This window comes from Colias croceus, chromosome 10, assembly GCF_905220415.1.
Source record: "Colias croceus chromosome 10, ilColCroc2.1".
Classification (NCBI taxonomy): domain Eukaryota; kingdom Metazoa; phylum Arthropoda; class Insecta; order Lepidoptera; family Pieridae; genus Colias; species Colias croceus.
In genome coordinates, this window is record NC_059546.1 from 2,256,811 (window position 1) to 3,364,483 (window position 1,107,673).

Below are 1,107,673 nucleotides of genomic sequence, written 5' to 3' on the forward strand. Positions count from 1 at the left end.
GTAACTCTGTCTGTCTGTCTGTTACTCAATCACGCCTAAACTGCTGAACAAATTTTCATGAAATTTGGTATCGAGATGTTTTGATACCCGAGAAAGGACATGGCTACTTTTTATCCCGGGAAAATGACGCAATCCCGGAAATCCCACGGGAACGGGAACTATACGTGTTTTTCTTTGACTGCGCGGGCGAAGCCGCGGGCGGGAACCTAGTATTTTAATATTTATCTAAACAAAACTACATATTTGCAAAAGAAAATCAACAAATTCATACTGCCATTTCAGCTCAAATCTACACTACCATCAGTGGATCGAAGGTGTTGGTATATGAGGGTTACTCGTTCCGCCAGCACGGGACTGTGGGCAAGGGTCGGTTGCGATACGCCTGTTTCGCTAACCGAAGCTCGATAAAATGTCCCGCGGTGGTCCACATGACGTCTGATGGAGTGGTGTTGAAGGCCACGTCCCATAATTATCATCAACCAGCCTCATTTTGTATAACGAAAACTGGTTTATATATTAAGACGTAGCTGTGTACCTACAATGATAGCGCTGCCCGCATACCATGATTCTAAACCATAATGTCAATTTATCTTATAGTTCAGGATACATCGCCCATTTTTGCAAGTGACTACTATCAAGCTGATTTTCCGTTTGTAGCTTTATTTTGATGAGACACCGAATAATTTCGTGTACGAATATTAGGTATAGGTGTGTACCTTATACCTATCTATACATATAATAAATCTGTAGAAGGATCAATTCTGTACATTGAAAATATTGAAAAAATAAATACCAGGGGGTGTTACTGGATCGATACCAAACCCAAATATGTGATTAAAAAAATTTTTGTCTGTCTGTCTGTCTGTCTGTCTGTCTGTCTGTCTGTCTGTCTGTCTGTATGTGAAGGCATCACGTGAAAACTAGCGGTTCGATTTCGATGAAACTTGGTATAATTATACCTTATTATCCTGGGCGTAAAATAGGATACTTTTTATCCTGGAAAAATACGTAGAAAAAAATTAATCTTAATTTTTCAGTTTTATCCATAGACGTTGTTCCGTAGAACCGCGAACACACGTTGCGTATTATTATAGGCCTAACCGTATTTGGGAATTGGGTCCAATAGATATTTATAAGATGTAATTGTCAGAGGTCTCAAAATGGAGAAATAAACCATCCACGCGAAGACCGACATCCGCGCGGACGGAGTCGCGGGCGGAAGCTAGTATATAAATATAATGTGACTCCTATCAGATATCACTAAGGAATTTAGGTCACACGTGTCTTTGAAAACTATAAAGAATATTATATTTAATTATTTTAATTGTTACTGGAATATCATATTATTTCTCCTTAATTAGTAACTAGAGATAGTAATCCGACGCCTGTAATCGGATAGATATTTAGTTTAAGTACCTATTTACATTTTATTATAAAAAGGGGTAATTTCTCTAATAAAAGTCAGTGTATAACCAACCATCATTCGTTTTATTTCTCTTCACGCACACCACACATCACAAAACTCACGATTTTGGTAGCTAACAGAGATAGCAAGGATAAAATTTTTTGATTTGATGGTTCTCAAATATTTATTACGCAATTTGTAGGACAATATGTCTGTTGAATTATATAAACATTAACTAAGTGAAAACAAAAAAATCAGCTTGTTAGTAATCATTTATGATGACCTCGTTATCGATACACTTTGGAAAGGGGGACTCTTTGAACAAACCATAGATTTTGTAGGACAAATATTTTTTCGAATAATTTAGGTAATTATCTTGAGATTGAACAAAAAAAAATTCAGTTAGTAATAAATATTTGAGAACCATCAAATCAAAAATTTTTATCCTTGTTATCTCTGTTAGCTACCACAATCGAGACTTTCGTACACGAAATTATTAAGCGTCTCAACAAAATAAAGCTACAAACGGAAAATTAGCTTGATAGTAGTCACTTGCAAAAATGGGCGATGTATCCTGAACTATTAGCGTAAACAGGCGTAGAGCATTCTTTCGTTATTCTTAGTGCGTTCGAAAAGATTCTATGCACTTTTCTAATACTGAACAACACACGAAAGAATGCTCTTGCTCTAGCTGTAGCTCGATGTTCGTTTGATATAAATGCTCCGTATAACAGTATTATTTCCAATGAATCAATAAAACAACACTACAAAGGTCGTCTAGCACCATCACTTTTTCACTGAAAATAATACTGCTATAGGTAGTGTCAACATGATGAAGACTTTTGTCTTAATCTTCTTATGTATATAAAAATGAATCGCAAAATGTGTTGGTAAGCGCATAACTCGAGAACGGCAGAACCGATTTCGATAATTCTTTTTTTATTCCTTGAAGTACGAGGATGGTTCTTATGTAGAGAAAACGTAAACATGTACCACGGGCGAAGCCGGGGCGGACCGCTAGTTTGATAATAAAAAATATTATATGGCCTTTGCTCCCGTTCGTCATTAAGAAAATTATTGTATGTCTATTATAAGTAAGTAATTTAGAATGTTGTGGAAATATAGAACTAATAATCCGCTATCCGTGTTTTAATCAGTTACATTCAGTAAATATTAATTATGGCTAGTAAATTTCTAATCACCAGCAGTCACTTTAGTTGACTTTATTTTTCGGGAAGGAAATATATGATTTTATTTTCTCTGAGTCAGTGTTAGTATATTTAAACATTTCTTATATTTCAGCTCGTTTATGCACCACATTAGCGGGGAGACAGGTGTTAATCTACAAGGGTTACTCGTTCAGTAAAAACGGGCCTATAGCTGATGGTGGAAAGCGATACGCTTGCTCAAACCGCATGAGCAAACGCTGTCATGCCCACCTTCATATTAATAAAGATGGGATAATAAAAAAAGAGAAGAATGAGCATAATCATCCTCCTCCAGATTGGGTGATATCGAATAATGGACTTTATGTTATAAGGAAGAAACCGTAAGAAGTAACGTGTATGGATGGTGTAGTAGAATGAAGTGCAGTAGCACACAAACAGTATGTAGACGAAGCTGACCTTTAAGATATGTGCATCGATATAAGGTAATAATCATCAAAGGTAGCGTGAAATTATTCTATCAGTGTAATGAAATGTTGATAACTAGTAATCATAAAATAGGAGAGAACCAAGAGAGAACATTAGTAGATATTATTGACATCAGAAATCAGGGTTTCTATGGGCAAACCCATTTGAATACAACAGTTAATAGTTACCGGCAATTGCATATGTTAGAATAGTTCTATTTACATTTGGAGCAAAAACCAACAGATAACAAATATTTTATGACGTATGTTTTAAACGTCATAAAATATTTTACATCATATTAAGGGCGGCCATACACGGACTGCTTCAAGCAGTTGAGATCGACTGCTTGAAGCCGCGCTCGGGCGGAGAACTATGCTCATTCATTCACTGCCGTACACATGACTGTTCGAGCAGTCGCGAGCGCTTCGAGCCATCTACTGCATGACGAATGTGTACGCCGCTCAGCCGTGAACTGCTCAAGCAGCGGGTGTAGAACGGTCGTATAATCTGCCTTTTGAACGTCTTCAAAGATTTTTTGCCTTAAAATTAGCCATTCCCAGTTTTTTCTCCCCCAATAATTTAACTTGTTTACATAGGTACTGTTTGTATGTCCTACTGTGTTTTTGGCTATTATGTACAATTTTATAGTATAATTTAAACCTATATGTTTTGTATAGAAATGAGAAAGAATGCGTTTTTAACAAGTCTCCTTTTCTTAAAAATAGGTCAGTTAAAATTTAATTATAGTACCTCTGTCAAATCAATTATGTAAAATTGTCAAGAATACAATTATTGAATGTACTACGCGCCTTTCATTTATTAATTCCCGGTCGAAGCAAGAGAATTTTCGAAAATCTTTGAATGCAGTTCTATTTATTTTTAAAAATAAAGGAATGTTTCCTTTCAGCAAAATTTGCTATCTTCAGTATTTCTAGTACTTTCCCTCCAGGGCCCATCGAAAATTTCCACACTGTATATATCAATGGCAAAACCATAGAAATCTAAAAAACATTTAGATTTCTATGAGCAAAACAAATCTTTGTACTCTATCTCGAAAGCGCTGGCGTACAGTAAATATCAAATGGGATTATGATTTCGCCAGTTTAACTTATTGTGTAAATGAATTGTAGAGAAACAAATAATGACACGCTGTACTTTTCCTTTATTAACTAAAATATTTATTTTCAGACTGGTCATCACCAAATCGTCTAATCGCTAAACTCCTCAAAGATGAAGCGCCGATATACGTCTTGATGATATTGTCTTCGAAGATAATGGATCAGTTTTCGATAATTTTTCATCCATGGCTTTAATTTATCGTTTTTTATTTGGTTCGCCATCAGCAATCACGCACATCAATAAACCACTAACATCTTCGGCATCTATAATAAAAAGAAATACTTTGTAACTACCTTGACAATTTAATACGTATCCGATTGACGCTATTTCAACACATAACACGAAAATTGTACTATAAAATTGGCTATTATGTACAATTTTATAGTAGGTATAATTTATATGTATTTTGTATAGAAATGACAAAGAATGGGTTTAAATAAGTCGCTTTTTCATAAAAATAGGTCAGTTAAGTATCATTATAGTAGTACCTCTGTCAAATAATTTATGGGAAATTATTACGAATAAATCATTGAATGTACCTACTGCATGCCTTTCATTTAAGCATTTAGATTTAAAATCAGAATTTACAATTACTGGATTTTTATTTTTAAAATTGGATGTCTAACCAGTTGATACATATGCAGCGTCCCATAAAATTAAGAACATTATTTTTTACAATAAAATAATCTTACGGTAAGGTATACTGTAGATATACTTTCGTATAATTTTAAGTTATTGCATAGCTTCTATCGCGGGCCTTGAGCGCGGGGACCGAATCGAGAAATTCCGTAACGAAAATACCTCACGCTCCCCACTCCGATGGGTGGAGGTGTGGCTTGAAGGCATAGCATGCAATAGCTTTACCGCGGCAGTCCCCGAGTGCCACACGTCGTTTTATTTAAACTACACTGTATATAGAAGCTGTTACGTTTAAGTTTAATTTTATTAAATTCTTTCGATAAAAGTATCATTGATAAAGTAATGGACAACTAAAGTTAATTGCAAGTCGTGTTGTAGTTAATTAACAATATTTTGCAATACATAATAATCCATACTAATATTATAAATGCGTAAGTAACTCTGTCTGTCTGTCTGTTACTCAATCACGCCTTAACTACTGAACCAATTTGCATGAAATTCGGTATAGAGATATTTTGATACCCGAGAAAGGACATAGGCTACTTTTTACCCCGGGACATAGGCTAGGTTTGTTCCCGGAAATCCCACTATCCCGGAACTATGCGGGTTTTTCTTTGACTGTGCGGGCGAAGCCGAGGGCGGAAAGCTAGTAATTTAATATGTAAGTATATCAATAACAATACAGTCAAATCTTTGTATCTTATGACGTAAGCGCTGGCGTGCGGTAAATATCAAAAGGGATTATGTTTACGCCAGTTTATATTATTGTGTAAATGAATTGTAGAGCAAAGAATAAATAATGATATTGTACACGCTGTACTTTTACTTTTTTAACTAAAATATTTAATTTCAGGCTGGCCATTACCTACTCGTGCTAATATCCTCAAAGATGAAGCGTTAATACTTGATAATATTGACTGCGAAGATAATGGACCAATTTTAGATAATTTATCGTCCAGAATAAAAAGAAATGCTTCATCTATCTTTGTAACAGAACTTACTTCGTATCCGATTGACAAAAATTCAACAATTCCTGATAGTCCTACGGCTTCTCTTTCTAATGTGGAAGATTTCGCATCTCCACCTAGTACTCCGAGTTCGTCAAGTAGTATACGACGTTCAGATATTATGAAAGAAAAAAGTAGAAAAATAGAAAGGATAGGATGGAAAGATAACCAAAGAAAATATAGAGTTAATAGAGGTTTGGAGTATATTAGTAGAAAAGGAAAAGTAAATCCTAGAAAAAAATTAAAACCACCTTGTCCGCAAAGCTGCCGTCAACAATGTTATAATAAAATTTCAGAAGAGAGTCGCCAGAAAATATTTGATTTATTTTGGAGCATTGGAGATCATAGGCGTCAGTGGGAATTTATCACTAAAAATATTGAGAAAGTACCAAAAGCGCGTGTTACCTCGGAAAAATCAAAGCGTCTATATACTTTTAAATATAATCTACCGAAAATACCACCAGGTGACAATGTTAATGAAAATAAAATACCAGTTTGCAAGATAATGTTTCTGAGAACACTCTCAATAAGTTTTAATTTTGCATACACAGCTATAAGAAAGTACGATAGTAGTAATGGATTTATAGAATCTGACAAACGAGGAAAACATTTAAAGCATCCAAAAATTATTTCATCTGATACGAAGTGAAATTGACCACGTTGAAACACCTGTGGAAGCTAATTACGCGTGCAAATATTCAAGTCGTAAATTTGGATGAATCTTTAGTTTCCTAAGATGGTTAACCTGAACAAAGAATTGTTTGATCCAGTAATTTACTCTACCCAAGTGTAAGAGGTGCAATTATGATTTACTAGCTTTCCGCGCGCGGCTTCGCCTGCGTTTTCAAAGAAAAACCCGCATAATTCCCGTTCTCGTGGGATTTATGGGATAAAACTTATCCTATGTGTTAATCCAAGTTACCCTATATGTGTGATAAATTTAATTGTAATTGGTACGGTAATATTTGCGTGAAAGAGTAACAAACATACACATACATTCATTCTCACAAACTTTCGCACTTATAATATTAGTAGGATAGGATAACACCATACCTCTATACTGAGTCAACTACATATCAGAAGATCAATGCTTGATGGTTCAGCACATTTATGCATACCCAATGAACTTCAGCTTAGCTGTCGAAACATAAAGCGTAAAAATCATGATTCGATAACATCAACTTAAAAGTCGTACGAATTATTTTTGATACACTTAGATGTAAAATTCTACTACTTTCAGATGACACTATACTATATTTATAGTATTTTAGACCTTTTAAAAATCTGTTTTATAATATTCAGTTCTGTATAGATTCTGTAATATAACCTCAAGGGCTCATTTTTACCGGCATATCAAGATTTCTCGGCGTATTTGAAACTAATACGGTGTAAATAAATTAGGGAATATCAAGGGCTTTATTCGAAACTATAGTATTAAAAAAACATCAAAGACTTGAAGGGTTCTATTAAGGTAGACACAGTTCTATACTTAATAGGAGTAGCATTGTCGTGGTCAGTAATATTTAAAACGTTTGTCGTAAGTGGTCGCGACGGTAAATTGCTTCTGCGAAAGTGTAAGGCGGTATTTGTGAGCGTGGGGTGGTTCTCGTTATAGTCCTCATACCATAATTTAATTAAAAATAATGGTATTTTTTATAGAGTGTTTGTAAGAGTGTACTCTCAAGTAACTTGATGATGTAACTACTAGCAAAGGTAAGACAGGTGATTATTCTAGACTAGATTTCCACCCGCGGCTGCGCCCGCTTTGTTTAAAACCGAATACCTAAATTATATACTAAAACCTTCCGTGAACCTTCCTCTTGAATCACTCGTATCTATTAAAATTTAAAAGACATCGCATCAAAATCCGTTGCGTTTAAAGATTTAAGCATACAAAGGAACATAGAATGTGACTTTCTTTTATACTATGTAGTGATATGTAAAACCCAAAGTAACAAACTATACTTACTATTTCTCTTTGTATGCGGTCTTTCTTCTCTCAACGAAATGTGTCTCCAATTGTATTTAAAAGTTTAATTCAATGCGTACATATAGTTTGTTATATCGAACATTGTTTTATCCTGTATATGGTCCTTGTTGTCCCTTACCTGAGTCTACAATATAATGCCAATCAATTAAAAAACTACGTGTATTCATATTAAAGTCAAATTAAATATCTATGATTTTCTTTTCAAGTTTGTCACTTACCCAAGTGTACAGTAATGCCAATCAAATGAAACCTAATGCAAAATAATTATATGAAATTGATGCTAGTCATATGTTATTTCACACGTTCATTCAATATTTAAAACCAGTTTAAACGACGACCCTTTGCAATTGATTTCTTTATAAGAGAACATATTAAATGCTATTTTTGTTCTTGTTGTTATGCTAACAAAAAACGAACTTGTGGAGCCTTCATGTTTCCAAAGATAATATAATTATTAGACTGTAGCGAACACAACCACGCAGCACCGAATTACTGTATCACTGAGTATGGATATTATATCAAAAGTTAATTGAATTCCTTGCTAGAGCTAGCGCGCAAGAGCAACTTTTGTCTCCGCAACTATTTTGTCGCTCCCATCAACTCTATAGGAAGTTGCGTCGCTACGTGCGCGCACTTTCTTACTAGCCCATGGAAAAATTCCCTTGCCGGTGGAAGCTTCTTGTTCTGGTACAAAATAATTCAAAGGTCTCAAGCTTTTCTTTTAGTTGAATAATGTAAACCTCTCTTTTTTTTATAGCAACTGAAATTACATTAACGAACGGCAGAACGTTTCTCATGATTAACGGTTACACCTTCACCAAGATTATTGAGTCCAAAGTCGGTATCAGATACAAATGCACCTTGACGTCAACATGCAGGTCCTTCGCGACGATATCAAAGGAAGGGAAAATAGTCAGGCTGGTGGAGAAACACAAACATCCTGCGCCCAAATATATGAAGAATGAGAACGGACTGTACATCAAATTAAACAAAATGATGAAAAATGATGTAAAAAGTGCTTCAGGACTTACCTCCAACGGATTCTTAATAAAGTGAACCTCATAGTTGTATTGTTTAGTGACTTAATTGGAGAATAAATGCAAAATTAAGGCAGTTTGTTTGTTGTTATTGACGGTACATACGTAATTTGTAAAGGAAATTTTAAATATTTTTCGCTTTTTTAATCAAAATACGTCAATAAATATGAGTGCATGCACTTATCTTTTTTATTTATCCTGATTGCATTACGGAGTCCCAATGCTTTTTCCATGCATTCGTTTGCAAGTACATACATACATATAAGTATTAAGTATCATGAGTTTTTGTGTGGTAATAATTTTATTTATATTTTCAATACCAATAAAGAAGGGAAACAAAGCTATTTATTTATTGTGAGAGAGATTTCAGTTTATTTAAACTAATAGAATACAATTATTAACCAATTTTTACTTACGGGGTTATATCTTTGTTTACAGTTGAAGAGATCACGCTAACGAACGGAAAGAAATTTCTCATGCTCAATGGTTTTACTTTCACCAAATATGCCAGTACAAGATTAGGGGTCCGGTACATATGTACATTGACGTCGAAATGCAGATCTTGTATAGTTATAGACAATGGTACGGTAGTGAAACTTGTGGAAAAACATGAACATCCTCCACCTAAGTATATGAGAACAGCTGATGGGTTGTATGTGAAATTTTAATCAAGTAATATATGTAGGCGTCAGACTCCGAGATTGTTTTTTTTTTTCATATACATAATGGGCCCTCTACACAGTGGGCAGTGTTGGGCCAACAAATAATCGTCGATGTTAGCCGCCATTACGGCGATTGCGAATAATCTATAATGACAGCCGGTCATACACAGGCTATCGTGATTGGCACTATTCGCCCAACGCTGCCCATTGTGAAGAAAGCCCTTAATATTATAGTTAATTGTTAAGATATAGATGATTGTGTATGTTGAGTGTTATCTCTAATTGAGGGTTATTAAATATGTGTATGAATTTTGAATGTGTTTTTATTTGGATGTTTCTTAATACTTATAAACGTGTAGTGAATGTTAGAAATGTAATGTATGTTAAGATTATTAAATTCAACGTTATATGAAATGACAAGGTTTTTTCGTCTCACTATATCATGTTATTCAAGGTGCTAAAAAGTTGAATAATATAAAAAATGTTGACGGTCGCTGTAATAATAGTTAGCTAATAACTATATGAATTTAGCGCGACTTAAAATCTATTCCGCTAAGCTTATAATAACACAGCAAAGACTGCGAGTTATTGATAAATAAATCATAGAGGGTGAGAATACTGCTATAGACAGGCAAATTTCCAGGTCTTTTTGCGTTTTATGATTTATTATCACACACTGACAAAATAATTGGTTTCTTGTTTTTATAATGACTTATATCTCAACAGAATTTAAATGTTTTACGTATAATATGAAAGGATATTGCACAATTATTTTACGTTACAGTGAAAGAAATCACGGTGACAAATGGGAAAAAGTACCTCATGGTGAATGGATATACATTCACGAAACTCTACGCAGTAAAAGGAGGGACTCGGTACATTTGCACGGTAAGAAAGCGATGCAGGTCATTCCTAGTAATGTCGGACTCTCAGAAGATCTTGAAGCTCGTAGAAAAACACAATCATGTGCTTCCACATTATTATAAAACATCCGATGGGAAATATGTAAGGGTAGCGGGCGACGGCAAGTTACTCAAAGGAACTGGAAAGGGCTAGCATATTCCTCTTACTGTCGGAAATTTTAAATAGTGTATCTTGATTTAAAGCCAGTAGCACAGGTTAATTTGTTTCAAATAGTTAAAGAAATCAAAAGTTGTTTCAAATAAAATAATAAAAATTGAAGCTTATAAATACTACTAGCTTACCCCCCGGGGCTTCGCCCGCATTGTCTAAAACCGAATAAATTATATACTAAAACCTTCCTCCTGAATCACTCTATCTATTACAAAAAACCGCATCAAAATTCGTTGCGTAGTTTTAAAGATTTAAGCATTCAAAGGGACAGAGAACGCGACTTTGTTTTATACTATGTAGTGACTTTGTTACTTGACAATCTAACATGCTCAATAATCGCTACTGCATTTTTGTAATTTTTTTTTCTAATATTGTTATTTTTTTTTCTATCTATAAGTATACATACTGAGTAAATTTCGTCCTCATAACTATAAAATTAATTAATTTAAGAACGGCTTTATAATATACACACCGGCACAATTAGCGGAACAGAAAAAAGTGAGACTATGAGATGATAACGCATACATTTGACGAAAATGTAATTAGACACAAAATAACAAATTGATTAACATCTTTTAACAACGACTTTGAAAAGTGAAATGAAATGAAATGAAATGAAATAAATTTATTTGTCCATTTTATGTTTTACAATTTAACAAAAAGTCTTCGTTATTTTTTATTGAAAAATAAAGAAATTTTAAATAAGTGAAATTTTTAGATGATTATGAACCATCACAAAAAATAAAAAAAAAGTAAGCATTAAATGATTTAACAATAAAATTAAAGCGAAGTTTATAATTAGTGTTTCCCCCTCTTGCTCTGATTACGGTTTCCATTCGTCTGGGCATGCTACAGATTATTATATTAATGATTTCTTGAGGCAACCGCTCCCACTCCTCAAGTAATGCGTTTCCAAGTTCATTCAGATTGTTGGGGGGGGGGGGGGGGTGGCATTCTGGATTTAACCCTTCTTTTTAGCAAGTCCCAGACATGCTCTATCGGATTGCTCTAATTTGTAAAATATTTTAAGTGAAATAAATGATTTATTTATTTATTTATTTATTCATATTGGGGGAATTTGCTGGCCACTGCATCACCGGTATACCTGGCTCAGATATACCTGCCTACCTGTACCGATTGTGCACTATGAGCACGAGCATTATCTTGCATTATAATAAAGTCGTCACCAATAAATGGGGCAAATGGTACAACATGTTCTTCTAAAATGTCTCTGATGTATCGACCTGCTGTCATGGTCCTTCCTGTCACTATCACTAACTCCGTGCGAGCTCCCAAACATATCCCTCCCCAAACCATAATCGAGCCGCCACCATAAGCCACTGTGTGTTCAAAATTAGACTGTATGTTGCGTTCTCCTGTGCGTCTCCATATTCGCTGTCTCCCATCGATCTGTTTTAAAAGAACTCTGAACTCTTCAGTAAAGAGAACCTGCTGCCATTCGTTCAAATCCCAGACGATGTTCTCGCGCATCGGTTTCTGTTCCGCTAATTGTGCCGGTATGTGTATAATTTTTATTTGGTACTTGTTAATCTTATTTAAATAATGGGTACGTCTTAACTTTTGGTCACTTATTGTGTAACGAAATGGTTATGAATGTAACTGTATGTAGGTAACTGAATTGTTTTTATCTAAAACACTGCATTGTAAACGATAATTTTAGTTTTATGTGTGTGTTGTGTCTAAACAAAATGTGTTTTGTGTGTGTAAAGCTATAAATAAATATTGAAAAGATATTCAAAAGTACTTATTTCTTGCTCGGATAGATACAATAGTTACGTATTTGGTACAGATTTAGTTTATTAGTTAAATTGTGGAAACTTTAGTAACCGCCGTGCTTATTGTAGCTTTCATAAATCTATTATTACGCTATTAAAAATATAAAACCTTAATCAAATCATTCATCAGAATCTAACCATTATAGCCGAGTACTTAGAATGGTACATTTGGTTCGCATTCAAAAAAATAGTATAAATTGTTATTTTTGTCTTTCAGTTGAAACAATCACATTGCATAATGGCAAGAAATTCCTCATGGTAAACGGATATACATACAAAATGTATCACAATATGTTACGATGTGGGTACAGATATAGCTGCACCATCGGAACTAAATGCGGTTCGTACATAACGTTCTCGCACGATGGTAAAATGTTGAAAATGAAGGAGGACAAACATCCACCTCCCAAATATCGGAAAAATACCAAAGGTTACTATGAAAAAATTATGTGAATTAAACAATTTTATGACCCAAACTAATTAAGTTATATTTCTTAGCAAAATTGGTATTGGAATTGCTAAGATATCGGGAGGAAATATTATGTACATTCAACATTATTATGAATACTAAGTAGCTGTGGATCCTATGCATAATTTGTGGTGTTTTGTTCGATGTTAATTCGCCTTCGCGTCAGATTCTTCGTACCTTTAGTACTACTGTCTATGTGAAAGTTAGTACTTTGTATAGTCCATGTATTCTTTATACGGTTTATCCCGAAGACATCATGATTTTAGAAAGTGGGTTTCGAGACACTGCCAAATGCAGAGGAATGTGGATTCACGGTCTACACGCCACAGACATGAAAGTCAGCTGAGCACTGAAGCTGCTAATAAATCCAGACGCTAGTTCAATATGTGGTAAAGACAGTAAAGGGTAGAATGAAAAGTGTTTTAAAAATATCTATACATATAATAAATCTGTAGAAGGGTCAATTCTGTACATTGAAAATATTGATAAAATAAATAGCAGGGGGTGTTACTGGATCGATACCAAGCCCAAATATGTGATTAAAAAAATTTTTGTCTGTCTGTCTGTCTGTATGTTCAGGCATCACGTGAAAACTTACGGTTCGATTTCGATGAAACTTGGTAGGTATAATTATACCTTATTATCCTGGGCATAAAATAGGATACTTTTTATCCCGGCAAAATACGTAGAAAAAAAAATCTTAATTTTTCCGCGCGGACGGAGTCGCGGGCGGAAGCTAGTTTAGAAATAAATATTTTAATAACGCAAACGCAATGACCGACTACAGAATAGCTGCAGCGCTTGTTAACGCAACGCAAGAATCGTATGGCCAAAGTCACCACCGCGAACTTCGCGCGATAGAAACAATAGACATGGGCGAATATGTCGATCAAAACCGTTTGAAAGCACAAAGGAATATTACTTTTACCAGTATGGAGGCAACAGATGTATAGATTTTCAGATGACATTTAATGAGCTGCTCATTTCTGCCATCGGTAAACATAAAACTAGCTCGATCGTACTGCTGCGAACATATTATTTTTATTTATTTTATTTAGCATAAAAATTCGGATATCGCAGATATTAGAGTAATAGGTGTGTACTCAATTGAAGTATACAGGCATCCTGAAAGTATGAATTTTAATGAAGAGGGGGAAAACACTGTAATTCGATGCAGGATACATTCAAGACACACTACGTCAAGAACATATTATTGTTATGTAGGATATAATAGTCACGCGGTCACGGAGTACCTACTATGGTAGTTGCATACACGGACGTCGCACTTTAGGTAGCTTTTTTTACTTTTTTTTTTTTAATTCTTATACTTAGCTCCTATAAAATACAGTTTATTTTTTTATTTTCCTTAAGCTTTACGTTTTAGCTTTTTTTACGTTTAGCGTGTCTAAGTGTCTTTGTGTAAATAGAATTACTATTAATACAGATAGCAGAGTATATAGTATATTTTTAAACGATTTTCTTATTTCATTTTGCTTCTAGCTATACTATAACGATTTCAGAGTTGCTTGGTAACATTATTTTATACTTCAATGCCAATCCATTGGTACACGTTTCATTCCTGACGATTCTTGGTTTTCGGTTCATATAATTTGGTCATGTCCTTAAACAGAATATATCTAAGAGTTATGTAACTGGCTATGGCGACTACTATTTTCTATTAAATAAAGATAAAATTGTATATCATGATCTTTTACTTTAAACCTACTCGCCTGTATATAAAATTTCATACTTACATGATGGAATGAGTTTTATATGGTACTTAGATGAATTAATCATCATTTAAAGACCAGGATTAAATACAAATAATTTATCACAAAAAATATTATTTAATTCAAATATAAAATCTACATGTTGCCAAAGATAGATTTATAGAAATAATCGAAAGACCTCCACTTCTCAGTTATAACGAAACCTGAAGTCAGGGTCGCTTTATGAATATATCCAACGATGAAAAATTTATTCTAAAAAAAAATATTTGGAACAAACAATAATCAATAAATCTCTGTTTTCAGTACAAGAAATAATATTAAAATCCGGAAAGAAGTTCCTCATGTTAAATGGGTTCACGTTCGGACGGCATCGTGAGCTGAAACATGGAATTCGGTACTCATGCACACAAACCTCAATATGCAGATCTTATTTAGTACTATCTCATGATGGAAAGTTGGTGAAATCGGTGGAGAAACATGGGCATGCAAAGCCGAACTACCTTAGATCGAGTAACGGGTTTCATTATAAAGTCTAAAGGAAAACTCATCAAATAACAAACTTTAATAAGTATTACTCAATGATATTATAAGTATAAATAACAAGGTGTAAATAGGTTACCAAGACAACATTCTATCTTCAAAAACGGCACACTAACGAACATGCGATTAAACGTTAAAGTGAGATGGCAACTATCGTGAGTGATGAAGAGACAACTGAAGCACAGAATATTTAATACATAGTAGCAAACGCTACAGAACAGACACCGCCTCCCGCCAAAAGTAAACGCCTACGTCACGAGTAATACCCCGTCGGACTAGGGCCCTTCCGGCCTCCTCCACTCAAGCGACAGCCCAAGCCGAGGTACGAGACACCAGGGTGAACCTTCAGTTCACCCACGCGTCCGCGTTAAAATGTAGTAGCCCTTCTGGCTAACATTGAGAATCACCACACAAAAAAAAACGAGTAATATGGCTGGCGCTTACCGCAGGGATGATACGCAGCGGAGCGCTTAACAACATAATAAAATGTTTACAAAAGGAATTATTTATGAAATGTAATAAGTAGATGTGTGATGTGATGAATGTGTTAGTGATAGGTATCTAAACATAGTGTTGTAAACGTAGTTTGTAAATATTTACTGTACCGCGTGCAAAACTCGCGAGACTTTATTTATTTTTTATTTATTTTGAAAGTTATTAAGAAACGATTATAACATTTCATTGCCACAAATAATAAATATATAAAGTGTATTAGTTAGTTGTAAGTTTAGTTTATTTGATTTAAGATTTGAACGATTGTAAGATTATTTGCATTGTGATTTTGTGAAGCAAATGATCAAGTTTAATGTAATTTAAGTTAATAATGTTTTTGAAATACTGGAACAAAGATAATTCCATTAAATATTTTAAATTATTTTAGTCATTACATATTTAGCGTATTAAGCTCCCATTACATACGCATAGCCATGTTGAAGTTCCTACTAGATTGATAGATTGTATTGATGACTTTTGATGTCACAAACTTACTAATTTTACTTTAAATTTATATAAAAAAAATAGACTTTCGCAATAGTGTGCGCAACATTTATGATTAAAAGTGTCTTGTAGAATATTTGCGAATTTTATTCATTTTCTGTATCCCTGAGTTGCAAAGAGGCAAATTTATAGAGTAAAATCAAAAGCTTTGCATAAAGCATGTGACACAGATGTAAATGGCTTTTTCTTAGTAAAATAGTTCTTAAAATCGGTTTTGTAGATTCAGAGATTACAAAACCCTGTATGATATTAGTATAGTTATCGAACATCTAGAATTTCTTTCACGAAAAAGAGCAGCTACAAGAAGTTGGTGCTGGTCGGTCGGTCGGTGTAGAAACTCGTCGTGTGTTTGATGATTTAAATGAGCTCCTAAAACATTAGAATAATACATTTGATTGTATTGATTCAAATAAATTCCCCCATTTCAGTGAACATTATAAAAATGATCGACGGGAGATCAAGTCTCCTGTATCAAGGGTTTACCTTCTTCTTCCGCTACAAGCACTCAAAGGGCCACAGGTGGAACTGCACGAGGTTCCCCAAGTGCAAAGCACATCTGTTCACGGTAGAAGACAGGATTGTTGAAGCCAATGCTAGCATCCATAGCCATAAGGCGTGCGAATTGATTCAGTGCGCTAATGGACACTTTATGAAATTGAGAGTATCGTGAGTAGAAATAGCGAGTAGAAACACCTTTTTATGTACGAGCGGGCAACTGGTGGTTTGCGTGATGGTAAACGACTACCACTGCCCATAAACTTTTGCAGAAGTCCTCTGATACTTCAGCAACTGCGTTGCCAGCTTTTTAAAATGAAAGGATTAACTACAGGAAAATAGGAAGAGTTCGAGAAGGGTATGGAATAGGATAAATAAAATACCCACAGGTAACTATATAGGATACGAGAAACTAATAGATTTAGAGCTGTTGTAATAAGGGTGTTACAGTCGATTATGGCTAATCGCTCGCTTATATCGTATGCAAAGGATTTTTATAGAAATTTATATGAATCAATAGCCAAGATATAAGGTAAGATGGTTCACACGAAGGTGGAATATTAGAACATAATAATTGACATTTTGTTAACTTTTGAAAGTAAATACCTAACTGAACAGTAACAGTAGGCATTAAGTTTTTAGTGTGATGGCTTTCTACCAGTCTGATTGTTAAAATTTTATCAGCAAAAATATAAGGGAAAAAAAGCTTTATAAGCCGTTATATGCCATAACAAAACTGGTTATCGAAGATTTAAACTTAAATATTTTTTTTTATCAATGAAATGTTTAAGTTTAGTCTTAAAAATAAAAAATAAAAATAGAATGAAATGTATAATTTTTTGGTTATATAAAGTCTTGAATTACATGTTTGTTATATCTTTTTTATTAAATCATATTAAATGAGTTTATATTTCTTGTTTCACTAACCAAACTTCCTGACCATGGCCTTACCCTGTCTTTTTGCTCAATTATCAATTTTATCCTACCTAAAACATGATTTTTCCAGCCAAACTAATTGAACAGAAGAACGGCAAGCAATCCCTGTACTATGATGGGTATACCTTCTTCTACCGGTACAGCACGAAGCAAGGGCAGAAGTGGCTTTGTACCCATTACCCGAGATGTTCAGCATCATTGTCCGTGGATAGCAACCTCCGCATCTTAAAGAGTTGTACGGTACATGCCCATCCCAAGAAAACGTTTTTGAAGTGCCCTGATGGGAAATATGTAAAGTTCTAATGCTGTTTGATGTTCTTCTCCTGCTTTGGAGGAGGTAACGGTTTGATTAAAAAAAGCGTATGTTCCGAGCACATGTGTCAAAAGTAAAGTCATGGATTCAAAGGTACCTACGAAATTGTCGCGTTACTGCATGACGTGCGGTATTGCCAAGATGCGACCTTGAAATTTTACTCTCAACGCGCCTAAAGAAGTTTCGTTTCGTTAAGAAGACACATTTATTTGTACCCACATTAATTCAAAGCAATTTTAAATTTTATAAATTTTAATAGCTCATACATACCCAAACATACACACACGCACACGCACATTCACACACACACACACACACACACACTCACACACTCACTCACAGACATACATCTGCACACGTATTATATTTGTAAACTTTAGTTAAGGAAGAGCGGGTCCTCCTGACACAGGTTTTTGTAAACTTACTAGGTGGACACTGGACTCATCCATTTTCTGTATATGAAAACTGTGTGTATGAAAAATAAATATATTTTCATTTTCATTTTCAAAGCAATTCTATTTGTATTGTTGTATAGAGGTTCTATTGTGGATTCGTTCGATCTATCGTCATCTTTAAAAGGAAAGTATATTATTATAAGTGAATTGTACAAATAGAATTTACTTAGTTGTTAAATACTTTGGGATATTAATTAATTATAGGTATTATGTAATTATAGGTATATACGTATGTATATCTATGTGTTATTTATAGTATATTTATTAGTATTATATTATATTACATAATTATTGCGAATACTTTTTACCCACCACCTATTTCTAGTTTCTACTATGTTATCACTTCTTCAGTTGCCTGGAAGAAATCACTTATAAGTGATAAGGCCGCCATCTGTGCTGTGTCTTCTTTTAGCATAAGTTTTCTTTTTGTAATTTTTTTTGTTGGCGGTACAATAAAGTATTTAAATAAATAAATAATTAATTAGTTGGTAATTGAGTAGGTACTTTTAGAGGTTCTAAAGGACTGTGCCATATACCGTCATTCTAAAACGGTGTTTATAAATAGTTTGGTGTAAAAATAATTAAGATCTAATTTTCGGCTCTTCACTTATTCGTTATTAACACCAGGGACCGTATTTATGACCTCTTATTTCCAGACTGCTTACGCCGTAAATTGAACTGACTGGCAAATTCATATTATTAGTACAGATATGGCTTATAAGTTTATTTATTTATTTATTTATTAAGCCAAACCAACAGTAAATACATACAAATCTTGCAAGCTTAAATCTAGAAATACATAAATGTTAAGGATGTATCAACCAATTACAGGTAAGGACAAATTAATTTTTATATCTTAAACTTACTTAAATAGTACCAACTAAATCAACACAACGCTTACGTTAAATTTTGTTATGACTAACGTAATTATTTTTAAAGTAATTAACAATATTTATAGAAAAAATTGAATACGAATCAAAGTAAATATCCACCAAATTAGGCTGAGACGCGCACAAAACATTAAACTCACTGCCATATAACCATTCAATTATAATTTGCCAGTCAGTTCAATTAAGAGCGTATAAAAAAGGCCCCAGTACCTCAGAAATTTGTGGAGTCAGTCTGTAGGCATTTCTCAAAACAATATTATTTTGCCATATTATTTTTCTATTAAGTACACAATTTAAGAAACGTATTTGTCAATAAATAAATATTATAAATAATAAATAAATATTATAGGACATTATTACACAAATCGACCTAGTCCCACAGTAAGCTCAATTAAGGCTTGTGTTGTGGATACTAGGCGACGATAAATATAATATTTAATAAATACATATATAGATAATAACACCCAGACCCAAGAACAAATAATTGAGTTCATCACACAAATATTTGCCCTGACCGGGTATCGAACCCGGGACCGTCGGCTCAGTAGGCAGTTACTTTACCACTGCGCCAACCGCGTCGTCGAAACTTCAATGACATGATGATTTTTTTTATTTTAGTTACCGTTGAAGTATACAGTAAGTATACAGTAATATAGTAAGATTCTCCAGAGATTTGGAATCCCATTAAACATTTAATTAAAGTAACAATAAGTTATTGTATAAAATTGTAAATATTGAATAAAGGGCTAAACAGGAATGCTTTTCTTTGTCGTCATTGACAATATGATTTTGTTAGTTGAAAATTAGTTTTTTGATAACTACTGTACAATCCTTATTATATCTGATTATGTTCTCTGCATAACAGTTTTTTTGTATTGTATGTTTTTGAACATGAATAAATGTAGTCAATCTAGTCTCTATTGCAGCCATTTCTATTAAATAAAATTTACTAAATGCCTTACTTGCCCTAAAAGCTTTATTAGAATTACTCTCACAAAAACTATTATTCAATCTATACTAATAATAATATAAAGCTTAAGAGTTTGTTTGTTTGAACACGCTTATCTCAGGAACGACTAGTCCGATTTGAAAAATTCTTTCGGTGTTTGATAGCCCATTTATCGAAGAAGGCAGGCTATACTAACAGGAGCGGAGCAATGCGGGTGAAACCGCGGGGCACAGCTAGTTGTAATATATCAACGTATATGCAGACGTTAATTTTCTATTGTTACATTGCAGCCTCTATTGTAACTTTGTCAACGGGGAAGACCCCGCTGTACTACGACGGTCAGACTTACTTCAAGTCTTACAGTGGGAAGTTAACCGAGAGATGGCTCTGCACCCATCATCCAAAGTGCAAGGCTACCATCCGAGTTGATAAGAATCTATATGTGCTTAAAGTCACTAATAAACATCAACATCCTCCGAACAAATTAATTTTAGGCCCCGATGGTACTTATATTAAAATACGCAATTGATCTTTGTTAAGTTTTACTTTTTTGACTGAACTGTGGAATATTGTATGTAATAATGAACTTTTTTTAACCTCTACTTAATCTAATTTATTAAATTTACATAGCATTTTTTATTATGTATATTTTTTTAAATAAATTGAATTTGTAATTCAAAATTTTAGTTTTTATATTGTAAATATTGTTGATTGAAAATAAACGTCGTGATTTTTATTTATTTCTATTATTTTGCCCGTTTCTAGGATTTGTTGACTTTTGTAATGTGTCTGTAAATAACTGGTGTTGGAAAATAAAGAATATCATCGAAAATTGTTTTACTTACTCATGGGTAATACCATTGTTACTCACATTAACCACTCATCGAATCTCTTTCAATAAGAAATTGTCACATTCTAAACCTTATTCATCTACACTTACAGTCCAGTTTATAACGATGATGAATGGCAAGATAAATGCTCTTCTGGACGGCTACACGTACTACCGAAGGGCGGAAGGCAAGCACCACGAGCGGTGGTACTGCACCATGTCACCGAAATGTACAGCGTTCTTCATTGTGGATAAGAACGGCGTTCTGATTGAGAGCAAAACGGACCACAATCACCCGATTCGGCAGCTTATACAGTTGAACGACGGACGGTATACGCGAGTGTGAAGAATTTTGGTATCTAATTTATTAGAGCTAGCGCGCAAGAGCAACTTTTGTCCCCGCAACTACATATTTTGTCTCTCCCATCAACTCTATGGGCTAGTAAGAAAGTGCGCGCACGTAGCGGCAACTTCCTATAGAGTTGACGGGAGGGACAAAATAGTTGCGGAGACAAAAGTTGCTCTTGCGCGCTAGCTCTTAGTGGTCGATTTATATTATGTAAAACTACAAGCTGTGTTCCGCTTACCCGCAGTGCAATATATAGCCTATAAACTTCCTCGATAAATGGGCTATCAGCTAACACCGAAAGAATTTTTCAAATCGGACCAGTAGTTCCTGAGATTAGCGCGATAAACAAACAAACTCTTCAGCTTTATAATATTATAGGTATAGATATTAAAAGAAATAGTGTGAACACTTCATAAAACATGATGTGATTAGAAATAAATTGATCTAGCTGTTTCTTAATAAATAGTATTTTTATACGTCGGTGTTGTTGTAGGAAAACTTAATTTTAAAAATAATACTGTCCAAGGAGTAATAATATAATAATAATAATAGTTATGATAGTTAATACTAGTTACATAATAACCACTTTTGTAATGTTAAAATAACAATATTTTGTGTAAATTAGGTTAATAAAACAATATACTTAGTAAGTAACATGACATTAATTTTCTTTTCTTACACATCGCTCATTATAACCCAAATAGTAAACCTTATCATACAATTTTTCTTGTTTAATAATAATTAATGGGTCCTCTTGACAATAGGCAACGTTGGCCCATCAAATAATGCTCGATTTTGGCCGCCATTACGGCGATTATGAAAAACATTTACAATGGCGGCCGATCATCATCATCAGGACCTCTAACACTATCGCGATTGCCTCTACTCGCATAACGTTGCCCAATGTAAGAGAGTCCATTATAAACTGTTGAAATGTTCTGTGCTCATAACCAATTAATATTCACCACATATTCACATACCGAAGGTCCTGTGCCTGAAAATTGTTTTCGAGCACACGGACAAAATAATCTACAGTCATTTAATAAATAAATAAAAATAAAAATCGTTTATTTAGGAACAATACATAAATACAAAACAATTTAGACACGACGATCGCCTAAACTAGGACCTGTGCTGGAGGAAATTGATACCTTCCACTCCAGACTTAGCCAGTATTGTTATTTGTTAGATTAACTTACATACTAATAGCTTTCTGCCAGCGGCTTCGCCCGCTTTGTCTAAAACCTGATAAATTATATACTAAAACCTTCCTCTTGAATTCCTGTTAAAAAAACCGGATCAAAATCCGTTCCGTAGTTTTAATGATTTAAGCGTACAAAGGGATATAGGAACAGAGAAATAAAGTACAGAACAAGGAAGAACAAATTGAGTAATTAAAAATAAGGTTAATAATAACATTTAGGGCATGTAGTGTTTGTTTGTGTGTGTGTATGTGGGTGTATTTGTGTGTGTAAGTTCGATTGTTTGAGAGGAACTTGAATACCAACTATATTGTTATTTCTACAGGCGAAATGATCATTCGGCGTTCCGGCAAGTACCAGTTTTACTATGGCGGGTATACCTTCTTCAAACTCTACACCACCAAGAATCACATTCGATGGAGTTGCACTAACTACCCCAGATGCAAAGCTACGATACACTCGGATCTTTCTAACCTGAAGGTGTTAAAAATCATCTCGGAACATCAACACATGCCACCCAATATAGACAGAATAAGCAAAAATGGCGACGGAACGGTTTTTCAATATTGTTAAGCGGCTTCGGATTGACTTAGCATAAAATTTCGTTCTGCTGAAGGACCTTTTGAATGGAGAAATTATTTTTGGTGTAGTTGTTTTTGAGTTACAGCGTTACAAAGAAATAAGATTCAAATATTAAATAGGTTTCGATGTAATTGATATTGTTGTTAAATTGTGCTCTATTTAAAACCCAAATGATTTGATAAATGTGTAAATTACTAAATAGCAGTGATTTATCACTTTCTGATTTTATAATTGTTATCGGATCCACTTTTAGGTTCTATAAATTAAAATAAATTATGGGAATCAACCATTTGTTTTGAACTATTAATATTTATTCATAAAATTATCTTCTCTTACACCGATAAATTGAAGTCTTATAAGGAGTACATTCCAATATTCCTGGTCAAAATATTCTTCCTCTATACTTTCAAGGATAGTCAATCGACACACTAAAAATAGGGCTATGAAATTCCAGCAATGCTGATACATCTAAATTCGGGGCGAAGTCAACTCTACTTCCAAGGATATTGCTTCTACAAGCGATACGACGGCAGGAACTTCACCAAGTGGAACTGCACCATGTGGCCGAAGTGCTGCTGCTCGATCAACACTGATGCAAACTTGGTTGTGAAGAAGACGACCAAGGGACACAATCACCAGGTTAGGCAACTGCGGATGCTGCAGGATGGAAGGTATATAAAGTTGTGAGTAATGGTGATTCAGAGTTTGAAGACTTTTGTTTCAAAAAATATGTTATTCTTTTGTGAAGTTGTTCTTCTTCCGTTGTCAAGCATCAGTTAGATGTTGTAGATGAGGTATTTGTTGGTCATTGTGCTAATATGGTACATAGTGAAGTGAGAAGCTGTATAGGAAAAAATAAATTGTATAGTAGCTCTTGTGTGTTGTGAATAAAATCATTTTAAAGATTCTAAACATTAATTTAGTTTGATTTATAACCTAAAATTTCATTTAGTCAATAATTAATGCTAAACAGACACGAGCTTCTTGTTCTGCACTGTTACATATACTAAGCGACTGTTCTTCGCCAAGTTTAATTTCAATAATCTTTGATTTCAGTTCTCAGACCGTATGTGAATGGCAAGCAGATGTTCTACGAAGGTTACGTTTTCTACAAACAGTTCAGTGCTAAAACGTTCATCAGGTGGTGTTGCACCCACTACCCCTCGTGCTCTGCAGCCGTGTACACCGATAGTAAAATGGTGGTGATGAAAACTAGCCACCAACATAACCATCCGTTGCTGTTCGACTTGAACTACCAATATTTTAAGGGAAAACGACACGCGTGGAAAAATGTGATAGAACCACCATTTTAATACACCATGAGATGTATTTTTTATGATTGTTATATTCAGATGCAAATATATATGGATTTCATGATGATGATGATGATGTTATATTCAGATGCAAATATATATGGATTTATATACCACGTTCATATTGAAACGTAGAAAATAAACCGGCCAACAGCAAGACACTTGCACTGATCGCCTGAATTTATAATTTTTTTGTTGTTATATAATAATTTTGTGTATCTATTTAGATTTCACGTGTAAACAATTAATTGCTTAATATAAGGGCTATTAAGCACTGATACCAGATAAGTCAGGAAAGAGCAAAGTGATAGCAATATAGAGTAAACTACACTGAGCCTCAGGATCTCAAAAATACCTGTGATTTAATCTAGTAGGTTATTATATTTATGGAACTAGTCTAAGAAGAAGTATTAGAGTACAACATATGATATTAACCAGTTTTGAACCGTGGAGGGTAATAATGAAAAATCCATACTAATATTATAAATGCGAAAGTAACTCTGTCTGTCTGTCTGTCTGTTACTCAATCTCGCCTAAACTACTAAACCAATTTTCATGAAATTTGGTATGGAGATATTTTGATACCCAAGAAAGGACATAGGCTACTTTTTATCCCGGGAAAATGACGCAATCCCGGAAATACCACGGGAACGGAAACTATGCGGGTATTTCTTAGACTGCGCGGGCGAAGCCGCGGGCGGAAACCTAGTTTGAAATAAATGCTTTATTATAGGCGAAACGCAATCTAAAAGACCAAAAACTCGTCAAGAACGACTCGTCCAGGAGGGTCTTTGCCAACAACGACGTTATGAATTTACAAAAAGTTACCCTGAATTACTCCGGAAAGCTACCCTGAGTTACGGAAAAAACGTGCCCAGCAAACCTTTAGGTACGATTCTTTTAATTCAGATTGTCATTAAACATTTGTATGAGTAAGGATCGATTTTTCAATGCATGGATAAAACTTATTCGTCGAATAATAATAATATTTGAGTAAGGGCCGATTTTTCAATGCTTGGATAAAACTTACCTATTCGTCGAATAATGTATAAAACTACCATTTTAAAAACGTATTCTAATTGCCCGTATTTGACAGTTTACGTGACATTTTAATACTATCGTATAATACTTTATTGGACGGATAAGTTTTATCCAAGCATTGAAAAATCGGCCCTAAATTTATATATGACACATTGCAGAGAAATTTTATTTTAGTAATTTTTAATAAAAATATTAAAATCTTTAATTGATCTAGTTTTCTTTTTAAAACACATAGAAATTGTTTTTTTTCCTGGACCAAGTCTAAAAACTGCATAAAATTTCAATAAAATTCATTCTTCAACTACTCTGTTACCAGGTAAGACTGAACAATAAATGAATGAAGAGGTTTCATAAAATTTGTTACTTGTTAATTTTTCTTTTTATATCTATAGTCCTTTCCACCTAAGATGATTTCTGTGACACATCGATTTTTGACACGTGAAGAGATGTCTGTACTGAAATCATATCAATTGTTTTCGATAATCGATAATATTTTATATGGAAATGAAATCGATATGAATAATGTACCAAAATTAGTTTTTTCGGCATTTCGCCATCAATTAACTAAGGAAACTTAGCAAACAACAGCAACAAAAACTCAACAATAACAATTAGTAACAATAGCAGAATACCACGGAAAGTATCAATATAAAAATGCAACTTGTAGGTATACAAGGCTGACACACTCCTACAGACGATTGACTCGATTGACAAACGATCATAAGATGGGCGCCGATTATATGATTTTCCAACTCTATGATTTTTCAACGATCCATTTCATGTACACGAGTTGCGTAGGTATTATATTTTTGTGTTATTTTATTTTATTTTTCATTATATTAAACTAAACAATACTGTTTTTGATTTATAAGCTTAAGATGTCTCATTTTTATATTTTTGGTAATAATGCCGCCATAAAATAAAAATATTATGCACTAAAATCATTTTGGCGTTTTAAACATAAAATACGTAATTCGGAACACGATGAAGTGTCACAGGAATCATCATAGCTGAAAAGGACTATAAATTAAATATAATAAAGTGACATACGATGCAGATAAGCATAAATAACTGTAGAAAAAGGCAGTTTTTATGAACTATAATGGAGATTATCCATAAGCCAAAAACATTTTGTGGAATAGTATTTACCTACTATGCACTGTTATACATAACTAGCGGTCCGCCCCGGCTTCGCCCGTGGTACATGTTTACGTTTTCTCTACATAAGATCCATCCTCGTACTTCAAGAAATATAATAAAAAAAGAATTATCGAAATCGGTTCAGCCGTTCTCGAGTTATGCGCTTACCAACACATTTTGCGATTAATTTTTATATATAAGAAGATATGCACTATAGTTTAATATAGACAGTATAAGGAAGTGTAAAGAAGACTGAAAATTTTAATTATATTTTAATGACCCGAGAGATACAATAACTGATTTGTTTCACTTTTAGCGACTCCAATACTTTTAGTGAATGGGAAGATGTTACTTAAATACCGCGGCTACTTTTACTCTAAAGTGAACAATTCGAAATATGCATGGAGGTGCATAAATACGAAATCGTGCTATAGAACAATACTAGCTGGTGATGACCTGATTGTAGCGAGAGAGAGCAAACCGCATCAACATCCACCTGCCAAGTTTTGTGAGACTCCTACTGGTTATGTACGAGTGAGGCATAGACATTTATATTTAAAGGCAAGGGAAAATGAACTGTATCAATTGCCACGATTCTGAAATTTGTGAATATATTTTAACGTTCACACGAATGTTGTTGGAAGTTCCTTATCGCGCGTTGCGAAAGGAACGGAAACGAAAACGGAAAAAATAAAGACGAAAAGTTGTAACGACACTTTTTGCTATAATTGTAAGCCGTGCGGCGTGCACGTGTTGCTCTGTCTATCTCTCTCTAACTTAAAACTTCGTTCCATCCGGGTGTCCCTTGACACTCCCTCGAGTTTTTTTATTGTAATGTACATATTTAGTTTTGGATATAGTTTTATTGACTATATTCTTATCAGAGGAAGAATGTTGCGTTCATTTTATTACATTAATTATATTCCTGTTAATTTTGTAACCTTTTTTATTGTCATCTATTATAACTTTCGCCTTTACAATTCCGATATCGTGAAGTTTGAAGGCGCCAAAGCTTATTTCCTTCAGTACCATCTTTTGGGGTGTAGTTGTCATTATAGATAAGTGAAGCCCCGTTATCTTTAAATATTTTTTTTTATTTATTCAGTGGATTTCATTGCAACTATAAATCAGCAAAAGTTTCTGCGTTACAAGAGATACTGTTACGTCAAAGATACGTACAGCAATCGTTGGCGATGTATCAAGTCGAATTTCTGTTACATTGCGTTGCTAGTAGATGAGGAAACTTTTGAAGTTCTCACAGAGCCCGCAACGCATCACCATCCCCCTACACCCAGGATCACTACTTCTTTAAAGTGTCTTTATTCGACGTAGTATTGAATAAAGTTTCATGTTAATTTGTTCAGTTTAAAATTTTCTTTATTATTTTGCCTTTTGTTCATTGAGTTGTGTGATATTGTTATATGCTTAAATATAACTCATGTTATTTTTATTTGCAACCAATTTAATATTCTATGTACCTACACATATGAATAAATTTTAGTCTAATTTGTGTGTTTCTATATTTTAGTTTTATACCAAAGCTACTACTATTTTGAAATGTATGTTATAATTTATCTTCTCTTTTCAGTGCGATTCATTGTCACCATAAATCATCAGAAGTATTTACAATATAACGGCTATTATTACGTGAAAGACTCGAGTAGCAAGAAACGGTGGAGGTGCATAAAAACTAGCTCATGCTTCGTTTCTATTTTAGTGGACAATGAAACTTTTGAAGTACTCAAAGAACCAGCAATGCATTACCATCCGCCGAAAAACTTCGTGAGATGTATGAACGGACTTTATATGCCTTTGAAAGATTTCACTCCAAGAAAGACGATTGCACCGTAAATAAATTGAGCCGGAATTTAAATAGTAAAAGGAGTATATTCAGAGCGTACCACACAGACTAATTGAAAGGACTTGATTCCAGAATCTTCTGGTTAAACTTGAAGAACCATTAGGTGCTATCAGATAATTTCATAAATCAAAACGAAAAGATACAATTAGTTACGCGTAGAAAAATAATCATCGCTTAACTACACATCTTCCTTATATTGATAAAAAATAGGAACATTCAACGGTTGTTGAAAAAATGTCAGTAAATAATTTGTTTATGTAATAAATATTCATTCTTCTTAGTTTTTTTTTATTTAATCAGATTATATGTTATGTATACTAATTTCTCTATCACAAATTGGTTACCAAACACAAAATGTTGTCGACCACACGAGGCGATGATCAGATATTTTTTCAAGCATTCACACAAGATAAAACTAATCATAGACAGTTGATTCCAGATTCAGAATTGAAGGCGATAACGTTTATAAATGGTAGAACATATTACATGTACCGCGGCTACACTTTTAGCTTTGGGTTCAAGACCAAGACGAAAGAGCGCTGGCGGTGTACACATACCAGGGAATGTTTCCAATACATAATACTGGATAGAAATCACAGAGTGGTGAAGAGCGAAGCCGACCACCATACCCATGAACCTCCTAAACTCTATTTAATGTCTAATGGCAGATATGTGAAGATTAAATAGCTTATTATAGATTTAAATACGCTTTTGTCGGTTACATACAAAATATAGGTTAATACTTTGTATGTAACCGACTCCTTCGACCGACTGATTTTATTCAAGCTTTGTGCAATTAGCAAGGATTGGTGACAATTGAAAAATTTCATGATTTTTTATTATTTAAGCGTATTTTTTCTTATCTTTGTCCTGACAAATGTTGTTCTGCCAACGCCGCGACACGAGAATTTTATATTTTAGATTAAAAGAAAGGATTTTTGTTTATGTCTTTACTTGTACGGAATAATAAATTAATTAGTCAACTAACCTTTACGTAGAAAGGACTGCACCTTGGTGCAGGATATTCTTCTTTTCTTTCTTAGTAGCTTCATATAATTTACAGTAAATTGTTTGAAACCTTTTATTTTTGTTTGAATTATTTCATTTCCTTTTAAAATAAGAATAAATTGTTTCGGTCTCAAGATCTTTTTTTTTTATAAATACAGACCTACACCTTTTCTATATACAACATTTCATGAGCTTTTCTGAAAAATTACATATTTGCTTTCTTTATATAATTTCAATTTATAAACACTTATAATTTTCAGATGATGTAAAAATTATAACAATGGCGAACGGTAAATCGTTTTACTTATACCGCGGGTATACTTACCGTTTTGGGTTTACGTCGAAAATTGGCGAGAGATGGCGCTGCACAAACCGCTGTAAATCTTATATTCTTATTGACCAGAATAGACAAATATTAGACGCCAGAAATGAGCATACGCACCTACCGTGTAAATTACATAAATTGGCTGATGGAAAATATATTAAAGTTAAGTAAAATATAGATAAATATAGGTATAGGTTTGATTGGTTTGGTCGGTTAAACACTCAGTCACTTTTTTATTTTATCAGATTATATGTATACTAATTTCTCTATCACAAATTGGTTACTTACCACAAAATGTGGTCGATCACGAGGCGATGATCAGATATATATATATTTTTTTTATTTCAAAACTGCATTCACACAAGATATAACTAACCACAGACAGATGATTCCAGATTCAGAATTGAAGGCGATAACGTTTGTAAATGGTAGAACATATTACATGTACCGCGGCTACACTTTTAGCTTTGGGTTCAAGACCAAGACGAAAGAGCGCTGGCGGTGTACACATACCAGTGAATGTTTCCAATACATAATACTGGATAGAAACCACAGAGTGGTGAAGAGCGAAGCCGACCACCACACTCATGAACCTCCTAAACTCTATTTAATGTCTAATGGCAGATATGTGAAGATTAAATAGCTTATTATAGATTTTAGCACGCTTTAATCAGCTTCACCTGTATTTTGTATGTAACCGACTCCTTCGACCGACGGATTTCATTCAAGCTTTGTGCAATTAGCAAGGATTTGTGATAATTGAAGAATTTCATGATTTTTTTATTATTTAAGCATGTTTTTTTAACTGTTCCTTATGTCCTTACAAATGTTAAAAAAGGAAGGATGTTTTGTTTATGACTTTGCTTGTAACGAATAATAATTAGTCAACTAACTTTTACGTAGAAAAAACTGTACTTTAGTGCAGGATATTCTTCTTTTTTTTTTCGTAGCTTCATATTATAATTTACAGTAGATTATTTGAGACCTTTCATTTTTGTTTGACTTATTTCATTTCCTTTTAAAATAAAAAGAAATTGTTACGGTGACTATAAATATATTTTGTTCTCCAAACTATGAAACTATTTATGAGAAATCTCCAAAGATTAAGCGAACCATAAAATTTAATACATTCCTACACATTTCCTAGATACATCATGCAACTTTTCATGAGCTTTTCTGAAAAATTACATATTTGCTTTCTTTATATAATTTCAATTTCTAAACACTTATAATTTTCAGATGAACTAAAAACTATAACAATGGTGAACGGTAAAACGTATTACTTATACCGCGGGTATACCTACTACTTTGGGTTTACGTCGAAAATTGGCGAAAGATGGCGCTGCACAAACGGCTGTAAATCTTATATTCTTATTAACCATAATAAACAAATAGTGGACGCCAGAAATGAGCACACGCACCTACCGTGTAGATTCTATAAATCGGCTGATGGCAAATATATTAAAGTTAAGTAAAATATAGGTTTGATTGGTTTGGTCGGTAAACACTCAGAATTTAATTATTTAGACGGTCTGTTACAGTATACAGCTAATACATAGTATAAAGAGAACAAGTAAACCGTCTCCCAGCGTTTAGGTGCGCACGGTTCCTTAACTTGCGAGGCGCAGGTTGTAACATGTCACGTTGATGTTTTAAATAATAAACAAACACTGACCGCTCACAGCAATGTTGCGACCCGTACGAGAACGTTCCGTGAGAAGTAACCGAGCGGCGTTGTGTGCATGCGTCAAGCTTGCGTACGTACATGAACAGGGGGCGTGGCCGCTTGGCCACACACTTGGCTCCGCATACATACAAACGGCGCGATGTACCTTAGTTTGAAAATGGCTTTCTTGCTCTCTTTATTAGCTATCTATGCCTGTATCTTGTATGTAACCGACTCATTTAGACTCGATTTTTGACTTACTTCAAAGGGACGGACCTACAATTAACAACAATCGGTGGCAATGCAATAATTTCCTGATTTTATATTATTCAAGCGTGTTTTTTAACTGTTTCTTATATTACTAGGTGTCTTGAAAACCGTTGTTCTGCCAACGCCGCGACACTAGATTTTGATATTTTAGATTAGTAGGAAGTATGTTTTGTTTGTGTCTTTGATTGTTACGAATAATAATTAGTCTTATTAGATATTCTTCTTTTCTTTCTTCGTAGTTTCATATAATTTACAGTAAATTGTTTGAAACTTTTTTTTTGTTAGAATTACTTCATTTCCTTTTAAAATAAAAAAAGACGTGTGGCACTCGGGGAGTGCCGCGGTAAAGCTATTGCATGCTATGCCTTCAAGTCACACCTCCGCGCCCGTCGAAGTGGGGAGCGTGAGTTTTTTCGTTACGGAATTTCTGGATTTGGTCCCCGCGCTCAAGGCCCGCGATAGAAGCTATGCAATAGCTTAATAAATTGTTACGGTCACAAGATCTTTTTGAAGTGAAACTTCTTTATCGGGGTTGGAATAAATGTAGTGTAACACAATTGAGTAAAAGTATAGTTTCATAGATAACACGTTGAGAAATTCCCTGTATTGCCTATAAATATAATATATCTTTACTCAATTGCTAATTTTAATTGTAGAACCCCGTTAAGTCGAACCTCGATAAGTCAAAAACCTCCAAATCTCGAAAAAATGTTTTGTTCCCTTCCCTTCAAACACCAAAACCTCCATTACTTGAAATCACTACCTACCCTCTGTTAGTCGAAATAATCACCGAGTCCCTCCAAGCCATTTTGGTACGTAAGTACCATTACACATTATGTACATTCACTCTATGACTCGAAAAATTAAATTTGACCTCTGTATGTCAAACATAGCATCGTTTTATTTTACAACCTTTACAACTTGATCATTAGGAATTTATTATCTCTATTGTTCGAACAAAAATAAGTTACCAACTTTAAGAACTTGCTGACAATGTAAGTACACTCTTGACTATTGTTTCTTAGAAAACATTTTAGGAGTATACGATAATATGTAAATTTATGACTCACGTAAACACTTGTAATATATGTGTATGATGTAAAACCACTCGAAGCATGAGTTCCGTGAGGTGGCAGCACAGTGAAGTTGGCGGCTTACTTCATGCTTGTACCGGGTCTAGCCCGTGAAAGCTTGCCCTCGGGACAGCACTTCACATTCGAACATCGAAGAGTTCGGACCTTCCACTACTTGGAACTGTTAACCTTTTCTTTGCTAGTGTTTTATTTTTAATCTGTAATGTAATGTGTAACGTAACGGTTGTTAAAAGTGATTGTATTAAAAGTGATTGTATTGTATGGTGTTTCTTTGCTCGATTACCCAACGCAACGCCCACAGCTTGAAAATAGATTCACATTCTACATCTTTCCCCGACATAATATGTATATATTTTTTTGTAAATTGATAAATTATTTTTTTTAGATTCAACGATAGAAATATCGACAAATCCTGAGGAATCTTCAAATGCAGTTACTGTTGAAGTCGATTTCCATCATTGGCATTGTACACAACTCAGTGCATCAGTTGCTACCACAACCCATGTCTGTGTGGATGAAACTCAAGCAACGAGTGATCTTTCTTCATTCCACCCTGGTTATCCAAAAACAGCTGCAGAGCGAATGCGAGAGTATAGAGCTCGGAAAAAAAAGAATACTCTAACGGTGAATCATCAAAAACAGAAAAAATCAGCCGCAGAGCGTAACAAAGAATACAGAATCCGAAAAAAAGCGAAGATCCGTTCAGGAGGTAAGAGTTTTTCAGTTATTTACTATCAATATTATAAATAATAATTTATTTAGTAAATTAATTAATCATTTTTTTAGATTTATCGATGTAAATATCTATGAATCCTGAGAATATTCAAATGCAGCTACTTTTTAAGTTGATGTCCATCATCGTTATTGTTCACAACTCAGTGCATTAGTCGCTACCACAAGCCATGTCTGTGAGATTGAAACTCAAGCAACGAGTGATGTTTCTTCAATCCACCCTGGTTATCCAAAAACAGCTGCAGAGCGAATGCTAGAGCTTGGAAAAAAAAGGATACTCTAACGGTGAATCATCAAAAACAGAAAAGATCAGCCGCAGAGCGTGTTCAAGAGCATAGAATCCGAAAAAAAACGAAGATCTCGGAACACATTAGCCAAAATCAGAACTTGGTTGAGTCAACGTTAATTCAACGATTAGAGCATTAAACTAATTATGCACCATACACGGATTTTCATCGGCACAAACTGGCTCATGATGAATTTCAAAAGAAATTTGTTCGAAATTCATTTGGTCATATATGTCTCGCGCAGTCAAAGAAAAACCCGCATAGTTCCCGTTCCCGTGGGATTTCCGGGATTGCGTCATTTTCCCGGGATAAAAAGTAGCCAATGTCCTTTCTTGGGTATCAAAATATCTTCATACCAAATTTCATGAAAATTGGTTCAGTAGTTTAGGCGTGATTGAGTAACAGACAAACAGACAGAGTTACTTTCGCATTTATAATATTATTAAGTATATTAAGTATTAAGTATGGATGTATGATATTAAGGTTGACGAATCCTTTTTTGAAAACAATGACATTGATGCTGTCCCTCAAGATGAAATAAGTGAACATATACCAATCGAAGAAAGTTTGGTATCTCAGCAGCAAACATTGATGTGGAATGAAGAAAAATATTTAAGATTAGCCCCAGGAGAAAAAAATCTGCCACATAGTTTACTTTTTGACGAACACGCGGAGGAATTATCTTTTCCTGCAATATACTTGGGCCAATTTCGTTCGTTTCGTGACGGAGTACGAGTAACGCCGTATACAATGGCGATAATAAATAATTAATAATAATTTAATTAGTATAATTTTGTGGAATGTAAACAATATATTTCGTATTTCAGTTACCATAAGCCATTAATAACACAAATATATAATAACGACATCAATGATAGTAATAATTCTAATACAATTAATGAAATTTCATAATAATCTTAGTAGTAATAAGCTAAAATGAAATAATTGTAGTATTTTTATGCATGTATAATAAAAGCCTTTTATTAAATAGAAATAGAAATAGAAATAGAAATCGTTTTATTTGCCACCATGTAACTCTTAGTAATTAATACACAAAACAGAAAAAAAAAAGATAGTAATGGAGGCAAAAAGGACTCCCCGTCAGTAAAGCAGCAACCATTATTTAAAATGTGTTGCTGCACTGATTTTCAGAGGAGACCACGTGACTGTACAGATGCAATGATTCAGTATTAAATGATACATATAATTATGAAAGTGTGTTTATGTAGCATAGGTAAAGTAAAAATATAATGTGCACCTTAATTTTATTTTGCGAACAGTGGGAGAGTGTTAGATATTATATAAATGCACAATAAAATACCTTAAAATGATCAATGGCTCAAATATGTGGCGACGGGCCGAACTCCTATCGGTAATTGCTTCTGATGCTGGAGCAACAAAAACCTCAGACGTTTTTTAAAACATGGCACTGAAGAAAGATTTCGTAAAGGGGGAGGTAAATTATTCCAGCACTTTGAAGCAGCATAACGGAAACTACCACGAAATGACGAAGAGAAATGTTGCGATAACTTAATGCTTCCGGAATTAGCGAACCTAGTATTATAATCATTTTTGGCCCAGTCAAGTTTATGATGCAAGTACGCAGGTTTACCGTTCTTAACAACACCGAACAAAAGTACGCTAAAATGTAGTTCTCTCCTAAAAGTCATAAATAGCGAGTTGGATTTGTTAAGAAATGGAGAGATATGCGCTCTTCGAGGGATACAATAGCAAAAACGCGCACAAGCATTATGGACTCTCCTAATTACGCGTTCGGAAGACCAATAATCTTGTCCCATATAGTGCATCTGCATAATTAAATTTTGATAAGATCAAAGTTTCACAAAGCCTCACACGTAAATCTTCACTTAGAAAATCACGCACTTGATACAGAATTTTAAGCCTGTAAAAACAGTTCCTCGCTATTTCGTGAACGTGGTCCTCAAAACGCATACCATCATCCAGTATGACTCCTAAGTTACGCGTCGACACAACTCTCTCAATCGGTTCAGATTTAATGTGCAAAACTGGGTTATACGATAAAACTTTCTGGATCATCGTTTTTGTTCCTAACACCATAAATTTGGATTTCATTGGATTGAGAACTAGAGAGTTAGAGTCGGCCCAACTAGATATTCTATTTAAGTCATCGTTGATCTTTGCAATTATTAAATCAGTCTGGCTTGGATGAAATGAGATGTATAGCTGTAAGTCATCCGCGTATATATGATATTTACAGTATTTAATAGAATTAATGATATCTGCGGTGTAGAGTACAAATAAAATTGGTCCCAGAATCGATCCTTGTGGTACGCCTCTAATTATTTCAAGTGGACATGATAATTTTTTCTCACCAGAGGATGTAGTAAGCTCCACAGATTGCGATCGACTAGATAAATAACTTTTAAACCAACTTACGGTCGCGGGGCTAAAGCCATAGAAGGATAACTTGGATAAGAGCATATTTATATTAATAGTTTCAAACGCACGAGAGAAATCAAGTAAAACCAAGATTGAGCTTTGACCTCTATCCTGTTCCGATATAATGTTGTCTATAACGTCAATTAGCGCAGTGGTAGTGCTGTGTGATTTTCTAAAGCCAGATTGATATATCGGTAGAATGTCATTCAGTTCCAAATAAGATTGGATCTGCTGGCACACCACCCTTTCCAAAACTTTTGAAAGACTGGGTAAGATGCTGATTGGCCTCAAGTCTTTCACGCTTTCTGGGTTCGTTTTTTTAGGAAGTGGGCGGATTATGGCGTATTTCCAACAGTCCGGGAAAGTACAAGTCTCAATAGATTTATTAATTAAATGTGTTATTACTGGTAATGTATTACGAAGGGTGAGTTTTATCATTTTAAGTGAAATTCCGTAAAATATGTATTATTATTTATTACATAAATATACAATTATGTATATTGTATATTTATGTAATATGTTTTCTTTTTTTAAATATATTAATTATTTATGTATACCTTTTGCTTTCTCCAAACTATATAAATATAGTATGTAAATTTGGAGAATGGCGAAACTGGGCCTAACTGTTACAGAAATCATAATATATTTAAAATTCATTATGTTATTTTTAGTAATTCTTGGTAAAATATTTACTTCTGATTCTATGGGAAAACAAATCTTTGAAAAAAAAGATAATGTGTTCACTACCGGCATTGTTATTTAGATTTCTATGACTACCGGTCTTATCAAGCAGAGATTGTCAGTGTTGTCAGGAGTAAAAAAGTCGAATATATCGATTAATACGAATGAATGTCTATATTTTATTTTTAATTTTATTGAATTCAAATGCTTTATAAATCAGAAGCAAAACTTAACTTATTTTTAACACATATCTTAATTTATTTAGATCATTCTATAAAATAAAAACATGTTTTACTTAATCAATAATAATTATAACATTTTTATTTAGGTAGCTGGCCATTAATAAAATGTCAAATTATTAATCATAATTGTGTCAGTGATGAGTGATTTGTTTATGTTTGTTGTTTGACATTTGAGTGAAGTTTTAGGCCCTTCTCCCATTACGATACGCATAGGCGATTCAAGTATCCTGCAAGTCTCGGAGACTAGTCGCCGCGGAGTATCTCACATACATTTTTATGTAGGCTCGCACACTACGCTACTGGTATCCTACACGTCTGCGACTAGTATAGCACTACTCACCGTGTCGGTCGCTTTTGCATCGCGTCTCGACTCTCGCGCGTATCTCTTCGTTAGAAAGATAAAAATATCTAATCATCATGTTGTAGTTCTCGTTCAGCTACAAAAACTCTACAATTTATGTTTCTTTCAATAAATGGATGAATCCAGTACTTCTTACTCTTACGTTGGCGTCTTCTATTTCTATAAAAAAGAAAAACTGCAAGAGCTTCTTCGTCACTGGAATTGCTGATTGCTCTACATAACGACGTAACTGTTGTTGCAATAAATAAATGAATTATTATTATTATAACGTCGGTCCACAAAAACGAGGCACAATAATGATGAATTTAGTCATTTTTCAGTCGCATAATATGCGAGCATCGGGTAGCCAGCAACTATCTAAGTAGTATTCTACGTGAGTATCGTATTCTAGAAGTATCGTACCTAATGGCAGAAGGGCCTTAGTAACGTTATATTCAAAATTGATCTTAATCAATATCCCAATATCTCTGCTATCCCATAGAAAAGATCTATAATTATTATATTCATAGAGTCTGTATATTTTTATCTATTTAATCACCCATAAATCATCAGTGTAACGATCAGGCCCAGAGTCCTATGGGAGTTTGCCATTCTCCTTTACACTGTGCCTTTGACTGTCGAGGAGGGCCCACTGAAAACCGGTGCTGCGATGCCTCTGCATCACAGAATATCACCGAGTGGTTTCCTTTTTTAATGTTTGATGCTGCACAGACCCTATGTGTTTAGGTTTAATTAGTATTTAATATAATTTTCTGTTTTCTTCGCATCCAAACTTTATTGTATCTTACTATTCTCAATTTTTTTCCTGTGTGGCAAGACATTAAAATAAATGTATTTTCTTTCTTCTTTTCTTTCTTTCTTTCAAAATTTATCTAATTTAACTTTATTTGACCAATTTCTGTAAAGTTGCATATATGTAGTAAATTATTTTTTGAAAAATAAGGTCATAAAGAAGTGTCACTTCTTACGTGTGTACACTAGTACACGCACAATTTTTTTTTTTTTTTTTTATAAATACATGACTATAAATATTTGTTATCCAAACTATGAGACTATTTATGAAAAATCGCCAGAGATTAAGAGAACCATAAAATTTAATACATCCCTATACCTTTCCTAGATACATCATACAACTTTTCATGAGCTTTTCTGAAAAATTACATATTTGCTTTCTTTATATAATTGCAATATAAACACTTATAATTTTCAGATGATGTAAAAACTATAACAATGGCGAACGGTAAATCGTATTACTTATACCGCGGGTATACCTACTGTTTTGGGTTTACGTCGAAAATTGGCGAGAGATGGCGCTGCACAAACCGCTGTAAATCTTATATTCTTATTGACCAGAATAGACAAATATTAGACGCCAGAAATGAGCATACGCACCTACCGTGTAAATTACATAAATTGGCTGATGGAAAATATATTAAAGTTAAGTAAAATATTGGTAGGTGATTGGTTTGGTCGGTTAAACACTCAGAATTGAATTATTTGGACGGTCTACGGTATAAAAAGAACAAGTAGGCCATCTCCCGGCGTTTAAGAGCGCACAGTTCCTAAACTTGCGAGGCACAGGGTTGTCACATGTCACGTTGATATTTTAAATAATTGTATAAATAAACACCAACCGCTCACAGCAATGGCGCGGCCCTCACGAGAACGGTCCATGAGAAGGAACCGAGCGTCATTGTGTGCGTGCGTCAAGCTTGCGTACGCACATGAACGGGGGGCGTGGCCAAGCACCCCGCGTACATACTAACGGCGCAATGTACCTTTGTTCGAAGATTACTTGTTCTCTTTATAGTATGGCTAATGCCTATGCTATAAATATATAGGTATAATTTTCTTTTGTTGTGTTCTTTTGTAATAATTAATAATTTTTTAATTATTTTTGCTTGTGTTGAAAATGAATTTTATTTTATATTCAAGAATACCGAAATAAAATATGTTTCGAATGAAACAGACAAATGATAAAAACCTAGTGTTTGGTGAGTTTTTGTGTGTAAAATTATATTATATTTTTAATAAAACTAAGTGAAACAAGTAATCAGTGTACATATTTCTTATTTTAAGTATTCTGGAAACAACAGAAACAATATGTACTAAGACACACAATATTTCATGAAGTGTTCGCAAATTGTATGAAAATATAAAATGATTTAACTTGGTATGAAATCAAGTGAATTTATTCGCATAAAATATACAGAGGTGTTATGAGAAAATCATGATCTGCACAATTCGCCAGTCACAGCTGACATGCGATAGTCGATTCGTATTTCATGACCGCTACCTCTATATGTTTATTGGTTTAATCTTTCAAAGATACGCAATTTTGTTAACTGCTTGGTGTAAGTACCACCAATATATTTCCTTAGCAATAGCACAATGATTTTATGTGTTCCATATTCAGTGTGCCCATATTTCAGGAACGTTTCTGTGGACGAAGCGAGGTGGCAAGCATCCATTGCTGCTTCTCGCCGGCTTCACGTACAGCTATCAGAAGAAAAACGCCGATGGAAGGATATCCTGGTATTGTTCTCGACGGTTGAAAGGCTGCAGGGCGTCCGCAATAAGCTTTGGTACAAGGGTCTTTGCGTATAAACCGCATGATCACCCGCCGCCGAAGCTCCCGCACTATGTTGGAGGACAGGCGGGAGAAAATCAGTTTTATGACTTTTAAATCTCAAGATTATTGGGACAACGGTTTTATAATAGCATGGTTTAATGAATTATGTAGTTGTAGCTAAAAGAAGCTATCGAAAATGCAAAGGTGGAATGGACATGGTTACTATTGTGATTTCTACTCTCTTTTGAACTTAAAAATATTGTGATCACACACACACGGTAACAACATCTGTTGTTACTGAATTAAGGTAAAATTTAACAATTAAATGACAACTTTCTATGCAATTTTTTTCTGGTATTCTTGATTCGTATTTTCATTATACTACCTACTCAGGTAATAACGCCATGATGAATTCTACACATACCCGTGGCCCTGTCGCTGATGCGGCTTGACGGAACACAGTGGGGTTTTGGTCGGTAGGAATCCGACATAACCCACGGCCTCTTCCCCGGAGGCCGTGGGTATCCATGCAAGATTTCCCCACTAAAAAAAAAAAATAGGTAATAACGCCATACTTTTGATAAATACCGTTATCCAAAATTTCAGTGATAACCTTTATTAGTAACAAATCTAATAAATCGTAGTTAATTAGCCTTAAATTAAGCACAAATTACAATATTTATTACGACAATTTTGATTATTTTTTATATTTGCTTTTTATAATGTATCCAGGATGTGATGAAGTTTATTTTTGCCTTTTTTATTTAAATGTAAAATATAAAAAGGTATTTTATTTTATGTCTTTCATTGATTTGTCTTTACGTTGTATGTATTGTCTAATTGAAGACTTCTCCTAAAATATGTGATAACCTAAGTACGTTTTAAATGTTAGTAACCTTTTTTGATCCCATAATGCTTTTAAAATACTTTTAAAAGTGTTTTGTACGCGTACTTATTAATTAAAATAATATGTATTTAATTACATACCTACCATAATTAAATAAATTATGTAAATTATTAATAGTGTTTTTATGACTTGTATTATAAAAAATATACAAATAATATATATATCTATTATTTGTATATTTTTTATTTATTTTAAAAATCCTCGTATAAAGCCTACATTCTACAGCTTCACGTAAATCAAAATCAATAACTTATATTAGACTAGGCTTCCGCCCGTGGCTTCGCCCGTTTTGCCTGAAACCTCGAGAATAACTATCCATTCGAAAAATTTCATCGAAATCTGTTGCGTAATTTTAAAGATCATACAGACACACAGGCGGCGGAAAGCGAATCGTTTTAATAATATATAAAAAATATTTTTAATAATTTTTTATATAAAATATATTTTTAGTGATATATTAAAGGCCTATTCAACAAGAGCGGTAGCCGCTACCGCCGCCGTGGGTAGCGGTGTCCCGATGGGTACGCGATTAAATCTGTGGTGTAGTATATTATAGAGACTCTAATCGCGTACCGATCGGTAATTGTGACGGCGGTACTGGATACTGCTCTGGTTTGAATATGCCTTAACACACGAGTGTTTTCAGTTGAATTCTTGCCAACACGCAAAGGAGTGAATCCCCTGTTAATGTTCAACAAATACACCTTCATGAGAAAAAAGTGTTTGAGGAAAGGTGAAGTCCTATGGTACTGTTCCAACCGAGGGTCTGCTAAGTGCAAGGCGTTTGTTAAAAGCATGAATGAGAAATACATCTTTGGACATGTAAAGCACAATCATATGCCACCAAATTATATGAAGACGAAGGATGGTACCTGGATCAAACTATGAACTCGGACTAGAAAGTGAATGGTTTTAATGGTTCTTTATAGATTTTTTTTATTTGTTCGCAGATAGATTGTATTGAATAATTCGAATATTACGTTTTTTTAATGTAAAACCTATTTAATTACAAGGAACACTTGACTTGTTATAAAATTTATTTTGGTCATTATGATCAACTATGATTCAACGTTATTATGTTTATATCTGCCAACAGATTTTAATAAAGGATATTTCAATAATAATTTATGCATTTATAATTCTTAATATATATAAATCTTGTGTCACAATGTTTGTCCTCAATGGACTCCTAAACCACTTAAACGATTATAATAAAATTCGCACACCATGTGCAGTTCGATCCAACTTGAGAGATAGGATAGTTTAAATCTCAAATCATTTTAGAGAAAGCGAGCGTAGCCGCGGGCGGTAAGCTAGTATTATATTATTTGTAAACATATTTTTTTATTTATTTTAAAAATCCTCGTATCTCCTTTTTGTATAAAACCTCCATTCTAAAACTTCACGTAAATAAAAATCAAGAAATTATATTAGACTAAGATACCGCCCGTGGCTTCGCCCGTTTTGCCTGAAACCTCGAGAATCACTCTATCCATTCCAAAAATTCCATCGAAATCTGTTGCGTAATTTTAAAGATCATACAGACACTCAGGCGGCGGAAAGCGAATCGTTTTTATAGTATACTAGCAAACCGGGCGAACTCCATTTCGCCACCATAGACACCTTTTCTTTCCTATAAACCTCACGGAGCCCAAGACCTTTCCAACGAATGCAAAACCGTGAAAATCGGTCAGTGCGTTCTGGAGTTATAGCGTCAGGAAGGAAAACCCGACTTATTTTTATATAGTAGAAGATAGTGATATATTAAAGGCCTATTCAAACAAGAGCGGTATCCGCTACCGCCTTGGGTAGCGGTGTCCCGATGGGTACGCGATTAAATCTGTGGTGTAGTATATTATAGAGACTCTAATCGCGTACCGATCGGTAATTGTGACGGCGGTACTGGATACTGCTCTGGTTTGAATATGCCTTAACACACGAGTGTTTTCAGTTGAAATCTTGCCATCACGCAGAGGAGTGCATCCCCTGTTAATGTTCAACAAATACACCTTCACGAGAAAAAGGTGTTTGAGCAAAGGTGTGGTTGTATGGAACTGTTCCAACCGACAGACTGCCAACTGCAAGGCGTTTGTTAAAAGCATGAATGAGAAATACATCTTTGGACATGTAAAGCACAATCATATGCCACCAAATTATATGAAGACGAAGGATGGTACCTGGATCAAACTATTAACTCGGACTAGAAAGTGAATGGTTTTAATGGTTCTTTATAGATTTTTTTTTATTTGTTCTTTTTTTTAATTCGGGATTAGGCCGGCATTTGACCATCGCTTCGCCTGATGGAAAGCGATAAGCGAGGTCTAGGATTATAATTATCGGGAAACACGAACGTTTTTATTTGTTCGCAGATAGATTGTATTGAATAATTCGAAAATTACGTTTTTTTATGTTAAACCTTACGAGGAACACTTGAGTTGTTGTCAAATATATTTTGTTCATTATGATCAATTATGAATCAACGTTATTAATTTTATATCTGCCAATAAAGATATTTCAATAATAATTTATGCATTTATAATATACTAGCTATCCGCCCGTGGCTTCGCTCGCGTTTTGAAAGAAAAACCCGCATAGTTCCCGTTCCTGTGGGATTTCCGGGATGAAACCTATCCTATGTGTTAATCCAAGTTGCCCTCTTTATGTGTACTAAATTTCATTGTAATCGGTTCAGTAATATTTGCGTGAAAGAGTAACAAACACACACACACACACACACACACATCCCCACAAATTTTTGCATTTATAATAAATATTTATTTATTTATTCTTCACTGCATAAGGAAATAAAAAATGAAGACGACACAAAATAAACGATACAATCGGCATGCAGTGGGCGGCCTTATGGCTATAAGCCATTTCTTCCAGGCAACCGCCAATATTTGTAGGATTACATTAATATTTAATACGCTTGAACTGTGTGCATATAAATTGTAGGTATATTCGTTTATAAGTATTTGTTATCGATTCGATGAACTGCTACAACAGAATTATCATTGTCACAGCATTTAATTTTCAACCTTACTTGAACTGCGTCGCTTGTGTTGTTACAGTGAAATTTCTACCAACACGCAAGGGCGTAAATCCTCTGCTCATGTTCAAAAGATACACCTACAAATTGCGGTTCTCTAATTTGAAAGGAGGCGTGTTGTGGTACTGTTCCAATAGACACAGTGGGTGTAAGGCCATCGTCAACAGTGTTAATAACGTCTACACAACCGGTGAAGTTGAACACAACCACCCACCACCGATATACCACCAACTTACCAACGGAAAGTGGATCAAGATAATGCCACAGTACAGTAAATCTACCAATTTCAGCTAAGAAATCTGATCCCTATTTCTAACTCTCTGAGGATGATATTCCCGTGTACAAATTTTATTGTTTCAAAGATAGCGCTAAGAATGACTGTATTTGCATATCGTACTATGTCTTTAGTTAAGCTATTTAAAATGAAATTTTAACAATTATGAAACTTGATCTTGTTGCTGTGGATATGTATACTATCTAGTCTAATTCATGTATGATATTATATATAGAATAATTACCAAAATATTAGTGTTTTATTGAAATGGTTTGGTTCTGCGTCTATTGCTTGATATTATTTGCCATGGCAAATATTATTTACCGAGATGTATCTAATTTCCGTATTCTAATCATGTATAAAAGTATAATGTTTAATGATCCCTAGCTATTTTAAAGTGAATGTCTTTCAATCAGTTATATTAAATACAATATGGCTTGGGGAAAAATTGCCTTTGAACGTAAAGTTTGAATTTTAAGAAAATGATAATGTTTTTTTATGGACATTAATGTTAGCATACTTATTATTTTAGATCCTTTGCGCGACTTCGTATTCCAAGATGACAGCGATGAGAAAGCGTCATCTGGGAGTGAATGTGAAGACAATCTCTTTCAGGATCCCACTTATGAAACTGACACCGATGATGAAATTTATTTTATGAATCTAAAATCACTTGCAAATGAAGAGGATGGATCTCATACATTTCCTTCAATAAACACTTCAATAGAGACAAGCGATACAATAATTAAACTCTCACGTAAATCTCTTCATGGAAAGGATAATCACAAATGGTTAACCAAAAGACCACCACAAACCCAAAGAAATAGAAACAAAATTACCGCTGAACCAGCAGAAGCTTGTAAAAATGAAGTTGATCCTTTCAATTGCTTTTCATTTTTTATCACTGATAATATCGTTGAAACAATCGTAACTCACACCAATGCAGAAATAATCAAGAAGAATAAAAAATACAAAAAGGCTAATGCTACTCAAAACCTAACAGATGCTAGAGAAATTAGAGCCTTTATTGGAATTCTGACTTTATCAGCAGCAATGAAGGACAGTCATTTATCAATAAAGGAGTTATTTGACGTTTCATTTTGTGGCAATAGATACCGGAACACAATGTCTTGTTTAAGATTTGATTTCCTAAAAGGTTGCCTAAAATTTAGTGATTTTTATATGCGCAATGAACGGAAACGGACTGATGTATTTGCCCCTTTTCGAGAAATGTGGAATCTTTTCATGTCTCAATGTCGAGAGAATTATAAGCCTGGTAACTTTCTCACAATTGATGAACAGTTATTGGCATTCAGAGGAAAGTGTCCGTTCCGCGTCTATTCTCCCAAAAAACCGACTACATATGGAATTAAAATTGTAATGTTAGTAGACAGTTCTACAAAATATATGGTGGATGCAGAGCCCTATTTGGGTAAATTTAATGACACAGATGGAGCACCCCTGGGTGAATATTACGTCAAAAAGTTGACAACGTCTATCCATGGAACAAATAGGAACATTACCATGGATAAATGGTATACTACGTTACCGCTAGCTAAAACTTTGGTAGAGGAACCATATAATCTTACTTCAGTTGGGGCACTAAAAGCTAACAAACAAGAAATTCCAATAGAGTTACAAAACCATCGTGCAAGAAAAGTTGGAACTAGTATGCTTTGCTATGATAATGAAGTCACACTGCTTTCTTACAAACCAAAGTCCCACAAAGTCACATTCTTTCTATCAACCTGTGGTGGTGAAGAAGAGATCAACAAAAATTCCAAAAAGCCTACAGTTATAGAATTTTACAACCAAACCAGAGGAGCTGTAGAGAGCTTGGAGCAAATGTACTCTGCTATTTCCTGCAGTCGAAAATCTGAACAATGGCCAATAACTCTGTTTTACAGAATGCTCACAATTGCATTTGTGAATAGTTACATAATATATAAAATTAATTGTTTGGAAGCTACGAAGCATCCCTTACCAATGCGTGAATATTTAAAGAGCGTTCATTACAAGTTGGTTGAACCGCATTTGCAGAATAGATTAACGATGCCAACCCTTCAGAGTAGTCTTCGTAACTCTATCATTGAAATATTGACTGTACCGGACAGAAAAAAAATTCCTCCTTTGGAGTCACAAAGCAGAAGTGATGAAATTCCCGTTAAAAAGAGAAGGCTCTGTTCTTTATGTTCCTACAAAAAGCGAAGAATGACTAGGGTGGCATGCTGCAAGTGTAATAAGCCATTGTGTGGAGAACATAAACTTGATATTTGTCACAAATGCATGTATGGCTGAAAATATAACAATTTTACTGTGTTATATTAATTTTAATATATATATTAATTTTTGTGTTCACTTGCAATATATATGATTATTATTAATATTATGTGATTTTTTATGTAAAAAAAAAACGCTAATTGTTTATAAATCTTTTACGACATCATACAGTATCTATATATTTTCTGTTAATACATTTTCAATTGGATGCAAGACTAATTTTGAATAATTTTAATTTCAAAATTTTCATAACAAGTTTGCAAAACTTAAATGATAATTATTTTTGCCCCAATAACTTAAAACTGAACAACTTACTACAATCTAATTTTAAACGCGATCGATAGATAATTTTAAAAGATAACCTGTATGTCCTGTCTTTGAAGCGACATTTCATAAAATCTGGTATATATCTAGTATTTTTATTGATTCATATTTTAAAAAGCATGATTCCAGTAAAATTCATGCCATCGAGACAAGGGAAGCACTTAAGCCTGGTGCACAACAATTACTCCTATAAACGGCAGAGGGAAAACTGCAACGGCAAGATAGTATGGTATTGCTCTAGACGAGGTCTGGGATGCAAGGCGTATGCTCACACCTACATGGGAGAACTACTCAAGGTGACCAACCATGACCATGATCCTGCGAGTTAGCTGACCCAGGGTTCTAAAAATATCTATAGGGTGCTTGAGATGTGATCATAAATCAGATGATCCATAGATTAGATAGACTAATTTGATGTATTTATTAATGTCTTATGAGGATCGTATGGTGTTTTATTTGGGGTAAAAAAATAAAGAAATGTGACTACTGAATAAAACGCACATACATTTTAAATACGTATGATGTCATTATGTTTGAAATTGTTATTAATGTTTCCTTATATTATGTGTACATAATGTTTCATTGAAATAAATGTGTGAGTATTTATATATTAAAGAAATTTAATATACATGTATAAATAGGTTTAGTTAATTAAATGTCATACAATAAAATCGTCTAATGCTGTCTTCATTAGCACGTTTTTTATTAGTTAATTGATTAATTACATTCATTGAGTTAATACTAGTGTTACCTATATCTGTGTTCAACGTTGAGCAAAATCACATGATAGTTGTACAATATTCGTTTTTTGGTCTTGATTATAGATTTTCGGTTAGATTACCTATGTACGTAGTGTATGTAGTTAGTGATGTTATTAAAGAAAATACTAGTGAAATTTCAGAGAAATATTACATGTGTGAAGGTCCGTTATGGTTGTTATGATCAATTTATTATGTAAATAATCACATAATATAATACGCAATGGCAAATAGATAGTCAAAAATAAACAAAATAAGGTAACGGCACCAGTGGTGGACAAGCATCCAGTAATGGACAAAATAAATATAAAATTTAAATAATAAGACCAAAATAAACGTTATATAATTTGGCAATACTTAAAATATAAGTTTGCTTCATAAACTATCAAAATACGACACTTCATCTTATTCGGTCAAAATGTTTGAAGATGGCATAACTTTATGTTTAGTTGCTGCGACTCATTTCTAAGAAATCCGTTTTTACTAAGGAAATCCTTAAGGAAGTGAGGACACAATTTTGTTTATAAGAATTTTTGTATAAATCTTAGCAAAATTTTATATTACTTTTATTTATAATAGTTAAGGGTACGAAATATTACACGATTTAGTATCATGATAGGTTAAGTTGTTTAAATAAAATTCGTCAGTGTCCATAACTGGATTTAATTCTATGGATATATCCATTTATGGACAAATGTCGAAACTAAACTTTTTTTTAAGATATTAAGTCCATGCGCTTTTCTATATTGTCTTTTCTTTCTGATTAATAATATACCTATCACGACTATTTCGAACACAGGGTTCCAATATTGTACAACAATTGTCCATGACTGGATTTGCTTTGGTTCCTATAATGGACATTGATATTTTTTGTTATAATTACACTCCCCGACAAATTGGTAATGCAATCAATGCCCTTAATAGTAGGGATAAAGTAACAAAAGCCGCTGAAGGATTTGAAGTGCCAAGAATGAATTTGCACAATAAACTATCAGTTAAAAGTCCTAAGGTCTGCTCAATGGGTCCAACAACACAATATATATCTGAACATGAAGAATATATTTTAGAACAATGGGTCATTATGTGCTGTGCGACTCGTTCTTGGCTTCATTCTCTATCACTGCGTAGATAAATCGCATCCTTATGCGCATTGTAACGCATCTATCATCTCTGATGAACTGTTTGGATCGCTGTCTGCTGCTAAATTCCACCACCATACAGCACACACGCTTAAATTTAATCCACACCATCTTGACAACAGTTTAAAATAAACTTTTTGCCTCGTGCTACAATTTGGAATCCATATCGATGGATCGATCAGATGAAGGCTGCTATTGGCGGTTCACTTCACGAGTGTAGCGGAATGCCAGGAAACAGAGAGATATGGTGGAACATCGTGAAGCGGGTAACATCTACCCTTCAAACCTCATGTTGACCACCTTCGCTCTGACTAGAGTGATACGACGAAGAAGAAGAGTTCCCAAAATGGATGGATGTGTGGCAGTACTTTTTTTAGTTATATTTTTCATCCCTGACTTATTGAGAACCCATATTGTTTTTTTCTTAACGGACACAACTCAGATTAAATAACGATGCCTTTGTCCAATTTTTGCCTAGAAAATGGAAATTAAGACTGTTTAAAATATTATAAGTATGCAAAATAATTAATAAATACTATTTTTTATGAATACATCCCAGATTTATTGTATTCCAATCATCATTTGCAAGAATTTATTGATAACTATAAGTCTTCTCCAAGTGTAAATAACTGGAGAAACAACTTTAGGTACAGTCCATAATTGGGTGTTCATAACTGGATGTTGTCCAAAACTGGATGTCCATCATTAGATTTTAACTGTCCAACACTGGTGCAAAAAAGTGTTTTTTTAATTTATAAATAACTTTATTATTTATGCATTGTAATCTTTTTTCTAACAATGGTTATGTTAAACTAACATTGAACTAAAGGTATTCAAAAACAATATCCAATAAAGTTAAAAAACCTATGAGTAATTTGCAAAAAACTTGATTTTTTTCCTTAATCTGTACAAGACTGGTGCCGTTACGTTAAATTAGCAGAAAATTTGTTTTATTTTTTTTTTTCGAAGAATGCTCCATTTCCTTCAACTACAACCAAGTCAATTCAGAACCACGACAGGTATGTCTATTGTCTATTTTATATTACACAAGTAATTTCGTAAAAAATTGGATTATGTTCGGAAATTTGAAAACTTTATAGATTTTGAGGCATCTTTAAAATTTTTCCCTACTTTATTACTTTTTAAACTTCCTGTTACACACTATACGATGAAATAATTTTTGAACTTTGTGCAGTACTTCTTGTGGTTCAAACAAACTCTTCAGCTTTATATAATAAGTATAGATGATACCAATTTTCATATTTCAGCGGTCTTCATAATGGATTTTGTCGGGAAGCATCCGAGACTAATCCACAAGAATTTCTCCTACAAACGTCAACGAGTGAACAAGAATGGAGTGACTGTGTGGTATTGTTCCAAACGGAAATTTGGATGTAAGGCGTATGCTAATACCTGGGGTGAGAAGCTGCTAGCTGCGTCTCCTCATGACCATGATCCTCCAATACAATGGGATATGGATAAACTTCAGTGTAATATGCTGGAACAGGATAAGCCTGAAGATACTTTTGACTAACATAAAAGTATATAAGTCCCATGTCCCCTAGTGGGGTAAGGGGCAGATGCATGATGCATACATCTGATCGATTTTCTTTAGAAACAAGTAAGTGATCAGCTTTCTGTGTCCTGTCAAACCGAGACATTTTTTTTCTTCGTCTCCACCGGGAATCGAACCTAGGTCCCATCGATTCAACGCTCACGCGTTAACCACTTTACCAAGGAGGCGGTCATTAGGATAATAAAAAGTGGACTAATTGTTTCACCAAGCTTTATACGTCCATGATCTGCTTTTTCATTTAGACTTCTAGATACTAAAATTGTGGGGCATAATGCTATTATTAAAATATTATAATCAATTTTGTCAATAGCATTTTAAATACTACAGTTCGTAAATGTAACGCAATTAATTTGTTTATGACTAGTTTTCGTCACCTTAGGAATAATTTAGAATGTATTTTAGGAATTTTGACATCACATATATGTATATGTATATATTCACTTTAAACCGTATTTGTTTAGGTTGTTTAAATTTAAATAAATATACTTTCTTTCTAAATATGGCCAACGTTTTATTTTCATTATGCATAATATGGATGCAATATTATTGTATTTATAAATAATTGAATTACAATCTGCCTCGTTGTGTATTTGAAATTATTCTGAGACAATTTGAAAATAGAAAATTTAAAAATGACCCAAAAATGATATTTCAACATGGCGATGTCCTTACAAAAAACGAATGAATCCTGATTCTTCAGAAATTCATTCTAGTAGTCGTAGTTTTAGAATCCCAAGAAGTTAAATCATATTTCCATAGCATAATCCTCGACCTGTAATATAAACAACATTAATTTCACAGTTCGTTTCATATCACCCAGTACAAAAAGGAATCCGTTGCTGATGTATCAGAAATACACCTTCAAGAAGGCGTGGCAGACTCGGACAGGCAAAATATTATGGTACTGCTCGCGAAGGCCGTATGGCTGTAGGGCTTATGTGAATACACAAAACAACGAGATCACTCTAGGGGCAGATCATAACCATGATCCACCGCAGTATTATAGCGCTAATGGGAAGTTTTATAAAATGTAACTACTGACACAGAATATATAATAGTACTACGTACAGAAGGTTCACTCCCTAATAAAAGTTATACCGTCATACCAGCACCGTTCATACTTCGTCTGATAGAACTCTTAGTGTGATTGAGCAGTGTACATGGATAGACATTTAGATTTGTGATATTAGTAGGATCTCAAATAGATATTGGAAGTTAATAATTGATATTTAATCGGCCTGCAATCCTTTAAAAGGAGTATTTTTTCATTTATTTCAAGGCTTTAAATTGGGTTTTGTCTAATTCATTATTAATAATTAAATATAATATGTTTATTGATTCTTAGTCATTAAAATAAATGATGTAGAACCGAGTTGGAATAGAAGAATAGATTTGTTATAGCAGAAAGTTGTGGTAAAATAAACTTTATTAAAATAATAAGCATTATCATTACCTATAATAGACATTTAATAAATCATAGGATACAATAATGGTATTCCGATATTGTATCCTATGATTTATTAAATACCGATTCTAAACCGGTAACGTATTAATTAAATTAGAATTAAATATTTAATTGGTGATTTCAAACGTTCCAAAGTTACAAATATGAAGTATTTATACTTATGAATAAAACTCAAGTTGACATGATTACACATAGATTGTAATTCAGTACATTTCAAAGTTTAAAAAACAAGGTCACTAGAGGGATCAACTATAACATCGTTATGTGAAGTCACCATTGCCAGTCTTTAAAATCACATAGAAATTAACCCAAATAGTTTCTATTCCAGCTTATTTCAGAATTTCAACGAAGGGCACACGACAAATGGTAATTGGAGGCTACGCTTTCATCTGTCGTACATATTGTCTAAACTATGTGAAAAAGAACTGGAAGTGCGCTACACATGCTGATTGTACAGCTAAAGTCCACACGATAGATGACGAAATTGTCATCCTGAATAATGAGCATAATCACCCGGAGACTATTTTCAATGCACACGATTTCAATTACTAGGAATAGCTAGAATTGGTGATCTTAATATAGTATTTACACTTTATATTTCAATGGCTGACCTTTTTCTTTCTGGCTGGTGTTCCTTATAGTAGCATCATTCACGATAGTTTTGTATATATTATTGTTTCCTATATCATGCACCAACAAACGCTGACTACACAACTTCTTTTTCATTAATTAAACCGTACCGAATTCTAGACCAAATAGGTCTCGATCTAGGATCGATAAACTGGTCGAGGAAGAATTCCAACCAATACCCGCGGCCCCATCATTAAAGCGGCTCGACGGAACACAGTGGGGTTTTAGTCGGTAAGAATCCGACATAACCCACGGCTCCTTCCCCGGGAGCCATGGGTATCTTTGGAAGATTTCCCCACTTAAAAAAAACAAAAAGGATCGATAAACTGACTTGATTAACTGGTATTTTTATCTGCAGGTATAATTTCTATGTCATCCAGGGGAGGCAAAATCCTCACCCTGGGAGAGCACCGTTTTCGCTTGGATTATGTAAAGTCAGACAGGAGTTTTTGGCGCTGCAGCAAGAGACTGCAATACGGATGTAAATGTAAAATTCGTATTATCAACGGCGAGATATATCCCTCAGGAGAACACACTCACTTATAAGTAACTCCAGAGTGAAGATTTTGCGTTTAACAAATAGTGTGTGAGCAGATTTTACATTTTTTTAAGTATTTATATCATTTAGAGGATATTTTTAATAAGTTTTTTTTTAATTGGAAATAACAACAAATATGAAACAAAACAAACTTTCATATTTGTTATTAACTTGAAGAGCTCTAACACAATAAAAGGCGTATATTTTTTCGAAACTATATAATACTTATATGGATTTTTTCCTTGTATAAAAGACACGAAATTTATAATAAAAGGTCTAACTATAAACGTTGATTGTGTTTTACTCAGATTTAGATAAATTAATCATGTGCAGCTTCGAGATTATATTTTAATAACTAACTGTCCCGGCAAACGTTGTTCTGCCTTACTCTTATCAAGGGTATGAAAAATAGATGTGGCCCGATTCTCAGATCTTCATCTACCCAATAGGCACACAAAATTTCATGACAAACGGTCCAGCCGTTTCGAAGGAGTATTGTGACTAACATTGTGACGTAAGAATTTTATATGTAGACTAGCTTCCGCCCACGACTTTGTACGTGCATCCCCGTTTTTCCCCGTTCCCGTAAGAATATCGGAAAATCCTTTCTTAGGGGACGCCTACATTATGACATCTACCTGCATGCCAAATTTCAGCCCGATACGTCCATTGGTTTGGGCTGTGTGTTGATAGATCACTATATCAGTCACCTTTGAGTTTTATATATTAACATATATAGATACAAATACAGAATATTTGCAGATAGGCAAAGAAGAAAGCGTCAAAGAATGACTAGAGAGGAGGTGTTGCTAAGAAAGAAGATTGCAGAGAGAGCGAGGTACAGACGAATAAAACAAGATCCGCTGAAGTACGCACAATTGAAGATAAAGAGAAGAATTTCGTATTGGAGCAAGAAAGAACCTGGGATGCAAATTTATTATGACTAGGTGGTCTATGAAGTGAAGTAGGCTCTTATTGGGGCGTGAATAAAATCTCTATCACAAATCTTCCTACTGTTTGTAATAATTATACCTACCACTAAAAAACTGGAGTCTAACGTATTGTAAAATCTGTTGCCGCGTCTGTCTGTTTGTCTAACTCAAAAACTGCAGCGCCAATTTTAATTCTGTTTTCATCAATGGATAGGCCATGCAAAAGTAAAGTTTTTCTGGGAAGGTTTTAGTTTATAATATATTTATTATACTATTTTATCGTGTTTCGAGGTCAAAACATATCTTTTTATTGTTGATCTCCACTCTGTAGCATTACCAGTGGATATCTTATATATTATACTATCTTTTTGGGTAGGTAAGCATATATTTTTTGTTATTCCATCAATAAAGTAGCTTTTAATGCAACTCCAGATGTAAATCTATACATATAATAAATCTGTAGAAGGGTCAATTCTGTACATTGAAAATATTGAAAAAATAAATAGCAGTGGGTGTTACTGGATCGATACCAAGCCCAAATATGTGATTAAAAAAAATTTTGTCTGTCTGTCTGTCTGTCTGTATGTTCAGGCATCACGTGAAAACTATCGGTTCGATTTCGATGAAACTTGGTATAATTATATCTTATTATCCTGGGCATAAAAAAGGATACTTTTTATCCCGGAAAAATACGTAGAAAAAAAATCTTAATTTTTCTTAATTTTTCTGCTCGGACGGAGTCGCGGGCGGAAGCTAGTTGTAAATATGGGTCTTAGTTTAGGGTTTATAGTAGGTAAAATATTATAGGAACTTTTTTTTTTTTTTAATTAATTTATTGTGTCCTAATTGAGTCCGGTTGATTTGGTAAAAATTGTGGTAATTCGAAAAGCAATAATAGTTATCTTTTTACGTTTTTCGTTATTTATTTATACAGATTATTATAGTTGTTTAAGGTCTTTATACATTTCATTTATAATTCTATTAAAAGATGATATACGATTTGAATTAAATGTTGTTATTAATTAATTGTATTTGGATTTAAAATATCCGTCGCTAGTACAATTGTAGAAATAATAAACTTATTGAGTATAATTACTGTATATTGTTTTATTCAATTCAATTTTCTAAAATTCAAATTCATCGAATTCCAATAAAATAATATATTTTTATTTAACAAAACTAAAGCGCGTCACACACGGTGAAGATAGGTACTACAATATTTTATGTTAAGATCCTCTAATATAAAACGTTATAGTATCTTAAGGTATCCGGTATCAGCGTTCTGACCATCATTTTTCTTTTTGTCATTGCGTACTAAGGCCCCTGTAGAACCGCCATCCTGTTACAAATGACCCACAAAATTTCGGGTACGCAATGACAAAAAGAAAAATGATGGTCAGAACGCTGATACCGGGATACCATAAGATACTATAACGTTTTATATTAGAGGATCTTAACATAAAATATTATAGTATCTTCACCGTGTGTGACGCGCTTTATGCTTTTTTCTCTCCTCAATAAAAATAACAATTTGGTCTTCAATAAAAAATAAGGTGGCAACCTTCTTACTGAGTGTGCGGTTCTAGAGAAAAATTGAGTATACAAATATATTTCTATTAATGTTTCATTCCTCACCATGCATTAGGGCCTGAGGGATTGTTGTTTAATAATAATAATGTGTTTTTATACTTTCAATCAACAAGTTCATTGGCAATTGTCCTATTTTTGTTATTTTCAAGGAAGATACTTACTATTTTATATTTTCAGCTCGCGGAATCATCACGAACGTTATCACAACAGGAGCCAGAGAAACCATAGATAGTGGTAATACCTCTGATGATGACGTCATTGAGGTCGTAAGAGATGAAGCTCCAATAGAAATACTATCAGATGGAGAAGAAATGGAACTAGAGAATACAAGAAAGTCTTGTATTCAACAAAACTTTGAATTCACTACTCAGACTCCTGAGTCTACGTCAGAGTGTAAAACTATGAAGGATGACGAGGCAAATTTCAATTTTATTGATATTGAAAATTCTGTAAATCCAGAACATATATTCGCTCCTGTTATATCTAATACTGTATCATTGGAAAATAAGAGTGAAGTAGAAAAGGCTAAGGAAAGCGCTGCACTTAATGATACTGTAGTGAATGAAAACAATATTTCTGATAATAATGACTCTAATGAAAAAGAAAATCATAAACAAGATGAAGTGGATCCTGCTAAAGATCCTCTTGCATCAAAATCCTCGGAAGATGGAGAGGGAGATAATAAATCCTCTGAATAATGTTATTACTAAATGTATGCTTTAGTTTTAAGTGTGTTGTGAATCGTTTATTCTGTTTTTGGGTATTATTTGTACTTATACAATAAAAAATAAAAATTATTTATAACTATATTTTTTACAGTGTTTTAATTCCGAAAAATCTATAAAACAATTTTAATTGACATGTCTCGTGGTTATTTTATCAAACCTAATGTATAATTTTCCAAATAAACGTATTGACAATAATTTTCTCTCATTTGTCTCCAACCTATTTTAATTGGGGAATTTAACGTAACTCAAATACCTACAAGCTATATAATTATAGTGATACCTAATCATTACATGAAATTCTTCGTCAGAACACTTTCATAAAAATGCCTACAACATTTCCTTAAAAAGCAAATAAAACATAGCCAATAGGTAAAACAAAGTTTATTCAAACATTTGTAACACAGAGATAATATGACATTTTCTAATATTACGTTGCTATAATATTGTGGAACGATTTCTTTTACAGAATATTTTGCTTAAATTTTATGAGGAATATACAAAGTCTATAAAAGGTATTACAAAATATACTTCTAATGTAACATTTACAAGGCATTATAAGGCACTAAATTTACAAATGTCAATTTAAATTCGATCAATGTAAACATTCTCTTATTATATTCAAGTTTATTAGCTATTAAATAAAATTTTAAATCGTCATTTATGCATAAAAACATCCACTTCTATTTCCATACAAATTTACCATGATCTATATTAACAAATTCTATATTATAAGGTGACCCAACAAAGGTTGTTCTACCGAGAATACCGTATTAATTAGTAGTATAAAAAGTTTTTAACACATTCTAAAACCTACCAAATATACAAAACAATTTATAATTATCATTTGAGCGATACTATTGGTTCTTTAAAAACACTTCCCTCGCTACGCATCCAGCACATCTCTGGTGGAAAAGCACCCTAATAAATGCAATAAGTAAATGCTACGAATGGTTATGTGCTAAGTAACTTCTGACTATAACATTGTCGTATGTGGTGAGACTAGCCTTGCACCCCAGCTGTATCCGCTTGTTGCAAGTCCAACGAATTTTCTCCTTATATGCTTCGTGCTTTATGAACTTGTGTTTGCCGACGTACACGACGGGAAATCCCCGGTTCGATACGCCAAATTTCACTGAAAATGTAGGATTAAGCAGTTAAAACCAGGTAAATTTTGTTCAATGCAATGGTTTGACCTTTACATGCAGTTTTTGTCGCTCAGATAACGGATCGTATGAAACATGTGTTATTTTTCAGATAATTCTTATGTTATATTAATAAAGAATTAAAAAGATCTAGATGTTTTACTATTATCCTGTGTACCTTCTTAATACGGTGTATTTACATGAAACGAGCGAATATTCATTCTAACTCCACTATATCAAATTATTATTTTAGTGTAAACACGCGTTGAGCATTCTTTCGTTGTTCTTAGTGCGTTCTAAGATAAAAGATTCTATACAATGTTCTAATACTGAACAACACTGAATACGACTTTTCGTTTACACTCAAAGATCACGAAAGTATGCTCTAGCTGCAACTCTAGCTCTATGTTCGTTTGATGTAAATGCATCGATATACAAATTCAATATGCGGTGGTCAAATCGTACTTATATCATGTACAAAAATGATCGGGACAATAGTCCAGTAAAGTTGGCTTGGCTACCCTATTGGCTCCTTTTGGTCTACACTGTCCAAAAGCATAGCTAGATAATATTCTTACAACCCAGTGTTTGCCATCATAACACATTGCTTAAAGGGTAAATGACAAATATTTGTTGCAATGTATACGCAGAAAATATTGCTATAAGAAGCTATGCATAGTTCTAAGTGAAAGAAAATGTACCATCTACAAGTTTCAATAACAAATCTAACCTTCTTTTTTGTTTCAGTGACCATCTCCGGGGCGGATTCTTTCGCGTCGTACTGTCTGAGTAAGCAAGGGAAAATGGGCATTAATGTGGGTGGCTATAGGTTCAGATTTAATGGATGCGCGAGGAATGGTAAGATTCGATGGAGGTGCTCAAGAGGGCCGTGGTGTAAGGCAGCCCTTCACACGTATAGAGGCAGGATCGTGTATATACAGAGCATACATAACTGTGGCCCGAAACCTCCTATCAATGCTTAAGTAATTGTAATGAGATGTTTGTATATTTATTGAAAAAAAAAATTTTATTTTTTGTGTGAGAATTTTTTTATTTCGAAACAAAATGTTGTCTCTATATTTATTGAAGTTGTAACTAAAAGATAAATCTATGTCCATGTGAATTGAAAAGATATTAAAAAGCTCTTGAATTTTATTCCTAACCCCGTTTCGATTGAAAACCTAGCGTATAAAATGATATACAGTACAAATTGTCTAAAATAGACATTAAACGATTTTATTACGATATTATAAGCTGTATTATTGTAAATAGTTGCAACAGCTCAAGAGTTAGTGATTTCAACATTTGAAACAATAATAACAGGGTTGTAATATTTTTATTGTTAATTGGTACATATATCAAATATCAATGCATCAGATTGTCATGAAAAATATTTTTTTCGTATCGATGGCTGAAATTTACAAATCATTAGAATTAATGTTAAGTGATTGTACTCTGTAAATATAAATAAAGATGTACTTTGTACTGTGGTATTTTTAACAAAATATGTCGACTAATATATTTCGGATTCACTTTATATTAGCGTAGTCTACGCGATTGTTTTTACATGATTTATCCTAGGCTTATTGTTATGCTCAACTTGTAAGAAGGCAATTTCAATCCTAATATTTTGTTTAGGTCATTTTCTGGAAGTATAGATAAATGTTTTTTTTTTCCTAAATATTAAGGATTCCGCATATATTTGTTGGTAGGTATATCAATGTTTATAAAAATAGAAATGAAAATAATGGAATTCAAAACAATACATATTTTGAAGATGTTTTGCCAAAGTAAAAAATTGTGTCAAATTTCAAGTTACAGCTGATAATACTGAGTAATTTTTTCTACTTATTTTTTATGTTGGTTTATTCAGCAATGTTTTTAAGCTATTGCATAGCTTCTATCGCGGGCCTTGAGCGCAGGGACCGAATCGAGAAATTCCGTAACGAAAAACCTCACGCTCCCCACTCCGACGGGCTCCGAGGCGTGGCTTGAAGGCATACTATGCAATAGCTTTACCGCGGCAGTCCCCGAGTGCCACACGTCTTTTTTTTTATTTTTTTTTCTAATTAGATAATAAACGTTGACAATATGTTAATAATTATGATTGTTTTTGATCGTTGCTTACAGAAATTTTGGTTTATATTCATGTATTGTGTATTGAAGTTATTTTAAATTGAACAATGATATTTTGTACATTTTTGAACCTATCATATACAGGGTAAGCTTAATTAAAAATACCAATGTAAATATTAATTTTACATATAGAATTAAGCGCGTCACACACGGTGAAGATACTAGGTATAATATTTTATGTTAAGATTCTCTAATATAAAATATTACAGTATTTTGTGTCAGTGTTTCGGGTCATTTGTAACAGGATGGCGGTTCTACAGGGGTCTTAGTACGCAATGACAAAAAGAAAAATCATGGTCAGAACGCTGATACCAGTACCAGATACCTTAAGATACTGTAATATTTTTTATTAGAGAATCTTAACATAAAATATTATAGTATCTTCACCGTGTGTGACGCGCTTTAGAGTAACGTAATATTATTATAACTAATATTAAATATATATCTGTAAGAAAAAAAATGTATAACGATGGATAAGAAAGGTGATGTTTTTGTATTTATTTTATTAAATAAAAATGGTAGATATACTATTATAGTGCAATAGAAAACACACATGAGAATAGAGTAAAAAATGTAAAATAATTCATTTATTGCTTCTCCTTTATTTAATAGTCCAATGACTCCAAAATTGTGCACTTTGGTTCTTGCCAAATATTATAATAATTTGTCGTCTTTTGTTGGTCGCTACATCTTTTTTGTTAAGCTATTGCATAGCTTTTAACTCAGACTTTGAGCGCGGCGACCGAACGTAAAAATTTTGTAACGAAAAAACCTAACACCCCCCACTCCAACCGGTACAGCAATGCGATGCTATGTAATAGCTTTACCGCGGCAGTCCTCGAGTGCCACACTTATTTTTTTGTTAATACTATAGCAAACACATTATTTAAATAGTTAATTTTGTTACTAATATATGTAATAATATTATTACTAGGTTAGAATGTACAATATTTGTATAGAAAGATAGTATATCATGAATGAATATACCTCCCTACCTCTTACTATGAAGTGGTTGTGTACTGTTACCTATATGTATGGATATTGCCAAAAATACCTATTTGATGTAATTGGATGTTTTTGAATAAAACTAGTCAAAATTATTCAGTGTTTTATTTATTTCACTCTACAATAACATAAAATAATAGTTTATTAGCCAACAACAAATTTTAGAGTTTACATCTATTTGCTAATAATTAAGTAAATTTGCAGAAAATAAAATAATTTTTAATGATGTTTTAAGTAATTAATAAAAATATCAGACAGTAACTTAGGTTATATAATTAGACTATTCAGTACTGATCCTACTTTTCGTACATAACATAATTTTCCTTTACAAAGAATTGTCTCTGAATTATTAAAACATTATTGATTACAACATAGAGCCTAGTTTCAGATTCGAATGCTAAAACTGTATATAAGAAAATCGTAGAAAAGTCAAAACTGTACATTGAATATTTATTTTAAATAATAAATGGGGCGTGATCTACATTACAATAGATACATCAAAAATTCCTTCGAATCTTCGGCCGCGTAGTTTAAGAATAACCCGCATAGTTCTCGTTCCCGTGGGATTTCCGGATCCTGTGTCCTTCCCTTTCATGCTATCTCTGTACCAAATTTGAAGTAATTAAATTGAGTTTAGCCCGGACATACATACAAAGAAACAGTTAAATTCTAAAAACTGTATATTTGACTTCACCACTCATACGTCCCGACCTTAACATCACTATTGACCGTCCGGCTTCGCGCGGCTAATTTAAGAAGACTTATGGATAAGTCTTCTTTTGAGTAGTGGATCCACTACTCAAAAGAAGCTCAAAATCGATATAATTATTTTAAAAACCACTTTGTATAGAAAAAAAAAACTGTATGTATATTAGGAGCTTATTTTTACGAACATATATTTACGAACTATTTTCTAAGCATGAAGAGCTTACAAATCTGGAGTGGTCCGCACAAATGAATTTGCTGCATACGTGGCAGCGTCTTCGGCTGCTTTTATCGCGAGCTCTCCCGCAGGGAACACAGCGCCCAACAGACGAAGTGAAAGGCGCTTTTTTCTCGGACGCTGGAATCTTTTTCCTCATATTGAATAAGCCAATTCAGGATTTTGACCCCTTTTCTCGAGTGCATCTTTTTTCTACAAAATCATAGTTGATGATAGTAGAGGTCGCGCGGACTACATGTGTAGACCACTGACCGTTTTAGTTTTTTTTTTTATAAAATTCATAATTATGCCATTTTCTTTATTAATATTAAAAAACGTATCTACTATTCAAAATAAAATTATCATAATATGCACATACTTCTTTTAAGAACACAGAGATCAAAAATCAGTAACATAAATGACTAGCTTTCCACCCGCGACTTCGCTCGCGTGTTCAAAGTTGTTTCGATTCACATTTGTTTTATGACTAATTACAATTTTCCAAGCATGAAATGCACACATATCTGGAGTGATCCGGACAAATGTATTTGTTGCATCCATGGCAACGCCTTCGGGTGCTTCTATTGCGTCTTCGCCCGCACTGCACACAGCGCCCAACAGATGACGTACGAGGCGCTTCTGACGCAAATGAAGCTAACGTCTTGCTCGTCTTTTTCTTTAAGTCAATTTTGGATTTTGAGCCCTTTTCTTGAATGCATTTTTTCTCTACAAATTCACAATAAAAATGATAGATTTCAATAAAAAATCTAATTTTGAACATAACAAATACCTTTACTTTATTCAATGTAATATCAATAGATAACACAACGAATATTGTGCACTACAAACAATACAACGTATACAATGTTATACTCACGTAATACGTTTCGTGGATTATAGGTATATGTCGACAACGCGTTTTCCGTCAACTTTACCATACATTTCCTTAAACAACAACTGACCAAGGGTAGTCTGGTAGTCTGAGCTAATAAAATTGATCCTCATGCTAATTCAGGTATTTACCACTCTGGATTACATAAGTATTTATCCTCGTGTTTTCTGCAGGACAACAATATCACAAAAATCGAGTCATGATAATAGAATTTTTCATTCGCTATAATTGCTACTTAACAAAATAAATCATCAAATGGTTTACCATTTTTCATTTGGTGAAAATTACAATAAAAGAAAACAAACAAGAAAATGATAATATTTATTTATAAAATATATCTAAACCTTTAAATATAACACAAACTATGTGCGCCTTACCTGCGAATCAATACGTAACAAATTATTCTAGTTTTTTTTTTTTTTTTTTTTTTTTTTAATGCTATAGGATAGCAAACGAGCGACGCGTCGCCTGGTGTTAAGCGATACACGCCGCCCATAAGCATCCACTCCACTGGGAAGTGGATGTGTTGCTATCCTCAAAGGAATTTGGAAGGAGTTAGGTTTAAGGGGCGAGGATGGGAGGGAATGAGGATAGGGAAGGAGAGGATAGGTAGGGGACGGGAAGGGATGTGGGCCCAGCCCAGTGGGTCTAGTATCTACAATGAGCTAAAAATTAAATTATCTCTCAAGTCTTGGTTATTTTGCATATCAAAGAGTCAAAGACGCTTAAATATTAAGGCTTTACAGTTATATTATGCGAGTTTCCTTTCAAAATAGCCTATCGACAAAGCGACAATTGGAGAAAAAAAAATGGCGGATGAATACGCGGGAAATGTCATTTCGACGAAACCTTCGCGTTTCTCTATCCGCCATCTTGTTTTTTATTTTTCTTCAATTTTCACTTTATCGTATTATATTGTTAGTTGTTACATTATTGATAACAAATAAATGAAATATAATTTAAACACTGGTTTATTTTTACTAGACTTTGTTAAATGTTTAAAAGATTTTATTTATGTATTTGCACTCTGACCGTAACTTTTTTTTGGTAACATACATTTTTTTAAAATAAAATCTAGAATATAAATGCTTTATAACATATTCGTTAATTTTTACTGGGTTATGGAATATGGAAGTTTACAGGCGAAATATAGGTTTACACACTAAATATGATTCAATTTTCGTTGTGATTTTTCTATACAATACCCTATGTTAATATCACCATATTCATTTGATTAATATACATATTTAATTTATTTAAAACTCTAACAATATTATGATCAAATGAAAACGAATATATTAACTTTATGATGCTTTGACGACACACCAATACATTATGAAATCATAGGAAATTCAGAAAATACAGATGATTTTGTACAGAATATATAAAACATAATTAATTATGCTTAACATTTGGCCCCATCGCCTATTTATTATTTATTATTATTATTTAAATGGCAAAATACTTTTAAGTAGTTCTCTTTGAAAATTATGACTCTTCATTTTGTATTAATTACAATTGAATCCTAAAAACACAAGATTTAAATATCTCGATTTATTCACAAGTGAAAATAATTTTAATTCAATAAACATTTTTAAATCAAGTTTAAATGAATGACTCAAAAGATACCTTTTACTCATAAGTGTGCAATGACCTATTATATTAGTAGACGCGGCATACGCCAACATCATTGCACTAAAAAACAGCGTAATCAATACATACCTACTTACTAACGCATTATCACCAATACAGTTGTTCTCTCTTTCACTCTCACACACGAGACATAATACATGTCTCACTCATGTACTTCGTAATAACAACTGCCGATTAAAATACAAAAAGAACGTCCAGCCACGACGCTGAATGGTGCGTGACTAAGTGAAACTCGGGCACTTACCTGAGTTTTTTCTTGCCAAAATAGAGAGCGGGTAACGTATCTAGCTTTTTTATATATCATAGTAAGTGTGATTTTTTTTCAATTTTCATATCATAGCCAAACAAATTCAAAACTAAAGCATTACATTGCATAAGAACAGTTAAATTCTCATAAATAATATTAAATCTCTAAAATAAATAGTAACCCTAATTTTTCAACACGAAAGTGAAGAATGCTCTTTTACTAAAAACATAAAATCGATTTGACAAAAATTAAATAACAAGTGATAACTGCGTTAAAAACAACCGACTTCAAACTTGCACTTGCAAAATTTACAAATACCTACAGACAAAAATGCTCATAAAATAAAAACTACTGGGCCTATCCGACTAAAATTTTTATGGGACCAATTCGACACCATCCCGCATCGAACAAAAAAAGAATCACGTAAATCGGTTCAGAAACCTCGGAGTAATTGGTGTACATACATAAAAAATAAAAAAATAAAAAAAATACCGGCCGAATTGATAACCTCCTCCTTTTTTTTTGAAGTCGGTTAAAAAGCTAGTAAGTATTCCATTATCTAGCATTGGATAAAACTGGTATGTATTAAATAATATTATAAATAAAAAGGTGTAGATAGGTTACCAACAAAACATTCAATCTTCAAAAACGGCATAACTACTAAAGCACACACATTTAGACGTCAAAAAGAGATGGCATAATTCAACTATAGTGAGCGAAAGAGACAACTGAAGTAAACACTCCCGGAGTCTAAATAACCTAACACACTATTTTACGTATAATTCCTGGCAACCCATTAACTAAAATCGCACTAATCATTATTTACTTCAAATGTAGCGCTTGTTATTATCTGTGACCCCGAAACGACGTTGTGTTCGCTTTTCAAATGATCTAGTATAGTCTGTATGCTATTCTCTATGTTATCGAATTTTATAAATTCGTATTGACATATTTTACAAGAATACGTGTTGTCGCCGACGTTGAATACTTTCCAGACCCAATGGCTGCCGTCTGAAAAACAAACTGACTGTTATAATTTGTACTTTATTAGAAAAAAAATGGGTACCTATAGCAAATTCTAGAGATAGTGTGAAGAAGCGAGATGGAACGTTTGTCATGTCACACGCTGTCTGTGTTTTTTTTTTTTTGTTATATTTCACATGCATTTTAGTTAAGTATAGCCATATAAATGAAAAAAAAAGACGTGTGGCACTCGGGGACTGCCGCGGTAAAGCTATTGCATAGCATGCCTTCAAGCCACACCTCCGAGCCCGTCAAAGTGGGGAGCGTGAGGTTTTTTCGTTACGGAATTTCTCTATTCGGTCCCCGCGCTCAAGGCCCGCGATAGAAGCTATGCAATAGCTTAAAAAGTCAAAAGTTCCAGTAAAAGTCAAAAGTCAAAAGTAACTATAAAACACGATTTCAAACTAATGAAAAAAACCGAAATCTCTTAGAAATTTTTCCCTTATCAAGCAAATTATTGAGTATTTAGTTTTATAGTATTTAATTTTTTTCCAAAAACATGCGGGTTCGAGTCCCACCTAATGATCGATTTCTTTTTTCTATTCTTTAAAAATTATCAAGCCAATTATCGAAAAAACACTGAAATAGTGAAGCTACTGTCTACAACAATATAATATAGACTCACCTCCCCATTTATTATGCACAATCTTCAAGTGCCTGTTCATATTACCAGTCGCATTACCACCATGGCTGATCACTCGCTTACAAAGTTTGCATCGAGCTCTAGTTCTTGATACCAGGCTGAAGTACGACCAGACCCAACTGCGTCTGGGCTTCTTTGTTCCTATGGGTAAATAAATCGTGTTTGTAAAGTTATAGATTACTAGCAGTCCGACCCGGCTTCGCCCGTGGTACATATTTCGCAATAAAAGGTAGCTTATGTTCTTTCTGAGGGTTTAAAGATTATCTGTGCCAAATTTCATCAAAATCGGTCCAGTAGTTTATGAGTCCAGTTGTTGATGATACAATCAAACAAACAAAGTTTTCCTCTTTATAATATTAGTAGAAAAGTTATAGATAGGATATGCTCCAGAATAGAATGTCAGGTAATTGCCTAACTCGTGGAGAAGAGCCAGCTGTTGTTTGTTTGAGAGTGAAAGAACAGATTCGATAACTTTGCCGTATGTAAATACAGTATTGGTGGTGCATAACCTGAGTATACCCTTTAGTATCATTGAAAAATACTAACTGAAATATACATACAGAGATAGTCATGTCTTAATTTGATTGAGAATAAAAAGAAGATTTTTAATTATTATTTTTTTGTCCCTTTTTTGATCATGCATATACTAAACTATTGGCTAGTTTAGTAAAATTAGGAATTCAAACAAGTCCTGTACTAAGAGAGATTTGATATGTTAATCCAAAAAAAAAAAGTTTCATTGATAATCCTTGAAGCAAATTACAGACTTTATCTATAAAAAAAACTACAAAAAGCTACTCACGTGCGCTTCCCGCCACTTTTTCCACGCTTCCTTCTTTAGGAGTGTCCCATTTGATACTGACACCTATGACGTCATCATCTTGACCGCCTTTCGTAGTGATTTCTGACGCGAAAACTGCAGAATGCCGCGTTCTTATGTGTCTATTCATGTTGTTAGAATTACTGCCTTTTATTGAAAGAACTACGCTGCATAGCGAACATCTGTATATTGTTTTGGTCAATTGCTCGAAATACTTCCATACCCAACTCCGTTTTCTGCTTTGTTCTAGAAGTAATTGTTATTATATTACAGTAAAATAATAAGCTTGAAGATTATTTAAGTTTAATAACTCAGCCCCCGGAATCACAGACACAATAGAAAATCTATTGTGTCGTGGTCAGATCGGGCCGCTTGGGGCTCAATGGGTTAATATGCAAGAAATTTATGACAAAAGTATGAATTTTACAACAATGAGATAGTTCATAAATGCCATAAAAAAATGAGGAAGGATGTTATATATGATGTTAATATTAATTATTAAAATTACTATGAATATTTTATGTTTACTAAATAATCAGAAGGTATCATTTCTATAGACCTAAACTAATCTAACATGTAAGAAATTAGAAAACACACACTATTATACATACCTAAAATAGCTTTATGCTTTTCCTCCTGTTTATTGGGAAGCAATAAAAAGTCAGATTGGTCCAATTCTTCCTTCGGAGCATCCTTAAGAACTTCGGGTGTTTCGCAAATCTCCCCCAAGATGACAGAGTCATTCTTGAGATCGACATCTTTCATACTAAACTGTAGGAACTCGATTTGGTAGCCGACACCTGCATCGGAACTATCCTAGAAAATTATTTATATTTATATAACTTATATAATATGTATAACTTGGAAATACAAGATTTTAGGTCATTGTTGTTAAGAATTATTTAGGATAAATATGCAATATTCGGTTTGATTGTTTTTCTATAGGGTGGAGAAATAGCAGATCTCAATAAAAGGTAAGAAATTTTTGATATTAAATTGAAAACAAGCTCTTGTTTTTATTTTTTTATATTTTTGTTCTTGTTTTTTCTAAACTGTAACTTTTATAAGCTCCCTAACTTTGTCATGATTTACGTAATAGATTCAAAATGAAACTGAAAATATTATTTATAAAAAATATGTGTGGCACTCGAGGACTACCGCAGTATAGCATCGCATCGCTGTGCCGGTTGGAGTGGGGGGTGTTAGGTTTTATTTGTTACGGAATTTTTACATTCGTTCGTCGCGCTTAAAGCTATGCAATAGCTTAAAATATTATCTTTTTATACAAACTATGTTAAAAAAAATATTATTACATACCTTATGAAGCTCATACACTTCCTTATGACACCCCTGCAAGTGAATCACCAATTCCAGACACTTCTCCGTAACATCCACCTCCGAGTCACATATGTTACACTTGTATTTATTATCACTTAACATCATAAAGTATATCGGCACCCACTCTGGTAGCTTTTCTGTGAAAAAAATTTTTTTTAATTAAGTGGTAATATTATATGACTGCAAATAGTTATAGAAATGTATACAAACTTTTTATCCAAATATCTTACTGTTTAATTTTGATGAGATTTTTGTAGGGATAATGAAACAACTTTAGATATGTATAAACTTTTATTAGATACAAATGGACAAGAGTAAAAATGAAATACTGCATATTTGTTCACACTTTAATACTGATTTTTACAAAATATTTTGTTATTAGAGAACTAAGCAAACTAATAATATTGATTAATAATACTTTGTTTAGAATTAATATGAATATTAAAAGTACCTAATGTAAATTATTAAACCCCATCCTTGTAAAATAAGGGCAAAAATACTACAAATAATGTGTGCTACACATAGACCTATTATAATAGGCAAAAATGTTCTTATTTAATTTAAAAACTCAGCCCCCGGAATCACAGACACAATAGAAAATCTATTGTGTCTTGGCCCGATCGGGCCGCTCGGGGCTCAGTGGGTTAAATAATTTCCATAAATAAAGAACAACTCAAAAGTTATCATAATAATATTATCCCAATTATTGCAAATGCAATATCAAGCATAAATGATAAGGAAAATAACTGCTACACAATTTCCAACTTATTCTATACATTATTCTTTGTAAGTTCAAATTTTATTGCCCCAATACACTATAGATATGTTTAACCACTAGTCCGAAAACATAGGTTTCTTGTGATTATGGAAATCTCTCACAACTTCAACACCATAAGTTTGCATGTTTATCACGGAAATGCAACCAGTTTTCTGCCTATAAGAACAACACCACTGCTCAGCTCCACACTGCAGCTTACATTTAAACACATACGTGTAGCCTTGGAACATTATCTGGTGCCCTTTCTTCGTTGGAACACACTGCACCAAGTCATCACCTGAAATTTAGATAACCATGTAACATCTCTCTATATCCATTATTATCTCTTTAAAAACAACGTAGTTTATCAATACGCAGTCTGTGTGAGATGTTATGGTATAATATATATTTAAAGGAACAACAACACTTCGGGTTTATTATTAAAAATATGTTACATTTGTGTTATTTGTGAAATAAACAGAACTTTATTCACCAAACACGAAACAAAAACACGTTTGACGTCTTGACGTCAACTGTCATTATAAATTGACAACTCGGGCCACAACTCGGGCCATAATCGGATATTAAAAAATATTGAAAACAAACTAAAAAAAAATTATTTAATCAGAGTTAAATTAAAAACAATTGTTTTACTCTGATTAAATCTAACCTTATCGATGCAAAAAAGCCTGAAACCTCGATATTTTAAGTCTCTACTCTAATTTAATTGAAATTTACTATTTATTTAAAGATCAAAGAAACAATAGAAAAATATAACCTTTTGTGAAACTTTGGTATCCATTATCATATATCGTCGATATTTTAAAAGACCAGAAAAATAGGCGCGAACGGTGCGCGTAATGGAACGCATATTGAAAAGTGTTTAGACACATTCCTTTTTCAAGACATTGAGATAATATTAATATGGAGCAGACACCACAAACAAAATCTGTGCGCCAAGCGCGGCGGCGCGGGGCGCGCGAATGACGGCTAGACAGTCATAGATTATGCGATGTCACTGACTCACCGCTATAGAGGCGACACTTTGTTTCATTCTGTCTATTTTATTAGGTGCCACTCCTTACATGCACGTTGACTTGAAATTTTCTTTGTACTTACTTAATATTTATTTTAGGTATAAACTGACTTTACTACGCGGGGCTAACAATATCTGGCATATATTATAGGATGATGTAAATAGTGACGTCATATGGAATAATTTAATTTTTTTCGGGTTTTAGGTTCAGTCAGGGCTATGGGAAGTTTTATTCCTTACAAATTGAGCCTTTTTTAGAAAAAAAAGTAGCCTACCTATGTTCTTTCTCAGGGTCTTAAGATTGTCTGTGCCAAAGGAGAATGCCCATGAATGTATGGACCACAGTACAGTGTTGCGTCAATGTCAGAGTGGTTTTGGAGGGTTCTTCGATATTCAAAAGATTTTTACCAATTGATTTTTTTGTGATAAAAACAGGGGTTTTCAAGATATTGAGAAAAATGTGAAATAACCTCAAAACTTAAATAACCCCGATTTAGTTAGGTTTAAATGTGATTTAGGTAACATTTTATCGTCCGAAGGTTATTTTTCGATTAACATATTTAATCTATGCGTAGAGCTTATGCTTTCAGACTAAGTCTATCTGTTCATCGGCTAGTGTAGGTAGGCACCAGAAATCTTCCGGGACGGATTTCAAGAAAACCTAAATATATACTTAAAAAATGCCAATTGAGTTTTTATTCGGTTTACATGTTGTTGTTGTTGTTGTTGTTGTTTGAATCATTTTTTCACTGCATATTCGAAGAAAGAAACAAATAAGTAAGAAATAACTGGTTACCTACCAAGCTATGTCATAATAATATTTTTTTTTATATATATTTATATTATTTTACTTCACTATCTTTGTTAAAACAACCTACAGTGTATAAACAATACCTACCTTAAAGAGTGATTTTATGTTAATTGATTTTTTTGTAATTCAATGAAAACAATAATCGATATTAATACATTTAGCTATTTACCATAGTAAATGTAATAAGTTACCGTGGTAACCGGTAATGGACACTAAATCTATAATAACGGATTTAAACAATTACATGTCTTATTAGATTTTACAAAACATTCCCTGTTCAAAATATATTTTCCGATGTTAAGAAGGCCTCTAAATTACCGAGATTTTTTTTAATAGTATTGTTGTTTTGATGCATGAGAAAAACCAGTACCAAAAATGGGCATTCTTCTTTCATCAAAATCGGTCCAGTAGTTTATGAGCCTATTAATTACAATCAAACAAACAAACAAAGTTTCCCTCTTTATAATATTAGTGCAGATAAATAAATAATAATTCAATTATACGTTCAAGTCAGTAGCATATACAATATCAATTAAAAACTTGATTAAAATCAATTAACAAAAATAAATTGGTGATTGAGTAATTGATTTTCATATTTCATGATTTCACCTTTTTTCAATTAACAACCAGTCTATGCTTTTCTTAATATGTAAAATTATTATTTTATACTATAAAAATATACGCCAGCAAATATTACTAACAACACTTATTTCATGCCCAATGTCATATCTTAAATTTTTAATCTATGACAAAATGTCGCCCGCCAAAAATTTTGCTCTAACTAAGTTTTAAAAATTATTATCTAGTTACATACTGATGAAAAGTAATTCCTTTGCACTTTTCCGTATTCTTTGTAATATTTGTGCAATATCGTAACACACACGTAGGCATATTTGATGCGTTTCACTTTAAAACAAATAAAAAATGAGCGTGACGTTCGCGCCAATGAGCGAGCAAGCGACTGAGTGCAGTTACGCCACATGACGTATGTTGAGTGGAACATAAGTGATGTAGGCGGTATCGTCTCCATATTAATATTATCTCAATGTTTCAAGATTATTTTTTTATTAAATTTGCGCCAATTACTCTTTGTACTAAAGCCAAATTTTAAATTTAATTATTTTAAATTAGATTTTAAATGTATAAAAAATGATGTTTTTTTGTATAAAAAGCATGATGATGTGCAAGGGATAAATTCGAGTAAAATCTGTTTCCTGCTACTGGTCACTAGATGGCGGCCATTGTTGATATTAGGAGTTAAGACGGGCGGAGGCGTAAACCATGTTTTGTGATCCTTAATAATTAATAATAATTAACCAATCATAAAATTTAGCTATTTTATTATTGTTTATATCTATTTTTAATTTTTAACCAAATAATGTATTTATACGGAATAAATAGGTAGGTATGTTTCTTCTTACTAGTTGACTTTTTGATAATTTACTTACATTACCTATTTATGTATGATGAATGAATGTACAATTTAATTTGAACATTTTATATAATGAACATATTCTCAAGCAAGTTATCGTCTAGTAACTTAAATATTATTTAAATAAAATATAGTTTCAACTTTCAATCATTGGAATCTTAGTGTTATTATCAATTCTGAGTGCTTCTTACTAAGTTAATGATACGAATATCTATCGTTAAAAGAATTTGTTTCTTTATAAAATTGTTCGGATTAAAAATTGAATAGGTATTTAGGTTTATTATTCTATATTATGAATAGGTGCAGTAGGTGTAACTTTTCTTTTAATTCACATACCTATAGGTATACTAGGTACTTAACTACATATCAAATAAAAACTCTTTAAGAAAATGATATGCTAATTTTCACGATTAATTAGATAATGTTAATAAGAAGTCTATATTGAAATGGACTTTACACCATACAAACGCTTATCATTCCCTATGACGTAGGTATGTTGTAACACATGTGAGATGAGAATAATACTTCATTTTAGTTAGATACCTACGTTAGTAGTATTTACGTTACTTGAAAATTATTGTAGTGAACCATTTCGTTGTGAGTTTAGATAACGAAATACATATTTTATATGCTAATTAAATCATTAGAAGTAACTACAAAGATTCTTTCATAGGTTTGAGGTACCTAACCCGCCTTAATTCTGATTTAGTTTTTTTCATCATCAATCAAGACTTTTTAAGCAAATGGCTTTGGCCTTTGTTGCTGAGCGGTACTTAAATATTCAAAACTTGGTATGTAGAAGCTCAGTGTCAAATTTTTAATTTTAAAACGACAAGATTTTAAAATTAAAAATTTGACACTTTTAATTTTAAAACGATAAAAAAAACTAGGTTTTTTTTTTCTAAATTTAGATACGGCCAGGGTTAAAGGTCATTGTAGTAATTCGCACGAGTGTGTAATCAACAACTCTCAAGGTCGTCTGCGGCTGGCCCATTTCCACTATCGTGTGTCGAACAATAAAACTGGAGCGCTACATTTGGTAGACAATTCGGACAAACCATTGATAGAGTTACATGTAGCATCGGCGAAATTACTCACACTTATGTTTATAATAAACTTCTTTTCTTCCCCATCATGGGCATCTTATTATGTACTCCTACAGCTATTATTATAAACGCGGCAGGTGTATGGATCCTCTTTTATGCAAAAACAGCTAATCGGATGTATATGAATTTCTATATACAATGTTGTAGTCACTAATACTTAAATTGAATTTAAATTTAGGTATTTTTATTCAATGCATAATATTATTTAGGTAACATACTGTTTGTTACATACCAAATATTAATTTAGGACTGCAACTTACGTCACTAAAGTACGTTTTCACTTATCTATGAAACGGTTTAAGTTTGAACTAGTTTCGATTACGTATTTTTATCAGATAAGATTTATAATTGAAGATAAATTATTTATCAGGATTTATCTATAAGATGCTGCGCAAAATTGTCATTCTATTTTTATATGAGACAAAATTTGTTTCATTTAATGACGTGAGACTGAGGCGTCGGCATGTGCGTCGGCAAGTCTAGTCAATACAAAAATATTATTAAAAGACAAAGAGAAAGTACTTATCTGCTAGGTTTGTGAATCTTACAAATTAAAGATAAGAGATGCATGTCGATTGTTGACATGACGAAAGTATTTTAAAACTCCAAGTGCCTGTCTTTTATGCACTACCAGATTCATTGTGCAACACATAGAGTTTTAAGAATTAATCTTTTTGAAAAAATGCGTCTGTAATTTTTATTAATATAACTTACTTCATAACTCAAAAGTTTAAAAAATGGCGGTAAACGTAACGGAGATATGCACAGGTTAAGATTTATCCTAGTACAGATAACTAAAATATTGAGATGGGCCACAGATAAAAACAAGATGTAGAGTGTAGATAGATTGTAAGGAAAAAGTAAATAAGACTTACATAGACAAATCTAATATAATTGATATTGCGCACAATAAACTGACGCCAGACTTCTATAAATACCTATTCATTATAATAATACAACGGATTCACTATGACGTCGGCTTATCAGTTACTTTAAATAATTAATTAATGATAAGGTTGATTCAACTGTAGATGTACTTATCTTGATTGTACAATCAAATATTTTACAAATTAATTGTTTTTATTACAAAGACCATAGACTAAAAAAATACTGTCATCATTTTGATGATCATGCACGTATTTTAACTTTTATAAAAAAGTTTATTTATCGATTTGAAAAAAAATCTTTTTATAAGAATATATAATTTATTCTAACATTTCTTAATTTATTAGGTTTTTATCAATATTGGTTTATATTAAGTTGACATGAAAACGAATCCTACTCACCAATAGGCACATTTAATGGGAATTTTTTTCAGCATCTAGGTATTTATATGAGAGATACTTGTGACTAGATGAAAGCCTGGTTTAAAGTCTCATGGAAAATATTAAAATTCGAAGCACTATTGGGTATATTTAAACACATGTTTCAGTTAATAGAATATAATATATTTTCTGGAACTTCTATATTTTAAATCTTTGGGACGAGAATTAAGGCATTACTTACAATTATACTTGATATCAAGTCTAATGTAAGTTTACAAATTTCATTATGAATTCTTTATTTATTATATATTTATTCATATATTTTACACTCTAATATATGAGGAACTTGATATATTATATTGCTATAAGTTATTTTACAAATGCATTAATGACTTAACTTATATCCTTAAGTAATAACTTAGTTAACATTTTCAATAGGTAATTCATATTATGATAAACTGGCAGTTTCATTATTTCATGTGAGAAATATTATATAATTAAACATTTAATTTTGGTACAACAAATATAAAGTTATTTGGTTAGTATAATTTGATAACTAATTAATTAAAAATACTTAATTAGATAAATATTCAATACACTGAATACAGTCATATCTGATTTAACATTCTTATATTTTGCATCAAGGCAAGATAAAACTTTTTATGATAAAATTTAAAAACATTAAGGCATTAAGTTTCATTTTTTTTAAGCTATTGCATAGCTTCTATCGCGGGCCTTGAGCGCGGGGACCAAATCGAGAAATTCCGTAACGAAATAACCTCACGCTCCCCACTCCAACGGGTGGAGGTGTGGCTTGAAGGCATAGCATGCAATAGCTTTACCGCGGCAATCCCCGAGTGCCACACATCATTTTTTTATTATTAATATTTATACATTTATCTCACCCTGTTGCAGATTACTTTACATACATTAGTATTGAACAATTTTAATGAATACTTCATAAACAACAATACACAATGATCTAGCGTTTCCAACATGTCTAGCAGAAAACTACATGTCTAGCAAATACTTTTATATTTATAAAATCTCAATTTGAATACAACCAATATCACTTTGTCATATTAGTCTCTGTAGTAGGAAGTTTATAAGATTTACCATCTGGTGTCATCCAGCTAGTTGGAGGGTCATGGTTGTGTCTTCCGATGCATTCCGTCACTTTTCCAGAATTGTTTATTCGCAGCTTTGCAGGACAGCACCGACTGAAGAAGTACCAACAGTACCATAACTGACTTCCATACGCCTTCTTGTACATGAATCTGAATGTATGATTCTGATAAATAAACAATTTCGAGTTACCCCTTGTATTTATAAATATACCTGAAATAACAGAAACAATTATTGTAAATTCAATAGTTAATTGATACTTATTATTAAGGATTAGGAGTAAAATTAAAACGAATATGATAACTCAAATAGGTTTATTGTCTTTTTATATTATACTATATATATTATATTACACATTTTGGCTCATAATAAATTTATAACTTGGTAAATGATACAATTTAAGTATTAATTATTTCTAGTCCTAATTAAATTAATATTATTATTTATTTTTGGTATTTATTTCATAAAATACAAAATTACATGTTCTCCAAGACGTCAACAGTCACATTTTAGCTAAAATTAGCACTGTTTACATCTTTTAACTTCACAGTTCATTGTCTTGCAAAATATTAAATTATTTGTACGCAACAAACACACCATTTTTAAATTTACACTAGTATTTATACAACACATATTATAATTTAAAACAAAATAAATTATTCACAAACCGCACAAATTTAATATGAAATCAGAAATTATTAACTTCAATTGGGTAAGTAGGTACTAGGTACCTATACCTAGAGCTCTTTATCAAAGTTTGACAGTGAGTCCGCTGTCCGTTTCGATTTACGCATTGGTTTCAATCTGTCAATTCCATCCCCATAGTATAACTACACTATTTTATAATTTAAGAAAGTAAGAAGTGGTAATAATTACATAATTTTATGCAGAAGCTTTAGGCAAAACATTATTTATTGGGCACATAGCCATTAAATATTGAAATATATTTTACAAAATAGGTCACTGTCTGGTTTAGTAATATCCTAATTTGACAGTTGACGTTTATTGTGGAATTTGAAGGTGACGCGTAACGCGTTGCGTTGTATTTATATTAAACGAAGCGTAGAAATTAAAAACTTAAAATTTGTTGTGACCAGTGATTTGTGATGTTAATATGATTGTAGTGCCATGTTTTATTTTGTTAACGTGTACTCAATTATATATTTTAACAGAAATTTACTTCATGTTTCAATAAATATCAATCATTCGTGTTTGTGATAGAGTAAACATTTATTTTGGTGTAATGATATGTTTGTATTAACAACTTTACATGTGTGTCCAAAGAAATTTAATTTTATAATTACGTACCTACTATGGAAAGTCATGTTAAATTGTTTTAATTATGCTTTTTTTTACTAGTTAGCAAATGAAATAGAAAATTGGCTAATAACGTTTTATCTGCTAGTGTTACCTACACAATGTAATAAAATAATTTACCAAAAACTGTTCAATTGTGTTGATTAATAAATGTTTTAAATAATTTGTGTTTTATTGTACACCATTAATAAAATCATCAAACCCATATTGTTATTTTACATTATTAAATAGAATGTTTACACACAAAACTTCATATTTTATTATATTAATGTAATATAGACTTGTAATCTTTACATTTTGAAACTAACTATAACTACTAATTGCAGAGGCTCGCTTCATATCAACAAGAAAAGGAAGTACTCTCCTAGTTCATGAAGGATATGCATTCCGATTAAAGAACAAACTGGCATATGGAAAGAAGCAATGGTACTGCACATCGCGGACAAAAACTGGTTGTCTAGTGGATATAATATCTGTGGAAGCTCAAACCACCACACTGGTAGATAGAGTAAGAAACAAACACAATCACCCCCCACCTGGTTTCTATCGGCGAAACGATGGATCCTTTAAAGTAGTTTAATTTAACTTCTACCTCATTTTTAATCGACTGATTGTTCAATACAATGCACAATTCACCTTTACTATTTTGTAATGAAAGCAATTTTTATCATAGTGTTATAGTTAATTTACTTAATTTATCGTTTAAATGACCTTATACAGGGTCTTATAGAAAATAAGTGTAATATAAGTTAATTGTATCTATCTAGAGTGTAGGATAAAGTCTGATTTTTTGTCTGTACCTGATTAAGATGCTCAATTCATATGACTGATGTAAGACTGGGTTTTGATACTAACTACCTCTTTTTATTGTAATTAATAATTTTAGAATAATAATCATTTAAATTGAACATGTATTATAAGTTTTTAAGACTGATTACAATCTAGTTAATGATGCAGATATTTTGTACATTTGTATGGGTGTATTCTTATCTTATTAATAAAATTGTAAGTAAAATCGTGAATATAAGTGCTGTTAGCGAATATATTATCTTCTTCATCTGTGTTTAATAACTGTAACTATTTTGTTTTCATTTTTCCTAATTTCTACCTCACTATTATAATTATTTTTAATAAATATTTAAAAATTTTCATTATGCATAAATTAATTGTTTGAAGTTTAATATTATGTATGTGATGGGTACACAAATAAAATAATAATGTATCCAAAGGTTGTTTATTTATAAAAATTTCCAAACCTAATTCATGATGACGTATTTATAAAAAAAAAAATTGTATATTGTTTTGTGCTGCTTTTAGTATACATACTTTTACCTTGGACTTTTCAGTTAATGATCTGATATTAGTATGAGAAATAATTATTCGTTTTAGAGTTTAGACATTGAATGATGTACAGAAAATTGTAATCAATATCTATTAGAACTGTACAATACTGTACTGTATTAAATTGTTAATGCAGCATTCAATAAATCAGTAGTAATAAATAAATATTATCTTAATAGATTCTTCCTTACTTTAATAAAATATAACACTTAAATAGTCTAAACAAAAGAACTAAATAACACTCGAATATCAAAATTAATTTACAACAAAAATATGTGAAACATGACACATTTACAAATATATCTTGCTCTCAAACACAGGATTTACAACAGTAGTTCGTTGTTCTTTTGAACAAAGGCGAGTATCATCTGAACACAATTTAACATTTGATGGCGCATTTATACATTCGTGCGAATAACGAACCCGCATGTGTAAACAATTATTCGCCTTGCGATTCGTGTATTCGCAAATAGAGCGTTTTTCTGGCACGAAACTTTACTTAAGACGAACACGAACTTGTACCTACCTCTACTACCTACTTACCAAAGTGTGAACAGTCGTTGGCGACGACATTCGTATACGAATGTTACGTCTAGTGACAGCATTGAGTTATTATGTACTACGTACTAGAGAGGCTACTACACTATTTGTAACACGAGTTAGAGTCAATCGTCTCAAACCATTTTTTTTTTTGTTACATTGATTGGTTTTAATTGATAAGTTTTTTCATATTTTTTTAATAAGATAAACAATATTTATTTGTTACAATAATTGGTTTGAATTTATAAGTAGTAAGAGGCAGAATATCTACAAAGTGTACCTATATATGACTCACTAAGCGCCACGCACCGCTGCGCTTGTCGCACAAATTTTGTTCGTGGTGTCCTCTCTATACGTAGTAATAATATCTCAATGAGTGACAGCGAATGGCGTACACTAGTATGAAAATGCGCTATCAAAGTGTTAAAATTTGTCTATATTTAGGTAATTCAAAATCCATGGTTATGATAGCCTGTGAGGGCGACCATTTTACCGTCATCTGTCGTAAATAAATGCGCTTTGCAATTCTTAACACGGGAGCAGTACCAACGCCAGCCATTTTTCAAACGATAAGGGTATTTCGAATATGTATAATTTTTATGTATCAACAACGGTCGACCACGCCTGGACATCGTCAGAACAACCGCTGTAAAAAACATTTTAAAGAAAAGATTCAATTAGGTCGATTGAAACAATTACATAATAATACCACTCGATTAAAATCCCTATCTTTCTGGAAAAATCATAACAATGTGTACTTTTTAATCATTTATTTTTATTGTATTATATAATAAAAAATAATTTATTACATCAACTCCTTAAAATAGATTTAAATTTGAAATACACATTCACTGAGGGTAATTTAACTACAAAGCTTTTTTTTGGCTTTGAAAAGTGATCAAGCTTACAATATGGACAATTGTTATTGTTAACATTAATTGTCTTTTTTGCATACGTAAATCATATTTAGGCATATCATTAACACCTATACATTTCATCTTATACGAATAAGACTATGAGACTGCGTGAAAATTATAAAAAAAAATTGATGCACTGGGTCTCACTACATAAGTTTTGATAAAGGATAGAATCATTTTTATTTATTCACAAACCCTAGGACAGCGCAGTTGGATATCACGAAAATTACTTTTCAACAAACATCAAAATAGTTCTATAAAAGCACATATTATAATGCACAGGTACATCTTACTTTTTCATTTACTACACCTCTCTTAAATTACCTACACAAAACAAAGGTCGAAATCTGTTTAAGATATTGTGATAAATAATCTAAAACTTGCCTAGATAACCCCCCATTTCTAAAATTTCATGCTAATCTCCTAAAGACTCAAATAAGATCGGGTCCCTCAACGCATCCATAACATGATTGTGATTCAAGTAATACTTCGGAGGATCATGCTCATGTTCCTCAAACACGGAGGTTATTACGTTAGAGCTGTCCGTGAAGACCACCGCTCGGCAGTTCTTCTGTGTGGAGCAGACCCAGCGTGTCTTGTTAGCTTTATCGTACTGCCTTCGGTACGTGTAGTTGCGGAATAATAACATTTCCTTACCTTTGCGTGATGTTATTACTATAGCGGTGTCTGGAAAAAAAAAATATTTTAACCAATTTAAGACTATAAAATATAGAAACTTTAATTATTGTACAATTTAGTTTCAGTTTGGAAGGTTAAAGACAGAAAAACTCAATACTCAAAATTATTGTATGATATAAATTGGATCAAGGGATATTCTTACTGAGGTAGTAAAATAAAAGACTCAGTAATTTAATAATTTGAAAATAATTAAAACTTACCATTATCATCAGAGTCTAAGTGTGGTTCCGAAGAAGGCGACGGATCATGATTATGAGAGACAGACGTCGTAATGATCTCATTGTAATCGTTCAGAAAAACGAATCCCATGCAGTTTTTCGTAATACATTTCCAGCGAACGCCGAGCTTCGTTTTATGACCTTTGTGATATTGATAACCTCCATATTGCATAATTGTCCTTCGATTATATGACTCCAGGAATAGTATGACATCATCTCCCACTGTCATTTCTTCAGTAGTTTCATACACCACCTCTGCAGAAAAATATTAGGGTCAGATAAAAGCTAATATATATAATTTATCTAAAACTACCTTACATACTGAAAAATAAATAAAACACAAATGTAAAAATAAAATTTATTAAAAATTGTACGTGATATGCAACACACGACTTGCATTTCGACTCGAACCTTAACGTATTATTATGTCACTAATCAACTAAACTGTCCTGCCTAAAAACTTACGTACTAGAGTAAAAAAGTTACAATATTGTAAAAAAAAAATTGTGTTAAAAGAACCGCAAAATATATCGCGCTGGGCGATTGTAAAATTTAATTACATTATCCTATCATGAAACATGCGACACAGCGTGGGTTCATGGTTGTGTGTGTTCATAATGCACACAAGTTCAAATTTGTCGTTGACGTGTGCGTAGACGTCACAGTTGTTCGGACAAGGCTCGATGCAGCACCATCTAGTCGTGGCTCCGTTGACGCTTATCTCCTTTCTGAATGTATGCCCGTTGATAATAAGAAACTTGCTGCCAGTCGACATCGTGACTACGATAACTGAAAGAGGAAAGTTTATTTTTAAATTTGTTACAGCAATAATTTAATTTGATCGTAAAATTACTAGTTTTCCAGTCTTAGCAATGAGATACACAGGTATTTACAGTTTAAACTGTTTAATACTTGTTTGACAAAGGAAAATAAACACAATCGTATAGTAAATTATTTAATTTAATTTACATTTCTAGTAGGTATATATACATTTTTCATGGTACCTAAACAAATTCATTATTTTACCTAGGTACTGCATAAACATAGATTAAATAATGATGTAGAACAAGTAGTTGAACAATTGTAATTTCTCTGACATTCAATATAACCAAAGTTCATAAATTTAGGCCAGCCAATGCCCTTCCAAAGAAGCTGGATTATTCTTCAAATATCTGTTGGGTCCAGCAATATGATTATGGTCTTTAACATATAATATTAGTTGTTTATTTTTGTCAAAACGCACTTTAGCTTTGCATTTAACCGAACTCCGCTTGGAACAAGTCCAGTATCGACCATCTTTTGACACTTGGTTAAAAGTAAACCCGTCAATCATTAAAACTGGGTGTACACCGTGATACGATTTGACAAATTCATATTTAATACCTGGAAAAAACACTCCATCATTCATTCTAACATTTTAATACAAATTAGGAAAACAACATTGAAATGTAAAAGTACTGCTAACGAGTAACGACACAAATTGTCCAATTAAAATATTTATTGAGAGACGAAAAAACAAAATGTTTACAACAATGTAGCTGCAAAAATATAAGCATATTCTAAAAACGCGAATATGTAATATGATATAATCTTTTCACAACACATAGTAATTTATACAATTGTAAAGTTCATTATAATCTATAATAATTTGTAGTTACATTTTAATAACATTCGTATACAAAATGTACAATAATCATACATTAAAACAATTCTTGGTCACGACCAAGAGGATTCAGGTAAAGGCAATGACTTTCAAAGGTTATGAGATTTTCATGGTGCTGTCATAGAGTACAGTCCATCAGGAGTGATCTCATAAACCGGTCGATCATGGCAATGCTCATGGGATATACAGACGAATTCGTAATCATCATTTACATGTAAACACACTGTACATTTCCAAGGTATCCTGCCTGAGCAGTACCAGCGCTCTCCACCAGATATTGGCGACGGATTAGTAAAGGAATACCCATTTAACATCAATATACTGGCGCCGTCGGTTGCTGTCACCACTTTTACTGGAAAATTACACTTGCAACTAAGTTTTGTTATTACGCTAGCTAGACTATTTTAATTTTAACTCTCATAAAAATTATGGTACACACAGTTTACCACTAAATTATCAAATAAGTTCTTACCTTTATTAATGGTTTCCATCAGATGCAGATTCCAATAACAAAGCGATTAAAATGGAAATATTGTAAATCAGTATACTTTTTACGTTTATGTAATAAATTACATTAAACATATAAAATATGATACATAGGTGTCTAGTATTAGACTGCATTTCATCTAATCTCAGAGATTTAAAAATAAACCTCACTTCGAAGTCATTGTTTTCCTATGGGAATTGTACTTTTTATGTTATCTTCCGCGGAAAAAATATATATACTCGTTACTTTCTTGGTACTTTTAAATAGGTATACCCACTTATTTTCATTTACGTCGAATAATATTGAGTTCTTTAAATGGATACTGGTTAATTATTTGGTGTGAATGAAAATAAAAAGCATTATTAATCTTAAAAACATTATAATTCAATTATATCAATAAATGGAGGTAGAATAAGTACCTATATCTATATCTTAGACCGCATCTTAGCTTTCCATCAGGCGAGATTGTGGTCAAGCGCTTCCCTATCTAGAATAAAAAAAAATCTATGTCTTCGTTTTAATGATAAGCAGATAGTTCTATTTAAGTAAAATAATATTTATAATAATTAAGCTTATTTTCTTATGTCATTCAAGAAATTTATTTAGAAATTTATTTTCTATTGTGTCTGTTAGTCTGGGGCCTGAGTTATTAAAAGTATTCAAAAAAGTGGTCCACTGAAATCAGTATAGTTAAACCACGCACGTACCCACAAATTACCCACACAATTTATACTAAATCTACTTCTATATTGAAAAATAAACGTGTTTAGGTTTAGCATCGATATCAGGCTTCGCGTGATTATGTTTTTCTTTCGACTGGACCACATTCAGGTTAGGATCCGTGGTAAGAACTGACTTGCACCCCTCCGACTTGCTAGCTGTACACTTCCAAACCACACCCTTTTTGGACTTCGTGCATCTGCTGTATGTATGAGATTTATAAAGCAGCATATACTTTTTCTTGGAACCTTTGATAAGAACTGGTCCTGAAATATGATCAAATTAGGTGTTAACTCTCTATAATCAATTTTTTTTTATTTCGATTTTGAATTATTTTCGGATATTCCATGCCGAAAGGCTTGATCACATTCACCTATTTACTATCTATTATATACAATAAAAAATCAAACGATATTCCCATTGAATATATTGAAAGTAATTTGTACAGTACAATACAAATTTAGTTACTAACTATTAGCATTTTCGGTATAATCCTAGACTATTATTTACAAAAATCTACCACAATATGATTGAAACAGTTATTACAGAATAGGTATTTATAAATAAAGCACACAATGTAATTATTATGTATGAATTTTATTATATTTTACAATTCCAATACATCGCAACTGAAATATGACGCATATTAACTAGATGGATGATAATAACAAGAAAACAATAAATATATATACAATGTATTAAAAATCCTTCTAAAGAGAAGTTTCCTAAGTCTCCATACCACATCAAACAGCATCAAGAGATGCATCTTTATTGCAGTAGGTACTAATAAAACCTCCCTGATTGCGACATCCTACATGATGTACCTCAAGATAAAATAACGTTGCATTTGTTTTTCAGTCTGGTATCACCAGAATTGCTTGCATGTGTGTGTGTACCCACTGCTGCAATGATCCTGTTATTAAAGTCTGTGGTAACACTGGCCTTGCAAACTTGGGATATCCTTGACGAGCAGTACCATTTGATTAAATTCTCCCTTTTCGAAGCGTAACTAACATTGTAGGCGTAATCGTAGAAAATCAGTTTCGCTTTACCACGGTTTGATGTTGTTATAAAACCTGTTGATGCGTTAGATGTTAAAAATTATTTAGAAAATATGGAGATATTCTTAAAAAAAATATTATCTAAAAAAGGGATAAATACCAATAGATTTATAGACGAATAATTAGAGTGTATAAACTGGCACTGGTATAAAATATCAATAACACCTCTATTATAGCTCTTGACTCTCTCTAGGCAAATTGAAAAGCTTTCATTAGCTATTAATGCAAAGGTGCTGAGTATGAAAAAAAGTCGCACAAAATACAGAACGTGTTCCTCAAGTTTCCTAATAGCGTTTCTAAGAAATGCAGTTCAGACTTCAGAGATTATGTTTTTCTATCTTATATCCGTAAACGGGTCTTTCATCATCACATTGTACGTGCTGTTCCTGTAATTGTATTTTACTACTAGTGAGCTCTTTTAACACCGGTTCAAATCAAAATGTGCTCAATATTGTGACGGTAATACAATAAAATTTATTTCCTTCGATAATAACGGTTTTACATAATAAAAAAATGCTTAGATGTTCTTATACAATATTGTCCTTCATAACATGATAACAAAAACATAAGAATATTATGAATAATTTCAAATAATACACATAATCACATTATGCAGAGCTGTAAAATATCAATCAAATTAAGCTTCAAATAGTATCCAACTTAGACCTTTGTGTATTATATTCGAACCAATATTTTAAAAAAAATTGTGCATATACTAGTGTACACACGTAAGAAGTGAAACTTCTTTAGTACCTTATTTTTCAAAAAATAATTTACTATATATTATGCAACTTTACAGAAATACGTCGAATCACGTGTGGTAGGCCGTGGATATGAAAAAGATGGCGCGTAATGGAAAAATGTCACGCGTAACGAAAAAATGTTAGTTTTTTTTCCAAAATTTTTTTCCAACCCCGATAAAGAAGTTTCACTTCAATAATAATTTAATAGGCAACATTTGTCTTCTATGAATTGTATCTTCGTGGGGAGGTAAAGTGCCTAAAAACATCGATTAAAGTTAATTAATCGATACGGATTTGAAACATAAGTCAATCGGACTTGTAATATATTTTCTTTCGTAAATTCACGGAGCAAAATAAAACAAGTAGTTATCTATAATTAAAAAAAAAATAACTTAGCTTTAATTTATATTTTATTCACAAGTAATCATTGCATTCGATTCTAGATATCAGATTTCAATTTAAAATTTTTGGCTCCCGTATTTAAAAAGAAAAAGGTTAACCGACACATCATTGTAGCGACGTCAGTTCTTAAAATCAGAAATTGTTTAAGTATTATGTTTAGAATGGTTTGTTAGTTAGTAAAATCAAATATTAAAATTACTCGTATCGGTCATTATTATTATAATTATATGTAATTGTAATTAAAAAAGTTACACAAATGTGCACTTCTAACAAAACAAAATGACATATTATTCTATGCCGTCGTTACTAGGTTATGTTGTTGAATTTTGTTGAACTATCAAATGTTGCCTGTTAAAATGACTCTACTATAACACTATGATAGAGTATCGAAAAATTTAAAAATAATTACATAAGCTTGAAAAGACCCGTTTTACATCTTAAAATTTTACTTGACATAGATTCCATTCTTTCGCTTAAACACTGTTGGTGATTTATGCGTGTGTAATGTGTTAGTAAAAACCATTGTCCCATCAATCTTCAAAGACAACTGAGCAGGACATTTCTTAGAATTCCTAGATGTACACACCCACGATGTAGCAGTTTTGGTATCATGTTTTCTTGAGTACGTATATTTATTATGATACAATAATTTTCCTCCCCGTTTTGATTCAACGTAATGTATTTCTGAAAAACCAAACATCTTTGTATCTAAATTATATAAAAAAAAAATCTCTAACATATTTTCATATTCCTCTTGATTCCAATCTTGGTAGTCGGTTATTTATTTTCATATCACATTTCAAACTTATAGGTACATTAACATTTACGCAGATCCAGTCAATTTATGTCAGTACTAGCTACTACCTACATATCGCGAAATAATGTGATGAAGAATAATTAATTAGAGAAGACAAACATATATGATCAATGATAAATAACTTAAATATACATTTTATAAATATTAATAGACATTTATAAAAAATATATATTTTTACACGTGTGGTTTGTATTGTTGTAAAGATCGTCGTTAAACATAATAAAAACTGCAGTAACTGGGTAACATGGTAGTTATCATTTGTATTAGAACATAATATTATCACATTATTAATTAAAAATTAAGGGTGGACTGCTTCACTCTTGTAAAATATAATTAAGAGGAGGCTCCCTAACATAATTTCTGGCACTGAGAGACCGGTTAGACCGCTATGCTACGGTGCTAGACGCTAACACAGCCGTAATAAAGTCGAATATCGCATGCGCTCTTTGATCTCGTTCGAGCTCGAAACTAAATCTCGTAAGTCTCAATTCTTATTTCGTTTATAACTAAAGTAATAATCGATCTAGAGAAAACATATCTGGGGATTGGATAGTGAACTATATTTTCTCACTGTTAACATTTATTTTAGACATAAAGTCCAAGTAAATCTTTAAAAAAATGTGATAATCCTTAAAAAGGCATAATTATTGAATAAAAAAATTAATCGAGCGAAAATGTTACAATTACGTAACTGTCTTGTACATGGAAAGAAAAACACCCAATAAATCTATATATATAAAACGCAAAGGTGACTGATATAGTGATCTATCAACGAACAGCCCAAACCACTGGACGTATCGGGATGAAATTTGGCATGTAGGTAGATGTTAGGATGTAGGCATCCGCTAAGAAAGGATTTCCCGAAATTCTTGCGGGAACGGGGAAAAACGGGGATGCACGTACAAAGTCGTGGGCGGAAGCTAGTCATATACTAAAGATCCCTATTGATTGTATGTGTGACTGTTTCAGAATATTAATGTAAATTCACATAAAATTTAGGTAGCCTCCCCTTAAACTTGGATCTTAATCCAGTTTTGTCTAATTCTTTGTGCTCTGTCATTAAGTACAAGTCTGTTTATTTTCATCTTGTTTTGTTCTTACATATTCTCCTTTACTATTCAAGTAGAACAAGGGTGGTGGATGCGTATGATGCTCATTTGTTACGGTCAGTACACCACTTTTGCTCAAGGATAGTTGAGCTGGACACCTTCTAGAGCATCGGGAAGAACAACACCACGATACAGCGCGTTGGCTGACACTGTTCTTCGCAAACGAGTATTGTTGGTATATGAGAAGCGTGTTGCCTCTCCTTGACTTTATGAAATGTATATTTTCTGCAATGTCAGTCAATGGAGCAAATCAACAACCTAATCGAAGTTGGAATTACTTATAGATAAATTCAGTTCTTTAATTTTTTTTAGCACAATTTTGTATTGTATGTTCACATCACGAAGCATATTTATCGTTATTTTTATACAATTTCATCTGACAATAAAAGTAATAACTACCTCAGGAATTCAGTGGGTACCTTTCGTAAGAAACTGTAGATATGACATAAGAAAAAACATGAATAAAATTCAACCAAACCTTTATTACTATCTAATAGAAATCCGCATTATATGTCATATTAAAGATAACATGATAACATTTAGTAAATTCGTCAAAATGTATTCATAACAAATACTTTACATTAGGCAAATCAACAGGTAGATCTAAATTAGGATGATTGTGAAGCGTAAATAAATTTACCATTCGCAATTTTCCTTCAACCCATTGACCACCGAGCGGCCCAATGAGACCGCGACACAATAGAAAATCTATTGTGTCGCGGTCTCATTGGGCCGCTCGGCCCTCGGAATCACAGACACAATAGAAAATCTATTGTGTCTGTGATTCCGGGGGCTGAGGCATTAAGGACCCTGATGGTGATATTAGCTTTACAGCCTTTCTTCTGATGACTGGAGCACGTCCAATACGTTTTCTATCCCCTTTTATATCGCAATGAGTACGTATATTTTTGATAAAACAGTAAGCCAAATGAATTTTTAGACAGCTTTCTGGATGGTATTATTTGAACACCTGAAGATAAAGCTTTGAATAAACATAAATAACTTGAAGGCACTATGTCAATAAATAAATAAATAATCTTATTTAACGGTTCGAATACTACTAGTTACTAGCTAGAATGTTTAATTGTTATTCTTTAGTGAGGTTTCATTTTTATTTTGTTACGATATAGTATCTCTGTACAATGTGTTGTTATTAATGTCTTATTTATTAAAAAAAAATGAAATTATACTTTGTACAACTATGAAGCAACCTCATATAATTTCCAATAGCGAGGATTTATACAGGGTATATTCCTCGCTAAATCTGATATGTTATATATGAAAGCTGTTATTAACTAAATTATAATAATAACAATAGATTTTCTTGAGGAACAGTCAGGCATATTATATTATTAATTATTATGGTCTTACTAATAAAATGTTACCCATTCGCTATTCAATGGATTAGCTATTGCAATAACCTGTCTTGTTTTTATGATTGACGTTTCATGTGAGCAAGAGCAGGACACAGCTATGGTAAAAAAGGGTAGAAATTTATCCATCGTTTAACTTTTTATTAGTAAGGGCGTTAGTGTTTTCTTATCTCTTTGTAGGATCATCTCACTATATTCAATATAACACATGTTTTTAATAGTTGTAGTACTATAACTACTATTAACTAATATGTGCAAATTTGTATATTTAAAAAATTAAAAAACTTACTACTACTTAAAAACTAAGCTTACTAATCCATAAGCTGGGTTTGATTGCAAGACCTTTAAATAGAAAATGTTTTTACAGCTATGATAAAATTAAAAACATATTACACACTGCGCATGCATTCAATAATTTAATGTTTGATTTATGATTGTATATTTATCAATAGGCTTTTTGACAAGTAACTAAATAAACTTTGTCTGTGCCGCTATGTTCTTCTTCTTATGATACATTTTTTTTAAACCTACAATACAATCCTTGCAATACAGGCAAATGCAATATACAATTTAAGAAAGCTTACCTAATATAATTTGTGAAAAACAGCAGGTGCAACTCACCTGTAACAAAAGAAAGTAGCATGAATTAAAAGTGCAGTAATCTTGTCAAATACTGCCATGTTAGGAAAAGTACCGTTAGGCTGGTTGCAGAGCTTGACCGACCATCAGTGCGTACGTCAGTCGCGCTTGTCATATGTATGGAAATTCATAAAACCGTTCATAGCTAGACCGATCATAGTCATACACATTGTTGTTGCGTTCGTCAGGACCAACAGTACGCACTGATGGTCGGTCAAGCTCTGCAACCAGCCTTAAGGTTGTGTCTTAAGGGTACTTTTCCACTAATTATGTGCGAGAGAAATGTCTACCTGTGCTGTGGCAATGTGTTTTGCGAGGGTGTGTTGCTTAAAATCATAGAACTTATAAACATACATTTAAATATACCGTTTTGTATGCACAAAAAGTCTAACATATACATGAAAATTGTATTCAGTGCATTGCAAAAGATAAAAATAGTGACTGGCTTTAATTTTATCTAGTAACAATGATAAATAAATTGAAGAATATTTAAATTTCAGTTTATAATGACAGCTTATTTAACTTTGAACAAATTATTTGAAACCTACTTCTAGGTTATTAGTGGTTTGTGTATAGAACTATAGACCATTATTAATAAAGAGTTACAGTTCATATCAAAAAAAATTTAAACCAAAATACTAACCTATATTTGTTCATTTGCAATTCCCGCCATTTCGTGTGTAAATTCCGAACGCCGTAATTTACCACTCATCACAAATAACACGATTTTGCTTCACATACTGATTCACATTAATTTAATTATATGATATGAAACACAAATTAAAGCACATCATCACAGTTCTTGTTAAATTTTTGTATATATGTTTGGAAAATATTTGGATGGAAATCTAACAAGATATCAAATTTACGTCTGTACATAAACACAACAAGTATATAGCACCACATTTATATGATTTTTTTTTAAGTTGTATGTTTTTTTTATGAAACTAGAGCAATAATAATTATTTTTTATATAATTATTAATACACGTAAAATAAACAATAAAAATTTTGAGGTTATTTCTAGCGTCGAGAAACGTCAATGACTTAGTGTTGTAGCCTCATAAATTAGTCAAGTTCAATTATCGGTTGTTACTATATAAGCCGCCTTACAAAAATTGTATCTGAGAAATTCATTAGAGGCTCAACTGCTCCCTCTATCCTCCCTCATACATAAATAACAACGTGAAAATTAAATTAAATTGATTAAACTCCTATTTGAATTTATTTTATTCAAAATGCAAATAAATTATTACAATTATTCATTGTAATAGTAATAATAATGGGGGCGTAGGGATGTGACGACCCCATCGCCCACGGTTGAAATATCTATGGTCTACGTGACAATCACAGGTGACAATAGATATTTCACCCGTGCAGTCAGTCAACCCGCAGGACACCTTGTGGCGGGGTGTCGGGGAGTAGCGACCCCGCGGGAACCGAGTGCTCCCGGGGGAGGCCCCTGTCTTCATCTCCGGCTTGCCTTCACCGGCCGGTCGGAGTGAAGCCTGACGAGGACAGGACCCCCACCTCTGGCTTGCCTTAACCGGCCGGCCAGAGTGGAGTCGCGAGAGCTTTTAGCTCGAAGGGTGGATGCGAAGCGTAAGTGGCGAGTGGGCACGTGATGCTGGACCCTCAGGGAGCGCGTGATCGTAGTTTAAAGTCCAGGGACGCCTCTCCACCCTTAGCTGCTCACAATATGTTGCCCCCTTGTCGCACTATTGCAGCGACTTATTTCGGGGGCCCATACAGTGAGAGGGCGAGTCACCACCTGCCAACAATTTTTTGCTATATCTTAGTAGAAAGGCAGGTGCCATAGTCTTCCATAGTCCTTAATTCCGGTCCATTAACATCCCATTCCATAGCCCAGTTTATTTTGTTTCCTTATCTTGCAATAGTCCTACATCGGCCGCGGACTGCCCAGGGCTGTATCTCTATAGTGCAGTCATGGGCAGGCTGCGGCTGGTGTCCCACAACACAGTAAAGTTCTCGAAAGGGCCTCTGCGTGTTGGATCCGTGTCCCCACGTAAGCCTTCCAAAGGACCGGGTACTTTCCTTATGATGGTACCCGTGTATTATGGAACTGAGATACATAATAATGGTAATAACTAGTTTATATACTAGCAAATAAGTAGTTACTATTATTATTTGGTTAACTAGGTAACCCATAATTTCAGCCATACATACTTCAAAAATTGTTAACAGAATCGAACATAAGTGAAGAGTAGTTAGTACAACACTAGTTGTTATGGCAAGTTGTCAAATAAATTGTTTGCAAACTTTAGAAAAATGTTTTAGTTGTATTTATGGGAAAACGCGTATAATTTTAACAAAACATCAATTTTGAGTATATTCGCAATGTGCAGTTCAATTATACAAACTGATAAGACTTTTAATAAATATATTATGACAACATAACCTATATTATTATCAGACATGTAGAAAAATTTATAGGAATTCAATTAAACATTATTGTGTCTATTGTGTGTGAGTGTTAGTTTTACAGTGCAGTGTGTGTGATAATAAAATCATCAGCAAATACTATAATAAGAAATAATGGGGTAAGTGTTAGACTGTAAGAATGTCATTTGTAAACAACTGTTTTGTTAATTTCAATAAAATTCTCTTATATTTTATTAGTTGTTTCTATTTGAGTATCTTTTAAGTTTTATATATAACCTACTTCATAACATATATTTAAACTATGATTGGTAATGAGTTTCAAAATAGTTATTTCTTTACAAAACTTGTCTACATATGTCTGTTTTACATTCATGGGTTACAATGTTATTAATATAAGTGTGAAATTGCCTGAAATACTATATTCTTCTTGTTGTTGTGTTATACCTTAATTTTAAATAATCTGAAATTCTTTCTGTAAGCTGCGTTGAGTATATTTCAATATGTCTCTAATTTGGGACAGACTTAAACATTACATTTGACAAGTGATGATCATGAGTGCTATGTTATACATATCTTACGTAGGTATTCCTATTCCTAACCTTGTGTAGTACTGAGACGAAACATTGGTTTATATTATTAAAAGTTCAAATTAATTATATTGAGCAATAAGGTAATAATAATTGCCAATGAGGTTTACATGTGTGTATAAATGTATGTCAAAATGAAATTCGATATTAATAAAAGGTAAGTCACAATTTCACACTTTTAATGAAATGAAATAGTTATTAGATATTTAATAAATACTCTATTATTCGATAAAAAACATCATAATATACTTTTAAAGCTTATCAGCTGTAAAGTTTTTAAAATTTATACTACGAGTATGAATGATTAGCTGATTACTCGGCCTGGACAAATGGCAGACGTTTCTAATTTTTTCTTTTAAATTTAAAGAAATACAATCAAATTAATTTGTCAAAACTGCTTATGGTTTCGACATAAATTAATGTACTTCTCTGACATTTAGACAATGTAATGACACATGGCTACGATTACTTATTCTATATTATGTTACATAAAATTGGTTACCGTTAGTACAATTAACATCTATTCTGCTTTTGTATGTGTAAGTTGGCCTTGTAGTGTGACAATCAAAGCTTTTAGTATAATAAACCAACCACGAGCCATAAATTTACAATTTCAGAGCCCAAAATCAATAAAAATAAAATCATTTATTGAACAATTTGTGGGTTAGGTACAAACATGTAACATTTGGACCCCAAACTAGGACAGCCTGTATTTATTATAATAAATCACATCATCTGGAAATGGTTTTAAAGAGAAGGCGATGCCTTGGATGTTATGAAAAACTTCGTCATTACTTGAAAAGTCAAGAAGCTGCTGTGAAAGCTAAGCAAGTTAAAACAGAATGTAATATTTGTAGAAAAACTTATTGTTTGGCTTGTTTATTTATTATTTTGGATAATAAAATTATTGATTTATTTTAATGAAAAACACCCATAAAATGCAAGCTAAATATGAATCAATTATTTTTGAAGTGTTTGAAGTGCCTTACTACATTTTTGAACCTTTTTAAATGATCTATAAATATTTTGATCTAGCAAGTTAAAAATGTACATGTAGAATTAGCTTAATATCAATAGAGGATTAGTGCGTTCACAGTTTTTTTTGCTAAAACCAAACGTTTAACTATGTATATTTATGAGAATATATTATATCAGTATCAGGTTGCCAGTCAAAATTTGACCGCAAGCATTTTTATAGCAAAAAAACTATGAACGCACTAATCCTGAGGTGGGATTTCATATAAAAAAAGCATCATACATCAAATTGCTTATATGTTCCCACTGCTGGAACACGGACCTCCCGTAAGTGATCAGGCCATAATCCACCACGCTAGCCAAGTATCAATTCTCTTATTGTAAGCATACATAATATATCAATCAATTTCTACTGTTATTTTTGCTATTTGTTTCGAATTGCTGGCTGAAAATAAACACCTAAATTTGTTATTTCAGAGCCTAAAATCTATAAAAGACATCATCTGATAAAGTGTTCGAAGTGGCGGCGATGTGTATGGTGTTATAAGAAGCTTCGTTCTACATTGTCAAGTGCTGAAGCTGGCAATAAATGTAGGAAAGTTAAAACTGAATGCCGTGTCTGTAAAAAAAGTTATTGTTTGACTTGTTTTAATGAAAATCACCCATAATTTGCAATGAAATATTTTGGCGGGTTGAATTGCCTTAGCGGTGCATTTACATCAAACTAACGTAGAGCTAGAGTATTCTTTCGTGATCTTTTTAGTGTGAACGAAAACTCGTATTCAGTGTTGTTCAGTATTAGAACATAACATTGCATAGAATCTTCTCGAACGCCCTAAGAACAACGAAAGAAAGCCTCTTTACACTAAAAGAATTTGACATAGTGGGGTAAGAATCAGTATTCGATTGGATTTTAATGTAAATGCTCTGTTAGTAGTCTTCGATAAGAAAGTTTAGTCCTGTGTTACACGTAAAGTATTTACTTTTTTCCGTCTAGAAATACTTAGTTATGTAACGTGGTATTCGTTGAACGTGTAACTGGCGTACTAATTGATGTTAACATTTTTAATTATATTAATGGATTTCAGGATTTCTTGATTCCACAATGACGTAATTAACGTGCTTAATTTACATACTTTACGCGTAACAGGTGCCTTAATTTCTCAATCTTATTATTTATTTTTGAGACAAATTATGTACTTAACTTTCTTTATTACGATTCATAAAAACTAAATTTTTGTAAATTTTTGAAGTCAAATAAACCTTATAACAATTATTAAAAAAAATTTCGATGATTTTAGCCAACTATTAACTACATATGTGGAAAATTACTCTTCGTGGGGTATTAAAATGGAAAACTTTCATTTATTCATTGAATTTTTACGTTGGTTTTTAAATAAATAATACAATATTCTCTATTTTATATAACCTTTTTTAATTATAAAAGCAGGTATTTTTTATATTTTTTTTATTATTACTTTTGTCAGTCTGTAGTTGTGTGTGTTAAAGAAGCTTAGACAGACAGACAGACAAAAATTTGTTTAATCACATATTTGGGTTTGGTATCGATCCAGTAACACCCCCTGCTATTTTTTGTTTCAATATTTTCAATATACAGAATTGACCCTTCTACAGATTTATTATAATATGTATAGATGCTTGCGGCCAAATTTTGACTGGTAACCCAGTAGATAAATGACTTCCTAATTATAAATATACATAAAGATCCTAATTATAAATATACATAAAATTTTGGTTTTAGCAAAAAAACTATGAACGCACTAATCCTGCTTTGGGATCTCATATAAAAAAGCATAATACGTCAAATTGCTTATATGTTCCCACTGCTGGGACACGGACCTCCCGTAAGTGATCAGGCCATAATCCACCATGCTGGTCAAGTATCAATCTCTTATTGTAAGCATACATAATATATCAATCATTTTCTACTGTTATTTTTGCTATTTGTTTCGAATTGCTGGCTGAAAATAAACACCTAAATTTGTTATTTCAGCGCCTAAAATCTATAAAACACATCATCTGATAAAGTGTTCGAAGCGGCGGCGATGTGTAGAGTGTTATAAAAATCTTCGTTATACATTGTCAAGACATGAAGCTGCCAATAAATCTAGGAAAGTTCAAACTGAATGCCGTGTCTGTAAAAAAAGTTATTGTTTGACTTGTTTTAATGAAAATCACCCATAATTTGCAATGAAATATTTTGAGGGGTTTAATTGCCTTAACGGTGCATTTACATCAAACTAACGTAGAGCTAGAGTATTATTTCGTGATCTTTTTAGTGTGAACGAAAACTCGTATTCAGTGTTGTTCAGTAGTTATTAGAACATATTGCATAGAACCTTTTCGAACTTCCTAAGAACAACGAAAGAAAGCTCTACGCCTCTTTACACTAAAAGAATTTGACATAGTGGGGTTAGAATCAATATTCGATTCGATTTTGATAAAAAAGTTTAGTCCCGTGTTACACGTAAAGTATTTACTTTTTTCCGCCTAGAAATACTTATTTAACGTGGTATTCGTTGAACGTGTAACTAGTGTACTAATTGATGTTAACTTTTTTGAAGTGAAACTTCTTTATCGGGGTTGGAAAAAAATTTAGTGTAACATTTTTTCGTTACGCGTGCCTTTTTCCGATACGCGCCTTATTCTTATCCCTACCACGCGTGATTCGACGTATTTCTGTAAAGTTGCATATAGTCAATTATTTTTTGAAAAATAAGGTCATAAAGAAGTTTCACTTCTTACGTGTGTACACTAGTACACGTACACATTTTTTATTAATTAACTATATTAATGGATTTCAGGATTTCTTGATTCCACATTGACGTATTTAACGTGCTTAATTTACATACTTTACGCGTAACAGGTGCCTTTATTTCTCAATCTTATTGAGACAAATTAAGAATTTAAGTTTCTTTATATAAAAACTAAATTTGTGTAAATTTTTGAAGTGAAATAAACCTTATAACAAGTAATTATTATTAGAAATTTTCAGATGATTTTGATGAGCCAACTATAAACTAGTTATGTGGAAAATTACTCTTTTTCAGTGGAGTATTAAAATGGAAAATTTTCATTTATTCATTGAATTTTTACGTTGTCTTTTAAATAATTAATACAATATTTATATTTCTATTGTTTATAAATTTATATAAATACAATATTCTCTATTTTTCAAACCCGTTTTTACTCTATTTTTTAATATAACTTGTTTTAATAAAAAGCAGGTTTTTTTTATAAATATCTTTTTATATTTGTTTTGTCAGTAGTTGTGTGTATTCAAGAAACTTATGTATGTGTTCAAGAAGCTTAGACAGACAGACAGACAAAAATTTGTTTAATCACATATTTGGGTTTGGTATCGATCCAGTAACAGCTATTTATTTTTTTCAATATTTTCAATGTACAGAATTGAACCTTCTATAGATTTAAGTATTATATGTATTGATGCATGCGGCCAAATTTTGACTGGCAACCCAGTAGATAAATAATTTCCTTATTATAAATATACATAAAGATCCTAATTATAAATATACATAAAATTTTGGTTTTAGCAAAAAACCTATGAACGCACTAATCCTGCGGTGGGATCTCATATAAAAAACCATCATACATCAAATTGTTTATATGTTCCCACTGCTGGGACACGGACCTCCCGTAAGTGATCAGGCCATAATCCACCACGCTAGCCAAGTATCAATTCTCTTATTGTAAGCATACTATATCAATCAATTTCTATTGTTATTTTTGCTATTTGTTTCGAATTGCTGGCTGAAAATAAACACCTAAATTTGATATTTCAGAACCTAAAATCTATAAAACACATCATCTGATAAAGTGTTCGAAGCAGCGGCGATGTGTAGGGTGTTATAAAAAGCTTCGTTATACATTGTCAAGTAATGAAGCTGCCAAAAAATCTAGGAAAGTTAAAACCGAATGCCGTATCTGTAAAAAAAGTTATTGTTTGACTTGTTTTAATGACAATCACCCATAATTTTGAAATAAAATATTTTGAGGGGTTGAATTGCCTTACGGTGCATTTACATCAAACTAACGTAGAGCTAGAGCAGCCTTTCCAAGCCTTCTCCAAAGGACACCGAGCGCCACCTTAACATGATCCGCGGACCTCTAGCGTCACCTTATAATGATTCGCGGACCCCCAAAAAAGCTTATTCGCATAAGTCAATCTATATTATTTTAAAAATTGATTAATTTCTTGCAATGTTTTTGTATGAAAGAGCTTAACCACCCATCACTTGACAGATTATTCCATCTTTAAACTGAAAAATACAAAGTCCGGCCCTCAGAATAGTTTTAATCATCAGTGCGTACGTCAGTCGCGCTTGTCATATGTATGGAAATTCATAAAACCGTTTATAGCTAGACCGACCATACGCACGCGTATTGTCATGCGCATTAGTGTCATAGTCATACAATTGTTGATGCGTATCGTCAGGACCGACGGTACGCACTGACGGTCGGTCAAGCTCTGCAACCAGCCTTACGCTTTTTGTTGACTTATTATTAAAAATTTTCAGATGATTTTCATGAGCCAACTAAAAACTATGTGGAAAATTACTCTTTCTCAGTGGAGTATTAAAATGGAAATCTTTCATTTATTCATTGAATTTTTACGTTGGCTTTTAAATAAATAATACATTATTCTCTAATTTTCAAACCGTTTTTACTCTATTTTTTTAACCTTTTTAATTAAAAAAAGCAGATCTTTTTTGAATTTATATTTTTGGTTTTATGGCATTCAAATGCTTTATAAATATAAATTTATAAAGAATAGAAAAAATTCGATCACGAGGCGGGACTCGAACCCGCATCCTTTCGCGCCATTCCGGGGCGGATGCCTCACCAACTCAGCCACTCGTGACCCGCCCGAGCGATCGAATTTATTCTATTCTTTCAGTTTTATGTGTCTGAAGGGACACACCGCGCGCCATCTATTGAGTGATTAACAACCATTTCTTTTTTTATATAAATGTTACTTTTTTAAACAAATATTCGTAGCCTATAAAAAAGGTTCTATAAGTATCCAAATATGACATTTTCAGGTCGAATCGGTTTTATTCCGACGTTACGTGGCGCTTTACTGACCCTCGATAACTACACGTACTATAAGGCGCGATTCACCAAAAATGTGATACTGTGGTATTGCTCCAAGAGGAAGAGCAGGAATTGTAGAGCGCTCGTCAAGATGAGCGCCTGCCATGAAATACTTTATATACAACCGAACCATAGTCATTGTAATTAAAAAAGCTGTATTTAGTGTACAGTTTTTTAAACAATATTTTATGTACCTCTTTCATTTCTTTATAACGATTGCAAAATCCTACATGGGATATCTCCAGGACAAGGAAGTTTTACCGCCAATTTTAAAAGTGTAGCATATTTCCGAAGTGTGGCGTTGAAAATATGGTACACGTGATCGCCGTTATCGTATCGACGTTACAAGGGACTTCTTTTATTCTCATACGTATTCCTCAGCTTATTCAAAAAATTCAACTATTACAGAGTACATCTTCATAACATTATCCAACGGTTCTAAGCTCCTTCTGTACCATGGCTACTCATTTTGTGCCAACAACCGAAACAAGACAATATATTGTTGTTCCAAAAGACAGAAAGGCTGCAAGAGTAAAATACGATTGGATAAAATGGGAAATATCTTGCATGTTGAAGGCGATCATATGCACAGCCGTCCAGAATATGAATGTGCCGGAGACTACTACATACGGAAGATCAAAAGGGAATGAAATAGTAACTATTGTAATATGTTTTATACTGTGAGTTACACGTTTCCTATTGTGAGTTTTTATATGGCACGAGTGAAAAATAATAGTTAATGCAAAATGACTTGTTCGTCTAACTATGAGTATTTTTATTAAAGTACCTTGACAACGATTCTTGAAATGGGATGTATTTTCTGAAGTCATTTTTTCTTTTATGTTTTCGCCTGTGGTTTTCGCATTATATTCATTCATATTTTTTTATTTCTGTAATAGTGTTAAGGAAGAGCGGAACCTCCTGACACAAGCATTTTATTTGATTACTAGGAGTGTTCCAATCACAAATTAGTTTAAGACCTAATGTAAATGAAATAAATAAATAATTTTGATTTTATTTTTTAATTTTGAATTCAGTTTTTTCACCAAAAAATAATACGTATAGTTACTCACCTAAATAGAATTTGATAATTTAGCAAGTTTTTAAAAAATACAAACAATATGAAAATTGAGGAATATTTTTCACTTATTTCTACTTGATTCCTGTCTTTTTCTATACACCGATACATAATATAGCACTATGTTGAAACAGCACTTTAATTAGAAAATTGCCAAACTTTACGTAACAAAGAATGTTCATACCTCTGATCAATTTTAATTTTCAGTGAAATATAGAATGATACAGACGCCTCGAAACAAGTACCTTCTCATGGTAAACGGTTACACGTTTTCGCAGAACTGTAAATCGAAACATTATTACTGCTCCAAAAAGGACAGTGGATGTAAAGCTAGAGTCTACTTCGATTCAATAGGCGGGATTTCTGATAGATCTGTGTTGGAGCATGCGCACACTCCGCCAAAGTATTTCGTGACTCCTGACGGAATTTATCATAGGATTATGTAATTATTTTATTTTAGTTTTTAATAAGTAATACAGTGTGGGATCTAATGATATAGTCTTTAAATTTATATTGGTGTGCAAAATTGTGTACCCATATGTGTGTGTGATATTATTATATTTTATGACATAAAAACAAAATAACATAAACCGGCTGTGTCGGGAGTTTGAAACTGTAATTCCCATTAATAACTAACTATAATACATTCGATAGTCGATCCACAACCAAAGCTTTACTTAGCTATTTTACATGCTTTTATAAAATTAAAACTGTTTGTTGTTTGTAAATAAAGAATTACGATGATAAAAATCCATCGGTCATTTCTTCAAGCTATTCATTCAATTGCTTGAATGGCTTGAACAAGGGCTTGAACGTTCGAGAGTTGACACAGAATGCGAGAGAGCAAGTTTATACTGTGAGTTACACGTTTGATATTGTGTGTTTTTTTAGATGAGTAGAAAGTTTATAGACTAAAAAGTCTTGTTTATCTGATGGTAACTATTTTCATTAACCGACTTCAAAAAAAAGGAGGAGGTTATCAATTCGGCCGGTATATATATATATTTTTTTTATGTATGTACACCGATTACTCCGAGGTTCCTGAACCGATTTACGTGATTCTTTTTTTGTTCGATGCGGGATGGTGTCGAATTGGTCCCATAAAATTTTTATTCGGATAGGCCCAGTAGCTTTTATTTTATGAGCATTTTTGTCTGTAGGTATTTGTAAATTTTGCAAGTGCAAGTTTGAAGTCGGTTGTTTTTAACGCAGTTATCACTTGTTTTAAGCACTTCATTATGCTGTCAACGTAACAATAAAAGGTATTATTAAAAAAGTTATTTTATTTAATTATCCTGATGATCCCCTTATTTTGAGTTCCTTTTTTTTCGAATCTTCGAAAATTAATCATATATATGTAACGTACATAATATGTATACGCTTTAAAAATAGAATTTGATAGTTTAGCATGTTTTGAAATCACTTTTCTCATTGATTTTTTTTTATTTATTTCAACTGGGTGAATCTATTTTGATACTTTTTTGGGTTTTTTTCTGCATGTACTTACTACCTAGGCATATTTTTATTGATTTCACTACATATTATAAAACAAAGTCGCTTTCTCTGTCCCTATGTCCCTTTGTATGCTTAAATCTTTAAAACTACGCAACGGATTTAGATGCGGTTTTTTTAATAGATAGAGTGATTCAAGAGGAAGGTTTTAGTATATAATTTATTAGGTTTTAGACAAAGTGGGAGAAGCCGCGGGTGGTAAGCTAGTAGGTTATATATTATCATCACGCCTCGACCAACAAGAGCGGAGCCACGCTGGTGTAACCGCGAAACGAAGCTAGTTCTATATAGTTAAGTATAGAGGCGCTTTAAAATCGTCAAAATCAGAAAATAAACTCAGTTTTTCGGCGAGATTCCCCTGTGTTGCCTGCATTTAATTTAAGTTGTGTGAAATATTTTTTTTATTTCCAGGGATTGGATTCATAACTTTAAGCAACGGTTCTAGATTGCTCATGCATGATGGATACACATTCGCTGCAAACAATCATGCTAAGTATACGTATTATTGTTCCCAAAAGTTTAAAGGGTGCAAGTGTAGAATCAAAATGGACAATAGGGGTTATATAATAGCAATTAGAGATTACCATGACCATATTCGCCCCAGATACGTGCGTGTTGGATCCTTCTATCAGAAAATATAATTCAAATTGGGTACATCGGGAAAATGATATATTCCTCAGCAAAGTAACTACGTTTCAGAGATTTGTTGAATTGCTTTTTATTTTAGATTGTTTTTTCCGATACGTTGTATGGGATCGCCAATTAGTTACTAACTAGTTATTTAGTTACCAAAGTGAACGATAGCGTTATTTTTTGTTTAATAATTGACTTTGATAACTAATATGTTTTGTTAATTTTTTTAAATAATTTTATTGATTGATTGATAATTTGAAAAATAAATTTATTGTTAGTCGTTAGGTGGTAGTTCTATGTCAAGTTTTAAGTTCCTTCCGATGGACATATGATTTTTTATATTTTATCTATGGAAATTGAACTGAGTGCCAATACTCTGGTTTCATAATGATATGATTGTTTCTTAAATAAAAAAAATATATATATATGTATATGTATAAAAATGTGTCACTAACGACGAATTTCCTGAACATTGTTTGATGTGATCATTTCTTTGTAAATATATTTTACTTATAATAAAAAAGTTGTAAAATAATATTAAATATTGGTTTTAAGTGTGGTAAACTTAATTGTTATTATTAATGATTATTTTATTATTTCCCACCCGGGGCAAATATTTGTGTGATGAACATAGATGTTTGCTCTGTGTCTGGATGTTAATTATCTATATAAGTATTTATTTAAAATTATATATGTATGTTTATCAGCCATCTGGTTACCATAACACTAGCGAAAGCTTAGTATGGAATCAGCTCGTGCCGTGTGTGAAAAATGTCCTGAAATATTTATTTATTTATATATATGTATATGTTACGGCTAAAGGTAGGTGTGAACATAAACTTAAGATTAGCCGGCTAAACTTAGGTTTATTTTCGAGAAGCAGCTAAAGTTCGAAAACATGTTTGTTTGCGTCGTGATATTCCATCTTTAGCCGGTTAATGTGCACATTAACCGAAACGAAACGGCTAAAAATGTATTCGATGGGCGCGCCGGGCCGGTGGAGGGTTGAGGGGCCCGCACGCAGAAAGCTGGTGGCATAGGTTAGGTTAGGTTAGAACTCTTAAGACCCGCACGAGCTGAGCGAGCGCAGCGAGCGTGCTGCGTCAGCAGCCGGCGAAATGCCAGAAAACACTCGCCCTGTTCCTTACATGTATTATAGTAACCAAATCTACCCACCCCGACTCAGGGCAGAAAGCTGGTGGCTAGGTTAGGTTAGGTTAGAACTCTTAAGACCCGCACGAGCCGAGCGAGCGCAGCGAGCGTGCTGCGGCAGCAGCCGGCGAAGAGCCAGTTTCCTTCTACATTTTTAGCCAAGGGCCTGCGGTTACACTTAAGTTTAGCCGGCTAAAGATAGAACAAACTAACATTAACACCTCGTCGAAAATAAACCTAAGTTTAGCCGGCTAATCTTAAGTTTATGTTCTCACCTACCTTTAGCCGTAATATATATTATATATTATTTTTTTCCATTTTATTTCTGTAGTTTTCAAAATGTTGATAACTATAGATTAAGATATCATTTCACCAAAATCCTTGTGGGTATAAGGGTTTTTAGTACAATTGCATTATACTTAAACGCAAATAATTTTCTTCGATACTTTAGTTGATTTTTTACTAATTTATTCTAATTAATATTGTATAACCTTGCAGCTCCAGAGTATAAATTTATTAGGACGTCTCAAAACAGGACCCCTCTTATGATAGATGGATACACTTTTCTCAATATAAGTAGAGGTAATGGAATGAAATCATGCACATACCTTTGCACCCGAAAAGCCTCCGGTTGTAAAGCTCGCGTTCGTTTGACCGCTGATGGAAAATTGACTATTGTTGTTGCAGAACATACACACGGTCGAGCTAAATACCATGTGTCTGAAGGTGGTGTATATCACAAGCTTGCAAATTAAAAATTAAACCGTCCGATTCGCGCACCCAGGGTGCCGAACAAACACTCTCTTTAATTATGTTATTTATGTTTTTAACAATTTATCCTATATCTGTGCTATAAGACGTTGCTTTTTACCAAATTCCAAGACTGTTCACGGGTTCAGATCTTATAAGAGTTCCGTTTTTTGATTTTGAGGTTCGGAATTCTAAAAATAGGTATAACTATTGCACAGTTTTCTGCAAATACATTAATTCATCAATCGTTTAACTGTTAACTATATTTTGAGAATGAAGAACAATTTGTGTTCGTAAACTTTAAAAATAATAAAAAAAAACATCAATTTTTGTTTTATTCATCATCATTCTTCTGCTTACTTTATAATATTTCTGTTTACTATCTATTGTACTGCTAAATAGTATCGTATTGTAATTTGTAATAAAAATATTATAATAATAAAATTAATTCTACGTGATTGTTTTATTCACACAATAAATAAATACCTACCTATCTCTAAGCTGACGCATTAAGGCATATACCATACACCAATATCTCATAGGCTACCCATGATTCCTCAGTGGAATTTATCCTACACTTTATTCAACTTTCTTTTTATTCCAAAAAAATTCAAATACATATCCAAAACTTGTGAAACTTGTTCACAATTTTTGGATAGTCTTATATTTTAATTCTTGCTGTTCTTTTTATGAATATTTAAAGAATAATAATAAATGAACTTGCAGCTCCAGAGTATAAATTTATTAGGACATCTCAAAACAGGACCCCTCTTATGATAGACGGATACACTTTTCTCAAAAGAAATACTAGAAATAAAGGGATTAGATCAACCACATACCTATGCACCCGAAAAAACTCTGGTTGTAAAGCTCGCGTCCATTTGTTCGATGATGGAAAATTAACGGTTGCTATTGCAGAACATACACATGGTCGAGCTAAATACCATGTGTCTAATGATGGCGTATATCATAAGGTTGGAAATTAAAAATAAATAGCTTCTGAAATTAAATCGTTCCTCATCAAACATTTGATTGTTTTTTTTACTATATTTTGATATTAAAGAACAATGTTTGTTGGTATTCCTAAAACATAAATAAAAACATAATAAAATTTTCTTATTTTTCATCTGCTAAGTTAACAATATTTCTGTTTGGTATATATTGTACTGCTATATAGTCATTGATTTTTTGGTTGTATCGTATTGTAATTTGTAATAAAATTTTATATTTATAAATTAACATCAACATGTTTTATTTACACTTGTAAATAAATAATTATAACTTTTCTATGCTTACGCCTTAAGGTATGTATACCTAGACTCGGTCGAAAAGTTATCCTACACGTTGGTCGACACTTTTTCCTAAATTTTTCAAATATATCAAACACCATAATGATATTAAATTTTTCCCTTTAAAGGTATATTTATTACTTAAGACGAATTTAAGTATAGCCATTAAGCTGGAGTTCATATAACTTTTATTTTTACCCTAACAAAATATGCAACATCGAATATTATAAGAATTGCAAATTTAATCCCAACCACAAATTTCTTACGAATTAATGCCACGTAAAAAATGGTTTCAGGTATACAATATGAAGTAGTCCTGTCGCAAAGAGGGAAGAATTTGATCCTAGTTAACGGTTTCACTTACGCAAAAGGCAGTTTGTATAGGTGGATATGTTCTACTCATCACCCTAATTGTAAAGCGAAGATTCACCTGGATACTCAAGGGGCTATCATTAAAATATTTGATTGCCACAATCATCCGCCTAAGAAAATGTTTAGATCCATAGGGAATTATACCATTAGGACATGATTTAATCCGGTGACGCGCCAGCTCTTTTGCCCGCTAAGACATAAAAAAAATGATTCTTCACTTTTTATAAATGATCAAACAGCTGTTATTTTAGTTAATTAATTATGAATTATGATGTACACTATTCAATTGTCGATGTTTATTTTTGAATCAATTTATTTTAAGTTTTAGTTCTATTAATATTTTTTAAGTCGAAATTGATCAAATAAATGGTTAAAATTAAATACATGCTGAAGTTAATTCTTTAAAACATCTAATATTAAAAAGGAAGCAGTACTGGTAAAACAAAGACTCATTTTGTTTTATTGCGGTTAACTAGCTATGGAAATACTCTTAAAATTAAATAAATAAATAAATAAATAACTTTATTGAAATTAAAAAATAGGTACAGCTTATATATATGAGTCCATAGGCTCCTGAATTAGTAAAATACTGTGTCTCAGGAGCCAATACTGTGTCTCAGGAGCCAATTATAACAATATCTTTGTGATTCCCCTAATTAATGTATTATGTTCTTTTAGATTTCCGTTTTATAACCTTGGTTGGTGACAAAAAGCTACTCATGGTAGATGGATACACATTCTCACAAATGACCCCAAAACATTGGTACTGCTCACAAAAGTTTAAAGGCTGTAAGGCGAAAATACATTTGGGTAAAGATGAACAGACAATGCTTCTGTACGAAAATAGTCATGACCACAAGCCTCCGAAATACGTTACTTCTGGAAAATATCACATAAAGGTTTCTGGATAATTTAAATTAGTGAAAATAGTAAATTCAAGTATGTATTGGTACAGTTTGTGTATAATTAGGTGCGTTTATTGTTTAGTGAAATAAAATATATGAAACTAGGATTTTTTTTGTTTAACCAAGGAAAACACATGGAAAACACAAACACATTACCTAAATAATTTTTATCCTTATAATAAAAGTTTAAAGCATATGGAACACTTATGCTATACAAAGCCAAGTAAAATTCCGTAAAACTAATAAATATGACGTATGTACTAATAGTTTAAGAAAGAATACAAAGAACAAATTATTATAATGGGGGGGGGGGGGGGCAAGTATCTCGTCTCGCGGCGCTATTGTGCCGGCCGGAGCCTAGGGCTACTGAGTGAGGAACCTACGGACTATCCGAGCGTTGTCCAGCAGGACTGCTCGCTGTATCCCCACTGTCACTGTCAAAATTATTATTATTTTTAAAGGCATAATTACTAAATTGACTTAGAAAGACAATTTCCATGATACTTTAGCCTCAACATTTGATTCTGTATTTCGCAACACATTACAGAATACGAGTTATTTCCCTCACATCGAGGTAAGGGCCAGATGCTCGTCTACCAAGGGTTTACCTTCGCAAGGAATAGCAAATGCAAATGGTACTGCTCGAAGCGACTAGCTGGGTGTAAAGTGCGGCTTACGGTTGTGGGTGGCAAGGTTATAAAGGAAGGAGAACATGGTCATTCCCCTCCGGTTCTGTACAGGACTTCGACTGGAACGCTGCTTATATGTTGACGCAAACCAACTCGTTGTTTTAAAAACAAGATCGCTTGTATGATAAGCCGAATTATAAAGAATGTGCATCTTTTATGCCCGGTCGTACACGGTCTGCTCGAGCAGTTATTACGACTGAGCGACGTACACGGATTGCTCGAGCGGTCGGTCGTTGACTGCTCGAGCTGTCGCTACCAACCACGCAGTTGACGGCTCGAAGCCGTCGGTCTCAACTTCGTGAAACGGTCCGTGTACGGCTTATGACTGAAAAATATAGCGTTAACTAAAGGGCGGCCGTACACGGATCGCTTCAAGCAGTTGAGACCGTCCGCTACCAACCGCGGTGCGGTTTTGTGCTTTGACGCTAGATTTATTTTCATGTTTATTTCAAAATGGCGGTTTTATTTAATGGAGATTGTGTATTTGTTATTACAATAATTAAATTTACTATAATATTATGTATTACAATTTTAGAACTTGTATAAATCTAATTTAAGGTTATATCACGATTTATTTAGTCGTATTTGTGTAAGTAAATATATGACTTAAGAGATGGAATCTATTTTTTAGATCACGTTCCTGTTTCACATTATAATGAATTGCGAGCATTGTGGATAATATATGTGTACATATACAATATGTAGGTATATAACTATATTGTATTTTCAGAGTTCGAATATATACCTTCAAATCGTGGATCAGGGCAACTTCTTCTGTACAAAGGTCACACGTATGCAAATATACATAAAAATAGATGGTATTGTTCCAAAAAAAAAATCTGTAAGGCTAAAATAGTGAAGGTGGATAACTGTTTGATCCCTATTGGTGAGCATAATCACGGCCCGCCATATATAGCTAGATTGGGAAATGGCGAGATGCTAAGGGTGCGTTTCCACCAATGATGTGTGAGGACTTACAAACACATTCCTCGCTACACATCATCGCACATTATTGGTGGAAAATCATCCCTAGAGTGTTTGATAGCTGAGGTATAATATTAAAATAAAGGAATAAATGATCACATTAAGTGTTTCATTTCAATATTTTGATTTAAAAATTCAAAATACCTTCATATACCCAAGAATACCAGTTTGGTAACTAAACCCATTTAGAATATTCATCTTCGACATATGAAAAAAGAACCTCTTTCATATTATGTCGAACATGAAGACTAGCGGTGCAAGCGTAAAGAGAGGTAGTTATACTTTTTCTACAACAATAGATAACCTCTTCAATTACCTACTCAAAGTGTATAAGTAGATACCTACTCATAGTGTTTGTGTAATAAGGTAAATAAGTCTAATAATAAGAGGTGTTTACAGAAGTGGAGTTTCGTATATCCAATCGTGGTAAGCGGCAATTGCTCGTCTACAAAGGTTACACGTTTGCCTCAATGGGCAATCGAGAACGGTGGTATTGCTCGAGGAAAAATAAAGGCTGTAAAACTCGGGTTATCTTAGTTGACAATTCAGTTAAGGCTGTTGGAGTTCATAATCATACACCTCCTAAATTATTTAGAACATGGTGATGGAGGCAGGACAACTTCTTAAAAGTGTGATTTGGATTGGTAATATGTGAATTATTACTTTTGTGAGCTCTTGATTGTTCAGTAATTTATTGGATGACTAGCTGTGCCGCGCGGTTTCACCCGCGTGGCTCCGCTCCTGTTGGTCTTAGCGTGATAATATATAATTATATAGCCTACTAGCTTTCCACCCGCAGCTTCGCCCGCGCAGTCAAAGAAAAACCCGCATAGTTCCCGTTCCCGTGGGATTGCCGGGATAAAACCTATCCTATTTCCCGGGGTAAAAAGTAGCCTATGTCCTTTCTCGGGTATCAAAATATCTCTATACCAAATTTCATGCAAATTGCTTCAGTAGTTAAGGCATGATTGAGTAACAGACAGACAGACAGAGTTACTTTCGCATTTATAATATTAGTATGGATATTACTCGTGGATAATGTAGCTTACGAATAGTGAAAGAATTTTTAAAATCGGTCCAGTAGTTTATGAGCCTATTGATTACAATCAAACAAACAAACAAAGTTTTCCTCTTTATAGTTAAAAAAATATTAGTGTAGAAATGGACATTACGCAGAACAAGCATACATTTACTGGTATAGTAGATAATGAAGAAATTAGAGCTCAATCGACAGTTCAACATCATAACAGTATTATTATTCTGCTCGTCATCTATATAATATAAAAATGAATCCCAAAATGTGTTGGTAAGCGCATAACTTGAGAACGGCTGAACCGATTTCGTTAATTCTTTTTTTATTATATTCCTTGAAGTACGAGGATGGCTCTTATGTAGAGAAAACGTAAATATGTACCACGGGCGAAGCCGGGGCGGACCGCTAGTTTATAATAAGACGGATAAATAAAATCAATCCTTTCCTTAGAAAAGTTTGATTGTTTATCGTCGACGTTTAAAATATATCTTACAATCAAAACACAGGGTTATTAGTAATCCTTTATTTATGCGAAAATATTTATTTGGTATAAACTAATAGGTACTAGTTAACTAACTGTAAAATATGATGTGATTTATCGAGTGTCTATTAAAATATTGGCTTGCAATTCTGACTTTCAATATTTGAAATTAATTTGCCTTATTGTTTATGTCGATAGTATTTGGAAGATAACAAGCAAAAAAATGAATTCGAAATCATGACATGTACAAGAAACAACGAGGGCGGATAATTTATTAGACGGATACTTAATTACGTACAATTAAAATTGTTCACTAGTGTTAAGATGTGACGTGAAAAATAAAATAGGTACATTATGTTCCAGATGTAAAGTTTATTCGGAGTCGACGAGGAAACGGTCGCTTACTGCTGTATAAAGGACACACTTATGTTACAATGAGGACAAAGAACAGATGGTATTGCTCTAAGAAAGCAAAGGGGTGCAAAGCCAAGTTAACGGTTATAGGATCGTACGTGGAGCAATGTGGTACACACGATCATTCCCCACCAGTCCTGTATACGGCTTCTGACGGGACGATACATAAATGTAGATAGCAATTTCAGCTGTTCTCGTCAAAAGAAACACAATTAAGGTAATTGACTCCTGCAGGTAGGTCAGTAGCCCGTTCAATAGGTAGGTACCTACTTTTGTGATAAATATGTGTTATATTTTCTTTTATATCTGAAAGTACACCACTTTGGTTAGTGACGAATCACATTGAAAGCAGATACTTTAAAGATGTTCTATTTGTCTCAATAAACTAATTTGATAAGATTATTTAGTTTTATTCACAAAATATTCGATTAGACTGAAAAAGTGTTACTGTGATATTTCTAAGGAAAGTTTAGAAAAGGTATAGATAACTAAATAATATGTCCATATATAAGCAACAAAATCGAAATTAAAATCCACCGGAGCTATGACACCGGCACCGAAAAACTATTTTTAAGAAATTTTCCATTTCATCTTACTACATAATATGTAGTATAAGATCTCACCGCAGGATTAGCATTTTGCAGGTTTTCACTTTATACCGTCTAAACGTGGGAAATATTTGCTGGTGTATAAAGGACAGCCAGAATGAGAAGCAAAAATAGATGGTATTGTTCGAAAAAACTTACATGCAAAGCCAGAGTCATTCTAACAGGCAATGATATTTTAGATATCGGAGAACATAATCATCCTGCTCCGATTTTTGTGAAAAATACTGATGGTACTATAACAAAAAAGGATAGTATAGTAAAACGCCGACTAGTCAAACGCCAAATTACCGAATCGCCAATTATCCGAATCGGTCAGCGATTTATTTAAAAAAAATAAAACCAATAAATTTTTCTTTTGTTTTGCGGTACCTAACAAGTTCGAGTGCTGGTATATTTCAACAGTTATGACTTTTTTTGCTAATATACCTCTTTAATTGTTCTTAGTATTGTAGAACTACGTTTGTTAAACATTTAAAAAGTTTATGCTACATGTGACAGTTCGTTTTTCTTTATGTCTGATTATCTGAATTTCCGATTATTCGAATCGACCCCGGTCCCAATTGATTCGGATAATCGGCGTTCTACTATAGGTATATTGATTTGTTCTACTGTATTCTATTTGTTTTGCTGTTTTAGTGTATTTTATTATTAAGAAATAAGATAGGTTTATTAATAAATTCATTTGGTTTATACGTTATTGTGTATTTTATTACTTACTAATATATATTTTTTATAACTTACTCATATTTACCTATTACTTGTAAAATAATCATTTTTCCGAAACGTAAAAAACACCTTATAATTCTCGGTTATTCAAATATTTGGTATTTTTTGAATAAGTTCTGTTAAAAGTTGTAACCATAATACTTACTTAAGTATTATCCGAATAAATGTTTAAGGTTTGGAAGAAAATATGTGTTAAAACAGAATGTCCCATGTGCTTTGTTGTTTTTATCATTACAAATTGATACAATAAAAAATGACCAAAATGTATCTAACTAGTGTAAAATAAATTTAAATCCAAATTATCTTTGTATTTCTCTTTTTAGACCTTTGTAGAATCAATACATTGAATCGTAAGGTATTTGTTTTCAAGACCATTCACTTCATGATTTCAAAAAAGCACATTATTTGAAAAATAAATATTATTGACTAGTTGAAATAAATATTTTTGAAATTCTAGGTACGTGCTTGAATTTTAAGTGTATTTTGGAAAAGTGTCTGTGATTATATTGATGATTTATTATATATAGCGTTGATGTTTCAGAAGTAGAATACATATCTTGTAGAGGTGGAAAAGGGAATAAGCTGGTTTTCAAGGGATATACATATTTCACAATGCATGGTAGACGGAGGTGGTATTGCTCCAAAAAGGCCTCCGGTTGTAAAGCTGTTGTTCTTATGCTGGGAGACCAGATTGTAGAAATTGGTGCACACGCCCATCTGCCTCCAAAGTTATTTAGACGTCCTGATGGTACACTAAATACGGTCTAGTTTTTACGATTTTGACCAAGACTGTCATAAAAACATCCAGACATTGCAGGGCGTAAATAGCCATTAGGTTAATTATTCAATTAGATTAGTTACAAATGAAATAATTAAGCTTTAATGAAGTTTTTTTTACGAATGCTTGGGAGCCATTGTAAAAACACATTAGTTAATTTAAAAATAAAAACGACTGGCAATTGACATTGAGACTTATAATAATTTCGATATTCGTTATTGGCTTCACTTGCCTAGTCACATATTCTTGTAATACACTTGAGATTGAATTGTATGAAAAACTCGATGCTGTTGATGAAATCTCATATGGGATTAATGTTTCAGAAGTAGAATACATGTCTTGTAGAGGCGGACAAGGGAATAAGCTGGCTTACAAGGGATATACATATTTTGCAATCCACAATAGACGAAGGTGGTATTGCTCCAAAAAGTCCAAAGGCTGTAAAGCAGTTCTTGTGCTGGGAAACCAGGTTACAGAAATTGGTGCACATGACCATCTGCCTCCTCAGTTATTTAGACGTCATGATGGCTCACTATATTCGATTTAGTTTTTAGGATTTTGACCAGAACTGTCTAAGTAACGTGCAGTATTTGCAGGGAGTAAGTGGCTATAAGATTGTCTGCAACGAATAAATGAATTAACTGTTAATGGAGTTTATTTAACGAATGCTTGGAAGTCATTTCCAAATCTTTTTGTTTTATGAGGTAACGATAACATCACCTGTTTCAGACACAATTGAGTATATTCCGAGTAAACGTGGCAAGTACATTGCAGTGTTCAAAGGGTACACGTTCACATGCGCATATAGTAACAATCGATGGTATTGTTCTAAAAGATTGGATGGATGTAAGAGTAAGCTGTGGACAACACCAGAAGGGCTGGTTTCAGTTGCACAGGGGGAACATAATCATCCACCGCCAAAACTCCACCGTACTGATGATGGTAAAATTGTAAGGGTTTAGATACGATTGTTTAACTATTCGGTCTAATATTTGTAATATTGTAATTGTCTATTGAAAAAAGTGTTTTTGCACCTAATGGATTAAAAAACGCCTCACGTAATTTATGTAGATTCCAACACTTTACCTTAATTCTAATTTAAATTATAAGTACTAATTAATAACTACTTGTACCAGACAGATATTTTAAAATGATAATAAATGATTGGTAAACTGTAAAACACGTGTTTTATTTAAATACATCCCTAACAAAAATAAGTTTTTACAAACTTTAAATATGTTATTATTATCCTGTTTAACTCATGGTGTGTAAATTGTACAACGTTACAAGGTGAATTTGATGTCTTTTATAATAAATCAGTCATTTGGTGCCCCAAAGTTGTACAATAATTTACAATTCTCATGCTACCTACTTCATCTACACGTCTAGAATTTATTCCAGAGTATGATTTAAAAGCACCCAATAAAAAGTTTATTATTTTGTTAAAGGATTATCAAAAGATTTGGATTTAGTTTCAGAAGCACCTTCAGATGACGCTGATTTCCTCCGCTATTATCGACATTACAAAAAACATTATCCAGAAAAGTTTCCCACTGAGATTGAAGAATCGGAATCATTCGATCCCGTTGGACGTGTCAGTGATTTATTAAATTTTCTTGTCCCTAAGAAGCAATAGGTATCGTTATATTTTGATTCCTTAAGATATTATCATTTCCAGTGTATTTATTTGGCTTTGGCAAATGATTTTATTGTACAGATACAAGTACTATTGTTATAACAATGCCCTTTCATTTTCTAATAAATAAGTATACATATTTAACATACTGGTTTTAAATAAATGTAATGATGATTGTTCAAAAATAATTGTGTTATTTCTTTTGCTTCTCGGCCTTTTGGCTACGATCAACGATGTTACAGATGAACCTATTCTAATTTTGGCTATTAAGCTATTGCATAGCTTCTATCGCGGGCCTTGAGCGCGGGGATCCAATCCAGAAATTGCGTAACGAAAAACCTCACGCTCCCCACTCCGACAGGCACGAAGGTGTGGCTTGAAGGAATGCTATGCAATGCTTTACCGCGGCAGTCCCCGAGTGCCACACGTCTTTTCGTTATTATTGTTTATACCAATGTAAAAATAACCCTTATCGTTTTCAGACCTAGAATATATCTCAAGTAGAGGTAGAACGGGTAACATACTATTTTTCAAGGGGCATACCTATTTTAGAAAAGTAAAGAATAATAATGGAAGGTGGTATTGTTCGAAGAAGGTGGCCAGTGGCTGCAAAGCAATTGTTTTAATGATGAAAAATGAAGCAAGAGGAATGGGCTTTCATAATCATGAACCTCCGAAAGTTATAAGGCGGAAGGATGGAAGTTTGTGCAAACTTTAATTGGATTTTAAGATCATAATTGTCGATATTTTATTATGTTCTGAAATGTTTTACAGTACGTTATAACTGATATCTCGACTTCGTCTTAAATCGTTTTGAAATGTTTGATTCCTGATAAGAGAATTCAAAATAATCTCAAGTATAGAACAGTTTTTTATAAATAAGATTTTTTCATACATTAATAAATAAGATTCTAAGAAGTACATTGTGGTTTTATTATACAATCGAAATTACGACATGAAAGAAATTAAATAGTGCTTGTTTGGTTCAATATTTCCTCACTATAAAATTTCTAAAAACAATGTTATTTTAGCAGTAGGTACCTCTCACAAGATGATACAGAGACCATTTTACGATATTTAAAATTTATACAATTTATTGTGCGTTTTCATTTTACTCTATTATTAAAGTATTCGGTTCTATTACACAAGGTTTTTTTAGTTCGAAATTAATAAACAATCTAATTTTCAAAGCCTTTTTAACCAGGTTATGAAGAAATACAGCTTACTAGTGGTGCCAGACTCATAAAGTATCAAGATTATTTGTTCTCATTCAATGGATCGAAAAACCAGAATGTTTTATATTTGTACTGTTCCAAGAAGAAGACGATAAAATGTCAAGCGCGAATAAGGTTAGATAAGGAAGGATATATTTTATCCGCTATCCCTGTCCATTCTCATGCGCCACCTATGTTAAGGAAATTGAACAATGGAATGTACGTTAAAATAGATTAAAACTGCACGATCTTACCTTTTCTGTAAGCTGTTGAGATTATCTAAAGAAAGAAATTACAAACACAGAAAAAGAAGTCGGTTAAAAATGCTTCTTTTCTGGGCTTTAATATTATAAAAATATTTGGTATGTTGTTATTCTAGTATTGTATAGTACTAAATTATACAGAGCAATATGTAATATTATGTATATTACAGATCAGTATTAAAAACGAAATTTACTTCGATGTGCTAATTTTTCATTATTCAAACCCATTAACCGATTTCGACTAGTACATTGTTCTATTTAGCAACACACAAATTAATTTTAAGAAAAGTTGATTAATTCAGTAAATATTTTCAATAGATTTACAGTACGAGACAATAAGATTTTTACATGGCAAGACTCTGGTCAAGTATCAAGACTACACATTCTCCTTTTATGGACCGAAAGATAGGAGATTGTATCTATCTTGTTCCAAGAAGCAGAGCAATCATTGCCAAGCACGACTTAAACTTAATAAAGCTGGAGATATAATAGCTGCTAATGTGGACCACAATCATGAACCGCCAGTATTGAAAAGACTACAGGACGGGAGATATTATAAAGTAAATTAGAATAATGTGGAAGATCTTCGGCTCGAAAAAATTATAAAAATAATAATAGCTGTTCAGTAGTTTGAGCGTGAAGAAGAGACAGATTTAGTTTAGCATAAATTAAAATATTACTTAGGATTTAGTACTTCACACAATATCTCTTCTTTTGGCGATTAAAATTTTATAAGTCGTGTCGTCCACATTCATAAGATGCTCGCATTCGTTCGTAAAACCGCTGCGAAATGGATGTAGAAGCTACTGCCAAAATCTCTGTTACTATGGGTGATATATAAATTTAATATTATATGAGTTGTTATATGGTTTATACTATATTAGGTACGGGCCGCGAATGTGGATGTGTAAGCGTGCACGCCGCGTGAAGAAGGTGTGACTCCTTTGTCGTGGGTCACAATACCGACACTAATCGGGGGACAGGCGCGAATGCACTGGATCAACACGTAAACACTCCACATTCACGTTCACGCCTGTTCACGGAGCTTCACGGCTTGAGTCACCATAAAAACTTTGTTGAGATTTTAGATTTCGTCAATTGAAATATATATATATAGATATCTCCACGGGCACTATGTTGATCAAACGTGCCATATAGTTAGTAATTATTTGATCCGTTTTCACTTGTTGATCCGGTTGGTATTTGTGGATCCATTGCCACACCACCGTCCGTATGTGGATCCGAACGGAGCCACAAGTGTCACCATCAGTAATAATAATAATTACGTGCTTTTTATACAAATCCACCTTTTTTGCGTTTTAGCTCTTGTTGATCCGATTCAAATGAGCCAATCAGAGCCCACCGAGCTCAGCCATTGGTCGCTTGCGGCCTTAGCCATTTGAAGGTTTAAAGACATTAATTCCCGTTTTAGAAACGTATGTTGCCGTTCGCCTTCCATAATTTGTTCGGATCTTCGGGAGGGCAAGATAGATAGCTCGTCTATAAGGATAGTGGCGATTTGATGTTGAGATTATAATATTTGTATTTATGTTTTTATGTAGCGCTTTGCGGATGAACATACACGTATTATAAAAGTATAATTGTTTTAAATTCATTATTTTAGTGTCGTCGTAGATTTTATTTGTAGAAGTTAAAAAAGGATAGTTAAAGATAGTTTTAATGATTTTATTTTGTAAAATTTGGAGTGGCGCTAATTTATTTTTGTAAGCACTCCCCGATACTTCTATTAAATACATTAGGTTACTAACGTGTTTTAGATGGTGTGGCGTAATTTATGAGGAATGCAAGAAGTAATATTATGCAGAGATCTAGGAATTGCTGATAATTTATTTTTTAGGTGGTCGATGTGATAATTCCATTTCAGAGAGCTGTCGTTTCGCAAACCTAGGCATTTCTCGTGGGTTTTATGTTCTAATACAACACCGTTAATTTTAAGTGGAGCGTGTGGTGGAATAATTTTGTTATGAGCTTTGAATTTAGATATATTTATTTTTAGTAGATTGAATTTATTTATTTAATTATTATATTTAATATTTGTGCTTGCGCTATCATGTCATGTATAGAGGGACCAAAATAAAACAGACAGGTGTCATCCGCATAAAGTGTTAGGTGACCATTTAGCTTTAAATCTTGGAAATTATTAATATAAATTAAAAAAAGCAATGGGCCTAGAATCGAACCTTGTGGTATGCCACATGTATTTGGTAAGGGAATGCTATCATGGTTATCTATTTTAACTATTCGTGATCGATTTTTTAAATATGATTTCAGCATATCTAGTGCTTTACCATTAATGTTAATGGATGCTAATTTCTTTATTAAAAGTTCGTGAGAAACGGTATCAAAGGGCTTTTGTAGGTCAATAAACACTCCCAAAACTATATTGTTTGCGTCAATGTTCTGTTTTATTTTAGTTAGGTCCATAGTCGCTGACAGAGTGTTACTTTTTGGCTTAAAGGTACAAGTCCGAGACGGGCCGCAGACCGCAAACTGCAACCGCAAACTGCAAGTGACAGCACTTGTTTCTATGAACATCTATGAAATTGATTCCAAGCGCGGCAACACTGCTGCCTGCAGACGCAACGCGCAGCGTGCAGCCGCGGCGGGCAGCGACCGCAGACTGCAGTATGCAAATGCCACCTGCGCGGAAGTGACAAACTATCTTTGTCTTTTTTGTTTATATCATTTAGACACGGTTCTGTGCATTGTGCAGCCACGGCATGCAGCCGCAGTTGGAATAGCGACCGTAGGCAGCATTGCGGTAACCGCAGCCGGTAGCCACAGTGTCGCCTGCGGTTGCAGTCTGCGGCCCGTCTCGGACTTGTACCTTAAATCCATATTGACGCACTGAAATAAAATTAAATGAGTCTAAATATTTTTCTAATCTCGTGTGTAAAATCTTCTCCAATATTTTTGACAATACTGGCAAAACCGAAATTGGCCTATAGTTACCAGGTTCAAATTTTGAGCCACTCTTATAGATAGGAGTTACCTTCGCTATTTTTAACGAGTCCGGAAAACGTCTTTGACTTATGGCTTGGTTAAAACAGTCGCTTAATATGTATGATTTAATTTTTAACCGACTTCAAAAAAAAGGAGGTTATCAATTCGGCCGGTATGTTTTTTTTTTATGTATGTACACCGATTGCTCCGAGGTTTCTGAACCGATTTACGTGATTCATTTTTGTTCGATGCGGGATAGTGTCGAATTGGTCCCATAAAAATTTTATTCGGATAGGCCCAGTAGTTTTTATTTTATGGGCATTTTTGTCTGTATTTGTAAATGTTGCAAGTGCAAGTTTGAAGTCGGTTGTTTTTAACGCAGTTATCTACTTGTTCTTTGATGCATTTAATTGTTTTTGTAGTAATCCAGAATAAGACCTGTACTACAGTTTGAATTAAGGTTATTTATAATTGTATATTTTTTTACTGGCTTCGGTATGTCTGAACTTATTAGTGAAGTAATTTTTTAAAATTTCGTAGTTGTCTTTAGATTTCCTCTCCTTTGAGTTATAAGATGTCGATTCTGGGAAACCAGTAAAAATTACATTTTTTTCGCGGCTCTTTCTGTCCCGTAGTTCCTTGATTAAGTTTTAAATTATATGAAGTTTATTATGATTAAAGATTTAATTCCAGTGATTTTATTTTACTCTCACCCTAGTTTATCTGGGATTATAATTGAGAAATAGTACTCTTCAATATGTTTTGTTCAGTAAGTATCATACATGCTGATGACTTAATTTCATTGATTTGATTCGTATTTTGGCGAATTAAATTCAAAGATTGTTCGTTGGACGATTTAATTTCGGTAATTTGTGTTTTTACCTCAGAAATGTTTTCATGAATTTTGTTTACTATTTTGTTCATTTGAGCATACATATTTTTCAAGTAATGTACTAATACGGCTCAACTCCGACCGAATATCCTTCATATCATCACTAAATCTGCAATCTTGTTCTAGCGGTTGTTTCCGTTTTCTGTAAGTAATTTGAGTATCAGTTGGCGTAGAACTCGTAGAAAACGAACTTAGCTTCGATAGATACGGATGCGATCCACCGGTAGTACCCACTGCACCACTGCTGGTTAAACGTGTTGGCGATCTGCGTACTCTCATACTTACTCCGCAATGGATAATTTGTGCAGGAATATGAGTCGTCATTTGTTTGACCTAAATCTAACATTTTAATTATTTTATCAGATTGATATCAGAATCAGGGCAAAGGCGAACGCTACACGTCAATAAATATTATGATAATTATCTTGATATTTACTGATGATTCAAGAGGTAGGTTGTTATTTGTAGGATGCATACTACTTGAGAATTATCACCGTTACTGTATGACGAAAGGTTCGTCCAAATATCTATCTTTTTAGGATTCCGTATTTTTAGTTTCACAACGTTTTCTATAAGTTTCAATTGAATTACGGTCGACTTCTTCAACTTCCATAAAACTCAGGAGATTTTTGCTAGCCCTAATTTCATATCTCCATGTCAATGTCATGCAAGTGCATATAAATGGAACAGATCAACATACGACTTATGATTTGGTATATAAAACAGAGTCAAGAAGTGTTTGAGCATTTCAAAATTTGAACCGTTACGGAGTCAAGTTCGTCTAGTCTAGGCGGATTTAGCAATGTATGGAACATTATACCTAACTATAATATGTTTGTGTACGGAGCCAACAAATACTGTAGTGTTTACGAAAAATTAATCTACGTTACTTAATATACAGTTTCGTTATGTCGGATCAAATAAAGCTGTAATTTTGATAATATAAATGGATCTGATCAACATACGACTTTGGATTTGGTATATAAAACGGAGCCAACAAGTGTTTATGGGTTTCTGAATTTCGGCCGTTACGGAGTCGATTCAGTTCAAGATCTTAGCAATAAAAATGTTGAGTATATCAATTTCTCCATGAATACGTTTGGCAACATCGCCCAAAAATTTGCGCCGTTGTCACTCCGGGCAAGATCTATGCAACCGGAGTCGAGTAATATGGGGGAAAAGGTGGAGTCAGGAATGCACGGCAGTCGGGCTGGATCAACTTAGTGCCCAAGTTGGTATTTATATATATATATATATATATATATATATATATTTTTTTTTTTTTGACGTGACAACGTCTTATAATTCGACAGAGCCGCCTGCACGCACGAAAAAACATGACTCATGCGGCGTTACCTCGCTCTGAGGCGTTCCATTGAAGTGCGAGCGAGAGCGCGGAACGAACGACAAAAAAGCACAATCGGACGTTGTCACGTTCAACTATCGTCAGTAAACCGAATTTACAGAAAACCAATTTTTTTTTGGTTTCAAATTTCGATAGACGAAATTGGTTGTAATTAAAGAAATAGAAAATCTTGGTCTTGACATAATAGGCGAACAAAATGCTTTCGTTGTTAAATTATTGTTAACTTACTATATTGAGTTACTATTCCAAGCTTGTGTCTAGTATTAAGTCTATAATTATTTTTTATTTGATTTTATAAACATAAGCAAAGATTCTGTGTGCCTGGAAATGTTTTGTTTTATTTAAATCCCTTCTACGATTATCAACTTCATCACTACCTACATAATCTAAAATAATCATAAAATTTATGAATAAGTAATTCTAAATTATTCTCACCAGCTTATTTTTAGCAATTTTCCAGTATAAGATGATAACCTACTTAGATTGCACGACTGTGTGAATGAAATAAAATATACTAATTTAAATATTTTCAGCAGCATTCGAGTATGAAATGGTAACCTTCTTAGATGGGACGACTCTCATCAAGTATTAAGATTACACATTCTCATTTACTGGACCGAGAGATTGCCACGGGAATAGATTATACCTGAAATGTTCCAAGTCTAAGAGAAATTGTAAAGCACGACTTAAATTAAATAAGGCAGGAGAAATAGTAGCGGCTAAGGTTGACCACAATCATCCTCCACCATTATTAAAGAAATTATCCAACGGGACATATTTAAAATGTCTTAGTTAAGATTGTGGCTCAGTTGAAAAAAGTTGCATATATTATGTCAAATTTATTTAAATGGCCGAGTGAAGTCATCAAGAAGTTCCCAAAATCAAAAGAAAGCATGAATATAGATACAAATCTAGAAATAGAGAAATTAGTAATGAACTTGTAAATAATTGTTTTTTTTTAAATCCCTTCCACTTATCTCAAGTTGTATACTACTAATCTACTAATATACTAGCTGACCTGACAGATGTTGTGCTGTCTTCGGGCGAACTGTCAAACGCGTAAAGTTTAAGTAGCCATAAGTGTTCTATTTTATTTATTAACATCCTTTAATAATAACTATTTACTTTAAATATTTTCAGCTACTACTGACTACCAGTTTGAGAGGATAACCTTCATAGATGGAAGGACTCTCGTCAAGTATCAAGATTATACGTTCTCATATTGTGGACCGAAAGACAGCAAAGGGAATAGAGTATATCTTTCATGTTCCAAGAGAAACAGTCATTGTAGAGCGCGATTCAAGCTTAATACATCAGGAAAAATAGTAATGGCTAAAAATGAACACAATCATGTTCCGCCGTTACTAAAAAAATTGTCAAATGGGAAATACGTTAAAATTTAATCGTCGTTTGTGACAGATTTTGGTTTAGTATTATATCGTTTAATTAAGTTTGGTTTAGTATTATATCGTTTAATTAAGTTTGGTTTAGTATTATATCGTTTAATTAAGTTTGGTTTAGTATTACATCGTTTAATTAAGTTCGGTTTAGTATTATATCGTTTAATTAAGTTTGGTTTAGTATTATATCGTTTAATTAAGTTCGGTTTAGTATTATATCGTTAAAATAAAGAAGTTTGATAAAAAATGCATGTTACGTCATAATTTAAGTGAATGATAATGTGAAGTAATGAAAGAAATATGAAGTAAAATTAAATGTTTAAGTATATTAAAAGAGTTAACTATTATTCATACAACTCACACCTACGTTCCCATATTTATGGAATAAATATATGTGGGGATGGTGTAAATAAAAAGCCAAAATCGCCCAATCGATTTATTTCCCAGACACCGGTTACATATCAAAAATACATTTCAACAATCCTCCATTACAATTACATCGTACCAAAAAAACACACCGTCAAGTCATAGCCAACATAGATCGTTCTACAGTCTACAGATAACATATCCACAGATTAAATAATAGAAAAGCACAGACTAAAAATAAAAGTGGTTATGAAATACAATCTTAATTATTTATCCTATTCCCACACGGTCATCCTGCAGAATCATCTGTCCCAGATGAGTCAACAGTCGTAGATGATCAATATGGTAAGTAGACAATGGTAAATCACCTTTATCTATTACATGTAGAAATCCTTCCTTCTTTCCTCTTTTATTTGAATTAAGTATACATTCCACGCAATTATCAATGTTTGTTTTAATCTTTTCCTTTAAATTCTCTATATAATAATTTCTATTTATTAATTCCTCAGTTTTAACACAACCAAAATGTCCGTTTTCATGATGTTTTCTTATAATTTCATTTTGCATTTTCTTAGGTACAACCATTAATTTATTTCCATCCTTAATCTTCCATAACATTCCATTCTTCTTTTTTGCAAGCACAATTGGACTAGCATAATCAGACTTACTTGTTTTTATTATTCCTTCATCAAGCCATTCTTTAATCTGTTTGTCAACAATGTTAAGCTCCAAAGGTGACAATCGTCGTGGATTCTGATAAACTGGTACATCATCGGTTAATAATATTTTAAGTTTTACATTTGATTCTTTAGTACATCTTTTGGGGTTATATTCTTTTATAATATTCTGTATTTTATTCTTATATTCTTTGTTTTCAATATTTGTGATATCTTCATTTTCATTCTCTAGCATTTAAGGTGTAATATTCTTGTTGCAGTGATAGTTCCAGATTTAAAATTGATTTCTACTTCTTTCAGTACAGGATTTCCTAATATAATGTTGACAGGGATAGCGCCATCATCAACAACATAAAATAAAGTTTCAAAATAACAATCATCAATTTCAATTTTTGCTGTGAAAGATCCTTTTGTATAAATTTCCTTTTCAGCTATTCCAGTTAAAGTTTCTGTGGTTCCTGAACTATAAGATAACAAATTTTCACCTTGAATCTTCCTAAAATAAGACATAATTATTAAATTAGCATCGCTTCCGGTATCAATCAGGGCTTCTACATCAATATTGTTTATTTTCAGCTTCTTAAAAGGTCTCACATCAATATTATTTTTAGTTGACATAATTTCCAAACTCTTCTTAATACTTTTAGAACATTCAGTTGATTTATGGCCAAACAAGTTGCATTTAAAACATTTAATGCCTTTAGTACAATTAGGCGACTCATGATCTAAATCTCCACAATTGAAACATCACTTTACTCGTAGTGTTTTTTGAATTTTCATGCCAATGGACTTTGATACTGAATTACTTTGAATCTTATTAGGTGAATATGATTTTTTCTTAATTTCTGAATAAATGTCTAATTTCTTTCTGAATTCTTTAATGTTACAAGCGCCATATAAAATATTTTTGTTGGACTCACTGTCTTTAATACCGTCGATGACATATTCCATCAGGGCTTCATCTTCAACATTCCCAAGTACTGCAAGTTCCTTCATATGTAAAAAATATTGCTGATGAGTCTCATTCAGCTTCATCCGGCGTGTTGAAAGTCTCTTGTGAACAGTTGCACTGTTCAACTTTTTACCAAATTCCTCACGGAGCTCAGACTTAAGTGTATCCCACGTGGTGGTCCCACTTAGTGAACGTAAAAATAGCTTGGCGGTTCCCGCGAGAAGCCGCTTCGAAAATATGAGTTTTTCTATTTCGCCCCATTGCATTAAAGAGGAAATATCTTCAAAATCTTTTACGAATGATTCGATGCCATAGGCATCATCACCCGAAAATGGCGTCATTGATTTCTCTAAGTCATTGAAAGAAATACGCGGCGAAGGTTCACCACAATCATCATCATCTTTTACTCGTTTCGGCGGCATGTTGAATAATGTAAGTAATAAGTTTTATAGTCTTCAAGTCGTATAGTCTTCAAATCTTATGCCCGTTTTCACCAACAACCCGTAAAATTTAAGTGTCACCTAAGTCACTTTAGGGGATACCTAACGTAAAATTTGCTTTCACCGACGGATAAGTGTCACTTATATCGTTAGGTAGCCCTTAAAATTTAGGGGGTGAATATTCGATCCCCTAACGTTTAAGTGACAGATATTTATCCTATTTAACGTATTAAAAATGGATAGCGACGACGATACAAATATTTAGAAGCAATTGAAGTTATAGAATTATAAAATAACCGAGTTTTGGCGAATTTACTGCGAAAGATCAAAAGGATTAAAAAAATATGATGACAGATAAATTTTGTACACGTTTTCTCTTTTCTGCCATTATTCTTTATACCTAATATAATTACAAACACCAAAGAAAAATAACACGAATCAAACAATGAATGCAACCGGCAACAAAATCAAAAAACCTAAATAATTTCAAGAAGCAACTTGAGTCACGCGATGACATTGTCATTTGTCATTAAAAATGTCACTGTGAAGTTTGATTTTAGACAAAATATAAAAAGTTGTATTTTTTTATGGTTTTATATATTTTTAAGGTAACAAACTCAATATTTACACATAAACTAAGTAAAATCAAGTGATTTTTCAACTAAAAATCAATAGAATCCTATAGTCGATACACTTTTCGACTAACATTGCGTAGCATCCCCACACTAAACGTCACTTAACTAGGGTTCTCTTATTTAGGTGACCCTTAGGATGGTGAAACAGAATTTAGGTTAGGTAGTGATTTGAAGGGTCCCTTAAAATAAGGAACCCTTACTTAGGAGACTGTTTAGGGGTTACTGGTGAAATCGGGCATTAGTCTTCTTAATTCATAATTCGTAGGTAGTCTTAATCTGGTTTAATCACCAGCATCGTAGTCTTCGTATGTTTTTTCTTTATTCCACCATCCCGTATCCCGGACGAGCCCCCAAATTATGTGGGGATGGTGTAAATAAAAAGCCAAAATCGCCCAATCGATTTATTTCCCAGACACCGGTTACATATCAAAAATACATTTCAACAATCCTCCATTACAATTACATCGTACCAAAAAAACACACCGTCAAGTCATAGCCAACATAGATCGTTCTACAGTCTACAGATAACATATCCACAGATTAAATAATAGAAAAGCACAGACTAAAAATAAAAGTAGTTATGAAATACAATCTTAATTATTTATCCTATTCCCACATATAGTTGAATTTGAATATTTCAGCTTCGCAGTATGAGACGCCAACCTTAATAGGCGCGGTCCTAGCCTGACATTTTATGGGGGTCCCGCGGCTGGAAATGTAGCAACCCTCCCCCCCAATCATACTCGTCAAAAATCGTATTCAGTACAAGTTATAATACATACATATTTTATTTTATTGTCTATTGAAATAAGTTGTAATTAACGAAATAGAAAATCTTGGTCTTGACATAAGTGGCGAAAAAAATGCTTTTGTTGTTAAATTATTGTTAACTTACTAGGGTATATTAAGTTACTATTCCAAGCTTATGTCTAGTATTAAGTCTATAATTATTAATTATTTTTTATTTGATTTTATAAACATAAGTAAGATTATGTGTGCCTGGAAATTTTTGGTTTTATTTAAATCCCTTCCACGATTATCAAGTTGATCATTACATACCTGATCTTAAGAAAATGTATGAATAAGTAATTCTAAATTATTCTCACCACTTATTTTTAGCAATTTTCCAGTAAAAGATGATAAACTACTTAGATTGCACGACTGTCTGAATTAAATAAAATATACTAATTTAAATATTTTCATGCAGCATGCGAGTATGAAATGATAACCTTCTTAGATGGGAAGACTCTCATCAAGTATCAAGATTATATATTCTCATTTACTGGACCGAGAGATTGCCACGGGAATAGAATATACCTACAATGTTCCAAGTCTAAGAGAAATTGTAAAGCACGACTGAAATTAAATAAGGCAGGAGAAATAGTAGCGGCTAAGGTTGAACACAATCATCCTCCACCATTACTAAAGATATTATCCAACGGGACATATATAAAATGTCTTTAATTAAGATTGTGGCTCAGTTGAAAAAAGTTGCATATATTATGTCAAATTTATTTAAATGGCCGAGTGAAGTCATCAAGAAGTTCCCAAAATCAAAAGAAAGCATGAATATAGATACAAATCTAGAAATAGAGAAATTAGTAATGAACTTGTAAATATATTTTTTTTCAATCCCTTCCACTTATCTCAAGTTGTATATACTACTAATATACTAGCTGACCCATTGGTTGTGTACTACTAATATACTAGCTGACCTGACAGATGTTGTGCTGTCTTCGGGCGAACTGTCAAACGCGTAAAGTTTAAGTATCCGTTAAGTGTTCTATTTTATTTCTTAACATCCTTTAATAATATTTACTTTAAATATTTTCAGCTACTACTGACTACCAGTTTGAGAGGATAACCTTCGTAGATGGAAGGACTCTCGTCAAGTATCAAGATTATACGTTCTCATATTGCGGACCGAAAGACAGCAAAGGGAATAGAGTATATCTTTCATGTTCCAAGAGAAACAGTCATTGTAGAGCGCGACTCAAGCTTAATACATCAGGAAAAATAGTAATGGCCAAAAATGAACACAATCATGTTCCGCCATTACTAAAAAAATTGTCAAATGGGAAATACGTACGTTAAAATTTAATCGTCGTTTGTGACAGATTTTGGTTTAGTATTATATCGTTTAATTAAGTTTGATTTAGTATTATATCGTTTAATTAAGTTTTGTTTAGTATTATATCGTTTAATTAAGTTCGGTTTAGTATTATATCGTTAAAATAAAGATTTGATAAAAAAATGCATATTATGTCATAATCTAAGTGAATGATAATGTGAAGTAATTAAATAAATATGAAGTAAAATAAAATGTTTAAGTACATTAAAAGAGTTATTATTCATACAACTCACACCTACGTACCTATATATTTTATGAAATGAATATAGTTGAATTTGAATATTTCAGCTTCGCAGTATGAGACGCTAACCTTAATTAATGGGAAGACTCTCATCAAGTATCAAGATTACATATTCTCATTTAATGGACGGAGAGATTGCCACGGGAATAGATTATACCTACAATGTTCCAAGGCTATGAGAAATTGTAAAGCACGACTGAAATTAAATACGGCAGGAGAAATAGTAGCGGCTAAGGTTGAACACAATCATGTTCCGCCATTATTAAAAAAATTGTCAAATGGGAAATACGTTAAAATTTAATCGTCGTTTGTGTCAGATTTTGGTTTAGTATTATATCGTTTAATTAAGTTTAATTAAGTTTGGTTTAGTATCGTTAAAATAAAGAAGTTTGATAAAAAATGCATGTTACGACATAATTAAAGTGAATGATAATGTGAAGTAATGAAAGAAATATGAAGTAAAATTAAATGTTAAAGTACATTAAAAGAGTTATTATTCACTAGCTTACCGCCCACAGCTTCGCCCGCTTCGTCTCAAACCTAATAAATTATACACTAAAACCCAACTATTAAATAACTCTATCTATTAAAAGAAACCGCATCAAAATCCGTTGCGTAGTTTAAAAGATTTAAGCATACATAGGGACAGAGAAAGCGACTTTGTTTTACACTATGTAGTGATACAACTCACACCTACATACCCATATTTATGAAATAAATTTATATTTGAATTTGAATATTTCAGCTTCGCAGTATGAGACGCTAACCTTACTGTGTGGAAAGACTCTCATCAGGTATCAAGATTATACATTCTCATTTACTGGACCGACAGATCACCTTGGGAATAAATATTATTTGTATTGTTCCAAGAGGTCGTGGGTTCGATTCCCACCCGGGGCAAATATTTGTGTGATGAACAAAGATGTTTGCTCCGTGTCTGGGTGTTAATTATCTATATAAGTATTTTTTTAAAATTATATATGTATATTTATCGACCATCTGGTTTCCATAACACAAGCGAAAAGCTTAGTATGTGATCAGATCGTGCCGTGTGTGAAAATTGTCCCGAAATATTTATTTATTTATTTAAGTATAAGAGGAATTGTAAAGCACGACTGAAATTAAACAAGGAAGGAGAAATAGTAGTGGCTTATGTTGAACACAATCATGTTCCACCAGTTCTAACGAAATTATCGGACGGCAGATATCATAAAGCAAGGTAGACTTTAGTGTAAAATTTTGGCATATCTCTTTAAATATTTAATAAAAATAATAAATAATAAAATTATATTTATTTGTCAAAATAATGTTTTAAAAAAATATATTATATTCTCTAAAGTTGTTATACCTATTCAATATATTTTTGAAGTAAAACTTCTTTAGGCACGTTTAGAGTAAAATTTCAAGGTCGCGTCATGGCAATACCATCTCTTCATGGAGTAAAGCGAAGATTTTGCTTTTTTTTAATCTTGCCAAAGAAGTTTCACTTCTGACATGTGTGCTCGGCACAAATGCTCTTTTTTATTTCAAACCCGTCCACCATTATAAAGTTAAATCGACAATGCCTAGAAAATGTCCAGATTAAGTTAACCCATAAAAACAATACTGTGTAGTACTTATTGTAAACCCTTAAACACGTAAACACTAAACACCCCACGGTGTTTAGTGTTTAGGTACCACAAGGGACTTATATTGGACTATTTAGATAAAATGATAGATTATTAATAAAATGATGTAGTAGTAATACAATGTAATAATATAATTAACTTTAGGGTATGGCGGGGTTAACTGTGTATCTTACATCGAAATTATATCCATGTGAATGAAATAAAATAATCTAATAGGTACAATATTTTCAGCAGCATGCGAGTATGAAACGATAACCTTCATAGATGGGAAGACTCTCATCAAGTATCAAGATTACACTTTCTCATTTACTGGACCAAAACGCAGCCACGGGAAAAAATTATATCTACGATGTTCCAAGCATCAGAGCACTGATTGTAAAGCAAGTTTAAAGTTAAACACATCAGGAGAAATATTATGGGCTAAAGTTGAACACAATCATGTTCGGCCATTACTAACAAAAATATCGGACGGGAGATACGTTTATATTCGTAATTAAAGTAGTCGTTAGTGCCAGATTTAGGTTTAGTATTATATTATCGTTTAGGAATTTTTATAAAAAAAGGAATTTTATGTCAAAATTTGAATGAATGATAATGTGGAGGAATAACATTAATAGTAAGTATAATTAAATGTAAAAGTAGGTAAATAAAATCCGGCCAAGTGCGAGTCGGACTCACGCACCAAAAAAACCGATTTTTTATTGTGTGGTCACTTTGAAACTTATCATCATGATCGAATGATAATGTGAAGGAAGAACAGTTCATAAATATAATGATATGGCGGGGTATAACGCATTTCATTAAAGAAACGAATCTTAAATGGCGGCGCTTATCATTCCCTCTCGCACACGGCCGTACGGCATGCAAAAAAAATAGGGAAAAGTAAAATAACTAAAATGTATTTGATTTTCCCTATAATTATTTTTATCATAAATTAACAATGACAATTATGTATTTATTTATTTATTGATTCCATTACAAGTAATTGACAGGTTTACAATTTGCGATAAGAAATAATGTTTTATTGGAATTTGACATAATATGTTCTTTGGGAAAAGTTGTTCAGTTTAATGGGCTCATTACGAGTATTATGGAGATTTTAATTTGGAATACACAAACACCACAAAAAAAGTTTGTGAACAAACAAATTGAAATAATTAATAAAATAATTATCCATTTACGTTATTTTTATTTTCTTTTTTGCTGACCCTACCATATGTCAGTCTCAGCTTTGGCCGCCATTCAAGATTCGTTTCTTGAATGAAACGCGTTATAAATATTATATAAAATATTTTCAGCAACATACGAGTATGAAACGATAACCTTCGTAGATGGGAAGACTCTCGTCAAGTATCAAGATTACACGTTCTCGTTTACTGGACCGAGATACAGAAGTGGGAATAAATTATATCTACGATGTTCCAAGCATAGGAGCAATTGTAAAGTCCGACTAAAGCTGAATACATCAGGAGCATTAACAAAACTGGCTAATGTTGAACACAATCATGATCCGCCATTATTAAGGAAATTATCGGACGGGAGATATTTTAAAATTCAGTAGTCGTTAGTGTCACGTTTTGGTTTATATCGTTTGCACTAAAGAAGTTTAATAAAAAAATGTAAATTTGATTCAATGATAATGTGAACGAACAGAAATAGGAAGTATACTTAACTAAATGTTAAAATAATTTAAAAGAATTATTATTCATACCACCCATACCTATATTTAGTCACGGTGGGTTATTGTGAACAGGGTAATTGTAAACAACTAACAAGATTATTTTTCTATAATCGGTCCGATTAATTTCCAAACGTGGGAAAAACCAATATCGGATCTATAATATGAAATTTTTTCCTTGTTTACAATTACCCACATTGGCCCTACCCATATTCATAAAATAAAATAGTTGAATTTGAATATTTACAGCAGCTTCCCAATATGAGACGCTAACCTTAATGAGTGGAAAGACTCTTATCAAGTATCAAGATTACACATTCTCATATAATGGACCGAGAGACAGTCACGGAAATAGATTATATTTGTATTGTTCTAAGTATAAGAGCAAGTGTAAAGCACGACTGAAATTAAACAAGGCAGGAGAAATAATAATGGCTAATGTTGAACACAATCATGTTCCGCCATTACTAAAGAAATTGTCGAACGGGAGATATCTTAAAGTGATGTAGTGTTAAGTGTAAAATTTTGTCACCGTATGTCTTTTTAAATAGGGAATTTTATGAATAAAAACTTGCGTATGTCAAATTTATTTTAATACTGCAGTGAAATCCTCATGTTGTTCCCAAAATTCATTGGGAGCTCGAATACCGCCACAGTATTACAATATTATTGTTATACTTTGCTACCGTAGCCAGGAATAGGGCTGCCGGATACTAGGGGCCTGGTTTGTCCTGAATAAGTAATTCCAATTAATTGTTATAGTAGCTGACTTAACAGATGTTTTCCTGTCTTCGTGTGAACTGTTAAAAAATAATGATTGGATTTTTATTGAAATTCTCTACTACTACGCTACACTTAGCAGTAACTATTAATGTAAGTAATTAATTTAATATGGATATTTTTGGACTATTTAGATAAAATAATAAATTTTTATAGTAAAAAAATGATACATGAATTATCGGGTAGGATATGACTGGGTTAACTGTCTAACATCAAAATTGTACCGATATGAATAAAATAAAATATTATTTTTTGAATATTTTCAGCAGCATGCCAGTATGACACAATAACCTTGATAGATGGGACGACGCTCATCAAGTATCAAGATTACACATTCTCATTTACTGGACCGAGAGACAACCACGGGAATAAGTTTTATCTTGCTTGCTCAAAGTATAGAAGCAATTGTAAAGCACGACTAAAATTAAATAAGGCGAAAAAAATAGTAGCGGGTACTGTTGTACACAATCATGTTCCACCATTACTAAAGCAATTATCGAACGGGAGATATATTAAAATTAAATAGTATTTTAAGATCCAACGGAAGTTAAAACATCGATACGAATTCAGTACTCGTACGTTTAGTAAGGCTCCTAAAATGAAACACAAATATAACTGAAGGTGTTGTCGGTATGTCAAGGATTTTTTTATTTCAATCCCTTCCATCAATATCGAGTTAAATATAAATTATATCTATAATTAATAATTATATAAATAATCTTTTCTATGTATTGGATATTGTTATTTTAAAATATTAAAATATATTTTCCGCAGACTACGAGTATGAGACGATAACTTTCATAGATGGAAGGACTCTCGTCAAGTATCAAGATTATACGTTCTCGTTTTGTGGACCGAGAGACGGCCAAGGGAATAGATTATATCTCTCTTGTTCTAAGAAACAGAGCATTGATTGTAAAGCTCGGCTGAGACTTAATAAAGCTGGGGATATAGTAATGGCTAATGCTGAACACAATCATGTACCACCAATATTAAAAAAATTATCTAACGGAAGATATATTAGAATGAATCTTTAGTAGTTTGCGACTTATCTATCAATAGTTTTCAAAGAATTGGTTGCAACTTTTACTTATATTATATGTATTACTAGATTTCCGCCCGCGGCTTCGCCCGCTTTTTCAAAGGAAAACCCACATAATTCCCGTTACCGGGGATTTCCGGGATAAAACCTATCCTGTGTGTTAATCTAAGTAACCCTCTATATGTGTGCTGAATTTCATTGTAATCGGTTCAGTAGAATTTGCGTGAAAGAGTAAGAAACACACACATCCTCACAAACTTTCGCATTTATAATATTAGTAGGATTTATGTAAATATTTGAAATTTTAATGTGTCAATATATCTGTTTCTTTCGTTCTCTTAATGGTGTGAATTCGTCTTTAGTTGTGTAAGACAATGATTGGTATTAAAATATGTGAAAGAAGAAGATGTAGTTATTTATTATGATACTGTTGTATTCGGGTATGTTAGTAACTTAGTATATATAATAAAACACTAGTATCAGTAAATAGACACACAACTCTGAGGCTCGTCCTCACTGCCCAAGCGGTATTGTCGAATGTCTCACGCCTCCGTACCGAGTTGCCCACTATATTTATTAAGAGAATATAATACCATATTTAATATAACTGTCTATATGCTACAGATATAAAATTATATTGTTGAGGTCTAAAATGTGATCGCGTTAGCAATTCATCAGTTATAAAATGCTACTTATCAGTTATAAAATAAAATAAAAAAATATCATAAATTTTTTTATTCAATTTACCATTCTTATAACCGGAGTATGTATTAATATTAGTACCTAGATAATATTCATAAGTACCAACTATAAAAACAATATTTATTTACAGGTTTGAAATATGTAAAAATAACTCGTGTAGATTCTATAGAGGCAATATCACCTTTGCGGAGCTCTATAGGTGGAGTAAGTTCTTCGTCTGATTCCGATACCAGTCTTGTGCCGTCCACGGGGCGAAAGAAACGCAAGCATTGTAGGAAATCATTGTCGGACGTAAAAAGAAAACGATTAACTAACTTAGGTAAAAAATATATAACCAGGAGGGGTAAAGTTATAAACGAAAAGGTCATGGGAGAGCCTTGTAAATGTCGATACAACTGTGTTGATAAAATTACTCATGAACAAAGAATGGATTGCTTTAAAAGATTTTGGAGTCTGGGCAGCAAGGAGAAACAGTGGGCGTATGTGATTACATTTACTCGTAAGATAAAGAAACGTCGATGCAATAGTGAGAATCAACCAAATTTTCGGAAATTTACCTACAAGTACAATTTACCCATACCGTATACGTCAGACGCCTCTGTAAATAACACAGTTGCTGTGTGCAAAGTTATGTTTTTAAATACTCTGGCTATCAGTGAAAGGATTGTTAAGACAGCCTTCCAAAAATTCGATGGTGTTTCTGATGTAATCGATAAAAGAGGCAGACATAATAACCACAAGATTGTAATTGACAAAGAAATGGAACGTAGTGTTTGTGATCATGTAAATACATTTTTACCAGTCGAGTCCGATTCCGGCAGAGAGGGATCGAATAAGATATATTTAGACGGAAATTTAAGTATAAGGCGTATGTTCTCTTTATACAATGAATGGTTTGACGCAACAAAATATTTAAAAGTGGCTTTTACAGAGCGCCAATATAGGGATATTGTTAACAAAAACTTCAATATAGGGTTTCATACCTCCAAAAAAGATGCGTGTAACACCTGACACATTTACCAAAATAAAAATAGATTAATATACATATTGAGATTATAATATTATTAAGTAGGACTAAGTAAATTGTAAATCATTATAAAGTGGCTGTATATTATTATTGTAATTTGTTTTAACAGAACGATGATATCGCAAAGCGATACTACCTTTTAAATAAAAATAAATACAATTTATCTATTTTCATATATTATATAAGTTACCTTTAAGGTTTTATATTTTAAAAAAAGGTCTCTATAATAAGTACCTACTTAAAATCAAAATAAAATGTGAAAAATTCAATTCAAATCACCATTCATAAAACCGGAGTGTTAGTATTCGTAGATAAGAATCATTAATACCTACTGTATAAACTATATTTGCAGGTATGGAATATGAAAAAATAACTCTTGTAGATGGCAAGACACTTATAAAGTATCAAGACTATATATTCACATTTAGTGGAGCAAGAGATAAGAAGGGGAGAAGGCTGTATCTCTATTGTCCCAAGAAATCGAGTATCAACTGTAGGGCTCGTTTGAAATTGAACAGGAAAGACGAAATTGTTCTAGCCGATAACGAGCATAACCATCCACCGTATATATTACAGAAAGTGCGAGGTGGGAGGTATGTTCGTCTGTCAATGTCTAATAAATGAAACGCTTGATTGACAGACAAGAACTAAACTTTATTTTAAAAAACGAACATACCTAAGCCATAGAACATAACTTATACTAGTTCGTAATGAGTGATATTGTCGCTACCAAATCGACATAAAATAACTCAATGTGAAAAAATGTGTGTCAGAAGTGAAACTTCTTTAGCTAGATTCAAAGATACCAAAATAGTTGCCTTTCTCTATGACGTGACGGTATTAATATGACGCAACATAGAAATTTTACTCTCAACGCGCCTAAAAAAGTTTCGCTTCAAAAAAGGTGTCCATGGTTCAAGTATACTTTAATACAAGTATGTGTGAATAAAAAACTGTTTACTACAAAACAATTATATGTGAAAAAAAAATGTAGTTTACCTTGGATAGAGTGAGGGTATTTTATAAAATTATAAGTAACTAGCAGTGTCCCGCGGTTTCACCCGCATTGCTGAGCTCCTGTTGGTCTTAGGGTGATTATACATATATATATAACTTTTCTCGATAAATGGGCTAACACCGATAGAATTTTTCAAATCGGACCAGTAGTTCCTGAGATTAGCGCGTTCAAACAAACTTCAGCTTTATTAGTATAGATGTACGCGTGAAGAAAAGAGGAGTTTAGCTCTAGTTTGAATTTTCTTTTTAATAAAGCTTATTTTTCAAACTTGATAGATTTAATTCCATAGCCTTTATGCTGTATTACATATTTGTTAAAATGATCTTCATTTTGACATTTTGTTACAGTTCCCTACAAAATTCTGCCAATAGATCCGAAGCGGTCTATTGTTGTGTTAGATAATTATTCCTTTGCGTACACTGGTGTGGGGAAGCGATACCTGAAATGTTCTACAAAGATGAGAACAGGGTGCCAAGCTCGCTTCAGTCTTAACAAGGACGGTAGTGTAAACTTAGTGGAAAAGACACACAATCATCCACCAAGACAGTACTATAAGGGGACTGATGGTTTTTATCATGTTATTTAGTATAAAGTTTCCTGAGAAATTATTGAAAAAAAATCGATCACGAGGTGGGATTCGGTTTTTTTTCTATTAGGTACTTTAAATTATCTGTAAATAACCTTTAATCCAACATTAGACATGCTATAATAATAACTTCTCGTCTGTGGAGCAACCACAGATAATATAGTCTTTCTTACCTCTAGTTTTTTTTCCTAACATAATTTAATTTTAGCATATATGTATTGTCAAATTTTGTTATGTAGTTTTCGTGAAGAAACTGCTTTCAATATTTAATTGTGATATTCATTAAAAAAATATATATAATGTTACAGATAAAGTTATGTACGCCGTTATTGTCATACATCTTAGATACTATGTTCAATGATTATTCTTGTAATGTTTCGTATTATGTATGATGTGGTGTTACTCAAATAAATAAATAAAAATAAATGCAACCCACAGCGCAACATTTCCCGGCAGAGTACCCACCTTTTAGAGCGTCTGGCGGAAAAAGAGCACAGCCTCTGCGTCGACGCTGCGGTGTTTGTAAAAAACGCACATCAAATTACTGTGAAGGATGCAACGTGGCCTTATGCCTATACACGTGCTTTAAGCAACATCACATTTAACTTTTTTTCACAGTATACAGAAACACACTACTCACACACGCACACACACACAAACGCACGCACGCACGCACGTAAGCATGCACGACGCACGCACGCACGCACGCACGCACGCACGCACGCACACACACACACAAGCATTCAACGCCCTCGTATGCGGAGTTATCATCCTAAGTTGACTTATATCTATTTGACGAAAACATCAATACTTTGAGATTTTGCGGAACGCTAATTGTAAGTAATTCTATAATATAATTATGGGGATCAAATACTGGAAGGGGTGGAGGAAGATAATAAATAAGCTCATATGTGTACTTGTTCCCTAAATTTCTCGGTATAAAAGTCTTATCCATATTAACCTTACCAAAATGGACAGTTTTTTCGCCTAAAAGTACTGTTTTTTTTACTTGTATTTCACATTTTTTGTTTGGCATGTACTTTTGCTTTGCTCGCTAATTTTATTCGAAATACAATGTAGTAAATGAATTGTTAATTCAATTCAAACAGTCTTTCCAATGTCGTCATTTCAACGTTCATTTGAAGTCCTATTTTGTATGTATACATATATATAATAAATCTGTAGAAGGGTCAATTCTGTACATTGAAAATATTGAAAAAATAAATACCAGGGGGTGTTACTGGATCGATACCAAACCCAAATATGTGATTAAAAAAATTTTTGTCTGTCTGTCTGTCTGTCTGTCTGTATGTGAAGGCATCACGTGAAAACTAGCGGTTCGATTTCGATGAAACTTGGTATAATTATACCTTATATATTGATGGCTTGGTATAATGATACTTTTTATCCTGGAAAAATACGTAGAAAAAAATTAATCTTAATTTTTCAGTTTTATCCATAGACGTTGTTCCGTAGAACCGCGAACACACGTTGCGTATTATTATAGGCCTAACCGTATTTGGGAATTGGGTCCAATATATATTTATAAGATGTTATTGTCAGAGGTCTCAAAATTGAGAAATAAACCATCCACGCGAAGACCGACATCCGCGCGGACGGAGTCGCGGGCGGAAGCTAGTGAGAAATAAATTCTTTGAACAACACATCTATACATATAATAAATCTGTAGAAGGGTCAATTCTGTACATTGAAAATATTGAAAAAATAAATACCAGGGGGTGTTACTGGATCGATACCAAACCCAAATATGTGATTAAAAAAATTTTTGTCTGTCTGTCTGTCTGTCTGTCTGTATGTTCAGGCATCACGTGAAAACTAACGGTTCGATTTCGATGAAACTTGGTATAATTATACCTTATTATCCTGGGCATAAAATAGGATACTTTTTATCCCGAAAAAAAACGTAGAAAAAAAATAAATCGTAATTTTTCTTAATTTTTCCGCGCGGACGGAGTCGCGGGCGGAAGCTAGTAGCTCATAAAATAAGAACTATTTGATTGAACAATGCCACGCTTTATGGTATTTATCTATATATATAAAACTCAAAGGTGACTGATATAGTGATCTATCAACGCACAGCCCAAACCACTGGACGTATCGGGCTGAAATTTGGCATGCAGGTAGATGTTAGGACGTAGGCATCCGCTAAGAAAGGATTTCCCGAAATTCTTGTGGGAACGGGGAAAAAGAGGGATGCACGTACAAAGTCGTGGGCGGAAGCTAGTAAAATATAATCTTAAGTTTTTGAATATTAAACATTCCAGACACTTGAGCTTTGTATCACGTAAAATAAACCATGGTACATGAGCCCAACTTTGGTCAAGAAGTCAAGTGACTTTTTTTTCTAAAAACTTTTGAACATGTTTTGTAGAAAAAATATGTACGCATGGTGTATGAGATTTTTAGCTATATTATTATGAATAGATGTAAGGTTTCTTAATTAAACAAAATTTGGTTTGAAAAATGTTTCTTTTTTTTATAATAATCAAAATTAGTTTACAGATAATAGTACTACATTTTTGACTATCAACTAAAGCTTATTTTTCTAGCTCACTTCATATGATATGATGAATACTATATAGTCGGAAATTTAATGAGGTTTCATTATTTCTAAAGTTTTCTAGTACATTTCATAAAAAAAAATAGAGAAATCGCGATTAAAAAGCACAAGTGTACTTCATCGGGATCTGTCTATGGATTAACCACAGTGTGGTCCCACAGATGCGTCTATTCCACGATGGCCGCGCTCCACAGACGCGGGATTAAAGGAATTAATAAAAATAATTATCTTTGATTCGAGCAATATCTCAAAAAACAACATAAGACATGAAGAAGTAGTGAAGTCATCGTAATGTTTTTTTCTATTTTCACACGGTCCTATTCTCTATGTATCTAGTTGAAAACAATTTACGAGGGCATCTTACATATGGCTAAATTAGGTTCATATATTGGTTTGATACCATGACACTTATAATAATTATTTTTCAGTACCATTCCGTTTTATAAATACGAGTCGTGGTGGCGTGATCATGGAGATCGACGGATATACATTTTCGAAAAACAACAGATCCAACACCCTTTGGTACTGCTCTAGGAAAATGTCAAAAGGCTGCTTTGCCAAAGTGATGACTAATCAAAAAAGAACCGCTATAGCGTATTATCTGTCAGAGCATAATCATCCTCGCAAAACTTTGCACTAATTAATTGTGACCTAAGAAATGTTATTGCCAAAAATATATTATACCTATATATTTGTATAGAATAAAGATCATATTTCTTAAGTATTATTATATCTAGATTGATTATATTTAATTATTCTTTAAACTTACTTTAGACTTTTTTTCACAAACCTACTATGTACGAAATTGAAAAGTCATTTGAGCTCTCTGAAATCAAAAGCTGAATTCAGACGTGCTTTCCTCTACACAATGTAATAATTATGGTTAACGGTTTTTTTTCAGGATTGACATTAACTTATGTCAAGTCGGTCAACAACGCAGTATTGGCGCTTTGTGAAGGGTATTCATTCACAAGAAGTAACAAAAACTCCTATAACTGGTTGTGTTCGAAACGAACGGTCCTAAATTGCAAAGCCAAGATCAAAATCAAGAATGACGTCATCACAGAACACTTGCTGGAACATAACCATCCACCACCAAAATACATGATAACGAAGAGGGGTGTCTATTTAAAATTGGATTAAAGTTAGTTTTGGCTCGTAGCTCGTATTTTTTTTTACTTAATTTTAGTAGTTAAGCTGTATTATATTTTAAGTACCAACCTATTAATAATTTATAAATTAAATTTATGTAAATCATACTTGTTAGTTTGTTCAATAAAACGCACGTTTTAAACAGTTATCTAAGACTGTATTTTACAATTACCTTGCAGCTGACGGACTAATCCGGCAACTAGCTAATTCTGTCCAGTACTGCACTAGTATAGTTATTGAACATCCACCTCCTAAATACATGATTACGAAGAACGGTGCTTATTTAAAATTGTGGTAAAGTTGGTTGTGGCTTATGGCTGGTTGCAGAGCTTGACCGACCGTCAGTGCGTACCGTCGGTCCTGACGATACGCATCAACAATTGTATGACTATGACACTAATGCGCATGACAATACGCGTGCGTATGGTCGGTCTAGCTATGAACGGTTTTATGAATTTCCATACATATGACAAGCGCGACCGACGTACGCACTGACGGTCGGTCAAGCTCTGCAAACAGCCTAAAAGCTCGTATCTAATATATAATTTAAATATATTTTTTTAATGTAATGATGCTAATTAATTAGTTAATTTATTAAGTTTTAATATAATCACACTTGAAAGAAAATTTTACAATAAAATGCATGTTACAAACTTCTTCTTTGTTTATGGCCCCATCCAATAAAGGGACTTCGCCAATGTCCAGAGTCAGGATAATGTTATAAACATTACCATCTAGGGAAACGCGTACCATCTTAGATCTCAGCTTAACATCAGGCGAGATTGTGGTCAAGCGCTTCCCTATCGACAATAAAAAAAATGTGTGCGTTTACTAGTGTACACACGTAAGAAGTAAAACTTCTTTATGAACTTATTTTTCAAAAAATAATTTACTATATGCAACTTTACAGAAATACGTCGAATCACGCGTAGTAGGCATAAGAAAAAGATGGCGCGTGACGGAAAAATGGCACGCGTAACGAAAAAATGTTACACTAAATTTTTTTCCAACCCCGATAAAGAAGTTTCACTTCAAAAATGTCTATAATCTTTTCTTTAACAACTTGCATGTGTTCCGAATATATTGGATCTATAATTAAAATTAAAATTGTATGTTCAAAACCTACAATTTTACATGTAATCTCGACAGGATTGTTATTTAAGCAAGCTTCAGTATTTTTAATGGTTTCTGAAGAGACGAGTTTTAATTAAGCTAATGTCGACTATTTATATCGGTGTACCTATTTCATAAGACAGCTCATAATTACAATAATTACATGAGAGTTTAATAAACATCTAGTCCCCATTTTACTAACCAGGTCAATGTTTTCAGGGTTGCCATTTCAATATATAAATGTGAAAAATAGGAAGACGCCAGTGTTGCTTCTTCTCAAATACACGTTCAGCCAAACCACCACTGATACTAGATACTGGAATTGCTCTAAAAAGTCATCTAGGAAGTGTAAGGCTAAGTTACGTTTTGATGCCTGCGGGAATTTGGTGTTTTCTTTTCTAAAACATAACCATGCCCCACCACGATTCTATAGAGATACAACTGGTCATCATATCAAGCTTGAGGATTAGTCACTTCTTCTCAAAGAAAATTAATACCTAGTCTTACTATAAAAAAGATATATAAATCTTGATGTTTATTAAAATGTCTTGGTAGCAACGGCTGTCTTGTATGTATAATAAAAAAGGTTGCTGTGGCATCCCGTTTTACAATGTTCTAGAGGTTAGACACAATAGTTTTGTAAATAGTTTCAATGTAATAATTAAAACCTTATACATGTGTTGAATAATGTGTGTGCATGTGTGTAATTATGTGTTTAGTGAGACCGTTTCTAGCTACTATATAGGTACTACAATCAGTCTACTTCTAATTACTACATGAAGATAAACATATTCTGTGTAATAAGTTTTCAGGATAAGAAGACCAACACGATTCAAATCTAGTTTTAAAAACGCTTTTTATATTGTTTGTATCATAGCAAAAGAATAAGAATGCTTACCTTTGGAGAGTGTACGCTAGCCAATTTATTTTAAAAAGTCGGATTTAATAATTTTTCGTTCTGAAACTGAAATTATTATCTAGATTTTTTCTGAATGATTCTACATGGCATAATGTAATTAATAGTTTTTTATTAGTGAGATATTTTCAAATTTAATTTTTTAATTTTTATCTCTTTCAAGCTACACTGAGAAGTCAGATAATATTTTTTCTAATAGATATTTTTAGCATCTAATGTGAATTATATTTTACGAATATCATGACGTGAATTACTATTTTAACAAAACATTGGTATGTCATCAATTTTAATATTACCTATCTTAATATAAGTACGTATTTTAAAAGAATGTGGTAAATGTTACATAAATATTTCATAAAGTCATGACGAACATACATCACCTTCGTAGTTATTAGAGCTAGCGCGCAAGAGCAACTTTTGTCTCCGCAACTATTTTGTCTCTCCCATCAACTCTATGGGCTAGTACTATTGGTAAACCTTTATTATAAACCTAGATAAAGCCAAATGTATGTAAAACGTGCAACATAAATACAATTGTAACTGTGTAAAACATATGGTTTTTCAAATAAATATATTTTTCATTTTCATTTCATTTTTTCATAGTAAGAAAGTGCGAGCACGTAGCGACGCAACTTCCTATAGAGTTGATGGGAGAGACAAAATAGTTGCAAAGACAAAAGTTACTCTTGCGCGCTAGCTCTTAGATTTCATTTTAAGATTCAAACGATTATTTGATAAGTGATCATTAGGAGGTAATAAAATTTTAAAATTTTACGTATTGTTTGTTTTACTTACCTTTTTTAATTGAATTAAAAAGCTGTAATACCTATTTCCATATTTCCTTCATTACTGAATGTAGATCTAAATTTTAATTCTTATGTCATTATGGAATCGGAAAATGGTAAAAAGAAAAATGTAAAAATATATATAACTACTACAGGGCAAGAGGTGTTTTACCAATTTTTCGTTTCGGGTTCAGTTATTATAGTCGAGCCAATTTAATAGGCAACATTTGACGTCTATCAATTTTATCTTCGAAGAGAGGTAACCTGCTTAAAAACATCGATTAAAGTGTATTAATCGATACGGATTTGAAACATTTGTCAATCGAATTTATTAATTTATGATGATTTTTATTCACAAGTAATCAATGCATTCGATTCTAGATGTCAGATTTCGATTTTTAGAGTAACGTCTCTAGTATTTAAAAAGAAAAAAGGTTTATTGACACAAAATTGTAGCGACGTCAGTTCTTCAATTCAGAAATTGTTTATTATGTTTAGGATGGTTTATCAGTAAAATGAAATCTTAAAATTACTTGTATCGTTCATTATTTTTATAAATATGTAATCGTAATTGAAAAAAGTTAAGCAAATGTGCAGTTCTAACAAAACGAAATATCATGTTATTCTATGTCGTCGTTACTAGGTTACGTTGTTGAATTTTGTTGAACTGTCAAATGTTGCCTATTAAAATGGCTCTACTATAGCATTAATATTTTTGTGAATAATTATTAATTACTGATACTTTTTAGGTTTTTATTAAAATAGATGTTTCTTTATGTATTGTATGATGATGATGAGAATGTATAATGACGATATTTTTGTAAAAAATATTTTATTTACTTAAAGTGTGTGAAAATTTAACAGTTTGTGTGATAATGGATAATCACCGTCACTCGGGTTTCAGGGCTTAAATATGAATATATTCAAATTGAAAATGGGAAGAGGCCGATGTTGCTAATTAATAACCATACGTTTAGTCAAACAACCAACGATAGGAGGTACTGGAACTGCGCCAAAAAGGCGTCCTTGAGGTGTGAAGCGAGACTGCGCTTTGATAGCCAGGGACATTTGGTTTTTTACTCCTTAAATCATAACCATGAGCCTGTGCGATACTTCAAGAAAGCCAATGGGCGATATGTTAAAATATCATAATGTTATGTACTTTTTGTGTACAGAAACTTGTGAAACTGACATTTTTAACATTTGTAAGATTTTATGATTATTGTATAGTATAATTTTCTTCCTTTTAATACATCATATTTATATGTAATTATTAACATATGTGTGTATTTCAATAATAGAGTAGATAGTATATAAAAAAATAAAAATCGTAAATAAAAAATGGTGTTATAACATTAATAATTATAATGAATTAATTTAAATTTTCTGTATAATTAAATTGATCACTTTCCAAGCTCTCCCACTATTCTGACAAAATAATATACAGAAATACGAATGCAGTTTAATAAAAATTATGTACACATATGTCAGGTACATTTAATTCGGTATATTTTCAGGCCTTCGCTTCGAGTACATAACTACGTTTCGTGGTAGCCGCCTAGTGAAGGTACAAGGGTATACCTTCTCGAAAAACGACCATGGTTACTACTGGCGATGTTCTAGAAAGGCCCACTCGTGTAAGGCGAAAATTAGGATCAAGGATGACGTCATCACTGACGTCAATTTACAACATAATCATGCTCCACCCACACCTGAGAGCATTAAGTGGAATACCTTTCAAACGGGCTATAACTGCATTTAGTTATTTTGTAGACGTTTGATGAAAACGGAAGAATTTTTTAATATTTTGACGAAAATGGTAAATTGAAATGTGTTGAAGGTGTGGGTAAAATAGTAAATCAAGTTCTGATCTCATTGTTAAATTGAGGTATTTAAAAATAAACGTTAGATGTATTTTGTTATGGATAAAAAACAGTAAATACGGTATATTCATAAGTTTCGATAGTGCGATTTAGAAATTTCGAAAAAAGTATTAGTCATTGTGATTATTATTATGTATAAGTTATTTTAATGAATTAAATTTATAATAGCGCCTTATTTATGAATTCGTATATATTTTTTGATAACAATGAATTGAGTAATATGTATCTATGGAAATACGCGTGCGTATCGTATCTAGCTATGAACGGTTTTATGAATTTCCATACATATGACAAGCGCGACTGACGTACGCACTGATGGTCAGTCAAGCTCTGCAACCGGCCTTATACAATATACATTCATGCTTACATTCATGTATGTTATAATATTTATTTTTGTAGTAATTTAATGTTTTTGTCTTTCTACAAATATATATAGAGGTACATATATATTTGAGTAACCTGTGCGATGTTTAAAAGTATCTAGTAAAACAGTAGGTATATTTAAATAAAGATCATAAATAAAGAGGCTTCTATTTATGGCCTTTCCAGGATTAAGTAGTTTTATTACAAAAATTGCATTGTTCTTCCTCTAAACTTTTATATCACTACATAGTATAAAACAAAGTCGCTTTCTCTGTCCCTATGTCCCTTTGTATGCTTAAATCTTTAAAACAACGCAACGGATTTTGATGCGGTTTTTGTTAATAGATAGAGTGATTCAAGAGGAAGGTAGTATATAATTTATTAGGTTTTAGACAAAGCGGGCGAAGCCGCGGGCGGTAAGCTAGTTGCTTTATAAATTAATTTCTTAGTAGATATTGATTGCATCTGTTATTATATCATTTTTTTTTTGTAAAATATTTAAAAACACATGATGCTACTGCTTATAGGTACAAAATCTATATATTATATATACTGGCAATATAATATGTATTCTTAAAGAATCGTTCGGTATAGATCAATTATATTTATAAGGATCTAGCTTCTGAAAGATTTAAGCATACAAAGGGACATAGGGACAGAGAAAGTGTCTTTTTTATACTATGTAGTGATGTACCTATGTCATCTTATGCGAATTTAAATAAATATATAGCAAAGTGCATAAGTATCAGGAAAGTAATTTTAAATATTTCCTTGTAGATACCAAATTTGAATATATTAAAGTAAGTCCAAAGACTACTCTCGTTTTGTTCAACGGATACACCTTCTCGAAGGTCAGTGACTCCTTCACGTGGAAATGCTCAAAGAGCCCCAAGTGTAAAGCCAGGATACGAATCAAGGATGGAGTGTTGACCACAAGACCAGAATGTGATGAGCATCCCCATGAACGCCCTAGGTTAATCAAAACTAAGTCTGGCATATATGCAAGAATATATATGTAACTAGCAGTCCGCCCCGGCTTCGCCCGTGGTATATATTTACGTTTTCTCTACATAAGAATTATCCTCGTACTTCAAGGAATATAATAAAAGAAGAATTAACGAAATCGGTTCAGCCGTTCTCAAGTTATGCGCTTACCAACACATTTTGGGATTCATTTTTACACGCTTTATATTAGCTTCACCTGTATGTTTGTATGTTTGTAACCGACTTCTTTGGGCGCGATTTTGACCCACTTTAAACGGCCAGATTTCGTTCAAACTTTGTAGATTTATTGAGGACCGATGACAATACACTAATTTGATAAAATTTTCTATTTTTTAGTTCGGTTTTCTATAAAAAGCGTGTTTTTTAGTTTTTTTTAACTATTATTATTATATTATAGATTATTAAAACTTGAAGAAGATTTTTTTAATTTTTATTCTAGATGTTACTCGCAAGATTCTGCTTTCGGTGCATTTAGATCAAACGAATATAGAGCTAGGGCAAGATCATTCTTTCGTGATCTTTTAGTGTAAACAAACACTCGTATTCAGTGTTGTTCAGTATTAGAACATTGCATAGAATCTTTTCGAACGCAGAACAAGGAAGGAATGCTCTACGCTTGTTTATACTATTCGATCGTTTGATGTAAATGCACCGCTTTACTAAGTAAATATAGTTAAGTTAATATAAGTAATTTCTATTGTCAAATCTTTATGGAATCGATATTTTGATATCTCTATTTTATACGATTAGTTAATTAATAAAAATGAAATACACTCACTAACCTCGTTCCACTTGTTTTTTTTGACGTGACAACGTCTTATAATTAGATAAAGCCGGCTTCACGCACGAAAAAACATAACTCATGCGGCGTTACCTCGCTCTGACTCATCTGAGGCGTTCCATGTAAGGCTTGAAGTGCAAGCGAGAGCGCGGAACGAGCGACAAAGAAGCACAATCGGACGTTGTCACGTTCAACTATCGTCAGTAAACCGACCTTACAGACAACCAATTTTTATTATTATTTAATGCTACAATTTGATACTTCAAGTAATTAAACTTGCAATATTTTGAATTAACATGATTTTAATAGTTATACTACTTATATTGTTTGGTAAAACCCTTGTCATTTACACATTAAAATATCAAATACCTTTCCCATTAATATAATTGAGATTTGTTTGTAGATTTGAAAATTGAATACATACAAACAAACAAAAATAATCGTCTGATCATATTCGGGGGATACACGTTTTATAAGGTAGCGGGGTCCTACTTCTGGAGGTGTTCCAAGTTTCCGAAATGTAGAGCAAGGTTACGGATCAAGGATGACAAAATTACCAAGATGGTAGATGTCGATCACGACCACGTGCCACCGCAATACGTTAGGACACAACATGGATTCTATATCAAACTTGCCTCATAGACTGGCATATCTCCCCGCAGTGGAAATAAAGTAGGAGCAGGATACTGGAGACAGAGGCCAAGGCTCACTGAACGCCGCACAGACTGTCGGTGACAAGTCAGCGCTTTTCAGTTCAGCGTTATTCTAAAGGCTTCATTCTAGAGGCTGATTTCAGTGTCACGCTGATCGCTCGCTGACCGTCGGTGTTGGCAGTCGAAACGCATGAACCTCTATGAAGCACACGCGCATCGTGCGAATGCTTATGGACAGCTCACGCTACATAGAGGTTCATACATTTCGGTTGTCTGTACCGATATGGTACCGACGGTCAGCATATGCGTGCATGCATTTCACTTATGTATTAAAGCATTAATTGCTATTAAAAATTTAAACCTACGATCAATGTAGATATTAATATATTTCGTTTTATTATTTTGTAAATATTATATGTAATAAAGGACACTTTATTTCAATATTTGAATACAATAACAGCTCTTTTTAAACCTGAAGCTGCTAATTATTTCTGGTATTTATTCTAGTCAGTACCTAGTTGGTATAATTTATTTTAAGTTTATCGAACCCTATGAATTAATCTATCTAATCTGATTTTGAAGCCATATTAACTTTTACTAAACTATTTAGTAGATAGACCCAGAGTCAGAACTGCTCCAAGGACTCGAAGGCATATGGATCGAGAGACAGCATATAGGGCTATACAAATGATACAAGATGGCCGTTCTCAGCGTGTTGTGGCTTCCCTATTGGGTTATTCACGAAGAGCGCTTCTGGATGCTTTGAACAGATACCAAGTCGATTTTTCTAGAAGGTGGGGTTACGATAGACGTCGAGACTATACCCCACCAAGAGAGCGGTTCGACATGTATTATACCAATACAGTGTGGAGGTCGTATTATTATTAAGACTGACTATGCCAAAGTATTTGTGAATTTCAATTTAATTTAATGTGATATTCATTTAAATTTATTTATTTTACTTTAAGTGACTACTATTTATGTTTTAGTCAAATTATAATTATATTTTTTTATTGTTAGAAAATGTACTTACCTATTTTGCTGTGATATATTTTGTATTCATTTTGTTGGAGTTGTTTTTGACTGATTTTGATATATTTTAAAATTTAATGTTAAATTTTAATTTAATTTAGCTTCGCTCGCGTGGTCAAAGAATATAATAATGATTTTCATGTCGTATTTTTAATATAGCGCCTGTATGGCGCAACTATTTAAAAACATTTTTGCAATTATAATATTGTTAGCAAGTAATTATTAATATCATTAGTCCATAAGAAAGTTCCAGTTGGATTTATTTCTATTTGTGTATAGTTATTACCGTGATTAAGAAAAAAAAATGTAGGTAGTAATTATTTTTGTCGTTCACATGCAGTAACTTGTAAGTCAATCAAAATTCGGCTCATCTACATAAGTTATTTTCATGTCTCTACTCATGTAATGATGTTTTGTAGTTTGTGATAAATAAATAAGTAATACGTTCGATGGTGCATTTGCACAATCAAGCGAATAGCGAAGTGAATAAAGTAACGTCATGGAGTAAGGTGATGATTTCAGTATCTTTGAATCTTGCAAAAGAAGTTTCACTTCTGACACATGTGCTCAGCTCATACGCTCTTTTTTTGCACTTCAAAGAGAAGACGAATGTTTCGTCGAATATATCGTCGAGCCACGAGGCGAATAGCGAACGCGAATGTGTACACCATTTAAGGACTTGAGAGACGAGCACGTCGTGATCTCATTGTAAGAATTAAATGTTTATGGTACATATTATTATCATAGTAATTGTATTATCTCTCTAGTGTTAGTAACCCATAAGTTAGATTTACATACTAAGCTAGGGCCTAGGACCGTAATTTTCTTCCATATTAAAAAAAAAGTTGTCAAATGTACCTACACCAATATTTTTCAACCGACTTCAAAAGTTTCTCAAAGTTCTCAATTTGATTCTATGGTTGAAGATTTTAATTTTTTTTTCTAAACTCTTGCCTGACATGTCGCCTCTTTTAAATTTAGTTAAGTTCTGACATTTATTTTTTTGTTCAAAAATATCTAATACAACACTATGTTTTGTAGTTTCTTATTTCATATCTGATTCAATATCATTTTTAAAATTGTATTTCCTATATACATATATGTATGTATACTTTGTCTCAATCGTTTCGTTATTATAAGTAATGGCTGTAAGGAATTTATGTGAATCAAAAAATAAAAATGTATGTACTTTCATGTATTTTTTAATGATATAAAAAGATCTGTTGATTGAATTATAAGGATGTTTTCTGAAAAAAATTTTTATTGAATTAAAAAAAATCGTACTACTAATAGGTATGTACATAGACTATATAACTCGAATCTCTTTGCAGTTGATTTCAAGTACATCATCAGCCACGACAACAAACGCCTAGTACTGATAAATAATTATACGTTTTCAAAGTATGCAGGTTCAATATGGTATTGTTCAAAATATAAAAGAGGACAGTGTCCAGCCAAAGTGAAAATTGCAGATAACTTTATTGTGCAATATCATGCTCTACACAACCACGAACCACCTTTTATAAGAAAAATGTCAGATGGACGGTATTATAAACTGTAATTAACGAAAACTTACTAAAAAAAATTGGTTGTCTTTAAAGTCGGTTTACTGCCGATAGTTGAACGTGACAACGTCCGATTGTGCTACTTTGTCGCTCGTTCCGCGCTCTCGCTCGCACTTCAAGCCTTACATGGAACGCCTCAGATGAGTCAGAGCGAAGTAACGCCGCATGAGTCATGTTTTTTCGTGCGTGCAGCCGGCTTTATCGAATTATAAGACGTTGTCACGTCAAAAGATAGAGGAATATTGAAAAGTAAAAAGGTGTAGATAGGTTATTAGCGCACTTGGAGTAACACGTTGCAATATGGTTAATTAGCCACCATTTACTTCAGTTGTCTCTTTGTCGCTCACGATAGTGTAATCATGCCATCTCACTTTTACGTATGTGTGTATGTGCATTAGTGTGCCATTTTGGAAGATCTCTTATTGAAGTTATACTTCTTTTGGCGCGATGGAGAAAAATGATGAGAGTGAATTTTTACGATGCGCGCGCACACACCTAAATTTAACAGCATGAAGTTAGTTCTAGGTGGTATGTAACTATGTTCAAGTTGTATATTCTAGTATTTTTTTTCCATACGCCAAAGAAGTATAACTTCTAACGCGTGTAAGTATTAAGTACACACAGTCTTTTTTTGTGTTGATAACCATTCTTCATTTTTTTACGTATAGTCATAATTGTAAATGTTTAACCAAGAATATGAGTTGACTAAATAATTGAATAAATTACTCTGAACAGAAAATTAACTTGTATTCAATATTTAAATCTTATATCTGCGAGAATAAAGTTATATTATATTGTACAAATCTGGACATTTTCTATTGGCCCTGGAGGGAAATTACCTAAAATACTCATACTGCAATAAGACATACAATTTTAATTAAAAACAACCGATATCGTTGGTAAATTTATGTATATGCTGCCAGCTTTGATAATTTAGATTTTGAAAAAAATTCCAATATTAGTCCAATATATAATTTCTAACAAGAAATGAATATCTTTATCATCCAAGATTCCTTACAAGAATATCTAGAACCTTGGTGAGAAAAATTAATTAATTAAAAAAAATCGAGATCACATGTTTTTTATTTTTTATTAAACATCCTAAATTGAGCTATAATTATTATATTTTATTTATTATATCTCCATTTACAATATCACAACATTCTCAAGCTCCAAAGATTTTTAAAATATTTGTACTTACCTACAATACAAAATATCTCTAGACTTTGTTGGTGTGTGTATTATATTATATCAATATAAAAATTCTTACTACCATCTACTTGTACATAGACTATATCCTGAATCTCTTTGCAGTTGATTTCACCTATATCGTCAACAAAAACGACACACGCCTAGTACTGATAAATAATTATACGTTTTCGAAGTATACAGGTTCAATATGGTATTGTTCAAAATATAAAAGAGGACGGTGTCCAGCCAAATTGAAAATTAAAGATAACGTTATTGTGCAATATCATGCTGTACATAACCACGAACCATCTTTTATAAGAAAAAGTAGTGAAAAGCTTACTAAAAAGGATAGATAGATATTGAACAGTAAAAAGGTGTAGATAGGTAATTAGCGCTCCAGAAGTGGCACGTCAAAAATGTGGCTAACTAGCCACCGCTTTAGTTGTCCCTTTTTCGTTCACCGTATTTGAACCATGCTATCTCACTTTCACATCTAATCGTGTGTGCGCGAGTGTGCCGTTTTTGAAAATCTCATTTTGTGTTGGTAACCTATCTTCATGGTTTTACTTATAGTAGGTAATTATAGATGTGTAATCAAGAATATCCGTTGACTAAATTATTGAATAAATTACTCTGAACAGAAAATTAACTTGTATTTATTATTTAAATCTTATATCTGCGAGAATAAAGTTATTATATTATACAAATCTGAAAATATTCTGGTGGGAAATTACCTTAAACACTCATACTGCAAAAAGATATTTATTTTCCTTATCATCCAAGATTCCACCTTCACCTTGGTGAAGAAAAATTTACATTCTTGATGAAAATAAAAAAAAATGTGTTTTTTTATTTTTTATTGAAGATTTTAAATTGAGCTATTCTTCCATTTACAAAATCACAAAATTATCCAAGAATTTTAGATATTTGTACCTACAATACAAAATATCTCTAGACATGTGCCTAGACTTTGTTGGTGACGTGTGTATTATATTATCAGCCGTACAAATAAACGAGTTATAACATTTTATGAAAAGAATAAATTATGAATAAGGAAAAATCATACAAATAAACACGTAATAAATTAAACCTAGTATAACTTCGAAATAAGTATTCATACTACATGCTATTTCGACGTTATTCCGGCTACCACCCTAGTATAAGTTTGACATAACCGAGTAAAACCTATCTTTTGGTACATTGTGCTGTGTTTTACAAGTTATAGAAGCAATTTTCAATCTAAATTTGAGATAATAGTAATGAGAGTAATACGAGAAGTAGAAAAATTTGATCAAATTAATAATTTTATTAAGTATTGAAATGGAAAATTTTGTATGAAATGTCAAAATATACGAAATTATGAAAAACCCTTTTATATTTATAATGATTTATTTATTTACGGAATGCGCCAAATCATACATACATAAAACTTATTTCTAAACTTATCACAATAATATAAACTTTCGTTGAAAATATAAATCTTCTAAGCCTGGAGTTGTATGTTTTGTAATATATATTGTGTAATTCTCTATCTCAAGGTGGGTTTATGTTCTATTATCCAGATATTGGATAGCGTTCTCTTTCATTTGCGTGCATTTAATGATATATTTAAATTATTTACAATAAATATTTAAAAAAAAAAAATATTTAAGAAAAATATTTAAGAAAAATTTATTATTATTATGTCTCTCTCCATAATACACGGGTATCGCCGTAAAGATGATACCCGGTCCTTTGGAAGGCTTACGTGGGGACCAAGGTCCAACACGCAGAGGCCCTTTAGAGAATTTAATGTGTTGTGGGACACCAGCCGCAGCCTGCCCATGGCTGCACTATAGAGATACAGCCCTGGGCAGTCCGCGGCCAATGTAGGACTATTGCAGAAAAATGGAAATGAATAAAACTGGGTTATGGAAGGGGGTGTTAGATGGACTGGTATATTGGGTCTATGGGGGCTATGGACGTCTGCCTTTTCAATATTAAAAATTGAAAATTATGGCAGACGGTGACTCGCCAGTTCGGTCGATGGGCTCCCAAAAAGGTTACCGATAATGGCAACAAGGGGGCAACATCAGCTGAACGGCTGGGGGTGTAGAGAGGTGCGGCACCGGTTTCACCATCGCGAGCCCGCGGGCCCGGAGCGGGTTTCCCCGCTATTACGCCATTAGACACTTCCACCCCCGAGCATATAGCTCTAGCGGCTCTACTCTGGACGGCCAACAAAGGCAAGCCAGAGGTGGGGGATCCTGAACCTCGTCATTGTTCACTCCGAACTGCCACCGGGACAGCCCAGAGGTGAGGACAGGGACCTCCCCCGGGAGCGCTCGGTTCCCGCGGGGTCGCTACTCCCCAACACCTCGCCACAAGGTGCCCTGCGGGGTGACTGACTGCACGGTTGGGATATCTATTGTAGATATGCCAACCGGGGGCGATGGGGTCGTCACATCCCTACGCCTTTATTATTATTATTATTAAAAAATAAATAGACAGAACATCGTATGATGAAACTTCACAACAAATTCGACGAAGTCAAACGAGCGTCAAAATGACAGCACCAAAACTTATCCGTAGACAATTTCAATGTTTTTCATAATTTTGTGAATGAATTGCTACGTTGCCGCTTCGTGCCTATTGCATAGCGTGAGCATAGTTACATCGACGTTATTCCAAATTTATTTGTAAGAAATTATGACATCCTTATTCTTTATTTATTCTAATCATCTATTCAAACCTTATACATATATTAAAATTATTACTACCACCTACTTGTACATAGACTAATTCCTGAATCTCTTTGCAGTTGATTTCGCCTATATCGTCAACATAGCCAAACAACGCCTAGTACTGATAAATAATTATACGTTTTCGAAGGCTAAAGGTTCAGTATGGTATTGTTCAAAATATAAAAGAGGACAGTGTCCAGCCAAAGTGAAAATTGAAGATGACTTCATTGTGCAATATCCTGCTCCACATAACCACGAACCACCTATAATGAGACAAATGTCAGATGGACGGTATTATAAGTGTTAATTGTCAAAATCTTACTAAAAAGGATAGATAGAAATTGAAAATTAAAACGGCGAAGATAGGTTATTAGCAGACTAAGCAGTAAAATTCTAATATATCATTAGTAGTATTGTGTTTTTTAAGCTTTTGCATAGCTTCTATCGCGGGCCTTGAGCGCGGGGACCGAATCGAGAAATTCCGTAACGAAAAAACCTCACGCTCCCCACTCCGACGGGCGGAGGTGTGGCTTGAAGGCATGCTATGCAATAGCTTTACTGCGGCAGTCCCCGAGTGCCACACGTCTTTTTTTATTAAAGATCTTAAATTGAGCTAAGTATTCTTCCATTTACAATATCACAAAATTATCCAAGAATTTTAGATATTTGTACCTATAATACAAAATACCTCTAGACGTGTGCCTAGACTTTGTTGATGACGTGTGTATTATATCAATTTAAAATTATTACTACCATCTACTTGTAATAGACTAATTTCTGAATCTCTTTACAGCTGTTGATTTCGCCTATATCCTCACCAAAGCCAACAAACGCCTAGTACTGATAAATAATTATACGTTTTCGAAGGCTAAAGGTTCAGTATGGTATTGTTCAAAATATAAAAGAGGACAGTGTCCAGCCAAAGTGAAAATTGAAGATGACTTCATTGTGCAACATCATGCTCCACATAACCACGAACCACCTATAATGAGACAAATGTCAGATGGACGGTATTATAAGTGTAATTGTCAAAATCTTACTAAAAAGGATAGATAGATATTGAAAATTAAAACGGCGAAGATAGGTTATTAGCAGACTAAGAAGTAATATTCTAATACTAAATTTCCGCCCGCGGCTTCGCCCGCGTTTGCAAAGGAAAACCCGCATAGTTCCCGTTCCCGTGGGATTTCCGGGATAAAAACTATCCTATGTGTTAATCCAAGTTACCCTCTATATGTGTGCTAAATTTGATTGTAATCGGTTCAGTAGTTTTTACGTGAAAGAGTAACAAACATCCATACATCCATACAAACTTTCGCCTTTATAATATACTAGACTAGACTAGACTAGATTTCCGCCCGCGGCTTCGCCCGCGTTTGCAAAGGAAAACCCGCACAGTTCCCGTTCCCGTGGGATTTCCGGGATAAAAACTATCCTATGTGTTAATCCAAGTTACCCTCTATATGTGTGCTAAAGTAATCGGTTCAGTAGTTTTTACGTGAAAGAGTAACAAACATCCATACATCCTTACAAACTTTCGCCTTTATAATATATATTAGATTAGATTCTAATATATTATCCTTAGTAGTATCGTGTTTTTTTAATTTTTTTTTTATGTTCTTGATTAATGTTAATGAATAAAATATTGTATACTAGAGGTCGCCCCGGCTTCGCCCGTGGTACATATTTCGCAATAAAAGGTAGCCTATGTCATTTCTCGGGTATCAAAATATCTCCATACCAAATTTCATGCAAATTGGTTCAGTAGTTTAGGCGTGATTGAGTAACAGACAGACAGACAGACAGAGTTACTTTCGCATTTATAATATTAGTATATTGTATATAATGAAAAATAATTCATAATTAAGTATAGGTATTGACTAGAATAAAATTTATGTATTGTTACTAACATAGGTATAAGAATATTGTTACTGTGGACCAATGATGTTACAATAAATAAATGCATTATTAGTTATTATTATTATTAGCACTCCTGGAGTAGCATGTCGGCATATTATGGCTAATTAGCCACCATTTACTTCAGTTATTTATCGCTAACGATAGTGGAATCATGCCATCTCACTTTGAATCGTGTGTGCGCTAGTGTGTCGTTTTCTCTATCAAATTATGTTCGTAACCTATCTTAACTTTTTTACTTAAATTGCCTTATAGTTCTGTAGATGTGTAATCAAGAATATCCGTTGACTAAATAATTGAATAAATTAATCTGAACAGAAAACTTGTATTCATTATTTAAATCCTAAATCTGCGAGAATAAAGTTATAAAATAAGAGAAAGTGCCTAAAATACTGGAGATAGCAAAATTTGCTAAAGGAAACTATTCTTTATTTTTTAAATAATCTATACATATAATAAATCTGTAGAAGGGTCAATTCTGTACATTGAAAATATTGAAAAAATAAATAGCAGGGGGTGTTCCTGGATCGATACCAAACCCAAATATTTGATTAAAAAATTTTTTGTCTGTCTGTCTGTCTGTCCGTCTGTCTGTCTGTCTGTCTGTCTGTATGTGAAGGCATCACGTGAAAACTAACGGTTAGATTTCGATGAAACTTGGTATAATTATACCTTATTATCCTGGGCATAAAATAGGATACTTTTTATCCCGGAAAAATACTTAGAAAAAAAATTAATCTTAATTTTTCCGCGCGGACGGAGTCGCGGGCGGAAGCTAGTTATTAATAAATTTAAAGTATTTATTCATCCGTTTTTATAGATAAAATGAGAAAACATTAATTTGGGCCGGATTACATGGTAATTATATTTTTTAGATTTCAACTACGTACTTATCCCTTCCAAAAGGAGCAAGAAAAATATACTCGTGTTTCGAGGATATACTTTCTCTCAAAACCGTTCCTCAGGAAATTGGTACTGTTCAAAACAGCACATGGGATGTAGGGCAAAGATTCATCTGGATTCTCGTGGTAGGGGCGTACGATACAATGTGGACCACATCCATGATCCACCTCTCGCCGATAGTGGCGATTATTGTAGTGTCTAATTTGTAAAAACTTGGTACCTATACTGTAAACTTTATTTAAAGGTGAAGATATTGAGATCAGAAAAATTAAAAATAATAGGAGATGTATAAACTGTTTTGTCTAAGCACGTTTAAGTAACTAGTTCTACTGGTAACATCTCCTTATCTCTACCCTACTAAATATTTTAAACAACAAAGATACATTACCTTATTAATTCTTGTTCGTTTATTAGAATAATGTTTAATAGTGAACAAATCACGAATAAGTTACATTTAATTATTAATCCAAATCATTGCAATTACAATAAAATAGATTCATAATATTATGTAAAATTGTAAACTATATAGATAGGCGTAGTTGAAACATAATATTATTATAATATTCTGAACATAATTATGTCAGTGTGTGTATCCGTTTTTTTGACAGATATGTCACAATCAGTTTTCATGTCCATGTGACAGGCGACAGTTCACATTTGACAGTCGATATTGAGGTTATGTAAATAAAACAACAAACAATAATCGTGATTAAAATTTGTATTCTGCATGTAAAATTTAACAGTTATTTATTATATATAGTGTTAAAATAATATTAATATTTTTTGTGCTTTACATGTAATCTCAAAGAGTCGAGAAACCTGTGTAATATTCATAGTGGTGATATGTAGTGTTCTTGGTGTTATTTCAATCTAATTCGAAATATGATTGTGGAATTTTAAAGTCTTATTCACTAAGATCATAGTAGTGCGATATAAATGTGAGTTTTAGGTAAAACTGGTAGTTTTACTAAGGTAAGTGTCAAGAATTTATTAAGAATCAACTTTAAATATAAAAATACTAGAATACTGTACTACATTGAATGTTATAGATTTAAACAATTCTTGAGAGAATTGAGAAAAAATTATAGTCATTGAATATAAGTTATGTTATTTATGTCTATTCTAGCTCAAATTATATCTATGAAATGTTTTAAGATATATCTTTATCTGTTATTTTCTTAGTGTTTTAATATAGTTATTATATTATAAAAAAAAGGTTTGTGATATTAGGAAGAGAAAATGGGAGAATCCCTGAGAGGTTGTGGTATAAAGAAAAATAATGTATTTAAATAACAACATTTAGAAAAAAAAATTGTATATTGAAATTAAAATTTGTGATAAAGTTATATTGTTTCTTAACAATAAATCTTATAAAATATTGGTATTAAAGCATTGGTGGATCAATACAGAATCAATTAAAATCTATAGTTTTTACTCTTGAAATTACACATGGTAAATAAAGTTATAATATAAACATTAATATGTAGTGTAGTATCTTTGAAAGTATTGTATGATCTATTATTGAAATTTTGAAGTGATAACGTCTTTAAAATCGTTTTAGTCGGGTGACATGTTCAGAAACTTGTGTCACACCAAAACCTCACGAGCCTGATCACAGGTATAACGAGAGAGAGACGGACCGATCTCCCGTCTCATCTCGAGCGCTGCCACTGCATTATGTTATCATGTAAACATCTCGATCGTAAACCTACTTTACAAACAACCAATTTTTTTTAATATCAGTTAGCTGCCAGAATTATATAAATGAAATTTATAATGTAACTACTGACCCGGCAAACATTGTACTGCCTTACTCATACTGATCCAATATGTTTTCAAAATTTCACCATAATGGGGAATATTCATGTTTTTCTTTTTTGTCTTAAATTAATAGTTTACTATTTTATAACGTAGAAAAAAATATTAATGGGCTTCAAAATACTCTAGATATTTTTAAAAATGAAATTTAAATCTTTAAAAAAATGTAAGCAGTTCAAACGCCGCCATTGTGCGCGCGCTTTGCGTGACGTCACATGACACGTCCAGTGGGTGTTTACCTTGTGTTTACTATGGAGTATGGAGTGATGATTCATACAATGTCGTGTCAAATGACGTCACATTTCGTTCGACCAGTGGTGGCGCGTTCTGGCAGTTTGAATTTCGCGCACTTATTTTGCACTTTTTGAATATTATTTTAAGGGTTTAAATAAAAAGTAAATAAAAAAAAAATCCTTTTCATTATAATATTACGATAATAACTAATAAGTATTCGAGTAAAAATATTTTAGGCCATTTAAAATTTTATGCATATTCCCTATTGGTCAAGCCGTTTTACAGAAGTTTAGAATTTGTTATGTTACAGAAAATAATGTGAAATTTTTTTTTCTGTAGTACTTAAGTACTTCAAATGTTATAAATTATATCACATTTAAATAAATAAATGCATGTTGTATTGTGTGTAACTAGAAAAGTAAAAAATTGTAATTGGAAAGGGTAATATGAATTACAGGTGTTATATTATTGTATACAAATTTATTGAAAAAACTATTGTAACTAGTTATTTACTCTTTTATGGTAATAATAAGTATATTTGATTCTTAATTATTATAAATGTTAATCTAGTGCGTAGTCGCCTTGAATGAGTTGGAAGAAAAATGTATTTTTTAAATTATTAACATGTTTCTCTCTGTAGTTGTTATAATTTTAATATATTTATTTTCTCTTTGTAGAGACTAATACAAACTTGTATCATGTTTACAAATCTATAATTATTTTAAGACTAAATTAAAATTGTCATATTAATTTATTAATTCCTGATCATAATTCTTATATGGTCTTATTTCTATTTTTTTATCCAGTGTTATATTAATCTTTGTATGTCTGAATATGTATAATCAAATCTTAATCTGAATTTTCATTGGAAAATTGCAAGTAGGTATTTGACTGTTATGTTTTTTTCTAATACCTTCATAAGAAATCTTATTTTTAATTTAAATGAATTAGATCTCTGTATGAAAATTGATCTCATTCCGAATTTTTATTTGTAATTAAAATATGTTATTGTTTAATTTATATTTTTTGGTTTTTATGGCATTCAAATGCTTAATAATGCTAAATGCTTAATTTCTATTCTTTATAAATTTATATGTTATTGTTTATTATACTCACATGAATATAAGATATTAAAAATTGATGTTCTGGAATAAAAAGTTTTTTTATTTATAAAAGGAATATCTTTTCATCATTCATCATCTTTTCATCAGTTTATTATGATGATAAACTAATTATTTAATAAACTCCTAACATTTTAATGTTAATCACAATAACATGCATATCAGATTTATAAAAATATTGTTTTTTGCAGAGCAAAAATATTTACAATTCACGAAAAATTATGTGACTGCAATGAAGAAAGAATTTCACGAGAAATTAGATAAATTGATGAGTCGAAAGAACAATAGTGTTTACTTCATGAACGAAAGCCGGTATCAAGAATTTATTAGAGAACTGACGGAAGTTAAGAAAAAGCAAAACAAAAACTACGGGGATTACAAATTCCTAGCGAATTACGATATTTTGAATATGAACGGGATAAAAAGGCTCATACAGCCGAAAGGAGAAACAGATAGTATAAAATTTTATGTTAATACAAAAGAACTGTTTGGAGTTTTACATACAATGCATTTAATATATGACCATGCGGACAGAGATGTTATGGAAACGAAAATTAAGACCAAATACTGTAATGTATCTAAGGAAGTTATAAGATTATATTTGCTGTGCTGTAAACGATGCAATGGAAAATGAAATTATTCGTTAAATTATGATAGTAGTATGTATATATAATATATATTTCATTGTCAATGGGGTGTAAATTAGTTTTATTTGATATATTATTTATTCATTGCTTCTTTTTGAGATGAGGTTGTGTGAAAGATATCGCTTAGATATAAGAATTGCCTGTTTGTAATATTAGTATATGTATATTTTCTATATAGATCATCAGTGTAAATCGTTTTAGTCACAATACATATACCTAGTAGGTCGCTTGTCGGCGGCAGAGGAAACAAAATACGAACATCGAACAGTAAGGCAAGTATGCCTTTTCGGTAAAATAATTACCTACGCACACAATGGTGCAAGCAATAAATTGTTAATCGTTGTACATTTTTTCATTTAATTTAACTGTATTTTCTTTAATGTAGGTAGTTCAAACAAGCTGTAGATAGTTTAAATGAAATATAAATATGTGTATTTAAAGAAAAATAAAAAAATAAAATATAGTTGTAGTTTTATTAATAAATCGTTTTTATGTTTGTTTATCAGGTATGTAATACCAAAAATATTTAAACTCAAACATTTATTTCTTCAATAAACTTCTTCTAGAAGCACTTTTTAAAAGGTCATAACATATTTTTACGATTTACCACAGTTAAAGTTAATTTAACTCGTAGAGTGGGAAAACAGAGCCTGAAGCGATTGTGCTGATCGGCTCTTTCGTGCAGAAGACTTATCTTGTATTTGGTTTAGATGAAAGAGTTTAATGCGGAGCTTCTTAGACCTTGTACCGCACTGAATAAACATAATTTTCATTCAGTGTTGAACGAGTTTGAAAACGCTTTGTAACTATACGACAAACGAAATGCACGGGGCCTCTCTTACCACTTTGCACGGTACACTGCACGCGTGCATGTGACGAGGTAATAAGAACAGTCTTATTAATGGCAACGTCGACATATTCGGCTACAGAGCCGAATATGTCGACGTTGCCAAATTGGGTAGCAGTAATTTATTTATTTTTCAGACGAGTGACTGAGTTTCAATCGCTTCAATTTTATTATAGTTCCTAATACTTACATATTATATACTTTATTATGGAGATGGTAGAGTTCATATAAGCTATAACGTAAAGTTTTGTTTAATATAACTAACCGAATTCTTTTTGCAGTTTCTTACGTAAAGGAGGAAAGACGACTATTAGCTTTATTTGAAGAAACTTTGACCAGTGATAATGAACTGACTTCTGATGAGGAACAATTTGATCATATTTCACAGAGAAGTCAAGACACAAGTGATACGGAACAAGAATGGAGTGATAGTGAGGAGCAAGCTTTGTCAATGAATAACCTACACGTTTATATCGGAAGAGATAAAACGACTAAATGGTCTTCAAAACCACCTCAGCCTAACGATAAACCAAAGACAGAAAATGCTATACAAAATGTCGGTGTACAGTTCTTAGCTCGAAGTGCGAACACAGAAATAGAGTGTTGGAGACATTTTATAACTGATGGTATGTTAGAACATATAGTCTGCCACACGAACGCTAAGATTAAACAAAAAATATTAGCCAATTGCAAGCAAACGCGTGAAAATACAACGAAAGAAAAAGAAACTACAAAAGACGAACTGTTGGCGTTTCTGGGCTTGTTGTATTTAGCAGGTCTAAACAATTCTAAGCGACAAGATTTGCACGACTTCTGGCGTACTGATGGTACTGGTGTCGAGGTTTTTAGAAGTACAATGTCTATGCAACGCTTCTATTTTTTGCATAGTTGTTTGCGTTTCGGAGATTCATCACCTGAAAAAGGTAAGAAAATAGATAATCTTACTCCTATAAGATGTATTTTTGAAGAATTCGTTTCAAATTGTATAAATAATTATTCTCCGAGTGAATACCTCACTATCGGTGAGAAGTTAGTTCCGTTCCGCGGTAAGTGCCTGTTTCGGCAATTTATACCAACTAATCAAGGTAATTATGGCATAAAAATGTATGCTATGGTTGATACAAAAAAATTGTATACCTATAACCTTGAAATATATTCTAGCAATAAATCTGATAAACTACAGAGTGATGAAGGTTTTGATGTTGTGGATAGATTAGTGCGACCGGTTTCCCAAAGTAATAGACACATTACAATTGCCAATCGGTTTACGAGCATTCCTCTAGTGAAGCATCTACAAGAAAATCATAATCTTAAATCGACTGGTGCCTTACGTAAAAGCCAAAAAGAAATCCCAAAAAGCTTTTTAAAGACGCGAGGAAAGGAAGTACACGGTGCCCAGTTTGGGTTCCATAAAGATCTCACCCTTGTGTCCTACAAACCTGAGAAATCTAAAGTGGTTGTGATACTATCTTCCCGAAATAACGATCAAACCACTCGACCTACTAATAAACAGAAACCAGAAATAATTGCGTTCTATGATTCTACAAAATCTAGCGTCAATGTCGTAAATGAACTCTGTACTAAATATGATGTGTCACGAAGTTGTAAACACTGGCCCCTATCTGTGTTTTATGCAGTCATGAATATAGCTGCGCTAAACAGTATGATTGTATATCGTGAAAACACCAGTTCAAAAACAAGTCCGCGTGATTATATAAGAAAACTCGGTCTCACAATGCTAACTGGTTATCTTCAATCGAGGAAGAATGCTGGAAACATACCCAGGGAAATACGTCAAAAGATCCACGAGCATATTGGGGAGACCATGAGTTACCCTCCTCCGAAAAAAACGGGTAAAATAGTGAGATGCAAAGCCTGTCCTACATCTAAAGACAAGAAAACAAGGTATTATTGTCTCAAATGTAATAAACCCATTTGTTTACAACATGTTTACCCGGTATGCCAAAGTTGTTTGTCTTTTGATAGTGATTAATAAAATGCTATATAGTTTTAACTTTGTTTTTGTTATAGCCGAGTAGAATAATTTTTTTGCACTATAACCTACAGGTACCTACTTACCTTCATTTGTGATCATTAAATTTTATAGTTTAAGCAGCTTAATTTTATCTTCCAACAATGATGCTTTATAGTCATTTTCCCATTATTTAACAGAGGAGTGTAGTTAATGTTACCAATTAACCTTTACAAGCAAAATGAACCCAATAGCTTTGAGGACACGACACTTGTTATCGTTTGTAACATTTCACAATTGCGTCGAAAGCTTACAACCAATTTCAGTTTTTTTTTCAATTTTTTTCATTACAGTTAAGTTCATGTGCTCTCGGGACGGCGAAAGCCTCATGAAACTTGGCGACTTCACGTTCACACGGTTATGGCGGACCGGGACCAAGTGGTGTTGGTCGTGCTATACGCACAACGATCATGGCTGTGAGGCCACGGCATACACGGAGCGAAATCGACTGGTGTTCGCGAGGAACCATCATAATCATCCGCCAACTGAGTTTTTTGTATGACAATGTATTTGTTAGGTAGGTAGTCTTTATGTGGGCTACGCATATACCTGCAGCAGTTGCAATATTTGAATTGCACCATTGGCTCCATAATTGTGATGTGTACCTATAGGCAAGCATGGGCAATTTAGAGAACAGCTGAAGACCGACCGCCGAGCAACCGAGATTGTCCCTGCGGCAGGTGTGTGAGTAGCCCGCTTTACTCTTTGAGCACAATATTTGTAATGGATTTTTCGTGTTTTGATAGTTTTGTATATATAAATAAGATTTTATATTGCCTGTGCTGTGATTTAAATTATAATATTAAGAGCAGGATTATTAAGTAGCATATTTTTTTTCGGTTTTCACCAATCTGTTGTCTTCTGTATTTTTATAACTTTTTCTTCACATACCGTAATTGAATTTATATTTTTTTTCTACGGTTATGTTACGGTTTTAAACACTATCCAACTATCTTCTTTTTATTTTAAGTAGTTTAAAGACATAATAATATGTATACTGACATACAACATTACGTGCCCTTACGCACTAGCGGTTAACCGCGGGGGCGGCTAACCGCGCGGTTAGCCGCTTTCCCATTTTAATATGCAACCGCTTATATGATTAGTGCGTACAATCATATGCGGTTGCATATTAAAATGGGAAAGCGGCTAACCGCGCGGTTAGCCGCCCCCGCGGTTAACCGCTAGTGCGTAACGGCCCTAAGAATAGCTGCATTTAAACAATGGGAATGAAACTCGCACGTTAATCTTTCTGTTCTTTCTATTGATTTTTCGAATTGGAATATAATTGAAATAGACATTTAAACAAGTTGGTAAAGACAATATTATTTCTTAATTTTTTCTACTTGCTATAAATACCTAACTATATCCTCACAATGCATTTTATTAACTTTACGAAACATTCCTCTTTTTAAAGAATTTATTATACATAAAACTATATTAAGTGTAAGTTTTAGTAAATCAAATAACGAGGTGATTTGAATGTGATATAAAACGATTTTGATCTCTTATATTTAACTTGCCGCGATATATTTTACGATAAATATTAAAGTAAGTACAAAATATAGTGACGTATAATCTCAGTATTAAAGTGCTCTCTATGTATTATTATTATGTATACAAATTAAATATAATGAATATATTAATGTCTATCATTTTAATTACTCTGTGGACTTGAATGGTGTTTAAATTGTTTGCCTTATAAAGGTATACAATCAGTTTAAAACAGTTACTTATAGCTCTCAAAATTAAACATTAGCGACGAATTTTCTATTATAATACCTTGAAGACTTCAAGGCCTTATGACAAAAAACATTACATATTTAGAGGAATGACGAAACGGTGATATTATTCGATACAGTTATTCATAAATTAAAATGATATAATATTTAAGGACTAAGAGGTACCTAATAATATTTTGTACAGTACAAAGTTTATGAAGGTATTAAATTTTATTAAACCATTCATTACGAGTTTTACTACAGTACTCTCAAGTTTAATACCTCTAATACAATTATAAGTTTACTAGCCTACCGTCCGCGGCTTCGCTCGCTTTGTCTAAAACCTATTAAATTATATACTTAAACCTTCCTCTTGAATCACTCTATCTATTAAAAAAAACCGCATCAAAATCCGTTGCGTAGTTTTAAAGATTTAAGCATACAAAGGGACAAAGGGACAGAGAAAGCGACTTTGTTTTATACTATGTAGTGATTCTAATTGTTTATGAACAAACTAAATTGTACATTACATTACAGAAACAGCATATTTCACAAAATCTCAAAAGGGGAAGCCCCTGCTCCTATACAGGAACTACTCGTATTACAAACAGACGGAATGCAAGATGTTCGTCCGTTGGGTTTGTTCCACGCACCTGCATAAAGGCTGTAGAGCTATTGTTAAAACAAGCGGGCCAAAGATAGTCCACGTTGGAGGCTATCATAACCACGAGTTTGCTAATTTACTTCGAAATAGACGGAGTCATTGTTTTGGCGGGTTTCTGTACTAAATCTTAATTAAAAAAATGAGCGTGTGTGCCGAGCACACGTGTCAGAAGTGAAACGTCTTTGGCAAGATTTAAAGATACCTACCCAAATTGTCGCCTAAAGGTTCGAGCACATTATGTCGGGCCGCAGCGCGTCGGGGCGCAGCGCAAAAGTCCACCCAAATCGCTTCTATACAATTTGTATTTGCTATGGCACACTATGCCGGGGGGTAGCGGGTCGCATTCTTGCGCGGCGGATTTCCGTCAGTGCGATGCGGCCCGCCCCGCCCCGCTGCGCCCCGTCAACAGTGTGCTATAGCAAGCGGATTGGTGTGCACGCGCGCACGTGTTCATTTCACGATATTTGCATTTTTTATTATTTTCGTGATACTTTGGTGTTCACAAAAATGAATGAAGAACTTTTGATTAATTTAGTTCAAGGATACAAAGAACTTTATGATTTGCAAGATCCTCATTACGATGATCAACAAAGAAGAGACAATATTTGGAAGGAAATAGGGGATATAATGAAAGAATCTGGTAAGTAAACACTGTCATGTATTTATTTCTTAATATGTAATTACCACCATAACGCACTTGTATTATGATGTACTATAATCACTTTTTTTAGAAACTTACGTAGTATTTATTCCAAGTTATATGATAAACAACGAGTTAATGAATTACCTTAAAATAATAAACCCTTCATATGCGAGTCGGACTCGCACTTGGCCGGTTTTTTTATAAGTAAGCGGGCAGTATCACTTAAATCACCTTAGTGTCAAGATATTAGTTTCTTCGCATACCTCTTCTAATAACCTTTGTCTGCCACTCAACGGTACCAGTTTGAGATACGAAATATCTTTTAAATTGATCACGGACACACATTGCGTCAAGTGCTGCATGGCTTCCAATATATGGCAAATCTGTGATAGCTTCTGTTACCACGTTTCTCTGAGCTTCCTCTTCAGACCAGTAGCACATGTCGTTTCGCAGTAAATTGTGTAAACAACAAGTAGCTAATATAATAACATTAACATGTTTCGGTAATAACGAAAAACGTCTTTCGTATACTCTAAACTTTTTCACTAATAGACCAAAAGCATTTTCGCTCACACGCCTAGCTCTACTCAGCCTATAATTAAAAGCTTTCTTGTCTTCGTCATTTGTCAACTGATTTCCTGGATATGGTCTCATCAAATGTCTGGTTAATGGAAAAGCTTCGTCTCCAACTATGACATGTGGTAACTGTATGTCTGTACCCGGTATTAAACGATCAGCAGGCAAATTTAACTGTCCATCAATTAAAGCTTTGCCAAAATTAGAGTTATTGAGTATTTGGCTATCAGAATTTTTACCCAATGCACCAACTTCAATGACTGTAAAACGGTAGTCCGCATCGACTAAGGCTAATAAAACTATAGTAAACGTTTTTTTGTAAGAAAAATAAAGGGAACCGCTATTCGGTGGTGCTTCTATAATAACATGCTTTCCATCCAGTGCCCCAATGCAATTTGGAAAGTTCCATTGCCTTCTAAAACGCTGTTCTTTGCGTTTCCAGTCTGCTTCTGTCGGTACGGGCATTACATTAGGTGACAGCTTCTTAAATATGGCTGTACATGCCTCGTAAATAATTTGTCTAATTGTTGATTCACCAAGTCGAAAAGTAGTGGCTAATGACTTCATTGAATTTCCTGTTGACAAATATCTGAAACAAAAAAAGCTATTTAGTTCAAACATCATACATCTATTGGCCGATCCTTAAGTAGCCTACTCACGATTCAATTTCAGTAACAATCTGCTGACACAATCTGCAGTGAGCTGACAGATTGTGTCGTGAATAGTATAGTTGAGGGCACGTTGGGGGCGTAACCCAACATGTTGTGTATTGGATCGGCGCGGAAGCAACCCGACAAATTGTCTCAGCAGATTGTGTGCGTGTTGAAACGTGAGTATTGTGATTGCTCCAATCTCGGCTCAATCGCGCTGCGCAGTAATCGCAAAATGGCGGTTTTGAAATAAACGCGGGAAAGACATTTTTACATATTTGAGGAAGATGTTTATATTTTATAGCCGTTTATACTTTATAGCCCTTGAAATCTATCAATAAAATTGGAAAAAATACAAGCTTTACAAAGATAATTATCTTATATTTCATAAATTAGTATATCCATTAATAATGCGTATTATTGCGTTGAGGTTTAGCATCAGGCCAGGCATCAACGTGACGTGCACACGTTGTGGCAAGCAATCGCGGAATGAAATTGTATCAGCAGATTGAGGGTTGGATGAATCGTGAGTAGAGAACGCTCAATCGCGACTTCAACAAATTGTGTCAGCAGATTGTGGGTTGTGTTGAACCGTGAGTAGGGCCTTTTACGTTTATACAAGTCAATAAGGTTATGTTTAATGGTGTCCTTTAATGGCATGATTATTCTAACTTTACTAATACCTATTTTTTTTCTTCCACAGCTACAGCTTGCAGAGAAAGATGGAGACGTGTAAGAGACAATTACAGACGCGCTAAAAAATTAAGGAAAACAAAAAGTGGACAAGCTGCTACAAATATGAAGAAACCAAAATATGAAGATTTATTGTCATTCCTTATCCCCTATATTAGCAACGAGGATGAAACTTTTTCAAATTTTCCACTGAATAATGTTTCGCAAGACTCAAGTAATGAGGATAATAGTCTTTTAGATGATAATCATAGCCGTGATAGCCCCGGTTCAAGTGCTGGTACTTCTCAAAGCACTATAAGAAATCGTCCTGGTTCTTCAGAAGACATTTCACCTCGTCCTTATAAAAGAAATTCTAAAAGTTTAGATACTCCACCACAGCTTTCACCAACACACTCGTTATTGCAAGAGTATTTAGAAAAAAAATACAGGGCCCAGAAAAATGAATCTCACAAAATAGTTGACTTTTTCAAGAACTTGGGAGAAACTGTTTCAAATTTTCCGGAAGATGTACAAATTCGTGTGAAACGTGAAGTTTTTAAAATAGTTACCGATGCAGAGGAATTGGTTTTCAGGGACAAATCTAAACCACAATATGTATTAAAATTATCTCAAGAAAGCGCGTCGCCCATAATCGGTGTTTTAAATGATTTAGATGCGCAACCTCCAAACCAAATTATAACACCAACTTCAACAAATGTGAATACAAATAATAATAACACACAGGAAGAAATTGGTCTTGATCTTGATGATAACGCATTAAATGTTTTTTTCCATTAAATCCATTTCATGTACACGAATTGCGTAGGTATTATATTTTTGTGTTATTTTATTTTATTTTTCATTATATTAAACTAAACAATACTGTTTTTGATTTATAAGCTTAAGATGTTTCATTTTTATATTTTTGGTAATAATGTTTGATAGGTAATAATAATGGTAAGATTTTTGTTCTGTGATTTTGTGATCATAATATAATATTGAAATTATTTATTTCGTTGTTTTTTTTTTAATGAAAATATAAATATTAAAAAGACAAATACACACTACCCTAACGTACGATCTCACTAACAATTATTTAAGATACAATTTACACAGCATTAACTCGTTTACGCACTGCCAACCCCATTAGGGATAAAGGCGTAATTACATATAAGTATTTGTGTAAATGGGAGGTTATAAGGATTATTAAAAATCACTAGGTATGCGCTTTAGTGAAACTTACCTTAAACACACCGCAAGCCGCTCTTCTGGTCCGATAGGCTCACGAAAAGTTGTAGTTTTTTTATGCAGATCCTCCTTTATTATGTCAAGGATTTGAAAATATCGATCAGAGGTCATCCGAAAATATCCCCAAAACTTGGCTTCATCTGCTAAAAGATCGGGGAAAAGATGATGGTATTCGCCGAATATCTTTCTCTTAGAACAAATGGGATGTATCCATATTTTACGTTTTTTCTTTTGATGAACTTCTTGTCTATGCCGTTCTTCTTCTTCTAAGAGCAGGCAAAAAAACGAAAGTTCTTCGTCAGAGCTATCCATAACGTACAGTTGCACGCAAATTCCGGCAGTATACTGTACTAAAAATCCGTCAATGAGCTGCGACCCGGCCCGTCAATGATGTGCCAAGTACGCATTTTGCGCTGCGATGCGCCCCGTCCCGCGTCGCTGCGGCCCGACATAATGTGCTCGAACCTTTACGTGACGTGACGGTATTGCCATGACCTTGAAATTTTATTCTCAACGCGCCTAAAGAAGTTTCACTTCAACAATAATAATATCTAGTCGATTCGAATAAAAAGTACCTAGATGAAAGTGATTCTTTTTCTAATAAGTATTAACTCGATTGTTTAAGTTTTGTTAACCTTTTAATAAGTTTATATGTTACGTTTCTGATTAGCATTTAAATGTTATTTTTAATATTATTTAACATTTTTAAGTGTATAGCTTGGTCTTTGGCTGTAAATAAATACAGTTCAACTATCTAAAGTAGAATATTTTACTCATACCTACTGGTTTATAAAAGTCTAAATATACAGGGTGTCTCACTATCGGTATACTAAGCACGAAGTGACTTGTAGTTTTGCACAAAAATTCTTCTCCAGCTTTGCGCAGTCGGCATAGGTATACCGCTTCACTAATGTGAACATTTTGTCTATGAAAAACAATAGCTCACGTGCAAAGTTGGGCGGGTTGCTTGTTATGGGTGTACATAGAGTTTTAAGAATTCATTTATTTCATAAAAAATCCGTCTGGAATTTTATAAGTATTTTTTACGTACTCAGCGTATGCAAAACTATAACCTCCTTTGAACTTAGTAAGTATACCAACAGTGGGACACTCTGTAACAACTTTAATTTAAAGGAATTATATTCTACCAATAATATTAATACTTCACAAAAATAAATTGCATCATTTGTTAATTTTAACTATTCTAAGTAAAAATATAGCTATAAGTAGGTATGTAAGTAAAATTTAATCCACCAATTTGTACCTTACAGTGACCTACACGATATCTAAAAATAAAAGGACCATGATGATAGTAGATGGGTATAAATTCTCGCTACACTACGTGAGAAATGACAGGGAAAGGTGGCAGTGCAGTCGGCGAAGCTATTTCGGCTGTAAAGCAGTCATACACACACATTCCGGGATACCGTTTTATAGAAATATATGTCATAATCATAACCCATGATAGAACAATAATTTGTTTGATGATAGTTTGGTAAGGTCTGTGTATTTGGTACTACCACGAATAGGTACGGTATTTTTCGATGTATTCAATGCACTGGGTGTAAAAGGAATGCTGTTGACGTTATAAATGTATGTCGGTTTTCTAAAGGATAAGAAAATTGATGTGGAATTTAGATCATCGAGATTATGTTCACTTTACCGTTATTCCACATCAAGTATTATAGTTGTGCGCGATATAATGACATTCAAGAATGTCTTGTTTGTAAATTATGAGGGGGGGGGGGGGGTTTGTAAGTGGTACAGTTCCATTACCTAAAACTTAATGGCGATTCGGAAGTTAGGTGCCTTAACGTCCCGCTAATACCTACAAATGTTTTCTGCGCATCGGATCGTACGATGTTCCGAGCCGCCATCAAGTTTGAATCGTACTGTAACAGTGGAAGTAAATATTTCAGTAAACAGAATTTAAATCTTCATATATTTATTATACCTACATAGTTATTACCCTTATAGTTAGTACCCTTATAGTTAGTACCCTTATTCGATATTCATTTAGTTTAAACATAATCTTGTTTAATTCGTTGATCTGTTGTTCTCAGTATTTTTCAGTAGTTACCTATTATATAAGCCTTAAAGATCATTTTATAAATAATTTATTAATTATATTAATACAAAATTGAATATAATATTCAGTTGAGTTTGTGTTAAATAGTGTTGGTTATAATATCGAGCACAGATCAGCAGGAGTTTTAAAATAATATTTTGAGAAATAATAAATTATGAATCTTTGTAAATATGACTTTGTTTGTATAAAGAGTAATGTATATATATAGGTATACGGTTTTATGTGTATATTGTGATATTTAAATAAATTAAAGATGAACAACTAATATTATACTTTTTGTAAATATTTTAAATTAATAAATTTTAAACTGAACACTGCCTAAATCATTTATCTCTATATTATATTTCATAGACATATAAATTTATAAAGAATAGAAAAAAAAAATTCATAGACATGTTTAAAAATCAGTTTTTTTTTTTATAAAAGTTTAATAATTTTGTTTTTTTAGGAGTGTTGCCACAATACAGCTGGTCTCGACAAGGGAACGCAATTATTATGCTAGGCGAGCACAGATTCAAAAAGCGGTCGAAACATACTAACCAAAAACAAGAAATACATTGGGTCTGTAATAAATGCGATAAGGGTTGTAAAGCAAAGCTGACGACGATAAACGACGCTATAATAAAGATATATAACGTTCATAAACATGACGGTTCGAGAAAGTTCAAGTGATGCTTATTTTTTGTATGCAATTAGGTATACGCTTTATTAGCTAGTACTTAAAGTTCATAATGAAGTGATGATTTCAACAGACGAACGGCAAGTTGTGAACGGCAGAGGCCGTTCGTCTGTTAAAACGCTTATAAAAACTTTAAATGACAATACTTCATGATTTGCTAATAAAATATTTTAATAACTGACAATAATTATTGTTATTACCCTCAATTTTTAAAAAGTTGTGAAGCTGTTGAGATATCCTAATAATTGTATTGTACCTAATATGTGTAAAATGCTCGAATTTTTGTATTATAAATAAATAATGTAATTAATAAATTCCAAAGAATTGCAAAAAGACATACGAATGTATCTAAAATATATAAGTACTATGTATTTATTTCTTATCTGTCATGGTATTAAGCACATAGTATGTCCTGGCTTTTAAATACCATGTCTTCGAGTGATACTTAATGATAATATGATAAATAATATACACAAAAATCAATGTTCTTGAACTGTTTTTAAGCTTGTAAATATAGTTTTGACGAAGAAAATATATTTTAAAAAATTTTTTGGTATCAAGCGCCTAATGCGGGTAGTATATAATGTACAGTAAGTAGGTAGATGTTTTGAATGATACCTACAGGAAAATCTGAGACTCAACATTAAATATTAAAGACAGTTTGTATTATAATATTATTTGTATGTTATGGACTCGTTTGTAAAATGATTCTCAAACTTGTATATTTTCATCGTTGTCGTATCCCCTTTTCCTTTCTTTTGATGAAAAACTTATGTTTTGTTAAACTTACGGTTTGGTTTTTTTAACGAAATAAATATTTTATAAAGAGCGTGTGTTCCGAGCAAACGTGTCAGAACTGAAACTTCTTAGGCAAGATTCAAATATACAGTAAAGTAGCTGACACCTTGAAATTTTACTCTCAACGCGCCTAAAGAAGTTTCATTTCTAAAAGCTATGTGTAGTTGACCATCTAACGGCTCTACCTATATTCTTTGAACGTATCGCTGTGAATGTGAAGCATACATTTGGTAAATCTGCTTTGTAATTAAAAAAAGACGAGTGGCACTCGGGGATTGCCGCGGTAAAGCTATTGCATAGCATGCCTTCAAGCCACACCTCCGAGCCTGTCGGAGTGGGGAGCGTGAGGTTTTTTTCGTTACGGAATTTCTCGATTCGGTTCCCGCGCTCAAGGCCCGCGATAGAAGCTATGCAATAGCTTAAAAATAAATCGTTAACCGTATATGTATAGGTACCTATGTATCATCGCGATACGAGCAGGAAACTTTAAAAGTATAAGTAGATATTTCAATTGTTTTGGGTTAATTTGTTTAAAAGCGTTTAAGCAAAGTTTGTAATTATTTATGTGCAGTGTTTTATATATGTATTATATACTTGCTTTCCACCCGCAGCTTCGCCCGTGCAGTCCAAGAAAAACCCGCATAGTTTCCGTTCCCGTGGGATTTCTGGGATAAAACCTATCCTATTTCCCGCTGTAAAAAGTAGCCTATGTCCTTTCTCGGGTATCAAAATATCTCTATACCAAATTTTATGCAAATTGGTTCTGTAAATAAGGCGTGATTGAGTAACAGACAGACAGACAGAGTTACTTTCGCATTTATAATATTAGTATGGATTAGTATGGATTCTAATTTCTAAATGTGCAATTTATATATCGGCTGATTATAATATACTCGTGATACATACCTAATTAAAAATTTAAGTGCCTTCATGTAATTTGAAATAGTGAAAAAGTCCGATTCAAAGAAAATCTATTACATTATGAAGATTTTTGTTTTGGTAGATTTTTATTGTGTTCTAAAATTTACAAGCTATTCTTGGATTCTAATAGTTATCCAAGTTATAATTTAATATTTGTTTTTTTTTTGTGTAAGTAATATTCTTTTAAGTAATTTAAACTATGAAAAAACATGTTTACGTCTATAATAATTAATTATTTTACTTTAAGTTATCAATTGTACATTTTGTCGTTATATTATTTAGTTTTATCTGTATCGTGTTTTTAATTACATTATTTCTAAACAATTTGATATATATGTAAAGTAATTTATGTTTTATTATAGGTAAATATTGTTAAATAATTTTTATTATAATCTTTCGATTCTCTTTTAGCAGTAGGTTACCATTAAACATTCCAAATAAAACCCTTTTTATGTTTAATTAAATTAATTGTCTTTTAGATTGATGACCTATTTTAAATTAAGGCCTATTCAGATAAGAGCGGTATCCGGTACCGCCGTGGGTAGCGGTATCCCGATTGCACGCGATTATATCTCTTACGTAGTATATTTTATAGACTATTCGCGTAACGGCTACCCACGGCGATATCGGATACCGCTCTAAACTGAATAGGCCATTATGTACATTCTAATTATTTTCAGTTGTACCCAAATAACGTAATATAAACTTAAATTGTTGTTATACTTATAGAAATGGATTGTTAAAACGCTTAGTTGTTTGAAATTAGCATAAGCGTCGATATTGACATAAAAATTTGTATTTTTTGTAAAGATGGAAATAAAAAATATTTTCGTTAATTGATTTTTTTTTATTGGTAAGCGAAGCGCTTGACCATAATCTCGCCTGATGCTAAGCTGAGATGTGGTCTAAGATGGAACGCGCTTCCCTAGAAGGTACCTGTTCACTCTACGCTTGAAGACCCCCATATTGTACTCGTCTGAGAACACAGACTCAGGAAGCATGTTCCAGTCCCTCGCGGTTCGGATAAAGAATGTAATTGAGAATTTTTCTTTTGAATAAGTTTCCACTGAGATGCTTGATTGGTGTAGTTTCTTGCCTATAAAGTATACAGCTGTATTCTGCCAAGCTATGGAAAATTCTTTGAAGCTAAAAAGTAAATAGTAAAAGGCAGTACCTTAAATGTCTTAAAATCAAATTTTTCACAAAAGCAGATACTTTGTTCTCTTCAATCGTCTATGTTCATCTACCTACATAGTCTTTTTGTATTTGACTTTTGATATCGACAATTATTATTAAGCTTTTAGAAATTGATCTTGAACATGTACTGTACCATTCGTAAGAATATAGAAAAAAAAATAGACAAACTGCTAAGATAATAGCATGCCGGTTGGCTTTGACTGGCTGGTTGGCTTAGTTTTGTAGTGAACCTGCCTTCCAAGCCAGAGGTCGTGGGTTCGATTCCCACCCAGGGCAAATATTTGTGTGATTACCGAAGATTTTTGCTTTGTCTGGGTGCTAATTATCTATAAGAGTATTTATTTGAAAATTATATATGTATGTTTGTCAGCCATCTGGTTTCCAATACACAAGCGAAAGCATAGTATGGGATCAGATCGTGCCGTGTGTATTAAAAAATATAGGCATTCAGTACATCAGTAAGTATTCAACTTTTATATGAAATAAAAACTTCTTTCTCTATTTACAGACTCACCATTATTCGTTCAGAACTCCAGGGGATCTATAAGCATGCATTTCAAGGGCTATAAATACTCCCTACAAGCGACGAATGGCGTCAAACGTAGGTGGCGCTGCACTAAGTGCAGTTACCGACACTGTAAGGCCGTAGTCATCACTGCTGATAACCTGGTCTTTTTGGAGAAAAATGAACACAACCATGAACCTGAATTTGGGTTTTGAGTATAGAATTTATTAGTTTATAATAATTAAAACGGTATTACACCAATTACATTATTTGCGTGGAAAGAAATAAGCCGGTAAGTAAATTTTATAGGTAGCGTTTGAAAGTCTGGGTAGAAACTAGGAAGTAAAGGTAAGAATTCATTATTAGTTTAATACTATTACTACTTAATTTGTATAATAATTACTGAGAGAATTTTAATAAATATGAATTCTAAATTTTATAGTAAGTTAGTACTTATAGTTCATAATGATGTGATTTCAACTTATCAAAACTTTAAATGGCAATACTTAATAATGTGCAGTAGGTTACCATTAAACATTCCAAATAAAACCTTTGTTATGATTCATTAATTTTCTTTTAGATATTATGATTAGTACCTATCTTAAATTAAGGCCTATCCAGATAAGAGCGGTATCCAGTACCGCCGTGGGTAGCGGTATCCCGATTGCACGCGATTATAACTCTTACGTAGTATATTATAGAGACTATTCGCGTAACGGCTACCCACGGCGATATCGGATACCGCTCTTAACTGAATAGGCCATTATGTAAATTCTTTGATGAATGATTTTCAGTTGTACCCAAATAACGTAATATAAACTTAAATTGTTGTTATATACAATATAGTAATAGATTGTTAAAACGCATAGTTGTTTGAAATTAGCATAAACATCGATATTGACATAAAAATTAGTATTTTTTGTAAAGATGGAAATAAAAAATATTTTCTGTTATTGAGTTTTTTTATATAAGAATAAGTTTCCTCTGAGATGCTTTATTGGTGTAGTTTCTTGCCTATAAAGTGTACAGCTGTATTCTGCCAAGCTATAGAAAATTATTTGAAGCTAAAAAGTAAATAGTAAAAGGCAGTACCTAAATGTCTTAAAATCTAATTCTTCATAAAAACAGATAAGTTGTTCTCTTCAATCGTCTATGTTCATCTACCTACATAGTCCTTTTGTATTTGACTTTTGATATCGACAATTATTAAGCTTTTAGAAATTGATATTGAACATGTACTGTACCATTCGTAAGAACGTTAGAAAATGGACCTGCTAAAGAAAATAGACTAACTGCTAAGATAATAGCATGCCGGTGGGCTTTGACTGGCCGGTTGGCTTAGTTGGTAGTGACCCTGCCTTCCAAGTCAGAGGTCGAGGGTTCGATTCCCACCCAGGGCAAATATTTGTATGATTACCGTAGATGTTTGCTGTGTCTGGGTGCTAATTATCTCTTAGAGTATTTATTTGAAAATTATATATGTATGTTTGTGAGCCATCTGGTTTCCATACACAAGCGAAAGCATAGTATGGGATCAGATCGTGCCGTGTGTGAAAAAAATGTAGGCATTCAGTACATCAGTAAGTATTCAACTTTTATATGAAATAAAAACTTCTTTCTCTATTTACAGACTCACCATTATTTGTTCAGAACGCTAGGGGGTATATAAGCATGCATTTCAAGGGCTATAAATACTTCGAACAATCAACGATGGGCGTCAAACGTAGGTGGCGCTGCACTAAGTGCAGTTACCGGCGCTGTAAGGCCGTAGTCATCACTGCTGACAACTTGGTCATTTCGGAGAAAAATGAACACAACCATGAACCTGATTTTGAATGACGTGTTCCCAATATTTGTATTTCATCGAAGTATAGAATTTATTTATTTATAATAATTAAAACGGTATTACACCAATTACATTAATTGCGTATAAAGAAATAAAACGGTAAGTAAATTTTATAGGTAGCGTTTGAAAGTATGGGTAGAAAGTAAAGGTAAGAATGCATTATTAGTTTAATACTATTATTTCTTAATTGTATAATTACCGAGAGAATTTAAATAAATATGAATGCTAAATTTTATAGTAGTACTTAAAGATCATAATGATGTGATTTCAACTTATAAAAACTTTAAATGACAATACTTAATAATGTGCAGTAGGTTACCATTAAACATTCCAAATAAAACTATTGTTATGTTTCATTAAATTAATTTTCTTTTAGATATGATTAGTACCTACCTATCTTAAATTAAGGCCTATTCAGATAAGAGCGGTATCCGGTACCGCCGTGGGTAGCGGTATCCCGATTGCACGCGATTATATCTCTTACGTAGTATATTATAGAGACTATTCGCGTAACGGCTACCCACGGCGATATCGGATACCGCTCTAAACTGAATAGGCCATTATGTAAATTCTAATGATTTTCAGTTTTACCCAAATAACGTTATATAAACTTAAATTGTTAAAACGCTTAGTTGTTTGAAATTGGCATAAGCGTCGATATTGACATAAAAAATAGTATTTTTTGTAAAGATGGAAATAAAAAATATTTTCTGTAACTGAGTTTTTTATATTAGAATAAGTTTCCACTGAGATGATAGTTTGGTGTAGTTTCTTGCCTATAAAGTATACAGCTGTATTCTGCCAAGCTATGGAAAATTCTTTGAAGCTAAAAAGTAAATAGTAAAAGGCAGTACCTAAATGTCTTAAAATCAAATTTTTCATAAAAACAGATACGTTCTCTTCAATCGTCTATGTTCATCTACCTACATATTCTATTTGTATTTGACTTTTGATATCGACAATTATTAAGCTTTTAGAAATTGATCTTGAACATGTACTGTACCATTCCTATGAACGTTAGAAAATGGACCTGCTAAAGAAAATAGACTAACTGCTAAGATAATAGCATGCCGGTTGGCTTTGACTGGCCGGTTGGCTTAGTTGGTAGTGACCCTGCCTTCTAAGCCAATGGTCGTGGGTTTGATTCCCACCCAGGGCAAATATTTGTGTGATTACCGTAGATGTTTGCTGTGTCTAATTATCTATAAGAGTATTTATTTGAAAATTATATATGTATGTTTGTCAGCAATCTGGTTTCCATAACACAAGCGAAAGATTAGTATGGGATCAGATCGTGCCGTGTGTGAAAAAAAATGTAGACATTCAGTACTTCAGTGAGTATTCAACTATTATATGAAACTAGCTGTTCCCCGCGATTTCACCCGCATTGCTCCGCTCCAGTTGGTCTTAGCGTGATGATACATAACCTATAACCTTCCTTGATAAATGGGCTATCTAACACCGACAGAATTTTTCAAATCGGACCAGTAGTTTCTGAGATTAGCGCGTTCAAACAAACATACAAACAAACAAACTCTTCAGCTTTATAATATTGTATAAATATAATATAATATACTATAGATAAAAACTTCGTTCTCCATTTACAGGCTCACCATTTTTCGTTAAGAATGCCAGGGGGTATATGATCATGCATTTCAAGGGTCATAAATACTCCCTACATACGACGAAAGGTGCCAAACGTAGGTGGCGCTGCACTAAGTGTAGTTACTGGCGCTGTAAGGCCATAGTCATCACTACTGATAACTTGATCACTTCGGAGAAAAATGAACACAACCATGAACCTGATTTTAAATGATGTGTTCCCAATATTTGTATTTCATCGAAGTATAGAATTTATTTATTTATAACTAGCTTTCCAACCGCAGCTTCGCCCGCGCAGTCAAAGAAAAAACCCGCATAGTTCCCGTTCTCGAGGGATTTCCGGAAAATTTTCCTATTTCCCGGGGTAAAAAGTAGCCTATGTCCTTTCTCGGGTATCAAAATATCTCTATACCAAATTTCATGCAAATTGGTTCAGTAGTTAAGGCGTGATTGAGTAACAGACAGACAGAGTTACTTTCGCATTTATAATATTAGTATGGATAATTAAAATGGTATTACACCAATTACATTATTTGCGTAGAAAGAAATAAGACTAAGTAAATTTAATAGATAGCGTTTTGAAAGTATGGGTAGGAAGTAAAGGTTCTTACTTTTATTATTAGTTTAATATTATTATTACTTCATTGTATAATTTCCGAGAGAATTTTAATAAATATTAATTCTAAACTTTATGTGTCTTTCATTTTAATCCTGTAAAAATGATTTTATAGTATAATTATGATCTATGATAAAAAAATTAAAATTGAAACAAAAGTTAATTTCTTTACAGATCTATATTAATAGAAATTATCTATAAGTATAGGACTTAAGCTATCACAATGTTTTAAATAGTGAACATTAAAAATATCTATTATATAAAAATAAGTCGGGTTTTCCTTCCTGACGCTTTAGCTCCAGAACGCACAAACCGATTTCTACGGTTTTGCATTCGTTGGAAAAGTCTCGGGCTCCGTGAGGTTTATAGCAAAGAAAAGGTATCTCTGGTGGCGAAACGGAGCTCGCCCGGTTTGCTAATATTTTATAGATATTGGAACATAAAATATTAAACTATAATTTTTGTTGGGGTTAGTATAACAAGAAATAATGTTAATGCAAATTAATTACCAATATTTTTAACGACTGTAGCTAGTTACTATAAAATTGATACTCGTTCTAAAGGTGCATTTACACATTCGTGCGAATAGCGAGGCGAATTATAGACACACATGTAAATAGTTCACTAACTTTTCACTTTGAGATTCACGTACATATTTGTTTTAAAAGAGTATTTCGTACTGAGAATCAAAGGGACACGCGAATGTATGAACGCGACAAAACTCGTATACGAATGTATCGTCGAGGACGAGGCGAATGGCGAACACGAATGTTTAAATGCACCATAAAATAGTTACAAGCTATTAGGTACACATAATAGGCATTACACAGAATTTAACTTGGAAAGAATACATTATTGAAGCCTCTAAGAGCGGCCGTACACGGGCGGCTCGAGTAGTTAACGGCTGAGCGACGTACACGGACTGCTCGAGCGGTTGATCGTTGACTGCTCGAGCTGTCGCTACAAAGCGCGCAGCTGACGGCTTGAAGCGGTCTCAACTGCTTGAAGCGGTCCGTGTACGGCCGCCCTTACTGTAACGTTACATTTTGTTACATTGGCGCCCACTTTAACAAAACTACCGAATTGTAGAAATACTTAAGCACTGTGAATTAGGATCTATTAATATTATACTTATTAGCACTAACGTAGCTCTTCTGATTGCTTGGCGGGTGTGTGTGTTTGCCGGTCACAAGCATGATGGAGTCTTTCATGGTGATGACTGCGGCGTTGCACCCACACCATTGGTGGGTTGAACATCGCCATCTGCACTTCGCTGATGAACGGTTGCCGTAGTATGTGTAGTTGTTCAGGAGGATCAGCAATCGTCCCTTCTTGGACATTACGTATTGAGCTAAAATGTGAATGTTTACGTTAAGTATGTCCATTTTCTGAGGTTTGAGAGAGAATATATTATGGTTTTAAATCTTATCAAACTATTTCAGGTTAAAAATAAAACTAAAAGGTGATAGTCGTTACTTTTTTATTAGTTTCTTTCGTACAACTTAGTCCAACAAAAAATATGAATGATAATATTTTGCAATCCAATAAAAAAGCATAAGTGTATAGAAAAAGTGGTCATTGAGCAGTTGCTCAATGACCATTTTTTCTAGTCATTGAGCAGTTGCTCAATGACCATTTTTTCTATTCAGGCATTTGACCCAGGGCCCACACAAACACATGGGTAGGTATTAAAAATTAATGGTTATGAACGATCGCCTTATAGTTAAGGATATGATCGTCAGTAGTGTACAGAGCGGAATAGATATATTATGTTGTATTTGATTTTACGCGAGTATTTAGAAATTAAAGGTTTTAACGTTTTAATATTCAGAAATTGAAAAGAACAATTTTATAGTCACATGTATAACTAACTATTCAAACAAAACATTTTAATTGGGAGCATCTTTTTTACCATATTATGTCTAGCACGGGAAAGTGACGTCATTTGTGTCGGTTTGGTTTTCATTTGCCTGCCTCGTGATCATGGATCGCTTTTGTTTTTATAATGACATCTTTGTACGTAATTATAGAAGCTGTACAGCCTTTGTGCGATTGGGTCGCGCAGACCCACCGCTTTCTCAAGGGATCCTTTGGATTTTTCCCTTTTTTAAAATAATATCTGAAATTGTTGTAGAGAAGCAGAGGATTCCCATTTCTTGATGTAACAAACATTGCTCTCTCTGGAAATGAACATATCGAACGATTTTATTGGAGGTTTTTTTTTTATTTCCTTTCTCTATTTTATTTAAATTGATTCGGAACTTCAAAATATGTTCGCACAGTACTAGAATAATTAAACAACCGGTAAAAAACAATTTAATAATATGTAAACAAATAAAAACCCAAAAGAAAATATTAATTATTTTATTTTTATTTTTTATATAATATATAAAAGTAGGTTTAAAGTAACACTGGACAATCAATGGTCGTTGTTTGACCACGGAATATAAATTTGGGCATTAAAATTAATGGTTATGAACGACCTCTTTATAGTTAAGGACATCGTCAGTAGTGTACAGAGCGGCTTTACACCTCAGGTGTCGCTTCCTGCAATACCACCTGGTCTTAACAGTACCATCACTGTGTTTCTTGGTGAAGTGTACTGTGTACACGTGCCCATTGTAAAAAAGGATTCTTCTACCGTTCTCGCGAGTCAAGAATGTTACTGGAATAGATATATTATGTTGTATTTGATTTTACGCGAGTATTTAGAAATTAAAGGTTTTAACGTTTTAATATTCAGAAATTGAAAAGAACAATTATAGTCTCATTTATAATTATTCAAACAAAACATTTTAATTGGGAGCATCTTTTTACCATATTATGACTAGCACGAGAAAGTGACGTCATTTGTGACGGTTTGGTTTTCATTTGTCTGCCACGTGATCATGGATCGTTTTTGTTTTTATAATGACATCATCGTACGTAATTATAGCAGCTTTACAGCCTCTGTACGATTGGGTCGCGCAGACCCACCGCTTTCTCATGGGATCCTTTGTTTTACTTGCTTTTTTAAAATAATATCTGAAACCATTGTAAAGAAGCAGTGGATTCCCATATCTTGATGTAACAAACATTGCTGTCTCTGGAAAAGAACATATTGAATGATTTTATTGGGAATTTTTTTTATTACCATTCTGTATTTTTTTAAATTGATTCGGAATTTCACACAGTACAAGAATAATTAAACATTCGGTAAAAGGACAATTTAGTAATATACAAACAAATAAAAAATCAAAAGAAAATATTAAATATTTATTAGCGCAACCTTACAAATAAATTATAATTAAATGACCCTATTTATGAATGATACAAAATATAATAAAAGCTTAAATAATAGTACTTTATTCGACGTGTAGGCGGTGTCCTAAAATAGATACATCATACAGTACATTCTGTTAAACACATTCACGTACCAACCTTAATGGCGGCTCTACATTAGCACACCCCGGACACTCCATACAAAATTATCGTTTTGACAGTCACACTTTAGAGACTGCAAATGTGTGTGTTAACGCTATATGGTTGGCACATTTGTGACTAGCGTAAAAAAAATCGCGTTTTATGCGCTGATGAAAAACGCGAATACCGTGCTCCTTAAACAGCACAATATCTAACCATTTTCTACGAAAAACGATAATCACAAATCCAAAATAATAAAATTACTTTAAGTCAATTTGATTAATGTTGTCAATCTTCGTTGCGTATCGTCCTTGCAGACAAATACGGACCATTTTCAGGCTGATCATGCGGGGTGAAGTAATTGTTTAATTTTGGCGGGAGGTGGAGAGTGTCCGTTCTGTAGCGATTAGCTACTATTATGTATTCTGTGACATTAGTGCCGTGAAGCTTGGCGAACGTGAATGTTTACCTACGCGTTGTTCACGCGCGTTCGTAGTACGATAAAATTAAGCCAAAAATTGACCATTAATGCAATAATTCGTGTAGTTTTGACAGTTATTCCTTGACATGTCTAGATGATCATATCGAAGGTCAAGGGTGGGTGAGCTGACGGTGTAGAAAGGGGGTCAAAGGACAGTTTTGATCACGGTGAATTTCTTTATTATCTATACATATTCCTAGTAAAAACGTAACAAGTCAAAACTATACACTGAACATATTAAAAAAAAATACTTGGGGTGATCTACAATCCAGTCTGTACGTAGGTCCCGGCTAAATTAAAAAAAGCACTGCATGAAATTATTTCTTTTGCATGAACAGGTTGGGTCAACATAGCTATATCATCACGCTACGACCAATAGGAACGGAGCGGGTAAAACCTAGTACACATTAAGATTCGTATGGGGTTCATAGACAGGGTCATGGTTATGGGAGCCTCTAACTTTGTACAATTCGTCGTCAAGGGTGTGAAGCAGGGCTCTACAGCCGCGCGCGTTGTGTGTAGAACAGTGCCAGCATCTCTTATCCACGCCACCCACCATGATCTGCCGCTTTGTGGAGTACTTGTAGCCGTTTAGCAGGATGAGCCGGTTGCCACGTCGCGATTCTATGAACTGCAGCAATGGGGCGAAACGTCGTGCTGAAAACCGAATTCATTTATTTACTTGTATACTATATTAGCAAATAGAGGCAAAATAATAGCAATTTCAGCTGTTCTCTAAATTGCCCCTGCAAGCCTTTACACATCACAATTAATTGCCCCTGCAGCAGGTAGGTGAGTAGGTAGCCGGTTTTAATTTGCAGAGCGCTGATTTGTGCCAGCAAATAATTTGCATTAAAATTTGTTGACAGATTACAATCTTGCGAGTTAGATTATAATCTAAGGGTGCTTTTCCACCAGAGATCTGTAAGGGAAATGTGTCTTTATTTCTTCCTGCATGTTATTGTGATTACCTGAAAAAGAAAAACAATTTTACCTTTTCATATATTTGACTTTAAATATATATATCTAAATATAAAATAGTGCCATTACTTTTTTTCATCAATTTAAATCGATTCGGGAAGAAATTATTCGTTATTATATATTAAATTCGTTGTCTATGAATACAAGTAAAATAAGTTTGTTTCCAATTAAAAAAAAAACAATTTATTTACAATTTTAAAAATAAACTCTTATAAAATATTAATGGAGTAATAACACTTAACTTATTTACCTATTGTTACCAGTAAATACATTTAAATTTGTATCTAATTAGTGGTACCTAGATCTAATATGTACAAGAAAAGATCTGTATACAAGAAAATTATTTAAGTAATTCACACTAAAAGAGAAAACTCTAAACATAACAAATTTGTTTCACATGTGATTATTTCACCAAATTTCTTAAAATAACTCACAATATTTATTTATATAAGTATAGTTGATATTGTTTCTTTTAACCACTCCTATTCATAAACAATTTTGTTCACATGTGATACATTATTCCATTAATTTTCTTAAAAAAAACACATAGTTTTCTTGTTGATTTGATTTGTTCCATTCCTTATCATGCGTAGTCTTATCATCACTTGTAGAAAGTTCAAATTCTTTGCAACATATTATCCTTATTATATTCCCTCGTACTAGGATGAAAATGTTTGTCTTTCACTTTAACGATATCATTGCCAATACTATAGATGACAGCTGTACACCACCGTTTGGTACAACACCACCTGACCTTACCACCATTGTCCCCACGTTTATAGAACTTCTGACCACGGTAGAGGACTTGCTGCTTCCCCTTGGCGCCTATTTGGAACTCCGCTGCAAGGATATTGTATATTAGCTTGTGTTTTTGTTAGAGTGGCCGTACACGGGCAGCTCGAGCAGTTAACGGCTGAGCGACGTAATGGGACGGCTCGAGCGGTCGGCGTCAACTGCTCGAGTGGTCGGTTGTTGGCTGTTCCAGCCGTCGCTACCAACCGCTCGAGACGTTGATTTTTCTGACTAGTCGAGTCATTGATTTTCACGGGGGAGATAGCCGTCGACGACTCTGCACGAGCATCTGCTCGGCACGAGCTGTCGGTGTATGCCTCACCACCGCTCGCGAGCCGTCAACGGCACGGTGGAATTTCGTCATGCAGTTGACGGCTTGAAGCGGTCGCGACTGCTCGAGCAGTCTGTGTACGGCGATGAATGAAAGTCTGTAGTTCACCGCGCGGTCGCGGCTTCAAGCCGTCGGTCTCAACTGCTTGATGTGGTCCGTGACGGCCGCCCTTAAACTCTCAGTTGTTTTATGAAAATGGAAATATTAATCGGTATGAAGAGATCTAACAAATGTGGATGAATTATCTCATTAGACTCAAGCAATTTACAAAACTTATACAGGGTTACTTGTAAAACACCAGCAACCTCGCAGGACAAGATGGCTAACATCATAAGTAACAACATTTGTTCTACGACTTTTGATAATTTTATTTTCATACAAAAATAAATATTCATTTAATTTTCCGCTTGAATATTATAAACTCTACGCGCATCCCAAAAATAACGTAAACAAGAAGCGAACGAGAGGGGGAAGGGGGCGTCACGTCGTCATTTTGATAATGAATAGAACATAGACTTACAATTAATGTTAGGAGAGTACCTCTACAATAAAAGCTCAAAAAATCATTTAAAAATAATTTATTGCGTTATGCCAATAGTCGTAGAACAAATGTTGTTACTTATGATGTTAGCTATCTTGTTCTGCGAGGTTGCTGGTGTTTTACAAGTAACCCTGTAGAATTTGTCTAAGACCTTATTTAAGTGAAGGCCGTACATTTCACCATGATTTGACTGTACATTAATAAGCTTTTATTAAGGACATTTATGAAACAACAATATTTTAGGTCAATAAAAAACTCAGTATATTTAGCAATACTTACACCCATTTTATTTCACAAACAGTTATTTGATCTGACTCCATACATTAAGCATACATATATGTAGCAATACACACATATATATATACATATATTCACAACCCCTTTATTGGTTTATTCAAAAGCACAAAGAAGATTTTTTTTCTAACCCTATATCCTATCCTAATACGAGACGACCAATAAATAAAATCTTACGGTCAATTGATATAACCACTCATACTAAGACATACACACACACACATACGCGCGTATACACACACACTCTCAATACTCAAAATGGCAGGTTAAGTTAAAAATATTTTTTATGTAACACGATGAAAGAGAAGAGGTTCAATTCAGCATATGTAATTTTTTTTTGAAACAAATAACGAAAATTTTTATTTTTCTTATTTTTAATTTACTTTATCTTAAACACGATGAATTTATTTCAATTACCCGTGACATGATTTAGTTCCTAGAACTAAATTCTAGTCAGAATTAAAGTTTAATATACACGCCATCCCTAATATAATATGTCGGGGGTTGGTGGTTATGCTCCAAGAAGGTTTTCGTAAATTTCCTCCCATCGACGCTGATCATGAAACGAGCCCTACAATTCCATCCCTTAGTGCAACTCCAGACCTGGTTCTTGGGAGTGATCCTGTGACAGTAGAACGTATATCCGTTGATGATAGCCAGCTCTTTGCCGTCCATCTTCTTAACAAATTGCAGGTTCACTGCAGGCGAAATACGACTTTAGTGCCGAAATTCATTCATTATTGATAGTTTTAATATTAACCTTGGTAATAGCCAAAATCCTAAGTAAGTGTACATGTCATAGTTATCAAATAGTGATTATAGGTATCTTTATAATCAACACATGTCGAAGAAATACTACCTTAATGAAAATGGTTGTCTACAAGCTAATGAGTAAAAAGACAGTGCCCGTTACCTGTTTTGAATTAAAAAGCTGTTAACCTCGTTAGGTAAATATCTTTTAAAAGGTTTTCCGTTATATTTAAAGGTGAGGAAAATAGGAAAAATAAAATTATCTGCAGAGAAAAATATACAGTAGGTATGTTTAATATAAAAAAACCATGTTATCTTAGTTTTGAATGAAAAAAAAAAGATTATACCTACCTACGTAAAACTTTTATTTATTAAACTTACAGTCATTTTTCGTAATTCAATTTTATTTATTTTCAGTTGAATGTGTATATTAAATTGACATTGATTTAATTTAAAGTAAAAGTAAAAACAATCAGAAACCGTATATAATTTTTACAACATTATATATCTAATTTATTTACAATATAAGTTAATTAAGTAATTTATTGCAATAACAATTTAATAACGCATTGTCTAATACAAAAACAGGGGATTAGTCCCCATGATATTCAAAGTGTCAATCTCAGGATTAAATAATGGAAAATCATTATAGCCCTAAGAAATAAATAGGAAAACTTGAGACTTTTCAAGGGACACCCGGATAGAAAGAAGTTCTATGAGAGAGAGAGACAAGCAGAGAAACACGCGCACGTTGCACGGCTTACAACTATAGTGTAATGTCGTTACAATTTTTGGTTTTAATTCCGTCTAGCCCCCTTTCGCAACGCACGATAAGGAACTTCGTTCCAATTAGTCTATTAATTTACATACGTACAAAAATGCCTTGGTTGATAGCGTATTTGGGCGCCACGTGTATATGGTAGAAGTTAGGTCGTAATATGACATGATCGTAAGTGTATGTGAACCGAGCCTTACATTTAGGCCCATATGTACACCTCCATATAGTTCTAAGGTCACTTTCAGCTGCTGCATAGAAGGTAAACCCGTCGACTATAGCCACTTGTTTCCCGTTATTTTTTTGAAAGAAGAGCACTGAAAATTAGTGAAACTTTAGCTATATGTCATTTTAAGTATATTTGGGTATCAACAAAGTTGAAAATATTTACTCCCAGGCGCTCAATGGATATTTAATTAAATGGAATATTTACTTTTGGTATATTGTTATCTCTTGGTGGAATTTTTTAAATTTTGGATTTTTTGAATAAAATAAAACTTCAACATTTTCCACACATAGTCTTAATGTTACCTCCGTGACAGTGCTATTTTTTTTTAGAAATCTACAAAACAGAACTCATAGCAACTGCGGTCGTACGGTATGAGTTTTACATCGCGCTATAAGAATAAATACAAGATTATTTTCGATTCCGACATTTATTGTAATTGTAAGTTATAGGTATCATAATTACTTTAGAACCTAAAATTATATTATTTGTAACTTGTAGTCAGTACAGGGAATGGGATCGTGACATTGTGAATAGTGATAATATATTTCCAAATTTAAGGTTTTGTAAGGAAAGGGTTAAAGAAAAGATTGCACATGAAAAGATGAAAATAAATTTTGAATTCATATAACAACGTAACTAAACAAACAACTTAAAATACCTTAAGACAATCAGTTTAACCTTTATTACCTTTAGTAACATAAAAATGTGTCAACTAGTCTTATTTTTCAGAAAATTGAACAGAATAAAAAATAATTAATCATGATTGTGTTCATCCAAAAACCCTACTATTCTATTTCCGATTGTAATGACAAACGCACGGCAGCCATTTCGTTTGACACACCGCCATCTTGTTTTTAAGTTTCTTTCGTACTGTCTCGTAAATATATGATTGCCGTATCGTACTCGAAACCCCCGTTTTGTTGTTTTGAAGATACCATCTGTAAATTATTAATAAAATATCTATAATATATTAATAAAATAAAAGTTAAAAAAATATCTGTGTTTCATATCTCAAATCTGTAACCATTGAATAGTTTTGAGAAGATTTTGTATATAGATTACCTATTGATTTATCTTAGAAGTAAGTACCTAGATAAGGTAACTTTTTGTTCAATATAGTACGTATATAAATCTTAACAACTGCATCTATTTGATCTATTTCAGTACGAAGTTCTAGGACCGGACGGCTTAAAACTCATTCGGTATCTAATGTACATATAAGTTCGTCTAAGTAGGTATCTTATACTATAGAATTTATACATAATAACATTCTTATTATTTATGTTTTTTCACCGTTCAAAACTTTAAACTTTCCCTGTACAAATATATCAAAACCAAAATCAGCTATCGGATCAGCTGTTCTCTAGGTATATTTTTATTTTATTACTCTTTAATATAGATAAGATATAGTGAGACAAACGTACAGATTTTTATATAACTATAGACATTAAGAAACAACTCCATATTTATTTTTTAGTAATAAAAAAATACATTTAAAATAAATTGATAGATATAATTTGCGACAATTTTCATAAAATGCACATGCGCACAGGGTTATCTAAATAAATAATTGAGTGTTATTAGTTATATTAATATATTCATTTAAAACAATTGAAAATGATTATGTTCATTGTTTCTCTTGATCACTGCATTAAGGACTGTGAAGAATGTCGCTGAGCATCCCGTACCGCGTTTGGAACAGCGCCATCCATGGAATTCCGAAAAACAATGTCTCGCGGCCGTTTTTTGCCATTATTTCCACTGCAAACAAATATTTTAAACTTTTCCTATGTAGGTATGCCAAATACGCTTGTATGTTCTTATAGCTTGATATTAGCTTTTAGGAATAAAGACAAGGTGTGTGGATATCAATGATTTATTTAAAACTTATGATTAAAATTTTATATTTACATAAAACAAAAATAAGTCTCCTAATAAAATTGTGTTTTGGTGTGTAACATTTTCAATAATAGGTGTTATAATTATTTTTAAATGCCTAGAAAGTTGCATAATTAACGAAAAAAAAAACACAGATACCTATAAAATTTGCCACAAAGTTATCTATTAAAGTAATATATAGGTGACCAAAAAGGGAATTAAAGGCTAGGTTATTTCAAATGAATACCTATAAAAGTTTTTACAGGTGTGTAGGTACATTTCTTTAGTTTTCAAATAAAAATTAATGTTTAAACTTAAATCAATTGGCGTGCACACGGTTTCAATATTTCCATATTTTATTAGCGAAACAAAAAGCGACACTCACAAGTCAAAATAATTTTATAAAACTACTTGGAATATATTTTTTAAAATTTTTAACTAACAGATAAGCAGAAGATATACTTAGGTACCTACAAAAGTTATTCAAATCGCTATTATTATTTCTAATTATGACTACAATTTTAAATAACATTCCTATGGAAAGATCCATTGTGATGCGCATTCAACTTCACTTCGAAATTAAAAAAAAATAGATGGGTTATGGTAAAAATGTGACATACGTATGACAATAGCCGGGATTGCAAAAGCAATTGCAGCAATTGCTGCGCGAAGCAGTTCGGTCAGCGCGGACCTGGCTCGGCTGAGAACAACGCGTGAGCCGCCATTTTGCTCACCCGAGGTCCATACTGACCGAAGTACTTCGCGCGGAAAATGCTTCGTGAGGCTGCTCGCTCTGTATCGTATAGGAGGTATCAACGTTGACAAGAGAGAATTTTAGTATAGTTGGTTCTTTGATATGCTGTTCCTCTTGCTATTTCGGTTATAGTCCGGCCTGTCTGTCTGGCCGCAGTGGTTGCGTTTATTTGTGCGCATCTTAAGTATCTGCACAGGAAAATATCCTTAATTTAAAGTCATTTTTTAACGCGTAATTTTTAATCTTTTGCCTTTAGATAGATCCATCAGACATACATTTTTTATTGCAAGACGTTTTTTTCGTTGTTAAATAGGTGCCAGACGCAATTTTTATTTCAAAATAATTAAAATATCATCGAAATAAGTGAAATTCCGTCAACATGGAATATAAAACGTCTTTTTTTAAAACGTTGGTAGCTCCCGTACTTTACTGCTTATTTTATTTGACAACGCGAGCGATATAAATTTATAAATTTAAATTTATAGAGAATATAAAAAATTCGATCACGAGGCGGGACTAAAACCCGCATCCTTTCACGCCAATCCGGGGCGGATGCCTGACCAACTCGGCCACCCGTGACCCGCCAGAGAATTTATTCTATTCTTTCAGTTTTATGTGACTAAGGGATATACCGCGCGCCATCTATTGAGATGATTAGCAACCATCTCAACCAATACGAAACACTTTTCAGTGAATACAATATCGTAACGATGGAACACTTTTTTTAACGCGAGTGATATTCTAGTAGTGATTATGTAATGCTCCCATCTTAACTATCTTTTTGTCGATCGTGATCAGCGACGCATTGCATCCTCTTATACGTCCCTTACAGCGCCATCTGCTTCTGTCATTATTGGAATAGTGCAATGAATAGCAATTCCCTCCAAAAAGTAATACCTGACGGCCGTTCTTCTTCAATATTTCCACTGAAAAAGAATATTTTTATCAATATAGCATTACATAATATATAGAGAGACATAGCTAAAGACTGACGTGCAGAAATAATTGTTTTATTAAAAACGAATCATTATTATTCAATTTATTGACCTTTGTTTTAAAAGTACATTTAAAATATGTGACTAGTGAAGTTTCACCATATACTTAAATTCACGAAAACATGGAATAAAATTATTATTTGTTCCATGTTTACGTTTTTACCTTTCATTAGATATTAACTTTTTTTCTTCATTCAGTAAAATTAATGGGATAAAACGTTGGTATGGGAATAAGGCCATTCGAAAATGAAACAAAAAGCATGTCTCAAAAACTTGTATTATAAACAATTCAGATGTTTTATTTATCATTCACAATATTATAAAAAATACTTAAAAACAAAACTTGAAGAAAATAATGCAAGATTAGGCTAAGTATGTGGAACCATGTCACTTTACATTTATTAAAAATTATAAAACGTTTAAGTGCAGTTTACATATGCGTGTTCGTTATTCGCTTCGCTTACCGCGTCGCATTACGCACGAATGTGTAAACGCACCATTACAATGTTGACGAGGTTGTCACATGGTTTCTCTTTTTTTCAGTCAGTGATTGTGTATTCCTCTCACTTTAAGTATCATTTCGTTGCTCGTAATGAGTGACGCGTTACAGCCCTTCATACGTTGCCTGCAGCGCCATCTTTGCTTTTCACCGTATGTGTAATGTAAGCCAAAGCGATTATTTTGATATTGCAACTCTAGATGACCCTTATCCGATTCTAATATGAAACAATCTGAAAAATATAACGTTATTTTGTTAGTTTAGTACTTTTTAAAGAAAATCATGTTAATTAAATCACTTATAGCTAAAGAAATACAATAATAGCATAACAATGAGTTTTAAACAAATATAGGAAAGGTAAGGTTAAAAAATTTACTAGGACAAAAAGAAATATTTATTAAGGAATTATAATATTATTAAAAAGATATGTAATCACACGAATATCAATTTTAATTCTATAAAAAATAGCGTTCTTAAAGTTAAAAAATCTGCCAGAACTAATTCTAAAATAACAAATATCCATCAAGTATTCTTCTTTGAATTCTAAAGCTTATACAATTACAAGTTACAACCTAACAAATTTTTCAATACAATTCCTTGAAAATGTGTTTTTAAGCAAATTTTTATATTAAATGCTAAAAATTTAGAAAGCTATCTGTAACCTACCTTATAAACAAGTTCAAACTTAAAGTTCTATAATATATTTGTACTCGTTCATTAAATACATTAAACATTAATGATATTAAAAATACCAATAGGGTTATACGTAAAACATTAAATTAAATTTAATACACTTAATCAAAATGTTACTTTACCATTATTGCCTATTTCAACTTGTGGTTCAACCACAAATATCTTAGGTAAATAGAATCTAAATTAATATTAATTTTTTATCAACGTTTTCCGTCCATTTTTGAAAATCTTTATACCCAAGTGTTCATTTTTCTTTGTACGAAACATTTGCAACATAAATAAAACATTCAGAATTGAATTTTGGAAGTAAAATTTCACATCTTTTGTTACATAAAATGGATCGAAGTTACTACAATAACTGGCTTGTTTCTATGAGAGTGAGAGAGACAGACAGAGAAACACGCGCACGCCTCACGGCTTACAACTATACAACTATAGCAAAAGGTGTCGTTATAATTTTGGGCCTTGGTTCCGTCTAGCCCCCTTTCGCAACGCGATACGGAACTTCGTTCTAATATTTGTTAAATTATATTTCTGCCTGATGGTTATGCTCATTCCCCAGTGAAGTTATGGAGTTATCCAGAGTCACAATAAAGGATCTACAGCCACTCTCCCACTGGGTACAGACCCATTTCTCTTCATCTTCAGAACTGTCGCAAAGTCTGTACTTATACCCTTCGTAGCGGATCATCTTTTCCATGGGATTTATGATTATCAGTTTTTCTATAAAAAAATATATTAATGTTCAATAATGGTTTATGGTAATTTATATTTTATTTTTAAAGTAAAGGAAATTACAATGAAAGTCTGACGAGTAACTTTTACCACGGTTGTGACAAAGAAATTTTAATTTATTGAAGTGTAATCGTAAATCGGAATGGATTTGAAATATGATTAATATAAAAAAAAAAACAAGTCATATGAACGTGAATAGGTCAAATAATGCAAATAAAAATAATGAACATTTTATTGGGTATGAAATGAAATTAAATAAATTGATTTTTACAATTCATATACGACAATACGTGACAAGACAATACGTATAGAATGAGAAAATATACTTTAAACAAAAATTCAAAGGACTTCAAAGTCATCAAATATTAAAAATACGAATACTTCCCACGACCTATCTACAAGAGCCACGCCTTCTTTTACGAGTATACTCCTTAGTTTATAATATTCTGTAATTCTAAAGCGCGTCACACACGGTGAAGATACTATAATATTTTATGTTAAGAGGGGTTAGGCGGTCAGCGAAAATTCAGCTATTCGGGCCTGAGGTAAGCGGTGAGGGGGTCCGCGTTTAGTATGGAATCAACGTGCTCCAAACTAAAAATCGTAAGCGCCATTCACATTTTTATCAAAAAGTGAATGAAAATATTTAGTATTTTCTAAATCTAAAACAGTCACGAAATCGACAAGGTAAATACCTATGTATTTGTGATTTTATACGAATTATTATCGTAAAATACGGTTGTAATGAGCATTTATATGATATTTTAGAGGTAACTTCAGGATTTTTTTTATCGAGCAAAATGTTTCCAATCGTGTTTTGGAAACAGTCATCCCATCACACATATGTAATACATATTAGAAATTCCAGTGCGAAAAAACTTCAATATTTTCAATTATAGCTCATAGAAAACAGTCCATTTTGCCGTGTTCACCTACTAAGGCCCCTTAAGATTCTCTAATATAAAACGTTATAGTATCTTAAGATATCCGGTATCAGCGTTCTGACCATCATTTTTCTTTTTGTCATTGCGTACTAAGACCCCTGTAGAACCGCCATCCTGTTACAAATGACCCACAAAATGTCGGGTCATTTGTAACAGGATGGCGGTTGCGGTGCAACACAGCCTTAAGGGTGCTTTTCCATCAGAGATGTGCGAAGATGCGTTGTATTTGTAAATAACCAATAGTATCGCTTCCACCAGAGCTGTGCTGGTGCATGCGAGGTAAAGTGGAAACGCAGCCTAATGATTTCCTCGCACATTTCTGGTGGAAACGCAGCCTAATGATTATGTGCCGTCTGTAAAACGATATCGCCGTAGTAGGTCATAACTTTGCCCAGACATTTGTCGTTTTTCTTCACACAAATCCATCGCTTCCGAGGACCGCTCTCAAAATATAAATTGTGTCTGTATTTGCCTATTATAAGCACAGGGTTCCCGCGTATTGATGTGGAATAGGTAATTTCTGAAATCAGACACGATTAAATTTTAAACTTGCATTTCTGGTAAATGAAGAATTCGTTTATAACTTTTAATAGATGGATCGTTCGATCAATCGTTTTGGAAACTATTCTTTTTTTTGGGTTACATAGCATGTAACTCAAAAATAGCAGCCATCGGGTTGAATCTGCTCCTTAATTGAATGACTAGCGCGTTCATGAACGTAGAGTGAACAGGTACCTTCTAGGGAAGCGCGTTTCATCTTAGACCACATCTCAGCTAAACATCAGGCGAGATTGTGGTCAAGCGCTTCCCTATTCCCAATAAAAAAAAATGACGACATTTAATTGAATGACTAAAGAACAACTCGTCAAGTTGTTGAATGTATCATTAAACATCATTACCGAACGTCATTTAGCGTAGTTGTTGGTTTGGATAAGGGGATGGGTTAGGTATTGTATGTGTTTTTTTTAATACATAGAAATAGAAATTAAGTGGTACACAATTATTTCGATAGGCTATTCGATAGGACAGAAAAGAAGTGCTTTTAATCACGGACCCAACGTCCTGGTATGTTTTGAAACAACATGCTTTCAACATACTTTTTATTTATGGAAACAGCAGTAAATATGGCTATTTTTCATTATATATAAGGAATGAAGCGGTTGACTAGATAATATCTTCGCATATATCCATTTAAACAAGATAGGTTAAAACTTAAATCTAAAACTTAATCGTAATAAACTAACACACTATCTATCACGAACATATACACACTATCTATAACGCACAACATGGAATATATCTTTATTACTTTAAACTGTAGTACCTAATTAAAGTTTGCAATATAATTAAAAGATTTTTAAATGACTAGAGTTTGATTTCAATACAACTGTGCAAGTCTGGTGAACAATGTCTTGAAGAAGTATTAATTCTTATGTTGGAAAGGGATGGCGCTAGGCGACCTGTACCTCTGTCATTTTTCCACACTCAAATGAATACTGCTTTAAGACATCATGGTGATGAAAATTTTGTGGTCGTCGTCGTTGATAGGGTGACCGAATCCTTAGCGAAACGTCATACGCTTATGTCAATTAGTATCGATAGCGGATTGTATTCCTTAGCTTTTTGCCATTTGTCTCTGCCCTCAGGTCGGTTATATGATTCAGTGATTGTGTTCACCAATTCTACAGAATAGACTTTTGCCTTTCGTCTTTACTTTCATTTTACACTGTGTCGTGTATCTTCCCGCACAGTTCCATCTTACTATGGGTCCATTAAGTTCTTTTACTTTGTTAAACCGATATCCATCTACAATAAGAATAGGTTTCTTTCTTTGTGACATCTCAAAAAATAAACCTGTAACGAAATTATTTATATTTATACCTTCTGATCTTGGTTTTTTAATGGTTATAATATATCAGGGAAAGGTTAAAATTATGTAATTTTAAACTAAATTTTTTTCGATTCATATTTTTATTTATCAAGGCGGGTCTACGCTACGAACCGAACACAAGCGAAGCATAAGCGGAACCGTTCTCGGCTTCGTCGTGTAAGTTGTCTCGGCTTGTAAGTTGGTCCACACTAGACGAATTGTGTTCGGCTCGTGCTCCGCTCGTGCTCGGCTCTCCAAGCGTAGACGCAGCTTCATGCTAAGAATTTTGGTTTCTAACTACTAAATTTTATTTATTTTAACACACTGTTACATATACAGGATCACATCCATGACTTATGTACATACAATAGAGCCTTCGCATTTCATATTATATCTATACATTCCTACAGATTTATTGTTTTTTGTTAATTTAACATTGTACAGAATACAGCCGGTAACACATTCACTTAGGGCTGATTTTTCAATCCTTGGTTAAAACTTATACGTTGAATAACGCATTAAACTATCATTTCAAAAATATATTCTAATTATTCTTGCATTTGAAAGTTTACAGGTGACATTTTAATATTATCATCTAACGGCCTTACTAATAAAAAGTTAAACAATGGATTTTCTACCATTTTATACAATAGCTGTGTCCTGCTCTTGTCACATGAAACGTCAATCATAAAAACAAGACAGGTTATTGCAATGTCTAATCCATTGCATAGCGAATGGGTAACATTTTATTAGTAAGGCCGTAATACTTTAATGGACGGATAAATTTTAACCAAGGATTGAAAAATCAGCCCTTAATAATTAAATACATGTTATTAATTCAATTATTGTATTCACTAATTTTAATCACTAGATCTTCATCTTATTTTATTCTTTCTTCAGACAATCCCATTTAATTACAGGCCGTTTAGCATCTTTAGCTTTAAACCTATGCCCCTCCACAATTAAAATAGGTTTTCCTCTTTGTGACGTTGTACACATAACGAATTCTGTAACTAAATAATTATTTTATGAATATCTAAGTTTAGTGTTAAATTTAAGAGGGAAAAGAAGTTAAAAAAAGGGCTTAATTTTAAAACTTAAATATAATAAATATATTGTAGTATACGTACGAAAGGGTATATCGGCAACGGCAACAGAACCAGATATTGAAGAAGGAAATTGTTTCGTTTAAGAGCTAGCGCGCAAGAGCAACTTTTGTCTCCACAACTATTTTGTCTCTCCCATCAACTCTATGGGCTAGTAAGAAAATGCGCGCACGTAGAGACGCAACTTCCTATAGAGTTGATGGTCTCTTGCGCGCTAGGTCTTAGCTTTGCATGATAACCGTTTCCACCCGCGGCTTCGTTCACTTTGCTTAAAATCTTATAAATTATAAACTAAAGCCTTCCGTATCACTCTATACATGTATTTAAAAAAATCGCATGAACATCTGTTGCGTAGATTTAAGCATACATGGGAACGGACAGACAGCGACAACAGCTTTTTATAATAATATGTAGTTTTATAAGGATCATAAATTATGTTTATTGATTATTATTAATATGATGGAAGAATAAATTAAATAATGAAGAAGTTTCGAAACTGCAGAGATTTATTTTTATTTGATCACATTGTTATTTATGTAATAGAAACTGGGAACACATACAAACAAATTATGCAACACATCTTGTTTTAGAATTTACTCATAAATAATATGACACACTCTTACACTCAAGCTTAAAAGAGGAGAAAAAAAGAAAAAGTAAAAGATACACTTATACAACCACAAGCAAATATTATAAGTAGAAAGGTGTCGATAGGCTAAAACGGCATCTTGAAATGTGGCTAATTGGCCAGCATTGACTTTAGTTATCTCTTCGTTCACAATAGTTGAATCATGCCATCTTACTTTGAGTTAGTGTGCAGTATTTGAAGACAGAATATTTTGTTGGTAACTACTTTTTACAATAAAATACTTTTTACTTATTTCATTGACTGTTAAATTCCGTGATTGTGCTTACCCATAACTAAGATTATTCTGTGGTTATGCGTTTTCAATTTCATCTTGCAGTGTGTTGTATGTGTCTTCGTACAATACCATGGTACTATGGGACCTTTACCATCTTTGCCTTTGTAAAACGCATGCCCACCTACAATTAAAATAGGTTTTCCTCTTTGTGACGTTGTATAAGCGAGATCTGTAACGATATTAAATAATATGGTATTAATTCTTTATGATGGCATTGTTGTTAGATATTTGTATAGAAAGGGAGAGAAAAATAATAGAATACAAAATTATTTTTATTCATTTCTATATTTTCTAGATTGCACATATTATATAACTTTAATAGATTCATTTATTAGGTATTTTTTAATATACTTTGTAATGTTGAAACAATAATATTAAATTAAAAAAGTTATACAGTGTCCCACTGTTGGTATACTAAGCTCAAAGGAGCTGCAACCCGCCCAACTTTGTTAACAGCACGTGACCTATCGTTTAAGATTATGTTTTCATAGACAAATTGCGAAGCGGTATTTGCCGGCTGCGCGAAGCTAGAGGAGAAAACATGGATTTTCAGGGAAAACGTAGCAAAAATTTTTGAAGTGAAAACTTCTTTAGCGGCGTTGGGTATAAAATCTTAAACTCGCGTCAGGACACGTGGCCTGATCGAATAAGCGTAAGACGGATGTTTTTTTTTTTAGCCCTTATATTCCATGCGTAAGACGGATACCATTCCAAAATATCAACATGCTGAACGTTAATAATCAAGTTTTCACTTCTGCCAGCACTCCCGGAGTGCAACCCGTCTTTTTTTATGTAATTTTGTTGTTTAAGTATTTTTTACGTGATCAGTGTATGCAAAACTACAAGTCCCTTCGCGCTTAGTATCTATACCAATAGTGGGACACCCTGTATAGGTATATTAAGGTCGCCTAAAAATGTCCGACCGGCGCGCGGCGCTGTATAAAACACAGCAATGTTTTAAGTCTATTATCTATTAGAGAACTCTGCCTAATATGCTTGCTAACCGAGTTTAGCTACGGACACTTTTTGCCCGTTAGACTAGTTTATTAGGTACATACATTGTACATTGTATTTTTTTTTAATATAATATTTTTACGTATGTTACTACTTACTTATACAATGTAATACTAAGTGTAAATTAAATGTAAGGTAAGTAATTCAAGAAAAGTTTACGCACATTATTTAAGAATAACTCATATTGTATACCTAAATGTTAAACTAAAATGGAAAAAAACTCGGTTTTTCATTCAGTGATTATGTTCATGAATTGCCATCACATTTTTTTCGTTTTTCGTAATCAATATCATTTTACATTGAAATATATGTTTTTTCATACAAAACCAGGTAATAACGGGTCCTTCATTACCTTTAACTTTGTAAAATCTATAACCATTAACTATTAAAATAGATTTTCCTGCTTTCGTCGTTTTAAAAAATAGATCTGTAATGAAATAAATTATATTATTAGCTTATGATTCTTTTTTTTTGTTCCTTAGGTTATATTAAAAACGCTTTATTATATTATTCTTAGTTATGTTTATTAATGTGTCTAACAATTATTACTTACCTTCATACCATTGAGGTATTATTACTAGGTACGTATAGAGAGGACACCACGAACAAAATCTGTGCGCCAAGCGCGGCCGGCGGCGTGAGTCAGTGAGTGAGTCATACACTCTGTAGATATTCTGCCTCTTATTACTTATAATTTAAAACCAAAAACCAATCAATACAACAAATAAATATTGTTTATCTTATAAAAAAAATATGAATAAACTTATCAATTAAAACCAATCAATGTAAGGTTTGAGACGATTGACTCTAACTGGTGTTACAAATAGTCTAGTAGCGATGTCCTCTCTAGTACGTAGTACATAGTAACTCAATGTTTCGTACATCTAATATCTTATTAAATAGGCATATTATCATGACTTTCTTATGCATGTAAAAAAGTAGACGATAGCCAATTTAACACTTTTTAAGCTAAATTTTCATATGTACCTAAGGATTTTATATGATTTTAACTGACTGATACGCTAATCAGAACACATCCACAAGTTATGGAACCAGCTATAAACTATATTATTGTGAAACCGCTGCATACAAGGTAGTCGGGAAAATCGACATCACACACCACACCACACAAGTACTGACTGGTCACGGTGGATTCACCTTCTACTTGAACAGATTCAAGCTGAAGGAGGATCCGTCGTGTCTATGTCAGCCTGGAGTTGAGGAGACGGTTCCTCACCTGTTACTCGAGTGCCCAATTTTTGCAAGCAATAGATATGCTGTTGAGCAAAAATTGGGAATGGCGATGACGGGTGAGAATCTACCTTCCGCCCTGGGCGGGGGATAAGTGTAGGGATGCGTTCCTACAATATTGTAGACATATTGTAGTCGTAGTCAACAAAAGAAATAGTGTGTGATATTAGTTTTAGCTCTTTTACTGTGATATAGGATTAAGTTGAGTGTTTTTGTGCCGTCTTTTATTGAATTGGTTATAATAATTTTGATTTAAATTTTATAGTATTTTTAAGCAATTATTTAGTCATTTTATTGTAATTTATACCAGTATTTTTTTATTTTATTTTGTATTTTACCAGTATTTTATATTGTATTTTAAAATTATTTGTGCAAAAAAATAAATAAAAATAAAAACAAAAAATGTCTCTGGACTATAATCCAGAGGTGGCGCGAACACCCTGTGATGACGGGTGCCTTATTAAAAAAAAAAAATGTGAAACCAGTAACGAAGAAAAGCTTTTTATTTCTGAAGCGGTGATTACATTATAATTTGCTTACATCTACCGTGTTTGCTTAAACTGCAACTACTTAAAAAAAATACAAACCAAATAAAGAAATTAAAACAAATTAGACGACTATTGTAAAAATCAGTAAATCAATGATAGGTATGAACTAACAATACACAGACAAATTTTGTGACAAACAATAATCTTAATGGTTATGTTCATTCTTAACGACGAGGATTTCATTCGCTATTGTGATAACAGTGACTTTGCATCCATGTCGCTTTTTCACACACGTCCACCGAGTTCGCATGCCCCTTTTATCTGCGCAGTTGAATCTGTACTTACCCATTATCATTACGCCGTTCCCACTTTGCGTTTTTTCGAATACCAGCTCTGGAAACAACACGTGTTTAGGTGGTAAATGTTAAAATAATTATGTAATGACGATTCGAAAGTGCTACTAAATAGTAGTCTAATTGAATAAATGAATGTTTGAGTTTGAGTTTGAGTTTGAACATCTCACAATAAAGCATGATTTACGCTATACCACGCCGGGGACGGGCCGTGTGGGACATACACATCTTATATTTTATTTAATAATAGCATTGTATAAACAACATGGTTCCATAAAAAAGTAAAAACAAAAAACAAATTAGGTGACAATTACGAGCCTTAAAGAATATAAAAAGAACAGGACCTTAATGCGCACCTTGAGGAACACCCGATATAATACTATGGGACGAAGCATAAAATAGCAAAACGAGAAAGAAGAAAGAAACGAGAAGCATTAACGAGAACAAAAAATAGACGTACTCTTTGATACAAATTTATTCCACTTCAAGAACAATGATAAGAGTGCATATTTACATAATTTTTGGAACAAGATAATATGATGTGAGACTCTATCAAAAGCTTCCCTTAAGGCAGCGCAAATAGTTTGTTCATTCGATTTGTAATGTAATAAAATAAAATAATTTTAATGATTATGTTCATTCTTAACGAGGACGACTTCATTCGCTATTGTGATAATAGTGACTTTGCATCCATGTCGCTTTTTCACACACATCCAACGAGATTGGATACCATTATTATCCACGCAGTTTAATCTGTACTTGCCAATTATCATTACACCGTTGCCACTTTGCGTTTTATCAAATATCAGCTCTGAAAACAACATGACGTGAAAAAACAATCTTGCAGTAAAGCGTGATTTACGATATACCGTGCCGGAGACGGGCCGTTGTACATAGGTACACATCTAATATTTTATTTAATGATAGTATTTAATAATAGCATTTATAATACATGGTTTCATACAAAAATTAAAATAAAATTAGGTGACAATTTCGAGGCTTAAAGAACAGGACCTAAATGCGAACCTTGAGGAACACCCGATATAATATTATGGGACGAAGCATAAAAGACATTAACGAGATGATTAGATTTAGGTTTAAAGACTTTATTACTCATAAGAACAGTTTGTTCACTTAAAATGAGTTACATGCTATCTTAAATTAAATTAACTTATTTCTCTAGTTTTAGTTAATATCATGTAATATTTATACAAAATAAGCATAAATTCTACTGTACTATTCTAAATTACAGTAAATGTGATTTTTAAGTAATTTTTTAAATACATTTAGACTTTCACAATTTTTTAACTTGTTTGGCAATTTATTAAACATTTGTGCTCCTTCAAAGAGTATGGTTTTTTCCCGTAGTTAGTTCGAGTCGAGGCGTCTTTCCAAACTATACAAGGCCAGCACGCAACGGTGTGAAACTAATCACGTATAGTTTGGAAATAACTTTTTTACAAAGTTCTTCCAATCTATACAACAGCAGTACGCAAATACTCGCTGCATATTTACATAATTTTGGAGCAAGATAATGAGAGCAAAATAGTGAGATTCTATTCAAAGCTTTAAAGACAGCGCAAATAGTTTCAACTTGTTTATTCGACTTGTTATGTTATAAATAATAATTTTAATGGTTGTGTTCATTCCTAGTGAGGACGATTTCATTCGAAATTGTGATAATAGTGACTTTGCAGCCAAAAGGTTTCTTCACACACGTCCACCGAGATCGGATGCCATTACTATCCACGCGGTTGAATCTGTATTCGCCTATTATCATCACGCTATTGCCACGTTGCGTTTTTTTGAATATCAGCTCTGAAAACATCCTTAGTGTTGCATTAACATAGTCCATAATTGATATGTCCTTATATTTTAACTGACAAAGCTGAACGGAACTTATCTAGAAGTCGTGATAGTGGCTCTATGTATAATCACTAATATGATATGATTAGCAGTTGCTTTTTATGTATTGGTTATTACAGGTATAGGAACATTTTATTATCACTTCTTAAACATTGATTCTTTATAACAGTTATGGCAAACAACCAGTTATCTTTTTTTACCATTTTTATAAGAATATTTGGACTCATTGACTAACTTTAGTGAACACTTGTATGTTTTACAAAATATATTAACATAACCTATTTTTAAGCAACAAAATTATTCAAATTAAAAGCAGAAATGAAAAATCAATTTTTATTTTATTCTATCCGCCATTGAAAATAAATAGTAATTAAATTTACTCATGCACAAAGTTGGTATCAAATAAAAACAAATATATATTATTACACATTTTATTAATAATTTATCATTTCAAATGCTACGAGGAAGATATTTACATAATTCAACGTCAGATTTTTGTGAGACATACTATTAAATATCTATTATCTATACATGATTCTTTACATACTTACCTTATCAATATTCGTATTCTCAGAGGTTATATTAATATCAGGCCCGTCTTTACAACGGGGCGCTATGGGCATAGAATATATACTCTAATGCATATTTGGGCAAGACTCCAAGGCAACGATCATAGGGCCCCCCTAAAGCTAAACTATAGCCAGTATTTACCAACGAAACTCTTTTCGGGTACGCTAGCAGTTCTATTAAACATTATGTATATTCAATTTAAATGCAATGTATGTCATGCTTCGTATAGAAATAGAAGGAAAACTAAATTAATTACAAATAATTGGGAGGTTTTTTCAACAATTTTTAATACTTTGAATTCAATGTAATATATAGATAGTTAATTGTATATTTATAAATCTTTGTAATAATGTAATAGATTCATTTAGTCTGTAAACAATTTATCTCTCTTCTGTAAAACAAACGCCATAGTAAGGCTCTATATTATATTCTTAATTATGTTTAAATTGAAATTTTCAATGTATAGAGAATCGCATATAAAAGTCGATCTTATAAATTAAGTGAAAACAAAAAGGTTGTATAATCGCATATATCCTTAATCGTTGCTTTATATGTTGGTTATAATAATTATTATAACAGGTGCAGGAAGATATTTGTCACTACTTAAACATAAATTCTATTGGCCAGGCCAACTAGAGGCCCGTCTACTCTGTGTCCAGGGCCCCCAGCAGGGTGAATACCGCCCTGGTGATTATGATTATTATTCAATGAAATTATTTCATTTTCATACGTGTGCAAGTTCGCTTTACATCCTTGCTTGAACTGTCGACAGTACCATCTGGATTTCAAGCCGTAACTTCTGTGTTTGTAGAAGGTAAACCCGTTCATGTATAATATCTTTGCGCCTCTTTCTGATTGCATGTACCGCGGCCCTGGATGTAATTTGTTTGTTAATTAAGTTTCTAATTGGTATAGTTACATACATTTTTAAATAAAAAGTTGATTTTTATAATATTATAATTTTATACAATTTGTTATTACATATTTTATAAAGATGGAAAAGATTACATAAATTTACATCCTCAGGAACTTACTTTAGGTATTTATTTCCTAATTAAACATAAAAATACGTTTGCTCTAGTATCATGTAATAATGATTAATATGTTATGTGATTAAATAATTTGACTTCCCAATATTAGGTACTATTAATAATTATTAGTCAATAATTTTGTCTGATCAATACATACGTGAACAACAGGGACAGCATGAGATTGAAACTTATCTAATTTTAAATGTTGATAAATATAAATGTCAATAGCGTTTCTAAAGTTCCATTTATTTAATTTTATTTCGCAAGCAAATTTAAAGATTTTTAGATGTTTCTTGTTTCTCTCAATTTACTCTCTTTTTGTTGTCAGTATTTTGAAAATTCTTGTTTTGATAATGACATATCCCGTTTTTTCCTGCATTGACATGCAGCGCCATTTCTTATCACTTAACATTTTCGTTTTTTTTTTAATTGAAACATAAATTAATTAAAAAAAAATTTTTATTTATTTAAAAAATTTTACTCTCAACATGTCGCATTATGGATATACCGTCACATCATGGGGTAAAGCGACGATTTTGTATCTTTGAATCTTGCCAAAGAAGTTTCACTTCTGACACGTGTGTTCGGCACAGTCGCTCTTTTTTCTTTTGATCGTTACGTTTTCTCATATTTAATTGGTAGGGGGCCTATCTAATTGAACCGCTTTTTAATCTGCCATGGCTTTGCCTCGATTTTGTTGTATTATTTCCTCTCTCGTTGGTTTTCTGTTTTGCTTTGGGAGATCGATGTCTGAAATTATCCATATGTCATATCAATATGTCCATAAGTAGCCAAATATATGTATGTAAAATATACAACAGAGATTTGGTGGTAATAGTGTGTCATAAATATAATGTTAAGATAAGAGGTGTAATATTAAATTTACATTTATAATTATACAGGAAAAGGTTCAATATCAATTAATAAGAAAAATCCACTGAATTAAAAAAACAAAACCGTCACTTACCTATAAACTCAGTATCTCCTAAATACTTGAGAGGATCTGAAACAAAAAACAATAATTGCAGGTACCAATTTTAAAATCTTCATAAAACTATAGTGCCATTACCAAGTGAAAAGTAAAATAAACTGATTATATTTAAATTTTCGGGTAACTAAATAAAACAAATCTATTGAAAACGCCCTTCATATAATATTACATGGTAATTTCCTCGGTGAATTCTAAAGCCCACGTATTTTATTTATTTATTTATTAGACCCACATTACAGTCAGTTACAAATACAAGATAGATCTTACACTAAGTTACACCAATTCATGCCATTCATTTTAAAGAAGAGCCAGTAAATTTCGGACCAAATACCATAATCTTAAAATTAACCTTAATCTAAAAATTCTTGATTTGACTTAAATAAGAAATAAGTTAAACTGAATTAATTAATTAAAATGTTAATTGTAATGTAATTAATAAAAAATTACAATTGTAATTATTTTACAAAATTTCTAAAACATCAAACAATTTATGTTTCTTCCGTTTTACACATTAATTTATACATTTTCGGAACGTAATTCTTAGGGAAATGTGTATGTTGGCCAGACATGGCCATGACTTGGTCGTTTACAGTGACGACGGAAGCGTTGCAGCCACGCCATTGGTGCGTGGAACAGCGCCATCTTGTTTTTCCCACCCGCTTTATTCCGTAGTACGTGTAGTCACAGAGCTTTAGCAGACGCGTACCGGTCCTCGATCTTACGAATTGTACTGAAAGTAAACTTGAAATTAGATATGGTTCTTATTCTGCGTAAGTAAATAGTAATCTTTGGTAATTATTGTAAATGTAGACTGTCTGTCTGTTACCCTTTTTGACCAGAATGGTTGAAATATGTTTATATTTTGAAACAGTGATAACGACTGCAAGAATAAATAACGAAAATAATAAATAAAAAGGATAAATAAACGAGTAAATAACAACAAAAATGTTTTTTTTTAATCTCACTATTCACAGGTAATTACGCATATTATTTACGCATAAATTTTAAAGTATCTAGGTATTATAACGCATTAGAAAGTAGGACAGTATAAGATGCAAAAAATTCTATAAATATGAAGTATTACAAGTACATACATACCTATCACGTTATATTTTAAGGTAAAAATACAGTTGTGTAAACTACATACGATAATAATATACTTTTAGTATATCAAAAGAAATACATTTTTTTTTACACACAACAGCAAATTTAAAAAAAATTGAATTCTCACTTCATTGAACACAAACATTAATATACTCAGTAATGAACTTATCTTGTTTTTCTGAATAATTATAAGGATTTATAAAATAAATTACATCATGAGTTTGGTAGACGGAGTGGAGTTGGACGAAAAAACAATGCTTATCCAGGATATTATATTAGTAAGGCCATTTGTCATTTCTCCCGGTAGTTGTATCGCTAGACGGCGTTGTTGTATACGCAACATAACCCAACGAAATCGAGATGGTAATAGCTGGGTCCACACCGGACGATCCACCGCGATCCAATCGCGCGCGGCAGGCGCGCGATCCAAAGATGCGGGCGGTGTGGTCGTGCCGCGCGCGATCCATGCACGCGTTTTGCCGCGCGCGATCCCTACCTCGTGCGATCCGTCAGCGGGCGGTTTTTGTACCCGCTTCAAAGGTGCCTCAGTTGCGTGATGCGCGTGGTGTGGACGGTTGTGTTTTGGTTCGCGCGATCCACCTCACCTCAGAAAGTCATGGATATCTCGGAAAGTCGCCGTCTGATACCGTTGTACAAAAAATTTCCATGTTTATGGGATCCCAAGGATTCGAATTACACAAATAGAGGTGTCAGGGATGATGCATGGCGTCATATTTCTTGCGAAATGGGGAAGTCGGTCGAAAATCCGAAGAAAATATAATTTGTATCATTCTTTCTTAGCTTGTTATCCAATAATGAACACAATATCTCAAATTGATTAGCATTCATTCTTGCAAAATTGTGTTCCACTTCATCTGAAACTAACTCTGTGTACAGCTGAGTCCCAGATTCCAATCGATTTTTGTAAAGTTGTTTCACCCGAATCCGTCGATTTCTTTTTTTTGATTTTTTTCGCAAACATTTCAGTATAATAAAAGTTACTGCTGCAACGGCAAGACGCCGCCGTTGTACGTGTGACTCCATATCGTACAAGAGTTAGACTGGCTGAATCACGGATCGCCTTAGGATCACTTGGAGCGCATATTTTGGATCGCAAGTTTTTAAAGTGGATCGGCCTAACATGATCCACGATCCATGCTCCGCGATCCTGGATCGCGGATCGCGGGATCACTGGATCGTCCGGTGTGGACCCAGCTATATATCCATACTAATATTATAAATGCGAAAGTAACTCTGTCTGTCTGTCTTTTTCTCAATCACGCCTAAACTACTGAACCGATTTGCATGAAATTTGGTATGGAGATATTTTGATACCCGAGAAAGGACATAGGCTACCTTTTATTGCGAAATATGTACCACGGGTGAAGCCGGGGCGGACCACTAGTTTATTATATAATTATAAACCCAACCGAAACTATACTATTATACTCCAAGTCAGGGGTTCCCAATCTTTTTCAGCTCGCGGTACAGTTTCATGTTAAAGTTTTTTGTCACGGCGCCCTACCCACCCAACCTAGCTATTAGAAAAGAAAACAGGCGATATAGGTACATACAATACAAGAATAGAAAATTAGGTTTGGCAGAGAAGAACAAAAATTGAAAATATTAACTCAATTTCTTTATTGTAAACGAATTTTAAATCTTGTATATCATTTTATGACGCTATGATATAGGGCGCCGCGGTGCACAGTTTGGGAACCCCTGCTCTAAGAAGTAAAGAACCAAGGCAGTGTATCAGTATAAGGGATCATTTTATCGAACTTCGGCGGGTGATTATGATTCTCGTTCCTCTCTACAATCGTTCCCTCTGTAATCAGTAGCACTCCAGGGCATCTATTCACCTGATGGGTGGAACAGACCCAGCGATTCCTCTTTCTGAACTCTGATGCACTCTTTAGGGAGTACGTATAACCGTTGAGTCTGAGGAGGGCCTTCCCTCTCTGCGACTTGACGAATTCCACTGTAAAAATCGTATATCTAAGAATCTACATATTATGAAGACTAAAACATTAAATGTTGTGGAATTAAAAATGATTAAAAGGTTTTTTTAACAATAATTTCATTTTAATAACCATTGAGATACCTATTAATTTTAGAAAGTTAAACCTATTTTAAATTCATATTTTCTAATTAAAACAAATGTATTACAATTATATAAATTATATAAATACTAAAATAAGTTAAAGCTTAACTAGCAGTGATAAATAATTAAATATTTAATAGCCGGGGCAAATATTTGTGTGTTGAATAAAGATGTTTGCTCTGTCTCTGGGTGTTAATTATCTATATAAGTATTTATTTAAAATTATATATGTATGTTTATCAGCCATCTGGTTTCCATAACACAAGCGAAAGCGTGTGAAAATTGTCCCGAAATATTTATTTATTTATTATTTATGTAACTAATATTTGGAATTACTTTTAATTGTAGATAATTATTTACGAAACGTGCATATAATGAGACATTCGTAAGAGTCGAAGTGGACGCTATTTTATTGTAGTATGTGTTTATGTTAATCCATTTGATCATAAATGTGGTTTTTTTCTGTATTTTATAGTTGTCTGGAAGTAAGCGCCTTCAAGCATATGCTGGAAGAGAAATGATATAATTCGAACAGATTTTAATCGGCTCGATTCCAATGGCCGAATGCAGTTTTTTTTATCTAATGGAATGTTTATTTTGAGTAGGATTTTTATCTACGGTAAAAAAGTACTTCCTCTCCAGGCAAATATTTGTGTGATCAATGTGTTTGATCTGTGTCTGGGTGTTAATTATCTATGTAAGTATTTATTTAAAACTAGCTTCCGCCCGCGACTCCGTCCGCGCGGATGTCGGTCTTCGCGTGGATGGTTTATTTCTCCATTTTGAGTAACTCTGACAATGACATCTTATAAATATCTATTGGACCCAAATACGGCTAGGCCTACAATAATACGCAACGTGTGTTCGCGGTTCTACAGAACAACGTCTATGGATAAAACTGAAAAATTAAGATTAATTTTTTTCTACGTATTTTTCCAGGATAAAAAGTATCCTATTTTACGCCCAGGATAAGAAGGTATCATTATACCAAGTTTCATCGAAATCGAACCGTTAGTTTTCACGTGATGCCTTCACATACAGACAGACAGACAAAAATTTTTTTAATCACATATTTGGGTTTGGTATCGATCCAGTAACACCCCCTGCTATTTATTTTTTCAATATTTTCAATGTACAGAATTGACCCTTCTACAGATTTATTATAATATGTATATATCGCACGCTGAGAATGAAAGTGACCTAAAACGAAATTCTTGTTTTTTGGGAATCATCAAAAAAGTGTTCGTAATTTACAGAACTATTTACAAATCATGTCATAATTTGTTCGCATGCAAAGTTATATAGGATATTAAAGTCTGATATCATTTTAGAGGATATTGTCCAAACATACAACCCATAAAAAATAAATAAAATTAAATTAAAATATTTTTTATCTTTTTTTAAAAATTACCATTAGATATTGCGTCACTTTAGTACTGAAAACTTGTAAATCGTCTTTGACTAGTTTGGGAATGAGTCACTTTAGTATTTTTTTACTATGCATGCATTTGGACGTAACCTGAATTATGTCAACTTAGTATTAAAATATTAATGAGAAGTAGTCTAATGAAACCAAATGTTAACTAAGAAATTATAATATTTATTGTTTGTTTCAAGACTTATTTTTACTATTTACTTAATACGTATGGGGCAAAAAACTCTAATATTGGTATTATTAGTTTAGTTTTTTTTTGTTTTTTTGTTTAATTTAATTGAAGTACTAAGTCAAATTCTTCTAACAGCTGCGAGTGAAGATCTAGGTAATGAGATACGTTGCAGCAACAAGTGGTTTTACGACGAATGCCAAAAGGTTACTAACGAAAAGAATGAAGCATACCTATCGTTACAGTAGACCTACACTTGCAGACGAGAGAGAGCATAAAGCGCGACGAAGGAAAAAAAAATAACTACATAAGAGAGAGAAGAAGAAATGTTTTGATGTCAACCAGCTTGAAGAGATTGCAAAAAGTTACTCAAGGAAGGACTCGAGAAACTTAGCTCTATCCAAACTAATAGAGGTAGGAAAGATTTCAAACCTAGAACCTCAGCTTGTAAAAGTAAAGATGGCGAGCTACCTCCATACAAAATTATACTAACATCCCAGATATCTCTCTGCCTACAAATAGACCAAGTTAAATTGGCCATTAGGAAACTCAAAAATCATAAGCCACCAGGAACTGATAACATCTCTGTGGAATTGCTAAAATATGCTGAAACTTGCTTTAAGGAGAAATTTTACGAGCTGATAGTCCAGGTGTGGAAGTCTGAAACGACGCCCTGTTAAGTTATGGGTTTTAATGATAACAACGATTATTTAGCACAATTTTCTTTATTCTTTCTAAAAGGACATTGCTTTACACATTGCATAGGTACAAGAACCACAGACTAAGTACAGGGTTGCCACAGTGACATAAGAAAAATTAAAGTTAAATTTTTCTAATATAATCTAATACGCCCGATGAGAGGAACACCGCTGTAATATACAGCGGCGTGTACTGCACAAGAAAGGTGAAATATTTGATTGCAGAATTATCACGGTTTATCTCTTTTAAACACGGCATATAAAATCTTCGCTTATGTCCTTTTCAATAGAATATCTCCATACACAGAAGACAAACTAGGCGACTACCAGTGCGCTTGGGGCCCTAACCGGTCGACTACTGATCAGATTTTCGCCTTGCGACAGATTCTTGAAAAAAACACTTGTGTTCAATGTCATATTATTTTCGTGGATTTCAAGGCTGCATACAACAATGTTCACCGAAATTTCCTGTACCAAGCGTTGACTGAGATCGGCATTCCACCACAATTGGTGTTACTTACAGCAATGATGTTAAAAAAAATAACAAAGCGTCGTTCGGATCCATTCAGTATCTTGGAACCTTTTAGGGCAATGGAAGGCCTTAGGCAGGGTGATGCGCTCTCCAGCCTTCTGATTAACATAGCCTTAGAAAAATGCATCCGAGATTCCAGAAATTGAGACATCGGGCACTATTTTTCGAATAGATACAAATACTGGGATACGCGGATGACATAGACCTGGATCGCGAGGACGCTACCAGCAGTGATCCTCTACTGCTGTTAACGCATATCTTGCTATAGAACGAACTGCCCAAAAGCCCGGTCTACAAGTCAACACTGCCAAAACAGAATACCTGAAAGCTACTTACGAAACTTGGAGGATATTGTCATCGGCGACAAGGCATTCGAGGCTGTACGTGACTTTGTGTACCTGGCATAATTAATAACAAACCAGAACGAAATATCTGCAGAAATATGTAAACGAATTATGGCTGCTTCGGCCTTCTAAGATATTTTCGTTCGAAACTGCTATCCCGAAACATAAAGGTACTGCTATAAAAGACCCTACTAAGAACATACGGGTCCGAAAGTTGGGTCCTGAGCAAAAAATGAGGATTGCCTGCTGGTGTTCGAGCGAAAAATCCTTAGACGGATTTTCGGTGCTGTGCTGGAAAATAGACATTGGAGAACGCGGTATAACCATGAGCTTTATGAAATGTACGAGGAGCCGAATGTCATAAAGACCATAAAACTAAGCCGTTTACGCTGGGCCGGACACGAGGCACGTATGGACGACAACAAGGCACCTCTGCGTCTTCTCTATGGAAAACCAGATGGGCCGAAACTCCGATGGTTGGATGGGATCGAACGATTGGTGTGAAAAGCTGGAGAACTCAGACAAAGGACCGAGAGATCTGGAAGAAAATACTGGACCAGGCCAAGGCCCACTAGCAGCTGTAGAGCCTCAGATGATGATGATCACTCAGCGAGGAATCTCTTGTATTTCATGATAACTTTTTGGGTATGAATTTTGCGTTTTCTTTTTCATTTTCTTGAACCATTTGTAATATAAAATCATCTTTAATCTCTTCATATAATGACCTAAACATAAATATTTAAACAAATTATTATTGAAACAACGACATAAACTTTAATACGCCATAAAATTAACTTATCAAAATATTATTAAAACGGCCTAATTATACATAATACACTTACACAAAGAAAGCATTTAATAAAGTACAGGCATAACGTGAAATATGTCGTTACCTTTAGAATAGTTGATAATACAAAAATGACATAATATGATTTAAGTCACAATTCAAAAACTGCATTTTAGTAAGAAGGTGACCTAATACGAAAAACGGTCTTTTTAAGATTAGAACATTGACAAAATATTTACTTACCTTTCGGTAAAAAAACGCCGCAATCAGGATTGAATCACTTTAAAACTAAGAAATGTAATCACTGTGCCGACATAATACTAAAACGGTCACTATTTTAGCGGAGGGACGTATAAAATACGCAAATTATAAAGAGACGCAACATACGTGTTTTTCTCTTTCTAGGTGACATAGGATAGTTTTTGATTTATTAAATGATAGAATACCTTATTTTGAGTCATTTTATGAGTATAACTCATTTTTGCAAAATTTTGAATTAGGTCACTTTCGTTCTCAGCGTGCGATATGTATATTTATTATATATATATGTATGTATGTTTATCAGCCATCTGGTTTCCATAACACAAGCGAAAAGCTTAGTGGGATAAGATCGTGCCGTGTGCGAAATTGTCCTTAAATATTTATTTATTTATAGCTTGTTACCTTTTGCCCAGGTTGCCTGGAAGAGATCACGTCTGAGTGATAGGGCCGCCTAATAAACTATACTGTATTTTTTTGTTTTGTATAAATTTAAAAATTAAAAATCTACATTAGCAATAAGTTTCCCATGTATAGTTTTATTAAAGAGTAATAAATAATAAATAATATAAATAAAATACTATTAGGTCGGGTTGAACCGTGGGTTGAACGGGCCGTGGTTGTGTTCATTGTGCATAGCGACCACTTCGTTTTCCACGGTATACAATGCTGCTTTACAATACTTGTTGCCTGTACAACACCACCTTTCTTTCCCTGCAGCGCCAGCCTTGGAACGCATGTAGAATGTGTAGTCGCCGATTTTTATGTTGACCTTACCGCGTCGTGACATTATCATTACCGCTGTAAGTAATACTTCTTGTATACACATATATATTTGATTTTTTTTGTATTGTTTTTACATTTTATAGGCAAATAAATAAATATTTGTTTTTAAGATAGGTCAAAAATAAACAAATTGCCCAAAAATCGTTTTATAAATTATATTAGAGGTAACATGATTATAACATTAAAAATTATTTCATTAGGAAATGCCAATATTATTCATAGGCATTATAAAATAAATACACTAATTATTAATTATGTAAAATGTGATTAATTCACACTAATTAAAAGAAACGACCTTAGCAATTGCACTGTTCCTTGTGAAAAGAATATATACTGATACTAGCGGTCCGCCCCGGCTTCGCCCGTGGTACATATTCACGTTTTCTCTACATAAGAACCATCCTCGTACTTCAAGGAATATAATAAAAAAAGAATTATCGAAATCGGTTCAGCCGTTCTCGAGTTATGGAATTACAACGAAAAGTGGCATTGATTTTTATATATTAGATTATAAACAATGTTATTTTTTTTATTTACAGTAACAATTTACATTTCGTATATATACATATTCGAATTTTTTTATTAACTTCTCAATTTTATTAAGCAAATAGAGTGCATAGGCCACGAAGAATAGGTCTATATCAACATAACAAGTCGATTTATTTAAATACTAATTACAAATGTTTGGTATGTATTAACTTAATTTAAAAGGGCTCTTCAAATTAGAGCGGTATCTGCTACCGCGTTGGGTAGCGGTATCCCGATGTGTATGCGAGTAATAACTCAGGCCCCGAAACCACAGACACAATAGAAAATCTATTGCGTCTTGGACCGATCGGGTCGCTTGGGGCTCAATGGGTTAAATCTCTTACCTAGTACATTATAGAGACTGTAATCGCGTACCGGTATACTGATACCTCCGGCTGTAGCAGATACCGCTCTGTTTTGAATAGGCCTTAACAGTAAGCTCAAAGATCTTATAAACAGACAGAGGCGAAAAACTACTTTGTTTCCTATGTACTATTCCTACGATGTTACGATTCTAGCCATGGTTATGTTCCCCCTTGATGTTCTCTATATCGTAGTTAAACATTTTGATCCTGACTTTACATCCCAGTTTCTTACGCTTCGAACAATACCAGATACTTTTGCCAAAATCATTGCAATAACTCCTCGAAAATGTATTTTTACCAATTCGTATAGCGCAGCCTTTTCCACCGCGCAACACGAACTTGAAACCTGAAAATAATAAAAATGAAATTAACAATGTAAAGAAAGAGCGTGTGTGCCGAGCACACGTGTCAGAAGTGAAATTTCCTTGGCAAGATTTACAAATACTTAAATCATTAGCCAAGGGCAAAAAAATGATTTAAGTATTGACCTTGAAATTTATTTCTCTTTATGAAAATTGACCTTGAAATTGTATGCTCAATGCGCCTTAACCCATTGAGCCCCAAGCGACCCGATCGGTCCCAGACACAATAGATTTTCTATTGTGTCTGTGGTTCCGGGGCCAGAGTTATTAAGAAATTTCACTTCAAAATAAATTAAAGAAATAAGATAAGTGCTGAAATCTTACTATAAACAAAATAAATTAAAATGAAATTGTTTATTTCTTTTAAAAATGTTTTCATTTTGGTTTGGAGGTAAGTCCCTGTGACTGTAGTAACAATTTTGGTTTAATTAAATTCTCTTTATAATAAATTATTTCTTTATCGACAGTTTTAAAACATTATTAAGTAAACTTATATCTATTTATATCTATGATATATAAAAAGATTTATATACATTATTTATTTTTGACTAGATCACGAATGTTATAGGTATCTTAATATATTTTTTCTGTTTGAGCAAAACAAAAACATTCATCTCGCAGATATCAAACTTTCAAATTAGAACTTATATGTACTACAATGTTTTTGAAATTATAAATTTTTCCTTATAATATTATGTAACCTATCTAGTATTTACACCTTTTTAGGTAGAGGTTACCAAGACAACTTACGATCTTCAAAAACGGCACACGTTAGATTCAACTATCGTGATCGAAAAAGAGACAACTGCATGGTTAATCAGTCACATTTTAAGTCAATATTGGAGCACTACTAACGTATCTACCTACACCTTATTACTTACTAGCTTTCCGCCTGCGGCCTCGCCCGCATAGTTCCCGTTCCCGTGGGATTTCCGGGATAAAACCTAGCCTATGTTGCTCAGTGAAGATGCAGCTTTCTAATAGTGAAAGAATTGTTGAAATCGGTCCAGTGGTTTATGCGTGAAAACCATACAAACATAATTACAAACCTTTCCTCTTTATAATATTAGTATAGATAAAAAATGCCAGTCATATTCATATCTATTCTCTGGTAAACATATTTTGGATTTCTAGGTATGCTATGTTGGAGCAGAACAGATTCTGTGATGGTTTTGAGCTATTGCATAGCTCTTATCTCAGACTTTGAGCGCGGCGATCGAATGTAAAAATTCCGTAACGAAAAAACCTAACACCCCGCACTCCAACTTGCACAGCGATGCGATGCTATGCAATAGCTTTACCGCGGCTTATTTTACATATCCATACTAATATTATAAATGCGAAAGTAGCTCTGTCTGTCTGTCTTTTACTCAATCACGCCTCAACTACTGAACCAATTTGCATGAAATTTGGTATAGAGATATTTTGATAAAGGACATAGGATAGGTTTTATCCCGGAAATCCCACGATAACGGGAACTATGCGGGTTTTTCTTCGAGTGCGCGGGCGATGCTGCAGGCGGAAAGCTAGTACACATATACATTTACAATATACATCAGTTCTTGTACTAATGTGTATGTTGACCCGTAATATCCAATATGACTGAATTCATCATTCTAACCCTCACTTTACATTTGAGTCGTGTTCTTTTTGAGCAGTACCAAATGCTTGTGCCTGTCGCGTTCGCGTAATTTGACGAATACGTGTTGGAACCAATCTTTAGGACATAACTTCTTGATCCACGAGGAACGAACTCATATCCTGGAAATAAGTCTAAGTCTAAGAAATAGTGTTTTAATATGAACGAGATATGATATACAAATATGATAATATACAATTGCATATTTTGTAATTAAATTGTAATACTGACATAATTAAAAAGAGAGATTATGAAGTTTCTTGCCGATTCTTCTCCATAGATAGACTACTGCTTTCCGAATCGGTGGTAAATGTTAAAAATATGAAAAAATATGTGCTTCTCGAAGAAGTCTAATTGAATAAATAAATGTTTGAGTTTTGAGTTTGAATATTGGTTACACGTTTGTCCGGGTTGATAATAAAAATTAAACCTAGTATATGAACGTATAAAATCTTTCCTGTTTATAATGTAAATTCGGATTACAAGAAGTCGCTTTTCTGTATCTTTATCATAAAAAAATTATGTGCTCAAGCGAAAGATATTCGAGACTAAGAATAGTTTAGCATTTTTCTTAAAAGTAGGAGTCATACAAAAATAGGTGTATGAGACTGTACTTTATTTTAATAACTATTATGTTGAATAAGAATATAATGTTCATTATGAAAACGTTATACAGACATCATGGCTTATTGTTATAACTACATTTACACCAAAACATACATATTATCATGTTATTGTAAAAGAGAACGTTACACAAACAGTACTAATAGCTTTTTTTTTTTTTTAAGAGGCACCCGTCATCACAGGGTGTTCGCGCCACCTCTGGATTATAGTCCAGAGACTTTTCTTGCTTTTTTTTTTCAATTTTTAGAAATATTAACATACTGGTTACTTACATAATATAAATATAAATAAGGTACAATTAAAATTATAACAGCTTAAATTAAATTACAATATAAAATAAAGACAAAATTATTAAGTAAAAATTCAATAAAAACACGGCACAAAAACACTCAACTTAATCCTATATAACAGTTAAACTAATATCATACACTACTTATTTCTTTGGTTAACTACGACTACAATATGCTTACAATATTGTAAGAACGCATCCCTACACTTGTCCCCCAGGACTTATAGCTTATTACATCAAGATCAGTTTCAAAAAAAGTTTAGAAAACTACATCTATAGTGTATATAACAGTTAAAAGTGAAAACTACATCAAAATCATTTGATTTAAAAATAGATATTGGCTCATGACTAGAAGATTATCACCTAATTCTTTTTAAAAATCTTAAACAGTACTCCGTTCTTGACGTGGAATTTTGGAGGATCGTGATTATGTTTCAGGAAAGCCCGGGAGATGATGACTTGGTCTTTGCTGAGCGAGAACCGAGCGCCGCAGCTCCAGCCATATGTGCAACTCCAGTGATCTACCTTCGCCAGTTTTCGATGACAGAAGAACGTATAATCGTTAACTATTGCTATTTGATTCCCTGATACCTTGCGTACGAATTCCACTGAAACAGTTTTAGTATGATGAGTTCAGTTTGGAATATCGACGTATAGGCTTAGTCTACGTTTACTGTTAGGCTACTTAGGTATATGTCTAGTCTTAATACTAAGTAATATTTCTTCGTATACACTACGTCTTATTAATGTATGCGTATGATGTACTGCAGTTCTTTATCATGTGCGTCATTCAGAACTACAATTAACGTTTGAACAGCTGTTCAGTACCTTAATTGTGAGTTCAAATACTTCGTGGACCGAAGGAAGTTCTAATCCATACTAATATTATAAATGCGAAAGTAACTCTGTCTGTCTGTCTGTTACTCAATCACGCCTTAACTACTGAACCAATTTGCATGAAATTTGGTATAGAGATATTTTGATACCCGAGAAAGGACATAGGCTACTTTTTACCCCGGGACATAGGATAGGTTTTATCCTGGAAATCCCCCGGGAAAGGGAACTATGCGGGTTTTTCTTTGACTGCGCGGGTTAAGCCGCGGGTGGAAAGCTAGTGATAAATAAAACACATAATTGAGAGAAATAAAATAAATTTATTACCGATACGCATTATACTATAAGCTAAGAAAAATAAAAATAACTAAAATTACATAATTAAAACGAATAGTTAATTAGAAATATGTAATCTTTTTACTATTTTGTCACCTTTGCTAAAATAAACTGCAATTGTGACATAGCATAAAGATGTTCAAGATCTCAACCGGGATGAGACTAGCTGCTGCCCGGTTTCGCCCGGGTTGTCACGGTGTTATAAATATTGTCAAAAAACTTATTTTCTCGTCATAATATTAGAACATGAGTATTGATACTAGCAATTAAACACGTATAACTATAGATTGATCTTCATCTCTACTGTCGTGAGTAAACATAATATAAAATCGTCCCTAGTCTGTAATACAGCATGAAATGCGTTTCGTGGTGTCATGCATGAATGACATGCAAATTTTCTGCCGGCAGCTGATCGATACTACTTTTAAGCTATTGCATAGCTTCTATCGCGGGCCTTGAACGCGGGGACCGAATCGAGATATTCCGTAAGGAAAAAACCTCACGCTCCCCACTCAGACCTGCGGAGGTGTGGCTTGAAGGCATAGCATGCGATAGCTTTACCGCGGCAGTCCCCGAGTGCCACACGTCGTTTTTTTATTATTTTCTATCCTGCAAGGTAGACGAACATGCAGCATGATCGTTTAGATCGTTTGCTGTGATGCAAACGCTTAGTGTGTCATTACACTATCAGGCTGGACGCGAACTGTATAAAAATGCATGGATTGACAACCATGCAGCATAACAATTCACGCACGCATGCTATGTTAATAGTCTAGGGACTACTTAAGGCACGCATTTACAGTTTATAAAAAAATCCACCCTTAATAATGTACCGCGATGACTCATGGTTATGCTCCAACTTGGCGTTGTGTATCTTATTATCCTTATTCACATAAAATCGTGCCCGACATGACTTCCAACCTTTTGAGCAGACCCAAAGATCTCTGGCACCAAAAGTTTGCTGGACGGAGTACGTGTATTATTTAGGACTGCTTACTTCTTTCCTGTGCGTCGCTTGAAGTATAACACTGAAAGGAAATAAATGATTATAATATTTCATGTAAATTTTGCTTGAGTTTAGGTACCGGTAGCGTAGTGTGCGAGCCTACATACAAATGTATGTGAGATATTCCGCGGCGACTAGTCTTCGAGACTTGCAGGATACTTGAATCGCCTGTGCGTATCGTAATGGGAGAATGGCCTAATACAGCATGACATGCATTTCGTGGATGCATGCATGCATGCTCTATGCGGGCAGCTGCCGGCAGAGAGTTTGCATGTCATAATAATAAAAAGTAGTATCGATCAGCTGATCGATACGATACATTATGATATAAAAATAAGGTAGTAAAATAATACATAATAGGATAAAAAATCAAGAGGTTTGTTAAAAACATAGTTTAACTTTTTTTGATGTGTCATATTGTTTGGAACAAATAAGAAAAGGTTTTTTATTTAAATCTATTTATTTTAAAATAAGTAAATAGTAAAAATCTTATCGACATGGACACACTCGAGGCGCATCCTTAACAATTTACTAACGACCACGAGCAGCGGCCGTACTACACGATCGAACGTATTTTTGTTAGCTTTAGTATGTTCATTATACACTGCGGTATTCGAACTCCACGTTTGATTAGAGTCACGTACAGAAGAAGCATTGTAAACTATTTACATAAATTATTGTAACCGTCGTTCTGTCACATAATATAAAAGATCAGAAACCACGAAATCACTCTACATAATATTGTTTTTAAAATTTAAGTAAGAAAATCGTATAATTTTCAGTACTTACCGATGGTATGTGATTCCATTTGACAAGTTGCTGGTTTCACTTCGGTTTTTACAAACTTAAACGGAACAACACGGCATTGTCAAATAATATGGTATGAAGCATGGTATGAAGCAATATAATAAAGACCCATCTTTTCTTAGTTATGTTAGAAATTACTCAAAAACTTTTAAAATTGTTTGTTTTACTGCGAAGCGATTGTATATCAGAGATAAAATACGCGAATCGGATAATAAAGTTAAAACAGTTTGGTCTATTATTAATGGTGAAATGGGTAAAAGCAAATTAAGTAATACTATAAAACTTGTAAATAATGACAGGGTTATTGACAAAAGTGCTGATGTTGCGCTTGCTTTTGAAGAATTCTTCAGTAGTGTCCCTGTTACTATTACTAATAGTTTAAATTCGTCTCCAGCACTTGCAGAAACCTTTTTGAGGGACCATGTTGCGGGGTGCAGTACATTATTTGAATTACGACACGTAACTGCTAGTGATATTGTTACTGCCTTTAAGACGCTTAATCTAAAAAATACTTGTGATCTTTGGGGAATGTCCGTAAATTTAGTTAATAATATCATAGAAAATATTGCGAAAAATTTAGCTTTTATATTTAATAAGTGTTGTGACTATGGTACATTTCCTAATTTACTAAAGCTTAGTAAAGTTATACCTCTATTTAAGAAGGGCGATCAAGAAGACTGTAACAATTATAGACCTATCTCTATTTTACCAACATTAAGTAAGGTATTCGAGAAGTTAATATTAAACCAACTGAGTAGTCATTTTGCATCTAATGATTTACTGCACACCAAACAGTTTGGTTTCACAAAGGGGCGCTCAACCACAGATGCTGGGGTTGCACTTCTAACACATATATATAAAGCATGGGAAAACTAAAAAAATGCTCTGGGGATATTTTGTGACCTCTCCAAGGCATTTGACTGCGTTGAACATTGTACTTTGTTACGTAAACTTAATCACTATGGAATTAAAGGAAAAGCACAGAACCTCATAGCGTCATACCTGCATGATAGGATACAGACTGTAGTTGTTAATGGAGATCGTTCTAGCGGTGCGTCAATTAACATTGGTGTTCCACAGGGGTCAATTTTAGGTCCCTTCTTGTTCTTGGTATATATCAATGATCTTCCCTATTATTTGCAGGATAGGTGTGAAATAGTTCTGTTTGCAGATGATACCTCATTAATTTTTAATGTGGATAGGCATGACCCAAATGTTGACGAAGTGAACAGTGCTCTTTTACACATATCTGAATGGTTTAATGCCAATAATTTATTATTAACTGCCAAAAAAACCACTTGTGTTGAATTTTTACTTCCTAACGTAAAAAAGTTGAACAGAGATATTACCTTGAACGGGGAGGTATTGCATCCTACTGAGTCTACTGTATTTCTAGGGTTAACATTGGACGAGAAACTACAGTGGGGAGCCCATGTCAACACCGCTGCAGGTAAGCTCAGTTCAGCTGCATATGCAGTCCGAAAAATAAGGCAACTCACCGATGAAGATACGGCTAGACTGGTTTATTTCAGCTACTTTCATAGCATTATGTCCTATGGAATTCTACTGTGGGGCAGGGCTGCAGATATAGAAACTATATTTATCTTACAGAAAAGAGCCATTCGCTCTATATATAATTTACGTGCTCGGGATTCACTAAGAGATCATTTTAAGAATACTGGTATCCTTACTGTACCATCACAGTATATATTTAATAATATTTTGCATGTACACAAAAGCTCCGACTTACACACAAGAGTAGGAGATAGACACGATTATGGCACAAGGAACAGGAATAGAATTGAAATGCCATTTTTCCGATTAGCTAAAGTTAAAAATTCATTTATGGGTCAAGGTATACGCTTTTACAATAGAATTCCTCACAATATTAAAGAGTTTAGTAGTTCTAAATTTAAAACTTATATAAAAAATGTATTAGTTCAGAGAGCGTACTACAATATTCAGGAATATATGGACGATAAAAACCCATGGAGGGTTGTCGCGTAAAAACCACAAGACAGTTCATTGGCATATTATGTAGTTAGATATAAGTTTCATATATTGTAATATTTACATGATTTTAAAAGAGCAACTATGGATTTTCTTGCCGATTCTTCTCCATAGATCACTGCTTTCCGAATCGGTGGTAAATGTTAAAATAATTATGTAATGACGATTCGAAAGTGCTACTAAATAGTAGTCTAATTGAATAAATGAATGTTTGAGTTTGAGTTTGAGTTTGAATACCCGGCCGACGGTCGAACGTCAACTGAATGCAACAAAGAGTACTGATGAGCATGTGTTCTTTTTTTGGGCATATTGCTGCGACACCGGCCCCGCCCCCTAACCATATTATCTCCCTTTTGTTTCTGTGATCTGTGGTTATAACGCTATCAGGCTGGACGCGAACTGTATAAAAATGCATGGTTTGTCACCCATGCAGCATGACAATTCACGCACGCATGCTATTTTAATAGTCCAGTGACTACTTAACGCGCTACTACTCACACATTTACAGTTTATAAAAACATCCACCCTTAATAATGTACCGCGATGACTCATGGTTATGCTCCAACTTGGCGTTGTGTATCTGATTATCCTTATCCACATAAAATCGTGCGCGACATGAATTCCAACCTTTTGAGCAGACCCAAAGATCTCTGGCACCAAAAGTTCGCTGGAAGGAGAACGTGTAGTTATTTAGGACTGCTAACTTCTTTCCTGTGCGTCGCTTGAAGTATACCACTGAAAGGAAATATATTTTACTACATGTAACATTTGGTTGATTTTTGTGCTCAGCTCATTAGCAGTTTTGGTTAAAAATAAATTGATTAAAATCAAATCTATACAATTATACATATAATAAATCTGTAGAAGGGTCAATTCTGTACATTGAAAATATGGAAAAAATAAATAGTAGGGGGTGTTACTGGATCGATACCAAACCCAAATATGTGATTAAAAAATTTTTTCAAACTCAAACTCAAACTCAAACTCATTTATTTGGCACCACATTATACAAAAATAAGTCTGTCTGTCTTTATGTGAAGCTGAAGACATCACGTGAAAACTAACGGTTCGATTTCGATGAAACTTGGTATGATTTTAATACCTTATTATCCTGGGCGTAAAATAAGATACTTTTTATCCTGGAAAAATACGTAAAAAAAAGATAATCTTAATTTTTTAGTTTTATTAATAGACGTTGTTCTCTACAACCGCGAAGACACGTTGCGCATTATTATAGGCCTAGCCGTATTTAGGTCCAATAGATATTTATAAGATGTATTGTCAGAGTAACTCAAAATAGAGAAATAAACCATCCACGTGAAGACCGACATCCGCGCGGACAGAGTCGCGGGCGGAAGCTAGTTAACAATAAATATTTCAGGACACGACGAATGTCATGCAATCCTGGGCCCTCTTTAAATTCAATATAATTGTGTATGGAATATTGAATTTCAAGTAAGTGCCAATAACAAAATACCCAATCAATGTACGGGCATCCGCCCGCTTAGGAGGCAGTAAATACCAAAGCAAATATGCTTGCAGTAAGGGAGGAAAAAATAATACACTACGTAATAGATCATTTTTAATAGTTATTTATATTTTATTTAGTTTTAATTTTAATTAACTAATTCATTGTTAACAAATAATTTCTTAAACTACCAAATTAAATATTAACATTGGATACGTACTTAATAATAAATAAAACATTGTAATTTGTACAAAAGAGATTCCGTACAATTGTACCGTTCACAAAACAGATTGGAATCTTCAAGATAATATTCGCAATGGCTTCAGTGTAATTTAGCAGAAAATAAGAATTTAACATTATCCAAAAACCATTGGAAATGCTCATAGAGTCCAGAGCACTAGGCAGTATTACCTTACAACCTATTATAGAATTCCTTGAGGTTTTCATTAGTCACATTCCTTTCAAGTCTTTCCCTCTAAAGTAGACTACATCACAACCCTAGTATTTCCCTGCATCTATCTATTTTATCTATTATAATAACAACAATACTAGCTGACACGACACACGCCCTATCTCCCCCAACATTCAAACGCGTGAAGTTAATGGGCCCTCTTCACAATGGGCAGCATTGGGCGAGTAGAGGCAATCACGATAGTGTAGAGCGCCTAAATGTCTATGGTCGGCCGTTGTAGGTTGTTAGGTTGTTCAATGTTCATAATCGCCGTAATGGCGGCCAACATCGACAATCGTTTGTTGAGCCGATGCCCATTGCGAAAACAGCCGTTAAATGTTCTCATTTTTTAAATGTAGCAAGTTCCTTAAGTTTTGTTCAAAAAATTCTTTTCTTGAAAATAACAAAGGCAACAAAAATAAAGAATTATCGATATCGGTGACTGGGAAACGGGTATAAATTTTTAAGTACAGACTAGCTGTGCCTCGCGGTTTTACCCGCAGTGATCCACCCTGTTGGTATTAGCATGATAATATATAGCTTATAGCCTTTCTCGATAAATGGGCTATGTAACACCGAAATAATTTTTCAAATCGGACCAGTACTTCCTGAGATTAACGCGTTCAAACAAATAAATTTTTCAGCTTTATAATATTTTAAGTAATACGTATAAGTATAGATTTTATTCTTCACAATGATGATTATGATCTTGGAGGACCTTCACCACCACCCGGGACACCGTCCAAAGCCTTGCTTTACAGCCACTATTCCTCTTTACGCATCTCCAGATCTCCTTAAAATTCAATATTGTCTCTCTGTTAAAACGATATCCATTTAAGATTAGTACTGGATTACCGGCTTTCGTCATAGTGTATGCCACTGCAAACATTTATTCATTTTTAATATGGACATGATATATTTTATGGTACAAATGTACAAAAACATAAGTTTTAGGTTCCATGCTTCGTTATCAAGAAATGCATATATTTCATATTTATTTTCTTTATATTAAAAATCGTATAATATTATGTGTTTAATATAATATTATCACCATTTAAGCCCGTAAAGAAATGTAGTAGAAGAACTTCTCTGTTATTAAATCTTGTATTACGGTGCATTTACATTTTACATCAAACGAGCAAATGCTCATTCTAACCCCACTATGTCAAATCAAGTCAAGTCTTTTAATGTAAACAAGCATTCTATGCAATGTTCTAATTCTGGACAACACTCAATACGAGTATTCGTTTACACTACTATGAAAGGAAATATATTTTAAAAATTTTGCTTGAGTTTTGTGCTCAGCTAATGAGTTTGTTAAAAGTAAAATAATTGTTAATGAACTGAACAATTTTTTTTCAAGACACGGCGAACGTCATGCAATCCTGGGTCCTCTTTAAATTCAAAATAATTCCGGGCTCGCGTGTATGGAATTATATTGAGTTTAAAGCCAATGCCACAAAACTATAAATTTTCATTATGTAGGGGTCGCCAAGAAAGCAGTTACTACTAATACAAATATGCTTGCAGTAAGGGAGGAAAAAATAATACACTACCCACGTAATAAATCATTTTTAATAGTTATTTTTTTAGTTTTAATTTTAATTTATTTATTGTTAACAAATAATCCCTTAAACTACAAAGCAAATAAAATAATAACATTGGATAAGTACTTAATAATAAATAAAACATTGTAACTTGTACAAAAGAGATTCCATGCAATTGTACCGTTCACAAAACAGATTGGAATCTTCAAGATAATATTCGCAATGGCTTCAGTGTAATTTAGCAGAAAATAAGAATTTAACATTATCCAAAAACCAATTAAAATTCCCATAGAGTTTCCCATTACTAGGCACTACTTTACAACCTATTATAGAATTCCTTGCGGTTTTCATTAGTTCTAATAAACATATCTCTCAAGCCATTGCCTCTAAAGTAGCATCACAAGCCCAGTATTTCCCTGCATCTATCTATTTTATCTATACTAATATTATAAAGCTGAAGAGTTTGTTTGTTTGAACGCGCTAATCTCGGGAACTACACCTCCACCCTGTTGGTATTAGCGTGATGATAGCCTTTCTCGATAAATGTGTTATGTAACACCGAAAGAATTTTTCAAATCGGACCAGTAGTTCCTGAGATTAGCGCGTTCAAACAAATCAATTCTTCAGCTTTATAATATTTTAAGTAATACGTATAAGTATAGATTTTATTCTTCACAATGATGGTTATGATCTTGGATGACCTTCACCACCACCCGGGACACCGTCCAAAGCCTTGCTTTACAGCCACTATTCCTCTTTACGCATCTCCAGATCTCCTTAAAATTCAATACTGTACCTCTGTTAAAACGGTATCCATTTAAGATCAGTACTGGATTACCGGCTTTCGTCATAGTGTATGCCACTGCAAACATTTATTCATTTTTAATATGGACATGATATATTTGATGGTACAAATGTACAAAAACATAAGTTTTAGGTTCGATGCTTCGTTATCAAGAAATGCAGGTTATATTTCATATTTATTTTCTTTATATTAAAAATCGTTTAATATTATGTGTTTAATATAATATTATCACCATTGAAGCCCGTAAAGAAATGTAGTAGAAAAACTTCTCTGTTATTCAATCTTATATTACGGTGCATTTACATTTTACATCAAACGAGCAAATGCTCATTCTAACCCCAGTATGTCAAATCAAGTCAAGTCTTTTAATGTAAACAAGCATTCTATGCAATGTTCTAATTCTGAACAACACTCAATACGAGTATTCGTTTACATTAATAGGTCACGAAAGAATGCTCCAGCTCTATGTTCGTTTGATGTAAATGCACCGATATATGAACACATAATGAAAATAAATTAATACCTACTAGCATAACAAGTGGAATTAATATACGTCTTATATCATTCAAATCCTATATAATTGAAGAATATAATACATCAATCATTCGAAGCCGCGTCTTTTTGCCAAACCGGAGCAACGCCTACCCTCTCGGCTAACAGTTATTTTCGTGACTTTTATTCTTTGAACAATCTCAAAAAGTATTTATTATATTTACAATTATTATCAGTGTGTGTGATCCAATTTAGTTTTCACGATCTTATCATCAAAGGTGGTGATGCTGGCCTTGCAAGTGTTCTTTCGGCAGCAGTTCCAGGTGACCTTTGGCCCACGGCATCCCATCTTCATATTGTACCTATATTTGCCCATTATTAGTACAGGATTTCCAAACCGAGATACTGTGATCGTAGGCTCTGAAACATATTTGATTTTTTTTTGTAATTTCCTCATCTGCAAATGAAGCGAGGAATGTCGAAAAACAGTTTTTTTTTTTGGGATAATAAATAAACAAAATTTAAGGTACTTGTACCTTAAATTTTGATTTATCCTGATAAATCTTGTTAAAAAAATAAAATATTCAAATTTGAAAAATAAATGTACAAAGCTGAAGAATAAATAAAAAACCGTTTTTTGAAGAGAATTATACCATTCTAATTAATTTATTAAAGAACTAAAGAATTTATTAATACTTATGATAGCTAAATTATAATAAAAAATCTTAAATAGTAAATTACTTGCCATTCTTCTTGTTTACGCAATTATGTTTTAAATAGCGATATTATAGCAAAAACAAAAATAAGAGAATCCCTTGAATAAAAGAAGTCCTTGTCCTTCGTCAACTTCAATCAATTTTTATGGTAAGGTGTTAAAAATCTTTAAAATTTTCTATTGTGTCTGTGATTCCGGGGGCTGAGTTATTAAACAATAAGTTTTAAAGTAAAGAAATCACGTATTATAATAAATTATTTTTAAAACTTAATGAGTATGGTTGCAATTATTCCTAACTATAATATTATTGATAGTCACAATGTTCGCCCTGCACGTATTTTTCCGGCTGCACGTCCATAAAACTTTTGCCCCTCGACTCGAGTTGTTCTTGTTGAACCTGTAGTTGCCTATTTCTAACACAGGCTGACCAAACCGGGATGTTGTGAACCTGGGAACTGAAATTTACATATTTTACTGACCTTTTACTATGGTAAAAATATTGCACATCTGTAGAATAAGAGTACATGTAAATTATTTGCTAAGGGACATAGGCCAACGATGAAATAAATAACTTTATTTTGTCATTACATATAATTTATATCACATGTATATTTCTTCTTTATTTACCTTTACACTCAGTCATTTAATCATGATTTTATAATTATAGTAACTTATAATACATAATTATATAATAATATACTTAATTTAAATATACTTAATTCAATAAAAAAAAATGAACCACCTGTGCGTCTTTTCTATGTATTTGTTTCTTTTTGTTTTTGCAAAAATTACGTTTGAATCGACAAGCAATGACTGAAATCCAATTATTATTGTATTTATTTGTTTAATATGATTGACGATTACACTATTTCCATTCACAAGCACAAGCAAGAATATATATCTAAGTTTAGAAATTAAAGATTTTATCGGATTTTATAAGAGACTCCCCGTGACCACGCTCGCTACAAAGTGTGCGAAACGTCGGGATAAATGATAATAATAGTAATCAATAAATCGCGTTTAAAATCCGTTAAATCTTTAATTTCTAAATGTATAATACTCGCGTAAAATCAAACAATCAAACACAAGAAAATACTATTAATATTACATAAATGTAAAATTTTTTAACCTTCCAGCCCACATTAAAACAGTATTATTGCCGATGTAGGAAAATGACAGCACAATATAGAGCGTATAGCGCCATCACTTTCCCACTCTAGAAATAATACTGCTATAGGACATCATGGTAACCCCCTCAGGTATAAAAAAGTATAGGTATGTCGACTCCGGCTGGATTTTAGGATTGTGTGGGCTGGTTATATTCTCTACATTGGACAACTTGGGTAACTTGGAGCATCAAAAGACAAACGGTTTTTAACACTGACAATAATTTAAATCACAAATTAACTCTTGCATCTAAACTCAAACTAATATAGTGACTGATATAGACTCGAACAGACACGTCCGCTCGGCACGAGTTCCAATACTTGAATGCCCGTCCGCTACCACGGCCATGTCCAAGTGCACTTTGTGAGTTATGCGCTTGCGTTCGGTGATATCAGGGAGGATCTCTGACAGGTATTAATGTATATGTGGATTCCCTTGTATCACCACCGCATCTTCAACTGTAACTACGAAAGCTCTGCAGCCTTTGGACCAGCTAGTGCAGACCCATCTCTTCTTATAGTCAGTGCTTTCGGATTTTCGATAGCTGTAGTTATAGCCTTTGTATTGGACCATGCTGTTGCCATTGCGCGATTTGGTGAACTTGAGATTACCTACAACATGTGAAAATCACTATAATATAATATTACATTAACGCTTTTTTACAGACATTTTTTTAAACAAGACAGGCATTTGTCTTCGACCTAGTAGTAAGTATACAACTTCGTTCCAATTACATCTTGTTGTTAAGATATATTAAAACAATTTTGTTACCAAAAAAGTCGAAGGTTCAATTTGGATGGCAGAATAGGTATTTAGGATTAGGAGGTCAGGATAAAAAAAAATGTGTGCGTGTACTAGTGTACACACGAAGTGAAACTTCTTTATGACCTTATTTTTCAAAAAATAATTTACTATATGCAACTTTATAGAAATACGTCGAATCACGCGTGGTAGGGATAAGAAAAAGATGGTACGTAACGGAAAAATGTCACGCGTAACGAAAAAATGTTACACTAAATTTTTTTCCAACCCCGATAAACACTATTTCCATTCACAAGCCATTATTAATATCTTTATAGGTAAGTACTTATAAAGTTATAACAATAAAACTAAAATTAATATAGTTTACAGTTTTATTTTTATTTTCTTTATTTAAGGATCACAAAAGGTCTTTACATGTGTACTTAGGCTAAATACAGTTTTTTTTATATATAAGTTGGCGTATGCACAACCGGTTATATGTGACCACAGCTTTCAACTTACTACACACACTTACTTACAGTTTTAGGAAAAATATGATAAAATCTATACCTACTCTAGTCGTACGTGCATAATGTTAGATAAAATCAGTCCTCGTGATATTAATACTTTCTATAAATAAGCTTGAACATTACGTGAAAACAAATCTAAAATGAACATTCAATACACAACTAGTTTCTTGTCGCTTCCTTTCTTTATAAACTGCTTTCCACAGGTGGATATTGAAAAAATTACGTTGTGTCGATTCAAAAGTGCTTTTAGAGGAAAAACAATTGAATATATATCTAAGTTTAGAAATTAAAGATTTTATCGGATTTTATAAGAGACTCCCCGTGACCACGCTCGCTACAAAGTGTGCGAAACGTCGGGATAAATGATAATAATAGTAATCAATAAATCGCGTTTAAAATCCGTTAAATCTTTAATTTCTAAATGTATAATACTCGCGTAAAATCAAACAATCAAACACAAGAAAATACTATTAATATTACATAAATGTAAAATTTTTTAACCTTCCAGCCCACATTAAAACAGTATTATTGCCGATGTAGGAAAATGACAGCACAATATAGAGCGTATAGCGCCATCACTTTCCCACTCTAGAAATAATACTGCTATAGGACATCATGGTAACCCCCTCAGGTATAAAAAAGTATAGGTATGTCGACTCCGGCTGGATTTTAGGATTGTGTGGGCTGGTTATATTCTCTACATTGGACAACTTGGGTAACTTGGAGCATCAAAAGACAAACGGTTTTTAACACTGACAATAATTTAAATCACAAATTAACTCTTGAATCTAAACTCAAACTAATATAGTGACTGATATAGACTCGAACAGACACGTCCGCTCGGCACGAGTTCCAATACTTGAATGCCCGTCCGCTACCACGGCCATGTCCAAGTGCACTTTGTGAGTTATGCGCTTGCGTTCGGTGATATCAGGGAGGATCTCCGACAGGTATTAATGTATATGTGGATTCCCTTGTATCACCACCGCATCTTCAACTGTAACTACGAAAGCTCTGCAGCCTTTGGACCAGCTAGTGCAGACCCATCTCTTCTTATAGTCAGTGCTTTCGGATTTTCGATAGCTGTAGTTATAGCCTTTGTATTGGACCATGCTGTTGCCATTGCGCGATTTGGTGAACTTGAGATTACCTACAACATGTGAAAATCACTATAATATAATATTACATTAACGCTTTTTTACAGACATTTTTTTAAACAAGACAGGCATTTGTCTTCGACCTAGTAGTAAGTATACAACTTCGTTCCAATTACATCTTGTTGTTAAGATATATTAAAACAATTTTGTTACCAAAAAAGTCGAAGGTTCAATTTGGATGGCAGAATAGGTATTTAGGATTAGGAGGTCAGGATAAAAAAAAAATGTGTGCGTGTACTAGTGTACACACGAAGTGAAACTTCTTTATGACCTTATTTTTCAAAAAATAATTTACTATATGCAACTTTATACGTCGAATCACGCGTGGTAGGGATAAGAAAAAGATGGTACGTAACGGAAAAATGTCACGCGTAACGAAAAAATGTTACACTAAATTTTTTTCCAACCCCGATAAAGAAGTTTCACTTCATTTACGAATACCGGATAATTACATAAACATTTTGCTTGGGTTATTTGCCTTGTTTTGTTATTCCTAGTTTCAATTTAAATATATAACTAGTTTTATGTTTAATCAGGTAATAGTGAATGAATCAAGTAGAAAATACATGCCTAAATTAGCGTAGAGATAAATTTTCAAAGTCAAAGTGCTACGGTAGATATATAACGTGTGACTGCGGTTTTCCAAACATGAAAATTTATCTCTACATAGTGGGATATTGCATACTTCAGAATAGTATTGTATGACATTATTGTCAATTTACAACGAAAGCATCTTTTTAGAGTCTACTGTGTCCACATACTTGCAACTACATTAGCAACTTTGTTCAGTTCAGCATTCTGAAAATCTTGTTTTATACTTTTTCAGCGCCGTTTTTTGTCGTAGTTGGGTTATAGTTTTTTACTTTTTATTATATATAACATAGAATCCCAGGTGCAATGTCACATGAGAGAGAAAAAACAGGCTGTGAATATTAATAATTATTTTATCCTTATGTTTCTTAATATCAATAAAAACATCAAATAATGTTTTATTTTTCAACAAATTTTTCCAACATTTCAACATCCACAAATTGCATAAATTCCTCATGTTTAAGTGCTAGCGCTCAAGAGCAACTTTTGTCTCCGCAACTATTTTGTCTCTCCCATCAACACTATAGGAAATTGCGTCGCTACGTGCACGTACTTTCTTACTAGCCCATAGAGCTCTTGCGCGCTAGCTCTTATAGTGCATACAAATTTAAAAATCATTTTCAGGGTGATTAATGATTATGGTTATTATTAATTTTTATAATTTGCGAATCCAGCGTCGTAACCTTGGCCTTGCATCCCAGAGTGTCCCTTACACAGACCCATCTAGTCGAGGGGCCATATTTGTTCTGACGCCACAATTTTCTAAATCTATAGTTGTCTAAAACTATGACAGGTCCCCCTCTCTTGGATGTGGTCAATTTAAAATCTGTAATAATCATTGTTAATTAATGAATGTTCAAGTTACATATAAATTGGACATGCCTACAAACAAAACACAGTGACATGGATGACATGGACAACACACACATTGTTATTGTCGATTAAGGGCCGATTTTTCAATCCTTGGTTAAAATTTATCCGTCCAATAAAGTATTACACGAACATTTTAAAATGTCACCTGTAAACTATCAAATACAGGTAATTAGAATACATTTTTGAAAATATGGTAGTTTAATACGTTATTCGATGAATAAGTTTTGACCAAGGATTGAAAAATCAGCCCTTAGTATTCAAAAATAATAAAAATACCAATATCTTTTATATTTCTTTAATAAATTCCATAACTGATCATTAACAAATAATACGTAGCTATAGAACAATAAACTTAAATGAAAAGAGAACAAGTCTAGAGTTTCTAATGTTAATGTTAGAGGACACGATTGTTAACTATTAAATATAATGCCGATAGATATAATTAATAAGGCAATAATGCCTTGACAAGGCGTCGCTCAGTTTGAGTTACGTTGCTGTGAATGTATGAGCTTAATGGGCCCTCTTCACAACGGACAGCGTTAGGCGAGTAGAGGCAATCACGATAGTGTAGAGGGCCTAAATGTCAATGATCATCCGTCATTGTATATAATATTAATTACCGACGTAATGGCGGCAAACATCGACCATCATATTTTGTTGGGCCAACGCTGCCCATTATGAAGAGGGCCCATAACGTACAAAATGTACATCACACTGACATTAAAATTCGTTGCAAATATACTGCAACATAGCCGGTTTCAAAATCTATTAGCGCTTATATGAGCTACAGGGTCGTGGAAGCCCCACACTCGTACTATGGCGTTGTCCATAGTGTGCAGAGAGGCTCTGCAGCCAGCTTTGGCCTTCACGCAGACCCATCTCGACCTGTTGCCATTTTTGGTGACCCTGTTGAAGCGGTATTGTCCAATCATGATCACCTGGTTGCCCCTTTGTGACTGCGCGAAGACAGGGCTCAAATCTGCAAATGAAATTCGGTTAGTAACTTTGATAATTTCATGTTTGAATAGTACCTATTGCTTTGAAATAAAATGTTGAGTATGAAGTATACCAATGGAGCTTTTACTTCGTGATTTCAAGTGAAATGTTTGTATTTTATTTATTTACAAATATTTCGTGACTTCAGTTTTTAACAATATTTTTGATCATTTAAAATTGTGCTTCACATAATAATGCTACAAGAAGTTAGTTATCAGAATGGTTTACGCCTTGAGACATTTTTTGTCTTTGTCATTTGGATGGGATTACGTGACAGAGGGAGAGAGAGAGAGCGTTTTATTAAATTGTCTCCGTCAAATCTCACTGGAGGATCGGAGGAATACATAAAAATCATTTTGTTGTGATATGTTAATTTATTTCATAAAATTCATTTCTTCATTCATTCATTAACTACAAAATTGCAAAAATATATTTACAATAAAAAAAAAATGATGAATAAGCAACATTACAATTATTTATTCAAATTCAGTGAATAAGAAGCATATTTCATTCATCAACGCAACGCCACCAAATAATCATAATATATATCATAATAACTTCACTACCTACATAGTATAAAACTAAGTCGCTGTCTCTGTCCCTATGTCCCTTTATATGCTTAAATCTTTAAAATTACGCAACGGATTTTGATGCGGTTTTTTTTAATAAATAGAGTGATTTAAGAGGAAGGTTTTAGTATATAATTTATTAGGTTTTAGACAAAGCGGGCGAAGCCGCGGGCGGTAAGCTTGTAGTACTTACATAAAAGAGATTTTTTTATACATTTTTCTTTTGTCTGCTTTTTGTCCAATACGCCAAAAACGTTAAACAGATTACAGTAGTTTCTTATATTATGTTACCTTCAGAGGTATGTTTGCTTCCCTTTACCACAGAATACTTAATAGTAGTTACCGCTACCCTTTACCCTATTTTAAGTAACTATATATTATCATGTGCTAATAGCATTATTAATTTAGTGAAAGTCAAAACTGTGCATTGAATATTTAAAAAAAAAATACTTGGGGCGTGATCTACAATAGATATTAGTTATCCCGATTCGGTAGTCTGTTTTTCTGTATGTATGTCCAGGCTAAACTCAAAAAGTACGGCATGGACTTACTTCAAAGGAGAATGGCGGAACTGGGCCTAACTGTTACAGAAATCATAATATATTTAAAATTCATTATGTTAGTTTTAATAATTTTTTGTAAAATATTGAATTATGATTCTATGGGAAAACAAATCTTGGAAAAAAAAGATAATTCGTTCACTACCGGTCTTATCAAGCAGAGATGTCAGTGTTGTCAGGAGTAAAATAGGCAAATATATAGATTAATACGAAATAATGTTAATGTATCATTTTTATTTTTATTGAATTCAAATGCTATAAAAAATCAGAAGCAAAACTTAACTTTTTTTTAACACATATCTTAATTTATTTAGGTCATTCTATAAAATAAAAACATATTTTACCTAATCAATAATAATTATTATAACATTTTTATTTAGGTAGCTGGCCACTAATAAATGTCAAATTATTAATCATAATTATTGTGTCAGTGATGAGTGATTTGTTATGTTTGTTGTTTTACTTCTGAGTGAAGTTTTAGTAACGTTAGTGCTGATTTACACAGGGTCAGTAACTGACTACAAATTCGAGGCAAATCAGTGCTGACCCGAAAAAAAACCCTGTGTAAACATATTTGAAGTCAGTACAGAGGCTTGAAGTCTATGTAAACAGTTAAAGTCAGTTGCGGCGCCGAATTTCTGCGCCGCGGCCCGCGACTGACTTGTCTACTGACCCTGTGTAAATCAGCACTTATATTCAAAATATTTTTACTCTAAAGATAATATTATTTGAATTGATTAGTCTTATTATACAAGCGAATCCTGATTCATCCATTTATAAAGATAATATAAGAAATGTACATTCCTAATGATTGTTGATGTTTTCGTAAGTTAAAATGTGTATTGAATAATATGTGTTGGATCCAATATTTCTATTACATGACTGTTGTTCTGTTACACTATTATTAGCTAGACAATGTAGATAAAAAATAAACTTACCTGGACCTAGAAAAAGGCAATGCTATTCATTTAAATCAAGCAAACTAACTTTTATTTTTGTAACTTTACACCCCAATATCTCTGCTATCCCATAGAACAGATCTATAATTATTACATTCATAGAATCTGTATATTTTTATCTATTTAACCCCCCATCATCAGTGTAACGATTAGGCCCAGAGTCCTATGGGAGTTTGCCATTCTCCTTTGGTACAGAGATAGCTTGACACCTGAGGAAGGACATTGGATAGGTTATATCCCGGAAATCCCACGGGAACGGGAATTACGCTATTTTACTATCGCGGGCGAAGCCGCTGGCGGGAAGCTAGGAGTATATACAAGGAATATAGGAGTGACAATTTAAGGGTTAAAATCACAAAGTCTTTAATTCCTAAATAATACTCAAAATTCTTAATGTGGCCTGCAAGTCCTGTGACAATGATCGAATTTCTCATACAACAAACAATCGTCTAAAGTAACAGCCATCGCTTTACACTTTTGCGAGTTATGCCTTGAACATCTCCATGTACTTTTTGTTCCGCTGTTTGTATCAATTTGTTTTTTCAATATGAACTTAAAGCCTTTATGAATAAGGTTCATTCGGCCTTTGTTGTTGTGTATAATTGTAGTACCTGTAAAAATAATATATTTTTTTTAATTAACCCTAGAAAGATAATCATATTGAGTAGTACGGGAAAGATAGTCATGCGTCAAATTTACGCATGTTTTTTAGTTAGCTCTAAGTCGAGGTATATTATTTTTTTTTCTATAAATATTAAGTTATTATATATTTACAGTTATTTTAGAATAATTAATACTACAAATAATTTATTTATAATTATTTTTATACATATAAAAAAACGAAAACATTCAACGTCTGCTTTAAATCTACAATTCTTGTAACACGTATTTTTTTTAATAAAAATTTATTTTTTACCACAATTATCAGACTTTTTTATATTTTATGTATATGGTGCACATATAGTTATATTAAAAATTAGTGAGAAACCACTTTAGCACGTATCAACATATGCTCACCACATACAACAATGTTCCTTTTTTTGCAGGACGTATTTGCCTTTCGTCATATTTCAGAAGGACAAAAAGTATAGTAAATATGTTTTTTTACTGAAGGCCTCCTCAGTACTTTCTTACGACGCGGACGTACCAGATATGTACTATATTTGGCAACAAATTGGAGATATTATCACGCAAATATCTTCTCAAAGCTGGTTGTTCTAAACGCCCACGCATAAACAAAGAAGACAGTTCCATGCTTCTATATTTCATGTTTTTTTTGACTCAGATGTTTTTGTGCTTTATTGTTAACATTGTGGCCATAAATTTAATATGCAATATGCAGGCAATTTTAATGCTTCCATAAAATAAAGCCATTGGCCATCTCATTATCTTCCTACTATAGGACATCAGGGAACGCATTCGGTCTAATGCATCTACTCCGCCATTTGCTTGAATGTAATATATCATCTTTGCTTTGTACTTCATCGGGAAAAGCTTCTTCTGTGTCATTTTGCTCGTCGTCTTTATTTTCGTGGTCCTCCTACTTCACTATCGGTATCTTCACAGGGACCTTCTTCGCTTTGCATAATAGCGGCCAGTATACAATATTCTTCCAATTTTCTATGCTCAATTGTTTTCTATATTTATTATATTATGTATAAAAATATTTTTTTAACATAAGTCACAATATACAGTAATAATAAGCTAAAAAATATTCAAACTAGCATAGAAGTCAAAATCTTAAAAGTCACGGTAAAGATAATCATGCGTAATTTTGACTCACGTAGTCTATGATATATAAAAGAGCTAGATACGTTACCCGCTCTCTATTTTGGCAAGAAAAAACTCAGGTAAGTGCCCGAGTTTCACTTAGTCACGCACCATTCAGCGTCGTGGCTGGACGTTCTTTTTGTATTTTAATCGGCAGTTGTTATTACGAAGTACATGAGTGAGACATGTATTATGTCTCACTCATGTACATATATAGTATAGTTATATTTCAAAATCGGTTACATTAACTTTATTGACACTTATACCATAGGGTAGCTCTCAGTGATTTATGAAATGTCCTAAACGCACAGTTATGGATTCGCGAATTTTAAAAAGATACAACTATATTTCGAAAACGCAGGAGTCAATTTGACGCAGACTATCTTTCTAGGGTTAAAGTAAGCAATAGCAAATTTGTAGGTGATAAAGCAAAAATATAAATATATTCACAGGGTTTTCCAGTACAGGTGGTGCGGTAATATCCCGCCATTATATTACATTAGATTAACTTAGATATTGATATACGAATAAATTAAGAGCATTCATATAATATTTGATAGAAATAAATAGAACAATTATTATAAGTTGAAACAATAGTTTTAATTAACTACAAAATTGCAAAAATATATTTACAATTGTAAAAAAAATGATGAATAAGAAGCATAATCCATTCTTCAACGCAACGCCACCAAATAATCATATCTACAACTTAGTACATAAAAGAGATTTTTTTATACATTTTTCTTTTGTCTGCTTTTTGTCCAATACGTTATACGACAAAAACGTTAAACAGATTATAGTAATTTCTTATATATGTTACCTTCATAATATATGTTTTCTTCCCTTTACCAGAGAATACTTAATAGTAGGTAACGCTACCTTTACCCTATTTTAAGTAACTACATATTATCATGTGCGAATAGCATTATTAATTTAGTGAATGTTAAAAAAAATACTTGGGGTGTGATCTATAATAGATACCGATAGTTATTACGATTTGGTAGTCGGTAGTCTGTTTTTCTGTATGAATGTCCAGGCTAAAATCAAAAAGTACCGCATGGACTTACTTCAAATTTGGTACAAAGATAGCTTGACACCTGAGGAAGGACATTGGATAGGTTATATCCCGGAAATCCCACGGGAACGGGAATTACGCTATTTTTCTATAGCGGGCGAAGCCACTGGCGGGAAGCTAGGAGTAAAAGTAAAGTAAAGTAAAAAAAATATTTATTCAAAAATCAAGCATACAATCTCGTTGAACTTATGACAATAAGGGAGTATATACAAGGAATATAGGAGTGACAATTTAAGGGTTAAAATCACAAAGTCTTTAATTCCTAAATAATACTCAAAATAAATTTCTTAATGTGACCTGCGAGTCCTGTGACAATGATCGAATTTCTCATACAACAAACAATCGTCTAAAGTAACAGCCATCGCTTTACACTTTTGCGAGTTATGCCTTGAACATCTCCATGTACTTTTTGTTCCGCTGTTTGTATCAAATTGATTTCTCAATATGAACTTAAAGCCTTTATGAATAAGGTTCATTCGGCCTTTGTTGTTGTGTATAATAATTGTAGTACCTGTAAAAATAATATATTTTTTTTAATTAAAGTAAGCAATAGCAAATTTGTAGGTGATAACGCAAAAATATAAATATATTCACAGGGTTTTCCAGTACAGGTGGTGCGGTAATATCCCGCCATTATATTACATTAGATTAACTTAGATATTGGTATACGAATAAATTAAGAGCATTCATATAATATTTGATAGAAATAAATAGAACAATTATAAGTTGAAACAATAGTTTTAATTAACTACAAAATTGCAAAAATATATTTACAATTGTAAAAAAAATGATAAATAAGAAACAACATAACAAACATTATAATCATTTGTTCCAATTTAGTGAATAAGAAGCATAATCCATTCATCAACGCAACGCCACCAAATAATCATATCTACAACTTAGTACATAAAAGAGATTTTTTTATACATTTTTCTTTTGTCTGCTTTTTGTCCAATACGACAAAAACGTTAAACAGATTATAGTAATTTCTTATATATGTTACCTTCATAATATAATATGTTTGCTTCCCTTTACCACAGAAAACTTAATAGTAGGTAACGCTACCTTTACCCTATTTTAAGTAACTACATATTATCATGTGCGAATAGCATTATTAATTTAATGAATGTTAAAAAAAATACTTGGGGTGTGATCTATAATAGATACCGATAGTTATTACGATTTGGTAGTCGGTAGTCTGTTTTTCTGTATGTATGTCCAGGCTAAAATCAAAAAGTACCGCATGGATTTACTTCAAATTTGGTACAAAGATAGCTTGACACCTGAGGAAGGACATTGGATAGGTTATATCCCGGAAATCCCACGGGAACGGGAATTACGCTATTTTTCTATAGCGGGCGAAGCCGCTGGCGGGAAGCTAGGAGTAAAAGTAAAGTAAAGTAAAAAAAATATTTATTCAAAAATCAAGCATACAATCTCGTTGAACTTATGACAATAAGGGAGTATATACAAGGAATATAGGAGTGACAATTTAAGGGTTAAAATCACAAAGTCTTTAATTCCTAAATAATACTCAAAATAAATTTCTTAATGTGACCTGCGAGTCCTGTGACAATGATCGAATTTCTCATACAACAAACAATCGTCTAAAGTAACAGCCATCGCTTTACACTTTTGCGAGCTATGCCTTGAACATCTCCATGTACTTTTTGTTCCGCTGTTTGTATCAAATTGATTTCTCAATATGAACTTAAAGCCTTTATGAATAAGGTTCATTCGGCCTTTGTTGTTGTTTATAATTGTAGTACCTGTAAAAATAATATATTTTTTTTAAATTAAAGTAAGCAATAGCAAATTTGTAGGTGATAACGCAAAAATATAAATATATTCACAGGGTTTTCCAGTACAGATGGTGCGGTAATATCCCGCCATTATATTACATTAGATTAACTTAGATATTGATATACGAATAAATTAAGAACATTCATATAGTATGTGATAGAAATAAATATAACAATTATAAGTTGAAACAATAGTTTTAATTAACTACAAAATTGCAAAAATATATTTACAATTGTAAAAAAATGATGAATAAGAAACAACATAACAAACATTATAATCATTTATTCCCATTTAGTGACTAAGAAGCATAATCCATTCATCAACGCAACGCCACCAAATAATCATATCTACAACTTAGTACTTAAAAGAGATTTTTTTATACATTTTTCTTTTGTCTGCTTTTTGTCCAATACGACAAAAACGTTAAACAGATTATAGTAATTTCTTATATATGTTACCTTCATAATATAATATGTTTGCTTCCCTTTACCACAGAAAACTTAATAGTAGGTAACGCTACCTTTACCATATTTTAAGTAACTACATATTATCATGTGCGAATAGCATTATAAAAATACTAGGGGTGTGATCTATAATAGATACCGATAGTTATTACGACTTGGTAGTCGGTAGTCTGTTTTTCTGTATGTATGTCCAGGCTAAAATCAAAAAGTACCGCATGGACTTACTTCAAATTTGGTACAAAGATAGCTTGACACCTGAGGAAGGACATTGGATAGGTTATATCCCGGAAATCCCACGGGAACGGGAATTACGCTATTTTTCTATAGCGGGCGAAGCCGCTGGCGGGAAGCTAGGAGTAAAAGTAAAGTAAAGTAAAAAAAATATTTATTCAAAAATCAAGCATACAGTCTCGTTGAACTTATGACAATAAGGGAGTATATACAAGGAATATAGGAGTGACAATTTAAGGGTTAAAATCACAAAGTCTTTAATTCCTAAATAATACTCAAAATAAATTTCTTAATGTGACCTGCAAGTCCTGTGACAATGATCGAATTTCTCATACAACAAACAATCGTCTAAAGTAACAGCCATCGCTTTACACTTTTGCGAGTTATGCCTTGAACATCTCCATGTACTTTTTGTTCCGCTGTTTGTATCAATTTGTTTTTTCAATATGAACTTAAAGCCTTTATGAATAAGGTTCATTCGGCCTTTGTTGTTGTGTATAATTGTAGTACCTGTAAAAATAATATTTTTGAAGTGAAACTTCTTTATCGGGGTTAGATAAAAATTTAGTGTAACGTTTTTGCGTTACGCGCCATCTTTTTTTTTATTTTACAACCTTTACGACTTGATCATTAGGAATTTATTACTTCTATTGTTCGAACAAAAATAAGTTACCGACTTTAAGAACGTGCCGACAATGTTATTAACTTATTACACTATTGTTTCTTAGAAAACATTTTAGGAGTATGCGATCATAAATCTATGACTCACGTAAACACGTGTTTGCTTGATTGGTGTCAGGTGTTCAAAATCCTACATAAGTTGAAAACTCTATAACTCGAATTTTTTAGCGTCTCCCTTGGTTCGACTTATAGAGGTTCTACTGTATACGTATCTATATGTATCTATCTGTATATATATATAAAACTCAAAGGAGACTGATATAGTGATCTATCAACGCACAGCCCAAAACACTGGACGTATCGGGCTGAAATTTGGCATGCAGGTAGATGTCATAACGTAGGCGGGGCGCCTACGTTATGACATCTATACTCTGTCCACTATAAGAATTGCTTTTTGACAGCTCGACGGTTTATAGCTTTAGTGATGTTCAAAAGATTCTCGATTGTGATATCATTCCGATTATGAATTTTTAACATAATCATTAATCGAATAAATAAATTAAATTAATTAAATTATTACGTAAATGTAATAATAAGTACATATTATAAAGATACATTTTATGTTGCATTTTTGTTTTGTTTATATGTTATTTTATATATTATCATTTATTAATATAAATACATATATTTTAATTGCTAAAATCTCCAAACGGTTTGACATTATATTACCTATATGTATACTGGTAACATCAACCGACCATCCACCGGCCACAATTTTGACGTCATCCGTCACTCGCAGCAAAACGCCCGTGCCAGTCACACGCATTTATGTTCGCTGAGTGTTCTCTCGCATTTGTTAGTCGCCTTGAGTTGAGTAGTTTTATTCCTCGGTGCATCTTTTGTGAGTGTTTAGATCCATTGATCTTGAAAATGCCGAAAGGACAAGTTTTGAAAGGACAATCCAGACAGTTAGTGCTAAAACTTTGTGATTTCTTTGAGAAAGAAAATCAAAATGGCGGTCCTCTCATACCTTTCTCGCAAGTGCGAAACCGTGTTTCGGTTGCATTGGGTATCAGTCTACCAACTGTGACTAAAATTACGAATGATGCCTACGGTAGGAGCGGCTTGGAAAGAAACAAACCTTCTACACCAAAAAGAAAGCGTCGGCCTCGTAAGGTGACAGGTGTTGATGATTTTGACGCTGATGCCATTCGTCGTCATGTATATGACTACTATTTAAAAAAAGAAATTCCAACTTTAAGAAAACTTATTGTTTCCTTGCAAAGAAGTGGTTTATTTCATGGTCAAAAATCTTCATTGGCCAAAGTTTTAAAAACAATTGGCTTTTCATTTAAAAAATCTGATAAAAGAAAAGTGTTAATGGAACGAACTGATGTTGCTTTGTCACGATGTGACTTTTTAAGAAAGGCAAAAAGAATACAAGATTGGACAAATATTGTTTTTACAGATGAAACATGGCTCAACGCTAACCACACAATATCCCGTTCCTGGACTGACGGTACTGCTGCATCAACCTCCGCAGTACCAATGGGAAAAGGTGAACGCCTCATCATATGTCACGCTGGTACGGCAAAAGGTTTTGTACGAAATGCACTGCTGGCATTCAAATCTAAGAAATCAGGCGATTACCACGAAGAAATGAATGCAGAGGTCTATGAAGAGTGGTTCAAAAACATGCTCCTATCATTGGAAGAACCATCTACAATTTTAATTGATAACGCACCTTACCACTCTCGCCAAATTGATAAAATGCCAACACAAGCTAATAAAAAACATGAAATTATTAATTGGCTTCGCGATAATGGAGAAAATGTGGACGATTCTATGTTAAAAATAGAATTATTACAAATATTAAAAACAAAAAAAAAACCTAAACGCTATGTAATAGATGAAATGGCAGCAGAATATGGCCATATCGTCCTTAGAATTCCTCCTTATCACTGCCAATACAACGCTATAGAGCTCATCTGGGCTCAAGTAAAAGGGCATGCTGCGAGAAGCAATACGAGCCCGCCATTCACAGCGAATAAAATGTTGGCATTACTAAAAGACGCTTGCACCCACGTGACGGCCGAGAACTGGGCAAGAGTGGTGGAGAGAACTAAACGTATCATATTATCTGATTGGGACCGTGATATTGCATTCGACAATATATGCACACAAGACCTTATCCTACATATTACTGAAGACTCCTCATCGGACGAATCCAGTGAAGATTGTAATTCTGACGACTTAGGCTAATAAAATAGATTAAACTACTCTCGTTGTTTTATTTGTTTTTCAAACTAAAAAAAAAGTAAAACTTTATATTATATTAATATTTTATTTGGTTTCTATCTTACAATTTGGTTGTTTTTATGTTTAAATAACATTAACTTAGTAGAAGAATTTTTTATCGGATATATTCACATTTCGATTATTTATAATCTGTGGCACAATAATATTGAATCGTTCTGTGAAGCACATCTCTAAGTGGGCGGTACCTGTCCATAAAGAACAGTATTTTATTGTATGACATTTTTACATAATAAATACAAAATTTCATAGTTGTGAGCTGTCAAAAAGCAAATAATATAATGGACAGAGTATACCTGCTTTTTTTTGTTATAATTTGTTAGAATTCTTCCGCGACAGGATATTAAGTACCTAAGTGTATTACATATATACATATATTTATAAATTCTGGAATGGGGGTCAAGTACTGGGCGACGAAGGGGACGACCTCCCTTAAGATGAACAGACGGTCTTGTCCGAGTGGCAGGGAGCCGCTGTATACAGGCCGCTGGTGACAGGTAGGAATTTCTTGAGGGAGGCCTTTGTCCAGCACTGGACGTCCCACTGAACGACGATATGTATAAATAAAAATATTGAGGTATTATAGCAGTAACGACAGACACGATAATGTTTAAAAAAAAACACAAATCTTTGTATAAATTGAACATTTTTATTCTCATTCGAGACAATTATGGAATATTGCAGAGATGAATATCAATATATTAACTTATTCGAGTTATCTACACTTTTTATGTTGACTGTACAAATCAATCATTAATTATAATTATAAATTAAAGAAAAATCACCTATGCTTAAAAATTATAACACTGATATAAAAAATTGAATATTAATATTTGTACGCGTTATTAGGAACGATCGACAACTACACGTCAGGTCTGAACCAACACCATAGTAATATACCGACGTGAAAATTTGTATCCGATTACCATGCGAAGCTGTGGGCTAAAGCTAGTCATTAATATTTACAACACTATGACATGACGTCTTTCCACAGATTCCAGGCGTCACTATATGGTAGATGTGCCATCTGCGACTAAGCGGTTCGACTCCAGACTATTCCTTATCCTAACACTTAGGGACTGGAACATGCTTCCTGAGTCTGTGTTCCCCGACGAGTATATGGGGTCTTCAAGAGTAGAGTAAGCGGATACCAACTTAGATCACATCTTTTCTCTTAATATCAGGCGAGATCGTGGCCAAGCGCTTCCCTAATGACAATAGAGCGTGTGCCGAGCATACGGGTCAGGAGTAAAACTTCTTTGGCAAGAATCAAAGATACCAAAAACATCGCCTTACTCCATTGTCATGACCTTGAAATTTTACTCTCAACGCGCCTAAAGAAGTTTCACTAAAGTCAAATCATCAGCAGTTGGCTCATGATTGTGATGGCTGTTACATTTGACGATCTCATCACCATACGTGTAGACATTGGCTCTGCACCCCTTACGTGTTTGTTTGCAGAACCATCTGCTCTTCAGTCCACTTGAGCGTTGTTTATAGAACTCAAAGCCATACATGGATAATACCCTGGCTCCGCGAGATGACGTTTTGAACACCGGCCCTGCAGAGAATGGAATGTATCACTACATAGTATAAAAAGTGTATGTCATGTGTATGCTGAGATAGGTCTTTAAAAACGGATTTTACCTTTTTAGAGGGATTTTCGAAGAAGGTATGTATTTTTTTTTTACATTTTAGAAAAAGGGGATGCAGCCGCGTAAGTTTTTATTTAATTAACATAAGTTACGTATTGGAATTTTTCTAGCATTTTGTTTTTATATTTGTTATTCATAGGTAAATAAAAAACATAAAAACTTATTTTATTTACAAAATAATATTATATTCAAATAATCAGCATTTTAACATCTTTCCTCAAATAATAAAAAAAAATAGATTTAACATACTTTCTCATCAATAACAATAATTAAGTAAAATAAAACTTATTTTTCGCAACAAGAACTGCAAATTAACTGCATGTGTTTCTGACACATGGGTATATTGCAAAAACTGCAGTATCTCACAGTTTTAACATCTTTCGATCGTGGACAAACTTTACACCGTTGTTTTTTTGGTGAAATTCCAATTCTTGATCCAATACTCAACATCCTCTTGAGTTTAAGTAAACTTTGTTTTGAACATTTTTTTCCCAGGTGACCTTGAATCATATCTACAAGAACATGCATATTTTTTTTCAATATTAAAAACATAAATAATTTTAATGGAATTTAAAATATTTGAGTATTTTCGATGTAGGATTGAAATATTCCAACTTCTGAGACAAGCGCTTAATAAAAACATTAGTTTATGTTAAGAAGACATTAATTAAAAATAACTTAAGAGAATTACACATAAAAATAGAGTTATATACTAAATTTTAAGTTTAATGACACAATTGATACAACACAATTCCTTGTTGTAGAAAGTTTTATTAAAAAATAAAAAAAATATATTTAAAATCTTTTACAAATCAAAAACATGTATATTAAGAAGAGGCTTATTTAAAAGAAAGACAGTTATGGGCCTACCTACCAAAGTAAATACCTACATGTCAAATAAACTTAACTGATAATGAATACATTGAGAGGAGGCTCCCTAAATTGTATGTGAACTTGCATTAATATTCTGAAACAGTTACACATACAATCAAAATGGAACTTTAGTATATGATTTATTGGGTCTTTTTCTTTCCATGTATGTCTTATACACAGTTACGTAATTGTAACATTTTCATTCGATTCATTTTTTATTCGAAAATTATGCCTTTTTTTAAGGATTATTACATTTATTTTAAGATTTACTTGGACTTTATGTCTAAAATAAATATTAACAGTAAGAAAATATAGTTTAATATTCAATACCAAGATATTTTTTCACTAGATCAATTACGAGATTTAGTTTCGAGCTCCAACGCGATCAAAGAGCGCACGCGTTATTCAACTTATTACGTCTTCGTTAGCGTCTAGCACCCCAGCGCGCGGTCTAACCGGTCTCTCAGTGTGAGAAATTATTTTAGAGTGCCTGGTCTTAAGTAAAAAAATAAAAACGTAACGAGCAATAGACAGCTCAGACTAAGCTAACAAAAATAATAAAAATATGGTTTAAAAATACTACAAATATATATATAACAAATACTATTTTTTTTATATTTACAAATATATAAAATCTATCCGTTTAAAGTGATAAATACTGGTAAAAACAATGAAAGCGTGTTAAAAATAGAAAAATCAATATCAGAAAACATGGGGTGCATGACAATGTATATCGTTCGATTTTATTATTACATCTTCCATAGTGTATAGAGTGGCCTTGCATTTCTTATTATGATGGTTAGCGCAACGCCAGCGTATTCTTTGGTCCATGTTCTGTCTGTGCACACAGTATCTATAGCCAGATAAAACCAATATGCGAGTTCCTTTAGACGTCGTTATGAAAAAGGGTTGAGCTGAAATTATAGGATAGGTCAGGGCTTCCCAAACTGTGCGTCGCGACGCCCTGGGGCGTCGCGACATTGTCCCGGGGGCGTCGCATGTCCATATTTCCCCGATAATCTGGAGCAATATGACTGGGTCAGAAATTCTTTTCAGTCGCCACCACCATCAACACTTTCAACTGAAGAAGAAGAACAATTAATAGAAAATTCCTGTGATTCCAGCCTAAAAATTCAACATAACAAGGGCAAACTGTTTGAATTTTTGACCTCTGTTTCTCACGAATATCGTGCCATCGGGACTGCTGCATTAAAGGTTTTGAAATGAAATGAAATGAAATGAAAATACGTTATGAAATGAAAATACGTTTATTATGGATACATACCAAAAATACAAAAAAAGAAACAAGAAACTTAAATCTAACTTAAATATAATGTATTCCACAATAGGCCTGCCACTCAGTGCAATACACTGATTTTCAGTGGTTGCCTTAGGATGCCTTGCTGACAGTGGATGTATTATTGCTCAAACTGCAGTGAAAAGTTATTAAAAATATATATATATATCCCACCAAAAACATTTTCATGTAAAATGTTGCCAAGACGAGCCCATATGACTCGCACTGTCAAAAAGTTATCAGATCTCATGTAGAGCCAAGCTTCTAACACTACATGCCCTAACTCTACAAGGCCTAACTTCACAAACTCTACACCTTAGTCAAAATATGTGGCTTGGCCATTTCGCTACATTCTTACATCGGCGTAAGGTGAAAAATTAATTCACTGTTCATTACTTTTGTGTTATACAATAGTTCTTGTAGTAACGAACGGCCAAGCCACATATTTTGACTAAGGTGTAGAGTTTGTGAAGTTAGGCCTTGTAGAGTTAGGGCATGTAGTGTTAGAAGCTTGGCTCTACATGAGATCTGATAACTTTTTGACAGTGCGAGTCATATGGGCTCGTCTTGGCAACATTTTACATGAAAATGTTTTTGGTGGGATTTCATTTATTTTTGTAAGTTGTTTGCAACAAAATTTTTTTCTTCTTTTTTTGCGGTGTATTTCTTGCACATCAGAGACGACTTTTTTTATAGCCCACTCTCTTGTCAAGGACAATTTTTTTATTTATTTTTAGCTACTGTGTGGACGTAAGAGGCAGGAGACGTTCGCAACACTTCTATTCATTCATATTTATATGATCTGATCTGTAGTATATGTCTCAATATATGTCGATTAAATTTTTATTTTTTTTTTAACAAGGAGTACCTATACATATATATCTAGGGGAACCAAGTTTTAGATTATTAGATTAGACCTCTAGCGTCATCAAAATTTAATTTAAAATTACAGATCTCATACAAACTCCCATCCCCTAGTTTAAGGAGTTGGGGGATGAAAGTTACAAGTTTTATAATTTTTTTGTTGTTTGTGTGCTAATACTAGCTTACATACAAAATTTCAGCTTTCTAGGACATTAGGAAATACCTTAAGAATTTTGATGATCATCAGTGAGTCAGTGACGAAATTAGCGTTTTTTAGATATAAATAAAATCTGAAGTATTAAAGCTAATGTAATTAAAACTTAATATGTTCAATTAGTCCGCTATTGACAATATATCCCGAAATTTTTGTTGATCTAGCATAATCCACACCCAAGTTATGAGGGTTCAAAAAAACGTCGAAGCGCTTCGAGAAAAGGTAAGTAGTGCCCATGCGCTTCACTTTCGCTTGGCTCGTCTTGGCGGGGGCACTACCGTGCCCCCAGATATTTAATTAAATATTGTAATAAATACTTGATTATAATTATACTTACTTAGTGAATAGATAATATTACACATTGACTTAAAGTAGCAGAGAGGTTATTGGATAAATACTTAAATAATCTATAAACAAATAAGAACAATATTGGGGATGCAATATTTTATAAAAAAATAAATAAAAATAAATTTAAAAAAAATATATATAAATAAACAAACAATTAAATAAATATTTATATAAATATTGGGGATGCTAATTTTTTCTTGTTAACGTTTTTGTAAATCGAGAAGATATGACTTTAACTTTTTTTTGAAAGACGATAAGCTTTGTTGTGAACGAATAGGCGGCGGTAGGTCGTTCCAACATTTTGATGCTCGATACCTAAAACACCCCCTAAATGTAGATGTTCTATGCAGGGGAATTTCCAACAAAGAATTTGCGTGTCTAGTCTCGTAGGTTGTATTATTATCCGCCAACCATTTCAATTTATTGTACAAATATACAGGTACTCTATATTTTAATAAATTAAAGAGAAGCGTAGCCAGGTGTAAGTGGGTACGATATTCCATTTTAAGTGAGTTGTGTTTGATCAAGTACGGTGTAACATGATCACGATAGGGAATATTGTAGCAATAGCGGGCACACGCATTTTGCACCCGTTGCACTATTTTTTTCGTTGATTCAAGCAACCTAGGCCCTACAACCACATCCGCGTAATTAAATTTCGACAAGATAAGCGACTCACAAAGCAATTTCCTGACATTTACACTCAAGGACTGTCTAATCCGGTAAAGCAGTTTCAGTCGGTAAAAACAGTTTTTTGAAATATTTAAAATGTGCTTGTGAAATCGCAAGCCTTCATCAAACACTACACCAAGATTACGCGCTTCAGTCACTCTTTCTATTGGTTCTCCGTTTAGAAATATGGTAGGTTGATGAGCCAATATTGAATTGATTTGATGAGTTGTGCCTATGATCATATATTTGGTTTTGCTACCATTACCATTTGCGACTTCGTACTTGTGCGAAACAGGCTTTACTGCAGTTGCAGTAATAAAAAACAAGTACAGGTCAAAAATAGACGTAGAAAAGGAAATGAGAGTGGCAATTTCCAAGCTGAAGCCCCGAATTCAGATGCTATGCTCAGAAAAGCAAGTACATCCTTCACATTAGCCAGCTTTGCTGGCTTAAATATATCTTTTTATTTTTATGCTTATGTTTTGATTTCGTTCTTATTTTCTAATAAAAATTATAAATGTCCAAATAAGTAGTGTTTTTCTGATAACCTGAGGTTGGTACTAAAATTGCTAAGTATTTTTGGGAGCTGGGTTGAGGGGCGTCGTAGAAAAATGGTAAAATCCCAAGGGCGTCACAGTACAAATAAGTTTGGGAAGCCCTGGGATAGGTTATATTCCACGATAGGTAATAGGGCGTAGATGCGTTATACCTACGCGCTTACGAAGTGGCACCATAAATTCGGGTCAAATGACCCAACTTGGATATGTATGTCTTGGTATGTCTCTTTTTTTTCGTATAGAAACTAGCGTGCTGTCACTTTCTCGGCTTTCAAATGCTATAAACGTTTGACATTGGTGCAGCAGTGCTGTATAGGGTGCTGTCTGTAGCTGAACTTTACTAATGTTCGTCGGATTTAAAGACCTTTTCCGCATTTTGCCTTGGAGATAATAAATATAACTGGATTTTTAAGATGATTGCATATCTGAGAACTGCCAATATTGAGTTACTATATACGGACATGATGTTAGTCTTGGAATTTGTTAAAAAAAAACAAAGCAAAGTGTGAGGTTTTAACAACCCGATATACAAACTGTTAATAATATCGATACGTTACTAGTGTTGTCAAATAAAACGTCGATATTAAAATTAAAATTAATATTTATGTATCAAAGTTTTAATGCACAATGAGCCTCAAAAAAACAACCGCTACAGAATGTTTTCATACACTGGGGACAATAGGTCATTACTTTTTTTACCTTTCTGGCAGCTTCTCTGCAGTTCAATTTTAGTCGTAGCTTTTTATAACAGCCAATGCAATTTCTTCTCTTATTAGCTTTTTCGATGCAATGGTAATTTGTTTCTTTAATTTCGTCATCCGTATTTACGTACGCGTAGCGTGGAGTACCTATTAGAAATTGTAAGAGGATTTATAAATTTCTGTTTAAAACGTTCTATAAGATTAAGTTTAGTCATTTTTGTTTCAGTCTTCATATAACATATTAACGTCATTAATCACAAGGCAACACTAAGAGAATGACATGCAATTTAAGTGCGGCTATCGGGTCATCGAGTATCGGGTCTTTAACACCTGATACGTTTTTATTATCTCTATGGCTACTATTTGACGACAGAAATACGGTGAATATATTTTTCTCTTTCCTACTAGCGAAATTTATATGTTTATGAAATCCATCCCTCAAGACAGCAACAGATTCATGCGTTCGCAATATTTTAAGCCCGATACCGCACTGAACGAACTCAAACAGAGGATTGATTATATTATATGACTAGCTTCCGCCCGCGACTCCATCCGCGTGGAAAAATTAAGATTTTTTGTTCTACGTATTTTTCCGGGATAAAAAGTTTTTATGCCCAGGATAATAAGGTATAATTATACCAAGTCTCATCGAAATCAAACCGTTAGTTTGGGTTTTATATTTGGGTTTGGTATCGACCTAGTAACACCCCCTGAAATTTATTTTTTCAATATTTTCAATGTACAGAATTGACCCTTCACAGATTTATTATATGTATAGATTAACTTATATTATATTAATTTATAACACACTCAAAGTGAACAACTGTTCGAATTTGTTTATAAGACGTATGATTTAAAATAGAAACATCATCTATCAACATCATTCTATCATATAGAGACGAGAATAATATTTCTAACAGGGTGGCAAGAAAACACACTATGAATTCAACTAATTTAATCACATATGGAACCTCTTTATACGTTCTGTGTATGTAACCATTCGCCATTCCTGTAAATAACATTGGGTGCGTGACAATGCTCTGTATTAGATTTAACAACGATATCGTCAATTGTGTGTACTGCAGCTTTGCACTTCTTCTTATGATGAGTTGCGCACTGCCAACGTCTGCGCAGGCCTCTCCGTTTGTGTATACAGAACTTATATCCTCCTACGACTAGCAGACGAACTCCTTTGGCAGATGTTATGTATGTACATTCTACAACATTTAAAAGTATTAGTAAGGAAATACAGCAGTGAATATTATGTTTAATATATTAGAATTATAATGTAATAAAAACATGCAATTTATGAATCCTGTAAAAACTTGCAGTCTTTATCCAGTATACTGTTCAACGGGTAGGTTTTTGAGCATCAAGCATAGATAGCGAACGAAAATTAAGATTTAGAAGAAAAGTTTTTGTAAATAACTTAACTCCCAATAAAAAACGATATACATTACTTTGTTTAATATATTTTAAATACAATTTATAAGAACAATTATTTATGTATACAATGATCTTAGAATAGAATGATTGTGATCTTCCGGACTTAGCATACGCGATATATCTCACGCAAGGGACACAAAATGTTGCCGATTCGATATTGCAAGGCACTGCACCCTCCGGAGAACTCCATTATATAACAGTTTTCACACTTTCACAACTTTTATTCCAAATCACAGTGTTTTTGAAAATAACTATCAGAGAATTATGTCATCACTTCCCGTTCCCTCCAATGTCACTCTAATGTCAATAACCTAATGCCATCCTTCAAATTGCCAATATGGCGGCCCCGTCAGTTGCTTTCGTTCATAAATGGATATATTGATTCATCGGTTTTTTTTTCGATCTTAATTAATTGTAATTTTTAAATTTCGAGAATGAGCTATTTATGTTAATTAAAAAAAATTGTTTTCGCGAACAATATACACAGTATATACCTATGTCAACTTTCATAACATGCGCGCCATGTATTGAAATACATGATCTTTAGGCAAAATGGATGTTGCAAAATGTGCCAAAAACCGGTTTAGTTCATTCAATTCTTTACACTTACGACATAGGATTGCCACAGACAAAATAAATTTAATCAATTTATTTCTAACAACCAAAAATTCATAAGTTGACTGGTATAAATTTTCCTTCACATATCTAATATTTTTTTAGGTTATGGGAATTAAAACAAAAATGTTATTTTTTTCGCACTCAGTAAAAACAAAAAGTTTCGCTTCTGGCACGTGTGCTCAGCATGCTCTATTTTATATCTTTTGTCGCAGACATTTCTGTAGCGAGTGGTCGCCATCGGCTACACATGTGCATCAATTTCAGTGTATTCTAGTGATTGTGTTTTACTGTTCTCAAATCGAATGGTACATCGTTGATGGTGTAGAGATACGCCTTGCAGCCCGAGTGTCGTTTCCTACAAAACCACCTGGTTTTAACGCAGTCGTCACCCATCTTCTTCACCCAGTGTACTGTGAATCCATCACTACCCAACAGGAGCAATTTACTACCGTTCTCTTTGACTATAAGTTTCATTTCTAAAAGGCAATATGCTTAGTATTAGATAATTCCACTTGTTTTTAAGGTGTTTTGATACTAAACAATAATTAACACAAATCAAGTTAGGAGCATTATTGATGAAAAATATTTTTTTTACGTTATCATTTTTTGTACAATAAAAAATTATTTAGAAGGTTATAGATATTTTGGTAAAATGAAATCTTAAATAATTCAACCTTGTGAATTTTTTAAGAATATAAAAAAATCGATCACAAGGCGGGATTCGAACCGGCGCGCGTCTTTCGCCGTACCGTGGCAACGCCTAGCCTCTTGGATACCCGTAATCCCATCCCAGCAATCGATTTTCTTCTAATCTTTTGATTTTATGCGTCTAAGGGACACTACACGCCATCTATTGAGATTAGAGATATTTATAACTATATTTTGTATACAAAACGTTAAAGTTATTTTTTCATATTTTCACCTGCATATATCTATTGCATGCGAATTTTTAAGTACATACTACAAATATCTCAATATATTATGGACGGACGAATGACCTCTATAACAAAGGTTTAACCTGGCATAATAGGGGTTCATTATTTAAACTTATGAGGTAAAAAAATGAATATACCTACAAATTTTATCTGAGATTTGTTGAGCCAAATTAACTTTATTTTATTTTATTAATATAATAAAACATATAAAAATGTTTGTCATATTTTTCATCCCATGTGAAACCACTGCCCATCTATATTTACCATAGTAGGTGGGTGTGTGTGCTTGTTGTTTAATTTAACGATGACGTCCTCAACTGTGTAAATTACCGCATTGCACTTCTTGTGATGGTGCGAGGAACACTGCCAGCGAGTCTTTATGTTTGTTCGCCTGTGGATGTTGAACTTGTAGCCTTCCAGCACCAGCAGTCTACCACCGTGACTTGATTGTATGAATGTGGCCCCTGGAAATATAGCCGTGTGAAAATATATATATAATTATATGCCAAATGTTAAATCTCAAATGTCAACATTTGTGTCTGACTATAGGTCAGTTTCTACTGCCTGCAGTCCACGGAAAATTGTTTGAGATATTAATAAGACCAAAGATTACGTGGAATATTAAACAATTGATATCACCCCCCCCCAAAACTCGAATTTGCGACCCTCTTGACTGATTTGGTAGACTCATATATCCTTCTTGATACTGATATAAGTAAAGCGGTCGTTAAAGTGGATCAAAATGCCCTTATTTACAATCTTTCTTCCTTTGGTATAACGGTTAACTTGCTGAAATGGTAAACCTCGTGTATATACGGTCGGAGTTCAAAGGTAGTTATTGATCGATACTCGTATCAACCTCTTCCAAACCTACCAGGTGTGCCCCAGGGATCAGTCTTGAGACCAATTCTGTTTAATATACAGTTTTTATTGTATCACTATTAAGAACATAGTGAACACAAGTGATAACTGCGTTAAAAACAACCGACTTCAAACTTACACTTGCAACATTTACAAATACAGACAAAAATGCTCATAAAATAAAAACTACTGGGCCTATCCGAATAAAATTTTTATTGGACCAATTCGACACCATCCCGCATCGAAAAAAAAAGAATCACGTAAATCGGTTCAGAAACCTCGGAGTAATCGGTGTACATACATAAAAAAACCTCCTCCTTTTTTTGAAGTTGGTTAAAAAACAGACACAGATCATCATTTATGTGTCTGTTTTGAAAGTTGTCCTAAATAAATAAAAAATTGGTTGCCTGTAAAGTCGGTATACGGGCGAAAGTTTTACGTGACAACGACTTTTTATGTCTGTCTCTCTCGCTCTTAGGCGGGCTAACCATGCCCGCGTGCCTCTTTCGGTGACTCATCGTAACGTTACTGAGCGTTACACTTTTTCATAAGTGACTCCCAGCCGCGACCTAATTTAAGACGTTGTCACGTCAAAAAATAACGTTGTCTATACTAATTATATATAGGGAAGTTGTTAACTCTACATGCCACGTTAGCAGTTAACTGTGAGAATACCGTCTTATATGTATATATTTTATTTTATTATTATCACGGTTCAACCCGAGTGGAGCCGGGACGAGCTGATAAAGTAATATAATTTAGAACAGTATATAAGAAGATTCTAGGTTGATTATTGAGTGATATACTCTGACTGAATGATCTTTGACCGTTATATTTTCGTTATAACCAATAGTTTTCTCTATTTGTGTCATATTGGTATAAGTCAGAATAATAACAAATACAAAACTTAATATGAAATAAATATTATAATATATATATGAACTAGGACTTCAGCTTCAGGCAAGTTATAAAAAATACAATTAATTTGGCAGTATATTTAATCATTAAATCAGCGAAAAAACAAAGGAAACTATGATTTGTTGAAATGTGCGCCACGGCAAATTTTTCTCGATCCGTTTTGAATTTTTATGTATGTTCATATTTTTATCACATTTTTAACCACTGCCCATCTACATACATCACATTCGGTGGGTGTGTGTGCGTGTTGTTACATTTAACGATGACGTCATCAACTGTGTATATTGTCGCTGTGCACCGCTTCCGATGGTGCGTAGCACACTGCCAGCGAGTCTTCATGTTTGATCGCCTGTGGACGGAGAACTTGAAGCCTTCCAACACCAGCAGTCTACCACCGTAAATTGATTGTATGAAAGTGGCCACTGGAAATAATAGTAGTGTTACAATTTACAACAATAATATGTCAAATGCAGATGTTGATCTTTGACTGACTATCCTACAGTTCGTAGTTAGTTAGTTGTTTTAGTTTACTACGGTCAGTTTCTACTGCCTGTCCACGGCAAATTGTTTGAGATATTAACACGTTCCCAGCGGCACAGATATATCTGTACTTGCCATTACTGCGTTACGGGTCGTTTTAAACCTTGTCCTATACCAGAGATTGTGGCGGCACGAGGTTAAACCTCACCGCCCCTAGAGACCAAAATCCTTTTTTTGGCGCCAAATAAGACAAAGTCTACGGCTTTTTTATTAACTTTTTTTTATTAACAACTAGCGGTCCGCCCCGGCTTCGCCCGTGGTACATATTCACGTTTTCTATACATAAGAACCATCCTCGTACTTCAAGGAATATAATAAAAAAAATTAAAGAAATCGGTTCAGCTGTTCTAAAGTTATGCGCTTACCAACACATTTTGGGATTCATTTTTATATTAACAATGAGTTCATTAACCTCAATCTACCGCCGCCCGTGGTTAGATTAGTTAGTTTAGATTCTATGGGTAAAATAAAATGTGGGGTCTGATGTACCCCATACCGCACTGAACAATAGCAGTTTTTCATATAATTTAGGGATGGGAAAAGAAATATCGATTTTATTTAATTGTATTAATTTATTAAACTTATGGATGTTTTTCATTAAAACAGGCCAAACAATAATATTTTTTGCAACTAGTGCATTCTGTGACAATTTTCTTTACTTTTTTGTCGGTCTCACGACTTGTTAAGAAGGTGCGGAGTTTTTTGTAACATCCTACACATCTCCTCTTCTTTGATCCCTTTTCGAGATGATGTGCCTTGTTTGTAGTGGGTTCTGAAAAGTAAGATCGAGCTGAGTAAATTAGGGTAAGAGTTAGATAGACTCGGGTAAAGTAGGTTAGAGTAGAGAAGAGTTGTGTTAAGTTGGTTAGTGTCGGGAAGAGTGGGGTTGAATACGGTCAATTTCTACTGCCTGTCCACGGCAAATTGTTTGAGATACATATTAATAAGACCAAAAAAATTATGGCACATTAAAACAGTTAATATCACTTCAACAGTTTGGTTTCCAAAAAGCTCAATCCACAATAAAAAATATTTACTAATAGAAAGCCACGTTAGCTACTAGTATGCTAGTAGTGTAAGAAATTACTAGGTTGGTTATTGATTCACTGGGTAACTTTAGATCGTGATTTTTTCTTTCGATATAGTAGTTTACTATTTTTGTCATGTTAGTATTTTTCAGAATAATTATCATAGAAAGCTAAATATGAAAATAAATATATATTAACTAGGAATTCAGTTTCAGGAATACAATAAAAAAATCTTTTCATTTGGCTATATATTTTATCATTAGACGGCCGTCATAAAACGAAATCAATGAATATACAAAGGAAAGTGTTATTGGTGGTCTGCCAGCCACGCGGACATGCGCATCGCGACAAAATTTTCTTGACCCGTTTTGATGCTTTATGTATGTCATATTTTTCATCAAATGTTTAACCACTGCCCATCTACATACATCATAGTCTGGGAGTGTGTGTGCGTGTTGTTACATTTAACGATGACGTCATCAATTGTGTGAATTACAGCATTGCACCGCTTAAGATGGTGCGTGGAACATTTCCAGAGAGTCTTCATGTTTAATCGCCTATGGAAGGAGAACTTGAAGCCTTGCAACACCAGCAGTCTACCACCGTAAATTGATTGTATGAATGTGGCCCCTGGGAATAATAGTAGTGTTACAATGTACAACAATAATATATATGTCAAATGCCAACATCTGTGTCTGACTATAGGCCAGTTTTTAAACTGTCTGTCTACCGCAAATTGTTTGAGATATTAATAAGACCAAAGATTACGTGGCACATTAAACAATTGATATCTCCCCAACAGTTTTACACAAAGCTCGATACATGACAACGAATATTACACTAATATAATATATACTGATAAAAGTAAAGCGTTTGATACCGTGAATCACAATGTCTATATTTACAAACTTCCTTCCTTTGGTATAAAGGTAACTTACAGTTAAACTTGCTGATATCCTGGTATCTAAATAGTTGGTGTTCGTTTGGCCTGGTATCTAAAGGTTAATTGGTGGACACACATCGTTACCTTTTTCAAACCTATTAGACCCCAGGGATCAGTAGTTTACTATGTGTCATATTAGTATTGGTCAAAATAATTATAATAGAAAGCTAAATGTGAAAATAAATCTATTATATTCACTAGGAATTCAGCTTGAGGAATACAATAAAAAAATGTGTGCGTGTACTAGTGTACACACGTAAGAAGTGAAACTTCTTTATGACCTTATTTTTCAAAAAATAATTTGATGTACTAAATGCAACTTTACAGAAATACGTCGAATCACGCGTGGTAGAGATAAGAAAAAGATGGCGCGTAACAGAAAAATGTCACGCGTAGCGAAAAAATGTTACACTAAATTATTTTTCCAACCCCGATAAAGAAGTTTCACTTCAAAAATCATTTCATATGGCTATATATTTTATCATTAGACCGCCGGCCGTAAAAAAACCATTTTTGAATATGAAATTGATCCTATAAGTATGTCATATTTTTCATCATATGTTAAACCACTGCCCGTCTATATACGTCACAGTCTGTGGGTGTGTGTGCGTGTTGTTACATTTAACGATGACGTCATCAATTGTGTGAATTACAGCATTGCACCGCTTGTGATGGTGCGTAGAACACCGCCAGCGAGTCTTCATTTTTGATCGCCTGTGGACGGAGAACTTAAAGCCTTCCAACACCAGCAGTCTACTACCGTAAGTTGATTGTATGAATTTGGCCTCTGGAAATAATATTAGTGTTACAAACTTTCTTCTTTTATATATATACTAGCTTACCACCCGCGGCTTCGCCCGCTTTGTCTAAAACCTAATAAATTATATACTAAAACCTTCCTCTTGAATCACTCTATCTATTAAAAAAAACTGTACATACCTACAGTTTATAATATTTTGTGAGGTCTAAAAACTAGCCTCATCAAATTATGGGGGTTAAATAGGTCATTAGTTTGCTTTGTGAAAATAATTATATTATTCAAATTAAAAAAGTTATATTTTGGAATAAACATTGTTCTCTAAGGGAAAATAAAACAATTGAGTTTTCAGTCAACCTAAGAACTTAATACATCTTTGTAAATAAATTACTGGACTGTCTGCAGAACTTGGCACACATTTAGATCTCATTTCTTTTTTTGGCAAATTAAGTCAACGATTGAACTCGGCTCCAAATTTTACATTTATGTTTTTGGTGGGATATCATTACTTTTTGTACACAGAATTACTCTGCAAATTTGATTTACTTTATGAATATAATACTTTTTATATATACGATTTTTTTATTTTTTCTTGCGGTTTCTCTGTATGGTTTGTTTAGTATTATTTTCTATATTTTCTTGTATGTTATGAATGTCAGCGCACATTGCCCCGTCATTATCTGCAATTTTTTAAACTCGTTTTCTGTTTAAAAGATTACATGATTTTCTAAACATCCAGCGTGAATTTGTACACACACTATTACCAAGATGCAAAGATCGTTGTAGAAGAATCGTCGCCTTACTCCATGACGTTACGGTATTGCCATGACGCGATCTTGGAATTTTACTCTAAACGCGCCTAAAGATGTTTCACATATTAATATTACGCAAATTAAATCATTTCGACCTTCGACGAAGCCTTCTTCCATTACACTGAAATTAAAACTAAACTAAACACTCATAAATAAAGAATAAATAAATGTGAACATGTAAAATCTGTATGAGCAATATTTTTATTACAATTTTCTTTTATTTTACGTTTAATAACAGTTTTGAATAAAGAAATCATGCAATAGAAGTAATCCGTCCTAGCGATACTAGCGCGAGTGAGTGTGATGTCAGAGGCGCATCGAATCTACAGATGTTTCGTGCTAAAATAAGTAAACTTCAATAATCTATATATCTCAGTCATTTATTGATGGATTTCAAAATTTTTTTCGGCCACTGATTCGTTTTGATCTATTTTTTAAGACTAGTAAGGTGAACATAATATTTTCTATTTTTATAAACTTTTCCATTTTTCCATACAAACAAAATTAATGTCATTGAAAAAAAAATACAGATAAATTCAGTATTTTCTAATTTTTCCCTTTGTACACTCACTATTAACTAGTTGATTACAAAATTTGAACTTTCTAGGTCATCTGGAAGTGGGTTAGGTTTTGTATATATCTATAAGTCAGTCAGTCTTAAAAATTGCGATTTTTGGATATTAATATCTACGTGTCTAGATATAAATTAAAGGCAAAGGCATTTTGAAATTACATATTATAATATTATTTATATTATATTATTTATCCCGAAGTTTCATGACTTTTTTGCATGAGAGTCCTAGTGATTGTGGTGTACAGCGGTTATCAAATTGTATGCTTCATCATTGATGGTGTAAAGATACGCCTTGCAGCCCCAGTGTCGTCTTCTACAGAACCACCTGGTCCTTATAACGTCCGGACTGATCTCCTTCACCCAGTTTACAGTGAACCCATGACCGCCTAACATGAGCACTTTACGGCCGTTATTTTTTGTTATAATTTTTATTTCTGAAACGCGATATAATTAAGTTAGTTGGTAGAAGATACAACTTATAGTTTATATTAGGGATGTAACGATACCGATACCGATACCGATATCTCGGCCGATGTAATCGGTAATCCGATATAACGGTATCGCCGATAATAAAACAACCGATACCGATATCAAACAATTCAAAAAACCGCGCACAATGAACGATGCGGGAAATAAATGGTTTTGTTGTTTTTTGATTTGGCATTTTTATTTAAAAGAATACGATTAACAGTTGAGTCTCTGTTAAATGTTGGTAACTTTTTATGAATAATTCACTATTTATTTTTCTACCAAGCCATCGATATCGGTATCGGTATCGGTATCGCCGATATATTACTACAAATATCGGTATCGGTATCGTATCGGCAAAATCATGTATCGTTACATCCCTAGTTTATATCAATTATAGCATGCTACTAAGTGCGGTATTAATTTAACTATTTACAAATCTTGTTTAACCTCAAAAAGACACAAATTTCTCTTCAATCCTTCTTTTATTATCGTCAAATTGATTTCACATACCTTTTCAACCGTATCAACGAAAAGGTTACCTATTTTAATGATTATGCTGTACAGTGCTAAAATCCCAAATCTCATCATTTATTGTATTCAAATACGCCTTGCAGCCATTGTATCGTTTTCTACAGAACCATCGAGTTTTTACCACCCCATTTTGGAGATCTGACATACGATGGACTGTGAAAGCTTCACCGTTGATCATCAGCAGCCTACGGCCATTTTCCTTCGTTATGTATAGACAGCCTAAAAAGAATTATGTGTAATTTAGGCTTAAAATGTAACATAGAATAGATAGGTTAGGTATCTATAAATAATATATACCTATATATATAATAAAGATAAAGACTAACTTTAATTAAGATGTTACATTGATAAGTCTTTAAATAGAGATGAACCAAACAAAAGAAAAAATCTAATTATTTCATTAAATCAGTGTCTGAATATAACTATGTTAAGATTTTTAATAACTATAATCTCGTTATTATTATTATTAATAAAACATTTAACATTAAAAATAAAAGAGACTGAGAATTAGAAAAAGGTAATTATTATTATAAAATAATCATTTGAACATTTATTCATTAACAACTCGATCGTGGTTATGTTTCCCCTTAATACTATATATGACATTATCGAAGGTGTGCAATATCGCTCGGCACCCCCTCGCATGGCGAGTGGAACAGTACCAACTCTTTCGTTCAGTATCACCTATCTTAATTGTCCTCTTTACTGAGTATTTATATCCATTGAGCAGCATTAGGACGTTACCTCTTTTGGATTTCATGAATTTTGGTTGTGCTGAAAAATTTGATAAAAATACATAATAAATAATAATAAAAGACTTTATTTATTTCTTTACTTATATCTAACTAGCGGTTCGTCCCGTCTTCGCCCGTGGTACATATTTCGCAATAAAAAGTAGCATAATGTTCTTTCTCAGGGTATTAAGATTGTCTGTGCGTCTGGAAAGCGTAACAGACAGACAGACAGAGTTACTTCCGCATTTATAATAATAAGTAGGGATTACCTACATAATTTATTTTTGTTAGTATGGTTAGTATTTACATTATTCTTATGTCTATTACAATTCTATTTTTAAATATTAAATGAAGTGTTAGTGAATTTAAACAGTATACAATTAAATATATTAAGGACCGCTTTTTGCGGTAAAAGCCTCCTTCAATAATCCGATAAACATATATAAGTAATAATTATAAATTGGCATGGATAATATTTTAAATAATTATGGAACGAAGTTGCGAAACGTTTTTGCTATACTTAGGTTCTATTTTAAAAGGATAAAATCCATTAAATTATTATGATAGAAATAAATATCTATCAAATAAATAATAAACTTTAGTGTTACAATGTTAAAATTTATTCAAAACATATTTTGAAAGACATACCAAAAAAATATAACATAAAAAATACAACAAAATGTGCTAAATATTTATTTTTAAGCTATTGCATAGCTTCTATCGCGGGCATTGAGCGCGGGGACCGAATCGAGAAATTCCGTAACGAAAAACCTCACGCTCTCCACTCCGACGGGCTTGGAGGCGTGGCTTGAAGGCATGCTATGCAATAGCTTTACCGCGGCGGTCCCCGAGTGCCACACGTCAAAGTACGTACAAAGGTATAGATACTAACTCAAAACTTAATTAACTACATAATATAACCTATGAAAGACAATTGAAATTACCCCTGAAACCTTTTTATACACTAAAACATATGCTTCAGAAAACTTATTTTATTTGAAAATTTAAAGACAGTAAAATAACATTATATTATCTTTTAACAATAATTGGACCATATTTTTTAAAACAATAATAAAATATCATAAAAGTGATACTTAAATAAAAACAGGTTAAATGAGACTAGAGTTCCCAAAAATTTTATGATCAATAGTTTTAATAATATTCAGACACAATTTTATACTTTTATTAGCTATACCCCGCGGTTTTACCTGCAGTGCTCCGCTCCTGTAGATCTTAGCGTAATGATATACAGCCTTCCTCGATAAATGGGCTATCTAGCACCGAAAAATTTTGTCATATCGGACCAGTACTTTCGGAAATTAGCGCGTTCAAACAAACAGACTCTTCAGCTTTATAATATAAGTATAGATTTTCCCCGGAATATAGATATAGTATTTTTAGTAATTTCGTATTTTTAGAGAACTCTAGTCTTATAGACCTTCATAAACGAAACTTATCCTTCACGTATTTTTGTATTTTTGGGAACTCTAGTCTCATTTAACGTGTTATGGAGAAAGGATGAGTTTTACTCAAGTGCTTACACTTATCAGAAACTACTCTTAATATTTTTAGTTTACATAATAAAAAAATAGATTATAATTTTTGGATAGGTACCTAAGTATATAAAGTAACTTAAAAAAAAATTAATAAGAGAAAATTAAGACATCATATTTTAGTGGGTAATCGATAAATGATTATTATATAAATGAATTAAACGACAATGGCTGAACGTCTATTGAAACTTGAAAGTAAAAAGACATTCAAAATTTATTTATTTACCTCGTAAGGCATAGTGTAAAAAATGTCCTCATACAAGTACATATTCGTTTTAGTGGGTCCAGCCCAGAACAACAACCGTAAAAAAATATATGATAGACTTAGTTACTGACTTTGACATAGTTTTTTACTATAACCAACATTTTTATGTGTTCAAAACTTCATATTTTTCTCGTGTGATCACATTTGGTTGCACTCACAATATATGGATTTTATTATCTGGGATAACATAATCACATTGGGCCATAATTAAGATGTTTAGGTTCATTTTATAAAAAAAACTGTGTTATAAAATAGTTTAATTTCTCACTGTCAACATAATTATGGCACTTTTTCACCAGAAAAAAATTAGTAATAAGAAACATAAAAGTTATTTGAAATGTTTACATCTTGTATTTACTTATAAAAATATGTTGGAATCATTTTAATAGCTGATATATGTGAACTTAAACATACATTATATATTTTAATTTTAAACATCAACAAAAACCTTAAATCAAGTCTTCTCTAACATAAAAACGAAACTCAAATTGTTTCAAAGTTGTAGGAATCTATAATTTCTTGCAAAGTTTAATATTCATGGAAAATCATATAGCAGTTCCTGTCTTTTGTTAAACATAAGCTGATGTTGCATGTGCTACATTGAGTACGACTCTTATTATAATGGCAATGTCGGCATCTCGACTGAGATTCAACAAAGACAGGCATATGCTTTGCTTCAGCAGTTCGACGCCTTTTGGGTGGGAGCTGGGTAGGTTTGCCTCTTTTACGTTTACCACTCGATTCTGCAATAATTTAATATTATTATGTAATATAGATCCATTGTGACCACATGATACCAAATAAAAAGAAATGCAATTAGCAGCTGAGTGATAACCCAATGTCACCATCTGATCACACTTAAATATTCTCAAGTATTTACCTATGTCAAAGTAGTCTTATTAGCAAAATATAACTAGATTACAAAAATACATCATTTTATTTATCAAAATTATTAGTACTTTGTATGGTTTCGTGCAAGCGATCAAAGTAATAAATAAGGATTAAACTTACTCAATCTGTAACGACTCGCCATCTTGACCACTTCATGACTAATATTTATGTAGTTAGTAATTAGCGTTTGAAACGACCTGTCAAAATCAGTGTCCTTGCGAACGCCAATGACGTTCAAGCAAAAAATTCGGGTGGCAGACGCGGTTTTGCAATTTCGTGCGGGAAATTAAAATATGTCAGGTGTTCATTAGGTGAGGTCACTGGGCGGGAAGTAAAGATACGTAATTAAACGGTTGGGCTGGAAAGGGAATACTGATAATGTCATCATATGAGGTCACTAGGCCTTACGAGGTTATTACACTTTATTTTAATACAATAACTAAATAATAAGAAACCATAAAAATAAAATATGGTACATCACTTGCTGACGTCATGATTGTGACAGTCATTGATGGCTACAACAACACCCCTAGAGGTATACACAGCTGCTTTACAGTATTTGTTGGTGGTGCAGCTCCATCGAGCCTTCCCTTCTATCTTCTGAGGTCGCTTGTAATATGTGCAGTTGCCGATTTTCAAGTTTGTCTTGCCCCTTTTCGATCTAACTTCCTCAACCGAAAAATATATTTGATCTGAAATAGATTTTTCACATTAGTCAGGATTTTTGAGTTTGAATATAACAAGGCACATAGCAGTAGCACAATATACAGATACAACCAGTAGGGAAACTTCATACAAAACATTCGAAATGGCTCACGTACACAAGCAAGCGTGTTTACGAGAATCGTAAGGGTATTATGACAATTGTCAGATATAAGAATACCTATTGACACGCTTGCTTGTATGCGTGAGCCATTTCGAACGTGTTGTATGAAGTTTCCCTACTGGTTATATCTGTATATTGTGCACATCCAGTAAGTCAGACCCAGTTAGAAGTAAGATAGATTACTTTTACAAAAAAAATAATTTTCTTTAATTTTATTGACTTTAAATAATTAATTTAATATGTGATTTTTTTTTTACTGTCTCTATAAACTTTATTTTATTTGTTAAAAACGACATTGGAATGTATTGAAAATATAATAAGCCTCATAATGAACTCTCTCATTATTCACACATACATAGTTACGCACATACAAACACACACACACACACACACACACACACACACACACACACCCTACCTACACTACGTCTTTAAAATACATTTTTTTTCTTTAATCTTTAATTCTATAAAATACTAACTAGTCAAATAATTATTTTGATTGTATTAATTGTTTTAATTGTATTAATTATTTTAATTGTCTTAATTATTCTATTTGCTAAATATTATGGAACTAAATTGTTTTAAATATTATTATAATTTATTATTATTTTTTCATCTGTCAACATTAAGTAAAAATTTTCTTTTGTAACTAATTAATATTGAACTATTCTGATGTAATGTATCGGGAAGGCACAGACTCCTGAAACACAGCGAAAGCTATATTGGGAGTCTGGGGTCTATATTCTGATGTAAGGAAGCTTGTTCAATAAATGATTTTTATTTTTATTTTTATTTTTATTTTAGTTATACTGACAGTAATCACTTGCTTCGTTAACTTTACCAATAAAAAAAAAAAAACTTTAGCATACTACTTTCTGTTGACAAACTTTCATATTATCAACATACTTATAAAAACCTTGACATTACTTTTAATACAAACAATTTAATGTTCCCCTCGAATTCCACTTGTAAAAAAATATTACATTTATTAATATCGCAATACTTATCTAAAACCAACACACTAAACTATAGTTAAAAGAAAACCCACATGATCTAACAAAGTCTTTATTAAACATGATAGTGGGCATCTTTAACCCGTATAATCATACCATTGAAGGTATATAAGAACGCCCGGCACATCCTATAGCTATGGGTAGAACAGACCCATCTAGTTTTGTTTTTGTAAACACTGTGGACGCAAAAGGTGTACCCCTTGTAACATAGGAGGGGCTTCCCTCGACGCGACGTGATGTAACGAGCTGAAAATGATATACAGTTAACGAAAATTCATAGTAAAAAAAAAACAAATAAATCATATTATTACAATTATATCTCTTTCTTCATAACGAAAGAAGGTTATGATATCGTTATGAATAAAGAATTATCTCTATTTACTACAATTTATATCATAATTTACGATAAAATTAAAAAAAAAGAATTAATACTTTAAAAGTAGAATTTGTAACAAAATGTTGTTAAATAGGTACAATTGCTTTAAAATTTTTGATTAAGTTTGTAAAGGTTCAATTCGATTTAGATTACAGGAAATAATTATAATTATATTAATGAATGAGTCCTATTACAATTTCAATGTATTTGATAGGATATAGGAACCAATACAATAAAAAACGTTATTTAATTTAATCGTGTATTTTTAAAACATCTATTTTTTATTGTAATAATAATTGTTGACAACAATGACAGGCAAGAAAAATACGACACAATTTTGTTCTATTAAGCATCACATTTTAATATTGAACTATTATTCTCTAAACACTTAAGACTAATGAGGGTTCAGAGGTGGGAGAAAATAAATATTAATTTCTCTACAGAATAATATGTACATAATATATCACTACAAGCTGCTTTACAGTATTTGTTGATCGATTGAAAGATCCAAAAAAAATCATCCAGTTACTTTTCCACAGATAGGTTAACAAAAAGGCGACAAAAATTTGAAAAAGAAAGAGTGTGCCGAGCATACGTGTCAGAAGTTAAACTTCTTTCGTAAAATTTAAAGATACAAAAATCGCCTTACTCCATAACGTGACGTTATTGACATGAGGCGACCTTGAAATTTAACTCTCAACGCGCTAAAAGAAGCTTCACTTCAAAAATCTCCATACTTCATAATATTACCTTCATATCTTTAAGTCAAAAGTCTATAGATAGGAGTTTGAGACCAGCCGAGCGTGCAGAAAATACATTAATTTTACAAATTTATCTGCGCATGTTGATGCTCACCACTGTTCACAACCATGAAGGCAAACATAGTAAGAAAACCGACATGTCGAAGAATCAAAAGTTTGACGACATGTGTCATCCGTCAACCCGCACTTGGTCAGCGTGGTGGATTATGGCCTGTACCCTCATAGGAGGCCCGTGTCCCAGTAGTGGGAACATAATAGGCTGATGAAGGTATTTTTTATTTATATATTTACAATACTGTATTGTACTGAACATTGTAGGAAATCTAGTAGGTACAATCGGGTTGCTTGGAAGAAATTGCTTGAATCAATAAAGCCGCCCTTTGCATCAAATGTCCTGTCTGTGTGTGTGTGAAATTTGTATTTATATTTTGTATGCAACAAAGATTATAAATAAATAAATAAATATAAATACAATTTAATAAGGTACAAAAATTTTGCACAATAAGCTGCCTTATTGCTACACAGCAATCTCTGCCAGGCAACCTGGTAGGAAAGGAAATAAATAAAAGAAAGAATTTAAATAAATACTACATAAACTACATATACTGTACATAGATACTACATCCATACTAATATTATAAATGCGAAAGTAACTCTGTCTGTCTGTTACTCAATCACGCCTTATCTACTGAACCAATTTGCATGAAATTTGGTATAGAGATATTTTGACACCCGAAAAAGGATATAGGATAGGTTTTATCCCGAAAATCCCTCGGGAATTATGCGGGTTTTACTTTAACTGCGCGGGCGATGCCGCGGGTTGAAAGCTAGTACAAATATACTTGTACAATACCATAGAATGGTATGTGTGCGTTCTACTCGTGTGTGTGTGTACCACTGATATCCATGATGTGTGTGTGCACCATTCTGACTCTCACTTTACAGGCCCTGCGTTTCCTTTTAGAACAATACCAGATACTTATTCCTGTTGAAGATGAATTATAGTTGGTCGAGAATGTATGACGGCCAATTCGTAAGATGTAACTTCTTTCACCTCGCGGAATCAGCTCATAATCTGGATAAAATTAAGATGACGTTTTTAAATAGAAAGAGGAATAATTTTATTAATTAAATATTTCTATGAACAATATGAACTAAAAAATTAAATAGGTAGCAGTAAACTTGAAATTACGGAGGTAAGCGTAATCTTTAAAATTAGTTATAATTTATTGAATGTTATACCCAATAATAATATAATTTTATGATATAGGTATTAAAAATTTAGTTGGAATGATAAAAAATTCCATTTAAAAATATCTATTTATTAATAAATGTCATTTTGTACACAATGTTGGCATTTTTCTTTTTACTATTGAAGTTATACTTCTTTTGGCGCGATGGAGAAAAATGATGAGAGTGAATTTTTACGATGCGCGCGCACACCGACACCTAAATTTAACAGCATGAAGTTGGTGGTATGAAAATTGATAACTAAGTTCAAGTTGTATACTCTAATATTGATTTTCATACGCCAAAGAAGTATAACTTCTAATGCGTGTACATAAATACACACACTCTTTTTTTTAATACTGTTCCTTTTTATTTCACATGCAGAATTTCGTATAGATTGGCGCTGTTGATCTTATACACTCTAGGCGGTGCGTGGTTGTGCTGGCCGGCGGTTGCTATGACAACGTTATCATTGTCGCTGATAAGGGTTGCCTGGCAACGAGCGTGGTACTGAGAGCAGTACCAACTAAAGCAGTTGTTGTGTGTTCTTCGTACTCGATTGTATGTGAAGTTTTTGTAGAAGAAGTGACGGCTTCTTGATGTTTTTATTATTTCACCTGAAATAAATTCCTTTTATTAACTAACTAGTTTCATTTTTATGTGATTAAATTTTTTTCTAATTCATATATTTTTTGTGTGTACGATGAAATTTTTAATACACTTTTACATTATATGCTTATTAATATATATATTTATTTTATTATTTATTGCACACACAAAAGAAATAGAGACACATAAAGTACAGATAAGAGGAAAATAATGTGTACAAACGGTGGCCTTATCGCTAGGTAGCGATCTTTTCCAGGCCACCGTATGTAATATGTAAGGAGAGACGTTAAAAGGAGGTGGGTGAGTAAAAAATGAGGCGTTAGGGAGAAAGAAAGAATAATTATAAATATGCAATGTATGTAATATATATCACATACAACAAATATATAGTAGAAGTATATAACCAGAGAAAATATAATTATAAATATTTAATAAATATTGTAACATATAGAGCAAATAATATATAGTAGTAAGTATATAACAAAGAATATAGTGCTCTTTACTGAAAAAAGTAAATAATTTAATTCATTTGAAATAATTAAGTGAGCTATAATTTATAAGTATTAATTTATCAATGCATAAAAACAATATCTGAATGAATACGAATAAAACAGTGCTTTTAAAATAAATATTTAATATACTTTCATAAAAAATAACTCTTAGTCACGACATAACTTGAATCAAATATTTTATAAATCCTTAAATCTATAAAAATATTTACCAACTATTATTATTGTTTAGTCTATTTTATTAAGGTTTAATTAATATGCAAGAAAACAAGTTCATTAAAATGGATATTTAAAACAAATTTTCACACAAAAAAGTTTTTATAATAGCACAACAAAGGCAGCAAATCTCTGTGCTACGTGGGGACTACGCAAGTGCTACGGATCTGCTACGAGCCCTATGTTCGTAGCAAATCCGACAGTTAAGAAAAACATTTCTTATGGCTGCTATGCTACAGTCCTGACAGGTCCACCTGTACTAGGTATACCCGCGCAGGTAGACCGGAACATGTGTGGGAATGGACCTGTGCAGTTTTTTTGCCTACCTATGATTGGTTTACTTGCGCAGGTCACGGTAAGCTAGATGTACGGTAGCCCGTAGCGTATACGGCTGATATTATATAATATTATGTATATGAGTTGATTCTAATATTTCAAATTTCTAATAGTAAATTATAGCAAATCAATTTTAGGTTAAAATCAAGAAGAATACAATTCATCGCAATACTAAAATTGTATGGCAACATTATTGATATGAACCAATTGGTACATAATAACATTCGCAGATATGCTTCGATCACATGATTCCTTACATTTAAAAACAGTATTTTTTTATCCTACAATGTCATTGCTTTCAAGTGTTTTATTTGTAAAACCCGTCATGTTTTTTTTATTTAAAATTTATTTGTACGACGTCTCTTATTTAATTTTAATTTATAAGAATATTATATTTAATCATATGTAACAAGATTTCTCTCTTTTTTTGTGATTATTAATAAGCTTACTATTAACAAACATTTTAACTTGGAATGTTAACTTATTTTAATAAACTATATAAAAATATAATACTTTATCGATGTGGTCTTTAATATTGTGCATTGTTATATCCAACGTTTAAAGTCATTATATTACTATTTTGACTTCGACTTATTAACAGCTTTTTATAACACGTGTATTAAAGAAGGCTTATCAATATAAAATACAATTTTATCTCACTAAAAATACCAACATGAAAGATTTTAAAAATAAGAGCAAATTTTCCAAAATATACATACAAATACTAGCTTACCGCCCGCGGCTTCGCCCGCTTTCTCTAAAACGATTTGAGATTTAAACTATCCTATCTCTCAAGTTGGATCGAACTGCACATGGTGTGCGAATTTTATTACAATCGGTTAAGTCGTTTAGGAGTCCATTGAGGACAAACATTGTGACACGAGATTAATATATATTAAGATACATACATAACGGTGCATTTAGATCAAACGAACGTAGAGCTAGAGCTAGAGCAAAAGCATTCTTTCGTGATCTTTCAGCGTAAACTCGTATTCAGTGTTGTTTAATATTAAAGAACAACGAAATAATACTCTATGCCTGTTTACAAGAATTTGTAGTGGGATTCGAATTAGCATTCGCTTGTTTGATGTAAATGCAACGTTATAGGAAAATTTAAGTAAGACAATAAAAAATAACCCTATTTTGTCGTGACATCGTCATTTCTCATGACACATCTTTTAAACTTCTTTAACACCCTGAATATGGTTAAGTCATAGAAAACTGAAACACACACTGTTCAAAAGTACCTATGTATAAAGATTTGATACTGGCAAAACTAGATAATTTTTCTTAGGCCGGTTGCAGAGCTTCACCGACCATCAGTGCGTACGTCAGTCGCGCTTGTCATATGTATGGAAATTCATAAAACCGTTCATAGCTAGACCGACCATACGCACGCGTATTTCCATACATATGACAAGCGCGACTGACGCAGTTGTTGTGTGACGGTCGGTGAAGCTCTGTAACCGGCCTTATTGCCAATATGCGTCAAACAGATCCTATTACTAAATAGAGTAGTATGTATTAATGATTTTAGTCTAATGCACGTCTCTATCATATACTTTTGAGAAATACGATGTAAAAAATACAATAATTACAAAGAAAATAGTCTTTTTAATACTATGTAATATACTGTGTAAGAAATAAGTATTCTTCCTATTGTATCTTTAAAAAATCTAAGTATGTTGATAATATAGAGATCTCGTGCAAAAAATGAGTTACAATAATAGTGAATGATTAAAAATATTACACAAACTTAATATCTAACTTTATCTTGTGTATTAAACAAACATACTAATAAACTAAAATTCAGAACTCCATTCATATTCAAAAGCAGGCGTTCGTCGTGGGAAAGTAAAGTTTTTTCACACGGAACAACAAAATCAATTTAATATGATATAAAATTAGTATAAATAGCTTATGAAGAATTATTCAAGGCACAAAGCGAGTAGCCCCGTCAAGCAAATGATGCGCAAAGCAGCTCCGTCTATGTGGACATTCCTTGGCGGAAAATGTAAAGGCCTATTCAAACTAGAGCGGTATTCGCTACCGCTGTGGGTACCGCTCTAGTTTGAACAGGCCTCAACTGACGTATATGCTGTGATTTAAAAAATGGCGGCTGGCGGCGGCCGATTAAAATAACGGCTCACGCGTTGTCATAAGCCACAGACCGAACTGCTTCGCGCAGCGATTGCTTCGGGAGATTGCTTGCTGTGTGGACCCCACTAGATAATATTATAGTCAAATGTGCACGTTAATCGTGAGAATGAAACCCTGTAGTAGACATGACAATTCCGTCTATAGTAACAGCAGATGCTTTGCACTTTAGCTTGTGTTTTTTAGCACATGTCCATCTTATACGGTTGCCCGTGAGAGACCGGGAGTGCCGGCAGAACTTGTGTCCCCCTATGTATATATTGGTCGCGTCTCCCCAGCAGCGGCCGCGGAATAGCGTGCGGAGTAAACCTGAAATATATACTAGTTTAGTATTGTTATGTATAGACATTGATAGTGATTAAAATATACAGGAAATAAGGCATATAAACTTTACTTTAGACTTAAACTAGTAACTTAAGTACCTAGTATATAAAGTGCATGCTTATAATTTGTGCATTTTTTGATATATTACAATTCCACTTAAAACTAAAGACGAAAAGTATTAAAACAGAATACAGTCTGTCAATTTCACAGATCTTATAATTTATAAGAATCTAGAATACAGACAAATAAAATACATAACATTTTCCATTATTTATTTCTCATAATAATCTCCTATTTAACATGATTGTTAAATTATTCAGGTACACAGATTCTTGCATTTGTAAAATTATTAAAACACATTAACGAAGATAAATTCATAATTTATTTATGTCTATTAAATACCTCTTTACCTAGATTTATCCTACCTACTTTATGTATAAGAAATATGCAATCACACAACAATTGGATATCTTAATATAATAATTTTAAAACAGACTTATAACAATAGTAACAGATAAATGTAAGCACAACAAAATAATTATGTGTGTTTGATAAATTAATAAGTAACATAATACAATATTCTCAGATTTTACCTAATAAATAACAAATATAAATATTTACATTTTGTATTAAGATATGGATCTGTCAATGTTTTATATTCGAGTCATAGAACATCTTCAACATATAACAAGGACTAGCTTCATTCAACTTTACTATATTCACAGTGGATACATCCGTTCTCTATGTATGTGTGTATAAAGTTAACTATTCTTAAAAAAAAACTACCCAATAAGTACCTTATACCAGGAAAAATAAACCCTATGAAATTACAACTTAAAAATTAATCACATTTACAAAAAAATCTCTATCACCTACGTCACAAAAATGGCGATCGATCTAACTTGGCGATCGATACAAACATACTTTTACTCCATATTATTATATTATAAAATCAAGTCTTCCGCGTCTATCTGCCTGTACGCATAAACTCAAATAACTTCTGCACCGATTATCATTCTATTTCCACCTATGGATAGGAATTTTTGAAGTAACTAAAACTTCTTTAGGCGCGTTGAGGTTATAATTTCAAGTTCGCAGCATGTCAATACCGTCATTTCATGGAGTAAGGCGACGATCTTGGTATCTTTGTATCTTGCCAAAGAAGTTTTCTGACACGTGTTGAAATCTTCCTAATAATGGTTATGTTCTTGGCGAGCCTTCAATATTATACTATTCATAGTGGTGACGAAGGCAGTACATCCTCTCTTCTTTCTCACACATCGCCATCTCACTCTTACCCCTTCGTTCTGATGTACTGAGAACCTGTGACCTCCCATGAGCAGAGAACGTCTACCCGATGACGTCATCTCGAAATATACTGGAAGCAAATTGATTATTGAACATGTGTGAACACTTATATTTAAATGGGTAAATAAGATAATTTGGGAATTTTTTAGCATCATCATCATCATCATCAGCCCATATACGTTCCCACTGCTGGGACACGGGCCTCCTATGAGGGTACAGGCCATAATCCACCGCGCTGGCCAAGTGCGTGTTGGCGGATGACACATGTCGTCGAACTTTTTAATTCTTCGACATGTCGGTTTCCTCACGATGTTTTCCTTCACCGTTCGAGCAGTGGTGATGTTACAACATGCGCAGATAAATTGAAAAATCAATTTAATTCCTGCGCGCTCGCCTGGTCTCGAACCCCGGACTTATCGATTCGAAGTCCGAGGTCTCACCACTGAGCCACCACTGCTATATTTTTTAGCAATTACGATAAAATTAAAAATATAAAAGCATTGACTATTATGGTATTTGAGTATGAGAAATATCTATTTCTATTGGTCTCTTGTATAAATTTTACCTTTTTTTTCATAGAGCAAAAGCAATTTCATAATTATATAATATTCATTGTTATTCGGGGAAAAAATACTTTTTATTAAAGTTAATTAAGTTTATTACAAAAATCACATTCAGTTTTCATTAAACTTCAACTAAGTAGAATCGACATTATAATCAGTAACATTACAATTAACATTTACTCCTAAACTAGCTCTTTCCCGTGGTTTCGATTGCGTAGTGAATAAAAATTCCTAAGGCAATAATATATGATTCACCGTGGTAACAAATTTCGTATATAACTTTCTAAATTCTTGTCTCCTAAATATCCAGACATAAATAATATAATAATAGCATTAAATAAATCGCCATAATTGCCCCGTTGCGACGTAAAACAAACAAACGTTCGCATTAACAATATTTTATATTAGTAGGACTACCACAACACGAAGAAAGCCATTCAAAATCATGCATTTTAACACTTTAAGAATAACAAAACAACTTAACTGTCCAATGAGTCACATATGACTCGTGGTGAACTTTTGGAATAAGTTCGTGAGTCATAGGTGACTTATTTTTTCAAGCATCTTTGGGGTATATTTTTTTATGAACGTGGAGTGATATACTTAATATAATTACGTGAACGTGTGGCGAAGAACCTAACCTTCAAGAAATTTTAATAAATTTTCCCAAAAGTTTTATACATTATCTGTGGTCGGTTTGTTCATATTTGTTAATATATATAAATAAAACAAAAATTACAGTGAAAAGACAAACGTTTTATTATGAAAAGTATGTTTGTACCTAAGTATTATTAGGAGAACCAATCAACACATGTTTTTCGTTGTAGCAATCCAAACAAAATGCTTTTCTACATGCTTTGCACTCTGTGTGCACTTGTTTAGCTTTTCGAGCCAACTGCCCTTGAATTTTTAATTTTTCATAGCAACCGGTACATCTCTTTCGAACTAACTTATTGTTTGTAATATTACGCGGAATTTCTTGAAGACTATGGCGAGAAGATGAACTAGAAACTGAAGATCTGGGATTCAGAGAAAGCGAAAGTCTTTGAGGCACGTTACTTTCTGTAGTTCTCGCTGCTGGCTCTAGAAAATGTCGAACTAAATGTTCTTGTACTTGCAAAACAGTTTAGGACATTCTGATGCCAAATCATTGTAAATGTACCGCGGCATATAGACCGATCTGATAACTAGATAAGACATTTTTATGAAATGTAATTTAAACAATTATGCATAAGGTCGCTTGCCTATCAAAAAGTGTTCATGGCATAGTTGTTACATTGATAAAAATACGTCTCATCTAGTTCGGTGAAGGTCCCCCCTTGGTCTCGTCTTCTTAATGGTAGAACAAGCAAAGAGACAGATGAGTCACCTGATGTTAATTGATCATCATCACTCATTACATAAAGACTAACACTGGAAAAGTTACAGGTGCTTTGTCGACCATAAAAAATCTTCAAATTTATTGACTGAGCTGCTGGCTTGGTTGGTAGTGACCCTGCTTTCCAAGTCGGAGGTCGTGAGTTCGATTCCCACCCAGGGCAAAAATTTGTTTGATGAACATAGATGTTTGCTTTGTGTCTGGGTGTTAATTATCTATATAAGTATTTATTTAAAATTATACATGTTTATCAGACATCCATAACACAAGCGAAAGCTTAGTATGGGATCAGATCGTGCTGTGTATGAAAGATGTCATGAAATATTTATTTATTATTTAATGATTGTGCCCCGAAAGTGTCATAATACGACCATCTATGACCATTATCCTGGCTCTGCAGCCGCTTGCCTTATTGTCCTTATTGCAAACCCATCGCGTCACAGGCCCATTGCTTTGTACTTGTCGAAATCTGTAGTTCCCAATCTGTAGGACTGTCCTCCCTTTACGAGACACCGTGAATATGGCTTCTGAAACAATATTCAAGTTTAAACAAAATATTCTTAGCATTTTCTTGTGTTTGTTTATCCCGAAGTTCCGTATACTTTTTGTTAAATTATAAACTTTAACAAAAAGTATGCGAAACTTCGTGATATTAATATACCTAAGTAATAAATCGCGTTTAATATCTTTTAGTGTCAAAATATTATTTTAGATATCAAATAAAAATACAATAATGTAAACATTTTCAAACTATCATTTTATCAATTCATGTCCTAAACAGGATCATATTTATTAACCATTTACCAATTTGTTAAACAAAGCAATTTATATGTGAATACCAAAATTAGTAAAAATTTTAAAATGTCACAGAAAAAAATGGGTTCGTAATATTTCATTATCGAAATACATCTTAGTACTACCAGTAGTTAGTTATATGTATAAGCGGTTACTTGAATTTAATAATTACAAGAAGCATCTTTCCATTGTGGCTAATGGCTATGCTGACCTAAACCCATTTCACATCTACATTCCTTACAAGTCATCTTAATATAATTTCTCGAAACATATTAATAAAAAGCGCTCAAATTTTGTACCATTATATTCCCGTTTATTAGGAACTTCAACACACAATTCCACATGCAAAAATATTTCATTATCATTAATTAGAAATTCATCGTTCATTCTACAATAATTAATGATTATGTTCATAAACGAAAGATACTAATACATTATCCATAGTAATGATACGGGCCTTACAGCCCTTCGCAACTCTGTTGCACATCCAGCGCCCTTTAGGGCCCTTACTGCCAGACCACTTGTTGTACCTGTACTTGCCCATTTGTATAGCCGGCTTACCCATCCTGGATGTTGTGAATATAGGTTCGTCTGAAAAGAGATTTATTTTTATTCCACCCACTTCACTTCTACATTTAGGTACTAGCTATCTTCAAATATATTTTTTCCGAATACATTAATAAAACGCGCTCAAATTTTTTACCAATTAGGATTCACGCTAACTGGGAGTGTCATGTGTTTTCCACACCGCAATACCAAAATACCTTATGGAATAAGGCGATGATTTTAGTTTCTTTGAATCTTGCCAAAGAAGTTTCACTTCTGATATGTGTGCTCGGCACACACTCTTTTTTATTTATTTATAATTAAATAATCTTAAATAAATAAATAATCTGTACCACTTTTAATAATCAATTTTGTTTTATATCGGTCGGGCCCAACGAACGGCTAGTACATAAATAAAAAGCCCTTACATATTTAGACAGCATCTATTAAAAACTTCAACACAGTTAATTCTACAATAATTAATCATTAATGATTATATTCATTAACGAAAGATACTAATTCATTATCCATAGTAATGATAAGGGCCTTACAGCCGTTCGCAATTCTGGTGCATACCCAGCGCCCTTTAGGGCCCTTACTGCCAGACCACTTGTTGTACCTGTACGCGCCCATTTGTATAGCCGGCTTACCGTGCCTGGATGTTGTGAATATAGGTGCGTCTGAAAAAGAGAGATTTTTTTTTTATTCCACCCACTTCTACATTTAAATATTAGCTTTTCTTAAATTTAATTTTTCCAAAATCATTAATAAAACGTGTTCAAATTTTTTACCAATTAGGATCACCATCCCATCATTCATTTTTTATTTATTTAAACTTAAATAACTTATTTAAAGCCGATTATGATTGTATTGTGCGGGAATTGGAGAATATTGATTGGTGCTCCAAATTCGCTAAATTCGTTGATATTAATGATAAGTTAGGGGCATTTTACGACATTATGCGAAGTGTAATTGATAACCATGTGCCTAAGAGTAAAATGAAGAAAAGTAAATACCCTCCCTGGTTTACGTCCGCCCTAATTCACGTTATCAAAGATAAGGAAAAAATGAGACTCAAGTATAAGAAATATAAAAATCCCCGCGATTTGTTAGAATTTAGTATATTACGTGAACGTTCCCATAAATTAATTGCACAGTGTCATCAAAATTATAAGTTAAAGATCGAAGATGCAATCTCGAAGGATAGTAAAGCTTTCTGGAAGTTTATAAATAGTAAACGGAACAATCCGACATCTTCCATACCTTCTGTTGTGTGCCTAAATGACAAAATCGCGACTAACGGCCCTGATATAGCTAATCTTTTTGCATTGCATTTTTCTTCTATATATTCTGAACCCTTATCAAATATTTGTGTTCAGAATAGAGAAGCCGCTTGGGATTCTTGTGCAAAGGTTATTGTATCAAAAAAAGAGGTTCTTCTCAAGTTGAAACAACTTGATATAAATAAGGGTGCTGGTCCAGATCAAATTCCTCCTGTATTTCTTAAACGCGCCGCTGTCGCAATTGCCTCCCCTCTCGCTATAATTATTAATGAGTCACTTAAACAAGGTATATTTCCTGAATATTGGAAAACCTCTATAATTGTGCCCGTACACAAGAAAGGCGACCTAGGTGCAGTCAGTAATTACAGGCCTATAACTATCTTATCTTCTTTATCAAAGGTGTTTGAATCGTTGATTTGTCCAGTTTTGACTCGATATTTAGATAAATTTATAACTCCACATCAACATGGCTTTAGGAAGGGTCACTCAGTGCAAACTAACCTTGTTAAGTTTTTGTCTGACCTGACGCATGTGATGAAAATCGGTAACCAAATGGACGTAGTCTACACAGACTTCAGTAGCGCATTTGACAAGGTGGATCATCTGACTTTAATCACAAAATTAAAAAACTATGGTATATCGGGTCCTATTTTACAATGGATTGCATCTTACTTGTATAAAAAGAATCAAGAAGTTGTTGTAAAAGGTTTCAGATCTAAAGTGTTTACTGCTACATCTGGTGTTCCCCAGGGATCTCATCTGGGTCCACTTCTGTTCGTTGCTTACATCAATGACATCTGTGACTCTATCAAACACTGCAGTTATGCACTTTTCGCTGATGACCTTAAAATTTACAAAACTGTAAACAGCTTGGCGGATGTAGCTGCTATCCAGAATGATTTAGACAATATAGCTCAGTGGTGTAAAAATAATAATATGATAATTAACTCTAATAAGTGTTCATTCATTCGATTTACAAGGAAAAAAGTACCATTTAATTCGACTTACAGTATCGACAATGTTCCTCTCCTTCACCAGCATGAAATTGTCGGCCTGGGTGTAACTTTGGATAGTAAACTCAAACTTACATCTCATCTTGATATAATAATTAAGAAAGCTGCAAGGATGACTGGGTTTATTAAAAGAAATGCTACATCCTTTAAAGCATCAACAAAAATTGCCTTATATAATGCACTCGTACGGAGTCACCTCGAGTTCGCATGTGTTGTGTGGAATCCCCATCACGCCGTGCACTCGCAGTGCATAGAATCCATACAGCGATCGTTCACTAGGCATTTGGCTTTTACCTCCCCAGGTATCTCACATCGTTGTCCGTATGCTGAGCGCTTACATTACTTCAGAATGATGACGTTAAGAGATCGCCGTAAATTACACGACTTGGTATTTCTTTTTAACTGTGTAAACGGTTTAACTACCTGTGAGGTAATTGTTTCTGGTATCACTTTTCGAATCCCGTCTAATTTACCCAGAAAACCGATTAGTAATCTCTTTGATCTACCAGTGAGCCGAACTAATTTAGTACGTCAAGCACCATTGCCTCGAATGTGTGCAGCATATAACCAATTTGTCACTTCTATACCGGACCTTGATATATTCTTTGGATCTCTTGCACAATACAAACATAAAATTATTAATTGCTTGATTAATAATAATTTGTAAAACGATTAATAATAATTTTATAAATACTTAATTATAGATAACACTAATAAAAAATAAAATATTTATATTGTAATGTAATTAATTATCTGTTATGTTCATAAATAATTCTATTTAATTTCGGGAACTATTGTAAATGCTGTGTACACCTTTTATTGATAAGTACATAATATTAATTAATTAATAATGTTAATTATATCAATGTCAAATGTATTTATTGTTGGTGTGCCTAATTAAAATAAATAAATAAATAAATCATTTTAAATGAATAAATAATCTATACCACTTTAAATAATCAATTTTATTTTATCCCGGTGGGGCGGAGTCGCGACGAGCGGATAGTAAATACATAAATAAAAAGCTCTTAAAGTCAAACATATTATTAAGCATCATATCTATTAAAAAAATGGGCACAGTTAATTCTACAGTCATTAATGATGGTGTACATTAACGAAAGATATTAATTTATTATCCATAGTAATTATATGAGCCTTACAGCCCATGGCAACTTTGGTGCACACCCAGCGTCCTTTAGGGCCCTTACTTCCAGACTTCTTGTTGAACCTGTACTCGCCCATTTGTATAGCCGGCTTACCGCGCCTGGATGTTGTGAATATAGGTTTGTCTGAAAAGAGAGATTTCTTTTTATTCCACCCACTTCTTCATTTAGATATTACCTTTCCTCAAATTTAATTTTTCCGAATACATTAATAAAACGTGTTCAAATTTTTTACCAATAAGGATTCATGCCATCATTCTTTTTTTATTTGTTTAAATGTAATCTTAAATAAATAAAAAAAGACGTGTGGCACTCGGGGACTGCCGCGGTAAAGCTATTGCATGCCATGCCTTCAAGCCACACCTCCGTGCCCGTCGGAGTGGGAAGCGTGAGGTTTTTTCGTTAAGTAATTTCTAGATTCGGTCCCCGCGCTCAAGGCCCGCGATAGAAGCTATACAATAGCTTAATAATCTATACCACTTTTAATAATCAATTTTTTTATTAAGGGCGGGCGGAGTCGCGACGAGAGGCTAATATGTATAAATAAAAAGCTCTTAAAGTCAAACATATTATAAAGCATCATATCTATTAAAAGATGGACACAGTTAATTCTACAGTCATTTTCAAACTATCATTTTATCAATTCATGTCCTAAAAAGGATCATGTTTATTAACCATTTACCAATTTTTTAAACAAAGGACTGAAATAAAACATTGGAAATCAATTTATATGTGAATACCAAAATTAGTAAAAATTTTAAAATAAATAATGTCCAAGAAAAAAATGGGTTCATAATATTTCATTATCGAAATACATCTTAGTACTACCAGTAGGACTACATTACCAGTTCATAAAAATATTCATTCTTATATAATAATATGATAAGCGGTTACTTGAATTTAATAATTACAAGAAGCATCTTTCCATTGTGGCTAATGGCTATGCTGACCTAAACCCATTTCACATCTACATTCCTTACAAGTCATCTTAATATAATTTCTCGAAACATATTAATAAAAAGCGCTCAAATTTTGTACCATTATATTCCCGTTTATTAGGAACTTCAACACACAATTCCACATGCAAAAATATTTCATTATCATTAATAAGAAATTCATCGTTCATTCTACAATAATTAATGATTATGTTCATAAACGAAAGATACTAATTCATTATCCATAGTAATGATACGGGCCTTACAGCCCTTCGCAACTCTGTTGCACATCCAGCGCCCCTTACTGCCAGACCACTTGTTGTACCTGTACTTGCCCATTTGTATAGCCGGCTTACCCATCCTGGATGTTGTGAATATAGGTTCGTCTGAAAAGAGATTTATTTTTATTCCACCCACTTCACTTCTACATTTAGGTACTAGCTATCTTCAAATATATTTTTTCCGAATACATTAATAAAACGCGCTCAAATTTTTTACCCATTAGGATTCACGCTAACTGGGAGTGTCATGTGTTTTCCACACCGCAATACCAAAATACCTTATGGAATAAGGCGATGATTTTAGTTTCTTTGAATCTTGCCAAAGAAGTTTCACTTCTGACATGTGTGCTCGGCACACACTCTTTTTTATTTATTTAGAATTAAATAATCTTAAATAAATAAATAATCTGTACGACTTTTAATAATCAATTTTGTTTTATATCGGTCGGGCCCAACGAGCGGCTAGTACATAAATAAAAAGCCCTAACATATTTAGGCAGCATCTATTAAAAACTTCAACACAGTTAATTCTACAATAATTGAGTCGATACATATCAAACTCCGGTAAGTCCATTCTAACAGAAAATGTGGGAATCGAGGTATTTTTAATAACTTAAAAAAACAATATGTTTGGACCTTTATAATTTATGACGGATATAATATAATACATTAGAATTATTTTTACGAAGAAAAAGAAATGTATTACTTGATGATTATACCACAAAATTAGATTTAAATCTGGACATACAGGCGTTTGATATGTACCAGCTTAAACTTACCGGGTTTTGAAAAACATCATCTTGGACTTACAGGAATTTGAAAAATTTCTAATGGACTTACAGGGATTTGATAGAACTCAGTTTTGGGACGTACTGAGGTGGTGGAATTGGGTAGATAGTTTGTCGCGTTGTAAGTATTGGACATTAAAATAAAATATGTAAATTAAAAGATACAAATTATTATTATTATTAACCTTCATCATCCCACTGCTGGGCAAAGTGAGGGGTCAATAAATCAAAACGGTTGAAAAAATCTCAGTTCGGACCTGGGCTTCATGGCTGGGAATAACTACTGTGCGTGTGCTGTGCGTCTAGTTTCATTTATCTTTTAGCTGTTTTCTGAGCCTTGTCTGTTTTAGCTTTTGGTATTGTTTTTTTCCTTGCTTTGTCTAGAACCACCACCTCTATAGTAAAACTGTTTTCTTCCATCATTTATCAATTAAAACAATTTATAAGCATTGGTCACACGTGTTAGCTTCAACAAAATTGAGAGAAATGGCAGCCATTTTAGTGCCATACTGCGCTGTGATTGGTCGAAATGGACTTACCTAAGTTTGATAAACCACTGTCGACGGACATACCGGAGTTTGAAAAAAAAAACATTTACTTTAAACCTTACTTTAATAGAGATACGATTGACTTACCTAACTTTGAAAAGTACAGACTGGTTTAGTTTTACATTTCAAAATTGGCGCCATTGTTATCTCAATTTTGGCGGGGAGTGGACTTACCGGAGTTTGATATGTATCGACTCAATTAATCATTAATGATTATGTTCATTAACGAAAGATACTAATTCATTATCCATAGTAATGATAAGGGACTTACAGCCGTTCGCAATTCTGGTGCATACCCAGCGCCCTTTAGGGCCCTTACTGCCAGACCACTTGTTGTACCTGTACGCGCCCATTTGTATAGCCTGGATGTTGTGAATATAGGTGCGTCTGAAAAAGAGAGATTTCTTTTTATTCCACCCACTTCTACATTTAAATATTAGCTTTTCTTAAATTTAATTTTTCCGAAATCATTAATAAAACGTGTTCAAATTTTTTACCAATTAGGATCACCATCCCATCATTCATTTTTTATTTATTTAAACTTAAATCATTTTAAATGAATAAATAATCCACTTTAAATAATCAATTTTATTTTATCCCGGTGGGGCGGAGTCGCGGCGAGCGGATAGTAAATACATAAGTAAAAAGCTCTTAAAGTCAAACATATTATTAAGCATCATATCTATTAAACAAATGGGCACAGTTAATTCTACAGTCATTAATGATGGTGTACATTAACGAAAGATATTAATTTATTATCCATAGTAATTATATGAGCCTTACAGCCCATGGCAACTTTGGTGCACACCCAGCGTCCTTTAGGGCCCTTACTTCCAGACTTCTTGTTGAACCTGTACTCGCCCATTTGTATAGCCGGCTTACCGCGCCTGGATGTTGTGAATATAGGTGCGTCTAAAAAGAGAGATTTCTTTTTATTCCACCCACTTCTTCATTTAGATATTACCTTTCCTCAAATTTAATTTTTCCGAATACATTAATAAAACGTGTTCAAATTTTTTACCAATAAGGATTCATGCCATCATTCTTTTTTTATTTGTTTAAATGTAATCTTAAATAAATAAAAAAAGACGTGTGGCACTCGGGGACTGCCGCGGTAAAGCTATTGCATGCCATGCCTTCAAGCCACACCTCCGTGCCCGTCGGAGTGGAGAGCGTGAGGTTTTTTCATTAAGTAATTTCTAGATTCGGTCCCCGCGCTCAAGGCCCGCGATAGAAGGTATACAATAGCTTAATAATCTATACCACTTTTAATAATCAATTTTTTTATTAAGGGCGGGCGGAGTCGCGACGAGAGGCTAATATGTATAAATAAAAAGCTCTTAAAGTCAAACATATTATAAAGCATCATATCTATTAAAAGATGGACACAGTTAATTCTACAGTCATTTTCAAACTATCATTTTATCAATTCATGTCCTAAAAAGGATCATGTTTATTAACCATTTACCAATTTGTTAAACAAAGGACTGAAATAAAACATTGGAAATCAATTTATATGTGAATACCAAAATTAGTAAAAATTTTAAAATAAATAATGTCCAAGAAAAAAATGGGTTCATAATATTTCATTATCGAAATACATCTTAGTACTACCAGTAGGACTACATTACCAGTTCATAAAAATATTCATTCTTATATAATAATATCCCACCAAAAACATTTTCATGTAAAATGTTGCCAAGACGAGCCGATATGACTCGCACTGTCAAAAAGTTATCAGATCTCATGTAGAGCCAAGCTTCTAACACTACACGCCCTAACTCTACAAGGCCTAACTTCACAAACTCTACACCTTAGTCAAAATATGTGGCTTGGCCATTTCGCTACATTCACATCGGCGTAAGGTGATAAATTAATTCACTGTTCATTACTTTTGTGTTATACAATAGTTCTTGTAGTAACGAACGGCCAAGCCTCATATTTTGGCTAAGGTGTAGAGTTTGTGAAGTTAGGCCTTGTAGAGTTAGGGCGTGTAGTGTTAGAAGCTTGGCTCTACATGAGATCTGATAACTTTTTGACAGTGCGAGTCATATCGGCTCGTCTTGGCAACATTTTACATGAAAATGTTTTTGGTGGGATTTCATTTCTTTTTGTAAGTTGTTTGTAACAAAATTTTATATATCGATTAATTTTTTTTTTTTAACAAGGAGTTATATATCTAACCAAGTTTTAGATTATTAGATTAGACCTTTAGTGTCATCAAAATTTAATTTAAAATTACAGGTCTCATACAAACTCCCATCCCCTAGTTTAAGGGGTTGGGGGATGAAAGTTACAAATTTTATAATTTTTTTGTTGTTTGTGTGCTAATACTAGCTTACATACAAAATTTCAGCTTTCTAGGACATTAGGAAATACCTTAACAATTTTGATGATCATCAGTGAGTCAGTGACGAAATTAGCGTTTTTTAGATATAAATAAAATCTGAAGTATAAAAGCTAATGTAATTAAAACTTAATATTTTCAATAAGTCCGCTATTGGCAATATATCCCGAAAATTTTGTTGATCTAGCATAATCCAAACCCAAGTTATGAGGGTTCAAAAAAACGTCGAAGCGCTTCGAGAAAAGGTAGGTAGTGCCCGTGCGCTTCGCTTGTTCGCTTGGCTCGTCTTGGCGGGGGCACTACCGTGCCCCCAGATGATAAGCGGTTACTTGAATTTAATAATTACAAGAAGCATCTTTCCATTGTGGCTAATGGCTATGCTGACCTAAATCCATTTCACATCTACATTCATTACAAGTCATCTTAATATAATTTCTCGAAACATATTAATAAAAAGCGCTCAAATTTTGTACCATTATATTCCCGTTTATTAGGAACTTCAACACACAATTCCACATGCAAAAATATTTCATTATCATTAATTAGTAATTCATCGTTCATTCTACAATAATTAGTGATTATGTTCATAAACGAAAGATACTAATTCATTATCCATAGTAATGATACGGGCCTTACAGCCCTTCGCAACTCTGGTGCACATCCAGCGCCCTTTAGGGCCCTTACTGCCAGACCACTTGTTGTACCTGTACTTGCCCATTTGTATAGCCGGCTTACCCATCCTGGATGTTGTGAATATAGGTTCGTCTGAAAAGAGATTTATTTTTATTCCACCCACTTCACTTCTACATTTAGGTACTAGCTATCTTCAAATATATTTTTTCCGAATACATTAATAAAACGCGCTCAAATTTTTTACCAATTAGGATTCACGCTAACTGGGAGTGTTATGTGTTTTCCACATCGCAATACCGAAATACCTTATGGAATAAGGCGATGATTTTAGTTTCTTTGAATCTTGCCAAAGAAGTTTCACTTCTGACATGTGTGCTCGGCACACACTCTTTTTTATTTATTTAAAAGTAAATAATCTTAAATAAATAAATAATCTGTACCACTTTTAATAATCAATTTTGTTTTATCCCGGTCGGGCCCAACGAGCGGCTAGTACATAAATAAAAAGCCCTTACATATTTAGGCAGCGTCTATTTAAAACTTCAACACAGTTAATTCTACATTAATTAATGATTATGTTCATTAACGAAAGATACTAATTCATTATCCATAGTAATGATAAGGGCCTTACAGCCGTTCGCAATTCTGGTGCATACCCAGCGCCCTTTAGGGCCCTTACTGCCAGACCACTTGTTGTACCTGTACGCGCCCATTTGTATAGCCGGCTTACCGTGCCTGGATGTTGTGAATATAGGTGCGTCTGAAAAAGAGAGATTTCTTTTTATTCCACCTACTTCTACATTCAAATATTAGCTTTTCTTAAATTTAATTTTTCCAAAATCATTAATAAAACGTGTTCAAATTTTTTACCAATTAGCATCACCATCCCATCATTCATTTTTTATTTATTTAAACTTAAATCATTTTAAATGAATAAATAATCCACTTTAAATAATCAATTTTATTTTATCCCGGTGGGGCGGAGTCGCGGCGAGCGGATAGTAAATACATAAATAAAAAGCTCTTAAAGTCAAACATATTATTAAGCATCATATCTATTAAAAAAATGGGCACAGTTAATTCTACAGTCATTAATGATGGTGTACATTAACGAAAGATATTAATTTATTATTCATAGTAATTATATGAGCCTTACAGCCCATGGCAACTTTGGTGCACACCCAGCGTCCTTTAGGGCCCTTACTTCCAGACTTCTTGTTGAACCTGTACTCGCCCATTTGTATAGCCGGCTTACCAAACTTGGATGTTGTAAATGTAAATTCTGAAAAGAGATTTAGTCGGTAATATTCATATAAGGTACTAGCTGCCACACACATAATAATTATTAAGCCTCTGTTAATGTGTAAAGAATGAAGAAAATATGAATACGGAGTGGACTGGAATAAGAAAAGTGGTATCACCCACAGAGGCCTCGATCATCGTAGAAAAAATATAGCTCATAATATGACTCGCTGATGTTCCTTCAACCTTACAACATGACTTTCGAAAGTGAAAATATCTCAATATAAATAGGAATTTATTATAGGAATAAGTCCAATGAAGAATACATATCGTTTCATCCTTTTTTAATAATCATTTGTGGCCTAGTCCTAGACTTAGGAGAGAACAGAAGAGCAATCAGCGAAACTCAAGTAAAAAAGTATTTATTAATGATTATGTTCCATATTTACAAAAATGATTTCATCATTATGCGTTTTTAGTTTTGCTCTACATCTTATATAGTCGTTAATACAATTCCATCGAATGACCACTCCATCTTTTGAAGCATGGCTTGCTCTTTTGAACCTGTATTTTCCTATTTGTATAATAGGTTTTCCTCGTTGAGATCTAGTGAAGACTGGTACTAAAAATAAAATAATAAAATCGTAGTTACATCAAAAATAAAAAATCCAAACAAAAGGGAAGTGACAAAAAAATGGAAAGCCATATATTGGAAATCTTCTCTAATATGGTTTTTTAGAAGGTAAAGCCAGATAAACCAATTATGGTATTTATTTATTTTTCAATATAAAAATTTTAATCCCTAATTACAATATTTGGTATGTTTGTTGTATATCATTATTTATTACACATAGGTAGGTATATGTCGTATTTTAGTAATACGACTACTGTATCGATAAATAAGGAAACTCAATAATTATACTTGTACCTGATGCAGTGAGCATCAAGTAAAAAAAAATATTCATTAATGATTATGTTCCATATTTGCAAAAATGATTTCATCATTAAGCGTTTTTAGTTTGGCTCTACATCGTGAAGAGTCGTTAATACAATTCCATCGAATGATCACTCCATCTTTTGGAGCATAGCTGGTTCTTTTGAACCTGTATTTACCTATTTGTATGATAGGTTTTCCTCGTTGAGATGTAGTGAAGACTGGTACTAAAAAAATCATAGTTACATCAAAAATAAAAAAGCCAAACGAAAGGGAAGTGACAAAAAAGGGAAAACCATAGATTGGAAATCTTCTCTAATATAGTTTTTTAGAAGGCACAGCCAGCTGAACCAATTATAATACAGATTTTTATTTACTGTATAATAAGGTACGGCAATAATAAGGTAAGTTAGGTATTATAAATTTATAAAGAATAGAAAAAAATGAATGAAATTAATAGAAAAGAATGAATGCCATAAAAACCAAAAAAATATAAATTCAAGGTAAGTAATTTTTATTTTTCAATATAAAAATTTTAATCCCTAATTACAATATTTGGTATGTTTGTTGTATATCATTATTTATTACACATAGGTAGGTATATGTCGTATTTTAGTAATACGACTACTGTATCGATAAATAAGGAAACTCAATAATTATACTTGTACCTGATGCAGTGAGCAACCACCATAATTACTATTAAGCCTCTATAAATGTGTATAAAATAAAGAAAATATGAGAACGGGATGGACTGGAATAAGGAAAATGATACCACCCACAGAGGCCTCGATCATCGAAAGAAATATAGCTCATATGACTGATGTTCCTTCAACCTTACAACATGACTTTCAAAGGTGATAATATCTCAATATAAATAGGAATAAGTCCAATGAAAAATATTTTTAATCCTTTATATAATAATCATTTGTGTCCTAGTTCTAGATTTATATGAGAACAGAATAGTAATCAGAGAAACTCACGTAAAAAAAAATATTCATTAATGATTATGTTCCATATTTACAAAAATGATTTCATCATTAAGCGTTTTTAGTTTGGCTCTACATCGTGAAGAGTCGTTAATACAATTCCATCGAATGATCACTCCATCTTTTGGAGCATAGCTGGTTCTTTTGAACCTGTATTTACCTATTTGTATGATAGGTTTTCCTCGTTGAGATGTAGTGAAGACTGGTACTAAAAAAATCATAGTTACATCAAAAATAAAAAAGCCAAACGAAAGGGAAGTGACAAAAAAGGGAAAACCATAGATTGGAAATCTTCTCTAATATAGTTTTTTAGAAGGCACAGCCAGCTGAACCAATTATAATACAGATTTTTATTTACTGTATAATAAGGTACGGCAATAATAAGGTAAGTTAGGTATTATAAATTTATAAAGAATAGAAAAAAATGAATGAAATTAATAGAAAAGAATGAATGCCATAAAAACCAAAAAAATATAAATTCAAGGTAAGTAATTTTTATTTTTCAATATAAAAATTTTAATCCCTAATTACAATATTTGGTAGTTATGTTTGTTGTATATCATTATTTATTACACATAGGTAGGTATATGTCGTATTTTAGTAATACGACTACTGTATCGATAAATAAGGAAACTCAATAATTATACTTGTACCTGATGCAGTGAGCAACCACCATAATTACTATTAAGCCTCTGTAAATGTGTATAAATAAAGAAAATATGAGAACGGGATGGACTGGAATAAGGAAAATGATACCACCCACAGAGGCCTCGATCATCGAAAGAAATATAGCTCATATGACTGATGTTCCTTCAACCTTACAACATGACTTTCAAAGGTGATAATATCTCAATATAAATAGGAATAAGTCCAATGAAAAATATTTTTAATCCTTTATTTAATAATCATTTGTGTCCTAGTTCTAGATTTATATGAGAACAGAATAGTAATCAGAGAAACTCAAGTAAAAAAAATATTCATTAATGATTGTGTTCCATATTTGCAAAAATGTTTTCACCATTATGCGTTTTTAGTCTGGCTCTACATCGTATAGAGTCGTTAATACAACTCCATGGAATGACCACTCCATCTTTTGAAGCACGGCTTGCTCTTTTGAACCTGTACTTTCCTATTTGTATGATAGGTTTTCCTCGTTGAGATGTAGTGAAGACTGGTACTAAAAATAAAAAAAAGAATCATAGTTTCATCAAAAATAAAAAAGCCAAACGAAAGGGAAGTAACAAAAACGGGAAAGCCATAGATTGGAAATCTTCTCTAATATAGTTTTTTAAAAGACACAGCCAGCTAAACCAATTATAATACAGTTTTTTTTTATTCACTGTGTAATAAGGTACGGTAATAATGAGGTAAGGTAGGTATTTTTTATTTTTCAATATAAAAATTTTAATCCCTAATTATAATATTTGGTATGTTTGTTGTATATCATTATTTATTACACATAGGTAAGTATATGTCGTATTTTAGTAATACGACTACTGTATCGATTAATAAGGAAACTCAATAATTATACTTGTACCTGATGCAGTAAGCAACCACCATAATAACTATTAAGCCTCTGTTAATGTGTAAAAAATAAATAAAATATGAATACGGGATGGACTGGAATAAGGAAAATGATACCACCCACAGAGGCCTCGATCATCGTAAGAAATGACTGATGTTCCTTCAACCTTACACATGACTTTCGAAGGTGAAAATATCTCAATATAAATAGCAATATATTATAGGAATAAGTCCAATGAAAAATACTTATCTTTTCATCCTTTTTTAATAATCATTTATGTCCTAGTCCTAAATTTATAAGAGAACAGAATAGTAATCAGAGAAACTCACGTAAAAAAAAAATATTCATTAATGATTATGTTCCTTATTTGCAAAAATGATTTCACCATTATGCGTTTTTAGTCTGGCTCTACATCGTGAAGAGTCGTTAATACAACTCCATGGAATGACCACTCCATCTTTTGTAGCATGGCATGCTCTTTTGAATCTGTATTTTCCTATTTGTATGATAGGCTTTCCTCGTTTAGATGTAGTGAAGACTGGTACTAAAAATAAAATCACAGTAATATGAAAAATAAAGTCACAGGAAGGGGAATGTTATAGATTGGAAATCTTCTATTTATTACATAATATGTTTTTATCCAAGTCACAGCCGTGGCAGTAAAACCTAAATATTAAAGTAAAGTTTTTAAGTTATTGCATAGCTTCTATCGCGGGCCTTGAGTGCGGGGACCGAATCGAGAAATTCCGTAAAAACCTCACGCTCCCCACTCCGACGGGCGGAGGTGTGGCTTGAAGGCATAGCATGCAATAGCTTTACCGCGGCAGTCCCCGAGTGCCACACGTCGTTTTTTTTTTACTTTAATATATAATATGGTGTACTTAGTTAGATAATAAAAAGGTACATTCGTATTTTTATTTTTCAATGGAGAATGGCGAACTCCCATAGGACTTTGGGCCTGATCGTTACACTGATGATTTATGTGGGGTTAAATAGATAAAAATATACAGATTCTATAAATATAACAATTAAAGTTCTGTTCTATGGGATAGCAGAGATATTGAGCATGTAACGTCACTAAAATTGAGGTTAGGTTTGCTCGAGTTCAATGAATAGCTTTGTTTCTTTCTAAGTAAAGGTAAGTTTATATCCTATAATATATATTATTTAGATAAAGAGTGTAACAGAAGAACAGTTAGGTAATAGAGATATTGGATCGAACTTTAATTCTTTTAGAGTACCTACCAAAACATCGTAGGTACTTATATATAAAATAAAACACGTTTTTTCATAAATCGTTTATTCATCATTATCATCATAAACAATTAACACATCATCCAGAAACTGTGCTGGCGGCATTAAATCTGGTTGATACCTTGCCCAGCTAAGGTACCATATTATGGACATAACGTGACAGCAGCAACCTACAGTTCTTCTTCCTACTAAACAATTACAATAATAGACTGTTATTGCTTCCCTTCCCATGAGAGCACTGTCGACTAAAATATAAGTAAAATAAGTTTTACTACTTCTATGCCTGGATTGAATGCGACCTCTTAAAAGCGATGTAGTACTTGATGTCGACAGTGCTCTCTGTATGTCGCTGTCTGATTCACGGCACACTTCTATAACATATTTGCCATCGTTTCTTATGTGCTCACCATAATAGGACCTTGCTTGCTTAATTTGATATGAACCTAAGGAAACCAACTGCATTGTCATCTTCATGATTTTCAATCCTCAAAGAATCATTTGCAAGTTTCCAGCATGCATCAAATAATATGTGATCAGAGTGAGTGATCTACAAATAAAGAATTAATATTACAATTGGACAAAAGAAAGTGAATATATATAAATCTCGTGTCACAATGTTTGTCCTCAATGGACTCCTAAACCACTTAACCGATTATAATAAAATTCGCACAACTTGTGGAGTTCAATCCAACTTGAGAGATAGGATAGTTTAAACATGTAGGTACCACGGGCGAAGCCGGGGTGAACCGCTAGTATATATATAAAACAATGTGTGTTTACATTTTTGTTTAATTTCAATAGCTAGTACTAAATACTTTAGATAATACTAATCCACTAACCGTTAGAGGAGCAGCCCACCCTTGTATAATTGATATTATTGCGTTATCTTGTAACAAATGCATACGTATAGCATTGTTACGATTAGCATTAATACCACAGTTGATGCAGTTCATATTTGTAAATGAAAAATCGGATGCAAAGTCGGTGTCCATGTAGGGTAGCAGTAGTGAGTCGTAAAGGCAGGTAATCAAAGTCCGGTGTGCAAGCGTTGGTTGGTAGTAATAACAGAGATCGTCAGTGTCCGTAATACGTAGCGAAAGTCGATAAAGATGAAGAAAATAAGTTAACCACAAGCACAAAGTCGAATGTAACGTAACGAAAAACCTCAATCAAATGTCAAAAGTCAAACGACAAACATGACATTGTAATTAAAATTGAAGCGGCCAGCTACATTTCAGAAATATTCTTACAAAGTGCGGCCGCCATGAGTAAAAATGTATAGAATTACGGATTACCTAAATAAATAGCGTGCTAAAAAGTTAAAAATAAAATATGTAACGCAGTCAACTTATATTTCTGATTCATAAAGCATTTGAGTTTTGTATAAAACTAAAAATGAAAATAAATATTCATTCGTTTTAATCGATATATCGACTATTTTACTCCTGACAGCACTGACAATCTCTGCTTGATAAGACCGGTAGTCATAGAAATCTAAATAACAATGCCGTTAGTGAACATATTATCTTTTTTTTCAAACATTTGTTTTCCCATAGAATCAGAAGTCAATATTTTACCAAGAATTATTAAAAATAACATAATGAATTTTAAATTTATTATCATTTCTGTAAGGCCTTATTTATGTTAGGCCCAGTTTCGCCATTCTCCTTTAATCCCTAATTACATTTGGTATGTTTGTTGTATATTATTACACATAGCTAGGTACGTGTCGTATTACTAATACCGTATTGATAAATCAGAAAACTCAATAATTATACTTTGTACCTGATGGTTCGCAAAGAGCTGCCAAATTAAACTCAACAATTACAAAAAACTCATCAAAAATAAAAAAAAGGTCAAACGAAAATGAACTTTGTATACAACATGTAAACAATTATAACAATATTTAATACCGTTCGTACATATCCATCAAATATCCTTCATCCCGCATAGCATAATTATTATCTTGCAATATTATATTACTCGGATTAGACCCATGCGATGCCAAAAAATTGGCATGCGACGTCAATGCGTTGAGATTATGGCCATGCGACGTTGTACTAGGATTAGAGCCATGCGTAGCTTGGCTATGAGTCATATTTTGCGTGTGATTATGCCCGTTTAATACTTTTATTATAACGTCGTCCTCCATAACCACAGTGGCTCTGCAACCGAACTTTACTCGGAAGCAAACCCATCTTATTTTGGATCCTTTACTGGAACTATGTTGAGTGAATTTGAAACCGTTAAAATATAACGCCGGTCGCCCCTTCGCGGTCTCTCCAAAATATACTGTTAGATAATAAGATCATATGAGACACATAAACAATATTAAATAAATATTTTATAGTCCAGAATTAGTTAAATAGTCTGAGAATAATGAATTATTATGGGTAATCCATGTGACTAAATAGTAATAATATACAAAAACTAACATCCTGGAAATAGTCCATTTATTTACAACAATTCACATAAATTTATGTTCATTCACAATTTACTTACATAACTTACAATTATTTTAAATATGTTACAATTGAAATTCGTACATCGAGAGACATAATATTTATAGTAAAAGACATAAACAACTCTGTTATTTATGACAATAGAAATAAATACGAGACAATGATATTATAAGTAAAAAGGAGGAGATAGAATACCAACACAGCATTCGATCTTCAAACACAGCACACAAATTCAAACACGATTAGGTCGGTTGCAGAGCTTGACTGACCATCAGTGCGTACGTCAGTCGCGCTTGTCATATGTATGGAAATTCATAAAACCGTTCATAGCTTCGACGACATAGGTGCTTAGTATAGTTCGACGACATGTGTCATCCGCCAACACGCACTTGGCCAGCGTGGTGGAATATGGCCTGTACCCTCATAGGAGGCCCGTGTCCCAGCAGTGGGAACGTATAATATGGGCTGATGATGATGTTCATAGCTAGACCGACCATACGCACGCGTATTGTCATACGGTGTCATATTATTGTTCAGTCATACACATTGTTGATGCGTATCGTCAGGGCCGATGGTACGCACTGACGGTCGGTGAAGCTCTGCAACCGGCCTAAGACACAAGTAAGACGGCATGATTCAACTATCGTGAGGGAGAAAGAGACAACTGTCAATTCCTAAGTTGCCACATTTCAACGTATCGCTCCCGGAGCGTATTTAGCCTATGTACCTTTTTACTTATAGTATCATTGGAACAATCAACATGTCAATAATATTGAATTATTCGTGACAATGAAAATTGTATCGTTTCAACACTTGGTCGCCTTGCGTGACAACGCGGGCTCGGCATCCATTGTTCTTCTTGGTACAAATCCACGATTTTGTTTGGTTGTCCAACCGTTCATTGTACAAGCCGTACCGTTGTTTGCCGATACAGAGAATTCTTCTGCCATTCCTGGAGGGCTCGAAGTAAACCTCTGAAATTATACTGAATTGGTTACCCGTTAAATGTTTATGAGACTGGTAAAATTTCGTGTATCGGCTTAATAATAAATGATTGAACAAGTTTTTTTATCGATATCTGGGTAGAGTAGTAGGTATATTTAGAACAAAAGTATGCATTATAATTACCTAAATCATTATTGCAAGTAGACTGTGTGAAACTTTAACTTTTACGATAGTAAAACTTTTTGGAACATTAAGTTGCAGAAACTTATGGTTCTAAGACTACCTACCCAATTTCAGAATCAATCCAGTTTCTTTATCAATAAATAACAACAAAGATATGAACAAATCATGGTTTAATCGCACATTTAGTTTATTATTTATATAACATTTTTTGCACGCAAAAGTCGTCCTTCTGTTAAATAGAAACAAAAAGCTATATAAAACCCTTTATTTAATTTTATAAAACTTAAGAAATTCACAACGAATACTTATAAAATAATTTATGAAAATGTTAACATATAAATGAAAAACTAATTAGTAATATTAGTTTAAGAGCACGATTCAGTGGATTACTTTTCTAGCTTACTGGCCCATAAAATAGTAATGAAATTATGTCAAAGTCAACATTATGTTAACCGTCGGTAAGTTAGTATACCTATCTATAAAATAGTAACGTATATATACAATTATACAATATTTTGCATTAATACCTATTATTTATTTGTCATATAAAATGTAACAATAATATCTTTAAATTACTTCAATATGCAAGAAGTTAATAAATTTTCCATAATACATAAATGACCTAGGAATACTTAAGCTTTGGTTTCCTAGGAAAGCGGTGTCGTCATATAGCGGCCGCAATAAGACGGCCATCTTTACGGTGACATTTGGAAAGCTCCACGGCCATTTTAACACACCGTCAGTCATAGGTACTAATTATAAACTTTTTCTAAATTGTTTATGCTTACTAACCTGTTTTATTTCATATTTCTCCAATTTCACGCAACCAATTCTGTTTCAGTTGACTTTTTCTATAATCTTTACTTTTTATATTATATATTGCTTCGTGATTACGTACGAAATCTATTAAAATTTCGTCGTCCTCGCTGCTCCAAGAGTAAAAAAACACAAAAACACAAATACGTATTATAAATAGCTTCACCGCTATCAATGAAACGTTCACCAAACCATCTGACACCGACAAGACGGCTGTCATGCAAATGGCGGCACCCAAGAAGCTTATATCTAATACACTGGAGATTGCACTATGAACGTTGATTTGTCACGGGAAGGTATGACCTTGAATGACGCCTGTATGTTTTTTTGTCCCTTTCACACCTAACTTGGCAAGTTGGTGTGAAAGGGATGAAGGAAGATACAGGCGTCATTCAAGGTCATATTTTCTTGTGACAGGTTAGTGTTCATACTGAGGTCTCTAGTGTATTAGATATAAGCTTCTTGGCGGCACCGCTTTTTGACGTTACGCTGTCAGTTACCGCTCTCTAGGTAACCGCGCCATATTTGTACATAGACAACGTTCTAGTGACGTCACTCACTGCTGTATTACGGCCGCTATATTATGACGGCACCGCTTTCCTAGGAAACCAAAGCATTATAACATCTAATATTTGTGCAGGTTTTTAATATTTTAACAATAGTGAAAATTTATAGAATTATTGTTTTCTTTTCTTTCTAAATATTGTTATATTACGTGACATATTAAAAAGGTGTTATACAGTGTACACTTGCTTATTAGCTTTAGTAAATACTAATATATATTTTAGTTAATAATTAATGTATGAAACGAGCACAATTTAATAACACGATAATATTACACTATTATAACAATACATTAATAAGTAAAATATGCCTTATTGCTTTTATGGAGGATGTTTTGCAGAACACGTCTTACAATTATTTACCTTAAACCTTTTTGGATTAAGTATAATATTTATTGTCAATAAATTTATTCTACGAAAAAGTAACAAAAACGAATGGACGCTAATACGAACTTATAACAACATCATTGCAACCATAACCATAAAATATTTAAAACCCGGTCACAGCGAAACCGACCTTAACTAAATCAGCACGTCGTTCAAACTGATCCTTATTGCACTGTTATAAGACTTAACATCGATTAGCACTCATATGGGCGATAGGGTTGTGGGTGCCACACACCCTGATGATCGCGTTTTCGACAGTATGTAGGGACGCTCTACACCCAGCCTTGGCCTTCACGCAGACCCATCTGGACTTCGTACCGTGTTTCGTCACTCGGTTAAACCGGTATTTACCGATCATTATAACCTTGTTCCCTCTTTGCGATTGCGCGAACACCGGTTTTAGATCTGGAAAGAAAGTTCGGTTTTAATTCCGTTTTGAAGGATGTGATTTTTATAAAATTGTAGAGTTACTATTTAGTATTTACCTATTTACAATTTTTTTTACATTGTGTGTTTCATTTCATATATAAGTAAGAATATATAAATGTTAAAGCAATATTTTCAGTGCACTAAAACAACATATTTGTTGAAAATTTAAAGATTCAGTAATTATAATAAAACCTAATCCACAAAAAAATTCGTATAAAAAAACCTATGTACGATGAATTGATAGAAAATTTATGTAATTAAACAAATCTTTTAATAATTAAAATGTCAAACAAAACATAAATATAATACCGATGAATACAAAAACTTAAAGAGTCAACTTTATTTTTAACATACCGGTCCGCTCTACAGATATATTTATACATACAACAAGCGAGACGAGCATATTATTTATTTTTTAATTACCTACTTATTTAATTAAGTCGTCAAAGAATAATTTAACTAACAATCATAAAGAGAGTTAATGATACAAAATAATAACATATATTACATACAACTGTATCGGAAATGACAAACATATATCTTGCAATTGGTGACATTAATGATGAAAAATACCCCTTATGACTTGGACCATATCACACAAAAGACCCAATATCACTTTTATTATAACTGCTTGAAGGTTTAGATTCCAACACCATACACCAAATCAACTAGAACATCCTCCCCATACATGTTCTCCTGGTACTTTATTTCATTTTCCTCACATGTTCCCCTGGTTTTGCAAACATTGTCGACACATTAGTAGCGATTAGTAGCGTGATTATGAGTGTTCTTCACCGATACAATGTCACTACCGAATGTTAAGACTCGGTAATTACACCTCCACTTGTTGCACTTCCATGATACTTTGTCACCGTTCACGTAGTTCCTGTGGAATCTGAAGCCCTGGTAGTAGAACACCGTTTCGCCATTTTCCCCTGGTCCGAAGTAAAAATCTGTGAAAAAGATCAGTACGAGTACAATAATTTTCAAAATAGATACTACTACTTCTAAACTATTTAAAAAAATCGATAAAATATATTTAGATCTAGATAAACCGAATAAATTAATATTTTAATTATCTGTTTAACAGGTAAGCATACTGTCTTTTATATGTACACCTGTGTAAAAGTTATTTATTTAAAAAAATGTGTGCGTGTACTAGTGTACACACGTAAGAAGTGAAACTTCTTTATTTTTCAAAAAATAATTTATTTTATGCAACTTTACAGAAATACGTCGAATCACGCGTGGTAGGGATAAGAAAAAGATGGCGCTTAACGGAAAAATGTCGCGCGTAACGAAAAAATGTTACACTAAATTTTTTTCCAACCCCGATATAGAAGTTTCACTTCAATTAATTGTTTATTCTTTTTTATGGACAAATAAAAACAATATACGATAAGAAGGTATTTTTAATTCTGCGTTTTCTACCTAAAATATATAACAATTTAACATTTTCCTGATATCCACAAGCTCGCCAATAACACCGTGATATATACCTTATTTATTAAGGGCTGATTTTTCAATCCTTGGTTAAACTGATCCGTCCAATAAAGTATTAAACAATAATATACAGATGTCACCTAAAAACTGTCAAAAAGTGGGCAAGTAACACATTTTTGGTGGTTTAATACGATATTCGATGAATAAGTTTTAACTAAGGATTGAAAAATCGGCCCTTAATAGTATATTTATTTATTTACGTCATCGTAATAACAAAATAGTAGAAAATCTACCAAACTACAAAATGCTTGATCAAAAACTTAATTACGTATCAACAATAAATTACAAGTATTATTTTATAAACAATAGATAGAAACAAATGCTTATGGACACTTTAAATCCATTTTGTTTTATCATCGCAAAATAAATTATTATTAACCTAATTTCGTAAATTAAAAATAATACAAATTTAAACAAAAGTAAGAAGAAGAATTATTTTAGCTTTAAAGTCGAAATTCCTGTAGCTGTGTATACCTCATTCCTATATAGTTTCATGTATTACTTGAGGTCGTTATATAAATTCAATATTTAGTAGTTAATGTAAAATAAATTTAATGATCAATAATATCATTAAGATCCGACATAAAAAAAAACTGACAAATTCGCTACGGTAACAACACTATTTTTGTTACGCATTGACCAATTAGTATAAAAAAAATACATATTTTAGGACAAAAGTATAAAAAAGAGGGGTGTGTATCTAGCACACGTATCAGAAGCGAAACTTCTTTGGCAAGATTCAAAGATACCAAAATCATCGCTTTACTCCATGACGTGACGATATTGCCATGACCTTGAAATTTTACTCTCAACGCGTCTAAAGAAGTTTTACTTGAAAACATATTTTAAAACTAAAGCAATACTATATGGCATAATATCACGGAATGTGCACAACCTTTCATACAATGTACCTTTCCCAGTCAAATTAAACATTTGAAATAACGATAATTCCGATAGAGCCAAATTTTGGATGGGAACTCAGTTTTTTTAGATTTTTCTCGAATTTTCTGGATTTTTCTCGAAATTTTTTAAAAAGGACGTCAAACTAGAGAGTTCTAGATCTTATAAATCTCTACATAAATCACATCCCATGATTTCTTTACCAAAAATTATCATTCCTGAGATATTACGATTTAAAGAGACACATTATTCTTCACCTACCTTAATTAGGCTCTATCATAATTATGTCGAGCCAATTTAATAGGCAACATTTGACGTCTATCAATTTTATCTTCGAAGAGAGGTAACCTGCTTAAAAACATCGATTAAAGTGTATTAATCGATACGGATTTGAAACATTTGTCAATCGAATTTATTAATTTATGATGATTTTTATTCACAAGTAATCAATGCATTCGATTCTAGATGTCAGATTTCGATTTTTAGAGTAACGTCTCTAGTATTTAAAAAGAAAAAAGGTTTATTGACACAAAATTGTAGCGACGTCAGTTCTTCAATTCAGAAATTGTTTATTATTTTTAGGATGGTTTATCAGTAAAATGAAATCTTAAATAACTTCTATCGGTCATTATTATTATAAATATGTAATCGTAATTGAAAAAAGTTAAGCAAATGTGCAGTTCTAACAAAACGAAATATCATGTTATTCTATGTCGTCGTTACTAGGTTACGTTGTTGAATTTTGTTGAACTGTCAAATGTTGCCTATTAAAATGGCTCTACTATACTTATCCACTATTTTTAGGCCGGTTGCAGGGCTTCACCGACCATCAGCGCTTGTCATATGTATGGAAATTCGCGTGCGTATGGTCGGCCTAGCTATGAACGGTTTTATGAATTTCCATATATATGACAAGCGCGACTGACGTACGCACTGATGGTCGGTGAAGCTCTGCAACCGGCCTTATGTCTAATTTCACCGGATTACGGGTCGTGGTTATGTGTACTCTTGACCGAAACAATTTCATCACCGTACGTCATGAGAACCGCTCTGCACCCTTTCCTTTGCTTCAAGCATCTCCACCGTCCCTTCAAGCCGGTCGATGTGTGTAGACTGTATACGTAACTGTCGAGTTCTATGTGTTGTGTGGTACCTTTTGTCCTTATGTACACTACTCCTATTAAAGAGGTTAAAATTTATTATTGACCTTTGAAGGTTATATTTTTTTAATTCGTATTCAAAATTTATACCTTAGTGTAGAATGTTTTTTGAAGAAAAAGTAATGTGATGATATAATTAACTGATTTGAAAACGACTTCAATGGTTTCGTATAGATTATTTTCTGTATAATCGAAATTCCGTATGTTTAACTAAATTCATGTTCGAACACAATATTCGTGTAACAATATATTATATACTATAAACAATACCTTAGTTTATGTGTTTACTTACCTCGACAATTATTAAGATTCTTATTATTAAAATACTTATGTCTTTATGAATGTTAAAGAAAAAAAAACTGTATTATCTCAAATAAATATATTTACAATTTTGTGAATGCTCTTCAACCGACTTCAAAATAGGATGACTTTCTCAATTCGACTGGGTGATTTTGATGATTCTTGTATTATTTTAAAAATATACATTTAAATTTGGTCTTTATCTGACAATTTGAAAGCTTTTCGTTTTTTGAAAGAAAGAACTTAAGTACAATAAAATTTAAAACACAAAAGTTAAAAATAAACTAAAGTATAAAAAAGAAAAGTTTTATTATATGTATATCAGTTTATTTGGACAAAAAGAACAAGATACTTAGTGTGTATGTGTTTTCTTCACAAACACCTCATCACCCACAGTGAGAGCGAACACATTACACTTTCTAGAGGTGTGCTTTGTACATCTCCACGTTATTTTGTTTCCCATCTCTCTTATTTTAAAATATTTATACCCATTGTGGATTAAATTCCCTCTACGAGTCCTTACAGTTTCAGAATAATATATCGATGGTAATCCTGAAAAATATGTAACTATGTCTAAATGTTTTGGTTTAAAAATAATGTATTAAGTTACATAAAATTAAATTATTGATTACTATGGTAAGATAACATTTTATTAATTACATTCATACAACTATATAATAATTAATAATATGTTAGACTAGCTGCGCTCCGCGGTTTCACCCGCGTGGCTCCGCTCCTGTTGGTCTAAGCGTGTTGATATATAGCCTAACTTTAGCATTCCTCGATAAATGGGCTACCTAACACCGAAATAATATTTAAGGCTATATATCATCACGCTACCACCAACAGGAGTGAAGCCACGGGGGTGAAACCGCGCGGAGCAGCTAGCAATATTATAAAGCTGAAGAGTTTGTTTGTTTGAACGCGCTTATCTCGGGAACTACTGGTCCGATTTGAAAAATTCTTTCGGTGTTAGATAGTCCATTTATCGAGGTAGGATATAGGCTATATATCATCTCACAAAGACGAACAGAAGCGGAGAAATGCGAGTGAAACCGCGGAGCACAGCTAGTAGTTATAAAAACGTCGACTCTTTTCATTTGCTATTTTTAATGTCAACAAATTATTTCTGTTGTTATTGCTTTTCTCGCATTTCGCAGATGATTGGTGATTTTTTTATAATGATTAAGAAAACATTAGATGCTTACAGTTTATCGGTTGTTATCGCTTACTTGGACATGAACTGTATTTATAAGAAAACTAGCGGTCCGCCGCGGCTTCGCCCGTGGTACATATTTACGATTTCTCTACATAAGAACCATCCTCGTACCTACTTCAAGGAATATAATAAAAAAAAGAATTATCGAAATCGGTTCAGCCGTTCTCGAGTTATGCGCTTACCAACACATTTTGCGATTCATTTTTATATATATAAGAAGAAGATGAAACTCGAATTACCCAAGATTTGAGACGTTGAGAGAAGAAGAGACGTTGCGTCTCTCTGTATACTGTACAGAATCTACTATGGGGAGTGCTCTGAGGAATTATTCCACCTTTTACCAGCCGCACAGTTCCACCACCGGACCACACGCCGTAAAAACCAGTTCCATCCTCACCATCTGCATGGTTGGCGCTCCACCACTGTCCGCTTCACCCGCAACTTCCTTCCGCGTACGGTGAAACTGTGGAACGATCTGCCACCTGCGGTGTTCCCGAACAACAACGACATTGGGGCCTTCAAGAAAAGAGCTTATTTGTCCATAAAAGGCCGGCAAAGCACCTGTAACACTCCTTGTGTTACAAGTGTTTATGGGCGGTGGTGACCACTTAACATCAGGTGGCCCACCTGCTCCTTTGCTTGCTCTGACATAAAAAAAAAATATATATTTATAAATGAAAGTTTATTAGTGCCTAGAATTGATCCGAACTATAAATTAAGAGCCTTCCCATCCCTTTGATAAAACTTCTATTAGCCTTTTCGTCGTGACTTTTACAAATTAAGCTCATTAAAGCGAGCGCCAAAGTTGCTGGCTTGTTTCGTTCTACTAATCACTATTATTTTTCATATAAATACCGGGAAAGTTGCACTAGCAGTTGTGACGTCATTAATCATATAAAATAATTAGATTAAAGAAAGAATTAAAATTATAAACCCACAATCCTTCTGACAGGTGTGATTGGCACACACGGTCCTTTTTGTATGGACACTGGGCAATCCCTGTATTGATTTTTTCCCCGCTTACGGGTGGGAGTGTTCATTGGCTTCTAGCGCAATCTCGTTGCCCATAGTGATGACCCTCGCCTTGCAGTTCCTGGACCGCTGTTTGGAGCATCTCCACGTCCGCTTTTCATTCAGCCTATTACTCAGCGTAAACTTCTGTCCTCTGTGTATCAGTGCTAGATGCCCTTTAGCATTGTACTGGAATATCGGCGCGTCTGGAAAAAAAGTATGATCAGTAGTCTTACAAATGTTGTATCTTAGAATACTTTGGTCGTAGAAAGCCTATTGAAAATTATTTCAATTCAATCGTCTTCAAAAAACGGAGGTATGGATAATGGAGCATGGTATTAAGGTAAGGTTTTGTGTTACACTGTTTTTTACATATTTCTTATTTAAAGTATATCCATTAAGTAAGATATTATACTGTTCGACCAATCACAGAAGAGCTCTTAATTTTACGCTTCTTTAAAATATGACAAATGCTCTCTCATTTTACGCGGGAATGAGTTATGATATTCGGTATGTTTATCAATTTCCGAAAATATGGGAGTAAAATAATACTGTTCATTTGTCTTTCATTTAGTATCTTACGAACGAAAAAACTTGCGAATCTTGAATGAATCTTGAATTACTAAAGGAAACGATTAACGATTTCTTAAAAAAAAATATTTTTTTATGTTCAAATATCTGAACTTTCATTGTTAAAAAAACTTACTCAAACTAATTGTATACTTATTTATTTTATCACAAGTACACATATCTTATTTTGTTTAAAAATATTTATTATCTTAGTTTTATTCTTTATTTCTAGTAAAGCTAATTCGAATGTAAACAGTACTCCAAAATTAATAATGCGCATGCAGATCTTCGCTAATTATCGTATTTCCAGAAATACCCGAATCACCCCGAATCATCGAAGCGTAAGTGCCCTAAACAATGCACTTGCATCTTGCACCTTGTTCGAAAGAAATAGGAGTCAATTCAGAGTCATACACAATAGAAAAGAATTCGGGCGGTAGGTGACGGTAGCCTGTCAGTCAAAAAATTCAAAAATCCGTCAGTCGTCTATATATATTGGTGGTGACCGCACGTATAATCTCTGTATGGAATTATATAGAGCTGCTGTTACATACCCTTCTTAGTTTTGTTTCAAAGTAGAATTTTCCGATAAAATGATTATTTGCACAGGTAGCAGATAGCAATGGGGAAAGTGAAAATTAATAAGAGCATATAGAAAGTTCTGATCATTCTACGATATCAGAAATAGAGATAATCCCTGATTCTGTAAATCCTTTGGACTGAGATTTTAATGAGTAGATTTCTACAATTTAAATGTAAACCAGTGTTTAAAAATATTTTTTTTTAATATAAATTTTGTCTTATTTTAACCTTCCATACATCCATCATTACGCCAGCTTCAGTAAGACACTTTAATAGTTCTAAGTATAGAATTTTCAGAGTAAATCAATACAACAAATATATCGCAATCGTGTGGCTTATCCTCGCTATTAATCCTCGTATTAGCTTATATTGAATTTTCGAAACAAATTTCGTTACTTATCTCTTTTACCATAAAATCACAATAAAATTCATAATTGTAATAAACTATGCATGGAGAAAATACATTTAACCACTCTATATACATATCGTCTTCGGAGGCTCGGGGAATATGACAGTTGCCGAACAGTGACGAATTTTTCTATGCGCATTATCAGTTTGGGAGTACTGTACTTACATACCTACTTTATAAATCACAATCATGGAATAATACAAAATTAAATTATTGCGAACAATCCAAATAAAAATTACATTATGTACATATCGAATATTACCCCTTATTGTGAAATTATTAAAATATGAAAATACAACGCATAATACAATTGAACATTAAAAAAGGAAATGTACTATATAAACTATTAACATGAACAACAAAAGAAGTCCAAAAAAAGTCCAATACAATTTTTTTTGTTGCCTGACACTTCTGTTACAGTCACACGTAGGTATGTACATTGTACAATTGTACAGTTCGATTCAAACTTAATGGCGGTTCGCAAGTTAGGTGCAGGTGCGAGTGCAGGTGCGCACTGGTCCTTAACGTCCCGTTAATACCTAAAATTGTGTTCAGCGCATCGGATCGTACGATGTTCCGAGCCATAATTAGGTTTTTTAAAGTCAATCGACATAGTTCTTGGGATAACGTCTCTTATCTTTAGGGTGACAATGTTCATTTCTCTCTAACATAATATTATCACCGAATGTCATTACTGTTGCTTTGCATCCACGGTAACTATGTTTGGTGCAGCGCCAGTGTCTCTTGTTACCACTTTGAGTATTTAGTGAGAACTTGTGGCCTCTCACCATCAGTATTAAATGACCTCTTGGTGTTTGTATGAAATTTGCAGCTAAAAGCAAAAATATAAATAATTAGTTCACAATTAATTATTGGTACTGCAAAAAACATAATCTCATATTATTATGATTAGGTACTCGTCAATTGAATAAGGAATATACAAAATTATTACCATTAAGAAGCTAAGGGTTTTTTATCACAAAGTTATTGTTATCTACCTGTAGTAAGAAATCACGTTATCAGTTATCACTAAGGAATAAATTTTGACATCTACCTCATAGTTACCTTCAGTTCAAAATACATGGAAATAGTCAAATACATTAAATAAAACACATAATTATTTTTTAAATTTTTTTTAATCTTATGAGTAAGAGAAACCAAAAAAATGTAATAGGCAAGGAATCCTTTCAACCACTTGCCTCATCCATTTAAAATTATACCTAATCATTTATTTATTACATAAAATAAAAGAAAGAATATAAGATATAAACCTATCTCTATCATCATCGTGCAATATCATCATTTTATGTATGTCACATCATTTTTAATTTCATAAAAATTAGTTCACTTAAAAACGGCGCGTGCCGCGTTCCTACGTGTGCAACTCATAGCATAGCAATATTTCATAGCATAGCAATATTACAGCATATTATTTTGTCTTCGCATTTTAGTTTTATTATATCAGCACCATCCCCAGGTGTACGAACCGTACATCTTTCAACCCAAAAAAATTTCCGTAAAAAGAGACATTTAAAAGTTAATTATGTACGCACTATTATTTTAGTTTACACTTAAATTATTATTAAATCGCTGTAATTTCATAAAAATACGCTATCTTCACATCTATATTTTAAAAAAGATATATATCATATTTCAAAGATGATATACAAGGTGTCCCCCCTTCGGTATTCTAAGCTCAATGTTACAGTTTTGCATACGCTGAGAACGTAAGAAATACTTATAAAATTCCAGATGCATTTTTTTTTTCTATTACATGAATTCTTAAAACTCTTTGTGTACACCGCTAACAAGCAACCCGCCCAACTTTGCCACCCGCACGTGAGCTATCATTTAAGATTATGATTTCATGGACAAAACGCTCACATTATCGAAGCGTTATATGCCGGCTGCGCGAAGCTAGAGAAGAAAACATGAATTTTAGGGAAAAATTTAGCAAACAATTTTTGGCGTAATTTTGTTGTTTAGGTATTTTTTATGTGATCAGTGTATGCAAAACTAGAAGTTCCTTCGCGCTTAATATACCGATAGTGGGACACCCTGTATATCATATTTTAAAGATTATATATATACATATTATATCACATTTCAATCATGATTATGTTTATTTTTCTCTAAAACAATTTTATCATCAACAGTCAATGCAGTAGCTTTACATCCACGATAGCTTCGCTTCGTGCACTGCCAGGACCTTCTTGCGCCATTTCCTGATTTCTGCGTGTACTTATGACCCTTCGCCAATAACATTGTGTGACCTCTTGCCGTCTTTATAAAGAAACATTCATCTAGAAGGGAAACATTGGAAATTAATAAAATATCTGTATTGTATCATGTATGTATCTGTACCTTGGTATATTTTACTTAAAAAAATTTACAAATTAGAGAGACCCACGCTCCTAAGATAGTACTGCTTTTCAGGAGCCTGTGTCTTCCGTTTACAGTTACACGACACGAAAAGAATCAGAGACAATTTAAATAAAAAGAAAGATAAATTAATAATATATGTTTATCATAAAACACATATGTTAGTCTTTTTTGCATATCTTTTTGACGTTAGAGACGAAAAATAAATAGATAAAAGGGAAAATATACTTTCATTATTTAAATCATTACATTCATTTATTTATAATATCTAATTATTTATTTATTACACAGAACAGAACACACAGCAATAACATACGTCATTTTATTTTATTTGTATCACATGCTATTACAGGTATTTTCCCAATATGACAGTGATTTATAAACTAACAATTATTAAAACCAAAACTAATAATTATATTATAACACTATGAGTAACATGTAATATACAGGGTATCCCACTAACGGTATACTAAGCGCGAAGGGACTTGTAGTTTGCATACACTGATCCCTTAAAAAATACTTAAACAACAAAATTATGTCAAAACTTTTTTGCAAAATTTTTCCTTAAAATCCATGTTTTCTTCTCTAACTTTGCGCAGCCGCGATATACCGCTTCGTTAATGTGAGCATTTTATCAATGAAAACAATCTTAATAGATAGCTCACGTGCTGGTGGCAAAGTTGGGCGGGATGCTTGTTAGGGGTTGCTTGATAGAGTTTTAAGAATTCATCTATTTGAAAAAAATGCGTCTGGAATTTTATAAGTATTTTTTACGTACTCAGCGTATGCAAAACTATAACCTCAATTGAGCTTAGCACACCAACGGTGGGACACCCTGTATAGCAGAAACCTTGCAACATGATAAAAATATGTACAAATGGCGGCCTTATCACTATGTAGCGTTTTCATCCAGGCAAAGTTGCGTAAAAAAGAAATGTTACAGAAAATGATGCGTAAAAAGGGACATTTAAAAAGTTACAATATCTAATGTATCTACGAACGTAATACTTGTACACTTTCGCTATGATTTATTACATTAGATATGATTACACAAAAATACACTAAAAATTCAACACCGTCTTCACTGTTATTTTAAAGATGATTATGTTCATTTTTCTCCAAAACAAGTTCATCATCAACAGTCAATACAGTAGCTTTGCATCCATGATAGCTTCGCTTCGTACAATGCCAAGCCCTTCTCGGGCCTTTTCCTGAAATTTGTGTATATTTGTGACCCTTCACAAATAATATTGTGTAACCTTTTGCTGTCTTTATAAAGGAACATTTATCTAGAAGAGAAACATTGGAAATTTATAAAACATCAGTAACTTGGCATACAAATATCTATATATATAAAACTCAAAGGTGACTGATATAGTGATCTATCAACGCACAGCCCAAACCACTGGACGGATCGGGCTGAAATTTGGCATGCATGTAGATGTCATAACGTAGGCGTCCCCTAAGAAAGGATTTTAGAAAATTCATCCCCTAAAGGGGTAAAATAGGGGATGAATACTTATACCATGAAAATTTATCTTTTCCACGCAAGTGAAGCTGCGGGCAACAGCTAGTTTATGATAAAACACATGCGGATATATTTCAACATGGGCCTGTAGTCTAGAAAAGAAAAATACAAAAAGGAATATATACTTTAATAAATCATATCTTTCATTTATTATTATATATAATTATTACTATTTATTATATACAATAGAACATAAAGCAAGAACACAAAAAAAATATTGAAATGGCGGACTTACAACTAGGTAGCAATCTCTTCCGGACACAGTTGCGCAAAAGCGAAACGGTACAGAAAATGTTGCGTAAAAAAGGTCATTAAAAAAAGGTGTCTTCGAATGTAATGTTCGAATTTCTATAAAACGAGGGAATAACCGGCTAAGTCTATGGACTTAGACGAACGTAATACTTGTACACTTTCGCTATGATTTATTACATTAGATATGATTACACAAAAATACACTACAAATTCAACACCGTCTTTACTGTTATTTTAAAGATGATTATGTTCATTTTTCTCCAAAATAATTTCATCTTCAACAGTCAATACAGTAGCTTTACATCCACGATAGCTTCGCTTCGTGCACTCCCAAGACCTTCTCGGGCCATTTCCTGAATTTTGCGTATATTTGTGACCCTTCACCAATAATATTGTGTGGCCTCTTGCTGTCTTTATAAAGGAACATTTATCTAGAATAGAAACATTGGAAATTTATAATACATCAGTAACTAGGCATACAAATATTTATGATAAAACACATGCGGGTATTTTTTAACATGGGCCTGTAGTCTAGAAAAGAAAAATACAAAAAGGAATATATACTTTAATAACTCATATCTTTCATTTATTATTATATCTAAATATTTCTATTTATTATATATACAATAGAACACAAAGTATAATAACACATCTCTTTTATTTATCTAAGTTACGTTAAAATAGAACAACTTTTGTATCATACAATAGTTTTTCTATTTTAAAGATGATTGTGTTCATTTTTCTTAAAAACTATTTCATCACCAACAGTCCTTATGGAAACTTTGCATCCACGATAACTTTGCTTTGTACAACTCCAAGTCCTTCTCGTGCCGTTTTGTGTTTTCAATGAGAACTTGTGACCCCTGACCATTAATAAAGTGTGACCTTTTGCCGTCTTTATAAAGGAACATTTATCTAGAAGATAATTATTAGAATTTATTAAAGATTACCTTATTAAAATATATGCTTATGATAAAACACGTATGTTAGTTTTCTTGCATACCCTTTAGAGATTAGAGACGAAAAAGAAAACGATAAAAGGGAAAATATACTTTCATTGTTTAACTCGTTACATTCATTTATTTATTTTATCTTATTATTTATTTATTACAAAGAACAGAACACACAGCAATAACATACAACATTTTTTTTTAATTTGTATCACATGCTATTACAGGTATTTGCCCAATGCGACAGTTTTTTTTTTATAGTGACTTATAAACTAACAATTAAAACCAAAACTAGGTGAAATATTTATATAACACTATGAGTAACATGTAATATATAGCAGAAACCTTGCAACATGACAAAAATATGTACAAATGGCGGCCTTATCACTCAGTAGCTATCTCTTCCAAGCAAATTAAAACAGAAACGTTACAGAAAATTTGGGTAAAAAGGGGACATTTAAAAAGTTATAATATCTAATGTATCTACAAACGTAATACTTGTACACTTTCGCTATGATTTATTACATTACATAATATGACGGAAGAAGGGTATCCCCCAAGAATATTTTTAAAAAGATTGACGTCAGCAATGCTGATGTCACCAGCATCAGGGCAGGCGCTCATACTCGAAGTAAAGGGCCTGTAGGTATTTTACTGCCCTTTTATTCCACATCGTAACTATAGAGAGAGCTCCGAACGCTCCGACGGCCGGCACGTGAATCCATTGTGTGACGACTGGATCTTCACACACGCGGCCTCCGTTAGGAGGCTGCCTGGGGAATGTTGTTCAGGACGATTCGTCCTTTTCAACAGGTGTATAGCGCCGCCCGTGAATACGGGCGGAATCCATTGTGTGCCGTGGGGCGCTCGTATTTATAGCGAACCATGACTCACAAGAATTAATTTAATTATTTCATTACATTAATCAACCACTTATTTAAACAGATCAAAGTAAACTTTAGCTAGTTATAATTATTTAGTAGTTTGACTGTAGCCGTATGACGTCGTTGCGTCGACAGATATGATTACACAAAAATACACCACAAATTCACTACCGTCTTCCCAGTTATTTTAAAGATGATTATGTTCATTTTTCTCCAAAACAATTTCATCATCAACAGTCAATACATTTTGCATCCACGATAGCTTCGCTTCGTACAATGCCAGGTCCTTCTCGGGCCTTTTCCTGAAGTTTGTGTATATCTGTGACCCTTCACAATTAATACTGTGTGACCTTTTAGGGTCTTTATAAAGGAATATTTATCTAGAAGAGAAACATTGTAAATTTATAAAACATCAGTAACTTATGACATCTCCAAGGCTTTCGACAAATTCTTATGGAAAATTCTTATGGAATTCCAAATGACCTGTGCGTCTGGATAGCTGATTTCCTGAGTGAACGTACGATTCGTGCCATTATTGACGGTTATTCGTCAGATGAAATGACCATTAATGCCGGTGTTCCTCAGGGATCTGTTCTCTCAGCGACTTTATTCCTTCTGCACATAAACGACCTCCTCAAACCTAACATGTTCGGTTATGCAGATGATACTACTGTCGTTGAGAGGTACCTGTCCAGCGCTCAAGCATCTCAGGTCAGTATCAGATTTGAACGGGAGGCCATGATTTCGCGTATCAACTCAGCCTTGCTGGACGTCACGAATTGGGCCAATGATAATCTGGTTGAATTTAACGCTACCAAAACACAGGCGTGTCTTTTTACTGTGAAGCGGAATCCACTTCACCTATCTCCTTCTTTTCATGATGTACCGATAGCATTAACCCCCAACCTCGAATTACTGGGTATGTCGATTTCTGCAAATCTAAACTTTCGTCAATTCATTGAAGCCAAAGCCCAAGTAGCTGCCAAAAAGCTTGGCATATTAGCAAAAGTGAGACATTTCTTCACACCGGCACAGCTCCTTCAACTCTACCAAGCTCAAATTCGGTCGTGTGTGGAGTATTGCAGTCATCTTTGGGCGGGTTCCGCCAAAACTCACCTTGGTGCTTTGGAATCAATGGAGAGACGTGCTTGTAGAATCATTGGCGATCCCTCATTAATTCGTCGTGGCCTTCAAAGTCTTGACCATCGCCGGCAAGTAGCATGCCTATCGGTTTTCTACAGAATTCATTTTGGTGAATGTGCGAATGAACTCCACCACCTGGTTCCATCTTCCCCATTTCTTCACCGCACATCTAGACGGGGAATGGGATTCCATCCCTTCACAGTCGACATTCCTCATGTACGTACGCAGCGTTATGCAAATTCTTTTTTCATCCGAACTGCGAAGGAATGGAATTCTCTTCCATTGTCGGTGTTCCCCGTGGACTACAATATCCAGCTCTTCAAGTCCAGAGTGAATAGGCTTCTTCTGGGTAGACGTGCTCCTAAATAGATCGCATCACTGCTTTACATTAGGTAGGATAGCGGTCAAACGTCTACCTATTTATAATAATAAAAAAAAAAAACTTGGCATACAAATATTTATGATAAAACACATGCGGGTATTTTTCAACATGGGCCTGTAGTCTAGAAAAGAAAAAATACAAAAAGGAATATATACTTTAATAACTCATATCTTTCATTTATTATTATATCTAAATATTTCTATTTATTATATACAATAGAACACAAAGCAGTAGCGATCTCTTCCAGACGTCAAATGTTACAGAAAATGTTGCGTAAAAAAGGGTCATTAAAAAAGGTGTCTTCGAATGTAAAATGTACTTGTATACCTTCGATACGATTGCACAAAAATACACCACAAATTCAATAAGGTATTGACAGTTATTCTATTCAAAGATGATTTTGTTCATTTTTCTCCAAAATAATTTCATCACCAACAGTCCATACAGTAGCTTTACATCCACGATAGCTTCGCTTCGTGCACTCCCAAGACCTTCTCGAGCCACTAACTGAATATAGCGTATATTTGTGACCCTTCACCAATAATATTGTGTGACCTCTTCCCGTCTTCATAAAATAACACTCATCTTGAAGAGAAACATTGGAAATTTATAAAACATAAGTAACTTGGCATACAAATATCTATATAATTATGTATAATATGTTACCGGAAATGTATGAAATCAAGAAATTGTATACAATTCCTAGGAAATGTGTAAAATTCCGATACCATTTAGGAAATGTATAAAATATTGTTTAAAAAACTATTTAATGCATGCATATCCTAGGAAATGTATAATCTTCCTAGGAATTGTATACAATTCCAATATCGTATTAGGAAATGTGTAAAGTAAATTGATAATATTATGTTCATATTATTATCTTACTAATTAACATTTTAAAAATCAACTATCTAACTTTTAACGTATATATCACAAAATCAACTTATATTTATTCTTATAAAATCAAATTTTCATTTGGCAAGTAATCAGTCCCCTCGTCCCGCTGTCCTCACGTATATTTGGCGCAGTCAGATTGTATAATCCGCCGTATTACATTACGGCTAGCTGTTTTAATATGCCGAAAATTCGTCTTTTTAGCCGACGGTGTAGTTTTAAAAAACACGAACCTAACCTAACCCACCCCCTTATCCAAACCAAAAATTTCTGATTACGAATTATCGGCATAGTTACTACAAAATGCCGACCGTTTGCAAACGGCCAGATTATATACAATTTGCCTGCGACATATAAATATCTTAAGTGTTTTACATTTCCGATAGCTATTTGGGAAATGTATAGATTTCCTAGGAAATGTGTATAAAATAATTTATTTCACACATTTCCGTGCAATTTTAGGAATTATATACAATTCCTAGGAATTGTATACAATGACGGATTACATACATTTCCGGTAACATAATATATAAAAATGAAACCCGTTTCGCGTTGTCACGGCATCACGTGTGAACGGGTGGACCGATTTTAATAATTATTTTTTTTATTATACTCCTTGATGTACGAGGATGATGATGATTCTTATGTAGAGAAAACGTAAATATGTACCACGGGGGAAGCTGGGGCGGACCGCTAGTTTATGATAAAACACGTGCTGGTAATTTTAAGAGTAGGTATGAGCAAAAAAAAAAAGACAAAAAGAAAATACACTTTAAGAACACATCTCTTTCATTTATTACTATATCTAAGTTACGTTACGTTAAAATAGTAATACTTTTGTATCATACAATAGTTTTTCTATTTTAAAGATGATTATGTTCATTTTTCTCAAAAACTATTTCATCACCAATAGTCATTATGAAAACTTTGCATCCACGATAACTTTGCTTTGTACAACTCCAAGTCCTTTTCGTGCCTTTTTGTGTTTTTAATGAGAACTTCTGACCCTTGGCCATTAACATTGTATGTCCTCTTGCCGTCTTTATAAAGGAACATTTATCTAGAAGAGAAACATTGGAAATTTATAAAATATCTGTATTTTGGCATAAATGTATGCGTATGATAAGATGCATGTTAGTATTTATAGAGTGTTCTGCATCAATAATGTGCGAAGATGTGTAGCGAGGAATGTGTTTGTAAGAGCCAACCATATCGCTTCATTTACTTTGAAGTTTAGAGCGTTTAGCGTTTGAAGCGATACTATTGGTTATTTACAAACACATTCCTCGCTGCACATTATTGAAAGAAAGAAAGAAAGAAAGAAATAATTTCTTTACCAAAGGCCAACAACAGATATAATAAAAGAAAAGAAATACAAAAACAGAGAAAGAGACAAAAGTGTGGCAGACCTTTAGCAAAAAGGGACCAACTAAGTATTTAGCTGTGCCATCAACGGCACAGCACTGATTTTCAGTGGCCCCCTTGTTTGAAGAACAAGCTATAGACCGAAACAGAAGAGTGGAAATAATATTCATAAAATAAACACATAATAAATATCATACATATAAGTAAAAGAAAATTGTATAGTAACGAATATAATAAAAATTAATAAACATACATATAAATGAATACACACAAAAGAGAGATGCTACGTTTTACGGTAGGTTACGGTAGGATTTAAAAATAAAATCAGCAACTTTAATTTTGAAGTTATTAATGCAACGAAGGTTACGTAAGGGTGGAGGCAAGTTATTCCAACACTTCGTAGCATTATAACTGAAAATATTGGTGGAAAAGCATCCTTAGGAGTAAAACACAAAAAGGAAAATATATGTACTTTAATAACTCATCTCTTTTATTTATTCTTATATCTAAGTGTATATTGTGTCTATAATGCAACCAAAATCTATATACTAACATAAGAAAAATATTATATATACGTAATTGCCTTCTTAATCCTAGGTAGCGATCGCTTCCGTGTAAAGTCGCATAAAACAGAAACGTTACAGAAAAAGTTGGGTAAAAAAATGTCTTGTCATGTTAGCAATTTCTGTAAGTACAAAGAATGATTCTGTTTCAATAATATTATTTATTGAAACAGAATCATTCTTTGTACTTACAGTAATAATACCAAAGTGTACATAGAATTTAGTAACAATATGTTATCAAAAATACCAACAAGACGGAGATACATACTATGTGCGGCTATATGCATCCAAGTACCTGATACAGTATCTAGTCTAGTCTAGTCTATGTACCTACGAACGTAAAGGCCTATTCAGATTAGAGCGGTATCCGCTTCGGACTCCGCGCACCTTTCCGAGTATAGCTATCGGTACGCGATTATAGAGACTCTATAATATACTGCGTAAGAGCGTAATCGCGTGCCAACGGAATACCGCTACCCACGCAGTAGCGGATACCGCTCTAATCTAAATAGGCCTTTTTCTTTAACTATAAAGTTTTAAATATACACATATCATTTTTATAAAATTTAAAAGTAAATACTAAATCTCATTGTTAAAGCTTTAATATTATGTGTAACGGGGCGGCCTTATTACTTCAGAGTGATCTCTACCAGACGACCTCTTAGGCAAAGGACAAGTGTTTGCTGTATAAAGGGAGACATTAAAATCTTATTTGAATTATACAATAAAATAAAATAAATAAAAACTAAACAATATTTTATAAACATACTTAATAATTAATATGTTACCTTAATTAGACCTTAATATTTTACAATAGTTATTTCATTTTAAAGATGATTGTGTTCATTTTTCTCTAATATTATTTCATCACCAACGGTTGTTATGGTAACTCTGCATCTACGGTAACTTTGCTTTGTACAATACCAAGTTCTTCTTTCGCCATTTTTGTTCTTAATGAGAACCTGTGACCCCTAACCAATAATACTGTATGACCTTTTCCCGTCTTTATAAAACAACATTCATCTAAAAAAGAAATATTAGAAATGTTGACATGATTTTTTTTGTGTGTGCGAAAGTTAATCATGCGTTAAATTGACGCACACTTTTTTATGGTGGATGAAGGTTGGAAAATATTTATTAATTGAACAAAATATCCGTTATTATATTGGAATAGCACAAACCCCGAAACACAATCTCATCGCAGAAGGACTAGTTTGTCTTAGGTTTGGCAAAAACCATCAGGCAATCGTCGAAATACATTTGAATTTTACCCTTTAACTTAAGTCAGCAGCAGTCTCGGGCGTAGGTGAACGCAGCATAGGCATCACACGCGCACAGTTAGACAATGACTGACGAAAATTGTTTAGTAAAATGCCGAAATATTTAATTTATTTGGGCTTTGACCAAGTCATTATGCCAGACCTGAGGTTTGACCAGTACAACCTAGGAGTGCCCCAGCTTTGGAGTTTGACTATAACATATCTCACTCTCACCTGATGGAAAGCTAAGATGTGGCTTAAGACGGTACGCGCTTCCTATTTCTAGTAGGTACCCGTTCACTCTACAATTCAAGGATGATTGTGTTTATCTTTCACATGAAAAATTTCATCATCATGAGTCCATATGTTCATTTTGCATCCACGATAGCTCCGCTTTGTACACTCCCAACACCTCCTCGCACCATTTTGTGTTTTTAATGAGAACTTGTGGCCCCTGACCAATAAAATTGTATGACCTTTTGCCGTCTTTATAAAGCAACAATCATCTAGAAGAGAAATATTAGCATTGTTAAAATATCTATTAATAATATAACGTGACATAATATCTCTTATCCAAAGAGAACGTACGGCAGAGTGACCAAATATAGAAAGGTGCCAAAAAAACATTATAACAGAGTTAAAATATTTTATTAACCTTGCTGACTATATTAAAAATAAAACAGCAAACCCATTAACGATTATATTTGTGACTATACTTGAAAAAGGTGCTAATCAAAAAGATCCCAATATTAAAGCTATCAGTGATAAAAGATCAATAGAATTTGCCATTGCTTTGGTTATAAATGCCCCTGTAATAGTACAAGTGGTTGTGCTCTTTGACGCTTATGATTCTGTCTTCGATGGTGACGGCTGTGCCTCGACAACCGCTGCTATGCTTCACGCATCTCCAGTATGCCTTTAAACCGTTAAGCTTGCGCAGACCGTACCTGTAGTCGTTGAAAACTAACATCTGTGTGCCACGTTCTGTGTTTATTATTATCGGCCCTTTATCTGTAAGGGAAAGGGTGTGTTGCAATTATTGTCAATAATTCGTCCATGAGAAAATGTTTTGGTGTTTATATTCAAAGAAAAAGTTGGCATACAAGCGAAAGGATGAACATTGCGAATTAGAGTGATATTTTTCATTTCTCTGTTACTGTGTATGTGGCCTTCTGTGCACAGCCAAACCAAGATCTCTGTAAATGTCAGGACATCCTCGTTTGTACATGATCAAATGTTTAAAAAACGTCTATACAGGTAATAATATAGAAATTGGAACACATTTAATAAATCTCTATCATAAAACTATTCATGTTAACTATTGACTTGAGACTACGATCAACTCCCATTGAAATTAAAACGCAAAAAAACATATTTCGAGAAGAAAAGATCAATCGAAGGACTTCAAATATTTATTTAATACTAGGAATATCACCGTAACAATCACAATTTAGGAACGAATATCGACCAACTGCAGTTCGGAGTGGGGGTTCGTATCTGGAGGGTGTGTGTGTTTATTATGTTTGCCAACTGTCATGCAGCCGATGGTCACCACGATGGCGTGGCACTGGCGATGGCGGCTCTCAGCGCAGAGCCACTTAACCCTGGAGGAACAGACGGAGTGACGAGTGTACCAGTAGCCGCGGAGTCGCATGATTCTAGCCCCGATTTTTGACGTGAAGAAGGTGGGGCGCTCTGAAAAGAGATCTGCTTTAGTAGTGTCCAATGATGGGTACATAATAGCTTAATAATAAGCTTATTTATTAGGCTTATAGTGTGAGTGACAATTATTTAATGGTACCTAGTGGTAAGGGAAACAGTTAAGCTTATTGTGTTATGGCAAACTAAGCTTCAAGAAATAAAACTTAAAATTCACATTCGTGATTGGAAATAATATGGGAGTCGCAATAAAACTACACTATTCGTTATAATTTATGATTTTAGTTTCTTTTTTGTAATGGGAACAAGTAAAATTAGAAATTTCAGCGTGCTTTAATTATTTTTTATTCCTTAAAAACACAACACATTACAGAAATTGTAAAAAAAATTAAATGAATGTTCCAGACCTGCTGTGGAATACTACATGCAAAAACTATGACAAATACGTAGCAATTTTTTCATCCGTGATTATGATTCTCATTAATTCTTATAATTTCATTATCACAAGTATAGAAAAACGCCTTGCAGCCGGTACGTACAAATTGGCACCACCATCTCGTTTTCAATCCAATTGACCTTTGTTTGAAAAACGAAAAACCATTCAAAATTATTATTTTCGACCCACGCTTGGACACTGAAAACACGGCTCCTGTACAAAAACAACAATAATGAAACGAAAGTATAAAATTTAAACATTTTTTTTTTAATCTGGTGATTGGATTGTTTTTTTTTTTGGTATTGCATTTGGGATTTTTTTAAGGAAATAAAACGTTCGATCACGAGGCGGGATTCGAACCCGTTCATGACGTGACGATAAAATGCGATTCTTGTAGCATTTGATATTCAGTATTATACAACCATTCAAAAGCTTTTTTAAAAGATAATTTACATTTTTTTTAAAACAATACGTCCTATTGTACATCTGCATTTTCTACACAGGAATTTAGAATGACATGGCAAGTTGTTAAAATAACTTTGTATCCAATAGCAATATACAATTGAGACACAAACTTTATTGATAATTATATTTATTTATATATACGTAAAGCTTCAATTATAGAGATATAAAGCCACAGTCAAACCACCTTACATAGAAAAGTTTAATTTCTTCTCAAGCGTCTTAAATATATCTATATTAAAGCACATAAATGACAAAAAAATCACATTAAAAACAATATAATAGAAAACTTTCCAAATTTATACCATTATAAATACCATCTATTTTTTTTTCAAAATAAAGAAGAAAGCTGCTTAAACCACGTGAGTAGATAAATAGTACAGAGGCAAAGCTTCCTACAACCGCGCGAATAGTAGGATTACAACAGGTAAGTAAATAAATTTTATTATAGTTCAATTTTATCCTTGTTATCTCTGTTAGCTACCACAATCGAGAGTTTCGTACACGAAATTATTCGGTGTCTCATCAAAATAAAGCTACAAACGGAAAATCAGCTTGATAGTAGTCACTTGCAAAACTGGGCGATGTATCCTGAACTATTAAGTTTGTAACAAGTTGATCTTATACGTCCTTAAGAAGCTTTGTACCATGTATAGTTTATCTACTCATGTGTTAGAAATTACTCATCTAATCTCACTGTATAATACTAGAATTAAACTAAATGATATATGTATCTACTCACATTTCATAATATCATTGCTATACTCATAAGGCCATAATATGTTAACATATACCTATAATATGTTACTATTTACGAATAGGTTCTACTTTAGTGAATTTTTCTTACAATATATTAATATTTATCAGGCCAATGTTAATAACTGCCAATATTACTTATAATACATAATATTTCAAAATAGCTACATTAGTTGCATGTTTATTTAAGGTACCAATACAATTACCTTATAATATTTCAATCATCCCGCATAATGAAAATGCACACTGAGGCTATTTAATTGTCTAATGACTAACACAAAGAATACTTTAAATGTTTGCAAGAAAATTATAAAAAAATTCTTACAATATATTCAGTTTTAGGACTTTATTTATATGATTTAAAAAACGTCCTTAAATTAAAAAAAAAAACGTTGTGTGGTTTTATGAAACCACGGTAAAAGTGAAACTTTTTTTCACAAACACATTTAACTAAAAATGAAAAAATTATCGTATTTGTACGATATTTATCGTACGTATCGTGAGTCACGCGACATGCGCTACACAGACCAAAAAGTTTGAGACGATGTAATAAAAGTTTCACTTTAATAAACAAAGAGGTGATACTTCTGTATATTAAATAATGGTTTCTATAGAATATATTTTGTGCGTAAATAATAAGGAACTTTAGTTAGTTGGATTAATAACTAAACTATACAAACTATTCTCTACATCATACTATCTCACAATTAAAGTATTAAATATGCTTTGAGGTGTTCTTAAGAAAATTATTTTGTCTCAATCTATTCGAATTTTCAAATAGACTGCAACTCGATTGCATATACACAAACATTAATTTTAAAATGCAAACACAAATAAAAAAAATCCAAACTCTTCTTACATTCCAAACATAACAAATAACGAAAAGAAATTGATTTGCAATCGAGCCCAAAAAAGAGTTCGATTCCAACACATGACACATTATAAGTACACATCAAAACGCATGTCTGCCATACGTCGGCGGATGGTTGTGTACATTCTTCAGGCGTATAATAGACGAGCCAATAGTATGTATGACCGCTCTACACCCCCTGTTGTTATGTGTACCACACCACCACCTCGTCTTCTGCCCCGACTCGCACTGTCTCAGGAACTTGTAACCTTGGTATGAGATCATGCGAGCACCACGCTCGGATGTCGTGAATATTGGTCCTGAAATAAGGAACGTATGTAAAATCGGTGGTTAGGAATAGAGTTGCACCATGCTTTGTTTTATATTTATCATTTACTCTTATGTTATGTGACAAGGTCAACAATGATCAGCAGCAGCCCATATACGTTCCCATTGCTGGGACACGGGCCTCCTATGAGGGTACAGGCCATAATCCACCACGCTGGCCAAGTGCGAGTTGGCGGATGACACATGTCGTCGAACCATTTAATTCTTCGACATGTCGGTTTCCTCACGATGTTTTCACCGTTCGACCAGTGATGTTACAACATGCGCAGATAAATTGAAAAATCAATTTATTTCCGGCGCGCTCGCCTGGTCTCAAACCCCGGACTTATCGATTCGAAGTCCGAGGTCTCACCAATGAGCCACCACTGCTCGACCAACAATGATCATAATTATTTAATTTATTTATTCAAGCTACTTGAGTCTTTCATAAAAGTTTCGAAGATACAGAATATTTTTTGATTTTTCCATAGACCTTAAAATAAATTCAAATAAAGGTAATCGATTCGGAACTACAATACTGTTTCAAAAATAATTGGATTATTGTTACTAACAAAATAAATCTAGGTTATTAACTACTTATACAAAAAAAAACCAATATTATTATAACTTAAACAACACAGTCAAGATACTAAAGTAAAAGAAACTAAATTATTTCTATGCCTTTCTCGGAATAATCGTATCTAGAATAATACCCAAAAATATTTAACATTTTCAATTTATTGAAACACCTACACCACACTTGTACTTAAAAGAATAATGTTTCTTAATAAAGTAATAAAAACACTAACTCTTTACTTTATAGTAATTACCACTGGATGTAATTATATATTGTGGAGGCGGGTGAAAATGACGGAAATCAGAGTGATCATTTGAAATCCTCTGGTCCGCTGTAAGTTTAACCCTCGCTTTACATCCCGCGTCCTTCTTCGAACAGTAGAAGTTCTTTGAGTTTTTACATTGTGAAAACGTGTACCCATTGACCATCAAAAGGTGCTTCCCTGACCGTGTTGGTATCATTTTATATTCCGTGGAGATCCCTGAAAACAATACAGTAGGTAGATATTAACAGTATTTCTGGAGTATAGGAAATGATAATTTTTCTAAAAAAAAATAGATAATAAACAACAGCGATTTAGATGTAATAAAATAACAAAACAAATAATTAGGTATAACTCATTGATTATAATTATAAAATATTTTACTTAACTTATTAGGAAATATGTACATAACATTTACAATATAATACACTAATAAATCGGTGAATGTGTATGCTCATGTGTAGCGCGTAAAATCTGATCGCACACCGTGATAAGTGCCGCGTGACAGCCCTGACTGTTGTGTATTGAGCAGAGCCATCTTGTGCGGACAGCGATGACAGCGGGTTCTTGTAGCGGATCAAGGGCTGCCCCCGCTTCGATATTATGTACTCCACCCGAAAGTAGTTTAGTAGTTAGTCGGCGGATGAGTATGCTCGTGTGTAGCGCGTATAATCTGATCGCACACCGTAGTAAGTGCCGCGCGACAGCCCTGACTGTTGTGGGTTGAGCAGCGCCATCTTGTGCGCACAGCGCTGCGAGCGGACACGTGGTACGTGTAATTCTTGTAGCGGATCAAGGGCTGCCCCCGCTTCGATCTTATGTACTCCACTGGAAAGCAGTAAGAAGGTTTAGATACATAAGTCATGTTGTATGTTGGTAATATGTAACGTTTGGTAACTGTGTACAAGGTAGAAATTTGATGGTTTATAAATTTCTCAAATGTAATGCAATTATAAATGATTTAGATATTAACAAAACTTCATTACAATGATAACTTATTCTGTGCTGAAAATTGGCTTTCTATTTAGGGCTGATTTTTCAATCCTTGGTTGAAACTTATTCGTTGAATAACGTATTAAACTACCATTTCAAAAATGTATTCTAATTACTTGCATTTGACAGTTTATAGGTGACATTTTAATATTATCGTGTAATACTTTATTGGACGGATAAGTTTTAACCAAGGATTGAAAAATCAGCCCTTAATAAATGAAATACCCACGAGAGAGCGGAATAAAAAACAAATATGTAACTCATTATTTATTAGAACGATTCATTTGTTTTTAGAAAATATTTCTCTTCATAAATAGGTACACAGTTTGAGCTAATTCTTAGCTAAATCTTAACTATCGGTAACGTAATATCAATATATTCGAGAAATGGAATGCATTAAAAACAAGTAATTTATTTATACAAAGTCATGGCAAGACAACAAAATACCTATAAAGAGAGAGCTTATCGTGACTAAAATAAAATGAATTTTTACTTCACATAAAAAAAATACAAAACTTACCCATTTTAAAACTTTGTATGGTAACTAAATGAGATTAAAGCAACCTAATGACTAATTTAATCAAGAAAAACACATTTGCCTTGTAATTAGCTGAAATTCAAAGACTAGAAAAAAAAACAAACAAAACTGGCCACCTTTACCTATTACTAGTTGATTCTTATCACTAACATTCTTAAGCTGGCTCCTCACGTACTTACCGTAGGGGCAATATTGGAACAATTTCGGTTGGTCAGTGGGCGGAGCAATTTCAACAGTAGGTTACTCTAAATTGCCCCTACATATAAAATTAAAAAGTTAATAAAATAAAATAATATTTATTAGCAAATTTTACACATTCGGTTCACAATTTTGCTCTGCCTTCTGAACTAGGTTATTACATGTGTCTCAGAAAACAAACAAAATATAACAATTAAGGAGCCAATTAATTATGGGTCCAATTACAATATTGCCCCTGCTACAGAAACGTGACTAGCCCGTCTTAAATGAATCACATAGACTTAATATTGCCGATGTCAAAAATATCACGACACAAGTTTCCCATCATGTGTATGGGACCCACGGATGGACACAATAACATCATTAACAGTGATTATATTCGCTGAACAGCCTCTTGAGTGATGGCTGGAACAGTACCACTTCTTGTGGCTTGTCTTCTTTTTCTTTATTTGATTCTTTCGTATAGAGTACTTGTAGCCTTTGTACTGTATTTGAGTACCACCTCGCCGCGATACGACAAACAGCGCTGATGCTGAAATTATTATATTAATAATAGGAAATCGGAAATAATAATAAAAAGTATGAATTGAATTACTGTAATTATACATAAAAATATGTATAAGTCCCAAATGTGAATTGTGGTAGGTAAGAAAACAATAAATTAAAGTTCTTTTCAAATAACTTTTAATACAATTATAAACATAATTCATTAGTTACATATAATATGTTCTATGAACTGAAATTAAACTAAAATGCAGGACTCCATTTTTCCAAATTATAATGTTTGGCATTAAGCATTACAAAATTAAGTGAATTTCCAACGACACACAAATGTAAAATTTACGAATTATTCTAACTATCAACATTGAAAATATTATAAAACAGAACAACATAATTCTGTAATTATAATTGTCAATAAGAACGCTCTACATTTTATATAAATATCTAATTAAATTTATTATCTACTACATATTTTTTATATTTGGGTTGCTGTGGGAAAATGTCAAATCACGAATCGTAGCTACCGCCTACACGTAGCTCAACAGTCGTAGCGCGATCTACGACTCGTAGTAAGCGTAGCCGATTAGATACAATCTAACTAATGGGTGCACAATTTGCAGCGTTGGTCCAACAAATGATGGTCGATGTTTGCCGCCATTACGCTATATGAAAAAAAATCTTAAATGACGGCCGATCATTGACATTAAGGCCCTTTACACTATCGTGATTGCCTCTACTCGCCCAACGCTGCCCACTGTGTAGAGGACCCATAAAATAAGTATTTTATATTTTATTTCTAATATATTACTGAATCACTTAATCATGATCATGACTGAATTTATGATTTACAATTATTTCCCCTTCAATAGTATACAGATACGCTTTGCAACCCTTCCTGGCATTCTTACACGCCCAACGGATCTTCTCAATACCGCCGACGATCACAGTTCTATGAATATGAAAAGCATGGTTCCCAAGTTCAAGAAGTTGTTTCCCATTTTTTTTCATTACTATTCTTGCTGAAACAAAAATTCAATATTGAGTATATCATGCACTAAAATTACTTCATTACTAATATTTCTCATTTAAATAAAAGACGTAAATGATTTCTTAGTAAATTTAATTAAAGATATATTTAAATAAGTTTATTAGGGCTTATATTAGCTTAAAAATTACCTAATTATACACAACACGACATAGACGCTACGTAATAAAATTCTACACACAAAGAGTAAATTATTTTAGATCTTGATTTTTCACAATACATGTCATAATACAAACACATAGTTGTACAAAATGTATTCAATTAAAATAATGCTATTTTACACATCTTTTAACTTGTGCGAGCGGGATAGCTTAATATGAACAAATGACAATACAATTTAGTATTTTATTTATAATCGCTCATATTTTGGCGCGGGTTATACCAACTTTCCGCACTGAGATTATGATCTCATACTCTCCTTATACCGAAGTGTTTTTAAAAAAAATTTCAATGCGTTCTTCTAATTTTACATTAGTTTGTAACAAATTGTTATATCTTTCTTCATAGATGGCTAATCGTATTGTTAACAAGGGAATTTATTTTAAAGTAAATGAATTCATGATTTAATATCTAGATATTATGACAGAGGGAGAGAAGAGGAATTCATGTAATGTAACAAAACAAAATAAAAGGAACTTTTCTACACTCTACTAATATTATTAACAACTGCCTCTTAAATAAAGAATATATTTGAAACTAATTAAAATACAATTTGTAATCATTTGTAGATCACAAGAAATTACTTTTAATATCTCATCCCGTCTCGCTTACTCTAATAAGATCTACATCATTCTATCTCTGTTACACACTCCTAGACATTATTTTTCTCCTCAGATCATATGCTCTATCATCTATTATTATGAGTATTTATAACGAAAGACGTACACAATCATTATTATTAGCATTATTTTATTGAGGGGATTAAAATAAATAAATGATCAAAATAAGCACCTATCCCTGTCCTAAACTTGTATTTGTAGATATGCACTATAATAATAATATGTAATTTCTAATATCTCATACATTTTAAATTGTTACTTTAGCAGCACATGTAAACATCAGAAACTATAGAATAAAATAATAATAGTTTAAAAAAACTAAAAAACACGCTTTTTATAGAAAACCGAACTAAAAAATAGAAAATTTTATCAAATTAGTGTATTGTCATCGGTCCTCAATAAATCTACAAAGTTTGAACGAAATCTGGCCTTTTAAAGTGGGTCAAAATCGAGCCCAAAGAAGTCGGTTACAAACATACAAACATACAGGTGAAGCTAATATAAAGCGTGTAATAAAATAATAAATATTAGCTCGCATGTCACACATATACAGTATAAGAAAATAATACCTACAAATAACTATTTACAATATTGGAACTCAAACCCACTAATAAAAAAAAATCACCAAATTACCGCTACTATGCTATTATCTGTCATGTAAATGTTTCATAAGGTCACTGATAATAATTCCATACAAAGTTAGATTCACATCACAAAAGGTAATGAAAATTGGAAGAAAAATTTGGCTTAATGTCCTCAAACGCGAAATACTGGCTATACATCACAAAAAAGCGATTAGTGTTTATAATTATTATAAACACTAATCGCTTTTTTTAAATATAGAAAGTTTAGATCAGAGGCAAGATTTATAAAAATCTGTTGGGCCACACTTGTAAATGTAATCGAAAAGATTGTAATTTAAAATAATAAAAAAAATGTGTGCGCACACATTTTTTTTACACACGTGTAGTACACACGTAAGAACTGAAACTTCTTTACAGAACTTTACAGAAATACGTCGGAATCACGCGTGGTAAGGGATAAGGAAAAGATGGCGCGTAACAGAAAAATGTCTCGCGTAACGAAAAAATGTTACACTAATTTTTTTTTCTTATCCCGATAAATAAGTATTACTTCAAAAAACTTACAAAATCGTAAGTTAGGTACTGTGCCGTCTCTTGAAATATATTATACAACAACCAATAAAAAAAAATCAAGTAAAAATTGTGCAACTTTGTTAAAAACATAATCTTTCATCTATCTCACAAGTCACAACACTATCAAAATCAATTCAACGCATCCATAAAAACGGGGAGACTGCTACTCATTCTCTTACTATTGCTTCTCTCGTGATTATGTGCATTCTTCATCTTAACTATATTCTGATCGTGTGTTATGATCGTTGCTAGGCAACCGCGGTTGGTGTGCGTAGAGCATTGCCACCTGCGCATGACTGTACTGCTAGAATGCTTCGTGACTTTTAGGGAGTATCTATAACCCATGAGAACTAGTAGGGGGTTCCCACGTTTCGAGTACACCATGAACGGGATTTCTGCAAGAAAATACGGTTTTTAGTACTTATCTTATGGAAGTTAGGTATGCATAATATAATTTATGAAGCTATTTTTTTATTACCTACATATTTAATCAGACATTAATGATAGGGCAATTGTTATAATTTTATCATATACACCTACTTTTAGTAGATAAAAAACCAAACCATTTTATCAGTTTGAATTTATTTATTCAAATATAAAATCAATTATAAATTGATAGATCGTTATTATTAGGTATATTATCACATCATTTGCTCAAATATATTAAATACGAAAGGTGATTTATGCTCAGTGTTGACATAATATTAAAAGATAGATCTCACAAAAATTGTATAATATACCTATTTATAAGATTAAAAAAATCACAAACGTGTGTCAGAGTTTAAACTCCCAACTCAACATCAACCACCTATCCTACCTATAAAAAACAATCTCGAAAATTCCATTTCAACTCGAAACTTCCATCTTCATCTCGAAAAATCTACAACCTCCTGTACTATAAATCTACGCATTCCAAGTGGGTTTATGGTTATGCACATTGTTGGTATTTAAAATTTCTCCGTCCAGGGTGTTTACAGTGGCAGAGCAACTCTTGCTCCTGATGCAGCGCCACCGCTTCTTCGTCAACTCTCCTATAGTAGAGGATCTTGCGAGATAATACGTGTAACCACATATCATTAGGAGATTATTGCCACGACGAGATTTTACGTACTTCACTTTGTAATCTGTAAATGTGAAAAGGCAAGTAAATGGATTATAAAAATAGTGATGGAGAAAATTGCAGTTGCAGTACTAAGTAGTATAATAGTTGCAGTGTATTTTTTTATATTTTTTATTCATTTTTTTACTCTTCAATTTCATTTGACTTTTATAAGTTACTGTGACATTTTGTAAAAAGGAAAAACAAATATCTCATCGAAGTATAAGTAGCATTTTGTTTTAATTCCTCATCCATACTTAATATTATAGATGCGAAAGTAACTCTGTCTGTTGCTCAATAACGCCTTAACTACTGAACCAATTTGCATGAAATTTGGTATAGAGATATTTTGATACCCGAGAAAGGACATAGGATAGGTTTTATCCCGGAAATTCCACGGGAACGGGAATTAAGCGGGTTTTTCTTTAACTGCGCGGACGATGCCGCGGGTGGAAAACTAGTACACTATAAATTATTTTATATACACGTGTAGGTAAGTAAAAATACCTTAATATACTTTACCTGATCCTATTTAACACATTGAAAAAAAAAAGTATATTATACCTACTTATCAAGTGTTTTCATCATCAGCCCATATACGTTCCCACTGCTGGGACACGGGCCTCCTATGAGGGTACAGGCCTCCGCTAGGAGTAATAGTGTTCTGTGGTACAGGCCATAATCCACCGCGCTGGCCAAGTGCGTGTTGGCGGATGACACATGTCGTCGAACTTTTTAATTCTTCGACATGTCGGTTTCCTCACGATGTTTTCCTTCACCGTTCGAGCAGTGGTGATGTTACAACATGCGCAGATAAATTGAAAAATCAATTTAATTCCTGCGCGCTCGCCTGGTCTCGAACCCCAGACTTATCGATTCGAAGTCCGAGGTCTCACCACTGAGCCACCACTGCTCTATCAAGTGTTTTATTGCAGACAATTGAAAACAGTGCGTTGCTTATTGCCAAAGAATATTTCAATCATTTATTTGTCATAAACTTTTTACAGAATTAATATTTTCACTAATCACTACCACTTATGTCATTTGACATTTGAAGCGGCATACCACTGTTTTGAAATTTTTTTATTGAAATTTATTGAAATTATTATAACAAATTATTACAATAACTTAAGTCTAAGTCCCACAAAACTGCACATGCAGTTTGTCTGTGGCACTAAGTTAAATTAGCATCACTTTATTTACAAAACCCTCCTCTACAAAATGTCCTGAAGGCGAATACATTTGAATTATCCTAAGGTACAACCCAATTAAAGGCCTATTCAAACCATAGCTGTCCCATAATCGTGTAACGATCGGCTTTTCGCTACCGTACTTAGATCGGTACGCGATTAGAGTCTCTATAATATACTACGTAGGAAATTTAGTCACGTGCCATCGGGATACCGCTACCCACGGCGGTAGCAGATACAGCTGTAGCTTGAATAGGCCTATAATAGCTATCAATATTTATATTTGACTTGTCCTATGGTACATTCCTAATTGGCCGTATAATAGTTATTTATTTGACCGGGTCCATGGTTATGATTACGGTTTACTTTAACGATTTTTTCGTCGTATGTTAGCAGGGATCCGCGACAGCCTCTCGACGCGTGTGTGGAACACCGCCATCTCTTCTTTATGACTTTCCCATCGTTATATTTCTTAAAATGCAGCGAGTATTTATATCCCGATAGTAATATTAGTTCGTTGCCACGTTGTGATGTGATGAATTGCGCGGAATCATCTGTAAAGATTGAATATATTTAATTATCAATCATACAGTAGATAAACTTTTAACTTACGTATTCACTTGACATAATTTAAAAAGAGCAACTAGACAGTTTTTTTCTTGATCTCCGATTACAATCATATAATAATAATTTTGCATTAGATTATTATACAAGTATAAGGTAAACTAATACGGAGGTATTTCACAACATTTGAAAGTAAGTAACAAAAATAAGCATTTGTAAGTCTTTCTAAAGGTGCCAAATCACTTTATCGTTGAAAGTGAAACTTAAATTTTGTATTGCTCTTGAGTCTATGTTTATTTTCATGATATTTCTTATTTAAAAAAAAATATTTAAATAGTCAGGTCGATTTTCCCTAATACGGAGGTATGATTTTGATCAGAGGCTATTACTGCGGTAGACGGTTCCTAATACGGAGGGTCAGAAACTATATTCATTGAAGTTCCGTACAAATAATATTTATTAAATAATATAAATGTGTTAGTAAAGTAAATTGTAAGTTTTTCATTCATTGACCATTGGTTTGATTACGTTGTTTCACTTTTAATGAAATTACACAATATATAATTATATTACAAATATAGCATAACCGTGCATTCATACACACGTTTTAAAAAGAGTTTTGGGTTATTAAAATAAGGTTGATTTTTCTTTTTACGTTCAGTATGTATAATGAAACAAATGAGCGAAGCGTATAGAAAATTCTTTCCGTACAGACCGACTTCGCTTCGTTCATTTTTTTACTATTGTAGTTTTTAGTATTGAGAGAATCCTAGGGGATCCTCATGTTAAAAAACAATACTTTTTATTCCTGAATTCTAACGGATTCCGAAGGAATTTAAGAATAAATAAGTAGTACTTAGTGTATGACTACACGCGTGTGTATAAATAATGTGAATACTGTATAGTATAGCATTCACTGATTTAATAGAATTAAAAATACAAGTTTATTTATGAATCAAGTTATATTATTTAAAAGTAGTTACGTTATTTAAAAAATAATGAAAAACAAAAACAATCATTTAAAATAATTACTTAAAAAAAAGTTAACTTAAGGTAAATGAAGTTTTACGCCGCATTCGCGTGCGGCAGCGAATCTCTGCGAAACTACTGCGTAGCGAAATATCTGCGGAACGTTAGTAAACGGCAATGTTTTCGCAATTTGAGCAGTTGACGCCGACCGCTCGAGCCGTCCGTGTACGGCGCTCAGCCGTTAACTGCTCGAGCGGTCCGTGTACGGCCGCCCTAACGGCTATTTCACAGTTCCTTGCGAAACAATACTGACAAGGACGCAACTATTTCATCTATCTACGTGCTAGAGTGAGACATATCATATGCGAAAACCTGCCATTCTACTGACAGATTTTTCGTTGTTTCGCTGCCGCTTGCGAATGCGTCGGTGTACTAACGGCGTTAGGCTCAATTCAGGCAGCGGTGGCGACGGCCGGCAGCAGCTCGAAGAGCACTTTCAGCTTTGGAAGAATTTTAAATGTTATTAGTATCGCTGATACTGATCAAAACTGCCAGCTGTCGTCTGTGACCACCGCATCGGTCACTGACAGTTTTATCTTTTCAAGCGATACTGGCCTATAAAATAATAAAGTTAAAAACTCTTTCAAAGCTGAAAGTGTTTCACGCCGCTGCTGGCCGCTGCCACCGCTGCCTGAATTGTATACATGATATTTAAGATAAACTTAAAATATAAATAAATAATAAATAAAAAACACTTTATTGTACAATGCACAGATATAAAAATACAACAATATACAAAATGAATCTTCACCGTACAAATTGGCGGCCTTATCGCTTTAAAGCGATTTCTTCCAGGCAACCTTGGGATATAGGAAAATGAAAAGATTGAAAAAGGTAGATAGTGCATATACAAGGAGTGAATACAAATAAATATAATAGATATAAGTAAGGTATAAAATTACATATAACATAAGAAAGAAAGAAAACGTGCAGAAGAGGATATAAAAAATTTCAAGTAGAGAAATAGGTAAAACAGAACAGATACAGAATGACTATGAGGACAAATAATATTTTTTAATTGCAGCTTTAAAATTATTCAAAGTTTGCGCTTGCTTTATTGCGGTTGGTAGGGAGTTCCACAATCTTATATAATTATTAACTGAGCTCTTTGTAAATAAATATTTAATAGACTCATCGGAATTATCAATTCAACAACAAAAAGCATTTTCTTCTGTCAATAATCGCATTTTCTGTGGTGGGGTAACTTCTGATACTAACCTCGGATCAATAATCTCTATCATTACAGGTGAATCAACCAATGGTGTTGGTAGAAGATAATTTGTTTTAAATGTGTTTTCTTCGATAATTAATGACAGTGACACTTGCGTTGACTTACTTGACTTATTGTCCTATAAGGGGACCTATGTGGGGCAGAGGGCGTCCACAGTGCGCCGCCATCGCGTTCTATCTTGGGCTACGCTCTACACCTCCGGCCACGTCAACCCAATCGCCTTAGCTTCCGCCGCCACCGAACGTCGCCAGGATTGCCTAGGACGGCCACGCTTCCTTTTCCCTTGGGGAGTCCACTCCAGGGCTTGCCTGGGTATATGCGATGTGTTTCTTCTGAGAGTGTGGCCGATCCAATTCCATTTGCGGCGTGAAATTTGGCGCAAAATCAGCGTCTCGTGGCAGCGTTCCAGCTGTTGTTCGTTGGATATTTTCTCGGGCCAGTAAATTCTCAATATTTGGCGGATTCTGTGCGTGATAGCTTTAGTAACTCTCCACGTTTCGCTACCATATAATAGGATACTTTTTACGTTGGAGCGAAATATTTTAAATTTCACTCCACGTGTTAGCTTCTTCGACTGCCATATGGATCGTAGCTGCGCGAAGGTTGCCCTTGCTTTGGCGATTCGTGAAGCGATGTCCTTTTCGGTTCCTCCTGTATTGGACACCACACTGCCTAAATAAGTAAATTACTGGACACGCTTTATCTGCTGGGATCCTAGAGTAAGCGCTTGTGGATTTCTTCCTTCGGTTCAAACACGCCGACATGCAATCCAAACTCGACGACCTTCAACGCGAGGCTGCATTATGTGGACACTTGTGTTGACTCTACTATATTATTTCCTATATTGTTAGCTTCCTTATCATTAAGTGGGGTTAGAATACCATCCGATCTAATATCAAAGTTTAAAACGGAATCATAAACATTTTCTACGTCGACATTATTGGGAAAAGTTGTCCTATCTCTAAAGCAGAATCTGCTTGATCTTCAAATATGCTTTCCGATGATGTAAGATTTTTCCAGAATAAAAATAGTTTTTCATAAGTTTTCACTTTTCCACTGGTTGCCTGCCCCTTTAAAGGATTTTTATGTATCCTGTGATAATCGGCTTTCAAATTGTTTCTTGAACTGCTCATTGCTATCTATATTGCTCATTTGTTGAGTATCTAATAGGATATTTTGATTGGCTTCAGATAGCTTGTCTTGGTGTTTCTTCACTTTTGACAAAAGTTTATCATAATCAATATTTTGTTCATCAAGAGGGTAAAGACCGCAGCATTTGAAACCGCTAATTATTGTTTCAGGCTTGAGGCTTCTTTCAAAACATTTTTGCACTTCTCTAGAAAAGTCTGTGTGCTTAAGCTTCGCATTATTATGTTTAACCCTGAATTCCCTCACAATATCCCTCCAAGTCCCCTTAACGGGCCTGAAAACGGCGACATCTAGAGGCTGCAAGACGTGCGTTGAATTTGGGAGCAAAGCAACTAGCACGATCCCTTTTTCCTTGCAAAAAGTTGTTAAAGGCAAAGATATATGTGAACTATGGCCATCTAAAAATAAAACAACGGGCAGTGTTATTTCTTGTTGTTGAAGCCATGGATAAAACACATTTGCAACATATTCGTAGAATGACTCCATATTCATCCAGCCCGATTCTGTGTTACCAAGTCCCCACCACGAAGGAACCGTTGACTTGATATTGTTAGGTAACCTCTTGTAAGGGAATAGTACCATTGGCGGAGCTACATTACCATCTGCTGATACATTGACTAATACGGTCAAGCATTCTTTTTCGTCATTTGAAACGCGATTATATGCTCGTTTACTACCCTTTTTTACCAAAACTTGCTTGTCTTTTGGACAAAGAAAAAACCCAGTTTCATCACAGTTGAATATACGTTTTGGGTCTTGAAAAACTCGTAGCAAATCGTTTTCTTTAAAATAAGATCCTACTCGATCAAACCACGCTCGCAATGCAACTTCCGTGACTTGGTTTCTACTAGTTGGAAGATTTTGTGACACACGTTTTGCCACTGCTGGATGTCGTTGCATAAAACCTGAAAACCATTTTTTTCCTGGAACTCCATCTTTAAACGGATTAGGGCGCTGCAGGTTTTCAACTAACTTAGAGACAGTGTGTAATAATTGATCTTTTGTCACTGGAAAGCCACATTTATCAAGGTAATGGATCCAATCAACGATTTGTCTCTCTTCGTTTAGGTTAAGTACTGGTTGCTTACCACAATGTTCATTCTCGTAAAGCTCATCTCGTTTATTCCGTAACGTAGTCTCTGGTACATTATATTGTCTCGAGGCTTTGTAAATACTCATACCTTGTCGAATTGATGAAAGTGCTTCAGCCACTTGCGCATTAGTATAACACTTGCGTTTCTTTCTGTCCATATTGTCTATAAAAACAAAATAAAAATTACGTTGATTGCATAAATTTAAATAAAAATATTTACATAAATTTAAAAGTTTTTATCGCCTTTGGTTTTATCAAAAAAAAGCACGCATATCAAATAAGAATCCACAAAAAAAGACACAAAACTTCTTACTCATTTACGCAACCCTAAATCTGGTAATTTTATGTTCTATGCATAGGGCCGTAATAGGAGATCATATAAAAATAAATAAATAATTCCTTTATTTAACAATACAGGACTATTACAATATGGTGTATTTCACAATATTAATTAATTTAATAATTTGATATTAATATAATTATGAGATTCATTGGTTCCCGCACTAGGCGAAGCCTGTCCTGCGAGACCAAAAAACGATTAACAATATAAGATCAGCATAGATTAAGTGGTTAATATTTGAATTCGTATTCAAGTATTACATAAAAATATTATTTTAATTCATTAAATTGATTTAAATTAAATTGTCAGTGTTAGATTCCGTTTATGTCTTTTGATGCTCGAAGTTATCCAAGATGCCCAATATAGAGGATATAACCAGCCCACATAGTTTTAAAATCCAGCCGCCGCCGACATCAGAAAGGAAGGAATAGATAAAGTAAACTACAGAACTAGATTAATACAATTTAATACAAGGTGAGCTACACAAAACATCATGCAAGTACATCTTGTGCTTTCAATTTTGTACATCAATAACTACAAATAGCTCACATGTAATAAAAATCTAGCAAACTGCAGATTAAAAATTGTTTAATTCACATTGACCCTTTCAAATTTGGATTAATCTTTTTTTTTCTAGAGATTATCCTACAACTTAAATAACTAGGTTCATTCAATATACATTTAATACACTCCAAAAACCATCTGCACAAAGTGTATTCTATGTATTTTTACATGGAAAATAAAAATAACATTCGACAAAAGTGGGTCGAAAGCGAGTCGGTTATACATACAAACATAAAGGTGAAGCTAAAGACGAAGCTATTGAGTCCTCTTCACAATGAGCAGCGTTAGGCGAGTATTTCAAAAGTAAAAATTTTCTTATTTCAAAAGTAGAAAGCTATAGCAACCAAAATCAGCCAATCAATAAACAGTATCATGATTATGAGTAGAGTTGACTTTGATGATCGAATCGTCCAACGTCCACAGGCTACCGTGACAGCCTCTAGCACAATGAGTTGAACACTGCCACCGTTTCTTTATCATTCCACTCATGAGCATCTTCCTTTGCAACGAGTAGGTGTATCCAGAGAGTTTGATCATAACGTTACCACGTCTTGACTTCATAAATACTGGTTTTGTACCTGAAAATGTGTTTTTGTCGTTAAGTAAAAAAAAATATGACTTGGATTTTGGTAATTAAAGACTTTTTAACGGATTTTAAACGCGATTTATTCATTATAGTATTTTCCTGACGTTTCGAACACTTTACGGCGAGCGTGGTCACGGGGAGATTGGATTTTGGTGCTGAATTTGATAAAAACTGAGTATCGATGTCTGTTAAGATCAAGCCGATCAGTGCCTGCCTTGTGCTTGCACGATACATCGTCAAAAACATCCACACAAGGAAGGTAGGAAAAGTAATTTGCCCCTGCTTTAGTTCTAATTTCTTTTTCGACCGTAATAAAAAATATAACATCCTTTAAAGGAAATTTTATTTATTTTCCTAGGAGTAAAAACTATAAGCAACCAATATCAACCAATCAATAAACAGTGCCATGATTATGAATAGAGTTGACTTTGATGATCGAATCGTCCAACGTCCACAGGCTACCGTGGCAGCCTTTAGCACAATGTGTCGAACACTGCCAACGTTTCTTTACCATTCCACCCACTTTCGTCTTCATTTGCAACGAGTAGGTGTATCCAGAGAGCTTGATCATCACATTACCACGTCTTGACTTCATAAATATTGGTTTTGCACCTGAAAATGTGTTTTTGTCGTTAAGTACAAAAAATATTACTTGGATTTTGGTAATTCACTCATCTATCCACTCTCCGTCACTGCTGTCAACTGTTAATTTTAATGTTTCATTTCGCTTCCGGACTAACAAAACTTTATCTTTACCTTTAACCAGGAATAATACCTCTTTTTATAACCCTATATCTCGTTTCTGCTGTTTGTACAATGATTTATCCACAAGATTCCCCGATTTTGATATATTTGATCATCGAATAAACATATTCAAAGAACATGTCTGTCGAATCTTGAAATGATGTCCTAGTTTTGTTGTTAATGTATTGTGTAATGTAACCATTATTTTTATTGTCTTTCTTTTATATGTAATATTGAATTATCGAATTTTTAAATATGAATTTATTGTAATACGCTTTAGATAACTTTAAGCTGTATCCCATTGTAGTATTGTAATTGTACACATTTTGTTGGGTTGCGATCTGCTCGTAAAATTAATGTGGCGCCTATGGACCCGGCAAGATCGTGGCCTGTTGTGTGTATTTAATTTGAATAAATAAATAAAAACTTGGATTTTGGTAATTAAAGACTTTTTAACGGATTTTAAACGCGATTTATTCTTTATAGTATTTTCCTGACGTTTCGAACACTTTACGGCGAGCGTGGTCACGGGGAGATTGGATTTTGGTGCTGAATTTGATAAAAACTGAGTATCGATGTCTGTTAAGATCAAGCCGATCAGTGCCTGCCTTGTGCTTGCACGATACATCGTCAAAAACATCCACACAAGGAAGGGAGGAAAAGTAATTTGCCCCTGCTTTAGTTCTTACTTCTTTTTCGACCGTAATAAAAAATATAACATCATTTAAAGGAAATTTTATTTATTTTCCTAGGAGTAAAAGCTATAAGTAACCAAAATCAGCCAATCAATAAACAGTGGCATGATTATGGTTAGAGTTGACTTTGAAGATCGAATCATCCAACGTAGACACGCTCGACCGGCAGCCTTTAGTGCAATGTGTTGAACACTGCCACCGTTTTTTCACCATTCCACTCACGCGTATCTGCCTTTGCAACGAGTAGGTGTATCCAGAGAGCTTGATCATAACGTTACCACGTCTTGACTTCATAAATATTGGTTTTGCACCTGAAAATTTGTTTTTGTCATTATGTAAATGAGATACGGCTTAGATTTGGTGCTGAATTTGATAAAAACTAAGTGTCGATGTCTGTTAAGATAAAGTTGATCATTGCCTGCACAAAAAAATATGACATAATTTACAGGAAATTTTATTTATTTTCCTAGAAGTAAAAACTATAAGCAACCAATATCAACCAATCAATAAACAGTGGCATGATTATGAATAGAGTTGACTTTGAAAATCGAATCGTCCAACGTCCAAAGGCTACCGTGACAGCCTTTAGAATAGAATAGAATAGAATAGAAAGAATTTATTTACCAAAGGCCAACAACAGATATATTAAAAGAAAAGAAATACAAAAATAGAGAAAGAGACAAAAGTGTGGCAGACCTTTAGCAAAAAGGGACCAACTCAGTATTTAGCTGTGCCATCAACGGCACAGCACTGATTTTCAGTGGCCCCCTTGTTTGAAGAACAGCTTTAGCACAATGTGTCGAACACTGCCACCGTTTCTTCACCATTCTACTCACGAGTATCTTCCTTTGCAACGAGTAGGTGTATCCAGAGAGCATGATCATCACTTTACCACGTCTTGACTTCTTAAATATTGGTTTTTCACCTGAAAAAGTGTTTTTGTTCAAAGGTGTACATTGGTTATCAACACAACATTGAATCAAAATTGGCACAGTAACGCACACACGTTTAGACGTCAGAGTGAGAGGCATTGAATTATCGTGAGCGAAAAAAAGACAATTGAAGTATTTGAACTGTTACAATCCGCTATTGTTGGACGTTGATTGACGCTTGCTAAAAGAACGGCCAAGTCATTCAATTGAATGTTGTCATCCAATGAACGCGCTAATCATTCAACCAAATAGCAAATTCAACCAGATGACTGCGACATATCCATTAAATACTTTGGTTTTTTGAGCTGGCGTAAACTTTAATGCTTTATCTTAAAAAAATCAGATACAAATGAATTTTGAAAAAATAATTGTTATTTGGGAATCGGTCAAGTACTATAAAGAAAGTGAATTACATTCCCCAATGTAGTGATATGTACTAAAATAAAACAATAATTAGTGACATCAAACATTTAATTAATAATTATATCATTAATACAATGAATCTCGATGTGCAATTATAATGATAAACTATTTTAATATTTATGGCCTATTCAGATTAGAGCGGTATCCGCTACCGCCCTGGGTAGCGATATACTCCGATAATTATGCGATTAGAGTCTCTATATTATACTACGTTAGAGACGTTACTAACTACTACTACTACGTTACTAATCGCGTGCCATCGGGATACCGCTACACACGGTGGTAGTAGATACTAATCTAATCTGAATAGGCCTTTATGTTGAAATTATTGACTAGTTCACAACACCAATTTAACATTAGTACATCAAAATTTATTAAAATTTGAAATACAACTCCACACCTTTCCTTAACCAAAAATAAACATTCTGTTCTATCTAAAAACTGATTTTCTACGTAAATAAAAAAAATAATCATAATTCCAACAAAATATACAAAAGCTTTGGTATACCAAATAAATAAAATATTAAAATAAATTCTTAAAACTTTAAATCTTTAGATGATATAGTCAAATTATTATATCTACGTATACATAGTCCAAGAGATGACTATCAAATACAGAGGTACTAAAATACAGATTCTTTTTTCTTATCGATATGTAAACCCTTTGAAAACATGTTCCACGTTAGACTTTTCTATACCTGGCGAAAGCTTCATAATTCGTCCCAATCAAATACTTCCGAAACATATGTTGAATATAATGTAGTATAAGAAATAGACATTTATTTGAAAGAGCCTACAACTATTAAACATTTAAATGTTAATTTTAATCATTTTTTTTATTTTTTTTTTTTTTGCTTACGTAAAAATACTAAAGCGCCTTAACAAGAATTTCTCAAACCGATTGTTGTTATTGTAACATCAGGAAACATCCTTTTGATGATTACTTTTCTACGCAAAAACATTTACTTAGTATTAAAATTTAAAACATTGAAGGAAATAAAAAAAAGAAAAAATCTTTGATTATAATATTTTGAAACATTTTAATTATAGTACTGTCTTTGCCTACTCTTTCACTACATTTTAGGAACTACATAAGCGCAACTACTCTTAAAGTTATTTGACATTAAAGTGAATATACTCGTAATTGTACACGTAAATTGTACTAATTTGCGTGTATTATAATTAAGACTGATTATATTCCTAACGATTTTTTTTTAATATTTTTGTTTTTTATTATTTATTTTTTTTGGTTTTTATTAATTTTGTGTTGATAGACAACATATACCTACATTATTTGAGTTTCTAAATACTAAAACTACTGTAATATTTGTAATGTTTTGGTGGGATACAGCTTATGTCGAGCTGATAAGAGAGATCTATAATAATAATCTATGTATGAATTAAATTTCTAGTTTTCTGCACATTTAATCCCCAAAATTACGTATATTCTTCCCTATTTATCTAAAACACTTATAACATTCAATAAAATATGGATGAAAATTCTTAATTCCTTATACGATGTGCAAAACTTTTGTTATAGTCTACATCTATAATAATAATGGTAATCGAGAGAGCAATATAGGTAATAGAATTATCAAGCAAGAAAATACTACCTTAAATACTATACTACCTACTCTTGCATGATAACATTAGATTTGCGTTTTTCCGCAAGGATTACATGTATAACTCAAATATATACAGAATGAAATTCAAAATGGCGTCGCTCAGTTGTCAAACTGTCATTGAACTTGCGTGTGAGTAGGACGCATACATTGAGTGAGCGAGAGAGAAACACTTCATACACCATTTTAGAAACCTTCTGAATTTATCCGGGTTATACACGTATAATATAGAATGCCTTTTTATCTGGCCGGGTTATATAGTGTTTTAAGCGGTAGATGCGTCAGAACCGTCACACAGGGTGTTCACAGCGGGCTTGTGATTGTGCATGTCCTTCAGGCGGTCAATGATATCCTTGTACGTGGATATAGAAGCCCTGCATCCCTTCCGTCCATGGGTGGAACACACCCAGCGCTTGCGCTGCGGGTCCTTAGTACCCGTACCTTTCTTCATGTAGTATTTATATCCATTGTGGAATAGCAGTGGTTTGCCTTTGATCGATGTTATGAAAACCGCTTTTTCGCCTAAAATATTTTATTGATGTTAGTAAAGCTTCATGCAATGTAGTATTACTACTATCGTTAACGTTAGTCTAGTTTTAATTAATTAATCTTAATCTGCTCCTAATAATATAATTAATTTTAATTAAAGTAAAATGTGCAATAAAACGACATTCAAAATTTATATTTTAATAGATCATCAAATAAAATGAAAAACGATCTGTATAAAAAATTTATTTAATTCACATTGATACATAAAGCTATTATCTACTGATATCTCTTCTTCATAGTTTTCTCAAAATAGTCCATTTTAATATCGCTGAACCAAGTAAATATGTTTTTTTACATCGAAACTGTTAAGCAGAGAGTCCATCCGATATTTGCATCTATAAAACACCAACAAATATATTTATTTAATCGAGCTTAAACTTAAATGCCAATAAGAAATAGATCACAAAACAAAAATCTTTTCATACAATAATCGCAGGGACTTACCGCATACACGAGCTATACCTGAAACAAAACAAACATTACCTCAAAATTACAACATAATTATTAAAAAAATAATTAATTTACACAAAAAAACAACCACAGTGCCATTACTTCATATAACTGTAAAATTATTCCTTTATTTTTCGTTTGAATAAAATAAGAAGTACAAATACTTAAGAATTTTTAATAAAAACACCGATTGTAATATTAACAATTAATTTAACATATTACATTTATATTACATCCATAGTATATTCATAGCAAAACAATAAAAAATTAACCGAAGTTAAATGCTCACATATCGCTTGTCGTTTTCATATTTTTGATTCAATGTAAAGAGTCTCGTACAATAATTTAAAAAACACACTTAAAATAAAACAGAAGAAATACAACCAACAATTCAAAAGAAAAATATCTTATTTTCATAATTTTTTTTAAACGAAACGTCACTGTCTCGGAGGACCAAAAAGTATACCATTACTATTATTAAATGATCTCTTCAACAATTGTTCTAAAGTATATATTATGTCAAATAATTCATTAAAAAATCAATTATAACCCAAACGTAAAAAAATAAAATGTGTGTGTGTATTAGAGTACACACGTAAGAAGTGAAACTTAGGGATAAGAAAAAGTTGGCGCGTAACGCAAAAATGTCACGCCTACGGCGTAACGCAAAAATGTCACGCCTACGGCGTAACGCAAAAATGTCACGCATACGGCGTGACGCAAAAATGTCACGCCTACAGCGTAACGCAAAAATGTAACACTAAATTTTTGTCCAACCCCGATACAGAAGTTTCACTTCAATAAATTCAATAGAAGTTTTAATGATTATATACCCTCGACTGTTTAAAATAATAAAATTACAGACATCCTGTCTCACGTTGGAAGGTGAGAGGAAGATCTTTTCTCATGATAAAAAAATGGGCACTTAAACATTATTAAACGTTTTACATATCCAACCGAAACAGAAATTCAAACGCTTAAGTGTATGAGCATGCATTATCAAAATATGTATTCTCGTAAAATTAATAATTTCAACAAGCATTCTCTTGCTATACACCTAATAATTCAAATTTTTCCTTGATGGAAAGACATACTTACAAAACGTGCTTAAAATGTTAAGAAGATTACGAACTACAATAAGGCATAGACGTGAATTTATAAAGTATGTTAAATGAACTCTCGTTTACTTGGAACATGGTTATGCTCATATCTGACGCTCACAATTTTCTGCTCTTCCATGTAAATAACTGCTCGGCATCCTCTCGTGAAGTGTGTGGAACAAACCCATCGTTCTTTGCCTCGCATGTGTGTATATTTCTTCTTTCTGAAAGTGTATCCCCCGAGGTGCAACAGCTTGCTTCCATATCGGGATATCACGAAGTGCGCTGAAAATGGGAACGACTTTAGTTTAAATAATTCGATAAATAGGTATTCGTCAAAGCTCTATATGTATTCTATTATATTTCTAACAAATTATTGTAATGTGCCTTTAATGAATATATATTTTTCGCTTATATTTATGGGTACCTAGTAAAATACTAAGCTAATAATATTATATACAGGAAAATCGGGGTATGTTATAACATTTTGGGATCAAAACAAAACATAGAGTCGTTTGAATAATACTTTAATTCTTATCAACACATTGAAGGTCTATTTCCCACGACTATAAGAGTAATTGAAATTTTTTATTGATTTATATTGATTAAATTTAACAAAATTCATATTCGGAACTAGAAAGCATACCAAGTATATTTTATACATAGTATATATTAGTCAAATCTCACGTATTCTTACAAGATAATTACTGCCTTAGACTAGATATCATTATCATTAGCAAAAACTTAATAAAAAAATCTCAATTCACATAGAAAGGAACGAAATATCACGTAGACTGTTCATATTGTATTACATCCTACCTATTACATTAGTGTATGTGATTATTATCATTTATTATTCACAAAATAGTATCACGACTGCTTATTGGCTAAACTTTACATTAGTGTGTGTGGTTGTTATTCAGTTTAACAATAACATTTTCGTATGTGTGCACAACAGCGCGGCAGTTCCTATGGTTGTGTGTAGAACATATCCACCTGGTTTTGTCTGACGTCACTTTTTGGGCGCAAAACGTGAACCCGCCCACACAGAGCAATGGCTTACCACGCCGAGATTTTACGAATGTCACTGAAACATATCGACATTTAGAAAACAGATCTTATTAGCTAATGAATAAGGTTTAATTTTGTTCTTCGCTCTCTGCTTCGTATGTGCTTAAATAAGCACTACAAAAGCTTCTCATGAAAAAAATTAATAAGATTAACAGCTTAATTTAAATAAAAATAACTCAATTCGAAAATCTAACTACAAATTACTATTACTAGCTCAAGAATTCTAGAAACTTCGACCCCAACATTCTTAAATACATAGGTATTTTATTTCAATTGCCGCTTTATTACTCGAAACTATGAAAAACATACATACATACATACGTTTCAAAGCTTTAAGGTTCAATCAAATCGGAGATTTATCCGCTACCGCTGTGGGTAGAGGAATTCCGGAGAATTATCCCGATGGATACGCGTAGTTATATTACTCAGAGACTCTTATCGCGTACTCGCCAGGTTTTTTCTACCCACGAGGTAGCGGATAACTCTCCGGTTTGAATAGGCCGTTATTAAGAAAACACTCCAAATCCAATTCAATGGTTATGTTCTTTTCTGACGGAGACTATTTCTTCACCAAAGCTCTTAACCGTCGCACGGCAGCCTTTACAACAATGCGTGGAACAGCGCCACCAAACTACATCGCCGTTTACACGTCTCGCTACGAATGTACGACCCTTGTAAACCAGCATCGGCTTGCCTCGGCGGGATTTCGTGAAATAAACTGAAAGTTTCATTTACCTTTGAATTAAGAAAAAACCACAAGACAGGACAAGACAAGACAGGAAAAACAAGACAGGAAAAACAAAAAATAAAAATTCAATTAAAACGAAATACAATTAAAACAAAATAAAAGCTGAAGCTATTTTTGAAATAACCATTACTTTGAGCAGATTGTCACACTTGGTAAATCTGGAAACAGTTTTCTAGGCTATTAACATTATGAGTACTAAAAATGAGATTCACTTTAATCCATTGCTTCAATCCTGTAATGTCATAGTCGTTTAAAATACAGGGTTACTTGTAAAACACCAGCAACCTCGCAGGACAAGATAGCTAACATCATAAGTAACAACATTTGTTCTACGACTTTTGGCATAACGCAATAAATTATTTTTAAATGATTTTTTAAACTTTTATTGTACTCTCCTAACATTTGTAAGTCTATGTTCTATTCATTATCGGATGGACGACGCGACACCCCCTTCCCCCTCTCGTTCGCTTCATGTTTACGTAGTTTTTGGGAGGCGTAGAGTTTATAATATTCAAACTTTATTAACATGCTTACAATTCACAATTGATAGCATCTTTTAAATATCATTTTCGAGTGGAAAATTCCACACCTATACTGAAACTTTTAAGTTTTGGAAATTTAAATCTAACAATAAATTAGATTATAGCAAGAAATTTCATAAATGATTATTTTGGTTCAAAAAAAGTATGTTCGTTGGCCAAATATACAATGTTATGATCTATAGTATGCACTAGTGCTTTGCACCGGAACCGCTCGTGAGATGCACACCGCCATCTTATTTTGTTCACAGACTGATCTTCTCTGTTCACTCTGAACCAGAAACCATTGTAAAACATCTTCTTTTTACCAGATGTGTTAACATAAAACTGCGGCAACTCACCGTCATCACCTAAAAACAACCCTCTATTACACGAACAAGTTAAAGTAATTTAAGGTAATATTAAATTGGCTGGTCGGTTGGCTTGATTGGTAGTGAACCTGCCTTCCAAGCCATTGGTCGTGGGTTTGATTTCCCACTCGGGGCAAATATTTGTGTGATGAACATAGATGTTTGCACTGTGTCTGGGTGTTAATTATCTATATAAGTATTTATTTAAAATTATATATATGTATGTTTATCAGCCATCCGGTTTCCATAACACAAGCGAAAGCTTAGTATGGGATCAGATCGTGCCGTGTGTGAAAATTATCCTGAAATATTTTATTGAATTAAATTTAATTTAAATCAGTCCACAAACATTTATTAAATTTAATCATTTATTTACAAATTTAATTATATAATATTGAACATATGACTAGAAAAACCCTTAGAAATTTTGCATCAACATTGCAAGTGCGTATGTGCCTTAATACACCAAAAATTACAACTATTCATTATATATTATAATTCTCACAACATATTGGCCTAAACTAAATAATTGTGCTATATAAAAACATCACTATAATTGGACTAGAACAAATAGGTATATTACCGAGGATTATATTTATTTTATTAGTGACTAATTTATTCACATCTCTATTCAAGTGGAGATCGTGTGCCGTCAAGAGAGAGAGACATATTGCCGTGTATTCCTTCACAATGGGCAGTGTTGGGCGAGTAGAGGCAATCGCGATAGTGTAGAGGGCCTATGTCTTTGATCGCCGGCGGCAAACATCGACCATCATAATATTTTGTTGGACCAACGCTTTTGATTGTTGTTTAAAAACAGTTGATCTCCAGAATAACTGCAGCGCAATTTGGACTCTATTGTAATGACAATAAAGTATATTTTCAATGATTATGCGATTCTTGCGTGCTAACGACGACACCTTCCACTGTGTAGAAGAAAGCCTTACACATGCGCTTCGTGCACCTCCATCGAATTTTATTCTTACCCTCAACTTGCTGATAAAACTTCTGTTTTTGATATATCATATGAATTCTTCCGCTCTTTGTTTTCACAAACTTTGCTGAAAGTTAAATAAGTTATTGAAACGAAAACAGGATTATTGATAGTTAGGTAATTTTCCGATGTTTGCTCAAGGTTCATTAAATGACAAAATACATTTGAAATAAAATTTCTTTCGTTTATTTGTTTCTCAGTCAAAAATAGAAAATATAAGCTTATAAGCTATAATCAAACAGTCGAAATCAGTTTTCTGGATCGTATAACCCTCATAAGATAATAAAAGTCAGGATTAATTTTTAATACAAACAACTTAGTGAAAATCAAAAAAAATAAAAGTATTCCAAAAAGTAATGAAACGTAGGTACATAAACAATATACGAGTCTCGATTTAAATGGTCCTTTATAGTTCCATACTTATCTAAAAAAATAAAAAAATTAATGTCGTTTTATAGCGAATAAAACTAAATATGTAGTTACATTAATTGGTCCCCAAATATTTTGGAAAAGTCTTATAAGAGTCTTCTCATTTACTTCTTATTATCTATTTATCTTTCTAGCATCACAAAATCAATACAGATAATTTGTACTTAAGGGGAGGCTCCCTAAATTTTATGTGAATTTGCATTAATATTCTGAAACAGTCACACATACAATCAAAATGGAACTTTAATATATGATTTATTGGGTATTCTTTCCATGTACAAGACAGTTACGTAATTGTAACATTTTCACTCGATTCATTTTTTATTCAAAAATTATGCCTTTTTTAAGGTTTATTACATTTTTTTCAAGATTTACATGGACTTTATGTCTAAAATAAATGTTTACAGTAAGAAAATATAGTTTACTATCCAATCCCAGAATATTTTTTCTCTAGATCAATTATTACTTTAGTTATAAACGAAATAAGAATTGAGACTTACGAGATTTAGTTTCGAGCTCGAACGCGATCAAAGAGCGCACGCGATATTTAACTTTATTACGGCTGTGTTAGCGTCTAGCACCGTAGCGGTCTCACCGGTCTCTCAGTGCCAGAAATTATGTTAGGGTGCCTCCTCTTAAGTATACATTCAATAAATAACTATTTACTTTTAGGTTTAACGTAGCTCATAAAGTATTTATTATTCACTAGGAGATCAATATAAAAACTTAAACAACTTCAAACGATATTTCCAACGATGACCTTAACCTTCTTCTTTTGTGTCTTAGTCATATAAACGCTTTACTCTGTAAAGAAGAAACATAAAATATTAGTCTGCTTCTCCTAGATTAAAAAATAATAATGTTTTAAAATACAGTACTCCCAAACTAATAATGCGCATAGAAAAATTCGTCACTGTTCGGCAACTGTCATATTCCGCGAGCCTCCGAAGATGATAATGTATACAGGGTGTAATCGTTAAGTGTGCACAAGCGATTATACCGTAACTATTGCAGATACCAAAAAACTTTAAACTGATATCGAAAGTACTTAACCTAATGAGTAAAATGGCCATAATAAATTTTTAAAAATAAAACATTATTAAATTTGGAGTACTGTAGTCATTTGTATATTCTCCTGTACTGGCACTTAAAGACAGCAGACAATTTTACATTCATTAATTAGCAGTTTAAGCAAGTAAAATAAATATGTTGAAGAATTGCTATCAATATTATCTGGCAACTTTCCGTGTTTAGTTTTAATAATCTAGCTTATTATGTTGAAATGTTCTCAACCATGGAACATCACCAAAAAAGTTTGCAGCAACATTGATCAACTGTTGCGCAACAAATATTTATCACTAGCTGTTGCCCACAGCTTCGCTTTAGGATATTTTATCCCCTTGGAGGTAGAATTGATCAAAATCCTTTCTTAGCGGAAGCCTAGGTCTAGGTACATGACTATATCAATCAGTCAGTCCTTTGGATTTTATATATTTAAATGAAGACTGTACGTACCTTGTTTTATATACCATCACCTTGTTTTATATATTTAGACTGTATGTTATACATTACCTGTCATGTGTGTGTTCACCGTTCGCCGCCACAATAAAAGAGTCAATGGTATACAGGGTGGCGCGACACCACTTCTTGGTACAACACCACCGGGTCCTACCACCGCTGTCACCGCGCTTGTAGAATTTGTAACCACCGACCCGTAATTGTTCATGACCTTTCACACTAATTAGATGTTCCACTGGAAATAAAGAAACATCCTGTACTCATTTATATTCTTATACTATACAGCTGTAGAGTTTAATCGACTATTTTCCAAAATATTTTTTCTACGAAGCTGTTGTTAAAAAGGATCTGTGACGTAGATGCGTGTCAGGACAAATAATTCATGTCTAAATAAAAAAAAAATGATAATTGGTAAAGGTAAATTTTCATTGTGAGACTTGCTACAAGAGGCAAAAAGCAATGCACATTTTGTCAACGATCAAAACAAGGCGAGTATAAGCATCAAGTATATACAGTATATTATATATAAATACAGTATCAATAGTAAAAAAAAAGCAACTATAGAAAGAAGTTATTTATTATTTGGATTCCGTAACAAAGCTGTTAAATACTGATAAAAAAACCAGTTTCATGAAATCGATTAATAATGAGACATCGAATTCCATTACTTATTCCTTTTTTAATTCTATTTTTGTATTCAGAAGAATGATTCCGCCTACATTGCCCTACATACTATAATACAATGGCACAAGATAAAGATCATAATATTTATGTAGTAAGTGAATACAAAGCATTAAGCAATCACATTCTCAAAAAAAACCCGTCACGTATAAAAAAATTAGGCGGTGGATGATCGTGCGACAGATCAGCTCTTACAATCTTCGAGGTTCCGTTTATCAGTGTGAACCTGGCCTTACAAAATCCTCCCTTAGTACATCGCCACGCACTAGTAGTCTTCGATCTCACACCACAGTAAAACGTAAACTGATTTATTATAGCTAGAGGCTTGCCACACGTCTTCTTGACCCATTGCACTGAAATAAAAGGTTGTCTTTAATTTTAATCACGATCGCATAATCGAGAGATAATAATTTATAAACGATATGTGATAAAAACACAACTGATTTAAAAACGTATTTATTTCTTATTATATTATCTATTATTATAAATTCTGAAAAAGGTTTTTATTTAATTATAATTATATCTAAAATATAAATTCTAACAAACTTTAAACAGCCATGGTTTTGATGTTTGAATCGAATATCTGTAATAAGTAAATCCACACGGAACGAGCAACTTCGCGCAACAATTACTTCGAGAAGCTCGCTCTGTGTGAACCTGCCTAGCGATAAAACGTATCCGTCCAAACTTAATCATTACATAATCCTACTACAATCATTAATCATAAGCAGTGGCGGCTCAATGGTGAAACCAATAATTGAAATCGATAAATAGATTTATTTTTCAATTTATCTGCGCATATTGTTTACATCAACACTGCACGACCGGTGAAGGAAAACATCGTGAGGAAAACGAATGTCGAAGAATCAAAAGTTCGATGACATGTGACAATTGCCAACCTGCCCTTTGCCAGCGTGGTGGATGATGGCCTTTACCCCCATAGGAGCCCCGTGTTCCAGCAGTGGTTACGTATATGGGCTGATGATGATGACAAATCATTAATCACCTACCCTTAATCAAAAGACCGTCACGTATAACATACTTAATCCTAGGATGTGTGTGTTTCACCGTGAACAGTTCGATTTCATTATATTCGTTGGTTATCAATCTCCCCTTACAGTAGCCGCTGGTCGAACATCGCCACTTGTGTAGATGCGGCTTTACTCTATAGTACGAGTACCCGTCGTAGATTGCTACTGTATGCCCTTGCGTGTTATGGACTATCATGACTGGAAACAAATATTTTATGAAATTTTGTATTATAAAAAGTAATGCACACATAGAAATATATTGCAGTGTCAATCTATACTAATATTATAAAGATGTAGAGTTTGTTTGTTCGAACGTGCTAATTTCAGGAACTTCTGGTCCGAAATTCTTTCGGCGTTAGATAGCCCATTTATCGAGGAAGGCTATATACCATCAAGCTAGGACCAACAGGAACGGAGCAATGCGGGTAAAACCGCCGGGCACAGCACAGCAGTATAATATGAAAATTGTATTCTTAAATCTTGAAAAAAAAAATTAAATAATGTTGTGGAAATGATGAACTTTTAAAGAAAACTACCAAAGAATACATGATGATTTTCCCTAGTTTTTCTGAATCATACATAGATTTATGTATAATGAAAATGAGTTAATATTAATACAGCATGAAAAAAATATTTCAAGATCAATATTATTTAATAAAAAGAAAAAGTACATGTGTGTCGACAAATTAAATGCATAAAAATCTTTTGGTTCTTCAATATAATTACTTAGACGATTTCCAGATTAATATCAGGAGACAGGATTGTTGTTTGAAGAACATAGGCATAAACGCTACATATTTGCCTGTTTTATCAGGATGGTTCTTATGTAGAGAAAACGTAAATATGTACCACTGGCGAAGCCGGGGCGGACCGCTAGTAGTTTATAATTGCTTAATGGATTGTAACATAAAGCTTAACACACTATCAATTTACTTAAAACTAATGGAAATAATTATTTATATTAAGCGCGAGCAAAAAAACTATAGACATGTATTCGTATCACCATTAAAAATTAGTTCCTATTACGCACGGTAGGGGCACTTTTCAAATTCCCATACAAATGCTCGCACTTCTAGATCCTCTACAGTCTAAACTTTATAACTTCAAAAACACTCCATTCCGTATAATATACGTAGGGCGCCTGTGCATATGATCCAAATTACACTTGCCAATATACTGCCCCTTGTTAATTAATATGAACCGGGCCTTACAATAACCGGTATTCGTACATCGCCAGAAGGTTCCAGCAACACTCTTCCCGTCTTGGTAGAATGTGTACCCGTCGAGTACAGCCAGCTGCTTCCCGTTGCTCTTCCTCACGAACTCCACTGAAAGCAATTAAAAGTAAAAAAATGGTTGTCTGTAAAGTCGGTTTACTGACGATAATTGAACGTGACAACGTCCGATTGTGCTTCTTTGTCGCTCGTTCCGCGCTCTCGCTCGCACTTCAAGCCTTACATGGAATGCCTCAGATGAGTCAGAGCGAGGTAACGCCGCATGAGTCATGTTTTTTCGTGCGTGCAGCCGGCTTTATCGAATTATAAGACGTTGTCACGTCAAAAAAATGGTTGTCTGTAAAGTCGGTTTACTGACGATAGTTGAACGTGACAACGTCTTAAGGCCGATCGTGCTTCTTTGTCGCTCGTTCCGCGCTCTCGCTTTAACATCAAGCCTCACATGGAACGCCTCAGAGCGAGGTAACGCCACATGAGTCATGTTTTTTCGTGCGTGCAGCCGGCTCTATCGAATTATAAGACGTTGTCACGTCAAAAAAAAGTTTTTTTTTTTTTTTCAAGAAATAGGTACAGCATTATGTTCAGACCCTGACCTTCGAACTAGTGGTAAACTTTGTTTCGAAAGGCCAGTTTCTTCCTAGTCTAATTGAAGAACATTCATTTTAATTTACGTGCATCACACATCAACTATAGCTTGAACGCAACCGCTGTACCGCGCCTTAGGTGTGTGCGCGGCGAGGCAGGGGAGAGCACCGACCGTTCCGTTTCTTTCTAACTTCCAAGTCGTGCTCTTTCTTATCCGGTGCCTGCCTCACCGCAATTACCTAGAGCGCGGTACAGCGGTTGCATGTACTTAATAAAACATCGAACCTATAATTTACATGCTGCTCTCAAATTTAATCCAAGAACTATTAGGGAACGGAATTTAAAAAAAAAAACACATTTTTTTACTAATAATGTAAGTAGTGCAATAAAATTAATTCAATCATTTCAATGATACATTTTGAATAGAAAATTTATGATAATCATTAGCAGATTACATTCAATACAACACACAAACCCAGCTTCAATCTTACCAAAATCATTTAAACAACATCTTACAAATAAATAATACCACTTTGCAACACATATTTAGGTGGGGGGTGTTCATGTGATCCCGTGACCCCCACCACTCCCCCCTTCTGAGTACTAAACAGTACTTGACAAGAGGGATTTAGGATGCACCTCCACTGTTGTACGAATTGGTCAGACCCATCAAAGCTATAGGTAGATATATCCTTTGTAAATGCTCATTGTCTTTCCCCTGTGATTACGGACCCAGGTGACTGAAATGTAAATAACTGTTTTGAAATCTGAATAAACTATCTATATAAATTTTAGACAAGTGTTATAATATGAAACCTATATCCTATCACATGATCGAAATGTATGTGTCTACAAACTATACCTACAGTTAGAATTCTTACGCCTACGTCTTTATTAAGTGAAAAAGTATCCAAGAAACATTGTACTTGTGTTAAGTTTGCATTAGTATTTTCATATTTCATTTTATGTAATAAAATGATTTGTGAGGTTGTCATCTTCAAATATATTATATACTTATACATGTGTAATTGTATAAAGCTATTTTAAGCTAAGCTGTTGTGCTAGTCTTTAGATTATCCTTCACCTTTCCTCTAATTTAAATTATTTCCGTACGTACGGTTGTCTGGAAGAAATCGCTGCATAGCGATAAGACCGCCAATTGTTTTAATGTATTCTTAGATTAAGTATTATTGTAATAATTCTAAGAGCAATAAAGTATTAATAAATAAATAAATAAATTATTCAAACATGAAATAAATATGTACATGTATTATAAATCTTCTTTATTTATATATTAACTTAATCGAATGAAACTAACAAATCTAAACAACTTCGCATTACAAAAAAAAAAGTTCCTTATGAATAATTTGTTTCATATAATATTTTTATGTCCACAAAAATTTAAATAATAGAAACATTATTTGAATACAGTATAGTTTTAATTTGTACAATTTGTAAAATTCTTCTTTGTTATCTTTGAATATCAATAAAACTAACTTTCTTCACAACAGTTAGGCATAACTAGAGTATAATCTATAAAATATAAATCTGCTCAATATACATAGGTTTATATTTTTTCCTACGAACATAACTTTCACAATAATTATTGTGAAATTAAATAAACAATCCATACTAATATTATAAATGCGAAAGTAACTCTGTCTGTCTGTTACTCAATCACGCCTAAACTGCTGAACCAATTTTCATGAAATTTGGTATGGAGATATTTTGATATCCGAGAAAGGACATAGGCTACTTTTTATCCCGGGAAAATGACGCAATCCCGGAAATCCCAAGGGAACGGGAACTATGCGGGTTTTTCTTTAACTGAGCAGGCGAAACCGCGGGCGGAAACCTAGATGTTTTATAATGATTTCACATAAAATAATACCATTTAGTTGAAAATAAATAGGTACAAAATTACAAGCGCTAATATATTCAAGAATGATATGTCTACTATATAAAAATAAAGAGAATTACTACTAAGAGTAAATAAAAACGTGATTTGCTACTAGCATTTAATTACGACACGTATCTATTTACTAACAACAAAACCATTCTAAAAATTGTCGAGTCGTTTACATGGATATTCAAAACATTTTCAGTATCATAACAGAATAAAAAACTATCTAGTAGGTTTCGAGTGGCATATATAAAACATCAAACTTGTAATGTGTATTACTTCTGGTCTAAGATCCGAACAGAAGGCGAAATTCAACGGCGTGATAATAGAATGAGACCAATTTTATAATTAATTTAGTCTATTAAAAAATGTATTAAAAATGGGTTGACTGGGAAAATCCTGGACAGGACATTTTTAATGAATTAAAAAAAAAATTATTTTAAGTTTTTATTAATTGCAGTTTCGAGATAATAAAACAATTTTGTAATAAAACAGTGCTGACATAATTTTTTTTTTCATCATCCTATCAAGTGAAAATAACTGGTACCGACATACCTGTTTATATCTGGCAACCCAGCCGTTTGTCCCGGTAAATATTAGAAAACGACTATGACTGCACATTCTGTAGGTTTCATACTTTAAGACTATTATATATATTTTTTTTATTATCTTGATACTGCAATTAATTAAAAAAAATGTTTTTTTTTTAATTCATTAAAAATGTCCTGTCCAGGATTTTCCCAGTCAACCCATTTTTAATACATTTTTTAATAGACTAAATCTATACATATAATAAATCTGTAGAAGGGTCAATTCTGTACATTGAAAATATTGAAAAAATAAATACCAGGGGGTGTTACTGGATCGATACCAAACCCAAATATGTGATTAAAAAAATTTTTGTCTGTCTGTCTGTCTGTCTGTCTGTCTGTCTGTCTGTCTGTCTGTATGTGAAGGCATCACGTGAAAACTAACGGTTCGATTTCGATGAAACTTGGTATAATTATACCTTATTATCCTGGGCGTAAAATAGGATACTTTTTATCCTGGAAAAATACGGAGAAAAAAATTAATCTTAATTTTTCAGTTTTATCATAGACGTTGTTCTGTAGAACCGCGAACACACGTTGCGTATTATTATAGGCCTAGCCTTGGCCTAGCCGTATTTGGGTCCAATAGATATTTATAAGATGTCATTGTCAGAGTTACTCAAAATGGAGAAATAAACCATCCACGCGAAGACCGACATCCGCGCGGACGGAGTCGCGGGCGGAAGCTAGTTTATTATAAAATTGGTCTCATTCTATTATCACGCCGTTGAATTTCGCCTTATGTTCGGATCTTAGACCATTCAGTAGAATATTTTTCATATACAATATGGCAACTTGAAAGACGCACAACATTACCTACTACGAAATTTCTCTTTGTCTTTGTCAGTTCTAATTTGTAGAGTATAGACTATTAACAGCTATTATAGAAGACTACTATTGAAAATTAAAAGCCTTATTAACCGCTATTTTACCTCAATCAAATCTTATGGCACACTCCCTCATGAATGATGAAGTTAGGCGGTATATGTTCGTGCACGAATTTCGACCGTATAACTTGCAAGGTTTTCGTAGTCAACAGTCGAGCTTTACATAGCTTTCCTCTTGTGCACCTCCAGGCTATGGTGGACGCACCATCCGATGAACAATAATAAGTAAACCCTTCGTGCAACGCTAGTCTTTTACCAGCTTTATTCAACACGAGACGAACTGAAATTTTAAGTGCTTGTTAGTAACAGTAACGAAGAGTATAATTCCAAGGTTGCGTCATGGCAATACCCTCACATGAAGGAGTAAGGGGACGAAGGAGTAGGTAAGGAGTTTAAAGCTATTGCATAGCTTCTATCGCGGGCCTTGAGCGCGGGGACCGAATCGAGAAATTCCGTAACGAAAACACGCACCCCACTCCGACGGGGGAGATGTGGCTTGAAGGCACAGCATGCAATAGCTTTACCGCGGCAGCCCCCGAGTGCCACACGTCGTTTTTTTTTTAAATTTAGTTTTTGTCAAAAAGAACGCGCCTAGGTAACAAAAGGAACTGGGAAGAGTGAGGAAGAGAACAGCTTTATTTTTTCATTTCAACAAACGGTTGGTTTAAATCAAACAACAAACTGATTCTGAATAAGTTTTATTTCGCGTATAGCTAATACTGCTCGTCTATAATATGAGATCTTTCATCTTAATCCCATACTTTTGTGCACAGATCCTATATTTACAGAAACTTTTTATACATCAAGTTCTAAATACATCGTATGGATACATACACGATAGATACACGATACATGTAAATAAATCTTATCTCAAATACTACTTAACATTTTATTATTCTGGATCTAATAAGGATTGTGCTACATTTCAACATGGGTGCCTCTCGATTTAAGTAGTCACAGGAAATTACTCTTAGTAAAAAAAATAGAAAATACGATTAAATTAGTCTGTAAATGAAGCCATGACTATAACTAATCTAAGACTAATCTTGACTACAACCGATTTAACTATCCTCAATGGGCATTTATTAATTCTTAATACATATAGGATTAAAACAGAAACACCAATAGCAAGTAGAGGTTTACAAACATATAATATACCTCTAATATACTGGAATATCCTCCAATTGATAAAAAGTTTTCAAGTACATCTTATGCTACTATAAAAATTCGAAGAATCTAGAATTATTGAATACGTCAAATTTTTGATCATCATCAGATCTTTAAAATGATATGAGTAGTAAGTATCTAAATCATTTTTTCTTACAAACATTTTCTTTACAAAACTGAAAATATTTGTTCATACCTGGCGGGTTAAAATGAGTCTTAAAACAATATTAATTCCAGTGTGCAAAATGGCAGACCGCGGTCGTTTAGCCCCATAATAATTTTCCTAGACGGGAATTTATACTGACTTAAGACATCACGATAGAATATTCTTATTGTATTTCGGCCTTACTAATAAAAAGTTATACAATGGATAAATTTCTATCATTTTCTACCATAGCTGTGTCCTGCTCTTGCTCACATGAATCGTCAATCATAAAAACATGACAAGTTATTGTTGACTAATTCATTGCATAGCGAATGACTATGTAATTCATTGCATAGCGAATGGGTAACATTTTATTAGTAAGGCCGTTAATGTTTATTTTATTTATTCATTGTACCACTTTTACTATACCTTAAAGCACATTCCGTTCTTAATAACCATTCTTGGTGGATAATGGTCATGTACATAGCAGGAACTTTTAACCTTTAGTTCGTAATCCGTCGTAAACCGAGCCCTGCACGGTATCCCCCGGGTGCACCTCCATTGTATGGACACGTTCCTTTTCGTCGGATAATACGTATACCCGTCTATTATCGCCATATCTTTCCCGAACTTATTCTTCACTAATATCACTGAAAATTATCGGTTTTATGAATTTCATTAGTCACCAAAATAAATAAATAAAAAAACTGGAGCGATGTCAAGGGACATCCGGATGGAACGAAGTGTTAAGTTAGAGAGGGACAGACAGAGAACCACGCGCCGCGTGCCGTAAGCCGTGCGGCGTGCACGGCTTACAACTCTAGCAAAAAGTGTCGTGACAACTTTTCGTAAGAATTTTTTCCGTCTAGCCCCCTTTCACAACGCGCGATAAGGAACTTCGTACCAAAAATAAAAAAAATTATGTTACAGTTGTAAATCATAGTAATTGAAAATCAGATACAACAATTAATGCTTGTTTATTAAACAAAATCAATTACAGTATGAATAGATTAAATGCTTCACAGTTAATTTTACACTTTTGTGTTACTTCTAACGAAAAACTCGTTACACAAGAACAAATTCATTTAATTGGTATGACCAATTCCCATTATCTTAAACAGATCTGTCACATCATTTCAAAGAATACCAAATTAATAGTCAACTTAGCATTCACAAAAAAAAAACTTGAGAGGTGTCAAGAGACACTCGGATGGAACGAAGTTATTAAAATAATTGGCTTGCTTCATATGAAAGAGATTTTTTTTTTAATAAGAAGTTAGTCTTATATTTTTCGGTGGTACAGAAGAAAAATAAATATAAAGACAAGTACGTACGTACCTTGCATGCCAATACGGTATGCAAGTTTTATTTAAATTTTTACATATTATTATATTGAAATTACGAATTAATTATCCGTAATTCATACTCTCTCACTTAACAAATCAATAAGATCACGTAACATAAAAAGAAGCGGAAAAACAATGATGATTACCTACGCAGAAAAAAATACACCGTAAATAAATATAAATCTCCGTACAAAAATAATCCCAAATAATGACACACACACAGAAGTCAAAATAAATCATAAGTAAATTAAAGCCTCCATCACCCCATGAAATTCAATATTTAGTTGATACCATTCAAATATTTTATTATAAAAGATAAACTTGAATTTGTAAAATTCGAATTTTTCGAATCACGAGGCGAGATTCGAATTCGTTTTGCCATAAATACCGCGGCAACACCTAGCCAATCGCCTCGAATTTCTTCGACAGTTGATTGTATTTGCACAAAGTCCCACGCCATCTATTGAGAAAATTTCTCATCGCTTCTTCATTCTTATAAATACTCCATTCTTTATCACATACAAGGGCGGCTTGTGTGTATGTTCTACAATACAATTAAATATATCTCCTTCTTTGTTTGTCGTGAACTTTGCTTTGCACACCCTTGATTTAGAGCAGTTCCAGTACGTTCTCGTCTTCCTTCTACTATCACCATAGAAAGGGTAACCGTTCACTAATGCAATTATCTTGCCAGTGTCAGTGGGCATATATGTTACTGGAACAAAGGGGTTTAATAAGTTTTTACCATCTTTTTAAACTATAAATTCTCAGGTACGTGTATGTATTACTGACTACTACTATGTATATTGACAACAATATATTTATTTCTATATTTACTGTTATTTATATAAATTGTATTATAGTATCTGTATACATTAAAAAAATTAAATAAAACACTATTTAACTCAAATATTTTAATGGTTTCATTGTCATACGTATACAGTTACATTATTTCGTCATGTGTTGATGTTAATGTAGAAAGCATTAACTATCTATATTTTTAACAATGTCTAGAAGTTAAAGAATTGACAAATTCATATACCTTAGTAGGTATATAGAACTTTTACAATAATCAGGTACATCTTTCTAACGTTTTATAGGTAGATGATTACTAATTCTTAATATAAACAAGATCAAATTTAAAACAAGTACTTCTTTCAGTGTAACACATGTATGAGTATAGTCACACATAAGCAAAATTACTCAATTTAACGTCTAAAGTCTACACCAACAGCAACCACACATACACATAAACATATATTTCTTTTTATCAGCACAGGATGAATCAATACAGGATGAATCAATATAATCTGCACAGGATGAATCAATACAGGATGTTTTTACTACTGCAACAAAACTTTATTCCGCATTATTCAATAGTCAAAAACGCAACATATATTTGCAACATTTACCTATTACTTACAAAAACATTACCAATAATTATTTCATAGGTATTCATTGGATGACCCATTCTACACCTTAATGAATACACCATTTCTAATGACGTATACTGGCGGCGGGTGGGTGTGCACTATCTCCGGTAGATAGTATAGCATCCTGGACTTCGAGGTTGTGAACCGGGCCTTACAATGTTTCGAGTTAGTGCAGAGCCAGTAAGTTTTATGCTTCCCTCTCTCGTCTGCATAGAAGCTGTATCCGTTTAAGAGTGCGCGCACTTTGCCTTCAATGTTCGGGAAATATTCCACTGAAATTTTTTAATTTATGTTATATATTTTTAATGCACACCTTTTTTTTAAAACTGCAGGACATAAGAAGTATTGTTTTATGGTTGAATATTTTAGTATCATTATGAGACTTATGATTGCTTTAGGAACGTAATATAAAGATAAATGACTGATATAATAAATTAGTTTTGTAACCAAAAAGAAAAACGCCAATGCTTCTTAAATGTATTTGTAAATCATTAAAATAAAATTAACATATTTTATATACATTTACTCTCTTATACATAAATAGACATCACATGTACAGGTGTTCCATTGTAATACAATTAACATATTTTGTACATTTACACTATTTAGACATAACACCATGTATACTATATTCACCCATACATATCACATACTAGCCGTGCCCTGCGGTTTTACCCGCATTTCTCCGCTCCTTCCTCGATAAATGGGCTATCTAAAACCGAAAGAATTTTTCAAATCGGACCAGTAGTTCCTGAGATTAGCGCGTTCAAACAAACAAACTCTTCAGCTTTATAGCATTAGTATAGATTAATATTCACTCATCCAACATCTACAGGGTGCTCCATTTCACACCTTATAATACATTCCATTTTGAATGAAATACGAAGGGGGGTTGTGTGTGTGATTGAACTGTCCTGTCACCAGATCACCATATGAACTCAGTATGAACCTGGCCTTACACTGGCCCCATCTGGTGCATCTCCAGATAGAAGTTTTGGTGCCTTGGAAACCGCAGTAGTAAGTGTGCCCTTTGCAAATAGCCAATCTTTTACCTTGTCGGTTGTATACGTAGGAGACTGAAAATAATGTTTTTTTTTTTATTATTGCTGTTGATGGATTTAATATAGTCTGCACTGATCTATTTACCTGTGAGACTTTTGCGTTAAGCAACTGCGGCATGAGATACAGAGTGTTTGCATTTCATTTCATGCAGGAAGTCAATTAAAAAGTTTTTGCCATATTGTAATTCGTAGATAAGTATTATATTTATAAAGGGATTTGGGTAAAGTTGGCGTCATGATGAACTTTCGCGGCCAGGAGATGAAACTTGGATATTTTCTAAGGATTTTTTCACAAAAAATCAGGCAAAATTATGAAGAAGGGATTGTAGAGATAAAAAACATGTGTTTAACAATTTATTTTTAATTAATTTCTTAAAAACGTATCGAATTATGTACCCATCTGTATCTTACACCCTACGGCTTAAAACATAAGACTACCGAATAGAACCAACACTCTACTTATAGAAGATATATCTTCCGTCATTCGACTTGTGAATATTTGGCGGTGGGTGTGAATGGGAACCAATATCCATAGATACGTAGTTCTCCACCGTGGTGATGAGGGTTGCCCGGCAACCGTTGTGGTACTGGGAGCAGTACCATCGCCACATTTTGTTCTTGGCCACTTGCTTTCGGTTGTACGTGTACAAGTTGTATAGGAAATGTACCCCTCTACTCGTGTGGATTATTTCTCCTGAAAGAATATATCAGTTATTGAAACATGTTTTTTTTTTGTAGATAGGGAAGCGCTAGACCACAATCTCGCTTGATGGAAAGCTAAGATATGGTCTAATGTCGCCGCCACAGTATGCTCCTCGTGCTGCTCATCGCTCTGCTCATCGCGCTGCCGTTATTTGCCGCGACATTGCCCTCTGGCCACATACTGCTCTACTCGCGCGATTTATCGCGACGCTCCTCATTTCGCACTCGTATTGCCGGTCCTTTGACTCGCGCGCAAAAGCCGACAAAATAGGGAGCAGTGAGCAGGACGATGAGCACGACGAGTGGCATGACGAGTAACGTGTCCACACTATGTCTCTTTCCTCGTTACTTCCCATACCACTCGTCGAGTGTGTAGACGCGCAGTAAGATGGTACGCGCTTCTCTAGTAGGTACCGGTTCACCCTTCGCTTGATATACGTGTATATGATATACGCCTGTAGTTTTGTATGTTTTTATTGGAAAATACGATGAAATAGTTAGCCACCTTGATGAAGTGTTTTAGTCATTAATAAAATAATAAGTAGTTGTGAATTTACATCATATCGTAGTATACATACTTTAAACAGAGATTACAATATTTGAAATGATTATTATCAATAATATTTTTTCTATATAAATATAGGCTGTAGTAGACATATTCATCATCATCAGCCCATATACGTTCAGGACACGGGCCTCCTATGAGGGTACAGGCCATAATCCACCACGCTGGCCAAGTGCGGGTTGGCGGATGACACATGTCGTCAAACTTTTTTTTTTTAATTCTTCGACATGTCGGTTTCCTCACGATGTTTTCCTTCACCGTTCGAGCAGTGGTGATGTTACAACATGCGCAGATAAATTGAAAAATCAATTTATTTCCTGCGCGCTCGCCTGGTCTCGAACCACGGACTTATCGATTCGAAGTCCGAGGTCTCACCACTGAGCCACCACTGCTCGTAGACATATTAGAAAACATATTTTCTATTCAAGGCGAATTGTATCACCATTAAAATTCTGATTTTATTAATTTATTTGTTTAATAAAATATATTTATTGAATAAAAAACAAATACGTTGAATGTGTTTATTAAAACAATTTGATTTACAACAAGCCCTGTGTATATACAGAAGTTAAACAATAAATAAACATATTAACGCTAAATGAAACACGTTCATTTTATGTAAAATTTATACAAATATAAAAAATTTAATCTTGAGATTATTTTATATTATTTTTTTAATAGGTACTGATGAGATGTTCTCTTCACTACATAAATCCAACGATTGATAAATTAATCGGAAACATTTTAAATGCCAATCAATATCATATTGTACAATACTCCCAAGAATATTCAACAAAGTTAATTTTAATGAATCCAAAAGGTGCAACTTCAAATCGCTACAATACAACATAGAGTATAAACAATAAACATCGTCGATTTTATAATTTTTAGAAACCTTAATAAAAATTTTGCGACAATTTTCAAACTTTAATATTCGATAAAAGGCTCCTTTGGTAACATTATTAGAGCTAGCGCGCAAGAGCAACTTTTGTCTCCGCAACTATTTTGTCTCTCCCATCAACTCTATGGGCTAGTAAGAAAGTGCGCGCACGTAGCGACGCAACTCCCCATAGAGTTGATGGGAGAGACAAAATAGTTGCGGAGACAAAAGTTGCTCTTGCGCGCTAGCTCTTAGAATACGACAATATTACAACCAATATCATCTAAAAATACGAACAACTCTCAAAAACGTGGAATGTTTCACACTACTAATCTAGATATAAAAATATGTATTCTTCATAGTAAAACGTTTTACTAAACCTTGTTCTTAAAAGCACTATAAGGCAGTAAAATTTCGCAATCACTTATAATAATTTTGGACACTATTTCTATAAGATCAAACTACATTTTAAAGAATATTTAATTTATGTGTAGAAGTAATTATTGAAAAAAAAACTATACAACGAAACAATTTTTGCTCCTGACATTTCCAGTAATCAGTAAATTTTAGATCTTTTTAAATATACCTCATGGTCCTCATCTAAAGAATACTGTACATAAAAATACCCATCCTTTCCACTACAGAATCATAATTTAAGAAAACACTTATAAATAACATTAACTTATCAACAAAAATAAGCTTTGCGTCTCCGTTTTCACGAACTACCCTGATGTGAATGAAATGTTTGTTTAACATTAGCAGTTGAGTAAAATAAAAAAGGGGGGTCAGTGATCATGTAATTAAAATCTACGTTTCTTCTTAGAGTTAAGCTCAATTATAAACCAAACTAAATCCATATAAAATATGCATGAAAAAAACACGCCTTTTTGGTTGCCTATTTTTTCTGGATATCTATTCGTAGTCATGTGTTTCCTAACACATTATAATTAAACAATCAATGAAAGCACATTAAATTCGATCAAGCTCACGGTAGTCAAAGTTTTAAGTTGCGCACGAGAGAGAAAGAGATAGTTGCATACATTATTCCATGTGAAAGAGCAAGACGCAGCATAGCAGCAGCTGCTGAGAATGCGCGTGCGCTTTCCCCATGTAATAGATAAAGACAGACAACCCTACGCGCTGTATCAAGATTCATTTGGAGTAGAATTTTTGTTTATTAAAAACAACAAAAAATGTATAAAACAAAACTTACTTACTTCAAGGTTTTGAGATATTCTTCAGTGCATTTCTTATCTAGCACAATCACTTTCTAGTAGCACTAATTGAGATAATTTTATTAACTCAGTAGAATTAAAAAAAAACCTGAAAACACTTTTTGAATTGTACTTTTAATATAATTATTAACAAAATCTAACATCTTTCTACATCTACATTACAACTAATAACATCTTTCTTATGAGATTAATAATTATTTCTACTCCAAACTTATTCTCGCACCGAATGAATTTCTAAAACATGTAAATTTCGCATGTGCGATCGCTTTCATTCATGCTTACCCCACAGCAGCTGTTATGCTCCGTCCTTCTCTTTCACACGCAACAATAAATACGTTTCTTTCTAACACATAACTTAAAAAAGTCAATATTAACAAACAACCACATTACTTTTCCAAAAAATTTTGTTTAATCCGCACCTCATTCAAACACCAAACAGTACAACTACAAACAAAATATAACTACAGGGTGTTCACAAAACGGGCACAATCCAGTCAGTTATGCGAATGCAGTCCAGTAGTGGACACGACAACGCCGTCTATCGTTACAGCTGATGCCTTACACTTCAGCTTGTGTTTCTTGGAGCAGGTCCAGCGGATCCTATTGCCCATGAGCGAGCGTGAGTGCCTGAAGAACTTGTGTCCGCCTATGTAGATGTTGGTCGACTCGCGGCAGAAGCGCGCGCGTAGTATCGCGTGCATTAGCTCTGAAATGACAATTTTGTTGAGCGTTGTTGTTTATTGTTATACAGGGTGTGCGAAAAAATTTGTAAGTATATAATGAAGTCAGGTATTTTATGCGAAACAGACCTTTGAATTATGTACATATTTGAGACACACAAATTAAAATAAGGAAATCTTTGAAAAATTAATATTAAAACTCAACAATAGTGTAACAGCATGTTTATTGGTAAATAAAGAGATGGTTAAAAAAAATAACTGTTTATGGTAACTATTTTATTAATGACAATTCCCAAATAATAATTTACACAAGCCAAATTATAATAATTTATATAATTATAATTGATATATTTATAAGATGTCATTGTCAGAGTTACTCAAAATTAACCATCCACGCGAAGACCGACATCCGCGCGGACGGAGTCGCGGGCGGAAGCTAGTTCTGAATAAGAGAAGAAAAGTAATACTTTGATACTGTATTATAAGGAAAACTTACTGATCAACATCTGATTAAAAAATTATTAATCACAGAGTAAACATATTTAGGCACACTACAGTTGACTCATAATGAAATAATAATAAAAAGTTAATAATTTCCTTACCAAATAATTCCCTCACTTGTCTAAATTATAATTTTTATAATATTAGGGTTAATAAATTTTACTTAAAGATAGCAAGCACATAACAAAAAACTAATAAATAAATATAAAATATCTTTAGGTACATAGAGCGTAAATTCACAAGTTTCGTGCACAATAATTTATAATTTTAATAAATAATATATTCTCATAAACTTTATTTACACATCGAGATCATAATAAATAGGATATTTTCAAGTACTTTACCAGGTATAGAGTAGATTTATAAAATACTGTTATATTTTTAGCTTAACTTAAAATTATTACAAAAACCAATTACTTATTTGAAATGATAATTATACAAAATCGATTATTCTTTTATTCGATTAATTTTTTTGGAATACTTTAAGAGTTATCATTCTATTTTTTTTTAATTTCTTTTAAAGTTAGTATCTCATAGCAGTGTCCACATAAAGCACTCGTAAATCGTAAAAAAACATTACGAATTAAAACTGAATTCGAGACTATAAAACATCACAGCGTCTATACTGCTCAGTTATACTTGATAAGCCTTATATTTGTTGTCTAAATTTATATACGTATATAACTTAAATATCTATTTATTGCTTTTAAAAGAACGATTCACAAGCTATTGTGTTACAGAGAAACGAATTTATCACCACATAGTATACAACAAAGTCGCTTTCTCTGTCCCTGTGTATGTTTAAATCTTTAAAACTACGCAACGGATTTTGATGCGGTTTTTTTAATAGATAGAGTGATTCAAGAGGAAGGTTTTAGTATATAATTTATTAGGTTTTAGACAAAGCGGGCGAAGCCGCGGGCGGTAAGCTAGTTGTAAATAATTTGTTAATTGTGAATAAATTCTAAGAACCACTTAGAAATTCATCAGTAGTATCAAGCTTTACCTAGCCGACATTCATATGTATAAATAGTTAAGCGGGCTACTCATTAACCTGCCGCGGGGACAATCTCGCTTGGTCGGCGGTCGGAACAATTTCAGCTCTTCTCTAAATTGTCCATGCTTGCCTATACACATCACAATTTAGGAGCCAATTAAGGGTGCAATTCCAATATTGCCCCTGCTGCAGGTAGCCAGCATTGTCTAGTATTTTTAGAAAACAAAGTCCTTTGCCGCGTCTGTCTGTTCGCAACAAATTCACAAAAACCAATTTTCACCAATGGTTAGCGTATCTACTCCTCAAGGATAGTTTTAATACCTTCATTAAGTTTCAAACAACGCGGGCGGAAATCTACCAATTCAACTAGTGTGTATGTACAGTCCGGGTCCGTATGATGATATTATCTATAGTTAGTACAAAAGCAGTACATCCAATGTTCTTCTTCACACACCTCCACCGCACTTTGGCACCTTCGTTCTGATGGACTGTGAACCGGTTGCCGTTCATGTCGAGACACCGCTTACCAGACGCCGTGTAGCCGAAGTAGGCTATAATAATAATACTCTTATTAGTATAGTTTTTATTTAAAATTACTGTTTGTGTGCAAAAATTTATTCTCTAAATTCTAAAACATCAAGTTCAGAATTTATTTTTTGTAACAAAAGGTCATTTCATATTTTTATGAGAAAAATTATGGTGAAATGAATGGAATTCATGTACTGTAAATTTTGAATCTAAAAGTATTTATTTTTAACTTATTTGTGTTTGAAATCTAAGTTAACTTCTTTTATTTTGCGTTAATAATTAAAATAAAAAACAACGTTAAAAAACGTAACGTTTTATTTTAACCCTTTACAAATTTTAAAATATTTCAATTATATTGGTTTAAAGATTATCTATTGTTTAAAATTCATTTCTTTAATTAGATTATTAAAACCCAATTCGAATTAAATTTCCTAATGATAAAAGTAAAACAAATGCAATACTTACATTAAAACTTATTATTTAATAATTAAACTAAACTTAAATAAACCCGTTATTTAAACTGAGGTTAAACCTACGTTATATTTGTGTTTATATCTCATACAAATAACAATTGAAGAAAAAAATCCCATTTATGACTAATCCAAATTGACATTTCAATTAATAAACCTTATTACTTACCAAAAAACTTTCATTATAAAAATATACTAAGTATATTATTCGACAAAATATTCGAAGTCAACATAAATTATGCACTAGATAACTTTAACTTAGGTATAATTTTAACAGTTAAGTATAACTATTTTTTTTTATCGTTAAAGCGGGCAAACGAGCAGGCGGGTCACCTGATGGAAAGTGATGCCCGCCGCCCATAAGCATTCGCGATGTTAGGGTCACCGCGAATGTGTTGCCTACCTTTGAGATATAAATATAATATTTGTTTTAAATTTAAATCTACAATATACGAAGGCCGCTTTGGTATAATTGAACAAAACATTTACGTTACTAAAACCGTATTTATTTCTCTTATAACATTACTTATTACTTATCATTACATTAATGTTTTGGATGATTTTCAATAGAATTTTACTAACGCTAATTGTATAATAGGAAACAAAATACATAAAACATAAAATGAACCATCGCGCCGTCTTAACTAAATCCGTTAACAGATCAATGGTCATGTTGGTCTTAAAATGGTCATGTTGGTCTTACAATGGTCATGTTGGTCTACCAATGGTCATGTTGGTTTACCGATGGTCATGCTGGTCTAACAATGGTCATGGTCATCTCTATATTCGATAACCTCGTGCCCCACAGTACAGGCAGTGGCCTTACACCCCCTGGACTTCTTGACGCAGACCCATCGACCTAGAGGCCCTTTCCTATCCGTCCTGTAGTTGAAGCGATGTCCAGCATACAACATTATCGGGTTACCACGATTTGAACGTAAAAACTGAGCTCGATTTGTATCTGCAAAATAAAACAATAGGTAAACTTAGTTGTAGTCTAAGAAAAATATAAAAAGGTACAGTAGAAAGGTAGAGAAGAATATAAAAAGGTATATTGCTCAAAACAAATAAGTATTAAAATATTTTATTTCATATTAAGGTAAATCCGTATACATAGACAACACAATCATTCATTAATTAAATCACAGAAAATCACTCATACATAATACCTAATTATAATACTATGTAGATTGTAGGTGTCGGTGCGGTATAAGCGGCGTGCGTACCGCGAATAAAATAACGAAGCGGGTAGTTCAAAAATGTTTTCTTAAAATTTGTGCTTTACTTCTTCTTCTTTTGTTCAAATGGCAACTCCCAATCCTAAATTTGTGCTTTATAATTTGTGTGTGCACGCACTAGACAGTACTTTTAGGGCCGATTTTTCAATCCTTGGTTAAAATTTATCCGTCGAATAAAGTATTACGCGAACATTTTAAAATGTCACCTGTAAACTGTCAAATACGGACAATTAGAAAACATTTTTGAAATGGTAGTTTAGTATGTTATTCGATGAATAAGTTTTAACCAACGATTGAAAAATCAGCCCTTAGTAAGGTAATTTACGGGGATAACAAAATAAAACAAGAATATACACATAGTATACACAATACACATAGTAGTTTTAATTTATTTATGCCTGTCATCAAAACATTTCATACACAGCGTTTGATTACATTTCCTACAAAATTTCTTTATTTTTTTAACTCGTTTTTTCACTTCACTACTAGTGAAGGTCCTCCGCAGCTTCTCATAGCAACCCACACAATTCCTTCGCTTAGTGCTAATCTCAAGGACGTGATCACTTTTCTTTGGTTTCACTTCATTTCCTGAAATGGAATTTTTCTTAATTCCGTGTGATTCATTTACCAATCACACAAACAATACTTATTATACAGAACTATACTTAATATTATTAACTTATAACTGAGAACAAAAAAATAGGTTTTCAAATAATAATAAAAAGTTATTATAGAATCCGATAGAACTAAGACAGATATAGGTTAATCAGAACAAAAATAAGAAATGGCTGTAACACCGTAATAAAGTTTTTCAATAGTTAATAAATTTATTTATAACACAATCTTTATGAGTATTATGTTCGAAAACAGACCATTAAAAATTCCTAAATAATATATTTTAATTAAATTGTTAAACAAGTATAATATCTAGAAAGGCACTTATTAAAGGCCCATTCAGATTAGAGCGGTATCCGATACCGCCGTGGGTAGCGGTATCCCGATGGCACGCGATTAAATCTCTTACATAGTATATTATAGGGACTCTAATCGCGTACCTATCGCTCTGAAAGGTTACGCGGAACGCAGAACGCTCTCTGTCTGCGCGTAGCCATAGAGCCTCTATAACATACTAGGCAAGAGATTTTCGCGCGCCATCGGGTTAATCTGAACAGATCTTAAAGAAAACATAACATACAAAAATTAAGAAAAGATTAATACGTATTTGGAAAACATTTCCAAACTTACAATCGATTTATCAAACATATAAAGTTTATAATAAAATTCATTAATTTATAACCAAACCTTACATAATATAGATACATCTTGCACCATATTTTATTTCATACATTTTAAACATTTAGTAAATGTTTATAGATATATAACCATCATAAACATAACACTTCAAACAGTATCATAACATCAGTGTAATTATCAAATTTAACTGGTTTCTAAACTTTAAAGATTAATATTTTTCTATCATTTATTTTTGCAGTTCGACTTATTTGTTTCTATTGTTAACCTACAATCAGGCAAGGTAGGGGCTAGGGCACTAATATATCGTACAATGTATCATATAAAGCAAAGCAAAAGTAGTAAATAAAATATAATTCTAGAAGACCAATAGAATTATTTCTGTTAAAACATTGCAATTGAACTCTATCTTACAATATTTGACAATGCAATGCTATTCCAATTCCAACTTCATTTAGGGCCGATTTTTCAATCCTTAGTTAAAACTTATTCATCGAATATCTTATTAAACAACCACTTTAAAAATGTGCTACTTGTCCACTTTTTGATAGGTTTTATGTGGCATCTGTATATTATTGTGTAATACTTTATTGGACGGATAAGATTTAACCAAGGATTGAAAAATCAGCCCTTAAGTAAAAAAAATTGGTTGTCTGTAAAGTCGGTTTACTGACGATAGTTGAACGTGACAACGGCCGATTGTGCTTCTTTGTCGTTCGTTCCGCGCTCTCGCTCGCACTTCAAGCCTTACATGGAACGCCTCAGAGCGAGGTAACGCGCATGAGTCATGTTTTTTCGTGTGTGCAGGCGGCTTTATCGAATTATAAGACGTTGTCACGTCAAAAAATTGAACAAAACAGCAATGAATATATATGTACACAACACATTCCTCCAATGAACAACACGAACTCAACATTATTAAGTAAATAATTGACCATTTGAATACCTATTATACAGGTGTAATCGTTAAGTGTGCACAGGCGATTATTCCATAACTATTGCAGATATCAAATAACATTAAAATGATATCGAAAGCCCTTCACCTAATGAGTAAAATGACAATAATAACATTTTAAAAATAAATCGGGATATATGAAAAAAAAAATTTACATAAAACACTCCCATAGAAGTAAAGGGTACTCATTAGGTAAAGGGCTTGCGATATCAGTGTTTGATATCTGCAATAGTTACGGAATAATCACCTGTGCACACTTAATGATTACACCTTGTATATAAGTATGTATGTAACCTGATAAGCATCTTCAGAACTATTTAAACGCATTAATGATTATGATTAAAATTAACTTTAACAATAACATTCCCGTAAAGACTCATACTGGCTGAACAGCTGGTCGTTGAGCGCTTGATGCAGTGCCACCAGCTCTTCAGACCATACCCTGACGTCTTCTTAAACCGTTGGTTACCAACCATCACTATGGGATTCCCTCTTTGTGATAGACCGAATTTTACTGAAAAAAAAGAATGATAATACTTATATAATCTATATAACATTGAAGATACGTGAAGCAATATATAAATAGAAAACATTTTTTTTAATAATTTTCCGTATTTATATTTATAGTTGTATATCAACGAAAAAAAGATTTTGTCCATCGCATCTGCCTTATCAACTAATATACTAGGCAATAAATATTTATTTGTATAATTTATCTATCATAACTGTTTTATAAGGCTTCATGAATACAATTAATTAATAATTGACATATCTAAACAAGATGAGTAAAGTAATCGATCGAACCAAAACATAAACATTTATTCAAATCCAATGCTTCGAAAATGCTATAGAAAAGCTTGTACTGTAGAAAATTGATAAACACATTTAAACTATGCCTTTGTAAAAACATATACCATACATAAACATTCGTCATCAAGGATCACATTGATAAACACATAACAATTTCATATGTAGACCATAGACAGACTGACGATTCGGGTCAATATTCTAGCCACTCATGCCAATTACCACACAAATACAAAAACTAATGGTTATGAACATTCTGATGTTTGACGATCACATCCTCAACAGTAGTGACGGTAGCTCTGCAGCCCATGCTGGTCCGGCAGCACGTCCACAGTCCACGGAGACCGTGACTCCTGTTGTTCCTGTTAAATCTGTAATAGCCTATTTGTATTACTGGCTTCCCGTACCGAGAGGTCGTGAAACGAGGAACTGAAAAATAAAAAACAAGATATTGTGGACCTTCCGTAGTTTTGGAACCAGATTATAATGAAAGATGAACAAGGCACAGATATAGAATAGTATGCCTACATAAATCTATATAAGGAAACAGAAAACATACAAACTTCAATGAGCTGAATAATAAACAGATAGATCACTTACTCTTTTAATATAATTTTAATACGGTACTTCTAAAAACATTAGGACTGGAATTTTAGGTAATACAATATTATTACTGAATGTTGAATTATTACTGAAATTAAAAGCATTCAACGTACGAGCAGTAATAGGAAAGGAAAAATGTAATATGTAAGAGTATTTTTGCAAAATTCTATTATCTTACAAAACTCATTTACTCTATATATATATATCACACAAATTAAAACAGATACAAAAAAACATCCAGACATTTTCTATTATCAATTTAATTCTTGTTCTTTATAAAAAAACAACAGCTTGCCGAATTTGATAGACATATTATGTTTTCATTATACACTAGCGGTCCGCCCCGGCTTCGACCGTGGTACATATTTACGTTTTCTCTACATAAGAACCATCCTCGTACTTCAAGGAATATAATAAAAAAGAATTATGGATATCGGTCCACCCGTTCACGCGTGATGCCGTGACAACGCGAAACGGGTTTCATTTTTATATGTATATATAGATGAGCTTACTATTTGTTCTGAAAAAATCCCAAGAAATGTCGTTGTATAACTTAATGGTTATGAACTAAATTCTTTTTTATAATAATATCTTCTAAAGTTGATATTGATGCACGACATCCATTCGCCACCCGAGTACACCTCCAAAGAACTCTACGACCTAGACTTTTAGAATATTTGTTAAACCTATAGTTTCCCATCATCATTACGGGATTTCCAAATCGTGATATTGTGTAATAGGGCACTGAAATCAACATTAATATCTATAAATTATTCACGAAGTAACAATGATTCCTTTTAATAAATTAATACCGGCCGAATTGAGAAATTTCTCCTTTTTTGAAGTCAGTTAAAGAAGTACTTAGGTTTAAAAAATAAAAATAAGTTTATTATAAAGATGCAATTAACTGAAACGCAGGGATATTTCACTTTGCACAGTGTAATAAGTTCACATTTTGTACACTTAATGAAACACGTCCTAAAAATAGCTCACAGTGGCAATTATTTTAAGAACAATTATTCAAATGTATTTATTTAAAGGTACGTCTTTAATTTCGGAACATGTATTCTGGCACAATAAAAAATAATTTTCACTATTTGATTTGGTGAAAATTATGATCATTATATTTGTTCATCAACAAAACAAATCAATTTATTTAAGTAGGTAATTTTAAAATAATATATGGTCTTACTACAAAATAATTTAAACACAGTCTAACTTGAAACCAGGGATCTGTCACTTTAATAGTTCTCTATGTGAAATACGACAAAACCAGATTGAAGAGAACCCGCGCTTAAAGTTAAACCCTGTCTAAAGTTTTTTTGGTAGGACAGTTAAGTTTCAAAATACACATCAATGGTTATGAATAATATTTTCTTTGACAATAACATCTTCAATGGTGGTTACGGTTGCGCGACATCCTGCGCTGATCCGGCTGCACTTCCACAAAACTCGTACACCCTGACTTCTGATGTGTTTATTGTACCTATACTTGCCTATCAACATCACCGGCTTCCCGAATCGAGAGGTTGTGAAGAAAACTTTGTCTGCAAACCAAATAATGATTGTTCATAATAGGTTGCATATTAATTATGCTTAATTCGAATAAATCAAAGGAACTGGACTGATAAATAAAAGGATAAAAGTTGAATTAAAATATCGTGTTCTTATTTAATTTATATGGCAATATCTGAATTAACAAAGCAGTAATATTTCACTTTTAACTTAAACATAAATCTAACTATTAAAAGCATTATAACTGACAAAAAAAGAGAAATAAAAAAGGGATTTTGTAATATAACTAAGTTACATTTTATAATATAAAGCTAAATACAAAAAAAACAAATTTCTAACTAATAATAATCAATGTTATAACCTAATAGTTATGACCCATCTTCTAGTTATGTCATAACCTAATGATTATGATCGAGCTTCAGCTTAACAATGGTGTCTTCTATAGTGGTTATGTTCGCTTTGCAGCCGGTACCAATGCGGCTGCAAGTCCATAGCGCACGAAGTCCGTGGCTCCTGTTGTTCCTGTTGAACCTGTACATCCCAATCTGAATCACAGGTTTGCCGAAGCGCGACTTTGTGAAACGGGGTACTGTAACAAAGTTTATGAATAGTTATGAGAACTGAACTTGAAGAAGTTTACAAAAAGTCGTCAATAATTGACTTTAATCTCTTAAAACTCTTCTTGTATTCTAAATAAACTTGTACGAGTAATTTTTCAACTTAAAAGTAAATAAAACACATGACATAGGATATGATCAGGATAAAAATTGAAATTATATAATTCAACAAATAAAATCGATATTGTGAAAAAGTTCAATTTAATTTTCTGATATCCACAAATTAATTCTTAAAAATACCCTGAAAACTACTCGTACTAGATAAAACTTAAAAATAATCAATTCTTATTAAAACAAAATCTCATTATTAACATAAATATCACTACCATTATTATTATTATTACTCTATTAAGTATGGCTTTGCATAGAAAATATCGTGAGTTTAACGAAATATAGATTTTCACAGAAAATAATCCTAAAAGTGAGAACGGGACCATTTTTTGATACTCAACTATACTCAACATATTAAACAAAAAAGCAATATCCACCTCTACGATATTAACTTGTCAAACTGTTTTGAATTTTTCAGTATCGAGATCATCTGATCCTCTAAATTTGAGGGCCCCGGGGCACAGCCTGCCGAGGCCCCTGATCACAGCCATCATCCAACTAATTAACATTACATATAAATATGTCTCGTTTGAAGCTTTTTTTCAATTATGAGCATGTGTATTCCGTTCATATACTATAGTGTTAGCGGACACTACTAGTGACGCCCGGCAGCCGTGCTTGCGTTTACTGCAGAACCACGTGGCCTTAACACCTGTACTTCGATTGTTCTTATAGAATTTGTGACCTCCAACCATTATAGCTTCGCCGCCGTAACGCGTTTTAATGAACATTGCATCTGAAAATCAATTGCTTTAAATAAATATTTTTATTTTTACACTTTTGTGTTATTGTTTCTACTTCCTAGATATCTTGGTTAAGACTTAAAGGTCTCTAAGTTTGGCTAGAAATATTTGCCAGTTTTATCCTTAGTAGCATGAATTAAAAAGCATTCAATGTATATGTTTTATAGTTAAATATGTTTATTTTCCATAAAAAATAAAAAAAAAAATTGGTTGTCTGTAAAGTCGGTTTACTGGCGATAGTTGAACGTGACAACGTCCGATTGTGCTTCTTTGTCGCTCGTTCCACGCTCTCGCTCGCACTTCAAGCCTTACATGGAATGCCTCAGATGAGTCAGAGCGAGGTAACGCCGCATGAGTCATGTTTTTTTCGTGCGTGCAGCCGGCTTTATCGAATTATAAGACGTTGTCACGTCAAAAAAATATTTAACACGTTAGCTCCGGCAGTGATTTTTCACACCCGATGCTGAAACTTTCATTGTGACGGTACAGGGTTTATTAGACCCAGTAAGAATAGAAAAAATTAAATCAGTTTTTTGGCTTCATGCCAAAATATATAGGTTTTTTTTTGCCATGAATACTAGTTATGAAGAATTGATCAACGTAAATCTGAAAACGTAGGTGATCAGCTTGTCTATAGCCATTTTAAAATATAAGGTCGAATGCACCCGGTGCCCCACTGAATTTCAGTAATTTTGTGCTTATTTTAGGGGTGGGAAATAAAAATATCGATTGTTTTGAAAGTGATTTATTTATTGATAGTAAAAAGAAACATGATTAAAGAGAAACTAATGCTTTTCGTTAAAGCATTCCAAACAGATACTTTTTTTGCACTCTGTGCATTCAGTGACTACTTTTTTAACTTTGTTAGAGGCATCGCGGCTTGATAGCGTCTTTCGGAGTTTTACATAACATCCAGTACAATTTCTCTTCTTTAACCCCTTAACCAGTTGATGTTTATTTGGTTTTAATACAAGTCCTGAAAAGACAAATTTATTATCTTTTATTTTCTTCGATCTTTCCGCTTCCACTTTTTGCCGCGTTCGATCGTTCGATACGTGCGATACGCTCGTATGCGATCCCAACACTGGCTGCTAAAAGCAAACACGGCACTTAACGTGTTAAAGAAACAAAAATGTAAATCATAAATATTAACTCGAATTTGATTTAAAATTAAAAAAAAAAAACAATTTAATGCTGATATCTACTAAAGTTTAACGTTACTTAAATAATAATAGACAAGTACATACTTGAAACTTTATATATTCCATCAATGAGGTAAGGAAAAAATATATACAAAGAACGCTCGTAATATTAATTTTCGCACAATTAAGATAAAAAACAAACATTAATATTTAAAATTCCATATATTTAATATGATAATATTGAATTATAACTAGAATATAATAAATACTTAAACAACTGAAATATAATATTATGTACCATGTGCTCTTCTACCTAGTGTGGAAAACTATAAAGAACTTCTACTCATGATATATTCTGCCTTAATTATTCGCGATACAGTATCCTTTTGCGAACGTCTCGCCAAAGTCACTTCACATTATTTCAGAATACATAACCCAGACCCCAACTTTAATATTACGTTCACTTTGTCACACATCTCATCAAGCAAAAGGGTCATGCGTGTGCAGGTTCTTAAAGAACTCAACCTGGTCTCCAACCATACATACAGACGCCTTGCACGCCGCGTGTTTTCCCTTAGTACAGTACCACATGGAACGGGTACCTTTACTTCTATTGTTCTTCTTGTACCTATATCCACCGATGGACACTATCGGCTTGCCACAGAGTGAATATGTGAATACTATACCTAAAATATAAAGGAGCATGATTATTTCAATGTTTGAATCTCGATCTACGCCTTGGGATGCCAAAAATGACCATATTTTTTGGCATGTAGAAAAGACGCCAATTCGGAAAGCATAGAAAATAATGCGAACACCATATTATTCACACCGAAAAATTTTTTCAAATCGGACCAGTAGTTCCCGAGATTAGCGCGTTCAAAAAAACAAACAAACTCTTCAGCTTTATATTAGTATAGATAGATAAATGACGTTCATTGATTTGGCAATAAAAATCTTGCTGGTGATTTGTTTATAAAAGCATTTAAAAATATGAGTTGATTGTTCCTTTTGAAACCTAAACCCTAATATGCCTAATTTTTTTGCCTTGAATACTATTTATGAAGAATTTATCAACGTAAATCTGAAAACGTAGGTGAACAGCTCGTCTATAGCTATTTTAAAATATAGGGTCGAATGTATCCGGTGCCGCACTGAATTTCAGAAATTTTGTGCTTATTATAGGGGTGGGAAATAAAAATATCGATTGTTTTGAAAGTGATTTATTTATTGATAGTAAAAAGAAACATGATTAAAGAGAAACTAATGCTTTTCGTGAAAGCATTCCAAACAGAAAGTTTTTTTGCACTCTGTGCATTCAGTGACCACTTTTTTAATTTTGTTAGAGGCATCGCGACTTGATAGCGTCTTTCGGAGTTTTAAAAAACATGCAGTACAATTTCTCTTCTTTACACCCATAACCAGTTGATGTTTATTTGGTTTTAATACAAGTCCTGAAAAGACAAATTTATTATACATATTTTCTTTTCTTCGATCTCTCCGCCTCCACTTTTTGCCGCGTTCGATCGTTCGATACGTGCGATACGCTCGTATGCGATCGCAACACTGGCTGCTAAAAGCAACACAGCACTTAACGTGTTAAAGAAACAAAAATGTAAATCATAAATAATAACTCGAATTTGATTTAAAAAATTTAAAACAAAACCCAATTAAATGCTGATATCTACTAAAGTTTAACGTTACTTAAATAATAATAGATAAGTACATACTTGAAACTTTATATTCCATCAATGAGGTAAGGAAAAAATATATACAAAGAACGCTCGTAATATTAATTTTCGCACAATTAAGATAAAAAACAAACATTAATATTTAAAATTCCATATAATATGATAATATTGAATTATCACTAGAATAGAATAAATACTTAAACAACTGAAATATATGTACCATGTGCTCTTCTATCTAGTGTGGAAAACTATAAAGAACTTCTACTCATGATATATTCTGCCTTAATAATTTGCGATACAGTATTCTTTTGCGAACGTCTCGCCAAAGTCACTTCACAATATTTCAGAATACATAACGCAGACCCCAACTTTAAATATTACGTTCACTTTGTCACACATCTCATCAATCAAAAGGGTGATGCGTGTGCAGGTTCTTAAAGAACTCAACCTGATTTCCAACCATACATACAGACGCTTTGCACGCCGCGTGTTTTCCCTTAGTACAGTACCACATGGAGCGGGTACCTTTACTTCTATTGTTCTTCTTGTACCTATATCCACCGATGGACACTATCGGCTTGCCACAGCGTGAATTTATGAATACTATACCTAAAATATAAAGGAGCATGATTATATCAATGTTTGAATCTCGATCTACACCTTGGGATGCCAAAAATATGCTCTGACATGTAGAAAACACGCCACTTCGGAAAGCATAGGAAATAATGTGACGACCATATTAGGATTTAGGTTTCAAAAGGAACAAGCTACACATATTTTTAAATGCTTATAGAACATGGTATGCGTATAAAATTCTCAAACAATCATCACCAGCAAGATTTTTATTGCCAAATCAATGAACGTTATAAGAGAAAAAATCACGAAGTACATCTCTATAAATGGTGTAAGAAAGAAAACACAGTTATTAGCACTATATTCACATTTTAATAACATTACATTTAACAACATCTTATCTTTTATCGATCCAAACAATTCCATCCTGTTTCGGCCCTGTCTACTGCAGACGCTTTGTGTGTCTTCAGAAACTGAAAAAAGCCGCTGTGATAATGATCACTGGCCAGCCATGCTGCGATGACGTCATGTACGACATAATTCAATGATTATGGCTGTTCTTCATGCTTAGGAATTCGTCATTCAAAGTGAAGACGGATGCTCGGCAGCCGTAAGAAGAGGACCACTTGCAGCAGATCCATTGTACCCTGGGGCCGGTCTGATTGAGCCGCTTGTTGTATCTGTACCCATTTAGCATTATCACTGGCTTGCCGCGCCTAGAGGATGTTATGTATATCCTGGAACAGTCTGGAAACAATTTGAAATTACAAATCGAATTGTTACATGCCAAAATGACACGCAGTATGAGGTCGAGTTAGAGTATATATCCTATGGTATGAGATTGTTTACACAAAAGACTTGACAATGCTTAATCGTGTATTTATTTTAAATCTTAATCTATTGCAATTAAATAAATATGTTTGCATAAGTTCAAGAAATATCAATTTGTAGGGAATGTGAATGATAAGGGTTCTATATTCTTAAAATTTTGCAAAGAAAAATATGCAAAATACTCCCAACAATAAAATACTATCTTCCTTATTTCTTCACAAATTTAATTTAACACCATCAAAATTTAATATGTCATATAATTCACTATTTAGGTATAATCATCATTTAGGTATCAAAGTTATTTTATTTTTCTACTGACATCGAGTGGATTTAACATTAGTATTTTTACAATAACTTAGCATTAGTGCATGTTCATGAGGACAAAAAATATATATAAAAAAACAAAAAAATGATCGAACTTAACTTTTTAACATTTTGTCAAGATAGTTTTATTTCAGTCCATAATATTGCCATTTAATATCTTTACAATATGGAAGACTTATTTAGGACTTAAATATTCCATAACAAAACCAACACAGAGCTTAGTAGGTACTTGACAAATGGCACTACGACTTAGTGCTGATTTTCAATCCTTGGTTAAAACTTTCGAATATCGTAATACAACAACCACTCCAAGATATATAGGTACTAGTCGTAATTGCCCGACTTTTGACATTCACAGTGACCAGTTATTGGATCGATAAGTTTCAACCAAGGATTAAAAAATCGTCCATAAACAAAGTCTACGAAATCCATTCCCATTTAACTTGTATCCCAGTTACTTTTCAACCTTAACCACCGTCAATGATTATGTTGATGATTAGCTATCACAATAACATTATTGACGGTAATAACAGACGCTTTGCAGCCGGTCGACCGTCGCTTGTTACAGAGCCAATGCGCGCGGTCTCCCTTCGTCTGATTATTTAGGTTGTACCGTATCGCGCCGATCTGAATAACTGGTCTGCCATACCGGGAGACCGTGTAGACCGCTTCTGAACATAAACGAAAACATTAATGTAATAATCTTCTTTATATATAAAATGTACGTGTCACTGTTTGTCCGCAATGGCCTACAAAACTATTGTAGCGATTGTAAATTTTATTTACACCCCGTGTGCAGTTTGATCTAACTTGAAAGATAGGATAGGTTACACCTCAGTTTATAGTCGTTAATTTATTTTATTGCAAATTATTATTTGATAGTCACAATAATTATCTGTTACCTCTAAAGCATTCTTACACCTGTTCACTGAATTAGAGTAGAAACTATTTAACATTTTATCAACATAGTTTTATTTCAGTCCATAATATTGCCATTTAATATCTTTACAATATGGAAGAGTTATTTAGGACAAAAGTGTCTTAAATATACCATAACAAAACCAACACAGAGCTTAGTAGGTACTTGACAAATGGCACTACGAATTAGTGCTGATTTTCAATGCTTGGTTAAAACTTTCGAATATCGTAATACAACAACCACTCCAAAATATATAGGTACTAGTCGTAATTGCCCGACTTTGACATTCACAGTGACCAGTTATTGGATGGATAAGTTTCAACCAAGGATTAAAAAATCGTCCATAAACAAAGTCTACGAAATCCATTCCCATTTAACTTGTATCCCAGATACTTCTTAACCTAAACCACCGTCAATGATTATGTTGATTATTAGCTATCACAATAACATTATTGACTGTAATAACAGACGCTTTGCAGCCGGTCGACCGTCGCTTGTTACAGAGCCAATGCGCGCGGTCTCCCTTCGATTGATTATGTAGGTTGTACCGTATCCCACCGATCTGAATAACTGGTCTGCCATACCGGGAGACCGTGTAGACCGCTTCTGAACATAAACGAAAACATTAATGTTATTATCTTCTATATCTTAAAAGTCACTTTGTTTGTTCGCGATGGCGCGATGTCCTCAAAAACTACTGAACCGATTTTAAATTTTATTTACAACCCGTGTGATCTTTGATATAACTTGAATGATAGGATAGGTTACGTCGTAAATTTATTTTATTGCAAATTATTATTGCCAGTCACAATAATTATCTATTAGCTCTAAACCATTCTTACATACGGCGACATCTATTGACGGGATTGAGTAAATCTTATATATAGAAATGAATCGCAAAATGTGTTGGTAAGCGCATAACTCGAGAACGGCTGAACCGATTTCGATAATTCTTTTTTTATTATATTCCTTGAAGTACGAGGATGGATCTTATGTAGAGAAAACGTAAACATGTACCACGGGCGGGCATGTAATTTAACTAAAAATTATCGTATTTGTACGATAATTATCGTACGTATCGTGCGTGACGCGACATGCGCTACACAGACCAAAAAGTTTGAGACGATGTAATAAAAGTTTCACTTTAATAAACACCGATGCGACAGTAATAAATAAATAAGTTTCTATTACTTGCTATGGCTGTGAAATGTACTAAGTTCAGCACATGTCTAATTACGGTGGTTGTTGAGTTCTGATCTCCGTGAAAGATCTAACGAACTGTCGTATGACAAATAGTGACGTAGGTATGTCACATACCGTCCAATAGGACGTCGCGGGCGCTTTATAGCGCGCGGTGGAAATGGTAAGGAAATAAGCTAAAATAAATAATCAATTATTTTTAGCTTAATTTACTATTTTAAATATATTGTCGTTACCACTCTTAAAGCTCGATTTAATCGCAAAACTTCTTTAATCGTGAAAGAAGTACTAGTTTTGCATTTACCAAGTAACTTAATTACTAAAAAATAATTAAAACACTTAAAGGCTTTTAAGGCTTTAAAATTTATTATAAAAAAATAAAAGAAAAAGATGATGAATACACACATTTATAATACTAATAATACTTACATTTAAATATGATGGGACATTTCACTTCTTAAAATAGTTATTATCTATACAGTAATATCAATTATAAAAAATTGTTCTAAACATTACATTACCACCTCACAGGTAAAAAACAGCGGCAATGTAAAAAATAGTAGTCAAATCAATATTCAAGATAATTCACAAGTCACATACTTTTTACATTTAATAGTCTAAGATCCGGATTAAAATTTATCTTCACCCATCTGATAACCAGATGAGACTTATTTTTTATCAAATCAAATATAATTTATGAACAAATATGCATATACTACTTGCCTATCAATCAGTGCTTATATTTCATAACTAGCTTCCGCCCACGACTTTGTACGTGCATCCCCGTTTTTCCCCGTTCCCGCAAGAATTTCGGGAAATCCTTTCTTAGCGGATGCCTACGTCCTAACATCTACCTACATGCCAAATTTCAGCCCGATACGTCCAGTGGTTTGGGCTGTGCGTTGATAGATCACTATATCAGTCACCTTTGAGTTTTATATATATAGAAATATACGACCTTAAATCGGATCTCGTACTATAACTAATTTTAAAAAAGAGCGTGTGTGTAGAGCACACATGTAAGAAGTGAAACTTCTTTGGCAAGATTCAAAGATACCAAATCGTCGCCTTACTGCATGGCGTGACGGTACTGCCATTATGCGACCTTGAAATTTTAACGCGCCTAAAAAAGTTTCTAATGTGTATGCTCTTTACCCTTATCAATTATTTCATTATCTACAGTATACAGCGAGGCTCTACACCCGGAAGTCCATTTGGAACAGACCCACTGCACTTTCGGTTCCTTTGAACGACAGTACCGGTTGTATCGGTATTTACCGAGTAATATTACCGGTTTTCCAAATCTCGATTCCGTGAAAATAGGAACTGAAAAAAATACAAACAGATTAGATAAACGAATAATATGTGTATTTCCCTCTATAAGTGTGTATTTCGGCTATACGATTCCCAAACTCATCATAAATAATCTTTCGATAAAATTATTGTTGTTCTTTGTTTCAATCATTTTTCATTATGATCAAGAAAATAAATAAATAAATAAATAAATATATAAGAAAATAAGTTTTTCGTAATGGATCGATGAATAAAACAAAAGGAAATACATATATTTAATTTAATATATTATAATTAATTTATACGTATATCAATTTTATTTTTGTACTGATTTTACAATTTAACCCATTGACCACCGAGCGAGCCAATGAGACCGCGACACAATAGATTTTCTATTGTGTCTGTGATTCCGCTGAGGGATTAATATAGACACACAAAACATTAAGACATACACATTACACACATCAATATCAATGAAAATAATAAAACATCATTCCAATATGAGCGAAAAAAAATTGAATCATAGTTTTTCCTTGCTTTATTTTACCAGTTTTAACCGCTACAACATAAAATTAAAATAACACATAAAAGTACTAATGAATATGTTCATTTTTCTTTACAATAATTTCATCATCTAACGTTATAAGGGACGCCCTACACCCCTTCGTCCATTGGGAGCAGACCCACTGAGCCTTGCCATGTCCCGCATTGGAACGCCGATTATACCGGTATTTACCGATCATTATTACCGGTTTACCGAATCTCGATGACGTGAAAATCGGATCTGAAATGTAAAATATGCATAATATTCGAGACTTTTGATGCAAAAATTTCATAATTTGATGTCAAACAATGATTGTAAAGAAATTAGGTATATTTTATTACATTTTAGGGTATTTTTTCATTTATGAAAAAAAAAGAAACGGAAATTACCCAAACCTGGCTGTAAGTGTTCTAAAAAATAAAAAATCTTATTTATTAAACTATTTATTATTTAATTCGTTTAATCTATGAAAAACGCTTATTATAAAAAAAAATTCAACGTTCACTTAGATATGTCGCCGTGATCTGGTTGAATCAGCTATTTGATTGAATGCCTAGCGCGTTCATCGAATGAATCCAGATGTCTGCGACAGGTATATTCCTTAAATACATATCAATTCCGAAACGACTGGCAAATATCCAAATGCTGTCTATCAACCATCTTGACGACGTCCCCCTCGATGGTCGTCAAGAAGACCCTACAGCCCTTACTCCACTTATAGCAGAACCAGTGTTTGGTCACTCCGTAGGATCGAGAGGATATGTTGTATCTATAGTTACGGTACAGTAACACCGGCTTGCCCCGCTTCGACTTCGTGATCACCAATCCTGCAATATAGAATAAAAAAAAATAAAAAATTCATTTATTTGCCTTCACAACAGCTTAAAATATTACAAAGGAACTAATATGTAAACGTATAGCATTTTCGTTGTGAAGGACTAGTGTCTGAAATAGGTCTGTGAAGACCTGTAGTACAGATCACTAGCCCCCCTCGCGGATAGCACTACTAAAGATACATATAAAGTTTCAATAATCAAACGACAATAAGAAGAGAAAAACAAGATAAATAGAATGAACTTAAATCTAATTCTACTTAAAAAGTAACTTAAAATAGAATAAATATTATTTCCATATTTACGTTCCTTCAATAAAAACAAACAAAGATTTTCATATTGAAATACTTTGTCGCTATATTTTGTTTACTTAAGAGCTACTATTTATAAAACTACAAGATTAATAGCGTTGCCACGGTTATATTTCGGTAGCAGTCACTACAATGATCAGGAATCCAATAAAATAACGGTATTACAAGCCTATCTATTTAATACTGAATATTATTAGATTTAGGCATGTAGTGTGTAACATTAAGGTGCGTTTCCACCGTATATGCGAGGATGCGTAGCGAGGGATGTGTTTGTATACAACCAATCATATCGCTTCATTTAGTTTCAAGTTTGAAGCGTTTAGCGTTAGCGATACTATTGGTTATTTACAAACACATTCCTCGCTTCAAATCCTCGCATATTATTGGTGGAAAAGCACCTTAAAGCGTCTCTCATTGCTATATTATTATCCTACTTCTCTCACTCTTATTATTGCTTGCATACTTTATTGCTTATCTTCTGAGCTATATTGACTTATTCATCATTAATTTTCTTCTTCTATATTCTCTCGCCTTCGCTCGTTTTACTTCTCTCTGTTCTGGGGTCATTTTGGCCAAGTATCTCCTGTTCCGAGCATTGGCCTTCTCTCTACGTAGCAAATATGCCAATGTATTCTTATATGGATCTATTTCTATCGTCCAATCTTCTTCTGAAAAGCAGTAAAAATTATTTGAATTGCACTTTTTTGGCAGAAGGTACTTAGGCAGATAAACGCAAATTCTTTTTTTTTTTTCTTTTTTTCTCAAGGGACTTTATCGCTTAGCGACCACGTCGTCCCGTAAATACGAAAAAACAATTAATCATCATTTAAATATAAATACAAATATCAGTAAACAATACAATCATTTTTGTAATCCAACATCGGTAAGTCTGACCAGCACCCGCACCTCTGCCGACGAGGGACAAGTGAGAATGCTGTTCACACAACCGACATTGTTAATACAGCGGAAGATATCATTTTGTTGTCTAAATTGCGCATTCCGAACGCATTCCATGAGAATATGCTGCAAATTGTTTGGTCGATCAAATTGATACTTATGTAATATTATAGGAGTCACCTCTACAATAACATCTCTTACTTAGAAAACTGTAATATAAAATAATAAATACTTTTAAATATTCTTGATTAAGTTTCGCTGTTTATCTTACTTTATTTTCCTTTAATGAGATTGGAACTATTGAATTATAACTATACTGTATGTACATATTAATATTATACATCGAAGTCAGTCAGTCTCAGTATTTTCTAACGTGCTCTTTTTAAACAGCTTAAATACTTATATCACATGTATTTTTTTGACTAAGAAATAACACAATTATAGATATGTCAATAAGTACAATTACTATATTTGGTTATGGATCTTTTAAAATATTTAGATATTATGTTTCTTTCTATAATAATATTCTCTAGCTTTAGCTCGTTTGATGTCTCTTTGTTCAGGAGTCATCTTGTCTAAAAATTTCCTGTTTCTAGCATTTGCTTTTTCCCTAAAACGTCTGTAAGCCAAACTATGTTTTCTTAATTGATTTTTTGTTTTCTTATTTAAAACTTTTCTTTCTGCAAAATATTCAATTTATTAGTAAGTATAAAAACAATCCTATTTTATATTAGTTTTATTATCACAGCAGACAGATTTCAGGGTCAGGTTTCAGATTTCGGTTATATTTTAGTATGTTACACCTGAATTTATATTTTTTGGTTTTTATGGCATTCAAATGCTTTATAAATATAAATTTATAAAGAATAGAAAAAATTCGCCTCGTGATCGAATTTTTTCTATTCTTTATAAATTTATATGTTACACCTGTATATATCCTCGGTATATATACGAAATATTTTTTTATTTAGAAGCTTAGTTTTCAAAATACAGGGGGAAATCTTGCATAGATACCCACGGCCCCCGGGGAAGGTCTTTTGCTAGGGTTACTATAAAAAAAACGTTTATTCAATTGTTTATTTATTTACCATTTCGTCATTAATGACAAGTATGTACATGACTCATTTTGACCAATTTATTATAGACTGTTGTAAGCGTCGCCCGACAGCCCAATCTAGGTTGTTTTGTACATACCCATAAACATTTAACAGAATTTTCAGTATACCGACTATGTCGATGATATCTATATTTTCCGAGTAAAATTAATGTTTTTCCTCTGAGTGACGTGATAAAAGTTATACCTGAAAAAATGACATTTATTTTACAATGAGTAAAGTTAATAAATAATTTGTTGCAAGAATTTACACCCACGTGATCTATTATACATAAAAGGTATGTGGAAGGAAAAAAATAAAAACTAAGCCTGATAGTTAATACTGGCAGAGAATTGAAATAAGAAACATCTAGAACTAGATAGAAAATTGTGAGATACATTTAATATCTTGCATACAACTAAACATAACTTTAAAACCAGTTAAATACTTGGGAATAAATAAATAAATGAAACACATTTAAAAACAAACAATTTTATTCTAACGCGTATTCCACGATAAAAAAGTGTGATTTCCCGTTTTTCAAGTTACCCTTAAGGGCTCTTAGTGGTGAAAACGGCAAAATGGACTGTTTTCTATGAGCTATAATTGAAAATATTGAAGTGTATTTATAGAATATTTCGCACTCAAATTTCTAATATGTATTACAGAACGTATGTCTGATGGGATGACTTTTTTTATAATAATGACTCTTTCCAAAACACGACTGGAAAAATATAGTTCGTTAAAAAAAATCCTGAAGTTACTTTTAAAATATCATATCAATGCTCATTACAACCGTATTTTACGATAATAATTCGTATAAAATCACAAATACTGATTCACAAATCAATTTCGTGACTGTTTTAGATTTAGAAAATACTAAATATTTTCATTCACTCTTTGATATGTGAATGGCGCTTACCATTTTTCGCTTACGATTTTTCGCGCTTTAGTTTCGAGGCAGGCACGAATAGCTGAATTTTCGCTGACCGCCTAACACCCCTTAATCATGCGTATGATTATTATTTATTGAAACTATTATTTTATCAACCGTGGTGATGGACGCGCGGCAGCACGACGCATGCTTCGTGCACACCCATACGCTTTTCACTGAATTATCGTTGTATCTACTGAGCCGACTGAATCTATACTTTCCCATTTGTATTTGAGTCTTTCCACGCTGCGACTTTGTAAATATAAATTCTGAAACAAGTGATAACTGCGTTAAAAACAAGCGACTTCAAACTTGCACTTGCAACATTTACACATACAGACAAAAATGCTCATAAAATAAAAACTACTAGGCCTATCCTAGTAGAATAAAATTTTTATGGGAGCAATTCGACACCATCCCGCATCGAACAAAAAAATAATCACGTAAATCGGTTCAGAAACCTTGGAGTAATCGGTACACATACATAAAAAAAAAAACATACCGGCCGAATTGATAACCTCCTCCTTTTTTTGAAGTCGGTTAATGATAGGTTGACTTGTGTACAACTGACAAGTCCATGCATTTATTTATTTGGCTATGAAATTCCAGACTATAAATTGGAATGATGATAAAATAAAATTTAAAATAATTAATTAAATATTGTTATTTTGATCATACTAACTTTAATGTTAGATAACTTTTGGGTAATGTTATCCTGCAAAAACAATAAAATAAAAACACCTGTGTTTTTTTAAATATTTCGCTATTATTTACAAAATAAATTTATTCAGAAAAGAGTGAAAAAATATCAAAGATGATATTGTTCGAAGCATGGTCTTTTAACACACAACGTTTTGACACACTTTTTACATTGAAAGAATCCTCTTGCACGGCAGATAACACATCGTGAGCGTTTTTCCATTTTCTTAGGAAAATGTCCTATACTATTTTCTGAAAAACCTGAAACCAAGGAACACTTAGGTTGGGTCTAATATATACAATTGAAGACTTTACCTGTGAATTTTTTAAGAACATTTCTTATCTAACTGGCCCTGTTCACAATGGGCAGTATTGGCCCAGCAAAATGATCGTCGATCTGTGCTGCCATTACGGCGATTATGAACTGCGGCCGATCATAGACATAGGTCCTCTACATTATCGTGATTGCCTCTACTCGACCAATGCTGTCCATTGTGGAGAGGGCCCATATATTTTAGCTAGTGCAATATATCTACAACAATACTATGATGAGGAAATTATTGATTTTATATTTTTATGTGTTTATTACAAGTGAATAGGCTCCAAAACTACGGACTGATTCGAAAAATTCTACCATCAGTACAAAGATTTATTTTGAGTGACAAACGCTATCTTTTACTCTTTATCCCTGTTAAACTCGGGAGTACCCGGGACAAGCGGTTAGTATTACATAAACCACCCCCTAATATCGCAAAAATAAAAACACATACGATATTTTTAAAAATATTTATTTCACGTGTACAAACTAAATCTACATAAAAAAGTAAAAAAAAAAAACTGAAAAAAAAACCTCGATAAAAAAGGAAAAAAAACTGAAAAAATCAACCTCTCTTCTATTTCTCTCTTATCTAAGTACAGCAGTTACTGGTGAAATATTTCAAAGCACTGTCTGTTAATACATAATGTTTTTTCACACTTTTTACATTGCCAGCGGACTCTTGCGTGACATAAAATGCAGCGTAGAGTTTTTGTAAGTTTTTTCGGAACATGTCCTGTACTATTTTGTGGAGTACCTGAAACTATAGAAATTTTAGTTCGAGTTAATATATAAGAACATCTTTAATTTTTAAATGTAAGACGTTTTCAGAATCCGTAGAATGGAATTCTATGGTGAAATTGTTATAGTGCTACAGTATAAAATAGTAGTATATATATAGTGCTATAGTATAGTAGTGCTTTTGTAAAATATTAAAAAAAAACCTCTACTGCACTGAAAGCAGATATTTCTCCAGGAAATAAGAAAAGTAATATATGCTTAACTGCACAAGCAGCTTAAAGGTTACTTTAAACTCTGAGAAGACTTTAAAGTTGCAAACTTAAAAAAATATAGTAAGTCAGTGAGTAGTGACTTAGTATAGTTTTAAGTGTACTTAAAAACAGGAATAAACGCAATATAATTGAAACAAAAATAAACAAAATATAATAACATATATTACATTAATAAATCAAATATCTTTGGCGTCAACTATTTATTTATTATATAGATTATACATTGTTACCCGTAATTAATATTATAGATTAGGTACCAATACTTTAGAGTTGATTGAATAAGATACTATATGGCACTAGTACTAACAATGATTTAAATATGTGACCAGAAAATTTTCGGATTAAGATACAATATCTAGAATCTATTAATTAAATGAGATTTAAAGATTTTTATAATAATTGTTTTAATGGTAAAATACAATATAAGACTAGATTGACTAGATTTGCTTGACTAATACAATATCTATACTTAATATTATGAAGCTGATGGGCTATCTAACACCGAAAGAATTTTTCAAATCGGACCAGTAGTTCCCGAGATTAGCGCGTTCAAACACACAAACTCTTCAGCTTTATAATATTAGTAAAGGTATATTTACGATTATTTTTAATCTTAAAATCTTAATCATGATTATGTTTATTAGAAACTTTGATCACTTGATTATCCACCGTTATGACAGTCACACGACACCCTTTGCTGTGCCTCACGCACCTCCAAGAATGCTTCACTGAACGATCGTAAAACTTGTATGTACGATGTTTTGTATACCGCCTGTCGCCTATTAGTAATAGACGATATCCCCTTTTCGATTTTATGTATTTTATACCTGAAAAATTAAACCCTTGTTGATGCGTTCTATATTGGTACAAAATTAACATAGCTATATGAATATTTAAAAAATAAATTGGGAACATTAGTTTCATTTTGAGGCGAAAGACGCGACTATCGCATCGTGATCGAAATTCTTCTTTTCTTAAGAAAACACTCATGATTTTGAGAGATAAGGTTTATAACTCTAAACTTTTAAAATAACTGTTATAGTAACTAAGGTAGGTATAAATAAAAAATACGAAAACTCATTACTCAACGTATGAATATTTATCTTTCTTAATATATATAAATCTACTGTCACAATGTTTGTCCTCAATGGACTCCTAAACCACTTAACCGATTATAATAAAATTCGCACACCATGTGCAGTTCGATTCAACTTGAGAGATAGGATAGTTTTTATGAAAAAAAACGTAAACATGTAGGTACCACGAGCGAAGCCGGGGCAAACCGCTAGTTTGCTTATAAATACTACAATCGAAAACATAAACTGTTTGAATCGAGAGAATAAGAGCTTTATCACATTCAAAGACCAGCGTTACAATAAGAACGTAATATTTCAAACATATTATATATTATATTTTATTCAAACAGGAATATTATAAGAACTTGTTGTTAATGAAATAGTTGAAAGTGCAGCTGTATTAAAATATAATTTTGTTTATTAATATTATGCAATTTGTATTCATACGCAATGATCTTTTATCAATATTGAAACTTTTCAGCGAGCTTAATCCCTAGTAATAAATCTTAATAAATTAATTAATTTATTTAAAGTACCGACCCCTCAATCCTTGCGAAAGTATTTTTGTTTTGTCTTCTTTTTTTGGTCACAAAGGAATGTTTTTTAAAATGTTTTTAAGCTATTGCATAGCTTCTATCACGGGACTTGAGCGCGGAGACCGAATCGAGAAATTCCGTAACGAAAAACCTCACGCTCCCCAAGGCTTACTATGCAATAGCTTTACCGCGGCAGTCCCCGAGAGCCAAACGTCTATTTTTTAAGCTATTGCATAGCTTCTATCGCGGGCCTTGAGCGCGGGGACCGAATCCAGAAATTGCGTAACGAAAAACCTCACGCTCCCCACTCCGACGGGCACGAAGGTGTGGCTTGAAGCATGCTATGCAATAGCTTTAGCGCGGCAGTCCCCGAGTGCCACACGTCTTTTTTTTTTAATTACTTTTACATCGGTGATACATATTATGGCGCGAACTTTGACTATGCGGAGCCGGCAACTGGCAAGCCAACCTTAAGAATGACGCTAACAAGAATGGTTGTGATCATGTGTAACACTAACAAGAAAATTGTTCAAGGTCTTCAGACTGCTCCTACAGCCATCGTTCCGCTTCACGCAGCGCCAGTACATTGCCCCGTCCACTCCGGAGTGGGATAGATTGTATCTTTGTTGTTGGTACACAACCACCGGCTTCCCTCGGCGGGAAACCGTAATCATCACCTCTGTGGATCAAGAAACGCCTTTGAAATGAAATTAAATTAAAATTTGTTTGTCAGAATTGTGGTAACAAAGTTTTTATAAAAATGTTTTTTTAATATAATATTAGCACAAATTCATATAGTATGACGAATTCAATAAATATGCAATAAACGGGTCTTTCGAATATAAATAAAAATAATCTTTCGTGGCTTTTTAAAACGTTAAAAATGTAATACAAAGGAAAATAATAGCGTCCCGGTAATCCACACACAAAATAATATAAAATTATCAAAAACATTACATACGGTTACGTAACACAAGTACATTTATATACACACACACATCTATCAAAATATATTTAGACCATTAAATTCTTATAGGCGCTTTTCACAATGGCCAGCTTTGGGCGACTAGAGGCAATCCCGATGTAGAGCGCCTAAATGTCAAACTCAAAACTCAAACTCAAACATTTATTTATTCAATTAGACTTCTTCGAGAAGCACTTTTGAAACGTCAATACATATTTTTATCATTTACCACCGATTCGGAAAGCAGTATCTATGGAGAAGAATCGGCAAGAAACTCCATAGTTGCTCTTTTAAATCATTTCAGTATTACAATTTAATTTTACAAAATATGTAAGTAACCGTACGTATATATTATCATAATATGCCAAAGAACTGTCTATGTGTTGTTTATTCATAATCGCTGTTATTGCGGCAAAATTCGACGTTCATTATATAAACAGGCGCCTAAAGGTGGTTTTCCACCACAGATGTGCGAGCATGCGTAGCGAGGGATGTGTTTGTAAAGTACCAATCATATCGCCTCATAGCGTTCGTAGCATATTGGTTATTTACAAACACATACCCCGCGACACATCCTCGCACATCTCTGTAGAAAAACACTCTTACATCGAAATTAATGATTATGCTCTCTCTTCTGCTTTACAATCATGTCGTCATATATAGTGACAGACGCTCGGCACCCCAGACCCCACTTCGCGCAAACAAACAGACTACGCGGGTGTCCCTCTCTATAACTACTGTGTCTATGGAAGCGATAAGGGCCAAGGATCAGTACGGGCCTTCCATTACGGGTTTGGATGTAGTGCGGTTCTGTAATAAAGAATAAAGAATATCTTTCACATATCTTAAAATAAAGTTCGATGGTTTTTTTTTTTAATATGAATCACTACATAGTATAAAACAAGCTCTCTGTGTCCCTATGTCCCTTTGTATGCATCTTTCAAATTACGCAAGGGATTTTGATGAGGTTTTTTATATAGATAGAGTAATTCAAGAGGAAGGTATTAGTATATAATTTATTAGGTTTTAGACAAAGCGGGCGAAGCCGCGGGCGGTAAGCTGGTATTTAAATAAGATAGTCAACAATTATTTCTTTCACTTACGTTTTAATTGCAAAAGCACCAGTTTCTCATTATAGTTTTAAAACCAAATTATACACAAACATATAGTGAAATAAAACATATTAATTATGTCAATCAATTACAACAATTTTATTGTATCCCCTGTTTCATATATTAAATTTTAAATTAAAAGTAACATTACTGTAAATAAATCAATCAATGGAATTTAAAAATGTCTCATTAAAAACATTTGAACATACCTATATTAGATTTGTTAACCGACTTCAAAAAAAAGGAGGAGGTTATCAATTCGGCCGGTATATTTTTTTTTTTTTTTATGTATGTACACCGATTACTCCCAGGTTTCTGAACCGATTTACGTGATTCTTTTTTTGTTCGATGCGGGATGGTGTCGAATTGGTCCCATAAAAATTTTATTCGGATAGGCCCAGTAGTTTTTATTTTATGAGCATTTTTGTCTGTAGGTATTTGTAAATTTTGCAAGTGCAAGTTTGAAGTCGGTTGTTTTTAACGCAGTTATCACTTGTTACACTAAGCAGACTTTTAAATTAAAGGAGGTACTGTTGAATATAACCTCCAACATTAAAAAGACCTTAGGGGTTAGACAAGTGGCTTTCTATTAGCGTAAAGTTTGATAGAATAGATTATGAATGTATGAGATTGACATAAGTTGTAGATAAACGTATCTCCAGCTTACGTCAATCTCATACATTCATAGTCTATTCTATCAAACTTTACGCTAATAGAAAGCCACTTGTCTAGGGAGGCAGGTGTTGAATTCAAATACGTTATTAATTATTTTAAATGTGCTATTTATTAAATAGGTTTAAAGTCGGTGCCAAGCACTAAGCACTTAGTATTAAGCCCGTGCATCGACATCAAGCCTTTTTAACGAGGTTTCTGTACGTAAATCGGTACACAACTGGAGTAATCGGTGTACACTGTACAATTGTACATATATATAAAAAAAACATACCGGCCGAATTGATAACCCTTTTTTTTTGAAGTCGGTTAAAAATCGCATCATTAAACACGAATACAATGTAAACTAATCCTTATCCTTAGAGTGATTGTGTTTTTCATTAGCACGGATTACAACCTGCTTGTACGTGTGAACGGTACTAGGACAGCCTTTGCTTTTCTTGACGCACCGCCAGTATTCTCCATTAGCACTGCTGCGAGCCAAATTGTATTTTACTTGTTTATACATAAGGGCTGGTCTCCCTTGTTTCGACGTGATAAACTTTATATCTGGTAACAATAAACGTGATCAGCATTATAATTCATATTTAGATGTAATAAGGTTTAAAATTCCATGATTTGGAAAATGAGATACAATTTCGCTTTCGTTCGTAGCAACGTTTCGTAGCGTTGTGTAGCAGTCGTAGCATATTAAGCAATTTGTTATTTTCGAAGTAATTTTCGTGTTAGAAGACATGCACACTTGTGCTAAATAAGTGTACAATAAACAAAACTGCATATAATATGATGTAAGTAACTGAAATTTGATTCGCTGAAAACGATGTATTTAAAATATTATTGGTATGACTTAGTAAACAATTCCTATCCTTACTAAATATTTATATATTTTTTCAGATAAATTGTAAGTTTTCTATAATTTCTCGTTTTAAAATAATAATTATAAATAATAATACGATTTATTTTTCTTAACTTCGATGTCTACAGTCCAACTATCTATATGAGTTGTATTTCTTTTCTGGCTCAAAAAGTGTTTTTTTATTTAAGCGTAATGTATAGGAAAATTTTATACAATATGTAAGTATAATTAAATCAACAAACTTCATGATAAAAATTGAATTTTATTTATTAACAAACAAATATAAATACAAACTTACAAAAAAAATATTTTGTCACTCATTAATAGAGTTTAATATTAAACTTAACTTTTTGAGTTTAACTTTCACATTCCTAAGAAATAAATTAAAATATTCATTGAGAAGAAAGTTTCAATACCATTAAAAGTAGCTGCTAATAATTTAATGAGCCCGTTGTGCGTTTCTTTTCCAAAGATCGAAAACCTGATTTTTTTTACAAACATCAAATCGAAAATTCGAGATCAATTCTACATTCGACAATGCACTTTAATACAAAACGACATATGTATCACTTTCACATACAAACATTGTACTCTATCACCTAACTAGTACGGTTCAGAATTGCCTGCACATGCGGCTTGATGCAGGGCAGGTGACTGCATATATGACTCTTCACGGCTTTTATAACCACATTTTGCATAACTAACACCGTTGCCCGGCAACCGTAGTTCTTCTTGACGCAGATCCACGTGGTCCTCAAGTTATCTTTCGATGTATAGTGCTTGTTATAGCGATAGCCTTGGTAATATAGTACTCGATGACCTTGGTTGGACACTTGGAATTCTACCACTGTAAAATAAAGTAGATTTTGGAACCATTTAGTATGTTCTACTTGTTTATATGTACATATTTATAGGAAGGTAGTTAGGAATTCTGCTTCTTACCGTCAGGTAATTATGATAGATTTAGTAGGTTTTTCTTGAGAAGCTACAACGTTAATACTGTATTAGTATTTTTTTTTAAGTGAAACTTCTTTATCGGGGTTGGAAAAAAAATTTAGTGTAACATTTTTCCGTTACGCGCCATCTTTTTCGTATCCCTATCACGCGTGATTCGACGTATTTCTGTAAAGTTGCATATAGTAAATTATTTTTTGAAAAATAAGGTCATAAAGAAGTTTCACTTCTTACGTGTGTACACTAGTACACGCACACATCTTTTTTTTAAGTTTTTTTTACCAAAAAAAATTTACTCTGTATAGCAATAAGTAGATGTTTATTATACACTCTTTCAACAAACGAACTCGAACAATATAATTTTATATGATTGTTACTATAATTCTGGCAATTTACTACTATTGGAACTAAATTACACAAATACTTATTCATATAAAACATCTTCATAATAAACTAAATAAATTATAAAGAGGCTGATTTAAAAACTACACTCATATGCACGAAAATTTACTGAATAATTTCATCTATCCTAAATGATAATAAATCCATTCTTTTCACGAAAAACTTTGGAAATTTACAAAAACACAACCAGAAATTTTTCACCAGACTATCAAAAATATATGCGACGATTTCATAATCTAAATCTATATTGTATTTTCTTGTGTTTGATTTTACGCGAGTATTATACATTTAGAAATTAGAGACTTACGGATTTTAAACGGGGTCTGTAATTTATAAGAGCAGGCGCAGATATGGCGAAGCGCAGCGCGGCGCATTTTTCACTGTCAAACTATTATCGACATTGTCTTCATTGAAATAATATTCAAAAATGCGCAGCGCGCTAATTTTAAATTGTTGATGTTTGATTTTGAATTTTATTTTAATGAGATCAATGTCGATAATAATTTAACAATGGGAAATGCGCTTCGCTGCGCCTCGCTATATCTGCGCCGGCCCTAGGAAGCTATAAACAAAACACCACATCAATGATTATGATTTTCCCGTATTCTGATGACCTGGTCTTCAAACGTGGTAAAATACGCTCGGCATTTAGCGGTCCTCCATTTGTCACATCTCCACGTCATCTTGTAGCCGTTACTGCTGACATTATGTAATAGATACCTATACCCGTTATAGATTTTAGCCAGATTCCCGCGCGCCGTCTTTTCGAGGGTAGATCCTGTAAACAATGTAAAGATAACAATTCTAGAACAATCCAGTTAATCTTATGAGCTACTGGTTGGTGTAAAACTGTTAATTAACAATAAAAACTTTTCTTAAGCACCAAAATAATCATCATCATCAACAAATTATCAACAATCTTGTAATAATTTGTTGATGATGATGACAAATGATGATGACAAATCAACGACAAACGTCCAGAATAAAAAGGTGTTTTACACATTTAAAATGTGTCATTAAAGTGAAACTTTTATTACATCGTCTCAAACTTTTTGGTCCGTGTAGCGCATGTCGCGTGACGCACGATACGTACGATAATTATCGTACAAATACGATAATTTTTAGTTAAATGTCTATAGTGTGAAAAAAAGTTTCACTTTTACCGTGGTTTCATAAAACCACACAACATTTTTTTTCTCTACTAACTCAATTGGTATTACCCAATGACCATACATTCATACAATTTTAGGAAGGATAGACTTATATCAACATGAAATAAGATATCAGTAAGATTATATAGACCGAAAGAGTGAAAATAAAGCTAGGAAGTTCCCACGTCGACAGATTTAAAAGAAGTAGCATTTCTATTAATAAGTCTTCATACTCGCAAATTGATTCCACCAAATAAGTGTAACCTCAAGGCCATAACAAAAATATCCTTTATTACATAACAATATTTCATCACCAATAAATTAATAACTGGTGATTAAACGAACTTACCTGTAAGTGAAGTTCAATCGAATTTATACTTGGCTTTGTCCGAGAGATAAGCAAATAATGGCGATCGCTGCGCGTTCCTACAAGTACTATAGCATTTGCTAATCTCGAAGGACGAAGCCAGGTATAATAAATATTCAATGTATGTGTTTCCCGCCAGAATTGACAACATAGTTCTCCGAGGTGACGATAAAAGCCCTACAGCGTCGTCCATCTTTGGAGCTGGTACATGCCCAGCGAATTTTGATATCGGTCTCGTCTCTTCGAGTGTGTATACCATATCTGTAGCCTCTGAAGACCAGCACGGGTTTACCTCTACATGATAACGTGAATATTGGTGCTGAAAGGAAATATGAATTAATATCACTTACTACTAAACAAAAAAAATTGCGCACAATTGAGCCCATGCGTACACAAACGTATTCGTTTTGTTTTTCGTTTGTGTGTTATTATTTACCTCTAAATTGACTGATTAACAAATTGTCATACATGCGGCGCCCAAACGGCTGAAGATAGGGATTCATTTTTGGAGGTGTTTCGTGGTGAGAAGGTGTTTTGGATAATTCGAATTACACATGAAAAAAGAAAATATCTGAGGCCTATCTTACATGATAAACTTTGGTGACAGAAAAATGAGTGAAGTTCTGTTACCCCACAAAATGAAAATGAAAATTACATATTATTTTTTATCGTTGCCCCACCCTGAGCCCATGGCTAGCTACGCCCATGTTAGTAATGGTATCAACGAAAAACGATCAAAAGAATATTTGTTTATGACTTTTCCTATATTATCTTCCCGTTACTCTAAACTTCATAGGGATTTGTGAAGATGCTGTAGGGTTCTACCAAATTGAATAAGAACAAAATGAAATTGTAAAAGACATTTATGACAAACCCAATTTAAATAAAAAAAAGAGGAATGTTAAAAAATTTTAAACTGCAGAATATACAAGACAAGTTTGACTTACAATAAAATTATATAAATAATACTTAACTCAATGACTAGATATTCACATAAATTCGACCTAAAACCTAAACATTTAACTTATATTTACAGTAGTGACAATAATTTTATAAATAAGAACATTGATGCTAGAATTTCTAATTCACATTGGGACTAGTAATATTCTGAACTTCTTAATATTTCTGAATATTCTTAATATTTGAGATCATCTCTTGTTTTGTTAGTTTCAAATATCAATTCAAAATAATTTAATTCAGTGAATACTGACAATAAACAAAATATATCGAGTCTCTGGAATGGCTTCATTGATTTTTTTAACTAATACAGCTATATTCACTTTACTATCATATTATCAACTCAGGATACGATGACGACTTTCTAACTTTAAGAGATCCATAGATAAAAAATAGCACTCTAAATCTGAGAACGATTCAAACTATGTATAGAGAATCATTTGTTTATCAAACATTTAAGACTCGACCATTCTTAAACAATTATTTACCTTACTTAATCAATTCTTTGGTGTATCAATGACTACATATCAATATATACATATAATATGTTGAATGTCTAAAAATAATTCTTTTAAACATTTATTTTAAATAAGAGGGAATAAAAGGTGGGTATGCGGTGTATACACAGAGCGAGAAGCCGCCGCGCGAAGCAATACGGATTTTACTACCCGATACGATTAGATCTATTCACTTTTATTCGAAAGAAAGCATTTGCGCATTCTTGCTCGCTCTGTGTGGCCTTCTAACTAGATCAAAATCGAGACAAAAAGCGACAATTTCAGTGTGTCATAACATAAGAATACAATCTATCTACCAATTTCTCGTAACATCAATGCGAATGTTGGTTATTTAGGCTTAGTATGATATTGTTGACAGTATGTATGGTTGCCCTGCACGATTTGCTCCTCGCTTTCACACACCGCCATAGAAGTCGCATCCCTCGACTGCCGGAGTTTTTGTAATACCTGTGTCCTTGGTACTCGATGACAGGCTTGCCGAACCGTGATAGGGTGTAAGCGGCAACTGAAATTTATATTTAAATAAGTTAATTAATACTTAATCTTTTAACACTTTTGTGTAGTTTATTATTATACAAGTACTGCATTCGCAATTATATTCTGCTATTACCATATTCAAGTCGGACAAGCAATCAGTCAGTTTGACCATATACAAGAAGATACATTATTATACTATACAATTGTTTTAAGAAGACAGGATAGTGTAGGGGTAAGTAACATACAGGGAACTTGCCATGAAATTGTATTATTTTTCCCTCAATAATAATAAGACTAAAACTAAATAAATAAAAAAAAAGAAAAATCAGAGGGAAACACGTGATTAATTTAATTTTGATAGTCGCTATAAATACGTATATATATCTAGAATTTAATATTATTCCATTTTTGCGAGTATTTAAACAAGGATTTATTAATTAGATAACACATATTACAAAAGCATCACAACAATTGACACGTATTACATATCACTGTTCCAATAAATCTTAAATATTATATTCCTAACATTCACATTTATCACTAAATTTGCATTCTATAGAAGGTGACCAGAATATCATCTCGTAGATCCTCTCAACCCATAGACTCCTTCGGCTTTATTTCATTAGAAATATATCTAAGTATTTTTTTTTTTTTTCAAATTTTAACGGATCTATTAAAAGATGAAAGTAATTATATCAGTATAATATTACGTTATCACATCTTATTGTCCCAAAGAAAAAGTTTTGTACTGCTTGAACTATAATTGCTTATAATCTATAATATAAAAATGAATCGCAAAATGTGTTGGTAAGCGCATAACTCGAGAACAACTGAACCGATTTCGTTAATTCTTTTTTTTATTACATTTCTTGAAGTACGAGGATGGTTCTTATGGAGAGAAAACGTAATGTACCACGGGCGAAGCCGGGGCGGACCGCTAGTATATATTTAAAATTTTAAAAGCACAATATAAGCTGAACATAACATATCCAGTGAAATCGGCAAATCTTCAATGATTATGGGGTGTTTGTTTAATGATCTCATTTTCGAATGTAACGATGGTTGCCGGGCAACCAGAGTGCACTTTCACGCAGATCCAGCGGACGCGGGGCTTCCCCCGACTCAAGCTCCACATGTTGAAACGGTAGGGACCTACCCTGATCACTGGTCTACCTTTCCTTGAAGAGTCGAATATTGGCTCTGAAACATCGACGCAGGTTTATCGGCAGAGATCAAAATATTAATTTTGTACTAGTATAATTTTATTATTTTGCATTATGGACCTACTTTAATATATCTACTTTGGTATTGATTGATTAAAATTTGAAGGATATCGTCTTCTCAGGTCATCTTAACCAACACGTGTAAAAATATACCCCTTAAACTACGATGCTTTATGCTCGATGAGTATTACTTTCATATATTCTTAGAATTTTGTTATTTTTGTTTTGAGTTCCGCAAATACAGTATCTTCTTAAGATGTTATTTCTACTATTGTTGTACTGGAATTAAGCCGATATGCTTCATACAATAAAATAGGGTTTCCCCGAAACGAAAGCATAAATAAAGATCCTGGAACATTAAGGCTGGTTGCAGAGCTTGACCGACCATCAGTGCGTACGTCAGTCGCGCTTGTCATATGTATGGAAATTCATAAAACCGTTCATAGCTAGACCGACCATACACGCATGTCATGCGCATTAGTGTCATAGTCATACACATTGTTGATGCGTATCGTCAGGACCGACGGTACGCACTGATGGTCGGTCAAGCTCTGCAACCAGCCTAAGGTGACTAAGTACGTAGAACAAATTAGATGTAGGTATTTGGTTTAATTAAAGAGATTATTACCCTAAAAGCAGTTCCATCACACACACATCATAGTTGTTTCAAACAGTTAAATAAAACATTCATATTTACAAAATAATTTTAATTGAAAACATGCCTGTATTTACATGCAACAGAACATAGTCAATGATTATGTACATTATACACATGAACGATTTCTTCGCCAATAGTCGAAAGTTTTGCTCGACATCCAAAATCTTCCTTATTACAAACCCACCTAGCTGGGGTATGATTATTCTTTCTTCTAAATTTATAAACTCCTATTTGTATCATTGGATTACCCTTTCTAGAGCTTATATATACAGCACCTGAAATCAATTCCATATACTTAGAAAATACACACAAAAATTGTATTGCAGTTCATTTTTATAAGCTTTTTTCAACTAAATATTATCTATTTGTTTGTTTCTTGTCAGAAAATGTTCGTTTACATTCCTATAATTTACGTTTATCTTAAAATCTACAACTCATAAAAGTGCAAACTATTTCATGAAATACGGGGTCATTAAAACACTATGTATATAAAAATGGGATTAGAAAGAACGAAAGAAAAGTTTATTTATTACGAAAACATCAGACTACCTCCTCGTGTCAATTTATTTGTGTACACTAATTACAAAAGCATTATCATAATTTTTTTTTATGAGAGTAGGCAAACGAGCATGTGGATCGCCTGATGGTAAGCAGTTCCACAGCCCATAGGCATCTACAGACATGTCCGAAGATGTGTGGCGACTAAATCATCAATGATTGTGTTCAGCTATACTCTTGACTATTTCATCTCCAGAGGTCGTCATCCTCGCTCGGCATCCTTGATAGTCCTTCTCACAAATCCACCTGGTGAGAGCACCCTTGCTGCTACCCCATCTATTGAACCTATACCTCCCTACCTTCATCACGGGACGACCTCGACTGGACAACGCGAATACGCACTCTGAAATTGTTTATTGAAGTCACGAAATTAGTTCTTATAATAAAGGACTCAACTACACAGTCATATCAGGGGGCTTTCACTCCGAAGTTTAGGTATGTTTCGCGCCGTTGCGCTGCTGAGTTGGCAGTCGGGCTCGGGTAGCCTGCAACTCACCGCCCGCACGCTCACTACGTTGGTCGCGTGACGTGTGTTCCTGTACTTATGATAAATCAGCGGCGAGTACTAACACTGGGCTATTATAGCTACACAGCTATAGCTATCATTTATACCCAAAGTTGACTTTTGTTTGGGAGTGAACCTTCTGTACGTAGTACTATTACATATTCTGTGGTTATATTGTTACTTTGGCTGAAGTAACAGTATATACCACTCAATATACTTAATTTTTAAGCAATAAAAACTAAATCTTACAATCAACGAAAAAAAGGTTTTTAGCACTGTTACTAATTGGATACTGTTTATTATGAATAACAACTTATTTAACAAATATTATAAAAAGACAAATTGTACAAAAACATTTAATGATTATGATCATAATTGTATTTAGCAATCTCATTTGCGATTGTAAACATTTTGGCTCGGCAGCCTGAATTCTCCTTGATACAGACCCATCTTAGTTTATCTCCAATACTGCCGGTCGCTTTTCTAAACCTGTATGTCCCTACTTGGATAACTGGGTTGCCCCTTTTAGATGTAGCGAAGATCGCACCTAAAACAACGTTGTTATATTAAATACTCCGTAGAATCCTTGGCGTTTTTAATAAAAGAGAAGAACATATTTTTATATAACATTTTTATAGATAACTATGAAAAGACAAATCTTTAACACGGACAGTGTTAAAGCTATTGTTATTTTTATAATAGAACAGTTACAAACTCAGAAAAGGTTGAAGACGACAAGAGAAAGAAAAATAAGACTTATTACAATAATGCACCTCTGTATTTCATGTCATTGTAACAATCTTTTACACCGATCAAGAATTAAAAATCCATAGTCCATACAAATGTTAACATTTTACTCGCATCCAGAAATAAACAGAAAACAAGCACAAAAAATTAAAAATAATTAATGGTTATGAGTACTGTTACATTTAGTTACATCACCATTGAATGTAAAAACTTTTGCCCTGCAACCGACTCCATTCTTAATGCATAGCCATCTTACTCTAGGTTCTTTGCATCCACTAGCCTTTCTAAATCTATAATCGCCTATTTGTATAATTGGGTTACCCCTTTGGGATGTCGTGAATATCACTAAAACAATTGGTTCATTATAGGTTATAAGGTAAAATACATAGGCACGAAAACTAACGTCTAAGTAAGTATTGACATAATTTATTTTCTAGTAGTTTATGTTTTGGATACAGAATATGTGGATAGCTCCATAATTATCAAAGTTAGTTCACAAATAGCATTCTTCATTAAAAGTGAAGTCCCATGTCCCCTAGTGGGATGAGGGGCAGATGCATTATACATCTGTTTCATCCGTCACTGATCGATTTTCTTTAGAGACAAGTAGTAGATCAGCCTTCTGTGTCCTACTAGACCCAGACATTTTTTTTCTGCGGCTCCGCCGGGAATCGAACCCAGGACCCTTGGATGCTACGCTCACGCGTCAACCACTGTACCAAGGAGGCGGTCAAGCAATTAAAATCATTTACAACGTCTATAATCGTAAATTACTCAACACCGATACAAGAAATAAAAATCCATCAATATAAATATTGAGATCATGTTTACTTGTTTCCAAAAGCATAAATAGAAATATTTAACACAAAAAAATACTTACATCCTATTTACTTGTTTCCGAAAGTACCTAATAGACAGAAAAAAACAAGCATCGATACAAAAACTTTCAATGGTTATGAATACTGTTATATTTAGCTATTTCACCATCTACTGTTAGTATTTTTGCTCTGCAACCGAAATTCTCCTTAATACACACCCATCTTATTTTAGGTGGTCTAGACCCAGTTGCCCGTTTAAATCTATGATTACCTATTTGTAAAAGTGGGTTACCACGCCGAGATGTAGTGACTGTCACTAAAACAAACGGTTATATTATAGCTTATAAGGTAAAAACCATAGACACGAAAACTAACGTCTAAGTCAGTATCGAAATAATTATTTATCTTGTAGTTTATCTTTTTGATAAGGAATATGTACAGTACAGCTAATAATAATCAAAATAAGTTCACAAATAGCATTATTCATGAATTTGACATTTTTGGTTTTACGGTATTAAAATGCTTTATAAATATTAATTTATAAAGAATAGAAAAAATATGATCACTAGGCGGGACTCGAACCCGCATCCTTTCGCGCCAAACCGGGGCAGATGCCTAACTAACTCAGCCACTCGTGACCCGCCAGAGCGATCGAATTTATTCTATTCTTTCAGTTTTATGTGTCTAAGGGACACACCGCGCGTCATCTATTGAATCCCGCCTCGTGATCAAATTTTTTCTATTCTTTATAAATTTATAGCATTATTCATTACAACGTCTTAAATTAAAAAAAAATAGTTAACTATCATAGAGATAATATGTACTACGTACGTAGTACATATTATCTCTATGTTAACTATTAAAATTATTTACATCGCCTATAATGATGGAATACTCGGCACCGATACAAGAAATATAAACTTCATCAATAGAAATATTGAGATAATATTTATTTGTTTCCAAAAGTATAAATAGGAATAACACAAAAAAATACTTACATCCTATTTACTTGTTTCACAAAGTACCTAATAGATAGAAAAAAAACAATCATCGATACAAAAAATCTTTAATGGTTATGAATACTGTTATATTTAGCTATTTTACCATCTACTGTTAGTATTTTTGCTCTGCAACCGAAATTCTCCTTAATACACACCCATCTTATTTTGGGTTCTCTAGATGAAGTTTTCCGTTTAAATCTATAAACACCTATTTGTATAAGTGGGTTACCTCGCAGAGATGTAGTGAATATCAGTAAAACAAACGGTTATATTATAAAAGGTAATAGATTTGAAATCAATTCTCAAATTAATTCTCAAAAAAATAGTATAATAAGTATTAAATCATTTTGTAGTTTTTTATTCTTGTTTACTATTCCAATTTGTAGATACACACTAAATAACGATCAAAAATTCATTACCAGAAAGTAACAACTTAAAAAATTGTACAAATAATGCAGATAATTATATAATATGTATATACAATTAGAATTGTTTTATAGCCGCATAAGGCGCATGTCTATCGTTTCTTTAAAATATATAAAAATACGTGTGGCACTCGAGGACTACCGCGGTAAAGCTATTGCATAGCATCGCATTGCTGTACCGCGGGTTGGAAAATTCCGTAACGAAAAACCTAACACTACCCGTGTTAGGTTTTTTCGTTACGGAATTTTTACATTCGGTCGCCGCGCTCAAAGTCTGAGATAAAAGCTATGCAATAGCTTAATATCAGTGTTATTAAGACTTGTTTTTAATTAAATAGAAAATAGTATCGTTCAATATTAATGGTTATGATTACTGTTATATTTAGCGATCAGATTTTCTATAGTATAAACTTTGGCTCGGCAACCTGACTTTTCTTTAATGCAGACCCATCTTGTTTTTGGTCCGAGACAACCCGTTGCTTTACTGAACCTGTATTCGCCTATTTGTATGACTGGGTTGCCTCTCCGAGAGGTACTGAAAATTGCACCTAAAACGACAATTTCGTTAATTAAAATCTTTGTAAATAATGAAGCAAATAAAATAATAATAAATATTTCAGGACAAATTTCACACACGGCACGATCTGATCCCATACTAAGCTTTCGCTTGTGTTATGGAAACCAGATGGCTGATAAACATACATATATAATTTTAAATAAATACATATATATAGATAATTAACACCCAAATACAGAGCAAACATCTATGTTCATCACACAAATATTTGCCCAGGGTGGGAATCGAACCCACGACCTCTGGCTTGGAAGGCAGGGCCACTACCAACCAAGCCAACCGGTCAGTAATAAATCTTTAAATTATAGTTTTGTTTCCTAATTCTTAGGAATTCATTACCTAATTCTTACATAGTATACCTAAAACAAAGTCCCTTTGTATGCTTAAATCTTTAAAACTACGCAACGGATTTTGATGCGGTTTTTTTAAGAGATAGAGTGATTCAAGAGGAAGGTTTTAGTATATAATTTATTAGGTTTTAGACAAAGCGGGCGAAGCCTTTATATAGGATCTTTTAATTTGAATACCTAGATAAAATTAAAATCAAATCGAATATTCAAATGTTTATTTCACTTTTTCGTTACTAATTTACTATATTTAGTAAAAGCATAACCACATTACCGTGCATGAAACATCATTTTCCTGCAATGCCAAATTCTAAGAAAATAATTCACAAATTTCGAGCTACCAGTATAGTTGTCCCTTTCTTTTGTTCCGAATACCATGAGATAGAGCTACACTGCTACATTCTATTATTGCTGCTTTACGAAAATGACTGAGAAGCAGACCTTTATGGCTGGAGTCACAACTTCTAGATATGTTATATTTAGCTTGTAAATATGTATATAAATAATAGTGTTATGATATTATATACGTCAAAAAGTGTCGAATAGACTATCAGCAAGTGTGAAACCGGCCTAGTCTCACATAAAAATATACATATTAATAGTGTACACATAAATCATTTTAGATATCAGTCCTTAAAACCCACCATTCGATTTTCTTCTTATTAAATTGCACGTTACTTATTCAATCAAATTATCTAGTGAGTCAGTTTATCCGCATCTTTGAGACCAGGGTTTCGATTTATACAACAATTTAATAAAATAATACTTTACTCTGAATAAGACTAAAAACATTGACTTACTTCGTACTTATTGGAAGCATTTAATTTACACAACGCTTACATGCTGCAAATATTTATATTTGCAGCATGTAAGCGTATATATGACTGTATAAATGTAAAGCCGGTTGCAGAGCTTCACCGACCGTCAGTGCGTACGTCAGTCGCGCTTGTCATATGTATGGAAATTCATAAAACCGTTCATAGCTAGACCGACCATACGCACGCGTATTTCCATACATATGACAAGCGCGACTGACGTACGCACATACATATGACAAGCGCGACTGACGTACGCACTGATGGTCGGTGAAGCTCTACAACCGGCCTTAACAATACAAAATGAGACAGTTGTTGCAAATTACACACGATTAGGCAAGGAAGGAGGATTTCACTCCATCACTATTATTAGATATTATATTTATCCATTACTATTCTATATTCATTCTTATATGATTATAATACTGTTTCAAATATCAAAGTTTATTTCTTATTTAATATAAGCTTAACTATACAATTAAAATTACTAATAAATGCAATTAACGCTAAGAGCATCAAAAACTATGAGAAAGTGACTATATTACTCATAGAAAATTTTACAAAATTAATATTTTGAACTTTAAATATGTCTTATAATATATTTACGGTTTTCCTAAATCTACTAATATCACAAATACAATATACAGTAAAATTCTTGATAATAATGTGGCTGTTTAGAATGACATATATTATAATTAAAATTATATTGTGTATAAGCATTTTGAGTATTACTAGTATTACGTAATACTACATTCAGAATATATTATATACCTTGCATTTATTTAAAGCAATTTATATACACACACTTTGCTCTTATTTCAAAATTTCTCAGAACCAATATTCATGATTATTTGAAAGACGATTTATTGCTTACAACCCGGAAAATATAAAATTATAATATTAAATTAGTTATAATATATGTATAATATAGGAAAAAAGACAACCATATCGCTAATAGCGACTTAAATCGACAACCTGCGATTAAAATAAAATACTATAAAATAATACTTTGAATAATAGTTACCATTTATAAATATTACTTTGTAGATAAACCACATAATCCGTTATCATAATAAAAAATATCTTAAAGATAGTTGTGACTGCACACATACACACACAAACATACTTGACCAATGGAAGAGCAGCATTTATCAAAATACTACGATATAATAAATTTGCGAAACGCCATTGGTCAGCGCCACCTCATCTCCAAAAACAAAACATTCACCACACATTCGAATTCTACAATTGAAAAGCAATAAATAACTAGACTCACAATCAAGCTCAAAAATTTCCAAAGCAAAACTATGCCTACTTTCTATTAGGCAGAGTTTTCTAATAAGCATAATATACTGTTAGACGTAACTTTTGATTTAATATTTTTGTGGATGAATAGTTGTCAATGTAGTTGTCAATATATTTTCAAGTCTTAGCATGCTTAGCTGTCGAATACTATAAAAAGACGCTTTCCTTTGTCTCATGGCGCATCCGTACGAATCGTGCCTAGGGGTGGGACGTTGTTTAATAAACAACGAATGTTTATACGACGTTCGACCCAACTACCCACACTTTACTAATAGTCGTAGACTTGCTGCGATTTGTTATCAACTACCTACATCAATTGGGTAGCTATGTAGAATCGCAGTACATTCTTATTACATACAAACTAATATTTAACCCGGCCGGTGTTATTTCTTATAATACAATAAATAGACTTAAAACATTACCACAACGAAATAAGGTGCTAATTTGCATGAAACGGTATAAGATGTTTAGTGTCATCTACACAGCGCTCGAACATTTTTGATCGTTTAATAGATGCGTCTAACTGTTCATCGAAAATATACAGCAGTCGCTGCTACATCCCAGATCACATGTGTGTGTGGAAGTTCTTCAGCTTGACTATGACGTTGTCCACGGTGGTGACGGTTGCCCGGCAACCGGCCTGGTTCTTCACACAGGTCCACCGCACGTGGCTGCCTCTGCTGTAGCTCCATCTATTGTAGCGGTATTTGCCGACCACCATAACTGGGTTGCCGAAACGGGTTGTTTCGAATCTCACTGTAAAGTCATGTTCTGTTAGTAAAGTTAAATAATTTTACAAAATTATTAAAAAAAAATGCTGTGTGGTTTTATCAAACCACGGTAAAAATGAAACTTTTTTTCACACTATAGACATTTAACTAAAAATTATCGTATTTGTACGATAATTATCGTACGTATCGTGCGTCACGCGACATGCGCTACACAGACCAAAAAGTTTGAGACGATGTAATAAAAGTTTCACTTTAATAATAAGTAGAAAAGGAATTGATTCATATGGTATATTCATTCGACATAATGTATGATGGGGTCGATTTAAAGAATATACAAAATTCGCAATAATAGGCATATAATTACAATATAATTATGGTCCATGTCAATTAAACATAGGTACTAATAAATGTTAATTGATAAGTTGATACAATTTTGTAAGAAAAAGAATCTATTTTCATATGTTCAATCAATAGCTCCGAAACTCTATTATTGCATGCATTAAATTTCAAAGAACATTATTTTTTTTATTACATTTAATTGTACTACTTACATCAAAAGGTCTTATGGCAAATGCAGAAATGTCCAAGAACATTCAAATTTTTAAATCTACACTAAGTAATACTGACTACATTTCATATTTTCACGAACACACTTTCAGACCAGCCAACCCTATTAATTTGTCACTTTTGTATTCAATCTTACCTTACATTTATTTAAAAACCCAAGCTCAAGTTAATGCTTATTTAAATTGTTACATTACTTCGTATATAACGCTAGAGCCTTCGCCACCAAAATTTGGAATAAAATTTGATAAAAATTTAATATAATTTTTGAATAAAACCTAAAAAATCGTTTTATTTTAACAAACAGCAGAACTTTATTTTCAGGTTAACTATAACTTGTATGAAACTAAAATTGGATAATGAGTAAATTCAATGCATGTGGCGAATGAAGCGACTGCAGCGCTTCGTCTTTCTGACTTCAGCGGCGTGGACTCTTCATATAAAAAGTACCAAGAACGTTAGTGATAAGAATAAATCTCTTTGGAAGAGTACGCTGACTCCTGACATACAGATTTTTACCTAGTTTGGGAGTCAGACTTAAATATTTCAAGATTGAGAGAAAAAGAATTTTAATTATCCATACTAATATTATAAATGCGAAAGTAACTCTGTCTGTCTGTCTGTTACTCAATCACGCCTTAACTACTGAACCAATTTGCATGAAATTTGCTATAGTGATATTTTGACACCCGAGAAAGGACATAGGCTACTTTTTACCCCGGGACATAGGATAGGTTTTATCCTGGAAATCCCACGGGAACGGATACTATGCGGGTTTTTCTTTGACTGCGCGGGCGAAACCGCGGGTGGAAAGCTAGTTTATTATAAATTATAATATGTACGTGACAGCACACTAAAGCGATTGCAACTCCTCGTCTATCGTACTCCAATGGTGAACTCAAACTACGTACGCACCAAGGACGCTCAATGATTATGATCATTCAAGACCTTTATAACCACATCATCTATCATCAGAACAGTGGCTTTGCATCCAAACTTCGCTCTAACACAGTTCCAACGGGACTTTGGCATCTTGCTCGAACTGTGTTTATTGTATCTATATTGGCCCATACAAAGCGCTTGACTGCCTCTATTTGTAGAATCGAAATATACTGAAAATTATGCAAGAAGAACACATTTATAATTTCAAACATAATTAATAGAAGAACGCAAAAAGCAGTACCTTTTATATCTCCGTTACTCTTATTTAATAGGAAAATTAATGTCAATACACAAATGTCAAAATATATATATTTATTATTTATTACAAGCATTTTTGCTGTTGTTGTATGCAACAAAAGTAATGAAATTAAACCGTTTCCCTTACAATAAATTCGTTATATTTACATAAGAAATTATGAACATTTATTATTTTCTAAATAAAATGCTACACTAAATAAAACAGACATAATTTAACATTACAAATAAACAACATTAATTAACAAATTAAACAACATGAGAACACACAACAATCTATTTTTAATCAAAACCTCGAAAATTGATTCCAAATCTAATTCGTAACAACACAAAACCTTAAAGGAATCATATAGGGTAAAAGTAATGACCGCTATGTATTAAATATAGATCTGTCTTTTTTCCATCGTGGAAGTAATCAGTAGTAGTCTTATAGCAGTAGTTTGTTAACTGGACTTAAGAATGTTTAAAGCGTAGAAAATTTTCGATTACAAGGCGGGAATCGAACCCACATCTTTAGCCGAACCGTGACAAAGCCTCTTGGCCGTGAGCAACCGAATATCTTTTAGTCTTTCGGGTTTATGTGCCTAAAACACCCCACGTCATTTATAATTGATTTAATATGAAGCATTTGAATGCAGTAAAACTAAAATTTTATGGGTGCTTTTCCACCAATAATTTACGAGGATGTGTAGCGAGGAATGTGTTCAAACTAAATGAGGCGATGTGATTGCTTCTTTACAGACACATCCCACGCTACCCCGTAGTCCTAATCGTGCGTATGAGTCATGGTCCTAGAGATGACCTCATCATCAAAGGTGACGACCTTCGCCCGACAGCCCCTCGACTTCTTGGTGCACAGCCAGGTTATCTTGTGGTCCCTTGCGCGGGTCCCGTGCACACCGTATCGGAATTTACCGATGCATAATATGCTCTTACCGTTTCTCGAGGGTACGAACGTTATTTCTGAAAATATAAATCTTTAAATTCCAATTTGGTTTAGAGTACATGAAAATTTTCACTCATAAATATAAATAAACAATAGATATTGAAATTTGGTAGTTATAGATACACCAGTTGCTAATAAGCAAAGCAGTAAGTAATGTAGGTACATAATATTTTTTATTTTCACGTCGCTATTACATCAACTACATTCAATGTGAAAATAGTTATCAAGTAACTATTCCAATTAATAACATTTTCAGTCCTTGACACCGATGGGTTGATGATATGAAGAAAATTAAAATCAAACAACTAAATATTTGAACAATCAATATATTTAACATTTAGTATAAAACATTTTATTTTTAAGTTATGGATAACGTCTTTCGAAGATAACAAAACGCATTTATTCATTAATTTTAATAAGTTACAATTTGCCTTTTTTATTTTAACTAAAAAACCGGACGGTGATAATAATACTCTACCTAATACAAAAACTTATAAGTTTAACAAAACATCATTCATATTCCTTCACTCTAATTACAATTAGTAACAGATCTAAATAAATTGTAAGCACCCTTGCAAATCTGAGGTAACACACGTAAAAATATCTCACCTTCAATGATTATGATTCCTATCAGCTCTTATGATCCTATTATTAAACGTATAAGCTAGTGCCCTACACCCTTTAGGGTTCTTTGTACACCTCCATCTAAACTGTGGCCCTGCGCTGCGAACTTTATTAAACCTGTATGGGCCCATAATGATGACTTGTGTCCCGTTTTTGGATGTTGAAAACTTTGCTGGTACATCTGAAATAAATTCTATAAATATTCGTCAATAAGAAATATTACCAGGGGCCTTAGACAAACGTACGTAACGCCATGGAATAGAAACTGCTAACGCTAATTATTGACATAAGCTCATGACATTTTGGTAATGGTTCGATCACACTACCAACGACGCAGACGACCACGACCAAAGTTCCAATCTTGCCGAAATTTGTTCAAAATCAATATTAAAATCTCCCGTCATTCTGGTACTCAGGAATAAAAAAATTCGAGGTCAATCAATAAAAAGAAATAGGGTTTTTTGCGATTTTCGCCGAGACGGTAAGTTTATCATACAATCACCTGAACCAAAATTGTATATAATCTAATTATCTATAAAAAAGGTTAAATACATTTTTTTCTAGGAGCCACCGTTTCTATGAAAAACCTCTTTGTTTATCCATTGATCTCAAAATTTTTTTTTCCAAACACCAATACGACAGGAAATTCTTAAATTTCATTTTTAATTGTGTTTTGCACAATTTTATTTAATTGCGACTGGATGAAAATTTTGTTCGGGGTCGTCGTTGTCGTTGGTAGGGTGACCGAATCCTTATGCAAAACATCATACGCTTATGTCAATTTCTATCGATAGCGTATTCTATTCCTTGGCGTTTTGCCGTTTGGCTAAGGCCCCAGGGGCCTTAGACAAACGTACGTAACGCCATGGAATAGAAACTGGTAACGCTAATTATTGACATAAGCTCATGACATTTTGGTAATGGTTCGATCACACTACCAACGACGCAGACGACTACGACCAAAGTTCCAATCTTGCCGAAATTTGTTCAAAATCAATATTAAAATCTCCCGTCATTCTGGTACTCAGGAATAAAAAAATTCGAGGTCAATTAATAAAAAGAAATAGGGTTTTTTGCGATTTTCGCCGAGACGGTAAGTTTATCATACAATCACCTGAACCAAAATTGTATATAATCTAATTATCTATAAAAAAGGTTAAATACATTTTTTTCTAGGAGCCACCGTTTCTATGAAAAACCTGTTTGTTTATCCATTGATCTCAAAATTTTTTTTTCCAAACACCAATACCACAGGAAATTCTTAAATTTCATTTTTAATTGTGTTTTGCACAATTTTATTTAATTGCGACTGGATGAAAATTTTGTACGTGGTCGTCGTTGTCGTTGGTAGGGTGACCGAATCCTTATGCAAAACATCATACGCTTATGTCAATTTATATCGATAGCGTATTCTATTCCTTGGCGCTTTGACGTTTGGCTAAGGCCCCAGGGGCCTTAGACAAACGTACGTAACGCCATGGAATAGAAACTGCTAACGCTTCTTCTTCTTCTTCTCTTAATTAATGGCTCCACCCAATAGAAAGGGACTTCGCCAATGTCCAGTATATATGGGAGAGACAGGATTCAAATTTCAGCCAGTTAGACTTGTTCGGTTGTGACATTTAACATTTGGAACTGAGTGGGAAAATGCAGAAATTTTGATCAACTTGGAGCGGCTAGAACAAACACATAAGACAATACAGGTTATATATATTACAGACTACAGGATACACTAATATAGTTTATAAATATAATAAGGGGTTAATACTTTAGTTTGTTAAAGGAAATAAATTTAGATAAAATTTCAACAAATTTGGAAGGCACTAATGTCAACAAACATTTAAAATTTGTGGGACGAGGGATTTCAGGAGGGAGGACGTCCAGTAATGAAGAACGAAGCTTGGTACATTCAAAGAATAGGTGGTCAGTAGTACCTTCATCCAATCCACACTCACAAATAGAGTGATCACGTACTCTAATTTTCGCCAGGTGGACAGGAGTACAAGCATGGCCGAAGCGGAGTCGACAGATAGTGGATGTTACTAGTTTGTCAAATTTGCGAAAACGGAAAAACCACGGTTTGTGTGGAATAGTAGGCTGAATATCCCAATAGAATTTACCTTTTGTGCGGCTGGACTCTTGCCAAAGATTCAACCACTTCCCATCCAAGCGCAATTTTGATAGTGGAACAAGGTCTTGACTATAATTACTGAAGTGAGTATTGCAACCCACTTGCGTAGCAGACTTAGCCAAAGAGTCAGCCATCTCATTACCCCCTATACCAGTATGACCTGGTATGTAAGTGATTTGAATGTGGAGACCCTTGTTGAGGCAATTTAGGAGAACCACACGTATTCTTAAAATCAAGGGGTGACAGGATTTAGATCGAAAAGGATTAGATAGAAGGGCTTGGAGGCAGCTTAATGAGTCGGAAAATATAACCGCTTTATCAAGGTTGTGAGAGTTAATGAAATTGAGGGCTTCGAGAATGCCTGTAGCTTCACCAGTGTAGACAGTAGATAAAGGGGGGCACTTAAACTGAAGAATAATGCTGGATTGAGGGTACCAAACAGCGACTCCCACACATGACATATCGGACATTTTTGAGGCATCGGTAAAAAAGAGGTGCCAATTGGGCCATTTATTGGATACAATTTCATTAAATGTAGCATTTGCATTAATTGTATCTTTAGTTATGCCACAATTTAAAAGGATGGGTGGATTGTACGTAAGGGACTGGAAGTTAACGGAGAAGAGAGGATAAAGTTCAAACTGAACAGTAGGATCAGGCAGACGGGTTAATCTTATAAAGCTTTTTAGTAAACAAGAAAAATTAGCAGAGGGTCGGAGATTTTGACTAGTGGAGATTTGAAGGAGATTATGGAGTTTGGGCCAAAGGATATGGGAAGAGTTATAGATGGATTTAAAAAAATATTTATCACACAGATACTGTCTGCGAAGAGCTAGGGGAGGGTCAACACACTCAACCTGCAGGGCGTTAACCGGGGTAGATTTCATTGCTCCGGTAATCAAGCGTAGACAACGAGATTGCACTTTGTCTAGTTTATTCAGTGCCGTCTTATTGCATGGATCGAGTATGAAAGAAGCATAGTCTAAGTGACTACGCACCACAGCATTATAAATAAGTTTCTGACAGTATGGGTGGGCCCCCCACCATACTCCTGCCAGGGATCGTAATATATTAATCCCCTTTTCGCATTTTTGACTGATGTAGTTAACATGAGGGGAACCAGATAACCTTGAATCCAATATAACGCCTAGATACTTAACTTTATTAGTGACTGGAATTGGTTCATCGTCCAGTAATAAGGTTGGTGCGGGGATGTGGCGCTTTTTAGTGAAAACTACAACACAGCATTTTGGTACAGATACAGTCATACCATGATCCGACAGCCAATCACGCAGATACGACAAAGCTGAATTAAGGCGCGAGGTGATTTCATCCATGTCATGGGACTGAGCAAATAAGGTTATGTCGTCTGCATATTGAAGTATGTCACAGAATGATGTGACCGTCGTGTCCAAGTTGAAAGTGTAGATAGCATATAGAAGAGGACTTAATACCGATCCTTGAGGGAGCCCCTTCCAGGTAAGCCTAGTGGAAGAAATATGAGAGTTATGACGCACTTGAATGGATCTTGACATTAAAAGATTGCAGATAAATCGTATCATCCTCACTGGGATACTCAGCTGTAACAATTTGCTTCTGAGTACCGGAAGAAGTACACTGTCGTAGGCTGACGCTATATCTAAAAAAACGCCTACCAAATACTGCTTTCTTTCAAAGGCTGATCGAATGTCAGTGGATAAAATGCCTAAACAATCCAGTACACTCATACCCTTTCTAAATCCAAATTGAGACCTGGATAACAGTCCCCTATTTTCTACAAGCCACTCAAGTCTATTTTTAACCATGTGTTCAGCTATCTTAGACAGACACGAAGAAAGAGCGATTGGTCGATAGGAGTCGGCACAAGAGGCTTGTTTGCCTGGTTTTAGTAAAGGAATTATGAGATGTGATTTCCAAGAATCAGGGATGTGACCGAATTCATAAAATAAATTTACTAAATTTAAAAAGTACTGTTTGGCTATGGGACCGGATTGGCGTATGAAAGAATAAGGAATGCCATCTAATCCGGGAGAAGAGTCTGAGAGGCCACTGAGGGCTACATTTAGCTCTTCCAGGGAGAATATGGCTTCCATATTGTTATCATGAGACGAGACGAGCGGACCAGTGGCCATAGGGAAAGAATCTAACGAAGGAACAAAGGGAGGGGAGAACTTATCAGCAAATTCTTCAAGCCACCCTGAGGAGTTATTGGAATCTATGTCGTTATAAGAAAGAGAGCCACGAAATTTGCGTATGTTCTTCCAAATAACTGTTGCAGGTGTTCTAGGTGACAGACTCTCACAAAATGTTTGCCAGCCTGCTTTCTTTTTATTTTTAAGAAAAAGCTTGGTACGCGCTGCTATTCTTTTATAGTATATAAAATTTTCAACGGACATGGAAGCATTATACTGAATTTCGGCCTCTCTCCTTGAGTTGACAGAAGTTGAGCATTCATCGTCCCACCATGGCGGAGAGACTTTGCGAGAACCAGAGTTAGAAACGGACTTAAGGGGGATGTTATTCGCTGCTGCGTTTTTAATACAATCCACAAAGTCCGAATAAGTACATAGATTATTATCAAGAGAAACGGAAGGAAGGGACTCAACCAAATTGTCAAGACCAGTAGCATAATCCTGCCAGTTTGCTTTACAAAGTCTGTACATGAGTAAGGGTGGAAAAGGGGAAGTCAATGGGATAACAGACTGGGAAAGAGAAGAAAGAAGAGGAAAATGGTCGCTACCGTGAGTACTAGAAAGGGTTAAATTAGTAAGGGACGGAGCCAAGGAGGAAGAACAAATACATAGATCAACTACAGAGGAGAGACTCTGATTAGGAAGGACTCTCCTAGTGGGAGAACCATCGTTAATTACACAAAGGTCAAGGTCATCAAGCAGATCCATTAACAGGTGCCCAAATGTATTGCAGACAGAAGATCCCCAAGAAGTATGCTGAGCATTAAAATCACCCAATACTAAAAGAGGAGACGGTACGGAGGAAAAAATAAGTGAAAGATCAGGTATAATAGAAGGATGAGGATGAGAAATGTAGACAGAAATAATAGAGACATTATTGCATCTTGCAGCCACAGCGTTAATACACTGATCATGCAAAGGTAATGGAATTCGAGAGAAATTTAAACAATGTTTAAGTAAAAGTGCTGTCCCTGCATATCCATCGGCTCTGTCATCTCGCAGACAGAAAAAGCCAGGAATCCGAAAATGACTTCCGGGAACTAGCCATGTCTCCGAGATGGCAAAAGCTATAGGGTTGTGGGTTGAAATAAGGTCAAGTACTTCATGACATTTCGGACGAATGCTTTGAGCATTCCACTGGAGGATTGTGAGGGCCATTACTGTTAAATAGAGATATGAGATTTATTAGTCTATGGGCAACGTTGGTCGGTATTGAATTTGTTTTTTTAAGAAAAGTTTCTAATGCTGAAACATAAAGCTCAACATTAGAGTTGAGTACAACCGGGGGGTCAGGGTTTTGGGATAAGGCACAACCATTCGGTTGAGCAGAAGGTAATTCCTGAGTTATTTGGCGGTGTGCAGCTACATCATATGTTTTACCTAGTGGTGCATGAGTGCGAGGGGGTATAGAATAGGTCTTTTTGTATGAAGTTTTATTAAGAGGATGAGTTTGACGAACACTATTGGATTGTTTCATAGAAGGGATGGGAAAAACAGGTGATTGTTGTGATCTGGGCGCAAAAACGAAACTGGCTGTTTCCGAAAAGGGTCTGTACACTGTAGGGGTAAGCTTAGAGGCTTCCTCGAATGAGATACCTTCTGTGGCCATCAAAAGTTTAATTGACTTTTGCCGGCTGTGTTCCGGGCAATTTTTGTCAATGGCGAAGTGAGTGCCATTGCAGTGGACACATAGTGCTTGAGATTCTTGAATGGGACAGGAGTCACCCGAGTGGTTTTGTGTACATTTGTAGCACCTCTCTTTTGAGCGGCACTGGTCGCGGATGTGCCCAAAGCGACAGCACTTGTGGCACTGGATGGTTGGGTAATGATAAATTTCTACGGGGAGAGAAGTGTACCTACAGTAGATTTTTGATGGCATTACTTGGCCCAAGAAAGTTAGTACCACTGTTTGGGACGGGACCCAAGTTGTAATCCCATCAAGGCTAGATTTTTTGTTAAGTCTACGTGCTTTAAGTATGCGTCCGTGCCTGTTAGGGAATTCTGCACACTCCACCAAATCATCCATGGTCCATTCTACAGGTATTCCTTTCACAATACCCATGCGGGTGATGTGATAGGTAGGAATGAATGCCTTAAATTTAGCTTCGGCCAAAGCAGGTAAAGATAAAAAATTATTAGCATCCTCAGCCGATGCAAACTCAACCGATATTCTATTGCGGCCAACAGATTTTACTCCGTCTCTTAAAATATTAGGTACTTTTTGACTGTACAAGAAAGATCCAAATTTGATAGGACGGATGGACAGGCCAGCAGAAGGATCGTTTTCTACGCGAGATACGTGGACAATGTATGGTCCAACTTCATCACCACTATATCTTATAGGATTATTTAAAATAGGATCAACAAATAAAGACGGATTAACAGAAGGTAAAATGGGATCTGATGGAACAAAGCGTTTAATTGGGGATTCATCTGTAGACTCAGGTGACGGACACCTTTGCCTCTTATTCTGAGAGATGTCCAATTCCATGCTTCTTTCCTGGACGTCCGGGGGCTTAGGAGGATCGGGTGGGTCAGGGCCCATATTAGTTGATTGTTAGTACACTTACCACTATAACCACAAACTAAACACTTAAATACGAACACAATACAGCTCAAAGTGAATAAATTATTGTTAAAATAGCCAAAACACTAATTTAAAAACCCAAACACGTGTGACAGAAATCACGCCAAATGTCAAAGTCCAACTGCTAACGCTAATTATTGACATAAGCTCATGACATTTTGGTAATGGTTCGATCACACTACCAACGACGCAGACGACCACGACCAAAGTTACAATCTTGCCGAAATTTGTTCAAAATCAATATTAAAATCTCCCGTCATTCTGGTACTCAGGAATAAAAAAATTCGAGGTCAATTAATAAAAAGAAATAGAGTTTTTTGCGATTTTCGCCGAGACGGTAAGTTTATCATACAATCACCTGAACCAAAATTGTATATAATCTAATTATCTATAAAAAAGGTTAAATACATTTTTTTCTAGGAGCCACCGTTTCTATGAAAAACCTGTTTGTTTATCCATTGATCTCAAATTTTTTTTTTCCAAACACCAATACGACAGGAAATTCTTAAATTTCATTTTTAATTGTGTTTTGCACAATTTTATTTAATTGCGACTGGATGAAAATCTTGTTCGTGGTCGTCGTTGTCGTTGGTAGGGTGACCGAATCCTTATGCAAAACATCATACGCTTATGTCAATTTCTATCGATAGCGTATTCTATTCCTTGGCGTTTTGCCGTTTGGCTAAGGCCCAAGTACAGAAAAAAGTGTAGTACAAGTATTTATTTGTTTATTTATTTACACTTGTTTCAGTCGGGTATACTTATACCGTAAGTATCAATTGAAATCAGCTATCAACCGACGTTCCTTACCTACAAGCTAAATTTGATGATTGCATTTATTTTAAACACTCTAGTCTTTATTTATTGTATTCATTCTTACCATATTTTGATCATTTTGATTTAAAATAATAATGTATCTATATCTACTAGATTTCTACAGGCTATAAACAAAAAATGTGTGAACATATAAAATATATTTAACTCAGCAGTCAGAATAAGTTTTTATTCAAAAATAAGGAATTTTCCTCGCATGAATCTAACTGAATTATTTTATCTGGTAGTTGGTACTAAAATATTTATATTTTTAGTTTAATGCCGTGGGAACCACTATCGTTAACTATATTTATAACAACTCACCCCTATTATTAAAAACATCTTTCTAAACTTTCAAATCTATTCAGTATTGCATTGAAAAATCCATTATAATTTTATTATTTAATCCAAGACAGCAAAACTTACAAACCATTAAGCACGTTTCTTCAAAAAAAATACATTCTAAATAATCGAAACCACATCAATTTAAAAAAAAAATATATAGTCACGTCCATATTTAACGAAAGTGAATTTAAACACTTACAAATTAATAAGATATCCATTTATCAAATATCTATTGGCCTTGCTTCTTAACATTTATTGAAGGCACTAAAGTATTAAAAAAATAATACTAAGTAAATATGTACAAACATTAAGGCCTATTCAAACTACTCCAATCGCGTATTGGCTGTTCGCGTACTCGGATCAGTACGCGACAATAGTCTCTATAATATACTACGTAAGAGATTTAATCGCGTGCCCATCGAGATACCGCTGCCCACGGCGGTAGCGGATACCGCTCCAACCTGAATAGGCCATAATAATTTTTAATAGTTTTTAATACTTAAAATAAATTAAACATGGAATGGAATTGGTCTTTAAAGTTTACAACTTAAATTTATCTATTCACTTGACACTGGTAACTGATGGTATTTTTGAAAGTCGTGGACTCTTAAACTACACTTTTCTTTTATACAATAGTCATAAGATTTTTAGATAGTCCAAACATAATATCATAAGCTACTAGTCTAAAAACTTTTCGATAGACTAAATTAAAACTAAAAAAAAATCTTTTCGTCTAATAAAAACTTAGCCGTGTTGAAATTACCCTCAAAAATTATAATATAGATTGTCATATATGTATGTACATTGAAAAGAAAACTCTTATTTATACATTATGATATTTGTTTTGGTAAGTTATAATACCTATGCATATTTGATATTTCCTCCCCTGTATTAATTGACGACGCGGTTGGCGCAGTGGTAAAGTAACTGCCTACTGAGCCGACGGTCCCGGGTTCGATCCCCGGTCAGGGCAAATATTTGTGTGATGAACTCAATTATTTGTTCTTGGGTCTGGGTGTTATTATCTATAATATATATGTATGTATTTATTAAATATTATATTTATCGTCGCCTAGTACCCACAACACAAGCCTTAATTGAGCTTACTGTGGGACTAGGTCGATTTGTATAATAATGTCCTATAATTTATTTATTAATATTATTTATGTAAAGATCTTTATTGTAAAATATATTTATTCCATAATACATTTTCTGTCTATAGCATAGCCTTGTGGTATAATTTGTACATTTATATATAATTAAACTTATATTTCCTCCACAGCTTAGAGCTAGCGCGCAAAAGCATGGGAGAGACAAAATAGTTGCGGAGACAAGAGTTGCTCTCGCGCGCTAGCTCTTTATCTCAAATGCAACGATATCATCATTCATAATTTAACATCTATTCTTTTATTCAATTAATATTAAAATTAATTAAATAAAATTAATTAAAATTAATATTAAATTCCGCTTGCGCATTGGTATGTTCGACACTAATTTAATTCTTATAAAATATGAGTGACAAATCAACACAAAATGCAAAAAAATAATAATATGGAATGTATATTCGACGGTAGATAATAATCATCATTTGATATGAAAACTATATTCTTTAACGATTTAACTTAGGCTACTTAAGTTTTCTTTAGTATATCTATTCCAATGTATTTTAAGGCCTTAGTATAGTAATACCAACATAGTTTCGTTAATACATTCATAAAAAATAAATTTTATAATTGACGAACAAAAAAATACCCTAACATCAAAATCTAACCTAATTTGCCGCACAATATTTGCGTTGTCTATTCTTATTTTATCTGTGGTCACTTGTCAATGGTTATGGTCGTGTTTAGTCTGTACGATGACGTCATTGTCCGTTGTTATTTGCGCCCTGCAGCCCTTGCCAACCCGACTGCACTGCCACCGCATCCTCTTCGCGTCACTCTTACACTTATATGTCAAATTAAATCTATACTGCCCAATGATTATCACGTTATTGCCCCAACGAGTTTTCCCGAACACCGGCACTGAAAAATAATATTAGTTATTTCTATTCGTAAAAATTAATAAATATATAGCATGTGGATAATAAACAGTACATAATAGGTAAAGAATAAATACAATAACACAGTTTTGTATTATGTATTTGCATATATTATTAATATTTATTACGTACATTAAATAAAACAAATTAATTAATAAATTTTATTCAATTTATTAATACATAATAAGTAATAAAAAACTGGCTTGAAACCGGGAACCTACCTACCCTATTTATTAGTCTTTATATTAAGACTTACCTAGTCAAAACATCAATCATGCCAAGCCTTTAGAAATTGCTCAATTATTACTTTACGTATTTATTACATACTTAGATCATTAAGTAATGGATTACACTCACAGGCGCTTCCCCTTTTGCCGAGGTATAAGATTATTCGAATCGAAAAATCTTATGCTTTCATAAAATCTACTTGCGTAATCTATTACAAACACTCTGCTTATTCGTAAAACATCGAAAGGACGTCTGCGAGTGCTCCGCTTACTTAATGATCTAAGATTACATACAATAAAAAAAAACTTACTAATTTCTGTGTTTACCCAAGATGTGAAAAGCATATTATTCTAAATGGAAACCAAAACAATTTAAACTCTAAGCACGTTTGAGTACAATACTTCATAAAACGACAAACATAAAGCCATGGAAAGCTGGGCGTCACAATCTTAAAACAGTATTAATTCCACTGTGGAAAAATGATAGATCTAACATTGCTTAAGGCAGGCTACTCACGTTGTCGGCGGTCGGAGCAATTTCAGTTCTCTAAATTGCCCCTGCTTGCCTATACACATCACAATTACGGAGCCAGTTAAGGGTCCATTTTCTAAATTGTCCCTGCTGCAGGTACATGAGTAGCCGGTTTAAATATTGCATAATCACTACATAGTATAAAACAAAGTCGCTTTCCCTGTCCCTATGTCCCTATGTATGCTAAAATCTTTAAAACTACGCAACTGATTTTGATGCGGTTTTTTTTCATAGATAGAGTGATTCAAGAGGAAGGTTTTAGTATATAATTTATTATGTTTTAGACAAAGCGGGCAAAGCCGCGGGCGGAAAGCTAGTAGTCAAATAAAAGAAAGTAAAGGTTCCCCTGGTGTCAAAATATCATCTCAAAACGCCTAGCAATCCTCCTAGTGCGCGGCATGGGTGTGCTTCAGCGCGTACTTTATGATCTCGTCGTCGATCATCAGCAGGTGCGCCTTGCATCTGCGGTGAGTACGAGAGGCACAGCTCCACCGCTTTTTCCTCGCATACTCGTGGGATAGAAAATACCGGAACCCATTGAATTCCAACATCTTTTTCCCTCTCTTCGACGTTATACTTTTCACTGGAATTTTGTGAAATTTTATTATCTTATACCAGAGCAATCATAACATCAAAATAGAAAGATATGCAACAGCAATTGAAAGAAAGAAAGAAAAAAATATTATAATTTTTCCTTGACACTTCATGTAGGCTTTACCAAATAGCTAAACTACATGAAATAGTGTCAGGGGCTTACTTTCTACAAGAAAAGTTAATAGTACAGCTAAGAAACTTCCGAACTTCTTCACTATAATAAAAATTTAAAGGTCCCAATGAAGTGGGATCTAGTAGCCAGTTATCGAAAGACCCTCATAGATAAATTATGAAGTATGGGACATTTTAATTTCTTTAATAATCTGGAGAAAATACGCAAAAGTAGAACATAGAAATAACTAAGTACTTGGTGTAGGGGAAGAATGAAACAAATATTAGAAAAACGTAAAGTTTATATTTTAACCATCGGTTAATAAAACGTGAGACGTGTTAAACATTACTCACGATAAATACTGAATAAAGGCTTTTTCTATCAACTATGTATCCATCACCAAAATCTAAGTAACATAAACTATATAATAAACAACTGATATCTTAGGACGAATATAAAAAATCTATAAACCTATAAAATAACTCTTAAGAGTATTTTCTCTGATAAAATAAATAAAGTAATAAAAATAAATTCACTTTTTCATGTAAGAGTTCTAACAGACCAACGGCAAGTTGCGACATTTGGCGACGGCTGAAGTAGCCTATCTGCCGTGTGTTAGTACTCTAAGGGAAATTTTGCTTACACTACCTTCTTTAAACCTATCGTAATTGCTTGGAGTATTTCAAATTGTTTTTAAATCTAATTGCTGATAAAGCTTAAGAACTTTAATTACTCAATAGTCAATTTATTCGAGCCTCTCACTGATTTCTATATGTAATTAATTGGATATACAAAGCACCATTTTATTTATTTATTGCATAGTTCTTGTTCCTCATTGAAAAACAAATTTTGTTTGAAGTTATCTCATATCTCATAAATACTAATTATGGCTCTCAAGTTTGTTTTTAATAATTAAACCTAATATTAAATTGACATAATATCTTCTATTTTATTTTATTTTATTTTTATTTTTACATATTTTTTCTATTCCATTTTCCAAAACAAAAAGTTTACACACCTACTAAAAATATGTTACAACAAAACAGGTATGTACCAAATATCACTTGCACATAATTTTAAACCCTTCAAAACATTTTACAACATCCAAATATATTTCTAGTTAATACTATAAATCCCAGCTTTGCTTTGATACTAATTATTGTTACGTTTCCTTATTAACTAATTAAGAAGTGTTCATATGACTAAATAACTATATCGGCTATAAACAATATGGAGTAATAACATATCATCGAGCCCCCTTTCAAATTGTCCTCATTATCGAATCAGTTCAGAATTCAGAATTAATTCCGAGTAACTGCTCTATTTACAGTATACCTACAGTAAGTATGTATGCTTTCGATTCTGCAAACTTCGATCATCAGGTAAGATCAAGAATCAAATTATTTTACATAATTAGGTTGTTATCAGTCTAATAGCAAAAAAAAATACCATTTTCATGTACTAAAGCTACGAACAACGAGGTGCATGGTATCGCAAATTGTTCTTGAATATTTGAGAATCACGTTTCTAACATTGAATAATCTTGCCCCAATATCGAATTCATATTCAAGTAGAAGACGAACATTTAGTAAGGTGTACTTTTCTAGAACATTCAGATGCGCCTCCAAGCTTCCACATTGTTAAATCTTGTCCCTACCATTCAATCATGAAAATATGGTACTTCAGTCCTCGTATTCAGAATCTATTCGCACTAATATGCGCGACAGGATCATGGAAGCCCCACACTCGTACTATAGCGTTGTCCTTAGTGTGCAGGGACGCTCTACACCCAGCCTTGGCCTTCACACAGACCCATCTCGTTCTACTCCCGTATTTGTTCACTCTGTTGAACCGAAACTGTCCAATCATGATAACTGGGTTCCCTCTTTGCGATTGTGCGAACACTGGATTCAAATCTGCAAGGAAGATCCATGTTAAAACTTGCTCTAATAATATTGAATTAAAGTTGGTGATAGCATGAATTGCTGTTTATTATTTCTACGTTTATAATTTATTTAATCTAGGGTGTTTTATAAATCTTAAAAATTATTTTTGAACGATACGGTCTCTACATAGTGAATGGTTTGGGTTTATGTCGTAGTATTAATTTATGTGATTTAACTTACTTATAGATAGATATAAAATATAGATTTCTAGCAGTAATAGTAGATATAAATATATCTGAAAAATTACAATATTATTTATTTAAATGAAGTATTTATCTAGTGTAGAGCAGAAATTCAGATATGATTTTAAAAAACTCTGGGTCAAATCTAAAGCTCTCTCTTATCATAATTTATTTTTAATAAACAATCATGCATATCAACCAACATAACATTGCAATTTGCAACTAAACCGTTTAAAACTTCACTACATAGTATAAAACACAGTCGCTTTATCTGTCCCTATGTCCCTACACCCTATGTGCCTTTGTAAGCTTAAATCTTTAAAACTACGCAAGGGATTTTGATGCAGTTTTTTGTAATAGATAGAGTGATTCAAGAGGAAGATTTTAGTATATAGTTTATTCGGTTACAAAGCGGGCGAAGCCGCGGGCGGTAAGCTAATACTATATAAGTGAAACAATAATATTCAAGTAAATTTTTATTGCTGATCAATGATTATATTTCAACATATACGACAGGATTATATCATCTTAATTACATTTAAAACAAATCTAATCAAGGACAACAATCTCACAAATATATCGACAGCATATTGCCGATTGCCATAATCAAGAAGCTTATATCTAATACACTGGAGATTGCACTATGAACGTTGACTTGTCACGGGAAGGTATGACCTTGAATGACGCCTGGTTGTTTTTTGTCCCTTTCACACCTAACTTGGCAAGTTAAGTGGCAAAAAAACAACCAGGCGTCATTCAAGGTCATACCTTCCCGTGACAAGTCAACGTTCATAGTGCAATCTCCAGTGTATTAGATATAAGCTTCTTGGCCATAATGAAATAAATGACATAACATTACAAATAAAAAACTAAATATACCTACCACTTAAACGTTACGCTAATCTTAAAAAAAAAAAAATTGTCGTGTGCAAAAAAGAATCAAGTATAGTAAAATGTGGCTGATTAGCCACATTACCTATCTACACCTTTTTAATTACAATATCATCGTATTTAACGCACAAATTTTTTACGAACCCTTTTTGGAATATTTCGAAGTTAATATGAAGTGTAAATGGTGCTGTCTAGTTATAATAATACTTATTATTAGTATCTATACGAAAAAACGTGCAAATATGTGTACCTGAATATACTGTTATAATTATAAACTAACCATAAACATTAAGCAGAATATATTTTAACTTTTCTTCTCTATCAACCTACAAATGTCTAATCACTGAAATTATTTTTTTGTCTTTGACAAAAATTTAACTTCACAAAATTCAATTATTTTTTTAACAACATTTTCAACGATTAATTTCGAAATTAATATATAATTATGTTATTAAAATGTATTTATCGTTAATTTTGATACCGAAATGATTTTTAATATAATCCAGTAGGTACTTAATTTACCAATTTCAATTAGAACTAAGGCAAAACTATAAAAATAGCTAAGATATTTGCCAAGGATATTGTAGATCATTTTAGACTCTCAATATTGTTTTACTTTTGACTAATTACTAGAATCGGTGTATTATTTGCATTCCTCGATTAATTTCGTTTGAGTAAAAGAGTATCTTATAAGTTATAATGTCAAATTATACTACGTAGGTACCTAGTTTTTATTCTTAACATAGAACGAATAACGAGATATAGACAATTATTTAACGGTGAAAGTGCGTATCCTAAAAATCCACTACCTACCACACAAAACACTGTAGTCTACTATAGACGTATCTATTTCTAAATCATAAACCATTGCTGGTTCTATGGCATACAGTCATAGTATAAAGAGAGGAGTAGGCCGACTCGCGGCGTTTAGGAACGCAGGGTGACTAAACTCGCGAGGCGCAGGGTTGTCACTTGTCATATTGATATTTTAAATAATTGTATAAACAAACACCGACCACTGACAGAAATGGTACGACCCTCACGAGACCGGTCCATGAGTAGGAAACGAGCAGCGTTGTGTGCGTGCGTCAAGCTTGTGTACGTATCTCTTTATACTATGTTACAGTTCTTCAAAGCGAGTAAAATAAGCAGTAATGTAAGCCTAATGATTGTGAGCGCCAAGAGTCTTCACAATAACGTTGTCCACTGTAGTTAGAGCCGCGGTACAACCGGATTTCTTCTTGATACAAGTCCAACGGACTTTGGACCCCCAGCAGGCGTGTTTGTTGAAGCGCCATTCACCGATTTGTACTACGAGATTACCACGTTGAGATAGCCCGAATATTGGTTCTGAAAACGACGAGAAATTTGTAATATTTGTTCATGTTATACAATAATTTATTACACTAGATTATTTAAATAATGTTTAGGATTAACTTATTAAAATAAGGGGTATAACTTTTATTATTTTTACCTCTTTTATTTTATATGATATTTTACATAGCAATATGTAACACAATATTGTTATCGTAAAATATTATATTATATGTACAAGTGTACTCATAATTTAAAAGGGTCCTATAAATCTATTAAAACTAACACTATTAAACTAACACGAACTAAAAAATAACACTGCATTTAATTGGAATGTCAATTTATTTATTTATAATAAATGTAAAAAATTTGTACATATTAATTATTAAATAAGTAGGTACAGAGTTCGTGAGGACAGAATCGTAAATATTATTAAACGTGTTTCCTAAAGACAGGGTCATGATAATTTGATATTTTTCTAAAAACTACTGTCATATAGGAATAAGATCAATTATTCTAATTCAATCTAATAAAACAACTCAAAAGTTGTATAATGGGTGTAGGTACTATGACATAAAATCTATTTTTTTTTTAATATTTATGCATATGGCATTAACTTTGTCGTGTCATGGCTTGGCTTTCTACCATGAAACTTTTTATAGATAAGTTAATTTCGTCTTAGAAATTAACATACATCTAGCGCGCAAGGGCAACTTTTGTGTCCGCAACTATTTTGTCTCTCCCATCAATTCTATAGGTATAGGAAGTTGCGTCGCTACTCTATGTGCTAGTAAAAAAGTGCGCGCACGTAGCGACGCAACTTCCTATAGAATTGATGGGAGAGACAAAATAGTTGCGGAAACAAGTTGCTCTTGCGCGCTAGCTCTTACTTTATTAAAGAGAGCTATATTTTTTCATTTTGATTTTGATTTTGTACAACATAAATGATTTTTATTCACATCCCTTCTTAATACTTATATCTAACTTTGTTCATATAAACGCACATTTAATCATAAGTATTAAATAAGATTACACCCAAATCACAAACAAAATCTCTTTCTGAATGTTTATTACAATATCTTTTCCGCAGTTTCTTGCCTTCTCTGTAGAAACTGCTTTCCGAGCCGGTGGTAAATTATATTCTGTGTTTGAAGATTTAAAAGATCTTCTAAACAAAATATTTCATACGTATTTGACGATTCGAAACCTCTTCTAAAGGAAGTCTTATTAAACCGACTACTCACCTAGCTGCTCCAGGGGCAATATTGGTATTTTAATTGGCTCCTTAATTGTGATGTGTAAATAGGGGCAACTTAGAGAAGAAAAAAATTGCTCTGACCGCCGTCCAACCGAGATTGTTCCAATATTGCCCCTGCAGCAGGTACATGAGTAGCCGGCTTTAATTAAATAAAAATATAAATTTCAAGTTTCTTCTTTTTGTCTATCCCTTAATGATTATGCCATCCGCTTAATTTCATGAGCCTATTATCAACAGTCACTGCAACACACTTGCATCCAGAGCTCTTTCTAGCTGTACACTCCCACCAGGTCTTCATGGCACGTGATAGCTTCTTTATAAACCTGTAGTTACCCCAACTTATAGTGGGATTACCGTATTTCGTTTTTTCGAATTTGATCGCGTTTGCCGCCTCGAACGCTGAAATTAATTTGTATTGTAAAATGCTTGTCTAAACATACTATGTCTAAATTATATGGCATTAAATATGTTATCATGGGGTAAAAGTTACATTAGTGAAAGTAATTTGTAGTTAGTGAAAATTACACAATTTTTTAATGAAAAACTTTACTGGATTTCGTTATAAAAACTTTATGAGCCAATATAACCATGAAATTTCTTATACGTAAGTAATTAGTATTACAAAGATGCACAAATTAGTTTAACAATTTTGTATGCTATTTAGTTCAATATTTCAATATAAATTGGTAACTTCAGAAGATTATTATGATAAAATATTTAGGGATGATTCGGTTGGACCGTTTTAATATTTACAAACTTTAACACTTATAAAATCATAACATAAATCTTTTTCACATCAGCAACAAATAAGATACATTTTAGGACAGTCAGATTTGAATACTGACGTGTCTACAAAACTACAAATATATTATAACAAAATTATTCCTTAAAATACACATAATTAATAAACAAAAACAAATATATTTTTTTATATTTAATAACAAATATCGAAAGGCATAAATGCCATTACATCAAATAGTATTTAGAAAAAAAGACATACTGACTGCAAATAAATAGATGGAGGTAGTTGAAAAATTTTGTTACTACCGTCAAGACGTCTAACATCTTATCTCTCATGTCACGCTTATGTCGAGTTTAGAACCACCGAACAAGTAACGAATAAATCGCGTTTAAAATCCGTCAAGTCTTTAATTTCTACTAATACCTGCGTAAAATCAAACCCAAATTACAATCAATGAGTATGTGCATTTACCATCTTTACAAGCTGCATATCGTGAGTAACAGCAAATGCATTGCATCTATAATTTGTTCTGATACACAACCAGCGGTCACGAAGTCCATCTTTCTTTGTCAACTTGTATCTATATTTGCCTATAACTAGCACAGGATTGCCCCGCTTGCTTTCACTGTAAAAATACTCAACAGAGTCCAAATCTGAAAGATGAAATACGATTGAGGCGAATATTAGAAAATAGTGAAACTAGAGCATAATAAAATTAAAATAAACTCAAAATTTTGTATTATCTACTTTTTGTAATACTTACATAAAATATGTTTAAGATTTCTATTATTTTCTGCGAATGTCACTTGAAAAGTCACTTATTTCAATCGTCTATGGATTCACAATCATTATTTATTAATCAACTTGGCAGTCAAAATATAATACTGTATGTCTTATATTTATTTATTTATTTCTGATTCCTTACAGCTATTCTTACAATAATTTCATAATAATTGAACAATACGCCAATGAAAAGGAAATATATATTATGTTTTGTTATTATTATAAATTATATTATGTTTTTAAACATATAATCACTACATAGTATAAAACAAAGTCGCTTTCTCTGTCCCTATATCCCTATGACCCTTTATAAGCTTAAATCTTTAAAACTACGCAACGGATTTTGATGCGGGTTTTTTTTAATAGATAGGGTATTTTTTATATTCAAGAGGTAGGTTTTAGTATTAATTTATAAGGTTTTAGACAAAGCGAGCGAAGCCGCGGGCGGTAAGCTAGTTACCTATATACAAAAACAATTTAAACGAAGGTAGATTGCACAACGATCTTAACTCGGCTATTACGAATAAGTAACAATTGTAGCCGTTTTAAAACGGTCTTTCAGAAAATCCAAAAGAACCTATCAAAAACACACATTACAAATTTAGTACCCAGTCACACCCACTATACAAAATACCCGAAAAATTCAGTGATTAACACTTTTCAAATGGAGTACATTATATAAAAAAGCCAATAATTATGATTAACTGCAGTATAACAGCTGACAGTGTTTACGATTAACACTTTTCAAATAGAGTACATAGTCGTAATGTATAAGAAAGTCAGTGATTATGATTAACTTCATAGGTGACCAGTTGATCGCCCACAGTCAAGGCCTTCGCCTTACACCCCTTGGACTGCTGGTTGCATCGCCACGTCCATTTTCCAGCTAGCTGATGGTGCACGCAGAACCTGTACAACCCAATGCACAGCAGGGGTTTGCCGTAGCGGGTTTTCGAGAACCGTACCGTTTCTGAAAACACAGGGTAGATAAAACGCATCTTGTTAAACTTATTTAAAAAAATCATAAGTAGTGAATAGTTAAGAAATGGAGTCGTTAGAGTAGAGCGACATTAAATTCAAAATAGCACACAAAAGTCAATACCTAACGAAAATAATAAAAAATCAAGGAAATAATAAAAATTTATATTTAAAAAAATACTTTCATGAAAAATAATTCATACAACGTATAAAACAGTGAAACAGAAACTGTAATCAACTAACTAAACTGTAACTGTATCTTATGGATTAATAAAGCTTAATTTATTATTTATTATTATTATTTATTTATATAAAACAGTGAATGGAATAAAAACGAAATGGTCAGGATTTTTGATAATAAAAGGGAAGATTATTATATGGACGCGACTGAAATATCGGGAAACATTGTGATAAAATACACTTATATCCGGGCATTTATTCACAGCATATTAATTAGCCTGGTTGCAGAGCTTGACCGACCATCAGTGCGTACGTCAGTCGCGCTTGTCATATGTATTGAAATTCATAAAACCGTTCATAGCTAGACCGACCATACGCACGCGTATTGTCATGCGCATTAGTGTCATAGTCATACAATTGTTGATGCGTACCGTCAGGACCGACGATACGCACTGACGGTCGGTCAAGCTCTGCAATCAGCCTTAATCTCGAAAACTTTTTTATTGATGTAAACTTTTACATGTCATGTAGGTACGTACATTTATGGATGGATTTGATATTTATGGTCTCACCACAAAACAATTTAAACACAGTCTAACCTTAACCAGGGATCTGTCACTTTAATAGTTGCCTATGTGAAATATGACAAAACCAAATTAAAGAGAATCCGCGCTTAATGTTAAACCCTGTCAAGTTTTTTGTGTTAAGACAGTTAGTGTTTTATGGCATTCAAATCTATACTAATATTATAAAGCTGAAGAGTTTGTGTTTGTTTGAACGCGCTTATCCCAGGAACTACTGGTCCGATTTCAAAAATCCTTTCGGCGTTAGATAGTCCATTTATCGAGAAAGACTACAGGTTAAATCGCGGAGCACAACTAGTGCTTTATAAATATAAAACACAAGCTGTGCCCCGCGGTTTCACCCGCATTGCTCCGTTTATGTTGGTCTTAGTGTGATGAATAGCCAATAACCTCCCTCGACAAATTCCTTCGTCTATCTAACACCGAAAGAATTTTTCAAATCGGACCAGTAGTTCCGGAGATTAGTGCGTTCAAACAAACAAACAAACCCTTCAGCTTTATAATTTTAATATAGATATGGTCTAAGCATGACAATGTTCATTCTTAACACAAACGATCGCATTCCCATATGTCTTGATTCGCGCGATACACCGTGGTTTGCCGCACTTCCAAGAGATTCTGTGGCCGTTTTCATAATTCTTGAAGAACTTTTCACCGTTGTACATGAGGACGATGTTGCCGCTTCTGCCGTTCGGTTGGAAGTAGCCGAGTCCTTGAAACAATCGACAGTTATAATGTAATAAAATTGAAACATGAAAATACAGACAGTTTTCCTACGCTTATATGTTAGTTATCTTTTCCTATCTGAAGAAGTTCAGATGAATACACGGAATACAATAAAAATGCAAATACTTGATATTTTGGTAATTCAATAAATTTAATATATTTATGAAATAAAATTATTTTTACACTAAGTCATAAGTCCAATAAACTGCGGTTATTTTACTCAAAAAGATATCCATTATTCAAAACATACTGCAAAATAATATCTACAGTTTTAAATAAAAAAAAATATAGGTCACATACCGGGAAAAATAAAAACACGCAAAATTTTGATTCAAGCAAATTTAATAAGAAGCAGTCTATAATAAAACAATACAATAAATATATACAGACTATAATAAAAATAACACGCCTACCTATAAAAATTCTATAGAAGGAATAAGGCTCATATATAATAATTCTTTAAAAATATCACGAAATTACGTATCGTTGAGATATCACTAAAAGCTAAGCTTATTATTATTACAGCGTAGCTTTCAAAGGATAAAATTTAGAGATCATCAAATAAGTTAACTTCAACTCGATGTCATCCTAACGAACAACAATCTAACATCACATCACAAGTCTTCGGATCATAACATACTCTGAGGATGACCATTTCATGGTGAACCGAATTACAAAACTTAATATAAAACTATAAAAACATTAATCTATAGTTGTGATAGCACCGTTACTCTTTCTTCTCTTCGGAGGCGCTCCGATGCCAGAGATCAGTTTTGGGGGCGATTCGAGGGAAGTTGAGGGCGTGGAGCGCCAGGGAGGCGGCCCTCGGGGAAGTGAGGGGAGATGGGAGGATGGCTGCTGCTATCGAAGGAACTGTGAGAGCTTGTGAGCGCGGTCGAAGCTGGACGAAGGCTCCATTGCCGCAGCGGGCGTGTGACGGGGGCGCGTGGTTGTGCGCGTCGGAGGAGGCCACCAACCGCCCCGATATTAACCTCACTCGAGCTCTGCAGCCCATATGCTTCGAAGAGCAGTAGAAGAACCGCCCGCCGACTTGCGAGTACGTAAAACCCTTTAGCACCAGAATATACTTCCCCTTTTCTGTCGGGATGAATTGCACATCTGTAACGTGAACAAATTTTAGCAACGCATTCCGCGCATATTCATAGGTATTTATAGATGAATTGGAAATAAAATAACTTCAATGCGTATTGACTTTTTATTTATGTGTGAGGAATTATTTGAGGCTAATATAAAATCATACACTCACTAGCTACACTACACTATTTAGGAAATACTTTTACTTAATTACGATTGTAACTAAATTGCATATGAAACCAATATTCATGCTAAATGATTCTACATTAATCACGTAAGATATCCTTAATTTTTTTAAATTATAGCTTAATATACATCCCGTTCCTTATAATATATTTTGGCGGTGCATGTGTATGCTCTAAATGCTTTCGAAATATTTGCCCATCTGGCGCGACTTGGATTCTCGCCTTACAGCCCATCACTTTTGAGGAACAGTACCAATGCATAGTGTCGTTAATTTGCGAGAATGTATACTTCTTGTACATTATAATGTTTTTACCTCTACGTGTCGGTATCATCACTATGTCTTCTGTAATAAGTGTACTGTTATATTATATGCTCGACGAAATAATGAACAGCGGGGCTAAAATGGTCACTTTCGGTGAATATGATCATATTATGAATCTGATTCACAATGATCACTTAAAAATAATTCATAATTTGAATCTATTTGTAAATTTTGCTTTAAATCTTTTAAATACATATATATATAATATTTAATATTAATTATTATTAAGGCAGATTTAGCAGTAATAACGCACATTTATAAAATAAGAAACTTTAATCGAGTGTTTTAAAATATGAAATTAATTATTCTAAACTATATTAATTATAACCATTAATGTGACGTATAAAGTCAAAAGATTTTTAACATTTCATGATTTCATCATAAAGGGCCAATTTATCACAACGAAATTATAACTATATGAACTAATATCTTATGCCTAACATAAACTTATGCATATTAATATAAAAAAGTATTAAATATATCTTTTATACATATTTGGATTAATTAATAACTCATGATTCAACCATTTTAATTGTTCATAATTTCAAAAAGTACCACCAATTTTTATAATAGTATTTTATTCATTATAATATTGTAAATAAAGTATTTATAAATCGAGACTCTAGATTGTTATAGGTATAAAAACATCCATTAGTTATGTAAAAACTTAATCTTATGTTCGAATCTTTAACATTCGAATTCGATAAAAAATCTATTATAATAATTAGTAGTACTGCTAGACAGTTAAATCTTGATACAAATAACTTAAAAAATTACTTGTCGTATAAAAATACTAAACTTAATAAATCAATAATTATAACGGATATGTTTTTAATGATTAAACTCGTTATAAGTTGTATTATGTCTTAAACCGACTACTCACCTACCTGCAGCAGGGGCAATATTGAAATTGCCTTAATTGGCTCCTTAATTGTGATGTGTGCAAGCAGGGGCAATTTAGAGAACATCTGAAATTGCTCCGATCGCCGTGCAACCGAGATTGTTCCAATATTGCCCCTGCGGCTGGTACGTGAGTCGCCGGCTTTATGGAAACCAAGTACTTCTTGCCAGACGATATTTTCACTTTGGCTTTCTAACATTCCTAGTGAAAACTTAGTAAGTACGCGTCTAATAAATTCCTGCCTTTCCTATTCAAAAAATGAACATTTAGTTATAGGGCAGTTTTTTAAATCTTCCACCAAAAAATAAAATAAAAACAAATACATGTATAACATATAAACTGATGATAGAATCATCTTCAGATCTCTAAAAGAATATCTTAAAAACCGGTATATACATCTCCCAAAATTGGCTGGATTCAATTGGCCTATGCCACCTAATATTATCATTAAAACAACGAGACTCAAAACTAACGAACAACTAGTACCATATACCGATTAAAATTAACACTTTAAAGCATACCGATTGCCCGTATTCATGGTAAACATTTGTTTAACAACAAAGTTGAAAAACATGTTGTTAAACTTGTTGTTAAATTGTGTTGCAGAGTTGACAACGTATCTTGAACAAAGCTTCCAGAAACATTTTTGATCAACTGTCATCAAATGTTTATCTTGAATACGGGGCACTTCTATTGCATATTTAGGGCCGATTTTTCAAGGCTTGGATAAAACTTATCCGTCCAATAAAGTATTACACGATAATATTAAAATGTCACGTAAACTGTCAAATACGGGAAAATAGAATACGTTTTTAAAATGGTAGTTTTATACATTATTCGAGGAATAAGTTTTATCCAAGCATTGAAAAATCTGCCCTTAAAGACGCAGGCAGTGACGTCAGAATATATCAACAGGGTGAAAAGTAAAAATCACGTGCACGTGTGTATAAAAACGTCCTTGAGTAACCTTGAGTCACTGTCGACTATGCAGTAGGCGTTGCACACTCCTCTATGGATGCATCTCCAGGTGACGTACCCATACTTGTTCCTCCTCTTCAGGTGGTATCTGTAGCCGTCTCTGATGAGCTGTCTTCCCCCTCGCTTGCTCATCACATAGGCGACTTTCGGCCGAGTCATATAATATGCTGATAGTTGAGGCTCACATGTTAAGGTTTCGTACTCTGAAAAATTTGGAGTTATTAATTGATTGCTCATAGTGGAATTGTATGTATTTTTTACAATGTTAGATTGATTGTTTAACAATAATGCAAGAGAGTCCTTATTACCGAATAATCAGTAGACATTTATTTCGTCTTCTTTTAATTTTGGGAGGATATCAACAAAAGTGAACTAATTAATATCACAATATCTATAAAATTACTAGTGGTTCGCCCCGGCTTCGCCCGTGGTACCTACATGTTTAAACTATCCTATCTCTCAAGTTGGATCGAACTGCACATGGTGTGCGAATTTTATTATAATCGGTTAAGTGGTTTAGGAGTCCATTGAGGACAAACATTGTGACACGAGATTTATATATATTAAAGATTTTGTCAGAACAGGAGAAACTTTACTTTGTGTTAGTTGCTCTACTGTTATAGGTATTATTATTAATTTAAAATGTGTTTTGTATCTTAAACAACTTGTGGACTTTAAGAATTATTAATAACTAGCTTACCGCCTGCGGCTTCGCCCGCTTTGTCTAAAACCTAATAAATCATATACTAAAACCTTCCTCTTGAATTACTCTATCTATTAAAAAAAGCCGTATCAAAATCCGTTGCGTAGTTTGAAAGCTTTAAGCATAGAAAGGGACATCAGGTCAAAAAAAGCGACTTTGTTTTATACTATGTAGTGAAGTATTTGTTGTAAATGTAAGTCACATTTAATATTTTGATTAGTTTGGGAAGAAATAGGATAAATAAAAACAATTCATATGTCTTTCACTTTTATTTTTATTCTACAAATAAAAAACAACACATATGAAACAATATAAAAATAGGTATATCTTGTACATTAAAATAGTTGTTTAATGGCAAAATTTGTTACTGTGGCATAAAATAATATTTTACATGGCGTTACATAAGTTTAGGAACTTCTTAAAATAATAAATTGCGAGGACTAGATATATAATCTTCGGTGTTTTACTAAATCAATTATAAACGTAATATGACTACATAATATATATCCCACTAGCTACTCCGCGCGGTTTCACCCCCGCGGCTCCACTCCTGTTGCCCGTAGCGTGATGAAATATAGCCTATAACCTTCCTCGATAAATGGGCTATCTAACACCGAAAGAATTTTTCAAATCGGACCAGTAGTTCCCGAGATTAGTGCGTTCAAACAAACAAACAAAGAAACTCTTCGGCTTTATAATATTAGTATAGATGACTATATCATAAATTAATTAGTTGTGCACTATGATTGAGGCTTGGACCTAACCAAAGGTTATTTAAAAAAATACGCACAACCCTTTAATTAATTTCATTGAACATTTCATCCAAATCAGTCCTGTAGTTTATTAATTAGCGTATCAGACAGACAAACACGAATTTATAATATTACTATGGATTATAATTTATAATTTAGGGCATATACTACTCATAATAAGTAATTTAGTTCTTTTCACGAAATAAATGCCTCTAATGTTATTTTGCCTTTTTTCAAATCCTACATTTCATACATATCATAAAAAATCTTATTGCATGCAATGTACTTTAAAATGCCTATCAGTTACAACTTATGTATTAAGTCCCTAATACGCTTAAATCTAAAATAAGACCATATTATAATTTGTAGTAAAAACTCTAGGAAAAACACGAATTTCTGGCAAGTACAATACTGTGTTCGGAATATAGGATATTTGTGGCATTATAAGCATAATACTGAATGTAAGAACAAAGTTTATCTTGTACTAGCTGTGCTCTGCGGTCTCACCCGCATTGCTCCGCTCCTGTTGGTGATGATAGCCTATAGCCTTCCTCTATAAATGGTCTATCTAACACCGAAAAAATTTTTCAAATCGGACCAGTAGTTCCTGAGATTAGTGCGTTCAAACAAACTAACTCTTCAGCTTCATAATATTAGTATAGATTTATACGATTAATCTATAAAAATAATATATCAAATCTTATTATGAACTAGAAGTCTAGATGGCATTATTTCGAAAATTATATACATATGTAGGTACCTTTATGAAACCCGTAAATTTCATAAAAATACTATTCATTTTGTACACCTACCTAAGCTTATGCTAAGTAAAATTGCTTCAAAAATCACAATTCAAAATTGCATTATTGTCAAGCATTAACGATTATCACAGAAGCGGTTATTAATACAAAAATACTACAACATTGTTGTTCAAGTTCAATTAACATGGTTGTTCAAGTTTTAACAGGATATTCGACCAATAAGCTTTCTCAATCAAGGATTGAAAAGTCGATGCAAATAGATCAGTATTATCTAAGTTATTTATTAAATAAATGGTTCTTTAATCATTTGAACAATGATGAAGTGCCATTTCTAAATCATAAAAACAAAATTTACGCGTCACTCCTCGAACAAAATCGTCCAAGTCTGAAAAAAATAATCTAAAATTAACCCTGAAGAAATAATTACTATACCTATATTTAAATTTAAAGACCTATTCAAACTAGATAGATACTACCGGCGTGGGTATCCCGATGGTATGTGATTAAATCTCTAATGTAGTATAATATAGAGACTCTAATCGCGTACTGATCGGTATACGGCTACCCAGGGTGGTAGCGAATACCGCTCTAGTTTGAATAGGCCTTATAAATTTATATCTTATTGGTAGTCGTCGTCGTTGATCTATTTAATCTGTTGTAGATTATATGCAGTTAAATTTTTATTTTAAATAAAATTTATTTTAAAGTGGTAAGTAGTAAGTAGGTACATATAAATCTTGTTAGTCACCTTCTTACCACACTATGTCAAATTCTTTTAGTGTAAACAGGCGTAGAGCATACTTTCGTTGTTCTTAGAGCGTTCGAAAAGATTCTATGCAATGTTCTAATCTATACATATAATAAATCTGTAGAAGGGTCAATTCTGTACATTGAAAATATTGAAAAAATAAATAGCAGGGGGTGTTACTGGATCGATACCAAACCCAAATATGTGATTAAAAAAATTTTTGTCTGTCTGTCTGTCTGTCTGTCTGTCTGTCTGTATGTGAAGGCATCACGTGAAAACTAATGGTTCGATTTCGATGAAACTTTGTATAATTATACCTTATTATCCTGGGCGTAAAATAGGATACTTTTTATCCTGGAAAAATACGTAGAAAAAAAATTAAATTAATTTTTCAGTTTTATCCATAGACGTTGTTCTGTAGAACCGCGAACACACGTTGCGTATTATTATAGTCCTAGCCGTATTTGGGTCCAATAGATATTTATAAGATGTCATTGTGAGTTACTCAAAATGGAGAAATAAACCATCCACGTGAAGACCGACATCCGCGCGGACGGAGTCGCGGGCGGAAGCTAGTACTGAATAACACTGAATATGAGTTTTCGTTTACACTAAAATATCACAAAAGAATGCTCTTGCTCTTGCTCTATCAATGTTCATTTGATGTAATCCAGCTTTCTAATAGGGAAATTATTTTTGAAATCGGTCCAGCGGTTTTTTATGGATATAATAAATGTTTACTCTACGTTTGTAACTATCTAAAATGGATAAAAGAAATAAAACTCTGTGTTTTTAGTATTATTTTATTAAAAAATATAATTTATATGTAGTACAATTCTCATATTAGTATAATAATATAACAAGCATTTCAAACATTTTATATTGAAATATACAACAATATTACATACACTTTTCTACCTAGTTATAATTTAAAACTAAACCAAATGAAATCAAATTAAAATATTTATTTATTAACTTGTATATGTTACAGTCAAAACCCTGAACCAGTCAATATCCATATTGACGGTTATTAAGGTTATAGACTGATTTTATCTGACAAAATTAGTTAATAAGGTTATTGACCGACACCCTTAGTCAATAACCTTATTGACTGATTTAAGGAGCAGACATTCAGTCAATATAGGTTTTAACACGTTCCTATCATTTTCATAGAACTTTCAGGTGGTGCTTTGGAGACCTAAAAGATCTCAAAACTTACCCACCGTTTGGTGCGTTTGAGACCTAATCAGTCTCCTAAAGATACAGTTTTGAAAATAATTTATATCTTCCAAAAAACAATGACATATGCTTTGAAGTTTTTGTGGATGAAAGTTAGTTTATATTTTGCTAGGTTCGCACGCAGTTATGACATTTGAATAAACTACAAATACCAAAAAAATTTTTGATATCGATTGTATCTCGTACCGCAACCGAAGATAGTTCAATATATTATGTATGTAGTAAGTAGTGATGGGAATAAAATAATATCTCAGTTGTCGAATGAAATAGTTTTATTAATTATGCAAAGTGTTTCTCATTAAAACATGATAAGCACATTGATTGCTTGCATTGCACGCATATGGTAACAATTCGTTTAGTTTTTTTAGAAGCGTCAGAGCTATTTAATGTTCGTCGTAATTTTTCGTAACAACCCACACAACCTGCCACACTCAGAAAGATTGATTAAATTAGTCCTAATGAGTAATTAACTAATTATCATTAAATCTGCTAAGTAACGCTACATCCCAGAGACAAAATTTAAGGGTTCATTATTTAATGACAACTTTAAGTATCCATAGGGCGGAGTAACGTCAAATCATTCTATCGAATGCTTATCGATAAACGGTGAGTGTAGCCACACTTGAAAAACTGTTATTAGTAAATAGCAAAAAACTTTATTTAAACACATTGAAAGCATCTATATAAATGACATAAATTAAAATAAGTTCTTTTACCGGTCGTTTTTAGTGAAAGACAAAGCAAAACATCTGTTTCATAAAAATAATTTAAAGCAACCAGACCCTTTTTTTTCCTGGTATCACTTATTGCTAACTGTCAATGTTTTCAAGTTTATTTAAAAACTTTGCTTGCCGCTTGGATTGTGTTGTTGTGTTTCACCCGACAAGAAGTTTTTCGCGCTATTAAGTTTAATTCGGTCGGGTGCCAGCAAAGGCAATATAACATTTTTTACAGAATCTGGTGTGAATCTATATCGGGTCAGGGTGTACCCTTGGGGGCGCTATGTAAAAGTTAAATAATATACTCATTTACAATGGGATCTGGACTTAGACGAAATTTTGAAATGTTTTTTTAGTCTATATAATACCTATTTTTTATGGTTTTATTGGCAAGAATAGCCTCAAATAAACCCTTTTTATTCTTTGTGTTTTTTCTCTAAGGTTGATAATTTTCGAAATAATCAAGCGAGTGTTTTCTGGCACTCGATTATCTCGAAAACTATCAACCTTAGAGAAAAAATTCAAAGAATAAAAAGGGTTTATTTTAGGCTATTCTTGTCGATAAAACCATAAAAAATAGATGTTATACTGACTAAAAAAAAATTTCAAAATTTCGTCTGTCTTTTTTCCATAGCGCCCCCAAGGCTACACTCCAACCCTATATCGTGCATGGAATTCCTGAACAGAGTATTTTGTGAAGAGATCAGAATTATCTCGTAAATACCGCCTCGGCCCGACTTCTCTATACCTTCTGGCATAGTCCACAAAGTCAATAAAGTCTATGAGATCAGACATCTTTATCAATCTTTAATATTGAAAAAACTTTTAATTAATTCTAAATGTGATTTTTGTACCTATTAAAAATAAAAATATAACCTCAAGTCCGCAAACGCAAATGTCAAAATCAACCATTAAAAAGTTAAGTAAAGGTTTTGCTGTACTTAACTTTAATTGTCATTAAGGGACGGTAATGAACCGTTAACTGTCTCTGAGAGCGAACTTTTTTAAATCTGTACTAAGGAACGACTTATGTAAACATTAAACGTCTCTGAGTGTGGCAGAACGTCTTTTTTTGTCGCCACGTTGGAAAATATGATCAGTACATCTTCCTTTGGGGAATTCTGTAATAACATGCATTATATATAAATAAACAGTATGCAACTATGTCAGTGAAATAAATGCGACGGAATCTAATTTTATTAGTTTTTTCTAATAGCGAAAAGTTTTTCGAGCGTCTTATGTATATTTTTGTTCTTAGCCTGTTGTTGCTTTAAAAAATATATGGCGGTATTAAATTAAAGCTGGATTTCACAGGTCTCTTGTAAGTTTATTATAGCAACGTTTTTGTTATATAATAACCGAAAATTAGGCTACCAGAAACTTACCAGAGAGATGTGAATTCCTCCCCTGTGTAGTACAATGCTAACATAATTATAATACTAGCAAGTATAAGTAGCAAAGCCCACCAGAAATGCTACTAAGCTAAGACAATCTCAAAAAAACAACCAAAAGATGTTCAGGCAATCCACAGAAGAAGTACATTAACGCGTTTCAAACAAAAAAAAAACACGTAAAGTCGAAAAAAAGGCATGCAGATGTTAGTTGGAAATAAAGCCTCTTTAAATTATGTTTTTATTTATGACATAATATGTTATTTGAATTGTATCCAAGAAAATTTTCGTAGAGTAAATTCGAATGATTAAAGTGCATATGCTCAGTTTCATGCAAAACGTGCTGCAGTTAGTTGACGATGCTAAGCATACGCGTTGTCTGGAACAATTACCTAAGTTTCTGGAGAGATTTTAGCTACCTGTATGAGTAAGAACAGTTTGTTTTCGAAGAACTGTTTGGTATGTTGACCACAGTAATCTTCTGACACCATCACGTTCGCCATCGGATTTATCCACATTCCCTTGAACCTAAACGGTCATGTTTAGAAAAAATTAAGATGTATTTCCTCTAAAAAATGGCGGACTACAACATGATAATCTGCAAAAAGGGTGAGAAAAACGCAGTAGGTACATAAGTATGTGTCTGTATAGATCTCGTAATGCAGCGAACTTGTTAACCAACGTACTGAATAGATTTTTGATTAGCTCATTAAATCAAGCAATAAGGTAATTGACCTTATTAAGGGTGTCGGTCAATAACCTTATTAACTGATTTTGTCAGATAAAATCAGTCAATAGGGACGCCCTTAGTCAACAAATAACCTTAATAACCGTCAATAAGGATATTGACTGGTTCAGGGTTTTGACTGTAGCATATACAAAGATTATTATAGATACATACATAAATATATTTTGATCTGACATCTCATGACTAAACAATTGACTTACAAATTGCTCTACTCATATTAAACCCTGCATTATATTACGCTTTATATTCTAGGTTCATACATTATCTCGTTATTATATAAAATTTAATATAAACAACTGTATAATATTAAATGGAATGTTAAAAAATATTCATAATTTAGTCTACAATAGGTATGGATATTAAATATATTGTCAATAGCATCTTAGAAAACAACTAATAACAAACAATTTACAATAATATTATTTGACGGTAATCTTTTATTATCATAAAAAACGCAATAAGACGACAAGTGGACATTATGATGATATAAAATATAAATGTATAAATAATAAATATACTTTACAATTCCCAAAACTATTGATTCATCTGTTATCTATAAAATAATGACAACAAAATATGATTTATTAAAAAAATAGCACAATTTTATAAAATCTAGAATTCTCTCGTTATTTCTGTTTTTTTTTTATCCAAATTTTGTGGATTACAATAAAGTTATCTACATTATTAGAAGCTCGTCAACATTACAGTACAATAGTGATTAACTGGAACTAGTGTGATCTATATAGTTACAAAAATATCATCTATAAAGGCACTGCATGACTATCATCTAAGTTCTAAAACACCACAAATCCGTTCCTTTTCACGCAGAAACATTCTAAATAAAACTTTTAAACACAATCCTGAACAGACTAATAATTACAATCTTCCATATATCATGAAACTATTGTATTGTCTCTCCTTAAGTATACAAAGATTTAACTCTCCGTGTCAAAACAATTAAAATGGACCCTCTTCACCATGGACAGCGTTGGGCGAAAATACACGATAGTGTAATGTAAATGTCTATGATCGACCGTCATTGTAGATGTTCATTTATAATCGTCAAACGGCGGTAAACTTCGACGATCATTTGTTGGGCAAACGCTGCTGCCCATTGTGAAGAGGCCCATAAGAGAGTGATTACAAGCACATTAACATTGCACGTGTAGTGGCTAATAAATGCGTGTTGAATAGGGCCCAATGCTAGCTATGGTTGTGCATCCCATACGCCCTGACGATGATCCCATCGACCGTGGTGAGGGTCGCCACGCAGGAGTGCCTCCGTTTCTTACCGCACACCCACCTCACGCGGACGCCGGACGCCCTCTCGCGGATAAAGTTGAATCCTTCGTGGATTATCATGGGATTGCCGCGGCGGGATATGACGATCTGGAAATCTAAAAGTACTTGGCTTATTACTGATCTTGAAGTGAAATTATAGACTATACAGTAATAACTCAGGCCCCGGAACCACAGACTCAATAGAAAATCTATTGTGTCGTGAACCGATCGGGCCGCTTGGGGCGGGGTTAAATGTCCTTATTTAATTGGCATTTAGAGTACTTATCCACAGAAAAACAATTTGTGTAATAATGTTTGTTTCGCTATAAGCTAGTCCTGTATTTCTGTTTCTTATGATAAGATGATAAGTAATTATAATTTTCCAATATTTTTATATTTTTCACATTACCTCCTGGACCTTTCAAGTTTTGTATTTTAAATAAATTTATTCATAACTTTTAAAACAGTTATTTTAACATTGAAATATTTTTAGAGTAATAAATGGCTAATTTCACGACTTATACTGTATAAATAACACACTAATTCATACAAGTCCTTCGAGCTAGAAACCAAACTAAAATCAAAACCACGTTCTTAAAATACACGTGCCGCCATCTATCTAAATTCTGAAGCGTTTTTTCGTCGCCGATACAGTTTCAACATCTTACAGCTATGGTTCGCCGACCGTCGCTCGAGGGCGCTGTTTTACATTTCCACCAAAACCTATAAAAGTTCATCTCAAATCTCTATACTAAATACTATATCTTAGTTACAATTGCTTCATATAGAACGTAGTTTTAACAATTCATAATGTATTATAACAATCTGTAGATTGTTAGAGGGGTACAAAGATACTCATATCAACGTAAATCGACTTAATTATTCATGGTGTTTGTAGGTCGATTTTCCACGTCATCTTAATGAAACAAGTGAGTATGTGGAACAAGAAGTAACGGATCTCTTGATGTGAATGCCTCGGTACTAATAACTCGCCGGCGTTCTCATGGAACGATACACACGGTTTTGCTATTTGAATAATTTCTGTCAAACGAACATCACTACATAGCATAAAACAAAGTCGCTTTCTCTGTCCCTATGTATGCTTAAATCTTTTAAACTACGCAACGGATTTTGATGCGGTTTTTTAATAGATAAAGTGATTCAAGAGGAATGGTTGTAGTATATAATTTATTAGGTTTTAGACAAAGCAGGCGAAACCGAAGGCGGAAAGCTATATAATACTCTTGAGTCTTGCTATTGATTCCATATTAAATAAATCTCTTAAACCATATTTATTTATTCATCAACCTGTACAGAAGCGTCAGTTAGAATTTAACCTTTGTTACATAATGAATGAACCTTTCAAAACCCTTACAGAAAAGCTTAATTTCAAAACCTTTATCGTTTTAAATGAAATTCAAATTATGTCAATATAATTGTCCATGCTGAAACCTCAAAACAAAGTGAGAAGTAGAATATTTTCTGCGTCCTACACGTTTTGTAGACAAAGAAACATTTTAATTTGCAACATTTTTCGAATAAACTCAGTTATATTGTTTACGATTATGAGACTATTAAGTTGTTATTGTTGATGTTTAGCATAGCTCCAGGGTCTACTTATATAAAAATAATCATGGAAATATTGTGATGCTATTAAAAATGTTATATTTGATTTCTAAATGAGACGCAAAAAAATTATCATAACAATCGTTTGAAGAGAATAATAATATCTGTAAACGAATAAGTCTACTTAGTATTTACTATTTACCTAAAGCAGTCATTAGGTACGCCACAGTTACCTAAAATGTACCTACTATTTAGAATTTACAAAATGTAGTTACGTCTATAACCATACAATATAAACCGGGCTAGTCAAATATAATTTTCTAAAGAACTCCAAAGAATGACTTACTAGGAATTCACATTATCATCAACCTTAAATCTGCAAAATTAAAATACCCCATATAGCTAGAATTCAACTTACAAAAATAATGAATAGCCCAATTGTAACCATGTTTCGGATGCAGTATTTAAATTTCAATAGCATAATACACCTAAGGCTTCGTAGGTAAAAACTAAAAGTCCCCTCAATGTGATCCCAACGAAGGCTTTAGGTCCAGTGAATAAAGTACTATTTTAGGGACGCAAGGGATTCCCTACCTGCATCTGACCCTAGAAGCAATCACAGTATTCGTCAAAAAAACTTTAAATAGAAACACATCAAAAGCCAGGATGTCTAGACATCTTTTTTTATACACAGAATACGCAGGTAAAATTCTTCAATAGGGCATTTGGTGAGGGTTAGAAATAAAAATATTCATACATAAAAACATTTAATTACAATCGAATGTAAGAAGTTTTTGGCATACAATTTGGCACATAATATGTAACCATTTATTAGGTCTATTAACAAATTAAACTACAATATATCACATGCATCTGCAATACAATAAAGTAGGTATAATGTTTGGGCAATAACCCTTTTTACTAAACGGTAAATAATATAAATATGGTAAACAATGAGAATGTAGGTATATATTAAGAATGATTTATTCACGATTAACATCGTATTCAAAATAAATAATATATTACAATTTATAATAACTCCTTTTATTTCTTCCGTCACGATACATTAGAAGATTATTTTATGTTTAGTGTTTGAGTAACTTTGGCACGTTTACGCCGTTAGTACACCCACGCATTCGCGTGCGGTAGCGAATCTCTGCGAAACTACTGCGTAGCGAAATATCTGCGGAACGTTAGTAAACAGCAATGTTTTCGCAATTTTTTCGCAATGCGTCTGTGTAATGGCCATTTCGCAGTTCCTTGCGAAACAATACTGACAAGGACGCAACTATTTCATCTATCTATTGGGCTAGAGCGAGATATATCATATGCGAAAACCTGCCATACTACTGACAGATTTTTCGTTGTTTCGCTGCCGCACGCGAATGCGTCGGTGTACTAACAGCGTTATACAGTAAATAATAGTAAACTCAGATAAAAGGTTCCACTTATGACAATAAGCAGAAATCTTGAAAAAATACTGACTTACATTATTTACTTATTAAACTATCTGAAATAAACAACATCTTCCTTAAACCTAATTATACCGACATGTTAACCATGAAAACATTTGACTAGCTTAAATATTTGGAATTAAAATGGATACTACTTAAATTAACCTCAATGCAACAACATCGTATCTACATAACATAGGTATTTGGCGGCGTTAAAATTCGAAGAAAATGTGACTAGATCTGGGGCCTTAGACAAAGTCACAATTAAAAAACGATAACGAAGTTAGAAAAGAAAAAATGTATGGGATTGACATAAGATAGACCACGTGATCTAACGCGGCGTATGTCAATCCCATACATTTTTGCCTTTTCTAACTTCGTTATCGTTTTTTAATTGTTACTTTGTCTACGGCGCCAGGTGTGAACAATGAATTACATTATCTAATAGAAACCCACTTCCCAACTAACTACCCGTACAAAAACATAGCTATTTAACATAATTTACTTTGGCACATATAAAAATTAATTACATTAAAATATTACTCTTCCATAAAATAAACGATTCCAGTAGATGGCACAACACTCAAGTTCCTCAAAAATGGCATTCGTTATAAACGAAATCAAAACAGAGACTACTTCTAGCCGACTAACATTAATGGCACGCCTAGTCAATTAGCAAATTGATCACATTTATAAAAAGCTAATTCCTTGTTTGTTACGATAGTGAATTACAATCTTTCATTTCGCTTACATACATGCTTGACATCTTCGGTGGATGTGTGTGCATGGGTGGTTGGCCCAACACCCTATCATGTAAGGTTAATATGGACGCTGGACAGCTGCGGGATTTCCTCGACGAGCAGTACCACAGAACTCTTGCCTTCTCTTGTTTTTTTCTAGAGTTAACGAAGTAGGTATTACCTTTGTAGAACAATAGCTTGCCCCCTCGCGGCGTGTATAGGTAGCGAGCACCACCTTGTAAATAATTGAATGTTATAGTTCATTTTGAAGGGAGTTTGTTGAAACAGTATACCTACCTACCTTATAAAATAAGTTACTGATATTATATTGTATTGGATCTATTTATTGAAATAACTTCTTCGGTCAATATGCAGGAGACTATAGTCAGTTATATTGTAACGGAATAGATTAAATATCTTAGCATTCAAATTCACATAGATACTTTTACAACAGAGATATAATATTGTATAGACGAAAATGAATAACACGGATACTTTAAAAAAAATATTTTATTATGCAGGTACTTTATGTGTATTCATTAAATGATATACTCGTACTCTAACATCACATTGATAAAACTTCTTTCATACATAGCTAAATGATATTTTTATTTATTATTTTTAATAATACTGCTACATAACTGTAAGTATGGGTAAAATATAATAGGATAATTATATAAAATATAACAATATTTGAACATAATATGGCAAACGCTTTAAGCAAATTAATCTCTTATATATTTATAGCTAATGAACGTATTATATTGATTAATAGAAAACTCTTGTGTTCACAAAAATAAAACACGAAATAAGGAATTATTACTAATTAATTAAGACAAAAATGCCAGACAATATAAAGGATTTCTGAATTGTCTAACTGTCCACAAACCACATAACATACCAACCTAATTGATATTTTCAAACAAAAAAACATAATTTTCTTATAAAGCTGAAGAGTTTGTTTGTTTGTTTGAACGCGCTAATCTCGGGAACTACTGGTCTGATTTGAAAAATTCTTTCAGTGTTAGATAGCTCATTTATCGAGGAAGCCTATAGGGTTTATATCATCACGCTACGACCAACAGGAGTGGAGCCACAGGGGTGAAACCGCGCGGAGCAGCTAGTATGTTAATTAATGTACCATTTTACATATATATTTGTATGTTTTATATTCGACTCGTCTCATATTGTTAAGTTTATACAAGCGAAAGAAATGAAATTGTTATTAAAATGAGTATTTATTGAGTTTAGTTTGCAAACAATCCCGAGACCGTTTATTTGTATAGGACCAAAAGAGAAAATAGGAAGTACAAATTTTCAATTGGCGGAATTGATTCTCTCCATATTATATTCATCGGAAATACACAATCTTGTATTGTATTATAATTTATTATTCATTCAATAATGTTAGATACAGATCCTAAGAAAAATTTCACTCTACATTAAGATAATAGGTATAGATTGAAGATTACCGCATTTGTATTTCATTTTATTTATTTGTGTACTTAAAACTCAGAACAATTTAGGATTTTACTATAGGGTTTAAGGGCTGAGAAGGTTTTAGTATTACATTATAAGTAGCAGTAATTGTAGAAAGGACACTAAGGTTTTTTTGTTTTTTTTTTTGAAGTGAAAACTTCTTAAGCAGCGTTGGGTATAAAATCTTAAACTCGCGTCAGGACACGTGGCCTGATCGAAAAAGCGTAAGACGGACTTTTTTTTAGCTCTTATATTCCATGCGTAAGACGGATACCATTCCAAAATATCAAACATGCTGAACGTTAATAATCAAGTTTTCACTTCTGCCGGCACTCCCGGAGTGCAACCCGTCTTTTTTTTTAATTTTACGAGTCAATGTAACGTGACTTTATTTTAAATATTTATTTTATTTTATTAGATACCTATAAAACATAAACCAGAAAATTTTCCTACTGCTTTTAAGGCTTCTCTACTTCTACTTCACAATTTTTGACGATTGCAACTAAATTCAGTCCAATTGAATGTGAGAACATTCTCTATTTCTAATGCTTGTGTCCGGAATATGAAGTCATTTTATCTTTTACTAGCTGCTCCGCGCGGTTTCACCCCCGTGGCTCCACTCCTGTTGGTCTTAGCGTGATGATATATAGCCTAGTATAACCTTCCTCGATAAATGGGCTATCTAACACTGAAAGAATTTTTCAAATCGGACCAGTAGCTCCCGAGATTAGCGCGTTCAAAAAAACAAATAAAGAAACAAACAAACAAACAAACTCTTCAGCTTTATAATATTAGTATAGATAATCCATACTAATATTATAAATGCGAAAGTAACTCTGTCTGTCTGTCTGTCTGTTACTCAATCACGCCTAAACTATTGAACCAATTTGCATGAAATTTGGTATGGAGATATTTTGATACCCGAGAAAGGACATAGGCTACCTTTTATTGCGAAATATGTACCACGGGCGAAGCCGGGGCGGACCACTAGTATTAACTATACGTAAAGTTAGTTTTTTAAAGAAGGCTTTACAAAGGATTAACGATACAATAGCATTGTAGAAATAATTATTAATTATCTAAAAATAATTTCAATAATCGCTTGTAAATTAATCAGTGGGAAAATATATTTTTGTAATAATATTAGTATGTTAAATTATGACCTACGTCAATTCTATGTTAACTAAATATTTAAAATGGTGGACTTACTTATGTGTATGTATCTAGGGCAATGCCCTTTAAAACGATTCCTCAAAGTATGTGATAATATTTAATGAACAGTAAATTAGTCTTTCAGTTATAATAATATAGGTGAAATAATTTAGGAAGTTGCGTCGCTAAGTGCGCGCACTTTCTTACTAGCCCATAGAGTTGATGGGAGAGACAAAATAGTTGCGGAGACAAAAGTTACTCTTGCGCGCTAGCTCTAAATAATGTAGAGAGTAAAGACCTCTATAGGTCTTAGATAGACACATAGACACTCAAGATAGAGTGGGAAATCCTTAATACATAACCATGATATAAGACTTTATTAAATTATCTGTTAATTAAACATTTTAATATAATGAAGCTAATGTATTTTCTGACTAGAAGTACTAAAAAAACGACAGAAAAAATTATCATAGGCATATCATCATTTAAATCTCACATGGTTCGAGATTGCTCCAAATGATACGAAAAAAATGTATAATATGATAATTTTATTATGAATTATCATTTTTAATGTTAAAATAAATTTATGTATGACTATTTCGTATGAATGTAGGTACCTATAATCAGTGTTATGTGGTTTATAGTTGCATTACTTAATAAACAGTATTTTAAAAAAATGTCATGTGAAACTTGAACAAAATATTTAAAACTCATTTCTCAACTTTGCAAGCCTAGCTAATTTATTCGAAAATCGATTTGATAATATAATATAAACTATTGTATCATAGTTAAGTAACTGGTAAAGTTATTTTTAGCCTTATAAAATTAGATTTCGCTAAAAATATAACGAGGGCAGATACTGTTTATTTCAGTATAGCTGTAAAAACAAAAATAAGGACGGAATATTCCCTTATCCTCAGAAGCGAAACGTGATTAGCAGGAACTACAACAACTTCGCTATCTAAACTTTGTGTTTACTAACAAATCTTTCATAATTCAACCCTAAAATGTTCCTACATCTATTTTTTTATATCCTTTCTATCAATATAACAGGTGAAAAGTAATGTCTTCTTGTTCTAGGAACAGGCGAAAGGTTATTTTTATAGACCTTCTTCTTGTTTTAGGCATTACAATTGGCTGGTTAGCGAGCAGTCACAGGCTCTCACCAACACCACGCCAATACTACAGCTCGGAGAATGGACCTTCACCCCTGACCAATGCCGCCACTCCAACCATCGAGATCGAAGCCGCCATTCACAAACAATCGCTACAATAACACATAACCAGTTACTTTTTTTTAACAGTTATGAAATTTAAAAATAAAAGCGTTCAAAAATCGAACATATCGTTTTTTTTTTTTTTTTTCACACCGCTACAACGAAAACAGATATCAACCAGTTATTTTTTAATAACAGTTATGATCGAAATTTAAAAATAAATGCGTTCTAAAATCGAACATTTTGTTTTTTAAACTGGCTAATAATCCGTTTAATGGAAAGTAAAGATTAATAAGTGATCCGGTTCTAGATTCGACTGGAATCTTGGGCCAGAAACATGACGCAATTTTTTTTTTATGATACTTAACTAAGATCTGTGCGTCAGTTGGAGGCACTAATAATTTTCCTGTATTAAGTACAAAATAAGAGTGTGTAATTTATTTCATAGTTCCAATATTACAAGGAAAAATATGAATGTGTAAAACGTGTATAGGTACTATAAATCTATAGTTAGTTTTTAGTTTATTTTACATAGTACTCCAAATACAATGTATTATTAAATTTAAATGTCATTACAAATGCTCTATTCTCAAACCGCTTCATCGCCAACTAAAATAAAAACCAAATAAAATGCACAGATAGGCATCGCGAAAAAGTTATTTTTATAGCGTCCATTAAAGACGCGGAAACGTTATTGTATATTCGGGGTGGTGGCGCGGTGGGATGCTGGTTATCGATTCACCATCACTGCGCGTCGCGCATGCCTCGCGTGCCCGTGAGCTCGTGCTACCAATAGGGCTGCCTCTTGCGAGATTTAATAAATATATTATATGTATTTTTATTGCTTTGTGAGATACATTGATTACGGTGTTGTTTACTGTGTGAATGGTAGATGTTTACTGTATGAATGCTTTTAAAATAAGGAGTGTTTTAAAATAGGAAAATATAAAAAAAAATGTTTTACGAACTTAAATTTCATCGTTAGGAAATGTTTTGATAAAAATAAATTATTTTCATAAAATATTAATATTCATAATTTTGAAATTAATATTTTGGCAGCCCTATCCACCGCCCACCCGGCTCCCTACGGCCTACGCAGCGACCTAGGCCATCGCTACTGACAACCCCCTAATTCATACACATCTACAAATAACTACGGTTTGATTTATGTAATGCGCCATTTCAGAGAAAATCTTTAGTTTACGGCTGCAGGAACGCTCAAGATTAATGTTTCATGTTTTGATCAATATTTTGATATAATATTCGAGGTCTGCTTTTTCATTTCAAATTTTATAGAGCAATTGTAAAAGTTTGTATGAAAATAAAAAATCTAGTTCAGCTATCTTTAATTTTTTCTTGTTAAGTTTAAGAAGCTAATTTCAAATAGGTAAACAATTTTACAGCATTTCATAAATTCATTCATCTTCAATTTTTTTTTGCCACAACATATAAAGCATCATTCTAACCCGACCACCTACACAGTACAGTTAACAACAACGCATACACCGCTATCGTATAATAATATCATTGAATAATATCAGCGATCAAAAAGCGTAACACTTTGTTATTATTATTCATTTCATAAACATTCAAGCCGACCCACATTTCGTACTCAATGTATGACGCAACTAAAGTTCGTAGGAATCGTCGAAAATACGGAAGTAGCGTGTAAAGGAACGTTTTCCTCTCGGCCTACGCACACAAGCGTCCCAAGAAAGGGCCGTACGTCAAAATTAGGGCATACAGGGCGTAACTAGGCTGTATCGCGGGAGACAGCAGGCTACGCCCATGCGATCCCCATGCCCTGCCGAACTTTCTTCTTTCATAACTTTGTAGCTCGTATTGATCCATCACAACTGCGCAATTCATATCCCCTCGTATATAAATGATATTGCAACCGTATCGGCAAAACTACTTCAATTTTAATGGGCCCTTACGACCATTACACTGTGTTTTTGAGACGACGAACGGTGAATTACTTCTACTGCGTTTCGTGATTCGATTGCGTTAAATGTTGACCTATTTATATTACGTTAAGAATTTAATTATAATAGTTTACGTTTAAGCTGAAACGTAAACATGAGTATGCGGTATTCATAAATCCAAATTAAAAAGGTTATAATAAAGCTCGTGGAAGAGAAAATGTATTCATTAATACGAATAAAAATGTTATTCAAGTTTGTATGTTTATTTTAATTGAACTTTTGTGTATTACAATGCTTATTCAAAGTAACTCTAGGTATTATGCGATGAAATACATCGTAAGTCATAAGGTTCAAAACAATAACAATATTTCTTCTATTTACAGCCGCACATTTGTCTCCAACTTGTACTTTAATTAATTACAGATAGCACAAGATACAAAGCATTAAAAAATACATTATAATAAATAAAAAAAAATATCGAAACAAAAATAAATAATAGACAAAAAAAGTTATCACAAAAAAAAATAAAAAATAATTGTCATGATATTAAGATTCCAAACAAAAAACACAAAAGTGCGCTACCTATACCTGTGATAGATATCTTTACGCCTAACGTACTTGCCATCGGGTGTGAAATAGTAACTAGGGGGGGCGTGTATATGTCGTCCTCTGACAAGGAAGAGGATATCCCCCTCGCCGCTCCTGGCTGGAGCCGTGATGACGTCAGCGCGGCACCCGGCCATGTCCCTGGAGGAGCAGTACCACTGCTTCCTGCCGTACGACTGCAGGTTCTTCAGGTAGAACGTGTAACCCTCGTGCAGCAGCAGCGACTTGCCGGTCCGCGACGGCACGTACACCGCCGGCGCCTCCTCTGAACCCATTCGACATAATCAACATGCAGAAATGAACTTTGTATAGACTACGATACGGTTTATATTCAAACACTGGACTCGATTAAATTGTTTAATTCGAATTTACATATGTACAACAAAATTTATATTACGTTACGAATTTCATGATTGAAATAGGAATAAATTTCTTGATATAAATCAAATACAAGACGTATAAAAAAGTATAAAAGAAAATTTCATATCGAAACTTAAATTAAAGGTCCATGGTTATGTTTGACTTTTGTAACCCTGCATTAATTTATAACAAGGTATTCGGTCCGACAGGATGTTTAAAAATACTTTATGAATTAAATTCTTACTTCTGATAATTTTCATCGCAAAAACTTGCATGATACCAACCAATAATAAAAGTTTTCGAATTTTATGTTACAACGATGACTTGTAAATTAATCGCTCCTTTTCCTTGTACGTTATATTGATCACAAATTGAACAAATACTTTTGTTACCGTTTGAGCGTTACATACACCTTATAAAGAGACGGAATCAATGTTACTTTTATCAACTTTCGAATCTTTTAATTTAACTAATTTAGGCACGTTGAGAGTAAAATTTCAAGGTCGTACCATGGCAATACTGTCACCTCATGGAGTAGGACGACGATTTTGGTTTCCTTGAATCTTGCCAAAGTTTCACTTCTGACACGTTTGCTCGGCACAAACGCTCTTTTTTCTATCATTATAGTAATTTCAACGACTTTAGCTGTGACCATTGCTTCTACAGTCAGGGAATAGGCCTGAAAAGGTCAGAAACCTACAATCTGTCCTTCATAGGCTTTATCCTATCAACAGGAGTGGTTGTGCACACCGTTGCAGCTTATCAGCTCCCTTTTGAACGTCCTCACTGTCGCTGAACATTGGTACTTTCTCCTCCCGGAACAATACCACAAAACCTTCGGCTGGTTTCGGTACACATTGTGCGCTCTGAAAGTATACCCATCCCAGACCAACTTCGGGTAGCCTCTTGTGTTGTAAATAATTTGAACTGTAACACACAACTGTATTAGTTTTGTTGAATTTTATTGAAATCTACAAAGTATTTAAAAATATTATGTACCTATTCAATTAAATAGACACTGTTACCAGCTAGAAATGCAAGTGAATGTGAAACAAATAATATTTAAATTGGATTTTTTTTTATTTCTTTATAATATACACAATATACATGCAATAAAGACCTTTTAAAAATAAAGAAAAGTATTTAGATGAAAAATGTCCGGTTTGCTCGTTAAAATAAGTAGAGAATGTAGAATACTGCAAAAAATACTCAAACACCGATACGAGCAGAACGAAACGAAACATACATAAATTGTACTAAACAACAGAAACATATCTACGGTTAAATATACTATATAAACTTTACCTATTTAATTATAAAAAGGCACTTTCATAAAATGAGGTACAGGAATCAATCCCTAACATTGTAATTCGTAGAACATTTGTAAACAAAGATTCATGAAAAACATGCAATTTAATGCTAACATCAAATAATGTGGAGTATTACAGAACTTAAATTACGTAACAACCGCAATTATACATTAACTCATAGTCCACTAAAGCTTACCCCAACCCAGAGCTGCGGAAACGAACAATCACTAGCATTCCACTCGGATTCGCTTCCGCAACCCTGCGCCAAGAAAATTGCTGCACTTACAAAGTAACATATAAGATCATAATATATCAAATAGCATTCACAGAGTACCATATAAGCTTCATGTATCATATACTATTGTGTAAAACGTTCCTACAACGGTGTCGCCGATCAGAGAACACCACACGTTTGCCACATGTATGAATTCTAGCTGCACAGCCTCGTGCGCACGTCCATCTCCTCTTAGTCCTATAGCAATTATCCAATTTGTACCAGAAGCCTCCCATCTTCAACAACGAATCTCCCTCTTGCAGTGACGCGCCCGGAAACAAAACTGCATCAAACATTTGCCAACATAACTAAAGGTAACAAACTATAGAAAAATACTAGGATAAATGAAACAAATTTTTCGAGTATTCATTTCATTTATAAATTCAAAATAATATTCGTAGACTAGCAATACATTATATCAAAAGTAACAGTTTTATAATAAAGGAAGGTAGATAGTTTAATTACTAAATACCGGTGGTACGTAGAGCAAACGAGAATATGCATCTAATACATGTTGTTACTAATTATCGCCTTAATATTATCAATTAGGAAATCGGTGGAAGATCATACAAATACAATATATAACTATATAATATGAGAGTAACAGGAAGCTACTCCATCTAACATCTACACTATGACAAGTATATATACTCGTATAAGACTCTAATATAAAAACTATCGCTCGTATATTCTTCGTAAGCCAGTATACATTACATCTACATAGTGTCGTCAACGGCTAAATACAGTTAATAAATAATGCAGTATTTCATAACATCGTCAGTCTTGCCGCACCCTACACCGCGGTCAATAAATAGAATTTTATAAAAAAGCTTTAACAAGACGGCTACGCTAACATTAAAGCTATAGTTTGTATACATAATCTAAAATTTTTGGTAAGAGAATATTGCACACCCACGATAGATATCGATTACATAATTTACATAACACCCTAATATATCAGCCCTAAGGCATCGGTACAAGGCAATCGAGAGGAATCTTAGGACGCCTCGGACTTAAAGCTTAGTAGATAAAATAAATAGTGTAAATAAACAATCAGAGGCATACCAGACCTCGAGAAAAAATATAGAGAGTACAGTATGAGGAACGATAACTATGCGAAACGCGCCTTTCTAGATTAAATCAAGACGGCGACGCTCCTAGGACGCAATCAGTGTCTACCATCGAGAAGACCGCGAACTAGGAGGTCGCGCCAGGCCTATAGGAACAGGGCGGCGTGCGGCACGCTAGGAATCTGTATAGTCGGGGCCGCGAACCTGGGGGCGCAGCTATCAACTATCTTATACTTGCCCATCGGGTCCACTTCGAACCTTCTGGACTCGTGTTTCACTGGGTTGTACGTAGCCGGGTGGTTGTGGGAGCCCCGAAAGTATACAAGCCTACCGTCTCTTAAACATAACGCTACTTGGCACCTCTCAGCCTTTTGATAAGAACGGGCACATCGCCAGGTGACGCGCCTCGGGTGGGAACCACCGTCTTCGTAGAATATGTGGCCGTCGGCGACTAAATGTAGCCCGCCTCGAGCAGAGCGGATGTAAAACCACCCTGGAACAATCACCATTATGACTATATGAACGTAAACGTGAAATACGCTAAAACAAAAGCCCAATATATATGGCAGAGACAGAATGTATTTACCTGGTAATAAGTTTGCTAATTAAACATTTTAAAATTACCGAGACACAATTTCTAGCACGAACTTTATTCTACTAAATATAACATCTAGATGGCCTCGCTCTTAATTTTTTTGATTTATTCTAGGTGGTCGTAATAGTGATCGAAAAAAAGTTTGTATTATTCTATCTTATATTTTGCGAGAAGCAAAGATAAAATAGAATCAAGTCAGAAGATCGTAGATATCAAATGAAAAACCGTCTTACATCAGCACAATATAATCATTTCTTTGTACCTATACAGTGAAGTAATTCACTTACATACTTACTACATAGCGTATACATTCTCTTCGGGCGACATTCGCCTGCACTACCTTTATCCGTTATCTTATACATTCCAACTAAATATAAAACATCTTATCACAATACATAAAATAATACTTCAAAAATAATACTTCACAGTAGTCGTATACATTTGTTAACTGGTACATAATAGAAAATGGTAAACACAAATCTGGTAAACACGTCCATATAAATCTTTGTGTAAGAACAGCCGTTCGTTAAACTTTATTCATAATAAAACGAGGCATTAAGTACCATAACTGTTTAAATACTTGGGGTAAAAATAATATAATTAAAAATATAAAAAATCTCACTACAACAAAAACTTAAATCTACAACGTATACATTGAGTATTATGATTAATTAAATAGATCAATAAATGCAATCTACAATAACAAATAGTGACAGAAAATCCTAACATCGTACACATGACATGACTCGATTCAACTTCTTCGCGAACAAACAATTACCGACCTCGTATAACCGCAACCGAAACCAACCGTCCGGAGTTCAAAGACTCAACAATCATATATATATATATATACAAATCACGAAAAATTGTAAAAAATATGTAAAAGTAATGTATAAAAATACTTAGGATATCATAAGAAACTATCACTTTGTACATCGAACTACACCTAGGACCGCTGCGGGAAGATCTTCACTGAGATAGGCAAGACTCTTAAAAATACATCTATGTAAATTTTTCTTTGAATAAAATATAATTTTTATTTTACAATATAATGAATACAGCTGCCTCTTAAATTCTCCTAGAAAAATACGGTCACAATGCAAGGTTTTGTAATATGCGTAAATAAAATATGAGGTAAATCTTGCCCGAGATCAGTCAATTCACAAACGGTCATATCCTATCATCTAATATATTCGTATACTTCATTTTGACCGTGTTAACAAGCTACATACTCGTATTAACGTAATTTAATCTCTTTGGAGAGCGTATAGTAAAGAGACGGTAAAGAGCGAAGAACGATCTTTACATCCTTTAAATCGTATACCTAAAGCGTAGAGCGACCGCCGGTTAGAAAGGCACAAAAGCAATATTTAACATTCCGCTAAAAATAACTTCATCAATTTTAATTCTAGCTGCCTTTCTTAAACCAACTCTAACATCGAGATCTAGACAAAGAGAATACATTCCGTGCCAACACCGTAATGTACCGGCGGTCGATGGATAAATTGACTCGTTTAGTCTTAAAATATAGAGAGCTATTAATACTTAAAACATGGGTCTCAAGGGAGTGGCTCGTACGCCGCACGTGTGAGCGCTGTTCATCTGAACGACTCGCAGGCCGAACGTATGGACGGCCGCACGGCAGCGCGGGTTCCGCGAGCACCTCCACCACACCTTGCCGCTGGCGGCTCGACCGTTGAAACAGAATCTGTGGGCGCCGACCTCTATAGCTGGCTTCCCACGTTTGCTGAGACAGTAGCGAAACTGCCCGGGGAAGCATGGGAACGGAAACGGTAGACCCAAAGTTGGAGTTGTCTCTGCCGGAGTTACAGTGCCTGCAACTAAGAATCCTTATGTAACAGCTATATGGTTAAAAATAAAAATTACTATCTACTCTCTATATAATTAATAGGATTACTCGGGTCTGATTAAGTAAAAATTTGCGTTTTTATACATAAGTTGTATTTGATTAAAACATGTAAGTAGACTAGTTTGACTTCTCTTGCCTTCCAATATTATATCTATAAAATACAAAAATAAATAAAACGTTCTTATTCCGATATATACCAAGAAAAATGTTCAATGCGTAGACGCAGTTCCGCAAGTATGGTCGCTATTGACTTGCACTAATTCTGTGCCGAATGTATGAACAGCTGCGCGACACCGAGCGTTTCGGGAGCACCGAAGGCTTCGGGAGCACCTCCACCGCATTTTGCCAGTCCCGGCTTGACCGCTGAAGCTGAACCTGTGAGCACCCACTTGGACACCTTGATTCCCTTTTCTCGTGCGATAGTATCGAAACTTCTCTGGTAAGCACGGAAATAAACCGATAAATATACAAACATAATTGCGTAGTGTCCTTCAAGATTCAATTACTTTTATAAAAATAATCACAGTATAATAAAATTGAGAGTTCAATGCGAATTGTTACACAACTCAGTTAAAAAACAATATTACAATAGTGTCCCAAACATGACTAAAACTTAATTCTAAAAAATCACAGACCAATAATATCAGAAACATCGATTGCAAAATGCTGTTTTCGCTTCATGTTCTTTTTGCCCAGCTTTCGCTTCGTTTTCCGGGGTTTCTTTCTATATTTATAACCGATGATGTCGTGGTTCACGTGCGAATGGCGGAAGGAAAGTATGTGGTTGAGATACGTAGTGACATTGGCCTTGCACCCTTTATCTGACTTGATGCAGAGCCAGTTTCCTCTACCCTCTACGATAGGACCCCGTCGCCTGAACCTCTCTCCATTGAACACCAGCAACGGATTGCCGAGTTTTGACGTCGTCCAGTACACTGTAACCACACTCTTCGACTTTTTATCTAGGAAAGTCTGAGTATATTTTCGAAAAGTTGAATAGTTCTAAATCTCAGTGAAAATGCAGTCGCAGCGGTCTTTATAAAATTAAGGAAATTATATATTAACAAGATAACAACACTCTAATGGTTTTTAAAAATCATTGGTTTCCTTATTATAAGATTGAGTAGTCAATGTTAGTAAGTACATAATGAAATAAGTAACAAAATTAAAAATGACCTCAGTTATGATGATATATTATTTTAGCACATCCATAAATATTAACACGATACAAATAATATTTATCGTATAATTTCATGAGTTCTATCAGTTTCCACATACCATATGTATAATTACGTGAACAACAACTATGTATGTACATACATTCGACTCATGCGCAGGCGGCTCTTCACAATGTTCCTTTATACCAATGCTTCGGCGCTTTGGCTTTTAACGTCGCCTTCTCTCGTATCTCCTCGAGACCCAATTCTTTCACTTGTAATATTTTTCTGGTATTTTTCTTTGTAACTACTAAAACTTTTCAATTTCTATGTTCTGTGATCGAATTGTTTGGCGTAATAAATCAGATAAAATAGAAATATTCAACAATTGTATGAATCAATTTTAACATGATTCAATAAAAAAGCGTGGTCAATAAAATAATTTCAAAAAGTTCATTATTTTATATTATACCAATAAAAAATATAATTTATGAGATCTGATTTAATAGAAATATGATCACATAAATATTTTAAAAACGAAATAGGTAAATTCTATCAAGATTGTTTCTAGTATAATTTGTTCTAAGTAGAGTCAAATTAAATTTCGTAAAATTTAAAAGATTCTTAAAGCAAACAAAAACAACATTATTTCAATATTTTATTTTCAGACAAAAAGTCCGTTCACCTGGTATAAAAATCTCGTTGATCGAATCAATGCTAACAGTGGGTAAAGTCGCGTATTTTATTGAGGAAGCTATACAATTAATTATTATCAGTACCTACGTTGTTTGTTATGGAATATTATTCTTTATTTCCTTTGAATTTAGCGAACACTAAATTGACATTGATAAAAATGTTTGTTTATATAAAAAACTACACAAATTCATATTTCGTAATATACTCTTATCTATGAGATTCCACATAACTAATTGACCCTGGTTGCTTTTGACGCATTAATTATTTTTACGATTATTATAAATTGTATTTATTGTTACATAGAATATCTATTATAACATTACAACATTATTATTTTAAAACACACAATACAAAATGTCTAATAATATAATATTATAATTTAAAAATGATTTGCACATTTTGTCTGATTTCACATAAATTTTCACTTTTATAGATTCGCAAGATTCCAAGTAAATAAATAATAAACTTTTAATTGGCCGTGTTCTACATAACACGCATATTAATGAAGCTATATACTAAAGATCCACAATAGAAAAATTATTTTGCTAACAAGGGCTTTAAATATATTGAACATATTATTATTCCGAAAAACTTAACTCATAAATCTCATTTCATTTGATCTCCAAATATAAAGTGAATATATATTACATTATTTTATCGTACATTAAAAAAAATTAAAAAAATCATGGACCGATCGTCTAAAATTTTAAGAGCGAATTAATATATGGAACCAATCATTTAATAATACGGAACTCCTTAAAATAATTTAATACTAAACACAAGATCTTAAAACTACAAATGGAATGCGTCATCTTCGGAAATTTTGATCATGGATCTGTGTCACAGCCTTCGAAGCCACTGTAGTATCAAAAAATAACTCTCCCTAATACCTACGAGTTACGACACTTATACTATCTTATCTGTAGTACTTATTTTTGGTAAATAACTTAGAGACTATTGCTGCATGAGGATTTAATGCAAGCTGATTCTACTCTCGAGAAATGTTTATCAGCTGGGGTATGAGCGTCGAAGTTTTGGAGGGTAAAGTTTGGTTCGTGGTTGTGGCCACCTTTGATGCGTATGAATCTCCCGTTCAACGTGGTTTGGACTCTGCAGAGACATCCTTTAGCGTCCTTGTCGCGACACGCCCAGTTCAATTTATCCCTGTACTGGTTGTTCACCCAAAATTTATTGGAGCGAAATATCAGCACGGACTTGCCAGCTCTAGACGGTAAAAAGAACGCCTCTGAAATAGAATAACATTTGTTACAATAGGCACAGAAATAAACACATAGAAGGGCGAGAAAGTAAATTAAGTGCTAAAGTCTGAACCATAATATTTTATTTCCTTTTCATAGTTTGAACATACTCTTCTGTCGTAAGGGTCTATGTCGTAACTTTTTCCTTTCAATGGATATTATCCCGAGAGAATAGATCTTCTAAGTGTAATTTTGAACAGAAAATATAAATCAAATCAGTTATTTATTTTCATGAGAAAATTTATTTGATTTTTGTTATTTAGAAAATGTATGAAGAATAATAAATGTACCTAATAGAAGTCCAAAAGTAGAAATGAATTTAAGTTATTACTGAAAATAATACCAAGTAGGAAAAAAACATTAATATCGTGCTACTATTTTTAAAGCAAACAAATGTTTAACGTGATTTCCGCCCTCGGGATGTAACAAGAATCAAGCCATTGATTACAGGAAACTACGATATTATTTTTCCTTATATAAACATGATGTTAATGGGTACTTATAATTAGATACAAAAATTGAGATATAATAAATTCAACCATAGAGTTATTCCAAAAATAATTTCTACTCTTTTGAGCATGTTCCTAAGTATGGTACGGGAGCTAGCAACGTTTTAAAAAACGTCATTTTAGTATAGTTGGGTTTTTGATATACTGTTTCTCTTGCTATTTCGGTTAGAATCCGGGCTGTCTGGCTGGCAGTTGTGTTTGCGTTGACGAAATAGGAAGAGAAACAGTATATCAAAGAACCAAGTATTCTAAAATTCTCTCTTGTCAACGTTGCTACCTCCTATACGACTAAACCCCTGTGCATACAACTTTAACGTTCCCAACACCAGACCAACATATCACAAATGAGTATTTCTCATTAAGCCAATTGCCAAATCATAGATACGTACATTAACAAAACATTATTTTACATTATATGCGTCATTTCTATAATCACACTATCAGTCGCTAATTAAAATTAATGACGTATTATAACAATAAAACAACAATCATTCTTTCTGATACAATTTTCCTCATATTCATACTCATATAGTGCTATTTTACCGAAAACACAAAAACAGTTATGTACTAAATCGAATTACAATATTAAAATAAAAAAGTATAAAATAATAAGTGTAATAATTTACGAAGGAATGTTATAATAAAATATAACATTCCTTCTACATAATATAGGTGATCGCAATCGAAACTACAAAAAATATTCATAAAATTATCATGATAAGTTTACTTTTTATTGTCATTTTTAAACACCCTTTAATCAATATGTAGATAGGTTGGGTTTTACATGGGTGACATTTATACCATCACAAACGATTTTTATAGCCAGTCAACATCCAGCCGATAAATCTTGAAAATCCTTAAAATTCTTAACAATTTAAATTTTCTTTATATGTAATTCTATATAAAAAATACACGTGCAGTCTGTATGAACATTGTGTATATAAAAAAAAATATAATTCAATTAAACTGAACTTAACCGTGACACACATGGTTTAATTGTTGCACTTATAACATTCGAAAGATGCATATGATCTACATTTTATCTAACGGTGCTTTTGCATCAAACGAGCTAATGCTCATTCTAACCGTACTATTTCAAATTATTTAAGTGTAAACAGGCGTAGAGCATTCCTTCGTTGTTCTTAGGGCACTCAGAAAGATACAATGTTCTAATACTGAACACTGAATACGAGTTTTCGTTTACCTACATAAAAGATCACGAAAGAATGCTCCAGGGGCCTTAGACAAACGTACATAACGCCATGGAATAGAAACTGCTAACGCTAATTATTGACATAAGTTCATGACATTTTGGTAATGGTTCGGTCACACTACCAACGACGAAGACGACCACGACCAAAATTCCAATCTTGCCGAAATTTGTTCAAAATCAATATTTAAATCTCTCATCATTCTAGTACTCGGAAATAAAAAATTTCGAGGTCAATTAATAAAAAAATAGGGTTTTTTGCGATTTTCGCTGAGACGATAAGTTTATCATACAATCACCTGAACCAAAATTGTAGATCATCTAATTATCTATAAAAAATGTTAAATACATTTTTTTCCAGGAGCCTCCGTTTCTATGAAAAACCTGTTTGTTTATTCATTGATCTCAAAAAAAATGTGTCCAAACACCAATACGACAGGAAATTCTTAAATGTCATTTTAATTATGTTTTGCACAATTTTATTTAATTGCGACTGGTTGAAAATTTTGTTCGTGGTCGTCATTGTCGCTGGTAGGGTGACCGAATCCTTAGGCAAAACATCGTACGCTTATGTCAATTTCTATCGATAGCGTATTCTATTCCTTGGCGTTTTGACATTTGTCTCGGCCTGCTGCTCTAGCACTAGCTCTATCGTCGTTTGATGTAAATGCACCGTTACACAAATCCAACTTTTTATTTAATTTCTATGAACCGAGGCTGGCTGCTAAATCTGTATAGGATCCCCCGTACTCTTCCTAAAGAACTTCGGTTTTGGATGAGTGTGTGTGTTTTTGAAGTCAATCACTTCTCCTTTATTATTAGTTTTTGCTTTAGCTGAACACTTACGTTGTTTCCTTTGGGAACAACTCCAGTTATTCTTGGACGACGTTCGGTTGAATGTGTAACCCTGAAGAACTAGTATCTTCCCTCCTTTTCCAGATGAAAAGTAGGCGGCTGTTATATTTTCTAAAAAGAACACATTTCAAATAAAAAGAAACTGATTATTAGAAAAATAGAGCAATTTTTGTGAAGAATGAAATTTTATGTTTTTTTTTTATATTTTCACATTTTTTGTAATAATTGAAAACAGGACAAACCAAGACAGACATAAATAATCAAATGCAGCATTTAACGTCTTCTATTAATGCAGTTTTTAAATAGATGAATGGAATATAAAAAACATACACAAAAAAATAAAAAAGACGACTAAGTATGTATAAACATTATATTTAATATTAAATCCTTAATGAGTAATACTCTTATTAAAATCAACGAAGTCTATTCTATATTAAAATATTTAAACTTAAATCGTAGGATAATGCATATTATAAAGCCGAAGTTAAACTTGTAAGGAATGTATCGTGTACACAACTCCAATTTGTGTTGATATATGGTCCCTATGTGGGACTTACGTAAACACTACATTAACATAATTTTTAAACCGACATTAATATCATAAGTACATTAGAAGTAATATCATATATACCAATTTATAATTTTAAATTTAATACCTCGTACGATATAAACATCATATTTTGACCATCAATATTGATTACTGCCATTTATTATTATCAAAAATAAATATCATGAACTTCAATATCTGATGCACGCACTTAGTACGTCATCCATAGAGTCCTATCAATCACCAGCACCCAAATATTATCTTCGAAATGGAATGAAATAATCCAATGCCTAAAATTAACTAAACATTTAGAGGTGGATGTCTTTTCAGCTAAATCACATTCTTAATATATTCATTCATTATTGCCTTATCTTAAACATTTATAATATTGTAAATATAGATAAAAAATGATTACTAATTTTATGTAAAACACTAACAATAACAAGTAATATCCGCCTCGTATATACGACGATGTAAAACCTCGGAAAATCTTGTAACAATATATGAGCAATTTGTATAAGATATGCAACAATCAATTTACCAATAACGTTTACAAAAATATATATAGTTTACTGCTTTTACAGTGAATTATTACAACATGAATATCAAAACTGACCGCTAAAACCGATATTTTTATAAAGTTTATACGCTGCAGAAATAGTTCTTCTTGGTCTGACAACAGTTTTCATGAACAGGTTATAAATAGTTTTAATAATCCATCAAGATGTGGAGGCTCTCGGCGGATGGTTGTGCAGGCCCTTGACTGCCACCACGTTAGCACCGAGCATGTGAATACGCGCCTTGCAGTTCGTCTTCTTCGATGTACACCTCCATATCACCTTATCCCGCAGTTTCGACTCCTCGCAGAACGGAAACGTATTTACCATCATTATTATCTTGCCTCGCCGCGATTTCAAGTATTTAATCCCTGCTACATACAACATAGTTAGAATTTAACCAGCAAACCACCTCATTTAGATTACCACCACCACGAGGAAAATAATAAAACACTCGATTGTTTAATGTAAATAAAACTCGCGGTTATTTATAAGTACGATTTAATATTTCACAAAACATACCCCATACATAAACCCAAAAAATCTTAATATTATAATGGTAAATACAAAAATTACACTATAAGACTCGAAGGTACAAAGAGTAACGATTCAAATGAGGTAGATAAAGTAGACGCGATAAATTACATTAACTGGGCCCTAAGTAGGAGACTGTGGCGAAAGTGAGTAAGTACATTCTATGAGATTCTGTATATTATATACATTCAACGTGAAATACATAATTAAGGTATGCGAGTCGTAACACTTCGTAACTAGAAACTAGGTCCAACATTTTGGAACATTTCACCATACGGCACGTCACACGTACTTTTTAATTGACAAATAACGTATTTTTAAGTAACCCACCATAATAAATACACAAACATGATTTTATCGATATATTTTATAAGCAAAGGGTTCTGATTTGTATATTATTTACTGCCAGGAACTGCAAACATGATTTAATTAACTATTAATTTGCATGAACGCAAAAATATTACATTTTTGCTACCCGTAATAACTTTCGCCACAGCCTAAGTCGTTGTTTGGCATTCATATGTAGGTCAGGTACGATAGGACGTGTCAAACGGTCATTAATTATTTATTATTAATTAACAGTATACTATGTGAAGTGCAGGAGTATTTATTCTAATTAACTCTATGTTTTTTGGTCTCAGTCTCAAATTATTATTACACCAGCCGCTGAAACGAGTCTACTGTTAGGTCTATATTTAAATCTAATATCTAATCATACAATAATTGCATTTCTCACCATTTGACACGAACTACAACTACATAAGTCTAGATAAAACATTTTGGAGGCTGTATCGTCCACAATGGGCAAAGACCCTGTAAAACCTAAAGTATTTAAATAACAATAAAAAAAAATAGTAAAATTTGTACTTAAATCAGAGTCTTAGGAATACGTATGACAATTATATTATTGAAAAATTATTTCGATAAGTAACAAATTATCATTCGAAAACAATCAATAAAATATATTAGACAACAGTCTCGAGAGCCTATTCACATTTAAGACATCAACAGCAAACATTCCAGTACGAGTTAAAACTATTCAAAGAGGTAGATGAGTTCCAATAATATAAGGTAATAATAATAATTAGCAGCGCGCCGGACCCTGCGCAGCGAACCGCCCCGACGCGCCCTTTTACCCTAAACCTAGCCTAACTTACCTAAACACCTTACTCGAGTAAAGCTTCTGAGTATTTATTCATGTATATAAAATTGTATAATTAAACTAATCTGTAAAACCCGTATAAAAAGTGAAGAGGTAGATGAGTGACCTTAAGTACTTAAATCCATCCTAAGGAGTACAACATCGGTCGACGTCTGCGCTCAGCGAGTGTCGTGCAAGTGTCACCACTCGAAGGTAGGTTTGGAACATTCAACATTTACAATAACTAATGCATTTCTTATAGATAAAGAGGCGGACGTCTAATGTCTAAGTAGCAATATTTGAAACGTGTAAAGTTATAAACTCTCAAAATAAATAAAATATTTCTAAGTACAGTCGAGGGATCCTTATCGCTTTATCTGAACCGAGTTCGCGTAATCAGTCGCCTTCACGTCTCTGACGGCACCGCGGCCGCCAGACTTTGCCTACGCACCCGTTCCGATCGCAAATTGTCTACGGTCCTTCTCGAGAAACTACCTACCTCACGTTGTCCAACTTGCCTTACCGTCCTACGTCCAAAAGCGCCATCTCATATGATGTTGCCCAGGTGGATTGAGCCAAATTTCTAAATCAAACGCTAAAATGAGCCATTTCCGGATATTAACCATCTACCTAAACTTGACACCAATACGAACATTTTGAATGTGGAATATCCTAAGCGAATTTCGATCACCAGATTGCTGTTCACCCGTATTGCAAATTGAATCGCACATATCTATTTTGTTTATCACTTCAATAATCCTGCGCAAGTCCACGTCATTCAAACAAACCCAGCTCTTACCAAACCATGGAACTTGCACTGAGACTATTTAATGATTAACTCCATCGGGAAATGCCATGCTGAGATATCCACATTCAAATCTTTTTTACACATACGCTTTCGATTTCCTATCCATTTCATAAATAACCCACACCTATACGGATAACATTAGACCTCGAAAAGACCGCCTAACCTAGAATACGTTATGACATTAACCACTTACAAGTTGTTCACCAAGTCGCAACATTCAAAACCACAACATCTAAATCCGACATGAAAGATTCCACTTACAGTCACGTTACCGATATCAACTATCCAACGAAGCCATCTCTCTATATTAACTCCTTCCTATCCCCATATAACCTAAGAAATAATAAAATTACTCTATCATTAATTATACACTAAATTTCGTTAGAAAACCGTTTCTAAAATATCCGTTGTTCGAATTTTATAAATAGCAAATAGCAATAATGTATTGTGATCTAGAGCCATTAAAGTGACGAAATCGAAGAGAGCTAAAAATCATCGAGTCATCGCCTTTCGTATCGAATTGATTAATTTTCCTCCTTGATGGGAGTATCCACGAGCAGCGGTTTAGCCGTCGCCGCGTGTTGGGTGGACGCCGGGAGCGAGTTGGGGGAGGGCTGTTGGCCGTTGCCCCCGGTGGCCGCGTTGACGGCCGCCGTCGCCGTGGCCGTCGCCGTGGCGTGAGCGGCGTACAGAGCCAGAGCGTGCTGCAGTTGCAGGAGCTGGTTGTGGGGGTCGTAGGGGGCCGGGGCGCGGTGGCCGCTCTGGTGCGGCGTGCGGACGACATAGCGGCCGTCGGCGAAGCGGCGCACGTTGGGCGGCGCGTGGTTGTGCGAGTAGCGGGAGCGCACTATGCGCTCGAACCCTTCCGGTCCCTCGGTGTTCACGTCCGCCAGACATCGCGACGTGAGCCTCGACGAGCAGTACCACTGCTTGCGTCCGTGCGCTAGATTGTTTTTCAGTCGAAATGTATAGCCTCGGTGGAGGAGCAGCCTGCCTTTTCCGGCACGTATGAAACGAGCTGAAAAATACAATCATTTTAATTTGTGCCCTTAAAAAGTTGAAAAGCTATTACAAAAATGCTTTTAAAATATATCATCGCAATAAATAAAGGCATTTTCATAATAATACCTAACGTTTTACTTATTACTACTTAAATATGGATAATATATTATACTGGATGATAAGATTTAAATACACAATACACATTTATTTATGAGGAATAACAGGGAAAATCAAAACAAAACACGAAATTTTATATTTAAGCTGGATAATGTACAATAAAACAATCATTTAGTTAAATTTATTTATTAAGCTTTTAATAACTCAATGAAATTGCTCTACTAGCCTACTAATTACAAGACAAGACAAAAAAAGTTCGTAACAATAATTAAAAAATAATTTATTAAATTTATATTCATGGTATCGAAAACTTTTGGCACTACCTACATCTGAAAAGAATCATTTGGCATCATAATTTGTAAACCTTATATATAAATGGCACACCTACGAGACAATAATCTTACTCGATAATTTAACAATAAAATAGTTACAAGTGGGAAGGAAGCACGACAATACCTTCGGATACATCGTCTAATCTGTGCATCTTATTTTGTTTCATGGCAATATTCCTCTTCCCTCTGAGTTGATAAAACTTGAGTTTTAAAGGATAAATCGATATCAAACTTATAGATTTTCTAACTAGAAAGTAATTCATTCGAAATTATTATCACATTTCCACACAAATATGGCAGCAAACTAATCAACAAAAATTTAATATTTGGCACTATGGCTATCTGTTCAATAACATGAGATCATTTTTACTGAGCTTCAATATCACATTTCGGAAATATACCACTATGACTAAAATAATACTTGAGCCGAATACTTTACTTACGACGTACGACTTTCACCACGCATTTCATAGAGCAGGTACTATTGAAAATCGATCTATTTATAAAATATTTAAAAAACGTCTACACTCTAAATAGATTGCACGTCCATTCGTCAACGAATTCCCTTAACCTATGACTAGTCTATAAAAATATCGTAAATAATTTCGAGACGATGAGTTCTACTATTATCAAAAATGGTCACAATTGATGCTAATATGGCGTCACCCAGGCGTTGGGGTCGAAGTTGTCGAAGTCTAGCTGCGGTACGTGAGGGAGTGAGTACGAATTAGCCACGTATCCCGTGCCAGAGTACGGGCCGGCCGTTTTGTTTATGGGCTTCCGTTTCCATCGGTTGGCGTGGTTGTGTTCGCCGACTAGCTTATGCAGTTTCCCCTTTTGTGTGTAAGCTTTGCACGCGCACCCGCCCATGGTACACCGCCAGCGGACGATCCCCGACCGCATGGTATGGGCGGCGTAAAAACTCTTGCCTTTGACCCACAACCGCGGCCGACCACCCGGCCCCACACATAAACGCACGTAACTCTCTGAAAATCCAATATATATTAGACATATATACAAAACGTTTACAGATTTTCGTAGCAAAATCTGATATGATATGTCGTGTATGAAAGTAAATATAAAAGTAAAACAACGCAACATTGTTTATTTGAGTGAGAATGCTTTAACTACAATTATTACTATGTTAGTTTACAACTATGAATTTCTGTCTACAACCATTAAGCGAATATCACCAAATAATAAGTGGTGATATAACTAATTATTTATTTCAATATTTACAATTATTTTCTAAATAGATACTAATTACATTATTTACGTATCTACTGATTATTTTTATTGTAATACAAATGCAGTTTTTTTATTATTATTATCGTGAGTAACTCGATCAAATTCGTTCGTTATTGCTACGAAATGTTAACATATTGTTATTACAATACAACCTATACCACTTAAACTAGATTTAGATACCTTTTAGTACGATGTTAGTCGATTACAATAAATAATTTAAATATATCTACTAAACTACAGCGTGTTTGACTAGATTTGACTAGAGTATTCAAAAAGAGCATTTTGTGCATGTTATATTTTCCTGCAATTATTAAATGTCAAAATAAATCATTAAATCGTCAAAAAGAAACCTAAAAAGGGATTTCTTGCCGTCTTTAAAAACTACTAGACCATCAGATTTATATCAACGGTAAATATACACGATTCCATAGCAACACACATCACACCACCGCCTGACATACATAAGTCGATTGTGATCATGGAAATTGGAATGTCTTAGTCATTGAGGATAGCCTTGGCCTGCGTGGCGAGAGCGGCATGCGTGAACGAGCGGTGAGGGTTAGTGGGAAAGGTCTGCGGGAGCTGCGCCGGAGGCTCGTGAGAGTGCACATTGCTCAGAGCGAAGATGCGATCGTGCAGCGTGTGCGCGTAGGCGCGACACGTGCGCCGCGTGCACCGCCATCGCACCTTGTTCTTCTCCGGAAAAACTTTCTCCGCGTAAAACGAAAACCCACCGAGACGCATATGCCGCCGGCCGCGGTTCGATATGACGAATTCAACTGCAAAACACAACCCGGTCACTTTCCATATACCCATGCGACGTGTTAATATGTTAATCACAGCATGCAATAAGCTACGATAGTTCGTGAATGCATTGACAATTCTCACGATAGGGGAAATGTTTGCTAAATAAAAAACTAATTGCAAAAGTATCCTCTTTATTGACAACTCAAAAGTTTCAATCGAGAGCCCGCGTGTTACTTGTTGACTTGGACGATTTCAATGAGGCTTTCGATGCGGGTGGTTTCGGCGACGGGTTGGCGTGGGTGGTTGTGCAGCGTGAAGCGGCCGGCGAGGTGGCCGGCGGCGGTGAGGGCGCGCGCCGGGCAGCCGTACTGGCGGCGGCCACGGCACGTCCAATAGACGCGCGGGCCGCGCCGCTTGCGGGCCACGTAGCCGAACCCGTCGATCACCAGGCACGGCGCCCCGCGCTGCGTCACCGTGTACCGCACGTCGCCTGCCTCGCTCCCTGCGCTCCCTGTTGTGTTACCGTAATGACACACGCGATACGCCCGATCAAAATAAATAACAAATTTACCTTAAACTACATTTATTATGCTAATCGATCACATTCATAAAATTTATGGTAATTCATAACTGTATTGCTTTAATTAACGTGAACTCGTCAAAATTACACAGTTCTCGATTTAAATGCTTAAAGCTACGATCTGACTATTTTCATGTTCGAGTTCCGTTTATTCACTCGAAAGAAATAATATTGCAGAGAAAGAAAACATTATTTTTACAGCATCAAAATATTTACATGCTTATGTCGTTTTGCTTAAATACACACAAATTATTATTCATACAAAAAAGAAGAAAGAAATGCTGCTATGTAAATAAGAGAATCATCACACGGAAGGGCAAGTGACAACTTCACCGAGATCATATTTTCGGGCGATTTTCCGCATGTGATTGTCAGAATGATTGTGAACCGGATTTGTAACTTTAAGGATATTGTTTTTAGAGGTTATTCTCGCTCGGCATCTCTTCCCGTACTCCATGCACCGCCAGAAGGTCCGTCCGCTCCGCACGCTGTCCGTCACAAATATGTATGGCTCGTAGATCAATTGAAGGTGTCCACTTTTCGTTTGAATGAAATGCAGATCGCCCTTGTTATTGCTATTTACCGTACCTAAAACTGAATAATTTTCACGTTAGCGTTTATTGCTGAAAATATAACAAAAGTTTTTGAGGGGATTTTTTTTTTGTAAATGTAATAAAACTCTCCATAATATCATAAAATATTCTATTTTAAAAATCGTTGATTGATATTGTGGCACAAATTGTATTGTACTTGTATATATATATTATATATAAATAAATATTAAACAATTCACATAATTAATCAAACGACAGGTGTATGAATGAATCATCCGATATATTACCTTTTAAAGTATTTCAAGACAATGGAAGAAAATGGTAAAAGGGAGTTTAATTTTAAATATTTATATGAACTTCTATGTACAAGAACGTCTTCAACAAAGCTCGTAGTTTTTAACAAATATTTACTATCACAATTAAAGTAATGAGACTAGTAACTATTGAAGGAAACTGCATCGAAATCCGTTGCTTAGTTTTAAAGATTTAAGCATACAGAGAAAGTGACTTATACTATGTAATATGTATGTATTTAAAGCGGATTGTATATTGGATATTAGTAGTAGGAGCGCATCGCCAACAAACTGCTCTAAAGTTTGGCGAAAATTTGTTAAAATAAAGATTTAAATATCAATTAAAAAAAAACGTTTTTTTACAAATAAAGTAGTAGTAAAAATATAATTATAAGAAAAAATATTTTTTTTATTTAATATTGACATCTAAATCTAATCTATTAACTAAGGTCTATGGTAAAAAATATTAATACAACATAATTTTACAATATAACAACGTATACCTTTAAGAGTACTTTAACACAACTAACGTCTTCAATATAGCGACACAAAAATAGGCATAAAGTATCACAGTAATCGATAAATCTGGTACACAAACAATAACAATATACAAACATTATTTGGCAGCAAAAGGCGTCTATTTTTCAATCCAATGCCACTGTTCATATTAGGTCTGTTAGCAATGGGTATTACCTATTCTATTCTATACTATCTAAAGGTGTTTGTCATGTAGTTGAAACTACAAAATAAATTTACACAATAAACAATTTATCATTATATTTGGATCAATCAATTTTTAAAGGTCCCGAGCATAATTTTCTCCTATTTTTTTTTTTACTTCATTTAGATGAGGATTCTTCGTAGATTAAGATTATATAAGCAGCAGTAATATGTGGATTTAACTTCACGAACCGCTCTTTTCACGGGAAATAATGTCCTTTGGACAACTTACACAGTAGTACTACGAATTCTTCTAATAATAAATAATAAATAAAATTGAAACGAATGATGTATTTAACAAAAAACTATTAAGGCGAGGTTGTTACGTATTGTATTATTGATTTTACTTAATTAAAATGAACTAATTCTCGATAAAACTGAATGAATGAAGTATTATGTGATTTACATATGGCGAGATTTTAGTTGTACAGGAGACATATTTGGTTGTCTATGGGACATTATTTGTTTGTTCAAACGATAATGACCACCATCTAAACATGAAATATTATATTATTAAAAGGTAATTATTGTGTTGTATGAAAAACAATATAAAGATACCTAATTTACTTACATTTGATATGGTTTTCAGGGTTCACATTTAGAATTCAAAATAAAACAGCTTTTACTAATGAGTCAAATAGTTTACTCTCATAACTTATGTATTATATTGCAGTCTTAAATTCGCTTCCCTTCTTTCAATTATATTTCCTATTCTCGCACCCATTCCAACCATTGCATTAGTCCTTTAACATTTCCGCTATTAATTTTTATTTCTTAATCGTGACACTGAATCACACTGGACACTGGATCAGTGCGCCAGTATCTATTGCATTAATGACTCCTTTTGGTCTTAAAGCCTTGAATTTATGTTCGGCATTTGTGTGTGTTTTACAAAGACACAATATGTCTAGGGCATGCACCCGGGTTTACCCGGTTTCGAAAAACCCGGGTAAACCCGTGTTTTTTGATGATCTTGAGAACCGGGTCTGAATAATATGAATCCCGGTTCTCCCGGTTCCGACAAAAATATTAAAATATAAAGTATAATTTATATTTTGCTGCATTATTTTAACAAATTTATTCTATCTGGCAACGTCAGACTCACGTGCATCGCGAATTTTCGTGCCACGCTTCAAGCGTGGCTTTGATTGGTTGTCTAACCTTAGATGCTATAGGTTTCCTAGTTAGTTGTATTACCAAAAAAATATTTGGCTTCGAAAATGACAAAAATTAGGCTACAGAAATATTTTTATTAGATTTGTCGTTAATTTGAAAAGCTGTTGATTTTACTGTTTCACATAATTATCCAGTCATGTTTTTGTTTTTGTTATCAAGCTGAAATATATATCGAATACTCAAGTCTACGGTCCCTTGATGCTGTGAAAAAGTCAAACTCACAAGCCAACGCATCAAAAGATACAGCCGTAAATGCTGAAAATTTTCGCAAATTTCGACATTTACATGGAACTCAAAACCTACAGGGTACTTCTCATGAACACAGAGCCTTGAAATTTTGTAAAAGTAACGTCTTATAACACAGATAAAGGAAAAATTTCTAGAAAAAAAAATTTATAAGCATACATTATGTTTATTCGGAGCCCTCGGATCGCGAGTCCGACTCGCACTTGGCCGGTTTTTTGCTTTAGGGCGTGTTAAAGTTAATGTCAAAATTATTTCCATTTAGTGCCGAAGAAAGTGCCGGGATTTATAGTGACGCGAGTTAAAGTTACGGGAGGTAAAGTGACAGGAGGTAAAGTGACGGGAGGTAAAGTGACGCAAGTTAAAGTGATGTGAGTTAAAGTTACGCAAGTTAAAGTGACGGTAGGTAAAGTGACGGGAGGTAAAGTGACGCTAGTTAAAGTGGCGGGAGGTAAAGTGACGGAAGCTAAAGTGACGTGAGGTAAAGAGACGCAAGTTAAATTGACGGGAGGTAAAGAGGCGGAAGTTAAAGTGACGGGAGGTAAAGTAACGGGAGCTAAAGTGACGGGAGTTAAAGTGACGCGAGTGAAAGTGGCGGGAGTTAAAGTGACGCAAGTTTAAGTAACGGGAGGTAAAGTGACGTTATATGTCTCTTCCATTTATTGTCGGTCTAAGTATGTAGAAGGGCCGGTGTTTTATAAAATTGAAATATGAACATTTGAGGCCCGGATTCTCAGCCTTAAAAGCCTTGAATAAATTTTTTAACGAATCCAAAAGGTAACCTTTTGGTACTTTCTCTTTGCCCCTAGTTACGGTTTATTTTTTTCCAGTGGTATTCCTCGATACATCATCCCTCAAAAAGAAACATTGAATTTTTTTATAAATTCTGAATCTTCTCTGCGTCCTGTTATCTTTGGCTTGAAATTTCCTTTTGCGAACCCCAAACCGTCCTTTATAATTGTTGTCTTTAGCTGTGCATAGGTAATGTTGTCAAATATATTCTTCACCGTATTTTTTTCCTTTCTATTCTTTATATTTTTGTATCTTTCTTTTAAAGCGTTTGTTAGGGTCCTGTATTTAATTTTTTCACTGGCTTGTTTTTCTTTTGCTTCAAGTGCTTCTTTAGCCTTACGATGAGCTCTTTTCTTATGTTTTTCATATTTTACCTTCCTCTTATTTGCTACATTTTATAGTTTCAAGTTTTCTTTTAAATATAACTTGGTTCTATCTCGTCGATTTGTTTTTCTTCTTCTCTTTTTAATTCTGGAGTTCAAAGACGCAGCAGGGGAATAGCGAGGTGGAGTGGATTTATGTTGTTCTTAAGGTAAATTGATTTCCTGCAAAATGGATGGAAAACTGGGAGGTGTATTGTTATAATGATATTGCGAACAGCTTTTGTTCATCGTCTTTGTTGTCGTTTGCGCAATTTCCAAATTATTCTGCATTTTCTTTTTTCCTCTAGCTCCATATCCGCAACCAACTTTTTATTTCTATGATAACTTTCCCGTTTTTGTCTTCTCCGTTCAGCCAATTTATCTGGGTCTGCTTTAAGACTTTCTCTATAGCGTCTTGATTTTTTTATCTCTAACAATCCCATTGTCATATCTAAAAAATGTAAAAATTACAATTAAACTAGACATACAATCGCGTAATTAAAATGTTTTCCCGAAACAGCAGAGTAATAAACAAAACATGAACTATTTAACTGTTAAAGTAAGTTTTAAATTGTCCATGGGACAACTACTTTGGTTGTGCAAGTGAATGGTTGTCCGCAGTACATTTTTAAAATTTTGAGCCGCCAAGCAAATACTATTGTTATTTAATATATAAATCTCAGCTCACACTAAAATATAGACAAAAGCGCATCTCGTGTAGTATAATTTATAACAACGCATCAAGTACTTTCGTTTTAATCACAGTTGTCTGACGGACTTACAAAAAAACCGAGCCAACCCACACTCACCAACGTCGCACGGACGACTGTTGCCGTGATTTTATACAAATCAAAACGGCGTTTGAGCCCGACAGTTAATTTTTGTGTTTGACTTGTTCTTTAACGTTATGTTTTGGTTCCATAACTAAATTTCGGTTGTCCGTGAGACCTGTGCCATGTAGATGATTTTTTATTACTCTTTAATAAAACTATGTACACCAAACATGGGAAACTTATTACTAATTTATACAAAACAAAGAACAGTACAGTTTATTAGGCGGCCTTATCACTTAGAAGTGATCTCTTCCAGGCAACCTGGGCAAAAGGTAACAAGCTACTGAAATTTCGATGGTAGGAAGAAGAAAAAAGTCAAGGAACAAAAAGAACAAGATAAATAAATAAATAATAATAATTAAAATAGATATACAGGTAGATATTATATAATTCTTGATACATATAAATAAATATACTACACTCGAATATACACAATTATATTTTTAATAATAATATATACAATTTACGCATATATACATAAATAACTATAATTTATATACATGATACATATAATTAAATACATACATACTACATAAAACAAGTATAAAATACTATAAATACATACATATACATATCTGTGTATAGATAATAATATGAAAATACATAGTTAATGTGCCGAGTTGAAAGCAGAGGTGAGAAAATGTCGTCGCAAAAGGTTTTTAAATGAAGATATATTTTTAGCTTGTCTAATAGGCAGTGGTAAAGAATTCCAAAGATTGACAGCAGTGGCAACAAACGATGATTTATGGAGACAAAAGTAAAATGGCTGAAAATCGTATTTTATTTTTGTCAATAATTATGAACTGAAACAAGAAGTGTATTTGATATTTATGGTCGTGATAGTATGTGTTCGTTATGCGAAGTTAGTTAATGCATTGTGGATTGGGGACAAATGTGATAGTAATGGAAAATTGCATTTAGTCTCTTGGACAACCATGAAACTACGCACAAATTAATAAAACAAGTTTAATATGGTATTAAAACGAATATAATTAAAACCAATTTAACTCTTTATTATATCATATTTATTAATAAATTATCGTTTAGGGATATGATGCGTGTACCGTCGGACCAATAAAAGTTGATCGACTCATTTACATTCCTTGAGAAAGGTATATTTTTTACCTTCCTTACCTATCTTTTATCTATCTATGAATAAATACAATAAAGTTATAATTTAGGTCTTGAATTTTTCTGAGGGTACACATCTGCTCGATCTTAGTAATAAGGATACTTTAATACACGACACGTGCAATTCTACAATCCCTCTAATTTAAGCGTACAATCTAGTGCTATTTCTACTTCTTTACGCCTTTCATTTATTAAAAACAATCCAATCCACTTCGTCGTTACCTAAATTAATAAAACGACGAAAAAAAATCGACTACATATTTATTGCTATTGCCAATAACTCACTTACAGGAATCGAAAATTTCCTACAACATCCATGGAGCTAACTATTAACTATTACTACGTACAACTTCTTACATTTTCCCATTCATGTTGGTCATTATAAGCTTAAAGTAAACTTCACCTTTAACTATAGAAGGTTCAAAGGAATATTTTTTGGAATTAAGAGCTAGCGCGCAATAGGAACTTTAGTCTCCGCTACTATTTTGTCTCTCCCATCAACTCTATGGGCTAGTAAGAAAGTGCGCGCACGTGGCGACGCAACTCCCCATAGAGTTGATGGGAGAGACTAAATAGTTGCGGAGACAAAAGTTGCTCTTGCGCGCTAGCTCTAAATATCAACCTTATAATTAACTAGCTGTGCCCTGCGGTTTTACTCGCAGTGCTCCACTCCTGTTGGTCTTAGCGTGATAATATATTATAGCCTATGGCTCTCCTCAATAAATGGGCTATTTAACACCGAAATAATTTTTCAAATCGGAACAGTAGTACCTGAGATTGGCGCGTTCAAACAAACAAACTCTTCAGCTTTATAATATTAGTATAGATTAATTAACATTGAAAAAAATATTCGTGTTTCAATCTGGATCGTAATTCTCTTCTTCTCTGAAATAAGAAAGGCACAAAACACACATAGTTAGTCTAACATCATTAATTAATACATAAGTTAATATTTAATAAAAAGACCATTTACTTCTTTTCAACCCATTGAGCCCCGAGCGGCCCGATCGGACCACGACGCAATAGATTTTCTATTGTGTCTGTGATTCCGGGGGCTGAGTTATTAAGATTTCGATCAATAAGTACTACGAATGTAGGAAATAATATAAACATAATTACACGTAACGGTATAACTAATACTGTGTTCGCCGGACACCGCTCTTCTCTACCTTTAAGCTTAGTAACTACATATATAAAACTGTTCATTTAACTTTGGCTTTTACAGACTTGTTTAATAATAACTAACTGTTATTTGTGCCTACCTTTTATTTTATTTTTTTATCTGATCATTGAAAATGATAGGCGAAAACTAAAACCTATAATATTCTCTTAGAATTGGCATACAAATGTTAATTTCCTATAGTACCCGGTAAATCGTGATGTTTAGTTGAAAATATCAATAAATTTCAAACGATAACTATCTGATCAGAATTTGATAGGTTCATGGTAATATTACCTGATTGTACGCAAATAACTAATTATAGATAGAGAAATTTACGTAAGCAAACACGTTTTTTTGTAGAGTTCAATAAAATAATGAATAGATCGAATTTGAAATCCTTTGTAATTGTCTTTATAATTGTGGATAAATCAATCAGCAATACTAAGAACTAGCTGCTCCGCGCGGTTTCACCCCCGTGGCTCCACTCCTATTGGTCGTAGCGTGGTTATATATATACCCTATAGCCTTCCTTGATAAATGAACTATCTAACACCGAAATAATTTTTTAAATCGGACCAGTAGGTCCCGAGATTAGCGCGTTCAAACAAACAAACTCTTCAGCTTTATAACATTATTAGAGACTAGCTTACGCCACAATACTGACAATGACGCAACTATTTCATCTATCTATGTGCTAGAGTGAGACATATCATATGCGAAAACCTGCCATACTATTGACTGATTTTTCGTTGTTTCGCTGCCGCACGCGAATGCGTCGGTGTACTAAGGGCGTACACAGACGCATTGCGAAAAAGTTGCGAAAACATTGCTGTTTACCGCAGATATTTCGCTACGCAGTAGTTTCGCAGAGATTCGCTGTCGCACGCGAATGCGTCGGTGTACTAACGGCGTAAATATCTAATTATAACGCCGTTAGTACACCGATACCGATATATTTTACGCCCAGGATAATAAGGTATAATTATACCAAGTTTCATCGAAATCGAACTGTTAGTTTTCACGAGTTGTCTTCACATACAGACAGACAAAAATTTATTTAATCACATATTTGGGTTTGGTATCGATCCAGCTATTTATTCCCCCTGCCATTTATTTTTTCAATATTTTCAATGTACAGAATTGACCCTTCTACAGATTTATTATATGTATAGATATGGGCAACAAACATTTATGCATAGTTAACTAACAAATTGAAAATATCTGTGTGTAAATATCCTCGCTAAGTTTTGATAAAGAGTTTTACTCAATTACAACAGGGATTACCCATTAAATAATTAATTCAACGGCATTAGATAAAAGTAATTCAGGAACTAGTGTTCACAGTTGGCAGGATGATAAGAATGCAATTAAAATAATCAAAACTATAGAGTGATAAAAACAATGGAATATAATAACACCATTGCATCACCTGCTAGCACACATAGCTAGTAAGGGGGCGTCCATAAATTACGTGACATGTTTTAGGGGGGGAGGAAGTCCAGTCAAATCTCATCTAAGCTTACAGAAAATTTAAAAGAGATTTTTTAAATAAACCTAGCTATAAAATATATACATTAAGATTATTTCTAGTGTAGTGAACACTGGTATAAATATTAAATTTATATTTGTGCGATTTTAACTTATGACTGATCATGTTTATGACCATAATTCATAATTTTAAAATAATATTTGAGAGAAGTTTATACAGTGCAGTACATACTGTATGGTACAAATTAAAAAACTTTCTGCTCTTTAGTCAAGTTTATGGAGAAGAGTTAGAAGAATTACAAGAATCAATACAAAGCAGTACATCTGATCTCTTATCGCCAAGCATGGAGGAGACTAGTAAGCTGTCACAATCATCAGCAGGTACAAAGCAAAAGAGGTAGTCAAATAATTTAATTGGTATACCTTTTCCAAAATTTTTGGAATACATGTTTTTCCATGACCACCATGGTTAGCCTTATGTTTACTCACATTATCTATATTTACTTACGTTTTTGTTGGTGCGCAATAAAGTATTTTTGTTCGTTTGTTTGTCTTTTTTTTTTCAATCATATACTTTACAAGTGATATTCTTATATCTTAAATAAATAAATCTTGGCCTAACTATTATTCTTATCAATATAAGTTTTGTCTCTGATTATTGGTCGTTTTCAAAAAGGATAACAAGCTGTAAGGAATAAATATAGGATTTTGAGGATGGGTAGATGTTCAATTTGTTCACATACTTTAAATATAAAACCAGATTGAAATTTTGTTACAGATATAGATTACAGTTTGGAATGGCCCATAAACTTCATCTATAAGGTATCAATTAAGTGTATCTGCAAGGTTCACATTGTCTCCACTAGTATTAAAAAGATATTCATTATAAATTAGCTCAAATCTACTTGATCGATTTTAAACTTTTATCCCATTGGACAGCTTAGATATCTTTAATAAGTAACATCTATCCCCACTAATATTATAAATACAAAAGTTAGTGGGGATGGATGGATGGATGTTTATTGCTCTTACACGCACTCTAGTAGTATTTACTGAACCGATTACAATAAAATTTGGTATGTAGGTAGCTGAAGACCCAGAATATTTATATTATAATATTATATATTTATAAAAATTCTGGGTGAACCCATGACAAATGTCTACATTCATATATATATAAATGTACAATATTTATATTACGATTTATCAACTTTACAATAAACTTTGATTAAGTTCTTTAAATAAAGATTTAAACTTAACAATGTATTATTTAACCATTTATTGTACCACACCATTTAATATTACAATGTACAGTATTATATATATTTGTATGCGAGGTAAAGTACAAAAGGTGACCTTATCACTTAAAACCGGTAGAATATTAGTATATTAGATCAAAACATAAATTGAAAGAGTGCTCTTATCTTCAAAAAAACTAACTGTAATCCCATGATTACTGGCATCTTCTAAGTATTATAAATACAAATAAAGTTCAAATATTAATAGTCATGACGGCTTGAATAGGTTTCTAGGTGTTTTTTATACTTATCAGTTACAATCTGAATGCAATAATTAAAATTCTACTAATATTATAAATGCGAACGTTTCTGAGTATGCATGTATGGTAGTTTGTTACTCTTTCACGTAAATATAATGAAATTTAGCACATAGAAAGTAACTTGGATTATAGGATGAGTTTTATCCAGAAAATCCCAAAAGAAGTATGCGGGTTTTGCCAATAGTTTGTATAGAATAAGAGATAAAGTTAAGCATAATACTTATAAGGAAATCACTTCAAATTAATATAACAATACTAGCTTCTCGTCCCAGCAACGCCCGGATTGAACCAGGATAAAAGCACAATAAAAACTACATCACTTGGAAATAATGTATAATTTGGCTGATGAAAGAATATTTTAAATTGGTTCAACAATTTTCACTTGAATTGTACACTATCAAATTTTGAACTTCATGTATAACATAAATGGACAAATATATTTATTTCATTTAATTTCATGATATTAGCTAGAACCATTAGCGTAATTTACATGGTACCTGTGCAAAAAGTAGCCTATTTACCTATCCAGACTATTATTCTATCCCTAAATCAGATTTCATACTAATCAAAACAGTTCTTCTTTTTTAAAACGTGACCAACGTCCAAAAATATTGTAGCCTCCCAAGCTGTTATGCAACAGCAGCTTAACCCATTGAGCCCTAAGCGGCCCGATCGGTCCCAGACACAATAGATTTTCTATTGTGTCTGTGGTTCCGGGGCCTGAGTTACTACATAAATATAAGAATTAATTATTAATTTACTTAACCTGTGTAGGTATTCAGGGTAGTTATTAGATATTTATTTTCTTATTTATTTATAAACATCAAAATATAATACAGTATTAACATAAATAAAAAAATATATTTAGTATGGCTTTTAAAATGCATGTCATGAATGTTATTGAACTCTAGAAAATAAACAGTTAAGTAATTAGTATGGGAAGATCTTAATTTCATATAAATAATTATCTAAACATAGATTTTATTGATATTATCAGCTGAGATTTCAAGGATTACGTATGGTTTAATAACAATTTAATTAAAACATTGCATTTATTTCTGTATGAAGAATCTTATTTAAGCTATGAATCTATACTAATATTTTAAAGCTGAAGAGTTTGTTTGTTTGTTTGAACGCACTAATCTCGGGAACTACTGGTCCGATTTGAAAATTTCTTTCGGTGTTAGATAGCCCATTTATCGAGGAAGGTTATAGTTAGGCTATATTTCATAACGCTACGGGCAACAGGAGTGGAGCCACGGGGGTGAAACCGCGCGGATAACATAATCATTGAATAAACTTTAATATTAAAAAATGATTTCATAAAAGAATAAGGAAACAAATTCCGTATTTTACGCATGCAACCTACTGTTTTGAATTCATGTTTTATGACGCTTGTCATACAAATACAGTAAAAGCTATAGAGAGGGAAGACGCAAACTTAGGTGTTAATATATTGGGTGTTTTGTTTTATTTGCCTTTTTTAAATAAAATATAGTGTCACTGTGCTTTTTTATCACTTAAGTGTAATAATAAGACTACAGATCTTTCCTCCTAAATCATGAGTACTTCTATTTAATTGAGCCAATATTATGTTTTTTGTTAAAATATTACCAAATAAAGAGTTATTTATTAAAAACAAGAATTCATACAAATTCAAATGATAATGGTCATTTGTAGGTTATGTTTACAAGCTGACAAGTATTTAGATAAAATATTAGAGTTTGATTTAATACGTGTAGCTATCGTAAAAGAAATTTAATAGGAACACGAAAGAGAAGCCATTCGACAACAAAAACAACTTCTAGAATAAAATAAGAATGAAAATAATACTCAGATTGACAACATGTATCTTTGCATGTCTTCAACTTGCTCGTCAACTTTCCCCATTAATGTAGGTCTATAAATAAATAAATTTCTACATACCCAAAGGGTATCCATAATAACACATTCACTATTTCACCCATTCACTGATAAACACTTCAATTATTTGCAAAACAACACCAAACTTTGAGACGTAAACACGTTCACACGTATAACTCACTCATATGCAAAATTCAAGAGATTTTCAATAAAAACGATAAATATGCTGCATTTATTTATTGTTCTTTTTGTATTTAGAGAAGATACACTCAAAAGAAATAGTTACACTAGAAATAATACTCAAAATAGTAAACAATCTGAAGTGACACAAATACTACCATAGATTCACGGCGTTTAGACGACTAGGTACCACAAATAACGGAATTGAGTTCCATTACGCGCATGATACATTGTTACGCATCATATTATAATAATTTTATAATATTCTCTAAAATCTAAATTAGACGAATTCGATGTGAAATGGATACAGTGATCTGTGAACATTTCTATGTGAATTATTTAGGTAGTTTGTTATCGATTTCAAAAGGTTCAAAATTTCAAAATCAAATGCAACCAATGTGAAATTAATCACGTTCTAAGCTTCCTTAATTTATAATATTAAAAATAAGTTGATAATAAATATTACATCCAATGAAGTAACAAAAACAACTTTGACAAAGTATATTTAAAGGTATCAAACCCGGCAAAATCCCGGTATCAAATTAAACAAAAGAAATATATTTATATTTCTTTTGTATTTTTTTTTTTCAAAATTAGCGATAGGCAGTGGATACACATAATATGTCAGATTCTTGTGAATAAAAAATATAAAATATGGCAATGATTTTTAAACACATTTAAAAGTAACGCAGTTATTTCTAACTTAAGCGCCATCTACTGTTATCTACTGAATTTGATTAAATTAAAAATTCGTCGGCTGTTATGCACGTAGTGCCATCTAGCGATGAATAGATTACCTGTTTAATATTCAATTTCATAATATATATTATGTAGTGTTACGCATTTACTCTCTATATTTTATTAATATTTATTGTTATATGCACTTATTAGGCAATTTCTCCTTTTAATATGTTTAAATAAGCAAGAAATAAAAAAGTCAATAATAAATAATGAGTCGTTTAAGAAAATTTCTACTTAAGTATAAAGCATTCGTTTTCTATAAAGCATTCCTTATTTAAATTATGTATTTATAATCTTTATTAGAATTTTATTTTCTATGGACAATGTATATTCTATGGCCAACCCCAAGCCAACCCATATTCGGTTAGTAGGTACCTAATAAAATTGATTCAAATTTGATTGCATGTATAGATAATAATTCGCAGAATTTTAATTTTAAGTTTGATGATAGATATTTAAAAAATTTTGAATCTGTTTCATAGTTAATAATAATCTATCACCACATCTATCACTATTATAATGTTTTTCACCTACCCTAACCACAAACTTTTGTATAAAATATTAAATCCTACGATGTTTCGGAACCGGTTCTAATATCGAGTAAAAATGTTAGTGAAGTTGATGGAACCTATACTGTGTTTGTAAAATAAAACTTGTATTTTTTCTTAAATTTCAATTTCCATTCAGGAAGGTCTTAATTTTATTGGTGATTTCAGTTCAGTTGTAGTTAATACCTATAACATAGATTTCATCAAACAACACATTTGATCGCCGTTTCTAATAGAGATAGGTACACAATAAAAATGTACCTTTATCACCATTTCAGAAGTTTTCGAATATTACGAGGTAAGTAAGCTAATCTTTATTTTAACTAAGTATTATAGCTATAAACTAGCTGTGCCCCGCGGTTTTACCAGCATTACTCCTCTCTTGTTGGTCTTAGCGTTATGATATTATTTAGCCTACCTATAGCCTTCCTCGATAAATCGGCTATCTAACACCGAAAGAATTTTTCAAATCGGACCGAAGTAGTTCCCGAAATTAGCGCGTTCAAACAAACAAACAATTAAACAAAATATTATTAGCTTACCGCCTGCAGCTTCGCCCGCTTTGTCTAAAATCACATAAATTATATACTAAAACCTTCCTCTTGAATCACTATCTATTTAAAAAATCGCATCAAAATCCGTTGCGTAGTTTTAAAGATTTAAGCATACAAAGGGGCATAGGTACAGAGAAAGCGACTTTGTTTTATATACTAACTACTAGCTTTCCACCCGCGGCATCGCCCGCGCAGTCAAAGAAAAACCCGCATAGTTCCCGTTCCCGTGGGATTTCCGGGATAAAATCTATCCTGTGTCCTTTCTCGGGTATCAGAATATCTCTATACCAAATTTCATGCAAATTGGTTCAGTAGGTAGTTAAGGTGTGATTGAGTAACAGACAGACAGAGTTACTATCGCATTTATAATACATATTAATATAGTATTGATGGAGTAAGGATACGTACATACAGATCTGTTTTATTTTAACCAATATGGCTAAGGCGAGCAGTCTGTTGCAACGGTCTTTATCAGTTTCAAAATAAAACAATTTTTACTGTTTAAATTTTTATTTAAAAAGTAGCATTCACCATTTTAACACTCCCCTGTATATTTGTGTCTAATGGACTCCCTTAGAATATGACCCACTTTTAACGGACCGATTTAATTCAAACATTATAAACTTATCATGGTCTGGTAAAACATCACAATAACTTCATGGAAAGATCACTTTCTCGATCATAAAATCAATCGGCAACATTCTAATGGAGACATAGGTACATAATGCCGGTTGCAGACCGAAAACTAAGCTATTCCAAGGCTAAGCTAGGGAAGCTAGGCTAAGCCAAACTAAGCTAAGATAGAAATAAATGGCGTGCACACAAAGAGCTAAGCCAAAGCTCAGTTAGTGTTGCGGAGTTCAATTAGACGGACGACGAAGGGCGTGGTTCGCGTAGCTGCGCATCGGCATTCGGCATACACAACTAACATAGCTTCGCATATTTTAGTTAGCTCACATAGCTTAGTTCACATAGTTTGCGGTATGGTATGAAAACACAAGTATGGAAAACTGCGTCAGCTATGCGAGCTAAGCTAAACTAACTTAGCTTAGCTCTTGGTCTGCAACCCGCATAATGCTCCGCTTCCATAAGCATTTCCATACATCTTTGGTGGAAACGCAACCTCATAGCTGCACATCTTACTCGCACCGATAAATAGCTTACTATCTGTGGAAACGGTCTACATACCTATCAGCTAATTATTGTAATAGCTGTCGATAAGGGTGCTTTTCCACCAATAATAGTAACGCTGGTTCAGCTTTAGATAGGTAGTCCATTGAAAAGTTACATTTGGGGTTGCGTTTTTTAGAGGTCGCAATTTCATTTTTTTGATGTGTAGGGGGGAGGGGGTCAGTGTGAAGCTATCAAGCTACCAAGTTTGTGGGGTCACCACCCTTGTCCCGCGGCCGCACTGTGTTTCATTAGATCAAAAAAAAATCCCTGTGCTGTTTATTGTATTTATCGATCAAGGGATGTATTTAAAATGTAAGAGTAGAACACCCACGTGTCAATTTCTTATACTTTTTTTTTAAATGGCAAACTTTAGGTGAATTTTTCATGAAAAATATTGAAATGTATTCTTAAATCGTAACTGTCAGATATTTATTTTAAATAAATATAGACAAATAAAGCATCATTGGGCACATATTATCCAGTTTTTATTTTTGGAAAACTACCTACCTCCGAATACCGAGAAATATATTTTTTTCAGATTTTCTTTTTTATTTTTTTTCTCCCTAAAAACGCAAAAGTGCGGCTTGTCACTAGCATAGAATTATTGCTCGTAATAAGGCCTATCACTCATAAAAAAACCACGCACCACATCTATATATATAAAAATCAATGCCACTTTTCGTTGTAATTCCATAACTCAAGAACGGGCTCACCTATCCAAACCAAATGCTTAGGATTTGGTCGGCATATTTAGTAGATGGTTTATGTGAAGTTTGCACAAAATCGGTCCAGCGGTTCCTCATTTGTCACATTTTTTGTAATAAATGAATTCAATAGAAACTTTTTTCACAGAAACTTTTTTGAAGTTTTGTTGACAGGAGTGATTCAAGAGGAAAGTTTTAGTATATAATTTATTATATTTTTGACAAAGCGGGCGAAGCCGCGGGCGGAAAGCTAGTATAGCTATACAACTCGTGACAGCATGCATCTATAGCTTACATTTAATAAACGTTATCTGAATCGGTTTCCACTAGTGCTAAGTGCCCTTACGCACTAGCGGTTAACCGCGGGGGCGGCTAACCGCGCGGTTAGCCGCTTTCCCATTTTAATATGCAACCGCTTATGATTGTACGCACTAATCAAGCGGTTATATATTAAAATGGGAAAGCGGCTAACCGCGCGGTTAGCCGCCCCCGCGGTTAACCGCTAGTGCGTAAGGGCACTTAGCTAAGTGCATCAAAGAATATGATTCATGGATTTGAAGTCTACTTCAGATGTAAAACAATACCTACGTGTGGTAAAAATTTGCTCATAAAAAAGCAATTTTCGATTGAAAATAATTGACCGGAAGGAAGTTAGCGCGGAAAGTTTATATTTTTAATTATTAATATCTCAAAAAATTGCTCCTTAAATGCTCCATCAGAATCTGTAATTGCTCCACTTCTATAATTATTAGTTTATTTATAATTAATTTAAAAAAAAATCCAAATACTGAAAACTTGATTTCCACATAGAATGAAAAATATTCACTTTTCATAAAAAATTTTTTTGCAAAAAAATTGCTCCCGATTTGCTCTATCAATTAAAAAAATATATATTTAATTTTGATAATTTTTACAATAATTAACTGAAAAAATATGTTTGCATAGTAAACTACTGCGCTGTGACGTCATCAATTATTGTCGTTGCGACGCATATGGGCCATATTTACATGTATCAGCACTGCAGCGATATCTGTAGACCTTAATGTTTATGTTTTCTTATTTATATTATTTACTAGATTTCCGCCCGCGGCTTCGCCCGCGTTTTCAAAGGAAAACCCGCATAGTTCCCGCAAACGATAGCAACTTGACATCGAAAGTTGAAACAAGCGACTGAAACACAAATTAATTAAAAATTACTTGAAGTTTTAATAATACGAATAAACGTAATATGCGAGTTTAGGGATGGGTAGGGAAATGTTTATAAACATACCTATAATAAGAATGATTTTAAATACATAATAATATCTGTTTCTTTCAACTTTTGCTAGATGAAACTCAATAATTAATTTATGTAATAAGTAAAATTTTTATGTAAAACCTATTGTCAAAAATAATTCTTTATACAGGGTGTCCCAGAAGTCGACGTCAAGCCGAAATTTTCTGACAGGCTACACCACACTAGTTATCAGAAAGATAAAAATAAAAATTTCGGCTTGACGTCGACTTCTGAACAGCCCGTATAATTATAAAGAATCATTTATACTCTAGTGAAAAATTTTCAGGTGATTATATAAAAGTAGGGCTCAATTTTTTTCGCGAACCCTACTTCTAAATAATTACCACTCTTCAATAATATAAAACTCCTTGACTGAATCCCTTCACACCCTGAAATAAAAAGTGCATATTAATTTTTCTTATAGTAAACAGAAATTCAAATTCAATTATTAATACCAATTTAATACTTTGATGATGATTGACAGTAGAAATATTTATTAATTGTTCATTATAATTGAATAAAATAGTACTTAGTGCCCTAAGGGTTCATACGCACTATGCGGGTAGCCGCGTTGCGGGTAGCCGTCCGGCTGACCGCAAGCACAATAGGCATGACGAAAGATTTTGAAATCCTCTTCCATAATGTGTGTATACGTTTACTATAGAAGAAAAACCCTATATTTCGGTAATATACTTAAATTTAACGAAGATAAAAGCCATTTTTCAAAAAATATTTATTAACTGTGCCAAAACAGCTCGCAGGTGTCATGGCGTAGGCGTGACGTCACTCTTTAGTAAATACGTAATTATTTGTACGCATTGCGAAGAAAATTAAAGAAATATTTATTTAATATGTGTTATAGAAACGAATTTCAAAGTTTATAAGTAGTGTGCAGTATTGCAGTGTGAATCCTCAATCCACATAAAAATAATGCTCAAAAATGTGTTAGTAATTATTTCAAGCGAGAAAATAATAAGAAATGATTGTATAAAGTTGGCGCGGAGAACCCCGAAACCACGTATTCGTGAATTCGCAATTATATTTCTGTTCTGAGTCGATAAAGCATACGTGAAACAATAGAAAATAAATAAAAATGCGTATTCTCAACATATTCATAACAACAAAATACATCTGACGTGAGTTGTTTACTTAATCGTGACGTCACGCGTGTTTTCGTCAAAATGGCGAACTGCAGAATTTCAATGTTTTATTTTATTGATAATCTCATTAATCTTAATGTTTTTAAGATTTTTAAGTCACTATATTTAATTTATTTATTATACATTTTCCCTTAAAAATACTAATACGATCATTTATGGATACTGTCGTCATGCCTATTATGTACGTAATATTCATTTCTATGCGCACTGCGATGCGGCTACCCGCAGACCGCTCCGGTTGCTCGGAGAGCTGCGGCCCGAGTGACGGCCAGCCGGACGGTTGCTATACGCACTGTGCGGTTAAGTCTGCGGCTGCCCGCCACACGCCCGCCATTGAGTGAGTGTGTGCACGTGGTTGCAAAATGCTTGCTCTCATCTCGTGTTTGCAAATAAGGATGCACCCAGTACTTCTTTCTTTGCTTTTCTTCTATACGTAACGTGTGTAAATGTAGTAAATAGCTGCAACTTCTTCCATTTCCATCTTTGAAATGGATCGACATGACCGCAAATCGCAACGGTTCTTCAACCGCACTATGCGGGTAGCCGCATTGCGGGTAGCCGTCTGGCTGGCCGCATTCGCAACCGCATCCTGCGGTCAGCCGGACGGCTACCCGCAATGCGGCTACCCGCATAGTGCGTATGAACCCTAACGCACTAGCGGTTAACCGCAGGGGCGGCTAACCGCGCGGTTAGCCGCCCCCGCGGTTAACCGCTAGTGCGTAAGGGCACTTAGGGTCCGTTCACACAGACCGGCTCTGAGAGGAGAGCAGATTCTTATCACGATGAAAACAGAGTTTTTAGTACTTGTAACTTAAGGTTTATTTTTGCGTGTGCACTGCTTTTGACATTAAGAATGCTTGAACGCGCTTGGTGTGAAATAATAAGAGGAGCTGACCGGCTCCGATCGCGTACTTTTTCTCGTTCGCGCAGCCGTTCAGCTCCGATTACATTCGCATCCGCTTTCAGATAGCTTCCAGCTGGTCTATGTGAAATAGTTGACGGCTCCGCTCCGACCAACTCCAAGCGTATACGATCCGGTCTGTGTGAAAAGAAAAATGCGCGCCGATGCTCTCCGAGCCTGTCTGTGTGAACGGACCCTTACACTTATTATTCTATTGTTGAGTCAATCACTATCCATACTAATATTATAAATGCGAAAGTAACTCTGTCTGTCTGTCTGTTACTCAATCACGCCTAAACTACTGAACCAATTTTCATGAAATTAACTAGGTATGGAGATATTTTGATACCCGAGAAAGGACATAGGCTATCTCGAGAAAATGACGCAATCCCGGAAATCCCACGGGAACGGGAACTATGCGGGTTTTCATTTGAAAACGCGGGCGAAGCCGCGGGCGGAAATCTAGTAAATAATATAAATAAAAAAAACATTAACATTAAGGTCTACAGATATCGCTGCAGTGCTGAATGCTGATACATGTAAATATGGCCCTTATGCGTCGCAACGACAATAATTGATGACGTCACAGCGCAGTAGTTTACTATGCAAACATATTTTTTCAGTTATTGCAAAAATTATCAAAATTAAATATTTTTTTTGTAATTGATAGAGCAAATCGGGAGCATTGGAATCAAGAATCAACAATCATTCTATATGGAAATCAAGTTTTCAGTATTTGGATTTTTTTTTAAATTAATTATAAATAAACTAATAATTATAGAAGTGGAGCAATTACAGATTCTGATGGAGCATTTAAGGAGCAATTTTTTGAGATATTAATAATTAAATAAATAAACTTTCCGCGCTAACTTCCTTCCGGTAAATAATTGGGCAAATTATTTACGTTTTTTTTTAGCACGAAAATCTTCAAGCAATAAAAAACGGGTGCAAATAGGCGTATGGTTGAAAATTATCCGAATGTGGCAGTCATTTGGTTGAATGTTGTTTGATTGAATCATGAATGACTGGCGCGTTCATTGGATGGCGACATTTAATTGAATGACATAGTCATGTAGTTGAATCTGATATTATGTTCAATGTCTCGACTGAACGTTTGGCATAGTGGTTAGTTTGGATAATGGCGCATCCACGTGACAAAAATAACAGCCGGTAGGTAATTCTGCCGGCATAGTGAGAACCCAGCCATACTTCACAGAAATAAGATCCCCGAAGCGGGACTCCAGCGTGGGCTCGCAATAGACTTCTTGTGGACGTTTGTAAAACGCAAATTTTGTCATTGTACTAAATGCAACAATATTACTAGCGTTATGTCGTCATTCATTGAACGCGCTAGTCATGCAACAATATTACCTACTAGCGTTTTCCGCACTGGGGCCTTAGACAAACGTACGTAACGCCATGGAATAGAAACTGCAGCTAACGCTAATTATTGACATAAGCTCATGACATTTTGGTAATGGTTCGATCACACTACCAACGACGCAGACGACCACGACCAAAGTTCCAATCTTGCCGAAATTTGTTCAAAATCAATATTAAAATCTCCCGTCATTCTGGTACTCAGGAATAAAAAAATTCGAGGTCAATTAATAAAAAGAAATAGGGTTTTTTGCGATTTTCGCCGAGACGGTAAGTTTATCATACAATCACCTGAACCAAAATTGTATATATAATCTAATTATCTATAAAAAAGGTTAAATACATTTTTTTCTAGGAGCCACCGTTTCTATGAAAAACCTGTTTGTTTATCCATTGATCTCAAATTTTTTTTTTCCAAACACCAATACGACAGGAAATTCTTAAATTTCATTTTTAATTGTGTTTTGCACAATTTTATTTAATTGCGACTGGATGAAAATTTTGTTCGTGGTCGTCGTTGTCGTTGGTAGGGTGACCGAATCCTTATGCAAAACATCATACGCTTATGTCAATTTCTATCGATAGCGTATTCTATTCCTTGGCGTTTTGCCGTTTGGCTAAGGCCCCTGGTCAAAGGGCTACCTATGTAACAATCCGCTAAGTTGGATGTTCGGCCTAGGTAGGTAGGTACTCATTTCGAGCAAGTAATTGTCAAGTATCGATTCAGATGACGGCTACAAATTTCTTAGTCATCAATTAGTTTCTGCCCACAGCAAACACGAAATTTTGTGTCCCTTCGTCCAGCATACTCACCATGGAATCCTGATATTTCATAAATGTCAAAAAACTGTTCTGAAATAGTGCTAAATAGTGCCCAAAGGAAAAAAATAGTGCTCTTGTACTTGCGAAGTTATAGCCATAGTTCGATGAGTATGCTGGACGAAGGTTTCGCCCAGCATACTCACCTCCGTCCGGAGAATCTGTATAATCTTCAAACATAATTCATACTTCAAAAAATAGTTCCCAAATAGTGCCAAACGGTGCCCAAAAAGAAAAAACAGTGCTCGAATAACTTCGGAGTTACAGGCTTCGTTCAGTGAGTATGCTGGGCGTAGGTTCTACGCCCAGCATACTCACCTCAGTGCGCGAATATCGAACGAGCTATAGGTACAATTTACGTCTCAAAAAATTGTGCTTGAAATAGTGCCCAATATCAGTCCAATTTTTGCTTGACTTTTGACCTAGAAAACCATTAAATTTGATTGTAAACTTCTACATACATTACATTGAGTACAGTCGAATACAATATTATTAACTTTCTTTCTAACAATTTTTGTCTTGTGTAAATTATTAATTGTCTATGTAAGGGAGTATTTACTTTAGAATCGCAATATTATTAATATATAGGGTATTTAATATTAATAAAAAAAAACGTGATTATAAACTGTGATTGCTCAATTTATACTTATTTGTAAGATAATTTTATTGTGATTAAAACGTTGTAGCAGTAAAACAAAGTACAAGTACCTACGTGTTATATTTTAGAAAGTTTTACCAATATTTGGCTAAACATTTTTTTATATGTATATTATATACAATATTAAAACTACAATTTTTTCTATTTACATTGATTATATTATGAATGTTAACAAAAGCTGTGAACTAGTTAACTAGAATTCTGATTACTTTGGCCCTTTAAATAGTAATAAATAACGTAAGTAATTAAAAATGTTTTTTATTGCTAAACCTTTCATTGATGAAACTATTGGAAAGAGTTTTAAAAATTTGTATAACTATGTCACAGTACTAGTTTTGACTGGTTATAAGTTTTGCCTGCAACATATATACAAAAAGAAACTGTATAATTTCCTTTTTACAATTTTTCAAGATATTAATTTTATTGGCTGCAAATGACTGTTTTTATTCAGACAAACACACAATGCAATGAAGTAATAGACTTCATTTACGCTTAAAGTTTCATTCATTTAATGTTCATTTATTATTATTTATAAAATATATAATAATGCATTTAATCGAAAGTTTTTGACATGTGAGAAAATACCATAATTATTTCCAATAACATGAAGTCTACAATTAGAAAGTTTAATATTTTTGTCCAATAACATGTGTCGACGACTGTACCCCATTTTACGTTAGTATGTAGAAGTTTACAATCAAATTTAATGGTTTTCTAGGTCAAAAGTCAAGCAAAAATTGGACTGATATTGGGCACTATTTCAAGCACAATTTTTTGAGACGTAAATTGTACCTATAGCTCGTTCGATATTCGCGCACTGAGGTGAGTATGCTGGGCGTAGAACCTACGCCCAGCATACTCACTGAACGAAGCCTGTAACTCCGAAGTTATTCGAGCACTGTTTTTTCTTTTTGGGCACCGTTTGGCACTATTTGGGAACTATTTTTTGAAGTATGAATTATGTTTGAAGCGTATACAGATTCTCCGGACGGAGGTGAGTATGCTGGGCGAAACCTTCGTCCAGCATACTCATCGAACTATGGCTATAACTTCGCAAGTACAAGAGCACTATTTTTTTCCTTTGGGCACTATTTAGCACTATTTCAGAACAGTTTTTTGACATTCATGAAATATCAGGATTCCATGGTGAGTATGCTGGACGAAGGGACACGAAATTTTTAGAAAAAACGATCTAGCGGACCAAATGGCGAAGCACGGTAGGTACCTACCTAGACCACTTACGTAGGTAGGTACCTATTATCAGATTTGTCTAGCTTGTTCCCGCTAGTTATAACTAGTCATACCCCACCTGCTTTCACATAAGTAGGTACCTACCAGATCTACAATAATGCGCAAACCTACACATACCATAGTAGGATGCACTAATTTTGTAGGTTCATCCTAGGTGATACTTCACTAGATACCATCCATAAACAATAAGTAGGTACCAACAGAAATAGAACCTAGGCAACAGAAATAATGCGCTATTGCTACTGCTATAGCATACCAACTGGGGCAGTTTGTAATATGTACCTAGGTACGAAAACGCAAATGCTGTACGCGACTAAGCATTTCCGTTATTCGTGTGCATAGATGATAGAACACTTACCAGTTACCTAACTAGAGATAAATTTGCTGTACTCCATCGAACAAATTTTACTCTACTTTTACCAGATTGATACCATTTCTTTCACTTAAATACCTTTACCGATTTCCAAAAATTCTGAAGTAGGTAGGTACCATTTTACCTTGTACCGTAAGTACCTTTTTACCTGTAGATATCCGTAACTGGGCTACCTTTTACAGTTACCGTTACCAAAGTACCATAACAATAAAGACCACGCTTTTGTAAAGCGTGACCTTTATACAGAACAGAATACCTGTAACACAAATATACTGTTTATATAAAGGTGCGTCTAAACGGGCAACATTTTTCTGCAATTTGTAGCTGCACTATTGGCAACTTATTGCCCGGCCATCACAAAAAAATTTTTATTGCCACGATGGCCGAGCAATCTATGGCCGAGCCATGTGTTGCAATATGTCTGCAATAGTATGGCGCATGATGCCTCCTAAATGAGACTCCTAAACGGGCCACACAAACCGACAACAATGGCTGACGAAATCACACTCGTCGCAGCAGCCTATATTGTTTTACGAGAAAAATCAAAAAGGAAAAAGCAGAGAATGTGGATTCGACCTTACTTCAATAGGCGTGATTTTTTTTTGACGATTTTTTTGTGACGATTTTTTTTTAAGTCAAGCCGATGTATCGAAATATCGATATTTTTTTCGAATTTTATATCGAACTCCGATATTGATATATTTTAAAATATCGATATATCGAAAATCCGATAATTTAAAAAATATCAACAGTCCAAAAAACGAGATGACTGCACAGAATATAGCAATTAGTCACGGCACGGCACAGCCGCACTCGCAGATAACTTCACGTCGTATAGAAAAGGATGCACTATATCATAACAATAGAGAGCGACTGAAACAACAATAAAACTGGCTGGGCAACATTGCAGTTAAATCGACAGCTCAGCGATCGTCCAGCAACCTATCAAAACAATATCGGCCATTCGCTGCAATGCCTGCAATATCAAACATGTGTCCGGGACATTGCTGCAATATTGCGTAGTGTGTCTGGAATTGCTCGCAATGTTTCCGGCCACTGTGTTGCAGCCACATATTGCAGGAAAATATAGCCCGTTTAGAAGCACCATGAACTAAACTAGCTTATATCTAACTTACAAATTTCACACTATTCTAAGGGGCGAATGAATCTGGTTAAAATTTAAGTTAAAAAAAATAAAAAACTACCAAGATCCATTCGCTAAAATTTAAGATAATTTTTTAGAAGCCAAAGTCAAATAAAAAATGACTGTAGCTTCTATTTATTGAAGGGCTGAAAACCTACCTTGTGCATCGCCTACGGCACCACCCTCCCCACCCCCAGCTATGGTACCATCTCCTGTCGCCGAGCCATCAAATCCTGCAAATAATAATGTTTGTTAGAAATATGTAAAGCTCATGCAATTGATTGACTATTCTCATCTGATGTGAAAACTTACCAGACATTTCCATATTCGAATCATCTTCGCCGAAATTCGTTTCGTCATTATTAGCGCCATCTTCGTCCTCATCCCACATACTTTCGTTAACAAATTCAGGTTCCATTTTCGGTGCCACAGCGTTATTTTCATCTTCGTCCGGTATCGTTACAAATTCCTCTTTCGCTGAACCCGAAGGTCCTGCTTCCAAGGGATCGACACATTTCCGTTTCGCTGGTCCACTTTGAGATGATGAAGAGTTATTTGACGCTATTGATGGCCTATTTGTTCTCTTAATTGCTACTGGAGTTGAGGAGGGCTTAGAATCTAATTCAGTCTCTATCTTAGTCATAACAGATTGCCTTTGTTGTGACGACCTCGGGCCTGGCCTCGACGTCGGCTTTGGTTTGGATGGCGTGGAACTTTCTTCATTTTGATTACCGGTTAAACCTTTAACTTGAAGTTGTTCCGCGGTACTAATAAACGTAGCTAATTCTTCTTGCTTAACATTAACTTCACCTTGATACATAAACTGTAATAAGTCTCTTAGAGCCGAATGACTAACGTCTTTTAAAAATACTGAAAACAAAGAAAAGCACAATTAGTTTACTGTATTAACTAATATCATGGAAAAAAACACTTCACTTGCCAGATTAAAATCCTTACCTATGGGATGTTGAGTAGGATTCATTTTGAACATTTCTTGAAAATATGGAGAACATACTGATAAAACTAATTTGTGTGCTTGTAATAATCTGCCCTCGGCAGCTAATGTTACATCTACTAAATCTCCTCTTGACAGCAGGCCATGAAAGCCTGCTGACATATTCGCATGGAAATTGTTCCAACATAGCGAAAATTGTTCGTCCGACGCCATGTTGGCGGCGTGCGCTTGAAGGCCCTGCAACAAAGCACGATATCATAAATAATCACATCACAAATTCACATACCTGCTAATTAACAAAATTAACACAATGCTACGTACCTATCCTAATATTTGTACTTTTTATATATTTGATATTAGAAACATTTGAAAAAAAAAATATACAGTTTCTAATACGAATATTTCATCCCACGACCACCCGGTTTGACTGCGGTTTGCTGTATGATGACGCAAAACGACGTTCTGTGTGTCGTCACAGGGTGGTAATACGCGTTAAAATGTGCACGAAATTTAGAAATATTTTAAAAAATCTTAGATAATATAAAATATTATAATAAAAATAGATTTACGTTTAGTTTTGCAATGCACATCGTTTGACGCAATATAAAATATTTATTTTATTGATTAAAAGTATTTTAATTTTAGCAGCTGTCACTTTGACATTAGGTGATGTAGCATGCTTTTGAAAAAGCATTAATTTCTGAAAGTTTTCGAACATGGTTTTCGAAAGTGTTTTGGAAGTAGCTATACTATCCGGAAGAACTCGAAAAAAAAATGTGGAATATTATATATTTTTTTAAAGCGATCCCAATTACAAACAAATTAAATCATTTTTATATATGTACCTACTTAATTGTGTATATTATGTAGTGCGTTGACAATTAAAAATCTAAATATAGGAAATACCGTAACAGTTACGAATATGCAAAAAATTAAAAATATACTTTGTCTAAATAAGAAAAAATTAAATCATTTATTTTCAAATTAAACTTATGTCTGTTGATGAATGAAAATTATTGGTTATTATTGAGTAGTGAAGGCTCAGTGTCAAGAACATCGTTTATTTCAATTTTTCTGCTCATAACAGTGATGACGAGAATAATTATTATTGTAATTCTCGTCATCACTGTTTAAAACGATGAACTAATGAATATATACAGGGTGACCCAGAAGTCGACGTCAAGCCGAAATTTTCTGACAGGTAATGCCACACAAGATCAGAAAAATTGAATAAAAAAAAATAAGTCATGTATTTTTGAAGTTGTGGAATTTTTTTTATTTCCAAAATGTAAAAATGTTATGTGAAAATGTACACCATGTGACAGTTTTTTCATTCCTGTTGTTACAAATATTTACTTTTTGCCAATTTTTTTTCTCTTACGTCATCCCGAATAGTGCTTTATGTAACCTGTGAACCTACACCTTATTCCGATCACTCCAAATTGTAGGAAAATGTCATTTTATACTGTACCAAGTTTTCAAAATTAGTTTTTCGCACTACTTCAAGTGATCGTCCTGAAAAAAAATGTACTACTCCAGTTTGGCAAGTAGCTTTAAAAGTTAGCGCATTTAATAAGGATTCTATTGTGGTATAACACTTACTCCATTATGTCTTAAATCGGCCATAAATTTTTTTTTGTTAAACAAAGTTGTTTTTAAAAATTTCTTTGAAATTACAAAAAACGATTCTAGTGTACCTAAAGCGTTCCTAATGACCACAGCGTGGTTTAAATAAGATGGAGAGAGACATTCCATAAAGTGTGAGCGAGACAGATAGTGACGCTTATATGACATACGGACTCAAATAAGTAAATCTTTACTCTTGAATTCAGCTAACTATTCGTAAACCCACATTTCAATGCGGGTTTGTCTAATTTCAGCTTCAGCTGAACGAAGTTTTAATGATCTAAGCATACACAATGATGTATAGCGGAAAGTGTCTTTATCTTATCTTAATCATAATACATATATATAAATCTTGTGTCACAATGTTTGTCCTCAATGGACTCCTAAACCACTTAACCGATTATAATAAAATTCGCACACCATGTGCAATTCAATCCAACTTGAGAGATAGGATAGTTTAAACATGTAGGTACCACGGGCGAAGCCGGGGCGGACCGCTAGTTGATTATAAATAACAACTGTTATGTGTAGAACGTAGAACTGTATTGTTGACTAGTTCTACCCTCAAGTGTATTTTATTGGTGGTGGATTATCAAATGAGTATCTGAGGTTAACGGGCTGCGCAGGCAAGACTGAGCATGTAGCCGGGCCATTAAGTCTGAAACTCTTTGTCCGTCTGTCTAAATATTTTCATGTATGTGACATACGCTTTCCAAACATGAATTAAATAATTTAAAAAATGGCTTTTAAAACGATATGTTGGGACTTCAAGAGCTGGTGAACCTGCAGGGAATACATTGTTTTTATGGAATTATTTGATTGCCAGTTCAATTTAGGCCTTTGTTACAGCATCATAGCTCGACCGACTTTAATTGAAGCTAGAAAATTAATTAAATTTGCATCCTTAAGGTCAAGTAGACGGTATATAACTATGGTTTACAGTAATTAGAGTAGTCTGTTTTGTTTTGTATTGATATATTTTTGAGAGTGACATGATCAACTATGAAATTCAAACTCTCGTGTAAACAAGGATTAAAAAAGCTTATCTGTGCATTTCGACGTGCACATGTGACATCTGCCGCACTTGGCCAGCGTGTTGAATTATGGCCTGAACTCTACATGGACCGATGATGATAATGATGATGATGGCTACCCTTAAAAAATCAAATTCGTTTTTATTAAGATAAAAAAGATCAATTACTGCCTTAAAAATGTTTTTCCTTTATAATCCTGTACGATCCTCATTCATTAGTATTCGATTTTGTCTTAAATCTTAATCACAGAACATAATTATATACTCTCTTAATCTATGATATCAATGATATGCTGATAATACTGGTCATACATAATATATTAACGTTGGACACGAGATTTGTAACAGCCTTGAATATTTTTATTTATATCAAATTTCTATTTTAGAGTTCATGTACTGATAATTATGAAAGTCATAATGCATCAGTACATGAACAACCACAGAATGTCTTTATTTATTTCACGTCACAATGGAATTTTTTTATTATTTTTGTGGCTGCAGGTAGTCTGGTAAGCTAAAGAGTGGTATGTATTTTTTTAACTTGTGTTTAGAGCCAAAATTGTGATTTACATACTTTGGTCGATAGTAAAAATGTACATTAAGCGTTACAATAAAAATGTGATTGAGTTTAACAAGGTCTTTTATTCTTTTAGATAGTTTGCTTACATTGATAACAATGGTTTTTAATTTAATAATAATTAAGTATAAGAATTTAAGAATATACATATTTTAAACTTTTATTGATTTGACACAATCAAAGGCATTAATTAAACTAATTCGTTTACATATTCCAATAATTGAATTATTTGATAACTTCTTATACCAAACCTATTATTACATACGCAGCTGAGTAGGGTAAAGTTGATAACACCTATTTAAAATTATAAATCCACAAATATTTAAGTTTTAACGATTTTTTTACCAAACTAAATAAATCTAAATAAATAAATACAAATTAAAATAACTCATGAAATATAAATCCCTCGCATCGCGAACGAGATGGAAAATATTGTGCAAATGTAATTGGAATGTATGTGAATTTCGACTTTATTTCGAACCAATAAGGTTTAATATTACATAAAATATTTTTGCACACAAGTGTTGTCAGTTCCCTCGCTTTGTCACGAAATCGTGCAAATTTTAACCTACGGTTTTTGTGCTAGTTATTTTTATAAGAACCTAAGATAAGGTCCTAATGGGACCTAAATAAGAAAAACGAAGTCGGTTGTTTTTAACGCAGTTATTTTTATTCTTATTTAATATTTTTAGTGTATTTTTCAACACGAATCAAACGAGCCTAAACTCGATAAAGTTGAGTCACTATTACTGAGAACCTAATTCCTATGGCCACCTTCCGATTCCATCATCAAATCAGCTCTATGTCATGATAATGTTTCATCACTATCCAATTTACATACGTACATACAAAATTTCAGCTCAATCGCATACCGGGAAGTGAATCAAAGTTACTTGCTACATTCCAATTAAGTCATCGAGTAGGTACAAACAAAAATGCTCATTAAATTAAAAACTACTGGGCCTATCCGAATAAAATTTTTGGGACCAATTCGACACCATCCCGCAAAAAAAGAATCACGTACATAAATCGGTTCAGAAACCTCGGAGTAATCGGTGTACACTGTACATACCTACATAAAAAAAAATACCGGCCGAATTGATAACCTCCTCCTTTTTTTTTTGAAGTCGGTTAAAAAAATATACCCTAATGCAACGATCGCGATATAAAGGCCCCAGTACACAATGGCCCATGCTGATCCATTGCAGGCAATGCACAACTGGAGGCCACGATCAATTGCTGTTCACACAATGGCCCATGTCTCATTGCTGCCTGGCAAGCCACTTGCGATGGACGTACAGGTCTCAGATTGATATAAATCAATAAACCTGAAAGTTTCTTCATTGCTCCACGATACTGACATTTTAGGCGATCAAATACTATATTTTAATATAAAAATAAAATTCTAGTTTCTCTAATCCGGTCAGCGGTAGGTTACGAACTAAACAATGGCCCATTGTGTGAACACCACAGGCCACGCTACGCCACGATTCCTTTGAAGTGTGCCCAAAAAACCGACAACTCCCCGATTGCGCGCCACGACAGACCATTGCCCGCCATCATATACCATTGCCCCGTGTACACAATGGCAATGGCCTGCAATGGATCAGCATGGGCCATTGTGTACTAGGGGCTTAATGGGTAAAAGGGACAATATAATACGCGCCCACGAAGTGGCACCACAAGGCCCCAGTACACAATGGCCCATGCTGATCCATTGCAGGCAATGCACAACTGGAGGCCACGATCAATTGCTGTTCACACAATGGCCCATGTCTCATTGCTGCCTGGCAAGCCACTTGCGATGGACGTACAGGTCTCAGATTGATATAAATCAATAAACCTGAAAGTTTCTTCATTGCTCCACGATACTGACATTTTAGGCGATCAAATACTATATTTTAATATAAAAATAAAATTCTAGTTTCTCTAATCCGGTCAGCGGTAGGTTACGAACTAAACAATGGCCCATTGTGTGAACACCACAGGCCACGCTACGCCACGATTCCTTTGAAGTGTGCCCAAAAAACCGACAACTCCCCGATTGCGCGCCACGACAGACCATTGCCCGCCATCATATACCATTGCCCCGTGTACACAATGGCAATGGCCTGCAATGGATCAGCATGGGCCATTGTGTACTAGGGGCTTTAAATTGGGGCTAATTGGCCCGATTTCAGTCATAGCTCCGGAAGCGTCGTAGTAGGTACTCGGTTGCGTCTTGTCAACTCTCGTCTCGTGTGCGCAATCAAAAACAATCGAAAAATGCCTACTTGTGTGATGAGATTCTGCACAAACTATTCAACAAAGATTTCTAAAAGTCAAGGGATCACATATCACCAAGATAGTTTATTAAATCTGTATTATAGGGTGCAATTTTATTAGGGGTTAAGCTGTATATACTTAAAACACACCCTTGACGTGAGTTATGTCGGAATCGCTGGATCTCATAAGGGGTCCCTAGACGATCAAAATTGCTTGACAAGCATTTACGTGCTTGACAAGCATGCTTGACGAGGTCACGACATCAAAAAACATTCTTGTCAAGCATTCGCATCATTTTTTCGGATAGAGTGACCCAGTGTTGAACTTGCGCTTATTATTATTTATTAATTATTTTCTTTAATTCCTCAATGCTAAAATTATCTTTTTAAAATATCCACCATATTCATGAGAGCCATATTCTTTTTATTTTTGTCTTTATAGTCCCGAGCCTTAATGTCCCACAATATCGTCGCATCTTTGTATAATGATATCAACAACAAAGTAAAATCACGACCACTAATTGCGCCGCTGACGCCATTATCACCGCTGGCGCCGGCGCTGTTCGTGTCGCGTGGTCTCTCCATAACGTCCCGTAGTACACTGAATGTGTTGCTTGACAAGCATGTTCTAAGCGATCAAGCCGGCTTGACAAGCATTGCAAAAATATAATTTTTCAGGGGTCCCTAGACGATCAAAATTGCTTGACAAGCACGTTAAATTAACGTGCTTGTCAAGCAATCGAACGAACGAAGCTTGATGTGCTTGACAAGCAAACTCGATGCTTGATAAAGCTTGATGAAAAATTATATTTTTGCAACGTATGGTGGATATTTGAAAAAGATAATTTCAGCATTGAGGAATTAAAGAAAAGAATTAATAATTAAAAAAAAAAAAAGTTTGGAAAATCCAAAAGTGCACGCCTCATAATCTCATCCTTTACAATAAAATTGATTATTTATAAAGGTGTATATAATATAAGTATGTAGATACACTTGTTCTCATGTGCCAATGCTCTTGTACTGTCTCAAAACAGTTGGAAAAGTAAAGAAAGCGGTACCGTAATAATTGAGCTATTTTTCTTGTGGCCCCACCTAGATGTGAAACTGCGCAGGTTTAAGGGACTGAATACCAACTTATTTTTTTAAACCTTGGCTTATAGTATAAAGAATCGAGTTTATAACGGTGAATTTTGAGTACACTATAAATATAAAAAAAAAGTAAAGATATTTTTTTTGTTTATTTAATAACAATTAAACCACATCGAATCAGACACTGAAAAATGAAAGGGTTCTATTCCTGAGCATACTCAAGCGTAAGAGAAAAAAAAAAAGACTCGATTAGTAAAGTATTTCGGTCGCTATCGTGTTAACAAGAAAATCCTCCGCACATACAGACACACGGACGTCCAAGACAGAACTTTTTTAAACTGTTTTTTAACTAGTTTAAATAACAAAAATGACATCAAAAATATCATGAGTGTTAAAAATAGTGTTTTTTCTTAATATGTGTGTGTATGTATTATCTTACAAGTGCAATGTATGATACATAAAGACATTTTAAGTTTGAAAAATCAGATGTTTTGCGCGAAGTGACAATAGTACCCACCTCAACGCTTCGCTTATAAGGCGTGCAATAAGCGCAAGTTCAACACTGGGTCACTCTAATACTCTATCCGACAAAATGATGCGAATGCTTGACAAGAATGTTTTGATGTCGTGACCTCGTCAAGCATGCTTGTCAAGCACGTAAATGCTTGTCAAGCAATTTTGATCGTCTTGAGTTGAGTTGCGATTTTTTGCAAAAATCCGAGTTAAATAAAATAATATCAACATGAAGTTTCTGAGAAACACGTGGAAAAACATTTAAATACACATTTAAAACTAATCAAAATTGCTTGACAAGCACGTTAATTTAACGTGCTTGTCAAGCAATTTTGATCGTCTAGGGACCCCTATAGGATATTCTAGCTTCTGTACAAATATTTCATATAATTATTTAGTTTTAAATGTGTATTTAAATGTTTTTCCACGTGTTTCTCAGAAACTTCATGTTGATATTATTTTATTTAACTCGGATTTTTGCAAAAAATCGCAACTACAAATTTTGTTGGACTTCGAATGGTAGGATCTTCCTCAGAAAGACCGATGGCGCTCAACACATTCTTATCAAGGATGAAGCCCAGCTACGAGGGATGAACGCCCCCCCCCCCCCCCATGACTAGCAAATCTCATAAATTTTGTTTCTGATTTGTACTATATTAGAATTTTAACTGTATATACTTTTAACCATGTCTTTAAATGTAATGGTCTAAGTGTAATGGTAACAATATATTATTATATTCAACTCTATTATTATTGTTACTATCCACTCTAATACACATACATGCTACAAAATCAAATAAATTTAAGCACATTAATCACTCATTTACCCTTCATACATATCCGTTCAGAGAAGAGGGCCAACTGTTCCAATATGTGAACATTATGTTTTTCCATTCCATCATAGTTCATTGGCCAAGTTTGTTGTGTGGTACCTTTACAAATGAATATGCAGGTCTTTTAAAATTTGACAACCTACTACTTATCAGTTTTTCAAATTCGACTCTAAATAATAATATAATTTTATCTGAATTGGAAGAAATTGTGAAATAGAATCCCACCAAAAACATTTTCATGTAAAATGTTGCCAAGACGAGCCCATATGACTCGCACTGTGAAAAAGTTATCAGATCTCATGTAGAGCCAAGCTTCTAACACTACACGCCCTAACTCTACAAGGCCTAACTTCACAAACTCTACACCTTAGTCAAAATATGTTTGTATAAATATAGTTTTAGATTATTAGATTAGACCTCTAGCGTCATCAAAATTTAATTTAAAATTACAGGTCTCATACAAACTCCCATCCCCTAGTTTAAGGGGTTGGGGGATGAAAGTTACAAATTTTATAATTTTTGTTGTTGTTAGTGTGCTAATACTAGCTTACATAAAAAATTTCAGCTTTCTAGGACATTAGGAAATACCTTAAGAATTTTGATGATCATCAGTGAGTCAGTGACGAAATTAGCGTTTTTTAGATATAAATAAAATCTGAAGTATAAAAGCTAATGTAATTAAAACTTAATATTTTCAATAAGTCTGCTATTGGCAATATATCCCGAAAATTTAGTTGATCTAGCATGATCCAAACCCAAGTTATGAGGGTTCAAAAAAACGTCGAAGCGCTTCGAGAAAAGGTTTGTAGTGCCCGTGCGCTTCTCTTGTTCGCTTGGCTCGTCTTGGCGGGGCCGGGGGCACTACCGTGCCCCCAGATGTCATCACCTATCCAGCACAGTTGACAGATATATACTACGTACATACAGTCCATCTGGACTACAGGACAGATCCCCTAGCTCAAATCCAGCTAAATATATTGAAGACCTACTAAATCAAATATTAGGCACTACGGGAACTAATAATATTATTTTGACTGGAGATATCAATCTTGACATATTGCCTGGTAGTATCACCGGTTATACATGTGATTATCTGAACTTGATGCATTACTATGGATTAAGGCAAGGTATTAACAGGCCTACACGAGTGAACTCCTGTATTGACCATTTCATGGTTCGCAGCAAAAATGAATGTAAAACAGTTGTATTTGATACTCTTACTGACCACGCCCGGGCTATACTCTTGTTAATGAATATGAATAAAATTACAAAAAATAATGTACCTCGTTACACCACGGTTTATAATAATGATCTCCTTTTAGAACGCTTCAAATATATAAACTGGTCTGAGATATACATAATTGAAGACCCAAACCAGATATTAGAATTCATCTTAAATAAGATACGGGAGGTGCTTGACAGTTGTAAAGTCCTGAAGAAAATTCCCAATCGAAAGAAACCTATTAAGCCGTGGATAACCCAAGGTTTGATAAGATGCATTAGAAAAAGAGATAAATTACACAAAAAACTAAAAATATCCATGAATAGCGACTCCCTTAACGAATACAAAAAATATAGGAATGTATGTAACAAAATAATAAAAAATGTTAAAATAGCGTATTATAAATCTGAGTTGGAGAAAAACAATGGTAACGCAAAGAAAGTCTGGAACATATTCAAAGAGTCTTGTAACATAAAGCCTTGTAAAGTACCCAATGCTGACCTCTTAAATATTAAACCCAATAAGCATGATGCCTTGGCTGAAATAAACAATTACTTTGTATCTGTAGGAGGTGAACTTGCAAAGACTACCCTAGCTTCCGTTAATGAAACAGAAGAGAAATTGGCTTCTAAATCTAAAAATAAGGAGCCACCTCTTGACTCCTTCGTGCTTACTCCAACTAATCACCTCGAAATACAAACCATCCTTGCAAATATAAATATAACGAGTGCTTCCGGTCATGACTTAATACCAACATTTATTTTCAAGAATTTCAGAAATTATTTATCCGCGCCAATATCTCACCTATGCAATAAAAGCTTTTCAACTGGAATCTTTCCGCATATCTTTAAAAAGGTGATAGTCACTCCAATTTATAAATCAGGTAATAAACTCTCACCGACAAATTATAGGCCAATTTCCTTATTATATACCCTTTCTAAGGTGTTAACAGGAGACTTATGAGCTTTTTGGAAAAGAAAAATCTACTGCATAACCATCAATTTGGCTTTAGGTGTGGAAAATCCACTGAAGATGCCACTCTGAGACTCACTACTTTAATTTCTTCATATCTAGATGATGGCTATAAGTGCTTGGGTGTCTTCCTAGACCTAAAGAAGGCGTTTGACACCGTCTCAATTCCGATACTCTTGGCCAGGTTGGAAAATTCGGGAGTAAGAGGTGTTCCTCTTGACTGGTTCCGAGACTATCTATCTAATAGATCTCAAGCTGTTCGTTTGGAAGGCTATTTAAGTACGGAAGAACATTGCTTGTATGGAGTCCCCCAGGGAAGTACATTAGGACCTACGCTTTTTCTTATCTATGTAAACGAATTATGTAAGCTCAAACTAAACGGCGGTGAAATCACAATGTTTGCCGATGACACAGTCATAATATTTAAGGCCAATACGTGGAAACAACTATTTGAAGTGTACGATTAAGACATCGTACAGACAATATACATGTTCCTGGAATGCAATGCGTCGATGTTGCATATTTTATTATAATGTATTAATTATTTTACCACACAATAAGTCAGTTCGCATTCGGATCCGCACCGGGCGGAGCTCCATCCTATATCATCTCATCTCATCCCATTAAAGTGAATTAATAATAAATATCTCTTTATCTCAATCTCATATCTTATAAATTTAACCCCAACCCCCACCAACATTGGTCCTTCGAGCAAACGGTGAATTGCGGGACCGGGACGCGTTCAGGAAGTGTGCTGTGTTTGTGTGCGTGGTTCTGGTTTCCGTGATTACGCGACCTCGGTGCTTTAGGAAGGCACCACATATATCTTCACATCTCTACCCTGGTGTCTTGGGGGGACACTGCATCTCAACATCTCAACCTCGGTGCTTTAAGAAGGCACCATACATCTACATATCTCAACCCTGGTGCCCTGGAAAGGCATCACATCTCTACACATCGACGGAATAATTTACATCTCGGCGCGGCGTAAGCGTAACTTGAAGCTAACCAAGTAAGGTTTCTTATATTTTATCTCTTATTTTCAAACATGTCGATGGAGGATATTTTAGCTACCCAAGAGCAATTAATAGATGCATTGGATAAGCTACATATAAACTTTAAAAAAGATGGAGCGGAGCGAAAGACTCCCGATTATATACGACGACGATTAGAAACGTTAGAACAATATTTTGTAGACTTCCACAACAACCATATGATACTTCTATCTTTCAACGATCACTCTCATGAGTATTTTGCATTCAATAGATATGATCAAATTAAGAAAAAATACAATAATATAAAGACAGCCTTACAGAATTATAAATCTTTAGAAAACCCTGAATTACAACCTCCAACCTTTCAAACCCCGTCAATCTCTAATGAATATCAAGAAAAACCTCCTAACAATATCTCCAATATAAACATTGAGATAATATTAATATGGAGACGATACCGCCTACATCACTTATGTTCCACTCAACATACGTCATGTGGCGTAACTGCACTCAGTCGCTTGCTCGCTCATTGGCGCGAACGTCACGCTCATTTTTTATTTGTTTTAAAGTGAAACGCATCAAATATGCCTACGTGTGTGTTACGATATTGCACAAATAATACAAAGAATACGGAAAAGTGCAAAGGAATAACTTTTCATCAGTAAGAAACTAGATAATAATTTTTAAAACTTAGTTAGAGCAAAATTTTTGGCGGGCGACATTTTGTCATAGATTAAAAATTTAAGATATGACATTGGGCATGAAATAAGTGTTGTTAGTAATATTTGCTGGCGTATATTTTTATAGTATAAAATAATAATTTTACATAATATTTAGAAAAGCATACTGGTTGTTAATTGAAAAAAGGTGAAATCATGAAATATGAAAATCAATTACTCAATCACCAATTTTTTTTTTGTTAATTGATTTTAATCAAGTTTTTAATTGATATTGTATAAGCTACTGACTTGAACGTATAATTGAATTATTATTTAATTATCTGCACTAATATTATAAAGAGGAAAACTTTGTTTGTTTGTTTGATTGTAATTAATAGGCTCATAAACTACTGGACCGATTTTGATGAAAGGAGAATGCCCATTTTTGGTACTGGTTTTTCTCATGCATCAAGACAACAATACTATTAAAAAAAATCTCGGCAATTTAGAGGCCTTCTTACCATCGGAAAATATATTTTGAACAGGGAATGTTTTGTAAAATCTAATAAGACATGTAATTGTTTAGATACGTTATTATAGATTTAGTGTCCATTACCGGTTACCACGGTAACCAAGCGGTAACTTATTACATTTACTATGGTAAATAGCTAAATGTATTAATATCGATTATTGTTTTCATTGAATTACAAAAAAAATCAACATAAAATCAATCTTTAAGGTATTGTTTATACACTGTAGGTTGTTTTAACAAAGATAGTGAAGTAAAATAATATAAATATGTATATATAAAAAAAATATTATTATGACATAGCTGGTAGGTAACCAGTTATTTCTTATTTGTTTCTTTCTTCGAATATGTAGTGAAAAAATGATTCAAACAACAACAACAACTACAACATGTAAACCGAATAAAAACTCAATTGGCATTTTTTAAGTATATATTTAGGTTTTCTTGAAATCCGTCCCGGAAGATTTCTGGTGCCTACCTACACTAGCCGATGAACAGATAGACTTTGTCTGAAAGCATAAGCTCTACCGCATAGATTAAATATGTTAATCGAAAAATAACCTTTGGAGGATAAAATGTTACCTAAATCACACATAAACCTAACTAAATCGGGGTTATTTAAGTTTTGAGGTTATTTCACATTTTTCTCAATATCTTGAAAACCCCTGTTTTTATCACAAAAAATCAATTGGTAAAAATCTTTTGAATATCGAAGAACCCTCCAGAACCACTCTGGCATTGACGCAACACTGTACTGTGGTCCATACTTTCATGGGCATTCTCCTTTGGTACAGACAATCTTAAGACCCTGAGAAAGAACATAGGCTACTTTTTTATTGCGAAATATGTGCCACGGGCGAAGCCGGCGCGGACAGCTAGTTTAGAGATAAGTAATTAATATTTTTTCTATTCAAGGTTTTCATGTCTGGGCCGTGAAAAAAGGGAAAAATTATTTTTTTTCTAAAAAAGGCTCAATTTGTAAGGAATAAAACTTCCCATAGCCCTGACTGAACCTAAAACACGAAAAAAATTAAATTATTCCATATGACGTCACTATTTACATCATCCTATATTATATGCCAGATATTGTTAGCCCCGCGTAGTAAAGTCAGTTTATACCTAAAATAAATATTAAGTAAGTACAAAGAAAATTTCAAGTCAACGTGCACGGTGCATGTAAGGAGTGGCACCCAATAAAATAGACAGAATGAAACAAAGTGTCGCCTCTATAGCGGTGAGTCAGTGACATCGCATAATCTATGACTGTCTAGCCGTCATTCGCGCGCCCCGCGCCGCCGCGCTTGGCGCACAGATTTTGTTCGTGGTGTCTGCTCCATATTAATATTATCTCAATGAATATAAATAAAACGGAAGAGCTTATGAAAAAACAAACAACTAATTTTAAGGCTTTTCTGCGAACTGTTTCAAACATAAATCTTGATCTTATATCGGAAAAGTGGGAATTTGAGGATATCCTAAAGTCCTTGCAAATCCGCTGGTCGGTAATTGATACCTTGCATTGGGAATTAGAAAATGAATTGAGCGGAACGAACGCTGAATATGAAGAACAATTTACTAATTATGAAAAACATTACTATAAGTTAAAAACAGATATCAATAAAAAGATGTATTCTCTATCTCATATAGAAAAATCAACCCCAAAAGTAGAGCTGCCTACATTCGAAGGAAATTACATGCAATGGGTTTCGTTTAAAGATCTATTTACAGAAACTATCCACAATAATCCGTCACTGTCGAATGCACAAAAGTTACAGTTTCTCAAGAGTAAAGTTAAGGGCGAGCCTGAAAAAATGATTCAACATCTCCAAATTAGCTCCGACAATTATCTCATATCTTGGAATATTCTCAGTCATCGTTATGATAATAAACGATTAATCTTTACATCTCATCTTAATAACCTCTTAAATATCCCTAATCTTCAATATCAGTCGTATCAACATATTAAACAGATTCATGATATTACATATGAGAGCATTAATGCAATTGAAAACCTTGGAATTAACGTGTCATCTTGGGACCCTTTTCTTGTTTGTATATTATCTCAAAAGTTAGACACAGAAACATACAATGATTATATGCAATCTTTAAAGTCGCCCAGAGAAATACCTGTATTGAAAGACTTTTTACAGTATTTAGAAACCAAGTTTATGACGCTAGAGACCTCACGAAAAAAGCATGAAAGCTACACAAAAAGGGCATTTCATCAACCATCCAATCAGCATAAACATTTAAGAAACTATAATAATCAATCATCCTTTTCTAAAAATTATAATAATAAATTTAAACAAAGTTACAATAATCCAAATTCTACAAATCAAGCTATTTCGCAACGAATGTATTCCAGTAATATAACAAATGAAAAACGCAAGCAGTGTCCATTGTGCAATTCCAGCGAACATCGCCTTTATTCATGTCCGACGTTGTTACAAATGCATCCTTATGAGCGAAGAAAAACGGTTGAAAATATGAAACTTTGCCTCAACTGCCTACATTCACACGAAGGAATGAAATGCTTTTCACGGATATTGTGTAAGCAATGTAATAAACATCATAATACCCTTTTACATGAATGTTTCACGTCACAAAATATGACACCGGAAGCGTCACGTTCGAGGTTCCACGTGCCTCGTTCGAAACCTTTACGCCCACAACAAGAAAATATGAACACATTAGTATCCACTCCAGGTGACCCCAGGGAAATACCTATTACTAGCTACTGCAATTATCAAGGTTCAAGCAGCAGATGGATCTCACCTTAACACGAGAGCGCTTCTAGATCAGGGCTCACAAATCTCAACTTTAAAAAATACCCCGTAAAAATGAATATATCAATGTAATCTTAATTTAAATAGCAATATCCAGTAGTTATGGGAAATGACCTTACTCTAAATCTTACTTTAAATCTATCTCAGGAAGACCTTTAAAGAAAATTTCGAAGAAAAATTAGGTGCGTCAAAATCTTAAATGTATCGCCTAATTTATGCAATTAGAAAACAAATTAATAAAACAACATCATTTGGCACGCGAGTATAAGCTATTCATATCGAAATACAAAGAACTCAGACACATGATACCCTGTGTGTCGGACGCCGACTTAAGGCCCAGTGGCCACCTACCGCGCACCTTACGCGCAGAGTCATCAACTACAGCCTTGCGAGTTGTGTTCAACGCTTCCTCGAAAACTTTAAATGGATTATGTATAGAGCGCCGAATCTGCAACATGACCTTCAAATCCTAATTTTTAGATGGCGCCAATTTAAGTGCGGGTTCACGGCGGAATTGATCTCAAATCCTACAAAGCGACAATTTTTGTCCGAAATATCGAAAATCTTTGATCCCTTTACAAGAGATTACATAATAAAATAATGTGATGATTATGATTATCTTACTATGAAGCGATCTATTGTTAAGCTATCACTGTTACCTACAAATATAAATACTATTAATGAATCTACAATAAGGAAGAAATTAAAACATCGAAAACAAAGAATTCATATCTCAAAACAATAATTATATCCCATGATAAGAGAACAACTAACACAATGCGACGCTATAATATTACAACTTGAGCACGAGTTCGGCGAATTTGAATTTTATAATAACATTTAATTTATGAGTGATTCATTTGATATGTGGTTTAATCGACAGAGTAGACTACGTTGCTAATAGTTTATTTGGACCAGAGGTTTGATGAAAAGAAATATGTATGAAATATTTAATCTCATTTCTATCCCACGTATATCAAACGGCAGCATGGTGAACGTGATACCAACCTCTAATTTAGCTGCTATCAACATACAAAAGGACTCTTGTATAACGATCTCGGAAAGCGATTTTAAATCATGTTTGAGCCAGAATCCTACTACGATGTTTTGTCTCATCAGAAATCCTATTCGACATTTAATAGACGATCATGATTTTATGTAAGAGAATTCCTAATACGAGAATTTGTCAAACAACATTATTACCTTGTACGAATCGTTGGAATTATCGACCTCTAATGTATATTATTATTTTTGTTGTAATGAATGCAGCATTAAATTTATCTGTACTGATAAAATAACCTCAACAAAGGTAACAAAAGTGGGTTTGTTAAGCGTTATGGAGGGTTGTATTATTAAAACTAAAGATTTTCAAGTATTTTCTCATAAAAAGCTGTCGAGCAACATAAATACCACTTCCGAGTTTAGGCAATAGAAATTGCTCCAATAAATCATCTTATAAATATATCGATCTCCTAATTAACAGATCAGGATCTCAATACAAACAGTTCGGAAGACATTAAGCAATTTGAAGAAATAAAAAGAAAAATTGACCTCCTAAAACTGAGCGAACCATTGGGCACGAAGTTGTCGTATCACGACATTCATCATTACTTCATAATATATGTGTTAATTGGAATTCTGGTTGTTGTGGCAAAAATAACGTATTGGAGACAGCTGCGTCGTCGACGAACTTCAGCAGAGCCGGCGGGGGAGGCTGCGACCAGCGTCGCGGTCCCCGCCCGGCCACATCCAACCCCGGTGACAAGTGATTGTGTGATAAGTGTTAGTGAAATAGTGAGTGTGATGTGCGCGTAAATAAACAAGATCTTTCGAGTGTTTTCAAACTTAAGTGAATCTCTGTAACGCTATTTATATAAAACAAATGTAACTTAATCTTGTAACCCTATTGTAAAGAACAAATCATATACTTATTGTATCTTCATCTTTTACTCGTAGCTAACACAATCATTTAGTAAATAGACTATAAATTGTTTTATCACCTTGTTAGTTTTAAGTTCATCTTTCATCAAGTTACTAACCCTCATCTTTTCCTCCCCCGGGAACATGTACGATTAAGACATCGTACAGACAATATACATGTTCCTGGAATGCAATGCGTCGATGTTGCATATTTTATTATAATGTATTAATTATTTTACCACACAATAAGTCAGTTCGCATTCGGATCCGCACCGGGCGGAGCTCCATCCTATATCATCTCATCTCATCCCATTAAAGTGAATTAATAATAAATATCTCTTTATCTCAATCTCATATCTTATAAATTTAACCCCAACCCCCACCAACAGAAGATACAGAATGTGGTCTCGGTGAAGTAACGGCATGGCTTGAAGATAGCCTCTTAAGTCTTAACTGCGCTAAAACTAATTACCTCTGCTTCAGCAAAACTTCCGCTTTAGAACCAGTAAATAAGTCGCTTAAATTAAATGTGTTTCCCTGCAATCGTAGTTCTCATAGTTTCCAATCGCAATGCATGTGTCCATCCATAAGCAGAGCTACGCAGATTAAGTACCTAGGAATAATTCTCGATGACAAGCTTAATTGGAAGTTCCAAATAGCGCACGTGTCAATGAGAATCCGGCGGTTGCTGTTTGTTTTTAAGACATTGAGGACTTTTGCTAACTTTAACCTAATTTTGCAGATTTATAAGGCCTTAGGTGAATCTCTACTATTCTATTGTTTAACTGCTTGGGGTGGAGCTGCAAAAAGCCATTTCATAGAAATTGAACGAGCTCAGAGGGCTTTGCTGAAAGTAGCCATCAAAGAATCGTTTCGCTACCCAACCGCCCTCTTGTATGAGAGGACTATGGTTCTTCTTAGTGCTAGGAAATTGTTTATTGCACGCCTCATAAGCGAAGCGTTGAGGTGGGTACTACTGTCACTTCGCGCAAAACATCTGATTTTTCAATCTTAAAATGTCTTTATGTATCATACATTGCACTTGTAAGATAATACATACACACACATATTAAGAAAAAACACTATTTTTAACATTCATGATATTTTTGATGTCATTTTTGTTATTTAAACTAGTTAAAAAACAGTTTAAAAAAGTTCTGTCTTGGACGTCCGTGTGTCTGTATGTGCGGAGGACAATGTATATGAGTGCAAATGAGTGCAATGTATGATACATATAAATGCATTTTAAGTTTGAAAAATCAGATGTTTTGCGCGAAGTGACAGTAGTACCCACATCAACGCTTCGCTTATGAGGCGTGCAACAGTTTAAAAAAGTTCTGTCTTGGACGTCCGTGTGTCTGTAATCTGTATGTGCGGAGGATTTTCTTGTTAACACGATAGCGACCGAAATACTTTACTAATCGAGTCTTTTTTTTCTCTTACGCTTGAGTATGCTCAGGAATAGAACCCTTTCATTTTTCAGGGTCTGATTCGATGTGGTTTAATTGTTATTAAATAAACAAAAATAATAATTAATAAATAATTATTAAAAAAAATATTTTATAAAATTTAACATGTAGAAAATAAAAAAACTTTCATGTGCAATTTTGAAAAAAAAAATTTTTTTTAGTGATTTTTTGTTTTAAAAAAAAAATTCAAAAATTATTAGATGTTGGCTAACTTTAGAATCATATAATTAGGATATATTTATTAATCCTTCATGTTTGTTTACATATGTCTTGCAGTATTCACGGGTATATTCATTTCACCTCAACCGTATATTCAAACCCCTCCCTATTTCCAGTTCTGCCAACAGATATGTTTCCCCTTAATTATGAATTTCCCCTTAACTATGACAATACCGACAACATACATACCGACACAGATCTATGAAAAAGGACACTGGGGGAGCTGGCATGCAAAGGTGGATATATTTACTATTCAGATCCTATAGTTTATGTAAATGAAAGACACCGCACTCTCGTGTGTAAAAGCGGAAGCCGCGTCGTAAATTTTTTTAAACTGTCTACTTCTGAGATAACTATATGTGATCATATTTTTTTTTTATAGTCTGTGCCCGTCCGCTTTTTACATGAAAAAAAGCCAAGATCTAAAAATCGGGGGTACTATTGTTTGAGCTAATAAATAATATTAATTAAAAATAGAGTTTATTATAAAAATATTATAAAAATTTGTCAGTAACGATGGATATACTTTATTTAAGTGTATATTTTGACATAAATTGATATTTGAGTGAAAAAAATTTTTTGGGAAAAAAAAAAATTTTACAACCTCAAAATACCGTTCTGATTACGATATATAGAGACTCGAAGAGCTGGCGCAAACGTGCTACGCACATGTGTTGAACGGTACTTGGCGCCAGGCTCTATCGAGCCTGTTAATTTTCAATTTAAATTACCATCTAATTTAACAGTAGTGACACCTTGAAAGATCTTGAGACAGTACAAGAGCATTGGCACATGAGCAGAGGCGGCTCGCCCTAATGGCTGGTTCACACTTTGATTAGTGTGAGTGCAGGTGATTAGTGCGAGTGCAGGTGTGTAATGCGAGTAGTGTCCAATTCAACTGCGAGTGCAGGTGATTAGTGGGAGTGCAGGTCAATGGTGCAATTCGCGACGCTACACACTACGCTAAACACTAAACACTAAACACTCGTGTCCAGACGTGTTTAGGCAGGCACACTGCGAGTGAGGGGGAAGGGAGGGCGCGCGGGACGTGGCTACTCGCAGTCCACTCGCAAAAAAATAGAACACGCTTCTATTCACTTTACTACACAGCCTACTAAACACTTGCACTAAACAGTCGCTGTCCACACGTAGTTACTAAACACCTGCACTAATCACCTGCACTCGCACTAATCAAAGTGTGAACCAGCCATTACGGAGCGCTGGTGCAGTGAACTCCCATAAATAATTATAATAAAATCATACTCCTTAATTTCATTATTAATATTAATTATTACTATTTAAAATCAATCGTAATCGTAAAAAACTACTGACAATACCAATGAATATATCCATCATTCCATCATTCCATACACCTGTAGGTATAATACTGTATTATAAAACGCGCGTAGCGGAGCGCTCACGATTGCGCTCCAATGAAAAAATATTCAGTACATTTTCTAATACGAAATCCAATAGGAGTGAAAGAGATAGTTTTGTCAGAGTCCTGCGCGTGAAACAGAAGATTTTCTATGAAAAAATAGCAAAATTCGGAGCGCCGCTCCCGCAAACGTTGCCGGTTCGTTTTTACCGCGCGCCCGTACACAAGACAGCGATTGCGCGACGTTGCCACCATTGGCGTAGCTAGGGGGACAAGGGCCCTGGTGCATAGGGACAGAATCGGGCCCACCTCCTCCCTTCTTTCCGCGTAGTTTGAACTTATATTTGCCTTCAAAATTATTGATAAGAATAAGAATAGAAAACAGTAAGTGAAATTATCTCTAGTAGGCTAAATCCATACGTCGTCTCTATTAGACTCTCCATGTGTTTAATAGAAGAAAAAGGGAAATAAATAAACAACGACGCACATGACAATATAGAATATTTATTATACAGATGAGATTAATTAATGGAAAAAACGATTTTTAACAGAATTCCCCGCCCAATTCACAATCTCTTGCGCGCTTTAATTTTTGCGAATTCGTCTATAATTTCACTCAAATCCAAGTTTGATGCCGCCTCATTTTCTATTGCAATTAACGATAAATGTCGGAGGCGATCTTGTCGAATGCTGTTTCTTAAATAATTTTTTATAATCATCAGTTTACTGAAAGATCTTTCTGCTGCCGCGGAAGTAACAGGAATTGTATGAAACAGTAGCAATTAGCATCGCTGTATACACTTCCGTAAGGTCACATTCGAGCACGCCAAATTTTGTTATAATTTCTTTGCAAAGCTGGCGAATAGACCACGTCTCTATCAATTGAGGGAGAATCAGATGACAAGAAATTAGAGCGAGAAATTGGGTCCAATTATATCGCAATATTTCTTCTGAAACTGATAACAGGCCGTTCGGTGTTTGAGAGGGTAGTCAATACTGTAACACTGTAACCGTTGCTGCTGCGAACAGTATGAAAATCGGTGATGTCATCTAATTTTGACAGGTGAACACTATTTTACTGGAAACATTGATGAATTTAGTGTATCGAACTGTAAACAATCCAGTGTAACTTTTAAAATCTCAGTTTGGACAGGAAAATTCTCTGTTCCACTGTAAAATGAAGTGGGTACCCCGTTGTTTAAGCAGTTTACACTGCGATATTTACTGTTTCTTTTTTTCCGTGAAGTAGCTCATTAACCGACTTCAAAAAAAAGGAGGAGGTTATCAATTCGGCCGGTATATTTTTTTTTTTTTTTTTTTTTATGTATGTACACCGATTACTCCGAGGTTTCTGAACCGATTTACGTGATTCTTTTTTTGTTCGATGCGGGATGGTGTCGAATTGGTCCCATAAAAATTTTATTCGGCTAGGCCCAGTAGTTTTTATTTTATGAGCATTTTTGTCTGTACTCGATGACTTAATTGGAATGTAGCAAGTAACTTTGATTCACTTCCCGGTAACCGATTGAGCTGAAATTTTGTATACGTATGTAAATTGGATAGCGATGAAACATTATCATGACATAGAGCTGATTTGATGATGGAATCGGAAGGTGGCCATAGGAACTCAGTAATATATTGACTCAACTTTATCGAGTTTGGGCTCGTTTGATTCGTGTTGAAAATTACACTAAAAAGTATTAAATAAAATTAACTGCGTTAAAAACAACCGACTTCAAAAACGGAAAAGTAAAAAATAAAAAAGATTTGATATTATTAATTACTACATATTATTTAGATGTGCTATTTATTAAATAGGTTTGAAGTCGGTGCCAAACACTAAGCACTTAGTATTAAGCCCGTGCACCGACATCAAACCTATTTAATAAATAGCACATCTAAATAATATGTAGTAATTTATAATATCAAATCTTTTTTATTTTTTACTTTTCCGTTTTTGAAGTCGGTTGTTTTTAACGCAGTTAATTTTATTTGTTAATTTGAATTTGAGTTTAGAATAACGTTGTTTATTTTTTGTTGTCGATCATGTTGAGAGCTATCATAGATTATACAGTTACCGTTGTGCTGCAACCGGTATCGAATACATATTTTGTCATCGGAATTTTTTTTAGCGAAAATGAGTTCTAGCAGAATTTGGTGCCAGATGGATGGATGTGCGGAATAGAAATCATAGCATTAGTGGTGATACTTGATGAAATAAGGCTGGTAGTAGGGAATTACGACTTACAACAGTCAGCGACACACCTAGCGTCAACTATTTTAGTACGTCCCAGACCCCAGAAAGTTGAAAACATCGCCACAAATATCATAAATGAGAACTCATGCAAGGCAAGAATGAAAGTTTCATTAAAAAGTTAATGGGTGGAATTGGCGAATTGGTCTCACTACCGTCAAGCACGTGAGCTTATCGCTGATCCAATGTACTACTGGCGTACTCATCAAAACTACCAAATAACCGAACTAACGATAACAAACAGCACATGCCTATCGTGGACGCTTGGCGCATGTGTTGGAAACAAGGTTGGAAATGTTGAATAAGGAGTTCTATAATTGTTGATTTGAAAAAAAAAAATAAAAAAATGGCTCGAGCCTGCTCACAAGATTTCTTTTTATTTAAAAAAATATATTTAAATTTTTTTTTTAAAGCTGAGGTTTGAGGGCCCCCTGAGCTCCGGGGCCCTGGTGCACTGCACCACCTGGCCATATGATAGCTACGCCACTGGTTGCCACTCAAATATAAACAAACACTAGTCAACTTGCACGCGCGCGAATGTACCTATAGTCCTATAATCGGGAATTTTCGAATTAAAATCATAAGATACGTGTTGACTGTTGAAATAGCCTGTAGTTATCAGTATTACTTGTGAGTGTTAAAATGGACAATTATAATGTGGCGTTCATTAAAAAGTGTGTTAAAACGTTACAAATTCGGCTTGAATTGAAAGCTAAGGGACCGCCACGAAAACATATACGCGTGTGTTTAAATCCGAACAATAGGTATGTGAAAACACCGTGGTTGTGTGGTTGTGATGAACATGAAAGCAACAAAATATTTTGTTTTCCGTGTCTTTTATTTGAAGCGGGCGCGGCCGACGGAGGTGAGAGTGCTTGGACTGAAACGGGCGTTGACGACTTAGCTCATCTTTCAATCAAGATGAAAAAACATTTATGTTCTTACTGTTCTGTGATGTTCTTACTGTTCTGTGACATTCACAATCTCGGTAGGTACCATTCGTTGAATGAACTGCAATTGGCGTCTATCGAACGACAAGACATTCGTAAAGCATTAGATTCCGCGTACCGAAAGTCAATACGCGAGTTCAATGACCGTGTCGATAAAAACAGACATATTTTACGAAGGTTAATAGATTGTGTCAAGTAATAGATATTTTTGCACACCAAAAAGAAAGACGTATGCATTTCCTTTATAAGTAATTTTTTAATTAAATTGTACTGCTTTACATCATGTATTTTCAGTGTTTTATTTCAAGTGAACACCCATAAAATTTTGTCACGAGCCGCCTCTGCACATGAGAACAAGTGTATCTACATACTTATATTATATACACCTTTATAAATAATCAATTTTATTGTAAAGGATGAGATTATGAGGCGTGCACTTTTGGATTTTCCAAACTTTTTATAAATGTATTAGAACTTCTCTCGTTCTTCATTCCCGCCACTACTTAAACCTGATGGATCTCTTGCTCACAGTGCAAAAGACAAAGCTAATGTATTCGCGTTGCTTTTTGCCAGCAACTCGCGTCTTGATCCCACTAATGCAATACCACCTAGCTTAACCCATTGTGGCTCTATAATGCCTCAAATTGCTATTAAGCAAAAAGATGTCTTAAAAATATTGCGGAATTTGGACATAACCAAAGCAAGTGGGCCGGACGGTATACCAGCCATCGTCTTGAAGACCTGCGCACCAGAGTTATCGCCCATTCTTACTCGGCTGTTTCGCCTGTCTCTCAAACTGGGAGTAGTTCCAAAAGCTTAGAAGCTCGCAAACGTCCAACCTGTGCCTAAAAAAGGAACTCGTGCAGACCCCACGAATTACAGGCCAATCTCAATAACCTCCATACTTTCCAAAATTATGGAGCGAATATTGAATAATAGGCTCCTCGCGTATCTAGAGGCGAACGACCTTCTGAGTGATCGCCAATATGGTTTCCGTAAGAAGAGATCAACTGGCGATCTCTTAGTTCACGCCTCTCACCTGTGGGGTGAAGCCTTAGAGAATCATGGGGAAGCACTAGCTGTCTTCCTTGATATCTCTAAGGCTTTCGACAAAGTCTGGCACGAAAGTTTACTAAACAAGCTACCATCTTACGGTTTACCCCCTGTCCTCATCATCTGGTTAGCTGATTTTCTCAGGGAACGATCAATACGTGTTGTCGTTGATGGCTGCGTATCGGATCAATTGGATATAAATGCCGGAGTTCCCCAAGGATCTGTCCTATCCGCAACGCTGTTTCTGCTGCACATAAATGATATGCTTAAGCTTAACATTTTTGGGTATGCAGAATGCAGATGACAGTACTGTAGTGGAGAGGTACTTACCTGATGCTTATGCCACCAAGGACCAAATCAGAGTAGAAAGAGAGGCTATGGTTGAGCGCATGAATAAGACACTCAGGGACGTCTCCGATTGGGGAGATGCCAATCTTGTCAAATTCAACGCCACCAAAACACAGGCTTGCCTATTTACTGCGAAAAAGACCAACTTCGAATTAACTCCTACATTTCAGAATGTACAGATTAAAGTAGCTGACCATATCGACCTGTTAGGTGTAACTCTGTCATCGAATCTTAACTTCGGTACTTTCATCGAATCCAAAGCTAGATTGGCCGCAAAAAAGCTCGGCATTTTATCTAAGGTCAGGCAGTATTTCACACCGGAACAGCTTCTTAGACTATACCAAGCACAAGTTCGATCGTGTGTGGAGTACTGTAGCCATTTATGGGCTGGATCTGCGAAGACGCATCTGGGAGCATTGGATTCGATGGAAAGACGAGCTGTTAGGCTGATAGCGGACGCAAATTTGACCAAGAGTAAACTTCTTAGTCTTGATCACAGACGTAAGATTGCGTGTCTTTCAGTTTTCTACCGCTTACACTTTGGTGAATGTTCAGCTGAACTGCACGCTCTCATTCCATCTTCACCGTTTCACCATCGAACATCTAGACGTGCCGCTGGCTTCCACCCCTTTGTAGTTGACTTACCATTTATGCGCACAAAACGTTTTCAGAAATCGTTCATCAACTTAACTGCAAGGGATTGGAAGTTGGAACGCCCTACCCGCTTCCGTCTTCCCAGATAAATACAACCTAAACACATTCAAGGCAAGAGTGAATAGGCTCTATCTAGGCAGGCATGCCATTCCATAGACTGCACCACTACTTACCATCAGGTAATGGTGCAGTCAAATGCCTGGCTATTCCTGATAAAAAAAAATAAAAAAAAATTAGACGTTTCCATCGACAATGCTCATTTAACAGCATCAATAAATTCAACAGGAGAATAGTCGTCCCTGTACCGATGGCTAAGAGTAAATTTGGTAACAGACAGTATAAACATTTGGCTCCTAAAATTTACAATGCCCTTAATAATTACCAGAATGTATTGTAACTAGGTGTACAAATTACCAAATAAAATCGAAAATTAAAAACTGGCTCTCAACTTTTGATTATGTAAATACTGAACGTTTACTCTCTTAACTAGGACTTAGCTACTATTATGTACCTATTCTGTGACACTAGGGTTAACCGAGTGGATTATTAACTATTTTTATGTTTTACTTTTATTTTTTATTTTTATTTTAATGCATGCATAATTATTAAATAGGTAATACAATAATCAATAATAATGTATAATTTGAAATGTAACAAATAATATTATAATAAATTACATATGTATGTCTAATAAGCTGAATAAATTCGTGTATACGCCATTGTAACGGTGATATTAAATTAGTGTGAACACAGGCTCCTGAAAAACAGTTTACAACTATATCAGGAGCCTGGGTCGTTAAATTTTTGTAACTTAAAATGGTGCAAATAAATGATTTATTTATTTATTTATTTATATAAAGTAAGCCAATTAAAAATAATTATCACAATCTGTCTCCCGTCCACGTCCCCCTGCACCGTCCGGTTCCCTTGCCCAATTCCCCGTCTGGTCTCCGTCCCCCGTCTTATTTTTTATTTTTACTTATTTAAGAAATAGTCAGAAAGTACGGTGTCTCATCTAATCAATTAATCTTTGCCCTCAGAAGGTAGGCTCCTTTCAAAAAAAGCGCTGTTAAGTACATTGCTGCTTTTTTTCGGGGGCTAGTGATGTAATTGTTCACAACTCATCAATGTACAACTGAGTTGCGGAGCCTACATTGAATTAAACCCTCGATTGAAGGATGGTACAGTGCTGGATATGTATGTCTCTTTTTTCATATAGAAATTAGCGTGCTGTCTCACTCTCGGCCTTCAATAGGGAAGGCTTTTTTTTACAAAATTTGGTATAATTATATTAGGGTCTTAAGTTTATTTTTTTCCATTTCGGATTCTTCTGAATAAACCTTCGGGATGAGTGTGTCAAATGAAACTATAAAAGAGAAATCCCTATGTTATTAATATTATAAATGCGAAAGTAAACTCTATCTGTCTGTTACACTTTCCCGCATATATCTCTCAACCGATTTTGATGAAATTTGGCACAGACAATCTTTAGACCCTGAGAAAGAATAGCCTACCTTTTATTACGAAATATGTACCACGTGCGAAGCCGGGGCGGACCGCTAGTAAACAATAAAATAAGTAATTTAATTACCACACACAAAAAACGTAGGTAGGTAAATCATAATGGTTGTAGAGCCTTCAAGATAATCATGGTTGCGACTTGTGAAAAAAGAAGGTCACCTGGGAGGATAAACATTTTAGTGGTAATACCAAGAAAAGCAGTTTACATAATACAGAGCCATGAGTAATGAGAGAGCAATGACTTAAATAACACAGAGTAAGTATTAATTTGTGCACATTTCACATCATTTTTATCCGACTACTCAAAAAGGAGTTACGCTCTGCAGCTTGATGCGTGATGTAAGGGTTAAGAGGTTCTTTGGATTCGTCCGAGGATTTTAGTCCGATAAAATTTTTCCTAATTCTTTAAAACGTAACATATATTATTATTAGTCTGTGGTAACATTATGGTAGTTACTGATATTGTAAATTGAAATATAAATAGAAAGATATTGATCTAAATTATTCAGGGAACTCAGCGCGTGAATCAAATAGACATATCCTGTTTCATTGCACTATCCATAGTTTAATAAGTATAACTATCCATAGTTAACTCTGTCTGTCTGTCTGTTACTCAATCACGCCCAAACTACTGAACCAATTTGCATGAAATTTGGTATGGAAATATATAAATTCGCTTTCAAATTTCCGATATGTAAACGCAAATGATAAGCTCAGATTTGGGGATGTAATTGAGCTGCGTGGGCCGTGGGCGAGTTCCGCAAGCGAAGGATAAAGCTGTAGTGATGGCTTGGCTTCTGTGCGTGCTGGTGTGTGCGTTGTCTGCGCCTGCGCAGGCGGTGGTCGGCGGCAACCCAGCTGCACCGCCCGAGCCTGATGCTGCAGTGGTGTTCACACAGCGCCATGGCTTCAGCGCAAGGATCGAGGGGAATAAGGACGATCGACTCGGTTATTACACGTTTAGTGGTATCAGGTATTTTTAATCATTAACTAATTTAACCATCATTGATAATTAGTTCTAAATTCAATTGAAAGTAAATCTTAAAAGAGGCTAGAGGTTCTTTAGTACTGGAAAGTCCAATAGGTTCTTATGATATGGTAAAAAATATATTTAACGGAATTGGGTATCAGTAATGCTATCCTTACCAATACTTACTAACGCTTCTTCTTCGTGCCTTACTTATTTTGTACCAAATCTTTCTCTCTCATCGTTTGTAATAGTTAAAGGGTAGAGACGAATGTAGGCTAGCGCGATGAAATATCTCATCTCTATGGGAACTTCCTCCGTTCACGAAGCCACCTTCAGCTACTTTTCCAATAATGTTAAAGATAAGTAAATAAGCACCTCACTCAAAATCAAAATTATAATAGTAGGTAGTAGTATAGTATTGACAGGCTGCAGGCATTAGTATTTAATTATACTTAGGTACTATTATAATTTGCAGCACTTAGCTTCTTCGTGAGGTTCCACCGAACATGAGTGATAACCACAGTGATAACAGTTTGATTGCACGCGGAAAAGACAAGATTTACTAAGTCCTATGTTATAATAGTTAGGTGTATTATGTAGAAAATAGTTGTGTATGATAGATTTTTTATGAATAGTTTATAGAGCAGGCTCCAAGGAGATGTTCGTTTGCAAAAACAGCGAACCTAAATCTGACTTCTGATATAATTATATTGTATAGATCCCAGACATCCTATAGACAGATGTTGCCAACCAGTTTTGTGGTCCCCCTCCCTCACCCCGGTAATTAAATATTATGGCATACAAAGAAAAAAATAAAAATTTCCAAAACATGTCGTGTGTGGTATCAAATGAAAGAAATTATTGAGTAGATCACGAATATATAGCATACTATAACATTTCTTACACTTTCTCTAAGATTTTTTAGAAAATTTACGAAAATGCTCCATTTTTGAGTTAACTTTAAACCACTATAGATTGAAAACTCATGAATATATTTTTTAAATTCTTATTTTAAATAATTAACAATAGTCCATTGTTTACGATTCAATAGTTCGTATATAATATTTATATGTATGTGGTGGATTTGATGACCCCACAAAATGTTTTAAATTGCAAGGCGCAACTTTCATCACACAGAGGCTGATTCAAGAATGTTCTGCCATATGTTTCATTCTGTCAAACACAACGACAGTGCAGAGATAATTATTCTAAGCCCTGACACCGATATTTTTGTATTAGGCCTTTATTTCTGGCATAAACTTGAAAATATACTCGCCATCTTTGAATTCTCCCCCCACTCCCCCATGCAACTATTTCACTGTAGGAACTATTGAATCGTAAACAATGGACTATTGTTAATTATTTAAAATAATAATTTAAAAAATATATTCATGAGTTTTCAATCTAAGTGGTTTAAAGTTAACTCAAAAATGGAGCATTTTCGTAAATTTTCTAAAAAATCTTAGAGAAAGTGTAAGAAATGTTATAGTATGCTATATATTCGTGATCTACTCGATAAGCTCTTTCATTTGATACCACACACGACATGTTTTGGAAATTTTTATTTTTTTCTTTGTATGCCATATTTAATTACCGGGGTGGGGGGAGGGGGACCACAAAACTGGTTGGCAACATCTGTCTATAGGATGTCTGAGATCTATACAATATATATATCAGAAGTCAGATTTAGGTCCGCTATTTTTGCAAACGAAACTCCACTGAGAGTCCGGTCTATTAGATAACTTTTGTCTTTTAATTCTAGATTTTATTAAATTGAAACGGTTAAAGCGGTGGAGTTTCAATGAAGATTGGTTTTTCTAGTTTCCGTTTGTAGTCATACTTTTTCATTAGGAGAGTGAGTAGCTCGTGTCTTTAAAATGAAGACATTGAATTATAATGTATTTGTCGTGGTCATATCGTAGATTTGATCATTTCATGATATGAGTGGCCATTTCACGAAATGGTCGCATATCGTGAAATGGCCAATTTAGTTTGGCCACATCATGATGTGGTTTGGGCAGATCAATGATAAGAAATCGTTTCACGATATGGCCAATTAACGCACGGTTTTTTCATGAAATGACCAAAATTATTTGATCATATCGTAAAATAGTTACATTAATCGTTGGTAGAGGCGCTGCAAGCTCTGTGTTTATGTGATAAGATGGCGGCCGCTGGCGAAAATTAAATTATTCGCAGTTAAAAACTTCATAATTCGTTTAATAACAATATTATGAAGAAAGTCATAGCAAAGAATTTACGACGAAGAGGTACGAGTACTATGGAAAATGTGGATATCTTATATGTATTTAAGAAAAAATGCGACTTAAATAAAATAATTTAAGAAACTACTACTATATTATTATAATTGTTTGTTTTTTAAAAAGCGATCCGCTTCTGGCACTCGCCGGCCGCTGCCGCGGCACGCTCGCTTTGCTCGCTCGGCTCGTGCGTTGTTTATCAAAGTGTAACCTAACCTAACTTAATTGTTTTCTATTGCAAAAACGGTTCGCTTCTGGCATTCGCCGGCCGCTGCCGCGGCACTAACTTAAATGACATTAAACAAGTTTTTAGAATATAGTTATTCTGAAATTTTTTAATATTTTATGGACTCTTTATATTTTATACGATCTGGCCAAATGTGGATGACCAAATCGTGAAACGTTGACGATTTAACGATCTGATCAAACTATGTTGGCCATTTCACGATATGCGACCATTTCGTGAAATGGCCACTCATATCATGAAATGATCAAATCTACGATATGACCACGACATATTGATATTGAAGATACAATAATCTAAAACATTATAAAATAACGATTAAAATAATCTAATTCTGTTCCTACTTAAAAACAATGTGAATAGGGAATAAAAATAACTAAACAGTTATTACGCTGGTTTTAAATTAAACAATCTGTTTAAATATACAAACAGTTATGATATTTTTTCACAAATTATTAGATTTAAACGGAAGCACTGATAGTTAATCATTTCCGCTGCTCGGAGTTTGTTCGCATATCTAAAACCTTTTACTATATTTGGACCTACTATAGATATGCGATTTTTTATTTAGAATTTATATTATCACTTTGAACTAAAAAATTTTAACTTCTGTCACCATCGTCATATATTAAACAGCATGTGTCCAGAATTTTTTGTGGAAGTTAATGCCTTTGAAACATCTAAACCTTCACTAGGTCATTTATATGCTTATTAATGCACTGTATCGGGAAAGCACAGGCTCCAGAAAAATGAAACTCAGCGAAATCTTTATTAGGTGTCTGGGCTCCATATTTTGTGTAGTGCCTCGTTCAATGAATGATGAGCCACGCGGGTGAAACCGCGCGGCACAGCTAGTAAGTAATAAAACAGCTATAACTTTTTTTAGATATGCAGAACCTCCCGTTGGCCCTAGGCGGTTCCAACGACCGGTTAGAAGGTATCTTGCTGGTGAGATCAATGCTACAAGCAATTGTCCGCCGTGTCCTCAGATGGACCCAAGGGGCTCTGGAAGGATCATTGGGAATGAAGACTGTTTGTGCCTTAACGTTTTTGCGCCGAAAATGCCTGGAGAGGAACAAGGTAAGGTTCATGATTAAATTATTTTTTACAGATCATTATAGCACCTAGAATCCACGCTCCAATCCCTGTATTATTAATCCATTATGTAGCTAATAATTTCTTTTAAGAAGGACAATGAAATATTTTATCAATTTGAATATAAATGGTTTGGTCTGTTGCAGGTTGTCCGGTGATATTTTTTGTCCATGGCGGAAACTATAAAACAGGATCTATTTCGCCTTATGGGGTAAGATTTCTTTATTTTAATTATTTGTTTATATAGGTTGATTAGAATTGCTTTCAAGCCAAAGGCAATACTATAGAATAAAACTAAAAAATGTGTATGCTAAGTAATCATTTCAATTTCTGTGACTTCGTTTCTTTCTTTGACAGAACGATTTGTTTGGTTTTCAGGGTCAACACTTTGTTCAACAAGACACAATTCTAGTCACAGCTCAATATCGCTTAGGGTCCCTAGGGTTCCTAAGTACTGGACAAAGAGATGCATCTGGTAATACTGGTATTTTCGACCTTCGCGCTGCTATGACGTGGGTAAGGAATAATTATTAAGTACTTGAATTTTCTTATTTTTTTCAACATAAAACATATTTATTGGTATAAAAATAGTTGTTAGGGTTGTAAAAGTTAAAACTTCGGTCAATAACGACAGTTCAAATTTACAATTGCAGATAAATGATTACATAGAATTCTTTGGTGGTGATCGCTCCCGAATGGTAGTTATGGGGCAAGGCACTGGTGGTAGGGCTGCATCACTCCTGGGCTTATCATCAGAGACTCCAAGGGAGGGTCGAGCAGCTACAGGCGTAGCTGCTTTGTCTGGAGCTCCTCTTTCACCAGGTAATGTACCAGGAATGTAGGTTTATACTGCAGTTTCTTCTGTACTTCTGTAATTTTATAAATGGTAGCTAACTTAGATTATAAAGCGATATTGTGCTCAAAAAAATTGCGTATATAATGGTTGGTATTAAGCTTGAATAGGATTAAAAAAGATTGACGTCTTCCAAATAAAATAATATTTATATTCTGCGTGTTTCTGCCATTCCAGCATTTATTTATTTTTTGATCACTACTTTACTTATTTCACTGTTTTTATTTAATTATAAGATCGTAAAAATCCAGTGTATATTTACACTAGGCACTACTACTATCTAGTATCTATTTAAAAAAATACCATTAGATTCAGCAGAAACAATAATCAACGCTTTTATTAACAGGCGCCATTAAATCTGACCCCAAGAAGCACGCGGAGGAGCTAGCGAAACGTACTGGTTGTCCACCAGAGCCCGCTGAAAGACTCGTCATGTGTCTCAGGAAGTTACCGTATGAGAAGATTATTCAGGTAAGTGGAAATAACAATGCTATTGATGTTTAATGATAATAATTCACCGCTTTAAGAAGGTACGATTACCTTATTTTCTCTAAGATATTTATGTTTATGGCTAATACAGGGAAGGATAGCACCTAGTTAGTAGGAGCGATAAATACGAGTAAATATCCTTTTAATAGAAAAACCTTAAAAATGATTATAATTATAGCGCTAAGACATTAATTTGTTGCAGGCTGACCAAGAAATTACTATGAGTTTGCCCGATACACAAGCATTCTTGGACGAAATATCTGGAAGGTCAGGTAAGAATAAGTAAAGACTTGTGGAATGTGGAATACACATAACTAAGCACACACCATTCTAATCCAAATTAAAAATCTAAAGTATGTATTCACAAAATACCCAATTAACTGGCTTACCTATTCATTAATTTATCGATACAATTGTATAGGTTCGGGTGTTCGTGTAGAAGGCAAAGAGGACTATCGTGGTCTCCCAACCTTTGTGCAAGAGTACCCAGGTGCAGCTCTAAAGAATAAGCACCAAGTTGGTCCCATGCTGACTGGTGTCACGTCAGCTGAAACATCGAGAGCTGTTTTTGGTAATTATACTTGGTCCTTCAAAAAAATTTTACAAAAATTGCAAGATTTTTTCCTTCAATTTGCCTTATTTTTCTTTAAAAATAAAAATTCCTCATTTAATAAATGTTTTTTATATATTTAAAAACAAAGGCTCACCGTCTAGATAAATGCATATAATTGTTTTAAGCAATTTAAATTAAAATGAATAATTAGTAGGTACAATTACGTATCTGGAAGCTAAGGAGCACCGCACCGCTTTTACCTTCTAAAATTAACAATTGAAAACACTTACAGGAAAATACGGGAAGTTCCTCACTGACCAACTATCATCTGTCCAAGACTTTATAAAGAAGGATATTATAGGAGGTCTCAAGAACACACTGCAAGAGGTACAAGCGCTGAACCCTCTCAAATTGGCTGGAGTGCAAAGTGTACTTCCATTGCCTGATTATTATCAAGTTTTGTTTGATAAGTCACTGGACACTATTGACGGGTTAACTGAGATTGCTGAAGCTACAGGTCAGTTAAAAAATATTAAGAACTAGCTGTGCCCGCGACTTCGTCCGCGTGGAATAGTGACTGCATAGTAGTTACTAATTAACTTAATTATTGAGTAAACACGTACTACCATAAATAATTAAAAGAACTGATAGTAAAATTTATTAACGAACTGAGCTTAAAAATAAAAAAAAAATGCCTAATTAATTTTCTATGTATTTCTTTTAAATTATGTCATATTATTTTTAAGCACCAGGGGGGAGGCGAGCAAATTTCTTCCTTCCTTGTATGGATGTTATTAACAATGTATCGTGCAGCAACTGATCAGCTTAATCGATACTCAGTTTTTATCAAATCCAGCACCAAATCCAAATCAGATCTTTCCTGTCTCACGCCTGTAGTAACTAAACCGTTTAGACCGTGCAATAAAAGTTAAATAAAAAAAAACCCAACGCAACGAAGAAAAGTGCATAGAAAAAGGAATAAATAATTTCACAAACTTCCCGACGATCTTTAAAAATAAATACCATTTTAAATATTTATAAAAAAAAAACAAAGTCGTCGGGGCTGCCATGCCAACATTATCATAATATAGATAATATCATATATACCTCTATAAATATTTTTTTTTATAATGGAACTTAATTTTTAAGATCGTCGGGAAGTTTGAAAAATGATTTATTCCTTTATCTTTGTTGCTTTGGGATTTTTTTTTAATTTTTAAATTTTTAAACTTCGGTTTCTTATTTTCATGTAATATTTTCAAGTGAGCGAGACCGACCTATCAAATGTACCTCCATATTACATTCCTACATCATATTGATTTGGGCCGTAACCGTGCCCAAATTGTAATGGACCACAGTGGCAAAAGAAGTGGTATATTTAGGAAAAAAAAATTCCAAATTCCAATTCCAAAAAAAAGGGCTAGGCCTATGTGGCTTTGAGTAGAGTTCAAAATTTCCAGGGTGTGGCTATCCTCTCGCTCCCATATCTCCTCTTCTTTCACAGACTTTCAACCCTTTCCTTTCCACCCCTAGTAAATAGCAGAACCGATTTTGATGTAAACCATATCTAATTGTACCTATATGTACATTGTACACGTCATATCCTGTCGTTTGATGCTCCATTTGGTTTATTTATACCCACTGTCGCCCCTAAAGTGCCCTAAATGTAATAAACGGATGAACCGACTTCGATAAAATATGACTAATTGTAATTCACACTTTGCCCTTTCATATGCCCCGCTTGAGTATATTATTTGACCACATTCGATTATTGTTCATTTCCACTTTTACCGCTGTAATCTATTAAATGGATTAACCGAATTGGATAAAAATATAACTAACTGTACTTCACCCGTTATGCACTTTCATTTGATATATTTGACAATATTCGTTTTTTTCATTCCCACTTTTACCCATATATAGGTATAATAAATGGATGAACCGATTTTGATTAAATATGTCTAATTATACTTTACACGTCATGCCCTTTCATTTGATATGTCACTTGAGTATATTTGACAAAATTCATTTTTTTATTACCACTTTTATACCTATATCAAATAAATGGATGAACCGATTTTGATAGAATTTCACTTATTGTTACTTTCATTTGGTCGTTCACTTTCATTTCACTTTGACCCCTATATACCTAGATATAATAAATGGATGAACCTATTTTGATACACTTTATCTAAGAACCAGCACCAGCGTCTGAAAATATTCTGCCTAACAAAAAAAACCGCATCAAATTCGGATTACCTGTTAGCGAGCTACGGTAGCACAAACATATATTATACACATATAGTTGTCAAACACTCATCACCCATCTTTTTGCGTCGGGAGTTAAAAATATAATAGGACATAATTTAAAGGACATTTTATGTATAAAATTTACCTAGAAAAAAACATAATTCTAATTTGACCCCTTCCCCCCTACTACTTCAGCTTACCCCACTCCCCTTGGGGACTTTCGATATGATCACCTGGACATTTATAGGAATAACTGTAAGAGATAACTTATATCGTACACTGTACAGTCTACAATAAATAGAATGCCTTAGCAAATGTTCGCCGTGAATACTTAAATGTTCATAACTTTTTTGTTTACGAACCGATTGACATGAAATAAACACTAAATGTTAAATGAAGATTACTCCAATATATTAGTGAAAACCGCATCTAAATCGGATAAGCCGTTTCTGAGATTAGCGTGCACGAACATACAGACAAACAGACAAACAGACAAACAGACAAAAAATTTTTTAACTACAGTTTTGGGTTTGGGATCGATTTAGTAATAATACCTGCTAATTTTTTTTTCCATATTTTCATTGTACAGACACCGCTTTTCTAGAATTTTATTATATGTATTGATAATTTAAGTGGTGTGTGAAATAACGTATGTTAAAAAACGGGAGATTTAGACGAAAACTGTATCGGAGACGGTCGTTACCGTTAGTAACACTTAGTAAGGACATCTAACGACTATAATATATTCCACAACATACTCCGACCTTGTGTATTCATTCATCCTACAATAACAATACAATAGGTACGTTTTCAGTTTATTGACGAGAATGGACAAAATTTTAAAAATTAATACTTAGGTAGGACATACCTACCAAATTTTTTAAACTTAAAAAAATAAAAGCAAATGAGCATAAATAATTATTATTTTTACCAAAATGCAACTTCTTAAGTAAAAAATTATAAAATTTAGTAATGTATTTATGCAGACAATTTCTAATAATAACGGACAGCTATATTGTTACGTTACGCGCGATTGTTATTCTGACAGGTTATTCTATATTCAATTGGGAAGGGTCCCAAATAGGGGTCGGAAAGGGGCTCGAATTGGGGTACGGACCCTTTTACGACCCATTGTTATTTAAATATTTCTCGAGTAGGTACCTCGACTTAAAATATTTGTAAAAGCACGTTTAGAATTTTTATCATGCTTATATTAAGTTTTTGATATTCAAAATATACTGATAGTAGATTTTTTTGAATACCTATTCAATTCGTATTTCGCACACAATTTTTGAAAAATATCCTTCCTATCCTACTAATATTATAAATGCGAAAGTTTGTGAGGATGTGTGTGTGTTTGTTACTCTTTCACGCAAATGCTACTGAACCGGTTACAATGAAATTTAGCACACATATAGAAGGTAACCTGGATTAACACATAGGATAAGTTTTATCCCGGAAATCCCACGGGAACATGAACTATGCGGGTTTTTCTTTGAAAACGCGGGCGAAGCCGCGGGCGGAAGTGCTATAAAGATGGAAGTTTTTTATTTTGTTTGTTACGATTCAACTCATAAGCTACTTGTTCGACCTTAAAAATTATTTTATTATTAAAAACTTTAACAGGTAACATAAGGTTTAATGCCGGTTTAAACCACAGCAAAGCCTGGGCGAAGTGGCTGGCAAAAAAAAACTGACAAAAATATTAAATATTAATCTATTCTCGAAGGTTGTTTTTCTGAAAAAATAATAAGTTTTAAGGTATAATTTATCAACAGGTGACGCTCTTTTCAACTTCCCTGCATACCAAAGTGTCAAGGAATGGAAGGCTGGTGCACCGGCACTCATGTACAGCTTCGAGCATGTCGGCAATTTGAGCAAGGGATCGCATTTTGTACCTGGCATCGCTCTAACTCGTAAGTTTTAGCTACCTGAGGCTTTTTTATATTTATCACCGCTTCCCCATGAAAGTATTCTGGTGTAAATTTTAGCGAGTACCTAGCCAAAAGGGACTACCTATTTAAAAAAAATCTCTTATTCAATTGTTTTCCTGAGTTAAATTTGGATATATATTATCAATATTTTCTGCTAGCAGCTACACCTAGAGTCTACGGCAACAGGTTACAAATGATCTATAAGTATTTTCTGTGATAAATTACTTTTTAGAGGTTTAAATGGATACGAACGTGTACAGTTAATAGAATTATTTATTAAAAGATCCATTTTAAAAGCTTATCTGACATATGTTTCATCCACTTTTGGTCGAATTCTTATTTATATGTAAAATTTTTACCTTGCAGAGGATGGAGATGAGCCTGTAACTAACAAGCCACAAAAAGCCAAAGGCCCAGCCCACGGCGATGAATTAGCCTATCTGTTTGAGCCTCTAGATGAAAATGGCAGGTCCTTAGGACAAAAGGTTTCACAAACGGATGCTGAAGTGCGAAAATGCTTCGTGGGACTGTTTGCACAATTCGCAAGAAACTTGAAAGCAAATGACACAAAGGACAACAAGATTTTTGATTTCCTTCCATTTTCAATGGCGCCTGAAGGAGAACAGTACTTGAAGATCGGGGAAACAATGTCACTGGATAAAAACTTTAGGTAAAAATATTTCTTAAATATCGTGGTTTCGCTGAAATAATCATTGAATGAACTTAGAATCCAAATAATTTAGCTTATCAATATAGCATTTACATTTCTCAGTGATTTTAACATAATTTAACCATTTAAATATTTTCAGGTTTTGCCAAATAGGTCTATGGGGAAATATAGCTGATAGGCTATCTGACGCACTTTGTAAGAATTTCTTCGGTGATATCCTGAAGTTGCCTACGTTACTCCAACCCATTGCGATGCAAGTAGACCAGACTGGAAACATTCCACTCGTCAATCAGGGCTTGGGCATTCTAAATCAGAAACCAAAGACCAAAAAACCTCAAAGCTCTCCATTTGGATTAGGAAATATCAATCCATTTGGAATGTAAATTTAAAACTTAAAAATTTCGATGATAAAATATTTTTTTATGCAAACCTTTTTTTTTTATTTAAATCCTTTTACTGCTGTGCTAGATTCATTTTATAGTGAAGTAGTCATATTATATATATATGTGAAAAAAGCATACAAATTTGCAAAAATTTTACGTCTACAGTTAATAAATTTCTTCATTAATTAAATATTGTTATACGAAGCTGTACAGATATATGGATAACATAACATATTAAGAATTTTGATCTATAAAGGTTGGCAAAGCACCTGAAAATGATAAATAAAACACCACTATAGAGACTAGTCTTACTTACTATTGTTTATGGGCGGTGGTGACCACACATCAGGTGGCCCATTTACTTGCTCTCTGACTTAAAAAATACATTAAAACTTTTAAAAATTTAGTAATATGTACATATTAACTTCGCAAAATACTGAAAAGGCTTCAATTTGTTGACCGAGATAATATTATAATGTGTTATGATGATAATTGATATGGTTAAGTAAGTAAGTACGTTTGCACATTTTGATTACTAAGCGTAAGCAAATAATATGTTAGTCATCGAAATAGAAATCAGTAAGTAGTTACTTATTTGTTATTATGTTGGAAACAAAAGTATTGCAAAACGAAATGAGGTTAATTGATAGAAAGAAATTATCTATTACAAGTTCAGATACAGCATGTTCAATATTAATATAATTTTTTCGCTTTCTTTTTTATTCTTGTAGTGAAACTTCTTTAACGGCGCGGGGTTGGAAAAAAATTTAGTGTAACATTTTTTCGCGGGCGTCGCCCGCGCAGTCAAAGAAAAACCCGCATAGTTCCCGTTCCCGTGGGATTGCCGGGATAAAACCTATCCTATTTCCCTGGGTAAAAAGTAGCCTATGTCCTTTCTCGGGTATCAAAATATCTCTATACCAAATTTCATGCAAATAGCTTCAGTAGTTAAGGCGTGATTGAGTAACAGACGGACAGACAGAGTTACTTTCGCATTTATAATATGGATTTCGTTTTTATAAAGCAGTTTATAGTAGATGCTGTGTTAGTTAACCTAACATGATTTGGTCTGTTTAGATTAAATGTACGGTATTTTAAATAAATTCAAATAATTTCCATAACTACACGTTTAGTTTATTCCATACATTTTACTACAAAAATCTGAATACCTTTGTTCAGTTATTTTGAAAATGCCTCAACATAAAATCCACAATTTGACTACGATGTTAGTTATAAAATTCTTATGTTAGCATTTATTGCATGAGGAAAGTCAATTTGTTATTGTTTAGTACAGCCTGTGGTTAGTCTTTGTGTAATCTTATCAATTATTCTAGGCATATGCGGGTATGTGAGGTATGCTCATCGTAAACAAACCATTTACTATAAATCAGATTTTTTTTTTATATTGCCTATTACTTACTAGTCTCAGTCACAACCATAGTCACAACGATGTCTCGTGTAGTATTTTTGTGTGTTCTTATTATTGCGTGCGTGAGTGGACGCCTTATAAAGGGTCCAAACAATGATCAAGGTTTTAAAACAAAGGATTTGTCAGACATTGGAATCGAGAGCAATGAAGTAAAAGTTCCGCCAGTATTTGCTGGTGCCGAAGCAAAATGTGCCCAAATTGGTGAATTTGTAAGTAGCTTTTTTTACCCATTAGGAATTATTAAGCATTGTAGTTAACGTTTCACAATAATGGCGTCGGTTGAGTCAAGAAAGCCAAAAGCGGTATTCCACAGATTAATAATTAAAAACAAAGATATTGAAGCGTCTTCCACAGAGTATATATTGCCATTAGGTTTTGCACACACAATCAAATTGAAATGAATTATTATTTTTACATAGTATAAAATAAATGTTTTAATTTCACGATTTTTTTACAAATTTTAATTAAATCATCTGTTTCTGTTTTGAATTTTTAGTAAATTTAATATTTAGAAGTTTCGATAAGATGATAATTATTATGTTGCTGTATACTTACCTATTGTGGTTTAATTTCGATATAATATACATATTATAATACTTTTATACAGTGTAGTGAGTTAAATTGATAATTTTATGTCTATTTGTATTTTCCAGTGCACCTATCATTCGGACTGTTGCACTTACTCATGCTTAGGGTATATGAAGAGATGTGTCTCCGGATCTGGCTAAATTTGGACAAAAAACTCTTGAAGATTGAACTGTTTTTATATTTTATTGTGATATATTAAGTCTTATGTACGTAGGCTTTTCAATTAATACTAAACTTGGTTTCTACTTATTTATTTTCCTTATTGGATGGATAGGATGGTTAAGGTGGGATAGATCTGGTGGGTTTGCCGCGAAATGTTGTATTTCCTTCATGGCATCTTCCGAGATTTTCCACAATGCTGGATACTCTTGTTTAAAAGTATTATACCATTTATGAATCTGTAAAAATGTTAATAATAAATGATCCAAATATTATATTCAGTAAAATGCTTTTGTTTTATTTATTCTTATAGTTACCTAGTTAGTTATGTACTTGTTCATAAGTTTTCAATAGCTTTGAAAATATTGAAAAATTTTAGATGATATTTTTGGGACCTAACAAATATATTTTATTTTATTTCTAATCGGTGAAAAATCGTTATGACGGTATCAACTACAGTGTAACACATACCTTTTGATACTTGGAGAAATCGAAATCAATAGCTTCCAAAGTCATAGTGGAATTAATTAGTTGAAAATCAGCAATGGTGAGCTGATTTGCTGCAGCATATTTGGTTCCCAATCGCTGTAAATATGTTTCGAAAACATCAAGAGCGATATGAACCTTCTTCAGGCCCAAATCTGTTCGCTGGTAGTCAAAAAATATTGGCGCCATCTGAAAATAAATTACTCTATGCAGTTCTAGTCCTTGCACTATTCTATGCATGAAATAGGAGATATGAGGGGATGACATTTTTTCATTATATATTTCATAGGTAACTACGTAGGTACTTCAAAATTAATTGCATTCGACATTATAATTAAAAAAATATGATAAACTCACTGTATATGCCGATATGTTTGCGTAGTACGTTGATAAGTTGAAACATAACCGATGATTTACGATCGCCCTGTTGAAAATGAAAATGTAAAATATTTAAAAAAAACTAATAGGCTAATAATTGTTATAATAATTATTATTTTCGCAATCGCAAATAAACGATTGTCTGATAATTACGCTTGAGATTATCTCTTTATTCCTGCAGTCTTTATTACTTCCATAGGTACACAGAAAAAGATAATATTTTGTTAAAAATTAACGCTTTGTACTTGGCAATCATTACTTTGGTGTTTCTTTGTTATTATCCATAACTTCATGTGTATTCAGACCTTGACTTTGAAAATAATATGTAGGTAATATTCAAATATTATGTACCTTGCTTTCGGGTCTTTTGGATACAATTCAGATTGAGGTTGATATTTATCACACAGGTATTGTAAAATTGCGTTACTTTCACTCAAGTAGAAGCCGTCGTCGTCCAGAACAGGAATTTCTTTCTGTGGATTCATCTGAAACACGTTTTATGGGTTCCTTACTTGATCCAGAAGCACAAAATTATCTGAAGTAGTTAACTATACTAATACATATTATAAAGCTGAAGAGTTTGTTTGTTTGAACGCAGTAATAATCAATATAATCTCAGGAACTACTGGTCCGATTAGAAAAATTCTTTCAGTGTTACTTCTCACTTATCGAGAAAGGCTATAGGCTATATATCATCACGCTAAGACCAACAGCTAGTATTAAATATTTGTGAGTGGTTCAAATACTCGTATTATAAAGATTTAACAAAAAATAAATTAGATCTAACAGTTTGTTAGGAGTTAGCATCTCCTCCCTCTAGTTAGATACATTTTATGGCGAAGTTACATTTCTATCAATTTCAATTTCACCATTAATTGTTCTAAATTCTAATAAATAAGCTTATAGCAGCTCTTCTAAATCTACTCCTAATAATAAGACTTCTAGAAGCACTTTTTGAAGCCATAACATAGTTTTACCAATTACCACGTAAGCAGTTTCTACGGAGAAGAATCGGCAATTATAAAGATACCTTCGCATATTCCTCTGCCATATGTTCGCCAGCTCCAAAATTTGTGTCTTTCAGTTCAAATGGTATGTCCAGTGCAGCTAGTGCCTGCCGCACTGACAGCGATGGTGGACCATCAGACACAGCATATAGTTTCAACACCATATTGATTCAATGCCTGGAATGGTCACAGTTTTGTTATCATGTTAGCAAACGAGACAGAAATAAACCCGGCGTTCAGTGTACTGATAAAGCTGATAAAAAAACACATACATAATTAAAATTAAATGTTAGGAAATTTGGTTTGTGCTTTATTTAGGTACACAGCGATAGTAAAATATTAACATTTTAGGTTTTACTTGAAAATGTAATTAACATTTTAGGTTTTACTTGAAAATGTAATTAACATTTTAGGTTTTACTTGAAAGAGTAAAACAATGTATAAGTAGGTAATTATTGATAATGCTATTTAAATACCTACCTACTCTATACTCATAGGTAGTAGGTTGTCACAAAATTACGACACAAGATATTTTACCTCCTACCTACACTAAAATATAAAATGTTCTTCCATAAGGATATTAGAATAATGACAAAATTGATTATAATATACTTATTACTTGCCTTAAAACAATCCTTTTAAATGAACAATAGATATGTGCGGTTATCTGCAGACCTTCCAACTCACTACATCTAATGCCTTTCACTTGCTTCGTGTGCTCAATCGTGTGAATCTCCAAGTAACGCGATGTTAATTAATTATTATTGCAAATAAACTCTTGTTTCTCTTATTTCAGTGTCATATAAATAAAATTGAAGGAACTTTGGTTTCGAATAAAACTTGAAGAAATATCCGTTGTACTCAATCTAAGCTGTTTAAATTTAAGCATTTGCTACAGTCTATAAATATTTTCCTTCATAATAAAATTGATACAATTAGATCATATTATGTCTTCAAGTAATAGTCGGATATCTACGATCTTATATTATATCCTCATACCTAGTTGCATCTACTATTGCAGGTACATGCTCTTTTGTATTTGTGTAGGAATTATATTGTCCGTCTGCTTGCATTCGATATGTAAGGAAAATAGTTGTATTGTTCTTCTATCCTGTGGTTTACCTACTTAAAATTAGATATATAATATATTGAACTCGATAGCTTACGTCATCATATAATTATTATATTAATTAGGGTCCTACGTCTATTTTAATAACAAAAATCTAATGATTAGTGACGCCTACGTTAAAATTAACTTCATTATGATGATAATAATTAATTGTGAATCAACATTTTATGTACATTCGTAGGCACTTGAATTTTTCCTTATCCTCCAATTTGCTACAACATAATATTATCTCAAATTAAACGTATTTCCCTACAGTACGGAACCTTCGGAGCACCAAGCGATAACACACTTTACTAGCCACTTTTATAATATGAATCATGGAGTTTGCAATATTATTTTACCTACCTAACTACTTATTTAGTATCTCCAGTAAAGCTTCAGTATTGCTCACAATGACACCACGTGCTATTTGTTTGTTGTTTATTTGCATTTTTGCCATTGGATGCGTAAATGGAAGACTCTTAAATGACCCATATGATGATGGTTTAGAGACGAATGAATTAGAAGTCAGTAATAAAAACGAAAATAGGGTGATGAGATATCCTGAAATATTTGTTTTCAATATATTCCCAAGTTTCAGATGTGCCCAAGTTGGAGAATTTGTAAGTGTTTAACTATTTTCTTATTCTGCCTTATAACTATAAAATAACTATTTCATGCTAAAGATCTTGATCAGATTTTTAATTACTTAACTAGTTAAGTACTTATAACTTTATAAGTTGAACTTCGCTTAAGATTTCTATTGAATAAAATCCCTAAAGGTGTTTTAAAGATGTGTCACGTAATTTAATAAAATTGCTCAAGGAAAAACTGGTTTTCAAAATTTAAACAATTTGTTCGTAGGTTTTGTTATTTGTATAATACCTACAGCGTCAGCGACAGGTGCAAATTTTCACTAGTAATTCTTTAATAAAAATACAACAAATAAATAGAAATAAATAAATAAGTTTTTCTTTTTATATGGATATAGCTGGATACAACATTTTACATTTTTGTTTTCAGTGCAATAATAATGAGGACTGTTGCAGTAATCTCTGCTTAGGCTTCATGAAGAGATGCGTGTCTGGATATGAATAAAATTAAAAATAATAAGAATGTTATAGTAATAAGATCAATTAATCTAATTCAGGAAGTTCGTAAGTGGAACATTAATATCTTGTAGTTGGCGATCACCACCGCCCATGTATTGCAAAATGCAAAATAATGTATGGCCTGCCAAGTGCCACTTAGCTATAGGAAAGGTTTGGCAATTGGCGATGATAATTATTAAGGAATGGTTACTGAATACTGATGTGTACCGGTTAACCGCTTTGCAAGGATACCTATGATGAAAAAATTGCCGTAGGTACCTACGCTGCGCTACATTGAAGGGCTGAAGAAGACAAAAGAAATTACCTAGAACTTGTTCCAAACTAATTTTGTAAAAATGCTTAAATAATTACTAGATAACTATTATCCATAAGATTATAAAAACATTTATGTTTAAATTTAGTAGATAATCTATATTATGAATTTATGACAAAGTTTATACCTAGTTACTTAATCATTATTGTACAGCTTAGATCATTAAATGATCTAAATTGTACAGTGATCTCCTTTAGATCACAAAGTTTCCACGTACAAAATGTGTGAATTTTTGAACTGAAACTTCTTTAGGCGCGTTGTGAGTAAAATGTCAAGGTCATAGCAATACCGTCACGTCATGGATCTAGGCGACGATTTTGGTATATTTGAATATGCCAAAGAAGTTTCACTTCTGACACGTGTGCTCGGCACACGCGCTCTTTTTTATATCAAAAGCTAAATAAAGGTACAAAAATAATATCTTGTTTTACTTAATTTTATCAGAACTTTGAATAAATATAACTACTTATAGGTAAGCATATTGCACGCCTCTTATGGCTGGTTCACACTTTGATTAGTGCGAGTGCAGGTGATGAGTAGTACTACGTGTGGACAGCGACTGTTTAGTGCGAGTGTTTAGTAGGCTGTGTAGTAAAGTGAATAGAAGCGTGTTCTATTTTTTTGCGAGTGGACTGCGAGTAGCCACGTCCCGCGCGCCCTCCCTTCCCCCTCACTCGCAGTGTGCCTGCCTAAACACGTCTGGACACGAGTGTTTAGTGTTTAGTGTTTAGCGTAGTGTGTAGCGTCGCGAATTGCACCATTGACCTGCACTCCCACTAATCACCTGCACTCGCAGTTGAATTGGACACTACTCGCACTACACACCTGCACTCGCACTAATCACCTGCACTCACACTAATCAAAGTGTGAACCAGCCATTATGCGAAGCGTTGAGGTGGGTACTACTGTCACTTCGCGCAAAACATCTGATTTTTCAAACTTAAAATGTCTTTATGTATCATACATTGCACTTGTAAGGAAAGAACCCTTTCATTTTTCAGGGTCTGATTCGGTGTGGTTTAATTGTTATTAAATAAACAAAAAAAAATATCGACTGTTCTCCATAATTTTAGTATATCTATATATATATTCTTTATTTTATTTTTTATTTTTTTATATTTATAGTGTACTCAAAATTCACCATTATTAACTCGATTCTTTATACTATAAGCCAAGGTTTAAAAAAATAAGTTGGTAGTAAGTCCCTTAAACCTGCGCAGTTTCACATCTAGGTGGGGCCACAAGAAAAATAGCTCAATTATTACGGTACCGCTTTCTTTACTTTTCCAACTGTTTTATTTTATTTCTTTTTTATATTTATAGTGTACTCTTTATAAATAATCAATTTTATTGTAAAGGATGAGTTTATGAGGCGTGCACTTTTGGATTTTCCCACAGGATTTTCCAAACTATTTAATTCTATCTGAGAGTCAATCTTTCATAATAATTAATAAATAATAACAAAATTAGATTGATAACTACGTAGTAGATATATATTATATACAAAATTAGCAACAAAATCATCTTCACAAAATTTCATCATTTTAAATGTGGAGCAGTATGGTAAATGGGCAATTTCGCGAAAATATGTCCCGGTTACAAAATGGATTCAAATAAAAAAATTGTTTTAAAAAAATATTAAAAATATGCAGATTGATTCCTAAAACATTATAATGTGTTATATTAACAACAATAGTTGCAACCATTTACTAATTCCAGAGAAAATGAGATCTATTTGGTGCAAGGCAGGGATTTCGGGATCCATTTTGTAACTTTTTTGAAACTAAGTTTCAAAATAATGCATAATCCTTGTTTACTAATTTTTATTTATTATGAAAGTAACAACATTAAATTTCCCACAACCATTTTTTTTTTCAGTAAACACATTATTATTTATACTTTTAAGCTTGAAATATATCCACTTTGTAACTTTTAGGTACATCAGCCTTTTTCTTTTTCGCTTATATTGGTAATAAACATTTTTTTAAGATTAAAATAATAATGAAGTAGATATTTATATATTTATTGTACTTAAACTGCAAAAATCAAGGCTAGTACCTCGTAAAATAAATAAATTATTTATTATTATTCATAACTTAAACATGAGACAGTTACAAAATAGAAATAATTAGTTACAAAATGGAAGTTATAAAGCTTAGTTCACAAGTAACAATCTAACAATCAAGTTTCTACAAGAATTGTTCGATCATATCAGTGGCGCAGCGGTTAACAGCAGCTCTGCCCTGAAAACGGAAGGTCGTGGGTTTGGTTCCCGCCAGGATCAAATAAGAAAAATATTATTTTTCCTAAATTGGCCTCGGTCTAGAAAGTGGTGGTAGGCTCTGTAAGGGGCCTCAACTACCCCTGTAATAACAGCTAGATTAATGCCAAGGGTGAGCTCGTAATACGTAAGTAAAAATAAAACTAATTTATTTAGTATTGTATATTTCAAAAGTAAAATTATTAAACTGACATGCTCTATTCAAAACATATAACACAAATATGATTTTGCTTTTGTTTTCGCCACTGCTTCCTTTTTTCTGCAGCCTTTTCTTCTTCTGTAAAATTTGAATCTTTTTTGTCTTCCGTTTGATTCTCTCTAGATTTTTTTTCTTATTTCTTCTTTTTTTTCAGGGTTGTCTTTTAATCTTTCCCTATAGCGTCGTTGCTTCTCAGCATTGGTCAGAGGCATTTTCCCCTAAAAAATAATATGAATACAATAATCTTTTCAAATAATGCAAAATCATTTTTTTTATAATTTCGCCATCCCCATACAAAATAAAATGGTGATTTGAGAAATTTGTATGGGGATGACAAAATATTTTTTTTTTATTTATTTGTTTTTTTATAAAAATTTCAAGCAGTCAAAAATCGATGTAGTGATTTTGAATATTAAAAGATATCTTCAATGCTATTTTTCAGCCATTAGTGAGTGTTAAAATATAATTTTTAATTTAAGTCATATTTACGAGCAATACTACGTATGAGACCATTGAGAACTCGTCCTTATATTTCCACTTTGTAACTGCGACGTTCCACATATACGTAACCAAACAAAATGGAAGTAACGGTTTAAAGATTTCGTAGATACAATTGTTTGTTTTTCACACAATTCCCATCAATCACAAAAATATATGCTCTTAATTCAATTTATAAGGATATAAGTAACGAAAATTGTAACTTTTAGGAATAAAAACACATACTTACCACGAAAAATCCCAGTTACAAGTCGGAGCGAAATTTTTGCACGGTAACGCTTTAGAAGTTTCGACACGACTGACGGTTCGAGTTTTCTATGACAACCTCTTCAAAATGGTGGATTCAATAGAAATGTTGCCATTTATGTGAAAAAAATACATATTTAGTAGTTTTTATCTTTATTTTAGAGTATATTACGGTTACAAAACGGAATTCCGCACATGGTCGAAATCGTAGGACACGATTTAATTGATAAAAATACTAATAATTACTATAAAAGGACGTAAATTTAACGTTTTATTATCATAGCTCTCACCCTTTGTGATTTATTTATACCTTTACTTGAATAATACTGCTTCACATTGGTAAATAAAATGAACATTTAAACAGACTGGTTGCTGTGGGACACGTCAAAATTGGGTGCCTCAAAATTAAATTTTCTTCATATCTTTAATAATAAATGGATTGGCAAGCTGTTTGTTTGTGTCTTATAAAGAAATTATAATAGCAATGTAATAAAATCCACTTCCTGATATAAAATGTTGTTAGTTTTGATGAAATATAAATGACAACCCATAGGACACTCGAAAATCAGTGTGGACATATTTTAACGAAATTGCCCAAATAACTATAAGGCATTGATATATTATAGGTACTGATTTATCAACAAAATTGATAAAGCTGAAAACTTTTCAGGCATGTAAATGTATTCAGAACTATTATTATATTATTCAAATATTTTTTTATTATATTACAATAAGATTAATTTTTATTTGCAATTAACCACTTTTCAAATCGAATATGAATGTAGTGAAACAGAGTGAAACTAAATATATATTATGTTAGGTTTATGGTTTATTCACTTTATTATAAATATTATTGATAATAATTTATAACAGATAAAATATATAAATTAAGGTAAACATCTGTTTGTGAAGACGACCCTTTACCGATGCGTTCGAAATGTCAATACCTACCTACTAAATAATCTGACATCTGTCAACGTCAATATGCGTAAACGTCTAACCAAAATAGCATCAAATGATCAAAGTCAACGATGAAAGTTATTTTTAATATTCCATAGAAAAGTTCTTCCTAATGTGTCGTTTTGTTGCTAAAAATGAAGCATTTTTTTACAAATACCAGTAAATTAACCATGTGAAATGGACATACATAGTTGAACAGTCAAAATCAGTTGGTAAAATTATGATTTTACTCAGGCAAAAACTAATATTTTCTCGAATAGGAAGCAAGGTAATCCCAAGGTATGCGTCTTGTTATTTGTATTTTCTATTCTTCTATTCCACATGTACAATCAATAAGTGGCATTTAACATTGGCATTTAACGTTAGTTTAAAAACTCTGTTTTTTTTTAATTGTTTATGTTGTTCTCGCTTTCAGGACTACCGAGGTGGGAACTGAAATAATAAAGGATGGTGCACCTTGAAATGACTGATATACAGTCATATCATCACACCCTCACTATAAATGATCTGCCTAATGAGTTACTCATCTATATATTTTCTATGATCGATTTTGAATCACTGCTAGCTGTATCAAAAGTTTGTGTGAGGTGGCAGCAACTCTGTCTCACGCCATGCATCTGGGATAACACTAGACTTATAGTATGTATGAAGAACTATGTTAGAATTAGTGACAACATTGTACCTTTTGTAGCTAAATACTTGAAAAATGTAAAACTACAGTATTTTAAATTGTATTCCCAAGTTAGAGCTTCCCTGATCAGTTACTGCCCTAACTTAACTCATTTAGAAATAAGCATATCTCAGGTTGATAGTTGTATATTTGATGATCTTGGCTATTGGCCTCATTTGAAATTCTTGAGTTTCCGAAACTCTCTAATAGTACAAAATCCAGAAAATGCTAACGGTAATTTTGTATATCATTTACCATTTGAGAAACTGAAGTATTTAGAAACATTAATTTTATCAAACTTTGCATTGACTCATAGCAGTCTGTATAGTATGCTATTGTGTGTGAATTTAGTAAGTATTAATATGGAAAAAATGAAAAATATACCAGCAGACTTTTTAGAATCGTTGTTGAGAACCAAGCAGTCCACTTTGAGAGCTTTACACATATATGGAGATACATTAAATGATGACATTGTGTGTTCAATATCAAACTGCAAGGTTCTACAGGTCCTTCATATAATGACATGTAAAACTCTGTTCGACTCAAGTTTACATCATTTGTACAGATTAAAGAACTTGCATTCTTTGAAATTGCGTCACGGATATTTTTCGACAAATGCCTTGTTAGCATACTTCTCGAATAATAAATTTCAGTATTTGACATATTTAAGTTTGTCCCGATGTTTGCATGTGACAATGCAAGTTGCGAAAGCCATAAAAACTAGTGCACCTAATTTAAAAGAGTTATCGTTTTATCTCTGTCCATTTATAATTGCTCCAGATTTTAAAAGGAGCGAGCTACAAAAGATGTTTAACATTGAGTTGTTGCTAGATTAAATTCATTAATCTGACCTCATTATAAATAGGTTGTCAATAAAACAAAGCAACTTAGATCCGTCCACCTCATTAGATACAATGTTGTATTGATTGTATTTAAAATACCGATTTTAAAGTATGTTAATTATTGAATATTTGACATGACATGGATATGAATTTAGGTTAATATAACTATAACGCAATGAATGAAAAGTTTGATGCATGAAAATACTAACACTTGATGTTTCAATGTTATATTTATTTCAGTATTTAAAAAGTATTAACATGGAGACTTGCTTCATTTGTATATCTCAGAAAACCTCAAAAGTATGTTATGTCAATAAAAAGTGCCTTAATAAGGAAACAATAAAATTGATTATGAATTTCAATTGAAAATGTTTAGATTTAATAAAGAGAGATCAAAAATTAAATTATTTATTCAACAATTTCGAATTAACATGTAGTGCCTACTTATACATAATTTGATTTTATAGATATTATGTTTGTGTTGTTTATTATATCTACAATAAATATTTTAAGATACAGTGTGTTTTGATGTCACCCCTCGTATGTGTTTGTACTTTGTAGTGCACTTAGATAAAACCTGCATTACTTTAATACTTAAGATACTAAAAAGTAGAAAATAGAAAAAAAGAGTGTGTGTACTTATGTACATGCGTTAGAAGTTATACTTCTTTGGCGTATGGAAAAAATACTAGAATGTACAACTTGAACATAGTTATCAATTTTCATACCACTTAAAAGTAACTTCATGCTGTTAAATTTAGGTGTCGGTGTGCGCGCGCATCGTAAAAATTCACTCTCATCATTTTTCTCCATCGCGCCAAAAGAAGTATAACTACAAAAGTTATATTTCAATAATGAATCAATATTGACTTGCCAAAGTGAAGCAAGATGAAAAGAAGGTTACAAGTGTTAAGGTTAGTTTTATATAGCTTTTGTCACTAACTAATGAAGTATCTTTCTTCTGGTGAAAGGATTTTCAATTTTGTAGAGATTATTATGTTGAAACTTACTCTGCAATATTTAACATAATATGGATTGAAATAATTTTAATATTTTTTTAAGTTTACAGTTATCTATTAATGCAAAGATTTAATTTTTAATTTATGTGTGTAGATTACAAAACTACTTAACGGATAGATTAAATATATTTTGAGAGAATTAATAGACAAAATTATGTAGTTATCCCATATATTACATAAATAAATCATTTATAAACTTAAACAAATGGTTCGATATTAATTTCAACGGCAGAGCATGGGTTAGTAAGTTCGAATGCCGCTAAGACATTTGGGTGTATGACTCCGATTTTCCCTATCACATCACCATGGAGCAAAACCTCCGCGCATCTTCCTGGAAAGTATGCTGGATCTGCAATAATAAATATTTATTATAGTGATTTTCCTTTAAATTTGTCATAGTAATTCTTAAGTTATAGGAAAAGTATCAAATTCGAAATTTTATACAATACCTAGGAAATGTATGTAATTCCTAAATCGATCGGAAATGTGTGAAATAAATTATATTAGGAACATTTTCTACCAAATCTATATTTATACATTTCCTATATAACAAACGCAAATGCGTCTTCGCCCGCGTTTTCAAAGGAAAACCCATATAGTTCCCGTTTACGTGGGATTTCCAGGATAAAACCTATCCTATGTGTTAATCCAAGTTACCCTTTACATGTGTGATAAATTTCATAATAATCGGTTCAGTAGTTTATGCGTGAAAACCATAGATACATACATACAAACCTTTCCTCTTTATAATATTAATATTTATATATTATCTACAGTCTACACTAATATTATAAAGAGGAAAACTTTGTTTGTTTGTTTGATTGTAATGAATAGGCTCATAAACTACTGGACCGATTTTAAAAATTCTTTCACCATTCGAAAGCTACATTATCCACGAGTAACATAGGCTAGGTTTTATCCCTGAAATCCCACGGGAACGGGAACTATGCGGGTTTTTCTTTGAAAACGCGGGCGAAGCCGCAGGCGGAAAGCTAGTAAATTATAATAGTATAGAAGTATACATTTACGGCCTTACTAATAAAAAGTTAAACAATGGATAAATTTCTACCATTTTATACAATAGCTGTGTCCTGCTCTTGCTCACATGAAACGTCAATCATAAAAACAAGACAGGTTATTGCAATGACTAATCCATTGCATAGCGAATGGATAACATTTTATTAGTAAGACCGTAAGTGTACTCACCTTGGGCGGGCCGTAACGAGTAAGCAGTGCGCCAGGGCACGCTGAGCAGCGCCAGCAGGCGGTCGAGCAGCCCGTGCACGAACTGGAAGCCGCCCGCACGCCCGCTGTACACCGCGCATACACGCCGCTCGTTGCGGGCACCCGTCTCTGTGTCATATTACCGTATTGAGTGATAAATCCATACTAATATAAATACGAAAGTAACTCTGTCTGTCTGTCTGTTACTCAATCACGCCTTAACTACTGAACCAATTTGCATGAAATTTGGTACGAAGATATTTTGATACCCGAGAAAGGACATAGGATAGGTTATATCCCGGAAATCCCACGGGAACGGGAACTATGCGGGTTTTTCTTTGACTGCGCGGGCGATGCCGCGGGTAGGCATTGGCTTTATAGTTATAAATACAGCCTTATGATGGTAAAAAGTAAAAACCGATAGAAGAGCAAATAACGAGATTTTAAACAGTCGAAAAATATGTAACCGTAGCATTTGCTTACAATTTAACGCTAAATCTTCGTTAGATTATAATTTATCGAAGTGAAACTATTTTGCATCCAAAACCGTCCGTCAAATTGTTTGAAGGTAGTTTGCGAGTCGACTATTTCTGTGTAGGTAGTTTATAAACCAAACCTACCCTCAACATATTTTTTTAAAGTTTTAGAGCGCGTACTCTGCGACAAAAACAAGTTTATGTAACTATAAGTAGCAACTATTTAGTGATCTGTGGAAATGTCGTGTTTTAACACTACTCAAAAATTATAACAGTTAAGTTAATATCCCCCATACCACACCTTTTTGTGAAGTCGGTTAATAAAACTAAGCTGGATATAAATCATAAATCAAAAGGAAATAAAGAGGCGAGGCGAGGGTAGAAAAATATTAAGAGAAAAATCTTTTACTCGGATAATAATGATTATACAACATACCAGCTTTATCATCTTTCACAACAACATCACTGATCTCGAATATCTTCATAGGCAGGGGCATTTTCTTATTAGCGGCTAATGTTTTCAATAGTCCTGGTAAAAGTAATGTCCTGACCACTTGGAATTCCAAAGTTTTTGGGTTTGAAATGTGCACTGCGGGTACTTCCTCTATGCTTGTACCAAGTTTGCTTGCTACATCTTCTCGTGAACACTGGAGGAAAACATATTATTGATGAAATAAAAAAACATTAATAAATAAATGCAACACATTATTTTAATCTAATTATATTCTATTATTCAATATTAATGAAAATAATAAGCATATTTCGATAATAGCAACATAGAAATATCATAGATTATTTGGAGAAATCTGGTAATTTGAATGAAATGTTGAATTCATATACATAATATAATTATATACATAACATAATTCATATACAGGTAACACGATATTCGTTGACTGTATCAGTACGAACTACGAAGTTCGCCGGGCCATCTAGTTATTTTTATTTGCCTAAAATAAGGAGTACCTAAATAAGTGTTGCTTGTTATGTATAAAAATAATAATTGCATCAATTTTTTTGGATAGTCCAAGTCCCTTTTTTGGACATTATTCTATAATATAAAAATGAATCCCAAAATGTGTTGGTAAGCGCATAACTTTAGAACAGCTGAACCGATTTCTTTAATTCTTTTTTTATTATATTCCTTGTAGTACGAGGATGGTTCTTATGTAGAGAAAACGTGAATATGTACCACGGGCGACGCCGGGGCGGACCGCCAGTTTTCTATACAATTATATAAACTTACAAGAGTAAAAGTAAGTGCTTCCGTATACCCCGCATTAGCGCACTCAGCACGCAGTTGTTCCGTCAGTTTGTTCACCGGCTGCTGACCGCCCGCGCACACTACGTGCGACGGTCTACGGGGTATGTTGTTATACCTATAAGAAAGAAAATAATGAAATAGTATGTTATACTACAAAATAAAAAAGAGCGTGTGTGCCGAGCACACGTATCAGAAGTGAAACTTCTTTGGCAAGATACAAAGATCCCAAAATCATCGCCTTACTCCATGACGTGACGTTATTTCTATGACGCGAACTCGAAATTTTACTCTAAACACAACGTTTCACTTCAAAAAATCATCAAAATGGTGTTCATGTAATTTTCAAGGTGAAAATGTTAAACAAAAAAACGACGCGACGTGTGGCACTCGGGGACTGCCGCGGTAAAGCTATTGCATGCTATGCCTTCAAGCCACACCTCCGCCCGTCGGAGTGGGGAGCGTGAGGTTTTTTCGTTACGGAATTTCTCGATTCGGTCCCCGCGCTCAAGTCCCGCGATAGAAGCTATGCAATTGCTTAAAAAAACATGCTTAAATTGATAAAATTATTCTATTGCCACCGATCCTAGATATAAAGTATTTATGCTTACATAAAATTATTTAATTATTCATTATTAAATCTGTCTGTTTTAACGTGGGTCATATCGAGTCTAAAGTACTATAAACTAAAGTAACATACAAACAAACAGGTGAAGCTAATAAAAGCGTGTTAAAAAGAGTTGTTCAAGTAATTAACATTCAGAAACCTTGAAAACGTAAAATAAACGAGGCATATACTGAAAACCGTTAATTCGCATTGTGAATAAATTAAGTGGGGTGCTAATTTTATACAAAATTTTGTATAAAATTAGCACCCCACTGAATTCAAAATACAAGCAATGATTAAAATTATTTGACTTTGATATTTTAATCTTATGGCATTCAAATGCTTTATAGGCGGGATTCGAACCTGCGACTTTCGCCTGTTTCAATTTATTCAATTTGTATAGATAAACGAAATTGAAATGACACAATTCACTTATTAACTATATCATAAGATATCAAAGAATACGAAATTGTACTTGTTGTACATTAAAACGAATATAAAATACTGGACAAAAATAAGTCCATTATCATCCCATAATACATACAAGTAACAAATTAAACACCCTGTATAACTCTAGACAAATATAACTCCATAATTTACATACAAAAAAAAACTACAAATAAAAAATCTCACCCATAAGCAATAGCGATATCCTCATACAGATCGCACGCGTGAATGACGTCATGCCTGGTGGGGGGCACGCGGACTGTTAGTAACGAGTCTTCATGCTTCGCTGTTAAGCACATACGAGATAGTAGAGCGGCTATTTTGTCACCGTCTTCTCTGAAATGAATTAAAATAAATGATATCAATTATTAAGGTATTTGTTAAGTTCAGTTCTCGTGTGAATAAAAACAATATCTTGAAAACAATTTGTACGACAATTTTTTCTCTTTTGTTGACGTATGATATTTCTTAGGTTTCCTATACTTGGTTGCGGAAGAATTCTAACAAATACCCGCGGCCCCCTCATTAAAGCGGCTCGACGGAACACAGTGGGGTTTTAGTCGGTAAGAATCCGACATAACCCACGGCTCCTTCCCCGGGGGCCGTGGGTATCTTTGGAAGATTTCCCCACTATAAAAAAAAAAAAAAGGTTTCCTATACTTAATTCAGGTCATTGAAGTACAATAAACGACCAGACTAACAAACTCGCTTAAAAATTGTCCAAAGCGAAACTCTGCCTATACGCGTATTAGGCAGAGTTTTCTAATGAGCGATACAACAGACTTTAAAATTCAACAAATAGAAGTTTATTTTAATATTAACTTAGTTTTTCCAACTAATTAGTCAGAAAATTGTCTTGCAATGAATATAATTTATATATGTACTAGCTATCCGCCCGCGGCTTCGCCCGCGTTTTCAAAGAAAAACCCGCATAGTTCCCGTTCCCGTGGGATTTCAGGGATAAAACCTAGCCTATGTTACTCGTGGATAATGTAGCTTTCGAATGGTGAAAGAATTTTTCAAATCTGCCAAGTAGTTTCGGAGCCTATTCAATTCATACAAACAAACAAACAAACAAAAAATCAAACCTTTCCTCTTTATAATATTTGTATAGATATACAGTTTCATACATATTTAAACAAATGATAAAATAACTATTTTAAAAGCAAACTTACTCAATGCCAATATAATTATTAGCCTTATCCACATTGATTATCTCATCTCTATACTCCAGTTTGGGATACAGGTCATATGTGCCATCAGGAGCGAATACCTTACATTGCTGCACTTCATATTTATTGGTGCAGTATTCGGAGAACATACACACAATTGTATCTAGTACTACTATCGCCTGAAAGTTTAAACATAGATTAATGTCTTGATAGTGTGATAGATGATGGGATTTGAGAAACTGTTGTGTTGTTGAATTTCTTCTTCTAACAGTATATGCACAATATGGAACCACTGGACTATGCTTATATGTATAAATCATGAAAATTTATGTGCCCAATGTAATTGTAAAAAAGTTACATTTAATTAATGAATGTAATTTAATCAAATATTACTTTATATTTTGCAAAATTGTGTGTTTTAAATTTTGTGCATTAAACAAAAACTGAAAAAACCTTTAGACACCACAATTTTTTTCTTATAGTGATTGAATCCAACTCTATAAGTTCCCACCACGAAAAACCACAATAGGGTATTAACAAAAACTGGTGAATATCATTATTTTTTATCAACTTTCACCTATAATAATTGATTAGATTATTATTATCTTATATATAAAAATGAATCGCAAAATGTGTTGGTAAGCGCATAACTCGAGAACGGCTGAACCGATTTCGAAAATTCTTTTTTTCTTATATTCCTTGAAGTACGAGGATGGTTCTTATGTAGAGAAAACGTAAATATGTACCACGGGCGAAGACGGGGCGGACCGCTAGTTTATCAAAAAAATACCTTAGTGAGATCTGTAGCAGTACATTCAATGAACACATTTTTAGTGTTTAATGTTATTTTCGAGTGATCTCCATTGATTATAGGAGGCATAGAGAGGACAACACCATTCTTGTCTTTAATTACAGGATATACAGGGCTGTCTCTGATGATACCTAAGTATTGTTTTAGCTGAGCGTGACACTGAAATTAAGAAATATGAGTTTTTTTAATTGTTTCAATATCAGAAATCACAGATATATATCAGAAGCAGAGGCGGCTCGTGACAAAATTTTATGGGTGTTCACTTGAAATAAAACACTGAAAATACATGGTGTAAATCAGTAGGAATTTAATTAAAAAATTACTTATAAAGGAAATGCATACGTCTTTCTTTTTGGTGTGCAATAATATCTATAACTTGACACAATCTATTAACCTTCGTAAAATATGTCTGTTTTCATCGACACGGTCATTGAACTCGCGTATTGACTTTCGGTAGGTACGCGGAATCTAATGCTTTACGAATGTCTTGTCGTTCGATAGACGCCAATTGCAGTTCATTCAACAAATGGTACCTACCGAGATTGTGAATGTTTTTTCATCTTGATTGAAAGATGAGCTAAGTCGTCAACGCCCGTTTCAGTCCAAGCACTCTCACCTCCGCCGGCCGCGCCCGCTTCAAATAAAAGACACGGAAAACAAAATATTTTGTTGCTTTCATGTTCATCACAACCACACAACCACGGTGTTTTCACATATTGTTCGGATTTAAGCACACGCGTATATGTTTTCGTTTTTGTCGTACATTTTTGCGTAAGGTCAAGTTCAAGCCGTGGCGGTCCCTTAGCTTTCAATTCAAGCCGAATTTGTAACGTTTTAACACACTTTTTAATGACCGCCACATTATAATTGTCCATTTTAACACTCACAAGTAATACTGATAACTACAGGCTATTTCAACAGTCAACACGTATCTTATGATTTTAATTAGAAAATTCCCGAATATACATTCGCGCGCGTGCAGTCAAGTTGACTAGAGTGTTTGTTTATATAGGCAACGTCGCGCGAAATCGCTGTCTTGTGTAAGGGCGCGCGGTAAAAACGAACCGGCAACGTTTGCGGGAGCGGCGCTCCGAATTTTGCTATTTTTTCATAGTAAATCTTCTGTTTCACGCGCAGGACTCTGACAAAACTATCTCTTTCACTCCTATTGGATTTCGTATTAGAAAATGTACTAAATATTTTTTCATTGGAGCGCAATCGTGAGCGCTCCGCTACGCGCGTTTGCCGTTTTATAATACAGTATTATACCTACAGGTGTATGGAATGATGGAATGATGGATATATTCATTGGTATTGCCAGTAGTTTTTTACGATTACGATTGATTTTAAATAGTAATAATTAATATTAATAATGAAATTAAGGAGTATGATATTTATTATAATTATTTATGGGAGTTCACTGCACCAGCGCTCCTTAGGGCGAACCGCCTCTGATCAGAAGTCTTTTTATGACCAGCATAAATTTAGTTAGTACATATAAGAAAATCATTTGTATTAAAATATACTTTAAATTTTCTATAAAGGATCCTTAATGTTAAAATAATGTTAATAGAAGTGCAATTTCTTCAAACATAAATTTATTTTTTTAATAGTTTCAAAAGCAAAATTGTTATACTGGAAGCATGACCTTTTATTAAGACAACTTACAGTTACAAAACTGTTCAACTTTTTTATGAGAAATACAGCACTAACACACTACACCAAACTTAATAAAGTTTATCAAATGAAAACTATACTTACAGAATACAATTCCATCAACTCATTAGCTGTCATTTCCTTCTGCTGGTTGAGTGCTTTGAATTTAATTTCATTTGGAGGCAGTGCATCATACACAAATGGGCCTTTTATTGTATCTAAGTCATGGGTTCCGATTGCCACTAAAGTTCTCTTTCTACAAATGTTTTGATGTAATTTATCCTGGAATGTGGTAAGAAGTAAGTATGAATGTTATCAGTTAAAGTATTTTGATGAAATAAAATTTACTATAGATGTTAAATGTTTATTATTGAAGAGAGAGACTTGCCATCACTACATAGTATAAAACTGTCCCTATGTCCCTTAGTATGCTTAAATCTTTTAAACTACGAAATGGATTTTAAAGTGGGTTTTTTAATAGATAGAGTGATTCAAGAGGAAGGTTTTAGTCACAGAACTATATCGAGATAGAAGGAAATAGTTCGTCGATTTATATGAGAACCGACCGTGTAACATTTTGCGTAGGTATTTTGACGTCACGCGAGTCTTTTAGTGATGTTCACAACGTCAAAATAATTAAATAGAAACTAAGTAGGCAGTTAAAACATTTTATAGAATCGAATTGGGAATCGATTTTGACCTTGACAGAATAATGAGAATAAAAATGTATGTTAATTTTTACAAGCTTTTTATTAACTTAAACTTCATTAGTATGCATGTGTATATGAATGTATGTACGAGGGCGATTCAATAAATACTTAGCCTAGAAAAAGTATACGAAAATTTTGGAAAAGTAGCAATTTATTTTTCAACATAGTCTCCTTTTAGTTCAATATACTTAGTCCAGCGATGCTCCAACTTTTTTAACCCGTCCGAAAAATATGTTTTCTCAAACTCTGTAAAATAGGCCTCCGTGGCAGCTATAACCTCCTCATTTGATCCATATCTATTCCCGACGAGGGATTTTTTCAGATTAGGAAACAGAAAGAAGTCACCAGGGGCTAAATCTGGAGAATACGGTGGATAAAGCAGTAATTCGTAGCATAATTCGACCAATTTGGCCATGGCAACGGCAGACGTGTAAACCAGTGCGTTGTCGTGGTGTAACAGCACCTTTTTCTTAGCCAGTTGGGGTCGTTTTTTCTTTAATTCGGCGTCGAATCGGTCCAATAAATTGGCATAGTAAAGCCCTGTAATTGGTTTACCCTTCTCGAGGTAATCGATGTAGACAACTCCTTGTGAATCCCAGAAAATGGTGGCCATAACTTTTGTGGCCGATTTTACAGTTTTCGCCTTCTTTGGAGTACGTTCCCCGGTCTGGATCCATTGTTTTGATTGCTTCTTGGTCTCTGGTGTGTACCAGTGAATCCAGGTTTCATCGACTGTCACAAAACGACGCAAAAACTCCCCTGGATTCCGCTTAAACAACGCCAAACACGTCTCCGACGTGGGCTCACTGTTGCGCTTGTTTTCCGGTGTGAGTAAATGCGGCACCCATCGCGCCGACAGCTTTCTCATGCCGAGTTCCTCGTGAAGATTATGATTGACTGTTCCTTCTGAAATGCCTACAGTCTCAGCTAGCTCCCGAACCTTCAATCGGCGATTTGTCAATACGAGATCATGGATTTTTTTAATGTTTTCCTCCGTAGCAGCTGTTTTTGGTGCACCTGGACGTGGTTCATCAAAAACCGACGTACGGCCACGTGAAACTCGTTGAACCAATTCTTGAGGGTGGCTATCGATGGAGAAGAGTCACCGTACACAGCATCCAAGCGGCCTTTGATTTCGATACGCTCTTTCCCGTCCAAAAATAGGAATCAAATCACCGAACGATATTGCTCTTTTTCCATTTTTGTAAAACCGATCGATACGTTCGCTTCCATAGGTTGTCAAATTAAAACAAATGAAGGGATTGGGATGAAAATTAAAAAAAATACTTAAAAAAGAATGAGCTACATTGTGGTAAACCTATTTTGAAACAATAGCGCCCCCTGGTGATGAGGCTAGGTACTTATTGAATGCACCAGGTATGTATCAAATCTTGTAATTGAATATTAAAGTAGTTTTAATCAACTTATTGAGCTGAAAGTTTGCATACATGTGCAAGTCAGGTGACAATATAAAATTCTAGTATCATGGTGCTGAGCTAATGATGGAGACGGAAGGAACTCCTCAACCACTTAACATTATTCGCCGAAACTTGAAAATGTATGGAACAAATCAGCCTGTGTTTCGTAGGAAACCAGTTTTTACGACCCGTTGCTTCAATCCATTTATTTTTTCACAAGAGAATATTTCGGAAAACTGAAACAAATTTGCACTAAGTATAATATAGTAAATATATTTTAAACCATCGATATACCTAACAATAATATTATAGGATTAAAAAATAATTATCATTTTTCTGTTTTCAATAGGTATCGATTTGAATCGACTAAGAAATCGGCATTGAAAATCGTGGAGTACAACTCTATAAGCTTATTTTTGACAGAAAAATGAGAAATCAACCTTTACCGCGTTTCGACAGTTTGGAATGTTTTATTTTCATTGCTGGTTTTCAATGCATGTCCAGTCTGGCATGTAAAATTAAAACCGTAATGGAAAAGTTGCATCATTCCGTAACCATTTACATTAAATTAATACGGAGCACAAAAATAAATTGTTTTATAAGTAATAACAGATATTTTAGGGCAAAAAGTACTTACAGGTGAAAGGAAATATTTTTATTGACACCTTTAACTTTTTTGGTGGTGTTTGCACAGTTAATTATCGAGCATGGGGTCATTTTCTGTTTGCATTAGTACGTCACACACTGAGAGCGGTCGAGAGCGGACTGAGCATCGTGGCGAGCAAAGACGATGATTAATCGTCTTTTCGCCACGCGAGGTACATACACTTTTTCCTTCTATCTCGATATAGTTCTGTGGTTTTAGTATATAATTTATTAGGTTTTAGACAAAGGGGGCGACGCCGCGGACGGTAAGCTAGTTGATAATTAGCACAGACAGCAATTAGCAACGAGTATACACAACCTCACTTTCTTAAATCAATGAATTAAGTACAGCCACTTTTCATCAAAAATTATAATGGAATGAATGTTCTACTATGATCAATGATTAATTAATGTATATCAAACACAATTTGTGTACAATGTTATTGCATAATTACATTTTATACAAATCATTGATGAAATGCATTCCGAAATTTTATAACTTTTTTAAAAGATCAATTTTTGTTACATACCTGTAACTCAATGAAACTATCATAACTTTCTTTATTGAAGGTGACTCCTTTAAGCACAGCGGCAACAGCATATGGCCTTATCTGTGCAGTGGCGGGTGTGAGGTGTAGCGAGTAACAATCTTCATATTTCTTAATTTGATATTGTGGTGGTGCCTTTCTAGAACATTTAAAATATTTTATTAAGCTATTGCATAGCTTCTATCGCGGGCCTTGAGCGTGGGGACTGAATCCAGAAATTCCGTAACAAAAAAACCTCACGCTCCCCACTCCGACGGGCACGGAGGTGTGGCTTGAAGACATGCTATGCAATAGTTTTACCCCGGCAGTCCCCGAGTGCCACACAACTTTTTTCTATAAGTATCTATGCCTTGTGATTTTACCTGCATTGATTTTCGATTGCTTTAAGTTTGACAATATATATGCTATAGCTTACTGATTACTCGACAAACTGTCTGTCTAACACTGAAGGGATTTTTCACATCAGACCTGTAGATCCTAAGATTAGTGCATTCAACCAAACAAACACGCGCTTCAGCCATTTTTGGTATAAATATAAATTAGGGTATCAAATCAAGGTATTAAAAATAGGGATTTTAATAATATTAAGTATAGCTTACTTTCCCTGGAACACAAGTAGTCCGTTAACTAAACCTTCCAGACACAATAAATCATATCTATTTGCTGGAATGTCTATCCGATACAAAACATCTTCCGATACTCCAGCCCCAGCCTGGTCTCCTTGCTCTTTCATCAACATTTGTTTTTCTGTGGTCTGAAAATTTAGTATAAAAAATTGTGTTCAAATAAGTATGTGAAGATGCTGATGATCAAGATTATGTGAAAATAAATGTAACGTTGTGCATTATATTCTGATGAAAGTATAGTACCTATAATAAGAATAACTTAGAAGTAATAAATTGTAACCACTTACCACTTCATCAAGTTCCAAACCGAATTCAAAACATAATTCTTGAAATTCGTCATCCGCTGAAAAACGATTCGATTATTTTTATATTTAAGTGGTTATTGACTTTAACAAGTTATTCACATTAAATTAACTAAACTTACTGTATGATCTACCGAGTGCAGCAAATAAAGAATCTCGTTTAACGGATATAGTGGGCATATCGGAATCTTATGTTCTAACTGAGAGTAATAAAAATATTTTCACATACAATTCAATTTATGAATGTTTAATTCGTGTTAAAAGCAAAAATACTGAGTACTTTTCTAGGTTACTTCCAACTATTTTTGAATTTGACGTTTGACATTACTGCATCTTGCAACATCACAACAGTCATCTTACGTATGTCATATTTGACACTATTTTCAAGAGATGTACGAAATAAAATCCGATATATTTTTTTTGAAGTGAAACTTGTTTATCGGGGTGGGAAAAATTTTTGTTTTTTCGTTACGCGTGACATTTTTCCGTTACGCGCCATCTTTTTCTTATCCCTAGCACGCGTGATTGGACGTACCTATTTCTGTAAAGTTGCATATACATAGTAAAAATAAGGTCATAAAGAAGTTTCACTTCTTACGTGTGTACAATAGTACACGCACACATTTTTTAATCTCTAAATAAATAATAAATTTTGAATTCAAAGGCTTAGATAATATTTGACAGTAATTATAGCTCCCTGTAACGCCATAATTTTGATTTGAGCATTGGGTTATCATAATAACATCAATAACTTTTGATCGACCGAATGAAAACGTACGATAATTAATTTCTATAGCTTGAATGTATATAATAATTAATATGTAGTAGGCAAGGTAGGTAAAACTGAGGGAAGTCCCGCACGGGACACGATTCACTCGCGCCGGTTGTGTCAGCTATGTGTTCATATTGGTGCAAATAGTCACATGAGAATTAACATCCAAATATACATGGTAACGTAAATTTTTTAAATTTCAAGGTCACGTAAAGGCAATACCGCACGTCATACCATTAGGCGACGATTTTGGTATCTTTGAATATTGCCAAATGAGTCACTTCTGGCACTTGTGCTAGGCACACACGCTCTTTTTTAATAATATACCATTAAACCTTGAATATTATCTTTACTTGCTGAGCCCTAAGGCTGAGCCACGCGGTTACACGTCTTGGGAGTAATGCGTGCAAAATGTAGGTATGTAGACAAAAAGTATTTCTATAGCTCATGACGTGTTATTCTATTGTATATAAGATAAATTATATTTCTGTAAAGTTACAAGCAAATTTGACCAATATTTATTAAATAATGAGAGAGTTAATGCTAAGACCACTTCATTAACAATACCTCAGTTCCGATATCAGAAGAAATGTTTTCCTATGGAGAGACAAAATGCATAGGTATAATAGGCATGACGAAAGATTTTGAAATCCTCTTCCATAATGTGTGTATAGTGTTTACGTTTACTATACAAGAAAAACCCTATATTTCCGTAATATACTTAAATTTAACGAAGATATAAGCCATTTTTAAAAAATATTTATTAACTGTGCCAAAACAGCTCGCAGGTGTCATGGCGTAGGCGTGACGTCACTGTTTAGTAAATACGTAATTATTTGTACGCATTGCGAAGAAAATTAAAGAAATTTTTATTTAATATGTGTTATAGAAACGAATTTCAAAGTTTATAAGTGGTGTGCAGTATTGCAGTGTGAATCCACATAAAAATAATGCTCAAAAATGTGTTAGTAATTATTTCAAGCGAGAAAATAATAAGAAATGATTGTATAAAGTTGGCGAGGAGAACCCCGAAACCACGTATTCGTGAATTCGCAATTATATTTCTGTTCTGAGTCGATAAAACATACGTGAAACAATAGAAAATAAATAAAAATGCATATTCTCAACATATTCATAACAACAAAATACATCTGACGTGAGTTGTTTACGTCACGCGTGTTTTAGTCAAAATGGCCAACTGCAGAATTTCAATGTTTTATTTTATTGATAATCTCATTAATCTTAATGTTTTTAAGATTTTTATGTCACTATATTTATTTTATTTATTATACATTTTCACTTAAAAACACTAATACGATCATTTATGGATACTGTAGTCATGCCCATTCATTCGCCTCAGTTTTATTGGGTTTCACTTCAAAAAAATGCGTGCGTGTACTAGTGTACACACGTAAGAAGTGAAACTCTTTTATGACCTTATTTTTCAAAAAATAATTTACTATATGCAATTTTACAGAAATACGTCGTATCACGCGTGGTGGGGATAAGAAAAAGATGGCGCGTAACGGAAAAATGTCACGCGTAACGAAAAAATGTTACACTAAAGTTTTTTCCAACCCCGATATAGAAGTTTCACTTCAATAATTATAAAAAATAGTTATTTATCGTTAATATTTATCGATTACCGATTTGTATGGACTACACTAGATAACAGCTGGCAATACTAATAGTCTTGGTCACGTGATTTGTAGTCTGGGTTTTGCAAACGGTGAGTGGAGTGCCTTGTCATCAGTCTTAAAAGTTTTTGGATGATTTTCTTTGGAATTCATATTCAAAGTGAGTAATTTATCAAGAAAATTGACTAACCTCGCATGATACTTTTTTATGTGGTGTTTTGCTGTGATTGTGACATGTGTTTCTATATGACGAAATTGTACCTTGTTCCGTGACTTGTGTGATGTGACGCCATTTTCTTCGTGAATGCCAATTAACGATATTCTTCAATATTTTTGATATCCTAACTAACGCAGCTTCTGGGGAATAAATAAACATTGCAATAGTTGGCATGCACCTTATACTTGTGGTAACTGGAATTTTGAAGCTAATTTTCAGTTAGGACAGTGCTTTTATGTTGATTGGTAGATTTGCACGCATTATGATCATGACACCACCTTCTGAGGAGCATTCATGCTTAGTATATTATTGCATGGATATATGGTACTTTGGTGCATGCTATCGTAGAAATCTTGCTCGTTGAATAGTGCACTTGATAGTGGGTAATTGATGAATTGAGTGAACCAATTATGAATTCTTCCAAGAATTTAATCTTTATCGTTCTAGACTTCCTCATTAATGCAATATCATACTAAAAGTTAATAACTTGTATGTTTAAAACCAACAAAGTTTATTTGGACTTATTTACAGTTTCAGGCTGACTCATGTGTACTCATTACATAAAGCCTTTGTTTTAAATGTTAATTTAAATTAGAAGTCATCATTTGAGTAGGTGAATATAATGGAGAAATTTCTTTCTTTTTGACTAATTGGACAATCAAAAATATTAAGGCTAGGCTTTGCCTTAAATTCTATTATAATCTGTGTATTCTGTTATATTATTTGTATAAGAATGTTATTGAAATCTAACGTAACAACTACCCATTATTCCCAGTGACTCATGTTGCTTGTTATATTTTATTGATTTTGTTTTAATTGTGTTGTATTTTGATTCTCACTTATAATAGTTGTAAAAACTAGTCCTATTTGACAGGAAACAAATAATTATAGCTCAATAGCTGCAAATAGTTTTTCCTTGTTTAATATATTTTATTATTTGATTGGAATATTGTCTTTTTAATGAAAAATTTAAACATTTATCATTTTTTTATGTTTCTTTTCTACTTTAAATACCTATGCAGCATTTAAATATTATTTCTCAGTAATAGCACATTGCTCAATCATATCACAAAACTTTTGTTAGATTAACTTAATTATTTCATTGCATCATTAATTGCATTTATAGGAAAAGCGTATTGTAGATGTTCTAATGTACTAGCATTGTTATAAATATGTCAATAATAATTCATCTTTGTCGTGCTTATTTTGCATTGAAGGAAATGACGAGTCATTATTCATGAGACTTGTGTCTATGTGTAGTGCTCATTCCTTTTAAACTATTGACAAATATAGCATGCTTGTTTTCCTATCCAATTGTTTTGTTAACTCTTCTTTATTAGCTGATATATTGTGATTATTGATTTAAAAAAATCTTTTTATTTTAACAAATGAGGATTTGAGCGATATCTAATTTTATTTTTGAACAACTAGCCATATTTTAATTTTTTATGATCCTATTTTTATGTTTATATAAATTTTGTCTCTAATATTAAAGGCATGTACTGTTTACTTCAAGGAAGTTTTAAATTTCAATACATGTTTTACAATTATAAAGATTTCATTAAATATTATTTTAAGAAAGGTCAGAGATCATGATTTTTCATACATATTTTTGCATTTTTCATGCATTTTTTTTTTGTATTTGAATACAATCAAACATTGTATCAAGTAATTGTAAATCTAAAGATACGGGTGATATGTATCTTTTAAAAATTTGGAACAGCCTTTTGATTTCTCCCTTTTAAATTGTTTCCAGAGTACCTTGGTACAAAAATATCATAAATTTTAATAAGTAATAACATGTATTTTTTGTCCTCATGAAGGTGGTTGTTTTAGGTGGTGTAACTATTCATTGTGATGCCGTTGGATGCTGACTTTAACTGCACAGTCGAGGTGACGCCTAGTTGTGAGCTGAAGGGTCTTCGCACTTGGAAAGACATTTGTCTAGTACGGAATTCACTTTTCCAACATCAGGTATGTAATATTGTGTAATATCCAAGTTTTATTATTAACTTTACATTATAATCAATTTCTTCACAAATTTAATATCTTCTTTCAAAACTGATTTTATAATGGTGATATAGATTTATAATAACTTAATCTAACAAAAATTCATTTCTATTTATTTATTAATACCATCATGTAAAGACTCAAAAATAGAAATAAGATACTGTGTACTAAAAGGTTATATTTAAATTTGGATCAACTTGCAGACAGAGGGTTATATTGTCATTTCAATTTATCTCTTTGTCCTTTTGTTCCACCCGGTCTCATACTATATATATATACTCATACTGCATGGATGACATGTAAATAAAATATGTACAAAGAAATTAACTCATCTTGCAGTTTAAATATACTAACCCAACAATAAAGATTTCAAGTTCAACCTATATCAAAGAGCTCTTGGCCAGGCTTTTGTGTGTCAGATATATCGGCAGCTTGTCAGTGCCAAATATTTTGGCAGACATGCTTGCAACACGCAATACACATGTTCCCTTATAACAACGTCGTCCGTAGTATATTAAAATTAAAATTTCACGTGCTCCCATTTCATTGACCTTGTTGATTGTCGTGTCGTTGTTCCGCGCGGATTTTACGGGCCCTAATTGCAATTGTTTACATAGAATTGAATCAATCAAGGGATGGTGCCAGGTGGGTACTTGGGGTGGCTGTCGCAAAGATTTATTCACATCAGAATCGGTGGCGGGCGCGTGGCGGCCGACAAAGGTCAGCGCCCTAGCCCAGGACTAATTTGGGGGAGATCGACGACTCGCAACGTCGCGGCTTTGTCTGCGTTCGTCGCACCCATACCAATATCTTGGCTTTATGCCTATGTTTATAAGAGCTATCTTCCTTTATCACTTTGTTTTGTTTTCTCAAAACAATAATGAACTTTGTCTTTGCATTTATAATATTTTATTCTAATTCAATAACATATAATAAGAGCCTTACGATATTATACCCGATTTATAGCATCACATTTGAAATGTCCTAATTTGTTGGAAAATCACGTTTGTTTATGTGTGAGATAATATACATAATTATTGAAGTTCTATTTTTCATTTTTGGTTAAAAAAATGTTATTTAACACGAGAGTGTGTGTCATTAAATTATTGGCATTCATATCTGCGCAACACATAACTGAGGTTGGTGTGGTTTCTATGTGCGTCGTTGTGAGGATTGTTGAGTGCCGAGAATCGAGATATGTGAACGAGCGTAGCATGTGTTTATCAGCTTTGTAATATTGGTTGGGTTTGTTTGTATCGATGAGTGCGTGCGCGTGTGAATAGTGACGCGAATATGGCGGCACGTCGGGTGCGGGTGAGCAAACTGTTTCACTGATCACTCAGTTCATGCCTGCACGCCGTGCGCGTAGGAGCTCGCCTTTGCGAGGCCGATACCAGTATATCAGGAGCAACTAAAGCAATCTTATCGCCAGATAATAGTGCCAATTAGTACGCCATTGTTTTACACCTAAATGCGTCAGTGATATGTGATTCGTGTTTGTGAAGTGCTTTCGAATGTGATTACATGACCATGGGCTCACTTTTTTGTTCGAAGGTAATGCTGGTTTGTGGTTGAGTGTGTGATACCTATGCGTTTGCGTCGTGAGGAGGCACCGAAGGCAGGCTGTGTGCTAGCTTAGACGAGGTTGTTTGAAGGCCGCCGCCATGACCTTGGTGTATGAGGGTCACTGCCCTTCTTGCTTTGAACTTTCATGCAGTTTTCCCCGTAGATTTATATTTCAATATGTACTGCTAAATGCCATGAAAATCGATTCCTCATTTTATACGGTCGACTTACATTTTCAATTCAAATGTTTTTATGCGTAGTTCATAATTATAATATGCAGATTAAATACAATATAATATAATCACATGTGTATAATGTACACGCTAAAAACTCGGCAGCGCGAGCGTAGGTACTTACTGAAATATTATATACCTACGCAGCTCATTTATATTGACCTTTTTTAATGTGTGTTGTGAATTGTTTTCTAAATAGATCTCTATTTAACCCACACACGCAAATAAGTTGATCAATGTCAATGTATTTGATTGTTTGCGACGCAGTAACCAATGAAAATAGAGGCGCCCATTATGAAGATATTATCTTAATGATTTTGTGGTACTGGTATTATCAAAAGTTTGATAATGTTATCTTGACACATTTTGTACCACCACATTATCAGTCCACGACAAAATTGTTGTAAATTGGTATGATAATTAATTAATAAGTTGCTATTTAGTATTTTTTTATTTTAACGAAATAGCAACAGAGTCCATTTTTATTGTTATTTAGGTATGAATGAAAAATCTAGAAAAAATGTATGATACGGCGTAATTGTATGAAATAAAGGATGTTTTTTTAATTGCAGTCAGCTCTATATTGGAATTAAATAGGACGCAGAAAATGTACGTATCAACATTTTTAGCCCGATAGATGTAGAGTAGATTCAGTTCAGCTTTATAGTGACTACGGAAGCTAGTGCAAAGAAGTATTTTAATTTTAAATGTACATAGAATTATAAACAATAATTTTGTAAAAGTGCATAATCACATCACTGAAAGAGAGAGCGATGTATTGAGCAGTTCGCAGCTCTGCTACGGCTACCGCTGCGTGTGCGCACAATCAGCTGACAGATCGGCGGCCATCTTGCCGTGCGCGATCCATTGTCTGTGAAGCGTCATTGTGCACATTTGTTAGTTGTGACGCATTCTCTAAACGATAATGCCATTGTCCTTCCTGTTCTGGTTTTGCACTTTGTTTGTAAATCCGTGCAGTCAGCTCTGACCTTATTTTCCCATCTTTACTTCCATGTTGCTACTACGCGGAAGGGATTAAACGTGAGACCCTGACGTGTTTATTTTTAGTATGCGACGATTGCTTAGAGAAACACGTACGATTATTTCGAAATGACAGGATCGATGAATGTTTATTTTTTATTTGAATGTGCAAAGACTGTCGAGAAACGTTTCCTCGAGTGTGTGACGTCACCCATCCAAACAGGTTCCGCGTATTTCTGATTCTGCGTTTCTGTTTAATAACAAATTGATGTTGTTTTCCCCTTACTTCGAGTTCTGGGTTTTTGGTTTTGAAATTGAAGGCATCAGTGGAATTTGCTTCGTTTCTGATTAATTTTGAATGATTTTTACTTTAGATTTTATCAAGTTAAATGTATTATGGATGTGGATTCCAAGCTCTCCCGTTAATTTTTCTTAGGATTCTCTTTGCTCTGCACGATTTTTTGCCGTAACCGTTATGAATACCGTTGTGCGAGTGGTCAGACCTGTATTTTGTTTCGACCGCTTTAAATTTGATCAATTGAGCCAATGATAACGTTCACGAGTGCTCCAGTTATGGCGTGACCTATATTTGGTCAGTTATCATTTAACGATTCCTGCCTTCGTTTATTTCGAGTTTAACCATTTTTTTCTTACCTGTTTGATTACTTTGTTTTTGGAGTTATTACAGTACATAATTAATAATAATTATCAAAAAGATCTAGTTCTAAACAGGCTAAACATGAGCTTGCAATAGATTTTTAAAATAGTAATGAATTTACGCTGAAACTCGGTATCTTAATGAAAAGGAACAAGTTTTCTTCATGCTAGATTTTCACGCTTTATTTATAGTTTATATTACATTGCATTCGAAAGTAGTTTTACTACTCACTGGTGGAATAAGTATGTTTAGGTAATGAAGTCTTTTATTCGTGCAACGATGTTGTTTCTAATTAAGTCTGTAGATTTTTTTTTTGATAGAGATGGTTTCGGTCTTTTTTCTTCGTTATTAACAATAATATTAAACTATTCATTCATCATTCATCTTCTTTTTTTTACACAATTACTCAAATTGCACACACATGTGAAATAAGCAAACTGTAATTGTGTCGTGCTCGTCTTGCGGAACGATAGCCTTGAGCTTCCTAGTTGATAGAAAGAGTGAACAATCAATGTCCAGAAGCAACAATGTGATCCATATAAAGAATTTAATTTGCCGGAATTGCAGTCGCATCGCATCTATTACTCAATAGACGTAGGACGTAAATAGACTGTTGGCACATTTATAGTACTGAGGTCTTACACGTGTAACAATTACAAGAATAAGTTTCGAAAGTTTTAAACAAAGTTCGTGGGGGGTATCGCCTGTTATGCGATATCTGAGGATGCACACACACACGTTCAAACATTTAGCACACGTGTGAGTCGGTTGGGATAGCTTGGGACATGTGTTTGGCGTTAGTTATGCGATGCCAGTGCAATGGTAGCGAGTCGTGCTCGAATTGCGTAGCAGCACTTTGCAACTGGGTCAGCGGGCCACTGCGCACACATCGCCGACGTTCACGATACAGCTCGCACACATGCACACCTTTTAAGTTATAGATAGCATTCATCGTCTAGGGAACTGTTCTTTGCGTCCTGTTGCTATCGATGTATTTATTTTTTAAGTTAGAATATTATAACGATTGATATGTGCTTCCAAAATGCACCTTAAGGTGCTTTTAGATACGTTTCTTGATCAAACAAGTGTTTGAGTTACTCTTGAATAAATACACGTTTAAACAGGCAACAGTTCAGTTTACAGTATCTAGTTCTCTTAATGCGTCATTTCTATTCGTATTTACAGTTATGTCTGTGTGAACTGTCCTAACAGCTTGTGCTATTATAATAAATCCAAGTGACAGAAACTTTAAAACTTTATACACAAAGGATTTTTGTTTAAGAGTAAGTGCTGATTTACACAGGGTCAGCATAGACTTCAAGCCTACTACTACTGACTTCAAATCTGTTTACACAGGGTTTTTTTTCGGGTCAGCACTGATTTGCCTCGAATTTGTAGTCAGTTACTGACCCTGTGTAAATCAGCACTTAAGGTCTATCCGAACAACGTATCTGATTATAATTCGGTTAAGAGTTAAGACGCTTTGCAGACGACAGTTTTTTACTGACCTACATTCATCGCAGCTTGGAACATCTGCAGAGTTTTTATCCGTCATCTGAAGATCCTCACACTTTTTCTGGATCAAAATACAATATGAATTTCATCTCGCAACTATTTTTCGCTTATCAGTTATCACTAGCGCTTTTTGATAATATTTCCAAAAAAAACGAAACGAGAGCTTCTGGCTCCCGTTTTGTTATGGGTATAAATGTAAATTGTAAACACATGCCAGTCATAATGAAAGAGGGTAGAATTTAAAAGAAAGTTTTCTCATCAGATGACATTTCATAAAGTATTTTTTTAGTGTGTTTTTTTAATCCAATTTCATTCTTAAATCTTTAAAACATCGTAATTTCTCATATTTATATTTGCGTATTTACTTGAAGCGACTACGCATTTTCTTTATATGACTTGCACGTAAGTAACCTTCTATTGTAACAAAGGAATATTTATAATTAAAGTTATTCAACAGGTATACGAGGCAATTATCCTTACGAAAACTATTGAAAAATCGTGGCGTGTAATAGTAAAAAATAACAATTTAACTAATACGTTAGTATCGTAATGCTAGTTCACAAATTATCGAAGATCACGTTTTCAACTAATCGCGTTGGTTACCTTGGCACAGTTAATTCGGAACAATATTAACTACTTTAAAATTTGGTATCTGCAATATTAATTTTTTTTAAAAGAAATCGGTAGGTATCTTTGGTTGTGGTGTGACTACGTTGTTTTAGTGCGGTCGTGACATACATAAATTGAGATTGTTTTAAGTTTTAACGATTCGTAGGTAGAAAATGTGGTTTTGCTCATAAAAAAGACGTAGGTTGCGTTTTTTTGACTGTATGTATTTAGTTTCAAGTTTTCAAACACTTTCGACACCAGTATGAATATTCTACTATGTTGATTTTTCTAACTTGAAAAGACAACAGGAAAATCTTTATAAATCGAAGGAAAATGAGCTAATATTATTGCAAGTTCTTTTTCATAGACGCGGCGGATGTTTCTTTATTTGCTGCGCGTAAATAAACACGCGATCCAGCGGGAGGAGGGGTCGGTGATAACGCATCTATGTGTATTGTCGCCTCTACACATAGGCCAGCGCATTCGCCAGCGCGCTGGCGGTGCGCTTGCAAACGCGCTTGTGAGTAATCCACACATTGGAAGGTCGTTCAGTATGGTTTGGTTCGAGCCAATGTGCGGACGTATTCAAAATGGATGTAACAAACAAAGAAATAAACACACTTTCACATTTATAATATTAAAGTAGGATGCTCTTTGTGAAGTAAAACATTGTGAGAAAAACGGCATGTCCAAGAACCTTATTTATTTTGCACTTTTAATACATACAACATTTTTATTTTTATGGTACTTATTTTTTGGGTTCTACAGGCAGTTTTCACTCTGATAGAGCTCAATAAATTTAAATGTTTCCTCGTTACTCATATTGTTCGCCATTTTGTCAAGTTAGGTGTTAATTCACCGCAAGAAAAAAACGTGCACTCTTGATCGCTGCTCCGGTCAAACTGATCGCGCGGCCTATGTGTGGATGGTGCGCCAAGCTTGCGACAAGTGTCCTTTGATGTTTCCGACACCGCGCGGCAAGCTCGCAAGCGCGCTGGCCAACGTTCAAATACCTACCACGAGCGCGCGAACGCCCGTTCTACACATTGGACAAGTGCATGTGCCAACGCGCTTGCGAACGCGTTGGCCTATGTGAAGTGCCGGCATAAGGCGTCACCTAACGGACTTTGTCCAGTCCAGAGCTATCTTGCTCGTATTCTTATAGAATTCCTTTAAAATTAGCTAAATAAATGAGCAATTATATGGTTTTCAACATTTCATTTTATGCACCACATCGTTCTAAAAATTTTTCGTCGGTATCGTTTTTAGTTTATTATTATTTATTACTAGTGGTCCGCCCCGGCTTCGCCCGTGGTACCTACATGTTTAAACTATCCTATCTCTCAAGTTGGATCGAACTCCACATGGTGTGCGAATTTTATTATAATCTGTTTAGTGGTTTAGGAGTCCATTGAGGACAAACATTGTGACACGAGATTTATATAGATTATACTTTGTTCAATATGTTAATAAGGTAATTACTAATTAGTTTGGAAGGGTTTTAGTATTCGGTACGAAAATCTACAAGATACCAGTTTTATGACCATTATTTATTATTACGTTCCCGGAGTAGGTGTGATACGGTGTTTTTAAAAACAACTTGTTTTTATTTCCCTATTTTATTATTGGTACACGAACACGTATGAAGATACATTATTGCATTGTTTGTCTAGCATCACTGATCATGTTTATCGAAGTCCCGCTATGTTTACGTGTAGAGTAGATGTTCCTCGTATGCCATAAACTCAAACTCAATATGTACATTAGCGTCAGATTTGTTTTTTTTTTCAACCAGCATTAAAATTGTTGTGAATTTGAGATGTAACTTTGTAAGATTTGTTTGTTGTTTACGTTTTTTTGCCACATTAGTGCCTATAACGTGTAGACTTGTGCCCGCCGCGTGCGCACACCCCCGTGCGGCCGGTCGATGACTCCAGCTGCGGCCAGTGTAACGACCTCGTCTGCTGCACTCTCCACTTCACTTATTATTGTGGCGATAATTGGTGCACTTCATAGCTCACCGCTTTTAACATTCCACACTTTTTAAATCTCTCTCGTTTGATTCTTCCCGATTTAAGTTCAGAAACTTGGTTCGATTGTATGGGTGATGTTTATTGTGAACACTTATGCACGAAACGACTGTCGTCTGTAGTTATCAGACAGATCACTATTTAGAAACCACACAGCCTATCATTTATTATGTTGTAAGCGGTACAGCAGTTTGCACAAACAATTTTTGCTTTATCATAGGCATTGATCGAAACTATCAAACTTCGACACTAACCAGTATGGTTAACCGCAATCAATTAACAGCTATCTACATGTAGCATACAAGCCGCAACGTATCGGCTAAAAGCAAATGACGTAACAACTATCAACTCGTTTCGTGGAAAGGTTTTGAGTGTAAGTTACAACTAGACAGACGGTATCGTCACCGAGTGTCGCCGATGGGACCTTGTACGTAGGCCTAGTGCTCCGTTTCATGTTCCACTTTTGGCCATAGCTCTCTCTTGTTATGTAAACCTGTCGTTATGCATATTATGTTTTGCCTCGAAATCGTGTTCAGCCGTCAGCGCCTAGGTACCACTTTCTATTGGAATAATCGGTTGCATTCTACACGCTTCTTATAATACAATCAATTTTATAGCCCGATGGTAAGAGTCTTCGAGTGTCGGATGCTACATGCAATGTATATTATTGTACTCATAAATACCCGCATATCCTATATTATTAGTTATTACCCTCATGGGAGGGTCACTGCTTTGAAATTATTAATAGGCATAATGACAGTCTGTAGGTAATATAAAATTGACATCGGAACATCGTTCCAATCTGTTATAATCGCTTGGCCTATAACGCACGGTAATTAGATAATAATGATTTCATTTACGTCGGAGATGCTAATTTGTTGTTTTCGTTTGTCGCAGGGCCCAATACGATCCTGACACAGAAAGTAGTCGCAGCTCATCGGCTGAGGCAGCCGCTAACCGTGAAGACAGCAAGAGAGTTATCATCGAGTTTCAATTGTAACATTTAGTGCATCGAACATTGTGATTGTGAGACTTTGTGTTACGAACAAGTGCAATATACTGATAGTGCAATCGTACTCTCGACGAGGACACGTTTTGTTTATTGTTTTATATTAAAAGTGAAATTAATTGTGCAACCATGGAGCGAGAATCGAATCCAATGGAGGCGTTGTGCCGCTCAGGTTGCGGTTTCTACGGAAACCCGTCCACTGACGGGCTCTGCTCAGTTTGCTTTAAGGTAAGATTACTTATATTGATCTCGTTTAGACATAACATATGGCTATGGCTTCATGTGACAGGGTAGATTATAATTCAACTAACCTCATGATGTGTTGCGTTAAGGACACGTAGCTTAGTTTAATACATAAACAAGCACTCTTTTTAAAATCTGGAAATGACACAGCGTTTAACGCCAGTAAATTTGCGTACTTTTCATATAAACAAGTATAAGTTATAGGCTTGGAGGAAAATAATTAATATAAATTTATTTATGTTATTCCAAGCAAATATCGACTATTAATAAGGGTCATAGACCATAGTTATTATAGTTCGAACGTAGACAAAGCGTTGGTACTCAACTAGCTCAAATCCATACTAATATTATAAATGCGAAAGTAACTCTGTCTGTCTGTCTGTCTGTTACTCAATCACGCCTAAACTGCTGAACCAATTTGCATGAAATTTGGTATGGAGATATTTTGATACCCGAGAAAGGACATAGGCTACCTTTTATTGCGAAATATGTTCCACGGGCGAAGCGGGGCGGACATCTAGTATACGATAAACAATAGATAACTACATTTTACTACTATAGCAGTAAGTTGACCACTGTGATGTCGCTAGATGACGTCATACTAAGTTATTACATACAAGAATATGAACACATCGTCACTATGATGAAAAATATTAGTCATGGTATGACGTATAAGCTACCAAGCAGCGATAAGTGCCTACTTCCTACGAAAATACTTTTATAAACACGATCAAACTGCTTTCTCGAGAATTTTTAACATTTAATCGAGTGATTAACGTTTTAAGTATGTCCCCGATATATTTCTAGATGTTTCTGTGAGCGTGTGTTGTTTTTTGAGGCCAGTAGCTTTATTTACGCACAATTCACTTGGCACTGAACGCAAAACAAACAAGGCGGCTGCGCTACCAAATAGATGACTTTTCGCCTTATACGATCAGGAAGGTGTTCACGAACCACAATCTTTGTAATTGCGACAGCTGATGCGTAGTAGATTCAATGCTAACGTTTTTTTGCCGTTTCGAAAATGTATTCTTACTTCCCAACGGTAAAAAAAATATAGTCGTGCGGAACTAGCATCAGTATAAAATTAAATGCGTAATTAAAAGTTGATGCTGTTGCCTTATTTTACTGTTTAATATGTTAATATTGAATGGTATTGTTGAAGTCATTGTTATTTTCCTTTGTTTCTCTAGAATATGTGGTAATGCAAAAATTCCCATGGCCAACTTGAATGATTTCAATACATATTACTTTGTGTTCGTACGATAGTATCTTGTATTGTAATTTGTAGGCATCGGTACACAACACACTTAAAATTCATATAATATGTACTAGGTACACAAAAAGGACAACTAATGATAAATCAGTTAACAGATAACACCATAAGCATGATGGTTTCAATGAAGTTTCATTTCCTGTGTAGGTAGTTGTCTCTAATGTAGGAAGTAAGTGAAGGAGAATATAATTTATTAAATGATCATATTGTCACGCTAATGTACACACACAAAATGATTATCTTTTTATTTGGTAGCTCTTGTGTAAATGATATATTAAATTAAGCTATGGCGACAGATATTTTGAGTGCGTCCGTCTAGTTACTCTTTGGAATTTGGCTGTAGTTAAAATTTATAAATGCCTCACTGGTCAATCGGCCACAAACAAGATTGCGTTGCGGTCACAGGCTAGTCAGTCGGGTATAGTTGGCGTTTTTATACATTATTATAATTCCTCGGTATTTGCCGTGATTTTTTTAATGGCAATACTCGACTACTAACCGAGAGCTTGCTACCTTTAATTAATGTGGTTGTAATAAATTATAAAATATAAACATGCACATGTTTGCCATCCTAGGGAAATGTTCTATGCTATGTACTCAAAAAACGGAACACCGTTAGCGTTAGTTTATTTTTTTAGAGGTAGGGTAGTTCCATAACCTTCAGGCATTGATATTGAGCACGAAGTTACATCTAAGTAAGCGCGTGGAATTCCAGGAGGCGTTGAAAAAGAAGCAGCAGCCGCCGGCGACGACGCCGTCGCCCGTCGCCTCCACGTTTGTGCCCGCGCCCGCGCCGGCCACGCCGCTCGCCGCCGCCGCGCCCACCGTGCCGACGCTGCCCGCGCAGACGCAGACGCTGACTGATGTGAGGCAGCTTTTGTTTATATTTGCTTACACACACACACATATGTCATACGAGCACTCAGCACACACCTCAACACGAACACACATGTACAAATAAACACGCGTAAACACGCAGATATGAGACACACGAACTCACAAGAATACACTCATACGCATACACAGGCAAGACGCTCACACACACATGAGCTCGTACACATTGGAGTAGACATGGTTATATACAAAAAACAAGGATACACTGTAGACCCACACATGCAAACAGTGATTTATTCACATTGGTATATGCTGAGGTCGAGATTAAAACTTGCGTCGAGAATTTAAAAATATGTCCTAATCCGGCATAGAATTTCGTCGCTCTATTTTACGTTTTACTCTTTTGAATCAAGAAAGAAGAGGTAACTACTTATGATTTGTAAAGTTACCTACAGTTAAAAACACTGCTAAGCCAAGTAGTTGGTAATCGTTCTCGACGACAGAGACAGACCGCAGAATTGCGAACGCCTCGCGTATACAATACACATTAGAAAGGCGTGTTCGCTTTGGCAACATTTGTTGATGAAAAGTAAAATTCTTTGCAAAACTTTTACCTATCTCGCCGCCTGCCATTGCAAATTAATGACCCGCTATGTGTGTATCACGCTACATACTATATCACACGTATCGAACATGCGAATGGCTCGTTTATATTGCATTTGAAATTTTAACTTATGTAGTTACAACTTTATATGAAACAAATATCACGTCATAATATTCTATGTGGCGATTTACTGATAAGAATGCCAGTTATATCTGGTTAACAATCAGTCGTGTAGTCAGTTAAATAAATCTTCCCTTTTATCATTGTATTCTTCTTAGTAACTAGCTCAGTATGCGTTCACGTGATAAATTATTAGATTCCAGGCTTCATTTACCTGTACCTATACACAATTTGCATGTGCATTTTCGCGTGATGCATGTACATACAAGAACACAAGAGTCTATGTTATTATAGAAATGATATTTACTAAAAGCCCTGTGTAATGTTCCTCTGAGGTTTCTGTTTAGTAAAGCTCTTACGTCACACCATGACACCATTCCAATGTGGATTCAATTTCACGCCGTCGATATTACACCGCGTCACTCGTTAACTGTAAAATTGTACGAAATTAGCCTCTAGCTGTTGCTTAGTAACGAGATTAGTGTTAAGAAAATATATTATGTTAATTGGTTTACGAGCTAAGACGTTCATTATAATAATATGATAAAATCCCTAATCGCCACGAACGAACCTTTGATTGACTACATGTCTATTTAGAGGGCAGAATTTCACAACATTGCGTCATGAATTATTTTTAATAGAGGTAGAGGAACAATACTCCGAATCAATTAGGAACGGGCAGAATATACGGCAGATAGTTTTGCATTTTCGTGCTGTCAAAATATTTTCTAGTAAAATAAATGTATTATTTTTCTTTATATTATATGTATAACTCTTAATAAATCACACTGAGGACTCTCAAAATAATTTATATGAAAACAAATAGCACAATAAACTATACTTAGAGTTTATTGCGTAACCATTTTCATTGCTGTGGCTTTTCTCATACAAGCGGGGTAAAATGTAATATATGTACATATAACAATAATAAATATAACATTAATTTGTAGTTAGACATTATACAACGAATTGATTTTTATCTAAAGGTGCACCTGATTGCCAAGAATGTAACATTAATTTGTTTTTTATCAATCCATTGAAATAAGATAAAGCGCCTGTATATTGTACATAATGGTGCCGAATGAGCTTAAAAATACATCTAGAAAGTTATAAAACAGGAATCGTTGTATATTAGAACCTCCTATATCTTTTACTAGAAAAACAATGACATTTTATAATCTACTAGCTGTGCTCCGCAGTTTCACCCGCATTGCTTCACTCCTGTTGGTCTTAGCGTGATGTGCATCCTCGATAGATGGGCTGTCTAACACCGAAATATTTTTCAAATCGGACCAGTAGTTTTTGAGATTTGCGCGTTCAAACAAACAAACACTTCAGCTTTATAATATTAGTATAGTTATCAATAGACATAGATTATTAAATGTCATTAGCGAATTTCTAGTTGAGAAAAGTAAATTAATTTTAGAGCAGTACGTTACAAGGACGTTGACATTGAAATGTGTTGGCGTAGATAACTGAGCTGCACCTACGCTCATTTTTAAGTATTGGACTCTTCAGACAGGGCTGTTAAAAACAGTTTTATATTGTGCTTACAATGCGATCCATTGAGTTCAGTGAAATCTATAATATAAAAATGAATCCCAAAATGTGTTGGTAAGCGCATAACTTGAGAACGGCTTAACCGATTTCGTTAATTCTTTTTTTATAATATTCCTTGAAGTTCGAGGATGGTTCTTATGTAGAGAAAACGTGAATATGTACCACGGGCGAAGCCGGGGCGCACCGCTAGTATATTTTATCTTTAAACTTTATTTGAAGAACGTTACAAGTAGGTACCAATTTACTGTTTAATTATGGATTTTATCGAGTCTTTCATAGTTTTATGTAATAGTTTGTATTAGTATATATAAGTTAGTAAGAAAATAATAATCGTTATGCTTTGTTCATAATGGTGGTGTACCCTATAAAGTCTGAGGATCAGGTAAGATATAGCATATACAATATACATACATAATATGTATTATTACATATAAGTTGCTACACTCACACTGTGTTATTCTTCAGTATTATTGTCTAGCATTTTTTTTTCGATAATAATCGATGGTGGAAGGATGATATTTTAAAATTGTTAATTCCTAAAGAATAGGCAATTAAAAAAATACCGATAAGTATCTAGAATATTATTAAAGTAATCGCCAATTTAGCAATAAGAGATTAGATAAGAGATTAGGTGTTATGTATCTATCTGATATCAAGTTAGATCAAGTGTTATTTGTTATAATAATAATATTTGTATGTACAGATTATCAATTGAACTGGCCTTTTTAAAATTGTCTAATAAGCTGTTTATTGTAAATAAGTATGTCATTACAAACATAGCCTTATTAAAATACACGTGTAGGTAAATAAGATTATGATAAACCTTAATAAACATTTGAATGGTACACGCAGATATGATCTGGATTACGCTAGATGACAAAGAGACCATATATGATTTACAATTGGGTTGTTATAACCTTGGAAGAAGAAAAAACAGAAATGCTTTTAAAATCCAGATTTCATTAAATATTTATTTTCAATATTTCGGGACTATTTTCACACACGGCGCGATCCGATCCCATACTAAGCTTTCGCTTGTGTCATGGAAACCAGATGGCTGATAAACATACATATATTATAATTTTAAATAAATACTTATATAGATAATTAACACCCAGACACAGAGCAAACATCTATGTTCATCACACAAATATTTGCCCCGGGTGGGAATCGAAACCACGACCAGTGACTTGGCAGGGCCACTACCAACCAAGCCAACCGGCCAGTCAAGTCATTGTTCGGAAACAGTTTACATAATGATTAGATTTCGTGTTTTTTATAGGGTCATGAATGTCTAAATTTTGGATCAAAGACTAGATATTTTGCCAAAAAATAAACATGCAAAATGTGCAAGGTTGCAACCTCGAGCGCCATCTCGCTAAATATTCATTACCAGTCAGTCATTTCGTAATATGTAATACATGTAGATGTTAATCATTTCTCGTTATACTTGAGATTCTATCTTATATTTCCGCCATTTTGCGTATATAAATTATATATAATATGCAGATGAATTCATTTTATGCTACATTGTAAAAAAAAGTTCATAAAATAATTTCGACGCTTAGGAATGGCTGAATACATGAATATGGCTGGTCGCAAAGATTTAGAAAATAGAAATGCCAACATGACGTCTTGATTTACATCACAAAATTAAAAAATATTTTATACACGTCTATATTTTTCAGAATTTCTAACTTGAAATATTTTAAAATGAAGCCAATTCAGTTTTTTGAAACGTTTATTTTACAATAGTGAGCAATAATGCCGCTTTTGTAATACATACATACCTGGTAAACCACGTTCTATTATCAAATATTTACGTAAACATGTAACCTAGACTGGTGTATTGAATATTTTTTCAGTCACAATGTCAAATATGAAAAGCATTTAAATACCAATAATGGAAAATGACCCCAATAAAAAAGAGTCGAAGGGAAAGAGAATATTGAAGAAAGCGTTGCGAAGGAGCAGCAAATCTAGCAATAACAGCCAAAGCTCTGCCACTGACAGCGTCGCCGTGTCACGTTCCAAGAGTTTCGAGAATAAACGATTGTCCATCGAAATAAACGAAAGCACGCCACTGCCGACGCCCGACGGCACCAAAGAAACGGCGGAATCGAATAGCGCCAATACGAAAACAAAAACTGAAAATAAAACAAGGCCACCGACCAAGCTGTCTGTGAACCGCAATGGGCCATCCCGCGAGAGTAGACTAGAGAAAGTTGTCGAGATACAGGAGGATCGCAATCTTGTGTATCCGCCGCCGGAGAACACGAGCACTTCGAAAGATATTAAATTGAGAACTTCGCCGCGACCAGTTAAAGACGAACCCAATACAGATATAGATGGTGACAAAAAGAGCCTGAAACGGGTTTGACAATCACTCTTATCTCTTCAAAGTCGAAATATTCACAACTAAACAGTTTACATTGTTGTATCTTGAACTTTCTGCGGCAATCTTATCGATCCAGTCTATAAATAGATTAATTAAAATAATAAGAGGCTTACAATGATGCAATTATTACACGGTTTATAACATAACCTCAACAAAAGAGCTTAGTAACTCTCGGATATTATTTTACAACAATGTGTACAAACAAATAGTTACGACCCAGCCTTGTACTGCCGGTTCTTTCTAGATACTATTTCTAGAGAATATTCTGATAGTTTAGAAAATAATGCAGGATAACGTATACTCATGATAAATTAAAATTATTTGCAGAAATTAGAAGAGGACAGTGCGGCTGGCACGAGCGGCGCGAGCACGGGCGCATCAGACACTGACGCGGACGACAAGGATCCTAGCAAGGACAAGAAGAAAAAGAACAGGTGCGCCGTGTGCCGCAAGAAGGTTGGACTTACAGGTAAATTATATTTTTTTGTAATCTTCATATGTATGTTTTTATGTAACCGACTCCTTTACTCTCGATTTTGAGTTTAAACGGAAAGATTTGATTAAAACTTTGTACATTCATCAAGAATCGGTGATAAAACAAAATTTGTTTGTATTTGAGCTTAAGCGTGATTTTTAGTTTTTAAATTTTATTCAATATTATAACGCATTTCACACGGTTTGCCCTTTTGTTTGGCGCTATTGGTTGTAGCGGTCGTAAAAGTTGTTGTGTGGTGCGTTGATCGTCCTGGGTTGGGTCTACGAATCGGGTGTTTTTCTTTGCGAAAATCGCACTGTCTCTTTTCGTTATTTTTTTTTTCGAGCCCAGTTAATCCTTTTTACGGGATAGATTGTATCTCAATTCTGGTTTTACATACATACATCTTATTGATTACTAGCTTCCGCCCGCGACTCCGTCCGTGCGGATGTCGGTCTTCGCGTGGATGGTTTATATTTTCTCCATTTTGAGTAATTCTGAAAATGATATCTTATAAATATCTATTGGGCCCAAATACGGCTAGGCCTATAATAATACGCAAGTCGCAACGTGTGTTCGCGGTTCTACGGAACAACGTCTATGGAAAAAACTGAAAAATTAAGATTATTTTTTTTTCTACGTATTTTTCCAGGATAAAAAGTATCCTATTTTACGCCCAGGATAATAAGGTATAATTATACCAAGTTTCATCGAAATCGAACCGGTAGTTTTCACGTGATGTCTTCACATACAGACAGACAGACAGACAGACAGACAAAAATTTTTTTAATCACATATTTGGGTTTGGTATCGATCCAGTAACACCCCCTGCTATTTATTTTTTTAATATTTTCAATGTACAGAATTGACCCTTCTACAGATTTATTATATTATGTATAGATTCAATCAATGTTTAGGTAATTTTAACAAACGTTTATTAAACTATAAAAAGTACGAATTCCTAATTAATTTGTATGAATTTATATTTGTGTATGTAGGAATAGTCGTATTATTAAATATAACTACATACATATATAAGTTATTATAAACTTGAAAAACTTGCAATAGATTTAGATTTAGGTTAAACTCATAATTCGCAAAATATAATCGAAAAGTTATTTTTTGCGTTTACGTAACATAGTCATGCAATGTTAAAGTAATCGTGTTATGTGTGTATATTATGTTATGTGTATATAGTAAATATTCATTTGGTTTTATGTTTTAAAACTTAACTTACGCGTTCCACGGAATTATAACTTTAGTTCAGAGTTAGTGTTAATAAAAAAAAAACAATATATCTCTAATCATATTTAAGGTCTACAAGATGGAAACTTTAAATAGTTTTTGATTTCTTTATAAATTGTGAGCATTTTATTTGCATATAACTAACATCACCAGTTCGGGCAAGGAATATAAAAATACTATTGATTTTACTTGCAAACCTATATCTAGTATTTCATGCTACCCATTATTACTTTAACACGCCGCGTTTTGTATTCGGTACGCATCGATTACCAACGATATTTAATTTGATCGTTTCCTATCGAACAGTTAAAGTGTTTAAGAGGCGCATCAGAGCGTGCGAAATTACAAGAAATTGCAATGATTCATATCGACGTACGATGCACTGTATCCCTTTATTTTTTGTTGACGTTACCTTAACTAATAGGAAAGTTTTATTCGTTACTAGCTGCTTCGCGCGGTTTCACCCCCGTGTCTCCACTCCTGTTGGCCGTAGCGTGATGATATATAGCCTACAACCTTCCTCGATACATGGGCTATCCAACACCGAAAGAATTTTTCAAATCGGACCAGTAGTTCCCGAGATTAGCGCGTTCAAACAAACAAACAAACAAACTCTTCAGCTTTATAATATTAGTATAGATTGATGTTAAAAACAAACAAGTAATGTGCGTTTATGCAGCTGCAACGGTATACGATCATTAAATGCTTCGCATGATTACAGGAAGATGTTGTACTTAGTACTTTCTAGACTATATAAATCGTATCAGTGTTGGCGCCGTGAAACTTGTTTTTTTTATTATTTTTAATATTTTCCTTTTACTATCTCGATGCTCAGATTTAAAAAAAAACGTGTCATGTTATTCACACTATTTCACGTTCACTGTGCATCTAAAATGAGAGAGATTGCTCCATAAGTGTAAACGAAAATTGTTGTCTTGAAAAATGTCCTCCGGTTATTGTGAAGTATTCTCGTTCACACTTGTAAATGAGAAAAGTAGCTAAACATGCACGTGTTTGAGGTTATAAAACCTATAAGTGTTCGTATAACGTATGACCCACCCGTGGGTCATACACGTGCAAACTTTTACCCGGATTGACCAACCGATGGGTCATGCACAGTGAACGTGTTTATTTTAAATGTACTTAAATCAGCATTGCCAAATGAAGCAAATTTAAGCATACTCGTAATCTCGACAATTAGCAAAGAAGTTCTGTATTGTTTGTTAGTAACAGAGACGACATTAAACTCACCTGCATGGTACAGTCAAGTCGTGATATTAAACCTTCCAGTGTATCTTATTATAATATATATTTTATGACTCACGTGGCAGTCGTATTATGTTATCGTCATAACGCTTTCATCCAATAGTCCTTATCAATTCACGACTATGCTCTGTTTACTCTACATTGATAATGCTCACTTGGCCAATTGAATCGGCTTTGCGTTATTTTTATTAAATTGGTCGTATCGAAACGTGATTTTGTTTTTTGCAATATGTGTATATTTTATTTTGGTGGCACACATAATGCCTTACAATGGAAACTTTGGGACGTAGATTACGAATAGAAGGCGCATTAATATCGAAAACCAGCTAACTCATATTAAAAGTCATAAAAATGTTACAATTTAAGGTCCTTTATTTTTATTTATACATATACATGCGACTAATTATTTATGGTTCGTTTCTGCAAATGAATAGAATATAATCATGTAGGATGATTCTAGTTAATGATCTCGGGACTCCAGGCACTTGTATCTTTGCGACCGCTACATCAACTAAGCAGTTAGTTACCTCAATAGATTTTGACCAATGACGCATGTAAAAATAAAATGTTTTAATAATTTTCTAAATATTTATGTCTAGATAGATTCCGAAGTCGCAAAAAATGTGACCATGCTAAGTGGATGACAATTCCACACTACACTTCACACTCGGTTTTGATGTGAACATGATGCATATGTAAGCAAACACCGCCGTGCAAAGTTGGAGATACCTCCAACCAGTCTGTACGCTATATTGAAATGTGTCTATTAAAATTTGCAGGGTTCGAGTGCCGCTGCGGCGGGCTGTTCTGCGCCGTGCACCGGTACAGCGACAAGCACGACTGCTCGTTCGACTACCGGGAGCTCGGCGCGCAGGAGATCCGCCGCAACAACCCCGTGGTGGTCTCGCAGAAGATACACAAGATATGAGCCCCCCCGCCCCGCTCTGCTAACGGATCGAGCCTCTGTCTCGCCTCTGACACGGGCCGGCACACGCTTGACCCAGCGGACCCCGTACTCGTGCCGGCCGAGACCCTGTACACTAGAGACGCAGACTCGATCCCATTATTGTTAGATTAATTTGTCGCGAGTTTTGCTTTGGAGATTGGGCAATCGTCCGCCATAAGTGAACCACGGGTTCTGAAGCACAAATGTTTAATATTGTTTTCCTATGACGTTGTCTTGACGCTTGATATTTCAAATGGTCTATTCATGATAATAATTTTATTAATGCAATCTTTCGAGCGTTTAAATTTTTCAACTCGACTACCCTTTGACTCGCCTTCACTGATTTGCTTTATATGAACGAACTTAAAGATTTCTAAAATTCTAGATGTAGACACGCATTTGAAATATTTCTATATTATAATATTATATTCAACGAGTAACTCTTCCATACGACACCTTAGTTATAAGTTGTTTAATGTTTCACATCGTAGTATAGACTTCATTTATGGCCCGATTGTCTCCACACGACTTGCTCAATCTCGTCACTATAAAAAGTTGTAGATAATGTTCATTTCGGGTAGGAATTTCATGTTAATTTTTCGAGATAATAAGTAGAGTTCGATGAATATGTCCATTCACCTCCATTGTAAATATTAGATGTAATTAATTATAGATACAAATAAATACTATATATTATTGTAAAAAAGTAAAACTCCAAAAAAAGCTGCATTGTTCCGGCTCCGAGAGTGCTCGTTGCGCGAACGGGCCGACGGTGCCAGCTAGCGCGGGAGTCGCCCGCTTGTAAATTGTACAGAAGTGACGCGCTCACTGACTCGTGTTCCGCGGAACACTCGGCACGTGCGACTCGGGGATTTGATGACGTTGCAAATTGTTAGTACTTTACTTTCGGTTCGGGAAGCGCTCGCCCACTTCTCAGTGTGCGTGAGGCGTAGAGTTAGCGCGTTGTGTGTTGCGCGCGGAGCCCGCACGCTCGGGGCCGCGCTTCGTGTGTGAAAATTTTAAAGTAAGCGTATCGATAGATTATACATTTATAAGTAGCGGACACTTTATATTATTACACATTATATAAGTAGGAAAGAATTATTTAGCTTTTTTTCATTTTAATCACAATATTATTCAAAATTGTAAGTTGTATTATGTAACTCGTTCATTTTAGTGGTGAAGTTAATACGATAATAGATATGTACCGCTTCGATCGCTGTCCACGTTTACTAACACGATCGGTTGGACTTAATTATTTGATGACTTTTGTTGTATATTTTGTTAGGTCATTGATTAATTTTGGTCTTTTTGCTTGATAAATAATCAGATAAAGATGTTAGTTTAGTAATGAATGATTTTTCTTCTATCTTGCTGTTTTAATTTAGTTATTCTTCTATTAAAGTCATTAAATTTCCAAGAACATACCTTGTTTTATTGCGTGAAACCTTTCATCCTCATCAAGAAAAAGACAAGAACTCGATATAATGGACCTTATCGCTTGCGCTAAAGTATCTGCACTTTGGGGCGTAGCGGCGACTCTTCATAGCACATTAACTACACATAGCTTAGCATCCGTGGAAATAACTACATTGTTTAACTGCTTGGCTGTTGCATATTATAAATGCAATATGAGTTTAATTTTGTATGTTTTGATATCTGATAAACAGGATTTGCTGCCTTTGTGTTTGCCATTGAGCGATCCGCTCGGGGCTCAATGGGTTAAGTAGCCTTTTCGTTAAGCTAATATTATGTATTCTGTGGTAAGGAAAAGGGATGTTTCTTTAGGGCGTATTCAGAAAGAAAGCTTGAAACTTATAAGCGCTTATCGGCGCTTGTCAGCGCTGGTAACCCGCGCAGGAAAATATATGAACATGTGCCGATAAGCGCTGATCGGCGCAGACAAGTTCCGACAAGCTTCAACAAGCGCTGGTCGGCGCTGAGCGCTGCCATATAAAATTTGTTTTGGTCTGCTTCAACCTGCTTCCTTTGTGTAGAACGAACCAGTATTGACAAGCGCCGATAAGTGCTTATAAGTTTCAAGCTTTCTTTCTGAATACGCCCTTACTTATGTTATACAAGAGTATCTAAAAGATAAAGAATAACACTTATAAATTAAACAATGATAACATTTAGGTTTTATATCAGTTATTTACCATCCACAGGTAACATCCATAGTCCAGTTTGAGTTGTATACACAACTATTATGTCTATGCCAGCTCATATTCCGTGTTTTCCAATTACAGACCATAATAGAGCATAGACTCAGTGGCGCACAATGCCGAATTTATAGGAGAAAAATTAAAATTCTGTCACTGAGTTGGCATCGATTGCACGCATCACGCGCATTACTTTTAAGAGTGCTCGATTGTGCGAAGCGTTGCTGTCGTTAAGCGTTGCTGTTGCACATTCAACGTTAAGCATTATGCCGCATAATGCGCTCTAGTGCTGTAATTGGAAAACCTCCATTAATTTTTGTATCGAGCTCAAGTCACGGTTGTAGAGGGGCAACTCCTGTCCATAAAGAATATGGTTGACCTGTCAAATTTAGTTCCTATCTTAACCGTGACACTTCTTTGGCGGCAGCTTCATAACAACGTGATAACAACACAACGCAAGGGGAAGCCGCGGGTAATATTATGTTACCGTGTATATGCACAGATATATAAACATTATGTCTGTGCGTGTATGTTACATAGTTAGTGGAAGTAATATGTTGCAGTAAAATGAGAATATCAGAGATTTCACGAAATTATTCATCTTATTATTGGCACCTAAATTACACAGGTGTGAGGTGACCCTGTGGGTGACCCTTATTTTTGAGTACTGTTAGGATACTCGTAAACATGCTTGCTTGTGTGCGTGAGCCATTTCGGACGTTTTGTATGAAGTTTCCTTACTGTATGTTTATTGTGGCCAAAGTAATTGAATAAATAATTGAATAAAGCATGGGAAAATTCAAAGAATGCTTTGGGGATATTCTGCGACCTTTCTAAGGCTTTCGACTGTGTAGAACATTCCACTCTATTACGGAAACTAAATTTTTATGGTATCAAAGGTTTAGCTCAGGATCTTATAGCTTCATATCTTCAGAACAGGGTACAAACCGTTGTCGTTAATGGAGAGAAATCTTGCGGTGCGCCGATTAACATAGGTGTTCCGCAGGGATCTATCTTAGGACCGTTTTTGTTCTTAGTGTATATTAATGACCTACCTTATTATTTGCAGGATATGTGTGAAATAGTACTGTTTGCAGATGACACCTCATTAATATTTAATGTGGATAGACATGACACAAATGTTGACGAAGTAAACTCTGCTCTTTCACGCATATCCGATTGGTTTAATGCTAATAATTTACTACTAAATGCAAAAAAAACAAATTGTGTAGAATTTATCCTCCCAAATGTAAAAAAGGTGAAAAGGAATATTATTTTAAACGGGGAGGTATTATACCCTGTGGAATCTACTGTTTTTCTTGGTTTGACACTAGATGAGAAGCTACAATGGGGGGCCCATATTACCACCACCGCTGCTAAGCTCAGCTCAGCTGCATATGCAGTGAGAAGAATAAGGCATCTCACCGATGAAGAGACGGCTAGATTGGTTTACTTTAGCTACTTTCATAGCATTATGTCCTATGGAATTCTACTATGGGGCAGGGGTGCAGATATAGAAAATATATTTATACTACAGAAAAGAGCCATGCGCTCTATATATAATTTGCGTGCTCGAGACTCACTAAGAGATCTCTTTAAGAATACTGGTATCCTTACTGTACCGTCGCAGTATATATTTAATAATATTTTATATGTACACAATAACGCTTATTTACACACAAAAGTAGGAGATAGACATTGTTATGACACAAGAAACAGAAATAAAATTGAAATTCCATTTTTCCGGCTAGCTAAAGTTAAAAATTCATTTATGGGTCAAGGTATACGCTTTTACAACAGAATTCCTCATAATATTAAAGAGTTCAGTAGTTCTAAATTTAAAACTTATATAAAAAATGTACTAATTCAGAGAGCCTATTACAGTATTAAGGAATATATGGACGATAAAAACCCATGGAGGGTTGTCGCGTAAAAACCACAGGACAGTTCTTTGGCATATTATGATTATAATGTACATATAACACATATAATGTATTTTGTAAAATTAAATTGTAAAACTGACATGATTAAAAAGAGCAACTATGGAGTTTCTTGCCGATTCTTCTCCGTAGATACTGCTTTCCGAATCGGTGGTAAATGTTAAAATATGTAATGACGTTTCAAAAGTGCTTCTAAAAGAAGTCTAATTGAATAAATAAATGTTTGAGTTGAGTTTGAGTTAAGTTAATGTCGATTTATCAAAGTTCTGTTCATCCGTCTTCAGCGAAGAAAAAAAGATGGGTATTGGATGGAAAAAGGAAAGGAAAAGCATAAGACAGATATATGTTATATGAACTCTTATTAAATTAATATTCCATTCAAAATATGATGATATGATTAAGATTATGTTCAGTTTATACCATAAACATGCAAAGGTCTCAAATAAAATAGTCAAATAAATACGTATGTTTTATTTTAACATAAATCATTAGTAACTAATTTGTACAAATCTATTTATTATACGTAATAAGATTTTTTTGTATCTGTTTCTTTTATAACATTTATATGTTTTAAGTAAGTAGTAAATTTTGAAATATTTATCGTAATAATTATAACATAGAACAGAACATATTGGTACCTACATAGTAAACATATCTACATATTTCAGTGTATCAGAGAATCTCCTTCATTTGTACTTATATTTGCGTCAGATAGTTTCAGGTGCATTAGGGTAATTCCAGATGACGGGGTAAATGCAATAATGTAAAATTATACGTATTAAAGTGATTAATTAAACAAATATAGATAGATGTTTGTTTCCGTGCGATACCTTTACTATATTCACTAGGTAAGTATATGTACCTATAAATTTAAAGAATGTAATGACGATTCAAAAGTGCTTCTGGAAGAAGTCTAATTGAATAAATAAATGTTTGAGTTTGAGTTTATACACAATAAAACGATGAAACTAACATGGTATGGTATTCAGAATTTTACAAATTACCCGACATCCGGAATTCCCCGAATGCACTAGGTATATTGTATAAAAATGGAATTTCAACCAACTTCTATATAAAAAATGGTTTCGCAATTGGCATATTATTTAATTGCCACGAAAATGTCAGTAATAAGCTTTATTTGTATAAACAGCCTTGTAAAGTTTGGTTTACGTGTTTATAGATTTATTATACCTAAATAGAAACGACTGTTTCTAGTGGATTCGAATATAATTAAGTGAAATTTAAATGACTAGCTAGTTCCAACTTCTACGCAAGATAAACAACAAATGTGTACTTCGACATGTTTTACAATTAATACATTGTTAGAGCTCAACTTTTAAAATTTTAAACTTTTGATTCCTAATGTCATGAGTTCTGCTTAGTTTCTTACAATACAAATCAATAGCGAACCAATACTATTTGTTCGCATTCTTGTTGTAGTACCTAAATTTTAACAGAAAAAATGGCTGTACGTCTATTTATGGTCACTTATAATTAAAATAACAATTATTTTAAGTTATCCTAATATGGAATGTCATATGACTGCAAATTGCAGTTAAGACGTAGAAAATTTTTTGCCTTCATTGGCTATCACCAATCTACAAAAATATTTAAATTAAGTACTATAATATATCTTTGGTTTAGACGCGGCTTAAATGCCAGCTATTTCTTTAATCCAGGGTCTGGCAGCAGATACCCTGGAGAAGTAGATTTTGGCCTTTGGTCTACATTCACGCGCGTCGTCTTCAACCCATGAAGCTACACCAATAAGCTTCTCTGATTCGTCGATTAGACCACTACCACTGTCGCCCTAGAATAGAAAATGAAACATTAATTAATATAATATACCTAGTTATATACATAATACAAAAGCACATCTATATATACATAAGTAGTACCTATGAAGTTATTGAAATAAAAGAGAAAAATAATAAAAAGGTTTGCAACTGCTTCACTAACGGATTTAAAAATTTTATAATGTAATATTACTATTTATCAGCCCCGATTGTGTCAGTTTGAACTGCTTGGTCGCAATTCCTGCGCTAAATTTTCATGGAATACTAGCGGTCCGCCCCGGCTTCGCCCGTGGTACATATTAACGTTTTCTCTACATAAGAACCATCCTCGTACTTCAAGGAATATAATAAAAAAAGAATTATCGAAATCGGTTCAGCCGTTCTCGAGTTATGGAATTACAACGAAAAGTGGCATTGATTTTTATATATTAGATTTAGGGACTGGTGTTGTTTGTTTGTTAAACTTCAAGTAAAAAATTAATATCAGACTAGGCCAATATCAATACCAATCTGAATCGAAGTTTAAATTAATTTTGCATACATTATTCACATCACAACTTCACCAATGAAGGTCATCGCGATGTAACCGGCATTTTGAGAACCAGTCTTGACAACGCATATACCAAACAACACTTCACCAGTAGGTACGGTTATTAACCTTCAAAGGAGGCCAGTGTATGTTTGGAGAACATAAGAATTCTTATTAGCTGTACCTGCGGCTTTTTTTACCTGTATTGCTTCGTCCTGTTGTCCTGATCTTTTCATGATGATATATAGTGCTATAGGCTATAGAGCCTCGACCTATAAATGGGTTATCTAAAACTGCAAAAATTTTTCAAATCGGACCTGCAAATTTTTGCAGAAACTAGGTTAGTTTCTGAGATTATAGCGCTTTCAAGCAAACAAACGCTTCAGCTTATTTGAGTATAGATTATTCATAAGACCTTTTTGAAGTGAAACTTCTTTAGGCGTGTGTGTGGAAAGTAAAATTTAAGGGGCACGTCATGGAGTAAGGCGACAATTTTGGTGTCTTTGAATCTTGGAAAGGAAATATGTATTACTTTTTTATATAGTTATAGACTATAGAGTATAGATGTTATACTTACATTACAAGCAGTATCATAACGAGGCGGTCTTCCCGTGGCACAGAGCATGTCCTGTGAATCGTACTCCACCAGTTCTCCGCAGTCCGAGTCAGAAAGCACCTCTAAATCCATCGCGTGCATGTCTGGCCGCATTACGTCCTGAAATTATATATTAATTATAAAGATTATCTCATTTACTAGTGTTTGAAAATCGATGTACTAAATTGAATATCTTTTACAAACGGACGATTTAATTCGAAACTAAGTCTGGCACAATATTTTAAAAATTTTAATACTAAGCCTTAAAGCCAAATGCTTACAACAATGTGAATTAATAAAGATATAGATTGTATACGTAGTATATTATTATTAGTCTGTGATATGAGGGGTACAGAATCAAAGGCAGCTATATCCACCTAGGCATTTTTTTCATAAAGCAGAAAAAACGTCTTATTTTATTTTTACTGTAGAAATACGTGTAAAAAAAGCCTTAAAAAAAGTATTAGGAATGTTGGTACCACTGAACAACACACACCCATAAACCAATCCAAATTAAAACTTTTACGCGATAATTTTAAAATCACTTAGCTGCATTTGATACCAACAAAAGGATTTAGCTGTCTTTGAATCTGATTGTAATGGATATAGCTGTTTTTGATACCAATTCTTTGGTGATGACGTCACAGGAATAGTGATGTGCAGTTAAACTTTATCTAAGGATTTTCTATCCAAAATGAAATGAAAATATGCATTCGTTATTATCACGTCGATTGCTTAAAAATTGATACCGAATTATAATCCTACTAATATTATAAAGGCAAAAGTTTGTGGATGGATGGATGTTTGTTACTCTTTCACGCGAAAACTACTGAACAGATTACGATGAAATTTGGTATGTAGGTAGCTGAAGACCCAGAATAATACATAGGGGGTAAGGTAGGTGTAGGGCAGGTATAGGGCAGGTATAGGGTAGGTGTAGCGTAGGTGTTGGATTGATTACTGGACAAGACGACGTCTGCCGGGTCAGCTAGTTGAGTAAATAAAAGAACATTTTTATAAAATCATTTTTATTATGAATTAAATTTTATATACTTAAATTCTCTCCTTCTTCTTGAACTTCACATAGATCTTCTACAGTATCGTTCTCTTCAACTCCCCTTTCTTCTAATAGCCGCAGCTCATCTTCGTCTAAATGATTCAATACGGCGTGAAAATATCTTAATGTGCCAGGTTTTTCCAAGAGTCACCGTAGTGTTTTTGAAGCAAGTTTCTGACATCTCGCAACTTTAATGGATTCACTTGTATGCCGCTAGGAATTATTGTTGGTCGTATATCCTCAGCTTTTTTGCCTGGTTTACACAAACTTTTGGGGTTTCCCGTGTCAGAATTGTAATATAATTCACCACGTACCAACACACTTCCTTGTTTTTTGGATCTTCGAAGAATAAATCTTTTGCACTGAGAAATCTTGAAGTGAATTTGAGCCGGTGTTTTAACAATACTATTTATTGAACTTTTCCAGTCAAGCACGGGTATATCACGTAGTTGCGTGACTGTAGAGTGTTCACTGATTACAGCGATGTACTCTTCTGGCGATGTGATTACCTCAAGTTTTCGGATTTGTTTTTCAATATTCCCGAAAACTCTATCAGGAGGCATGAAAGAATGGCCTGTGATGGGAAACACTAGTTCCATTTTTTTTACATGACGGTTTTCTAAAAGCCATCGCATGCACATGGAAATCATTATATAATTTTTATTTTGGCCAGCACATCCATCTGCCACTAAACGGACGTGGGTTACATCAGTTAGGTCAGTTTTGTTGAGCCTATCATATACAGCAGAAGCAATTTGGTTTGAACCTTTAGCATATTCATTTTCTGTCCAGATGTATGCATATGTAGTGTTTTTATTTAAAGGATCTTTCGATGATCCTTGGACTATTGTAAAATTATACAAATACAGCTGCCTGCTGTAATAACAGCTCTGGTCGGGCACTTTCGGAAGTACTAAATTCTTTTGGCAATCGAATGAGAATGTAATCATTTGCCCTTCTTTTTCCCTTAGTAGTTTAAAAAATGCTTGTGCTCTTAATTTGTGTATCCTTTTCTCTATCATCAGTAGGTTTTTCTTTGATGTATCATTTTCGTTTTTCAATTTTTCTTGAAGTTCAAGGCATTTCGAGCACACATCCGTCCTTGGACTCCCAAAACCAAGATTAAAATCCTGATTAAAGATAGATCTAAAGTAAGATGATTTGACTGGGCTGTTTGGATGTGCTTGTTTAAAAAGTTTATATATTTTTTTAATATTGAGCTCACTAGGTAGGTATTTACGTTGCTGCGATGATCCTCTGCAATAATGTGCTTCAACGCAATTCAAAGACTTTAAAAAACTATGAACTGATTGTCTTTGTGCTGCAAACTTTTGTGTCTTACGGTCACCGCCTCTTTTCTCTGTAGGAACCCGACCAGATTCAAAGAAGTTTTGCATGACGAACTGAACACGATACTTCGTTATCCCAAGTGTATTTAGAAATACTTTCTGGCAAACTGGAATGGCTTTCTTAAGTGATTTTGCGTAAATTGCATATTTTATCGAAAAAGCTCTGCTTTTTCTTACGTTTTTTACAGGCCGTTTTCTGGCTGTTTTTTTTACCGAACAGCACTTCAATATTAACGCATCTTGATGTTGTTTGTTGGGTTTTGAGTAAAACGATCTGTGAAAATGCACTAGATCTAGTATTTTCAATTGTTTACACGCAAATGATTTTGTGTTATGATTGCAGGTTATGTTTTCAGGCAAAGATGGCGACGAGTACCTGTGAAACAAAACAAACGTAACCATTACTGTTTTAGCCTATTCAATTTTCATTAAGATGAAATACTTGCAAAACAAATAGCGACGCCTATATCTCTTACGGTGTGGGCAGAGCGTCACCGATCTCATAGATAGTTTATACGACGTCTGACAAAGTTTTGAAGGTAGGAAGGTGGAAGTTTATTGCTTAAAGTATATTCGTTCAGAACGTGTCGCGGCGACGGCTTCCTTTGACAAGCGCCGGCACGCGCCTAGGCAGCAGGTACAAAGAGCGATCGCTTCAGGCTGAACGTACTTTAATTATAGGTTGTCAGCTTATCGCCTAAATTCCAATACACTATAATCCCCGGGACCCTTAATGGAATGGACCCATCTATTGATAGAAATCGAACTGAACAACATTAAACTTATAGGTAATGTTAAACATAGAATATATACCTCTTCCATCTATTCTTTAAAAAATTGTATCTTTTGTTAAAAATTCTATCGAACTCCATCGGATTAAGTACATCACTAGACTAGGCTTACCTGTCAATTTTCGCTTTGTTCGCCTTCCATTTCTCCGGCTGTTTTTTGCGCTTTCTTCCTTTCCCTGGCAATGCTTCTATTACAGGCACTTCCATTACACGTTTAACTAGTCGTATAACACGTTTTTAGTAAGAAAACTATGCAAAATCCTATTTAATTTCGATAAAAATCACACCCACGCAAACACGGTTCAGTATGAAATCCGCCATCTTGTCATTACGAAAATGGATGCCTGTGATTGGCCGAGCTCAATTCTAGCTGTGTTCGTTTCCAAACCCTGTGGATTTAGCTGACTTTGATTCTAAACCGATTCTTTAAACGGGAATTTGGCTGGGATTTAGCTGTTTTAGGTACCAAACAATTTTGTGAACTTATGTGGAATAGTATGAAGAATAAGATGGCATTCACAGTTTAAAAAATGACTTGTTGTGGATATAGCTGCCTTTGATTCTATACCCCTCATATATAGTTTTTTTTTAGATAAATAATTATGTAACTATGTGAATTAATTTAAGTTTGATTTTTATAAATTTCCAACATAATGTGGTAAAATAAGGAAAATTTGTTGAAATGTTGTTCCATTTACTTTTTCCTTTCAGTTAATATTATGCAAACATATTGTGTTTATCTAATTAAAAATTATCATTATTTTATCACATTGTTAATAATAAACCTGAATACATTAATAAAAATGTTGTGTGGTTTTATGAAACCACGGTAAAAGTGAAACTTTTTTCACACTAAGTATAGACATTTAACTAAAAATTATCGTATTTGTACGATAATTATCGTACGTATCGTGCGTCACGCGACATGCGCTACACAGACCAAAAAGTTTCACTTTAACACCAATAACTTTGCGACTTAAAATACCGCAAGCTTAAAGCGTATTTTATTTTTAGAATGATGTGACCTTGTCTCAGGGTTTAAGAATATTTGAATCTCCATCACTCACCCCATGTGTAGCAGTGCCGTATCCAGCGAAGCCGACGGTTTCCCCAGGATGGTGGTACGTAGCGTCATCTAGACGTGATGCTGCAAAGATCTTGCCATCAAGGGTCAGGGGCTCTTCTAACTCGACCAGCAGGAAGTCCCATCGCGCAGCTACCTAAAAGATTATGAAAATATAAATTTCGTACAATATAATATTGGATATCTGTTTGATTCTGAGTTTTATAATTATTTTCTATATTACTAACTTAAAAAGAATATTAGGAAGTATCAAGTATGGTAAGTTCTGTCGAATGGTGAAAGGCCAATTTTTTTTTAACCGTCTTCAAAAAAAAGGAGGAGGTTATCAATTCGGCCGGTATATTTTTTTTTTCATGTATGTACACCGATTACTCCGAGGTTTCTGAACCGATTTACGTGATTCTTTTTTTGTTCGATGCGGGATGGTGTCGAATTGGTCCCATAAAAATTTTATTCGGATAGGCCCAGTAGTTTTTATTTTATGAGCATTTTTGTCTGTAGGTATTTGTAAATTTTGCAAGTGCAAGTTTGAAGTCGGTTGTTTTTAACGCAGTTATCACTTGTGTCCTACTTAAATGGCATATTCATAAGGTATTGTGTATTAAAAAACTTATTGCAACATTAAACTCGAAATGAGTAATTAAAAAAAAAATCGAGCAAAATGAGAACCAAAATAAAAAATAACTTATCCGGGAAGGTCATAACCGTAAAAAATAAAATTATAAAATACCTGTTTGATGTTGTAGCTATCTGTATTCAGCCAGTAGGGGCCAACAGAGAATCGCGGATGAATGTGCAGTTTCTTTACGCGGGCTTTGATTCCGCTGCCATCTTCAGTGTTGTTTGTTCCCGCCAATATTTCGCGCCCTCTTGTGAAGAGAGTACTGTAACCAATGGAATTAAGAATCTATGTCCGAGCCTCTAGAAATGTAAAAAATGTATTTTATAGCATTCTAACTGATGGCGGGATTCGAACCCGCGTATTTTTGCCATACTGGGGCAACGCATAGCCTGTCATGTCAGACTTTTTCAGATTGCAGTATAAATATTGTTTTATTTGTAGATATAAAGACCTTTAGTCAATATGAAAATGAGGGAAACCTATTTAACATAGCAATCAGCTTTACCTCAACGCTCGATTAAACCGCTTTTCATTGCCAAATTTATTAGGACCATCATGTCTGTGTGTATTGTGATTTTTTAAATTGTTGGGAGATAATACATATAGACTTATAGATTGTATAGAAAATAAAACTGGCATGTTCAGTTAACCTAGAAAAAAATACGTTACATAACTCTATTCCTATGTGGAAAACAATAAATACTACAGCTTTTACAAGGACCCAAATTGTACATTTATTTTAAATCATTGGGGGGGGGGATACATACAACGCAACGTCTGAATAGCCAATAGGTATAAATTATAATATCTTGTAAATTAATTAATTATTATTTATTGCCGGTATATTTATGAACGATAGGAATGTTAATTATACAGTTATTGTTTTCCTTGTTCTATCGTTTATGTATATTTTTTTTAAAACTATCCTGTTCAAGATAAACTAACATAATATTTTATGTATCCAAGAAAAAGCTATCGTAAGGTCATTTCTTATCAAAAAGTCCGGCGATGCTCTCCGTCACATAGAGATGTTCACTAACTAAAGAGTTTTATAATATGTAGGTAAGTAATTAAGTATACTGTATACAAGTTACAACAAGGTTGATATTGACTGATTACTACTAACCCTAATCTTTCAATGCAATAAGTCCCCAACATTTATATCTTTAGGTGTAAACGACAAACAGGAATAAATATTATTTTAGAATAAACTTAAGTAACTAGATATACAGTATAAATATTTTTTTTAATAATATTTGTCCTTATTTTAAGGATAATTTCAAAAATAGGTACATAAATAAATTGTCCTCAACGTAAACATAAATATAATTGACCACATAAATTAATTAAATTATAACTATTCCATTCTCGTGGGATCAATAAATTGTGGTAAACATGGAAAAACCACTGACGTAGTCAATAATGTGTTAATATGTATTGATATTTAATATACCTACATTCAAGATAAACGTATCTTTTGTATGGTATATACTTTATATATTATAATATTATGAACCTACAAGTATTCATTTTGATATACATAAAATCTTGCTACATATTATGACATTCAATTATTTGCGTACTGTGATGCCTTGAAATTGTAAAATACCAAACAACTACATGTCTGGTCATTTTTTTGTCATCGGTCATTGTTTGTTACGATTTAATTCAAAAACTATTCGGACAATTTTCTTTTCCTTAAAGACTATATTGGTACCGAGCTAAGGTACCGAGTAACATAAGCAATTTTGTTATCCAGTCACGACACGGGCAAATCCGGGGCTAGCAGCTAGTTTATCAAATGAAACTTACCAGTGAGCAGCTGATAAGATCCATTTATCACCAATGATGGTTCCCCCACACGTCTTTCCAAAGAGCACAGCTGAGGGATATCTCTCGTTCACAGGCTTGCTTAGATCGTCCCGCGGGAGGACGGGATGCGGGACTTTGTCCGGATTGCATTTATTTACGTGTAAACCTGAAATATTAAACTAGTTTTATAATACATTTATAAATCAAATCATCCCTTATCAGATTATTCAAACAATAAAAATGATGAGTTATTTGTTAGCGATGGGTGCAACTTGCAAGGTTCTTATTTTGTTATAAACGGTTTGTACAAGGATGATGAAAATCTAAATGATTGAGAGATGATGTTTCAAAAATACGCTTTGAAATAATAATTTAACTTCCCATATATAAACATAATGGTGTAATTTAACAACATTTCGAGATACTAGTGCGATAGGCGAGTTATTATCGATTATGATTAATTGATATCGTGTTTATTTTGGATTTTCTCTTTGATAATTCATAAAATACTGTCTAATGTTATTGTGGAGACGTTTATGCTCAACGATTTACTTGTGATTGCGAGTAGCTAAGCTAAACTGCAGGTGTTTGTCGAGTCTAATTACTGCTGTGTAAGAATAAATTTCTTAGAATACAATCTAAGAGCAGGCATCAACTACATATTAGTCTCTTAATATCTACTATGGAAAAAATATATTTAAAAGTTTAGAAAATAATAACAACGCTTGTAATTGTCGAGACTTGTCGATTATCTTGAGATATTTTCGCAATTTTTCGAGAAAAGCAAAGGGAAACAAGAATTAACTTCAATGTCGTGATCAGTATCTCTCATGTTTCTTGCTAATCGCATTGTTCACAAAAACCGGTATGTGAAACCGTTTTGGCTTTAGTTTAAAATAAATTTAAAATATAGATTTTCATCCAATTATTTACGCTCATATCATTTTCAAGACTTTCAAAATATTATAGGAAATGAAAAGCACATAGTTAGAGCCCTAGGTAAACAATACAACTAGATTGAAATAAGAATTTCCTCAAAATTTTTCGTCTAATGAACCGTTAATATGCATAGAGATAATTATGCAAATGAAATTAGTCATGAAGTTCAGTTTCAGGAACGTTTCGCTTTATACATAAAAAATAAAATTATCGTTTATAAGTACACATTTTAGATTTTAATAAATATTTTTTAACCATTATCATATTGTTAAATTAGTGAACAATGGGAAGTCAAATAATGCAGTATGATTGATGGATGAATTAAAACAAGGTTCACATGCATGTGCTATAATTAGTACATTAAAAAGCTTGCGAAGGTAAGGTATCTAGTAAGTATCTAGTAAATAAACTGAACAATTTAATTGACTTACTAATTATTTAAATTAATAAGAGCTCATAGATGACATCTAAATGTACAAATAATAATTGTAAAACAACCACAATATTCATTGGTTTGACTTGTTTTATTTTATAAAATACAGGTTTTTCAAGTATTTCAAGAAGTTATGCTAAGGGTCGGGAGGGAGGTCGGGTTACAAGCAAAAGAAAGTAGATATATAGTAATTAGTATTATTAGTATAGAACCAAAGAACACAGAAAGCAACTTACGATTCTGAATAATGTAAACCCCCACCACTAAAAATAAAAGAAAATATACATTTTATATTGAAATTCTGAACATAAAAAAGAAAAATATTTTATAAGATGCTAAGAAAAAGAAAGAACCTAAAGCATAGCAGACAAGTTGAAGATTTATTTTTAAAAGAAAGTTATTCCTCGGAATACACAGTTTACAGAAAATATTTAGATTGCACAGACTGTAAAAAGTCTATCTTACTTTATTTCATTGAAAAAAACATTAATTTAGTATTTTATACTTATGTGTTGTGTTGTTTATCTTTAATGATAAAATAATATTCTTGTTTTTAAATTTCCCATAAAAAATGTACTCGTATCTTTTAAATGAAGACTAAATACGTTAGTAATTAGTAGAAGATTAAGAAGTTTTTTCCTTTTACAAGAAAAACTGATCGAATGTGCATACGTTGATAGCATTATAATTGATCTGTAACGACAGCATAATTATTATTGTCACAGATTACATAAGTAGCAAGTTGGTGGTTATTTTTAATCGTCGTAGCGTGTTTTCTATAGGATATTTTCTGTTTTATTTATAATTGTCAGAAAAAAATTATATTTTGATTTAAGGCGACTACACCACCGAAACTAGCGCCCCCCCAACATTTTATTTTTTTACTCCTAAACCAGATCAAATTTAAAAAATCTAGCTCGGTACTTTGCTAGTATATTACTTGTAGTATTTTTGGTATTACTTTTCATTATTTTGCATTCGGTAAATTAGGAGAACTTTTGATTACCGCCAAAAGTGGCCACTTTTGGCGGTAATCAAAAGTTCTCTGGAATAATGAACAGTTAGAATAGTGAAAAGTAATACCAAAAATACTACAAGTAATATACTAGCAAAGTACCGAGCTAGATTTTTTAAATTTGATCTGGTTAAGGAGTAAAAAAATAAAATGTTCGGTGGCGCTAGTTTCGGTGGTGTAGGCCTCTTAAAATGAACATATTACCACTGATAATAACTATACTACCTATCATCATAATATTATATAAAAAATGTTATAAATACTTACGCAAGACTGACTGATTCTCTGTCATTTCTCTGTATACTATTTTTTTTTACGAATGTCTACCTTCTAGTATATCTATACAATTATCTAAATACCTACTATGAATTATCAGATACACTTGTATGAATATCTATGAGAGAGAGGTAATTTATAAATTATGGATTTTCCAATTATATTCAATTTGTAAATACAGCAGTTATTTTTTATAACTAATGGCTAGATAGCTTATGAAAAAGACAAAATAGGCACACATAATAACAACCTCATCGAGGTTGATCATTAATTAATTAAATTATCTGTTAATTAAAAATATAGACTGACTTTTTGAATAATTTCTTAATAATAATAACTATCTTTATATTCTATTACTTTTAAACGTATACTTAAGTAACTGTTATTATTTATATAATTTGATGTTGCTATTATATAAATTATAAGATTACTCATAGTACGTATGTCTGTCTGGTATATATAGTCAGTTGAATAGTGTCAAATTTTAACCGCTAAGTTGTACTACGTTCGCGTTGCAGGAAAAATTTCAGTAGCGTATTATGTTTATTAGCAAGACCACAGTATTACAATAGGAAATCATATTGTAATACTGTGGCAAGAGAATGTCCTAACGGATTCATAATAAATCACTAAACAACAAAGAAGTTAGTATTCAAACAGTGGAGTCATCGATGCCCTTAAATAGTCACTCATGTAGGTATTATAAATATAGTGTTCTGTAACACGAGTGGGTTTGTTTATTATTTACCTATTCATATTTACTGATGTGTACCGATTCGTCACATTTTATTATAAGCATCCGTTAAATTTAGAACAAATGATACAGTTTCTTATTTTATTTATTGTGTATTAGCAAATAAACATGTCGAGTAAATAATATCAACAAGAAATCAATTTTGCCAAACCGTTCCTTTAAATTGACAAATCGAACATAGATAATTTAGAGAGGGTATTTAAATATTATTGAAAAAGACAAAGGCGTTAAGTATCTATTTTATATGTGTTTGTTACTTCACTATAATACCTATAATCTAAACGAAAAATAAAAACAAAATATTTGTTTGGCATTCAGCCTTCACGTTATTCGGGTTAAATGCACATAATTGCGTTAACATCGGATATCGTGTGCAAAGCTTTGACACCCTCGTTACCGTTGATAAGTACCACTACACATTCACTATCACTGAAGACACAAGTACTCACAAGGCTTGTCCAAAGGAAGGACTCGGTTGATTCGCGCGCCGCAAGACACGTAAGACGCCAGCGCAATAAACACGACCACTGCTGTCCGATACATTTTTACTTGTTGTTCAACACAGACTGGTTCACCGTATGTTATACCAAGCTATTTATTATATACGTTCGATGTCGTGAATATACGATAACACTAATGAGCATTTCGGTTAATTAGGACGTATTGATTGTTAATGTTTATCAATAAATTGTACCGTCATTATTTTGAAAAAATTGTGTCGTTTTTTGTGTATCGCGTTTTGACAATGAGGGATAGATTAAAAATATTGTGTGAAATGCAATTATGATTTGTTATTTTTATTTATTTTTTGATAATTAATGAATATGTAGAGCGAAATTAATTATAAACTGTAAATTATATTATAGCTTAAAATTATTATATTTACCTACAGATAAAAAAAATATTTATCACTTCTCCGTTAAAAAAATATTGACTGAATGAAACTGTTTTTCGGATTAAAAATTGATTAAAATGATAATTTCTTAAATTAAATGTTCACTAATTTTACAACAACTTCATATTATTATAATTTTGTAAAATAAATAAATTATAACTAAATTAGCCAATGGAATTTGCGTTATATCTTTGAAAAATTACGTAGATTTCTTATTGTTTTTATTAAGCTCATCTAACTCTGCTAATTTACTTAATTATATTTTATTAAATTCATTTATGTGAATTGTTGTAACATGCAAATTTATATAGCAAGCCAGTATGTTCTAAATTTCCCTTGCAACATCTGCACAATTTTTTTAATTATAAGTAGCAAAACAATGTGCAATTAGCTTTCAGCTTTCTGTAAGCTTTTGAAGTGTCAAAGATTATGACAATTTAATTATTGGATCTTTACTACTCCTAAAGGAAAATTTAATCTTATATATAAAAATGAATCGCAAAATGTGTTGGTAAGCGCATAACTTGAGAACGGCTGAACCGATTTCGTTAATACTTTTTTTATTATATTCCTTGAAGTACGAGGACGGTTCTAATGTAGAGAAAACGTGAATATGTACCACGGGCGAAGCCGGTGCGGACCGCTAGTGTTATATAAAAATAATAGTTGTCTATAAATTATACTTTCAAGTTTTTTTTTATATTTCCTTGACACATCTTAAACTTACGTTAAGGATAAGGAAGGAAAAGATTTGGTGAAAGAACTGCTAGAAAAAGTTTTAAATAATTTTCAGAAATGTGTGCTTTCACTTCCTGCGCTTCGTTAATAGTTTTTATATTAGTGTAGTTCTTATATTAGTGATTTTTGACGTGACAATTCGATAAAGCCGGCTGCACGCACGAAAAAACATGACTCATGCGGCGTTACCTCGCTCTGACTCATCTGAGGCGTTCCATGTAGGCTTGAAGTGCGAGCGAGAGCGCGGAACGAGCGACAAAGAAGCACAATCGTTCAACTACCTATCGTCAGTAAACTTGCAGTAAACCGACTTTACAGACAACCAATTTTTTTTGCTTATATTTAATTGAAATATGTGTCAATTGAAATTGACTTTGCTATTAATTTTCTTATTCATTAGGACATATTTCAGTGCTCTGCCAGAGTTAAAGTTTTAATTGCCTTCGGGTCTACATTCATGCGTAACCACTATCAACGAAGGCCCACCAGCGTTTTACTTGATATAAAAAGAGTTATTATCAGCGTGATACATTGAAAACGTATAAAACTGAATTTTCTTTCAATATACTTCTGGTTATTGAAACAATTTATATCCTCGTCTCAATTGTCGATGGTCCATTAAACCATAACGTGAAAACCTAATTCACATTTGAATGTTTTTTCCCAATGTATAATGTTATTCTTATCATGTAAAGTTTCCCGCTTTCTGCAAATTACGGTAATTACGCACTTTACGTACTTATCAATGTTTATGTTTATCAGTAATTGTAGTTAAGACTTTATAGTTGGGAAGTGAATACTATTGATAGTCATGTTACGATTACAATGTATAGTAACAGACCAAAACTAATTGGTATTAAAATTGCTTCTTGTTTTATTCATTCTTTTTGATATTGTGATTAGGTACATACTTACCTGTATTTCTGCACAAATTGTATCTATTTTTCTGGATATTGAAAAATATAGTAATTTCAGTTGATTACGGTTTTTCCCTTAAATGTACTATGTTAAAAATGTCATATTCATATTATGTACTTCTTCAACTTATAGATAAGTAACTAGCGAACCCGGCGAACTCCGTTTCGCCACCTTTTGTTTAAATACCAAACGAAATGTTACATAAGGCGCTGTATGTGAAAAATGATTTTCCCGGTTTACCCGCTTTTCTTTTGAAATGTTTCCTGAATTTTCTTTGCTACAAACCTCACGGAGCCAGAGAACTTTCCAACGAATGCAAATCCGTGGGAATCGGTTCGTGCGTTCTGGAGTTATAGCGTCAGGAAGGAAAACCCGACTTACTTTTATATAGTAGATATATCTATACATCTATACATATAATAAATCTGTAGAAGGGTCAATTCTGTACATTGAAAATATTGAAAAAATAAATAGCAGGGGGTGTTACTGGATCGATACCAAACCCAAATATGTGATTAAAAAAATTTTTGTCTGTCTGTCTGTCTGTCTGTCTGTATGTTCAGGCATCACGTGAAAACTAACGGTTCGATTTCGATGAAACTTGGTATAATTATACCTTATTATCCTGGGCATAAAATAGGATACTTTTTATCCCGGAAAAATACGTAGAAAAAAAATAAATCGCAATTTTTATTAATTTTTCCGCGCGGACGGAGTCGCGGGCGGAAGCTAGTAGGAAATGATACAGAGAGTAAATAAAACAAAATATAAATTCAAATAAACTTTAATACCCTTTTTAACGCCTACGATGAGAGAATCGATTACAGATTAAAGACTAGTATTTGAATGATTTGCTGTAACGATATATAAATGTATATAGTAATAGTAATACTGTATATATTGCTCTTAGATATCACTATGTAACAAATTATATATAATTTACTGCAATGAATAAGAAATTAATATAATAGTGGTTATCGACTGCAGAACGAGTTTGTCTTGAATTGTGTTACAATTACATTGAAAAACGTCAACAAAGATAATTATATTGGAATGTTAGAAGGAATGTATTGTAATTAAATTCACTCAATAACAATAATTAATTATTATAGGTGAAGACAAGGCAAGAGTATCATAAAACTGACGACACAGATAGTCGCTTTGATTTGACATTACATTTTGTTATCTAATATACGTCTGTTACGGATCAAGTAATAATAGAGGCATTTTAAATAATTCCATGTATTGCAAGTTTTATTGTAGGAGCTCCGGAAGAGGGCATTGTGACATTGGATACTATGAAAATTACCCCGTTTTTTACTTGTTCCATAACATAATACAGCATTTAATTCTATTAACTTAACAGTTAACAGTATGTAATACAAACATTGTTGAAAAATATAAAGTTCAAGGCGTAAATTTGCTAAAATGTTTGATTTTACTATACATATTCATTTTGGTGGTTTTTTCAGTTTTAATATAGAGTTTTATTGCGAACATAACTAGTAAATTTTCATATTACAATAAGTCATTAATCATCATAAGTACACATCATTATCGCCCATGCTCATTAAAATAAATTGACATTGATTTATTTTAGATATTTATATTCTACATAGTTATTCCAAATTACTTTACAAAAAATTTCTGGGAAGATTTATGAACATCACAATATGGGGCACATCTAACGTAGTTCTAAAATAAAAAATAAAAAATAAGTAAAAATGTTTGCCTTTGTATAAGCTTCATACTGTCTAATCATAAGTGTTACAAAGATATGGTTTTTCAATAATGACATGACTACACAATACACAAGCTCTATGACTAGTTAAAGAGTATTCATCGTGTTTTACAAATTATATTTATATTTTTTAAAGTGAAACTTTTATTACATCGTCTCAAACTTTTTGGTCTGTGTAGCGCATGTCGTGTGACGCACGATACGTACGATAATTATCGTACAAATGCGATTATTTTTAGTTAAATGTCTATAGTGTGAAAAAAAGTTTCACTTTTACCGTGGTTTCATAAAACCACACAACATATTTTTTTAGAATAAGGGTGCTTTTCCACCAATAATGTGCGAGGATGTGGTAGTGAGGAATGTGTTTGTAAATAACCAATAGTATCGCTTCAAACGCTAAACGCTTCAAACTTCGAACTAAATGAAGCTATATGATTGTTTCTAAAAACACATTCCTCGCTATATATCCTCGCAAATTATTGGTGGAAAAGCACCTCAATGTCTTGATTAATTTGTGAGTCACTTTACGATAAAGATAAGTCGTTCTTTGTTCTATAAGTGACTAAAGTGACTAAACGTGTGATTAGGTACTATAAAACTGTAAAGGAATTACAATGTGTTTGAACAACTACATAATCAACATTTCCACCGAATTCATGTTTCATTAAACACTTAATTTCATTATTATATTAATGCTGTAATTAATAATTATAAGTGTAATTGGGATCATTACCTCAGTACGTACTTGATTCGTGGATTTAATGCACATAAATATAATTCAACTACTATGATCAGAACTGCATGTTATTCTGTTAAATGCATCAGTATATTTTCATTAGATAATCATTATAAATTATAGTCGTAAGTTTTCACAACACATAGTCAAAGATATTACTTTTTGTCAATCTTCTTCTTCTTCTTCTCTTTAATGGCTCCAGCCTTTTTGTCAATCAAGTTTTTATATTTATGAAGTGTCATTCGACATTAATTAATATTGATAGTAAAGTTTTCAAGAGTTGATTTTTAACAATATTTTTTTCTTAATAATATTTTAATTAATACATTATAATTTATAACACGCCTTTGTTGTTATTCGGGTTTTTAGTTTATTCGGGCGCAATCAAGTGCAGTTTTTTTAAATAATGATCTAGAGTCCATACCATTAGATTCCTATTTAATATCTTTTTAATCCTTATTGTAATCTCATCAATATTGATGAAAATTTTGTAAAGTTGTTATTGTGAACCTCAGGGGCGAACAACCTTTAGCTTTTATTTCCGTTATTAATAAGTAAGTCTCACTCTTTTTTAAAACATAAGATTAGGAAATAAATAAGTTCATTAATAATTGACCTATTTTAAGGAATGCAATTATAATTTCAGTTAAATTAGATAGGTATTCTTATGAATAATCGACTAGATCTGTGAATAATCGGGCAAAGTGTAGATAAAAAAAGCCATTATATATATAAAACTTTATTCTATTTCAAATTTTCATTCTACTATCTTTCTTTAAAGATAGCTACCACCATTAAATCGAAAATAAAAAGCAAAAAGTCTACCAATCTTTTAATTGTAATTTGAAAATTCATTTATGCATCCTTTTATTTATTTAATTATTTGTTTTACAGGAAAATTTCGCAGCATATCATAAAGTAGACTTAGTTTTTATTAGTCATATTTACCTTTATTAACTATGTTTGTCGCGTGGCTGTTTGTCAGTCCGTATATTGTGGTTGCATTGAGTCAGTGTCAGTCTAGACTCAGGTTAGCTGTAGTCTGTTGACATTTGTTAGTCATTGATTGTCAAGGTCGGGACTACTCCTTCTGAATAATATCTACTGTGATATCTACCGTGTGACTACCATAAACATCCACCGAAATGAAGGAAAAAAGAAGAAAAAAACGTTTTTAAGACATGCCATGCATATAGGATATACTTTATAGATATAAATATTGGGCTTATACGTTCTCTATTTTTTAATATCTTTTTAAACAATTGGTTGAGCTGACATGTATTAATTGCAAAACTAGTCCACAGTCCACATAGGCTATATATTACAATATAATATTTCGTTCTCCATTCATAACAATGTTTAGTAAAAAAGGATATTTTATTTTATTTTAACACAAAGGTTAAGTTCTTAAAGCGTATTCATTCAACGATAAAATTAATTATTAAAAACTAGCATCTACTAGGTAGGTACTTCAATTTTGGGTAAGAGGAAACCACAATATTTATTATTTATTTCCTACGTAGGTAACTAAAGTGGCACACGTATAGACCGTAGGTTTCTGTTGCGTGGTTTCGGAATTAAAAAAAAAAATCGCCATGTCACGTTTAAGAATTTCCCGACTGTCAAATTTCGAGGATATATTAGACACATTTGCCCGTATTATTCGCCAATTATTTCTCCGAAAGTACATTTTGACTAATAGCCGGAACCAACACAATGTTCTGTTCTTGAATATAAATTCAAGGATTTTTATTGTTGTTATTATATTTGTCAACGTGTCATGTGGTATATGATTCAAACGATGCGTGAATGGAAATATCAATACAGTAAAAGAGATTTTTCACTTATATAAATACATTTAAAATTGTTGATTAGAAATTTTTTTCTATCGCAATTTGTAATATTCATTATGATAATTATAATATGAAAAAAAAAATGCATGAGCAAATTAAAAAAATAGCACGAGAAAAGTATATAAGAGATTCTAAGGACTAATTTTAAACGTCATTGTTCTTGCATTTGTTTTCTGTTTTGGTTTATTAAATAAGAAACTTGATACAAGTTTTGAGTGCCAAAATCAGTATTTATTCCAACACGAAACTTCAAGGTCAATGATATTGTGTGGAACCTGATTTCTGTCACGAACAACCTGTTAATTGTCAGAAAAAGGAAACAAATAGGTATGATGCAAGGTATGATGATATTATATACGATGGTATACGGTATAGGTACGTCACTATAACTCGAAAGACGTCATGGACGTTCCCGATGATAAGTTACAGGTAAGCGTTAGGGACGTGACTTGATGTTTTTTAATTCCATATTATTAGAACTCCTTGAATAGGTAATGTGAATCAGATCGTATGATAATGAGTTATGACTGGGTTTCATTACATAAAATTAGATTAACAATTAATTTTATGTAAAAGCTGCACATCATTTTTTTTATAAGAACAGACAAAATATGACATAAGAGACTTTATAAAATAAGTAGGTGGTAATAAATAAAACCTCTTAAACCGTCAGTTTTATGAAAGTATTTCAAATGTCTTTTTTCGCTTGGATTTTCAATACTTTTTAACGAATTTTAGTCTAATAATACCTACCCATATATTGAAACTTTAGTGTGGGTATTTTGTGATATTACTTTAGTTTGTCGTTGCTTCTGTTTTTATATAATAAAATTTAACATACATTTAACCTAAATAGTTTTAATAATTTACTACAATTACTTGTCACAATATAATGTAAAGTAGGTATTTTGTCTAATAAATAATTTAATAAGAAATAATAACCTACAATTTGTAAATTACTTTGAAATGTTTGAGTTCTATTTTACATAAAATGTCCACTTTAAAAAGACAATAAGTAGTTTTGATTAATGAACGTTATAAATAAATATTTAATTGAAATATGATCGAAAAATACAAGTTTTAGTTCAATAGTAGTGCACAAAGTAATAGTATAGTGATTGCGTAAACTGGACATGGAGTAACGGCTAAATTCATAGAATAACGCCATTTTTTTCATATACCTATGTATAATAATTTATTTATATTAAAATGTAAAACAACCGAATTTTGACAAAAGTATTGTATTATTAATAAACCTTTTAAGATCCAACTAAGTGTGGCTACAACAATAGTGCCCCAAAAAGCGCGAAATGTAGTTCTTAGTCCTTTATTTTGATTTATATTGACATGTAGGTGTAGGTTTTATAGATATAATATAAGGTGTTATATATCTTAATAAATATTTATTAACCGCACCTCATTTCAGGACACTTGAATGTTATAGGTATAATGAAATCTAATGGGTATTGGGTGTGCTATTTCTACTTTTGTCAAACTTCTTAACAATAAAATCTATTTATTGCTTTTGCTACCTAACTACTTAGGGCTACACTAATATAGCTATAAAAAAATTATGGCCAAAAATGTTTTCAAGATTGTCAAGCGATTAATTTTCTACGTTACAAAACACACCAATTGGTCGTTTATAAAATTGATACCTAGTTAAGAGAACGAGACTAATATTAAGAAGACAATTTTAAATTTCACTAAAATTGTATAACTATTTTAAACGTGTTATTTTGCATGTTTTTATGACTCTAATCACTAAAGCGGTTTTCCTTATTGTTGTTATTTCATACTTAATTTCGATATCTTATATTTACGAGGAAGTTTAATTTTATTGATAAGCCAATTTAATATATTGCAATTTTGAGCACGCGTTATTATTATTCTTTATGTAATTTGTTCACGCATTTTTGGACGAATTTACACATGTAGGTAAGTTAAGTTTGTCTCTGGGAGGTGTTTTACAATTTAATGTTATACCTTACGTGTAATCTTATCAATACACTATAACTATTACGCCGCGACTTTGAACTATATATTTATTGTGGCTTCCATAATTACTTAAAACATTAGAAAGAATTTAAAAACAACGAGGCTATTCCTAGGCCATTATATTGTCATCTAAAACTTATCATTATTAAAAAATATTGTAAACTAATTGCACAATATCAATTTTAAATCCTTTCTAAATGTTAAACAATATTGCTTTATTTCCTTATTCTATTATTAAAAGCGTAAATGAGTCTACAAGTTTCCTTTTTGAACTACATTATTTGTTTGGAGGTAAAATGAAGTGAGAAAGATATGTTGTTCATAACTTTCGGCACCTTTCGGTTGATGTTTGTCAAAATCGATAGGTAATGTTTGTGGCTTTGATGCGTTTTTGTAATATTTATTGTTTAATCTTAGCAATAATATTTCTTGTAATTATCACTTAAATTAACGTATCTTAGATACTGGGACAGCCAACATTTCCAACAAACTGTCTATTCTATGGCGTAATAATAGTTTTTTCCATTTTTGACGTTTATTTTTCGCTGTAAAAATGACAAACCTATACCGACAAGTATAACTTTATCATCTTTACTCATTATTGTTTAATTCTTAGTTATTTTGGTGAATCGTGCTTGGATGAGTCGATTTGGTGAGGGAGGGAAGTCAGGCGAGCACCAACTACCGTCAGAGTTGGCGTAAGGGACTGCGGCAGTCCACACGCGACATCCACGCAAGGTCTCGTGTTGTCACCTGAAAGAAACAATACTATTTCAGCAAAAATCTTCCAATAACAGCTCTGCTGCATATAAAATTAATACTGAAGAAAATTGCATTCATTATTTTTAACAATGTTTAAATACCAATGCGAGCGAAGCCGTGGGCTGGGAAGGCTATTACCGAACAACGATGTCCCTTAATTTTTGTATTCACTTATTTTAGTTTGCTGACAAATTCATTCATTCATTCTTTCATTCAACTTGTGGATCAGGAGCTCAGTAGAGTTAGATAAATTATTATTTTTTATATCTAATTTATAATAAACATAAGAATATCATAAATTTTGTTCGTTTTGTTGACCGTATGCAATACAATTCCTATAATATCACAGAAAATATAAACAAAGAGAAATAAAAACTTTTTGGTTTTGTTTCTTCTTTACCTGGTGCATGGAGTACACAGCGAGCACAACCAGAACATGCATAATGTTATGAGAGTTCAAGCAGCGGTCCACTGAGCCGGGGAACCACTTCTCCGGGATGTGGAGGGCTCCGATCACTCCGCCTCCGAGGGACACTGCGTCCTGGAAACAAATTGTTCATATAAAGAGATTTTGTCTCTCTATCTCTTTAGATGGTTGAGTAAGTATCCGTTTCTATTGGTAACCCTATACATATTTCTTGATGGTAACAAAAACTGTGAGGAGAAGCCCTGCTTTCTTGTCCTTTTTTCTCATTCAGTCTAATGCTTACTATTATGTGGTGCATTGGACGACTGGATAAGTATTCAGATAAATTAGGATCCGCTTTTAGGTTCAATTTCTAAAATATTACGTGTAAATAAAGATTCCCCTAGAAATATTATATACTTAGTATTTTAATGAGTTTATCTAAGTTTGCTCTTGAAGCACTTTTTACGCTCCCAGAGAAACCATATTGTTTGTCATTTTTATGAAAAGGTGAATAGATATCCATTAATATCCCAAATATTTCCTGCCTTTATAGGAATTGCTGAAACTAGGTATTTGACGTTAGCAAAATAGTTATAATGTATGCTGATGTCGTCATCTGAATTCCTTTGCCTTCCTGTGACCCAAAACGCGATTTAATTACGCGAATTATGTCCATTTACCTACGGTGCACAATTAGTTTCCCTAAGGGATTTGGTGGGATTTTGTGTAGGTATACATTTTGTTGTTCAAATAGTTTTTATATGCTTCCTCAAACAATTTAAGGAGAAGTTAAATTATAAAGTAAAAACCAGAGTCATTTTAAACAAGGCAAAACAAAAAGTAAATAACGATTTTTAATCAATAAAAGTATACTAGTTTCTATTTTTATATTCTACCTTACAGAAATTCTGCAAAAGTTTTAAAAATCATCAGGGTATGTGTATCTAACATCTAGGTAAAATGGAAACTGCGACGACTTCCAATATGGAAAAATTTAGAACAGCATTAAACCGTGGCAATTACAGCAAATGCACACAATAAATAAAATTGATTCCAGTACATTAATTACCTCTGGTGCAAGTTCCTATAATGCACGATACACCTGACATATGCGGATATGACGTCATTGTATTTTCCCTTTGTGGTTTATATAGCACGATCTATAGATTGCAGAGAACGTGATGGCATCTTCGTACACAAGAAGTTTTTGTTCGAAACCCTAATTCATTGAAATAATAATTACCTTCCTTACAACTAAATCTACCTTTCCCAGTAATCTAGAAAAAATAATTTTTATATCACTGGGTGTCTTCCTTATATTATATCAGAGTCAATATCGGAGAAAAACATCTATACATATAATAAATCTGTAGAAGGGTCAATTCTGTACATTGAAAATATTGAAAAAATAAATACCAGGGGGTGTTACTGGATCGATACCAAACCCAAATATGTGATTAAAAAAATTTTTGTCTGTCTGTCTGTCTGTCTGTCTGTCTGTCTGTCTGTCTGTCTGTATGTGAAGGCATCACGTGAAAACTAGCGGTTCGATTTCGATGAAACTTGGTATAATTATACCTTATTATCCTGGGCGTAAAATAGGATACTTTTTATCCTGGAAAAATACGTAGAAAAAAATTAATCTTAATTTTTCAGTTTTATCCATAGACGTTGTTCCGTAGAACCGCGAACACACGTTGCGTATTATTATAGGCCTAGCCGTATTTGGGAATTGGGTCCAATAGATATTTATAAGTTGTTATTGTCAGAGGTAGGTACCTACTCTAAATGGAGAAATAAACCATCCACGCGAAGACCGACATCCGCGCGGACGGAGTCGCGGGCGGAAGCTAGTATCTAATAATATAATTTTTAACATTGGTTTAAAATAATCAAATAAAGAAAACATAAAATAAAATAATGGAGCCAGTTACTGGCTGTTAAATTTACGCATATGTATGCGTTTATTTTCATAAGTGGTTTTGGTATGCCTAATACTGCCAAACATGAAGTTGACAAGGGTCCCGTATTCCTTACTCAGCGGGGCATTAAATTTGATCAGTGAATACTAAACATTAGCCGAGTTGAGTCCCACCTGTTTCATTTTATGACGTCTCCTTAATATTTCATGACTTGCTTAATAATGGATGCTTCCCGCTACAGTGTTCGGGGATATTTTGGATTTTTAAAGGTCAAAAGATCGCTTGGGTGACTTTCCTTTGTAGTATTATATGGATTTACTTCAACTCATATTGTGAATTCTGATTCATGAATATTTGCTTCAAATTTATAAAATTTTCCTTTTGCCAGAGGACTGATGTAAGAATTTTTTATTCAATAGGCAATATAAAGATTCTCTAGTTAATAAAACGTTTATCAAGTATACTTTTCTGTTATTAATTGAATCAACAAATATCTTTCAATCCTAACATATAACTAAACATAAAATAGTTCGTATTCAGAGAACGGAACGATTTTAACAACACTTAAGAGTTGGTGTATCGAGGAGAGCAGCAACTTCACTCCAATTAAAACTGTTACGTAAAGTTCTGGTTAGAACTTTGTATTCATAATGTATGATGCAGAGGATCTTTTCATTTTATCTTACTATAATATATAAAGTTAATATAAAGCCAAAATTAATTGTAAGTTAAGTTAATAGTATAAAGGCATTGATTTAATCTTATGATCTTATATGTCTTCATAAGTCTAATCTTTTATTTGTAAAATTAATTATTAATTAAAAATAATAGATATGAAGATTTATAATATTTACTAGCATAGGTAAGTAATTTCTAGAAGGTTTGTGTATGTGTTAAGTGTATGTTCAACTATTAACAAAATAAATTGTAACAGTATCGTCACGTAGATATCTTTGCTAACTATATTTTATTATTATTAAACATACATACATACAATAATTACAATTACAATTTATTACAATAGGTATACAATTAATATTCATATAAAAGTATATAAATAAAAAGGCTACCAAAACAATTATTTATATCATCAACCAAATTTCGTTTCGCTCAATTGTATAATCTTAAATAATTCGGATAATAAACTATACAGAGTTGTTAATTCGATTCAACGGTTTTATATAATATCAGTTTAATTAAGATATTAGTTATTTTATTGCCGTTTCAGACTGAACTGTAAACTTTTTCAATTTATTTTCCGTTCGTCGATTTCAATGAATTTAAAAGTACATTCAATTTCCAATTTTACTTTAAAAATTTAGTTCGTGACCTACTTCATTAAATCGACATCAATTAGGTTAAAATTTTGCATATAAAAGAAGAATAATAGTTATTAAAAAATGAGTTTATAATTTTTCATCCGAAAGAAGAAAATTCAGGTCTTTTTTAACTTTTATACCTTAATAATAATTTGAGTTCGAACTTGTAAGAGGAAAGTATTAATTACCTATATTTCAATTAAGAGCAGTTTGGTTCAGTAAGTATGTGCAAGTTGGATATTTTTGGTGTATTTTAAATTATGTCTGAAGAATATTTTACTATATGACCTTTTTGTTAAGATACCAACTCTGAAATATTAAATATAATAAGTCAAAAAGACGTGTGGCACACGGGAACTGTCGCGGTAAAGCTATTACAGCATGCCTGCAAGCCACACCTCCGAGCCCGTCGGAGTGGGGAGCGTGAGGTTTTTTCGTTACGGAATTTCTCGATTCGGTCCCCGCGCTCAAGGCCCGCGATAGAAGCTATGCAATAGCTTAAAAACCTTTTCGTAGTGACTCTAGTTCTGGGAAGTACATTTGGGCGGTTGCTTCGTTTTTATATTTTACAAGGTGACTGAGCTCTTTCGTTTGTGTTAATATGAATTTTCGGTAATAATGTCAGGTAATATAATAGACACCACATGCCATAATTCATTTTAAACAAACAGTAGTTAGCACACCTCGTTACCGCACCTTCATTGGGGATATTAAAGTGAACTATATTTACAGTACTATGACGTTCCACATTTACGTCATCAGGGGTTATACCCACAGAACAGTAAGAACAAAAGTTATACCATATCAACAAAGAGATGATCTTCTTTATCCTTTTCCCTATTCTATTTATATGTATGCTAAGACCCGATTTTCCGAAGTTGTTGAAGTGTGTGAATTAGTCAGATCCGAGATTCTAAATAGACATGTTCTCTTGTACCTATTTGCTAGAACGCGTCATAGTCTATTCATTTTTAAGTACCAAAACGCAAATTTACCGATTTAGCGATAGTTTATTTGTCTCAATGATGATATCGGGGTTTTGACTATGAGTAACACACATTCAATCGTTTAGATGAGTAAAAGCTAATTTATAACAGTGACAAACAATTCTCTACATCAGTAAGAACTGTAACAACACACTAAACATTCTCATGAATCTAGTTTTCAATCAATACCTACACAAAAAAGACGACATGTAGTGTTTAGATCATTACCAAATATGAAGTGCATGGTGAACTCGGGTTATGTAAGGGTCTTCAAAGGGTAAGGTCGAAATGGTTTGGCTCTCCGCCAGCCGGGGGTCCCGTGACTGTTCCTCCTTATTGGTTCACTGAACTACACTACGTAACTGTTGACCTCATTCTGTCCACACATCAATACTTATGTAACAATGCGGTTTACAGCCTTTGTAATGAGTAAAAATATATTGAAGTGAAACTTTTTTATCGGGGTTGGAAAAAAATTTAGTGTAACATTTTTCCGTTACGCGCCATCTTTTTCTTATCCCTACCACGCGTGATTGTATTTCTGTAAAGTTGCATATAGTAAATTATTTTATGAAAAATAAGGTCATAAAGAAGTTTCACTTCATACGTGTGTACACTAGTACACGCACACATTTTTTTTTACTTTTGTTACAAGTCAGTTCCCTGTGCATTTTTCTTATGTATTTACTAACACAAAACGTATGATTTTTAAATATATAAGAAATAAAGAAATACGTGGGCCACACTGAAAGTTTTGCGTAACTAATAAACAAAACAATTTATTTGTCCAATATTATATTTACTACTTTTTAAAGTATTCTCCGTTACATTTAAAACACTTTTTCATCCGTTCAAAACATTTCTGGAAACATGAGGACCATTGGTCTGAGGGTATGTTTTCTGCGTGCTGTTTGAAAGCAACCACGGCCTCTTCTGGCCTCGTAAATGTCGAACCACTCATTGAATCATAGATTTTTGGGAAAAGGAAGAAATCGCAAGGTTCTAGGTTAGGACTGCGTGCGGCATGAGTCATGTGCTCTATGTTTTCAGTAGCCAAAAATGACTTTGTTTTGTTCGCGGTGTGCGCCGAAGCACTGTCATGGTGCAACAAGATGCGACTTCTAGGTCGCTTTTCTCTTATTTTTTCTAAGACATTGGGCAAAAAATAGTGGTGTACCACTCGGCATTAACAGTCTTTTGTTACTCAAGTGGGATAGTGCAGACAGGATTCGTCTAAGAGAAAAATAATGCAATCATTTGTTTGCCAACCCTTCTCGCCTGCCTCAATTTGGTTGGTTTGCTGTCACTTTCAAACACCCACAAAGAATATTGGTGTTTTCTTTCTGGAATATAACCATATATACATATTTCATGTCCTGTCACGATATTATACACGGCATTAGAATGTCCGTAATTGTACTTTAATTGCATTTCTTAACACCAATCTACTCGATGTCGTTTTTGTTCTGGAGTGAGTTTGGGAGCAATTCACCGGCAACCAAGCTTCCTAACTTTGAAATGTTCATGTAAAATTTTCTGAATTTGTCTCATACCAATCCCCAGATGTCCTCGAATCTCCTAATAAGTGATATGGCAATTTTCTTAAATTAGTCGTCTGATGGTAGCCATATTTTCCTCCGTGATCGCAGTTGAGGGTCGACCTTCACGACTTTCATCATGAAGAGAAACACGGCCGCGATGAAATTCAGCATATCAATGCCTTACAGTGCTCAAATAAGGTGCTTCCCTCCCAAAAGTATTTTGAAGGCGTGCAGTGCAAGCTTTCGGAGAAAACGAACTTTTAAAATCATCAAAAATCATCGCCCTAAAATTGTTTCGTGTTAGTTCCGTTTTTGCTACGGACAACGGACTTCAACTTGAGATAAAAAAAAATTGACACGAGCTTCCAGCCAAATTTTTTTTTCCTCAACTTATGAGACTTCATAGGTTAAAAAAATATAACATTCAAAATTCAAACATTTATGGGTGGCTAGAAACGCAAAACTTTTAGTGTGCACTAGGTATCTCATTGATAATGAACAGTCAATTAAATTTACAATAACTTTTTCGTTGAAATTTTAAGTTAAACTGAATGAAAGCTTAACCTTAAATTACTTTTGGATATTGAAAGCGTGGGTAGAGCTATTAGCATTTAATTTTATCAAAAAGAAATAAAACTCGAAAGTTGAATTGAACGAGAAAGTCTTTATCAATACAATATAGTACTAATTACTTTTCTTAAAATTATAGGGGAGCAATGATTCATCTAAAGTAGGTAAATTAGGACAATTTATTTTATATAGTCTAGTACTAGTCTATTTATTTTATATATTTACTCTTGTATTTTTTTTATTTATTGGTGCACAATACAGTATTTTTGTTTGTTTGTTGTTGTAGGACGTTTTTGTTGCTACTGTTTCCAAAATTATTAACTTACCTACCTGAATTATATAGGATATTTAACTTACTTTAGAAATATGAAATAAACATTACATTCTACAAACTATAACTCTTTATCCTTTTAATCTTAATGGAATTTAAATTCATAATATGTCCTAAAGCGAATTTTATGAAGACGAATGCTTCATAAAACTTGCATGAGATAAATCGCGCATCTTTATAGTTCAACTAGATTGATGATTTTCAGCATTTGATTTTTAATGTTTTTTGTAAATCATTGGTAAAATGTTGTTTATGATTTTCAAACTGTACTCGTTTTGTTTTTTCTTTTCCAAGAGAAAGGCCAAGGAACATTCTACTAGTGACTTCTTAGCGTAATAGCGTTCATTTTCTTATGCATTTTTTGGAATGTCCTACATTATTATATAGTATATCCATTTATTTACCTGTAAGAAGACATGCAGGATAGCATGTGGGTCGCCGCCCCCGACCCGGGCCGCTCTTGCGCCGGCCAGCAGTAACCGCATGCAAAACGGGGCGGCGAAGCATAGTCGCCGCTCCCATGGTGACCATGCTCGCATTGCCTGCAAGAAGCAACATTATAGAACCTGTTTTCATAATTCGTGTTATAGTTTTTGGTCTAGAGACGTGTGAATGTGTGTTTTGAGCACTTTCAAACATTCTTTGTACCTACATACATATTTGTTCATATTAAGCGGTGGTATAAATATTTAAATTATTTAATAATACGATAAATTATGAAGAAAATGAGCCCACATTACAGATTCTGTTTTTTTTGCAAGTAGGTAATAAGTCTTCTGTATTTTACCAGACAGGGTATTTTTATTTATTAGTCTTCGGGTATGGAAATGCAGTTCTCATCTTAAACAGTTGACAAACTTTGCATCATTAATGCTTTTGACATTATACTATTGACATCCTTTAATTTTATTAAAAAAAAAAAGATTTAAATCAATTTGCTTGTTGTGATTGTTTCAAATTAATCCTGAATTTGTTGATTTGTCTAATGCTACAAAGAAATTAGGAGGAAAACAGGATACAGTTTCTTTAGATTTCCTTATAACAATTATACAATAGTTAATGCCCTTTATTACCGTAAATACATGGTAAATACCAGTAAATACCCAATGATTACTTTCTATATACGTTGCAGATGTCAGCTTGCATTCACTTATGACGCAAGTTAGTTCCAACTTGTTTTAATATAATTATTACTGTTTATTTTTACTTTCCCAAGTGCAATGAAGAGTTAAACTCAATTATCTTGAACTCTGGGCCATTTAGCAGTTTTCCTTTGATAAAGTATCTTCAAAGGCTAGGAAGTAATCAACTTATCAGCTGAGCTTAATCGAATCTTTGTTGGTATTTACCTATTGCTGTTTAATGTCAGGTTTTCATTTTACAAGGAAGAAAGGTTAAAGGTCATTACGATATTTAATTTACAAAAAATCTGCTGGTTTCCAAATCTGGATGTTCTTGATATTTTTTTAGTAGGTAATAAGTAGGTAGGTACATAAAGGACATGTTTTATTTTAATCAATCTCTATGAATAGTTACATGTAACTAAATTATTTTATATTTAAGGAAAAATATTGAGATAGGCAAAAACATCTGATATGATAAGATTTGATTGATAAAAATACATGTTTTTTGAACAATAAACATAAATAATGTTATCCTAATACGAGGTGCTTTTAAAAATTAAAATGCCAGAATGAACGTCATTGTTTGATACATACGTGATACGTCATAATATTTTGTCGATACAGATTTTTTGTTATTGTGAATCTTTGTGAATATGAATATTTTCAAATGGTAATTGTTTAATTGCTACATCCGGAATGATTTTTTCCAGATTATAATTACATAATAGTTCATCAGTTAAGAGGATTTAAAAAAAGAGCGTGAGCGAACACACATGTCAGAAGTGAAACTTCTTTGGCAAGATTCAAAGATAGATAGAAATCGTCGCCTTACTGCTTGACGTGACGGTATTGCCATGACGCGACCTTGAAATTTTACTCTCAACGCGCCTAAAGAAGTTTCACTTCGATAAACTTCGGCACATTGGTATTTGGTATATATAATGTAGGACCAATACAACCGAAAGGAACTGGGTTTGATTACCACTGGAAAAAAGCTATAGGTAGAAGATCAAGAAAATTGACCGGTGTAACAGATACCTATCATATTATGCATTTGGCCGTAATCCCAAAAAGGGACACGGGGCTTAACCATATTTCAGTATGTCGGTTTGTCCAAATACCCCGTTAAATTGAAAACAATATTAATATTAATCTCAAAAGTTCTTTTTTTATTCCGTCTACGTCAGAACCGTGACGAAAAGTGGACATGACGATTGCGATCGAAGAAACCCGTTCCAATTTATTTTCAGATATACTTTGTATGACGTCATTTCGTGCTAAAATTTTCGGTAATTTTGGTCTAAGGAATTCCTTCTTCCTTCTTTACTTCCTTCCTGTTTAATAAGATTGTATGAAAGTTTAATTATACCTTTCCCTTTAAAATACTCGACTCATAATTATTATGAGTTAAACATTCAAAAGTTTCAAAATTTCTCATTACGGAAGTTTTGATATATCCGATAACTTTTGTAAGCATACAGGAATAATAATGTATCATATTTTCTATTATAATTCCACATCGATTAAGTATATCAGTAGGATATTAAGAAAAATAAATACCTTGTACAATCCTAGAAGGCTTCCAAGGCTATACACAGCGAGAGCGGCGTATCGTAACGGTGCCGGGGCGCAGTATACCGTCGCTGTTACCATAGGAATCGCTCCTGTTAACAAAACATAACATTATTTTTAAGAAAAATACGTATCAGTTAAATCTAAATTATCTATATACTAGTATTATAAAGCTGAAGAGTTTGTTTGATTGTTTGTTTGAAGGCGCTAATCTCGTGAACTACTGGTCCGATTTGAAAAATTATTTCGGTGTTAGATAGCCCATTTATCGAGGAAGGCTATATGCTATATTTCATCACGCTAAGACCAACAGGAGCGTAGCAATGCGGGTGAAACCGCGGGGAACAGCTAGTACGGTACAATGCATGTTACCCAAAAACGCATGTTGATTTGTTTGGAAAACGTATATTAAAAAAAATTACCTATATGTAAAATAAAAGTGACCTATAATTCCACAGATCTTCGATGATGGTAAAGATAGAATTAACTAAGTTTACTTACATTATATAATTAATGAAGTTTAAAGTTTACTAAAATAATAATATGTAAACAGTTAATCTAACTTCTTTAATCATAATATTATAAAGCTGAAGAGTTTGTTTGTTTGAACGCGCTAATTACGGGAATACTGATCTGATTTGAAAATTTTTTTGCTTGTTAAATAGCCCATTTATTGAGAAAGCGGAGCAATGCGGGTAAAACCGCGGGTCAAAGCTAGTGTTTTACATGCTCTGTTATTAACGATAAAATTTATTTATAGACGATTATAACTCACTACGATATCGGAGACCCCCTTATGAGATTAAAAAATATTATACTGTGTATTCGCAGAATTTTATGAAATCAATAGATGTACCTACTTTGCGTATTATCAGTAACTGGGATTTTCATAAAATAATAATTACAAATACAGAAATTAAATTGTTGAGGATAATCTATACTAATATTATAAAGCTGAAGAGTTCGTTTGTTTGCTTGTTTGTTTGAACGCGCTAATCTCGGGAACTACTGCGGTCCGATTTGAAAAATTATTTCGGTGTTTGATAGCCCTTTTATCGAGAAAGAAAACTATATAACATCACGCTACGGTCAATAGGAGTGGAGCTAGGGTGGTGAAACCGCGCGAAGCAGCTAGTTTTGCCGATTTGAGAACCTCCTCCTTATTTGGAAATCGGCTGGTATATTATTATAATTAAAATTTAATTTAAGCTCATATAATAATAGCGGTTTCAGATAAAGGATATGATAAATTAGACTCGAAATTCCTCTAAATCATTTTCAGCTTTCATAAGCTCCCAATAAGCGATGAACATCAATCATGATACGAAATTCATTTTTATAATTCATCTTCAAGCCATTTAAATGGTTCAGTCTGATGTAAGTAATCTTTTTATTTTTTTCATGCTTGATTTGAAGCGCAAATTGGTATATTTTTCAATTTATATAATGCTTGTTCTTACTTTATTTATTTGTAATTTTATATTAGGTACATGTCTTTTTAAATTTATATACATGTTTTTATAAATTAATAGTATAAAAACATAGTAATACTTATCGTAAAAATAAAACGAACGCTTTTGTTCGATTTGTCATTTTATATTGGGTACATGTTAAATGTTTTTATAATTTAATAGTATCAAAAACATAATACTTACCTAAACTAATATTATAAAGCGTTGAAGAGTTTGTTTGTTTGTTTGTTTGAACGCGCTAATCTCGGGAACTACTGGTCCGATTTGAAATATTCTTTCGGTGTTAGATAGCTCATTTATCGAGGAAGGTTATAGGCTATATATCTTTACGCTACGACCAACAGGAGTGGAGCCACGGGGTGAAACCGCGCGGAGCAGCAGGTCGTAAAATAAAACGAAAGCTCTTATTTTTTTATAGTTATTAATATTGAAGAGTTCCATTTTCCAATTGGCTATGAAATAAAATTGAATAAATCGCATGGAGAATTGTTAAATGTTAATACATATATCTGGAAATGAAATTAATAAATTGTATAAAAGTACTGATACGCTTTTCCGATCCCTCGCACGACGTTCAAAAGAGCTAAGATGGGCTTTGGAGAGGGTTGAGGGATTAAGCCTTTGGACCGGTGCCACTTACAGAGGATTATAACTTTTATAAATCTTCTTTTAATAATAAGCTCTAATGAAGAGACATAAATTTTAAATTTGTTTGTTCCTAAAAATAACTTGATCGAGTTTGTTTTTTATAATTTAGTTTTAGTTATCTTGGCGTTGGATTTGGATATTTAAACTCTAAAACTTATAAAGGGAAAGTGTCTAAAGTGTTGATGAAAGGCCGGGCTGCTGGTAATATAGCTGCTATCATTAGTACATAATTTATACTGTAGGGTACTTTCCCGGGAACAGTTTTTACTTTTTACACGCTTGACTTGTCACCTCTGAAAGTATGAAACTGAACTAATTTCTCATAAAATAAATAGAGAATTCCTGTTCAACAACGTTCTATTGGGAATTCTATCTGGGAATCACGTGAAAATACGTATCAGATTTGAATGAAATTCGGTGCAATAACTGGCCTTGATTTAAATAATATGATTGCTTTGAATCCCAAAGGTTGTTTAGCAATACTACATTTTCGCATACATAAAAACAGAACTACATATATAAAAATAAATGTATAAAAACATAATATTAAACTCAAACTCAAACATTCATTTATTCAATTAGACTACTATTTATAATAGTAGCACTTTCGAATCGGCAGTGATCTATGGAGAAGAATCGGCAAGAAACTCCATAGTTGCTCTTTTAAAATCATGTCGATATTACATAATATGTAACTTATATCTAAATACATAATATATCATAATATACAAAGAACTGTCATTCTTTCTTTGAATATCTTTGAACTGTCATAATTAGTCTTTGAACTGTAGTAGTTAGAACTTAGTAGGTAAGATTTAATATTCTGTATTATAATAGTAACATCTAAGTAATAAACTAGCGTCTTTGTAGACATTTTCTAGAACAACTCCATTTGTTTTCTGATGTAATTCTCAATTTACCATGAAACCACTTGTCATGCTGAATGACTTTGTTCTAAACTAATATTCTCATTTATCCTTCCTTTGATTGTACAATGTGTATGTTGAAATTTTAACATAAATTACGTTTGATTTTTACTCATACGCATTTTAGGTTTTAGAATAAGGCTTGTTCCATACAATTAAATTGTCATACGAAAATATGTATCTTCTTGTCTACATAATATACATCTCTATCTATATTTAAAAATGGATCCCTATTTTCCTTGATCACGGCATCACGCGTGAACGGCTGGACCGATTTAGATAATTCTTATATTGATGTGTTCATTATTGTCAGGAGAAGGATCTTAAGAAAGAAAACCTTAAGAATCTTCAGCCAAAAATTAAGAAAATGCGAAAACATAACAGCAAAGTAAACTATACGGGTTTCAAAATTTGCGCGAAGACGTCTGTCGGTTCAGCTAGTTCTTTATAAATTTTATATTCAGACTTGCATTACATACATAATATTATATACTTACCTGCACATGCTGCATATATTATCCCTCTTACATTTTCTACACCACCGAAAATTCCATAAGCCATAAGTCATAACAATAAATATAAACTATTCCTGAACCTTTGTCCATTACCATTGACAGTCAAGAGTAGTTTTAGATTGATTTTCGATTGCAAGTGATTGCTCACATCGCATCAATCAGGGTAGCTTCCTGGTTGTGACGGGGAAACAAATATGTCCATTTGAACCTTATATTGCTGGACCTTTTCTGGTATTAAATATAGGTGAAATATGATTTTATAGAAGCATAGGTTTCGAAAGGATGTGTGTGAAGATTGTAGTATTTCCTAGTGTTTGTTTTTACGCGAGTATTATACATTTAGAAATTAAAGATTTTTAACCGATTTTAAACGCGATTTATTCATTATATTATAAACGTTTCGCACACTTTGCAGCGAGCATGGTCACGGGGAGACGCGGTGTCTAAAAATTGTTAAAAATCTTTAATTTCTAATTAAAATTGTATGCAAACAATGCCTAAATGAAATCGTCGAATGCATTTTATATAATTCACTATACGTATTCTGTACTAGCTGTTCCCCGCGGTTTCACCCGCATTGCCCCGCTCCTGTTGGTCTTAGCGTGATGATATATAGCCTAAAGCATTCCTCGATACATGGGCTATCTAACACCGAAATAATTTTTTAAATCGGACCAGTAGTTCCCGAGATTAGCGCGTTCAAACAAACAATCAAACAAACAAACAAACTCTTCAGCTTTATAATATTAGTATAGATTTCACGTACATACAAGCATAAGTATTACGTTTAGATATAAATCCAAACGCTCTCTACTTGAAATAAACTTTCGCATACGTAGAAGTGTTGTTCAGAAGTTGTGTCAATAAATAAATTGTTACGGAACCTCTTATCGGGTCGTTTCATTCGGATTTTCTACAACACAAAAACTCTTGGGAATGTAGGACAGTTATACGTTAGAAGTGCACTCCATTTCACTGTAGCTGAGCTTATAAACTCGTTGGAATCAATATTATGTGCATTTTTACAAGTTCATTTTATTGCCTCGTAAATTTAGCAAAGTCTGGAAGACTAAAATTTAAGTTAAGCGTGGTATTTAGTGCTCTTACTAAATACCACGCTTATACGGTAGCATGGTTCTCACGCTAGCATGGTTCTCACGGGAGAAAAATAAGAATATATAATTCGTATATAGGTAAAACACACAAAGGATTTTAACTCTCTTTACTTCCTTTTTAAACCAAAGTGACCAAATAAAAGGATTATTAACATCTGAGGTTAAGTTATATCTGTAGAAAAGCATAGCTCTGATTATGCAAATCAAATACAACAACCATCCTCGCACATTTTAGCGCAGCATGAAAAAGTTGTGAGTTACATCTTGATTTCTTGGTCCATTGCCACAGATTATTAAGGCGCACTGCGCTTTACGCTTGTTTGAGCGTGGGCGGATAGTACAAAATATGGGTACGAAATAGAACTACGAAGGAAGCAAGTGAAGCGAAACAAGACATTTACATAGTGTACAGAGCTAACATTGTGATTCAGGTGTTTGTTTGTCGAAACCACTGTTGGATCCGATAAATTAACAGCTCAGAATTGCGACGGAGACGTAATCTAGTTACAGTTCTGAATATCTGATATTCTCCTGTAATACTTGCATATCTCTTTGGAACTGTATGATTTGGCATAAAGGATCAGAATTTGTTACAAAATTCAAATTGACCTTTATGCAATGGTGTTTAAAGTATAATTTTAAAGCAAGCGATAGTTATACTTATAATAAGGAAAAAATGCGCTCTACACTCATGTACAATAACAAAAAATAATTGACATGCATATGACGGTGCACTTACATTAAACGAACATAGAGCTAGAGCAAGAGTATTCTTTCGTGATCTTTTTGTGTAAACGAAAACTCGTATTCAGTGTTGTTTAGTATAATAAAATCTTTTCGAACGCACTACGAACAACGAAAGACTGCTCTACGCGGTTACACTAAAGGAATTTGACATAGGCGGTTAGAATGAGCATTCGCTCGTTTGATGTAAACGCACCGTTATACATAAGGTTTCGAAAAAATAAATAAGTTGTCATAAAATATTCATCATTGTACTTCAGATATTTGTTGCTAAAATAACATTGTATAATACATAAAGTCGTTAACTATGTCATTGTAACTCTTCTACATACTGGGCATTCAGTATAATTTGTTATGAATGTAAATTAGCCCATAAATCGCAAACATACGGAAGCTTAGCATTGTTTGCTCAACTGGGTAATCGCCATTATTTAGCTACGTGTTTATTGTCACTTCACACCAAAATGGCCGTAATTTCCAACAATGGAAGTCCATTCAGTTGGGAATTGAGAATTAAAATTTAACGTTCATAAAATTTTTTTAAAAACCAATGACTAACTATTTGTCTGTCTTAAATATCCTTTCAATGTCCTTCAATAATAATTATTCATCTTTAAAAGAACATGGAAACAATAAGGTATTATACTAACTAGAATACGACCGAGCAGTAAATATAGTTAGGTACATGGAAAATTTTCAGTTTTAACTTATTTTAAAATATACGAGAAGATATTACTTATATCTTTTACCTAAAATAAATAGCTAAAGAAATAGACAGATTATTATCTGCATAAAGCACTTGAAGATTAACTATATCAAACACAACATTAAGCATTTGAAATGAAGCAAGAGAAACCTTAAGTGTATTTGAGGTTGTCAGTTGTTAAACAAGCCATTCATTTAGCCCCTTAAGCTCAGATACCTTGAAACAATGCAACGAGAAATAATTGTTATTCTCCAGCCACCAGTGTCGAAGTTACGGGAAATTGCTATGCAATTCAGAAACTTTCTCGTGAAAAAAGTATTACGAAATGACATTAGGGAGTTGCATTATAAAGTACACACCGTGTCAGGAATTTTAATGAATATATTAATAAACCTTTATAAACTAATACCATGATGTCTTAAATTTTAAAGAAATATTATCTCCAGTTGCAATGTGCGAAAGTGAAAGACGACTTTATTTGTCACTGTCATTTTTTCCATATGTATTTTATGTCGCCGCCACACTATGCTCCTCGTGCTGCTCCTCGCTCTGCTCATCGCGCTGCCGTTATTCGACGCGACATTGCCCTCTGGCGACACACTGGCACTGCGACGACGACGACGAGTTGCATGACGAGTAACGTGTCCACACTATGTCTCTGCCTACTTTCCTCGTTACTTCCCTTACCACTCGTCTAGTGTGTGGACGCGCAGTTAAATTATTGTATCAACATTTTACCGAGCTAAAGCATACTGAAGATTTATTATTTATTATTATCACACTGTTATCAATACTGATTTTAGACATCATGGTTACCCCCAGGTTTTGTATGTACAGGCGCGGATTAGTAGAGTACAAGGGGTATTCGTTAAAGAACACTCGCTGTTCATACATGATACAATATTCAGCGCGACTGAAACAACGGGACAATGCTTGTTACTCGTTTGCTTTTGTTCGTTTCCACTACCTGACTAAATACACAAACAGCCTCTATTTATATTCACAACAAAACAAGCGGTGAACATTTTAAAGGCCATTTTCACAACGTGATAAAGTGTTGTATATTTCCGTAAATTATTCGTCATTTTAACTGACAGATAAGCTACACACATAAGAAAAATTATTACTATCACTAAAACGAAGTCGCTTCCCGTTGTCTGTCTGTCTGGCTCTATGTATGCTTAGATCTTTAAAAGCAAGATACAGGAACTAAGAACAATAATTATTATCTAACAAACCAAAAATCATTTAAATATTTTAAAACGTTCTAGTTATCAGAGACGTAGCTAACATGACGTAGACTTTATATAAATAGAATATACAATATTATGTATAACTCATAATATGATAAAATTTCATACGTTGAAATTATAACAAGGCGAGTTCAATTTGGCTTGCACGTGCTATGAATTCTGAAATTTATCTCGCTAGCTTTTATGCTTATTTTTTATAAATAACATTCTATTCCTTATTTTGAGTAAGAGTATTTTTCTTGGTGTATTTTCTTTCTAATTTTCTTTTCTGAAGGATCTTTTTATATAGTACCTAATTTTTAATATTTTTGTTTTCTCTTTGATCTTATTGGGCTCTTATTACTAAAATGTTTCCACTATATTGTCTAATTGTATTACAAAATCTTTTGATTATTGTATAGTGGAGACGTAGGTACACCAAAACAACACAAGTTATTGTTTTATTGTTCAAGAACATTCTACTGGGATTAGAACCCGGAAGGATAAATATAATTGATTGTTAAGTTTATTACGACGTGTTTATAGTTTTATTTTATGATAAAGTAGGTATTATAAATGTATAAAAATATGTATAGGTAATTGAATTCATAAAATATGTAGGAGTTATAATAAAAAAATGTATATTTGAAATAACTAGATTTCCAAGGCTAGAAAACCTTCCTGGAACCACTCTATATACTCATAACAATCCATGGCATAGTTTTAAAGATCTAAGCATTCATAGACAGGACAATTGGAAATTTTTAGTTATTAGGAAATTGGTGTGAGTTTTTCTGCTTGTATGGTTGTTTTGTTAACTTAAATTAGTTATAATATATTTATAAGTACACAATCTTTAGCAAACCATAGTTCTCAATTGTAATATGTGCTCATAATATACTCGGTAAAGGATTTACCTACGTGCTGTATTGAATGTAAATTGAAAAACTTTATACATATAAAGTAGTAAAATTTTATGCTCTTTTGTATACGGAATGAATATTAAGTTGAAACTCAATAGAAAAATCTCAGACATGAGAAGACATAATATTTATTAGGTATAAGGAAACGGCACGTGTAAAATGACACAAGATAAAATAACTTTCAGAAAGAAACCATAGTATGTGAATAAATAATGTTATTTCATAAGGAATAAAATTAATCTAATTACTTATTATTAGTTGGTAGTAAAAGTTCCATCTGGGCTCTACTATTTATCCTAGCTTGACTATACTACTATATGATCTCATAGCAGAAACTCGAAACCTGTAAAATCCTTTATGTTTCATTGCAATTTAATGCCCTTATCACGATTTTTCACGAGAATAGTCCGCTTAGTCACTCGCAAATGTCGCAAAAGCGATTTCGATCGCTTCTGACCATTAACTTTCCGCAGAACACATTAACCACCTGAGCCAAGCCGCACAAAGCTCAATCTTTATCCCCTGGTCGCTAAATCCAAACAGTCTGTATTTACTCTGCCCATAGACGTAGTAACTACTAGCTGTGCCCCGCGGTTTTACCCGCGTTGCTCCGCTCCTCTCCCGTCTTAGCGTCATGATATAATTATAGCCTTCCAGCTTCCTCGATAAATGGGCAATCTAACACCGAAATAATTTTTTAAATCAGACCATTAGTTCCTGAGATTAGGAGATTTCAATCATTTGTTCAAAGTGAAAACAATACAGATTTTATCCATATTAAATTGATAAGGAAAAAATATTGGTTTTAATTAAGAATTACTTACCTGTATCTAGTTTCTATTAATAGATATAGTTATACAACGTATACGTACATACTTATAAAAAAAATTATTAGACGTAGAGTAAGATGAATTAAGAATCAGATATTATACCTCATCCTTCTTTTACTTTGTATCCTACAAACTCACTCACATTATAAAAATAGAATTCAATTTGTGTAGATGCAAATGGAGAAAACTAACATAACTAATAACTACCTATACCATAACTGAACCATATTTTCGTGAATTGAATTAGATTTATTTACATCATGAAATAATTTTATAAATGCCAAAGATCAAGGTTTAAAATGAAACATTTCATAATGCCCACAGCCCACGCATTATTAATTGATAAGCTGCTTAGGAGGAGATTAATTATTTGCTAGGGAGGTTGGTTTGGGTACCTAATGTTCGGGCATTTCAACTTAAAATCTATATAAGTAGGTTACTTACATATACATTAACTTGTATGCCCTTTGTAAGCTCGGGAATTAAGAAAACCCATATTTATTACTTGGTTTGCAAAATACTTATACAATGTGTAAGTAGTCTCGATATAAATGAACACATTCCGTAAAACTACGCTGGGATTTCGACACACTTTTCCCTATAATTTCCTTAAGAAATATAACACATTCACAGAGAGGTTCATTTCTTCCCGCACAAGTTTTGGCACGGCGCCATCCATTCTCCTAATGATGCGAACTTAATTATCTTGATTCTTAAGATAGTGTTTTGGTATTGTTCGCTGTGAATATACTATCTATACATATAATAAATCTGTAGAAGGGTCAATTCTGTACATTGAAAATATTGAAAAAATAAATAGCAGGGGGTGTTACTGGATCGATACCAAGCCCAAATATGTGATTAAAAAAATTTTTGTCTGTCTGTCTGTATGTTCATCACGTGAAAACTAACGGTTCGATTTCGATGAAGCTTGGTATAATTATACCTTATTATCCTGGGCATAAAATAGGATACTTTTTATCCCGGATAAATACGTAGAAAAAAATAAATCGAAATTTTTCTTAATTTTTCCGCGCGGACGGAGTCGCGGGCGGAAGCTAGTTTTAAATAAAGTTATAATGTAAAACATAGCTCCATATTTTAGGTATGAATGCTTAACAAACAATGTAAAATTATCCCGGAAAAGCTAGGCTGAATGAAAATGAATAATTAATAAATAACCTGGTAAAAATATTGGCAACAAATTCCATTTGTAGAATTAACCACTAAAGTCCAAATAAAATATATTTTAGTATATCATAATATTATTTATAAGAGCGTCTACATAGTTCTAATCGAGAATGAGTCAGTATGTACATAGGTAAATAGAATCCGACTAATTACTTAAACCCGAATTATGAAGTTTTTGTTGTATCATGATGAACAATTTAAAAGAAGTAAGATTTCAGAAGCTCTATTTAGATTTCATTAGGAACTCTACATTATTTTTTATTTATTTATATAAGTAACAACAACATGGATGTAAATTTAAAAATATATAATAGTAAAAAATAACTGCATGGATGCGAACTATTTTATTAAGGGCCGATTTTTCAATGCTTGGATAAAACTTATCCTTCCAATAAAGTATTACACGATAATTAAAATGTCACGTAAACTGTCAAATACGGGCAATTATAGTACGTTTTTTAAATGGTAGTTTTATACATTATTCGACGAATAAGTTTTATCCAAGCATTGAAAAATCAGCCCTAAGATTAGAACAAGAGTAGATTTAGAACTTCATTCATAGCCCTTCTAATTTCCGAAGTCTGTAAATTACTATTATACAAATAAATCCTATTATACAAATAAATGTTTTATTTCCAATTATATACTCAGTTTATTTACTAAAATTATTATCAGATGGGTAAACTATAATATTATTAAAATTATAAGAGGAACAAAAGCTTTTGTCCAATTTTATTACCTGAGTAACTATCGCATGCCGTTGTGTTGAAAATCTATTGAATTCAAATAATAGATCTATTTTGACCCAACCCTGCTCGAAATGCCAAAGCCGCAGACGATGACGTCATAAGCCTCCAAATGCTTAGCTTGCAACTTTTCTAATAATAATTTTCACTTCGATACTGCTATTTTTGTTTTCTATTTCTAAATAGCCGATATTTCTAATCTGAGACGAAGTCATTTGTTTTTATCATTCCCGTGTCTTTTCTCTGATATAGGGCATGGTGGTTATCTATACTAATATTATAAAGAGGAAAGGTTTGTATGTATGTATACGTATGGTTTTCACGCATAAACTACTGAACAGATTACAATAAAATTTAGCACACATATAGAGGGTTACTTGGATTAACACATAGGGTAGGTTTTATCCCGGAAATCCCACGGAAACGGAAACTATACGAGTTTCCTTTAAAACGCGGGTGAAGCCACGGGCGGAAAGCTAGTTAACAATAAAGACCTGCCCTACTTAGAATGTTACAGTAAAATATATATGAAGTATGTATACAAATATAGCCCATGATGCAAATAATTGCAAAAATAATACCTTTAGTAAAATGAGGTGGATATTAAATATATTTTATCTCCTAAAATACTTTAATTACAAAATAGGGATTGGGAAATTCTTTTTGGAAAATAATCTTTATTTTTACTTTATGCTTATTAAAAAAATAATCATTATTTAAATTTCAAAATAAAAATAACTGAATCCAATATCTCAATTCCATCGTGCCGTTGACGGCTCGCGAGCGGTCGTGAGGCATACACTGACTGCTCGAGCCGTTGACTGCGCTAGAGCCGTCGACGGCTTCCTCTCGCCCTGAAAATCAATGACGCGACTAGTCAAAAAATCAACGGCTCGAGCGGTTGGTAGCGACGGCTCGAGCAGTCAAGAACCGACGGCTCGAGCCGTCAACGACCGACCGCTCGAGCCGTCCGTGTACGTCGCTCAGCCGTTAACTGCTCGAGCGGTCCGTGTACGGCCGCCCTAACTCTCCGCTTTACGCGACGCTCATGCGTGTCACAACTTCCAAACATAGAGTAATTAAATACAGATACAATCAAAGCAACATGTGTTCAATCAAGATAATAATTATCGTCTAATTATAATTAACGGAGTCGACACGTGTTACTTCATTTTCGTAGCATTTAGACTTCATTTAAAATAATGTTAATTGCTTGTGCCTTTTTCTATATACACAGGTACATGTTCAAAAAGAGCCCAGAAACATATTTACCAACATATCGCGATTTAAACGACCCTAACCCTTATCATCCTTCATCCTGTACCCAGATTTCAAAGCTAAAAGTAATTGTGGATTTTAGCTCCTTTTGTCGTAATTATTTTAAATAACAAAATAGATAGAGCCTACATGAACCTACATGAACCGGAAATAAACACTAAAAAAATATAATAACATTTTTACTTTAGGATTTCAAAATCAGCTAAGTAAGTAAAGTTTTGGACTTTTTCCATGACAAATACTTATTAACATTTTCTTACATTAATCATAGGTACGTAAAAATAAACAGTTATTAATTATAGGTACAACAAATTCGCTCGCAACCCAATCTCTTAATAAATTTATAAAGTTTACAATATTATGTTATGAGATCGCGTTATATGTATAACAGTTTCCAAGCTTATGAAAGTTATTACATATTTTGTAGTGAAGATATATTGCTCGTGGGAGATAACTGTAAATGTTTAATATCGGTCTCCCGCTGAATGTTTGCTTAACAGTTTTAATGAAAATAGTTTTTCAGTAACAAAGCTTTGGATTTAAATTTATATTTTTACTAGCTTACCGCCCGCGGTTTCACCCGCTTTGTCTTAAACCTAATAAATTATATACAGTTAAAACGTTTCTCTTGAATCACTCCATCTATTAAAAAACCGCATCAAAATCCGTTGCGTAGTTTTAAAGATTTAAGCATACAAAGGGACATAGGGACAGAGAAAGCGACTTTGTTTTATACTATATAGTGATAAGGTAAGCTTTTCATGAGCAGAAGGATAGATTGATCTTTGAACATAATATGTACCTATATGTCGTGGTCATATCGTAGATTTGATCATTTCATGATATGAGTGGCCATTTCACGAAATGGTCGCATATCGTGAAATGGCCAACATAGTTTGATCAGATCGTTAAATCGTCAACGTTTCACGATTTAGTCATCCACATTTGGCCAGATCGTATAAAATATAAAGAGTCCATAAAATATTAAAAAATTTCAGAATAACTACATATATTCTAAAAACTTGTTTAATGTCATTTAAGTTAGTGCCGCGGCAGCAGCCGGCGAATGCCAGAAGCGAATCGTTTTTGCAATAGAAAACAGTTAGATTAGGTTAGGTTAGACTTTGATAAACAACGCACGAGCCGAGCGAGCAAAGCGAGCGTGCCGCTGCAGCGGCCGGCGAGTGCCAGAAGCGGATCGCTTTTTAAAAAACAAACAATTATAATAATATAGTAGTAGTTTCTTAAATTATTTTATTTAAGTCGCATTTTTTCTTAAATAGATATAAGATATCCACATTTTCCATAGTACTCGTACCTCTTCGTCGTAAATTCTTTGCTATGACTTTCTTCATAATATTGTTATTAAACGAATTGTGAAGTTTTTAACTGCGAATAATTTAATTTTCGCCAGCGGCCGCCATCTTATCACATAAACACAGAGCTTGCAGCGCCTCTACCAACGATTAATGTAACTATTTTACGATATGATCAAATAATTTTGATCATTTCATGAAAAAACCGTGCGTTAATTGGCCATATCGTGAAACGATTTCTTATCATTGATCTGCCCAAACCACATAATGATGTGGCCAAACTAAATTGGCCATTTCACGATATGCGACCATTTCGTGAAATGGCCACTCATATCACGAAATGATCAAATCTACGATATGACCACGACATATACAACTAATTTCATTTACTTTAAATTAAACTGAACCTAGTTAAACAAGATTACAATAAGTGGTATATGATTCTTTAGTTTTGTACTGCATATAATAACATAGTGACTTTCAAGTTATGCACGTATATTTAAATTAGAAGATAAATATCTGGCTCGTGTATCTACCTATTATATGGCACGTGGGTTAAATGTATAATAATAAAAAGTACTCACGCACTAAGATAGAGTACAATATTGTTATTAATAACAAATAACACATGATAAAATATTTATATAAGACAAATATTATTTCTTTCTTAGAATAACTTTTCCTCAAAATGTACAATGTTCTTCCCCGAGGTGCGGTTATAATTTAGGAAAGTACATTCGTTATGTCCTTACCTAATATTGCTATGTTAATATGTATTAAACATATTAAAAGAAAATTGTGTAACATATTATCCTGTAGTTATTATATACGCAATCTATAGGCTAGTCAAAATATTGAGATTAGGTTCTATTGGAATGCAACAATTTTATAACAGAAAAAGTTTATAATATGTATTTGATAGATGTTTATCGTAACCGTAAGTAATAATAGAAAAAGGTATCGAAGCAGAAAGCTCGGTACGTGACAGTCGATTTATATACTCCATTGTGCTTAGGTCGTCTAGGAGATGCCTGAACCTTGGCGACGTTGATTTATAGTTTGTGCTTTATTTTGACAACCTAAATGTTATGTTGGTAATATGGGGTATGTTGATATATCTGTATATGACAAATGTGATTTTATTTATTACTAGTTGTGCCCTGCGGTTTTAACCGCAGTGCTCCACTCTTGTTGGTCTTAGCGTGATGATATATAGCATATAGCCTTCCACGATAAATGGACACCGAAAAAATTTTTCTAATCGGACCAGTAGTTCCTGAGATTAGCGCGTTCAAACAAACAAACAAACATATTCTTCAGCTTTATAATATTAGTATAGATACGAACGAACATTCGCGTTGTAAAACGTTATAACGACAAGGATTATTTTTGCGTCAAAATATATTCAGATAATATTCATTATGAAATACATATTCGTGTAATGTACCTATCTAAACGCGCCATTATTTTAATGTGTGTTCTCTATTGCCAAAAAAAGCATGTTCATCCTATCAAAATAATAGTCGCCATAGTTGGTAATCTACATGATAACAATTTAAATTATGTATCTACACAGGGAAACCTATTATAAGGATCCTCAACCTTTTGGGAATGAAACTTCAAACTGATGAAATATTTCACTGTTCAGTAATAATGTCGAGTGCGTAATAGGTCTAGGTGTAATTTAAAATTAATCTTTTAGTGAAAATAAATCAAATCAAAGTGAACTTTTAGAATCTCTTTTGAATTATCGTTTTTTCGAGTACTTAGATATTGTCTTCAAGTACCTTCAGATTACAAATATTACCCTTTATTTAACAAAAAGAAATTATTTTCAATTGATTCATGGCAGAAATGGTAATAAAGTACAAATGTAATACATATTTGGAAGATTTATTGCGTTTACAGCTTCTGGATATGTTCTGTTTGGCTTATCTGTCAGTTAAAATGATAGATAGTGTATGAAACTATACGACAGGGATATCAAATATATCTAGGTGCTATATTATGCAAATAGCCAAACCGGCCGTAATTGTCTGTAGTAAATTATGATACCTAATACAGGAGAATTAAAAAGTTATATAATTCATTCTTAATTAAAATGTAGGCGCGGTCGTTTCGTTAGTAAAGTGGGCTCTCCAATCGGATTTAGTCACTTAGTTACTAAGTAGTCAAATGGGAACACAAGGGAACTGATCCATTCTAAAGGACGAATCAAATTTACATATATTAAAGCTTGTAAAGGCCTAACAAGTATAACTGAGTAATATGCATAAAAGTTATAAAATTAGAAGATCTAAAAAATGTATCTGATGTGGATTTTGAAAAAAAACAAAAAAGCGTAGCGACTGACTAAGTTCTTATACCTAAAAATATTTATAATTGCGTTGAAAAAAATAAGTAGCTCTACAGATCAATTTCAAGCGATTAACTGCATACATTATTTACGGCCTTTATTTAAGCCCTCATGTTTTATAACAGCAACAACGGACATTAGTGGTCGCAATAAATTTGAATTTCGAATAAATCGTTTTATATTTTGTCTATACGGAATACAGATAATATAATATCATGCCAGGTTAGGAACAATGAAAAATATGCGATGTAACAGATAACAAATGATATAATTACGTAATTAATAACTGAAGACAGTTTGATGTTTCTTTTATTTTAAAAATGCTAGTTGTCGTAAAACATTTCGCTCTCTGATTCTTTGTGTAGAAGCGAGAACTGCGAATGAAGCGACTTTTTTCATTCCTCACTATAATGACTGAATGTGAAGCTTTTTGTGTAGTTTATAGAGTTGTGTATTTTCCTACAAATGGTAAGTTTAATTAGGTAACTGTGTATGAAAATAAATCAATGCCTTTTCACATAGCTAGATTATAAAAAATTATAAAATACAAATTACAGCGATTACATAAACAACCTCTTATATAATATACCTAGTTATTTTATATAATCATAAATCATAATCATTCTTCGACGACGATTTCTTGTCTCATACTTCCAAAGGTACCTACGAGATATAAGTACTTATACAGATTTTGTATATAACTCGTACCTATTAAAACTACATATATATTATATTTTCCGTCTAGGTATAAACTATTAAATTTTTAAACGTAGTTGTAACTATAAAAAAAGTATATTTATTAAAATTAAGTAACATACAATAAAAACAACGCTCTTAGGACTATATTAAAAACTTTTTAGGATTAATGTAAAGTTTAATGCAGGTTTTAAAGTTTTCTCCACCTAGAATATAATGTCAACACTAAGTAAACTCAAACAATGGCAATAAAACGAAACATAAAAGTTACGAGCCACGAGTTTATAAGTGCCTCGTTATATAGACTTAGTTGGGTGACCACTGATGGTTATGTTTAACCGACTTTAAAAAGGGGTAATTTAAGTGTACCTATGCCATATAATAGCATAGGTATACATTTAAATATTTATTATTTATATTATGTAGATTTCCGCTCGCGGCTTCGCCCGCATTTTCAAGGAAAAACCAGAATAGTTCCCGTTCATGTGGGATGTCCGGGATAAAAAGTAGCCAATGTCTTATTCTGGGTCTTCAGCGCTGATCTTCAGCTACCTAATTTCAGCATATTAAGTAGGTTTAACGTGAAAGAATAAGAGACATCCATCCATCCGTCCTCAAAAACTTCCGCGTTTATAATATAAGTAGGAATTTTAATATTAATAAATCTGTGACAATCTTCAAAATATAAACTACCACTACATTACCATTCTACACAACCTTGTCCTATGTATAAATTTCTATTTCATGCTACATTCATGTACCTATACACAGGTAGTTCTATACTGATATGATTATAATGTACATATTATGTATTTTGTAAAATTAAATTGTAAAACTGACATGATTAAAAAGAGCAACTATGGAGTTTCTTGCTGGTTCTTCTCCGTAGATACTGCTTTCCGAATCGGTGGTAAATGTTAAAATATGTAATGACGTTCCAAAAGTGCTTCTAAAAGAAGTCTAATTGAATAAATAAATGTTTGAGTTTGAGTTTAATCTTTACCATTTCTATGCCTTTGTCGAGTTTATGTCTGAAATAGTTAAAAACATCCATAAATTCATAAATTTTTGCGTAAACAATACATGTAGAAAGTAACGAAACATCGATGGTTGTTTATTATTCACCATAGAATATAATATTATGACAATAGTTTTATTGTTTTACTATATTTGCTTGGGCATCGTAGATATTTGTTTACTTAATAACCTACTTAAAATGATGTAATGTATTTATGATTGAACGTTATATATTCACGTAATTTCCAAGCTAATAAATTCCTGCTTATCTTTTCCCTAAGTCATGTTGTTTTACTCTATAATTGGTATTTATGACATATACTTTGGTGTTGTCAGCTCATTAATTTGATGTTTGAGTTTTTAGTGAAAAAGGGATGATCCTTATTTTTGATCTAATTATGTACCTTTGAGGAAAAATCTTTTGCATAGGTAATATTTATAATTATTAGACATCGGATTATATGCACTAACAAAATGCCAAAATATGCATGCAAATATGCACTAAAAAAGGCCGAAATATGCACTAAAAACGACTGATATGCCTAAAATATGCACATATAAATCAAAAAAACCTTTATTATTTTTATATATTTAAATCAAAGATTGTACAAAAACATTGAAATTTTCTTGAAATTGAGTATAGTTTTTGTGCCAATATACAATTAAGCATTTTTACCAAATTTTCGAGCGCAAATTTGTGACGTTTGTCACCCGCGAGCCCAGTGTTGCCACCTTAGACCTTTCCGGGCTAAATCTAGCCCTCTTTTGTAATTCAACCCGTGTTTTACGTTTTTAGCCCCAAAAGGGTAATCTAGCCCTATTTTGAATGGCTCAAAATTTACTTAAAATGGAGCCCATTTTGTAATTTTTTGCCATTTTACCATGCCAAAATAGGGTTTGTTTACTCGCTGAGCGTTCTGATTGGCTAATAAAGGTTAGTCGACCAATCAAAACTCCCGCTACTTAACGATTTATGCACGAAATATGCACGATTGGGGAAAAAGGCTAAAATATGCACTAACGCCGTAATTAGAGAGTTTTATGCATTTGCATATGCAAATATGCAAATGCATATAATCCGATGTCTAATAATTATTGTTTTGGGGAATTTCATTATTGAAATAGCAGGACTAAGCACACAAAAGATAAAAATTAAAATTCTATGGAATCTTATGCTCAAGACTCAAGTGTTTTTATTAAATAAAGTTATGATATTGATTAAATCCGTAAATTGTTAAAGCTCTGCCACTATTTTTAAACTATTAAAAGGGTGAAAAGAATTCTTAAGAATTGTAACCATATTGTAACTTACTTTTTTCAGCAGCATGCATCACTTGTCAAGGACAGACGTGTAATATTAAATCTTTGTTAAAAGAGAAAGAAAAAAAGAGAACAAAATCAATACAAGTTAAGATTCTATAGAGGAAACTAATATATTTAAAATATTTTATTGTATCTGACACAAGATTTTTCAAACCACAATCAAATCAATTCTCAATTCAGAAACCGGCCGATAATATACTTTAAATATCAAATATTTAATTCCTTTTAATAATTTCAAATAAACAGTCCCAAAAACTAATTATAAAGAGTGACACAAACATGCTTAATGGAGATAAATTCCTTTACTTAATACATATCAATCATGAAGGGATACGAAAATTCACATTTATTTTCTGAAACAATTTATTCAGGACTCTACAGCCACTCCCACACTCACAAAAAAACATTATATTATACGTTATTTACACAAATCTTAATGTTACTTAAGATAATATTTTCTTGGCATTTCGAGATCTCGTAGATTCAACATCATGTTTGTACAATCTTTAATTAGAAGTTAGGGTAGCATCACTAATGTAAGTGATGCGCTAAGCTGACCTACTTTCAGTCATTCCCCTGCTTCGTGGCTCTTTTATTTTGGAACGAAACTCGGGAACGTCTGCGACAATACAACGGCTCGTTGGGGTCAGCGAGCTTATTTATTTTAAGATTTTTCAACACAATGTTATTTTTAAGACATCAACGGATAAACGTTGTTTAGTTATATTAAAATGTTGGTAATTTTTGAGATAAATACCTGAAAAAATTAAACTTGACGTGTGTAATGTAGATAACAAAAACAGCAGATAGAAAAAAATATTAAAATCCACATTGAAAATGTCTTTTTTAATGCTCACACGAAAAACTTCTGAAATTTCCAGACGATCTTTTAATACTTTATATTGCAAAATTATAAACTTATTATTATCATACTGCTATATAAAGGAAACAATGAAGATAATTTTAAAGCTTTCCGTAGCAGGCAGGATAATTTTCTGCCATATAAAATTTCTGTATAGCGAACTCTATTAATATTAAATTACGTAGTTAACGACTTTCCTTTGTAAATATAATTTATAATAGACACCTCACTAATGGTTTTTATTGTTCTTAGAAAGTAGTTCCTTTGTTTCAGGTTTATTGTATTTATACGCGTTTTATAACTTTATTTTTAAAGCTTTTTCTTAAAGGCTAAGGATTTTGAGCAATGTTTTGTCAAGTCATATAAAAAATAGTTGTCACACTTTGCAATAAAACTTTAATCTTTGTTAATATAACAATCTAATAAATAATAGAGTATATAAAGTATGCAGTTACGTATAAATTGTGAAAAGTATTTTTAAATGTAAAATGACGATAAAGGTAATGAATAAGTTTAAATATTCTTAACGGATTACGTGAAGCCCGATCATTGGTACGACTTCACAAATTGATTTTCCTTTTATCCTATTATAGATAATTATTCATTAACCATCTATGAGAAAAAAAAGAGAAGTGACATAACTTCTGTGAAATGGTAAACTATGATTTTTATTAGTAAGCTTCCATCGGGAATCGAACATAGATCCTAATTACACTTAGAAAGACATGTTATTAAAACACGAACAAAACAGTGATGTGGTTTTTATTCATAATTAATAATTATTATTTAAATATGATAAGATTCTTACTGAAATGTAATCTTACCTAGTCTAAAATATAACCTAACTAAAATAGTATCCGTGTTTGAAAACAAAACAGAATTTTTAAATTTTAATTTATTACAGAATTTGTAAGTTCATAAAATACTCTTAAATACTACCAAGTTGGTAGATTTATCATGTACATTTCACATATTGAAAAAGATAATGTCCACTTTCATTATTATTTTCTCTACACTAATCTCCATCACCAATTTCATTACCTTCTAGTTTCATTTTGCGACAAAAACCTTTTTCCCGTCTCACGCTATATCCATCCAATCAGTGATTCGTTCGTAATCGTAACAGACATAAATACTGTTTGATATAAACCTTGTTTATAGATTTACTAGCTGTGCCGCGCAGACGAAACCATGTGCAAAATGAAGTATTTCTATATTCATGTGTTATTCTGATGATCTTCATTACATTCAGTAAAATAAATAATTTAACGGATTTTAAACGCGATTTAATTGCGTTATACTCTATAATTTATAAATGTGTTATACTCTCGTAAATTGAAACGTATGAAAACACAACCTTTATTACTGTAAAGTTTAATCCAAATCCGTCCAATAGTTTATTCGTGAAAGAGTTACAAACATCCATACTCATAAACTTTCGTTTATAATATTAGTACCTAGGATTTGAAGAAATTGTTAGTCTGTAAGTAAGCCAATTGGTTTCTTTGGGCGGTTAGCACGTGCCGTAAATGTCAGGTCAAGAGCGTTCCGTGCTACAGTTCGTATTCATTATGTAAAGCGGTAAATAAGCAAAATGTCAAGTCTTTGTGCGCTCACAGAAATAGTTGAGAGCTCGCTTATGAAATTAAAAGTGAAATAGTGAAATTGCCTTCTAGTGTAGTGAAAACTTTTATATTAAAAGTAACGTTTCTTACAAAATTTTTAATTTTTTTGCTTGTTTTATCTTCTTTCAAGTCAAAAGAGCCTGGAACTGAAAATTTCAGTCAAAAAGCTCGGTTTATATTGATTTAAGGAATCACTGACACCGCCATAGATAGCTGGTCTATAGAAGCTGTCTTTTTTCTTCTTTTTATTTTATGAGTATATGCAAGTGCTTTGTTTATCGAAAATCTGCGCTTTTTAGAAAGCTTTTTATTTTTTGTTAACTACTGAATAAACATTACTGTTTCTAAACTAAAACAAATCAAATTTCCATTAAGCGAATAGCCTTGGCCCTGCAAAAAATATATGCCATAATCAACGCAAACAATCATTCGTTTATTCAGAAAAAAATATAGTTATAGGGTAAACGCAGCTATCAACGACCCATCGAAAATCTGAAGGTATTACCGACCTATAAAAGTAATTCGAAATTTAAACGTTTCCAGAACTATTCTAGCTATAGGTAGGCAAAGTTATACACGAATGTATTAATTGAGCATCGTATACTTTAACGTTAGAGTGAGTAACTGAGCAAAAAAGAGTTAAAATGCGTAAGTTACTGCGGGGTAGCGTGGAAGCAGGACGTGTCGTACTGTTCCGTTGTTCCTTCGGGTAAGTACTGTGAGTATCTTTTTAAGACATTTACAAACAAATGACATCTATACTTTAATTTATATTACTAAATGTCAATGCATTTAAGTGTCAACTTTTCATTTCTTACAACATTTTATTAATAAAAAGTAATTTGAAACGATAAAACTTAAAATTAAAATGGGACGGTGTTAGCTTCACCAGTTTAAGTCGTGGCAGGTATCAACGACCCGTAAGTCGGCAATGGCAGCAACGTAACTTTTTGTTTTATTTTCTTTTATGTTGTTATATCACACTAACACAAGTGGTTTTATGGACCAGTTTAAATCTAAGCTATGAGTCTTCATAAAAATCTATTAGCGACCTAAACTTTTTTGTCTAGTGTTGTGTCTTTTAGCGTTGTCAATTTATACAAAGTTATGATATTTTCGAGGATCCCTATCGAATAGTTACAGTAGTAAATCATTGTTTTTTTTTGTTTAAACAATATGCATTTGTTCATATTTTGTATGATATTAATCAATTATAATCTATTTTATAGTCTGATGGTCAAATGAATTAAAATAACCATTTTTTTATGGGTCGGTAATACAATTTAGGTTTATACTTACATACTTTAATACCGACCCATGTGGGTCGGCAATAGCAACTATAGGAAGCTATTACCGATCGAATATAGATTGTTTAGTTTCTCATCTACAAATTCAAATTCAAATTGCTTTATTTTCAGAATGTAGAATAAAGATGTTTGTATATACAGATAATATTGATCCTCAAACATTCCGCTCGTAATTGAGCGTGCAAATATATTTTTATTACTTTTATGACATAATAGGTGCCTATTAAAAATTATATTTTTTTTAGGTTAAATTAACATAAAACATATAATTAGGTATATTTTTTTCCAGAAATATGGAGCCACGAAAGCGGCGAAAAGTATTCAGTAAAACACAACTCGCCGAAGCAATCAATCAAATAGCATAACGAAATATCCTAGAGTTTGAAATCCTTAATTTAATATATGTACATATATTAATAGTATGTATTATGTTGATTAATTTAAAAGTTTATAATTATTTAGTTCATTACTAAAAAGTACTCATTTGTTTTATTAAAAATAACTACAATAAAAAAATACGAATATATTTGCATTTTTATTTCATTTTATTAAGATCGGTAATCATCATCATCACTAGCTTCTATACATTCCATTGCTGGAAAAAGGCTTCCTCTCACATACGATCGGGAATAGCTGCATAAAAATCGTTAATAGCTTCACAGCCGTTTTTATGGGTCGGTAATAGCAACAATCGACTAAGTCACATTGTAAATTATTTTTTACAAGATAATCCTTTATTAGAATGTATTTGCTTCAATAAAAACATTTTTTATACATAACACTAGCACATAAAATGAAATTATAAATCTTTAGAAGAACCAGTATACTTAAAAAATATGGTTGATTTTGAAATTGCCTTAGAGGGGTCGTTAATACCTGCGTTTACCTTAAAGAAAATGTTATGTTAGAAATGAGCTAACTTCCACGACCGCAGCGCAAATGCGATGAGCCCTTCTAGTTTAATATTAAGCACTCATTTTACGGCTACCCACATTATATCCTCTGGGAAGGGTATTCTGAGCCGGTACTACCACAGATACTATATACCTATATAGTATCTAACTGAGATAATATTATTTTTACACGGAGAGCTTTGATACTTGAGCTAATGTTAGCTTCTAAATGGTAAATCGAATCTAACTTGAATTACGTTGGAATCCATTTTGACTGACATTTATTGGGAACTAGCTTTCCGCCCGCGGCTTCGCCCGCGTTTTCAAAGCAAACCCGTTCCCGTAGGATTTCCGGGATAAAACCTATCCTATGTCCTTTCTCGGGTATCAAAATATCTCTATACCAAATTTCATGCAAATTGGTTCAGTAGTTTAGGCGTGATTGAGTAACAGACAGACAGACAGACAGAGTTACTTTCGCATTTATAATATTAGTATGGATTTGAAAGCTGTGACGTTGGAGATACTACGTATAATATAAAAGAGGCTTAGTATAGTATAGTAGCTTAGGTCATAATATTAGTATCAAAACTAATAGTACTTTACACTGTATAGTATAATCGTTACCTTGAATGTTATTCTGTTTAGTCATTGATTAAAAAAAATATGCTAATATGAACTTTAAAATACTTTTATAATACAAACAGAACTATAAGTTTCTACATTAATATATCCAATGAAGTATCCTTTGAAAACGAATATAAATCACTTGAAATTCAGTTATCCATTTACAAGTACATTTGCTCAGCGTGTTCTCTGAGTCGTTACATTTCAAACGGTTTCCATGATTTAACTACGAATTAGATATTAGAATGACGATAGGAATGTATAATATAACTAGAATGTTGCTGTTATTTACATAATCCTAAACATGTTATTAATATGGAATTTCGGTTTAGATCTGAAAACAAACAAAATAAATAACACATTAATTCAATAGATATTATTTTCCATCATCTATTCATAATTAGTTCATGACAGAAAATAAATAGAATATGTTTACCGCCCGCGGCTTCACCTGCTGTGTCTAAAACCTAATAAATTATATACTTAAATCACTCTATTTATTTTAAAAAACGCATCAAAATCCATTGCGTAGTTTTAAAGATTTAATCATATCCAGGGATGTAGGGCAGAGAAAACGAATTTGTTTTATACATACTATGTTGTAGTGATAAGGATATACCGATTTCTACTACAGCCCGAAGAAATAAAGTACCTTTTATTAATAGAATAACAAATGTGGGACTCTGTAAGTATGCAAAACCTGGAAAAATATTCCTTCAACTCGTAAGTTCTAGAAAAAGATTTATAGTCACTCATACCCTTCTCATACTCTTATGATTTCATTTCGTAAAATAATAATTGTGTTTTTCCTTACCTAGCTCTACATAAATAAAGTTAATGTTAATTTAAATTTGCAACTTTTCTATTGCTCAATTTCATTTCTGTTTTTCTCAGCTTTAATGTTATATTGTTGATATTGCTTGTTCACGAGAAGTCACATTTAATTCATTTATGTTTTGTGTTTCATCAAGAATGTTTTGTTAAAGTTAAGTTAAGTTTGTTAAAGTAAAAGAAAACAATTATTGTACCTTTGTAATTTGCCGTTTTTTGTCACACAATTTTACTATTATCGGTGTGCCTTGTAATTGACGTTTTTATATGTAATTAGTATAATTTATCTTATCAACAGCTGTAAGGTACCTTTTATGAATAAAATAAAATAAAAAATAAAAATTGCGTATTTAAATACTTCCAGCTTCATAACAAATTAAACAATTTTAATTAAATGAACTGTCACGGAGAAGGTAATTAATTAGACCTCTGTTCAAATGAAACTGCAGCATCTTGCAAGGAAAATATGTTTATTTTAGTATCGAGTTAATTGAACGAACATAATGTAATATTTTCATTAGTTACTTTATTAATTAATATTTTTGCACACAGAAAACAAACTGAAACGGTCGATATTTTTGCTTGGTAAGTAATTTTGTGGAAAATAGAGATCTTTTTATCATTTTCTACATTCTATGAAATATATGTTCGCTAAAAACACTGCAAGACAATCATTTTTTTTATAATTATAATGATTTATAGATCCGATTTACAGGGAAAGTTTTTATGTAGCATTTAGTAGCATTTAGTTGATTTTTTTTGATAATTTTCAAAATGATATTTACTATTATTTCCGAAAGATTACAACCCATTTTGTACTACAACAATAAACCACAAATTCAGTACCACTTACCTATGCTCTGACTGACCCATATCCCCAGCATATCCAGCTGCAGTAGTCTATGGTACAAGCTGGCGCCTCTCGTGTGGTTCATGAACAGGTGGTACAGGAAGGAGCCGCACCAGGGCGCCAGGGCTCCAAGGAGATGGCAGAGTGAGAGGAACCACGCCCAGCCGCCGCCGCCGCCCCACGGGAGCAGGCCTGGCAGCACCGCCACTATGAACACTAGCGATACACCTGGAAAAGATGTTCAATTAGAATTTTCTTCATTAAATGCGACAAAATTTTGGGATCAAATAGTTAAGTATTGTCAGGAGTCAGGGTGCTCTCGTTTTTTTGTTTTGAAATTACATATTTATATATAAAATATAGCACTAGGTTTCCGCCCGCGGCTTCGCCCGCGCAGTCAAAGAAAAACCCGCATAGTTCCCGTTCCGGGATTGCGTCATTTTCCCGGGATAAAAAGTAGCCTATGATCCTTTCTCGGGTATCAAAATATCTCCATACCTTTATGAAAATTGGTTCAACAGTAGGCGTGATTGAGTAACAGACAGACAGACAGAGTTACTTTCACATTTATAATATTAATATTATAGTATTATAGTATGGATGTAATATCATAACGTGATATTATTAGTAAAGAGTTTTGTTATCATTACGTAATGTATTATGCTTTTAAAAGAATTTCTATTAGAAAAGTACGAATAAACATAACTTACAAAAGGGTTTAGCAATCTACGCAGAGCTTTTCGTGTCTAATGGGAAAATCCACTTTCCATTGCCTAGTTTCGTTGCTTACATTGTTAGCATTTTAATGGCTCTATATAACAACAGCAAGTGAAAAAGGGGTGACAAGTGACAGGAGGGTTGCGAATTGCCAAACGAGTCACGCGACGCCCTCACGCGAATGATCTTTGACGTTTTTTAGGGCTCCGTACCGAAAAAGTAAAACGGGATCTGTTTCCAGGCTGTATCTAGATACCGTGATAGCTAGAAAGCTGAAATTTTCACAATTAATGTATTTCCGTTGCCGCTATAACAATAAATACTAAAAATTAAATAAAAAAAATAGGAGTAAAATAAGTCCCATAGTTGATATTACGGAACTCTTCGTGCGCGAGTCCGACTCGCACTTGGCCGTTTTTTTCCCTTTTATTGTAAAGTTCAAAGTCAAAGCTAATAGGGTTTGATACGGATAACGGTCTAGCCTAAGTGTGTACCAAGGTTTGTGGCATTGGATGGTATTTGGATGCTATCGAGTTTATTGCCGTTCCCTTATACAACTTTTCAAACCAATCTATTCATTCGATTAATCACCTAAATAGTAAATACATGTTTTTTTTTAGAAGTTGTCTTCATTGTCAGAAGGAGTCGTCATTATTTCTAAATTATTTTTTTGCTATTGCATAGCTTCTATCGCGGGCCTTGAGCGCGGGGACCGAATCGAGAAATTCCGTAACGAAACAACCTCACGCTCCCCACTCCGACGGGCGGAGGTGTGGCTTGAAGGCATAGCATGCAATAGCTTAACCGCGGCAGACCCCGAGTGCCACACGTCGTTTTTTTATTTCTAATGCAGGTGAACCTGGTAGGAGCCGGGGCAAGCAGCTAGTATGCTTTTAGAAAAGAATAAGATGCTTTCTCGTCAATAGTGTTTAAGAATATAAAGCGTGCATGTGCTCTCGTTGTTCAAGGTTTTGAAGAATAGCGCTATTGTTATTTTGCCTTATAATATTTTTAGTGAAGATTTATAGTGATGAATATAATTTTTTTATGTATGGTTATTCATTTATATGTCAATAAAGCGCACGAAATACCTTACTGTACTAGAGAGATATATCAATTTGATGAAATAATAAATAACCATTTAGTTAGTGAGTGTAAAATAATTATTTAAATATAGATACAAAACGACACTAGAATGTTAGACTAGCGGATAATTCAGTTTAGTACGGAGTGCGAACTGTTGTCTGGCTGCTTTTAATTAAATTGGGTTAGTCATTATATACGGATGAACGGGAATTCGCTGTATAAGTATTTAGTTTATATTCAAATGGTATAATGATATTTGTAACTCTTTAAAGTACTCTGAATTTGGGATATAGTTAGTTTTTACTAGCAGACTATAAGATTACTAATTTACTAGCTTTTCGCCCGCGTTTTCAAAGGAAAACCCGCATAGTTCCCGTTCCCGTAGGATTTCCGGGATAAAACCTATCCTATGTGTTAATCCAAGTTACCCTCTATATGTGTGCTAAATTTCATTATAATCGGTTCAGTAGTTTATGCGTGAAAATCATACATACAAACCTTTCCTCTTTATAATATTATTAGTATACCTAGATTATATTTATTATTTTATCATTATCCATTTAACTGTTTTTGTATGAAAGAGTGACAAGCATTCTTACACTTCTAACTTCTTAGCTTTTAACTTCACTTCTTAGCATAGAAAGGCGAGCTTTTTTTGATCCAGTAATTCAAATCAATTAGTGGAAATAAATAACTACAATTAAAATATTTCTTTAGTAGGTATTTATAAGATCAGTACTGAATTAATTTTCCACTTAACAGAAAATCAAATCATTAAAATTCAATACGTTTTCATTATAAGGAAAGATTTTTGTCAAAGCACCGTTTCACCAATTTAAATCTGAAAGGAATAATAATTACATATTAAAATTCTAAGAGAACAGAATATTTTTTTTAATATATCGTATCTACGTAATTTTCTATTAAACTTAAGGAACCTAATCGATAACTTATTATAAGCGATATGTGTTTGTCCTCCTTAATACATCCATTTCTATACAATTTTTCAGATCCTCTTTTAAAAATTATAAACTCATTAGTGCGTCATCGCAATTTATTACATTGTACAGTAATGTTTATATCTTTTTCCTTACACCAAAAGTACATCAGGACGCTTTTTACAGTTACCTTTTTGTTAATACTAAATAAAATAATCACGACTTGAAATTAATCGTGACTTGCAACATTGAATCAGGAAAACCGCAAGCAATCATATAAATAACTATAATGGGCATGATATCTCAAAGAGGCAGATATTACTTTGAGCAAAAATGCCATAAAATCTATTTATTTTTTATTGATGAGAATGAATATTTTTTACTCAATGACGTCAAAGCACTTGACTGAATTTTGGCTTATAATTCTATTGCAAGTCTATCTATTGAGATAATTTTGAAATCGGTCTGGCAGTTCCTGAGATAAGCGCGTTCAAACAAACAAACTCTTCAGCTTTATATTTTTATAGACTACAGATACCTATATCTATCGATTATTAGTATGTACAATATATAATACACATGTTCGAACGAAGAATCGATTAGTGAAACAAATGTGAAATGCATCTAGTCCATACTCCACAATGGTGTCGCTTCAGTTCAGAGGATTGATTACGAAACGAATACGAAAAAGTTTTAAGCTTCTACAAAATTCTCGAATTTTAGTATCCACTAGAAATACGAGAGCCAAATTTTTACTATTACAATAAAAAATATGCTTGTATAGATCATCATATTTATTATCTTACTAGCGGTCCGCCCCGGCTTCGCCCGTGGTTCATGTTTACGTTTTCTCTACATAAGAACCATCTTCGTACTTCAAGGAATATAATAAAAAAAGAATTATCGAAATCGGTTCAGCCGTTCTCGAGTTATGCGCTTACCAACACATTTTGCGATTCATTTTTATATATAAGAAGATAAGTTATATCCAAAAGTTGTATGATAGAGATTGCATAACCGACAAGACATATATTTAGTGATGTTAGTCTAGTACAATTTTGTATTTAAACAAATAATAATTACACCATTTAACGCCGAATATGCTAACGATTATACAACATGGGCGTGTTACATGTAAACTGTGTAGTAACTATTAAATATTCAACAGGCGTGGTCTTCAAGACCACAAATTGGATGTCAATTAAAAATTAACTCGACTCTTCGACTTTAGGGTATATATATCATTTTAATAACTTAATACTGTTTTGTTCGGCGCGTTAATGTCTCTATACGAATATTAAATTTTATTTCATTGTGTGTGCAATTTCCGACAAATCTTTTATGTAAATCTTAATTATAAATTGAGAATTGGGAAAAAGATATATTTTTATACAATATGTTTTATTAATCTAGTCATATACGTCAAAAAATTCTATAGGTACCTACTAGACTACTCTCGAAAAGAGAAGTATTACTTCCAAGAGAGAGAAGAGACAGACAATTACTAATTTAAACTGCTATCAATGCAAACGAATATCCATACTAATATTATAAATGCGAAAGTAACTCTGTCTGTCTGTTTGTTACTCAATCACGCCTTAACTACTGAACCAATTTTCATGAAATTTGGTATGGAGATATTTTGATACCCGAGAAAGGATATAGGCTACTTTTTATCCCAGTCCATACTAATATTATAAATGCGAAAGTAACTCTGTCTGTCTGTCTGTTACTCAATCACGCCTAAACTACTGAACCAATTTTTATGAAATTTGATATGGAGATATTTTGATACCCGAGAAAGGATATAGGCTACTTTTTATCCCAGAAAAATGACGCAATCCCGGAAATCCCACGGGAATGGGAACTATGCGGGTTTTTCTTTGACGCGCGGCGCGGGCGGAAACCTAGTGTTCAATATTTAGTAAGTTACCAAATGCTTCAATAGAAAAAATTCGATCGAAAGAAAACGCGGGTTTGAATCCCGCCTCGCGATCGAATTTTTTCTATTACTTATAAATTTCTAACACATAAAAGTTTTTATGAGTTAGAATAATGGCAATTTGCATATGTTATCGATTGCAATTAGGAATATAGGTTGTATTCAGTTGTGCGATAATTACAAGGTTCATAGTGTAGTATTTGATTACGTAATGTCACTTTATAGTTGTCTATACAGAAGATAAGCTTCTAATACTTATTTTCAATACATTAGCATTAGCTGAAGACAGATCTTTAGCAAAAAGCGTAGGATCTGTTTTATTTAATTGTTTTATTTCGATAACAAAAAAAAACATAGCAAATATCGCGGCCTTATGAATATGCAGTGATCTCTAAAAGGTGACCACAGTTTACTATCACTTCTAACTTCTTTATATAGAAAGAACAAATTAGAAAAAAAAGGTTGTACGCACATGGGTTTTCCCAATTTTGTACGATAAGCCGAGGATTTATCGTCAGACATTGAATGTTTTTAGAAGATTTATCCTGTTATGTATTCACATGAATGCACATATGAGTGGTTCGTTTAAATCCGCAAGCGAACAAAGAGATTCCAAATAGGTAAAGATATAGTAATAAGGGTTTAACAATGGATTTAGAATGTGATTTAAGCTGCCGCAGCCGTTTCGGTCTTTCGCCAACGCGATGGTTTAATTTTTTTTTAATAACAAAGTAGGTGTAATATATGTGTAATATATGTGTATATTAGAATTAAGTATAAAACAAAAATTTTTCTGTGAAATAAATTAAATTAACAACACTATGTAGGTACGAATTTTGTAAAATGCAATAAAAGCTTTGGTAAAAGCTCGTTTTTTCATTATACTTATTTATTACCTACCTTTCATTGAAACCATTATAATAAAAGTACGCTTTATTCGGTATATACCAATGTAAAAGCAAAATTATGTTGAGCGTTAATGTGGAATTGAAAAACTTTCATTAAATTTTTTTCAAAGCTTAGTATTTAAAACTTGTTAAGAACATTTTAACTGAACTCCACGACCTATATTCCGATGCATGTGCATGTTGCTTTAGCATATTATTACTTTCGCCTATGAACTGCTTTTTTAAATAGTTTGTTTCGTTAATTAGAGAAATAACGAGGAAGTGTATTTCTTTGGATGCATATGAAACTTGGAATATTATCGGAAATTTACGTATCCTACTAATATTATAAATGCGAAAGTTTGTGAGGATGTGTGTGTGTTTGTTACTCTTTCACGCAAATACTACTGAATTGATTACAATGAAATTTAGCACACATATAGTGTAACTTGGGTCTTGGATTAACACATAGGATAGGTTTTATCCCGGAAATCCCACGGGAACGAGAACTATGCGGGTTTTTCTTTGAAAACGCGGGCGAAGCCGCGGGCGTAAAGCTAGTATTTAGATATAGCTTTGGATACAAAAGAAGTGTTTAACTAAGCATAATTTTGAAAATTATTTTTGAAGAAAGTCTAGAATATTTAAACTTTATGGATCACTTTTAATGCACATGTGAATAAATCTTACTATTTTTTACTCCTTGTTTTGACAACACATCAAATCGTGCCCATGCGTACGTGACCCAAATCCTACAACATTCACTATTGAAACATAAATTTCAAAACAATATTGAACAGAATCAGAAGCCATGTTGCAGAATAGCAACCGCACAGATTTTAGCATTACTTTGTTAGCTCGTTATTTGCAAGTGAGAGCCCAATTCCTAAACTGATATTCAGTAGAAACGTAGAATTTGATTAACCAAGTTTCTGAACGGATTTTCATTCTGTCGCGAATTTGCATGTGAAATTTATACTGTTACGACTGTTCTTTCGATTTTTACTTGTTCCAATTAATGTTTCAAGTTTTTTTGAGTTTTAATGTAGAGTTTTATGAAGATAAGGAGAACAGAAAATATGAACCAAAGACACGATAGAACTATTTCTATATAAGTAAATTAAATATGCTATTTGTACTATTGTATTAATCGATAGCTTACAATGATTGATATTAGGTAGTTCAGTTATTACATTAAAAACCCATCCGTTTCTAATCATCGTATCGATTTGAAACATTGTTGGCACGTAAAAATGGAGGACAATAATTTGATAATATCAAGCGTATCACAAATTACAGAGTAAGGAAGGACAGAGCTACTCTTTAGTTATTAGTTAAAAGGAAATGTATCGAATTTAACCCCTTTTCAATTATTTTATAGAAATTAAGAAGATAATCATCACTACATAGTTTAAAACAAAGTCGCTTTCTCCCTGTGTATGCTTATATTTTGAAACTACGCAACGGATTTTGATACGTTTTTTTAAGAGATAGAGTGATACAAGGGGAAGGTATAATTTATTATATTTTAGACAAAACGGACAAAGGCGCGGGCGGAAATCTAGTTCATAATATAACAGAGTTAGTTTTCAAACCTTTATAAATGAATATGGTGGTGGAACTAAGCATTTTCGTTTCATATTCACATTTTTGGTTATAATTAAATAAACGTGAATGAATAACAATAAAATGATGATAGAATATTCTATTCGAGGTCCTGAGGCCTACAGAATTGAGGGATTGCGTGTTGGCGTGTTTGCCTCTCATTAAATATACATTTAAATCCGTGACGTTATTAGAAATATCCAAACAACTATTTGACCAGGTATGCAGTCTTTAATATAATTATAGTTTTGACCGAATTTCCGTGAAATAGGCGAATCTCAGAGCATGATTTCACTAATCCTTAATATCCTTAATGCACGAGTCCGCGATAGAGATAATTTGAGACCCGAGAAAGGACATAGGCTACTTTTTACCCCGGGACATAGGATAGGTTTTATCCCGGAAATCCCACGGGAACGGGAACTATGCGGGTTTTTCTTTGACTGCGCGGGCGAAGGTAGTATCTTATAAATAATCAATTTTTGTAATACAGAATACTTGTGCATTTATAGAATATTATAAGCGATCCTACAAACATAATCATATCATGAAACATATCATGAAACCAATGTTTAGTTTTGATTAGATGAGCATAGAAGATGCAAATAGAAATAAGCCTTTAGTGTTTGTATAACTTATACATATATAGGGTAACGTAATTTGTATTTGAAATTGAAAAATATGTTTGCTTCAGGTATCCAGGCTTTTGGATAATAGCATGATAAAATGTATTAAATTTTTCACATTACATTTTCTTGAGATAGATTTTTCGTGAGCTCTTGACAATCACTTCCGTTAACAAATCTCATTTATGAAATGAGGCAGAAATGTTACACATATTTCACTGTTCAGTTTTCTATCAAATAGGAAATCAGCCCCTTTTACTATAAACTATTTAGCCCAGGGCAACTGCGCTCCTGCTCAGGCTATAACCATTTTACAAGAGACCGTCAAGTAATAAATATTTACGACAGTATATACGATAATACGACGCTATCTTTGTAATGCACTAGTAACACTCCGTGTTTTCCAATTACAGCACTAGAGCGCATTATGCGGCATAATGCTTAGCGTTGAATGTTCCAATTGCAGCAATGCTTCGCACAATTGAGCACTCTTAAAAGTAATGCGCGTGAATTGATGCGTGCAATCGATTTATCGTAAGTAATTATTAATTGTTGGAAAATATTTAAAGCTTTCGTTTCTTTCGAAATAATCAAAGTTAATTCAAATTGTGTTAAAAAAATCAATATAAGTATGGATGAAGGTAAATCCAAATTACTTAAAATAACCGTAAATAGTTTTCAACCAATTATTATGTATACCACTTTATTTACACATTAATGAGGTTATTGCTAACTCTATGAATATTTTTTTTTTTTCAACACTGAACTTAGCGCAACCTGCTGGTGCGTTTCACGTTCCAATTAAGCATCAGCATAATTCGGCATTGTGCGCCACTGAGTCGCATTATGCTCTGTAATTGGAAAACAGCCACTTATTCGAGTTGCTCAGTGAGAAGTAAAACCCAGTAGAACATTGTGTAGAGCGACGCTCAGTGCTCACAATAAAAGCGAAATATTGCAATTCCAGCGAACTTGTAGAGGCTATTATGCCATTCTGAAGTCCGTAAAAACTTTCAACTCTCCTCCTGCATATAAGTTGGATGATAATAGGTCTTAGAACGTGTGCTTGTTAAGGGAGAGGTTTTTGAATACTTTAAGTATAAAGGACATTTTTAAATTATGCAATACATAATTTACTAGCTAGGAATTAATAGACCTTGACGAAGACCTTATCAAATGCTCGTCTTAAATGTATTGGATAGAATACAGTAGTTTAGAAATATATTTCAACCCAAACAAGAAGACGTGTTATATGTAACAATGACAAGCAAATACAGAGGTAATATTCTTTCACAGTCATATAACTTCTCCACGCATTATTTAGGGACCAAAATAGCGCTACTCTAAAACATTTATCATCAAAAAATCACCATATCATAGCGAACTTGTCAATGTGAATGTATATCCAAAAATATCCCTATCTGCGCGCACCAAATGTGTCGCTTTGATTGAAATTCTACAGAATTCTGTTACATGTTATGAAATTCGTAGAAGTTTAGATCGATATCGGTACATCTCTAGGCGAGCGTGACTAAACTTGTAATGCACTGGCTATTCATGTGTATTTTATATTATAACATCGACTATCCCGCTCGATATGAGCAGTGTAAGTGCATTCTATCAATATTGAATCTTAATGAATTACTGTTTATCTGGACACAGGAGTTACACACTGATTATTATTTCTCTAAATAGCCAGCCTCTTTTCCAAGGTACATATACAAAACACATATAACACAATGAAGAAACAAGATTTAGAATTGCATATCGCATTATAAAATATCGGCTCAAATTTAATGCACTTAATTTTAGTGAAGCAAAAGATGAATTAAAATATTATCAAAGAAAAGAGCAATTGAAAGCTCCTCAAAAATTAAATCGGAACGCTAAAGCAAAATCCCAAAACGCTAAAAATATATTATTATAAGCTAGTATGAAGATAGAGCAATTCCATAAATTGTTTCCAAAAGTTATCAAACTGATTAGTCCACAGAACTTTTGTATGTTAAACCGTCACTTTGAAAATGTCGTTGAATGTGATGGTTACATACATAACTTTAAACACAGCAGTGTCGCGTTAATAGACGTACTAATTACAGCTATTATTCGCTGTTTAGAACAATGACAACGATTTGTTAATCGAACAGTATAACAACGTAAGTATTAATTAAGAAATTAACTCTTAAATAGATTATATTTAAAGTTAAATAATGAAGGTATGTCGGTTCCCGCTTTGCTTTTGACAGTTGGCGATCATCCATAATAATTTTCAGAAGTTTCCATTACGTAACTTTAAAAACAGCTAAGTCATGTTATTTTGGAACATTGTAATTTTCAAGGAGCCCATATCCCCAACTCGCTAGTTTGTGGGTGTTCAGAGACGGCTCTGATCACTTGCCATTAGACGACTTCGCATTTGCCTCCTCTTCTAATAAAAATAAGCTTTTCGGATTTACACCCTCATTTCTAAAATACCATCGTAGGTAACAATAACAATTTATACTTTAAACGTCACATAATTTACGAGCCTAATTGGCTGTTGTACCTACTGAATATTTGCTATAATTTAATTGTGACAAATATTCAGAAGGAATTATCGAACCCAATTAACGCTCGTAAATTATACGTCCCGTACTACTTACGTCGTCCAAATACGACCGAAGTATTCGAATGTACTTACTTCGTACAAAATACATCGGAATTATTGAAATGTTTAAATAAAATTCGTCACAATCAGATGGAATAATTGTTGGATGTATCCCATTTTCGCTGATATGTATCGTTGGGCCGCAAATAATGAGTCCAGCCTTCACCTAAAACCTTGCTTACATAATGTTTGGCGCGGCGCCAACTTTGCACTGCTCTTGTTGGGAAAATTGCTAGTCACCTGTTGTTACTTAAAATTACTAGAATAAATGTTGACGGTGACACCTTTTAATAGCAGTACTTTGTTACCGTATAGTTACATTTTATAGGACACACGGGAATACGTTGATTGTCTCTATGATGTTGAAAGAAAACATTAACAAACTTATAATTGTGTTACTTGACAAAATTTTGTTTTCCTAAGTAAGTAGGTAACTTTATTCATTCCACTCATGGATTATAATTAGAAACCTCACAATTCTAGACATAGACTAGGATATTTTTTGAGTCAATTGTAGTCATCCCTTCCCAATCCCTTTATGGTCATAATTTTTTTTTCTTTTGCTGACTTTAAAGAACAGATAATCATAATATTTTGAAAAAAAATATTATTTAAATTATGTGAAACGCTTCATCTAATCGATTAGCCGTAATCCAAAAACACGCAATCTGAAACTGTGTTTCATTATAACGAAATAGTAAAGTACGGAAATAAAAGAACATTAAATACTAAAGTAGAATGGACAATTAGCTAGTGTGCGCCAGGAGATAAAGTTAAATCTAGCACATATTTCACTGGGATGCTTTGGAATTTATTTCATCTAGTACGATTTCAAAGGCGAGAATACCAGAATTTTCCGCAACCATTTGAAAACTTAAATGGGTTATTTATTTTTTGTATCTATTTAGGTACCTACCTCTTACGTGGCATGTAACTGTTAGATTTAAAGACTTTCATCTCCCCGTTTTAACTATTTTTGACCACCTTTGTCTTGTCTATACATATAATAAAATCGTAGGAAAGTCAAAACTGTACATTGAATATTTTTTTAAAAGAATACATAATCCATGATCTATAATCGATATAGAAGCCAAAAACATAGTTTTTAGAATTTTTGTCTGTTTGTCTGTTTGTCGGTTTGTCTGTTTGTCTGTTTGTCTGTATGTTTGTCCGAGCTAATCTCGAAAAGTACCGCATAGATTGACTTCAAATTTTGCATGAATATTACTAACAGGTCGGGTGAGGCTTTTATATACACATTATCATGCTATCACCTCCGGGGGAGGAGCTGTGAACCTTTATTTTTCTAACGTATTCCGTGTATTACACAGCGTACAATCTAAAGACTCATGTTTAAATGTTGTTTTTGGGTAAGCCACGCTATTATCTAGCTTTACACTATAAAAACTACGTCATTTACGTAATTTTGGCAGAGAAACAGTTTAATGAATCTTAGTAGTATAAAGACAAATTTGAAACAGCGCCATCTATGAGACTTCATTAAAATCAAATCAATTTACATATTTAACGCTTCTTGCAAATTTATAATTAAGAATTAAATAATATGATGTTGGTGGGGTTTTTAATTGTACTTATTTATTTAACTTTTTAACCCATGTCTTCCCAGAGTCCACTTCAGGTGCTTATATTTTATGTGAATATAATAATAATATAATAATATAAGCTTTTATTTCCTTACTTTTACAAAAATTTTACACTTTATCTTAATACTAAATACTTTATATAATAAAAAAAAAAAAAAAAAAAAAAAAAAAAAAAAAAAATCTTAAAAGTAATATAATTATGTTTATTGTTAGTAACGTTTTAGCTATTCTATGTTAGTAATTATCTTATTCTTCTATATTGTAAGGACCGCTTTGTGCGGTGAAAGCCTCCTCCAAAATTTTCCATTTCTGTCTATCATTAGCCAGTTTTATCCATTGATTCCCCGCTACATCAACAATGTCATCTTGCCACCTTTTATAGGGTCTGCCTCTTTTTCGGCTCCTGTCCGCTAAAAACCAGTTTGTAATGATCGTTGACCATCTTTCATCCTTTTGCCTTTGGTTGTGACCTGCCCATCTCCATTTTAATCGAAGAACATGATTACCGACGTCATTCGCTTTTGTTATGTGAATATACTAAATAAAATTTTACAAGTGAGGGTAGATGTTTATTATTTGATGTCAAACAAGACACCATTAACAGTTAATTGTGACATTTTAAAAAATCCTTCTTGCGTTCCCACAAAAGGTAAAATGTGGCTTTTATATTTATTCTTTATACATAATTAATTATATAGTTAGACTCATGTTTTTAATTAGAATTGAAGTTACGACAAAATAAGAAAATGATGAAATTTTATTTTTATGTATAACTTTTACAAGACTATATTATACGCCCAAAGAAGGTCACTTAAGTTCTTGATAGAATTTTATTTGTTAGTAGCTTTTTAATAAAATAAGGTAAAGTAATCTTTTCATTTTTTTTATTTACAGATTCAATGTTCATAAAAAATTAACGATTTGCATGAGGATGTAGTAGAAATAAGTATCCTGGCGCGTGGTCAATTGTTGACTAAAGTTAATTTCCAACGTATGGTACAATCATTGGAAGAATCTTGGGTAATTTTAGAGGATATTTTTCGGGAATGAGAAAAGGGGCAGCCAACCACGTATCAGCGTGCGTACGTGAGAATCTACGTTTTAGTACCAAAAAAAATGTTATTTTGAAACGTAAATATTGCACTCACAACTACTGTACAAGTATGATTTTTATTCGTGCTTTACTGTTGTTTTATTATCGTTATGGCTTTCGCGGTACAGATAGTACTGGGATCAGAGTACATATTATTTATCAATTTAATATACGTACCACACCAAGTAAAATATTTACAATCATACCAAATGGATTAACACGGTATGTACATAAGGCGGTCTTATCGCTTACTAGCGATCTCTTCCAGACTGCCCAAGGTAAGAGATAAAGAATTATACTCATGATCCAGCAATTTTCAACCGAAAAAGAAGTTTTTCTGTAATTGGTAGTTGTTTCATTTATTTATTTTAAAAACCTAATTTTACTTTTACATTTGCCCATTTGCATTACATTCAGCTTCCATAAAACTTATAAAAATTTTATGTTTATTTCTGTCTAATATAACTACTCTTTTTTAGATATAAATAACAAAAACAACTTTTTTATTAAAATTTAGTACCTTGGGAAGATATTATCTATGTGTTAATAGAACAATACATAAAGGAAGTTATGTTACGATTTTATACAATGAAAATATGTAAAAAAATATTAGCAGGTGTAATTATTAAATTGATCCTGAACCCAAAACTGTAGTTAATTTTTTTGTCATTTAGTGTTTAATTCATGTCAATTGGTTCATTAATAAAAAAAATTATGATCATTTAAATAATCACGGCGAACATTTGCTAAGGCATTCATGTACAAGGTGTAATCGTTCAGTGTGCACAGGCGATTTTTATATGGCGATAACAATAAACTTTAAACTGATATCGAAAGTACTTAACCTAATAATGGCCGTAATCATTTTTTTTAAATAAATCGAGAAATATCAAAAAAAAATATCTTTAAACCCTTACATTAAGTATATATGAAATATGAATATCCCATATACATTTAATATGAAAGATTTTAGCTTTCTTTTTCTTTTTTTGGTTGTCTGCTTTAATTACTTCGCAAATTTGAAGTGGCATTTTCCACGCTTTTCCCGGACATTTTCACGCATTTTCCGGATATTTTCCGGGCATTTTCCGGGCAATTCCTCACGCATTTTCCGGGGATTTTCCAGGCATTTTCCATGCCTTTTCCGGACCATTTCACGCATTTTCCGGATATTTTCACGCATTTTCCGGGGGTTTTCCAGGCATTTTCCACGCTTTTCCCGGATATTTTCCAGACATTTTCCGGAGATTTTCCAGGCACTTTCCACGCTTTTCCCAGACATTTTTACGCATTTTCCGGATATTTTCCGGACATTTTCATGCATTTTCCGGATATTTTCCATATATTTCTCAGGCATTTCCCAGTCATTTTCCAGACATTTCCCTGACATTTCCCGGGAATTTTCCAGGCATTTTCCACGCCTTTTCCGGACATTTTCACGCATTTTTTGAATATTTTCCGGGCATTTTCTGGGCATCTCTCAGGCATTTTCCGGGGATTTTCCAGGCATTTTCCACGCTTTTTCCGGATATTTTCCAGACATTTCCCTGGCATTTTCCGGAGATTTTTCAGGCATTTTCCACGCTTTTTCCAAACATTTTCACGCATTTTCCGGATATTTTCCGCATATTTTCCGGGTATTTCCCGGTCATTTTCACACATTTTCCGGGGGATTTCCCAGATATTTTACAGGCATTTTCCGGATATCCCCGGAAAATGCCCCAGATTTCCGGAAAGTACGTAAGTTTTTTAGCTTAGATTAGTAATAAATTCTATTAACAATTCTATGAATTGTTTATGGTAGTACGTGTTTACTAAATAATTGTATGTAAAGTAGTAACTACTATGCAGTCGCTATTCCACGCGGACGAAGTCGCGGGCACAGCTAGTTTAATATAAGACCATAAGTGACTTTCCCCTGCAGCACGATAATCGTTAAATGCTATCGGGAGCGTTGTGCGAATACAGCGATATTTTCCGAACGCTTTTGGTCAATTTTACCGTAGGCCATTTGTATAAGAATGTAAGAGCATTGAGAAAAACAATAGTTATTGTTTTCTCGGCCCTTATTCCGGTCTTATGAATACAAAATAATATTGTGAATTGCTGGCGGCTCGTTGAGAATAAATTTTATTCATAGTGCAATACGAAACACATTTTCTTGAACGTATTTTGTTAGATTCAAACAATTTCAACGCAAATATTGAAAAATAAAAAAAAAAAATAAAATAAATAAATAAATAAATAAATATTTTTCTTATTTTGTAAATATTGTGATACGAGCTCATATGAAGATATTTGTTATTTACGCAAATATTATAACGTGCTTTCAAATGCTAACAGTTCTCGCAATTGAAGATTATTACGATTCTAAGTAAATTATTCTAATAACATCATGCTCGAGGTGCCTTCACTTAGCCTCATAAATAGTTTAATGGAAAGGTTAACGGAAGCTATTTCAGGGAAATATCGCGAGAAAAATCTTGCATAGCTAGAAATAAATTGGTGTTCAATGTTATTATAGGATTAAAAGGATTACGAAGAATAACTTTGCTTTTCTCAATCGCGTTTTACTTTACCGAATCGGAAATAAGTAGGTACAGTGAAGTGAAAACAAATCCTGAAGATGAAAAACCATATTTCATCGATAACAGGTCTCTCGGATAAAAGAGCTCTTTGATTATATATAAATTTCCGCCCAAACTGAGCATCAGATTTACATTTCAGCCCCTTGTATACGCTTTCTTTGCGAAGATAATTTATCACTGCATATGAAAGCCTACATAAAAATGGCGTATTATTTTATTTTGATCAAGAATTTCGATTATATAAATTGGAAATGTTGTTTATTGGATCACTGTGTGTAAGTAATATGATTGTTGTAATAGCTATTTGTTTTATATTGTAATTTCTTCAACGTTTTCCAGAGAAAAGTAATATTTATTTAAAACGCTCTATCTACATCATTTATACATGTGTACATAAGTAGATATAGAGCCACATTATTAGTATTTTCTCTTTGATTTTGTAAAAGCAATCAAAACCGTACATATAAGTAAGTAGATAGTATTTGGTACCAATCTACTCACGATTTCACGAACCTTGTGTTGTAACAATCTGATCAAATTTGTTCTAGCATGTACTTACCACCGCCTCCTTGGTACAGTGGTTGACGCGTGAACGTAGAACCGAGGGGTCCTGGGTTCGATTCCCGGTGGAGACGAAGAAGAAAAAAAATGTCTCGGTCTGGTAGGACACAGAAGGTTGATCACCTACTTGTCCCATAAGAAAAATCGATCAGTGAAACAAATGTATATGCATAATGCATCTGCCCCTTACCCCACTGTGGACACGGAACTTCACTTTTATGTACTTAAACTGAATCATGTGTTAGGTACGACTCTACGCCATAAATCAAGAGTTCCTTAAATACAATGACTATGATAAATTGTACCCAAATGTACAATACATGTATCGATAAAATTCGACCTTAGTTTCTTGTTCATTAGTTCGTAAATTAATCATCCTTTATCCATTAAACACACGAACATCAAATAGACCTTTCTTTGAAATCAGCTACATAAAACATAGTAATAAAAAGTATTGTAAGGCAATGTAAGGCATCAATCAATTTTTCACGCGTCACTAAAGTAATCGACCAAGGCATGAAAGGTTACACTGGTCACCTAGTTTATTACTAAGAATATAAATTGGATCGGTAGTGTGACTGCTGTTTGTTCATCGAACAGCACTGCATAATTGAGTTGATGTTAGGTAGTTAATAGCACACAAGGTAAGGGTATGACTATGGGGCCCTAGGAATTATACGTTATTAGTCATCCGTAGTGTTGATATAAGGTGGTACTAGAAAGTTTTATATTATTGAATCATTATTATATGTATATTATCTATGTTACTTTTGCTGAGTTTGGTTCGTTGGCGGTTTTTTAATACAATGTATAGCAAAAAATGTACTGTTTAAATAGTCGATATTATTTATTACGTAGATTTAATACAAAGAAATAGCTATGCCAATAACTACTTAATCTTTGCTATGTCTTAATATTATTTAATGTAGTAATATTAGTAAATGTAGCTTTATATACTTATTTTATAAAGTTGAATCTTACTCTAGCAATTATAGTAACTAGGTATATTATTTTTAACACCTATAAATACAAATATATATGCTGAAACTCAACAATTCAATTTAAGGGAGCACAGGATGTTGATCCTGGATCCACGTGGGACATAATTTATATTTATGAAGTGTTATTGTTACACGAAGAAGTGAAAATAGTCCTCTGCAATCGCATATTATTTTTATTAGCAGCTTTATTTCAATGGTTATAAAGATCATATTTGTTTTTCACACTTCCATTCCTTTAATAGCTATGAAGCTTTGCAAGCGAAAATAGGCCCCCAATTCCCAAAGCGCAGGGTCAATATTTGTGACGTAGGTACCTACTTCTACATTTGGGGGAAGAAACACTACGAAGGCTTTATTCAAGTATATACTATATATAGATAAAAAGATGCAGTTTCTATGCAGCTGCACGAATCGAATATTATAATCGTGTCCTTGATGAATTTGGTAGAACCTTAAGCTTGCTTATACAGACCTTCGTGCAACGCTGTGTAAACCTAAGCACATAGGCCAGAAGGCTAATGAAGGTATGAAATAAATTCCCTTATGTCCTATAAAACAGAACTGCTCTTCCAAATAAACATGTAAGATCAACGAATTTTAGTAATATTTGAATATTCCAATATAATTGAGCAATAAACCCAAGCCAGTATATCTTGTACATTTGTAAATAAGTGTGCTTAAGCTTTCCATTACTCTCGGAGCGACAGAAAGGTCCAACATTGAGGTAATCTAAGGACAACAGAATTGTCCAATATTTTTGCGCCGCGGTAACCTGACAGCGGTGCTTTATATTAGGTACGTGACATTGCTTTAGGAGATAAGGGTGACCTACTTTTAGTTTCTTTTGATTTTACAATTATATGTTTACGTAAAAAATTAATGTAATTTAATATTACATTAATTTTTTACGATTTTAGCTTTGTTTGATTTACTTATGACTTTGTTAATATCATAGAGCTTTTATTATTATGAACATTAATAATTTTTATTTCTTTAAAATAATACAGGAGAATACTAACCTATTAACATTAATCATTTATGAGATTTGTTAATAAAATACATAATATATGAAAAACTACGGTTTTCAGACTCCGGTCCAGTGTTTGTAGTCTTTGTTGTAGTACCAAGTCGTAAATTCCCTCTGATCAAGGAAACTTATTTATGTTTTCTTTATTTATTATTGGTTTTATTAAGTTAAAAAAAGTTTATTTAACACCGTGTAGCCATGGTTATTTCAAATTAAAAATCCATCTAGTAAATAAATAGAAATTACAAAATCGATTAAATAATTATCGTTGCTGATCGTTGTTTTTGATAAACTGTCATGTTGCGGCATTGAGCCACTGAGCGTGTTAATCAATTTTAAATCTTATTTATATAGAAATAATAGTATTTATTTACTACATTTTGTTCATCGTTTTAAATTTATTTTTTATCGGATTTATAATTTTTATAATTTGATGCCATGGAATACAATAGAATATAAGTAGATAACTAGAGATTATTGTTCATGGTTGTAAGTTTCCGTAAAATGATAAAAGTCATAGGTATTGTATATAGGTATGTAATAATCGTTCCATTTCTACGTCTAGGCAACTAGTTATTATTCTGAGGTCTAGGTAAGGTTATCTTACTTTTGTTATTTTGTCTATACTTACAATATTAATCTATTCTAGGTACTCTAATATAATAAAGAAAAAATCGACATCAGCCAACTCAGCTTAGAATACTTTTTAAATACTTCTTATTTTAAAATGCAGTCACTTTAGTATTTTTTGGTTTAAGTGAGACATCATTAATTTAGATTGAAATACAAATGGCATAATTTGTATTTCTACATCAAAGACAATTGTACAGCTGACCATTTGCATTAAAACGAGCATTTTGTACGAAATAATAGCTTTGAACTCGATTATTGTGAACCATAACTCAATTTGAGTCGGTGTTGCTGTTGTTAAATCATTTAAATAATGGCTATTCTGTCACAAATATTTAAGGCTAGCTGAATTTGTCGTATTACCATAATAGTAAGCTTTCATTTCAAATATCAAAATAGCTATTTTACTTTTCATATTTCCTTTATTCAAGTTATCTAAGTAGCGAACTGCAGAATAAACTTAATCTTCCATGCAATTAGAATCTTTCTAGCATTTCTACTTTTTATTTAATTGCATAGAACAATACAAAACTTAAACAGACCACAGCTATTGTCTGTTAATAGCACTGAATTTCAGTTGAATAATAAAAGACAATTTTGTTTAAATTCCCATAGAGCCATTTTCCAGGAAGTGCAAAATATTTTCTATCCCTAAGCGGCTGCTCAATACATTCATCGAACATCTTTTGATAATTTTATCAATAGCAAATCATGCAAAACCATGCAACATTTCTTTGAAAGAAATAGGGTCCATAAAGACGATTCTCAATGTGCTCGTAACTCGTAGCTCGACATGCATTAAACGTAGCGTGCCCTCCCGTAGCACTGCTACGAATGCTACCAATTTATTGCCCGTAAATACGCGTAGCCGTATTTTACCTCTAAATAGCAATAAATTCGTCTATAACCTTTCATGTGACTTATAGTTTTATGTATTTATGTTTTTCGGGTTTAATACTAATCTTTCAAAAATATGTAATTGAATAAAGTAGAAACTAACATGAAAATACATTGTTCAGTCCATTTATTTTAACAGATAGGTATGTAATTCTAAAAATATACTATCACGACATTTGTTCGCACTAAATTCCGAAAAATCTTGAAGCGATTTTTTGAAGTAGGTAGTATATTTTTATTGATTGCACTAGGTTAAACTTGTTCTAATTAAACAGATTTATTATGATTTTTGAAAAACAAATAGAAGAAAACAAGAAAAAGAATAGTCATAAAGCGGGGCCGCGGCGCGCGGTGCGAAGTTCACTGGGTCATTTAATTCAGATATCAATTGACCTGTTTATTTTAGCAATAGAGGAAGGCAGAGAAACCTCTGATAAAACTAAAGGTTTATTTATTCTAAACATTAAAATAGGCAGTTTATTTAGCCCTTCAATATTATCATTTATCAACCCTCCCTAATTCACCCTCATTTACTCACCCTTTCGATCTTGAGTCATAATGTTGTATTAAGGAAGTAGGTAGGTACTATTCGCAATTTAGTACTTGTAGTCAAATTCCTAGATTTGTATTACTTTATTGCATTTAAAAAGAAATTGATTTTCAATATATTTGGTCAATATAATAAATTAAATAAGTTAGAAATAAGAGCAAAAACTTCTAGTTTTTTATTGAAACTTGAAATACGTGAAACATATTTTTCTACAAAAATAATTGCTTGATAAAAAAATTTATATTTAAATATTTGAGGTCTTCAGTCTTGGTCATTCAGAAAAAATGAGGTTTTTTGAATGACCAAGACTGAATACGTAACTATTTAAGTAAACATCTATAACAATACATTGAAAAATAACATGTTTATACATTACCATGAGTCAGAATGTTGATTGTTTCATTGTGGAAGTAAAATAGACTTCTAATGCAGCCGCCCCAGTCCTGGAGGGGTCGGTAGCCCGTGAGGACGTACGGGTTGAACTGCAAGTGCTGCGGCATGTCGCGCCAATGCAGCAGCTCTACACCCTCCGTGCCCACAGCCTTCTGCTCACAGCCATCTCTCTTCCCTTCCACCTTCTCCTCGCCATTCAACTCCACTCCCTTCCCGTCATTATCACAGATATTCTCCAGCGACTTTTTCCTCTTCTTCGGCCCATTCCCGTTTAACTCTTGAATTGACATTTCAAACATCTTCGCTTAAATATATAAATATCTCATAACATCACAGGGAGACCGCCAAGAGAAGCGGGAGAATTTTGTGGCGCTATCTGCATGTTCCGGTGTGTGAGAGTAGCATATCACAGTTTGGGGGTGAGACGGGTTCTCTTTGGGGCTTCGCAGGGATTATGTAGAGGGTGTTCTGTGACCGCGGTAGCGTTCGCGTGACATGTGCCCGCGCGAGGCTCGGAGCACGCGTGGCGAGGGTGCGAGCGGCGCGACGGTAAGCCGGGCGGAAGGCGCGCACCACGTAGCGCCGCCGCACTGAGCCCACCCCGTACACCCTCCCCCGCAGATTTGCGCACTGCGCAAACCCTATCAGCTGATTCCCGCCAGGAACCATCTGCAATTCCTAAAATCGCTCCACTATTAATAGCCATCAATTTAAAAGGTTTGGAAACACGTGGTCGTGTGTATTTAATATTTATATTGATTTCATTATTGATTGATAGGGTTATGACAGAGATTTATTTCTCATATTCAATAAAAGTTTACAATGTAGCATTTTTACAGAAATTTAATTTAACATGCAACGAGCAAGAATTTAGTGGAATAGGTACATACCGTAGAGTAATCACGTCCCGTTCTGATGGTTATTTATGAGATATAAGTTAATCAAAAATTTTCGTCAAAATTAGACTGTATATTTAACCGTCTTATCAAAAGGCAAAGAGATACAAATGTTTTATCTTTTGCACAGTATATTTTGTGTTATCACAGCGCACTCGTTCTAGTTATTTAAATTATCCTAATTTTTAAATTATACCACATATTTCGTGTACTAATAATTTAACAATGATGGCATTTGTTTAGATAAAAATTACCTAGTTAAGTATACATTCGATATATAGCTTTTACTTTGAATAGATTGAACCATTAATTGTCAATGTTTGTTTGAATCTGTGTTATCTTATGGGATTATCAAACAACTTCTTGTAAGTATTTTTAATATTTTTTTAATTATCCTGGTTTCTACTACTTTTAACATTTCTCAAGTCTAAGAATATAAATACTTAGGTACGAAGAAGCTAGCTCAAGGTTATTAGCATTTTAGTTAGAAGGTAGATATCCTACCTACCAACCAAATACTAATATTATAAATATGCGGGAAAATATGTGAGGATGGATGGGTGTTTATTATTATTTCATGTAAAAACTACTAAATCGATTACAATAAAATTTGCTGGTAGGTATAATGAGGTAGCTGAAGATCCAAAATAAGACATAGGCTACTTTTTATCCCGGAATTCCCACAATTTGAAAACGCGGGCAATGTCGCGGGCGGAAATCTAGTTGATTAGTTGTGTTGTATTCGCGAGCGATTACTAGGAATTTTTGTAAAAATTTCGAGTTTTAAACACAGACAATAAATTCACGGAAATTAGCACAATGAAAATATTGCTATAATAACGTAGTAGGTACAAACATGCAAACATACCGAATATTTTATTTTTTAACGAGCATCCATCTTCTTATTATTAATTAGTAGTTTTAATACAATTAGAATAATTAATAGGCTCTTTGAGGCAAGTCTAATATCGTATGAAACATTGAAGTAGGTAAACCGTTATATTACCTATTTATTATATGTATAGATAATAAAAATTATTATTATTAAAAGGAAACTAACCGATTAGTTTCCTTTTACTAATAAAAGGATTAGTTAGTTTTTTTCTCCAAATTGTAAAAAAACGAAATAGAGCCACATAGGCGACAACTTTCAAATAAAAAAAGAATTATCATAATCGGTTGACTCATGCAAAAGTCCTGAGGTAACAAATACAAAAAATACAGTCGAATTGAATGATTCGAATTGTCGAATCTCTTCCTTTTTCTGAAGTCGGTTGAAATACGACCATAATAATAGGTACTAGCTTCCGCCCACGACTTTGTACGTGCATCCCCGTTTTTCCCCGTTCCCGCAAGAATTTCGGGAAGTCCTTTCTTAGGGAACGCCTACATTATAACATCTACCTGTATGCCAAATTTCAGCCCGATACGTCCAGTGGTTTGGGCTGTGCGTTGATAGATCCACATTTTACTGTTCTGTGGATAGATCACTATATCAGTCACCTTTGAGTTTTATATAATAATATGTATATAAATTATGTAGAAAGGGGCTTAGAAGAGCTAAACGAGGCAAAACTCGAGTTTTATAATGCTTTAAAGTATATGATTAACTGTAGTAAAAAATCTCAGACAAATATATGATATTCTTCAGGATATATACTAGCTAGATATCGAGCTGAAAACACAATACAACTTACTTTACTCGATAGAAAAAAATCACAAAGATACCTCTAAAAGAATCTTTTGATGCTTAAAAACCATACTTAACTACATGCAATCATTCTGTTTTTACGGCAAATAATTCTACAAGCAACATACTAAAATAATGTCGATTTATTTTTTTAGTCCAATCAATAGATTTCGAGTAAATCGAAAATTCTTATTCTCAAACCAAAAACGTACGCATGTGTGCGTGAACGCCTGTGTACCGACACTACCGGCCGAGGCCTGTTACTAGACGGACGTGTCGCTTGTTTCCCTGAATTTTTCCCGCCAGAATTGTTTGTTTTTGTTGTTAAATTATTTTTAGAATCCATGTTCCTTACTATAAAACAGACTACTGATAAATTATTTGTAATTTTGTAATCTTTTGTTAATATTAAGTATGGGAAATAAAACAAAACCCGTCAAGAGCAATGACCTAGCTTTTTTATATAATATCATAGGTCAAGAGGACTAAAAACGTTCTTATAAATCAAACGTAAATCTGAACGATATGGTAGTAAAAGGTAAGAGCATTTTAGTGATATTATGTTTAGTGATATTTAGTATATATTTCAGAGGCGGCTCGTGACAAAATTGTATGGGTGTTCACTTGAAATAAAACAACGAAAATACAATAGCGTTAGCAGGATAATTTTATTACAAAAAAAATGAGCACCACATTATAATTAATGTCTATTTAAATTAAACACTAAAAATTAAAAAGTATTATAAAACTAATTCATTGTGTGTATATTACTCAGATCTTAGAGCGCGTTTCCACTATATCGTTCGGCCTATACAAAAATGTTTCGATATCCTAACATTACTATTTAATTTTATACTTATTCCTAGCAACACTCTGATTGTTGTTTTCAATAAAAACAAGTTTTTATTTGAAAGAAAATGGTTTTGACTTAATAAAAAAAAAATATATCATTCAATTTCACGTCCTTGAGCAAACGACAAGGCGACTACCGTGAAACAATAAAATATCGTGTACATAATAATTTATTTTGTTATTAATATTTGACCATAATAATTACGAAACAAAATAAATAAATAAATCGTCACTTGATAGTGGAAAGTGGAAACACGCACAAAACCAAAATAAACCAGTTAGCAGTCTTTCGTCAGTCGCTTGGTAGTTTGGTACCGTTAGAACATAAAGCACACATTTTATTCAAAAGTTATAATTATTACGTAGTTTAATTGTTAAATTTTGTATTTGTTGATTGTTGTTATTATTTGTTATTATTGTTATAATATTTGTTGAAGTTTTTAATTTGTGTGTAAGTAAGTGTTGTAACTTTATATTGTTAATTGTTAATGTAAAAGTTATACGTATGTTAAATGTGCAAATATTAAAATAAAGTCTCATCTTTTTCAGAGGAGAAACACATATAGTTTAATTTAAAATCCCATATTTATATATATAACTAGATTTCCGCCCGCGGCTTCGCCCGCGTTTGCAAAGGAAAACCCGCATAGTTCCCGTTCCCGTGGGATTTCCGGGATAAAAATCCTATGTGTTAATCCAAGTAACCCTCTATATGTGTGCTAAATTTCATTGTAATCGGTTCAGTAGTTTTTACGTGAAAGAGTAACAAACATCCATACATCCATACAAAGTTTCGCATTTATAATATTAGTAGGATAAAAACTAAAAATAAAATGTTGTTTTTTTATTTGCTGACCATACACTACTACAAACGCAAAAATTTCTCCAAACTAATTTACTTGTACCATACCATATAAACTAATTTAACTGATCATGAATGTGAAGTTATTGATTCAAGTCCAAATTCATCTAAGCAAGTACTAGAAGAAGCATAATATAATAGTACACAGGTAATTTTCAAAGTATATAATACGATTAAAATATGTTTTTTTTTCGACCGCATATTTCAAATAATAAAAAAAATATAAGTATCATTGATTTAGTTTTACTTAATCACCCATATCCTTATATTATCCAAGTAATACAACAAATCAAAAATAAACAAATTGTCTCCTCTAGTTGTTTCTTAGTCACGTCAGTTTTTCACGTCGCTGTGGCGCCATCTAGTACAATACTCCGGCGTGATCTCCATCAGCCGTCGTAGATTGTGTTAATGTGTGCGCGAGTCACTCAATTTCAGCTAGCTCTTGTAATCCTCTTAACTTACGAGTTACGAGTACATGATACGCACTGTGTATTGTTAGCACTGAGTAAAATAATTATTAGTATTTTCAAAATGCTTTCAGGTAAACAATTCAATCACTCCACATTTATTTGAAAACTAGCTTCCGCCCGCGACTCCGTCCGCGCGGAAAAATTAAGAAAAATTAAGATTTATTTTTGTTCTACGTATTTTTCCGGGATAAAAAGTATCCTATTTTATGCCCAGGATAATAAGGTATAATGATACCAAGTTTCATCGAAATCGAACCGTTAGTTTTCACGTGATGCCTGAACATACAGACAGACAGACAGACAAAATTTTTTTTAATCACATATTTGGGCTTGGTATCGATCCAGTAACACCCTCTGCTATTTATTTTTTCAATATTTTCAATGTACAGAATTGACCCTTCTACAGATTTATTATATGTATAGAATAGATAATTATAAAATTTGTCTGTTCATTTGTACCAAATTTGTTCGTAAAACCTTTGTAAAATTACAAATTCTTAGTAGGCAGTACTACGTAATTACTACATCTAATGTTAAAATAAAATAAAAAATATTATGTTTGTAAATATTGCGCTACTTTTTTGTGTAATATCAACAAATGGGGCGCCTGATGGTAATGGCTACCACTACCACTGCTCATGAACATTTTCATAGGCGTAAGATTACTAGTAGGGGCCTTACGCCTCTGCAAATGGATTACTTAATTATAACTAGTCGTTTAATAGTTATTCATTAATGAAAAAGGAAGGTTAATGATTAATAAAAACATTTTATCCTTAGTTTATAATGGCAGCATGACGCATGGCAGCCCTACAAACAAATGAAATTGAAACTAAATATTTAAAATGCTGAAATCTTATTCATATTATAATAAAAACGTTTTTATTATATAATATATTTTATAAGTATACAATATTTATATGCTTTTTTATTCTGAACGCATCTTTTCTTTTTCGAAAGTTGTTAGAGTGAACGCATCAAACATGGCGGTGAGTGTCAAGTTTGCTTCCGGTTAAAAGTATTCATTTATTTTTTAATCAGAATTAAACTGATTTATGCAATATTTATAGAAGTTTATTTCTTTTTTGTTTATTTTAATATTAAAATAATTTTATTTCTTGTTCATTTACGCTTATAATCACAGTTATAATAAATTTAATTTGACAGGAAGGAGTATTGATTCTTTTGACGTCACGACACGGCTACCAACCTTCAAAATACTGGGCCGTCTTCGTTTGGATCGATGTTCGGGCCTTTATTGCGAAGAAGCATTCTTCAGGGTTCTGCATCGCGAACTTGGAATTGCCTTGCTAATTTTACGCAATTGCTTTGGTGTAAATTGAAATATTTACGTGAATTGAGGGTAAGTTATTTATTTATTTGATTTCTCTTATCACTAGCGTACGTAGGGCTCCATTGATCTGTAAAACGAACATGGCGTCAGCATGTAAATAACTTAGTGACATCTAGTTTAGTTATTGTAGTAAATCGGACAACTGTATTGAATGAATTCTGGAAATACTTTCTACAATAATTTACATTTAATATTGGTGCTATATTTGGTAGGAATGTTTATAGTTTTATTACTTTCGTTACTGCTTCTATAATTTACAGCTGTCGAGGTACAAAATAAAGTAAGCACAATATTGTGCGTACAAGTTTAATTATATATTAAATTACAATATACATTATTACACACATGACTATTGAAGTTAACATTTTAAGGACACCAAATGACACCTATTTTTCGAAGAGTTTTATTTTTATTCTTCCGCCTCGTAAAATCCGCGTCCATTTATTTTGAAGCATTGATATAACATGTATAATGATGAACAGTTTGTGCATGTGGTTTATAAATATGCTATGCAGGTTACCGTGACCAAACACTGGTCTAAACAATTTCATGTTTTTCAGCTTAAACTGCTTCGAACGAGTTTTGGTACATTTTAATGGTAAGTGAAAGTACGTGTAGTACTTTCCTATTTGATAATAATCTCATGCTGAGAATTGACAAATGCATTGATGGTGTAATTACAAGCATAAGCATTGCATGACCGGAGAACATATTGCTTGGAGTCTCCACTAATCTCAATGTCAGCCTGTGCAACTCAAATAATTATGCACATAGGTCATTACTATATGCCTTACTTCCTACTGTTCATTTCACGGTTGAGAAACACAATTTAAACACAATTCATTTTGCAGATGTAAAACTTTATTTAATAATTGGATAAACAAAAAGACTAATTTCTTAGTTTGCATGTTAGTGATTCATTATAAATACTCACATAATCTACTTGAAGAAAATACATTTTGCTTATTTTTTTTAATAATCACTACTCGCAATGTGTTAAAGATTGTCATGATTTTCTTGTTTGTGTGTTTTAATAGCTATTAACAAAGTGACATATTATTTCATTCCATTTTTACTACATTATAATATACATTTATAAAATTAATACATTATTTTTATAACATACAATCACAATTTCTGTTTTGCACACAATCTTACATCTGCGAAGCTTTGCTTAAAGTGCCCTGAATATGAAAATGTAAATTTGCTTAAAAGCTATATTTTTTTAAAGAAAAATTATTGAGGTTCACTTGCAAAATTCAGGTTTAGGGTTTCAATACATGACATGCAGACTTGTAATGTTTTTATTTGTCCAAAAAACCTCAAAATTATAGTTTCTTACTTGCGCATATGAAACAGAATTTTAAGAAAACTATAAATACATAATACAGAAAGATGGAAACATAATATGCTTATCTAATATTAATTTTTTATAGACAATAGCAAGTCTGGTTCAACATGAAGGCCATTTGATTTTGTGTTTGTGTCTCTTGTATAGGAATAATTTAGATAACTTTGTTTTTTGTTTGTTTATTCAATAATATGCTTGCACTGTATATATTTGTATTTGATTCCTGAGCCTGGTGTTATCTAAAATGTTGTTAAACTTATTCTTAAAATAATGTCATTAATTAATTTTAAACAAAATTGGTTATTCTTGAATTAATGAGATTGTATTTTGTTAAATCTTTATAATAAGTCTTGAGATATTATAAATAGTAATGCTTTTTCATCAATAAAATGAAATGAAAATATGAATATTATTGTGGCTCTACTTAGGCGGATACAAATCAGTTATTTTAATTCTGAACTCAGTTACCAGGAATCAAGTGATATTATGAAATTAAAAGCCAAACATTGACTGCTTTCATTCCATAGTGTCAGCGGTTCTGTTTTTATTGGCATTTTGGAAGAAAAACATTCCTTTATTGGCATAACACTTGCAAATCTATCTGTAAACATTGTGTATGATCTTTTCCATATAACTGCAACTCAAATACATATTGGCTGTATTGAGTTACTAGCTGTAACATTTGTTGGCTTAAGCATAATATAGTAATCTAGTACCAGCAATATACTGGAAATTGTAAATCGCTTACTTAGAATAGATTGCAATCGAATCTTGCAAAATGCTAATACTCTATGGCTAACAATATCAAATACATTTTCACGGTACTCTGGGGTTTTAGTAGATTATGATACATGTATAGTTATTGTGTTGCAAACTTTTGCAGATGCCGCGCACACGAAGGAAGCACTACGCCTCGCATTCGCGGTCGAGATCCCGGTCGCGCGAGGTGAAGCGGCGCCGTCTGGACGACGAGCCGCGCGAGGAATCGTACAGGAAGCGCAGCAGAAGTCGCGAACGTGATAGGTGAGTTATCGGTGTTGTGGTGTAGCATTTGCTGTGATAGTGAAACCTCAAGGTCGGTTTGGTTATGCGCCACTGATGTGAGCGCCATCTGTTGGGTGACGCAATGTACTATAATATGTTCGTTGTTTGTTGTGGTTGTCGAGCTTCGCTCATAATGCGATAGGTGGCGCTATCATTAATTTTAACTATTGAGAAGTTTAAGATGAAAAGTGCTAATTAGTAATAATGATCATGTATGTTCTAGCATATATTAAAGTAAAAGGAGATTTTTAAATTCAACCTTTTATATTTTTTTACAATTTATTATTGTGATATACATAAATGAAAGTACTTAGGAGAAAATAATAAAATTTTAGATTTCTTGACATCATTAGCAATTTTTTAATTTAATTTTTAAACAATTATATGGATAGTAATAAGTAAAAGTAAAAGAGCGTTTTGAAAATAAATAGGAGTAGATTATATGAAAATGTATTTATAAACAAGCTTGCCCATATACGGTAAATCCATATTTACACTACGGTATCGGGAATTGCACTGCAATTGTAGGAGACTGGAGAACTAGGGGCAGGAGTCAGGCTAGGGCTACGTGCCGGGGGAACCGGTCGGCCTTAACGCCGGTCAATGACGCGCTAATACTATTCAATATTCTAGAATATTCTATGTAACTATAGAAATAACTATTTCGCACATTTGTGTTCTATTCCCGCGGTTAAGTTTGCGTTTTTGTTTGTCTTAAGCTTTATAATGAACACAGCAATAAGTTTTGGTATGTTTACATGTAGGATTCTATATTATAGGAATAATTTATTGTTTAATATTTGATATAATTTTCCTCGTAATCCAAGGCCTGCGCCATCGAACACAATACTTCCGATGTTAATATTTCTCAGAAACGTCTGGTTTAGTTGTATTTTTTATTTTTAACCGAAATTCACAATAACAAGGAACGTTCATAAGATTTTTTTTATAATACTAGTTCCCACGGGTTTAGATGTTTACTATAGTAAATCCTAAATAGTAGCCTTTATCCCTGTCAAGGCCTCCTGATTATCCGAAACACAAAAATTATTCCTTCATATCAATCCGTTCCAACGTGAACGAAAGACACACAAACAACTTTCGTCTTTCGCACCTATAATATTAGAAAGGTTGTAATGTAAAGGTATAATATTATATTGTTCAATAATTTGAAGTAAGACGCGAATGCGTTTTTTTTTTGTCACAATTCATCCAATTTACATTCTGCTTGTCTCTGAGATATTATTGCGAAAGTTACGTAAAAATTATTCCTACAAGAAACACGTTTCTGAAAATTGGCAGTTTATATAAGGAAAAATAAATGAGTGTAAACAAAGTACTGATTGCCATACAAATTTAGTGTCGCGATGTAATCACTTCGACATGCGCTTAATATATGTAGATTGTTTATATTCACCGTTAAGATTCGATCTCACGCCCTCTTTATCGAAAAAGGGTAAAATGAGTTAAAAATTACGTACTTTGCAATCGATGGCCGATGATTTATTCGCACAAGAATCAGGCCACGACACACTGCCAAAGGATAAAGTCATTTATTGTGATATAAAAACAGTGCGAATACGAAATTTCAAGTTGGGCTTGTTTTTGTGATCCTGTCGAAGGTGTCAATCAGTTATGATTAAGGTAGGACGGCTACAAATTGTATGTCTAATAGTTTGTGTATTTTTGTTGGATCGCATTCCGTGGGAATGTAATTTTTATCGACGTGCAAATATTTGTAAAATAGATGAATCATAAGATTAGGTTTCATTGATGTTAGTATAGTAATATTTACTTAGTCACATTATTAGGTTACAGTGTTGTTTGTCTCACTACGCCAGTTTTAAGACAAGGTTCTTAATAGATTTCCGGTTCTGTTGAAACTGGCACGGTAATTTAATAACTTGCACGTAAAAGTTGCAAGTTTCTAAATATCGCATCATAAAAATTAAACGTTTCCTTAAGTCACTCCTTTTTCGGAAAAATTACTATAGCGCCATACGTGATACTGCGTAAATCCAATTAACACAGCCATTTTATACCCGAATTGCTTTTTAACTACGACCCGAAATTAAACCTCCCTCAAAATTACCTTAAATGTAAAATTTATTACTCGCACTCAATCAGTTAAACAAGCAAAGCGAGTTATGTACGAGTTTTTATGTGTTTTTAAATAATTTTAAATAAAACTTAATTAATAACAAATGATAAATGTCAGGCGTGTGAGAAGTAAAAAATGTACAAAATGGCTTCATTGGGCTTGTTGTTTGTTGCGAGGGCAGGTTATCCTAACCGCTCGCAAGCCTTGCATTCGTGCCTATAAAACTCGTTTTGAAGTCCCTGGCGAAGTTTTAACAACGGGCACGTTGTATTTCGCAATACGCAATTGCATTTAAACAAGGCTGAGTTAATTTACCAAGCATAACATAAATAAGCTATCAGTTTGTACGTTCACAGTTAACATTCTTTAAAATTGTTGGAAGTTTTTGCTAAAAACGCATAAAGTTAAAAACGAGGCGCCTCTCGCGATTCGTATTTGGTAATCCAATAAATTGTATCCGTCGACTAATTCAATATGGTAAATGTATTGTATTATTTCGTGTTGTCGATCTGTCAATATGATATGTTGATGTGTAATCTACTCCAAATAAAACACGGAACAAATTTCGAGTTGACCCTACATGGTAGTGCCTTTTTTGTTGGATTATAAATTGGTCTATTTAATAAAGCAAATAATCATATGAGGAAACATTAGGCATACGTAACCTGTAATATAATACGAATTCCACAATAGGTTTGGTAAAGTTAATTAGTGTTCATCACAGGCATAAAATCCCTGATGGATTTTATATTAAAGTTCATTTATTATTCGCCAGACAAAGGTCCGACAGCTATAATTGAGACTTAGCCGTAATTTGCGTGCATGTGTGTTGCGAAAATGATTCTTTAATCGCCAGCTGGAGTGCAAATCAAGGATATTGAGCCTAACTGTAAATTACAAGAATTGTCGATAGCGACTGAACGCTATAATTTATTGCACGGAGTCACGTTCCGATTTGGAATAAACCACGAATAGGTATTCCAATATTTGCATTGTGCATTAGACATGTTTTGGTTTGTCATTTCTTTCGCAATCAGTGTATGTCAAGGACCCGGAGAAGGTCGCCCGCCGAAAAGGCAATCTTTATGTTATCTTTGGGTTTGCTGTTTTATTTTGGCGTTTGTTAACTGTAATCACGTCATCGCTCACGATACGTTTGAAAGTCGGATGGGTACAAACATACTTGTTTAATGAAAGCAATATTACTGACCGCTGAAGGGCGACGTTCCTTGAGTTTACAGCGCGATGTACCGTTGTATTTACGGTACTTTATAAGCTTAATGCACTTGTGTCGGAAAACGTTTAAAATTGTCATAGAAAGGTCTCATGTATTACAAGTTTATAGGTAAAATACATTTGCAGTGCGCACTGAGTATTGATCTGCTTTCTCGTCTCTAATTCTCTTCATTGCTGTCTTTTTATCTATCACATATCAGGCGTGGGTAGATATTAAATTGAGGTTAACATAGTGAAATAAATAAAAGCTTTGCGAATTAAGCTTTTACCGAAGTTTTTACAAGCAGGTGACAAAATAGTTGTGTGGCATGTACGCGTGGTGGGGACAAGAGGTGTTGTTCTTGACACAGTAAAACTAGAAGTGCAGTAGGTGCAGTGGCGACCCACGCTGAGCTTTTTGCAACGAGACTAGTGTAGCTCCCGCATCTGTAAGCTTTTGCTCCACCATTTGTACGAGCTTGAAACTTTACTGTTTGTGGCATTACATATTTTTCGATGACTTCTTATTAAACTTGGAAAATTTAAAATCGTTTTTGGTCTCAAATTTCAACCCGTTTCTAACAAATGACTAACTGCTATTGAACTAGTTGAAAGTCCTTCACAGTCAGCTTTTTATGGAATTGGAAACCGAACGTGACATAACCTTGGGGTATAAAATTAGTTATAATTTATTTTTAACGAAACAATGTAAACGGTGATACGATACTAAGGAACTTACCTTTTATTGTTAACCTTGTCTCGTACACCATCGATAAATTGGATAGGTCGGTTATTTGTGAAATAGATAAAAGTATTCATTTTCACACGAAACTAGATTGTCACAAGACTCGTTATCCAAGAAACGCTTTCGATGTTGCGAGGCAGTTCGCCGCAAGTCCGATCTATGTGCAGTATCAGTTTGGGAACGATACGAATGGATTTATTGTGTTCCAACACTTGGAAATTCCCAAACTCGCCGATTTGTTATTTATGCTTAATTTATGTGTATCTTTTTTAGTCTTAGTATTATAATGCTTGGTGTTTCACGTTTTCATGATGAACGATTAGTCACGCGTAGATAATTATCATTAACCTTCCCTAATTGCTCTGAGCTTACTTCGTGCCCTTATGCTCGACGCGCCTTTGTCTAAACACCACGGATCGCAAGGTAATGATCATTACGAGAATCGTTTCCTACTCCCGTACGAACGCATCGGATTACTGACGCGAGGTCGTCTCTCATATCCTGTTAAATTAACAAAGGCCTATTCAAAATCGCTAAATTCACTCTGAGGGTATATCATGGTCTCGAACGACACGCATATAATATCGCATTATCTCGATGATATCGTGACTGCACTATATTTTTTATCGCACACCACTTTTTTAATTGTGCTAAGATCGAGTTGAACACTTTTAGATATAAAATAAGAGCTTTATAAGTGTTCCGTCGCGGCGGCTGGCCGTCTGGTTCCGTGGATATAAATTTCATTGTAAATTTCGCTTGCCCAAATGTTTTTGTCCTTATTTATGTTTATTAATAAAATATGTTTGGACGTAAAAGTTGTGTACTGTAAGTAAAACCAATACCACAGTTGTATGTCTATTCATTCTTTGAGCCCTATTTTTTTTTTTTTTTTTTTTTAATTAAATAAGGTTGCTAATTAAAATAGCACCTTATACAAATTACAATCTAGCCTACAAGACTAATAAGTAATTTTATGTTAACCTAAATTTCTAAATAACTTATTCTAAGAGAGTGTCCATTGTCACTTGCTTAGTGTCTGTTAAGGGGAAGTAAGTCACTTTGCTCGTGTGCTTTGGTATACAGATAATTGTCACTGTTCACTTTTTACTTATCACTACACTAACTCAAAAGGTTTAGTCTTTTTTAGTCTTCGCACTAGGTCCGTGGTGTCAAGGAGCTGGATAGCCTCAACATTCACGTGATGATGAAGTCGATGTTGATGAGCTTCTGCATGTTTTTGAACAATTTTGTCCACGGTGTCCACTTTTAGGTCACGGTGGAGGTCACCATTACGGATGTACCATGGAGCTTTTACAATGTCTCTCAGTACTTTATTTTGGAAACGTTGTATAATGTCAATGTTGCTTTTTTTGGTACAGCCCCACAGCTGAATACCATACGTCCATACTGGCATTAGGACTTGTTTGTATATGAGTAGCTTATTATGTATCGACAACTGGGAGTATCTTCCAAGAAGCCAATACAATTTCTTATAGCGCAAGCCTAATTCTTCTCGCTTCTTCTTGACGTGAGCCTTCCAGCGTAGCTTAGCGTCAAGCGTCATACCGAGGTATTTCGCCGTGTTAGCATAAGGTATTTGTTGGCCATTAAGGAGTATCGGGACAATCGGGACAATTAAATCCTATTTTGTAGGAGTAATTATATCTGTTATAAACTCGTACATAGATAGATGGTGATGCAATTTGCAAAGTTTTGAACGCAAACAATTAACAAAATCTATTGTTTGATCAATACAAAACAATATCGCTAATAGTATACTTGGATTAATTATAAATGTTTTCAAAATATTCCACCGTATGTACGCAATTAATAAATAAGTCTATTACCGACTTCACTGTACTAAACTTAGACGATAGCTGTTGCCAAATTATAGGTCGATTGGTGTTTCAATCTTCATCTAAAACGTTCAGAGTTTAGACGTAAAAATCATTCTATTAATAGAGCTATTTGTGAATCTTACAGTTGTGAGCGTTGAACCGATGATTGCTTTATTATTGAGATGGAGAAAGATAGCCGAAGTTTTGTGTTGTCGATTTCTGTACATCACTTGTACACACTGTACAAACAAGGGACTAATGAATTCAGTCTGATATCGGGCGTATTTTTCTTTCACATAAAGAACGATTTATAATATGTGACTCGTTGACATCAATTTCCGCGAGTTTCTTATCACCAGCGAGCGTGTGATTCAGACAATAAAGTATTGTCACGTTCTGCAAAACGACGTCGCCGTCGAACGCCTAATTCGCTCGTTTTAGTGAAACTCGGAACAATTGGTCCGACTTTCAGTGCATTGACATAATGATATAGTGGACAGTTGTCACCGTCAATCTCCGTCACCGCAGAGCTTGCACAATGGACCACGGTAAATCCATACGCGGTATTGTCCGCCGCTTTTTGTTGCGTACTCCAAATTATGCAACTATGAAAAGTATCGATATCGATCTCTTGTTACTGTATTTTTAATGTTTGCACATAAAATACAGTTCAGTATATTTTCATAACCACGTTTCGTTATCACTTTATTATCGGTATTTGACAATCGTTTAAGGTATCAGTTAAATTTTATTGATATATTTTTTGAAAAAAGATTATAAGTAAAGGTAGGTATATATTTTTTTCATGCATAATCCAACGCTTGCATTGTCTGCTGTTGGAATTGTTGCAATTCTAGTGGCCGGTTACTAGGGAGCCGTTATAGCGGAGTTTAGGTGCAGACAGGAGTGCGGTGTAGGAGCGATTAGTGAACCGGTCCCAGTACGTTGACTCCCGGCCCGCCTGCGCCTACGATCGCGAATTGTGCCTCTCGCTATTGCGCCCGCCCCGCACCCCCCGGCTTACCCCGCGCCTGGTGGACACGATCGCCTTGTATCCAAACCAGTGCCCTTGTTGAACTTATGCCTATACAATGTCGCAATAAAATCTTCGTTCCTATAACGCACTGCACTCATAATGAGCTGGAGTTATCTCTTCACACTTTCGTAAACAAAAGTCACGTTTGCTGTCGCAGTTTCTTGGATGATGTTTACAAAAACAGCAAGACGTTTAAGTTTCACTTGGCGGATGACAGGTTGTGCCGGTGTCTCGTTATTTTAAATGCACATGTCCGTTTGTGTGTAATTGGTCACAGGTGCGGCAGCGCTACCTGCAAGTAAATGCATGCCTAGGAAACATCTCGGTGGAGTTCCGCAGTGGTACTTTTTATCTGGAACACAACAATAACAACCAATTTAGCAAATAATTTATATATGCAATGAAACATAACTAGCAGTAAGCATAATTAAAAACGGCTCATAAGTCATAATATTATTTTGATCTTTATATTTTCCTCAAAAATGATATAAAAATGTTGTTGAGTTTTACGACAACAACAAAGTTTTATTAATAAACTTTAAACAAATAAATGTTGTTTCTGAACGAGGTTAACTGTTAGTTGTTCTGTCTGTGAGATATTAACTACGGAACCATAAACAAGATTAGATGCTCAACTTTTTTCCGGACGCTTTCGTACCAGTTCAATTTCCAGTTAAGTCTACGGACTGCCGTATTATGTACGGGGAAAACTTTCCAACATGGAACAACACCTTAACGATAATATGGTACACATAACTAGCTTATTATAGTAAAACGGCGGCCGTAAGATTTATATTATTTTCCGCGTCGTTGTCAAACCGCTTCCGCTTCAATTATTTTTGTACGAAACCTTTCCTTTTTTTCCCCGGTGATAAACTTGGTGAAAATTAAAAATAACCATCAAAAGGGTCATACCTATTTTGAGACTATAATGTACAAAATGCGGAGTCGCCATGCACACGATAGGGAGGTGAGGTAGCTAAATGGCGTAATTCAACGGCGTCGTCGAGACTTATCAAAATCGAAAGAGAAAATAATTTCGAAAAGAAAAGCTTCTATGGTAAAAACCATTTTAGCGGTGGGTTTGGCGTGTACGGATTTTCAAAAATGTAAAAAAAAAACAGTTACTTGGGCATTCTCGAGCGCGTCAGATATTCATACTACGTATGCCCCAAGTGCCTCTGATAACAACGGTATACTAATCTGCCGGTTTGCGTGGTGGGGCTGGGCATATAAATTCGTCAAAAATGCACAAAAAAAAAATTTACTCGAGCGCGTCAGATTTTCGGATGGGGTGTTAATTAGGCACCAAGAAAGCTCCCCTTAAAAAAACTGACGATTACGGCATGACGATAAGTTACGATGAATTTTTGAAAATGCAGAAAAAAAAAGTCCTTTTGAAATACTCGAGCGCGTCAGATTTTCATAGGGGAGGTTTATCTAGGTATCCTGAAAGCATATTTTCTTAATCTGATAAAAATGTTGGTGGGTTCTCTTAATCTGACCGAAAAAGGTTTGTGGGTTTCTTTTTTTTAATCATCGTTATTTCATATCAATTTTTCTTACCACCCTCAGTTTTCGAGATATACTCAAAAAACCGGGAGTTTGAGTTTTTATGATGCTTCAAGTAAAAAAAAATTAAACTTTGGACAAAAATGAAAAGAGACCTTTTTTTGTAAAATAAAATTACCTTTTTTGCTTATTTAAACTTTTTTTTTTTGAAAAAGTAAAGTTCGCGACTTATATACTGCAACGCGTTTTTCGGAAGATGAAATGGCTCCTCCAGACTTCCGGTCATGCGGAAACCGGCAGATTTTGTGTTTTTGGTAAGTTTTAGATTATATTCTTCAAAATTAAAATAAAAAAAATCGCGCTCGAGAATGCCGGGTTAACGTTTTTTTTTTACAAGTTTGCGACCCTATAACTCGGCGGCGTCAAGGACTTATGGTCAGATTAATTAAATTTAGTCTTAAAACACTAAAATCAACCCCCAATATCTTAATCTGACGCGCTCGAGTATTTCAGACTATCGATTTTTTTTTACTAATCTGATCGTCTATCCTAGGCGCGCGTCACTACATATAGAGCTAAATAGTGAAAAAGTTTGTTCTATTAGGTCTAAGGTATCTCTCATATCTTAAACTGCCACGCTCGAGTATTGCAGAAAATTCCCCTCTTCGCCTCCCTATCTACAATAAAGTTTTGCTTTAGAATTTTGATGAAAATTACATTCATTGAGGTTTATCATAAGTACCTATCCTAGAACCTTTAAAAAAATGCTATAGAAATCAGCAATAGAATATCAAGAATATAGAGAATTAAAAAAAAAAAAAACGCTTCAAGAAGTCGTGTTCTAGGCAACCTGCGCAAAAGTTCCAAGATTTCAAAGTCGATACAAGAACTGGAATCCTATACGCAACAAGAAAGGGAGAAATGTCTCGTTTAGATATGATAAAGCTGTCTCACATTGTCCTGGTGCACACTGCATAGTGCATGCTGAGGGCTCGCAGGGGGAGGGGGTCGTTGAACCGGGCGTGGGTCGGGGGTCAGCGGCGAGACATGCGTTCATTAGCGCATGCACTCGTGCGCGTGCGTCGATCACTTACTTCTATATCTCTGCTAGTTCATATTTAGACCAATGTAATGATTAGCTAGTTACTACAAATATTTAAAATTTAAATTACACGCATTTTGTTCAAAATAATTAATTAGTAAAAAATACTTGTGGTCGGCCATTGCCTTTCGATATTCACGTAAATGAAGGTTGGCTATTAGAAAATGCAATTTAAGGTCATTTGTTTTTCAACTATAATATTGTGTGATGCAATAAGGTGTTTTTAACTAATCAAGTATTCCGTCTAATCACGTAATTAGCTTAACAATTTTGTCTGATATAAAGCAAAATTTTGCACGGTAATTTATGAGTTAATGATGGTAAAAATTTGGTAAAAATTTTAGAAGAAATATAAATACTAGCCCGCATGTTTCAATAATTTGGAGTGGTTCAAATATGTACGCATTATGATGTATGGGTGCATCTCCTCATTCAGACACAATGATCTTAGCATAATAAAGACAAACACACGCATTCATAATTATTGTACTCAGGAAATTAAATGATCGAAAGAAGGTGATCGATGAGTCGTTTGGACATTTTTATTATTTGTGAAAGATAGTGAACCGATCTCACAAAACCTGTATCCAAACTTATGTAAAACTTAAAAAGCTATACGATCGTTTTATGCAAACATTAAGCATTTATTTACGTTTCACTTTTAATCACGTATAAAGAAAACTCGTTAGTTAGATAACAGTTCGATATTCACAAGTGAAGGCCAACCGATCGGTGGGCGAAGGTCTCATCGCGGAAGCTGTAAATCTTTGTGTTCCGCACCGGCCACTTTTCGTGTTCGTGTTATTGTACGCGTTGTGTCCTCGCGGATGTTTGTTTTCTTATTTTTACTCGCTATCCCGAACGATCGATAAATAATACTCATTTCTCACCTGACTTTTTTTTTTTTTTTTTTTTTTTTTTGTATGGTGTTTCTCAATGTTAGCCAGAAGGGCTTTTACATTTTAACGCGGACGCGGGGGTGAACTGAAGGTTCACCCTGGTAGCGACATGCACAAGGGCGTCCCCCCTTGACGGGGACCACGAACCTCGGCTTGAGCTGTCGCTTGAGTGGAGGAGGCCAGAAGGGCCCTAATCGGACGGGCGCTCACCCGGGTGGGCGCGGGAACGCGGAACAAGGGACCTCGTCTTCGCCGGCGAAGACGGTGTACGCTTTCTGCTGTGGTGTGTGCGGTGTCGCGGTTTGTTCGACGTTGGGCTTCAATCGCCGAGTCTAGCCGTGCGTTAGCTTTGGTAATATCATCGTCGGAGTCGTCCAAGACATGTCTCGGCCGCCTACGACGATGAGTGGGATCGGGTTTCGCGACGTATGCGATGGCCTTTGTCACCAATGGGTTAGGGTGGTTTTTAGCCTTGTCGAAGTAGCGCTTAGACGCTTGCTTCATCCATTGGGCTATGGTGGGGAGTTCTAAGTCCCTATGTAGGTCCACGTTACGCACGAACCAGGGCGCTCCAGTCGCTGTTCTCATGAACCGCGACTGAATCGTCTGGAGCTTGTGTATGGAGCTGGGAGCGCAATGCGCGAAAACTACACTACTATAAGTGAGGATTGGACGGACCACCGTTTTGTAAAGTGTCACCTTATTTCTAAGGGACATTTTACTGCGTCTGTTAATAAGGTAATAGAGCCGGCTAAGGACATAGCTGGCTTTCTTACGGACTGCCTTAATGTGGGCTTTAAATGACATGTGTGCGTCTAGAGTGACGCCTAGGAATTTAGTGTGCTTTTGCCATGGAATGGCTTGGCCATAGAGTTTGACACTATCTATGGCCTCGGGGCCGCCGCGCCTGAAGAGCACGGCGGCGCTCTTGTCGGGGTTCACAGTGATACCCCATTTGCGAAACCATTTGCCTAATGCATCGGTCGCGGATTGTAGGAGTGGAGCTATTCTTTTGCGGTATGGACTCGACACGTAGAGTGCCGTGTCGTCCGCGAAGAGGGATAATTGCACTTTATCGTGCTTTGGGATGTCGCTAGTGTATAGCGCGAATAGGAGGGGCGACAAGACGGAGCCCTGAGGGACTCCGGCCTGGATGGGGCGTGAAGACGAGAGCGTGCCGTCTAATCTGTAGCGAAAGGACCGGTTAGACAAGAAGTCTCGTATGATGAACACGAGACTGTCTGGCACGCCGAGAGTGTACAGTTTGTAAATCAAACCGTTGTGCCAGACCTTGTCGAACGCCTTCGCTACGTCAAAGAAGACCGCTCCCGTTCTGTGGGGTCTGAGGCGGGTGAGGCCCGCGAGAATGTACTCCGTGATGCGGTGTACTTGGTGAGGACACGAGTGAGCTCGTCTAAAGCCGAACTGTTCGTCTGGGAGCAGTTTTTTGGCAATGACTGCGTCCCAGAGGCGTTTGGAGATGATTCTCTCATAGATTTTCCCCAGAGAGCTGAGGAGACTAATGGGACGGTAGCTAGATGCCACGTTCCGGGGTTTGCCCGGTTTGTGGATCCCGATCACAATTGCTTCCTTCCACTTAGCGGGGAAGGTACAATTGGCCAGGAGACAATTAAAAGTAGCTACTAGGAGAGCGATAAGGGCGGGCGGCAGGCTTTTCAGAGCTCTATTGGGAATAGAGTCTCCGCCTGGGGACTTTCTACTAGCGAGTGATTTGATTAACGATTTTACTTCGGTGGCCGTCGTTGGTGACAAAGGCTCGGCATCGGTACGAGGGCTTGCGGTTAAGCGTGCGATCTCTTGATTAACTACGTTAATGTGAGTCGAGTCGGTCAAGTCGAGACTGGGGGAACATTGTTCCTCTAAACTTCTCACCTGACGCGGTGCCTATTGTTGATGAACAGATTTCACAGGGCGTCGTACTTGCCACGGTCACTGCGAAGGTTTATCGGTAGCAATATTTATAAACGTATCAATAAATTACTCTTTCATATTATAATGTATCGCCTTTTAAATCTACAAACAAACAAAAATGTTTAACTTTACATAATATTTAAATATTCGACGGCATCAAAACACCTACCCGTGTTTATTTATGCACCTTATTACAAATACAGAACTACACTCACACACGACGCAATCCAATGATCTACGGGCAGGTAATTTATTCGTTTACCATTCGCTATGCTTGAATAGTTGACATGACATGCGTAAAGCTCGTTCGATTGTTGTTCTATAAAGCGATACAGGAAAGCGGTTGACCTATGGTTTGAACTTTACCGTAATTAGGAGCATTAATCTAATTCGAATATCGAGACATGTACAATGTATCAGTATGAGTCAATCGAGAAAGTAAACCAGTAAGCATTGTTCCGAGTGGATGCACGGCGTACGGCTATGAGCGTGGGCGCAGGCAGCGGCGCGAATTAAAGCAGCTCTCTATTCATTACTCATCGTTATTGCTATCGCCATTTTGGGACACGAAAGCTAGTGTAGGCTTAAATAATCTCAGTTTTTTGCGAGGTTAATTATTTGTTTTGGAGATAACGCGGAGAAAGGATTCGACGGCAAAAAACAGCTCGGAACCTTGCCGCATACACCGCGCTCCTTTCACTGGAGAGTTAAACGAACCGTGATTTAAAAATTATTGTACGTTATCGTACTGACATTTGGCTTAGGATAGTAGAAATATTGACAGCGTTAAGTATGGCTATAATTAAAAAGTTGTGCTTTTTTTTCTTGGACACTTTACACACATGAATAACCTTTGTCTCCGCGAATCGTTTCACGCTCACTGAGTGCTCATTAAAGCGGATTGGACCCGACGCAGATGTGTATATATTTAAAATATCAATACTTGTTTATAAAATACACTTTAAGAAAACCTTGTCGCATAAAAACGATCATCAAATAAGTACAAATTTAGTGTTCGACGAATTCGTGCTTTTGTGTATTTTACTTAATTGCCGTTTGTATAAAGGATTTGTGGAACGTAAACAAAAAAGCGATGTATGTCATGGCAGAAATGTTGAATAGTGGTTATTCCACAGATTGAAGAAACAGATCTTCAAAGCGATGTCCATTTCTAAGAATTAATCTTATGATAAAGCTATTAAAATCTTACATTTCTGATTTGCAAAATAATTTATAGAAACGCTGCAAGCTAAATTGCATTATTAATAGGTGTTTCAAGACGCTCTCTAAAAACTAACGAATGTTTACTTTTACTTAATATAAGGAAAAAGTATAATAATGTGATTGTTCATTGTTGAACGGGCGGGGCTTGTAGAAAGTACCGGCTGCAAGAACTGGTAAAATACAAGCGTATTGTTCTAGGTGTTTGTTGCTTATTGGATACTAACCGCTTCTTGTTATTGCTGCGTTTGCACACCTCGATACATGATCTGTTTGTGGAACTTTGTTACGTACTGGAAAATAAATTGGCTTAAAATGTATGTATAGGTGGTTGAATAAAGAATATTGGCAACCATAAAAAGTGAGCTTTAATACAACTAGCTTTGTAGTTAAAATTTTGTTTGTCTCAGCTCTTAGGCAGGTTTTCTGCTATCTAGAAATTGTGCATAGAATATAAATAACGTAAAGTCAATATTTTCTTTAATGCTTTCAAAGTCAAATTTGAAATGACCCATGCAAACTTTTACAAAACGAGCGAAGCAATAATAATTAAACTGCATGCTTATACAAGTTTGATCCTCAATTAAATTTCAAGCTCCAAAACTAACTCTGATAAAATGGCAAATTAAGCAACGATGCAATTTGCCAAAATATGTAAAAAGACGCGAAACAACCTTTCTCCGTCTTTGAATTATAAACCGTATCATAATTTTTACTTTCGCTATTACTATGTCAATCAAATTTGGAAAAGAAATTTTTAATTAAAATACTAATTAATTAATTTCATATGAAACTTGCAACATGCTCATACTTTTCTTCTTTATTATGTAATACTTTCAGAAATGACTACAGTTAATTTTTGAATACGCTATTCAACGTGTATTTTAATATAACATGTTATTAAAATGAAAAGCGCATTAAGTTGATCTCTTTTTAAATCGTAAAAGCAAAGAAATGAAACCGACCGAAAATAAATTCAAAGAATCCAAATAGTGTTATCGTTGTATATTTATTTTGAAGGTAAATTAATACGTGTAATACAATCGTTCCTGCGGCAGGAGGTGGGCGTTAGTGAAAGCTACCAGAGGCTGGCAATCGCATCGCATAAATTTATAATTAATAGCATTTTGTTGATTACTCTTCATTTCGTAGAATTATAAAATAATGTGTGTCGATATTTTCTCATCGGGTAATTTCTAAGCTTAGAGAAAATTTTACCGAAGCTGTAGGGGAACTATGGCGTTTGAGGCTTAATTTATATTGAAACACAATGACGATGCAATCACTTTTATTCACAGCAACAAACTGACACACGATCGGTGACATCATTTGTGTCTACCCTCACTTATAAACTACAATATCATAAAGTATAACAAAGAAAAAAAAACATTTCCACTGTTATTATTCCACTCAATTAATCACATAAAAAGCTTGTAACGTAAACTTGTATGTACGTGGGCACAATATAACGGTTGAACTAAAACTTGTAAAATAATATCGAAAAAGTCATCAGGCGTTTTGTCATTGTATTCATATGAGAGCTAAACCAATGTGCCAAATGAGTATGCGCATAAGTTAATGGTCCAACCGATCGTTCATTGTTAAAAGAAATGTTCCTATGATTTGGTATTATTATTTTTTCAATAATTATCTAGTAGCTTCGCGCGGTTTCACCCCCGTGGCTCCACTCCTGTTGGTGGTAGCAGGATGATATATAGCCTATAGCTTTCCTCGATAAATGAGCTATCTCAAACCTGAAAGAATTTTCCAAATCGGACCGGTAGTTCCCGAGATTAGCGCGTTCAAACAAACAAACAAACTCTTCAGCTTTATAATATTAGTACAGATTCTAGTTAATCAGACAAGCTACATGGTTACGTGGACATCTCGTTACTATGTTCGTGACAAATGTTTATAAATAAGTATCGTAGAAATAGTTTTCTTTACGGTACGTTGTTAACGAAAAGATGATATATTTTTAAAAGTCTTGCGTTCGAATGTAAATTAATTCAAGAATTTCTCGAATTGGCTTTATTGCCAATTTAGAAATAACTTGTTAATGTAATATATTGGTTGAGTTCAGTACGTGAATGCCTACCGCCTAGTGCATTACACTAAGTTACGTAATGCTTGTTGCCAAGTTGGTATATCCACATAATATGCTAAGGAGGCGTTTTCGAAGGCTAGCCGTCTAGTCGCTTCAGACATGTAGGCTCCTAATTGTTAATTATTATGTACTAAAACGAAGTGTTCAGGTTGACTTTTTATATTTATTCCACATTGAACTATCTATAAGTATAAAAAATGTATAAATACAAAATCAACAAATAGTCATATTGATGAAATTTTAAAACAAGTTCCATTTAGATAGGATGAGTAACTGATGAGTAACTCAATGATTTCTGATATACATATTTTGAAGAGATCCACCTTAACTAGTCGTTATGAACCGCCAAGTTAATGCGAAGCAACATCATGTTCAGCTAGCCATTTATTAACATTAACCCACAGTCGGTATTACTTTTGTTTATAATACTCCAGTCAAGCGAGCACTTTCGCATTCGTAACCATTGAGCCAGATCAGATATTGCCATTTACAATCCTTGCGAAAAGTAATAATGGATATTATGGTGAGATAATAAGCTCGAAAGATCGGAGCCGAAGTTAAAGGGTGGGTTTGTAATGTTTATGTATTAGGTTTCGCAGAACCGACGCGCTCACAATATAGCATTGTCTTGCGGCGAGGATACGTGGGCGCTCATGTCTGTACTCTGTGCCTCACACAAGTGGGTCACACGGACACAAATGTGATAATTAATATCTGCTTTTATTTCTGCTCAACTCAAAATGTACAAAGCCGCCATTGTTGTCGTATATTATGAGCCGTGAAAGTGTTTTCAATAGCACATAGGCTTTTTTGCTATGACACATGAATGGAAGTTTTACTTTTTATTCAATAAGGTTTTTAAATTGTTGATTGAAACTACAAATAATAATATAAAGTGAAAAAACTAAAACCCAACTACGACAATAACCGGCGCTGAAAAAGTATAAAACAAGATTTCAGAATACTGAACTGAACAAAGTTGCTAATGTAGTTGCAAGTAAATGGACACAGTAGACTCTACCAAGATGCCTTCGTTGTAAATTGACAATAATGTCATACAATACTATTCTGAAGTATGCAATATTCCACTATGTAAAGATAAATTTTCATGTTTGGAAAGGCGTACTAGTCACACGTTGTTGAAGTGCTACGGCAGATAGGTATATTATGTAACGTGTGACTACGCCTTTCCAAACATGAAAATTTATCTTTACATAGTGGAATATTGCATACTTCAGAATAGTATTGTATGACATTATTGTCAATTTACAACGAAGGCATCTTGGTAGAGTCTACTGTGTCCATTTACTTGCAACTACATTAGCAACTTTGTTCAGTTCAGTATTCTGAAATCTTGTTTTATACTTTTTCAGCGCCGGTTATTGTCGTAGTTGGGTTTTAGTTTTTTCACTTTATATTATTTGTACTATTTTGGTGTTAAAGTGTATTTGGGGGCATAATATTAACAAAAGTTAAACTGATGAACTAATATAGAAGCTATGGACGAAAAGATGTGAATTATATGCAATCAGCCCATGAATGCAGGTAAAGTCACGAGCAAATGTTAGTAATATATATATATTCAAAATGTACAAGGAAAGCGCTTTCAAATGATACCAAACACGGGATATTTACCTTAACTTTATTTTTTTACTTTGTATGTTTTGTCCGATAGAGGACGCCACATTAGATTTTGTGAAACCCCATATAGCCTATAACCAGCGGACAATTAAGACGCTTCTAATGATATGTCATTTGTCAAATTCTGATTAGTAGTTTAGACGTTACGAGGGAACAGATGAACATACATACATACATAGCCTGTCAAAATCATAACCCTCCTTTTGCTTTGCCGTAGTCGGGTAAAAAATAAATCGTGGCTCTATCAAAGACCTGAGACCTGAATGATGTCGTCAGTAACGTCGATACTAAATAAATACCTATCGTTGAAGTAGTACAAATTCATAAAATTTATACTTAATTATATGTGGGCAATTAAAAGAAAAAGTTGTATTTAATATGTAATTAGACGTGTAGGTGCTGCTATAAAATAATAAAAATAGTCCAATGGAGAACAGCATTAAAACATTTATTTATTATCAAATAATGCGAAATCGGCTATTCGGTTCTGAGTTATTTCGAATTTGAACTAAATGCGATTTGGTAAGGTATTCTTTACAGTTCATAATTTATAGTTTGTATTCCGAATTCATTCAAAGGCGTGCCGTCCTCTACAATTATTCTGCCATCAAAACACATGTGTGCGACGGTGACCTGCATTTAACTATAATCACAGTCGTCTTTGTATAAAAGATGAACTAGTGCGACATTGAGTTATATAGAGGTTTTGAATGTAGGTAATTTGAACTCGAAAAGTAGGTAATTAGAACAAACTCGGTACCTAGACTGATACAGTTAGTCTCGGCTGAGTCAGGGCCAAATGATTGGTGCTAACCCAAAATTCTAAATTATCAAAAACACTTGCGCGCTATTGTAATATAATAAAAATAAAGATTTAATAACACTAGTATAATAAAATACTTTCACCAATAAAAATGTCTCTTACGGCCAAGAATTGCAATTATACGTTGAATGTATAATTGGCTGCAGATATCATTATTTTTAATGTATCTTTTATTCCATAAAATGAGAATTAGTTTAATAAAAATTTATGATAATGAGCAATATGTCTTCGATTTGCAATCATTCATTTTTTATCGGCAAGGCGCACGTGCGCATGAGCTTCCATCGGTCAGGAAGTAGCGTGGAAGTACTTTAGCTGACTCATAGATAATTCTTTGTGTTAGTTATGCAGATGACCATACGATGTGTTAGCAATGACTTTGACCCTCTCCTTCTATCACATTAGCATCAAATAAAACTGTGAAATATATGCGTCTCTGTACTAGCTCGATTAGCACGCAAGGATATGACATTTTATTGATAATATATGCAAAACTAGTAGGTAACTACTAGCTTATACTAATGCATGTAAATGTATAAGCTAGCAAATCTCACTCGTTTAATCCGCTAAATAAAGGCACACTGCGGCGGGTTTCTGTCGGTTATGCTAATCGATCTATTTGTTTCCTTTTCGGACGAATATAATAGGCTCCAATTTACGTCGTTGTTTCTATATGCAACGCTAACAAATACAATAACGTAATAAGCCCGCATCACTCGAATGCACATTTACTGTGAGATTTTACATCCGAGGACGATCTGTATCTATGCGTATGCGGATATTAAGACAATATATATAGGATTCCAAATATTTCACGCACAGGTATTTAATGAGGAGCCTCGCCGATCATCGATATCAGTTATCCTAAAGGGAAGACAAGTAGGTAAACAAGATTTCCGTTTATGGATCGGCAATGCATCGACCGCCCACGTATTGTACTGAAATCGATGGAGGCGTCGCACTAAAACACTGCAAACGATCTTTCGATAATTTGTCCGAACGCGGAAGCATTTATCCGCTTCTGGTTTACTTTATGTTGACCGCTTGTTAATCATAACTTAAGCAGAATGTAATTGTTATGAATTGTTCACCTTTCGTCGGTAAGTGGTTGAGCTTGCTTTATGACCGCGCGCTAATTGTAGCACAGTTTTCTTTATGTTATGACACGCGGAATGAAGTGGTTAATTCACCCGCATAGTAATAAGCATATTTATTATTTCAAGACCTTTAAGTACATGCGTTTCCAAGGTATGGATTCATAAATCCAATATACACTTATTGTTGGAGGTGGAACGTCGAAACGCGTAGGTTTTCAATGTTCTATTACCCTCGAAACTGGAGGCTTTCTGTTTGCGTAATCGCAATAAATCCACGGTGCGTAAAGCGTGTTCACTTTTGTTTTCAAACGTCTTTGGAAGCGGTGTCGGCCCGTGACCTTGATTATAATCCACCTCCGTGTGGCTGCACATTGTCTGCAGTCGTTTGTCATCGGACGTGACATGATTTCCCTTTTTATCAGAGATATATATTAATAAGCGAAAGTTACCTTTGCACCTGGACGTGATTATGGCCTCTAGTGTTAATCTTTATTAATTACAATATGACGTAAAAGGAAATATATTATAATCTATCGTTATTGAACAAAAACCTTCTTCCGTTTATCGGTAAATGAGTGTGTCTTACTCATCCAGTAGTTGTTTTTTTATCAGAAACCATTAACGAGCTTGTGTGTTTGAATCTAAATTTCAAAATGAGGTTAGGTGGTCTGTAGTTTTTGTATGAAAATAAACGATTGGTTTTTGAAAATTTATATACATAGCACTTGATATTATAGGTTAAAACGATTTTAGTCAAACAATGGTCTTCGTAAAATATTCATAACATTTCTTTAACTAACCCATACCATTACAATTCTTCTATTCTAATTGAAATTATTATAAGTAAAAGATTTCTGAGTCACCTGCCCACGCAGGTGCTAATTACTGATAGGGCAATGACCATAAACATAGGTAAAATATTCATCACCAATTACGTAGTATAACATGTACCTTTTATGACCCTATTCATTAATGCGTGTTAGTTTTTTCTGCTTTCGGTGCTCATTAACGTTAACATCATCGCTTTAGATAATCATCACAAAATTGTGAATGTGTAGAATGAAATCATTACTTAGTAAATAACAAGTATTTAGTACAGTAGTTTTTTTGCTATTAAATGATGATTCGGAATTTTGTACACCGCCCACGTGTGCATCAATTTGTAACGCATTCTAATCGATATGATCAAGTGTTCCGAAAACCCGGAATGTAAATTACATATAGGATCAAGTGATTTTGAGTCTGTAATGTGGCCCGCAAACACCTACACGCCGCTTCGTCGAACCAACTGTAAGCCCGAAGCTGACAGCCTTCTGCCCTAATTGATGGAATGCCTCCATTAGATTCGCAAATTTAATTGTCATAAAAAGTAGTTCTCGTTTAGCCGAAACGATTTACGAATTGAGAAATTACTGTTCCTAATTGCTATTGCTTTTTTAGATGACGTTATCCTTAGACCATTAGTTAAGTAATTCGTTAATTCACTGAAATAATTATTGATGGTAAAAAATATATCTATTTAAATTTAAAAAGTATACAATAGAAAAAACTACTTTGTATGTAAGTATGTATTTTTTTAAGGAAATCATCCGCATGTAATGTTTAATTTCTATGTAGGTCTGTGTCCTACCTCGTATAGGGTTGACTGAATGCAGTAGAAGATTCATTTAACTTACTTTACACACTTTGTGCAATTAGTATTAAAGTAGTTTCGGTGTTTTGTCTGACCCAAACGATGTTCAGAAGAAAATAATAGAAGCTGTTTAGCTTCAGTATAGATTAGAATTATTATAGTGTCAACGTTTTTTAAACAACTTCCCTCGCGAGAAAATTTTCCGCTGCAATTTTATTTTAAAATGAGTATACCTACCTACTTAAAGATTCATAAATCTAAGTTTCTTTAAGGCTTAACAGACTGATATAAATTACATATCAAGAATAGCTTTATTAACATTAAAGTATGATACTGCATTCTTTATAAATATTCCATTAATTTAATGTTTCTCACAATCTATAGAGTGCGCAAACACTCGTAATCCGATACTTTATTATGCCATATTATTGGACACAAGTGGAGCTTTTTGTATTATTTTGCTCTGGACACCAGACTGAAGCGTGAATCACAAACGAGTACAGGATCTTTGTTGTTCTTCTCAGAAGCACAACGGGTATGTCTTTGTGGGAAAGGTATTTTAATGCAGGTCGGTGGACTGTTTTCTCCTGTCCCGCTTTACGATTAAACGTTTTAACTTATAATATTATTTCTAAGTCACAATGTGGCCCGTGTTACTGTCGCTGTCGTTTCGATAAAGCCTTATGAGTGACAAATATACGTTTATGAATGTAAACGTTATATTCCGGTACCAGTTTTAAATGAAAGAACATTTAAACGGGTATGACACTAAACAATAAGTTGTGCAATAGTTCCGTATCGTGTCAAAAAACTCAAAGGTGATTGACATAGGACCTTAACTGCGTGGAAACTAGTGCGTACAATGACTATCGGTCCCCGTAATGATGATGAATCAATATCGAAGTAATAAAGTATGTATGTGTTATATGTGTTCGGTGTATGACCAATTTTGACCTCGATGATTAATGTGGACCGTTACTCTTAACTCGGTTATTATTGTGTTAACTTTTGAAATACATGAGCATCTCCGTATGCTAATGTAGCCTAATTACCGCGGAACGTGACTGTTTAAATATGATTTTTGTTAGTTTATAATTTGTAAGCTCGAAGGATCAACATTCGGGAAGTCCATTTAAAGGTACCATGAAGAATGGTTCGGTTCATTATCAGTTCGTGTTTGCCGGATCAGGTTTAGGTACCATTTACGGATTGGAACTAATTCTATGCGTTCGTAGATATCATGACGCGGATATGGTTTAATATGTTTCGGATAATATAGAGCTATGTTGTTCAGTTTTTTACTCCATTAATCGGGTGGTCTCACCTTATATGGACGACGATTTGCGTCTGTATTACTAAATATATATTTGAAGAACACTATTTTAAAACTTCACTACTGAAGCATTAGTATATGATGTAGATTTAAGAGTACAATACTTCAATAAAAAGAAGTAATATTCTGAGGTCTAAAGGCTCGAATGATTTGCCCTAACAAAGAATGCAAAAAACGGAGCCAAGCAACGCTGCCGTGGTGACCGATTTTTCTTTCGTTAGTCTTAGCGCCCCAGTAATGAACCATTTGGGTCATTGGACCTCGCCGTTTGTCGGCTGCTCGCCTCCGGTGTCTTTGTTTTTTTGCCGGCAAATGATGTGACTGACGCAGTCGTCTACATTCACTTTTGTACTTATGTTTATAAAACAAACCTCCTGTCTATTGTACTCCATAGGTACACACTTTTTTGAAAATTACGGTTCACCTGCATAGAAACAAAAAAAATTAAAACACTGAATTTTGATTTCCTTATCTTTTCTGTATTTGCTTAATTTCACTGAATTATAATTATTGTGTTTTATCAATAAAAACGTGCGATAAATTAAAAATCATAAACTAAGTTGAACACTCTTTCCACGTAGAGCAGGTACGAATCCAAAAGATAACGGTTGTTTCGGATGTTGATTCATAAAATTTACTCATGTACTAATTGATTGAATATATATTTGCAAGTTGCGCAATTTTGTCCAAAAAATCTAGAAACTGGTTCCGAAAATTTCCCAGTGTAAAAGTAACGCGTGAGAAATTTCGAGATCAAGTAACCTAGAATATCTTATAATGTTTTGCAAATGTCAGTGCAAAATTCTTTTAGTTAATCTATTTATGGTCAAACCATATAGGTCACAAGTGTTGCACTTAAAGCCCCAAGGGGAATAAAATCATAAGAGCATAATGTAATCGTTGGCAGTGACACACTTCACCAATGAATTAGCAATAATGCTCTGGCCTAGGCAGTGTTTATATTTCTCACAGCAAATAGAGACATTTACGGCGAATACGTTTTTAAAGAACTTTTAAGTTAAATAAATAAAGTATATCAACAGGCCGCTAGTTAGTATGCTTCATTACTATATGAAATAAGAAAGTATGTATTGACCCTGATACTGTTTAATTCGTCAGATGTACACGTAGGCTGTAACGATTTATGTTTATTTCGAAGTGTAATCAATTGCCTAAAGGATTGTTTCGCAAGTTCCACTTTCACCGTGCAAAACATTAAAAATATGTATCTAATTGGGTCGGAATTAAGTTGTCCTTAAACATGATTTGTTATCAAGGTATTATAACCGCAGGCGCTGAATGTCCCGGTTTGAGAAAATACAATAAATTAATTATTTCGAATAGACTTACATTGTAACAATCTTCCAGACCGTACATAGATTTACAGCTATTTATTTACTATAGAATAATAATTAGGTCTCTGTTTATTTTTGACACACTATTAAATTTTTCTAATGCCCCAGATGCATAATATTTCAATATTAATATGGAGTAATTTCGAAATTCAATTGACCTTCTGTACACTAATTCTTATCATGCCTTCGTGTTTTTATATTAATGATACATTGTATTTGTTTCAGGTAATAAACTTGATTTAATATCTTCGTATAATGTACGAGGTAAGGTTTTGATGTTAAAAAACAAGAAATAAAATAATGACTTCAGATATTCTCAACAAAATAACTTGATTTAGGTCATTATCGAGTGTATAAGACTTCTTCCGGTATAGGTACTAACACGAAAAGTAGTTTTCATTTGACGGTAAACGATCAAGATAATTGTTGAGATTGGCAAGGAATCCGTTCCTGTCCTTGACGATCCTGTTAGCGATATCGTCTGTGGGGGAGTTTACTTGGAAATGTGAGTAGAGCATGGGTTGCACTCGAAACTGGCTTAGAAGTTGGCACGGTAGCGAAGGTCAGTGCTCCTGCGATTCGGGCCGTAGTGCTCCGCGATAGAGTCACTTGTGGCGGACCGGCTAGACCGCTCGAGAGAGGCGGTGGCGGTGGGGTCCTCGGCGGCCGCGGAGCCGCGAGCGTGCGTTGCCTCCCTTCAGTCAGTTCAGTCAGAGCGGTGCACGCACACCGCACGCAGTTCTCGCGCGCGCAACGAGAAGGTATGCACGTCGCGACCGCAATACTCTTGTGGCCGACGCTCTTGCACTCGCTTCCGGTGCCTGCTCGAGCTCTCCTTCGATACCGACGCAATTATCGCGTTTCATTTATGTGAAACTTCTTCACGATACGAAATATGTACAGCCGCCGAGTCGCGGCCGCGGCAGATGTTTGTGTTTATCGGTGTTTACGTCCGTGTGATTAAGTTACATATGTGTCGAACGAGATTCAGCGGAATCTTCACTTAGTGGAAACGTGTTGGACTAATTAATTTAAATGTTTACCGTTTCACTGATAGTCTCATAACAATAGCTGATGCATTTACAAACAGGGGATTGTGTTATCTTAATTAAATATAACTTGTATTCATTATGCAAGTGCCTACATAAGTAATTAGTCCGTGTGTTATTGATTTATGAAAAGTATTTGTTTCTATTCTTATGATTATTTTATGTCTTAAAAATATTAAATTCTATTTAACAAATATGTATTTCATGTTGAATACATTTTACAACTTGCATTTTATCTTTAAAAGTTAAACTGCAGAAAATTTAATGTCAAGGTGCATTACATATCTGACGAGGTTAATCGCTGGATTACATAAAAAGTAATGACCCCCTATGCAGCAGTGGAAACTGGCGAGGATGTATCGGCTGCGGGCCATATGGCAGCTCCGCGACTAGCCATATTAGGGACAACATCAAGGCGACACTTGTTGCACTTATACGGCATTACTGCTCCACATATTTAACCAGCGTTTATGTGCCGTTTTATCAATATTTACAACTGAATACTTACATCTTTTATTCGGCCGTTATCGTAATAAATATCGGGCTATTGAATCATGTTCGGGTTGAAAACAATAAATTATGTACGCAATGTAAACGTGACCAGTAACATTACTGCATAAGAGATGTGGAAGGCGAGCCGTTTGCGTTGCATTATGCAAGCTGCGAGCAGGACGGGGCGGTTCGTTGACCAGTGCGTTGTCCCGCCACGCCACCGCCCACCTCGAAGGTCGCGGCCCATCACTGACACAATCCCATGTTTGTATCACATGGAAAATAAACATTTCTGCTATCGCGTCACGCTCCCTTAAACTTAACTGTTTATGTTATTTCCACGTCGTTCAACACGTTTCCACTGTTCTCATATCGTTTCAGGTAGAGTCGACATGTGTTTAGTGAGCTCGTTTATACAAAAGGACTTTTTGTGAGCATTAAACATTGATTAGTTCATAGTTTTACCGATAGTGAAAATTTTGATCTCAACATGGTGACTTCGAGAATACCAGCCTATTCTCTCAATTCGGAGTTCAACAGGGAGTTCAGAAGTTTTCGAATAACGCGAGCGACACCGCGTTCGACTCTTTACGCTCCAGCTATTGTTCCCATACACGAGTACCCGAGGGTGAGCGTGCACGAACGAAGAGAGGCGCTTAAAGCCGCGCTGGCCAAAGCGTGGTCGTCGAAAAGTAGTGATAAAAAGAAACATGACACCTGGACCGTTCCATCTGAACACAGTAGGGCTGGCATCGCTTCTGCCGAATTTATCACAAAATCTCCCTTTAAAAACGGAGTGAGCAGTGAAGAAGTTTCGCGTGTTGCACTCGTCAAACATGAATTTGAAAGCAAAGAAGCAGAACGGACGGATAAATTGAACAGGATAGATAACGGCCAGCCAGCCAGCTTTACTTATGGAAGATACAACGGAAACGGTGTAGATATTCAGGAAACGTTAAAGAATAACTGTGATAAAGGATTACACAATAAGGATTTAAGTTTTAGCGACTATCTTAACAATGTTCCTAAATGTAAAACTAGTTTCGAAAGTAGTTTTATAAAACATATCAATGAAGATCGTTACACCAAACGAAATGGGTATGACGTTACTTCGAAGCGATTAGACGAAGACATCAATCTGAACGTCGAATATTCATCAAGTCTGAACGGCGAAACATATGATTCTACGAAATATTCGCGAGTCGCGAATGGAACAGAATCAGTGCAATATAAAAGTTACGGTAAAGTGGACACCGTTAAGAGCAAATTGCTCAGCACAGATGGTCCAAAAAGCGTGACGTCTTGCAACGGCGAGAAACTAAACGGTTACAGTGGTGCGGAACGGCGAAGCGGCAAGGAACAGCCGAGACCGCTCACGAGCGGGCCCAAGTCCCTCGTCGACCAGCGCCTCGCCGAGCGCCTGGAGGTGAAGGTTGCCGAGCTGCCGGCGCTCTACCTCGGCGTGGACTCGTGGACGCCCAAGTCCGCCGCTTTCCAGAAGAGTATGCGCGAGCACGAGTGGAGCGTATCGTATGTACAATACCGGAGATAGCATCACCGATTCCTTTACTAACCTTGCCAATCCCTCACGTCAGCTTAAAACTACTTTTCGTCGATCCGATCCAGGAGTATAAATTCAGTTAAGTAACCCGGTAACATAAACGTAGTTGTATAATTACTATAATAAAATAAAACACGCCAGACCACGTTTCGAGTGCATCACCGTAACTACTGGTTTAGAGAGAAAACTACTTTAGAACTTTTACTTTTCGTTTATGAACATTTCGGTAAAAGCTAATAATAATAATAGCATTAGTCGAACAGAAATGTTGTATATTTTGCGTTTTAGTCGCAAAGTCGTTTAAAGCTTCCTAATGCGATCGTGATGTTTCAAAAATAATAATTGGACGGTATCCATTAATATCTATTTCGCAAAATACATAATTGAAATATCGTTTAAAAACTAATTACAATGGACGTTTTGCCAATAAACATTTAATTCGCTTTACAACAAAGCTACATAGAATCTTATCTATCAATAACATTATGCACTTTGACAGTAGCAAGCTTAGGGTCTGCGGACCGGTTGTGCAAAAGCGTTGCACAAGCGGCACTGAGTCACCACGCCGGAGCTTTATTCCATCCCGCTAACTATTGCTACATTATTGTAGTCATTATCGCTTATAGTTGAATATCGAAATTTATCAGGATTACAATCGACAAGCGTGTCATTGTAACGAATGTCCCAAAGATCTAGGACACGTTACCTAAGAGAAAATCATAAATTAATATTGCAAATAGTTATATATTCAACTGTTTAAAAACAAAAGAGCTAATAGAGGCATAAAGACTTTAACATAATAAGCAAAGTATTCGCAACCCGTGGGCGCTCGCAGCTATAATATAAAAGATTCGTCTCGATAGCATTTTAGTGAATGTTTCAAGGTCCCGTCCTGGTTTAAACACTCGCTAAGGATTTGTCAACCTGGTTGGCATGACGTAATTCATACTTATTGTCTTTTATGTCTTTCTCTAGACAAAGTTCCTGTTGCTAAGCGACTTCTCGACTATTTTCGACTTGTTGCAATACCCTACATAAATTACGAAAGAGATCCACTCTGTAGATAAATTGTAATTGTAACATAATATTATGTTACTAACTTACTATTTATGACACCTTTTTTGTGCTCAATGTAATAATGAAATAAATTTTTCTTACATAAACACATTGTATTGCGTGATTACTAATAGGTATATCACTTACATCATATGATTTTATAATTTATTATTTCGAGCTACGTCCCGATCGTAATCTGCATTTAAATTACTTTTTATTATCCATTATAACTTTCTTCAAACATGACGAGAGTGTTAAGTCGGTACGATTTACATAGTGTCACAATTTGCGTAAATAAATTGGTAAAGATGGAAATGCAAAGTGTTTTTAACGAACCGACATTAGCGGTCAATTCACGTACATCTGACAAAATGTAAAAACTCGTAGTTACGCAGGCTAATCAACTTTCTCCGTAGTAGTATCGTGCCGCGAGTCTCGATAATTCTTAAAATTCGCTTACTGTTAGCCATCTTTCTTAGACAATACAAAATTGTCTCAAATACCCCTATTAGGCATTACGATACTAAGTTATAGATTAATAATTTAAATATTTAATCTCGACTGTTTACAAGCGGCTATAAACGGAGTCGATTAAAATTCGATTTGGCTCTTTTTAATCATTTAGAAGGCAGTTAGTGTTGTCATTGACCCGAGTGCGGCGCGGGCGTGCTATTAGTTTCGGCTGCAGTGTTGACATGGTTCACAGTAATCGCTCATCCGGTGTAGCCTTGCCAGTCATACAGTCGACGGCCGACGCAGACCCGTTAATTATTCGGTGCTCTCACACCATAACATTTATTTATTTCATTACTTAACAACATGTATATATTTACTGTGCGTATATTTACCTATAGCCGGAATAGCATAAAATATGAACATGAACCAAATAACTAAAAAATTTAGAAGTGATTATTTATAACAAAAAAAAAATATATACGATAGAGTCTCGGACACCAAAGTCCTTGACCAGATATGGCTCGTGTCACTCCAAAGAGCTTGCCTCTCGATTTCGTAACCGTGCCCGCACTGCACCGGTCGTCCGATCGATTTTGGCCATTGTGCTGCAGCCGTTTCACTCTCGTAGTTAGCGTAGAGAATAGAGATTGCGTACCGCGGGGCCTCGACAACCTTAGAGTGCCTTCTTATTAGCTCGAGACACCTCAACCGTCAGTGTCACCGCGCGCTAAATTTTCCACTTTATGTCAAAAATATTGACTGCAATCGCGAAATGTTCTCCGTTACCGAAACGCTTCAGAAAGTAAGAAATCAGTTATGGCATTAGGAAACTCCAATATTGGATTGTAAACAGAACACGAGATGATTCAATGCGGTACCACGTGTATTCGTTGTTTCTAAATATAAAGAACCGTTGTGGGATACCGTAATACATATCGGTTGAGCGTTGACCGCATTGAAAATTAACGTTTCCTCAGTAATGCTTTCAGTTTAGCATTTGCTCAATTTACTTAATGGCAGCTCGCGTAACGATTGCACATTTTAGTAGTACATAAATAGATCTCGCTTTAAAATTAAACTCAGTGGATTAATTGAAAAGCTACCGTTTATACGCCGCGTATTTCATTCACAGTCGCGTGTGGATTTAGTAATGTTACAGTGGTAGTATTGTTGACAAATCGTAAAGCAGCTTTCAAGCCATCGTCGCGGAGACGAACAGAAAGTGGCCGTCGCGACAACATAAACACGATTCGCGGATTACACCTGAAATCGATTTCACCTTTCATTATTATTTCGTAAGCGCCACTTAACGACACAGGATAGTATTCATTTTGTAATTTTTAGTGCCGCATTCATTAAAAAACACATACATAATTTCACTTCGCTTTTAAAGCAAATAAAAAAAAACACAAAAAAACGTTAATGCTAAAATAGTCCTGTTATACTAGAAAAAGTAATTAAGAATTCCGTTATTCCTTAGTATTGCATGAAAGAAAACAAAACAATTACTCATTGAGAAGCGTTACAGTCCGTAGAAATTGTGCAAAAAGTTTGACTTTGTTTCGCATTCGGCCATTGTTTCGTTAGTTTTAGCGTAATTTCAGTCCAGTTATGCATACATTTATTATAATTATGTCAAATCTCCGTTTTTCCTAGACACCTACTAACACAGAAGTCTAGATCTGACAATTCAGGGTTAAGTAAAATTTATATATTTTCTCATTATTATTATGTTCATTAGTCAGATAATTAAGTGAGATGGTTATGTGATTACCTATTTAGTCATAAAAATTAAGTATTCAGTAAAAGGTAGGAAACAAAGAAATAATATTTGTTCGGGGCGTTGTTATGTTGTTTACGCATTCACAACCAAAAAAATCAGCATTTCAATTGAGTGGGTTTTATACCTACTTGCATAATTTGGTATGACGTATTAAATATTTCAAATTTACTATCAACTGATGATGAATCGTGTTGAAAATTCCTCGGACTCGTTTAGTGAAAACTCCTAGCCGGTTTTCGAAGAAACCATACGTAAGACAGTGTTCGCATTATAATACTAATGTGTTTGGTCGTCGAAAGTGAATGTTCCGCTGCTTGTTATTCGCGATGGATCGTGTGACGTGCGTAGCCTGTTTAGACATTGACACCGTCATCGCTCACTATGATATTATTCTAATGAGGAGACCCTCTGCTTATTTATTACATAGATTACTTAAATGAGTCGGCTAACTTCCTGACCCAATTGCCGGAAAACATTAACGACATTTTAAGACTAGTTACGTTTTCTTGTTGTAGTTAGTGTAGCTCTCACGTTGTTTTCAACCAGATAATATGAGATTATAAAAGATTTACCAAAAAGCCCGTGTTTTTGTTTCGGACTTAAATTTATTTAATAGCAAAACATTAAATGACATTCCTCAGTCAAAACAAATGCTGGAATTTCCTGTGTTCCATATTTGCTGGTTAGTTATCACAGTTAGTATTAACCGGAATATGTATTTTCCTGTTTAGAGCTTATGGACAATATTATTCGATTTCAATTAAGAACTGTATTTCTCAAGGAGAATATAGAAGGATATATTCTAAAAGATCAATGTATTGAATTTAACATGTCTCATTATCCATATATCACATGTTACCTACAAGGTCCGTTGGAAGCTTTCAAGTTCAACGTGTCCACGGTTGGCGCTAACGGCTAAACAATGTGACACTACATCTCGCAAATGGCATACACCCACTCGTGTAGACATTATTTATGTATGTATGTTGGACCTATTTACCAGCCGTACTGTTAACACTTGTCCCGCTTTAATTTTTTTTTATAATCTATTGAAACGAGTAATTTATGATCCGTTATAACATTTTAATTTGTAGCTTCATTTCCTTATCATTGATTTCTATCAAACCCCAACTCTCATTCTTACACCTTGTTTTTATAATTTAAATTACATCACTCATGTTGTGAATTCTTTATTATATAATTATTATTCGTTTATTTTATAAATAGCAGCTATAATATTTTAAAGTATTCTTGCACCACATAAACCAATTATGCGGAACATAATACCATTAGCTTTGATACTGTGATAGGCTTGTCGCAGTTCGTCATTGATCTTGGGTAAAGACACAAACACTCGCGTATAGAAATTCGGTATAATCCTCTAGATTAAATTAACAAAATTAATTCCGATCAATATATTATGTTATATCCCGCTAGGAAAGGAAAAAGTGCAAGTTTTATTAGAATTGTTGAAGTGGCTAAACCATTTGCCTCTCGTATTTGTCGGTGAGTTGTAAAAAATACGATTTAAGGCATATCATTTTTTTTTGTAGCAAATAAATGACAAATGATAAATCATCATAAGAATGAATGACGTAGAGTGATTGTTCTGGTGCTATGTTGTGAAAAAATATAATTCATAGCCTTTTAACTTGTAACTAGTGCGCGAGCGACACGGGTTTTTAACTCTTGGCAGTCAGTTCGCGATCGTGGTCCACGGCGGTTCGTCCCTGACGGTGACATTGCAAACATCGTCGCTCAGCTGCTTTGCTAAGCGTTTATCTTATCGTTATTTACCTTTGAGAATAGTGCTATCCACGACCTGCTTATTAAAGGCGACCTCGCAATTGTACACGACTATTTTGCAATTTTAATTTTCGCTTTTGATTAAAGAAGTTGATCAGACTTTTAAATATATTATTAAATTAACAAATGACGTTTAATTTAAGATTATGTGATGTAAACATAAACGAAAAGCTGTCATAAGTAGAATTAAAACTGCCTATAATAAAGATCATAGGGACGGCGCGCAGATGTTGGCCTGCCCTTAGGGCTCTACTGCTAGCATGTTGCATGCCGCCGCCCGACAACTTGAACAACCAAATAGATCCACATTGTACATATGAAGAACGGTCGCTAACGTTAGTAAAATAACTGAATTTTACTCCTAGATTAGATTCAAGACCTTGCCTCGTATTTTATAAGTACGCTTAATTATTGTGTCCCCTTACCACTAACCCTATAGCCTACCGATCGCTGATTTCACAGCTCGGAGCACTCCTGGAGGCGGCGAAATGAGCGATCCAAGCGATCACATCACCGGCGATCACCAACTTCGCACCGGCGTAGAAGACATCATCGCGACGAGTCTTCTCCCCGGTCACCCCCTGAACAGGTGAGTCTCACCGTTTCCGTTCACTTTATTTATGTGGATGTATGAAAGCACGAATGTATGTTTTTTTTAAACCTATCGCTCGCTATCACTTACCTACCATGTGTCCACCCGAGAACCTGTCTGTCTGACTGTAATAAACTTATGTACATATATAAATAATGTCACAAGCAAAGTCCGGAACCAGAATAATGCGTAAACGTCAGTGCCTGTTTGGACGATAATACGGGACTGGTTTGGCATCAGAGTGCGCGTGCGCATGCGCCTTCGTCCATGAAGACGTGCGCGAGAGACGGCGACCTCCTCACGCTTGCGCCTGTTCTATTTGCGTTCGCCTTCGTCACTCTGTTCGCCTTCAGTCAGTCGCAAAGTTGAATCGGCCGCCCAGCGCGTTTTGCTACCGGTGTGAAAAGTTTATTCGCTGAACACGGCCGCGGGCGGCCAGCGCGAGCCATGGCTGCCCAGCCGTCGCGTAAACCTCCAAACAATGTGCTTTTTTGTGGCCCTCCGCCTTCACTTCCACCCATAGTTCTTATACCCAATGATTTATCATGTGACAGTGTGGCAAAAAATGCAGCACCAAATGCTGCTCTTGAATCAATTAAGTATCCGCATGGTTTGCAAGAAATAAATAACGTTGGAGTGCCGATTTCGGATAGTCAATGCAACGAAAGTGATAATCAAAACATGCCAAAAGATGAAATTGATGAGCAATTTACATATCGCAATATCTTTCGCCGTGCCAGAAGTTTTGACATATCAGACCTTACTATTGCTAATTATGAAAACAACAACGTATTCCGCTATAGGCGATCGGAACCAGATTTATCTAAATATGAGCTTTATCTTGAAACTGATGTTTTGGTACAAAATTCTTCACTAGAATGTCCACCTTCGCTCGTACTAAACAATCCCTTTTATGACGGCTCTTACGCCTACGATCCTTCTCAAATTAACCAAAATATGGTAATGATGCCTGAAAACTACCTGGCGTTCGAAGATTCATTCGTACCATCTTGGGATTATAAGCCAGAGCTATTAGTGGATAAAGATATGAATACCGGTATATATTATGATGGGCTACCGTTAATTCCTTCTAATGACCCTTGGACACTTTATGGCAACAACAATAATACACTAGAATATTACTCACCCCAATTTGATATACCCCTGGAAGAAGGTGTGGAATATATGAGATTAAATGATTTGGATTGTGCTTTGCCTCAATATATGAATTTGCCGATAGTAGATTCAGGAAAAGTTCAAGAATTACCTAGTGATAATGCAACTCATAACACAACAGGAAGTGCGGAGACAATGACCGATAATTATGAAGATGCTCAAACGCCAAATTTTTCAGATGCATTACCAGCTTCGCCTTTGCACTTAAACGAAGACAGTAAACAAAGTAATGTAGAAACTCTAACTAACAGAGAATCATCAACTAGAAGTGAAGAAGAATCGTTAAATGGTGATATATCTATTGATGTAACTAGTAGTTTAGCATTTGTTCCTAGTAGTAAAAGTTCGCCTAGACGCACACGTGGTACCGATGATACTAGCGAGGATACATCAACATGTTCTACGGATTATCATGAGGCGTCCGCGCTCGATTTAGCTCAAAGCTTAGAAGAATTATCTTGTGATAGTGCTGAATTGTCCCAAAGCAGAGATGAACCTTCCCCTGTGTGCATAGACGATAATAAGTCTGTGAAAAGTGAAGTCAAACTGGAATGCAATGGACCATTACTCCCTTGTAACGAAGGGCATAATAAACAAGCCACCGTTCCGACAAAGAACGAACCACCTAAACATCTTCCACCACCACCACCACCACCACCATCTAAACACCAAGAGATACCGGCTGTGAATGAAAATGTAGTAGTTAGTAAAGTAGTGCAAAATAATAAAAATGAAGTGTCGAATTTAAGTGAACTGAGCAAAACGAGTAATCAAATTTGTCACAGCAATCGCGCTTCATTCCCAATATCGTCCAAGGAGGTACCTAATTCGAAACCATTTAAACCAGCTGTGCAACGCCCGCAGCCGCCGGCCGTGCCTCCCGCTTGGTTGACTAAAACATCAACATCTAACATTACCTACCAAAATGTACCACAAATATGTGTACAAAATTCTGAAGGACAAGCGAGTTACGTCGGACAAGGACCTAAGACACCCCAGCAAAGCAAAATCCAACAAAAACCAGAAGCACAGCCATCTTGTTCATTCGTTGAAGCACAGCAGCCCTCTCAACTGAAACCAGAGAAACAACCGAAAGAAGTCGAGGTCAGCTATTTGCTCTTTTTACAAAATAAACAAACAAGTATGCGTGCGACCTAGTGTTTTGATAGTGATGTTCATTTAAGGCTTCTCTATGATAACCAATCTGTATCTAAGAAAATTTTCATTTTAAATGCCGCGTTTCTCTTGTTAAAGCGTAACACTTTAATCTTTATTTTCTAAAATATCTATGTGCTTCATCTTCTATAATAAACACACTGTCCTGTCGAGATGATAATCTAGAAACTTAAAAAGGAAAAAATGAGTTGAGATTGCGTCGATTAATGAAATTAATCTTGCACGGTGCGCTCGATTGTTGATGTGAAATTATATAAAACGCAATTTTGTATTGTATGAATACCACGCTAATAAAAGTGTGTATAAAGACAGAAATAGTATCAGCAGCTGGCACATCTATTCCATACCAATGGCGATCACTAGATGGCGCCACGCATTAGTTGTACGACCGTTAAACGAATAACTTTGCATGCGCACAGAAATAGCAACGATCACCTTCACCTAGCCGATACTTCTTCTTGTTCACTGTTATGATTTTTCAAATGCTTTAATTCAAACTCGCCAAATATTTTATTGTACACCTCAAATCGATTCTTCACTAATTTGCTGTTCTTTCATCTTTACATCCAATCGCGCCCATACTTTATAACAGCTGTTCTGATAATCTGAAATTGTTTCCATATAAATCATATTTATTATACTCTTAAGAAGACAAAGACTTATACGTCGGCGTCTATTAAAATATTGGTTTAAAAACCTGAAAAGATAACGATGCAAATAAATCAGTCAATCGTAAATAATAAAACTATATATGGTTGTATTCTATAAAAACAAAAGAGATAATAACACCATAAATTATTATTAAAGTCGCGAAAACATTTTCCTAATCTACTCTCATTAATGTGTTGGTAGTCTTCAATTGTTCTGAATTGTGAAACAAAATCATTAGATTGAAACTTGTTAGAGCCAGTTCAGTTCACATTGGACTCACAAATGATTCAGTTTCTTGATTCCGAACTGCGGCCTTAAAGGAATGTCGATTTTAAAAAGCATTCCATTAATATGACTAATCTCTCGTAATATCCAATATCCATAGATCAATAAAATATTTATATCCTTAATTTAATTTATTATGTGAGTCGCGATTAATAAAAAAACCTTATTTGTGATCGTTGAGCATTTAGAAAGTTAAGGTAATTCTAAAGTTATAATGACAAAACAACCGAATAGCAATTTATTAATCATATCGCAAATAGTGTAAAACTTTTGAAAGATTAAGTTTCGAGTGGAGGTCAAGTTTGCGACAGGGGGTTTATCGAAAGTCGTTAGCGAGGCGAAGGCGGGCGATGTGCCGATAGCGAGAGATAAATGTGCTGCGCCCGACCGAACACACCTATCTGGAAACGATTGCTTCCGCCCGACCTTGCTGTACCCTAAACTGTTGGCATCGCCACCACAGCTTTCCCATAAATTATCGCAATACATTTCGGACTTCATCATTTATACGATGACAGATGGATTTGCTTGCAAAATGACTGTAGTTACCACTTATAAACAATAACAATAAAGTTTCTATAGGCATAGCCGCATAACAATACATCGAACTATCACATAATTTCCTAAGTTCATTATAACGCAAAGATATTTGAGCTCGTGCAAATTGCAATTTATAGTTAGATAATATAGTGTTATACACTATAATAGTGTTTGGGCATGCATCTGTAAACCCACATCAAGTGCGCTTGAATGACTCTGATCACGTATAGTTGTCTTGTTAGCAGCGATAATGAAGCACCAGTTATGTGGGGACCTCCGCACGGGTCATACACTACAACTATTACAACATAACGTTTATCGGAATTCGGTTTATAAATATTATTTTTATCTTAGGAAAGACGATAAAAGTTAATTTAGACGAGAATGTTATCAAATAAAAATTAAGAAAATCAACAACAAAGTTTAATGAACTTATTGTTAAATCATTTTAGTTCACCGAAATAATTACTCATCATCTTGGATGCGTTATGGGAAATAGTTGTTAATTAACGAGTATTTACTGTTCAACAATACGCGGATAAAACCTGTTACAACCGAAAGCTTGCATTACAGATTGTCCTCGTCTTTTAATTGGTCTGTTCAAGTGTCGTTCGGTTTAGTTTACATTTAGACTTCGACCAACGCGAAGTGTCACACGCAAACGTTTGATAATACTGAAGCTTTCTGAAATGAAATGTTTTTATTCCGATAAAGTAAATATTTCTCCATGACATACCTAATCGTATTCCAGTCATACGGTTGAACCGTGGAGCGCACGTTACTAGCGTACGGTTTCATAATACAGTTGTGAATCAACCGGCATTCTACCCGCTCGCCCCCTGTGCGCCGATTTAGTTTGTGCAGTGTAGTGCAGTGATAAGTGCAAGGGTAATGGCCGAATTGGTTGTGAAACATGATCGCATGCGGATGCCCCTCCGGCTCGCGTCCTTTTATGAACTGTATAAAAGGTTCCTGAAGGAGCACGGCTGCAAGTGGCACGATGTAGCCAAACTCCTCAACATGGTCGCGGAGATTTTCTTCGATGTAGACGGTGCGTGTTGTAAAATTGCGGGCAAGGTCAGTTTCATCATTGAATATTTTCTGATAAAAAATACGTCTAAGAGTACCCGCTCGTAACATTGACAAATTAATTTCATAGTCACCAGATAACAAAAAATATATTTAATTAAGCATCAATACCCGTATATCGAATAAATAATAACGTAATAAAAATAATTCTTTCGAATACTTTATTGAGAATCTTAATAACGTCACGCTTTGATGGTCCATTGATGATGAGAAAGTTTAGTTATTATTTGCGAGAAAAGGAATCGGCATACCAGTTTTGCGTCCCTTTTTACCTGCACTACTCGGCCATTGTTAATCCCTGTCTCGTACAGCTGGCTCAAAAATTTGTACCCGTTGAGTTAGTACGTTGACGGAGTTCAAGACGGAATGAAAGTTTTATATAAAGTTTCTTCTTTTATGAATAATAGTGATACACATAAGAAATCTGTGATATTGATGTTTTTAAACCTATATATGATTGTAAATAATATGAAATTACGCGTTTCGAAAATCTTCCAAGGTTTAGTGGATCTATTTTACACGTGCGTTTCTATTGTTATTTACGAGGATGAAGACAACTATATATCAGAGGTATGATTACTCGCCAGAATAACACTACAATACAATATACCTATTTGCAAATTACGTGAATTCTATTTCAGTTCAAGAATAATTCATCAAGTGTTCGCTTAAGTATTGTCTTGATATTGATCAGCAATTACTTCGAGGCCGTTATGGGACGGTATTTACAGAAAATGTTACATGTAGCTGAAAAATGTTTGCTTTAGAAGTGAAAGTTTCTGCATGCAACTTTGTTACGTGAAGAATGTGATATTTCAGTTCCTCCGGCGGTGGCCGAACGATTTTACCGAGATCTCAAGCGTATAAATTAATAATATAAGCTGTATGAATTATCTTTGTATAAATTAATGCACAACATTCCACTTTTAAACGTGAAAACATGTATCTATAATGAAGAATTAAAATAAAATAAACACGGTGAGCATTTAAAACATGTATTGACATTAGATTTTATATTAGTAATTCCGTAAATATTAATATTATATTGTTAGTAAGTTTAAAATAAATAATTGCATAAATTTGTTTATAATACGATAAGCGTGAGATGGCACGCAGAGTATTCGTGTTACGTATCATCAGACACGCATCGCATCGCATGATGCTTTTTTATACCCGCATCCGTTCCTCATTGTTTCTGTTTGTCCGATCTATTATAACGATAAGCGAGACGCTACTATCAATAGGTTTCACTCAATCGCTTAACCTATAACGTCGGTTCGGGGATGCAATGTTATGTCTTGGAAAAGATGCCGCTTGCGCATACGAAGCATATCGGTATTGTTCATTGCTCACACGCGCTCCACTAACCCAATTAGCGGTCGCTCATTGGCAAAACAGACTTGGCTCACGGACCCACCATGCGGAGAAATGCCCGTCACATTCGTGTCAACAAGGGTCAAACTGTCCCATATTGTCTATGCAAAAAAAAATCTAGTTATATATCGCTAATAAATTGTAATTTTTTAAACGAAACGTACTTTTTAAAATTTTTATTTGCGACTAAATGCTTTAAACGTTAAAGATTAAAATAACAAAGTTGATGAATTGAAATAACTAGGTACAAGTATAATTGACGGTTTGGCTAGCGACTTTCTAATTAAAAAAGAATTGTTTTATCAAACATTATTAATATGTTTATAACGGGCGTAATGCGACGAAAATGCGCGTGCCGCGGCACCTCGGAGTGCGCAGGAGGGCGCTCCCACGGGTTACCGATATTTTTAGTTCGCAACCATTACTTGGCACCGACGGCCGTACTCAGCTGCGCTAGTGATCTTTCTCAAAACCTACCGCGCTTTAGGCCCACTCCCGGTCCACAGTGAGGCTAGGTGCTATGTCCCATTTTGATTCTGTCTTATAAAATCTGTGATACATCACGCTCAGTGACATTTTATAGAATATGTTTATCATGTAACAATGATTGGAAATAATTCAGTGTTTATTCCTGTGTGAATGGTGTTTCATTACAATTGAAGATTTATTACTAAATTACAATGGCCGGCATAAGTACGAGCGGAAGTGGAGCGACGAGTCCACGCCGGCAGCGATACACCCGGGCTTCTACCACCAGTGTGACTCAATTGCTCTCCGACGGATATTCGAGTATTATGAATCGGCTCACACGGCGTGGACCTTCCGAAAAGAACGACCCGATTATTGATTCCAAGCTTACAAGTTCTGCACGCACTCGATATGATGACAATTTGCTTACAAACAAAAACCCCGCGTTGACAAATGTAAGACGCTACGAAAACAATAGACACATTTCTCCGTATAAATCCTACTCATCTGGTTTGTCATCGACCACAAAGAAATTGAGTGACGATCGCACATTTAACTACCTAGGTTCGACCAAAACTCATGTCAAAACATCTCCCATTCACAGTGCGTCTGGTTTTAGTGCTCTGGGCCGAAGTGACTCATTTCGTAGAGCTCATATTAAAGACAAGTCATCGCCACTTGTCAAACGATATCCGTTGAAAGAAACAAACAATAATATAGTGAGTACAATTATGTTGGGGAGTACTAGAAGTCGTTTAGAGGATAAATACTCATCTGTCTTGGACAAAATTGCAGTAATGAAAAAAGAGAAAGCGCGTAAGGAAATGGAAGACCGAGAAAAAACATTAGAACCTGAGCCAACCTTTTCTAGTAGGGGATTAATGAGGAGTTTGACAACTGCTGTTTTTGGTGAAAATTCATTTAAAAGAAACATGTATTCCCGCGAAAAGACTAGGGACAAAACGCCGTTCAGAAACACGACTGATCGACGTTTATCTTCTCATAAACAGAATGAGAAAACTGAAATAAAAAATGGCTTTGACTTGAGTAATAAAGATCGTACCAATTTTGGCAAAGATAGGAATAGCGTGTACAGGAAACATCAAAGAAGATCTCTACGCGCTGAAAAAAGTGAAACGGAACGGAAAACTAATAAACTTTCCTTAAGGCCTGTGGATATTAGTTTGCAAAGTGGCGCTAGGGATTTGGTTTCACCACCTCAACAAATGAATGTAGATTCGAAAACAAATGTTACAAAAACCCCTGCATCTTCGCCCAGTAAAGAAATAGGAAGGCAAAAGCAAATATATTTCCCATCGAGCGATGAAGACGACGACGATGACGACAAAACGCCTGTCGGTGATCAGATACTGAACGACCGCGAAACACGCCGTAAAGAGATACAGAGCCTCATAATGAAATACGCTCACTTAGATGAAGTTTACGGTCGGATCACCGAAAAAGAACCCAACGGAATATCAAAAGCGCCGACGGTGATAAAGAAAACCGAACCAATAAGCGTAGGCGATGTTGTCGCACTACCGCCGGAGTTGAGAAGCCGTCAGAGGCCGCAGCGACCCCGCCACCTGACGAGGCACGCGGCGACGCCGCCTGTAAGCACAAGCTAATCGCCTTCGCATATGTGTGCTGCTAACATTTATACCTGGTCCGTGTTTTTTTAATACTGGACTTTTGTCAAGCCTAAATTTTTTATTGCATAAATAATTTAAAAAGTTTATTACATCACATATTACATACCTATTCGTAATAAGTTAAATTGAAAATGTTAAAATATTTTTTTCTAAACTTGAATTATTATACTTTAATTGAAATCAAACTACTACTCATCCAATTTGAATGGTTCGCTTTAAATGCATGCAATTCAAGTTAAAAACTGTCAATATTTGAGGTGTACAAAAAATAAATCGCGAGAGGGTACTCTGTAACGTACATGTCAGTTTGCAATTACTCAGTGACGACTTACGAGTGAATTAATAATGCAATGATAGTGCATGCTTTTAACTTTTTCGTGCATTTTATTCAGTCTAACATGTTTTTATTCTGTATGAAAGTGTTTTCACACTCGAAACGTAAAATGAGTCCAGTCGAAGCATCGAATGACAAAGTTAGTAAAGTGATTTTAGTGATGATTAAATTATAACGTAATCTATAATAGTTAACGATCGGGTGGACACTGGTATTCCATGATGTGTGACGATGTCGTGTGATGGATGGATGTGTGAGTGAAGTGCGGCACCGTCCCGTCCCATCCCTCCCGTCCCGATCCTCGCGAGCAGCGCAGCTGGGGGACGCCCGAGCGGTGCGCTCGGCTCGGGCGTCCGCTAAGCGCGTGACCGCATCAGCGCCCACCCGTCCGCCCTCTAACAGCATGTACGACACTCAATACCAAATGTCGCTTGTCTGACGGGCAACCGTTCCATTGTCTGATTGTTGGGTACAACACTACTCGGGTCGTGGCGAACGCGTGGCGCTTCATCGTGGCATGTGGCTGGGGCGTGGCGTGGCGCGGCGTGCGGCTCGCTCGCGGTGCGGCGGCGGCGGCGGCGCCTGCAGAGCTCCCGGGCACGCTCCTCCGTCAAGGACGACAAGGATGGACACCTCGTCTACTGGCCCGGCTATGTCATGGGAGCGAGATGTTCGTGTCCACAGCATAACTATAACCGGCTATATGTATTGTAACATTACACACACACGCACATACACACAAACAAACACACACCATACACATATAACAGAACCATTTGATATTTCCTTTACACTTTTTACGATTAGAACAACTATCCATTTATACATAACAGAAAGTGTCACATTTGTAAAACATCAAATCATTGAAATATTTTTATATATCCCACAGTTAAACTCCCATAGATCAGATATTCGTGTCTGAAGATTTTAAAAATACATTTTCACGCTTTATTTCTTATATTTTTATTTCAAAGTTTTTCAAGAATCAAAGTAATTTTTATTTTTAAAGTCATGTTGGAGCTGGAAGCATTGGTTTTGTATGATTTTTATTTATGAATTTGAAATGTTATTATGATAATTATTCTATTTGTATTTTTCTATTATATTTATTGTCTATTTTTTGTGTTAAACTTTTTGGTAAACCAATGACAAATCTCTATCATGACTTTGTTTGAAAAACAATGTAGTAATCGTTACGATGATTAATTTCAGACAAAATCATCGACACACTTGGCGAGGGCACGTTCGGCAAGGTGGTTGAGGTGAAAGACTTGGAAATGTAAGTTATTTTGCTTATTACATTCCTTTCTAATTATAAATATTATACATATACTAAACTTCCATTTATTAAAAGGTGTAAAATAATTTGTGTGATGAAATGAAAGGAAAGACTTAAAATATAAAATATCTTAAATTTTGCAGTTATGCTACTCTATTTAAATTGTATTTGTGATTATCTACTTGTTTACACAATACATCTAACAGTGCACTTAACTGGCAATAATGTAACCAGTTGCTTTGTTATATATTCAACATCAGAGCAAAACAACAGCACATTGTAGCCACGTATCTTCATTATGTAAAGGAAAGGGACTGAACTCTTTCGTCAGCTTTGCAATTGATTTAGACTGATCCCTACATTTGGCAGCATAGCAAATTTATTTATACCGCATTCAGTTTGTTTTGCAAACTCGATATAGAATGGATTTAATTTTATCGACCCTTGCCCCAGCAACTTGATTGTCTTCACTTTGATATTCAGTTTTGTTTATATTTATAATAATTCAAATTAATAGTCATTACAATACTAGAGTATTTATTATTTGTCGTAACTGACTTGTATTAAATGAATGCAATCCTGCTCAAAATAACGCTATGGAATTATACAAATCATCAAAAACTGGCCAATCATTTTCTTGCAAAATTTATTTACAGTTTTTAGATATTATGTCGTAACGCTCCGGTGCAAGTATATTTTTGGACTATGTGAATGTAGACGCACAGGTGTGTTTTAGCATTACAATTGTATTTATGTAAAATGTATAAACGATGTTAAAAACGATACGTTTTTCTTTTTCAGGGAGCACAGAATGGCTCTGAAGATAATAAAGAATGTTGAGAAGTACAGAGAGGCTGCAAAACTAGAGATTAATGTATTAGAAAAGTTAGCTGATATAGACCCAGATTGTAAGAAGTGAGTACGCTTTCAATACTTAAAACTTATACAATACTCGTGCAGGCGGGCTTCGGTATTGCGTGTATTGAAAAAAAATATATATTTATTTATAAACCAAATGTTTTTACACAGATACACTTAGTTTGACGTTGCTCGCTTTACACATATTGGCTTAATCTATGTTTATTAAAAAGGATTCCCTATAGTACCCACACTAGGCAAGCCTGTATCGTGGGCACTGAGACGATTTTACCAAAAAAAAACAAAATTAGATGTCCTCGGTATGATCAACGCTTATAATAATACGTACAAAAGCATTTTATCACTTATAAGCTAGGTACATTGTACCCGATGTGTTGTTAATCCGCTGACATTACAGTATATCGCGCGCGAATGTAGCAATATTTGACCTTGCACGTTTATATGCGACGTTATGGCCCGCGCTGGCGGCCGGCCAACGAAGAAGTCGATGTCAACGAAAACACAAAAATACCGTCTGCCGCTCGCCATTATGCTCTAAGAATTTCGTATAAATCTCTATAATAGCCTCGATTCCGTGTTTATGGACGCGCCGTGATTGATTGATTGTATTTTATCTGTTGCAGTTTGTGCGTGAAAATGTTGGACTGGTTCGAGTACCACGGGCACATGTGCATCGCGTTCGAGATGCTCGGCCAGAGTGTGTTCGACTTCCTGGTGAGTCGGTTCGACGATCATTCATTTGCGTCAATGCTTTGCGTCGGTTCGTTTGATATTTTTCGCTCGTGTTTAGTCTAGAATGTTGACGAACGAATCGCACAAAAAGCGGACGCGTATGTGTATCGCTCGCTAGGTGTACGATGTATAAATAGACAGAATGCTATATTTGTTTACGAAATGGGACGGAAATAACAGTGTATATTAATTTTAAACTTTCAATTTGGGACATGGTTTTTTTCTGCAAACCAAACTTCACAAAAGAATCTATTCGACTTCCGTATTCTTCAAAATATGAGTAATTTTATGTATAATCACATATTTCTATTTCTTAATTAACAATTGAAGTTAAATTTCTCCAAACACTATTTAAAAGGCAATAAATAAAATGTTACTTATTTTTAAAACTAGTTAATTAACATCATAGACATTTGTCCCTGTACTTGGCATTAACCTTATAATAGGCTTAATGTCATGTCCCTATAGGCCACAAACAAGCTGTTAGAATGATTCAGCGCTATATCGGGTTGAATACACACGAGTACTAATTACAATAATTAACGATTTGGATGAAAAATTGGGACAAAGATAGTTTGACACTCGAGAAAGGACTTATGATAGTTGTTTTCCCACATTTTTCCTTAAATACGCGGCCGAAGCCGCGGGCGGAAAGCTAGTATATAATATTATAAGACTTATTTGACTAAAGTTTATCTAAGGCACTTTTCACAATGGGCACCGTTGGGCTAGTAAAGGCAATCACGATAGTGTAGACTGTAGAAGAACTAAATGTCTGTGATAGTTGTAGATGTTTATTCAAAATCGCCGTAATTGCGCCAATTATCCACGATCATTTGTTGGGCCATCGCTGCCTGCTTTAATTTATTTATAGTATGTAATATATAATGTGTATGGCATAACGTGCCTATTACGTGTTGAACAGGTATATCAATTTGGGATGTAGTCAATAAAATAACGTATTGTTAGAAGTAACTTTTGATTTAATATTTTTGTGGATGAATAGTTGTCATTGTAGTTGTCACTGTTACCTGTTAGAACATGCTTAGCTGTCGAATACTATAATTGCTGCTTCCCTTTGGCTCGTGGCGCATTCGTACGAATCGTGCTCAGTGCTACATACATCAATTAGGTAGCTGTGTAGAATCTCAGTACATTCTTATTACATTCAAAGTAATATTTAACCCGGCCTCTCTATTATTTCTTATAGTATTATATTCGTTTGGTACAGAAAGACAACAACTACCAGCCGTACCCGCTGGAGCAGGTGCGGCACATCGCCTACCAGCTGATATACAGCGTGCTGTTTCTGCACGACAACAAGCTCACGCACACAGACCTCAAGCCGGAGAACATACTGTTTGTCGACAGTGATTATGAGCTCGTCTCTGTATATAGTAGTTCTAAGAAGGTACGTACAGAATATTATTAACTTATTAGGGCGTTGCTAGTACACCTACGCATTCGTATGCGGCAGCGAATCTCTGCGAAACTACTGCTTAGTATAGAAATATCTGCGGAAAGTACACAGCAATGTTTTCGCAACTTTTTCGCAATGCGTCTGTAATGGCCATTTCGCAGTTCCTTGCGAAACAATACTGACAAGGACGCAACTATTTCATCTATCTATGTGCTAGAGTGAGACATATCATATTATGCGAAAACCTGCCATACTATTGACTGATTTTTCGTTGTTTCGCTGCCGCACGCGAATGCGTGGTTGTACTAAGGGCGTTATATGTATAACACATATTTTAAACGGTTCAAATTAAAATTATAGAACATACAATATCCCTGCTTAGAACAGTATTTTACTAAAATATTGTACATTTTAGAAAAATCTAGTTCCGCGAAAGATAATTACTTTATCGAAAATTTTACACAAAAGTAAAAAAGAGCGTTTGTGCCGGGTACACGAGTCAGAAGTGAAACTTCTTTGGCAAGATTCAAAGATACCAAAATCAACGCCTCACTTAATGACATGACGGTATTACCATGAAATTTTATTCTCAACGGGCCTAAAGAAGTTTCACTTAAAAAAAATCACTAATATTGTTATTTTTTATATATTTAAATATGATTAATGTCCCTATTTCCAGAAGCACGACTTGCGGCGCGTGAAGCGCAGCGACGTGCGGCTCATAGACTTCGGCAGCGCGACGTTCGACCACGAACACCACAGCACTATAGTATCCACAAGACATTATAGGGCGCCTGAAGTTATATTAGGTGAGCTTTTCCTTTGCTTTTTTTTCTATAGAGAGTATATAGTCATTATTGGTATTGATTTTGATTGTTAAATTTTTAGTAAGGATAGTCGATGGTGTTGTTTAAAGTTACACAAATAATTGTAATATGTGTTAAACACTATTTTTATTAAGCTATTGCATAGCTTCTATCGCCTTGAGCGCGGGGACCGAATCGAGAAATTCCGTAACGAAAAAACCTCACGCTCCCCACACCGACGGGCGGAGGTATGGCTTGAAGGCATAGGCATAATAGCTTTACCGCGGCAGTCCCCGAGTGACACACGTCTTTTTTTACTATAACTCAATTGCATGTCTGTGCTTCTAAATATATTATAATGTAGCGAGAAGCATATTTTTTATGCTCATGCACTTAGAATAAATGAATCTAACCATATCAACTAAATTTCGAAAATATTAAAGATGTAACTAATATTGGTTGATTGCATCCATGATGTAAAACACACAATTAAACAATAATATTTGTGCATTGCAGAACTGGGCTGGTCGCAGCCGTGCGACGTGTGGTCGATCGGCTGCATAATGTTCGAGCTGCACCTCGGCATCACGCTGTTCCAGACGCACGACAACCGGGAACACCTCGCCATGATGGAGAGGATCCTCGGACCCATACCCTACAGGTGTGTATTATTCGTTTTATAAATAACTAGCTTTCCGCCCGCGGCTTTGTCTGAAACTAATAAATTATATACTTCTAGCTGTGCCGCGCGGTTTCCCCCGCGTGGCTCCGTTCCTGTTGGTCTTAGCGTGATAATATATAGCCTATATTACTCGTGGATAATGTAGCTTTCGAATGGTGAAAGAATTTTTAAAAACGGTCCAGTAGTTTATGAGCCTATTCATTACTATCAAACAAACAAAGTTTTCCTCTTAATAATATTAGTGTAGAAAACCTTTCTCTTGAATCACTTTACCTATTAAAAAACCGAATGCAAAATCGGCTAAGCAATTTTTGAGGTGGATAAAACCATCAATATCATCAAAATAATTCCTATTTCAAATATTGCATATATTTATTTTAATAAGTCTTATTGAAATTAAATTTTAATTATGTGGCGTTGTTTACAGAATGGCGAGGAAAACAAGAACAAAATATTTCTACCACGGCAAGTTAGATTGGGACGAAAAATCGTCGGCGGGCAGATATGTTAGAGATAATTGTAAACCACTTTTGGTAAGTGATATTTTTATCATGATTTTTTTTGTACATGAAAAATTTAAGATATAAAGTTAATATGTATGTATTCAGATTCTTATATCCGTAATACTTATGTTAAACTTGTTTATTTTTTATACATATTTATTCACAAATACAAGTTTGACTTGAATACTTTTTACCCGCGTTGTCGTCACTTGCTGGTATAAGTAGGCTTTTTGCTTATCTGGATTAAAATTTACTTTGCATGTGCAAAAATTTTGCTTTTAAAAGAGTAATGCTTTTGGATGAGCAAAAGCTTATGGGTTATAAACTTCGACTTGCTATTTCACTTGTTTCATTTAATTTAGTATAAATTTTACAATATTTTCTGTTCCGTTTCCGCAGAGGTACCTGCAGAGCAACAGCGAGGAGCACCGGCAGCTGTTCGACCTGATCGCGCGCATGCTGGACTACGAGCCCGCACAGCGCATCACGCTACGGGACGCGCTCAAACACCCCTTCTTCGCCAAGCTGCCCGCGCACCAGCGGCTAGGTAACACCACTCAATATATAATTGTACTACGTACAGAAGGTTCACTCCCTAACAAAAGTCAACTTTAGGCATAAATGTATAGCTATAATAGCTCAGGGTTGGTGCTCGCCGCCGATTTATCAAAGTACGCGAACACACGTCACGCGACCAACGCAGTGAGCGCGCGGGCGGCGAGTGGCAGACAAACCCAACTCAGTCGGCAACAGCGCGAAACATACCTAAACTTCGGGAGAAACTTCCCTGGTAACACGACGTAAACACGGTAATAACATAGTAGAGAAAGAAGTAAGCCAACTCCCTGCATACGCATACGCAAGCGGTCAGATATCACGCCGCGCCGTAGACGCGATGATAACATAGTAAAAAGATAAGTAGGCCAACTCCCGGCGTTTAGGAGCGCAATGTACCTAAACTCGCGAGGCGCAAGGTTGTCACTTATCACATTGATATTTTAAATATTTGTAAAACAAACTCCGACGACTCAGAGCAATGGCGCAACCCGCACGAGACTGCTACTAGATTGGCACCCGAGCGGCGTGGTGTGCGTGCATGAACGGGGAGCGTGGCCAAGCGCTCTGCGTACGAACAAACGGCGAGATATACCTTTGTTCAAAGTTGACATACTCTCTTTTTACTATGGTAATAATATCTATAGTAGTCCGTCTTCATACAAACAAAGCTTCTACTTCATACAAAAGCCCAGTTATACCTAGCGCCTGAGTACCCAACAGCCGCGCGAATGTGCCACAGCGACGAGCGGACAGTGATAGGGATCGCAAACTCGGCTTGGGCTGTCGAAAGAAAGAAAAGACATTTAATTCGCTTGGTTGGTCGATCTGATTGCGCGTTATATACTTATTTCATCGACGTTTTTTGCCGACATTATACGACGATAATATACATTCCAATACATTCTTTATGTACTTTTTAATATGAAATATGTATACATATTCTATTTTGTTATTATCAGCCAACTTTGTACAGTAATTCTATTGTCTTTAGTAAGATCATAATTGATCTATAAATGTGTGTCTGTCTAGCGTCTTAATAAATTAAACATGGCGATTAACATGCTTTTGCATGGTACTAGAGCTAAGTTATCAAAAGAAAAAGCTTGTGATAAAATATTTGAAATTTTAAACAGCGATTAGCGAATTCCCGTTCGCAGTTTTGATACTAAATTCTTTGTTATAGGACACCCGTTTACAAGGGCATCGTATCTTAGGTCAGGACTCATTATCATTGTTAGACGCTTATTAAGTTTCGTTTTTCATACTGAAAGCATAGTATGACATGAAACTGTATCTTGTGTTGTCAGTGTGTTTATAATTTGGGCTTTATTATTATTACTTTCTGTTGAATAACATTTTTATTTCTCTTATAATGTGAGCTTGAGTCTTAGATTTTGTTTTGGTTATATGTATAATATTTTTTTGACTATTTCTTTTCGCATGTACCTCGTCGTAACCATGTTCAGTATTTGTTAAGATTTGTCCTTATGCATTTATTTGTTAAATGTAGGTTCAATGTTACGCAAAGTTAGAATCTTAATTCAAGTTTGTTTTAATGTTACTTGCAAAACAAATTCTAGCTTTGTCATTTTTTTAACATTTGTATGTTGTAATAAACAATAATGCAAAACTAATTTTGAAATAAGTAATGGCAAAATCTACAGAACATTATTTTGTCACGTTTACAAACATATCAAAAACTTATCGAATCGACTTCGTATTATTTCTTTGAGTTCTTAGAGCTAGCGCGCAGAGCAACTTGCCTCTGCAACTATTTTGTCTCTCCCATCAACTCTTTGGGGAGTTGCGTCGCTACGTGCGCGCACTTTCACTAGCCCATAGAGTTGATGCGAGAGACAAAATAGTTGCGGAGACAAAAGTTGCTCTTGCGTGCTAGCTCTTAATGTGTGCTTTGCGAGAAACTTTATTATTATAGATGTGAAACTAATAAGTTATGTTATATACAGGCAATGACCGCGGGCGCTGCAACGGCGAGAGCTCCGGTTCGCGCGAGCGCTCGCACTCGCTGAGCAGGTGAGGCGCGGACCGGCAACGTCGCTCCCGCTCCCCGGCGCCCGCCACGTGACGCCGCACGTGACATGACGTCACGTGACGCCGCACGTGACATGACGTCACGTGACGCCGCACGTGACATGACGTCACGTGACGCGCCGCCTCGCGCCCTGACATGACGTGACGTGACGCGACGTGACGGGCCGCCCTCGACGCCGCGCCAAGCGCTGTCGATGTATCATAAACTTGTACATTAATGAAGTGATAAGTGATATATTTTGTCGAACGTTAATTTTAGGTAATATTTTGTTGTGAATCGGTACTTCTCAATTTGTATTTATAAATAAATATTCGAAATAAAGACTGTTGGTCTGAGTTAAACTGTCGTTTGATTTTCTACCCTACATAATATAATATAAACATACTCAACCTTCACACTCAGTAATACATAGAAAACATGCATTTTACATCTGCACAAATTAATTATATGGATATCGTGGCCTTATCGTAGATTAGCTCACTTCACGAAGTGGTCGCAATTTCATGATGTGGGCAAAAATGGTTTAACCAGATCATTAAATCGTCAGTGTAACATCTATTTTTAGAAAATATTATTAGAAATGGGCCGAACATGGGTTTCACCAAATAGGTACAAACATTCGGCAGAATATTCGGTACAGCTAGATGCCTATATTATTTTCTTGAGTTATTGTCTTTTTACCAACCTATTATAATTGAAAATAAAGCTTCAGTGACGACAAAATCAGAAAGCTACACGCTTAAATACTTAGGTACCTCATTACACTACACTCAAATCATGATAATACACGGGTCTTAACATTAAAAACTTTGAGCACTTTGCCGAACATTAGGTGATTCAGCCGAATATGAATATTCGGTAGAGCTGCCGAATGTGCCGAATACCGAATATAAAACGAATATTCGGCCCATCTCTAGAAATTATTTCTTTGGTAGAAAGTTACAAAAAGTAATATAAAAAAAAACCATACAATGCACAATAGGCACCCTACATTTCTCCTCACACATTTAAAACGGTTATTAATGTAACTACTTTACGATATCATCAAATAATCTTGGCCAATTCATGAAGCGGCGCGTTTAGTTGCCCATATCGAGAAACAATTTCTTATCATTGATCTGCTCAATCCACGTCATGATGTGGCCAATAGACATTTAAAACCACAGTTTAAAACATTTCATGAAATGCAACCACTATGAAATTATCGAATATTTCATCAAGTGAGCAAATCTACGATACGGCCACGACATGGACAAGAATAGTTTGCTTAATTAGGTAGATGACAAACTTCAAGGCGAGCAAAAACGTTCGTATCAATTTGAGTTTTGCACACCTCATTAAACAGGGTTTATGAAAATTAGCACATCACTTTTTACAGGCACTCTCTTGCCCTTGTAGAACAAAATAATTTTGTTGGAATTGATGTAATGAAGCTGCCTGCAAAAGATGATACGCTAATTTTCAATGACTATATAGGTTTCAATTATATTTTTTGTGACGGCGATTAGCCATAGTCGTCTTGTTACTTTAACATGTTTTGTTTGCTAATAACAATGGTGCAACCCGGACAGGAGTTTCATTATTTCCTGTCGCAAATTAGGCGTTTGTTCCGATAGAATATTGGACATCCGTATGTACATTATTTTGAGGGAAATAGGTGTCTTATAGGTATAAATTAGTATAACGCTTTAGCCGGTATTCTTTTAAGCGCTCAAAAATCGTATCTGTATGTGGTTTTGTTTCTCTATGTTAGAAATACTTTGCATGTATAAATCTTTAGAAATAAATTCAAATAATGATGAAAAGCGCGTTGAAGAAAAGAATCATACTGACAACTGAGGCCGGTGTTAAGACTTTTTATATTGTGTAGGGAATGGTTAAAAAAAGGAATAAATTTAGGAAATAAAAAAGATTGATTTCATAGACAATAAATTTTATTTATTATAAATTTACAAATACATTGCAGTCATTCATAAAATTAAAATATATTTCTAACATTATGTAATAAATAGTAAACAATATTATTAGGTTCCCAGTAACAAAGATTGTTTATAATACAAATGGTAAATGATATTCGGAAAAGCTATAATGAAACAAGGAAACATCAAGAATTGAACATATTAACACAAGAAAAGACTGTTTTAGTGGTAACTTATTTGGAATGTATGTTATCATTATGAAAGATCTTAATTTCCAAAGAAAATGAAATAATTAGCCCCCTCTATCTTTCCCATTATCACAGTACATACATCAATTTTTTTATTAATTTACATCCTTTCGTACATCATATTTTAAGTACCGCTACTGAAGCGCAAAACAATGCAATAAATAGATTTCGCAACACAATATAAAGTAACAATTTGTGAAAATAACTAACACGTGTATTTGTTTACAAAAAATCATCTGTTATTCGAGTGACTGACACCTATCTAACCTCAATCATGACAACATTGGAATAAAATCAAGGAATAAAATTGTTAAATATTATTTTTAATTGATTACAATATTTTGATTGGTAACTTTAGTGTCATAGAGTATAGAGCACAGAGTCTACATCTGATGCACTACGGGCCCGTCGCCCGGCCAGCTGTAGACGGGCGGAATGGCGGGAGAATATCGCACGTCGTACATTTGCGCGCGAATGAACGCCTCCGTGTCTATGGGCTGCGGCAGGACTGAAGCCTTGCCTGTTAAAAAAATAAAAAATTAAATCCGATGTCGAAATTAATATTGTACTAATTTATAAATTTATTGTAATGTGGTTTTGCTAAAGTATAGGATATAATCTATACTAATATTATAAAGCTGAAGAGTTTGTTTGTTTGTTTGAACGCTTTAATCTCAGGAACTACTGGTCCGATTTAAAAAATTCATTCGCTGTTAGATAACCCTTTCGTCGGGGAAGGCTATAGGAAAAAAAACCATGCGGGTGAAACCGCGGAGCGCAGCTAGTAAATAATAAACAGTACACAAGTTTTAAATAAATTTTAATGCTGAAATTGTTTTTTACCTGTCTTGTAAGCGTGATCAACAATCTTCTTGGCGATCTTGACAGAGCAGTTTTGGATATCTTCTAGCGGTGGGTACAGACTGCCGTGGCTCAGATCGTCATCAGATACAATTTCAGCGAGAGCCTAGTATCGAAAATCAAACATTATTTACTTTTAATAAGTATGATGCTAATCAAGATTAATATATCTGAATACCTACTATTTTACTTACGGTCTTACTAATAAAATGTTACTCATTCGCTATGCAATAAGATTAGTTATTGCAATAACCTGTCTTGTTTTTATGATTGACGTTTCATGTGAGCAAGAGCAGGACACAGCTATTGTATAAAATGGTAGAAATTTATCCATTGTTTAACTTTTTATTAGTAAGGCCGTTAATTTGGAAATGTGTTTGAGTAATTCTATTTTAATCAGCAAAATTAAATAATGGGTAGTGGTGGAGCAGAATTTCATACATTTTTAAATTAAACTATTCCTCTTCAAAAACAAATTTTTCAACTATTTCACAATCTAGACAATAATGTATACAAACCTCAGCAGCTAACAACATAAAGTCGTCCGTAATGTCCACGATACCGGCGCACAGTATGCCCAGGGCCAGCCCGGGGAAGATGTACGAGTTGTTCCCTTGCCCGGGCCGCAGCTCGCGTCCGTCCTTAGTGCGGTACGCGGGGAACGGGGAACCCGACGCGAAGATTGCACGGTCCTGTCATAGATAATGCAGATTGTCGATTAGTTATACCTATGATATATGTATAAGAAAGACTAGTGGTCCGCCCCGGCTTCGCCCGTGGTACATGTTTACGTTTTCTCTCTATAAGAATCATCCTCGTACTTCAAGGAATATTATAAAAAAAGAATTAACGAAATCGGTTCAGCCGTTCTCGAGATCATTTTGCGATTCATTTTTATAGTATAGATAAGATATATAGATTGCATAGATACTGTATATTTGTTGAGTTGACTATGTGTAAATATTAATGTATAGATATCATTTTAAAAGTTTATTGAAAACTATAATATAATGATTGGTATACATAAATATTTTATCTTATTTTTGTTTCCTTTTTCATTATATGAGTGTATATGCGTGCTTACGAGTATGTACGAACGTATGTGATCACGTGTATACGGACGGCTACCATGTGTGAGTACACTTATTCATACACAATATGTGTTTGCTTCAGCGTGTATATGTGTATGTATAACTCACATCAGTATTAGAATTACGTGTTTATGTATAATTCACATCAGTATTACATTAACGTGTATACCACAGTGTAAACTCACATCAGTATTACATTAACGTGTATACCACAGTGTAACTCACATCAGTATTACATTAACGTGTATACCACAGTGTAACTCACATCAGTATTACATTAACGTGTATACCACAGTGTAAACTCACATCAGTATTACATTAACGTGTATACCACAGTGTAAACTCACATCAGTATTACATTAACGTGTATACCACAGTGTAAACTCACATCAGTATTACATTAACGTGTATACCACAGTGTAACTCACATCAGTATTACATTAACGTGTATACCACAGTGTAAACTCACATCAGTATTACATTAACGTGTATACCACAGTGTAAACTCACATCAGTATTACATTAACGTGTATACCACAGTGTAAACTCACATCAGTATTACATTAACGTGTATACCACAGTGTAAACTCACATCAGTATTACATTAACGTGTATACCACAGTGTAACTCACATCAGTAATACATTAACGTGTATACCACAGTGTAACTCACATCAGTATTACATTAACGTGTATACCACAGTGTAACTCACATCAGTATTACATTAACGTGTATACCACAGTGTAAACTCACATCAGTATTACATTAACGTGTATACCACAGTGTAAACTCACATCAGTATTACATTAACGTGTATACCACAGTGTAAACTCACATCAGTATTACATTAACGTGTATACCACAGTGTAAACTCACATCAGTATTACATTAACGTGTATACCACAGTGTAAACTCACATCAGTATTACATTAACGTGTATACCACAGTGTAAACTCACATCAGTATTACATTAACGTGTATACCACAGTGTAAACTCACATCAGTATTACATTAACGTGTATACCACAGTGTAAACTCACATCAGTATTACATTAACGTGTATACCACAGTGTAAACTCACATCAGTATTACATTAACGTGTATACCACAGTGTAACTCACATCAGTATTACATTAACGTGTATAACACAGTGTAAACTCACATCAGTATTACATTAACGTGTATACCACAGTGTAACTCACATCAGTATTACATTAACGTGTATACCACAGTGTAACTCACATCAGTATTACATTAACGTGTATACCACAGTGTAACTCACATCAGTATTACATTAACGTGTATACCACAGTGTAACTCACATCAGTATTACATTAACGTGTATACCACAGTGTAACTCACATCAGTATTACATTAACGTGTATACCACAGTGTAAACTCACATCAGTATTACATTAACGTGTATACCACAGTGTAAACTCACATCAGTATTACATTAACGTGTATACCACAGTGTAAACTCACATCAGTATTACATTAACGTGTATACCACAGTGTAAACTCACATCAGTATTACATTAACGTGTATACCACAGTGTAAACTCACATCAGTATTACATTAACGTGTATACCACAGTGTAAACTCACATCAGTATTACATTAACGTGTATACCACAGTGTAAACTCACATCAGTATTACATTAACGTGTATACCACAGTGTAAACTCACATCAGTATTACATTAACGTGTATACCACAGTGTAAACTCACATCAGTATTACATTAACGTGTATACCACAGTGTAACTCACATCAGTAATACATTAACGTGTATACCACAGTGTAACTCACATCAGTATTACATTAACGTGTATACCACAGTGTAACTCACATCAGTATTACATTAACGTGTATACCACAGTGTAAACTCACATCAGTATTACATTAACGTGTATACCACAGTGTAAACTCACATCAGTATTACATTAACGTGTATACCACAGTGTAAACTCACATCAGTATTACATTAACGTGTATACCACAGTGTAAACTCACATCAGTATTACATTAACGTGTATACCACAGTGTAAACTCACATCAGTATTACATTAACGTGTATACCACAGTGTAAACTCACATCAGTATTACATTAACGTGTATACCACAGTGTAAACTCACATCAGTATTACATTAACGTGTATACCACAGTGTAAACTCACATCAGTATTACATTAACGTGTATACCACAGTGTAAACTCACATCAGTATTACATTAACGTGTATACCACAGTGTAACTCACATCAGTATTACATTAACGTGTATAACACAGTGTAAACTCACATCAGTATTACATTAACGTGTATACCACAGTGTAACTCACATCAGTATTACATTAACGTGTATACCACAGTGTAACTCACATCAGTATTACATTCACGTGTATACCACAGTGTAAACTCACATCAGTATTACATTAACGTGTATACCACAGTGTAACTCACATCAGTATTACATTAACGTGTATACCACAGTGTAACTCACATCAGTATTACATTAACGTGTATACCACAGTGTAACTCACATCAGTATTACATTAACGTGTATACCACAGTGTAACTCACATCAGTATTATATTAACGTGTATACCACAGTGTAACTCACATCAGTATTAGAATACGCGGCCTCAGCAGTGCACTCGGCCTTGCTGGTGGGGTTGGAGAGCGCGAACACGACGGGCCGCGCGTTGTTGGCGCCCATCGCGCGCAAGATGGCGGGTGTGAACGCGCCGCCCACTGCTGCGGCACCTGGGGATACACAATAAATAAAAAAATGTGTGCGTGTACGTGTACACGCGTAAGAAGTGAAACTTCTTGATGACCTTATTTTCCAAAAAATAATTTACTATATGCAATTTTACAGAAATACGTAGATACGTAACGGAATAATGTTACACTAAATTTTTTTCCAACCCCGATAAAGAAGTTTCACTTCAATAATCCTTTATTTTCCACCATTATTTGCTACATACCTATATTATAATAATCCATACTTCACTAAAACTACATAGTATAAAACAAAGTCGCTTTCTCTGTCCCTTTGTATGCTTAAATCTTTAAAACTACGCAACGAACTTTGATGCGGTTTTTTTTATTAGATAGTGTTTTATTTTTTAATTTATTCGGCTTCGCCCGCGCAGTTAAAGAAAAAACCCGCATAGTTCCCGTTCCCGTGGGATTTCCAGGATTGCGTTATTTTCCCGGAATAAAAAGTAGTCTAAATATAAATATAATAAAAAGTTCCTTTCTCGAGTATCAAAATATCCCCATACCAAATTTCATGAAAATTGGTACAGTAGTTTAGGCGTGATTGAGTAACAGACAGACAGACAGAGTTACTTTCGCATTTATAATATTAGTATGGATATCTTCTTTTGTATGAAAATACAATTTTAAATTTTAACGTTTTACACTGTTCAAGTTTCTCTTACCAATAAGCACAGACGGCTTAGCCACATCCACGACCTCAGCCAACGTGCGCACAGGGGGGTGGTCCTTCGCGAACTTGGCCTTGTGTTCGTTGACCCCACCCTCGGGTCTGTCCTTCACAATGAGCCCCTTGGAGTCCACCAGCCACACGCGGTCTCGGGCTGCGGCCTCTGGAGTGCCCTCGGCCTTCATCGCCATTACGCACAGTTCCGCTATGCCCAGGGATGCCTGGAGGAATATCACTACATAGTATAAAACAAAGTCGCTTTCTCTGTCCCTATGTCCCTTTGTATCTTTAAAACTACGCAACGGATTTTGATGCGGTTTTTTTTTAATAAATAGAGGAAGGTTTTAGTATATAATTTTTTAGGTTTTAGACAAAGCGGGCGAAGCCGCGGGCGGTAAGCTAGTTTATTAATATTAATATACACTATATCCGTAAATAAAACACTATAATTGTTGCTACACTGTGCTGATAAACATTTTAAATATGAATATGTAGTTCCAATTTAGCTTATTAAAAATTAATGTAGTTATATTTTTCATCACAATCCAATTAAAAACTAAAAAAAAAAACTTTAAAAAAATCCCACTCCAAGGAGAGGTTTTAATTTCATTTTATTGTCCGAAAACATTTACAAAAATAATTATTAACTTAGAAGGGGTAATTTGTAACCAACAATTTTCTACTACTCTACAATCTTCTTCACACATTTTTAAATTCAACCACCAATCGAAAAAAATTACATAATGTACCCAAAACGCCAAAAGTACCCACCTCTCCAGCTCCTTGGAACACGATGACGTTATCAGACAGTTTCTTTTGCGTGAGACGCAGACTCGCCAGCAGCCCAGCCACAGCAACCGCAGCTGTGCCCTGGATGTCGTCGTTGAACGTGCAGTACCTGGGGTACATTATGTTATAGGGTACAGTGGGTACAATAGGGTACATTGGGTGTAATAGTGTACAATGAGTACAATAGGGGACGTGTGCAATGAAAGGGCAAATACAATGTACAAATACATCATAAGATATTAATAACGCAAGACAAATCTAAAGACATTCAAATGCTTTATAAATATAAATTTATAAAGAATAGAAAAAATTCGATCACGAGGCGGGACTTGAACCCGCATCCTTCGCGCCATTCCGGGGCGGATGCCTAACCAACTCAGCCACTCGTGACCCGCCTGAGCAATCGAATTTATTCTATCCTTTCAGTTTTATGTGTCTTAAGAGACACACCGCGGGCCATCTATTGAGATGATTTAACAACCATCTCAACCAATATGAAGCACTTTTCAGTGAATACAATATTGTAACGATGGAACACGACCTTTTCTTGAATTTATATTTTTTGGTTTTTATGGCATTCAAATGCTTTATAAATATAAATTTATAAAGAATAGAAAAAATTCGATCACGAGATGGTTGTTAAATCATCTCAATAGATGGCCCGCGGTGTGTCTCTTAAGACACATAAAACTGAAAGGATAGAATAAATTCGATTGCTCAGGCGGGTCACGAGTGGCTGAGTTGGTTAGGCATCCGCCCCGGAATGGCGCGAAGGATGCGGGTTCAAGTCCCGCCTCGTGATCGAATTTTTTCTATTCTTTATAAATTTATAAATCTAAAGACATTATATGCAAAGACAGAATCGTTAACGCTTACAAAAAAAATTATTTAAGACTACAAAAAATATTTGTGATAATCAAAGCTAATTCCTCATAGCCTATTCCTCAAAGCTAAACTTATAAAAGATTAACAGTTTCAAAATCAACATACTATATTGCACCCGAAAAAAATTGTACACTACTCATGAACGCAATAAAATCATCAATACAAACTATACTCACTTCCCGCGGTACTTCTCCAAGAGCCTAAACGCGTTAGCGTTCCCAAAGTCCTCGAACTGTATGAGGCAGTTCTGCCCGAACCGACGCACGACTGCACACATGAACTCGTCGATAAACTCGTCGTACGCGGGCCCACGGACACGTCGCTGTTTCAGACCGATGTATAAAGGGTCCTCGAGGAACGCTTCGTTGTTTGTGCCCACGTCTGGAATTGAGTTGGAGATTTAAGTGTGAGGAAAGATTACTGTTTGTACCCTATGTTTGGGTGTCAAGTTTGAAATTACCGCATAGAAAGGTAATAAAATAAATCACTGCCATTATAGGGGTAAGTAGACTAATAGCAAGGCTTATAAATGGTAAGTTAACATGGTTTTCAACCTGTGTTGTAAATAAAAAAATCTCTTTCCAAAAATGCCAAGTACCAGTAGCTATTGACTCTAGTAGCCAGTAAAAAACATTATCTAAACCCTTGACTAACCGACCAGGCTTCCCTACCCAGTCCAAACCTTTCTAACTCAGTCTGCCCCGACCTTGTCTCACACAAAAATCGCCCAAAACTCACCGAGCGTGATGGGCAAGCACTGGTGCGGCTTGATGCCCGCCAGCGCGGTGTACAGCGCCAGCTTGCCCACGGGGATGCCCATGCCGCACGCGCCCAAGTCTCCGAGACCGAGGATGCGCTCCCCGTCTGTCACTACGATCGCGCGCACGTCTGTTTCTGGCCTGGATTAGAGAAACGATATTATAAAAAAATATTTTTTTTTTTATGGGAGAAGATGGTAACTTATTCATATGAGGGTTCGCTTAAAAAGATAATATGGTAAGAGCAAACACTGTCCATAAACAATTGTCTTGTGATTTTGGCTTTTGCAATGGATTGCAGACTTTATAAGATACCGAGAAAGAAAGAATATGTAATATGAAGGATACGAAATTGATACAATAAAAATAATTCCACTGTTTGTGTTTTTTTCACGTTTTTTACACAAGTAAGTTTTTTTACTGAGTTGAAACCTAATAAAACAATTCGTAAAACAGTATATGTAATAATGTAGGTATATGCAATTATAGTTTTGTTTACGTTCTGATAATATATTATTTTTATCTAAAGTATGTTGATGATATCTATTCATAGATATGCAAATAGAAAATATTCTTCATAACAATTGAATATCGATTACAATACTATTATACATTAGTAACATAATAGAGTCATAAGATTGATTTTCTACCTATTTCCTAGTTTACATTGTTTCAGTAGGTATAGGTCTTAAAGTACTATCGTATCAATAAGTTCTTTCATATATTTTTTTCTTTTTATTTAAATATTGATTAACACATATGATGTTGTCATTTTAAGTATATATCCCGTAACTAGTTGAAGTATATAATATTAGCAACTTAATCCATTCGATTACTCAGGCGGGTCACGAGTGGCTGAGTTGGTTAGGCATCCGCCCCGGAATGGCGCGAAGGATGCGGGTTCAAGTCCCGCCTCGTGATCGAATTTTTTCTATTCTTTATAAATTTATATTTATAAAGCATTTGAATGCCATAAAAACCAAAAAATATAAAAAAAAATATAAACTTAATCCAGCTAAATCTTCAAATTACCTAGTTTCTCAAGAATCATGTAATATTACTAATGAAACGTTACCGGTAGTTAGTTACTATAATTGTAACAAAACAATTAAAAACATTGTTACTATACCATAACGACTATTTTACACATAACCTTCAAGTTTATTGTTTACCTTAATTACCTCTTACAATATATAATTTAAATATATTTTTCATTTACAATAAGATTTAAAAAAGGAGGATACAATCATGTTACGCTTATTTGCAGTCCGTTCTTAAAATAAGTAATCACGATCACAAATATTACATAATAATGATACCTTACAACTTCCAATGTGCGTAAAATTTTTAGACATGCTGACATCATGGTACCTTGCACGAAAGCCGTAAGGCGATGACGAATACGGAAAATAATTTGGAAACCCCGAATAAAAATCGATGTGATCACTATTATTATATAATCCTTATTGACGAATTCTAGCACATAGCGTTAAAATGTGTATTTTACGTAAAATACGCTTAAACTGATCGTCAATAGTTCTGACTCATAAACAAATATACCGAGCTTAAAAAAAATACTCATAAAGACTGATGATTGGATTCAAAAATTTCTTCCTTGATGAAATATAAATCAGTGATATCAATCACACATCCTCCTACAAACAATGTACCAAATTATTTTCTAAGAAATCCTTTGAAGATATTTTTTAATGTGATCAGGAAATATTGCAAGTAATGCTGACGATAGAGAACGATTATAGTTTATTTATCACTTGTTAGATGATTATCCAAAAATAGCATAGAATATAATAAATAGTCTAGACGCAACGTTTTATCTGTAGATTTATTTTGATAATGACGACCTTGATACCTAAGTATTGTAATTTGTAACTAAGTCCCAATTTACGCCACTGCTTATCACTATTACGGTACACTTATTATGTAAATTTATCAAACATGACAATAAATATTCCCCATAACTGATCCGCCGTCAATCTTGATCCCCCATAGCTGAACAAAACTGACACGAGGAAAGACAACATAACTAAGAATTCATACGTACATTATTCAATAAGATTTACCCGGATCACCAGGTCTCCCTCAGAATCAAAAAACCTAACCAAAACAACCACATTTTCAAATTTTCTCCACTCACCAGTTAGACAGCATCTCGTACACGTGTCCCTTATCATTGATGGTGATGAACAGTCCCCTGGGCCGGCGGTACACGAGCCCGTACTTCTGGCAGGCGAGCCCTACGGTCGGCGTGTACACGATAGGCATCATGTCCGCTACGTTCTCGCCGACGAAGCGGTAGAATAGGTGCTCGTTGCGGTCCTAGATGTTAAGTAAATATATAAAGATTGTTGGTATTCTAGGGAATCCTACAAAGCATAATATATATAGATCATATGTAACATGCACACCCTTACATAGGTAGCATATAATATATAAGTGTAGATACTAGATCTTATAGAACTAAGAGAGTACGATTAGTTCGATTAGGGCCAATATTTTGATATTAATAAGTCTATGTTAACACTCTTTGACGTAAGTATGTATATTCTGATACATTATTAATAGGTACATGTAAATTACTGATACTCAAAACATATTCAGAAGTTGTAAAATCGGCCATTAGCCATACCAGGGAAAGCCCCAAGGCGTTTTACAAATAGCAATCGTGTGCAATCAGGAAAAATGTGATATTTCTCAATCAGCCATTCTTTGTGTTATTCTTGTAAATTGCAAGATGAATGATTCAAGCATAGAGATAGAAGCACGTTTACAAAGTTTTTAACTAACTATGCAATTTGAAGCCAACCGTCTGTATAAAATGTTCCTCTTCATCCAATCAAGTGACCTAGTTCCAGGCATAATGCATCCCACATTGACTTCGGTTAATGCAATTCCTATACTCTCATTTTGAAGTCGAATCGATCTTTCAATTAATTCATATATTTGGCTCGTAAAAGAGGAATTTATAACAAAATTAATTTGTAATATAACCTTTCCATTTAATGAGGTATAAAAACTCAAATTACTCATTAAGCAAAAACGAGATTGAGCAAAACTTAATGCCGTGGAAATTGCCATTCGTTAAAAGTAACTTCCTACTATTTTAAATGGAAAACGAAATTAAATACGTAGTTACATTATTAATTAGGCTATAGACTGATAGTTCGATATATAAAATGTAATTTATGGACCTAAATAAGAATGAAAGAACAATTTATTTCGCCAGAAGACACATAGGTACTTATATTATAATGTATGTCTGGTACTTACAAGAAAAATAACAGGACGTTACCATGACGTCGTATAGCAGTATTATTTCCAGAGTGGCAAGGCGATGGCGCTAGACGTCCATTGTTCTGTCATTTTTCCACCTTGGAAATAATACTGATATAAGCTACCATGGTACGAAGGGAGGGAATGTTATCAATCCCACTTACCAGTAATCCCATAAGATAGATGTACTTGTTGAGCGGGTCTTCATACCGCTCGATGGACAGCTTGCACAGCTGCACCTGCTCCTCCTGGCTCTTGACCCTGGGCGGCAGCAGACCGTGGATGCCCATCACTTGACGCTCCTCTATTGTGAACGCCATACCCTATGAACAGTTTCTTTATTTATTTATTCATACTTTGTTGCTCTGTCATAACTTAACTAGGAACTTAATCTATAATTATAAATTAAAACAAATGGCGGTCTTATCGCAAAATAGCGATTTCTTCCAGACAGTTTACCAATTGGTAATGATTAGTAGTGATGTAATCACGTTGAAACTTTATTCAATTTATTTTTTCAATCATCAAAATCGGTTCATTAAAAAAAAATTGAAAATTTATTTAAGAAACCTTATCCTTTCTTGAAATCGGTTAAAGATTTAAATGATTATACGTAGTCAATACTGTCCATTGAATTTCCATTTCAATAACAATACAATATTCGTTAGTAACGCTACGTAGAATTTGAATTTTGAGCGCAATTAAGTACAATTGTGTTCTTATCATTTCAGTTTAAATTAAAATAAACGTGAATGCATATACTACATATAAAACATTCATATAAAATATTATGCTAGGTAATAGGTTTGGGACTTAAAGAATAAAAATTCAGGTAGAGCATACTCATGGGCGTAGCTAGCCATGGGTTCAGGGTGGGGCAACAATAAAAAATAATATGTAACTGGCAACTATACACGTGGTCTTATCCCGGTTAATTTTTCGGGCTTCGGACCTCAAAAGAAAAAAAACGAAATCCTTATAAAATCACTTCGTTGTCCGTCTCTTGGTCTCTCTGTCTAAAAAGACCTTTTTTCTCAGGAACGCGGGGCAGTATCAAGCTGAAATTAATATTCAATACCGTCTCTTTATTCTACCGTCTCTTGAAGCTGTGAAAAAAATACAAACTTATAAACCAACACACTCAAAAGATATAGCCGTTTGTGTTGCAAATTTTCACACATTTCGACATTTACAAAGGAATCAAAGAAACCTTGAAATTTTGTAATAAGACTACTTCATACAAAATTTCATTCATTCTGGGTTCACCGGAAGTACTTTGTAGGTTTGATTTCTTTTATATTACGAGGGAAGCTCCACCTGGATCTTTCAGCATTTTTTTATGGTCATCATCCAAAAATGTGTCCCTTACTTCAGCCGTTTGAGCGCTGGGCGTATACCAATTTGTTAATCAGTCAATTTATAGGTAAATAATTGCACATACCTAGGTACATATTTGACTCACACACACAAACGAGAAACAAAAGGATTACGTTTGGTCAATCGTGCGCAAGCTTTTTGTTTAGATCGACTTTCGAGTGTGAATTTTCTTACGGATATTAAGTTTATTAGTCGGTACCTAGATAATTTATTTTTTAGATTTGGTTAGATAGGTACTTACCTTCCAGGTCAGAGCCAGGGTGGGGCAAGCGCCCCACCCTGCCCCACCGTGGCTACGCCCATGAGCATACTCTATAAAATTCTAGTTCTGTATCACGTTTCAGTAAAAATCTCTGGTAATGTAATAATTGAAACGGCTATTCAGTTTTCCCGTTCACATTTTGTTTAAATATTGGAACAAAATATTTTTTTTAACACAGGAAAACACGTTAGATACTGTGTAAATTTCCAATTCATTAAGAAGTGGAAATTCACACTACGTGTGTTCACGTCGACGTGTTTTTTAGGCAAAATATAAATAACATTTTATGCCGACCCTGTTTTTCATAGCTGTATTGGTTTTTCATTACTCAATAAAACGAAGATTGCTGGAAAAACAACTCCTATAGGATCTCATTTGAAAGAATCGCTTCCAATATTGTTTAAGTATTGGAATTTGGAATGTATACCTAATATGTGTGTATTTTACGTGTATTATACGTGTATTTTGGAATGAATGAATCACACATTCAATGTGATCACAAGTGAGCCTATTTCTAGTTATCCCCAATCAGGTAGACATCTAAACATAATATCACAAGACTGGAATTAAATTTTAAAAAAATTCAAGAAGACCACACGAGATTATCATAATATAACCTTTGCTCTCTTAACATTGTTATGACTCGACACAGTAAGCGAATTTCGATTTCATCCGTCCAATCACGCGTGTCATTGACGTGGATCGAGCCTTCCGGAAGCAGAGTCAGCTGTGACTCATGACGTCAGCAAGGTGACCGATCGCGAACTTTGATACCTACTAGTGTAAACTGTTGAAAATGCGTTGAAAACCTAAACAATATATCGTCTCTTTACCATAGTGTCGAACGGTGCTATCAATATTCATGAGGTTTTAATGCAAAGTAAAATTATTTTATAGTATGTATTTTAATTTTATGCTTGTGATAGTATAGAAATAACGTGCTAATATAATATAGGTAGTAGGTAACTGTCGACAATGGAAAAGTTCAAAAAAATTAACAGATCGACTAACTCTACCATGATAATTTCATGGTAGAGTTTTGATGAGAGACTAAAAGTAAAACCTAACCGAAAACACAAAATACATTAAAGTATCCACCTTTTCATTCTAAAAGCCTGACAAATATGCCAGTTTATTAGACGTCAATCATTATACAAATTAAAATGAAAGGCTGACTGCTGAATACAGAGAGTCGACTCGATCGATTTGACCTAAATTGAAGGCAGCTCTGCGGGCCAAAGCCAGGAAGTATAAAGTAGCTACATCTCGCTTCGAGCTAGGATACCTAGCTGACATTGAAGATACATAATCAATGTTTATTTAAACACAATATCTAAGGTCATGTATGACACGCATGCTACTCTCTAATGGTCCGAGTCACCTTGCCTGAGGGCGATATGGACCTACATTGATTGAAACTTAGTTCCAATAATCCACATCAGTTTAAATAACACATGTGGTATTAATTTGTAATGGTACCAGTCTTATGGCTTAGATACGTTTAATCAATTTAAATATTTATCTATTAATCTCTATCTACTTACGATGTTTAACTGACAACTTACTTGTTACAGGGCATTACCTGCAATTTGCATATAAATCAATTCATGTACTTGTTATATCGACAACTTAATTATAAAAAGAAATAGAATAGATACACATTCTCTGCTCTGTTACATGTGTCTACGGATCCCTAAACAAAAATAACACACAGTTTTTATTAAGAGAATGGTATAAAATCACCATTTGAATTAATTTGTCATTTCGTATTTAAAAATGAATACAAAACTGCTTGTAATTTTGATATGAATGTCTACTGAAGAATTAATTTAACCCTTTCATTGTCGCCTTTGTAAAGAACATACAAAGTAAATTCATAACAGCATTCTGCATTATTAAAAAGGATTAACGCAGCCTCTCTGAGATATACTTAAATTCAAGAAGGATTTGTACAAAGCATATTGTCTCAAGATGGGTTTACGTTGAGAGCAGGGTGATATTCCATTATTTACGTAGCCGTTTGAGGTTCCCAAATAAATTTATCGAACAAACGTTGAGTAATGTTCCTTTAAATATTTGCGAAATGAAAGCTGTTAAGATCTTCGTAAAACAAACATTGTGGCTTCCCGTTAAATTCGTTTGGGTAAAATTTTAAAATAATTTTTCTTTATCAACAGCCTAAATTTATTAATATCATATCATATCATTTAAATATTAAATATCATAACAAAAAAAGTTAGAAATATATATTCAAATTCTAAACATCATATTTTTAGGCGTTAAATCATAAGACACAATTAAAATTATTAACAAACAGACAAGAAAAAAGAATACAGAATTACGAAGATAATTCTGTTCGAGCTTGAGACCTGTCTAGGGATGCTGATAAGATCGAGATTAATCAAGATTACGCTCCAGATAAATCAAGTATCGACGAACAGCTGTTGTAATACGTCATTCAATTACCTACTCTGTTATACTTGTATCTTGTTATAATACGATAAACGAATAATCTAAGAATAGTATTGACTATTGTACATACTTGCATTATCTACAAAATAAATCGTACCTATAAAACCGCGCATAAAATTAAAACCGCGAAACTAAACCGGACATTTTGTGTGGAACGATCTCTATATTTAGTAAGAACTGGGTTAAGCTAACCTCGGTGTACCTACCACACCCCCTACAGAGGGTCGACATCAGAATACATTTACAATCTTATTCTGATTTATATCATGATTTATGAAGCGACCCGTGTCTTGAGACATTCTTTCATTCAACATTCTTTCATGCCCTGGCCTTGTTTTACACATACGATACGAGCAAATTAATACCCAATTTTTACTATGGAATATATCTGAAAATATTATAAAAGCAATAAACGATATAAATATCACGGATAAAGTTATCATTTTCAACATAACAATGAAATGTAAAAATTTCCGTCTGGTCGCAAAAGTTATCAACTTTGTATTGATAAATTCTAATTATCAACACAAAGTAAACAGAATACTCAACTAATACGATATTTTTATACGTACAATATATTATCAAGAACTTCAATACTAAGTAGGTATAGTTCAGGATACATCGCCCATTTTTGCAAGTGACTACTATCAGGCTGATTTTCCGTTTGTAGCTTTATTGTGATGAGACACCGAATAATTTCGTGTACGAAACTCTCGATTGTGGTAGCTAACAGAGATAACAAGGATAAAATTTTTCGATTTGATGGTTCTCAAATATTTATTACTTACGCAATTTGTAGGACAATATGTCTGTTGAATTATATAAACATTAACTAAGTGAAAACAAAAAAATCAGCTTGTTAGTAATCATTTATGATGACCTCGTTATCGATACACTTTGGAAAGGGGGACTCTTTGAACAAACCATAGATTTTGTAGGACAAATATTTTTTCGAATAATTTAGGTAATTATCTTGAGATTGAACAAAAAAAAAATTCAGTTAGTAATAAATATTTGAGAACCATCAAATCAAAAATTTTTATCCTTGTTATCTCTGTTAGCTACCACAATCGAGACTTTCGTACACGAAATTATTGGGCATCTCATCAAAATGAAGCTACAAACGGAAAATTAGCTTGATAGTAGTCACTTGCAAAAATGGGCGATGTATCCTGAACTAGTATCTAGGTACCTACCTACCATACCTAATACCTACAAATTAAGTCATAATTAAGAGGAAGTGAATTATGTGAAGTGTTTCACATAATTTTTCCCGGATTTATAGAATTCTCGGAAAAATTGAGAAACAAACCTAATTAATATCGTGTCAAATAGATAGCTTATTCCGCTTTAATTTATGTCTCGTCACGTATTCAAATAATGTATATTATGCATTAGTTGGAGGCACGGTTGATATGACGCAATGGTAGGTATGTTTCATGATGAATTCCAATGCATAAATCATATTATGATTAGATTCCAATTTTAGTTTGGCAGTGGCACATAAAAGAAAAATAAATCTGCATGATTTGACTAATTGAAAATTCTAAATAACAACAAACAAAACATTCAAATCATAGCTTACATCACCAACATGCTTATATAACTGTATTGACAGACTATTTTTAGAAGAATAATTTTAGCACATTATGCCAAACAAAAATTACCCGTGAGTCATGGGCCGCTAAGCAATCAGGCACGGAGAACACATCTCTCCTAGGTGTTAGTTGCCACCAGTCATGTACCATTTTGAATTCTGCACTTCACTATACCACACTACACAATTTCCCAAGACACCACTATATTATATTTTCCACTTGACATTACTTACACAAGAGAAGCGAAATCTAATTTTGTATTTCACAATTTTCCTTGCATTTACGTGAGTGAATTACTTTTAAATTTATACTTTACTGGGGAAAATATGCTTTCTATTGTCTGAACTTCTAGACTCTAGAGTATCGGAAAACTACTTGAAGAAATGTAAATATAACTGCAAAATTTATAGGTCAAGTCGATTGATTCTGATGCACTTTAAAGCAATAATTGAAGAAGTAATGAAAAAAAAGTAAAATTATCCAGAGCCATTTGTTATAAATCACTGATTAAAAATTAGTACCTATTGATCGCTAGAAAAAAAATAGAAACTGTTATGTTTATACGTTTATTTTCTTACAGCGGTAAGGAAATACGTCCTAATTCGAACCCGAATTTCCCTTTCAAATTTTCGTAAAATGAATGCGGGATAAGACCGCCATTTATCATCTAATTTTTCCTTCAAACAAAATAATTTATATTTTATTTTTCTTGAACATTTTATACTCTAGCTATAATATTATATTTCTTTCTCTTTAATTATTTCCCTGTATAATCAAATTATCTATTTCAATATGATTTTCTTATAATAATTTTAATGAATAGTTTATTATACGTGATCATAAAAGTTTCAATAAGGAAGTTAGAACAAACACCAAGCGAACCTTGAGTAGAAAATGAATAGTGATATTAATTTCCGTTATTTAAATAAGAACACATTAGAAAATTATCTAAACCAACTCAGCTTAGTCACAATAAACTGCATCATCACTACATACCTTATTATTAGTATAAAACAAAGTCGCTTTCTCTGTCCCTATGTCCCTTTATATGCTTAAATCTTTAAAACTACGCAACGGATTTTGATGCGGTTTTTTTAATAGATAGAGTGATTCAAGAGGAAGGTTTTAGTATTTAATTTATTAGGTTTTAGACAAAGCGGGCGAAGCCGCGGGCGGTAAGCTAGTTAACCTATAAAAAGAAAGATATCATAATAAAAATAGCACTGATTAGATTATGCCCGGAGGCCGGATTTTTAGTTTATTTAACACCCTAACTCTTTTATTATCGTTTTATTTCAGTAAGATCATAGTTATAAATTTCACCAATAATTTTCCAATCAGCAAAGGACCACGTAAAGAATTATCACAAAAATAATTTAATCCCTAGACCCGTCGAGCCACAAACAAAGGCTACACATAACACACACTAATATTACGTTAACACTTAATATATAACACGTATATGGTAACCATGGTAACCGAAATCAGCTATAATTCGCACATACTGAACACACGAAGGCTATGTGGCTTAATCAACCGATATCGTATGCGATAAGCCAATACAATTTATCTGTTCTATTACCGTAAACAACATTATCCGCCGAGGCTTTAATATTACAGCCAATTTATGATCCTAATATGTTATTAATAATTATAATCCCGCTTATCTCTAGCGGAGCTTACAGGCTGATGATTTATTAATTACAGGAATAGATAACTAAATTAGTTGTCAAAATTAGAAAACAAACGTTGGGTATATACTAAGTTACGCTTAAATAAGTTAGTATCTAACCTGTTTAATATAATGTTTTGGTAAACATCTATATGTATAAAACTCAAAGGTGACTGATATAGTGATCTATCAACGCACAGCCCAAACCACTGGACGTATCGGGCTGAAATTTGGCATGCAGGTAGATGTTAGGACGTAGGCATCCGCTAAGAAAGGATTACCCGAAATTATTGCGGGAACGGGGAAAAACGGGGATGCACGTACAAAGTCGTGGGCGGAAGCTAGTTAACAATATAACTTACATGCTACAGAACTTTGGATGCTCGTTTAGGATATTAATAAAGACTTTTCCTTAAATACCTGTAATTTAAAAACGAACCCCAATTTCTATGTTTTACCTCGCTAAAAATGGCTGTTAAATTTTGTTACATTATGTTACATTCTTTGAATAGAGTAACGAGTAAGATTTAGGCATTTCCCTTTGTGTGAACAGAGCAAGTTTGTCACAAAAGAAACTATTTCTTTTTTATTCGAGTTTTCCCTTCACAGTGGCTATTACTGGAATAACATTCCGATGTTTCCTTCGAATTTATCAATCAGATTGTATCCGTTCTATTGTCTTTGTTCTATATACAACAAAGGAATGGTGAAATTTTATTGGCATTGGCATGACTCTATCCAAAACAGTGTTTTATTATTTTCTTTCTGACTGAAAACCAAGATAAAATACTTAAGTTTGAAGTATCAAATTTTGTTATAACTTATGTTTTTATACTATTTTTTCAAACAACATTCTGCTTGTAGATAGGTATATATTTTTTGTTTTTTGTAATACTAGTCTATAATTGAATATCTGAAGCCTATAGCAAATATTTTTGCACAGATAATATTATCACGAGTTATGTGCTAATTGAGTACCTACCTACACCTACACATGAACAACACCTACACATGAACAACACCTACAATCTACATGTTACGAAATCTAAATGGTATATTCCTTTATCATCATGGTTTTAAATAGAAACCAAAAGTATGAAACAATCTTATTGATAAGTTGATAACGTTCCCGATCTAGATTTGATATTGTACAATAAGATTTCAGTATATTTCTGATTCAGAGATTAAAAACCGATACGTCATTTAGCCCGAGCCCGATTTATTGATACGAAATGATGCGGAAAATCCAAAAAATGTAACGTAATATTAATCAACCAAATCTAATGCTGGCAATATCATAAAGACAATGAGTTTCTGTTTGTTTGTAATATCAGGAACTTTCTTTGTGTGTACTAAAGCAATACATATTTGTTTATTAAATTCTTGTTCATAAATTAAATACGATTCTTACAACTTCTAATAAGTGAAGCATAAAATCATATGTCTCTTGTGTATATCCTCATACAAATACCTAATAAATAAACCCAAAACAACACACGTAGACTGTAGAGGAAGGAAAATATTCTTATTAGTTTAGACTAGAATTTTCATAGGACTAAACGATGATTCATTATCGTAATATGAAAATGTTACTATAAAAATATATATCACGTAATACGAATATTGATATATTTATACTGCAAAAAGATAAACACTACACCAGTATTATAAATCTATATCTATATATTATATAAAACTCAAAGGTGACTGATATAGTGATCTATCAACGCACAGCCCAAACCACTGCACGTATCGGGCTGAAATTTGCCATGCAGGTAGATGTTAGAACGTAGGCATCCGCTAAGAAAGGATTTCCCGAAATTCTTGCGGGAACGGGGATGCACGTACAAAGTCGTGGGCGGAAGCTAGTTATCTATATTTTTTAAGAAAATGCGTGTCAGCCTTTTTAAAAGAAATTGTATTTTCCCGCTCCGTTCGGTTCGACCTTTCAGTAAAAAGATGGGGCCTATGTTATGGGGCCTATGCTATTAGCTTAATGTGTGCCAATTTTCATTCAATTTGGTTAATTCTATATATTTACGCGTAAAGAAGGTCAGAAAAACAAATTTTCACAATTTTTAATGTAAGTCTATACTTATTTAGTCTTTACTAGAGACTTCTCATCTTCTTCTTCTTTACTTACTTTGACTTCTTACTTACTTAGTCTATACTAGAGAGGTATACCTACTGATCGATACTAATTGACCATAACAAAAATAAATAGCTATTAAATATGTAGAACAAATCAATTTGTAACAAATAATAATTGTAATACCTAGATATTGTTACAAATCATGTAAGTTACGTCACACTGAACAACACATGATGTTTCACTCTGTAAAGCAAATAATCTATACTAATATTATAAATGCGAAAGTAACTCTGTCTGTCTGTCTGTTACTCAATCACGCCTAAACTACTGAACCAATTTGCATGGAATTTGGTATGGAGATATTTTGATACTCGAGAAAGGACATAGGCTACTTTTTATTGCAAAATATGTACCACGGACGAAGCCGGGGCGGACCGCTAGTATCCTATAAATTTATAAAGAATAGAAAAAAATTCGAATTTTTTCTATTCTTTATAAATTTATATTTATAAAGCATTTGAATGCCATAAAACCAAAAAATATAAATTCAAATAATATCCTCTTCAGTCAATAATAATTAATAAACAATATTTGTTTTCCTATTATGTATTAACATACGATTTAGACACATCTTTGCTAGTATATAAAACTAGAAATTAACTAAGGATATGTACTTCATAAAACCTCATATTCTTTATTACGAGATAAACCCGGTACTAAGTTAAGGAAGACTACATTTTCGTTAGAATATTATTTGCTTGGAAAAAGCTATGTGAAAATATCATTTTGAATTTGTATCCTGTAATAAATAAAATTTGATATAATTTTCTCTATACTATTTAAAACTTTGCTAATTAAGTAATTAGTTACCAACAAGGAAACCACGTATTTCAGGTTATAAGTACGTAATATGCGGCAAAGCTATAAAACATCATACAATATACCTAGTTTCCTGCGAAATTCGAATTATAATCTTAAGATTCCCTTGCTCTTGCTTTTGTTTAAAATAAAGGGGTCTGGATGACTTTCCCTTGAAATTTCAATCCAGCTGGTACATGCATTTATTGACAAAGGGTGCGTAAGGTATAGTCGACTAGACTTATCGATTATATAGAGAACTGGTGTTACCGTGGGGAAGTCATGTCAGTTCGTATCAAGTTCGTATACATATAAGGTTATGTTTAACATGATTTAGCAAAACAACAATAATTATAAATGGTAAAACGTCAGCATATTAGTTTTAACGTCCGCATTTCATGTCTATTTATAGGATATTTGAAGTTATATTTAGCGTCTCTACATTCAAGTAATTAATGTTTACATAATATTTCATCATTTATAAATGACAGAGAAATAATTTATTACACTTTTTAATAATATTATGGAAACCTTAAATATATTACAGTAACTATAATTACAGTAACTTCGTTAACTAAGTCAACCACGTGAACTTTGACATCGCGAGTTCAAACTTCAGAAAAGGCAAACATTTGCATGAATAGTAAGCGCGGAAAGCGTGGAAATCTATTGCTATAGTACTACGCCAATTAGTTATTACAATAATGTACCATAGTTACATATAACATAAGTCATCATAATATGTAACACTTCCCTATTGTATCGTAAAATGCAACCATGACCTAGTCGTATTATTTTCGCGTATACATTCACCGACTGTCACCGACGTACCTTGTTGAGTCCAGGGTGCTTCAGGCGGTCGAGGCCCGACAGGCGGCTGTTGGACTGCGAGTCCCCGCATCCCCACACTCCAAGACGATCGCGATCCATTTCGTACGTATTCTTCCCACCACTAACAGCGAGCGACTGCTTGCTAGCTATGAATGGTGCGACGGTTTTGTCGCGCTGCGCGGGGGGCGCTGGACTCATCGTGGTTTCACTCCTGGGAAATTAGGAAAATTTTTCAGCGCGAGCGTATAGATATGAACCGCGATGCGGTTTCTGCCGATTGATAATAGATGGCGCACGGTCATTCAACTCGCTATCTATTTGCATATCGTTTCGTGGTTCGTTTTTTTTTGTTTCTAGTGCATTGACCCAATTGATAAATAAATAATAATTAAATGACTATTTCTATTTTTTAATATATTTAATGCGAATCTACTGTATAAAGGATTTATAACGCTAACCTAATTGCAAATTATATTTACCAGCAATTATAAATCTATATTTCTGTCTAAAATAAAAATAAAAACAATAGTATATAATTACAAAGATGTAATATGTATATATGTAAATAAGTACCCACGTATTTCGAAAAAGTCTACTATAATAATATGATTAACGTATCGAATAAATTCCTACCTATTTGCAAATATCGAGAACACACACTCTCCCTCTTGTTTGCAAGGGCACTTCATTTAAAAACTGGAAAAAGAACGCAATTCAAGTTTCCAAGAAAAATATATTATCACAAGAAGAATACTGTAAAATATGGCTAATGATAACTCTATTTTTGACAATAATCTATAAATTTAGATAGCTAATCATATAAATTTAAAATACAATATTATGATAACTTGAGGACTGCATAATTTTTTAAATTCAAAAATTTGTAATTTAAAAAAATATCTTGCAAAGTCATAATTTTGTTTGTAGAGTTTCGTTAATCCCTACTAATAATATTATAAATGCGAAAGTAACTCTGCAGTCTGTCTGTTATACGCTTTCCCGCTTAAACCTCTCAACCGATTTTGATGAAATTTGGCACAGACAATCTTTACCTTTTATTGCGAAATATGTACCACGGGCGAAGCCGGGGTTGACCGCTAGTCAATAATAATTACATAATTAGTTATCAATTCGCGAATATATCTGTTTAAAGTTTATATAATGAGTATATAACTTGTGAAGTCCCATGCAAAATGATAACTAAGATGACCTTTACACGCTACACGCCACATACACAATGATAGGAAGAAAACCATCTCAACCTCACATAACTACGACCCTGACGATAATATATTTATTTATTTAAAACATACAAGACATACGCAATCTAAAAAAATACATACCTATCCATACAAAAAGTAATAACAACGTAGTTAAGTAAGCACTACTCGTATTGTAATAAAATGATTACACATAAAATTACCAAATAGTTCCGTTCTTGAATGAAACTCCGTTTAATAATCGCGTTAAACCTTTAAAAAAAACTTTATTATCAATACTATTATTGGATTGGATATCTTTTTTTTTATCTCAACTAGCTTTTTTTTATTTTTATGGAGTCAATCTTTGCTTAGACATTTTCCCTTTAGCCTTGGAGTTGATTGAAAATTAACGCGATGTAAAAAATTACCACATAGGTATTATAGGTAAGTGCTGTTGGAATATTCCTTCCTTCCGTCTCCGATTATTTTGAGCGGAAAACGATAATTTTTCGTTTAACACAATTTTGATTTCTAGATATTTTATTCTCAACAAAATAAATTGCATTATTGATGTATTCTCATACATATTTTTAAAAAACGTGTTTATGTTTTCGTAACTTTGAAACTTACTTTGAAATAACACAAGCAACCTTGACAATAATCGTTTACTGTACGACTGAAAATGCTCAATTTGTAGATTACATTGAGAGCCACAAAGGAACTCTTATTAAAGATATTAAGGGAATAAAGGCTAAATAATAAACATTGCTCACCGCTTCTTCCCAAAAACCCCAGGCGCGCCATTCAATTGATTTGTGTCAAATTGTCCGTTTGACTTCACTTTGCGCGATAGGAATTCCATTTTATCAAGGAGATCTTATATCACAGGGTGATTTATTAGATTGAACTTTAAAAAAGTTTATACAAAAAATATATTAAATTATAAATATAAATAGCGCAGCGCCATGTAGAGCGGTCCGCTCTCTTAGTGACGACTGGAAAAGTTTCCGGGGATAATCTCGTTAAATACCTCCTCTCTCTTATCAGCGGCTCGGACCACAACAAACTATCGACATTTACCATCATAACCTCTACCCCTAGCCTGTGCGACGCTGTGTTCGATACGTGTTATGTAAATATGTATGTATCTAAATACAAGTAATGTATGGATTTTATAAATATTTTATTAAGATATTTATCTCTTGTTCCTACATACATTATATGTTTAGTGTGTAAGCAAAGTCTGTCTATATCAGGACTTTGAAACCTAGCTATCCAAGTCCTAACTGAGATCTATAATAACGTCACTATATATATATATACAGTTTAAAAATCATTTACAATAAACATAAGTACTCATATAATGTATATCTATCAGTAATTCCACTCCAACCATGAGATAGGCAAACTCTGTATAATCGCAATCTCAAGAATGATAGAGTCAATAAAAAATATTCGCATATTGAAAACAAATTGTGGCTATTATTAAACTTTTTTCGTTTATCAAATGGGATGATACGACAAGGGTAATAAAACGCCATTTAACATGATAATGAAGTCCCATCATACCAACGTAAGTAATTAATATCTATCTACTAAAAATAATATTTAAAAAGATTTTTTTGCTGTTTGCATGGAAATAATTGATTAACTGAAAATATTCGTTTTATAGACCATATAGAAATCTACATCTTTACCGAGTAGGCAACTTATTAAGTTATTAGGCTTTTTTTATACCGGCTTAAATTTAACATGAAAGACCGGGCAGGATATATACTATACCTACAGTCTAAATAAATATACACCTACTAAAACTAAGCAACCCTTAGGAAATGTTATTTACGAATATTATAATGGTTTTTTTTTTTTTGTAAGGTGTTTCTCAATGTTAGCCAGAAGGGCTTCTACATTTTAACGCGGACGCGGGGGTGAACTGAAGGTTCACCCTGGTAGCGACATGCACAAGGGCGTCCCCCCTTGACGGGGACCACGAACCTCGGCTTGAGCTGTCGCTTGAGTGGAGGAGGCCAGAAGGGCCCTAATCGGACGGGCTTATAATGGTGTACTACCAGTTTACCTACCATTCCGTAAATTTGAATATGAATGGAGATAACCTTCGATTTTATTTATTAGCCCTAAAAGTTCTAACACATAGCTTTGTATGTAAACACATAATAAGTATGCTATCATTAGGCGTATCAGTCGAAATGTTTATTATGTTATAATGTTTTAAAAACATAAAAGGTCAGCGATAAGTGCTCCCCATAGAATGTTAGCTTACATAACCGATAGCGTTAATGCAAAAACGTTGTGACCGTCATGTACACTGAAATACGCAAAAAAAACTGTTTGTATAACATTCTTAATTCACAAATAATACTAATCTAATCTGGGAATACATGTGATAAGTAATTAAGGTTGTTTTTTAAGTTTTCTATCATTAATGATAGTCGAATAATATAATTTATCTTTTTTTTTCAGAATCGAAATTAGGCGTGATATTGTTGAGTATTTTTTCTTGCCTATATTATCAGCCTCAATAAACAAACAATTCACAAAATAATAATAAAAATTTATCATGTGGACATTTTCTTGCTAGAAAATCCAGTATTAAAAACCAAATAGGTGCGTACCTTATTTACACAGAAACTGTCCTACTGGAAAGACAAAAGGTCACTCGCTACAGACAAACGATGAAACATTTTTAAAAATTGCAATTACTCTTAACGAAGAAAATAAATAAAATATGCTAATTTTAACGCGGTATCACTAGAATCATTTATTTATTTATTTATTCTCCATTGTATATAGTTAGGAAATACAAGAATGAAAAATTAAAGAAAAGATATACAATGGGCGGCCTTATTGCTATAGAACAATCATTTTTTACTATTGGACGTTAAATCGGAAGTATATAATACAAAATTGTTACGTTATCATGATAATATTGTAATTACAAACGTGCATGGCTATCTCGTGCCATATATACGATTAAGGGCATGCATATATTGTACTATGTAGGTAATATAAACATAGTAGTAATATCAATCATGACATGTTAACTGATCTGTTAATGATAAATCATACTGCACGTGAGTGTTCAATTTTTCACTGATTTGATTTAAAATTTACAAAAGTTTGCACTAAGAATATTCCAGCATACGTAATTACGTAGTATTATCTCTTTAATGCTAACCTTATTCACTATGCCTAAATTGACCTGAATCTATGCTGATATTATAAAGCTGAAGAGTTTGTTTGTTTGAACGCGCTAATCTCGGGAACTACTGGTCCAATTTGAAAAAAATATTTCGGTGTTAGATAGCCCATATATCGATGAAGGCTATAGGCTATAGTCATATCATCACGCTCAGACTAACAGGAGCGGAGCCACGCGGGTGAAACCGCGCGGCACAGCTAGTAATAAATATAGGTAGGTACATAAATATTAATCAAACTGCAGCTGGAGCCCGGAACTCAAACAATAGGTTATAATATTATATCCGCTCTTTTTAATTGCAATTTGTAGCGCCTAACTAACCTTTAAGACTTTATATAGCCTTAACAGTGTCCTCAATCAACCAATGTAGAATGTTACCATTAAATAAATAAAAATTGACGCACATACTTCCGATATGAACACTGATCAGGTGTCAGGAAATAGTATTGCATTCCATCTAAAGAACTTGTTTTATTTAGCTCTACATTTATCTTCAGGCACTAAATACTAGGTTAGATTAAAATTAAATGAAATCAAAGTTTAAAAAAAAGTATTGCTTAAACTGCAAATGCTTATAAAGCAGTATTATTTATTGATTAAAAAAAATAACGATGCAAATAAAAATCATCCGTAATAAGTATTGATGGAAAAAATCTTAAAATAAAAAATAAAGTTACCTTCGATATATTAAATTTTTTACAGATATTTTAACACAACATAATAAATTGAAAAGCACTATTACACACAATCCCACTCCTGCATTCGGTACTTCGTATTAAACCACTATCAGTACATTAGTGTAATAAAATTTGTAATAAAAACTTAGTTGTAAAAAATATATATATATGGCTCCAATCACTAACTCCTTATTTTTTTTATGTTGTACGTCATAAATACAAATTAATCTATAAGTGATTATACAAAGTAATCTACACTAAAAGTTTGAGTGCTGGTAATAAAAAAATTCACTTCAAAAAAGTATTCAAGAGTGACATAGAATGATTTTTTAGACCTTAAAGAAGTCAGAGCGAGCGTAGAGCCTTTCGGTTACTCGCATATTTATCGTGTTGTCTGAATGCGATCAATTATTGATCATGCACGTAATGAATTATCAAATAACGATACTTCGTTATTCAAGAGAGAGAGAGAGGTGAAATGATATAAAAAAATAATCATTTTGCTAATACTCTTTAGTTCTATTTTACAATAAATATCGAGCTAGATCAAGCATGGGGAAAGTTTATAATATGGGGAATTTTATATTGGTAAACATTGAGTTACTATGTACTTTGGTAAATAATAATCTCATAAGAGTCCCGCAGAGAGTAATGGCTATACTTAGCTGGATTAAGGGACTCTTATGAGTATAAGAAAATTAACAATCGTGAGTTAAATCCAGTTAAATTTATTTATTTATTTATTATACTTTATTGCATTGAAAATACATAAATACATATAACAAAGACAAGACTACAGAAACAGCAAAGGGCGGCCTTATCGCTAGGTAGCGATCTCTACCAGGCAACCCAACAATCAGAGGAAATATAACAATATGTTGTGGGTGAGCAAAAATAAGGCAATACTAACACATTTATGTAAGTAGATTATCATTTGTAGGTACTAGGTAGTAGGTACACATTTTATCCTGTAAAGTGTTTACGAAATTTATGATCAGGTATAACCATAGATAATACAATACTACCTATGTCCTATACGTATAGCTAAGCAATTATATTTAAATGATAGACACCCGATACGCCTATGGACGCCTTTAACAACTGAGGTTTTCCTTTACACCACAACTCCGTCAAAATGATGTAAATCGACAATTTTGCAAGTCACTGTGCACTATAATCATTTTGATGTGGCGTCACAGCTAAATTATCGTGTTGCGAAATTCATACTGCATGCTTCTGCAATTGTGAGCAAGATAGAGAAATAACGCGTGAAATTATTACTTATACTACTATAAAATTACCAAAATGTTAACATAACAATCTTATAGATTGATATATGTCACGATAATTTCACTATAAAGCGGAAAAGAAAATCCAGATTCAATATTCATTTAAAACACATTTTTTTTAATGTTCACTCAAATACTTTATTTAGATATCTATTATAGAACAGATATATCCCAATGCCTTCAAACTTTAAATCGCAACTCGCAAAAAAAAATCTAGTAGCAAATAAAAACATCATTAAAGTTGTACATAACTAAATGCTTTTAATAAATTCAATTTTTTCATAAGAACGTGAAACAATATGAATTTATTTAAAGCATTTTCATTTAATTATTGTCTTGGCATTAAAATTTCACTCATATAAAAAAAAGACATTATAAAGATGAATAACAAGTATTTTAATTTATTTGCTGACAAATGGGATGTCGGATTAAATTCATACTGAAACATTTACTGACAATCTATCACGGCTAAGTCAGGGTCGTCACGCCTAACTACGGCCGTGTTCTTATTTAACTGGTGCACAATTTGTTAGTCAACTTATTTAATAACAGGTGATTTTTTATGAAGACTAATTGACTTCTTGCTAGATTTTTTTAGACTGTGGATTTGAGTACCAATTTTGAATTTGACGATAACACTGAGGAAAATCATGTAGTTACCTACATCATAACGTAATTTGGCTTAACTTAATAAGCCTTTTCAGCAGTTGGTTTAAAATAAAAAGCTTCAACATCAATTTTCTTTTTTGTTTTTTTTTTTTATTCCGAAAAAATCCATCATTTTTTTGGTCTTTGCTATTCATATCCAAATCTATCAACATAATATTGAAAATTTGGAACAAGGTACGTATAACTATAACTAGCAACTTCAGTAGGTTATTCCGATGCATTTTGATTGAGCGATTTCATTCAAATTATTGTCATTTATTTTAAATTATTTTGGCGGTATGTAACAATCGGAATTAATTACATAATGATCTTACTTTCGCTCAACATGATTGTTTAATGACTGTATCCCAGTTGTTTCTCGTTATCTACGATTTCACGGTAGAAACATTACATCATCATTAATTATTCACGTATCATTTAATGACGCTTGCTTACCAAATGGTGTTCTGTCAAGTCCATTGATTGTCTGTTGGCTTGAATTTCGATATTTGAGGAAGTTGTGTTGCTTTGTTTTAATAACATTACAGGTTTAGTACCTGCAAGTTTTTTTTTTACAAAGTACCTAAGGTTGAAAAAACGTTGTTGTGGAACTACCTAATAGAATTCTAATTTTTTATGTCGAGGGCAACAGTTTTAGGGAATTAAGTAGGTATATTTATAACCTCCTCAGGCCCAAGACCTAAATAGCAATATTTGGTTTCCTCCCAGTGTCAAGCAAAAAGGACAACATATTTTTAAGGCTTGCCGCCCACGACTTTCGTGTGGCGTTATTCATTAAAAAGGAAAACTAGAATTTTTATATTATTTCTTTGGATACAATGGCATGATACTTAGTCGATCGGTACGCTTGTTTGTTACAATTTGTGGTATCCATTTTAAAGGACATTGGGCTGATACTTTAAAATCAGCTGATTTGTGTTTGGGTTTTATGAAGGACATTGGGCTCATAACGAAAAATCTACCACTGGGTACTTGGGATAAATAAAACCATTGAATATGGAAAAATAACAATATATTTAAAGTTGTTTCAAAAATATCTAGGCAGGGGCATAAGAAATATCAAAAAAAAAATATCTAGCAGTAAACAAAAACAATACTTCTTCATATTCAAATTAAAATCAACTAAAAACAAAAACCTTCGTATCAAAAATAAAAAGTAAACTTCTCTTTTATGCCCTGCAATGCTAAATCTAATAAATAAAAACTAGTTATAAGTAAGTAATACTGATGAAACAGGTAACAAATAAAAATCAAGTACAATCAAAAAAACCCTTCAGCAATTGCTGATGAAACTCTAAATAACAAGTTTTGTTTTTAGTAAGGCACAAATATATTATTTGGCACGAAGTGCACTTGAATTAAGTTTTATTAAAATGACATAGTCTGCATCGGTTTATTATATTATATTTTATTTATATATATTGTCTTCTTTTACTAGAACATGGGAACTTCCTCTACCCGTTTCTTTGAGTACGTAGTCTTGTTTAATGGGACAATCGCGAGGGATTCGATCTTTCTTCAGCGTGCTGGTGCATCCAATACCTCTGTTATAAAGCTCATATGCTAATCTTTGGGACGTAATAAATTGGTCAAAGTAGAGAACATGGCCTGGGACCAGATTATCCAGCTTTTTCGGCCAGGCCAAATTCAGTTCCTGCGTAATCCGGATATGTAGTTTCGCCTTGATAAATATGTAAATCGCATACTAGTCCATTGGGATTGGCAAATACAAAGGCTTTTAGTCCTGTGGGATGGGGTTTGCCCGGACATAATTGCTTCATTGGAAAAATCCCTGTAATTAATATTTATGACATAGTAAAGGTTCATCCCAATGTCCATTATAATGGACAACTAACTTTGACTGTTATTAAATCTTTGCTTTTAATAAGGACGCCTAAAATAATGTCATTAAATAAACGAATATACGAATCATAAAAAATATAAACAAGGTTTATGTTTAAAAACACAAAGATTATTCATTAAAAAACGGATTAATACTCACCATTCCTTCGGCGGGCGCTCATGATGACACTTGGCGGAGATTTGATGTGACACAATTGGTTAGATTGGCAATATGGCTTCTGTTTCCTATTCGAATATAACTGACCAATAGAAAAAAAAGCAAAGACAAAAAGAAATGTCGCGAATTTTTGAATTTAAGCGCAAAATTCAAAAGTGTCCCTTATGATTGACACTGGGTGGAAAATTATGTTTCCTTATTAAAAAGTTTGGGCCGCAAGGCTTTCTGTGAATTGTCCTTTATAGATGACAATGGATCAGAGGAGGATATGAATAAAATATCGATAGAATTGATACCTATTAAATCGTCATAGTAAAATAGATCATAGGTATGTATAGTTACGTTAAGTTTGGTATTATGTACTTTTTAGAAATAAAAATAATACCTACAAAAAAAACGCGAAATTGTGGTGGGTTTGTGCTTTTCTTACTCTGCCTCACGTTAAGGATGCCTAAAAAGTACCTACCTACCTACCGTAAAATGGTATTGGATGCTTCTTTTTATTCGATTATAAAACAAGCGAAGCCATGTTCTACAACAATATTTTTATAGACAACAAATTATTATTTTCAGTATCGAATGTCAAGACCATCAAAATATCTATAGCGATGAGGGTAGTTGTTACTTATTATTGATTTATATCGCCGACCTTGTTCTAATTATTTTTTTTTAACATGGTTTATTATTGTAGATTCGATAAACAATTATTGAAAGAAAGTGTTTTGATACATTAGTTTATTTTGTAGATATGTTTAGAACATCTACCAGAAGGGTCTCATCAATTCATTTGCTATACGGATGGATGTGCCATATCAAGTGCATCAGATATTAAATAATTTTATATTATTTATGACAGACGAACGATCAACATCGATCGTCAACGTAATAAAGATATTTCCTAGGTTTATTGTTATAATAAAATATGTATGTGGGTACGTAATATAAGGTAAGTACATATCATCAATCATTATACCTATGCAGTATGCAGTTATCACTAAAAAATCATAATAATTCTCGTGCAAAACCATCCATTGCCTCATTGTATTAAAACATAGACTTGCGTCTTGCAATATCGCATTGTATTATAATTTAATGTTTATTTTTTGTAAGTAGGTAACTAACTACTAATAATAATAAAAAACTTACTGCCATTTTCTCTTATCGTTCAGTTTGAGAGACGCTGAATTTCCCATTATTAATATTTCCTTATTAGTCTACACTTATTATGAAAAATCACGCTTACAAAACTATAAAGGTACGATGGATACGTCTAAGCCATTCAAACACCGTTGTTACTGTAATCGTAGTACACCGGCGGTAAATCTACATTCGTTGGCCATGACTTTCCCTGTTTCAGTAATAATTAAGATTGTTTTTTTCTTGTTTTTTTATACATAATATTATTATTGTTTTATTAACAAGAATCACATAAGAATTTATAAATATTCACTTTTAGTTCTTTTTTTAAATGTCCCTCTCAAACTGTTGTTAATATACAAACTGGCCCGAAGATAAAAAATAATAATATGGATGAAGCACGGATATTAAAGCTATTAATTTTGAACTATATAAATGAATTAAAGACTAATGATTTGGAATACAATAACACAACTTACATGCACATGATAATAATCGGAGATTTTGAAACCATAATCCAAATATGTTTTTAATTTGGGTATAATAATGATAATAAAATATATTTTAAAAAAATAATCATTTTTAGTATATTTTAGTAAACAGTTTATATTTATTACACTCTCTAATATTTGCTGTATTTAATAAAATAAGAGTATCTATAGTTACATTTTAGTATTTTTGCGTAATACAGAATGGAATAATTTTAAAATGTCAGATTGACATTTGACATTTTAAGCAAATTTATGATTTAAATTTTATTGACGTGTGTTCATTTTGTACAGTAAACATATAGGTTAATAGTTTTATTGCAATTTAAAGACTTTATTTATACTTTGTATAAATTAAAAATATGCTCGGATTATAAGTTATTCAAAAATCATACTAAGAACGCGGCTTCTGTAAGAAGCAATCAAGTCAATATGAGGAAAGAAGGTATGCTGCAAGCTTTTTATTACTATGACTAGATTCATTCATATTCAGACTTATTGCACTTTTTTCTGGTTTCAGAGGTACAAGATATCTTTCTGAAAATTCTGAGAGAAGAAGAGGATGTATCCGTTGGAGTTGCGGCTATTAAAACCTTATTAACAGTCATTGAAAATTATAAAGGTTTGTTTTACTATTAACAATGAAATAATCTATAATTAAAGATATTTTCGTCATTATACATTTAATTCATGAATTGTATCATAAAGTTAAGTCAATATTTTATTGTTATAAGCATGCTTTTAGTCACAATAATATGTTTGAACATATAAAATAAAGTTATTATGCAATAATGGTTATAATAGAGTAATCCAGGTTTTCCCACACACATATATACACTCACACTTCAAGTGACTTGATGACTGAAATTCCCTGAACCTTATCTGCAAAACTGTTAACTGCAATTAAAATGGATTGAGAAAGGGTAAAGTGAGGGTAGAAAGGGTAAAGGAACAAAATAACTTAAATTTCCTCAGTTTTTATCCTCAAGCACTAATTATAACTTTTCCAGTGGCCACAGTGAGAGAGTTGGACTTGAATCTCCAATTAGCGGTGGACGCAATGCGACACTGTGATCAGCCAGTGGCTGCTATTTCTTCTGGTTGTGAACTCTTCATGAGGTTTATTACGTTTGCCAAGTTAGATGTTAAGGTTCGTAATGCTGATACTATGTTATGTATGAACTCAAAAGACATTCAGTTTCTCTCTTACAAGTTTTAAACCTTTGTTGATATTTATTTAATATATTTTAAGTATTAAAATGATTATACGTAAATTGATTATCTTTATGATTTAATTTTTCAACTCATCTTCTCAACATCTAAATAAAAAGATGTAGAAGAAGCCTTTCAATTACGTAGTGGGTAGTTCTGTGGGGTAGACTGCTAAAAAATACACACAAGACTAGGGTTATAATTCACTAGCTGCACTCCACGGTTTCGCCCGCGTGGCTCCGCTCCTTTTGGTCTTAGCATGATGTTATATAGCCTATAAGCTATTAGCCTTCCTCGATAAATAGGCTATCCATCACCGAAAGAATTTTTCAAATCGGACCAATCGTTCTTGAGATTAGTGCATTCAAACAAACAAACTCTTCAGCTTTATAACATTAGCATAGATTTGATTTAAAAGTTAGTTGATTGCATGCTAAAAATGTGAAGTTCCCTATACAACATTCTTTTTTTTTGTATACAAAATCAAATAAATAATTATTTTATTTCAGTCATTTGAAGAATGTGAACAGATAATGTTGCAGCGAGGGAGAGTGTTCCTGGACACACTGTTACAAGCCAGAGGGAAGGTGGCCAAACAGGCATTGCCATTTATTAGTGATGGATGTGTAAGTTGTAGAAATAGTTAATACTAACATAATTACAAACAGATTTATTCAACTAAACTTCTTGTAGAAACATTTTTGAAATGTTCAAATATGTACATAATATACCTAATATTTACCATTAGATAAATCAAATTCAAGTGTTGATGATTGGAAAATAAATTCTCAAGTACTTATTGTTAATTTCATGTTGTCAATAAAAAATATAACCATTTTTAAAGTGTTTTCTATTAGTAATTAGTGGATAATATGAAACAGGATAAAAAAAATTAATGAAAATCACTTGTTGACAGAGCAACATACAGATAGCCGATAGGTTACATTTTAGGACAGGTATATTCACAGGTATATCTTGCTTATTCTGAAGTATTTTTGGGGTGCTAGTTTACAAATAAAATATGTCAATGTTTGTTATTTTAAAAAATTTGTATACTCAATTTTTATTACAGAAAATTTTAACACATTCAAGATCTAGGGTGGTACTAGCTGCAATGCTCGAAGCAGTGAAAGCAAATAAAAGATTTCAAGTGTTTGTAACATCTTCTTGTCCTGATAACAGTGGGTAGGTACAATCTTATTCTCTGCTTGTTTCACAAATCGTAATATCATAATTATTTTCTTAGCTTTACTGTGATAATTAAAATTAAACATGCAACCAATTTATTCTTCTAAATAGAGCCATACTGAATATTCAATTAGGTATTATATTTTGACATACCTTTAAAACTAAGAATGTTGGATTATAATATATTATTTATAGATATGTACTGATACCACAAATTTTATAAAATACCATTTATTATTTAGGGAAAGAATGCATAAAGAACTGGTAGCGGCGGGTATAGAAGCAACTCTTATCTTGGACTCTGCTGTTGGTTATATTATGGAACAAATTGACATTGTCATGATCGGTGCAGAGGGAGTAACCGAGAGTGGCGGCATTATTAATAAGGTATTATAATCTCTTGTATTTCTTTACGATTTTGCATGCATTCTAATGTTCAAGGATTTTTGCAAAACAATTTTTTAATCATGAAGACAATATGTCAAAGAAAAAAGATATTCGTTCTTTGCTCTTCTGTTTTACTGACGCGAAAAATACTCGTCAGATTTAACCTTCAGTTATGAAAGTCATTTGAGATCTCTCAAGAACAAGTTGTATTTTTATTTATGTTTGTCAGTGTGACTTCCGCTGCATCTTTTTTTAGACCACAGATTGGCTAATAAATAATTATGCCTATTCTAATATGCATATTGAAAAACTGTTCAAAACTGATAAGATTTTTTTCGTCTAATGCCTGGCAAAACATTTTCAAACAGAAATACAACTACGAAATATTTGAGAAATTCTAAATAAACAGTAAAATAAATTCCTTTCAGATCGGCACATACTGCTTGGCGATGTCAGCGCTAGAACTAAAGAAACCAGTATACGTACTTACAGAAAGTTTCAAATTCTCTAGAATATATCCGCTCAACCAGCAAGACCTGCCCAATGAATTCAAATATCTCTCAAGTGTGATAAAATCTGGAAATCTATCAAAACAACATCCTTTAGTAGATTATACTCCTCCTGCATATATAACATTACTGTTCACGGATCTGGGAATCCTTACGCCATCAGCAGTTAGTGACGAACTTATTAAACTGTATTTGTAAATAATAAAATAATTGTATATTATTTCTGGTCTTTTATTTAATGAGAGCATCGCCGCATAGCTATGAATTAATATAATGCTTCCTGTGTTAGATTCTTATAAGAATTTAATAATATTAAAGCCGCAGTTCAGGTATGTTTCACTTGTCAATTATATTAGAAGGTATATGTTAATTAGTTCTGAAAGAGCTGATTAAGAAAGACCTCAGGTGAAAAGAATCAAAATGAACTATAGATATAGGAACAAAAATAAAACTCGATAATTCCAAATTTATCTGGCACTTTATTCGAAAATAATATCGTAAAATAAACCTTATATTTACAAATATAATACTTATTACACGTTTAATGTCACATATTTTCGATACTTAACGTTATCTCACTTCAAGCTATTACTTGCAGTTCATTTTTACACGTGGCAAGGGAATAACGTGACGATTTCTATTCAAAATAACAAGCACAAAATATATCACAAAAATTTTGAAATTAAAGAACACATTTGCAATAATAACGAATATTGATTTATATAAAAAAATAATTATTAAGGCTGATAAGCTAAAAATAATTGTCAATGTCTAAAATTAAAATAAATTGTACTTAAATTAATTATCATACATATTTCAATTTTGTCGCCAAAAACCAAATTCAAGAGATCATCACATCCTTACTGAATTCATAACAATTTCTAATAAAATTTCATTTTCATTCATTCGCACCTTGACTTATAAAAGAACATTAAAAATCTATGATAAAAATACAACACAATACAATTAATAATCTTAATCCATTTAATAAAATAAAAAAATACTGATTAACATTAAATTGTTTGGGTTTATAATACCAAGTAAATACGCTGCTAGCATACGAAATTAATTATGAGCCTACTTTAACAATTACCTACCTTTAAACATAGTAAAACAATATTATGCAGTACATCTGTAATGTTTCAAAAATTACTCTGACCCTCTTTTTCTCAACGGGAAAAGGAAGAAAAGGGAAATTGGACCGTGTTATACATTGAGGTGTTATTACTACGTATAGAGAGGACACCACGAACAAAATTTGTGCGCGGCGCGCGGCGGCGCGGGGCGGCTTGTGAGTCATTCACTTTGTATATATTCTGCCTCTTATTACTTACAAATTCAAACCAATCAATGTAACAAATAAATATTGTTTATCTTATTAAAAAAAATATGAAAAAACTTATCAATTAAAACCAATCAATGTAACAAAAAAAATTGGTTTCAGACGATTGACTCGTGTTACAAATAGTGTAGTAGCGATGTCCTCTCTAGCACGTAGTACATAGTAAATCAATGATGTTATACTAGATTATTTTACCATGCATCGGATCATTAATCAAATTTACATTATCTACTTGATCTATTGTAAATGTTGTCAATGACGTTGACATTTGACAGCTGATCACTAAACAAATTTATATTATCTGTTATAAATGTTGTCAATGATTGTGTATATCTGGTTGAAGTGAGGCCGCTTGTCGGGCTCGTACTCCCAGCAGCGCAGCATGAGCGCATACACTTCTTCGGGACACCCTTCTGGCGCTGGCATGCGGTAACCTGATAGTAAAAAGATAGTTAAATGTTAATAATATTTTTGAAGTCCACTTCTTTAGGCGCGTTGAGAGTAAAGTTTCAAGGTCGCGTCGTTACAATACCGTCACGTCATGGTGTAAGGCAACAATTTTGGTATCTTTGAATCTTGCCAAAGAAATTTCACTTCTGACACGTGTGCTAGGCACACAAGCTCTTTTTTTGCGTACATTAAAAAACAATTGCTAAGGTTTTATCTATGAAGTCTATTATGTATAACAATTAAAAATAGTACCCTAAAAATTGGAAAATATTTATGTATGTATGATATATAAAAATAGCATACCTTGATCAATTTTCTCCCTAGCCCTGGAGTTGCTCATGCCCGCGTACGGAGTGTCGCCCTTCGAGAATATCTCCCACACCAGCACGCCGTAGCTCCACACGTCACACAGCGATGTGTATTTACCTGTTATATGGTTATATTTATTATAGTCGGATTTTTATACGACTAGAATAGGCATATTAAATTAAGAATTTTATAATTGAACATTCGATTTCCACTAATACTAAAAAAGTCCAATTTTAATGTCTATAACTATATAGATTTTAAACCTAGGGAACTTCTACATGCTACCAGTATTTATTTGTCTCGTGGTGAATGAAGCTCTCAGACTCGAGGTAGGTTACGTCAAGTTCTTTGCCCTTATAATTATTATATGGGTACTTACCAAAATTGAGAGCTTCTGGCGCAGTCCACTTAATAGGTATCTGCTTCATGCCTCCCGACACGATATACTCCTCCTCTTCCCTTGACATGCCGAAGTCAGAAATCTTCACAATATTATCATCTCCAACTAAACAGTTCCTAGCAGCCAGATCTCGATGTATGCAGCTCTTGGACTCAAGGTATCGCATACCGGCTGCAGCATCACGACACATGCATAGTAGGGAGCGGCTGCTGAGCGACTGGGCTCGGGTTCGTAGGAACGTGAGCAGAGAACCACCTGAGGGTAGTTAAAAGTTTTATGTATGTGTGGAAAGGTACTGAAAGTGGAGGATTGCGAGCAGAAACTGCTTATGGGAAGTAATATTTTGTAGGAATGTTGAATTGTTTCAAACTTTATACCATAAAAGTGGATAGTTTTTGATCCTGCTAGTAAATAACAGAAACAAAACATCAAATAGGTGCACACAATTTAAAAAATTTAATATTTTAGTATTTCTTCTTCAAGTGACACCTGATGATGATTTATAGCGATCGACCTACTAAGAAGGGTTAAGTATATCAATTTAATCACCAACAATATTACTAAATCATAATTCCTTATTTACACAAACAAAACCTTACCTGACACAAGTTCCATAACGATCATAATTGGCTGTTTCTGCACCGCTATCCCAATAAGCCGCACAATGTTCGGATGTTGGTACTGCTTGAGAATACGACCTTCTTGCAAGAAGGTGCGTTTCTGTTCCTCTGGTAGAGCCACTCGGCAGGTCTTCACCGCCACCTCCTGGCCCGTGGTGATGAGACGGGCTTTGTACACGTCGCCGAAGTTACCCTGGATGGACATATTGAATACTTCTCTCTTTACAAAGTAAAGATATCTCTAAGACAAAGGATATACAGGATGGCCCAAACCTTGACGACAATATTTTTTTTAGATTCCTCACTTCGTGAATCAGAATATACCCCATTTATGTCAGCCGATTTTTCCTAGTTTTAGAATTATGTAAGTTTTCTTGACTGAGAAATTCTGAAGTGAAGCATTTTACTTATTTAAAAAAACTGTTGACTTTTTTAACATTTCGGTTTGTAATATAATCCTTGCCACCAGCTCAGAAGTGCTAGTGGCCTTTGTTCCATATTCCTATCACACCCATAACTCACCCGGCCAATCTTATCCAACAGCTGCACGTGGTCATTATTCAGTTCCCAGGTCTCCCGCGGCACTGCCCGCCGCAGTAGGGCTCCGGAGCGTGCGGTCACGGGCACCCCACTGGCCCTCTGCCACGCCACCAGCTCAGCGACTGAGGGAAACGCAGCACCCTCGAAGCGGTAGTGGCCCTGGTGTATAGTGTTAGTCAGTACTTGTACAGTCCCCGGTACGCAACGTTTCGTACGCACAAATAGCTTTTCCCGCATTCCTCGCTTTTCTCTTATTTGTTTCTAAACAGATATGATTCATAATAAGTGATGAAAAGAGATACATTGTATAGACCTGCAAAATATGTGGTCGAGGGCAGGCTGTGCAGTGATTAGATTACTAAAGCTTATTAGATATAAGCAAAATTGTTTTTAATAAAACAATCCTTTTATACCATAAAAATACTAAATAGGTCAACTTCCGCTTGCCTCACAAATTTTAAACGTGATTTTATTCTTGTTTTAATAGTTATTCTTCTAATCAAGAGAGACAAATCCATCAATCACAGATCGTTAAATTGTCGAGAAAGCCTTGACTTACAAATGTTGTAGTTAACCTGAATTTGTATACTCTAACATTTCACATAACGCCATCTTTTGTTCAAAATAGCAAAACATTAAAATATAACAGTACTGAAGATGCTTTAACATTTTATCTGTATCCTAAAACCATATTATATAATTTTAAAACAATTTTATAAGTCAAAATTAAAAAAAAATTCTCACCTCTGGCGTAGTCTGCACAATGAAATGCTTATGTTGTCCCCAACAAACAGACAGCACCAGTTGTCTCGCGTGATTCCTCGTGGTCTCCCGCACTAGATAGTCTCCATCGCTCCTGAGCAGCCGCACCACCTCCTCCCGCGGCAGCACCCCGTGGAACCACTCCTGGTCCACCAGCGAGCGCTCCGTCTCGCTTGCACTCACCTACGAACACGGGCAAGAGCGAGATAAGCATATTTATTGATGAGGACCAGCGCGTGGGTGAAAGGTGAATTTATAAATGCAATATAAAATTGCTTGCTTGTTTCGGTTATTTTAAGCAATAGTTCAGTCATTTCTTGCTTGTGACCGTCGTCATTATTTGTGATAAATAAAGACACAATTTTTTATTAGCGTCATCGATAGACGTGATCATTCCATAAAACGATATCAGCTGTTATGAGCGACACGTGGCAGCACGATTATAAGTTCGTTTGAAATTTTAATGCCTTCCTATTTACGGAAAATTTAAATGGCTGTTTTGAATGTTTCATAAAATACACCTATAAAAACATTATATGTATAAAAGGCAGCAATACCTTTACATTAAAATTTAAAATGAATACAGAAAACACACAAAAAAATACATTTTTATTGATCACACATCAAAACAACGTCTCATTAGTCATGCACAAATCACACGTTAGACGGTAATCAATACCACAGAAGCTGCAAAACAAACGTCACAACATACAAGTTCCCTTTCCAGTTCCTTCTCCAGCTCCAGCTGTAATTGCTTCAAGCGTTTCTTCCTGCGCGGTATCACCACCGGCGGCAAGTCACCGTTAGTTATGTACATCGCGAACGGATCCATATTAATATTAACGGCCTCATAAACGCTCCAATTTTATTATCACTTCACAGGAATTATTACGAGCTCGACGCAAAACTCCGAAACGTCGCGTAAACAGATCATTTCTGGAACGACTCGAGCATCACCTTGATTTTGAAATTGTGTTGTGAACGAACCGGTGCTATTTTAATTTTATATGTAAAGCGTATTCCGGTGCGAAGTTCGCGCGTGCCAGGATGCGCGGCGGCTAAATATACCGCGATCTTTCGCAACCTCAACGTGATTAAACTTTTTTAGCATGCGTGTCATGCCATGCGTCTGTTACGCCGGTAGTGACGCTGTTTGTGGGCCGCGAAACTTGGAGATACTAGTACAAGATAATAGGATACTACGATCAGATTTTAATTTTATATTCTAACTATTCAAAATTAATGAGAAATTTTTAACCGATACTATCAGAAATTCAATTGATATAATAAAACCTGTGTAATTTAAGAAATTTTAATTAACTGAAATAAATTTTTACAAGAGTATTATTTATAGTAAACATTGAAACTTCAATTTAACCGAGACATCCACCAAGCAGCTAAAAATCCATAAGAAATATCCAAAAAGCCCACAAACGCGTCACCCCGCAGCACTCACCAAGCGACATCTACACACACGTCTAACGTCACACCGCACGCATCTCTTCCGGACGGCTTTGAGCACGATCCGTTTGCTCCGGACGGCTCTGAGCACGATCCGTTTATTCCGGAGCGTGCGCACAAGCTTTACCGGGTCGGGGCCTTCGCTACTGCTCCTGTACGTTTTGGGCGGTAGGGCTGGACTAGCTGGAGCAGACTTGCGACGAAAGGGCCGTGTGAAGAGCCGAAGGAACGGCTTCGGGGGGACTATGGAGTGGAGGTGCAGCCGCAGCGCGTCTAGGGACGCTTTGGACGCGATGGACGAACGGTCCTGATGGTTTGGTTACACCTAGTTATACTAGCATATATGCTGACGTAATTAAATGTATATTTTCAATATAACTTTCAAGCTACATTAAATTCTGTAATCACAGAATTTATAAATTTGATTCTGAGTATAGGACCCAATACCACAGCCAGTGAAGCGAATCATTTATGTTATCTAGATATCAAAGTTATTTAAAAAGAATATATGAATCAACATAAACAGGCAATTTTCAAATTGAACTATCATTTTCGAACATGTGACTTTTTTGGCAAACAATTTTTCTCCATTACTCTATTATATTTTTAAGAATTTTAACAATGAATTAAATAGGTAAAATCTTGGTAAAATATTAATTGTTAATTTGTTACATATTGTTACTTACGTTCTTCTTACGATAAATGCGTTGAAATGACGTACAGGAGAACTTGTGAAATATTAAATATCCTCGCGAAAATTAAATAATGTGATAAATGCAGACGAAAAACCAAACCCAAAGCAATTAATCTTGATACCATAACAATCCTAGTTGCCACTATGCAATTTCTAGAAACCTTTAGAAACCTGTAGAGCTGTCTGCATTTAAATAAAAATCACAGTTTCAAAACTCTTGATAATATTATAACTCACTCTCTGTGCTCGTACTATAAACAACTGGACACATTCACACTCAAAAAATTATATTACTTTAATGAGTGTATACTCATTAAATGTATTCAACTGACTTTGAACATTATTATCACGTAATAAGATCACAATTTAAATGGATGTTTTATACCACCGGACACTTTTTGACGTCCTTTTAATATGCGATTGTGAGAATAATTAACAAATAATATTTTTACTATCACCAAATAGTTATCAGGTTACCTGATGGTCCACAGTGGATCCATCCAGACTGTCAACTCCTACAGTCTCAGCGGAGAGATCTGGACAGCCGCTGGGAGCCTCTTCGCAGCCGAGTTCAGCAAGTGCTGACCGGATCATCTCAGCCTGTTTGGCGCATTTCCTCTCAGCTATCCGTAGCTCTAGTAGCTTGATTGGTTCTGATGTTGTTACTGGTATGGGCGGTGGGGAATGCCTGGGGAAAATAATAAAATTTTGAATTACACCATACAAGATTTCAACTTCAATAAGTACTGGATAAGAAAAATAAGAGTAAACTGATTGATACCTAATGCTTTTATAAGCTTATGCAGCAATACATCACAGAATTGCAGAAAACAGACAAATAAATTATAGAATTAACATATCCTACGAACATTAGTCTAATTTGGAAACAGTTGTAAATAAAATATCAAAATATATATTTAGTGAACATAAAAAATTACATAAAAAATTTCGACAGTATTTCACATTACATAAAAAATTTCGACAGTATTTCACACAAATCAATATTTGAAGCACTAGAAAGTCAAAAAATACATTCGACATATATTAATCTACTTAAAAATGTTTATAACAAAAGTACAGCGTCAATAAAATTACAGAAAACTGGTCCAAAATTTCAAATCAAACAGGGAGTTAAACAGGGTGACCCATTATCTCCTAAATTATTCAATAGCACTCTGGAACATATATTTAGGAAACTTACGACTGGTTGGGTTGAACGGGGCATTGTTATCGGTGGAGCAAAATTAACAAACTTGCGTTTTGCTGATGACGTCGTCCTATTCGCTTCTTCGGCCCGCGAACTACAAGAAATGCTACAAGAACTAAGCAATGCTAGCCTTGAGGTTGGACTTAAAATGAATATGACCAAGACAAAAATTATGACCAATTCTACCAACATCAAAATGACAGTCGATAGCGAAGATATTCAATATGTCAAAGAATACATTTATCTCGGACAAGTAATCTCCTTCCAGGCAAGACAAGATCGCGAAATTTCAAGGCGAACAGAAAATGCTTGGAGAAGTTTTTGGTCCATGAAAGACTTCTTCAAAGGTAATCTCCCTTTAAACATCAAAAGGAAGCTTATGGACATGTGTATTCTTCCAATTTTAACTTATGGTGCACAAACTTGGTCCTTGACAAATGAACAAAAGTACAAACTGAAGGTCTGTCAAAGGGCAATGGAGCGAAGCATACTAGGTGTTAAATTAACAGATCGTGTTCGAAACACCGAGCTACGCTCCAAAACTAAAATTGCCGATGTAGCGCAAAAAGCTGCTTCGCTTAAATGGAGCTGGGCAGGGCATATTAGTCGCATGCCGGACGAACTGTGGGCCAAGATAACGACTTTGTGGAGACCAAACACAGCTAGAAGGCGTCGCGGCAGGCCGAAGAAAAGATGGCGGGATGAACTGGACCAATTTAATAAAGACTGGTCTACAATAGCACAAGATCGTGATTCATGGAAGCGCTTTGGGGAGGCCTTTGCTCAGCATTGGGACACAACAGGCTAATACAATACAATACAATACAAAAAATTTCTCTAAACTATAAAATCCTATGATTTATTTTTGATATATTTTCATACTTTTTTCCAAACCATGATTTATTTCTATATTTCACCATGGAAATATAACTAATAAAACGTAAAATACATAAACAATTACCTATCAATCCCATTAACTCCATTAGTCATGCTATTATTGTTCTTACAAACGCCGTTCCCAATGATCTCCGGACCCTGTAGAGCTGTCTGCTTCTCCCTATTGTCTTGCAAGACTGACTCCAATTCCGTGAGCTTTTCCTTCAGCCATTCTACTGTTAAGTTGTCAACTGTTAACTGGTTTGGTTGGAGCTTCCCGCTTGTATCTTCTACTAGACTCTCGTCAAATGCAAATATCACTGGAGTGGAGGGGGGTGATCTGAAAGAGAATCATAGTTGAAAAAGTTTTTTTTGTGGTGATACTTCTTTAGGCGCGTTGAGAGTAAAATTTCATGGCAATACCATCACGTCATGGAGAAAGGCGACGAATTTGGTATCTTTGAATGCCAAAGAGGTTTCACTTCTGACACGTATGCTCGGCACACACGCTCTCTTTTTTTTTTTAAATCACTATAAATTTTGATAATTTTGAATTAACATAATATAAAGTATTGACTTTATATTGGGTACAATATTGTACACAAATACATATTATATTTGATCGACAAATGAGGGTCTTATGTAAATGAGTTTGAATGAGGTAATTACTAAAACCAGAAAGCAAAACAACAGATATGATGTGTTTTTTTAAATTCAAAAACACTTATTTACATTATACCAAATATCTTCAATTATATTTTAATAGACTGTACATAAATAATGTGTTCCTTACTTATATTTTTCCATAAACTCTTTGTATTCTTCTTGTGGCCTAAGATTTTGAACTGTAGTCTCAGTTTTGCTTTGAATCTCCTTAAATTTGTCTGTGCTGAAGTCCGATCTCTGAACAACCTCCAAAAGGACCCCTTTCCTATAAAACAGAGTAATATTTAAATCATGATAAAAAATACGAAAATACGTTAATATTTTTTTTTTGCATTTTTCTTGGTCAAATCTTATACAATAAATCAAAATACATATTACGAGTTAAAATTATTTTCATATTCCATCAATTATTTTACGGGTCATAACGTTCCTCCGTACTTTCAGTTACAATTCCTTCCACCTATTATCACCATAATTCATAAATACTAATAGAAACATAATAGTGCCGCCGTCCACAGCGCACGCTCGCAGTCCGTCGCTCAGCCAATAGCAGCACGTGTGTTAGGGCCGGCGCCGATATGGAGAAGCGCAGTGCAGCGCGCTTTTCATTGTCAAACTATTATCGACATTATCCTAATTAAAATAACGCTCAAAAAAGCGCAGCGCACTACCTTTTAGCGTTTGACGCTTCGATAAATTAGTTTTAAATAAAATAAATTGTTGTTATTTGATTTTGAATTTTATTTTGATGAAAACAATGTCGAAAATAGATTGTCAATTAAAAATGCGCTGCGCTGCGCTTCGCCGTATCTGCGCCGGGCACAATGTGCACAGAACCCACCACGAGGTGGCCGTGGCCTCGCCTTGCCGCCGCTGCTGGTCCAGCAACGCGGGCAGTGCCGCCGTCCGCAACGCGCGCTCGCACTCGGTCGCCTCGGCCAACAGCAGCACGTATTCATTGTGCGCTCGGTGCAAGCGGCGACACGCTTTGCCGTACTTGTCACGGGTTTCGTCTAGTTTGCGGCCTCCTCTACTCGTGGGACCTGGAAAATAGAAAAATTATATTGATGAAAAATATATCCAATAAATTTTAATGATGTTTAATTTCCAAAAATAGTTTGTTCAGAGATTTGCCAAAATAATTTAAAATGAGGCATCACATGAAAAAATATAACCATTTTTTATAGCCTACTTTGGAGTTATTCGTTGGTTATTCTCTCATAGAGTTAATACTCAAAATCATAGGAAAACTAGAGTTTGATCTGCGACTAAAACATACGAATCAAAAGAAACATTTACGCACAACCTATCATTTCCGAATGCATTTATCCTCATGGGTAGTCGTGATAGAAAGCGGTTACCGCTCATGCAACGTTTAAATCAATATTCTATAATTTCGATGGAACAAATAACAGTCTATATTTACGCAAATGCACCGTACTCGACAAACAAGTGAGCTGATAAGTAGGTATGTCTGTTTGTGCAATTGTGCCTGGCGCCAGAGGTGGCTGTTATCACGAGCTAATGTAATGAGCGGCTTGCTAAATCTTACTAAGCAATGAGGGGAGTTTGGTAATTTAATTGTATAATAATTAAAATATCTCTTGTATCTTGTATCGTGTGAATTTTCTAGAATTTAAAAGTAAAAACGGTAGACATTTGAGGAACGGTACAAACTTAATTTGCAATAGGTGTACTTTCTTTAATTTATACGACCTAAATTAATACTAGATACCAATACAAAATACCAATTAATTTCTCCTTCGCAAGCTCAACTAAGCTTCATGGCATAAAATCGATTATTCATTTGTTTACATAGACGCAAATATTTAGTTAGAAATGGGTAGTTCAATAGGTAGAGTAATTCTGGCGTGGGTTAGCTGTATGTTTATAATAAAACCTGCGTGGTGGAAATTACTAACGAAAGTTCAATGGAAGGAATCGCAATGGAATATGTTATCTTTTTTTTTTTTTTTTATTGACGATAGGGAAGAGCTTGACCACAATCTCGCCTGATGTTAAGCTGAGATGTGGTCTAAGATGGTACGCGCTTCCCTAGAAGGTACCTGTTCACTCTACGCTTGAAGACCCCCATATTGTACTCGTCGGGGAACACATGATCTTATGAGTTTATCATAAATATGGTGTTTCGTTATTATATTTATTGTCAGTTTAACATGCAGTACCTAGAACATAAAAGGAGGTCTAGGACTGGATATTAGGTAGTAGTTTTAGGTATTACAGAAGAAATTATAGGAATTTTAAGTAAAGTATATATGAGAAATAGTGTTAATTTATACTGAGACCAAATTGATACTCACATTTAAGATAATTTTCTTCAAACTTGGCTCTCATCTGCTTGTAAGACTCGAGACACTTTTGGTATTCACTTTGTTTTCTCTGCACTTCTTCACTCAACTGTGAACAAAAAAAGAAATTGTTATATATTCCTGTATCATAGATAAAGCTTTGTCAAAAATTAGACTTTATTTCTTAAATAAAAATATTTAAATTTTAATGCACAAATGGTAACAAATGTCCTTCAGTGTGAACTATGCAACTTTTTACATCAAACCAATAAAATTACATAACTTGCAACTGTACAAATGTCGAAATGTTTATCATAATTCAATAAAAATTGAAATCCAATATTGGCAAAATGATGCAATATTGTAGAACTATAAATCAAATCGTCGAATTTGAGTAAAGCATTTCACATAAACCATTTCCGAGGCAAATGTTTACATTTCGAGGCTTGTTTCACAAACTAGACAACATTTACATCCGTTGCTGCGGTTCGTGGAATGTCTGCCTATCATATCCTAAGGTCTACAAACAATTTGTATACAATACCTCTGTTTATATTATATGTAATTTATATATACAAGCAGGGTCGAAATTGTAAGCGTGAAACCAATAGAACGTTATTTTTAACCGACTTCAAAAAAAAAGGAAGAGGTTATCAATTACGTGATTATTTTTTTGTTCGATGCGGGATGGTGTCGAATTGGTCCCGTAAAAATTTTATTCAGATAGGCCCAGTAGTTTTTATTTTATGAGCATTTTTGTCTGTAGGTATTTGTAAATTTTGCAAGTGCAAGTTTGAAGTCTGTTGTTTTTAACGCAGTTATCACTTGTGATTAAATACATTTGATATAATTATAGGCAAATAAGATTAGAGGTCTCAAGAGAAATTCAGTTTCTGCCGCCTTTTAGAGATTATATAATAAAAGTACAAAAATAATCAATTAGCCTATTTTTATGATATAGATGAAATATGTGAATAACAGAGGTAAGTATGTAGGTAATTATAAAATAATCGCAGTTTCAATTATATGTATAATAATCTTTTAATAATGATGCTCTTTATATATAGGTATCTACTTTACAGTTTACTTCAAGTGCTGCGTTATAAAAACAATGATTGCTCCCGGACAACAAAGTTGAAAACTTGATTCTGATGTGACAGTAATTTACTCGCAAAGTACGTGTCCAAATTCAATTATCTCTGTCACTTTAATGCTCGTACAAAAACATTTTAAACAGCTTGTTTGTTGAGTCAGTGATTCATAATCTATAAAAGGCTATTAGGTTCATGTTTTTACTGAATTGAAAGCCCACCTGTCGTAATCATGTTATTATTGAAACGCATAAAACTATAATGAAGCATATAAGCGCAAACGTATATTTTAAGATTTAACGGGCTAGCAATAAGGTCAGTGGAAAAAAAATTACCACTACAAGTGGAAAATGAAATAATTATTGAGTTTCATTAAGTTTAAACAAATATATTGTATTTCTATCTCAAGTAAAACTTGCAAGTGCCTAGGGCTGCATTTTTACTGTATGACAATATATCACGTCGAATTTTGTGATACAAATTAGCAGTAAGGGTATCATCCAACTGCAACGTGAGCAACTCAGTAGCTACATTGAAATATGAATTTAATATATCAAAAATATTACTAGGTACTCATAGAGCTTTAGATCAAACATACCTACTATTATTTATTATATCATATAATTGTGAGCATAGTAACAAGTAACAACCTTCGTCGTAGTGAACGGAAACGGTTGGAATACATTCACGAGCAGCTAACCGCATCAATATTCATTTGTATTTATTCATTCAATAGCTTTTAACAAATCACTTAATGAATTTATTATAAAGTACTCATTCGCCATTCATTTAATTCACCCAGGAAATATATAAGTATCTCTTTTGATAAAGTAATTTAAAAATAATGATAATACATCAAAATGTTTAGTTTTTCCATGAGTTATCATAATAATTATTAATCTAATTAATTCATAAATGCAGATTAAAAATCCATAAAATATACATTACGAAATAAATAAAGAAATGACCAGTATACCTACTAACTACTACCTACTGAATATAGAATATATATAATATGTAATTAAACATTTTGTATACGTATTAAGGAAATTAAAGTTACATTAATAAATTAACTGTTGTTTTTTTATTGCTATGTACATTGTACATATTTAACATTTTAAGTAATATTAAAATTGAACATAATGTAATGCATAATGATATGAACAAGTTAAGCCTACGTATCGCATATTTTACAGTCAATTCTACAGGTACTAGATCTACATCTTCAAAGCTTTTGATTTGATAATAATTTTAAATATCAATAAAATCGGACTAGATACGTGTATAGATTTTACTATAGATATAGATTTACCATTGTCAATTACAATGCTCGACACGCGTGTCATGCGTACGCGACTGTCATGTCAATATTAACCGTTTAATGATTACATTGACACCGCTGAAGAAAGTGGTAGAAAATATCACGTCAATGGGTGATTAGCATTTAATCACGTATGAGTCGGCAATATTTATATTTCACATTCGAAATTATAATATCTACTTCTAACATGTGAGAATTGAGTGAAATACTTACTCATAAATCTCAAAAGCTCATTTTGATTTTTATGCACTATCACGTCTTATACTTATTTCTTTCATCTTTTATCAATATAATAAAGTAATATGAAGTCTTATAAAGTAAAATATAGATAAATATTGATTTTTGCGTTATTCGCATTATCACGAATTTTGTCAACGGAACTTTCTCCGTTTATTTCTTGTAATATTACTATTTTAATTCTAACAAATGCATCGATATGAATTATAAATAGTTTTATTATAAAATTGATTTATGTATTAAGAGAAAGACTCAGAAATAAAAGATTATAGATTTATGTTAATCTTAAATCAATACCTATTATATTTCGAAACTTACATTTACGGCGAACTCAATAAAAAGAAGGTGTAAAAGTAAATTTTTCACGGAATTCAATTGAACGAGCCGCCGGGGGGTTATAAAATTTTATAGGTATGTAAAGAACAAAGTGTATAAACGTAAAGTCTCATATTTTCGTCTCCCAGACCTGTGGTTGACCGCTAACGATCCGTTCTTGGGCGACGAAATGCTTCGCTCCTTGATTCTAATTGGCTTTTTGGCGTTGGCAGAACGTGGGAACGCTTTGCTAGGGTTTTTCTTATTCACTTGCCGGAGTATGGAGACTGGAGAGAGATTTCTTCCTACTATATTATATTGATTGTAAATATACGTAGGTTTGAATGGTTTGACTTGCAGATGTAAAAGATAATTTGCAGAAATGATGGTTAATTTAAATTCAGTGGCATAAAACCACTGTCCACTTGTAGGACTGTTTCTAACCTTTTTTTTATTAGAAACAAGAACCGACTGCCTACTCTCGTCTCTCAAGTGCAGCATTCTTTGCGATAAGGTGAGTCAGGGTAAGACGCCGGACGGATTTTAGACGTATTGAAATAATCTAGCAAAAGCCCGATTTTCTCAGCACTAGTTCAAGATTTACTACTTAAAACTTATGTAAATGACAATTCATTTAGCATCGCTTTGCTCTACAATAAGTTTATTCTTATAAACTCAACAGTTTCTGATTTTAAGGCGTTTAAAAACAACACTTATTTTTTTTATGACTATGGTAAAAAAGTACTCTTCGGGGTAAGTTCGGACATGCTTTTAAATGCACTTCTATTGAATATAGCATAAGGTCGATAAAAAAAATATATCCGATCTTTTACGCTCTAAAATGATTTTATGACGATTTTTTTTGAAATTCACTTTACAGGCGCGCGGCTCGTCGGAGCGACGCCCAGAACCTGAAGGTCGATGCAAAACAAAATGAAGTCGTACCGAATTTTGCCCCCGTAAATAAATATGCTCATATTCGCCGAATTTTTGATGTTTACGTTCTTACCCCATGTCCGGACTTACCCGTACTCACTATACTAAGAATTTTTCTCGGCAAATCTAAATTTATTAAACCTTTTTTTTTCAAGAAGTGAGTGTATTTCTAAGCTCTCTTGCTGTAGGTAATTACGACATATCGTAAAGCTAAATACCTAAATTAAAATGTATGCAAACTATTACGTTTCTAGAGAAAGTAGAATACGACCAATTCTCAAAGATATTGCGTCATATTTGGTCTAGATTTCGCTAGTCCATAGCGACTGTTGTCGATAGAAAATCAATTTAAGCTTAGGTGTTATATTTCACTAATATCTATTTTTTACGTAACACTTTGTATAGAAATAGAAAACATATTCAAATGAACGAATCCTGAATCATTTCTGGTGCTCCAAATAGCGATTTTGGTCATGAGGGATGAATATGCCCTTAAAAATGAGTCCACATTTATACTTACTACAAATTCATGTTAAGTGCATAAAGCGATAAAGGAAAGCAGTTGACTCAGCTTGTACAATAGTTCGAATACCACTTACAGAGAGGTCTAGTCTCTTGAGTGAAAGTAGACATATTGTCTGTCAACGTTTACAGGTGTCTCCGTAGCAAATGAAGCAACAAATTGCAATTTTTTGGAACATTTAACGGCCATTATTTGACCTGCTTTCTTGTCACTTTTAGCTATCTATTGTGTAGTGTAAAACTCTATTAATACCGAAGATGAGTTGGAAGAAATGTATGCAATATTAATTTTCTCGTGCATTGTTGAAGTAATGACTTGGTGACTTTTATCTACGTGTTCTATTTGAAATTTTAATAGTAGAAGCGAAAGCTTTTTTAATAAAGCTTTGTGAACATATTCCCTTTTTTTGTTCATTAATTTAAAGAAAGTATTGATAATCAGGATTCTGACGGCAACAGAAGTCTGAATTTTATGCTTATATAGTTACCACGGTCCTAAATCCTAATTATTTCCTCGCTGAAGTTTTAACTTATATCTAATTTAAACATGAAAATGTAAATGTAATGTTTTAATTACTAAAAACGTTTAACTGTAACTACAACGTTTTTAAGTGTTCATATCACGTTCGAATCGTAAATCATCACTGCACGACAAACAATTACGTATTCCTTCATAAATATCAATTATTTAAAAACAAATACGTACAAAGCGTACAAAATGAATTCGACTCTGTCATATAATATTTGGCGGCATGATGTCACTGAACATTATCGATGACGCGTCCAACGATCATGCAATCAAAAATATCGGCATGCGACTATGTGGGTCAGTGTTGACAGAACGAGGCTGTACCTTTGAGAAGTGGGTGAGAATTCTTTGTTTATAGATTCACTGAGATAGCACACGGCATTGTTAATTATAGATACATTTACCTTCACTCGATAGACGCTTGTTGTCGCATTCTGCAACGTTTGATCGTGTACTTTAAACTTTAAAGTTCAATTGCTATATTATATTCGAATACCTACTAATTCGGTACTTGGAAAAACATTGTTGAATTAAATTCATACAAGTTTCATTGTTAAACCTATGCGTAGAGCTTTTCCTGAAAATGCTATCCCCTCATTTTCTAATAAGAGACTATATTTAGTCTGAATATCAGACGTCAAAACAACAATACGAAGTATGAGCGAGATCTAAAAATAACTATTATGTATTGATAGATAAGGTTAATGTATTTATAGAAGCACAATGTTATTGTGATTAATTATTGTTTTATACAATAACACGCGTAGTTATCATTATCTCAAATCGTAAATACACTACCTGATGTGAAATTTTAAGTAATATTAAAAGAACAGATTTCATTCCTGTATGTTTGTATATTTCTAAAAACGACTGAAACGATAATAACACTCATCACAATAACAAAAACATCGATTGGGAAATGACTATTCAATAACATATCGATTGCCTTTATGACTGTACCAATGACTACTAAAAGCTCACCATTGTCTATCAGCTAACTGCGGTTAATATTCAACAGTTTCCTCTAATTCAAATGCTTTTATATAAATGTATAGAGCGTTACATCCGTAGGGGAAACATTATGGGAAGCTTTCTAATACTGAATGTTAAGGATGATTATAATGAAACAGTTACGATATCAATTCTTTAAATGTTTAGTTTTAAATTGTTCTGATTTCGATTATGTCCGCACATGATAATAAAACAAAACGAAATGAATCAAGAAACCAGTCTTGAATTTATATGTTTACTTTAGTTGAAGCAAAAATTAATTAAAATCATAATTGCACTACCGCAAACCTTGAGAAATAAACAAGAAAATCTTCATCATAATATAACAAAAAGAACTTAATTGTAACTACATATAATATGTACGTAATAAAACTGGTATTTCTCTACATAAGTATTATCCTGTTAATTTATTAAAAACTAGCTTCCGCCCGCGACTCCGTCCGCGCGGATGTCGGTCTTCGCGTGGATGGTTTATTTCTCCATTTTGAGTAACTCTGACAATGACGTCTTATAAATATCTATTGTACCCAAATACGGCTATAATAATGGCCTATAATAATACGCAACGTGTGTTCGCGGTTCTACAGAACAACGTGTATGGATAAAACTGAAAAATTAAGATTTTTTTTTTCTACGGATTTTTCCAGGATAAAAAGTATCCTATTTTACGCCCAGGATAATAAGGTATAATTATACCAAGTTTCATCGAAATCGAACCGTTAGTTTTCACGTGATGCCTTCACATACAGACAGACAGACAGACAAAAATTTTTTTAATCACATATTTGGGTTTGGTATCGATCCAGTATTCCCCCCTGGTATTTATTTTTTCAACATTTTCAGTGTACAGAATTGACCCTTCTACAGATTTATTATATGTATAGATGCGAGAGATACAAACTAGGAACAAGGAAGCCCCGCTTACGCAATACAGGTAAGGCCTGTTACATGAAAACAATTTCTACCAACAATAATTACGTACATTCATTTGCATCAAAATTCATGTGACGTTCATAAGTGTACAAGGAAAATATGGAGAGTGCGTCATAAAGAATGCCGATAATAAGGTACAGAACATGTCCCACTAGTAACATTTTAATTGAACTGCGCATGAGTCACCAGGGGAGGTAATTTGGTATTGAACTTGCATGGTCCAGGGATATGCGGGTGACGTAACCCATCAAACATTCTGGACTCGATTATGCATCGAAATGTAATAAGAAATTCCAAAATATAAAAAAACAGGAATTTCGTTGTAATCACATTGTAAAATGATCATAATGATTCTGAAATTTAATAAACATGTGAGAGATCGGATAGCGCATTCAATATTAAGAAACCAAAGGAGTAAATAACAACGTGGACTAACAGGCAAATAATTCGAACATGATAAAATCCTAAACATGAAAAAATAAAAGAGCACAAAGAAATAAACATCAGAATATTCACGTACTCAATCTGTAAATAGCTCAAACCCTACATACTACAGCTACAGATACTATGGTACCTAAAGCCGCAAGCTTGAATGAACAAGAAAGCAGAGGTGTGGCCGACCACCTTGCTTTCACCACACGCGCCGCAACGTTGACAACTGTATAATTTACTGTTAAAAGATTAACTTAACGAGATAAAGATTATGTAGTTGCATGTAACGACGCTTCAAATGTAGCTCACATGTTTTATGACGTTGAATGAACTCATTTAAAATGAAACTGATTTCGAGAAATCACACTAAAATTGTACGTCGACCTTGATCAAAATCTGAGTCTATACAATCTTAACCTCTTCTTTTCATCATTTTAATCATCTCACAGTGAAGAAGAAAAAAAATATGAATCAAGGGTGACTTAACCAGCCAATCCAAGAAGAATGCAAAATCAAATAGGTTTCCCTGTTAATTGGCCTCATAATAGTCATATTACGCACCTAATTATTCTTATCTCTTAAACCAAAACATCATTATTACCCAATTGAACACTTTAACGAGATATTTGAAAATATAGAGCAAAGGATTAAGGATATTTGATAATAAGCCGACTTATAATCTACTGTAAGTGTATCAACATAATAAATGGTTACTTTTAATTGAAAGGCACTATGTACAAGGACCGGTTCTTGCCTAACTGTTTCATATGTCCCTTCTATTTTGATGGATGTGAACTAGAACAGATTTTATCTCGACTATTACATATTATGTACTTCGATATGCTTTGAACATATTCAATAATTTATAATCCTTAGATTCTTACAATGATACCTCTTCAGGTATATATAACTACTAGCTTTCCGCCCGCGGCTTCGCCCGCTTTCTCTAAAACAATTTGAGATTTAAACTATCCTATCTCTCAAGTTGGATGGAATTGCACATGGTGTGCGAATTTTATTATAATCGGTTAAGTGGTTTAAGAGTCCATTGAGGACAAACATTGTGACACGAGATTTATATATATTAAGATAAATATATGCCCGAAAGCTAAAATCGTCCAAAGTGTAGACCACTATTACTTTAATTAAAAAAAAATCAAACATTTCAAACAATATTAAAACACCTTTAAATTTAAAAACATAAAAAGCAAAACTGTGTATAGACGCGCCCAACTTTCCGAGAAAAACAACTACAAGTCACTGATTTACCGCTTTGACAGTATTTCATTGAACTGCACCTTACCAACAGCAATTAAGTCTAAAACGTCCAAGGCGATATATTGTTTTACGTCGATTCCACGAATGTTGGTCAATAAACATAAAAAATAAGTTATCTCTAAACGCCGGGCGACAAAGACCGCCAGCGGCGATCCCACGGCTCCAAGGTGTACCAATTACAAGCACCACGCCTACAGGAATTATATAACTTAATATAGTACTGAGGTAAAATTGTTTAAATAATTCCTGGCCAGGGCAGAACAAAAATAAAACAGATAAATCAATAGTCATGACTGTTATTTGAGAGCGGAGGAAAGCAGCTAAAAGAGCAATAACTCTTTAAATGGCTTTATTGTTTCGTCAGAATTCAGTTATTTGCTGCATTTTATGAACTGTAACAGTATTTCATAAAAAATATTTATTTTTATTTTGTAGACTGATTTCACTTTAAATTTTATCTTCTTTTTCATACCGATTTTTATGTTTAACACCTTCAAAAACTTAAATATGTTTTCTCTATATTTTAGCAACACCTAGCATAATAATTCATGCATTTTTCATATTTAATTAATATTAATATTATTTTTATATGTTTAGTCTACACTTTTTAACGATGATATGGACTTTAGTCAAGTCATTGCCAAACAAGTCAACATGTCAACTTTCAAGCGTGACTCAACACAGTTTTAAAGCATAGATAGGTAGGCTTAAAGTGATCAATCGTATATCTACATATACAGCATATTAAAAGCTGAAACAGCTTCTTTTATACTGATTGACATGGAACGCAACACAAAACAGAAGTAATGCATTTAATTTTGTTTAAAACGAATAAATAAATGCGTAGGTGTAATTTAATGTGTAGCTCTTAGGCTATAAACATAACAAAGTTATTGTGAACTTTTGTGGAAAGGAAAAACCCAAAAACATATCTTGGTTTTAATATGTCAAAAACAATAATCTAGTGGACTTACTTTAGGTCCATGATCAATATGTCGCCAACTAAACTAACAGCATCTAACGGTTAAGCATTAATCTATGAATTAGTACCTAACTCATTTAAATATTATTTATAAAAAGCTGTAAAACTTCCTAAGTTTTATGAACACCAATAAAAGTTCGAAGAATGCATGCAGGCATGATTGCGGTCGCGAATAACCAACGAATAACTGTTTAGTATGTATGGCGCAGGACGAAACTGATTTTACATTACATTGTCTCTCTTAGATAGGGAGGCGAAGAGGGGAATTTTCTGCAATACTCGAGCGTGGCAGTTTAAGATATGAGAGATACCTTAGACCTAATAGAACAACCTTGTTAACTATTTAGCTCTTTAAGTAGTGACGCGCGCCCAGGATAGACGATCAGATTAGTAAAAAAAAATCGATAGTCTGAAATACTCGAGCGCGTCAGATTAAGATATTGGGGGTTGATTTTAGTGTTTTAAGACTAAATTTAACTAATCTGACGATAAGTCCTGGACGCCGCCAAGTTATAGGGTCGCGAACTTGTAAAAAAAAAACGTTAATCCGGCATTCTCGAGCGCGATTGTTTTTATTTTTATTTTGAAGAATATAATCTAAAACTTACTAAAAATATAAAAGCTGCCGGTTTCCGCGTGACCGGAAGCCTGGAGGAGCCATTTCGTCTTCCGAAAAACGCGTTGCAGTATATAAGTCGCGAACGATACATTTTACAAAAAAAAAGTTTGAATAAACAAAAAAGGTAATTTTATTTTACACAAAAAAGGTCTCTTTACATTTTTGTCCAAAGTTAAAACTTTTTGACTTGAAGCATCATAAAAACTCAAACTCCCGGTTTTTTGAGTATATCTCGAAAACTGAGGGTGTTAAGAAAAATTGATATGAAATAACGATGATTAAAAAAAAGAAACTCTCAAACCTTTTTCGGTCAGATTAAGAGAACCCACCAACATTTTTGTCAGATTAAGAAAATATGCTTTCAGGAGACCGAGATAAACCTCCCCTATGAAAATCTGACGCGCTCGAGTATTTCAAAAGGACTTTTTTTTTCTGCATTTTCAAAAATTCATCGTAACTTATCGTCACGCCGAAATCGTCAGTTTTTTTAAGGGGAGCTTCCTTGGGGCCTACTTAACACCCCTTCCGAAAATCTGACGCGCTCGAGTAAAATTTTTTTTTGTGCATTTTTGACGAATTAATATGCCTAGCCCCACCACGCAAACCGGCAGATTAGTATACCGTTGTTATCAGAGGCACTTGGGGCATACGTAGTATGAATATCTGACGCGCTCGAGAATGCCCAAGTAACTATTTTTTTTTACATTTTTGAAAATCCGTACACGCCAAACCCACCGCTAAAATGGTTTTTACCATAGAAGCTTTTCTTTTCGAAATTATTTTATCTATCGATTTTGATAAGTCTCGACGGCGCCGTTTAATTACGCCATTTAGCTACCTCGCCTCCCTATCTATCTGCAGGTAAGATAACATAGCTAGGACGTTGACACAGAGTGGCGACATCGACACGTTTTGTAAACAGCGATTTTACTTTTAACGTCACTCGACAGTGGGTACTGGGTACACAAGGGGCTTTGAATGGCATTTCTTTGGAAAGCATTTTATGTGTTGTCAAAATTGTAACTAACCAAGAAGCTTACAACTAATACACTAACAGTTAATTGATGCATGATTCATAATTTTTACTAGCATTTAATAAGAAGCATTAACCAAATGATGCATTGTATATTTTTTCACAAATTATTAGAAAAAAATATTATGAAGTAAAAGCTAGTAAGAAAGGGGAGGAGTGAGAGCATTTCGATTCGATTTCGATTTCTGACAAAGGATTATTGTTGTACGCCATATTTTAATTAAGCCATCGTTACTAAAGGTCTTTTAAAAGAGTAATAATATTCCTTTCTCATAGCCTAGTCGGGTACTATATTTTATGTTATATGCATCGTAAATCGTAGCGTTTATGAGCAAACCAGTTTAACACTTGTAAGTTCTATAAAAATATGTACATCTGTATTTTTAACGATGAAATTAACCAACATCGTTATAGTCTACTTACTTCTTTACCCGGCTCTACCTGGGTTAGTTTACCTATACACTAAGATAACTCGAAAACAATAAACTTCTCCCTTTTTATTGATCTAAACCATATCTTAGTACATGATTACTGTTAAACATCCGCTCCGAGATAAGTAATAGACCAAATAAAGTTTAATTTATTTATGCACTGTGTAGTCTGTGTAGTAAACGATAATTTCTCGGTAGAGTCGCGTGGTGCTACCAAACTATTTGAACAGCTAAACAAACTTACACTTATCTATAACCGCAGTCTATAACCGATTTAAAAGCCTCTACCTGATACCTTATCACGTGTATGTGTATGCTTTGTGCTCATATATTGTGTAAATTGCACCACAAGAAAACTAAAATAATAGCGTCTCTGTTTGCGTAGTTTAAAACTAGGTCAGGTTACTTACCTTTGCGCTGTATTGCAAAATTAATTTTACAATAAACCGTACTTTTTGCGATTTGTTATTTCTGCTCCAATTCTATGTTGCATTTGTAAATGATATTATAGATTCCAGTTTGTTTGAACACCTAATTACACTTTGTTTAACTACAACTCCGTGACGTTTGTTAGCTTTTGTACGAAAATATACACGTTATTGTGACGTACCGTAAATTGTTTGCGTAGCGTAAAAATGATAATTTATAAAATGGACTCAATTATGCAAGAATTATATAATGTATTTAAAATACGAACCACATAGAAGTTACTTTTACTTTTAACCGATCAGTATTCAGAAAGTTTTAACTTTCCCTTACGACTCGAAACCTGCCCATCGGGTCATCCACAACTCTATCATAGTACTTGAAAGGAAATTACTAGAAAATAGTCAGCATTAACGTACTAAATATCTTAATTATTTATTATTTGTAATTTTCAATAGAAGATAATATAATACCGTGGCAAATGGCAATACATAACATCTTCATAACTCCTAGTTTTTCCCAGCTAAAACAACCTGTTAATATCCCCAACATAATTCAATACCTCAATATGAAACTGATCTCGCTCCCTGATCGATTGTGAGAAAAAATCAACAGCCCCAATAAATATACAATAACAACTGTTAAAAGTACAGAAACGCGTCAGAGAGCGGCGCCCGCGAGCTTCTAAACTTACAACAAACAAAGGATCAACACACAGACGCACACATTGGCAGGGCGGTCGGGTGCTGCGCCCGCGCCGATACTACAGGTTTACTCAATGAACTGTAGTCAGGGCTGGGCTTATTGCCTCGGGATTTATCGCGGCTTAAACACAGTCATTGGTAACCAGTATCATATTCTAGACGGTTAATGTTTCAAATAACCTGTAATATTGCTCCTACTATAAATTACACTTTTTACACGTGGATAAATAAGGTAAATTCAGTTCTAAACCAATTTCAAAACTGTATTACCAATTTATTTAATTTTTCGGTTATTCGACATGCTTCGAGCGGACGTTATTCTTTATAATCATTGCCAATATATTTTAGTAGATGCGTCATCTTTGCAAATGTGGCAGCAACAAGGCGATACCAATCTAGTTCCCTAGTTCAATTTAAAGACGCGCACTAATTTATCGGTACATTGCGTCACGTGCAAATGTGTTAAAAATTTATTAATCTGCTAGTGCTAGCTGTGAAATATATCTGGAGCTTGATTTAAGAAATGTTATTGCCAACTCTTTGATTGATGGGCTTAGCGCTATGTATAATATTTTCTCTGATACCGAAAACTATCATCTCTATAATACAAAAGGTGTTTTTGAATAAATAAAAAACAAATCCCATAGAATTATTTGAATATGGACTGGAAGTACATCCGATCAGTACACCGACCACTACAATATAAATGATTGCACTCACAAAGATTTAATTCTCAATACCAAATACCTACGTTAAGAAACGGCGCGAAGTTCAATATAAATTATTGTGCAGACAACATCAATGCAACGGGTGGTCTGGTTGCGATTCTATAGCATTTCTAGTTTCTACTAATAAAATATATAGGCGTTAAGTGTAGATGGAAGGCGATGGGTGGTCGACGCGAAATTCGGCGGACGCTGCCCTCGGGAGTGAGACCGGTTCTGAGAAGGTTCGTCGGCAACTATTGTGTCGGTCTACCGGTTACCTACGTTACTGATCGTCTGTTATCTGTTACATGAACATGAATAAGTAGATCATACGATTAAATGCCGCTTTTGACCTTAACGACAATGATAAATTACTTTAAGGCTATGGATTTCCATTACTTATGAAGTTATTAATTTTGGTTTGTAATTTTTTATTCATCGAAATATTAGAAGGAGCTTAAACGGCTTTTTATGTGTTATCTTATATTCCAGGTCGATACCTAAGAAAACATTGGACCTTCGTCACGGCTAACATGTGATTAAAAAACTTATGAAGCGTTCAAAACGACAAACTTTGCCGCTTCGCCGATGATCCACACAATGCATGAAGAATATCGCCCCAATCTCATTTTCGTTAGAGGCGAGCCATATTTCATTCTGGCAGCCATTGTCAATAGCAACTGAGGTCAGAGGCAAATAGAAGAAAGAGCGTCGCTTTTTTCAACAAACACAACCAGACAGTTGTTTGAACGCACCGCCTTTTTAAAATTCAAATCCAAATATCTTTTTCAACCCATCTTTTCATTAATTTATTATATTGAATCTGGCTGTCAACTTATATTTTATCTCGCGGTACGGATACCTGAACCCTCTTTTATAAATTCAGGTTATTTGTTATGAAATATTTAACAAATTCAACGCTATTGTAAAAAATGTTTCTTTCATTTCGCTTGTAATAATTAATATGAAATTATTTAGCAACTGAGTCGTATTTAACGTGTTGTCAGGATATTCGCAAGGTTAGCATTTGCGATACGGAACAATAGAAGACCTTCACCTTTCATATTGCTCTTTGCATTGCTTACAAAATTGACAATTCTTAGAGATTTAGCAATTTGAGCAATTAATGCTAATAATTAAATTTCATATTTTCCTACTTTATTTAAAAATTGTTCCACTAATGACTAAGAAATTATTCATCATATTTACTGGAATTAAAACCACAAATATACATAATACGAGAGTTGTCATGATACCATAAATAATTAATACTGTTTTCCTCCTTAATATATTGAGATCAATACTGCAGGTGTACACAAGTACGTATTATCAAAACTTTTAATACAGGGCAAATAATAATAATATAACACTGACGATAATAAACTCTAAATTACGTCTTTAATATCTTAAGAACGTAAAATATGTTTTATGCAGAATAGTCTTACTGTTTCAAATGTAGGTACTTATGTTCATCATGACTATGAAAAAAAAACGTATGCATAGCTGCAAAGACTTGTAAGACATCTTGTTTAAAATCTCCTTTTGCTTCTAGTTGCATAACTACACATTAACCTCCTTAAATTATGTGAGTACCCATATCGACGTCTCTGTAAGCAATTAGACACCAAGAATCAGAAGGGAAATTGACAATTGACCTCAGAGTTGACACTTCAATTGAGGAGCTGAGTTCCACTCGGGTGCTACGTGCTAGATCTTTAATAGAATGCGTCTGGATCCGAAGTTGAAAATAACATAATATATCTACGGGAACCTACGTATCTACCTATGACACTCATGTTGGAGTCTCGGCATCCAGGATTAGGCAACTTGCGGGAGCAAATAAGTATAAAGAGTATTGTAAAAGCCTTTAGACTTTTATTGATTACAGAAACTGTGCAAAACAGTACAGATGTGTGCAAATTTTATTCATATGAAAAAATTTAGGAAACTACTACAAAAGACATGACCATATCAAAAAAAATTCAAATGCGGAATTAAAGTATGTATTACATATTTGATTATCAAACTACAATAACATTTTAAAATTATGATGGGAATAAAAAGAAAAGCAATCTAATCTAACACAGCCATTACAATTGCCAGTCATAAAAAGTCATAACCTACATTAATTTTATTTCTCACGTTCTTGCGCTATCTGAGTAATTCGCTTTTAAAATATCATGCTAACGTAATTAAAATGCCTATTTTTGTTTACATAATGTAGGTAACAAAAAACCACTGCATTGTTTATATAAATTGCATAAAAAAGCGATATCAGAATGTTTGTTACATTAATTTGTGTAGACCAAATACAGAAATTATTTGCATTATTAATAGCAGCTCACAACGGCAAGATGCAGTCGCAGAAATAAAACACAATTCACACAATCGATATCTATAGTCTATACAAAACATTTACAATTGAGTACAAGGTAATTCTGCATCAATACAACTCAGAGGTATTTTGACGTGAGCTTTTGTTCAATATGCAAACCTCTGGTCGCAGGACTCATCCGGAGTCCTTACGTGAAGCAAATATCAAGTAGCTTTACACATACTACATTATATTTTATACATGATAGATGTCCCAACACCAGACTGCTAGAAAACCTCAAACTAAACTAGTTATAGCTTGCATATTTTTTACAGGAAGGCAAACGAGCAAACGCGTTAACTGATAATAAGCGGCATATAGTCAAGGGCAGAATAAGATGAGGATTCGATGCTAACCACTAATTTTAATAGCCATTTAAAATAATACGTTAGGAAAAGGTTGTAGCTAAGAATAGCTACCCAATGCTTAGCTTGTTGTTATGGTCTTTGCTCAGATAACATCAAGATGAACTCAATAGATCTATCTCTTGAGTTCAGAGGATAACTTAGTTGGGTCGAGGTTGAGTCCGGGGTTCGAGACCAGGCGAGCGCGCAGGAAATAAATTGATTTTTCAATTTATCTGCGCATGTTGTAACATCACCACTGCTCGAACGGTGAAGGAAAACATCGTGAGGAAACCGACATGTCGAAGAATTAAAAAGTTCGACGACATGTGTCATCCGCCAACACGCACTTGGCCAGCGTGGTGGATTATGACCTGTACCCTCATAGGAGGCTCGTGTCCCAGCAGTGGGAACGTATATGGGCTGATGATGATGATGATGATGAAACAAAGTAACGTTTCTAACGACGCACAAATAAAAACGAGATCACAAACAAAGACTTAAAATAGGTCACTATTGAAATCGCAACATCTAAAGAAAATTTTCTATAATACGATGACATAAATTAACGACGGGACAGTGCAACCTACTATTTAGAGCAATGCGACATCATTCCAAGAAACTCGGCTGAAAGCCAAACTCTGGTTCGAACATGAAAAGTTAATTAGGAGCATTAGGCATGCCCTAGATGGGAAAGCTGCATGTCATGCATTAGATGAAATAATACGTCAAGCACGTACAAGTTGCAATTCGCTTAGCACTGCTGGACAAAATAATTTTGTAGGAAACAGCGTAAATATCTTCATGCGGCATGACCGCTTAGTATTTGCGTTATAAATCGTAGAAGAGCATAAAACTGTGTGAAATTAAACTATTCCTGTCATCGTTAACTGACTGTGCAACCACTTTGATTTGGTGCCAAACGAATACTTTGAACTTGAGGCGACACCAGTTTAATAACATTTTTATTTATTAATTGTTAGTTTAAACTAATTTTAAAAATATAAACAAATCTACATCTATAGGTACCTCTATTTATTTTTTGATAAAACATTAAGTGTTATACGCATTTTATTTTGCAATTAAAATGTTTCTAATCTTTGATGAGAAAGAGAATAGTCAATCAGATAAAAAATGTTATGTTTATCCAAAACAAAGAAACATGTAATATGTATTATATCAACAAGTGAATGGCCCACTGATGACATTCAATTTGGCACAAAGCCTCAGATCCTCTGCTACATTGCTATCGAAATTAAACCGACATTCTATGCCTTGCAACCACGCCAAATTACGCATTTTGAAGGTTAATTATTTGCGATTGTTCAAATTTGATCGATGTTTTATGTTCAACGACGTTCAACTCTAGTATGGACTATTTATGGCCACAGTTCTAGAGGAACTTACAGAACCCAAATTATTTTAATTTGGGCAAGGTAAAGTGAAAAATACTTATTACAGAAGGTATCTATTCATATATCTAATCCGCATGTCGTATAAAACGAGGTAGACTATCGATTTTTCATTACACGCAATCAGGTCAGCGTTTCGTAACTTGACAAAAGAAACAAATATGCCAGCGTTAAATATCAAACAGTTGTAAAGTAATTAAGGTAATTACAGTAGAACACATCTGATAATAACTCAGCCTCTGATCCAGACAGAAAAAGATAAAACGACAAGCACGGTAAAGCAAAGGGTAATTTCACGCAAGATGAAAGAGGCGTCTTAAGTTACCAATATGTCGGAACGGACGTCGGTTGGATGCAAATAACAGGTCCGACGATCGCCTAACGAGCGCTGCAAAACTATGAACAAACCTGAAGTTTGACGACCGACGGAGTCAGTAGTGACTATCTTATAATTCAAAAGCCTTTTCAGGATATAATTAAGTGCGTCCAAGGTTCACACAAGAAAATCATTGAATAATTAGTAGTCTCCAAAGTATTAATTAAGCTTATCAGTTCTTAGTATAAGCTCTTATTTATAAAAACCAGTGTGACGTGTCTAGATTTTTTTGTTCCTCAGTGTTTGTTAATTTTTAAACAACTATCAGTATTCTACTGGTTATAGTTATAACATACCAAGGATACAAGACAAATGTTAATTTTAATTAAATTATTTAATTACATAAACATGATACAAGATATTTAAATAAAACCCATATTAGTATAGATAAACATAAACTAATGAAGACATCGATTATGCTTCATGAAACGGTAAGGCCAACCAGTATTATAATCAAATGGTATCTACAAATGACTACAAAAACTGAATAAAAATTGCACAGAACTGTCAAAGCTTATATTGAGCTATAAATAGAACTTGCACGTAAATGACCTATTGTGAAACGTGAACTATAGGGACAATGAAACCGTAACAATGGCATCGTGGGAACCACGTTACAAATTGGCAGGGGTCAAGTGTCTGCACTGCGCGGTGCACTCAATTATCAATACAGTTATACATAACATCATTAAAAATGCAATGCTTTACATAATAATTACTAAACTAAACTATTTATCTCGATATGGAATGGCTTATGCCATTTGTTTTACTGCTACTTTACTTGAATAGCGAAAATGTACTTCGCAACAACGTATAACCAAATTATAACTAACATCACATAAATTCTTAAAGATAATGTTAAATATACTTTAACCCATTGAGCCTCGAGCGGCCCGATCTGACCACGACACAATGGATTTTCTATTGTGTCTGTGATTCCGGGGGCTGAGTTATTAAAAATAAATTCAAAAATGTGTATGCCTAAATCTTAATAGTCTTCGTATAAACAAAAGGAAGAATTCGGAATGTCTGTGAGCTGTAGGTACGTTCAATTCAGTTTACCTGCTCAGGTTGAGTCAGTTATTTTAAAACAAAACAGAAGTAGATTAACCGTTGACCTTGGCCAGTGTGCAACAGATAATATTATCGGTAAAAGGAAATTCTTAAGATAAGGAACACACACCGTGAATAAACAAAGAGACAGACCAAGAATTTACCTATGATAATCACCCTTTATGTCATGAGTATTCGCCTTATAAATGAAGCTTTAGACGAGGATGTTAATAAGCCTCTGGTATGCGATGAACAAGGTTACGTTAGAGATAATGATGTTTAGAATTGTAAAGCTCACACACATAGTAATTAATGACCAAGATATTTCTATTAAGGGAACAGTGTTTGTAATGACGTATTAGAAAAATATTATTAAAACATAACTCACATATTTTACCCACAATAGAAGGGAGAAGTCGTATGTGAGAAGATGTACAGGCGATAAATCAATTCAACAACGGATAAGATTATTTACAAAATGTTTCAGTCACAACAATGCTTCTACAAATAATATTTGTCGACGTGCTCAGGAATACTTAACATTCCAAAAGTTAATTTTTTCAATTCTGTCTGAATGGGTATTGGATAATATTTTTGTTTGGCTTTTGTTCAAATATTTACTATTATATTCGTATGATGATACGGTGCGCAGTCTATAAACGACAATGACAAAACTGCGTCTGCTAGATTTATGCCATGCCCTCATAGCATGGAGCTGTATGTAATATACAGTCATCTAAAGAGCCGCATGCTTGTATCAGCTGCTAATTTGATGTTAATAAAATTATAATGAGATTGATACTCTTAATAAATTATATTGTATGTTAAAAGAGGAAGTAAGTGATGTAAATTGAAAATTAAATGAAGATTAAGAACAGGTTACATTTTTTTTTAATCTGTAAGGGGCAATGTAATGATTCAGAAGGCAAAGTTATCAAAACAAAGATAAAATATAAATTACCTAAATGTAAACACTCTCTTTAACACACAATTCACGAGTTTATAGATAAAACTACAAGATAACAAATGTCACATCGACATTATAAATTTGTTTAAATTTTAAGTCTACGAAAAATATTTTTACCGCGGTCGCCGGTACTAAGAGCTTTAAAAATGTATATTTCATCTCGATTCCCATAGCATTTAGACACGCTATCAAGTTTATTGCAATCGCTAATTGCTTGGTGTTATATTTTCGATACGCCGGTATAAACAATACACATACCAAGCTAACACCCATTATAGTTAAAAAATAATGAAGTTATTTATATTTTGGCACTCAAGAGTCAAGATATTATGTATCCCGATCTTTTATTGCATTAAAGCTTAGTATTGAAGTATACCAGTATTCTGTCGAGGTAGGCAAAGAAAACAAAAATATTGAAAACAAAATTATTTGTGTAACTTCACCATTCCAACTAGGTCGTTATTTTTACCAGCTGCAAAGCAAGTGGACAACGCGTTGTTCGCGACTGTTTTGGCCCAGTTCCTGCTTTTTATACGCTTAGTAACTGAGTTGAGACACGAGTGGGTTTCTTGATTTTCATTCGACAAGTTAACCGTAACTAGAACGCATCCGGCCCAATCAGAGCGCACCGACGAACCCACAATCGATTGACATTGCAACCGGATTCTGTTTGCTTGAATATCGAAAAATCTTCAAGGGTCAAAATCAATTTACTTCAATATTTTATTAAAAGCTTTCAAATTTAAATTGGACAGTAAATGAATGCTATCGTAATTTTGGCAAATACCTTAGGTCTTAGACCACAGTAAACAAAAATGCTATTGGGATTTGGGATGACGCATTTTATATTACATTGCCCTGTGCCCACCATCTTTTAACTTGCACGTATTCAAATAATTATTAATGGTAATTCAATTTTTTTGAAAACCTTTGTAAAAGTAAAGTAAAAGCAAGTTTTTGCATTTATTACAAGATGTAATTTGCGACACGCATAATGTGCATGTCCTTTTTCTGATTCATGACTAGACGTCAGTTACTACCTTGAAAATTACTTTCTAAAGCCTTTGACAATAATGTTCAGTTACTGATATTTTAAGCGATTCTTTGTTAAGAACCATATTATAAAATAAATTACTTAATGTAAGGCTTGTTTTTAAAATACAACACAATCTTTATTCCCTTTAGCCTACTTAGGATTTCATCGTTTAAATTTTAAGCTGTTTTTAAAAAAGTTTCGCTATTATCCTAGTTAAACGTTCCAGTTATACAATTACATATCGCTAACAGATGGTTGAAATCTCAGTTATACCAATATCATGCGGGCGAAGCTATGTTTTATTTACATCGAAAGAAAAATTGGCGCAACTCCAAACCGTTCCAACGAACGGATTCACCGAGCCCGCCTATATCTCTGTATTTTGTAATAATATTATAGCATTAAGAAAACGAGCCTCTTTGACGTCGGGTCTATTTAAATAACTGCATATAATTGGTAAGATAATATCAACTCGCAATCATGAAGCAGTCGATGTTATTCATCAACTGACCGTAGTACCGCAAGTAATTTACTGTAACCGATAGAATTGGCCGACATACACTCAGATTGGAAATGTTAACAGTTGGTCAACCGGATTGACACACTTCTTTCTTACGCGACTCTTTAGATCTAATTTACGTAAAGCGCTTCAAATACGCGATCAGTAAACGGAGGAAACGGATGGACAGACATGGAAACTAGTTAAGATGCCATTAACGGATCGCCAGCATTTAATCAAATACTGGTTATTGATGGCTCGATATTTTTTTTGTGCTTAATGACAAAGTCAAGGATGTTGAGTGGTTTTGTGAGATCGAACAACTTTTTTTCCGTTGTGAACCGTTTCAAAACATTATTTAGTTGTATGCTGTGCATTTGCGAAACTCAGGAATAAGAAAAGGCAAATATGTGTACGTAAATTATGTAAATCAAATATAAACACTGTATTACGTGACATTGGCTATAATATCGTCGATATAAACGACATGCACAAATAGAAATGACTCAGTTTAGTTATCGAAAACGGAACGTGATCGGATACGGTGATATGAAAATCTAGTAAAATTTGCACTAGCGTAGTTAAAACTGCAATAAAAGTGCCTATAAAGTTCAACCGAGTTGTGGAACTGGATTTTTAAATTCAGCAGAACCACCTACCTACACTATAAGAAACGCGAGTTCACTGACTCATAAAAACTTATCTGTTTTGTCAAAAAAGTGGTAGTCTCTTTTAATAGAACTCGAGGACAATATGAACAATTTTATTCATGTTTTGTAATGAAACAGTTCTGTAATAATAATAAAGTTATCCATAAACCTGATCTTTACAAACAACCCTTCTATTTTTTAATTTTGCAACGACTCTGTAAAACATATACATCAGTTTGATTTATTCTTTGTTTGGATGTCTTACCTGAGTGAACTGTGAAGATATTTTTGTGTGGTCTTCTTGGTAGGCCTTCCGGGCTTTCCTCCGTTCCGTCATCAGAGTGTTAAGGCGGTCGAGGGCACGGGACTCCAATGCTTCGGCGTTGGTTTTTATTAACCGGCTCGTGTTTTCCCATTCTTCTGTCATGGTTCGCCATGCTGATGCGATCAAGGAACCTTTGAGAGGATATTAAAATTAAAAATCTTGTATAAGCGTACATATTTATGATGATCAGGATAATGATTTACGCATATCGTGGGCTTAATATATTATCTTATAAAATAAATAAATTAGCTTAAGTTATTTAAATTAATGACCCATTTACTTGAATAAAGCGACAGCCTAAGTAAGTATGTGCCTAGTGCTTTAATTAATCCTATTTAACATAGGTAATAGAATTAAGAGTGGCCTAGAATGCACGATTACAGCGAATAATTAATTTACGTAAAATTAGGCAGTCTCTAGAATACCTTTTAAGTTTTAATTGAATAAGAATAGGTGCGGAAAATTATACCTATGTTTTACTCAGTGCAAAGGGAGGGTGCTCGACACATTTGTATGGATGTTCACAATGTGATTATGACGACGCACTGTGTTTCATTACATCAAAAAAATTTCCCTGTGCTGTTTATTGTATTTATCGATCAAGGGATGTATTTAAAATGTAAGAGTAGAACACCCACGTGTTAATTTCTTATACTTTTTTTTTTAAAAAATGGCAAACTTTAGGTGAATTTTTCATGAAAAATATTGAAATGTATTCTGAAATCGTAACGGTCTTCGATATTTATTTTAAATAAATATAGACTTATAAAGCATCTTTGGGCGCATATAATCCAGTTTTTATTTTTGGAAAACTACCTCCGAATACCGAGAAATATATTTTTTTCAGATTTTCGTTTTTATTTTTTTTCTCCCTAAAAACGCAAAAGTGCGACTTGTCACTAGCATAGAATTATTGCTCGTAATAAGGCCTATCACTCATAAAAAAACCACGCCGCACTATTGCGGTTTTTTGGAATAATACGCAATTTTCAAAAAGGTCAAAAAAGGCCTTATTACGAGCAATAATTCTGTGCTAGTGACAAGCCGCACTTTTGCGTTTTTAGGGAGAAAAAAAATAAAAACGAAAATCTGAAAAGAATATATTTCTCGGTATTCGGAGGTGGTTTTCCAAAAATAAAAACTGGATAATATAAGCCCAAAGATGCTTTATAAGTCTATATTTATTTAAAATAAATATCTAAGACCGTTACGATTTCAGAATACATTTCAATATTTTTCATGAAAAGTTCACCTAAAGTTTGCCATTTTTTCAAAAAAAAAGTATAAGAAATTGACACGTGGGTGTTCTACTCTTACATTTTAAATACATCCCTTGATCGATAAATACAATAAACAGCACAGGGAAATTTTTTTGATCTAATGAAACACAGTGCGACGGGTCTAATTGGGAATTTGCAGGGTAGGTAGGTTTATCATTCGGAACAATTTCAAGCAAAATTAAGGGCATTTATGAAACGGATGATTAAACTTCTTGGCTGCGACTTTTACACACTGATATACAAATATATACCTAGCACAGAGTATACCTATTATATTTACATAACTATTTCAAAAGGTACAAACTCAGCATATAGAAACAACTGCACAAGCTTATTTGCATTTTGGTCAACATTCATGAGAATGACGTAAGAACTTTCTTACTTTCATGTTTGTGTGACAAAACGATTGCAACGCGTTTCTCCTAATTAGGAGGGACCCACTTAAGGTCATTACTCATTAAATACAGTTATTTGTCATCATATTATACCTACATCGCATCGCCGAAAAAAAATTCAGTAAAAATTTCCATATTAAACTTATTTGAATGTAGACAATCACTAAAATTTGAATTTATTTGACGTCTATATTCTATATATTTATTTGATATCTAAGTATATACCCTGCAAAATTAAATTATAAAATTATTTATTTACTTGATCATTTTTTATATCAAATTACCTACCTAACTATTATTATTAATTTGTTTGTGGTATAAATGTTGGTTTTTAAGTCTCCCATCAATTTTAAACCATATTTCGTGTAAACTATGAATTTCAATACAACCTGCTTTGTAATAATAATATGCTGTTTAGTAACATTTCACTCATTCAAAGTTGATCTTTGGTATTTACCGTTCAGTTCCTCGCATTTATCCATCTTTTGTCCTTGTGCAGCAGCGGCGGAGAGCGCAAGAGCATACTCCCTATCGCTCTTCATCTTTGCTTGCAAGCTACGCTTCATTGTCTCCATGAGACGCAGCTCAGCGTCCTGACGAGCCAGCAGCGCCTCGTGGGCCGCCCTACCTGCACCACTCGACGTGTAACCCATTGTAAACAAACTTTACACTAGTGCACTCACTTTACAATTTACATCGCAACGTAAACATAACACAATTCACATCACTATTACCGTTATCACTGCATCATGTTTGATATCAATGAGGAAAAATGTAAATGTTGAATCTATTTTTATAGAGTGACAATATTTAATTTTGAGTTTATGCACGACCGTTGCGTTAAGAAAAATGAATTAAAAAGTAATAAACGAATGTATGACTCGCGAGGCGGGCGACACGACGTCCGTTCCGCGTAGGCGCGCGACGAGAATGCCATCTATTGCGATATCGGTTTGCGCCTTGAAAATTGAGATTCGAGTTGTTATTAGGTACGTAGTGGTTATAATATCCTCTTTTTTGACATGGCTGGTCTGCCTGCTGCCAACCGCCACTGATAGCTACATGGTAGCTAAAGCTACAGGCTGCACAAGTGATAACTGCGTTAAAATAAAAACAACCGACTTCAAACTTGCACTTGCAAAATTTACAAATACCTACAGACAAAAATGCTCATAAAATAAAAACTACTGGGCCTATCCGAATAAAATTTTTATGGGACCAATTCGACACCATCCCGCATCGAACAAAAAAAGAATCACGTAAATCGGTTCAGAAACCTTGGAGTAATCGGTGTACATACATAAAAAAAAAATATACCGGCCGAATTGATAACCTCCTCCTTTTTTTTGAAGTCGGTTAAATAGTACAATCAACTCGGGGATGGGATCATGTGATCATGTTTGACCTCTAATAAAAACAAATACAAAAGAATCTCATCAAAATACAGGTAAAATGTAGGTAGATCTAATATGGATCCGTTTTTTTTTTTTTTTTTGTAAGGTGTTTCTCAATGTTAGCCAGAAGGGCTACTACATTTTAACGCGGACGCGGGGGTGAACTGAAGGTTCACCCTGGTAGCGACATGCACAAGGGCGTCCCCCCTTGACGGGGACCACGAACCTCGGCTTGAGCTGTCGCTTGAGTGGAGAAGGCCAGAAGGGCCCTAATCGGACGGGATATGGATTGAGGTTCATCCGATTCTTGAAATCAGTCATACATTAGATAAGCGCGTTCAAATAAACAACAATTTTTTTTGTGCAAAAGATAAAATTTTTAAAAAGCTTTTGTGCTACAAATACATTATGTATATGTATGTATATACTTTGTATGTATTATACATATATAACTAGCTTTCCGCCCGCGGCTTCGCCCGCGTTTTGAAAGAAAAACCCGCATAGTTCCCGTTCCCGTGGGATTTCCGGGATGAAACCTATCCTATGTGGTAATCCAAGTTACCCTCTATATGAGTGCCTAAATTTCATTGTAATCGGTTCAGTAGTATTTGTGTAGAAGAGTAACAAACAGACACACACACATCCTCACTAACTTTCGCATTTATAATATTAGTAGGAGTAGGATATATTTGTTGCACAATAGTTAGTTATTGAATATATAAAATACCTAAAATAATCCTCGACTTCTTTTATTTTTTACTAGGCACACAAAGTCGTTATTACTTATTGCTTCAAAACAGACGGAATTTCATAGGTAGTAAGTTACCCTACATAATATCTTATGCGACGAATTATCAAAAAACCTTATTGCTCACTCTTTGTTGCAGTCAAGTTGCAGTACCTAGGTATGTACCTACCTTTATTTGGGACTAGCGGTCCGCCCCGGCTTCGTCCGTGGTACATTTTTACGTTTTCTCTCCATAAGAACCATCCTCGTACTTCAAGAAATGTAATAAAAAAAAGAATTATTAACGAAATCGGTTCAGTTGTTCTCGAGTTATGCGCTTACCAACACATTTCGCGATTCATTTTTATATTATAGATATGCGTCGATAGGAAGATTTAAGATTTTTTTCTTTCATGGAGATTAAAAAAAAATGGCGCCAACTTTTAAGTGGCAAACCAAGAAGTGGCAAACTTAAAAATATGCCGCCATTATTATTATTATTTTTTTATGTCAGCCTACCGGCTACCAGGAAGCGGTTGTCCTTGTTAGATTATCTTAATTAAATATATTGAGACAAAAATAATATAATATAATATTTACATATAAAAATTCAATTGATTTTCATTTATTGGCATGATTTTAGAAATAAAAATATTGCCAGGCCGCGGACGGGCGTCGGGCCCACCGCCCAGTGACCACCTCAATAAAAACATGTAAGCGAGCTCTCTGACATGATAAGTACTGTATATTGATTATTTACCTATAATAATAATATTTTTAAAAGAAATTTTATATCTATTATAGGATATCGGTACCCGTAATACAGATAATCTATAAAATAAGAACACATCAAAATAAGAATTATCGGAATCAGAACAGCCGTTCACCGTTCACGCGTGATACCATGGCGTCAGGCGGTCACGGGCCATACCGTGGTCTGTGACCAAGGATAATAGGGTTAATTTTTATATAGAAGATTGTGAAAGTTATTTTTATTTTATTATCATTAAAAAATTATTCATTATTTATATTTAATTATTGAGTCAATGATAACATCTTTGTAAACAAGATTTCCTCGCGTAGCTACGTAATATGTATATAGCTTCGTTTCATTGGAAATAGTCACATAGATTCACAGCTTATCATCTATTAAATCCTCACAGTATTGCGCTGCATGGCATAATTCGGATGGAAAAGAAGCCTAAACGGCCACGGTCGTTACCGTTTTAATATACCACAGAATAAGGGTGCTTTTCCACCAATAACGTGCGAGGATATTTATCGAGGTATGAGTTTGTAAATAACCAATAGTATCGCTTCAAACTCAACTAAATGAAGCGATTTAGCAATACGCATGGAAGTCAAAAAGAGGTAAGAACTGATTTCAACTTGCAATAGGTACCTATCTAAAGACTGAATGGCATGGGCGTAGCTAGCCATGGGCTCAAGGTGGGGCAACAATAAAAAAATAATATGTTACTAGCAACTGTATGTACCCAAAGTCATATCCAGGTCTTCGAACCTCATTCAACGTCATTTCAAAAGTCATTTCAACGCGCCTGCGAACGCGCCTGCGAACGCGCCTGCGAACGCGCCTGCGAACGCGCCTGCGAACGCGCCTGCGAACGCGCCTGCGAACGCGCCTGCGAACGCGCCTGAGAACGCGCCTGCGAACGCGCCTGCGAACGCGCCTGCGAACGCGCCTGCGAACGCGCCTGCGAACGCGCCTGCGAACGCGCCTGCGAACGCGCCTGCGAACGCGCCTGCGAACGCGCCTGCGAACGCGCCTGCGAACGCGCCTGCGAACGCGCCTGCGAACGCGCCTGCGAACGCGCCTGCGAACGCGCCTGCGAACGCGCCTGCGAACGCGCCTGCGAACGCGCCTGCGAACGCGCCTGCGAACGCGCCTGCGAACGCGCCTGCGAACGCGCCTGCGAACGCGCCTGCGAACGCGCCTGCGAACGCGCCTGCGAACGCGCCTGCGAACGCGCCTGCGAACGCGCCTGCGAACGCGCCTACGAACGCGCCTGCGAACGCGCCTGCGAACGCGCCTGCGAACGCGCCTGCGAACGCGCCTGCGAACGCGCCTGCGAACGCGCCTGCGAACGCGCCTGCGAACGCGCCTGCGAACGCGCCTGCGAACGCGCCTGCGAACGCGCCTGCGAACGCGCCTGCGAACGCGCCTGCGAACGCGCCTGCGAACGCGCCTGCGAACGCGCCTGCGAACGCGCCTGCGAACGCGCCTGCGAACGCGCCTGCGAACGCGCCTGCGAACGCGCCTGCGAACGCGCCTGCGAACGCGCCTGCGAACGCGCCTGCGAACGCGCCTGCGAACGCGCCTACGAACGCGCCTGCGAACGCGCCTGCGAACGCGCCTGCGAACGCGCCTGAGAACGCGCCTGCGAACGCGCCTGCGAACGCGCCTGCGAACGCGCCTGCGAACGCGCCTGCGAACGCGCCTGCGAACGCGCCTGCGAACGCGCCTGCGAACGCGCCTGCGAACGCGCCTGCGAACGCGCCTGCGAACGCGCCTGCGAACGCGCCTGCGAACGCGCCTGCGAACGCGCCTGCGAACGCGCCTGCGAACGCGCCTGCGAACGCGCCTGCGAACGCGCCTGCGAACGCGCCTGCGAACGCGCCTGCGAACGCGCCTGCGAACGCGCCTGCTAACGCGCCTGCGAACGCGCCTGCGAACGCGCCTGCGAACGCGCCTTGCGAACGCGCCTGCTAACGCGCCTGCGAACGCGCCTGCTAACGCGCCTTGCGAACGCGCCTGCGAACGCGCCTGCGAACGCGCCTGCTAACGCGCCTGCGAACGCGCTTGCGAACGCGCTTGCGAACTTTCGTGTGTAATTCGTTATTCGAATTATTCTTATTCAAAACACCTTATTGTTCACCTACCACATCACGAAATAGATCCAAAATGTGTCCCTATCTTCAGCCGTTTGGTCGCTGACTAATGTTTTGGTCTCATTTTCTGTGTCGACTGTCGACTTTCGAGAATCGAGTGTGAATTTTCTTACGGATATTAAGCTTAGTAGTTAGTACCTGGATAATTCAATTTTTAGATTTGGTTAGGTACCTTCCAGGTCAAAGCCTGGATGGGGCAAGCGCCCCACCCTGCCCCACCGTGGCTACGCCCATGCTGAATGGTATTATATCAAACAAAATCGAATATATGGACATTTTTCATTTTTTTTAATTGTTTATTCAAAACCGAGTTGAGTGCTGTCCAAAGAACATACTCCTCAGGTGCTGTCTGTTTTGCCTTATTTCTACCCGGAATATTTGGCGAATGGTGAAATTCGGAAAAGCGTTTGATAATACTGCTGATGACAGATCGTTTAAAATTATTGTTTGGTGTGGTTGGGTGTGGTGGTGTGGTTAACGGTCGGCAAACCATCTGACAGTGTCATCCAACGCCCAAAAAGCCCGTATCTCAGTACTGTAAAGGCCGCTGCATACGTGACGGGATTTTACCCGGACGGGACGTGACGGGAAGTTTTGGAAACATCGTTGCATACAAAATGTATCCAAATACGCATATGTCACGGGAACATCGACGGGACGGGAACGTGGACGGGAAAAATATCGTCGCCGACGATGTTTAGCACGTCCCGTCCCGCACGTGCCCCGTCCCGTCCGTGATTTCGCTACGTATGCACAGTCGCTCCGTTCGTGCCGGAGAGATTAATAGTGACGCCTTCCAAGTATCGAAAATGGACGACGAAAAACTGATCGAATGTGTTCGCTCATATCCAGCGTTGTATAGTATAGCGAACCCACAATATTTAGACACAAAGTATAAAAATTATTTATGGCGTAAAATTGCTGTGAAATTGTCATACAGTGAAAACGGTTAGTGTTATTTAATGAATATATGAAATGAAATGAATGAAAATGAAATGAAAATACGTTTATTATGGATACATACCAAAAATACAAAAAAAGAAACAAGAAACTTAAATCTAACTTAAATATAATGTATTCCACAATAGGCCTGCCACTCAGTGCAATACACTGATTATATTGTGGTATTCCTAACTATACTTAGTCCTTTTCACCTATGATGATTCCTGTGACACTTCATCGTGTTCTGAATTACGTATTTTATGTTTAAAATGCCAAAATAATTTTAGTGCATAATATTTTTGTTTTATGGCGGCATTATTACCAAAAATATAAAAATGAAACATCTTAAGCTTATAAATCAAAAACAGTATTGTTTAGTTTAAATTAATAAATAAATAATTAATAAAAAAATAAATAATAATTAAAGCCAATTCTTGAATTGAAAAATCCATCTTTCGTTGTTCACAACACTAGCACGTTAGATCCGAATCAATGCCACGGTACGTATGCGTTAGCACCACGTTCCCGTTTTGAACGTGGCAATCACGTGCCCGTCCCGCTCACGTCCCGTCCGAGGTATTTTCCCGTCACGTATGCAGCGGCCTTAAGTTACTTTACTCAAGATAAAAATAAAAAAGCAGAAAGATTAGCTTCAGCAACGATTTGCTTTTTCTATATTTTAAACTACATTGTAAGTTATATAATCAATAAATAGGTGGTTTGCGTGGTGGTTTGAAATAATTATTAATTACCACAGTTAATTATATACATTATTACTAATGGTAGCACTGGTTACAATATTTTATAAAACTGGCAATAGAAGTTTGACTGCAGACAGATAATTAATCAATGGCAACACTGGCCCCAGCCTTGTAATATGGCCGCTACAGGTTAGTACTATTAATTTTGTCACATGAAAAACCTTGGTTTTTTAGAGAATTTTAAGAGTTTTTTACGCTTTTAATGCATGATTTTTGTTGCCAAATATTTAGTTAATGTAAATAAACAAATTTCATAGGTAAGAAAAATAGATTACATTGCTAACGTGTCATCTATTCACCTCTGCAGACGTTTGGATTTACCGCGTGGCCACATTTTTAACTTTTCGTTCTAAGTTCCTTTTATTAATTTATACAAACCTCTATATTTAACTCATATTTTGCTATGAAACATTATAAAGACTGAAAATGCTATAATCCTGGTGTCCTTACCTTACCATTAAAACCGCTTCTAAAATCGGAGTAGGTCGTTCACTTACAATGCGTCATCATTTCATGCACTCTGGTTACAGTTTCGAGTAGCATTTGTACTGTATATAACCAAAACAAATTGCTTAACACATATTTGTTGCAGGCAAGAAGACCAAAAAGCCAAAATGGGTCAAAGCCAACATCACAGACATTATTGCCGAGCCCACTACAATTGCCACAGCAAACAGCTGGGCCGATCCAGAAAATGAAGAACGTAAGTGCCAAGTTTGTCAGTCAACTGTAATTTTCCTCTTACTTGTAAACCCTATGATGATACAGGGGTAAAGGCAAGCCAATGTTAATCTCGTACTTGGGGTGCACATTCAGAGTGTTAGGCTGGTTGCAGAGCTTGACCGACCGTCAGTGCGTACGTCAGTCGCGCTTGTCATATGTATGGAAATTCATAAAACCTTTCATAGCTAGACCGACCATACGCACGCGTATTGTCATGCGCATTAGTGTCATAGTCATACAATTGTTGATGCGTATCGTCAGGACCGACGGTACGCACTGACGGTCGGTCAAGCTCTGCAACCAGCCTTAGTCACTCTCCTCACCCCGGGAAGGTCTGAGCAAAGGTCAATTGTGTTTCCTTTACTTTCTAGCCGGATGCTTCCATAATATGGAAGGTGGGGAGACCAGAAATCACAGTATAATGTCAAGCTTATGATGCTCAGCAAGTTCGCTGTAGTGGAGGTGTTGGCATTATTATTGTTGGAATTTCCCACGACTTGCACTTTTAGCATAATCTACGAGATGACTACACGGTCATAACTCAATTCAGACTAGTCTTTCATTGGCTTGCTCCCCAATATACTGAGGGTTTTATAATAATCAAGCATAAATTCTCTATATTTCAGATATTGTTTGATAATATAATTTTAATTGTGTCAATAATTATTTTTAATGATTACCATTTTTACTGATTTATCACAATACAAAATTGCAGGAGCATTAAATGATAAACTGATATCAATCATCTTCATAATAATATTTATATCTTATGAAGAAATTGTCCATTACCTTTCACCATGAGTTATGTCATGATCATTAGAATTTTCTTTTAATTTAAGAATGTCATTATTAAATTAAAGCCATCTAATGCATATAGAATCAAGCTGCTGCATTGGCTTTTTTATTGGCCACAAAATATTATTTTTAATGCAATTAAAAAAAACTGCTGATGTATACAGTTTAATAATTAGAATTAGTGGAAAAACTTAATAATTTTTGAAAATTAACTTACTCCCTTCAATACTGATCCATATATTTCAGATATTAGTTAAAACAACAAACATTGTTATTTGTTTTAGATATTTATAAAAAGGGTTATACTATTTTGTTTGTAACACTAAAACAATTCAGCACAATTTCATTTGACGGTAAAATAATATTGCCAACAATACAATATTTTCAAACATACATACATAGTCTACAAATGCTATTCCGAATACCAAACACAGTCTATTAACACCTATAATCTATACAGCAAGCTATGGCCACTCGGGGTCCCGTGCGCGCACACAGGTGGTGCTCCCGTCCGCGTCTCGCGCAGCCCGCGGCGGGCTCGCGGTCGACGACGAGAGCATCCCACAGCGGCCCCCGTACATCGCTCATATATCTAACTTGCCATATGATGTTGATGATAGCGCCATTTCTGACCTGTTTGAAGGACTTAAGGTAAGTTTGGTAGTCAAATATAATATTTGCTTATTACTTTTTTTAATTTAAAACATAAACATTCTTTATTTTAAACAATGGTAATTGAATATCAAATTTCTTTACATACATAGCCTCGGTCCTACTTAAACAACCAGTGGTTCATTTTCTAGAAGAAAAATGAAAATAGGTTTTGGCGGGACATTAATACAATTTTAATCCCAGGAACTACCGTTCCGATTAGAAAAATTCTTACAGTGTTAGATAGCCTATTTGTTGAGGAAGTCTATAGGCTATACTCCTAAGACCAACAGGAGCGGAGCCACTGGGGTGAAATCGTGAAGCGCAGCTAGTTTGAAATAAAATTTGGAATAATTGCAATAAAAAAGTTATTGGTTATGTGATATACTATTAATAATCATGTGTTTAAGTGGTTATATTCTTACAATTACTCACATTAAAACATACCCTTGTCTACATCTCTAGAAGAACAGGTTTCACCTTAAATTATGAAGACTTATAGTAGAAGGAAGACTTTAATCTTATACATTTTATATTTTATCTTCTGACTTGATTGTTATAAATAATTTTATAGTTTTTTCTTTACAAAATAATATGATTCAAAGTAAGTTATTTTATAATTTTAGGAAATCATTATAGCAACTAAAAACAATAATATTATGTCCTTACCAAATTTTAGCAACTGTAAACTGTGTACAACAATTTTCAATATTTTTCAGTTTTGTTTGATGAAATGTTTTATGATATCTTTGTTGTTACAGATATCCAACCTGAGACTGCCAAGAGAGGGGGACCGATTAAAAGGTTATGGTTACATAGATTTTGAAGACAGGGAGAGCCTTGTCAATGCCATGAACATATCTGATCTTGTAAGTTAAATTCTTTGTTCAATACAGACATTTATTTATTAATTTGAATTATGGAATTTTTTACCCTATTTTTTTCGTTTTGTTTGAACTTTCACTTTCTTGTGTGTATATAAATGCAAGGTATGAAATAAATTCCTGTAATATGTAATACATTTATCTGTTTAGCAATCCTTAATCTGCTATTATCTTTGTTGTAATTTTTTCTTTTTATGTTTCTTATTTTTAATACTTCAAACAAGTTATATAAGCTATATAGAATCATTCAAATCGAAACTTTAAAAGTACACAATTTCCTTGAAAACAAACAATAAGGTTTCTTGAACACAATAAGTTCTCAGCGAGCGTTGACAAAGAGAGTTGCAAATAAATATTGTTTGCTCAACAGACAATAGGAGGCAGAAGGATAAGAATAGAAGTTTACACAAAGGAGAATGATCGCCGCGGCATGGGCAGGAGCGGCCGCTCCGATCGCGACAGGTAAAATTTACGATTTTTTTAGGTATAAGTACTGTTGTGTACTGTATGTATTTACTTCAAATAATTATTGTTACTAAAAATATGTGACATGGAAGACTGAGAAGCTTTAAGACTTCATAGAAAATGTGGGATATAAAGGAAATTATGTTTATGCAAAAAAAAAAATTATGTAATAACAAGTTAGGTATAAAATAATAATAAATAATAAAGCCCTTTATTCTGAAATCAGTAAACAATTCAACATAATCTAACACTATACATAAATAAATTTTAGTTTATTTTACAATATGTCTCTAATTTCAGTGTGCCTGTTGGCATAGGCCTCCTCCAAAAACTTCCACTGGTTTCTGTCATTTGCCACCCTTCTCCACTTTGCACCTGCCGTCAGTTTCAGATCGTCTTCCCATTTTACTTTTTGCCTTCCTCTATTTCGTTTTCCATCTCTTGGGTACCACTCTGTTGTAGCCTTGCTCCATTTCTCATTTTTGTCACGCATCATGTGCCCTGCCCATCGCCATTTTTGTTTGTCTATTCTTTTGAGTAGGTATATCTGTCAATTTCGTTTTCGATCTTAGGGTGGTGTTTCTAATCCGATCCTGTCTTCGTGCGCCTGTCATACTTCGCTCCATTGCCCTTTGACATATTGCTAGTTTTTCCCTGAGCGATTTGGTCAATGACCAGGTCTCGCAGCCATAAGTTAAGTATAGGAAAGTAAAATCTAAACCAATGTATTTCTTGGCATGTTTTGACAGTGACTTTGTTGCATAAATTCGATATTTTTTTGTAGTTACCTATAATTTCCCACATTCAGAACAAGTATTGAAATTATTTTTGCAAACTGGAAATCTGACAAAATGCAGGAATATTTCACCATAAATTGCTATGTAAAATACAAGCAACCTTCCTCAAGTACTTGAAACTTTATTCTCTATACTATTATACGTTATTTTTATCTCCATTGTTACAGAGAATACGATCCAGAGCGCACGATGGGCGACTGGCGTTCAGGTCCCCGCGCGGTGCCGGAGCCGTCACGGGCGCGACCAGCTGACCGTGACAACCGCGACATGGGCCGCGACCGTGACATGGGTCGCGACCGCGATATGGGCCGCGACCGTGACCGTGAGCGGGACTGTGAGTACTCTCTTTATACAAGACTTGTCCCAGCTCCGTCTTAGCTGTGCTACAGCCTTACTTTCTATTAGTGAGACAATCTCTAAAATTGGTCCAAGTAATTGGACCATTTTCAATAGAAACAAAAATCTTCAAAAAAGATAATGATATCTAAGTTAACATTTTTAGGACAAAATATGTAAATTCTTTACAATTACCACATGTCATGGTATATTGTAGAATTAAATAACATAACATGAAGAACCTTGGATAATTACTTGAAAATATTGCTAGTTGTTTTATTTTTAATTGGATTTCATGCATTAAGATTTAAGATGTGAAGGAATGTTGGCAATTATGTTATCATGCACTTTCTTCAGCATAAAAATGTGTAAATGGCTATTTCTTAAATAAACTGAAACTGAAAATTACTATGTAGTGTAAGTAGGTAGATTAGATAGCTAGATTTTTATACCTAAAGAATCACATAGTGTCACGATGATGTAAATAGTGAGTGTGGTTTTGGGTGAGCTGTAATGTCACACTTGGGACACACATACAGAGTACAATTATCAACAACAATTATTTTTGTATAGAAAAAAATCGTGCTCATTGCATTTTTTGTTGATAATTCATAGTTACTCGCTATGTCTCGGGAAGGTCTGAGTAAAGGTCGTAGGTGCGTTGTGGTCACCATTGGAACTCTCTAGAAGGGAGCGGTGTTCACAACACTGACAGGGAGACCAGAAAAACCAATCGTATGGCTAGTCGAGGTTAGATGTGGCTGTACTGATTGTTGAAAATTCCTGTGACCAGCATTTTTAGTTCAATCTGTGACGCGGGTCACCCGTAACTCGATTCAGACTAGTCTACAGCTCACTCGATCCATATTCACTCTGAGTGACCTATTACTATAAACAAGTTGTGGAACATGGAAAATTTATGGCTTATTAGCATAATATGTTGAATGTCATGTGATGAATAAATACATATTATATGTAAGGAGTTTGAATATTTTAGATTTTTGGTAACAATAATAGCTGATACTGATGATCTTTTAAGATACTTATGTTAACTCGCAGATAGATAATAGTGGCATTATCACTGCATTTCTTGCTCAATAGCTTTTAAATAATTATGTTTTACTATATTTTTTGTCTCGATGAATAATCAATAGCTTTAAAATTAATGACAAAAAAAACAACTTTACAATTTTGTATTTTCTCATTGACATAAACATAACAATAGAACATTTTACAATTTTCGATGTTCCATTACTACTGTATTTCCTCAACAATAAAGCCTCAACCCTTTAACATAACCTTAAAAAGTCCAAATACATAAAAACCCACGTGTTATTTGCACAATGTCAGCGAGCGCGGACAACAAGCCGGGCGCGTGGCGTGACGCCGAGCGGCCCGCTGAGCCACCGCGCACGCCGTACGGAGGACGGGACTCGTACGGCAGAGATCGGTATGCGGATAGGTAATATCCTAATATACACATACAAACATGCTTAAACAATATAAATAAAAATAAAAAAATTTCGGGACAATTTTCACACACGGCACGATCTGATCTCATACTAAACTTTCGCTTGTGTTATGGAAACCAGATGGCTGATAAACATACATATATAATATACATTCATACATTTTACATTCATAAACTACATGAAACTACTTTTATATACTACATGAAGGTAGATATGGCCAGGGATAATATTAATTTTGTTATTCATGAAAACACTTAAGTTATAAAACTTTGTTCCACTCGATTTGACATGGTATAACTAAAAATTCAAGTTTCCCAATGGATTAAATAATTGTCGAGTTTATTCATTTACTTTTAACTTGTAAATGGTAAAATCTATATAACATTATTGTAGGTAAACTCAATATGATTTAAATATATTAAATTAATATACATACACTCAATTTTTACTATATCACAATAGATATTTTATCACGTCGTATATCTTTCATAATCACAATCATTTTTTCCATTGGTACATAAAACAAAACAACTTTACACTTTGTTGCTACTAATGTTGCTTTTACGATTATTACCTTGTTTTATATTAAAACAATTTTAGATAAATAACTATACAATTTGCACAATAAACTACAATTAAGATCATACTGATTTTATTTGTAGATAGATTATATCTATTTGTGCTAGATTAAAGAGGTTAACAAGACACCGTGTTACATTATTTATATGTTATTCGGTCGCTATATACCAACATTATTTTATTGCAATCATAAACTATTGTCTCTACCATAAAGTATAGTAATTTATATTTTATGGTAGCGTACTTGTCTTAATAGGCATGACGACAGTATCCATAAATGATCGTATTAGTGATTTTAAGGGAAAATGTATAATAAATAAATTCAATATAGTGACTTAAAAATCTCAAAAACACTAAGATTAATGAGATAATCAATAAAATAAAACATTGAAATTCAGCAGTTCGCCATTTTGACGTCACGCTTAAGTAAACAACTCACGTCAGATGTATTTTGTTGTTATGAATATGTTATGAATACGCATTTTTATTTATTTTCTATTGTTTCACGTATGCTTTATCGACTCAGAACAGAAATATAATTGCGAATTCACGAATACGTGGTTTCGGGGTTCTCCGCGCCAACTTTATACAATCATTTCTTATTATTTTCTCGTATACTAACACATTTTTGAGTATAATTTTAATGTGGATTCACACTGCAATACTGCACACCACTTATAAACTTTGAAATTTGTTTCTATAACACGTCATATTAAATAAATATTTCTTTAATTTTCTTCGCAATGCATACAAATAATTACGTATTTACTAAAGAGTGACGTCACGCTTACGCCATGACACCTCCGAGCTGTTTTGGAACAGTTGATAAATATTTTTTGAAAAATGGCTTTTATCTTCGTTAAATTTAAGTATATTACTGAAATATAGGGTTTTTCTTGTATAGTAAACGTATACACACATTATGGAAGAGGATTTCAAAATCTTTCGTCATGCCTATTAGAACCAATATATATTTAGAGCATTAAAAATTAAAGGCTAAAGTAGTAATATTGATTGTTCAGAGAGCAGCGAGGTTACGGTCGCGACGGTGAAAGGAGCGGGTACGGCGGCCGAGACGGGTTCCGGACCGCTGACAGAGAGGGCGGCGGCTTTAGGTAAATACCTTCTTATTCAGCTGTGTTTTCGTAAGCTAAGTGTAATTTGTGGTATTAAATTTGATGATATAGATTTTTAAATGTATATGAGGACTAATATAATTTCTTTTTTAACAAAATATAATAGCTTCGTTCAAATTGTCAGAAATAAACTAAATTTAAATGAGACCACATGACAGACAGCAGCATTTCAAATAACAAAGGAATTTGTAAAATCAGTTCACCCAGTCAAAAATTCTGACGTAACACATCCATAAATAAAATACAGTTGAGAGAACCCTGTCCTTCTTTTTAAAAGTCGGTTAAAAATAGAGATTATATGTTATTTTATTTGTTACAGCCGTGACAGCAGAGGGTTCGGCAGTAGAGGATTTGGAGATCGGGATCGAGAGAGGGATCCGCCTAGAGAAGGTAATTCATAATGTTTGACGCCGTATTACGATATTTGTGTATATGTATTCGTATTTTTTTTAAATTTATTCGTATCCGTTTACCTATGTTAAAGTTAGTTTGTATAAAATAGAAAAAGCTTCTATACACTTGTAGTGCTTAATTTAGCTAATTTTATCCATTGCATAAATAATATACACCTGATCTCCATTACGCCTGACCTCTCGGCCACTCGTAATCCCACTTCAGAAACCGTATTTATTTATTTATTTAGAACACTTCATTGTACAAAACAGTAAAGGAAATGTGGTACAAATTAATGAAGTACAAAAATTTTGCACAATAGGCGGCCTTATTGCTACACAGCAATCTCTGCCAGGCAACCTGGTAGGAAAGGAAATGTGAGAAGAATAAGGATAGCGTATTTCTTCTATTTGTTCGCTTTACGTGCCAAAGAGATGACTTTTATGCCCGGTTCCTATATTCAACGGATCGTCATAGTATCAAAGCTACTATCCGTTTTTCTAGAACTAACTACGAGTCGTTATTACCGTTCCACAATTTTATTTCTTGACGTGCTATCGACGGACATCCGTTGGTCATAAAAATACCGAGCCCTCTTCACTCACAGATGTGCGTTTCGTTATAAGCCAAATTGAAATTAAAATAACACAAAATTCAGGACAAAATAAGTTAAATATACAGCCGAATTATAAACTTTAAGAATAAAGTTTCTTATTAATAAAGAACTAATACTAAAGAACTATATATTTGTAGACATCTGCGTGATAATTTTCCTTCTAAACAACCTAATGCGTTACACAGAAAGCAAAAACGGAACGTTTATCTCGCGCACGCGTGCATTGCTTGTCAGTTGTCAAATTATTGTCATTCATTGTTGATTGATGATTCATTGTCAAGTTTTATAATTAAAGAATAACAATACAACGACCACTGTTTATATATTTATTAAAAATGGATATTACGCCGGTAAGTACGCCTTTATATTTCTTCTTTAAAATCGTCTGCCGCTTACTTTTTGCTTCGGACACTTTTAAAGTCAAACATATTTCTGTTACAGAAATCGAAGAAGGCTATGAGTAAAGACGAGATTGCTCAATTATTATAACCAGTAAGGAGACTAATGCTTCTACGAATAAATTAAAGGATGAATGTTGGACTTCGTTGACCAACACATTTAATGCAAAAATTGGTCAAATACCTACCAGGAAAACTTTTTATTTTCAGCCAAAAAATTCAAACATAATAAGGATGATGGACAAATATTATGAAGAAATAATTGAAATACTGAACACACAATAATTGAAATACTGAACACACAATAACTAATTAATTTTTGTATATTATTAAGCAATATATCTAGACATACGGTAGAAAAAGAATTTGTTAGGTAGTGCTAAATGTAAATCTTATGTAAAAAATGTATTTAGTTCAGAGAGCCTATTACAGCGTTAAGGAATATAATATAGAAGATGATAATCGATGGAGGGTTGTCGTGTAAGAATCACAGGACAGTTCTTTGGCATATATTATGTAGTTACATATTACTATGTAAAATTAAACATAGTTATAAAGAAATAAAACTTTTATTCCATTTTATTATGTACTTTTATTTATTTTTTATTATTTACAATACAATGTTTAAAAAATTGATTTCTACATTGCAAACATAGACACATATATATACTAGTGGTCCGCCCCGGCTTCGCCCTTGGTACATGTTTATGTTTTCTTTCCATAATAACCATCCTCGTACTTCAAGGAACATTATAAAAAAAATAATTATCGAAATCGGTCCACCCGTTCACGCGTGATGCCGTGACCAAGGGAAATAGGTCTGCCACTGATATCGATATTGTGCCTAAAGCATAGAACCTCAGCGTCAACAGTAATTGATGTTATGGAGATACCCCATGATTCCTGAAATGACAACATAAATTAGGTATGTAATAAGGTTAGACGTGTTTGGTATAATATTAATGCCTCCATTAAACTAACCTGGCTCCTTTTATTCGTACGTCTGGATAAATTTCAAGAAGTAATTGTTCAACAGATTCTTTATCAAGTCGAAATCTCAATTGAAATTCGTGAGAATCCAGGGTCGCAAAAAAATCCACTCTTTCTCTATAATATATACTCTTTCACGCCCACTATCTTCTTCCGAAATTCGATATAATATTAAACACTTCTCTATCACTATCTGAACTCCACATTTCGATATTGAAGCGGAAACAATGAAATAGTAAGAATTTAGAGCCAGCGCGCACGAGCAACTTTGTCTCCGCAACTATTTTGTCTCTCCCATCAATTTGTATGGGGAGTTGCGTCGCTACGTGCGCGCACTTTCATACTAGCCCATGGGAGGGAGAGACAAAATAGTTGCGGAGACAAAATAGTTGCGGAGACAAAGTTGCTCGTGCGCGCTAGCTCTTAGAGCCAGCGCGCACGAGCAACTTTGTCTCCGCAACTATTTTGTCTCTCCCATCAATTGTATGGGGAGTTGCGTCGCTACGTGCGCGCACTTTCATACTAGCCCATGGGTGGAGAGACAAAATAGTTGCGGAGACAAAATAGTTGCGGAGACAAAGTTGCTCGTGCGCGCTGGCTCTTAACCGCCCGAAATCGACGGGTAAACAAAATGCTATACGAATAGTAACTTTGACAGCATAATGACATTAAAAATATTTATAGGAACGCGATAAACTGTCTTCTCCATACAATATGCTTACCGTTCGTTAATAGTAACCCTCCCATCCGTCAGTAGGAAGCCGTCGGTAAGTTGCTTGACGAGACGTTTTTTATAGGAACGATTTTCGCTTACGCTTGGTTAATTATACTACTATTCGTAACTAAAACGGATCGTTTTTCAAATATAGGAACCGGGCATTACTCAATAAATTTAATATTTTTGATATTTTGTTGCAGCGGAGAAGCCCCGCGAGCGGCCGAAGCTGAACCTGCTGCCTCGCACGGTGCCGCGCGAGGCCGAGCCGGCGGCCGACGAGCGCGCGCCCAAAGCGGCGCCCGCGGTCTTCGGCGGCGCCAAGCCCGTCGACACCGCTGCCAAGTGAGTGCACTGTAGTTTTTATATTATAACTAGCTGCTCCGCGCGGTTTCACCCCCGTGGCTCCACCCCTGTTGGTCGTAGCGTGATGATATATTATAGCCGATAAATGGGCTATCTAACATCGAAAGAATTTTTCAAATCGGACCAGTAGTTCCCGAGATTAGCGCGTTCAAACAAACTCTTCAGCTTTATAATAGTAGTATAGATTTTTTACTAGCGGTCCGCCCCGGCTTCGTCCGTGGTACATATTTTGCAATAAAAAATAGCCTATGTTCTTTCTCAGGGTCTAAAGATTGTCTGTGACAAATTTCATCAAAATCGGCCCAGTAGTTTATGAGCCTATTCATCACAATCAAACAAACAAACAAAGTTTTCCTCTTTATAATATTAGTGTAGATTTCATAATAACAAATGATACATGCTTTACATTAAGTGATAAGTGATAGTTATAGACTGATAGTAATAGGTGTATTAAGAACACTATTTCTATTGTCATATGTGTTGTAATTAGCCAATACAAGCTTCGGTCACAAAATATGTGCTATGCTAACTGCTATCACAGTATGGATACTGCCAGCTTCTTGTTGATAGCATACTATACTTGTTACATGTTACTGTGTACATAAATGTTTTTTGAAATTCTTCATATGTATGATATTATAAAATTATGTTCCTTTACTTAAATGAATTGATAATATACGCCATAATGTTTTTGCACAATAACCAATAATTGCGGTTACTTTAATAATTGCGATCGTTGTTTTATACAATTGTGCTAGAACAAAAGTGGGTCTATTAGACACCGTGTTGAGTTCGTACGCAATTCGGTCGCAATACACCAACATTATAAGATTTGACGTCATAAGCGTGGCATCACTTTAATTAAACACGTGTTTTGACAAAATAAGTTGTTTAAACTGAATACTTAAATTGATTACTAATTTATTTTAATGTTTGTCTAGGGAGCGTGAGATAGAAGAACGCCTAAGGAAACAGGAAGAAGAATCACGTCGGGCCGCTGACGAAAAGTCGCGCTGGGGACGAAAGGTAAAAGAATAATGCATAGATATTATTGCATTTTTTATACGCAAGCATAAATAATAAAATGTTCAATAATGATGAAAATATTATGCGGTGAAGTTATTTATTTTATTAAATAAACAATTATCTTTCACAGAATGATCACTCTGGAGACCGTCGCGCTGCACCTAGACGTGGTAAGTAAAAAATAAAATTTTGTTTTATGAATTCATTTTCTTTATGTAGTCATAAAATGCAAGATAAACAGAACTCAACAGATTAGCGTATCTAATTTATTATCTAACTTCACACCAATGTACTAAATGCAACACAATATGACGAATAATTCTATATCATGACTGTTTAACAGACGAGCGTCCGCGCGACACGCGCAGCTACAACCGCGAGCGCCGCGACTACTCGAAGGACGACAAGGACGCGCCGCGCGACTACTCGCGCGAGTCTCGCGACAACAGGCGCGACTACTCGCGTGACGCGGAGCACAGAGACGGGCGCGCGCACAGCGGCGAGCGCGCGCCCAGCCGCGACCGCACGCCCGAGCGGCCGCCGCGCGACTGCGAGCGCCGCGACAGCGGGCCCGAGAGCGGTGGAGAAGGGGAGCGGGGGGAGGGGGGCGAGCGCAACGGCCGCCCGTCCCGCTCGCGCGACCGCCGCGACAGCCTGGAGGACAAGCCGCTGCCCAAGCTGAAGGAGCAGGAGAAACCGGTATGTTGCACACATAGTGCGTGCACATGATTCAAACTTTGTGCATGGAAACAAACTGAAGCGATTTGCCAAGTTACATTGTTGTGATCAACAGTCGGAAAGTATGTTTAGAGAAACATCTATTTTGTGTTTCCACACTTGTTTCTTACTTTTAAAATATGTTATATATGCATCAGACATTTTGCACATTAACCAATAATTGCAGTTTAATTGTGATAATTGTTTTATATTATAAATTGTGCTATATCAAAAGTGGGTCTATTAGACACCGTGCTGCGTTTGTACGCAATTCGGTCGCAATACACCGACATTTTTATAATAATAAATTATAAAATATTAATAGAATGAACCGCTTTTCTTGAGAAAATTAAAAATTTTAAGATTTTATGTTTTGGTCTGATTTTACATATTACAAGTACATAACTTGTTTCAATTAATTGAAGTTCATTTACTTTTTAATCTTTAGAAAACAATTTTGAAATTCAATTAACTTGCAGTGGATAATATCTATTTTCGTTTGTTACAGAACTTCATAGCATCAAACAAATTTAGCTTCTTAGAAGACGCGGACGACGGCGGCTCAGATTAAGTTCGTCTGTCTGTGTGTCTCATGTGACTCAGTGCTCAGTGTAAATTCACGAGTGACACCGGCTGCGGCGCTATACAAGTGCTAGCGGCCGGTTTACGTGTATATTAGGGTTTGCTACATGCACATTATGCCTCGAGGTCAGCCCCAGCCTTCATTGTATGCGCAAACTGTGTTTATATCCCCCAAAATCATTGGGACGCTCAATCTATGGAATTTTTGTCATTAATTTACATAGAAATTCATATTGTCTTTATTATGTGTTGTACAAATTGTATAACAGCAAGCAATCAGCCATGAAATATGTGAAGACAGTTTGTGGAGGGGTACAGTGGAGGCTGGGGCGATGACCGCGAAATTATTGATGTAAATTTTCTATGGGTTTGTTACATTTATAATGCGGTGTAAACAGTTACCTAGTTTAACTGTGTGGAGCGAAAATGCTGATTCCTAAATGATGAACTGATTGTCTTCACGGGTGCTCCCTCTCCTCTGTGTATAATGTAAACTGATATTATCCAAGAACATTGTTCAAGTGTTACTCCTTTGTCATTTTGCTGCAATGTTGCAACGCTACCAATAGGGAATCTTATTTTTTCTTTATTTTAGATTTGTCTATACTATATTTAGTCGATTTAGATTATTATTAGAATGTTAATTGTATTATTTATCTTTACATTCGAAATTTGTTGAAATCAAATGCTGTTTTGGCTCAATATCGGTTGCCATACTGACGGACGCCCTCTGCGCGCATTCGCTTTCATCAACAAATCGAACCACCATATTATTATGTTAAGGCTGGTCACAAGAATTTTCGTATTGATCCTATGATGGTGTCCGAAGAAATGTTATTATTTGTAATATTAACAGAATTTGGTACATAATGTCTATTTGTGAATTATAAATAAATTACTCTTTTTACAGCATTTTTTGTTTTATTTTTACCAAAAATGGATTTTTGTAATTTTTAAAAGGTCACATTGACAGGATAAATTTACATGTACCCACAAGTCCTTACAAATGAAAATATTAGTGGAGCTAATTTGGTCAGGCAAATGTCAAAACACCAATTTATTAAATTGAGGATTGACCATTCAAACTTGAATTAGGTATAAAATGTCTTATTTCCGTATATCCTAGGGCCACCAGACCTGACGACGGAAGAAATGTGGACGATTGGATAGTGGCGAAACCGGAGTGGACCACTAGAGAAATACACAATACGAACTTTGTGCATAACAGAAAAAAAAGCAAATTATCCACTTTTTATTATGTGCACATAGCAACTTTGGCAACAAAAATTGCGAATTCCTTTGACTATGCGATACGATTTTGCCAGCGGTTTTTCCTGTTTTTCTAGATCTCCCCGCCACTTCAACGTAGAAATTTTATAAAGTTGTCCTAAGTGACTTAATACATCAGCAATAATATTCTAACAGAGAAAATTCCCATCAAAACCGGTCCAGTCGTTCCACAGATTAGCTAGAATAAACAGTTAAAAATTGTAAAATTTATGTTATTTGTGTAACTATATGCATATGGATGCATTAAATAAAAAGTAGTTATTTTATTATATCAAACAATAATGGTGTAGATTAATTGATTAGCTTCATAATTATTGTTTCATTATTTGATATTTTGTTATGTTTACAAATAAAATTCAACATGAAACTAGCTGTGGTACCCCGCTTCGCTCAGGATGTTGATATGAGATAATACTTTTTTATACATAGTTAAACCATATTTTTTATTTTGTCATGAGGGGTATTATACAGGGTGTCCCACTGTTGGTATACTAAGCTCAAAGGAGGTTATAGTTTTGCATACGCTGAGTAACGTAAAAAATACTTAAAATTCCAGACGCATTTTTTTTCAAATAGATGAATTCTTATAACTCTTTGTGTATATACCCATAACAATCAACCCGCCCAACTTTGCCACCAGCACGTGAGCTATCGTTTAACATTATGTTTTCATAGACCAAATGCTCACATTAGAGAAGCGGTCATGAAGATGCTTTTTGTTCTGTCCTATAGTAGGTAGGTGTACGTTAATTATGGTTTTTAACCGACTTCAAAAAAAAGGAGGTTATCAATTCGGCCGGTATGTTTTTTTTTTTTTTTTAATGTATGTACACCGATTACTCCGAGGTTTCTGAACCGATTTGCGTGATTCTTTTTTTGTTCGATGCGGGATGGTGTCGAATTGGTCCCATAAAAATTTTATTCGAATAGGCCCAGTAGTTTTTATTTTATGAGCATTTTTGTCTGTATTTGTAAATGTTGTAAGTGCAAGTTTGAAGTCGGTTGTTTTTATTTTTTAACGCAGTTATCACTTGTGTTAACAGTAATTATTAAGTCAAAATATAATATGATTAAAAAACCTTGCAATCGATTCTATTACTGATTCTGAACAAAAATTTCATTTCATGTCAGGTTTCGTATGTAGGACTAAAATGAAGAATTTTCTATGGAGGCTGGCTTACCTTCTTATCCCGTCATTTTGACTCTTTTCCAAATCAGAGTTCCCTTGAAATTCTAGGTAAAAAATGGACACTCAGTATCAATACAAACTTAATGTTGTTCATGGTTGTTCAGCAGCATATTATGCAGTTCGAAAAATAAGGCATCGATCATGATATTATAGATATGCTAGTTAGTTACATAATATTATTATACATAATATTATTATGTAACTAGCTTACCGCCCGAGGCTTCCCCCGCTTTGTCTAAAACCTAATAAATTATATACTAAAACCTTCCTCTTGAATCACTCTATCTATTAAAAAAAAACAGCATCAAATACCGTTGCGTAGTTATAAAGATTTAAGCATACAAAGGGACAGAGAAAGCGACTTTGTGTTATACTATGAAGTGACAACCACAGTGACAACAAGAGGTAGATTCGCCCTATATGTACCTAATATCATTGTTCGCCAGTCGCCACCAACGCACCAAAACGCATAGATACCTACCGTGAATTGGTCCTTTGTGTCCAGTGCAATCAGTCAGATTGTGTCCTCCCTAGAGCACCCTAGAGTATATATTTTGTTCTGTGATTGTGTCCGTCACAGCGAGCGCACGTGCCGTTTTATACGTTAAAGTTATTAATAATGCCTTCTTGTGTGTTCAGAAAGTGCACAAATTACGATAAAAAAATAAAGAAAGATAAAGGAATATCATATCACAGGTAAATGTGTTAAAATATTACAATTTAAGAGCAAAAATAACAATTTGCAATTATTAATTAATGACATGTGTATTGGAATTATGAACGGGATAAAACATTGCTTCAATCACTAGTGTGACAAAGCTAGCGTACCTACACTGTGTTCAAAGATTATGTTGATGTAGATACATTTTTTAGTATGTTTGTATATCAGGCTGTTTGGACACACATGACATAAATACAGATTTTGATAAATTAACACAAATCCATTTACATAAATACAGAATAACATCATCATAATCATACTTTAATCATAGTCTCGTCCACTGTTAAACATAAGCCTTGAGACAAGTATACATATACCTACATAGGTATTATGAATTACAAGCATTTTCTGAATGTAACTTCAACAAGTATTTCTTATATTACCTAATCGTTTTTTGAACAATTTCCTGTATAAAAACGTTGAAGGATTATTGAAAAGGTAACTACATAGCTATTTCATTTTTCCATAGATTTCCTTCCGACGAGGAGTATCTACAATTTTGGATCTCAGTTGTTCGTCAACAAAGATGCGAACATAACTGGATGCCTTCAAGTAGTAGTAGGATATGTAGTAACCATTTTAAAAATGAGGATAAATATACATCAAAGAAAGGATTAACGCTACTGATGAAAAATTCTGTTCCCATTTTAGAGGTAATAATTTCTACGAGTAGGTACCTACCTTTACTGTATGTGATTTTGTTTGACATGTTTTAATTGATTACTTTTTACGAGCCTTCATGCTGAAATGGCTGGAGGAATATAGATGAAACTTTGAATGAAGATAGATTTAAGCCTAGATAATAGGCATGACGAAAGATTTTGAAATCCTCTTCCATAATGTGTGTATACGTTTACTATACAAGAAAAACACTATATTTCGGTAATATACTTAAATTTAACGAAGATAAAAGCCATTTTTCAAAAAATATTTATTAACTGTGCCAAAACAGCTCGCAGGTGTCATGGCGTAGGCATGACGTCACTCTTTAGTAAATACGTAATTATTTGTACGCATTGCGAAGAAAATTATAAAAATATTTATTTAATATGTGTTATAGAAACGAATTTCAAAGTTTATAAGTGGTGTGCAGTATTGCAGTGTGAATCCACATAAAAATAATGCTCAAAAATGTGTTAGTAATTATTTCAAGCGAGAAAATAATAAGAAATGATTGTATAATGGTGCTTCTAAACGGGCTATATTTTCCTGCAATATGTGGCTGCAACACAGTGGCCGGAAACATTGCGAGCAATTCCAGACACACCACTACGCAATATTGCAGCAATGTCCCGGACACATGTTTGATATTGCAGGCATTGCAGCGAATGGCCGATATTGTTTTGATAGGTTGCTGGACGATCGCTGAGCTGTCGATTTAACTGCAATGTTGCCCAGCCAGTTTTATTGTTGTTTCAGTCGCTCTCTATTGTTATGATATAGTGCATCCTTTTCTACACGACGTGAAGTTATCTGTGAGTGCGGCTGTGCCGTGCCGTGACTAATTGCTATATTCTGTGCAGTCATCTCGTTTTTTGGACTGTTGATATTTTTTAAATTATCGGATTTTCGATATATCGATATTTTAAAATATATCAATATCGGAGTTCGATATAAAATTCGAAAAAAATATCGATATTTCGATACATCGGCTTGACTTAAAAAAAATCATCACAAAAAAATCGTCAAAAACAAATCACGCCTATTGAAGTAAGGTCGAATCCACATTCTCTGCTTTTTCCTTTTTGATTTTTCTCGAAAAACAATATAGGCTGCTGCGACGAGTGTGATTTCGTCAGCCATTGTTGTCGGTTTGTGTGGCCCGTTTAGGAGTCTGCAATATTGCAACACATGGCTCGGCCATAGATTGCTCGGCCATCGTGGCAATAAAATTTTTTTTGTGATGGCCGGGCAATAAGTTGCCAATAGTGCAGCTACAAATTGCAGAAAAATGTTGCCCGTTTAGACGCACCTTAAAGTAGGCGCGGAGAACCCCGAAACCACTTATTCGTGAATTCGCAATTAAGTATATTTCTGTTCTGAGTCGATAAAGCATACGTGAAACAATAGAAAATAAAAAAAAAATGCGTATTCTCAACATATTCATAACAACAAAATACATCTGACGTGAGTTGTTTACTTAAGCGTGACATCACGCGTGTTTTAGTCAAAATGGCCAACTGCAGAATTTCAATGTTTTATTTTATCGATAATCTCATTAATCTTAATGTTTTAAGATTTTTAAGTCACTATATTTAAATTATTTATTATACATTTTCCCTTAAAAACACTAATACGATCATTTATGGATACTGTCGTCATGCCTATTACATCTAGACACGCGGCAGCGTGACATGCCGAGTTTATATCATACATCTTATCCTATGATTTATAAAAAAGCAGATACGTTACCCGCTCTCTATTTTGGCAAGAAAAAACTCCGCTAAGTGCCCGAGTTTCACTTAGTCACGCACCATTCAGCGTCGTGGCTGGACGTTCTTTTAATTAACGCGTATTGTAGTAAAAGTGTCCAACAAAATGCCTTCGTGTGTTTTTAGACGTTGCAGGAATTATACTGTAACTGTTAGGGAAAATAAAAAAGTTTCATTTCATACGTAAGTACTGTGAATTGATTTATTCTAACCGAAAAATGTTACTTTTTATATTTTAATCGGCAGTTGTTATTACGAAGTACATGAGTGAGACATGTATTATGTCTCGTGCGTGAGAGTGAAAGAGAGAACAACTGTATTGGTGATAATGACGATGGCGGCGAACTGCTACTCGGAATTGCCACTGCTAGGGGAAGTTGGGGAAAATGGAACTAGTCTTTATTCACCCTCACAAAATTATATAAAACCTGAAATTGTTTTTAAATCATGTTACTAAATATTGATAGATTCGATCGACAACTCAAAAGTACTTGTAACAGTTTATTTTAATAAAAAAACATTTTTTAATTTGAATTACTTATCATTTAAAATGTGTATGACTATGAATATTAAAACACTTTTCAATTTAGATTTCCTAAAGATAGCTGTATGAAGGAAAAGTGGATAAAGATAATCAGGACTCAAAGGCGGGAGATTGATTGGATGCCAGCAAAAAATTCAACAATCTGCTCGGAACATTTCAACGAAGGAGATATATATGAGACGAAAAAGAAATTACGTAGATTAAAAAAAACAGCAGTTCCTATAATTGAGGTAGGTAAAATAAAATGACTGAAAATATTTTTATTTGTTTTGATATTTTTATTTATTTAGCGATGTTTGTCGAATAATTTATATGAGTGAAATAGAAGTTCTGTATCTGAATTCCGTTAGCGTCCCGTTAGGTTATTTTCAATAATGTGAAATTGCTACAGACCCCAATTTTGTTTTCAAAAAGAACAATTTTAGGAATTAATATTATGGTGTAGTCTATAAAGCATATTTATTTAGGTATTTGTGTTTTATTATTGTTAATTTCGAATTAATATAATAAATTTGAAAAAGAAAAAGATATTTTTTTTTTACCTAATCGAATCTAAAGATTGGTCATTTATTAGTCTAATCTGAATTAAAATCGAGTGTACAACTGTCGCCCAACCTCCTCTCGTAGCTACCTCGTACGCGCTCGCGGCTCGACCCATCGACGAAAATTAACAACGGTGTAACTCAGATTCTATATTCATCTCTTTCTAATAACAGATAAGGCGTATCTTGACATCCATGTTGTTTCCCTTTCTCGGAGCGATCGGACGGAGTATAGGGCCATATAGTGCGTTAGTAAGTAGGCAGCTAAGGTAGGCAGTATTACGTGGTATTACCATATTTCCTAATAATATTGTAATACTGTGAAGTAGGTATGTATTAATTACGCTGTTTTTTAGTGCAATGATGTTGGCGTATGCCGCGTCTACTATAGTCCTTTCCACCTAAGATGATTTCTGTGACACATCGGTTTTTGACACGTGTAGAGATGTCTGTACTGAAATCATATCAATTGTTTCCGATAATCGATAATATTTTATATGGAAATGAAATCGATTTGAATAATGTACCATTATTAGTTTTTTCGGCATTTCGCCATCAATTAACTAAGGAAACTTAGCAAACAACAGCAACAAAAAGTCAACAATAACAATTAGTAACAATAGCAGAATACCACGTAAAGTATCAATATAAAAGTTTTTGATTTATAAGCTTAAGATGTTTCATTTTTATATTTTTGGTAATAATGCCGCCATAAAATAAAAATATTATGCACTAAAATTATTTTGGCGTTTTAAACATAAAATATGTAATTCGGAACACGATGAAGTGTCACAGGAATCATCATAGCTGAAAAGGACTATAGTATAATAGAGTCATTGTTTTCAACTAGTGAAACAAGAAATAAAGATTTTAGGTATTTTTAATATACAGTATTTCAAATATATTAGACTTATTAATAGCTGTTAGGTTACCGGAACGCCTAATAATTAAGCTAATAATATGTATGTAATTCATTATTTTACTTAAATTAATTCTTTCCCTTGTTCCCATAGAATCATGAGAATTTAACCCCCGATTGTAGGTAACTGTAGTCCCCAGTTGTCTCGAAAATGTAGACATATCGGATATGACCTCTATTTTCGATAGTCCAAGAAAGTTTGCTCTGAATAAGCGAATTCGTCGGCTCATTGTAGAAAAGAAAAAGATACAAAAAAAGAACAAAATTCTTAATCAACAAAATAAAAGGTTAAAATTTTTTATCAGAACGACAATATATGGAACTGAACGAATAGTCTGAGTGATAAGTTGAAAATGGCGTAAAATAGAGATAAGTCTCTTAAAAATACGTGCTCATTTGATTCGGAATGACGTCTAGAAAAATGTATCGGAAATGTGTGCGGAAATTAGCACACAAAAAATTGCAAAAGTTATAAACAAATTAAGTTGCAAAAAAAAAGGTATTTCGTTTATTGTTAATAACTCCGAAATTATTAACATTTCAGAAATTTTGAATACACCATAATTTTTTTAAATTTTTAAATTAATATTTACATAATACTACCTTAAAAAAAAAATTGGTGTGACGTGCTCGGTTTTGAAGCTGCGCGCGCTAACTAAAAATGCCGCGCGGAGGCCTATTTTCAGCGTTAAATTAAAATTATAAATAATGGAGATAGAATTCCGGGAGTCGGGAGATTTCGTTGGAAATTTCCTCCTCTTTAAGAATCTTTTTTCAAAATTTCTGAAATGTTAATAATTTCGGAGTTATTATTAATAAACGAAATACCTTTTTTTTGCAACTTAATTTGTTTATAACTTTTGCAATTTTTTGTGTGCTAATACACATTTCCGATACATTTTTCTAGACGTCATTCCGAATCAAATGAGCTATCGCACGTATTTTTAAGATACTTAAGTATCTCTATTTTACGCCAATAGCATCTGTTGAATTCTTAGAGCATGGTTTAATGCTCTAAGATTGAATTTTAATATCTACACATCTTAATATATATAAATCTCGTGTCACAATGTTTGTCCTCAATGGACTCCTAAACCACTTAACCGATTATAATAAAATTCGCATACCATGTGCAGTTTGATCCAACTTGAGAGATAGGATAGGTTTTATCCCGGAAATCCCACGGGAAAGGGAACTATGCGGGGTTTTCTCTGAAAACGCGGGCGAAGCCGCGGGCGGAAAGCTAGTAATATTATAAATAATATTGTAATACTGTGATATTATGTTGTAACTTAAGTAATTAATTGATAAGATATCTACTTATTTTGAACATGAATTATTTATATTTTTGTTTTGTTTATAGGAAATAAAATATGAAGAAGATGAGTCTTCTGATGTCATAGAACAAAATGAACAATGTAGCTTGCAAGTAAGTAGTTTAGTACCTATCTACTATAAATGTTCACATTATACCTATCTATTCGTAATAGAATAATCCGTAATTTTATGATAGTTACCTACTTTTGAATTTATGATATACATATTAACTAAGTACAATATGATAATTAAGTAGTTAGTTACTAATATTTTATTTTTCGTTTTTCGAGCAGCTATAATATAAAATTATTTTATTGTAGTTATGTTATTCCTAATTTTATGATCGATTCAATTTCTTTTCAGAAAAAAAACGAACAAGAAGTTGCAATGAATGGAGAACATTTTGTTTGTAAAAGACTTATAAAACTTAAAAATAGCAAAATATGTAAGTTACAAAAAGAAAATAGTAGACTAAAGAAAAAATGTAGTGACTTGAAGAGTATCGTGAATATATTTTGGCGGCTTCATGCGTTTGCCAATGTTTCCACTAGCCACAAACTACAAATGCTGAGACGAATTAGGTAATCCAAACAGCGATATCACGCTTGCTTGAGTTATTAAAAGAGAAGCAAGCTCTTGACAACGTAGTTTAACTTATTTTTTGAAAAAAACAAGCAAAATTATAGGAGTGTAATTATAAGTAAACGTAATATTATGTAAGGAAAACGTGGATAAGTGGATTACCTATAGCGCAAGCGATAGCCCACTTTTATCGCACAAACGTAGGTGGATCCCAAGCAAACTTATTTGATTTGTGTGTAACACCGAGCGGATGTATAAATTTAAGCCCTGGATATACAGAAGAAGTGATAACAGACTGAAAGAAAAATTGATAAACGATGCGAGTTACCAAAGGAGAAATTTGAAAAGAGCACCTTAAAGATAACGTCATCCATTTTCAAAACTTTCTAGGCAAAAACTACCAGTTGATTGAACTAGCTAAGCTCTACATAATAGGAAAGAAGACTGTTAATGTACCTACTAACTTTTAATACATATATTATAATAAACACTTTGTTGTACTTACCTACTTTTTTTACTTACCGCCCGCGGCTTCGCCCGCTTTGTATACCTACCCAATCTAATCCATACTAATATTATAAATGCGAAAGTAACTCTGTCTGTCTGTCTGTCTGTTACTCAATCACGCCTTAACTACTGAACCAATTTGCATTAAATTTGGTATAGAGATATTTTGATACCCGAGAAAGGACATAGGCTACTTTTTACCCCAGGACATAGGATAGGTTTTATTCCGGAAATCCCACGGGAACGGGAAATATGCGGGCGGGGACTATGCTTTCTTTGACTGCGCGGGCGATGCCGCGGGTGGAAAGCTTGCATCTAATAAGGGGTTAGGCGGTCAGCGAAAATTCAGCTATTTGGGCCTGAGGTGAGGGAGGAGGTGAGGGGGTCCGCGTTTAGTATGGAATCAACGTGTTCGAAACTAAAAATCGTAAGCGCCATTCATATTTTTATCAAAAAGTGAATGAAAATATTTAGTACTAGCTTACCGCCCGCGGCTTCGCACGCGCAGTCAAAGAAAAACCGGCATAGTTCCCGTTCCCGTGGGTTTTCCGGGATTGCGTCATTTTCCCGGGATAAAAAGTAGCCTATGTCCTTTCTCGGGTATCAAAATATATCCATACCAAATTTCATGAAAATTGGTTCAGTAGTTTAGGCGTGATTGAGTAACAGACAGACAGACAGACAGAGTTACTTTCGCATTTATTTAATATTGGTATGGATTTTCTAAATCTAAAACAGTCACGAAATCGAGAAGGTAAATACCTATGTATTTATTTATTTTTATTTAAAATCTTTATTGCATACACAAACATAAATACAAATTTCACACACGCAGACAGGACATTTTATGCAAAGGGCGGCTTTATTGCTTCAAGCAATTTCTTCCAAGCAACCCGAGCAACCAGTGTAAGTATTGAAAAAAGAAAAAGAAAATTAAGGTAGATTATGACTCAGGGTTGCAAAAAAACAGAGAATTATGAGAAAAAACATGTTTTTTTTGTTTTTTTGGTTTTGTTCAATGTTTTATGTTTAATTCAATGTTTTTTTCTTTGTACTTTTACTGTGTTTTATTCATGTTTAAAACATTGATTAATATGTTTTAATCACCCATAGGCATGTTTACGGACGCGATTACAGTCAGCGATGACCGCGATTGCAAACACTCATACCCGTCCGTAGGAACGCACCCAATATTATCGCGCGCGTGATATTATCAAATACAGAGCATATTCTTTCCCGTTTAATGAGTATCTTTTTACGATGTTGCATTGGAAGTGCACCCACTAACATGGTGGCAATCACTTAAGGGGAAATTAAGCTCGGACATGAATTGAATTATCTAGCATGCCAACTGCATGCTGCAGTTGCTTCCTCTGCAGGAGTAGAAAGACTTTTTTCTACATTTGGGTTGGTACAATCCAGATTAAGATATCGTTTACCAAATGAAAAAACCGCGAAACTTGTTTCAGTTTTTAAAAATATGAATAAAAAAAAATACAATCTCCCAGAGTGGCCAAAATTAAGAGCATTTGGAGGAATCCTTATTAGTGGACTAAGTAAATAAAATAAATAAAATAAAAAACACTTTATTGTACAATGCACATATATAAAAATACAACAATAAACAAAATGAATCTTCACCGTACAAATTGGCGGCCTTATCGCTTTAAAGCGATTTCTTAAGTATTAAGTTAAATAATTATAATAATGTTAAAATTAAAGTTTCTTTATTTGAAATGTTTTATTTAACTTATTAGCTGACTGACTAGTCCTAGTGTTAAATAATAATATAATTAAGTTAATTAAATTAACTAATAAAATGTCGCAATAATAGTAATTTCCCATTTGAAATTGTTTTATTTATCTATCCCACTTGTAAGTTTAAAACCTGTTTAAAACAATGTATAAAACATTGATTTAAAACAGGTGGAAAAAAACATGTTTTTTTTGCAATTTGTTTTAAACTTGTTTTAAACATGGTGTTTTAAACAACGATGTTTTTTTGTAACAACCCTGGATTATGTACACAATAGAAATAAAGAAGGACATCACATAATAAAATAAAAGACAACAACAAAATTATGACTAAAAAATTCTAAAAAAACAAAAGAAATAAACCAAAAGGGAAAAAAGCAAATGACAATTATAATTAATAATAAAAATAATTAACAGGTTTGCAAATATATGTATTTGTGATTTTATACGAATTATTATCGTAAAATACGGTTGTAATGAGCATTTATATGATACTAGGTTTCAAATATCTCCATACCAAATTTCATGAAAATTGGTTTAGTAGTTTAGGCGTGATTGAGTAACAGACAGACAGACAGAGTTACTTTCGCATCTATACATATAATAAATCTGTAGAAGGGTCAATTCTGTACATTGAAAATATTGAAAAAATAAATAGCACTGTGTTACTGGATCGATACCAAACCCAAATATGTGATTAAAAAAATTTTTGTCTGTCTGTCTGTCTGTCTGTCTGTCTGTCTGTCTGTCTGTATGTGAAGACATCACGTGAAAACTAGCGGTTCGATTTCGATGAAACTTGGTATAATTATACCTTATTATCCTGGGCGTAAAATAGGATACTTTTTATCCTGGAAAAATACGTAGAAAAAAAAATAAACTAAAATTTTCAGTTTTATCCATAGACGTTGTTCTATACCGCAGTGGATTCAGCGCCGTAACATGTAGCTCCGAAAGTCGGATTTGGCTTGAACCGTTTGCGTCACACGAGAGCCGCACGATGCCACGCCTGCCACGACTCCTATATAAGGACTGCGATCCGCGCCGCGCGACGCCCCGTCCGATTAGGGCCCTTCTGGCCTCCTCCACTCAAGCGACAGCTCAAGCCGAGGTTCGTGGTCCCCGTCAAGGGGGGACGCCCTTGTGCATGTCGCTACCAGGGTGAACCTTCAGTTCACCCCCGCGTCCGCGTTAAAATGTAGAAGCCCTTCTGGCTAACATTGAGAAACACCACACAAAAAAAAAAAAAAAAAAAAGCCGCGCGACGCATAAAATTTATGAATTTTGATGCGAGCGGACGTGTCCAGTGTGGCGAGCGGTCGTTCTTATTGGAATAAAATATATTGTATGCATAATAATAATAATTAACATATTAATATTGTTTTCACCGTAAATTGGTTTATTCATTAAACTCATAATTCTCTCTGTCATCTCATTTCATTGTATTTGTAACTATACATATTATAATAAATCTGTAGAAGGGTCAATTCTGTACATTGAAAATAAGTTGAAAATATTGAAAAAATAAATACCAGGGGGTGTTACTGGATCGATACCAAACCCAAATATGTGTTTAAAAAATTTTTTGTCTGTCTGTCTGTCTGTCTGTCTGCATCACGTGAAAACTAACGGTTCGATTTCGATGAAACTTGGTATAATTATACCTTATTATCCTGGGCGTATAATAGGATACTTTTTAAATAAAATACGTAGAAAAAAATTAATCTTTTCAGTTTTATCCATAGACGTTGTTCTGTAGAACCGCGAACACACGTTGCGTATTATTATAGGCCTAGCCGTATTTGGGTCCAATATATATTTATAAGATATCATTGTCAGAGTTACTCAAAATGAAGAAATAAACCATCCACGCGAAGACCGACATCCGCGCGGACGGAGTCGCGGGCGGAAGCTAGTTTATAATATTAGTATGGATTTTAGAGGTAACTTCAGAATTTTTTTTATCGATTTTTATAAATTTTTCCAATCGTGTTTTGGAAACAGTCATCCCATCATACGTTCTGTTATATATATTACAGATGCGATGCAGATACTTACAATTTCAGTGCGAAAAAACTTCAATGTACTTAGCTCATAGAAAAGAGGCCATTTTGCCTTTTTCACCTACTAAGAGCCCGTAAACATCCGCATCAAAATCCGTTGCGTATTTTTAAAGATTTTAGATTAGATGCATAGAAAGGGACACAGGGACAGAGAAAGCGACTTTGTTTAAACTATCTAGTGATTTTATTACATTTTAAGGGTTTGTAACTAATTACTCTCTTTTTTATTTTATTTTGATAAAAATTTATAAAGTTGTGTGTAAATAATTATTATTTATTTATATCTCGCCAATTTTTCGCAAGAAAAATAAATTATTACGACTGCAAGTCTGCAACATATTATTATTATGTTCACTAATCAATTAATCATAGGTAAGTACCTATAAAAATATGCACATAAATACATTGTACAGTTCGATTTCATTGATTCTATGTGCCAGTTGTACCTCTATAGAAAACAATGTAAAGAAAGATAGGTATTTATTAAAAAAGAAAAAAGTACCGAAAAAAATAATTAAATGTTCATTTTATTATGTTCTTTTTGGAAACATTGTAGACAGTACGGTTTGGTACAAATTATACATATTTGTGAAACTCTTTTGGCTTTATTAGTGGCAGCTGCTGATGTCTCCCCTTTTTGGCGAAATTCATTATAACATCCGGCACACCTACGCCTAGTAATTTTGCCATCTTTTCTATCCAGCTGTTTGAGAAAATGCTGTGCTTGTGAAGTAGATGGCGCCGCGGCGCGGCGCTGGTATGGCCGGATTCTGGACAATGTTCATACCCAAAGGATTTTTTATAATACACATTTGGCCCTGTAATATCGTACTTTTAAATGCTGGTTCAAAGTATTGAACAAACTGAATTCATGACACCTACTCCAAGATTTGTTCTAGAAAGTCCACAGACCACATGTGGTATGCTTTAAAAATAGGTACTAACACGGAAAGAAGGAAATTTTTTTATCAGTATGCATATTTAATTTTCCATTAAATATGCATACTGATCAAAAATTTTCCTCAAACAATGAAAACCTAACTAAAGTTCTGTTTATTACGTTAAACAGGAGGCTTTGTACGCCTCTTTACTTGTCCAATAAGTAAATATTTTTAGTCCATGTCTGAAAATTTACCTTAATTTTGGAAAATATTTTAGTTTTATATCTTCGAGGAATTTAATTAAAACAAACAATTCAACAAGTTGAAATCTTTTATTGCAATTATTACAACATAAAAACATTAAAGTCTACCGCGATCAATTACCATGCATTATTTCAAAAACCTAACCAATTGTTGATTAATTAATATTAATTGTATTTTAAACTTTTAAGATTAACGACGAGCTCTGTTAAGCTTCGAAGAATAAAGACTAACAATCGTAAAATCAAATTTTTAACACTTTTCGATAAAAATATAACAAAGTGTTAAATTATTTTAGACTTAACACTTTGACAGCGGATCACGTCCGACGTTCGTGGCGCTTATTTTATGCTAATTAGCCGCATACATAATGAGCGTACCATTCTGGGCGCGCCGGCACTTTTTGACCATTTTGTTAGTTTCATAGAAAAAAAACTATAATAGTTGCGGCCATGATTTTTTTTTCATTGTATTGAAGATATTTTATATTATTATATAAAATAATAAAAACATGTGTAATTGTATTTTTTTTATTATAAAATCAACTTAGAATGAGGCACGTTTTCAAAAAAAAAAAAAACTCTAACATCAACATTTTTCAATTTTATGACGTGTAGTCTTTCCTGGTGTGGTATTTTTGAAGCACGGGTCATAACACAAGGGCACGTTGCAATCTGGGCAGTAAAAAATTGTTTCACTTGTCACACGTCTCGATTGCTTAGCTACACTGGGCAACTGGCGCGCGAGAGTCGAGTGTCGACCCGGCTCGGGCGATCCTTTGTTTCCCGCACCCCACACACCGCAAGTATTTGAAGTGCGTTTGTGTGTGTAGCCAAAACATTCATCTAAGCTTTGACATGACGCGGATCACGCTTACAGGCCGTTGTTTTAAAGTAAACAGTACTGAAATTCACACACGTACGCAGTACGTGATCAGCGTCTCTAACAAAAAAACTGTCACGGACAGGGGACGTGATCGGCTGTCAGAGATTGGAAATAGATAAAATACTTAGCTGTCAAAGTGTTAATAATTAATTCTTAATTCTATAGTCAAATCCTGTATTAAAACGTCACGTCCGGCTTTTAAGTGAAGCAAAATAAATAATTACATGGTAGCTACGATCGGAACGATACATCCATGGCGAGCGTTTAAAACTAATATCTAATGCTCACATTAAAGCTATAAACACAATTTCAGTTCGCAAGCGCAAGTTCCATGGGTATAGATGACATTCGTATCAATTTGAAACCGAGAAATTTTCTTCAAGGTGTTAACCGACTTTGTGTTGTGCAACGGCAGCCATGAAAGCTTCCCGCAGCTGCTTCGTTCTCTCTTCGAGCAGATCGGCTTGCACCCTCAATTTCTTATTTCGCTCTTCCAATTCCTCGGCCAACTGTTCCATCTGTAGCTCCTTGAGCTTCCTGTTCATGCGGGATCTCTTGGAAGCCTCGTTGTTCTTGTCCCTGAGCTCCCGGTACTTGGTCTCGTGCGTGGACACGGACGAGGAGTTCTCGCTGACGTTGGAGACGGTGCTGTCGCGGCGCTTGGGCGGGCGGCCGCGGCGCGCCTTCGTCAGCTGCTGCGAGCCCTCCAGCGCGCGGATCATATCCTTGATAGGTATGCTGGGCTTTCTCCTCTTGTACTTGCGCGGCGCCTGCTCCGCGTACGGCGAGTACGTCTCGTCCGACTCCTCGCTGTCGCGGCGCCGCCGCTTGCTCGCGTTCGACTTGTTGTCCTCCTCCGAGTCCGGCTGAGGCTCGCTCTTAGGTGTTATGGGTTCATATTCCACTACTGGCGAATTGTCGACTATCGAACAGCTGGGTGACGCGTCGTGCTCCGGTGGTGAAATTGGCGTCTGTGAAGGAACGACGGTGCAACGAACTTTAATAAAGTATAAAAATTAACAATAATTCAAGTTTTCAGAAAAGATCAACTAAGGTATATCTTTTGATAGTTATTGTTTCCATTAGCTTTGTTACAATGGTCAAATTTAAATGAACACGCTTATGTTTATTTTTAACTCCTTGCTTATGTTTTTGTGTACTGTTAATGTAATCATCCTAACGCAAAAGGTGTTATTGAAATAATTCATGTCGTTGCATCGAAACACGTGACCGACGTATCACGTGTGTGTGAATAGACGGGACTCACCGAGGCCATGAGCGGACACTTCTCCTTCTCCAGCTGCTCGACGAAGGTGAGCACCTCGGGGGTGCTAATGACGTCAGCGGGCCAGGGCTGGCGCGCCACGTCCACCGCCAGCGGCGCGGCGCGGCGCCCCGCCCCCCGCCCGCCCGCCATCTCCTGCACGTCGTTGATTACGTACTCCGATATCACTACGTCGTTCCTCTCTACCTCCCTCGGTATGACGGACATGAATTTCATGTCCAGAGAGTCCTCTTGATCGATGAAGGGCATTGTGTTGTGTATGTTTGTATGCGGTTTCGTGTAACTCGTGTCGTGTGTCGTGTGCCAGACGGTCTCCGAGGTAGTTTGCCAGGGATTCGCGTCGGCCACGGTCTCTGACGCTAATTCGCCTATTACCACGGGCAATTTATCTATATCTAAAAATTGTTCTTGGAACGGGACGACCTTGTCCTCGCCCACGAAACCGACGGGACCGAAGAGGTCCGTGTTGAAGGCCGCCAACCCGTCCGCATTCGGCGACACGGGGTAGCTGGGTGGCGTTGGGTTATATAAGCCCGCTTGTGTTATTGGAGAGTTAGCGTCGAATACATCCCAACCTTGCGGTGAGAATTGTGTGTGCAGTGTGTCAGTGTTGTGTGCCCTTGTTTGTGTTGTTTTTGCTGGATCTGAGGAAGAAGAGACGTTGCGTTAATGTGTATAATAATATGATAATTTATGATCGAATCCAAATTTTCGATTCAATTCTACGATACGTACCAATGGACTGTACTACTACTTGTTCGGTAGGTGCGTCGCACCACTGAATCAGATCTTGGAAGAATTCTGCGTCCGAATCGTGAAACATTGTACTCTGGAATACGGGCTCCGGTTTCAGAAATTCCTGAAAAATCAATTATCATGTAAGTTAATGACTTTGCTTTCAGTGCAAAATCTTTATTGTTGGTAGAGCAATGCTGTACCCAGAATCTGGATACAGCATTCTGGGATTCGTCCGATAGACTACCCAGGTGCTCATGGTAGACGGTCACTTAACTCTTATCAGGTGAACGTTTTGTTCGTGTTGCTCTACCACAAGAAAGATTTTTAGCCTATGAAACTTCACAAACAAATAAGTTCAGTACTCACGTGCTGCCGACCGCTCCTTACCTCTGAATAGCTGCTTGTCGTTGGCACTGGCGATGATGATGCTGATTCCGTTCTTAGGTCGGTCACAACTCCGTAAGGACCGTTCACCTGTTGGTTCTTTTCGGACTTTAAACGATCTATTTCTACCACTTTCAAATGACTGCGAGTCTTGTGACTCGTTTGGGAAAAAACCATGTCTTTCGATGTTTGGATCGTATTGATTTCCGATATCGTCTCCTCGACGCGGACAGACGTTGATCTTTTGAGCAACCATTTTGAATAGAACTACAAACAAAAATGATACGACGTAACATAATGTGCATATATTTATGAAGCAAGGAGAATGATGTTTTATGATTGGGGGAGGAGGCATGCAACAAAGTAATATGAGTGACATGAATAGCTTTATATAAAGGTTCTTCATTTTATAATATAAGCGTTGTGATAAAGTGATGGAATACAGAAGAGAGAAGACATTCAAAGAATAGTTGAATTTTTAAATACAAATATTGATAATCATACAATATACAATTTATAGAAAAAGAAAAAAAAACATTGAGTTAAATGAATGCATAAATAATTAAGTTTCGAAAAGTTATAATGTTAAAGCTTGCATATGAAGAGATTGTCTGAACTATATTGAGAATATTATGATAACAATGCATGTAGGTACATGGTACATGACAATGATATGTGGTTGCTACTCATGATCTCTAATAGATTTCCCGCATAACAATCCACTTTTCCTATAGGTATATTCGAAAGAAACATTTGCCTAGGTTAATAACTTTTCTTAGATTTGAACTTGTTCAAACATGCATTAATTTGATTTGAACAGAATATTCTAGTAAGAGACTTTAAGGTTACATCGTTATCTACATAAAAGATTTGACGCAAGATTCAAGTTAATGAATTACAATATAATCTCTTCATGAATGTACTATGGAATCAATTTAAAACTTCTTTTTAAGTATCTATTAGATACATTATTGATAACTATTTAGTGAAGCATGATGTTGATTTTTAAAGGGACTTTGGAAAATTTATTATTGTTTATTAATTTTTTGACATAGGGATCTATTTGAGAGTTTCATTAAGCTGATCCGATGCTTTCTCTCTCGAGTTTGCTGGTTTGCCCTTGAGTCTTGTAAGTACCTGTAACAGAAACGTGGTTGGGGGAATTGGTGCCGCCGCAGCGGTGATCGGTACTTACTTTGTTGAACTCGTCACGAGCTCCTATTGAAATCTTAAACCTTTAAGCTCCCGTCCAAGACAGTTTCCCAGTGGTAGTCCTGTAACAATAGAGAAATCTGTTAGAACCCCATTTTACTACTAGAAAGAAATAACCTATTACTTTAAATACGCTATTATTCATTAATTAATGTTTTGACTATTTTAAGGTCATAGGTACTTAATTAGATAATGTGTGTAAATCAACAGTGAGATAAGAGACGTATCAAAGATATTAGGTCGTTTAACTAAATGCGTTTTTTATTGTGTAATATAATAGTGTGCCTAGGTTCTTCAATCTAATTTATGCCAACTATGTACCTTCGAATTGAAATTTCAGAATATGTACACGATAAAAATGTAATTTATGTAATTAATAATAGTGAAGGTATGTATACGTGACCTTTCATAGTATAGGTGAACCTACAGTGAAGAGGATCCGACGATCCGAAAATAAAAATGAATGCGAATACCTATAAAAACAAGTCTGAAGACATCATATTCTACTGATACTTGTTGACGGAACTTCGAGAATAATATGGAATGCCGCTTCATTTATAAACAGCTAACCTATATAGAGCATTAATAGTGTTAGAGGCTAGAGCCACACGTGGATCGGAAACGTGTTATCGCCATGAATTGTTCATAGTTATCTCGGAGACAAAATGGAAGTCAGTATCGGTGTTATCGACATAGTGTTATCGAGTAAAAGATAGAAGTCCACTCAGCTTTAATTGCTATATAAACTTGAAGGATATCGCCACCCACATCATCTATCAGACCTACCTACTTTTATCTTTTTTTTCATATGCCAAAAATAACTCAATGTAAATTGAACGTGATTTTGTTTTTTCAAAAAACATAAACAAGTTCGAATGTTTCCTCCTGAAACAACTTTCACAAACATGTTGACACCTGCTTCCGAACAAAAATCTACCTTCACCACGCCGTAGATACAAGGCCATTACTGACGTACAGGTTTTTTTTATTATTAATTAACATTAATTTTATACGATCTTACGACACACTTATCAAATAAAAACAGATATAAGTATCCAACGTTGTAAAACTGAATTTAAAATAGCTATTTAATAATCCATTAGAAACGACCTCGACCATGCCAACTAAAGGTTGATATAATGGATTTGAAATTTTATAGAAACTACAACGCAATAAAACTAATTAGTTTGGTATATTCATAAGTATATTAAAAAATGTCTATTTGAGTGCCACCGTGTTCTAGAAATAACTTGCTCATATACAATCGTCTTTCTACACGCGGTTACCAGATTAAACCGAGAGGTTCATGAGAATACAAAAAATTAATTATGTAGAGCAAATTAATATGATTTTATAATAAGAGATGTTTGTTTTAAATGATTACAATCGTTTCAATAATAATAATAACAACTTATAATTACAACTTACCTCGAAAACGAGTTGTTTTGAAGGCACTCTTATAATTAAGATGAAAGTCACTCTTTAAAAGATATGAAAAAGAAGTAACTTTGGGCTTGTAAAGATTAAGTTAATTAATAATAATATAATTATTCAAGGTCAAAACAAGTTTTCGCTTATTATAAACGAAATAACAACATACGCGCGCCCAGAGCGAGCTCTAAAAACGTTGTGCAACATTCGCGCACAATGCGGTTCACAATTTTCCTCGACTCCCCACCGCTCTCTACAAGTTCTAAAAATAACTTGCCAGCGTCGTCATTGGTCGATAAGACTGACGTCAACTTTTTGAGCCAATAACGGACTGGCGATTGTGACAGTCACGAGACCGTCGCGTTTTCGCTGTTCTATAGATTCATTTATGTACATGTATTTCTCGCAAATACGAAGTGGGAGCGTGGGCAGACGCGCAGGGGGGGTACTTCAGTGGGGATTCACGCCGCACAAATCTACGAAATAACAACAATGCGGGCTACTGTTTTTCTTTATGACTCATTGAAAACATGTACCAACATAATTTCAATATTTGCTGACCTGAAAATCTATGAAAATTTTGGACCCTACTCCCTATTTATTTTTAACCTCAATTAAGAGTCTGGTATGTGACAAATATTAAAGGTTGATAAAAAAGGCGCCTGATTCAAGTATTCATTAAATACCTATTGATTTAAACATTTTAGAATAGCTTTTGAAATATGTACTAACTGCTAACGTAGTTTTAACGACATAGGTATACGTATATTAAAATCTTCAGTATAAGTACGTAATGATTATTACTATTGGTCAGCTATATCATTATTTTATGTTATCGTTGTCTTAATTGATAGTTTGTATTTCTTGGAAGATATATTAATAATGATATTTACATATTACAACAGCAAACGGAATGAATTAAAATCGTAAATTCCACCAGTATTTTTCTTATAATAACAAATGATTGGACGTAATTTGAGGCAAAATAGATGGAACCTGTATAACTTAGCTTTATACCTTTTGTTTTGCTAGAAAAGGCTGAAAAGCTCATACTTGCACATCTCACTCAAAAAATAGAGTTAAGTATACGAAATCATTTATCATATCGCAATCTTGTTCTTATGCGATATTTAGGTATTCATTTAGCTGTGGTGTGGAAAGACCCAGGTTCGGGTATTATTATTATCACACGATTTTGCTATACATTATCTACATGTGCCGCTTTACAATTCATGTAAGTACGTGATCAAAGGCCCATCAGATAGCAAATTAAGTGCTCACTTCGAATAAGCACTCGAAAAAAAAACAATTTCACAATTACAAAAATGTAAAATAAAAATATTACATTTTTTTGATGTTACTGTTGGTCTGCCCTAATTTTGAAAGACTTTGAAGACAAGTGATTCTAACTCGACCATCTTCAAGCATATCATCTAAGTTTCTCGTGATACCTATAAGTTGTGTTTAAAATTCACAAAGACATCTTCAGAACATCATTTCATAGGTACAAATCTCATTAGAGACAGGTCTCATAAACGGCCTACGGGTCACAAATCACAATATACCACACTGGCGATGGATTCAGAGCAAGTTGACAAATGTACCTACAAACTTTTATTCTGGTAAAATAAATTTGTTTTTCTGGAAGATAATTTTACAGAAGCAGATTGGAAATAACAAGAATTGAACAGAGAAGTACTATACTTTGACAATCTAAATTTCAACGTATTTAAGTAAGATCCCAGAGCGATAAGACATAACTTATTTTCTAAAAGATGTAACTTTAAGTTCTCAGTAGTGTCTCATGTACTTTGTATACCTGCGTGTTTGTGAAGTTTGCCCAGTGACACCTGGGCAGGTACCAGGTGAGAAAGGTGACTAAAAATAAGAGTTACTTTACTTAAATTTAGATGGCTGATTTTTAGATATATTTTATAGAATATCATTCTCAAATGGTATCGCAAGTATCAGACACTTTTCATGGACCAAAACTTTTGTCAGACGCTTTAAGAGGGCTTATTCAATTTAACGCAAGTCAAAATCTCCGCGATCTATTACGATAGATCGCGGCTTGCGCTATCCTTTTACTATGAACAGCATAGGTCCACAGGAGAGCGCCGAGCAACATGTCCTCTGGGAAGGCTCGCTGCCGACTGATTTTAATCGACGAGTGGGTCTTCACACACGCGGCCTCCGTTAGGAGGCTGCGTGGGGAATGCTGATCGGGGCGGGAAGCCCCCTGCAGCAGGTATATAGCGCCGCCCGCTAATACGGGCGGGTTACTGTGGGGGCGAACCGCCCTGTTTAGATATTTGGGGCACAGTATAGGAGACTGTGCCCGACTCGGAAGCTTTAAACCTTTTCGCATTTTGCGAAGACTCGACCGACCTGTGTTTGGTTTTACGAGCCCGGCCAGAACTTTTTAGGCCGGGGACGGACAAGGAACCCGGGAGCGACACAAAACCGATTGGTGAGGTAGGAAGCGCCAATTGCGCGTGGGGATAGGCGTGGGAGTGGCTGGGTACGTTGTGTACCGATTGTGTAGGAGTTATGCAGGGTGAGGCGACAGACGGCGCGGTAGGGTGCGCCGTCGCAGGCGGGGCTTGCGTGGGTGGGGGTATTATAAGGGATTGCGCTATTTGCGCATGGGAGTGGATTTGGTAGGAGGGAATAGTAAGGGGCGCACAGAGTGCGTGGGCGGCAGGTGGCGCTGGAAGCGCTAGATTGGATACCGACGCTGTTTCCAACGTCGGCTGGTGGGAGGGCGCTGTGGACGCCTTAGGAGAGGGGGGTGGTAGTAGGTCGCGCGGATTTGGACGACGCGACCCGGGAATGGCGCGGTGCGGAGCAATCTCTCGGAGATGGTGATGAGAGGAAGCGTCCGCCCGCGAGAACATATTTTGGGAGAGACGAAGGATAAACTCATCCAGCGTTTCTACACCGAGATCGCTACGTATTAGCTCGTTTCTCACATACCTCGGCGCGCCGGCGATAGCGCGTAATGCGAGTGACTGCCGCGCGCGCATTCTGCGGCGCAGGCTTTCACACACATACACATACCAGGCGGGCGCAGCGTACGTGAGGAGCGGCCGTAGGTAGGTTTTATAAACGCTTACCTTTATACGCAGCGGGAGTTCAGCGTATAACACCGGACGAAGTATGGCGTGGGCGGCTTTGCACTTGTTGATTACCTGCTTCACGTGGCTGTTAAAGCGAAGCCTGCAATCAATAGTTACACCTAGGTAAAGGACGGTATCGGACCATGGGATCTGCTCACCAGCCAAAGTGAGTTGGTGGGAGGGGGTCAAACCACCGAACCGAATCACCTGTGTCTTTCGCGCGTTGACAGATATCCGCCAACGCTCGAAATACGCAGGCAACTCATCGAGCCAGCGTTGCGCCTTAACCATCGCATGCGTTGTATTCAACGATGCGGCGATCAAAGCTACATCGTCGGCATAGAGTGCGAGGATTTGATTAGAATTTAGCGCGGGGGAAGGGAAGTCATCTGTGTAGGCGGAGTAAAGCGCGGGCGATAAACAGCTGCCCTGCGGGACACCCGCCTGCACAGAGTGGTTTCGGGAAATGGCGGGGGACACGGAAACGTGAAAGGAGCGGTCCGTGAGGAAGGAGTGCAATATCCTCACAAGCCGCGCGGGACACTGGGTAGTGGTAAGGATCTTATATATAAGACCCTCGTGCCAGACGCGGTCGAAAGCCTTTTCGATATCTAGAAATATTGCGACCGCTCTCTCATTCCTGTTCAAGGCGGAGCTAACATGGTGCAATACTCTAGATATCTGAAGGGTGGTACTATGTGCCGAGCGAAAGCCGAATTGCTCAGCGCGCGGCGACACGTACGGACGCAGCATAGGCAGCAGTAGTGACTCGAACACCTTGGAGACTGTGCTCAACAAGGTGATGGGTCGATAACTGCCCGCTAAGGAGGCATTCTTGCCGGGTTTCGGGATCATTATTACGCGACCGGTTTTCCACACTGAAGGGAAATGGCCGGTGCGTAATATACCGTTAAACAGCCGCGACAAAGCCGCGACTGTTTTACGGGGGAGGTGGCGGAGGGATTCGTTCGTCACGCCGTCCTCACCGGGCGCTTTGCGCAACTTTGTACGCGAAATCGCACGGCGGACGGCGGACGGGGAGGTGAAGAATACTTCCTCAGCGGGCGGTATCGGTGATGCTAGAAAACCTGACAGGTGTTCGTTCACCACTGCTGCGTGGGCGGCGCTCGACGGCGTCAGGGGGTTCGGCTGAAAAACTTGTGCCAGATGTTCGGCGAACAAGTCAGCGCGACCCTGAGGGGCGTATATATAATTACCCGCGGAATCGGTGAGTGGGCGCGCGGGGGCAGTTGAAGATTTAAGCCTGCGACAGAGGTTGTGGAGCGAGGGCCAGTCCTCGGCGGCCGAGTCGATCGCACGGTGCCAGCCCTCGATCCTGTTCGCCTCAAGCGCATCGCTAACTTGCTCTCGCAAGCGAGCAAGTTGCCGCTTGAGGGTGGGACAGCGCGAATGCTGCCACTGCCGTCGCAGAGCTCGCTTCTTCTGGATGAGGGCTTTGATGTGAGCGGGAATGGGGGGGAGTATGGAAGTGGACGGTTTAAGTGTCGTGGCTTGGGAAAGAGCGGACTTGAGTGCTTCATGCAAGCCATTCGCGAATATCTCCACGTCCTCGGCGCTTGAAACCGCGCGTGAGGGCGTAGAGCGCTCAAGCGTATTCGCAAATAACTCCCAATTAACACAACGGCGGGAGTAGGATGGGGCAAGCGCGGAACTGTTTGCAGTGATCTCGACCAATACCGGCAGGTGGTCTGAGCCGAGATCGTCCACAATAACAGTTTGCGACATCGACTGGCGGATCACATTGTGAATCGTAAAGTCGATGACGTCCGCTTGGTGGGAGTCTGTACGAGGATAGTGAGTGGGTTCGGAAGGGCCCTCTATAACAATGTCGTTATAATCGATAATGTTATAAAGGGCTTTGCCGTTGCAACAATCGAGGCGGGATAACCAGTGCGAATGCTTACTGTTCCAGTCGCCCGCGGCGATCGTCGGCACGCTCGAGGCGAAAAGTCGTTTCACCTCGTTCGTGTCAACTCTCCCCCCGGGCGGCCTGTATACAGCATACATACGCAGCCTGCCCACCGGAAACTCCGCCTCGATGCCGAGCGCGGAAAAGGATTGGGATGTGAAAGCGGGGAGTGGGGTGTGAGGGATGGACTTGCGGATAAGGATCGCAAGTCCGCGGTACTTACGCCCATGCGGGGAGCATTCGTCCTGTCTGTACGAGACGTAGCCAGACGCGCTGAGTTTGTCAGCCGCGCCCAAGTGCGTCTCGTTTAGGAGGACGACGTCTACTCGTTGTTCACGCATGAGGTGGCGCAGTAATGTCGCTCTCTCCTTGCTGAGCCCGCTCGCGTTCCAGTAAATGAAGCGGCTACTCACTGTTGAGCGAGAGTCAGCAGGCCCTGCATGATGATGGGGATCGGGTCGGCGCCTTCCTCCAGCGCGGCCAGCATGCTCTGGAGCACCTGGCACGCCACTCGCATCGCAGTCCGCTTGGCTGGGTCGAGCTGTGCCGATGCTGGGCCGAGCTGTGTCGAGGTTTGTACTCGGGCGGGTTCGGGTAAGTTCGGCTGCGATCGTTGCGCCGAAGTTACCCGAGCGGAGGTCGGCGGCTGCGCTCGTGTGCGCTCGGGCTGGCGCTGCTGCGCATGCGCCGGCGCCTGCGGAATGTGCGCGGGCGGGCCGGCAGGGAGCACGGAGGCGGTAGCGGTCCGAGGGGGCTGCGTGCGGGAACGTTTCTTACCGCTGCGCCCCCTTCGGTTTCTTCTTGCGGATGTGGTTGCGGGGGCGTTGTTCGCCGCCGCCATAAGACCGGTGGAGGGGGCCTCTCCACGAGGCACCGGCTCTACGGGCGCGGGTGGCGCCGCCGGCGCGCTAGGCCGCACATTCGGTGCGGCGCGCGGCTGCTGCGGCTGCTGCTGTGTGGTCGTGGTGCGCGCTATCGGGCCCGCCTTTTTATTGCGGGCCTCGCGCCGCAGCACCGGGCAAGAGGAGTGGTTGGCGGGGTGTGGTCCCGCGCAATTTGCGCAGATGGCGGGGGCGTCTCTTGGCCGCGGGCAGTCCGCGGTCGCGTGGCTCTCGCCGCAACGCACACAGGCAAGCGGCCTGTGGCAATTGTGCGACGAGTGTCGGAAGCCCTGGCACCTGTGGCATTGCGCGGGGCCCCGCTTGGAGCGCCACGCCTCTATGGTGACGCCGGGCATGTACAGCAGCTCTTTGACTGCATATATGCCCGGCGTGAGGTTCTCGGTCTTTCTTAGTATGACCAAGAATATGCATCCGGGGCGCCCTTTCCGGGCGCGGATGGGCCGCGCGAACTCGGGGTCATATCCCCGGTCGCGCAGCGCGGTCATGAGCTCCTCGGGCGTGGTGTTGACGGGAAGGCCACGGACGGCGACCTTCACACTGCGCTCCGATTCAGGGGAGTAGGAGAACCAGGATATCTCAACTCCCTCCTCCTGAATGCGGCGCAGGTACCTGTCCACCGCCCGGTATTCCACCTCGTCCTGAGGCGAGAAGCGCACGCCGGTCCCGTAGGCGCGCGCGCTTACCTGTCGCCCCAGCGAGGCGGTGATGTTACGTAGGTGAGTCGCCCAATTTGGGAGCGACTCAACCACGATAGGCGGGTAGCGGGGTGTTTTCGGCGCGCCGCTAGGTGGCGCCGTTGTAGCAGCGGTGGATGCGGGGGCGGCAGCGCTAGGTGGCGCTGCTGTCGCCCTCGGTGTGGGGGCGGTCGGCTGCGCAGGCGCACTGGCGCGCTGCATGCCGGACGGGCCCGGTTGCGGCTCCTCGGCGGCCTCCACGTTGATACGGCGGGGGCGGCGTGGATCGCGTGGGTGGAGTGGTGGCACGACGGCGCCTGCACTTACCGCCGCATAGGTGGGCGGAGCGGGTGTGGCTGCGGTCGTGTCCATGCTCTCGAAGTCCGTGGTGGTGGTGGTGGTGGTAGCGGGAAGGAGGGCGGGAGTCTGGCAAGGCCGCTTGGCCTGTGCCGCCTCGACCTGCTCCTCCTCCTCGTCGCTGCTGAGGAGGCGACGGCGCCTCGCCCGTGGCTTGCCCGGAGGGATCGGGAGGGTGGCAAGTTTTGCCAACAAAACCTGTTCATCCTCCGGCGATGGCTCCTCCAAGCAGCCCAGCGGTATGCGCGCCAGGTCGCCTCGTCTCATTTCGATGTAAGAGGCCAACCAGCCGCGCAGCTTGCGCGACAGGAGGCCCGACGACACGAACCGGTCGATCAGCACGGCATCCGACAGAAATGCGGTGCGTGGTGATACTTCCTGGTCCGGGTCAGGAACGTCCTCTGCGGCGGCGGCCTCAGGTAATCCCCATTGACGGGGTTGCGTCCAGAAGGGGCGGGAGGGGCGCCCGGGAGCCGAGCTCGACCGGGCTACTCCATCGCGGCCAGTGCGCGTGACTATGCGCGGGCGCGAACTGCGCGCGGGAGTCACATTTGTGATTTTAATCGGGTCGCGCGCAGTGTTTTATAGTACTTTAAAAAAAATTGTAGAAAAATAATAGAGGTACCTTAGTTGATTTTTTAAATTTAATCTTATAAGTAAGACGTTCTTTTATTGCAATATGTATAAATTATATTCAACTAAGTCAAATATCTTGGTGAAAATAATCATTTTGTCGACTATAATTTCTAAAAAAATTCACATTGTTCGGATTTTAATTTCGTAAGTTAGGAGTCCAAAATAAAAAAATCTTTTAACTAACTATTTTAATAAGGATTTTTGCAGTTAGTTAAAAAAAAATGTGTGTTAGATCTGTCAGCAATTTCAGATATTTTTAGCTTCGAAATTGACACTAAAAGTGAAATCAAGTAATCATCGGCTCAGTTATCTTGATGGTATTCACAAATACTGTATTAATTGAAAAAAACTCTTAACTAACTATATAGACAATAAAATTTCCTAAAATTATTAGTAATTCATATGTTTGTAAGATAAGTGGTTGATGGACAATCTGGTTTGAAAAATCACATATTTGAGCCAAACAGCGCACGGACCGCGTACACGGCCTTAAAGCTCCACCAAAAATAAATTAACTTTACTTATTTTTTAATGTCTGATTTTTTAATATGTTATCAATATAACTATTACAAAATTATATTTAATCAGTCAGACAAATTGGAATGACCAAAAATCCACTAAACACAAAAATTATTCGGCCGTGAGTACAAACGCGAGAGCATTATGCATGCGTTTCAGAGCGAGTGAGACGTCCACAGTAACCTGGTTCTCCTTTTTTAACTCACATTCTGTTTCAACTTTCAGTCTACTGTGTATGTGCGCCATCCTGTTACAAATGACCCGAAATTTTGTGGGTCATTTGTAACAGGATGACGGTTCTACAGGGAAAAATGATGGTCAGAACGCTGATACCGGATACCTTAAGATACTATAACGTTTTATATTAGAGAATCTTAACATAAAATATTATAGTATCTTTACCGTTGTGACGCGCTTTAGATTACAAAATAAAATACAGATGGAGCGTTGCCGAACTAAACCGAATAATTTATCGTCATTTCCATAAAGCTGTGTGCTGTCATTTCGCCGCTGCACTGTACGTACACGGTGCTTCTGTGTGCGTGTTATGTTACCAGATATTGAAAAAATTCCCAAATTTTTCCCCGACTACGGAAAAAAGAGAGTTATGTTTTTCGAGTTTATATATGTATGTATAATATTTCTTTGACACGCCCTGCAGTATAAACCGTCGGACCAATTTTGAGTTGTGAGGTTTCATTGCAATCATCTGAATTATTATGTTAGTGGCGGTAGTGACGTAGGCTATATACATAAATTAGAAGTCAAGTTTTAATTTTTATTTTAATATAATTTCGGGTTTATGATATTTTTTTTTATAATACTGTAAAAATTCTTTTATTACATAAAGTACCTGCCTACTAAAGTTATAAATGGACAAAATAATTGTATTCAATTTTTAATTAAATAATTTACATAAAAAAAGTTTCTATATATTAACTATAAAAATTAAATTATTTTTTATTTTTCAAAATATATGAAATTATATCCATCATGGAGTTCACATAAATTAAATCGCTAGCGAAAACGACTATGACGTTTTTAAGCTTTATAAAAGTAACAAAATAATGTAATTTGCTAAAATAATCTAATAATGATCATGAACCTTTAGTGCACTATACAAATTATCACCTTCACGATCGAAAAATCCAACAGCATTACCCTGAAGATATTTTAACCATTTTACCGTTTTACCAATAAAAATGGCAAATTCATTTTCAAAATACTGGCAACATACTTCTTTTTTACTACAATTTTTTTTTGACAAATGTAAAAACTGTTATCTTTGGTAAAAAAATTAAAAATATTTTTTTATAAAATACAATTACTCCGAAAAAAAATTAATTTACCGAATATATGCAATACATTATTTTAAGGGCCGATTTTTCAATGCCCAGATAAAGAGCTAGATAGACTTTATTCTTCAGTTAACAAAATATTCAATTTTTCAATAGACGAATAGGACTTATCTATCGAATAACTACGTTATTTGACGAATAAATCTATTTGCCGCTCCAACGGCCAGATAGCGCGCTATTCGACGAATAGGCGTTTGATTTGACAACTGACGCGTCAAATTTGGGATATTTTCGTATGTAATAACATAGAGCATAGAATGATTAACAATTAAGCCTCTTTCTATATAATTATTATATCAATTAAAATCATATTGAAATTGATGTTTTTGGTAGTATTGATGACCATGCCATTGAAAATTTGCCGAACGCTGCCTTTATGTCGTTTCCATCGTAAAATATATAAATTTAAACACAAATTTAATCAAAACTCTTTACTCGAATCAAAACAATAATCAACAATCATAGAACACAAGATAAACTTAAAATGCACTCCTGACGTGAGTCATAATGACGGTTGTTGACAAATTGTAAGAGTTGACTCTATCCCGCTCTAACCTGACTAATTTAATATGTTTGTTTCGCCACTCCGAGAGCAGAGCTGCCAATATGGAAATATTTGGTCAGATAGTTATTCATCAAATAAATCACGATTGAAAAATAGGCGAGCCGTTATGAGTTAGATAAACAATTGAATAAATCTATTCGAGGTGTGGTTATCAGACTGTTTATCTCGGGATTGAAAAATCGGCCCTAATTTTAATAATTATTAATTATTAGTTATTACCTTAATGTTGAAATTCATTTTATTTGAAAAGAGATGCAGAAATATTTCATCGAAAGCAGTAAGTACTTTTTGGAATATTTACATTCTTCGCTCTGACACGCATGCGCATAGTGCTCTCGCGTTCGTACTCACAGCCGAATAATTTTGTGTTTAGTGGATTTTTGGTCATTCCAATTTGTCTGACTGATTAAATATAATTTTGTAATAGTTATGTTGATAACATATTAAAAAATCAGACATTAAAAAATAAGTAAAGTTCATTTATTTTTGGTGGAGCTTTAAAGCGTCTGACAAAAGTTTTGGTCCATGAAAAGTGTCTGATACTTGCGATACCATTTGAGAATGATATTCTATAAAATATATCTAAAAATCAGCCATCTAAATTTAAGTAAAGTAACTCTTATTTTTAGTCACCTTTCTCACCTGGGCAGGTACCCAGGTGTCACTGGGCAAACTTCACAAACACGCAGGTATACAAAGTACATGAGACACTACTGAGAACTTAAAGTTTCATCTTTTAGAAAATAAGTTATGTCTTATCGCTCTGGGATCTTGGACTATAACAAAAGATGATTTTAACCGTTTCCTATGTAAATTATATAAGTACCTAACTATTGCAGCTAAAACCAATTTGAGCTGGATCCTATATACAACTAATATATTAGCTAATTGTGCATTATACATAATATTCAGTATTTCAGATCCATTTATTCCTTAAATTTAATAAAAACTTATGATTCATGCTTTTTTTTATCTTTATTTAACGAGCTTAATCACAATATGAATATGTCGCTCAGATACACACATACTTATAACTATTTTACACGCTAATACATAAATTCAGTAATTTAATAATATTATATCTAGCTACAAATTTAAGGAGACTGATCCGAGGCGAACCTTATTTTATATAATTTGATGATAAGTTTTATTTCTTTCGCATGGGGGTTAGATAAAATAATGTTAATGTCAGCAAACGTTTTTAATATGTTGCTAGTTACACTCGGATAATCGGTAGGCTGAATTACGGGAACATTCCATCAATACATGCGTTAGGTCCTCTTGAACACCGCATTGCTCACAATTCGGTGACAAGACCTTCTTCATCAGAAACGCAAACTTATTTGATGGGACATGCCCGGTACGCAGGCCGCAGCCTCATAATCACAACTATGTCTTTTCTACAAAACCTGTGATGATCAAACCATGGAATCCTCAGCGGCTGTGGCTGGACGGTTTTATACCATATGCCTTTTTCTTTTGAACGCACATCAAAATATTATTTCCATAGATTATGATTCATGCTTACAGTGTCCATATAACTTGAACATGTTTATAATGACGTTAAAAAATATATACCTAATAAGTTAAACCAAATTTCAGGATTTCCTTTAGACATGTTATGCTTTGATATTGATGCTACGATAGTTACTAACATTAAAATATTGACAGGTTCGTTTAGAAATCAAAGAGAAATCAATAATGATGTTGCGTATGCTACAAATTAGGTTAGGTTAAGGTTAGGAGTGGAACATCCGTACGCAACTTCAAACTAGATACGTTCATGCGTATCAAACACTTGCTAAAATGACTCATTCATTGGCTTCGAAGGTTTAATAACCTCCATTATATCATACATGCTTGTTTTGGAAATCTCGTCACGATGACTATTATTATCCAACTTTTTATAGGTTATCTAAAACCAAGACGCTGACACTGCTTGACAAAATTGCAATTAGGTACTCGAAGGCATACTCAAGGCTGTATGCGGATACATCCAAAAGTTCCAAGGCAATAGTCATTATATTAATAAAATGAGAGCAGGATATTAAATGCTAAACGAAAGGAAAGGTTTTGAATATTATGTTATTACTTAAACAATTTTCATAACCCCTTGATAATTAAATAGAAGTAAAAAAAATAAAAAAATGATAATAGTTAATGCAAACTTGCAACAAAGCCTGTAATCGGAATATCCAATGTATTCTGATTGAATATACCGATTGTTAATTATTGTCATCATGGATACGATGCAATTAATCATATGTGTGTACTGTAGTCTGTAGATAAATATCTCGCATGGGTAATTAATAATTATTGCTTAATAACACAAGGATGATATCGTCCTTCACCTTAGCACGATGGTGAACATGCAAACGTAATTATAATAAAGATACATCGAGTACCTAGTGGATGTTGCTTAGTTTGTTCCCACCCATCTTGGCCTCTGACGTGGGACTATCTAGTGTAGCTTCTTTTTGCTGCGTCACGGTGATAAGAAAATTTGCAAACATTAACCATCTAAATGTATTTAGATGAATTCTACACCCGAGGGCATTTAGCTTATAACCGGTAAATAGTTATTCTATATTTCGTGACAAAAACGTTGTCATTAACATTCTTTTAGGTCATTACATTGACGAAATATTCAGTGTCGACGTTTCGATATAATAAATGGGCGTAGCATTGAATGAAACATAAAATATACCTCACGTAGTTAATTAAAAATGATAGAAAGATATAATAAATGTAATGTCTATGTTGACTTATAATTTAAAATATAGATAAATGAAAATATTATAATTATTGATAAATAGGTATTTTTTATAGCATGGATAAATAATTAAAATGCATATTTTGTGATAAATGCGAAGGAGTTGCGTTAGGTCAGGTTAATGAATGGAAAAAAACATGAGACAATTATTGTAGAGTAGATAATAATATTATGTAACAACATAGAGATGAAAAACAAGAAACTATTTTCCTTATTTGGATTAGACTTTATTATCTGATGGATATAGAAGTAAGCCATAATAGATGAAATATGTTTTCCTATTGATTTTTTTCCGATAAATTTTTGCTGGACATAATAATGAATAATGTATTCACGTGCACAAGATTCGTGGACGATTTATAATGGTAGGTACATAAATTTAAATATCCACTTATTTTATATAGGTACCTAGTGTTAAAATTTCAGTCAAATGTTATGGAATCAAACAATATAATTATTAAAAACTAGCAAACCGGGCGAACTCCGTTTCGTCACCAGAGACACCTTTTCTTTGCTATAAAGTATAAACCTCACGAAGCCTTTCCAACCTTTGCAACGAATGCAAAACCGTGGAAATCTTCAGTCAGGAAGGAAGACCCGACTTATTTTTATATAGTATAGATTGGTATACGACATACGTGTGGCTACACATCAATAATAAGATTAGGAAACGATAATATACCTACAGATAAAATCCAATAATTTACTAAGGTACGGTACGACACAATGAATGACACAAATAGAATGACGCATTTTCGAGTTTGTGATAGGTACGGTACCTAAGTAGGTATACCTATCTACGATGCACAAAATTGAAAAATTTGTCTATCATTCTAAATGTAATACAACGTACAAGGCGAGATATATATTTAATATCTAAGTAATATGTAAGTAATAAATTGTCACAAACATCGAACTATTCCAGGAAATCCCACGCTACAATAACCGCTTTCGGAAATAACAATAGTGGCGGTAATTAATTCCTACACATATTACAAAATTGTTCTAAATATATCCTCATCCGACGTAGGTAATTGAAATAAATGTAAAAAATTAATTCATTTGGGGTCATAGGTACCATCAGAAAGAGTAGCAAAAGCTGTATTAGTAATATTTTTTTGAAAATGTCGAATATTTCGAAAACAGAGGGACTTTTAACATAAGACAAAATGCTTTTTCTGAACCGCACTTCATCTGCTAGCTATCTTCAGTTCCTACCAGGTTATATCCATTAATAACGCCACACCTTGTATGTATACTAAAAACTTTTTCTTGAACCACTAGAAGTGTAAAACATCTCAGCATACATATTATGAACAGACAGCGGAAGACTACTTTGTTTTAAACAAGTGATAACTGCGTTAAAAACAACTGACTTCAAACTTGCACTTGCAACATTTACAAATACAGACAAAAATGTTCATAAAATAAAAACTACCTAGTCTATCCGAATAAAATTTTTATGGGACCAATTCGACACCATCCCGCATCGAACAAAAAAAGAATCACGTAAATCGGTTCAGAAACATCGGAGTAATCGGTGTACATACATTAAAAAAAAAAACATACCGGCCGAATTGATAGGTAACCTCCTCCTTTTTTTGAAATCGGTTAATAAAATAAGAAGTGCATACGTATGTAAACAAACTCTGTTTTATAAAAAGTGGTTTAAAAATTTAACCTATTCAGTAGGTAGTAGGTACATATAATATAAATGGATTTCCAACAGTTTGTAATAATAAATTAGTAAAATGTTTCAATTTTTATCAATTCTTACGCCTTTTTAAAATGACGGGCAAAATATCGATAACAAGCATGCCAACAGCAGATTGGTTACAATCTGTACATGTTAATGTATCGATTGTAGGTACTAGGTATCTGAAACATAAACATTACCCAAAAACGGGGTAGGTGATCATGGATCGGGAGGTGTCATTGAAGCAGAAGAAGAAAAAGATACACAAAGTTGTTTTGAAAACAACCGATAGCTCACACTAAAAACCCAAAAGACTACATTATACAGACGAGTTTATAAATAACTGTAGACTTTGGCGGATATATAACTGGTTAGTTGTTACATTGTTTTTGTAGAAGTAGATGTTTTGGACTTGAACAACCTTGCTATTATCAGTATAGCGAATTGATTAAGTATAATTTTCTATGCAATGAAAGACTTAATTTCAAAAAAAGACTTTTTTATCAGTTAGATCCACATAGGTATTTATTTACGAAATTTCAAATTATTATTAATCATAACTATTAGAGAATTAAGTCGACACTCTATTAGGAACTCTCCTGAATAGTAAGGTACGACTAATAACTCCTGGCACTTACTGACGAAGGACATTGTACTGAAAATTGACAATACCTTCATGACTGTAACCTAGAAAAACACGTGCGACCTTTTCATGTCAGAATCACATTTTCAAGTTCGGAATGTAGGTATTTTAAAAAGGGGTTTACTGTTAGTCGGTTTGATGGTTAGGTAATAAATGAGTCATAGGTTCTGGCGCCAGCTAGCCGCATATTACTTACTTTCACTGAAATGAAGGTTATCGCGTATGTTACATTTATTTGTCATTAAAGTATCGATTATTATTACGATAATAAGCAAATGATTCGACTGCTATGCACCAATGGCATATTTGTAAAATACATACACCAATTTCAGACCAGAGACTTCATAATAAATACTGCTTCAAAACAGAAGCTCTAAAATGGCAAATATCGCCGACTCGTGCTCAGTTACGAAAGCAAAACCAGTTCTAGTTGAGGATAACGATGCAGAGAAAGTAAACCATCAGTTTAGATACGCCGGTGGGTATTTCCACGAAATTTCACTTCACAGTTCACACTGCAGCTATGTCGATTGGCATGTAACAGTATTATTATGTACTAGCTTCCGCCCGCGACTCCGTCCGCGCGGATGTCGGTCTTCGCGTGGATGGTTTATTTCTTCATTTTGAGTAACTCTGACAATGATATCTTATAAATATATATTGGACCCAAATACGGCTAGGCCTATAATAATACGCAACGTGTGTTCGCAGTTCTACAGAACAACGTCTATATGGATAAAACTGAAATGATTAATTTTTTTCTACGTGTTTTTCCAGGATAAAAAGTATCCTATTTTACGCCCAGGATAATAAGGTATAATTATAACAAGTTTCATCGAAATCGAACCGCTAGTTTTCACGTGATGCCTTCACATACAGACAGACAGACAGACAGACAAAAATTTTTTTAATCACATATTCGGGTTTGGTATCGATCTAGTAACACCCCCTGGTATTTATTTTTTCAATATTTTCAATGTACAGAATTGACCCTTCTACAGATTTATTATATACCTACTTATGTATAGATAAAGCGTTCATATCGAAACCTTTACCGTACTTAGTACCTAATGTAAAATTAAGAATTTTGGGAAGGGATTACTTTTAATTGTAATCAAAATATCTATATATATAATACGTATATAAAAAAAATGAAACGCGTCTTCCTTGGTCACGGCATCACGCGTGAACTGTTGGACCGATTTCGATAATTCTATTTTTTATAATATTCCTTGATGTACGAATCCTTGTATGTTTTCTTTCCATAAGTACCTGGGCACAACAAAACAGGGCGGACCGCTTGTGATCAATAATATACCTAACATGAATCAATAAACATGTAATAAACGATAATTCACACAATGAAGCGAACTAATGTCATTTAGAGGTTAATAAAAATACAGAAAGCAGTATACGGATATCAATTTGCAAAATAGGTACCTATCATTGCCACCATTGATTCGCCTGTCTGATAGCATTCATAGAATTAAATGCGCGATAATTTGTAGACTTTGCTTGAGATATTTTGATGGATTACAAAGATACCACATATTGCACAACACTTATTTGTCTCCTCTCATGGTACTTTATAGCACATAGAATAAGGTTCAAATTTCTATAAAATTATTATTAAATTATAGACTAACTACTATATTTCAGGAAGTAAGAAATCATGTGATTGCTGTTGGTCACATGTCATGGTGAGAGCCATTAGGAGCACAAATAGGCAAATGCAGCAAACTGTGACAACAGTAATTAAATATTAAAATAAAGTCACATGCAGTGCTGAGCGCATGTCTGACTAAAATATATTTAAATTCGTAAGTATTATTTATTATTATTAGGTAAACTGCATTACAATTAATAAAGAATCCGGGATTTGATGCATGAAAGTGTTTGCCATAATCTATGATTCTATGAAGGAGAAAAAATGCTGCATATTTATTATTTTATAACTAGCTGACCCTATGGAAGTTTTCCTATCCCGCGAACTATCAAACGCGAGAAGTCTGAAAAGCCGTTCACTTTTTTAATTTCGATTTCTTTTCTTGGCGTAAATAAAGGGTTTTCTTTCTTACATTGAAATCGGTCTAGCTGTTCACGCGTGATGCCGTGACCCATGCAAGAAGCATGCAGCATTTTCATCTACACTAATATACATAACTATAAGATTTTTTTTTTGTACCGGATAGGCTCCAAAAGTACCGGATCGACTTTAATGATTTTCCATTAGTTATTAGAAAGCTACTTATTATATTATTAAATAACTTAAACTATAACATTTTAATTCGTTTTTATCTTGGATTAGACCGGGCGAAGCCGGGACGACAGGCTAGTGCCTAGTATATGTATGTATAGGTTTGATATGTATTTACGGCTACCGAATAAGAAGAGATAAAATTAAAAGCACATAGAAACATTTTAAATTATCAACTATATCTATGTTTTAAATTATCTTATGAACTTTGTATGCCTTTTAAAAAATATTATATAAGTAATCCAATTTGATTATGGTTTTCCAGGGATTATGGTTTGATCGTATCAAGTATTTGAGTTAACTTTTATCATTATTGCATCACCTTTTACACCCATTGGTACATACATGAACTGTGAACTAAACAAACATGTAAATGTGACTCACTGTACAGTTTGCTTGACAAAGTTGTTGCTATTATGTATACCTACTATGGGTCAATAAAGAATATGTAAAATAATGTTTAAGGAAAAAAATTATGGATATGGGAAAATTAGTTCCTCATTTGGTGCTATTTAATACAATAATAATAAGCTGGTTCAATAGCTCTCTTTATTTGCAGAGTTAAGAGAGTTAAGAGAAGTTCACACAATTTTATTTATCTGTATATTTTCCATGCCGTCAATGTTCTAATCGGTGAATAAACACATAGTCCAAGATAAACACTTCACATCACCAAAATTGTCAATGCCATAATATATCTGCTAACTCATAGTTTGTCCAGTTGATTATTACCTATTACGAGATAGGTGTTCCTGCAATATGATCCCAGAAATAGAACTGATGGTCATATATCCATACTAATATTAGTTATAAATGCGAAAGTAACTCTGTCTGTCTGTCTTACTTAATCACGCCTAAACTACTGAACCAATTTGCATGAGGTATGGAGATATTTTGATACTCGAGAAAGGACATAGGCTACCTTTTATTGCGAAATATGTACCACGGGCGAAGCCGGGGCGGACCACTAGTTTAGTATATTTCATTTGCATAGTCCTACGTTTTACTTTGGAGCATTATTTTACAACACATTGTCATTATTACCTATCACTACATTGTATAGAGAAGTCCCGTGTCCCCTAGTCGGGTAAGGGGCAGGTGCATTACTCACACATCTGTTTCACTGATTGATTTTCTTTTAGGGACAAGTAGGTGATCAGCCTTCAGTGTCCTGCCAGACCGAGACATTTTTTTTCCTTGTTCTACGCTCAACCACTGTACCAAGGAGGTGGTCTACTACATAGTATACCATAATATAAAACAAATTTGCTTTCCACTGTCTGTCTTTCTATGCCTTAGTACCGACTTTTTCGTTTTTTTATGTTATGTACTAAACTCTGTGTACCATGAAGAATATAATGGCTTTGCAGCTTAGATATTTCAAACTATGCAACCAATCGTCATTTGTTTTTTGAATAAATACAAGTGATTTGTAAATAAAATGCAATTGCAACCATGCGATGCTGGGATGGATAGTGATCCATCCCAGCTTCTAATAATGACTAATAATGCCTAGTGAGTCATAGAACCAATTTCTTTTCTAAAATTCCTTTAAGTATGAGGATGGTTTTATGGAGTGAAAGCGCAAACATGTACCATGGGTGAAACCGGGGCAGACCATTAGTATTTTTATAAATACCAATTTATAATCTAATCTGCTATATAAGAATCTGTTGAATAATACAGATGAGCAATTTTGTGGATATATTTAATTATCATACAATTGTTTCTTGTCGCTCATGTGCGTATTGTCCTAAGACAGACCAGTTTGACGGTATATGTATTTTTTTGCCAGGAAAAGGCTAGTATGGTAGAAAAAAATAAATATTAGAAATTTTCAAATTTAATTTGATTATTTTAACGGTTTTAATGAAGACAGTACAGGATGTCTAACTGTCTAGTCAGTCCATCGGTCACATCTTTTTACTTAAATTAAAAATATATAACAAACAAAAATTATACTATTTTATTTGAGACATATCTGTAGGATATACCCACAGAGTAATAAATTACAAAATGAATAATTAAAATATATTTAAAATAGAAAAGTACTACTTACATTTTATAGTGTCTTGTGAATAAAACTCTCTTAAACTTCTCTATATTTTCTTTTCTCATACAATAACACATACAGTAATACTGTGTTCGGCGTAGAATGTCTTGAACAGTATTATGTACTCCGTAGATATATTGCAACAATAAATTATTGATTTCTACGGAATGCGCGTTGACCATGTTAAATCCCAACAGGCTTCTCTATACGATATTTAAATCAGTTCCTTTTTTATTCACAAACAATCAGCTGCGGCGGTCTTAGTTTCAAGTAAGACCCAAGTAACAATAGGTTTTGGGAAAATTCAACGAGAAATTCAATAAGTAGGTTTGTTTTTCCAATTATTGGAAAAATCAATGGGCTTCAAAATCAAATTTCACAAACCGCGATCAACGTTCACTGTAATCTGCCATTTATTTAATAAAATAAAGAAATGGTACACGTATTGTTGAAAGAAGTTGTTCTCAAATAAATGGCTTTCAGGTTCAAGATGAGTTCGTTCACCGTATGATGAAACTCACGAAAAGAATTAGGAAAGAAGTCGAAGATGAAACGCTACTCTTTGATGAAACAAGGATGAAACGTATAATTCGCGAAAAGTCACAAAATTGACTTACAAATATTGCGACTTGAGATAGCGCTATGTTAATTTGTGCAGGTATGACAGAGACAAATTATACTTTCGTTATGTCAAGATCATAATAATAAGACATGTAAAATTAAACGACAGTTGAAATCACGTCAACACTGCTTCGTTTCACGTTTAAAGTTATAACAATTCTTATTAGCTTAGTGATTCAAAAACAAATAATTTAAATAATCGAAGAAGTAAGGTTCATAGTTTTTAAATTTGTAAGCGTCATGCAAAATAAAATAATACATACTATTATAAGTACAGGCGGATTAAGAAAAGCTGGCATCTTCACAGTACATACACTGCAATTTTACTATACAGCATGTTCAAAAATAAATGCGACTCTAGTTTAATTGTAGACTTGAATTGTAAAATGGGTGCGTTTTGGATAAACATAATTATGAAAGCTCTCATAATTTATATGTAAAATAAAAATTTAAAAGTAACTCAATCTATGAACTTAATTATTTATTCTCATAAATAATCAATAATTGTACTATAGTATTGAAAATCTTTTCTTTTTTATCAAATAATAAATAAAATTAATGTAATTTTCAAAATAACGATAAAAACAATACAAATAACACTTACTCTCACTCCCAAGAAACAATACAAGCTAGCACGTAAGAAATAAGGCTATGTTAAAATAAAAGCTGTTTTATTCAGCTATATATAAAAATTTTAACTTAGGTACGCTGTTTACATTACCGTTTACAGTTTACAAAACAAAACTTATTAAAATGATTACATAATTTAACCTAGATAAAGTAAAAAAATATTCTAATCAGACTTTTCATGATGCGTATGTAGTATGACGTCACGCCACGCACATCTTCACAGATACTACACATTTGCAATGTGTAAATGAGTTGACGTTCCAGCTCTTCTTAATCGGCCTGTACTAACAAGCTCCAGGCTCCTTGCCTTGACTTTCCCATACTTAGTTGAATCACGCAGAGCGCACTATATTTTAATGCATTTGAATTAAGTACATATTTGTAGTACTAGTACTAGGATGAATTAAGAATGGGACTTGAACTAGATTAAAATTGTAGAAAGAAATTGTAATTTAATGAAAACATTAAAAAAATAAACCCTATAAAAGCAAAAGCACATCTACAATATAGTTCTATGTTCATTAAAAATACAATCAAAATAATAAAAAGTGCTATACCTTTTGCTTAATTGAATAAAGTATATTGTTTGCCATCCCAAGAGTCTGTTGTGTATTTAAATTTATAATATCAAATTAGACTGGGATAAGCGATATGATTATAATAATAATATGCGATATATATGCGCTAAGGATATGTGATACCGTCTTGAGTCCCAACAACAATAGTATAGAGCGAGTGTATTGCACAAATTGCATAGTGCGCATCGTAGGCAGATGAGCTATAGATACTATATAGATGTGTGTGTGACAAATAGGGATGGGTAGATATCAATTGCGTGTTGAACTATCGATAAGTTATGTAAATAAATATGTATCATAAGTAAATTTTATGTTCAATAAGTTATTAAAGGTAAAATATATGAATAAAGTATAAATATGTAATTTTAAATTTCTTAACCAACTGAATAAAGTTTGTTTATTCCATTTGAATATTAAATATTATATAAGAAATTTTCTTGTATTAATTATAAGAACTTTAAAAAAATATGTTTGATTTGAATATCAGAAAAACGTGAGTACTTTATAAATAATAAAGTTAATAAAATAAAAGATCGGGTTTAGTGCTATTTATTTAATAATAAATCAAACAATAATAATAATGTTTTAAAAATGGTAAAAAATATTAAGGAATAATTAATAATTTAAAATGATAATATAATAAATAATATTAATAATTTTTTTATTTAATTTTATCCATTCTACTATCAAAATCTTCAAAATCAATTTAGCGGTTCAGAAAATATATCATAACATTACATACTTTACATTTACACTATAATACATTCGCATTCATAATTTAGAAAGTGTATCATACAAAACACACCACAAATTTATTTATAATACATTTTTAAAAGAGTTTTAATTTTAAAGTTAAATAAATAATTTGTTAAAATATAGTTCTTCTAGTAAACTTTATATCGAGTACAGCGTTGGTCAGGTTACATCACTACGATCACGTGGCGGCAGTGAGGCGCGCGAGCGAGCCTGCGCGTGTCCGCCTCCCACCTACTCTTCACCCCCGCGATGCTAGATTTATTTTCATCAAATTATGTATAACAATCGACTTACTGATGAAATGTGATAGTGGATTTCAATTTTGTGTATTTTCTAGTATCGTTTTTGCAAGATAGAACTGCACATTTCACCACGTTTATTCGTAAATATGAAAAAAATCCAGAGCAACGCACTTCGTGAGCACTCAACCACGACTGCGAGCGCTCGCGGCGGGAGTGTCGTGTTGTTCCCACCTGTGCCTACTGTTCCCACTTGGTTGTTCGCACTCTATTTATAGTATAAATACTCTAATGCCTCCTCCACACTACTCGCGAAGTTCCTCGGCGAAGTACTCGGCCGAAGTTGACTGAAGTCCGCGGTGCTACACTACACACTCGTTCAACTTCGCGAGGAGCCCATACGTTCATATTCAGAACGAACTTCAGGTTACTTCGTGCCCTTTGACTCGGGCGCAAAACCGACAACAAACGGAAGTCGGCCGTGGCGAGGTAAAGTTGGACGAAGTAAGCCGAAGTGCCTCTCTACATTATTCTATTCGTCTAACCTCGTTCAACTTCGCGAGTAATGTGGAGGAGGCATAAGAGTCCCAACTTTACGTATTTTTTTTTTTGAAATGAAACTTCTGTCGCGTCATAGCAACACCGTCACGTCATTGAGTAAGGCGACGATTTTGGTTTCTATGAATCTTGCCAAAGAAGTTTCGCTTCTGACACGTGTGCTCGGCACCATTCTGCACACACGCCCTTTTTTTTGATAAGGCATTAGGCAAAGGTTTTTTTCTAGCCATACGTAGCAATGCTTCAAAATTTCAAAATGTTCAATTTTTTTTCCGTTATGGCAAGAAGATATAACTATTGTCAAGGTTCATAATGACCTCAGTCAGACGTTGACATCATTTGACATTTGATGGATGGTATTTGACATTTTATCTGAATACCTACCTACCTACTCAATACTAGTTTTCTGATTTCTCTGCGAATTATAGTTGAATAGAGAGAAATTTCACTACACTAATATCATAGGATTTTACATTATATTGGATGTGATATCATCATACATACTTATTAAAAACCATCTTTAAAACGGCATTGGAAGTGATACAGAAATAAAGCTTTGAGTTTTGACGTACCTAGTTGTGTAAAGTATAAACACTAGGGTATTTATTTTGAAGTTTGAAATCAACATATTTCGTATTTTCTGCTGGCATCATAATGTTTATCTACTTTATCTGGCATCTCATTTGATTTTGTTATTATTGAACAGTATCAGAGACTGTAAAAGTGAGGTAAGAAATATCCATTTGATTGTCGCCTTGTACATGACCTTGACTCATGTTAATATACAAAAATTACAAAAAAATATATGATGGAATCTTACATTTTTGATTTTTGTAAGAAGCATTTATTTTGGGCTCAATATTTTATGGACCTAGTATATAACATAACAATGATAAATTCATCATTACTATTGGGTGTTTTTCCATTAATCTTTCTAATTTATGCTTCTCCATGCAAGAAATGCATTCCATTGTGACCTTCTTTGACTAGTTATAACAATAATTGTATTTCCCAAATTTGTTTTTGTATGTTTAAACAACATTTGCTAAATAATATGAGAAACAATTTCTTAATTTTAGATCACAATGACTTTGATAGAGGGTGTTGGTGATGAAGTTATACAGTTTATGATAACTGTGTTAGTGATAGTCGTTGCGTCATTAGCCTGGTGGTCGACAAATTCTAGACCAGACAGATATAGAACAGTTTTGCTTATGAGATCTCGTCCCACCCATCCGGTTACAGTCAGTATAAGAACAAGTAAGTTCTTTATAAACTTCCGCTGACTGCTTTTTAACTGATATTGCTTGTTATTCTAATCAACCTTTATCATTAGTATCATAAATATCTACTTAGAGTGTCAAAATAATATTTTTCATTTCAGGATCAATTATGCCAAGTCCTAGTCCACCAGTTAATAACACTCCGCCAGCACCTGCTCCCGAACCAATAGGTAAAAGATTATTAAAAAAATATAGTTTCTTTTTATGATTAATTTTTAAAAATCAGTGGATTTGTTAATAGCCATAACTAAAACTGGGATTTCAAATTTAATTTCATTAATTTGACCAAGTTTCCTGTATTTTTAGCAAGCAGTTCAACATCAAATAACAGTAGTGGGAATAGAGTGATTCCTATACAAGAGATGGATAGCATTGTGGACGCAGACATGGCCATGTTGGACAATAATCGCCTTCATTTCTATAGACTGATAGATGGTATGACTTGATTGTAAAAAATGTATATGTGTCTTTAGGCTGGTTGCAGAGCTTGACCGACCGTCAGTGCGTACCGTCGGTCCTGACGATACGCATCAACTATTGTATGACTATGACACTAATGCGCATGACAATACACGTGCGTATGGTCGGTCTAGCTATGAAAGGTTTTATGAATTTCCATACATATGACAAGCGCGACTGACGTACGCACTGACGGTCGGTCAAGCTCTGCAACCAACCTTAAGCTAAATTTAAGCTTTGAATTAGGTTTGGTGGAATATTTATAAAGTGTTGAAGTGAAGTAAATAAAAATAGCTACAATATAATTATAAATTATGGCAAAAGTGACTTAAGCGATAAAAAATTTGTTTTTATTACCTATTCATTATAAAAGTACTTATTCTGTAAAGTAACACATAAATATTTTTTTTTTTAATTTATTTAAAAAAAACTTCATTTTAGCGCCAACTACCTCACAGACGTCAACAGAAACCTCGTCAGTAGAGACGGAGAGCCAAGAGGAGATGGAGCCGGCCAGTGAGGCTCAAATCAGAGAAATGGACAGCATTGTTAGTGCTATGGAAGCTGATATGACCGTTCACAATGGTAATATTGTCAGTCAATAATTTTCTTTTTAATTGCGTTTTTTTTTGCATTATTATCAATTACGTTGGAGTTATGAGAAAATTATATACATTTATGAATTTTTACTTATTATTGGTGTACATAATACACTCACCGGCACGGAATCTTGGCCACTTCAAATTTCTGCGAAAAATTACACTATTTCTTTTCCACTACAAAATCAATAAAAATTTAATCAACACTAGTTAATGTAATATGTTTACAAACTTTTAGTAATAATTGGAAGTTTATAAGAAGTTCTACAGCGTAGATATGAATTAAACAAGAATTTACGCTTTTCCTGCGAATTTTAAATGATTTCTTTAAAAAAATCACAAAAATTAGAAAAAAGCGTTTCCATAAAAAAAATTCAATCTTTTATTACTGGGTGTTTCCTTCTCTTGCCTGAAACACTGCTTACATCCTTTCTGGCATACTCTAGAATACATTTTTGATGTCCACTTGAGCTATAGTGTACCAAACGGCCCTAGCTGTATTTCTAAGCTCATCTTACATTGGTGGTGGGTTGAAATCGAACTTTATGTTTCTTTTAAGCATGTTCCAGATGTGTTCTATTGGATTAAGATCCGAGCTACGAGCTGGCCACTCCAATTTTTCAATAATAACCTCTTGAAGGTACTCTTATACGCTTCGTACGACATGCGGACGTGCGTTAAAGTGTATTAGTAGCAATCTTTCTTCACTGATAAACCTGTTATAGGGCTGAACATGTTTTTGGAGAATTTCCTCGACGTACCTGATCAAATTTAAGTCATTACTTACGATAAATAACACCACACGAGCATCCAAACTTATACCTCCCTATACCATTATTGACCCTCCATGGAAAATCGCCGTTTGAGTTGTGGTGATGGATGAAAACCTCTCTTATCGTCTCCGCTATACTGACTCTTGGCTATCAGAAGCTCGTAAAGTGCCTCGTCACTCATCTGTGAACACCACACGAGCGCACTGGCTGTGGGTCCAGTTTTCATGTTCTCGCGCAAAACGAAGACGTGCTTCTCTGTGATGTCTGAGGAGTTCTGTACGGCGTGCTGGTCTGCAAAAATTCAAATTAACTTCCTTCATTAGTCTCCTCACTGATTGCTCACCCAAATTTATTGTCCTGGTGTTTTGGAGCCGGTGGCGTATCTCAAAAACTTTCAGAAAGCCATTTCTGAGTATCTCTTGACCAATAAACCGGTCTTCTCGAGCTGATGTGCACCTCACGCTTCCACTTCCTGGTCTGCACGTGTAGCTGCCAGTCTCCTGCTATCTTTTTCATGCATAGTGCATAGCTGAACGTCGTACTTACTGTACATTAGGTACTTTATGTTGTGGCAGTCTTTGGTCTAATATTGTGATGGCCTGTGCAGGCTGTTGAGATGTTAACGGCATATTCTATTGTTTGTTATGATCATTGACTACAGCACAACAATAACAATATCTTAAAACGGCATAACCGATATCGAAAAAAGTTTAAAACGAACAATTCGTAACTTCGGCTTAACCGCACAAATCACAAATTTCGACTAACTCTTAAAAAGTGGTAAAAGATTATTCTCAAACTTAATGATTTCTTGACATAAAATTAAAGAAATAATATGTTAACATATCTGTATACAAAAAAATCGTGAAAAGCACTTCAAACATTTTTTATCGGCAAATTTGTAAGTGGCCAAGATTCCGTGCCGGTGAGTGTATTATATGATTAAACATAAGATGCTTACAGCATTGATATGTAACAAGATTTGTAGTTTATTAGAATACTAGATTTCCGCCTGCGGCTTTCCCTGCGTTTTCAAATAAAAACCGCATAGTTCCCATTCTCGTGGGATTTCCGGGATAAAACCTATCCTATGTGTTAATCCAAGTTATCTTCTATATGTGTGCTTAATTTCATTGTAATCGGTTCTGCGGTATTTCCGTGAAAGAGTAAAAAACCCACACACACACATCCTCACAAACTTTCGCATTTATAATAATAAGTAGGATAGGATTGTTTACTTTAATAAAATTCCAAAGAAGTTTTGCTGATGACTGTACAATAATATATTTGTATCTATTTTTAATTAAGGTCATGTTGATATTGACTTTTATCTATGTAAGAACTTGCATTCCGTAAAGTTATTATTTTATTAGAACATTCAGAGCGAGTGCTGAATAAACAATATTCTATTTTTTTGATACATTGAAAGTGAGCACTATATTTTGATACAGTATTCAATATTAGTTAACAATAAGTTATATCATCTAGAGAGAAATACAACGGAAACTTCCACAAGTAGTATGAAGAAAGAGGAAAGTTCACAAAACACAGCCGAAGTTACTACAAATGAAGGCCCAAGTAGTTCTACTAGTGAAGCAGCGGAAACAAAACATTCAAATAAGATTTTGATCAAGTTAAAATACCTGAACGACACTTTGAAAGAAGTGGAAGGGAGTCTTGATGAGCTATTGAAGGATTTTAAATGGTAAGTTGTTAATTCCTTTTTATTTTCTCTTCAGAACAACAAGACCAACTGTATTAATTTTAATATATCCAATGCACTGTAGAATTTTATGGGTGAATTAAGTAATTTCTAATCCTGTACATGTTCCAGGATCCATCTTTGCCAAAAGAATCATTTGCCTATCCTCGCGTGCAGTAGTTTTTCATGGTCGAGCTTTTCTAGGCACTTGATAGGAAGTACCATGCTCTTTTAAATAAACTATAGCATTGAATATCTTTTTATCGAACACTCTAAATGATTTGCAATTTTCCTGTAACTCCAGTTTTTGTCAAAATGTAAACTTAAAATTATTTTTCTTGTTGATGGGTCACAAATCTTACTTTTACCCATTTATACTGCAAAGCAAATTAATTTTCAGAAACTTTTAGATGGAATGTTTAAAAACCGTGCAAATATTTGTAGAAGAAAAAAATATTGGCGGCATTTCAACAGGTTTTGACTTTGGAACACTCGAACCATGCTGTTTCTAATTTGTTGTCCAGACTGAAAATACTCGGAAATCAGACTTCACTTAAAGTTGTTTAATTTTATTAATTTAAGCTAACGTTTGATTAAAATTAAGCAATTTCTTATAAAACTAGATAAACGGGTGTTCTATTACATATGAAATAATACTTATTAATCTCTAATACGTTAATACATAAATGTTAAATGAATTTGATGACTACTTCATCGTGTTACGAGTTTCTAATTAAACGTCCACCACTGTATATACGTATTTCTAAATGCCCAATAAAGAAAAAAAATAGCTCCAATGTAAAATAGCTCAGTCAGCTTTCGTAAAACAAACTGGACTTGTACAAGTTGTAATTGCCATCAATGAATCTAAAGTCGATTTGACGTAATGGCATATTTTTTTATTATTTTATTGACTTAGATAAAAAAAAATTCAGCACATTCAAATGAAGTTTCTAAGGATTGTGAGTGTCTATGTGTCTGTGCGCAGGCGCCACTTCGCGGCCGAGCTGTCCTCCGAGAGCCGCGTGCGTCTGATCTTCAACGGGCGCGTGCTCGTGGACGAGGCGGCGACGCTGCGCGCGTGCGGGCTGCACCACCGCGCCGTCGTGCACTGCCTCGTGCACCCCAAGCGCGCGCAGGTGAGCGCACACACTACACTGCTCTACCTTTTTATTTATTGTAGATAGGGATGCGCTTGACCACAATCTCTAGGTACAGCTTATATATGAATCCATAGGCTCCTGAATTAGTTAAATACTGTGTCTCAGGAGCCAGTGGCTTCTCCCATTAATTTCGAAACAGTATACCTACGTTATACAAAAGAAAATTTAAAAAATAACAAATAAAGGTAAGTGGCAAGCACTTTAATGTTTGTGTGTGTATATGTGTGAGCGTGTGTGGGAGTGTGTGTGTGTGTTATGGAAAGCTAAGATGTGGTCTAAGATGGTACGCGCTTCCACCGCTTCCTTCCGCTTGAAGACCCCCAAATTGTACTTTAGCAAAGGTTTAATGTATTTATTTCTATAAATACATATAACATTTTTTAACAGCAACAACGGCAAGCGGAACCAGCTGCGGCGACCCACGAGCTGATAACCGAAGCCCCAGCCGCAGAACGGACATGGGACTTGGAGAATATACTGATGACGCTCGTTAGTGTTGCCCTCACCGTTGTGTGGTTCTTCAGGTATTGGACTTTTAGAAATACAAATTCGAATTGTATTGATACATGAATATGTTAATGCTTCATTGTTAATATTATGTTATTCAATTCAAATTTATCGAACGATGGCAAAAAATATTATGTGTTTGCAATATATATTATATATTGATTGAGTGGGTAAAGTGAGGGTTGCCAGTGAAAAAAAATATTAAATGTATTGAATTTTTTTTCTTTTAAATATTTCGTCTTTTAAATAAAAAAAGTGACATTTAAATAATTGCAATTGCAAGAATTCATGTGTTCACTAGTTTCTTGTTTTTACAGATGTGAATATTCAAACATGTTTACCGCAAGCGCGAGCGTAGCTCTGTTCGGGCTGACAGTCTTCTATAGTGTTGCCATCTTCGGCCTCTACTTGTCCGATACATTCCACTTCGACCGACGACCGCCACAACAAATACCCAACAACTGATTCACCGAAATCATCCAATATTCAACCATAGTGTCAATGAATTAGCGGAATAGAAAGTTTTGAGTGACAGTCGTTTTCATAGAAAATCCAAATTTATGAAAATACAGTGATATTAAATTGTACCTTCGAAACAGTGTTGCTATTCTAGAGAGAGATTTGAAATATGCATATAAAGTGTTTTTCATTTTAATACCATGTTTGAAAATTTTGTAATAAGCATTCATTTACGGTTTCTTGCACACGGCTTATAATTTTACATTAATTAATTAATTAAATTTTTGAGTATATTATATTGTAATTGTAACTGCACTCTGCAGTGTTAACGGTAGATTTGAAATTGTGATTTTTTGTTTAATACTTTCGTAAAAACCTATATTACACGTTAATTATATTGTAGTTAAGTTTTTGCGCTAAATTCACCGAATAAGAATTTTCTTTAATTTTTCATCCTCTTTACATAAGTTTATGCGCGCAATTTAGTATATTTTTATTATAAAAGGGTTAATGCACTACAATGTCTATATAGTCTTTATAATAATTCACATACACACTAAATTATTTTTCGCGCAGAGTATCATTATTAGTTTATATTTTAGTGGCGTGGTGTTTATTTCTCTTTTTGTTTAATTCACTTATGTAAATATTATTTTGTACATAATATTATAACGTAGCTTAAGTTTTTGGCGCTGTGGAATCTGGAGCAATAAACATTGAACATGTATTTTTTATAACATAATTATTCTGGCATATTATGTGTTACCATGTTTTACCGTCCAAAAATTCTTTTGTTGAAGCACCCTCAGAATTGGTCTCAATAATTATGTAAATGTTTCGTATTTTTTTTTTTTTAACAATTTAAAATATTATTAAATGGTAATTTTTTATCACCATTCGAATAAGTTTTTCAGATTATTGTTATTTAATTATAAGATCATAAAGGAATCTAAGAACACAAACCCCTTTTTTATTTACCACTTTTTGCGATCAATTTTAAACTGATTGAGCTTGCAGGATTAATGTTGGAACAAGTTGAATAGAAATTGAAACGTATTTTTTTATTTATTTGCAATGAAGGCATATTTATTTACCCCAGTTTCATAAAAAATAAAATAATGCAAAATAAATGATATGCAATTAAAGGGTGCTTACATTTTTATTTATAATTATTATTCTATATCCGACTTCAAAAAAAGGAGGAGGTTGAAGGTTCTCAATTCGACCGTATATATAATTTTTATTTTTTTACGAAACATCCTACACGGAAACCGAGCTTTATAGGACAAGAAGCAAGCACTCCATCGTGTATTTGCTATATTTTCACGACAAACATACGCATTTTAACAGCACTACCATGAATTTTACCACAATAAGGGTGCTTTTCCATTAATAATGTGCGAGGAATATGTTTGTAAATAACCAATATAGAATATAATGTATAGTAAATAACAGACTATAATAGAAATATCTAGGTAGGTATCGCTTCAAAATAAATGAAGCGATATGATTGATGGCCATGATTGTAACTACATTTTAATCTTGATTTGATTTTCTTTAATATTTTTTTATATAATAACTAGCTTACCGCCCGTGGCTCCATAAGTGGTGAAACTAGGGCATTGGGAATAAAACAATACAGGTAATTAAAAATTTATCATTTATTAGACTTCAACACACGAATTTCTAATAGACAGTAAGCTTGTAGCGGTATAAGTTTTCTTCATTTATACCTGTAAAAATAAATATAATATATCAGTATGTGCAACACAAACTTCTTAAATACTAATTGAATACTTGAGATGAAATGTTTTTCGCCGGATTGAGGATATTGAAAATTAAAGTAACAATAGCCTCACCTAGACGAAATTTGCTATTTCCAAATTCACTCATTACATTAACTAGATATTAATGAAAAACATATGTGAATTTGGATTATTCTAAGTGCTAATAAAAATAATATAGTCACTTCCATTTAGGTCAACAAATTATTATCAAGTTACAATAATTATAAAGAGAGAAGAAATCATTCTTACCTTATATTTTCTTGTTCAAATTTCAGTAGATCCCATTGCCGGTTGCTGCCATATTCATCTGGAATAAAAAACTTACATTTAAAAAAGATCCCATGCAGTGTTCAAGATAGAATTTTAATAAATATGGTCAGCCATCCAAGGAAGAAAAATGCGTGGTAATCATGGTTTGCGCATTCATAAAGCATTGTATCATCATTAAACAATAAATCAAGTTGTTCAACTGACAATTCAGTCAACATAAAATGCAAGTAAATTGTTTTTTTTTTTACGTTTTGCTAGAATATCTGATTTTCATTAATATAATTTAATGTTATTATGATAATGGAAACAAACCTTAAAATGTGATTCACAGATGTATCCATGAAATAATTGATCAGCTCACTTTTAACCTGCAATTAAAGGTACATTAGTTTTTCTATAGAAATAACACAAATTGTTTATAGAATTACCAAGTATAATCAGATAACAAACTAGGTGAGTATTCAGCAAAACCTTTCAGATTGGTGCATGACATAAACTTCATCATTTTAGCATCTTACAAATATGTTCAAACAATAAGACATAATAATAGCTCACCTTTATGAAAGTTGGCTCCAACAGTCCTACCTGCAAAAATAAACTTTTTGTAATTGTCATCATTTCAAATACAAGAAATCATTTCAATAAATTTTACTTACTTTTTACTTTCAGCAAACTATAGCTATATTAAATTTCATAAAAGAAAAACCAAATGTGGAATTAAAGTATTTATTGGCCACTGACCACCTATCTGGGTTGCAAAATACCAATACAAAATCGTATAATGCTTCGCAAACCAAATAACCAGTCAGTGAAAAGTAGAAATTTATCGCTTGCGACGGAGTTGAAGAGTGTTGCGTCTGATCCAGGCCGCCCGTCTGGAGCCACCCTTGGTCTGTGAGAAGCGATGGCCCTTGCCGAGCCCACGGGAGCTGCGGCCTGCTGATGTAAGACCGCGCATCTCGCGGTGCTTGTGAACAGCGTTTACGATCCAGTTGATCTTAGGATCGCGGCGGATAGCCTGTTCATGAAAAAATACATATGTTAATCTCTTATAGCAAATAAATTCATTAACAAAGTTAAGTTTACTGTCAAATACATTAATGCTTTGAAACTATAAATGTAAAAACGATTTATTGCAATAATCTTACCTTGTGTGAAGGATCAATCAAGATGACTTCAAAGTATTTGTATGAAGAGTCTTGAGCAACCCAGTATGAGTTCAGGACACGGAGACCACCACAACGGCGGCCGACACGCTCCTCAGCAATGGATTGCAGGTTGCGTGTAGGCTTGAGTTGGTTGACTCCATGACTCTTGGGTTTGCCGTATGTGGCACCCTTGGGCACTGGGCGCTTGCGGCCACCGCGGCGCACGCGGATTCTGAAGATAACATAACCTGCAAAACAACGTTAGTGGTACAATAATTGATGATGACCTATGACGCTAACCAAACTTCAACACGTGTTATTATTTTGGGTATGGCGGTAAACTTTCATATTTCAAGTGAATTCACAGTAGCTCAATTTAAACGAACGCTGGACGTGAACGACACGAACTACTATAGTTACTGAATGAACTTCCCAAGTCGAAGTAGATGTAAGAAATGATACTAACCTTGCTTGGCACGGTATCCTAGCCTCCTGGCTTTGTCAGGTCGTGTAGGCCTGGGGGCGCGGTGCATACGAGTCAACTGACGATACTGCCATACTCTTACACGCAACAAAAAACGCATAACATCGCTCAGCTTTTTGCGATACAACTCTTGGATATATCTGTACGCACCCATCTTGGGAGCCTGTGGCAGACCTAGCAACAAAATCAATAAAAAATTGATCAGAAGTCACATCATCGGTCTGGCCACAAATAGAGCGATTTGAGACACATCCCGAATAACATGCCGGAGTAAAAATCTGCAAATTTAGTAAACTATGAACGTTACGGGTAAAATAATTATTCACTGCTTTGAAAATGCCTTTGAACATTAATTAAAGAGGACAATACAATAAATTTGAAAAGGGATTCTTAAGAATATTTACGATTAATATTAACACGTACGTCTCAATCACACCACAGTTCAATCGGAAAAGATTGAAGTTTGTGCAGTTGTCAAATCTTTTGTTGACCATTTGTCTATTTCGGTATTGCCAGTAGAATTGAAATATTTATTTCAAAATCATAATTTAATATTTATTTGAAATATATTCTTATTAAATATAATAATTAACTCAGCTACGTAAATAATGCTATAAGTAACGATGACTTTTTTATTTGATTATTAAACGACGATTTATTTCTTTAAAATATTTTTAGTTTTTAGTACTTACAGTATCTATGATATAACTCCCTTATCTCCAGAAATTTTAAGTAATCTAAATAACAACTTATGTAATCTAAAACAACCGCAGCTTCGCCCGCGCAGTCAAATAAAAATCCGCATAGTACCCGTTCCCGTGCGATTTCCGGGATAAAACCTATCCTTTTTCCCGGGGTAAAAAGTAGCCTATGTCCATTCTCGGGTATCAAAATATCTCTATACCTACCAAATTTCATGCAAATTGGTTCAGTAGTTAAGGCGTGATTGAGTAACAGACAGACTTACTTTCGCATTTATAATATTAAATAAGGATTGATAACTACCCAACTACCCTCCAACTACCATTCAGTTATCTTACAATAAATTGACTGTACACATAATATGCTATTGTATTATTATTAATTTACAAAAAAATTAAACTTTATGAATGGAGTTGTGTAATGTGTATATTTCTCTTATTTATTAAAACTGTGATTAAAACCAAAATGATTAAAACTATTTTATAGGCCGATTAAGAAGAGCTGGAACGTCATAACACATTGCACATATTGTGTAGTGTCTGTGAAGACGCGCGCGGCGTGACGTCATACTGCATACGCATCATGAAAAGTCTGCCCGTCTCTCTCGCGCGCATACGTAATATAATAAGCATAAAAAGGGGGAAGAGGACAATTATTGTTTTTTTTTTATAAATACAGCGTGATGTTTTAATCAAAGACGTTAGGTATACTCTTGGGTATACTACTAACTATATTCGACGAGATACTTTGCAGCACGCGGATTCGGGATTAGAATATTTTTTTACTTTACCTAGGTTAAATTATGTAATAATTTTAATAAGTTTTGTAAACAAAATGTAAACGCCATAAGGTTAAATTTTCATACATAGCTGAACAATACAACTTTTATTGTACCTAATGTAGACCTTACGTGCTAGACCTTCGCTTTTCTTGTTTCTTGGGAGTGAGCGCACGTATTATTTGTATTGTTTTTATAATAATTTTATTAATTAATATGACATGAAATTCTATTATTATTTATTATACATTGATAATTGAATGATAATTAATAATTTTATTATTTTACAATTGAGTATGAGAATAAATAATTAAGTTACTTTTAAATTATAATTTTACATATAAATTATGAGTGCTTTCACAATTATATTTGTACATAATATATATTTATCTACAAAGCACCCATTTTACAATTCAAGTCTACATTTAAACTAGAGTCGCATTTATTTTTGAACATACTGTATAGTAAAATTGCTGACGTGTGAGTACTGTGATCATGCCACGAACATGCCAGCTTTCCTTAATCGGCCTGTATTCTAACCTAGCTGTTCCCCGCGGTTGCACCCGCATTGCTCCGCTCCTATTGGTCTTAGCGTGATGATACATAGCCTATAACTTAGATCATTAAGTAATGGATAACACTCACAGGCGCTTCCCCTTTCGCCGAGGTATAAGACTATTCGAATCGAAAAATCTTATGCTTTCATAAAAACTACTTGCGTAATCGATTACAAACACTCTGCGTATTCGTAAAACATCGAAAGGACGCCTGCGAGTGCTCCGCTAAAAATTCCGTTTTGTGCAGTCAAGTCTTGCAGAAACAAGTCAAACACATCAAATATTTAAAAAGATGAAATAATTTTTCATTTGTAAGTATTTTTTTATTTTTTTTACGTAAATATCTATTTAAATGCAATTTCTAATAATCGTCGATGTATCGTTTAGCGATATGAACAAGACGAATAATCGAGTCATGTTTACTCGATCATTGATGCGGCCCCACGAGACTGTCATGGAAAGAAAATACACAAATTTAATATTTATGAACTAAGAGATAAAGTTGAATTTAAAACGCGATAATGAACCGCATTGTTGTGTATGTCGGGTTGTATAATAGAAAGCAATTAATCTCAATGTATATTTTATTTCATGTAACAATTGTAAATAGTAATTAACAGAAAAGGATTGTATAGAATGCCGTGTATAAGACCAATGTAAAATCAAAGATGTCTTCCCGAAATATAGTGTTGCCAGATGACGCTGTGTGTACCACAGATTATCAATATCCAATTTATGGTGCCAACACTCTCCCTCGTTATAAATTCAAAGGTTCAATCTGTTTGGAGGTCTTCTCATCCTAGTACTACGACGGATTTCAATTCTGGACGGTGTAGGTTCATGTGTATCTGGAATTGTTTCTGGTACAAGGTTTTCTGGTTGGTAATTTCCTGGACTTTCTACTGGCTGTGTAGATGATCTTCTTCGAGTAGGACTTGTATGTAATATTACTGTAGGGCTAGGTTGTATGCATTCTTTTTCAGGTGAAGCTGGTGTAGGTGAATTCTCTTGCAGGTACATTGGTCGGTAAGTATCTGGTGTATTAAAGTTCTCACTCAAACAAGATGTCTTTATTATCTGATCAATATGTCTGTGATGTATCTTTCCATCTACTTCCACCTCGTAATGTAATTTTCCTTTCCTCTCTAATATTCTTCCAAATTTCCATTTGTTACTATCATACATCCTTATTTGTACTCTATCCCCTGGTTTAAACTCTTTGTTTACCTTTAATTCTTCATTGTTGCAATCTCTAACTTCTTGTTTTCTTTTCACTAAATCTATTCTTGTTCTATATATTCTTTTAAACATCATTTCTCCTGGACTCTGCCCTGTAGAGCTATTAGGTGTTTTTCTATACATCATTAAAAATCTTTGTAACTTATCTTGTACAGATCCTTCTTCGTTCATCATTGCTTTAAGTTTATTTTTAACCGTTTGTACATATCTTTCTGCTTGACCATTTGTAGATGGGTGAAATGGTGCTGTAAACTTTGCTTGAATTCCATTTTCCTTTAAAAATCTTAACATTTCCTCTGATCTAAATTGTCTTCCATTATCAGATACTTGGGTAACTGGTAAGCCAAACGTAGTATAGATTTTCTTTAAAATATTAATAGTAGCTGTAGCTGTGATAGAAGTAGTAGGTATTACCTCTAACCATTTTGTGTAGGCATCTACCACAATAAGAAAATATTGATTCATGAATGGTCCTGCGTAATCAATATGAATTCTACTCCATGGTTCTTTCGGATATTCCCAGATGTGTATAGGTACTTTAGTAGGGTTGTTCTTCATTAAACAGCATGTTTTACATTGCTTTACCATGTTCTCTATATCCATGTCTATATTCTTCCACCAGACGTAGCTTCTGGCTAACGCCTTCATCTTCACAATACCGGTGTGAGCTGTATGTAGTTCTTTTAATATTTGAGGTTGTAATTTTTTAGGTATTACAATTCTTATGCCATAAAATATGCAATTGTTTTGTAACGAATATTCGTATAGTCTTCCTGTATCTTCTCTTCCTGACTGTATCTCTATGTATAATTTTTGTAACTCAGGGTCAGTGGCTGTAGCTTCTCTTATTTCCTTTAATGAAACTGGCATTTCTGCAATTTGATTTAGGTAAAACGCTTCATCGTCTGTCATTGTCTCATTCCTATCAGTTGTATCTGTATATTGTATTCTTGAAAAATAGTCGGCATTCGCATGTTCTGTAGTCTTCCTTACTCGTATCTCATAGTCAAATCCTGCTAAAAAGTTTGCATAGTGTACTAGTCGTATGGCTGTTGTAGCTGGTGTAACTTTCTCTGGGTGTAAAATTCTAGCTAATGGTTGATTATCTACAATGAGTAATATCTTCCTGCCGTAACAATATTGAAAAAATTTCTTTAATCCCCATACTAGAGCTGCTGCTTCTTTATCCAACTGACTGTAACCTTTTTCTGCTTTAGTTAAAGATCTTGATGCAAATGCTATAGGTCGTTCAGTTTTATCCGGCATAATGTGTGATAAAACAGCTCCATATCCTGTAGGAGATGCGTCTGTAGCTAATGTGACAGGTAAGTTCTCATGGAATGGTATAAGTACTCTTTCTCCACATAGTTCATTTTTCAACTCTTGAAATGCTTGTTCACATTCTTTATTCCATATAAATTTTGTATCTTTCTGTAATAGCTTGTATAAAGGATTTAGTTTAGATGCCAAATTAGATATAAATTGTTGATAATAATTTATCATTCCTAAGAAAGTACGTAGAGATGTAACATCTGTGGGACGTGGGCTATTCTTTATATCATTTATCTTTTCTTCTGTAGGGTGTAATCCTTTTTCATTTATTTTATGTCCCAAATATGTAACTGATTTTTGAAAAAATTGACACTTCTTCCTGTTTAGATGTAATCCACATTCTTTAAGTTTATTAAATACCTTTCGGATTCTTTGTAGTAATTGTATGTATGAATGTCCTTGTAAAGCGATATCATCGAAAAAACAAGCTGTACCGTCTAATCCTTGTAGTGTCTGATCCATGTATCTTTGCCAAACATTTGGTGCTATTTTCACACCGAACATCAGTCTTCTTACTTTGTATGTGCCCTTACATGTACTTATGGCTTGCATCTCTGCTGTATCATCACTTGTCTTCATATGTAAATACGCTTGGTTAATGTCCAATGTACAAAAATATTTACCACCGCTGAGCTTTGAAAATATCTCTTCAACTCGGGGAATTGGATAATTGTCATTCTCTAGGTTTTTATTTAATGTAGCTCTGTAGTCGGCACATAGTCGTACCTTTCCATTATGTTTCAACACGGGGACAATTGGTGTACCCCACTGTGAGTATGTAACCTTTTCTAATATGCCTTCTTTTTCTAATCTGTCAATTTCTGCCTCTACTTGATTTTTCAATGCAAATGGTACTGGGCGTGGCTTTAAGTAAACTGGAACTGAACCTTCTTTCAATTTAAATGCTGCTTGATAATCTTTAATTTCACCTATTTCTTCTGTAAATAACTCTTTATATTCTTCTAATAATGTTTGTAATTTATATTTGAATTCTTTCTCTGTTATGTCTTGTTCTTCTTTGTATATTGTATTTAATTCAAAATTTAAGTTCAATTTTCTAAGCCATTCTCTTCCAACTACGGTGTCTACTTCGCGGTCAATTACAAAGATTCTTCCTTCAATAACTGTGTTCTTATACTGAATATTTAAATTACAAGTTCCTAATGGGTGTATTATTTCTCCTGTGTATGTTCTTAACTTTACTGATGTATTTTTAAGTTTCAGATTACTAAAATATTTCTCATAAAAATTTGTTGAGCATGTAGTAACTGCAGCGCCTGTATCCAGTTCCAAAGTATGTATTTTTCCATTTAATAATAAGGTTATGTTAAATTTATCACTGTGTATGTTATTGTTAAATATCTTATGTATTTCATATATTTCATCTTCCTCGTTGAATTGATCCTGTACTAAGTCAAGTTGTTTTTGATCTTTGAAACATACCGATTGTATATGTCCCTTTATCTTACATTTCTTGCAAAATAGTTTATCTTTCAAACGGCATTGTCTTGCTGTATGGTTTTCTTTGCCACAGCGAAAACATTTTATTTCTCTCTTCTTCTTGTGATATGAATTGTATGATTTATTTATATTTTTTCTTTTGTATGTATTTATTTTTGTAGGTTGCTGTATGTTTGTTTTAATTTTGAAATGATTTGATTTTGTTGAAATTTTGTTAATGTTTACTTGGCCAGAACACATTTCTTTTGTTTCAGCTTTTGATGTCTCAATCGCCATTGCAATCTTAATTAAATCATCAACCTTTGTAGATGAGCTTTCTTGTAGTAATCTTTCTTTTATTTCTGTACTCCGGAGACCTCGTATGAATTGTACTCGCAGATGAGTTTCAAATGTGCTGTGTTGACAGCTCGCACATTTAAAGTTACATTTTCCCCCTAGTTCTTTTAAACCAGCAACATAATTCGAAATACTTTCACATTCGTATTGTTGTCTTAAACAAAATTTGTGCTGTTGGGCTACTTCACCGGGTTCAGGTGCGATATGGTTTTTCAATAATTGTATCAGGTCATAATATGATTTAGTTTTCGGAGAATCAGGTGCTGTAATATTTTGTAAAACTTGGTAGTATTTAGGACCAATGCAGTTCAGAAAAATCTGTGATTTTGTTTTATCATTTGTGACTCCTTTTAAATTAATGTAATTTTCTAACCTTTGTAAATACGATGCGAAACTTTCATTGTTTTCGTCGTATGGTTGTAATGTAATTCCACTCACCGATTTATCCGTATTTTGTAATTGTTGTTGTAATTGCGCTTGTTGTACTTGAATTCCTCGAATAGTTTCTAACATTTGAGATAATACTTGCCCCAATTGCTGTTCCATTTTGCGTACTTGTAATGTATTGTATATTATTGTAAAGGAAAAAGGAGGTTGTGAAGCGGGTTATCATCACGGGATGTGGAACCCTTGGAACAAAGGAAAAGGTGTTAGGAGCACATGGGTCGACGTACCTACGCACGATGTTCTTCACTTGAATATTAGTATTGAATTTCCACTTCCTCCGTCCTCGTCGCCAATCTGTTATGTATGTCGGGTTGTATAATAGAAAGCAATTAATCTCAATGTATATTTTATTTCATGTAACAATTGTAAATAGTAATTAACAGAAAAGGATTGTATAGAATGCCGTGTATAAGACCAATGTAAAATCAAAGATGTCTTCCCGAAATATAGTGTTGCCAGATGACGCTGTGTGTACCACAGATTATCAATATCCAATTTATGGTGCCAACAATTTACGAGACTATCTTGTAAAGAAATACAAATTTAATCTTTATGTTCTAAGAGATAAAGTTTAATTTAGAACGCGATATTGAACCGCACTCTCACGAGACTATCTTGGAATGAAATACAAATTTAATCTTTATGAACTTAGTGATAGAGTTGAATTTAAAAACTCGTCGCTGAAAAGGTCGTAAATTTTTACGACTTATTTTTGTGAATGTGTGATTGTGTTTCAATAGTGTGAGTTACCCTCCCCGCACCAAAATCAGCAGAAAGTTTAGTTAGAACATTTGCCAGCGTACTCCATCCATTACTTAATAGGCTATCTAACACCGAAATAATTTTTCAAAGCGGACCAGTAGTTTTTGAGATTAGCGCGTTCAAACAAACAAACAAACTCTTCAGCTTTATAATATTAGTATAGAGTATAGATTTTCTACTTGTATATTTTCATATATTTTGATGATTTAATAAAAATTAAATATTGTACAAAACTATAGTTTATTTCAGAACGAAAGAAACGGTTCTGAGTTCTCCCTTGTCTTGTCTATAATTTCATCCGCCATCTTGAAAGCGTAATTGTTGTCATGTTTACGTTGTGTGGACGGTGAAATTCGTGGTTTTTATGATTTTAAATTAGGTATTTATTACAAAACTTGATTATAATTATGTATATAGTGTAATTAAACCTAGATGTTTGCGATTAGTGCAAAAACGGCTAATTTTGAGTGTTTATGACCCTCGAAAAAGTTGCCCAAAGAATGGGCGCCAAACTGGATCACCGTTGTTGAAATACAGTGATTTACATTTATAGCAGAAAGCTTATACAACTTTTATATGGTTTATATTTAGTGCAGTGCAGTTATACGTTTGTTGGTTTCAGAACAATTTTGATGTAATTGGCCAGTTATAAAATACAAACAAAATGTTTTATGCACATTTTGTGCTGGCCAAGAAGGGCCCGTTGGCCAAAATTTGGTTGGCGGCCCACTGGGACAAAAAGCTTACCAAGGCTCATGTATTCGAAACGAATATTGAAAAGTCTGTCGATGGAATTTTGAAGCCTAAAGTGAAGATGGCCCTCCGTACATCTGGCCATCTGTTGCTTGGTGTTGTAAGGATATATTCAAGGAAAGCAAAGTATTTGCTACAGGATTGTAATGAAGCTTTTGTTAAAATCAAGGTGAGGAAATATATATGTTTCATGTACTTTGTATTGTATATCCTATTGTATTTATTATTCTTCATCAGTTCACATACATTGTAAATGTTATCACTAGTTTATAATATTATGTGATAGTGTCCGCTAAATATGAAACGAGACTTTTGTTTATGGCTATGGCTTTTTAATTCCAATCAGATCAAAATAGTACTTCTGTTTTACAAACTACTATTCTTTCTCGATCATACTAGTTCAAAAGTATTTCAGTGATTGCTTATTTATAAAAGCTAGGAGATACATTATAAGAATTTATTATTTAAGACTTCATTGCTGGTAATGAACCATCTTATTCAATAAAATAAAAAAAATTGAAATATGGAACTGGTTTACGATTTTTTAATTGTTAATTCTCATTTTATTATTGTTTGCCTTGGCGTCATATAAGATAGAGAGACCTTGTTCTTTGCCTGCTCCCTAACCTTTGTATCATGTGTTCAATACAAAGATGCAAAATCTTCATAAAGTTATTCTTTGCAGATGGCCTTTAGGCCAGGTATGGTGGATTTGCCTGAAGAACATAGGGAAGCAGCAATGAATGCCATCACTTTGCCCGAAGTATTTCATGATTTTGATACTGCCATGCCTGAATTAAAGTGAGTACAATAGTTTTCAGGGATTTGAAAGTTTATTTGTTACACAAGTGGACATGTAAAAGCTATCAATAGGAGATATTTCATAGTTTTTGGAAGAAAAAAGCTATTCACATTCGTAAGGAATATTAGATACCATAAAATATCATGCATTGAGATGCATAACATTATTTTCAAATGGATAGATATGGGATAATACTATAAATATGAAATATGTTATGCCATTTTTAAATTATGCATTAGCGTAAATATCTATGTATCATTTATTTTTAACATTATCATATTATAATAGTGTTTAATATACTTTTATTGTGTTACTATAAAGTCATTACAGAATTATTAAACAGCCTGCTTTCTGAAATATTTCAGTGAAGTGGATATTGAAGCGCAATTCTCTCTAAATCAATCAAGAGCCGAGGAAATTACAATGAGAGAGGACTATGGGTCTCTCAATTTGGTCACTCATGATGATGGTTTTGGAGACATGGGTTTTGATACCGAAAACCCTGATATAATGAGAGATGCCATTGGCAACGAGGGTGGTTTGGAACAAGTAAATTTTTTTTGTTTTTGTTTTATTTTCGGTACTGTATGTATGTAAACATAATTCTTGATTGTATTCTTACTTTGTACTACTTGTTCACATATTTTTAACTAATTTGATGATGAAAATTGAGAACCAATAATTAATTTGTATCAGTTCATAGATTTGCATACAGAAACAATTTAGCTCTTACCTATTTTTGAGTCAACTTTATATTTTTTTTTCATAAATTAATCATTTTCATTACCATTAAAATAACCATGCCTCAATCTAACGTCCATATAATGATTTTCAGAGTAACCTATTATTCGCGGAAGGATCATCGCTAGAGCTGACCAAGGATGGTCCAACCACCAGTGCAGGAGTGGGTGCAGCTCCCGCACTTGCCGAGGCTCATGCTCCTCAAATGGAAGCGGCTCCTAATGCACACATGGATGATGGCTTTGGTGGATCTATACCGGATGTAGGCGATTTTGGACGTAAGAATAACTTGAAGAAAAAATCAATTGAAAGATTGTCATTCGTATTTCTTTTGTGTCATAGCAATGTTTAGACTTGTAAATTTGATTACATACAGTGGTGGTCACATAATTAAAGACACTAAGAGCATTTTATACTACCCAAGACATTTCTCTCAACATTTTTTTTTACACTATCATTGGAACTTGTTAAATAATTTTAAAATATTCAGGTATGTGTTGTTTAATGCTAAACTAAATTTTATCTACAAAACTTGTCGGTTTGTTAAATTTTAATCGGTTCATCCTTACTACTAGCAGTTTTAACCTAGCAAAGGTCTGGCCATATAATTAAAGACATAAGACTCGCTTATAAGAAATATAAAAAATTATTGTTTTAATGAGATTATTTTTCCAACACAAAATGTCTGACGTATTTACAAAACATTTTTACACTTTTCAATATTTGGTTGCATGTCCCTTGGTAGTAATGACGGTTTACATCTCTTGGGCATAGAAGCAACTAATTTTGTACAAGTTGCGTCACTAATTTGATTCCATTCTTCAAAAATGCTTTGCAAAGTTAGTCGACGTTTGTTGACCGCTTTGCCACGACTTCTTTCTTTCTTGATTCCATAAGTTTTCGATCGGATTTAAATCCGGACTGTGAGGGGGCCAATCCAAAACAGTTACAGATTGGTTCCTTAACAAGCATTTCACTACTTTTGATGTGTGCTTAGGATCATTATCGTGTTGAAAAGTCCCAACAAAAGGTAAATTTTCCTCCGCGTAGGGCAGCATAGATTGCTCTAAAATATACTTGTACTGGAATTTATCCATGTTGCCTTCTGTCTTTTTGACAGATCCAACGCCAAGTCCAGAAAAATAGCTCCACACATTGATATTTCCACCCCGATGTATGACTACTTATTAGTGTATCTTGGATCCATTTCCTTATTGATATGGCGTCTTACATATTGTTTTCTGACAGAATTAATCATATTAATCTTAGTTTCATGCAAAAACAGCACATGTTTCCATTCTCGTTCAGTCCTAAGTTCGTATTTTGTAGCAAAGTCAAATCTTGCCTTCACATTTTGTTTTTTCAAAAGTGGTACTTTCCGAAATACTCTTCAGTGCAAGTATTCCCCACACAGTCTCCGTCTAATTGCCCTTGCAGACCCCCCTTCAAGCCTGCTGCACCATACAACTCTGAACTGTATCAGTTCCGACCCTTGAAATGGATCTTTTTTAGCCAACGACACCATTTTTGAATCTTTCGGCCGAGTAGTTTCACTTAGTTTTGCTTTTCTGAGTACGTTTTTGGTCGTGTGGAACATCTTGACATGTTTTATAGCATTCATAACCATATCCTTGGAACATTTTAATTATCATGGAAGTTAAAAATAATTTTTCTTGTGGACGAGTTGCAACTCTTGTTTTTAACCATAATAATTGATATTAAAACAATTTAACGTATGAATTTTAATTTTAAAAGTTAAAAATAGCCAAAAAAATTATGGAGTGTCAACGATTTATTAAATTACGCGGCAAAATGATAAACGCACAATGTTGTTTCTTTTTATTTATAAAAAATTATAACTCATTTCTTGTTGTCTTTAATTAAGTGGCCAGCTACACGTACGTAAACAAAGTTTGTGTTACATTCCCACAGAGAGCAAGTGTCGAAACTAACAAGGAATATACCTATTTTTTGTCCCTCATTTTAAAGAACATATTGTCTTGTATGGTTTAATAAAAATAATACTAGATTAAATACCTTTTTCAGATAATTGTACTTCCTAATGTAAATCTTTTATGGTCAATTAGGAGGTGTCTTTAATTATGTGACCACCACTGTACATGTTACACTCAATACAGAAAACAATTAATGATTTAAAAATATGTACATTTACACAGTGTGGTCACATTCAAATAGCCACATTGTGATATTTGTACAATAGCAAAAGAGACAAAATTCACTTTTAATAAAGACTTAAAAACAAATATAAGAAAATTCTTCACATTTTAGTTATTTGATGAATTAATTTTCCAAGATTCTGTTGATGTATAATTGTACCGGAAGGAAGTTAGCGCGGAAAGTTTTTTTTTTATTATTATTAATATCTCAAAAAATTGCTCCTTAAATGCTCCATCAGAATCTGTAATTGCTCCACTTCTATAATTATTAGTTTATTTATAATTAATTTTTAAAAAAATCCAAATACTGAAAACTTGATTTCCCTATAGAATGAAAAATATTCACTTTTCATAAAAAAAATTTTTCCAAAAAAATTGCTCCCGATTTGCTCTATCAATTACAAAAAAAATTATTTAATTTAGATAATTTTTACAATAATTAACTGAAAAACTATGTTTGCATAGTAAACTACTGCGCTGTGACGTCATCAATTATTGTCGTTGCGACGCATAAGGGCCATATTTACATGTATCAGCACTGCAGCGATATGTATAGACCTTAATGTTTATGTTTTCTTATTTATATTATTCACTATATTTCCGCCCGCGGCTTCGCCCGCGTTTTCATAGGAAAACCCGCATAGTTCCCGTTCCCGTGGGATTACCGGGATAAAACCTATCCTATGTGTTAATCCAAGTTACGGTCTATATGTGTGCTAAATTTCATTGTAATCGGTTCAGTAGTATTTGCGTGAATGAGTAACAAACACACACACATCCTCACAAACTTTCGCATTTATTATATTACTAGCGGTCCGCCCCGGCTTCGCCCGTGGTACATATTTCGCAATAAAAGGTAGCCTATGTTCTTTCTCAGGGTCTAAAGATTGTCTGTGCCAAATTTCATCAAAATCGGTATAGTAGTTTATGCGTGAAAACCATACATACATACATACAAACCTTTCCTCTTTATAATATTAGTATAGAAGTATAGATTAGTAGGATGGTATTACTTAAAAGGTTATTAATTATTATCATGTAATTATTTGGTTCTGATCACAGATCACAGAAACTAAAGGGTTCTGATGATAAGAATAATAATAAATAATTATAATTTTTGTTTTATTGAGTCTTCAAGTTAGGATTGCAGGTTCGAATGATAATAATTTTTGTATACCATCGTATATATTACATATAACATAATATGGAGACATTTCATCATGTCCACAACAATATCAAGGTTAGTAATAAATATTTCTACTATCAATTATCATCAAAGTATTAAATCGGTAATAAGTATTTTTATAATTGAATTTGAATTTCTGTTTACTATAAGAAAAATTAATAGGCACTTTTTATTTTAGGGTGTGAAGGGATAAGGAGTTTTAAATTATTGAAGAGTGGTAATTATTTAGAAGTAGGGTTCGCGAAAAAATTGAGCCCTACTTTTATAGTATACCTGAAAATTTTTCACTAGAGTCTAAATAATAAAATATGTGCTAATTATAAAGAATTTTATTTTTGACAAAAGGTTTTACATACAAGACATAACTGCGTTAAAAACAACCGACTTCAAACTTGCACTTGCAACATTTACAAATACAGACAAAAATGCTCATAAAATAAAATACTGGGCCTATCCTAATAAAATTTTTATGGGACCAATTCGACACCATCCCGCATCGAACAAAAAAAGAATCACGTAAATGATTTATTAAATAATTCACAAAACACGAAGATTGAATTTGATATTTTTGGTTTTATGACATTCAAATGCTTTATAAATATAAATTTATAAATATAAAGAATATAAACATTCGATCACGAAATTATGCGGGTTCGAGTCCCGCCTCGTGATCGAATTTTTTCTATTCTTTATAAATTTATAAAACACGAAGATTTTAAAAATGTAACCAATGGACACAATCAATATTAGATTAATTGTAATGGTGTATAAAAAGTATTATGTCCTGTGGAATTCTACTATGGGGCAGGGCAGCAGATATAGAAACTATATTTATCTTACAGAAAAGAGCCATTCGCTCTATATATAATTTACGTGCTCCGGACTCGCTAAGAGATCTCTTTAAGAATACTGGTATCCTTACTGTACCATCACAGTATATATTTAATAATATTTTGCATGTACACAAAAACACCGACTTACACACAAGAGTAGGAGATAAACACTGTTATGGCACAAGGAACAGAAATAAAATTGAAATGCCATTTTACCGGTTAGCCAAAGTTAAAAATTCATTTATGGGTCTAGGTATACGCTTTTACAACAGAATTCCACATTGTATTAAAGAGTTTGGTAGTGCTAAATTCAGGTAAAACTCATGTAAAAAATATATTAGTTCAGAGAGCCTATTATAGCATTAAGGAATATATGGAAGATGAAAATGATATATTATGAAGTTAGATATAAGTTACAGATTATGTAATATTGACATGATGTTAAAAGAGCAACTATTTAGTATGATTAATTACCTTAAAATGACATTAATAAGTTTTATGCTGGGAATAATAATATTATTATTTAATACTTACTACTTACCATAAGTTGCTATTAATTATACTCTAAGAATATCTAGGCGCCATATTTTAATTATTGAGTTTTCATCTAGCAAAATTTCAAGGAACAGATATTATTATGTACCTATTTAAATCATTCATAATATAGGTATTTTTATAAACATTTCCCTACCCATCCCTAAACTCGTACGTTTATTCGTATTATTAAAACTTCAAGTAATTATCAATTAATTTGTGTTTCAGTCGTTTGTTTCATCTTTCGGTGTCAAGTTGCTATCGTTTGCGTTAGCGGGAACTACCTATGCGGGTTTTCCTTTGAAAACGCGGGCGAAGCCGCGGGCGGAAATCTAGTGAATAATATAAATAAGAAAACATAAACATTAAGGTCTATACATATCGCTGCAGTGCTGATACATGTAAATATGGCCCTTATGCGTCGCAACGACAATAATTGATGACGTCACAGCGCAGTAGTTTACTATGCAAACATAGTTTTTCAGTTAATTATTGTAAAAATTATCAAAATTAAATAATTTTTTTTGTAATTGATAGAGCAAATCGGGAGCAATTTTTTTGGAAAAAATTTTTTATGAAAAGTGAATATTTTTCATTCTATAGGGAAATCAAGTTTTCAGTATTTGGATTTTTTTAAAAATTAATTATAAATAAACTAATAATTATAGAAGTGGAGCAATTACTGATTCTGATGGAGCATTTAAGGAGCAATTTTTTTGCAAAAAAATTTTTTATGAAAAGTGAATATTTTTCATTCTATAGGGAAATCAAGTTTTCAGTATTTGGATTTTTTTTTAAATTAATTATAAATAAACTAATAATTATAGAAGTGGAGCAATTACTGATTCTGATGGAGCATTTAAGGAGCAATTTTTTTGGAAAAATTTTTTTTATGAAAAGTGAATATTTTTCATTCTATAGGGAAATCAAGTTTTCAGTATTTGGATTTTTTTAAAAATTAATTATAAATAAACTAATAATTATAGAAGTGGAGCAATTACTGATTCTGATGGAGCTAAATGCTCCATCAAAGTGAATATTTTTCATTCTATAGGGAAATCAAGTTTTCAGTATTTGGATTTTTTTTAAAATTAATTATAAATAAACTAATAATTATAGAAGTGGAGCAATTACTGATTCTGATGGAGCATTTAAGGAGCAATTTTTTTGAAAAAAAATTTTTTATGAAAAGTGTATATTTTTCATTCTATAGGGAAATCAAGTTTTCAGTATTTGGATTTTTTTTAAAATTAATTATAAATAAACTAATAATTATAGAAGTGGAGCAATTACTGATTCTGATGGAGCATTTAAGGAGCAATTTTTTGAGATATTAATAATTAAAAAAAAAAAACTTTCCGCGCTAACTTCCTTCCGGTTATAATTGTGTATGTATTTTTGGTTATTGAGAGTAACATATTAGAAAAAAAATATTATCTGTAGATGCTGGAGGATTATTCGAAGGCGATCTCTTTGGAGATGTGACTGCTAGTAGTTCAGGCGCGGGCGCAACTCCGGGAATGGCTGGGACATCTGCACAGCCACAGTCGTTACAAGTCAGTTTCTTTTTATTTTTGAGTTTTTATTTTGAAAGGCTTATTTTGCCTGATCTTTACATCAAATTTAAACACTAAAGTTATCTTACTATCACAGTAAAAAAAAGTCATACCAATACTAAAAATATCTGATAGTCAATTTTGTATAACTCACAATAACTGCTTTACATCGGTAAATTAAATAATAATAAATAAATGACTTACCCAGGCCGAAATAGACGCAGCAGGCGTAGCCGGAGCGGAGGGGGGTGAGGCAGCCGCAGATGCACCAGACTCTGATGATGATATGGGAGACCACTATGATGCTGGAAACTCGCCGCAACACAGGTTTGTATTGGTTTATAATTACACAATACACAAGAAAATTAAATATTGTTATTTTATTTAATAATAAATGTTTGTATTAATTTTAAATTTAAATTGACAGTTTACTCTGTATTAGATTTTTTGTCCTAATATTGGTCAAAGGTTTTTTAAAGAGTTGTCCATTAATTGCGATCCCGAAATTTGAATTAAAAGTAGCAATAATATACAGTCCTACTACCTTCATGTTCTTTCTTGTTAATTTTTTTATGTAATAACTCAGGCCCCGGAACCACAGACACAATAGAAATTATTGTGTCTGGGACCGATCTGACCGCTTGGGGCTCAATGGGTTAATTGAGAAAAAATGTTCAGTAATTCTTAAAATTTACGCGTAAGTTTTAAAATTGTTAAGTACAATTTTAAAACTTATGCTAATACGCGAAAATATAAACTTTTATACTATTATGCAGCTGGGCGGGTTCCCCCGCGCCGGAGAGTGTCGCGCCGCAGGAGGACGCGATGCCGCCGCCGCCCGCACCCGCACCCCACACTCCCATGGTACGTTATGTTATTGTAAACTAGGTGCCATTTACCAAATTATTCTGACTCAAATATCTGCGTATAGTCAATTACTGATCGCAGATGATAATAGAACAAAAATATGGCATTTACAAGTTTATTTGCATCATGTTTTAATGATATAACTCCCATATAATATGTGTTTTCATATGAGTAAATTCTGTGGTGTACATTTTTACTATTTATTAGATGGGTAAAATTTGTCAGTATACACTTGAGTGGTTGAACGAATTTGAATGACTTGTTTCTTCAACTTATATTAGGATAACAACCGTACATTTTTTTAAAAACTAACAAAAATAAATTTCATCAACATTCCATAAACGATCAAATTACATATAACTAAAATATAATTACTTTTTACTAGGAGGTAGATGAGCCCCCGCAAGAAGAACCTCGACCTGAAGCTCCAGCAACGCCGGCGCCTGCGTTGGACTCCACTACCTTGTTACAGAACGATGAGGAGTCCTTTGCTTTGGCACCTGTGGACGCTACTGTACTTAAAGGTAGGATATTCATAAATTACTAGCTCCCCAACAGACTTAATTTGTAATCCCTTTTTCGTCTTTTTTCGCCATATTCATATGGAGTGAGCATTCAAAAAACGATAAAAAAATTCGCCGAATTTGTCAACCCATTCTCGAGTTTTACTTATAGTGTTTTGTTATTATAACATAAAAATGAATAGTAAATAACTTCATAGTCTGTAAAAAAAGGCAGCTTATTTACTATATTGTATATAATAAATAAAAACAGCAAATCTAAAATCGAAAAAAAAAACCTAATAATATTTACAAGAATTCACATAAAATAATCTAATACCTTTTGCAGGTATAACAAAGACGAAACGCAAGCGTAAACTCATAGTAGACGAGGTGAAGAACTTATCTGGTGAAGAGATGAAGAACCAGCTGAGCAATACATCGGATATTGTGATCACGCTCGACCTGGCTCCACCGACCAGACGCTTGATGCACTGGAAGGAGTCGGGGGGTGTGGAAAAACTGTTCACCCTGTCTGCCAGGCCGATACCCTCGAGGGTGCTGTTTAAGGTAATGTTTTAATCATTTTGTATGAGATTTTGTTAGGTGTGTATGCTATGATCATTTTAAAATTAGATAAACAATCATCGACATAATTTCTGGTTCGAATATGTGTTTGTTATTAAATATACTTTAATTACGTTGTAATTGTGGTGTATTGAAGATTGATTTGAATATTTATTTATTTATTCTCTTTATTGTGCTGCCAAAATACATAAAATACAAACAAAACTTATTCTAAAAGAAAAACAGCACAGAAGGCGGCCTTATCACTTAAGAGTGATCTCTTCCAGGCAACCAACTAATAGAAGGATAAATATTAGACAATAAGAAGGATAAATAGAATATCTATAAATTCGACTGGACTTATTTCTAAAACTTGAAACTATAGTCGAGCCAATTTAATAGGCAACATTTGACGTCTATCAATTTTATCTTCGAAGAGAGGTAACCTGCTTAAAAACATCGATTAAAGTGAATTAATCGATACGGATTTGAAACATTTGTCAATCGAATTTATTAATTTATGATGATTTTTATTCACAAGTAATCAATGCATTCGATTCTAGATGTCAGATTTCGATTTTTAGAGTAACGTCACACCCCGGACACTCCATACAAAATTATAGTTTTGACAGTCACACTGTAGAGACTGCAAATGTGTGTGTAAACTCTTTATGGTTGGCACATTTGTGACTAGCGTAAAAAAAAATTCGCGTTTTTCTGATGAAATACATCCGTAAACAGCACAATATCTAACCATTTTCTACGAAAAACGATAATCACAAATCCAAAATAATAAAATTGCTTTAAGTCAATTTGATTAATGTTGTCAATCTTCGTTGCGTTTCGTCTAAAGACGTCGTTGGTATCGTCCTTGCGGGGAAATGGGTACCATAACATGTCTGATCGTGCGGGGTGAGGTAAGTGTTTAATTTTGGCGGGAGGCGGAGAGTGTCCGTTCTGTAGCGTTTAGCTACTATTATGTATTCTGTGGTAACGTCTCTGGTATTTAAAAAGAAAAAAGGTTTATTGACACAAAATTGTAGCAACGTCAGTTCTTCAATTCAGAAATTATTTATTATGTTTAGTATGGTTTATCAGTAAAATGAAATCTTAAAATTACTTGTTTCGGTCATTATTATTATAAATATGTAATCATAATTGAAAAAAGTTAAGCAAATGTGCAGTTCTAACAAAACGAAATATCATGTTATTCTATGTCGTCGTTACTAGGTTACGTTGTTGAATTTTGTTGAACTGTCAAATTTTGCCTATTAAAATGGCTCTACTATAGTACTAGAAATATTAATGGCAATTCATCAGTGGTAATTTTGACGTTTTGTCAAGAATATTAACTGAATATAATAAATTTACAGAAATACCAGCGCAACATGACGCTCCGCACTGAGACTGAAGAAGAGGCGAAGTCTCCGGAGCCCGAGCAGGCCGTCAGCAAACCGAGGGGCAGGAAACGGCGTCATGAGGAGGTTAGTCAATAATATTTAATAATAAATTGTTTAAAGATGAGATTTTGGTGAAGAAGATGTTTCGAGTACTTTTTTGCAGACAGTACAGTTGAAAATTGCAGTTCTCTCGAGTACTTTTTTGCAATTATTATTAGTGCATTTGAATGTTCATTAAATTACAGAATATATCGAAAAACTTCTTAAATAATAAGCAATTAAACATACAACAACATTTTTTTTTGTGTTGTATTGGCTTTTTTAAAGGTGCTATCTTAATCATGTAAGATTAAATAATTAATTTATAAACAAAATTTTAGCAGCCAATCCAAGCGCCAGAAACCCCGGCGCCAACACTGCCAGCGCCTGACATTCAACCGCCCACACCTGTGCCGCAAGAATATGAACCGTCTGTCGGTGAGTCACTATTCGTTGCACATATTGATGCTAAATTTTTAGGAATTTATTCTTTGGGAGGGTAGATTCAAATGTAGGTTTTTTAGACCACTATAAGTTAAGTTATATTTACACAATGTCTGTCAAACGTGTTTTTCTGGTTAATACTTTTTCCGTTATTGGTATACCTACGTAAAAGCTATTTCATTATGTAAACTTTCTAAAAATAAATGCAAAATTAGATTAACATAAATAATGATAATGACTACATCTGAATCTACCTACAACTAAAACTAAAAAAGCCTTTATCACTAAAAATTAATTCTCCTTTCATATTGCATATATTAACTGATCATTTCATTACTAATTTCACTTACTGTTTTTGTAAATAATAATAATATTAAGACCACTGTTTCAATATCACTTCATATAATACATAATTAACTTTCATGCTTTTGTTAATATTCTGTGTGTGAAAAACTTTATCGTTCTATATTTAAGAGGATAAATACTGACTGAACTAGATACTAGGTTCCTATTAATTATCATTTTTAATTCAATATTTTTTGAATTGTCTTTTCTTTTATAATGAATGTAAAATTTTAAAATATAACACTAGAAGAAACACCTAGTTTGTCCCCAATAATAAAAAAGCTAATTTAGTTACGAACAACTGTTACCTGTGTTGTGCACGTGTGCAAACATTCGCAACAATCAATGCGCTCAATGCGGAGGAAGTATAGCATTTGCAAATTTCGTCCACATACACACAAAAGTGTTTGAGTATTTGTGTGAATATGACTTATGAGTGACTGGCATACAAACACGAATGTAACTTGCTAAAGATGTCGTTAAAAATATTATATAAATTTTGCATTTGTCTTGATCATATTGGTTTCATTACAACACAATGTAAAAAATATGATGTCGTATACTCAGTCAATTCCATTCAAAGAAATTAGTATCTAAATCTGTTCAGACATAATTTATCAAAATAAATCTTAAACCGGTAAACACAAAACGATAAAGTTTCCACACTATCACACTAACGCATTAACCCGGGTGGGCAGACGCGGAGGCGGCCAGCTCGCCCGCGTACCGCTCGCCGCGCGCCGACGACGAGCCGCCCAGCACGCCAGGTAAACACACCACACGACTGCCTTGTATGGGAAAGTGGTTCTGTAGGTGTACATACATACACTACACAATTCGGTAAATCTTCCCACACACAGTTCCCACACTAACTCATTAATATCGGAGCGACCAGATGCGCGACGTGCCGCCAAGCACGCCAGGTAAACGCACACCACACGACTGTCTTATATGGGAAAGTGGTTCTGTAGGTGTACATACATACACTACACAATTCGGTAAATCTTCCCACACACAGTTCCCACACTAACTCATTAATATCGGAGCGACCAGATGCGCGACGAGCCGCCAAGCACGCCAGGTAAACGCACACAACACGTATGTCTTGTATGGGGGAGCTATGGGAAAGTGCTTCTACACATACACTGTACACAGCAGTGTAGTTTCCCACACAAACGTATTAACATTAGTGCGTCCAGCCGCCGAGCCAGATAATCACGCACCACACACACATACACTACGCAAAAGTCGAAACAGTAATGTGTCACACACGACTCCCACACTAACATTGGTTCTTCAGACGCGTGTCCAGCCGCAGGACCAAGTAAACGCTCGCCACACTTCTGTCTCGTGTTCATAAATACACTACTGACTACACAAAAAATAAAGTTGCCTACACTAAGACATTAACATTGGTGCGGCAGACGCACGGCCACTCGCCCAGCACGCCGGGTAAACGCACACTACCACTAGTCACTACTGTCTTGAATGTGAGGTGTAATAGGTGTAACAATATTGATCACATACAATAAACAACTCGACTCATAATCGAGTTCAAACATTGTCCGATACAAAACTCTGCCTACGCGTGAATTAGGCAGAGTTTATTATAAGTGCTGCAAGTTACAGTAGTTATAGACTTTGAATATTACTGCCATCTATTAAGATGTTGAAATGAAGGGTTAATGTTATCGGTATATCCCCTGCACATTATTTGATGACATTTTATGAGCCTAGTTGTTTTTAGTACTTACATAATATTTAATTTACGGCGCCTGCATACAAGACTATTGGAACCACTTGGAACCACTTTACCTATGCATTATTAATAAATCATGGATGACGCTTATTAACAAATACTTCTGCTGTCATAATATTACGAAATCATTTGGTATATAAAAAGCCAGTTTTCTTTGTCATATACCTAATTTGTTTGGTTGGGGCGTGTAGTTTGTGATATTTATGAATAGTTTCAAATTTTTATTTGCATTATTATAAAAATTTGTCCATGTTCAATTACAATTTAAAGACTATGTATGAGTACTTTTCATGTTTTTTTTTAAATACTTTTTAATTTGACAAATATAATGTGTATTTTATAATTTTTTTGCAATTTTTTTTGCATTTTCAAATTATTATTATTTTTGATAAACAGACGACTAATTATATCCATGTATACAGGTATGTTGAGCAGTCTAGGAGCTCCACTAACGCCCGGTGTGCTCGGGCCCTTAACACCTGGCACGCTACTGCAGGGCGGCATCACACCGGGCGGTTTGGCGCATGGAGCTTTGACGCCAGGTCAGTATGAAATAAGAATTATGATATAATTTGATATGACTATAATAGATGCATCTCTCTTTTATCTTTAAATTTATAAATAAACCTCAGATTTTTTATAATGTAAAGTCACGGCACAGAATACATAATAGTAGCTAAACGCTACAGAACGGGCACTCTCCGCCTCCCGCCAAAATTAAACACTTACCTCACCCCGCACGATCAGACATGTTATGGTACCCATTTCCCCGCAAGGACGATACCAACGACGTCTTTAGACGAAACGCAACGAAGATTGACAACATTAATCAAATTGACTTAAAGCAATTTTATTATTTTGGATTTGTGATTATCGTTTTTCGTAGAAAATGGTTAGATATTGTGCTGTTTACGGATGTATTTCATCAGAAAAACGCGAATTTTTTTTTACGCTAGTCACAAATGTGCCAACCATAAAGAGTTTACACACACATTTGCAGTCTCTACAGTGTGACTGTCAAAACTATAATTTTGTATGGAGTGTCCGGGGTGTGGTCACGGCATAACAATTGTTTTAATCATTGATTGTTGTTTTTTATGTATCGTTTTTGTGATATAAAACACCATAGATTTAATTTTCTGTTCCAAAAATGAGATTTTTGTTAGATACACTAGAGTTTGAAGTTTGATACAACATAGATGCTTTATTTCCGGACTTTTTCGTTCCGAGTGCAATTATTTTTAACTTTAACGTAATTTTTACGTATTTCCCAGGTGGTCTGACGCACGGAGGCATGACACCAGCAGGCTTGCAGCACGGCGACGGTCAAGATCTTGGGCTGCCGGGCAGTATGACACCCGCTGGCTTACACCATGGTGGTCAGTTATTATTTATTAGTTATTATATTTAATTATTTATCATGAATAGTGTTTATAAAATTTTCAAATGTTCAAAAAAATTTATTTTACATTGAATTATTATAATGAAAATTGTAAAACAAACAGCAGCATCATAATATGCCTGCAGTTCTTAATTGCAAACATCTTTATCATAAGTATTATTTGAATTCTAGTACACAAATAATGTATCTATTTATAATCGACTTCTAAATGAAAAATTTCATAAAAAAAATATAATGGTTGTTAACCAGGAATGACGCCAGGCGGTATGACCCCCGGCCTCGGTCTGGACAGCGGCATGACGCCGGCGGGCTTGGTGCACGGCGGGCTCACGCCAGCAGGATTACATCATGGTGGAATGACGCCAGGTAAATATGCTTGTAACATGTTTATTCGTTCCTTCCATAACTTCCGAATATTAGCATAATATTAGCTTATGATAAACAATTTATGAAAATAGTCATGGTCAAAATGCGCTTAATATAGTATCAGTGATTTTATTAGCAAGCTGTGTAACTGGTTCTAAAAGTTATAGTACTCTTCTGCCTTACTCTGATTAGAGAGATACTATTGATATTAATAAAAATGGATTTGTCAATGTGTAATGTGATGTAAAGCATACCAATAGGCTAAAAAAGGTCTCCAATAGTTAAGTGTTAAAAATTTAGATTGTTATGTCAATACATAAATACATATTTTATAATTTACAGGTGGCCTCGACCACGGAGGCATGACACCAGCGGGTCTGCAGCACGGCGGCATGACGCCAGCCGGCTTGACGCACGGCGGTATGACCCCTGGCGGTCTGGGACACGGTGGAATGACACCCGCGGGGCTTGGACATGGAGGAATGACACCTGCTGGGTTGGGGCATGGGGGAATGACGCCCGCGGGACTGGGGCATGGAGGCATGACGCCAGCGGGCCTGCAGCACGGAGGCATGACGCCGGCTGGCTTGCGGCACGGTGGAATGACTCCTTCAGGTAACTTTTTGTCTTTATAGTACATGTCACGTAATCTGTACGCAAGTTAAATTGGTAGGTCGAGTCGCATTGGTTTCATTTATCACTCAGTTAAAATATAACAATATTTATTGAAATTAATTATACAATTTTTAAATTTTGCTTATTTGTTTTGCAAATTGAACGATCCTCTTTGAGAGTTGCAACATTCCAATGGATTATATTTTTATAAGTTACAAAACTAAATTTTTCGTTCGTAAAGCACTCCCTAATGTTTCGCATTATGAGTCTTGTAAATAAAAATATAGAAATACCACTCATTATAGCAAACTTTAAATGATGACAATTTATAAATAATCCTGTATTATTGCTTTCCTATAATTCTAAATCACCTTATTTTCTAGGTGTCCAACACAGTGGGCTCTTACACCACAATGTAGAACTACCGATGATGCCTCAAGGCGGATCTGACAACCCATTATTATCTCACACCGGCATGGACCACATGCACTCGCCGTTACATCGCTCGGATTACCAGGTAATTTATATTTTTATTGGTACTAAAATATAGTACCTTCACTTACTAAGTTTATCCAATATTTTTGCTTGTTAAGGTATCAATTTCATTATTATCTCGTATTTTTTTTAAAGCTGCAGCTGTAAAATATATGTAGCTATCTCTTCTTGGTTTTAATTAAGGTACAAGTCCGAGATGGGCCGTAGACCGCAAACTGCAAGCGACACCACTTGTTTATATGAACATCTATGAAATTGATTCTAAGCGCGGCGACATTGCTGCCTGCAGCGATTTATAGATGTTCATAGAAACAAGTGTTGTCGCTTGCAGTTTGCTGTTGCAGTTTGCGGTCTGCGGCCCGTTTCGGAATTGTACTTTAAATTCGTTGTTTGTTAAAATATATACATTTATTATATATTAGTAATAGTATTTATAAATTGTGGTAATTTATTCACAGAGCGGCTTGCCCATGACCAACTTAGGGTATGACGACCAACAGGGACACCAGAGTCCGCAGCACGACTATGACTTACCTTTGAGTGTGGAGAATGTGAGTAATATTCAAAATTTGTATGTTGATGAAGTTTGTTATTCAAGAAGTTTTCTATTTTTAATTCGTTTATATTAGTTACACCTGTATATTTGTTTATAAGTAACATGTAATCAACTCCTTTTGACTCTAATTTGACCCACTTTTAACAGACAGATTTAATTCAAACTTTGTACACTTAGAAATAATACAATAATTTAATGACTTTGAATTAAACGGATGAAACTTTTTCGTTAAAAAGTTCAAAAAAATTTCATACAATACGATGCACACTTATGTTACACCACTACTGTAAATGTATCGAGTGTGGCATGTAATTATAAAGCTCATTTATACTCATATTATAAAGCTGAAGAGTTTGTTTGTTTGAACGCGCTAATCTCAGGAACTACTGGTCCGATTTGAAAATTTTTTCGAGCCTATTTATCGAGGAAGGCTATATATCATCACGCTAAGACCAACAGGAGCGGAGCAATGGAGGTGAAACCGCGGACTACAGCTAGTCTGCAAAACCATACAACTATTAGGCCGGTTGCAGAGCTTGATCGACCATCAGTGCGTACGTCAGTCGCGTTTGTCATATGTATGGAAATTCATAAAACCGTTTGGTTAGGGAGCCAGGTGCAAATTTGGTTAATTATTTCCTCTCAAGAGATAATTCGTCAGACGCATCAGAGTATAGTATTATAAAGCCTCGTGAACGTCAGCTGGCGCTCGGTTGGGGGGATGAGCGGTTGTAGCCTCCCACGCACGTAGGAAAAAAAAATACATTCATTAATTTCCTCTCAGCTAAAAATTTGTCAAATTGTAGCTAACCCAATATCTCAACGAAAAAAAATAATCAGCTGGTTACAACATGGTGTATTATACGTCAGCTGGTGTCTCGAACATGAAAAAAATAAAATTATTTTCAGTGATTTCCTCTCAAACAAAAATTTACCTGATGATAGCTTATATGTAACTGTGGATATATATATATAGGTCAGCTGGCTGTATCTTGGTGGAAAAACCGTCAGCTGATACTTTGAAAGTTATTACATAGGAGTTAGACAGAAGCATCTATTGCCAATTTATATGCATCAACTGACTAGGTTTTCCTCGAATTATTGCTAGCTGATTTTTTTTATTTATCGCATCAGTATATTAATAATCAGCTCACAAATTTTCATCTGAGATGAAATGACGTATCTTTAATTATTATCGTTATTTTTAAAAATTCAAGCAACACACGCTAGCATAATATAGACAGTAATAAGGTACGCTTGGAGGTGGTTAGTTGTGCGCATGATCGGGGTACTACGTACATTCAGCCACATCGGTAAACATGTTTTTACAAATATTATAAACTGCATTTAAAAATAACTATCATATCATCAAATTCACATAATTACCTAAAAGTGTAACAAATATGAAATAACCCACTAAAAACATTAGTTAACTATAATTATTAAAAAAATAATAGTTAATATATAATTAATAAAGTTATTACTTATCTTTTACGGGGACTTATGTTGATGGAATTCCACGTACCTCGATGATTTTGTTAATGTCTCATTATATTCGAGACACCAGCTGACGTATAATACACCATGCTGTAACCAGCTGATTATTATTTTTCGTTGAGATATTGGGTTAGCTACAATTTGACAAATTTTTAGCTGAGAGGAAATGAATGAATATACTTTTTTTTCTTACGTGCGTGGGAGGCTACAACCGCTCACCCCCCCAACCGAGCTCCAGCTGACGTTCACGAGGCTTCATAATACTATACTTTGATGCATTTTACTAATTACCGCTTGAGAGGAACTTGGTCATAAAATCTGCTTCTGGCTCCCGGACCAGTTCATAGCTAGACCGACCATACGCACGCGTATTGTCATACGTATTCGTGTCATAGTCATACACATTGTTGATGCGTATCGTCAGGACCGACGGTACGCACTGACGGTCGGTGAAGCTCTGCAACCGGCCTTATAACTCGCATCGTCTCGAGCGCGTCGTGTAACTGTGTGTGGCGGCAGGGGGAGGAGGGGCGCGGCGGCGAGTGGCGCGAGGCGGGCGAGACGGAGGAGCAGTTCGAGGAGCGCGTGCTGAACCGGCGCGCGGCGCAGCTGTTCGCGCTCATGCGGCCGCGCCTGCACGCGCACGACGCGCTCTCCTTCGCCGACCTGGCGCCGCCGCACAACAACCGCAAGCAGGTACGTGCTTTTTTTATTTTTATTTTTTTTATAGTAACCCTAGCAATAGCCCAGGCGACTCACTTGGTGGTAGGTGATAGACGCCGCCAATGACGATCACGGCATTAGGAACACTGCGATCGTATTGACGTCTACGTGTACGTGTGCACCGTGAAACGTGTTCCGCTCATGCTGGAGGGTAGAAAGAAAAAGCTCAGCCTGATGACCGGCTGCCGGCCCCATCACTCAAACAGCTCGACGGAACACAGTGGGGGATTTTAGTTGGTAAGAATCCGACATAACCCACGGCTGCTTCCCCAGGGGCAGGTGGGTCTATGCAAGATTTCCCCACTATTAAAAAAAGGTACGTGCCGCACCCTAGCGACTTCTATTGCAAAAAACAGTAAGTAATTTTTTTGGTTGGAGATTCAGTTACTACTAATATTCATCATCACCAGCTAATATTTTAGTCCCATTGTAGAAACAGACTACACAACTTATCAAGTTGAGATACAGTTTTAAAGTAGATAAGGATAGTTTGCTATTTATTTAACTATGCTTGCACATTTACACACACATTACAAACACACATGCTACACTAAAATTATGTCAATGTTGTGGAATGTTAATATTTTGTTCTTTTCCAGGTTGCACAAAAATTCTACAGTTTACTTGTACTGAAAAAACATCAAGTATTAAAACTGGAACAAAGCGAAACTTACGGAGCAATAACCATCACGAAGGGCGCCCAGTTCGAAACGGAGGCGATTTAAGATTAGGTCTAATTTTAATTAAAGATGTTAAGTATATAAAAGAGGGTAAATTTATAGTACGAGAGTTATGTGTGAGGATAGCGTGGGAGCCAAAAATATACTCGAATTCATGGAAACTTCAAATTGGACCAAATTATATTATTCTGAATTGTTGATCTCAAGATTGCAACAAAAAAGTGAAGTCTACTTAACCTAAATGTTTGTTGGATGTTTATTATTTATTCGAGAGGAGTTTCGTCATATTACATATCGTCAATTCGAAATAAGGGACTATATTTTAATATATGAAAGTATTTAAGTGTGGTAAATAAAAAGTAAATTGTAGTTGAATGATTAAGTGGACTTTTCTTTGGATAATTGGTTTCTGTGAGCTCGAATTTGATAAAAGCATGGTCTGAATTGTAATTTGTCGGTTAGACATGTAGTGAATTGCCTTAATTTGTTTTGCTGTAGGTTAAGTGAGAATTATTGTAAAGATGTTTACATTGTTTTATAGCTTCAATAGTGACAATAGTTTAATATTCCTTCTTACTCATATTTAAGATTTATAGGACAAAATTATGTTTTCAAATTGCAGGTTCCGTACAATATTCTGTTCAAAAACAACATTTATTATTGAGAATTCTAGATTATAGTATTATTACATATTTTTTTATAGATATAAAGAAAAAAGAATATTTAACTTCTAAGTTTCACCCCTCTCAATATTTTACGGAATCTGCGAGATAGAGACAATTTGCAGTTGACGTTTTATTGTTGTTAGAATTATGTTATGTTAGAACAGTTTGTGCTTTTCAAATCATGAGTGTAAAGTGGGACAACTATTGAGAGCAGGGGCATGTGTAATTTTTTGTATCTCCATTACATATCTTCAATTTCTCATAAAACGTCGCTTTCATGCTGTGCATGAGAATTGTTTGGAATGTTATTGAATCTTAAAGTATACTAGAATATTCTTTTTATAGGTCACGCAATATATAATAACATATCTGTACTAAGAAAATAAGTATTCTTTAGCCTAATGCTCGCTAGCCTTAAATTTTTGTAAAATCTTATAAGGTAAATTAATGTGACCCTGTTCTTAAGAAACTCCAATAGTTGTTCCCATATAATTTAATGGTATATTTTTAAATAGTTGAAACATGAAAAATTATGTACAAGTGTATGTTAAGTGATACCTAATTAACTAAACACCAAATAAATGAAATGGACATTGTCTATATAAAAGAAATACAATATATTTACATGTTTATACAAGTTAGTTGAATGTGTGGCGTGTGAATGGGTTTTTCAACGTTTCGGTATTAAATTTGTTGAATAACGCCAAATTGAATAAATAACATTCGGAAGTAATATTTTGTTTCTGTTCATTTTGATCAAAGCGGCGACCAGACATCGTGTATAAATTCTAATTTGGTGCATTCAGAATGCCTGAACCTATTTTAGTATTAAGAACCCTGTAGTTATAAAACCCAAGTGCGTATTTCCTTGCTATGTACCTAAGAACTGATTGTCTTACTTGTGCCTCCTTGTGTTGTTTTATTCGTTCGAGAATATGGAGGTACGCACTTGGGTACTTATCGGTAAACTTATTTGCAATAAAAACTTGTTGATTAAAATATTTTTTTTTTTATTATCCACCAATATTTTTTACAGATTGTGATGTAACATGACAATGTTCTAGAATAACCATGCATCATGCTATAAAATTAAATACCGAATTACTATAACTTTTGCTTGGTGAAAGCTAATCAACTCGGGTTGAACGGCTAGTATAATGTATCCCTATAAATTCCTGCAGGGTTCATCTTTTTAACCAGAAGAATCCAATAACAAATCGAAGCAGTAATTTTTTTGTGAAAATATTACAAACATACAAAAGTATCTAGCATAGAGATCTAGAGAGATGCCAATCGCTTGCGCTGAGTACGAAACCTGGTGTCTCATAAAAATTTACTACACGATCGAACGTTTTTGTTAGCTTTAGCACAGTGCTTTAGTATGTTCATTATACATTGCGGTATTCGAACTCCGCGTTTGAATAGAGTCACGTACAATACCCGGCCGACGGTCGAACGTCAACTGAATGCAACAAACAGCATGTGTTCTCTTTTTGGGCATATTGCTGCGACACCGGCCCCGCCCCCTAACCATATCTCCTTTTAGTTTCTGTGATATCTAGTTACAAAAGTTTCCTCTTTATATAATACTAGCGGTCCGCCCCGGCTTCGCCCGTGGTACATATTCACGTTTTCTCTACATAAGAACCATCCTCGTACCTACTTCAAGGAATATAATAAAAAAAGAATTAAAGAAATCGGTTCAGCTGTTCTAAAGTTATGCGCTTACCAACACATTTTGGGATTCATTTTTATATTATAGAAGATTACAATAATTAGTGTACAGTGCGACATAAAAGAGATGAAATTAATTAATTTGGAACTAATTTTTTTTTCATTATCTGGCAACCCTGAATTATCAATGCAGCTGTCAAGTTGAATAAAAATTTGTTGTTTATTTGGTGAAGTTGAGATAAAATTGTTAAACAAGAAATTTACTCAAAAAAGGAGAAATCATGAAAAAGGTTAAACGTAGCGGTGTCCGTGATGCCATATATAAAGTTTTCATTCGGTGTTTCTCATAATTTCAAGCTGAAAAACGAGAAAAATATTTGGAAAACGTTTACAGACGTACAGCAGATTATACCGGTGAGATTCCATTTATTTTTGCTCAGTACTACGTAAAATAGTATATTCCATTAGTGACGAGTGTTTAATGTACGTATCTATGGCGATTATAACGTTTTTGAAATTTAATTTGAGGTTATTTGTATGTAAACAAAAACTAGTTTTTATAGTGCGACCAGCACAATTTGAGTCAAGAAGTTATATCCAATCCAACCAGCCTTAAATAGTATAGTGATAACTATTTTCATACCTATGAATCCTTACTTATATCCTTATTACTTATATCCTTATTACTTATATCCTTAGCTATCTATGAATCCTTACTTGCTACTTACTAGAGTGGACGCAGGGATCCAAAGTGAGTCTTGGCCTCCGACATAAAAAAAAATAGTTTTAAGCTACTAAATAAATATGTTAAATGTACTATTTGATTTTATTCATCTTAATTCGTTTGTTATAGGGGTTTCTGAAAGCACAGTACGCAGGATAGTGGAGCAAGGGAGTAAAAATGAAGGAGAATATCTACTAAAAATAAATAAAAATATGTAGTTTTCAAATCACCTTGTTTTTTTTACTTGACGGACCCAGAAGGAGCGTAATGTGTTTGAGCCTTAGGTTTGAGCTGTATGTATGTATGTTTGTTTGTTCGTATGTTTGATTCTATGTGCGCCTCTGCAGTCTAAATGGCTTGATCGATTTCTATAAACTAATTCCAAATACATTTAAGTAAAATTTGACCTAGGTAGGGCATTTAAAATACTAATGTATTTTTGTCTTAAATTTACACGATGATGAATGAAACAACTTCGAACAAATCGCGGTATTTATTACTTTTTATTTTTTTGATTTTTATTCTATAGTATCAAGATTGCTTGCGTCGCAGTATCAGTGTTGCTATATGAGCGACGGTGGCGCCCTCATTTTTTGTCATCTCTTTTGTGTCGCACTGTAGGTAGTGTTTCTATTGAAGTCGTTGTTGGTCGGTTGACTAGCAAAGCCGTGAAAGCGTAACAAACTTTCCCATGGTAGGTACTTATAACAATTACCGTTGCATATACTAGCTGTGATGTGGGTGGTGTTGAGTGGATTCAATGTACCGGTACAAAAGTACCTAGGTTATTCTACACAAGCTACATCATTGCGAAGTATCATTAAAATCCGTTCAGTAATATTCGTGTAAAAGAGCAAAAAATGTCAATTCTTAAAAACTTCGGCGATTCTATAGTTATATTCGAAGTTGTGATGTCGTTTATTTCTAGTGTAGACATTATATTTGTACGAGACTATAGTTTCAGAATGGACTATACCTTCAGCTCAAATAGAAAAACAGCATAGCAATACACCCATTCAGGATTCCTCAACTAAATTGGGATAACGTTGGTTGACACTTGACAGCCAAATCACATGCGCTCATCACGAGATCCCGTGGAGCCGATATGTATGATGTAACACCTTCATTCATAGGATAGTTTTGTTGGTATAGGTTGTCATTTCATTAATTTTATCATGTATCCAAGCAGCAACATCCAAGTGAAGCGCCGGATTTTCTTACAATATGATTCAGACGCTTTTATCTAAAGATTTTCATAGGTAGATAGTTCCTATCTTCTTTAGTCTATCTACTTATAACTTTTAACAAAGTACCAGGAATCGAACCCAGATACTCGTGAAGGTAATGCATCACTTCCAAAGAGGTCAAATACCTAGTTATAAGTTAGGTATTTATTGTAGTGTTCTATTAAGTAGAAAGATCTTTTTTATAAATATGTTTAATAATTAATATGTGATATTCAATAATATACCTTTGAGAATCTCATTTGTTTGGTAGTTCGTTTTATTTAAAACTGATAAGTGTGGCTTAATTCCATTTGTTATTAAATGTCGTCTTTTGTTAAGCCTACTAGAAATATTTTTTTTTTTAGATTTTGATAACTTTTCGAATTTATAAATTCAATAAATCAATCCTAATTTTGTGTAGGTCAATTCTGTCAATTTAAAAAGTTAGAGCAATCTAAATTAGTTAAGAAAATATTAAATAAATTATATGAAGGTGAGATTGGTAAAAAATGTTCAATAGATATTGGTTTGTATCATTTAATCGCCCTAAAAATGTACAATACAGATGCTGACATTCTCGAACAGCATAACAACACAAGACAATGACAACACGCAAAGTGTAACTGGCTTCAAAAAGTCACCATCTTTACATCATTATACTGGGAGATTTCCATAACATGATTATAATAATTAACAGTCTACATATAAACCAGGAATAGGAATAACTGAATGTTTACGTACAACGTTTTATTTGCAGATTTTTATACTACATAATTAAATAAATTGCATTCCTGATGACACACTGGTGTGTAACACATTTACACATAATAATGTCCTTACACCACTATGAGGGTGAGGTTTCACACATTCTATTCCTTGGCCGTGCACTCCAGATTTTATACACTGAAACCTCTTTAGGATGGCAGTAGTAGTGTTCTTAAAAGTAATTGGTTTAGAAAGCGAAGAGCAGCAAGAAGGCCATCATAAGACAGAAGAGACCCATAGCCTCAGACAGGGCGAAACCCAAGATGGCGTATGAGAACAGCTGCTGCTTCAGGGATGGGTTCCTGGCATAACCGATGATGAGGGAACCGAACACTGTTCCAATACCAGCACCTGAAACACCATGTCATGTTATCATTTTGCTGGTTGTTTATCTCATAAACTGTTCTGGGAATATTTATGTTTTTAAATAGATTTAAAGTTTGAAAAGCTTATCATTCAAATATTTATAACAATGAGTGATTTTGAAATACTACAGCACATTGTGCAAGTTATTTTTGTTGGGTGTTAAGATAAATTTTGTAACAATATAAGTTTATAGTTTGTAGAGTTGATTATCTACCAAATTAATATTATTAAAAAGGGACAACACAAATTATAAAATAAAGAATAATATTAGTAAATTGTGCTCACCTGAATGGTTAGTATTAAAGACATGCACCAAATAAAGCTTCCACCAGACATAATCACAAAATATATACACTGTACATAAAAATACTTAAAAAAAATTAACACAACATCTTCTAAAAAGCGAATAGCATCAAAAATGCAATCATTAAACAGAAAAGTCCCATGGCTTCAGACAGTGCAAACCCTAGAATCGCATATGAGAATATTTGTTGCTTGAGCGATGGGTTTCTAGCATAGCCAATGATTAAGCACCCAAACACCACACCAATACCAATACCTGGAGGGAGCGATAAATCATGCTGTTAATGAGTTAATATGCTTCTATATGATTTAAAACAAACTACTCAATTGATGGAAAGGAACAAGTTAGTTAGAGTTTATTCAGATGAATTGTTAGTAAAAATGTTAAGAATTATTTCATTTAAAATAAGTATTTCTTTAATATTTTTTGAATTAACTTCTACATGACATGTGGAGTGCAAACTGCTTCCTCATTATGCAACCAATTGTTACATAAAAATTCCCATAATTATAGTTTTCAAGTAATCAAATGTTTGATTAAGCACTTCTTTCATAGATAAGATAAATGCAGGTAAAAATAAGCTAGCAAGTGGTTAAAATATGACATTCATGCAAACAGTGAACATGCAGATACTTTTAATAAATTATTGATTGATCTTTCTTCCAGTTTCACATGCAAAGTCCCACCCATGTTATATAACACCAAAATTGCTCTAATGATGTTAGTTCTACCTCAGAACGTTAAGTTGGCATGATAAAGAGAATTCATTCATATTTAGTAAAAAAATGATAAAGCAAGCACACAAAACCCTAATTGTTATAATATCTTACCAGAGCCAGCTACTCCTACTGTCGCCGCACCAGCACCGATGAATTTCGCAGCAGAGTCAATGTCTTTTGTGACGGATGTGGTTTGGAAAGAGCGCACAGCTGACAGCTGAGCTGGGGCAGCGGGCACAAGCTGTGCATGTGTGGGGACTGCTGCGAGTGGCCTCACAAGAGCTGTGTTGCTGAAGATCTGGAATTATATAGACAATTAATAAATAGAGATATCTAAAGACACTGCAGAAGATCAGTAGTAAAAACATGTCAATGATGATAGTTCAGATCATTGATGTTTCACTTTATGGATTAAAAATGTTAATTGGAATTATTTAATTCATATTCATTAATCAATTAATATAGTAGTTTTAGTTAAGTATGCATTTATTGATTGTTAAGAACTTCATCAGAAGAGAATCAATGAAAATTGAATTATGTTGTTATATAACAGCTGTGTTACCAACTGATGGGTTAAGTGCAAAGGTTTTGGGCGATATTTGAACAGTAATATTTGTTAAAAAGCGATACAGAAGTCTTCTTAGATGCATTAAAATGTTATAGAAGGAAAAACTTGGAACTGAATAAACATGAACTTAAAATTTGCCAATCGATAAAATTTTGGAAAAGTAACAATCTATGAAAACCGGCTTTAAATTTTAATAAATTTTAGGAATTTTAACTGTATACTTACAGCAGACCTGGCTGCAGGGGCGATCAATCTAGCAGCAGACAGCATTTTTGTGTTTAGTTTGGGTGCGGCGATCGATAACTGAAAGAATAATATTTCCCGTAAATGCTAAGCCTATTTGGTGACTGGACGAGATCGAGTTGATAAATGATTAAGTTTGAGGTTCTTGTCAGTTTGACCGCAGAGCGTTACGTAATTTACGACACTACGTAACAGAGACCCGATCTAACTTTTATGTATCAGATTTTACTTGTACCGACGATATTACCTCAAATCATAAAGCAAAATTAGCTTTGGAGGCGTATTTTACTGTAAACGTCAATATATTACGAATAGCGGAAAATGGCCGATACGGCGAATGATTACCGATGGATGAATTGTCTTCCCCAGGGGCAACTTACAAAATCACTAGCAAATATTAACACCAACACGCACTACGCGCCTATATTCGTTGAATATATCACTTTTTATTCAATAATGGTTTGCGATTTCAGCACTTTTTCACGATTACTGCAGTCACAATTCTCTACGAAACTTACCAAAGAACACCGAGAAGGAGGAGACCGGCCTTTGGAATGTTCAATTTCTCAGTGGTGAAGTAAAACAGATTATAAAATCTATGTTGTCATTGGTTGACTTGCGCAGACTGCGAAATTTCCGCCCGGAACAGCCAACACTTTATTGATCTGCGCGTATGACATCTAGGTTGACTACTTTTTCTTAATATTTTTGTATGAAGTAACCTGATTTTACTTTTTATGTTTCTAAAAATAATTATAGAATTATTTAGGTGATTACCATAACAGTTTATTTCTGTTTAATTTAAATCAATTATGATATTTTTATGAAAATTTTAATGAATACTGTTCCGTATTTGACTAGTGCACTATAGTCAATTCGACATGGCCGTCTTCATGATTAACATCTGTAAATTCAATGGCTGTGGCATAACTTTTCCTCGTCTGGCGGACCTAATCGAGCACATCGAAGATGTCCACATCGGTAAATATTAAATTTAAATCATATTCTTTCCTTTTAAATGATATTTCTATAATGTGATGTAAATGATGACCCCTCCCTTGATACGTCTTATCAATACGTCAAAAGTACCAACATAAGAATACTTTTTTTGTATGATTCTAAAATGCGGGAATTTCAGTGTTATTGAATTTATTTTAAACAGTTTATTTTTGTTTAATTGTTTTTATAGTCAACACTCTGAAAAGAATTCGTAACTTCGGCTAATAGCACTAGTGTGTTATTTATTTGAATCTCTATGTTGTAAACATTGAACAGCTGATGAATCAGTGTTTATAAAGTAATATTATTTCATGTAATATAATTAACTAAATCTTAAAATAAAATTAAAATTTACAGATTACGATCCCGCGGTCGTCGAGCAAAAAGAGGCTTCGCAGCCAGCATGCATTCCACTTAGTTATGTTTTAAAATTTTTCACGGAAGCGTCCAGGCGGGAGATTCAAATGCCCCCGGCGGGCGAGGTCCGCAAGCGCCTGCTGTCTGCGCCGAAAACCCCATCAGTGCGCAGCAGTACACCAACAGGTTATTGCACTTAGATCGTTAATACAGATGTACGTTGTTTTATTTTACTTTAACGTTTTTTTGTGGTTGTATGCATCATAGGAGACAGTCATGATTTTTTTAGATAGCTTCGAATCAAATGATGCTCCAAACATCAAATATCCGTGACGAATGATGAACTAAATACAGTCCAATATTATCTAAGATTACCTATCTGCGAAAAAAATCATACATCTAATTTTAGTACAGTAGATATAGAGTACATAAAACAACACTTAATTTTTTGTACGGCTTATAGTAAATGGACACAAAAAAAGAATGGTTATATGTTACACATATTAATAAATAATAATCACATATTTATGTAAGATGTACTTTATTAAATATACCTATTTATGTATTGAAGGTAGCTCTGGTATTTACGAGTTTGTTGTACAGACTGTACTTAGTCACTATTATTATATTATAGCACGCGATGCACTGTCGCTTACCTAGATTTTTCAATTACGGACTTGTATAATTTTGATTTGTGGATGCACGCATATCAACAGTATCTTATTTATTTATACGTTTTTGATGAAATCATATGAATGCAAGTTATTAAAATTATGAACATAGGCACGTAATAAATAAGGTTAAAAGACGAATGATTTTTACCTGATTGATATCGAATACCTATATCTTAAGTCTTCGCCATAACACTTAACAAATAATATAGAAAAGGGCGAATAAATAAATAATATAGAATAATCGAGAACTACGGTATCTATTGCTGAAAAAACTGAAAATCGTTGTAGGTATGTAGTAGTTTTTCAGTTTCGCGAATAGACAGACAGATATTGTGTCGAAGAGCTTTTATTTTCTAATGCAATGAGCCAAATTTTTAACATGTTTTTTTTTAATACTCACTAAGAGTGGTCTGGTGTAATTTTTATCTAAAGCAATTAATTTACGTACAATATAAACAAAAATAAATTAGAGAATACTGAATAACTATTTAGATAGAGATGCTTCAAGAAGCAATCTACAGATTTTCTTTAATGACTATACCAATTAGTTACAACCCTAAAACTTTATTATTTCATAATTTATTCTGATTGTTAGCGTTAGTATAATAAAAATGACACGTTTTTCTAGTTATCTTACTCATTATATTAGTTACTTAAATTTCAATGTTATTTTAGCTAATAGTAAGAACGGCCGTGGATCCCACTTCCTTATGTGTACGTTAGAACTTAAGTATAATTAATTGAAATTTCTCTCCTTCTTTAATATAAGTCTACAAATAAACCCGTACTTCGTACATATTCTCTATCTATCATAATAATATAGAATATTAATAATAATCGATTCTATGCGACCTCGACTTGTGTTTTCTCAACGTTATCAATATTTTTTGAACTCTTATATAACTGGCGTGTCTGATCTAAACCCGGCTTCGTCTAAATAAATGAGTCAAATAGGCATAAAATTATGCCTATTTGACTCAGGAATATATAAATACTTATAGCTATCTTGGTGAAAAAACGTTTGAAATCGGTCCTTTATTTTATGAGTTAATTCGTTACAAACATACTTTAATAAAAATTTAAGAATCGTCCCTTCCCTATAGATATTTTAAATTATTTCAAAAATAGACTATCTTTCGTATAAATTATTTCAAAAATCTTTCCGCCCGCGGCTTTGCCCGAGTTTTCAAAATAAAACCCGCATAGTTCCCGTTCCCGTGAGATTTCCGGGAAAAATGACCTATCCTATATATTAATCCAAGTTACCTTCTATATGTGTGCTGAATTTCGTTGTAATCGATTCAGTAGGTAGTATTTGCGTGAAAGATTAACAAACATACATACACATACATCCATCCTCACAAACTTTCGCATTTATAATATTAGTAGGATTATAGACTAAGTTCGCTGTTTATTTTTTTTTGTGAATGCTCAGTTGCTTAAAAGGCAGTTACTGAGAAAATGTTTGGTATTTGGTTATTCAGGCAGCGAAATGGACGACGAGGAAGTGATGAGCCCGTCTGAAGACAGCAACGATTCGTGGACGAACGTTGAGGAATACAGCTCTGAATTCATTTTACAGTATGGTGTCAAGTGAGTATTTTAAAACTATTTAATTTTTAAACGTAATTAAAGTGTCTTAAATAAAATAATCGAAGGAATTGGGATGGAATAGAGGGCGGGCATTTCTTTTTTTAAGGCTATACGCCAGTTCCCGACCTAGAAAGTTTTTTTTATATCGATGACAAGCGAATTTGTCTTTTCTGAATATGAGTTTTCAGGTGCTCATATTTTCCTGCTTTAAAAACGGATTTCCTGCGTTCTGCTTTCCTGCGTTCAAAATACCTCATTGGCACATACACATTTTACCTACAATTTAATGCAGAAAACACAATAAAAAAAGACGTGTGGCACTCGGGGACTACCGTGGTTAAACTATTGCATGCTATGCCTTCAAGCCACACCTCCGCCCGTCGGAGTGGGGAGCGTGAGGCTTTTTCGTTACGGAATTTCTCGATTCGGTCCCCGCGCTCAAGGCCCGCGATAGAAGCTATGCAATAATTTATCATATATAAAAAATCGTTATTATTTCAGAATGAACGCCAGTGCCACCTCCGGTGCTTTAGGGCCGGCCGCACAAGAGAAGCCCTTTGCTTGCCCCGTGCCTGGATGCAAGAAACGTTATAAGAATGTCAACGGTATCAAATATCACTCCAAAAATGGCCATAAGAAGGATGGGAAGTGAGTAGAACTAATATATTTTTTTTTTTAAGCGCGAATTTTTAATATTGTTATCTATGACAAATGAAAAAAATACTTAAAATACTTTTAAGTTACCACAACCATAATCCTCAGTATTTTTACCCTCTATATTGCAACAACTTTGTTAATTAAATTTATTTTAAAAGATATCCAGTGCTGTCAGCCCAAGAACCTTATAAACATAAGGCTCCATCCGGGAATAAAAAGCGTTTGACTGCCCAAGAATATTTTTGGAAGAAATGGGTACTATTGCGAATGTTGATGTTGTGTATTTTGTTGATTATGTTGTTCTTACAAAGAAAGTGTAGTATCAAGTTATAAGAGGAAATAATCATTCATAAATCTACTACATAGTTATAGCCACAGCAAATTAGATTCAGAATCGTCGATCAGATCGAATAATTCGTGTAGTTTTGAAAGTTACTACAGTTATTCCTAAAGGTGTCCCGATGAATATACTAAAAGCCCTCGAGGGAGGGACACAAGCCTGCGGTGGGGGAGGGGGGGAAAGGTCTCTTTTTCAAGGTTTTGACTTGTAACTCGAAAATTATTCATAATATCTGTTTAGTGACTTCTACATTAATTATTAACATAAAATTGCCTATAAATTACGTCTAAACATTTTTACCGTACGATCAATACTTTAGGAGATACATAGTACTTAAGGTGATAAAAATAAGAAACAACATCGTTATAGGTACTTGACTTGACTAAGATGATAGATAAGTCGCGCTACAAAGATCCTCGCTGTTTGCCTCTGATGTTGATCTTGTAGTCCTTCTAATGGCTCTTACTCCTCCAGAAAAAGAAATATTTTTTGTCAAACCAGGAAGAGGAAAAGTGGAAACCAAAATATTTTCCTCCCAAGAACTTCAAAAACATTCATTTTGTGATTCTATTCTCTTTCTGCATAGTTTCAGTGGGTGTGATACAACCTCAGCTATTTACAGGAAGGGAAAAACATCAATTATCAAGATTTTTGATCAAAAGCCGTCACTAAAGGAAACAGCAACTGTATTTTATGACCCAACGTCAACTCAGGAGGTTATAGCAGAAGCCGGAGAAAAAATGTTTCTTGCAGTATACCTAGCGCCCTGTACTCAGTCTGAGATCAACAGACATCGATTCACAGTTTTTCTGAAATCTTGTACCAAGCCCAAACCGGATCTTTCTTCCCTCCCCCCTACCAAAGGGTCAGCAAAATATCACGCCTACAGAGTATTCCATCAAGTACAGGAGTGGCTTGGGAACCAACTGCCTCCTGAAATATGGGGTTGGAAGCGAAGAGTCGATGGATACTTAGAACCAATCACGACCTTGGATCCTCCTGCTCCAGAAGCGTTGTTAAATTCAATTTTTTGCCGATGTAAAAGTGGATGTTCCGGAAAATGCAGTTGCCGAAAAGCGGGCATTATGTGTAGTCTTATCTGTAACGGCTGCCTAGGAGCTTGTACTAATGGACCCCCTATCGATTTTAGTGATAAAGATGACGAAGATGAAACACAATTTGACTAATAAGTCGGCATACTCGTGCAAAAAAAGATGTTATTTCTTTTTATAATTAAAATTTGTAAAACTATGTTGTTTCTTATTTTTCTTACCTTTAATACTCTGTATCTCCTAAAGTATTGATCGTACAGTAAAAATGTTGAGACGTAATTTATAGGAAATTTAATGTAGATAATTAATGTAGAAGTCACTAAAGAGATATTATGAAAAAAATTTCGAGTTACAAGCAAAAACCTTGAAAAAGAGACCTTTCCCCCCCTCCCCCGCCGCCGGCTTGTGTCCCTCCCTCGGGGGCTTTTAGTATATTCATCTGGACATCTTTAGGAATAACTGTAGCAACTTTCAAAACTACACGAATTATTCGATCTGAATAAATTAATTTTCCCATACTATTAGTCCTGTCGTAATTTGAGATATATCTCTCAAGTAAATAAGTACTATGGTATTGAGTAGCTACAGTAATATCTTAAGTAATAACCATTATTTAATTATTCATTAATTGGCAGTTTGTAAATAGTACAGCGATGTATAAAAAATCAGTCGAATTTTTATCTCAAATCTCTGTTTTCAACTAAATGTGGGTACTTTTGAAAATTTCAGGGTAAGAAAGGCCTACAAATGCCACTGCGGCAAAAGCTACAAAACGGCCCAAGGGCTTAAGAGCCACTCGCTCACGCAGCACGTCAGCCAGCCCTCGACCTCCGCGGTGACCACCAGCGAGCGAGTCCACGTGAAAATGCCAGGCTTAGTCGTAACCGCCTCCCCAGCCCAACGACAACTCAACATCATAGACAGCATCGACACAAACAAATTAGTCAGAATCTACGACAGCATCAAAACAAAAGATCTCCCTTCCTTCACTATCCCGAAACACAATCTCACAAACTTGAACATAATCAGTGCTAATCAGAACCAACTGCGGCACTCAGTCCTCCTCACCCCGAACTCGACGCCCGGCTCGAGCCCGATGGACAAAATGAAGTTTGACAGATCGCCCAAAGTGACAGTGACGTCACAAGACTCCGCTTACGTCACCGACATGTCGAACGTCACCAACGAACGCAGGGGTTGAACGATTCCGCAACGTCGTTAACGCGCAGTTCCTAATTCCTATACAAAAAGGTTATTTACGGCCACATATAATTTATTGTGATTATTATTTATAGATCTTTTCGAATGCGAGAGCTATAGTATGTGAATGTTGGCAGCGCTGGCTCGAACGAATGTTGCCAGCGCTGGCTCGAAAGAATGTTGCCAGATGCGAATCGTATGTTAAAATTATTTATTTATATTTAGTTTAAATAAGTGTAAACGCACGCAGCTTTGCACGCCTAGTTTCGTTGCACTTTAAACTTGTTGTTTGTTTTTGTTCGAGAAGTATTTTTCGTTGATTAGTTTATTCTGTTTGCTGTGATTATATTATTTGGTATTTTATTTATTTTTGTTACCAAAGCGTTATGAATATTAGACAAATTTAGACCTCATGTAGTTTGTAATTAAGAACGATGTGTTTGGTGTGGCTTCACTATTTTAAACTAACGAAAAAAAAAATTCAATCCATTACGACAGGCTACCTCTTTCGTGGTTGGTCCTTGCATTTTATAAAAACGAAACACATCTTCGAACACTTCAAGAATAAATAGTTTTATATTCGAAAGGAAGCTTATGCTATTTACAATAATTTATTTACTATTCAAATATAATACTCGTTTGTTTTGTTTACATTTTTTCATTAAATATAATGCAAAGGCTAACCGAGTACACGAAATGTCATCACAAAAATATCCTTGTGCCATTTACGCCATTGTGTACTTATTATATTAAATGCTTTAATTCACATAAGTTAGTGTTGTAAACATACATTGCATGTTTGTAAAACGAAAAAATCAATAAAAATGGCATTTGATCTTAAGTATCATCTAGGATTATAGATATACTCTTAAATGTGATAATAATTATAGAAAAAAAAAAACAAAAAAAAGCTTGTAAGCGTATACCTAATACCTATATAGTGTAAAATAGGAAATAAGGCTGATTTATGTGAACTTTTAAAATAAGTCTGTTCTTAGTTTTTATAATATAAAGTATGTAACTATAAAGTAGTGATTAGGCTAGTTCGAAATCTCAATAAGTATTGATTTTCATGAGTGTATTGTCGTGTGTAGTAAACATCTATTTCGGTAATATTTTCTTTTTGAATTTTAATATTTAAGTCTAAATATTGGATATTTTTTCAAATTATTTTTAATATTTTGATCGCCACTCGAACAATAGCGAAAATTAGTTGTGGGCAACTTTAAAAACCTCAAAGAAGTAAAATATGGCTTTTATGTATACCTTGCCTTCCAAAAATTATATATATTTTCATCTGAATATTTTCACTATGACGTAACAACTTGTAGAAACCTAAGATCAGACTTTGGATCATTAACCTAGCTATAATGTCGATATAGGTGTGACTGTGCCTTTTTATTTTGACTGCTATTTATAATCTGTCTGTACCACCAAAAAATACATTATTTTCACACTTTTGTAATCTCCGTATCAGAGTTGAAATTTTGTATCACCTACATAAAGTTTCGGAAAAAGATTTAAGGTGCTATATCAAAAACGTAGTTCTGAAAGTAGGTAGAATGTTATCTACATTATAGTTAGGGCAAAAAATAAGAGCTTAGGTACAGGCTAGAAACATAGTTTCTGAATGTCTGCGTTTGTTTCAATTAAAAGTAATTAATTTATCATCACCAAAGAATATGGTATCTCATAGCCACTGGTTTTGTTAGATTACTGTTCTGGAACGTAGTATTATATATTTTTCAAGTCCAAACAATCATTTTATCGCTTAATGCCTTTTGTGCTATTCGCTATTCACACTGGAACTATTAAATACTTCGTCAAATTTATTAGATTTTCTTCGGTACAGAACACTTTCTGAAATGCTGCTTAATTTTTATGTTGCCTCTTTAATTTCCAATTGAAGTGACACTTAAAATTAAGTACCCTTTAAAAGTCCAGAGATGTTTATATTGTTTTATAAATATATCTATTTATTTTGTTACGATTAGTCATTACCTTTATCATTAAGACTGATTGTTATTCGCTCCTAGGAACGTAAACCACGAACATAACATTGCTTTTTCATAATAATAATTGTATTATGGTGTACATGTTTCGTGGTTTAATATTGTTTGATTAAATTATTATTAGTTTTAGGACAAGAAAGACATTAATGAGCTCATTTTTAACAATTATTTATTTACTAATAAACGCGATTATTTTATAAAAAAATGTTAAGTTCGCGAAATTGATGGGTGGGTGCTGGTGAGACCTTATTATGGGGACATAGTCCATGCATGTTAGTCTCTTGCTAGTTATTGCAAATTTTGTGCCACTTTGAATGATATGTCGAAAATAAAGATTTAGCTTGAAAAGCAATCGAATTGTAATTGTGTGATCTTGAATAGAGCGTGCTATGAGTATGGCGTCACAACTCACAAACTTCGGTTTGGGTTTGGGTTGGAAGGGTTGCCACCTATAAAAATGTCGAAATAAAATCGGAATAAAGCCGAAAAGCAAAAATCATTTTTAATGTACGTATTCACCATATGGGTTATTAGCATCATTTCCTTTATTAAATAAATATTTTATTCTAAATATGCTTTGAAATTATTGTTCCCGTTCAATATTGATTTGCCAATACTTAAAAACGGTTGTGAAAAAGTGTTACCTAAAATGAAAATATACGTTGAAAAATTATCACTGAAATTGTTTCTTCATGCTGTATCCTATAAGACTGTCCCTGCTTATGTATGTAGATGTATAATGTATGTTTAATGTATATGTACTAGTTCAATAACATTTCGATGTACGATTTGATTATAAACTCTATTTCTTAGCAATAGGATTTATAATCGTGCAACATTGTAAATTGTAGCTAGACGTAGCTTCTACAGAGATGTAATTGCTATTATCATATGGTGTTGTTGAAATAATTTTTGTACCGATTTTATATGTATGTCCAAGACATAGCTCAAGATCTATGGGGATTCATGCCGCAGAGTAAAAGGTTCTTAATAATAATATATTCTAACTTTTGTATTTCATTACAATTATTCCAAATGATATGTCAGCCATCTTTATTGATATGTGTATGATAAAGATAAATCATTAAAATCCACATTGTAATAAAATAATATAGAATATTCTCACTCGTACTTAAGAACCTACTGTCATCTCCACAGATAATAAAATTTTAAATTATTTATTACGATTGATGTTAACATCCATGTTGTATCTACATGTTTTTGATCAATAAAGTCATACCGCAATCGCGTGATTTTTCGTTTTATTTATTAATTGCACCCTTAGATAATAGATTAATTATTTGAGTGATTACCAGTGAACATAGATTTAAATATGATTCAATATCTAATAAGCATCACGAAAATTATTTTGCTTATTACTTTTGCCTTAAAATGGCAACTTTTCTTGTGAATATTCGATTTCCAGAACACTTGAATTCATCAAAAAAAAAAAAAAAAAACAGTGAGGTAAAATAAAATGCATTCATGGATATAATTATTATTTAATTTCAATGAAATAATATTACTAGAATGCATTTCGGCGATTGTTGCCGTATAATAAACTTAATAGTATCACAATACATTATCAAACTTATAGTTATATAATTACAATGTTTAAGCCTATTTGTGGGATATTTTGACATGAATAACGCATATTAAATAATAATAAATTTAATACATGCATATCAAGTAATAACATTATTTCTTGCACATTTTAGCTATAGTTTCCTATGAAAAACAAGATTATTCTACTGTGTTTCATTTAATGGTGTTACTACCTACGTATTTTTAAATGAGGTAAATAAATAATGATATTTTTTTATAGTATTTACATAATCAGTCCATTATATACTTATACATAATTTATATATTAGTTATTTCCTAGTTGAAAGTTGTTCTAATAACGCAGAGATTCTAGCGTGTTTCGTGGATTCTCGAATTGGGCATTTATTCTGTACGAAGAAAAGTGCACTTTCGTCCTTTTGTTCAAAAGCGACTTGCGCTGCTTCTTCGTAAAACCTGTAAAGTGGAAATATATAGTACTGTATAGTGTTTGATATAAAAATAACTACCTATTTGCATTTAATGAACATGAAAAACCAACTTAAAATTATCAAAACTAAACTAAAAGGGGACCATATAACAGACTCTTTCAAATAAATAAAAGATTAAAATCGGTTCACCCAGTCAAAAGTTCAGAGTTGGTTCAGAGGTAACAAATAAAGAAAAAAACTGTCGAATTGTGAACCTCCTTTTTGAAGTTGGTTAAAAGCAAAAGTACACAAATACACGAGTAGATAGCAAAGCTGTTTTTTGATATATAAATTACTAGCTTACCACCCGCGGCTTCGCCCGCTTTGTCTAAAACCTAATAAATTATATACTAAAACCTTCCTCTTGAATCACTCTCTATTAAAAAAAAAATGTTGTGTAGTTTTATGAAACCACGGTAAAAGTGAAACTTTTTTTCACACTATAGACATTTAACTAAAAATTATCGTATTTGTACGATAATTATCGTACGTATCGTGCGTCTCGCGACATGCGCTACACAGACCAAAAAGTTTGAGACGATAATTTGAGTAATAAAAGTTTCACTTTAAAAACCGCATCAAAATCAGTTACGTAGTTTTAAAGAATTAAGCATACAAAGGGACATAGGGACAGAGAAAGCGACTTTGTTTTATACTATGTAGTGATACAGAATGTCAATTTAATATTATACTTACTCAGCTTTTACGTAGTATTTGACTTTAATATCGTCCCTACACTTCGGAAGGTATTTGAGGGCTTCATCATTTTTCCTGTGCATGAGACACGCGTCCACAAATGGCTCGTAGCCGATTGGAGACTTTTTCGATTTAGAGAATCTCTCTAGTTCTGTCCAATCATCTTTTTCAGCCAGAGTTAAGATTCTGAGCCACCAATATCTAAAGGTTTATGGTAAAAATTAAATGTCATGTTTTCTGTGATTAGCGGATACAAGACGTGTTGTTAAATCAATAATTACTGGGAAATTTATTGGTAACTTAAAAGGGAATTAATGAAGGACAAAGAGAATTTTATCCAGAAAATGGCCAGGTAAACAGAAAACAGCAGAAACTACGAGTAATTAAGGTTCAAATTGCTTATGAAAAAAGTTATAGAAATTGTATATCTTCAACAATATAGATGACTAAAATTTCGCTCATTTTTATGTAACATTTTATTGTACAAAATTAAATAAGTTACTAAGAAAAAAATGTTGCTTAATTATTTATTTTTATTATTTTATTTATCAAGTACGAAAGTTGTAAACAAAATCTTTCCTCTGTATTTATTAATAGTTATTAGTGGAGAAATATGTTACTAACCTCCTATCCGGCATTCTATATTCAGAGCGCAATTTATCAGCCAGCTTAATTTCTCCCTGGTTCAACAGTTTCTTCACCGTGTCATGTAAGGACAAACCAACAAAACTTTCCCCATACGTTTCTTGTAAACTAGATTGTTGCTTGCAAAGTTTACGTGCGTCCTCGCAGATTGATGCACCTTAAATAGATATAAGAAATGCGATTCTGGTCCTTAATAGCTTGGAAATAGGGATGAAGTTAGCTTGCTCATAAAATTTGGATAACTATACACTATCTTTTATTTTTGTTAAAATGTTTACACAACATTTCTGAGCTGAAGCAATCAGTGAAAATTTCTTCATATAATAGGCATGACGACAGTATCCATAAATGATCGTATTAGTGTTTTTAAGGGAAAATGTATAATAAATAAATTCAATATAGTGACTTAAAAATCTTAAAAACACTAAGATTAATGAGATTATCAATAAAATAAAACATTGAAATTCTGCAGTTGGCCATTTTGACTAAAACACGCGTGAAGTCACGCTTAAGTAAACAACTCACGTCAGATGTATTTTGTTGTTATGAATATGTTGAGAATACGCATTTTTATTTATTTTCTATTGTTTCACGTATGCTTTATCGACTCAGAACAGAAATATAATTGCGAATTCACGAATACGTGGTTTCGGGGTTCTCCGCGCCAACTTTATACAATCATTTCTTATTATTTTCTCGCTTAAAATAATTACTAACACATTTTTGAGCATTATTTTAATGTGGATTCACACTGCAATACTGTACACCATTTATAAACTTTGAAATTCGTTTCTATAACACATATTAAATAAATATTTCTTTAAATTTCTTCGCAATGCATACAAATAATTACGTATTTACTAAAGAGTGACGTCACGCTTACGCCATGACACCTCCGAGCTGTTTTGGCACAGTTGATAAATATTTTTTGAAAAATGGCTTTTATCTTCGTTAAATTTAAGTATATTACCGAAATATAGGGTTTTTCTTGTATAGTAAACGTATACACACATTATGGAAGAGGATTTCAAAATCTTTCGTCATGCCTATTGTATGTGTTATTGAGTATTGCCAAATGCATTAAACAATTTTATAATTCTTATCATATACAACACTAGCTTACTGCCCGCGGCTTCGCCCGCTTTGTCTAAAACCTAATAAATTAAGCATAGAAAGGGACATAGGGAAATAGGGACAGAAAAAGTGATGTTGTTTTATACTATGTAGTGATATACCAATCATAAATTCTAGAAAATAAAATACGAGTGTTGGTCATTATAAGATATCGTAAACTTAGCATATTTGGTTGAATTTATCGTTGCGTATATGCGTGGGCGCTTACCCCGGAAAGTCGTCCTCTAGTGCATAGTCATTTGCAACGCTTCACAATTCCTTTAATATCACTTTTACTTACCCAAATCGTTTTTCCCCTTCTTATAGCACTCCCTAGCCGAAATAAGCGAAGCCTCGATACTTCCCGGGTTGGTTTGTTCTATAGCGTCCCGGATATGCGTGTGCGCTTGTCCCGGGAAATCGTCCTCTTGTACGTACACTTGTCGCAATGCTTCGCGGTTGTGACTCGCGCAGTATTTTATGTATAGCGCATGCGCGAGTGGTAGACTTCGGATTGTTAGCTGAAATAAAGAGGGTATTTCTGAAATTTTATTACATTTATTTATTTATTTATGTAAGGTACCTTACAGCTAGTGATACAATTTTTGAGATGAACAAGTCTATATGTATAACTGCGTTTGCGTTTGCACTTGCAACATTTACAAATACAGACAAAAATGCTCATAAAATAAAAACTACTGGGCCTATCCGAATAAAATTTTTATGGGACCAATTCGACACCATCCCGCATCGAACAAAAAAAGAATCACGTAAATCGGTTCAGAAACCTCGGAGTAATCGGTGTACATAAATAAAAAAACATACCGGCCGAATTGATAACCTCCTCCTTTTTTTGAAGTCGGTTAATAAATACAAAGCTACGCCAATTAAAAGGTACACCAATAGGTAGTGAAATAATATACGTATGTGAACAAAGACTAGTATAAGAATTTTACATGGAATAAAACTGTTAACATACAAATTATCTTAATATATATAAATCTCGTGTCACAATGTTTGTCCTCAATGGAATCCTAAAACACTTAACCGATTATAATAAAATTCGCATACCATGTGCAGTTCGATCCTACTTGAGCAGATAGTATAGTTTATAATTTATATCTCAAATCGTTTTAGAGAAAGCGGGCGAAGCCGCGGGCGGTGTGCTAGTTGTACATTAAAATATTACAATATGAAAATTGATAGATGACAATAATGATGATTTGATAAGACTAATAAATGATTGGCCATGGCAGTACAATAAAGTTGCAGGGGCAAAGTACTAAATCAAGTTTTAAAACTCATTGACATTCTTTCTTTAACTACTAAGTTGATAAAAATGTAAAAAGAAGTGTAAGAATAGACTAAACGCAATGGAAATAATTTTAGACTATAATTAATAAAAAAAAACCTTTATAACGAAATCTATTGTCGAGCCAATTTTATAGGCAACATTTGACGTCTATCAATTTTATCTTCGAAAAGAGGTAACCTGTAAGGTAACCTGCTTAAAAACATCGATTAAAGTGAATTTTATTAATCGATACGGATTTGAAACAATTTGTCAATCGAATTTATTAATTTATGAAGATTTTTATTCACAAGTTATCAATGCATTCGATTCTAGATGTCAGATTTCGATTTTTAGAGTAACGTCTCTGACCTCTGGTATTTAAAAAGAAAAAAGGTTTATTGACACAAAATTGTAGTGACGTCAGTTCTTCAATTCAGAAATTGTTTATTATGTTCAGAATGGTTTATCAGTAAAATGAATTCTTAAAATTACTTGTATCGGTCATTATTATTATAAATATGTAGTCGTAATTGAATAAAGTTAAGCAAATGTGCAGTTCTAACAAAACGAATTATCATGTTATTCTGAGTCGTCGTTACTAGGTTACGTTGTTGAATTTTGTGGAACTGTCAAATGTTGCCTATTAAATTGACTCTACTATAATAATTTATACATAAAATCTAACATCAAATCTAAATTACCTCAAATTCATGTTTTCCCATCTTCTCCTTGAGATGTAGTAGGACAATATACACAAGATCTGTGTCCCCGCTTGCTGTAGCTTTTAACAGGGCTATGACTCCTTCTTCCAATGATAGGAGTAGAGGCACTTGCAATTTGCTATGCGTTTCATATTCCAATATCTGAAATAAGTACAAGACGTGATAACTGCGTTAAAAACAACCGACTTCAAACTTGCACTTGCAACATTTACAAATACAGACAAAAATGCTCATAAAATAAAAACTCCTATCCGAATAAAATTTTTATGGGAACAATTCGACACCATTCCGCATCGAACACAAAAAGAATCACGTAAATCGGTTCAGAAACCTCGGAGTAATCGGCGTACATACATAAAAAAAAACATACCGGCCGAATTGATAACCTCCTCCTTTTTTTGAAGTCGGTTAAAAATTAGGTGAATATGGAATTAATTGAAGAATTGGGTTCGTTATTGTGTAAAAACGTAAAATAAACTTTTTAGTCCAAAATTGATACTTAATTTTCAGAGCACACCGGTCAAGAGCACGAACACTCACTTGTGTTTTCGTATAAAGTAGATTGAAGAAGACATAATTTTTAATGTTTGATTTTTATACTGTATCGAAAAATAAAAAATATATTTTTACCTTGATAGCAAGCGCTTTCCTGCCTTTTTCTGCAGCTTTCATAGCAATAGTGGAATATGATATACCAGGAATGTTTCGAAGCTTCTCACCTATTTCCCGCGCCGCACTTTCATTGTCCAGGTGAGGTTGTGTTACCTGATAAATTATTTATTATCTTTATTTCGATCAAGTTATTATGTCTATAAAAACCATACAAGGTAACACTTTTTCGTGCTCGTACGTCGATAGATTTTACGAAAGAATGTGAGAATATAATTTTTTGGAAAATTTACTTTTCAATTTTTTCTGAAAACAGATATCGTCAAAAAAATGCTTGTAGGCGCCATTTTAACAATATGGCGTCATAAATTTGAAAAGAATACCTAAAAATACCAGGTAAATTTTCCAGATGACTGGAATGTTTGTAAAAATAAATAAACCTTTGTTGAATTTATATTTTTTGGTTTTATGGCATTCAAATTTATAAATTTATATAAATATACCTTGTAACAGGCCCAATGAGAGAGCACTCTCGTTTGTCCGTCTTTCAATTGTAAATAAGAGGCGATGTGTCCCGCGAGGCAATGCAGTCTGCGCCAAATCAGTCTGTCTAGAAGGATTCTTTCACCTAAGTTTTGAACTCTGGGATTTGAGTTAAGTTTAATTTAATTTTTAAAATTAAAGGAATGAATTTAATTTTATTTTAAAGCAACCGTAAGGACATGAAATTATTCCCCAGTTGTTTGAGCTAACGCATTAAATAGTGTTTTTTTTGAATGATGCATTTTTGAAGAACATTAAAAAAATCTATTTACAAATAGTATAAATTGGAAACTAAGGAAAATCGCCATTTCTTCATGTGAAATTGAATTATTAACAACTCGTTTGTTTTAGATGTACGAAAACTCGTAATAATCCTGGTAATATAAACAGGAACTCAATACAGACAATAAATATAACAAGAATATTTAGATACCATTATCATAAGAAGACCTACTAACTCCACATTAAAATACATAATAGTTTTAAGCTATTGCATAGCTTCTATCGCGGGCCTTGAGCGCGGGGATCGAATCGAGAAATTCCGTAACGAAAAAACCTCACGCTCCCCACTCCGACGGGCGGAGGTGTGGCTTGAAGGCATAGCATGCAATAGCTTTACCGCGGCAGTCCCCGAGTGACACACGTCGTTTTTTTTTTTCAAAAAAGGATACTGCAAGAACGTCAAAGGTATCGCCACTCTCACATCCCGCACCGCATTGAGCACCCTCAGCCATCTACACGTGGTCACATAATGTTCCATCAACGCTGGCTCCAATAGGAACCCTTTACCGAACTGAGCAGCTCGGATCAACATCTTCTGAACATCAGTGTTGAATTCAAAAGCCGCTGCATCTATACAGTCTTGTACTGCGGTGGACAGATCTGGTTTTACTAGGCGGATGTACTCGTCCGCTCGGTGGCTGCGTTTCTGGATAATATTATATTAAGAAGTCAGTTTTATGTCTTCACAATATATAAGTACTTAAAAATACAGATAATACGGTACAGGATATATATTGTTTATTATATTATAGATAAAATTAAGGAAATAACTAAAACAGAGCGTGTGTGCCGAGTACACGTGTCAGAAGTGAAACTAAACGTCAACGTGGCAAGAGTAAAAAATACTAGAATTGTCGCCTTACTCCCTGACGCGACCTTGAAATTTTACTCTCAACACGATTAAAGAAGTTTCACTAATAATAAACGCCACTGAGATCTTTAAAAACTGGTTATCAATTGAATAGAATAGAAATTTGAACACCTAAACTGCTAAAATTATTGGAACAAGCAACTCTGTATTTTGAAACGAAACATGTTACTATGAATTTGATTGAAATTGAATTTACCTGAAACTGCTTAGAAGCCTCCACCAAATAAGACCCAGGGGCAGTACTATTTATCCTGAATATCTTCTCAACCACAACAGGCACTTTCTGTATCAACTCATGCGTCAATTCAGAGATCACTCTAACACAGTCCATTTCTGGTATGATGTGGAACGGCCCATCGTAAGGGTAGGTTATGGATTGACCATTAAACCCATAGATACACATCATGTCATCCCAATGACCGATTATAGCTTGGGAACCACACCTAAAAATTTGTATAGTATGAAGTGGCGTTTTATTATGCTGAGGCATATTTTAAAATGATTACATTTTTTGACGTAGAAAAACAGAAGTATAAGTAGAAATGGTCAATGGTAGCATAAAAAAAAACTATAATCCACACTAATATTATAAAGAGGAAGACTTTGTTTGTTTGATTGTAATGAATAGGCTCATAAACTACTGGACCGATTTAAAAAAAAAATTCTTTCACCATTCGAAAGCTACATTATCCACGAGTAATATAGGATAGGTTTTATTCCGGAAATCCCACGGGAACTATGCGAGTTTTTCTTTGGAACCGCGGGCGGAGCCGCCGGCGGAAAGCTAGTCTATTATAGTTTCTTTTTTCTAAAAAAGTGCATGCTTAAAGCTGATGTTGTGTAGTGGAGTTAAGTTAAAATAATCAAAAATACAAATTTAATATTGTATTCTTTTCTATACAAGTACAATTTCAATTTTCAAGCAACTATCTCTCCTAGTTTTTACTCACCACACAAGTTCCTTTGGTTGTTTTATGTATCCTGTATCAATTTCACAGTATTTGTTCTTAAAATCAGAAGAACCTATCCACAGGAAACCGGAATCCGTGAACAGAGCGACATGGCGGCCATTTTGTGATGGCACTATTGATAGTACTTGAGTGTATGCATTTTTAAATTCTGGACGCTGAAAAAAATGAATGTTATATTTTATGAACTTAAAGCCAAATAAAAACCTGAACTATCATGAAGTTTGTTTGTTATAAGTCAAGTTTCCTATACTTACTTTTAGTAGGATTTCCATTTTTTTTTCAAATAGAAAATATTTACTTTTTAATTTGCTTAAAAATAAATATAGCTTATTTTAAATTCAAAAGCTTACCATAGGTATAGGTCTAGTTTCCCCAAGCTGACATTTAAACACTTCTTTATCTCGGCACACAAGGAAACTTATCTGTGTTGAAGACCGTTGGCCAGTACTCAGCACGCACCATGAACTTATTGGCAAGTTTGCTCCTGAAAATGTTCATATGTATTTGGTAAAATGTGATATGATATGCTTATAAATTAATTGTTTAGACTGTATGAAATTGTTGTAAGAGTATTCATTCATTCATTCATATATCTATATCTATACATATAATAAATCTGTAAAAGGGTCAATTCTGTACATTGAAAATATTGAAAAAATAAATAGCAGGGGAAATAGTATGTTACTTGGATCGATACCAAACCCAAATAATATGTGATTAAAAAATTTTTTGTCTGTCTTTCTGTCTGTATGTGAAGGCATCACGTGAAAACTAACCGTTCGATTTCGATGAAACTTGGTATAATTATACCTTATTATCCTGGGCGTAAAATAGGATACTTTTTATTCTGGAAAAATACGTAGAAAAAAAATAATCTTAATTTTTCAGTTTTATCCATAGAAGTTGTTCTGTAGAAACGCGAACACACGTTGCGTATTATTATAGGCCTAGCCGTATTTGGGTCCAATAGATATTTATAAGATGTCATTGTCAGAGTTACTCAAAATGGAGAAATAAACCATCCACGCGAAGACCGACATCCGCGCGGACGCAGTCGCGGGCGGAAGCTAGTATATAATAAATCTGTAGAAGGGTCAATTCTGTACATTGAAAATATTGAAAAAATAAATAGCAGGGGATGTTACTGGATCGATACCAAACCCAAATAATATGTGATTAAAAAAAATTTTGTCTGTCTTTCTGTCTGTATGTGAAGGCATCACGTGAAAACGAACCGTTTGATTTCGATGAAACTTGGTATAATTATACCTTATTATCCTGGGCATAAAATAGGATACTTTTTATCCCGGAAAAATACGTAGAAAAAAAAAATCTTAATTTTTCCGCGCGGACGGAGTCGCGGGCGGAAGCTAGTTGTAAATAAATTGAAAAGATTTTGATTAATCTCTTGTAAAATCCTTGCCTTTTGTTGCAACTTGCAGTTCAAACAATGAACAATTGATTACACTTAAATTGTAATAAACAGAGAAAAAGAACCCCTAATTAGATAGAGAATTAAACTATATCGTGAAATTTTGAAAATGAAATTTTACATTGTAATAACTCAGCCCCCGGAATCACAGACACAATAGAAAATCTATTGTGTCGTGGACCAATCGGGCCGCTCGAGGCTCAATGGGTTAATATGAAAATTCATACTTACTTGGTAGATCAGGCAATGATCTTAGTTTAGGATCAGAAACATTGCTGACTAAGTACATTCGGTTGGTTGTGGTAATTACGGCTAAGCCAATGCCGTGAGGGTTTGAGAATAATTGTGCTTTACACACCTGCAAGTAAAAGAAACAAGTTTTAAATCACTGTAGAAACTACTAGTAAAATGCACCATCTACTATCCACATAATAAATTTATAACTCTTTCACATGTAAACCACTGAATGTATTGTCCACATTTACACTAATATTATAAAGAGGAAAACTTTGTTTGTTTATTTGATTGTAATGAGCTCATAAACTACTGGACCGATTTTAAAAATTCTTTCACCATTCGAAAGCTACATTATCCACGAGTAATATAGTTTATATATTATCACGCTAAGACCAACAGGAGCGGAGCCACGCGGGTGAAACCGCGCGGCACAGCTAGTATATGATAATGATGTAGCCTATATATCAGGATATCATATTATAAGCTATCTGCTATAGGAATAGTTTTGCTGGCTTTTACCCATGAATTCTTTCAGGGTTGTAACCGCATGGCAAGTTTATCATATACATTTTATAATTGACAACACAGTAATCCAAACCACACACCTTAAGCCTTGTTTCCACTTGAGCATGCTCAGGCGAATGAGCGGCTCATTTGGCCGAGCTGCCCAAGTGGAGACGCCTGAGCATGCTCGGGCCGTGCGTGCTCAGACGTCTCCACTTGAGCGGCTCGGCCAAATGAGCCGCTCATTCGCCTGAGCATGCTCAAGTGGAAACAAGGCTTTATATGGGCAAACATACTATCATGCAATATAGCAACTATATTTGGACACACTATTATTGTAGAGATAAGTGCTTAAGCTTGTATACAAAATAATCATACCTTTGTATCTCTCACTTCTTGTCCCATGCTAAACGTCTTCTGGTAAGCTCCAAACATGTCATACACAAGTACATCACCACTCTCCTGTATACACAGTAGCTGTTCCCCATCAGACCAACCCATGTGAACTAGCACACCACTGTTCCACTGTCAAAAGTTGTCATTTAAGAAAATTAATTGTTTTGTGTGTGTGTGTGTATCTCTTTCAAGTTAAAAACAAATTATATTTTTATAATAATATAAGAAGCGAGGTGTCTTGGATAATAGTGCTGGATGACCAAAATATTCGTTTTTTCTTGTAATAAACAATTTCTTAGAGTTAAGAAACATAACAATCCATGTGTGATGTGAGATATGGCTTGTGAATAAATAAATAAATATCTTTATTTGCTCAAATATGTTTTTTTCTGTCAATGATCAATTCATAAAACGAGTCAATTGTCTTTCTCATGAAACTACATTAACTTCATAGCTTAATGTAAAAATATAATAAAAAATACATACCAATATTTTTGATATAATATTGCCAACACCATTGTAAATTGTTATAACTGGTTTGGATGTGGTCATTATTCGGACAAATTGTTTCTTATCTCTAACAACAGCTATCGGACCACCATAAGCTGCACCACAGACGATCATATTACCTAAACCTTCATCCATGGTCCATATCATATTGTACAGGTCAAATTTCCTGAAATTTTTTAAGTTAAAAATGTAGGTAAGTTATAAATTTAATTTATTTTGCATTGCGTTATTTGTTTTATGCTATTACCTGTAGTAAGAATCCAACTGGAACCAGTCCGCTGTTAATAAAGCTGACATTTTTCCTAATTAATTTGATAAATTGGGAGAAATCCTGATAGAATAAAACTAGTAAACTAATGGATTATTGAAAAATAGAGATTGTGTTTGTTGTACTATGAAAAAAATATTAATTATAATAGTTAGGTACAAAAAGTACAACAACAAACCACAAATGAAAACTTTGCGTCAAATTACAAATGTCATGATAAGAAACTGTCAAATGTCATCATGACATCGTCAAAGAAGAATCTGATTGAAGCGCGATACAGCCAAAACAATTCTCAATAATAATAATTATTTGTGTTTCATGCATAATTTTAAAATTTATTCAAAAGCAGAAAAAACACAAATATCTGAACTACACAACAGCTGAAATGAATAATGAATATACTTTATTATTTAAATTATTTTTCGTGTAATATATTAAACGAAAACGATTATTGGTAGATACCTTGGTAGATACTCGTATATTAGGTACTTAATTTTTGTTATGGTTCAACAAATTTATAAGCCTATTTCATTGATCCACCTTTCAGATTAAAGTTACGATTACGATGGATTACGACAATTTTTTTCATTTTATTCAGAAAATCTAGAAAAAAATAAAATTTAAAAAAAGAACTGCATTTCTTTTTAATTAAATTCCTCAAAAAAATTAAAACAATTTTCAGTTTAGGACTTAGGTACCTATATTCATATTTCCATTTTTAACGATTTTCACTTTCTAGAAAAACTAAACCGTAGGAAATCGGACCTAGTACCGCTTTCCAACCAAACACGTACCTTCAATTTGCTTAACGATTTCTTTTAAAGAAGTACACATAAAGCCAGTTTTTAAAACGAGAATTCACTTATAGTTTCTATGCGATTAAAATACTTTAGCATTTTAATTACATGGAAATCAATATTTACGGTGCGCACGTCGCTGTTTTATTACACATTGAAAGGTAACCGATCACTTTTTACATTTATCATTATTTAAAGCGTAATAGTTTTCTAAGCATTACCTATTTTATTTTTATTTTATTTATTGACACAGAATCATTCTTTGTACTTACAGTAATAATACCAAAGCATGTACATAGAATTTAGTAACAATATGTTAACAAAAATACAAAAAAAATGGAGTTACATTCAATGTGCATCCAAGTACCTGATACAGAGGTCTAGGACAGTATTTATACTACTAGCAAAAATGTCAATTGTGGCATCGGAGGCCAGCACACGATTTAACAGATGTATGTAAGTATTAAATAGACATGCAAATATCACATGTGCAACATTAAAATTATAATATGTACAATTACCTACGCATTTAGTTATTACTCGTAAAATAATACATAGATATATGTTAAAGTACCTGCTCTCAGAATTCAGAACTGTCTTCAAACTTCGACTATTATAAATACATTATATTGTGTCCCGAACATACCCCCGACTGCAATATTAATTGTTAGATACGTTTATTATTTACAAATAAGTTCAATGTAAGACATCATTATTCTTGTGTTGCGGTCGGGTTCAATGAAAAAAATAAAAAAATGTGTGCTTGTAGCTACTAGTGTACAGTGTACACACGTAAGAAATGAAACTTCTTTATGACCTTATTTTTCAAAAAATAAATTATGCATACTTTACAGAAATACGTCGAATTACACGTGGAAGAAGAAAAAGATGGCGCGTAACGGAAAAATGTCACGCGTAACGAAAAAATGTTACACTAATTTTTTTTCCAACCCCGATAAGGAAGTTTCACTTCAATACGTACGTACCTGCTACCTACCTATGAAATTTGTTTTATATTCGATCCAATTATAGTGTTACAAATTGATTATAGATTCGTTTGGACGTTTGATTTTGGTAATTGTATTCCAGGAAACAATAAAATTGTTATTGTTGTACCTAATAAATAAATAGTTTATAATAGTCCCGTTCCTTGGGCAAGCAGTTATGATCCCCGTACGCAGTTTATCAAGGAGGTGGTCTGATGTTATTTGGTTTTAAACATTTTGTGTGATTAATGCTATTTGTATTTGGACGTAGTCTTTTGAGTAGAGTACATTCGTAGCAAAATGTAGTAGAGTAACACAAAGAGAGGCCATCGGTACGAGTTTTAGCTTTTACGGGAGAGCTTTATTGTTGTTGGAAGTTCATTCCATACTTTCAATACTTCAGCAGAAAGTATTCTTTATGTACCTTTGAAGGAATTTCGAGCAACGGCGAATATATGCGATTCTGAGAAATTGCAAAGTAAATATTTTGGAGCAGTTACGATTTCTGAACTTTAACTTTAACTATAAGTTAAATATTTGATATTTTTAAAGTACACGAAGCGAAATCGAACCAATTTTAAATACAACATTGCAAGTATTAAATATTTAGCTAGTACAAGATTTTCTTATTTTTTACTCTATCTTCGCTTCGATATACGAATCCACTTATATAGTTCTGTGTACGAATCGGCAAGAAACTCAGTAGTTAGGTTAGGTAAGGCTCTTTTTTAAGACTATAAGAGGTAAATAAAACAGAATTTAATTTCATTTGCTTTAAACAACAACCTTGTTGTGGATTTGGTTAATAATTTTATCTTTACCACTAGTTTTGTAATCACGTGTTTTATTGTTGAGTTTCAATGGTAGTTAGCTCTCTGTAGGTATAAAAATAGAACATTACCAAAAAATATCGTTAGACGACGACTCTCCACTGATTTTCTGGGACATAAAGCTTTTATTACGAGTCATGACCTATCGAATATCAATAATTTATAAATTGCCGGGCAAATAGCGTTTTCATTCAGATAAAAAGAGTCATTAACGCGGTAATTAAATGATGTTCGCATGGACGGTCACGGGCCATTTTCTCACGAGTCGACTCGTCCATGGACTATTAAGTACTTGATGGAATTCATGTTTGTAATGAGTTTTGTTGTTTCTTTTATACGACAAAATTCTTTCCGCTATATGAATTAATGCTGTGTTTTCTTTCATCGCGCTGGAAATTATTCTTCCTCGATATAATCGTTACGGAAATAAGCATACTTGGCATATTTGCTTTTTTCCGATGGCGTGGGTAGCCAAAATCCTAGCATAAACCTAGATACATATTTTATTAGGTACTTAAACCTAAACATAGAGCCATAGAAAAAACGCAAAATAATTATTTTTAATTAAATTTATAATGTAGTAACCTTTACATTCAATTACATAATTTCTCACATTGTTTTATAGATCGTAAATCTGATTTTCAACACGCCAAGTAATAACTTCTAGGTCGTGGGATCGGAAAGAAGCGCAGCAGAATCGTTTTCAAAATATGGCTAATCCAATGAAGCTGATAAAACGGAAATTTATAAGTAAGTACCTACCTATATTTATATTGTATAATAGTATTGGTTCGCTATTGTACTCGTGTTTTAACTACAAAAAGGATTGATTCTAGAAAAGAATAGTCTCTGGTTGACCCTTTTTCTACAATTTTATTTTTTTATATTCAACGTTTTTTAAATATTAGTTTAGGCATAAATACCTAGTCAGACTTTCGCGTTTATAATAAAATAGCTGGTATTTCGATGACAAATTATACACAATACGTTTTATAGCTATTAGAGCTGAAAATAATGAGTTTGGTACCGGTACAGAAGTAAATTTATTGCTCATTGAAATTAATTACTTATTTAATATTAACGACCTATCATTATACTACTATTAATAGATAATAAAACCAAACTGAGATGTCAGCAATATGTAGCCACGCAGCCAGATACAAGCCATAGTAGCGGCATTGATTTATTTACAAGAAATAGTGAGTAATCAATCTGATTTTGGTAGACTTGTGGAAGGTACCTATTAAACTATATAGCATGTAATAGTTTGCTATATTATTCCGAAATAAAAGATGCGTTTTAGGTTTTCTTGTTAGATGTATATAGGATACTTTTATGCTTTTTCGAGATTATGCTATTAAAATTTGAGGGTTGTAGGTATATTAATAGAGAAGCATTTTTCTTCGAAACCCGCATGTACCTGTAGAACATTCCAGTATGTTCGTGAGAGTAAGATGCGAATCTCGAAAGTGCACTGTTTGTCTATTAGATATCATGTAAGCCATTGTGATGAAGAGATAGAAGCAGGTAAAACTGCGATTAGAATCTTTTTTGCTTGATGATCACGTAATAAAACCTTTAATTTTAATGTAATAACTAAGTTTATTTTTATGACACAATAACTTGAATGTTGAGATATACTCTTTTGTAGAAAAATATTTATTTTGATCAGCACTATACACTATACAGTAATTGTTTGTAACAAGCAAACATGTACAACAGAGCATATTCACACTCATAAATTGAAATATCTTTGTTATAAGTAGTAGTCATCAACATTTTAAAAGTACAATATGTATAATGTATATTTATGAAAATTCGATTTGGAAATATATAAAATCATACAAAATGTTTCATTGAATATTTCAAAATAAGATTTTATGTATTTGCGAGTATAAATCCAATTTTGTTGAAAAGAAGATGACAGTATAAAGTAGATTTAAAACGATATTAGGGAGTGGATTGAAGTCGATCGAAGCCAGCGATGTGTGAGTATTGCGTATCTTATTGCAGTATACCCTCTTTGACATTGGTATAGACTATATCTATACTAATATTATAAAGCTGAAGAGTTAGTTTGTTTGTTTGAACGCACTAATCTCGGCAACTACTGGTCCGATTTGAAAAATTCTTTCGGTGTTAGATAGCCCATATATATATATAGATAGCCCACGCGGAAGGCTATAGGCTATATATCATCACGCTAAGACCAACAGGAGCGGAGCAATGCGGGAGCACCGCAGGGAACAGCTAGTTATTATATAAAATCTTATATAATAACTAGCATAATCATATAACTAATATATAATCATATAACTAATATAATCATATATCAAAGAATTATTTAATCTATATTGTTATAATTATATAAATCCAGAAGTACCTACTATTCATGTTTAAGAATAAGAAACACGCGGTTTCTGATTAATAAAGATACTGATTTGTTGTTATATAGATAATAGACGTTTGTAATATGTATATAAAATTTGTTTATAATTACTCTAGTATAATAGGTCATTGTAATTACTGCAAAACTTAATGGTTAGGAATTTTTTAGAATTTATAAAATGTAAACGAGCAAAATTAATTTCACGTTATGACAATGTTACGAATAGTTAATTTATTTCAATATTTTCTAATATTTAAGAGGAGTTATCAATGTAGAGCATTATACCCTTAGAAGAGGCGCGCCGCGCGAGTATCCGACGTTCGTTAATACGTCGGTACCACACTAGTGGTCTTTTGTATTGTTTTATTTGGTGTACAATAAAGAGTTTATTATTATTATTATTAGTGGTAATTGGTAATTAAACTTTGTATGAAGCGTGTTCGGGGAAACCACTCTGAAAGTGAACTTGCTTGATACGTGGTTAATATGAATTAATATTCTCCTTTGTCAATTTTTGGCGAGCATGAAGGATCAAGTGGAATATAAATAATTTATGAGATTTTTCCATCTGCAGGGAAGAAGAAGAGTACTTAGTGGAAGGCGTTGTAAGAAAATACCGTTATAAGTAGTAAAAAACGTCTCTATAACATTACTCTGGTTTGATAACTTCTGTTTTACGATCCGCATTTCATATCTCCAATTATCAGGTGAGTGTTATTATGTTCTTATTGTTACTACGTGCTAAAAAATTCAACCTTCGGCTTAAGATTTTTATAACCAACATTCTTGTTGTATTTGTCTTCTAGAGAACGCGCAGGAATAACTCTTTAATTGACTCTGTAATTTAATTTTAAATAGGTAGATGTAAAAAAGTGAAGTGATCGAGGCTGGCAAAAGCCCTGTTAAGTTTGCACCAATTCATAAATTATTAGTTCTTAATATCTTAACATCAATCTTCATATAATTTATTTGTATTTTTTCACGTATTTTTTATACTCAGATATTACTGAATGCAATTTATCCATCTCTCAAGACATTTAATCCCTCTCGTTGGTAATAGTTTCACTGTAGACGCGTTGATGTCTTTTGTCAGCACTCGGGTTGCGTACGCGCAGTCACGATTTACTCTGCAATGGTTTAAATAGATTGTGTAGTATTTTATCGGCGGATAGATCTATCATTTTAATGTTTGGTATGATGTGTAACTGCATAGTTAATGTCTCATAAAACATTATGTCTAAATTGTTACTGCGAGTTCCAAATAAATTAATAAAGTCACTGGGAATGTTAAGTAAAGTTATCTCAATTATTATTATTATATGATTGATAATTTAATATAGATCTACGTAACATGGAAAACAATTATATATATAACGATTGTTAAATATGAAACATAATTTATATAGTTATACACTTCATCTGACGCACATGTAAATAATGCATGAAATGATCGTAACCTGACCGATGCGAGTAAACACGCAGCGTACCTTCACCCACACAGTCAAGGTAGAGCAGAAGCGTGATAAAAAATCACGACAAAGTAAAGAAATGAAATGTCAGAGCCGCTCCGACCCTCCGGCGCTCGACGGACCAACGGTACTCGATCCGCGGCAACCGGCGACTGCGCAGGTCCATGCCCTCTCCGCACAAACTAGTGATAAACCTAGTGCAGTGAAACCAAATCGATCTGTGAAATGTTCTGTGTGTGATACTGTGTGCTTATAGTGTCTCGTCTAGGATCCTCCAGAACTCTCGACGCTTCAAAGGCAAGTTTCAGATAAACACTTTGCATTTTAAACGACCACTTATCAATATGAATAAACTTCAAAGTTTAGTTCGGAACTGGGTACGTTCCCGTGGAATATATTTGTTTTATAACTCGCGGCAACGGCAGCCATTTGAATGAATAAATATTTAGTTATGTGAAAAATCCATACGTTGCTAGAGACGACCGCGGAGTAATTCCTGAATGTTGGCATTTTATCATTGCCGCTACCGTACACTGGATTGTGCATTTTGTTATGAATTTTATATTCATAGATACATATTTAATTCTTGAAATAAATCTATAAATTTCTCTACAGTTAATAAGTGTTGTAGCTATAATAGGCCACGATAAATAAAACTAGGCAATGAAGGTCAACGTCATTATCAATTTCCACTCATGAGCTTAAAGCTCTTTCGTGAAACAATTTGAAAGTACGCATACCAATCATTACGTGTTTGCTTTTATGCGGTCAGTGGTTATTATTTATGATGAAGTTTTTATATTATGTTGTAGTGAAATTATCATTGTACATTAATGCATTCTTAAGGTGGATCTTGAAAACATAATATATTCCGTGGTGTACGTGTCACGTACATTCAACACTTGATAGGCAAGATAAAAACCAGTTTACAATTCAAAGATTGAAATGAATTAAGATACTATATATCTTCTATACATATATAATAAATCTGTAGAAGGGTCAATTCTGTACATTGAAAATATTAAAAAAATAAATAGCAGGGGGTGTTACTGGATCGATACCAAACCCAAATATGTGATTAAAAAAAATTTTGTGTGTCTGTCTGTCTGTCTGTATGTTCAGGCATCACGTGAAAACTAACGGTCCGATTTCGATGAAACTTGGTATAATTATACTTTATTATCCTGGGCATACAATAGGATACTTTTTATCCCGGAAAAATACGTAGAAAAAAAAAATCTTAACTTTTCTTAAATTTTCCGCGCGGACGGAGTCGCGGGCGGAAGCTAGTTATATAAATATTTTCGTTTGTTTATATAATTTTCAGAAATGTGTATTCTTTGTTTAATTAAAATTTACATATGTTAATAGAAACGTTAATCAAACTATCATTTACATGGTAACAACACAAGTTCTGCAAGCTGTATAACAAGCACTGTACCAACATAATAATGCTAATTTCGGTCCATTGTCGAATAAACTGGAATGAGAATGATCACAAATTGCATCAGATGTTGAACGTGACCCACTGAGCCGAAAGGAAAACAATACCAAGTCATATTTGCAGTAGGGGTAGTCTGTACACATTAGTCGGTAATTACCGATAACTAATTTATAGACCCGTCTTCAGCAATGAAAGTGATGTAGCTTAATACCTCTCCCCAATTTGATGGAAGCATACAATGGATACATATTTGTTTATAATTTTTATTCTTCACAAAACTTTCCGTTATGCGTCAAAATATTTATATAATAATAGCCTTGTAGAAATGCATTTTTATCTAAATTAATAACATCATTTTTTCAATTCCGTAGATATATGAAAAATAAATAAAATATAGATTTCATGGATTTGGAAAATCATTTCTTTGCAACACATTCGAATATTGTCAAAACAAATTATTCTTTGACATTGTCAATCGTTATGATACCGACGTTTGATCTCGACAAGATCTCGAAGGCCCTTCTCCCATTACGCTACCGGTATCCTACACGTCCGCGACTAGTATACGTGGTCGGTTTTGCGTCGCGTTTCGCGCTTATCTATTCGGAAGAAAGATAAAAAATAATTCTTATCATCATGTTGTAGTTCTCGTGCGGCTATAAAAACTCTACAATTTACTTATGTTTCTTTCAATATATGGATGAATCCAGTACTTCCTACTTTTACATCGTCACTGGAATCGCTCGACATAGCGTCCGTCTACAAAAACGAGGCACAATAATGATGAATTTAGTCATTTTTCAGTCGCTTAATATGCGAGCATCGGGCAGCGAGCAAATATCTAACTAGTATTCTACTCGAGTATCGTATTCTAGAAGTATCGAAATGGGAGAAGGGCCTTACGGTTTGTGTGGGTTTGTAGATACGGTTGATAATATCGGAAACATTATAGATTATTATAAAGATATTTCACACTTCCGATGCTACATGATTTAATGCAATATTTTTTTCTCTTATTTAATGTTATTGCAATTAAAATAAAATAAACAAATAATGTTCAAAATTTTATTGAAAATGTTAAGAAGCCTCTTATATTAAATTAAATAAATATTAAAATAGTGTACTGCTGTCTGCATTTATTCAGCCTAAATTATTGCATTCATATTCGATTAATTTCTTTTTGAACTTCTAGAATAATAAAATTATACAGATGAATACAAATAAAATAAAACGATCCAATTACGAAAAAAATTTATTAGAAAAATTTAATTTAACAGTTTATAATAGCGTAGTTGAACTTGAAAATTTGGCTCAAAACCATCATCTCTCACCAACATAATTCTAGTAACTTGTTCATCTGTAAAATATAAAATTTATGGGTAAATATTTATATTTATCGCCTAAATAATATTACCCGTGAACCGCTAAATCAATTGCATATATTCATCCTTTGCTTATTAACTATAATAAAATATAAAATTATGCACATAATATAATATAATAATACAAGCTAAAAATACAAGTGATACAAATTATCCGTTCCGTCCTTAGTTTTAGTTCCGTCCGTTTCTATGATGTCTTAAAGATTTCTCAAAAGGCTTCGAATTGAGCAGAATTATCTTGTAGAGCTTTTGGAGTCTTTTGATTAGAATTTTAATGCACTTCACAAATAACGAAATATTACTAAACTAAAACTAATAGCTTTAACTATATAAAAACATAACGCAGATTGATATTTTCTTAGGATATTTGTTATCCAATAGATTTATAGGACTTTTAAGAACATAATTAAAAATTATCCTCTTGAAAACACACAATTATAGGTATATTTATTTTGATAGAAATATTATTTTCATGATTGATGATTGATGTCAAATGTCAAAAAAGTAAATAAAGAGATTGCCATACATGGAATTTTGGATTCCATGAATATGTAATTAATAGAACATTAATTAAACGATTGATATAAAAAAATATCGAATTTGATTAAAATTAAATTAACTGCCATGTTTTTTTGTGCATAAAATTTGCTTTTTTTATATGCAATTGCAATTGTAATAATGCGAAAATTAATATAACTAATTTTAATTTACTATCTATTCCCTAAAACTAAGCTAAATTTCTTGGAAAAAGAACACTAAATTTTTTAGGTCTATACTATAGTTACTGATTGGTTACTGATAATCGTTAGTTACCGACCGATTTCGGTCGATATCGATGTCGATTAGTGTCGAGACTACACCTACAGGAGGTATTTTGGTTTACCGTTCACCGCTCGTGTTAGTAAACGACCAATCAAGATTGTATGACTCAATATGGTAAAATTCTGTGGGTTTTGAACTAGTCTATTCTATTATGGAATTGAAAGTTCTTTAGAGTAGGAATCTGGCTCGCAAACACATGTTTATGATAGGAACAATATTTTATATAGAAGCAATGTTGTATGGTTTATTTATTATACGATATCAGGCTTAAAATTTCATATGGCTCTGAACCTTTTTATGGTTAAGAAGATAACACGAAACTCTAATTAGTTTTGCGATGAAGTTTTAGAAAGCATGTACACCAAATTAGCTGTTAATTGTATAAGAATCCAAAATGGAATTATTATCATTTCAAATCTTATTTAAAATATTTTAAAATTAAATTTTTAGTTACTTCAATATTCGTTAACTTAACGTATTACATAAATGGATTTTCGCGATTCCGATGACCTTTTTAATACATATTTTATTACCCCAGAGAGCTTTATCCAAAACTTGTAATGAACATATTTTATTTAACGTTCAAATACTTTGGTCCAACTCGTCAAATGAGAAATCATATTTGCTATTACAAAAATAATTTAGTGTTTGTACTTTTACTATTAAACATATTCAGAATAAAAATAAAAATATTTTTTTCTGAATGTGAAATAAATTCTAATTCTGTAGTCTGTAGATATGTATTTTTTTTATTAAAGTTTTGCATCAGTAAATGTTGATAAATGAATGTATTTTAAATGACAAAATAAATTATAACAATGTAGAAAACCCAAGAGGATTAAATTGGAAACACTAAGTATCAAAAAATATACGTTTTCATTTATTTCATACTTTCCAACAAATTACATGAAAATTATAAACATTTCGAACTCTTGCAAATTGAATCAACAATTTGTTATAGTTTTCAAACCAAATAAGAACGTTAAGATAAATTGAAAGGTGGATTTAGTAAAAACTCAATTGTGAGTGATTTTAACGCTACTGATGTAAGAGTCTGTGCATTGTATAACTGTTTTCTTATTGCTTTGTAGTTTTACATCATTTGTCACTATTTGAAAGCGTCTGGTACCTACTCTATTTTCATTTTACAATAATTAACTTTAACCTTACAAACCAAACTCTGCATATCTATGCATAGGTACGTAACTACGTATCTATCGTTCTTATTGCATGTGCAATAAGAAAATTTACATGGATTATTTATTCGTTCTTATTGCATGTGCAATAAGAAAATTTACGTCGATAATTTTCTCTAAAATTTCTCTAAAAGCTCAGTATCACAAAATATTTTAATAGATACTACAATACATTCGTAGACGGAGTTATGTTCTGCGTAGGTAGGCGTTTTAGTGTCTTAGACGTGATATATTACCTAGGTCTGAAGTAATGTTAAACTTTAGAGAAATGGCTAATCTTTAATACTCCCAGTGAGAATGTTTCAGTAACTCTGACTTATAGAACTAGAGAACAAAATATGCAATTAACTGGGGGACAGTATACGACGTTATTTAAGTTGACATCCAGTAAAAGTAATGTGATAAGTTTACTTGGCTGAGTTTGAAATATGAGTCGTATAGAGAAGAAAGTATCATCCGTAATAAAATATACGCACTTTCTTTGCGTTGTTTGCACGACCTGTGTAAGTGAATTGTGTGCTTAAGATTTATGTTTTGTTTTACGTCATTTGAAGCCGCTTTGCTGTTCGTATTTTTTTTCAATCATAGAATGCAAATAAAGTGTCTTATGTGAAATTATATTATGTACTTTCATTTGGCTTAAAAGTTTAGAATACGTGCATATATTATGAGTCAATGAGTGTCTTGTAAAAAGCTTGGAAAAAAAGCTTAGAGACAATATCTTATCAAGAAGGGAAGTGGTGTTCCATTTAGTAAATACAGGTATACGTAATGATAAGAAATTCTTTTTGTTAGCAAATTATTTATGAGCTGTTTCTCTGAATATTTTGATGACGGATTGCGATAATATTTGTAAAAGCTGTTTTTCACTTTGTTCTCGTTATTCTGTCGTTTTTTTTCCTGTTAGTTAATAACATTTTGCGATAATGGTAGTCTCGTGAATCAGTTAAATAGAAATTTTAAGAAAAAAGATTACAGATAAACAACATATCTGTCAGTCTTCATAAGCTAAATTATATTTTTTCTAGAAATTCCGATCAAACCATAAATTAACATAGGTATGTATCGGGAAAGTTTGTAGCAACATATAATTGCATCGGAGCCATCCAAAATTAATTAGCCAGAGAGGAATTTATAAAACATGAAAATCAATTTATCCGTGTAATTAATAATATCGTGGCAATCGGATTTTCCAGTTTATGAGAGCATGACTGGTCCGCCTCAGTTTCTTATATTGTATAACTGATTTCTACAAGATGGACTAGGAAGGTATTTGTTTTCGTTCCGGGCATGTATGGAGTAACTGTGCCATTTCAAACCGTATACAATTGTTATATCAATAGTTGGTATAGGTATATATATGTAGATATATGTGATTCAAAGCGTTTCTAAGAGGTTTTTTGAATAGATAAATATTAAGTTGGACATATTTTAAATGACAAGCATTCTTAAGAGATTTTGTATGACGATAGGTCTTGTTAAGGTGATATGATTAATACTGAACATTATAAATGTATAAACAACAATATTGGCAGTCAATTCAAAATGTCAAAGGTACCTATAACACGTGGGGATTACGCGCTTATGGTGTTAATGGATTATTGTTAGTTCATTAGTCTTGTTTGGTATAATTGGATTTGGATCTTAGCTGAAATATTAACGAGTTCATCCGGTTAAAATGTAAACTTTAAATTAGGGTAATCTTGCATATGAAATTCCTTCCTAGTTTACAAATTTCCAACAATATGTCGATACGAGATCATTATAAAGTTTTAGTTTCATACTAACTTTTAAAGGATGCGATGCACACGGTAATTTGCCGAGCATAAGTGGAAAGGTTCAACTTTAATATTTCTACGTTCCCCGATGTACGGAAGTTTCAGCTAGATGCCTTCAATCCCTCAACGTCAGCTTTATTCGGCAGTTACAAAGAACGTAAGACGTTTTATAAATCGACGTTTCTGCACGCTCTACATCATGCTATCGATCTTCTCTAAAAATGTCAAGGATTTTAAAATCTTATCATATTTGGACAGGGGATGTATCTGAGTTATGCAAGTATGGAGTTATATCGATTGCTATAGCGTCGAATTATAAAGACGTTGCTCTTTTGTGATATAGTAGTAGATAAATTATTAAGTCTGCGGAAATATAATAATCAACAACTAGAAGAATAAAAATAACGTGAATGTAGTTTGTGCTCAATACACTAGTTGAGATAACAGCATCTATTGTAATTCTTATTGCCTTCGGTATTTGGCTATGTGCTTCGCCTTGAGCCTTAACCTGATCGCCTTCACTTCAATCGTCACGAAGTGTCACCAAAATAGCCAACGGTTATCACTTTCTATTTCTTCATGGCAAATTATTTCCCCAATCTATATATAAAAATGAAACCTCTTTCGCGTTGTCACGGCATCACGTGTGAACGGCTAAAACGATTTCAATAATTCTTTTTTTATTATATTCCTTGAAGTACGAGGATGGTTCTTATGTAGAGAAAACGTAAATATGTACTACGGGCGAAATCGGGGCGGACCGCTAGTTTCAAATAAAAATATCTCCAATTGTAATTAAGGAAGAGCGGTAATCATTCTACATTGTAAAGGTACCATCATGTACTTGTCTAGAATACTTAAAGGGTCGGTAATTCAGAAATATTGTGGTTTACTCTGAACAAGCTTTAAAGTAAATTTCCAAATTTACTTTAACTATAGCGTAAATTGAATAACTAAGGGTAAACGTTCTAGGATGTTTGTTAATATTTTAGTTGTAGAGAGTCTAGACGGCCACTAGTGGCTGTTAAGTAAATAAATGGAGTAATCTACAATCTAGAGGTAATTTAAGAAATCTATTTTCTACCTTAAGTGATTATTTTGCTTTTTTCTGTAATACAATGGTTTTTTCAGTAATACGATGATAGGGGCGATCTCTTTCTAGTACCTATGAGATGAATTACTCTCAAAAATATGAAATAATTTGTATGCAAATAATATTTTTCATTCTATTGGCTTATCATCTTAATCTGTTTACAAAATATCTTCAATTTGTTTATAAATTAATTTTTAAAATTTAGTGTTCTAAGTTTAAATCTTTAGATTATCAACCATTTGATAAGTACGTTCTCAAAACTCTAAAAGAAACACATCAGACATGAGCATTTACGAGTTATACAATACCATACATAGCTTCCCCGACCTGGGTACATAATACTGAGCACACGCTGATATAATATGACAGGAAATTAAGTTACCCCCACTGTAGGTACACTGCTTTATGGAAACAGTTCAATAGCAAGCATCTGCATCAACAAGATAGGTTGCAGTGTTGTGTTACGGACGCCTACGGAATAATATGGATTTCATCTTTAAGGCTCGACTACCACCTTTAGAAATCTAATATCGGTTTACGCATAAATGGGTCGCATTGCAACGAGAATCTGGTTCAAGGAAATTGGAGTCATGCAGTATGTGGAGGAGCAGATTGTGTCTAGATTCAAAAAGTTGTGATTGTATAATAATATTATGTTTATTTTTGGAAGCTTCTAAGTTCCTCAGGATAATGGCTCAAACATTAACAGTCTTTAACCGTATTTAAATTATAAATAAGTGCATGTTGGATCATTTTATTTCTAATCATTTAATGTCTCGCATACATTCCACTAATACGTATGATGAAATTAATCATCAAATGTAAATATGCTTCGCAAATGTTATATTTACCTATTTATAATACATGCTAATAGATGCTAATTATGTCATTGCTATTTAATTTGTAAAAATCCTTCACAAAGGTAGGTAATGTTATTATAACTTTAAGTAATGTCATAACGGTAACAAAATATTTATCAATAATATTAACGAGAGCAATATAACAATATTACTGTACCCACAATAAAATATTTCGGTTATTCTATAGTCTATACCTTCGAAATACTCGCTCGGAAATGTAATAGTAGGTCACCAGTTCATGCATTTTGTTACGCATGATCTAGTGTACAAAAGTATTAACTATTTTTAGGTTTAATAAAAAAACAATATTTAAACGGATTATAGATTACATATTCAATAGAGCATAATATTTTAGTTATTTGAATAAATAATAAAGGTGCTGTTAAATATAAATATGAATTCATTGAGTGTCAGAAAAAGGAAATTATTCTCATTGTTTCATTTTATGTCCCAATTTGTAAGATAAAAATAAATTTAAAATTTGATAAAAAGCCTTGCTACGTGCCCCGATTTTTACAAAAGCTTTAATTGTGAATTGTGTTTTTTATACCTATAGTAAATTGATTTTTATTTTATTATTAACTTTAAATATATGATATTATTGTTTATTAGAATATAATTTAAATATTTCTTCATTGAACATAATATCGTAATTCTCACATGAGCCACACCTTTAGTTTTAATAATTTATTAATAAAGAAAAAACTGCTTCAGAATAAACTAGTTTCTACACAATTATTGCCTACCGTTACGGTTCGGCCATTGACCTTTTGTTCTAGAATAGAAGTAATTCTACAACCCGTATTATTATAAAACCAATTCATGAAGATATTGTAAATAACCAAATTGTAAATAACCATTGAATGATTTTAGAAGAGCGATATTACTTCTGATACTTACATACTATTTATTTTATCAATTAATTATATCGAATCTAATAAAAAAATATTCTAGAATCACACGTCAATATCAATATTTTAAAATTTCTAAAACATGAATGGAAGGCTTTTTTCTTTGCAAAACTTACGAAAACATTATTTTGTTACCCAATGTTTCTATTTGGTTCTATTCACGGCGAGCTTGGATGGATAGTTAAGATAATGTAGTTAATATGAGCAATTTATACAGTTACGTAGGTACAGTTATTTAAAAACGAAAAAGTAGCAGTACATAATACTACGCATTACGAACGCAGTTACCTATGTACTTTGCGTGTAGACTGTTTAGATTTTTAACTGACGTTCCCAAAACGACGTAAGGTTCTCAATTCACAGTGTGGATATTATTGATGATTGTGGAGAGAATGAATATAAGGAATATAAATTATAGCTCTACTAGCGTTAGCTACTGTTAAGTATTGTGGCTCAACATTCTTTCTTATTAAATAAATAGGTACACTCCTTTGTATAATATTAATAAGTTATCAAATTGCATAACATTTTATCGTCAGATTTATCAATTTCATTAAAAATTTTTATATAAATAAAGCCGTTACGACGAAATATTCAGTTAGAAAAACGCTACAGCTAAACGTATAACTGTCGTTACAATGAAATGTGTTTGCGCTCTGTTTCTTCACTCCCTAATGTAGGCTCTTCATTAACTTAAGAAGGTGTAAGTACACTTAATCTTGTAAAGTATCCCGTTTTTTACGCGTTCTTGAGCGTGAAATGTTATATTATTTTCTAGGAATCGTTCCCCTCGTACAAAAGCGGCTGAACAATAAGTTCAAATCGTCTTTGTGATGAGACAATGGAATAAAAACGTGGCTTCAAAGAATGTAGTTTCATTCGGCGAAAGTCAATTAATATTAAAATTTCGCGGAGAGACAATTATGAAATTTTTAATGTTTGCTCTTAAAATTATGCAATTGTAACGGGCTTATGTAAAATCTGAGATAGTAACAATACGAGGATAAAAACTTTGTATTGTTAGCTTAGTTTTGGTGTTCTCTCTGTTAACATTAGATTAGAGTTGGTGGGTACTTTTTAAATATTACTCCATAGTTAATAACTAATTAAAAAATTATTTTTGTGCTTGCATAAATTTGAATTTCAATAACTTATTATAAAGCATTAATTATTTTTACATGGCAGGTATATCAAAGATTTCTAATTGTCAATGCGGTACTTATAGAAAAAAATGTATTCTACGAAGTAATGAATTAATAAAGTACTAGGTATTGAAAGACATTGTACGTTAGAGTAGTTTTTTTGTGTGTCCAGTGAAAGTGAACATATTACTTTCTTTAAAGTGAAGATTGCAAATAATATTTTTATTCGTTTGTATTATTCGGGCTACTTAAATTTGGAGTTGAATTAAAAATTTCTGATTGTGTTTTTTAAAAAAAACTTGAGGCTAGGCTCAAGGCATCTATCACGCAGGCAAAATTTTATCTTTAGTATTTGTGTACATTATACTGTTCTAACCATATTATTAATACCAAAGATGTCTACAAAAAGGTGTTTTTTGCACGTAAAAGTACTGAGCATATACTTCTATTTGATTCCTTTAAATTATTAAATAGTTTATTTCTTCAAGATATAGCAGGATAGAGTCAAATGGCTCTTATTGCCGGAGGCCAGGACTTTCTTTGGGTTATTCAGCCAGTTAGTAAGTAAGTTTATAACTTCTAAACCCTCTTGACATTTTGAAACTATCAATAACTTTATTGAGTTAGAAGTAACATAATACTACCCTTACTATTTAATAAATGGTTTTAGGTAGGTTTAACTTATAATGTACTTGTACTCGAAGGTACTTGGAAAGACGAATTTTTACGATTTTACTACCTACTTATTGATTATTTAAAAATGGTAATGAGTGACCTAAAGTACCTATAATAAAATCAAAGCTACATTGTGCCGGATTCAGATCCGTTCATCAGTTATGGCGTTACTGAAACGAAAAACCATCCAAACAAACTTTCTCATTTAGAACATCATGCTACATATTTTATTATACAGTAAGAATACCTCAAATTTCATATTTCAAATTAACTTAATTAATTGCAATTATAAATTATTAAGAATGAAAAAAATCATGAACAGTATGCATTTAAAAACACTTCTTTATACACACAACAAAAGTAAAAGTGTACCTATTTCTTTGACAGTTCATTAGATTTAAATTAAAAATTCAATAGATAGTTTAAAAGTCGTATCTAAAGCTTTATCTGTCACTTATCTGAGACAGTCACAGTTAGGAATTGGGATTGCTAATTAGGTAGTATAATGTACCTACTGATTATTTTGTTTATTATAATGCTCTTTCTACGCAAGAATGTGAAAGATTAACGGTATATGCGGACATGCGTGTAATTATATTTTATCGCGGATTAATAGATAGTTAATGTGAAAGTGTTTCATACAATTTTACATTGTTTTAACTTCTCACGATTGAAAATACATTAATGGTAAAGCGAGCTGAATGTGATTTTTAATTTAATACTCCATTCATTTGTTGAATAAATGACATTAATTTGCGATAGTGAAAAGTAAAATATAATAAAGCGTTATACTTGTTGTTAAGGAAAAAATACGAAAACGCCTGGAACAATTCGACAAATAGAAATATTTATAAATGTACGTAAGTGTTTCTTATTAAATCGAAAATTGGAAAATCGGCTTTCATGAGAAGCCGAGTCAACTAGTTTTTCATAAATATAACGAAAATTTTCTTCATTAGATGCCTCAAAATTACTTCCCATGTTTGTGCTTAAAATTGATTGAATAAAATAGCTATGTATAAACAGATATATAAATATAAAATTGAATATTCAGAGTTCTCTGTTATTTAATACTAGCTTTCGCCCGCGACTCCGTCCGCGCGGAAAAATTAATATTTATTTTTTTCTACGTATTTTTCCGGGACAAAAAGTATCCTATTTTATGCCCAGGATAATAAGGTATAATTATACCAAGTTTCATCGAAATCGAACCGTTAGTTTTCACGTGATGCCTGAACATACAGACAGACAGACAGATAGACCGACAGACAAAATTTTTTTAATCACATATTTGGGTTTGGTATCGATCCAGTAACACCCCTTGCTATTTATTTTTTCAATATTTTCAATGTACAGAATTGACCCTTCTACAGATTTATTATATACGTATAGATAATAGATATCGTTAAATGCTTCCGTACTGTGCTAGAAAAATGCAAGACAAAATATTTGCGTGCGTTGTCTTAACGGTTTCATGACTTTGTTTGAAATGCTGGTTAGTAACCGTTTGTACGGTAAACCCAGTTATAATACATACGTAATTTTAACAACATAAGTAGGCCTTATTAATTTAGTGCTCTTTGAAGCTACAAGTATAAATAAACAAAAGTTTGATCGTTGTATTATCTGTTCAGGAAACCGTCAGAGTATAAAAAGTTTGAATGTTAATGTAGATATTACATAATGGTTTACATTATGTGATTTTCTACTTGGTTATACTGTAAAACATCAAGGACTTAAGGGAATAAATTGCTCTGAACATTTTGACTTTATTTAGAAATTGCCGTATAATTCATACCTATCCTTATCATTGTAAATTAACATTTAAGGTAATAAATAGAGTCATCAAAGCCAAGTTCCACGAAATGTTAGCAGCAATTGCAAATAGGATCTCTCGGTTCAGAATTATGCCATTTATCTGCGGACTATTTCGAACTTCCATTCGATTATTTTTGTCAGAGCGTCGTAAAAGGAAAATTATTCACGAAGTTTCTTAGATTCGGCGGTACTCTGCTTTTCTTTATGAATTAGTAGTAGATGTAATATTGAGATTATGTTAAATTCCTAAGAGACATTTTATCCGATGATTATAAATCGCTTATGAAAGTATTTCGCGAGTTTGTGTAGCGATATTGGAAAAGTTAGGCGCTGCTATCTCGCAATGTCGGTGTATCAGTCATGATTTGAGTTCGCGGCTGTTATTGGAGAGGATCGTATAGGGACGTTTAAAGTGAAAATTTCGAGCTGAATAAACTTTTATTTCGTTTTATGCGTTAAATTTTCGTATTCGGTTCAGCGCTTTAAAGTATTTCAATAATATGTTTGAGATTTTATTCGATTTGACTTATATTTGAATTGAGGTTTTATTTGATATGAGATATTTATTGCAGAAGATTTGGTGTAGTTAAACATATAACGTAATAGTTCATTGTAGTTTATGAATGCAAAGAAAAATTATAGACCAGAAAATGGCCAATATATATTCAAATAAGTTATATCATGAATACCAATTACATTCCAATGTATTCTAAAATAAACTGTGAGGCAAGGAAGGCGATTATGCGCAACGATGTCGGCTATTCAAACAGGCTGAGAGGCGCGGCCCTCGATCTCTACTTTGTCTTTACATTCGTAACTTGGGCAATTTTGCCATTTGTATTAACGGTACTTAGTGACCTCAGCTCGTACGACATAGTTAGCGATGTGGTGAGAACTATGCTTTATGCGAATCATTTGAGATAAAAAAATGGTGGATTTTTTTGTATTTTATTATTACTATCGCAATAATAATTTATTAATATTATTATAGTGGAAGATATAGGAAACTGAGAAGGTAATTAGAGTATTTCTTTTATATTTGAAATTATTTAGGGAAATATTGTCTCATTAAGATTTGTGTGATTTAAACTCTTTCGAAAGAGATAGAGACAGCGACAGACAATACTTGAAATGGAAATGGCTTAAGGCAATATAAATTTGACGAAAGTGATTTCAACCTGTACAATATTACGAAAGACTGAAATATTTGTGATGTTCAAGGTTATTGAAATGGTGTTATATAAATAGTAACAGTTATTTTCTTCAATATATTACGTTACTTAAAAGTCACCGACGCGACGCCATTACTCAGCATCATATTTTTTATTTATTCATATTTTTATCTCCTCATTTCATTTTTTATATCAGTCATAGTATTACTAAAATTCATTAATTTATTGGTCATTACGGCTCTCAGTTATATAAAGACATTATCTTATATGATATAAATAATAAATATGTTAATAGTAACTGTTCATCAAAAAATACCTGTAATACGTATCCTTAAAAACTTGATTGTACCGTTGTTTAAGAACGAATGCGGCCTGATTTTTATATGTTAAAAGTTTGATAAGTTTATCGATGAAATATATAATATCATTCATATTGTAAAGTTCGCATACGTGAGTATTCTATCTCGAAATGCATTGGATATATTTTTCTTGCTGCAAACGGTATTATTTATCAATGCGGATGTCTCATGGCATTCGATATTCTTTACATATATCGCTTTATTTCATGTAACAAATTTCAACTGAAACATTCCATATTTCCGCAGGGGTTTTATACAGTCCATTTTACAATTAAACATTGTTCACAGTGATGTCAAGTTTCAGAGATTATTGTTGATGTAAAAGCAAATTGTTTTGTTAAACTCGTTACGATTCAACATTTGTGACGTCCAAATTGAAAATGAATATTTAATTCATGTTTTATTTCATAAATATATTATTATTAATTTCGGTAGATTTTGTAATAAAAGAACAGTTACATGTTTATGAGACTAAGTTGTTATCTTTCGTGTATAATATTGACTGAAACAGGATTTGAAGTCTATTATAGGATGATTAAGCCGTAATTCAGCAGAAGATTATTTAGAATAACAAATTGAGATCTCTAAATTTTTATATTAGGCAAAATAAATAAATACCACTGAAAACTGACGTTAACTAGAGTTCAAACTTATATGAACATTAAAGTGCCGAAGTGTGGGCTAGTCCTTATGAATTTTAAAAAGGTTGACACTTCAAACACTAAACTATAAGGTCAGTGACAGGGCCGTCGTCCTTCTATAAATAGAAATCTCCTTATATGCGAGTCACACGTGCACGTAATCCGTTCACAGAACTTATACGAATACTTCAATAGTTATGTAATGTTATGTCACATGCTTTTCTTTGGGGAACAATTAGTTCCCACTTATTACTATTAGTACTTGTTTATCCGCCATTGTATTAAAACTCTGTAAGATTTCAGAGAAAGATACTATGTATGAAACTGCTACTGAACTTTTTCATGTTTGCAAGGATTTTTAGAATAATTTCATGACAAATTAAAAGGATAAAAGCTTAGTGTACGAGAACTAATAATGTTTATTCAGTAAATTGAAACGCATGCAAGAACAACTATTTTCTCGGTCAAGTCGCTCTCGCCGACGTTACTTCCAAATATAGGAAAGTATTCCAATATCCTTGCAATCCTGTCCTGTCCACTTTTGAACGCATGGATATTCAATTGTTAAAACGGTATACATTTTTTTAAGTATAATATAGGAATATATTAAGAAAAGGGGAACGGTGTGGTAGATATGTAAGGACAGAACAAGTCTAGAATATGATAATATAATTTATTTTGTTTGAGATGATGCAAGTATTTCACATTTAACATTATAATAGAAATTTCTTTTTAATGAATTTATAAAAACGACGTTTTCACATTATTCCCTTTTCCGTAAAAAGATACGATAAGAGGAAAATATATGCATATGGTGGTTTATGGACTGCACTTTGGCTGTGTCATATATTCATAGAACTGGCTCCTATTTCATCTTCTAGCTCTTAGTATAAAGTTTATATCCATTAATACACACTGAGGTCTATGTAGGTAATTACTAGTGGTTGCGAGTATATGCAGAAAAAGGAATAAGTAAAAGCCATACTTGTATAAGCTAAGCATAATACTATTATGAATAATCATGTAGATTTTTTTATAATTACATACAAATATAAATATAATTCTACACCTAAGTAAAACAATAAAACCTTTGTATATATTTTCTAGTAACTTTGTAGTTCTGAAATGTAGTGTATGTATTCGGAGCTTTTAGGCAGAACTTTTTATAGAATAACATAAATGTTCCATTTATGAGACAAACTCAGATACATAGAGTTTTCTATCAGTAATAATCTTGCTCTTTCTATCAGTAATACATCAACATTATACACAGAAAAAAACGTAACGAACACATTTAATGAAGAAAGTGAAGTTCAATTTGGTCCTAAATAACCGTCCGGTAGATACAAGAGGTAACAAATTGCCAATAAAAAGTTAACAAAATGCTATGGGTGAACGTTTCGGTCAAAGTTGTAAATCCGCTGGCTGGAGCAGTAAATCCCGGGAAATATCGAAAGCAATGTAATACAGTTAGATTTCGATTGTGATTCGGGATCAGCGTATTGGGAGCTTTATTTTGAATATTAAAATGAGTGACGATTGCCTTCTGATGTGATCCGATGGGCGGATTATGGAAATACTCGATTGGCTGACTTCTGATTTATGTTTCGGAATTTCGATCGCTTCGAGAAGTAGCTGTATTGTTTTCTTTGTGCAAAGGAAATGTTTTTTCTTGGAAAATCCTGAACTAAGCCAATGAAGTAATGTATAAAGGCAATTTGTAATTCTTACACATTTGTTACGGTTTGTTTCATCTCCAGGTGCTCTTTAGGGATGAGGGCAATAAAACTATTTCTTGGCTACGCACTTTTTTCAATATTGGTACAGAACAGAATTTTGTACTTTTTGTGAATTTATAATATCTAAGCAAATCGTACGCAATGGCAGAGATGTTTGCGTATAAATTAATTGTAAGTTAAGTTTATAGCGTTTGGCCTATACACCATTGTAGCTTGTCTCGAGATTATATTATGGGAACAATGGGCTTCCATTCATTAGTACACTGTAGAAACTACTCGAAATACACCTATTCAATCCTAATAGTGATCAATAATTGAATGTAACATGATGTTTACAGAGTAACGTTTGACATTTAGCAAACATTCAATTTCCATTAATTGTTAAATATCGAAAACGGTTTTGACTTTTATATTTCGTTCAACAAATATACATTTTCAACTGAGTGAAAAATACAATCCATTTGTATTTAGTTGAACGTTTTAGCAAACAGAATTCAAGTGAAATCGGATTATTGCAGTCGCTGGCTGGATTAAACCTTTATATTTATTTCTAAAAATTGTATACATGTACCTATGAGGGGCAGGTGAATAACGTGAACTGTAAATACATATTTTTTAAGGCAGAGCTACACTGTAAAGTAATTGGATAGATTAATAGAATGAGATTTACTTAGAATTAAGTTTTATATTAAAACTTTGTTAAATTTATGATATATTTAAACAATTCAGTTTCTGTACATTCGGGAGGAATGCGAAGAAATAGGCATATTGTGCACAAGTTTAGCTCTGAAGGCTACAGTCAAATATACTTATTACTGTTATAATTATTTAATTTAACAAATTAAAGTACCTATAGCATTAAGGTAGATAAGACAAACAACATTTCATTTTGAACAAAACAAAATAAAGCCCTGTCCTAAAATATGCCGCCATAAATCGACACTGACAAAGCAATGGAACAACCTGCTTGGACAGCCTTCATACAAAATGAGGTACGTGCTAATCTCACTCGTAGATACCACAAGTATTGTATTATGATGACATTTGTTGTTGACAATGTAAGATATTAGTAGTAAGACTAAATGTAAATTTATGTTGTGTACATTGCCATACCTACCTGGTTTAACACAGGAACAAAATAGATTAATTCATAATATGAATTTAAAATTGTATAACCTAACAAATCATCATTGTGATGCATTTATTTACTTTGACATTAACTTATGTATTAAATCTTTTACTCTGACAAGGAATACAGTGTATCTGCCATCTAGATATAAGCGTGAACGGTGAACTTGCTATGTTAATAGCATATAATATTAACCAGTCTGGTACATGTTCGGTATCAGACCATCAATCTACTATAATTTTATGTAGTAGTAATTATATTATACATCAACCTAGGTTAAGTGTTGACAGACAATCTAGCCCTAAGCTAGATTTAAACTAGTATATAAGACAACAGCTAAGCAGTCTTTTTCCATTGTGCATCAAAATATTCAAGGCTTGGCTAGCAAATTGTTAGAAATAGAATTGTTTCTGAATGATAACAATATTAAAATATTTTGTGTAACAGAACATTGGCTTAAACAATGTCAGTCGTTAGTAAATATTGAAAATTACAAATTAAAAAGTATATACTTTAGGACGCAGGCTATTCACGGAGGTTCTGTTATTTTTGTACATGATAGTGTAAAATGTAAAGAACGAACTGACATTGTTGGTCTTTCTGTAGAACGGACCATTGAACTGTCCTGTGTGGAGCTGGAGCGATATATTATTGTTTGCGTTTATAGACCCCCTTCCAGTGACTATAATATGTTTGAGAAAGTCATGGAAGAAATATTAAAGCGTCTAAGCAGGAGTAAAAAAAAGTTATAGTATGTGGTGATTTTAATATTGATTTACTTTTACAAACACAAACGGCTACACGAATTGTTAATTTATTTCAGTCATTTAATCTATATAAACTTTTTAACGAACCCACACGAATTACACCTACTTCTGCAACCTGTATTGATAATATATACTGTGACTGCATCTGTTTAGAGAAAAATATTCTCAATACATTGACTTCGGATCACTGTGGCCAGAAAGTAGTTTTTGAATGGGATTGCATACCTACATTTAAAAGGATTAATGTTAGGCCTATAAGTAAAAAAAGGCATTAATAAATTTAGAGATAATATTAATAAAAACCTGCCCGTACTGAATGATCAATCCTGTAATAATAATCCTTGTGAAATGTTTAAAAATCTTTTCAATTTAGTTCATAATGAATTTGAAAAAATATTTAAAGTTAAATCTTTAAATATTACCAAGGATTTACCATTTAGTAAATGGGCGACATCTAGCATACATAGGTGTAGGATCGTTCTTTATGAGTTATATAGTATGAAGCAATATAATAAAGACCCATCTTTTCTTAGTTATGTTAGAAATTACTCAAAAATTTTTAAAAAAGTTTGTTTTACTGCAAAGCGTTTGTATATCAAAGAAAAAATACGCGACTCTGATAATAAAGTTAAAACAGTCTGGTCTATTATTAATGGTGAAATGGGTAAAAGCAAATCAAGTAATACCATAAAACTTGTATATAATGACAGGGTTATTGACAAAAGTGCTGATGTTGCGCTTGCTTTTGAAGAATTCTTCAGTAGTGTCCCTGCTACTATTACTAATAGTTTAAATTCGTCTTCAGCACTTGCAGAAACCTTTTTGAGGGACCATGTTGCGGGGTGCAGTACATTATTTGAATTACGACACGTAACTGCTAGTGATATTGTTACTGCCTTTAAGACGCTTAATCTAAAAAATACTTGTGATCTTTGGGGAATGTCCGTAAATTTAGTTAATAATATAATAGAAAATATTGCGAAAAATTTAGCTTTCATATTTAATAAGTGTTGTGACTATGGTACATTTCCTAATTTACTAAAGCTTAGTAAAGTTATACCTCTATTTAAGAAGGGCGATCAAGAAGACTGTAACAATTATAGACCTATCTCTATTTTACCAACATTAAGTAAGGTATTCGAGAGGTTGATATTAAACCAATTGAGTAGTCATTTTGCATCTAATAATTTACTGCACACCAAACAGTTTGGTTTCACAAAGGGGCGCTCAACCACAGATGCTGGAGTTGCACTTCTAACACATATTTATAAAGCATGGGAAAACTCAAAAAATGCTCTGGGGATATTTTGTGACCTCTCCAAGGCATTTGACTGCGTTGAACATTGTACTTTGTTACGTAAACTTAATCACTATGGAATTACAGGAAAAGCCCAGAACCTCATAGCGTCATACCTGCATAATAGGATACAGACTGTAGTTGTTAATGGAGAACGTTCTAGCGGTGCGTCAATTAACATTGGTGTTCCACAGGGGTCCATTTTAGGTCCCTTCTTGTTCTTGGTATATATCAATGATCTTCCCTATTATTTGCAGGATAGGTGTGAAATAGTTCTGTTTGCAGATGATACCTCATTAATTTTTAATGTGGATAGGCATGACCCAAATGTTGACGAAGTGAACAGTGCTCTTTTACACATATCTGAATGGTTTACTGCCAATAATTTATTATTAAATGCCAAAAAAACCACTTGTGTTTAATTTTTACTTCCTAATGTAAAAAAGTTGAACAGAGATATTACCTTGAACGGGGAGGTATTGCATCCTACTGAGTCTACTGTATTTCTAGGGTTAACATTGGATGAGAAACTACAGTGGGGAGCCCATGTCAACACCGCTGCAGGTAAGCTCAGTTCAGCTGCATATGCAGTCCTAAGAATAAGGCATCTCACCGATGAAGATACGGCTAGATTGGTTTATTTCAGCTACTTTCATAGCATTATGTCCTATGGAATTCTACTGTGGGGCAAGGCTGCAGATATAGAAACTATATTTATCTTACAGAAAAGAGCCATTCGCTCTATATATAATTTACGTGCTCGGGACTCACTAAGAGATCATTTTAAGAATACTGGTATCCTTACTGTACCATCACAGTATATATTTAATAATATTTTGCATGTTCACAAAAACGCCGACTTACACACAAGAGTAGGAGATAGACACGATTATGGCACAAGGAACAGGAATAGAATTGAAATGCCATTTTTCCGATTAGCTAAAGTTAAAAATTCATTTATGGGTCAAGGTATACGCTTATACAATAGAATTCCTCTCAATATTAAAGAGTTTAGTAATTCTAAATTTAAAACTTATATAAAAAATGTACTAGTTCAGAGAGCGTACTACAGTATTCAGGAATATATGGACGATAAAGACCCATGGAGGGTTGTCGCGTAAAAACCACAGGACAGTTCTTTGGCATATTATGATATATTATGTATAAGTTAGATATAAGTTACATATTATGTAATATTGACATGATTTTAAAAGAGCAACTATGGAGTTTCTTGCCGATTCTTCTCCATAGATACTGCTTTCCGAATCGGTGGTAAATGTTAAAAATACTTATGTAATGACGATTCGAAAGTGCTACTAAATAGTAGTCTAATTGAATAAATAAATGTTTGAGTTTGAGTTTGAGTTTGAGAATTTCTTCCAAGACAAACCAAAGGCGACCAAGGCAACATTCCAGGGTCTTAACTGGTTTTACGTTGTTACAAGCATTAATTTTTTATTGCATTATACTTGAATTACAATGAAATACATGTGGGAGCGTAATTATTTATATTATGTATTATGACACCGGTTCAGACGTTATTATAAAGGGCGGTAATTACAAAAAAGATAAATAGCTTTTTCATGTTTATGGAGATACAACGTGTATTCTTATTCATGTCATTCAACGGAAAGAGTTTTTAAAAATAACTTTTTAAAGCAACTTCCAAAAATACATTAGTTTCTATCATTTTTTCCCAGAAAATGAAATTAGTCTGTAAAATTCACGAGGATCGTATGAATACCTAATTGCTATCATATTTTTAATTAATTAATATTATACATAGCCAATACTCTTTGAATAAAATATCACAAATAAATGCTTGTTAATTAAATTTGGAGAAAATAGACACCTACCAATTAACAAACAAACATCAATTACCAAAAAATAAATAAACCTCATTTTATTGAAACCTCAAAAATCTTTTGTGTTTTAAAACTATTAATTTAAATGCGATTGGTCCATATTTTAATGAAAAAGTATATGTATCTTCAATTTATAGCATAACAGTAGCATTTGTAATTGTAACTACGAAATGAAAATACACTGTGTGAAAAATACAGTAGAAAAAAATTATAAGCAATAACAATAAAGTAAAGCTTTTATCGAAATTAAAAACTTGAGAAGTTCGAGTGGTTTGGATCGGATATTTTTTATTTCACCTCGAGCAAGCTGCGAACGCCTCGCAATTTGCAGCGGCGGACTGAAATGTACAAAGCCGTCGCTATTTTAAATCAAATAAAGCTGTAGTCGGAAAACTCGAATTTAATTCTTTAATCTGTGGAAGGGCTTTATTATTTTATAGGAGAAACGAAGAATAGATAGTGAGCATCAAATGGCGTCACTGAACAAAAGCGCTGTCTGAAATTTACGGGTAGAAACATTGATTTCTTCTCAATTTACAAATCATTAAATATTAGAATCATTATTACTGTTTGTAATGAAACATGAACTTTTCCTTGTATCTTGAAAAGAAAATATTCCTTTTCAAAAAGTAATCAAGAAAGCGATGAAATATTTGACTTCATGTATCAAACAGAGATAACGTATATAACAAAGATTGAGTAAGCAAGTATATATACGGTACTAAAGTTGTGTATTAAACATATGCTTATCCAAATTTATTAAGGCAAAATGGGATTTAGGTATATTAATTCTGTGATCGTTTATCAATATTTCTGATCGATTAATTTATTTGAAGACTTCTAACGACCTTTGTTCGACTGGCCGGTTGGCTTGGTTGATAGTGACCCTGCCTTCCAAGCCACTAGTTGTGGGTTCGATTCTCATCCGGGGCAAATATTTGTGTAATAAACATTGCTCTGTGTCTGGGTGTTTATTATCTATATAAGTATTTATTTAAATTATATATGTATGTTTATCAGTCATCTGTTTTCCTGACTTTTCCATACCACAAGCGAAAGCTTAGTATGGGATCAGATCGTGCCGTGTGTGAAAATTGTCCCGAAATATTTATTTATTTGTAGTTGATAATCTTAGACGGAATATTGTCAGTCACAATCATTATTATTTAAAACCGTAGAATTAAGACTGGATTGTATTATCTAATCCTGTGATCTAATCTAATATATATTATAAAGGCGAAAGTTTGTATCGATGTATGGATGTATGGATGTTTGTTACTCTTTCACGTAAAAACTACTGAACCGATTACAATGAAATTTAGCACACATATAGAGGGTAACTTGGATTAACACATAGGATAGTTTTTATCCCGGAAATCCCAAAGGAACGGGATCTATGCGGGTTTTCCTTTGCAAACGCGGGCGAAGCCGCGGGCGGAAATCTAGATTACTATAATAACCTAATCAGTATAACATAGATTTTCAAATCTGATTAGTTGAACCAAAGTTGAGAAATTTTTTTACTTTAATATCATTCAGGATTGTGAATCTCATAAAAATTCCCCGCGACTCATTAGCCCGAGAGCAGGTGGCGAATTGATAACAGTACTGAAGGTTGTAACGGTCCGTTGATGGGTTTTTAGAATCGAGCAAGGAGCTTGGTTTCTTGGAAACTGCAACGGTGTACTTTTTTAAACACATCGCGCAACTTAACAGGATGTTAGAGTAACTGTTTACATATTTTGTTATTTTTTTTTATGGAAAATTTGGCTTTGCTTGGATGCTGGATTTAAAAATAAAATATTCTAGCATCTTATAAAGGTCATTATAATATTATAAATTATTATACGTTTAATAAATAAATACAAAACCAGGAAAAGCACATCGGGTCCATAAAACATTGCTTATTTGCATATGAATCAAGTAATTACGCTCATATTTTATTCGCATCCACTATTTAGGTCCTACTTGTATTTGTTGTTGATATTATTATCATATCTAATATTATAAGGAATAGTATTATTAAGAATAAATAATTATTACTCTTGAAGTGAGAACATAATTCCAGTTTTTCTAGATAATTGATATAAAAATATGTATGTAAAAGTATTTCAGCGTTAAATGCATATAAAATCAAACTGAAAATAGTGTCTTATTTGAAAATTGGCCCGCCAATTTATTTTCAGGCCAAAATAAAGACGATATATTATTTAAGAGGCGGAGTTCGGGGTCGTTTAAAGGCTTCGTTAAATTGCAAACTATTTAGTTTGAAATTTCTGAATTGTTCAAAGAATTACAGGGATTTTCGGGACTGAATTAATATAATTATTTTAATTAAACGATACAGTGAAGTCTTATGAAATTCAAACTCTACGTTAGTGCCTACATGATTATATTTTACGCAAGAAAACTGTTTATATTAAATGAAAAATGTTTAGAATTACATAGCAATCTAAGGTTACCAGTAATTATAATGAATATGTAAAGGCTTAGAAATAAGGCTAGACTTATTCACACATTCATTCACGTCATTATGAGATTTATGCGTCTTTGGATTCACGCTTCAACGCCTAAATCCAAATGAGAGTTCAGATCAGTATTCCGTATAATCCACGCTAAAGGCTGCGGCCAGAGTGGTCGTAATCGGACGACTGGTTGATCCGCTAACGGGGTCGTGTAAACCCTACGAATATTGTAATTGTGTGCAATTTTATGATTATGTGACCTTTGTTTGGGTTTGGAATTAGGGCTGTCACTGCATCGTTTTGATAAAGGATGTGTTATAAACATTAGAGCTATTTGCGGAGCGGTGATAATTTTTGTTATAATATCTAAGTATATACATATTACACGCGCACACATACATGCAGACAAACACTCACTACACATACACTGGTCAGTTAGTCACACACTGGTCACGGTATAGGTCTATATTATTTTAAGTAGAAGTAGATATTAAGTTCAGTCTATTGTTTTTTGTTTTTTCACTTCTTGCCGTTTTGTTATTTAGTTATAAATGTATTCTAGTAGTGTTATCCGCGAGGGGGGCTAGTGATCTGTACTACAGGTCTTTCACAGACCTATTTCAGACACTAGTCCTTCACAACAAAAATGCTACACGTTTACATAATATTTTGTTTCATTGTAATAGTTTAAGTTGTGAAGGCAAATAAATTAACTTTTATTTTTATTATTAACTTTTTATATAATAGTAAGAAGTTTTGTTAATAGGCTAGTAGGTAGACTTCAGCTATGTTTACAAAGAAATAGACTAGTGCGCAATATAGTATTGATCTTTAACATATCGTTGCTATTGTATTGAATTGTTTGGATCCACATTTGTTCGCGGAATAAGGAAAGCGTAGATCCATCAATATAACCTAGGCGTTACTATCCCGGCGTACAGCTCTCGTATCTCATTAGTATTGAATACGAATAGTGAGGTATCGACTCATGCCTTATTTATGCCTTCATTGTCGTTACTCACAAGTCACGGGGTTAACCTCATTGCATGGAGACGGGTATCGTTCATGCTTGAATAAATCACATGGCAAGGACTTCTGTAATTAAACAGTCTTATGTTAATTGAGGTGTTTTAATGTGTACTTTGTTTTGTGTCAATAAAAAACAATAAATACATAGAGCGATCTTTCGTAGCGATCGTAGCATATATTCTGTAACGTGTGTTTGTGTTCCCAATATAATCAAACAGAACGTATTCCAGTTATTATAAAATTTAATGTTCTTTTAAAATAAAAATACAATATACATTCTGTAATTATAACTACAAAATTCATTATATTCTACACTGGTTTCATTAATATTAATATCAATTTGCAAGTAATTAATCGGCTCCCAAACGTATTACTGGGAAGTAATTATAGACAATTTGGCTTCGGTAACCTGCTCTAAGTAACATGAATCACAGTTAACAATTAAGTTGTTAAGACGTTTAGTATTGGAACTAACTCATAGAACTGGGGTTACGTTATAAAGTAATTCCAACAACTATGCAAAACTACATTATTTCCCGCTAACTCTCAGAGAAGTGTCTAACTTCACCATGATTGAGTCGACTTGCTTCTTCGATACAAAGTATGTGTTTTAATTTTGTTGGAACGAACATTTTGAATACGATCGAACTCAAACTCAAACTCTTTAAAACAAATTGTGTATTATATGGAAATTGAAATTCGATATTAAAATCATTGAAATAAATACGCATAACAAGGTAAAACGTTGTAGAACTGCTAGAATTCTAGGAATCAACATGAAAAATTACCAATATCATTTTGATTTTTCTCGGAGGTAAATGCGATTCTAAAAGATTGATCTTTTAAGTTGGAAAAACAGTGTGAAATTACTACCAATCTTTGCTATTAGGCATGATAATACGATTGTATCATAGAAAAATATGTAATTATTATTTTTTTCTTTTTCAGATATACTTCCACATCGGGTATGCAAGTTAATAAACTTTTATTTTTAAGTAATGAAACAAAATTATTTATTATTTATTATAAATATAGTTTCATAAACGATACATCTATAACTATAGTGAACATTACAAGTTGTAATTTATTAAGAGAAATAACACAGTTCAGCTTACATTTAAGTTACACCTTCAAATCTGTAAGTAGCTTATAATTACAGTCTAAATACCTTATCATTTGACACCCATAACATAATATAGAGTTTCCATCACAAGCAATCCCGCAATATTCAGTTCAGGTTAACATTGCCTAGATACCTTTGTTGAGACCTTCATAACAAAGATGTTGTGGTGTATTGATTCTCATTCACCTCTACATAGTAATTTGGTCCCTCAAGCGTAGGCGTAACATGACCTGTAGGTAGTTTCCTAGTATTAGTCTATTAGAAATATGTAATATAACGTTAGGATTATAGAGATATTGCTTCTACGTACATTTCTGTACAACAAGCTGAAGCATTAATTAGTTTGAATGTAGTAATGTAGCTTACTTGCGTTTAAATAAATATGGAATTATTTTCAATAGATTTACGTGACCACTCTGGGAGCGCAAAACGTGTTCTTTTTTCGACTTGACTATCGTTTAAAACTGGCTAACCTATTTACACATAATATATCAAAGAAGTTACCTTTCAAATATTGAAAGTAGTGATGCCGGATACATATTAGCATTTCTAAAATTATATTTATAAAAAACTGCTTTGAAGGGTTACGATTGGATGCGCTACGATGCAATGCAATTATGAATACAATGTCTGTCAGTCACACGCTCAGGATTTCCAATGAAGGGTGACTAATAAATGTAATTGAAACGTGATGATTAACAATCAGAATTCCTTAAACCTAATATCGAAGTATATTCAGAAAGCTTATACTATAATAACCAATATTGAGGTTAAAATTTTTAGGTTGGAAAAGTAATATAACCCGAATTAACGTTTTTGTACGCGGCGTTGAAAGAAAATGTGAAAATGCGATCGTGATCAAATTCCACTATATTCTTATAAGCGTGTAAGTCATGATTTATTATTAAGATAGAAGATCTCGCCGCATGACGAGGCTGTTGCTTATGTACAATGTATAAACACATTTTCTTTTTAGAATTTCTATTGTGTTACAAGTTTGAATGGATGATGGAAGTTGAAGGCATTGTGAACGCAATCAAGTTGATATTATACTGAGCAACAAACGCGTTGCATTAATAATAATCTACCAAATGTAAAAATTAGGTAAAAAAATGATTGAAACTGGCTTGATTCATTTTATTTGTAGTTGTTTTTTTTTCACTATCTATTTATTATTCATGGATTTTCAAGTAAATCAAATTCTAGAACATTAGTAACAAAGAGTAAAAGAAGGTTGATGAAGTTATTACTGAGAATAAATATATAATTCATCCAGCCAAGTAAAATTTACACAAAACAAAAATAAATACACACTGTAATAAATAAAATGGCAAAGGATGTACACTTGTCAAAGTAAATAATGTAGATTTATTCACATATATTCTGCTTTAAGCGGAGAAGGCAGGAAATTAGGTTCTTCCTGTACCAACTCCATGCTTAATCGGAAATCGATATTGTAGCACGGTCTGACTTGGGTACTGAATACAAATCTATCTTATGTTGATACTATATAAACACATGATATATAAAAGAAAGTCGTGTTTGTTACTATACCTAACTCAGGAACGGTTGAACTGATTTGGTAGTTTAGAACCAGGAGAATGCTGTAGGATAATCAAAGCTTTGAAATTTTTTGAAAAAAGATTACACACGAGGCGGATCCGTGGCGAACAGTTAGTAATATGCAAATTAAACAAAATATACTTTCATCAGATATATTAAATACTCAATCACCTAGATTTTGCGAACGTAATATTGCAGAATGTATAATGAATTATTTCATAGAAATGATAACTATGTAATATGAAAATATCATGCTATATGAGTTACCCTTTTGGCGATGGAAAGCTCTTAATTAATATCCTCATACCAGTCTTTATACTGCCGTCCAGTTACTACGAATATATTAATATTATAGGTTTCATTATAAACTATACGAATATCAAATGCTTTATAGGAGAAGTAGAAATAGAGTTGGTTCATATAATTCATTGGAGATAATGATAATTAAAATGTAGTTAATAATGCTAATAATAGATAACAATAGCAAGTTGTGTAACTTCATATAGATAGCGCATTTGGTTGTTGTGCGCATTGATAACATCAATTAAGTTAAGTTTCTGTTAACATTTCAGTAATTTAATTTGAGTAAGTAAAGAAGGTGGAGCTCAGACCTTTATTATGATATCTCTTTATCTTTCTATATAAGTACCTAAAATTAATTTACCACAATCGTTCCTTATACATGTTGCATTTTGGGAAACACATATTCCTGAAATTTCAAACTTGCTACCTACAAAGATAAAATACCTACTATCATCAGTTCAGTGATAACATTTGGATTATAATATTTTAAAGGAGTGAGTATGTTGTTTTCTTTTCTGGATTGAAGTTAAATAAAGGACTATTATCTATGTTTCTAACCCACAAACGTAATAACATAAAAAATGTTATGTCAAATAAAATTGGAATAACTATGAATAAAGAGATTTCATTGCTTTCGGCGCTGAATAAATACGACGAAAAGAATGGATACCGATTTACAAAGATCTAAACTTTCGTATCGTAATGTTAACATGGCCTATGGTCTGTCGTCCTAAAATAATAGGGACTTGAACAAATATTACGTTGGTAATGGAAACTTCTTTCAGGACTGGTTAATATATGTTTTGATTAAATTTAAATAGTCTTTAGTGCTTTTGTATGACTCGTAGAGTAGGACATTTGCGACAAATGTATTGCTGTTATACCTGGTATAATTATAAGTACCAGTATAAGTATTATACTATTAGTACCCTAGTAAACTTTACTATGTTTAAATATCTTTTGAAGAGATTGACGGTATTTTACTCTCCAATAAAATATGGACCTACCAAAAATATACTTATAATAAGTAGGTACGCATAACAAAGCTTATCGGGTACAAATCTATGTATACAGTACAATAGATTGGAACAAGCCTTTCATGCTACGAGCTAATGAACCGATGAAACATCTTTTGTACATCAGCGAATATTTTGTTCTTGATCTTTGTGTGTCCTTAGATGAAAGCAAAATGTCTTAAAAATCACCCCAAAATATTCTTTTGTTGAAAATCAGATCATAAAATATCAAAAACTAAAAAGCTTTTAAGTAATATTTATCTAGATTCATAACAGCGCTGACAGCGTTCAATAAAAATGTTCACTGAAAAAACACGTCCAGTTGTGAAACGAATCGGTTCACATAAAGCACACAGAGTTGCAGTTTGGAGGGAATAAACTATACGTCAATATTGTGCAGTTTCGATGTCAGCATGAATATTTGCTATGGGCTTTCTTGTTCTCGACATCGCGATACGCCCTGTGGGAGACAACACTGCAAATTGAAAACTGAACGAGTGTATGGGAAAATTGCTGTGTAAGGTGAAAGGTACACAATGTTGAGACAAGATTGATGCCAGAGTAAAAAGACGGTGTTTACAATGAAGAATTGTATGCTATTGCAGTTCATAGTAATCGAAACTCGAGTAGGTAATTAATTCTCGAATTTCTAAGTATTTTTACGGAATACTTAGAAGGAATAAAATATAAAAAGTTAAGATATCGATGAAATGATAACGTTTATTGTGTCGTGGATGAGTATGTCTCAAATAAACGATAATAAGGTCAAAGGTTCTGAGGCAGAGTTAATTAATAAGTTAACCTTTTGATTATTTCTGTAATATAATCATTTATTTAAAAGATTACTCCTTCGTATAAGTAAGAGAAATGTATATAATATGTATATTTACACTTATATTAGGTAATATTTACGAATAAGATATTACTAAGAATTTAGTGCCTTTAAGATTGCAACTTAGATATTTTAACGAACAGTTTATGTCGTGATATGTTTTAGCCATAATAATTGAATATAAAAAATAGCCCTCATAGTTCATAATTCATACTATGTAGGTCATCACAAAATAGGTGACCGATTTTTTGTGCGAATATAACTATCGGTAGGACATGTTCATATCAAGCAGCAGTTTATAAACTCATATGCACTTGTAAAAGTTCACATGAATAAAAAAGTGTGAGTAAAGTTTGACGGCGCTGGCTGCTTATTTTTATTGTCCTCGTAAACCGCGAGCGTGTCATTTTACTATGTAAATTAAAAGGTGGTTTTGAGGTTACATTTATTTGGGTATGCAGTATGCCACAATTCATACAGAAGTTTAGTTTAAGACCATATTAGGATATAAATAACATAAACTTATCAATGTGAATATTTTATGTACGAATACAGTTAATTGCATAAATGTAGATGCTATTTATTATAATAATTGCTCTCATGAGTAAGTTTAGTAATACGAGATAAGCTTAATATTAAATGAGGTCAAATGATACACATTTCCATGTTAAATTAATGTGAAATATTTAGATTAATGTAATCAATTTTATAGATTTGGTATTTGAATATTTATTATTTTGCATTAGTCTAATGATTGCTTCTATAAATAGTTTGATTATGTAATTAGCTTTGAAGCCAAAAAAGATTGTATTTCGGGCTCTTTATTAATATTATGCGTATAGTTTTTAACCCCTTAAATTTACTACCTTTTAAATTAAACATACTTATACATAAAGATTGATAAATAATGCTCAATATGTATTGAATGTAGAAACATATAAATTTAATACAGGTGCCCAAAGTAGCACTTCTTGGTAACTTCATAATATATATTAGTTTCCTTTTATATTATTTTTCCTTCTAAGAAAAGTCAATTTTTGTATTCAATACACGATGTTAGAAAGCGATACGCGGAAAATGCTGAAATCAGTATCTTTACTGATTGGCTTGGGATGAATTATCTTTTCCGCTCAATTAGGATTCATAAATATTATATGGCTTTCTTTAGATAATCAATTTAAACGTAGAATTTACATATTTATCTATATAATAAAAATGAATCATTAAATGTGTTGTTAAGTGTAAAGATCGAGAACGGCTCTATAAATTCGGCAATTTTTTTTTAACATGTTTGTTAAGACACAAACAAGCAAGGTCACGAAAAAGGGGCAATGGAATATCGTCTGCTGGGGCAGCTAGTCAATATAAAATGTATGATATTAAGATTTCACAAGTCAATTGATTGAAGGTTATCAAGTCACGCCTTCATATTTGCAAGAGTGCGTCATGAATATGTTGTCAACCATAATAATATTATAACGAGTTTAAACTACTTACATTCATTTTTGGCAATTTGTTAATAAGCATACGCAGTATTATTTACCGGTATTAAATTTTTAAAGCACAAAAAATAGAAAATACATATTTTACCAATTGTATTTCTTAAATATTTCAATACTTTTACTCGTTATAATTCATTGGGAGAGATAAAAGTTTAAGGCACATAATACAGGGTGTCTCAAAAGAAAGTTTATATTTTGTGGATGAATAAAAAAAAAAGTAAGCGGTGTATTGAAAAAATGTTTATTAATTATTAAAGTGCATAATATGGGAATTTATTTCTTAAAAATAATATCGTCCAAATGCAGTGAGTGCCATGAACGCAATGGACTGCATTTGGACGATATTATTTTTAAGAAATAAATTCCCATATTATGCACTTTAATAATTAATAAACATTTTTTCAATACACCGCTTACTTTTTTTTTTATTCATCCACAAAATATAAACTTTCTTTTGAGACACCCTGTACAATTCGTTGTAGGAAAAATTAGTACTGCTCAGCCCTGTTATTAAAATCTAACAATGCTAAAAGGTTAAAAAGGCAATCTTAAATATAGTTTACCAGACAACCCTGCCAGTAATTTGTAAACAAGCTAGCAGTTTTAATACTTCCCCTGTCGATAGTCCAAGGGAGGTATTGAGGTCGTTTAGGGCTCGTTTAATCGAATCAAGTGCTGACGTAGCACTTTCGTCCCGATTGACGTAACGTGGGTCAGTAATAGATGTGTGGTCTATAATGTATGGCTTTAGTTTGCTAACTGTTTATGTTTTGTTTCTGTAAGGGTAGGGATTCTGTGAGAATTAGGTGATGGGCTTCTGTGTATAAATATTTAATGTTTTATTTATGGTTCATTGAATTCTATGTGCTGCTGCTGTAGTTCTCCTGATAATGCATTAAATGCGATTCTTGTAATGTCTGTTGAGGTCGTTTGTTAACCAATCACACTGGAACGACTGAACGAATTTTGCAACCGTAGATACCTAGTACCTACGGAAAAAGCAGATACGCTCCTGCATGCAGGCGAGCGTAGCTGTGAACTGAAACTTGTAAAGAATATTTTCGAATTCCGGGCAAAAACTCTTTCATTATTTTTCCGTTGCATTCCAGAACGTTCGAATCTTTTTTAAATATTTTCGCTTTATTTTCAAATCTCTCGACGTATCCCTCTCGAGTCTTAACTGACGGTGTTTGTTAAAGCCTTACTTGCGAGGATCACACTCATTGGCAGTTCGATCCAAGAGCTTTTCTGGCTGCACGCCAGCGTTCATCAAATGCCTTTTGTTTTTACAATGTCTTTAATTTAATGAAAATATCTTAAAGCATTGTATTTTATAAGATGAGTTTCTAATTTGACGACGCGGTTGGCGCAGTGGTAAAGTAACTGCCTACTGAGCCGACGGTCCCGGGTTCGATCCCCGGTCAGGGCAAATATTTGTGTGATGAACTCAATTATTTGTTCTTGGGTCTGGGTGATATTATCTATATATGTATTTATTAAATATTATATTTATCGTCGCCTAGTACCCACAACACAAGCCTTAATTGAGCTTACTGTGGGACTAGGTCGATTTGTGTAATAATGTCCTATAATATTTATTTATTTAATATTTATTTATTTTATTTATTTATTTAATTAAATTATACTTAAAATGAGTAGCAGTTTGAGAAAGAATCAAGAATTAAGAGAAAACTTTTACGACTAAAGGAGTAAACACATTCCAATTATCACCACACTTACCACATACAGTTAATATCACAAAATATACCATTGAAATTAGAATTTCCGTCATTAATTAATTTATAATATTCATATCAGACTTTCGTTACTCCTATGTAATTTCATCATAATTAGACTAAATCTTCAATTATTTTTTTAATAGCGTAGGGTTTCTGTGTCAATCTATATTCAATATGCATGCATCATTAAACTCAATGATATTGCTCTACAGTTGACAAGTTCTTATGCTTTATCACCCACAATAAAAGTCAAACAACCAACAAGCTTAGTATACAAGAACCAACAGCAATTTTATTATATCGCGAGCGGGATCGAATGCATCAAATAAAAATAAGCAGTGCAGTATATTGAATTCTTATCGACACTCGCATCATTACATGTGAGGCGGAGTCGATGTCGGTTCTGTTCCGGATATTGCACTGCATATGCCAACGATTGCTATCTCGAACGCGTACCTATGTTGTTATGTGCTCCTGGTACTTTATACTTGGTTGACAATGTTTTTGAAGATAAAGAAAGAAGTTGCTTATGGGAAAATGCGGAATTTACTAGGTCACCTTTGTTATTGTTAGTTGGTTTTCTTACGTAGCGGATAATGTGAATAAACCATCTGTTTTTAAAATTATATTCATTAGTAGTCTTATACTTCTTAGTTAAGAAAGCAGAAACGTAACTATGAAATATGAATACCAGTTATCTTGGTACTATGTTAATTTTCTACACTAAATCAGATTACAAATATTAAAAACTAAATTAAAAGAAGAGTCAATGAATGTCATTAATTTTCATGGAAATATATTCACCGAAGCTCATATTCCATAGCCATTACTGGGATAGTTTACAAAGTTGGAGATAAAAGGTCATTCGCAAATCCGCACTCCCAGCCACAATCAATCGAGGTCGTTGGAATTGAAAGGAGGAGAAATAGTCAGATATCGCGGGAGATATCGCAAACCCTTGGGACAAATAGAGGTATAAATCTCGGTTAAACAAAGATAACTAATACACGTATTTCTGAGAGGAATTGGATATTTGAATTTAATTAATTTCGGATGTTCGAGTCGCGTGCTGCGGCTGATAAAATTGCTTGATTGGAATTTGATAAAGGTCTTTTTGAAAAGAGAAATAAAAAGAAACAGATGCGTATTGTATTCTACATAAGTAAATTATTCTTTGGTGAAATTTATAAGATACCGAAATAGAGTTTGAAATATTCCGATTAATTTATTAGGATTGTGTATCATGGTTGCTCTATAAAATTTTTAATGTATTAAGTCCATTTGTTAAATAGTAAGTCATTTTACATGCATAATTTATAAATTCATAGAAAAGTGAACGGCATAAATTATTTCAATAAAAGCAATTATTGGTTAAAAACTGCAAAATGCATAAAATATTCGGATGCAAGGAAGTACCTAACTTTCCTTTGAGTTTCAATTAAGCAATTTATTTGAAGTTTGGAATAATAAGATAACGGCTATGTGAAAAAACTGTTCAAAGAACAATACATAAATCGTGCTATAGCCTATTAAAAAGCTATAAAAACAAGTGATAACTGCGTTAAAAACAACCGACTTCAAACTTGCACTTGTAAAATTTACAAATACCTACAAACAAAAATGCTCATAAAAAAAATACTAGGCCTATCCGAATAAAATTTTTATGGGACCAATTCGACACCATCCAGCATTGAACAAAAAAGAATCACGTAAATCGGTTCAGAAACCTCGGAGTAATCGATGTACATACATAAAAAAAAAACATACCGGCCGAATTGATAACCTCCTCCTTTTTTTGAAGTCGGTTAAAAAAACTTAAGTATAGAGAATGAATGTTTCCGTGAAGAATTCAAAGATTTATTTAAAGTTTATTCATGCTATCGCAGAGTTCCTGACTTTAATAGTTGTAATAAGGCACTGCCGCTTATAACAGTCTAAGCTAGACTTTTAATTAACATCATTATTTTAGCGTAAGAGAATGTTTGAATTATTTATTCGAAGATAACCGGGTAGTTACGAAATTATACTAGTAGTCTCAAAGTAGTCTAGTTATTAAGTTACAGAAAGAACTTTCTTATAATATTATTTATTATTTATTAAATACATTCATAAAAATTCTTTTGTGCTATTTGTAATTATTGTTATCATATAAATCAAATACATATTTAGCGTTCAGTCAATGTTAGTGGAGTGATGTTTTGTTTTGTTTTATTTATTTTAGTTGTGTACCAGAACTTATTTCTCTTCTTCACAAGAAATTATATATTAGTTTTTATTCCAGACTGCGTTTTCTATATATTTGTAGGTACCATTAATCAATTGTGTGAAGGATATCTGTACAAAAAGACAAAGAAACTACAGTTCTCATAGTCCTCACACTAAAGCACGAAAACATGTCTATATTAAAACACTAAAATTACAAATAGAAATACCAATTACAAAACTTTTAATAGTTTTATAACTTGCAAATTTCGTTCGTCAGTGAACTCGTCCTTTACTGGCTCATCCCATTAGTCGATCGTCGGCTTTAAAACATTCATAATAAACTAAATTATGATTAGTTTTTGAGTCTCATTAAAGTTTTTCCTTCAAAGTAAGTCCTTTTGAATTATATGTTATATAAGTTATAATATGGTTTCCAATTTTTAAATATAATTTAGCAGTACCTAAGAATAAACAAGGCATCAGCTATTTCACCTACAATAATTACCATTATTTCACAAAAAATAAATTGGTTGTCTTATTCAAATAATAAATCCTAACTAAAGCTTGTTTATACAAACATTTTAAATAAATTAACACTGTTTAATTAAAATGTGTCAAATCACGTAGCGGTTAATGAAAAGAATATAATGGAACACCTTTTAGAAGAAGTTAAAAATTGGCCGTGCTTCAAAAGTTCGGGGCGAATAAACATTGCCTAAATAAACAAGGCTGGCATTCCCTTGGAACTTTTTAGGGATTCCGTAAAAATATACTTAATTGGAGTTTAGTATAGTTTGTCGCAGCGTCCGCAGTATGAAAATGAGTTTGAAAACGCCTACAGAGCATCGCCAACAAACTTTGATGAGGCCGTATTCTACTTGATTTACATTCATGGCTTTTTCTCTCGTCTAGATTTGTAGCTGTTGGGATTTCATTCATATATTCGTATCGCAATGTTTGTTTGGAAATATTTAAGCTTCAGCTCGTATTTTGGTTTACAGGCCTCCAATCAAATTAAGTAAAATCTGAGGTGGATTGCTTTTTAGATATTCGTGTAGACTGTAGGCGTTCGCGTAGGTGGCGGGTTTATTTTTAATCTAAAAAGTTTAGCAGTTTGTTAGAACATTAAACAGCAACATGGCTTATTATTATTTATTTTTATATCGTGTTTGCTGTTGTTAACATTGAGTTTTTTGAGGATTTGCCTTGGTGGATATTAAGTTCCCATGCAGTAAGACAATAGGTAAGTAAAACTGATTTTTAAACAGATAAATATTGGTGATAAGGCTGAGTTATTAAATATTTACTCTTTGTTTTTATCTTTTATAGAGGCTTTATTCAGATAAATTCAACTCAATATGCATATATCGTTCTACTATGAGATTTTTTCTATCCTCAATATATTGTGTTCTTATTGAATTTATCGACTGCGAATAGACATTCGACATCAAGACTCCAATTTAATAAAATAATATTTTTACAAAAGAGTTTCGAGCATTGTGCTAGAAAGGAGAATCTCATTACGTAGTAAAACAACGGCGAAGTAATAAATAAGAAATAATTTTCTTTGTGCATTTTCATAGCTCGAGGTGGGAAGCCATTTAATTTTTTTATCCAGTTATTCTTTATGTTATACAGTAAAGAGGTTCTGAACGAGGTTATAAAGTACACTACGTGTTTAATGTTTATGAGATTTAAATTAGAATTTGTGTTGTTTTTTTTTTGTTTTAACTTAGCTATGGATAGTGATATCAAAGAGTTATATTTTTTGTTGATTTTGTTAGCTTTAGACCTATAAAAAATTTTAATACTCTAATTACGACAATTTAATAACGCTTTAAACTACTTGAATACATTATCGTTTTATTTGATGATGATTTTCTTGTGTACATTAAGCTTCAATGTCTGTGATACAACAAAATATACTTAGTTTTATATTATCTTCTATTTACGTTTTTCGAAGTGACACGTGCTTAAGGATATTGCTTTAAAAGACTCAAGATTTGTTGTGCATTATTTGAACGACTGAGCAAATAAGACGTGGGAATTTCATACATATTCACAAAGTTTCGAGTGTTCATAAATAAACATAATTGATATACCTCAGTTCAAACTATGTATTTAATCTAAAATAAACAAAACTATACTTATGGAAATAAAACACGTGGATAAAACATATTTTTATACAGCATATAATTGTTGTCTATGCTAGAATTATTTCTCTTAGAATATTTTTTCTAGATGACTGAATCTACGATCTCTATCTAGTAAGTACTACTGCTCTACTGGTCAGTATAGTAGATAGTAGTCGAATGTGACGTCATGAGTCTTTGCTTAAAAGAAGTTATCATGAATTAAAAAAAAATGCGCCAGAATTCAGTCTAATGCCATAATATCTTACAGAACATAGCTGATATTACATTTTACGGCTATGTTTTATTAATGAAGGCAAATAAAATCAAAGTCTGATCAGATAGTTCAGAAGTTAATTTTAAAGTTGTTTGCGTGGTTTGTTTTACGTTTGCTCAGATGTTAAAGTTTGATTTCCATTTCTGGATACCTGATACTTAGCCCGGATTAACAAACCTTTCAAGCAATGTTTGTAAAGATGACGACGATGATCTTGTGGGCAGAAAGCTCCAGAGCCTCGGTCACCGCCGCAGAGTGGCTAGCCTATCGGTCTTCTATCGGATACACTTTGGTAAGTGCGCTGCGGAACTGCACGAGCTTGTTCCGCCATCCCCGTTCTCTGAATCTGAATCTGTGTTCCCCGACGAGTACAAAATAGGGGTCTTCAAGCGCAGAGTGAAAAGGTACCTTCTAGGGAAGCGCGTTCCATCTTAGACCACATCTCAGCTTAACATCAGACGAGATTGTGGTCAAGCGCTTCCCTATCGACAATAAAAAAAGATAGAATTGTGATTTACGTCATATTCTATAATTGTATGAGGAGTAAAGTAATAAATCTTATAGTTACTTAACAAAGCGTCACTAGGTTAGAAGAATCGCAAAGTCTGAAGAATGCAATGAATTCGGCCGTTGAATTACGGTGGAGTATGTCAGAGAGGTTATATAGCGCCCTATGGGATGGGCTGTATGTCTCCATAAAAGCTTTATGTCCCGTGAAGTGACCGACATTCCGACAGCCCGTCTGTGTGAATGTTGGCTGGTTCGAATTAGAGGTCTTTGAATTTTCGACTCTGTTATTCGTCCGTGCGTGGTTGTACGTTAATGTTTTGTGGGAAAAAAGATGAATTTTTGGGTGATAAATGACAAATTTGTTTGAATAGATGGAGTTTTCAAATGTTTTGTTGCATGAAAAATTTAATTATTTAATTCAATCATCCTTCCTTCCTATATGATGTTGTTAACAGTTTTTTCCTAGTCATTTTATTTATGTGACTTGGTCGCCATGTAGTTGAGTCTCATCGAAAATTATTATCATATTATTATAATTACATATCTCTCCCTATCGAACATATGAACCACAAACGTGACAAATAAGGAAAAAAGTAACGTAAAAATTTTCCCTTTTTCTATTTATACTTATATGCTATTTTATTAGAACATTTTATTTTATTTTTTATCTTATTTATCCTTCCACTTCTTAATACCGTTGAAATAACACCAGTTTTGTATCTTATTTTATGGATTCCACAGAACTAGTGAAATACCTTTGTCTGTAACGGCCTCAAAGTCAATACAATCGTGGACAGAGCAATTTGCAGGAAGTGGATGTGTTACTATATTCAATTGGATACTCGTCATATTTGGATTTTACTTTACTGTTTGTAGGTTTAAGATTTTAAGGGAATTCCGTTTGATTGTTGTTGTATGTGCTTCAGTATTTCAAAGAGAACATTCGGTCTCTCTTTGTTAGTGATCTGTGGAGTTTGTTGGTTTTTATTTCATAATAGAACGTTTGGTACTATTAAAGTCTATGTAAATGATAATTATCTGATCATTACTGTGCATAGTGAGTCCTATGAATACTGAGTTTATGTGATGTTCTTTATGCCTTTGTTTGTTGTTGTGTGTAAATAATATGGTAAAATAAAAAACAGAATGATAATGGATACCGATTAATTGATGGGAATAGCCGTACTGTTTATTTCAATAAACTTGAAAAGTCAAAGAGAATCTTATTACTTCAGCAACTGTTGATTAATTAAGAGCAAGAAAAATAACAGAAGCCATAAATAAGGAAATGGAAGAAAACAGAACATGGAAATTAGTATTCATTTAGTGAGTATTTTTATTAGAATAGGTAACGTTAATTTCGCTCATCTAAATTTTTATTATACTTTGGATTGAGAGAAGAAATATCTATCTCCCGTACTTAAAAATCGGAAATCTATAATACAATTCGAAATGTCTTTGATATCTGGTAGCTACCATGGCTTAAACGCAGTACAGGACTACTGTATGTTAGGTGTAATAAAATAATCTTACTTATTTCAAATAACATAATGTGAATTTTAACAAATCACCAGATTAACACAAGTTTTTATTAGACCAAACATTCGTATTCATTAATTTTGCACTTCTAATCTAGACTGAGAACGAATGTGCTGCAATTACTTCGTACAAGGAAGGCGACGGCTGAATTATTAGGTACATATAACTTTCAATAAACGGAGGGTAATCAGTTAAACTACAATGATATATTCTATTGACTGAAGCCGTTAATAATGCTGTCAGCTGACAATGAGTGTCGGCACTAAATCTGCATGCACATCAAAGATATGCTGATGCTGAATCTATAAATTTGCAGTATACTAACGATGATCCCTGATTTCAAGTTTAGTTAGGAATTGAGTTTAAAATGTAGATTTCTAATATTGAGATATACTTGTAGGCCAACAGTCATAACATGTATTGAAAAGGTCGTTCTAGTTTTTATCTGAGCACGCACAAACATTTTCACAAACATTCATAAGTAAATAATGGAATAGGTAAGTACATTCAAAAGTGAAATGATAAAAAATATTTAAAGGAAGAAGAAGAAAACTGTAGGTTTGCAGACCTGTTTAACGACTCTAGATTGGAAAGTCAGTGAAATGGCATTAAGGTTACTCGATGTTAGTAAAGAATTACTCGATGATTAACTATCTACTAATGCAAAATTTTGTTTCGTTGTACGGATATGTCGGGGATTCGAGACCCCTTGTCTGCGTGCAGGAAATAAAATATGATTTTTCAAATATTTATCAACGTACCTATGTTTATAACATCATCACTGCTCGGTTAAATCAAGAGTTTCGATTGTGGTTTCGATGACATGTGACATCCGCCAACGTTTATACATAGTATACATATAATAAATCTATGTATACATACGTTTCTGTAACTAACAGTAACAATTGCAAACTAAATCAACGTAATCTATATTCTCGTGCGTATAATAGAGCATAATATATTGAGATTTCAATCCAGCAGTATGAACCAATCAGAGTGCAGGCATCAATCACACATGGTGGCGATCCATTATAATACATGGGGTGGTACATGCGAAATTGATTGCCAACCGGTGTTATTATAAATTCTATTTAAAGGAAAGGTCCTGAATAATAAGTGATACATCAATTTATTACCTCGCCTTTTAGTTTAACTGACAGGTGATTTAAACACAGAAAAAGAATATCCGATAACTTATTTTGATAGTCACTGTATTAAAAGTAAGCGGTAACAAATGTTTTAACTGATAAAAAAGATGTTATTGATGTATTCTATCATCATAATCTAAGATGTTCCATATAGCTTAGAAAAGAGATTATTACAGTGTTAAACGAAATTACACTTCTATATTATGTAGGACTAGCTTCCGCCCGCGACTCCGTCCGCGCGGATGTCGGTCTTTGCGTGGATGGTTTATTTCTCCATTTTGAGTAACTCGGACAATGACATCTTATAAATATCTATTGGACCCAAATACGGCTAGATCTATAATAATACGCAACGTGTGTTCGCGGTACCTACTACAGAACAACGTCTATGGATAACTGAAAAATTGAGATTAATTTTTTTTCTACGTATTTTTCCAGGATAAAAAGTATCCTATTTTACGCCCAGGATAATAAGGTATAATTATACCAAGTTTCATCGAAATCGAACCGGTAGACAGACAGACAGACAGACAGACAGACAAAAATTTTTTTAATCACATATTTGGGTTTGATATCGATCCAGTAACACCCCCTGCTAGTTATTTTTTCAATATTTTCAATGTACAGAATTGACCCTTCTACAGATTTATTATATGTATAGATTATCATCTCTACATATTTTCTTTATTGAGCATCAAGGCATAAGTTAGTCAATATGTTATATTCTATACTTGTGTATTGCAAATGCAATATCATGTTATTGCTAATTGCAGCAAAGCGTCTAATATATTATAGCTATCTGAATTATCAATACTTGTCGTCAGTGATGTATAGAGGATGATAAGAAATCTGATCGATTGATGGTAAAACCAGTAATAAAACTTTGTTATATAATAATACTTTTTTATTTATATAATCTGTACCGTTCCAAATACTTTTTTTGATTATATCCAGATTAATAACTAGAGAATCCGGGAATTATTCCTTAAAACGTTGAAGACTTTAAATCTAGGTATCTACATTTTACCTTAAAAAATTCAAAGATAAAAGAAACATTAAATTTTCCTTCTATCCTTAGTGTATCGTATTGGGACGACATCCTAGAGTCTGCATATGCATTATGTACCATAGCTTCAAATTCATATTAATACATAAAATATATAGTGTGAATTTAATATTGAATCCAGCAGATACAATATTCGGCTGACAGAAATATTGAAACGATTCCATGCACTTCCGCATACATTCATAAACTCATTATTTGAGATTGGTTATATTGATAGCGTGGTACAATACCTGCGTTTCGGATTTGGACAGTATCTATGTGATAGAGTGCTGAAATATATAATAGGAATATATAGAAGTCGATATGAAATCAATCAAACATGCTTGTTATTTTATTTTGAACGCATTACAGTATGGTTATCCAATATTAATTTTAAGGAATTCTTCATCAAACATAGTTAAATATGGGGGTCTTCAAGCGTAGAGTGAACAGGTACCTTCTAGGGAAGAGCGTACCATCTTAGACCACATCTCAGCTAACATCAGGCGAGATTGTGGTCAAGCGCTTCCCTATCGACAATAAAAAAAAGATAGAATTGTGATTTACGTCATATTCTATAATTGTATGAGGAGTAAAGTAATAAATCTTATAGTTAAAATAAAAAAACCATGGACACAAATCGAAATTTAATAATTATTGTTAGACTGGAGCGCTATCAGTTATTCATTCGGAATTGCCTGTGGGAATTGCATTAATTAACAGATTGGAATGAATACTAAATCAATATTGTTATTGGCTGCACTTCATTTTGATTCTTTGACATTTTGATTTAATTTATAAGCTATAGATACATTGTATGTGACGATAGCCAATTTAAAAAATCAGCGACTTTCTAGAATATTCATTGGAAATAACTTTTTTCTTTTGTCTTTGATTTTTGGTTTGATTGGGCGCACATTCTTTTATCTTTATAAAATGAACAGAAACATGTTCTGTTAAAATGCCTTTTTTGGTGTGAAGGGTGCACTGAATTTTTTATAGAAAAATATTTCTTTATGTTAAAAAATACGTTTTAAAATCACTGATGAAAACAATGAGAGTGTTTTTGAACTCCATAAACATTAAGTATAGACGCGAATTCCAATTGTAAACTGCAATTTTGCTAAAATAAACGAAACTTGATCGTATCGATTGATTCATTCAAACTCAAGATTAACATAACATCTTTTAGAGCTTAAAGCAAGTTTTCCACAAACCACAAGCATTACACACACAGTATAGTGTAGTTTAATGAAAGTTTTCATATCAACAAGGCGATATTATACAAGGCTGGGCAGTTAGCGTCTTTAACACACATAGTTGGATAAATTGTTTTAATGTACGGTCAGAGTTGAGACAAGTTGTAACTACATTGTCCTTAGTAGACGGTACAAGTGTGGAACTTTGTAAAGTAGCTTCGTGAGGTTGAGCTTGCTCATATAATTATCTTTGGTTCTAAGAATTGTATCTGAAGTATAAGCAGGAACAATGCTAAATTTTTAGAATATCGTAATCTATTTGGAAACGTGCAATGTCTTTAATTGAAAATTTTCAGTTTTTTCGTATGCTTTAAAATTTAAATAAAAATATATTAATATGTGCGCTGTGCGTGTCTTTTAATGAACCTATTTAGCAGATATATAGAGGGATATTACTCTTATTGCCTATACTATTTTTATATATATTTTTCCCATTAGATTAGCATTAAAACCTATAGGTAATTAATAATTACAGAATACTACTTAATTAAGTATAATTTATCAATTAATCAATTAATTTCAATTTAAATGCCATTAATTAATTATTACTTGTCATAATGATTTCCTATATACAAATTTAATTTATTCGACCTTTATAATGGTGAATTACTACACATACAATATACATACATATAATTATATGTTCTTGAGAAAATATCACGATGCATACGAATGCATATAATTTTGCCATCAACTACAACCTTATATAATACTAACGGTCCGTCCCGGCTTCGCCCGTGGTACATATTTCACAATAAAAAGTAGCCTATGTCCTTTCTCGGGTATCAAAATATCTCTATACCAAATTTCATGCAAATTGGTTCAGTGGTTAAGGCGTGATTGAGTAACAGACAGGGAGACAGAGTTACTTTCGCATTTGCATGGACGCGCAGTATGGATGTAAAGACACCTTAACATCACTTTTACTTTTCACAATTGAATATTTTTATAGCTTTACTGTCAATTTAACGATCTATTGTTGACTAATAATTTGATATTTACATAATTAATGGCTTCCTTCCTTCTTCCGCGTGTAATAAAAATGTATAGAGACTGTCTTTATGGATGCGTGCTCACTCAATATTTAGCACATGTTAAAATTATGTAACACGGTAATAACAGTAAGCAAGTTAGAAAAGGTATGTAAAAACGATTAAGGGGCTATAAAAGAAATTAAAGTATGTATGAGAAACAATTAATTAAGGGGCTATAAACTTATATCTATGACTCAATAGTTGCATCAAGATTTTAAAAGTTCTGCTTTTAAAAGTTCGTGCTGTGTTCTTGTAACAAGTTCGTGCTGTGTTCTTGTAATAAAATTGCGCATATTTATCCTTGGGAATGGCTTGGCCTATTTATTTTTTTTGTGTTATTTTGACAATTTTTTTACTTGTTAGTGATAAGAGTATTTTGCCAGATCTATATTTGCTGAGTCAATTAGTTTAACTTTAATTTGAATAACATCTATCTATTTATAACGACATGCGAGGTTCAAAGCCATATGACTTCTTCTTCTACTTCTTCTATTCCATTCAACTTAACAAGGCATTCAAAAGTAAAGCATTTGTGATAATACTAAGCTGCTTGTATTTTTTACAATTAAAATATTTCTTAAATAGGTATGTATCTAAATTAGATTTCTATATTTACAAACATACACTGTGACAGTTCATTGACTTCATTGCATATTGCTGTAACTCGTCTATTGAGAATTGCACATTCCGAATGGTTTTCTTTGTATAATTTTTACATTGCAGTCTGTCTCATTACCATAATGATGACTATTAACTATAAACGATCTCAGCGGAATTCACATTAACATTTTAGACGTATTTTACATAATTCACAATCTAGATCATGCATAATCTTAGCAATCTTAAAAAATACCCATTTTTTAAGGTCATAAGCGTCCAAAAATTTCGTAATACAGAGAATAAACGTATTTTTGTTGATAGCATTGAATAATCAGCTCAATAGAGCTTCCTTTAATAAACAGATGATGAAATATGTTTTTCAAATATACATACATTTATGAGGGTATGTTTTCTAAGAAAAGATTAAAAAACTGCCAACTTTTGGTCTTTGGGACCCGACCAGTTTGTTTTATCATAGTTTTAATTTTATTAAGTTGGACTACACAAGCATAAAACAATCTTTTAGACATGCAATTTGTTTATGATCATTGATAATTACTCATCATTAAAAAATTACATGATTTTAATTCATATTTCTCACGTATTAACGATTTTCATAATCTAATCACTCAAAGTAATTATAAACTTGAGGCAACACAAACATTTCGCTTGAATGATAGTTGTCACCGAATTAGAGGCTTGGTCAATGCAATCACGAACTAATTACGATGTTGTTGACTTAATATAACAGTTATTGTAATCAAACAAGTCAATTGTGTATTTGCGAATGCGTAGAGCGGTGATTGTTATTGTAACAGTTATATTTGAATGTGTAATACAGTGCAAACAGTGTATGTGCTTGTAGGTAAACATTTTTGTGAACGTGTATATTAAGTGTAAATAAAGTGTGGTGTATTCCTGTTGTTGTGTAGAACTATGTAGGTAGTTAAAAATAGTTTGGAAAATCCAAAAGTGCACGCCTCATAATCTCATCCTTTACAATAAAATTGATTATTTATAAAGAGTACACTATAAATATAAAAAAGAAATAAAATAAAACAGTTGGAAAAGTAAAGAAAGCGGTACCGTAATAATTGAGCTATTTTTCTTGTGGCCCCACCTAGATGTGAAACTGCGCAGGTTTAAGGGACTGACTACCAACTTATTTTTTTAAACCTTGGCTTATAGTATAAAGAATCGAGTTTATAATGGTGAATTTTGAGTATACTATAAATATAAAAAAAAATAAAAAAATAAAATAAAGAATATATATAGATATACTAAAATTGTGGAGAACAGTCGATATTTTTTTTTGTTTATTTAATAACAATTAAACCACATCGAATCAGACCCTGAAAAATGAAAGGGTTCTATTCCTGAGCATACTCAAGCGTAAGAGAAAAAAAAAAGACTCGATTAGTAAAGTATTTCGGTCGCTATCGTGTTAACAAGAAAATCCTCCGCACATACAGACACACGGACGTCCAAGACAGAACTTTTTTAAACTGTTTTTTAACTAGTTTAAATAACAAAAATGACATCAAAAATATCATGAATGTTAAAAATAGTGTTTTTTCTTAATATGTGTGTGTATGTATTATCTTACAAGTGCAATGTATGATACATAAAGACATTTTAAGTTTGAAAAGTCTGATGTTTTGCGCGAAGTGACAGTAGTACCCACCTCAACGCTTCGCTTATGAGGCGTGCAATACATGAGTATACATTTTAGAGCAATTTATGCACGGAAGAATTAGTGTGCTTTCCACAAGGATTTTTGTTTAGGTACGTAGATATTTTGTGCTTAAAATATACAGTTAACTTATGATTAATAGATCTGATATAAATTATAATAAATCTCAACGAAAAAAATCTTGAATACAGTTAATATGGATATTTTAGATATATGAATCAGTTAAAATGTTTACGTGTAATGTTGTCAAAGATGAAAATTGAACAGCCATTTTAAAGGAAAACTAGGATTTTGACAAGACAGGAAATCCGACTTGTAAGAAGACTCGATGAATGCAGTTCAAAATAAATTTTAGATAGTTTGAAATTCACAAAGTTTACACATAAATCGTATCGAGAGCGATAGTTTGCCAATACATATATTTTCAAATGACAGGTCAAAGAAATATTTAAAATGCTAAAACTTGCAATAACCATTAGCAATGGTGATAAAAAGCTTGCATCAATATGATGCGTAAGTCATTAATATGCTTTTATATTGCCTACTTGCTATATTGATACTTATATAATCTCTATATTTTATACTTTGTTTTTAACCGACTTCAAAAAAAAAGGAGGAGGTTATCAATTCGGCCGGTATATTTTTTTTTTTTATGTATGTACACCGATTACTCCGAGGTTTCTGAACCGATTTAGGTACGTGATTCTTTTTTTGTTCGATGCGGGATGGTGTCGAATTGGTCCCATAAAAATTTTATTCGGATAGGCCCAGTAGTTTTTATTTTATGAGCATTTTTGTCTGTAGGTATTTGTAAATTTTGCAAGTGCAAGTTTGAAGTCGGTTGTTTTAAATAACGTAGTTATCACTTGTGTTAACTTCTTTTTTATATAGCTGAAGTTGATGTATCGAAAGTTGTAGTTTTAGTGGTTAAAAAGAAAATTACCTAGAGCTCCTGAAGTATAAATGTACAAAATAATATAAAAGTAGTACAGGTCTATCAAATACACGTATAATTTCTATCATCAATATTTTGTAAATATTATAATAATCGGTCAAGCCGTTTCCGAGCACTTAGGGTTAAAAATATGCACAAATACGAGTATTTCATACAGATGTAACAAATGAGTTTTTTATGGTTTCTATAAAGGTTTGCGGTTGATAGCACATAATGACATGTAATTCAGCAATAGGCTCTCATATCTTTTTTCTAGTCTGGAGTAATCTCATTTTCTGCTGGAGTTTTAATCTATTCATGGGTGAAGAATTTCTATACAGGCCTATACGATTTGTATATTTATTTATTTATAAAAAAAATTTGCATAAAAATTTAATATTGTATGCATTATTCTAGTAATTTTTTAAACAATATTGCAGAAGACGTAGCTGGTAAGGTATTTAAAGGTATTGTGAGGGCCGATCTTTTGGGAATTTTTATACTCATAGAGGATGTGGTATTCAGAGACAAACTCAAAACTAGAGATTTAATAAAAATTTGCTTTTAAAAATAGAACTACTGAATCGTGAAATTGTGGGACGAATACTTACGATTTAAATTTAATAAATAATACTTGGATGCATGTAGCCGCACATAGTATACGTATCTCCGTTTTGTTTGTATTTTTATTAATGTATTGTTACTAAATTCTATGTACGCTCTGGTATTATTACTGTAAGTACAAAGAATAATTCTGTTTCAATAAATAAATAAATAAACTTACTCTAGTAAAATGTTTTTTCAAATAAATTTTTTCTTGTGTTTAAACGAAAAAGATCGTATTTACTGAACAACTGGTATTATAGAAGCAATATACGGTTTATCACAATTATTCATCATTGTGTATTTTTCATTTTCATCGAAATGCAAAACCTATCAAAGCAAAATATTTTCAACGACGTAGCTTCGAATATTTCAATTGCTTTGTTAGCAAATTAAACAAAAACTTTGTTTTTAATATTGTACAATAAAAATTAATTTATATACGATGTATGAATTTTAACATATATATAAAAATTGGAAAAGTTAAGAGTAGTAGGTACCTAGTTGCTATTTGGTATTTAGTAATCTGTGCTAGTAGAGATACCTTAGAGAAAGTATGGAGACCTCTATTAAGCTCTATCAAGCATTATTTCTAAGTTAAACTTTTTCCAGATACATAATATAAGAAGACCAATTCGGATGTTCCATAATTTATCGAAAACACCTTTTTTATACAATAATCTAAAAACATTAATAAATAATGTGCATATTTGTTCTGAGTTCATTCAATCCAGTCTATTTCAACAGGGCGAGATAATTTTTCAAATGCCTGAGACATTTATTTGGTTTGTTTTTCATAATCCAGTTAATCAAACTTCCAGCCAACAAATTATTATATACTACTACTATATCTCATTTTCGTTTACATATAGAGTGTAATGTTTGTTTAATCTGGAACGACCTAGAGTCTATGAAACTTTGGTAATTATTCCAAGTATTAATGATGAGTCATTAGTTAATTTAATCATACAAATGGGTGTAATGATTAATGTTGGATAATTCGTTAATTATTCCAAAACTTGTAGGGCCGTATTTCAGCTCTGCGAATAGATGTTACATGTCTTGTGAGGTACTTACCCGTGTTTTAGTTGAAATTAAATGTAAAAAAGGAAATATTAATCTCTATTTTGCTTATTAAAAACAAGAAAAAATTATTTTGAAATGTATCTACCTAATTATTTGATTTTTTTGCTGTTTGTTTTTATATAAATAAAAAACTTGTGATGGGGAAAACAATTGAATATTTGAATTGTATTTACGTGAATGAACATGTTATCACGAGGAAAATTGTATTTAATATTTGCACATATTTTTCTAATCGTGTTGATATTTCATGTTGATTGTATCGTTATAACAATTTTATTGAACATCCATTTCTTTCCAGGTCACAATGTGGATACTCCTCCTCCTTTTCATGCCGGTGGTGTGGAGCCAGCAGCCCTGGGTGCCGTGTTCAGAGCTCAACGACGACCTGCGCTACCCCTGCCGGTGTAAGGTCCAGGTGGACAGAGCACTTCAACTGAGGATATTAATGAACTGCGACCATGTGGTCTTTTCTGGAGACTTTCCTCCGTTGCCGTATGGCGCGCCTATAGTGGCGTTCAGTCAGCGGTGGGCTGGACAGCAGTCCTTGCCAACGCAGGTATTTACTATTTATATAAGTAAAAAGAAGTATTTTTATACTGGGTATACTATATTAATATTATAAAACTAAAGAGTTTGTTTGTTTATTTGTTTGAACGCGCTAATCTCGGGAACTACTGGTCCGATTTTAAAAATTATATCGGTGTTAGATAGCCCATTCATCGAGGCTATAGGCTATACATCATATCGGAGCACAGCTAAAATATACAAGGCAGTAGACGTGCTTATTAATTGGTATCAAAACTAAGACACAAATTTCGGTCCACTTATATTAAATTTTCATTCAATTAGCACCCATTCGGAATACTCCTTACTGAAAGATCATCAAGAAAATTCATTGAAAAAAAAAAACTCTCTCACATTATTGTTTTAGTAAGTAATTGTAAGATAATAATAATCCTTAATACCTAACCTTATCTCATTATAGGTAAGCCTTGTGCGCAGTTAGGCTTAGTCCGGGATAAACATTGATTAAGGCGTTTAGAAGGTTCACAAGGTTAAATAAATAATGGAGGACTAATATATGTATTCTTACTAGATGTTTTTTCGTATAATTATTGTAATCATATTAAACTATCTAATTGTTATTTTTGATATAGAAAAGTTTGTGTTTTTAACGTTATAATCACAGCATTTTGCTGAATATAGCTTGGCTTATATCGCTACGGTGCATGCTACTAGAAAACAGTACCTATACATATATTCCATACATATATTCCATAGCAATAAATACTCTAAAATAAACGAAGTATTTATTATAATACTTAGTATTGTTTATTATCTATATATAAAAAAATTAAACGGGTGGACCGATTTCGATAATTATTATTTTTTATATTGCTTGAAGTACGAGGACGGTTCTTATATTGTAGAGAAAATGTAAATTTATACCACGGGTGAAGCCGGGGCGAACCGCTAGTACTAAATATATAATCCGCAAATGCCGCAGCCTTGGTACAATTTACAAGTGAACGGTAGAGTGCGTGAGAAAGGATAGAATGATAGTCATTTCCGCATTACAGTCTTGTGGTATTTGCATAGATAGCTCACAATGCCGAATAAAATAAATCCCTTGTAATGTGCCTTGGAATGGCTTATATTTTATATGCAAAAGTAAATACAGCCAAGCGTGTTATGTGGTGATTGGCGGGTTCCGTACACGGAATTTTTAATGCTTAAATCGTTATATTATATTTTTTGGAACTGTAAAATTGAACACATTTCGCTATTTGGTATGCAGATAATAATATATGGACTGGAATAATATATGGACTATTTTTATACGGATACACGGTTTTATATGAATTTAAATTTTTAAGTTAAAAATTAAAATGCTATAAACTTTTATAAATGAAACGTTTGTGTTAAATTTACTTTTAAAAAAGGTTTTTAACTATTTTGATTAAATTTTAAATTTCTCAAGACCACTTGCCATTTTGTTTTCATTATAAATTTACTATACATGTATAATTAATTCTACATTAACATCTTTTGAATCTCAACTGTCTTTAGAAAGTAAAAATGAAATACTAATTTTTGTACTAAACTACGGAACCTTAAAAATAATATGGAATATATAATATAATATATAATATGGAAACAAGGAAAGATGGAAAAATAATCTGATTTACCACCACACATTACAATAGGAATGTATTTTTATAATACGTGATTTTTCCAATATTTTCGTAAATCTTACCTACTTCCATTTTGTGAAGAGAAGCAAGCATAATATTATTATTGAAGTGAAACTTCTTTATCGGGGTTGGACAAAAATTTGTGTAACATTTTTGCGTTACGCTGTAGGCGTGACATTTTTGCGTTACGCCGTAGGCGTGACATTTTTGCGTTACGCGCCAACTTTTTCTTATCCCTAAATTTCACTTCTTACGTGTGTACTCTAGTACACGCACACATTTTTTTTTGTTGTAAGAAACATGTTTCTAGGGTACTTGTATATAATTAGTTCCAGACTAACAGTCTTCCCAAAATCTTAATTTTCATTACCTATTTAATTAACTAGGACTCTTCTTAGAAGGTACTTATTAATAATTAATAAACCAAAAATTACTGAACTTGTACTGTGTTGTGAAATTCGACATATGATGTGTTTATAAAGAGTTAGGTACATATATACCTAGAACATTATGTAGGCGAGAGAAATTGTAATCCAAACGAAATGTAAGAATTGCCACTTCTTTTATAGTTTAGTCTAGCTTTTCGCCCGCGGCTTCGCCCGCTTTTTAAAGAAAAACCCGCACAGTTCCCGTTCCCGTGTTTCCGGGAACCTATCCTATGTGTTAATCCAAATTACCTTATATATGTGTGCTAAATTTCATGCAGTAACAAACATGCATAGACATACACATACATACATCATCACAAACTTTCGCATTTATAATATTAGTAGGAAGTCCCCAATAGAAGTTAAGACGAAGTAAATATTATTTTTAGTGTAATGAATGCCCTAGAACCTATTAGAGCATATCGCCGTTGTTTAAACTTATTATTAATTAAAAATATCAGAGCAGATGAAAATCTTATTTCGACCTTCCTTTAACTGCAAAGGTCTTTTAATAACCAGCTGTGCCCCTCGGTTTTACCCGCATTGCTTTGCTCCTATTGGTATTAGCGTGATAATATACAGCCTATAATATATAGTCTTCCTCAATAAATGGGCTATCTAACACTGAAAGAATATTTCAAATCGGACCAGTAGTTCAAGCAAACAAATAAACTCTTCAACTTAAAATGTTAGTATAGATTATTATCAGTGATAAGCGTAATTGCTCAATAAATTTGTATCATTTAGCAATCTCGCAGGAAATATTAGTGCTAATTGAGTTACTGAGAGTAATAATATTCAGATTTCTATGATAGCACGCGATCATTCATGATCTGATAAACGCGGGAAACGCATCCGCCTTTAAACTGAGATTACACTTTGTATAAATATTTAGAACGAACTACAATAAGATTAACGGGAGATAAATTAGATGGAGATAACAATCAAACGGTTTTAGGATGTTTTACTATAAACATAGTGAAGATACACTCGAGAAATCTGCTGATTTCTAGGTAGTAGTAAGAATGTTTTCCGTGGTAAATCATTTTCTTAGTTTCATTACACATGTCCTATGAATATTTAGTTTATTATATTTTATATACGTTTAAAAAAAATATGTTTATGGTGTTGTATTATTTTGGTAGATGGTTTACAATTTTAAAAATATGTAATTCTTTACAAATGAAACGTAAATAAATCAAGTGAGAATAAGAGGAAAAATTTAATGAATGATAATGCGATTAGGTATTCACTTATGATGTAATTTTAAATTATAATTATATTAAGGTTTTAGTAGGTAATAAAAATTATGTTCAATTAATTTGACTTTGGCACGTGTATTACGGTTTATTTCAGTTACACTTATGTTATTGTTTTTTTTGATAAAAACAACAATTAATAAAATTAATTACTTCGCTTAGAATTTGTGTTGTTAAATATATGCCAAAAGATTGTAGCGAGTTTGTAAAAAAGGCATATTTTTAATCAGAAAGAGCTTGTTTGAAATCTAGATGCTTTTATAAAAATTAAAGTTTGTGAGGATGGATGGATGGTTTAATTACTCTTTGAATTAAGAAAAAGTGAGCAAAACCTATTTGATAAGATGCGAATGAAGCAGAGGGATTTAGTAAGATATGCATAATCGAAAACATTTACATATATTCGTTTTGCACAATTAGGACACCTACATTTAGGGCATTAACATCCCATAATTATATACTTAGTTTAATTCAAAATATGTGCACTTTGCTTTAGTTCCGTAATATCCATCCGATCAACACCATTAAAGCTATAACACGCAGATTACCCTGAAACCAACGTGTATTGTGGACAAGCCTTTACAGTTATTGTTCAGTAATTAATAGACAAATAGTACAAATGAGCGCAACTTATCTGCACGAAATTAGCTTAATCGTATAATTTGAAGCGTATCCATCGCTTTCCGTGTCCATTTAGCATATAGAAACGTTCATTATTGTTCGACAATGACTGACAATTAAATGGGAAATGCGTTTTAATTGCTTTTTGTATCGTTTCGATAATGTGGTTCAATTAAAGCTTGGATTCGTTGTGTTTTACGATTCGACACGAGGACGCTTCAGCTCATTTGCCCGGTTCAACGTTAAACGTGCGTGTTGCTGAATTTTAAAACCGTATTTATAAATATATGATTTACATTTATATGGTTTTTATGAAACTGTTGTATTCAGTGGAATTCTAGACAATTTGTTTATATGCATGGAATCGTATGTTATTTATGAAAATATATCTAATAATAATTAGGTACCTTCGTAAGAAAATTGGTTTTACTTTAGTAAAACAATCATAAAAAAACTTGAAAGTAGATTTCGAGGCAGGTTGGAACCCACATTTTTTTCTTTACAGTTACGATGTTTCCAATGACTAGATTAGGTACTCACCCGCATCATCGATATAATGCTCTACATATTAGGTACTTATTCACTACAAATACATTTATAATCAACATAAACAATTATAAAATACTAGCGGTCCGCCCCGGCTTTGCCCGTGGTACCTACATATTTACGTTGTTTTCCATAAGAACCATCCTCGTACTTCAAGGAATAGATTCCGAAGCGCACGCGATGACAGAATTTTTATTAAGGAATTTTATACACCTTGGGTTAATTATTGCATTTTTGGTGAGGATCTCAAATTTTTTTGAAAATGCAATATCGCCTATGTCGCTCAGTGAAGATGCAGCTTTCTAATGGTGAAAGAATTTTTGAAATCGGTCGAGTAGTTTATGCGTGAAAGCCATACATACATACATACAAACCTTTCCTCTTTATAATATTAGTATAGTATAGATTAGTAAAGATTATATTTTAATTTATTTAAAACATAACATACAAATACGTAGTATTGCTTAGTAATTTTCCCGTTTCGCTATTACCGAATGTAAGCAAGCGTGGCTAAGTCGCCTCTAAAATATTCCATATTTGCCAGTCTATATTGGTTTGTGTTAAAATGAACATTTATTAAGCCAGAACAAATAATTCGCAGTAACATATTATTGTTTTGCCGAACACGTTGATATGTTTGGTTAGCTCAAACATATTCCATTCATATATCGAATATTTAATATAAATTGCTTTCAATTTCTCACATTTGGCTACAAATTGCGTTTATTCATATGGAACAGTGGTCGAAGCTTTGTATTTAATCTAATGTAATTTTAATGCTGGCAAATACTTGACCAGGGTTACCAGAGTTGGTGGTTTTGAAATCAATCAATTCATTAGCAAATGGTTTAAAACTTGCGTGTTACATTAATTTTGTTGGTTTCCAATAAAATTGGAATATTTATTCATGCTTGAAATTTTAACTTATTGTATATTTGTGTTTCAATCTTTTGATTTTCAAAATAGTTCAAGTATGTAAAAATAATTCATCTTTTAGTCACAACACAGTGTACAAGTATTGAAGTTTTATCGTAACGATAGCATAACTAAGTCGAAGTGAACACTAAAATTGACTAAAATATAATCCATGTCCCTGAAATTTTTAAATTTGTTTATTTTAAGAAGTTAATTATTTTAATTGCTGGGATTATTATAAGTTGTTCCTAATTACCTACCATTAAAATTTTATACCAGCTTGAAGTTTCAATATTAATTAAACACTATCTTTCCCATTCCAGATATTTTCCTCCTACGGATTGCCGATGAAAGAGCTAGACTTCTCTCACAACAGTCTCCGTAGACTACCAGACCGGCTGGTATCTGGCATCAAGGGTAATCTAACCAAGTTGGTGCTCGCCGACAACCTCCTGGGAGATAACCTCAACCCAATATTTTCCACCGCGGAACTACATAATTTGCCAGCTTTGGAAGAACTCGATTTGAGCGGGAATAATATAAGAGGCTTGGAAGAAGGCTTGCTAATTGGATGCAATGTGATGAAGGTAAGCTGCTGATAGTTTGATAAATGTAGAAGCTTGTAAAATGTTGAAGTAAATTTTGTTGCATGTTACTACGTGTTTATTATATTTTGTTTGACTTACTTGTAAATCAAATGCTTAAATTTGTTTTAATTCGATTGAATTACATCTTTTAAAGAAACAATATGGTACTGAATCGACACTATTCATAAATGGATCACACAGTACACAAATTTGAGTACAAATGTTAAAATAAGATACACTTGAATATATTTGTGCAAATCTTGTATCGTACAAGTGAATATCGTAAAAATATGGTAAACTTTTGCAGATATTACGCCTCGACCGTAACAATATGATCTCCGTTCCATCTTCCTCTCTCAACGGGCCGCTTTCATTAAAACTTCTTTCGCTCAGGGAAAATAGAATAGGTAAGTTGAAAAAATTTTGTTCCCCTTCAAATGTACGAAAGACACTTTACGGCTTTTGGTAAGTCTGTAAAAGTACTCCAAACTTTCGGCGTCCATTTGGAAAATCCTAAAGTTTTGCGCCTAAAATAATATTTAGTAGGCATAATGAAGTCTTTATTTTAGTGAATATTGCCGTGAAATTTTTGAGGAAACCCTCTGTGTAATGTTTATTTGAGTTTAATGGAGAGTAACTCTTAATTGATTTGCTATTTGTGTAGAATATAATGGAATATTGTGTATTTCTGTTTTTGATCAAACGTTGTTCTTAACAGTTCAATGATGTTGCATGATTTGTGTGATTTTCAATTATTTCCTTGTGCTATAAAAATGTTCCTTCTTTTAGATTTCAAATTTTAATTAACTTATATTTAAATTTGAGTTCTGATATTTAATCTACACGAAAAACGTAGGAGGAGCTTTCAAATTATAGGTACTCGATATTCCCCGCTAATACATCATTAACAAATTCAAGTCTCTAGCAATTTTATTTCATAACCTGAACATAACACGTGCCAAAATTCTTCGCACGATAAATCCCCAAAATATAAAGCATTATCCGTTCATTCCAGCTCTGATCCGCCAAGCATCGTTCGTTTCACAGAAGACACTCGAAGAAATAGATTTACACGGGAATATGATTTCGAGCATCGAAGGCGGCGCCTTTATTAGTTTAAACGACCTTCAAACTTTAGATTTAGGCCGTAACAAGCTCTCCAAGTTCAATAGCGACGTGTTTCAGGGCATACAAAACTTGGAGAAGTTGGACCTTTCTGAGAACTTTATAACTGACTTCCCAACTGTCGCCCTCAAATCCTTTACGGCTCTCAAACACTTAAACCTGTCTAGTAATATGATCACGGTGAGTCTTGAGATTTGAACATGTGTGATAAGAAATGTTTTAAACAACTTCGTGATGGGAATGGAAACACGTTGTGTTTTATTTATTTGATGAAATAGTTTTGTATTAATATAAAGTGTTATACTATTAAAATAAAAGTAACACTAACATAATTAATTTTTAGATGCGTTTGATAACTTCCATTTATATAATTTTAATTTATATGTATTCTTTAAAACGATGATATTACATCAAGTTGATTTTTTTATAAGGAAAATGTTACAATATTCCTCCAAGAAATGACTAAAATATCAAACGAATTCAAATACTTTTACAAACATCGCGTATGCTTACAGAATTTGGACAGCAGTCACTTAAACTCACTTTCATCGCTGCAAGTGCTTGACTTGAGCCGGAACAATCTCGTGAAGCTGTCTCCGGGTACTTTCGTCGGTTTAAGCGATCTGCGCTATTTGGATATCGGAGTTAACTCGCTGAGAACCGTAAGTTTTTATTTAGTGCCCTCAAAGTTTAATTGGACTGGGAGGGATGTTGAGAATGGTAATACTTGCAAATGTGCTAAAGTAACGTTAAGGCAGAACAAGCTATTTAAACTTTTAATATTACGGTCAATATTTGATACCTCTTACACGAAATGCAAAAGCTCGTACAATATTTAAAAGTTTTATAAATTATTTCAGGTGGAGGACGACGCTTTCGACGGATTAGTTAATCTGCAAACTTTGTTGTTGAGAGATAACAATATCCTACTCATCCCGGCCACGGCTTTGTCTCGGTTGCCAAGTCTTACGTCAGTTCATCTCGGCTTCAACAGGGTCACTGCGCTATCGAGCGATATTCTTCGAGCCGTCTCAGATAGAATCAATTCATTAGTCCTATCTAGAAACGTTATTCGCGAACTACCCCCCGCAGCGTTCGATCACTTCAAAAACCTTCAGCACTTAGACCTCTCCGGAAATCTCCTGAACTCAATATCGGCAGATGTGTTCAGCGGATTGGAAGTAACGCTCGAATTTTTGTCACTAAGCCAGAATAGGATTTTAGGCTTCACGGGACAACAGCTGAAGTTCGTTAGCTTGTGGTACCTGGATATATCCGGAAATCAGATCTCCGAAGTGCCGGTGAATGCATTCGAGTCGATCCCGAGTTTGTCGCACTTAAACATGAGCCATAATTTACACATGAGTGTGCTCCCGCAAAACGTTTTCAACCGCAACGATGCTTTATTGGTAGTTGATATAAGTAATGTTGGATTAAAAGCACTGCCAGTAAATTTGTTCTCGAAAAACCAAAACTTGGAAAGAATTTATCTCTCAAATAATAATTTACAAGAAATATCTGAAGGGACGTTTAAAAACTTAAAAAATCTCACTCATTTAGATTTGTCTTATAACAATATTGTTACGATCAGAACTCCCGCTTTTGTTAATGTAATGTCTATACAATTTTTATCTTTAAAGGGCAATCAATTAAATGCATTCAAGGGTGAATTTTTCAACACGGGCACAAGCTTGGAAGTCATAGATATATCGGATAATCAATTAAGTTATTTATTCCCATCTTCGTTCAAAATACACCCACGCTTGCGAGAAATTATATTGACAAATAATAAATTTAATTTCTTCCCTTCGGAACTTATAAGTACTCTGCAATATTTAGAATTAGTCGATTTATCGGGAAACGCTTTGAAAAATGTTGATGAGTTAGACTTCGCCCGACTTCCGAAGTTAAGAACTATTTTATTAGCGCGTAACGAACTCGAGACTGTGAGTGAAATGGCTTTCCATAATTCAAGCCAAATACAGACTCTAGATCTATCTTATAATAAGATAGATCGATTGGGCGATAGACTTTTTGAAGGATTGATTAGGCTGGAAACATTAAACTTGGCCGGTAATCTTTTATACGAACTGCCAGACAATATTTTTGATAGATCGAGACTCCATATGTTAGAGTGTATTGTCCTCAGTCATAACTTGTTTGAACAAGCTCCTTTGAAGGCATTACAGAAACAATACTTTTTTGTTTCTTCTGTGGACTTGTCGTATAATAATATTGTTGATATACCAGCTGAAGATAGTGTTATGGTAAATATAAAGAAGTTGGATTTATCATTCAACCCCTTGTCAGAAAAATCTGTTATGAGTGTTTTGACCGAACCAAAGACGGTAAGAGACCTTAATTTAGCAGGAACCGGTATGCAGACCGTAGGTCAGCTTGAGACACCATTTTTGTATAGACTCAACTTGTCCTACAATAATATTACAAAATTATCTGAGAAAACATTCACACGAACTACACTATTAGAATCGCTAGATATTTCCCACAATCAAATTGTAGATGTATCGAATTCTCTAGCGATTTCTTGGCCAAAACTTAAGAATCTACAACTGCTCAATATTTCAGATAATCCTATTGTAATGATACTTGAAGGAAATTTCGAAGGCTTATCTTCTCTACGCGTATTAGATGTAAGGCGTTTAGAAAAGTGTACTAAAATTGAAAAGAATGCTTTTAGAACTTTATCGAATTTAGTTGAACTTCGAGCTTACGATTATCCTAGATTAGGGTACTTTGATGTTCCAGGCGCATTACAATTTTTCGAAGCACTAGAAAAGTTAGATGTTGAATTTAAAGATACAAATATTGGACCTGATCAACTTCATTCTACTCTACACCCACGTTTAGAAGAACTTGGCATTAGAGGATCCCGTCTTAAAACAGTATCATCTGGAGTGTTAGCTGGTTTGAAAGCTCCTGCAATTACAGTTAGGTTCCGGAATACTTCAATGACAAATCTGCCTCCAGCGCTGCTGTTTCCATTGCCAAGATCATCACAAATTACCATCGATATAGGCGGTAGCCAGTTATCAACAATACAACCCCAGTTGTTAGTTGCACTTGATGATAGACGAGCTGATTTATCTATGTTTGGTTTAGACACAAATCCCATTCGCTGCGATTGTAACGCGAGAGCACTTCGTAGATGGTTACCAACTGTTGGGATTGAAGATGTGCGTTGTGATTCACCCGAGCACTTATCCGGATTCCTTCTTATAGAAATAGGAGACGATGAACTATCATGTGACACTCGAAAGCGAACCACTGCAACTTCATCTAGCACTAGCTTATCTACAACATTTCCCCCGCGTCTAGTTCATCGAACTTCGGCGGAACCAGATATTATTTGGTCAGTTGCTCCATCGCACGAACGATCTAAAAATGCAGGAGAGCCGAAAGGAGCACCTGTTCTTGGCGTGGCGACATCAAACAATGATGATAATTTGATTATTGGTATCGTTGGGGGAGTTGTTGCATTTATTGCTATTTTGATAGTAGCAATATGTATAGTTCGCTTACGTATGTCAAGTACATCATACAGAGGTGGTCCATTAGCTAACAGTCCGGGTGCTGGCGCTGCCCCGTTATGGGGAGCTGCTTGGCCCGGTTATGCCGGTACTTTGCCTCCTCCCTCGTTATCAACAGCTACGTTGCCTCATAAAATGCAGTCAGGTCCTGGATCAGTTCGGTATCTAGCGCCACCACCACCAGCGCCTTACTTTATAAGCATGCCACCACATGAAGATAAGATCTATCGGTAGAATTTAATATGTTTAAGTGTGAAAATGAGAGACTTTATAGACGTAACATGTAAATATAGAAGGTCATAATAACATAAACGAATACCTGTATTTGTGCTTATATTCTAATGCTTATTTGTTTGCCTCTTTTGTGTTAAGATTGTTTAAATGAACATTTGAATACTAAGGCTAGGTTGAATTTATCTAGTCAACAATGACAGGTATTCAAGGTATCACAGGTGCGTTCATGTAATTTATTGTTACAATGAGGGATTCATACTCGAGTCGTCCTTTGTATAAATGGATGACGCGTGGCACAATTGTTGTATAATATATTTATTTAATTTAAGTTTAGGTCATGTACTTAAGTAAGATAGTGTCTTAGATTAATTATGGAACAATAAACTAATTTCTAAGTATTAATGTGTTTTTTTTTACCTTTCGTTGGCTATTTTATTTATTAAGAATAAGATTTTAATTACATATTAAAAATAACAAAATACATTTTTTAACATAGCACGTTATAAAAATATAAAGAAAAATCCATAATAGATACACAGATTTCCGCTTTGCATTTTAAATTGTGCATTAGTAATTCACTGAACTAGCACAACACAGGATTAGACTAAAAATTTCACTGTAATCAACTAGTATCACATAAAACAATCCAGGCACATGTTCAGTTTTGCAAAGGTAAATGAAAATTCGCATGACAAACAATGTAGAGAAAATGCTTTTGTTCACGTTTTCAGAATTGAATTCCATGAAACGTTCATCACAATAGTGACCGTTTATGTAACTGTGTTTACATTGCAACATGCACTTTTTAGATTTCATCTTGATTTTATCAAATACCATTGTTTGTGTTTACTTTATTTGTCATAGCGAAATTTTGTGATAAATTAAAAAGGTAATAAATAAATAAAAATTAAAGGTAGGTTTTAGTGAGAGGAAGTGGTAATATGAGTAAGAAAGTAGTGCAGATAAATGTAACTTTCATTATTTTTATTAATACTATTAAAGACATTTGATGGCCTAAACTATTTGAACAACAAATATTTCTGTTTATCCTGTACTAACAACAGAACATGGACATTTTAGTGGATTCCTAAAGCATGGAGGCGTTTAGTTGAAATGCCACTTAGCGGTCACTAGTCGACTAAATGTGTTTACATTTAGGCCGAAGGTAGTTAAATGTTCCGTAAAACTAGCAATGGGGTTCTTGTTCCTCTAAATGCCTGAGGAATACAAATAGCATTACTTGGGTAAAATATTAAAAGAACTTACAAAAGTTATTTTTCCATATGCGATAAAAACGGAATGTAAAAACGGTATGCATTGGGTTTAAAAAAGATTTTTGCTGGCTTATTTTAAGTCCGTCTGATATAATTGTTTCCCGAAACCCTCTGGAATTATAGATACAATGTTTGCTTTCCATTTATGAGTATTAGCGTGCATGCATGTAGAAATCCTTATTTGAAATCTAAATGCAGGATTCGTAGCGGATTGTAGCTTCCCGACATAGAATTTCAATTTAACATCACCTGCAGGATTAGGGATTATCTATATACACATTAAACGCACCTGCTGTCGATAAAATCATGCTGTACCATTTTATACAGGACAATATTAAAGTAATAATGCTGGCCCTGGTCGACGAGTTTAAAATTATAAATTTTAAAAAGTACTTGGCTGCTCTCCTTTTGCGCTTATCAAAGTTAAAGTGTTTTTATGGTTTTTATTTAGTTTTTTATTCGAGTTAAATTATGCTCTATCACTTTGCTCAAAATAAAGAAGAAACATTGTATTCATATTTGTATGTTAAACCAGAAAGGATTGAACATGGTAAACTTTAACAATGTTTTGGCAAAGGCTTCATTTTTACTGTCACCGTGAAAAGGTTGCACAGATTTTGTTTTAAGGTACCAATTCAAAGAGTTTTAAACGATTAATATTCGTGGAAATTTTTTAGAAAATTTGTCCATAAAATTTGATGGTATATGTTCATCTGCTTTTATTTCCTTACCAAAATATTCTAGACTGTTCGTTACGGAAGCTTATGTACTTTGTGTTTCAGCAAGTTACGTGCTCTCTAAATTTCTCATATAAAAAACAAGCATGTACGATTCAAAGCAGGCTTATAATAACCTTTTTGCTTTGAGACTCGTACGGCGTTGTCGTTAATTTAACGACGCGACGACGTGCACATAAAAACAAATTTTATGTGACAATTTTTTACTAATCCCACGCGCGACTGAATTTTGTGAGCTTCTCAGACACAAATTTCTGTTTGTTGTAAGATTCTAAATATTATTTTAACGAAATGAGGTCTTTGTGTCAAAGTAGTGTATTTTCTTGGTAGTGACATTACAGTAGAATATTATAGAGACATGTAAGTTCTGGCGGGAAAAATATTTTCGTTATAAAAATCAGTGATAATATTTTATAATATATCTGCCTCATGGCTCACTGGCGGAGACAAGACTTCGTTTACATTTTACCAAAGACTGTTTTTATTCAATTATCTCAAAGACTGTTTTTATTTTATTTATCTATACATACTACCTACTCAAGCTTTACACAATTTTTTTTAACTTTTTTTTTTAACTTTACACAATTTAAAAAATTTAAAATATGTACCTACAACCTACCTACTCAATACAACGCATTTCCTTTGACGTAATTTTTGTAGATTCCAATAAAATAAGAAAAATCAAATCTCTTGAAAAAGCATTGTAATCTATATTATAATATATAAAAGAAAGTCGTGTTAGTTACTCCACTTATAACTCAAGAACGGCTGAACCGATCTAGCTGAAAATTGGCAGGGAGGTAGTTTAGAGCCAGGAGAAGGACATAGGATACTAAATATGTACCACGGGCGAAGCCGGGTCGGACCACTAGTATTCAATAAATAAAATTGAAATCTGAAAAACAGAAATGTTTTTTTAAAATAACATAAGTCATCTTGAAGAGAAGAGAACTTAATTGATATTGCTATCTAGGAATGGGTGAAAAAGTTCGTATTTTACAATTGAAATCTGTTTAGAACTAACCCCCCTTTGTATATAGAGGATGTTTGTAATGTCCGTGAATGTCCCTGTTTCTGAGAGTCATTGTGAAGGGCTTGAAGGGATCCTTGTTTTGCGAACTCTTGTATAAATTGTTGAATGAAAACAAAGTTCTCGTTATCTCTTTGTATCGCTTTGGCATTATTCTGGTATTGTGTAATTATGCTGAAATATTCTCTTTAGCGTCTTTATTTATGCGGTCAAAAAGAACGTTTCGTTTTCGATAAAATATTATGTAACAGAGCGAGATAAATTTTCCTTCTCAGAACTTTTATTGTTAAAATTAGCGTTCCGCCCCGGCTTTGCCCGTGGTACATATTTCGCAATAAATGGTAGCCTATATTCTTTCTCAGGATCTAGATTGTCTGTGCCAAATTTCATCAAAATCGGTTGAGAAGTTTCAGCGGGAAAGCGTCAGACAGACAGACAGAGTTACTTTCACATTTATAATATTAGTAGGGATTACAAATATAATTTTACTCTCTCTACGATTGAAATTCTATTGAAGCTCTCTGTGCGAACCTTTACGGTATTCACACACTAAATCTATACATATAATAAATCTGTAGAAGGGTCAATTCTGTACATTGAAAATATTGAAAAAATAAATAGCAGGGGGTGTTACTGGATCGATACAAAGCCCAAATATGTGATTAAAAAAATTTTTGTCTGTCTGTCTGTCTGTCTGTATGTTCAGGCATCACGTGAAAACTAACGGTTCGATTTCGATGAAACTTGGATAATTATACCTTATTATCCTGGGCATAAAATAGGATACTTTTTATCCCGGAAAAATACGTAGAAAAAAAATCTTAATTTTTCTTAATTTTTCCTCGCGGACGGAGTCGCGGGCGGAAGCTAGTATGTAATATATATTTAAAAGCATAATTTATGAAATCCATATAATTCATACGTGTATTTAGTTACGAATAATAGATTTTACCAAATATTAAGCATTGAATATTCTCGAATCGCGTCCAGTAATTTCAGCGGTAGACCGTAAAATCGCTATGTAGACAGCTTGTACTACATGATAATTTAACTATTCAGTACCCTAGATATTCGGGACATTTCTATTAGGATTCAATATTAGTATATAAATATAAATGAGAATGTTGTTATTATTTCTATGAATATAGGATTCAGACGGAATTTGTTACATTTTCCATTCAGGGCAAAATTAATAAATATCTGTAGATTTCATTTTCATTAAATGTAATAATGTCTTGTTTTGGGAAACTACAAGAGACAAAGGCTTTTATTAAATACCATGCTTTACTAACAATCCGTCTACAAAAACCAATCTTTGAAATTATGCTTATTAACATCGTGGTATCATTGTTTATCTAAGGAACAATATGTGCATTATGTCACTTCCAACAACAAATACCTACACACCCTGTAATCCCTCCAAAACGATTCGAAACGTTGAAATTTAATCAGCGTCCCGACAAACAATATAAAAGATAAACTCATATAACCGCAGGGGCTCATTGGTCGCCGGATGCGCCTTATGGCCCGCAACAAAACCGCCGCCCGAAACGACCGCTTAGAGCGCACACACACTGTGCGATGCGATGTCGGAAATAACTTCTAATTTTACTTGCATAATGTGACATGTGTCAAATGTACAAGCTCCTTCATATTATGCTAGGTCTAGTGTCTCTACTGTCGCTCTACTGTCTTTTTGAAGGAATTGAGCGAGAGCTTATGTGACATTGTTCTTATGCGAATATTCTGTCATTTTTGTATACCGATGCTTTAATAATTAAAGCATTATTTTATATGCTTTAATTATATAAAATTATTGATAATTATTATCGCAGGAGTAATTTCTAAATAACCTCTGAAGTAGGTATTTAAAATATGTATTGCCAAGCCCAGTCACAATGTAGATAATATATAATACCTAAATAAATTATAGGATTTCTAAAAAATCGTATACTGATGTCCAATGTCGTATGTTAAAATAAGGTTAAAATATAGAAATAATCCTATAAGAATGTAAATAAATTCCTCACAATTTAAAACGCATGTTTCTGTGAATGTAAGTCTTTCTTTTGTATTATTTAAGTCAAAATCTTTGCACTTTTGAATTTATAATTTGAAAAACATATAATCTAATTTAGTTAAAGATCAGTTTTTCAGTGAATTAAAGTCTTACCATTTACATAGCCATTCTTTTAAATTAAACAAGTTTCCATTGGCAAAAATAAGGCAAAGTTGGCAACTAGAAGCGAACAATGGTATCTTGCTTAACAAGTCTTAAAGGAAAATCGGCGAAAAGTTTAAAATTGAAACTCGTTGAGCTAATAAGAGCGTTCTCGATACAAGTGGATGAGCGCAATTTGTCCGCAAATGTTGCTTTATTTGCTCTGCGATTTCGATTTTTTCGTCTTACATTCAGATTGAGAGATGCGGAGCGCTTTTTAAGAAACCTTGGAGTACATTTTCTTTTTTATACGTATTACATACGGTCTTTGTTTGTTCTGTTCCTGAATATATCTCATTTATTAGGTTTTAACGTAAATCCTTTGGAAAATTTTAATTCTTCTTGAATTTTATGATATGATCAGCGAGAGCTTTTTAAATGTTTCTCACTACATAGTATAAAACAAAGGATAGGGTCCAGAGGAAGGTTTAAGTATCTATTAGGTTTTAGACAAAACCTGGCGAAGCCGCGGGCAGAAAGCTAGTTAATAATAACCGCAAATTATATTATATTGTTTTACCAAGAAAACTGAAATGTTTTCTGAACCATTCATCATATCATAGCTAAAATATGAAAGTCGATTTGCAGTAAACGTTTAAGAATACCTGCTCTCTGCGATACTCGATGAAATATATGAGGGAGAAATATTGATGACTCCTCAATCCGGAGTTTTAAGACACTTCACCTTGATTTCGTTCGTCGTTCGAGTGAATTTTATGAGTAAGACGTAAAAATTGACAGGTGAACGGTGTAAGATGTAGGATTTTATAAATTTTCTTATTAGTGATCTGTTTTGTATGTTTTTGTTGAGGTTTGGAAAGCTTATTTGGCGTAAAAGTCTATACTTGTAAAGTCGAATAGCTGTTATGTAAGGAAATAAATAATTTTCATTAAAAGAAAAAATACGACTAAACTACACTTTATTCACATGTGTAAATTTTTTAGTAAACAGAAAATTTTGTAAATCTTTCAAAAAGAGAGCATTGTAAACAAAATATTCAATCTGGTCCATCCATCTAAGATATTATAAGCATGAATACAAATTGTGAGTTGCAAAGACCCCTTGAAAATGACTCGGGAGTTTGTTTAAAAGTTCAGCACAGATGCGTTGGCACGAGTACAAAATGTCCAGTGATATAACTCGAGTGATTTATGCGAAAACTTTATCATACTTATTAGATACAAATTCGGTCGTGTACTAGCTAAGGAATGAGTGATGAATATACATAGGATATAGAGTAATCATGACGTCGTTGGAGTAATCTATGAGTGACCGTGCGCAATAAATTAACTTTGCTCCAAATTGTATAAAATTGAGTTTGTAAGTTACTAATATTTTAAATGCGATAGGTCGTCCGTCGTCATTATTGTTGTTTGTTCTTTACGAAAAACCTACTGGACCAATTTGAATGAAACTTTACAGTAATAGATTTTTACGTCAGAATAACACATAAAGTTTAGAATACAAGAATTTACCCCCGGTTTCGTCTGCGGGTGAAACCTCGTGATATACCACGAGAATGAAGCAATGGTAATTAAGTAAAAAGCAAGGTTGTGTATAAAAAATACCTAAAACAGAAAGAGAACCAGATTTTAGATAAAATTGAACGGACATTATTGAAATAAAACAACCTGGATGAAGCCTGGTACATAAAATCACGATAAAATATGAAACTGCTGAGTTTTACTGTCACTAAAAATTGTGCATTGATGTCAATACGGGCAGGTTTGAATTTACTGGGGCATCAATATGCAGGCTATTGCTTTTTATTTAAAATGGCGTTTTTTTCTAGAACACTTCATAACTGACGTCCAAATTTAAAAAGGGTAATGAAATATTGGAAGTGACAGAATGGAAGCAAAAGCTAAAATAATTGTTTAATTTGCATCCAAAAATAAATCAATCAAGAAAAAGTATGATAGGAGATAGGACATAAATACGTTATTATTGAGGTTATTATCACAGAACAGTAAGAACTATTATGCACAGATAAAACAAATAAAATAATGAAAATAATGTCCTAAATTCATAGGAATTAATTATTGTATTAGTCCTACTAGGCATTTCACTTATATACAATAAAAATTGATTTTATAATTATGTTTAATAAATAATTGACGCGATTCAAGTTTTGAGTGACAGTTTCGAAATAACAGTTAATTTTGATTGATTTTAAAATTACTCTGTGTGTAATATCGTTAGTGCCATGTGTAACTTTCTTCTTACAAGTTTAATGAATATTAATGCGACAAGGTATCTCGCTAACAGCTTGATTCATTTACACTTGGTTTTTGACGTCACACTTGGTTTTGTTACATGTAATCTTTCAGAGAGCTTCCAATTTTATTGTAGTGGTATTATACTGATAAGATTACATTGTTAATTATTATATTTCATTGTTATTTATGTATTAAATTTAATAATAAAAAGGGAAAAGTGCAATACTTTCTATCAGTTATAAAAATTGAGAGAGAATTTTTATTCTCTTTAACTTGAAGTCACAATTAGAATGTATACCTACAGAAAATTATAACGAATTAAACTTCATAAAAGAAACAATAGATTCATTTATTACATCCTATAAATATATTGCAAATTACACAGCTGCGTTTCTCTCGTTAAAACTTTTATGACCGTTACAAAACCAATCAATCTTCAACACGATACATGGTTTACGCGGCAAATGCAATGGAGTACTGCAACCGCAATTACAGTGAAGTAAATATGTTTTTTTTACTGAAATAATGCAGTATTTATATCTAATTCTGCAAAGATGTTAATTGAAAAAAACAGCCAATTATGCAGCAGGATTAAATAAGTAGCGTGTGAAATATTATCCTACTAATATTATAAATGCGAAAGTTTGTATGGATGTATGGATGTTTGTTACTCTTTCACGTAAAAACTACTGAACCGATTACAATGAAATTTAGCACACATATAGAGGGTAACTTGGATTAACACATAGGATAGTTTTTATCCCGGAAATCCCACGGGAACGGGAACTATGCGGGTTTTCCTTTGCAAACGCGGGAGAAGCCGCGGGCGGAAATCTAGTAAATTTATATAACACAAAATTTTAGAAACTGCAATTTGTCGTACTGTAATTGAGCAAAACTGGATTCTGGAACAATAAAAGTTTGTATTGGCAGCGATATAATCACGTACTCTCTGTACAAATACAGCAACAATTGCCAAAAGCCAATTTCGCCGCGATTTTGTAATGATAGATCCTAATGCGATATTTCGCTGATTCCCAAATATGTAATATGTTAGAATGGCGTGGCTGAGTACATTCAGGGCGTCCTTAAAGTGGAATGTAATAACAGAGATAGCGACGTTTTCGCGACGTAATGCCTACAATTTGAAATCGCGAAATGCCTCCGCAGGCAATTCGAGAGATATTCTTTACTGCTGTGCAAAATAACGGATTTTTATTATCTGGGTGTCTCACGTAATGGTTGTGGAAAGACATTCGATGTACGTTCCTTGAATTCTACTTAATCTCTTACATTTGATTTGTAATGCGGACGCTTTAATGTTCTTATGGATACGTTGACGTCTAGAATCCATACTATAATATTATAAATGCGAAAGTAACTCTGTCTGTCTGTCTGTTACTCAATCATGCCTAAACTACTGAACCAATTTTCATGAAATTTGTTATGGAGATATTTTGATATCCGAGAAAGGACTACTAAAAGGCTACTTTTTATCCCGGGAAAATGACGCAATCCCGGAAATCCCACGGGAACGGGAACTATGCGGTTTTTCTATGACTGCGCAGGCGAAGCCGCGGGCGAAAACCTAGTGTTCTATAAAGTACATACATAATCCTACTATCCTACTAATATTATAATTATAATGCGAATGCTTGTGAGGATGTGTATGTGTGTGTTTGTTACTCTTTCACGCAAATAATACTGAACCGATTAAAATGAAATTTAGCACACATATAGAGTGTAACTTGGATTAACACATAGGATAGGTTTTATCTCTGAAATTCCACGGGAACGGGAACTATGCGGGTTTTTCTTTGAAAATGCGGGCGGAGCCGCGGGCGGAAACCTAGTGTTCTATAAAGTACATACATTATCCTACTATCCTACTAATATTATAATTAATGCGAATGCTTGTGAGGATGTGTATGTGTGTGTTTGTTACTCTTTCACGCAAATAATACTGAACCGATTAAAATGAAATTTAGCACACATATAGAGGGTAACTTGGATTAACACATAGGATAGGTTTTATCTCTGAAATTCCACGGGAACGGGAACTATGCGGGTTTTTCTTTGAAAACCCGGGCAGAAAGCTAGTCTATTATATGTGTAGTATCTGATAGGATTCTTTGTAAAGTCCTATTTGTAAGTCACTCAACTTCGAGTTTATTTTGTAAGGGAAGTTTAGAATAGCTCATTAAAAGTTTATCTTTGAAAGTTAAGCTGCTGTATCTGTATGCATCGACTATAGATGGTAATTCTCGTGACACAGAGTTTGTAACAAGTTCCTCCAAAACTAGTATGTATATTATCATCAATAGATCTAAGTATTCTTTCAAATATTTATTCAATGAGACTTCTTCTAGAAGTTTTACCAATTTTCCTTCAGTTAGGTACCAGTTACTCTTAGGCCGCAAACTATTTTACTCCTAACCTCTCACTTTCCTCGAAGAACAACGTTGCCCATAGCTATGCCCATATATTTATTTCCATTATCCCATATATTTATTCATATATTTTCCAATGTTTTTAAAGCCTTGTATTCCGCTTTGTATCTTTTAAATTAAAAATTCCTCGTTATTATTCTTATATTTTTAATTTGTCTTTAATATTTCTTGTTCATTATCAAGAATTCTTACGCTTTTAATTATATTGTAGTACTCTTAAAAATACATTTGTAAGAAATTTCTTTTTAGGTCAGATTTTCAGCGGAGATTGAAAGTTGCAGTTTAGTTTTTATGGGCAAGGCCAAGCACTGATTTTTTACGGTGAAACGCTCTTTGTAATTAATCGTTTTAGAAATTTGTTAAAACTTTGTATTTTTGTTTATTTCAGGAGTTAGGAAACAAATGCGATGTATGTAATGTGCTATTATTGAAAACTGAGACAATATTTTTAAAATTGTAATACTAAATCTATATTTCTATACTAATATTATTATAAAGCTGAAGAGTTTGTTTGTTTGTTTGAACGCGCTAATATCAGGAACTACTGTTCCCATTTGAAAAATTATTTCAGTGTTAGATAGCCGATTTATCGAGGAAGGTAATAAGCTATATATCATCACCCTAAGACGAACAGGAGCGGATAAATGCGAGTGAAACCGCGGGGCACAGCTAGTCATTCATATAATTTAACATTCTGAATAATAAATATAATTATAAGCCCGCGCCACGCCTCTGTAAATAGCACAAAACGTACGATAAATTTATTACAATTTACAAAAAAACAATCACTCATACTACTATCTACTACTATCACTACATAGTATAAAATAAGTCACTTTCTCTGTCCCTATGTCCCTTTGTATGCTTAAATCTTTAAAACTACGCAATGGATTTTTTGTTTTTTTAATCGATAGAGTGATTCAAGAGGAAGGTTTTAGTATATTATATAATTTATTAGGTTTTAGTCAAAGCGGGCGAAGCCGCGGGCGGTAAGCTAGTATCTTATACATTACTAAATGTTGGTTAGTAACACTATTCTATTCCAAATTTTAGGCAATTAAAATGATCTCCAACGATCCAATTAATGAGACTCATGAACCCTAAATAAATCTTCTAAGAAAATTATTATGAGTCAGTATTATGATTTTCACTGGCTAAGTGAAAGAGAATATAGCGCTCGTTAGAGTAATTCGGCTTTAAATTATGGGGGATTTAATGAAACGTCCTTTTATTACATTTTAACCGCTGTTAGCTCTGACTGCCATTAATTTTGCAGTAAATCCAAATTGAAATTATTTTATTTTTTAAATTCTTTCTCTTCTTGGTTTCCTTTTTTAAGTGATGGAATAGACTTAGTTTTCAAATGGTACGACTTAATTTTGTCGTTACGTTGGTGTAACAAACTTTATAAATGGTAGGTAGGTATACAAATTATAGAAAAGGTAAGTAGGTACTTACCGCTGCTGCAACTGAAACTTAGATAGACATTACATATTTAAAAAATTCACGATATTTAAATGAGAAATATAGGTATTAGGTACGTGTATTGAACGGTTTGTTAAATAATTTATATTAGGTCTACTGAATGTTCTAACAGTAAAAGAATGTCCTGCACCCTTTTCTCTAAATGTTTTAAGACCTAAACTCAAAAAAAAGTCTAATATTTAATAATTCAACAAGACTAGATAACTTTAAGCAGACATTTTGAGTTATTATTCTGCACTTGTAGTTAGAAATTGTGGAACTGGCATGAGTCTCTACACTCTTGTTTAGTAAATAATTGTTTTTTTAATACAATAATTATAAACAAACTGATTATTATTATCAAATACATCATTGGTCAGAATCAAGTAACATGACACGACCCTTAAAGAAAAGATATACCCTAATAGAAAATAAAATGGCTTGTGTTTACAAAGAAGATGAATTGATAAAATATAAGTTATTGTAATATTTTAGCGTTCTAGTCCACATTCTTCAATGCTGCGATGATCAAAATATTTATTTAAACGACAAAGTAAACCCGTTCTTTGAAATTAAAGATCTTGCATGTGTTTTTCTAGTGCTCAAAGATCAGATGTTTACAGTGCACGCGTGGAGTATTTAGTCAACAAGTTTCTTGAATATATTTGTTGTTTTTATTATTAAGAAAGCGAATATTAATTTTAATTACGTGATACGTGATTTTGAATACGTTATTTTGTTTTGCTAGAATCTGGATTAATTTAACTATAAGTAGATACAGTAGAAACAAGAATTTACAACAAAAATTGAAATAATTTTACGAATAATTATGTCAGAAGAGATTATGTAAAGGGATCGATGATTAACATAATATGTCTCTTTCATCTGGATCACAAAATAAACAAAAAAAGTTATTTATTCGCTTCTATAATTCCTGAAAGCTACATCCAAACGCTTTTCCAGACTTTCTTTACAATCCCTTAAACAAAGACTTGAAAAGCGACAGAACATTTTATGTAGTAATTAAATGTTTGCAGGTTTAAAAACTTCGGTCATTAGGCGACAAGTTGAATAAGTCATTCATAGTGTAATAAAGTCTTCATCCATTTTCATAAAGTTTTCTCAGTATTAAAGTGTTATTCGGTCTGACTTGTAATTTGGCTTGTTGCCAGGTGTCATATAGAGTACTAGAAACCTTATTGCTATACAATAAGGGTTATTCTTCGGTCACGTGAGTTATTGAACCTGCTGGTTCGTACAAATAGAGATTCGTTCCAATTTGGTATTAGCACGATATTTGTATTTTATCTTATGTTTGTATTTATTGGTGGAGGAACAAATATTGGACTACATCCTTTTTCCCGGTTTTATTTATAACAGGGTTTCTGTGGGTATTGGGTAATATTGTAGTAAGTAGCAACCCAAAGCTATACCAGCGTGCTTGACGTACGATATCTGTGGCGGGAAATTAATGCCCATAAAATATATTATGATATAATAATATATCTATACATATCATATAATATCACATATCATATATATCTATCTATCTATCTATCTATCTATCTATTTATATCTAAACTGTATGCATTAAAGTCTATTTCTAATTTTATTACCTACTAATATTCTAGAGTATTTTTTGTGAAATATGTAGTTCGCTGACCATGCCATGTTAAAGACATAACAACATAGAATTTAACATTTTAATGTAATCATTATTTTTATTAGCTCAAAACCGAAATAAGAAATAAAATCTTAATCAATATTAATTTAATTATATAATCCAAATTAATTGAAACTCGGTTCAAGATCAAACAATACTTAAAGTTGAATCGAATTCCAGTAACATTACGAGCTACAATACATTTCTAAAGTAATCAGTGGAGGGTTTAAATAATTTGAACGGATAATAGCAGGTACAAGCCATCAGCCTCGTTAATTATTTATTTATCTTTGGTTAAACGATTGGTAACAAAATCCGGCTCGTTGCGAGCTTTAATTATCCTGAAACTGAAGACTTTAATTTAAATTTCCGCGAGCATTTGGTTATTTTATTGCAATTAATCTTTCCCATTTGAAGCTGGTTTCATTTTAAACTTTGTGGTATCATTTAATGAAATGTATTGTTCTGAATATATTCGATAATCATGGATAGGATTTTTCAATACCTATGTATTTGCTTTCATAAATTTTGTGTTGTACCTGGGAATAAAAAAAAATATATAAAAAATATAAAACATTTCTTCGAAATTGTCCAATTATAGTGCATTTACTCAGAGTATTGGTACCTATTGATTGTTAAAGAATATGTTAATTACTCCATGTTGTATATTCGATAACGATTCACGTATTGTAAAGATAGAACGTAACCATTATATTTTATACAGATATACTTTTGCAGACAAATCTTGAAATCTATCAGACCAAACGAGAAATCGATACAGAACTTCGATAGATAATATAATCACAGCCGTCTCTAGAAAATAGTTTAAAATGAAATCAAAATACAAGCAAGGCAATGCCGCGGGCGGCATTCAATAAAATACCTCAAACCCGTCGAATTACGTTATAACATCGTTTTATCCCAGATAAAAATGTTCAATACATAATATTATCGGTTCGGGCACAATTATATTGATGTACAGAATAAGCAAATGGATTTTATTAGCATGCAAATTTGCTCATCAATTAAGGCTTTGTAGCCATCGTGTTTCATGTGCATTTGCATAATGAAATTGGCCGCATACGAGTATGCAGTGTCCCTCTGAATGTATGTCGGCAGTCGGTTTATCATTCGGCGAGGCTGTCACCTTTTTTTTTTTTTTTTTTTTTTTTTTTTTTTTTTTTTTTTTTTTTAAGTGGGGAAATCTTGCATAGATACCCACGGCGTCCGGGGAAAGGGCCGCGGGTTATGTCGGATTCCTACCGACCAAAACCCCACTGTGTTCCGTCAAGCCACATAAACGACGGGGCCACGGGTATAGGTAGAATTCTTCCGTGACCCCATCAGCAGCTGCCCGTCTCCAGGCCGACACAAACTATGAGCCCGCCAGCTCTTACCTCATAGGGCGGCGTGAACGGAGCACGTCTCACGCCGCCTCATCTCACCGGACGATGGACTAAATCCCCGCTCCATCGCCCGGCGCCCCTCGTTAGGGAGGCTGGTTGCGGCCGCGTAAATCAGCCGCAGCGCGACGACGACGCCCAATAGGACGTCGGCGCCGGATCGGGTCTGCGTGAGGATCCCTCTCGCGAACCCGCTCCGCCTCCTCTTTCCGCGAGATCACGTCCTCGGAGAACGTGATCACCGCGCGCCAGGATCTGTCGCTACCCACCATTGCGCGAACAATGGAGGGCAGAGAGAGATCCGACCCGACGACCGCGACCAAGCGAGCTCGAGGCTCGACCCACGCGGGGCACACGGCAAGAGTATGATCTGCCGTGTCCTCCGGGCAGGCTGTCACCTGATAGAGAGAGATGTTATCCTTGCGATTGTTTGCTTTTTGGTATGAATAAAAGCTCGTCTATCGTCGTTAACTGGAAAATGATAAACAACTTCAATCACTATATGGTTTTGTGTAGAACAGTGTTGAAGAGTAATTTAAACTTGTTTAATGTTAAAATTGTTACATGTGCAGTTCCAATGTTTCCATTAAATATATTTTATTTTATCATTTTTTATAGGTGCACCTGCAACGCTCTTCCTTTAGAGTGTAAGTAATTATTATTGTTAAGGCCGGTTGCAGAGCTTCAGCGACCAGTGCGTACGTCAGTCGCGCTTGTCATATGTATGGAAATTCATAAAACCGTTCATAGCTAGACCGAACATACGCACGCGTATTGTCATACGTATTAGTTAGTCATATTATTGTTAGTCATACACATTGATGATGTCACAGATCACAGAAACTAAAGGTTGATGCGTATCGTCAGGACCGATGGTACGCACTGACGGTCGGTGATGGTCGGTGAAGCTCTGCAACCGGCCTTAATATTATTGTTGAAACGCTAAGTTATAATATAAATGGATCGCATCTGAATTTGTCATACTATTAGAAAGAGGCTTTGTTCCGTTCGATTTTGCCGGTTCATCATTTTACACAAACGAACATTGTTGTCACGCTTCTGTGAAGATCTTTCTTTATAAACGTGTAATTTATTTAAAATTGTAATTAAATTGTATTGCATACTAATCATTTTCAAGAACGTTGACACCAGTTTGTAATGGTATTTATTTAAAAGCAATGTCAATAAATTTAATTAGAAATACAAACAAGCATTCTAGACAAAACAAACAGAAATCTAATAAAGGATGCAATGTCGTCGCAACAGATAATCGAAATTTCTAAACAATCCTTGAACAGATTGTCAACAAAACATTTAAATAAATGCAAGGGAAAGAATTAGTATTTTATGACGTCATAAAACATAAAATAGGTGTTAGCATGCGAGCATAAAGCGGTGTGTTTTCAATCTTTGGACGATTTACGATCCATAAAATTGAGATCACATCTGACGTCTACGAAGCGGTGATGCTTCCATTTTTATTCTTCGAAATGTTATAAAGTATCAAATCAATGCATTTGATTTGAGGTTTCTTAATCTTTTTATATATATTTGTTTTATTGAATTTTTTTTTATATTATCCAAAAGAGTACCTTTTTTGTCAATGCGTGGAAAGTAAATTCACGGAAGTTTGTTTTCGTGAAAATAATTCTGTGCCTCCAGTGAATAAGGGAATAACTCAAAAACAGCACTTTTCAGGAGAGACAAAAAACTATATATCAACACTAAATCTTTATAACTTCAAATTTTTAAGCTTGTATGGGTAAGATATGATGTTAGACTTTAGTTTTACATATGAACAGATATTGTAACAACCCCATAAATATACTTTTTTCGTGTTTTTTTGTAGTTGTGGCCTTATGAACGAGTACTCCATGGAATAACTCAATGTATTCACATAATTTTTTTTTTGCTCTTTGCAATATAACGACTTATTCCCTAATGCACTATGTTCATAGTCGCATAACACGACTTATATTATTGCCAGTTTTGGTTTTATAGAAATGATGCGACTTATTATGCTTGAAATTTGTGTACTTTATGACTCAATTGAGGCCTTTTAGTGGAACAACCATGCATGTAGTTTGAAAAACGAATAAAATCAACGGATTTTTTATCGTTACTAGATATAATAAAATCAAAACAACATGTAGGTGTTTATGCATTTAACCCTAGAAGTCCAATCTATGTAAATTTAATGTACACCGCGGCGAAATAACTTTGTCTTTTCTATATTTACCATCGAATCGCTTCAAAATCCAGAAACAACTCATTAGCCGTCGAGACCTAGCAGTACATAGTTGGCTCATCCCGGTAAATTCCGCCATTTTATAGTAAAGAGGATGTTGTACGTCATTTTGACGTATAATTGGGCTTTTCGTAACTTTTACGATTGTTTAAAAAAAATATCTTGTGATTTATTTGAATATTTTTTTTTCCGAGTCACGTTTTACATATTATATACTATATATTGAGTATAAAATAGGATCCAGAAAACTTTAACACTAGGACGAAAAACCTTCAATTTTAGTAAATGACGATTATTGTCCTCCGCTGGATTTGGTCTCCAAGCAAGAGGATTGGGTGGCTGAAGATGTTGTCTGGAGAAAAACCGAATATGTCATGGTGGTTATACATTGAGGATACAAGCACTATAAAGAGATAAGAGAAGCTCGAAAACCATATTCCTGTATGTTCAGTTATCTTACAGGGAAAGTTATAGGTGGTCAGTGGCGATATTTTACGGCATGATATGGAATTTTAACAATTTCTATATCTTATAATATCAAAATAATATAGATAAATAAAGAAAAAAACAATGAGCCGCAAAGATTTTATGAAAAAATTAAGCACATATTTGAAGGTGCCTTGGATGCAATTAACAGATTTGAAGGTGCCTTGGATGCAAATACCTACGACTTGAAGAGACTACGTGACAATATCCCAATTTTTTCAAAATATATGGTACCAGAGTATCCATAATATGTTTACGATAATGCAGGACCAAAATAGTATCGATATTGCGGATTTTTTTCCTATAAAAAAGGCAAATTACAGTGGCTAAAACGCGATATGAGAGAGAACACAATATTCATAATTGTCAAGACTGGTTATAATTTTTTTTTCTATGCGTCTATAATTATAGTATTATTGGTTAGATTAAATTAAAAAAAAGATTAAAAACTACTTAGTTATTTTTTTTTTTATAAAACTTACCCAATTATAAGAAGAAAATATAACATTTTTGTTGGCTTTAGATGATTCAATTATTGTTCTGTATTTATATAAACAAAGAGTATAATATCATATGCACTTATTGTGTTAATTAAAACTGTATTTTTATCTATTGCAAAAAATAGTTAATTTCCATAGAAAGTAGTATTTATCCCAAGTTAACTGATAAATACCTTTTTTTTAAATATAAAGATTTATTGTTGCAGATTTATTGAAAAAACGATTGAAAAATATTATTATGCAAAAAGGAATACTGTCCGTTGTTTCCGTGCAGTATTCAAATAGACCAATAGCAACACGGCATTAATGCGAAACTGTCTCATGTCGTCACTTAAACCAATGACACTAAGAGTTGTTCCTTTATGCTCATGTTAGAAAAATGACACAAATGCGATTATACTAAAATAATGTTAGCACGGATGGAACAAAATGAATTAAGTCTTTATTCAAAAAGTTTATCTACACATACGTCCTTGTGTTCGTGGGTTATTTTGACTCGAGACGAATAGTTCCTTTGCGATTGCCTAAAATGATGGATAAGGTAACTTATACCGTTAATCACACCCTACTTATACCGTTTGGGTCATTCGAAAAAATGGGTTAGGATGCAGCTAGAGATATGACCTTTTGATATGTTGTGTATTTTGACGAGCTGAATCCAATGGTGCAATAAAAACCAAAGGGAATAACTCGTCTTACTCCCTTATTCACTGGAGGCACAGAATTGATATGCAACTTTACTCTTATTTTGTAATGTTAATTCAATATATTTTAACCCAATGTATACGCCTTTATTCTAAAGATATAATATAATCTAATCTAAGATTCCTGGAATAAAATGTAGGCAAATGTAAGCATGTGATTAATTAAATTTTTTATAGCATTATTTATGCATATTAATTCATCACGTGGTGTTGATTAGCTTAACTTCATACCTTCTCATAATTTATTACAACAGACGATCATATTATTATTATACAAAACTAGTACTGATTAATAGAAAGAAAAAACCTAAATGATTATTTTTACATGATTAGTATTATGTCTAATGTTAAATCAATGTAAAATAGTTAGTGATACTTGAGACCGTTAATGTCTGTAATACATAAATTTTATGAACCATATATTATTTTAATAACATGAACTTTAAAATTTACTGTCACGTACACGTACAAAGGCGAAGCAATAGGAAAAATCTTGAAGAATCCTATACAAAAGTTTTAAAAGTAATTAGAATAATTATTAAAGACATAAAATTTTCCGGAGTAGAAATATATTTAAGGGTTTCGAATGTAATTAAAAGATAATGCTGGAATGGCGGAACATTACAGAGAAAGCCTTTTGTTATTGATCTGATGGTCTTGTTAGAAATAGTTATGCATTGTTAGTAAATTAATTTATAATGTTAAAATAATTTTATAGGCAATGAATACGTAATTTTAGTATTTTTATTATTGTCTATTCAATGTCCTATCTCATTCTTTTCTTATTTTAAAACGTGCCACGTTTCTTCAACTTACATTGAAAAATCTGCTCTCATTTAATGTTAAATTACTAAATTTAGAGAACCCATTATGGTCAGTTTATCTGTTATCGCAAAAAGGATCAATACATAAACCTCCGTCAGTTAACTTCCACGTGAGAAAATCTAGGAAGTCCTCTTACGATAAACATTATCATAAAAAGTAACATTAGAGGTTAAAAATGCATGAAATTACCTACTTAAAGCACTTGGCTAAATAGGTTACAGGCTTCTTTGGAAACTTTCCTTGACATATAAAGTTTGCAAACGGTATCTCTTTTTCAGCACCATACAATTTAAATATTCGGATGATAAGAAAAGTTATTCCAAGATGAGCTTTGCAGCAAAAAGGACACATGTTTCTTATCCATACTTACTATATAAATGCGAAAGGTATCTCTGTCTGTCTGTCTGTTACTCAACTACTGAACCAATTTGCATGAAATTTGTTATAGAGATATTTTGATACCCGAGAAAGGACATAGGATAGGTTTTATCCCGGAAATCCCACGGGAACGGGAACTATGCGGGTTTTTCTTTGGCTGCGCGGGCGATACCGCGCGTGAAAAGCTAGTATCCTATATTTATTTTAAATTGTAAAGTTAATACTTAAGATTTATTTTTAACCGTCTTAATATTTCAATCAATAGTACCTATTTTATATTTCAATGAACTTAATTAATAAAAGTTCTTTGTATGTCATTTAAAAAAAAAGAAACAAATTTCCGTAACTGTTTGATGCCACAAAACAAAATGACTAGGAAATAATAAATATGTTATAGTCTATTTAAATATTGAATGAAATCAAACAATGTGAGTTATTAAATGCAGTGTGCATTTGAAGTGTTGAATGTGTGATTAATAATGATGAATTCACGCAATTTAAATGAAATTACGTGAGTTTGGTTCCCATAACTAAATTGTATTTCATTAACTATCGTTTCGTATTTGTATCTAGATATTTTTTATTCTTTAAATCTCAAATTGTTAATGTTTAAACATTAACACAACTCAGTTTTATAATTTTCCTAAACTACTAATGAACAAAAACGTTAAAATACGGGTGTCATGATATGTATAATAATTAATTATATACGTATACGCTTGAATAGAATATTGGTCGGTAATTTTGTTTGAAAAGTAGAGACCTAAATCAAACACAACTATATTTGTAGTCTTTACTGTATGGTAAAGATAACGTATCTACATCAAACGGACATAGAGCTTTTTATTTCTTATTTCTTTATTTTTTTTATTATTTCGTGATCTTTTAGTGTAATCGAAAACTCGTATTCAGTATTATTCAGTACTAGCTTTCCGCCGGCGGCTCCGCCCGCGGTTTCAAAGAAAAACTCGCATAGTTCCCGTTCCCGTGGAATTTCCGGGATAAAACCTATCCTATATTACTCGTGGATAATATTAAAGATTTCGAATGGTGAAAGAATTTTTAAAATCGGTCCTGTAGTTTATGAGCCTATTCATTACAAACAAACAAACAAAGTTTTCTTCTTTATAATATTAGTGTAGATTACAACATTGTATAGAATCTTTGCGAACGCACTAAGAACAACGAAAGAATGCTTTACGCCTGTTTACACTAAAAATAGTTTGACACAGTGGGGTTAGAATGAGCATTCGCCTAAGATATTATACGTATATATATACAGAATATCAATATTTTGCTACGAATACCAATCATAATTTGTTTTAAACTACTCAAGGTATGCAGGAGTTAATATCCAATATTTAATATTCAAGTCGTAAAACTTCGACGCTCACTATCAAAACTGAAATCAGGTGATTAAAAATTGCAATTAAGTCTGAAAGTGGAGTGATTAAATGTTGTTCGAGCAACACTTTACGGAACTCGTTAAAAGATTACGGCGGGCTTAGAGGAAATTATCACTTGGGGAACTATCTTATGTGAGTGTTTTGGTATGAAAACGGAAAGTTTGTGTGTTGATGATTTCGTAAATCATAATATTGTGTAATTTTTTTTGTATGAAATAAAATGGAACATTTTGTAATAATAAAATTAACTGCGTTAAAAACAACCGACTTCAAAAACGGAAAAGTAAAAAATAAAAAAGATTTGATATTATTAATTGCTACATATTATTTAGATGTGCTATTTATTAAATAGGTTTGATGTCGGTGCACGGGCTTAATACTACGTGCTTAGTGTTTGGCACCGACTTCAAACCTATTTAATAAATAGCACATCTAAATAATATGTAGCAATTAATAATATCAAATCTTTTTTATTTTTTACTTTTCCGTTTTTGAAGTCGGTTGTTTTTAACGCAGTTAATTTTATTTAATACTTTTTAGTGTAATTTTCAACACGAATCAAACGAGCCCAAACTCGATAAAGTTGAGTCAATATATTACTGAGTTCCTATGGCCACCTTCCGATTCCATCATCAAATCAGCTCTATGTCATGATAATGTTTCATCGCTATCCAATTTACACACTTATACAAAATTTCAGCTCAATCGGTTACCGGGAAGTAAATCAAAGTTACTTGCTACATTCCAATTAAGTCATCGAGTACAGACAAAAATGCTCATAAAATAAAAACTACTGGGCCTAGCCGAATAAAATTTTTATGGGACCAATTCGACACCATCCTGCATCGAACAAAAAAAGAATCACGTAAATCGGTTCAGAAACCTCGGAGTAATCGGTGTACATACATAAAAAAAAAAAAAAAAAAAATATACCGGCCGAATTGATAACCTCCTCCTTTTTTTTGAAGTCGGTTAAAAAATTCAATGCACAAATGAAATGTTTATAAGTACGTTTGCAGTAATTTCGTTCAAAATACTGAAATACCACCCGCGGCTTCGCCCGCTTTGTCTAAAACCTAAAAAATTATATACCAAAACATTCCTCTTGAATCACTTTATCTAATAAAAAAACCGCATCAAAATCCGTTGCGTAGTTTTAAGCATACAAAGAGACACAGGGACAGAGAAAGCGACTTTTCTTTTATACTAGTATAGTGATGTAATTAATTGTACCTATATTTATAACTTTGCAATACGTTTTTAATTCAATTTCTGTTCCATCGAATTAATTTCGAAAAAAAATATTACTTTATTCGTACAGAGCGATTTTTTCTTCAATTGTAATAGCATTTACAGCTCACTTTAAAACTAGTGGAAGTTAAACATGCTTCAGCTCGAATTGAACCACTTTTGCCAAGAGTTTGCAAAAAACGTAGAAAATTTTATTCCGATTTGTACCTACGTTGATTGAAGAAAATGCGTATATTCTTGCCATTTTATTAATATTAATGTTTTATACATATATGCATTTATTGTACATTTGTATCTCGTACAGTTTATTTCATATATCTTATCTAATATTTAAAGCTGTATGTATGAGGAATGTGGTGAATTTTGACCTGTTACCCCATAGGAGGCCCGTGTAACAGCAGTGGGATGATGATGATGATGCTGATGTATAAGGATCTATCTTTTTCCACACTAGAACATTAGACAAGTTAAGACTGAAGACGAAACATACGATAATTTTATCTCCTTATTTTAGGTTACCTTTAAATTACAAAACCATGCTCTATAATACACCCTAAACCAACATTTTGCAAGCACATTACATTACTTTATTCATTGAAATCACAGTACAACCAGTCGCCAATACAACATATAAAATGTAACAATTTAGCTAAATAACTTTGTCAAACCGCTGTGAAACACATTGTACCAAATATAACTGTTGCGGTTACCGTTGAGTAGTGACTAGACTAAACCGATGCTGGCTCAGTGATTGAGTTGGAACCACAGGCAATTTTAGTGTGATAGCTGTGTGGTGTTATACCATTATCTGGCGATAGATAACGAGGGAATATGTAGTATATACGTACGACTTAGCGGGAAGGAATCGATAATCGACGCTCGATTCTATCCATATAACAAATAATACCTATACTGAACTAGCTGCTTAAGTAGATGTCGTTCTGTTCTTTTGCCCCTTTTTCGTATTTTTTCCATAAGAACTTTTATTGTGCTTAAAATTGGTCCAGTCGCTTTGGAGTTACGCTTTCGCTTAGCAACACATTTTGGGGATTCATTTTCATTAAACCTATATTATTGTGTTTATTTACTTCATAAAAATATATGTGTAATTATGCTGATAACGATATAATAAAAGTGATATAAATTTTATTAACACGACATTTAAAATGAAATGAAATAAATTTATTTGTCCATTTTATGTTTTACAATTATTAATGTACGATCTTTAACAACCAAGAATAATTTTCGTTCTAGTTTAAGACTGAAATATAGTTAGGATTTAATTGATTTGTCGAATTTTTATTGAACTATTATAACTAAAATATTTTACGATGTTATTTCAAATACAATATATTGAATATGGAACTTTGTATAGGCTATTGATCATTTCATATAGAGACGTATCGAGTTGAATTGAAATCGTTGGAGTGTTATCTTTTCATTACTTCTTGTCCTAAGTAAATGTTCCCTTCGAAGTTAACTATTCGAGATCTCATATACCTAGACAAGTTAATAGAATAATTATACTCGTAGGTTTTGATAGGACCCAGTATATTGGACATTTCGTTTATAATTAATAATGTAAGTCATAGTGGTGTATTTTTTGTTCTTTTAGCAGTAGCTCAACTAACGCTTGTCGAATATCGTTTCAAAAATATTTTTGAAGTGATATTGTAAGTGAAACTTCTTTAGGCGCGTTGAGAGTAAAATTCCAGGGTCGCGTCATGGCAATATGGACACGTTATAGAGTAATGCGACGATTTTGGTATCTTTGGATATTGCCCAAGAAGTTTCACTTCTGAAACACACGCTTTTTTTTTTAAAGAAACGAAACAGTTTTAATTACATAAAATATCGTCTCTATCCTCGATTGAATGAATATTCTCAATAATATTAATTTTGATAAAATAATAAATAATGTTGCTATTAGCAACACTAAACTTTTCAAAACGCGACAATACTGAAAAATGAAAGCAGTATGGTAATTTCTATGAAATCGCATCAATCGTTAGCAAAAATTTGGGAGACTCGATGCCATTTGTAAAGAGTGATTGATGAAGATGAAAAGAAATTTTAAACTGGATGTAAAAACGGATTGAATTGATGAATTGTTAGATTTTTTCTTATTTTATCAATCAATTAAATGGAATTAAAGAAGACTAAACTTTTGTATACTAGGTAATTGATATTGAAACCAATTTAACGATAGACTTTATCTATTTATTATTAGCTTACCTTTAGTTGGGAAGCTCCATGAATGCTACATAATCTGGATTTTACGACCAAATATATAATTATTAATTTATTGTGTAACCATCATCTATAATTTAGTCATTTAGCCCTGTATTAAATTAAGGAGAAATCGATTTATTTTCGAAGAATGTATAGATCGTGGAGTAGCCATTGCATAAGTGGATTCAAACTCGTAAAGTATGACTGATAAAAATATTATCTTTGTAAGATGGACTTTTTTCATTCTGTCTAATTGTAGAGTAGGAATTAACATTTATTTGACTTTCTGATAATTTCCTTTTAGCAGGTTAACTGAGAACCGAACTTACTTATCCAAAAATATATTTTTTTTACATGTCATTGGATACTCTTTACCTGATTCATAATTTCATAATTAACAAAATGTAATTAAGTAAAATTTTAATAAGTACTAATACGAAATAAATTATATTTTTATTAATAGCAGTCTGACTTTATGAGCAAAGTTAACACGTCTTACGGGAATTTCATTAAATTTCCTTATACGCTAAGCTTTATAAAACTTTCGCAGTGTATGATATTCGTACTTCAAACTTCGGCTTGTAATAGATATTGCTTTTATAATACGTAGAAATTAATCTTGCATAATCTTTATTTATCTTGTATGTACTTATGGTATGTATATCTTTTGGTTATATACCACAAGTATTCGCCTCTATTTGAACAGATTTAACACACACAGACGCACACACACAAATCTACATCCAGACACAGAGTGAGATCATAGACGTATGAAGACGCTGTAAGCTTTTACACAAAATATATATGTATTATTCAATCGATATGTTATCTATGGAGGTCTATATGTATTGGTAAACCGTATTACCTCTCATCCCATCTTGCCCCATTACACTCACATGAGTTCCTCTATGGGTCGAATTCCGTAAGGAATTCTGTGATAAATTCTTAGTCTCCATTCTGTGTTATGGTGTGAATCTTTGGTTTCTGTTCATTGTTTATTAACTAATTTTTAATGCTTTTCAATTTGTAAGAAGGGTTTTAGGGACCATTTATTTGTTGATATGCAGATTTACAACACATGTAATATATACTAAACACTAAAAAGCACATAAGCACTAAGAAAATTTATTAAGTATTCATAATTTAAGCGACTAATTTCATAAAGCGGCTCGCTTTGCAGGTATGCTCCTAACAACTTGATCGTGATGCGTGATTCGTGATGAGATAAACGGATTAAACCTGCGACGTCTGTACCATGAACTTTGTAATTACTCTCTACCACAGATAATATAATACTATCTGAAAGCTGAAAGCTGGAAACATAATATAAGCGCTTACCGGCCACGGCGCTTGACAGCGCTGGTTCGATCTACACAAAGGAAGCAGGTTGAAGCAGATCAAGACAAATTTTATATGTCAGCGCCCAGCACTGACCAGCGCGTGTTGAAGCTTATCGGCACCGTTCAGCGCTTATCGGCGCTTTTTCATTTATTTTCCTGCGCGGGTTACCAGCGCTGACAAGCGTCGGTAAGCGCTTATAAGTTTCCAGCTTTCTTTCCGCATACGCCCTTACTCTGTACCACAGATAATACAATATAGTAGTACTCTGTACTAATGAATTGATATTTGCTTGCTATACGTAATTTATGTCAAGCTTAGCGTCTCATGTATCACAGAAACTTGCAATCTCTGGATGGTTCTTAGATGTAGATTGTAGAAATTATTTATTAAAATTCTCAGTTTTATATTTTTGTTTTGAAAACGATGGTATTGCAATATTATAATGATATGTAATTTTTGAAGAGAAACTTCTTTATCGGGGTTGGAAAAAAATTTAGTGTAACATTTTTTCGTTACGCGTGACATTTTTCCGTTACGCGCCATCTTTTTCTTATAACTAACACGCGTGATTCGACGTTTTTCTGTAAAGTTGCATATAGTAAATTATTTTTTGGAAAATAAAGTCATAAAGAAGTTTCACTTCACGCACACATTTTTTTTTATTTACAGAATCCCGTTTTGTTATTCTCTGTTCACTAAATGTTACTTTTTCATATGTAAAACCAAATTCAAACAAACATTAATAAGAATACAATGTAAAACACCAATGTTATATTTTCAATACACGTTATATTTGACGACGAAATACGACTAACGAAAAAAGTGACTCTATTTTACAAGAAACTCCTTCAATTGTTTTGTTCTATGAATGTAATAAAAGGCGATAGTGATAGAATATAAAAAACAGTGAAATTTGGTAATATTTTTCATATATAATGTTTCATATTGGAAATCAAATGAAACCTACACTATATCTTATATATATATAAAATTCTCGTGTCACAATGTTAGTCTGCATACTCCTCCGAAACGGCTTGACCGATTCTCATGAAATTTTCTGTGCATATCGGGTAAGTCTGAGAATCGGCCAACATCTATTTTTCATATGTACCACGGGCAAAGCCGGGGCGGACCGCTAGTATTTATATAATATTTTATACTAGTTTTGCCCGCGACTTCACCCGAATTGTTCCGCTCTTATTGGCCTTAGCGTGGCTTTCCTCTACAATGTTTTTTTTTTCAAATCGGACCCGTTGCTCTTGAGTTCAATAAATAAAAAAAAAAGTTTAAAAAATAGTTGCACGTTCAAGCAAACAAGCTATCTAGCTTAACATTAGTATAGACATTTGCGCGTTTAAACAATCAAACGCACTTCTTGACTTAGTTGATTAGAAAGGGGGTGATAACGTGTGGTGATAACAGATTCAATTTTGTAGTCAAGTAGCTAATCACGATATGTTTGAACTAAATTACGGCTCATCACAATGTGACGTTTAGTTAACGGGATTACCGTTAAATTGATAAGTTAATTTATACGAGGTAGAGAGGTACATTGTATTTGAATTTAACACGGGGAAGGTTTAAGATTTAATTTCTTACATTATTTTTTTTCCATAGATACTCATCAAAAATACTGTAACCAAAGCTGTAACTGAGAAAAAAGCTTTCAATTGTTTTGGTTAACATTTTCAAGTGTATTCTAAACTTTTCAAGTTTATTTTGGTAGGTGCCGTAGTTTAACAATCAGCGTAGCTGGATTTCCAGTTGACAAAAGTAATAATCCTTGTTTTTTTCTGGACAAAAAACTTACCGACTACCGATTATTCCATGAAAAATGAACTATGTAAAATTATAATATTGTCCCTACAACATGGTCCTCTATTTCAATGTCTCGGCTTTATTATAAAACTCATTAAAAGCTCTCCGTTTGAAATAGTTAGAAACGTCCATCATATTAAGCCAGGCTGTTCCTAATAACGGTCACAATTTTACGTTCGTACTGTTTTAACAGACTGCAGATGTCGGTTCTCGTCACGATCGGACTATATGTCTGGTAACAGTTGGTACAGACTCATAGTACATAAATTGGGTAGATTCAGACGTAATCATTAAAGTGATTTTATGTCGTTGTTAGAACTTTAAAGTCTGGATAGAGAATGTATATAATTTTATAAATAAAAGAGCCTAATGACTTGTATTTTAGGTGGTTTTTACATCTATACTGATATTATGTATAAAGCTGAAGAGTTTGTTTGTTTGAACGCGCTAATCTCAGGAACTACTGGTCCGATTTGAAAGAATTATCGGTGCTAGATAGTTCATTTATCGAGGAAGGCTATAAAATATCATTACGCTAAGACCAACAGGAGCGGAGTCACGCGGGTGAAACGGCGCAGCTAGTTTAAAATACTTAAATTTTATATTTTAGTGTGAAAACCATTTATAAAGCTTTTAGTTGTATGCATGATATGAATTTTTCAAAACACATATCTATTCTAACAAGTAACAGTTCTCGCTCATAAAACCATTCCACACCGTTGATGACTTGATGACAGTCTTTGAGTCATTTGTATCACAGATAAACAAAAGGATGTAACTATCTTCAAAAGGTAATAAACATTTTTTTTCACGATAGCTAAATAAAGAAAAAGAGTTTTATGATTACAGCCCACAGCTCTTTGAAGAAAAGTAGTGTTGGAATTTAAGCTCGGAATATTGTTACAAAAAACGTAAATTATTCGTTAAAAAGTATAACATTTGTCGTATTGAATTAAAATCGTACACTCGTATATTATTGCTAGAAAGTAATTAAGATATGAGGTTCATAAAAAGTTATATTGCGGTTTTGCATGCGATGCGCCATTAGGGTTTACGTAATTTGTCAGACCACTGATTGTACTTAGGGTTACACAATGTTCAATTCCGAAATCTTAGTAAATATAAGTAGTAGGTTTTTAAATAGGAAATAATAAAAATAAATACGTTAAAAACAACCGACTTCAAAGTTCAAAAACGGAAAAGCAAAAAATCAAAAATATTTTCATATTATTAATTACTACATAATAATTTAGATGTGCTATTTACTAAAAAGGGTTGATGTCGGTACTTGGTACTTTGTTATATTTATCGGAATTGTAATTTTGTTCAAATAACATAGTCTTTACCAATCCACTATAAGTTCAAAAAATTCTTGATTTTATTATACCTACCTAATTGAAATAGAAAAAAAATTATAGTATATCGGTAATGTTTTTTTTTTGAAAGTATACTATTTATGTACCTACACTTTGTCTTTTCTTCACTTTAATTATTGTTTGTATACAAGTCAGAAATAACAAAGTTTACTGTTATAAGTAATCTAAAGTAATTTCTGGTAACCCTGATTCCATAACTACACTAATATTTTATTATACATCTAAAGTAACACATTGAAGTACTTTCCGCGTCATTCGTTTATTTCATTAGCATTTATTAATGCGATTGTGCCAAAAGCGGCAACTATTAGTTAAAAGCTTTTAATTATTTATGTAATAATATTTATTTATGTAATGGTTTTCGGTATAAGTTGTTAAACATGCAAAAATGATTACTTATAATATGATTTAATTAAAGTTATCGATAATAATGAGGTTATAATCGACACAAAAAAAGGCTTAAAATAATACGCGTTTATTATCAAAAGTTTTTCTAATTACTAATTTAAAAAATACTGTAACATTTCTTATACTTTGAATTTATGATCACGATTTCCTCTCTTCAATATGCTCACCATCACACAACGAAGCGGCAATATGAAAGAATAAATTGCTCAGTAATGCACAACAAAATATGTAGCAAAATAAAAAGTGTAGCATCCACAAATGTGTCTCATATTACATTACCGTCTCACAATAGAGTATTCCAGCTCATAAAACAGGAATATTAAAAAGACTCGAATAAATATGAAGCAGGGCCACCTGAAAAATTGCGCCATAAAAAGGCAATCCCGAAACGCGTGAACGATGAAATGCGAGCTATTTTCAATTACCTCCCTCGATGTATTGTTAAGTCATCATCTTGTTTATACACGATTATGTGCTGCGTGTTTCTTGTATTTCTAAATGCTGATTTGTGTTTATTTTGAACCGTTTTTGCTGATAGCTGTGTGTCTCACTATTTGTTTTAGTTGAACGCTCCATTAGAAACTACAGTTGTGTTTTATGTTGCTATTTGCTGGATGTATTTTTGTAAGTAACAAGGTGATATACGCGGTTTTATTTGTAATGAACGGTATTTTTTTTATTTTAAAATATTCAATACATGTTTTGTAATAATTGGTGTGTAATTTTAATTTTATTTTCAGCGGCTACAAAGATTGTTGCTTGTATATTGTAACCTTCACTCCACGACTTTCAAAACTAAATTATACTTCTCTATATTGTGTAAAATAGATGCTCAAATAAAAGTACATTCCTATTGCTACTTAAAAAGGCGTAATCATCTTGAAAAATGCACAAACAGGCCCCCAGAAGTCCTCTAATTCCTTAATTTTCATAATAATCCCAGAGCTAGACAAGCAGGCTCACGGGCTTTACAGATTAGCCTGTCACCGTATAAGGCTTACCAATTCCTTGCCTTAATTGATAAGTCGGATTATCATAATGTATTTAACATGCCAGCTTCTACTATTAGCGTGGTATTTTGGGGGTATAATAATTGTGCGCAATTCGTTAGATATAGAGCATTCAAGAGTATTAGTTTATGAGTAAACAACTTTGTATATATCAATGTTGCACTTATCTATTTATATTGTTTATAAAATAAATGTAATTATTGATTTATCACATGCATATTAACGTATAATATAGTCTGATTTTTATGTAGGTACGCCAGTAAACTTAAGCCCTGGAGTTATATTAATTAAAGTACCTATGTATTAATATCAATTGCACTTATTTCAACCAATTATTATGTACTACCTTACCGCCCGCGGCTTCGCCCGCTTTGTCTTAAACCTAATGAATTATATACTAAAACCTTTCTCTTGAATCACTCTATCTATTAAAAACCGCATCAAAATCCGTTGCGTAGTTTTAACCCGCCATTGGTGACCTTATATGTCTGTGAGACCGGGCAGTTAAAGAAACCCAAATATTTTTGTCACCGTTTATCGAATTACACTGTGGTTTCGAGTAGCTGCCTAATTTCGCGCTCCCTACCGCTAGTCTATCCCGCGAGAGCGACGCAGGCGCAGGTTACAGAGTTTTGGCCCCAACCCGGTGCGTGAGACCGGCGTCACCAACTAAGTAAGTCAAATGGTTATTGTGTATTTTTTTTTATTTTACTCATTTTGATAAAGCTGTTGTTGTAATTTATAGTTTAATCATATAATTCTATTATTAGTAAATGCTTTTCTAGATTTGATCGATATTTTACAAGAAATTCTGTGTTTTTTGTTCAAATTGTGAACATTGTCTCAGCATGTCTTACGAAAGAAATCAGCGTCGTCTCGAGGCTCTTTTGCAAGAAGCAGTATCTGATGAGGATATATTAAAAACGTCATTGGAAATTGAATCTGGAAGTGACTTCGAACCAGATAATTTCGAACCCGATCGCACGTAGTAGGTACCAACTTGCTCTAGTTGTTTGGCTGTTGAAGATGAGTGATTTTAGTATTGTATATTTATTTTTTTGGTCGAAGTATTACCATTTATGTTACTTCATTTTATGTTTTCAATGTCATAAGACTGACTAAGCCTAATTTTATTGTTAAATAATTAAGATTGTTGCTCTATTTTTGAGTTTTAAAAAACCTTTGTTAAATTACTTGAAAATTTTAGTTATTTCAAAGATATTGTCTTATGCTAATAAAAGATATTTTATTTATGAAATACCTACGTTTTATTGACAACAAAACATCAAATTTTATATCTATCCCAATAAAAAGTAGCATGAACTGTAAATTACAGAAAAACTCGTAGTCAAAAACCCCGGTGCGTGAGACCGGGGTCACCAACGGTGTAAGTCAAATTCACGTCACCAATGGCGGGTTAAAGATTCAAGCATACAAAGGGACATAGGGACAGAGAAAGCGACTTTGTTTTATGCTATGTAGTGATTCTGTTAACAATATTATATTGATTTATAACCATCTTTTGCCACCACAGTTCACAGCCAAATACCATACTGTTGCCTAGCTTCCTTTCTTCCAAATCGATAATATAATCCAACCCTACACATTCGAACGCAAATCTAGCATTCGTATTGCGTACAAGTCGATTTATGTATTCGCATATACTACAAAAGTACTCTCAAATTTTAGTGGACCCAATAACCTTTTTATGTAACCTTAGTATTGGCTCTGGTATCTTTCCTTCGTCTTTAAAAAAATCTGTAATAGTACCAATTTTCAAGTCAGGTGATGCTACAGAACCTTCCAATTACCGACCGATCTCCTTACTACCCAGTATCTCTAAAATCTTAGAAAAAGTTGTTACCAAAAGACTGATTGACTTCCTAAATGTAAATAATATAATTTCACAACACCAGTTTGGGTTCCGTTCTGGAGTCTCAACTGAGGATGCGACGCTAAGACTTACCGAACTTATAACTACATATCTGGATCGTGGTGAGAAGTGCCTTGGAATTTTTTTAGATCTCCAAAAGGCGTTTGATACCGTGTCCTCTGGAATCCTCATTGCTAAATTGCAAAATATTGGAATCAGAGGAGTGGCCTTGAACTGGTTCCAGGACTATCTTACGGACAGATCACAGCGTGTGAAAGTAGATGGCCAGGTAAGCAATGAGGCATCTAGCCCTCGGTACGGTATCCCTCAAGGAAGTACGATCGCGCCAATCTTATTTTTGATCTACATTAACCCACTGTGCATGATGCAGATACCCAACGCGGACATTACTATGTTCGCCGATGACACTGTCATCCTATTCCACCACAGAGACTGGCGTGACGTCAAAATAGTTGCAGAGGCAGGATTGGCGGCGACATCTAGATGGCTTGAGGACAACCTTCTATCACTCAACATAAGAAAATCAAATCTTATCTGTTTCGCAAAAACAAAAACTGGATTGCCTACCAGTGATTTTAATATTAAATTGCATACCTATCCGTGTAACAGACATCATCACTATATCAGTAGTTGTGCTTGTATAAATTTAACGCGTGTAGAGCACTGTAAATATTTAGGCATTCAAATAGACCAGAACCTAAGATGGATACCGCAAGCGAATTATTTAGCAACAAAAATGCGGCGCCTGGTGTATATTTTTAAGTCACTTAATGCTGTGGCCAACAAGAACATCTTGATTCTGGCCTACAAAGCGTTGTGCGAAAGTCTGCTTCGCTACTGCATATGCACTTGGGGTGGTATGGCAAAAACGCATTTAATTCAAGTTGAACGAGCGCAACGCTGTCTCATTAAAGTTGCCTTGAAACTTCCATTTAGATGTCCTACCACTGCAGTTCTCAAAGAAGCACAGGTGCTTAGTGTCCGCAAATTATTTTTCTTAAATATTCTACAGAGATACCATATCAATACCGTACCCACGCTTCAAGTAACGAATAAACGGATAGATCGATGCCCTGTACCCGCTATTAAAAGTAAATTTGCTAACAAATCATACAGAGTACTAGCTCCTCGCATATACAACAAGTTGAACAATATTAATGTTAAAAAGCTAAATAGGAACGCCTTCAAGAAAACGGTTTTATCATGGCTAGACGACTATGATTACGATGGCATAGAAAATCTCCTTATCTCACAAGTTAAATAAATTATTATTAATGTAACTCAACTCACCGTAATAATACAGATTACACAACATGTTCACTCGTTACCCAAATAAGTTAAACACACACTCCCACAAAAACTCAAACACACATCCACCCACACTCACTCACATACATGCACACACACACAAACACACACACACACACACACACACACACACAAACACTCACACCACACATTCATTGGGTTGGCTATCCCCCTTTTATTTTTAATTTTTGCCTTTGTATAAATTTTCTTTTTGTTTTAACCTTTATCTAGACCACAATGTATTAAGGGAAGGGACTGGCTTTCTTAACACAGGCTATGCCTAGCAAGAGAGCCAGAGCCTCATAATCATTATTGTATATTTTAAAGGTGAAATAAAGATTTATTTTATTTATTTATTTATTTATTTATGTCAGCACAATGTACTAAGAACATATTCATAAGGTGTCGGGCTCGAAGCAAATCGTTCACTTTCGGGTCCCAACAAAAGGGATTAGGAAAGGGACGGCCACAACAAAACGGAAGGGAATGAATGCCCGAGTGCGGATTATCGGCCCCCAGTGATTCTAATTTTACTTGGTTGGGGATATTGACAGGTAGACTAATGTGTTTTATATAAGTTTGGCTATGCTAATGACATTACGGGTGGAAAGTTAGTTGAATTCGGACTCTATTATCGGTTAAATTTAAATGTACTTTATAAGTAACGTGGTCAATGTTAAATGCCCTTATAGGCAGGTACTTTAAATATTTTTGTTTTAATAAAGTTATAAGATTTACGGTCAATTTCACCACTGGTAATAATTTCAAGCTCCTATTGATATTGTAAATATGTAACATGATTTTATTTTTTCTGAATATTTTTTTTTCTTAGCATAATTCAACAATAACACAGGTCTTCAGGTCTTTATTACTCTATATTATTTCATCTTGTTGTCCATACAAACACTGCTGATGGAAATAATTAAAATACTTCCCACTTTCAACCTTTTTATCACATAAATAAATAAATCTTTTTCAACGTCTCCCCTCAATATTGCAATAAATCAAGCTACAAATCAAATATATAACGACAAACAATCTGTAAACCTCTAATCGGCTTATGCTGGTATATCACAACCTTTTTGGTGACAAAAGTGCTTTACAAGTGCTTTACAAAACTTGTAAACCATTACTGTCTATTACAATATGTTTTAACATAAACTAGCTTGTGGTTATGTTAAAAGTTTGAAACAGAATGGATACTAACGCACGCATACGGTTATATTCGACGGTATCGTAAAGTAAATAAATATTTCAGGACAATTTTCACACACGGCACGATCTAACCACATACTAAGCTTTCGCAAGTGTTATGGAAACCAGATGACTCATACATTTATAATTTTAAATAAATACTTATATAGATAATTAACACCCAGACACAGAGCAAACGTCTATGTTCATCACACAAATATTTGCCCTGGGTGGGAATCGAACCCACGACCTCTGGCTTGGAAGGTAGGGTCACTACCAACCAAGCCAACCGGTCAATCAAAGGAATGAAATGAAGTCATGTTGATTTATTTATTTATTTATTAAGGTTTACCAGAAATTGTTACACAAATTGACAAATATACATAAAATTAAACTTAAAGCTAAGTGTACAATTTTAGATAGGTAAACACCACATTCACGAATGAAATTTAGACATTGAAAGTTAAAACAACTTTATACAAAAAAAAACTACTTATACATTTAAATACAATACAAAAAAATCTAATATGTTTTACAAAAAAAAAATGTAACTTGTTTTACAAAAAAAAAAAAAACAAATCTAATATGTTTTTTGATGAACCAGAATCTTAAATTTACTTAGACTAAGGGAAAATATATCAATATCTTTAGAATATTTGTTGTAAAGTCTACAGAGTCTGGGAATCGGAGAGCAGGAACCTAGGACAGTCTTACGAAAGGGAGAAGATAAAAGGTTAACGGGATTTCTGGGATATGTAAAAGGAACTTTAAATTTGAATTTTGATAGCAACGCCGAACAGTTTATATGACCGTTTAAAATTTTAAATAAATATAGTAGATCTAATGCATTCCTTCTATTATCTAATTTTTTTATTTTGAAGTGGGTTAGGCAACGATCATAACTTTTCAATTCTTTAGCTTTACCTGCAATTAAAAAAAAATATAATAACTTGGTGCCAAATTTCATCTATTTGGATTCTCTATCCTGCTATTTTTGCATGGATCACATCTGCCCATCCTTCCGAACTCCACATTAAAAAACTAATTGTTTGCATCTAATACTGATTATTACCGGTCATAATTTCATCGGGGCTTAGTTTCCTAACTGTATGTATTTGTAAACTTAGATTCTGATATTGAGACAGATAGAAAACTTTGAATATATTAATTAATTAATTTATTACCTACTACAAAGCTTGGATAGTGTTTTAATTAAACATTCTCTTCTGAAAAAACACACTACAAAGCACTTTATATTTTAATAAAATCTTACTAATTTGCTTTTTTTATTGTTACGTTGCATTGTTCCCGTAAACTTTAACTCAACAGTTTTCCAAACAGTAGAAGCACTGTTTTTAATTATGATCTATTTTTACATCGGCTTTCAATAAAATCTTGATTAAATTTATGTTATATGGGGATTTTATTTTGTAAAGATAATTTTCACCTATCGTCCGACGCAATATTTACATGAATATAAATTGTATATTGTAATAAATTTTAATTGTAATTACTAATTGTATGTAAACACACGCAAACATGTTTCCTTTCATTTATTTTCATAAATTATAATGAAAATAAATGAAATTAAATGAAATGTAGACGTCTATGCAGGTTATTTGCTGTTTTCCATACTTTATTTGCCTATTACAATTGTGTTGTAGCTGATTTTATATAATAATAATGTTCTAAAGTACAGGACGTTTCCTTAATGTTATTTATATATTTTTTTCTTTCGGGTGTAATTTTTTTTCCGCAGTCAAATTTCTTAAACTTTACGTGTTTACAGGAATTGCCACAGATAATAATTAGCATTGTTTTACGTCCCAAGGGAAAGAGACGTAATGTCACAATGTGTATCACTAACTCTGTCTACGCAAGAAATGCAGGTACACTTGAAGTCCGTAAATGGCTAAGATTAATGAATAGCAAGAAATTCTCTGTGAAGTAAATACGAATTTTCTCCTCTACTTCAACTCAAAGAACTTCCGTTCGAAATTTCACTTGATTTTGTGAATAATTTAACATTTAAAACATTTTCCATTTAGACTATGTAACAAATTGGGGAATAGTAAGTTCTTTCGTGTGTCTTGATTTTCGGTTGTTCTGTATTTAGTTGCTTATATTAGATACTTACAAATTATTTTAATTTATTTAAGGTGTTGACCCCAAAGAAAATAAAATAGTAGCATGCGAGCTTTTTTTGTACGGTGTGTGAGGGCCAGAAACCTGTCGTTTCCTTACCCTTCCTACATTACTTTCGACAGTCCCTTCTGTATTTTTTCCTCTAACATTATTACTCCATTTGTAAAAGCTTAATGTCTGCACAGGATCTGAAACCTCTAAGTTCATGATAAGTTCATGGGTGATGGTAGCGCTTACCATCTGGCGCCCCAACTTATTTTACTGTAACCCATTTTATTTGAATAGTTTTACCTAAAGAAATTTTAAAATGAAACAGCTCTTCAGTTAAATTGTGCTAGTAAAGTGTTATATTATCTGTGCTGCTAATTTGTAGCCGGTCTAGTTGACGTTTTATACGATGCCATCGAGATTCGAATGGTAGTTGACCAATCGACTATTCAATAGGTGAAAATGTTAAGTGACTATGTTTATTACTAAAAAGTTACAGGAAAAAAATACCAATAGGTACAGCCTCTATGTATAATCTTAATATATATAAATCTCGTGTCACAATGTTTGTCCTCAATGGAAACCTAAACTACTAAACCGATTATAATAAAAGTCGCACACCATGTGCAGTTCGATCCAACTTGAGAGATAGGTCATTTTAGAGAAAGCGGGCGAAGCCGCGAGCGGTAAGCTAGTCTAATTATAATTTCATATTTTAGTCAGTTCCAGAATTATGAAATACATATATTCTTTTTCCTCATTGTATTTTATCACAACAATCATGGATGTATCTGTATGCAGTATTTTATGGATGAGCAAGTGAACACAAGAGAAAAATAACCATGAATTGCAACATTTTGCCCATTATTCATGTTGATTGTAGCGACCATTTTAATAACGAAATAAATATATTTATTTGCGAAAACAATAAACGTATATTTTTTACGAAGCGTGTTCAATCAAGTTTATTAGTTTACTTGAGTTAAGGGAAAATCGTTAAAACTTATCTAGTTTTAAAATATATAATTTAATTAACAAAAACAAATCGAAGAACATTCACAAAGACATTCATTTTTAATCGTTACGCCGCGCTGGTTGTCGGGTGTATCGCAAATATTTATTTTTAACTTCAATTTATTTGTTAACTTTCCAATTTTTGAAGTCCGAATAGAAAGACTAATTGCTTTTTCAATATTTGATATCTGAGCAATTAAATTAATTTTTTTTACCATCTGCCTTAATAATTACCTAAATCATATCTTAATACATATTGTTTATAAAATGGCGAGAGACACTCTAAACTAGTTTCCTGTGATTAGTCAGTAATTTTATTATTAGATGTAATTTGTATAATAGGTATATTGCTTAAAATATGTTATAATACATTATTTGTTAATTCAAAGCCTTTGTCCAGCAGTGGACGTCCCACGGCTGAAACGAAACGAACGAACGAACGAACGTTCATACAGATTGAGCAAGAGACTGAAATATTACAAAAGAAATCTATTAACTTTTTATATAATATAATATCAGTAGTATTCTAAGCTACAATTGCAAGAAATATTAATAAATAGAGAGTAAAATAGCTTCGACGCTCAAGCCTTCGGGCAACTGTTTATTTAAAAGGAAACATAAATAGCAAATAATATATTAGTAATATGGAATGAAGTTAGATTATAAAGAAAATAATCATATGTTTTGTTACAGATAACTTCTATTTACTAGATAAATATTATGTAGATCTCGAAGCGAGTTTGTTGCCTAATGTTTTAAAGAGCAATACTGTTTATTAAATAATCGTCACTTATAATAATTGATATATTTTTAAAATTGACTATTATAAGTTCAGCCTATTAACTTATGTCTATAATCGGCGTACCCAAAAACGACTAATACACAGCGTATTTATTTATCGTAAATCGGATTTACGATATTTATTTGCGATTTGTCTTCTTTTATTTATTTTCTCTCTTCAAAATTTCCTCATTCATGATTCATGATAAATAAAATATGTCTATCAAAGTGACTTTGTTGTATTCTACGTAGTTATAGAACTACATACAACAAAGTCTCTTCTGCCTGTCTGTCCCTATGTATGATTAGATATCTAAAATTACGCAATGCATTTTGATACAGCTTTTTTAACGATAGTTATTCACGGAAGTTTGTATCTTTAATATAAAACCTGCTTATTACAAAATAGTCTATTATGCATAAGTATTGCACGTGCGAAGCCAGGTTGCACAGCTAACTGATAATAAATAACACGTAAGTTCGAGGATAAAGAATAAACGTATTTGTTTCTTAATTAAAAGGTTTCCCGTAATCTCAAGTGTTAACCACAGTGCTGAGTGAGCAATTTAATGGGCTCTTAACACAATGGGCAGCGTTGGGCGAGTAATGACAATCACAACAGTGTACAGGGCCTAAATGTCTATGACTGGCTTCCTTGTATATGTTTATTCATAATCGCCGTAATGGCGGAAAACATCGGCGACCATTTGTTGGGCCAACGTTGCCGATTGTGGAGAAGGTCCATAAAACCCAATGATCTAAATATACCACGCTTCATACAAGTGACCAATCCATTAGAGGTGTTAATATATTACCAACCGGTATTAGTTTCACGTGAGTTTGCGGGGTTTTTACTCGTTTTTGTTGGCTCAAAGGTTTGTAAGTGATTAATTTTAACGGGGAAGTAGATTGCGTACGCTGTAGAATTATTTTTGTGTTGTGTTTAAGTTTTATAGAGGGTTTCATATTTAAAGAACAATAATCAAGTGCGTGAAATTTACCAGTTTTCAGTCAGCTGGAGAGCTTGTAATATTATGTTAATCAATAATAAGTTAAATAAGGGCGTAGGGATGTGACGACCCCATCGCCCACGGTTGGAATATCTGTTGTCTACGTGACAACAGATATTCCACCCGTGCAATCAGTCAACCTGCAGGACACCTTGTGGCGGGGTGTCGGGGAGTAGCGACCCCGCGGGAACCGAGTGCTCCTGGGGGAGGCCCCTGTCTTCATCTCCGGCTTGCCTTCACCGGCCGGTCGGAGTGAAGCCTGACGAGGACAGGACCCCCACCTCTGGCTTGCCTTAACCGGCCGGCCAGAGTGGAGTCGCGAGAGCTTTTAGCTCGAAGGGTGGATGCGAAGCGTAAGTGGCGAGTGGGCACGTGATGCTGGACCCTCAGGGAGCGCGTGATCGTAGTTTAAAGTCCAGGGACACCTCTCCACCCTTAGCTGCTCACAATATGTTGCCCCCTTGTCGCACTATTGCAGTGACTTATTTCGGGGGCCCATACAGTGAGAGGGCGAGTCACCACCTGCCAACAAATTTTTACTTCCCTTAAGTAGAAAGGCAGGTGCCATAGTTTCCATAGTCCCCAATGCCAGTCCATGTAGCATCCCATTCCATAGCCCGGTTTATTTTGCTTCCATTTCTCACAATAGTCCTACATCGGCCGCGGACTGCCTAGGACTGTATCTCTATAGTGCAGTCATGAGCAGGCTGCGGCTGGTGTCCCACAACACAGTAAAAGTCTCGAAAGGGCCTCTGCGTGTTGGATCCGTGTCCCCACGTAAGCCTTCCAAAGGTCCGGGTACCGTCCTTCTGGTGGTACCCGAGTATTATGGAGTTAAATAATAAGTTAATGTCGTCATGTTAAATAATAAGTTATTTACTAAGAGATATTTGAAGATGTTACTAATATTACATCCCACTAAATATTCTAGTTATACGTAAATTTCAAACTGTATGCTACAGTAATGTACATAAACATCAGTTCTCTTAGAACAAGAGACTTTCTCAAAAACTGTTTCAACAGACTGAAATTCGCAACTCTCGATCTGAGTTTAATGGTGAGTTTACACGAACTAACACAAGCGCGTGTAAACATGCTGAGCTAGTTTTGATTAGTGTTTAGTGTCAGTGAAACTGTCAAGGTGGAGATTACTTGCTTGTTGCGAACAATACGAAACTTGCTTGTAAACTTCCCTTTATTTTTGGTTTAGCAAAATGCATTAACTCGAACCAAATTCCTAATGTTTTGAAATGTTTTGAAATCCACTGTTTCTATTAGGGACTATAATTAACGGTTTTATTAATAACCTCTACATATTTTTTGCGAATAGTAAATGTTCCAATATTTCATTAAATATTTTATTGATTTCTGCTGAGCTAGCAGAATCAGTGCTTCTTGGAAATTTGACGAAAACATGCTTATTAAGCAATTGGTGGAATTATTATTTGATTATATGTTTTACATTTAATAACTTCTTTTTTTCACGTTTTTTTGTTTAATATTAATTCGCCTATTTGTCTAAAAGAAAATTTAATAAACAAAACGTTGAATTACGATTGGCTCAGGGAATTCCAAAATTGTTTATATTGAACCCGCAGTATTCTCCAAGCTGTCAAAGTTTTTCTAGATTGATTTATTAGAAAATTTTATGAAAAATCTCGTGACAAATTTTATAACCCCGCCTGTTATTTAACTTCACAATTATGAAACTTTTGTACGAAGATTTATAAAGTTTTTTATTCGACAACAACATTTTTTGTAAATTGTTAATGGTTAATAATACTTCTTTTTTATTATAATTACTTTTTAATAAATATGACGTTATAAAAATTGATGTATGATGTGAGCGATGGTAAAGTTTTAAAAGTTGCACGCAAACCTTTGGTATATTTCTGAACGTTATAAAATATATAACGTTATACTTAAATTATAATTATGAAAAAAGTAATAATTAGCACAGTCTGTATATAGAGCTTAGCTAGGAATAAGAAACCCAGGATTCTGTTTGGTTTCTTATTCTTTACAGAGATAATATGAGTTAAAACTTATTTCAAGTAGGTAAGTAATCATTTTTATTAATAAATCTCAAAATATTTGAACGACTTATTTGATCGTATTTTTAATATGGAATCTATACAGTATGTACCTTACTTCGAGCGATATTGTAATAAAAAAAATGCTCGTTCATTTCCTGAGGATTGAATATTTAGACAAAACACCGACATTACATAAAAACATGCCTCAAAAAGCAAAATGAAAAGGTAAACCGAGAACCTTCTTATCGAGGACAGAGTTAATATTTCCACAGAAGCACTACCGAAATCGATATCGGCAGGTAAACACGACAATCGCGAGTTTCTAAGGAATATCGGATGTCAAGTTGTTTACAGAAACCCCTTAACGTGACTCGATTACTCTCAATCCGAATCCAGTGTAATCGAAATCCGGGTCTATTCTAACTGGCCGAGATTGGAACAAGAGCTCAAAACTTTGACGTTCCGATAATAATAACGTTCAAATATCATGTTTTATTTCAAGAATGGTTGGTTTTGCTTGATGGAAAAAAGGCTTCCTTTTAATAACGGGAATCAAGTGACTTGGTGTAACTCTTGAGTTATGGTTATTCATGTTGTTATATCACATAGTTGTATAAAAAACATAAAACAAATAAATTAACAAACGAATAAGTACCTACTCGTTTAGATCGTTTGTTCAATATAAGGAAAAAAATCGCTCTGAGATTATTGCGTTATTAAACATTCCCCAACGTCGTACATTTCTGAAATTACAGTTAATATTTAATTAGTTTATTTGCTTATTACATTTTTATTAACATTTTAAGTATGATGTTTGATAACTGGATCATGAGTCTACTTACGAAATGTTTGACAATATGCGAATTAAAATATTGATAACTCGCTGTGCTCCGCGGATTTACCCGCTTTGCTCCGCTCCTGTTTTTCTTGATGATAATAATTATATACTTAGGTACAATTTATTACAATTTACAATTTATATAATATACACAACTAGCGGTCCGCCCCGGCTTCGCCCGTGGTACATATTAACGTTTTCTCTACATAAGAACCATCCTCGTACTTCAAGGAATATAATAAAAAAAGAATTATCGAAATCGGTTCAGCCGTTCTCGAGTTATGGAATTACAACGAAAAGTGGCATTGATTTTTATATATTAGATTTTCGATGGGTCCTGGAGGGAAAGAACTTGAAATACTGAAGATATCAAATTTTGCTGAAAGGAAACATTCCTTTATTTTTAAAAAGAAATAGAACTGCATTCAAAGATTTTCAAAATCAAGAATTTTTCAAATCTGACCAGTAGTTCCGGAGATTAGCGCGTTCAATCAATCAAACAAACTCACAATGTACAATTTTAAGTATATATAGAATAAGATATTATATGTTCAATAAAGCCACCAACATTTCTTCATACCGATAAGGAAATTGTTATGGAAAATGTCATTATTCAAATCCCATTTTCTTCCTGTCCTGAGGGATCAAACTCGTACACGTATTCTAATTTCTTAAGGCGGGTTTTGGAATCGTTTACGATTTTCACTAAAATATTCTGCCTTTCAATTTAAATATTTAATTAAAGGATTCTAAGTACGTAGCTCTTATTCATACATAATTTAATTTAGTTCATAAACCCTTATATGTGAGGTATGTTGGTAATTTAAGGTTTATAATATGTTCTGTTAATATCATTAGGATGTGGATTTATTTGTATAGGTTTAATAACAACGGAAACTCACGGAAACATGATTTTTTATAATATATACTCATAAGGCGGGTTCATACAGAGTGAGCAGCCTGCGCATATATTCCGCGCGAAGCAGCTGGTCAGTGTGGACGTGACACGGCTGCGGAAAGCGGAGGTACACGCAGCTTGCTCTGTGTAGACGTTGTGGATCCACCTTATGATGATTTTTATTGCACAGACTTTAGAAATATTTTGTGACAACAAAAGTAATCATCTTAATCTAATAATTCATTATGTTATATGTATTTCTACATTAGAAACGTTGTGAACAGAAAACTTAACAAATATTTTAAATGAAACACGAACGCTAAATATGCTTCTCTAGTGTGATATATTGTAGATAATTCTAGCAGATACAAGGTAGTATCTAATTTATGCTCCTTTGTAAGATTATTCTGAATTTGCGTGAATGGAAGCGACGTTGATGATGAAATGTAATTAAATCAATTAATACCAACATCTAGTACATGCCGTAATGCCAATTAGAAACTATTACGGCGAATCTATAACAATATTGTGTTGCATAATTAAATGTTTCACTCAAATAAATAACTCAATAACTTTACTTAATTCAATAACTTTTTTCTTCAATGTCAATGTTTAAGCGCTTTTGAATATAATAACATATAGTACCTACATATTATTTCATACCAATTATTGGTACACTATTATAGTGTTTTCTTATTGGTAAGGTGAATTCAAGGTTGCTAAATGAAAAATTATGTACAATTTCGAAGACATTATTTTGTTTCTCTCCATAATGCTGCGCTACCATCAAATTGGTCTTTTGGAAAGGTTACGTGGGAAAATATTATGTACAGAGAATTTTTATATAATTTTTATGGCTGTAATCCGTACTCTTTGGATTTTGCCCAGGAAATTTCATTTTAAGTATCCTCCTTATTATTTTGAATTTTCATATTTTAAGTATCCTCCCCATTTTAAAGGGCTTATAGACTGCTATTTACATTCGTTCACTCACAAACTCGTGCTCATACATATACCGACAAATCCAAACACACACACACACAAATCCAAACACACTCCACCCTTAACTATTAATATTTAGTTATAAACAATTTATTTTTTTCTTAAAGATAACCTATTTTAAGTTAAGGAAGAGCGGGTCCTCCTGACACAGGTTTTATCTTAAACCTACTACTCCATATTGTATGAAATTGAGAAGGGAAATAAACTGTTTTTATTTTTTTATTTAAAGACTAAAATAGTCAATAAGATTCTTGATAGAGTGGTCTGAAAGTCTATTTTTAACCCAACAAGCTGTTTATAAAATTCAATAAATCATAAATGTCTAACATACAAGCTGATATATTTTATAAATAAAATGTTGAACCTATAATTTAAAGGTCATAAGTTACAGTTAGCGCTTAGTTTAGTACCTTATCTCTATATTTCAAGAACATTCTATAGGAAAAACTGTACCAGGATTGGAAATCCTTTTAAAATCGTTTACGCAAACAGTATGATTTGAATAAAAACGCCTGTCTATACTTCATTGAATGGAGATTATAATGGACTTTTTGTAGAAAGAATTTATCGCAGATATTATGTTTAAGCATCAATCATTCTGCCGCCAACCGCACCTTTGTACCACCCATGAAAACCGTTTAAGTTTCAGTTGATGTATTCGTTGGGCTTTTAGTACACTTGAGAGAGGTTTTATAGGCATAAATATTCAATAACATTTGTTCTTTGACAGAAATATTTTGGGCAGATTACATGCGCTTAGTGTGTGGCGCTAGTAGAGTCACGAGTTAGATTTATTGCCATGCTATTTTTTCATTAGTATGCAAGTCTTACTAGATCAGATTGTACGTATTTAAATATTTAAAACTTTGTTAGAATTTATGTAATAAAATGATTCAAGTATTATTTTTATGCATAATTTTTAAGGTATATGTAAGACGAATAATATGATGTTTTTGCAGTTCGAAACCCTTTTTTCCATGCGGTTTTATTTCAATTTCAGTTGAAATCTGATGTATGCGTTTCTGAGGTGATAATTAAGTTTACAATACCGACTAAAAGGATTGAGAATATACTATTTTGATAAAATTCAGAACAACCTATTTACCTATTTAAAACCTACACAAAAGATACACCTTAATAAAGAATTATAACTGATCCCTTTACTGGCGCCAGTCCCTCAATAGCTATAAACTTAAACTATAATAGGCCTGTTTCAGAGCGATACCTTTTCCGCAACTTACGCAAGTACGTGATCAGACCTTTACAAAATAAATAAATGACTTTCCTTCCTTTTTACTGATCCCATAAAACAACGAGTGACAGCGGCCTATCTTTACATCGATACTAATATTTGCTTTATGAAGGTTGCTTTGGCCGAAATATATTGTTAAAGAGAAACGTTTACGACTTGTTTCAATACTTACAGATACTTTTTCTTGATAAAGATTTGCAAAACACGTTACGAGGTAAGGAAATTGCGCTTGTAATATCTAAATGGGTAAATATTAACAGTATGTAAATATTTTCTTTTTTCTTCTTTAATTTTCTAAATTATCATTAAGTACTCTTTGTAAAACTTTGTGTTATCTTAAGAATTTTAATCGATTTAAACAAAAAATTAGCTTAAATCTTGGTAGAGATTCACTAAATATCAAAATTGTAATTTATTATATTTTCTGTACGTCACCAATATCATTACTAATGTTACAAACTTACAAACATATATATCTAACTATCTGCTAGTAACATTTCCTATCATAGACGAGCGTTAATTTAACTCTGAGGAAGTTAATTGGAGTATATTAATATCGGCTGCAGATAAACTAGAAGTTAGCGTTTGATAAGCTAGCTCGTTAGCTGCCATACTCATACGTGTTTAGTGTAACCGTTGTATAGCTATGTAGTATGTATAATATTCATTTATATGCTAGTTATGGATAGTTATGTAAACAAAGCATTCTGTTAGTTGTGGTTTGGTTGCATGATTGTAATAAAAAGGCTGAATGGATGAGATGAGATATAGAGAAAAGAAACTCGTAATTGAACTTAATCTCTATATTTATACTTTCCATGTTCGTCATAGTTAGTCTATTAAAGTAGTAGTTGCAAAAATTCTATTCCACTTTAAAAAATAGTAAAATTGTTCAAAACATAATGGGAAAACAACAAGGGAAAAATTCGTCAATTCAAATAAAAAACACAACTTATATGCGTATGAGGTTTAAAGCTCAACAATAACTAAATAAAAAGGAAATACATTTTTTCAGTATCCGTTACCGTGCACAAGAGTTTTCATCTTATCGTTTACAAGTGATAAATTGAGCTCGTGTGCAAGGTGTGACGTATCATGCAGTGTAAAATTGAAACTGCTGCTCGGTAGGGACGGACTCCACGAATAAGGGGCTCCATATGTTTTACTTTAACAGTATGATCACGTTTTGCCGATAAATTCGTTTTAAGGTTCAGTTTTATTTACTTTGTGAATGAACTATCGGATTACGTATGAACAAGGTACGAACTTTGATCTTGGACAAGTTTGACGAAGTTAGAATTTATAATAATCTCAATTTTTTAATTCGTTTAATAAAGGTTTTTAGAAATGCTATAACAAAAAATTATAAAAATTAAAAGAAATTGTTTTTGTTATTGCTCGTTTTTATCAGAAAAAAATTAATCAATTTCTTTCACCATTGTAGAAGTATTAAAAATAATGTTAGAAATAAGATCAGTTTTAAAATATACCTATTACCTAGGTATATCTTTTCAGTCTTAAGTCTTTCTATAAATAAATATTGGGGATTTGTATATTTTAACCAAATTGTATCCTCAGAAGTATGTCGGACAGAATGTAAAAAAATCTCATTATTAAGGTTCAATACATTTGAAATGGCAATTATTTTTCAGACTCTAAGGACATTTGAGAAAGTCAAAGAGCTTATTAAAACAAAAAATTGGCCCTTACTCAGCTTTAATGTAAATTACTTTTTACATTGAAATGAATTGAGTAGGTAATATATTGTATTTTATACTTAGGTACATGAAAGTCTTGGATAAATTTGCATTTGGAGTTATCGTATATTTTTGGTTTTTGTGGAATCGTTCAGATTTTTTTTACTTTTACCTCTATAGGTATTCCCTAATAAACTTTTATGCATTTTAATGCATTATTTAAGAACAAAGCTCGTATGCCATTATTATCGTAGATAATGTGTTTATTTCTAACTTAAATTTTGAACATGCCTATCATCATCATCATTATCAGCCCATGTTTGTCCACTGCTGGACATAGGCCTCAGTCATGGCACTCAGCCATTGAGCCCGGTCATTCGCTCGCTGTCGCCAGTTTTGCCCAGCAACCCTGCGGATGTCTTCACTCCACCTTGCAGCAGGGCGTCCTTCGCTACCTAGCGATAAATTCGAATAAAAATTGTTTTCGTTTATTGCATTATTATTCTTATTGAATAAGGACCCTGTAGGAACAAAAACCGTCACTGAGTTCCACGTCGCGTATAAAGGAACAAGATATAAATTGAAAACAGAGTAGAGGATCTAGACACAGAGCGGGCTGATCGCACGTGTTGCTTGTAATTTTCCAATTCACGAGAGTATTGCCTAGATGTATCTACTGAAGTTTTACTCTGTGGATATATGTGATACAAGATAGTGTTTATGTAACGATTAGTTTAATGGAATGTTCTAGATTGATCTGGAGAAATTTATGTGCTTGAATTACTGGTTATTTTACAAACACTGAAAATGTATGAAAAAAAAAGATAATTTGGGAATGGAATGTATGATTATATCTCAGTACCAAATTTCACAAATATGGCCATTCCGTTAATTGAATAACAATTATTCACCATTTATAATATCAGTAGAGTGGCACATGCTATTCAAACAACTCCAACGAGGCCATCAAATCCAATTATCACATATGTGTATTACATATTGAATATAGTTTAAATTGTATTTCCATCAATTAGAATATATTATATCAGATGTAGCACAGATAAACAATGATTACCCCGTGAACTGATTATAACCAGAGATAATATAATACTATATTATAACCATATCATTTGCATGAAAATAAACCATTCGATTGCATATTGAATGTTAGAACTAATGACTGAATTACGATACAAATGCGGGCTAAATATAGTTGTTTATCATAATAAATTGGGAGTTTGTTTGGAGCGGAAATAATGAAGTTTTGTTATTAACTAGCTGTGCTCCGCGGTTTTACCCGCAGTGCTCCACTCCTGTTGGTCTTAGCTTGACGATATATAGCCTATAACCTTCCCCGATAAATGGGCTATCTAACACCGAAATAATTTTTAGACCAGTATAGTTCCTGAGATAAGCGCGTCTTCAAACAAATAAACAAACTCTTCAGCTTTATAAAATTAAGCGTGCCGGTAGCTGGTACGTCCATTCAACTCAAGAGAACTTAGGAGGCCAGTCACAGGAAATCGTAACAATGGGGTAAGGTGCATTGGGATAATTCCGGCGACTGTGAAAGTACGTTACGTTATGTCAAATTATCACCTAACTTGTGATTGATTAAGCAAATATGTATGCTAATATTATCAAACCTTCATGCCATTCATTCACGATGCTTACAATAAAGCGATGCTCTAAAGTGGTGTTCATAATTTTCCGAAATTACCCCACATCTCGAAGATTCTCCCAATGTACTTTATATCCTACAAATAGAACGTAAGATTACGTTAAGATTTTGATATAAGAATATTTATGTATAAATAAATGATGCAAAAAAGCAGCCGTATTACATTAACATCGAGCGAAAAAGGCTTTATTAGATTTTGTGAGCTACTGTATCTACATTACTTAAGCTATAGGATTACTGTATCTACACTTACTAAAACTTTGCAAATAAATAAATACTCAGTTAAAAGTTTTTTTCTGTTTAATTTATACTATGTTGTATCTCTACCCAGATGTTTGTATTATAAAATAGCTTATAAAGGTATTTTTTGTTTGCAGATTCCCGAGCACCGTCCCGGCAAAAGTTACACATTCTAAAACAAATATTAGAGCAAATAGAAAGAGCTTACTTAAGGTTACACGGGTTACGCTTACTTGCTAATACTATTTCTATTTCGGAGAAATTCACTCAAACTTCAATTACACAAAATAAAAGGACTTCGACTGATTTCTTTGAAAATTTAATCACTGTACGATTCAACCAATTCGATTTTGAAATACTTTTATAAAATAGTTTTGTAAAGTGATAAATAGGATTTGATTATCATTTGGGTAGAATCCATACTATATTTTAATATTAGATATAAATGCGAAAGTATCTCTGTCTGTTACTCAATCACGCCTAAACTACTGAACCAATTTGCATGAAATTTGGTATGGAGATATTTTGATACCCGAGAAAGGACATAGGCTACTCTTTATTGTGAAATATGTACCACGGTTTTTTATTGGTTTGTTATCGGTTTTTTATTGGTTGATAATTGACCCTCAGATCTTAGCAACAAGTAAGTCAAACGTATAGTCTCATATACTAAATACGTACAGAAACAGACGCACAAATATACTAAATACGTACCTACTACAGAAACAGACCTACAGAACAAGTGTGCCAAGCTCCTTATGTGTCGTAGAAGGGATGAATGTAGCCGTAATGACAGAAGGGTCGACGTGAAATGCTGATGCCTGTGAATGACCGTCTCCACACGAGTTTGAATATCAAAGACGACGATTAACATATCTTGATTGCTCTACAGAATATGCCTTCTGCGGTTAACGTATTTACACAGAGTTATTAACGTAGGTTGGTACGTGGTTTTACTGTGATATAAAACAAGAGTGTTGGGGAATATGAAGATTAATTTTCCTGGACATTTTACTCAATGTACTCTAAAAGTTATCTGTTCTGAAGCTGAGCTTTGGCTAAGAGAATAAGACATGACTCAAAAAAAGTGAATTTACTTTTAAAATACGTAAATAAACAATTAAATATTGGGGAAACAAGTCGTCGGAACTGGACTTTTATTCATTCAAACCTTGACTTTATTCAGGGTCATCACCAACCTGGTTGTCAAAAAATTCAATACTTGTTTCTTTATAAAATGCGTTATTCCTTTTTAATATTTTATGTAAAGGTAAGTATCGGTTAAAAATTAAATTTGTCAGCTTTATGAACACATTTTATTACATTATTTAATGGCGCAGAAAATACAGTTACTCCATTTTATGGAACGATCATTTTATCTTTTATATTACTTTATAATATAAAATATAAAAGTTCAATCGTACCAAATAAAGTTTAATTAGGTGCCCAATACAGTTCTTTTAATAATACATATATTATACATCTATAATATAAAAATGAATCGCAAAATATGTTGGTAAGCTTACTCGAGAACAACTGAACCGATTTCGTTAATTCTTTTTTTATTACATTTCTTGAAGTACGAGGATGGTTCTTATGGAGAGAAAACGTAAAAATGTACCACGGGCGAAGCCGGGGCGGACCGCTAGTTTATCATATTATTATGTTTATATATCAATTATATGCCGTAAAACAAGTTTCATTCCATAAATGTTTTCGTTATTACAACAGAAGATTTTAGTATATTTAATAATCGTTATATTTAAGTTAGTAATATCCTCTGTAGGTATGATGTCAGTGTCATAATATACCATAACTACATTAAAATAATATTAGAACTAAGATTTCAATCTCTTTAACGCCTTACTACAATTTGATGAGTGTTCTTGTTCAAATGTTTGACCAGACATAAGCTTCTTTGAAACTTCATAGACCGTACATCTATTGAAGTTTTTATTATAATAGAATTACATTTTATTTTATTATTCTCAGTAACGTATTTCAATATTAATAAATCATTTCAATTTTCCTAATAGTAATAGAAATATTTTTATATAGTATCTATATACGCTTATAGATACAAAAAAATGTTCAAACTTCAAATTCCGACGACTTGGTCCATTGTTCAGAATTTATAGGCAGGGGAATTAAATAATTCAATGCTATGCATTACCTACTGATATTTGTGTACACTATGTGTGTTTTATTTGGGGAAATCTATTGTTGGAAGAACACAAAAGTATTATACAAAATATGAAACACTAAAAATCAATGGGATAATAGATCGCTTTCCAATTCTGAAGGGCCTGAATGAGATGAGGTAGGATTAGGGACCCAGTAATTTAGTTCGAAACACACCCCCTAAAATTTCCATGAACCAAGCCTTTTATCGCTCTTAAAATTGTTTGTTGTCTATTAGGATGTTACAATCTAAATGTAAAATTTCCCGTGTTTATAATCGGCATGCGACGGAAATTGAAATCCAGATTTATCTCGCCCTGTTTATTTCACCAAAGCAATATCCTAACAAAATCAATTATTTTTTAATTGTTTCACGCTTCGAAGTGTTTTTAATTAATTATAATGAGACTTTTCATTAAATGACTTGTTTAATCTTTAGCAGTTAAAGCAGTTCGGGGAAAAATAGGAGAATAATTACTTTTTTGTGGTTTATATTATTTGTTATAGGAAAGGAACTCACAGAACAACTAATAGATGAAACAAGGGGATCAATTTGGATTGTAAGTCGCTTGTTGTCAGTTACATTATAAGTCAGTTACATTTCTTGAGCAAGCCCAATTATTTGTATTATCTGTCTTGTGTTTGAGCTATAAACGAAGCATATAGGTTGCACTATTGTTTGGGACTTCCTGATATTATTTTCTCTTTTCCTATTACTTCTGAATAGATTTTCAGGAATTTTCCGTATCAATGTATAAATAATAGAATATTATTAAAGTATTGGAATTATCAATAGACAGCGGGAATCAAACCACAGCACAATTTTTCAATTAAGTCAAAAGTCACTTCAATTTGTTAATTTCAATTGTTATATTATTCCCAATAACATTGGCGCTTTATGTTCAATATAAAAGGCTGTTATAGAAATATACGAACAGTTTTCAACGCCGAATCGTAACAAAAAATAATTAATATCGCATAGTAGTTATATATGTCTCATCGCTGGCAGTTTGGATAGTCGCCAGGGTATTACTATCGATGATGAATTTTTCATTGTCGATAAGTCTTCGCTATCGTCTTTTTAAAATGGCAATATTTTAGTAATTTATATCTGCGACCGTAACTAAGGAATCTTGTGAGATATTTTATACAATAGTTTTAGCATTTAAAATATTTTGGACTCTCAAGACGCAGAAAACATCGCTTAATTACCAATTTTCAATCAATAGAAGAAGCCCAACAGAAACAACCATAAACAGAAACATAATTATCTAACAAGAATCCCATGGACTATCCAATAAAAATAATTGTCGTCCTTCTGTTAAATTTAATTAAAGAACACATCACACATCTTCAAGAATAATGACAAAGAATGTTATATGTGTCGTATAATAAACTGTTCTTCTAGAAAATTCTAGCTCCGCTCCGTATAAATGTTTCAAACAAAATACCTAATATGTCAAAATGGTGCAGTAACACATTATGTGGGTAGACGTAAATTGTGCAGGTCTGTTGGGCGGAATAGAATTACTTGGAGCCCGGCATTAACTTGCGGCATGGAAAGTGCGGCCATGTTTGCAACAAAATGTAATCGAGCCTTTAATTACATTATGAGCGAACATTCCGATTTTAAACTGCGAAAATTACGACCTAAATGGAGGTTCGATAAAGTAAATTGTGATTAAGTTTAAACGGTTTATTTTAAACGGGTCGGCTCATAATTCGACTGTTGTGAAGAGTTAAATCCTGTTACACCGTTTATTTACGGGATGATGGTGGTATGATGATTTGTGTTCCTATACGCATAGTTAAATAGCCTCCTATTTAATTACTTTTGGAAATAATATCTTGTTTTGAAGAAAGTAACTGGATGCATAAGTAGTGTTGACTCTACAAAAGATACATACTTTAAAATTATAGATAAAGACGACTAATAATAGACGATTAAATATTAACTCTAAAACTCCTTTCAAAATTGTTTAAAATTGCAAGCTTTTATAGAGCATTCAAAATAAACAATATATATAAAAAATGCATTGCAATATTGAATTTCCACTGTGTTACGAGAAAAAGAAGAAGAAAAATATCTAAGTTTGAAATGAACCTCGTTAGCCTTACCGACCTAGAAGTTTTACAACCAATTTCGAGTTTTGTTTTTCACAGAATGTCAACATTGCAAAGGATATGGGAAACAAAGAAGAGGCAGGACTATTGTCGGGTTTTCATTTGGAATTTCATGTCGGTGGGAACATGTTGAAAACTCAGCAGTAGGTATAGTCATAACTACTGTGTGACGTCACAGTGCGTCAGGTTTGTTTTCTACGAAATTGGTCTCGATTGTTCAAATGCGATTTACAATTTTAGAATTACATTCATTTATGTTACTATTTTCGTCATAGGTACCTGGTACATAGAAGAGAATCAAACAAACAAACAACAAACAAAAATACTTTATTGTGCACCAATAAGTAAAAAAAATTACAAGAGTAAATATATAAAATACCTAAATAGAAATAGTTGAGCACAACAGGCGGTCTTATCGCTAAGACAGCGATCTTCTCCAGACAACCTAGTGGTCAAGGAAAAACAGTGTAAGTATTAGTTTATGGGCAATTGAAAAAATGAAATCAAACGTCAAAACCTCATACTTACAAAATATACAAAAGAAGAATAATATACACAATAGAAACGATAGAAAGATATTGTATTAAAAAGTAAGAGAAACGACACAAAATTATTGATACTCTTAATATTTTCTTACATTATTCATCACATACGTTTCCCTTGATCGCATACGTTTTTTCCAGAAAAGACTGATATTTAAGATTAGTGGAATTACTTATTGCAGGAATATTTTCGACGGATTATTCAATGAAAATAACAAAATAAGTCTTTATCATCTGTTACAATAATTGTAACAGAATCTACTTCCATCAACAATCGAAAATAATATATTTTAAAATATTTACCATAATTTCATCAATTCAAGTCTAAAGGGCATTGAAACTTTCTAGCATATCAAACCCGCCGCCATTTTGATTTTTTTTCAAAATCGCGGCGCACGATTAAAGTGGTATGTATGGATAGAGGATACATAGACAAACAAAAAATGTCTTATAACATAGTACCCTAAAGCGTCACATTACCGAGATATTTGGAGGTAAATAACGGTTTATTGGAAGATAGTAGGTAGATTCATTACATAAAAACATACATACATTACATAAAAATGTAAGTAATGTAATGAATACCTACTTTCTTCCTGTAATAATAATAATCTACCTGGGAGTGATTATTTGGAGATAATATTATGCATATAGACACGTAATAAGTCTATTTTTAGTGTTTGTCGTACTCATAAGTGAATATTTACCTCCAAATATCTCGGTAATGTGACGCTTTAGGGTACTATGTTATTAGACATTTTTTGTTTGTCTATGTATCCTCTATCCATACATACCACTTTAATCGTGCGCCGCGATTTCGAAAAAAAATCAAAATGGCGGCGGGTTTGATATGCCAGAAAGTTTCAATGCCCTCTGTTCGAAGCAAATAAACGTATAGAGATGAGCAATTATGACGACCATAATTGGTCTATCGATAGGAAAGTGTTAAGCAGTGCTAATTAAGACTTGCGGTGAGCGTCGACTTAGTGAATTAATCGGTAATTAGGTCAGATAGCAACAACCTCGAAAATAGGACTAGCCTGACCCCGAGGCGAGTATGAAATAATTTATAACCATATTATAAACGGCGTGAGGCTATGAGCTAGCTCAAGTGACAGTTCTGGCAAGCAAATTACAGAAATGTCACGACTTAATTCGCTGATTCGTCAGCAAAAGACTCGTATTTTGAGAGCTATATTTCATAACACTTTTTTTGGTTTAGACACCTGTAGTTGGACGAAAAAATTCTATGTGATTGAAGATTTAGATTTATAAATTCGTTATGAATGTGAAACAAAAGTATGATTTTAAAGAATAATTAATATTCTTCTTAACTTTAAGTCGTTCGAACTACTGAATTATAGTGAAGAATAATTTGACCTTTACCTATGTATTATAGAGCGCGCCAATAAAATGTATTTACCATACATTTATTTTGTACCATAGTTTCCTCACAATGTTTTTTCCGTTATAGGAGTGCTGCTGAGAATAATAAAAGAAAGTAAATAGCGATGTATTGTATTGAATAGTCTATAAGTTGAGCTGTATATTACTTTTATTATTATGTTTCGACTCAGCATTAAACGAAGACTAAATAAATATAATTGTGCAGTAAATGAAAAACAAAAGCTTTAATTAAATCAAGCATTCATTATTTATCCCCAAAACCTAACCGATACATGGGTCCCTTATCTATATGGGTCTCTTATACCCTTTACTATAAATTTTACAGTTTTAATGTCCTTACAGATTATCAAAGCAGCTTTTTTTTTCAAAAGTCTTAATTTCTATCTAACCATAAAATATCGTTAAAGCATTTTGCGGACTAGCTCTTATAAATTTAGGTACAGTAACCGATTTAAATAATTGGTACCAACATTTCTTCTCTTATTAAATGGCCAAGCTACGGCTGTTCTGCATACTATACGAAACAGAATTAACAGGTGGAGCCTACATTAAAATGTTAACGACCACTATTTCTGTACTATACAATACCAGTACGTTACAAGTATTGAAGGTATAAGGTATAAACTAGGAGTAACGACGACACAATTAAAATTGTATGACGTCAGACGGCGGAGTGTTATTAAGTTAGGGGCGGCGGTTAACATTCCAACATTAATATTTTATGGTCAGCTCGTGTTGACGTTGTAAAAGTGTAATATACCTAGGTGTTATTTATGGAAATGTGTATATATAAAGGTATATACAAAAAAGAAACGCCCATAAAGAGATTAAAAGGAATTAGGGAGAATTTCCGTGTTATAATTATTTAAAGAATTAATGTTTTGAAAAAGGTTACTTGGAAATGTTGGAGATTGGATGTTACTTAACATTAATAAATCGATAGAATTAGTTGATTCAGGAAGTTTGCTTCCTGTGCTTACAAATCTATTTATGACCAAGAGATAATCTTCTGGGAAAATGAATTTTATAACTTTATATTACTCTAGCTTTTCTATTACTCAGTTGGAGCAACTTTAGCCTCCTCACTAAAACAACAACTACGCGAAACTTTGTATAGATCGTATGAAAGTCGTCTAAAGTAAAAATTGAAGTTAAATCTTTGGCTTAGCAATTTATGTCAGAGTCCTTATGGAGGCGAATCACGTTCCCCACTTTCCATACACGGCATGGAAATGAACGTATCTGTGAAAACTACAACTTGACGTCGCTTTTTCGTAGCAAACTGCGGAGTTCACGTTTGACTTCATTTTGGATGCCATTCGTACATTCTCCTCTGAATCGCCTACATTTTTAAATTATTGAAACGCGGAAAATGGCTTTTAAAATCTCTTGCGCTTTGCTTTCAAACTCGTGCTGGTTTCAAATGGTTTCTAAGCATTTCGTGTTTTAAATGGCTCTTTGATTTAATTGTGCGTGTTAAATTTTCAATATGTGAGCGAGTTAAAAGAATCCATGATATATTACGAAATATGAATGGAGTTGACTTTTATGCGTCGCCTCATAATAAAAACGAATTTGAATATACACCTACATAAAAATTTTCGTCAAGAAGTACGGTATACAAACTCTCTACTCTTTGCAAAAGCTCTTTATACGTTCAATGCATGTATATAAAAGGGAAATTTTATATAGTAGAAAAAAAAGGATTAAGAGTAAAGTACCTATACCATTTATGGCCCATTATGGCCTAAACTAAAGTTTGATCTGTGTTCATACCCAAAATATCAGAATTATGATAAAAACAAAGTGGGCCTACACCTCTCTAAATAACCAAGAAGTCGGTTGGTGGCAGTAAATCGGGCCCTTTCCGAAATTCCAGATCCAATAATGGTCGCTACGCAGAAAATGTGGGTCCAACAGAGCCATTTACCCTTCCGCAAGTCGACGTAGGTTTTGGGCGGGAAGTTTTACTGAACAACGTATACCGCAGATAATATAGACGGTTAGATAGTAACTATTTACTAAACTCTGTTTTATAGCATATTATGCATGGGTGAATGTTTATTATTAATTTTAAAAAAGTAAATAAGTACTTTAAATGTCATAGTGATAAAAATATATTAGTAAATCTAAATTGTAATAGCTAATTTCTATAACCAAATTTCTTGCAAATATATTCGAATTTGAATTCAGATTTAGAGTTTATAAAAACATATATTTTGTATAAAATATTTTGTTATAATACGACATAATATTACAACAAAGTCTCATAACATCATATTGTCACATTAGAAAGCGTTGAAACTTCGCAAAACTTTGCAATACATCTTTAAAATGTTGAAGATCCCAACTTTACGGAAACCAGAACAGTTATAAAGTTAAGTAATTATTAAGAAGTTTTAAGCTGGCCCGATTTAAAGCCGATCTTTGGTCCAAGGAAAAAACTTGTTTAGACGGGCTGTAATTGCGCCGAGGGCTTACCAGGCGGGATAAGCTCGTTTCTTTTTAATTTTCCTTCTGGAAATTACTCCAATTCCCGCGTTGAATAAATGAGGTCTGTTGCACTAGCTACTTTTAGCTTTTTTCTTAATTTATTTTATTACCGCGAATGAGATCTCGAGAAAGTTCCCCGGGTCTGTTAGTCCAGCGTTTGATTAACTATTCTTACTTAAGGAAAATCTTGTTACGTCCAAGTGTTTTGATGCTAGTAAATTGGAGTTTTTATTGTGCTGGAATACGTTCTTGAATGTTGTTATTTACAGCTGTTTTGGATTGTAATTTTTTATGTACATATCATTAATTAATGATGATACTATACTGGATTGAAGACCACGTGTTAAGATAAGAGATTCATCAGATTATAAGATTTAGTATTTTTAGTACCTATCACGTCTAAAATGTTGAGACACCTGCTGAAAGATAGAGAAGGAGGAATACAAATAAAACTCTTTATAGATTAAACTATTTATTGCAGATAACATTTAAATCGTTACATAATTATAACTATCCATCCAATATTTCATTTAACAATACGCATTTACCCGTGTTCGCTATTCGCACGAATGTGTAAAAGCGGCGTATCATTCGCTTATTCATCTTTACTTTAACGTCTAATATTTTTTTACAATTATAAATGCACTGTTGATAGAATATCATTAAGGAAAGACGAATATTCCGGGAACTCATTTCTATCAGGGTAATTATATTTTAAAAATTTCGTGTCAATTTGACTATTTTCTTTGCAGCTAGCATCCCTCCATGCCTCTAAATTTGGTCCAGCAATATGCGAACATGGTAGTGGTGTGTTCCTGAGGATAATAATAAATATACTTCAATTGTATAGAAATGCTTATAAGATATACATGGAACAGGAGTAAGATCGATCACTACAGCAGAACGAAAAAAATAAGATAAAAATAATAATTCTATGTTATACGGTACAGATGTAGCTGTTCTATAAAGTATGGTAACAGGGTTGCCTAGATTATCCCCCATTACTGGGAACGTTGAAATAAATAAGTATAGAGTATAAAATCCAATTATATCATCACTCATCACGGACTAAATAATAAACATCAAACATAGCAGTTGAATGAAATATTACAGTCAGACGTACCAATGTGTGGTAGCCAACAGCGCGTGAGGTTGTATGAATTTGATAGCTTCCACGTTGTCACAAGCGAACCGAGCCATGTTAGTTCTCCTGATCTCGCGTAATTGAGCTGAAAAATAACATTTTATTTCACTTTTAACGCGGCAGTTTTAAATAATTGCGACAGTGTTGCCGGAGTGGAAACCGGTCCGAATGTAAATGTGTTTGAATAAAGATTGTGAAACTGTTTGACTTTCCAGTTTTAATTATTGGATTAATGAACGCGCGTGTATTTACGTAACGTTTTCGCTCTTCCTATTGATGGATTCAGTAGCGTTTAATTGCGCGCTTGTTCATGTTTTGTATAAAATAAATTATTATGAATCAATATTTTACTATCTGTGATTGTAAGTTGGAAACATTTGAAAGTTCGTTGGAAACGGCGCGAACATTTGAAATAAATAATTGTGCAAATAATTGTTAATGGTACCTAAATATCGATTGTAAAATACGAATACTAACATTCATTTTCTGTAAGTAAGTGAAAAGCATCAAAACAAGAAAAAGAAAGTACTTACAAAAAGTAAAGCTATGATAATTATCTCCCCTCTCGAACCAGAATCGGTCGGAGAATCTAAATAATTGTATCTGTTTGACCATAATGCAGAACAGTGTTGGTCCAACGAGCGTGCCTTCGATATTGTTTTCACTCATTATACCAACTAATAGGTCAATGTCGTCCACGTTGCTGTAGAGTTTCTTTAATATTTCTACTTTCTGAAAACAATAATTAATTATCATAAAGTCCTGTTTTAAAGATTAATTTTTCTTGTTCTTATTTTATCTTATCCATTATAATAAGGCAACATGCACAATTAAAATATGATCCGAATTTCAATAGGGACAAGCGTAGAAAAGATATTATTTGTAAAAACAACTCTTTTAATACATGTCTGTCACATAGATTTTACTATTTTCTTGGGGCATTTTTATACAATAAAATCAATAAGTCTATTTCAATATACTCTCTTAGTACATCAAGGTGTAAGACGTCCGCGTCGGTATGTAAATGGCTGAAAAACTTAGACTATCAAACATCAGAAAATTTTATTCATACAATGCGGTATTTAATTTAATTATGCTGGTATAGAAACAATTAGTTCTTCTTCTCACTATGAAATAAATACCTATAGAACTGTGTATGGATTCTGAGGCTTTAAAATGATTTGAGCAAATACACACGTAAGATCTGTTTATATATAGTTAAGAAATATTAAAAAAATTACAACGATTTGTTGTTTATTGAATTCGTGAAGGGTCACGAACTCATGTCTCTCACAAACACTTCTTAAAAAATGTGAAAGTAAATAATATGTTATTATCAACCTTGAAAATGTTTGCCATCGATCGACGTTTTGTTATATGTTGTTTTTGTTGACGCTATTTTATAACAACAAGCTAAGCTATCGATTCCAAAAAGATTATAGCAATTTAATCTCAGTTCAATCAGATCAAAAATACCTCTCCATCAATAACATCGGTGAGGTCGTAGAAATCCTTAGCCGCTTTCATTCCACAAAAGTTTCTATATGCATTGTAGCCCTGTAAGCCTAAATCCCGACCTCTTTGTATGTCGAGAGAAACTTGGTCATGTACTTGTTGATTTGCAGAAACATTCGATATCTGTAAAGGAAATAATGTATAATGCTTTTAAATTGTCTTTTGTTTATCTGTGGCAACTTAGTTGTTATCAAAACAATAACCTTTTTATCATACGTCTCTCCGGCGCTTTGGAAAAACGTCCCTCGACTGATTTCATCGAATTTCGTATCAACCTCGAGCAGCTTTAGCAAAGAGTAACTTTCATCCAATTCTATTTCACCAACGTTTTCGTAATTTTCATTATATTTTCTGTAAACAAAAGCACATTCCTGAAATCTCGTTTTAAGGCTCGGAGATGCTACATCAAGTTTTATTTTTAGCGCCTTTGAAGGGTAAATTTTATTTTAAACGCTCTAAGGCTTTCTCTTTATGTACGAAAACAAAAATAATGCGGCTTTCATTTCTGAATCCGTAGATCATACTTTGATGCTATTCATTCACATTTTACTTTATACGCCTGTAGCTATTCTAAGTAATTATACTTTATCGCGGTTTTTATACTTTATGAGGATAATAGAAACTTACTCCACAATAAGATTACACCTTTTATCATTTTCATACGTATATTATTTTATTAGAAAAGCTACAAACTGTATTCTTACTGGGATATTTAATATAATTTGCCGTACAAAACAGCTAATCGTTTTAAACTATTTTTGTGTGTCACCACTTGGTCCATTTGCAAATGATTGTAATTTATAATTCGCGTAAAATCACGTAAGAGTAGACTAAAACAAACCGTTTTACCATAATACCGAGATAATTATAACACTACACATTTCTCTAATAAACCTTACTTACTCAATCTTTCCTCCAAGAAATGTTCTAAAGAACCGCATGGCAATGTCAAATTCAGCGTACACACCAGGCTCCTTTTGTTCATCATAAGCTGACACGTGTTCCGCAAAAGTTGATATCAAATCGTAGGTCAACATATTTTGGTAACCTATATAAAAAATGTAGGCTTTATTCGTTTCAAATCATGTTTTTCATTACTTATAAAATGTACTGTATGAAATTCCGGTTTAATAAAAGTGTTTGAGCATTCTCTTTTCATGTTCGTAAATATTTATTATCTAACAAATTTGCCGTAGATATCAAATAGGAATGTTCATTGGATTTTATTACATCGTTAAACGAATGAAAATTATACTTGAGATCATTCCTGTGATTTATATTATAATTAACTTGCACAATAATTTGTTTTTTATTGCTATTTATCCTGTTTGTAAACATTTCGGTTCATTATGAAATTTTGTTTTAAATGAAATGATAGAATTAGGTTTCTAAATTATACATACACACGTTTGATAAACCTTTAAATAGGCTATCGATGATGAACATGTCTATGATGACGATGTTGTTAATTTTGTCGATGATGAAGATGATGACGATGATGGTGATGATGAGGTTGGTTACAATTATGATGATGATGGTAAAATGTGTGAAGTTTACCCAATATCCTCGGAAGGAGTTCATATAAAAATATATTAGAAGCCGTTGCGATATTGATTTGTCGAGCCACTTTGAACAATCTATCGTCTTTCCAGCAAGGATTCAGTTCTTGTAGAACCTTTGCTAGACGATTGTGTTCGCGCATGAAAAATATAACAAAGGTGGTTGTGCGAAGATCTAACGTTGTTTCTTTTGGTAAACCTGTAAAAATATTCATGTTATGACTTACAAACTAAATGTCTATTGAACTCCTTATTATTAAAACTGTCTTATTTTGACGATTATTACAGCACGATAAATAGTACTATAACAGTAGATTAAGATATTATCCTATCCTATCCTATATGATATTATAAACGCGAAAGATTGTGAGGATGTATGTGTATGTGTATGTAGGTATGTTTGTCACTCTTCCACACAAATATTACTGAACCGATTACAATGAAATTTAGCACACATATAGAGGTTAACTTGGATAAACACATAGGATAGGTTTTATCCCGGAAATCCCACGGGAACGGGAACTATGCGGATTTTTCTTCTCAAACGCGGGCGAAGCCGCGGGGGGAAAGCTAGTTTATTATACATATATGAGGAAAACGTTACCAATTGTGTAGCAAGTCTCATCGTTATACAGGAAGCAATCGGTTCCGTTGTTTGCGGGTAGATATCGATTGCCGCGCATCTCCAACTTCAAAGTACCGTTTTTGAATGAACGCAATTCTTTCATAGATTGTTCATCCACTCCGTATATTATGGACAAGTCTAAGAGCGGAGTTTGGTAGTTTATCTGAAAGTATTAAAATATTATATAATCCATACTAATATTATAAATGCGAAAGTAACTCTGTCTGTCTGTCTGTTACTCAATCACGCCTAAACTACTGAAGCAATTTTCATGAAATTTGGTATGGAGATATTATGATACCCGAGAAAGAACATAGGCTACTTTTTACTCCGGGAAATGACGCAATCCCGGAAATACCACGGGAACGGGAACTATGCGGGTTTTTCTTTCAAAACGCGGGCGAAGCCACGGGCGGAAAGCTAGTAAAAATAAAAATTGATTAATGATACGTTTACTTGTTACGTGAAAGTTTTTTTTGTAGAACTATACCTATCAAACACATTAACTAGGACTAGACTATAGGACTAACAATAGAAAATTTTCACGTTGTGATGAATGAATTGCTACGCGAAGAATTTTTTGCTACTTTATAAATATATCGTAAAGCATCATTAATGATTATAAATGATATTAAGTTACAGAGATTTTACTCAAAACAAATATCATTTTTATAGATACAGTTTATAAACAACATCATAGCTTAACAATGGATATCAAACACACATCGCGTCAATCGTCAATTATAAAATAATTTGATTTCAAGCAGCCAATTTTCATACTTCCAAACAAAGAGTTCCGAGACGCTACTTGTCTCAACGGATCGACATTCTGAAATCACCGTATTAATACTTCGAGACCAACTGAATCATACCTGCGCGGGGACCGCGTCCTGTGTACACCCTAGGTCTTGGAAAGTTTCCGCTCTAGAGAAGTTAAGACAGTCTATTCCTTTGAGATAAGGGTCGTTTTCCACGTGTATTGGGAGACAACGCGGGTCCTGTTCGCCGTCTACGGTACAACAATTCTGTCGTTTCTTGAGGTAGTCCACTGGAAGGTAAACTTGGGATAAAGTTTTAAAGTCCATTCGTACTTGTCAGCTTTTGTTAACAATCGTTTAGTGTTTTAATTGAAATAGGGTTGTCGGATCTGCGAGTGATACTTTACGTTAATAATCTATACTGCTTTTGGAAACATTATTTAGGTATGAAGATGACTATGGTGCTAACTGCTAAGTGCATGAAATAGTTTTAAATATTTTGTTTATAAAGTGTCTGATATTTTTGTCATAAAAAAAAAAAAAATTCTTGTAGAAAAATCGAGATGATTGTATAGGTAACGGGTAAATTGTTTACAAATTCAAATAAGAGTGTTAAGTAATTCATTTTTCTTGCGAATGTTTATATTACGAATTTATAATGCGAAGATAATAAATAATATTCTTATAAAATAAAAATTTCCTTTTCAGAGTAATAATTATTCCAAATGTAATTACACAAACAAGAGCTATTGTGAATTTCCCATGAACATAATATTTTTTTTATCCATCAGTTTTTTGTGCTCTTTATAAGAGAGTTCATAAAAGTTTAAATTTACGTGGAAATAATTATTAAAAGAAATTAAAAACTCGGTACAGAAAATGCTTTCAGATTTGTTTGTTTTTAATAAAAACTACTTTCCAACAATGCATACAAGGGAAAGATTGTAACATTGCATTTTCTGTTTTTCTATGAACTAGATAGAGTGCCTTAGGCGCTTCTGAATATATATAGTGAATATAAAATAATTTCACTATATTCTTGTTAAAATAAAAATAAATATTAAAAACTATGATAGAACTAAACCTACTTAAAATTATGATAGAATTAAAATAAGAACTAATCTAACTATATACCTACTATCCCTACTATTAATATTATAAATGCGAAAGTAACTCTGTCTGTCTGTCTGTCTGTTACGCTTAAACCTCTCAACCGATTTTGATGCAATTTGGCACAGACAATCTTTAGACCCTGAGAAAGAAATGGGCTACCTTTTAATGCGAAATACGTACCACGGGCGAAGCCGGGGCGAACCGCTAGTATACAATAAAATATGTTCGGTAAATTACTGAAATAACTGCTATTATTATATATGATTGAGGTATGATTTCGTGTACTTACAGTTGATCCGTGATCTTTCTACATCTTAATCTCTGTATATAAATATTATATGTAGTATAATGTTTCGTATTTGTATACTAAGAACTCATTCTCTTTAACTATTATTTTCCATACTTACAGGGTCCATTCAAGGCGCTGACATCCTTCCGTATTAACTCCAAAAAATGAAAAGTGGCTACGTTAAACAGGTTTTTGTCCTGCAAGTAGCTCGTAGTTGGTTTAAGGCTGGTCCGCACAGTTCTGGCGGATGGAAGCGGTTTACCATCTTTGCTTTTGCGTATTTCATGTTCTAAAAGAAGAAGTTACATTAGATAATTTGGTATTTATGTCAATATACATATAAACCGTAGTAAATCGTACACCGAAGTACCTAGTTGTGAAATTTTAGAGCGAGTGTTCATTTCTTTATATAATAAGAATAATTATATATAATAAGAAAACTTTCAATACCTAAGAGTTTGACGGAAATTGTATTTTTGGTTTTAATAAGTACCTAGATAATAAATAGGTGGAATAAAGTAAAGGTTGCGTTGCTTACAATTTTTATTCAAAATTAAATCATTTGTAATTTAAAAACTTAAATTTGTCGTCTCATGAAAATGTTTGCTCTTACCGACACCACAGATTATTAATTTCACCATCCTGGCTGGTAAAAAAAGACGAATGCAATACCTAAATCTAAATTAAAACCTCAAAGTCAGTGGATTTAATTTTCAAATCCAAATTATATTAAGATGCTCATGCAATTTCAGATTTCATATTTCTGATGTGAGAAAAAAAATAATTAAACTTTTCATATTTTGTTTCGCATTGCAATTCGTTCAAAAAAACATAGTGCTTTATTTTATCTGTATAATCAGATAGTGTGAATACTCATAAATTAATTATTTATAACTAAAGAGATTAAAACAAATAGCGTTCAATACATTTTAATGTTATTATAATATTCCATGCAGTAATTTACATCGGGTGTATGAAAACCATGAACGCAGCGGTATGAAAAAGTAATTAATATAATGTGTGATAATTTACAATATTGGGCGGCGGTTTTAAGCTTAATCCTTTTGGATTGATGATGTGGTGGACCAAAACAAGAACTGACTAGTTTTAAATTTAATTTGGAAAGAAAAATATTGCGGTGGAGTTGAACGTTGGTTAATTAAATGAGGTGATTAAAGTATGTATTTGTATGCCACTTTTAAATGTATTTTGTTGTTTAGCGCGATTGTTTCTCAAGTTTCCAAATATACATGCATATGAGCAAATTTTATATCATTATAATTTACATACGTTTCTGTAAGCAAGCATCGGAAGAAGAAATAACCCTGAATTTTTGGAATTTCATCACTACATAGGTGATATGTTATTCGATTTCCTAGCCCAATGGACGTATAAAAAATAAGAATTAACCTGTGATTGACTTTACTAGATACACTTTTTCACTGATCCTTTTTTCCTGGTACATTTCAAAATTATTTAAGAAATATTGAAAGAAAGAAAGAAAGAAAGAAAATACATTTATTTGTACCGATGCACATTAATACATAAAAAATAAATAAAATTAACTTATAACTAGTTACAACGGCACAAAATGGATAATATCCACTCAGTGGTTTGAGAATCTAAGGACATATAAGACACTTAGATTCTCCACTGATTTTCAGTGGACACCATATTGACTTTAAAGAAGTAAATGATATGCATATAAAAGTTATAACATAGCAACCACGTGCACGAATTTGTGAGCCATAAATAGTAATAAATAAGTCACGTTGTAGAAAATATTGATCATTTATTTTCCTCTCCCTATTACAAGTCCGGAGTTTGTGTCAAACTTATTGCCAAGTAATTATAGTACTTTTTTTTAACTTAATTGAGCTTTGATGTTTTTAAGAGTATTCGCAATAGCAAATAAATATTTTTTTTTATAGAAAACTGAAAACCGCTGTCAAATTATCAGAACTGAACAGAACTTAATTTAAATGGAGCCACATGGCAGGCACCTGATTACAAATAAAAAAATAATTATCAAAATTTGTTTACCCAGTCGAAAGTTACGGTAACAAACCCAAAAAAATACAGTTAAATGGAGAGCCTCCTTCTTGTTATGACGTCGGTTGAAAAAGGCAAATAAACATGAATACGGGCAGAGGATTCGTTCTGAAACGTAAAACTATAAAGGAAACCAAGTTTTTTTACACCCGTATTTGCATATTATGTTTGCATCATAGTCATAGCCTAGAGTTTAATTTTTATTTAATTTTTTTTTACACGGCTATTTTGTCTTTTTCGATAGTCATCATTTATACGGTTTCCTATTGTAATTAACCACCATCCTAGACTGATTTTCATGAAAATAAATAACACTTTACTTTTATCATTCTATCAAAATTCACGTAAATCCGTTCACTACGTGATGCGTGAAAACGTAACAAATAGAGAAAGAGAGATATTCATTTTTATAAGATAACAATGGATTTGATGGGTGTAAAATGGAGCAGTTATTCCCGTTTCAGTTTACGCACGTACCGCAATATTCACTGTTTGGTTGCTCTTTCATAAAACTATTTTTCGTTTTGGTTGATATTTATTATACATAACGTAACAGCGATTATAATGTTAAGGCTATATGTTATGGGACTATAGTATTGTTGATTTAGTGATTATATGCGACATGGGCGTCCAATTTTTTTATTTTTTCTTAATTTAAATCATCCTCACTGCTATCATCGGCAGAGGAAATATATCATTAGAAATCGGGCATGCCGAGAAACCGAAAATACTATATATTCAATAAAAAAAACCTGCTTGATAAAGTTGTTTCACGCTATTATTTTCCGAACGTCTTATTATATAGGATGTGTTTCATCAGTAATATCTAAACTATTTTAGATCTATATTTATCATGGTCATCATGAACAATAATAATTTCATTCGATTGTCATACAAAATAAAGTACTGTAGAGTGTAGACTAGACTGCATTTTGCTGCTGCATTATTTAGGTACTGCATAGTCATTGTTCATTTATACGAACGGCAAATATCACAGTCTGTTACGAATAAAACTCCATAATATATTACTAGATACTAAAATAAATAGATATATTATACTCTATAAAACTCTAAAATAAATAAACAGATACTCACGATTAGCATATACCGGTGGTAGCAGTCGTAAGTACGGTCGCCTAGCTGCGCCAGACGCGGGTCGCTTGTAATTGTTACATGTACCGCTTACTCTGCTGACCTCGTGGGCGGCACAGGGTGCAATGTCTATGGAGCATTTGCTACAAAATTTTTGCTATGTTACATTAAGAAGTTTTCCCCTGTTATAATAGTTATAAGTTTTTATGGGTAATGAGATTTTCGATGGTGATGCGATTTCATAAGTAAGGTAGACTCTAGAATTTTAGGTTATCCTTTTATATAATACTTATGATGTATTTTTAATCAAATAAGCTTTACTATAGGCTTTGATTACTGGAATTTTTCACTTAATATTAAGAATCGCTCTGTGGGCTTAAATTCTAACGAGCTTTAAACTATTCATCTATAGACATCGTGATAAAATATTCATTGGAAATCTGTGCAGTGGAAAATGAAAATAACCTTATTTGTATTATCACGATACGTTTAGGAGTGCATTCTGAAATCTGCGTGTGAAGACGACCCACTGTCACATATGAGTAAATAGACTGATGTGCAATTTTATGCGAAATGTAAGGTGGGTAAAAAATTTTTTGCAAACGCTCCTGTGGAATAACCACAAATCCTCAGCATTAGATGAAATCATAACAAATGATATGTAAATATACAAATGTACAACAATAACCGAAGCTCAAAGCATAAAAAAATCAAGGCTACATCAACTTATATTGGCTAATAAAGTGAAAACATAAAAAAGTAATAAGGAATACTCACTCCGCGTATTTTTTTATACGAAGTTCCTTCGCGTGCGGCTCGTCAAATTTCTTTCCGCTATACCTGTCAAACAGATCACCGTTCACGTGCAAAAATATCGATATAAAAACGAAAACTCCGAGTAAATTATTCATTTTTCCCTCTATAACTTGTTCAAGCGAACCTCTGGAATCAACTGATTTCATGATCAGAAAATTATACGCAAAATCGATATGTTTCATAATTCATGATTAAAACGGCATGAACCTTGGATGATGTTAACAAAAATCCTTAATTGTTTTGAAATTATTTATATCCTTTTTCATAACATGAACTCACCGGTAACTTATTCCGCGTACATAATAAATTATTTCCTTTTTTGTTACCTTATTTTTTAAGTGTATATGTTTATGTATGAGTTGTTAGATATATTACACCAATATTTCGGTAAGAACGATGTTAAGGCTAAATTTATATTGTCAAATTAATCAATTTTTTTTTGTATATTATTATTAATGGATACAGATGTTACACAGAAATCTACCGACGAACATAGATTGTGTTTGTAAATTCAGTAATAATCTTAATTATTATGTAATAGGTATTAGTCGAACAGTTTTTGATAACTCAGTATTGTGATAATTTTTTATGTGTATCCTTCAAAAATTTTCTTTATTTCGTAATTCATAAATTATGGGAAAGTTAAGGGGCAGCCATATTCTTTTTTCATAAACTATTTACAGACTTTATTTTCAACCGAGCCTTTTACTTTGGCTCTATCCATGTTTAATGAGCCAACAATTTTCTAAAAATCACTTCATCTTGAAGTTCTCTCGAGAAATAAAATATTGGGCACTAAAACCAATCATTGATAATAGTGTGGATATGTTTTTTTTTTTAGGTTTTTTTTTGATAATGGAAAATAAAAAAGTTCAGGAGGAATGACATTTTCTAATGACCGGACGAAAAAATAAATGTGTATTTGATCAGTTTGCACACTGCCTAAATAGTAATATCTAATTTAGGTAAGGCTAAGGTATTCAAATATAATCTATACTAATATATATTATAAAGCTGAAGAGTTTGTTGTTTGTTTGAACGCGCTAATCTCAGGAACTACTGGTCCGATTTGAAAAATTATTTCGGTGTCAGATAGCCCATTTATAAAGGAAGGCTATAGGCTAATATCATTACGCTTAGACCAACAGGAGCGGAGCCACGCGGGTGAAACCGCGGAGCACAGCTGGTCTTTAATCTTTAATATATATAAATCTCGTGTCACAATGTTTGTCTTCAATGGACTCCTAAACCACTTAACCGATTATAATAAAATTCGCACACCATGTGCAGTTCGATCCAACTTGAGAGATAGGATAGTTTAAATCTCAAATCGTTTTAGAGAAAGCGGGCGAAGCCGCGGGCGGTAAGCTAGTATTATATAAGTATGTATGTATTACTTTTTCACTACACAAACAATGTTTCACGCTGTCGGAGCGTAATGCCCACTAATCTGGATGTATTTTTAAAATAAAATCCGTATTTAAGCCCGCATTGTTCTCAGGCTGTGGCGTTTGCAATAAATGCTAGCTTTTAAAACCACATTTGAAATGTTTTGTGATGCACATGCGTGAAATCCTTTGTATGAAATACGAAGGTAATTAAGTTTTGCGCTCGAATGAATTTAATTTAGTTTTAATGTTGATTAAATTTTGTTTTAAATTTTACGTCACAGTTCCCGGACACGATTTTACAGGGTACGTCAAAATTGTGAAAAATGTTCTGGAGTGTTTTAAAAGTGCGGATGGAATATTCCAAGTTTGAGGGTTTTAAAGTTTGTTCGGTTTCTTTCTTTAAGTTTTAATATAATAACTACTACAGTGCTGAGTTTTGTATTGTTCTTATAACCAATTCTCCGTAAGTAGGTAAATACTGCATTCATGATCAAGTTCAGGAGAAACAAATAAAGGCATACCATATTCTGAATTCAAATGCGAAGTAGATTATTCCCTTTTTCTTATCGTTCTGAAACCACCAATATAATAACTAATCTAAATACTATATGTTAATCTGTGCACTTATGTCTAGAAATTTCTACACGTGTACAGCGTGTTGAATTAATTGATTCGATCTGTGCCATAATAGCTTTGATCGTGTTCGAAGGTGAATCTTGTATGTTCACCTCTAATTGAAAGATGAGACTAGATTATCTGTTGTGTTTGTGATGAATATTAACAGGATATAAGATATTATAAGGAATGGAAATTAACTGCTCAGAAATCTTTGTTGTGAAAAAATATGTTTTTGGTATAGGTAAAGGAAGTTTAGAGATACATAACGTGTTTAATAATATACAAACAATTGACAAAAACTAATTAGTATAATAATTAACATTACGCATAAAAAATGAGCTTTTGCCGAGCACACATGTCAGAAGTGAAACTTCTTGGGCAAATATAGGCACCAAAATTGGCTCCTTTCTCCATGACGTGACGATATTGACATGACGCGTTAACTCTCATCGCGTCTAAAGAAGTTTCATTTGAAAATATTCTTGATTATAACGTGAAATCAAATATAATAATAAAATCTTAACTAGTATGAAAATATAAAACCTGTTTGGGTAATATTATACTCACTAAATGTGTTGTGAACTGCTTTTGTGTGTTGTATGAAACCATTTGGATGATTAATGTTTAGATATTATTCCATTTCAAGTAAAATTTGTTAAATTTTATATAATTTATGAATGTTTCGTGTCGAACATGAAAATAAACCTCCATCACAATATAATTTATTTATTTATTTATTTATTATACTTTATTGCATTAAAAAAAATACATAAACACATATAACAAAGACAAGACTACAGAAACAGCAAAGGGCGGCCTTATCGCTAGGTAGCTATCTCTACCAGGCAACCTACAGGCTATAATATCCAGAGTAATAGAATTATATAATACTAACTTACCGCCCGCGGCTACACCCGCTTTGTCAAAAACCTAATAAAATACCTATGCACTAAAACCTTCCTCTTGAATCACTCTATCTATTTAAAAAAACACATCAAAATCCATTGCGTACTTTTAAAGATTAAAGCATGCAAAGGAACATAGTGACAGAAAAAGCGACTTTGTTTTACCTATACCATGTAGTGGTGATTGATAAACTGTCTAATAATAATACACAAGGTGAATTAGATTTTGTACAATACATACGTAGTAAAAAAAATATTTATTTCGTATAATCTTGTAAAAATGAAACAAAACAAGAACTCTTGAAAGGCTCAGACCTATCCATTATGGCTATTTATATGTGAAGGAATTTGTGAACATCTCACAAACAAATTGTACGTAAAACCTTTTACAAAATCTTCACCTTCACTAGTTCGACGCTGTAAAAGAAACTTGAACTACACTTGAAATGTGTACGGGAATTTAGAAGCAAGTACTTGGGGATACGGGTGTAAATCGCGTGCGTTAGATTTAAATGCCTCCTTGACCGTACCAAAGTAGTGGAGTAACCGATGCATTGGAGTATGTCGCGTCCACTCGTTGCCTCACAGGTGAATGCAGGTCTGCAGCCGACAGACGGAAATAAGGGGTTCGTATCAATGATTCTGCAAATGCTTTTAACTTTTTTCTCCCGTTCAGCTTGCTGCAATTATTGGAAAAGTGCTCGCTGTGGCAAGGTCTTTTGAAGTTTTCTTTACTTTGTTTTTTGTCATGATTACTTTTACATTGATGTTGTAAGGTGATTTTGCTTTTATGTAGATAATTATTTCCTGGTTTAAATGCTACGAATGTACGTGACAGTATAAAATAGGAACCAATATAATCATATAATGATTGTGGAATCATGAAGTTGAAATAAGTACATAATTGTATGTTTTCCCAATTTAGATCACTGTTATTATTCGTTTTATTATACATCTGAGTTATTCTGGACCATCTGGAGCTAAGTTAGATTTAAGTTTAAATCTACTGACCTTTGATATCTACTATTTCTTGTAACAAAAGAGATGAATTGCCTGGTCATCTATGACGATATTTTCAGCATCATACAATGTAAGATAAATGGACATAATGAGAGCACTTGGAGTGTTTGTTTTTATCGTTGTGACGGCGCTGGGCGTCCAGGGAACACTTACGGACATGATCCCAGTATTTATAGGTGGGAATAATGTCCCGTAAGCATATTTAACTTGGGATATTTTACGAAATTATGGTTGTGTAAAAAGTATTTTATAACACGAGGCTTAAAAGTTACAAATAGGTTATGCCACATAACCTATTTGTTACTTTTACAACCTCGTTAATTACTTGCTATTTTAAATGTGATTTTCTCTCAACAAAAAGAAGTCATTAAAGTCAAGATCTTTACTTCTGTACCATTGTTTGGTACTCAGAATATAGATGACTCTTTTTCATCCTAAAGCTACAAGCATCTTTTGATAAAGCATAGTACTTATCTAAAAACATGTGAAGCCGCGGGTTGAATCCAGTAATGTACCATACATTCAACACAATAAATCATCTTTATCATATACATAATAAAAGATATGTACCAATTATTTTACATCCCACAAGGAGAGCTGCATAATTTTATTAAGGTTAATTAAAGTATTTAAAACTGCGCTACAGAGAAGGGTTGTTTAATTAAAGGGGTGAAACGTGTCGGAATTTTATGTAAATTTTGGTGAAAAAAATTAATTTGACTTTCTGCTTTATTTTTAATTACATGCTAATTAAAAGTTGATGGAATATTGATATTACATTTCTTTTTTATATGAATTGCTGATTGTTTTAAAGTGATTATATTTAAATAAGAATTAGGTAAACATAGACTGCTTAATAATGGATAGGAAATAAAAATTTAACAGGAGCTAACATAGTATTTTTTTAAAGAGTTACAGGTGTACATGGGAGTTAGCGGTGGCCTTAATCCAACATGGCTACTTTGTCCATAATATTGTCCTATATTCATATTATTGGCCGTGCTGAATTTCAGTTGTGGAGTTCTTATAAATCCTATAAAATACAAATAACAAAACAATCTTAAAGTTTTTAGTTGTGTCGAGTTGTGTAGGTAAACTTGATAATAACCATAAACCTCCTAATGTATTTCTAACATGTACCATCCAATCTCGATTAATTTCACATACGTTTCAAGGGACATAGTTTGAAACTGCAGTTTGACAGAATTTAGACACCACATATCAACAGTTATCATTTTAACGATTTATCCGTGCAGGCTTTTTTACATTTTTCCCGCTTACGATAATGTGTAAAATTGATTACAGCGAATGGGACGTATGACATGACATTAGTGTTGTAGCGTATCGTGAATATGCAGGGAACTGTAACTAGCATTACGTCTCTCTAGTATGTAAATGATGTTTAAGCGATGTTTCGAGTTATCCTCAAATTACGAGTAATGTTGATGTGCGTTGTCACATTTATATACTTGGGTAATGGCTTGCTCAGACGTTTATTGTTAGATACGTCTCTAGTAGATACGTCTCTAGTTAGATACGTCTAATAATAGTTGCTAAATAGTTTTGAAGATAAAAGCGGGTATGATAATGGTGTTCATAGAATTATGTTTATTCCACTATGTTGTATTTCAAAGGTATAATTTAATTTTTTTTATGATAAGTAAAAACAATGTGCACAACATTGATTGAATCGAAATATTATGTTTGTTTTTTTTTTTAATTGATATCTATCTAAAAGTAAAAAAGAATTGCAATCTTCATTTTTGTGTCACCTCTAGCCATAAATACTGCAGGAATTTATTCACAACATCTATTTCCAGATTCAATTAATATATTTTTTTAGGTAATTTTATATTCTACTAGGTTTCCGCCCGCGGCTTCGCCCGCGCAGTCAAAGAAAAACCCGCATAGTTCTCGTTCCCGTGGTTTTCCGGGATTGCGTCATTTTCCCGGTATAAAAAGTAGCCTATGTCCTTTCTCGGGTATCAAAATATCTCCATACCAAATTTCATGACAATTGGTTAAGTAGTAGGTATATGCGTGAATCGTGATTGAGTAACAGACAGACAGACAGAGTTACTTTCGCATTTATAATATTAGTATGGATTAAAATATGTATCATCAAGAGTAACACACAATTAAGACCAGTAATGTTTAAACAAATTGTGATCAAAATGGAACTGTAGGAACGTTAGGCACAAGGAATACAATGCTCTCTAAAATCTGCTCCCGAATACAATGCTCATATTGTTTGTATTAAATACCTATTTATCGATTCACAAAATAAAGTACGAAGTTGTATCCAGGGAGGAAAACAGTCTGAAAGTGTTTTAATTTGCATTCATATATTTTAATGAATCTAAGCCCTTGATTTGAAAATAGAAATTAGAAGATTAACGTAAGTTTGGGATTTTCATTCCTAGATATGAAATATGCCTAGATATGAAAATAATACGGGAAAAAAGTTTAATGATCCTTATATAGCATCGAAAATATAAAATTTATCATTTTCTTTTTACAATTTTATAATATTACTAGCGGTTCGCCCCGGCTTCGCCCGTGGTACATGTTTACGTTTTCTCTACATAAGATCCATCCTCGCACTTCAAGAAATATAATAAAAAAAGAATTATCGAAATCGGTTCAGCCGTTCTCGAGTTGTTCCGCTTACCAACACACTTTGCGATTCATTTTTATATAATATATAAGAAGATTACAGATTTATGATAAGCTATACTGCTATAACATATCTGCCTTGATAAGGTACACTTAACCTCTTTCGCGGAGGGCTTTTAAACCACTTTCTATAAATGGGTTAGGTCTCTTTCAGCTCAGCTATAACCTAGATAAAATTATTATAATACCTAAATCTTATCCATCTTGATTCATGATAAATCTAGGTTTACTTATTTTTTTATTACAAATTAACAATAGTTTATTTTTCAATTAATGAGCTTGGTTCATTTTAAACCATTTGTTAGATTTTTCCAAAAACAAAAGGAGGATATTCTATCACTCTTCATGTTCGTCTGTATGTGTTTTACTAATGATAGGTATAGATTTGTTTATTATTATTATATTATGTTTTACCACTTTTATCTCATGGAGATATCTTAGATATTAACTTATTATGTTTAAGCCGTTTAAGTGCCTAAAATGTATGGGATATATCCAAAGCAATGTTTATACGACCCATATTATCTACTAACATAGTAGATGTTTAAATCTTATACTTCATACTACATTCAGTATTTACATACCTGTAATATATTTAAGTGTTTACTGAGCTACGCTACACGTTCATATGCAATAGATGTTACCAAGTGCCTAAATATCTAGTAAGACAAAGTACTCTACGAAATGTTTCAAAAACCATGATCCGACTTAGTTTTTGTAATGTGGGTAAAAGGAAAATCGTCCCTTACGCCATTAAATCTTTCGGAGTACACAAGTGTAACAAATATGGTATTTAAGCATAATGTATTGGGCTACAAAGCCACCGCTAAAGACTTTTGTGGTTGTAATGGTTCAATGTATGTCTTGTTTGTAAACAAAATCTCTATAGGTACCTACCTACTACTACCTATATACATTTCTCGTGTTACAATGTTAGGTCCATAGTCGTCCGAAACGACTGGACTGATTGTCATGAAATGTGTGCCTATTGGGTAGATCTGAGAATCAGGCAGCATCTATTTTTCATACCCCTAAGTAGTAGAGTAAGGCAAAACAACGTATGCAGGCACGGCTAGTAATAATATTTATTTTGTAGGTGCTAATCAATCTGCTCTGACTTTTTATTTGTAGAATGATAATGATGTTTATTTTTGTTAATTTCAACCACCGTTTACTTAATCGCCTCTAGGGTGTTACCCGTCTTATTTTGCATAATATGTTTACCTTACGACTTTGTTAACAAAACTTCATCAATCATCTTTTGGCTACATATTAATATAATATGAGGTACGTATAAATGTTCTCTGTATTTATCTGTTGTGCTGCTATAATCATTCAAAGTGAGGACAGTAAAATAAATATAATCTATGACTCTTTGAGACGTAGAGACATATTTTTTATATTCATAAGCTAGGTAGTTATTTAAATAAACACATTGTACTAAAATACGCGACAAATAAAATCACGATGAAAATATAATTCAATATTACATTCTACAATACGCAATAAAAGCAGTCCGTAGGTATCTGAAAAATTATATCCCAAATCGAAGCTCCATATTTATGTAAATGCATTTGGTTGAAGGTTCCATCTGTACTCAAACAAGACGTATACATGAATATACGGTACTACATTCATTTTAGATCGTGGTCAGATTATTAAGTTTTATTTTATTCATACGGATTTGTTATTAATTTTAAATGAAGTATGTGTAAAACTTACCAATTTATATAAAGTGTGATTGGATATTTGCTTTAGTTATTGTGGTCTACGGCGTAATTCCAAAGGGAGCGACGTAATATTAAGTCATCAAGTTTTACTCTCTAATTGAATTTCTTTTAATTTTACTTGTATGTTATAGTCAAACCCTGAACCTCGGGCACTCGTAGGTTGGAATGGTCAAACCTCAGGTCTGGCATAATGCTTTTGTGCCCAAATAAATGTAATATTTCGGTGTTTTAATAAACAATTTTCGTCAGTCGTTGTCTAGCTGAGGCGTCTTATGCGCGTACGATGACCATGCTGCGTTTGCTTGCGCCCGAGACTACTGCTATCAGAAATTTAATACTTTCAGTAACAGTCTGGGAATTACAGGATTATACGGACACGTAAATTACACGACAACGTACATATCAAGTTTAGTTTATTCGTCACTATGTCGTAGATTCCCCGTTTAGCAATATCATAAAATGTTCCAATCCACATCTGAGAGTTATTTTGAGTAATTATTTGACAATGCGATGTTTTTGCGTCTGCTTGTTATCTTTAAATGCTGAGAGAGATAATTTATATTTGAAGAGATAGGGATGAAGATGGAGAACAGACAAAGAAATAAAAAGCGCTTGATTATGAAAACAAAGTCTGATTTATTGTTGTATTATGAATAAAGTGAAAATCCTGTATACCTGTAGTTGAGGTTATATTACACAAATGTCTATGAACTGCTTTTTAAAGACTTATGTGATAGTGAAGGTACTATATTAAATATAAATAAAAAAATAAAAATAAATTTAAATAATTAAATAAATTTATATAAATTTTATACTTGTGGTTTAAACTACATTTGGAATTTTTTGATAAAGCAGTAATAGGTACTACTGCTATTGAAATGTTATCTTCAATACTAAATACAATTTCATGTATCAATAATGAACTGTGACGACAATTCCAATAGAACAATGCTTTTGGAATGGGACCACATGGCGTCGACCACATTTTTCTCACTGACGAGAACTTAAAATACATCAAAATACATAAAATTTTAACTGGAAGATTTCATTGAAACTCGCATTTATTTTTATAGTAGGTAGGTACCAAGAATTTCGAAAACAGTCAGTAAGATAGCTAGGACAATTTTTCATAAAGTACCTAATGATATATTTTAATTAAAAACTATACAAAAATACGCCGGTCTTGTTAGTCATAATGAATTTATTTTTTATTGAAGTCCAACAGAATTTTCTTGATGATATTTCATCCTTTATATAAACATTTCTATTTAAATAAAGCCCTTTAATGGGGCACTATTTCGAAATTAACAAGCGTTTCAGAGCCTCCATTACAAAGGACGGGTCAATGTTCTTAAGTTTCATTACTTATTAATTTTAAATTTACAATACATTTGCTAATTAAGAAATGGTCTGGGAATAAGAATTTCTAATTATATTTGTAATAGTAAAGTAAAAAGATTTTAAAGAACACGAATTTTGCGTATTTTACTAATGAACAACAATTACTTTAGCGTTTAATTAGCTAATAAGATTTTTTAGCAAATTTTCGGTCTTTCTTTCATTGATATTTGTTAAAATATTAAAGTTTAATTTTAAAGGTACGTAATTATAAATGAAGAATGAATAGAAGAAAATAATACTCTTTTTTGCCCCGTATTGTTTGTTATTAATTTCTTAATTAAAGAAATATTCAGTAGATAGTTATTAATATTTTTACGCAAATGCAAGTTATTCGTGGCAGCTTTTATAGTAAACTAGCTGCTCCGCGCGGTTTAACCCCCGTGGCTCCACTCCTGTTGGTCGTAGCGTGATGATAGTAGCCTGTAACCTACCTCGATAAATGAGCTATCTAACACGGAAATAATTTTTCTAATCGGACTAGTAGTTCCCGAGATTAGCGCGTTCAAACAAACAAACAGCAGCAACTCTTCAGCTTTATAATATAAGTACAGATTAAAGAAACCAGAAGTGCGATTTATTTTAGTATTATCCGTTTTATTCTCACACTTAAGTATGCAAAGAAAGTTATTACGTAGGTACAAGTTAAATTATATACACTTTCAAAATAAAAACACAAACATCAGCATTACCTCTATATAAACAGTCTCCTGCGAAAGTTATTTGCATTTATATTTCGGTCTTTGCTCTTGGAAAAGCGTATTAAAGTCTAGATGAAATAGCAAAAGTATTCATATTTTAATGTTGTTCCACATATTCTAAACGAATAAAGAAAATTGTCTTTTCATAACTCCCGAGGAAAATATCGATTTTGTATGGAAAACTATTTACGACTGTCTGTTTATTTATGTTATCCGTAACCTATAAGAACCTCAAAGGTATTAATCGTAGAAAAATATTTGAGAAGGAATTTTGTTACCAAAGTACACAATGCTCATAATTCTGTTGTTATTTGCTTGGAGATATAGAAATATTATAGCTCCTACACATATATATGAAAACAGATTATAAAAATATAGTAGAACCTATTCTTTAGAGAGCTTATTTAAGCTTTTATATGTATCGTCTGCAATTCCTGAATGTATAGTTCAACCAACGAACATTCATGATTCATGTCCGAACTATTTACTAAAAAATTCACTTACAAATTCATGAAAAGGTACCTTTTGTTTTTCCTAAATAAGTCCACAAACACACAAAAAAACAGGAAGTCTTTCAGGATTATACACAAAGACGTTTAAAACGTTAAGTCAGGACACGAAATGCCAGCCATATTGGACATATGGTGTGGGATAGTAACCATAGTGGCCCAAGTTGGAACGTGCGTTGATTATATCGCACTTTTTTGCATACATTTGGACCCTACTTCTTTATCACGTACACTGAATGTGAGGGCAAAGAACTGATTTGGCGCGTTTTGATTTTGCGCCCTTTTTCTGTTTATTTTTTTTTTTAATTTGGGCGTATTTTGAGACGTGATATTTGGCGTAAAATTATCTAGTGCATCATATGAAAATAACATTCGATTCAGTTTTTTTTTATTTAGACAGTTCAAAATTGCGGTTCTAAATTACATAAATAATTATGGATTATTATGTACTTTTTGCACCTGAATGATTTCTGAAGATTCTTCTAACTTGAAGATTAATGAAAAAATATTTCTTAGAGCTATAGAAAAATTCTTACTATTATAGTTATTTTTGTAAAAAGGCTTAAAAGTGCGTGTTTGTAAAATTCGGTAATCCTATGAATGTATAATGCTAAGACACAGCACACTTGAATTCAAAAGTATCTAAAATGGAAATAGCTTGCATGAATGCTCTTTTATAGGTAAATTCCGGCTATTGCTGAATACGACGAATTTAAAATTTTATTTTCAGCACTACCTACTTCCTACTTTTATTAAACTTCTCACTTTATGAGATATTAAATATAGGTGTGGATGAGTACTCTCCTTGATTAAAATACTTTAGGTTTCATAAGGAAATAAAATCAAGGTATTTTCTTTGAAGAAGAGGGTAGGTATGTGCTACAATTATTCTCCATATCATTACAGAATAAGAGCGATAAGGTTTTCTTGTTAATAACATGAAATTCATTTTTCTTTTATAATGCCTACTATCTGAATATGTAAGGATTTACTTGCAGAACCAGAAATGTTGCGCAGATAGTATTTAAACTGAACTAATAGGTATATATGTTTTTATCTAAATACCACGTGAAATCGATAGATAGCTAGTTTACTACGCATGTATATAGCGCCTATATTTAGATCTCTAAACTCACAGGTGATGATCAAAATGTTAATATTATATTCAGACCTAATTTAATAGCTGATGCTAGTTTTATAGGTTCATACACATTGTGTCACCTCTTTGCATTAATACATCTATGATATGATAGTAATAATTTTGGAATTCAAACTGCTCCGAGAAGAGAGAATGTGATCGAAGGTTAACATTAAAAGATAAAGTTCAGGCTCAGCGTTCAATGTTACTAGTAGTGACTGGATTTCACAAAAGGGATAGTTTTGTGAAATCCAGTCACTACTGGATCACACTGGATTTCACAAAACTATCCCTTTTGTGAAATCCTTCAGTTTCAACTACATATTTTGTGGATCTTAGCTCAACCTAAGCTAATTCAGGCTTCAACTCTCAAACTCAAAACACTCACAAAAGAATGTACCTACCTGAATAATGGCTTAGAAATTTTTCAAATCTTTCATTAATGTTTACATGTTTTTTTGATCACATACATAAAAATTTGTAGTATGAACGTTTTGTATACCTAGTGCGAGCTATAATAGAGATTTTAAATTAAAAATTTAATAAATAATGTCTCCACTTCGCTTTGTGATGGCTCTTTGTACAGCGAACTCCAAAGCAGATTAATTATGATAATCATTCTCCTAGACTATTAAAGTTTTTGTTGTGAAACAATCTAACTTTCTTCATAAAACTTGTAAATAAAAAGATTCATTTTAAAGTTTCTTTTTATGGGTCGCTTGACTTTCGACGCTACGAGCAAGTTCTAGGAGGTATTAACAATTAGGGCTTAGAAATGCAAAATCTGGTTTTAATTAATTGAAGTAAATATCCCTAATCTTCCTCCTATAGCAGATTTCACTGTGTTTTTATATTAGCTATATTTCAATATATGTTATAACTATAAATCTATGCCTTTTCTGTAATCTTATTCATAAATTATTATATAATAACTGACTAGATTACCGCCCGCGGCTTCGCCCGCGTTTGCAAAGGAAAACCCGCATAGTTCCCGTTCCCGTGGGATTTCCGGGATAAAAACTATCCTTTGTGTTAATCCAAGTTACCCTCTATATGTGTGCTAAATTTCATTGTAATCGGTTCAGTAGTTTTTACGTGAAAGAGTAACAAACATCCATACATCCATACAAACTTTCGCATTTATAATATTAGTAGGATGTACACACCTTACAAAAAAACAGTTACAAATAAAACCGCTATGTGGCTATAATTTGAAACGACTGCTGACGTCATACATCATAATATAATAAGAAAATAATGTTATTTTCTTGGGGAACAATTCAAGACGCCAAGGTCACAGTGTGATATGAAATATGCAAACAGCGTCCGAACCCTTGATCCCAACCTTCATACTAACTGGGTTTAAATAAAAGTGCACCTTATTGAATTTATCTGCTATTGAGGGTTTTAAGTGCCAAGTTTGTTGTTATACGTAGTAACTATTTAGTGTAGAAATCTATGGTTATACTATTTTACTATAAGAATACTAGTTAATCGCCCGCGGCATCGCCCGCTTTGTCTAAAAACTAATAAATTATACATACTAAAACCTTCCTCTTAAATCACTCTGTCTATTAAAAAAAAACCGCATCAATCCGTTGCGTAGTTTTTAACCGACTTCAAAAAAAAGGAGGAGGTTATCAATTCGGCCGGTATATATTTTTTTTTATGTACGTACACCGATTACTCCGAGGTTTCTGAACCGATTTACGTGATTCTTTTTTTGTTCGATGCGGGATGGTGTCGAATTGGTCCCATAAAAATTTTATTCGGATAGGCCCAGTAGTTTTTATTTTATGAGCATTTTTGTCTGTAGGTATTTGTAAATTTTGCAAGTGCAAGTTTGAAGTCAGTTGTTTTTAACGCAGTTATCACTTGTTAAGATCTAAGCAGTTTAAGTGATACATATAGAGCTTGTATTACAAATAACAAGAAAATATACATGCTAGTGGTTTTGTAAATTAGAAGAACGTTTTGCTGATCATAATTTTATCCTCTTTAGTTTTATATGTAACAGTTAGTATATATATGTATAACAGTTTTAAATGTTTTGTTATCTACTAAAGAAGTCAAAAAACTTTTTACAATCGTAAGTTGTTTATCAATATTGTTTGTTAATGAAATTTGACATTCAAATTTAATTCTATGTAATGTAAAATATATAATGTAATACGAGGGAGATACAGAAATAGTTATCATTAATTAATGTTCCGACAATTTATAATACTGACCTTTGTCTGACCCTTTATAGGTCAAACATAATCCCTGGGTCTTCGTTGTACATAAATAGGTTATAATAACGAATATAGTTATAAATTTAAATTTATTTTACTATATTGTATTAAATTATTTATGTGTTAATACCATACCGAAATATTATTTTGAATAAATCGTAATACGGTACTTCATGGCTTTACTACATACCTAATATAAAACAAAGTCATTTTCTCTGTCCCTATGCCCTTTGTATGCTTAAATCTTTAAACGGATTTTGATGCGGTTTTTTTAATAGATAGAGTGATTGTAGAGGATGGTTTAAGTATATAATTTATTAGGTTTAAGTGACGACTCAAAGCGGACGAAGCCGCGGGCGGTAAGCTAGTTGTATTATATAACCAAGATTTAGAATCAGCTCACGGCTTATAACGACTTGGTCTCTATAACCTTCACCTATAATAAGTTGATTATATACGTAACCTCATTATTATCTATATACCTATATAAAACTCAAAGGTTTGATATAGTGATCTATCAACGCACAGCCCAAACCACTGGACGTATCAGGCTGAAATTTGGCATGCAGGTAGATGTCATAACGTAGGTGTCCCCTAAGAAAGGATTTCTCGAAATTCTTGCGGGAACGGGGAAAAACGGGGATGCACGTACAAAGTCGTGGGCGGAAGCTAGTTTAAGTATAAATCAAAGCATCGCATACAAATGTTTATCAAGCTTTTTATTTTATTATACCGAGAAAGACAATTCATAAAAGACAAGAATCTCAAATATTTATGATTAGCGATACATTTTCTTACTTCAGAAGATATATAAGTATAACTCAATATAAATTTGCTTTCATTTGAAAAGAAATATAGTTTGGTACGCATTTATAAGGTCGTGCTTAAGCATTTTTTTTAATTATTAGTGTAATTAGTAGTATTTTCAATTTACTTAGTATACTTATTACTTATACGATTTATATTCAATTCCAAATATTCCGAGAACATATAAATAATGTATAAATATAATCCATACAATAAAAACTATAATATAGCTATATATACTATGGATAGTCGCGAAAAACCTTCTTAAAAAGTATGCAACTCTCTTATTATTTTAATGGGATATTCTAATTAATTCATTCTGAGTAGATACAATTTATAATCAGGCTTAGCTGTTAAATAAATTATTCAGAAAATTTTGTGCCTTACAACTGCTAAGGGTGCTTTTTATGGGCAATAGCTTGGTTGTAAAAGAAAGGATTTCGTTTTTAATTATTTTGGTGATGTTATTTAGATTAAAGAATGTATGAAATGATAAACTGTATATACGGTATTTTGAAATGATACATAAAGTTAAAAGCTATAAAAGTACCTACAATACTATTTCTGGTCTTTCATTTGTGCTGAATTTTCTATAAAACATGAAATTAACTACTTTTTTGCTTTTTTAAGGCAAAATCCTACACTATAATTTATTTTCTAGGACCACATAGCATAGTTACAACAACTGTTAAAATTAGCCATCTTACACATAGGTTATAAAAGAACGCCAACACAAAGAAACTACACGTAAAACTGCGGTGTATAGTACTGAAAGCAATCTCTTTTCAGTCCATAATTAGCAGTAAGCGAGCATCCATTTCCAAGCGAAAAGAAAAAAAAATCCTGTCTATTTAACGCGATTTGCCGCGATAATGTTTAGGAATCGAACGGTTCGCCCCAACCAAGGATTGAATGGGCCATTCTCATTTATACCATCGTAATTGCCAATTAGTGCGGTCGGGGCACACTCTTACAGCCCTCTTTTTATAGATGCTAAGCCTGTAGAAGCATGATTAAAATAAAGTACACGTTTAACTCCTGAAATTTTAATTACAGATTACTTCCGCCTGTGTCTTGGGTATCGTTACACCTTTAATTTACTTTCAAAGAAAGTGCAGTGAACATATTTATATTGAACATATTATGGAATTTTATTACTACAGAAAATAATCAAATTTGAGCATTGTTATGTGGACAGTTCACACCCAATTTTTCAGAATTCCCAAATTGCCGAGTAATATTTTTCAGTCGTAATATTTGATGTGTCCCGTCGATCCCTTTGAGGATAATTTGATACGTATAATAGACGTACTAATTCCCTTTGTTGATCCAGTAATAACCCAATGAAAATCCCTCAATGTCATTTCAAGTTTGGTGAAGATAAAAAGAGCACGTTGCCAGATCCATTTACGTCGCCCCTGAGTTTCGCAGACGGACGGCGCAATAAAACTGAATGTTATCTAACTAATTTTTTCCTACTCTGAGCTCGCGTTATTCGCCATAACCCAAATCTGGGGACTAAAATGATTATGAGTGCGACTTTAAGAAGATTTAGTGGAATGAAATCACGTTTGACTATCGTATTATAGCATAAGCAGTTAACGATGGTAAGTTATAAAATACCTATCATTTAATTTAAAAAATACAGCGCTTCTTCTTAATAAAGAAATACCCAAAATTTCTCTCTTAATTGGAATTTTCCCTAACTTATAACAGGAATCGATTACATAGGAAAAATCGTAGTACGATGCCAAATTATCTCTATTGTTTGTTTTTGTTGGGTATTGTTTACAGTGATTTACTCTTTAATCGGTAACTTAATGTTAAATACAAATAAGGTTCAGATTCCAAATAAATTCTTACTCAATGACCTAAATTGTTTCAAATCAATTAATAGAAGAGCGATGATCGAGTTACATAAACATATTAAGCACAACATTATTATTGACATCCAATTTTATTTTATTACAATCTCAATTCTCAAGGGCCGCCTTCTCAAAGTTAATCAAGGGAGAATGTGTTTCGTGCAATTTGTAGACCTATTTGACCCCTCATAACAGTCGCCTGAGCACTTAACGACGTTTTTGTTTTAAAAACAAGCGTACAGTTTGCGCAAACATACGTTGGAAATATTGTGCGGGCAATTTTCTTTATGCGTTCCCGTGTGAAACAATTTTGCTGACAGCTCTCAATTTCGGGATGAAAGTAAGCATTCTTTTTAATATTGTGTTTGCGTTTAAAGTTTTGCCAGTTAGTTAATAGTGTTTGAGTGTTTTGAATCAATTTGTTTGTATTTTTAAAGTGTTTTGAAGCACTTGTGAATAGAGATTTTTCTGTGATGAAATGAACTAATAGCTACATAATTAGGTACATGGAATGCAATATAAGAAACCATTTCATGATTTAGACTTTTATTCATTTTAATTATAACATTGGATAAACTCTATAATCAATACATATATGTATATATAAAACAACTCTATATTTATTTTATAACTAATCAATAAACTTAGAAAATTGCACTACAATAATGAGATATGTGACGCAAAGACTGCAGTAGCTCAGAGGCAGCGACATGTCCATTTTGATGACGCCCCAAAGCGCGTAGCCAAAGTCGCAATCTCTGGTAAGTTGGAAGAAGGCTTTCAATTTGCGACGTTCAATTTTATCTGTAAAAATATTATGAAGAATAATTTTAACTATATCCTTTCAGACAACTTATCCAGATCTTTTATATATCCCTTCCGCTCAATTTACATGTGGCAGCAGTTAAAAAAATGGCTAAAAGTTTACATAAATGTTGTGTTTTTTCTACTTTTTTGATTTGATGAACCTTAGGCAACCAGTAACTTTGCCTGTTATATCATAAAAAGACAGATGAGAAGATCTTATGGTCTTTGCAAAAACATCCTATCAGATACTTCATACAAAATCTTTGTTTATGTTCAAAAAACGGATGTTAATTTTGCCGTAAAAACCTTTATAGAAACCATACAAGTGTCATATGTTAAATATTATTTCGCCGTCCTTATGTCCTTTCTCAAAATATTCCGGTTCCATTTGGGATATACATACATTATTAATATTTAAGAATTTTTAGGATGACACGTGTTCCCTGTGTATCTTTTTTTAGCATAAACACAGATTAGGTACTAGGCATAAGTTATAAGTATAGGTAGGTATAAATAACATAATTTTATTGTTAGTATATTTAGTAGGTAAGTAGGAGGTAGTAACAGCTCTACATTTTTATAAGAGGATTTTCTGTGCTTTGAAAATGTATGTTAACATTATCTAAATTTATAGAAAGTCGCTTAATTACACCACTTATAAATAGACTTATAACACAAGAATGTCTGAACGGATTTCAATGATTTTTGCTTCATTATATTTGCTCTTACTTGAATTAAGATAGTAAAAAATAGTACTTTTGAAAATAAAAAAAAGTTCAAAAATATATTTTACGCGGTCGTAGCCATGGCGAGATACTAGTTAAAATTAAAGCTTACCCATGTTCATAGTATTTATAGCATCATGAAGCATAGTTCGAATTATGGTTACTTGTGTAGTTGTAATGTTTGAGAAGTAACACGGCATTACTACAAGAATCGTGAATTTCATGCAGTGACCTATTGCGTAGCATATTAAGGCTTGCACATACTGAAATAGGTATTTAAATATTAATAATTAATACATTTACAACAAGAAATTACTAAAGTTTAGTGATATATGGTCAAGGTCATATTATAATATGATTGATTTCTAATTTTAGATTAGTTTAAACAAAAATTCAATAATCTATGGCCTATGCTAATATTATAAAGCTGAAGAGTTTGTTTGTTTGTTTGTTTGACCGCGCTAATCTCGGGAACTACTGGTCCGATTTTAAAAATTCTTTCAGTGTTAAATAGCCCATTTATCGAGGAAGGCTATATCGCGCTAAGACCAACAGGAGCGGAGGCACACGGGTGAAACCGCGCGGAACAGCTAGTATTAATATAAACCACAGTTACACTAATGAAAGTATTATTTACTTACAAAATTATCAATCCAATCAATTTGAACAACACAAAAAATGTTCCTTAAAAGCATTATCGATGATAATCCCGAAGTAATAAATATAATAATCATCTGCAATACAAAAAAAAATATTAGGATAAACCCTTGCATTGATATAAATTATGAAAAACCATACTTTACCGGCAAGTTCATAGCTGAATTAAGCTTTTCTGAACAATTATGTAATAAATCATAAGCGCTGTGCAAAGAGCTGACGTCTAGGTTAGCCTTGTTTGACAAAGCTTCCAGAGTATTATAATTGTTCTCTTTCATCCCCTTTTCATGCACGAATAACTTCGCTACGTGCCCCTTTAATACCTTAACTCTTCTGACAATCATTATGAGCATTACACAGAAAAATATTATTTCTGTATCGTGAGCGAGCAGAGCGTAGTACGTGATGAAGAATGTCGAGTTCAAAGATACTCTATCTATCACGTAGATTTTTAAAAGCACGCATTCAATTGCAATTAACACAAATAGCACGAACAAAAATACAACTGGAATATGTAGCGAGCATTCAATTGAACTGTTGTTTTTTATGTTTAACATTTCGTCAAACGTGTTGATCCTCTTGAAAAACTTTAACAAACTGTTCTTGTGCAATATTAAAGAATTAAGGGTTAGTAATAGATTTTCGACCAAAGCGGTGTCTTGGTACACGAGGAAAGTTGTAGCAATACTGTCTTTGTGGAACATGAAGTATATAACCAAAGCTATCGTCCCGAAATTATACAAATAACTTAACCACGTTTTGATTCTCCCAGCGTCTAATAAATAGATGCGATTGACGCCAAAAAGTGTTTGAAATAGTATGAAGTACTTGAATTTATTTAATAGGCGATCTTCCTCAAATAAGGTATTAATTTTAGGTTGGGCTGGTTTAGCTGGTGATACTTTAACACCCATCATAATAACAAGCGAAACACTCTGTAGCAATGAAACGACTGAATTTGTTCACGTGAATGATAGCACTCAAGCAATTAAAAAAATAAAGGCCGATAAAAATATTAATATCATTAAGTGATAATAAATGACTCGATGAAATGGATTCTTTCCCGAATTGATGGCGATAATGGAATAAGAAAATAGTTTTTAATAGACAGACAATGGATGAATGTTTCAAATAAATTAAAACATGTTTTCATTATTACAAATTCATAAGAGTCAGTGTAGAGTTCAATTTATGAAATTGTCAATATAATAAATTGACATTAAATTGACTATTGTTTATGTATGTAATGACATTGTTTCTATAAAAGACTATTAAGAATTGTTTCATGTTTGTATATGGGCACAGAATACATAATAGTAGCTAAACGATATGGGTATCTTTTTTTAATCAGAAACGTAGATGCCATAAAACAAAATATTAGCATAAAGCTCTTGCGTGGGCTTTAACGAAAAGTAACTTATGCACTAGCCTCTAATGCAGGTTAAAATCCATATTTTTACCAAATTGCATACTGACTCTATCTTTTGGAGATTATCTATCTTACGCAAAAACAAATTTTCACGTATAAATTTATTATAAATAAGTTCAACAAACATCCATCCATCGATCTTCACAAACTTTCCCATTTTTATACTTATTAAAAAGAAATGATATTAAAGGATAGGAAGAGATAGTAACGTAAATATAATTTATTTGAGTACGCGTAGGCTTAAATTCCACAACACTGTTAACAATTTGATCCTGGTTTGCTCTAACCTCGCTGGTGATTGATGAAAACTGTGTAAAGGGGTTTAGATAAATTTATAAAGCTGACACTACAAAATTAACCTCGGTGCTTATTCTGTCCAAATATAAAAGATTAATAGCGGTGTAGGCCGTGTATACGGTGTAAAAAGACTATAAAACGCCTTTGTGTCGGAATAGGTTCTAAGATGAGGAAAAAAATAGCTCAAGGCTCCTAAAGCTTGCTTTGAACCTTCTTTAGGTAGACGTTCATCTTTTTTGACAGCACGTTGATAAGATAAAATCTCTTTTGAGCGCGGAATTCTCGCGTTACCTGCCTATTCGTTGACTTGAAGAAGGATCTCTTGTCATGCTGTAAAACAGGTGATAATTAAAGTGTAGAAGGATTTTTCGTATGAAAAATACTGTTAAAATAATATTTGAGTCTAGTAAGTTCTGTATATTGATAAATAAAAAACAAAAGGCCGGTAACACACTCCCAATGCCCCTGGCGTTGTGGGTGCTTATGGGTGACGCTGAACGCTTACCATCAATCAGGCGTCGCGTCTGCTCTGTTGCCTCCTCTCTCATAAAAAAAAGAAAAAAAAAAAATACACACCGTGAACTCTACTACAAAGTTTCTCCAAATAATATGTTGCAAGCCATACAAAAGGATATGGTACTTAGCTTTTACACATTTATGCGAAGCTAAATTAACTATAATAACTTTTTCTTACTTCCCATCACAGAAAGTCGTAATCATACCTTTCACTAGCAGTTCTTTAATAAAATAACCCGTATTCGGTTACATGACTACGGTGAAAGGTAACAAGGCTAAATTAGTTTCTCACTAGATGGTAACGGCCACCATCTTAAAGGGACGTGTTCTTCGACGTGAGACGCATAACAACGTTGTTAGGCATAACGGGCCACTTTGTATTGACTTTTCAGTTTAAACCGAAATATCTTAATTTCGGTTTCGGTCGTGGAACGCGTAAAAACTGTGAAAAATTGTAGGTAAACGAGGTGTATTTTTTATCTGCATTTTAGTAGTTTAGTGTGTGTATGTTTTAAACGCATTTTACTAGTTTATCGTTTGTTTTATGTAAATGCGTTTTAACCGACTTCAAAAAAGGTTGTCAATTCGGCCGGTATACTTTTACTAGGTTAAACTGACAAATGTGTATTTGTTACAATGTAGTGCATACTTACATGCTCTTTTGCTATTTACCCTGGGAATAAAGTGATTATTGTTTAATTATTTATCTGGTACTCATGGGTATCGGTGACGAAGACTTACTTGACTTAATTTCGTGTGACGAAGGCTTGGTTATAAAGGCTCATCAGTTTTTTCTCACGAATAAAAACTATATCGTTAGTTTAAGTTTTATGTAAAATAGAATACGTAAATTAAATTGTGAAGGAAATGACGAGGTTATGTTTAATTTTTTTTTAGAATTTTTTTTTTCAAAACAAACGGTCACGAAAATAACTTAAAGTATCTCCAGAAATAACACCATACCCTTTAACTTTTAATGTAAAGGGTGAATTAATGAGGGTTTTCAGAAATTCATCATCTGAAAGGGTTACGGAAGAAAAACCTTTTGTGGTTTTATAATGACATCATTTTGGCAGCAAACGTCACGAAAATGTACTGGTGGGATACAATGTTATTATAAGTAAAAAAGGTGTACTTTCGATCTTCAAATTTTAACTTAAAGTTCACACTATAAGATGTCAAAGAGAGATGGTATGGTTCTTCGTGAACGAAAAACAAACAAATGAATCAAAATAGCTAATTGGCCACATTGCGATGTACTACTCCCGGAGCGCTTATAACCTTCCTAAAAATAAATCTACACTCTTTTATAAAATTATTAAGAACAACACGAGGATTTTATAGAACGTATGAAATTTAAATTGTGACAAGTAATTAAATGGATACTGTAACAAGTACAATAAAATACCATCTATGCTCGTTTCAAAATTTTCTTTATCTGATATTTCGAGAGCTTTATTTGAATTCGAGAGATGTGATTAGTCTGCCAAGATTTAAAAGATTCAACATAATTTGGACCAATTGGACTAATATCATACAATCATATTTTATCTCCATATGGAGAACGATGGATGGATCGATGGATAAACATACAACCAAGTTTTGTCTACATATCTAGAAATCTATATTTAATAGATAATAATAATAAAAATTACATGTTCTCTCAAGGCTTCGAATCCTATCAAGATATTCTTCATATTTAGCTCATGCATAATTACCCAAAATGTGCCCAAAGGAACAGACTATAAAACTGAAGTCAAAACGGAATTTCTTTTACGAGGATATTATTATCTTAATGAGCTCTCATTAACAACGGTTAACATTGTTTTTCCTACGACGGGATTCACCTTGGACATTTTTTGTACATTTTCCGTAACTGATTATTTTATGCTAATTTTATTTAGTTCGTTACCCAGATAATTGTTTCTCGTTGAGAGATTTCACGTAATGTCGAAAAGTTTCTGTGGACTTTTTACCGTTTTTTTTTTGTCCAGATTTTACAAGAGTTCGGAATTTAAACGAGATATTGTAGGTAGTTACTTTTGTTTGGTTTCAACATTGTAGAGTAACAATTAAACGTATTATGTAAATACAATACGTATCAGTGTGCAGGAAAGAAAATATTTTTAATTATAATTAAACTCTACGTTTACGTGCATCAGAGGTGCGAGTACGATAACAGAGGGGTTCTACGTGACTCCTCCATCCGCGTAGTACTTACATATTATATTAATTTACCTAGATAACAAAGAATCACCGAAAAATAATTACTCTCATAATTGCCGAAAGATTGGAAACTGAATAAAATTGGACGAAATAAAGGAAAAAAAGGACTAGAAATTTTCAGGTCGAAATTCAGAGACTTTTTATTCGATTTCAAGCAAGTTACCGATACTACCTACTATTTTTATAATTTAGACACAATTACAATATATTTAATCACGCAATAAATAAGATAATTAAAATATTCCGTATCAACGTTTTCATTAAGAATGAGAAACAAGGAAAAATTTCAAAGTAATCCTTGCCAAAACGTAACGTGCTTTGTATACATTCCCAGTTGTAATTAAAATGGGTTGTCGGCTCTGACGCAAAGGTCTAAGAGTGCTTACCATATTATATAATATTATAATGTTCTGGAAATTCTTATACGTCCCTGTACATGATATATTTCATGACGTCTTTGCACCTTTTGTGATCTGTAATAGTGTAATAAAACAGTGTGATATTTATAGCTAGAATAATATTGGTATTTAAAAATGAAATGAAGTTTCACAGTAGTTTGGGATAGTAGAATTCGATAGCATTAGGTATCTAATTTTCCTTCTATTCAACATGATTGATATAGGAAAAATGTTATTATTTAGCCCTTATTAATGAACATGATTGAATTTTTTATTTCTAAAAGCTCAAACGCAAATTATTTGTTAATATTCTGAACATAGAAATAATAAAATACACGCGGCATTTAAAATAAAGCGGTATTTTACGTTATTAAGTAATAAGCGTTAATTCTATAAAATTAAGCACAACAACCGAGCGAAGTAAAATGATCAACCCGTAAAATCTGGCCTTAACTTACGCGAACCGATAAATCAAAGAATTTTTTATCTGTAAAAATAATTTCTCCAAGGGAAAAATAAAAGGAATTTTCTTGCCGCAAATTCAGCTGAGATAAACTCCGGCGTTGTAATGGACAGCGTTTCACCATTAGTAAGTATTTATTAGCTATCGCAAGAAATTCCTTATGGAAGGCTCGGATTCTTGTTCCCTTCTGTCCGTTTGTTCTGAGATACCTTATATTATTGGCTAAGTCACAGACAAACGCTTGGCTTTCTGTATAAGATAGTAGACGGTACTAACTCATTTTGAATTGTAAGGGTAGAATTAATAAGTAGGTACGTATGGAATGCCAAAAGTGTAAGTGGATTTGGTACACTAACCTTTTCCAATAAATTGTGCAAAAAGGTAAAAATACTAGAGATGTCCCGACTAGTCGGCGACTAGTCGGTAAAGCCGACTATCCGGCCACTATTGTAGTCGTCGATTAGTCGGCGACTAATTGGCAAAGAGCGCCGACTATCCGGCTTTTTACGTAGTAGGTATGTATTTCTCAATGAAAAATAACTACATGAAATAAAAACCTTAATTATATATTATTTTATTTTTATTTTATAATCAGTCTTATACATTATAAAATGTAAAGCAATCTTTCCTTTGGTAATCAGTTTTTAAAATTACTTGCTTGTAAAAAAAAACATAATTATGACATTTATTGAACAAAATTAGTTCCTATCCTAATTAACATAAAAAACAACATAATATCTTCTTATCTTCAATGAACATTTATAAGTTTTTCTTATTATTTAAATAAAAAGTAGATTTAATAAATTAACAAACTCAGTTATATGTATTAAAGCAAGAAAATATTTTTTTACCCTAAAACACCGCTCTCGACCATTACACAAGTAAAAATGAAGGAAAAATGCGAAGTAAACAAAACATGTTCCGACACGCTCGCAGGCGGTGTATGCGATTGTGCGCGAATCAGCCGTAAACGAAGCGTTACGGAAATCCCCGAAACCGTAATCGGCTTAGCCGACTAGTCGGTATTATTACAACCGACTAATCGGCTAGTCGGCTAGTCGGCAAAAGTCATAATCGGCACATCACTAAAAAATACTAAACGCAAATAATCTAAAAATAGCCTACATAAAAATGAGTTGTAAAAATACTAAATCCCAAAATACAAAACGAAATCGCTATTTGATAATTTGTTGACCTTTTTTATATTATTCAAATTCTCACCCTCTGATTGACGTCATTTCATTGATTTGTACTCAAACAGACAATCGGCTTTTATGAAATACAACGTTTCGTTTTTAACGAACATAAAACACCAAACGCAATCGGTATACATTAGCATTATTTGTGTTCTGTTTAAATCAAATGTAAGTATTCGTAAAAGCTTTACAATTCAAAGACGTAGGTAACATATTCGAGACGTTATTTTTTTATAATATAATGAACCGATTCTCTGGCACCGAATGGAATTTTAACGGATGGTCAGAAATGTTCTAGAAGACTCTAGCTTCCGACAATTTCGGTCGATGTGGGAGTCTCATAAATTATATTGTGAAAAAAATACGTCTTATTTGTTACCTATATAATTATGATTGATAATGTTGGTATTAAAAATCCATACTTAATAAGCGTGTATAATGTTTCCGAATTTATCACAAAAAATGGATACGAACGCTACGCATGCAAAATAAATGGCGCCAAATTGGATTTCATCAAATTTCAGATAAATTATTTACGTTATATGCCAAGTCACGCAGAAAAATTATTTACATATAGCAAACAATTTTCAATTATGTTTCCAGAATTTACAACCTGTAGACAATTTTGTACATTATTATAATAACATTAAAAATGCTTCGTTGATCGCAGTTTTTATTAAATTCCCTGCTTCGTCTTCTCTTAGGTACTGTTTTCAAGTTGGATATTGTAGAGTTGAGTAATCAAAGATTTATAGTAATCATGGATGCATTAGAATAATTACTGTGTTAGTATAACTGCATTTAGAAATAGGCTAGGATGCCAATACACCCGACTATCATTAGCTTTATAATTATTATTATCTAACTTGTATCTACCTTAAAAGATGTGCAATTTTATAAGCAAAAACAATTAATCAAAGGTAAATACAATTTTAAAAGATAAAAAAAAATAAAAAAAATAAAAAATAAATAATAATATAAATGATAAATCTTTTCCATTGCTTATTTAATTATAATACAATTTAGGTACCAAGATCAAAGAGCCGTAGGCAAAACCGAGAGTGCACGATTGTAAAGGTCTATATTTCGTACCGAATATTTATTAAAGGGTACTATAATGAATTTCATTTAAAAGACCATCGGAACGTGCCAATTAAGGCTATTAGTGAAGTCAAAGTGAGGAAAATAACTTATTAACTGAGCGCAGTTAATTTTGTTTTGCAGCTTGTTTTCCAAACATTTCATTACTTTTTTTAATGGCCGTTATTTAGATACACAAACAATACCTAAATATCTCAGATTACATTCTACTTGAGATTACATTGCCTTTAAATACCAGGTAGTATCATAAGTTTTATCATTGTACTTTTATAATAAAAAAATAACGGCAAATGTATCAATGGGTATTTTATTTGCTATTAAAAAGAAAGTATGATTTGTTATTACAAAACAAGGATAAGTATGGTATAGTAACGATCTCGAATAATAAACCTACTTTAGGTATATATTGGGTATCTATACTCAATATTAGTAGCTGTAGCTATTATTATTAGCTGTAGAGTTGGTTTGTTTGAACGCGCTAATCTCAGGAACTAGTCCCATTTGAAAAATTCTTTAGGTGTTAGATAGCCCATTTATCGAGGAAGGCTATTATATAGGCTATATATCATCACGCTAAGACCTACAGAAACGGATCCACGCGGGTGAAACCGCGGGGCGCAGCTAGTATATGATAAATTCATTTCTTCCTTTCATCATAATAAAGGTAGCATGGATAAAATTTACCCCAATACCTCATGGAAACGTTTACGACATAATAATTAAGGTAAGGAGGGTTAACTGCGAATTATTTATAATGATATACAGCGGTCTGTGAAGCCCCGCGGTTCCAACTAATTTGTATGATGAACAAGGCACGTAACGGGTTAACGCTATTTGCATTCGAATAACTTGTAAGAACGTACATATAAATTATAATACGTTTAAAATATATTGGTTAATTATTTAGGTTTTAATTAATTCAATAACGATGTTATCAGATCATTAGAGCCTGTAAAAATTCAATAGAAGGTCACCGTTTTTAAATAAACTTTTTAACATATTTCGAAAAAAAAAAAGTAAATTATAAGCCAATTTATTACATTAAAGATGAGAAACTCTGAAAGGAACATTGTACGGTTTATTAGGCTATAAAATCAATGTTTTCAATCAAAGTTGTATTGAAACTGGGAAGTCAAACGAACAAACCGATAAAGGCATTCTCCAAATTAATTAATAAGTACGTAAATATATATTTCGATAATCATGGACAAAGCTATTGATACTCAACTCACAAAATAAATTAATTATATTAATTCTCGGAAATGATATAAACATTATTGGAGCTTCTTTTATGAGCTAATTGTAAACGGAATTAAGTAAATAAGAATGAATAAATTGAGTTTAATCTTTGAAAGGTTTTTAATTAAATATCCTACGCAGTAGACTTTGGCTTTGATGTAGTCTTTGATCATTCCAAAATCCAATAATGTAAAGTTTTAGCCACTTTATAGGTATTAGGTATGCTGTATGGTCTAAAGTTAAGCTAAGTATATTGGTCTTATTTGATTTAATATAATTTATTGCAATATAGGGTAATATAGTTAGTTAGGGGTAGTAGGTAGTGTAATAAAATGTGTTTTATGTTTTTGGCTGTAGAAGAGTTTTGATAGATAGATAATTCAAAATAATAAGTCATAAACTTCAGGGAAATTGAATCATCTAGGATTGTTTTTTTAAGGAATTTCCTTAGATTTGATTTTAGTTTACTTATACTTTACTTGTTAGCAATAAATCATAAAAATGTTATAGATTTTTACATACCTACACTGATTAAATACGTACTATAAATATTCCTACTTAGTAAATAGAGATTAATATTATAAATACTTGAACTTTTCAGACATCTTTTCACGTCACTCGAAAGTATTTTCAACTTTGAGAACTCTGTAGAGTACATAAATTTTAATGAATATCAAATATGTAGGCTGTAAGTGGAAATGTCAAATGTGTGGGACTTAGGAACTTAGTGAGTTGTCAAAGATAGCTTTTTTATAGAAAACTCTAAAGTCTGAATAGATAAAAACCAGTTGGTGTGACAAATAATATTGAACCATGTGAATGAATGGTTACTTTTTTGTGACGGAATATGTAGATTACGACGGAATATGTAGATAGTAGATACGGATTTATAGTATTTTATGTTTTTAATTTATTTTAAGTTTTCTGGCTTATTTATTATGAAATAGAGAGAAGCTATAGAACTCTGATTTTCATTCTCTTTATATGTATGTACAAATGTACACAATTTATAATATTATTTCATTGTTACCTACTTGTTCCGCAGCTTACATGGGCCACCTATCCATAGTTTATATCTACAATAACATTTTTATACCACAGAATAATAACTAGTAGCTAATTATGCTAGAAATTACTTATCGTTTAGAGCTGACCTATTCAATTCTCAATCCCAAAACAATTCTATTAAAATAGCCGTCCAAAAATCTAGCAATGGTAGCTTCAGCTGTATCCAGAGCAGTCGCAATCAAAGAATCGGCGTCTTTATTGCCAGTACATTAGCATCGCTATCTAACAAGATAAGCCCCTAACATCTCGGCTCCGCTCCTCCGAACAAAATGAGGTAGAATTTAAGATAACACGCTACATCTCACGGACTAATTTGGCATCGATTTTGCTTGGAAAATTTGTATTTTCTATCGTGTTATGAATGCTTTTGTGCCTTTATGCTGTATTTAGGGTAAATGTTTCATATTCTTTAAGGTAATTAATGAATGGAGCGTCTTTGGAGCGTATAGTTTTTATATTTATTAATTGTCATTTGACGGATTTCGATATTTTCCTTTACTATAGGGAATGAACTATAATGTATATAGACATGACCGTAAAAGGTATGGTACTACTAAACTAGGTACATAAAATGTTTGTGGCAATGAATATACCTACCTATATGGTTCTATACATTCATTCAATACTTTCACGCAAAAGACTGTTCGGATCTTGGTATATTTTTGCACAGATATGGATTATAGGATTACCAAATTGGAATTTTATCTGATTACGTACTTCGTGACTGAAATTGCGGATGGAAGGAAGCCAGTTTTTAAAATAAGGGAAATACTATTTCATTTCCTAAAATTAATGTAACTACCTATTTAACATTATCTATTTTACTATTTAAATCTAATAAATCACAATCTACACTTATAAATAAATTCTATCTAGCACACACAATTATATCATACTTTCACTATTCAACTTCGCCCGCGATCGGTTTCATACAATCCCTGAATAAAATATTGAAATTTTTCAGAAAGATCACAATTTAAATTTAGATTAATTAAATCTATAAAATAAACTGGCACTTTATTGCAGTACTTATGCTAGGAACCTTAAGGAGAAAAGATAAAAAATTGTAATTACAATGTCTAACTTCTGTAAGTCCGGTCCAATATAAGCATTTAAAAATTATAACATTTCTAAGTATTACAGAATTTCCGTTCGGTTAGCCAAGTAGAATTTCAACACGCAGTTGCGCTTCTAAACTTTGTCTCGGTAACTAATTCAATGTACATTGTTATACAGTTTATATGTTTAACAGATCCAGTCGTGTGACAAGAATACAGATAATATAATATGGTAACGGCAGAATTTACGTAGCATGAATTGATTGCGTACTTTATGGATTAATTTAATAGTTAAATGTATAAATGTAGAAATCCTGGAGTGATCAATTCTAAGAAGGAGTACAGCGAATGGCATTTAAAATGTTGGAATCCAGTGTCATTGTTGTTGAAGTCAGCAATCAGCATGTCGATTATGATAGAGCCCAGAGTTGAGGTACATTTGTCTCCAATTTTATATCAGACAGATATTTATCAAAGCATAAGTATATCTTAGTAATTTGTGATTGATTCTTCATTGTTGAATTAATATGATTGAAATATTTTTTTCATATTAAGTAAATAGCCAATTAATAAAGCAAATATAACTTAACTGTTAAAATTGTTAAAATATTAAAATTACCATTAAAATACAAAAATAAAAGTACTAGGTACTTTATATATTATCTATACAACTTTCATGAACACAAGATCGTCAAGTATTACAAATACAATGTATATTTACATTTATATTATTTAGGTTTATTCTTCAGCAGCTTTTTTCACTTAATTTTATTGAGAATAAAAAGGACTAGCCGAGCCATTGTGCGTGGAGTGTGAATTGCTTTTCTCGCACGTCAAATTATGAAACTCACTCACACTTGAGAGAAGCTTGTATCACACGGGTTGTTTTCATACCTTATAAATGAAATTATTTTTAACCTACGTTCAAAAACAACGGAAATTCTTAATGAAGGGTTTCTTTTTATTTTATATGTTTTCTTCTGTTTTGTTAATTTTAGAAGTGATAGGGTCTTCGGATTATTTTCTTATTTTACATTGTAGGCATCGTCTTCTGTATAGGGTTTTATGAATTTGTTATACTTTTTAACTTTAATAGCGTGAAAACATATTATTTACATACTTACATGCTATGTATTTAAAAAACCGTTTAAAATTAAAACGCTTTACTCCGAAAGTTGTTTAATAAATTGGTATTTTAGAATGGCGCATTATACAACATAGAAATGAACATTTGGCATCCACAACCTAATTAGTGAGACACGAACTCATAATGACCGGATGTTTGAACCTTATCGCTATAAACTTTTGCTTTGCACATTGCACTTTATATTACATGCTTTTAAAATTGTTTATGCTTTGTTGTTATCGTACTTTGTTTTGTAGTTCGCAATG

At 33.6% G+C, this 1,107,673-nt stretch overlaps 31 protein-coding genes, 9 long non-coding RNA genes and 1 pseudogene across 128 annotated transcripts; 23 read left to right on the plus strand and 18 right to left on the minus strand.

Moving 5' to 3' along the window:
• The first annotated feature begins 2,003 nt into the window (after positions 1–2,003).
• Positions 2,004–4,700, plus strand: LOC123694774. Its single transcript, XR_006751861.1, has 2 exons — positions 2,004–3,056; positions 4,228–4,700. It is a non-coding gene; the product is annotated as an uncharacterized LOC123694774 (long non-coding RNA).
• Positions 4,701–49,772: 45,072 nt separating this feature from the next.
• Positions 49,773–50,917, plus strand: LOC123694764. Its single transcript, XM_045640331.1, has 2 exons — positions 49,773–49,862; positions 50,112–50,917. Exons 1-2 carry the CDS (start codon positions 49,814–49,816, stop codon positions 50,375–50,377), a joined length of 315 nt encoding a protein of 104 aa, XP_045496287.1. The 5' UTR covers positions 49,773–49,813; the 3' UTR covers positions 50,378–50,917.
• A 4,743-nt stretch (positions 50,918–55,660) lies between these two features.
• Positions 55,661–56,383, plus strand: LOC123694765 (probable myosin-binding protein 4; the record flags this gene model as incomplete). Its single annotated transcript, XM_045640332.1, has 1 exon — positions 55,661–56,383. A coding segment is annotated over one exon (612 nt), but the record flags the coding sequence as incomplete, so codon positions are not given.
• An 8,712-nt stretch (positions 56,384–65,095) lies between these two features.
• Positions 65,096–503,020, minus strand: LOC123694735 (protein tramtrack, beta isoform). Of its 50 annotated transcripts, XM_045640237.1 has the most exons (9): positions 502,883–503,020; positions 502,564–502,798; positions 501,919–502,476; positions 501,765–501,839; positions 68,103–68,260; positions 67,397–67,601; positions 66,768–67,031; positions 65,948–66,106; positions 65,096–65,310 (listed from the first exon to the last, which is right to left on the minus strand). In XM_045640237.1, the coding sequence occupies exons 2-9, from the start codon at positions 502,772–502,774 to the stop codon at positions 65,111–65,113; spliced, it is 1,830 nt and encodes a 609-aa protein (XP_045496193.1). In that variant the 5' UTR covers positions 502,775–502,798; positions 502,883–503,020; the 3' UTR covers positions 65,096–65,110. The 50 variants fall into 50 exon arrangements, with proteins under 50 accessions (XP_045496193.1, XP_045496210.1, XP_045496232.1 ...); XM_045640239.1 differs by lacking the exons at positions 65,096–65,310; positions 65,948–66,106; positions 66,768–67,031; positions 67,397–67,601; positions 68,103–68,260 and adding exons at positions 278,829–279,037; positions 279,544–279,672; positions 282,449–282,577; XM_045640245.1 differs by lacking the exons at positions 65,096–65,310; positions 65,948–66,106; positions 66,768–67,031; positions 67,397–67,601; positions 68,103–68,260 and adding exons at positions 283,573–283,677; positions 288,640–288,743; positions 289,140–289,265.
• Positions 79,609–90,714, minus strand: LOC123694759. The gene is made up of 3 exons (XM_045640325.1): positions 90,345–90,714; positions 80,670–80,942; positions 79,609–80,457 (listed from the first exon to the last, which is right to left on the minus strand). Exons 2-3 carry the CDS (start codon positions 80,914–80,916, stop codon positions 80,186–80,188), a joined length of 519 nt encoding a protein of 172 aa, XP_045496281.1. The 5' UTR covers positions 80,917–80,942; positions 90,345–90,714; the 3' UTR covers positions 79,609–80,185.
• LOC123694769 lies at positions 91,877–113,985 on the plus strand. Its single transcript, XR_006751856.1, has 2 exons — positions 91,877–92,261; positions 113,678–113,985. It is a non-coding gene; the product is annotated as an uncharacterized LOC123694769 (long non-coding RNA).
• On the plus strand, positions 103,580–104,379 carry LOC123694771. The gene is made up of 2 exons (XR_006751858.1): positions 103,580–103,758; positions 103,864–104,379. It is a non-coding gene; the product is annotated as an uncharacterized LOC123694771 (long non-coding RNA).
• Positions 108,569–110,492, plus strand: LOC123694770. The gene is made up of 2 exons (XR_006751857.1): positions 108,569–108,809; positions 110,043–110,492. It is a non-coding gene; the product is annotated as an uncharacterized LOC123694770 (long non-coding RNA).
• Positions 111,716–113,385, plus strand: LOC123694773. Its single transcript, XR_006751860.1, has 2 exons — positions 111,716–112,804; positions 112,935–113,385. It is a non-coding gene; the product is annotated as an uncharacterized LOC123694773 (long non-coding RNA).
• LOC123694768 lies at positions 128,126–132,101 on the plus strand. Of its 2 annotated transcripts, XR_006751855.1 has the most exons (3): positions 128,126–128,176; positions 129,242–131,561; positions 131,735–132,101. It is a non-coding gene; the product is annotated as an uncharacterized LOC123694768 (long non-coding RNA). The 2 variants fall into 2 exon arrangements; XR_006751854.1 differs by having other exon boundaries at positions 129,242–132,101.
• On the plus strand, positions 156,935–164,112 carry LOC123694745 (piggyBac transposable element-derived protein 4). 2 transcript variants are annotated; one of them, XM_045640301.1, is made up of 3 exons: positions 156,935–157,378; positions 161,355–161,996; positions 163,399–164,112. In XM_045640301.1, the coding sequence occupies exons 2-3, from the start codon at positions 161,525–161,527 to the stop codon at positions 163,605–163,607; spliced, it is 681 nt and encodes a 226-aa protein (XP_045496257.1). In that variant the 5' UTR covers positions 156,935–157,378; positions 161,355–161,524; the 3' UTR covers positions 163,608–164,112. The 2 variants fall into 2 exon arrangements, with proteins under 2 accessions (XP_045496257.1, XP_045496255.1); XM_045640299.1 differs by lacking the exon at positions 163,399–164,112 and having other exon boundaries at positions 161,355–163,087.
• On the plus strand, positions 165,744–169,042 carry LOC123694749. The gene is made up of 2 exons (XM_045640303.1): positions 165,744–166,130; positions 168,063–169,042. Exons 1-2 carry the CDS (start codon positions 165,863–165,865, stop codon positions 168,827–168,829), a joined length of 1,035 nt encoding a protein of 344 aa, XP_045496259.1. The 5' UTR covers positions 165,744–165,862; the 3' UTR covers positions 168,830–169,042.
• On the minus strand, positions 166,132–169,748 carry LOC123694746 (annotated as a pseudogene).
• LOC123694772 lies at positions 321,636–322,660 on the minus strand. The gene is made up of 2 exons (XR_006751859.1): positions 322,120–322,660; positions 321,636–321,874 (listed from the first exon to the last, which is right to left on the minus strand). It is a non-coding gene; the product is annotated as an uncharacterized LOC123694772 (long non-coding RNA).
• A 10,370-nt stretch (positions 503,021–513,390) lies between the features above and the next one.
• Positions 513,391–526,669, plus strand: LOC123695185. Its single transcript, XM_045640947.1, has 6 exons — positions 513,391–514,107; positions 516,232–517,579; positions 519,143–519,424; positions 519,969–520,084; positions 520,322–520,489; positions 526,322–526,669. Exons 1-6 carry the CDS (start codon positions 513,739–513,741, stop codon positions 526,667–526,669), a joined length of 2,631 nt encoding a protein of 876 aa, XP_045496903.1. The 5' UTR covers positions 513,391–513,738.
• A 3,430-nt stretch (positions 526,670–530,099) lies between these two features.
• Positions 530,100–541,173, plus strand: LOC123694739 (liver carboxylesterase 1F). The gene is made up of 12 exons (XM_045640289.1): positions 530,100–530,398; positions 533,787–533,980; positions 534,142–534,206; positions 534,374–534,511; positions 534,649–534,817; positions 535,195–535,319; positions 535,540–535,609; positions 535,759–535,908; positions 536,183–536,407; positions 539,919–540,056; positions 540,441–540,744; positions 540,884–541,173. The coding sequence occupies exons 1-12, from the start codon at positions 530,211–530,213 to the stop codon at positions 541,125–541,127; spliced, it is 2,010 nt and encodes a 669-aa protein (XP_045496245.1). The 5' UTR covers positions 530,100–530,210; the 3' UTR covers positions 541,128–541,173.
• Positions 534,539–545,923, minus strand: LOC123694755 (glutathione S-transferase 1-1). Of its 3 annotated transcripts, XR_006751843.1 has the most exons (7): positions 545,798–545,923; positions 545,198–545,351; positions 544,519–544,652; positions 544,147–544,213; positions 543,775–543,978; positions 535,727–535,884; positions 534,539–534,864 (listed from the first exon to the last, which is right to left on the minus strand). XR_006751843.1 is itself a non-coding variant. In XM_045640321.1 (6 exons), the coding sequence occupies exons 2-6, from the start codon at positions 545,336–545,338 to the stop codon at positions 534,811–534,813; spliced, it is 600 nt and encodes a 199-aa protein (XP_045496277.1). In that variant the 5' UTR covers positions 545,339–545,351; positions 545,798–545,923; the 3' UTR covers positions 534,539–534,810. The 3 variants fall into 3 exon arrangements, 2 of the variants coding, with proteins under 2 accessions (XP_045496277.1, XP_045496276.1); XM_045640321.1 differs by lacking the exon at positions 535,727–535,884; XM_045640320.1 differs by lacking the exons at positions 534,539–534,864; positions 535,727–535,884 and adding an exon at positions 543,380–543,542.
• Positions 542,174–543,590, plus strand: LOC123694766. Its single transcript, XR_006751851.1, has 2 exons — positions 542,174–542,765; positions 543,210–543,590. It is a non-coding gene; the product is annotated as an uncharacterized LOC123694766 (long non-coding RNA).
• Positions 545,924–550,135: 4,212 nt separating the features above from the next.
• LOC123694767 lies at positions 550,136–551,526 on the minus strand. 2 transcript variants are annotated; one of them, XR_006751853.1, is made up of 3 exons: positions 551,242–551,519; positions 550,915–551,012; positions 550,136–550,405 (listed from the first exon to the last, which is right to left on the minus strand). It is a non-coding gene; the product is annotated as an uncharacterized LOC123694767 (long non-coding RNA). The 2 variants fall into 2 exon arrangements; XR_006751852.1 differs by having other exon boundaries at positions 550,915–551,526.
• Positions 551,527–551,929: 403 nt separating this feature from the next.
• LOC123694750 (F-box/LRR-repeat protein fbxl-1-like) lies at positions 551,930–553,919 on the plus strand. Its single transcript, XM_045640305.1, has 2 exons — positions 551,930–552,170; positions 552,307–553,919. Exon 2 carries the CDS (start codon positions 552,339–552,341, stop codon positions 553,395–553,397), a length of 1,059 nt encoding a protein of 352 aa, XP_045496261.1. The 5' UTR covers positions 551,930–552,170; positions 552,307–552,338; the 3' UTR covers positions 553,398–553,919.
• A 655-nt stretch (positions 553,920–554,574) lies between these two features.
• Positions 554,575–566,642, minus strand: LOC123694742 (phenylalanine--tRNA ligase beta subunit). The gene is made up of 12 exons (XM_045640292.1): positions 566,448–566,642; positions 566,311–566,366; positions 565,997–566,151; positions 565,380–565,536; positions 562,182–562,358; positions 560,400–560,579; positions 559,613–559,788; positions 558,624–558,773; positions 557,369–557,501; positions 556,559–556,769; positions 555,629–555,775; positions 554,575–554,771 (listed from the first exon to the last, which is right to left on the minus strand). Exons 1-12 carry the CDS (start codon positions 566,503–566,505, stop codon positions 554,620–554,622), a joined length of 1,752 nt encoding a protein of 583 aa, XP_045496248.1. The 5' UTR covers positions 566,506–566,642; the 3' UTR covers positions 554,575–554,619.
• A 2,128-nt stretch (positions 566,643–568,770) lies between these two features.
• Positions 568,771–591,954, plus strand: LOC123694754 (AN1-type zinc finger protein 6). Of its 9 annotated transcripts, none has more exons than XM_045640313.1 (6): positions 568,771–568,894; positions 570,788–570,925; positions 579,451–579,790; positions 581,782–581,946; positions 586,925–587,066; positions 590,363–591,954. In XM_045640313.1, exons 3-6 carry the CDS (start codon positions 579,692–579,694, stop codon positions 590,509–590,511), a joined length of 555 nt encoding a protein of 184 aa, XP_045496269.1. In that variant the 5' UTR covers positions 568,771–568,894; positions 570,788–570,925; positions 579,451–579,691; the 3' UTR covers positions 590,512–591,954. The 9 variants fall into 9 exon arrangements, with proteins under 9 accessions (XP_045496269.1, XP_045496275.1, XP_045496270.1 ...); XM_045640319.1 differs by having other exon boundaries at positions 581,797–581,946; XM_045640314.1 differs by having other exon boundaries at positions 568,786–568,894; positions 570,775–570,925.
• Positions 591,955–595,836: 3,882 nt separating this feature from the next.
• On the minus strand, positions 595,837–608,266 carry LOC123694753 (scolexin B-like). 3 transcript variants are annotated; one of them, XM_045640309.1, is made up of 7 exons: positions 608,130–608,262; positions 605,872–605,898; positions 604,264–604,429; positions 602,560–602,713; positions 601,813–601,965; positions 597,531–597,668; positions 595,837–596,438 (listed from the first exon to the last, which is right to left on the minus strand). In XM_045640309.1, the coding sequence occupies exons 1-7, from the start codon at positions 608,221–608,223 to the stop codon at positions 596,280–596,282; spliced, it is 891 nt and encodes a 296-aa protein (XP_045496265.1). In that variant the 5' UTR covers positions 608,224–608,262; the 3' UTR covers positions 595,837–596,279. The 3 variants fall into 3 exon arrangements, with proteins under 3 accessions (XP_045496265.1, XP_045496264.1, XP_045496266.1); XM_045640308.1 differs by having other exon boundaries at positions 602,560–602,728; XM_045640310.1 differs by lacking the exon at positions 605,872–605,898 and having other exon boundaries at positions 602,560–602,728; positions 608,130–608,266.
• A 4,740-nt stretch (positions 608,267–613,006) lies between these two features.
• LOC123694751 (progestin and adipoQ receptor family member 4) lies at positions 613,007–674,462 on the minus strand. Its single transcript, XM_045640306.1, has 6 exons — positions 673,903–674,462; positions 653,131–653,355; positions 627,087–627,190; positions 624,807–624,944; positions 617,725–617,865; positions 613,007–617,315 (listed from the first exon to the last, which is right to left on the minus strand). Exons 1-6 carry the CDS (start codon positions 674,216–674,218, stop codon positions 617,250–617,252), a joined length of 990 nt encoding a protein of 329 aa, XP_045496262.1. The 5' UTR covers positions 674,219–674,462; the 3' UTR covers positions 613,007–617,249.
• Positions 674,463–714,842: 40,380 nt separating this feature from the next.
• Positions 714,843–732,827, plus strand: LOC123694733 (DYRK-family kinase pom1). Of its 3 annotated transcripts, none has more exons than XM_045640229.1 (11): positions 714,843–717,109; positions 724,163–724,244; positions 724,787–724,853; positions 725,655–725,768; positions 726,356–726,446; positions 727,696–727,875; positions 728,564–728,693; positions 729,207–729,351; positions 729,800–729,905; positions 730,275–730,422; positions 731,617–732,378. In XM_045640229.1, exons 1-11 carry the CDS (start codon positions 715,277–715,279, stop codon positions 731,712–731,714), a joined length of 2,994 nt encoding a protein of 997 aa, XP_045496185.1. In that variant the 5' UTR covers positions 714,843–715,276; the 3' UTR covers positions 731,715–732,378. The 3 variants fall into 3 exon arrangements, with proteins under 3 accessions (XP_045496185.1, XP_045496186.1, XP_045496187.1); XM_045640230.1 differs by lacking the exon at positions 731,617–732,378 and adding an exon at positions 732,401–732,827 and having other exon boundaries at positions 714,844–717,109; XM_045640231.1 differs by lacking the exon at positions 714,843–717,109 and adding an exon at positions 719,743–723,201 and having other exon boundaries at positions 731,617–732,375.
• Positions 732,828–734,421: 1,594 nt separating this feature from the next.
• On the minus strand, positions 734,422–767,324 carry LOC123694740 (NADP-dependent malic enzyme-like). 2 transcript variants are annotated; one of them, XM_045640291.1, is made up of 12 exons: positions 767,167–767,324; positions 756,944–757,154; positions 745,946–746,104; positions 744,646–744,827; positions 742,471–742,631; positions 741,909–742,113; positions 740,830–740,956; positions 740,054–740,279; positions 739,228–739,370; positions 736,033–736,206; positions 735,497–735,620; positions 734,422–735,173 (listed from the first exon to the last, which is right to left on the minus strand). In XM_045640291.1, exons 1-12 carry the CDS (start codon positions 767,211–767,213, stop codon positions 735,037–735,039), a joined length of 1,896 nt encoding a protein of 631 aa, XP_045496247.1. In that variant the 5' UTR covers positions 767,214–767,324; the 3' UTR covers positions 734,422–735,036. The 2 variants fall into 2 exon arrangements, with proteins under 2 accessions (XP_045496247.1, XP_045496246.1); XM_045640290.1 differs by lacking the exon at positions 767,167–767,324 and adding an exon at positions 758,919–759,141.
• A 591-nt stretch (positions 767,325–767,915) lies between these two features.
• Positions 767,916–771,161, plus strand: LOC123694752 (translation initiation factor eIF-2B subunit alpha). The gene is made up of 7 exons (XM_045640307.1): positions 767,916–768,090; positions 768,166–768,267; positions 768,656–768,795; positions 769,367–769,483; positions 769,930–770,042; positions 770,288–770,432; positions 770,861–771,161. Exons 1-7 carry the CDS (start codon positions 768,078–768,080, stop codon positions 771,137–771,139), a joined length of 909 nt encoding a protein of 302 aa, XP_045496263.1. The 5' UTR covers positions 767,916–768,077; the 3' UTR covers positions 771,140–771,161.
• A 1,237-nt stretch (positions 771,162–772,398) lies between these two features.
• LOC123694734 (tyrosine-protein kinase Fer) lies at positions 772,399–807,771 on the minus strand. 3 transcript variants are annotated; one of them, XM_045640232.1, is made up of 14 exons: positions 807,253–807,771; positions 805,061–805,251; positions 782,590–782,686; positions 781,110–781,311; positions 780,396–780,533; positions 779,688–779,942; positions 777,997–778,207; positions 776,953–777,132; positions 775,347–775,547; positions 774,585–774,761; positions 774,042–774,255; positions 773,422–773,697; positions 773,037–773,159; positions 772,399–772,717 (listed from the first exon to the last, which is right to left on the minus strand). In XM_045640232.1, the coding sequence occupies exons 1-14, from the start codon at positions 807,446–807,448 to the stop codon at positions 772,581–772,583; spliced, it is 2,598 nt and encodes an 865-aa protein (XP_045496188.1). In that variant the 5' UTR covers positions 807,449–807,771; the 3' UTR covers positions 772,399–772,580. The 3 variants fall into 3 exon arrangements, with proteins under 3 accessions (XP_045496188.1, XP_045496190.1, XP_045496191.1); XM_045640234.1 differs by lacking the exon at positions 776,953–777,132 and having other exon boundaries at positions 807,253–807,764; XM_045640235.1 differs by lacking the exons at positions 776,953–777,132; positions 777,997–778,207; positions 779,688–779,942; ... (3 more) ...; positions 805,061–805,251; positions 807,253–807,771 and adding an exon at positions 776,077–776,930.
• A 5,825-nt stretch (positions 807,772–813,596) lies between these two features.
• On the plus strand, positions 813,597–828,082 carry LOC123694743 (eukaryotic translation initiation factor 4B). Of its 2 annotated transcripts, none has more exons than XM_045640293.1 (14): positions 813,597–813,658; positions 814,122–814,232; positions 815,508–815,698; positions 816,460–816,567; positions 816,953–817,044; positions 818,012–818,178; positions 819,531–819,642; positions 821,254–821,346; positions 821,687–821,757; positions 824,683–824,824; positions 825,787–825,871; positions 826,002–826,041; positions 826,215–826,570; positions 827,097–828,082. In XM_045640293.1, exons 1-14 carry the CDS (start codon positions 813,646–813,648, stop codon positions 827,157–827,159), a joined length of 1,644 nt encoding a protein of 547 aa, XP_045496249.1. In that variant the 5' UTR covers positions 813,597–813,645; the 3' UTR covers positions 827,160–828,082. The 2 variants fall into 2 exon arrangements, with proteins under 2 accessions (XP_045496249.1, XP_045496250.1); XM_045640294.1 differs by having other exon boundaries at positions 819,531–819,630.
• A 2,021-nt stretch (positions 828,083–830,103) lies between these two features.
• On the plus strand, positions 830,104–837,206 carry LOC123694761 (THAP domain-containing protein 2-like). 9 transcript variants are annotated; one of them, XR_006751845.1, is made up of 5 exons: positions 830,104–830,345; positions 830,840–831,023; positions 833,393–833,576; positions 836,171–836,236; positions 836,488–837,206. XR_006751845.1 is itself a non-coding variant. In XM_045640329.1 (4 exons), the coding sequence occupies exons 1-4, from the start codon at positions 830,269–830,271 to the stop codon at positions 836,513–836,515; spliced, it is 354 nt and encodes a 117-aa protein (XP_045496285.1). In that variant the 5' UTR covers positions 830,104–830,268; the 3' UTR covers positions 836,516–837,206. The 9 variants fall into 9 exon arrangements, 3 of the variants coding, with proteins under 3 accessions (XP_045496285.1, XP_045496284.1, XP_045496283.1); XM_045640329.1 differs by lacking the exon at positions 833,393–833,576 and having other exon boundaries at positions 836,171–836,235; XM_045640328.1 differs by lacking the exons at positions 830,104–830,345; positions 830,840–831,023 and adding an exon at positions 832,625–832,985 and having other exon boundaries at positions 836,171–836,235.
• A 5,997-nt stretch (positions 837,207–843,203) lies between these two features.
• On the minus strand, positions 843,204–868,123 carry LOC123694744. Of its 3 annotated transcripts, none has more exons than XM_045640297.1 (6): positions 867,597–868,123; positions 846,661–846,739; positions 845,469–845,732; positions 845,079–845,202; positions 844,326–844,987; positions 843,204–844,029 (listed from the first exon to the last, which is right to left on the minus strand). In XM_045640297.1, exons 3-6 carry the CDS (start codon positions 845,640–845,642, stop codon positions 843,445–843,447), a joined length of 1,545 nt encoding a protein of 514 aa, XP_045496253.1. In that variant the 5' UTR covers positions 845,643–845,732; positions 846,661–846,739; positions 867,597–868,123; the 3' UTR covers positions 843,204–843,444. The 3 variants fall into 3 exon arrangements, with proteins under 3 accessions (XP_045496253.1, XP_045496252.1, XP_045496254.1); XM_045640296.1 differs by lacking the exon at positions 867,597–868,123 and adding an exon at positions 848,106–848,316; XM_045640298.1 differs by lacking the exons at positions 846,661–846,739; positions 867,597–868,123 and having other exon boundaries at positions 845,469–846,654.
• A 3,220-nt stretch (positions 868,124–871,343) lies between these two features.
• LOC123694748 (transmembrane and ubiquitin-like domain-containing protein 1) lies at positions 871,344–878,879 on the plus strand. The gene is made up of 9 exons (XM_045640302.1): positions 871,344–871,700; positions 872,052–872,232; positions 872,357–872,425; positions 872,562–872,690; positions 873,156–873,299; positions 875,575–875,791; positions 876,777–876,927; positions 877,339–877,475; positions 877,776–878,879. Exons 2-9 carry the CDS (start codon positions 872,058–872,060, stop codon positions 877,921–877,923), a joined length of 1,170 nt encoding a protein of 389 aa, XP_045496258.1. The 5' UTR covers positions 871,344–871,700; positions 872,052–872,057; the 3' UTR covers positions 877,924–878,879.
• A 1,807-nt stretch (positions 878,880–880,686) lies between these two features.
• On the minus strand, positions 880,687–882,113 carry LOC123694756 (60S ribosomal protein L15). 2 transcript variants are annotated; one of them, XM_045640323.1, is made up of 4 exons: positions 882,030–882,113; positions 881,589–881,780; positions 881,123–881,370; positions 880,687–880,992 (listed from the first exon to the last, which is right to left on the minus strand). In XM_045640323.1, the coding sequence occupies exons 2-4, from the start codon at positions 881,758–881,760 to the stop codon at positions 880,798–880,800; spliced, it is 615 nt and encodes a 204-aa protein (XP_045496279.1). In that variant the 5' UTR covers positions 881,761–881,780; positions 882,030–882,113; the 3' UTR covers positions 880,687–880,797. The 2 variants fall into 2 exon arrangements, with proteins under 2 accessions (XP_045496279.1, XP_045496278.1); XM_045640322.1 differs by having other exon boundaries at positions 881,589–881,884; positions 882,030–882,064.
• Positions 882,114–884,408: 2,295 nt separating this feature from the next.
• On the minus strand, positions 884,409–888,557 carry LOC123695186 (uncharacterized protein K02A2.6-like). The gene is made up of 3 exons (XM_045640948.1): positions 888,450–888,557; positions 886,575–887,351; positions 884,409–886,313 (listed from the first exon to the last, which is right to left on the minus strand). The coding sequence occupies exons 1-3, from the start codon at positions 888,555–888,557 to the stop codon at positions 884,409–884,411; spliced, it is 2,790 nt and encodes a 929-aa protein (XP_045496904.1).
• Positions 888,558–889,477: 920 nt separating this feature from the next.
• Positions 889,478–911,721, plus strand: LOC123694869 (double-strand-break repair protein rad21 homolog). Of its 4 annotated transcripts, none has more exons than XM_045640466.1 (21): positions 889,478–889,599; positions 889,843–890,142; positions 890,659–890,774; positions 891,141–891,324; positions 891,611–891,794; positions 897,690–897,802; positions 898,011–898,129; positions 898,579–898,666; positions 899,055–899,193; positions 899,519–899,739; positions 901,110–901,220; positions 901,517–901,613; positions 902,663–902,731; positions 904,146–904,265; positions 904,998–905,102; positions 905,375–905,491; positions 905,834–906,106; positions 906,490–906,623; positions 907,060–907,152; positions 909,174–909,350; positions 909,977–911,721. In XM_045640466.1, the coding sequence occupies exons 2-21, from the start codon at positions 889,885–889,887 to the stop codon at positions 910,100–910,102; spliced, it is 2,844 nt and encodes a 947-aa protein (XP_045496422.1). In that variant the 5' UTR covers positions 889,478–889,599; positions 889,843–889,884; the 3' UTR covers positions 910,103–911,721. The 4 variants fall into 4 exon arrangements, with proteins under 4 accessions (XP_045496422.1, XP_045496423.1, XP_045496424.1 ...); XM_045640467.1 differs by having other exon boundaries at positions 901,520–901,613; XM_045640468.1 differs by lacking the exon at positions 902,663–902,731.
• A 3,357-nt stretch (positions 911,722–915,078) lies between these two features.
• On the minus strand, positions 915,079–917,968 carry LOC123694832 (ATP synthase lipid-binding protein, mitochondrial). Of its 3 annotated transcripts, none has more exons than XM_045640418.1 (4): positions 917,830–917,968; positions 917,294–917,371; positions 916,612–916,798; positions 915,079–915,462 (listed from the first exon to the last, which is right to left on the minus strand). In XM_045640418.1, exons 2-4 carry the CDS (start codon positions 917,336–917,338, stop codon positions 915,299–915,301), a joined length of 396 nt encoding a protein of 131 aa, XP_045496374.1. In that variant the 5' UTR covers positions 917,339–917,371; positions 917,830–917,968; the 3' UTR covers positions 915,079–915,298. The 3 variants fall into 3 exon arrangements, with proteins under 3 accessions (XP_045496374.1, XP_045496377.1, XP_045496376.1); XM_045640421.1 differs by lacking the exon at positions 917,830–917,968 and adding an exon at positions 917,692–917,822; XM_045640420.1 differs by lacking the exon at positions 917,830–917,968 and adding an exon at positions 917,657–917,805.
• Positions 917,969–918,153: 185 nt separating this feature from the next.
• Positions 918,154–924,218, plus strand: LOC123694831 (juxtaposed with another zinc finger protein 1). The gene is made up of 5 exons (XM_045640417.1): positions 918,154–918,292; positions 918,668–918,853; positions 920,826–920,934; positions 921,436–921,582; positions 923,713–924,218. The coding sequence occupies exons 1-5, from the start codon at positions 918,193–918,195 to the stop codon at positions 924,182–924,184; spliced, it is 1,014 nt and encodes a 337-aa protein (XP_045496373.1). The 5' UTR covers positions 918,154–918,192; the 3' UTR covers positions 924,185–924,218.
• Positions 924,219–927,681: 3,463 nt separating this feature from the next.
• Positions 927,682–939,518, minus strand: LOC123695077 (vacuolar protein sorting-associated protein 16 homolog). Its single transcript, XM_045640780.1, has 15 exons — positions 939,301–939,518; positions 939,030–939,219; positions 938,526–938,672; positions 937,638–937,764; positions 936,325–936,458; positions 935,954–936,129; positions 935,200–935,446; positions 934,522–934,778; positions 933,811–933,949; positions 933,329–933,463; positions 932,678–932,839; positions 930,984–931,203; positions 929,549–929,726; positions 928,925–929,125; positions 927,682–928,214 (listed from the first exon to the last, which is right to left on the minus strand). Exons 1-15 carry the CDS (start codon positions 939,348–939,350, stop codon positions 928,070–928,072), a joined length of 2,508 nt encoding a protein of 835 aa, XP_045496736.1. The 5' UTR covers positions 939,351–939,518; the 3' UTR covers positions 927,682–928,069.
• A 6,387-nt stretch (positions 939,519–945,905) lies between these two features.
• Positions 945,906–1,007,375, plus strand: LOC123695009 (protein artichoke). 3 transcript variants are annotated; one of them, XM_045640688.1, is made up of 8 exons: positions 945,906–946,089; positions 972,325–972,341; positions 995,818–996,075; positions 1,001,807–1,002,070; positions 1,002,378–1,002,477; positions 1,003,086–1,003,375; positions 1,003,711–1,003,857; positions 1,004,056–1,007,375. In XM_045640688.1, the coding sequence occupies exons 3-8, from the start codon at positions 995,824–995,826 to the stop codon at positions 1,006,975–1,006,977; spliced, it is 3,975 nt and encodes a 1,324-aa protein (XP_045496644.1). In that variant the 5' UTR covers positions 945,906–946,089; positions 972,325–972,341; positions 995,818–995,823; the 3' UTR covers positions 1,006,978–1,007,375. The 3 variants fall into 3 exon arrangements, with proteins under 3 accessions (XP_045496644.1, XP_045496645.1, XP_045496646.1); XM_045640689.1 differs by lacking the exon at positions 972,325–972,341; XM_045640690.1 differs by lacking the exons at positions 945,906–946,089; positions 972,325–972,341 and adding an exon at positions 992,971–992,988.
• Positions 1,007,376–1,065,605: 58,230 nt separating this feature from the next.
• On the minus strand, positions 1,065,606–1,076,270 carry LOC123694999 (peroxidase-like). Its single transcript, XM_045640675.1, has 12 exons — positions 1,076,071–1,076,270; positions 1,075,297–1,075,436; positions 1,072,268–1,072,438; positions 1,070,862–1,071,037; positions 1,069,969–1,070,152; positions 1,069,363–1,069,563; positions 1,068,709–1,068,853; positions 1,068,009–1,068,156; positions 1,067,767–1,067,928; positions 1,066,824–1,067,022; positions 1,066,270–1,066,375; positions 1,065,606–1,065,961 (listed from the first exon to the last, which is right to left on the minus strand). The coding sequence occupies exons 1-12, from the start codon at positions 1,076,253–1,076,255 to the stop codon at positions 1,065,781–1,065,783; spliced, it is 1,998 nt and encodes a 665-aa protein (XP_045496631.1). The 5' UTR covers positions 1,076,256–1,076,270; the 3' UTR covers positions 1,065,606–1,065,780.
• Positions 1,076,271–1,093,732: 17,462 nt separating this feature from the next.
• On the minus strand, positions 1,093,733–1,096,204 carry LOC123695187. The gene is made up of 4 exons (XM_045640950.1): positions 1,095,437–1,096,204; positions 1,095,275–1,095,367; positions 1,094,746–1,094,896; positions 1,093,733–1,093,905 (listed from the first exon to the last, which is right to left on the minus strand). Exons 1-4 carry the CDS (start codon positions 1,096,202–1,096,204, stop codon positions 1,093,733–1,093,735), a joined length of 1,185 nt encoding a protein of 394 aa, XP_045496906.1.
• Between the last annotated feature and the right edge of the window lie 11,469 nt (positions 1,096,205–1,107,673).

Coding starts and splice junctions, on each gene's coding strand:
- LOC123694744 (XM_045640297.1), bottom strand. CDS start 845,642: ATGGTTTTTTCCCAAACGAGTCACAAGACTCGCAGTCATTTGAAAGTG. Junction 845,203..845,468: donor CGACAAGCAGCTATTCAGAG/GTAAGGAGCGGT, acceptor TTGATTTTTCAG/GAATTTCTGAAACCGGAGCC. Junction 844,988..845,078: donor AGTAGTAGTACAGTCCATTG/GTACGTATCGTA, acceptor CTTCTTCCTCAG/ATCCAGCAAAAACAACACAA.
- LOC123694832 (XM_045640418.1), bottom strand. CDS start 917,338: ATGCTGTCTGCTGCTAGATTGATCGCCCCTGCAGCCAGGTCTGCT. Junction 916,799..917,293: donor CCCCTGCAGCCAGGTCTGCT/GTAAGTATACAG, acceptor ATATAATTCCAG/ATCTTCAGCAACACAGCTCT. Junction 915,463..916,611: donor AGTAGGAGTAGCTGGCTCTG/GTAAGATATTAT, acceptor ATGGTGTTTCAG/GTGCTGGTATTGGAACAGTG.
- LOC123694751 (XM_045640306.1), bottom strand. CDS start 674,218: ATGTTTGAAATGTCAATTCAAGAGTTAAACGGGAATGGGCCGAAGAAG. Junction 653,356..673,902: donor AATCAACATTCTGACTCATG/GTAATGTATAAA, acceptor CATCTTTTCCAG/GTGTATCGCTAGTGTTCATA. Junction 624,945..627,086: donor GCCTTCTAGGATTGTACAAG/GTATTTATTTTT, acceptor TGCTTCTTGCAG/GCAATGCGAGCATGGTCACC.
- LOC123694750 (XM_045640305.1), top strand. CDS start 552,339: ATGGTGCACCTTGAAATGACTGATATACAGTCATATCATCACACCCTC.
- LOC123694749 (XM_045640303.1), top strand. CDS start 165,863: ATGCGGCCCGCCCCGCCCCGCTGCGCCCCGTCAACAGTGTGCTATAGC. Junction 166,131..168,062: donor GGATATAATGAAAGAATCTG/GTAAGTAAACAC, acceptor TTTCTTCCACAG/CTACAGCTTGCAGAGAAAGA.
- LOC123694739 (XM_045640289.1), top strand. CDS start 530,211: ATGGCTTGGCTTCTGTGCGTGCTGGTGTGTGCGTTGTCTGCGCCTGCG. Junction 536,408..539,918: donor TGAGATTGCTGAAGCTACAG/GTCAGTTAAAAA, acceptor ATTTATCAACAG/GTGACGCTCTTTTCAACTTC. Junction 540,745..540,883: donor TCACTGGATAAAAACTTTAG/GTAAAAATATTT, acceptor AAATATTTTCAG/GTTTTGCCAAATAGGTCTAT.
- LOC123695185 (XM_045640947.1), top strand. CDS start 513,739: ATGTCGATGGAGGATATTTTAGCTACCCAAGAGCAATTAATAGATGCA. Junction 517,580..519,142: donor CACATTAGTATCCACTCCAG/GTGACCCCAGGG, acceptor CCTAATTAACAG/ATCAGGATCTCAATACAAAC. Junction 520,085..520,321: donor AAACTTCCGCTTTAGAACCA/GTAAATAAGTCG, acceptor CTAATTTTGCAG/ATTTATAAGGCCTTAGGTGA.
- LOC123694753 (XM_045640308.1), bottom strand. CDS start 608,223: ATGTATCGGACAGCAGTGGTCGTGTTTATTGCGCTGGCGTCTTACGTG. Junction 605,899..608,129: donor CCTTCCTTTGGACAAGCCTT/GTGAGTACTTGT, acceptor TTTTATTTTTAG/TGGTGGGGGTTTACATTATT. Junction 604,430..605,871: donor GGTTTACATTATTCAGAATC/GTAAGTTGCTTT, acceptor TTAATATTTCAG/GTTTACACGTAAATAAATGC.
- LOC123694735 (XM_045640236.1), bottom strand. CDS start 502,774: ATGGCGTCGGACGAACAATTTTCGCTATGTTGGAACAATTTCCATGCG. Junction 502,477..502,563: donor TCCTACTCAACATCCCATAG/GTAAGGATTTTA, acceptor CTTTGTTTTCAG/TATTTTTAAAAGACGTTAGT. Junction 501,840..501,918: donor TTCGAATATGGAAATGTCTG/GTAAGTTTTCAC, acceptor TATTATTTGCAG/GATTTGATGGCTCGGCGACA.
- LOC123694831 (XM_045640417.1), top strand. CDS start 918,193: ATGGCCGTCTTCATGATTAACATCTGTAAATTCAATGGCTGTGGCATA. Junction 918,854..920,825: donor GCGCAGCAGTACACCAACAG/GTTATTGCACTT, acceptor TTGGTTATTCAG/GCAGCGAAATGGACGACGAG. Junction 921,583..923,712: donor GGCCATAAGAAGGATGGGAA/GTGAGTAGAACT, acceptor TGAAAATTTCAG/GGTAAGAAAGGCCTACAAAT.
- LOC123694734 (XM_045640232.1), bottom strand. CDS start 807,448: ATGGGTTACACGTCGAGTGGTGCAGGTAGGGCGGCCCACGAGGCGCTG. Junction 775,548..776,952: donor GTAGCGAAGGCCCCGACCCG/GTAAAGCTTGTG, acceptor CCGTGTTCGTAG/GTGAGTGCAAGCGAGACGGA. Junction 772,718..773,036: donor TAGGGAGAAAATTGATCAAG/GTATGCTATTTT, acceptor TTTTACTATCAG/GTTACCGCATGCCAGCGCCA.
- LOC123694756 (XM_045640323.1), bottom strand. CDS start 881,760: ATGGGTGCGTACAGATATATCCAAGAGTTGTATCGCAAAAAGCTGAGC. Junction 881,371..881,588: donor AGGATACCGTGCCAAGCAAG/GTTAGTATCATT, acceptor GTTGTTTTGCAG/GTTATGTTATCTTCAGAATC. Junction 880,993..881,122: donor TGATTGATCCTTCACACAAG/GTAAGATTATTG, acceptor TTTCATGAACAG/GCTATCCGCCGCGATCCTAA.
- LOC123694743 (XM_045640293.1), top strand. Junction 819,643..821,253: donor AGAGATCGGTATGCGGATAG/GTAATATCCTAA, acceptor TTGATTGTTCAG/AGAGCAGCGAGGTTACGGTC. Junction 826,571..827,096: donor TGAAGGAGCAGGAGAAACCG/GTATGTTGCACA, acceptor CGTTTGTTACAG/AACTTCATAGCATCAAACAA.
- LOC123694748 (XM_045640302.1), top strand. CDS start 872,058: ATGACTTTGATAGAGGGTGTTGGTGATGAAGTTATACAGTTTATGATA. Junction 872,233..872,356: donor TACAGTCAGTATAAGAACAA/GTAAGTTCTTTA, acceptor TTTTCATTTCAG/GATCAATTATGCCAAGTCCT. Junction 877,476..877,775: donor ACCGTTGTGTGGTTCTTCAG/GTATTGGACTTT, acceptor TTGTTTTTACAG/ATGTGAATATTCAAACATGT.
- LOC123695186 (XM_045640948.1), bottom strand. CDS start 888,557: ATGGAACAGCAATTGGGGCAAGTATTATCTCAAATGTTAGAAACTATT. Junction 887,352..888,449: donor TACAAAATACGGATAAATCG/GTGAGTGGAATT, acceptor TTAAATATTCAG/TATAAGAACACAGTTATTGA. Junction 886,314..886,574: donor TACTACAAAGAATCCGAAAG/GTATTTAATAAA, acceptor AAGCTATTACAG/AAAGATACAAAATTTATATG.
- LOC123695187 (XM_045640950.1), bottom strand. CDS start 1,096,204: ATGGGTGTTAAAGTATCACCAGCTAAACCAGCCCAACCTAAAATTAAT. Junction 1,095,368..1,095,436: donor ATTCAGCTATGAACTTGCCG/GTAAAGTATGGT, acceptor TTTGTATTGCAG/ATGATTATTATATTTATTAC. Junction 1,094,897..1,095,274: donor TTGATTGGATTGATAATTTT/GTAAGTAAATAA, acceptor TACCTATTTCAG/TATGTGCAAGCCTTAATATG.
- LOC123694740 (XM_045640290.1), bottom strand. CDS start 759,007: ATGGAATTCCTATCGCGCAAAGTGAAGTCAAACGGACAATTTGACACA. Junction 757,155..758,918: donor GGGGTTTTTGGGAAGAAGCG/GTGAGCAATGTT, acceptor CTAATTTCCCAG/GAGTGAAACCACGATGAGTC. Junction 735,621..736,032: donor TTATGTTGTTAGCTGCTGAG/GTTTGTATACAT, acceptor TTTCGATACTAG/GCTCTCGCTGAAATTGTATC.
- LOC123694869 (XM_045640466.1), top strand. CDS start 889,885: ATGTTTTATGCACATTTTGTGCTGGCCAAGAAGGGCCCGTTGGCCAAA. Junction 899,194..899,518: donor GGACGCTACTGTACTTAAAG/GTAGGATATTCA, acceptor TACCTTTTGCAG/GTATAACAAAGACGAAACGC. Junction 902,732..904,145: donor CGAGCCGCCCAGCACGCCAG/GTAAACACACCA, acceptor CCATGTATACAG/GTATGTTGAGCAGTCTAGGA.
- LOC123694733 (XM_045640229.1), top strand. CDS start 715,277: ATGGCTGCCCAGCCGTCGCGTAAACCTCCAAACAATGTGCTTTTTTGT. Junction 728,694..729,206: donor GGCGCCTGAAGTTATATTAG/GTGAGCTTTTCC, acceptor TGTGCATTGCAG/AACTGGGCTGGTCGCAGCCG. Junction 730,423..731,616: donor GCCCGCGCACCAGCGGCTAG/GTAACACCACTC, acceptor TCTTTGTTATAG/GACACCCGTTTACAAGGGCA.
- LOC123694752 (XM_045640307.1), top strand. Junction 770,043..770,287: donor TCTTGTCCTGATAACAGTGG/GTAGGTACAATC, acceptor TTTATTATTTAG/GGAAAGAATGCATAAAGAAC. Junction 770,433..770,860: donor GTGGCGGCATTATTAATAAG/GTATTATAATCT, acceptor AATTCCTTTCAG/ATCGGCACATACTGCTTGGC.
- LOC123695077 (XM_045640780.1), bottom strand. CDS start 939,350: ATGTCAGCTTTATTAACAGCGGACTGGTTCCAGTTGGATTCTTACTAC. Junction 937,765..938,525: donor AAGAAGTGAGAGATACAAAG/GTATGATTATTT, acceptor TTTTACTTGCAG/GTGTGTAAAGCACAATTATT. Junction 933,464..933,810: donor CTCATTGGGCCTGTTACAAG/GTATATTTATAT, acceptor ATAATTTATCAG/GTAACACAACCTCACCTGGA.
- LOC123694755 (XM_045640320.1), bottom strand. CDS start 545,338: ATGGTGTTGAAACTATATGCTGTGTCTGATGGTCCACCATCGCTGTCA. Junction 544,653..545,197: donor TGGCAGAGGAATATGCGAAG/GTATCTTTATAA, acceptor AACGTGTTTCAG/ATGAATCCACAGAAAGAAAT. Junction 543,543..543,774: donor ATTTCTCCAAGTATCAAAAG/GTATGTGTTACA, acceptor ACATTTTTACAG/ATTCATAAATGGTATAATAC.
- LOC123695009 (XM_045640688.1), top strand. CDS start 995,824: ATGTGGATACTCCTCCTCCTTTTCATGCCGGTGGTGTGGAGCCAGCAG. Junction 1,002,478..1,003,085: donor GCTCAGGGAAAATAGAATAG/GTAAGTTGAAAA, acceptor CGTTCATTCCAG/CTCTGATCCGCCAAGCATCG. Junction 1,003,858..1,004,055: donor GAGTTAACTCGCTGAGAACC/GTAAGTTTTTAT, acceptor AAATTATTTCAG/GTGGAGGACGACGCTTTCGA.
- LOC123694764 (XM_045640331.1), top strand. CDS start 49,814: ATGCTCCATTTCCTTCAACTACAACCAAGTCAATTCAGAACCACGACA. Junction 49,863..50,111: donor TCAATTCAGAACCACGACAG/GTATGTCTATTG, acceptor TTCATATTTCAG/CGGTCTTCATAATGGATTTT.
- LOC123694742 (XM_045640292.1), bottom strand. CDS start 566,505: ATGCCCACTATATCCGTTAAACGAGATTCTTTATTTGCTGCACTCGGT. Junction 558,774..559,612: donor AATAATTATATTGGCATTGA/GTAAGTTTGCTT, acceptor AATTCATTTCAG/AGAAGACGGTGACAAAATAG. Junction 555,776..556,558: donor TGTGAAAGATGATAAAGCTG/GTATGTTGTATA, acceptor AATATGACACAG/AGACGGGTGCCCGCAACGAG.
- LOC123694745 (XM_045640299.1), top strand. CDS start 161,525: ATGAATAACCTACACGTTTATATCGGAAGAGATAAAACGACTAAATGG.
- LOC123694754 (XM_045640311.1), top strand. CDS start 586,103: ATGGAAAATGACCCCAATAAAAAAGAGTCGAAGGGAAAGAGAATATTG. Junction 586,574..586,924: donor ACAAAAAGAGCCTGAAACGG/GTTTGACAATCA, acceptor AATTATTTGCAG/AAATTAGAAGAGGACAGTGC. Junction 587,067..590,362: donor CAAGAAGGTTGGACTTACAG/GTAAATTATATT, acceptor TAAAATTTGCAG/GGTTCGAGTGCCGCTGCGGC.
- LOC123694759 (XM_045640325.1), bottom strand. CDS start 80,916: ATGACAGTGGGAGATGATGTCATACTATTCCTGGAGTCATATAATCGA. Junction 80,458..80,669: donor CTTAGACTCTGATGATAATG/GTAAGTTTTAAT, acceptor TTTTTTTTCCAG/ACACCGCTATAGTAATAACA.
- LOC123694999 (XM_045640675.1), bottom strand. CDS start 1,076,255: ATGAAATCAGTTGATTCCAGAGGTTCGCTTGAACAAGTTATAGAGGGA. Junction 1,075,437..1,076,070: donor CGTATAAAAAAATACGCGGA/GTGAGTATTCCT, acceptor AAAATTTTGTAG/CAAATGCTCCATAGACATTG. Junction 1,072,439..1,075,296: donor ACCACCGGTATATGCTAATC/GTGAGTATCTGT, acceptor TTCTTCTTTTAG/AACATGAAATACGCAAAAGC.
- LOC123694761 (XM_045640327.1), top strand. CDS start 833,412: ATGAAGGAAAAGTGGATAAAGATAATCAGGACTCAAAGGCGGGAGATT. Junction 833,577..836,170: donor CAGCAGTTCCTATAATTGAG/GTAGGTAAAATA, acceptor TTTTGTTTATAG/GAAATAAAATATGAAGAAGA. Junction 836,237..836,487: donor ATGAACAATGTAGCTTGCAA/GTAAGTAGTTTA, acceptor ATTTCTTTTCAG/AAAAAAAACGAACAAGAAGT.